The 1,011,982-nt window shown below is 39.1% G+C and overlaps 3 protein-coding genes and 3 pseudogenes across 8 annotated transcripts; 4 read left to right on the top strand and 2 right to left on the bottom strand.

Moving 5' to 3' along the window:
* The first annotated feature begins 75,376 nt into the window (after positions 1-75,376).
* On the top strand, positions 75,377-95,965 carry PRDM8 (PR/SET domain 8). Of its 4 annotated transcripts, none has more exons than XM_051819650.3 (5): positions 75,377-76,968; positions 89,498-89,635; positions 91,805-92,025; positions 93,010-93,241; positions 93,565-95,965. In XM_051819650.3, exons 3-5 carry the CDS (start codon positions 91,807-91,809, stop codon positions 95,187-95,189), a joined length of 2,076 nt encoding a protein of 691 aa, XP_051675610.3. In that variant the 5' UTR covers positions 75,377-76,968; positions 89,498-89,635; positions 91,805-91,806; the 3' UTR covers positions 95,190-95,965. The 4 variants fall into 4 exon arrangements, with proteins under 4 accessions (XP_051675610.3, XP_051675611.3, XP_069903315.2 ...); XM_051819651.3 differs by lacking the exon at positions 75,377-76,968 and adding an exon at positions 88,206-88,474; XM_070047214.2 differs by lacking the exon at positions 75,377-76,968 and having other exon boundaries at positions 88,503-89,635.
* Positions 95,966-170,549: 74,584 nt separating this feature from the next.
* FGF5 (fibroblast growth factor 5) lies at positions 170,550-191,160 on the top strand. Of its 2 annotated transcripts, XM_089302634.1 has the most exons (4): positions 170,551-170,849; positions 171,301-171,620; positions 179,507-179,610; positions 190,132-191,160. In XM_089302634.1, exons 2-4 carry the CDS (start codon positions 171,614-171,616, stop codon positions 190,477-190,479), a joined length of 459 nt encoding a protein of 152 aa, XP_089158760.1. In that variant the 5' UTR covers positions 170,551-170,849; positions 171,301-171,613; the 3' UTR covers positions 190,480-191,160. The 2 variants fall into 2 exon arrangements, with proteins under 2 accessions (XP_008265908.3, XP_089158760.1); XM_008267686.5 differs by having other exon boundaries at positions 170,550-171,620.
* A 61,252-nt stretch (positions 191,161-252,412) lies between these two features.
* Positions 252,413-999,246, top strand: CFAP299 (cilia and flagella associated protein 299). 2 transcript variants are annotated; one of them, XM_089302635.1, is made up of 7 exons: positions 252,413-252,589; positions 300,589-300,719; positions 551,524-551,614; positions 893,596-893,738; positions 977,578-977,707; positions 981,138-981,313; positions 998,675-999,246. In XM_089302635.1, exons 1-7 carry the CDS (start codon positions 252,479-252,481, stop codon positions 998,712-998,714), a joined length of 822 nt encoding a protein of 273 aa, XP_089158761.1. In that variant the 5' UTR covers positions 252,413-252,478; the 3' UTR covers positions 998,715-999,246. The 2 variants fall into 2 exon arrangements, with proteins under 2 accessions (XP_089158761.1, XP_002717137.3); XM_002717091.6 differs by lacking the exon at positions 981,138-981,313 and having other exon boundaries at positions 252,416-252,589.
* Positions 328,006-351,292, bottom strand: LOC127483227 (26S proteasome non-ATPase regulatory subunit 4 pseudogene; annotated as a pseudogene).
* On the bottom strand, positions 624,579-625,803 carry LOC127483190 (bromodomain-containing protein 7 pseudogene; annotated as a pseudogene).
* LOC127483367 (U2 spliceosomal RNA) lies at positions 838,005-838,172 on the top strand (annotated as a pseudogene).
* Positions 999,247-1,011,982: the final 12,736 nt, after the last annotated feature.

The raw sequence follows: 1,011,982 nt of genomic DNA, 5'->3' as shown, positions 1-1,011,982 counted from the left end.
ATAGCAGACTGATGCACAGATAGCTCTAAAACATCTGCCTGCCAGCACAGTTAAGCAGATGAACCACCTCCCAGGTACCAGCCTTAGCACCTGCCTCAGGTAAAGAAATATGACCCTCATTTCCCTGTACCTGTGCCTTGGATTTCTGCATTCTCTTCAGATTGGCATCGTTTCACACTTTCCTCTCTCTGGGGCTCTGTCTTTGGATCTTTTATGTAAACAATGGCATCTGATTCCCAAAATAACTTTCTGAAAATTGTGCTACCTCTTCTGGGTGCAAAGAATCAAATCACTCACACAAGACTTAACCAGGACACTGCAGGGCAGGGGGTCAAAGGCAGTCTTTTCATGGATGTCACATGCAGTTTTCTTTCCACAAAGTCCTCTTTGGCCCATATCTTCTGGGTCTCCCCAGGCTGGCAGTCACATCCCTCCATCCAAAGGTACGCTTTCTCTCAGGCAATCTTCTCCACAAAGCTCTCTGCTTTTAGAATCTGCTCCCTCCTGATCTATGCCTAACCCATCCTTCATGATCACCCTTCCATTAATTTATTCCATTTGGATGTTCTCCACCTCTTCCCCTCCGGGAACTTGATTAGAAGAGTCTACCCTTGAGCAACAAGAATGCCCAACTCTATTCACTACCCATCCCACTTGCTAGTTCTACCAAGCTCCTCTCCACTATCCTCTGGCCCACTCCCGTTAAAATACTCAGTCCTGCATCTCTTGCTCACAACAGGCAAGATCTTCAAGCTTTGCTCATAAGAGAAAACAATCTGATAAAAATGACACTCACACTAATATATGTATGGCATGGTTAATGTATGGCCTCTCCTGTTACCTTTCCATCTCTAAGCTGAACAACAGGATTTGCATATTTGCCTTAATCCTGAAGAATAAATATCGAATGGAAGAATGCCAGGCATATGCTGCAGATAGCTTAGGGTCAGATATTTTTTACCTTGTGGGTTCAGTAGTTACAAGGAGCAATTATCAACTACTGAAATTTCAAAGCTACTTTTATGGCACCTAACTCCCTCTCTTCCTGCCTTGAATATGAAGAGTGAAAAAAGCATCTGATAGACACAAGTTGATGGGTAATATGTCAGTATTAAACAAGAATAAAAGAGGGTGCTTTAGACAGAAAGCCCAAGGAGGGCTGAACTTTCTCCATGGAATGCTTATACACAGTCTCTGACTCTAAGCACAAGAGAAAGTGGCTTAATTAAAAAAAGTTAATAAGATAATACAGTCAAACATCTACTTATAAACATGTTCCTGGAGACTCCTATGATATTTGGGTGAAGACTTACATATATTTCATCAAAGTAAAATGGGACTTTTAAAAAAATGATCACATAAAAATTTCCTCTGGATTAAAAAAAAAGTTACATTACAGGATTCAAGACTTGATTGCCTGTACATTACCAAATAATAACCCAAATAAAAATATGCTTCAAGACATGTACAGATGGTTGTTTCAGAATGACTGGAACTTAAGAAATGATGAAATATGGCTGGCCTTTAGGTTTTCTGGAGGAAGTCTATTACAGGATGATTTAGCATCTGAGGATCCAGTGGATGCATAACAAGTGTTATCACCAATATAATGTTGGATCAAGTCTTCAGCCGAGCAGAATAAGAAAGCAGCCTGGGGCCTCGGGAACCTTCTGTTTGGCCTGTGGCACCGTTATCTGCCACAGTATCTAGTCTGTACAGAAACCTTGTTTTAATTTCACTTGGGATCCATATGTTTCTGCCAACCTTTCCTTGCAAAGATGACTTTTTTCCCACATTTTGCTATTTTCTGCTTCCTAAGCATGTGGACTTTTTTTTTAATTCTTGGTTTTGTTGAAGTGACATTTCATTAGCTAAGAGAAACAAAGCTTCTAACATAAGGGTAGTGATTAAAAGAGTTTGATAGTATCTTAAACGTACACACAATATCATAAAGACTATCACAGATTGTGCATTCTATATTCTGACACTAGCACCCGTGCTTCTGAAGCCATATTTGTTTAATCCAATAGATTCATCATCTTTAGTTATTCTTATCAAACTGAAGTCAAGTTCATCTTAGTCAATTATTGGATCTTTTTATGTACTTACAAGAATATTTGGAAACCATATGGATGTATTACTCATTTTTAATCCCTGCAGAAACTGAGTTTTCAGATTTTCATATAAAATATGTAATACTCATCAAGAAGACATGTTTGGAAGGCAGTTCAATCTAAGAGAAGCCTCTAATCTCACCAACTATATTGAAATATAGCTGAAGGATAAGGTTCAGCAGGTGGTCTGCATGAAGTCCAAGGACACACGCCAATTGTGTAGCTTCAGCACCTCCCAGGGATAGCGGTGCCTCAACAGGCTGAAATGGGCATCCTAGTTGGTTGGCAAATACAGCCTTAGAGTATCTCAAGGGACATCTGGCACCATAATTTAATGATAACAGCCATTAATATCACCCCCTAACTATGTCCTAATTGCACTTCTATCAACCAATTTTACTTCCCTGGAAACAACTGTTTTTACAGGAGAGAAAATGTGCAAACCAGGTGACAAGTATTTCATTTAGCTTGGTAGTTGTACTTCTCACTTAAAATTAATAAAATTTCTCACACTGAATTTGAAAATATAGTTACCAGGGCCGGCGCTGTGGCACAGAGGGTTAAAGCTCTGGCCTGAAGCGTCGGCATCCCACATAGGCCCCAGTTCGAGTCCCAGCTGCTCCACTTCCGATCCAGCTCTCTGCTATGGCCTGGGAAAGCAGTAGAAGATGGCCCAAGTCCTTGGGCCCTGCACCCACGTGGGAGACCTGGAGGAAGCTCCTGGCTCCTGGCTTCGGATCGGCGCAGCTCTGGCCATTGCGGCCATCTGGGGAGTGAACCAGAGGATGAAAGACCTCTCTCTCTGACTCTACATCTCTCTGTAGCTCTTTCAAATAAATAAATAAATCCTTTTTTTAAAAAAAGAAAAAAAATTTAGTAACCTATTACTAAATCATTTTCTCTGCTTCGCTTACTTTGATTTGCTAATACTTCAGTAACCTCTATGTTTACGTGATACAAAAGATGGAGATTTAACTTCTGCATGTCACTGCTTCACATTTCTAACCCCTCCCATTTTCACAAAAGATCTGCATTGTTGATAATATCTGTAAGTTGTCTTTCATAAACCACAGTTACCGAGAGAAGACTCCCAGAATCTCCTGCCTTAGGAATATAAATTTGGCCTCCAGTGCCTTGGGTGTCAAACACAGAAAGGAATTCCGAGGGGCTCATATTTCAGAATGTAACTGTCATGTGTTCCTCATTCATATTGCAGTATTTTCCCTCTGCAGCCACTCTTAACTGTGCCTGGTATCTCCAAGAGTAGTACCTCTTCGGGTCAAGCAGTGAAACTTCAGGATTTTGCTTGGGAAAAGTGGGAATAAGGAACATTTCGACTTTCTCTTTCTTACCCTGTCAATCTATCTTCCTGTTGTCAGTCCTACCTGCATTTTTACCTCCAGAAACACCTGGTTCTTTCAACTCACGAACATTTCCAAGGCTTAGCAGTTTCAATTGCCTCATTGCTAGGCTTAGGTTTCAGCCTTTCTAGATCTGTTAAGTCAGTTGCCATTCATCCATCTGCTTGGCAGCTTCTAAAATTATCAGTTGTTCCCAAAATGTACTGGAACGTGAAGTGAGTAATTGAGAGGTGAGGTCCTACACTTTGAATTAGCAAGCCAGATTAACTGATAAGAACACACTTGCCCACAGTATTGTCAGTATGCTGGCCCTCTCCAAAGCTATTTAGGGAAGGCAACTGTTGGTTGCAAGAGGAAACTACAGATTATCTGATTTCCACTTAGGTCTATAATTAAATAACCTTTATGCAGAAATCACTTGAGCTACTCTTCCATCCCTTTTATTTGCCACAGAACCTTAACTTGTCTTCTGGCAAACAATCCCTCTCCCTAGCGAAAGAGATTTAGAGTTCATTGCACAGCACAGTATTGATGGCCTTGGCCTCATGACTGTAGAAAACAGCAGGGAAATCCTCATGGGAAGCTTCCTTGTTCATAAATCACAAAATAATGAAGCTTTCATAAGATAGTCTAGTAATTTCTACTTTGAGTGGTGTCTTAGTCTATTTAGTGTTCTACTGTAGAATACTCTAGACTGAGTAGCTTCCAAATGATAGAAATTTATTTCCCACTGTCCTGGAGGTTGCAAAGGCCATGATCATGGAAAGAGCAGGTGTGGTGTCTGGTGAGGGCTCATAAATGCCTCACAGATGGCCTTCTTCTCACTGTCCTCACACTGCAGAAGGGCGGAGGGAGCTCTGAGGTTTCTTTTTATGGTGGTTCTACTCCTACAAGTTAGTCATGCCTAAAGGCGCCAATTCCAAATGCCTTCATCCTGGGGAGTGGGATTCAACACATGAAATTAAGGGAGACACACAACTTCAACCCACAGCAAGTAGACCAGAAGTTCAACACAACAGGAAAACCATATATCCTGTGTATATGTTTCATATTTGGATCTTATCCTCAAACTCAGATGTTCAAGAATCTAATATTATTTATTTTCCTCCGACTCTATTAAATTTCTACTAGAGTCAACTGTTCCCTGGTTGATAAAACAATTTCAGTCAATCTAGTGACTTTCCATTCCCTTTCCTAGGCTGCATCTGTAATTAGAGAGAGATTTCTTCAGGGACAAGGCATGCATGTAAACAGAAGGAGGGAAGGAAGGATGACTAGAGGCTGGTCTTCAGTGTCATCTATCCACACGGCATGTGCCAATCAACTTCAGTCCGCAGGGATTGAGGAGGGTGAATTTAGGAGGAAGGATAGTAGAAACAGGAAACACCATGACAACTTGATTACTGTCCCCAAAATAATAGCCCATCTTTCCTAACTGGAATCCTGTATCTGAGTTTTTATTTTATCACCTCCTTGTCCAAACTTCTGTTTACTTGTTTGTCTTTCCACAAGCTCTCTGCACTCCCTTCAAACATTCTCCAGGGCTTATGTCGCCTGGCCCAGTCAGTTTGTTTCTGTCTCACAGTTGTCCTGCTGCCAATAGGGTGGGATGACCAGGCTGAGCCAAGCTATCCGGATAATGTCATTCCTGGCAGGAAGAGAGATTTGCAATAGTAACACACATTGCGCCTTTCTCACATTCCGGACACTCCCAGGAATCATCCAGGGCCCACTTCTGCGAAATTGGCTCTCAGCTTCATTCATCTGGCAGCCAAGACCCATAACCTCAATCTGGTTTCCAGCAACAGCAATGGTAACACCAATATCAAATGATTTGATCCATTCTGCAAATGTAAAATTTTTGTTTTTATTTGCTTTGACAAGTACTCCTGTAAGCACTGTTTCTGGAAATCACCTCCAGATGTTATTTATACTAACAATTTAACTTTTTATGAATCATAACAATAATAACAACTTATATACAGCAAGCACTTTTCTACACTTAGGGTAAATGTTTTACATACTCTATGTCCCTAAAACCTAATTACTATAACATCATATAAAAATGACCTGTAGACTTATGCTCTCATGACTTGCAAATATTGGGTCCAGAATTAATTAAAAATTATGCCAGAGCCTGAACTCTTACCCACAATTATATTTGGCCAATCAAATTAATATAAGAATTCATAAAGGTGTCTGTAACTTTAAAAAATGACAAAAAGATGTCACTAGGAAAAATAGACATTTTAATTCATATGAACTGTTTTGGGTTAAAAAAATTTCTTGGACTGGGCATTTGGCACAGTTTTTAAAATGCTGCTTGGGATGCCCACATCCCATATGGGAGTACCTTGGTTCAAGTCCCAGCTCCTCTTTCAATTCTAGCTTCCTGCTAACATGTACCCTGGGAGGCAGCAGGCGATGGCTCAAGAACTTGAGCCCTTTCTACCCAAATAGGAGACACAGATTGAGTTAGAGACTCCTGGTTTCAGAATGACCTGCTGTTGTGGGCATTTGAGAAGTGAATCAGCGGATGGAGAATTTTTCTCCTTCCTTCCCTCCCTCCCTCTCCCTCTCCCTCTCTCTCTTCCTCTCTCATTCAAATAAAAGTAAACAAATAAAAATTTAAACATATTTTTCAATTACAATACTGCATAGGTGTACAATGAACACCAAGGTGTATCCTGAAGGAGGCAAAAGTGGATGCTCCATTCTCTAATTTTGGAAACACACTCAACTTTCACAGTGGTAAAACCACTAACCCAGAGCAAAAACAAAACAAAACAAAAAAAGGCTCCCTTAATTTTTTTCTCTTGGTTCTTGGGTACAAAATACTATGGAAGTGTGAATTTATCTGTTCTCATAGCAGAATCAACAATACGCCAGGAATCAGGAACTATACTTGGTGTGAACTGTCTCTCACCAGATGTGAAAACTTAGTGGATGCATCGCTTAATCTCTTATAATTAAAAAAAATTCTGCAAAATAAGAAAATTGGATTGAACAAACTTTCAGGTTCTTTCCCACTTGAAAATTCTGCTCCAACTATGTAGCTCACATTACCACTATTCCTTTTCCAAATTAACAGGCACAGAAGGAGCCCTTGAAGAAGAAAAACATACTAGGAAATTAAAAATAATTAAGGATCTATCATTACAAGATCAAAACCAAGGTTCCACATGGCTACAAGATCAGTAATTCTATTCTCTCGTTGGTTTACATCATTTAAATGTGGTTTAAATGACCCAGAAGGATTTTTATGCTCTAAGGGAACTTTTATCTTCATTCTTCTTTGTCTGACTGCTATTTGCTACTCTCTGTTCTTCTATTGAACATAATTTCTTTCCATATGTTTCTTCCCTTTCTCTGGGGGAAGACAAATGCACCCTTTATGCAGCTGAGAACAGTGAGTACCTGTGCATTTCCTAATAGAGACTCTTTACCCTTTTTGCAATTGCATATGAATTGACCAGGGCAAGCGCTGTGGCCTGCAATGCAGGCATCCCATGTGGGCTCCGGTTCCTGTGCTGGCTGCCCCACTTCCAATCCAGCTCTTCTGTTGGTGGCCTGGGAGGGCAGCAGAAGATAGCCCACACGTTTGGGCCCCTGCACCCATGTAGGAGACCTGGAGGAGCCTCCTGGCTCCTGGCTTCACCCATCTGGAGAGTGAAACAGCAGATGGAGGATCTCTCTCTCTCTCACTCTCTCTCCCTGTCTCTCTCTGTCTCCTTCTCTCTCTGTGGCTCTGCCTTTCAAATAAATAAATAAATAAATCTTTAAAAAAGAAGAAGAAGAAGAAGAATCCGTTTTCCTTACGAACACCTTCAACAGTTCCTGGAACACAGTAATTATTCAACGAATGTTGACTAAAATTCTCTGTAGGGCAATTTTCTCACTTTACAGATGGGAAGCTAGGGCTCATGGGCATGAGTGCTACACTCCCATTGGAGACCTGTTCCCGGCCCAAAACACTGCCCCTCAAACCCTGATGCCTGTATTTGCAAACTTTTTTTTTTTAACTTTTATTTAATGAATATAAATTTCCAAAGTACAGAATATGGATTACAATGGCTTCCCCCCATAACGTCCCTCCCACCCGCAACCCTCCCCTTTCCCACTCCCTCTCCCCTTCCATTCACATCAAGATTCATTTTCAATTCTCTTTATATACAGAAGATCAGTTTAGCATACATTAAGTAAAGATTTCAACAGTTTGCTCCCACACAGAAACATAAAGTGAAAAATACTGTTTGAGTACTAGTTATAGCATTAAATCTCAATGTACAGCACGTTAAGGACAGAGATCCTACATGAGGAGTAAGTGCACAGTGACTCCTATTGTTGACTTAACAAATTGACACTCTTGTTTATGGCATTAGTAATCACCCTAGGCTCTTGTCATGAGCTGCCAAGGCTATGGAAGCCCCCTGAGTTCACTGACTCTGATCATATTTAGACAAGGCCATGGTCAAAGTGGAAGTTCTCTCCTCCCTTCAGAGAAAGGTACCTCCTTCTTTGATGACCCATTCTTTCCACTGGGATCTCACTCGCAGAGATCTTTCATTTAGGTTTTTTTTTCCCCCAGAGTGTCTTGGCTTTCCATGCCTGAAATACTCTCACGGGCATTTCAGCTGGATCCGCATGCCTTAAGGGCTGATTATGAGGCCAGAGTGCTGTTAGGACATTTGCCATTCTATGGGTCTGCTGTGTATCTCACTTCCCATGTTGGATCATTCTCTCCCTTTTTGATTCTATCAGCTAGTATTTGCAGACACTATTCTTGTTTCTGTGATCCCTTTGGTTCTTAGTCCTATCATTATGATCAATTTCTATTCACAATTGATTGTATTTGCAAACTTTAAGTACAGCTAGGGGTTATACCACTTACAAGCTTATAAGACACGGAGTTTTAAAAAAAAATCTGCCCCTAAATAAATGCAAGCAGAAACATATTTTGAATTCCTGGCTGATTGTAGAAAATAGACATAGTCAAAGAAGTTGCTGACAATTGTTCAGCTTTGAAATAAGCCATGACAGGGGCCCAATACTATGTCACAGCGTGTTAACGCCCCGATCTGAAGTGCCAGCATCCCATATGGGCGCCAGTTCAAGTCCCAGCGGCTCCTCTTCCAATCTTGCTCTCTGCTATGGGCTGGGAAAGCAGTGTAAGATGGCCCAAATGCTTGGGCCCCTGCACCCATGTGGGAGACCCAGAAGAAGCTCCTGGCTCCTGGCTATAGATCAGCTAGGCTCTGGCCATTGTGGCCATTTGGGGAGTGAAGCAGTGGATGACAGATCTCTCTCTGTCTCTACCTCTCTCTGTAACTCTGCCTTTCAAATAAAGGAAAAAAAAAAAAGCCATACAACTTAAAGACAGAATATAGGTGTTTACTCCCAGAGCATGCAAAAAAAAAAAAAAAAAGAAAACTTCAGAGGAGGTTTTTTATTTTTGTTCAAACTTAAAAGAGATGTAGAAGGAAAAGAAAAGTTTGAAAGTTTAATATCTAGTTAATAAATAGGCAGAGATGATTTGTAAACATACACACTGTATCACATCACACATGTGCAAGGGTTTTAAAATACCCTCAGGTGTACATATGCGTCACACAAGAATCATCTGTACAGATCAACTACACAGGAGTAAAAGGTAAAATGAGTTGTTAGTATAAGACAACCACGAACCAAACACGCGACTGTATTCCCAAATCTGACTCATTAATTAGATCATGTTGAGTCCTGGAGTTCCCAGACTCCTCCATGGACAACATGGAAAATTCACCAACTCCAATTCTGGGTAAGGAGCCATCCTCAGGTTACCTTGAGGGCTGATGAGAGAAGCCTGGAAGGTGGGTACGGAGGGGGAAGCAGATGGGTTCTCATCAGAGGGATCCACCAAACCAAACCCAGCTCTCATCCCTTAGCTTGCACGTTGTGATCCTTGGAACCACAGCGCACCTGAGGTGCAGGAGGAAACAGCATGAGAACAAAAGCTAATACTCTAGGTTTAGCAGAATAAAAAGAGGGAAAAAGATTCTTTTTAATTATTTGAAGAGATTCTTAGGACTCAGTATGGTTTACTATAACAAAAGAATTCCATGAAAGAACTTAAAATAATCAAAATAGGATACCAGTGCACATTTATAAACAAAGCAATGCTTGGAAATTGCAGAAGTTACTAGATTTACTGTATATATACACTATATATTATATATTCTGAGAAAATGTAATTTCAACAATGTAAAATAGAGCATCAATACTAGAGAAATTGTTAAAATCCCATAAAAATAAAACTAGCAGAATTATTGACTGAAAGTGAAATAACCCCTCAGGCAAAGTTTCTGTAGAACACTTTTTTAACCTCTAAGAACCAAAAGGAAGGAGTGGAGTGGGAAGGGAGAATCACTTCTTCAAGGCCATGCTGGGGCGGGCATTGGGTGCAACAGTTTAGACGCTGCTTGGGAACCTGCATCCCATACATGAGCGCATGGGTTCAGCCCCTGGTTCCACTCTCCATTCCAGCTTCCACTCATTTGCATCCTGGGAGGCAGGAGGTAATGGCTCAAATACTTGGGTTCCTGCCACCCACATGGGAGACCTGGGTGGGGTTCCTGGCTCCAGATTGGTACGGCCCTGGCTTCTGCTGGCATTTGGGGATAAACCAGCAGATGTGAGGTCTTTGTGTGTGTGTGTGTGTGTGTCTCTGTGTTTATCTGCCTTTCAAATGAAATAAATAAATAAACATTTTTAAAAAGGCATGGGGCCAGCACTGTGGTATGGTGGGCAAAGCCACCACCTGTGATGCAGCATCCCATATGGGTACTGGTTCTGTTTGTGTCCCGGCTGCTCCACGTCCCATCCAGCTTCCTGCTGATGGCCTGGGAAAAGCAGTGAAAGACTGCCCAAATGTTTGGGTCCCTGCCACCCACGTGGGAGACCCGGATGAAGCTTCTGGCTACTAGGTTGGCCTGGCTCAGCTCCTGACATTGTAGACAGCTGGGGATTGAACCAGTGGATAGAAGATCTCTCTCTCTCTCTTCCTCTCTCTCTCTCTCCCTCCAACCCACCCCCACTCTCTCCCCCATATATAATTCTGCCTTTCAAATAAATAAAATATATCTTTTAAAAAAAAAAAAAAGCCATGCTCTCCCACCCAGATAACTTCACTATTGATCTTTACCATCTTGAACTCTGAATGGATTCTTTACCTAACTTCACTCTATCTCTTCTTTGCCTCCTCCATGGCTGGGCTGGGTGAAATTTTTGTTTGTTGCATTTATAGAAAAACTATGTCAAATGAAAATTACTGCTCTGTCTCATTGCCATTTAATAAAATTCAGATTTCAAGATTTTCCTCTAAACTCTTGAAGCAAAAGAAATCCTTAGAATAACAAGTGATCTCTCCTTCACCAGGAGTAGGGATGGAAAGAAAGAATAACCCTAGGGAGAAAAAGTGATAAAAAACAACTGCTTATAGTGGTGTTTGGAGAAAATTATGTAAATATTTATGCAAAGACAGCTTTGCAGAACACATCGAGCTGCATCAGAACCGCTCGTGCCAGCGTGCACAGGCAGCCTCACAGTTGGATCAACAGCCTGAAAAGCAGATGTGCCAATTTCCTGTATTTGATTATGATGATTCCTAATTATGCCAGAGCTGTGGCAATGTCCTTCCCTAGAATGACTCTTAATTTTGTTTTGCTAAAGCACACACACAACCTGTTTTGGACGTGTAATTCATTGTCACGTTAAGTCTATGAAACACTCATTTGTCTGCTGAATAGTTCTGAGGACAATGCCTTACGTGGATGCTGTTGTCTTTTTAAATTCAGTCTTCTCAAGCACACAGGGGGAAAAGAAAGAAAATATGCATGGTGATGGGGCCAGGGTATTTAACCTCCGTGAGACAGACTTTCCCACCACTGTCCAGATAGGCCAGATTTCAGTGAAAACAGGTGGCTTCTCTTGCATTTCTGTTTGCAATGCCATCATCAACATGACTGGTCCATAGACCAGAAGCCACAGGCAATGAATGAGATCTCTATCAGACATCATAATTATTAAATGGCTTGACCCTTTGGTACCTACACTCTAGTTATATGATAGCTCAAAGAGAAGAAGGCAGACCACAGCTGACTCAAGAGAATCATAGAACTTTCCACAGGAGCCTTGTGTAACTGAAGGAAGCTTTTGCTAACCAGAACTTTAATCAGATACACTATTTCGCACTTCTGACTGTACAATTCATATCTGTATTTGCTTTATAAGGATAATTCAAAAAGTTTATGGAAAATAAACACTTGTTTTGGTACAAAGCATTTTGAAATCCATGCATAGCTTCCTCGTAATGCACAAATGACCCTGGAACGTTTTGAAGTCCTATGGTATATGAACATATTTAAAAACTTTTTTCACCAAAATAAACTTGTCATTTCATTACATTGTCCACAGTTATTTTTAAAATAACTTACCATTTAAAAAGTGTTTTCCCCTTATAATCCCTTATTTACCCTGCTCAATAAGTCTATGATGCCAATGTATTATTTTTACTTAAATATATAGAGTGAATACAAAGAGGTTAAATTGTATGTTCAAAGTACACAGTAGGACCGGCGCCGTGGCTCACTAGGCTAATCCTCCGCCTGCGGTGCCTGCACACCAGGTTCTAGTCCCGGTCAGGGCACCAGATTCTGTCCCGGTTGCTCCTCTTTCAGTCCAGCTCTCTGCTGTGGCCCAGGAGTGCAGTGGAGGATGGCCCAAGTGCTTGGGCCCTGCACCCCATGGGAGACCAGGAGAAGCACCTGGCTCCTGGCTTCGGATCAGCGCGGTGCGCCGGCTGCAGTGGCCATTGGGGGATGAACCAACGGAAAAAAAGGAAGACCTTTCTCTCTGTCTCTCTCTCACTGTCCACTCTGTCAAAAAAAAAAAAAAAAAAGAAAGAAAGAAAGAAAAAAAGAAAGGAAAGGAAAAAACAGTCCCTATCCACAGATCGACAGTTCCCTGTGTCATGATGAGGCTTGCTCTTTATGAAAATAATGTCAAGGACAAACCTTGAGTCTGTCCCTTCCACCTGATCTAAATTTGACCTGATCTCAACTCTGACCTGATCATAAAGTCTTAGCCTGATCATTCTCCAAATGTGTGTGCTGATGCTGATGGAAACAAACCTACCATGTTGTCAGTTGTTTAAAAGTATAGCACATATGGCATATACAGTATATAATGCTCGATGATGACAATAAGTAACTGTATTCCTGGTATATGTTTTTGCTATACCGTACTTTGATAAATTTCTAATTATTTACTATGTACTTTTTCTACTTTTAAAAAATCATGAAGTTCACTGTGAGACCACTTCAGGCACACCCTCAGGAATATTCAAGAAGAAGGTATTGCTTCCATCCAGGGATGTCACTGCCCGGGAGACCTCTCAGTGGGAAAAGACATGCAGGTGGAAGATAGTGATGATGATCCCGACACTGAGTAGGTCTAGGTTGATGTGTGTGTTTGTCTTAGTTTTTAACAAAAAATTGAAAACTTAAAAAAATTAGTTCAATAGAACAGTCTTATAGAAAAAGTGTATAAGGGGCCAGCACTGTGGCATAGAGGGTATAGCCGCCGCCTGCACTGCCGACATCCCATATGGGCGCTGGTTTGAGTCCTGGCTGCTCCACTTCTGATCCAGCTCTCTGCTATGGCCTGGGAAAGGAGTAGAAGATGGCTCAAGTCCTTAGGCCCCTGCACCAGCCTGGGAGACCTGGAAGAAACTCCTGGCTCTTGGCTTCAGATTGGCAGAGCTCTGGCCATTGCAGCCATTTGGGGAGCAAAGCAGTCAATGGAAGACCCCCCCCCCCCGCCTCTGCCTCTCTGTAACTCTGCCTTTCAAATAAATAAATAAATCTTTAGAAAAAGAAAAAGTATGTAAAGAAAAGTATACAGCTGTACAATGTGCTTGTGTTTTAAGCTAAGTGCTAGTACAGTACAGTCAAAAGTTTAAAAAGAGTGAAAAGTTTATAAAGTAAAAATGTTACAACAAGCTAAGGTTATTTCATCATTGAAGAAAGAAAAAATTCAGGGTCAGCGCTGTGGCATAGTGGGTAAAGCCACTGCGTGCATTGCTGGCATCCCATATGCGCGCCGGTTCAAGTCCCGGCTGCTCCTCTTCCAATCCAGCTCTCTGCTATGGCCTGAGAAAGCAGTAGAAGATGGCCCAAGTCCTTGGGCCCCTGCACCCACGTGGGAGACTGGAAGAAGCTCCTGGCTCCTGGCTCCTGGCTTCGGATCAGTCCAGCTCTAGCCATTGCACGCTTTTGGGGAGTGAATCAGTGGATGAAGATCTCTCTCTCTGCCTCTGCCCCTCTGTAACACTGCCTTTCAAATAAATAAGTAATTCTTTAAAAAAAAAAAGAAAGAAAAATTAACAAGTTTAGTATATGCTAAGTTTACAGTATTTATAAACTCTACATCAATGTACAATAAACCCTGGGTTTTCACACTCACTCACCCCTGGGCAACTCCCAGAACTGCAAGCTGTGTTGATAAGTGCCCTACACAGGCATACAATCCTGACCTTTTTGTTGTTGTTTTTACTGAATGTTCAGTGTATCTTTGCTATGTTAGTTGTGTTTAGATGGATACGAATACCATTGTGATACCATTGCTGACAGTGTTTAATATTTGGTACAGTATCCTGCTGTAACGATTTTTGGCCTAGAAGCAGTAGACTAAACATATGGCCTCAGCACGTAGTAGGCCATAGTTTCTAAGTTCGTGAAAGTGTGCTCTGTGGTATTTACACAACTGCAAAATTACTCAAGAACACATTTCTCAGAATGTATCCGCACTGTTAATTGACAAAGGACTGTCTTTGCCCGGGAATAATCCATAGGAAGCAAACAGGCCATAAACTTGGTTCACCAGTTACACAAGTTAGAGATTTTCGGGGACCCTTCTAGGTCTTTTAATATCCGGCTTCGTAAACGAGATGAAATCTGAGCCAAGCCTCGCTGGATGAAAAGGATGAGGGTTGAGAAGACAGAGGAGAGCTTCCCAGGCTGGAGAATGCTGGCATGGACAAGAGAAACTGGAAGTGCATCCCTGGAGCACTACATAGATTTTCACAAGTGAAAGCACATCTTGAGGAACAATGGAATGTAAGATTGGAAAGGTACAGAAGAGTCATATTTAATAGAATTATGGATGCCAACACCGAAAGGTAAATTTTAAGCTTTGGACAATAGGTAGTCATGGAAGGTTTGATGCAGAGAGTGAATGTAAAGGCATGGTTTTGGAACAGTGTCAGTGATGGCTAATATCAATCCCTCCCCAAATTAAAATCATAAAAGGATGCCTTCAAATTCAAGAAACAAATGTACATCCTCTTTTAAAAAATAAATAAAAAGCTCTCATGCCTCAGACGATGGTTATATGGGCCAGCGTTGTGGCACAGCAGGTTAAAATGCCACTTGTGATGTGGCATTCCATATTGGAACACTGATTTGAATCCCAGCTGCTCCAATTCTGATCCAGCTCCTTGCGAATGTTCTTAGGAAGGCAGCAAAGACAGCCCAAGTGCTTGGGCTCCTGCACCCATGTGGAAGACACCCAGATGGAGTCCCAAGCTCTAGGCTTTGGCCTGGCCCATCCCTGGCCATTGCAGCCATTTGGGGAATGAACCATCAAACGGAGAATCTCTTTCTCTTTCTGTATGTGTGTGTGTGTGTGTGTGTGTCCCTCTTTCTCTGTCACTCTGCCTTTCAAACAAATAAATTAAAAATTTTATTTCTATAATATTTCATATATAATGTCAGTTATGGAATCTAAATTAAAGAGAAATAAGAGAAAAAATAACCAGATCAAAATCAAGAAAAACATGCCAAGACAAAGAGACTTTAGATAATAATAATGCACCATAGACTTCTCTTTTAAAGAAAAAGCTATAAGAAAAGATTTTAAATATTTTCACCATAAAGAAATGTAAGTGTTTGATGAGCTAAGTGTTTTCTCTGATTGGGCATTATACAACATACACCTGTATCAAAACATCACAAGGTACCCATAAATGAGCACACTTTTTATGTGTCAGTTAAGATTTTTTAAATTAACCAAAAAAGGCATAGAATGACAACAGTAACTTTAAAATAGCTATACTTTATATTTAAAGGAAATTAAATAAAACCTACGAGTAAAATGTAGGGATTTAGAGCAAGTTATGTAAAGAGAAAATTAATGAGCTAGAAATTTATCAAAAGAAAGTATTCATAGAAAATAGAGATGAAAATGTGGAAAATGGAGAGGGGTCCCTGAAAAACTCTAATGTGTAATTGGAGAACCAGGAAAGAGAGAAGAGAGAAAACTGAACAGGATGAAGAGAAACAGTGGTGGCCAGAGGACCACAGGAAAGCTTCAGGTTGCCCAATGAGAATAACTGCCAACTTAGGATTTGACACTGAGAGAAAATATCTTCCAGAAACCATAATAAAATTATTTTAATATAAACAATGGACTTTTTTATTTCAAACTCACACTGAAGGAAATTCTAAAGTCTGTTCTTCAAGCGGGGAGATATGATTTTAAGTAGAAGTTCAGTGTCCAAGGAGGAAATAAGAGCATTAAAGAGTAAACCTATGGGCAGCTCTAAGTAAATTCTGACCAAATGATGATGGTAATAATGTCCTGTCACATTTAAAACTTCCCAAGAATTAATATAGATGTCAGTTTCAACATAACAATTGTGAGGGGATAGAGTTAGTGTTCTAAGCTCCTGTGTCACCCAGAAATAGAGAGCAATTTTATGACCTTGATCGTTTAAGAATATACTCTTTAACCTCTACTATAACCTCGGAAAGAATAATATAACAAGGTGTGACTTCTAAGATAATGGAGAAAACAGAAAAATCCTGAATCAGTCTGAAGCAGGAAATAAAATACATGAAAACAAAAATAGGCCAGGTAGGGTAGATTAAAAGCACAGAGGTTGGCCGGCGCCGTGGCTCACTAGGCTAATCCTCCGCCTTGCGGCGCCAGCACGCCGGGTTCTAGTCCCAGTCGGGGCACCGGATTCTGTCCCGGTTGCCCCTCTTCCAGGCCAGCTCTCTGCTGTGGCCAGGGAGTGCAGTGGAGAATGGCCCAGGTACTTGGGCCCTGCACCCCATGGGAGAGCAGGATAAGTACCTGGCTCCTGCCTTCGGATCAGCGCGGTGCGCCGGCCGCAGTGCGCCGGCCGCGGCAGCCATTGGAGGGTGAACCAATGGCAAAAGGAAGACCTTTCTCTCTCTCTCTCTCTCTCACTGTCCACTCTGCCTGAAAAAAAAAAAAAAAAAAAAAAAAAAAAAAAAAAAAAAAGCACATAGGCTTAATACATCATAATTACATTAGATGTGAATGGTTTAAATGTTATAATTACAAAGTAAATATTATCAGAAGAAAACCTTTAAATTAAAAACTGAACTACTTGCTTCCTGTAAAAAACACTAGCAAATAAAAGAATAGAGGAAAAAATGGAAGTAGGAGGATGAAGGAAATGATACAAATTGCAAGTATTACCCAAACGAAACCTGGTATGGTGTGTTCACATCAAGCCATGTAGAACTTAAGGTAAAAAGCAACACTAGAGCTCAAGGAAATATTTCATAATGATAAAAGAAAGAGCTCAGTTAGCCAGGAAATGACAATTTTAAACTTGCAAAACAATAATTGAGAGAATTAAAAGAAGGAATAGATAAATCTATAATTGCAGTGACATATTATAACACACCCCTCAAAAACTGATAAAATAGGCAAGATTTATCAACCTGGCTAACAAATATAAAATCTTTTGATAAGTAGCAGACATTGCATAAAACAATTGCAAGCTACACATTCATCTCAGATGCACAGAGAACACTGATAAAAAGTTCTATACTGGCCGGCGCCGCGGCTCACTAGGCTAATCCTCCGCCTAGCAGCGCCGGCACACCGGGTTCTAGTCCCGGTCGGGGCGCTGGATTCTGTCCCGGTTGCCCCTCTTCCAGGCCAGCCCTCTGCTGTGGCCAAGGAGTGCAGTGGAGGATGGCCCAGGTGCTTGGGCCCTGCACCCCATGGGAGACCAGGAAAAGCACCTGGCTCCTGGCTCCTGCCATCGGATCAGCGCGCTGCGGCCATTGGAGGGTGAACCAACGGCAAAGGAAGACCTTTCTCTCTGTCTCTCTCTCTCACTGTCCACTCTGCCTGTCAAAAAAAAAAAAAAAAAAAAAAAAAGTTCTATACTGGATGCTAAAGGGACCTTGTGTACCAAGTACATTCCTTTATCACAATTGAAATAAGCTAAAGACTTATAATAGAAAAGATAACTGGAAAAATTCCCAGGTGTTTGAAAATTAATAAATATACTTCTAAGTAGTCAAGTCAAAGAAGAAATTACCATCTTGAAATTTGAAAATATTTTTAAGTGAATAATAGTGAAAAACACTGCTTGCCATAACTATGGGATGCCACAAAAGTAAGTTTATGCTCATAATGAATATTCAAGGGAAAGCAAAGTTAAAATTAAATTATCTAAGCATATATTTCAATAAAGAAAAAGAACATCCCAAAGAAAATTGGGCAAAAAAAGAAAACATAACATTAATGAAATACAAACACATATACCGTCACGAGGATCAACATGGCCAAAAGTTGGTTCTTTGTAATAAGGTGCAGAAATTGCAAACAATATAATTAGAAAATTAGGGGCCAGCATTCTGGTGTGGTGGGTAAAGCCACCACCTGTGACATCAGCGTCAAATGTGGGTGCTGATTTGTGTCCAAGCTGTTCCTCTTCCAATCCTGCTCCTTGTTAATGGCCCGGGAAAAGCAGCAGAAGATGGCCCAAGTGCTTGGGTCCCTGCACTCAAGTGGGAGACACAACTGAAACTCCTGGCTTCAGCCTGCCCCAGCCCTGGCCAACACAGCCATTTGGGGGGCAAACCATCAGAGATTCTCTCTCTCTGTGTGTCTCTCTCTGTCTCTCTGATTTTCAAATAGGTAAATATTTCTTTTTTTTTTTAATAAAAAGGAAATTCGGTATAAATGTTTTATCTTTAAATGACCTGTAATTCTGTAATGCTAATTAAAAAAAAATACAAAAAACAAAGACAATCAGGGCAAGAGTTTGACACTGGTTAAGTCACCTCTTGGGAAGCCTACATCTGAGAGTGCCTGGGTTCCAGTCCTGGCTCTGCTTCCAATTTCAGCTTCCTGCAAATGTATATCCTGGGAGGCAGTAGGTAATGGCTCAAGTGTTTGGTCCTTGCCACCCACATGAGAGACCTGGAATGAGTTCCTGGTTCCCAGCTCCAGCCCAGCCCAGCCCAGCCCAGACCTGATCATTGTAGTTATCTGGGGAGTGAACCAATAGATGGAAGGTCTCGCTCTTGCTCATTCTCTCTAATACATTAATTTAAAATATTGATAATAAAATTTTAAATTTTAAAGATCTTGCTATATAAATGAGACTGTCCAGAATATGAAAAAAACTCACAGACTACAATTTCCAAAAGCATATCTGATAAAGAACTGTGACCCAAAATATACAAAGAACTCTTAAAACTCAACAATAAGGAAACAAGAAAACTAAAATATGAGCCAAAGACCCTAACAGACACCTCACCAGAGAAGATATACAGATGGCTGATAAACATGTTAACAGATGCTGCACATCATAGGTCATCAGAGAAATGCAAATGAAAACAATGAGATACCACTACACATCGATTAGAAAAGCCAAAATCTGGAATACCACATGTTAACAAGAATGTGGAGCGAAAGGAATGCTATTATATTGCTCGTGGGAAGGCAAAATGGTACACCCACTTTGGAAGACAGTTTGTCAGTTTCTTACAAAACTAAACATACTATGACTCTAAGATCAAGCAATTGTACTCCTAGGTATTTTGCCAAAAGAATCAAATACTCGTACACAAAAACTTGTCTGTAGATGTTTAGAACAGTTTTGCTCATAGTTGCAAAACTTGAAGGCAACCCACATGTCCAGCAGTAGGGAAATTGGTGAATAAGTCATGCTATTAGCCAATGGAATACCATTCAGCACGCAAAAAGAACTGGGCTAACAAGCCATGAAAAGAATGGAGGAGGGGCCAGTACTGTGGCATGAGTAGGCTAAGCCTCCGCCTGCTCTGCTGGCACCCTATATGGGCACCAGTTTGTGACCTAGCTGCTCCTCTTCCAATCCAGCTCTTTGCCTATGGCCTGAGAAAGTAGTGGAAAATGGCCCAAGTGGTAGGGCCCCTGAATCCCATGTGGGAGACCCAGAAGAAGCTCCTAGCTCCTGGCTTTGGCCTACCACAGTGCAAGCCTTGCAGCCATTTGGGGAGTGAACCAGTGGATGGAAGACCTTTCTCTCTGTCCCTCCCTTTCTCTGTAGCTCTACCTCTCAAATAAATGAATTTTAAAAAATAATTGAAATGCATATTACTAAGTGGAAGAGTCAACATAACAAAAGTTGTTAACTGGTTGATTGCAACAATATGGCATTCTGGATAATGTAACAATATGGAAACAGTAAAAAGAAAAAATGGTGGCCAGGGGCTAAGAGGAAGGAAGCAATGAGTAGGCTGAACACAGAGGATTTACAGGGAAATGAAAACACTGTGTATGATGCTATAATGGTGCATACATGTTACACATTGGTCCAAACACATGGAACATACAACACCAAGAGTGAGCTGTACTATAAACCCTGGGAGATGCTGATGTCAGTGCAGGCTTATCAGATGTAGAACTCTACTGGGAGATATGGACAAAGCAAGAGGCTATGCATGTGTTAGCAAGAGGCACTTGGGAAATCTCTGTGTTTTCCCTTTTATTTCCCTGTGAATCCAAAATTGTTCTTTAAAAACCCATCTTTAAAAAATTAGTTTGTAATTAAATGCAAAAAAAGTAATATTTTGAATTGAATTTCACTACAGACAGCTAAGTTAAATTCGTTTGTGAATCCCAGAAAAATGATTTTTTAAAACCCACAGCAACCATACTAATTAATTTTCAAATGATTCAGGAATAAAATGAGGTACTATAGAATTATTTCTGTGGCAAAATGTGTTCTTAAGTCTTTTAAACTTGGACAAACTGAAGACATGCCACATGTCGTAAGAATGATGTGAAATACTTAGAAAATCCTATTTCTAAAACCCATATTCTCTTAGCTGACTTTTCTCCATCCTCAGAACCACTCTGTCCTGGCCCAAGCTGCCATTCTCTCTCGTTTAGAAAACTAAACAGCTTCCTTTCTGGTCTCTCCCTTTCCACTCCTGGCAGTCTTTAAAATGAGTTTTATAGAGCTGCTAGACTGATTTTTATAAAACCACAAACCTGATCCTGTTACTCCCTTGCATACAACCCTTCAGGGGCTCCTAACTGCAAGTAGGGAGAAATCCAAATCCTTAGTACGATGCCCTGCCAACTTGCCTGCCCGTTATCTCGGGGCACGCTCTATTCATGGTTTGTTTTGCAGGCGCGTGGGCCTTCTCCTCACTCTGCCCTTACGCAAAGTCTTTGAAAATGCAACCAATGCTTGCTGGAATGCTCTACGCCCCACCCTTCACCTGGTTAATGCTTAAAAGTCACTTCCTCAGGGTAGACTTCTAGGACTTCTCCCTGACAATATCTAGATAACGAGTGCTGCAGGTTGGGTTGTGCAGGAATCGACTGTTGAGACGGCTTCAGGAGTCTGAATGTTTTTTTCAGGGAGCAACTCCCGTGCAGGAAAGCTGAGGACGTAGGACTTAGGGAGGGACACTTTCAAACCATGATCCTGATATAACATAGCTTCTGCCAGCCCAGCCAAGAGGCACAGGGGCAAAGATTGCCCTTTGGAGACGTCTTACATTGTAAAGCAAAGGCTGGGCCGTTGTATAACTGCCTACTTCAGTCACTGTCTTCAAAGCTGAGGCTAACAACCCTTAGGAAACTAAAAGATGAAGACTGTCTTTGAGGCTGGTACCGTGGCATAGTGGGTAGGGCTGTTGCCTACAGTGCCAGCAGCCCAGGTGGATGTCGGTTCAAGTCCCGGCTGCTCTACTTCTGACCCAGCTCTCTGCTATGGCCTGGGAAGGTGGTGGAGGATGGCTCAAGTCCTTAAGTCCATGCACCTGTGTAGGAGACCTAGAGGAGGTTCCTGGCTCCTGGCTTCGGATTGGCCCAGTTTTGGCCATTGTGGCCATCTTGAGATTGCACCATCAGATGGAAGACCTCTCTCTACCTCCACAACACTGCCTTTCAAATATATAAATAAATCTTAAAAAAAAAGACTCTTCTAACCACCTGCCTTGTACCTTTGTACCTAGACTTCCTTCTTTAAAGGAAGAACTGAGCAGCCATCTCTGTGTCCCCCTCTCTTCTCTTCAATGCACCCATTGCTTTTCTTCATTTCTGTACAATATGAAACTCTTTCCTGTGAGTATGCATCTGATCAGTTGCTGCTTCCTCTACCACAAGACAAACCATGGAGAGCAGAGGTGCTTTGTTTAATTTTCCACTATATAGCTAGGACCTAGCACCAGTGGCTGGCACTTTGCAAGAACACAAATGATGGATGAGTGGATATGTCTGCCACCTGAGGATAACTTCTCTTGCGGGCATTTGTAGTGGAATTCTTACAGTCAGCAATGCAAACTACTTCACATGACTCAAAGCTCTGCAGGAATTCTGAGAATTGTGCTGTCTGTGTTAGGAATGCTGTTCTTTCAACCAACAGGCCTTAATGTAGCTGGGGAAGTTTGATCTCCAAACTTCTGCTCTGACCATCTAGATTCCATACCCAGCTCACGCACCCTTTTGCCCTTGGCCTCTAATACTCTGGACCTTTAGGAATCTATGGCCCATTCCTCCCTGGCACTAGATAAAGCCATGAGAGTTAACAGGAGCAGAAGCCATAGTGACGTCATAACCACATCATCCACCACCTTCTATCCTTTTCTGTGCCCCCAATACAAATCCAGGTTTTCTGCTTTCTAGCCTTTGAAGCTCTTGTGTTCCTGATAGCTCTTCTGTCTGAAAAGTCCTTCAGTATTCTTAAATGCTATGGCAGCCACATTGTCAGTTATCCTGACTCAAGTATTTATACTACTCAAGAATTTATACTACTCAAGAACTCATATGTCCACAGGGTCGGGGAAAGGGGGTGGTGAACAGCTATCCGGGTTTTCAAATACTACAAATTTTAAGACCCTATTGTTTTTGTTTGTAAAGATTTACTTATTTATCTGAAAGTCAGAGTTATATAAAGAGGGATCTTCTATCTGCTGGTTCACTCTCCAGATGGCTACAGTGGACAGGGCTGTGTTGGGCTGAAGAAAGGAGCCAGGAGCTTCTTCCAGGTCTCTCAAGTGGGTGGCAGGGACCCAGGTTTTTGGGCCATCTTCTGCTACTTTCCCAGGCCATCAGCAGGAAGCTGGGTCAGAAGTGGAGCAGCTAGGTCTCAAACTGGCACCCAAATGGGATGCCAGCACTGCAGGCAGTGGTTTTACTAACTATGCCACAGTGTCAGCCTGAAGACCCCATGGTCGAAATTTAAACACGGGGCTGGTGCCACGGCATAGCAGGTAAAGCCTCTGCCTGCAGTGCCGGCATCCCATATGGACGCCGGTTCAAGTCCCAGCTGCTCCACTTCCAATTCAGCCCTATGCTATGGCCTGGGAAAGCAGTAGAAGATGGCCCAAGTCCTTGTGCCCCTCTACCCACATGGGAGACCTGGAGGAAGCTCTTGGCTCTTGGCTTCAAACTGACACAGCTCCAGCCATTGTGATCAATTGGAGAGTGAACCAGTAGATGGAAGACCTCTCTCTCTCTCTCTGTCTCTTCTTCTCTCTGTGTGTAACTCTGACTTTCAAATAAATGAATAAATCTTTTTAAAACATTAACAATAAATTTAAACACACCAATCCCTATACCACTTCTAATCTAGGCTTCCTGCTGTGATTGTCAGAGACAATTTTTGGATGGGTACAGGTCATTTAGACTATAATTTTTAAATGACTAGCAAAAATTCGGAGACTCTCGAAGTTGATCTGTGAGTTGCCTCCACATAGGGATAACCTCACCCCATATGACCATCAGGAGGTATTTTTCCATTCCCTTCAATAAGATGGTTAAGAAAAAGGATCTCTGGGCATGGGTTCAAACCCTCACTCCCTCATGTATGCGCTGAATAATGGTGGACACGTGGCTTGACTTCTCCATACACGGATAAAATAGAAGCATATACCTAGAAGGCATTTGTGAGGATTTAGTGAGGTCACGGATATGCAAGTTGCCTAATGGAGTTCCCGTCGCAGTGTAAACACCTAAGAAATGTTATTAGTCAGTATTTTTAAAATTATCACCTTTTTTCTTTTTTTTTTAGATTTTATTTGTTGATTTGAAAGGCAGAGTTATAAAGAGGCAGAGGCAGAGGCAGAAGCAGGGAGAGAGAGAGGTCTTCCATTTGGTTCATCCCCCAGATGGCTGCAACAGCCAGAATTGGGCCTATCCGAAATTTCTTCCGGGTCTCCCATATGGGTGCAGGGGCCCACGTACTTGGGCCATCTTCCTCTGTTTTCCCAGAGATTGGCAGAGAGCTGGATTGGGAAAGGAGCAGCTGGGACTAGAACCCGTGCCCCTCTGGGATGCCGGCACTGCAGGCAGAGGCTTAGCCCACTGACAAAGTGCTGGCTCCATCACCACTTTCTTCTGTTTAATTGTCACCATCTCTCACCTTTCTTTCTCTTCCCTTCTAGTCACTCTTTCTCATTCTTTCTTGAACCTTTTCCATGAGTGAGGGAGAAAAGATTCTTTTCTACTTCGGCATACACCAAGAAATGAGTCATTTGTTCACAGCAGGAGGTGATGTTGCAGTGTGGATGGACGGGTGAGCTCTGGAGTCTGGTAGTCTGTTGCATACCAGCTCTGTCACATCCTGGTTGTGTATTACTGTGCATGACACTTAACATCTCAGTTTTCCTATTTGAAAAATGCAGTTACAGGATCTGTGCTGTGGCGTAGCGGGTAAAGCCACTGCCTACAGTGCCAGCATCCCATATGGGTGCCATTTTGAGTCCCAGCTGCTCCATTTCTGATCCAGCCCTCTGCTATGGCCTGGGAAAGCAGTAAATATGGTCCAAGTCCTTGGGCCGCCGCACCCGTATGGGAGACCCTGAAGAAGCTTGAGGCTCCTGGCTCTTGGGTTCAGATCAGCCAAGCTCCAGCTGTTACAGCCATCTGGGGAGTGAACCAGTAGATAGAAGACCTCTCTCTCTGCCTCTGCCTCTCTGTAACTCTGCTTTTCAAATAAATAAATAAATAAATCTTCTAAAGAAAAAGAAAAATAAAGTTACTATTTATATCTGCTTCATGAGGTTATCATTAAGATAAAATTGCTCTTCAAAGGTATATGATCTAAAGACATTGTGGATGAATATTAACTATTAATTTTGGGTTTTTAAATTTTAAGATAGGAAACAGAATTACTAATAAGGCATAAATAAGAGAGCTAGCTGGTGGAAGATAGTTGCTCCCTGTTTTGCTCAAATCAAGGCTCCAAGGTACTCAGTCTAATGAAAACCTTACTGTAACAACTGCCCAACAGCCAAATCTCTTCTGAGGGATTTTTCCTTCTTTTATAGATTTTCACTGGGTTGGCTGTTAGTGAGTCACTTCCTGCTCTTGGTATTATTCACATTTTAAATTACCTGCTGGCTAGTGAATCATCTCAACATCCTGCCTTATCTTTTATTCTTTTCCCCCTTCTTCCTCTGGAGAAACAAAATAAGGAAGAAGAAAATATTTGGGATCAGAACATCCAACACTGTGGGAAATTGAACACCTTAAATACCTTTTGATGAATCCTCCAGTGTTGGTAAAACATTGCACCTGCTCTGTGTTAGAGCCTACAATTCTAACCAGTTCTGTGTTTCCAAAGCTGTAATTAAAACCCTGAGTACATCACCGGTGTTGGTTAGTGATGCAGTTTCTACACTGGAAATACTGCAAAGTGTAGTCCTAGACAGAAGAGGAAGGGTGGAGAGAACGGAAGAGAGGGAGGGGGAGGGGTGAAAAGCAAAGAATGTCAGCAAGAGGAAAGAAAAGGAGAGACTGGGCTTGAGGAGAGGCAGAGGAAGAACAGGAAGAGAATAGAGGAAACTCTGAGCGGGAAGGGAGACAAAAATAAGGCCCGGGGCAGGCATTGCAGTGCAGCGGCTTGGGGCAGGGCTTGGGGCACGGCTCGGGATGGCGGCAGCTCATGACGAAGGGCCCCTTCAGGTTGTAGCTGCTCTGCTACTTTCTGTTGCTGTTGGTTTCCTTTTTTCCAATTTTATTTAAGGTATGCAGATTTTGCGTATTTTATCCATACAGATTTAGGAACATAGTGATACTTCCCACCCTACCCTCCTTCCTGCCCACACTCCAACCCTTCCTCCTGCTTCTTCTCTTACTCCCTCTCAATTTTTACAAAGATCTACTTTCAGTTTACTTTATACTCACAAGGTTGACTCTACACTGAGCAAAGAGTTCAACAAACAGTATGAAGAAAAAAAAAACACTGTTCCTCAACAGTAGAGACAAGGTATGTAAACAGTCATCGAATCCCAAACTGTCCTGCTAATGCACCCTGGGAGGCAGTAGACAATGGCTCTGGTGCTTGGGCCCCTGCCACTGGAGTTCCAGACCTGGATGGAGTTCAGGGCTCCTGGCTTCAGCCTGGCCCAGCCCTGGTTGTTGTGGGCATTTGGAAGAGTGAACCAGTGGATGCAGTGGAAAGATTCTGTTGCTGGCTCGCTCTCTCTTTCACTTAGGTAAAAATAACAAATAAACTTTTCAAAAACACTATAAGACATAAAGACCAAAGAAAATGGAATGTTGTTAGCTCACTTACCGTGAGTACCAGCTACAGAGCTAGGCTGCCTCTGCTCACATTACAACTTTGCCCCCCCACCTGCAGCATAGTGGTTAACTTCTCAGCACCTCCGCTTCCTCATCTTTAAAATGGGATAACAGGTCCTGCCTCACAAGGTTGTCATGATTAACGAGACAATGCATGGAAATATTGGGAACAATGCCTGGAACATAATAAATATTCAGTAAGTAAGGGTAGCTGTGGTTATTAGTGTCAGAATATTTATTCTTTTAATTAGGGTCATCAGTGATTGCTGTATTCCTCAAACTATCAGTATTCACAGTTTCCGGCAAATCCAATAATTATGAAAACTCTGGCTAGAGATGCCCAATGTATTTGTCAGTGATATTGAATGTTACTATCTCACTAAGAATGTGCTAAAGAAAATTCGGCAAAACAAGTTTTTTAACAACTTGCACAAATGTGCTGCAAACAGCCAGGGGAAAAAAAAATCTAACTGCATTTTGTACTGGATTGAGTGAATCTATTTTAGAATACCCCAGGACCTCTTAGTTTAAGATTCTAGGAGCGGAGGAATCTCCAAAGGTTCACACACTGAATGTGTTTTTGTACATTTCACAGGGAGCTGACCTCACGCCCACTTTGTATATACAACTCTCCAGATACCTGAGAGTCAACCAAAGCGCCAGCTGCTCCTGACCATTGCACCAACATGAAAGTTCTCTCTTATCAGATGTTCACATATTCAGAGCCTGACTGCATCCCGGAAGGTGTTGACACATTTACAGTGATTCGCTAAGAGGAAGGAGAGAGATTCTCCACTGACCAGGAGGCTTCCACAATCAGGCTCCTGAAGGGCTTTAGCAGTTCAAGCAGGTGAGTGACAGACGTGATTACAATCAGCAGGAAATGGAAACCAATCTTCCGCATTTTCTATCCACCCCTCCCGTATAAAATATCTCACAATAAACTGCCAAAGTAATGAACGTCAGAAGCTGCAGTCCGCTGCCCCTTGTATAGTCCAGCGGTTGTTAACAGCTTGTCACACACCCGATGGTGCCTTGCTTTGTGTGGCTTGAAGACTGATGAATCCGTGTGCTTTCCTTCTCACCATCATCTGATACCATCATGTTATAGAGATTGCAGCAGAAAGAATTCATGTTAATGAAATGGAAGACATTGTATGTGATAGTTTAGAAAATGTAATGAACTGTATTTGAGAGACCTTGGTTTTGCTACCACCTATGGCTTTGTCATTTAAAAAATGAAACTGTTGATCTTTCACAGCGAGTGTTTATTCCAGTAATGTTTTACACAAACCACCTCTTATAATCATCTCCATGATCTTAAGAGACAATTAACCTAGCCTAAGCACACAAAATATGAAATATTTCTATGAAATAAATCTATGAAATATCATAGGGCAGGGCAGATGCTTGGTCTCTCAGTAGAGAAACTGGTTAGGACGTTTGCATCCCACAACAGACTGCTTGGGTTCAATTCTCAGCCCCAGATTCTGATTCCAGTTTCCTGCTAATGTGGACCTGGGAGACAGCAGTGACAGCTGAAGTTGTTGGGTCTCTGCCACCCACAAGGGCTGGGCTGAATTCCTGGCTCCCTGCTTCAGCCAGCCTCAGTCCTGGGCATTGCAGTCAGTTGGGAGTGAACCAGCAGATGGGAGCACTATCTCTATGTCCGTCTCTATTTATCTCTCACTGCTTCTAAAAAGAAACCAGAAAAAGGAAAAAGAAGTTTAAGAATACATCCTAGGGCCAGTATTCCTGATACTAAAAATAAAGAACCTAAAATCTGGAGGCATAGAGATGGCCTTTGACAGAGATGTTAATATGCAACCTGGGATTGCCCACATTCCATATCAGAGTGCCTGGGTGCCAGTGGGTGAAGCTTGCTCTCTCTCTCTCTCTCTCTCTCTCTGACTTTCAAATAAATAAATAATTTTTAAAAAAAATCTATTTCTTGCTTTTCCTTTTTTTTTTTTTTTTTTTGTCTTCAAGAAAGTCTACGTGATGGAAGGCTCAGTTTGTGTCTCCTGGATCAGATCAGGAGTCTCAATCCTCAGACCCCCCCAGCCAATATGGAGCATTTTGTTCACTTGGCCTATGGGTACCGTTCTGTCCCTGGAAGCCTGCCCTCCCCAGAGGCTATATCTTGTCATAGCCTACAGTCATCAATTCACAACCCAGTAGATGATCCCTTTGGCATTACTAGCCTGCACTTTGCCCCAGCAACAATGGCACCTGGAGCTCAGAGAGGCTGACCTCGGACCTATTATCAGACAGTTCCTTCAGCCCTGGTTAATCTGCCACTCAGCCATGATCTAGGATTTTCCATACTTTGCAGCTGAGAGATTGCACCCTGTGAAGTTCCACCATGGTCCCATCAGCTTCTGGATTCCCACCCACTTAACAGGGTTTTCTTTTGCCGTCCCTCTGAGGTTTAGAATCTATCCTTTCTGGCAACAACTAAAGCTCTGGGAGGGCCCTCCTGGATTATTCTCTTCCCACCAGCTGATCAGACTTTGACCTCCTTTAAGTGACAAATAAAAGAGGAGAGCTCCTACTTGCTGGTCTGCTCCCCAGATACCCACAAAATACTAGGACCAAAGTTGGGAGCCTAGAACTCAATCCAGGTCTCGAACATGAAAGGCAAGAACCCAGTTACCTGAGACATCACCGCCTGCTCCAGGATGTGCATCAGAAGGCATCTGGACTCAGGAACTGGAGCCAGGAATCCAGCCCGGGCACTCTGATATGGGACATGGGCATCTCAACCAGCATCTTAACAACTAGATCAAACATCTGCTCCAGAGTTAAGGATCTAAGACATGATCCTGGATCACCTGAGTAGGTGTAAGGTAACCACAGAGGTCCTTAATAAGAATAAGGTAGGACCTGGAAGAGGCCCCTGGCTCCTGGCTTCAGATTGGCCCACCTCTAGCCATTGTGGCCATCTGGGGAGTGAACTGGCGGATGGAGGGCCTTTCCCTTTGTCTCTTCCTCGCTGTCTGTAGCTCTACCTTTTAAATAAATAAATAAAATCTAAAAAAAAAAAAGTAGTAGATCAAGGAGACAATAGGAGATGTGAAAACAGAGGCAACACACCATAGGATCAGGAGTTCATGCAGGCACCATAGGAAACCACAAAGTGGAGGAAGTGGCCTTCCCCCAACTCAGAGTCTTCGTAAAGCAGCAGTCCTTCCAGTCCTTGACTTTACTCACACAAGACCCATTGCATGCTTCCCACCTTCAGGACTATGAAATAAAAATACATGGTGCGTTTAACCATGAAATTATAGGAATTTGTCCCAGCAGCAACAATGAAATTAATACAGTATCTATGAAGTAAAAATCAAGACAATTGCTACCTTGTGGAATAACTTGGTTACTTATTATGAAGTTAAACATACAAATACTTTATAACCAAGTAATTCCATTCCTAGGTACATACTCAAGCGAAAATACGGAGTTTATTTCATAACAACTCCAAATTGAGTTAAATACGTACCCCATGGTTAAACATAGATAACCTATAAACAAGTTATGATGTATTCAAACAATGGAATACTACAGCATAAAAATAAAAAGAAATGACTGATGCAATAGCATGAATGAAACTCTAGAATATTATGCTGACTGGAGTCAGAAATTAAAACCTACATACTGTATTCCATCTTTATAGGTTCTAAATAAGGCAACATTTATCAGTAGTGATCAAAACCAGACCAGGAGAGTTGCCTAGGGGCACAGAACTTTGACTTTAAGGGCACACAAAGTGGAGTGGAAACAAGGTTTACCTTTTGATTGTCGTGGTGGATACATGAATGTGTAAAGGAAATAGCACTCATTAAATTTTGCTGCCAAAAGTGGCGGCCCTTTGCACCCAAGTGGGAGACCCAGATGAAGCTCCTGACTCCTGGCGTCAGCCTGGCCCAGCCCCATTTGTCGTGGCTATCTGAAGGGTGAACCAGCAGATGGGAGATGTTTCTTTCTGTCTCTTCCTCTTTCTCTGTAATACCACCTTTCAAATAAATAAACAAATCTTGGGGGAAAAAAAGGTTTCTTTTGTAAAAAAAAAAAAATTGTGCTGACAAACCAGTAGCTACAATCAAGACCTTAAAAATGTTGAGGATGGGGCCGAGGATTGTGGCGTGATAGGCTATGCCTCTGCCCTTGACGCTGGCATCCCATATGGGCACTGCTTTGTGTCCTGGCTGCTCCTCTTCCAATCCAGATCTATGCTTATGGCCTAGGGAAGCAGTAGAGGATGGTCCAAGTGCTTCAGCCCCTGCACCCATGTGGGCGGCACAGAAGAAGCTCCTAGCTCCAGGCTCCTGGTTTTGGATGGGCCCAGCTTCTGCACTTATGTCCATTTGGGGAGTGAATCAGCAGATGGAAGACCTTTCTCTCTGTCTCTCCCTCTCTCTGTAACTCTACCACTTAAATAAATAAATAAAAACTCTAAAAAATAAAATTTTAAGGATGGGGGCCAACCTTGTGGCGCAGCAGGTTAAGCTACTCCCTGCAATGCTGGCATCCCATATGGGTGCCTGTTCTAGAGCTAGCAGCTCTACTCCTGATCCAGTTCCCTGCCAATGCATCTCAGAAAGCAGTGGAGGATTGTCCAAGTGCTTAAGCCCCTGCACCCATGTGGGAGACCAAGAGGAAGCTCCTGGCTTCTGCCTGGCCCATTGCAGTCATTTGGGGAGTTAACCAGTGGTTGGGAGATCTCTCTATCTTTCCCCATATCTATCTGTAACTCTGCTTTTCAAATAAAAAAAAATCTTTTTAAAAGAAATGTTGAGGATGTTAGTCCAGAGAAGAGTCTGAAAATATGGATTCCAAATGTTTCAACTTGATTTTAAGAAAAATCTCAATGGGAAGTCACATGAACAAATATTTAACTGATAAATTAAAAGTGGTAAAATTGAAAAACAATTCATAATTGTTCATAATACATAAAGCATGAAAGAAGTACTTTTTTAAAAAAATATTTATTTGAAAGGCAGAGTTACAGACGGAGAGAGGGAGAGACAGAGAGAAGTCTTCCATCTGCTGGTTCACTCTGCAAATGACTGCAACAGCTGGAGCTGGGCCGATCGAAAGCCAGGAGCTTCTTCCAGGTCTCCCACATCAGCACAGGGGCCAAGAACTGGGGCCATCTTCTACTGCTTTCCCAGGCACATTAGCAGGGAGCTAGATTGGAAGCAGAGCAGCTGGGACTCAAACTGGTGCCCATATGGGATACTGGTGCTGCAGGCAGCAGCTTTGCCCAACATGCCACAACACGGGCCCCAAAGAGGTGCCTTTTAAAATTTATCCTTTTGAGGGAAAGATAGTGTCCCTTCAAGGAACCTAAATGCTTTAGATTGAACCACATGGACTTATCCTCTGTGTAGGTTAAAAAAAATCAAATATCAGCAATTTTGCTTTATTTAGTCTAATAAGCCAATTATTCTACTGGCTCAATTTCATAGCCACATATTGAAACAAAATTAAATATTCACTCTTTTCTCACAAAGTAAAAAAAAATACATTCTTGAGTGAATATCTCTTCCAACCTACTTTAAAAATTCTAATAGAATGATTGTTATTATTTTATTCTGTCCATTGAATTTTAAGGCTAGTATATGTATATATATTTTTAAAAGTATTTTTACATACAAGTTGCTGTCAGCTTAGAACACCCTGCATATATTTACATTCCAAATTAGTGTCACTTTCATCATATGTTACCATAGTAGAATGTTTCTTCTGTAGTGCATTTTTAAAAAGAGCAAAAACAGGGTATTCTTAAGCAAGCAGACGTTGACAAGCTGCTCCCTAAAGCTTGAGCGCCTGTTTTTGATTAATTCAGGTATCTATAATTATCTAAAAAGCATTCTAGAAATAGCCAATTTCAATCCAATTCAGGTCATTCCTTCTAGTCTTCATGCCTTGAGTTGCTGGTGAGCATAGCAGTCTTGGTATGTTTGGAAATACTGTCCTGAGTGAGTTGGGGTAACAAAGATGAGAAGCACCTGTAAAAACAAAAGAGGCCAAAGCATAGACCTGTGCTATCTGCTTCTACCAGGAGGCAGCAGCCATTACTGACCTGGGGGAGAGAGCATTCTGAGGGAAACCTGTAGCACGATGTCTTATTTTCAATTTCTCTCTCAATTGAGTTAAAGAATTTAGACAGACTATTTTGGTTCTTTTGGAAATATACATATTGAAAGCATAGTCCTGGAGATATTTTTCTTTTATTTGAATAGAGGAGATTTAACTACGTTTGGATTCAGGGAGAGGAAGAGGTTCTGTAAAAGAAGAGTATGTCTTATCAAGATGGGAGACTTGCAGCCTACAGGAAGTGGCTAATAAATTCTGCTTTACATGTTGGATGACTACCAGAAATTCTGAAAATAAATAACACAGATATTTCCCTCTAGATATTTAGAAAGCATCCAAAATACCTTCTCATCCATTCTTAAACTCAGAAAATAAAATATATCAAACTGTCAATATTTTGGTCTTAAATTCTTTTTCTGAAAAGATGTTCTTCATTTCAGGACCATAGAAACTATTTCATAGAATTTTCAAAATGTTTCCCTTCAAAGCCATCACTCACTCCCCTTATACAATTACTCCTGTTTCACTTGTTCCGAAGACCTAATTGGCCTTCCCTTCACCCTAAGTCCAAACTTCCAAATCCACAAAAAATTGAAAATTAACAATGGACACATTCTTAAATGTGTTTTTATATTTGTGCTGCTATAGCCAAGTTCCAGTGACTGCAAATAACTATTTTGGGGGATCAGGAGACGTATTTTAAATACATCCTTCTGAGAGCCCAGTAAAATGCTTTTGTTTGTTTCTCCTTAAACAGCAACATTTTTAGTCACTGTCAGATGGTGGAATTGAATATCCTTAACGTGGACATGGCACCAGGTAGAGCAGTCTGAGTCATAGTAGGAAGAAAAATGGGACTGTTATTTCTCTCTGATTTTTTTAGTATGCTTTTTAAATTTCTCCTCATTTGTCTGACTCTGAGGCGGTGAATACTGATTATAAAGACACATTGGTGCACCCAACTTCAGTCCGTTTTATCCATCTGGGTAGAGAAAGTTTGACAGGCGTGCGTGGGTGTGGATGTGTGTTGTGAGAATGTATAAGCAGGAATACAGGCTTGAGAGAGCGAGAAAGTGAGAGCGAGAAAATGGACTGTGAAAATTTAAGTCTACCCCAAATCCTGATTAACAAGTCTGTTATTTATCTTAACTCATTTTGCAATCAGGGCACATGGGCATCATTTTTCTCAAGGAAGCTTTTCCTGATCAGAAAGGCAGAAACAATAGAGCTGAGGGCTATTGTCTGAAGTGTTTCCCTGGTCCTTGTCTTTAGGATGTCTGTCCGTTAACATGGACACAAGTGCTAAAGCAGCATGTAGGAGGTACAGTGGTCACACTGGTAATGGGGACAGATAAACCCAGACTGCAAGCTTCCAGTTCAGGGCATTGCTTGCAGCTCCCGACACTGACCTTGAACTAGACCCACTTCTATCAACCTTGTCTTACGTTGTTCCTCTGGAACACCTATCCCTCTAGAACACCTTTGCTCACTCACCTTTAATCTACTTATCTTATTTTCTCTAATTTCTCATCCTTTCCTTACATTCCTACTCTATTTATGTTGACTATTACAATTTGTTTTATTTTCTTCTTTTTATGCATTTTAGGATTTTTCCCTCCATAATATGCATTCCTTAAAACTTTATGATTAACTGGCGAATTAATCCTTGTGGTGAAGTTGATTACATGGCCAGATTCTTCTTGTATTAACTTGTTTCTCATTTGTAGGGAACATGTATCAAGGTAATTGGACTGTGAGGATCTTCACAGTAAAACCAATGGTAGATATGAACCAAAGCCCAGAGTAGTGATAGAAGTAACTAATATTTATCAGTGGTTTTTATAAAACCCTTCTCATTAGTATTGTGTAACTTTCACAACTAATCATTATTGTTCCATTTTATAAATAAAGAACCAAAACTTAAAAAGTTCCTCATCATTACACAGTTGGCAAATGGAAAAACAGGACCTGAGCCCAGCCCCACTGACTGCAAATATCATCATCTTCTTAACATGTAGCCTGAACAAAGAATAAAAAGTCTTTTTATTTTTTAAAGATTTATTTATTTAGGGGCCAGCACGGTGGCGCAGTAGGTTAATCCTCCATATGGGCGCCGGTTCTAGTCCTGGCTGCTCCTCTATCAATCCAGCTCTCTGCTGTGACCTGGGAAAGCAGTAGAAGATGGCCCAAATCCTTGGGCCCCTGCACCTGTGTGGGAGACTGGAAGAAACTCCTGGCTCCTCACTTCGGATCGGCGCAGCTCCAGCCATTGGGGCCATTTGGGGAGTGAACCAACGGATAGAAGACCTCTCTTTGTCTCTCCCTCTCACTGTCTGTAACTCTCTCTCTCAAATAAATAAATAAAATATTTTAAAAAAGGATTTATTTATTTATTTGAAAGGCAGATTCACAGACAGGGAAAGGCATAATTACAGAGAAAAAAGATTTTCTGTCCACTGATTCACTCCCCCAAATGGTTGCAACAGCTAGGGCTGGGCCAGGCCAAAGCCAGGAATCAGGAGCTTCATCCAGCCTCCCATGTGAGTGCAAGGGCCCATGTACCGGGGCCATCTTCTGCTGCTTTCCCAGGCACATTAGCAGGGAGTTAAATCAGAAGTGGAGTACCCAGGACTTGAAAAGCTGACATGGATGCTGGTGCTGCAGGCAGCAGTGTAACACACTGAGCCATAATGCTGGCCCCAGAAAATGTCTTAATAGCAAAATCCTGCTATATACACAGGTTTTTTTTTTTTTTTTAAACTAAAGGGGATTTCTATAAAATATAAGCTTGAAAGTCTTTACATTGGAAAAATTATGTAATCTAAGTTTCATTAATATCCACTGTTGTCTGGTGCTTGTTTTCATAAATGAAGTTCTGTTAGAACAAACAGTCACACCTATTTGTTCACGTTGTACCTCTGATTGCTTTTACACTGCGATGGCAGAGTTGGGTAGCTGTGATTGGGATTTGATGGTATAGAAGTTCTACACTATTTGTTATTTGGATCTTTCCAAAATATTTAATGATCCCTTGTAGGTGATCCCATGAGGCTGCCTGCCTAGCCCATGCAGTTATCCTGACTGCTGGCAGGTGGCAGGACCCCCAGGCACATCCCCTGCCCCGCATCAGACAATCAGAGAACCTGCTCCCGGGTGTGGCCCAGGTGCACCTGGAAAGCTACCCTAGCTACATGACCTTCAAGCTGATTGGAGACGCATATTGGCGCCAGTGTCGGTTCTGTCCTCTAGTTAGTGTTGCCCTTAATTAGTTATGTCCCTTCTGCCGGCTCTTTAAAAGTATACATGGCTGTGAATAAAGATGGACGTGTTCCCCGAAGCGTGTCCCCAGTGCTTGTGGAAGAACACTGTCGCCCCGCTCTCCCCAATTGTGGGGACTTTGCAGGATGAGTTGCAACCCCTGCCTCAGATAACTTTTTCTTATGTTCTTCCTTAAATATTCAGTAGACAAATGACACTAGATTGTAACCCGTGAAGTAGAATTTCCTTAGAAGTGTACCGTGACAATGTGTGACTGCAAATCAACTGTTCTAAGGTTGTTTTTGAATAACATCAAGCACAGCATAGTTGACTGATTCTACTTCAGGGTACTCTTAATTAGTTATTGAAAAATCAATGGTACTGAAACAATTAGGTTGTGGTCCAGTTATTTTAAACACATAAACTCAAATCATAAACGAATTCCGGAGGCTCTAGGTGGTTTTCAGCAGGAGTTTTGCTGATATTGGATAGTCTTCCCTCGATAAAAATTGCTTTAAGAAAGAACAATACTGAGAAAAGTGCCTGTGTTTTATAGAGATTAAATCTGTTGGATGTTCACTGCCTTGTCTCAATAGTAACTAAACAATATGATGTGACAGATGTTCAAGAAGTTTATATACTAATTATACAATTCCATTTTTAGCTTTTAATTAATAAGAATGCATTTATAGGGGCTGGCACTGTGGCACAGTGGATAAAGGCACCGCCTGCAGTGCCGGCATCCCATATGGGCACGGGTCAAGTCCCAAGTCCCGGCTGCTCCACTTGTGTTCCAGCTCTCTGCTATGGCCTGGGAAAGCAGTGGAAGATGGCCCAAGTCCTTGGGCCCCTGCACCCGTGTGGGAGACCTGGAAGAAGCTCCTGGCTTTTGCTTCAGATGAGCTCAGCTCTGGCTGTTGAGGTCATCTGGGGAGTGAACTAACAGATAGATCTCTCCCCCTCTCTGCCTCTGCCTCTGCCTCTCTGAACTCTGACTTTCAAATAAGTAAATACATCTTTAAAAAAGAATATGTATACATTCTTTATACTATATATACTATATATATATATATATATATTTATTCACTGATGCTATGGCTTGAATGTGTCTGCCAAAGGTCCTATGTTGAAAACTTAACCCCTGCTGTAACAGTGTTGGGAAGTAGGACCCAACTAGAGGTGAGGAGGTCATGCAGACTCTGCCCTCAGGAATGGATTGATGTAAAATAACATTTAAAAAGAGGAATGGATTAATGTCTGCATCACAGGAGTGGGTTAGTAACCACGAGCATGGGGTTGTTATAAAAGTAACAACTACAAATAAGGCTGAACGCACGACCCATTGGCGGTTGCCCCTCATAAACTCATGGCTCTGATAGAGAAGAAGGGGACCTAAAATCTCAAATAAGATGCTAAAACCTACACCAGATGTTCTTGAACTCTAGATCTCCCGAAATCCTTAGCTGGCAGAAGCAACTCTCTCTTCCCCGGTGGAAGATCTTAGTCTGTCCTTATCCAGAGGCAATGACAAGGCCTCACCTGGGGCAGATTCCCCACAAGATAATGTCTGACTCCTTCAAGATCTGGCTCCATCTCTGCTCATGGTTTCTGCATCAGTGGTTCTCAAACTTTAACATGTATGTGAGTCACCTGGAGGATTACTGAGCTTCCACACCTGAATTGTCAGACTCAGCAGCTGTAAGATGGGACTTGAGAATCTACGTTTCTAATAAATTCCCAGACGGTGCTGCTGGTCTAAGGGCCAAACTTTCAGAACCGCTGCTTTAGAACAACAAATTAGGAAGAATTCTCAACCCAGTCCTGACTCAGGAAGTTCTGTCTGCTATAGAAAAAGGAGTTGCGTACAAAGCAGCCAGAGCACCTGATTAATTTGTACTGTGATCAGACCTAAAATGCATCTGTGAATTTAGAGTAGGGGCGAGGCAGATGTAAGTCTGTTGAAGAGTTTGTTGATGAATAGATACTGTCCCATGACTCACAACAGTGGGAACACAGACTCTTGGAGCCAGTTTTAACTTGCTGTTGAAATACTTATTAAAATGTGGAGATGATAATGGCCTAAAGTAAAAGACCCAGAAATGCTAGGATTGCCTTGGCAGAGTATTAACGAGCTGTTAAAGCTTCACATCCAAGTAAATGGGTTACACATGAACAGCAAATCCCCCAGCTATTTTCCTCAGAGGGGCCCAGAAGACACTCCTTTCATTAAAGCAGTGAGTAGAGGAGGCTGCCCTCTCTAATCTGAGATGATACCAGGGCAGCTCCTATGGAAATGAGCTCCCTGGTTTCCATGGAGAAGATAGGATGCAGAATAAGAGGAGCCAGGAGGTAGTACTTAGCTCCATAGGTAAGAAGGACATACATAGCAAACTAGGAATGACGATTAGGGGTCCTTATCCACAGAAACATATCACAATAACTAGTCTACCTTGAAGTTCCAAGAGGCAAGCTAGATGGGCTTGCTCAAGAGGGGTATTTCGGAGCTGGCGCTGTGGCGCAGCAGGTTAACGCCCTGGCCTGAAGCTCTGGTATCCCATAGGGGCGCCGGTTTGAGTCCCAGCTGCTCCTCTTCTGATCCAGCTTTCTGCTATGGCCTGGGATAGCAGTGGAAGATGGCCCAAGTCTTTGGGCCCCTGAACCCACGTGGGACACCTGGAAGAAGCTCCTGGCTCCTGGCTTCAGATCGGCGCAGCTCTGGCTGTTGCGGCCATCTGGGGAGTGAACCAGTGGATGGAAGACCTCTCTCTCCACCTCTCTTTCTCTGTGTAACTCTGACTTTCAAATAAATAATAAAATTTTTAAAAAGATGGTATTTCTTCACATGTATAACAAAAGATAAATAAATAAAGAGAACATAAGAGAAGGTGGATATCAGCCAGTACAATGAAAAGTCAGGATCCTTTCCCCCACATACCTTACTTGGCCTGGTTCTCAGACCCAGAGCCCATTAATCCAAGGCAATATAGGGAGTCTTCTTACCAGGAGACATAGTAAACTTGTCTTATAAACCTAAAGCTTCATTATGTATCTGGCGGTTTCAGAAAAAGACAACTATACCACCTGTTTATCATCATCAAATGTTATAGTGGCTGATTTGAAATAGGGAGAAATATTTCTGGAGAGGCAGCTTTAGAGCCTACATGCTTAAGACGTGTAGCTCCACCTGGCAGCCACAAACTGAAGAGGGCAAAATCACAGCAACTCTACCCAACAAAGACATGGTGACTAAGGGCTCAGATCCCCAGGGTGAAGGCTCGGGACGCTCAAGTCAGGAAGAACCTCAATGAGCAGAAGTGCTGATCATGGGTGAGGAGAAACTAGAGTGTGTTATAGTGCAAGAAGATAATAATAGAGGAAATACATAACTGAGAACAGTTACAACCTCAGCATTCATTGCACAAGTGGTATAGTTTGTCTCACTCAAACTCTTGTATTAAATGGTTTATTTGGGGGTTTAGTATTGTTTTGTTTATCCAAAGCTATGGCCAGCTAGAAATGTGAAGAATCAGGGAACAGAGAGAGCTCCTCACGGGTTATGAGTACATGTAGGCGGTGCCGGGAGGAGACTGTGGCTGACGCTGCTGGTGCTCCGGCCACACCCCCTCAGACCTTATCACCTGTTCCCGCCAGCCTGGTTTCCAACTGCAGCATCTTCATCTCTTTCCCTCAGGGCTTTCCCTCGACACTGAAGCCTGACCTACCTCCACACTCGGCAAACAGAGAGTTCTTGAAAACGAATGACCCATAGGACAACCCTCAACCAATGACTAGCAGACATGGCAGGTAGGTACCCCGTTATGTCCCACCTTGGAGGGGAGGCTCACATCCTACTCTGTTGCATCCCACATCACAAATTACTTGAGAATGAGCCTCTGTTTGCTTTCTTCCCTTCCTGGTCTTGCTTTTGCACTCTATCAGTGTTTCCCTAGATCTTTCAGATGAACTATTTGCTTGCAAATGTCCATTTCTGGAGAATAATTCCTAGTTAGATATATACAGAAGCAGAAAGGTAGGAAACAGTTTTTCCCTTTCTCATTTAGGATCTGGCAGGTCTTTGCCCAAGGTGCTCCTCATCAACAAAGGAGGTCTGATGGAGATTAGAATCTGTCATGTGCCTGGTAGGCACCAAGAAAAGGCCAAGGATAGAATCCTCTGATCCTTTCTCTTTGAACATTTGTGAGAGATTTAGAAATTCTCACCTGAAGTAGATGGATTGAGAGCCAGAGGGCCTGTGAGTGTTGATGAGAAATGAGGTGAGGTCGTTTCTGAAGCTGCTGCGGATGGGCAGTGTCACAAGTGAATTAAGGTGGAGTCAGTTGTGTAAGCTGAGCGTCACTGTGCCCTGGCCATGCCAAAAGACACGACTATGAGTTTCATCAGATGCAGACTTCTGCAGGTAAGTTCAGGGTGTCTGGTGAGTTTAAGCAGCAAAGTACCTTGCCCAGAAGCCATAGAGGAGCCAAATACCAAGAAAGATAAACACCTACCTCCCACATGATCAGGAGGGCAAATAAAGTCCTTTGGAATCCAGATGTCATCTTTCAAAGATTGGAGAGAAGGACTCCTATAGAAAGCAGACCTTTGAAATATCTGAATAGTTATTTTAAATGGGTCTGTCTTAAACCAGAAGGGACTGAGATAATTTTAACTGACAAGTTTAAATTCTGCCACTGCACAATCCATCCACACCATCCAGCAAAGGGGGCTTAAGAGGAAATTTTTTATATGAATGTCACTCTCACTATATATAGATTTAATGTCTTCAGGAATAACAGAATCTACACTTTCCCTAGCTTGTTTAAAGAAAACTGCTTTTGATCACTAATTTTAAAAAAAAGCATCCCTAGAGACAAAGTGTTTAGCCTAGGAGTCAAGATGTCTGGGCACCACATCTGAGTGCCTGTGCCAAGTACCTGGTTCTGGTTCCTGACTCATCTCCTGCTAATGCACACCCTGGGAGGCCCTGGCCACTGCTCCAGTAGTTGGTCCCTGCCACCCATGTGAGTGGCCTGGATTGAGTTCCTTGCTTCCAGCTTCTTTCCAGCTGGGACATTGTAGTCATCTGGGGGATGAACCAGTGGAAAGGAGTGTCTGTCTGTCTGTCTCTCTCCTCCCACCCCCTCCTTCTCTCCGTATTAAGTTAAAAAAAAAATCCCTAGGGTCCTTTAAGACTCGTGTATACACTTACGTTCTCCAGGGATGTAGACACGAGAACAAGAAATACATCAGCACAGTAGGCTGACAGACAGGAAAGAGGCTCTGGGATGTATTCAGCAGCACGAACCTGAGTCCTGCAAAGAGGTGTTAGCCCCATTTCATGGCATTATTTTTAAAGGTGCTGGAGGATTCTGGGCCTCAGGGAACCTGAAAGCAGGCCAAAAAACAAATAACAACCCTCCCCATCCCATCCCTGTCTCTCTGGAAACTCTTGTTCCCCACTTACTTCTACATCTGTCCTATGTCTTCTCTTTACATTTCAGCCACTCTGAATCAAAATGCTGTTAAAAAAGGTGATCCCACATTATGGGGATTTCTAGCTATCTTGGACTTGATGAAGTTTGTTCAAAGGAAATAAAGCGTTTGTATATTGAAATTTTTTTTAAATACATATACTATGAAATGGAGCTAGCACTGTGGTGTAGAAGGTTATGCATCTGCCTACAGTGCTGGCATTCCAATACCATTCAAGTCCCAGCTGCTCTACTTCCAATCCAGCTCCCTGCTGACAGCCTGGGAAAGCAGAAGAAGATAGCCCAAGTGCTTGGGCCCCTGCACCCATGTTGGAGACCCCAGAAGAAGCTCTTGGGTCCTGGCTTCAAATCAGCCCAGCTCCAGCCATTGCAGCCATTTGGGGAGTCAGTCAGCAGATGGAAGACATCTCTCTCTGTCTCTCCTTCTCTCTGTCTATAACTATACCTCTCAAGTAAATACAGATTTAACAAAAAATACTATGAAATGGGCCCTAACACAGAAATGAGGAAAAATTAAATGTGGAGATCTCAGAGGTGAATTTGCACACAGTTGTTAGCCTGAGCTTCAAATCCATCTATGTTAAACAAGATGCCTTAAATCACAACTCCATGGAATCCTTTGCAAAGTACTATGTCAACATGGGAGCTGTTACTGGAAATATAAAACAGAAAAGACAACATCACATATAAAATTTCCTGTACAGACTCAATCTGATAATTAGCCTGGGGAAAGGAAAAAGTGACAAAGTAGACAAATCCGTATGTCTGGGAAGCGGAGGAAAAGTTGGTGGTAAGGGAATCGGGGTATCACTAAACCCTCTTTCAAGGAAAGGAGAAGTAAAGTAATTAAAGCCCAGCTTTGCTACCAGATGGGCTTGGATTTTAATCCAGGCTCTGCCACCTGCTACCTGTGTGATATTGAGCAACCTATTTAGCCTTTCTGCTAATTAACTGAATGGTGTGCAGATTAACTGAGATCATATAAAGTTTCAAGAACATCATTGATGCCCAATAATTATTTATCTTCTCACCCCATTCCAATCTACTTCCCGGCTCTGGGAGAGAAGAAAGGAGCAGTTACGGTAAGACTAAATAGTAAGAAAACATGAAGCGATCCTGGGAAACGTGGAGACAGACTGAAAGACAAAATGTAAAACATGTCACTGAAGCTCCCTGATTTTCCAACAAATGCATTCGAGTAACTGAATAAATTGCCTACGTTGAGCAGCCAGGTTCTCCCATCATCGTGACACCTACCGGCGTCCCTTGGAGATCATGTCCCAGCTGGGAAATCAGCTCCGACTCAACGCGTCTCACTGTGTGTTCCCGAAAGCAGCTGCTGTTGTGAGGTAACTGAGGTTTCTTTCCCCATTTCTCACCCCTATTACTACATTTTCCTGCCACTCTTCCCCTTTCCACTCAAAGGCAACACTAATCTGGGACAAAAAAAAAAAAAAAAAAAAAAGCAAGCATCTAATTATTATGCTTTTAAAGATTTGTATTTGAAAGGGGAGGGGGGAGCTTTCTTTTGCAGATTCACTGCACAAATGGCTGCAACAGCCAGTAGTGGCCAAGCTGAAGTCAGGAGCCAGGATCTCCATGCTGGTTTCCTTTAGAGATCTTTAACTTTCAGAGAGCCCACCGCTTTGAGTGGGGGAAAATGGTTTATTTTTATTTTTTTTAACAGCAAATCCAAAAATTACACCATAAACAATAGCTGTAGAAAGGAGATACATAATCTCCATTCGCTGCCTGCTCCCAGCCCTGAGAATACGTGGAGTTTGCCCAACCAGAGGAAAAGTAGCCTTGCTGAGAGACAGTAGAATGACAGTGAGTGTGGAATTCCTGGCCAGCAAAAATCAAGACACTTAGAGGTCAGTTTAGACCAAACCTCTGGTGATGTAGCAGCATCACTAACAGGGAACTGGGAATGGAGTAGAACTCTGAATTTAAATACAATTAGCCTTACAATGACATAATAATCCATGTATTTCTGAGTTTTGCTAAATCTCAGTATATTAATTTTTCTGTCATCCATTGGAAACAGTTCTAGGCAGAAATTAAATTTAATTACAAGACGACTTTATAAAAGTTACAGTTCCCAGAGCCAGTGCTGTGATGTAGTGGGGAAAGCCGCTGCCTGCAGTGCTGGAATCCCATATGGACACTGGTTCGAGTCCCTGATGCTCTACTTCCAATTCAGCTTTCTGTTATGGTCTGGGAAAGCAGTAGAAGGGGCCCAAGGGCCCCTATACCCATGTGGGAGATCCAGAAGCAGCTCCTGGCTCCTGGCTTCGGATCAGCTCATTTCCAGCCGTTGCAGCCATTTGGGGAGTGAACCAGCAGATGGAAAACCTCTCTCTCTCTCTGCTCTGTCTCTCTGTAACTCTCTGCCTTTCAAATAAATAATAAATCTTTTTTATAAAAAAAGAAGTTATAGTTTCCCAAATACTTTGAAAATTGTGCAACCTACAAATATTAAAAAGCTCCCCAACTAATTTTAATGCAAACACACATTGGGCAACGCTGTGAAGTTCACTGAATCATTCTATATCCCCCTCAGTTCACATCTTGGGCCTCTTCTATAAACAAAGCATAATCATTTTAACTGCTTCATAGGGTTAAGGTAAAGTTAATGAGACAATGTATGTGACTTGGCACATGCTAAGTTATCAATAACTATTACTTGGTTTTAACATTCCCCACCCCTTCCTGGTATTTTCTTCCAGGTTGAGAAACCATAATTAGTTTACTTCTGGCATTTTTAAAAACTTTATCTGCCCCAGAAAGCGGAGTGATCCATCTGACTTTTTAAAGATTTATTTATTTATTTTGAAAGTCAGAGTTACAGAGATGGAGGGAGAGACAGAGAGAGAGAGAGAGAGATCTTTCACACTCTCGTTCACTGCCCAGATGGCTGCCAACGGCCAGTACTGGCCTAGGCTGAAGTTAGGAGCCAACAGCTTCCTCAGGGTCTCCCATATGGGTGGCTTGAGCCATCTTCAGATGCTTTTCTCAGGCCATTAGCTGGGGGCTGGACAGGAAGTGGAGCAGCTGGGACACAAACTGGCGCCCGTATGGGATGCCAGCATCACAGGCAGTAGCTTTAGCCTCTATGCCACAATGCTGGCCCAAATGGGTAGATTTTGAAAGAATACACAGGACTGTAGGAAGCCCAGCTCCTTCCTGCTTCCTCTTCCCCCTGGGAATCTGTCGCTAGTAGCCTCCCATTGGGACCATCTTTTACTCTTTTAGAGTCAGACTCTCCCCCATAGCAAAGCTTCCCTGGACCAGCATTCTTTGAGCTTGGGCAATTCTGCTCATCCTATGTTCATTTAGCACACACCTTTTGCCCTCACTTCATCTAACTTCTCTTCTGCAGCAACAAAGGTGCTATTTTGGCCTACACTTGCCATTTCTTTACATCACATATCACTTTATTAAAAATTAGATTTACTTATTTCATTCCTAAGTAATCCTAGTACTTACTTTAAGTGAGATATGTAATAATCCATATAATTTACCAATAATATATTTGTTTTAAAATACTCATTGACCCAGGAATTTCACCCAAAGAACTATTTCATCATGAGTAGATTTATGAATACATAATAATTTTCATTATGATAGCTAGTTGAATTATAGTAGATCTATAAGATGAAACACCTTGCAGACATTAAAAATAATGTTATAAAAGTTGGTGTTTTGCCTAGCAGTTAATGTGTTGGTTAAGATGCCCTTATCCAGGGCAGATATCTGGTGTGGTGGCTAAGCTGCCACTGGAGGGGCCTGCATCATCTACCCGAGTACCTGGTATGAGTGCCAGTTACTCTGCTTCTGATCCAGTTTCCTGCTAATGCGCACCCTGGGAAGCAGCAGGTGGTGTCTCAAGTAGCTGTGTTCCTGCCACTCAAATGAGAGACCTGGATTGAGTTCCTGGCTTCTTGTTTCAGCCTGGCCCAGCGCCCATTATTGTAGACTTTTGGAGAGTGAACCAGTGGATGGGTGTCGCTCCCCCTCTTCGTGGAGGAGCGACACTAAACCCTGCCTAGGCTTCATATCCGAGTCACGGCACCATTATGTCGCTCCCCCTCTTCGTGGAGGAGCAACACAGGACCCTGCGCTGTTCTTTCGTCTGCTCGGCCCTCCCCGGGTTTGCTGCTGGTTCTTCCCGGGTTGGCTACTATCCCTTCCACCTCCGTGGAAGGGCAGTTCCCCCTGGCCGCATTCCCCACTTCCGCAGGGGAGCGGCACACCGCCGGCCGGGTCTCTCGGGGGCTGCACGGGTTCCCTTAGATGTTCCCCATAGATGTTCCTCGTGCATGCCGTCTCTCTCCTCCTTTATAGTCCTCCTCCGCCAATCCCAACTCGGCTGCCCACACGCCGAGTACGCTGCTCTCCTCCAATCAGGAGCAGCTCCTGCAGCTTGTCAAGTTGGTGAGAGGCAGCTGGGTAGAAGCTGTTTACTTCTCTCCCAGCGCCATATTGTGGGAGAGCAGATGCATAGAATAAGTCTTAATTCCAGTAACAGTCTAGTCCGAGCTGCTCCCCACAGAGAGCAGATGCATAGAATAAGTCCTAATTCCAGTAACTTAGTCCAGTCCGAATTGCTCCCCACAGATGGGAGTGTCTATCTATCTTTCTATCTCATTCTCTCTTCCTCTCAAAGAAATATAAATAAATAAAATTTAAAAATATATACAGTAGCATGAAATGTTATTAAAACAATGTAAATAAAAATACCATGTACTTAAAAAGGCAGAGGAAAAGGCGACAGTGATGAGAGAAATGTAAGATAAATTTAAAATTTGTTCTTACAGAGATGAGAAAACACCAAACCTCAAATGAAGAAGAAAACACTTGGAAGGTCAGCTGCTAGAGAAGAAAATATCAGTGAACTTCAGATTTAGCAAGATAAACTTTCCAAAACAGAAAAAGGAAAAAGTGCTGAAAAGAAGTGAGAGAAGCATTTGCAATCTAATAAAACATACAAGGGATTGGAGATCTAGAAGGAGAGAATGAGGTAGGGACATAAAAGCATACTTTTAAAAAATATAAATGACAAATTTTGAGATTATATGAAATTCTCAACCCACAAATCCAAGTAACTCAATGAGTTTAAATAGGACAAACTCAGAGAAAACTATGCCAAGATATTAAAAAAATTAAATTGCTGAAGGGATCATTCAAATTGTTAAATAAAAACTGAGAAAATTCAATGTCTGTTTAACTCTCAGTAAACTACAAGCAGAAAGGAACTTCCTCAGGCTGAGAGGAGTATCTGTGAAGAGCCTATTACTTACACTTAGTGGTGCATTTGGAATAAGACAAGGATGACCCCGTAAGCACTGGCCCCTAAAACACCTCTTCTAAAATGTTCTCTCTTTGTTTTTGTATGTGAATGTTAAGTTTTTTCAGCCTCACCCCTTCCTGAGAATAAAGTGACCAGAAACTGAGAAAATATCAGAAAAATGGAAGCAGAAAGATTGCATCATGTTCTGCCTCTAAATTTCTCATTATATTAGCAAATTTGCTGGTGGTTTAAGTCAATTAATAATGCTTTTTCTGTTATTTGCAACCAAAATATTTGTAACTGAAACACATACTAACCAAAATATTGGCAGTATTTTTCAAATATATGATAGGATAGCCAATGGTTTCTAATTTCATTGTTACTTATTGATGTATATTTTCTACAATAATGGGAACAGCTAACATTTTTAAAATTTTTTACCCCAAGAAATGTATACTTTGCTATATATTCTTATTTGAGTCTTTTCAACCACTCTATGACATAAATATCATATTTCCCATTTCACAGATGAGGGAATCAAGCATTAGTGAGTAACTTGACTGAGGTAAGAATCGTTTACCCAAAATAAATGTTAAAAACAGAACTTTATCTTAGATAATCTGATTCCAGATCCTGTTCTCTAAGACATGCTATGCACCAAATATGACATATAATATTATGTAAAAAATTTTAAGTATATTTAAGAACACTAATAAATTATAACAGAATGCACAAAGTGCATCAGCCTAAGTATTAGCAGTATTTATCAAGCAACACCAATAGTCAGCATGTATTCTGAATGATGATACCTGAATTCTGATGAGTAATCACATGGCAGAAGAGTCTTGGTTAGGTCCTGGCCAAATCGTATGGAGCTTACTTTCTGCCGCCTGACATTCTTTTTCTATCCGTGTACTTCTGAGGAACAAAAAGTTGGTTCTGCTCTGTAAAGGCTCTTGGCCAAAAAGCTATATGTTTTAAAAACAAAAACAAAACCCCTCCTTTATTTGTTAAAATCAGTAGAAGTGAACCAAAGGGCATTTACTGGCAACTGTGAGATTTCCTCAAAATATTTCATTCACTTAAAAAGCTTCAGCCAAGAGCTTGTACTTGAAGAACACATCTCGTGGATAGGGTGATCTCATTAGCTGAGGTAATGAGAGTGTCTATAGACCTAAAATCCCAATGGACTAGCACATGTGAAATTATTTTCAACTCACATGAAATCTAATCGGGACAGACATGACTTTCCATATACGACCTCAACAATCTTCCATCTGCGACTCTGTAGATCTCCTTAGGCCTTGGCACTACCAGCAGGCCGAGGAAGAGGAATGGGAGACGAAAGGGTGTGATAAAAGAAATCAAATATGTTACCTGTGTGCATCATCTACCAGGAAAAATTCAGCCGCCTGTGCCTACCTGGATAAAGAAACTGGGAAATGATAGCCTATGCGCAAACAGCTTCTCAGCAACAACTCGACACCACGGACAGTGCATTAGTCAAGGCCAAGCCACAAAAACCAAAGGAAGGAGGCAATGGTCCCATTGTCCGGGAGTTAGAGCCACCTGTAAAAGCTAGAACCACAGTTTATCTGGCCAGCAGTTGCTGGAGTTGTAGACTGCAAGTTCTGGAGAACCCACCTTGGAAATTACTATTTGAAAATAGCAATGTTTTGACTTGTTCTTCTTATCACCTTTCTATATTCCATGCTGGCAGCCTGTGCCTTCCTGTGGTAAAGTTTATCCAGAAGTCATTGTTAAGGAATAGGACTCCTGCATTACAGATCATATCAGTGGAAGGAGACACAAGGAAACGATCAGCACTAAAGGCAGCGTGCGTCTTTAGCAGACAGCGAAGCATCCCACTCCCTATATGAAGTACATAAAATAGGTGGTAACATAGTCCTCAGTGAATAAAGAGTCTTTCCTGGTGCAGTGGGTTAATGCCCTGGCCTGCAGTGCCAGCATACCATATGGGCGCCGGTTCGAGACCCGGCTGTTCCACTTCTGATCCAGCTCTCTGCTGTGGGCCTGGGAAAGCAGAAGAAGATTGCCCAAGTCTTTGGGCCCCTGCATCCACCCAGAAGAAGCTCCTGGCTCCTGGCTTCGGATCAGCACAGCTCCGGCCGTTGCAGTCAGCTGGGGAGTGAACCATCAGATGAAAGACCTCTCTCTCTCTCTCTCCCTCTCTCTCTGTGTAACTCTGACTTGCAAATAAATAAGTCTTTTTTTTAAAAAAAAGAGTCTTTCCTGCCACAGTAGAGAAAGAATAGTGCAGTTGAGTATTCATGTAATACATTATACCTACACACGCTGAAAGGATGAGTGGTCCTTTTCTAAGTCTAACAAAACCAGAAGTGGTTGACCATAAAGTTAATGGATATTAATCTTCAAGACTCCTCTCTTCCAAGAACCTGGCAGGGGCCATACAGATATATTCATGTGGGAGCCAGTGCTGTGGCATAGCAGTGCCAGCATCCCATATGGGCACCAGTTCGAGTCCCAGCCACTCCACTTCCAATCCAGCTCTCTGCTATGGCCTGGGAAAACAGTAGAAGATAGCCCAAGTCCTTGGGCCCCTTAACCCACTTGAGAGACCTGGAAAAAGCTCCCGGCTCCTGGCTTTAGATTGGCCCAGCTCCAGCTATTGTGGCTACTTGGGGAGTGAACCAGCAGATGGAAGACCTTTCTCTCTCTTTCTCTCACTCTGCCTCTGCCTCTCTATAACTCTGCCTTTCAAATAAGTAAATAAATCTTTAAATATATATATTCATATGGTAATATATATTTTTGTTAAATTTGTGAAAGAAAGATATTTTAAATGTAATTGATGAAAATTTCTGCATTTATTCCACTGCAAAGCTTCCATGACATTTCCTGGTTTATATTGCCCATGGTCTTTGGGGATCTGGCTGAAAGAAATTGGAGTAGGGATAGATTCATTTCAGTGTTAGTGAGATATATTCATGTTTCCAGTCACTTCCATGTTGAGTTTAAGTTGTTACTAGTCATCCCATTGCAGGAATGTCTTCCCATAATACCAGCCCTCTGTATGCTGCTACTGAACTATGATGTGCACAAAACACAAAGCTAAAGTTTGTAGCAACAAATGACATTGTCCAGTGGTATCTGTCACCATAAGTAAAAGGATAGCAAAAGGAGAATAAAGTTCAACATGTATAGAGCAAGAAGCTAGGCTATAGGAAACTCTACTAATCAAATACATAAAAGTCAGTTGTCATCTGAAACTGAGAAACTATTTCCATTCAGAAATGTACTCAATAGTGAAGTTTATATAATTATTAACCTACATCTATTTTTCTTTTTAATCAAATTTTCCTTCATAAAATTGTAGGAACTCACATATTTGGTTTTTTTTTAACTTTTATTTAATAAATATAAATTTCCAAAGTACAGCTTTTGGATTATACTGGCTTTTCCCCCTCCCCATAACCTCCCTCCCACCCGCAACCCTCCCATCTCCCACTCCCTCTCCCATTCCATTCACATCAAGACTCATTTTCAATTATCTTTATATACAGAAGATCAATTTCGTATATATTAAGTAAAGATTTCAACAGTTTGGAACTCACATATTTGAAGGACACAAATCTGTTACCAGTACTACAAAAAGCAAGTATGACTGTACAAAATCACAGATGATAGTCTATGCATGTAACTTCTCAATTATAGAAAAGAAACTTCAAGTAACCTTGCTAAAGAAATATTTTTTTCTGTCTATTAAAAATGGTCCTACAAATTTTTTCCTCATAAGAGAGACAAAATAAATGTATCCAAAAAGGAAAGAAAGAATTATAGAGATGTCAGCCATTGATTAAAAAAATTATTTATATTTCTTTGAATTTTTTGATGTTTGTGACATTTGTCAACTTTTTATTACTTTTAAATTCTGCATTGTCTTGTCTTCTTCTAAGTAAGTATTTACATTATACCTAATCTCCTATTTATGATTTTGTATTCTTATTCTTAATGAAGGACTTCAAAATTCCACAAGTTCTAGGCCCCACAAAACCTGGATCATCCGCAAACACAAATTTTGGTGTCTACATGTCTCAGTGTGTACTACTCAAACAAAGAGCACACTTAGGAGATAATTAAATTTATCAATGCAACATTCAGTGTACTTCCTTCCAACAAAATAGTTCTGAACTATCAATGAGATCATTGATGGGAAAGCACTCTGAAATGTAATAAGTGCTGTATCTATGCAAACTGTTATCTTCATCATCCTTTTAAATACAAACATCTGGAGTTCTTAACGTTTGTTTGACAACTATTTAGTGATCTTCCACTTGGAGCCTGGCACCCCTGGGGCTGTGGAGGGAATAAAGATGAAATACATCCAAACTTGCTTTCAGAAAGTTCACTGTCCCCAGCACAAGGACTGCACTGAACACGAAATTAAGAGAGAAAATCTATGTCAGTGAATATATAACCTTTTCTGTGATAACCCATATTTCACAGTGAAAATCATGGTCCAAAACACACACACACACACACACACACACACATACATAACACACATGCTTGATGTTTACTACATGCCTTACTCTCTCATAGTTTTCTATTCTACCTCATTTTTAAATTTGAAAAGCAGAGTAACTGAGCCAAACGGAGATGAAGATGGAGAGCAAGATTTTCCATCTACTGGGTCACTACTCCAAACGTTCACCACAACAGGGGCTGGGCTAAGGAGGGACTCAAGGACGTGAGCCATCATCTGCTGCCTCCTAGGTTGTGCAGTAACAGGAAGCTGCATCAGAGTGCAGGCAGGACCCAATCCAAGCACTCCCATGTGGGATGCAGGCTTCCCAAGCTACAGCTTTTCCCTACTGTGCCACAAGGCCTACCCCTATTCTACTGCATGCTATAAACTACTGATCGCAATCCTCTAAATCTATTTCATAATCTAGTGGATGACAACTTACCATTTGAAAAATGCTGGTCTGTGTAATCATTTTTTCCTAAAGGATACAGGCTTAAAAATCTATGAATATGAATGAATGAAAATTTCTATTATCTCTAATAAAACTAGAAATTTGTTGAGTGAAAAAAGACATTGAAATCCTAACAGATCCCTTTTGCCAATTATATATATACTTGTATATATAATATATATATATACACAATTAGATCAAGGACATTAGCTGTTCTATATGCAAGCATATGCATGTATGTCTGAGTGTACCCACACATGGCTCTGATATGACTTCACTGCTAGTATCTATGTTAAATTGCGTTACTTTTGCACGGTTGCGGCTATAGTAAAAGCTCCCTGCGGGGAATCGCAGGATTCTGACTGACGGGGTTATTTCAGTTGTTCTTCACCATCCAAGACTTGCAACGAGCCACAAGAGTTTTCTGACAGGACTTGGCAAGCTTGGCATTGCAGCCAGTGCTGTTTATTCTGTTGGCATATTTGTGATCCTTTTTGGCTATTTTCTAAAATACGGGGTGTGTGTGAGTGTATGCGCGTATGTAGGTATTTGAAAATATTCAACTGAATATACATAGATACAGATGGATATATATGAATACTTTCTCAACTCTTTATTGGCTACATTTGTACCTGAGTTATGTATATACTATTATAATGATGACTAGTTTTCTTCTTGGACAAGGTACCTTACATCCTCACCACAAAATATAATCCATATTTATTATATATTAATTTTTAAAGCTTAACATATGTCAACATTACATAGTAAGCTATTAACTCTACATGTTTCAGAAAATAATCCAGAATAGGTGAAGTCATAGTAAAAAAATAAGATGTTTTAAATTATAAGAATATTAAGAACTTTCTATTCCAGTTGATTGACTCATTTCTCTTTGCATCTGAAGGAGAAACTATGCTATTGCTCCTCATTGTTCATATTTTGTTCTTCACCAGAATTTACCAGGAAATTTTCTCTTATTGGCGATTTCAAGAACAGGAAAAATCCAGTCTTGAGTCAGAACATGACCCAACCACTCCAAAGAATCCAAGAAATGTTCCTAGTGTACCCCCTGGAGCATGTGGTAAGCTCAAGGTAACCACCAGCTGCTTTTACCTTGTCACAGACATGTAGACTAGCAACAGAATATTTACTAAGGTGGCGGCCAGGCCAGTGTTGTGACATTGCAAGGTAAGCTGCTACCTGCAATACCAGCATCCCATATGAATGCAGGTTCGAGTCCCAGCTGCTTTACTTCTGATCCAGCTCCCTGCTAATATGCCCGGGAAAGCAGGAGAAGATGGCCCAAGTCCTTGGGTCCCTGGCACTACAGGGGAGACCCAGACGGAGCTCCAGGATTCTGGCTTCAACCTGACACATCGTTGGCGTTTGCAGCCAGCTAGGGAGTGAACCAGCAGATGGAAGATCTCTCCCTCTCTCTCTCTCTAACTCTATCTTTCAAATAAATAAATAAATATTTTTAAAACAAAAAAGTGGGGATGAATAAAACAAAGGGATATGGAGATGGAGGAAAAAGGAAAATCCAGAAGCATAGTTGTACGAGTTCTGGTCGTCATTTGAGAATATATCCAATTTTTGCTTTTAAGCAAATATATGCTTTGTATCTATTAGCTGATTAAGAACAATAATTGGATCACTGATCATTTTCTTGTTTTTCAAATTAGTAGTTAAACCCACTGACTATAACACATCCCAATCTCTAAAAATCTCTATTTTTGGTTCCTCTTTGTATAACCCTTCCTTTCCAGCAATTCTAATTTCTTTACATCCTGCTATTTCCACAGTATGATTCTTTCAGGCTTTTCAAATCTGCCATGTCCTCTGGCTCTCACGTCTTCCTCCCTTTCCAAACTGACATCTCTCAAGTTCAAATTTGGAATATACTTATCTGACAAATTCTTAATTTGGAAAAAAATTCCCTTTTTTCTTCACATCATGGTTAAAATGACTGTTGCACAGTCTTTTGATCTTCCTCTTCTTCCTCTTGTCTTTTTTTTTAAGATTTATTTATTTGAAAGTCAGAGTTGCACAAAGAAGGAGAGGCAGAGAGAGAGAGAGAGAGAGAGAGAGAGAGAAAGGTCTTCCATCCACTGGTTCACTCCCCAGTTGGCCACAACAGCCAGAGCTGCAGGATCCAAAGCCAGGAGCCAGGAGCTTCTTCCAGGTCTCCTACGCAGGTGCAGCGGCCTAAGGACTTGGGCCATCTTCTACTGCTCTCCCAGGCCAAAGCAGAGAGCTGAATTGGAAGTGGAGCAGCCAGGACTTGAACTGGTGCCCACATGGGATGTCGGCACTGCAGGCGGCTGCTTTACCCTCTACACCACAGTGCCAGCCCCCCTCTTGTCTTAGAATATGAGCTCCTTGAGAGCTGAAATTATGTAATATTTATATTGATTAATTAATTTATTGATGCATTGATTAACGTGCCTGTTCTGAATTGTTTACGATTCTTAGGAGCCCTTCCTTGTTGGGAAGCACTTATGTCTGTCCTGTTTGAGTTTTTAGAATGTGCTTAATAGAAGTTCAGGAGACTAGACTGAACATCTATTGAAGGCTGTCTTCTTTACCTAAGATTTAAGCAAGTATCATGACCCAGAGTCACTTGAGAATTGTTATCATCTATAACAGATGACGGCAATCTCTACAGTATGTGTGCATTAGGTGGGTTCCTTCTAATACCAGATATAAGCTATTTTGAAAGCTTTCATCACCACAGTTACTTTTCACTCTGGCTGAAGGACTGCTGTAGTAGAACGTATAATCTAACAAGTCCTGGGTCAATTAAAAAAACGGGGATACAATTTGTTGCTGTTTCTGCTGAAGTTGAAGATGCTTTCCTTTCAAAGCTAGACACCTGCTGAAGATGGAAATTTGTAATTGTTAGTAGTCCCTGAGTTGGCATCGTTTCTCACTAACTGGTGCCCAATGATAGAGGGATTGCTTATGCCTAATGGCTGATTCTCCACACGTTTGTCTGATCTATCCTACCTGGAAGAAGATAAAATGTTCTTACACCGACTACTTTTTATTGCTTCTTCCAGGCAGCATTTGGAACTATTTCACTTCGGGTGAAACTCAACTGTGATTTTATTTTGCCTGGTGTGGAATTCAGAGACTAAATTTTTTCCCTATTTTATGTATGAATTTAAACTAACCAAAATGCTAATGCAATATAATTCCTAAACAAAGGAAGCTTTTACAAGAGAATTTTATCCATTTTTGCATTTCAATTCAGTAACAGAACTTTACAGAAAGGGGTTGAGCAACATTGCGCCACCTTGTATAAAGAAAATAGGCAGACTTTATCAGTCTTATCCATAGCTATAGGGAGGAAAATGTATTATCATTATTTGGTAGAGTTTTGAATATATCACACCCCATTTGGGAAAATGTCCAAGACTTTTGTTTTCCCAGTGCCCTCATATTCCCTTAGCTGCTGCCTCAAAGAATTATTAAGTTGAATTTTAAGCAGAGAATAACTCAGTAATCTTAGTAAGAAATGAAAACCTGGAATAAGGCAGTCACAGTCAAAGTGCAAAGTTCACATCTGAGAAATACCCAGAGTTATAATCAAAATAATGATGGAAGGGGAAGAAGCTAGACGCAGAGATAGAAATCAGACTGCTCTAGTTAACTCGTTACTGCAATAACGTGGAAGGGAAATGAAAGAGCAAATCCATCTAAACAGCTAAGGAGAACCAAACAGATTTGCTTATATTAGACCAATTTTGATAATAAAAAATGACAACTGCAGGGCCAGCACTGCGGCTTACTGGGTTAAGCCTCCACTTACTGCATCCCATGTGGGTGCCGGTTTGAGTCTTGGCTGCTCCACTTTTGATCCAGCTCCTTGCTGATGGCCTGGGAAAGCAATGGAGGATGGCCCAAATGCTTGTGTCCCTGCATCTGCTTGGGAGATCTGGAGGAAATTCCTGGCTCCTGGCTTCAGATCAGCCCCAGTCCGGTCATTGCAGCCATTTGGGAGTGAACCAACGGATGGAGGGCTTCTCTCTTGCTCTCCCTCTGTCTCTCAAATAAATACATAAATCTTTTTTAAAAAATGACAATTACATTTGCTTTGTCCAAAAGAATTAAAGCCAGAAGGAGTCATACTAGTCTTTGACAATCTCAATAGCATTTCTGCAATTTCCCAATTCCAATATTCCTTCCAGGTTTTTGTGTGTACAGGAAAATATTCAGTGGTAAGTAGTATGCGCTTTCTTGGGTCTCTAAAATACCAGAAAACCTGCAGATGTTTTCTTTGTAATAATAATAATGCTAGATAAGTGCACTTTCCCAAAGATTATAGTACATTATCCTCACATTAATCTCTCCAGGGAAGATATTATCCTCATTGTACATATGGAAACAAGCTCAAAGAAGTTAAAAGGTTTGTATGATGACAAGTGGAAAATAATGACTCTAAGTATTGTCACTGCTTTCTCTGCATGGTGTGGTCTGCCTGCCTATGACACAGGGGTGGGGGGAGCTGAGGTATAAAGCATTTCTCATTAGCTGTGTACAGCCTAGCAGAGAAAACACAACACAAGTAAAATTATACTTTGATTTCCTAAATTGTGATATCTCAAGATTGGGATTATTGTGCAAGGGCCTGAAATGCATGCAGCAGCTAAGAACTATTCAACTGATCACATTTCTCTTGTTTGTGGTAATTATTGCCATGCGCCTCCTCTCACATTGTCTCCTACAGAACTTGTGTGTTGGTAAGGTCAGAAGACAGCCTCACTGTAAACAGACTTTCCTGTTCTTCTGTCCAGACGTGGCTTTCCTGGTGTTACCCACTTCTGCTTCATGGCTGTATGTTGTCTAGAGAACAGGCCCACTGTGCCTTCTTTGTTTCACGGGAGAGGCCTGCCGAAGACTTTGGATTTTAATTTGAAAAATCAATGTTCTCCAAAAAGGATGAATTCATCCCCTTAGGCTCCTTTCATTAATAAGAGCTGCAGGAAAAGTAGAGTTGAGGAGTAGGATTCAAGGTTAGAGGTAGAAGACCACACAACCTTGGAGAAGCCTTAAAAAATAACAGAGAAAAATGTGGTTTATTAGTTATACTAGTTACAGAATGAACAGCATATTGTATGTGCTGTGTTAGAGGTATGTTATGAATAACAAAAGCCCTGGAGCATTTACATATTTGTTTTCAGCAATCCTGGCAGTTGGATTTCACCATTCTATGCCTCTTTGCCAGAATCACTAAACACTGGTACATATGGCATCTGAAGTACCATATGCCATAGAAAATGTTAGCTGATGCCTATACTTCTATATTATATTTTTATTTCAGATTTTTGCAGTTTGAACAAAGAATAGTAGAAAAAACAAAATATTGGACAAGCAGTAAACAGTAAAGTGAAAAAAATGTCTTCAGAGAAAGCAAATAAAGGAAATGAATCTATCATGAGCTAACATGGCTATATGGTAATGACTAAGATATGAGAAGCGATTGTTTTGCACGAACAAATTTCCATAGAATTTCATTCTATTATTTTGGAGCTAAAGGCTATGACATGAAGAGTAAGGGTTGGCATACTTTTCTTACCTTCTTTCTGACATTTCTTGCTAAAATCATAGTCTCCGTCTGATTGAGGTTAATTAACATGAAGCATACAGATAGTAATGTCTAAAATCCAGGCTAAAACAGAAAAATTCTATTATCAGAAATCGCTTTTGCAATATTTATGCAGGCCTTTTACCAGGATTTGTTGTTAGTACCAAGGTTCTTTCAGTTTATGTTCTTAGATACAGGCAGACTCCAAAGTGAAAATCAGTTTGATTTAATATCTAGTTTTCTCAAAACAGAAGAAAATAATCCTCTGGCAAACTTTCATGAATAAGAAAAACATCAAAGTAACTGGTATGTAATAGGTAACTCACTGGAAATTGTTGAGATAATAATCCCAGGGGAAAATGATTTATTTCATTTTCCAAATGCAGCTTATTCTTAAAAAAAGATTTATTTATTTGAAAGATAGAGTGAAAGACACACACACACACACAGAGAGAGAGAGAGAGAGAGGGAAGGAGGAAGGGAGAGAAAAAGTATTTCATCCACTGGTTCACTCTCCAAATGGCCACAATGACTGGGAATCCATCCAGGGTCTCCGTGAGGATGGCAGGGGACCAAACACTTGCGCCATTATCCACTGCTTTCCCAGGCATGTTAGCAGGAAGCTGGATTGGGACCCAAGCCAGGGCTCTGATGAGGGATGCTGATGTGGCAAGTGGCTGCTCAGAGGGCTGCACCGCAACGCTAGCCCCAGCACTTTACTCTTTCTAGCCATCTCAAAAACTTGACCCAGACTGATTACTTTGAATTTGGATGATGGCCTGGAATGGGCAAACAAGCCAAAACTGTGGAACTCATAAGATGTTAGGATAACTGACTAGTATTTGGATGAGGAAGCAATGGAGTAAGAAGTGAGAAGAAGAAATTTTTTAATGTAAAGTATGCAAGTTGTATTTCAGCTTTAAAATCTTTGCGTAACATTAATACATTTATAGCACTCTATTGTGCTTTAAAGCTGAAAGGTTGTTCCTTCTCATGTAAAATACACAATTCAGCAAGTTGGGTATTTATACTTTCCCATTTCACAATGGGAAAAAAAAAAATAGCTCAGAAATAGTGCCCTCTTGTCTTTGTGCCCCAGCTACATTCTGGAATTGCATTCTATTGTGGAAGTACTCCAGCCATGAACTAGAAGATTAAAAATAAGATACTCATGCATATATATAAATGCATATATTTGAAAAGCAAAGTTACAGGGTGGGGGGATACAGAAGGAGGGAGATCTTCCATCCACAGGTTCATTCCCCAAATGGCTGCAACAGCTGTGCCAGGCCGAAGCCAGAAGCCCAGAGCCTCATCCAGTTCTCCCACATGGTGGCAGGGCCTAAGTACTTGGCCCTCTGCTGTTTTCCCAGGTGCATTAGAAGGGAGCTGAATTTAAGGTGGAGCAGTTGGGTGTCAAGCCGGCGCCCATATAGGATGCTGGCATTGAAGAAGGTGGCTTAACCAGCTACACCATAACCCTGAACCAAGATACCTTTTTTCCCCACAATAATTACATATTGCCCCCAAAGTTTCAATATTTTATGACTCTTAAATTTTTTCCTATGTGTTTGCTTCTCATTGGGGTCTGTGAAGAAGTCTGTGTAAATTGAGTGCCGTATTTTCCGTGCCCCAATCATTACAGAATCAAGAGTCCCAGGTTCCCAAACTTGGTCAGAGAAATCCAGTGTGTGAGACTTCTACAATGCTACGTGAATTGAACTCAGTAGTCAGACTTGGAATGGGGCATCTTAACTTGAATATCAACTGCTATGCCAAATGACTGCCTCTCTGTGTGTCTCTCAGAGATGTTGGTCATTGAATTCAGTGTCCATTCAAGTATAACCCATGTTGCTTTCATCTTGAGATCCTTAATTGCATCCTTAATTGAGATCCTTTCTCAAAACAAGGTCACATTCTCAGTTTCTGGGGGTCAGGATATGAACATATATCTTTTGTGGATACTGCCATTCAACCCTCTACTAGGGTGCTCCCTTTAACCTCTCCAAATTCACATCTGTCACACAAGTAAAATAGATTCATGCTATCCCACCATCCTTCAAGTCTCAACCCATTGCATCTTTGAGTTTAAGTACAAAGCTCAAAACTCCCAATCTCTTCATCTATGGGTTAGAGTGGGTATCATCCACCCTGGGGAAGACTGTTCTACATCTATGGATGCATACAACAAGAAAACAAATGATCTGCTTCCAAAATAGACATTCCCGTTACAAAAGGGAGAGACTAGAAGGAATAAAGGTCACCAGTTCCAAGTCTGAAGTAGCTGGATGGCGTTCTGTTAGGAGCCAAGGCCTGAACTCACACTCTGTTTCTTGATGCTTTGTCACCTGAGACTGTTAGCAGGTCCCCAGCCCTCTGCTCCACTGGTAGCGGCTCCACTTTGGGGTCATCGTTTCTTTTTCTGGAAGTGTAGACATCTTTGCAGCTGTAATTTCTTGTCTATGTAATTTTGGGAGCTCAATATCTTTCTCTTATTTTCTCCATTACCTATCCCTTTCAATCCAAGCTAACAGTGTCCCTGCTGATAGAACCTAATCAAAGAATTTGTGGTCTCCTACGTGTGCCACAAGGGTCTAAATGGCACCAGACAAGAGAGTCCTCCACCCATCTTTTCCAGGCTGCCCATCTCGAGTCCTGGCATATGCAGAGATGTTGGAGTGGACGATAAACCACACGCCTAATAGCTCTGCAGAAGTTTCTCCAGCCATGTGCTTGGCCTTCTTTCCAAATCACACTTCCGGAACAATGCATATCCTCATTTTAGCAGGCTTTATCACCCGGATAGGTCAAGAACATCCCAGATCATCAAGTGCTGATTCGTTTTTAACACTTACTTCCTTAACTTCTCTCTTTCCCATTGCATTTTACTAAGCAAAAAGGAAAGACACAGGCCACACCTTTAACGCTTGACTTGCCCCTGTCTTCAGCTATGCATCCAATTCCATCCTTTACAATTTGTTTTCTTCACAATTGTGTAACAGTTCAGTCAGGATCTTCCCAGTACATAGCAATTCATTGAACTTTTAAAAGTTCATGGAAAATTCGTATTACAAAAAAAGTATGCATGGTTTCAAAAGTTTTTTCACCAAAATAAATCTTCTAATTTCATTTTTTCCAAGAACTTCTTGAAGTATCTGTGTGTATAAAATTCCTTTAGTTTCCAATAACGGAGTCATCATTTCCTTCTGCGTCCTCACCGGAATCTTCCATCCTTCTTTCTGCCCACACACTCTTCAAGGCAGTCTAGCATTTTCCTATCATGTGTTCAAGTTTCTTCCAGTCTCTACCCATTCATTACTCAGTTGTTGTATAAATGAGCCGCTTGCATATGAATTTATTTGTGCCTAAACTGTCATTTATTTGCAGTAGGCTAAGATCCATTAACTTGGAATCTTACCAGCATCAAACTCAAACTTTCACATACTCCGTTACTTTAAATATATGACAAATAAGCACATTTCTAGCCTTCTTTGAATCCCACCACAATATCTGCTAGCCAGATAGTATAACCCCAGGATCTGTAAAGATCCCACACAGCAGCTGCCTCTAGAATGCTCTGACCGAGGGAGGGTCCCCATGGGCTGCTGAGTGACCATCTCCTAGACACACAAGCTTCCTCTCCTAAGCTCTCACCCACAGGACTTCCCTTGTTCCCCTCACCTTTTGAGGAGCGGCCTCACCCCTCAGCCTCTGAACAGTCTCAGGCAGTGAGGGACTTCCTCTGTGACACGAATCTAAGCATTATACAAATAACGCCAATACGTGCTACTGCCACCTGGTGGTCATTTCTTGTCCTTGGTCAGCCACTAATACCTCCAACCTCTACCAGCAGTGATATTTTTGGCTACAGCAGCTCTCCACCTTTCAGGATTATCATTTTGCCTGGTTAGGAATGTCCTATAAACAAAAACAACATTATGCAAGTTCTTCAGATTATCTTCTTTCACTCAGCTTAATGCATTTGAGATTCATTCACTCTTTTCTGTGTGTCACCAGCATGTTCCTTTTTCTTGCAGTGTAGTATTCCACTATATGTGTGTATCAATGTCGTTTGCCCATTCATGGAGGATGTTATGGTTGTTTTCAGTTTTTGATAATTACAAATAGATTGCTCTAGGGTAAATAACCAAAATAGGAGATAGTTGGATTTTATAAGTGTACGTCCAACTTCATTTTAAAAAACTACTCCCAAACTCTTCCAGAATGGCTGAGTCATTTAACATTCCCAAATGCAACATAGATTGCAATTCCTTTGCATCCTCATCAGTAATTAGTATTTTCAGTATTTTGTTTAAATTTTAACTATTCATATACTGAAAATCTTTGTGGTTTGACTTTTTATATCCATAATAACTTAAAATGCTGAACACCTTTTATGTATTTATTTTCTAACCATAATCCTCACTGGTGAGTGTATTTTCAAATCATACAACCATATTTCAAATGAACTCTATTTCCCTCCTTGTGAATTTTAAGAGTTTTCTATTTATAAGTCCTTTGTCAGATATATGTGGGTGCTTTCTCCTAGCATACAGTTTGTCTTTTCATTCTCTTGACAGTGCCTTTCACAAGGGAAAATGTTTTAAAATTTATTAAATTCAACTTTTAAAATGAATTGTGTTTGTTATCCTGTAAGAATGCTTTACTAACCTAGTTAAGTTCATATCATAAAGGTCTGTTTTCCTCCAAAGTTTTGTGGTTCTAGGGTTTACATGTGGATCTATGATCAATTTTATATTATTATTGGTGTAAGATAAGGAATTTAGTTTCTTGGGGTTTTTTGGCATATGGATGTCCAGTTGTTCCAATAGCACTCATAAAAACAAATAAAATTGATCTTTCTATATTTAATTATTTTGCAACTTTGTCAAGAATCAAATGATTATAGTTATATGGATCTACTTTGGATTCTAGACTGATGAATGTCAATATCACACTGACATGATTACTATAATTTTACAGAACATCTAGAAGTCACGTGCTATTAATTTTCTAAATATAGGGTTTTTTCAAGATTGTTTTAGCTCTTCTAGTTTCTTCACCTTTCCATATAAATTTTAGAATCATCCTATCTACATTTACATAAATATCTTTTTGGGGTTTTGATTAAAATGTGCTAAATCTGTAGATTAATTTGGGTAGAATTGACAACTTTCTTAGATTTGAGCATTCCAATTCATTAACAAGGTATATCTTTTCATTATTTAATTTTTTAAATTTCCTTCATCAGCATTTTGTAGTTTTCAGCATTGACACTGCAGTTTGATTAGGTTAATTACTAGGTATTTATCTTTTTTGAGGAGCTTTTGCAATTAAAAATAATATTGGGCTGTTCACTTCTAGTGTGTAGAATAGTGATTGTGTGTTTTTGTCAATGTATGTTCTGTGAGCTTACTGAACTCACATATTCATCTTTGAATTTTAAAAATAAATTTCCAGGAATTTTTCATGTTGGAAATTCTGTCACCTGCAAATAAAAACAGGTTATTTCTTTCTTTCTACCTCATGCATATTTTATTTATTTTATTTCCTATTTATTTCCTTTTATTGCTGGATTGCAATGGTTAGGATTACAAGGATGATGTTCAATAATGATAGTGAAGGGGGGACAATCTTTCTGTCCTACAATCATGGAAGAGAACTTTCATTCTATCAACAGTGTGTACAACATTATAAATTATTCGTAGATGTCCTTTATCATATTGGAGAAGTTCCTTCCATTGCTGGTTTGATGGGACTTTTAATCAAGAATGTATGTTCCAGCTCCCTGCTGGTGGGCCTGGGGGTTGGAGGGGTGGCAGATGATGAGCCAAGTACCTGGACCCCTGGACCCACATGGGAGGCCTGGAGGAAGCTCCTGGATCCTGGTTCTGATCTGCCAGGCTCCAACCATTGCCGCCATTTGAGAAGTGGACCAGCAAAGGAAGTCTCTCTTGTTGTCTCTCCCTATCTGTCTCTGTGACTCTGCCTTTAAAATAAAAATAGATCTAGAAAAAAAATAGAAAAGGGGGGAAGGGAAGGGAAGGGAAGGGAAGGGAAGGGAAGGGAAGGGAAGGGAAGGAAGGGGAGGGGAGGGGAGGGAGATAGGGAGGGAGGGAGGGAGGGAGGAAGGAAGGAAAGAGAAAGAGCAAGAAAGAGAAAGAGAAAGAAAGAGAAAGAAAGAGAAAGAAAGAGAGAAAGAGAGAAAGAGAGAAAGAGAGAAAGAGAGAAAGAGAGAAAGAAAGAAAGAAAGAAAGAAAGAAAGAAAGAAAGAAAGAAAGAAAGAAAGAAAGAAAGAAAGGAAAGAGAGAAAGATAAAAATATAGATAAAAAGAAAGGAGAAAGAAATGTTGTATCACATACAAAGGAATAAATTGGAGCTGTATCTTACCCCATATATAAATATGAACTCAAAATGGACAAAAGGGGGCCAGCGCTATGGTGCAGGTTAATCTTCTGCCTACAGCATCCTCAACCCATATGGGCACCAGTTCTAATCCCAGCTGCTCCTCTTCTGCTCCAGCTCTCTGCTATGGCCTGGGAAAGCAGTGGAAGATGGCCCAAGTCCTTGGGCCCCTGCACCCACGTGGGAGACCTGGAGGAGGCTCATGGCTTTGGATCAGCTCAGCCCCAGCCATTGCAACCACTTGGAGAGTGAACCAGCAGGTGGAAAACCCTTCTCTCTCTCACTGTCTGTAACTCTACCTCTCAAATAAATAAATAAAATCTTGGAAAAACATGGACAAAAGACTTAAATGCATGACCTGAAACTGTAAGAGCATAAAATGAATACTGATTAAAGAGCTCCTTTTTAAAAAAGAAGAAATTATTTATTTGAAAATTAGAGTTACAGAGAGAGAGGAAGAGACAGATTTACCATCTATTGGTTCACTCTCCAGATTTGATACAATGTCCAGAGTTGCACCAGGCCTAACCCAGGGGTCTGGAGCTTCTTCCATGTCTCCCACGTGGGTGTCAGGGGTCCAAACACGTGGGCCATCCTGTGCTGGCTTTCCCAGACCATTAGCAGGGTACTGGATCAGAAGTGGAGAAGTTGGGACATGAACTGGCACTTATTTCACCAGCCCCAGAGTAAAGCTTCATGATGTTGGCCTTTGCAAAGATTTTTGAGTATTTCCCCAAAAGAACAGGCAAAAGGAAACAAAAATAGACAAATGGGATTTATATCAAAACAAAAAGGTTCTGCATGTTAAAGGAAACACTCAACAGAGTGAAGAAACAACTTACAGAATATGAGGAAATATTTGCAAACCACATGTCTGATAAGAGGTCAATATCAAAAATATATAGGGGGCCAGCGCTGTGGCTCCCTTGGTTAATCCTCGTGGCTCACTTGGTTAATCCTCCGCCTACAGCGCCAGCATCACATATGGGCACCATGTTCTAGTCCAGCTCTCTGCTGTGGCCCAGGAAGGCAGTGGAGGATGGCCCAGGTGATTGGGCACCTGCACCCGCATGGGAGACCAGGAGGAAGCACCTGGCTCCTGGCTTCGGACTGGCGCAGCGCTGGCCATAGCGGCCATTTGGAGAGTGAACCAATGGAAGGAAGACCTTTCTCTCTGTCCCTCTCTCTCACTGTCTAACTCTGTCAAATAAATAAATAAAAAAAAGAGTGTATGGGGGCTCTCTGTCTGCCTCTAAGTAAATATATATATATATATATATATATATGGAACAAAAACAGCTCAATAGCAAAACAAATAATTTAAAAATAGACAAAGAATCTGAATAGACATTTATTAATGGACATTCAAATGGTCAACGTGTATATAAAAAATCCTCAATATCCATAATTAACAGGAATAGGCAAATTAAAATGACAATGAGTTAGCTCCTCACATCTGATAGAGTGACTTTTATCAAGAAGACAAAAGGTAGCAGGTGTGGGCAGGAATGTGAAGAAAGAGAACCCTTGAACAGTGTTGATAGGAATGTAAATTACTGGAATAATTATGGAAAACAGTGTGCAAGTTTCTCAAAAAATTAAAAATATAACCATTTTATTATCTGGCAATTTCACTTCTGGTTTATATACACAATGGGATATTATTTAGCATTTAAAAAACAAGAAGGAAACCTTGTCATTTGCAATGACATAGATGAACCTGGAGAATATTTTGCTAAGTGAACAACAAACCAATGCAGAAAGAAAGACACTACATGCTCTCACGTCAAAGATGTAGAGTAGAATGATGGTTACCAAGGGCTGGTTGGAGATTGAGCCAGGAAGGGGAGATGTTGGTCAAAAGGTATGCGGTTCTGTTAGATAACAAGCACAGATTCTGGAGATCTATTGTACATATATGTTTACTATAGTTGGCAATAATGTACTGTATGCTTGAAATTTTTTATTAAAAACTTGATTTTATATACTTGCATTGTGGCATAGCCAGTAAAGCTGCCTCCTGCAGTGCCAGCATCCCATATGGGTGCCAGTTCAAGTCCTGGCTGCTCCACTTCCGATCCAGCTCTCTGCTATGGCCTGGGAAAGCAGCAAAAGATGGTACAAGTCCTTGGGCCCCTGAGTGGGAGACCCGGAAAAAACTCCTGGTTCCCGGCTTCAGATCAGCCCAGCTCCAGCCTTTGTTGCCATTTGGGGAGTGAACCACTGGGTGAAAGATAGTTTCTCTCTCTCTCTCTCTCTCTCTCTCTCTCCTCCTCCTCCTCCTCCTCTCCCCGCCTCTGCCTCTGCCTCTCTGTAACCTTCTGACATTTAAATAAATAAATAAATCTTTAAAAAAGAAAGTGTGGGGAGCAATCCGGACTAGACTAAGTTACTCGAATTAGGACTTATTCTATGCATCTGCTCTCCCACAATATGGCGCTGGGAGAGAAGTAAACAGCTTCCGCACAGCTGCCTCCAGTTCAACCAATTAACTGTAGGACTTGCTCCTGATTGGAGAGCAGCGTACTCGGCGTGTGGGCAGCCGAGTTGGGATTGGCAGAGAAGGACTATAAAGGAGGAGAGAGACGGCATGCACCAGGAACATCTATGGGGAACATCTAAGGGAACCCGTGCAGCCCCCAGAGAGCCGGCCGGCGGTGTGCCGCTCCCCTGCGGAAGTGGGGAATGCGGCCAGGGGGAACTGCCCTTCCACGGAGGTGGAAGGGATAGTAGCCAACCCGGGAAGAACCAGCAGCAAGCCCCGGGAGGGCCGAGCAGACAGAAAGAACAGCGCAGGGTCCTGTGTCGTTCCTCCACGAAGACGGGGAGCGACATAATGGTGCCGTGACTCGGATATGAAGCCTAGGCAGGGTTTAGTGTCGTTCCTCCACGAAGAGGGGGAGCGACAGAAAGAAAGTTTGGGGTTTTCTTTTCTGTAAACTATAAAGTTAACAATTAACATTAGGATAACAATATACCCCATCTGATGTATAGATTCAATATAATCACCACCAGAATCTAAGATGACTTCTTTGTAGAAATTGACAGCTGATTCTGAAATTCCCGTGGCATTGTAAGGAGCACAGAATAGCAAAAACAAACCTCAGAAACAACAGATATGAAAAGCTCACGGTCTGATTCTATTTTTATTTACTAGAACCAATGCTCCTACAGGATGTCGGCATTGTACAGGGCAGCTTAACCACCTGTGCCACAATGCCGTCCCCACAGTCCTGATTTTAAAGCTCCCTGCAAAGCAATGGTAATCATGACAGAGCAGTACTGGCAAAAGATAGACGTGTATATGAACATACACTAATCTGCTTAGGCTGCCAAAACAGAGTCTTATAGACTGAGATTGATTTTTTTCACAGTTTTGAAGCCTGGAAGTCAAAGATGGAGGCAACATCATGGGTGGTTTCCAGGACAGACTTTTCATCTTGCAGATGGCTACCTTCTTGCTATGTCCTTCACTGGCCACTCCTTCCTGTTAATACACTATAATGTCTCTTCCTGTTTTCATAAGGACAAAGTCGGCTGGCGCCGCGACTCACTAGGTTAATCCTCCGCCTTGCGGCGCTGGCACACCGGGTTCTAGTCCCGGTCGGGGCGCCGGATTCTGTCCCGGTTGCCCCTCTTCCAGGCCAGCTCTCTGCTGCGGCCAGGGAATGCAGTGGAGGATGGCCCAAGTCCTTGGGCCCTGCACCCCATGGGAGATCAGGATAAGTACCTGGCTCCTGCTTTCGGATCAGCACAGTGCGCCGGCCACGGTGGCCATTGGAGGGTGAACCAACGGCAAAAGAAGACCTTTCTCTCTGTCCCTCTCTCTCACTGTCCACTCTGCCTGTCAAAAAAAAATTAAAAAAAAAATGACAAAGTCATGTTAGATTAGGGACTCATGCATGTTTTTTATTTAGCCTTAATTACCTCTGTAAAGGTCCTATTTTCAAAGATAGTCACATTGGAGCTTCTTGATGTTGGCCTTTGCAACATACATATCCAGCAGGCAGAGAACCCAATTCAGTCTATAATGCAGTGCAATACAATTCAGAGTCCAGAAAGAAACCCATTCATCCATAGCCAACTCATTGTCTAAAAGGGTGTCCACACCATCTCATAGGTAAGGAATGGTCTTCTCCACACACAGTGCCAGGAAAACTTGATAGCCACATGTGAAAGAATGATGTTGTTGGACCCTTACCCTACATTGTACACAAAAATTATCACAAAATGACTCAAGGAACTAAAAACCACAACACTCTTAGAAAACAGAGGTAAAATCTTGATGATTTTGTATTTTTACGAAGTCTATGATGGCACACCAAAATCATGCACAACAAAAGAAAAAAAATAGACAAATTGGAAATTTATAAGCTATTTGTCAAGGGTCTTGATCAAGACTACAGAAATAAATCTTACTACTCAGTTATCAGAAAACAACTCAAAAATGAGGAAGAGACCCAGTTCCGGTCATTGTGGCCATCTGGGGAGTGAACCAGTGGATGGAAGATCTCTTCTCTCCCTCCCTCTCTCCCTCCGTCTCCCCCCCCCCCTTTCCCTCTCCCTCTTTTTCTCTCTCCCTCTTGCTCTCCTTCTGTAACTCTGCCTTTCAAATTAATAAGTAAATAATTTGTTTTTAATAAAGTTATTGGATTTTATCTAGTGTTTTTATACATCTATTGAGATGATCATGCTATCTATGTTTTTATTCTGTTAATGTGATGGTTTACCTTACTGATTTTCAGATATTAAATTGAAACTGCATTACTGGGATAAATTCCTCTTGGTCATGGTATATAATACTGTTCATGTGCTGGAGTTCTTCTGCTAATATTTTCTTCACAATTTTCACACTTATTTTACCAAGCATTATTGATCTTCAGTTTTCTCTTCTTGTGATATCTTTGTCCAGCTTTGGTATCAGAGTAAAACTAGCCTCATAAAATAAGTTAAGGATAATTCCCTCTTTCTCTCTTCATTAAAGACATTCTGAATAATTGGCATTAACTCTTTTCTGAATGTTTGGTAGAATTCAGTAGTGAATCCATTTGCACCTGTGAAATTCTTTGTGGTTAGTTTCTCTTATTTTTAGTTTTTAAATTCACAAATAAAAGTTGTATATATTTGTAATGTATATAAGAATATTTTGATACATATACACATTGTGGAATGGCTAAATCAAGCTGACACATCCATTACTAACATAATTGTCCCATTTTTATAATTTCTTGGTTATCAATTCAATCTGTCACCTCTTGTAGATTTGTTCAGAATACTTGTTTACTGAGTCAATTTTGGTGATTTGGTCTTTCTGAGACTATATCCATTTCATCTTAATTATCTAACTTGTTGACATATAATTGTTCATACTATTTTTTATAATCCTTTTCATTTGCACAAAATCAATAATAATGTCCTTTCATTTCTGTTTTAGTAATTTGAGACTTCTCTCTTTCATTATTGGTCAAACTAGGTAAGAGATGTCAATTTTGTTAACATTTTTAAAAACCGTTCTTTGGTTTCATTAATTCCTCTATTGTTTTTGTATTCTGTTTCACTATTTTCTGTGCAATTTTTATTATTTCCTTTTTTCTATTTGTTTGAAGCTTAGTTAGCTCTTGTTTTGTCTTGTCCTAGATATGAGAGTAGGTTAACCATTTAAGGGGTTTCATCTCTTAATTTAGGTTATTTACAAATATGAATTTGCCTCTAAGAATTGTTATCAGGTGTCATTTGTAAGTTTTGGCATGTTGTACTTTTATTTTCATTAATCCCCCCAAAAGTGTATAATTTCCTTTTTTTATTTCTTATTTTATCTATTGGTTAGTTAGGACTGTGTCATTTAATTTCCACATATTTGCCAGGTTCTCCAGTTTTACCATATTATTTTTCTAATTTATTTCCCTATTGTCAGAAAACATTTTATATCATCTCTATCCTTTCCAATATAATGGGGTTTGTTTGGTTTACTGATATAGTCCATCCTGGAGAAGTTTCCTATGCATTTGAAAAGAATATGCACTCACTTTTGTTGAGTTCAGTGGTTTACAGATGTTAGGTCTAGTTTGTTTTAGTCTTGTTCAAGTCTTCCATTTCTTCATTTGTCTTCTTCTGTTATTCTATCCATTATTAAAATCCAGGTATTGAAATCTGCAGCTGGTATTGTAGAACTGTCCATCTCGCCCTTCATTTCTCACGATTTTTACTTCCTATATTTTGGTGACCTATTAGGTAATATATGTTTATAATTGTTATGTCTCCCTGAAAGATCAACACATTTATCATTCTCAAGTGTCCTTTTTCTAAAGTAACTTGTTTTAAAGACAATTTTCTTATTGTTTGCTTGACATTCTTTGCATCCTTTCAGTTTTAATCCATCTGCATCTTTTCTTAACTTGTTTTTTTTTTTAAATTTCTTTTTGAGAGGCAGAGAAACAGAGAACTAGAGAGAGAGAGAGTTGCCATCTACTGATTCACAACCAAATCCCTCAAGACAGGCCAGACCAAAGCCAGGAGCCAGGAAATTCAGTCCCGCTGTCTCACACGGGCGACAGGGACCCAATCGCTTGAACCATCATGTACTGCCTCTCAAGGTCCACATCAACAGGACGCTAGAGTTTGGAGTGGAGCTGAGCCGCCTCAAACTCAGGTGCTTCCATAGGAGACACAGGGCTACACCATCGTGTAGTAGGCTAGATGCCTCCTGTGATGTTGGCATTCCATGTGGGTGCCAGTTTCTGTCCCAGCTGCTCCATTCCTGATCCAGCTCCCTGCTAAAAGCCTGTGAAAAGCAGTAGAGAGCAGCTCCAATGCTTGGGCCACTGCACCCATGTGGGAGACCCAGACGAAGCTTCTGGCTCCTGACTTTAGCAGGGCTCAGAGTTTAGAACTGCCACCATCTGGGGAGTAAATCAGCAGATGGAAGATCCCCTCTGGCTCTCTCTTTCTCTCTGTAGCTCTTTCAAAATAAATAGATAAATTTAAAAATATATGAGACACAGGCATCTTAATGGGCATCTTTACCACCAGGTCAAATGCCTGCCTTATTTGTGGTTTTGAATGTAAAACATTTCTCCCACAGACAACAGTTGGATCTTTTTTAATGTAATCTGACCATCACTGCTTTTTTATTCAGTTGCTTAATTCACTCTCACAAGAAGTTTTTTTTTTTTTTTTTTTTATCCAGTATATGGGTCACAGTTTCCTTTTCCCTTTTCATGCTTTCTAAGTTTCTGCTGGTCCATGGACATTTTAGTAACATACTGTAGCAATTCTAAGAACTTAGCACCCTTCCCCAGGCTTGCTATGTTGTTTCATTGACTGCTGGGTTATGTTAGTAAAGTCTGTTTCCCTGTCCACCCTCTCACATGTGTGCCCCATACACACACAGCCTTAGGCTTCTTTTTCTCTGATCTGTGAGCCACAGCTATGGCTGTGTCCCATAGCTACCCCAGGATGACAGTGGTACTGGTCTCACTCTCCTTACCCTTTCCCTGACTCCATTCACCTGGTAAACTCTACTAATTTCTGGCCAATTGATCTATCATTTTCAGCAGATCCTTAGAGCATAAAGTTCTCTACAAACTGATTCAATGATATTGTGGCTCTTTGAATAGAATCTGAGACAACTGTGTGATGACTTGAATTAACCCAAGGAGAGCTCCTCTTAGCTGTCTTATTTCTTGTTCTCTCCTAAAAGAAAGTAGGCTGGCTTATAGTCTAGGCTGTATTTTCATTCGTTCCCCAAACCTCTTCCCAATTGTCTTTGAGCACAACCTCTCCTTTTCTTGAGAGTATCCTTAGGTTTAAACTTCTCTACACTTAATTTCAAATGAAGTCAGTTCCTTTGGGAAGAGATTGGGAGCTATCTGCTTTTTTCCCTAAGACTTGTTTATTTGAAAGGTAGAGTTAGAGAGAAAGAGATCTTCTACCTGCTGTTCATTCCCCAATGGCCACAACAGCTGGAACTGGGCCAAGCCAAAGCCAGGGGCTTGGAACTCCAGTCAGATCTCCCACAATGGGTGGCAGGGTCCCAAACACTTGAGCCATCTTCTGTTGCTTTCCTTGGCACATCAGTTGGGAACTGGATTGCAAGTGGGGCAGCCAGGACACAAGCTAGTGCTCATATGGGATGCTGGTGTCATGGGCAGCAGCTTAACCTGCTATGCCACAACGCCAGGCCCCCAGAGTTATCTGCTTTATGGCCTGATTCTCCTCCCTCCTCCCCAACCAGGACAAAATTTCCGAGCCAGGGTTCTGGAGCTGGGGGGTGGACACAATGACAAGTGTCTCTGAGTGCCACCCTGGCTCTAGGAGCTAAGTGTGTGGTAGGTGGAGTGGGAGAGGGATGCCGTCTTCTCAGCTTGCTTGTCATGGTGTGGACCTTGACTTTGAAAGGCCAAGGGAAGAACTACCAGGGGCCAGTATTCTCAATGTACCACACTCAAGGTAGAATCTCCATTCTACAGTGTGGATTAGGTAGGAGGAAGTGGCCAGCTCCAATAGTGTTCACCCGAGATTTAACTTTAGTAACTAGCAGCTGATGGCAGGGTGAGAGGATCTAAACACTTGTTCCTATTTCAAATAAAGCTTTGCAGCTAAGAGAACCGTGTTCTTGGTAGCAGCAGTCCAGAATGGAGGCTCTGCCTTGCTGAGGTGGTAGTCTTGGTACATGATTGGTAAGTCTTGGTAAGTGCTTTCCAAATTTTCACAGATTTCCTTAAATAGGATATTTCTTCACTTGCTGCTTTCCCTTACCACCATTTCTTGAGGCCTTAACTTGTTCTTTTGTATATGATTTTCAACAGTTTCTCTGGGGACTGAGCAATCCTCCCAGTACTCAAACTACTTCACCTGTACTTACTATTCAGTTGCACATGGTACTTCCAGAAGGGGATCTTTCCTTTTCACTCCTAACAGTCATTTTTTCAGTTAACTTATGTCCACTAAAATAGTGACTGCCAACCACATGTCAGTCAGTTCAAGTTTTCAAACTCTTAGTTTCTAGGAGATTCAGAACTGAGGCTTCTGTTTGTGCTAATGTCTACAGTGAACGTTCAAGATTCTGATATTGGCTTTAACTTTTATCTAAGTTTCAGGGGCCAGAATTGCTTCTTCATCATTGTGTCTATGGGTTATTGAGGGTTCAGGAAGAAAGGGCAGAAATGGCTAAGTTGGAAAAAGAAAAATAACTTCCATCCAAAGTCAAGAGAAGACATCGAGTAGAATTTCCTGTTGCTGTGGGTTTGGTTTGTTAAGTGCTAGTCACTTTCTGCTGGAACCTGGAAACCCTCCTTGAAAATAATGTCAGAAAGTGACTAACCAAGTAAAGCAAGACTGGCCCTGACACAGGAAACCACGAACTGATGAGAGAGCTGGAGATGCCCAAAGGAAGTCAGTAAGGGCGTTCTCTCGAATTCTTCCATGTCTGGGCTTGCAAAGCCTTCAGGACTTCTGGGAATCTTTCATAAGTGCTAATGGGAACCCTTTAGGCCAAGGACTCAGAGGATTCTGAAAAGCCAGTATACTTTCATTTATGAAGCCATTAGCTTTTTACTTTCAGTGGGCATTTTGCATCAAAAGATATCTGCATGAAGGGTCTCTGCAGAAATTTTATTTCTAGGGGTCGGTGCGTGGTATAGGGTGTTAAGCCACTGCCTGCAATACTAGCATCCCATATGGGCACCGGTTCATATCCCAGCTGCTCCACTTCCCATCCAGCTCTTGCTAATGGCCTGGGAAAGCAGTGGAAAATGGCCCAAGTCCTTGGGTCCCTGCACCCACTTAGGAGACATGCATGAAGCTCCTGGCTTCGGCCTGGCCCAGCACTGGAAGTTGCAGTCACTGGGGAGTAAACAGCAAATGGAAGACCAACCTCTCTCTCCCTCCCTCTCCCTCCCTCTCCCTCCTCCTCCCTCCCTCCCCTCTCTCCCTCTCCCCTACTCCCATTCTCCCCCTCTCTCACTCTGCCTTTCAAATAAATAAAATAAATCTTTAAAAAATTCTATTAGTGAATAACAGTTGTAGCGTGCTGTTGTTCTACATTTGTCTCCCCAACATCCATTCTCCATCCTTCTCTGCCTGGCTCTGTATCCCCGGAAACTGACCCTTACATATTCATCACCAAGCTCTACCAACTTGCCAACTATTTTCCAGTTCAGTTTGGCCAACTGAATACATTAACATGAACTCAAAGACTGAGAAAGGAAAGATACGAGGATTTTCTACCTGCCGCCTCCTTGCTATAACCACTGCCTCTCTAGCAAGAGTTGTGACTTCTTGTATCCTCCCATATGTCTCTTCACCAAGATTCTGATCTTACTGGGCTCTAGAGACGCTAATTCTTCTCCTAAGGGTGTCTTGCTTGCTAGTTTCTGTGTGCCTCACTATCTGAGTCTGTTTTCTTTGCCACAATAAACTTAAAACTTCCCTTTAAAGAGAAAAGAGGTCTGTGTATTCTGGTTCATGGTCTGGAGCCTGGGAGGAACAAGAGGGTGGTGCCAGCACCATGTAGGACCTTCATGCTGCATCCGAACGCAGTGGGAAGCAAAGGACAAGCAGGTGTGAACAGATGCCAAAGCAAGACGGACTGGGCTTGTTTTGTTACAACCCACTCGTGGGATGAGGGTTTGGCACAGCAGTTAAGATGCCACTTGGAATGTCTTCATCTCGTGTCAGAGTTCCTGAGTTCAAGTCCCAGCTCTGCTTCCCATGCAGCTTCTTGCTTATGTGATCCTGGGAGGAAGTAAGTAATGGCTCAAGAGCTTGGGTCCTGGCCACTAACTTAGCAGACCCTGATGGAGTTCCAGGCCAGGCTTTGGCCTGCTCAGCCCTGGCTATTGAAGGCACTGGGGAGTGAACTGTTAGTAGATGGAAGAAAGATCTGTCTCTGTCTCACCGTCACTCTGCCTTTCAAGTAATAGTAATAATAATAATAATAATAATAATAATAAAAATAATAATAAGATACACTCATGAGAACAAGCCCATTTGCACTTGGTCAGTTTTTTGTTAATTAGTTAAATTCCTGAGAGGAGCTTCTAGGACAGGAAAAGGCTTATTTTCGCTTACAGTTTGGAGGTTCATATTCAGGATCAGGTGGCCCCATTACTCCAGTGTCTGATGGGGGCTGAAATGGCAGGGCAAGGATCACGTCATGGGCCAGGAGGCAGGGAGAGACGCTGGGCTGAACACAGCTTAAATTACCAACCCTCTTCCCGGAACCCCCTTCCCAAGGCAAGCTCCCAACAACCTAAAGACCTCCCACCTAGACCCTGCTCCCAGTATCCACCTGTAATCTATCAGCCCTTAACAATAAGACTTCAGACTTTGGGGAGCAAGTTGGACTCAATCTGTAACACCACTGGGATGGCATTCATTCATTCATGAGAGTCATTCCCCCATGACCCGGTCATGTCTGAAATGTTCCACTACCTCTCAACACCAATACATTGGGAATCAGATTTCAATATGAGTTTCAGAGGGGCTGCAGTGTATTCAAACCATAGCACTCATCACCTCATTTGTTCCCCTAACCCTGCCACACTTGCTAAATAGCCTCTTGGTAAGATCCATTTGTGTGTAATCCTGTTTCTTGCTGAGTCTCTATGACGAATGTTGCATGTTAAACCTTTCTATACATGTCTTGATCTCTAAGCCTCACGTGAACTCCACAAGGTATTATAATTATTAACCCATTTTACAGATGAAGAAATATTTAGGGAAGTAAAAGACCCAAAACCACACACCTCGCAACAGAAATAGGACTCAAAGTCATATTTTTAACAAGAGTAGCTTCTTTTATCCCAATTAAATTTCGGAATACATTATATCACAGTTTTGTTGCAAAGGCTAATTAATTGGCATTTTTGCCAGCTACCTTAGGAATATGTTCTGACTTCATTTTGAAAGCTAACTAGAGTTAGGTCTAGCTAGAGGTACAGCAGACAAACCAGACAAACAGAAGTCCTACATCAGAGGGGCTGGGGTTGGGTGTTTATGAGGTTTCAGAGAGGCAACCTCAACTTCCAGGCTTCTGAAGGGGTCCCCTGGCCCCTCCTTCGGCTCAGCCCTAGGCAGGCAGACCCCTGCCCCAGCCTCCCTCCTGAGCCCCTGCATATGCTTTCTTGCTAAATGACTCCTCGCTCTGTTATCTCCTCACGGGATACATCTGTTGGGTGCCTCGCCTCCTCAGCTCGGCTTTCATCTCTTCTGATCCCAACACATTGTTTCCTCCGTCCCGGTGCCAGAGTGGAAGGGAGCCATCGCGCCCGGCCGCGCTCTGGGATTGGCAGCCAATGAATGATTGGCAGCGGGCATCTCTGTCAGAGCTTTGGCATGCTGCGGAGTAGAAGCCCCGTGCTAATGAATGCCATCTACACCTACCAGATGTGCCACTGGGTGACATGCCAGATCTTTTACATAATGCCATTCTGCCGGACACGAGACAGCTGGGGGGAGGGAGGGGTGTCTTTTGATGCCTTGGGGTGGCGGTGGGTCTGCCTTTATTTATTTATTTTTTTAATTCCGACCACCCGCCACTGTCCATATGTCCAACCAGCCCCCAACATGGGGCTAAGCTCTGTGGCTGGGGGCGTCTCTCTAAGAGACAGCGCCAAAGCTGGAGCGCCCGAGCTCTCACAGAACCTCCCCCGGGCCCGCCCCGTGCTCCTGGGGGGCCACCCTCAGGGAGCTGGCTCCCCACCCCAACTCGGCCTCAGGAAAAGGGAAAGATTTGCAAAGTGAAAGAAAGGCCAGGACTTTCAGGCAGTGAAATGTCAAGAGCGGAGAGGAGGTACCCCCCCTTCATCTCTTCTTAAGGACGCGCTTCCCACAGCACATGCCCGCGGCTCCCTCCTCAACACCGCCCGCCGCGGGGTCTCCCCCAGGGCACCATCCGTGCCGGTCCCGGGCCGGTCCGAGAGGAATGTTCCTGCAGCGGGATGAACCTGGCCGGAGGAGAGGGAAGAGGGAAATCCACGTCCTATGCGCGCGTGCCGGGGTGCCTGGGCCTCCCCCACCCCGCCCCGCGCCTTCCTGGCGCTTCCAACCCCCAGGGGCAAATGGTTGGGAATGGGGGCTGTCAAGCAGGTTCCCAGGCCCGTCGGCGCCGCCCCGGGATCCGGGGGCCTCCTCCCCCAGGCGCCGCACCCCCATCATCATCCCTCTCTCACCCCATGACACGCACGCAAGCGCTCGGGCGGCCGAGGCGCCGACGCCCCCTCGCTCGCCGCGGGCCGAGCCTCCAGGCCCCTTCCTTCGCACCCCTTCCCACCCCGCCCGCGGCCGAGGTTCCAGATGGCGGCTCCTCGCGCTCGGCTCGCGGCCCCCCAGACGCCGCCCGGCAGCAGCCGGCGGTCGCTCCCTCCCTCCCAGCTGCTACGGCAGAGACCCGGACGGCTCTGCGAGGCGGGCGGGCTCCGGGGCAGGCTGCGGAGGGGGCGAGAGCGCCGGGCCGGCGGGAGCTGCGCTTGCGGGAAAGCGGCCCCGCCACCCGCAGGTAAGGAAGCCGATGGGCCGAGGTCGGGGGTAGGGTAGGGTGGGGTGGGGTGGGGGTCCTGAGCGTCCCGGGACCACTCTCGCCGTCGAAGAAGCCGGGTCCTGGGCCGCAACAGTCCCTGGTCCAGAGCCCCCACAGCGCAGCGGGGGAACGGCCACGCACAGCCAGGAGGGGGCGCGCGGCAGCTCGGAGCTGGGGCCGGAGGCGGGCTGGGCCTGGAGTCCGGCGCCAGCCCAGCAGAAGGCGGTTTCGGCCCGGAAGGCGCCCCCTTCTGCCGGAGAGCGGTAATGCCCGCCACCAGCTGCGACCACCCGCTTCCCCGTTTTGCACCTCTCCTCGCTGCACCTCCTCTCGCTCACTTCCAATTTGCGTCTTCGATTTGTTAGCCTGGTTTCCTGCCCCCGCCCGCTTTCCCCTGGTCCTCCTGGGACTGTCCCTTCTTCAGTCCCTGCGCCGGCTCGAGGAGCCATGCCCGCTGGGAGGCGGGGCGGCAGAGGGGGCCCAGGCTCTGGCCCCACTCCACAGGTGCCCTCCTGGGTGTCAGCTCCCCGAAAGTGGCAGCTAGCTGAAGTTAAGCTCATTCTGACGCTTGGACCCTGAGGTGGTTATGGATAGGCGTGATCTTCAGGGACTCGGTCCGGATCCCCTTCCCCACCCCAAAGTCAGGCATTCGGGAGCACTCTCCCTTTACAACGCCCCCCCCCCCGCACCCCGCCCACTAAGACCTCACGCCAGCCTCCCCCGGGGCTGGGCAGTCCTCGTTGTAAGCCGTCGCGCCGTGCGTGGAGAAAGGGAAGAGACAAGGTCCTGACCCGCGGAGACGAGGAGCGGCCACCCCCGCGCCCACGTGACGCCCGCTGTAATCCCCCGCGTGCCGGCGCGTGCTCACAGCCAGGGCCCCCTGCGAGTCGGACCCCGGGCTTTGGACCTCCGGGAGCACGGCAGTAAGCTCCCAGCGTAAATCCTCTCGCAAACATTAATCACAACGCCGAGCGAATGCTACATGTGCGCCGGTGCGGTGTCCGCCTTTTAATCCCGAGCGCAGTTCTGGAAAGCGGCACCAGACAAGGGCGCCGTTAATCCTTACACGCGGCCTGTTTCCCTGCAGTTTCATGGAGACTTCGCCTCGGTGGCGGAACGAGCGAAAGCACAGGGAAAACGGAGAGCAGCCCGCGGCGCAGGAGCGCATCGCCCGGCGCGCTTCCACCCAAAGGCGCGCCTCCCAGGGTGCGGACTCGCCCGCCTGGGGTCCCCAGCATCGGCAGGGGCGGGTGTGCAGCAGCGCCAAGCGGCGTGGAGAGCCCACGTGGGCTGGACCCCTGGCTCCGAGGCTGCCGAGGCTTTGGGCCCCAGTGATCTAATGTGGGGGTTGTCCCCTGGCGGCGGCGCCAGGGCAGGCGGGCTGCCGGAGTGCGGAGTTTGATCCCCCGGGGGCCTGTTGCTCGCACTTGGGATTTCACTATCCTGTCGTTCAATTAATCCTATTTCCTTTCTACCATTTTATTCAAAGCCGTCTTCCCGTTCCCTCATAATCGTAATTTGCGCCATTGCTTTTTATCTTTGATTAATTAGGGAGTCGACAACGATCGTGGAGGGTCGGGCCAATAAATTAGTTTTAGGAGCAGACGGACAGACGCCCCGGGCTGCCGCGTGGGTGGGCGTTGTGGGCCCTTAGAGGGCCAGGCTGTGCGGGGAGGGGCGAAGAGCAAGGCTCGCGGCTCCGCGCGGGCGGAGCGGAGGGGGCGGCTCGGAGACGGAGACGCACCTGGCGGGCGCCCGCGGACTCTCAGCGCGCCCAGTGCGGAGGGTCTTGGAATTGTTAGCTTTCCCTGTGGGCGACTAGGAAGAGAGCGCGAGCACAGAGCTGGGGTAGGGTGAGGCCAGCACGGATTTTTTTTTTTTTTTTTTTTTTTTCCTAGAGTCGACTGCGCTGGCGGGAGAGCAGGTTGGGGTCTGTTTATTTCGGGAATGGGAAGATAGATTTACTTTTGCAGTCCTTGCTTCGTCTTCTGCAGTCGCCTGCTGGTCTGAGGGAGGAAATGAGACGCACACAACACACACACACACAGAGAGAGAGAGAGAGAGAGAGAGAGAGAGAAGGAGGGAGGGAGGGAGAGGGAGTCTAGAGAGACCGGCTCAGAAAGTTGCCGGCGAGGAGGAAAGCCGTGACGCGCGGTCGCTCCCTGCCCCCGCAGAGGCGCCGGGGCGGGTGTGGGGCTCTTCTTTTCTCCTCCGTGAAATCGATCACGCCTCCAGACGGCTGAAGGAGAGCACTTTGCCACTCTTCACAGCTTCGCCCCAGCCTCTTTAGCTTTCAATTGAAAACCAATTAAAGGTTTCTATAAATCTGTTAGCGCCCCTTTTATCTGGGGACCCCTGATGCATGCGATATTGCCCTTTAGATGCCTCTTCCGTGTTTTGTTTTACAATTGTTGTATCAATAGAATGCAGCCTTTCTTCTCCTGTCTCTATAGATACAGATACACAAGGAGAACCAAAGCTATTCAGGCGCCTCATTTGTCCAGCAGCCTAACAGTGGAGCCCTTTCTCCGCGGCTGCTTTGCCTGCTTCGCGAGCAGCAGTTATGGGAGAAGCAGATGGCTACTGATTGGGGGAGCTTTGTGGCTCTAATGCTGAATACTTTATGGAAAAGGACTTTATCATGCCTCGGTGGGCAGAGGAACAAGGGGATGAGATTTATGGCCAGGAAAAATAAATCTTTTTCCAAGTTGTGGTTCCTTCTCACCAGTGTCTCCTTTGCTCCAAGGGCTTGAACCCGGAGGAACTGGTTTTATTTTATTCTGCTTTCTGCTAATAGCCCAGTTCAGCCGGGATCTGAGGGGAGAGCAGACTGAGAGCTCAGAGTCTCTGAAATACCCCAGGTTGCTGTTGCTACATCAGCATTCTCTGCCCTCAGGAGCCAAAGAGAAGGGTTGGAGTGGCCAATGCTGTTTGGGGCGTGTTTTCCTTGTTGCCCTGTTAGTTGCTGGGTTAAAAATCATCCTCCATTATTCTATTAGGAACAAAAACAAAGCAAAAAAAGGTGATGTTCTCCCACTCAAAAAGTCAGAGGGTGGTGCTGTATTGAAGCAGAGAGAAGATTATGCGGACTTCCCGGCTCCCATAGGTTCTGAGCTGTGAACACAATTGCGGGATGCCTGCAGATGTAAGGTTTTGGGTTCCAGAATCAGTTTCCAACTTTGGGAAATATACAGGCTCTAGCCATCTTCTAGAGGCCTAATTCGACCTCAGACCCATCTTTATCTTTTTTCTGTCCTTCCCATCACCTGAGTTGTACTTCTCTTGACTCAGGGCACATCCCAGCTGCAGTGTGCCTATCTCCATATGCAGAGGGGTTGACTCCTGTCCCACAACCTGTTAACCTACAGCAGTGTCACCTCTCTCTCAGGGGCCATAGCATAGAGTCATATGGAGATGCCTGCCGGCAGCCTAGCCCCTGCGAGGTAACAGCCAATCCCGACACTGTGTCTCCATTCCCATTTCAGCCACACTCCCTGATCTTTGAAATGCCATCTTTTGATCCAGGAAACATTTGTCAAGCCCTTCATGTTCCCAGCACCCTTTCCCTGCCTTTTTAAAATTGTTATCCTGTTCCTAGAGACAGAAGAGGAAAGGCCAGAGGGACAGGTACTGGGCAACCAGAAGCATCCCTAAATTGCTCCCAACTGTACTTCTACCCCACACTCCAACATGTACCTCGATGTCCTGTTTCTCTCCAAAGAGCGAAAGTGTGGTAGGAGGGAGGGCTAAGATTGAAAAATGATGTTGCCCAACATTCCAAGGTGGCACACACTGAAATGCTTTAAATAGTCACTTTTGGGCTCTTCGCCTGTGCTGGACTGAGTGCGCTGCTAACCCCTCCCACTTATTTCTTACTGGGAACCCTTTGAGCTAAGGAGTGTCATCACCCCTAGTCCACAGATCCCCTTGCTTCTCAGGAAAGGGAACACAGAGATGCTGAGTTATCCCAAGCAAGTGGCCCAGCTGGGCTCTGAACCCTGCAGTATTCATAGCCACTCTACATACTTTACAAAAGAGGAAACCAAAGTTCAGACGGGTTAAGTGATTTGCCCCAAGACACATAGCTAGCAGACTGAAGAACCCTGCTCAACCCTGTTCACAATCCCAATTTCTAGCTCTCAGCTGTGTGTCTTGGCTCTTTCAAAATGAAGAGCAAATGACCTACCGCTGTCAGCGGGTGGTGGGTGCCCCAGAGCCGGAAGCGGTAGGTGTGAGGAGAGGGGAGCGCTTGTTTTGGGCTGCGGGGGCGCGGAGGCGGTACCTGGGACCTAAGGTGGAACCTAAGGTCGGCCACCGGGAGAACCCACCAGGCACCAGCCGCTGGGCCCACGGTGCCCCCGGGTCTTGGGTGTAGTGGAGAGCCAGGGTTGCCTCCCCCCCCCCCCCCCCCCCGGTGCTCGTCTGAGCGCATCTGGTGAGCGGCGCGCTTCGGGCCGTGGGGCTCCAGCCAACCAGCCGCACATCTACACACTTTTCGTGACCCTGCAGCAGCCCTGGGCACTCTGACTGACCTGAGATTCGCTGCAGCCAGACCCGGACCCGCCACACCCTGCCAGGCCTAAAGAAAGCACTTGAGGAAGTGCACATCGGGGCAGAAGTCTGCTCTCCACCTCCCACACCGGGCCGCAAAGTAGTTGCTCTTCCATTAGGCAGGTGGAGCGTGCGGAGGGCCCGGGTAACTGCCTGTGGGTGGCACTTCGGAGCCCTTCGGCCACAGAAAGGATCCCTGGAACAGCTTCCTCGTGCCTGCTTTGTCCTCCAGTACTTCCTTCCGGGCAGCCTTGCCTGGTTCCCTTTCAAAGCCGGCGCCGACACACTTCCCAAATGTTCTAGGGAGGAAGCGCAGGCGGTGTTAGTAACAATAGGCACATTTACGAGGTGCCAACTCTTGCTAAGCATCAAGCCAGCGCTCACAAGAACTGTATGGAGAGGGTTCCCTTTTAGCCCTAGGATCACAGATGGAGACCTGAAGCACGCACCGATTAAGCTACCAGTGGAGGGCTGGGATTCGAACCCGTGCACTGTAGTTTCCCTGGCGGAATTGTGGGATTGTCCAAGCCGGTGTTGTTGGTCCTTCTGCTAAGGTCACTTTTCCGGGCTTCTAAGGAGAATGTTCGTTAATAAAGGCGTTGAGACCTCCTCGCGATGTCCAAGATTGAAATGAAACCAGCTCCGGCTCTTGGAAGTAATCCCTTACCATCTGCTCAGCAACTGGCTTTCCAAAGCGCGCTCGCCCTCGTTCCCTCCCCGAGCCCTGTCTGCGATCTGGGAGGCAGCTCGTGCCAGCGTTAGCTCAACTGGAGGAGAACCGAGGCTGCGCTGGGTCGGGAAGAGACTGGAACACAGGCTCGAGCTCGGCCCGAGGAAGCTCGGGGAGCAGCTGGGCAAGGCTGTAGGCAGGCAGCAGGGCGGCGGTGGTGAAAGGAGCGTGGCTGTTCCCTGCGGCCCCGCCTTCGCGAACGCCTTTCCTGGCCGCGGCAAGGCAGGAGGCAAGTGTTGGCACTGATTCCGGAAAGGCGATAGGAGGCTGGAGACGATGGAAGACGTGGCCGACCCTTGGGAACTACCCTTCGCTCCTGCTTAGCCCTGAGCGCGCTGCGAGGCATCTTCCTTACCCCCGTTCACGCTTTGCACCTGCCGCTTCCTCGGCGGATGGCGGCTTGTCTAGTTCTGCCCGCGTGGCGTCCTGGGTCAGGACTCTGCACTGTTTGGTGGGAGAGATGTGTATCCTTCCCGGGACTGTCGGGGCACCCTCTTTGGGGCTCTCCCAGGGATACCTATAGGAAGGCACGCCCTTGGGCTTTCTTTGCACTCCAGCTCCGTCCCTGTGCCTATTACTCACACGTGGACCCTGGAGAATTCCCATAGCAGGAATTGCCCTGTTGTGCTTGGCCTTGTTGCTTAAACTTTGGCCTCAAATTAAGCTGGGAGGGTCCTTGGAAACAGAACACCAGTCCAAGGACCTTATTTTACAAATTCGGGGACCCTCCTTTCCTGTGTCTGGAACCAGCTTCCTAGGGCCTCAGGTAGACTGTGGAATGTTGTAAAGTACCTGATCACACACACTAGGTATTACACAGTAAAACTAGACTCAGCAAATACATTCTTTGTTAGTCTACTCCATTGGCTTATGTAAGTCCAATAACCTTCCTGTTTGATTCACAAAAACTACTTTCTCAAAACCATCTGACATGAAAACAGGCTACAAGGAAGACTGAATGTTATGAATATGCAACCCAGGAAAGTGACAGCCTGGAACTTTATTTTTAATTGCTACCTTTGATGATATTCTCTCCCATCTCTTAAACACATTTTCACACCCTCCCACCCCCTCCCCACACACAGAAGACCACTCTGAGCAGGTATAAAATTGTCCCAATCTAGATGGAATTCTAGGCCTAGGGTATCTCGAGGCCGTTATGTTCAATATATTTATTTTCAGGAATTTTTTGAAGGGTTGATTTGGCAAATCTAAGTATTTGTAGAGTATGAGCTTTCTTTAAAGGAGGTTCTGAATTATATCTTGGTCATTATATTAGAAGACCAGAGACTATCAAATCCATCTGGAAAGCAGCTTTTCACACAGCAAGTTCAAGGTGATGTATACAACTTTCAGTCCTCCCCATGCATGCTTTATCATTTCCTCTACTTCACAATGTATATCCAGTGCTGTTTTTAGTAGAGATGTTGTTACCATTGACATTGATCTGTGAGTTCTTAGGTGACCATTTCTTCCAGTGTTGCCATTGAGAAGAAGACTTACACTGGTAGTTTTAAGGTGCTTTTGAAACCCTGTTGAAAGCTGAACAGTCTTTGCATATGCTGTTTGGGGAGAGATTCCCCCATGGACACTAAATTCATTCCCCTGGATTGTCATGGAATACCTGTGATTCTTTGAATTGAAATTGGAAAAGATGGTTTTTCCTCGAACAATCCAATAGGCAATATGAGCAGGGGCAGTGTGGGAATGAGAACATAATTTATGAATTAATTAACTGTGTTTTCAAGTCTCTAACAAAGCAATATGAATCATCACTGTTGTGGTTGTTACTAGTTGATATCTACCCTCCCGAATCCATTTATTTATTTATTTAGTCTCTCTTTTCCTTAGAGAAAATCAGACATCTCTCTCCTCAAGGCCTGGAGGGTGGACCCCAGGTTAAACATGTGACCATGTTAGTCCTCTGCCTATATCCCTTTCCCAGGAGAGTGATGCTTTCTGCTGCTCATTCCCCAGCAGCTCAATGTCTCACATCCTAAGGCCACAACTCAGAAGGCTGGCAGGGATCAGGTGCCAAGGAATAATCTACCTGGCATATGCACTCTGTGTGTCCAACAGTGCCTCCCTTTTAAACTCAGGGATTCTATATAGCCTAAAACAAAGAAGACAATTGGTGAGGCCCAGCTATCAAATCCTAAAATAATGTCCTTCCTCTGGGCTCTGTGAAATTTGATGCAGCTCTCTTAGTTTGGTAACATTCCTAAGGCCTATTGCCGGTCTTCTCAAAATTTCAATTGAGACAGCTAAATACCCATAGGGGACTGCTGGACACAAAGGCTAAGGAGGCTCAGAGTAGCTGACTGTGACATGGCCATAGTTCCTTCCCTTCCATCTACCTCCCTACTGTGATCTGTGATGTTGGAGTCTGAAAGGGACATTGGAACCTGCAGAAAACTAGGTTATTCCTTCCCAGCCAGATCTCTCTACATCCATCTGCAGAGGGGTGTAAAAGCCTGGCGAGTCAGTGTCAGGATATTAGATATGGGATTTGGTCCACAAGTCACTCTAACAGAGGTGAGAGTGAGGCATTGATTTCAGATCTGTGGTAGTGGCTGCCAATATCACTTGGGTGAGGTCCTACACAGAAGCTGTTAAGCAAGTTGATTACAGCCCAGATCCAGGAGAGGACATGAATGATAATACAAAGCTCTCAAAGACTCTTCAACTCCCAGCTGAACTCCATCAGAAGCACAAGTGGAACCTGGGAAAATTTGAAAGTTAGGAAAGGTAGACAGTAACCATGATGACAACAGTAGTGGTAACTGCAGCAGCCACAGCAGCAGCAGCATTACAAATAGTACCATTTATTGGGAAGGAGGAAATGCCAAGGAAGGAGAAGTGTGAGTGGGAGTAATGATCCCTACAGTTAGGAGTCTGAAGATCTTCCTCAGAGGCTACAGAATTATCCACCCTTGAGTCTCCGGCTCTCCCATGTCTAGCTTTGGAAAGATTCACTCATTTCACCTGGTGAGCCAACTACAGTTCTTAGGATGAGGAACAGATCCAAATCCTTCTTTCTCTCTGAGAACTTTCATCTACTCAGCAAGTCTGCCTTTTCTTGACTCATCAAGCTGTAAAATGAAATAATTAACAGATGGAGATAACCTCCCCCCCCCTTTTAAACCTATCACGTATCATCCTCTGATAAAGGTAGAATGGTAGGAAACAAGTGAACAACCTTCTGAATATTTTTGGCCTAGGACTGTTTTTTCCTCAAACCAACAACCCATCATTTGTTTCTCTTTCATGTACAACTAGTCAATCAAGTTTAGCCCTAAGAAAATTCGATACTCTGCATGCTGAGGTGGGATAATGCAATGCTGCTTCTTCAAGTTCCGTTCTCTGCCTCCTTCAACCATCGTAGTCCCCTCCAGAGGCTTCCCTGTGAGAAATAATAAGCTTAGGAAAGAGCTGCCGCCCGTCTGCTTCATTGGCATCCTCCTGTCTTCCAGGGTGTTTCTCCTTTCACCGTGAATTGCCATACTCTTTTGACTACCAAGCCTTTGCTAGAACAGTGCTTTGAAAAATAGGATTAGAGGGAGGTAGACCTAGGGGGAAAAAAAAAGGGAGGGGGGAGAAAGTGCTGTTTCCATTCACATAGGTAATTATCTTTAAATGAGCTATTCTTACAGCTAAGAAATTTGGGGCCCTATTTCTCAGTCTTGGGTGGGAGGAGGAAAGGCATTCCCAATCTAATTCTCAGAACCCGATTTCCTTTCTGACCCTTTCTCCACCCTCTCACTTAGATCATAAAAGGCTCTACCTCAGGGATCATTCATCAAGCTCTCTCCAGCCTTCTCTTCCAAGACAACCCTGCAGTTGTCTACCCATGATTTTTTACTATGACTGCAAGAAACCTTGCTAAGGTGGAGCAAGATGAGCATACCCACTCTTCATTGTCTTCCTTCTAATCATTTAATTGGAAATAAAATCTCGGGGAAAAGAGCCTCAAATATATGCATAAACCCATTGTTCCATGTGAATTTCATAAAACTATTGGCTGGGGTGCATTTTTATAGTACTATCCAAAGCTGAATAAATGCCTCAACCCTTCATTTAGTATCATTGAATTCCAGGAAGTAATAACGCACAGTGATTTCAAACTAGTTTATGCACCATTTTAGCCCATAAATTGAAAGAGAAGTGAAAATAATTGTAGATTTTCTTTATTTCATGTTAATAATTGTCATTTAGAGCATTTGTAATACCAAGCAAAATGCATACCACTTAAAATACTGGAAAATTCCCCAAGTAGGAATTTCAACTTAGTCTTACCCTTACTTAGTATCGGTTATGGTAGTCACTTAAACTGAAAGACAAAGAATTGATAGGGTTCATAAAATGTGAGAAATATAATTTATTTAGGGATCTTTACCTGAAATCAAGAGGAGAAATCTAATTAATGGGGAGGTGGGAGTGAAATGAAACAGAGATTCCTAATGGGCAGATTCTCAATGAATCTCTCTCCTCTCTGCTGTATAGAATTGTAGTTCTTTTATAGCCTGAGTTTTGGAAGGTCAAGCTCTTCCACCCACAATTTATGCATCAGAAACATTGTTTATCTACAGTTTGTTATGCAAACTGTAGCCAAGTTTTCAGTACTTTCAAGGAGACACCATCTGAATACTCTGTATGTAAGAGGAGAAAGACCAGGCACAAGAGATACATCTTCCAGTTAGAGTTTGTTTTCTAAATGCCCACATTCTGGAGTGGATGGCTTTATATTTACAGTATGTAAAAGGACTTCTCAAAAGTGGCTTGCATGGACAGATGACTTTTCCAGGGAAAGACACACTTATTATTCTTTAAATGATAGCACAGGAAGGCATTGTGGAGTGTTCTGTTCAACAGATGAGCAGAATGAAGGTCTTGAACATTGCCCTCTCCACCCGGCCCCAGGGCACAATATGGCCTGTAACAGGCTGCAGTGTCTAAGGCACCTCACCTCTCTTGGGCTCTTTCTCTGTTAATCTGCTGTTATTTACACCTGTGCCTGTCTTGCCTTTTGTTTTTCTTCTTTCTTTTCTGAATCCACATTAAGTTTCTGGTCACTGTTATTCAACCCTGAGGATTATTTTCCAGATGTTTGAGACAATTCTTTCAACATTTCTAACCCTTCCACTCTTCTTTTAAAGAAGTAGTGGGCAGGAGTGCTTTCACCTGAGAGAGTGAGGAAGCGAAAGATCTGGAATTTAGTGGAGCAGCCACAGCCATAAGACAAATGGCAGCTAAATACAGCTGCAGATTCTTATACACAGAATTGTGACGCCACTCCTTGCACGGACCCTTTGCCGAACTAAATCTGTACATATTCATATAAGAGAAATGCCATCTAAACAGAAGAGAATTGCAGTGTAAGATACTTACTTTGAGAAGTCAGTGGCTAACGTGGAAATTAAGTGAGCACCTCTGTCCTTATTGCAACCCTTCTTTCTCTCGGCCCCAGCTTAATCTTGGGTAGTGGCCCTGTCTGATCAGAAGGATTTGGCACTTTCATGAGATGCGAAGCAGAAAAGAAGAAGGAACAGGGCAGGCAGGTGAATGAAGAGAACTCAGTGGGAAATCTGCACTCTTCATTTCTCCTGGGCAACACCCTTGCCTGGCTTTCTTGGAGGGCAGGCACTTTCAAGGAGAGGTGTTCTGTGCCTTGCTGACCTACTGGGTTCCGAGAAGAGGTCTCAGAGCTCTGAGAGGATCAGAGTGATGCAGGAAGCCGCCTTTTGACAACCCCCAATCTAGTCACCTTATTTCAACCCTGGAAATAAACGAGGCTTTTTCCTTCCCTCCTCCTTAAGGTGTGGTTGTGCCTGGTCCACTTTAGTAGGCTGCACAGTCCGATTTATCCTAAAGCTGACAGATTGCAGACTTCAATGGGGTGGTGGTGTGGGTGGGGCTGGGGGAGGTGAGGGACCATCTATTTCACTCAAAGTAGTAGAGGGTTGAACAGCGAAAAAGAACACAAGGTTCCCTCAGCGACACTGCCTTGCGACCCCTGTTGAAGGAGTCAACTTTCAGGCTGTTAAAGACCTCAACTCATTAGCATCAGCTGCTGCACTAAAGGGGCCAGCCAGCGCCTCTAAGTGGCTCGCGCGCAAACGAGGCTCCAGAGACAGCAACGGCAACTCCATCCACTCCTCCAGCACGCACCGGCTGGACGCGAAAAGCTCTCGGGAGCCTATCGTGGTAATAATTTTTACTTTGCATTACCCTTCCCCTCACCCCACAATCTTAGAGCACCGGCCGCTCCCATGATTGAACCCCTTCGGGACTGCGTGCAGAACACACATGCAGAGGGTAAAAGAGCAGAAACAGCTTAAACTCTGTAGCCGGGGTTCTTTGTAGCCCGCACCCCACCCGCAGCCCAAGTAATAGTGTCCTGGAACCCACAGGCCCCTTGTGAGATCTGGGGGCGGCCCCACTCTATTCCTTTACTCCCTCTCCTGGGAAGGCTGAGCCAAGTTCTCACCAAAGCGCATCCTTGCTTGAATTTTGTGCGCTGAAAGGATTGGGAGTGAGCGCTCCCAAAGAGAGCTGGCGCCTGTTTTTCACCACCCAAGCACCCAGCTTGGCAAAACCTGCAGCCGCACAACGACTAGAAGATCCCTCGGGACTAATCCGCCCCCCCCCCCCCCCGTCCCCTTCTCATAGAACTCGAACTCTGGGGATGGGTGCGCGGGGCCCGCGTGCGCCCTGAGTGTCCGGCTGTCTGTCACAGGTTCTCCCAGTGCCTTGTGAAACGGGGGGAAACGCTCCTTCCAGTCCTTTTGGTACCTTCCTTTCCGATCCAGAGACTGATTTTCTTTCATAGCCATCCCACAGGACCCAAGCTTGTGGAGGAGGCAGGCCAAGCCGCTATCAGAGAGACGTTGCCACTCGGGGAAGGCGCTCGGGATCCGCGGGGTGCGGGCAGGCCAGGGAGAAGGCTGCGAGGCAGGCGGCGCCGGGAGGGAGCGCCCAGCCCAGCAAAGAGTTAAAGGGAGGGGACGTGGGCTGTCACGCGTCATTGGGCAGATTATGTGCAGCAAACAAAAAGTGTGTGTCTGCGTGCCAGTCAGTCACTGCATCGGGTCCATCTGTACAACTCTCTCCGCCTCTCTCCGCCTCTCTCTCTCTCTCTCCCTCTCTCTCCTCTTCCCCTCTCCCCCTCTCCCTCTCTCCTTAATCTCCCTTCATCTTTCTCTCTGCATCTATCTCTTTTCTCTTTAGGCTGAGCCTACAAGACAGAAACACCACCACCCCTTGACATGGAAACACACTGATACAATAGGCAAAAAAGGACACCTCGTTGCATTTCCCGGTTCCAGGTGGCCTTATCTGGCCAATTCGATCCTGACCTTATTCCTGGTGAGTCTTTTTGCGTCGAGGTGGGAGGGGGATGGGAGGGAGGCAGGTCTGGTGCGAAGAGTGGAAAATTTTGTCTGCCGTCTCTTCATTATCCAGAAGAGAGCGGGGAAAATAATTGTTGATGGGATCTCCACTACCAATAAGATTATACAAAGGAGGAGGGGATGGGGAACAGTTTGCGGGAAGAGCCAGGGACTGGGGGGCGCGCGGCCGCCAGACAATGCCAGCCCAAAGGCGAGGGCGAGGCCAGCCGGCTCCGGGGACGACCCTCACGGGGGAGGAGAGCCCAGGCCTAGAGCAGTCGCGACGCGGAGCTTCGATCTGTGCGGTGGAAAAGGCAGGCGCGCGGGAGAGGATGAGCCTCCGTACGCGGCCCGCGGTGGCTGTGAGCAGTGCGGGGCTCGTCGCGGCGGCTGCCAGGGCGACGCGGGCTGCGTTAGCGCGGCGTAGCGAGGACCTTCTCTGTATTGTTAGGTAGAATTGCATTTTAATGCCTGTGTCCCTGTTGTTGAGCCAAGTGATGGGGCGACCTCCAGGCACAATGCAACGCTGGAGTGAAAAAGACTCTTAAGAGGGAGAGAGAAATTGAGGCAGAAAATCCTGAATTGGACAGGACATTGAAAATGCGAAGAAGATTTTGTTTGAAAAAAGAGATGAGCAATTCTTGGATTTTAAGATACATATTTTTAAAATTTGCGGTTGGAAATAAGCAATGCTACCTTACGTGGGGGTAAAAATGCCCAGGGACAGACAGTGTAGCATAATTAAGTTCGTACTTCATGGATATTTCTCCTTATTTCTGCTGTCTGGCAGATACAGCCCCAACAGTTGACATTTGGTAGATAAGCGGGAATGAATGGGAAAAGAGGGGGACCAAAGTTTCTGGCTCCCTTAGCTGGAAGTAGGGAGAAGTACTACCTAGTAATCACATTTGCAAGTTTAATTGGTTAATAGATGTTAAAATAAAAAATTTGCACATTACTAATGGTATCCCATAATGAGCAGCTTTTCAGGGGAAAATGTTGTCTAGTTTTCCCTATTTAAATTATACATAACACATAACATGCTGCCAATGGTAACATTATTAGGGCAAAAAATCAATTTTTCGATTAGGCAGCAAGGATCAACAATGCTGCTGGTTTAACATTTTAAGTACCTGTTTTGTGATAAGCCTTGTAGGGGGTGTCCAATGGCAGAGGAAGGTAAATGTCCCCTTATGACAGCTTAATAGAGAGCCCTCCATTGGGGCATTACTTTCTAAATTGCTGCGGATTAAACAGCTGGATAGCCCACTGAGGACTACTCAAGCAGGGCTGCCCCCTCTTGCCCAAACAGGGTCAGATCTGGGGAAGTGAGATTCACCAGTCATTACACACGGTATTTCAGACAGGGGACACCTCAGGCCTGCCCTGTACCTGCTCGCTTCATGAGCCACATGCGGCTCAATCCGCTCCCTTGTATAACAAGGTAACTGGGATTCACCCTCAGCCATAAATAAGCATGTCGGAAAAAAAATAATTACCTCTGCTTGCTGCTTTTAATTAAAGCCTCGGAGGGACAGTGTTGGATTATGGTAATGAGCAGACATACGTCCCTTCTTGTAGGCTGCAGAGAAAGGTTAGCTGACACGGAATTCGTGGCCCTGACACTCCACTGGAAATCCATTCGCTATGCTCCGCTGTCTCCGCCTGCTTGCTGATGCTACTCCCCTCTTCGGGAGAAGAGAAGAAAATCAGCTCCCAGGCACCCAGTTTAATACATGGGAGGAGAGGCACGTTTCCCAACAATTAGACTGTCTTTCCATCAGGAAAGCCTACAGGTTCACCTCATTCCCAAAATTTGTCCCTTCCAGTGTCAAGGGAATGCAAAACACAATCTAGTCTTTCCCAGCCCTTTCTCCCAGTCAGCCGGTGTCTGAATCTCACTACTGTTCCAAATATTAAAAAAAAAAAAAAAAAAGGAAGGGAGGGGGAGACAGGAAATGTCCCTTAGTTGGCATCTTTAAAATATGCCACATGAAATTTGCTTCATATTTTTTTAAGTAAAAGCCACGCAAAAATTAGACAAATATGAGAAAAATCTGTCTAGGAATTGCAGTGCTCTGCCTGGGTTCATCGTGGGAGAAGCAGTCACCTAACTCTCTGCCTTGTCCTGTGTATCTGTCGCCAGTGATGGAGGACTCGGGCATGCAGCGAGGCATCTGGGATGGAGATGCCAAGGCTGTCCAACAATGTCTCACAGATATCTTTACCAGCGTTTACACCACCTGTGACATCCCAGAGAATGCTATATTCGGTCCCTGTGTCCTGAGCCACACTTCCCTGTACGACAGCATAGCTTTCATAGCTCTCAAGTCTACAGACAAGAGAACAGTTCCTTACATCTTCCGGGTAAGTGTTCACCTGTGCTTTGTAGGGTATGAGGTTAATGTTCTGTTGCAAACAGACCAAGAGTCATTCTCCTGACAAGAGCAGACAGGTTCTGAATGTAGAAAATGCAGTGATGCAAGCAATCCTTGTTTACATGCCAAAAATCCGAAAAGAAACATTAAATTGCCAGCTGATTTTCTCGGGTAAAAGACATCATTTGATTTTTGAATGCCAGTATTGTCTAAATCAGTGCCTCGGTTCTGGGCTTCCCTGGTGATAAACTTGACTTCCTAAACTCTTTGGGAGATTTAACTGGGGCCAAGGCTTTCTCTGAGTACCCTTAGAATCATTGAGTACAGTGTCCTCCAACCCAGGAGGCCTCCTCATCTCCTAAATATTGCTTTCTTTGGCAACATTAGCTAGTGCCCAGAGTTTGTATTTAAATAAGAATGTTAATGGCTTTGACAGTAAGTCATCATTGAATCCATATGTTTGAGTTTGAAGATAAAAGACCTCTCACTCCCCATTCTTCCTTTACAAAGAAGAGCTAGCAATTAATTGGGCCAAAATTAGGAAGAAGAGTGCCATAGAAGAAGTTCTAAGATCTAAGCTTGCTTTTATGTTTCTGAAACAAACAAACTTCTCCATATTTATGCAAGGGGGGATGATTTAGAAATTATTAAGAGGCTAACATTAATCGTAGGAAGAAATTTCCTCATTTGACCTTCAACCAATAGATGAAAATGACGATTTAAACGATCTCTATGATTGGATGCGCTATTTCAAAGGATGGTTATCTTGACGACCGGTTGCCAGCCTAGGGCGGGGTACCCAATTGGGCCAACTTTTTTGGAAGCTGGGTCTCAGATAATTGCTTGGATAAGACTAACGCGGATAGGTCCTGATTCCTCTGGCTTTACACTCACACAGATCTCCTTTCCCCCTCCTCCTCTTCCTCCTCCTTCTCCTCCTCGTCCATCCGCTCTCTTCTATTTTAAACTGCAGGTCGACACTTCAGCAGCAAATGGTTCCTCGGAAGGTCTAATGTGGCTGCGACTGGTCCAGTCTGCCAGGGATAAGGAAGAGCAGAACCTCGAAGCCTACATCAAAAACGGCCAGCTCTTCTACCGCTCTCTCCGCAGGATTGCCAAAGACGAGGAGTTGCTAGTTTGGTACGGGAAAGAACTGACTGAGTTACTCTTGCTCTGCCCCTCTAGACCCCACAGCAAAATGAATGGTAGGTTGAGCTCGCGGCCTCCGCGGGGGCCCTTCACTAGCGGGGGAGAACAGCGGGGAGCAGCGGGGCGCACCTGGCCCGGCCTGGGGAGAGCTGCCCAGGAGTCCTGCGTGCGGCCGGGACAGATAGGTGAGGGGAACCCGGGGCAAAAGGGGGGCTGACTTTTGCACTCCTCCCAGGTAGGGAGGGGTGGTTAGATCAGGCTGGAGAGCTCCGGCCCCGAGTGATGGAGGTGGATTTGTGTGGGGACGCTGGCACACTGGCCTGGCGACGATGCTGAGTAACCGTGTGCTGTGCGTGCGCGCGTGTGTTTGCTCACCAAGCAGGGTCGGCCCCTTACACATGCCTGGAATGCAGCCAACGTTTCCAGTTCGAGTTCCCCTATGTGGCGCATCTGCGTTTCCGTTGCCCCAAGAGACTGCACAGCGCCGAAATGAGTCCCCAGGACGAGCAAAGCGGTGGCGTGGGCACCAAGGACCACGGCGGCGGGGGCAAAGACCAACAGCAGCCGCAACAGGAGGCACCCTTGGGTCCAGGCCCCAAGTTCTGCAAAGCCGGCCCACTCCACCACTACCCGGCGTCCACACCCGACAGTAGCACTCCACCCGCCGCGGCCGGCGGCAGCAACGCCAAGCCATCCACAGACTTTCACAACCTGGCCCGGGAGCTGGAAAACTCCCGGGGAGGCAGCAGCTGCTCCCCAGCCCAGGGCCTCGGCAGCGGCGGCGGCCACCAGGAGGCGGAGCTGAGTCCCGACGGCATAGCCACCGGCGGCTGCAAAGGGAAGAGGAAATTCCCGGAGGAGGCGACCGAGGGCGGCGGCGCGGGGCTGGTGGGGGGCCGGGCCCGCTTCGCTGAGCGGCCCCTGCCGGCCTCCAAGGAGGATCTGGTTTGCACTCCGCAGCAGTACCGCGCCTCGGGCAGCTACTTCGGCCTGGAAGAGAACGGCCGCCTCTTCGCGCCGCCCAGCCCGGAGACGGGCGAGGCAAAGCGCAGCGCCTTCGTGGAGGTGAAGAAGGCTGGCCGCGCCACCAGCCTGCAGGAGGAGGCGACCGCCGACGTCGCGGGAGCGGCCGCCGAGGACCAGGACGCAGGCGGCGGCGGCGGCTCCTCCACGCCCGCCGCCTCGTCGCCCTCGGGCGCCGAGAAACTGCTGGCCCCGCGGCCCGGGGCTGCGCTGCCCAGCCGGCTGGAGGGCGGTAGCCCCGCGCGGGGCAGCGCCTTCACCTCGGTGCCACAGCTGGGCGGTGCGGGCGGCGGCGGCGGCGGAGGCGCAGGGGGCGGCAGCGCAGGGGGCGGCGCGGGCGCTGCGGCCGCGGGCAGCGCGGGCGGTGGCCAGGGCGCCGCGGGCGACGAGCGCAAAAGCGCTTTCTCGCAGCCGGCACGCTCCTTCTCGCAGCTGTCCCCGCTGGTGCTGGGCCAGAAGCTGGGCGCGCTCGAGCCTTGCCACCCTGGAGACGGCGTGGGCCCCACCAGACTCTACCCCGCCGCCGCGGACCCTCTGGCCGTGAAGCTCCAGGGGACGGCGGACCTGAACGGGGGCTGCGGGGCCCTGCCCGGCGGCGGTGGCGGCGGCGGCGGCGGCCTACCCAAGCAGAACCCCTTCCTCTACGCCACCGCCTTCTGGCCCAAGAGCTCGGCGGCCGCAGCAGCGGCGGCCGCGGCCGCCGCGGGGCCCCTGCAGCTGCAGCTGCCCTCTGCGCTCACGCTGCTGCCACCCTCTTTCACCTCGCTGTGCCTGCCGGCGCAGAACTGGTGCGCCAAGTGCAACGCCTCCTTCCGCATGACCTCCGACCTGGTGTACCACATGAGGTCGCACCACAAAAAGGAGTACGCGATGGAGCCCCTGGTCAAGCGGCGGCGGGAGGAGAAACTCAAGTGCCCCATTTGCAACGAGTCCTTCAGGGAGCGCCACCACCTCTCCAGGCACATGACCTCGCATAACTGACACGGAAAGCACCCCGGCGTCCCGCGCGCTCGCGCGCACAGTCCACCCAACTACTGGAACAAACTCGCGAGGACAGCCACCACTTCCTTGCGCCTCGCAGCACTGCGCCCAAACACAGGTGCACACCCGCACGCTCAACACACACACACACACACACACACACACACACGTGCTCCGCCCCCAGAGGAGCCCTCCCATTCAGATGTTTACTCGGGACACACACTGGAGACAGCATGGTGGACTTCTGATTGGGGGGTTGTTAGAAGGGGTTTTGTTTTGAATGCACGCATTTTCACTTTCCCAAAAACAAAGGTACATTTTTAAAAATGTCATATATTGCAACATATTGATGCATTTGTCATACGTTTCTACTTAAATTATTAAGCACTTAACAATTTAGATGTAATAACTATATGTAAGGACAAAATTTATTTTAGATATAAAGGAGAGGAGGAAGGTGAGATGCTTTCTGCAATCTTGATGACAGTTTGTGTTCTTACAAAAATAACAAAACGAATAAAAAACGGGGTCGCCATTCAATTTAAGTTTCCAGGGGAAAGTGCATGTATCATGAAATGATTATGGACTTCAATGAAGAATGTCATCAATTATGTAAATATGTATTTCCTTTTAATACAAAGTGTAATTTTGTGCCAGTGAAATGGAGTCTGAATAGTTATGTGTTTCTTTTATCCTTGGAAAGATTTATTAAACTTTATAGTTTATCCGGATATGTTGGATGCTTTGACAATAAAATACTATTTTCTTCAAAGCAATTATTTGAAAGTTTAAAAAAGTTTTTTTTTTTTTTTTGGTGGTAGCTAAGGGCTGTACTCTGAGTAGAGACCATTTATTTTCATAGCGTCTCTGAAGAGGAGAGAGAAAGAGGGATGACAAACCTTGCCCCCTTGCTCCATTCAGATGTATTTACACCAGTGTCCAGCCTTGGGAAGGCGGTAGCTGGGAAGTGTTGTGCTTCTTGATCAAAGGCAAAGCATTTAGAGAGAGGTGTCTGCCAGCAGCTAGCTGGTTCCGGGGATGCCAACAGGATCATCAGCACATTCACAAAAGGCCAGAGGCTGTTTTCAGGCCTGGGTCTGGGAGGGCAGATGAAGCATCCACGTTAGGTTCTAGTCATGATGCTTACATGGGAGAGGTTCTAGTTCTCCAGAGCCCTCCAGCTTGGTGTCCTGATCTGAGAGACGAGTTCCTGTGGAACCGCGTGACTGCAGTTTGCCTGCAGAGTTGCCCGCTGCAGAGCTCTGTCTTCTGCAGGCCTCAACAGCTGCCTGCCTCTAGCAAAACGCAGTCCTGAAGCACGGTGACCCAGAAGACCCTGCTGAACGGCCTCCAGCCCTCACCCTTTCCTCTAGGAAGTCCCTGGATACTCTCCGTAGCCTGACAATGCTTAATTAACAAGCGCACATATGGGGCTCTGTAGACATAAAAACCAGTGAACGGTGATCCTTTAGATCTTAGGGTAGCATGCACTTAATCCATGGGTGTCTCCATCATCACTCTGAGTGCTCTAGGGCACACTACCCTGGCTCAGTCATCAGGAGCCATCTCACGTTTTCTTTCTTTCTTCACAGCCAAGGGGACCCCTTGGGAAAAGGTTTGCAGTGAGAGACTTCTCACACCCAAGACTTTACTTCAGGCTTGTCAGTGACTTTTTCTAAAAGAATTTTAGAGGCTTCATTGTCTTAAGACTACTACAAAGCTAGTTAGAGTTGGTGCTGAGAGCAGGCAGAGACGAGATGTAGGGGTAAAAGAGCTATCTAACGGAATGGCCCCGGGGAGGTGAGAAAGCTGGCTGGCTTCCTTGGGGTCACTCAAATGCCATGGCGGGGAGCGGGTGCTACATGACTCTGAGGGCTGCTCTCAGTGCTCCCAGGCTACAATTGGGTGATCTGACGCACTCCCCCCCCCCCCCGCAAGCTGTTGTGACAACAGTCCAGCATCCCAGTTCTGCTGTCCACCACCAGGGTGTCACTGCATCGCCATTGACCCCATTTGACCTGCAGATAGTTCGTCGCATCTCTAAGATAATCAGCCAGGCAGGTTCTACTATCTTCAGTGTGCACCCAGCACTAGGAAACTCCTTTCTTTCCCTTAACCTGATGAGTTAATCAGGCTGAACCTAAAGGGAGCCTGCCACAGGAACCAAAATTGGCTGTGAAGAAAATCTGATGGCAGGCATCGAGGAGGATTTGGAGGGTGGTGGGACTGAAAACTGAATTCGAAGAGATTCCTAAACCCCAATCTCTGCAGGCAGACTAAACTGTCCAAATCTTGGACTTTACAAGACCTCTGGGACAAGAATGGCTTTGTTTTCCAACACACACACATCGGCGCAGGTAGTCCTGTGGCCTAACTGCCAGAACACCCTAAGGTCCTCTTCCTTTCTCCTGATTCTTCTGAGCCCCCCTCCCCCCTTCAAAGGCAGCGTCAGCTTCTGTAGTGGATTGAGGCGGAGATGAACTGAGGCTCAGAAGAAGGTAGGCACATTCTGCTGTTTGTTTGCAAAGGGCTTCCTCCCAGTCTGGAATTATTTTCGGAAGGAGTTAGGCAGATACTCGCTGAGCCTACCTGGCGTTTTCTGTAACTTAATCAGACCACCAGGAAGAACACCAAGCCTTGGCTGAGCTGCCGCCCGGGCCACCCAGGCGGGTGTTTCGCTCCCCTGGACCAGGGAAAGGGTGTCCGCAAGCTAGATTTGTCGTCAGCCCAGACGATGCAAACTCAGACACTTTGCCAGCGCATCTTGAACCTTTCCGATGCGTTGCAACCCTCTCCAATGTCCGGAGCTTTCTAGAAGTGTGTGTGAGGGGGAGAGGGTTCTGAGATGCCGCCCCCGAGTCCGTCTGCCGAGCTAGCTGAGGTCTGGGGCGCACAGCTGCAGGGGAGACAAGCTACCGGGTCCTGCGAACGCCAAGTCAAACCGGTCCCCCAAGTCCATGCCTGGTGACTCGAACTTGGAGTCCAAGCGGATGGCTCGGGCTTTGCATGTTGCCACCGCGGGGCGCAAGGACTGGGGAAAGGGAGAGCCGAAGGGCTGCCGCACCGGCGTCTGCTACGGTCTATGGTCTATGGGCTGCGAACTCCAGGCAGGTTCTTGTTTCTTTCTTCGCTTTTTCGAGGCGTCTATGGATGGGGGCGCCTTTGCTTCCATCCAGGGTGTGCTTGCAGCGGGAGTCACGGAACCCGGGAGACGCGCGCACACTTGGCGAGTTCGCAGGCGCAGAAGGGCCGGGACCGAAACTCGCTCCTCGCGGGAAAATCCTAAGGTGTCTGCGGCCCATTCCCCCCCACTGCGACCCTTCTGCCCCGGAGACTCGGGGTTTGCAGCCGCAGTCGCGCGGAGACCATTTGCCAGCGCCACAGCGCGGGCGCCGTCGATGGGGAGAGGGGTGTCCCAGCCCGGGTTGCGCCTGGCCGGGTTCCCAGCTGCGGCCCTCGGAAGCACGCTGCCCGGGCTCCAGAAAATTTCCCTCCCCCGCAGCGCTTTTCTGTGGGTACCGGGCCGGGCGGCCGCGAAAACCTCCACGCCCGGGACCTGCCACAGCCAGGAACCGGGCCGGACAGCGCCGCGCCCACTCCGAGGGCGGGGGCTCCAGAGCGGGGTCGCCTCTTGTGCAAGGCCATCTCATCTCTCTCCAGACCCCCCAGCGGGCCCGACTCCCTTCTGCCCACCCATGGCGGTGCAGCCCGCTTGGCTCCGGGGACACCGCGCCGCCACCCTCAGCGCCGCGGCTAGAGCGCACCGCCGACGCAGCGAGCGCACCGCCGAACATCCGCCGGGAGCTTTTAGGTTTTCCAAGTCTTTCTTCTCTCTTCGCCCAATGCCTTGTTCTGGAATCAGTGTGGCTCATTTTGTGCTATCCCCTGTTTTCCCTTAACTCCTCCCGCCTCCCTAGGCCTTTCTGTCTCTTAAGCACGGCTGGAGTTTTCCGCTCACGCCAGCAATTTCATACGGAAAGTCTTGTGACTCTGCCATCGGGGCATCCACGCCTATGGTGGCCGCAGCAGCCCAGCGTGGGTGCTGAGGATTTCCCCAGCCAGTGCGCCCAAGGGTTGGAAGAGATGAACAGATGCCCATCGCTCCGCGGACACGCATCTCTCTCTCTCTCTCTCTCTCTCTCTCTCTCTTTCTCACACACACACACACACACACACACACACAGGCCACCTCCAGAATACTCCAGAATAGTATCTCCAAACCTACCCTGGAAATTTCATGTTCTTTCCCGGAAGGTGACAGTCAACCCCCAAGGGGTATGGAAAATTGAGCCTGACCAGGAGTTGAGCTGGGGGAGGGGCAAGAAGCCCAGCCACCTCCGCCACCTCCTTCAAGTGTGCTTTCGTTGGCAGGAGGTTGGAGCCGGGAGGGGAAGACACAGGCGTCAGGTTGAGGAGCCTGGTAAATGCCCAGGGCTCTGGCTCCTGCATGGGCACCAGACAGAGGCTTCTTCTCTGATGCACAGATCCTGTTTCTGGGGGATGGGTTGCTTTTCCCACTCCAAGGAGGACGACGTAGAACTTTGCAGAAATAGGTCTATTCTCCAGGACCAGTGAATGGAGAAATTTTGGGGGGAAAACCACATTTCTTTTGAAAGAAGTTTCAAAGTTTAAGAAATTCTTTTTAATCTCTAGGATTTGCTGTTTAATACAGGTGTCCAGTTTGAATAGTTAGGCTGCTTATGCTAATAGTTTCTAACTTACCCTTTTCAAGTTCTGTGTGCTAGAATGTAGATGTGTACATGTTTTCACATATACACACACATACATTTCAGTACACATGCAATGTTGGTAATTCACAGGCAGTATTGATTTTTAAAAACAGATTGATTTATTTGAAAGGCAGATAACAGAGAAAGAGAGAGAGAGACAGAAGGACAGAGAGGAGAGAGAGAGAGAGAGAGAGAGAGAGAGAGAGAGAAATATCTCCCATCTGGTGGTTCACTCCCCCAAATGGCCACAATAACAGGATCAGGCTGGAGCCTGGAGCCAGGAACTCCATCTGGATCCCCCACATGGGTGGCAGGAGCCCAAGCACTTGAGCCATCCTCTGCTACTTTCCCAGGTGCATCACAGGAAGATGAATGGGAATCAGAGCAGCTGGGACTGGAAGCAGCCTTCTGATTTGGGATACTGGCATCACAGTGGCAGCTGTCACTTTGGAACAGAAAAATAAGAATAGAGTGTCATGGAAAGAATAACAGCTTTTAAGTCAGGATACCTGCTCCAAATTTTGTGGCTTTCCCATCTGTTTATTTCCATTGAACATGTGGGCTTATCACATAGCAGTGCCTTGAAAAGCAAATAAAGTCATACATGTAGAAGATTGTTTTGCCATCATATGTGACTGACCTCATTGTTGATGAAAGATATGTGCTTTTAGCTTCAACTTATCTCCTTGGGTAGTTTAGTACTTCTATGTGAAATCTGTGGCCTCGACTTCTTTTAATAATCTTTGCTCATTTTCAGTGAGAGGTGGGAGTAATAGCTGGTTTAATCTTGTGGGTATGTGTGTAACTGCTTAGGACTTGCTGTGTTTCAAGCTTACAGGAAGGTTGTGGGAAAAAAATGAGACATAACATCAGCAGAGTCTATAGGTCCACTCACGTTTATGCAGTTTCTTTTTATTTTCAATGCTGTTCTTCAATTTTCTTTTATTGTAGAGACACGGAAAGAGGCAGACAGACAGAAAGGACTCCCACCCACTAATTCACTCCTCAACAGCTTAGGCTGGGCCAGGTTGAAGCCAGGTGCTGTGAACCCAATCCAAGTTTCCCACTTGGGTGGCCGGGATCTAACTACTTGAGCCATCACCTGCTGCCTCCCAGGACGTGCATTAGCAGGAGGCTGGAATCAGGAGTGGTGCAGGGGCTCATACCCAGGCACTCCGATGTGAGATGCAGATGTCCCAAGCTGCCTCTTGGGACAGCCGGATCAAATGTCCACCCCTATATTTAGCTTTAAATGGCTTACCTGTCTTAATCTTGAGTTATAAGTACGGTGTATTTCCAGTACTCCAAAATTACAAGCCAGTGTGACGCTAAGGATGGAGAAGAAGGCGAGTCCTCGCTATGAGTGTGCCTGCTGTAGACCGCAGCAGAGAAGCTCGTTCCACTTCCTGGTTACTATGGAGTGAATGGCACCGTGCTTAGAAAGCTCTGCAGTGCTGGGCGCTTAATGAAGACAAGGCTTCCTCTGCAGACCGTGGAGAGTAGTACTCCTTCAGCAGTTAGCATCACTAAAGGAGGCCTCTAACTCCAGCTCAGGGGTTTTTTGGGCTTCAAATGGACCTTGAGTTCTAATGTGGTAGATAGAATGTAGGCAATTCCATTACTGCTTCAAAATAGCATTTGAAGAATTCATACAGTATCTTTTTCTGTTTCCTAAATTCTTTAGGGAATAAGTTCTAAGGGAAAGTATTAAGATCATTTACAAACAAACCCCCAAAATGAGATTTAGAATAAAAAGTCATGGGATAGAAGTTACTTTGTCCCTTCAGTTTTCTCTCAAGAAACAACCAGCCATTAATTATAAATTTTTCCTACTCTTTTTTTTTTTTTCAAATTTTCTACAGAGAAAAATCTGTGGGTTTCAGGGGAGAAATCCAGAAATCAGCTCCATTCTTGATCAAGATCCCTGTAGACACCTGCTTCTGGGACTGAAATCTGGACAGATGTCCTATGAGGGCACTTATCTCTGGGTGAGTGCATGGGTAATATACCTTGCTAGTGCAGCTCAAATAGCTTTTTCGGTTTTGTTATTTTTGTTGTGAAATTTGGAACTTTTTTTTTTTTTTAAAGCATTTGACGACTTCTTTCCTGTCAACTGAATTAAGGTCTGTTTTCCCCTCGGGGGTCCTTGAGAAAGACAAACATAGCTGAACAGCGACACCCAGCCCAGACACTGATGCAAATCATGTAATTAGAAAAGTCTTAGTTTCCAGCCTGTTTATTCCTTCTTTGGACTCCTGGGTCTAGCATAAGAACCCAGTGAGAGTGAGGCAAATAAAACAAAAGAGATTGCGTCACAGCGTGGCTCTGGGAAAGCTAAGTCTGTGTTCTGAGAGGGGTCGCTCAACTTTGCCATTCACGAGGGAGAGATGAATAGTGACAGAACCTCCATCTGCAGTCTCCTCCTCTTCCAGTCAGATCTTCTTCTACCTCCCTTATTCCTCGCCCTACCAGCAAAGAGGTGACCCCCAAGCTCCCACCTGTGTGAATGAATCTCAAGAAAAAAACTTTGATTTCCTGTGGCAGTATTTTCTCCTCCGTTTGGTTTACTGGTGGTGGGGGTGGGAAGGCTTAATTTCTAGTTTCAAAACAGCCTAAGTGAAGAGGAGGCATTGGTATGCAGAGGTGCTTCCCCACCCCAGGAGAAGACGTCCCAAACTGCTTCCACACCAGAGGCCTTTGATTTCCAGAGTGCACTTGAAAGTGTTTAGCTAGCCGCCAAACATGCCTAAACTTAAAACCGGAGAGATAGTTAGAAAAACCCGGCTTTCAAAAACCTAATTCCATGCTTAGTAGAGATAATAGCACGGTGAGACAAGTCGCATCAAGTTCAATGATTGCCAGCAGCTCTCATCTGAATTTCTTTTCTTTTCCGGGGGTATGTATTTATTTAATTTTTTGGTACACATTTATTTCTTATTTTTAATTAGTTTCTCAAAACAGATTCAATGTAGTTTGTACCTACAATTATGAGAATATAAAGATTTATTTTATTTATATTAAAGGCAGGATAACAGGAAGAAAAGGAGAGATACAGAGAGAAAGAGATAGTCTGTCCGCTGGTTCACTCCCCAGATGGCCGCAACAGCCACGGCTGGGCCAGGCTGAAACCAGGAACTCCATCTGGACCTCACACGTGGGTGGCAGGGGCCACCCACTCTGCTGCTTTCCCAGGTGCATTAGCAGGGAGCTGGACTGGAAGTGGAGCAGCTGGAACTCTGACATGGGAAAGTAAGTTTAGGTGGAGGCTTGTCCTGCTGTGCCATGACGCTGGCTCCTCATCTGAATTTCTTAAATCCTGTAAGCATTCAAACTGCATTTATTTACAACACTATATTTTTATAGATAGATATTGGATATCTGTCTATCACTGTGTATGTATCTAACAGAGTTCTCTCTTGCCTGGGATACACACTTTGCAGGATGAGAAATTTAAAGTTTAACTTGTGCAGTTCCTGACCTCCTGTCAGGTTAGCTCTTTGCAGCAGCCCACACAGAGACCCAAGAGTACAGACAGCTGAAAAATCAGGTCAGGCTGTTGAAAGGGGGTACCTCTGATAATGACTTCACAATCTTCACAATCCCACTAAGTCGGTGAGGAAAAGACTCCAAAAAATGTATTTCCCATGACTCCCATGCTCATCAATGTTCATCTAAATGCTAGATATGAATAGATCGCAAAGGAAAGAAAAAGTATAATATCTATACAACATTATGGGAAGAGAGCTCGCTATATCAGTCAGATTCCAATAAGCACCATCAGAGATTTTTTTTAAATTTATTTTCATCCTATTTGAAAGGCAGCTAGACAGAGACAAGAGACAGCAGGAGGGAGAGATATATTATCTTCTGGTTCACTCCCAAACGCTTGCAATAGCCAGGGCAGGGTGAAGGCCAAAGCCAGGAGCCTGGAACTTAATCTGGGTCTCCCATATGGGTGGCAGTTACCTGAGCCATCCCCTGCTGCCTCCCAGAATGCACATTAACAAGAATGCTGGATCAGAAATGGAGGAGCCAGGACCTGACCCAGGCACTTGGACATGGCATCTGAGTGTCCCATGCAGAGTCCTAACTGCTGAGCCCAATGCCCATTGAACATCAGATTTTAAAGGATCTTATCTGATGCCCAGAATCTTGAATTTTCAGCAGTGTTCCTCAGATAATTCTCGAGTGGTGGTTTTTGAAGCGTTCTTTGAAAACACTGAGCAGAAGTGAAAATTGGTCATATGAAGACTTCAAATATGTCAGCTTAAAAAACTACATTCCTGAAATTGAAAGTAAAGTGAATTAGGCCGCTGCCGCGGATCAATAGGCCAATCCTCCACCTTGCGGTGGCACCGGCACACTGGGTTCTGTCCCGGTTGCCCCTCTTTCAGGCCAGCTCTCTGCTGTGGCCAGGGAGTGCAGTGGAGGATGGCCCAAGTGCTTGGGCCCTGCACCCCATGGGAGACCAGGAGAAGCACCTGGCTCCTGCCTTCGGATCAGCACGGTGCGCCAGCTGCAGCGGACCGGCCGCGGCGGCCATTGGAGGGTGAACCAACAGCAAAGGAAGACCTTTCTCTCTGTCTCTCTCTCTCACTGTCCACTCTGCCTGTCAAAAATAAATAAATAAATAAATAAAATAAATAAAGTGAATTATATTTTTGTAAATGGGTTCTTCAAAAAAGTTCATGGAATATGGAATTAAAATCTGTTTATTTTGATGCAAAAAAGTTTTTGAAAGTCATGCATAGTTTTTTCATAATACATGTTTTCCATGCAGTTTTTAAAAGACCCCTAGTATACATTAACTAAAAAAAAGAATCTTTCGTGATGTTGTCTTTGCTTCAGATACATTTCCAAATTTTTCTTTTCCTTTCGGACTCAGGTCTGGACTGTTACCATGAACAATAGCAACAACAATGTAAAGGCATGAGACTGTCCTCATTGAAAAAAATCTGAGAGACAGGCAGCTGGAGCAGCAGGTAAGAAGCCACAGGATGCGCACATCTCATGTTAGAATCCTGCTCATGCACAGCCCAGGAGGCAGCAAGTGATGGCTCAAGTGCCTGAACCCCTGCCACCCACAGGGGAGACCCAGATTGAATTCCCAGCTCTTGTCCTCAGCCTGACTCATTCTGACCGTTGTGTGTATTTGAGGAGCGAACCAGCGAATGGGAACTCTCTTTCTCTCCCCCCTTTAAATAAAAATCGTTTTAAAAAGCTAAAACAAAAAGAGAAGTTTTAAGCTAAAGCTTTGTGGAAATTTTTTAAAAAGTTTATGTATGAGCACTCCCTGAAGAGTTTACTTTTCATTTTTTTGGAAGCTTTCTAAAGTTGGTCACAACTTCTTTGCGTGCGTATGTGCACAATATTCATCAATCCAGGCTCTGACACCACACTCCTCGGAGCGCTCCCTGTCATGTTTTTTGAATGGCGCATAGCAGCAGAACGGAAAATCTCTCGAGCTACCTGTTCGCTCTGGGCTCCAGCCTAGCAGTCAACCACTGTGGCTTCTCTGCCAGCTGTCATCTGCGGAGGCTGACACCTCCGGCGAGGAGTGCTTCTAAGCCTCCCTGGGTTCGGAAGCCCCTGGGTCTTGCTGCAGAGGCTGCTTGTGTGCAGTAGCCCACTGGCTGGTTCCCTTCATGCCACTTCAGTCCTGCCTGCAGTCTCCTTCCGCCTAGCACTCTGGCCTGGGTCTGAGGTGGCGAGGGCAGTGCCCGGTACAGCACAGAGCGGTATTCACAATTACCTATCACCCGTTGTCTCTGAACACAATGTGGGCTCCTGCCATGCTCTTTTGGACATGAACATGTCGTATTAGTCACCTTTCCAACTTGAGAGGCACAACTTAGGAGGGAAGGTGGCTTATTTTGGAGTTTGGAGGTTCACAGTCTAAGACAGTGTGGCCACATTGGCTCTGTTGGGGCTGAAGGATGGTGGAGGGCCGATCCCATGGGGAGCCAGGAAGCAGAGAGAGACAAAGGAAGTGCACTTTGCATCTTCCTTGGATATGGTCTTTCCTTGTTATGCCATCTTGGCTCAATCACAGGCTCCAACCCAAGCAGCTTAATCCAATCCGATCACTTCCCAGGGGCTCCACCTTCAGATACCATTAATTGGATCTACCCTAATTCATCTGCCATTAATCCATCAACCTTTGACATAAAACTTTGGGAGTTAAACATTGACAAGAGTTTTGAGAACACAAATCCTGTATAAAGTATAACACAAGTTTAGGATAATCCTTCTTGAATAGGCTTCCATGTGTGTTAGGACATGCCTGAGAAACGAGAGATGCAATCTAATATCGGGATTGTCACTTTAAAATTTTTAAAAAATCCACACAATTCTCTATAAACAGAGAATTCTTGTTAAAAATTACATTAGATGTCAGGAGATCTAACATGTAGTCTCATTCTGTCTGCTCTTCTCTGGCTGGGTGTTCTTAGGTGAAGAAACTTCCTTAAGATTCAGGCTTCTTACCTGTAAAGTAAGAACATTAGATGAGATCAGAGATTTTCCAGAAAGACTTTAGGGTTCCTAATAACAACTGAAATCTTGACAATGGACTTGGCTCCCTTGCTGGACATTCATAACAGGAGCAGTTACGGCTGGGGTGCTGGAACGGGCACTGTAATCAACTCTAGGTGATTCTCCAACAGCCTTTGTGTTTGCCACTGGGATCTCATATGAGAAATATTTAGAAAGTTACTAAAAAATACTCAAGGTTCATCCCACTCCCAATTGATTAAAGAGAATGGTGTGTGTGGGCACTAGGGCATGGTGCACTTCCAAAGTGCTTCTGTGTGGTCAGGGTTGAGAATCACTGGATATTTTAGCTGTTCAGATCCAAATTCTGGTCAAAGGTTCTTGGTTCTACATCACAATATCTAGGTTTATAGGAATGGCTAATGTTGTGCATGCAGATATACTAGTTGTTGTAGAGTGAACTTCCTTCCTCAAACCCGAACCACCTTGCCCCAATTCATGTATGTTGAGGTCTTAATCCCTGATACTTAGAATATGAGTAATTTTGGAGATGGGGCTGTTACAGAGCTGTTTAAGGTAAAATATGGGTTTAATCCAACTAGATTGAAGTCCTTAGAAGGAAAGGGCTTTAGAACAATGACAGCACAGAGAAGGGACAATGGGAAGATACAGTGACAAGGTGACTATCCTCCAGCCAGGAAGGGAGGCCTCAGGAGAAATCAAATCTTCCAACTTCTTAATGTTGGACTTCCAGCCTTCAGAATTGTGAGAAAAGAACTTTCAGTTTGTTCCACATAATCTATGCTGTCTTGTTATGGTAGCCCTAGCAAAACAGCACACTAGTCAAGTAGTTTATTGAAACCTATCTGACTTTAGGTAAAAAAGTATCTGCCTTATTAGTTCAGAAACAACACACTTTTAAGTCTGGCAGACATAAACTGAAAAAGGAAAAAAAAACAGGCTGTGGAAATAAATAATGCAATTTAAGACACTATAAACTAATCTTGAGGATGATGTTTTAAAAAATAAGACTAAGAAATAGCAAGCACTAAGAAATTTTTAATGCTTTTTGCCACCCATAATAAATAAAATACATGATTTTAATGAAAACAACAGGTCAGTACCACATTTGCAATTTGAGCATGTAAGATTTGAGGCAAGTTTTATTTATAAGGGTATATGAAACAGAATTTATTGTTTTTGTTTTGATGCTGGATTTTATAGGACAACCTTATCCCTTCACGTTATTCATCCTTAATTTCCCATATCTCCTCCATAAACTTTTGTTAATCTTAATATAGTTGAGTCTATTCAAAGAAACTACTCACATAGTTTCATCTTACTCTGGGAAAAAAAAAATCACCTAGACTAAAGAAAAAGATATATTGCCACCTAGTGGAAGACAGGCAGAACCATCTGGCAGTAATCGGGTTTTAAACTACAAAATGGGGCAAAAATATTTGTACATGTTTTTTGTTCATGAATAATATTATGTCTTGTTAATTAAATGATGTCTTCCCTGTTTGGTTGATATATCACTGTTAACTTTGGAATTATGTATTTTTATTTTCTTAGCAGCCACTTAGATGCATGTGCTACTGCTCTATGCTAAGTGCTAAGTCAGACATGGTCTTTCTCATTAGCTATTATGACAAAATAACTTACAGGTAAATATAAAAAATGCTTTCCACCCACAGAAGGTCAGTAGTACAGTAAACAGCTAATGTAAATATAGCTGAGTTCAGGCAAGCCACATCTCTGGACCTGCTTTGTCTTCTACAAAGAGGGGTTTGCCTACATGATTTATAAAATGATTTCAGTCTTGATATTATCAGATTATACTTTTATAAAACACATATATATTTAATCTCTTGGCTTTTTTCTTTTTTAGATAAGTGGCCCAAAGAGGTTTAGGAAGTAATGTTGGTGAGTTAATAGGTGTGTGTCTCTGGGATGACATTTCAGCATAGAGCAGAAAGCTTAGTAATGGGAAGGAAGTTCCTATCTATTTATTTGGTTGCCAGGTGCCCAGAGTTTTTTTTCCATAAGAGTAAGGTGACCTGGCTAATTTTAACTTCGGCAATTACATTCTACCCAGCTAAATTATCCTTGCGAGTTCTGTTTGGATATAGCATTCTTTATTGTTTCCTGTCTTAAACTTTTAGGAAGTTGTTATTAACCAACTTACCCTTGTTGACCTTTTAGCATGTGTGGATGATGATATTAACCCCTTGGGAATTTTGTAAGTCTTTCTTATCCTAGGTCGAGAGACGGAAAGGAGAGTTTAAAGATACTTCCCTCTTAGTAGCTTCTGGTATGCCCCAAGAATGTCACAAGCCCTAATTAGTTAACCATACTATGTGTCTGTCCCATGGCAGCTTCTATTTCAGATGATGTAATTTAACAGAAGGAGCTTGAGTTATCAAATTGTTGAATACAGTTTCCTTCTGTAGAACATTAGAAGTATCATTGAACACTTCCCTTTCAAGTAGTATGAGCTTCATGTGAAAATGTTGATATGGCTATGGGCAAGAAGGAGGCATTCTGAATTAGTACCTGTGGTGAAATTCCACATATAGTTAGTTTGCATTATAACTAAACTTTGAAATAATTAGCTGTGAGAAATTGTAAATCAATTGAGCATTGATAAAATAGAGCATAGAGAAAAAAATTGATAAAATAATTTTTCTGTTAACTTTCTTTATTTCTCCTTTCTTCTTTCCCAACCTCATAAAAAAGATATGAAACAGAAGAAAAAAATAAAGTTATTAATTTTTAAGATTACATTTATTCTGAATAACTTCTGGGAAAATTGCTTTTAACAGCTGAGGAGCACAGAACAGTATCAGGATCTCATGTTTTCTTTCTAGAAGCTATTTTTGAGTATTCTCTTTAGAGATACATTTTTATATTTCTTGCCCATGCTACCTATTCTCTTTCCAAGCAAGCAAAACAGCAAAAGGTTTAAAATATATATCATGTATATATATTAGTGTACACTTACAAAATGTATCACACACACACAAATGTGGAGCTGGACATTAGCTGAATTCTTAGAGTACGTAATTCCTCTCTATTACATTTTCTATACAAATAATTTAGCAACCAGATTCATCTAGCTGCAGAGGCAAAAATGTCAGTTTACAATATGAAATATTTTATTCTATCATGTTACATAGTTGCCTCCCATCACTTTCATTATCCATGTCACCAGCCTGTTAATATATCTTCTAACTCCTCAATTAGTTATGTAGTTTCATCAATGAATAGGGAGAAGGGTATTGCATGTCTGAAACAACAGTTAGATTTGACAATGACAAATGAAAGGTCGTGACACATGTCATTAGGGAAACAATTTCTATAGGTTTGGAGAAAGCCTCTCAGATTGATCTATGACTTAAATTTCAACATAATTTAATATATCTGTTTCTTGAACAGATATATCTGCCAACTGATTACCATTATTATTCCCTTTAAAATAGAATTTCTCCCCTAAATTTTAGTGAAACAGAACTAAATAAAAGATGATGAGATGATGCCCTACCTAGTAATCTACAAATAAAATTCCCCATCTCAGTTAAAGAAGGACATTCTAAGTGCAGACTCATGGAATAGATATGTTAAAAGGTAACTTTGTTTTGGTCATATTAGTTTTCCTTTTTATTACCCAAATGAACTTTCCTTTAATCTACATTCCAGGAAAGCTGTTTAGAAAGTTAAAGGTCTTCGTCATAGTACATGAGATTTCTGAACCCATATGTATTAAATTCTGGGCATTTTCTATGGTTCATGATGGAAAGAAGTTGTCCTATGATGAAGTACTTAGGACATGCTGCTGGCACTCAGAATTCAGAAAGTGTTAGATGGAAAAATGTCTGAGAAATCTAGGCAAACAGGAGACTACTCTTTCTGTTAAAACATTGGTCTGCTTAGGTATAACATGTTTCATTAACCCTCAGTTCTATTGTATACAATTATACACATGCGTGATAATAAGCTTATTTATATTCCAAAAACATTCATTTGGCAAGCAGCCTAGAATATTCTTGTGTTTTTTTTTTTTATTCTTGTGTTCTAATAGTCAAATGCCTCAGAGATTCAAAGTCTTTGTTTCTTTTTCAATATCTCAAAGCATAACAATTCTTTGTCCTCTTGTTGCTGCATTCTAAAAAGTGTATTAACTGACGGGCTCCACAAGCTGATAAGTGCTTTCTGGATCCACCTTAAAGGTAGGATCTTCACCTGGGAATTGTAGGTGATATTTTTAAAAGCTATTCATTTATTTGGTACAGTAGTGGACATAATTTTTTTCACATTTAAAATATTTTATTGGAAATAAGCATTTCAGGTAAAATATTTATTTCATGGCAATATGACAAATTAGTGCACTTTTATGCAAATTTAATATTCATTGTTTCCTAATATGAACTGTTTTAACCCATATAAAAATGCCAATGAATACCTTTATTAGACTTCTGTAGAGAGCACCATTGTGAGTACCTCTGAAAAATGCAGAAATAGAATTTATATTCCGGTTTTATTAATATGGTTTAATCTATTCCCTGACACTAACATCATTAGTGAAGCAGGTTACCTTCATTTCAAACCCTCTGAATACACAGATGCTTATACAGTCATCCATGTTGCCTACAATCCTGATGTTCCCAGGCAGCAGGAAAGGACCAAGTGAAAAAAGATGAGTTAATGAAGATGGCCATGAAATGCTTTGAGGAGCAATTCCAGTTCACACTCTCACACTCTTACCACGTGGGACAGAATTGATTAAGCACAGACAGATAATGGCATCAGAAAGACCCTGTGTCACCACTCAGTGGCTGGGTTCTGGCCATGTGTCCTGTTAGCAAGTTGCCTTGCTTTTCTGAATCTCACTTTTATCCAGTGTAAAGTGGAATAATAGAAATCATACGCAGTTATAGCAATGATTGGAGGTAAAGCACAGAAGACCAAGTCACATGGTAGGCACTAGATACATAAGCATTATTATTTGCAATCCCCCTTTGGAGGTATTTGTGAATTTTCCATTACTGCACGGTTTCTCAACTTAAAGGGTGTATACGCTTTTCTTCCTTTTATGAATGAAAGGTAGCATTTCCTGTGCTCTTTCTGTCTGGCTGGCGCCTCGGCTCACTAGGCTAATCCTCCGCCTTGCGGCGCCAGCACACTGGGTTCTAGTCCCGGTTGGAGCACCGGATTCTGTCCCAGTTGCCCCTCTTCCAGGCCAGCTCTCTGCTGTGGCCCGGGAGTGCAGTGGAGGATGGCCCAAGTGCTTGGGCCCTGCACCCCATGGGAGACCAGGAGAAGCACCTGGCTCCTGCCTTCGGATCGGCGCGGCGCACCGGCCGTGGCGGCCATTGGAGGGTGAACCAATGGCAAAGGAAGACCTTTCTCTCTGTCTCTCTCTCTCTCACTGTCCACTCTGCCTATCAAAAATAAATAAATAAAATAAAATAAAGTAATAAAAAAAGAAAGGATGTCATTTGGAAATTCTTAAAAGACCTGTTCTGGGATATACGGTTTCTTTTCTCGAGAATGGCGTATGGAAAATTAATCAAGAGGAAAAAAAGCTGGGGCCTAAACTATGAACTCCTTCATGCCTCAGAATAGATTCCTGAACTTCCCTAATTAGCTTGGGTAAAAATCCATTCCCCCAGACTCAAGCTCAGGGCTCAGAAGCTCCCTTCCCTGGTGGTCTGGTGGAGCCCAGGAATGCTGGCCTTTAGGGCACACTGCCAGACCTGTTTGCTCACTCATGCTTGGAGTGAGCAGCATGGGAGGTCCTGATAAGCTGGCTACCGAAGGGTGTAAGGCGGTTCTAAGCATTTGTATACACTAGTGAGACAAGTTGTCAAATGGTCACTAAGAAGTCTGTATTCTTACAGAATAAAAGCGTGTGTTTTCCTTGCATATTTTTCTTATTAAAGCCTCAAAATGATTCTATATAGAATATTTTCAAATATCTATGTAACTTTGGACAATAATCAACCAATACTTAAAATAGCCCTACAGATCTGTTTTCTAAATTCCATAGATGCTAGAAGAAACTAAACCAAAGTAACTATTTATAACAATGAAAAATTCATGGTTTTGTCGTTTCCATTCTAAAAGACAGGCAAGCAAAAAGAAAAAACAATATGATGGAGAGGGCAAAATTCAATCCTTATTTAATCCAGCCTCAGCTTGAGCAACATTTGACGATATGTGAAAAGTAGATGAAGGTGATACTACACACCCCCATGCCATGTTCATGTTTCTCTGAATAGAGGTGGGTTGAGCCAGCAGAAGTTTGCAGCAGTTACTGAAGCCTCATTAGTCCTGTATAATGACATTACACTCGTTGGGGAAGACCTACAAAGTTTGGTTTGTAGAATCCCCTAACCTCAGGACAGTGATTGATTTGACCATTTTCCCGAGTTAGAAAGTGTAAAATGATCATTCAGGGTATTTCTGAATGCTCTTTGGAACTCGCACAGCACTCCTAGGTGTACACGGACACATGGTTTCTGAATATATTTTCCTCTTTATTCAATACATTTCTTTTTTCCCTCTTTAGAAAAAATGGTTCTCTTTACAAATATATATTGAATATACTTTATGGTGCCTTTTAAGAGAAGTTGCGTCTTTAGCTTGATGAGGACCCGTCTACTTTCATGATTTCCTTGCGCTATCATAAATCAACATCTTGTTTTCACTATGTGCTTTTAAAGTGAATTTCCCTCAAGATTCTTAAGTCAGGAAACAGGTGGTGCTGATTTATGGAACTTGTTCAGCAGAGGCTCTGGCTGCTGCTGAGAATTAACCTCATTTTAGAATTTAAGAAATCAGCATGTGCTATCTGGTCAGTCTTGGGGAGGCGTGCCACAGTCCAGCTATGTGGGAGGTAAAAGGAATGAAACATCAGGCTCAAAAATGCATGTGCTGCTGGGGTGCCATCATTCATTCTCATGAATCTAAGCTGTACCTGTCATAGGCCTCCTGCAAATGCATTTTTGCCCCATAAACACTGTGCCACGTGTGGAAAGGACTATTTAAAGTTTACCTTATTTTAAGCATATCGTATTAGGAGAATTTATGAAGACCTTTTGAAATATTTTAAATATTGAAAACAATAAAAATAAATATATCATGTAACTGTGTTTTAAATGTGTTATCTAGAGTCTATGGCCTCAGCAATTTATATTCAAAGTAAAGCCTTTTATTTTTTTCCAAAATGAAGTCAACTTTATGAATGAACCTAAGAGCCCACTAGAGGTCACTTTTTCAACTTATCTCCCTTAATTAAAAAATTCAGCCTTGGGCCGGCAATGTGGCTCACTTGGTTAATCCTACGCCTGCTGCGCTGGCATCCCCTATGGGCGCCGGGTTCTAGTCACGGTTGCTCCTCTTCCAGTCCACTGGCCCGGGAAGGCAGTGGAGGATGGCCCAAGTGCTTGGGCCCCTTGCACCTGCATGAAAGACCAGGAGGAAGCACCTGGCTCCTGGCTTCAGATCGGCGCAGCCCGCAGCCCCGTCCGTAGCAGCCATTTAGGGAGTGAACCAACGGAAGGAAGACCTTTCTCTCTGTCTCTCTCATTGTCTGTAACTCTGTCAAATAAATAAAAATAAAAATTCAACCTTGATTCTTGTCATCGAATCTTTCTTACATACCCTTGATCCCAAGGTTTGAAATTTTGTTTCCTCCTAGAAAAATTTTTGCTGTTTTTTAATCTTTTTTTTTTCTCCTGAAATCCTTGTGATACCACTTCTAATAACTTTTAGTCATTCTTGGTGGTCAGACATCTTTGTTTTTCAAGTATAATTTCTATTGCAACATTTACATTGATTTTTTGGAATAACTAATAAGTCTATATTAGTTTTGATGATCTAGATGCCATTACTGGAGCACTAGCAAAATATGGCTATTTCAAGTTTGAATGGACTTTCCAAGACTGCCTCTGTGTGAAGGAGCCAGCCTTCTTTAAGACTTGCATGCTGCAAACAACAGTGCTGCTGGGAAAAGCCCAGCATCAATACTCATTGAATGGAGTCTCTGAAGTTCATCATTCTTGATTTAATTTCCATGGTGATCCATTAAGGCTATGGTTTGAACCACTTTTCAAAAAGCAATAACTCTAAAATATGAATGCTTTACTGGTCTAACCAAAGGACATTTTATCATTCTTTTCCTTAAAAGCTTGAGGGTTTTGGCTTGCACGAAAATATTCCCAAGCTGCTATTATGTTGTTAGCTTCACCACTTGGGGATAAAAAGTAGCATCACAAACGTAGTCTCATATTTTCTATAAGGTGGTCTGGGGTAAGGTTTCAAGTTCCCGGCTTTCCAAATGCTCCCTATTTTAAGACATTTCTCAGCCATTCTTAAAATTCAACCAAAAATTGACAGTTTTTAAATTTAGAAGTAGTGTGTTATTTTTCTGTGGAATGGAGGCATTTGTAGGAAGATCACACACAGGGATTGAATTCTTTTCTTCCAGAAGAATGTCTATCTCCATATCATTCATCTAACACTCAACTGTCTAAATTTTAACATATCACACTTAAAAATACATTATTGAAGAGAATACATAATATCTGAAAAATAAAATATCAGGTATGCTTTTAAGTCACTGTATGTGTAATACACAATTTTAGCAGTATTGTTTGTTAAAGTTGCTTTCATTCATGAATACCTTCCCCATATAAATAGTGAAATGCTACAGCCTTCGTTGTCTACTAGACATAATTTCAAACATTCTCTTTTTTAACAGGCTTAGGGAAAGGGAATGAGAATGTAGTTTTCCTTTCACAGGTTTTACAGCACAGATTCTTTTCTTTGAGATCTATTTATTTGAAAGGCAGAGTTACAGAGAGTCAGAGAGAAGGCGAGCTCCTCCATTTGCTGGTTCACTCACCAGATGGCCACAATGGCTGGAGCTGTGCCGATCCAAAGCCAGGAGCTAGGAGGCAGGAGCTTCTTCTGGATCTCCCAAGAGGGTGCAGGGGCCCAAGGACTTGGACCATCTTCTACTGCTTTCCCAGGCCATAGCAGAGAGCTGGGTCAGAAGTGCAGCAGCCAGGACTCAAACCGGTGCCCATATGGGATGTGGCGCTGCAGGCAGTGGCTTTACCTGCTGTACCACAGAGCTGGCCCCCCAAACTTTCTTAAAAGTAACTCATTTTGGGGGCTGGGATTGTGGTGCGGGTGTTCAGCGGCCGTTACATCCTACATGGATGACGGTTCTTGTCCCATTTTCCTAGTTATTTATACTAGCTAGGTTCATAATTGTATTTCCTCTGACCTGAATGGCTTATTCATATATTTGTCCATTTTTACTATTGCATCTTTTGCTTTTTGTTTTACTAATCTCTGTTTTTAAAATATTTTGAATATTAAGAGCTTATTTGTTGTAGTTGTACAAATATCTTTTCTAATATTCTCTCTTTTTTAAATCTTTCTTTATGATTTCCATAAAGAAGCTCTTATTTTGATGTTGCATTCACCAATGTTTTCTTTTATGGTTTTAGTCTACTGTCTTGTGAAAAAAGACTATCCATACCTTCAAAACAAATATGTATTTTATATTTTCTTCTAATTTCTTTATGGCTTTTTAAAAATATTACTGCTGTTTAGGATTTCAGATTTTCTGAGGATTATTTTCATGAGTCAGGTGTGAATCAAATCCCATTTTTCTAAAAAAGATTTCTTTATTTATTGAAAGTCAGAGTTACAGAGAGAGAGAGAGAGACTGATTTTCTGTCCTCTGGTTCACTCTGCATAAATGGCTACAATGGCTGGGGCTAAGCCAAGATTCAGGAGTTTTATCCAGTCTCATATGAGTGCAAGGGCCCAAGCATTTGGGCTGTCCTCTGCTGATTTCCCACGCACACTTGCAGGGATCTAGAACAGAAGTAGAGTACCCGGGTATTGAACTGGCACCCGCAGTGGATGCCATTAGTGCAGGTAGCGGCTTTACCTGCTACACCACAATGCAGCCCCAAATTCCATTCTTTTTCCCAAATGGATAACAAATATTTCTGACAGCAATTTATGGATAATGCAGATTTTCTTAAAGTCTAAAATTCTACTTTTATCACAATGTAAATTTACTTATGTTCATGGTGTCATTTTTGGACTTTTTTACTATTAATTCACTATTATTCATGTATTCCTGTGTAACACCATATTAAAAAAAATTGGTACATGGTTTGCTAACTTGTAGACCAAACTCTTTCTTCTTCATTTTTGTTAAAATTGTCTATTCTTACTAATTTAATCTTTCATATTAATGTTAGCATTGGCTTGTTAAGCTTATGGAGCAATTCTGTTGAACATGAGAATTGTTAACATATGATATATATAAAATATATAACATATTAATCTGGCAGAGTACTGGTATATTGAGTCTTCTTATCAATAAATATAGTGCATCTATGAATTTATATGTCACATTTGTTCTTCATTTACTTATATTTTTTTAACAGACTGATCTTCCCAAGTTTATGCCTAGTCATGCTATAATTTTTGTTATTGTGAGTGGAAACTTCCTTTTATACTTTTTCCATTTCTGATGATTGCTGGTATAAAGTAAGCTCCAGCTTTTTAAAGACTAATTCTACATCTGTCTACTTGGCTGGGGTGGTTCCAATGATTGTACCTAACAGCTTGTCAGGTGATCAACTTGGATGGTTGTTATCTCAGTGACCATATCATCATCAGATAATCACTGTTTTACTCTTTCTTCTAAAATATAAATTTCTTATTTATTTTTCTGGTTTATGGCATTGATTAAGACCTGAAAATGTTGAATAGAAAGAATATTAAGCATCCATGTTTTTAACTAAATTTAATGGGAAAAATTTTAATATCTCATCATTATAGTTTTACTGAAATTTTTTGACAGCTACCCTTTAAGTTACGGAACACTGAATTAATTTAAAATTTGCATATAACAATAAAATATCATTCTTGACAAACAGGATAATTACTATTTGAAAGTGTTGAGCTATAGTGGATTATTTTGTTGCCAAGTATTCCAAATAAATTACATACAATATGAATTAATCTATTAGTCATCTAATATGAGTGAAGCTGGGCTAATACTAAAAAAAATTCAGAGGCAGCTAAAATAACTAACCTTTAGATCTTCTTTTAATTGAAATTCTTTTTTTCTAAGGCTACTTGTCAGTGAATCTGTTGCCAAAGATAAAAAATATATATCACAGGTGTTGATTAAAATATCACATGAACCACACTTTAAATTATATAATAAACACTTTGTCTAATTTCTCCTGAGAATACTAGTGCTTAAGATTTACTAACTATTAGGCAGCCTAATATTGATCTTGACATCTCCATAATGAATACTTCCAAACAATGACAGTGCAGGGAGTCTGTAATTTATTCAGCAAACACATAAGGAATGCTTATTCTGTGCCAGGAATAGAAAATAAATAATAAAAGTTAGAGAAAAATTATGTGTCTGAAAAAACTGTTTATTTCTTTTTTTTTTTAGATTCATTTTATTTATTTTAAAGATTTACAGAGAAAGGTAGAGACACTGAGGTCTTCCATCCACTGGTTCACTCCCCAAATAGCCACATCAGCCAGAGCTGAGCCAATCTGAAGCCAGGAGCCAGGAGCTTCTTCTGGGTCTCCCATGTGGGTTCAGCGGCCTAAAGACTTGGGACATACTCTGCTGCTTTCTCAGGCACATTAACAGGAAGCAAGATTGGAAGCGGAGCAGCTGGGACTGAAACAAGTGCCCATGTGGGATGCCAGTGCTGCAGGCCAGGGCTTTAACCTGCTGTACCACAGCACCAGCCCCTGAAAGAACTGTTTGAATTGTCATTCTCATATTCTAGAAATAGAAACAGACATTTGTTTTACTTACCAGCAACATCACAAACCAAGTTAAATCCAGTCCGTCACCTGTTTCATACCAGCATAAATGCAGTGGGACGTGGTTGGACTAAAATATGCAATCTTGTGGGTACTTGAAGTTCAGCACCACTAATCTCCTGTGGCCTGAGTGCTGCTCAGTGATCCTGTTAGGTCCCTACGGCTCATTCGTGTCACAATGTCTCAGATAAGCCACCTGCATCTGTGGTCATGCATCCTGCCTGCAGCTCTTCCTCTGGATGGATAATCCATCTACACATCTTATCTGAGGACAAACTTCTTTTTTAAGATTTATTTATTTATTTGAAAGCCAGAGTTACATAGAGAGAGGTGAGGCAGAGAGAGAGAGAGAGAGAGAGAGAGAGTCTTCCAGCCGCTGGTTCACTCTACAATTGGCCACAAAGGCCGGAGCTGCGTCAATTCGAAGCCAGAAGCCAGGAGCCTCCTCCAGGTCTTCCCATATGGGTGCAGGGACCCAAGGACTTTGGCCGTCTTTCACTGTTTTCCCAGGCCATAGCAGACAGCTGGATTGGAAGTGGAGCAGCTGGGACTTGAACCGGTGCCCATATGGATGCCAGCACTGCAGCAGTGGCTTTACCCGCTATGTCACAGCACCGGCCCCAGGACAGACTCTTGGGATGTGTCCTGCATCTCACTCCCTTTTACCTACTCAACAACATGCTACTGAAATTCCCCCATTGCTTTCTAATCATTAGCATTTCTCCACTCTTGGAACACTCCCCTCAGCACACAAAAAAGGAGACATTATCTTCCTTTTAAAAGTAAAAAATAAATAGGCCAGCGCCGCAGCTCACTAGGCTAATCCTCCGCCTTGCGGCGCCGGCACACCGGGTTCTAGTCCCGGTCGGGCCACTGGATTCTGTCCCGGTTGCCCCTCTTCCAGGCCAGCTCTCTGCTGTGGCCAGGGAGTGCAGTGGAGGATGGCCCAAGTACTAGGGCCCTGCACCCCATGGGAGACCAGGAGAAGCACCTGGCTCCTGCCTTCGGATCAGCGAGGTGCACCGGCCGCGGCAGCCATTGGAGGGTGAACCAATGGCAAAGGAAGACCTTTCTCTCTGTCTCTTTCTCTCTCCCTGTCCACTCTGCCTGTAAAAAAAAAGTAATAAATAAATAAATAAATAAAAATTCCCCTTACACCTTACATTATTTTCCCCTTTAGTCTCTGTCCTATATCTCTGCTCCTTTGCAACAAAACTCTTAGAAATCTGGTCTCTTCTCACGTCCTCTCCACACATGCTTCCTTGATCCCATTCCATAAGGCTTTCTTCCACATCACTTCCCTGACACAGCTCTTGGCAAGGACACTAATGACCAGCACATTGCAAATCCAATGTTAGTTCTCAGTTTTTAATTAACTTAAGCTACTGACACTGTTCATACAATTCTTTCTTCATGAAGCATTTTCTTCTTTTTGCTAAGTAGACAAATAATGTTTTTTCTTTTTTTTTAAACTCAAATTAACAATCTGCAAGACATTAAAACAAAATCTTCTTGCTATTTCCTTAGATCAAAGTCCCAACAGGGCGTGGGTGCCCATCTTGAGTGGCTTTGGAAAGCCATTCTCCATATACAAATTGTGTTTCCCCTTGTATTAAAGAAAGAATCCTTCACGCAACATTTTCTTCATTTGTCTTCTGGAGCACCCCTTTCTGAGTACTCTCCTTGAGTTACTGGCTGACACTTTTCAGCTCCTTTTGATCTCCCTGAACTCCTAACTTTGAAGTGTTCCAGGGCTCTATCCTTGAACTGCATTTCTTCTGTATCTGCACTTGCTCATCGAGTCCCATGTCTTCAAACAGCATCCCCAGGCTGATACCTCCCAATGGACACATTCAGCTTAGATCTCTTTTCTTAAATCCAGACACACATAAATCCAAATCTCTCTTGACATCTTACTTGGCCTTGTAATAGACAACTAAAATTTAATATGCTCCAAATGAAAATTTTTAAAAATATTTTTATTTATTTGAGAGGTACAGTAACAAACATAGAGAGGAACAGACAGAGAGAGAGAAAGAGATCTTCCATCTGCTGGTTCACTCCCCAAATGGCTGCAACGGCCAGATGTGTTGCTCTCCTGTATAGTTCTCAGCTCAACTATCAGAGTTGTATTATTTTAATACTTATCAGATAAAGTCACTGAAGGTAGAAAATGGTATCTGAAACTTCAGAACTTTATCATAACAGCGCAGGCTTGAGATAATCATGGCTTAAAGCAGAAACTGGGTAAAAGAAAAGATGAGAAGTGGGTCATGGCTGGCTCCATGGCTCACTAGGCTAATCCTCCACCTGCAACGCCAGCACCCCAGGTTCTAGTCACGGTTGGGGTGCCAGATTCTGTCCTGGTTGTTCCTCTTCCAGTCCAGCTCTCTGCTGTGGCTCAGTGGAGGATGGCCCAAGTGCTTGGGACCTGCACCCCATGGGAGACCAGGGGGAAGCACCTGGCTCCTGGCTTCGGATCAGCGCAGCAAGCCAGCTAGTGGCTATTTGGGGGGTGAACCAACGGAAAAGGAAGACCTTTTTCTCTGTCTCTCTCTCTCTCTCTGTCTCTCTCTCTCTCTCTGTCTCTCTCTCACTGTCTAACTCTGCCTGTCAAAAAAAAAAAAAAAAAAGAAAGAAATGGTCATATTCTGAGATATTTTGATGTAAAACTGAATGGATTTTTAAATGGATTGCACTTGAAGTCGGGGAGAAATACATGATCAAGAATAATAACGGCCAGCGCCGCAGCTCACTAGGCTAATCCTCTGCCTTGCGGCGCCGGCACACCGGGTTCTAGTCCCGGTCGGGCCACTGGATTCTGTCCCGGTTGCCCCTCTTCCAGGCCAGCTCTCTGCTGTGGCCAGGGAGTACAGTGGAGGATGGCCCAAGTGCTTGGGCCCTGCACCCCATGGGAGACCAGGAAAAGTACCTGGCTCCTGCCATCGGATCAGCGCAGTGCACCGGCCACAGCACACGGGCCGCGGTGGCCATTGGAGGGTGAACCAACGGCAAAGAAAGACCTTTCTCTCTGTCTCTCTCTCTCAGTTCCACTCTGCCTGTCAAAAAAATAAAATGAAATAAAATAAAAAAATTAAAGAATAATAACAAGGTTTGTGGCCCAAGAAGTTGTGAGAATAGAATTTATATTGCTTTTCTCATGATGAAGAGATATAGTAGTAGAACAAGTTTGTAAGAGGAACCCATGAATTAAAATTTTATTTGAGGCCCAGAGCCGTGGTGGTGCGGGTACGAGCCCTCCTCTGCCTGCGGTGCCAGCATCCTAATATGGGCACTGGTTCATGTCTCGGCTGCTCCTCTTCCAATTCAGCTCTCTGCAATGGCCTGGGGAAAGCAGTAGAAGATGGCCCAAATGCTTAGGCCCCTGCACTCACATTGGAGACCCAGAAGAAGCTCCTGGCACCTGGCTTCAGATCAGCCCAGCTTCCTCCAGGTCTCCCATGTGGGTGGAGGGGCCCAAGGACTTGGGCCATCTTCTACTGTTTTCCCAGGCTATAGCAGAGAGCTGGGTCTGAAGTGGAGTAGCTGGGTCTCGAACCAGAGCCCATATGGGATGCCGGTGCTTCAGGCCAAGGCTTTAACCTGCTGCGCCACAGCGCTGGCCCCCCTTATAATAATTTTATAATTTGCTTTAATTAAGAACTAAATTGCAATTGATTTATATGTTTTTTTAAATCTCTTAGAATCTACAGCCACTCCCATTTGTCTTTTTTCTGTATAATGCATTTCATGCCATTTGTCCTACAAAGTTGTCTATAATCTACATTTTCTGATTTTGTAAGTGTTGTATCATTAAGTCATGTTACCCTGCTGCTTTTATTTCCTGCAAAAGGCAGTTGGATCTCTAAAGTCTTGATCAGAATTCTTTCTAGGTGGCACTTCAGCAACTTATTTTATTGAATGTTTTAAAATGGTAAGGTAACATTTCTTCTTCTGCAACTTAGCTAAAATATCTCTGCCTTATTTTTTTTTTTTTTTTTTGACAGGCAGAGTGGACAGTGAGAGAGAGAGACAGAGAGAAAGGTCTTCCTTTGCCGTTGGTTCACCCTCCAATGGCCGCCGCGGCCGGCGCGCTGCGGCCGGCGCACCGCGCTGATCCGGTGGCAGGAGCCAGGAGCCAGGTGCTTTTCCTGGTCTCCCATGGGGTGCAGGGCCCAAGCACCTGGGCCATCCTCCACTGCACTCCCTGGCCACAGCAGAGGGCTGGCCTGGAAGAGGGGCAACCGGGACAGAATCCGGCGCCCTGACCGGGACTAGAACCCGGTGTGCCGGCGCCGCTAGGCGGAGGATTAGCCTAGTGAGCCGCGGCGCCGGCTGCCTTATTTTTGTATATGCCAGAAGGTAGAGCCTGAGACAAAGACTTGGATACAGATAGTTTATTATGGAAAATGATTCCAGGGAATAGGATTGGGAAGATGATAGGAGAGAAAGTCAATATAGGGGTCAGTTCTGTGGCGTAGTGGGTAAAGCTGCTGCCTGCAGTGCCTGCATCCCAAATGGGCGCGGGTCAAGTCCTGGCTGCTCCACTTCCAATCCAGCTCTCTCTGCTATGACCTGGGAAAGCAGAAGAAGATGGCCCAAGTGCTTGGCCCCTGCACCTGTGTGGGAGAACTGGAAGAAGCTCCTGGCTCCTGGCTTTGGATCATCGAGGCTCCAGCCATTGTGGCCATCTGGGAAATGAGCCAGTAGATGGAAGACCTGTCTCTCTCTGTCTCTGCCTCTCTGTAACTCTGACTTTCAAATAAATAAATAAATCTTTTTTTTTAAAAGAAAGCCAATATAATAGTGTTGTTGAGTTGGTCAACAACTGTGGGGAATTGAGATACAATCTCACTGGGATTCCATGAGTAGTTGTGCGGACTGTGCTTCAAAAATTTATTTAGTGAGCAAAAGAATAAGCAAGGGTGATATAAAGAAACTTATCCTCTGGCTCTGGTCTCCCGTTAATCTATTACTTCCTTTTCAGGTCTAGGTTATGCACTCTTTGAGTGTCAGATAGATTGTTGCAGCAATGGTATGCTGAAATGATTGAGTCTCCCCAGAGCAGGATGAGATTGGTGGTGCAGATCAGGTTGTAGCTGCGCAAAGCAGTCTTTTTTTTGGATGTCAGCTTGCATTCAATATGGGATAACAGGCACTTGAATTCATTTTTTATGGGAAAATACATAAATACATGAAATAGTGGTTTTCTTTTTTTTTAAGGTTTATTTTATTTATCTGAGAGTTACAGAAAGAGGTAGAGACATAGAGAGAGGTAGGTCTTCCATCTGCTGGTTCACTTCCCAGATGGCTGCAATGGCTGGAGCTACGCCAATCAGAAGCCAAGAGCCAGGAGTTTCTTCCAGGTCTCCCACACAGGGACAGGGGCCCAAGCACTTGGGCCATCTTCTACTGTTTTCCCAGGCCATAGCAGGGAGCTGGATAGGAAGAGGAGCAGCTGGGACTAGAACCAGTGCCCATATGGGATGCCGGTGCTTCAGGCCAAGTTTTAGCCTGCTGCACCACAGTGCTGGCCCCGCAAAGCAGTTTTAAGTAATGGCCGGAAGAGAAAGCAGAGCAAGAATTTCCAAAGTAGGAAAAATGAATTCTGTAAAAAGAAAATTCCCTCATTGACAAAAGGAAATTTTATCCCATTCTTTTATTTTTTATCAGTTTTCTAAATAATGAATTGCTTCACTAACATTCTCTAAAAGTGACTGACCAAGATATGTTACTGTGTGTGTGTGTATGAGTGCACTTTTTTGAAGTATCATGATGAAGTGATAATATGAACATGTGCTATAACTCTAAATCCATTGTTTATTTTATTCCTATTGATTAGAAATTGCTGTAAAATTTGCCAGTAACTATGTCTTTAAATCGTCTCAAGTTTTTGATAATCTTTGATATCTTTCTTACACTCAGGTTTAAAAAGATAGAAGGCTTTTTGAATCAGCCATGTCTCTGAAGAGTGGTACTCTTTTTTTCCCCAAAGATTTACTTATTTATTTGAAAGGCCAAGTTACAGAGGCTGGGGAAGGAGGGGGAAGAGAATATTCTACCCACTGGATCACTCCCCAGATGCCTGCAACAGTCAGATCTGGGCCAGCCTGAAGCTAGAAGCCAGGAGCTTCTTCTGGGTTTCCAATGTGGGTGGCAGGGGTCTAAGGATTTGGGTCATACTCCACTGCTTTCCTAGGTACATTAGCAGGGAACTGGATTGGAAGTGGAGCAGCTGTGACTTGAACTGCTCAGCTGTATGCCAGTGTCACAAGCGGCAGCTTTATCTGAGATACTTGAATGCCAACCCCAAGAGTGGTACTTCTTCTAATAAGAAATGACATTTGGAGATTACTTTTTGAATACTCTTGATGCATATTTTTATTTATTTATTGGAAAGGCACTGTGACAGAGGAAGGGGAAGAGAGGCAGAAATCTTTCTTCTACAAGTTCACTCCTCAAATGGTCACAATGGCTGGGGCTGGGCTGGGTCAAACCAGAAGCTGGGAACTCCATGTGGGTTAACTACGTGGTGGCAAGTACTCAGGGCATCCTCTGCTGCTTTCTCGTGTGCACCAGTAGGAAGCCGGATTGGAAGTGGAGCAGCCAGGACTCAAATGGGTGTGCATATGGGATGCTGGCATGTCAGGCAGTGACTCAAGCTGTTGCAGCACAACGCCAGCCTGGGATGGTTATATTTTGAAGGTAGAGGCAACAAGACTTTCGACAGACTGGATGTGAAGCACAAGCAAAAAGGAGTAGTAAAAGATAGCTCCAAAGTTTTTGGTTTGTTGAACTTGAAGGACAGAGCAGCTGTCAATTTAGATAGGAAAGCTTGCAGGTCACTAGGCTTGGGGAGTGATGCTGCAGCTAAAATTTAGAGATGATAATTTTTTAAAACTTTTATTTAATGAATATAAATTTCCAAAGTACGGCTTAAGGATTACAATGGCTTCCCCCCCATAACGTCCCTCCCACCCGCATCCCTCCCCTTTCCCACTCCCTCTCCCCTTCCATTCACATGAGGATTCATTTTCAATTCTCTTTATATACAGAAGATCAGTTTAGCATACATTAAGTAAAGATTTCAACAGTTTGCTCCCACACAAACATAAAGTGAAAAATAATAGATGATTTTTTAAATGATGATGAAATCAGATCAGACCTATTGTCATGTTTAATCCCAGTGAGAGTCAAGTTGGGAATTGATAATTTCTTCTCTTTTTTTTTTTTTTTACAGAAGATCAGTTTAGTATACATTAAGTAAAGATTTCAACAGTTTGCACCCCCATAGAAACACAATGTGAAATATACCGTTTGAGTACTCGTTGTAGCATTAAGTCTCAATGTACAGCACATTAAGGACAGAGATCCTACATGAGGAGTAAGTGCACAGTGACTCCTGTTGTTGACTTTACAAATTGACATAGAGATGATAATTTTTAATTGTATTGAAAACTCAAGTACAGATATATAAATTGAATTTGTAGGCATATACACAGTGTTTGGGATGATGAGAATTATTGAGCTCATCAACCAAGGGAATATAATTATAGAAAAGGAGAAGAGTAATTATTGACCCTTCAAACAGTCCTAATACCAAACCAAGAAGTTGATGAAGAGAGTTGAGACCAGAAAATATGACTAACAAGGGATGCCTAGTGACTTAGGAGGGAAGCCAATGAAATGTCTTGTAGGCCCAGTGAAGAAAGTATTTCTATGTAGAGGTCATGATCAACTCTGTTAAATGTTGCTGAAAAAGTATGAAATAGCAGAATTGAGAATTATTCATTATATTTAGCAAGATGATACCATTAATGATCATAACAGAAGTTTCAGTGGTGTGTTAGAAATAAAAGTAAAATTGGATTGAATATAACATATATGTACATAAGTGCTTCTAGATGCTCTATTCTATTTCAGTAATTAACTTATCTATGCGTGGGCCAGTACAATATATATTAATAACCACAACTTAATGGTAAATTTTATTATCTAGTCAAGCAAATTTGTCTTCCTCACTTTTCAGAATGTCTTGACTGTTCTTGGTTTTGTACTCAGCTTTAGGTATTTACATTAAAAATGTAGTTGAGTCCACAAATAGTTGATTAGGACTAATAGGAGTTTAGTAAAATGACTGGATTTCAGACCAATGTATAGATGTTTTCTTTCATATTTCTAAATAAAGTTTTATAATTTTCTTCTTGGGGGTCTTGCATAAATTCTTTATTCCAAAATAATTTGATATTCTTTGATTCTTATAAAAGTATATTTTTGCTCATTATATTTTCTAGGTTTTTGTTGCTGTTATACAAAAGTGTTACTGACTTCATGAATAAATGAAGAACTATACCATGCTCATGGATAGGAAGATTCACTTTTAAAAAAATATTTATTTAAGAGGGAGAGTTACAGAGAGAGAGAGAGAGGGAAAGCAAGAGAGATAGAAAGAGATCTTTCATCTGCAGTTTGCTTCCCAAATGATCACAATGTCCAGGACTGGGCCAGGTGGAAACAAGGAGTCAGTAATTTCATCTGGGTCTCCCATGTGGATGCAGTTACCCAAGGACTTCAGCCATTTTACTCTGCTTTCCCAAGCACATTCCCAGGGAGCTGGATCAGAAGCAGAGTGGCTAGGATAGGATGCTGGCATGGCAGGCAATGGTTTAATCCATTATGCCACAGTGGTGGCCCTGGAAGGTTCACTGTTTTAAAGAAGCCTGTTCTTCATGGAAAACCAAGACTGTGGCAAGAAAAATGACCTAAATGAAAGATCTCTGCGAGTGAGATCCCAGTGGAAAGAACGGACCATCAAAGAAGGAGGTACCTTTCTCTGAAGGGAGGAGAGAACTTCCACTTTGACTATGGCCTTGTCTAAATAAGATTGGAGTTTGTGAACTCAAGAGGCTTCCATAGCCTTGGCAGCTCATGACAAGAGCCTCGGGTGATTTCTGACGTCATAAATGAGAGTGTCAATTGTTAAATCAACAACAGGAGTCAATGTGTACCTACGCCCCATGTAGGATCTCTGTCCTTAATGTGTTGTACTATGCAAATTAATGGTAAAACTACTACTCAAACAGTACTCTATACTTTGTGTGTCTGTGTGGGTACAGTCTGTTGAAATCTTTATTAGTATATATTAAGTTGATCTTCTGTATATAAAGATAATTGAAAATGAGTCTTGATAAGGAACAGGATGGGAGAGGGAGTGGGAGATGGGATAGTTGTGGGTGGGAGGGAGGTTTTGGGGGGAAAAGCCGCTATAATCCAAAAGTTGTACTTTGGAAATTTATATTTATTAAATAAAAGTTGAAAAAAACACTTTACACTTAGAAAGTTTATGTAATTAAGACAATGACAGCATTAACTTTTAATGATTTGAACAGTCTATCACATAATGTATAAATGGTTAGTCGGGAGAAGTGCCAAAGGAAATTAGATTTATTCACTTAAATGAACCGTATCATGCATATGCAGCTATACAATTGATCTTTTTCTGAAAAAAAAAAAAAAAGTCTGTTCTTCTCACTATCATGATTATATCACAATTAGTGGAGGAGAGAAGACTGAGACAGAGCCTTGGAGAAAATTTGTACTTGGGGATGGAAAGAAAGAGGGGAGTTAAATGGAATCCTGAAAGCATGCTGAGTGTATTCTGTGAGTAGCGCCGGGAGAGAGTACCTTGGCAAGCAGCTGGAGAAGGGTTAAATAGCCAATATAACCTGAAAATACAGAAGTTGGATAAAAGTGGCTAGATTTGGCCATCAGAATGTGAGGAGAGAAGCAAATAGGTAGCAGGGAAGAAGAGACGGTGAGAGCAATGAGAAGAGAGACCTCAGAGATGCTAGCTTAAGGAAATAAAATATTTAAGGTAAGACATCTAAAATGAAATAAAATGGATAGGAGATTTTAAGATACAAACAGTGAGAAAGAACATAACAGAGTAATAGAAGCTATTTGGTGACCATGAGAAATAGTACAATGTAATGTTATCCAAGATTATTTTTCTTTTTTTTTTTAAAGATTTATTTATTTATATGAAAGACAGTTACAGAGAGGCAGAAGCAGATGCAGAGAGAGAGATCATCCATCCACTTGTCCATTCCCCAAATGGCTGCAATGGCTGAAGCTGAGCTGATCCGAAGCCAGGAGCCAGGAGCTTCTTCCAGGTCTCCCACACAGATGCAGAGGCCCTAGAACTTGGGCCATCTTCTACTGCTTTTCCAGGCCATAGCACAGAGCTGGATTGAAAGAGGAGCAGTGGGACTTGAATCAGCACCTATATGGGATGCTGGAACTGCAGGCTGAGACTTTACCCGCTACACTGCAGCACCGGCCCCATCCAAGGTTATTTTTCTAAAAACTATCAGAAAAACTCCACATTTTGCTTCATCCCTGTATGTCAGTGAGCTACAGACACTATAGCTTCTAGAATCTTCACACTTCAAAATGTAATTGTCAGCTCTGTAATTCTGTTGATTTTCCATGACATTATTCCACACTGGGGGCTCTTTTAGTTTATAAACCTTTTTCTTACATATCATCTCTTTTAAACCTAAGAGCAACACAATGAATTAGTTTAATTAACTAACATTGCTCTATATGAGGAAACCAAACATATTTTTCTTTCCCAGTCTTAAAAAGTTAACTATCATGAAGAAGCAATTAACTGAAGTTACGGGACTTAGCCATAAATAACCGTTGTGTCGCCAGTGTTCACAGTTTTGCTGCCAAGGATACAAGGAATGGATGAGTCAAAGAGTATGTATGTGCAACATCTCTTCATCATTTCTAGTTTGGCTTACCTGAGTATTCTGAATGTTAGCTAGCCAGGGTTGGGCCACAGGAGAGATGGCTGGGGTGAGAATGAGCAAGCAGAAATAATGATTAGAGGGTGTAATCCAAGAAATATAAACCTTAGCAGGCTGCTGCTGTCTCCATTTGAGAGTTTAGTTGAGCAGCTCTCTCTCCCTTCATTCTCCTACTGAACCATAAAGAAATCATGGACATTTTACAAATCAAAGTCTGACCTTTCTCATTATATTTTGCACTGATTATAGGATTGGAAACCGGGAAGGAAACTCAATTACCAGTGTCCTAAGGAAATTAACTTCAGAAATTAGTATAATTCAGGCTGATTTAGAAAAGAAAGATTATAGAAGTGAAAATGAAAGAAATGCAGGATTATAGAATGTTTTTAAGTTTAGGAAATAGTACACAATCGTGCTATTTTAATACCAATGCATTCAGAATGAATGCTTTGAATTAACGACAGGTTTTTTAATTAACTACAGGTTTTAAAACATTTTCTAAGGTAACATGACTATATGCCCAAAATGAGTATTGTAAAATAGGTCAAAAGACATGAATTTTCACATTTTGTTTTGACTCTATTTTTATACACTTCCAGTTATTATTCAAAAAATTTGAAATTCTATAATTATAGAATCTATAATTCTATATATATAATCTATATATATATAATCTATATATAATCTATAATTCTATAATTATAGAATACAGTTAATATCCCCCTAATTTCTTGACTGATGACTTTATTACATAAGGAGGCTAACACAGAATGACCATGGTTTTCTGTTTCACTTGCCAGGATTCTGAACTTCTGTTTTTTAACTCCATTCAGCCTACCCAAAGAACTGTTTCCCTGTGTCACAGTGGAAAGAGTAGGGTCTATGCTGGCACTCACACCTAGGTGTAAATCCCATCTCTTTTTTCTCAGGGTGGCTCCGGAAAATTTACGCTCCGAGCTTCATCTTCTTCACTCTTTTTTTTTTTTTTTTAAAGATTTATTTATTTATTTGAAAGGCAGAGTTACAGAGAGGCAGAGGCAGAGGCAGAGAGAGAGGTCTCTATCTGCTGGTTCATGCCCCAAATGGCCGCAATGGCCAGAGCTGGGCTGATCCGAATCCAGGAGCCAGGAGCTTCTTCTGGATCACCCACATGGGTACAGGGGCCCAAGGACTTGGGCTGTCTTCCACTGCTTTCCCAGGCCATAGCAGGGAGCTGGATTAGAAGTGGAGCAGCCAACGGGACTCGAACTGGCACCCATATGGGATGCTGGCACTGTAGGTGGCGGCTTTACCTGCATTGCCACAGTGCCTATCCCATCTTCTTCATTTTTTCTAAAAGATTTGCTTTATTTCTTTGAAAGATAGAGTTACAGAGAGAGAGATGGAGACAGAGAGATAGGTCTTCCATCCACTGGTTCACTCCCCCAGATGGCCGCAAAGGCTAGAGCTGTGCTGATCTGAAGCCAGGAGTCAGGAGCTTCTTCCCAGTCTCCCACATGGGTGCAGGGGCCCAAGGACTTGGGCCATCTTGTTCTGCTATCCTAGGCCATAGCAGGGAGCTGGATCGGAAAAGGAGCAGCTGGGACTAGAATCGGCACCCATATGGGATGCCGGCACTTCAGGCCAGGGCTTTAACCTGCTGTGCCAGAGAGCTGGCCCATCTTCTTCATTCGTAAGATGAACATTGTAACACACTCTTCCTGGGCTTGCTGTGAGGTTCAGAATAAGAGGAAAAGCGCATCGCTCTTGGTAGGTATTTTATACACTGTTGTGTCTCCTATCCTGCGCCTCCCCCAGGCACTTCTTCCTTAAACCTCAACTTGAGGGTTTTATTCATGCAACTGGTCCTGCAGAAAAGTGAAGCAGTGTCTCTCTTGCAGCCCCAATTGTCCCTCTTTCAGATATCAAGTGTTATCAATATCTGGGCAGAAATCCGTAATTTAGCCATTTAGTCTTGCTTACTATAGACTTAATTACAACTTCCTCTGAGCTCGAAGGGAATTTACAGGTAGTAACCTTGACTGTTTTATAGCCGAGGAGATTAAGGGCCAGAACATGTGGACAATTTCCTCAAGTGCACACTGTGACAGGGTTGGGACTCCATTTCTCTTTGGAAAATCAAGTCCACTGTTCTCTGTAAAATGCTGCTTTGAGCATTTTAAACTTCTCAGTAATTATTGAATGACGGGCTTCGTGTTATGGTAAGAGAATCCAAGGCCCAGTAAGTAGAAGGGGACTGGTGTGATTCCTGGGAGGTAGACCAGGCGACCCAGTCCTGGTTGCAGGACCCAGTCCCCTTTGAGTGTGGGGCTTCTTGTTCCAAAAGCAGGAAGCGGGCACCATTACAGGGTCTCACATATACAGGTTTTCCTTCATATTTTTCTCTGTTTCTGTCTCTCAACGTGTCATCCTGGTTTTGTTGTAAATAAAGAATAAAAAAACCAAATGATCAGCATAAAGCTTACTGTTAACAACATATGTTGCAATGCCACTTTTAGATGTAAACAAAAGAACATCTAGCTCATATGCAAAATCACCAAAATTATACAATTATGTTTTGCATCTCACCTATGTTATTCTTCCTACAACAGTGGAAATACGCACAAAATTACTGCAAGTGTTTTATCTTCTTTCTTGAGAGACACACTTTATGTCAATACTCTTTACCTTTGATTTACTGACAAGGAAGGAAGGAAAGGGAAAGGAATTGAAGGTTGGACCATCTTTGCCTCTTCTGTCACTGTTTTCAGTATAAGTGATTGGAAAAGTAGTGCAGTATACTTACCTCCTTTCTACAGTCAAAGCAAGAGCTGGTGCACATGAAAGTGTGGTCTCCCAGCATTGTCAGCAAGTCCACTCAATCTCAACCCCTACTCCACCTTAGAAGTAACAGAGTTGACCTTGAACTGGCTTTGAGTATCACTGGCTTCCTGCACATTGTGCACCCACTGGAAGGCCATATTTAAGGAGCATTACAGACACTATACCTGCATAGGGCAGCAAGGAACAGTAGTGAACACTCGGATTGCACTTTCTCCTCTGCTCACTCTCATGCTCCCCAAAGACTTCATTTCCAAACATAATGCAAAGGCAAGATTGTTAAGAATTTCAGGATAGCAACAGCAAAGCATGAGACTATGCAGGGAGTCTTCCTGAGCCTAGGAACCTGTGCATTTACGAAGATTGCATGCTGATGAAATTGACCTCCGTATTTCCAGTATTCCTGAAATCCGTCAGCCAGATACAGGAACCGGCTCACCTGTGCAGTGGGACAAGTCTGCCTGGCTTTGTGACTTCTTTTCCCTTCTTTCCTTATTCTTTTAGGCCGCTTCCATCCTGAAGCTCTTCCTTCACTCTTTACACTCACTCATTTTCCACAATGTTTTCACTGCTCACTGACCTGTACTTTTATTCTATATTGTTTTGTTTAATTGACTTTATCTTGACATTATTATTCACCAGGCTATAAACTGTTACAAGCACTGTCTCTTTAACTTCCTCATTTTCCAAATTCTTGTACTATTATAAAGACTACTGTGGTCTCTTTTTCTTATTCTTTCCTAAATAGGCTTTACAAATTATTTCTATATAAATGGGCTTCCTTGTGAGGTTGGCAAGCTTCCTAAGACTGACAGTGGGAAGACTTTGCCTCCTGAAACTTTGGCTAACTGCCCTGGGTTTGCCTTTTAAAATATTTATAGTGTCCTTTTTTTTTTTTTTTTTTTTTTGACAGGCATAATTAGACAGTGAGAGAGAGAGACAGAGAGAAAGAGAAAGGTCTTCCTTTTTCTGTTGGTTCACCCCCCAAGTGGCCACTACGGCTGGTGCGTTGCGGCCCGTGTGATGCGCCGATCCGAAGCCCGGAGCCAAGTGGTCTCCCATGCAGGTGCAGGGCCCAAGCACTTGGGTCATCCTTCACTGCACTCCTGGGCCACAGCAGAGAGCTGGACTGGAAGAGGAGCAACCGGGACAGAACCGGCGCCCCAACCGGGACTAGAACTCGGGGTGCCAGTGCCGCAGGCGGAGAATTAGCCTAGTGAGCCGCAGCGCCGGCCTTAAAGTGTCTTCTTAACTTAAATTTTCTCTAAATGGGCAGAACCAAGCTGTGCTACTTCAGATGTGTCTTATCAGTTATTATTCTTTTTTTATTTTTATTTTTTATTTTTTTATTTTTGACAGGCAGAGTGGACAGTGAGAGAGAGAGAGAGAGAGAGAAAAGTCTTCCTTTTGCTGTTGGTTCACCCTCCAATGGCCGCCGCGGCCGGTGTGCTGCGGCCGGTGCACCGCGCTGATCTGAAGCCAGCTGGCCTGGAAGAGGGGCAACCGGGACAGAATCCGGTGCCCCGACCGGGACTAGAACCCGGTGTGCCGGTGCCACAAGGCAGAGGATAAGCCTAGTGAGCCGCGGCGCCGGCCCAGTTATTAGTCTTGATAAACTATCAGTAGTGCATATTTATAATGAGTATTTCAGGAGAAATATTAGGAACAATACAGTTTAAATTTCTTTAGTATTTTAGAGTTAACAAAGCTTACATTTCACATACATCTTTTCACTTGATTTTGATGGCCCACAAATTGCCTTTTTAAAAATTTTGTTTATTTTATTTCAAAGGGAGAGATTGAAAGAAAGAGAGTGAGAGTGCTTACATTTGGTTCACTCCCCAGATGCCTGCAACAGCTGGGGCTGGGCCAGCTCAAAGCTAGAAGCCTGGAACTCAATCCAGGGCTCCACAAGCCGGCACTGTGGCCTAGTAGGTAAAGCCACCGCCTGCAGTGCTGACATCCCATATGGGTGCCGGTTCGAGTCTCGGTTGTTTTCACTTCCAATCCAGCTCTCTGCTCTGGCCTGGGAAAGCAGTAGAAGATGGCCCAAGTCCTAGGGTTTCTGCACCTACGTGGAAAACCTGGAAGAAGCTCCTGGCTCCTGGCTTCAGATCAGCACAACTCAGCCCATTGCTGCATTTGGTGAATGAACCAGTGGATGGAAGGCCTCTCTCTGTCTCTCTGCCTCTGCCTCTCTGTAACTCTGCCTTTTGAATAAATAAATAAATTTAAAAAAAAAAATCCAGGCAGGAACCCACTTAAACCAACAACGTTGCCTCCCAGGGTGTACGTTAGCAGGAAGCTGGAATCAGGAGCAGAACCAAGACTTGAACCCAAGTACTCCAATAACAGTTGCAGACATTCCAAGTCGCATGTTAACGGCTATGATAAATGTCTATCTCTAAGGGCCGGCGCCACAGCTCACTAGGCTAATCCTCCGCCTTGCGGCACTGGCACACCGGGTTCTTGTCCCGGTCGGGGCGCCGGATTCTGTCCCGGTTGCCCCTCTTCCAGGCCAGCTCTCTGCTGTGGCCAGGGAGTGCAGTGGAGGATGGCCCAAGTGCTTGGACCCTGCACCCCATGGGAGACCAGGATAAGTACCTGGCTCCTGCCATCGGATCAGCGTGGTGCGCCGGCCGCGGCGGCCATTGGAGGGTGAACGAACGGCAAAGGAAGACCTTTCTCTCTGTCTCTCTCTCTCACTGTCCACTCTGTCAAAAAAAAAAAAAAGTATCTCTAGTCTTAAAATTTATAAGTAATACATGAAATAGCATATTAACGTAAACATACTTATCCCCGTCATCCCAAGGTTTAAACTTTTGTAAGAACATTTTTGAAAATTATACGTTAGTCTTCACCTAACCCCAAAGTTTCCACCAGGAGAATATTAGGATTTCCTGCTAAACAAATAAAATAAAATAGTTATTTTGACCAATTGCCGTTGGTCACAGTCTACAGTCACAACTAACTAGCTTTAAAATCAGATTCTCACCTCTTAAGGCATTCAGATATGGCTGAAAAACCCATGAGAGTATTTCAGGAATGGAAAGCCAAGACACTCTGGCAAAAAAAAAAAAAAAAAACAAAAAACCAAAAACCAAAAACAAACAAAAAAAAAACCTAAATGAAAGATCTCTGTGAGTGAGATCCCAGTGGAAAGAACAGGTCCTCAAAGAAGGAGGTACCTTTCTCTGAAGGGAGGAGAGAACTTCCACTTTGACTATGACCTTGTCTAAATATGATCAGAGTCAGCGACAGCTCATGACAAGAGCCTAGGGTGATTACTGACGCCATAAACAAGAGTGTCAATTGTTAAATCAACAACAGGAGTCACTGTGCACTTACTCCCCATGTCGGATCTCTGTCCTTAGTGTGTTGTCCAATGTGAGGTAATGCTACAACTAGTACTCAAACAGTATTTTTCACTTTATGTTTCTGTGTGGGTGCAAACTGTTGAAAGCTTTACTTAATATATGCTAAACTGATCTTCTGTATATAAAGAGAATTGAAAATGAATCTTGATGTGAATGGAAGGGGAGAGGGAGCGGGAGAGGGGAGGGTTGCGGGTGGGAGGGAAGTTATGGGGGGGAAAAGCCATTGTAATCCATAAGCTGTACTTTGGAAATTTATATTCATTAAATAAAAGTTAAAAAAATAAAATGAAATCAATGATTCTTTACTCTAATATGTCTTTAATTTGCCCTGTGTTCTTTTCTATGTCAACTGTAGAGTATAATAAAAGAGAAGGCTACATCCTTTTGTAGAAAGCTTCTGATGTTAGCCAGAACTAAGCATTTCATTGCCACAAAATCTGGATACCAACCCTCATAATATCAAACTGATAGCCCAAATTTTCTCAGAAATGTTTTATATATTAAGAGTATTTTTTCTTTAAAATTTAAATTATACATACTGATTGTGAAATCAGAATCCCTGCACAATATTCCTTCCTAATGGGGCAACATCCAAGGGGAATTTGGAGAATCACTCAACTTTATCTTCTGGTCAAATGAATCAACATTCACCATTTCCATAGTAGCATAGTTAGTAGAATCCTAAACATATGCCTATTCTGATTGTATCATGTGTTTTAATTTGGAAATTATTTTTATATGACACAATATTTACTGTTGATGATACATACTGTAGAAATCTATCTTCACATTATATTTAAAATAACTCAAGAGGCCCTTTAAGTGTCTATTCTTGGATGAGTTTAACAAAGTTCTCACTGCTTGCTGCCTTCTTCAAATTTTATTCTAATGACCAATTTCTATTTTCAATTCAGATTTCTTTTCCTTGTGCTAACTTTCCATGCCTTTAGTGGCAAACACTAATGCTTGGAATACTTTAAACTCCCACACTTCCTCTCGCTGTGGTTTCACTTTCCTTCCTTTTCCTTTCTCAGGTATTCAGTTTCTCTACTCTCAGGTCCCTCCATACCCTGAGCTACCTCCTCCATTCTGGTTGGCAGATCCGTCCTGGGAGTTATCAGTTCCCAAAATGAAGAGGGAGAAATCATGGCCATACCCTACACTTTTTACCAAAAAAAGTGTTCATTATTTTTTTTAAGATTTATTTATTTATTTGAAAGTCAGAGTTACATAGAGAGAAAAGGAGAGGAAGAGAGAGAGAGAAAGAGAGAGAGAGGTCTTCCACCTGCTGGTTCACTCCCCAGTTGACTGCAATGGCTGGAGCTGAGCCGATCTGAAGCCCGGAACCAGGAGCTTCTTTCAAGTCTCCCATGCGACTGCGTAAGCCCAAGAACTTGGACCATCTTCTAGTGCTTTCCCAGGCCATAGCAGAGAGCTGGATCAGAAGTGGAGCAGCTTGGACTTGAACTGGTACCCATATGGGATGCCGGCGGTTTTATCTGCTATGCCTCAGTGCCAGCCCCTTACCCTATACTTTCTGGCTCCTCTGCTGCTGTTACTCCTCCTCTGCTCCCCACTCCCAACCGCACTCCTCCCTCACCTCCAACTCCCTCCCCTGCCCCACCTTTCTCTCCTTGGCCATTAACTCCTTTTCCAGCATATTCTCGCTGCTCTTTCCTCCCTTGGTAATTTCTTGAATCTAACACAGGAATTCTTTTTTTTTTTTTTGGCAGGGGGATTTTTAAAAAATATTTATTTATTTGAAAGGTAGAGTTTACAGAGATAGAAGGGGAGAGACAGCTAAAGAGAGGGAGATCTTCCAGCCACTGCTTCACTGCCACAAGGCCGGAGTTGGGCCCAGCCAAAGCCCAGAGCTGGGAACTTTCTCTGGGTCTCCCACGCAGGTGCAGGGGATCAAGGACTTGGGCCATCTTCTGCTGATTTCCTAGGTGCATTGGTAGTGAGCTGGATCAGAAATGGAGCAGCTGGGACTCAAATCATATGGGATGCCTGCTGGCACTGCAGGCTGTGGCTTTACCTACTAGTCCACAGTGCTGGGCCCAGGAATTCTTTTTTTTAAAGTTTATTAATTTATTTATTTGAAAGTTAGAGTGACAGAGAGAAAATAGAGAGGATTAATCTTCCACCCGCAGGTTCACTCCCCAAATGCCCGCCACAACCAGAGCTGGGGCACACCAAAGACAGGACACAGGGATTCCATCTGGGGCTCCTCAGTGAGTGACAGAGACCCAAGTGCTTGCACATCACCTGCCTGTCTCCCAGGATGTGCATTAGCAGGAAGCTGGTGCAAAGCAGCCACAGACTCAATGCCAGGCACTCTGATGTAGGATGTGGGCATCCCAGATTGTGGCTTAACCCACTGTGTCACAATGCCCTTTGCCCCCGCGAATTCTTTCAGTCATTACTTCTCCTGATCCTTCCATTCAATAGTCATCATGTTACATCTTAAAGATAAAAAGGCACAATTATTGCTAAAAAGAATTGCTATGTATTGAAGTCACTGAGTAAGGATTACTTACAAATAAAGGTTACTTGACAGCCAGGGGCTTAGTCTGAAGACTGCTAACTTCATTCCTAGGTTGTTTCAGGACTCTCATACTTCTTGAATATTACAGACCAGTACAGTAGATCCTGGCTGTGACTGCCAAAATCCATACTACAAAGGAATGCCCTGATTTGGTAAAAAGCCAATAACATATAATGTAACTTTCTTTCATCAAAGAAACAAAATTTTTCTTCTGTTCTCTCTAGTCCATGTCAATGTCTTAAAGAGGCTTGTCTCTTGGGTGCCTAAAGAAATCTTGAGGATGCATACTCTTGTTCTGACTCATATAGAGACAGACACCTTGTACTTGTACTTTATTCTCCAGGGCACCTGTCAAAATGATTAACAGGAATAGTCACCCACACGTAATTAGCAACTGCTAACTAAAAAGGGAAAAACTAGAGGTGCATGACCACTGTCTTCAAATGGCTGAAGAGCTATGAAATGGAGTATCATCTAAGTAAATAATGAATTTATTTCCAGAGCAAGGTAATTGTACCAAAATTGGAAGAATATTTTTAGCTATATGGAAAATGGGGTACATTTTTGCTTTGGTACATTGCCTAATAGTACATTTTTTTCACTTTATTCAGATTATTTCCTATTTCTGTGACTTAAATACTGCAGGTGAGATTTGTGTTTTCTTTATTCAATAAAAAAATTCTATCAGGTAAATCTTCCAGATCCCACTTTTATAGGAGATGGAAACTGAAGGAATTTGCTATGTTTTCTATCACAGTGGTTCTCAAGTAGAGGCGACTTTGGTCCCAGGAGACATTTTGGAATACCTCAAGACATTTTTAATTGTCACAATTTGGGTTAGAATGCTGCTAGGCAGTAATGAGTGATGTTGAGTCCCCCACTCAAAGAATTATTTGTTTCGAAATGTTGACAGTCCCAAGTCAAGAGAGCCTGGTCTACAAAGACAATGGTGTAGGTTGAAAAGTTAGTCCTCATTAATCTTGCTGTCTGATCCTATTTTGCATATCAGACACCAAATATTATTCCATTCTTTCCCTTCGTGCTTCCTATCAAGTCCTTACTATCATTTCCCCTGCCCAGAGGCTGGGTATTTTGGGCCAGCTTGAAGTTCTCATACTTATAAAGAAAATTCTATTTACAAATTTAAAAATATGATACTTCTTACAAATATTTTATTAGAAATTATCACAAATAGCTCTGAATGCAGCTGGATAACAATTTGAGACATTATTTTAAATTCTTTTGTCTTTGGATTTTCTTTTACCCTGGTCCCATCTATGCAGGTGGCTAACTGTATGCTGTATTGACTTAGAAGAACTTGAAGGTTGGGTAGAAGCAGAAATAGCACAGAATATTTTAGAGCACAAAAAATTGAAAACTCAGGAGAACTTGGAAGGTTTGTGAATGAAGAGGAAGGGATAAGGGGCTTCTTAGAAACTTAAAAGCAGAGTGGAACTCTCCAATGCACAGATTAAAAGAGCAATCTTGACTGTCGTAGTGAGGGTCAGCCTGGAGCTGGTATTGGAGGAGGAAGATACCTTTGGGCTGTGAGGCTCTGGCAGCAATGTTAGTGAGAAAGTAGACCTTAGAGAAAAGAGTCTGGAGTTCATGCCACACACATAGAAGGGGTTTAATAATGGTGAAAGAGTGGGAGTTTGTTTCACAATTAACAGGCCACATGAGAGGGTCACATCCCTTGTCAGTGTGCCTGGCTCCACTTCGGATTCTAGTTTCTTGCTAATGCGCACCTGGGAGGCAACAGGTGATACCTTAAGTACTTGAGTCTCCCTATGGTGTTCCCAGCTCCTGGCTTCAGCCTGTCCCAGCTCTGGCTATTGTGGGAATTTGTGAGTGAACCAGAAGAGCTCTCTCTCTCTCTCTCTCTCTGCGTGTGTGTGTGTGTGTGTGTTTGCTCTCTTTCTCTCTCTGCCTCTGCCTTTCGAATAAATTTTTCAAAATAAATATTTTTTAAAAATTGTGAAGGGTAGTTCAGGGGACCAGTGGTTATTCCGTGGCAACCTGTATTAAAAATGGCTAATAGTAAAGGTTCTCGCGGTTTCCCAACCTTCCCAACCTTGGAGAAGAGGATGGAAGGCTCTAGAAGAAGTCATTAATATTTTGCCAATCTCACTTAAGAGCTAAGAGAAATAAACTCAATTATTACACAAAATTTAAAAAAGAACATTTCCTGTACCTACACATTTGGAAATTCTTTTCTATTACCAGAGAATTTTACTTGATTTCTCAACACTGTAAAGGGTTTAAGAAAAATATCTCCCCATTCACAATCTCTCTTTCACACCATCTACTTAATATAACACTTCTCGGCTTGCTAAGCATGGTCAATTAGCGAGTCATGAAATCTTGCCAATTAATTACATTTTCATATAGTTCATTTGAGAAAAAGATACCAGAATACATCGAACGTCTTATACGTGGTTAGCTTAAGTGTTACTTGGTGAAAGTATGTGCTGCAAGCCACATAAAATGTATTGCTTCAAAAAAATGTCATAAAGACACTATTCCAAGAGCCCTTTAGGACTAATGCCACTGTGTCCTGCATTCCAGGCTACTGTGTCATCTTGGGACGCCTCTCTTCTCCTTGCAACTCTCCACATTTCCTCATGTAATCCCTTTCCTCCATCTTCCCACTTAAACGTTTTCCACTGTGCCATCTGGAATTCATGGTTCATCATGAGAAAAATACATTATATCTTCAACTGCACTTTTAAAGGCTCTCTTCTTCTTCTTGCTCTAACTTAATCTTCACTGTCCCCTGATGACCCTCTTCTCTGTATAGCTTTCTCAGTTTGCAGCTGTTTCTTTCATGTTCCTGCGCCATTTGGGTCAGAAGGAGGGTAAGTGTTCTTCCAGACCATAGTCCCTCACTTCCTCCCACAACCCCCAGTTTGGGAGCTCATTTCATCAAGTCATGCCACTCGTTACCCTCCCAGCTGCAGAGAACTACAGATGCACAGATCTTCTTATGACTTGATGTCGTCTCATACACCCACCACACCTCCGCCACCATTTATATTCTCTTAAAAATGTTTTTTTAAACACTGTTAGTTCTTTATTCTCCTTTCCTCTGATAGTTCCATTGTCCGCCTACAGCCACAGTCATAATGCCTTAACTGTGCTAACTAGGTTTACTTCAAACACGTTTTTCAAATTTATTCATTGGAAAGGCAGAGTGACAAAGATAGACACACACACACACACACACACACACTCAGAGAGAGAGAGAGAGAGAGAGAGAGAGAGAGATTGTCTATCCTCAGGTTCACGCCTTAAATGCTTGTAACACCTGGGGTTGGGCCAGGCCTAATGTAGGAGCCAGGAGCTCCCCTGGGGTCTCCAATGTGGGTATGAAGGGACCAAAGTATTTGAGTCATCGTCTGCCGACTCTCAGGTACATTAGCAGGAAATTGGTTTGGAGCCCGCCTCTGCGTTTACTTTAAATTTGTGACGACTACCATTAGTGTTCTCTGCAATTCAGGGATATAGCCCTAAACTATTCACCCACTCACTCTCCTGGATGCAGCTTCTCTCTTCAGCACATTCTTTCTCCCTCCTCACTCTCAGGTGAAGCAGAGTTGATGAGAAGCAGTCTCATACGTTTCCTCTGTTGCATGTTCAAGATTACATATACCTGGGACCATTTACTCTGCCTTCCCTCCTGTTACAGTAGCTTAATTAGTTGCCTGTACTTTCACCCAAGACCAAGTCCTACACAAGTAGTTCTCCAGTAGGAGTGATTTTATCCTCCAGTGGACATTAGACAAAGTAGGTCTAGAGATATTTTTGGTTGTCCCAACTCAACTGTGGAGCAGCAGGTACTTCTGGCTCCTGATAGTTAGAAGCCAGCGGTACTGCTAAAAATCCTATGATATCAAGGTAAACCTGCACAACAAAGAATTGTCTGATAGGGAGAGTCAATAGGGCTGATACTGAGAAACACTGCCCTACACTCATACACTGAATACCTGCTCCCTGCACCTTTCCTTTCCCTCTTTTACATCAAGTGTTTCTACTTACTGATTCCTATCTAAGTACAAGCATGTTGCCGATATGTCCTGTTTTGTGAAAGCTTGTTCTCATTCCCATAGTCTGCTCCAGCTGCCTCCTCCTTTCTCTGATCTTCTTCAACAAAGTTCATGAATGAGTGAGAACTTTCTGCTCTGGATATCTTCAGTTCTTCTTTTCCAACTCTTTTCCAACTTCTTTTCCCATTGCAATCCAGCTTGCTTTCTCACCATCTTCAATAATAATGTATTATATAGCCAAATTTAATGATCAAATAGCAAATTTCATCTGACTTGACTATCAACATTTAACACAGCAGATCACCCCCTGCTTCTTGAAATATTTTCCTCTCTTGACTTTGGCCACCTCTCTTTCAGTTTCTCTTACCTCATTGGCTAGAGGTTTTCAGTCTCTTTTGCTTTCATTTTATTCATAGATTAAGTCTTTAGACTTCTTTCTCCAGTAATTTCCTGAACGACCTCATCTAGTTTCTGGAATTTAAATTTGAATTTAAATGTAATATATCTGTTGATGGCTTGTGAATTTATATTTCGAGAGCCATTTTCTCCCTGACTCCAGACTTTATAATAATTAATACCTGTCCAATCTCATCACATGGTCACCTAATAGGTGACACAAGCAGAACTCGCCACTTTTCTTCCACAAACCACTCTTCCAACAGTCTTTCCTCTCTCAGTTGATGGCACATCCACTGTGCCACATTGTTTAATTAAAAAATGCAGTGTTATTTCTAGATGGTATTATTTCTGTTGTACTCTGCATACTCTAATCATCAGTTGCTCCTGTTGGTCTATCTTCAAAATGCATTCAGCATCCAACCACTTAAATTCCTCCTCATGCAAATAATGCTAGTCCAAATCACATCTCAAAACTGGGTCATTTCAATCATCTTCTATTAGGAAGGCCAGCTTTGATCCTTATGTACCTTTTAGTCATTCTCTACCTAAAACCAAAATTAAGTCTGACTGTGTAAATTTGCCTAGAATCCTTCAATGCTTTCCTTTATCCCAGAATAAAATTCACAATCCTTGCCACTGCCTATTGGGTCACACATGATAAACGATCACCCTTCCTTCTAACTTTTTCTCCTGCCAACCATTTTCTCACTCGGTTTTGCTCACATTGGCCTTCCTGCACTTTCTGGCTTATGCCCATCAGCTTTTCTAGGCACGTTCTTCCTCTCTGTCCATAGTGGTATAGCTTGCTTCCTCACTTTTCCTGTCTGTTTCCTGTGGCAAGGTGTCCAAAAGTCCTTCCCTGACTGCCCTTTGTGAAGTAGCAATATTCCCTCCTCCAACCTGATAGGCCTATCCTGGTTACTATGTATAATATTTTATTTTTAGTGATTTATTTATCATCTGCCTATTTCCAATGGAATGGAATTTCCATAAAGATCATAGTTATTTTATTTTTAAAAAGATTTATTTATTTAATAGGCAGAGTTAGAGAGAGAGAGAGAGAGAGAGAGAGAGAGTCTTCCATCCCCCAATTCACACCCTAGATGGCTGCAACAGCCAGGGTCATCCAGATAGAAGCCAGGAGCCAGGAGTTTCACCCAGGTCTCCAATGTGTGTCCAGGGTCCCAAGCACTTGAGCCATCTTCTTCAGCCTCCCCAGGCCATTAGCAATGAGCTGGATTTGAAGTGGAGCAGCCAGGACTAGATTTGCGCCCATATGAGATGCCAGCACTTCAGGCAGCTGCTTTACCTGCTATGCCACAACACCGACCTCGTTTTATTGTTGTTAATTATCTTATCTTCTGTATCCAGAGTAGCACCTGGTACAAATTAAGCACTAAAGAAAAGCATTTTTGATGACTAAATGGATTTTGTCATTATTACAAGTTTCATTTTACAATCTATCACCTTTAAAATTACTATTAAATGTATCAGAAAGCATAATATATTGTAATCCATTGAAATTAAGCTCTGTCTCAATTCTGTCCTCCCCTGAGCAGGGATGACACTTTTGGAATATTGTCTTTCTAGAGGAATCCTTTCTTGCATGAGACAATTTGTCAAGGCAAACATGATAAAATATTGATGGGATTCTATCACATTGAATTAAAATGTCTTCCTACCATATTGCTACACAGTGTCAAAGCAGTGTTGCAATCCAGTACAGTGGCCGTCCTCATTGATTCACTATTTTTTTAGAAGTTTTCTGCAGCAATCTGTATCAATAAATATTTATTCAATTGAATCATAGGAGACAAGTGTTTTACAATTGTCTGTAATGAATCCTCTTGATAGATGACCTTAAGATGGCTGCTAAAATTGAGACAAAATATACAATCTCTGATTCCCTAAGAAATCTTGATTCTTAAAATATTTTGTGATGCTCCAATGCTCCTCATAGATTATTGTTCTTTGAATGGGGGGGGGGGGAACAAAGCATCAGTAAGGAATGAAAAAATAATACCACTCTGCTTCACTTTTCTTTGTTTTCCTCTCTCCATGGTGGCTGTAGTACATCAGCTGCCTTCTGGCAGGTGAGCTCTGGGTGACCCTCAGGTCTGCTGGAGTACTGCGGGTTTCCCTGTTGTCATGGTGTGATCTCCCCGAGTCAAGTTGGGGCTGCAGGCCACCACTTCCACTCTTACCACGTTCCCTATCTGTGTTTGTTCCGAGAGTAACTGTCATCCTGCTATGACCGTCTGTTCTACACTGCCTCTCTATCTGCGTGCCACCATCCCTGCAATTTCTCTGCTATCAGTAGTTCCTGAACTCTGGTTCCCGACAGCTTGCCAACAGCATACTCGGTGCCCTTGTCATCTCTAGCCTAACACACCTGCTGCTGCCACCTGTTCCCGGTACCTTGCCAACATCTCCCCTACTGCCCTCAGCGCTGGCCCTGCTCCTTCAAGATGAGGAAGGACTTTTTTTTTTTCTGGCTGCTGCTGGACAATGTCACAACTGAACAGGGACATCTGGGGACTATCATGTCATCTGTCCTTGAGATGGTGTACTGTACTCCTTGTTGCCAAGATTCTTAACCACCAAATCCTGGGGGTGGTGTTTACTGTTCTAAGAATACTTTCCCAGCTCTCTAAGAACCAAAACCTCTGACAAAGTAAATTCTTTCTTTTAAAGGCTTTTTAAAAAAAGATTTATTTATTTGAAAGGCAGAGTTACACAGAGAGAGGGAGAGACAGAGAAATCTTCGATCCACTGGCTCACTACCCAAATGGCTGCAACAGCTGGAGCTGGACCCGTCTGAAGCTGGGAGCCAAGGTCTTGGACCATCCTCCACTGCTTTCCCAGGCACATTACCAGGGAACTGGATCAGAATTGGAGCTGCTGGAACTCAAACTGGCGCTCATATGGGATCCCAGCACCACAGATGGCAGCTTTACCCACTACGCCACAGTGCCAGCCCCTGACAAGGTAAATTCTAGCCATTATTTAAAACTACTCCACTAAATTTTGTTGTTAAATACTTCTCCTCTGATTCTCACATGAAACTTAGTAATGTGGGAGTTCAAGAGGGATATAGCATGTATAAAATATGGTTGCACCATCATTGAAGTTAGTTAGGACCATAGAAGTAAATTCAGAGTCCTATTCTATTTATAAGTAAGTCTGGATTATACATTTAAGTTGACTATTAAACTGGTAAGTTATCTTGAGCTATAAAAGATGATTAAGGGGTCTGGCACTGTGGTGTAGTGCCTGCAATGCCAGCATCTCTATGGGTGCCAGTTCAAGTCCTGGCTGTTCCACTTCCTATCCAGCTCCCTGCTAATGCACCTGAGAAAGCAGTGGAAGATGACTCAAGTTCTTGGACCCTGCAATCCACATGGCAGATCCAGGAGAAGCTCCTGGCTCCTGGCTTCAGATCGGCTCATCTCACACTACTGCAGCCATTTGAGGGTTGTTTTTAGAAAAATAAACTTGGATGGGACTGGTGCTGTGGCGTAGTATGTAAAGCTGCCGCCTGCAGTGCCAGCATCCCACATGGGCACCAGTTCAAGATTCGGCTGCTCCACTTCTGATCCAGCTCCCTGCTAATGGCCTGGGAAATCAGTAAAAGATGGTCCAAGTACTTGGGTCCCTGCACCCTCATGGGAGACCCAGAAGAAGCTCCTGGCTCTTGGCTTCGGCCTGGCACAGTCCTGGCCGTTGTAGCCACTTGCAGAGTGAATCAGAGGAAGGAAAATCTCTCTGTCTCAGGTCGGCACATGCTCACTTGGACTTACCTCCAATGGTAGAGCTAGAAGTTTGCCAGGGTATTCCAATTCAATTTTTTTTTTTTGACAGGCAGAGTGGACAGTGACAGAGAGAGACAGAGAGAAAGGTCTTCCTTTGCTGTTGGTTCACCCTCCAATGGCCGCCGCAGCTGGCGCGCTGCAGCCAGCGCACCGCGCTGATCCGATGGCAGGAGCCAGGTACTTCTCCTGGTCTCCCATGGGGTACAGGGCCCAAGTACTTGGGCCATCCTCCACTGCACTCCCAGGCCACAGCAGAGAGCTGGCCTGGAAGAGGGGCAACAGGGACAGAATCCGGCGCCCCGACCGGGACTAGAACCCGGTGTGCCAGTGCCGCAAGGCGGAGGATTAGCCTACTGAGCCGTGGCACTGGCCCCAATTCAGTCTTATCAAGGAGGCATGTACCAATGCCATCTCACTTGTTAAAGTGATAAGTTTAAAGTACATAATTGATTAAAAAGATAGGGTAAGTGTCGAAGAGATTTCACAAATAAGACCAGTGTCTGCAAATAATGAAGGATAGAATTAAAAGGGACAGAATGATTCTGCGGGGGAAACAGGATACACAGCAGACTCATAGAATCGCAAATGCCCTAAACAGCACTCCAGCCTCAGAATCAACCCTTGGGGCATTCGGATCTGGCTAAAAGGCCCATGAGAGTCTCACGGGCATGGAGAGCCAAGACACTGTGGCAAAAACAACCTGAATGAAAGATCTCGGTGAACAAGACCCCAGCAGAAAGAATGGGCCATCAAAGAAGGAGGCACCTTTCTCTGAAGGGAGGAAGGAACCTCCACTGTGATATGGCCTTGACTAAATAAGTTCAGGGTTGGTGAACTTAAGGGGCTTCCATAGCCTCGACAGCTCATGGCAAGAGCCTCGGGTGATTACTGATGTCATAAATAAGAGTGTCAATTATCAAATCAACAATGGGAGTCACTGTGCACATGCTCCTCACGTAGGATCTCTGTCCTTAATGTGTTTTTTTTTTTCTATGAGAGTTAATGATAAAACTACTAGTTGAACAGTACTCTATATCTTGTGCGGTTGTGTGGGTGCAGTCTGTTGAAATCTTTGCTTAGTATATAATAAGTTGATCTTCTGTATATAAAGATAATTGAAAATGAATCCTGATGAATAGTGGGATGGGAGAGGGAGTGGGAGATGGGATGGCTGTGGGTGGGAGGGAGATGGGGGGGAGCCACAACAATGCAAAAGTTGCACTTTGTAAATTCACATTTATTAAATAAAAAAAGTAAAAAAAGAAAGTGGCTAATATTTTCATTTGCATTCATGAATAAAAAGTACAATAAAGAAGGCTTATATTATGGCTTTGCAAAATTTTTTAGTGGCATAGAAGATTTCTTTGCTGAATTGAGTAATAGTTGTAAATACTAGAAGAATATTATCTTAAGTTTTTGTGTTATTCCTAATGTAAGTGCCATAGATATGTCATATTTTAATTTAAACTGTTCTCCATCACTTTTTAAAGTTAACATTTCTCCATCACTTTTTAAAGCCTACATAATCAATAAAACAATAAATCAAAAAAGTCTCTCTTTGTCTCTATCTTCCTCTTTCTGTGTAACTCTTTAAATCTTTTTTAAAAAAGAAAAGTAGGATACTACTAGGCATATTACATATATCTGGATGAATGCTGTGTTCTACAAAATTCTGTTTTGCCAAAGTGTCAAAGGACATCTGGGGTCAGGGAGATGTGGAGAGAGTGAATGAGAGAATATATTTGAGATTAATAAACATTTTTGCTTATATCAATATAAATTAAAATAAGATTTTTTAGAATAGCATGTCTAAAGAATAATAGAGTAATGGAGGTACAAAGATAAAAGGAAATCAAAAGCTATGACTACTCTCTGTAAACAATAAATTATTATGCAAATACGAGAATTATTTTTCAGGAGGTTATTTCCAAAGTACCGCTTCCAGAAAGAGTAAAGTGATCTATTAATAGGGTAGTATAGGGGCCAGCGCTGTGGCATAGTGGGTAAAGCTGCTGCCTGCAGTGCCAGCATCCCATATAGGTACTGGTTCAAGTCCCAGCTGTCTCACTATTGATCCAGCTCTCTGCTATGGCCTGCACCCATGTGGGAGACCCTGAAGAAGCTCCTGGCTTTGGATTGGCACAGCTCTGGCTGTTGCAGCCAATTATGACCATCTAGGGAGTGAACCAGCAGATGGAAGACCTCTCTCTCTCTGCCTCCGCCTCTCTGTAACTCTGTGCTTCAAATCAATCAATCAATCAATCAATCAATCTTTAAAAAAGTGTAAAACCCAGAATATCCACATACCTGTAGAAGAGATCTGTGCAGAGCTACCCTTTTTGAAAAAAAATCTGGCAATACTTATTGAAATGGAGAAGGCACATAAACTCTGATGCAACTATGCTACTTTGGGGGAATTTATATCACAAAAATAAAATCATTGGAACATTTGAGTTTCTATTGATACATTGTAAGTAAATGGTAAAGAAAATACTGGATAAAAATAATTGAATAAAAATAATATAAATATTTATTTATTGTGTATCAATCTATGGAACATAAACATTTAAGAAAGGGAATTAAATCTATGCATCTTTATCAAACTTAAAAAGGTTGTCTGGGTACTTTTTTTTTTTAAGATTTATTTATTTATTTGAAAGTCAGAGTTACACAGAGAGGGAAGGAGAGGCAGAGAGAGAGAGAGGTATTCCATCTGATGGTTCATTCCCTAGTTGGCCGCAATGGCTGGAGCTGCGCTGATCCAAAGCCAGGAGCCAGGAGCTTCTTCTGGGTCTCTCACAGGGGTACAGGGGCCAAGGACTTAGGCCATCTTCTGCTGCTTTTCCAGGCCATAGCAGAGAGCTGGATCAGAAGAGGAGCAGCCTGGACTAGAACCAGAGCCCATATGGGATGCTGGTGCTTCAGCCAGGGCGTTAACCCACTGCGCCACAGCAACGGCCCCACCTTGGTACATTTTTGTATGAGGAAAGCACAGACATCTGTATTATAAGATTCCATTTCCTGAAACCATCAAAAAACAATTTAAAGAATAGCTGTGTATCAAGGTTGCAATAACATAGAAAAAAACATGGAAGAACATATACAGGTACCTCAAAAGTTCATGAAAAATAGATTTAAAAGACAAGTTTATTTAAATGCGAAATATTTTTTGAAATCCATTTTCTTATAAAATTCATTTGCCATGATTTTTCTGAAGACCACTGTATTCATAGATTGCAAATTTTTTCCATCAAAATAAATCTTTTTTAGATTTTAAATGTTTATGAATTTAAAGGGAACGTATTTCATGTATTTCATAGAGACAATTCTCTTTTTTAAAAAATATTTCTTTATTTGTTTGAAAGGCAGAATTACAGAGAGGCAGTGGCAGAGAGAGAGATGTCTTCCATCTGCTTGTTCACTCCCTAAATGTCTGCAATGGTCAGAGCTGGGCTGATCCAAAGCCAGGAACTTGGGCCATCTTCCACTGCTTTCCCAGGCTATAGCAGAGAGCTGGATCAGGACTTGAACCGGTGACCATATGGGATGCTGGCACTGTAGGTGGTGGCTTTACCCACTACGCCACAGTGTTGGCCCCCACAGATACAATTCTAAGAAGATAATCATATTTCCCTTCCTCTCTCCCTCAATCCTCCCATCTCCCTTCCTTTCTTTTTTACTTTAATTTTTGAAGTAACATACTTTCAATCTGTTTTATAATCACAAGCTTAATACAACACTAACCATCCTTTTCAACAAGCATTGCATTTTTTAACAGACTCTCTGAAGTACCCTTATACTACATCCTATTAACATTGAGTATATATATTTTAAAATATCTGTCTCTTTTGTTTAAATCAGTTTGCGCTTCTTTTAAAATTAAGTAATACCTAGAAATGTGAAACTTATAAAGCTGCTCAATCTATGCTACTTTTAACGCGTACATGAGGGCCGGCGCCGTGGTTCACTAGGCTAATCCTCCGCCTGCAGCGCCGGCACCCCGGGTTCTAGTCCTGGTTGCTCCTCTTCCAGTCCATCTCTCTGCTGTGGCCTGGGAGGGCAGCGGAGGATGGCCCAAGTGCTTGGGTCCCTGTGTCCACATGGGAGACTGGGAGGAAGTAGCAGTCATTTGGGGAGTGAACCAACAGAAGGAAGACCTTTCTCTCTGTCTCTCTCTCACTGTCTATAACTCTCTCTCTCTGTCTCTCTCTCTCACTGTCCAACTCTGCCTGTCAAAAAAAAAAAAAAAAAGTGTACATGAGATTGTACTTGCTTTTAGGACTTTTTTTCTGATTTGGAAACTATGTGCTTATTTTCCCAGTCCCATCGAAAAACGTGTCTTTGGTTTTTGTACATGAATCATTAAGAATTCTGTTAATAATTGTTCACTTTTAATAGCAATGGTAATAAGGCCTCCATTAAAAATGTTATCAATTTTTTTTTTGAGAGACAGAGTATTCCCATTCAGTTGTTCACACCCAAATGCCTAAAAGGTGATGGCTGGGCAAGGCTGAAGCTAGAGCCCAGAGCTCAGTCTGGTCTTCCAATTTGGGTAGCTGGAGCCCAACCACCCTCACCTTCATTACCTGCTGCATCCCAGGGTGCACACTGGCAGGAAGCTGGAATCAGGAATGAAGTGCTAACTGGAACTCTGCCTCTTCAGTATGGGGTGTGGGCATCCCCAGTGGTGTCTCAAGCACATTGCCAAATGCCTGCCCCTCTATCATGTTTGACAAAGACACTTTCAGGTTTGGTGCTTACTTATCTATGGTGAGTTTTGAACTATACCTTGAAGGATATAGAGAATGCCTGAAAGCATTTAAGGAGAGGAATGACAGAATCAGGTTCCTGCTTGACTAGTCCTGACAACATTGTGGCAAATTTTGGACTGAAAGGGAACAGACTGGAAGTAGGGGAGCAATTAGGTTGAACAGAGAAATGATGAGGCAGAAGCAGTAGGAAAGGACAGGGGATAAGGAGTTATTAAAAGGGTGGAAAGATAATATGGTATTTCTGTTTTTAATCTTTCATGAATCTCCATACTGTTTTTCATACTGGTTCCACCATTTTACAATCCAGCAATCCCAATGTTGTGTAAATAGACAACATATTTTAAAGCAGAGTTTTAAAGAGATTGGCAGGCTCATGTTCATAGCAATGCAACTCACAATAGCCAAGAGGCGAATGCATTCCAAATGTTCAGCAATGATGAATGGATGAACAAAAAGTGGCATATACATACATTTGTGTATTTTTGAACCTTAAAATTGGACAGAAAGTTTACCTGTGTCACAACGTGGATGAACCTTGAGGATATTAGGCAAAGTGCAGAAATAAATCACAAAAAGACAAATACTATCTGGTTCCACTTACAAAGGGTATCTAAAAGAGTCAAACACAGAAGCAAACAGAATGGTTTTTAGAAGGGGTTGAGGGGAAGGGAAATAGAGTAGGATTTGCTTAATAGGCATAAAGTTTCAGTTATACTAGATAGAAAAATTCTGAAGACTTGCTTCACAGCAATAGGAACATTCTTAACACTATTGAGCTGTATCCTTAAAAATGGCTGAGATAGCAAATTTTATGTTACAAAACATTATGTGTTTTTACCACATTAAAAAATAAATTAATAATTTATTAATATTAGATGTGAGTTATCAAAGTGTGGGGAAATATATGATAACAAAGCATTCTGGCTTGGGCAACTTGATACATGGTGATTGCCCGACTGAGAAGTGCATGTATGCAAAGGGGCTACAAAAAGTTAATGGCAAGTGTGCCTTATCTTTTAATTCCATTTTCCTCCACAAACATTTTGAAGCACCTTGTGGGAGGAGGAGCAATTGGCAGTGAAGATTGCAACAGACACTGTGGTATTTGTACCATCTCTCCTTTGCCCAGATGACTTCAGCACTGCTGGGGTGAGCAGTTCCATGCATATTGTTAGGGTTCCATCTCAATAGGAATTGCTGCTGTTTTTTTTTTTAACTTTTATTTAATGAATATAAATTTCCAAAGTACAGCTTATGGATTACAATGGCTTTCCCCCCCATAACTTCCCTCCCACCTGCAACCCTCCCCTCTCCTGCTCCCTCTCCCCTTCTATTCACATCAAGATTCATTTTCAATTATCTTTATATACAGAAGATCAATTTAACATACATTAATTTTTACATTTATTTAGGTATTAATAAATAAAATCCTTATTTTATTAAAATAATAAAATCCTATGAAAATGTCATCTAAACTCAGAAGTATATATAATTTTTTAAAACTAAGTGTGCATAATACTTTGCTAGAAGTAAAAATATATCAAAAGAACCAAAATACACAGTACAACATTTTAAAAGACCAAAGTTTACAGGACTGATACTACCTGACTTCAAGATTTATCTCAAGGCTCTCTTCCTAACTCCTCGGTACCCTCAACGAGTATACAGATTCAGCCTGGAAGAGGGAAGAAGAAGGTTCTGTGAAATGCTTTTGAGGCAGTCTGTACAGGGTGGCCGGTATTTTCCAGTGGTCTGATCCCCAGTTGCTGATGCTGCTAACCAGCTTAACAACACAACCTCACTCTCTCTCTCTCTCTCTCTCTTTTTTTTTTTTTTGTCTTTTGTGCATTTTCTGTTTGTATTCTTGCAACTCCCTCTTTTCTGATCCCCAGGATCCCTTTTCAAATAAATTGTCGACATGCAATCCTTGTCTCAGACTCTGATCAAAACTAAGACAAACAGTGAGTGACAGCCAGGACATGTAAAGTTTTAGGAGGTTTCAGATTTAGCTGAAGCTGGAAATTGTGTTCCCTTGAAAATAAAATCTTTTCCATTGTCTTGCTCTCTTCTGCTCTTCATCCTTCTAGAAACTTGTCACTCATTCACACTTGTCATTGCTGTGATTCTTCTATTTTCCTTCCATTTTTTAAAGAAGTCTGAAATCTTAAGAAAGTTTAATACACCTCAACTTTTAATTCTTCAAATTTCTCAACCAAATAGTTTTGAATTGTGGTTATCTCCCCTCTCTATTCTATACCTTTTTTTTTTTTTATCAAATGCAAAACAGAATCCTTTAAATACAATGTGAGAGAGCATAACAGGAGATATTTTGACCCTGCCTTGTCTTGTAGTTCAAGAGAGGTTTACTCCTTAGCAAAAGGGTAGGTATTATTTTCTTTCCTTTTTTTTTTTTTAATACCTCTAGGAATCCATTCTGTCCATGTGTCACATCTTATTTGCAACACGGAGTCAGAAATGTGGTTGAAATCTGGAGAAATCCTGGATCTTTGGAACTTTTCCAAAGGCTAAAAGAAGTCCTTACAGAAATGAAAGCTGTTTGTATCCTGGGAGAAGTACAATTGATCTGCCTGAATCAAAATTGTTGTCTCAAAGAGAACAAAAGTGAGAAGTTTGGAAGATGGAATGAAGAATAATCCATTCTTAAAGTAGACTTCTCTTCCTCCTTTTGTGGCAGGAGATGCTGTGATCATGTTTCCTTACACTAATCCCTTTGTGAGTTCAGTGATCCTCATATCCTGGGTACCACCTCCCATCCCTCATGTCTTCTTTCTTCTAGTTTTATACCTATTCTCTGCTGTCTTTTTGGAAATATCTTTTTTTCTTCACACATTTTACTCTCTTCATAAAGTTTAGAAGGCTTATTAATTTGCCTTAAGTTTAAGAAAGACTTGATAATTGGACATTTAAAAGACAAAAATTCAGAGTTTCACTCCTGAAAACTCAACTGTAAATAATCGTTTTTAAAAAATCTAGAATAATTCAATCTTGGTACCAAAATTAGAAACATCTTCATTATTCTCTCAAGTTTATATATAAGAAAAGGAAGGTTCATGCACTTTAAGTTCCATACCTAAAACCATATACCCTGCATTGCCGCAATTCACACAGTAATTCTGTCAATTAATGTAGTTTAATTGAAACAGGCTAGAGTCTGTGCAATAAAGCCTGGGATGAAGAGTAAACATAAGGGACTTGCTCTTATTGATGCCATGTTTGCAGCATCTGTCTAGTTTTTAAAAACACCTTAGTGATCTGATCTAATAGTTTTTGGGGACTTTACATTTTCCAGATGAGAAGGGACTAACACCTGAAGAAGCGTAGGGTAGTAACTTGCCCAGCTGCATAGTTAATTGATGACACAGCCAGGATAAGAACCAATGCATTCATTCGTTTATTCATTCAGACAACAAATATTTTCTGAATGCATTCTCTGTTGCAGGCATCCTGTTAAGTAATGGGGATTCAATTCAATAGTGACCAAAATAGGCAGAGTACCTAGACAGAGTTCATGGTAAGCTAGGCTAGGCTGCTACATGGCCAACGGTAACATAAGAAAGAGTACTCAGGAACACTCAGTTGTAGAGTAGCATGGATTTGTAGTTGATAAAACCCAGCATACTGATGCAGCCCATTCCCATAGCCTACAAGTCTAAAAGGCAGTAGACTTATGGTTCTTTGGGTCCTCCCACCTGGCAGTTCTTTGTAAGACTAAGTAAGCCAACACACTTTGCACACACCAGCAGGAGGAACTAGGAAGAATTGAGCAGTCACACACACCCTTGCAGCTCTGGTGGTGCATGTCCTTTCCTCCGTATTCGCCGGTTCTGTAGTGAAGCAAAGTTAAAGGTAACTTCGCTTGAGTCTGTGCTGCCTTTCCTGCCAGTTATCAAACCAGAGATGTATGTGTGGATCAGTCTAGCTTAAAATTCACTGGTCAGTGAAAGCTGAGAAAAACTGTAGCTAATTATAAGGACTAACCTGAAGGGCAATAAGTCTGATGGGGAGTCTTGTGTCATTTGTTGACTGAGAAATGAATTCAGATAATAAAAGAGTCACATTTCACTTTATTTATGTAATTTGTAAATTATTTTGGTGGTCTTCATTACAGAAGACAGAAATGAACACTGGCTTTTGTCCAGTTATTAGAGGTGGGTTAGTGTGGTATAGTTAAGAATTTGACAAAAAGCATTAGGTTTGGGGCCAGCACTGTGGCTCAGTGGGTTCATCTGCCATCCACAGTGCCTGCATGCCAGATGAGTACCAGTTCAAGTCCCGGCTGCTCTGCTTCTGTTCCAGCTCCCTGCTAATGTGCCTGGGAAAGCAGTGGAAGTGCTTGGGCCCTTGCACCCACATTGGAGACCTGAATGAAGCTCCTGGATCCTGGCTTTAGCCTGGCCCAGCTCTGGCAATTGCAACCATTTGGGGAGTGAACCAGCGGATGAAAGATCTCTCTGTCTGTCTCTGTCTCTCTCTCCTTGTAACTCTGTGTTTCAAACAAACATATAACTCTATTTTTTTTTATATAAAGCATTAGGCTTATTTTAACCTAGTGCCTGGAAAAAGTTTGCTCAAAAAATGACATATTTTTGGACCCCAGCAGGAACATTCACAGGCCTAACTCCTTTTTAAAGTCAGGCTGTGTGGGAAGCAGACCTTAGACAAATGATGCAATAAAGACCATGCATAGAATGAGATTCTTTTGAAATCACATCAGGTCAATGCATAATCTAGACTCTGGGTGAAGGATTAATCAAATAAGATTTTGGGAAAAGTTATTTCTTAAACTGAGATACTAGAAAAATAAACAAAAGAGAATTAGTCAAGAAAATTAGGGGAAGTGGAGCGTTCATGAGAGAATTCAGAAGTGCAGGTACCTTTCCTCTGACATTTCCCCCATTCTTCATGTTTTCCACTTGAAGGACTGAGTCAGACACAGTTTTTTCCATTTAAATTGCAAATTTCATACATATTACATATATCTTAGGTCCAATTAAAATAAAAATAAGATTATGATTATGGTGATCGCTACATGACTGTGCATTTGCCTAAACTCAAATCAGAAGGAGTTTTATTGTATGGAAAAATTTAAAAATAAAAACCAATACAAATTAGGAATACCATTGATGCCTGTGTCCAGTTGTTTTTTTTTTTTTCAGCTTCATGCTGAAAACCAACAAGTAGCATGTAAGTGTGCCCAGAATTATGCATGCTGTAATGTACCCCTGTGAATGGAGTGTTTGTTGATTTCATTTGTCTGATTGTTTTATGTTTCTAATGCAAGAGGGACTCTTTCATACGGCTTTAATATGTAGGTAGTCCAGGGAAATCCACAGATGAAAAATATGTTTTGTCACATACTGATTTGACAAATGGAGTGTCATTTTAAGGTTTTATTCTGGCACTATGTGACAGGCGCCTTTGTTATCTGGAAGAGATACGGCTACACTCATTGGAAGCAAACATGATAGAAGCATCTGAATGTCATCACTTGGGTAATGGGGAGACATGAGAGATTGTTATTTCACAGCTGCGAAACTTGTGTACCATTGTTAAATTGAGGGGGTATCATTTCTTCGGTGTCGTCTGATGCCATTATCTCTGATATTTATGACAAAGCAAGTCCTTTTTGATTTTTACCACTCAAATAAATAGCCTTTTCTTTACCTTTCACAGAATTGAAGAAATATGACTTAGGAAAGGAAAGAACATGTGAATGCATTTGCTGACTTGCATCAAAATATGAACCCCTGACTAGCTGAAGCAGGAAGGGAGGAACAGAGTATACTTTGCATACATTTTGAAATGATTTTCTGTAGGGATAGAATAATAAATGCAACCAATAATATGACCTGATAAAAGTGTGAATCCTTTTCTCCTACAAAATAATTTCCTCCAAAATCTATGGGGTAGGGGAGGCAAGGACAATTATATTTTTAAATTTTAGACACACTTGAAACTTTCACTGAAATGAATTTTTATATTAAACATACAGTCTTGTTGCTCATCTTTCTCCAAACAAATGCACATTGTAGATCAAGTGATGCAGGAAGAGGTCCTAAAATACTTTTTAAAAACCTTAAAAATTGGGCACTCACATGGTGATGCAGAGTATTAAGCCCCCTCTTGTGAAGGGTTTGATTCCTGGCTGCTCTGCTGATCCAGGCCCCTGCTGATGCACACGGGGTGAGAGAGGAAGAAAGGCCAAGTATGTGAGCCCTTGCCATTCACACTGGAAACCCGGATCAAGCTGCTGGCTCCTGGCTTCTTTCTGGCCCAGACCTCCATATTGCGGCCATTTTTGAGTGAACCAACAGAAGGAAGATCTTTCTCCCTCTTTTCTCTCTCTCTCTCTCTTTTTTTTAAATTTGACAAGTAGAGTTTTAGACAGTGAGAGAGAGAGACAGAAAGAAAGGCCTTCCTTCTGTTGGTTCACTCTCCAAATGGCCGCCACGGCCATTGCTGCGCCGATCCAAAGCCAGGAGCCAGGTGCTTCTTCCTGGTCTCCCATTCGGGTGCAGGGGCCCAAGCACTTGGGCCATCCTCCACTGCCCTCCCGGGCCACAGCAGAGAGCTGGACTTGAAGAGGAGCAACCGGGACTAGAACCCTGTGCCCATATGGCACAGCAGGCGGAAGATTAACCAAGTGAGCCATGGTGCTGGTCCCTCTTTCTTTCTATTTCAAATAAATAAATGAAGTAAATGTTTTTAAAAATACATTAAAAATTAATAATTTAAGAGGTAACATTTTTGAAAAAAAAAAAAGATTTATTTGTTTTTTAATGTGGAATGGCAAAGTTACAGAGGAGAGTGGAGGAGAAAGAGAGAAAGAGAGAAAGACATCGATTTCCCAAGCTGGGAAAGTAGGGAGCTGGATCAGAAGTGGACAGCCAGGACACACACCAGCACCAATATGGGTTGCTGACAGTGTAGACAGTGGTTTAACCTGCTAAGCCATGATACTAGCCCTGAGGAAAACTTTTTTTTAAAGACTTATTTATTGGGGCTGGCACTGTGGCGTAGCAGGTAAAGACACTGTCTGCAGTGCCGACATCCTATATGGGCGCTGGTTTGAGACCCGGCTGCTCCACTTCGGATCCAGCTCTCTGCTATGTCCTAGGAAAGCAGCAGAAGATGGCCCAAGTCCTTGGGCCCCTGCACCTGCATGGGAAGACCCGGAAGAAGCTTCTGGCTCCTGGCTTCGGATTGGCACAGCTCCGTCCATGTGGCCAACTGGGGAGTGAACCAGCAGATGGAAGACCTCTCTCTCTCTCTCTCTCTGCCTCTCCTTCTCTCTCTGTGTAACTTTGAATTTCAAGTAAGTAAATAATTTTTTTAAGAAAAAGATTTTTTTTATGTGAAAGGCCAACTGACAGAGAGGGAGAGCATCCAAGTCTGGGCCAGTCAGAAGCCAGGAACTCTATCCAAATGGGTGTCCCGGGCCCAAGGACTTGGGCGATCTTTTACTGCCTTCTCTGGCTCATTAGGAGAGAGCTGGATCAAAAGTGGAGCAGCAGGGACTCGAATTCCAATATGGGATGCCAGTGTGGCAAGCAGCAGCTTAATCCGCTATGCTGCCACACAGGCCCCTATGAGGAAAACTCTTAAAGTTGACACTTTGTATCTTGGATTTACTAATGGACAAACTGAGGTGAAAAATTGGGGTAGTGTTTGTTCCATGGAATTTTCTCTGGCAATGTAGCCACTGTGAGAGTACTCAACTCAGTCAGTGTAAGGTTATTTGTTTTAAGAAACACAGCTTTAGCTACCATAGCATACCTGTGGTTGTTACAAAGGGTTTTGGATCTGGAAACCTGAAGCAAACCCCTTTCTTTTAAAGAATGTGCACGTTATCTGCATGGACCTGTGCAGCCCGCAAACTGCAGCACGCGTGAGAAAAGACACATCAGTGTCCGCTGCTGCCTTCACAGAGCTGTGGCAGCTGAGAAGACTGCTACTTGGAGAAGACATTAGAACATACAGCTGGCTTCTCTACTTCAGTGACCTGCCTTTTCTTTAGCCTTGTGCTTCGCCAAGGCAGATAAATCTCATCCTTTCTGTAGTCCACATGTGTTCACTGGAATTGCCTTTCAGCTGCTGAAATACCTGTAGGGAATCATAATCCCACCTTGTAAAACGCCCCTGGACCAAGTTCTTTTGCCACAAATTATGACATGAAAGATCATTAATTTGATTTGTTTTACTGTCTGCCTGTCTCCCAGGCAACATGAACTGATTAACATACTTTTAGATTCTTATATGTTAGACTTTTTTTTGACTATTTAAGAAGTATATTATTTGATGTATTTAACATAAAATTATATTTGCGTAGCGTTCACAGTCACACCACATTTATTTTCTTCTAAAGACAGAAGGCATCCAAACAGAAATTATTATAATTTCTTTAAGGATTTATTTTATTTGTTTGAAAGACATAGTGGCAGAGAGAAAGAGAGCAAGGTCTTCTTTCTGTTTGTTCACTCCCCAAATGGCTACAACAGCTAGGGCTTAGCCAGGCCAAAACCAGAAATCCCTCCAGGTCTCCCGCATGTGTGTGTCAGGGGCCCAAGCCCTTGGGTCATCATCTGCTGCCTTCTCAGGCACATTAGCAAGGAGTTGGTTCGGGAGCAGAGCTACCAGAACTCAAACCTGTGTTCAGTACGGGATGCCAGCTATTGCAGGTAGTAGCTTAACCCTCTGTGCCACAACACTGGCTCCAATTACCCCTGTTTTTCAGAAAACAATGGCATACCTATGAGGTTTGACCAGGGCTACCCATTTACTGCATGTGTGTGTGTGTCGCTGGGTATGTTGGTTTTCATTAGGGGGACTTTTTAACCTCTCCACCTGATGTTTTTACAAAATCAGCTAAGTATCAGAGCATGGCAGGCTTCTACTCTGCTCTGCTGGTACTTTATAGGAGATCTGGATATACAAGATTTTGTTTGTTTTCAAATGGGAAAGCCACCAACCTGCTACATTTTCATCACATAGTCCTCATCTTCTGGCTCCAAATTCCTCTGTGTGTTGTCATTACAATGAAATTCATACCAGAAATAAGTCTGAAAAGGTTAAGTGTGTTGGGGGAGGGGGCGCATGTGTGTGTAGGAGAGCCAGAGTGAATGTTCTCCTTGTTTCCTTTGATCCTCTCACATCTACCTTCATCACTTATGGGATCCAGAGGGGTGGGTGCAGCTGTCAAGGAAACAAAAACAGAGAGAACTAAAAGCAGCACCTGGGATACAGTTTCATGCATTCAAAAAGTATAGGGTGAAATAAAAGGTGTGAATTGGAATGCTCTGTCTCCCTGTTGTGCTCTGCTTGAAGCTTCATAGGGCATAAGTGGAGGTGCCTGAGTAGCACATGTTTTGTCAGTGAGTTGAAAAAATGTCTCAGGTTGGGGAGCAGACTCACAATCTCTGAGTTCATTTATTCTTTCAACAGATAGTTACTGGGTACCAGAAGTGTGCCAAGTATTATTCTAGGTAATAGGTGCAAATAGAACAAGCATTCCTACCCTCAAGGACATGCTGCTTAGAGTGAAAAAAACAATAAACAAAAAACACAATACCAAAGTGCACACTGTAAAGTAGGTGGTAGTAAGTTACAGAACAAAATTGTAAGAGCATTGCTCCTGGAGCCGGGCTCTTCAAGTTTGAGCCTCAGCTCCACTGCTACCATGCTATTCGACTTGGGTAAGTTCTTTACTCTCTATACACCTCACTTTTTAATGAGGACAATAGTGCCTATTTCCAAAGGTTGTTATGAGTATTAGAGGAGCTAATACCTGGCCAGTATGCCTGGCTAATGATGAGAGCTCTGTAACTGTTTATTAAAAAGTAACTGTTGCAGAAAAAAAAAAGAAAACAAAAGCAGCATGGACGTTAAGCAGTGTGTGGAGGGTGTAGTTTTATATGGGTGCTCAGACGACATTTGAAAAGAAAGCATGTGGGCAAAGATTTGAGGAGGGGAAGGAACGGGTTGAATAAGGATAACGAGGAAGCGCAATCCCGATAGAGGAAGTGACCTTCGGGAATGTGTGAAGGTGAGAGCCTCGCTGCTTGGTTGAAGAGCTGCAAGGAAGCCAGAGGACTTGAAAAGAATGAGCTTGGGGATGCAGTAGGGGTGTGAAGGTCACTAGGAGGATTTTAGCTTTTATTTTGAGTGATATGAGAAGTGACTGATGGTTTCAAGAATAGGACTGGCATAAACTTACTTTTATCGTTAAGAAGATAACTTTGATTGGTGTGTTGGTAATAAATTGTAAGGCAGCCAAGGTCAAAAGCAGGTAGTCCTGTAATTACCTTTATCCATGTAAGAGATGATGGGAGCTTAAACCTGGGTGGTGGCAGTGTTGAAATGGTAAAAAGGATTTGGATTCTGAATGTGTTTGCAAGATAAAATCAAATGAAGCACCAGATGCACTGTATATGGGGCATGCAGGAGAAAGAAAAATCAAGGATGAATCAAGATTTAAAGTTCTCTTAATGATTTCTCCTGTTTGCTCTCCTTCCTGCCTGTATTCTTTTGATCCACCCCCATTTTCTATTTGTATTTAATGCCAAGTCTAGGAGGATTCACAAAGCAAAGAAAGGAGAGTGGTTGGACGAGAGATGATTGTACAGAAGAGAGAAGTAACATCCATCTGGAGGGAGAATCCAGGCTGGCAGCTCCTCACACAGAACCTAAGGGAGACTGGTTCTGACTGGAAAGGGAAAGAGATGCAAAGGCTTAATGGCCCGACCCACGGATCTTCCACAGGAAGAGGCAGGGGGCAGACATTTTCCAGAGCCGGGATGGACTTAAATATATTTTGAGCATGGGGAGCAAAATGTTAAGACATCTAGAAATAAATTTGGGGGGCTGGTGTTGTGGTATAGTGAGTAAAGCTGCCACCTACAGCACCAGCATCCCATGTGAGCATCAGTTAGTGTCCAGCTGCTCCACTTCTGATCCAGGTCCCTGCTCAGGGCCTGGGAAAAGCAGTACAAGATGGCCCAAGTGTCTGGGCCCCTGTCACCCAAGTGGGAGACCCAGATGAAGCTCCTGGCTCAGCTTGGTTCAGCACTAGCTGTTACAGCCATCTTGAGAGTGAACCAGTGGATGGAATTTCTTTCCCTCTCTCTCTTTCTGTAACTTTGACTTTCAAATTAATAAATATTTTATTACTATTATTATTAGAAAGGTAGAGGCCGGCGCCGCGGCTCACTAGGCTAATCCTCCGCCTTGCGGTGCCAGCACACCGGGTTCTAGTCCCTGTCAGGGCGCCGGATTCTGTCCTAGTTGCCCCTCTTCCAGGCCAGCTCTCTTCTGTGGCCAGGGAGTGCAGTGGAGGATGGCCCAAGTGCTTGGGCCCTGCACCCCATGGGAGACCAGGAGAAGTACCTGGCTCCTGCCATCCGATCAGCGCAGCACTCCGGCCATTGGAGGGTGAACCAACGGCAAAGGAAGACCTTTCTCTCTGTCTCTCTCTCTCACTGTCCACTCTGCCTGTCAAAAATAAAAAAAAAAAAATAAAGAAAGGTAGAGTTATGGAGAGAGAGAGAGAGAGAGAGAGAAAGAAAGGTCTTCCATCCTCTGGTTCACTCCCCAAATGGCTGCAACTGCTGGAGCTGTGCTGGTCTGAAGCCAGGAGCCAGGAGCTTCTTCCAGGTCTCAGATGAGGATGCAGGGGATCAAGCATTTGGGCCATCTTCTACTACTTTCTCAAGCCATAGCAGGGAGCTGGATCAGAAGAGGAACAGATGGGACTAGAACCGGTGCCCAAATGGGATGCCAGTGCCACAGACAGAGGCCTAGCTCATTACTCCACAGTGTCGGCCCCTCAAATAAATAAATCTTTAAACAATAATAATATAAAGTTGGGTGTGAAAATTCACCTTTGAAAAGGTACAAATTTTTCATTCCCTCTATTTTGCCCTTCACAAACCTTTTTCCGCCCAGTTCCTTCTCTTCTTTCTTTATGTGTGGGTATAAGCCATATCCAGATACCTAAAGTATCAAGGAAATATTGATCACTTCAGGAATTGGTACTGCTTTTTCCAGTGATGTCTATTTAGCTGGTCGATTGGCCAGTCTCTGTATATAGGACCTGCCCACCCAAAATGGTCACTTTCTGAGAGAAACGATCATCTGGAAAAACATCTTCCTCATCCCACTTTTTACACTAATGTTTCTCTGCTCCCTTTGGCTTTTCTTACTGCCCCTCCCCTATTCTTATCAGTTGGAATTTTACCCACAAAAGTCAATTCGAGTTTGATATCTCCAAACTCTCCTAGATGTTAAATTATAGCTTCCTTTAAAAACAGAAAAATTTTCCTCAAATCTGACCACATCCACTCACTCATCAACAGATGTTGCGGCCCCAGGCTGCATTTCTCTGGAGTAGACAGAAGAAGGGGGGACGGCTTCATCGACATCTTCTGTCAGAAGTCAATAAGCTGTCATTCAGTCCTCCTGGGCCCCAGACAGGTGCTCCTTGCTTTCTTCTGACAGTAGCGAAGGTTCCCAAGCCCCTGCATGACAGCCCCTGTGTTCGCACTCAGTGGCTCCACTGACAGGTGTTTCTCTGCACAAGCAGACAACAGGTGTTTGCCTGGTACAGCCTGCCAAAAGTCAGGGTTGTGGAGGAGAAAACAAAGCCCATTTGTGGAAATGACTACTGTAATTAAGAGCTATGCTAATGCAAACGATGAACGCATGCACACGCGCTCTCCCAACACACACTCACACGCTCCCAAATCCTCAGTCCCCCTGACAGAGGAAATGACAGACAAGTTATCCAGCATTACAATATAATTTTGAATGTTCAAGTTTTCACTTTTTAAAGTTTATTTATTTTATTTTGATTTATTTGAAAAACAAGAAGCAGCAGCAAAGAGAGAGATAGAGAGATCTACCATCTGTGGCTTAACTCCTTAAATGCCAGTGACAGCCAGGGTTCAGCCAGGCTGAAGCCAGGACCCAGGAACTCCATCTGGGTCTCCCATGTGGATGGCAAGGTTCCAAACACTCGGGCTATAATCTGCTGCCTCCTGGGGTTCATTAGCAGGAAGCTGGATTGGAAGAAGGGATGGGACTACATGGACATGGATGTCCTGAGTGGTGGCTTAACCCCTGTGCCACAACGCCCACCTCAAGTTCTTGCTTCTTTGGGGGAGAAATTTCAATAACAATCAAGCCATCTTTTCAAGCCATTCCTTATAAGGATCCTCATCTAGGATTTATATTATCATGCATTTGTGGAACCACAAGGCAGTCAGTATATGCTGAAAGGAGATGGACTTTGAGGATTTTCTGATTTATTCAAGATCTTATTTACTGTACCCATAAGGAAGATAAAACAGCTAAGCAATAATCAAGTTACTGTATGTTTAATGTTGATCCTCATTACAGCACCAAGTTCCACTGTGTGCCCTTCTGGCTCTCAACAGGAAATAGTCCCATTTACAACCAACAGAGTCCTGATTGCAATGTGTTGCAAGTTCTTCAACCCCTCCTCTGAGGATCAGACAGGAGCTTCATAGAAGGGCAGAGGACAGGATGGTTTGCATAAGGCATTCTTTTTAGATCTGTGAACATATAGTAGTCATTTTCTTTTTCAGGAGCTAAGCTGGGATCCTCTTACTGCTCTACCTGAGCAAGTTATTGGAATGAAAACAAATATTAAGAAGCCATTGAGGGTGGGTGTTTGGTGCAGCAGTTAAAATGTGGGTTGGCACACATACATCCTATTTTGCAGTGTGGGTTGGAGTTCTGACTCGGTTTTCAATTCCAGTTTTCTGCTAAGGCATATCATGGGAGGTGGCAGATGATGGCCCAAATACTTGAGTCCCCACAATCCATGTGGAAGACCTAGGTTAAGTTCTAGTCCTCTGGTTTCAGTTTGATTCACCCAGCTATTGAGGGCATTTGGGGAGTGAACCAGCAGATGGGAGACCTCTCTCTTTCTCTCAGTTTGTGTGTGTGTGTGTGTGTGTGTAACTGCCTTTTAAATAAAATGAAAACAAATAAACTAGAAGAAGGGATGACTTTAAAAGATGTCATGGATTTCATCAACATGATTTACTTTCTTTTTCTTTTTTATTTGACAGATAGAGTTAGACAGTGAGAGAGAGAGACAGAAAGAAAGGCCTTCCTTCCGTTGGTTCACTCCCCAAATGGCCACCACAGCCAGAGCTGTGCCGGATCCGAAGGCAGGAGCCAGGTGCTTCTTCCTGGTCTCCTATTCGGGTGCAGGGGCCCAAGCACTTGAGCCATCCTCCACTGCCCTCCTGGGCCACAGCAGAGAGCTGGACTTGAAGAGGAGCAACCAGGACTAGAACCCGGCCCCCATATATGATGCCGGTGCCACAGGCAGAGGATTAACCAAGTGAGACACGGCACTGGCCCCTCAACATGATTTTCATGTTATGTATATATGATCACAATATTCAAAATAAGCTACAAGTGTTAGGTCCTTCTATTGCATTTTAAACTTCATTTTGTGTACATGTGATGGGAGTTAGAGGCAGGTAGGGAATTCATTTCTAGTTGTTACATATTGTGATTACTAAATGCTTTTTGTATTACAATGTAAATGAAGTTTTGTACTAGCTATTTACAATTTACAAAACAAAACAAAATGAAAGATTGGAAGAAAGAAAAAGCACTGCTCACAAATAATTCTCTTTCTAAAGGTCACAGGAAAAGAGTGATTAAACCTCCCCTCTCCTTTTTTAAACAGCTTTGTGTTAAGCTAAAATTTGCTGACTTCCCAGAAAAGATATACAAGGAATATTTCTCTAGGATGGGATCCCTAAAATTTCCTTGGGAAAAAAGTAGCTTCAACCAAAGCAATCATCCACTCACTACTGTTGAAGACATCTTTCAAGTGGCATGGACTTCCTGCCCTAACTGTAGCATCTCCAATTTTTGTCCTCTTTCCTCCTTAACACTGAAGAAAAATAAGCACCTTTCTATGGGAAAAATAAGACATCGTCTGTGTTAACGGGCTCTCAGATTTGTCCTGAGAGGTCAGCTTTGATTCAATTACTCTCTGAACAAATGGCCATTGAATGGATTGGTGAACAGAGAGCAAGCACACGCATCGTGGCTTCAGCAGCTTCCTGTCTGTTTCTAGCTGGTACCAGACTTGTTTTCACTTCTGTTCTCTCCCAGCCTTTTCCCATTTGGCACAAAAAGATGTCCTCGAAGAAGACATCGTGCCTGCTTTCTCCCGTTCCTCAGCCCCCGATTTTCTTGAATGAGTGCCCATCTGCTTACGGCCTGTCTCTCTGGATACAAACCAAGCACCCAGAGTGCTAGAACTATCCTGATAGCAGCGCTTCTAATTCATCATCTTTTTTATTTCCTCAAAGATGAGAAAAATCTTTTATCTCCCACTCCATGCACTTCTGATAGGAAATTGGACCTGGAAGTGCTGCACTCCTCCAGATATGCTCAGAATATCCTCTTTGACATTATTAGATACAGAGTGTGACGATAACAGAAACCTGTTATAAAGGACAGAGTGGGCTCTATTTGAGGGGAGGGCAAGCAGTAGGCTCTGCAATCATGAATTTTGCACTCAGGTATAACAAGCACAGAGACCTCTGTCCCCTATGACCGGCCACCTAGTACTTTCAGAGTAGTTATTCTCTTGCAGTTAGATTTTGGGTACTGAGATACCTGGGGGCCTGTAGTGCTTTGGGATGCAGTGCACAGATGCACCGGAAGCTAACCCAAAAATAGCCAGCAGGTTAGCTGGAAGGCACAGGAGTCAAGCTGGATGGGGAAAAAAATAACCAATTTCATTGAGTCAATTCAGGTCACAAAAGCTTTTTTTTTTTTTTTTTTTTTTTTTGGAGTAAGACTGCTTTATTTTCTGACTGCATGGTGTGGAGGAGCCCAGCTGCTGCTGACCAGTTGGCCATTTCCACACAGCCCCCTCCTCAGAAGGAAGCAGTGGCCCGTGGCGAAGAGGGAAGAGGTTTAAGCTGGGGAGCTGCAGTCTCTGACTGTGCCATCCTTTCTCCGCCTGTGCACTCTTCTGCCCCTCCTAGTCTGTTTCCTTCTCACACAGCCGGCCCCTCCCGGCCTCCTCAACCTGCTCAGCCTGCTCCTTTAGCCACAGGCTATTCGCTGCTACAGTTGCTGCCAACTTGCTGGTGAGAAGCCAGGCCCGGAGGAGATAGAGGGTCTTGGCAAGAGCATGGACTGAGGGCCCCAACAGGTCAGCTCTTGACTCCTCCCACAATGCAATTGTGCTTCCTTCTTGGGGCTACTGTGCCGAGAATACCACAGGACGGTGGCTTAAACAACAGATACGCAGTCCTAGTGGTTCTGGACGCTGGGGAGCGAGAGCGAGACGCCAGCACGGCTGCGTTCAGAGAGGGCCCTGTTTCTGAGTTCCTCTCGTGGGGCACGGGGTGTGGGTGGGGAAAGAAAGGTCTTTCCTGTCTCTTTGAAGGACACTTACTCCTTGGTAAGGCCTCCACCTCATGATCTCATTAGTTCCCACAGCCTCATCTCCAAATACGATCACATTGATGACTAGGCTGTCAACACAGGAATCTTGGGATGACACAAACGTTCATTGTGTAAGAGTCCCTGTTAAAATTTTTACGAGATTAGCAATCAGTGTGGGATCACTAGCAACCTGGTTAGCAATACGTGGTTCATACTCTTATCTGCATGTAGCTTCTCAGAATGCAGAAAGGCAGTGGGGATCCACAAAGTCCTTTGGGGGCCAGGTTTTAAGCAGTTGTCCCAGAAAAACATTCTGAAAACCTCTGGGTTTTTGTCTGCTGGAATAAAAGAAAGAAAAGTAGGCCTTACTTTCCAGTGGTGCAGGGTAGTAAACCTCAGAACAGGCCAACCTCTGAGAAGGCCTGCTCCCTGAGGGCAGCCTGGGTCGTGGGTTGAGACTCTCCCAGGACTCTGGCTTCCCAGCACTTGGTTGCTCAACCAATCCTACTATCTGTTGCCCTACCCTCCCTTCCAGCACTGTAGGCTGTGGGCTGTGGGAGGCCTGGCCCCGGTTTACAACCAGAGGAAGGCTGTAGTGAGCTGTCCTTCACTTGCGGAATCTTAGACGTGGACTTCTTGACATTTACCTTGACTTTTGGGTTGCAGGTTGAGGATGCAGGTTAGCGTAACTTCCTTTTAGTGACTGGTTAGGGAAAATGCACGTCCAGTTCTCCTCTGCACAAAACTAGGGGAGGCCCGAAAGGAAGCTCTGAGGCTGGGGTGTCGGAAAGATGAACCTGACTGTGAGGCCTAGGTGTCGGGGCTGCAGAAGGTGAGTCCAAGGGGCTGAACAAAGCACCTGCGTGTGCATAAATACGTTTAGAGCCTGGCGCCTCCTGACTGGTGGAGCTGTCGACTTCTTGGATCCTTCTGTCCCCTGGCAGGCAGCAATGAGTAGTCTTCGAGACCATTCACACTTTTTCCCTGGCCTTGCCCCTAGGGTTGGCAGAGAGTGGACATCAGGGAACCACACTGCGCACCAGCTGTGGATGCGTGGTCCATTCACCGCCCTGGGGACCCCCACCCCCAGATGCTTCAGCTTGTGAGTGGAGGGCTTGAATGTCCCCAGCAGGGGGCTTTGGGTGTTTGTGTTTCCAAAAGTCATCAGAAACAATATGGTATAGGCTCCTGCTCTCTAGGGAGTGGAACCTGGGGTAACCGAGGGAGTGCCATGAGATTTTTTTTTTCAGGCCACACATTTGCCATGAACACCAGCGAGGTGGTGGAGACCCGCCGCTCACAAGTGAGGCAAGATGCAGGCGGGGTCGGGCAGCAGGGACTGCAGGGTGACCTGTTCCTCTCTTTGTGCTGCCAAGGGAGAGGACCTGGCAGCTGGGTTCTTGGAACCAGCATGCTGCTGGCTTCCCAGCTCACTGTTCAGATGTGCGTAGGTCTTTCTAAATGATTCCAACATGAGTTCAAGCCTCTTGTGATAAACTGTAAAAGTTTATTGGCATCCACCCTGTTTGTTTATACTCACCAGTGAGGATTCTGTTCTAAGTGTGCCTTCCTATACATGCAATCCACTCCCCCTCCTGTTAGTACAGAACAGAGTTGAAAGTTGAGATTTGGTTTGCCAAACTTAATCATTGTCCACAATGCTGGCCACTTGTCTACTGCTAGTGAAAACCCCTCCCATCTCCTGGGCCCTTAATTCAAGAAGAGTGCATTTTGCCATGCTCTAGGCTGAGGTAGAATAGAGCCCAAGCAGCTGTCTTGGCCTTCCTGGGTCATTCCCTATACAGGGGTGTGATCTCAAGCTCACCAGAGGAACACAAAAACGATTGTTTCACTGCGGGGTCGGGGTGGGGGACTCCAGAAACTGGGGGAAAGGAGAGGAGACAAGCAGCTGATTCCTCAGCTCTGAAAACTGGGCCCCAGATCCCTCCCAGCCTCTGGAGGCAGAGAGAGCTGTAGAGAAGGTGTTGATCATGCCTCTGCAGCGAGACTCATTCTGACTTCTTGGAAGGCAGAGGGGGAGAAACAAGCTTTGGATTCGTTTTGGAAAATCTTTGTCCCTTTCAGCTCAGGCAGTAGACTGCATCCAGCAGCGTTCGCGTGCCTGAAATCCCCAGAGCTTTGTTGCACACACAGGGCATCACCTAGGGAAGGCACAAGTTCAACATCCTGTGCCCAAGTTCAGCACTCTACAACCACTGACTCCAGAAACAGGCGACTTCGTCAGCCGAGTGGACTGGCCTGAGGGACCCTGTGACTGTTCGCAGTGTCCCTGTGTAGGGTTCCTTTGTATACACCTGCCGCCCCACTTCAGTTAAACCCGAAGCCACAGCTTAGAGCATCAGAGTGGTCAGCCCTGGACAATAGCTCTCCCATAGCGGCTTCACTGCACTGCTCTAGTGACTTTCTGTTTTACCGCTACCTTGATCTTAAGTACTCTGTCGGTGGAAGACTTCCAATCCTGAAAAATCTACCTGCTTTTAATATGCTTTTCATTATTGAGATAGGAACCTGACATGGGTATTCAATAATGGATAAGGCCCTATCTTGGCATCCAGCTTGGCTTATGTGAATTGACCTTATGGGTCAGTATCACTGGCTTTTCATTAAAATGACCAATGAATAATATATCAGGGCTTAGTTTAAAGCTTGCACTATGCTTTCAGACAGAAGTATTCCAAGAATGCACGTCAGGTATATTTCTCAGATAAATAACCGTCGGCGCATTGTGCAGAGAAATTCTCCTTCTCAGATTTCCTGAGGTTGAAATCCAGCGGGCGCGCCATTAATCATTCATTAGGGTCGGACCTTCAGCCACGGCAGCTCCGAGTAAGCTGAAGCGAGCCGTTAGCTAATCCTTCCTGCTGAGAGAATCCTGGGGCGAGAGAGGACAACTGGGCAGTCAGTCACATGTGCTGGTGCCCGGCCCCAGCCACTCTTGCCTGGGTCCGAGCGTGGGTGTCTGGCGGCCGCAACACACCCTGAGAACTCGCCAGAAGGAAATCAAACCGGGAGAAACGTTCAGCGCGACCGAGAGTTGCGTTGGCAGGACGACTCAGGGTGGCTTTCAGAAGGCTGGATAAACCCATTCCTTAGCTGAAACCAGCCTTTCGCCCCAACCGCATCACACCAAAGCCTTCCCAAGTTGGGCAGCTAATCCCCGCGTGGCTCCCGCCGAAGGCGCTGCGAGCGCTGGGGGTCTCCAGACGGGATGCGCGCTCGCAAGGATTCCCAGAGTGGGTGGGGATTCAGCTGGTTGAGGGTCTGCCGAGCAAACGGAGGAGGAGAACCTGGCAATCAGGGCCGGGGCCGGTGGGAGTGATCCGCCAGGCCGCAGGTGTGCCGTCGAGGTGGGCCAGGTGGGGAACCCATTTCCACGTTGCAGCCTCCGCGGCGCGCAGAGCGCAAGTCCGCGCGACGCCGGCCCTGGCGGGGGCGGGGGCAGCGCGCGGCGCGTGAGAACTGCTGGGGTGCGTGGCCGTGGTGTGGGCGCACCCAGCGTCCGGGGTGCAGCTCCCGTCAGCCCGGCCTCTCCTCCCACACTCTCTCTCTCTCCCATCTCCTCCCTCCTTCACACCCCCCGCCCCCGAGACGGCTAGGCTCCCTCCCCGCACCGGCCAGTGAGTACACAAAGCGGCGGGTGAGGGGAAGCTTCGCAGGCGTGCACCGAGCAGTGAGATCACTGGCGTTATAAATATCCCGGTGCCAGCGCCGAGATCCGCTCGAGTGGCCTCCGGCTCTCTCCCCTTCTCCCTCTCTCTTCCCCTGGGGCTATGTCCACCCGGTGCGGCGAGGGGGGCAGCGCCAGAGGCACGCAGCCGCGCGGGGGCTACGGAGCCCAGAAGCAGCCCTACAAGATGCACTTAGGACCCCCGCGGCTGGAAGAATGAGCTTGTCCTTCCTCCTCCTCCTCTTCTTCAGCCACCTGATCTTCAGCGCCTGGGCTCACGGGGAGAAGCGCCTCGCCCCCAAAGGGCAACCCGGACCCGCTGCCGCCGACAGGAACCTGGGAGGCTCCAGCAGCAGCCGGAGCGCCGGTAGCACCTCGTCTTCCTCTTCTGCCTCGTCCGCCCCCGCGGCTTCTCTGGGCAGCCAAGGCAGCGGCTTGGAGCAGAGCAGTTTTCAGTGGAGCCCCTCGGGGCGCCGGACCGGCAGCCTGTACTGCAGAGTAGGCATCGGTTTCCATCTGCAGATCTACCCGGATGGCAAAGTCAATGGCTCCCACGAAGCCAATATGTTAAGTAAGTTGCTTGCGCCCCTACGGTCCCTTCTGGGACCCTGCTGGTCCGGGAAGCCGCCGGGCGGGTGGGCGGGCGGACGGGGAAGACTGGCATCTCTTCGGCGCGGCGCGTACACACGCACCCCTTTCGTGGGCAGGAGGAATGGCCGAGGCGCAGATCACTTAGAGGCTGGTGCCCAGGCAGTATGCCCTGGCGCCAAAGACGAGCCTCCAGCCATGCCAGAAGAACCAGAAAGCTCTCTCTTTCGCCTGCTACAATTTCTGTTTACCTTCTGCTTATGCACTAGACTGGCACTTTCCATTAGGCATCAAAGAGCATCCCTTCTGCCTCCCTGGAGCTAAAGTTGTGCTTCTTTCTAGAAGAATGAAATTTTAAGTACTGCCCCCCTCCAACAGCTGCGATAACACTCCCCCCCCATTAATACTGGCTATGTATGTGAATATATGTAAATCTGCTAGGTATATTGTGTGCACACGTGTGTGCGGTGTGCATGTGCACACCGTATACACAGATACAAGGAGTATATCTGTACCTGAGGGGAGAGCTACATTGCGTTGTGTGCCTTGAGACCAGAGCAACACCGTGATAGGACAGTGGCCAGTGAGGATAACTAGGGAAAAGCCCTTTATTCCAAAGGAAACATGGACTAAGTCCAATTTGGTAGGGATACAAATTGTGTGGGATTTAGAAAACAAAACAAGTTTTAGCTTTCCTTTCTGATCTCGTCATTAGTGCTGGCTTCCTCCTTTCTCATCTCTTCCCTTGTATTCCATCTGCGTTTCCCCCACTGCAGCCGCTCCTCCTGTTCGCTTACCACTTTCGCCAGAGGAGGGGACAGGTGACAGTGGGGCTGCGTGGGGCCCTGCGGCGGTCTGTCTAGGGCTCTTCCTCAGTAGGAACAGATCGCTCTTCCAGCCGGAGTTAGTCCACTGCAAAAAGCCACAGCGCGGACCCCTGAGATAGCCAGGTAGGGCGGAAACCTAGCGGGAGAGACAGCTGCGCACCGGCTGCATGGCCCGGCAGAGTCGGCCTGCTGGCTCCCAGGTGTACCTGACTTGCTCCACCCCACGGGCCATCAGACTCCTTTTTACCCTAGTATGGGTGGTGCGTGGGCACCAGCGCTGGGCTGACAGTCTGGCAGCGGCCTCTGGAACGGGTTCGGAGGTGCGCACGTCGGTGAGCTGGCTGCCGGGCGCGGCGTTTCGCGTTGGTCACCGAGCGGGTCCGGGTTTCCTGGCTGTCGCGGCTGCAGCCGGCTGAGCGCAGCGGTGGCCTGGATCGCCCAAACCGAGAGAGCGCCCCCGTGCCCTCCCCCAGCCTCCCACACGCATCCTTGGAGTAGCCGCTTCCAGTGCTTTAGAGTTCATTTCACTGTTATCAAGCAGTTTCCCACCGTCGACGGTGCAGAGCCTGCTGGAGAAAGAAGGATTTTCTAAGATTTCGGGGCACCTTTCATACTTCCTCGCTTTGTCCCACGGAACTCTCTACCCCAGCAGCCAGTCAGAGCTTGGTCTCACTTTGAGCAATCGTCCCTCCTCCCTTACAGACTTTGCTGCGCTCTGGTTTACCCGGGAAACCAGCACTAAGGGAGGATGACTTACGTGTGCCCAAGGGAAGACCCCGAATTAGCAGGCTGCAAGCACAGATTGGAGTTGTGGAGGCTGAAAGACTTTGTCTGCGGTGGCTCTGGGCGTGCAAGCAAGCTTCACCCCCAGATACCCATCCTCTCTCCACAAAGACATGGCAAGAGACAAGGATTTTTGCAGCTTAGGCCTTGCTAGTTGGCAAGGCGTGGAAAAACAACTGAAATAAAATGAGAACAGATTAAATTCAGCTGAAGAAGATGTTGTTCGGTGTCTGTTATTTCCATAGCACAGCTCATTTGAACTCTAAGTTTAAAGCTATCTACAAAGACACAGAGATGTTTCCTGAAGAGTGTGTACATGAACATTTAACTCTTTCCTAATGTATTCTGGTACACAACGGCCTTTCAGCGTTTAATCTGTGTCTTTTACAAGACTTGTTTTCGTTCACTCATTATGTCATTTATTCCTGCTATGTAACTTGCAGTGAGCGTGGTATTTTGGTACTTTTGGGCTAGCTATTGTTGTTGTTGGTGGTGATGATGGTGGTGGTGGTGTTGCCTTCTAGAGATGTTCACATGGGAGATACAACTCAAATATTCAAATAATCATAGTGATTTTCTGCTTTAAGATGTCCGGAGTGTCTAGTAACTACTTCCTGAAATGTTACTATCACTGATTGATGAAGTATTTATGGAGTGTCTGATGTTTGGTAGGATGGCATGTAATTCGGAAATTTCCGATGGGTGACTGCCCTCGGCAGCTATGCGGCAGGAACAGAAGGCTGTGACCTGCACAGTTAGTCATTTACCTCAGAAAACAGCACTGCATGGTTTCCTGACATGTATGTACACTGCCTGTGTTCATCACGGACTGTTAGGGGTACATGAGGAAACATTTGTCTAAGTCTCACAGTAGGGAGCTGGGTCAGGGATCAGAAAGGATACCTCAGTTTGACCTCAAGAACTGAGTCTGTTGTCTGTGAGTTAGCAATGATAGAAAACTTGTGTTCTTTTTGTTATAAACTAGCTACTTCAGACAGAAAGTCAAAGCTGTGCCATGAACGCCTTCCTAACAGGTTCTTCTAAACTCAGGTTGTGTAAGATTTGTCTGTTAGCTTAGTTAAATGTCTGACAGTTATCATTTGACATTAAATAAGTTTGTAAATTGTGAACATTTTCTAGATTCACCATCAGAAGCACACTCTGGCTGAGGCTTTGAAACATAATTTGTATAGTTTAAGTGTACTAGTTGTGTATTCTTAGTTTCTTCCATAAAAGTTTTTATAAATTTTGAAGACAAGAAATAGAATCAAGCTCATTTCAAGTAAATACCTATTAGAAAGAAATTCTGGGGAAAGAGGAAGCAAGCAGACACGAGAGATAAGATCCAACTATTGCACAGAAACAAAGGGCTTGTTTGAAATCATATACTTTGAAGTTCCATTTTGTTACAATACTTCTGTTGATTGGTCTTGAGCTATTGGAGGAAAAGCTATCAAGTGATTGTCAATTTAGGGAAAAAAAAGTCCAAGGCTATGTCTTCACATAAAGTATGAATATTCCAATCATATATGTTGACAAAACCCTCAATTTTACTAATTAAAAAAAAACCTGAATTCAGTATTAATTTTGGTGTCATGCAGAACCATTAGACAGTCCCCCAAGCCTAAATAAATCTGAATCTGTATCTGCTGTGTAGAATAGCTCAAGTGGAATTTTTCTGTTACAAAATTAATCAGTGATCCTGGCTGAAGTGGCTATTTCAAGACTCCGCATTGTGCGTTTCTTGGTGTGTGGATGCAAGTAGAGAGACTTTAGTTTTACATTATTTTTCTTTGGGAATTTTCAGATGGGTTGCTGAAAGCTTCTGAATAATTAGAATATCTGTATTTTTCCACATTTTATTCACCAAGAAAAGGGAGATGTCTGTGTGTCTGTATCAGCCACGGACAATAGAGCCTGCAGAGGACTATGCTCTCTTAGTGAAGTCAATGTGCTTCACAATGTACAACCATCCTCACAAGTAAGTGCATTATACAGGGTGTGTAGCATCTGAAAGACACGAAGAAAGGAAGAAAGCCTTGTTCCTTCAAATTTGATATCAGCCCTGAAATTCTATCAAAAGAGAATACTTCCTTTTGTCAGGCAATGCCCTCTTCTTTTGATGCCCTTAAACGTGAACACCTGAGGTAAGAGAACTTGCTGTCACTAGCATCTTAATGTGAATTAATTTATACTGAGCCTTCCTCATGCCCCTAAGCGGGAGTGGACCACCACAGAAGGAAGGTACTATACATGTGTTCAGAGATGTGGGCGTGGGGGGCTCCTGACAAGGGAAAGCAGAGGTAGTCAGAGGATGGAAGAAGGCAATCCAGTTGAACAGTCATTGACTATCTGTGATCTGGAAGACAAACTTGACCTTCCATAATCTTGGTTAGAGATGCCATTTTAGCATCCAGAAAGGGAACTTTAAGTTTCCATCAAATTTATTGTCCCTGACTCCTAATGATAAGAGTCAGGATAATATTAAAATTTTTAAAAATCTATGTTAGATAAGATGTTTTCTGATATTTATGTGTGACTTATGTACATGAGTTTATAATATTATTTAGAATTTTTTAATGAGTTACTGGATTTGGCATAATAAAACCAATAGACTTGTGAACTCTTGGGGAGAATGTGCAGTTTGTAGAATTGTGAATTTTGTAGAATTTGCTTTGAAATTTTAGAAATTAAGACATTTGTGAAATCCCTGCTGATATTACTTTGGCAAATATGGACTTAATATGGTTCTCAATATTAGCTCATAATTATATCGATTATATTTGGAAGGTCAATACCAAAGTTGCCTATGTGAAAAATATTTTTTTCATTTAATATAACCTTTTTTCCTGTGTGTTCTTCATAAAATTGAAGAGTATTGTATAAAAGTATATTTTAAAGCTTTCAGCAAAATGTAATTTTCTTAAAGTTTAAAAAAAATTAGTCTCATACATCATTTTTTACTGATAGTTACAAGAAAAGAAACCACACAGTACATAATAAAATGATAGTACTCTAACATTTTTTCATATTCCAACTCTTTAAAATTTATTACAATGCTAATTCTACATAATATATACATGGAGAATGTACATTGTGTTGAGATATAAGTTAAATGGGTTAAAATGGTTCTTTTTTTAAAAAAAGATTTATTTATTTTTATTTGAAAGGCAGAGCATCAGAGAAGGAGAGTTTTTTTTTTTTTTTTTTTTTTTTTTTTTTTACAAATTGAACAGCTTTATTTAAAACAGTATGGAAAAAACTTTTCTTCTACCAAGGGTCATTTGGGTATTTATAACATATTTTGAAGACCATACAAAATCCTCAACTTAGAAGAACTGCCATTTGGTGAGGTGCGCTTCACCAGTTGCTAGTATTGATATTGGTAATGTCCACCACCAATGCGAGATCACACGGAAACCTCCCTTCACCTACATGAATTGCTTCATCCCACAGCTCATAAAAAGCATGAGTCCATTCTTGCAACTCAGCCACCGCCTGTCACAGCGCTAAACATCACCACACTTGTGTTCAGGATCACTCACCAACCCCTCCAGTATGATGGCAGTGGCGTGTAATTAAATCGCTGCAGCTCCATCTGTGATAAAGCCACTTTCCTTTTTATTATATGTATATTTGTTGAATATCTACTTGAGAAGCAAAGTTATAGACAGTGGGAGAGACAGAGAAAGGTCTTCCATCTGCTGGTTCACTTCACAAATGGCCACAACAGCCAGAGCTGCGCCAGGCCAAAGCCGGAACCAAGAACTCAATCTGGGTCCCCCACTTGGGTGGCAGAGGCTCAAACACTTGGGCCATTATTCATTGCCTTCCCAGAGCATTGACAGGAGGCTGGATGAGAAGCAGAGCAGCTGTGGCTGGAACTGGCAGTCCGATATGGGGTATTGGCATTGCAAGCAGCCGCTTAATCAGCTGTGCTACAAGGCTGCCCCCCCCCTTCCAAAATGGGTCTTTCTTAAAAACGCATATTAAGAATAAACAAACCTGAGTTTCGTGTCTCCCACTGTGGCTAAGAATAGATCGCTGTAAGCAAATAAAAAATAGAATATGTAGGTTGTTAGAAACCAACAGCTTACTTAGACAAAATTTTGTAGTATTTCCATTAACCAAGGATTTATAAAGCTCTGCTATGTCAGTCTCTTAAAATTTAGCCTACAAACACATATACTTGTAGGAATTTTATCTTTAATGCTACTGTGTATTTTTTTCCTTGATATACAACAGACTTCCATTTACAAAACCAGGTAATTTTCTAGAGAATGGAATAAAAAGAGACCTACAACAAGATAGGGCCATGAATAAACTGGGGTATATGTGCGAACTTCATATTGTCCCACTTAAATCTATCCACACATACTTGATTTCTCATGCTCTCCTTTCCTCATTTTTGAACACACACATTTATGTAGTATTCACACTCACCTTACCTATCTCCAAAACATGAAAAATAATTAATGATGTTCTCAGTTCTGTGATTCTGATAGAAATAGAACTTTGTGTCAGGTATTCTGGCCATGCTTTATTAATACAATTAGTGCATGTTACATATTGCTAATGTGGTGAACTTCAAAGTGTTTTGTATGCTTCCTTACTAGTTGATAAAACGGTAATGCTTCTAAACCTCCGGGCGGGTAACACAAATAACTTTTATAGTAAAATCTATTACAAATAGCACTTTGAAGACATTCTGAAGGAAAGGATTTATGGGACTGCAGTTTCTTTAGCAGTTTCTAAAAGAAAGGTAGTTACTTTCTAAAAGCTTTTAGGTGATTTCTTTTCATTCTAAAGAAACATCCATTAATAAATTGGTAGGTGCAGTTTCCCTGAGATGTGGTTTATTTACTCTGAACTAAAAATGTTTACAACATCAACAACAAAATATTTGTTCAACTCTCCCTTTTTCCTCATGAAGTTTCTGATCTAGTTTTTTTTTTTTTTTTTAAGAAACTAAGTTAAAATAAATAACTAGCACTATTTGCTGCGATTAGAGGTATTAACTTAGACTGGTGCAATGTAAGTGCTCAATAAAGTTACTCATGTTTATGTGTTAATATGTGCCATATATCTATTTACAATAGTCTTTTAATAAATTGAATAATTTTACGCGTACTTCAAATACTGCAGGGGAAGTCAGCTTCTATTTTCCGAAATCTAGTGAAGTTCTCTATTCAGCACAGTCCTGTTGAGGTACACTAATTAGCGTACATGCTCAGAAAACGATTCATTGAAATGGTGGATTGTTCTCTTCCCCTCTCTCTGTTCTCCCTTCGTTCCTTTCCAGGACAGGTGCATTTTCAGCTCTAGCAAATATATTCCTGTGTTTTTCTTTCTTTTATTTGTTAAAGACAATTTCATGTTTTCAACTAATTAATATTATGCTTTCCTCCTGTTTGTGTAACATTACATATGAGTTCATGAAAAAGAGGTAGGCTTTCCAATTATATGCAGATAAGAATTTTATCTTCTTAACATACTTTGTGCTGTGGTCTGTGATTCTCTTCATATAGTGGATGTGGACTTTGAAGTTACTGTAGAGGGATATTGACTTCATAGTGCTAACCATGAAATACAATATGTAAACAATAATGTAATAAAATAGCTCATTAAATTTTCCAGGAAAGATTCAAAATGCAGGATGTTTTGAAGCATAGTCCATTAAACACTTCCTTGAGCCAATAAACCCAAGCTATTCGTAATGCATTCAGTATCTTGTCATGTACAGTCTTTGTAAGAGCTGCTTACTAAGTGATTGAATAGGGTATATATTTATTTGTACCCTTATAATCATGATGACTAGAGAATAGATTTGATTTATTTAAATATAAATTATTTTCCAGGCTTTTGAATGGTTTATACTAGTCTTGAGTACAGACTTTATGTACTTTTATACATAAAAAATGAATAATTATTCTGAAAGACACCAGAGAAAGAAATCTTTTCAACTTCTTTAGAAATTGAAAAATTCTATTGTCAGATATTGTTTACTGAAATTTATTTATTATTTACAGAGAAAAATAAGCATTACTAATCCAGCAGAATCACTATTTTGAATCTTGAAATTAATCATTTTAAATAAATACTTGAATGGTATTCTGTGCAAATAATGTCACAAAAACAAGAATATAACTATTTTTTAAATCACAGTAAAAAAGAGTGGGAAAATCTATGTAGAAATTTAATTCTTCACAATGATACATAGAAGAGTCTGTGTTTTATTTTGGGATTTCTGTCATCCTAGGTATTTTGGAAATATTTGCTGTGTCTCAGGGGATTGTAGGAATACGAGGAGTTTTCAGCAACAAATTTTTAGCGATGTCAAAAAAAGGAAAACTCCATGCAAGTGTAAGTAGAATCCCTTTATATTTGTTAAAGGTGTTACAGAGATTTTACATTTGTAGAATTGAATGAAGTGATTTTTTTCAAATTAGTAGACAAGACAGACAATTTGCCCAGAGAACTTAATTGTTTGATAAAACTGTATTTACGTATAACTAAGAGAATCATGTATGTTTCTGTAAGTAATCATTTGAATGTTTTATGTGGTTGAAAAGGTTTGGTAGAATCTACAAAAAGTCTTAAGGGTAAGTGTACTTGGAAATTGCATTTTCAAAGTGGCTGTCACCATTTATTTCCCAGAAAGATCCAAGTAAGGAGAATTATTATATAGCATTTTTAATGTTTTGTGCTGGTATCTGTGTTTAGTAGATGAGGTTCTTATTTAATTTAAAAACTATATCTAAATAACATAACATAGTTTTATATTAACGTGAATTATCTAAGGTGAGAGTAAGAATCAAAATTGAAAAGAAATACTATTTGATGAATTTTTATCCTGCATTTTTGTCACAACAAAAATAATTACTTCTTAATACTATAAAGATTAATTTTGCATTTTGGACAATTTTTTCAGATAACATACATTTTGTAATCATTAATCAATTATTAATTTATTTGCTTTGTTATGAAAATATCCATTGCCTGGGAAGTACTAAGACATTTTAAAGAGAATAAAGTGTGTTTAACTTAGTCTTCCCACTCATACATTCTATTTATTTGTGATCATCTTATGCAAGCACGGTACTTAAAAGTGATTTGTGCCTTTTCATTGTTATACTGTGTATAAGTTTTCATTGTTATACTGTGTATAAGTTTCTCCACAGTCATTTTAAAAATCAATTATTCTTTAAATTTACTCCTCTAATCATTATTCACTTTAGTTTTTAATAAACAAAGTGACAAAATATCACTTTTCCAATTTTCAAAGTATATGGGAAGTTTTAATTAAAAGCATAATCTGTTGTAACTTATTACTTATAATTTTCAGTTTATAGGACTTTAAAGATTGAAAGAAAATTCTTCTTGGTTCAATATGTAAGACTTTTACAGTATTCCTTCCCTTGGCATCTAAAAGTGATTTGTTATTACCTTTTGTGGAGATGGAAGAATTCAAGTAATTTCTGTAGTTATCTGAGGATTAAATGAGATGATACATGTGAAGCATTGTCTAAATTTGGTACATTATAAGTGCTCAATTAACATTGCATATTATTACATGGTAACAAAATAAATATAACAAATATAATAATCTACTAAACTCTGAGTCTATTAAGATAAATGGAAAAACCTTTGCTGAACTCTTAAATCACTCATTTCAGGAATTATAAAACAATTTACCTATTTCATTTTCTGAGCTATTACACTGAAACAGCACCCCAAAGAAGTTTTATTTGAGCAAGCTATAATATAGTATTCATAAAGTAATTGCTGTTTTATTTTTCATTTATTTATTTTAAGGGACAAAATTCTGTATTAGTATGAAAAAGTAAGACATTTTATTCTACTCAAATAGCTTTTGATTAGAAATCCACATACAAGATAGAAAACAATGACTAAACACATCTAAACCGGATACCTTTTCCTCTGTCTTTAAGGTTGCAAAAGATTGGAATATCTTCAAAATACTAGAACACAATAATGCACAATGCATGTAAAGAAACTTTCTCTTAATTTTTTTTTTGTTCGGCATGAAAATTTTGACTTTTCAAGTATTCTTATTTAGCCCAGGCAAAAAAAACATGCTGAACTTGCATGAGTTTAAGGATAATTGCCACAGAAAGCAAAGTATTATAAATGGATGCCAATGAGAAAGGTCAAGCTGAGAGGTTAGGATACATGATTCCTCTGTCAAATGCAAGTAACAAATTTCTAGAAATTTGACCCAAATGTCTACGGATGGCTGGCCGAAATCATGCAGATAATGCAAAAACAGCATCTGTTATTCTTCCTCATCTTGGCAGGCTAAAGTTATTTCATGGAATAATGACTTTCAAACAGTACAAAGCAAGCCTTGCTCTTGTCACTCACTGAAGCTCTTTGATATAAAAGTCATTCTGATGACTTTGGGCTGAATTGTAGATAAAAAATTAAGCCCTGTGATTAGGTGGATTCCCTTTAAACCAATTGTCCAAGCCTACTTTCCCTTATCTGAGCTTTTATTAGCACTTTTCTCTGGGCGGAAATCTAACTAAATTATAAAGTGGTTTATTTTTGAAGAAGTTGAATTTAGAAATAGTATTAATCCTAGCAATTATCAGTTTTATGCCTAGCTGGTTTCTTTCCTGCTTTCAGTTTCTAGTTAAGCCTGTTAAAAATTGTTCTTGTACTTTAAATATAATTGTTTCATTTAGTTTTGATGTTTAGAAAATAGCATCATCACCATGAGGGTTAAAAACTCCTACAGGATCAGGATTTGAGGTATAATTTGTGAGTTGCTTTAAGATAGAGATTGTGCAGAGGCATTTGAACAGCACCATTAGGCTTCTGTGTACTAAGTAAGTGTGAACTAAAAATGCAAAGTGTTCATATAATTCTGGGGAAAATACCGCCCCCCCCATATTGAGAAATCTTCATGGATAATTGTAGATTTTCAGGTTGACTTTTTAGTAACATTCAGACTACTAAAAATAAGTTACTAGGGAGATACAGTGTGCTTTCTTAGTTCTTTAGGGCCTCTCTTGTTCACAGTATCTCAATAGATAATGAGGTGAGGAAAGAGTCTCAGAGATAAGTTATTTTCCTAAGGTTACAGTGTTAACAAGTGATTGGGCAGGAACTATATTCTTTTAAAATTTTCCTTCTTTCTCTTTAAACAGCATATTGCTTGGTTGATAAATGTTAGCTTAGAAGAAGATATGTTAAGCATAGCTTGCAATCTATTATACTGTTTTTGCTTATTATTTTATAGAATTAATAAGTGCATGATTTAATGGTATTGTCATGTTGTAAGTAAAAACAACACTGTGGCACATCCTTAGGATAGTTGAAGCATCCTATTGAGTAGCTAAATAAACGGGGAATTTTAGATTTGTAGTTCAAGTTGCAAATTTAACTTTTATGTGGTTTCTAGTTCTCCCTCACTCTATTTCCCTCCCTCCCTGAACTCCCTTGCTCTCTCTCCCTCTGATTCAAAGCACTGTTTTGCACTGTCCCCCCACCCCCCTTCTACCTCTGTGTCTCCAGTACTTGCTTTCAGATTATAGATTGGAGGGGGATGTGTGAGCCACAGAACTTATCACAGACTTTCACAACTGTTGCTTATTCAAAGTGGTGGGGAGTCGCGTAGGGAACCCCTCTGAAGATGAACTTTCAAAACAAAAGACATTTGTTTTGTTCACAGAAGTCTTCATTTAGTAAATGTTTCATTGTCAGTGCACACAAAGAAGGCAAACTGAAGCAGCCGCCCAGAGTGGTTAGATTTGGGCAATATTGATTCTGACTTCATTTCTCTGCTTAGTTTGTTAATTCTATAAAAGAAGTTTTGTTTAAACTTTGACCACCTAAAGTGCAGAGCTTCCTGCACTCATCCCAGCCTCAAAGCCCCTCGTCCACATGCAACTGGCCTTCAAACCTTACTCCTGCACTCCTATTCTACTATGCAGCCGAATTCCTAGCACGCAGATCTTCCTCAGATTCTTTACAGGATGAAGCTGTGTAGTCTTCTCATGGAAAGGTGTCTAGAATCGAGAGTAGGAGGAGGTAATTGCATCCCAGAGATCCGCAAGGGTTAGTCAGAGCCACTGCAGTGGCCTCCCCTTCAACGCATGCCCGTGCTGAAGGACATCGGAGCCGGAGCACCCTTCTCTGTCTGCCTTTCTGTCTGGGCTCCTTTCTAGGGTTGGGTGTCTTTATGGAAAATCCTGCAGAGCACCCTTCCTGGTGGATTGGACGTGGGTCCAGATGTGAGAGCAAGAGCCCTGGAGTTGAAGATAAGAGTTAGAATCTACCGCCAGCCCAAAATGCTGACTGCACCATTTACCTAATCTTTTGATTCCTTGGTTTTATCAGCTATAAAGGGGTAGGAGGAGAACTAAAGTAATGATCCATTGTGAGAGTAATGGGATAGCACACGCAGAACACTCAGAGCAGTGCCTGGGAAGTAGTGGCGCTCACTTTTTAAAGGGATCTTCCTGAATTTGCTCCCTGGCAGCTGTTTGATGACCCCCAATGTCTTGCTTTCTGATTTTGGGGTTGGACAGCTGTGACCTTTCAGTTATTTACACCAGCCTCAAACCCTATTTCTCATTCACCACTTTTTCCTCGGAACAGACTTTTTCTACATACAGTAGTCCCTTATCCATGGCGTTTGCTTTTTCCCAAGTGAACTCATTTGAAAGCAAAATTCCCAAGTTCAGGTTCCAAATGAGGCAAAAATCTGATATGGTAAGAAAAATCTTATAATTCTTTCAGAGCCTTATTGTCCATCTTACTCCCCCCGCCCCCAAGGAAAAAAAAGAAAGAAATCCTCTGAGGTGATTATCATGTGTTCTTCAGTCTTTTAATAAAATATCGATAGCTTGTTGTTGTCTATTGGGAAAAACATGTGAGCTTACTTTAAAGATTCGGAGAGAAGCATGCGGTGGAATTATTTTTGTTTCTCGGGGTTTTAGGGGATCATGTTTGGAAGGAAAGCTAATTGCAGAGTTTACGAAACAGGCATGGAATGTGTGCTTGGTCAGCCCTAAGCAAGGACTAAGAACGTCCTTCTCTCCTGGTTCAGAGGGTGCCAGCTGGCTCCGGGGATGGGAGTCGGGACTGGACTTCCTGTGCTGGGGGCAGAGGGAGGAGGAGCCAGAAGCCCCTAAAGTGGGCATGTTTACTGAAGAGGGGAACGGAGGCTTGAGCAATGCTCATCATCATGTAACTTGCTAAGCTCCACTCTGCCAGTGAAGACCATGAACTGCATCAAGACTTGAGAATAGAAACTGCCCTTTCTCTCTAAGAGTTTCAATGTACACAGCCAAGTTGACTGTCTGGCATTTCAAGGCTGAAGATGGGTTCAGGGCTCTGCCTTTGCAGTGAAAGAATTTCCACTTAATTTTGTCTCATGTGAGCCTGGATAGAAGGGCCTGTGTTCTTGAGGAAATCTGGGTGCGATGTAGCTTCAGGTGAAGATGTCGTATTTCTGAGATGGTTTGGCGGGTGGCACTCCCTGTTCATCAGTATTGTAACGTGAACCACTTCAGAGCTAGTAAGAATATAAAAGCCTGGTAGATAGCCTTGGTTTGTGTCGTGGAAAGAGCTTTAATCTGGGAGTCAGAAAATGAGATTGAAGTCTCAGATCCAGCTTGGCAGTTGATAAATGTGGGGCTTTTAAATGGATCATTTTATTTACTTCTTTGATGGGAAAGATACCAGTATCCCAACAGAGGTCATGGAGTTACTGTGAGAATTAAGTAGTATATGTAAACCACTTGACACACAGTAGCATTTAATAACCAAGTTTGGGAGTCTTTAATTAAAGGCATTAGAAAGCAAGCCCCTGTCTTCTGCCATGTTTCTCCTGATGTGGTCCTTACCTCACCTGCATCAAAATCACATGAGATGCTGGTTAATGACAAAGTCCAGCGTCTCACCTCAGACTCAGTAAAGCACAACATCTGGAGATAAGCTCTGCGCAGTCTGCATTTGAAACGGGATCTCCAAGTAATTTGAAGCCCGCTCATGAAGTTAGGAAGCAATATTCTGTGTTTGATGTTTATTATTACATTACCCAAAGTTGATTATTATTAAACCTACCTTGTATTGTTCCTTGGTTGCTTGTCGGAAGAACTGAGTTACAGAATAGTCAATGTCCAGTGCTGTGCAGCGAATACGGCCATGGTCTGAGATAGCATGGCATCACTGCCACTGACCACTTATCTGGCGGAGAGTGAAAGGCGACCCCTCTGTAAACATGTTGCCCTGCCCTAGGGCACAGTGATCCAAAGTTGCCTGGGCTTACAGTTTCTGTCCTAGGCAGCCCCATTGGTGCAGGTAGGAATGGGAACCACGTAGCACTAGGAGGTAGAGACTAGAGGTAGAGATGCACAGAGCAAGGAAACTTACTTAGAGCACATTTTAATCTCTAATTGTTTCATGACAGTCTGTCATACCATTTCACTTACAGAGGTTGCTTAATTATGTTCAACTTTATAAAAAATTTCAGAAGCAAGAGGGAAGTCAGTGAAAAAAATGAAATAGATAATTAAGATTGATTAAATAACTCACAAATATCCAAGGCTTATACCAATGTCAGTTGAAATTCACTCCCATCTCTATACCTTTGCTGCACTGTACATTTAGTTCTATAGTTGAGCATAAGGAGAATTTGTACTGGTGGATAGCTTCAATTCATTTCCTACAAGATCGTCAGTCATCACAGGGCATGATATTTACTAAGGGACAAACCTATGTTAAGAGACTTTGGAGAGGTTTTTAATAATTTTATGTTAGAAAGTATGTTCTATTTGGTTTAAGTGAACTGCTGTTTAATTCTAATTTGTCAGAATTATTCTTTTGTGGAATATTGCAGTTGAAGTTTTGCTGTATTTGAATTGAATTGAATTTGCCCGTCCTTGAAACATCCATTGTAATTGTTGCTGTGATAAGAGATGAGTAGAATCATGTGTATGTTTTTCTGATGAAAGTTCTTATTTCCCTTAATAGCTATGTATTTCCTCTCCTTGAACTAATCTGGATATTTAAGCAAAAAAAAAAAATAGTTTTATTTTTTTAAGTTTTGTTTGCTTTGCCTATTAGGAATATACTAGAATTAGCTAATTTGAGTATTTCATTTTAATTCTACATTTATGGCTGGTTGAATGTAACACTTGTTTTAACACTTGCAAGTTGAAGGAGAAATTAAAGCGAAAAATCACAGGTAATCCAAGTCAACCCAGGACAAGGGCAGGACTGGGCTTATTTCTTGGTGAAAGTGGTGCAGGGTCTGGTATGTGACAATGGACATCTGTTGAGTAAACTATTGAAAAGCTGAATTTAAAACAAGGACAGTTTTTTTTTTCAGACATTTAAATGATAGCTTTTGTTATGTGACCCATGATGGGAAGGCAGTTAAATGATAGGGCACTAACTTCAATAGGTTTTTGGAGAGCTAACTCACTTTCCTCCTTCATTCTTTACCTAGAAAACTTCTGTACATCAACCTCACTTTTCTAGAGAAATAATGCAGTTCTGTTACTTAAAAAGTCTGTATTTTTTTCAAAGCATTTCTTATAAGTAGAAGAGATTTTAAAAATGAAAATTAGCCCGGAAAATGTATTATCCAAAATTGTCTACTGTATATACTTCATTTTATTTTTTAAACTTTTTTTGTTTATTTGAAAGGCACAGTTACAGAGAGAACAGGAGAGACAGAGAGAGAAAGAGATCTTCCATCCTCTGATTCATTCCCCAAATGACCAGGCTGAAGCTAGGAGCCTGGAACCTCATGGTTTCCCATGAAGGTGGCAGGGGCCCAAGTACTTGGGCCATTTTCTGCTGCTTTCCCAGGCACATTAGCAAGGAGCTGGATTGTAAGTGGAGAAGCCAGGAGTTGACCCAGCACCCATATGGGATACCGGTACCTCTGGCTGGCGGTTTATCGCACTGCACCACAACGTCAGCCCCTAGTGTGTATATTTTATTACCTGTAGCTAAGAGCTGTCTGTGTAGAGATGCTCTGTGCATGACAGCAGGTGCAACAGCATGCGGCTCAGGATCACTGTCTTATCAGAGCAACGCTGGGAATACTCACAGGAGCAATTGATCCTTCAAGAAGAAACTGGATCTGCTGATGAAAAAATCCACTGAAATGTTCTTTCAAGTGATTTTGTTTTGTCATGGCTGGAATAATTTTTTCAGACAAAACATTAAGTTAGAACTCAATTAAGAAAGCCAAAACAGTCTGACTGCCTTTATTCTTGTTTTAATGGAGAATTTGGAATGGCTGAGGGACTGTGTGATCTGTGTGAGTATTCGGAACTTCCAGACTTTGTACCCTGTTTCACAGTTAGGTGACTTTGGAAAGCTCTAGAGTCCTCTTAAAAAGGAACTTTAGAATATGAATCTGGAGGAGGAAAGGAGAAAGTTTTTACATTGAATGATTTTAGGTAGTGGAGAGGGTGGATTTTCACCCATGAGAAAGACTCTTAGAATGGATACCATTTTTTTTTTTTTTAAGTATGTCACAGTGTTTGTGAATGTGTGTGTGTGCGCACGCACCCAAGTGCCTGTCAGCCACTTCAGTTTAAAAATGACATGTGCTTGATTTTCTTTTGTGCTTTCACGGACAATGAAAGGTTAAATAATGCAATGCATTTAAAAACCCAGTACGTCAAATTGCACAGAGTAGTCACTGCTGCTTTTTTTTAAGACAGAGGTAGAAATCAGGTGATGGTATAGTATATTATATATATTTGAAAATGTTATTCAGTTGTATTTTATGAAAGCACAGTCTGAGGGATGGTAAATGTACCTGACTATCCTTTCTAAAATGCTTTTCCAGATGGCTATAGCTTTTACTTTAAAAGTAAAACTTTGGGATTACCTAATGAAGTGGAAAACCCTTTAAAAAACTAAGCAAGCTGTACACAAATCTATGTTTAACTTGTAGGAGAGTCTTTTTAATACAAAATGCTAACAATGACTGGGTGATTTTCTAAAGTGATGTGAGCACAGCACTGATGTCCACCACAGGCTGACAAGTAGTAAGACAGGATGTCAGGAACTCCACACAAAGCTATGGTTCCTTAAAACACTGCCTCCAGGCTGCTCAAGATCAGACCTCCAGACCCACCGGTGGACTTGTGAAGGGTCTGCATACTTAGCTGTGTAGCACCAAACACAGAGCTTTATTGACTGAACTGTGCTAAATGTGAGTCACTCGGACAAGCTGTTGTACGTGAGGCAAGTGTGCTGCCGGGAAACGCTCTGATGCCGGTTGCCTCTGACACTGTGGGGACCTTGCACAAGTCAACGCTCGCGTGTTGATTTCAACAGTGGGTCTACGTAGATTGCCGCACAGCATTCAGACTTTAAAGCGGTATGATGTTTATTGCAGAGAGAAGTCTGGCATTATTCGAAAAAGCAATGGGAGAAAAGGTCTTTTTAATTCCAGGATAGAACCTCTTGTCTGATAAGAAAGTTACACAAATTTTCATGTTTTTATACAGAGAGGACAAATATTTGATAGTCCCATGCCCAGGAATTCTATGAAAATGCTGCTCCCTGAAATTGGGAAACCTGGTAATCCAGATTAGTACAGAAATTCTTAATTTCTTGGGGAATATGGACTTGTTTCTGTTTGATGAAAGCTACAAATCCTTTTTGTAGTAAAGTAAGTTAATTCTCACAGTAGCCCTATGGGTATATGGCTTGCAGATACAGAGCCTAAAGCTAAGGGCCCAGTTGGCAGAATGGGTATTTGATCACATGTCTGACTGCACTCTTGCCTCCTTCCTGCACGCCATATTCCCTCAGAGTTCCTCTGCGTGGCAAACTTAGCTCTTTCAGAACTGGCATTGATCTATTTGTCAGCCTCATCTCTTACTACTTTTCCCAAGTACACTAAGTGAAGTCACACTCAACTCCTTATGAGTATTCCAAAGTGCCATGCTGATCTTTGAACATGCTGTTCCTGCTCTCTGAAAACCCTGTCTCAGTTCACCTGCCTCCCCAGTGTCTAATTGTAGCAGAGGAGCCAAATGTCTGCTTTTCCAGGAAGACTTTTCTGCCCTCATCCCTGCTACCTGCATCTTCATAAGATGTACCCTCTCCATATGCTGTCATGACCCCATTTATCAAGTGTCACCGTGATGGATGTCTTTGCACTTCCACTATTCTGTGAGCATTTCAAGGGTAGATATTGTGTGTGTATGTGTGTGTGTGTGTGTGTGTGTGTGTGAGATGTGAGTCTAGCGGAAGTGTTGCTAGTGACTCCAATGACTTTTTTCTTCTTGGCATCAAATATACTCTCCTGTATCACACATGTGAGGATACATTTTTTCCTAAAACACATGCAATATTAATAGGGCCATATGCTACCCCCTCGCTCAGCAGCATGTATCACACTGATAACATTGCAGAATGTATGCTTGTTTTAAAGGAATCATCTGACCCCATTTCTCTGAATACAAATTGATAGCTTATCAGACAAGTGAGGTTTTTTTTTTTTTTTTTGGTAATATAGTTCTATGTATTTTCTTGATAGCTTAGGAGAAAAAATATCTTACGTTAAAATATTTTAACCACAAATTTAAAAGCAGTCACAGTATTAAGTGTGTTGAGTTTCACTTATCATTTGTATCTGATTTAACAGTATGTCACCAAGCACCTAGTGAACAGAAGTCAGTGCTTACAAAGATGAGTAAAGTCAGAATCTAGAAACAAAGCTTAAAAGAAGCAAATAGGTCTTTGTAAAGGAGAATAGAGCAAGGGGACAAGGATCAATAGAATTCGTTTGTTTGTTTTTCTTCTTACAAGATTTCATTTTATTACATGCTTGAAAATATTACCACAACTTACCTTTCCTCTTTTTGCCTCCTCTAGGCCAAGTTTACAGATGACTGCAAGTTCAGGGAGCGATTTCAAGAGAACAGCTATAATACCTACGCCTCAGCAATACACAGAACGGAGAGAACAGGGCGGGAGTGGTATGTGGCCTTGAACAAACGAGGGAAAGCAAAGCGAGGCTGCAGCCCACGGGTCAAACCTCAGCACGTCTCTACCCATTTTCTACCAAGATTCAAGCAGTCGGAGCAGCCAGAACTTTCCTTTACTGTTACTGTTCCTGAAAAGAAAAAGCCGCCCAACCCTATCAAGCCAAAGGTTCCCCTTTCTGCACCTCGGAGAAGTCCCAACACAGTGAAATACAGACTCAAGTTTCGCTTTGGATGATCTTCACCTTGGCCTTGTGAGAAACCTTCTTTCCCCTCAGGAGTTTCCATAGGTGTCTTCAGAGTTCTGAAGGAAGAGTTGTGGACGCAGCCTTGGCTGTCTTTACGATGTATTGAAATCAGGTCATTTGTTTCAGTTTGACTGAAACAAAAATGTTTTTGGATAGGAATGGAACTGGAATTCTTTGTTCCAATACAGGAGCACACTGCATCAGTTCCGTGAGACATAAAGCCTTCTGCTTTATGCTTAGGGGGTATTTAGAATTCTGCATTTTCAGAAAGTCAAATAGCCCGGACTGTGTATTTTTTCTGACTTTTTCAATCAACCTGAAAGAACACACATGAATGCATTTTTATTTTTGATTTTTAAAGAATATTTTGATGCAGAAAAAATATTTTATTAACTTTATTTTTTTTTGTTTTTTTGTTTTTTTTCTTAAAAAGTACCTCGGCATTGAGCATATTTTCTTACTTTTATTGTTTTAATTAATATGACGTAAACAACCATTTTAATGCTGTTTATGAATTATAAATGTGTTTGTAGCCTATTTCTAACATGTAGATTTCTTTTGCATTTTTCTATTCACTGAACTACTTTTTATCGTCTTTTTTTTAGCCTTACCTCAGATAATGTAAGTTTAGTTCTGCATTTTTTTAAATGTTTAAATTCTCTTCCACAGCACCAAAGGCTCGGTTTGGATTTGTGTGTATGTGTGTGTGACTTCACGACATTCAGTGGAAACCTACTCCTCTGGTTGCTGGGCTAGAAAGGGTTAGAAGTAAGGAGAACAAATAAGGGTGTTTTGCTAGAATGGGGAGTGGGAGGTAAGGAACAGGATTAGAGGTGCAAGGATCCTAAGTTCGCAGCATTTATGGAGAACTAATTCTGTCCTGCCTTCACTTCTCGTTTTATCTCCCCCTTGCCCTCATTCTTGAACAGCTGGAGGAAGGCATTTTATTCTGTCCATCAAGCATACACTATGAAATCCGAGTGCTTAAAAATACTTCTGTGACCCTCTGCTGTCTATGCTGTGTAGATCCGCAGGGAATAACCACTTAGAGAACTGAAGGAGATGAATCGCTCAACAGTTATCCGTGTCACATCCCATTGTCCAAAATATCCTTATTGCTCAGTCAAGCACCCTTTGAGCTTCTCACCCTAAAGGTAACTGATCCAGTGCATACATCTGCCCTTTTCCAGGCAAAGTTTCTGATGTATATTTTTAACAGCTGGCCTTGTGGTCTGGGATACTTAATTTGAGAACTTGATGAGTAGAAAATGTTACTTCATTCTCAACCCAAATACTGAATGCTGGACATAAATCAGAAAATTTCAACTTAAAAATTTGAGAAATTTATTTTCTTGGGTAATTGTTTTTATGGAGTTTTTCGAAATACAAATGTCAATCTTATATTCAGAAATGTGGCAATAAAGAGGTATAGCTAAAGGTTAGAAGTATGTCTCTCATAGTAAAAGCAAATGAGCTCATAGCGTGTGGTTCACATTTAAGCATGTTTAAAGAATACTGATAAATGTTTTTTTCTTAAAACAAAGTACAGTTTATTTTGATGCACAAATGCAAAGTGGAAATTTTATCAAAATTGAACATACTATCATATAAGCGGATTTCTTTTTTTTAAGTGAGAACAAACTATACTGGTATATATTATATATAGTATATTAAAAAATCCACCCACAAAACTTCATTCATTTACTCTAGTATATTATTTTATTATAAAGTCATTAGTCTGATTTAACACTGTTTGCACTTAATACATGATTTTTCAAAAGTGTAAAATGAAATGTGGCAAAAGCTTTAATTTATACTTTAAGATATTCCTGGATTAAATGAAATTGTGACATTTTGCAAACAAAGATATTTTGAACTCTAATGAACTGGCACATACACAGTGTAAAGTTAAAAACACTGCTGTTGTTAATTTTCACCTATTGTTAAGAATTGTACACTGTATATCAAGCTCACAGTATTCATGAAAATTTTAAGTTGCAAAGCAGGAGACTAGTAAGCAAACGTGTCCCTAAATAGACAAGGAAGGGGATACTAATGATTAATAGCAAACTAAATTAACACATATATTGTATAGGCTAAAAAATGCTCGTAGTTTGATTAAACAGTAATTGCTTATCTTGTATTCCTAGTTTGATTTGATTCGTATATGAAGGTTAAAGTGCGAAAGCTACCATATATATTTTGTAAGTCAGGACTTGTTGATTTTAAAACTTAAAGCCAGATTAAAATTTTAAAAAATTTAAATTACACTTATCTTTAGATTACTGGTCATATACAATTGCATTTAATTAATGCTCGGTGAAGTATGAAGTTACCTAAATTAGTTAAATTAACTCATGTATGGAAAACATGTATAAATATAACTCCTTATTAATATGTTCAACTTTCTCAGAGAGTTTTTGCCTACATAGTTTTTTATTAGTTTTTTATTCTTTTTAAGCAACTATATCCACCTAACACCAGAGTTGTTTAATCTTGATTAGGTTAATCTAAAAAAATTAATTTTACATTAATATTTAAAAACCTAAGATGCCTAGAAGTTGGATGATGACATTCTCAGACTGACATTTCAGGTTTATCAATAGTACTATATTTAATTTAAGATACTCTTTGGAACATTTATTGTGATAAATTGATGCTTCCAATAATATGTAATAACAGCATGGCATTTACTCACAAAGTCCACCTTCACTTCCTTCTAAAGAAACTAACTGGGGAGTATGGGTGTATGTAAATTATCCTTAGCAGAGTTATAGTGGTCCTGAAGTTCAAAATTATGTGACAATAAAAGTTACTTCCAAATTTTATGCACACACTCACACTCACATATCTAATCTTGGATGCTTTTATATCTTATAACTAAAGATGAAACACCATCAATCTGTTAGGTAAATTTTCTACAAAGTACAATGGATCTTGAAATAGAAAACTGAAGTTTTTTTTAATGATTAACATTTTTGTACTTCCAAGGGAGACAGGGATTAAGCTGTGACTTCTCACATTTTCAATGACAAAAATACTGAATTCACCAAAATTTGAATTCAGACACTATTTTAAAAATTGCAGCAAATTGCCTATAGAGCTAATTTAAAAATAAAAACAGAATTGTAGGCATTGCTCCAATGGGAAGCAAGCCAAAATAACTTGTTCAGGGAATTCTATACCCTGTTTAGATTTACTTCATTGCTGCATCTAACTTCTGATTAAAGAAAATCTATTTTTAGGTCAATTTTTTTAAAAAAAGATTTTGAAAGAAGGAACTTTTAGTTAAATGATCATGGCTCAGTTATTTTTTTCTTGTAATGGTCATCCAATTATACTGGCCGGTATTTTAAATAGGCTTCTCATATATGGAAGCATGAGCAGTAATGTTCTCCCTCTCACTTTTTGTCCTATTCAGAAGTATCAGGGAGGAAAGGGACTAGAACTCAACCTGAGCTGGGTGAGGAGGCATTTGGACATTTAAACATCATGCTCAACACTGAATCAGTCAAGCGGGCTACAGATCATCAATCAGTATTCCAGCAATTTTGTGTAATAAGATGAATATTCTATGACCAGCCAAGAACTCCTAATGTGCTTTTTAGATAATGAAATTGCTTTCTGTCTTGACTGCCACTGATATCAGAAGTCACTAGTAAATGTGAGATTGGTTCAAGATATTTACAAAATGAGGACCAATCCTGGGCTGAGCATTTTATGAGGGATGAAAGAAATCCATATCAATCTGGAGAAGAAGGATCAGAGGAGTGCCATTGTAAAAAATAAACAGCTCAGGGATCTTCATTCAATAAGTCATTCCTGAGCACTTCTTTTCTGATTAAGTGTCCACATTCTCTATGAAGCCATCCAGAAATTAATGAAGAAGGATAAGTAACATCTTCCTGACATTGTTCTTCCAAACGAGATGGCTCTTGGCCTGACTTGGTATAACTACTGCCTTACTTTCCCAATAACTCAGGCAATATTTCCTGAGGTCCCACCTCAATAAAGCTACTCAGCTGAATAGGGCAAAAAGTGAGAGGGAGGATGTCACTCTTCTTTGCTAATAACATCTTTTGTTCTGTTTGTTCAGTAGGTTCTTTGTGGATGTGTGCAGCCGTGAGCTCTCAAATTCTGAACTTCTGGAAATAATGTATATGTCTTCAGTGCACACTGCCCAACTTTAGATCAGGCTGATAAAAGGAACTTTAGAAATGCTCTTGGCTGATAGCGATTTTCAATGATGTGTCTCTCTAACCTAAACACTTTGTAGAGAATAGTATATATGCCACTGATTCACAAAACTCAGCTTATAATTTTATAGCTAGGTCTCTGGCACATTTTAGTTGCTTAAAAATGCTTTTAGAATCAATAGAGATACTGAATTTTTGATGAAAATAATGATGACAGGTATGAGAATTTCATGTGAGATATGAAATAGCTCCTACGATAAGAATACCTTCTGCCATTCACCCTGTTCTTGGACTTCTCAAACACAAATTCTGAGACCAAACTAAAAATATCAGCCACTTGAAAGCTGCATTTCAGCATCAATAAAGTAGTCATCATACGACACTTCAATTTCATTGGCAATCATAAAAATAGGTTACTGTGCAAATCCCGGTGGTTTTGCTATTTGCAGGTCAAACATGCATTCCAGCAGCTCCTCAGTAAGTTATCAGTGGGAGAGTGAAGATATTTCTATTTGGTAATTTATTTCTGGCTGCGTATTTTACCCTTCCTCAGATAAGCTGTCCTGGAGAAGACCGACTTTTTTTCCATACTCTACAGAGAGATTAGTGAATGCAGAATTGCACAGTGACAGGTTCAGCTCCAATGTGTTTCTCATTAAATTCTCTGTTGTTCCCTCTGTGGGAAACTGGAGGATTTATCAGATTTTCATCTGGGGAGGGGAATTTCTGCTGAGGGGCAACACAATGTCTTTCACTCTCCGGAGTGCAATTATGGCTGTGCTCCCAACAGCAGCGTTTGGGGACAGAGCTCTCATTGTGGGATGTGTGCATTCCATAACCTGTTTTCTACCCTGTCACAGGTTATATATTCACATTTTTTGAAGCTTGCGAGTTGTCCTACATATGTCTCAATAAAAAGCCCCTGGGAGTAAGAGTACCTGCATTCTAGAATATTAAGCATATAAGGAGAATATATAAAGATTTCCATAACTGTCCTTATCCTAAGGGAGCAAGTGAGAGAAATAGTTTAGATTTTGGAAATGAAAATTGACACAAAAGTACTACATTCTCACTCAACTTTTTTTTCATAATGGATGCATTGCAAGGGAGTTTAACAATTTTTTCTTTCTAATAAAGAAAGGCAGTCATCAGAATGACATCTATATGTTCCCTCTGAGGCCTTAAATTCCTATAGATTATGATTACGAGGGAAAGTCCTGCCATTTATATATGTGTCCATGTTAGTGTATCATCAGTGTGTAATAAAATTGTATCAGTTCCAAGAGACAAGTTTGTTTCCACCTTAGAAATTATGTTGCCTCAGATTCTCAGCCTTTACCTTATACAAAGAAAGAAAATAAGGGAAGTACACATGCATCCCTGCTTCCTGCTGCAGACCCCAGACCAGTAGCGGATTCTCTACTCGTCCAGAGAGTATAATGTCCAATGATGCAAAATCAACTTGGTCTACCAAAACCAAAACTTCAAGGTCCCAAGAGGCCAACTCAGACTAAAAGAACAATGATTTTTTGATCTTTAATAACTTATGGCTAAGATATTAAAAAATTTCATTTTTTAATTAAATTTAATTTTTTAAGGATTTATTTATTTGAGAGGCAGAGTTACAGAGAGAGGGAAAGACAGAGAGGTCTACCATCCATTGGTTTACTCTACAAATAGTCACAATGGCTGGAGCTGGGCCAATCAGAAGCCAGGAGGCAGGAGCTTCTTGCGGGTCTCCCATGCGAGTGCAGGGCCACAAGTACTTGGGTCATCTTCTACTTCACCTGGCCATAGAGATAGCTGGATCAGAAGGGGAGCAGTGTCGGCCCCTTAACTTGATTTTCGAGATTGAGGTTTTTTTTTTTTTTTAGATTTACTTATTTATTTGAAAGGCAGAGTTATAGAAAGAGCGAAGGAGAGGGAAAGAGAGAGAGAGCACTCCATCCACTGGTTCATACCCAGATGGCTGCAACAGCCAGGACTGGGACAGGCTGAAGCCAGGAGCCAGGAGCTTCATCTAGATCTTTAACATGGGTGCAGGGGACCAGGTACTTGGGCCATTTTCTGCTGTTTTCCCAGGCCATTAGCAGGGAGCAGGATGGGAAGTGGAGCAACTGGGACTCAAACAGATGCCCATATGAAATCCTGGCTCTGCTGGCCACAGCTTTAACCTGTTAAGCCACAACACCGGCCCATAATAAATTTCTAAAAATACATTCAAGGTTAATAGTCCCTAATAATAATAGCATCTGGCAATATGCTAGTGTTCTAGGTGTACAATGAAACATAGCACCTGTTTTGGGAGAAATTTATGTTCTTGCTTATTGGGGAAGTGAATCATATCTTTTGAATGTTATATCTAGTTCTCAGTAGGTTAAAATGATACTTATTCTTACCAAAGCAACTTAATTATGTTAAGACACTGTTTATCACTCCCCAAATGGTCATAATGGCCAGAGCTGAGCTGATCCGAAGCCAGGAACCAGGCTCTTCTTCTGGGTCTCCCAAACTGAAGCAGGGACCCAAGCACTTAGGCCATCTTCCACTGCTTTCTGAGGACATCAGCAGGGAGCTGGATCGGAAATGGAGCAGCCAGGACTTGAACTAGCACCCATTTGGGATGCCTGTGCTGCAGGCAGATGCTTAACCCACTAAGTCACAGCACCGGCACCTTCATTGCTTGTTGACATGCAGGATGTTGTCAAAGATGCTAGATTTTCTTTTGTTCATCTAAAGATAATTAGGGCTATAATACAGCACAGGAAAATGGCAAGTAGGCCCTTGTAGGGAGATTTCAAATTCCACCTGATATACCCAACTCTGATCTGATCGCTGGGATTGGAAAATTAATGATCATCTGATTGCAAAATTTCTCAGGAATTGGAATAACTGACTTGTATTTCCCAGAGTCTGATTTATTTCCCAAGAAAACCTATCCACAGTGCAGAAACAAGTGTGTGAATTTTAAAAATCAAGACACGAACAGGGCATTGAGTCTTGCTTAACTTTGAAGTGTTTTCTACCTTTTTGCTGGAGGCAAGAACATTTTTGAACAATTTGGTGCATTTTTTGTAAAACACCACCTCCCACTGTTGATCTGAAACAGAGGATTATGTATCAGACTCCCTTTGTGAACAGCTGCTGCTCTGTGGACTGCTGGGATTAGAGCAAACGAACCTCCCCCAGGACATTTGAGGGGGCTGGCAACTGTTGCTGTGTCTACCTTGGGTGTTACAGAGGCACCCGTGCAGTGGTTTCAGCCAGCGTTCCTGCAACGTTGGCCTGCAGTCAATAAATATTTCAAGTCTCTCTCCCTGAGGGTGTGCTCAGAGGACCACCCGGCAAGTGTCTGCGTCTGTGGTCACAGCTTCATGCCGTGGGTGTAAAGGTGGGTGTGGAGCCAGAGGCAGGATGTACAGGCAGGATCCAATGTGGTTAAAATTTGGGATCACTATTCTGGCTTTAGGGAATCTGGAGACAACTTCATGCCAACACTCATTCTGGGAAAAGAAGCATGTCCACCAGGGGATTATCATCAAGCATCAGTGTGACTCACTCAAGGGTTAATGCAAGGAGGCATTCATAAGAGGTGAGGTTGCAGGCTGAGAGAGAACTAGAGGCCTCCTGAACTTCTCACCAGGCAAGGGAGAGGCTTCTTCCCTGTAGCGAGGCAAGGCTCCGATTTTCCCAAAAGGATTCAAGGGGGGAAACTTGGGTCTTTAACTCTTTAAAATATGGTGTGAATCAGGCTTCAGAAGAGTAATTTCCTGAGTGAGCACATCTAATGAACCGAACGATCAGAGATTGGCCAAGCATCTGTTTCCCAAGAAAGAGACTCAAAAGCCAGGGCCAAGACAGCCAGTTTTATATCTCTTAAGAAAACAGGAGGGACAATGAAAAGGATGTCTTACAATGATTTTGGGACCTAGGATCAGCTTCCTATCATCCTAGGGAGGGTTAAAAATTATAAAAACTCCAAGGAGAATAAGAGAAGAATTTAGAAGAGAACCTTTTTACATATGTAGGCACATATTTCCGTATCTTCATGGGAGAAAGAACTTCATACAAGAAATGCCAAATGCAGAAGTTTCCGTGACTATACCAATCCTAACTCTTGGCTCCACCTTTCCAAACAGCTAAGCTTGTATTATTTTTTTCATTCTGTTCTTTCCATGAACTTTCTTAAATCCCTTGCATTATACTAAAACAGGTGGACTGTATTTTCCTAAATTCTATAAGGCACATAGTCAATTTGTGACTTGTCACCAATATTTCTGAAAGAGTCTCAAAAGCTGGATAATTTTCTCCTTTGGGAAACACATTTTTTCCTTGTTTGCCTAAGTACAATTTCTCCTGGTCTTTCTGCTATTTCACTGGTTGCTCCTTCCTTGCCTTGTGGGCTAGTGCCTCCTCTACCTGACTTATAAACCTTGCAGAATGTCAGCCCTCAGTTTTTGGCTCTTCTCTATTCTCCAACTTCACGCCTCAAGTGATCTCACCTCTGCTTTAAATACCATCTGCATGCTAATGATTCCCAAATTTAAATCCCCAGCTTCAACCTCTCCCCGAGTTCCAGGTTCACAGAATCAACTGCTGCTGCTCTAAATTGCTACTTGGATGTTTAACAGGCATCTCCAGGCTAGCATGTCCAAAACTCTATTTGTGTTCGCAAACCAGCTAGGCTTCCAGACTTCCACAGTTTAATAAACAGCATGATGATTTATTCAGTGACTCAAGCCAAAACTCCAGGAATCATCCCTGTGCCTTCTCTTTTTCTCATAACCCTCATCCAGCCCACCAGCAGCTCCTTTTGGTAAACTTCAAAATAAATCGCAAGTCCCATCCCATCGCACTTCTCACTGTCTACTCCATACCTTAGTCCAAGTTACATCCACTTAATGTATGACTACAACACACAACCGATCTCTTCTCACTAGCATGGATTTTTACAGAGACCTCAGGGTGAAAGATTTAAAACCAAAATCATGTAACTGTCGTGTTCAGAACCCTTCAGTGGCTTCCCAATCACTAGAACTGTTCTGGTCTTTCCTTAATTCCTGTTCCATCCTCTACTCTCTTCAAACCTACTCACTTTGCTTTAACCATAGCTGCCTGGGACACTTTTCTTCCAATTCTTCATTAACTTTACTCCTTCCCTTTTCAGCGATGTCTTCCCTGACTACCCTATTTGAAATATCTTCCCCTAGTTACTCCACCTCATTTTTCATGTTCTTGAATTGTCTTGCATCCTTCTATGTTTATTGGTTTTCCCAGGAGCATATAAGTAATCTGTATCCCCCCATCATGTGTAAGTACTTTGAGGGAAGGCACTTTATTTGGCTTATTCACTGTCATATCTCTGGTGCCTGGCAACTTACCTGCCAGAAAGGAGGTACTCTATTTATCCACTGAATGAATGAGACAGTTCAGTTCTGCTATAATGCTTGTTGTAAAAATGCTAATTTGTTCTAGCTCAACTTCCATATTAGAGAATCATTTGAGCCTAATATGAATTTTGTGTTGAATTATATGTAATTTTGTAAGAAACACTAGCTATTTCAACCAAGCTAAATTTTCTAAGTATATATAATATATACATACATGGACCTCATGAGTTCAGTGCACCATAGGTATCCAAATCTGGTATTACAGGTAATTTCAGGTAATCATCCTTCTACAATGTTATGGACAGAGTTGTATCCCTTCAAAATTCATGTTGAAGCCCTAAACCCCAATATAACTGTATTTGGAGATAGGGACTTTAGGGAGATAATTAAGATGAATGAAATCATGAGAATAGGACCCCAACCCCCACAGGACTGATGTCCTTAAAAATATAGGCAGAGACACCAGATCTCTCTTTCTGTCCATGTGGAAGGCAAAGTCATGTGAGGATAGAGAGAGGCAACCATTTGCAAAGCAGCAAGAGGGTCCTGACCAGAAACTGAATCTGCTGGTGCCTTGATATGGGACCTCTGGCCTCCTAACTGTGAAAAAACAACTTTTGTTTAACCCACCCAACCTGCAGCATGGTGTAGTGGCAGCCCAAGCACACTATTAGAATCTACCTGCCAATCACTCACAAACTACAAGCTTGGCTACGTACAAGAACTGCCTCTCCTTTTAATTTTCTCCAGTCTTTGAATTTTTCAAATGTCTTGAATGTATTTCTTTGAACATACAGATATTGAACATGGTACACTCAGAAATGATCTATTTAACAGTTACAGACTATTGGGGACGGGAGGGAAAGATGTCAATTCAACGTGGTTAGTTTAATCAACATGATTAATTGAACAGATGAAAAAATTAACAAACATTTCTTCATCTTCTTTGTTGGTATTTGTTAACTCTCAAAGGTCTTTTAATATCATTCTACTTTGGAGTAGAAAGAATCTATGAGATGATTCCAATTTAGAGGTAACCAAAACTTTTTAATTCTTCTACTAGACAGAAACTTTGTCTTCAATTTGACTCTCTTAAGGTAGATCATAGTTTCTAATGTGGAACCCATTAATCTCTCATATTAAAGCTCAGTTCTCTTGTAAGACTCCTATTCCTTTTTGTTTTAAGATTTATTTATTTATTTGAAAGACTTACAGCAAGAGAGGGAAAGACAAAAAGAGAGAGAGAGAGAGAGAGAGAGAGAGGTCTTCTAGCCTCTGGTTCACTACCCAAATGGCTGCAATGACCAGCACTGAGCCAGGCTAAAGCCAGGAGCCAGTAGATTTATCTGGATCTCCCATGTGGTTTTGGGGACCAAGCACTGGAGCCATTCTCTGCCACTTTCCCAGGCATATTAACAGGGAGCTGGATTGAAAGTGGAGCAGCTGGGACTCAAACAAGTGCCCATATGGGATGTTGACACTACAGGCCACAGCTTTAACCTGCTGAGCCACAGTGCTGGCCTTAAGAATCCTATTCTTTATTAGAGTAAGTTCCTTTCAAATGATAAGACAGGAAAAAAAGAACTTTCATAAATACAAATATGACAGAAACTAAGGCAAAGACATAAATGTGTATAGAGAGACATAGGAAATTGGACTAAATGGAGGCACTATCCAAATCTATCCTTTTAAAAAATACATAAAATGCACTAATTCTAAACACATTGTTTGACCAGCCACTTCATTAATTAGAATTTAAGTGATTTTTATCAAACTCTCACTGAAGTGGAAAACTATAGTAGTAGGCCTTAAAAGAATGGACCTTAAGATGAGTATGAGTATTTCAGTGATAGGTCACACATTCAGTACTAAGGTCCTTACTGAGAAAGCATATGATCTTCTCTTTAAGAGATTTGGTATAACTAATTGTCCACATATCTTGAGTGGAAGAAATGAGAATATGAGTGTTGTTGACAACAACAAAAGGAACAGACTGATGAATTCTACAAAAGATGGTTTGTTTTGTCTTCAAAATACAGTCAGGGGCAAAGGAAAGGGCACTTGCAAAATGACATGCATATTTTTAGCAGAAGTTATGACCACTCATATGATTCAATATAAAATGTGTCACATCTGTATAATAGCTTCATACTTGCTCTTGTGCTAATTGAACTATGCATTCCCTATTGATGCATTCCCTATTCATGTTGAAGTGTGGGTAACAAATGAGAGAAGTCAACAGTCACGACAACTGGACACACTGGATATCTTTCTTCTATGACTCTGAGTCAGTCTCCTCAGTGGATTACTAAACACATTCCAGAAATCTCATAAGTTACTACTGGTCTAAAAATGGATATAATTAAAGATGAGTAAACCTACCGCAGAGCTTGATGTAATCTGTAGGCTAATTAACGCAAACTATTTACAACAGACTTGTATTCCACTTTTCTAAAGATTGCATATACGTTACTACAAGTTCATAGACCTATGCATCACAAAAACGACCCCTTCCCCAACACATTCGTACCAAAAAAAAGGAGATATCTGCATTGTAACAGGTCCCAAGGAACTCTCACCAGAGCCAGCCTAAGATCTGGCAATCCTTCATGAATTCCATTATCTTAAGGATTCACCAGTAGGTACCTCTGGGTTTGGAGTACTGTGATTTGGAACAGGAACTCCCAACACCTAAGATCTGTTTTCCCCAACTATATTTTTTTTTATTACTACGCTACTAGCTATTTTCCATGGTAGGGGGGCAAATTAAATTCTTTCTCTTCAAGTGTGACAGAATATTAGTAAATTCTAGAAAATAATACTATTTTTCTTGATGTCTCCTAACTTAATCTTAACACAAATTTTGTAAAGGAAGACTTTCTATTCTTTGTGGGCTTGCTAAGAGACCTATGAAATAGGACAAGACATTTCTGGATAATTTGTTCTGTCTATTCTCACATTCAAACCATACATCTTATGTACCTTCTACTGTTCTGAGTGCTTTTGCCCTTATCTAGTCAATCCTCATATTACTTGCCTGTGTACCAGGGATTTCCCTCTTTTGGATTCTAAGGAACTGAGGCTGAGTAACAATATATAAATCTCCAAGATTCATAAGGCAAAGTTGAGAATCAAACTGTTTTTCCTGTCTTCTAGTTCAGTGCTGAAGGAAGATTATTAATGACTGTTTTAGTTTATATAGCATGTTCACTCTTGAAATTTCTGTATTACATAATTCAAAATTGAAATATTTCCTTCTCTATTGAAACAGCTATTGGGATTTCTTAAGGTTAGAAAAGAAGAGCAAATGGTTATCTGCTTCTCCAAGCCAGGCCCAGAAGTGATTGGATTTGTGTGGTGGTCTATAAGAGAGATGCACTAAGCATTGTGGAAGACTTGACCAAATGAGAGATTGGAAACACGTTACAGACATTGATTTTGATCTGCTTTAGTTACCCTCTGTTTGCAGAGTTGTCTCCTGATCTCTTGTGTTACTGAATACATTTTTCTCGCACATTCTGATCTTTGAACAATAACATAATTTTTCTTTCCATAGTTATACCCAGAGTTATGCCCAGATGAACTTTCATAACAGAGCTTAAAATCACCTTTTTTTCTTTTTTGACATCAAAGAACCAGAAAACAAATTACAGGAATCAATCATCACAAAAACCAGGACCCACATCCTATCTCTGAGATACTTTAGTCTCATTATAATTTAACCTGATCATACTTTAGGAGTAGTTGAAAATATTCCACTTTTTCTTAGCTGTCAAGCTTCAGTTGATACATCACAGATCCCTAAAGCTATGTAGGGAACTCTCCCCTTAATTCCATCCGCTTCATTTCTAAGCATCTGTAATAGTCACGGCTGGGTTCAGTGAGAGTTTGCTTGCTGTGAGCGTGAGATCATGCCCTAAGTAATTACAGTGAGCGTGCAGTGAAAATATGTGGTGAATATAATGTCAGGAAATCATGCAAATTTTATTATCCTCAGTGAAGTGGTGGCTGGTGGAGAACTTGTCAGTATTTGCAACTTGAAGCCTAATTACCTTGATTTACTTGTAGTACCATTCATAACCTTGCTGTCTTGCTGTTCCTGACAGCACTTCTGCATTTTACAAGAAAGGAATAATGCCGTGTAAATAATTTAAAAACAATAAATCATTTAGAGTGGCTTTAAACCAAAACCTAATGCAGTAGCTGGCTGAGTGCTTGCTACACTTGACAGGTAGCTGGCATACAGAATTCATCTACGTCTAAGAAGTATTTACTTTTAAAACCCACAAATCCAAAACAGGCAGACCAAAGAAAAATGAGACCTAAAGCCTCCTGTATCTTGAGTAGTCCCTTTTACCTTTTGGAGGTGAAATGAGAAGTAGAGAAATTCGGCTAGGATAGTTCTACTTCAAACACAGATTTGCTGAGTTATGCTAGGTAAATGACTAATTAAGGCTGATTCTCCAGCAGAGCTGGCAGAGTGTTGGAGGAGCACAGCAACAAGCCTGGGGCGGTACCCCCACCTCTCCCCCCACCCCCACCAGCTGGAGGAGAGAACAGGGCTGACGGGTAACCAGCTCCAGGAGGGTGGTGCTCCATTCTCTCTGCTCATTCCTATTCACCCAAGACAAAGCAGATAATGAAAAGCAAAATCCATCGAAAAAGCTTCTGCTTAAGAAAAAAAAGGTAGGATGACTTCCATTACGCCTGGGGGAGAGCTGGGTTGCCAGCTGCTTTTGGACAATTGCGTTCCTACTGGGTGCCAAGCCTGTCATTATCTCTTTTAATCCTCACAACAATTCTCTGAGGTAGGTATGATTATCCCCTTTTATAGATAAGGACAAAACCTGAGCTAGATTAAGTAATCTGCCTGAGATCACCAGCTAGGAAGTGACTGTCAGGATTAAGTCTGAAGCTGTCTGACTCAGGAAGCAGTCTCCTGACACCTGCTTGGATTCCCACCCCCTCCCAAACCTGATTTCTTTCCTCATCTATCAATGCACTTCTATCTCTGACATGATTTTGAGGCAGTCCTTTGAGCACTGAGATGGGTGGAATCCCTGGGGTACAAAAGGATCCAGAAAGTCATCTGCCCAGGTGACGTCTGAAACATCCCCAGCCCACTTTCCCAGCAAGGGTCTCCTGGCTGCTTCTGCCTGAACACACCCATGATAGGGCAGCACGCCCAGCACGACGGATGCAGGTGAAAGCTCCATTTCTTCTTCAACACTGCTTCTCCCCATCTAGAGTTATTCTTTCTAGAATTATTCTTTCCCCAGGTTCATGGTTGCTGTGTTTCCCTTGTTACGTGTTTCTGTTTCAGGAGAGACCTTAGCAGATCTATTAAAATCCTAATTCTTCCAAAACACCAGCATTCAAATACATACTTCCTTAAACTTTCTCAAACTTTAGTCTGCATGTGAATCATCTGGTGGGCTTGCTAAAACACAGATTGCTGTCTTGTGAATTACAAATTCACAATGTAATGCTTCCGCTCATAGGCTCATGGTTGGCATTCAGTAATGTTGATTCCCTTTTTATTCTAAATTTGTAATGATCCACATATTTGCTGATCTAAATTTATCCTGGTATTCCTCAGACTTTGGGCTTCATATTCCAATTACTAGCAGTACCTTCCTGGAATTAATGAATTTAGAAGGAGGAAAAATCAAGCAGTGTTTTAACCAATTATTTGCACTGTGAGAAGAAGCAAAATGTAACATGTGTGCCTGCTTCTGTCTGTATGACATGGACAAGAGACATTTCAGTGTAGTGAAAACTCTTCATGGAAAATTAATATGTCTTTAGAAGATTACTCCATTCAAATATATTTTAAGTGTTTTTTTTTTTTGGGGGGGGAGGCTTATTCTGTAAGAACTAAAAGTAAATGGCCCAGTCCAGTCAGTAAAATCTGCAAGAAGCTTACTAATGTGGAAAGGCCAACATATATGCTAGGGATTAGGCACTGAGAAGGGAGGTAGTACTCCTTGAGACAGTTCATTGTTGAAATGTCTTGCCTTTTTGTGGGAAAAGTTCACTACTGAGGAAGGACCCCGGTGGGCTTTTATGAATTTTCAAAGTACCATCCCAGGACCAGCATCAACAGCATTGCCTGGGATCTTGGTAGAAATATGAATTGTCTGGTTTTATCTCAGACCTAATGGATCAGAAACATTGGGCCTGGGGCCCAGACATCTGTTTTAGCAGTCTCCAGGGGATTCTGAAGAACAAGACATTGGAAAACTCTGTTAGACATTTAAAAAAATTATTTATTTATTTTCATTTTATTTGAAAGGTAAAGAGACAGAGAAAGATGGTCCATCTGCTGGCAGCTCACCTCCCAAAAGCCTGCAACAGCCAGGGATGGGCCAAGCCAAAAGCAGGAGCTAGGAACACCATCGGAGTCTACTATGAGTGGCATAGACTCGAGAACTTGAGCCATCACCACTGCCTCCCGGAGTGCACTGTACAGAAGGCTGAAATCAGAAGCAGAGCCAGTACTTAAACACAGGTGCTTCACTATGATATGTAGGCATCCCAAGTGGTGTCTTAACCCCTCTACCAAATACCCACCCCTTCCTTGCAGCTACTTTTCTAAAGAAAGGTTAGAAAGTGCATTGACCTACAATTGTAGCTGTGACTCTGGACAACCACTCACAGTAGAATCTTGTATGAGGACAATGAAAACCATTTGAAGGGCAGAAAGAAGCCCTCAATAGCTTTCGTTGGAGAATGGCGATTCTCAACCCTAACATTAGAATCACTTGGGGAAACTAAAAAATACCATTCAGATTTTTTTAACCACAATAATAATAAATACAGTCATGGCCAGCACCGCGGCTCACTAGGCTAATCCTCTGCCTGCGGCGCCGGCACACCGGTTTCTAGTCCTGGTCGGGGTGCCGGATTCTGTCCTGGTTGCCCCTCTTCCAGGCCAGCTCTCTGCTATGGCCTGGGAGTGCAGTGGAGGATGGCCCAAGTGCTTGGGCCCTGCACCCCATGGGAGACCAGGAGAAGCACCTGGCTCCTACTTTCGGATCAGTGCGATGCGCCGGCCGCAGTGCGGCGGCCATTGGAGGGTGAACCAACGGCAGAAGAAGACCTTTCTCTCTGTCTCTCTCTCACTGTCCACTCTGCCTGTAAAAAAAAAAAGAAAATAATAAATACAGTCATGTGCTGCTTAATATGGTGATACTGCATGTTCTGAGAAATTCCTTATTAGGCAATTCCATTGTGTGAACATCACAGAGTGCACTTACACAAGCCTGAATGATATAGCCTACTGCAAACCTAGGCTATCTGGAATGTGTGTGTGTGTGTGTGTGTGTGTGTGTATGGACTAGCCCATGGCTCCTAGGACCATGATGAACAAAGTAGTGTGAGATTAAATCAAGCTGAGGAGGAAATGATGTGATCAAGAGATTTGGTAAACATGAGAGGTGTGAGGCTACTGTTGGTGCAACATGGAAGATCGTGTTACAGCAGATGTTTTAAAAAAGATTTATTTATTTATTTTAAAGGCAGAGTTATGGAGAGGCAGAAGCAGAAAGAGAGAGAGAGAGAGATGTCTTTCATCTGCTGGTTCACTCCCTAAATGGCTGCAACGGCCAGAACTGAGCCGATCGGAAGCCAGGAGCCAGGAGCTTCTTCCGGATCTCCCACACGGGTGCAGGGCCCCAAGCACTTGGGCCATCTTCTACTGCTTTCCTAGGCCACAGCGGAGAGCTGGATCAGAAGAGGAACAGCCAGGACTGGAATCAGCACCCATATGGGATACCAGGCATTGGCTTTTACCTGCTACACCATAGCACAGGCCCCAGCAAACACTCTTAATAAGTAGAAGGAACAGATTCTAAAATCATGACAAAAATATAGTGTCATAAATACATAAGCCAGTGACAGAGTTGTCTATTCTCACTATCAAATACTATGTACTATATATAATGGTATGTGTTACACTCTCATGTGACTGGCTGCACAGTAGGTATGTTTACAGCCGTATCACCACAAGTACAGGGGTAATGTGTTGTGCTATAAGGTTATCATGGCTGCAATGGTACAAGGTGATAGGAATTGTTGTGCACCACTACAATTTTTTGAGACAATTATTGTGTATGTAGTTCTTTGATGACTAAACTATTGTGAGGCAGTGCATGGTGGTACCATTTCTGGCTACCTCCTAGTGGCTTTATTTTTCTCTATTAGGGTGATACCCTTTGTGTGTGTGTGTGTGCATGTGTGTACATGTGTGTGTGTGCATGGGTATGTGTATGTTTCCTTTTGTTTAATTAGAGAGACAGAACTCCCATCCCCTGGTTCACTCCCTGAATGCTTGCAGTAGACAAGGCTGAGTCCAGCTGAAACCAGGAACTGGGGACTCAGTTCAGGTCTCCATATGGGTGGCAGGAGCCCAATTACTTGAATCATTGCCTTCTGCCTCCCAGCATCTGCAATAGCAGGAAACTAGAGTCAGGAGCTAGATCTGGGCATCAAATTCAGGTAATCTAACATGGAACTTGGGCATCTCAATCAGTGTCTTAACTGTTAGACCAAACCCTTACCCCAGGAATTTCATATTGGTAAAAATTAGCTGATTCCAATGTAGTAGGCTGGGTTGAGAATTGTTGTAATAGTTGACCAAAGGCTTGGAACATTGCAAAAGTTAAAATACCATGAGAGATAGTTAATGATGTTTCCTTAAAGTACAATTTAGGGGCTGGTGCCATGGCACAGCCTGTGATGTCCATCATCCCATATGAGTGCCAGTTCAACTGCCCACTGCTGTGCTTCCAATTCAGCTCCTTGCTAATGTGCCTGGGAAAGCAGTGGAGGATGATTCAAGTGCTTGTGTCCCTGTCACCCATGTGGCAGACCAGAATGGAACTTGGCTTTGACCTGGCCCACCTCTGGCCATTGAGGCCATTTGGGGAGTAAGCAAGCAGAGAGATCTCTCTCTCTCTCTTTCTTTCTGTCTTTCCCTCTCTGTAATTCTATTTATTTATTTATTGATTGATTGATTGACAGGCAGAGTGGACAGTAAGAGAGAGAGACAGAGAGAAAGGTCTTCCTTTTTTTTTCCGTGGGTTTACCCTCCAGTGGCCGCTGCGGCCGGCGCACTACGGCAGTGCACCACGCTGATCCGAAGCCAGGAGCCAGGTGCTTCTCCTGGTCTCCCACACGGGTTCAGGGCCCAAGGACCTGGGCCATCCTCCACTGCCCTCCCGGGCCACAGCAGAGAGCTGGACAGGAAGAGGAGCAAGCAACCGGGACAGAATCCGGCGCCCCAACCGGAGTAGAACCTGGTGTGTCAGCGCCACAGGCGGAGGATTAGCCTATTGAGCCGCAGCACCGGCCAATTCTATCTTTTAAATAAATATTTTTAAAAACCTCTTGAAAAAGAGCACAGTTTAATTAAGTACCAGATGACAACAGCTACCATTTAACTGGACTGCTAGAGCTCCTATCACAGTGAGGAGACTCTTCAGATTGCAAGACTGGTATAATTATCCCTACTATGAATTGTTATGTACCCTTTACAGGCTCTCTGGTCCATGCATAAGCAGGGATTTTAACTCTTAAGCTGAGCCCACTGCCCCTTTTATAAGTGTCATATGTGTGAGGGGAAAATAGTAACGTTTTGGGAAGATCTTTGGTTTTGGAGTGAGAAAAATCTGCTTTAGAGCATATGACTTGCCATTAAAAATCTTCAAAATTGTATCAAATAGATTAAATGTTCTGCACCTGTTTCCTTATTGGTGTTGCTCAGCAAGCTTTTACCTCTGAAAATAAAAGGTTTGCTCATGCTTTGTTTCATGCAAAGTGGCCATTTGTACATTTATATACTATGAGGAGTCCACATAATCCACTGCATCACAGAGCTTGATCTCTCAGTCTTATTCATTTAGCTTTTTCATTGATTAAAGTTAACCTTTCACTTTTCAATAAACAACTGATGCTCCAAGGGAAGTGCAGAATTGCTTGAATTATTTTTACACTGTGAGGTGAAAGGATCTACTTTATCTCTTCCTACTGTAAAATCACAAAACACGCCCAGGAACAAGCCATTAAGTTACCTGTAAAATCAAGTTTTCATGAAAGAAGTGAAATTGCCCAGAGAAATTGAGACGCTTCCCAGGCTGCCTTGTTGTAGGCTACTGTGAGTTGTGCTTACATTTTGATTCCACGCCCCTCCCCTTTTTATTATGGAGACAACTTATAAGCTAAGACTGTGAAGGAGTTGTCTGCAGCACATTCGTCTCCTCTCATAAACGATGCTCCAGATAGTGTGTGATTCTGAAAGGTACCATATGAAGCGTATCACACAATGATTACGCTCCATTCATCATGCTTGGTTTCAACTGCTGGCTTTTGAAACCATGCAAGGATCTGATTTGAAATGGAGTACTTGGGAAGAAGACAGATATGGACTCTATCTTTATTACCCCACGCTCTACCCCCTTCACATTCCAGGTTGTAACTATGTCTTCTACTGTAGCCTAGAAAATCTTCCTTCACTCATCTTTCTGTCTCCCTCCTTTCTTCCCTGTGTCTCATTCTAATATGTTTCCAACTGTTAAACCAGAAGAACTCATTTGAAAGTATCATGCAAAGTTTTATTTTGGATGAAGCACAGGTTAATCAAAAATGCTGCATTTCATTCATGTGATTTTGATAAACATTGAGACACCCATATATATATATATATATATACATATATTTGTAGCTTTCTTATTAAAACAATTTTTTCACTAAAAAATGACTTTAGAGGCATTCACATGAACCAGTACTAAAGGGTGAACTGGATAGTACTGGGTGGGAGGAAATACGGTCTCCTCTAGGTAATGATGCACAGTACCTTCTAATTAGAATGAAATAATTATTATTAAAGGAGATAGAAATTTATTCGCTGGATTTTAATCAAAACTTTTTTTAAAGATTCATTTATTTGAAAGGCAGAATTACAGAAAGGCAGAGAAAGAGAGAGAGAGAGAGATTTTCCATCCGCTGGTTCACTCTCCACTTGGCCGTAACCTGATTCAAATCCAGGAGACAGGAGTTTCTTCTAGATCTCCTATGTGGGTGCAGGGGTCTAAGCACTTGGGCTATCTTCTACTGCTTTCCCAAGCCATAGCAGAGAGCTGGATCAGAAGTGGAGCAGCTGGGATTCGAACTGGCACCCATATGGGATGCCAGCACTGCAGGTGGTGGCTTTACCCGTTATGCACAGTGTCAGCTCCTAATCAAAACTCTTTACACAACTAGCAGATGGGATTGGAAAATTATATCATGATTCAGTAAGTAGAGTCTATATTATAGTTGTCGTGTGGATCCATATAACTTTTTTTTTTATCTTTTATTTAATGAATATAAATTTCCAAAGTACGACTCATGGGTTACAATGGCTTCCCCCCCTCCCCAATACCGTCCCTCCCACCCACAACCCTTCCCTTTCCCACTCCCTCTCCCCTTCCATTCACATCAAGATTCATTTTCGATTATCTTAATATACAGAAGATCAGCTTAGTATACCTTAAGTAAGGATTTCAACAGTTTGCTCCCACACAGAAACATAAAGTGAAAAATAATAGATGATTTTTTTTAAATGATGATGAAATCAGATCAGACCTATTGTCATGTTTAATCACATTGAGAGTCAAGTTGGGAATTGATAATTTCTTTTTTCTTTTTTTTTTTTTTTTACAGAAGATCAGTTTAGTGTACATTAAGTAAAGATTTCAATCGTTTGCACCCCCATAGAAACACAAAGTGAAATATACTGTTTGAGTACTCGTTATAGCATTAAGCCTCAATGTACAGCACGTTAAGGACAGAGATCCTACATGAAGAGTAAGTGCACAGTGACTCCTGTTGTTGACTTTACAAATTGACACTCCTGTTTATGGCATCAGTAATCTCCCTATGCACCAGTCATGAGTTTCCAAGGCTATGGAAGCCCCTTGAGTTCTCCGACTCTTATCTTGTTTAGACACGGTCATAGTCAAAGTGGAGGTTCTCTCCTCCCTTCAGAGAAAGGCACCTCCCTCTTTGAAGACCTGTTCTTTCCACTGGGATCTCACTCACAGAGATCTTTTTGCCAGAGTGTCTTGGCTTTCCATGCCTGAAATACTCTCATGGGCTTTTCAGCCAGTGGATCCATATAACTTGTAAAGAACAGGTTTCAGTTATAAAGTCATTTAAAACCACACATTGGGGGAGATGTTTAGCCTAACAGTTTGAGGCAGCCACTTGGGACATGTGCATTCCATATCAGAGTAGCAACATTCAGTACTCTGCCCCCAGCTCTGGACTTCAGCTTCCTGCCAATGCACACCTTCAGATGTAGTGGCGACAGATCCTGTAGTTGGGTCACTGCCACCCATACGGGATACTGGGATTGAGTTCTCAGCTTTAGCCTCAGACCAACCATTGCAGGTGTCTGGGGCCGTGAGCCAGTGGATGGGAACTCACTGTCTTTATCTGCCTCTAAATAAATTTTTAAATATAAAACTACATATTGAAACACATTGGTTTTAGAAACATAGCTTTCAGTTGTGCCACAAATGGTTACACTGAATTTAAAGAAACAAAACACATTTAATCATATTGTTCTCAATAAAAATATTGGGGCCAATGCTGTGGCATAGTGGGTAAAAGCCTCCGCCTGCAGTGCTGGCATCCCATAGGGGCGCAGGCTTGAGTCCTGGCTGCTCCACTTCCAATCCAGCTCCCTGCTGTGGCCTGGGAAAGCAGTAGAAGATGGCCCAAGTTTTTGGGCCCCTGCACCCGTGTGGGAGACCCAGAAGAAGCTCCTGGTTCCTGGCTTCAGATCAGTGCAGTTTTGGCCTTTGCGGCCAATTGGGGAGTGAACTAGTGGGTGGAAGATCCCTTTCTCTCTCTCTCTGCCTCTCCTTCTCTCTTTGTGTAACTCTGACTTTCAAATAAATAAACTTTAAAAAATAAGACTATTAATACTAGTGAAAATAAAAATTAAATTATTGGCAAATAACAATTATTTAAAACACTGTGAATCATTTTGGCTCATCCTTCTCAATATCCATCTCATATGTGTTTATATACACAATACATGCTATATATGTACATTATGTATTATATATACAGTATATTGATATTACATATTTATAAAGCAGGACAACTGTTTTAGGGAACAATATATGACAGACCTTTGTATTTATGGGGGTGGGTACTCTGCTTTTGTTGCAATCCAGTTTTCTGCTAATGTGTATAGTGGGAAGCAACAGACGATGGCTCAAGTCCTTGCAATCCTGCCATCCATGTAAGAGACACCAATTGAATTCCAGGCTCCTGGATTACAGCCTGTCCGAGCCCCAGATGCTGTGGGCATTTGCAGGGAGAAATTAGTGTACTGCAGATCTCTGTCACTCTCTATGTCTATTTGCTTTTCAGAAAAATAAATAACAAAAAAAGAAAATTAATAATTAGGAAAGAATCTCAGTAGATGCATTAAGATGCTGGGGCCATTTATAGGGAAAGGCAGCTATAGTCATTTTTTGAAAGCAAATCAATCAAAAAAGAAAACCAATAAACAAAAGCCACTGCAAATCTTATTGAGAGCTTAATAAGAAAGTTATTGCTTTAATTCAGCAATAAAGATGCAAACTATATATTAAGACAATTTCCTCAACTATGAGTTGTGGAGCATATAAAATACTTACATAAAGTTTGATATGTAGAGTTACATGAATGATATAGTTTGGGTGGAACCTAGAAGACTTGGGAACCCAGATGCCTAAGAGACGTCTCACCGTCTTTTTTGTCCACTGATATTCAGTTGTAGCTCCTGTGTGCCTTTTTCCCATGATATCTGGGTGTAAACAACAAAATTTTTTGGTGACAGAAAAATTCAAGCTAAAAAAATGGTGGACAGATCAATAAGTAGACGGATAGATAGGTAGATAGGAAAGATTTTAAGCCTATCTCCCCCTACTCTTGTTTCCATTAATAAAAGTATTAATGGGCCAGCGCCGCAGCTCAATAGGCTAATCCTCACCTAGCGGTGCTGGCACCCCAGGTTCTAGTCCCAGTCGGGGCGCCGGATTCTTTCCCAGTTGCCCCTCTTCCAGGCCAGCTCTCTGCTGTGGCCAGGGAAGGCAGTGGAGGATGGCCCAGGTGCTTGGGCCCTGCACCCCATGGGAGACCAGGAAAAGCACCTGGCTCCTGCCTTCGGATCAGCGCAGTGCGCCGGCCGCAGCGCGCCGCCCACGGCGGCCATTGGAGGGTGAACCAATGGCAAAGGAAGACCTTTCTCTCTGTCTCTCTCTTTCACTGTCTACTCTGCCTGTCAAAAAAAAAAAAAAAAAAAAAGTATTAATGGAGTCCATCCCACAATTTGACATATTTATTTATAAATTATGCATAAGAACTACTGTGGCAGTATACACTCATCAACAATGCCTATTAAAATTGAAAAATTTAATATTGGCTATTGATTTATAGTATGTCCAATGGGACATTTTCCTTATAATAGTAAGCTTTTTGGCCTATCTCATCAGCTTTTCTTATCACGAAAAGTTGTAATTCTTATTTTTAAAGTATACTTATTTGAAGGGCATAGAGAGGGACCTCCTGTCTGGTGGTTCATTCTCTAAATGCCCAGGAGCTGGAAACTCAGTTGGGGTCTTCCACATGGGTAGTAGGAATCTTACCTGCTTGGGCCATCTGCTTCTTACTAGGGTCTGCATTTGTTGGAAGTTGGAATCAGGAATGGAGCTAGGAGTTAAATACTGCCACTCTGATAATGGATATGGGAATCCTAAGAGCTTCTTTAAAAAATTATATTTAAGCCCAGAAAGAGAAGACAGACAGCAGGGATCTCCCATCTACTAAGATACTCCCCAAATGCCCACAACAGCTCGGAGCCAGGCACTCAATCCAGGTATTCCACATGGGTGCCAAGGACCCAACTACTTGAATCTTCATCTACTGCCCCAGGATGCATATTAGCAGGAAGCTGGAATCAGGATGGAGTTAAAACTTGAACTCAGGCACTCTAAATGGGTTGCTGGTGTCCCAAGTAATGCCCAAGTAATGACATCTTAACTGCTAGGCCAAATACCCACCCAGGATATGTAATTCATACTCACTGAAACTTTTTGAACTTCTGTGTCCTAGAGAGTAGACTAAATTTTTCAGGTAATACATATATGAAGTGAGATTGCCATATATCATCTCTTGTTTGCCTAGTGCCTCTGAGAAAGTCATAGCCTAGACATCTCAACAGCTATTAAATGAATGTTGGCAAATGGTTCAGTGTAGGCTGTGGTAGTTATCATCTTGCCTTCCATCCAGAGAGTACTGCCTTCCTGGAAGGAATAATGTGAATTATGAGGTAGAAAATTTTGAAAAATTATGTATGAAGGTACTCCAGAATGTTCATGGAAAATGAAATTGAAAGAAGTTTATTTTAGGAAGATCCAAGGTGGCTGAATAGGGTGTAGCCACACTAACTTCAGCTGCTCTGGGACATAAAAGAGCAAAGGAAGGAACGTGTTTTCAAGGGTCTGACGGATGGAAATTTTTGGTAAAGAAGTAAAAAAGACACAAAACTCATTGGGACAAAAGGAGGGAAGACAGAGACACCACTGCAGCCAGCTACACGGTGCAGCTGCCATCTTACCACATCAAGGTAGAAGAAACTGCTGCATGCCCTGCCACTTGCAGTTTTAGCTGGGAGGTAATTCCACTGTCAATCACTGAGTTTGACTTCGGCTTGGGGAGCTGACTGGGGTCTGAGCAACTGTTCCTAAACCTGTGTATATGAAATACATAGAACTTATTTACCTTAAATAAAATGTTTAAAAAATTACCAAACATTGATGAAAGAAATAATCAAGGATACACACAAAAAAGAAAATTATTTCTTGTTCATGAATTGTAAGAGTCAATATTACTAAAATGCCTATACTACCTCAAGCAATCTACAGATGCAATGCAATCTCTATCAAAATACCAATGACATTCTTTACAGAATCAGAAAAAACAATCCTAAAATTCATATGGAATCACAAAAGACCTAGAATAATCAGAGCAATCCTGAGCAAGAAAAATAAAGCTGGAGGCATCACAATACCTGAATTCAGAGCATACTGTAAAGTTACAGCAATTAAAACAGCTTGGTACTGGCAAAAAACTGATACCTAGATCAACAGAAAAGACTAGAGAGCCCAGAAATTAATCCACATATTAGCAGCCACTTGATTTTTGACAAAAGAATTCAGACTGTACATGGAGTAAGGATAATCTCTTCAACAAATGGTGCTGACAAAACTGGATATATATTTGCATATATATGTATATATACATATATAAATGAAAGTAGATCCTTACCTCTCACCATATACAGAAACAGATCAAGATGGATCAAAGACTTAAATTTAAGACCTGAGATAATCAAGTTGCTGGAGGAACACGTAGGGGAAACACTCCAAGACACTGACTTAGGTGACCACTTCCCAGACAAGACCCGAAAGCACAGGCAACAAAAGCAAAACCAAATAAATGGGACTATATCAAACTCAGAAGCTTTTGCACAGCAAAGGAAATGATTAGTGAAGAGACAACCAACAAAATAACGAAAATATCTGGAAGCTACCTATTTAACAAAAGATTAATATCCCAAATATATCAGCAACCAAAAAACTCAACAACAAAAACACAATCAATTCAGTTAAAAAAAAAAATGGTCAAAGGACCTCAATAGAGAGTTCTCAAAGGAAGAATTACAAATGGTCAACAAATATATGAAAAAATGCTCAACATCCCTAGCCATCAGGAAAATGCAAATCAAAACTACAATATCACCTCACCCCTATCAGAAAGTCTAAAACACAAAACACAAATGGTGGTGAGGATGTGGAGAAAGGGGAACACTTATACACAGTGTGTAAGAATATAAATTAGTGCAGCCCATGTGGAAAAGAATTGGAGATTTCTTCCAAAACTAGAAATAGAGTTGTCATATGATCCATCAATCCCACTACTGGGTATATATGAAAAAGATATGAACATGTTTTCTCAAAGATATGCCTGCATCACCATCTCTATAGCAGCACTGTGAAAATGTGGTATATATACACAATGAAATACTATTCAACTATAAAAAAGAATAGAATTCTACCATTTGCAGCAAAATGGATGCAACTGGAGGACATCATGTTGAATGAAATAAGCTAGACACAGAAAGACAAATACTCTATGTTCTACTTTATATGTGTGAGCTAAAATTAAAATAAAAAGAAATATCTGTGTGCTGCAAATACGTTTTTGTGAAACTTTCATTTTATACCTTTTTTAAGTCAGTGGTTAAGATACTTTAAAATTTACTGTGTATGGGTGAAATGGTCATTTTTCCATTTAATTATTTTCTATACCTATTATCTATACTCTCACTATACTAGGGTCTTTTTGCTTGTTAAACTTTTTATTTCATGAAGCATTAAGCCTTTTTACTATAACACTGTAATGTAAATTTAAAATGTTATCTCAAAAACAAAAAAGACAGAAAGGGAGAAGGAGGGTAGGAAGCAGAAAGACCTTGGGAGTGGGGGAGGGAGAGAAGAAGGGAATATCATTATGTTCTTAGAATTGTATCTATAAATCATGTTAAATCTGTTAAAAGTAATTAAAAATTAAAAATAAAGGGCTTAAAAAAGAAGTTTATTTGGTGCCAAAGATTGAAATCCATGCATATACGATAGGTTTTCTAAAAGTTCATGGAAATGTATTATTAAATAACTATATATGAATTTCAAGTTTTTGCACATATAAACTTTTTGGAGTACTCTAATGTACAAACATACATTTGTTTGTATGTATTTATACATTAAATTTAAGATGTTTAATCAAATCAATAGTAGGCATTATTAGTGAATATAAGTGAGAAATATATGGTATATTACTATTAGAACTCAATTACAATTAATAAATACAGTATATTTGAAATATCAGTTAATATTTTCATGTAAATAGATTAAGAACAGAATAGAATTCAAAGTCTATTTGAGAATTTAGTGTGTGCCAAGCACTACTAGATTTTTCTGTGTATGTCTCATGTAATGCTCTAAAATATCTCATAAGTTAGGTACTTCTGTTACTCTCAGTTTACAAATAAGTGAACCAGCTTAGGAGAAATTTTGATGATTTGGTCAGTTTGACATATCCTTAGAAGGGCAGATTCAAGATTCAATTTCAGATCATCCTGGTTAATACATGAGTCAATTCTAGATTGATTTTTCTGGCATCTTACTAATAGGGATGCTTCAATGCTTTGTTGAGATTAGATCAACAGAATTTAAATACTATTTATGGGGGCATGTTGGGATAAGTCAACTGTAAAATAAGCATTCTTGTGGTTTGCTTTATTATGAATTAACAATAACTTGGGATATCAACTCTGCCAAATTTTAATATACATTCGATAACTATTTTAATAACAGTTAAAGCTTTGTCTTAAAAAAATATGTGACAGGGTAATTGTTAAAAATGCTAAATACAGCTATCCAGGCTAGAAGACTCATTGCTTAAACCTTGCCTGTGAGCACATTTATTTCCTTTATAGAACACATGCTGCAAAAATAATACAGAGAGTTGCAGGTATAGTACAAGTTTATCTATTTCTACTAGCGAGGGACTTTTAACATTACCCAAGTGTAGCATCTCTATGTTTGTCTCTTTCTGTCTTTATTTGACAGTGTACCACTCCTCATTTTCAGATAGAGCCCCCTTTAAAAGAGACAACATTTTTGTGGAGAGAAACTTGATGACCAGACTCTATGCAACATGCCCTGGATTCTGGAGACCACAGCCTGAGGTCAAGAAGTTGCCCCTGAACTTGGTCCCCTCTGTGGTAAAAAATCAACCTGTCAGCTGAGCTATTTAATGAGTGCTTCAGAAACATAACTCTAATGAAGACAACCATATGTGGATGATGGCTTTTGGACAGAAATAGAGAGGCATGTTGAAAGCTTAATAGTGTTCCCAGAAACAGTTATATAATTCTTGACTAATTTTTATTACTTTGCTATCAGTCTTGTGCCAGATGCTAGTAGATTTTTTTTATTGTTTGTTTTGAACTTTATTTTTGTTCAAAGTGTTGTAAACTGATTGCAAGAGCAGCTTTCTAAGTGAAGGAGAAATTATTCATCTACCCATACCTGTCAAATATTTACATTTTATGATGTGAGGGACACATGCATTGAGAATTTAATTGGCCTTTGCAGACAGATGTTCTATTATATTATTTATATTGCTACAAACTGACTGTCACAGTGGTGTGACAATGATCTATATTTTCACATACGACGTAAAATCATAAAGAAAATTGTCTTATTTTAGTGAATCAGTGAATACTGACCCTGTAATTGACTAGGTAATATCTTTTGGAATAAATGGTAATAACACCTTTATTTTAGCTAAAAAGTAATCATTTTACTGTGAGAAAATAATCAAAGGAAACAACTGTGCAAGCAATTTATATTAATTTATATTTAATTATTTATATTAATGAACAAAGTATAAAAAGAAAAGTAAAAAAGAATGATTTTAAAAAAGATAATCATATATTAGTTAAAACTAAACTTTTACCAATTAGAAAAATCCAGCTAGTTTCTCACATCTGGATATAGTACATTCATCTCTTTCAACTTAGGCTAAAGTGTTGTAAAGTATTATTTTAACGAGGCTTTATTAAGAAGTAAAACTACTTCTATCTGAGATTACATGATTGAGAGCTGCCATAATGGCATAGCATGTTGGGCTGCCACCAGGGACACCAGTGTCCCATGTAGGTGTGGGTTCATATCCTGGTTGCTCCACTTCTGATCCAGCTCCATGCTAATGGCTTGGGAAAAGCATCAGAGGATGGCCCAGGTGCTTGGGCGCCTGTATCCATGGAGGAGACTCTGATGAGGTTCCTGGCTCCTGGCTTTGACCTGGCCCAGCCCTGACCATTGCAACCATTTGGAGACTGAGCCAGGTAATGGAGGATCAATCTCTCTCCCTTCTCTCTCTGTGACTCTGCCTTTCAAATAAATAAATAAATAAATAAATAAATAAATAAGATTACATGGTTGCACATAGAGAAAATCTTAAAGAATCTACTAAAACACTTTTAAAACAAATGAACAGCTTCAGCTAGGTTGCAGCATACAAGATCAATATGTAAAAATAAATTTCTATACTCTCGCAATGAATAATCCAAAAATGAAATTGAGAAAGCAGTCTTTTTTCACAATAACATAAGAAAGAAAAAAAATGATGAGGAATAAATTTTGCAAAAGAAGTACAAACTAATTCTCTGAAAATTTAAAAATATTATTCAAAGAAAGTAAAGATATAAGTATATAGAAATATATCCTGTGTTCATAAATTGGGAGATTTAATATAGTTAAGAAGGCAGTATTCCCAAAATTAATTTATAGATTCTATGCAGTCTCTTCAGGATCCCAGCTGATTTCTTTGTGGAAACTTATCCTACAAAGCATTTGGAGATTCAAAGGACCCAGAAGTACCAAAACAGTTTTTAGAAATAAGTTGGAGAACTTGCATGTCCTAATTTCTTTCTTTTTTTTTTTTTTTTGACAGGCAGAGTTAGACAGTGAGAGAGAGAGACAGAGAGAAAGGTCTTCCTTCAGTTGGTTCACACCTCAAATGGCTACTACTGCCAGCGCGCTGCATCAATCCAAAGCCAGGAGCCAGGTGCTTCCTCTTTGTCTCCCATGGGGTGCAGGGCCCAAGCACTTGGGCCATCCTTCACTGCCTTCCTGGGCCACAGCAGAGAGCTGGACTGGAAGAAGAGCAACTGGGACAGAACCGGCGCCCCAACTGGGACTAGAACCCGGGGTGCCAGCGCTACAGGCTGAGGAGGATTAGCTAAGTGAGCCACGGCGCTGGCCCCAATTTCAAAATATACTCTATAAACAACAGTGATCAGGACAGTGTGATATTGGCATAAGGATGTGAAGGGAGAACCACAGAATAGCAATGAAAGTACAGAAATAAACCCATGTCCCTATCGCAAATTGGTTTTCGCTGAGTGCTGAGACAGTTCATTGAGGAAAGAAATCTTCCATAAATTGTACCAGAACAATTGCAAATATGAAAAAGAATCAAGTTGGAACTTTTCTCAACATTTCCTGTAGAAATTAATATAAAATGTATCAGATAATTGAAAGTAGCACACAAAACTGTAAAACTCTTAGAATAAGAAGTAGGGTACATCCTCTTGATCCTGGTTTTAGCAATGGTTTCTTAGCTACATTACCCAAAGCAAGAGCATTAAAACAAAAAAGTAAGTTGAACTTTATCAAAATTTAAAACTTTTGTACTTCAAAGGATACTATCAAAAGAGTGAAATGAGCACACTCTGTCCTTAATGTGTTGTACAATGTGAATTAATGCTATAACTAGTACTCAAATAGTACTTTAGACTTTGTGTTCCTGTGCGGGTGCAAACTGTTGAAATCTTCACTATATATATATATACATATATATATATATATATACATACTAAATTGATCTTCTCTATATAAAGAGAATTGAAAATGAATCTTGATGTGAATGGAAGGGAAGAGGGAGTGGGAGATGGGAGGGTTGCCGGTGGGAGGGAAGTTATGGGAGGGGGAAGCCACTGTAATCCAAAAGCTGGACTTTGGAAATTTATATTTATTGAATAAAAGTTAAAAAAAAAAAAAGCCAAACCAAAAAAACCCCAACATTATGCTGAGAAAAAGAATTCAGTCACAAAAAACACGTACTTTATGATTCTTATTTACATAAAATGTTCTGAATAGGCAAATAGAAAAAAAAAACAATAGATGAATGGCTGTCAAGGCTTGAGTTGTCAAGGTTTGTTAGAGGGTGATAACTAAAGAATACAGGACTTTTTGGGGGAATGATAAAATGTGCTCAGACTGATTATTTTGATTTGTTGTGCAACTCTGAATATACTATGAACCAGCTTTTTGATTATACACTCAAAATTTGTGAAGTGTAAGGCATATGATGCTATGTGAATTGTATTTTAATAAAGCTGTTACCAAAAATGTATTATTCCTGAAGTTTATACATTTTGTATGTTAAGTATTCAACCTTTTCAATATAGGCTTTCCAGTTTTACCTATATAAAATGACAGGGAATTTTAGATTGATTTTTGAAGTGAACTTTATTATCTGAATGAATCAATGTATAGTACACTTCCAAAATGCAGATTCATTTAAATTTGGCTTGCCATTTATTAGCATTGTGAAGCTAAAGGTTGAAAAGGTCAAGAGATGTGAAATAGGAGAACAAATTCTTTAGACTTTTTTCTTTCTAAAACAGGTGCACTCTATCCTGAGAAACAGTTGGTGTGACCCTATGTCCATTTTTTTGGTTGTTTATATCTCAGTAGAAAATACTATTTTCAGAAAGTATTGTCTTGCCAATGAGTTCCACATTTATAATCTATCATCCTTACCCAGCTATGAAAATAGTCTTAAGGGCATTGCACCAGAATCCTGAAGAGCTGGTGCAAGAGCCAATTCTGTTTGCCTCCTGTCTCTCTTTGGCCTGTGAGCCTCTCTACTTAATAAATCTGAAAAATGTATTAGTCACAGTGGTTTTGCATTCTGCTTTCCTAAAACTCTAAGTGAGCTGTTTTATTTCTGAACTAAAATTTCCCTGCTCTTTGCCATCTTTCAACCTCTGCTTTTCCAGACCTAAAATGTCAAAGTGTGAGGCAGATGGAATTACATTTGGAACACTGGCTTGGTAGGAAACGACTCCATGCTTTTAGCAGATCTGTAGTTGTATTATTTTAAAAAACAATGGGCTGTTGATGAAAGATCCATCAAATCCAGTTCTCCTTCTCAATTTACTACTGTATTTAGATAAAGCACTTGCTACTGTAAAATACAATCAGCACAGGCCATTGGTTGAGCTGTCCAGAGTAGCCCAGATTTTTGTTTAGTAGTTTTTTAGAGGAAAGAGGTTATATGTACATTTGGATAGACTTCAATATCTTTTTTTTTCCTGTATGTGAGCTAAAGAGTCTAAAACACCACCTCTGTTCCCATCTGGGCAGAAGGTAAGGGTGACTTCCCACTTGTCAGGGTGGTGTACTATGAAGAACCTGAAAATTATACTTTGTTGTTTCCCCTAAGGAACTGACACTGTGGTTCTCTTAGAACTGTAGAAGAACATGTTTCTGTGATTGGCAGTATATTCTTTCTGCTTTTACTTTTGTTTCCACCTCCTCCCTTCACATATTGGATCATGGAGGCATATGACTAGGTTATGTCTCAAGGACGAGTACTGAAAAAGCAATTAACCAGAAATCAAAAGTCCCTGATTCTTTCATTGACTCTTTGAATCTAGCCTTGGATAATATTTCGTTCATTCAACTAATACGTTCAAGCTCATATGTATGTCCAATATCATTGGATGTCACTTTCACATCTGTAAAATAAAACTTAAGCTCTAAACATCATTATTCTGATATAATCCGGTGATCAGAGGCTATCACGCTTTACCAGTACAGTGCCTTTCTCCCAAATAAATCAGAATTTTCACTTTTATTTGCACTGTTTTATATATTTTTCTCTTTTGTAATATGTAACTTTTAATACAATCTTTATCTAGTTGCCCTCCCACTCATTTTTTTAAAGTACCATTAATAAGTCTTGTAAATTCTTAAACCAAATTGAAAGTCACTTTAAGTGAAAATTGTGTGTGTGTGCATACCACAATAGCAGTCACCAGTTATGACACTGGACAACTTATAATATGTTTTCAAAAAAAAAAAAAAACAGTTGCCACGATTTAAAATGGCTAGAAATTTCTTCTAATTTGAAGAGAGGGAAGATAAGAGAGGTGGTTTTTGTTTGTTTTTGAGATTTATTTATTTATTTTAAAGGCAGAGTTAGAGTGAGGCAGAGGCAGAGAGAGAAAGAGAGAGGTCTTCCATCTGCTGGTTCATTCCCCAAATGACTACAATGGTTGGAACTGGGCTGATCTGAAGCCAGGAGCCAGGAGCTTCCTTTGAGTCTTCCATGTGGGTGCAGGGGCCCAAGGACTTGGGCCATCTTCTACTGCTTTCCCAGGCCATAGTAGAGAGCTGGATCGGAAGTGGAGCAGCTGGGACTCGAATCGGCACCCACATGGGATGCTGGTACTGCAGGCGGCGACTTTACCCAGTATGTCACAGCACCAGCCCCAATAAATGAGTTTTGACATTTGAAAAGACTTAGATTTGATGCTATCTACTCACCTACTCCCTCTCTACCCTCCAAGGGGGGGTGGGGGGAAGAGACTGAGTGCTCATGAGGAACAATGTGGTTTTGGCAAATGTTCTTAGTTGTAGAAGCAGACATTACCATGGGGCACGAACCGTCTTGCAAACTTGTCTTTTGCACTGAGTGGGGATGCTTCAGCCCTACTCAGAGTCAGCACATTTGCTCCCAGCAGGAGATGGAGAGGACGAAGAGCTCTTCTGCTGCTGCTGCTTGGTCTCTCCCGATTTGAACTGCGTGTGGCCAAAAGGACATGTCCACTCCGACCTGGATCCTTCTTGAGTAGGCTTTGGGTACCCAAGATCCCAGGATTTCCTATCAACAGGGCCTCCACAGGATTTGTCCCTATTGAAAGTATTTGAAAGTGGTCAGGTTCTGGTTGGACTCAGATTAACCCTGGGGCTAGTGTGTCCACATGTATGTATACCATGGATTAGAAGAAAAGGGAGAGTGGATTCCAGGCATGTCCATATTAGAGCTGACCTGGGAGCAGATATTAAGTATTCATTATAAAGTTATCCAGGCTATGTATTAGGGCTGGCATGGGAGGAGATATTAGTTATTCATTATAAAATCCTTCTATCATGTACATTTCTATGATTGCTAACTTTATTTTGCCAGAAGCAAGAACACATATTTTCAGCTATTTAACTGTAAGTTAAAAAGTTGGTTCAGATCACCCTTTGGTCTCATCTGCCCATCCCTTATTGTTTATTTATTTTCATTTTATTTGAAAGGGAAAGAGACAGAAAGAGTCAAAGACAGATTTTCCATCTACCATTTCACTCTCCAAATGCCCACAAGAGCCAACGCTGGGCCAGTGCTGAGACCAGGTGCCTGAAACTCCATCACATCTCCAGCCTGGGTGGCAGAGACCTCAGTACTGACTCCTCACCTGCTGCCTTCCAGAGTGTACATTGTCAGGAAACTGGAATCTTAGCACCAGGGTCTAGCCAGGATTCTGATGCGGGATGTGGTGCCTTAACAGCTTCTAGAAATGTCTATCTTTGCTTGTCTTTTATGCATCCCTTGAGCTTGCTGGAGTGGTCTTCCTAACAAGCCCCACCCCAAAATCATACCATAGTGCCATGTCTATCCCTGGTTCCTCTTAATCCCCAGCTACAACAGGTTACTCAGCTCAACCAGGTTCTCCATTTTTATTCTTATCTCTCCCTACCCCAAATCAACATAGATTCTATTTATTCCTAGAAGTGCTGTACTCAATTACATTAAGCAAGTGTATCTCTGATGATCCATTTACAAATTCATGTGTTCTTTCCTCCAGGCAACAAAAGCCTTAATCTTATTAAGATCCACCCTTGTGGGAATTTAGCCTACTGGTTAAAACGCTGGCATCCTGTATCAGAATACTTGTGTTCAACACTGGGCTCCAGCCCCTGACTCCAGCATTCCTGATAATGCAGCCCTTGGCAGGCAGTGGTGATCACTCAAGTACTTGGGTTACTGCCACCCATGTGGAGACCTGGACTGAGTTCCTGGCTCTTGGTTTCATGTGGACATTTGGAAAGTGAACCAGTGGATGGGAGTGTGCATTTTCTCTCTCTCTCTCACAACAGAACTCTGAAATCCCCTCTTACTCAGAAGAGATGTACAAGGAAAACAACCTCCACAGTGAATGAAAAACTCAGAATGGTCTAGGCTTTAGGGAGCAGAATAATCTGATGAGGCTGTCTTGATACTGCCCCATATGCCTGCTTAGATTTTTTTTTTGTTACAGTTGCCATTGCATCTCTTATCAATAACTGTTTGTGTACAATCTTTGCCCTTAGTGAAGAGGTCAACTTTTAATTTTCGAAAATACTTTTATTCTTTTTAAATACAAAAATAAGTTTTTAAAAAGATTTTATTTTATTTTATTTGAAAGAGTTACAGAGAGAGGTCGAGACAGAGAGAGAGATCTTCCATCACTGGTTCATTTCCCAGATGGCCACAACGGCCAGAGCTGTGCTGATCCAAAGCCAGGAGCTTCTTCTGGATCTCCCATGCAGGTGCAGGAGCCCAAGGACTTGAGCCACCTTCTACTCCTTTCCTAGGCCATAGAAGAGAGCTGAATCGGAAGAGGAGCAGCTGGGACTAGAACTGGCGCCCATACGGGATGCTGGCGCTTCAGTCCACGGCTTTAACCCTCTGTGCCACAGTGCTGGCCCCCAAATTAAGTTTAAAAGGACATAATCAAGTTACAAGAAATGCAAAAATGTTGCTTACAAAGCACTATCTGTTGTGCTATCACACATCGTTGAAATCTTAAACTGGGTTCTGGGTAATCATGTAAAAAAACCCAATTATTTCTATAGGAAAAGGTAGGAGTGAGGGCCAGAATGATTCAGATTCAAAATAACAAAGTTATTTTAAGGAGCAACACTAATGATCCTTGGCTGGAATTTCAGGTAGGTTGCCAGGGGAGTTTTTGGCTGGCAGGGCTGTTGGCCTTCAAACCGCACACCTGTGAGCACAGCTGATCCTTCCCGGCACCATTGGCGGGGAGATGCAGTGACTGGCTCTTGCTTTTAGATTTGGGGAGGCTCAGGTAGGAGCGCCACCCACAGGAGGTAAAGCTAAATGCACTACTCAGAGAAAGGCTAAGCAACCTAAGAGGAACAAACACACGTCCCAAGGGGAGAAGCAACAGCCAGGGTTAACACTGGACTGCAAACGGGAGAATGACAGACTTCACTAGTAACAGAAAGGTTAGACACCAGTTGGAATGCAGTGTGTCTAACACCAGTTAGACACCAGTTAGACACAGTGTGATTGGAAGCTGGCTGTCATCTGATGTATTGGGTACAGACTTCATGGATTAAAGAGTTACACAATTTAACAGCAAAAGCAGAAAATGTGGTCTCTGTTTAATGTAGCTCATTTTTCTCAATTACCTTCATTGTTTTAGTATGATTTGAAGGTCAGTACAATATAGAAAGTACAGTACAAAGCGTTTATAGGATTTGACTATGGTTTCCAAGTAAATAAATGGAAGAACTACAATTGAACTATGATTTTCTAAAACCAAAGTCAGTACTGCATATTTAGTAAATGAGGGTTTCTTGAGAAAATTGGCTTAGTTTATTAACCTAATCCAAATTTACTTTTTTTTTAAAAGAAGATGCTCTTTAGTTTTTTTTTTTTTAAGATTTATTTATTTATTTATTTATTTGGCATAGTTACAAAGCCAGAGAGAGAGAGAGAGAGAGAGAGAGAGAGGTCTTCCATCCGCTGGTTCACTCCTCAAATGGTTTTTATGGCCAGAGCTGGGCCGGTCTGAATCTAGGAGCCTGGATCCTCTTCTAGGTCTCCCACACCGGTACAGGGGCTCAAGGATTTGGGCCATCCTCTGCTGCTTTCCCAGGCCATAGCAGAGAGTTGGACTGGAAGTGGAACAGTGGGAACTTGAACCAGTGCCATATGAGATGCTGGAGCCGCAGGCAGCAGCTTTACTCTCTATGCCACAGCACCGGTCCCTCAATTACTTTTTATTTCTCTTAGTATCTAATGCCAATATAGAAATTTCATAGTCTAAAAAGCCATTAATTAAAGTTGATTAACATGTGGAGGAACAAATTAGTTATGTAATCATGAATATTATAATGGTCAATAAATTATATAAGCCTTTAATAGAAAACATGAAAATATTTCATAAAGATAATATAATTCTTCACTCTTGAATAAGTATGCAGGCCAGACTTCTTGAAATCAGTTTTAATTTTAGTTTTTAATTGCTTATCATATTTTTATTCTGTTTTAAATTAGCAATTAGATTTCTCCATGTGTATCGATAATTATTTGGAAACTTAAGCAACTGACTTTAATTAGAATTATTGTCAATAACCACATTGTTCTTGATAGCTTCCATTGAAATAGTGATTTGAGACAATTACTCTATCTTTAGTGGAGGTAAGGGACAGTATTCTTAAACTCCATTAAAAAAATTCAGGAATTGAATCTATAATATAAGTATACTCTTTCTGGAATGCATAATCTACTGGGGAACATAATGAAAGAATGCAGGGTAAAGAACTGTTTTGCTCTCTAGAGTGGTTATCATGAGAGATTCTCAAAGTAGCCTGCTATCAATTTTTATTATCTGCCCTGTATAAAAACTCTCAAAGTCCAATAATTGACTCATACAACTAAATCGTAAAAGTAAAGGGGGAAACTATTATATGTAATATCATAAATAGAGGCCTAATTTATCATTATTAATGCATTGCATTATTGGTAAGCGTGTATATAAAGTCACATGTTAGAGCCACGTTCTTCATTTCGTCACAGACTTACAACCATTTCAGTTGTGTTGCTCCCATTATATCCTTCTGTCTTAGGATTCTCTCATGGGAATCAGTGACACTCACACTGATGTGCCCTAGGAGAAAGCTATTTTCAAAGAAATTTGAAGTTCTGAGAAATGCAATAATTTTTTTGAAAAATATGAGCTACTGATTATGTATGATCATATTCATATGATAGTAGATATTCTGAATGGACATTTAAAAGGATAAATTTTAGGATAAAGGTAAAAAATTGGAAAAAATAGAAATGTTTAATGAAAGCTTAGTAGAAAAGGTAACAACTGGGCTTTGTTAACATGTTCACAAAAATATGTATTAGTGTTATGTCCATTAAAGTAAGTTTGTATTTACACTATTTACTGTTGAAAAATGGCATCCAAAAATGTCCACACTTGGTTATTGAAATCAATTTTGTGCGTGTTCATTTGACTAATGTTAACCTCACCATTTTGGCAAATGGTAATAGTATCTTTATTAAAACTATTTATTTATTTAATTTGAAAGGCAGTGGGGTGAGGGAGAAAGAGAAAGAGAGATCTCCTGTTTACTGGTTTGCTCCCCAAATGCCTATAATTGCCAAGTCTGAGCCAGGCCAAAGCCAGGAGCCAGGAACTCAACCAGGCATCCAACATGGGTGGTAGGGACCCAAGTATTTGGGCCATCAGCTGCTGTCTTTCAGGGTGCACAGTAGCTGGAAGTGGGAGTTGAGAGTGGAGCTGTAACATAAATCCAAGAACTATGACATAGGATGCAGGTCTCCCAAATGGTGTCTTAATAAATACCCCCATCTGCTTTTGACTTTTAAAATTGATATTATATTCTAAGATAGCTGTATGTTTGATGTTCAGATTATTTGGTTAGTGTTAACTTTAGTCATGTCAGCCTTATCTGTTTTTGCATTTGAAACTTAAACTAATGATAAATAATTTTCCCTACAATGTCTACATTTATAAGTTAATATTTAAAGAATCTTCTCTGTCTTTGAAATATAACATCTTTGTTCCCAATATCTATTTCAATTCCACTACTATACTATTTCTTAGAAATAATGCCATATTTCTGGAAAATTTAATGCTATTTATTGTGAGACTGACTGGCCATCAGGGCATATGCTTTGGAGGAATACCGTAATAAATCCACCCCTGATATCTGGAGTGCTGAAAGTAGTACTAATTTCTAGGTCTATATAGATTAACAGTATGTTCTTGCACTGTCTTCTAGGGCCCTCCACCTGCAACTGAGACTTCATGAGAAGGAAAAGAAATCCAGCAGCGGTTTCCTAGCCACAGTGAGTACAGCTAAAGATTGGTGAAGTAACTGTCCAGGAGCACCTACCACAAGGTAAACTCCATTCAAGCAATTTTAGAGTAGTCTGATTCCAAAAGGGTTTTCCTAATTGTTGCTAGTTTTCTGTTTCCTGTTTATTCCAGTTGATGGCATGTAAGTGAGTCCTTGACTGAAACTGTCAATGTTAGGTCTTAAGAGGTAATTTAATCTTCCATCTAGTCACCCATATCTTGTTTCAAGGTGCTGTGTGCTTGTATGTCTGAATGATGGCCCTTAAACTGCATCTCTGCACTTTTGTGTCTGTATAGTAATGTGGTAAGAGCAAGTTTGTGTGTGTGTGTGTGGGGGGGGTATCTGTTTTATGATATATCAACCTATGGTCTATTCAAGTCAAGTCCTTGAGAAGTTTGGAGAAATGGGGAAGTGAAGAAGCAGATGAAAAAAAAAAAGTAATAAGAAAGAAGTAGGAAGTTAAATTTCAACTATGGTTTCACAGATGAGATGAGACTTTATATTTATTATGCTAATGTGCTGTATTCTGATGAGATAGGGCACAGCCCCTACAGGGGTATGATGTTTGGAGAGTGCTTGGGAGCAGAAGTGAGGATAACAAGTCATTCACTCAAGATTTTTATATCAGGGGCGGTGCTGTGGTATAGTGGGCTAAGCCTCTGCCTGTGGCACCGGCATCTCATATGGGCTCTGGGTCTAGTCCCAGTTGCTCCTCTTCCAGTGTAGCTCTGCTATGGCCTAGGAAAGCAATAGAAGACAGCCTAAGTGCTTGGGCCCAGTATGGGAGACCTGGAGGAAGCTCCTGGCTCCTGGCTTTGAATCGGCTCAGCTCTGGCCGCTGTGGCCATTTGAGGTGAACCAGTGGATGGAAGACCTTTCTCTCTGTCTCTCCTGCTCTCTGTCTGTAACTTTTCCTCTCAAATAAATAAATAAATAAATAAAATCTTTAAAAAACTTTTAAAAAGATTTTTATATCAACATGACCAGTTACAATAGAAAGCACTTTCAGAACATAGCTAGCCTGTGTCCCTTTCTTACTACTTTGTACAGTTTTCTTGTGGTAATAAGTGATTTATTATGGGTTTCTGTGGATTCAATGAAGCCTGTTAGGAATGAATGTGTATATGGTTAGCTTTTGATTTCAATCACCTTCACTTTGATTTCAGATTCCTTAGTGTAGCCTTTTAAAAAATATCAAATGATTAAAAAGATTGATTTTATTTCTTTGACAGACAGAGTAACAGAGAGAGTGAACAAAATAGAGAGAGAGAGAGTGAGAGAGCTCTTCCAAATGGCTGCAGTGGCCAGTGCTGTTCCAGGCCAAAGCCAGATGTCTGAAACTCCATCTGGGTCTCCCACGTGGGTAGTGGGGACAAGCACATGGGCCGTCCTCCATTGCTCTCCCAGGCACAATAGCAGGAAGCTGGATCATAAGCAGAGCATCTGGGACTCAAACCAGCACTGAGATATGGGATGCCAGTGTCACAAGCAGTGGATTAATCTGCTGTGCCACAATGCTGTCTGCTTAAATGATTAAATTTTTAAAAATTACTTGTGCCTATAACTTTACATGTGCTTTTAAAAAAGATTTATTTATTTGAAAGGTTACAATCAGGAAAGAGTTACAATCAGGAAGAGAGAGAGGGAGAGAGAGGAGGATGAAGAGAGAGAGAGAGGGAGAAAATCCTCCATCCATTGGTTCACTCCCTAAATGGCCATAACAACCAGGCCAAAACCAGGAGCTAGAAATCAGGAGTTAGGAGCTTCTTCCAGGTCTCCTATGTGGTGCAAGTGCCTAAGGACCTGGGCCATCCTCCACTGCTTTCCCAGGCACATTAGCAGGGAGCTGGATTGGAAGCAGAGCAGCCATGACTGGAACGGGTGCCCATATGGGATGCTGGCATCACAGGTGGCGGCTTTACTGGTTACACCACTACACTGGCACACATGTGCTTTTACAATTATACCTATATATATATATATATAATTATAAAAACTGATAAATTTTATAAAATTTGCATTCTTTTCATCATTTAATCCTGAATACCTACTAGGCCCCAAGTATCGTTATTGATGCCAAAAATATAATAATGAGGACTGAGCAGAAAATATCTTTTCTACATTGAATTTAAATTCTAATACATAAATATAAAATATGGTTTTGATTAGTACTCCCCAGAGAATCATGTAATTAGGTAGGGTGGTGAGTGACTTAGTTGCTTTGTACTGGGAGTTTAGTGTGTATGCTCTAATGTGTACAGGTTTTTGACAATCTGAGGTCAGAATGACAAAAATAGGCATCTGTGCAAAGACTGGGGAAAGGAGGGAAGGCTGGCATTCTGAACCAAGGAAACATAATTTAAAAAGTGGTTTCTGAGAACACAAAGAAAACCAGTATAGCCGTTGGGCAGTGTGGGGTTGAGGTAGAGTAAATGTATTAGTCCATCTTTCATTGCTGTAACAACATTCCTGAGGTTGGGTAATGTGCAAAGGAAAGAGGTTTATTTAGCTCATGATTGTGAAAGCTGAAAGTCCAAGACCGAATGGCCCCATTTGGTTCAACGTCTGGGAAGGCCCTCACGGCAAATGGCATCATGGTGGGAATGTATTCAAGAAGAGAGATCACGTGGTCAGACAGGGAGCCAGAGAGCAGTGAGAGGTCATTCTTACCCTCTGATAACAACTTGTTCTCATGGGAACTCATTCATTCTGTGAACCCAGTATCAATCCCTTTCAACAGTGATGCACCTTGTACTAGGTTCTACTTCTTAACGGTTCCACCATCTCCAAACATTGCCCCACTGAGGATAAAGCTTCTAACACACGATCCCTTGGGGTACATACTCAAATCATTTCCAAACCATAGCAGTGAAATAAATGACAAAACCAGAAGCAGGTGAGATGCAGGGCTTCATAAACCACAGGAAGGATTAGGAATTTTTTTCTATGTGCAATGAAAGTCATGGAGTATTTTAAGCAAGGGAGTGATGGGATTAATATGCATTTTTTGCTGTCCAAAGAAAAATGTTTTAAAAACACTTCAGGTGTTGATATTGTCCAGAAAAATGTTTAATTTTTATAAAAGATGAACTCTTGAAATTCGTCCACTGAAACATTTTGAATTGCATTAATGCTTTATGACCCTGTGTTTACATAAAAAATTCACACACAAGTGAAAATTAAGCTGCCATCACATGATTTTTGGCCTTTATTTTTCCACTCAAAATAATATATTTACATACCTTTTGGTCCCATGGTGAGGAATACCCAACTTTTAGAACCTCCAATAATAGGAAGAAGAGAAACAAAGTTTTTTTTGAAAATGAAATGTGGCCGGTGCCGCGGCTCACTAGGCTAATCCTCTGCCTGTGGCGCCGGCACCCCGGGTTCTAGTCCCGGTTGGGGCGCCTGATTCTGTCCTGGTTGCTCCTCTTCCGGTCCAGCTCTCTGCTGTGGCCTGGGAGTGCAGTGGAAGATGGCCCAAGTACTTGGGCCCTGCACCCACATGGGAGACCAGGAGGAGGCACTTGGCTCCTGGCTTCGGATCAGCTTGGCGCGCCGGCTGTAGCGAGCTGGCATTAGCGGCCATTTGAGGGGTAAACCAACGGAAGGAAGATCTATGTCTCTCTCTCTCTCACTGTCTAACTCTGCCTGTCAAAAAAAAAAAAAAAAAAAAGGAAAATGAAATGTTTCCCATCATAGTGTATTCTTAAGCACTTTCTCCACATGTGTAGTTTGCTCACTGAATGTCTTGAAATAAGTGTTCTATGTTTGGCATGGCAGGCACACAGGTCGGGATCTTCAGAAATGTCAACCTGCTAGGCCTCACCTGCCTCCTGCAAAGTGCCAGTGGTGGTGTTCTGGAGGTGCAGATCCGTTTTGAAGTCTTGAGCAATTTTTCATACAAGAGGTTGAAAGGGGAGTTTGTCAATTAGAAGTTCAGTGGATTTCTAATGGTGTCTAATTCCTCAGGGTATTCAAGTACCTGGCTTGTAATGAAATGATTTCTTTACCCCTCTGGTAGGAGGAGCACTCTTGTGAGTGGGTTTTGTAGCCAGTTGCCTCTTGAGTGAGTTCCCAATGCTGAATTTGTGGGCAGTCTGTTGCAGGAGTCTTGAGATAAAAACCTCCTAATCCCTTCTCCTTGGGATGCAGCTCAGCTAGCAAGAGGCAGCACTGGCTGAATGGCAGTGCTATGAACACAATTATTGTATGTATTTTCTTTTCTTTTTTAAAAAGGTTTATTTTATTTTACTTGAAAGACAGAGTTACAGAGAGAGAGGTCTTCCAACTGCTGGTTCACTCTCCAATTGGCCGCAACGGCTGGAGCTGTGCCAATCAGAAGCCAGGAGCCAGGAGCTTCTTCAGGGTCTCCCACATGGGGGCAGGGGCTATCTTGGGCCCTCTTGGACTTGGGCCATCTTCTACTGCTTTCCCAGGCCATAGCAGAGAGCTGGATCGGAAGAGGAGCAGCCGGAACTAGAACCGGCGCCCATATGGGATGCCGGCACTTCATGCCAGGGCTTTAACCCTCTGCACCACAGTGCTGGCCCCATATGCATTTTCAAATGCAATATTCCAGTTATTGTGTGGAGTCTGGATTAAGAGGGGGAAAAAAAGCATAAGCAAAGTGAAGAGACCATTTAGGAGACTATTGTAGCTATCCAGGTCAAAAACAAAAATTGATGCTGACTTTTATTGAGATGAAAGTAGCTGAGATAAAAAAAAATGCATGGTTTAGAAATTATTTTTTTGGACAAAGTTAAGACTTTAACTTTAAAGAAAACTTGCTGATGGATTGAATTGGAGTGTGAAGCAAGTGCAGACTCAAGTTAACTCCTAGATTCTTGCATTGAGCAACAGAGTGGATATTACAGAATCAGTATGTTTGGTCATATTAACTCTGAGATACCTAATAGATGTGTAAGTTGAAATTTCAAGCAAGCATTTAGATATATGAATTGGAGTTTTGATAAGACAAGACTAGAAACAATACACTTGAGACTATAATATAGAAAGATTATTTTAAACCATGGGATTGGATGAGATAATCTAGGAAGAACATATAAATTTGAAGAGATAGGGGCCCAGGATTAAGCTCTGTAAAATTCAAACATGTAGAGGTTTAACCAAGTTAAACTGTACAATTAACAAAGTAAACCATGAAGGAATGGACAGTATGTTATGAGTGTGGTATTATGAAAGCTAAGAAAAGAAAGTATTTCACGAATGACATACCAGTCAGCTGTGTTTAATGCCACTAAAAGGTCGAGTATATTAAAGGCAGAGACACATCCCTTAGATTTGAAAGCAAGGAAGTAATTGGTGACCTTGAAATGAGAAGTCTTAGTTGAATGGTGGAAAGGATTTAACTGGATAAAGTTTAGGATAGCACAGGGAGGTGAGGAAGTGGTGATGGCAAGTATAGACTACTCTCTCAAGAAATATTTTGTCATTGCTTTTTTTTTCTTAAGGTAAAAAGAGAAGTGACAGTAATTGAAAACAATGTAGGGTCAGAGGAGTTCGTGTCTTTTAGAGATGAGATCCTGAATGTGTATGCTGTTGGGGATGATCTCTACAGTAGAAGAAATGGATGAGGCCAAGTATAAAGTGACTGACTAGTTATAGGATGAGTTCCTTTTCATCTGCTTCCAATATGATTTTATTATATTTTTAAAATTTTTATTTTTTAAAATTTTTAATTAGTTTTCAACAGATTCAATATAGTTCATAGATACAATTCTGAGAATATAATGATATTCCTTTCCTCTGATTCTCTTTCTTTTTGTAGTTTTTGAAATAACACATTTTAAATTTACACTACAGTAAAAAGGCTTAATACTTTACTGAATAAGAAGTTTAACAAGTAAAAAGCAAATGATCCTAATTTAGTGGAAAATTGACAAATAGAAAAATGAACATATGACCCATATTGGCAAATTTTAAAATAATCACAGATCATTAAAACTACAGTAGTATGTTTTAAGCCATTGGCTTGACAAATTGTAAAACAAAGTTTTACAAAGCTATATTTGCAGCAACACTGATACACACAGGCATTTCTTTTTCTTTTAAAAAAAATTTAGCCCCCATATACAAGGGAGAACATGCAGTGTTTGTCTTTCTGTGTCTGGCTTATTTCACTAATAAGATGGCCTCCAATTGCTTCCAACCTAATGCAAATGATAGAATTATATTCTTTTTTATAGATGAATAATATTCCAGTGTATATATATATATACCCACATTTTCTTTATCCATTCATTTGATGATGGAAACCTTTATTGATTCCAAATTTTGCCTATTGTGAACAGTGTTGCTATGAATATGATGGTGCAGGTATCTCTTTGATACATGTGTTCATGTCTTTTGGGTATTTACCCTGTAGTGGGATTGATGGATCACATGGCAAATCTATTTCTAGTTTTTAAAGAAATTTCCACATAGTTTTTACACAATGGCTGCGCTAATTTACATTCCCACCAACAGTGTATAAGTGTTCTCCTTTGTCCACAACCTTGTCAGCATTTGTCATTCTGTTTTTTTTGGATTTTAGCCATTCTAACAGAAGTGAGGTGATATCTCACTATGGTTTTATTTTGTACTTCCCTGATGGCTAGTGATGTTGAATATTTTTTCATATATTTGTTGACCTTTGTATTTCTTCTTTTGAGAACTATCTATTGAAGTCCTTTGCTATTTTCTTAACTGGATTGGTTGCTTTTTTGTTGTTGAGGATTTTTAAAGAAAGATTTATTTTATTCATTTGTAAGACAGAGTTACAGAGAGAGAGAGGAAGAAACAGAGGTGTTCCATCCACTGGTTCACTCTCTAAATGGCACAGTGGGCAGGGCTGGGCCAGACCAAAGCTAGGAGCCAAGAGCTTCTTTAAGGTCTCCCATGTGGTTGCAGGGGCCCAAGCACTTGGGCCATCTTCTGCTGCTTTCCTAGGTGCATTACCAAGGAGCTGGATTGGAATTGGAACAGCTGGGACTCAAACGGGCACCCATTTGGGATGCTGCCTTCACAGGTGATGGCTTTACATGCTATTCACAACCCTGGCTCCTGTTGTTGAATTTTCTAAGTTGCTGATACATCTGGATATCAACTTTTTGTTGGATAAGTAGCTTGCAGATATATTTTTCCATTCTGTTGGATGTCTCTTCTCTTTATTGATTGTTATCATTTCTGTACAGAAGCTTCTGAATTTGGTATAGTCCCATTTGCTTAGTTTTGATTCTGTTGCCTGTGCTTTGGGGGTCTTGTCCAAGAAATTGCCCCTACAGCAATGTCTTGGAGTGTTTTCCCTAAATTTTCTTCTCGAACTTTAGTTTCAGGTCTTAAATTTAGGTCTTTGACCCATCTTAAGTTGATTTTTGTGTATGGTGAGAAGTATGAATCTAATTTAATTCTCCTACATATAAACATCCAGTTGTAGCAGCACTGTTTGGTGAAGAGATTATCCTTCCTCCACTGTATGGTCTGAGCACTTTTGTCAAAAATCAGTTGGTTGTATGTACATTGATTAATTTCTGGGCTCTCTTTTCTGTTTTATGCCAATACTATGCTGGTTTTTTTTTTTTTTTTTTTTTTGACAGGCAGAGTGGATAGTGAGAGAGACAGAGAGAAAGGTCTTCCTTTTGCCATTGGTTCACCCTCCAATGGCCGCCACGGCTGGCACGCTGCGGCCGGCGCACCGCGCTGATCCGAAGGCAGGAGCCAGGTGCTTCTCCTGGTCTCCCATGGGGTGCAGGGCTCAAGCACTTGGGCCATCCTCCACTGCCTTCTCGGGCCACAGCAGAGAGCTGGCCTGGAAGAGGGGCAACCGGGAAAGAATCCGGTGCCCCAACCAGGACTAGAACCCGGTGTGCTGGCGCCGCTAGGTAGAGGATTAGCCTATTGAGCCGCGGCACCAGCCACTATGCTGTTTTAATTATGACAGTTTTATAGTATGCTTTGACATCTGGTATTTTGATTCATGCAGTTCAGTTTTTCTTATTCAGGGTTGCCTTGGCTATTCTGGGTCTTTTGTGATATCATATGAATTTTAGGATTTTTTTTCTAATTTTGTAAAGAATGTCATTGCTATTTTGATAGGGATTACATTGATTTTTCCAATCAATGAGCAAGGACTATCTTTCCAATTTTTTTCTGTCCTTGATGATTTCTTTCATCAGTGTTTGATAATTTTTATTGTAGAGTCTTTCATTAAATTTATTCCTAAATATTTCATTTTTTGTTACCATTGTGAATGGCATTTTTTCTTGATTTCTCTTTCAGTGAGATAATCATTAGTGTATGAAAAAAAGCAACTTTTTTTGTATACTTATTTTGTAAACTGCAACTTCACTGAATTGGTTTATCAATTCTAACAGTTTTTTAGTGGAATATTTAGGTCTTTCCAAGTACAATATCACGTCAACTTCAAACATCGATAATTTGACTTCCTCTTTTCCAATTTTTATGCCCTTTATTACTTTTGGCTCCCTGATTGCTCTTGCTAAAACTTCTAGGACTATATTGAATAAGAGTGGAGAAAGCGGACATCCTTTTCTTGTTCCAGATCTGAGGGGAAATGCTTTAAGCTTTTTCTCATTTGGTATGATATTGGCTGTTGATTTGTCACACATAGTTTTATAATTATAAGGAATATTCCTTCTATACCTAATTTGTGGAGGATTTTTATCATGAAGGAATATTGAATCTTATCAAATGCATTCTCCACATCTATTGAGATGACCATATGGTTTCTGTTCTTCATTCTATTGATGTGATTTATGACATTTATTTATTTGTGAATGCTGACTCATCCTTGCATTTCTGGAATAAATCTCACTTGGCTGTGATGTATGATTGATGTGGTGCTGGATTTGGTTTGCTAGTATTTGGTTGAGAATTTTTATGACTATGCTCATCAAGGCTATAGGTATGTAGTTTTCTTCTGGTATGGTGCCTCTGGTTTTGGTATCAAAGTAATGCTGGCTTCATAAAAAGTTTGGCAAAGTTCCATCCTGTTCACTATTTTGGAATAGTTTGAAAAGTATCAAAGTTACTTCCTCTTTGAATGTTATGTAGAATTCAGTAGTAAAGCCATCAGGTCCTAGATTCTCCTTGATGGAAGAATTTTAATCACTGCTTCAATTTCATTGCTCATTATATGTTTGCTTAGGTTGTCTATATCTTCTTGAGTTATTCTTGGTAGATTATATGAATCCAGGAATTTATCCATTTGTTTGAGGCTTTACAGTTTATTAGCTTATAGTTTTTCATGGTAGTTTCTTTGGATTCTTTGTATTTCAGTGATGTCAGTTGTAATATCTTTTTTTTTTATTTGTTCTCCTCCCTCACCTTTTTTTGCTTTGTTTGTTAGAAGGTTATCTAGGCCGGTGCCACGGCTCAATAGGCTAATCCTCCGCCTTGCAGCGCCGGCACACCGGGTTCTAGTCCCAGTCGGGGCGCTGGATTCTGTCCCGGTTGCCCCTCTTCCAGGCCAGCTCTCTGCTGTGGCCAGGGAGTGCAGTGGAGGATGGCCCAAGTGCTTGGGCCCTGCATCCCATGGGAGACCAGGAGAAGCACCTGGCTCCTGCTTTCAGATCAGTGTGGTACGCCGGCAGCAGTGCGGTGGCTGCGGCAACCATTGGAGGGTGAACCAATGGCAAAAGGAAGACCTTTCTCTCTGTCTCTCTCTCTCTCACTGTCCACTCTGCCTGTCCCCCCCCCCCAAAAAAAAGAAGGTTATCTATTTTTTTACTCTCTCAAAAAATGACTTTTTGCTTGGTTTATTTTTTGTATTGTTTTTAGTTTAAATTTCACCTATTTCTGCTTTAGTTTTATTATTTCTCACCTCCTGCTGATTTGGGGTTTGGTTTTTTATTGTTTTTCTAAGTCTTTGAGATGCATCATTAGATCTTTAATTTGAGAGATTTATCTTTTTTTTTTAAATGTAAACAATTAGTGCTATATATTTCCTTCTTAATACTGCTTGCCGTGTCCACAGGTTTTGCTATCTTGTGTTTTATTTTCATTTATTTCAAGAATGTTTTTGGTCTTTTTAAAAATTTCTTCAATGACCTTTGATCATTCAGTAGCATGTTGTTTGAATTCCAAGCATTTATGAGTGTTCTATTGTTCTTGTTACTGATTTCTAGTTTTATTCCTTTATGATATGAGAAGATAAATGGTATAATTTCAATCTTTTTAAATTTAGGGAGACTTGATTATGTGATCTATTGAAGAAAACATTCTACATGCTGATGAGAAGAATGTGTATTCTGTTGTCGTTGGGTGGAATGTCCTATAAATGTCTGTTAGGTTCATTTTCTCAATAGTATGTTTCAACTCTGATGTATCTTTATTGACTTTCTGTCTGGATGACCTGTCCATTGATGTGAATGGGGTGTTAATGTCACTCACTGTTGTACTGGAGTCTGTCTCTCCCTATAGGTTCAACAGTATTTGCTGTATATAACTGGATGGTCTTGTATTGAGTGTATGTGTACTTATGATTGTTATGTCTTCTTGCTGAATTGAACCTTTTATCAAAATATGATGTCTTTCTTTATCTCTTTGTACAGTTTTTGATTTACTGTCTGTTTTATGTGACATCAGGATAGGCACTCCTTCTTGTTTTCAGTTTCATTTGCCTGGTATGTCATTTTCTGGCCTTTCACTTTCATTCTGTGTGTATCCTTATTTGTGAAGTGAGTTTCTTGTAGGCAGCATATATTGGGGTCTTGGTTTTTATTTTTTATTCATTCAGCCAACCTAAGTCTTTTGGCTGGGAATTGAATCCATTTACATTCGAGGTTAATATTAATAGATAAGAACGAAGACCTGGCATCTTGTTGATTGGATACTTATTTCACCTGCTCTATTAATGACTTTGTGGGTGTTATGTGTTTTCATGGTGTTTACTTCTAATGCAGGATCCCTTTCAGGAACTCTTGGAAGACTCGTCTGGTGGTGGTGAATTCTCTCAGATTTTGCTTATTTATAACACAACTTATTTCTCCATCATTTTTAAATGATGGCTTCACTGGATACAATATTCTTGGTTGGAAGTTTTTTCTTTTAAGACCAGAAATATATCATCCTACTGTCTTCTGACCTGTAGGGTTTCTGCTGAGAAATCAGATGCTAATCCAATTGGTTTTGCTTTATGTGTAACCTGACATGTCCTTAACTTTTGACAATTTGACTACAATATGCCTCAGAGAAGTTCTTTGTGGTTAAATATGCTTGGGGTTCTTTGAGCTTCTGGTATCTACATGTGCATGTGTCTTTCAAGAGCTAGGAAATTTTCAAATATTATTTCATTTAGCAGGTTCTCAGTGCCTTTTTTTTTTTAAAAAAAAAAGGCTTATTTATTTATTTGAAAGGCAGAGTTATAGAGAGGCAAAGGCAGAGAGAGAGAGAGAGAGGGAGGGAGAGGGAGAGAGGGAGTAATGGAGGGGGGAGAGAGAGAGAGAGAAGGAGAGAGAGGGAGGAAGGGAGGGAGAGAGAGAGAGAGTGAGAGAGAAAGAGAGAGAGAGAGGTCTTCTATCCACTGGTTCACTCCCCAAAGGGCCATAGTGGCTGCAACTGGGCCAATCCAAAGCCAGGAGCCAGGAGCTTCTTCACAGTTTCTCATCGGGGTGTAGGGACCCAGGCATTTGGGCCATCTTCTACTGCTTTTCCAGGCCATAGCAGAGAGCTGGATCAGAACTGGAGCAGCTGAGTCTTGAACCAGTGCCCATATGGGATGTTGGCAGTGAAGGCTGTGGCTTTTACCTACTATGCTACAGTGCCAGCCCCCATGTTCTCAATGCCTTTTTCCATTTCTTCTCCTTGAGGAATATATAAATATTTGGTCATTTAAATGTATCCCTATTTCATGTAGACTTTCTTCTTTTTCATTATTTGCTCATTATTTTTGTCTGATTGGGTTATTTTAAAAGTCTTGTTCTCACGGTCAGAAATTCTTACTTCCACTTCATCTATTCTGCTGCTGAATCTCTCAAATTGTGTTTTTTTTTTTTTATTTTACATATTGAAGGTTTCACCTCCAAAATTTGTATTTCGTTATTCTTAATAATTTGTTTCTTTAGTGATATTTTCATTCATTTCACTTATTGATTTCTTCTTTTCTTTAATCTGTGTATCTGTATTCCTTTCATATCATTAAGTGTTCTCACAATCATTATTTTGAATTTTGTATTTGTCACTTCGTAGATTTCCTTCAGTTCAGGATCCAATTCTGGAGAATTATTTTGTTCTTTTGGAAGCATGCCACCTTGCTTCTTCATGTCTCCTGTGTCTCTATATTGATGTCTGATGTCTGCACATCTGGTGTAATTGTCCCTTCTTTGTGGAATAGGTTTTATTGGAAAAGAGTTTATGGATTAGCTGGAATGCAGGGTATCACTTGGCTTGTTACTTTGGCTTTCATTCAGGTGTGTCCAGGAGTATAGTCTCTGATTTCTTTTGTCTTAATCAACGCCAGTTTTTATATAAGTGACAGTGGTCTAGTCTGCTGCAGTATGTACTGATAGAAGTGTGGCTTTGAGATGAATATGGGTTTCATGGGGGGAACATTTTTGGCCATAGAGAGTTTAGTGTCAGTCTACTTGGTGATTGTGATAGGGCCTTGTTCTTGGTGCTGAGACAAGAATGGCTGTGCTCTTGTCCTACTGGCAAGCCTGAGTGATGCTGGGGCTTGTGGCACCAACTGCTGTGGCATTAAGATTGTGTGATGTGGATTGACCTTCCTCAGGTCCTGCTGGGAGAGTCCTACTGGGTTGTGGCTTATAACACCAACAGCCCTAGTCCTGGGCCTACGCAATATGAACTGAACCCTACTCCAGTTTTATAGGGTGACTACAAGATATACAGGAGATTTTGTTCTGGAGGGTATGAGCCCAGACAGGTAGAATACAGGTAAGTTCTTTGCTAGGTTCACCAGGTAAATTCCAGGGGGATTGAGAAATTTAGAACTAACTGTTACAGTCCTGGTGTTGCAAGGTACAGTGGGGTCATAACCCAGATCTTCCAGGGTAGAGTTGGGTTTTTATGGGCTGCTACTAGTGCTAACTCCCAGAAGCCAAGGGGAATCCCCCTGGCTCATGCAGAGTGTGTGAGCACAGCTCTGTTGCTAATGCCCCAAAACTCCCATAGTAACAGGATGCAGAGAATCTGTGCTTTGCCCCACTGGTTGCCCAGACTCTGTCATTCTGGTAGCAGCAGGAAAGAGTCCTGGTATGTGACCTTTTTCTGGAGAGCCTGGCACTCTGCAGAGTGGGGGAGGGGGTGGGAAGCAGTGTGCTTCCCTACTGCAAGTTGGAGTTGGTCAGACTCCAGGCCGCTTCCTAGGCTCAAGCAAAAGTCAGTGGGTGACTGTGGAATTATCTTTCAGGTATAACTAAAGTGGCACAGTGTGTAGCAATTTCTTCCTACATTGTCTTGGTAAGATAATGGCTCACATCTGGCAGCTGAGCTGCACTGTTGGCTGCAATGGTATCACAGTCTTCTCTCCTCTTGTCTCAGGGAGCCTTCATTGTTTTTTCTCTTCTCTTCCAAAAATTTCCATCAGTCAGATCCCTGGAAATGTGGTCTTTCCTTTGTTCTTTTTGTATCCCCTGGCAGCTGAAGTTAGCCTAGCTATAACCTATTCAGCCATCTTAGATGTTCTCTAGAATGAGTTCTTGAGAAGGTAGGTGGGGGCAGACATATCCTGAGTATCCAAGTTCATGGTTTTCATTTGATAGCAACTCTGCATCCATCATAACAGGAGAGAAGGTACGGACTTCAGCACAGGTATAGTAAATTAGTAGACTGGTTTGTAGGAAGATTTCTTGTATGTCCCAAATAATTGTGTAAGGAGCTAGATTATTACCTGGGAGCAAGTTTAGCTAGGGCTTCGTGTGGGTGGGTGGGGGTGGGAACAGGGAGTGGTGATGGTAGGGGATGGTGATGGAGGGGAGGGAAGGCTACAGTTTTGAACATGTGAGAAGATGTGAAGTAGGTGTTTCAACAAGAAAGCAATCACACTAAAAAACAGTGTGGTCCTCTTGCCAAGTATGTTGAGATTCGAGATTTGCGGTTATGAGATAATACAGTAAAATTCTGTGTTTCCTTCCAGCAAAGTGCATGGCAGGAGAAGAATTCTACTCTTTCTCTTCTCAGAGCTTTACCCCAGGTTAAACCCAGATACTCAGTGAAAGTGTCAGTTAGATATTATCCCAGAATTCTGAAGCCAGAGGCAACTTCAGAGACCATCCAGTCCTACCTCATTATTTTCCAAAAGACAAAGTGATTTCCTATGGATTTCTTAAAATGCCTCATTCTTACACTTGTCCTATTAAGTCTGTCCTTAACAATCAATTTTTCCCACATATAGTCCACTCTCTACATTGTATATATTTTTATCATAGGTGCTGTAAATTTTTATTTTTCTTATTTACAAATTTGTTTTCCCAGATCTCTCTAGTGTTTCGTCTTCTTTTCCTTTATTCAACCAGCTACCAGTTCAGGCTCTCTTTCTCCCATCCCTTAATTAAAATATCCTTGAAGATCTGAACAGCCAAGTGTTATCTTTCATTGCATTCTCTGAGCCTAGCATAGTGCCTGAATCTTTGGTTATTTTAATGATTGCTAAGGAGAATATGTTTTATTTTTGCTTTAGTAAGTTACAGTCCATATGAAAGATGGATCAAAACACATTTATTGTGATTAATTCATCTGTAATCAGAGGATGTTTGACATTCTAGAGAAGTAGAGCCAAGTCCAATGAGCTGAATTAGCTCTTAATGGAATTGGCACAGCTTCCTTGAATGCTTAATTTAGAAACTCTAGTGATTCTCTCTCTTCCTTCCCTCCACCCACCAATTCCTTCCTTTTTTCTATTTTGCCTTGGCTTAGTAGTGACTGGGATTATATTATCATCATGGCTGCAAAAATGCTGAGTACCTGATGAGCTCTGACATTTCACTGAGGCTAGAAAGAAGATGTTGGTTTAAAATAGATGAAGCTTCTCCTCGTAGGAACTCTGTAGAGGTCACTGCATATTTTAGAGGGGCTAAATATTCTCCTCAGAGAGGCAGTCTGTTTCCATCTTGTCTCTGGGGTTTTAAAGATGTCACATTTTATTTTCTCCAGAAATTTCATCTGAATTCCTATTTTAATATTGAGCGCCTGTTTTTGAGTTCATTGAGTACCAGCAGAGTTTCTTTAGAAACCAAGCACTTCATTGTAATCCTTATTTTGAGCAGGCAAAAGTTTCATCTAAAACGAAAATTTTCTGATTCTTGCTTGAGGGTAAAAAGTGTGTATTGAACTTGAAATCAGTCTTTTGTCTATAATTTTTTCCCCTAAAGGCTTTTTAAATCTCTCTCCTCTGCCGCTACTCTCAAATTCAGACTATTCTTCCCTTCCATCCCCTGAACTGTCATCTTCCTACCTCCCCTCCAGTCATTTACTGCTATGAAGATTTTCTTTTAAGTTACAGTTCTGATTATCACCTATTTTTTTCCCAAGGACCTCCTTTGACTCTCTTTTGATTGGAGAATATGGATTAAAGTTTCACAAAGGAATAAATCATTGGTCCCCTTTTGACTTGCCATTCCATTTTCTCCTCTCTTGCATAAATCCTCCACTGTAATCAAATTGACCTAATCATTCTTCTCTGAATAGAACTTTAGTTCTATTTCACACCTAGCACGTGTAACTTGCTCACATGGACATTTGTTCAGAGCCCCAGTTCCCTATTTCAATTCTTTAAATCTAGCACAAAGCTGGTGTTATCCTTTAAACTTTCAATGATTCTCTTAATTCAGGGGTGATTTTTTACTCTTTTTTTAAAAAGATTCATTTTATTTATTTGAAACACAGAGTTAAAGAGAGACGTAGAGACAGAGAGAGAGGTCTTCCATCTGCTAGTTCACTCCCCAAATGGCTGCAATGGCTGGAATTGAGCCAAACCGAAGCCAAGAGCCAGGAGCTTCTTTTGGGTCTCTCATGTGGATGCAGGGACCCAAGGACTTGGGCCATCTTCCACTGCTTTCCCAGGCACATTAGCAGAGAGCTGGATTGGAAGTGGAGCAGTGGGGACTTCGACCTGCGTCCATATGGTATGCTGGCACTGCAGGCCAGGGCTTTAACCTGCTGCACCACAGTGCCAGCCCCTTACTCTTCTCTTTTCTAACTGCATTTGGAAGCACTATTCACATAGCTCTTTAAAAATATCTCTCTGGATACTGTTATTACTATACAAGTATGGTTAAGTATCTTTCTGAAAGACAGGTGGGAAAATTTAGATTGCTTATATTCCTCACACTGAGTGTAGTTAGCACCTTTTATCATTGCTAAAGTGAATGAATTAAACACATAGAAAAATAGTTTTATTCAATACATACTTGTGGAAAGCCACAATGTTCCAGGCATCATGTTAGATGCTGGGAATATATTGGTGGTGGTTAACATAATCTTTGTCTCCATGTACGTAGATTCTAAAGAAGAGCATAGGTACTTAGTTAATATTTTATTATAATCAAGATATTTGTAATAAATGATGGGGAGATCGGAAGTCATTCTGGAAATATATGAGAGAAGACTAACTACTGATATTTGTCTCTGTCTCTATACCTGTATCTGTATCTATAAAATGAAACTAACAGGTGAATGGAAAAAGTTCATACTATTAAATGATGTTCTAGGCATAGGGAAGGAGATATTTGAGCTCCAGTGGCAAAAGAAAAAGAAAACTGAAAGAAGTCTGGTGTGGTTAGAACATGTAACATGTGAGATAGAGGGTGCCAAATGAGGGCTGGAATGTGGAAGTTCTTGTAAGCCATGTTAGGAACACAAAACAAAATTGTACTTTATCCTAAGGGCAATGGGAAGCAATGAGGGTTTTTAAGAGGGGCATGATGAGATCAGATTAGGGCTCTTAAACAATGGCTGTGAAGAGTAGATTGCAGAGGAAGCTAGAGGGAAACCAGAAAAGATGCTGATCTTGGAGTTTAGGTGTCAGACTTTAGGTTAGGCAAGGAAGCAATGTGTGTTAGAGATGTGTGGGGAGACAGAAATAGTAGGTCTGGTATTTCAGGAGTTAGAGATAGGTAATTGTTAGGCTGTCTTCCAGGTTTCTTATGAACCAATGAGAATAGAGAAGACTGCGTGCTGAGAGAAGGAACACCAAAGGAGGAAAAATTCATCCTAACACATATTATACATCTAAGTGTTGTCTGATACAAAGTTGGACATGTGTTTGGAGCTCAGGAGAATGATCTTGTTAGTTATGAAGATGTGGGAGCCATTTACATGTAGGACAGCATGTAAACCATGAATGTGGATGAGATCTCCGAGGAACAAATGTGTAGAGGCAAAAAAGAGATCAAAAGATAACTCTGAGACTTTTAAAGTTAGTTAAGGAGAAGAGGAGTGACCAAAGAAAACTAAGAAACAGCTAGTAGAAAACCAATCAACCTGCCAACAAATGACTCTTACAATAAGTTTTGCAACCTCAGGGAGCAGTAAGTGACAGAAGCTAAGTAAGAGCATTTTGAAGACAAGGGAGTGATCAATCACAGGGTCAAATGCTGTTGAAAGTCAGGTAGTATAAGAAAACCAGAAAAAAAGAAAAACTATTTTTTGGCCATAAAAACAAAGAGCAAATGACTTTGCTGAAAATTAAACAATGTATAAGAACAGATAGGTAGAGCTGGTGTTGTGCCATAGCAGATAAAGCTGCCATCTGTGATGCCAGCATTCCATATGAGTACCTGTTTGAGTTCTGGATCCTCCACTTATGATTGAGTTCCCTGCTAATGTGCCAGGGAAAACAGTGGAAGATGACCCAAGTGCTTGGGCCCCTGCACACACATGGGAGACCTGCATGAAGCTGTTGGCTTTAGCCTGGCCTAGGTGTGGCTGTTGGGGCCATCTGAAGAGTGAACCAGGGGATAGAAAATCTCTCTCTTTCTGTCTCTCCTTCTCTCTGTGTAACTCTGGCTTTCAAATAAACAAATAAATAAATAATTAATTCTTTCCAAAACCAGATTGGAATATGTAGGGAAGAAATGTGGAAGATAAGAAAATGGTAATAGTGATCATAAATGACTCTTACAATAAGTTTTGCTGAGAAGGGCAGGGGAGCCTATAACTCTAGTCATCCATGGAATTGAGAGAGGTTTATTTTTGGGTTAATTCGGTTGCTTGAAATGGGAAAAGTGTGCATCAATAACATAGGAGAGGGAATAATCAAAATAAATAAGTGGGAGGTAAGCTTATTTGCTTTGAGACAGGAGAATATAAAATTAAAGAGAGGGAGAAGTTAGAAAAAGTCACTGTAGAAATTAGAGTGGATTGAAGAAAAATAACTAAGATTGTGGGGAGGTGCTGAGCAACCACTTGAAGCTAGCATTTCTTCATTGATTGTTGTGACTGTCTATTCACCTGCAACTTTTTCTGCACTGGTGGGGCCACTTTAGTGTAGAACCCGATTTCCTTCAGGCAAAGTGGTTGAGGGAATTTTCAGGGAGGTTGTTAGGAATACCTTAGAGAGCCACTGAGAGACCAAGGGTTTCTCTGTTCCAAAGAAGTGATGGTGGGGAACAAACCCACCATCTTTCCCATTGCACCATAGTTTTCAATCTTTACCAGCTGCTGATGCTTGTCCACCTCACTCTTCGGAGCAATTATATCATGTACTCCTCTGTCTCTTCAGGATTATTCCTTTCACTGTCAGATATTGACAAGGATGAAAAAGCTTATGAATTATGGCACATGAACACATTGTATCTTCATGACAGAGAAGCAGTAGAACCAGAATTCCAGCATTTCAGGATAACCGAGACCATGTAGAAGTCCAGTGATCTCATCCCTAGAAATAGCTTAAATAAATTCAGTGTCATCATTATTACGAAGTGCAAAAGAGCTTTCCTTGGCATGATTAAGCAATAGTCCTCATCTGCAATCACAGACACTTAATAAACAGTTGGGCAACATCAACCACAAATTTCTTATCTTATTAGAGTAAGCATATGTTTTTCTTTCCTACAATATTGTAATATACTAAGTCTATCTTAATAAAGCCTCAAGTTCTTACTCAGAGTGTTTAGCATATTATTAACATTATAAGCAAGGCATTCTCCTTCCAATCATGTCAACATACCTACGCCTGTTTACTGCTCACTTTCCCAGCTATCACAGTATCTTGTTAAATATTTGGGAACAACAAAGTATAGAGTTTAATTTGAAATTGATGTGTTTACTTTAACTAGGTGAATTAGTACAAAAGATTTTATTTCAGAGAGATATTTATGCTTGATTTTGCCTATGATTTTTATTTTCACATTATGCCATTTTTAACTAACAGAGATAAATATGGCATATACTGTGTTATTTTTCACATAGCATAGGTTTCCTCTTTCTTACATATTGCAGTTTTGTTGTGAATATATATAATCCTTATTTGTCCCTTTGCAAAAAATGGAATTTCTGAGGTTGATGCCAAATTCCACATTTCAATCTTTAAAAACTCTAGACTAGAAGTAGGAATGTATGTTATCCAAAATAAAATATTTCATGATCATAACAAAGGCCTTGCAGCAGTAAAGAGAGACTTGGCTGAAGCTCATTAGTTCTTTGTTGTCTCCCTTGAGTGTAAATTTTCAGGCACAGGTCTGAAAGTTTTTCTGGAATTAAAGAAAAACAATTCGGTTAATCTGACTCTTTCTATGAAGAACAAGGCTACCTTTTAAAATCATTTTTTCAATATTAATAGAGAAACTGATTTATTGAAATCACTGTCAGTGCTTTGAGTTGGAAGACATAACTGGATTCATGGATGAAAATATTTTCATGATTGTTTAAGCTTAGATGCTCTGGGAATTACTTTATGGAATACCTATTGATCAAATGGTAAATTTAATGAAGTTTCCCTGAAAACACACAATCATAACGAATCATAATAGAATGATACACAGGGAAACAATGACCTCACATTTTACCATCATACAGGTCCTTACATTCAAAGTGCTCTAATTTCATTAAGTCAAACATTCCCTAGATGCTTTACTCTTTCTTCAGAGTGATAAAATCTTGATGTAGGAGGACTTCAAAACAACTGTCCCACATACAAGCATTCTGGAGACTTTAACAGATTTAGTAGTGCATGGTCAGCACCTGAAGCCATGTTCATCATATCCCTCTTATTCAAGGACACCAATGCTACTTTTCACAAACTCTTCATCTTGGCCTCAAGTTTTCCTACCCAGTTTCCTCTTCTGTTTGGTCAGATTCCTTCCTTCTGCTGTCCTCTCTGGGCCCCTCACAATTTTCTGCTTTACCTTATACAGAAATTAATCTTTCTCACCCAAATGTCAGAACACGCCATCTTTTTTGATGCTTTTACCTGTGGCAAAATCCACGTTCCTGATCACAAACTGACATATCTTTCTTCCCCCCTGATAAGCAAACAACTTTTGTAATTAATTACACATGTCCCTTCAAAACCTCTCTACTTCTGCTTTCTCTATGCATGAAATCAGGATTAATAAGTTGCATAATTTTTAATCTTTGGAGCGTTGACAAGGTCATTTAAATGCATTCTGTCTGTATTTAGAATAATAGCAATATTACTTTACCAGTGAGTTTGTTGTCATGATTAAATGAGCTAATGCATGCAAAGTATTTAGAATATAACTGGCACATAAAATCTCACTAAAAATTATCTGACTAAAACAAATACTCATGTTCTTTGAACGTTAGTGCTTGAGTCTTTTCTAAGCTCCCCCCTTGCACTCAGTTTACTTGGAATAATGCCTCCTTCATGAGGGACTCAGAGAACTCTCTGGATAACAGAATACTGACACCTGTTCCTAAAGTTACATGTTTTAAGTCAAGTGGATTTCTTTATTTTTGGACTATTTAGATTTCTGTATCTTTTGAAACATTAGATGATGTAAGATTGTTGATGGTTGTTAATTTTAATACGAACATTAGTTTATGAGGTATTCTGCTTCTGCCAGTTACCAGAATGCCTGTTGTTCAGGGCATACCCAATAAATATTGTTATTGTTATTATTTATGTTGTGTTATGAGTGTCCAGGGGCTCCCTCTCCTTTCTTTGTGTTCTACCAAATTCAAATGCATTTAAAAATGAGATCAAAATGCTTTTTTTTAAAAAAAAGATTTATTTATTTATTTATTAGGCATAGTTACAGAGAGGCAGAGGCACAGAGTGAGAGAGAGAGAGAGAGGTCTTCCATCCACTGATTCACTCCCTAGATGGCCGGAGATGTGCTGATTCGAAGCCAGGAGCCAGAAGCTTCTTCTGGGCCTCCCGTGTGGGTGCAGGGGCCCAAGGACTTGGACCATCTTCCACTACTTTCCCAGGCTACAGCAGAGAGCTGAATTGGAAGTGGAGCAGCCGGGACTCAAACTGCTGGTGCAGAGGACGGGCTTTAGCCCTCTGCGCCACAGTGCCAGCCCCCAAAATGCCTTTTAAAATATTTCAAAATCTACTTATCAAAGACAAGTCAATATATCCTAGAGATTATTTTATCTACATCACATAATATTTGTACATTCATAATATCCTAATTTTTAAGATAATCTTTTTAAATTGAGAAAGCCAATTGAAAGATTTTTGGCAGATTTTCCATTAAATTTTTTTTAGCAGATATATCTGTGGAAAATTTTCAAATCAATTCAGTAGGCACTTAGCAACCAACGCAGGCTCAGCATTAATATGTATTGATTCTCTTGAATGATATAAAAATATTAAAATACAAACGTGGCTCAGAAAAGTTTGCTAGCTATATGTTGGGTTACCTTAAATCATGCTTTTGGAAATGAAAATATTTTCTAAAGGAAAATAAACATCTTCACTAAAAACCTTTATACATTGCAGTAGACATTTTGCAGAGTCAATAAAGTTTTCACATGTGTGTTTATTGAAATTTAAATGAAAAAGCGGAAAGAGCACTAATCTGGGGCCCAAGATATTTTCATTGAGTTTCTGCCTTTCGGGAAATTCAGAAATCCTCACCCTCAAACATTAGCACTAATGAAGTTATAATCTTAGTAATAATAATTTAACAAAATCATTAATATGTTGGGTTCCTGAACTTGGTCATAAGACCATTTCCTCAGATTTCTGTTTTGAATACTCTTTTTGCAAAACTCTTCGATATTGACCCACGCAATGCTGGTTTAGGACGAGATGCGAGTGCTGACCCATAATAATTTGTCTAAACCTCCTGGCAGTTACAATTTTTAACTTCGGGTTGCAGTTTGCATTTCTCCAGCTACCCCACACATCACCAGGGTCCGTCAGAGCCAGCCGATTCGCGTGAGGCAGACGCCCGAAACTTAGTTACAGAACCTGGGGGCGGGGTTAACGCCCGAAGCGCGCATCAGGCACTCAACCGATTGGAAGGAACAGTGTGGGCGGAGTCTCCTGGCCCCGCCCCCGTGCGCTCTGTCACTAGGGACGCTTCGGCCCAGGCAACCGCCATGGAGCACGAAGAAGGGCTGACGGCTGTGGACAATATAGTCACTCAGTTCAACACCTATGAAGATTTACTCGACTCGCAGATCACCACCGTGGACCTGTATTACCTGGAGGTAAGGGCGGCGGCGCGGCTGAGGGGCCGCCGCCTTCACGTCCGTCGGTTCGTCTGCCAGTTCCCGCGTCGTGGAGTGTTCGCCCCCTGGCGGTGGGGCGCGCAGATCGCAGGCTCCCCGGTTTCCGAAAGGCCGGGTCCTCCCGCCCCGGGACCGCCGCTGTCCTGACTTGGACGGGTCGGGTCCCTCAGCGCAGAAACGCGCGCGCACACACCCGCGCGGCGGGGTCCTGAGTCTCCATGTCCGCCTCCCCGGGCCTTCTCCCACTCCCTGCCGAAGTCACTCCTCATGAGGCAGGAGGCGCGCGCAGGATTCTCCGTGGCCTGTAATTCCGGGCCGACCGACACCAGTTTCTCTGTCCTTTGCCAATCTGTGCTGAAGAACAGCAGACAGGATCGCTATAAGGCAAGTGGCGACCCCGCCACAAACCTCCACCTCACTCTCAACTGATTCAGAAAGGCCCTTGAGAACTGGCGCAAGTAGTTAGCGACGCCCGCTTATTCCTGATTCCGACAGGCCTAGCTGAAGGTGTGGTGGGAGGGAAGAGTGGTCAGTCTCAGAGGAAACCAGGATGAGCGGAGAACTGACAGGCCACCAAGGGTCCTGAGAAGCCAGAGGCTGGACCAGGGGTCCTGGCCCTGCTGTGGTCCCAGCTGCACTCTCTCAGACCAGGCCTGCCCAGTGCGCACTGGCCAAGAGATTCTGCTTTTCCGGAAGTCCCAGCTCGGACAGAGGGTGCAGAGTCGTCCACCTCCCTACTGAGCCCACCGAGAGTAAGTGTCACACTGGCAGCACAGCATTGTCCCAAGACTGGGAAGGATTTGCAGCAAGCAGCCAACCTTCTACGCTTTTAGTCTGTGAAACTGCAACTGTATTTCGGTGGACTGAAATTTCGGGACTCCAAGGATCAGTTGGGGTGAAGTTGCATTCAAATGTGGATACCAGATTTGAAAAGCATTTATCTTTCCAAACAATTCACATGCTAGATGTGACAATAATTTTCAAAGAGCAGATGCATCTAATTCTAATCTCTGCCACAAAGAAATTGTGTGACTTTGGACAAATGACTAGTGCTCTAATTATCTGTCAAGAAATAAATGTAGGTGGTATTTCTAACACAGCTCAAAATATTTTTTTATTACTTATTTAAAAGAGTTACAGAGCCAGGGAGGGAGAGAGACCAGGTTTGCGAGAGATCTTCAATCCACTCCTTCACCCTCCAGATGATCCAAGGGCCAGAGCTGGGGCAGGCAGAAGCCAGGAGCCAGTAGCTTCATGAGGCCTCCCACGTGGGTGGCACTTGGCCATCTTCTGATGGCTTCTCCTAGGCCATTAGCTGGGAGCAGGATCAGATGTGGAACAGTCAGGACCAGGACATGAACTGGCATCCATACAGGATGCCAGCATGGCAGGTGGCAGTTTTACTGCTATGCCACACACACTGGCCTCAACAGCTTTTTTTTTTTTTACCGAAAATATTCTTGAAGTTATGAAAGTCAGTTTTATGCTTTGAATCTAAGATACTGAAGTGAGGGGAGAGAAGCTATGTTGTTAAACAGTGTTTGCACCCAAGTTTTTAAGTAAATAAAAATGAAAACAGACAATAAACATCTTGATAGAATAGAATCATCTTTGTAGTACATATGGGAGACCGCCAAACAGAAGCTTAGAATCACAGGAAAGATTTTAGTGTTTTTCAAAGCACAGTTTGTCATGAGAGCAAGGAACTAAAAACATTAATATTGATTAGGAGTGAGAAATTATTACTTTAGGTTTCATCAATCAGAACATTGAAGGTCTCCAGAATGAAAGATGATGACTATATCTGGGGAAATGATAGGAAATTTGGTTTATCTTATTGTACTTTCATAAAACCAGCTTAATAATGATATTAAGGTGAGAATATTGATTAATGACAATTTTTAAGGTACACTTAGCTGTAGATACCTATATCTCAAAGACTTCTATGGATGCAAGTTAATTGCTTGGTTAAATCACACAGAAACAAGCAGATACTTCCCAGTTCCTTCAATTATATGGCAAGTATGTTGGACAGATCATGAATCATGTGATATGAAAGTTTCTCTGTCTTGGTCATCAGAAATTGATATTGTTAATTTTTTGTTTTAAAGAGCATTTTAAAGCTGTATTTTAAAAGTCAGTAATGAAAATTGTGTATATTTATTATATTCAAATATTGTTTGAAATATATATATACACACATTGTGGAATGGCTAGAGTGAGTGAATTAACACATGTGTTACTTTATATAATAATTATTTTTGAAGTAAAAACACTTAAAATATTCTTAGCATTTTTCAAGGATGCAATATATTAACTCTAGTTACAATGTTGTAAAATAAATCTGTTGAGCTTATTTAAAGGAATAAAATTTTAAATAGTAAATTAGTGATAGCCTGCCGTAGCTAGCAGAGCCAGAGTCATGAGATTTAGGTTTCAACTCTGTGCTATTGTGTTTTTAATGAATTTGAAATCCCATTTCCTCACCTCCTAAATGAAGGGGCTGTACTAGATTACATCCAATATTTTATGTTTCTAAAATTTATGGGTTATCTATACTTCCATCTGTGTTAGAATTATTTAAAAATTTCTCTAATGGATCTCAATCATGGCTGAATTATTTAGAGTTAAACAACATGGAGTTTAATTTAGAGCATTATCATCTCGTTATTTGGAAAAGAAGAATAAGTAAATCACACAAATGAGATCTTTAGATATAACCTTAAAATTACCAAAAAAATTTAAAAATGTAAAATTATATGCCAGGTATTGGATAAGTGAGACTCTATGGAAAATACAGTGGCGAAATTTATCGTGATTATACAGCCAGCCAACTAAGAAGCTACCATTGTATTTTTTTCAATGATTACACCAAAGAACAGAGTAAATAATATTCTCTACGAAAAAATTTAATTCCTATGTTTTAGAATCAGCTACAATCTTTTGTTTATTCAATGGAAAAATTGGCATACATTAACTGTTGGACACTTAAGAGAAATCACATTTTTTTCCTTCACTAGGTTCATAGTGGTACTTACCCCTAAGCAAAAATTTATAATTTTTTGATATACATGAATTCTTCTTTTAGATTTATTTATTTATTTATTTATTTATTTATTTATTTGAAAGTCAGAGCTAGAGAGATATGGAGAGAGAGAGAAAGAGAGAGGTCTTCCATCCACTGGTTCACTCCCCAATTGGTCACAATGACCGGAGCTGTGATGTTCCAAAGCCAGGAGCCAGGAGCTTCTTCTGGGTCTCTGATATGGGCTCAGGGGCTCAAGGACTTGGGACATCTTTCACTGCTTTCCCAGGCCATAGCAGAGAGCTGGATCAGAAGTGGAGCAGCTGGGACTTGAACCGGCGCCCATATGGGATGCCAGCACTGCAGGTGGCAGCTTAACCCACTATGCCACAGCACCAGCCCTGACGTGAATTCTTACAATTAGGGATGAGATTGAACCACGAATGCTGCATTCCCCATAGTCCCAAAACTTTATCATAATAATAAAATTAAAGTGCTATAAACCTAATATCATTTTCAGTATCTCAATTGTGACTCCAGCAACTACCTAAAATCTATAGTCTATCTATTTACAGTATGTCCCATGAATCTTTCATTTATATTAATTTAAAAAACTACTACAAAAAATCAACAAAACAAAAAGTTGGTTTTTGAGAAGATAAACAAAATAGGTAAACATCTAGCTAGGCTAACAAAGAAAACAAGAGAAAAACTCAAATAAATAAAATTAGACATAAAAAAGGACATTATAGAGATGATCACTGAACTACAAAGGATCATAAGAAACTACCATTTGCTAATACACTGGAAAACCTCAAATAAATAGATAGATTTCTAGATTCATATAACCTACCAGGATTAGCTCAAGAAGGTATAGACCACTTAGATAGACCCATATCAAGCAATGAGATTGAAACAGTAATCAAAAGTCTTCCATCCGGCTGGCGCCGTGGCTCACTAGGCTAATCCTCCGCCTTGCGGCGCTGGCACACCGGGTTCTAGTCCCGGCTGGGGCGCCGGATTCTGTCCCGGTTGCCCCTCTTCCAGGCCAGCTCTCTGCTGTGGCCAGGGAGTGCAGTGGAGGATGGCCCAGGTGCTTGGGCCCTGCACCCCATGGGAGACCAGGAAAAGCACCTGGCTCCTGGTTCCTGCCATCGGATCAGCGCGGTGCGCCGGCTGCAGCGCGCCAGCCGCGGCGGCCATTGGAGGGTGAACCAACGGCAAAGGAAGACCTTTCTCTCTGTCTCTCTCTCTCTCTCTCACTGTCCATTCTGCCTGTCAAAAAAAAAAAAAAAAAAAAGTCTTCCATCAAAGAAAAGTCCCAGACTTTTCTTTTGTAGAATTCTACTGAATTCTACAAAACATTCAAAGAGGAAGTAACTCCAATATTCTTCAAATTATTCCTAAATATTGAATAGGATGAATCTTTGCCAAACTATTTTTATGAGGCCAGCATTACTTTGATAACAAAATCAGAGACACAACATGAACAAAAAAATTACAGTTATATATCCTTAATGAACATAGATGCACAGATTCTCAAAAATCTACTAGCAAATTGAATCACAAAACACATAAAAAAGATCATGCATAATGATCAAATGAAATTTGTCCCAGAAATACATGAGTGGTTCAATGGTCACAATCAATAAATATCATAAATCACACCAATGGAATGAAGAGCAAAAAATCATATGGTCATCTCAATAGATGCAGAGAAATCATTTGGTAAGAGTCAACATCCATTCATGAAAAAAACCTTCACAAATTAGATATAGAAGGAACAGTCCTCAAAATTATAAAGGTTAAATATGACAAACCAACAGCCAATATCATACCAAGTGGGGAAAAGCTTAAAGCATTTCCCCTCAGGTCTGGAACAAGATAAGAATGTCTATTCTCTCCATTCTTATTCAACATAGTACTGAAAGTTTTAGCAAGAGAAATTGGGGATCCAGAAGAAATAAAGGGCTTCAAAATTGGAAAAGAGGAAGTCAAAGTATCTAAGTTTGCATGTTGTTGTATCTGGAAAAATGTCATCAAAATGCTGTTAGAATTGATAAACCAAATCAGGAAAGTTACAGGTTTCAAGATAAAGATACAAAAAAATTGCTTCTTGTTATGCTAATGATGAACTCATAGAAAGAGAAATCAAGAAAGAAATCTCATTTACAATACGCACTGAAAGATCAAATATTTAGAAATAAATTTAACCAAAGAAGTGGAAGATCTCTACAATGAAAATTATCAAATATTGATGAAGGAAATCATTCAGGGTACAAAAAAATTAGAAGATATTCCTTGTTCATGGATTGGAAGCATTGATATCATTAAAATGTCTGTACTATCTAAAGCAATGCATTTTTTTGTAAGACAGAGAGAGAGAGAAAAAAATCTTTCAACCGCTGGTTCACTCTCCAAATGGCTGCAATACATGGAGCTGGGGCAGACAGAAGCCAGGAATCAGTAGCTTTGTCTGGATCTACCACATAGGTCCAGGGGCCCAAGCACTTGGGGTATCCTCTACTGCTTTCCCAGGCACATTAGAAGGGAGCTGGATCAGAAGTGGAGCAGCCAGGAAACAACTGGTGCCCATATGGGATGCTGGCACTGCAGCCAGCAGCTTTACGCTGTATGCCATGGTGCTGTGCACACCCCCCCCCCCCGCCCCGCCCAGTAGTCTCTTAGTGGAGTCTTTTGGTTCCTCTCTCTATATAGAATCCTGTCATCTGCAAAAAAGGAAAGTTTGACTTCCTTCTTTCCAATCTGTATCTCTTTGATTTCTTTTTCTTGCGTAATGGCTCTGGCTAAACTTCCAGAATTATATTGAATAACAACGGTGAAAGTGGATATCCTTATCTGGTTCTGGATATTAGTGGAAAGCTTCCAACTTTTCCCCATTCAATATAATGCTGGCTGTGGTCTTGCCACATATTGATTTGATTGTGTTGAGGAATTTATCTTCCAATTTGCTTAAGGTTTTTATCAAAATTTTATCATTTTTGAGAATTTTTGCATCTATGTTCATTAGCAGTTTTGGTCTATAGTTCTCTTTCTTTGTTGTATCCTTTTCTGGTTTTGGATGTTGACCTTACAGAAGGAATTTAAGAAGATTCTGAGCCTTTCAATTGTTTTGAATAGTTTGAGAAGAATTGGAATTAGTTCTTTAAAAGTCTAATAGCATTTAGCAGTGAAGCCATCCGATCCTGGGCTTTTCTTTGTTGGGAGGGTCTTTATTACAGATTCAGTCTCTGTCTTGGTTATTGATCTGTTTAGGTTTTCTGTGTCTTAATTACTCAATTTTGGTAGATTATATGTGTCTAGAAATCTTTCCTTTCCTGTATTTCACCTTCATTTATAAATGAGAGTTTTGCTTGGTACCATATTCTGGGTAGACAGTTTCTCTCTTTTAGAACGTGGATGATGACCATTCTCTCCTACTCTGTAATGTTTGTGATGATAAATCAGCTGTGAGTCTATTTAGAGATATCCTGAAAGTAATCGGGCATTTCTCTTGTGCACATATTGGACTTTTTGTTTTATTCTTTATGTTTTATTATAGACAATTTGACTATAATGTGTTGTGGTGAAGATTTTTTTGATCATGTCTATTAAGAGTTTTATGTGCTTCCTGTGAGTGGATGTCCCTTTCTTTCTCCAAATTAGGGAAGTTTTCTGCTGTTATTTCACTGGGTAGGCCTTTTAATCCATTCTCTCTCTTCAGGAACTCCTAAGGCAAATATTTAATAGTATCCTATAAATATTGAACACTATTTACAGTTTTTCTAATTGTTCTTTTCTTTTCTCTTTTTTTTTGTTGCTATTACTGGGATATTTACAAGGATTTGTCCTCTAGCTTAGATATTTTTCTTTTGCCTCACCAAGTCTGTTATTGAGACTTTCCACTCTATTTTCTATTTGACATATTGAATTCTTCATTTCTAATATTTCAGTTTGATTTATCTTCACTATTTCAATCTCTCATCAAAAATTTTCATTCATATCATATATGGATTTCTTTATCTTATGAATTGGTTCTCTGTGTTTCTGAGTAATTTTATGATCATTCATTTGAATTCATTTTCAGTTATTTTATTTATCTCTTTGTCTTTACACTATTGAAGTGTTGTTGTATTCCTTTTTGGGAGTTATGTTGTCTTCCTTATTCTTGTATTGTGTATTTCTTTTTTTTTTTTTTTTTCTTTTTTTTTTTTTTTTTGACAGGCAGAGTGGACAGTGAGAGAGAGAGACAGAGAGAAAGGTCTTCCTTTGCCGTTGGTTCACCCTCCAATGGCCGCCGCGGCCGGCGCGCTGCGGCCGGCGCACCGCGCTGATCCGATGGCAGGAGCCAGGAGCCAGGTGCTTTTCCTGGTCTCCCATGGGGTGCAGGGCCCAAGCACCTGGGCCATCCTCCACTGCACTCCCTGGCCACAGCAGAGGGCTGGCCTGGAAGAGGGGCAACCGGGACAGAATCCGGCGCCCCGACCGGGACTAGAACCCGGTGTGCCGGCGCCGCTAGGCGGAGGATTAGCCTAGTGAGCCGCGGCGCCGGCCTGTATTGTGTATTTCTGCATTATTTTTAGGTATTTGTGGGAACACTTGTTGGTTTTCTACTCTGATGAACTTTAGCTTTGAATTGTGCCTCTATGACTTAGTGGAGTGTCTGCTCCTTCAGTGAATACCCAGAGGCATGTGCTGGGTTGGGTCAGGTAGCTCTGGTCAGTGCTCAAGAGATTCCAGGGTGACACCTAAGTTGGGCTTGGTAGATCTCTATTGTCAGCAGTGGGAAGGGTATGATCATGCTTATTGTAATCAGAACCTTACCTTCTCTCTTCCAAGATATTCAATGCCTAGAGTTAGCCCAGAGTGGGTACAACCCCCTATTCATGCTGGTGCATGAAACAAAGGAACTGTGCAGTCCTTAATGTAAGCATGGAACCCTCAGTAGTGACTCAACCCAGGTAGTCAGGGAGCTCTGAGCCTCTGATACCAGATACTGTGATTGCCCAGAGACCAGCTATGCCCTATGCCTTCTTCTGCAGTCACAGAATGCGCACAATGTTACAGAATGCAAAGCTCCCATAGTTGTGTGGTACAGAGGATCTGTTCTCAGCCTCATGAGTCTGCCCCATCCATTGACAGAGTAGAGATGTTCCCAAAGCCAGCTGCCTATGGGTACTTTTCCTTGGCAGTTTGAACCCCAGAGCCTGTGATAGGCTGAGAGGATGGAAGCACCTCATGGTCCTAAGTGGGTGCCCAATCCCTTGTTAACCCTTCCAGCCAAACTTAAAGTCAGGGGGGAATGTTGATCCCTCTGGTAAAATCCCCTGATTGCGTACATGCATGTATGATAACCGCTGCAGCTTGTACTGGTGTCAAAATGGCTCCTTCTCTCCTCCAGTTGCTGGGTGCTCTTGTTGGGGGGATGGGGAGAAAACATGTGCTTTTCCATCCCTGGATTAGTTGGATACCCTCCTCCCTTCCCCCCACCCCCGCCAGCTAGGGAAATAAGCCAGACTCAAATTCAGTGTGGTCCACAAGGTGCACCCTCAGGCAATATCACCAGTGGCACTGGCTACCACAGTTTTTTTTACCTCATTCTGAGAAGCTGCCATCTCCTCCAGCTCCTGGCTGCAGGAGCTATTGGTAGTATCCCTGCAGCACATCAACACTTTCCATGCTGCTCTACAGCATCCCTCTTTTTCTGTAGAATTTCCACTGCAAACTTCTCTCCAAATCTCCCCTGCGAATGTACTTCCTCTGCTTTTGTTCTGTAATCTTCGGTTGTTTTTCTTTGTTGTTGAGATTTTTGGAGTTGCTGATATATTCTGGACATTAATATATTATCAGATAACCATTCAACCCAGCCATCCCGCTCCTTGGAATTTACCCAAAGGAAATTAAATTGGCAAACAAACAAGCTGTCTGCACCTTAATGTTTATTGCAGCTCAATTCACAATAGCTAAGACCTGGAACCAACCCAAATGCCCATCAACAGTAGACTGGATAAAGAAATTATGGGACATGTACTCTATAGAACACTATACACCAGTCAAAAACAGTGAAACCCGGCCATTTGCAACAAGATGGAGGAATTTGGAGAGCATCATGCTGAATGAATTAAGCCAGTCCCAAAGGGACAAATATATGTTCTCCCTGATCGGTGACAACTAACTGAGCACCAAAGGGGAAACTTGTTGTAGTGAAATTGACACTATGAGAAAAAGTGACTTGATCAGCTCTAGTCCTGACTGTTGATGTACAATGTAATACTTTATCCATTTTAGTATTTTTTTTTTTGTTCTAGTACTATTGGTTGAACTCTGTAATTAACACACAATTATTCTTAGGTGTTTAAATTTTAACTGAAAAGTGATCCCTGTTAGGAATTTGGAAAGCATTATGATGAGTGAAATAAGCCAGTCCCAAAGGGACAAATACCATATGTTCTCCCTGATCAGTGACAACTAACTGAGCACCAAAAAGGAAACCTGTTAAAGTGAAATGAACACTATGAGAAATGGTGACTTGATCAGCCCTTGCCCTGACTGTTGATGAACAACTTAATACGTTATTCCTCTTAGTATTTTTTTTGTTTGTTCTACTTAATACTTTTGGTTGAATACTGTAATCAATACACAGTTATTCTCAAGTGTTGAAACTTAACTGAAAAGTGATTGCTGTTAAATATAAGAGTGGGAATAAGAGAGGGAAGAGATGTGCAAGCTGACTTACCTCAAACGGTAGAGTTAGAAACATACCAGGGGATTCCAATTCAATCCCATCAAGGTGGCATGTACCAATGCCATCTCACTAGTCCCGCTGATCAATTTCTGTTCACAATTGATCATAATGAAAGAACTAAGAGCCAAAGGGAGCACATAGACAAGACTAGTCTGCAAATACTAGCTGATAGAATAAAAAAGGGAGAGAATGATCCAACATGGGAAGTGAGATACACAGCAGACCCATAGAATGGCAGATGTCCTAAGCAGCACTCTGGCCTCAGAATCAGCCCTTAAGGCATGCAGATCTGGCTGAAAAGCCCATGAGAGTATTACAGGCATGGAAAGCCAAAACACTCTAGCAAAAAACAAAACAAAACAAAAACAAAACAAAACAAACAAACAAAAAACAAAAAAACCACCTAAATGAAAGATCTATGTGAGTGAGATCCCAGTGAAAAGAACAGGTCATCAAAGAAGGAGGTACTTTTCTCTGAAGGGAGGAGAGAACTTCCACTTTGACCATGGCCTTGTCTAAATATGATCAGAGTTGGTGAACTCAGGGGGCTTCCATAGCCTTGGCAACTCATGACAAGAGCCTAGGGTGATTACTGATGCCATAAACAAGAGTGTCAATTTGTTAAGTCAACAACAGGAGTCACTGTGCACTTACTCCTCATGTAGGATTTCTGTCCTTAGTGTGCTGTACATTGAGATTTAATGCTATAACTAGTACTCAAACAGTATTTTACACTTTGTGTTTCTGTGTGGGTGCAAACTGTTGAAATCTTTACTTAATATATGCTAAACTGATCTTCTGTATATAAAGAGAATTGAAAATGAATCTTGATGTGAATGGAGGCGGGGGGAAGGGGAGGGTTGCGGGTGGGAGGGAAGTTATGGGGGGTGAAGCCATTGTAATCCATAAGCTGTACTTTGGAAATTTATATTCATTAAGTAAAAGTTAAAAAAAATTGTCAGATAAATAGATTGCAAATATGCTTTCCCATTCTGTCAGTTGTGTTTTTGCTCTATTGATCATTTCCTTTGCTGTGCAGAAGCTTCTGAGTGATATATTCATGTTTGTCTGGTTTTGCTTTTGTTGCCTGTGCCTTAGGGGTCTTATCCAAGAAATCATCACTTACACTAGTGTACTGAAGTTTTTCCCTTACATTTTCTTCCAGTAACTTTATAGTCTCAGGTTTTAATTTAGGTCTTTGATTCATGTTGAGTTGATTTTTGTATATGGCAAGAGGTAGGGATCTAATTTCATCCTGCTACATTTATACATCCAGCTTTGCCAGCACCATTTATTGAATAGATTATCTTCTGTACAATGTATAGTCTGACACTTTTGTAAAAAGTCGATTGGCTATATGTACATGGATTGATTTCTGGGCTCTCCTGTTCAATTGATGTGCGTATTAGTTTTTATGATAGTACCATTACTGTTTTAATTATTATAGCTCTTAGTATGTTTTGAAGTCAGGTATTGTGATGCCTCCAGCTTGAGTTTTTCTTCCTCAGGATTGCTTTGGATATTTTGGGTCTTTTGTGATTTCATATGAATTTTAAGATTGCTTTTTTCTAATTCTGTAAAGAATGTCATTGGTATTTTGATAGGGTTTGCATTGAATCTGTAGTTTAATTTAGATAGTATGAATATTATTCCATTTTTTCTGTGTCTCAATGATTTCTTCATCAGTGTTATATAATTCTCATTTTAGAGATCTTTTACTTCTTTGGTTAGATTTATCCCTAAATGTTTATTTTTTGTGTGTATCTGTTGTGAATAGGATTTCTTTTTTGATTCATTCATCAGTCGTGTATAGACAAGCTATTTTTTGTATGTGTATTTTGTAATATGCAGTTTTATTGGATTGGTTCATCAGTTCTAACAGCTTATTAATGGTGTGTTTAGGTTTATCCGTGTACAATATCATGTCATCTGCAAATATAGATATTTTACTTCCTCTTTCCAATTTTGATGCCGTTTACTTATTTATCTTCTCTAATTGCTCTTGTTAATCCTTCCAAAACTATTGAATAGGAGTTGTGAATGTAGTCATCCTTGTCTTGTTCCAGATCTGAGGGCAAATATTTTCAGGTTTTTCTGGTTCAGTATAATATTGGCTGTTGGTTTGTCATATATATCCTTTATAATTTTGGGGCATGTTCTTTCTATATCTGATTTGTGAAAGTTTTTTTTTTTTTTTCATGAAGGGCAATGAATTTTATCAAATGCTTTCTCTGCATCTATGGAGATCACATACAGTTTTTATTCTTCATGTTATTGATAGAATTTATGACATTTATTTATTTGTGAATGTTGACCTACCATTTAATCTCTGGATAAATCCCACTTGTTTGTGATGTATGATCTTCTAAAATTTTTTTATTTGTAAAGATTCATTTTGTTTATTTGAAAGAGTTACAGAGAGAGAAGGAAAGACATAGAGATTTTCCTTCTGCTGGTTCACTCCCCAAATGGTTGCAATGGGCAGGGCTGGGCCAGAAAAAAGCCAAGAGCCAGAAGCTTCTTCTGGGCCTCCCACTTTGGTGCAGGGTCCCAAGCACTTGGGCCATCTTCTGTTTTTCCCAGGCACATTAGCAGGGAGCTAGATGGGAAGTGGAGCAGATGAGAATCAAACCAGCACCCACATGGGATGCCCCAGGTGCAGTTTTACCTGCTATGCCACATGTCAGCCCCATATGACCTTTTTGATAGAGTATTGGATTTGGTTTGCTAGTATTTTATTGGGAGCTGGATAGAAAGTAGAGCATCTGGGACTCAAGGTGACACTCATATTGGATGCTGTTGTTGCAGGTGGTGGCTTTACCAGCTGTGCCCCAATGCTGGGCCCCAGGTTCTTTTTATATTTTAATGTAAGCACTTAATGCTATAAACTTCCCTCTTAATTCTTCTTTTTCTATATCCATAGATTTTGATATGGTACATTTTCATTTTCATTTGTTTCAAGAAAGTTTTTGTTTCTTTTAAAAAATTTCTTCAATTACCCATTGTTAATTCAGTTGCATTTTGTTTAATTTCCATTTATTTTTAAATGTTTTATTTGTACCACATTTTCTTGATCCATTCATCTGCTGAGGACATTTAAGTTGATTCCATTATTTTGCTACTATGAAATGTGCTGAAATGAACTTGGTAAAGTAGGCATCTCTTAGATGTACTGGTTTAAAATCTTTTCAGTAAATATCCAGAGGAAGAAATGCTGGATCATATGGTAATTCATCTTCAGTTTTTGGAGAAGCCTCCATACAGTTCCCCCATAGTGGCTATACTAGTTTACACTCCCATTGCCAAGAATGAAAGCCATGAACATGAACATGAGGTCCTCATAGACTTTACAGAAAATGTATTATAAAAAAAAACTATGGCCGGCGCCGCGGCTCACTAGGCTAATCCTCCGCCTAGCGGCGCCGGCACACCGGGTTCTAGTCCCGGTCGGGGCGCCGGATTCTGTCCCGGTTGCCCCTCTTCCAGGCCAGCCCTCTGCTGTGGCCCGGGAGTGCAGTGGAGGATGGCCCAGGTGCTTGGGCCCTGCACCCCATGGGAGACCAGGAAAAGCACCTGGCTCCTGGCTCCTGCCATCGGATCAGCGCGGTGCGCCGGTCGCATCGCGCTGGCCACGGCGGCCATTGGAGGGTGAACCAACGGCAAAGGAAGACCTTTCTCTCTGTCTCTCTCTCTCACTGTCCACTCTGCCTGTCAAAAAAAAAAAAAAAAAAAAAAAAAAAAAAAACTATGCATGGCTTTCAAATTTTTTTTGGTAGAAAATACTTAACTTTTAATTTAATTATTCTATAAACTCTTTGAAGTACCCTTGTACTTAACAGTGAGGCTCAGTTTTTTATATGCATCCTATAATTGGGTCTTTTTAAATCCGTACAGTAACTGTGTGTCTTTCTACTGGAATTTAATCCATTCACATTGAAGGTAATCATTAATATATAAAGACTTTATAGATTGCTTTATTGATACTTTATTTCTTACTGTGAGTTTGGATGGACTCTGAGAAGGCTGATCTTGTTTCAGGTTGTCTATTATATGGTTGGGCTACTGCCTTTGCTCTGAGTTCAGGTTGGGTAGCTGTTCGGGTTCTGCTATCTGGTGATGCTGGCTGAACTCTGCTATCAGGGAGAGCTGCTAGAAAGGCACTGTAATTGCCTTGAATTGGCCTGTACCTTAGGGTGTAATTCTGGGCCAGGTAGGGCTGCTATTTGAATCCAGCAGTTGGACAGAATTGTAGAAAGGTCCCTGAGGTAAGGCGGAGTGACTGATGTGGATGGATGGGAATAGCTACTATGCTCAGTAGACTTGTGATTTGTTCCCCTGTATATGTGAGTCATTGGAGTAGACTTGAGGTTGGGCAGAGAGCTGTTTAAACTCCTGGTTATGGCAGATATAGCCCCTGCTCTTAGTTGAAATTTGCCATGGTGCTTTTTTTCTTTCTTGTGTAGGTAGTATCCCAGGCTGGTCCTAGAAGCTGGTTGCCCAGAGTTTCAAGAAAGGTAGAGTTTCTCATTACATCCAAAAGTTTGTGAGTGGACTATGATGTTGGCTGGCACCTATGACTAGGCACCACCATTGGCAGGGACACAGAGCTAATACCAGGTCTTCAGGCTGACCAATATGTACTTTGTCTCCTTGCTCTACCTGACCCGAGGTGGTCTAGCCATCCTGTTTGCTGCTATGTTCCCATGAGGTGAGCTGGAGTGAGCTTCCTGGGGAGCATCTTTGCATGCTTGGGAAGCTGCCTGCCTATCTCTAATTCCCTTTTCCCTCTGAGAAAAATCATGGTTCTTAGGGAATCCTCTGTGTGACACTACCTCTAAGGCCAATGTGGTCAAGGTAAGGCTGTTCTTGTACTCTTTCCATACAATTTTTCCATTTATTGAACCATACACATTAATCAGGCTTATTCTAATTTTGAAAGTCTTCACCAACGTGTTCTTTTCTATGGATAGTGGGTAAATGAACTTTTCTGAAAGGGTAGTGCAGCTTGGACCCTCCTATTCTCCCATCTTTCTGATTTCGGATACTGTACATCTGTTTTGTGTGAGTTTCTGTATCTGTGTTTTATTTTACAATAAAAATGGTTGAAAAGCTCTTGGCCAGGGTGGGCGTTTCATTCAATTGTTAAGATACCACTTGGGCTATCTATATCCCATATCTTAGTTCCTGGTTCCAAGTTCTGGCTCTGCTGTAAATTAAAGCTTCTTGCTAATATACCCCTAGCAGTCAGTAATGATTGCCCAAGTACCTGGGTCCCTGACACCCCTGTGGGAGACCCGGATTGAATTTCCATCTTTTGGTTTTGGTCTGTCCCATCCCTGGCTACTGCAGGCATTTGGAAAATGAACCAGTGGATGGAAGATCTTTCAGTGTCTTTCTGTCTCTCTGCCTTTCAATAAACAAAAAGTTGCTCGGGGCCAATGCAGTGGTGCAGTAGGTTAATCCTCCACCTGTGGCACTGGTATCCCATATGGGCGCCGGTTCTAGTCTCGGTTGCTCCTCATCCAATCTAGCTTTTTGCTAAGGCATGGGAAAGCAGTAGAAGATGGCTCAAGTCCTTGAGCTCCTGCATCCATGTGGGAGACCAAAAGAAGCTCCTGGCTCCTGGCTTCGGATTGGTGCAGCTCCGGCTGTTGTGGCCATTTGGGGAGTGAACCAACGGACAAAGACCTCTCTCTCTGTCTCTCCCTCTCACTGTCTGTAACTCTACCTCTCAAATAAATAAATAAAATCTTAAAAAAATAAACATACAAATAAATAAGGGAAATAAAACAATACTATAAGAGAAATCTTTAAAATTGAATGATATTGTAATCTTGGTGGTAGTTTTGTTGACAAACTCCAGCAGCATTTTGAGTTTATCAATAAATGAGCAGTTGATTAATCTTTTCTGGGTATTCAACTATCTAGGTATTTGAAAAAATAGTGATATCTAAAGAGCATTTAATTGCTTAAAAAGTCACTCAATTTAAAATGGCAGTGCTTATAAATCCATTGCTTATGGGGAAAGGACACAATATAGAAAAAGCATGTCAGTAAGTTGACGCATTGCACCCAAAGGCTGCCTCACAGCTAGAGGTCTGGAAAGGCCAGGTGAAAGTCCTTGCCATAAGCAAATAAAAGTTACATGTCCACTGAGAAACAACTCCTCACACACTGTGGCATCTGAGCAGCTGGCTATGGAAACAGAAAGCAATCAGGGACTCAGAACTGTCAATGATAAGCTGAGCTCTTTCAGATTCACAAAGCCATAGGGTCAGGCAGGCTCAGCACCAGTTCATTATCATCTGGGAGATTGTGCATCTGGGATCAAGCATGACAAGAACAAGGCAGGTGTGCTTGCTATGTGAGCAAGAGCCTGGAGCCCAGATTTTCTACTACTAATGGATATGTCATTTTCAGCTCCTGTATGACTATAATTGGACTCTCTTAAAACTGTTTAAAAGTCCAAGTGTGCTTTATGAATGATCCAGTTGATATGAGTGCAGGCCACAAATGGTAGTAGTTGCACTATAGCTTTGCTTAAGCAAGGTGTTCTAAGACTGTGGTTAGGAAGCATCCTCCCAAAGGCCATCTCCTTGTGTGGACAGAAAAGTGCCATAGGTAGGATATATAACGACACATAGACATGCATGAGAATAGGTAGAGCATAGTTGCATGCCAGATATGCTCCTCCTTAACCCATACTGTATAATAGCAGTCCAATTTTCTCTTTGTAAAACTTTTAAATTTATTTTTTATTATTCTATAGAGAATATATTTCATGTACTTCAGAGATAAAATTCTAAGAATATAGTTATACTTCCCCCTCCCTCTTCTTTCTAATTTTTGTGATAACATATTTTTAATTTTCTTTAAACTCACAGGCTTAATACTCCACTGAATAAAAAGTTCAACAAGTAAAAAATAGAAAGACCTCTGTTCAACAGGAATATGGACAAGGGCTATAAATAATAATCAAATTCCAATATGCCAATTTCACTCATATACATTAAGGTTTTTTTTTTGTTGTCATTGTTGTTGTACTCTATAGATTAGTTACCACAAATCAGAGAAAATATGCAATATTTGTCTTTTTAGGGATGGCTTATTTCACTAAGAATAATGGTCTTCAGTTGTATCTATTTTCTGAAAGGACAGGATCTCATTATTTTTTATGGCTGAGTAGTATTCCATCGTGTATATATACATACATATACATATGTATACACACGTATACATACATACATATATATATATATGTATGTATACACCACATTTTCCTTATCCACATATCAGTAGATTGATTCCATATCATAGATGCTTGCTTTGGCAGCACATATACTAAAATTGGAATGATTCCATATCATAGCTATTGTGAATTGAGCTGCTATAAACATGGGGGTGCAGGTAACTGTTTCATATGCTGATTTAGTTTCTTTTGGGTATATTCTGAGGAGTGGGATTGCTGGATCATATGTTAGATCTATTTTTAGATTCCTAAGGAATCTCTATATTGTATTCCATAATGGTTGCAGTAGTTTACATTCCCACCAACAGTGTATTAGAGTATGTTTTTCTCTACATTCTTGCCAGCATTTGTTATTTTCTCAGTTTTGGTTAATACTTATTCTAATTGGGATGAGGGGAACCTCATTGTGTGTGTGTGTGTGTGTGTGTGTAAATATATATTTATTTTAAAAGTCTGGGTTATAGAGAGAGAGGGAGAAACAGAGAGATCTCCCCTCCACTGGTTAACTTCCCAAATTGCAATAACGGCTGGGGTTGGGCCAGGCCAAAGCTAGGAGCCTAGAATGCCAATGTGTGTGCAGAGGCCCAAGTACTTGGGTTATCTTTCACTGCTTTCCCAAGTATATTACCAGGAAGATGGATTGGAAATGGAGCAGCTGGGAGTCAAACTGGTACCCACAGGGATGCCAACATTGCAAACAGTGGTGTAATCTGCTGCACCACATGATGGCCCCTTATTGTGTTTTTTTTTCTTTGTTTTATTTTGCTTTGCTTTGCTTGGTTTTGCATTTGCATTTCCCACATAGCTACTGATGCTGAGCATTTTTCAGGTGTCTGTTGGCCATTTGAATTTTATCCTTTGAAAAATGCCTGTTTATTTCCTTTGCCCATTTCTTAACTGGATTGCTTGTTTTGTTGTTGTTGAGTTTCTTGAGCTTCTTATATGTTCTGTATATTAATCCTTTATCAGATGCATAGGTTGTAAATATTTTCTCCCACTCCATTGGTTGCCTCTTTACTTTGTTGAATGTTGCCTTTGTTATGCACAAGCTTCTTAGCTTGATGTAATCCCATTTGTTAATTTTTGCTTGTATTGTCTGCACTTCTCCGGTCTTATCTGAGAAATCTTTGTCCCTATGTTTTCCTCTAGTAATTTGATGGTGTCAGGTCTGAGGTTTAGATCCTTGATCTATTGTAAGTTAATTTTTGTAAATGGTGTAAAGTAGGGATTTTATTTCATACTTCTGCATGCAAAGGTCCAATTTTCCCAATACCATTTGTTGGAGAGACTATCTTTTACCCAGGGAATGATTAAGCTCATTTGTCAAAGACTAGTTGGTTGTATGAGGACTTGTCACCCCAGTAATTATGGATGCTGCATTTTTATCTCTTTTTAAAAAATATTTTTAATGAATACAACTTTATGCCTTTAATATATACAGATTTGGGAACATGGTGATTCTTCCCTCTCTACTTCCCTCCTATTCATATTCCTGACTTTCTTCCTTTTCCCTCTTCCTTTCCCATTCTTATTTTTTACATAGATCACTTTTCAGTTAGTTTTTATACTCACAAGATTAACCCCACAATAAGTAGAAAGTTAATCGATTAGTATGAAGAAAAAAAGAAGAAAAGAATAAAACCAAACAAACAAGAAAAACATTGTTCCTCGATGGTCAAGACAAGGGTTGTTCAAAATCATTGCATCTCAAAGTGTCAGTTTCACTCTTATAGATTACATTTTAAGTACCCAATTAGTTACTAAAGATCAGAGAAATCATATGGTATTTGTCTTTTTATGACAGGATTATTTCACTAAGTATAATGGTGTCCAGTTGCATCCATTTTGTTGCTAATGACAGGATTTTATTTATTTATTTATTTATTTACTGCTATGTAGTATGCCATAGTCTATATATACCATAATTTCTTTATCCAGTCTTCAATTGATGGGCATCCAGGTTGATTCCATATCTTAACTACTGTAAAATGAGCTGAGATGAACATGGGGGTACAGATCACTCTTTCATATGCTGATTTCATCTCCTTTGAATAAATTCCCATGAGTGGGAGGGCTGTGTCATATGGTAGGTCTATATTCAGATTTCTGAGACATCTCTATACTGTCTTGCATAGTGGTCAGCCCAGTTTACATTCCCATAAACAGTGGATTAAGGTGACTTTCTGCCCAATGAAAGCCATACTAAAGGGTAAGATGAAACATTTGTAGTTTTGATTTGCATTTCCCTGATGGCTAGAGATCCTGAGCATTTTTTCATGTGTTTATTGGCTGTTTGAATTTCCTCTCTTGAAAAATATCTATTCAGGTTCTTTGCCCATTTCTTGACTAGGTTGTTTTTGTTTTTATTGAGTTTCTTGAGCTCTTTATAGATTCTGGAAGTTAATCCTGTGTCAGTTTCATAGTTTGTAAATTCTCTCATTCTGTCAGTTGCCTCTTCACTTTATTGAGTGTTTCTTTAGCAGTGCAGAAGCTTCTCAGTTTGATGTAATCCCACTTGTTAATTTTTGCTTTGATTGCCTGTACTTCTGGGGTATCTTCCAAAAAGTCTTTCCATCCGCAATGTCTTGTAGGTTTTCCCCACTGTTCTCTAGTAAATTGATGCTAATACATCATAGATTTAGGTCTCTGATCCATTTTGAGTAGATTTTTGCATAAGCTGTATGGTATGGTTCTTGTTTCATACTTTTGCATGTGGAGATCCAGTTTTCCCAGAACCATTTTTGAAGAGACTGCCTTGGCATCAGTGGTTGATTTTTGCTCCTTTGTCAAAGATATGTTGGCTGTAACTGCGTGATTAATTTCTGTTTTTTTTTTTTTTTATAATGTTCCATTGGTCTACATGTCTGTTTTTGTAGCAGTGCCAGGTTGTTTTGATTATAACTGCCTTGTAGCATGTCTTGAGTTCTGGTATTGTGATGCTTCCAGCTTTTTTTTTTTTATTGTTTAAGATTGCTTTATTTATTTGGGGTTTTGTGTGTTTCCACATGAATTTTAGCATCATTTGTTCTATATCTGAGGAGAATGTTGTTGGTATTTTGATTGGGATCATATTGAGTCTATAAATTGTTTATGGTATTATGGACATTTTGAAGATGTTGATTCTTCTAATCCATGAACATGGAAGGTTTTTCCACTTTTTAATGTCTTATTCCATTTCATTCTTTAATGTTTTGTAGTTTACTTTTTTAAAATTTATTTATTTATTTATTTGACAGGTAGAGTTACAGACAGTGAGAGAGAAAGAAACAGAGAGAAAGGTCTTCTTTCCGTTGGTTCACTCCCCAAATGGTTGCAATGGCCAGAGCTGCGCCAATCCAAAGCCAGGAGCCTGGTACCTCCTCATGGTCTCCCATGTGGGTGCAGGGACCCAGGGACTTGGGCCATCCTCCACTGCTATCCCAGGCCATAGCAGAGAGCTGGACGGGAAGAGGAGCAACCGGGACTAGAACCAGTACCCATATGGGATGCCAGCACTGCAGGTGGAGGATTAACCTACCGCACTGGCCCCTTTTGTAATTTTCATTCTAGAGGTCTTTGACATCCTTGCTTAAATTTATTCCAAGGTATTCAAATTTTTTGTAGCTATTGTGAAAAGGATTGATCTTAGAAGTTCTTTTTCAGCTATGTGAATATCTGTGTATGCAAAGGCTATTGATTTTTGTGTGTTGATTTTATATCCTGCTACTTTACCAAACTCTTTTATTAGTTCCAATAGTTTCTTTGTGGAGTCTTTTGGGTTCCCTATATATAGAATCATTTCATAAGCAAATAGGAATAGTTTGACTTGTTCCTTCCCTATTTGTATCCCTTTGATTTCTCTTTTTTCCTGATGGCTCTGGCTAAAAATTCCATGACCATATTAAATAGTAATTGTGAGAGTGGGCATCCTTGTTGGGTCTGGGTCTTAATGGGAATGCCTCCAATTTTTCCCCATTCAGTAGGATGCTGGCTATGGGTTTGTTATAAATTGTTTTGATTATGTTGAGGAATGTGCCTTCTATACCCAATTTGCTTAAGGTTTTCATAATAAAATGGTGTTGAATTTTGTCAAGTGCTTTCTCTGCATATATTGAGATAATCATATTGCTTTTGGTCTTCAGTTCATTAATGTGATATACCACGATTATTGATTTTTGGATATTGAACCATCCCTACATATCAGGGATGGATCCCACTTGGTCCAGGTGAATGAACTTTCCAATGTGTTGTTGTATTCTATTGGCTAGTATTTTGTTGAGGATATTTGTGTCTATGTTTATCAGAGAGATTGGTATGTAGTTCTCTTTCTCTGTTGTATCTTTTTCTGGCTTAGGAATTAAGGTGATGCTGGCTTCACAGGAAGAATGTGGCAGGATTCCCTCACTTTTGATTGTTTTGAACAGATTGAGAAGAATTGGAGTTGGTTTTTCTTTAAATGCTTGGTAGAGTTCAGTGGTGAAGCCATCTGGTTTTGGCTTTTCTTTGTTGGGAGGGTCTTCAGATTTGAGTTCTGTCTTGGTTATTGGTCTGTTTGAGTTTTCTGTGCCTTAATGGCTCATTTTAGGTAGGTCATATGTGTCCAAGAATCTATCCATTTCTTCCAGCTTTCCTTTTTTTTTTTTTTGCATATAGCTCTTCATAGTAATTTCTGATATTTCTTTTTATTTCTGTGGTGTCTGTTGTTACATTTCCTTTTTAATCACTGATTTTATTGATTTGATATTCTCTCTCCTTTTCTGGTTAGTTGGGCCAATGGTGTGTCAATTTTATTTTTTTTAAAAAAACCAGCTTTTCATTTTCTGATATTTTGTATTTTTTATTGTTTTTTTTTTATTTATTTTTATTTTTTTATTTTTTATTTTTGACAGGCAGAGTGGACAGTGAGAGAGAGAGACAGAGAGAAAGGTCTTCCTTTTGCTGCTGGTTCACCCTCCAATGGCCGCCACGGCCGGTGTACCACGCTGATCCAATGGCAGGAGACAGGTACCTACCCTGGTCTCCCATGGGGTGCAGGGCCCAAGCACTTGGGCCATCCTCCACTGCACTCCCTGGCCACAGCAGAGAGCTGGCCTGGAAGAGGGGCAACTGGGACAGAATCCGGCGCCCCGACCGGGACTAGAACCCGGTGTGCCGGCGCTGCAAGGCGGAAGATTAGCCTAGTGAGCTGCGGTTTTTATTTTGTTGATTTTTTTCCTCTAATTTTAATTATTTCTTTTTCTCCTACTAGTTTTGAGTTTGGTTTGCTGCTGTTTTTCTAGATCCTTGAGATGCATTGATAGCTCATTTATTTGGCACTTTTCCAATTTCTTGAAGTCCCCCATTACTATTTTTTTTGACAGGCAGAGTGGATAGTGAGAGAGAGAGACAGAGAGAAAGGTCTTCCTTTTGCCATTGGTTCACCCTCCAATTGCTGCTGCGGCCGGCATGCTGCAGCTGGCGCACTGCGCTGATCTGAAGGCAGGAGCCAGGTGCTTCTCCTGGTCTCCCATGTGGTGCAGGGCCCAAGCACTTGGGCCATCCTCCACTGCACTCCCTGGCCATAGCAGAAAGCTGGCCTGGAAGAGGGGCAACTGGGACAGAATCCGGTTCCCCGACCAGGACTAGAACCCGGTGTGCCGGCGCCACAAGGCGGAATATTAGAGTATTGAGCCACGGCGCCGGCCCCCCATTACTATTGTATTTTAGTCCATGTCTCCCTTAAATCCACTACCAATTTTTTTAAATATCCAGGTGCCCTGTAATTAGGTGCATATATGTTTATAATAGCCACATCTTCCTGTTGTATTGATCCCTTAATCATTATATAGTAACTTTCTTTGTCTCTTTTAATAGTTTTTGTGTTAAGTTCTATTTTGTCTGATATTAGGGTGGGTATACCAGCTCTTTTTTGGTTTCTGTTAGCGTGGATTATCTTTTCCTGTCCTTTCACTTTTAGTCTGTTAGTATCATTTTTGGTGAGATATGTTTCTTGTAGGCAGCAAATAGATGGGTTTTGTTTTTTAATCCATTCAGCCAATCTGTGTATTTTAACTTGGAAGTTGAGGCCATTTATATTCAAAGTGACTGTTGTTAAGTACCAACTTTGCCCTGCCATGTTTCTGTAAATAGTCCTGTTTATGTATTTTTTATTTCCCTTGTACTTTTTCTGGGTCATTTTCTGCATTCATCTTCTTTTGTAGTGATGTTCCTGTTCAGTATTTCTGTGTGTAGCACATCCTTGAGCATCTTTTATAGGGCTGGGCAAATAGTTATAAATCTTTTCAATTTCTGTTTGTTACAGATGGTCTTTATTTCACTTTCATTCATAAATGAGAACTTTGCAGGATACAGTATTCCCAGTTGGCAGTTTTTTTTCTCTTAAAACTTGGAATATTTCTCACCATTCTGTCCTAGCCTGTAGGGATTCTAATGAGAAGTCTGCTGTGAGTCTAACTGGGGTTCCTCTAAATGTGATCTGACATATCTGACATTCATCCTGTGCACATTTTAGAATCTTTATGTTTTATTGTGGAGAGTTTCACTACCATGTGTTATGGTGAAGATCTTTTCTGGTTGTGTCTGTTGGGAGTTCTGTGTGCTTCCTGTATTGGGATGTCCCTTTCTTTCACCAAATTAGGGAAGTTTTCTGTTATTATTTCAATAAATGGCCTTCTAATCCTTTCTCTCCATGTCTCCAGGAACTCCTAGGACCCATAAGTTGGGTCATTTGATAGGATATTTTATATTTCCAACAGTGTTTTTTAGTTTTCTAATTTCTTCTTTTTTTTTGTCTGACTGTAAAATTTCAAGAAATTCATTTTCTAGTTCGGATATTCTTTTTTCTTGCCTCACCTACTCTGTTGTTAAGACTTTCCACTGCATTTTTATTTGATCTATTAAATTCTTTTCTAGTATTGCATTCTGATTTCTCTTTATTATCTCAATTTCATGGGAAAAATTTTTATTTAGTTCATGAGTTTGCTTTTGATTGCTTCTAAATAATCTGGTGATTAGTTTTTTGAATTCTGTTTCTGTCATATCTTCAGTCTCTTCATATTTACCTTCTACTATTGATGTGTTGTAGTATTCCTTTGAGGGACTCATATTATCTTCCTTATTTTTTGTTTAAGTTTCTTCCTTTGTTTTTTAAGCATTTTTGTAGTTTTTTTTTTTTAATTGTCTGGTGGCTTTTATCTTTGTCTTGTGTCTTTGTGGCTTAGTGGGACTGCTATACTTTCAGTAAATACCAAGAGGTGTGTGCTGGGTGTGACCTGGGTGCTTTGTTCAGTATTTGGGGGTGGAGCAAGTATCCAACTTAAGGCCGCCATGGGGCTTTGTGGCTCTCCTCTGGTTATCTGGATGGAGGAGGGTGGTCACCTCTGTTGGTGTGACCTGCCCTTCTCACAGCTGTGGGATATCCCACAGCTGTGTTAGTCTCTGGTGTATTCAGCACTCATTTGCACTGCTTAATGAACTGCAGCTTTGGTCTGTGGAGTCTTTCCTGTTAGCATGGTTCCCTCTGTTTTGAGCAGCTATAGGTAACTGATGAGTCTAGGGGTGTGGGTAAGCACTCTGTGGTTGCCCAGAAGCTAGCCATACTTTGTCTCAGACTCAGTTCCCAGAGTGGGTTGTTTTTTTTTTTTTTTTAGGTTTGTGGGTCGTGGTCCAGTGTGTAGAGCTGCCGCCCACTGGAGCCTAACTCACTTCTCAATGGTGGTAAGCAGGTATGAAATTCCCATAGACAGGGCTTCCCTTTGCCCTACAGCTTTTGTGGAGGGGGAAGGAATTCTGAACTGTTGTGGTCCTGGATGTTTGGTTGGGGGTGGGGTAAACCTCACTATTTCTGGGGAGTACATGGAAAGTAGGGGCAACAGCCACCTGCCTGCATCTCCCCCTCAAAAAAAAAAAAAAAGAGACATAATGACTTCTGGCATACAGAAGGCATACATAGGCAAACAACAAATTTCTGATGATTCTTTTTATTTCAGTGGTATCTGTTGTTACACTTTCCTTTTCATCTTTGATTTTGTTGATTTGGGTCTTCTTTGCGTCTTCTCCCTCTTCTTCTTAGTTTTTTTTTTTTTTTGGTTAGTTGGGCCAACGGTGTGTCAATTTTGTTTATTTTTTCAAAAAACTAGTTCTCATTTCACTGATCTTTTGTATTTTTTTGCTTCAGTTTTGTTTATTTCTTCTCTAATTTTAATTATTTCTTTCTTCCTACTAATTTGGGGTTTGGTTTGTTGTTTTTCTAGGTCTTTGAGATGCATTGACAGCTCATTTATTTTGTGACTTTCCAGTTTCTTTATGTAGGCACTAATTGCTTTAAACTTCCCTCTTAGCTGCTTTTGCTGTATCCCATAAGTTTTGATATGAGGTGTTGTCATCTTCATTCATTTCCAGAAAATTTTGATTTCTCTTTTGATTTATTTTATTATTCAGTGTTCATTTAGGAGCATGTTGTTCAGTCTCCATGTGTTTGCATATGTTCTAGAAATTCTTGAGTTGTTGGTTTGGAGCTTCAATCCATTGTGTTCAGAGAATGTGCATGGTATGATATTGATTTTTTTTTTGAATTTGCTGAGACTTGCTTTATGGCCTCTCATATGGTCTATCCTAGATAAAGTTCCATGTAATGCTGAGAAGAATGTGTATTATGCCACCATGGGGTGAAATGTTCTGTAGATTTAAGTGAGGTCCATTTGGTCCATAGTATTGGTTAGCTCTGTTGTTTCTTTGTTGATTTTCTGTCTGGTTGATCTATCCATGGGTGAAAGTGGGGTGCTGGAATTCCACATTACTATTGTATTGGCGTCTATGTCTCCCTTTAGATCTGTTAACAGTTATTTTAAATAGCCAGGCTCCCTGTAATTGGGTACACGTACATTTATTGTAGTCATGTCTTCCTGTCGTATTGATACCTTAGTCATTATATAGTACCCTTGTTTGTCTCTCTTAAGTTTTTTGTTAAAGTCTATTTTGTCTGATATTAGGATGGCTACATATGCCCTTTTCCCCCATTAGCATAGAATATCTTTTTCCATCTTTTCACTTTCAGTCTACGTGTATCTTTGTTGGTGAGGTGTATTCCCTTGTAGGCAGCAAAGAGATGGGTCTTATTTTTTAATCCATTTAGCCATTCTCTGTCTTTTAATTGAAGAGTTGAGGCTATTTATATTCAAGGTAACTATTGATAAGTAACTACTTGGCCCTTCCTTTTTTCCATGAATGTTTGTATCGTTTACTTTGGATTTCTTTTGTACTTTTACTGGGGGATTTTCTAAGTTCATATTCTTTCATGATATTGGCTTTCATATTCTGTTTATGTGTGTAGCACTTCCTTCAGCATCTTTTCTAAGGATGGGCAAATGGTGACAAATTCTTTCAATTTCTGTTTGTTATGGAAAGTCTTTATTTCTCCTTCATTCATAAATGAGAGCTTTCCAGGGTACAGTATTCTTTTTTTTTTTTTTTGACAGGCAGAGTGGACAGTGAGAGAGACAGAGAGAAATGTCTTCCTTTGCCGTTGGTTCACCCTCCAATGGCCGCCGTGGTTCGTGTGCTGCGGCCGGCGCACTGCGCTGATCCGATGTCAGGAGCCAGGTACTTATCCTGGTCTTCCATGGGGTGCAGGGCCCAAGGACTTGGGCCATCCTCCACTGCACTACCGGGCCACAGCAGAGAGCTGGCCTGGAAGAGGGGCAACCGGGACAGAATCCGGCGCCCCGACTGGGACTAGAACCCAGTGTGCCGGCGCCGCAAGGCGGAGGATTAGCCTAGTGAGCTGCAGCGCCGGCCCAGGGTACAGTATTCTGATAACAGTTTTTATTTCCCCTTTAGATTTGAACTATAGGAGGCCAGCACCATGGCTCACTTGATTAATCCTCTGCCTGCAGCTCCAGCATCCCATATGAGCATCTGGTTCTAGTCCCGGTTGCTCCTCTTCCGGTCCAGCTTTCTCCTATGGCCTGGGAGGGCAGTGGATGATGACCCAAGTGTTTGGGCTCCTGCATCAGCATCGGAGACCAGGAGGAAGTACCTGGTTCCTGGCTTCGGATCTGCACAGCATGAGCTGTAGCGGCCATTTGTGGGAGTGAACCAACGGAAGGAAGACATTTCTCTCTGTCTCTCTCTCTTTCACTGTATATAACTCTACCTGTCAAATAAAAAAAAAATTGAACTATATCTTCTAACCAGTAGGGTTTCTGATGAGAAGTCAACTGTGAGTCTAATTTGAGATTCTCTGAAAGTTACCTGGTGTTTCATGCAAATTTTAGAATCTTTATGTTTTACTAAGGAAAGTTTAACTACAGTGTGTCGTGGTGAAGATGTTTCCTGGTCATATATGTTAGGAGTTCTATGTGCTTCCTGTACTTGCACATTCCTTTCTTTCTCCAAATTAGAGAAGTTTTCTGTAATTATTTAATTTACTAGGCCTTCTGGTACCTTCTCTCTTTCCACACCTTCAGGCATTCATAAGACCAATATGTTGGGTTGTTTGACAGTATCACATATATCTAGAACACTGTTTTTAAGTTTTCTAATTTCTTCTTTTTTTGGTCTGATTGAAATTTCCAGATATTTGGCTTTTTTATTAAATTTTTTTGACTTTTATTTAATGAATATAAATTTCCAAAGTACAGCTTATGGATTACAATGGCTTCCCCACCCCATAACTTCCCTCCCAACCGCAACCCTCCCCTCTCCTTCTCCCGCCCCCCTTCCATTCACATCAAGATTCATTTTCAATTCTCTTTATATACTGAAGATCAGTTTAGCATATATTAAGTAAAGATTTCAACAGTTTGCACCCACATAGAAATACAAAGTGAAAAATACTGTTTGAGTACTAGTTACAGCATTAAATCACAGTGTATATCACAATAAGGACAGAGATCCTACATGAGGAGTAAGGGCACAGTGACTCCTGTTGTTGACTTAACAAATTGACACTCTTGTTTATGGTGTCAGTAATCTACCTAGGCTCTTGTCATGAGTTGCCAAGGCTATGGAAGCCTTTTGAGTTCACCAACTCTGATCATATTTAGACAAAGCCATGGTCAAAGTGGAAGTTCTCTCCTCCCTTCAGAGAAAGGTACCTCCTTCTTTGATGACCTGTTCTTTCCACTGGGATCTCACTCGCAGAGATCTTTCATTTAGGTGTGTTTTTTTTTTTTTTTTGCCAGAGTGTCTTGGCTTTCCATGCCTGAAATACTCTCATGGGCTTTTCAGCCAGATCCGCATGCCTTAAGGGCTGATTCTGAGGCCAGAGTGCTGCTTAGGACATCTGCCATTCTATGGGTCTGCTGTGTATCTCACTTCCCATGTTGGATCATTCTCTCCCTTTTTTATTCTATCAGCTAGTATTTGCAGACTAGTCTTGTTTATGTGCTCCCTTTGGCTCTTAGTCCTTTCATTATGATCAATTGTGAACAGAAATTGATCAGCGGGACTAGTGAGATGGCATTGGTACATGCCACCTTGATGGGATTGAATTGAAATCCCCTGGTATGTTTCTAACTCTACCGTTTGAGTTAAGTCAGCTTGAGCATGTCCTGAATTGCACATCTCTTCCCTCTCTTATTCCCACTCTTATATTTAACAGCAATCACTTTTCAGTTAAGTTTCAACACTTGAGAATAACTGTGTATTGATTACAGATTTCAACCAAAAGTATTAAGTAGAACAAACAAAAAAATACTAAGAGGAATAACGTATTAAGTTGTTCATCAACAGTCAGGGCAAGGGCTGATCAAATCACCATTTCTCATAGTGTTCATTTCACTTTAACAGGTTTCTTTTTGGTGCTCAGTTAGTTGTCACCAATCAGGGAGAACATATGGTATTTGTCCCTTTGGGACTGGCTTATTTCACTCAGCATAATGTTTTCCAAATTCCTAACAGGGATCACTTTTCAGTTAAAATTTAAACACCTAAGAATAATTGTGTGTTAATTACAGAGTTCAACCAATAGTACTAGAACAAAAAAATACTAAAATGGATAAAGTATTACATTGTACATCAACAGTCAGGACAAGAGCTGATCAAGTCACTGTTTCTCATATTGTCCATTTCACTTCAACAAGTTTCCCCTTTGGTGCTCAGTTAGTTATAGCCAATCAGGGAGAACGTATGATAATTGTCCCTTTGGGACTGGCTTAATTCATTCAGCATTATGCTCTCCAAATTCCTCCATTTTGTTGCAAATGACCGGGTTTCATTTTTTTTGACTGCCGTATAGTATTCTATAGAGTACATGTCCCATAATTTCTTTATCCAGTCTACTGTTGATGGGCATTTGGGTTGGTTCCAGGTCTTAGCTATTGTGAATTGAGCTGCAATAAACATTAAGGTGCAGACAGCTTGTTTGTTTGCCAATTTAATTTCCTTTGGGTAAATTCCAAGGAGTGGGATGGCTGAGTTGAATGGTTGGGTTTATTCAGGTTTCTGAGGAATCTCCAGACTGACTTCCATAGTGGCTTAACCAGTTTGCATTCCCACCAACAGTGGGTTAGTGTCCCTTTTGCTCTACATCCCTCCAGCATCTGTTGTTGGTAGATTTCTGAATGTGAGCCATTCTAACTGGGGTGAGGTGAAACCTCATTGTTGTTTTGATTTGCATTTCCCTGATTGCTAGTGATCTTGAACATTTTTTCATGTGCCTGTTGGCCATTTGGATTTCCTCTTTTGAAAAATGTCTGTTGAGGTCCTTGGCCCACCTCTTAAGTGGGTTGTTTGTTTTGATGTTGTGGAGTTTCTTGATTTCTTTGTAGATTCTGGTTATCAACCCTTTATCAGTTGCATGGTTTGCAAATATTTTTTCCCATTCAGTCGGTTGCCTCTTCACTTTCCTGACTGTTTCTTTTGAAGTACAGAAACTTCTCAATTTGATGTTAATTTTGGTTTTGAAAGCCTGTGCTTCTGGGGTATTTTCCAAGAAGTCTTTGCTGGTAACTATATCTTGAAGGGTTTTTCCAATGCTCTCTAATAATTTCATGGTGTCGGGTCGTAGATTTAAGTCTTTAATCCATGTTGAGTGAATTTTTGTGTAAGGTGACAGGTAGGTGTCTTGCTTCATGATTCTGCACGTGGAAATCCAGTTTTCCCAGCACCATTTATTGAATAGACTGTCCTTGCTCCAGGGATTGGTTTTGTATCCTTGACCAAATATGAGTTGGCTGTAGATGTTTGGGTTGGTTTCTGGTGTTTCAATTCTGTTCCATTGGTCTATCCATCTGTTTCTGTACCAGTACCATGCTGTTTTGACTACAACTGCCCTGTAGTATGTCCTGAAATCTGGTATTCTGATGCCTCTGGCTTCGTTTTTGTTGTACAATATTGCTTTAGCTATTCGAGGTCTCCTGTGTCTCCATATGAATTTCAGCATAATTTTTTCCAGATCTGAGAAGAAGGTCTTCGGTATCTTGATTGGTATCGCATTGAATCTGTAACTTGCTTTTGGGAGAATGGACATTTTGATGATATTGATTCTTCTAATACATGAGCATGGAAGATTTTTCCATTTTTTGGTATCCTCTTCTATTTCTTTCTTTAAGGTTTTGTAGTTTTTATCGTAGAGATCTCTAACGTCATTGGTTAAATTTATTCCAAGCTATTTGATTGTTTTTGTAGCTATTGTGAATGGGATTGGTCTTAGCAGTTCTTTCTCAGCCTTGGCATTGCTTGTGTATACAAAGGCTGTTGATTTTTGTGCATTGATTTTATATCCTGCCACTTTGCCAAACTCCTCTATGAGTTCCAATAGTCTCTTAGTAGAGTTCTTTGGATCCTCTAAGTAAAGAATCACATCATCTGCAAAAAGGGATAGTTTGAGTTCTTCCTTCTCAATTTGTATTCCTTTAATTTCTTTTCCTTGACTAAAAGCTCTGGCTAAGACTTCCACAACTATGTTAAATAGCAGTGGTGAGAGTGGGCATCCCTGTCTGGTACCAGATCTCAGTGGAAATGCTTCCAACTTTTCCCCATTCAATATGATGTTGGCCATGGGTTTTTCATAAATTGATTTGATTATATTGAGGAATGTTCCTTCCATACCCATTTTGCATAGAGTTTTCATCATGAAAGGGTGTTGAATGTTATCGAATGCTTTCTCTGCATCTATTGAGATAATCATATGGTTTTTCTTCTGCAGTCTGTTAATGTGGTGAATCACATTGATTGATTTGCGAATGTTGAACCATCCCTGCATACTAGGGATAAATCCCACTTGGTATTAATGGATGATCTTTCTGATGTGTTGTTGCATTCTATTGGCCAGAATTTTATTGAGGATTTTTGTGTCTATGTTCATCAGGGATATTGGTCTGTAATTCTCTTTCAATGCTGCATCGTTTTTCTGGCTTAGGAATTAAGGTGATGCTGGCTTCATAGGAAGAATTTGGGAGGATTCCCTCTTCTTCGATTGTTCTGAATAGTTTGAGAAGAATTGGAGTCAGTTCTTCTTTAAATGTCTGGTAGAATTCAGCAGTGAATCCGTCTGGTCCTGGGCTTTTCTTTGTTGGGAGGGCCTTTATTACTGTTTCAATTTCTGTCTCACTTATGGGTCTATTCAGGTTTTCTATGTCTTCCTGGTTCAATTTAGGTAGCTTGCATGTGTCCAGGAATCTATCCATTTCTGATAGGTTTCCCTGTTTGCTGGCATACAAGTCCTTGTGGTAATTTCTGATGATTCTTTTTATTTCTGTGGTGTCTGTTGTTACATTTCCTTTTTCATCTCTGATTTTATTGATTTGGGTCTTTTCTCTTCTTTTTTTAGTTAGTTGGGCCAATGGGGTGTCAATTTTGTTTATTTTTTCAAAAAACCAGCTCCTCGTTTGGCTGATTTTTTGTAATGTTTTTTTTGGATTCAATCCTATTGATTTCTTCTCTGATTTTGATTATTTCTCTTCTCCTACTAGATTTGGGTCTGGTTTGCTGCAGATTTTCTAGATCCTTGAGATGCAGTGAAAACTCATCTATTTGGTGCCTTTCCAATTTCTTGATGTAGGCACCTATTGATATAAACTTTCCTCTTAACACTGCTTTTGCTGCGTTCCATAAGCTTTGGTATGTTGTGCTGTTATCCTCATTTACTTCCAGAAAATTTTTGATTTCTCTTTTAATTTCTTCTATGACCCATTGTTCATTCAGGAGCATGTTGTTCAATCTCCATGTTTTTCTGTATGCTCTAGGGATTCCTGAGTTGCTAATTTCCAACTTCATTCCTTTATGGTCTGAGAAGCTGCATGGTATGATTCTAATTCTTTTGAATTTGCTGAGACTTGCTTTATGGGCTAGTATGTGGTCAATCCTAGAGAAGGTTCCATGTACTGCTGAGAAGAATGTAAATGCTTTCTGTGTAGGATGAAAAGTTCTGTATATATCTGTTAGATCCATTTGGGCTATAGTGTCATTTAAATCTACTGTCTCCTTGTTCATCTTCTGTCCTATTGATCTGTCTATTTCTGAGAGTGGAGTATTGAAGTCCCCCAGTACTACTGTATTGGGGTCTAAGTCTCCCTTTAAGTCCCTTAACAAATCTTTTAAATAGACCGGTGCCCTGTAATTAGGTGCATATACATTGATAATCGTTGTATCTTCCTGTTGAATTGATCCCTTAATCATTATATAGTGCCCCTCTTTGTCTCTCTTAACAGTTTTTGTGGTGAAGTTTATGGTGTCCGATATTAAGATGGTTACACCCGCTCTTTTTTCATTTCTGTTGGCATGGTATATCTTTTTCCAGCCTTTCACTTTCAGTCTGTATGGATCTTTATTGGAAAGATGTGTTTCTTGTAAGCAGCAAATAGATGGGTTTTGTTCCTTTACCCAATCAGCCAATCGGTGTCTTTTAACTGGACAGTTCAGGCCATTAACATTCAATGTGACTATTGATAAGTAGTGACTTTGCCCTGCCATTTGCCAAAGATATTTTCTGATATGTTTCGAACTTCCTGTGATCTTTTGGTGTGAGATTTCCTTCCTTTACCTTCTTTCATATTGATGACCGTGTTTCTGTGTTTCTGTGTGTAACACATCTTTAAGCATCTTTTGCAGGGCTGTAGGAGTGGCGACAAATTCTTTCAATTTCTGTTTGTTGTGAAAGGTCTTTATTTCAACTTTATTCACAAATGAGAGCTTAGCAGGATATAATATTCTGGGCTGGCAGTTTTTCTCTCTTAATACCTGGGCTATATCTTGCCATTCCCTCCTAGCTTGTAGGGTTTCTGATGAGAATTCAGCTGTGAGTCTGATTGGAGATCCTCTGAGAGTAATCTGACGTTTCTCTCTTGCACATTTTAGGATCTTTTCTTTATGTTTCACTGTGGTGAGTTTAATTACAATGTGTCATGGTGAGGATCTCTTTTGGTCATGTTTATTCTATGAGCTTCCTGTACTAGGATGTCTCTGTCCTTCTCCAAACCCGGAAAGTTCTCTGCTAGTATCTCACTAAAAAGGCCTTCTAATCCTTTCTCCCTCTCCATGCCTTCAGGAACTCCTAGAACTCGAATGTTGTGTTTTTAATAGTATCCTGAAGATTCCCGACAATATTTTTTAGATTTCTAATTTCCTCTTCTTTTCTTTGGTTTGATTGTATATTTTCCTGTGCTCTGTCTTCTAACTCTGATATTCTCTCTTCTGCTTCGCACATTCTGTTTTTAAGGCTCTTTAATGTTTTTGTCATTTGATCTATTGAATTCTTCATTTCATTATGATTTCTTGTCACTATCACAGTTTCATTTTCTACTAGTTGTTTCATTGCATTTTGATTCCTCCTTATTATTTCATTTTCACAAGAGAGATTTTCTATCTTGTCCATTAAGGATTTCTGTAGTTCGAGAATTTGTTTTTGAGAACTTCTTAACGTTCTTATCAATTTTTTGAGATCTGCTTCTTGCATTTCTTCTATCTCATCATCTTCATAATCTTGAATTGGGGTATTTATTCTCATTTGGGGACGTCATAATGTCTTCCTTGTTCTTGTTTCCTCGGCTTTTGCGTTTGTTTGGCATATTGGAGATATTTTTTTTTCTCGTTATACTGTGACTCTAGATTAAGAGGACTGTCTGCTTTTGATGGATCCTTAGAGGCTGTGATGGGTGTGGCCAGAGAGCTCTGGTTCTACAGGGTTAAGGGTGTGCCAAAGGTGATTCACCCTGATTGTTCTCTTGCTCGCTTTCGCGCACTCTCTCTCTCTCTCTCTTTTTTTTTTTTTTTTGACTCAGTTGGGAAGTAATTCCACACAGCTGAGTGGAATTGAGAGCAGTTGATGTATGAAATCTGGCCCCTGTGGGTATTCGTTTGCTTACCAGAGTCAGGTTTTTCTGCTTGGCTAATGAGGGACACCCGCTTTACATATGAAATATGGCGCACACCACTTTACTTACATAAAATGCGCCTGCCCTTTGTCTTGCTCGGCTTTGTAAGGTGATTGGAGAGAGAGGCTAAATGTCCGTGCTGGTTCCCCTTATTTATTCGAATTTTTTCTCTCCTCCAGCCAGCCTGGTGAACTTTCCCCAATGGGGTTTCAGGCTTCGTTCTCTGCAGGCTCTTTCTGCCTTTCCCCGCGAATGTCTCAAGTTACTGAGAGGTTTTTGTCTCACCTCCCCTTCCAGTGCTGGCACACAGACTCTGTAGTTCCAGCGGGTCCGGCGGCTCCCGTGGCTCGACTTCCACGTGGTGGGCGACCTTGGTCTCCCCATAGGTCCTCCGAGTCACAGCCACTAGATCCGGAAGAGTTTCCTCTGCAATTTTTCCCTGATCCTTTTCCTGAGGCTACCATAACTCCACTTTTATTAAACTAAATTTTCCCGGACTATGGGTGCGCGCCCTCACTATTCTGCCATCTTGGCTCCGCCCCATCAGATATTTGGCTTCTATCTCAAATATTCAACTCTGTTGCTAAGGCTTTCCACTGCACTTTTGAATTTGATTTGTTGAATTCTTCATTTCTAGTATTTCATTTTGATTTCTTTTTAAAATCTCAATTTCATGGGAAAATTTTCATTCTTATCATATATGGTTTTCTTTAGTTTGTGGATTTGCTTGATTGTTTTTGAGTAATACTGTGATTAGTTTTTGAATTGCATTCCCAGCATGTCCTCAATCTCTTCATCTTCACATTCTACTATTGAAATGTTGTGTTCCTTTGGGAGGTCATAGTGTCTTACTTATTCTTATTTCTTTAATTTCTGCCTTTATTTTTTAGGCATTTATAGAATGTTTTTCTTTCCTGTCATGGATTTTATCTTTGAGCTTTGCCTTTGTTGTTTAGTGGAATGTCTATACTTTCAGTAAATACCAAGGGGTATGAGGTGGATTGGCCAGGGATCTCTGGTCAGTGCTCCATGTTGGGGCAGGTATCCAGGGTAACACCCAAGTTGGGTGTGGTAGCTCTCCTCTGTTTAACTGGATGGAGAGGAGTGGTAAGACCACCCCTTCTTTTCTGAGCTGAGCAATGCCCAGGTGTTTGCCCCCAGTGTTTTCAACACTTATCCACACCCTATGAACCACATATATGATCTGTGCAGTCATTCCTGTGAACACAGTTCCCTCTGCTATGAGCTGCTCTAGGCAACCAAGGATCTCTGGGAGTATGCAGCAACCCTCTGTGATTGCCCTGAACCCAGCTACTCCCTTCCTGCTCTCACAACCACAGTGTTTTCTGTATCAGCTTCCAGAGCTCTCAGGGTCAAGGAGTACAAGTGGGCCACTATGCTCTGCTAGGCTGTCCTGTCCGCAAGGAGACTGAGATGTTCCCAGAGCCACTGTTCATGTGTGTTCTAGCCCGCTGGATAGATTCTAGTCCTCCAAATCAGATTCAATGTCAGTGGGGAACATGGGTTTTTCTCTCTGGTAAGGTCTCTGGATCACAGGTGTGCAAAATACCCATCAGCTGCAGCCCCACTCACTTCATAGTTGTGCTTGGCATGTAGGAGAGTCCCACAGGTGACACTTCCCTTCTGTAGGGGTGGCTCCTTTCCCCTCCCATTGCCAGGTGGTACAGCTGGTACTGTGGAGACTGTCAGTTCATCTTGAACGGCCATGGTTGCCCCTACCGACTTTGTAGAGGGTGACCCCAGTACTTGTTCAATGTGGGCACCCCAGCTGGAGCAGCCGCTACCTGCTTGTATCTAAAAATGGTGTCAGCCCTCCCACCTCTGGCTGCAAGTTACTGTTGTAGCAGGGAGACTGGGAGAGCAGAGAGACGTGGTGCTTCTGCTCCCAACTCCCCAGATGAACAGTCACTCCATTGTCCTGAATGATCTGGACCAGACTCAAAAATGCAGTTCACTAAGCTCTCCCTCCTATTGTATCAACAACAGCATGGGCCCATGCTGGCCTATCTCATCTGGTTTGCCAGGGTTGGCACTTTCTTCCCTGGATCCAAGCTGCTGGCTCTTATTTTTGTCTCGTTGCATCTTGCTCATGTCTACAGTCTACACACAGGTATGGACCATTTCTACTGATTTTGCAGGATCTCCTACTGCAGTTTCCTCTGCAGCTTTACCCTGAGAGCGGACTTTCTCCACTTTTTAAAAAATTTTAATTTCGCCCCTCCTGAATGATACTCCCTGTTGCTATGTTGGGACCTCTCGGTTACTGCCTTCTTTTCCTGTTGATCCTTGCCCCAAGTACTCAGACAGTAGCCCAACTCTAACTTTAATGGAATCATTATTGTGTTCATATGGAATAGTTTTCCCATTTTGCCTCATGACTTCTAGACCAGAGGATCCAAAAATTGTGAAGAGAACAAGTAACATTTCGGTATTGGGATCACCAGGGGCAATAGCTAGAAGGGACATTGTGATTTCCATCCTTGATTCCTACATCTGTGAATCCTGGATATGGAGGAAATAACCCCAAATATCACTTGTTGATTTAGAATATATTGACATTCTGCAAGACAATACAGTTACAAGGTATTGCTATACAGCTAGCATTGTAACTGGGTTTTCAAAAGGTCATCCCACTGTTACATGAGGTCAGATGACTCAGGATGAAGGGGAAGAATGATAAAATCAATGGGTTTCACCACAATTCGCTTTTGAGTTCCAAAATCAAGAGAAATGCTGTGTGGAATAACATGATGGTGACTCTGGCCCAAAGGTGGTGATTTCAGCAACATTGTGGACAGAAAATGCAAATGTATCCAGAGTAAGCATTTCTATTCCAGTGAGAATAAAGTTCTATCCTTTCATGATGGTAGTGGTCACATGTAAATAACCTGCGACCAAGTGGCCAGCTAATCCTAAACTTTGAGCTCATTATTTTTCTTCCTAAGGCCTCTACCATACTTCAAAGCAAACAGACCTTTTATGGTTATTTCCACTAAAATATCCCATTATGTTTGTCATAGGATGAATTTTTGTCTTTCAAAAATTCATGTTGATGTCCTGGCTTTCAAGGCCTCTTGAGTGTGGTTGTATTTGGAGAAAGGACCTTTAAGGAGGTAATTAAGGTAAAATGAGGTTATAGGAATAGGTCGTAATCCAATGCAACTAGTGTCCTTATAAGATAAGGAAATTAGGGCATAGCCTGAGGTGCAACCATGTGAGTACACAGTGAGAATGTGATCATCCACAAGCCAAGAAGAGAGACTTCAGAAGGAACCAGACCTGCTGACACCTCTGTTTTGGACATTTAGAACTGTGAGAAAATAAATGTGATTTAAGCCATGCAGTTTTGTGTTATACAAGCTCAAGCAAACTGATACAGCTTCAAACAAATGTTTACCTGAATACTTTTCACTGACGTTATGTAAAAGTGTGTGAAGGATTAGAATCAACAATGCTATGGATTTCAATTTTTTTGTATCAAAATAAACCTATATTTTAATTCTACTTTTCTACAAACTTTGTAAAGGCTCCCATACTTCTAAATAACTCATGGTCAAAGAAGAAATTATAAGGAAAATTAGGAAATGTTTTTCCCTCAAATGAAAGTAAAGTAAAAATTTATTGGGTACACCTAAAAATCTGTAGAAAGGACTTCATAGATTTAAAAGCTTAAATTGCCCGAGAAGAAAGGACTAAAAACTAGTGACCTTAGTTCCATCTTTTTTTTTTTTTGGTAAGATTTATTTATGACTTGAGAAGCAGAGTTACAGACAGAGGGAGTGACAGAGAGAAAGGTATTCCATCTGTTGGTTCAGTACCCAAATGGCCACAATGGCTGGAACTGGACCAATCCAAAACCAGGAACCAGGAGCATCTTCCAGGTCTCCCAAATGGGTGTAGTGGCCCTACCACTTGGACCATCTTTTATTGCTTTCAGCAGGGAGCTGGACTGGAAGTGGAGCAACCAGGACTTGAACTGGCACCTATATGGGATGCCTATGCAGCAGATGGGTGCTTAACCTACTACACCACAGTGTCAGCCCTCTTATCTATCTTAAGAAACCAGAAAAAAGGACAAAGTAAATCCAAGTAAGTAGATGGAAGGAAATAACAAAGGACAGAAATAAATGAAATAGAAAATGATAAATGTCAATGGTATAAAAGTTATTTTATTGAATATCAATAAATTAGCAAATATCTAAGTAGGCTGATTATAATCACCCCAAACACTCACCTTTTCCAAAGTCATACTTCTTTCTTGGTGTAGTTCTTAACCAGTTGTTGTTCATTGATGAGATTATTAAGATCAAGCTACCTTCTATCAACATTGGAAAACTCTGAAGGGCCATATCAACCTCTAAGCTTCTGAAGTCTTTTGTTGTGAATTGTATAACTACCCAGTCATGCTTCCTTTACTTCTCCAGAGGTTCAAATTCTGAGAGCACTGTCCAATAAACTTTCTGCACGTAAATCTACATTCTAAAGTCTATGGCAGAATCTCCCTTTTTCCCCAAACCCTGCCACAATAGTATTATTCAAAATGTCATGATGTTTTCATTTTAGGCAATCTGATATTATAAAATTATCCAGATTACCAAAATCAATAAAAGATGTTACTTGAATATGTCTTATTTCCTAACACTCAATGCTGACATTCTTATTTTGCATCAGGTGGCTGCCCTTGGCAGCAGGTAGTTCAAAGCATGTGAGGCTTGAAATTTATGGGGACAAAAAAATTATGGTGGGACATTTTTCAATTGTTCTGAATAATTTGACAAGAAGTGGAGTTATTCTTTAAATGTCTGGTAGAATTCAGCAGTGAATCCATCCAGTCCTGGGCTTTTCTTTGTTGGGAGGGTCTTTATTACTGATTCAATTTCTGACTCGGTTATGAGTCTGTTTAGGTTTTCTATGTCTTTATGGTTCAATTTAGGTAGGTTGCATGTGTCCAGGAATCTATCCATTTCTTTCTTTCTTTTGTTTTGACAGGAAGAGTTAGAGAGAGAGAGACCGAGAGAAAGGTCTTCCTTCCGTTGGTTCACCCCCAAAATGGCCACTACGGCCGGCGCGCTGCACAGATCAAGCTGGGAGCCAGGTGCTTCCTCCTGGTCTCCCATGCGGGTGCAGGACCCAAGCACTTGGGCCATCCTCCACTGCTTTCCCGGGCCACAGCAGAGAGCTGGGCTGGAAGAGGGGCAACCGGGATAGAATCCGGCGCCCCAGCCGGGACTAGAACCTGGAGTGCCGGCACCGCAGGCGGAGGATTAGCCAAGTGAGCCACGGTGCCAGCCGAATCTATCCATTTCTGATCAGCCCTTGTCCTGACTGTCGAGGAACAACTTACTATTTTATTTCTTTTAGTATTTTTATTCTACTTAATAACATTGGTTGAACTCTTTAATTAGCACACACTTATTCGTAGTCATTTAAATTTAACTGAAAAGTGATCTCTGTTAAACATAAGAATGGGAATAAGAGAGGGAAGAGATGTACAGTTCAGTACATGCTCACTTGGACTTACCCCTAATGGTAGAGCTAGAAATGTGCCAGGGGATTCCAATTCAATTGCATCAAGTTGGCATGTACCAATGCCATCTCACTAGTCCAAGTTATAAGTTTAAGTTCATAATTGATCAAAAAGGTAGGATTAAGTGTCAAAGGGATTACATAAATAAGACCAGTGTCTGCAAATAATAATTGATAGAATTAAAAAGAAGAGAATGATCCTACATGGGAAGCAGGATACACAGCAGACTCATAGAATGGCAAAATCTCTAAACAGCAATCTGGCCTCAGAATCAGTCCTTAAGGCATTAGGATCTCTCTAAAAAGCCCATGAGAGTATTTCAGGCATGAAAAGCCAAGACACTGTGGTAAAAAAAAGACCTAAATGAAAGATCTCTGCGAGTGAGATCCTAGTGGAAAGAACGGGCCATCAAAGAAGGAGGTACCTTTCTCTGAAGGGAGGAGAGAACTTCCACTTTGAATATGGCCTTGCCAAATAAGATCAGAGTCGGTGAACTCAAGAGGCTTCCATAGCCTTGGCAACTCATGACAAAAGCCTAGGGAGATTACTGACACCATAAATAAGAGTGTCAATTGTTAAATCAACAACAGGAGTCACTGTGTACCTGCTACCCATGTAGGACCTCTGTCCTTAATGTGCTGTACTATGCGAATTAACATTAAAACTACTACCCAAACAGTACTCTATACTTTGTGTGTCTTTGTGGGTGCAGTCTGTTGAAATATTTTCTTAGTGTATACTAAGTTGATCTTTTGTATATAAAGATACTTGAAAATGAATTGTGATGAAAAAATGGGATGGGAGAGGGAGTGGGAGATGGGATGGTTGCAGGTGGGAGGGAGGTTATGGGGGGGGGAAGCTGCTATAATTCAAAAGTTGTACTTTGGAAATTTATATTTATTAAATAAAAGAAAAAAAAGGAGAAAAAAAAAATTCCAGGTTGTAGCTATGCTAGATTCTGCAAGGGGTCATTGAAGGACCTCTAAGATCACAGAAATATAATTCATTAGATATAAGGGGGTCAAGAAAAGAACACTATATAGAATCAGTCCCATGATATTGAATTCACTCACAACTATAACAAGACCCAGAGTGAGAAAACTGTGCATCAATGGTAACTTTTCAATGAATAAAAGGCTGTGACTAAAACGTAGGAAGGCAATAATCAGCATAGAGCAGAATGGCCATGTCTCAAAAGAGCTGTGGTTTCTCACTTGAGGATGGAGCCAGATGCCTAGGAACACCAGTGAAAAGGCAAAAGGTCTGCAATTTTGAGGAATGGGGTTTTCATAAATGAACACTTACTAGTGCAAAGAGCTATATGATGAAATAATGCCCTCATTGAAGCATCCAATTCAATTCAAACAAGAAATTGAAGGAGAGTTCCTGTAACTATTTCTTTATCTGTAGTTTATTGAGCACTCTCATATTAAATGTATGGTTCATTATCAAAAAAACTCTGTGGTGAGTATGAAGAGTTTAAAAGATTTCTGCAAAGGTTTGTGCTAAGTCTTCTAGCACATACTCTTGGAACTCTTTCATAATACAAAGGAGACCATTTTAAAAATTACTTAGAAAACAAAAGAACAGCAAAGAAAATTACATATGTGTGCATGCCAGACAATTTACATACATGAATTCTACAATAATCCTATAGGATATGAAAACTAAAGCTTACAGAAATTATAGTAACATCATAGGTAAGAGCTGAAGCAAAGATTTGAACTCCTCCAGTATGGCTACAAACACCAAAATTGAGCAGAAGGAGGGTAGGAGTGCAAGAAAAATTTGAAATTCATAGCCATGATAAGAATTATTAAAACCTAGTGACCTGTGGCAAAAAATATCCTACGAGAAGGATCTCTGTGAGTGAGACCTCAGTGGAAAGGGGCCATCAAAGAAGGATGTACTTTTCTCTAAAGGGAGGAGAGAACTTCCACTTTGCTTATGGCCTTGTATAAATACTGATGGGGTTTGTGGTCACAAATGGATTTCATAGCCTTGGCAGCTTCAGGTAGGTGATCAATGACATCATGCATAATGAGTATTAACTGTTAAATTAACAACATAAATCACTGTGCACTTACTCCCCATGTAGGACCTCTGTTCTTAATAAACTATACTATGAGAATTAACTGCAAAACTTCTTCTCAAACAGTACTTATACGTTGTGTGTGTGTGTGTGGAGTGCAAACTTCTGAAATCTTTACTTAGCATAGAGTTGGTCTTCTGTATATAAAGTTAATTTAAACGGAATCTTAATGAAGAATGGGATGGGAAAGGGAGCAGGAGGTGGGACGGGAGTGGGGGTTGGGAGGTGGGTTGGGGGAAAGACCCACTATATTCCCAAAGTTGTACCTAAGAAATTTGCATTTATTAAATAAAAGCTTTAAAAAAAATAAAGCTGTAGGGCCAGCGCCATGGCTCAACAGGCTAATCTTCTGCCTGCGGCACCAGCACACTGGGATCTAGTCCCGGTCTGGGTGCCAGATTCTGTCCCAGTTGCCCCTCTTCCAGTCCAGCTCTCTTCTGTGGCCCAGGAGTGCATGGAGGATGGCCCAAGTGCTTGGGCCCTGCACTCACATGGGAGACCAGGAGAAGCACCTGGCTCCTGGCTTCAGATCAGTGCAGTGCACCGGCTGCAGCACACTGGACGCAGCGGCCATTGGAGGGTGAACCAACGGCAAAGGAAGACATTTCGCTCTGTCTCTCTCTCTCTCACTGTCCACTCTGCCTGTCAAAAAAAAAATAAAGCTGTAAAGAGTTGTAGAAAAATAATGATGCAGAAAACATATTCACAGGTATTTTGTAGACATTTAGTTAATATGTTTAAAACATACACCAAATAATTACATATTAGAAATAAAGCACAGGCAATCAAAACCAAAATTAACAATTGGGATTGCATTAAATTGAGAAGTTTCTGCACGGCAAAAGAAACAGTCAGGAAAGTGAAGAGGCAACTGACAGAATGGAAAAAAAATTTGCACTATGCAACTGATAAAGGATTAATAAAGCAGAATCCACAAAGAGATCAAGGAACTTCACAACAACAAAACAAACAACCCACTTAAGAGATGGGCCATGGACCTCAATAGACATTTTTCAAAAGAGGAAATCCAAATGGCCAACAGACACATGAAAAAATGTTCAGGATCACAAGCAATCAGGGAAATGCAAATCAAAACAACAATGAGGTTTCACCTCATCCCGGTTAGAATGGCTCACATGCAGAAATCTACCAACAACAGATGCTGGCGAGGATGTGGGGAAAAAGGGACACTAACCCACTGTTGGTGGGAATGCAAACTGGTCAAGCCACTATGGAAGTCAGTCTGGAGATTCCTCAGAAACCTGAAGATAACCCTACCATACAACCCAGCCATCCCACTCCTTGGAATGTACCCAAAGGAAATTAAATTGGCAAACAAAATAGCTGTCTGCACCTTAATGTTTATTGCAGCTCAATTCACAATAGCTAAGACCTGGAATCAACTTAAATACCCATCAACAGTAGACTGGATGAAGAAGTTATGGGACATGTTCTCTATGGAATACTATACAGCAGTAAAAAACAATGAAATCAGTTTTTTTTTTTTTTGCAACAAAATGGAGGAATCTGGAAAACATCATGCTGAGTGAAATAAGCCAGTCCCAAAGGGACAAATATCATATGTTCTCCCTGATCGGTGACAACTAACTGAGCACCAAAAAGGAAACCTGTTAAAGTGAAATGAACACTATGAGAAATGGTGACTTGATCAGCCCTTATCCTGACAGTTGTACAACTTAATACTTTATCCCTTTTAGTATTTTTTGTTGTTGTTCTACTTAATACTATTGGTTGAACTCTGTAATTAACACACAATTATTCTTAGGTGTTTCAAGTTAATTCAAAAGTGATCTCTGTTAAATATAAGAGTGGGAATAAGAGAAGGAGGAGATGTACAATTTGAGACATGCTCAATTGGACTTGCCCCATATGGTAGAGTTAGAAATGTGCCAGGGGGATTCCAATTCAATCCCATCAAGGTGGCATATAGCAATGCCATCTCACTAGTCCAAGTGATCAATTTCAGTTCACAATTGATCATAATGATAGATCTAAGAGTCAAAGGGATCACATAAACAAGCCTAGTGTCTGCTAATACTAAGTGGTAGAATAAAAAGGGGAGAGAACAATCCAACATGGGAAGTAGGATACACAGCAGACTCATAGAATGGTAGATGTCCTAAACAGCACTCTGGCCTCAGAATCAGTCCTTAAGGCATTCGGATCTGGCTGAAGAGCCCATGAGAGTATTATAGACATGGAAAGCCAAGACACTCTGGCAAAACAAACAAACAAACAAACAAAAAAACGAAATGAAAGATCTCTGCTAGTGAGATCCCAATGGAAAGAACAGGCCATCAAAGAAAGAGGTACCTTTCTCTGAAGGGAGGAGAGGACTTCCACTTTGACTATGACCTTGTCTAAATAAGATCAGAGTCGGTGAACTCAAAAGGCTTCCATAGCTTGGCAACTCAGGACTAGAGCCTAGGGAGATTACTGACACCTTAAACAAGAATGTCAATTTGTTAAATCAACAACGAGAATTTCTGTGCACTTACTCCTCATGTAGGATCTCTGTCCTTAATGTGTTGTTCAATGTGAATTAATGCTATAACTAGTACTCAAACAGTATTTTACACTTTCTGTTTCTGTGTGGGTGCAAACTGTTGAAATCTTTACTTAATGTCTGCTAAACTGATCTTCTGTATATAAAGAGAATTGAAAATGAATCTTGATATGAATGGAATGGGAGAGGGAGCGGGAGAGGGGAGGGTTGTGGGTGGGAGGGAAGTTATGCAGGGGGAAGCCATTGTAATCCATAAGCTGTACTTTGGAAATTTATATTTATTAAATACAAGTTAAAAAAAGAAATGAGCAAAGGGTTTGTTTAGAAATTCAAAACTGAAAGTCTAAAAATAGGAAATGCACATGTCCTATGAACATAGGAACATATGGTGAGTCTCATTACTAATCAAAGCAGTGCAAATCATTGTATCATTTTCATTGTCAAAGACAGGAAGCCACAGGCACAGTAATAAATTGTGTACAGTACCTGTCCTCTCAGAGTTTATGGAATATGGAATCACTAAAATTTTATTGAATGTTTACTTAATTGAAAGGTGTTCAAGAGCTATTGTTAAGTGTCAAAGAAGTAGGCCATGAAAGATTGAACAGTGTGATTCTACTGATGTTACAATAAATTCAGCATATCCAAACACGTAAGAGCAGCAGTTGAAAAGCTATGCCCCAAGATATCAGTGATTATCTTTGTGTAAGAAGATCATGGGTGACTAATCCACTGTTGGTTGGAATGTAAATGGGTACAGTTACTAAAGAAGATAGTATGGAGATACCTCATAAATCTGAATATAGATGTACCATATGATCCAGCCATCCCACTACTGAGAATTTACCCAAACCAAAATAAATCAGCATTTAAAACAGTTATCTGTACCCCCATGTTCACTGCAGCGCAATTTACAATATCTAAGATATGGAATCAACCCAGATGTCCTTCAACTGTTGACTGGAAAAATTACATTATATATTATATATCTATTTTTATATAAATATACATACATACATACACACACACTGTGGAGTACTATTCAGCTATAAAAATAACAAAAAAATTCTATCTTGTCTTTTGCAACAATATATATATATATATATAAATATATAGATATAGTTGAAAGTTGAATAGCCAGCTTTCTGATGATCACTGATTTCAATTTTGTGAATGCTAGGGGCAGAAAATTAAAAAGGACATGCAATTTAAAAAACCCTAACTTTTGAGTGATTTTATTTGCCAATTCAAGTCTACCTATTTTATAGTTGGTGGAAAATTCTTCTGGATCTTGGTATTAGGGGAGGGAACTGTCAAATCTTGGTATTTGCCATTAGGTGTGAAGACTTTTTTCTTTTTGTAAAGTTAATTTTTATTTATTTCAAAGGGAGAGAGAGTGAGCCAGCGAGCAAGCATGAGAGCATGCAAGTGATATCTTAAATCTGCTGGTTCACTCCTCAAATGGCTGCAATAGTTGGGACTGGGCCAGGCTGAAGCTGGGAACCAGAAACTCCATCCTGGTTTTGCACATTGGGGGCAGGGATCCAAGTACTTGCACCATTATCTGCTGACTTCCAGAATGCACATTTCTGGGGAGCTAGATCAGAAGCAGAGACGGGACTGAATCCCAGGAATGTGGATGTTCGATGGGGGCTTAACCTGTTGTGCAACAACACCTGTCCAAAAAAACTATGTTTCATTCCACCCTTTGGGGATATAGTTGGGGAGTTTGGAAAAAAAGTTTAAGTAGAAGGGGCAAATTGACATTCCATTTGAAAACAGATCCCACAAAAAAGTTGAGATTCTTGGGACAATCTTCAGCATTTTTTTCTTTGTTTCAGTTGTTTTGCTCTTAGCTAGGATGTTTCCAGAGACATAAGAAATACATTGTTATATTGAAGAGATAATTCATGATTCCATCAGAGCATATTAATTGTAGTTGAAATGACCGGTTTCAACTTCCTGCTTGTTTTGCAATAGATCGTGCTATTTGTTGTAATATAGATTAGTACTGGTGATTGCAGAACTACTCAAATAACTTTGTGTAACTCAGATAAGGCACATAGAGATGCAAAATAAATACAGAAACTTTTTAATATATAAGAATCATATATTTAATATATAATTTTATATTCTTATACTCCTATAAAAATCCTAAAATTTTGCTGAACTGAGAGTTCTTTCTATAACCTCACTTTTAGTGATATCAAAGAAAATTCATTTTCAAATTATCTTACTTTTATAATACCAATCCAAATCTGCATTGCTTTTTCATTAAAGACTAATTCCACTAGGTGGAGGCATTTGCTCGGGTTTGTGGTTCTTCCAAATGCATATAGAAATAGAGAAGTCTGTTAAGCAGAGAAACTTCTCTGAGAAGACCAGTGGCCTTGGGTCTCCTAAAACCTGCTGCTTTGCATTGCAATAGCATTCAAAATGTATACATGTTGCTATATAGAATTAAGTATTCGCTAAGCAAATAAATTAGCATGTTTCTATTTTTTGTTTTTTGGTTTTTTTTTTTTGTTTGTTTGAATAGTTCTAACTTTAAAATAGCCACTTTGAGTAGAATAGGCAAGTGTTCTCATTTAATTGTTAGTATTTGCGTTAAGCAATGATGTACTAATTAGAGTTTGTAAACACTATTTCTACTATACCTCAGATATTTTATATCTAGTTAAGATGATAATGACCAGAATTAGTATACACATATGGAATACTTTAGTCTTGATACTAATGTCTTCATGCAATATGGTACCTAATGTAATCATGGGGAAACAGTATTCTTGTGGATATACTATGCAAGTTACAAAAATGTCTCCTACAATTTGTAAAGTAAGTGAAATATAAAAGATCTAAAATACTGTGGGGAAATTGTTTTTCAATTTGAATCTCTTTGTGGTTATCATCTTGGGTTTCTACTTTTCTGTTTCTATTGGCACCAACAATATATGGAAATAATATCTTTGTAGTTAAGTAGGAAATTCATCTGCTCCTTTTTATTTTGTGTTTGAAATTATAATGTCCTGTGTCATCAGTTAACTGCCTCCAATGAAGTAAGTCTCTGAAACATTGAACTTTCTGAAAGCAACCCAATTCTTTTGTGTGTCATTAGTTTTTAAAGTCTTTTTTGTAGAAACACTATTGTCTCTAATTTTATTGTTTTAAAGATATTATATTAATTACACACAGCTGTTTTCATAAACTGAGTAAAAACACAGAAGACTTTTGTTCTCCAGTCCTTAGAGAAAATTTAGTGGCTGATCTTACTTCTTTTTTTCATCCTATATCAATGGGAAAGGGTAGACCAAATAAGATGTGTATAAATGCACTGCTAGAAAAGCATTCTAGTTTTTCACATTGAGTTTTTCATATTTAGATTATCTAATTTTAAAATGATATATTTAATTTGTCATTTAAAATAATTGTTCGGTATACAGTGGAGAAAATACTATGTTTCATTAGCCCACCCATCTACCAATTGATTTTTCTCTTTAGGATGAAAACCTGGCCCGCCAGTTGGTGGAGCTAGGCTACCGAGGGACCGGGGAGATAATGAAAAGGGAAGATTTTGAAGCAAGAAAGGCAGCTATAGAGATTGCAAGGCAGGCTGAAAGAACTCAGAAAAAGTAAGTACTCACGTTCCAAATCCAGATTTTTATGTTACATTGTAGATTCTGTGGAAAAATCCGGTTTTGTTGGCATTGTTATAACTTAGAAACACTGGTTGGAGTAGGTTAAATGTGGAATATCCTAAGCATGTGTCCTACAGATCAGGAACCAAAGAAAGTATAATATGTTTGCAATAAAGCCACATGAAATTAAAAAAATAAAAATATCAAAATATAGTCATCATACTAAGAAAGTATGTTCATCATATTAAGAAAGTCCTGTTAAAAACTAACTCAACTTTATATACTAAAAGTATGAGTGGATTTTACCTTAGAACTCCTCATACTTTTGAGGCCTGTAAACCTTAGTGTCATTTATGTTCTCACATTTTTCTAAACATTGATTCATTTGCCCCTGTCAATAATTACTAGCTTTTATTACTGTGATAAATAGTTATATAAAAAGGGGTCAAGTAAAACATATTAAAGTCTATGATGACAGAGATGTATTCCTAAAATTAATGGCATCAAACTGAGACAATATTATAAAGACTTGGCCAACTAATTAGCTATTCAATTTTAAAAAAATGAATCTTGAGTTCCAAATGTTAGAAATATCTAATAATTTTCAGCAGCAATTTCCAATGTACCCATGATAAAAATAACATTTAGTAGTGGAATGTGCATGAATCCTGGGACTAGACAATTAACATATGATTTTAAGTGGCTATTCCAGTTATGATTGCCTTTCAGAACCATAGAATGTTGGAATTTGACATACTGATATTTGGGAATATGTTAGTTTCTGCCATATGCATCACTACCAGATTAGTATTTTAAAACAACACAAATCTATTTGTTCATAGTTCTGCACATATGGTGTATCCTTACTAGGTCCTTTGCTAATTTATCACAAGAATGAAATCCTGGTGTTGGCTGGACTGAGTTTTTGTCTGGAGATTCTGAGGATGAATCTACTTCCATACCCAATCATGGTGTTGACCAAATTCAGTTCCTTATGATTATGGGACTGAGGTCCCTATTTCCTTTTTGGTTATCATTTGGAGGCTGATCTTTGCTCCTAGATGCTGTCCACATTTCATGCTTGCCATGTGTCTCCCACCCCCCACAAACAATGAAACAAGTTCCTTTCATCCTTCAGACCTTTCTGACTCTTCTTCTGTGGCATCTTTCCTGACACCAATGAGAGAAAAATCTCTCCTTTTAAAGGCTCATGTGATGATACTGTGTCCTCATGTAAATAAACCAGGGTAATCTTCCAAGTTAAGTTTTCCACCTTCACGTTGCACTTACGAAGTCCCTTTTGACATATGTGTAATGAAGTCACAGGTTTTTGGGATTAAGCAGCAGGCATTCTGGGATGGGCATTCTACTCACCACTGCTAACTTATATAAAACAACTTCAATAACTTATTGAGCAAAGTTACTAACCCTGACTTCTCAGAAAATTGGAATGATTCAAATTATATGTCTATAATGCAGTATGTCATATTTTTATAAGGTACAAAAGGGAGTTTTTCTGTGAGAATCAGGAAATCTCTATGAGGAGCAGATGGGGAGAGATTTTTGTGAGATTTTACAAGGAATTCATGTACATTCATAAGCAGTTTTATAAGAGGTATTACCATCTTCACATCAAGAGGTGTTGTTCGTGTTTAAAATATATTTCCATCCATGTCACATGTCCACTTTGTATTTGAGGATCAAAGTAGCATTTCCTCTTTGCAATAGTCTTTTTTAACTGACCAGGGCTGGAAGTCATCAGGCCACTTAAGTGCCAGTCCTGGGAGGCTAATCCCTTCCCAGAGCTGCTAGGATTGGTAGGCCCTTTCATCTACAGATCTCCTCTGGTTGCTTTTGTAATGGGATGGGTCCCATATGTTGCCTCTAGCCCCATGTGGGAATCACTCTGCTGTCTTCCCTGCCAGGTCCATTTCACTGCTGCTGACAGCAGGGCCAACAGAGGGTGTCCTAGAGCCAAATGTGTCCTATACCTGTAGTTTTTGCTGGAGGGCCGCATTGAAAATATACTTGAGTATCAAACTGCCTGCCGGCTGATAGCAATCCAGAAACACTGGATTCTGCTATCAGGTTAGCTTCTTTGACATACAGGCGAGCCATTTTAAGTAGATCACAGCTCTCTGGTCTAGCAATTATAGAGAATCTATTTCAAGAATTGCTGGTGTCTATGAACATGTTACCTATAATAACTCCAAAGGAGAAAGCATCCAGAGAGATAATTATATTTTGAGGGAATATTTAGATGAGGGGAACTCAAAAAAAAAAAAAGGCAAAAAAGTGGAAGAAGTATTTGGAGCTTTTATTCACTCATTAACAAATATTCATAGACTGCATTAGACACTATGTCAGGATATAAGACTTGGTTCCCACCCTTAAAAAGTTTGATGATTAGATAAATAGAAAAATGGGACATAATTTGGCCATTTTTCAGAAAGTTAAACACAGAGTTACCATATAATCCAGCAACTCTGCTAAGTGTGTATCCCAAGTATATATATGAAAACATAGCTCCAAACCTAAATACTCCTACATGAATACTCATAGCAGTATTGTTTATAAAACCCAAACTGGAAACAACTCAAATGCCCATTAATTGACCAGTGGATAAAAAATGCATTATATAAGTATAATGGAATACTAGTTAGTCATAAAAAGACATGGAGTACTGCTACATGCTACTGCATTGATAAACCTTGAAAACTTTAGGCAAAGCACAAGAAGTCAGACACAAATGACTACATTTTCTATGATTCACTTTATAGAGCATGTCCAGAGAGGCAAATCTACACAGACAAGTGGACTCATGTTTGCCAAGCGCTGGAAGGAAAGGTTCTTGAAAAATGAGTGTTAATGGATATGGGGTATCTTTTAGGAATGATAAAGTGTGGAATTAGGTATGGTGTAGATTGCATAAATTTTGTGAATATACTATAAATAATTGAATTGTACACCTTAAAAGGTGAATTATATAGTGATTTATATAAATAAAAAGACAGCTAAAGGTGGGTATGGTGGGAAGAATAATTATATTCCCAAAGCTGTACTTATGACATTTGTATTCCTTAAAAAGTAATTAATTAATTAATTAAAAAAGACAGTTATGACAGAATATTATAAACACAATCGGGGTTGGCGCTGTGGTGTAGCTGGTAAAACTTGCTGCCTGAGTGCTGGCATCCCAAATGGGCGCTAATTTGAGTCTCTGCTGCTCCACATCTAATCCAGCTCTCTGCTATGGCCTGGGAAAGTCTGCACCCATGTGCCAGACCCGGAAGAAGCTCCTGGCTCCTGGCTTCAGATCAGCACAGATCTGGCTGTTGCAGCCAATTGGGGAGTGAACCAGTGGATGGAAAACCTCTCTCTCTCCCTGCCTCTCCTTCTTTCTCTGTGTAACTCTAACTTTCAAGTAAATAAGTAAATACTTTTTAAAAAAACCCCACAATCATAGGTACTATATTAACAAAGTTAAGACTTTGGGGAAGATAAAGATTTTAAGAGTTTTAAAAAATGATTTATTGTTATTATTTTTTTTATTTAAGAAGTATAGTGACAGTGGGAGAGACATATTGACCCATCTCCTGGGTCCATTTTCAAATGGCCAGAATGGCCAGATCTGGACCAGGCTGCAACCAGGAACCAGGAATTTCATGTTGGTCTTCCACATGCATCACAGGGGCCGTAGTACCCGGGCCACTTTCTGTTGTCTTCCTAGGCATATTAACAGGAAGCCTGTTTGGAAGCAGAGCAGCCAGAACCTAAACTGGAACTCTGATGTGGGATGCTGTTGTTGCAAGTGGGACCTTAAGCTGCTGTACCACAACACCTCTGCCAAGAAACCTCTTCTTCAGGAACAATTGCTAAATTGACCCTTGAAGGATAAGAAAGTGTTAATCAAGCAAAGAAGGGTGTGAAGACAGACACATTTCTTTTGCCTCAATTCTATGATAAATTTTCTTTCAAAATTCATTTTCTCTCCCTTTTTTTTCCCACTTGTTCGTAAACTATTTTCCCCTTGAAAGCTCTACCAGTTATAGGCCATTCGTTTCCACATATATTAGGTTGTTGTTATTGTTGGTGATGGGTGGAGCAGGATCTGTGTTCTCCTAGATCCCTTTGCTTCCAGGTATTCTCTGCTCCATTATCATGTTAATAGTTCCCATTTTTTCCTACACTGAGCTTTTTGCCAACTGCTTATAGTAGCTTTTAGACAGAAGCTACAAATATTGAAAGAAGGGATGGGAATAGTTCAGTTGTTACCCTTTGTCACAACAGAGTATTTTCTCCTCCAGGGGCTGGCCATGGGAGACTCTATCAGAATTTCCATTTGTAGTGATAAGTTCTGGTGATTTCCATGGACAGTAGGGATATAGAACTTGACTGTGATACAGATTGAATATTGGGTTCCTGGAGTCTAGCAAGCACTTACACCGAGTCATTTGCAAGCCGAATACTTTCCTGGGTGAGTTTTTAAGATTATCAGCTTTCTGACTCTGGGTCAGCTTATCATATTAGGTGTTAAAGAGTGGAGGAGTTTAGGAGAGGAGAGGAAGTCCACCTTTCTTAAAACTGGCTTTGGAATAAAGACTTTATTTCACTAAAGCACAACAGCTGAATATAAATGATTAAAATACATGGGAGTCTTGATGGAGCCTTAATTTCATTGGTTGACTGTTGCCATCCTCTTGGAAGATTTTGTGATGAACCTTTGGAAATTCCTGTAACTGATTGTCTGAAAGGAGTCTCAGTTGCTGAATAAACAGGGATCCAAGTTACCTTTTTATGCATAACAAAGAGGATTTCTATGGTGACTTGAGATAAGATTTTTATGCCCTATATTCTTAGTTATATTTTAAATTAAGTGTAAAAGTTGTACAACCCTCAGCCTTTCCTATATTATTATCATAAATTTATGATTTTGTTAATTTCTGGTATAGTTTAAAATAGTGTCCTTCAATTTGTTTTTTAACAATATAAGATGGAAATATTTATTAATGGACAAAATGCTATTTTAGTTTTTTGAGAATGAAGTTGGATAAAAGGCAAAAATTTTCCCAAAGGGCAAAGTTAATGGGATGAACTACACCCTTTATCATTGCTGTTGGTTTGAGGGTCAGCACTGGTTTTCATCATCTTCTTCTTCCACCTATCTATTATAATACCATGTCTCCAGGTGCCATCACTTCAAGTTTTGGTGGTTTGATGCAAATCCTCATTTGTAAGATGACTGAGGTGACTGTAGAAGATGGTGAATTAGGGAACAACATACTGCACTTGGCTAGCTATAAATAGTAAAAAAAAAAAAGGGGGGAGGGGAGAATTGGAGAGAAAACCACACTGGAAATCCTACCAGAGAAAGAACACCATGGACCTGTGTGGAGGGTGTGGATGTGCATCACAAACAGGAACACAACACACGATAGCAACAACTGAGAGGCGGAGTGGGAGGCGGCTTGGCAGTGGCTTGGAGATGCAGGTGAGACTGGACTGCAACAAACCATGGTGATACAGCTGGAGGGAAAGCATGGCGTGAATCTGGACCAAAGCCCTGGGGGCTAGTGGTTGCTAGAGGTTGCCTGTGGACCCAGTGGAAGTAGAGGGGGCACGTTTATCTGACACCAATTTCTCCACAACAGTACCTACTGCCTGGCTGAGAAAGGGTGGGCACCGTTTTGGGTTTGGGCAGCTGCCGTGGAAGCCTTTGTGTGCATGCATGACAATTGGCTGAAACAGGACGCCTTCTCGGTGGCACTGGTGGCAGCGACGGGGAGAGAGCAACATTCGACCAGTGGCTCTTGTGTATGCATGTGATCCAGAGATTGTAGCAACGCGAAAAATCATTCCTCAGTCCTCACTGACTTTGAGCCTAACTGGAAGGTGGCTGGGCACCCACATAGAACTGTAAAGTGCACCATCTCCCAGGGTCAAAATGGCTAGTCAGAGCTGGCTCAGAGAACATCTGCCCTCTGTTGACTGGACAGACTGACAGGGTAGAGGCAAACTCTGCACCCAGCAACTGTGGGAGCCCTGTGTGCTGAGACCATGGAGACTCAGTGGTTACGTGAGGAGGTGTAGTGTATATCTGGGTCTTTGGGCAATCACACTTGGAGCTCCTTGGTTGCTTGGGGGAGGTCATTGCAGTGGGAACTTGTGCTCACAGTAAGGACTGCACAGATCATTTGTGCAGTTCATACAGTGGCATGGATGACTGTTGAACACGCTGTGGGCTAACACTCAGGCATTGTTCAGCTTGGAGGAGAGGAAGTTATAATATTTGGATGATTTATTTTTTCTTATCCAGGTCAGGTGCATCACTTGAATTTTCAACCATTGGGAACGTTTTCTTTTTCACTGTGGTTTAAGACAAACTCTGAGTTTTATGAGTTGAATTGTGCTAAAAATATACACGTTGAAGTGATATAACACAATATCTCAGCTTGTGACCTTATTTGGGAATAGAGTCATTACAGATATAATTAGTAAAGGTGAAGTTTTGAAGTAGGGTCAACCCCTAGTCTAATATGAATTGTGTTATAAGACAATAGAAAAAATACCATATGACAATGAAGAATTGCAGCAATGCATCTATAAGTCACCAAATGCCAAAAATCACCACCAAGTCATCAGAATCAAAGTCAGGAAAGGATTCCCCTAGAGGTTTCAAAGAGATTATAACTTTGCCAATACATATTAAGTTTACACTTCCAGACTACATAGCTGTGAGAAAATATAATTTTGTCATTTTTAAAACATCAGTTTGTGATACTTTGTTACAGTAGATCTAGGAAACTAATGTATTGAGTAAGGTTGTAGTGTACCAGGTAAAACAAATGAAGTGTCAGATCTGCAAAACTTTGTAGAGTTTATCTGCCTCATCCTGTAGTATATATCTAGTGAAATCTGTGCACAATCCATCTCTAGTTCACCCTTTCTAACCAATGTAAGGGCACTGTGGTCCTATTGTAAACTAACCCTTGGTCAGGAATCCATTTGCTATCTCACCTCTCATATACTCCTCCTCTAACAGTGGGACCATAATGATCTTTTATATCTCCAGATACGAATTTCATCTCAGACCCTGCATCCAATAGTCAATTAACTGGCTGGGTATTCTCTTTTCCTGGGTATATACTCATCTGAGTAAATACACATAGGCTCCTTTGGGGGATAAAATAGAGGGATTCATTGCCATGGATACTAGCGATTCCTTTGGGACAAGATAACTTAGTGAACAAGTTCTTGATTTGAAAATTGGATCAGATAGAAATATTGGGCAGTGCATGATGTCTTTTTATTGGTATGGCTCTCCTCAACCTTAGATAATCACCTTTGATTTCCTGTTATGATACAAATTGAGTAGTACTTTTGTTGTTTGTCCATCTATTTTGCTCCAAGGAATACTGTGTTCTATAAGCCATCTCCATAATTTTCCATAGTGCCCTTGATGGCCACTGTGACATTGTTGGTCCTCATGATAAATACTATAACTGTCATTTTCAGGTTCAGCTCTACCTTTCAGCTTCTGTTGAATCCAGGCACCATTTTCCTACTGCTGTCAGCTAACCAAAGCCTCTGACAGGCTCATCTATATTCACCCCTGGCCTGTATTAGAAGACCACAGTGGAACTTCTTAATGATTCGGTGCTACTTGAAGCAGCACATTTTGATGGACTTAGTGACTGGGTTTCCTCTGAATCCTATTATCATAGACCATGACCTCCTGATGGGTTTTCTGGTTTCACATGATATATGGTTTTCTGAGCATTTTAGTCTGAGCAATTTAGATATTTCAGCTGTGTTCTTTGTGTGCTGCCCAAATCTTAACGATCTTTTGGAATAATTCCCTTTCCAGACCTAACATATTCATGGTTGTGACTTACCCATTTTGTAGGCCTGGCAGCCAGAGTGGAACTCAAGTCAGTGAAGGGGGATGTCTATGAGGTAGGCATGTGCTGTCATGCTGGAGAAATACCTCTGTATTTTGTTTTTGCATTGCTGCTGCCGCTTTGATGCTTTGCTAACTATTCCTGAAGAGGAGCCACTTCTTCAGGCTCAGAAAATTCAGAGGCCTGGAGAGGTCAAAATTTTCAAGAACATCTAGTCAGGTGTCCATATCCCATTTGTCAGGATCTTGAGTTTTCTTAATCACAGTACTTCTTTCAGTGTAGTTGTCATGGCCCTGCTGAACATTTAGTCATCAAGTTCCCAAACACCAATTTGTCATTTTAAGCTACTCCTAGTACAGTGTCACAGACTGGCCTCTCAGAGAAGCAGGTGTAGAGATGGGAGTTAAGAATTCAAAGGGATAATTGGGAAAGAATAAATATAAAAAGAATGGATTGAAGGCAGCATTGATCGAGGGGAGCTCTCAGATATTAGTGCCTACCTCACAAAGTCTTAGCCAGACCACAGTGATAGAAATGTTCTTATCCCAATTGTGGTGGGGATCACACTACTCTATATATTTGTCAAAACTCATTGAATTAAGCACTGTAAAGCAAAGACTGCCTGTTAGGAAGGTCCCATATTTGGTGGAAATTATTTGACTCTTTTTAAAAAATGAGTTAGTTAGTTGAAAGAATTACAGAGAGAGAGGAGAGAGAGAGAGAAAGAGAGAGAGATCTTCCATCTGTTGGTTCACTCCCCAGGAGGCTACATAGCCAGGGCTGGGCCAGCCGAAGCTACGAGCCAGGATCTTTATCTGAGTCTCCCAGATGAGTGACAGGGGCACAAACACTTGGGCCATCTTCTGTTTTTCCCAGGCCATTAGCAAGGAGTTGTATCAGAAGTAGAGCAGCTGGGACTCAAACCAATGCCCATATGGGATGCCAGCATAGCAGGAGGTGGCTTTACCAGCTACCCCACAATGCTGACCCCATGATTAGATTCTTGAACTGTTACCTTGCTCATTGATTTGTGGAGGTTGCCGAGAACAGGGCATGACATTGACTCAATTGCTGAGGCTGAGTGACAAGTGTTAACAACTGGAAGATGTCAGCTGACCATGTTACTCCAGCTAGGCAGCAAGTCTTTTATCTTTTATAATTTGCTTTTGAAATATTTATTGATGTATTAAAAGTGCTTAAATTTGAATTTGAATGTTCTTTTAAAAAATTTATTTATTTATTTTTTCAGGAATGCAGATTTCATAAGTACAACTTTAGGAATATAGTTATTCTTCCTACCATCCCTATCATTCATCTTCCTCCTTCTCCCCTTCCCTGTTCCATTCTCCATTAAGTTTCATTTTCAATTAACTTTGGACACAGAAGACCAACTCTATACTAAGTAAAGATTTCAACAATTTGCACACATATGCACAAAAAAAAAATAAACTGTTTGAGAACTAGTTTTACAGTTAACTCTCATAACACAACTCATTGAGGACAGAGGTCCTGCATGGGGAGTTAGTGCACAGTGACTCCTGTTGTTAATTTAACAATTAACACTCTTGAGTATGACACCAGTGACCACTCAAGGCTCTTGACATGAGCTGCCTGGGCTATGGAAACCTTTTGAGTCCACAAACTCCATCAGTTTTGGACAAGGCCATAAGCAAAGTGGAAGTTCTCTCCTCCCTTTAAAGAAAAGTCCATCCTTCTTTGGTGGCCACTTCTTTCTGCTGGGGTCTCACTCATAGAGATCCTTAATATAGAACATTTTTTGCCACAGTGTCTTGGCTTTCCATGCCTGAAATGCTTTCATGGGCATTTCAGCAACCAGGAAGACTTAAGGGCTGATTCTGAGGTCAGAGTGTTGCTTAAAGTGATTTTCATTCTATGAGGCTACTGTGTGGACTGCTTTCCATGTTGGAACATTCTCTCTTTTTTAATTCTATCTATTATTACCAGACACTTGATCCTATTTATATCATCACTTTAACACTTAATCTTGTCTATATGTTCACTTAAACACTTAATATTATCACTTTAAGATAACATTTTTCCACCAGCTTAATGGGATTTGGGGTCCCTTGACAAGTTTTTAAACTGTACCCTTAGAAGTAAGTCCATAAGAATGTATGCAGAACTATACAGCTTTACAGTTACAAACTTACTCATCTCTCTCTTGTTCCCACTCTATTTTTTACTGAGATCTATCCTCAATTGACTTTATACACATTTGATTAACTCTATGTTAAGTAAAGAGTTCAACATATAGTATGAAGAAGAGAAAAGAAAAAAAAAAAAAACAAATAAAAAAATGTTCCTTGACAGCACAAAGGCAGCTCAAGTTATCTCTTCTTGAAGTGTCAATATCACTTCTACAAATTTCATTTTAGGTTCTCTATTAGTTCTTACAGATCAGGGAGAATGTATAGTATTTGTCCCTTTGGGACTGGCTTATTTCACTAAATATAATGTTTTCCAGATTCACCCATTTTGTTGCAAATGATCAGATTTCGTTTTTTTTTTTTTAATTACTATTGTGTAGTATTCCCTGGTGTACATATCCTTTAATTTCTTTTCCAGTCTTTGGTTGACAGGCATTTAGGTTGATTCCATGTCTTAGCTATTGTGAATTGAACTGTAATAAACATGGGGGTGCAGATAACTCTTTTATTTATTGATTTCATTTCTCCTGGGTAAATTCCCAGGAGTGGGATGGCTGAGTCATATGGTAGGACTATATTCAGATTTTTGAGGTTCTCCATACTGCTTTCCATGGTGGTTTTACCAGTTTACATTCCCAACAACAGTGGATTAGGGTACCTTTCCCCTCATACCCTCGCCAGCATTTGTTTGTTGATTTCTGTATGAAAGCCATTCTAATTGGGGTGAGTTGAAACCTCTTTGTGGTTTTGGTTTGCTTTCCCTGACAGCTAGTGATCCTGAAAATCTTTTTCATGTGTCTGTTTGCCATTTGGATTTCCTCTTTTGAAAAATGTCTGTTTAAGGGCTGGCGCCGCGGCTCACTAGGCTAATCCTCCGCCTAGTGGCGCCGGCACACCGGGTTCTAGTCCCAGTTGGGGCGCTGGATTCTGTCCTGGTTGCCCCTCTTCCAGGCCAGCTCTCTGCTGTGGCCAGGGAGTGCAGTGGAGGATGGCCCAGGTGCTTGGGCCCTGCACCCCATGGGAGACCAGGAAAAGCACCTGGCTCCTGGCTCCTGCCATCGGATCAGTGCAGTGTGCCGGCCGCAGCGCACTGGCCGCGGCGGCCATTGGAGGGTGAACCAACGGCAAAGGAAGACCTTTCTCTCTGTCTCTCTCTCTCACTCTCCACTCTGCCTGTCAAAAAATAAAAAAAAAAGAAAAAAAGAAAAATGTCTGTTTAAGTCCTTTGCCCATCTCTTAACTGGGTTGCTTGTTTATTTTTGTGAAGTAATCCTTTATCAGTTGCATAGTTTACAAATAATTTTTCCCATTCTGTCAGTTGCCACTTTATTTTGCTGAGTGTTTCTTGTGTAGTACAGAAACTTCTCAATTTGATGTAATCCCATTTGTTAATTTTGGCTTTGAGTGCCTGTGCTTCTGAGGTCTTTTCTAAGAATTCTTTGCCTATACCAATGTCTTGCAGGGTTTCCCCAATGTTCTCTAATAATTTCATTGTGTCAGGTCATAGATTTAGATCTTTAATCCATTTTGAGTGGATTTTTATGTTAGGTGTAAGGTAGGGGACTTGCTTCATACTTCCAGTTTCTCCACAGCATTTGTTGAAAAGACTGTTCTTGTTCCAGTGATTAAATATAAGTTGGTTATAGATGCTTAGATTGATTTCTGGAGTTCCTATTCTATTCCATTGGTCCATCCATTCTTTTTTTTTTTTATCTTTTACTTAATGAATATAAATTTCCAAAGTACGACTCATGGGTTACAATGGCTTTCCCCCCCATACCGTCCCTCCCACCCACAACCCTCCCCTTTCCCACTCCCTCTCCCCTTCCATTCACATCAAGATTCATTTTCGATTATCTTAATATACAGAAGATCAGCTTAGTATACCTTAAGTAAGGATTTCAACAGTTTGTTCCCACACAGAAACATAAAGTGAAAAATAATAGATGATTTTTTTTAAATGATGATGAAATCAGATCAGACCTATTGTCATGTTTAATCCCAGTGAGAGTCAAGTTGGGAATTGATAATTTCTTTTTTTTTTTTTTTTTAACAGAAGATCAGTTTAGTGTACATTAAGTAAAGATTTCAATCGTTTGCACCCCCATAGAAACACAAAGTGAAATATACTGTTTGAGTACTCGTTATAGCATTAAGCCTCAGTGTACAGCACATTAAGGACAGAGATCCTACATGAGGAGTAAGTGCACAGTGACTACTGTTGTTGACTTTACAAATTGACACTCCTGTTTATGGCATCAGTAATCTCCCTATGCACCAGTCATGAGTTTCCAAGGCTATGGAAGCCCCTTGAGTTCTCCGACTCTTATCTTGTTTAGACAAGCTCATAGTCAAAGTGGAGGTTCTCTCCTCCCTTCAGAGAAAGGCACCTCCCTCTTTGAAGACCTGTTCTTTCCACTGGGATCTCACTCACAGAGATCTTTTTGCCAGAGTGTCTTGGCTTTCCATGCCTGAAATACTCTCATGGGCTTTTCAGCCAGATCCGAGTGCCTTTAGGGCTGATTCTGAGGCCAGAGTGCTATTTAGGACATCCGCCATTCTATGAGTCTGCTGAGTATCTCACTTCCCATGTTGGATCACTCTCCCCTTTATTTATTCTATTGGTTAGTGTTAGCAGATACTAGACCTGTTCATGTGCTCCCTTTGACTCTCAGTCCTTTCATTATGATCAACTGTGAACTGAAATTGATCACTTGGAATAGTGAGATGGCATTGGCACATGCCACCTTGATGGGATTGAATTGGAATCCCCTGGTATGTTTCCAACTCTACCAATTGGGGCAAGTCAGCCCGAGCATGCCCCAAATTATACATCTCTTCCCTCTCTTATTCCCACTCTCATGTCTAACAGGGATCACATTTCAGTTAATTTTCAACACTTAAGAATAACTGTGTGATAATTACAGAATTAAACCAGTCATATTAAGTAGAACAGACAAAAAAAAAATACTATGAGGGATAATGTATTAAGTTGTCCATTAGCAGTCAGGGCTATGCTGATCAAGTCACCATTTCTCATAATGTCCATTTCACTTCAGGAGGTTTCCTTTTTTGTGTTCAGTCAGTTGTCACCGATCAGGGAGAACATATGGTATTTGTCCCTTTGGGACTGGCTTACTTCACTCAGCATGATGTGTTCCAGATTCCTCCATTTTGTTGCAAATGACTGGATTTCATTGTTTCTTACTGCGGTATAGTATTCTAAAGAATACATATCCCATAATTTCTTTATCCAGTCTACCATTGATGGGCATTTAGGTTGGTTCCAGGTCTTGGCTATTGTGAATTGAGCTGCAATAAACATTAGGGTGCAGACCGCTTTTTTCTTTACCAACTTAAAATCCTTTGGGTAAATTCCAAGGAGTGGGATGACTGGGTCGAACGGTAGGGTTATATTCAGGTTTCTGAGGAATCTCCAGACTGATTTCCATAGTGGCTTGACCAGTTTGCATTCCCACCAACAGTGGGTTAGTGTCCCTTTTTCCCCACATCCTCGCCAGCATCTGTTGTTGGTAGATTTCTGCATGTGAGCCATTCTAACCGGGATGAGGTGAAACCTCATTGTTGTTTTGATTTGCATTTCCCTGATTGCTAGTGACCTTGAACATTTTTTCATGTGCCTGTTGGCCATTTGGATTTCCTCTTTTGAAAAATGTCTATTGAAGTCCTTGGCCCATCTCTTAAGTGGGTTGTTGGTTTTGTTTTTGTGGAGTTTCTTGATCTCTTTGTAGATTCTGGTTATTAACCCTTTATCTGTTGCATAGTTTGCAAATATTTTTTCCCATTCTGTTGGTTGTCTCTTCACTCTCCTGACTGTTTCTTTTGCAGTACAGAAACTTCTCAATTTGATGCAATCCCAATAGTTGATTTTGGCTTTGACTGCCTGTGCCTCCTGGGTCTTTTCCAGAAATTCTTTGCCTGTGCCAATATCTTGAAGGGTTTCTCCAATGTTCTCTAATAACTTAATGGTGTCAGGTCGTAGATTTAGGTCTTTAATCCATGTTGAGTGAATTTTTGTGTAAGGTGTAAGGTAGGGGTCTTGCTTCATGCTTCTGCACGTGGAAATCCAGTTTTCCCAGCATCATTTATTGAATAGACTGTCCTTGCTCCAGGAATTAGTTTTAGATCCTTGATCAAATATGAGTTGGCTGTAGATGTTTGGATTGATTTCTGGTGTTTCAATTCTGTTCCATTGGTCTATCCATCTGTTTCTGTACCAGTACCATGCTGTTTTGATTACAACTGCCCTGTAGTATGTCCTGAAGTCTGGTATTGTGATGCCTCTGGCTTTGTTTTTGTTGTACAAGATTGCTTTCGCTATTCGAGGTCTCTTGTGCCTCCATATGAATTTCAGCATCATTTTTTCTAGATCTGCGAAGAATGTCTTTGGTATCTTGATTGGGATTGCATTGAATCTATAAATTGCTTTTGGGAGAAGGGACATTTTAATGATGTTGATTCTTAAATAGCAGTGGTAAGAGTGGGCATCCCTGCCTGGTGCCAGATTTCAGTGGAAATGCTTCCAACTTTTCCCCATTCAATAGGATGCTGGCTGTGGGTTTTTTATAAATTGCTTTGATTATATTGAGGAATGTTCCTTCTATACCCAATTTGCTTAGAGTTTTCATCATGAAAGGGTGTTGAATTTTATCAAATGCTTTCTCTGCATCAATTGAGATAACCATATGGTTTTTCTTCTGCAGTCTGTTAATGTGGTGAATCACATTGATTGATTTGCGAATGTTGAACCATCCCTGCATACCAGGGATGAATCCCACTTGGTCTGGGTGGATGATTTTCCTGATGTGTTGTTGTATTCTATTGGCCAGAATTTTATTGAGGATTTTTGCATCTATGTTCATCAGGGATATTGGTCTGTAATTCTCTTTCAGTGCTGCATCTTTCTCTGGCTTAGGGATTAAGGTGATGCTGGCTTCATAGAAAGAATTTGGGAGGATTCCCTCTTCTTCGATTGTTCTGAATAGTTTGAGAAGAAATGGGATTAGTTCTTCTTTAAATGTCTGGTAGAATTCAGCAGTGAATCCATCTGGTCCTGGGCTTTTCTTTGTTGGGAGGGCCTTTATTACTGTTTCAATTTCTGTTTCAGTTATGGGTCTATTTAGGTTTTCGATGTCTTCCTGGTTCAATTTAGGTAGGTTGCATGTGTCTAGGAATCTATCCATTTCTGATAGGTTTTCCTGTTTGCTGGCATACAAGTCCTTGTAGTAATTTTGATGATTCTTTTTATTTCTGTGGTGTCTGTTGTTACGTTTCCTTTTTCATCTCTGATTTTATTGATTTGGGTCTTTTCTCTTCTTTTTTTAGTTAGTTGGGCCAATGGGGTGTCAATTTTGTTTATTTTTTCAAAAAACCAGCTTCTCGCTTGGCTGATTTTTTGTAATGTTTTTTTGGATTCAATCCTGTTAATTTCTTCTCTGGTTTTAATTATTTCTCTTCTCCTACTAGATTTGGGTCTGGTTTGCTGCAGTTTTTCTAGGTCCTTGAGGTGCGCTGAAAGCTCATTTATTTGGTACCTTTCCAATTTCTTGATATAGGCACCTATTGCTATAAATTTGCCTCTCAATACTGCTTTTGCTGTATCCCATAAGTTTTGATATGTTGTGTTGTTGTCTTCATTTACTTCCAGAAAGTTTTTGATTTCTCTTTTGATTTCTTGAATGACCCAGTGTTCATTCAGGAGCATGTTGTTCAGTCTCCATGTGTTTGCATACTTTCTGGGGTTTCCTGAGTTGCTAATTTCCAGCTTCATCCCTCTGTGGTCTGAGAAGCTGCATGGTATGATTCTAATTCTTTTAAATTTGCTGAGACTTGCTTTATGGCCTAGTATGTGATCAATCCTAGAGAAGGTTCCATGCGCTGCTGAGAAGAATGTGAAGTCTGTAGATGTAGGGTTGAAAGTTCTGTAGATATCTGTTAGATCCATTTGGGCAATAGTGTCAATTAAATCTGCTGTTTCCTTGTTGATCTTCTGTCCGGATGATCTGTCTATTTCTGAGAGTGGAGTATTGAAGTCCCCCAGTACTATTGTATTGGAATCTAAATCTCCCTTTAAGTCCCTTAACATATCTTTTAAATAGACCGGTGCCCTGTAATTAGGTGCATATACATTTATAATAGTTACATCTTCCTGTTGAATTGAACCCTTAATCATTATATAGTGTCCCTCTTTGTCTCTCTTAACAGTTTTTGTATTAAAGTTTATTTTGTCTGATATTAATATGGCTACACCTGCTTTTTTTTGGTTTCTGTTGGCATGGAATATCTTTTTCCAACCTTTCACTTTCAGTCTGCATGCCTCTTTGTTAGAGAGATGTGTTTCTTGTAGGCAACAAATAGTTGGGTTGTGTTCTGTGAGCCAGTCAGCCAAACGGTGTCTTTTAACTGAAGAATTCAGACCATTAATGTTCAATGTGACAATTGATACGTAGTGACTTTGCCCTGCCATTTTCCCGGAAATATTTTCTAGTATATGCTTTGAGCTTCCCATGCTCTTTTACTGGTAGGTGTTCTTCCTTTCCCTTCTTTCATATTGATGGCCGTGTTTCTGTGTTTCTGAGTGTAGCACATCTTTAAGTATCTTTTGCAGGGCCGGACGAGTGGCCACAAATTCTTTCAATTTCTGTTTGCTATGAAAGGTCTTTATTTCACCTTCATTCACAAATGAGAGCTTGGCAGGATATAATATTCTGGGCTGGCAATTTTTCTCTCTTAGCACCTGTGCTATGTCTCGCCATTCCCTCCTAGCTTGTAGGGTTTCTGATGAGAAGTCAGCTGTGAGTCTGATTGGAGATCCTCTGAGAGTAATCTGACGTTTCTCTCTTGCACATTTTAGGATCTTTTCTTTATGTTTCACTGTGGTAAGTTTAATTACCACGTGTCGTGGTGAGGATCTCTTTTGGTCATGTTTATTGGGGGTTCTATGAGCTTCCTGTACTAGGATATCTCTGTCCTTCTCCAAACCTGGAAAGTTCTCTGCTAGTATCTCACTAAAAAGGCCTTCCAATCCTTTCTCTCTCTCCATGCCTTCAGGAACTCCTAGAACTCGAATGTTGTGTTTTTAATAGTATCCTGTAGATTCCCAACAATATTTTTTAGGTTTCTAATTTCCTCTTCTTTTCTTTGGTTTGACTGTATGTTTTCCTGTGCTCTATCTTCTAAGTCCGATATTCTCTCTTCTGCTTCACCCATTCTGTTTTTAAGGCTTTCTAATGTGTTTGTCATTTGATCTATTGAGCTCTTCATTTCATTTTGATTTCTCTTCACTATTACACTTTCCTGTTCTACTAGTTTCTGAGTTTCATTTTGACTCTTCCTTAAAATTTCATTTTCACGAGAGAGATTTTCAATCTTGTCCATTAAGGATTTCTGTAGTTCAAGGATTTGCTTTTGAAAACTTCTAAATGTTCTTATCATAAATTTTTTGAAATCTGTATCTTGCATTTCTTCTATCTCATCATCTTCATACTCTTGGCTTGGGGTGTTTTGCTTATTTGGAGGCATCATAGTGTCATCGTTGATCTTGCTCCCTCTATTTCTGTGTTTGTTACTCGGCATAGTTAATTCTTCTTGCGTCACTGTGCTTTTTTTTTTCTTTTTTCTTTTTTTATACTGTGTCCGTGTTAAGTGGACTGCCTGCTGTTGGAGGAGCCTTGGAGGCTTGAGATGGGTGCGGCCTGAGAGCTCTGCCTGGTTCTTCCTCGTTAAGGGTGTGCAAAGGTGACACCCTCAGGTTATGCGTGGTAAATCTCTCTCTTTTTATTTATTTATTTATTTTATTTATTCAGGGGGTAAGTAACACTGCAGGGCAGGGCTGTGCAGAATTGATGGTATTTAGCTTCCAGTCTTTGGCTCCTCTGGACTCCCACTGGGTTGCCTAGGCTACTGAATTGTAGTGACTCAGTTCCTTAACTCTCCCCCATTGATATGTAAATCCAAAGAGGAGGCCTGCTCTTTGTCTCTTGGGAATGTCTTCAAGCCTTGCAGCCTTGTAACCTTTGCAAGGTTAGGGGGAAGAGAAACCCGGAAGCTTTTTTTTTTCCTTCTTTCCGGTAGTGAGTTTGCTGCACTTTCCAGCCCCCCTCTAGATTCTGACCCCCGTTTCCCCACCAATGTCTCGGGTTATTGAGCTCACCTCCCCTTCCAGCGCCGATGTGTGGACTCGGAGCCCTGAGCGTCCCAAGTCTCCCCGCTGTTGTCTGTGTGGCATGCACTCCCCTTGGAGCACTGGGGACCCTGGGGCTTCTGCGGCTGGGTCCCGCGACTTGGCTTCCGCGTGGTGGGCGACCTTGTTCTCCCAGTAGGTCCTCCGATTCACGCCTGCTCCATCCAGAAGGGTTTCCCCTGCAATTTTTTTGGTTCTATTTTCTGCGGCTACCGTAACTCCCCTTTTATTAAACTAAATTTTCCCGGACTATCGGTGCGCGCCCTCACTATTCCGCCATCTTGGCTCCGCCCCTCATCCATTCATTTTTGTACCAATATCAGGCTGTTTTGATTATAACTGCCTTGTAGTATGTCTTTCTTTAAAGAAGGCTTTTTATTTAAGAAATACAAATTTCATAGGTACTGCTTTAGGAATACAGTCATAGTATGTCTTCAAATCTGGTATTGTGATGCCTCTGGCTTTGTTTTTGTGGTATAAGATTGATTTAGATATTTGAGGTCTGCTATGTTTTCCATATGAATTTCAGCATCATTTTATCTATATCTGAGAAGAATATCTTTGGTATTATGATTGGTATCTCTTTGATTCTATAAATTGTTTTGGTAGAATGGACATTTTGATTATATTCATTTTTCCAATCTATGAACATGGAAGGTTTTTCCAGTTTTTTGTATCTTCTTCTATTAATTTCTTTAATGTTTTGTAGTTGTATATATCATGTTATCTGCAACTAGGGATAGCTTGACATCCTCCTTACCAATTTGTATCCCTTTGATTTCTTTTTCTTGCCTAATGGCTCTGGCTAAAACTTCCAGGACTATATTGAATAGCATTGTTGAGAGTGGGTATCCTTGTTTGGTAGTGGATCTCAGTGGTAATGCTTCCAACTTTTCCCCATTCAATAGGACACTGTCCGTGGTTTTTTTCATAAACTTCCTTGATTGTGTTGATGAATGCTCCTTCTATATCCAATTTGCTTAGGGTTTTCATCATGCACTGGTGTTGTATTTTATCAATGCCTTCTCTACATCTATTCAGGTTATCATATGATTTTTGTTCTGCAGTTATTGTGATGTATCACATTGATTGATTTGCAAATGTTGAACTATCCCTGCATACCTCAGATAAATCCCTGGTTGTGTTGTTGGATTTGACTGACTAAAATTTTGTTGAGGATTTTTGTGTCTGTGTTCATCAGGGAAATTGGTCTGTCATTCTCTTTCTCTGTTGCATCTTTTTCAGGTTTAAGAATTAAGGTGATGCTGGCTTCACAGAAAGAATTTGGGAGGATTCCCTCCCTCTCAATTGTTTTGAATAAGTTGAGAAGAATTGGTGTTAGTTATTCTTTAAATGTCTGGTAGAATTCAACAGTGAAGCTTTCCAGTCCTGGGCTTTTCTTTGTTGGGAGAGTCTTTATTACTGATTCAATTTCCATCTTGGTTATGGGTCTGTTTAGGTTTTCCATGTCTTCATGGCTCTATTTAGGTAGGTTATATGTGTCCAGGAATCTATCCATATCTTCTAGGTTTCCCAGTTTGTTGGCATAAAGCTCTTTGTTGTAATTTCTGATAACTCTATTTCTGTGGCATCTGTTGTAACATTTCCCTTTTCATCTCTAATTTTATTAACTTGGATCTTCTCTCCTTTTTTGGGGTAGTTGGGCCAATGGTGTCAATTTGGTTTATTTTTTCAAAAAACCAACTCTTTGTTTTGCTGATCTTTTGTACTTTTTTAATTCAATTTTGTTTTGTTGATTTCTTCTCTAATTATAATTATTTATTTTCTTCTACTAGTTTTGGGTTTGTTTTGCTGTTGTTTTTCTAGATCCTTGAGTTGGATTGATAGCTCATTTATTTGGTATCTTTCCATTTTCCTTTTTTTTAAAAAAAAGATTTATTTATTTATTTGAAAGTAAGAGTTTTACATACACACGCACATACACACACACAGAAAGAGAGAGAGAGAGAGAGAGGTCTTCTATCCACTGGTTCACTCTCTAATTGGCTGCAATGGATGGAGATGCACCGATCCAAAGCCAGGAGCCAGGAGCTTCTTCCATGTCTCCCACTTAGTGCAAGGGTCCAAGGATTTGGGCCATCTTTCACTGCTATCCCAGTCCACAGCAGAGAGCTGGATTAGAAGTGGAGTAGCCGGGTCTCAAACCGGCGCCCATATGGGATGCTGGTGCTTTAGGCCAGGGCGTTAACCTGCTGTGCCACAGCACTGGCCCCCTCCATTTTCTTGATATAGGCACCAATTGCTATAAACTTTCCTCTTAACACTGCTTTTGCTATATTCTATAACTTTTGATATTTTGTATTGTCATCCTCATTTGTTTCCAGAAATTTTTTGATTTCTCCTTTGATTTCTTCTATGACCCATTCTTCATTCAGGAGCATGTTGTTCAGTGTCCATGTGTTTGCACATATTATAGAGATTCCTGAGTTGCCAATTTCCAGCTTCATTCCATTGTGGTCTGAGAAGATACATGGTATTATTTTGATTTTTTTGAATTTGCTGAGACTTGCTTTATGGCCTAGTATGTGGTAATCCTAGAGAAAGTTCCATGCACTAGTGAGAAGATTGCATATTCTGCAACTGTAGGATGAAAAGTTCTGTAGATACATGTTAGGTCCATTTGGTCTATAGTGTCGATTAAATCTCTGTTTCCTTGCTGATTTTCTGTCTGGTTGATCTGCCCATTGCTGAAAGTGGGGTATTGAAGTTCCCCATTGCTATTGTATTGGAGTCTATGTATCCCTTTAGATCCTTTAACATTTCTTTTAAATAGCCAGGTGCCCCGTAATTAGATGACTATATAAGATGTTTTTTAAATTATGATAGTTGCGTCTTCCTGTTGAATTGATCCCTTAATCATTATTTGGTGCCCTTCTCTGTCTCTTTTATCAGTTTTTGTGTTAAATTCTATTTTGTCTGGTAATAGGATGGCTACACCAGCTCTATTTTTGTTTCTGTTGGAATGGAATATCTTTTTCCATCCTTTCACTTTCAGTCTGCATGCATCTTTGTTGCTCAAATGTGTTTCTTATGGGCAGCAAAAAGATGTGTTTTGGCTTTTAATACATTTGTCCAATCTGTATCTTTTAACTGGAGGGTTGTGGCCATTTAAATTCAAGATGACTATTGATAAGTAACAACTTTGCCCTGCCATTTTTCAAAAATATTCCAACTTTTTACTTTGAATTTCCTTTGAACTTTTACTGGGAGATTTTCTTCCTTTACCTTCTTTCATAGTGATGACCATATTTCTGTGTTTCTGTATGCAGAACAACTTTAAGCATCTTTGTAAGGCTGGATGGGTGGTGAAAAATTCTTTCAATTTTTGTTTGTTTTGGAATGTCTTTATTTCACCTTCATTCATAAATAAGAACTTTGTAGGGTATAATATTCTGGGTTGGCAGTTATTTTCTCTTAAAACTTGGAATATATCTCACCATTCTCTCCTAGTCTGTAGGGTTTCTGATGAGAAGTCTGTTGTGAGTCAGACTGGAGATCCTCTGAAAGTAATCTGTCATTTCTCTCATACACATTTTAGAATCTTTTCTTTATGCTTTACTGTGGTGAGTTTGACCACAATGTGTAGTGGTGAGGATCTTTTCTGGTCATGTCAATTTGGAGTTCTTTGTGCTTCCTGTACTAGGATGTCTATTTCTTTCTCCAAATTAGGGAAGTTTTCTGTTATTATTTCACTAAAAAACCCTAATTCTTTCTCTTTCCACACCTTCAGGAACTCATAGAACCCATATGTTGGGTCATTTGATAGTATCTTGTAGATTCCCAGCAGTGTTTTGTAGTTTTCTAATTTCCTCTTCTTGTGTTTGGTCTGACTTATAATTTCGTTTACTTTGTCTTCTAAGTTGGATATTCTTTCCTCTGCCTCACTGATTGTTATGTTAAGGTTTCCACTGCATTTTTTATTTGTTCTGTTGAATTCTTCATTTCATTTTGATTTCTTTGTAATATCTCAATTTCATGAGAGAAATTTTGTTGTATGTGCTGTACGGATTTCAGTAATTCATGCATTTGCTTCTGATTACTTTTACAATCTTATGATCAATTTTTTTAATTCAATTTCTTACATTTCTTCAGTCTCATCATCACAATCTAGTATTGAAATGTTGTGTTCCTTTTGGGGCGTCATGTTGTCTTCCTTATTCTTGTTTCTTGAATTGGTGTGTTTGTTATTTGGGGTTTGTGGAGATATTCATTGATTTCTTCTTTGCTTTCTCTCTGTGGTGGCTTTTGTCTTTGTGCTATTCCTCTGTAGATAAGTGGAGTTTCTGCTTTTAGTGAATATCTAAAGCATGTGGTGGGTGGGCCAGGGATCTCTTTTTGGATTTCCAGGGTGAAGAGTGTGTCTAATGTGACACATCCAAGTTTGGCAAAGTAAATCTCCTTTTTTTTTTTTTTTTTGTCAGAAGGAAGGTTTATTCCATCCAGGTGATCGCCTCTCCTCAAAGGAAAGCAGTGCCTGGTTGTTAGCCCCAGTGGGTATAATATTCATCTGCTCTGCCCCAAGGATCACACAAAGGATCTCTGCAGTCCTCAGTGTAAGCCCAGATTTCTTAGCAATGTAACCAGGTAACCAGGAAGCCCTGACTATGTGGAGTCTCAAACACAGTGACTGCCAAAGTCCCACACTGTGAGTCCTCCCACACAGCCTCAGTTTTTTTCAGAGTCTTGGCACACAAACCTCCCATAGTCATGAGCACCCATCCCCCTGTTAGTTGTCCCCACCAGAGTCAGGAATCTCCACTTGGCTGGTTGCTGGGCATGGACATGAGCTGGTGAAGCTGTTACCTATGTGCACAATGGTGCCTGCTCTATCACTTGTTACAGAATGCCATTGTAAGGTGATTGGGAGAGAGAAACGTGTCCCTCTTTTTTTCCTCTCCTCTAGTTTTGCAGGTACACTGTCCCCCAGGGGGCTCCAAGCTGGGTTCCCTCTAGGTTCTTCCTGAAGCTTTATTGCCAGTGGCTTGGCCTGCTGCACTCTGGTCTCACCTCACTCTCCAATACTAAGGCATAGGCTCTTGGCTGCTGTGGTCCTGAGTTATAGGCATCCATGCCCTCCACACAGGTCCAGTGTGTCCCTCTAATTTGCATAGTTTCCTCTGCCATTTTCTCCCTAACTCTTCTCTGAGACTGCTGCACTCTCTCCACTTTTTATGCTATCTTCTCCTAGATCAGAGCAGTGAGCTCCCTCCCTACTCCTCCATCTTGGAAGTTCTCGGGACTTTGTCTTGAATGTTCTTAGTTGGGAATTTTTACCTCATTTTTAATGAAGTGTTTTTGGTCTTCATTCTTTTCTTGAAATGTCTTTTTTTTTGTTTGTTTGTTTGTTTTTGGTTTTGTCTCAAATAATTCTGGTATCAAAAATGATTTGGGAAGTTTTACCTGCTCTTCTACTTTCTGGAAATGTTTGTGTAGGGTTGATATTGTTTCTTCCTTAATTGGAAGCTTACACTAGTGAAACATATATTTGGAGTTTTCTTGTGAGAAGGCTGAGAACTACAAAACCATTTTTTTTTTAAACAGAAAATTCAGGCTCTCTCTCCCCTTGCTTTCTCTCTTCACCCCCCTTCTCTTTCTCTCCTCCTATTCTCTTCCCTTCCATTTTCTCCCCCAATCCCCTCTCCTCTTCCCTTCCCTCCTTCATAGTAAGCTTTTGTAGTTTGTATCTTTCAAAGTATTTGTTCATTTCATCTAATAAAATAACTATCAAATATGTAGGTAAAATCATTCACAATGTCTTGCTATCATTTTAATACATATAAAATCTGTATTATATTCCTTTTTGTGGGGACCCATGAGCCGGCCATGGGCCCACATGCTAAGGCTTAGCTTGCTGACCGTTTGCAGTAGTTACTGCTGTGTGGATGTTTATGGTTTCTGTTGAGCTGTGATATCGGGACCTTTCCATAACCCCAGGGTTGAGTCTGCAACTATGGCCTTGGGACTTCCCATACTTCTTTTCCCACTGACCAAGAGTTGAGAAAACACCAGGTGGAGCAACGATAAGCTTTCTGCTGGCGTCCGAGCCGCCTGCTACATGACCAGGAGCTCGATTGGATGAAGACACGTGATCACCTTTATGATTGGACAAGGAGTGCATGGACTGTGCGTGATCAAGCATCCGATTGGAGCACCGCCGCATGGACTGTAGCATGGACTAAGCTTGCATTACATGCTTCTGCAATGTTATACTATATAAGCCGTTCATGGAATAGTAACGGGAGCTTCCCCTTTCTTTCGGAGCTCCCCTTGCTCAAGGGTTTCTCTTTCTATCCTGTTTAAATAAAGCCTACTGAAGCCTGAGAAACAGCGTCCGAGTATCTGTTTTTCCCGAGACCCCGGGGACCACACCTTTTTCCATTCTTTATATTAATATTTCTTAATTGAATTTTCAGTTTTAATATTCTTTTCAAGAATCCAACATTTTGGCATTTAATAATTCTATATTGTTTTTTCTTCTTTTTATTTCATTTAGTTCTACCCATTTTTATTATTTCTTTCTACTTATACTGGGTTTAATTTTTTAAGTGCCTTAGTGTGGAATTTTAGCTTATAAAATTTAAATCTTCTGCAATATAAACTTAGTGATACATATACATACATAAATTTTTAAAAATTTATTTGAAAGGCAGAGTGACAGAGAAGGAGGGAGTGAGGGAGAGGTAGAGAGAGAGAAAGGGGGGGAATCCTCTAGCTGTTGCTTCGTTTCTCATACCTGTGTAATAGCTGGGTGCCAGCCAGTTAAAAGCAGTTAGTGTGACTTCCAGTTTTAAGACTTAGGGGTTAGGCTTTCTAACTATGGTTCCCTGGAGCTAAAACTCTTATGGCTTCTCTCTCTCATATGGATCAGCCTTTCATCAACGATGGGAAATGGCGCTGAGATGATGAGGAATTTTGGCAGGGGCATACCCTGGTGTTTTCTGAAAGTCTCTTGGCTTCACCCCAGCATCTAACAAGCCCATGTGGGTGTTACCTGCTCATTAGCTGCTCTTTTGGAGTCCTCACTAACATTAGAGCTTCCAGCCTTCATGCTTCCCGCCTCACCTCTGAGAATGTTGGTTCTGTCCAGCTCAGTTTCCTGTCGTGGGGTTTGACCCGTAGCCACAAGACTAGAAGGAGATCTTAGAGTAGTAGCAAAATAGTTTTAGGGTAGGCCAGGGCTGCACTCTGGTGTTTCTCAAAGGCTCCTTGACTGGACACCAGACTCTGTCAGCCCGTTAGGGTATCAAGCTGAAAACTGCATTCTCTTCTTTCTTTGGAGATCAATTTGTCAGTTTTTTTCTTCAATGACTCTAAGACCTCCTTCCAGTCTCATGCTATGGGCCAATCCCTATGACAGGCAACTGAGCTGGACAGGACCAACATGCCCAGAGGTGAGAAAGAAGTGTGAAGTCTTATCTCCAGGAGATTGCTCCAGCCTAGTCAGCAAGCCTGACCCCTGAATCCTAAAACTGGCATCTGTGTTTTAAACTAGCTGATAGGAACTTGGTGTTCTTGAGAGAGAGGGACACTATGAAGAAGAAACAGAAACAAGAGCAATCCACTTGCTCATGCATTTGGCAAGGTGACCCAGTGCTGGCTGGAGTCGAATTCAAACTGGATCTGAGTCATGTTGGAGTTATATCTGAGTCATGGTGCCAAGCTGATAAGCAGAAAATGACAATGAAGGAGGACGACCTCAGTTCTTGTCTCATGTAGAAGAATTTCCACGTGCACAAGGCAATGAGCAAAGCAGAATTTATTTAAGTCAGAAACCTCTTGCCACAGCAGCCAGGAGGGGGCTCCAGGTAAGGAAGATCTCTGAATTTAGATTTTTTTTAACAAATTATTTATGTGAGAGGCATATGGAGAGAGAGAGAGAGAGAGAGAGAGAGAGAGAGAGAGAGAAAGAGAATGAACCGCTCCCGTTCACTGCTTCTCCTGTTACTCCTCAAATGGCTGCAAGGCCTGGGACTGGTGGATCAGAGCCAGGAGCTGTGAACATAATCTAGATCTTCCATGTAGCTGTCAGTAACCCAGTTAGTTGAGTGATCACTATTGCCTCCTGGGTCTGCACTGGAGTCAGGAACTAGAGCCAGGAATCAAACCTAGGCACTGCAATGTGGGATGCAGGTGTCTTATGTACTAGGCTAAATGTTTGATCCTGAATTCTTATATGTATTTTAAAGGATGCTTTTTTATCTTCAACATTATCTTATTATATTAATACATTTGGAAGCTTTTTTAAAGGATTTATTTTATTTATTTAAAAGGCAAAGTTACACAGAGAGAGAGAGAGAGCGAGCGAGAGAGAATCTTCCATCTTCTGGTTTACTCCCGGAATGGCTGCAATAGCCATGGATTGGCCAGATGGAAGCCAGGAGCCAGGAGTTTCTTTCGGGTTTTCCACATGGGTGCAGGGGCTACACCCTTGGGCTATCCTCTGCTGCTTTCCCAGGTGCATTAGGAGCTGGATTGAAAGTGGAGTAGCTGAGACTTGAACTGCCGTCCACATGGGATGCCAGTGTCATAGGCTGCAGCTTTACTTACTATGGCCATACTGCTGGCCCCTGGAAGCTTTTTGTGAATGTTAGCTCTTTTAAAAAAGATTAGTAGTTATTAAACACCTGGGATGGTTATCTTTACCTTCTATCTTCAAATAATATTAAACCTCTTCTTGTATGCAAGAGCCTTTTCATGTTTCCAGTCATTCTTCCCACATGTTGTGCTATCTTGTCATCTATTTTCCTTTTAAGCATGTTACAAATACTGCAAGAAATTGTTAACATTTTCACTTAAATAGTTAATTTATAGTTTATTAAAGATAAGAAAAATTTACTTGTACTTAATTTCGTGTTTTTAACTTCTGGTCATTTTTATTTTTTTTTTAAACTTGCCAAGCTTTTTGTAGGTTGTAATGGTTGTAGACAATATTTGTAGCTCTATATCCCACCCCACCCTAGGCAATTGGCCACCCTTTCCTTCTAGTCTCATGGCTTGTCCTCCTCCCTCTTGCCTTTCCTGCCATTCTAGGTGACCAGGGAGGCCAGGGAGCCCATGGCATTTGGAATGGCTTCATTGTTGGGATCCACAGCTGGAAGGTTCTCTAGAACACTTTGAGGGAACTCCAGGTCCTGCAGCACATCGTAATCCCCCTCCTCCATAGCTGATTCAGATGTGTCCATGGCTGAGCTGGCACCAGTGTCTGCTGATTCTGCCTGGCCAAACTCTGTGCCCTGCAGGAACATCTGCATGGCATAGCAGTCAGCTCTGCCTCAGTCACACCACTCAGGTCAGAACCCAGAGCAGTTAAGCTCTTGCTGGCTGAGGGTCATCTTCAGCAAGGCCTCGTCTGAGTCTTCAGCCCCAGCGATGGCAATCACAGCCTCAGCAGCAGAGACCACTGCTGCCTGCTGTGCCTGTTCCTTCAGTGCTGCTGCGGCTCTTCCATACAGACACACAGGACCAGGAGCAGCTCAGGATCACCACCGGGATCCACTCCAAACTCAAAGTCACTGGCACTGAGACCCAACATGGCACTGCCTGCACCAGCCAGAGCTGGAGAGCTGATGAGAGCCTCAGCCAAGCTGGGCCCAGGAGGCACTTTTACCAGATGAGAACCAGTTCCATCTTTGCCATTCAGTGTGTTCACAAAGGCTGTCAGCTTTTCTGTGTTCACTTGATAATGTCAACATTTACTTTCTTCTTCTTGAGGGGTTTAACCAGTTTCACCAGATCCTTTTTGTTGTCCTCTTTGGGGCCCTCAAAGGCAATAATATGCATCTTGTGATTCTTGCCCTGTGGTTGCTTCAGAGTCAGCAAGGCGTAGTGCTTTCCAACACCATCTTGCCACTTTCCTTCCTCCTTAGCTGGCTCTCCCCATCTTCATTTTTTAAAGGAGATTTATTTGTTTGAAAGGCAAAGTGACAGTGTAACAAGGAGAGAAAGAGAGTGAGATTTTCCAACTGCTGGTTCACTACCCAAATGTGAGCCTGTATCAGGCTGAAGCCAGGAGCCTGAATTTCATTCAGGTGTAAAACATTGGTGGCAGGGACCCAAGTACTTAGGTCATCTTCTGCTGCCTTCCCACATGTATTATTTGGAAACTTGGTAGCTGGGGGCTCAAACTAGCACTGTTATATGAGAAGCAGGAGCCCAGCTGCTGGCTTAATAGGCAGAACCACAATGCCTGCCACTGGTCGTTTTCACTTTTTGTGTAGATTTACATCTCTTGTAGAATATTACTTCTAAATGGATAACTAAATAATTATCATAGAACTGACCTTCTAGTAAAGAATTCCCACACCTATCATTTCTTTTATATATTTATTTATTTATTTATTTGAGAGGTACAGTTACAGACAGAGCGAGCGAGAGACAGAGAGAAGGAGGATGAGATCTTCCATCTACTGGTTCATTTCCCAAATGGCCGCAACTGCCAGGGCTGGGCCGATCCAAAGCCAGAAGCCAGGAACTTCTTGTGGGACTCCCATGTGGGTTCAGGGGCCCAAGGACTTGGGCCATATTATGTTGCTTTCCTAGGCCATAGCAGAGAGCTGGATCAGAAGAGAAGCAGCCGGGACACAAACAAGCACACATATGGGATTCTAGCACCGTAGGCCAAGGCTTAGCCTTCTATGACACAGCGCCAGCCCATCCCTATCATTTCCTTACAAAAATATTTGGTCTTTAATTTTGGAAGTTATTTTTGGTGGGTACAGAACTCAGGTTTCTGATCCACTGTGAGCTTTCAACAATCCTTGTACATTGGTGACCTGGTAGGAGGACTGGACTTCATGTCTCCCCATGCCCTTGCTCCTCCTTCTCTGCAGCAAGTCTCTGTATCTGTCTGTAACCAAAATTTAATGTTTAAGAGACTGCTGTTTTCATTTTTGCTCTGATAGGTGCCATTTTTTGGTGCATGAGCTTGATAATGATAATTTTTTTCTATGCTTTCAACTAGAAAGATAAATAATTCCTACATCTTAGATTTGTGTGCAGTGTATACAACAGTGATATTTATTAACCTAGTCAATAGAAAGTGTAGTTTAATGAGATCACTTATTCTAACAGCAATAGGTTCCAATTTCTTACAAAATTCCTATATCCAGTTAGGTATATATGTTAGCTGAAATTCTTCTCTATTTCTGGGTTACTTATGAGATAATTGATTATATTTCATGTTTAGATATTATTTTGTTAGAATTATATTCATGTGGAACTTGTTATTGAAAAATTATTTTCGATGCAACATTTTCCTAATAAGATCTATGTACGAAGATACTGGAAGAATTTGTGACTCATGGAGAGCTATTTTCTTGTGTAATTAAGAGTATGACTAAATGAAAAAATATTTTAAATACACTCACTAGGCCTGAAAATCATATGATATTGGTTAATGTTCACTATTAGCTAGTTGAATATTGTCACCCCACCAAGACTCCACATTGAACTTTTGCCCCTTCCCTTCCTTCTTCCCTTTCTCTTTTGCTTTTTTTCCTTTTCTTCTCTCTCTCTCCACACACACACACACACACACACCTACACTTATAGGAGGGTACTTCAAAAAATTAATGGAAATGAAATTAAGATGTTTACTTTGGTGCAAAAATTCTGAAATCTATACATATTCAGGGTCTTTACAATGTGAAGTATTTATATTATGCAAAAACTAGATATCAATTTCTTTTTTTTATTATTTGACAGATAGAGTTAGACAGTGAGAGAGAGAGACAGAGAGAAAGATCTTCCTTCCTTTGGTTCACCCCCGAAATGGCCACTACGTCTGGAACTATGCCAATTCGAAGCCAGGAGCCAGGTGCTTCCTCCTGGTCTCCCATGGGGTGCAGGGCCCAAGCACTTGGGCCATCCGCCACTGCACTCCCAGGCCACAGCAGAGAGCTGGACTGGAAGAGGAGCAACCAGGACTAAAACCTGGCACCCATATGGGATGCTGGCGAGTAAGCGGAGGATTAATCAAGCAAGCCATGGCGCCAGCCCCTAGATAATGATTTCAAAAGTTTTTCACCAAAATAGACATTATTTAATTTCATTTTCACAAGTATTTTGAAGGACTTTCATACATGTATATACATGTAAATGTATATTTCCAACAAGTGAGTAATTACAGATGGTATTGATATTTTCAAGAAACATCATATCTATCTAACCATTCATCATCTACCTAGCAACAGATATTTTTATATCAGTGTTTCTCTGCCAAGTACCTATATAAAAATGTTCACATATGCAGTTAATTCTTATGGAAGAAGTAAGCATCTTCATTGCTTAGTTAAACTTTTTATATTTGCCATATAGCAACCTTTGTCATTTTTAGTTATAGGTCTTACCTTCTTTGAGTTTAAAAGACATTTAAACTGCTTTAAATCAATTTACAAAGAAAACTCTATAAAGAATATAATTATAGTTAATCTAATCAATGTACAACTAAAATTCATGTTTTAAAAAGTTGTAGCCACTTTCTTCATAATGTTATTTAGATTTTAGTTTTTGTTCTTAATTTAGCTGTTTAAAGTTTGTTATTCAATAGTCATTTGACCCTTTGTAGAAAATTTCAAGGATCTGATCTTCTCAGATTCATTCCACTTCCATGTCTCTGCTGCTGCCTCTAACAACAATGAGGGATTATCCATTTCTTTGACTGTTGCACTCTTATTACCTTAGAATATTCCATTTGTTTCTTCAGATATGCGGATGTCTGCTATCTTTCTTTTGTCTTCTCCCTTCTTCTCAATATAATGGATCTTTATCAAAGGACAGAACTTTGGTTTGTGTATTCTGCTTCTCTCACTTTTCACTCACTTTTATGTCTTCTATTAACTCGAGTTGGTTCTTCAGACTTGATTATTCTGGCTCCATGTATTTTTTATTGTTATGTTATCAATCTAGTAATAAAATTCCTTAAAAATAGCTCTTTTTGTTCTTTCACTGAATCCTGCTTCCTATACAAAAACTACTATTTTTAAATTATGGTAATGATAATAATTCTAAACATCTTCTAAGTCTACTTGATAGGAAATTCTAGATGGCAATTAACAATGAACTCTTGAGTCTTTTTGCATTTGCTCTTAAATTAATATGTTTTTTCATTCTTTGTGTGCATTCCTAATCTAGTCTTTCTTTAGACTGACTTGTTTTTGGCAATGTCTTACAACACAACTCAATCTGAACATTTTTCATACTTCTTCATGATCATGATGTTGGAAATAGCTTTCAAAACATCTTCCCTCTGTCCCTTCTTCCCTCCACTGGCTTACCTATCTCAGCTATCTATAATGTATCTATAATCTGCAATCCTACAAAGGAACTTGATGAAATTTACAAGGGAAATATGTATATCTTATGTCAACAAGGTTTTAAGAGTGTAGAGAAGCATCTGAAGAATGAAGCTGAGGTTAAGGTTAGTGTATAAAATGTTTGCCAGATTTGGGCAGATAATTCAAAGAGGAAAAAATATTTGCATTACAGAATTCATAGCACCCACTTGGAACAACCAATCTATTCAGCAGAGGAAGCATAGATATTTCTGATTGTAAAACCTAAGATTGTTTTCTTCTAAGGTGTCACATAACAACCCAGTTTGACTGAACCACATCAATATGTATATTGATAATACTACCAAGTTTTCAGAAATAGAGAAACTCTCTCTTGCCTTATAGGATTAATACAAAATTTACAAATTTTGATGTTATTTTCTTGGCAACCCCCACAATAGTCTCAAATAAATATTTCCTTACATTTTACAAAGATGTATTTATTTATTTGAAATTCAGAGCAACTTTGAAGAGGGGGATACAGAGAGAGGACTTCCACCCCGTTTCACTTCCCTAAATGGCTGCAATGGCCAGGGCTGAGCCAGGCCAAAGCCAGGAGCTAGGAGCTTCATCCTGATTTCCCATGTGGGTGGCAGAGTCCTAAGCACTTGGACCATCTTCTGCTGCTTTTCCCAGGCCATTAGCAGGTAACTGGATTGGAAGCAGAGCAGCCTGAACAGGAACCAACAGTGCCCATATGGAGGCCTGTACTGCAGGTGGCAGCTATACCTGATATGCCACAATGTCAGCTCCCTCTCCTTACCTTTTTAAATAATTTCGACTTTGAACTTAATGACCCTACTAAATTGCTCAATTTTATATATCAAAATTTGTCTTTTATTACTACTCATTAAGCAACTGTATGTTGAGAAATTGTCCTAAATTGATATTATCTGTCAGAGATGTGGATATTTATTCTTTTGTCATTCAGATTGTTCTGTTTTTCCTGGTTCTCTTTCCCTCATTAGAATTCAAAAAGACATGCTTGTCTTTGAATTTCGTCCAAAATGTCTTACCTAACTAGAACTCTGATTTTTCCTGCCCAGATTTACCACACACAAAAATCATCTTTTCATCCATTTCTTACAATCTCCTCCTTCACTTCTCAAAGACACTTACACTCATCAAGCATATACATGTGCCCTACTGTCTGTTGACTTGTATTTTCTACTAGTCAGAGATCAGAAGTCTTAACCCTTAGAAAGGATGCCTGATAGAGGTAGGGATATGCTTATATATTCTTATTTTTCAGGTGAGGACTAGCTGAGAATTAAAAGCAGAACTACTCAGCATTTTCTATATTACTCACATATTTTCTTGAATAGTGTTGATATTAAAAAGCCAGTTCTCCCATGTAGGTGACAGGGATCCAAGCACTCGGACCATCTTCCACTGTTTTCCCAGGCACATAAGCAGGAAGCTGTATTGGAAGCAGAGCAGTCAGAACTTGAACCAGTGCCCTGATATCAGATGCTGGAATTGCAGGCAGCAGCTTTACTCTCTGTGTCAAAATGCCAGCCCCCCAGGGTGGTGGTGTTATTGCAAAGACATTGTGAAATGATTACTACAACCAAACTAATGAATATAACCATACCCTCACATAGTTAATATATATATTTTTAGTGGTGAGTACAATTAAAATCCCCTCCTTAGCAAATTTCAGGTATACAATATGAAGGGACTTAAAAAGTTAATTGAAAGTTTGAAATGGAAAGATTAAAATAAAAATATAAACTTTATTTTTCAACATAAGCTCCATCAAGTATAAGCTCATATACCATTGGAGAGCCAGTGTTGTGGTGTAGTGGGTAAGATGGCTGCCTGCACTGCCACCATCCCATACAGGTCCCAATTTTTGTCCTGGCTGCTCCACTTCCAGTCCATCTCCCTGCTAATGGCCTGGAAAAGTAGTGTAAGATAGCCCAATTATTTGGGCCCCTGACATTGATGTGGGAGATCTGAATAAAGCTTTTGGTTTCTGGCTTCAACCTGACTTAGCCCCAGCCATTACAGCCATCTTGAGAGTGAACCAGTGGATGAAAGATCTCTATTTCTGTTTCTCCCTTTCCATTTTTAACTTGACTTTCAAATAAAGAAATCTTTATATAAAAACAGCAAGCATAAAAGATATCCTTGGAAGCAATGCTATCAATCATTTAGTCTATCCCTAAAGAAGTGAGAGTGCTGAGAATTTAAGCATGGTACTACATTCTTCTTTACATTGTTAACTGAAGAAAAATGAGTACCCTTTAAATATTTTTAAGACTAGGAAATAAAAATAAATCAGAAGAAGCCAAACCAGAACTTTAAGTTCTATATCTAATGATTTTCTGTTAAAAGCCTGACAAAACTGCCTTTGGTTGATGAGAGAAATGAATAGAAGCATAGTCATGGTGGAGAAGAACTCTCTGGTGAAAATTTCTGACATTTTTCTGCCAAAACTTTGTCATATTTATTCAAAAGTAGATGTTATTGCATTTGATCTTCTAGAAAGACAATAAGAAAAATACCTTGAGAATCCCAAAAATATGTTCCCACGACCTTTGCTCCTACACATCTGCTACAACCAAACCACTTCTACCACTTGGTAGCCATTGGTTTGCTTGTGCTGTTTTCAGAATTATACTGGTAAAGCCAAGTTTCACCTGCTGTTTCAATTTTTTCAAGAAATGCTTTAGGATCTTCTTTTTTTTTTTTTTTTTTTTTTTTTTTTTTTTTTTTGACAGGCAGAGTTAGACAGTGAGAGAAGCAGAGCGAAAGGTCTTCCTTCCATTGGTTCACCCCCGAAATGGCCACCTGAAGCCAGGAGCCAGGTGCTTCCTCCTGGTCTCCCATGCAGGTGCAGAGCCCAAGCATTTGGGCCATCCTCCACTACCTTCCCGGGCCACAGCAGAGAGCTGGACTGGAAGAGGAGCAACTGGGACAGTACCTGGTGCCCCCAATTGGGACTAGAACCCGTGGTGCTGGCGCTGCAGGCAGAGGATTAGCCTAGTGAGCCATGGCGCCGGCCTAGGATCTTCATCTTAACATGTTTAAAATTTCCACTTACCCGGCACCGCGGCTCACTAAGCTAATCCTCCGCCTTGCGGCGCCGGCACACCGGGGTTCTATTCCCGGTCGGGGTGCCGGATTCTGTCCCCGTTGCCCCTCTTCCAGGCCAGCTCTCTGCTGTGGCCAGGGAGTGCAGTGGAGGATGGCCCAAGTCCTTGGGCCCTGCACCCCATGGGAGACCAGGATAAGTACCTGGCTCCTGCCATCGGATCAGCGCGGTGCTCTGGCTGCAGCGCGTCAGCTGCGGCGGCCATTGGAGGGTGAACCAACGGCAAAGGAAGACCTTTCTCTCTGTCTCTCTCTCTCACTGTACACTCTGCCTGTCAAAATAATAAGAATAATAATAAAAAATAAAAAAAAATTTCCACTGAAAGCTCTACTCTTGTCTACAGCTGATCTGGGAACACCAGTTTTGGTATCCATCAAGCAGAAACATTGCTACATTTTAATTTTCAGTTATAGTTGAGTAACTTGACCCATTTGAGATGTCTGGTATTGCTTATTGTTTCTGTTCTGGTAGTCAGTGCTCTTCAACTAGGGCACAAATAATTTTTTTGTTGTAAATTGATGTGAATGTGCTCTTGCTGTGTTATGATGCTTGCGATCTAAGGTAGTCATTATTTTAATTATTATTAATATGACTGTTTGACAACATGAACTCAGTTTTGAGCTTTTTCTTGTGACATAAGTCAAAATAGAGCCAAGTCGGGAGGCCCATAACTTCACTCAGGCTGATTGATAGCCATATTGACAGCTGTATGCTAATATGAAAATTAGACAGTTTGGGTCCAGGACTTTTCCTTCTGATAATAGACCTTTTGTGGCAATAAATACTAATACCTTCAAACTGCCATTTGAAATACATCTTTCTGTGACTCTATTCCCTGTAAAAATTCACTCTGAAAAGGTAATGGCTGCTGGAGGCTCTGTTGAAGTGAAAGGCTCTTTCCTTCATTGCTGTTGGCTTGATGGAAATCTAGAACCATTCAGCATTACCTTGAAGGATGTGTTATTTGGGGAATTTCCCCTGGGATGCATGGTATTTGATTTGTTCCTAGCAGTCTAGGCTTGAGTAATTTTCTTTTAACTATTTTTGCCCATCTTTCCATATATTCCTTTTGCATATTTTTGCTTATTCTGCCTTTGTATGCATTATCATAAACCAATTAATTCAGAAACTGTCTCTTTCGGCTTGTCATTTGATTAACTTTCAAAGGCTATGCTCTTCTTGAAAAAATTATAATCCCTGAGGTTGAAACTGTCCCCAAGTATTAGGAAAACCGGGCCATTGGTCTGTTGCTGTGGGTTTCATCTTCAACATAGTTTTCATCCCTTCTTAAAATAAGTTAATCATTTGTAAACTGCTAATTTCTTGAATTTTTAAAATTTTTATTTATTTGAGAGGGAGAAAGAGCTCTCATCTACTTACTCACTCACTAAATACCCATCATGACTCCCAGCTGGGGCTGAAGCTGGCAACCAGAAATTCAGTCCAGGTCTCTCATGTGGGTGGCAGAAATCCAATCACTTGAGCCATCATCATTGCCTACCAGTATCTGTGTTAGCAGAAAGCTGGTGTCAAGAGTGGAGCCAGGTATCAAAACCAGGTGCTCTGATATGGAGTGTAGGTGTCTGAAGCACTAAGCCCAATGCCTGTCCCTGTAAACTGCTGATTTCTTTGTGAAATTGTTCCCATTAACTTTCCATAAAACATCAGTAATTTCACCATTCTTCCAACCAGGCTTCACTATAAATTCAATGTTTTGAAGCAAGCGCTTCAAGTTGAGCAGAATTCAATATGCTCTGATAAGGGATTGTTTTTCAATTATTTTAACAAGGAAAGTTTTAGTTATCTATTTAGTGTGATTCCTTTTTAAAATATAAAGGTAGACATTTTTTTCAGATGTGAGTTAATTTCTTGATTTGAATAACTTACACATTTTAAAAAACATATTTCTTCTCTAGATGTTAAAAGAATGTATGCCACATACCTGAAACAAGTGACATTGTAGAAATACCATCCTTATAAAATTATGGCAAATTTTGCATTCATTGGATTTTTATGAACTTGCTGTATTATAATTTTTCAGTTTGTTTATCATCTTTCTTTTTGTTTCTTACATGTTGACATATATGTGATTAGTTATATAAACTTTCAAGGGAATAAGTAATTTGATAGTAGACTTATCTGAGTACTTTTTGTGTTTGGTGTAATAATGACTAGTGTTATAATTTCCTGATATGTGCCTGGCACTGGGGAACACTTTACATGTTTTAACTTGTTTAATGCTTACAACCATCTTGGAGGATGTAAGTAGTATTATCTCAGTTTCACAGATGGAGAAACTGAATACATAGAGTTTATGTACAAATTTATACAAACTATAAGGGGCAGAAACAGAGTGAAGACTCAAACAGCTTGGTGTCAGAGGCTGGATTCTGTTGTTTCATGTAATTTAAATATAGCATTAAATGCCATAATGTAGTCTCTACCTTAGACATTATTGCACATAGTCTCAGCCACTTAAATCATATGAGAAAACTGATATTAAGATAAAACTATAAGCACCAAGTACTGCTCGATAATATTGGTCTTGGAAAGGATGCCATGAAATCAAAGTTTATGTTTATCAGAGCCCAAGTAGCCTGCTTAACTCTAAACAGCAGATTGGGCAATGGAGCTTTTTGATGACTAAACATTTTATGTCCTTAATATGTTTACTTTAACACAATATTAAGTCAGTTTTGAAAAGCTGCAGGTGTGTTTGGGTAGCATTGCTCTCTAAGTAGTGAATTTGTTACATTAGCAAAAATGTTTTTGCACCTGGATTTGGACAGTGATAACAAACTTTCTCAGTTCAAGAATAAATTGGGGCTCCATTTAAAATTTTTTCTATGTAAAATATTTGAATTCCAAATAGCTTTGAAAAAGTGCATAGCAATAAATAAATAAAATTTGTTTACATAGGTGGTACAAAGCATTTCCTTTTAGTAGAGATTGTTGTTCTTTGTAACAAGTTAATAATCTTCAAGCAAAGGAAATAATTTGTGGATTCAAAGACTGTTAGAGGTTTAAAAGGATTTTGCTGCTATGATTCTTTTTTTCCTTTTAAAAAACATTTTTATTTATTTAAAAGACTGAGTAACAAAGAGAGATAGAGAGCTCCTCCATCCCCCTGGTTTACTCCCAAATGCCCACAACAGCCTGGTTTGAAGCCAGGACCTGGAACTGAATCCAAGTTTCCCACATGGGTGGTAGAAACCCACATGCTTGAGCTATCACTTTCTGCTTCTCAGGGTGTGCAATAGAAGATAGTCCCAGAACTGGGAACAGTCAGAACTTGAACCCCGGCAACTCTGATATGGGATGTGGGCATCCCGAGTGGTCTCTTCACTGTTGCACCGAATGCCTGCTCCTCTTTCTTTCAATGTTAACTACTGATAGCTCTGATTTATTCTTTTGTGAACATGAAGCTTATTCCTGACATATTCTCTTTCTTCTGGCTATTCTTTCTATATGGAAACCTCCTCTGCTTAATCCGCAATTGTATGGCTGGCTCCTCCTTGTCATTCTGATCTTAGTCTATATGTTACCTCTAAATAGTTGTGACCCAAGACTGTACATCTAAACCAGTCATTCAGTTACTTCATAATGCTTTGCTGTGTTTTCCTTTGAGGACTTTTTGCCTCCTTTATTTCTATTGGTATGGATTGATTAAAATGAGGGTACTTCAAGAAGTTCATGGAAAAATGTAATTAAAAATAAGCTTATCTTAATGCAAAGAAATGCTGAAATCTCTGCATAAGATAAGCTTATTTTGATATAAAGAAGTTCTAAACTCCATGCATAATTTGTCATACTATGCATTTTTATAAATTTTTTGGCAGTCCCTTATATGCATGGATTTCAAAATTTTGCATACCAAAATAAGCTTATCTTTTAATTCAATTTTACATAAACTTTTTGGAGTGCTCTCATATATACAATTCCTTTTTCTTCAACTGCAGATAGGGAGATATCTTCTCTGTGTTCATCTTTGTCTTATTAGAGCTAATCATAGTGCCTGAATATTAGGCTATCAACTACTTGTTGAATAAATGACTTTTTGATTCAAGACTTAAGAATGCCAGGTTGCTATGTGAATTATGAAAAAGGTATTAGGAAAGTGGTTTGTAATTCATTTGGCAACACTATTCATCCATCATTGACAGGGGTCCTAGGGATGGTACCCATGGCCTAGCCTAATAGGTGATTGAGTTTATACACTTTGAAACTATGTTGTTTGATGAAAAATCACATTAACAAAACCTATACCCACATATATCTTTTTAAAACCTACTTGTATTGTAAAATTATGTGCTTTGGTACATAACTCCTACTTAGGCTTGTTGGGTCCATGGTTATGTAGCAATTATATATATATATATATATGCAATATGAAATGTATATTATATTTACAAAAATACATCATTTGAAAATTTTACTTGTATTAAATATACATAATATAAAAGTTACCATCTTAACCATTTTAAAGTATGTAGTTCAATAATGTTAAACTTTTTTATATTGTTATGCAACCAATCTGTATAGCTTATCTTTTTTTTAAAGATTTTATTTATTTATTTGACAGGTAGAGTTACAGACATTGAGAGAGAGAGACAGAGAGAAAGGTCTTCCTTCCGTTGGTTTACTCCCCAAATGGCCACAATGGCCGGAGCTATGCCGATATGAAGCAAGGAGCCAGGAGCTTCCTCCTGGTCTCCCATGCAAGTGTAGGGGCCCAAGCACCCGGGCCATCCTCCACTGCTTTCCCAGGTCATAGCAAAGAGCTGGACTGGAAGAGGAGCAACTGGGACTAGAACTGGCGCCCATATGATATGCCGGCACCGCAGGTGGAGGATTAACCTAGTATGCCACGGCACCGGCCCCGATCTTCTTCTTCTTTTTTTGAAGATTTCATGTATTTATTATTTATTTGTTATTTGAGAGGTAAAGTTACAGACAGAGAGAGGAAGAGAGTGGGAAAGGTCTTCCATCCACTGGTTCACTGTCCAAATGGCTGCAACAGCCAGAGCTGGGCCAATCTGAAGCCAGGAGCCAGGAGCTTCTTCCGGGTCTACAATGCAGGTGCAGGGGCCCAAGCACTTGGGCTGTCTTCTACTGCTTTCGCAGGCCATAAGCAGAGGGCTGGATCAGAAAAAGAGTAGCTGGGATATGAATCAGTGCCCATATGGGATACTGGTGCCGCAGGTGGAGGCTTAGCCTACTATGCCACAGTGCCAGCCCCAGAGCTTATCTTCTAAAACTGGAACTTTATGTACATTAAAAGCAGTCCCCATGTGCCCATCCCCCAGCTCTTGGCAACCTCTATTCTACTTCCTGTTTCTATGAATTTGACTATGTACCTTGTATAAGTGGAATTATACAGTATTGTCTCTTTTTTGTCACTAGCTTATTGCACTTAGCATAGTGTCCTCCATGTTCATGGATGTTGTAGCATGCATTGCAATTTCTTCCTTTTTAAAACTGAATACTATTCCTCTGTGTGTGTATATACAAACATTATATGTTTGTAAGTATAGATATAACTTTATATATCATATATCCATCAGTGGACAGATAGGTTTCTTCACCTTTGGCTATTGTGAATAATGTTGCTGTGAACATGGATGTACAGAAATGTCGGAGAGCTTGCTTTTAAACTCCTGGATATGCATACCTAGTAGTGGGATTGCCAGATCATATGGTAATTTTAAACTTAATTTTGCGATGAAACATCATATTGTTTCCTATAGAGGATCCATCATTTTACATTCCCATCAACAATGTTTAAGGATTGCAATTTCTGCAAGTCCTAATGAACACTTGTTACTTCCTGGGTTTTATGTATTTTTTTAAGGTAGCCATTCTGAGGGGTGGGACACATAGGAGTTATATCTTTTAATATATATCATCAAAAATGTCTCTTGGAGGATCTTGGAATTATTCTCGAATTGATATAGGAGGTTTGGATCACTGTTGGAATTTCTGCCTAATGTAACTCTCATCTCTTGCACCTGAGCTGTAGAACTTCTGCAGTAAAAGAAATGCTTGACACTAGCCTACCAGTAATATGGTTTATGTTCTATATCCTTCTGAGCAGACTAAAGCTAAGTATGGCCTATGACAGTCTCAAGAATCCATGCTTGGATGAACCTAAGACTCCTAATGGGAATTATAAAACTCCAACAGTACACTGTGTTTAGCTATGAGTAAATGCTTTGTTTATGTTAAATATCATTTGTTAGGAATATCTGTGCTTTTGCCTTCCTCCTCATGAAATGGGAATGATAACACAGTTCCATTAAGTTCTTGACTATGCATTCATTACTTGATGATCACTTATATAATCAACCTCATATCAGAATATATTTTGTTCTTTCATTTTATAATTTTAGAATAATAAGGGAAAAAAGATAAACACACATTTGTTATATATTACACATTAAGATTGGCTACTTAATGTCTTATTAGTGTTAATAGTGATATTTATATATAAGTTTATGAGCATTTTAATATTTACTTCTACACACATTTAAATTAATAACATTTCAGATGTACTAATTAGCATTCAGCTTATACAAATATTATGAATACAAAATTGTAAAACTTGCTACACAATTTTATAATTTCCTGAAGAACATATTATTTTTCTTCATTTTGGTTCCCTTTTCCAGATCTTGGAAAAGTATTAATTATATTTTTTATTTAGTTATTAGATGTGTCACTGATTGTCATTAATGATATTAACTTACATACTTTTATTATTAGCTCATTGAAAACTATTATATTGGGGTGATATTTTTGATCATATCTACTTCTTAGACTATGTCAAGCCTTAGCTGAAACAACAGCAATACAAACAAAAATGAAAGAAACTAATGTCCTACATAACACCCAATAGGAATGATTTTTGATAGACATAAGAATCTCAGTATGTTGATTCAAGTTTGGTTGGCATTCAGGTTTATGTAACAAACATTGTGTGTGTACTTCCCAAATGTCAAAAGTGTATGTAATCACTCTCATATATTTGATTTGAGATGTCAGAGGCCTAGTCCAACAGACCCCTACTTCTCAGGGAGAGATAGTGTTGGTTGCATTTGTTTTGTGTTTACCAGTGCATGTCAGATTCATACTGCCTCTGTTTGTAATACAAACTGAATATTAGGTATCATTCACACATACCAGGTAATGAAAACCTTTCAATGTCTAATGCTAGTGAAAACTTACACAATATTACCATGTACTTGTTGATTATTATGTGAAAACTACTAATAAGCACATCATGTGGTTCCCATAACTACCTTGAAAGGTAAGGGTCGTATCTCCACTACATAGGTGATGATAATGAGGTATGGAGAAGTTTAGCAACTTACTCAAAAAGAAGCATTTGGTTAGTGGTAGAGGTCTTTGTGTTTCTGAAATCTGTGCATTACCACAGTCACACAGTTTTATAGCAGAGAACATAAACAACAATAGGAACATTTTATGTTACTCTAACTTATTATTCTTTTCTTTCGCCAGAAACCATTTAAATAAATACAACTTTAGGAACATAGTTATTCTTCCCACCATACCTGCCTTCCCACTTGCTCTCCTACTCTTCTTCCTCCTCTCATTCCCATTCTTATTTTTCACTAAAGTCGATTTTTCAATTAACTTCAAACACAGAAGATTAACTCTGTACTAGGTAAAGAGTTCCACAAATAGTTTGAAAAAAAAAAAAAAACTCTTCCTCAACCATTTTTTGATTTCTTCTATGACCCACTCTTCATTCACAAGCATGTTGTTCAGACTCCATGTATTTGCATATGTTGTAGAGATTCTTGAGTTGTTGATTTCCAGCTTCATTCCATGTGGTCAGAGAAGATGCATGGTATGATTTCAATTTTTTTGAATTTGCTGAGACTTGCTTTATGGCCTACTATGTGGTCAATCCTAGAGAAAGATCCATGCACTGGTGAGAAGAATGTGTATTCTGAAACTGAAGGATGGAATGTTCTGTAGATATCTGTTAGGTCCATTTGGTCTATTGTGTCAATTAAGTGTTATTTCCTTGTTGATTTTCTGTCTGGATGATCTGCCCATTGCTGAAAATGGGGTATTGAACTTCCCTATTACTATTGTATGGGAGTATATGTTTCCCTTTAGTTTCATTAACAGTTCTTTTAAATAGCCAGGTACCCTGTAATTAGGTGCATATACATTTATTATAGTCACATGTTCCTGTTTAATTGATCCCTGAATCATTGTGTGGTGCCCTTCTTTGTCTCTTTTAAAAGGTTTTGTGTTAAGTCTATTTTGTCTGATATTAGGATGGCTACACCAGCTCTTTTTTGGTTTGTGCTAGTATGGAATATCTTTTTCCGTCCTTTCACTTTCAGTCTGCAGTTATCTTTGTTGGTGAGATATATTTCTTGTAGACAACAAATAGATTTTTTTTAATCCATTCAGTCAGTCTGTATCTTTTAATTGGAGAGCTGAGGCCATTTACATTTACTGACTATTGATATGTAATGACTTGACCTTGTCATTTTTCCACAAATATTCCTATTGTTTATTTTAGATTTCTTTTGTACTTTTACCTGGCAGATTTTCTGCCTTCACCTTCCTTCATAATGATGACATGTTTCTGTGATTAGCACATCCTTAAGCATCTTTTATAGGGCTGGATGAGTGTGACAAATTTTTTCAATTTCTGTTTGTTATGGAAGGTCTTTATTTCACTTTAATTCATAAATGAGAGCTTTGCAGGGTATAGTATTCTGGATTGATAGTTTTTTTTTCTCTTAAGACATGGAATATAACTCACCATTCTCTCCTAGCCTGTAGGGTTTCTGATGAGAAGTCAGCTGTGAGTTTAATTTGAGATCCTCGGAAAGTTAATTTGACATTTCGCTTGTATACATTTTAGAATCTTTTCTTTATGTTTTACTGTGGAGAGTTTGATCACAATGTGTTGTGGTGAAGATATTTTCTGGTTATGTCTATTAGGAGTTATATATACTTTCTGTACTGAGACATCTGTTTCTTTCTCCAAATTGGGGAAGTTTTCTGTAATTATTTCACTAAAAATGCATCTAATCCATTACTTCTTTCCACACCTTCAGAAACTCCTAAGACATGTATTTTGAATTGTTTGATAGTATCTCATAAATCTCCAGCACTGTTTTTTAGTTTTCTAATTTCTTCTTTTTTTGTGGTCTGACTGTAAGATTTCCAGACATTTCGCTTCTATCTCAAATATTCTTCCTTCTGCCTTACTGAGTCTGTTTTAAGGCTTTCCACTACATTTTTAATTTGATCTATTGAACCTTTCATTTCAAGTTCTCTTTAAAAATCTCAATTTCAGGGCCGGTGCTATGGCGCAGCTGGTTAACGCCCTGACCTGAAGCATCTACATCCCATATGGGTGCTGGTTCTAGTCCCGGCTGCTCCACTTCCTGTCCAGCTCTCTGCTATGGCCTGGAAAGCAGTAGAAGATGGCCCAAGTCCTTGGGTCCCTGCACCCATGTGGGAGACCTGGAGGAGGCTCCTGGCTCCTGGCTTTGGATCTGCACAGCTCTGGCCGTTGCGGCCAATTGGGGGTTAACCATCAGATGGAAGATCTCTCTCTCTTTCTCTCTCTCTCTGTGTAACTCTGAATTTCAAGTAAAATGAATAAATCTTTTAAAAAATCTGAATTTCATGGGAAAAATGTTCATTCATGTCATGTATGAATTTCTTTGTTTCGTGGATTTGCTTCTGATTTCTTCTAAGTAATCCTACAATCAATATTTTGAATTCCATTTCTGGCATTTCTTCAATTTCTTTTTTTCACATTCTAGTATTGGAGTGTTGTTGTGTTCTTTGAAGACAACATGTTGTCTTCCTCATCCTTGTTTCTTGAATTGCTGTTTTCATTTTTAGGCATTTGTGGAGTACTTGTTGGTTTTTTTTTCCCCTTGTGATGGCTTTTAGCTTTGAACTATGCCTCTGTGGATTAGTGAAGTGTCTGCTCTTTCCCTGAATACCCTGAGGAATGTGCTGGTTATGGTTAGGAAGTTCTATTCAGTGCTACAGGATGAGGGGAGTGCCCAAGGTAACATCCAAATTGGGCTTGGTAAATCTCCTTTTTTTTTTTTAAATCAGAAAGGAGGTTTAATCTGCTCTGTAGTCTCATACTCACCTCCTCTCCTCCAAGGAGACCAATGCCTAGTCAGTAGCCCCAGTGGATATAATATTCATTTGTGCTGCCACAAGAACCACTCAAAAGATCCATGCAGCACCTGGTATGAGCATGGATTCTACAGCAGTGACCCTCACAGGGGAATCACGGGGCCCTTAGCAGGTGGAGCTTCCCACAGTGACTACCCAAAGACCCAGCCACACCCTGCACCCTACTACATAGCCAAAGTGTTTTCACAGTCCCAGCACACAAGGCTCCCACAGTCATGAGCACCTAGTCACCTGCCCCTTGTCAATGCTCGCAGCCAGACTCAGGCATCTCCTCTTGGCTGGTTGCTTGGTGAGCAGACATGAGCTAGCACAGCTGTTACATGTGTCCAAAATGGCACCTGCCCCCTCTCAACTAGTTACAGGACACTGTTGCCAGGTGGTTGGGAGGAGAAATGTGTCCCTGTTTTTCCCCCTTAAGTTGGCAGTCATACTATCCCCCACAGGGCTCCAAGCCAGACTCCCGCCAGGCTCTTTCTGCAGCTTTATCGACAGTTCTGCTGCAGTTTGGCCTCACCTTACTCTTCAAAGCTCGTGCTGAGGCTGTCAACTGCTGGGATCTTGAGTTATGTGCATCCATACCTTCCACATAGATCTACAGTGTCCCTCTAATTCACATAGAGTTTCCTCTTCCATTTTCTCCCTAACTTTCCCTTGATACTATACTCTTTCCACACTTTTTGAAAACTATCTTCTCCTAAACTAGAGCATTAAGCTCCCTCCCTATTCTACCATCTTGGTATCTCTCCTCTAACTTAATATTCTTTTTTTTTTTTAAAGATTTATTTATTTATTTGAAAGAGCCACACAGAGAGAGGAGAGGCAGAGAGAGAGAGAGAGAGAGAGAGAGGTCTTCCATTTGATAGTTCACTCCCCAACCGGCCACAATGGCCGGAACTGCGCTGATCAGGAGCCAGGAGCTTCCTCCAGGTCTCCCACACGGGTGCAGAGGCCCAAGCACTTGGGCCGTTCTCTACTGCTTTCCCAGGCCACAGCAGAGAGCTGGATCAGAAGTGGAGCAGCTGGGCCTCAAATCGGCGCCCACATGGGATGCTGGCACTTCAGGCCAGGGCGTTAACCCACTGTGCCACAGCGTTGGCCCCCTAACTTAATATTCATAAAATCAGAGTGACTATGCTGTGATGCCTAACAATAGAGAAATGCAGTCAAGTAAGCAGATGTATTACTAAGGTGAATGCAACAGGATAATTACATATTGCCAGTACGCAGACACTCAATGAATGGAAAGATATATTTAATGAAACCAATAGAACACAGGATAACAAGCACATAGGGAGAACTGCTTGACTCTTCCAGCCAGAGGTGCATCAATTATCTATCATCTTAAAAACGTAGCCTGGAAACTCATGTGAAGATTTGTAGCTACGACATTTGCTAAGCTCACATTTAGGCTGGCGCCGTAGCTCACTAGGCTAATCCTCCACCTGTGGTGCTGGCACCCCAGGTTCTAGTCCCGGTCGAGGTGCCAGTCCAGCTCTCTGCTGTGGCCCGGGAGTGCAGTGGAGGATGGCCCAGGTCCTTGGGCCCTGCACCCGCATGGGAGACCAGGAGAAGCACCTGGCTCCTGGCTTCGGATTGGCACAGTGCGCCCGCCTGCGCCCGCCATAGCGGCCACTTGGGGGGTGAACCAACAGAAAAAGGAAGACCTTTCTCTCTGTCTCTCTCTCTCTCTCTCTCTCTCTCTCTCTCTCATTGTCTAACTCTGCCTGTCAAAAACAACAAAAAAGCTCACATTTATTATTATATATTTATTAAGCTCATTTATTATTATATATTTATTAAGCTCACGTTTAGTATCATACATTTATTAAGCTCACAGGTGTAGGAGTTGGCTGGCCTTAGTCCTGCTACCGTGGAATGGTGCTTGACCAGGCTTGTTACTGAGTCTGTGATCAGCTGGTGAGTTGACTGAGGCTGTTTGGCTGTGATGGATCAAATCTGCCTCACATGACCTCTTAATCTCAGGCTACCTTGCCTAGGCCTGTTCTCTTGGCAGAGACATGGATCTAACGAAAAAGGACTGGGCTTAGAACTGGCACACAGTCACTTCTGTATGAAACTTTTCATCAAAGTGAGTCAAAGGTCAGCCCAGATTCAAAAGGTGGAGAAGCAAGCTCCACTTCTTTATGAGAAAATTTGCAAATTTGCACAGAGTATATATACAGGGAAGTTTGTATAAAAAACTGAGTATAGTGCATTTTTGCAATCACAAAGTAACTAACGTCCTGACTTCTGTATTCAACCTTTTATATAATTTCATTGTATCTGTGTGTTCCTAAATACATATTTTAGTAGTTTTGACTTTACACAGAGATGATATTGCTAGGTTTAATCTTTCAGGACTTACTTTTTTCATGTAATATTTTATTACTAGGAACCATTCATATTTTGTGTTGTGCTATAGCTAGTTTTTGCCATCTGTGTGGCATTTGGTTGTGTGTATCACCATGAAGTCTTAAAGTTCTTGTTGAAAGGGATTTGAGTTTTCTATAGATTTTGCTATAGTGAGCTGAATTGCTATGAATATGTCCCCTAATATGCATAACTAAGATTTTTTCCAGTGATTTTTTTTTGTTTTATACTAGAACATGTCAGTTATAGGGTATGAGAATGATTAACCTCATTTCCAAAGTAGCTAAACCTATTTGCCTTCCTACTACCAATCACCAAAATATCTTGTGGTTCTCTTTTCCATCTGATACTTGTTAAAATTGGTTTTGCTTTTGCTTTTCAGCTATTTTTAAAACTAGTTTCTTGTTGTAGCCTTGATTTATGTTCCCTGATCACTAAAGATATTGAATTGAAAAGCTCTTCTTGTGTTTATTGGCAATTTCTGTTTCTCTTATAAAAAAACCTGTTCTTGTCTTTTGCACATTTTTTGTTGTTTTGTAGATGTCTTATTTATTTGTTCTTGTTTATAAATATATATGTATATTTCATGTAACATCTAGTTGGTACTTTTTTGTTTAAGTAAATGTTTTGACAGTAAGAATGTGAAATTAATTTGGACATCAGCTTACTGGGAGTCAGAGAATAAGTTACATTGTGTTTGTATATAGGTGGGAGGTGCATCTTTTCCTCTTCCGTATACATTCCTTCAATTGTGTACTGACCTTTGAAGGAGTATTTACATATTTAAACATTCAGAAAGAATATTGAAGAAATGGAGGAATGGGAAAGAAAGTTCATTACTTTTTTTTTTTTTTTTTTTGGCAGGCAGAGTTAGACAGTGAGAGAGAGAGACAGAGAGAAAGGGAAAGTTCATTACTTTTTTATAAAATTCAATTTATAAAATGAAAATGTACTCTTGCTATTTTCTTGAAATCACTGTAACATTTTTTGTTTTACACCTTTAAATTTCAGTATTCACAAATCATAAAGTCATGCAGTGGTATCTTGGAAAATATAAACAATTGATAAATATGTAAGGAACTGTTCTGGCTCAGCATGTTTATAAAATAGGAATTTGTGCAAAGTTAAGTATCGCCGTGAAAATAAACTGAAGGAGGAAAAAACACTAGACATTTCAACTAATTTCAAATTTTCAAATATGTTTATAATAGTTCATAATAAAACATTAGACCATAGCCATGCCAAAACCCTTAGAAATATATTGCTAGATGAATACCTTTAATCATTTAAAACAATGTAGATGTCAGAAAAATGTATGGTCAGGATATATTTTTATAAAATGGATTATGAATTATAATTGCTAAACTCAAATAATATTTAAAATGTTCTGGTAGTCACTGTTTTCACAAACTTATAGATAAATTTTTCTATGGGTTTTAGCTTTCTAATTTGTTTTGTTATTTGCTTGTAGGATATTCCTACAAAATTTGTTAGATTATATCATTCTTCAATTAGATGAAAATGGATTTCTACATACATATAATGATGAAAATACATTTTAGAAATGCCATCAAAATGTAAATGTTGATTGTTATTTCATGGATCACATGAGTTTTGATTTTGTTTTCACAACTTTTCTATTTCAGTTTTTGTGGAGCATAGAAAAACGTTCTGCAGCAATGCCCTTCTAAATTTGGTCTTTAATGAAAAGAATTATTGGAAGCACCTGAAATCTGATATAAGTTTTAGAGAAAGGTACCACAAGATGATAGCATACATAATTACAAAGCAAAGAGACTTAGAAAGAGCAATATATTTTAGGGGAAAAAAAGGGCAAGCACACCACTTGGAATGTTTTATCAAGAGAGGGATACTGAAGTGAAAAGTAATCCTTGTGCTTTATTTGGCATTATTTGCTGTATTCGATTTTGGTCTTTGCATTTGGCAAAGAGTATGGAGACTCTGGAGAAGGTCCAGCGAAGATCAGCAAAAGTGATGTAAGGAATGGGACTTGCTCCTGGGAGAGGGCTCAGTGGGATCAGAGCTGTTTAACTTGGAGGAGGGAAGCCTACGGGGTGATTTAACTGTCTTCATGTATTTGAAAGGTTATTATATAGAAGATGCAGAACAGATGTTCTTTACTTTCACGGGAGACCATATAAAAGGAAATACTTTTAAATTGTAGCAAGAGAAAAAGTTCAGTTGATCATAAAGATGAACAGAATTAAAAAGGGAGTTCAGCACTGAAACAGGTACCCAATGACTATGAGGAAATTCATTCCTTAGCGATCCTTAAGAATAGTGGCTGTTGGCCTTGGATAATTTAAATGTCCTCTCATCTCAGTGTGGGGAGCTACCCTATGTCTCCAGTTGAAACTCTTCCAACTCAGAGAGTCTGTGTATGTTGTTTTCACTCTCATGGAGTTATCTGGAAGGCAGAAGATAGAATTCAGCAGAGGCAGAGATCCAAGGCCTGCCTGGATCTGTGGGTGTCTGTGATCTCCTGCTGATTCTGCAGGTATTTTTTATTTATTTATTATTTGATAGGTAGAGTTACAGACAGTGAGAGGGAGAGACAGAGAGAAAGGTCTCCCTTCCGTTGGTTCACTTGCCAAATGGCCACCATGGCTAGCGCTGTGCCAATCTGAAGCCAGGAGCCAGGTGCCTCCTCCTGGTCTCCAATGTGGGTGCAGGGGCCCAACCACTTGTGCCATCCTCCACTGCCCTCCTGGGCCAGAGCAGAGAGCTGGACCGGAAGAGGAGCAACCGGAACTAGAACCCAGTGCTCATATGGGATGCCGGCATCTCAGGCGGAGGATTAACCAAGTGAGCCACGGCGCTGGCCCCAATTCTGCAGGTATTAATGATTGGACCTTGGATGAGAAAGTATTTTTTTTGATATTATTTATTTATTTTTTTGACAGGCAGAGTTAGACAGTGAGAGAGAGAGAGACAAAGAGAAAGGTCTTCCTTCTGCTGGTTCACCCCCAAAATGGCCGTTAAGGCCGGCGCACTGCGCCAGTCCGAAGCCAGGGTCCAGGTGCTTCCTCCTGGTCTCCCATGCGGGTGCAGGGCCCAAGCACTTGGGCCATCCTCTAGTTCCTTCCTGCGCCACAGCAGAGAGCTTGACTGGAAGAAGAGCAACCGGGACAGAGTCTGGTGCCCCAACCGGGACTAGAACTCAGGGTGCCGGCGCTGCAGGCAGAGGATTAGCCAAGTGAGCCACGGCACCAGCTGAGAAAGTATTTCTTACCTGTCCATGTGTGGAGGTATAGTCTATATGGCCTTTCCTCTGTACATGTTGGATCTGCAATGAGAATTCAGAAAATTATAAATAGCTGCTATAATATTGAAGATAAAGCATTACATTAAATTATCTCACTTTGGGGCTGGCATTGTGGAATAGTGGATTAAGCTACCACCTGTGACGACCTTCTGTATTGGAACTCTGGTTTGAGTCCTGGTTGCTCCACTTCTGATCCATCTGTCAGACTGTTAATGTGCCTGGGAAATCAATGGAAGATAGTCCAAGTACTTGGGTCCCTGCCATCCATGTGGGAAACCCAGATGGAGTTCCAGGCTCCTGGCTTTGACTTAGACCAGCCCTGGCTATTATGGCCTTTTGGGCAGTGAACCAGTAGATGAAAGATACCTCTCTCTCTATCTCTCTCCCTCTCTCTCTCCTTATATGTCACTTTGCCTTTCAAGAAAAAATAAATATATGAATATAACAAGCATGATTGAATTGTACTCTTTAAATTGGTTAATCATATGGCATGAGAAATATATTTCAATAAAATGGTTACAAAAATAAATCTTAAAAAGAAGTTATCAGCAGATTTCCGGCAAGATGGCGGAATAGGAAGGGAGCACACTGATAGTCTGGGGAGAGATAGTTTAATAAAAGTGGAGATACTGCAGGTTCAAGGAAGAGTAGGGGAGGAAACAGCAGAAGAAACTCTTCCGGAACGCGTGACTCACAGCGGACCTGCGTGGAGAGCGTGGGAGCCCACAGTTCGGGACATCAGCGGCAGACTCAACACACCAGCGCTGGAACGCGAGGTGAGCCGAACCTCAATAGCCTGAGACACCGGCAGGCAAGCGGAGAGAGGAGACTAGAGGGAATGACCCCCGGGGGGGGAAGTTCACAAGGCTAACTGGAAGAGAGAGAGAGAGAGAGAGAGAGAGAGAAAAAGGGTGACTAGTACGGACACGGGTTTCTCTCTCTCCGCTCACCTCTCAAGGGCGAGCAAGACAAAGAGCAGGCGCCATCTTGGACATACGTCATAAGCAGAGCGACCTCAGGTCTGCACCAGCCCTGAGCCTAGCAGAAAAACCTGACTCTGGGCGGGGCGAATTAACAGGAGATTAGGACCTAGTAAATTTGTGGTGCTACTGAACTGAGACTGTGAAAAAAGAGACGGTGGGGGAGAGAACTCACGGAATTCACGTGAGCACTCTCCAGAGACGCTACAATTCCGTAACTTTGACAACCCAGTGGGAGGCTGAAGGAGAATTTGAGCCCACTCTGAGGGCCGAACAGATTCCCTGTGGGGATCTTGGGAAAGAGCTTCCGATCTCTGGCTCCTGTGGGTATATCATTTGCCTGCTAACTACCTCCAACTTCGTTCAGCTGTGCAGAATTACTTCCCTTCTGAATCAAAAAAAAAAAAAAAAAAAAAAAAAGAAAAGAAAGAGAGAGAGAGAGATTTACCACGCCTAACCTGGGAGTGTCACCTTTGGCACACCAAACAGAGCTCTCAGGCCACACCCATCTCAAGCCCTAAGGCTCCATCAAAAACAGATAGTCCACTTAATCTAGAGTCATAGTATAACAAGAAAAAGCACCACAGTGAAGAAACCAAATATCTCCAATATGCCAAATAACAAACGCAAAAACCGAGGTAATAAAAACAAGGAAGTCACCATGACGCCCTCAAATGAAAAAGACACCCCAATTCAAGATTATGAAGATGATGACATAGAAGAAATGCAAGAAGCAGATCTCAAAAAATTCATAAGAACATTAAGAAGTTCTCAAAAACAAATTCTTGAACTACAGAAATCCTTAATGGACAAGATAGAAAATCTCTCTCGTGAAAATGAAATATTAAGGAGGAATCAAAATGAAACGAAACAACTAGTACAACAGGAAACTGTGATAGTGACTGAAGTGAAGAATTCAATAGATCAAATGCAAAACACAATAGAGAGCCGTACAAACAGAATGGGTGAAGCAGAAGAGAGAATATCGGACTTAGAAGACAGAGAACAGGAAAGGATACAGTCAGACCAAAGAAAAGAAGAGGAAACTAGAAATCTAAAACATATTGTCGGGAATCTTCAGGATACTATTAAAAAACCCAACATTCGGGTTCTAGGAGTTCCTGAAGGCATGGAGAGGGAGAAAGGATTAGAAGGCCTTTTTAGTGAGATATTAGCAGAAAATTTCCCAGGTTTGGAGAAGGACAGAGAAATCCTAGTACAGGAAGCTCACAGAACCCCTAATAAACACGACCAAAAGAGATCCTCACCACGACATGTTGTAATTAAACTCTCCACAGTGAAACATAAAGAAAAGATCCTAAAATGTGCAAGAGAGAAACGTGATTACTCTCAGAGGATCTCCAATCAGACTCACAGCTGACTTCTCATCAGAAACTCTAAAAGCTAGGAGGGAATGGCGAGATATAGCCCAGGTACTAAGAGAGAACAACTGCCAGCCCAGAATATTATATCCTGCAAAGCTATCATTTGTGAATGAAGGTGAAATAAAGACTTTTCATTGCAAACAGAAATTGAAAGAATTTGTTGCCACTCGTCCAGCCCTGCAAAAGATGCTTAAAGATGTGTTACACACAGAAACAAAGAAACACGGTCATCAATATGAAAGAAGGTAAAGGAAGGAAACCAAGGAAGGAAACCTCACAGCAAAAGATCACAGGCAATTCAAAGCATATATTAGAACTTATCTTTGGCAAATGGCAGGGCAAAGTTACCACTTATCATTAGTCACTTTGAACGTGAATGGCCTGAACTGTCCAGTTAAAAGACACCGATTGGCTGATTGGGTTAAGGAACAAAACCCATCTATTTGCTGCTTACAAGAAACACATCTTTCCAACAAAGATCCATACAGACTGAAAGTGAAAGGCTGGAAAAAGATATACCATGCCAACAGAAATGAAAAAAGAGCGGGCATAGCCATCTTAATATCGGACAACATAAACTTTACCACAAAAACTGTTAAGAGAGACAAAGAGGGACACTATATCATGATTAAGGGATCAATTCAACAGGAAGATATAATAATTATCAATGTATATGCACCTAACTACAGGGCACCAGTTTACATAAAAGATCTATTAACGGACTTAAAGGGAGACTTAGACCCCAATACAGTAGTACTGGGGGACTTCAATACTCCACTCTCAGAAATAGACAGATCATCCGGTCAGAAGATCAACAAGGATACAGTAGATTTAAACGACACTATAGCCCAAATGGATCTAACAGATATATACAGAACTTTCAATCCTACAGCTAAAGATTTTACATTCTTCTCAGCAGTACATGGAAGCTTCTCTAGGATTGACCACATACTAGGCCATAAAGCAAGTATCAGCAAATTCAAAAGAATTAGAATCATACCATGCAGCTTCTCAGACCATAAAGGAATGAAGTTGGAAATTAGCAACTCAGGAATCCCTAGAGCATACGCAAACACATGGAGATTGAACAACATGCTCCTGAATGAACAATGGGTCATAGAAGAAATCAAAAGAGAAATCAAAAACTTTCTGGAAGTAAATGAGGATAACAGCACAACATACCAAAACTTATGGGACGCAGCAAAAGCAGTGTTAAGAGGAAAGTTTATATCAATAGGTGCCTACATCAAGAAATTGGAAAGACACCAAATAGATGAGCTTTCAATTCACCTCAAGGATCTAGAAAACCTACAGCAAACCAGACCCAAATCTAGTAGGAGAAGAGAAATAATTAAAATCAGAGAAGAAATCAACAGGATTGAATCCAAAAAAACATTACAAAAAATCAGCCAAACGAGGAGCTGGTTTTTTGAAAAAATAAACAAAATTGACACCCCATTGGCCCAACTAACTAAAAAAAGAAGAGAAAAGACCCAAATCAATAAAATCAGAGATGAAAAAGGAAATGTAACAACAGACACCACAGAAATAAAAAGAATCATCAGAAATTACTACAAGGACTTGTATGCCAGCAAACAGGAAAATCTATCAGAAATGGATAGATTCCTGGACACATGCAACCTACCTAAATTGAACCATGAAGACCTAGAAAACCTAAATAGACCCATAACTGAGACAGAAATTGAAACAGTAATAAAGGCCCTCCCAAAAAAGAAAAGCCCAGGACCAGATGGATTCACTGCTGAATTCTACCAGACGTTTAAAGAAGAACTAACTCCAATTCTTCTCAAACTATTCAGAACAATCGAAGAAGAGGGAGTCCTCCCAAATTCTTTCTATGAAGTCAGCATCACCTTAATTCCTAAGCCAGAGAAAGATGCAGCACTGAAAGAGAATTACAGACCAATATCCCTGATGAACATAGATGCAAAAATCCTCAATAAAATTCTCGCCAGTAGAATGCAACAACACATCAGAAAGATCATCCACCCAGACCAAGTGGGATTTATCCCTGGTATGCAGGGATGGTTTAATGTGCGCAAGACAATCAATGTGATACACCACATTAACAGACTGCAGAAGAAAAACCATATGATTATCTCAATAGATGCCGAGAAAGCATTTGATAAAATACAACACCCGTTCATGATGAAAACTCTAAGCAAACTGGGTTTGTAAGGAACATTCCTCAATACAATCAAAGCAATCTATGAAAAACCCACAGCCAACATCCTATTGAATGGGGAAAAGTTGGAAGCATTTCCACTGAGATCTGGAACCAGACAGGGATGCCCACTCTCACCACTGCTATTCAATATAGTTCTGGAGGTTCTAGCCAGAGCTATTAGGCAAGAAAAAGAAATTAAAGGGATACAAGTTGGGAAGGAAGAACTCAAAGTATCCCTCTTTGCAGATGACATGATTCTGTATTTAGGGGACCCAAAGAACTCTACTAAGAGACTATTGGAACTCATAGAAGAGTTTGGCAAAGTAGCAGGGTATAAAATCAATGCACAAAAATCAACAGCCTTTGTATAAACAGACAATGCCATAGCTGAGGAAGAACTTCTAAGATCAATCCCATTCACAATAGCTACAAAAACAATCAAATACCTTGGAATAAACTTAACCAAAGACGTTAAAGATCTCTACGATGAAAATTACAAAACCTTAAAGAAAGAAATAGAAGAGGATACCAAGAAATGGAAAAATCTTCCATGCTCATGGATTGGAAGAATCAATATCATCAAAATGTCCATTCTCCCAAAAGCAATTTACAGATTCAATGCAATACCAATCAAGATACCAAAGACATTCTAATCAGATCTGGAAAAAATGGTGCTGAAATTTATATGGAGGCACAAGAGACCTCGAATAGCTAAAGCAATCTTGTACAACAAAAACAAAGCCGGAGGCATCACAATACCAGATTTCAGGACATACTACAGGGCAGTTGTAATTAAAACAGCATGGTACTGGTACAGAAACAGATGGATAGACCAATGGAACAGAATTGAAACACCAGAAATCAACCCAAACATCTACAGCCAACTTATATTTGATCAAGGATCTAAAACTAATTCCTGGAATAAGGACAGTCTATTCAATAAATGGTGCTGGGAAAATTGGATTTCCACGTGCAGAAGCATGAAGCAAGACCCCTACCTTATACCTTACACAAAAATCCACTCAACATGGATTAAAGACCTAAATCTACGACCTGACACCATCAAGTTACTAGAGAACATTGGAGAAACCCTTCAAGATATTGGCACAGGCAAAGAGTTTCTGGAAAAGACCCGGGAGGCACAGGCAGTCAAAGCCAAAATCAACTATTGGGATTGCATCAAATTGAGAAGTTTCTGTACTGCAAAAGAAACAGTCAGGAGAGTAAAAAGAAAACCGACAGAATGGGAAAAAATATTTGCAAACTATGCAACAGATAAAGGGTTAATAACCAGAATCTACAAAGAGATCAAGAAACTCCACAAAAACAAAACCAACAACCCACTTAAGAGATGGGCCAAGGGCCTCAATAGACATTTTTCAAAAGAGGAAATCCAAATGGCCAACAGGCACATGAAAAAATGTTCAAGGTCATTAGCAATCAGGGAAATGCAAATCCAAACCACAATGAGGTTTCACCTCACCCCGGTTAGAATGGCTCACATTCAGAAATCTACCAACAACAGATGCTGGCGAGGATGTGGGGAAAAAGGGACACTAACCCACTGTTGGTGGGAATGCAAACTGGTCAAGCCACTATGGAAGTCAGTCTGGAGATTCCTCAGAAACCTGAAGATAACCCTACCGTTCGACCCAGCCATCCCACTCCTTGGAATTTACCCAAAGGAATTTAAATTGGCAAACAAAAAAGAGGTCTGCACCCTAATGTTTATTGCAGCTCAATTCACAATAGCTAAGACCTGGAACCAACCTAAATGCCCATCAACGATAGACTGGATAAAGAAATTATGAGATATGTACTCTTTAGAATACTATACCGCAGTAAGAAACAACGAAATCCAGTCATTTGCAACAAAATGGAGGAATCTGGAACACATCATGCTGAGTGAAATAAGCCAGTCCCAAAGGGACAAATACCATATGTTCTCCCTGATCAGTGACGACTGACTGAACACCAAGAGGGAAACCTGTTGGAGTGAGGTGGATACTATGGGAAACGGTGGCTTAATCAGCATAGCCCTGACTGTTAATGAACAACTTAATACATTATCCCTCTTAGCAGTTTTTTAATCTGTTCTACTTAATATGACTGGTTTAGATCTGTAATCGATGCACAGTTATTCTTAAGTGTTGAAAATTAACTGAAATGTGATCCCTGTTGAACATGGTGGTGGGAATGGGAGAGGGAAGAGATGTATAATTTGGGACATGCTCAGGCTGACTTGCCCCAAGTGGTGGAGTTGGAAGCATACCAGGGGATTCCAATTCAATCCCATCGAGGTGGCATGTACCAATGCCATCTCACTGTTCCAGGTGATCAGTTTCAGTTCACAGTTGGTCATGGTGGAGGGATTGGGAGTCAAAGGGAGCACATAGACAAGTCTAGTACCTGCTAACGCTAACCGATGGAGTAAATAAAGGGGAGAGTGATCCAACATGGGAAGTGAGATACTCAGCAGACTCATAGAATGGCAGATGTCCTAAATAGCACTCTGGCCTCAGAATCAGCCCTAAAGGCATTCGGATCTGGCTGAAAAGCCCATGAGAGTATTTCAGGCATGGAAAGCCAAGACACTCTGGCAAAAGACCTCTGCGAGTGAGATCCCAGTGGAAAGAACAGGTCATCAAAGAAGGAGGTACCTTTCTCTGAAGGGAGGAGAGAACCTCCACTTTGACTATGACCTTGTCTAAACAAGATAAGAGTCGGAGAACTCAGAGGGCTTCCATAGCCTTGGAAACTCATGACTGGAGCATAGGGAGATTACTGATGCCATAGACAGGAGTGTCAATTGGTAAAGTCAACAACAGGAGTCACTGTGCACTTACTCCTCATGTAGGATCTCTATCCTTAATGTGCTGTACACTGAGATTTAATGCTATAACGAGTACTCAAACAATATATTTCACTTTGTGTTTCTATGGGGGTGCAAACTGTTGAAATCCTTACTTAATGCATACTAAACTGATCCTCTGTAAAAAAAAAAAAAAAAAAAAAAAAGAAATTATCAATTCCCAACTTGACTCTCACTGGGATTAAACATGACAATAGGTCTGCTCTGATTTCATCATCATTTAAAAAAAATCATCTATTATTTTTCACTTTATGTTTCTGTGTGGGAGCAAACTGTTGAAATCCATACTTGATGTATACTAAGCTGATCTTCTGTATATTAAGATAATCGAAAATGAATCTTGATGTGAATGGAAGGGGAGAGGGAGTGGGAAAGGGGAGGGTTGTGGGTGGGAGGGACGGTATGGGGGGGAAGCCATTGTAATCCATAAGCTGTACTTTGGAAATTTATATGCATTAAATAAAAGTTTAAAAAAAAAAGAAGTTATCTCACTTATTCGTGAGGAAGTGGTATACTTCCCCTTTCATTGGTAAGGAAACTGAAACTTACAGAAACTTAATTATTAGTTTAGGGTCCCTCAGCTGATTAAGGCAGAAATCAAACCTTGACTTGTTTGTCTCTTCTACTCTAAGGAGAAGTTATACACATTTAGAAGCATCCTATATTGATGTTGCTAACTTTTGTTAATAGTAAGCATTATACTGTATTCCAAACAGTAATAATCTGAGTTAGGGACCATAAAGAAAAATTTGTTGAATGAATGAGTATTAAGACTTAGGTTTGGAGTAAAATTTGGTGATGTTTTATGACTCAATGAGGGGGGTGGTCCCCTCTACCAGAACAGCATTGTATGTAACCAAGGACATTGGTTTTCTTTGGCTGTTGACCCATGATTGGGATAATTAAAAGGTGGCCTCTTGAATCATGAAAGTTTCACAGTTCAAATAAGATTTGGAGTTTGGACATCTGCACTTCTGAAAACATGAGCAGTATAAGCTACAGAAAAGTTCCACAGTACAGTTAAGCCCAAAGTGAATAATACAACTATTTTAGAGGAAGTTAAAAAAGTAACAATAAATATGTGCACCTTGGTGCCTAATTCACTAATTCTTAACTGTTCTCAATCATTTCTTCATTTTATTTTATCACTGCCTAAAGTTTGTTTAGAGTTAAATTAATCAAAGCTTTTGTATTTTAAGTAAAAGATGTGACTGGAAAAAATCTAGATACATAAAAGGAATATGAATAATCTAATTAAAATGATCAATTAACATGCTATGATACCGACCCCATTTTTAAAAAAGAGTACCATTTTCATTCAGTTTTACACTTTTGATAACATGAAGCTATATATTATGTATGTTTGATTTCTTACTTAGTAAAAAAATATAAATTTTTCACCATTTCATGTCACTGTTCTACTGTTGTGGTGTCAACTGATCCTTGGGAAGCTTGTGAGGCAAAGAAATGTTAATCCTGGAATGCTGTTTTCTAGGATAAGATTACTCTTTTGCATTTCATAATTTAGACTTCTTTTACTTCATAGTGCAAAGAAGGAAAGAATGGTTATATATTGATATAATAATAAGTAATATGACTGCACATTCACTTTCAGTGGTCACAAAGGCCATCATCTATGGTATACTCCATGTTGCAATTTGCTTTCAGTATGACAAGCTCTGCACTGAAAGCTTTGTATATGATATAGTGTCTCTTCAAATCCTCATAATCAAGGAGTGAAGCAGGAGCTTTGATTAGGCTCCTTCATGGAATAAGAAACTGAGTCACAGAGAGCTTAAGTACCTTAGCCAGGTCACTTCTTTAGTAAATCAAAGATTTAGGATTCGTACCCTGGCAATCTAGTGACCATGTTTTTTGTTGTATACTATACTCCCTATCCATTCAAAGCCACTTGCCTGACTAGGATTAGATTAAGAAGGCTTGGGAAAGCCTAAGAAAAATTAAAGCCATTGTTAAAAGACTGTGACCCTTTGAAGAAGCACAGAGTTATTAGGATATTTTTTATTTTAATTCTTGACAATGACTCAATAATTTAAGTGGTTAATCAACTGAAACATAAATACAACTTAGCAGAAAGTCATTAGAAATTTGAGATGTTTAACTAAAGAGTTTTAAAGATTTGAATGTACCCATTCAATCTGAATAACTGATATAAATAAGACTAAATTCTTAATTTACCAAGTGTGAAGTGTGTCTCTCATACTCTCATATACAAAGTGCAGAGCCCTCATTTCTTAATTATACCCTCAAGCCCTTGCCTCTGAACATTATTACATTGCGGGTTAGGTTTCACTGTGAATTTAGGAGGACACATTCAGTCTGTAGTAACAGGTAAGAAACTGCAACTCAGAAGGGCCCTTAAAAACAGCAGTTTGAAATGAATGAGAAGTGGAACAGGCATGAAACTTGAAAGTGTTCTTCAAGAGTGTAGACAAGGGCTATCTAAAAACAATAATCCAATCTCAAGGTGTCAATTTCACTCATAGACATTTTGTTTTACTTTCTACTTATAGAATTCTTTATTTAGTGGAGAGTTAAGCTTGTGATTATAAAGAAAATTGAAAGTATGTCATTGTAAAAATTAAAAAAAATCTAAGGGAAGAAAGAGAAGGGAGGGTGGGAGTGAGGGAGGAAGGGAAGGTATGGTGTGAAGTATCATCATGTTTCTTAACAGTTGTGTGTATCAAAAAAGTTATTGAAAAATTAAAGAAAGAGGAAAGGAGGGGATTTGAAAGGAAATGGGAAGCAAGTATAGAATTGTATATATGAAATATATGAAATCCTTATCTTTATTTTAATAAAAAATAAATAAAAGACCACTTGCCTATACAAAGTCTCATACTTGCCTATACAAAGTCTCATACTGGTCATTTCAGCTGTCCCAAGCTTGTGTACTTTAGTTTTGATCAATAGTCTCAATCAACTTATAGTTGTTATTTTATTTTGCATATTGAACACTGAACATAAAACATTATCGTTTTAATATACATGTTTATTATAAATGACTGCTAAATGAATGTTTTTCATGACATATTTTGGGATATGAAGTTTAGCAAGAAAAATCCTTTCATAAAGGGGCTTACAGTTCAGAAAGTGTATTGATCCATAAAGTCAACTAAATAAACTGCTCGAAGCAGAAGTTTCTAACTGGCATAAGAGAAACATAAAGAACATATTCCAGAAGCATAGAGAAGTGGTGGTTTTATTCTCATTTGGTAAATGTCATGCCATGCATTATGCATCAGAGAAAAGCAGCTGAATGGCTTGAGGAGAATAAGGATGATATATATAGGGATAGACCACATGCAGTATGGGATTTAGGGGTATTCTTTCCACCAGCTTTTACTCATTGAGAATTGTGAGGAATGCAACAAAATGTAGATATATGTCTTAATTTTTCACTGGATTATGAATATCAGAAAGTGGCACCTTGACTCACATGTCTATCCATCCATCTATCTATTCATTTCTTCACCAAATACCTGATTAAACTGATCTCATACCAGATTAAAGTGATTCGTGGGGTGATGATTATCTCCTTAATGGATGTGTATTTTCAGCCCTAAGAAGATTTAGAATGTAGTATAAAAGAGTTTAAGACTCAGGGTTATGACATTACTATTTGTGTGTTAAGGAAGAACCTGTTTACATTGAATACTTACTATATATGCTAAAAATAAGTAGGGGTTGTTGCTGTATTGGAATGGAGCCCAGTAATTTCAAATTAAAATGGGACAATGAGTAATTGGTTTCAATTGTTGGTTTTAAGTATAAGTGTTTATAAATGTGTGTACTGTATTGAAGTATTGAAGGGCATTTAAGATCTTAAGTAAAATTTATCAACAGAATTTAAAAGGTTGGAGAAGAACATGGTGGTTTTGATTTGAATAATCTCATTTACACCCAAAGCCACCTGTGTGACGGCATCAACATTACTGGTAAAAGTTTAATTGGAGTGGGTTTAAGAGAGAATGAGAGGAGTGGAATTATATACTAAATATAGAGCAATATATAGCCCAGATATTTGTTGCACTGCATGGGTGATGGATGTGGTACTGGTCATGGCCTTAGGTAATTGTGCCACCAGAAGGCATCCCTGAGAGGGACCAGAGTGAGAAAAGGTAAGAGAACTAAATGTGTGAGCTCAGCTGTGACACCTTTCAGAGTGGGAACCAGAGCTGGAGATGTTTGCAGCTATGTGGACAGGGACAACACTTGCAAATGTAGCTCACAAGGCATGCTGTTTGTATCTTCAGTCTTTCAAGCTAGAGCTTACTCTATGTAAGTACAAAAAGATGAAGGAAAGTCTGTAACAGTCAAGGGGCCAAAAAACTGAAGAACTGTGGAAAGTGGATGAATTAGCCATTTCAGATGAAAGGACCAGAAACCCATTTTATATATGGGTCTCATGAGGCACCAGAACCCAGGAACTCAGAGCAGGAATGAAGTTTATCTCTCCAGAGCCTTTCTGCATTTGTCTGCATGTCTGTGTCCTTCTTTCTGTCTTTAACTGCAAACCTGATTCTTTGTTTCTTTGTGCTTGCTGCAGTCTTAAATGTCTTTCTGTCCAAGCACCCAAAAACTGATAAAAGTTGTGAATCATAGTGTCCATTTCACTTCAACAGGTTTCCTTTTTGGTGCTCGGTTAGTTGTCACCGATCAGGGAAAACATATGATATTTGTCCCTTTGGGACTGGCTTATTTCACTCAGCATGATGTTTTCCAGATTCCTCCATTTTATTGATGAGAAACAGTGACTTGATCAGCTCTTGTCCTGACTGTTGATGTACAACTTAATACTTTATCCCTTTTAGTATTTTTTGTTGTTGTTCTACTTAATACTATTGTTTGAACTCTGTAATTAACACACAATTATTCTTAGGTGTTGAAATTTAACTGAAAAGTGATCTCTGTTAAAATATAAGAGTGGGAATAAGAGAGGGAGAAGATGTACAATTTGGGACACGCTCAAGCTGACTTGCTCCAAATGGTAGAGTTAGAAATGTGCCAGGGGCTCTGTCAAGAGTTGCATCACTGGAAATGGACCTGCCCTGGAGTCGAAGGACTTCAGGTCAGAGCCACGGATCTTATTGGCTCTAAGCTGAAAAGCCCTTCACTCAGTCCAACTTCCAAGGTGACCACTGCAGCTGAGGGGACGGCCAAGTAGGGTCAGTAACATTGCAAGCAGAACTGTAAATTTCCTGTTAGAGAAGCCACCTGCATTTACCTGACCAACTCTTCTCCCAGGCCAGCTGGGTAATGGAAGTCAACAGGGTGCCTTCCCAAGGAGGCTCACACCTCCCTTAGGATGTAGGCTATATGAAGAGACAGATGAGTCTGAGCCTCATAATTTACAAGGTCTAAAGCCATGAGTCTGAGCCTCATAATTTACAAGGCTTTAAAGCCCACCTGATTATTATCAAGCCCCTTCTGTCAGGTTCTATTTGCCTCTCAATCAGAAAACTTATTTGTAGCTTAGCACCTTTCTTAGGTTTTCTAATAACAACTCTGTCCTCTGTATCTAGCCCACTTGGGCCTCATTCCTTTGTAACCATAGCCTCTACTCTACCGCCAATGGCTCTACTCCCAACCTGTGTGTACTGATGGTCCTCTTCCCCACTTAATGTTGTATGATTGTTCAGAATTTCTCTACAAACCCCACTACCTACAAAAGTTAAGTGGCCTTTTCTCCCAGTCTTGGCTGGAATCAGCTGAAAGCACATCCTGTCCCCATAAGGGTCCAGAGACACCCCCCCCATTTCCTCTCTATAAAATCCTCTCATTACCTAGTTAATTAAAAGTCTCACCATGTCTTTTATACTACAGTGTCTAAGTGCTTACAGCAGGTTATAATGGAACAAACGAAGGCCTTCAGCAACCAAGCGGTCAACCAAATGTTGCTACAAGGATATACTCAGCTCCCCACCCAGGAGACAGCGGCTTGAAACATCGCCCCTTGCCAGCGAAGAGTACTTCATCGCCCCATGTCAGCAGGAAGTAGCTCTAAAGACAGATCATCGTCCCTCTACCCCTCCTGGACTTTTGGGACTAACGTAATCCCATACAAACCCTGCTTTATAAAAAACAAAAGGGGCAGTTTTAGCCAGGTGGCCTCATGGCCCAGCTACCTGAGCCAGGCTCCACCCCCATCCTAAGGGGATTCGCTGCTCCTGCTTCCCTGCCCGCCCTCAGGGGAAGTTTTAAAAGGGCCTGTTCCTGAACACGAGCTCTCTTGGCTCTGCTCTGCTCTATCTTCTCTCCTTGCTAGCTCCTCTCCTCTCTGTTTCTCTTATATTCTCTTTCTCTCTTTTTCTTTCGCCACCCCTTCACTCCGGTCTATAGGGTGTTCCCCAATAAACCCTTTCCCTTAAAAAAAAAAAAAAAAAAAGAAATGTGCCAGGGGATTCCAATTCAATCCCATCAAGGTGGCATATAGCAATGCCATCTCACTAGTCCAAGTGATCAATTTCTGTTCACAATTGATCATAATGATAGGACTAAGAACCAAAGGGATCACATAAACAAGCCTAGTGCCTGCTAATACTAACCGATAGAATAAATAAAGGGGAGTGCGATCCAACATGGGAAGTGGGATACACAGCAGACTCATAGAATGGCAGATGTCCTAAACAGCACTCTGGCCTCAGAGTCAGCCCTAAAGGCATTTGCATCCGTCTGAAAAGCCCATGAGAGTATTTCAGGCATGGAAAGCCAAGACACTCTGGCAAAAGAAAAAAAATGACCTAAATGAAAGTTCTCTGCGAGTGAGATCCCAGTGGAAAGAACAGGTCTTCAAAGAAGGAGGTACCTTTCTCTGAAGGGAGGAGAGAACTTCCACTTTGACTATGACCTTGTCTAAATAAGATCGGAGTTGGCAAACTCAAGAAGCTTCCATAGTCTTGCAACTCATGACAAGAACCTAGGGAGACCACTGACGCCATAAAAAAGAGTGGCATTTTGTTAAGTCAACAACAGGAGTCACTGTGCACTTACTCCTCATGTAGGATCTCTGTCCTTAATGTGTTGTTCAATGTGAATTAATGCTATAACTAGTACTCAAACTATTTTATACTTTATGTTCTTGTGTGGGTGAAAACTGTTGAAATCTTTACTTAGTATATATTAAATTGATCTTCTGTATATAGAGAGAATTGAAAATGAATCTTGATGTGAATGGAATGGGAGAGGAAGCGGGAGAGGGGAGGGTTGCGGCTGGGAAGGAATTTGGGGGGGGGGGAAGCCATTATAATCCATAAGCTGTATTTCGGAAATTTGTATTTATTAAATACAAGTTAAAAAAAAGTTGTGAGTCATAATTATAAATTTCCAGGAGGAGAAAAACGTGACTGGCCCATGTCCTGGAACTTCTGGCTAAGAGGGCAGGGCCATCTAGCCTATTGTTCACTTAACAGGCATTTATATTGTCTCTGAAAGGGAGACCTGGTTGTCTTCCCAGAGTTGGGTATGAGGGGCATACAAGAAATGGATGGGCATTTCCAGTGTTGTGGGACATATCTGGAAAATGCAACTGGAATAGAATATTATTTCATACCCATTTTTTAAAAACAGAAACCTGTTTAGACTTTTTTTCCCAGAACATCAGCATTTTTTTTTACATTGTTTGAAAGTAATTTTTCATCAATAAGGAATAAAATAGAGAGCAATAAGTAGGTCAAAGGCGTTCAAAGTTTTTTTTTATATATTGTTCCTGCAGCAGGATTTCTTAGGAAATGAAATCTCATGTGCAACCCCAAAATATGAAGTATATATGGGTGGAGTGCTGTGGCTGAAGTATTGTCAAAATGCATGGACCCTCCCTGCCCATCCTCTGAAGGTTATGTTAAATCTTATTTTGTGGGGCAGAGCCAAGATGGCGGAATAGTGATGGCGTGCACCAATAGTTGGGGAAAATTTAGTTTAATAAAAGTGGAGTTACAGTAGCCTCAGAAAAAGGATCAGGAAAAAATTGCAGAGGAAACTCTTCCGGATCTAGTGGCTGTGACTTGGAGGACCTACGGGGAGAGCAAGGTTGCCCACCGCGTGGAAGCCGAGCCACGGGAGCCGCAGGGCCTGCGCGCCAGTGCAGGAAGGGGAGTGTATGTGACACAGATGACCAGTGGGGAGAGCAGGGACGCCCAGGGCTCCGAGTCCAAACATCAGCACTGGAAGGGGAGGTGAGCTCAGTAACCCGAGACATTGGCGGGGAAACGGCGGTCAGAATCTAGAGGGATGCGGGCTTGAGGCGGGAAAGTTCACCAGACTGACTACAGGAGAGAAGGAAAAAAAAAAAGGTGGGGGGGGTACTAGTACAGATGAGTTTCTCTGCCAAGCTTGCAAAGGCAAGCAAGAGACAAAGAGCAGGCCACACTCTGGATATACATAACAAAAGGGAGAGCTAAGGAACTGAGGTGCTACAATTCAGTAGCCTAGGCAACCCAGTGGGAGTCTGCAGGAGAAACTGACCCCACACAGACTCTTTGAGTAGAATCCAGAGATCAGAAGCTAAATACCATCAATTCTGCTCAGACATGTGGTATACTTACCTCCTGAATAAAAAAATAAAATAAATAAATAAATAAATAAAAAGAGAGAGATTTACCACGTATAACCTGAGGGTGTCACCTTTGCACACCCATAACCCAGAAGAACCAAGCAGAGCTCTCAGGCCACACCCATCTCAAGCCTCCAAGGCTCCTCCAACAGCAGGCAGTCCACTTAACACAGACATAGTATAAAAAAAAAACCAAAAACTCACAGTGAGGGAAGAAGAATTAACAATGCCAAGCAACAAACACAAAAATCAAGGGAACAAGATCAACGATGACACTATGATGCCTCCAAATAAACAAAACACCCCAAGCCAAGATTATGAAGATGATGAGATAGAAGAAATGCAAGATACGGATTTCAAAAAATTTATGATAAGAACATTTAGAAGTTTTCAAAAGCAAATCCTTGAACTACAGAAATCCTTATTGGACAGGATAGAAAATCTCTCTCGTGAAAATGAAATTTTAAGGAAGAATCAAAATGAAATGCAGAAACTAGTAGAACAGGGAAGTGTGATAGTGAAGAGAAATGAAGAGCTCAATAGATCAAATGACAAACACATTAGAAAGTCTGAAAAACAGAGTCAGTGAAACAGAAGATAGACTATCAGACTTAGAAGACAGAGCACAGGAAAACATACAGTCAAACAAAGAAAAGAAGAAGATATTAGAAATCTAAAAAATACTGTTGGGAATCTACAGGATACTATTAAAAAAACCAACATTCGGGTTCTAGGAGTTCCTGAAGGCATGGAGAGAGAGAAAGGATTAGAAGGCCTTTTTAGTGAGATACTAGCAGAGAATTTTCCAGGTTTGGAGAAGGACAGAGACATCCTAGTACAGGAAGCTCATAGAACCCCTAGTAAACATGACCAAAAGAGATCCTCACCACGACACGTGGTAATTAAACTCACCACAGTGAAACATAAAGAAAAGATCCTAAAATGTGCAAGAGAGAAACAAGATCACTCTCAGAGGGTCTCCAATTAGACTCTCAGCAGACTTCTCATCAGAAACACTACAGGCTATGAGGGAATGGCAAGACATAGCCCTAGTGCTAAGAGAGAAAAATTGCAGCCCAGAATATTATATCCTGCTAAGCTCTCATTTGAGAATGAAGGTGAAATAAAGACCTTTCATAGCAAACATAAATTGTAAGAGTTTGCCACCACTTGTCCGGCCCTGCAAAAGATACTTAAAGATGTGCTACACTCAGAAACACAGAAACACGGCCATCAATATGAAAGAAGGTAAAGAGAGAAAACCTACCAGTAAAAGAGCATGGGAAGCTCAATGCATATACTAGAAAATATCTTTGGGAAAATGGCAGGGCAAAGTCACTATGTATCAATAGCACATTAATCGTTAATGGACTTAACTCTTCAGTTAAAAGACACCGATTGGCTGATTGGCTTAAGGAACAAAAACCAACTATTTGCTGCCTACAAGAAACACATCTCTCTAACAAAGATGCATGCAGACTGAAAGTGAAAGGTTGGAAAAAGATATTCCATGCCAATAAAAACCAAAAAAAAAGCAGGTGTAGCCATATTAATATCAGACAACATAAACTTTAATACAAAAACTGTTAAGAGAGACAAAGAGGGACACTATATAATGATTAAGGGTTAAATTCAACAGGACAATGTAACTATTATAAATGTATATGCACCTAACTACAGGGCACCGGTCTATTTAAAAGATATGTTAAGGGACTTAAAGGGAGACTTAGATTCCAATACAATAGTACTGGGGGACTTCAATACTCCACTCTCAGAAATAGATAGATCATCCAGACAGAAGATCAACAAGGAAACAGCAGATTTAATCGACACTATTGCCCAAATGGATCTAACAGATATCTACAGAACTTTCAATCCTACATCTAAAGACTTTACATTCTTCTTAGCAGTGCATGGAACCTTCTCTAGGATTGATCACATACTAGGTCATAAAGCAAGTCTCAGCAAATTTAAAAGAATTAGAATCATACCATGCAGCTTCTCAGACCACAGTGGAATGAAGCTGGAAATTAGCAACTCAGGAAACCCCAGAAAGTATACAAACACATGGAGACTGAACAACATGCTCCTGAATGAACAATGGGTCATTCAAGAAATCAAAAGAGAAATCAAAAACTTTCAGGAAGTAAATGAGGATAACAACACAACATATCAAAACTTATGGGATACGGCGAAAGCAGTACTGAGAGGCAAGTTTATAGCAATAGGGGCCTATATCAAGAAATTGGAAAGGTACCAAATAAATGAGCTTTCAGTGCATCTCAAGGACCTAGAAAATTTGCAGCAAACCAGACCCAAAGCTAGTAGGAGAAGAGAAATAATTAAAATCAGAGAAGAAATTAACAGGATTGAATCAAAAAAAAATTACAAAAAAATCAGCCATTGGAAGAGCTGGGTTTTTGAAAATATAAACAAAATTGACACCCCATTGGCCCAACTAACTAAAAAAAGAAGAGAAAATACCCAAATCAATAAAATCAGAGATGAAAAAGGAAACGTAACAACAGACACCACAGAAATAAAAAGAATCATCAGAAATTACTACAAGGACTTGTATGCCAACAAACAGGAAAATCTATCAGGAATGGATAGATTCCTGGACACATGCAATCTACCTAAATTGAACCATGAAGACCTAGAAAACCTAAATAGACCCATAACTGAAACAGAAATTGAAACAGTAATAAAGGCCCTCCCAACAAAGAAAAGCCCAGTACCAGATGGATTCACTGCTGATTTCTACCAGACTTTTAAAGATGAACTAATTCCATTTCTTTTCAAACTATTTAGAACAATCGAAAAAGATGGAATCCTCCCAAATTCTTTCTATGAAGCCAGCATCACCTTAATCCCTAAGCCAGAGAAAGATGCAGCATTGAAAGACAATTACAGACCAATATCCCTGATGAACATAGACGCAAAAATCCTCAATAAAATTCTGGCCAATAGAGTACAACAACACATCAGGAAAATCATCCACCCAGACCAAGTGGGATTCATCCCTGGTATGCAGGGATGGCTCAACATTCACAAATCAATCAATGTGATTCACCACATTAACAGACTGCAGAAGAAAAACCATATGATTATCTCAATAGATGCAGAGAAAGCATTCGATAACATTCAACACCCTTTCATGATGAAAACTCTAAGCAAATTGGGTATAGAAGGAACATTCCTCAATATAATCAAAGCAATTTATGAAAAACCCATGGCCAACATCCTATTGAATGGGGAAAAGTTGGAAGCATTTCCACTGAAATCTGGCACCAGACAGGGATGCCCACTCTCACCACTGCTATTTAACATAGTTCTGGAAGTTTTAGCCAGAGCCATCAGACAAGAAAAAGAAATTAAAGGAATACAAATTGAGAAGGAAGAAGTCAAACCATCCCTCTTTGCAGACGATATGATTCTTTACTTAGGGGATCCAAAGAACTCTACTAAGAGACTATTGGAACTCATAGAGGAGTTTGGCAAAGTGGCAGGATATAAAATCAATGCACAAAAATCAACAGCCTTTGTATACACAAGCAATGCCATGGCTGAGAAAGAACTGCTAAGATCAATCCCATTCACAATAGCTACAAAAACAATCAAATACCTTGGAATAAACTTAACCAAGGACGTTAAAGATCTCTACGATGAGAATTACAAAATCATAAAGAAAGAAATAGAAGAGGATACCAAGAAATGGAAAAATCTTCCATGCTCATGGATTGGAAGAATCAACATCATCAAAATGTCCATTCTCCCAAAAGCAATTTATAGATTCAATGCAATCCCAATCAAGATACCAAAGACATTCTAATCAGATCTAGAAAAATGATGCTGAAATTCATATGGAGGCACAAGAGACCTCGAATACTTAAGCAATCTTGTACAACAAAAACAAAGCCAGAGGCATCACAATACCAGATTTCAGGACATACTACAGGGCAGTTGTAATTAAAACAGCATGGTACTGGTACAGAAACAGATGGATAGACCAATGGAACAGAATTGAAACACCAGAAATCAATCCAAACATCTACAGCCAACTCATATTTGATCAAGGATACAAAACCAATCCCTGGAGCAAGGACAGACTATTCAATAAATGGTGCTGGGAAAACTGGATTTCCACATGCAGAAACATGAAGCAAGACCCCTACCTTACACCTTACACAAAAATCCACTCAACATGGATTAAAGACCTAAATCTACGACCTGACACCATCAAGTTATTAGAGAACATTGGAGAAACCCTTCAAGATATTGGCACAGGCAAAGAATTTCTGGAAAAGACCCGGGAGGCACAGGCAGTCAAAGCCAAAATCAACTATTGGGATTGCATCAAATTGAGAAGCTTCTGTACTGCAAAAGAAACAGACAGGAGAGTGAAGAGACAACCGACAGAATGGGAAAAAATATTTGCAAACTATGCAATTGATAAGGGGTTAATAACCAGAATCTACAAAGAGATCAAGAAACTCCACAAAAACAAAACCAACAACCCACTTAAGAGATGGGCCAAGGACCTCAATAGACATTTTTTCAGAAGAGGAAATCCAAATGGCCAACAGGCACATGAAAAAATGTTCAAGATCACTAGCAATCAGGGAAATGCAAATCCAAACCACAATGAGGTTTCACCTCACCCCGGTTAGAATGGCTCACATACAGAAATCTACCAAAAACAGGTGATGGTGAGGATGTGGGGAAAAAGGGACACTAACCCACTGTTGGTGGGAATGCAAACTGGTCAAGCCACTATGGAAGTCAGTCTAAGATTCCTCAGAAACCTGAAGATAACCCTACCATTCAAACCAGCCATCCCACTCCTTGGGATTTACCCAAAGGAATTTAAATTGGCAAACAAAAAAGTGGTTTGCACCCTAATGTTTATTGTAGCTCAATTCACAATAGCTAAGACCTGGAATCAACCTAAATGCCCATCAACGGTAGACAGGATAAAGAAATTATGGGATATGTACTCTTTAGAATACTATACTGCAGTAAAAACAATGAAATCCAGTCATTTGCAACAAAATGGTTGAATCTGGAACACATCATGCTCAGTGAAATAAGCCAGTCCCAAAGGGACAAATACCATATGTTCTCCCTGATCGGTGACAACTGACTGAACACCAAAAAGGAAACCTGTTGAAGTGAAATGGACACTGAGAAATGGTGACTTGATCATCATAGCCCTGACTGTTAATGAACAATTTAATACATGATCCCTCTTAGTATTTTTTTTGTCTATTCTACTTAATTCTACTGGTTTAATTCTGTAATTAAGACACAGTTATTCTTTTTTTTAATTAATTTTTTTTTGAAAGGCAGAGTGGACAGTGAGAGAGAGGGACAGAGAGAAAGGTCTTCCTTTGCCGTTGGTTCACCCTCCAATGGCCGCCGCGGCCGGCGCGCTGCGGCCAGCGCACCGCGCTGATCCAATGGCAGGAGCCAGGAGCCAGGTGCTTTTCCTGGTCTCCCATGGGGTGCAGGGCCCAAGCACTTGGGCCATCCTCCATTTTACTCCCTGGGCACAGCAGACAGCTGGCCTGGAAGAGGGGCAACCGGGACAGAATCCGGCACCCCAACTGGGACTAGAACCCGGTGTGCCGGCGCCGCTAGGCGGAGGATTTGCCTAGTGAGCCGCGGCGCCGGCCAAGACACATTTATTCTTAAGTGTCGAAATATAACTGAAATGTGATCTCTGTTAAATATACGAGTGGAAATAAGAGCGGGAAGAGATGTACAATTTGGGACACGCTCAAGCTGACTTGCTCCAAATGGTAGAATTAGCAACATACCAGGGGATTCCAATTCAATCCCATCAAGGTGGCATGTACCAATGCCATCTCACTAGTCCCAGTGATCAATTTCTGTTCACAATTGATCATAATTAAAGGACTAAGAACCAAAGGGATCACATAAACAAGCCTAGTGCCTGCTAATACTAACCGATAGAATAAATAAAGGGGAGTGCGATCCAACATGGGAAGTGGGATACACAGCAGACTCATAGAATGGCAGATGTCCTAAACAGCACTCTGGCCTCAGAGTCAGCCCTAAAGGCATTTGCATCCGTCTGAAAAGCCCATGAGAGTATTTCAGGCATGGAAAGCCAAGACACTCTGGCAAAAGAAAAAAAATGACCTAAATGAAAGTTCTCTGCGAGTGAGATCCCAGTGGAAAGAACAGGTCTTCAAAGAAGGAGGTACCTTTCTCTGAAGGGAGGAGAGAACTTCCACTTTGACTATGACCTTGTCTAAATATGACCAGAGTCGGTGAACTCAAAAGGTCTCCATAGCCTTGGAAACTCATGACTGGAGCATAGGGAGATTACTGATGCCATAAACAGGAGTTTCAATTTGTAAAGTCAACAACAGGAGTCACTGTGCAGTTACTCCTCATGTAGGATCTCTGTCCTTAATGTGCTGTACATTGAGATTTAATGCTATAACAAGTACTCAAACAATATTTTTCACGTTGTGTTTCTATGTGGGTGCAAACTGTTGAAATCCTTACTTAATGTATACTAAAATGATCTTCTGTATATATAGAAAATTGAAAATGAATCTTGATATGATTGGAAGGGGAGAGAGAGCGGGAAAGGGGAGGGTTGTGGGTGGGAGGGAAGTCATTGTGGGGGGGAAGCCAATGTGATCCATAAGCTGTACTTTGGAAATCTATATTCATTAAATAAAGTTAAAAAAAAGAAAAAAGAAAAAAAGTACAAGCAGCAAATGAAAAAAAATAAACTTAAAAAAAATCTTATTTTGCTCCATCTTTGATTTCTATTACTAATTCTTCAATACAGCATTCCATATGAAGCAACTCTTGAGTTATCTTAAGCAAATTTCGCTTTTGTTTTTAAATATTTTATTTATTTGAAAGGCAGAGAGAGAGAGAGAGAAGGAGAAAGATCTTGTTCTGTTGGTTCACTCTCCAGTGTGATGACAGCATTCCAGGTAGTGACCCAACCCACTGCGCCACAATGTGACCTGCAATTTCATCTCTGGTGGCACAGTTACTCAATTAGACTGCTATGCACTCTTCATTTTGACACATACACTTTATGTAAGCAGTTGTAATGATAGCTTCTGTTAAGTACCAGGAATGGTGGGACATTTTGGTTTACTACTGTACCTCTACCCATCTAAACTACTGGAAAGAGAGAGATGCTGAAGCAATAGTTGTGTTGAATTAATAGACAAATTAATAAAATTATATAGACAGGATCATGTAATTTTTTAAAAAAGCTTCTAACAAATTTGAGTTGTTGTACAATAAATATCTCCTGGATAAGTCCACTTGAAAGTGAAAATATAATTTTTATCATGAATACTACTTAGTAATATTACATTTGTTTCTGTGACCACATATGTAATGAAAATTTGGTGGTCTTTTTGGATTAGCCAATGGGAGTTTCAGGCCTAAGAAATGACTTAAGAGCTTGAAAGTTGCTATATTTTTTTAAAAAAATATTTTTTAAAGATTCATTTTATTTATTCAAAAGAGTTACATAGAGAGGTAGATATGAACAGAGAGAGAGGTTTTGCATCTGCTGGTTTACTCCCCAAATGGCTGCAACAGCCGGAGCTGAGCCAATCGGAGGCCAGGAGTATTCTTCCAGGTCTCCTGTGTGGGTTCAGGGGCCCAAGGACTTGCGCCATCCTCCACTGCTTTCCCAGGTACATTAGCAGGAAGCTCGATCAGAAGTGGAGCAGTCAGGACTGGAACTGGTACCCAAATAGGATGTCACCCATATGGGTGACAGTTTTACCTGCTACGCCATGGTGCTGGCCCCTATCTATTGGTTTTTTGAAAATAATATTTTCCTAGAAAACCTGTTAAAAGCAAGTATGAGTTGTCATCAAGAAAGATGCTGAAATGTCATCTGATACCCATACTTTTGGAATCCCAAAAGACAGGGTTATTAAAAAGTAGAATTATGGAGCCTGCATGTTGGTGTAGTGGGTAAAACTTCCACCTGTGATGCTGGCATCCAATATGTGCACTTGTTCAAGTCCCAGCTGCTCTACTTCCAATCCAGCTCTTTGATAATGCACCTGTGAAAGCAGAGGAAGATAGCTCAAGTGCTTGGGCCCCTGAACCCATGTGGGAGACCAAGATGAAGTTAATGGCTTCTGGCTTCAGATAGGTCCAGTTCTGGCCATTGTGGCCATTTGGGATGGGAGCCAGATAATGGAAGATTTCTCTCTCTCTCTCTCTCTCTCTCTCTCTCTCCCTACCTCCCTCCCTTCCTCTCTTTTTCTCCCTCTCTCTCTGTAACTCTGCATTGCAAGTAAATACATCAAATTTTTTGTTAAAAAGTAGAACTATATTGAAAATACTTTGAGTATTTTGGTCTGATTGATTTTGCCATTTATATTGTGCTTTTGTTGTGCAACAAACTTGCTATGACTCCATGTCCTGATTTTAACTTACATCATAGATTTTAAAAATTTTTACATCATTTCATTTATTTGTTGTTAGGCTTTTAAAATTTTTTTTTAAATTTTTTTGACAGGCAGAGTGAACAGTGAGAGAGAGAGACAGAGAGAAAGGTCTTCCTTTTGCCATTGGTTCACCCTCCAATGGCCGCTGCGGCCGGCGTGCTGCGCTGATCCGATGGCAGGAGCCAGGTGCTTCTGGTCTCCCATGGGGTGCAGGGCCCAAGCACTTGGGCCATCCTCCACTGCACTCCCTGGCCACAGCAGAGAGCTGGCCTGGAAGAGGAGTAACCGGGACAGAATCCGGTGCCCCGACCAGGACTAGAACCCGGTGTGCTGGCACCGCAGGCGGAGGATTAGCCTAGTGAGCCACGGCACCGGTTGTTGTCAGGCTTTTTGAAGTTTGTTATTATTTATTTGAAAGGCAAAGAGTGATGGGGGAGGAGAGAAAGAGAGAGAGATTGAGAGTATCTTCCATCTGCTGGCTCATTCCCCAAATGCCTGCAACAGCAGAGGTGGGGTCAATCTCAGGTGCCAGGGACTCCTTCTGAGTCTTCCATGTGGGTGGCAGGACCCAAGTATTTGAGCTATCATGCTGCCTCCAAGGGTGCACTCTAGCAGGAAGCTGGAGAGGATGCAGAGGTGGGACTAGATCCCAGCTGCTCTGATATGAGATATGGGCATCCCAAGAGGTTTTTTAACCTTCCAAGGCACAGTGCCTACCCTGTGTTATTTGATTTTAACAAAGGATCTGCTGCCTTTTCTTCAAAGGGTTTATGATTTAGAACATGTAGCTGAAATGTTAAAAAGCAGATAAAGCTAATGCAAAAAGCTTACCATTAGTGTAAACAGTACTTATCTGACATTGTAAAACTATAAATTTATTCCCAACAGAAATGAAAGAAATATATCAATTTCCCTATATTTCAAGATTTTTCCAGAGATTTTATCCTACCAATCACTGACTTGAATAAAATGAGGAGAGCTCTCAAAAGGATGTTATAATAAGCAAATCAGAGTGTAGAGAGATATTTTCAATGAGTAAGTTACAACTATTGACTTAAAGATTAATTTACAATGATATCCCTGTACATAAATGTTGGAGTCTGGAATTTGATAAGACACATGGCACTGACATTCTGAAAATGAAGGCATTGTATGCAAGAGCTTACCAACAATGAGATGGTCACATTTGTGGATATCAGGTCCAAGAGTACTCTGGCATGGTAGTGGTGGCGGCTCTTTCTTTGAAGCGGCCTCTTATCATGTTCTCAGTTTCCATTTTGATAATAAACAGCCGTTTTTACTGTGTCAAGAAGGTTATCCATGGGACAACTGTTTCATAAATGGGTGTTGATTTGAAATAGAGCTGTATTTCCTATTTCATTACTTTTAAGACTTTTCGCATTCCTTCCCATCCCAGATGTAGGATGCTACACTGGGGTTTGGGAAGTTTTTGACAGGGAGTATTTGTGATGTGCTCACTGTTATGTGAGCACCTGCCTCTGCCCCTCAATTTTATAACCTGTTCTGTTCTCACTAACATAGCTCTGGTTTTTGCTCCTCTTTTGATCTAAATCCTGTAACAGCTTCCCCTCACCCTTGCTCCAGTCCACTTTTTACATCTATTTCCTTGATTCCTCTTCATATTTACTTTCACCAAAACCAGTTGCTCACTATGCCTCACAAATGCCTCAGGCCCTCCAAGAACTTTAAAGACCACTGCTCTGTAACACCAGTGGGTTCTCCCAATCCATACCATCTCTTGCCTTTCATGGATGTGTGTTCTTCTGGTCAAGCTAAAACCATGTCAGAAAAATGAGAGATATTCCTGCTACAGTGGTACTTTTCTCTGTCTGCCTTCCTTAACCTTCCCACTGTGGTGATATGTAGACAGTGGAGTTGAAGTTTCAGTACAGGAAGATACCATATTCCAAACATGCAGTGAATAAGATCTAAAAAAAATCAAGAAGAGGCACTGTTGAAAGATGTTTGCTCTGTTGTAAAATTCCAAAGGATAAATTGAACATAACCAGAAAAGAACTTTTTTTTTAAACTTTTATTTAATGAATATAAATTTCCAAAGTACAGCTTATGGATTACAATGGCTTCCCCCCCCATAACGTCCCTCCCACCCGCAACCCTCCCCTTTCCCACTCCTCTCCCCTTCCATTCACATCAAGATTCATTTTCGTTTCTCTTTATATACAGAAGATCAGTTTAGCATACATTAAGTAAAGATTTCAACAGTTTGCAGCCACACAGAAACATAAAGTGAAAAGAACTTTTTATTGGAATTTTCCTGCATGCTCTGGGTAAGACTTGTTGCTTTTGTGGTCACCAATAAAACACAATATCATCTTTTGAAAGTTACTGGCTGCCAGCATTCTTGGTGGCACTGGCATTAGGGAACTGCAGAGTCAAGAAGAGCTGTATTATTTCAATACTGACAAGTTCCAAACAGTTATAGCACTATGAACAATAATAATGTCTACCTTTTCCTTCCTGAGAGAGAAAATTAACCAAGAATAGCACAAGACAATAAAATCATGAATACAGTACCTGAATCTGTTCAGGAAGTGATCATAGACACCTGGACATTGGGAAGAATCTTCACATTCATTGATGGGACAATAAAAGAGTACTTAAGTACCTCTTCTCTACCCATTATACTATGTTGTTATTGATGGTAAACATGATACAGCCTCATGAATTTTTAAATACAATATTTCATCAACTCTAGAATTCATACATATGTCATAGATAGCCCAGAAGGAATCTCTTCTAAGGACCCTGCTCAGGGCCCACCTACTTGTGAAGGGACACTATCCCTTTTTTGCTTTTTATAAAACCTTTATTTATTTATTTGAAAGGCAGAGATGCATAGAGAGAAGGAGAGACAGTGAGAAAGAGATCTTCCATCCACTGGTTCACTCCCCAAATGGCCACAATGGCTGGCGTTGGGAAAGGCTGAAGGCAGGAACCTGGAACTTCATCCAGGTCTCCCATACAGGTGGTAGAGGCCCTAGTTCTTGGACCATCTTCTGCTGCTTTCCTATGTGCATTGGTAGGGCAATGGATCTGAAGTAGAACAGCTGGACTACAACTGACACCCATCTGGGATGTTAGCATTGCATGTGGTAGTTTAACCTGCTGCACCACAATGCAGGCCCAACAATATCCCTTTTAATGTACTGAGACCTCACAAGCCCTCCAAGATACAGAAGGTGACCACTATTATGTTTGAAAGTGTGTTCCAGAAGAGTATTGGGAGGTAAAACCTAATGACTGGCCGGCGCCGCGGTTCACTAGGCTAATCCTCCACCTGCGGTGCCGGTACATCGGGTTCTAGTCCTGGTTGGGGCGCCGGATTCTGTCCTGGTTACTCCTCTTCCAGTCCAGCTCTCTGCTGTGGCCCGGGAAGGCAGTGGAGGGATGGCCCAAGTGCTTGGGCCCTGCACCCCACGGGAGACCAGGAGAAGCACCTGGCTCCTGGCTTTGGATCAGCATGGCGCGCCAGCTGCAGCACGCTGGCCACAGAGGCCATTGGGGGAGGAACCAGTGGAAAAGGAAGACCTTTCTCTCTATCTCTCTCTCTCACTGTCCACTCTGCCTGTAAAAAACAAAACAAAACAAACAAAAAAAAAACAAAAAAATTAATAACAACAACAACAACAACAACAAAAAAAACCTAATAACTGGGCAGGAGGGCAGAGTGAATGGATTAATGCTGTTACTGAGGAGTGAGTTTCTCATGAAACACTGAGCTTCATATTCTGTTTTCTTTCTCTTGCTCTGTTCTTTGCCCTTCTGCCAACGGGATGAGGTGGCTAGAGGTCCTTGCCATATGCTGGCCCTTTGGACTTCTTAGCCTCTAGAACTATAAGCCAACAAGTTTATGTTCATTATAAATTACCAAGCCTCAGATATTCTGCCATAGCAGCACAAGCTGCACTAAAACAGACATGGACACCTAAAGATTTAATGGAGATATGGGAAGGAATATCTTCCTTTCCTCTGTGTGTGGTACTAAATAAAACCAAAGTAGTTCGCACTCTCTACCAAATCTGGGTCAATCTTGTCTCAATAGTCACAAATTGAAAAGTGAGCTAAATTCCATAACAAAGTACATATAGAAGAGGACATTAAATTAAGTAGTTAGGGGAAAGCATTTGGCATAGCAAACAGGACACTGCTTGGAACCCCTGCATCCCATATTGAAATGCCTGGATTTGAGTCCCGACTCTCTCCTAATTCCAGCTTCCTGCTATTGTGCATTCTGGGAGCCAAAAATTGATGGCTCAAGCACTTGGGTCCCTGCCTCTCAAGTAGGACACCTAGATTGAGTTTCTGGCTACTGGTTTCAGCTTGGCTCAGTCTTTGCTGTTGCAGGCATTTGGAGACTGAACCAGTAGAATGGAAGATCTCTCTCTCTTTCTGTCATTCTGCCTTTCAAAAAATCAAAATGAATACATACAATTTTTAAAAAGTAGCTAAAAACATCAATAAGAATACAGAATTATATGGCATAATGAGATTTATTTTAAATTGTTCTAAAACTTAAATTTATAATGAATGTGTGATTATAGAATTATGTGTGTGCATACACACATGTGTTTTTTTTTTTTGACAGGCAGAGTTAGATAGAGAGAGAGAGACAGAGAGAAAGGTCTTCCTTCCGTTGGTTCACCCCCGAAATAGCCGCTATGGCCAGCGCGCTGCACCAATCCGAAGCCAGGAACCAGGTGCTTCCTCCTGGTTTCCCATGCAGGTGCAGGGCCCAAGCATTTGGGCCATCCTCCACTGCACTCCCGGGCCACAGCAGAGAGCTGGACTGGAAGAGGAGCAGCTGGGACAGAATCCGGCGCCCCAACCAGGACTAGAACCTGGAGTACTGGCGCCGCAGGCGGAGGGTTAACCTAGTGAGCCACGGCGCTGGCTAACACACATGTGTTTTAAGTCCAGATCTGTTGATGAGAAGTATAAAATGATAAGATGTGTAGAACTGTCTTCAAGATAGTCAAGGGGTGGGGAAGATAAACTAAGATTGAAAAATAATCTATAATTGTAGATGCTGGCTGATGGGTGCTTGGAGTTCTCAATATATAAATTTTCTTGTGTGTTTTAATTTTTAAATAAAAAAAGATTCAAATAAGTCAAAGCTATATTAGGCATAGGGAAGACACTCTACTATTCTTTACTGAATCAATGTATCTTCTTTCATCTCCTTGGAATTCTCATAGCACCTCTACTCTTATTATTTTGGATAGATGGTGTTGATAGATAAGTGTTGATAGATGGTGTTGATAGATGAGTGCTTTCTCATAACAACTGGATTGTAAGTACTGCTTAGTATTTATATTTATTGGTAAATTTTAAACCTCTTCCAAGGTCTACCTCATAATCTGTCACATGATCTTTTTCATTATCAATGCAGTGTCTTACATACAGTAGGATTTCAAAAAGAACTTTTTGGAATGAATAATAAATATTAAATGTATATTTGTCGAATTGAAAGCAATCATTGCATAACATATAATACAGAAAAAATCCTTGGCTTTTCTTCTGGTAACTGTCTCTTAATTAGGGGATGATTAAAAATAGTTTCCTCTTTTCTAACATGTTTATTACTACACATAGATTTCTGAGGATACAAGTTGTTTTGGGGATAACTTTATTAGATCAAGGATTATTCTTACTGCTTCTTTTCCACTGGGGAAGGAGTGATTCAGACTTCTGTAAGCCTTTCTGTAAGAACAATGTTTAGTATTATTTTCTAGTTCTATTATCTGACCCTAGATCTTTTCTCTTATGGTCTTTGTAAGTGCAGGTGTATAAATGGAATTGTTTTCAATTAAAGGGAACCTTGCCCTTAGCAAGCCTCTGAAGAGTTGTGCTCTGCACCTGCAGTAATAAAATTCGCTAGAGATAATGTACTGAATTTTAATCACATGTTGCCTTGTTACATAGTCACTGTTTAAAAAACATTTCCTTTATTGTGGAGTTGTTAGTAAAAGGGTGGTGTTGCCAGTTAACCCACTGAATGACTCAGGGAGCAGTTTTACACTGGGGAATAATCAGTGTTGCGTATAAATAGCAGAATCTTAACATGAAGAAGTCTAGTAAACAAGCTTGATGAAAGCTGATCTCACCAGAAATGTTTGTGTGTGTGTGTGTGTATTTAAATCTGTAGATTAAGTTGGGCTTTTTTCCAGGTATATAGAAGAAAGATATCCATTTTTAGCAGATATATATGATAAAATCTTTTTTTAACTTTTATTTAATGAATATAAATTTCCAAAGTACAGCTTATGGATTACAATGGCTTCCCCCCCATAACGTCCCTCCCACCTGCAACCCTCCCCTTTCCCACTCCCTCTCCCCTTCCATTCACATCAAGATTCATTTTCGATTCTCTTTATATACAGAAGATCAGTTTAGCATACATTAAGTAAAGATTTCAACAGTTTGCTCCCACACAGAAACATAAAGTGAAAAATACTGTTTGAGTACTAGTTGTAGCATTAAATCTCAATGTACAACACAGAGATCCTACATGAGGAGTAAGTGCACAGTGACTCCTGTTGTTGACTTAACAAATTGACACTCTTGTTTATAGCATCAGTAATCACCCTAAGCTCTTGTCATGAGTTGCAAGGCTATGGAAGCCGCCTGAGTTCACCGACTCTGGTCATATTTAGACAAGGCCATAGTCAAAGTGGAAGTTCTCTCCTCCCTTCAGAGAAAGGTACCTCCTTCTTTGAAGACCTGTTCTTTCCACTGGGATCTCACTCACAGAGATCTTTCATTTAGTTTTTTTTTTCCCCCAGAGTGTCTTGGCTTTCCATGCCTGAAATACTCTCATGGGCTTTTCAGCCGGATCCGCATGCCTTAAGGGCTGATTATGAGGCCAGAGTGCTGTTTAGGACATCTGCCAGTCTATGGGTCTGCTGTGTATCTCACTTCCCATGTTGGATTGTTCTCCCCTTTTTGATTCTATTAGCTAGTATTTGCAGACACTAGTCTTGTTTATGTGATCCCTTTGGTTCTTAGTCCTATCATTATGATCAATTGTGAACAGAAATTGATCACTGGGACTAGTGAGATGGCATTGGTACATGCCACCTTGATGGGATTGAATTGGAATCCCCTGGTATGTTTCTAACTCTACCGTTTGAGGTAAGTCAGCTTGAGCATGTCCTGAATTGCACATCTCTTCCCTCTCTTATTCCCACTCTTATATTTAACAGCGATCACTTTTCAGTTAAGTTTCAGCACTTGAGAATAAGTGTGTATTGATTACAGTATTCAACCAAAAGTATTAAGTAGAACAACAACAAAAAATACTAAGAGGGATAACATATTAAGTTGTTCATCAACAGTCAGGGCAAGGGCTGATCAAGTCACCGTTTCTCATAGTGTTCATTTCACTTCAACAGGTTTCCTTTTTGGTGCTCAGTTAGTTGTCACCTATCAGGGAGAACATGTGGTATTTGTCCCTTTGGGATTGGCTTATTTCACTCAGCATAATGTTTCTTGATCACACCAAAATATTTACTAAAATTGACCATCAATGGCATCTTAATGGAGTTCCTAGAATATTTAACTGTTTTTTAAGCTGACTTTTCAAAAACACTAGCTTGAAATTTAATATGCTGGCTCTTGCTGCATTTACTTAACTGAACATATTCAATATTTACTTAATGGATATTTTTCAGTTATTTTTTGCAGGGAATTAGGAAATGGAAAACAATATCCTCTGTTAGCAATTTACTCTTACTATATATATTAAAATAATCATTACATTATGTTTTATTTGTCTTCTGGAAGCCTCTGGATATATAGTCTTCAATTGGGATATGGCATTCCATAACATCTTCTGGAAACACTGAAATGAATGAATGTCTGCTGTTCTTTATTCCCCAGAACAAAAGTGAATGTAAAAGCAAGAATGTAGTAAACTTAAGTTACATATGGGTTTGGATTTTCAGATATTTAGCATAGTTTGAAATTTCCTAAACTTGCATGTACATGAGTCTCCTAGTGGATCCCTTGCTATAATTGATTCTTGGATTTCCCAGTGCCATTGAATCAAAATGTGCAAGGAAAGGGGCCTAGCACTATGTTTAACAAACAGCCCAGATGATTCCTCTCCCAAACAAATTTAACACATGTGAGATGGTCAAGAACAGATATTTTGGATTAGAATAGCTGAGTTAGAATCTTGATTTTTACAATTTCTTAAAAGGGTAACACATAGAAAGTATGAATAGCTGTAAGCCTGAGTTTTCTCACATGAAATGGTGGCTATGGCAATTGCCACCAAAAGGATTGCTGTGTTGGTTAGATGATAAACCACAAGTATTTTGCATCATGTCTGGTGCAAGGTAGACATCCAACAAATATTAGCTATTATTACTAGTAGTAGTATAAGATCTAGTATATATTTTAATAAGTTTTCTCAGAAATTATCATATCTAATTAATTTAAATATGTTGGGTGTTTAATGTTGGAATTAAATGGACTTACATGTATCTTCCATCTCTGTGATGCTAATTCAGTATTTACTGGACTTTTTCCTAAAGAAAAAAAGCATACTTATACCACATATGCCAGATTTTTTTTAAAAAGAATTTATTTATTTATTTGAGAGATATAGTTACAGACAGTGAGAGGGAGAGACAGAGAGAGAGGTCGTTCTTCTGTTGGTTCACTCGTGAGATGGCTGCAATGGCTGGAGCTACGCCAATCCGAAGCCAGAATCCAGGTGCTTTTTCCAGATCTCCCGTGCGGGTACAGAACTGGACCAGTCTGAAGCCAGGAGCCATTAACTTCATCTTGGTCTCCCACATGGGTTCAGGGGCCCAAGCACTTGGGCCATCTTCTACTGCTTTCCCAGGCCATAGCAGAGAGCTGTACTGGAAGAGGAGCAACCAGGACTAGAACCGGCACCCGTATGGGATGCTGGCACCACAGGCAGAAGATTAACCTAGTGTGCCACGGTGCCGGCCCCAAGCATTACCACTTTTTAAAAGATTTATTTATTTGAAAGAGTGATAGAGACAGAGTTAGTTCTTCCATCCTCTTGGTTCATTCCTCAAATGGCTGCAACAAGTAGGCCTTGGCAAGGCCAAAGGCAGGAATAGGGACTACATGCTAGTCTCCTTTGGGTGGCAGAAGGCCAAGTACTTGGACAGTGTTCTGCTGCCTTCCCAGGAACATTAGCACGAAGTGGCATAGGGACTGAAGGAGCTAGGACTCAAACCAGCACTCTTATTGGGATGCCCTTGTTGCAAGGGGCAGCTTAACCTGCTGTGCCACAACACTGGCCCCATTTTTTCTCCATCTTAATTCCCATATAAAATATTGTTGGCATTCAACTCCAGGATTTCATTTATGTGATATTATAATCCCCTGATGGTCTCTTATTTTCATAGATGAAAATCAGAAGAGTGAGAGAGATTATGTGAGAAAACTTTAGCCGTACAGCCAAATGCCTCATGGCAAAATCCTGACCTCAGAAAACACCAGGCCTTCCCTCCTGTCCCAGTGTGGGCTGGGCTGGGCTGGGCTGGGCTAACCTAGGTGCCCTCTTTTTCTAAGTTCAGATGTTGTCGCCATTACACAGTGAGTCTGGACTTTCCTGTCCACACTTGTGACTCTACTTCCAGAGGGAAGAAGCAGGAAGGGGCCACTGAGTAGAGGAAGGAGCAGGGCTCAGTCTGGGAAGCCAGATGGAAGTTTGCTTAATTCAATTATCTCCAAGTTTGGGCCAGACCCAGATATGGGGAGGAGGCCCTGCTTATTTCTAGAATCTACCATTTCTGCTCCGCTCATGTTGAGGATCGCTTTCCATCTTGGTAAGGCCTCTGGGGCCGGATCCTGGACCACTAGTCAATCAGGGGCAGGGGCGGGACTTAAGAATTAACAGCAGTTGTCAGAGGATAAGGCCCTTCTGTGGTGGTTTTCCTTTGTGGCTGCTACTCAGTGAGTCCACTGGTGGCACAGCCAGCTCTGCTCTGTGAGCCTGTCTTGGCAGGAGAAGCTGTAGCAAGGACCTGTGGAGACACGGGAAGCCAGAAAACGGTGAGTTTTCCTGCTCAGGTCCTCTGAGATGGTGTGCGGGGAGCAGGTGGGAACCAGCTGTGGCTGGACCTGGGCCTTCCGATGGTCAGCTCCCGAGTCTGGCTTAGTTATGCTCTCTTTTGCTTCTGACCTGCGGGATTGGGGCTGGGCCACGTGAGGGACCTCAGGCGTCATGTTCTGTCCCTGAAGTTGGTGATCTTGGCCTGGCCCTGAGTCCTCGCTGGCAGCTGGCAACTCAGGCCCGCCACTTCCCTAGATTGTTCTGCTACAAAGCTTGCGCTACCACTTTTGCATGGCTAGGGCAGGAAAATTAGAGGCATTTGGCAGCTGAATCTATTTGGTTGATACGAATCTACAGACTTTGTTCCGGAGGGCTTGTTCTTTGATGCAGCTAGACTCTCTGTTCAGGCAGTCCTAACCCCAGAATGCTGTGTTTTCCTCTGAATCCATCGTTTATTAAATGAAGTGCTTGAAGGAGAGCCCAAGGGCAGGTGAGGATGCCACTGAATTTAAGGAACTCAGTTTGTGCTGTAGAGGAAGAAAGATGTCTTTTCCTCCTCCATCATTAGGTTGATGGCTGAGACACCTGTAACAGAAGACACATTAGCAAGAGAAAAGCTTATGAATTTATTTAACAAGTTTTACTTGACACAGAGTTTAGAAATGAAGATCCAAAGAAAGAGAGAAACCTGTGTATTTTTACGTTGTGTTTGAAGACGAGGTGGAGACGAATGATCCGATAGAGGGGTGTGAATGATGGTAGTATCCTGCTAATCTAGCTTTGTTTTTTCACATACTCTGGTAGTGAGTTGTAGAGAACATTTGTTAAGTATAGTCACTGTAATAATGGGTGTATAGAACCCAAAACAACTTATTGATTTCTAGTTTAATTCCTTTGTTGTGAAATGTAGTACATATCATTTTAATTTTTTTAAATTGATTTAACTTTAAAGATTCCCAAATACAAGTGCTTGGTGTTTTCCTCTTCCTCCACAAAGAGCCCAAACAAGAAATAGGTGCATCTTGAGGTGAGTGCCCAGGGAAGAGTACTGGAACTCAGTAGAGGAGTAATAGGAACCTGGTAGAACACAGAGTCTTGGGATAATGTCATGGAAAGAACATCAGAGCCAACCAGCACAACTGATACCCCAGCCTCATGTCTAGGGGCAGTCCCCATTGTGAGGGAGAGGGTAAACTGGAGAGCTTTAGCAGAACCCATCTGCATGATTGCCATAGGAGGCAACACTAGCTACAGGAAGAATCCAGTTACCACATACTAAGAACCCAGTAAGGAGAATTATGTGGACATCTCAATGGTCAATTGCTTCAATTTGGAGAAAGAAAGCACACTGTATTTCCCAACGTGGAGCACAGGCTGTGGAGTGTGGCACCATTCTGAGAAAAGAGTCTCTGTCAGTATCCATCCTGCCCTATGGGATAGAAGCCCCTATATATCCACGTTCTTGTGGCCCCAGAGATATTCCACTGCATTAGCAAAACAGACTACAACCTCGTGAATCTAACTAGACCCAAAAGAGTAGTGGTGAACTTGGTACCATAACACAAGCAATATTCTGTACTACAAGAGAAAAAGCACAGTAGAGAGCAGCAGGGGGATCTTGTCCCCAGGACTCTAGAAGTAACAGCACCTGTTCCCTTAAACTGGGCTTGTCCTGCTCATACTCTCTTCCCTCATCTCACCACCTGGCACATTGTTCACTGCTGCTGTGACCCATATACACCAGGACTCCCAGTCAGGGTTTCTGTAACTCCAGCCCAACCTGCTCACTGCTGCTGGAAACTGTTGATGTGCTCTGGACTTTGAGCATGCCCAGTTTGCTCATAGAACCTAGTGCTGGCCCCACGACTTTAGGTTCTAGCATGAAAAGTGGCCAGGGAAGTCTGCATACTTCACCTGCCTCTGAACCAGCTCTCTGCTATGGCCTGGGAAACCAGTAGAAGATGGCCCAAGTCCTTGGGCCCCTGCACCTGCATGGGAGACCCAGAGGAGGCTCCTGGCTCCTGGCTTCGGATCAGCGCAGTTCTGGCTTTTGTGGCCAACTGGGGAGTGAACCATCAGATGGAAGATCACTCCCTTGCTCCCTCGCGCTCCTCCCTCTCTGTAACTGACTTTCAAATAAATTAGTATTTATTTATTTTTTAAAGACAAGTTATTTCAAATATTCAAGTCAGACAAGAAAAAAAAAGGGGGGGCATTGGTTTTGTAGCACAGTGAGTTAGGCCTCCACCTGAGATGCTGGTGTCCTATATCAGAGTGATGGTTCAAGTTCTGCTGTTCCATTTCTGGTTCAGCTCCCTGGTATTGTGCCTGGGGAAGGCATCAGAAGATGGCCCAAGTGCTTGGAACTCTGCCACCCACAAAAGAGATCTGGATGGAGTTCTTGGGTTCTGGCTTTGGGCTGACCAAGCCCTGGATGTGACCATTTGGGCAGTAAACCTGTGGATGGAAGATATCTATCTCATTCTCATTCTGCCTTTAAAATAAATAAATCTGTTAACATAAAAAGATGAAATAAAGGAGTGAGTGGTGCAGTGGTTAAGTCACTGCTTGGGATTTGGACATCCCATATTGGAATGCCTGATCCAAAACCTGGCTACTTCAATTCTCATTCAGCTTCTTGTTAATGTGTACCCTGGAAGGCAGCAGATGATGGCTCAAGTAGATCCTGCCACCCATGTGAGAGATGTGGATTGAGTTCTGGCTTCAGCCTGGCCCAGGCCTGGCTATTGCAGGCATTTGAAGGGGAGTGAATCAGTGGATAGAAGAATGGTATCTCACTGTCAAATAATAAAAATAAATAAACATGAATTAAAAAAAAAACTAAGAGTGAAGATAGTCTCTGAGATCTTTGGGATACCATAAAATGACAATATTTACATAGTGAGGATTCCTGAGGGGAAGAAGAATAAAGTCACAGCATAATTATTTGATAAAAAAATTTGAAAACTTCCCTAATCTGGAGAAATATATGGATAGCCAAATATGGGAAGCTTTTAGGATCTCATAGATGTGGCCAGAAAAGATCCTTATCATAAAACATTATAGTCAGATTCTCAAAAGCATAACATAAAAAGAGCATTCTAAAATTTCAAGAGAAAATTGACAGATTATTTTTAGGAGATACCTCATTAGATTAGCAGCCGAGTTTTTGAGATAAACGTAATAGGCCAAGAGGGAATGGGATGATAAATCCAAGTTCTGAAAGAAAAGAGCTGCCAGCCAAGAATACTAACCCAGCAAAACTATCCTTCATAAATGAAGAGGAAAAAAACTTCCCAAGACAAGCAAAAACTGAAGGAATTCATCACTACCAGAATAGCCTTAAAAAAGATGCTTAAGGGTATCCTATATACAAAAACAAAGACAACTACCACCATAAAAATATGTGAAAGTATAAAACAGTAAGACAAAGGGTATTAAAATCAATAGAGTTGTAAAGAAAAAAATGATAGGACTAAACCATAACTTAAGATTAATAACTTTGTATATAAATTGGTTAAATTTATCAATTGAAAGATACAGACTGGATGAATGGATAAAGAAGCAAAACTCAGTGATATGCAGTGTACAAGAAACAGTAAAGACTCTCACAGGCTGAAAGCAAAAGGATGGGAAAAATGTTCCATGCAAATGGGAACAAAGTGAATGGGAGAGGCTATATGGATATGACACAATGGATTTAAGTCAAACCTGTAAAAAGATAGAAAGGTGGTCACAAAATAAACAAGGGATCAATTCAATAGGAAGAAGTTACAATAATTTTAAATGTGTATGCAACCTAATGTCAGAGCATCCATTTTAAGCATTTTTAAAAAATTTTAAATCAGAATTTCATTCTTTTTTATGCTGAGTAGTATTCCATCATGTGTATAAACCACATTTTATTTATTTGAAAGGCAGAGTTGTTGAGACAGAGATCTGCTCTCCGCTGGTTCACTCCTCAGATCACGTGGCCAAAGCTGGACCAACCTGAAGCCAGGAGCAGGAGCTTCTTCCAGGTCTCTCATGGGAGTGCAGGGGCCCAAGCACTTGAGCCATCTTCTGGTGCTTTCCCAAGCACATTAGCAGAGAATTGTATTGGAAGAGGAGCAGCCAGTACACGAACTGGCACCCATATGGGATGCTGGCATTGCAAGTGATGGCTTTATCCACAGTGTCACAATCCTGGCTCCATATACCACATTTTTGTCATCCATTCATTAGCGGATGGACACCAAGGTTGGTTTTGTATCTTAGCTATTGTGAATTGAACTGCTGTAAACATGAAAGTATAGATACCTCTTTCATATGCATATTTCATTTCCTTTGAATATATTACCAGGTGTGGGATAGCTGGGTCATTTAGTAGATCTATTTTTAGTTTTTTGAGAAATTGCCATACAATCTTCTATAATAGTTGTACCAGTTTACATTCACACCAACAATGTACTGTGCCTTTTTTTCTACATCCTCACCAGAATTTGTTCTTTGATTTTGGATGATAACCATTCTTATTAGGGTGAGGTGGTACCTCATTGTGGTTTTTCATTTTTCTGATGACTTGATCCTGAGTTTTTTCATGTGTCTGTTGACCATTTGTATTTCATCCTCTGAATAAGCTTGTTCATGTCCTTTGCTCATTTCTTGACTGGATTGTTTGTTTTGTTGTTATTGAGATTCTTGAGCTCCTTATATATTTTGGGTATTAATCTTCTTTAAGATGCATAACTTGTAAATATTTTGTCCCATTCTGTTAGTTGCCTCTTCACTTTGTGGAGTGTTTCCTTTGCTGTGCAGAATCTTAGCTTGATGCAATCCATTTGTCCACTTTTACTTTTATTGCTGTGCTTCTTAGGTCTTGTCCAAGAAGACTTTGCCAAGGCCAATGTCTTACAGCATTTCCCACATTTTCCTCTAGTAATTTGATGGATTGAGGGGCTTGGGTCTAGATCCTTGATCCATTGTTCATTGATTTTTGTATAGGGTGTGAGATACAGGTGGTGTTCCAAACTTCTGCATGTGGGAATCCAATTTTCCCAACACCAATGTTGAAGAGTCTGTCCTTTTCCTAGATAGTGCTTTTAGCTTGTTTGTCAAAGGTTAATTGATTGAAGATTAGTGGATTAATTCCTGGGGTTTCTACTTGTTACATTGATTTACATGTTTATTTTTGTGCCAGTACCAGGCTGTTGGGGTTGTAATAGCCATGCAGTATGTTTTGAAACCTGATACTGTGATGTCTCAGGTTGTTTCTGTTGTTTAAGACTGCTTTGACTGTTTCTGGGTCTTTTGTATTTCTATATGAGTTTGAGGTTTGGATTTTCTAGTTCTGTGAAGAATGCCTTTAATATTTTTTATTGGGATTGCATTTGATCTGTAAATTGCTTTGGTTAGTATGGAGATTTTCATGATATTAATTCTTCTAATCCATGAACATGGAAGATTTTATCATTTTTTGATGTCTTGTATTTCATTAATTGTTTTGTTTTTCATTTTATTTTCATTAATTTTTTTGTAATTTTCATTGTAGAAATATTTTACATCCTTGATTTTATTTATCCCAGAACATTTAAGTTCTTCCTCAGCAAAAACATTGGTGTGTAAGAATGCTATTCATTTTTGGTTTTTTTTTTAGATTATTTGTTTTTATTGACAATAATTGTACATATTTATGGGGTGCAATTTAATATTTTGATACATACATAGATTTTAATTATCACTTCATATATTCAAGATTTCTTTGTAGTATGAACATTCAAAAGTCTTTCTTCTAACTAATTAGAAAAATACAGTATGTTATTGTTAACTATTTTTACCCTTACCCTATCCTGTAACTTTGTTGAATTGTCTTATGAGTTCCAATAGTCTCTTACTAGAATCTTTTGGTTTCCCTTTGTCTTCTGCAAATAGGAATAATTTGACTTCCTCCCTTCCTGTTTGTATCCCTCTGGTTTGTTTTTCTTGTCTATGGCCCTTGCCTATATTCTTGCTGAACCATGATCTTAGTTTTCACTTGTTGAAATGTTTTATTTAGTAGAGCATTAAGCCTTTGACTATAATGTAAATTTAAAATGTTATCTTAAAAATTAAAAAGAAGGTCCAGCATTGTAGTGTAATGGGTAAAGCTACCAACTGCTACGCTGGAATCCCATAGAGGAGTCAGTTTGTGTTCCTGCTCCTCTACTTCCAATCCAGTTCCCTGCTAGTGCCCTAGGAATAGCTTTAGAAGATAATCCAAGTGTTTTGGTCCCTGCCACCCACATGGGAAATCCAGATAAAGTTCATGGCTTCAGCCTGGCCCAGCCCTGGCCATTGAAGCATCTGGGGAGTGAACCAGCAGTTGAAAGATATTTCTCTTTGTCTCTCCCTCTCTAACTCTGACTTTAACATAAATAAATCTTTTTAAAAATTATGAAAGAGAAAGAATGGTGTAGAGAAGGAAGAAGTGAGGTATCATTTTATTATTACATCTGTGGCTATGGACTACCTTTAATCTGTTCTTGTTGTATAAATATCACATTAACATGAGAATTGATGAGAAAAAAAAGGCAGAGAAATACAGAGAGATATTTCATCCACTGACTGACTCTACAAACACCTTCAACAGATGGGGGTCCAACAGGCTGTAACCAGGAGCCTGGAACTCATTCTGGGTCTTCCATATGGGTGGCAGGGACCAACTACTTGATGAGCCATCACAGGCTTGAGCATCTGTTGCCTTCAATGGTGTGCCTTGGTAGGAAGTTGGATTGGAAGTGTAGCTAAGACTTCAGACTAGGGATTCTGATATGGGATTCAGATGTCCCAAGCTTTGTCTCAATAGAAGACAAAAATTATTAGATCTAAATTGGTAGATGCTTCAACATGATAATATTGGGGGAATGTTAACACCTCAATTTCATCAGTAGATGCATCACTCACACAAAAAAAATCAATGAAAAAACAGTCAAACTGCACTATAGACCAAATGGACCTGACAGTCATTTACAGAACATTTCACGTGCAGAATGCACTTTCTTTTCATCAGCACCTGAATTACTTTCAAGTATAGACTTTATATTAGGCCACAAAACAGGTCTTAAAAATAAAAAAAATAAAATTTGTTGTTTCTTTTCTAACTACAATATAATAAAATTAGAAATTAACAGCAAAAGAAACTAATGTGCAAATTATTCATACAGAGATACTGAACAGTGTGTTCCTGAATGAATAATAGGTCATTGGAGAAATCAAAAGGGAAACTAAAAAATTCTTGAAAGTAATGAAAAGTGAAATACAATGTATAAACTTACAGGATACAGCAAAGGCAATACTAAAAAGGAAGTTTGCAGAAAAAGCTCCTATGTTATAAAAAATCAATTAAGTAACCTAACAGTGTATTTTGAGGAAACAGGAAAAACAAGAGCAAACCTAATACTAGTAAAAGGAAAAATGAATGGTTAGAGCAGAAACAGAAACTGAGAAAGATACAAACGTTAATGAAGAGTTCTGTTTTCAAAATTTATTTTTTATTGATCTGAAAGGCAAAGTGACAGAGAAAGACACACACACACACACACACACACACACAGAGGAGAGAGAGAGCGAGCAAACACGAGCTTCCATCTGCTAGTTCACTCCCCAAATGACTGCAATAGCCATGTCTGATCCAAGCTGAAGCCAGGAGCCAGGAATTCCATCATGGTCTCTCTCCCTTCCAGATGGGTGGCAGGTCCCAAGTACTTCAGCCATCATCTGTTGCCTTTCCAGGTGCATTAGCAGGAAGCTGAATTAGAAGTGGATAAAATTGGGACCTGAATCTGCACTGTGATAAAAGGGTAGCCTAATGCACTACACCAAAATGACAGCCCTTAAGAGTTATTTCTTTCTTTCTTTTTTATTTTTTAAAGATTTACTTCTGTATTTGAAAGGCACAATTATAGAAGGAGAAAGAAAGATTTTCCATTCATTACTTCACTTCCCCAATGCCTGCAACAGCTGGAGGTTGACCAAGTTGAAGCCAGGAGCCTGGAACTGCATCTGGGTCTTCCATATCAGTGCAGGGGCCAAACCACTTGGGATATTGTTGGCTTCTTTCCCAGGTGCATTAGCAGGGAACTGGATCAGAAGTGGAGCAGCTGGGACTCCAACTGGTGCCATAAAGAATGCCAGCATTGTAGGTGGCAGCTACTGTGCTGTAACACCAGCCTCAAGAGTTCCTTTTTTTGAAAAGATGAAATTAATAATTCTTTAGCTGACCTAACTGTGAAGAAAAGAGAGAAGACTCAAAATCAGAGATGAAAAAGATTTTTATTGATATTGTAGAAATTCCCAAGATCATTAAGGACTATACAAACAACTGTATACCAACAAATTAGAAAATCTAGAAAAAAACTGGATATATTTCAGGACACATGTAACCTACCAAAGTTGAACTGTTCACCAATAAACCAGTAGAGTTGCAAGTTACAAAATAAGCATAAAAATAATAGATTTTTTGTACTTGATGAATGCGAAGAAAATCAAGAAAGAAAAAAATTCCATTCACAATGGCCACAAAAAATCAAATATTTAGGAATAAATTTAACCAAAAAATTAAAATAACTGCAGTGAAAATTATAAATCATTTGTGAGAGAAATCAGCAAAGGTATTCCTTGCTCATGGTTGGAAGAATTTATATCATTAAAAAGTCTATACCTCCTAAAGTGATCTACATTAACTACAATCCCTATCAAAATACAATGACATTCTTTACAGAATCAGAAAAAGGAATTCCAAAATTTACATGGAATCACAAAGGACCTAGAATAGCCAAAGTGATCCTGAGTGGGGAAAAAATCAACCTAGAGGCATCAAAATAACCAATTTCAAAGAGTATTACAAAGCTATCATGTTTAAGACAGCATGGTATACAGCATGGTATACCATGAAAATTGACACATGAAAATTGACACATAGATGAATGGAACAGAATAGAGTCCAGAAGTTAATCCACATTCATATAGTCAACTGATTTTTGACAAAAGTGCCCAGACCATTTTGTTGGAGAAAGGATAGTCTCTTCAAAAATTATGACAGCAAAACTTGATGTACATATGTAGAACAATGAAATTAGCTTCCTTCCTCTTACCATAAAAAAAACCGACTCAAGATGGATCAAAGGCCTAAATTTAAGGCATGAGAGAATACAATCACTAGAAGCCAAGTGTAGGGAAACATGTCAGGACATTGGTGTAGGTGATGATTTCTTGAATAAGACCTAGAAAACACAGGCAACAAAAGCAAAACCAGACAAATGGGCTTGTAACAAACTCAGATGCTTCCACACAGCAAAGTAAATAATCAACAGAGTGAAGAGATATCTCACAGAATGTGAGGAAATATTTGTAAGCCACTTATTCAATGAAGGATTAATATCCAGAATGTACTCCAAAAAGTCAACATAGAATAACCAACACAGCTTATAAATGGGCAAGGGACCTGAATAGGCAGTTTTCAAAAGAAGAAATACAGGGGGGCGGAGCCAAGATGGCGGAATAGTGAGGGCGCGCATCGATAGTTCGGGAAAATTTAGTTTAATAAAAGCGGAGTTACGGTAGTCTCAGAAAAAGGATCAGGAAAAAATTGCAGAGGAAACTCTTCTGGAGCTATTCACTGTGACTCAGAGGACCTACTGGGAGAGCAGGGTCGCCCACCATGCGGAAGCCAAGCCGCAGGAGCTGCAGAGTCTGAGAGCCAGTGCGGGAAGGGGAGTCGATGTGACACAGACACCAGCGGGGAGAGGAGGGACGCCCAGGGCTCCAAGTCCACACATCGGCGCTGGAAGCGGAGGTGAGCTCAGTAACCGGAGACATTGGCGGGGAAACGGCGGACAGAATTTTAGAGGGAAGCGGGCATTGAAGCGGGAAAGTTCAACAGACTGACTACAGGAGAGAAGGAAAAATAAATAAATAAATAAATAAATAAATAAATAAATAAAAAGGTGGGGGCATACTGGTACAGACAAGTTCCACTCTCCACCAACCTTGCAAAGGCAAACAAGAGACAGCTGGGATATACATAATAAAAGGGGAGAGTTAAGGCTACAATTCAGTAGCCTAGGCAACCCAGTGGGAGTCTGCAGGAGAAACCTAGCCTGCACAGACTCTTTGGGTAGAAGCCAGAGATCGGAAGCTAAATACCATCCATTCTGCTCAGCCTTGCAATATTAATTACCTCCTGAATAAAAAATAAAATAAATGAATAAATAAATAAATAAAGAGAGATTTACCACGCATAACCTGAGGGTGTCACCTTTGCACACCTGTAACACTGAAGAACCAAGCAGAGCTCTCAGGCCACACCCATCTCAAGCCTCCAAGGCTCCTCCATCAGCAGGCAGTCCACTTAACAGGGACATAGTAAAAAAAAAAAAAAAAAAAAAAAAAAGCAAACCTCACAGTGAGGGAAACAGAATTAACCATGCCAAGCAATAAACACAGAAATCGAGGGAACAAGATCAACGATGACACTATGATGCCTCCAAATAAACAAAACACCCCAAGCCAAGATTATGAAGATGATGAGATAGAAGAAATGCAAGATACGGATTTCAAAAAATTTATGATAAGAACATTTAGAAGTTTTCAAAAGCAAATCCTTGAACTACAGAAATCCTTATTGGACAGGATTGAAAATCTCTCTCATGAAAATGAAATTTTAAGGAAGAATCAAAATGAAATGCAGAAACTAGTAGAACAGGAAAGTGTGATAGTGAAGAGAAATCAAAATGAAATGAAGAGCTCAATAGATCAAATGACAAACACATTAGAGAGCCTTAAAAACAGAATGGGTGAAGCAGAAGAGAGAATATCGGACTTAGAAGACAGAGAACCGGAAAGGATACAGTCAAACCAAAGAAAAGAAGAGGAAATTAGAAATCTAAAAAATACTGTTGGGAGTCTACAGGATACTATTGAAAAAACCAACATTCGAGTTCTAGGAGTTCCTGAAGGCATGGAGAGAGAGAGAAAGGATTAGAAGGCCTTTTTAGTGAGATACTAGCAGAGAACTTTCCAGGTTTGGAGAAGGACAGAGACATTCTAGTACAGGAAGCTCATAGAACCCCCAATAAACATGACCAAAAGAGATCCTCACCACGACACGTTGTACTTAAACTCACCACAGTGAAACATAAAGAAAAGATCCTAAAATGTGCAAGAGAGAAACGTCAGATTACTCTCAGAGGATCTCCAATCAGACTCACAGCAGACTTCTCATCAGAAACACTACAGGCTAGGAAGGAATGGCGAGACATAGCACAGGTGCTAAGAGAGAAAAATTGCCAGCCCAGAATATTATATCCTGCTAAGCTCTCATTTGTGAATGAAGGTGAAATAAAGACCTTTCATAGCAAACAGAAATTGAAAGACTTTGTGGCCACTCGTCCAGCCCTGCAAAAGATACTTAAAGATGTGCTACACTCAGAAACACAGAAACACGGCCATCAATATGAAAGAAGGGAAAGGAAGAAAACCTACCAGTAAAAGAGCATAGGAAGCTCAAAGCATATACTAGAAAATATCTCTGGGAAAATGGCAGGGCAAAGTCACTATGTATCAATAGTCACATTAAACGTGAATGGCCTGAACTGTCCAGTTAAAAGACACAGACTGGCTGACTGGCTTCAGGAACAACACCCAACTATTTGTTGCCTACAAGAAACACATCTCTCTAACAAAGATGCATGCAGACTGAAAGTGAAAGGTTGGAAAAAGATATTCCATGCCAACAAAAACCAAAAAAAAAAAAAAAAAAACAGGTGTAGCCATATTAATATCAGACAACATAAACTTTAATACAAAAACTGTTAAGAGAGACAAAGAGGGGCACTATATACTGATTAAGGGTTCAATTCAATAGGACAATGTAACTATTATAAATGTATATGCACCTAACTACAGGGCACCAGTCTATTTAAAAGATATGTTAAGGGACTTCAAGGAAGACTTAGATTCCAATACAATAGTACTGGGGGACTTCAATACTAAACTCTCAGAAATAGGCAGATCATCCGCACAGAAGATCAACAAGGAAACAGCAGATTTAATCGACACTGTTGCTCAAATGGATCTAACAGATATGTACAGAACTTTCAATCCTACATCTAAAGACTTTACATTCTTCTTAGCAGTGCATGGAACCTTCTCTAGGATTGATCACATACTAGGTCATAAAGCAAGTCTCAGCTAATTTAAAAGAATTAGAATCATACCATGCAGCTTCTCAGACCACAGTGGAATGAAGCTGGAAATTAGCAACTCAGGAAACCCCAGAAAGTATACAAACACATGGAGACTGAACAACATGCTCCTGAATGAACACTGGGTCATTCAAGAAATCAAAAGAGAAATCAGAAACTTTCTGGAAGTAAATGAGGATAACAACACAACATATCAAAACTTATGGGATACGGCAAAAGCAGTACTGAGAGGCAAGTTTATAGCAATAGGGGCCTATATCAAGAAACTGGAAAGGCACCAAATAAATGAGTTTTCAGCGCATCTCAAGGACCTAGAAAATTTGCAGCAAACCAGACCCAAATCTAGTAGGAGAAGAGAAATAATTAAAATCAGAGAAGAAATTAACAGGATTGAATCCAAAAAAAATTACAAAAAATCAGCCAAGCGAAGTGCTGGTTTTTTGAAAAAATAAACAAAATTGACACCCCATTGGCCCAACTAACTAAAAAAAGAATAGAAAAGACCCAAATCAATAAAATCAGAGATGAAAAAGGAAACATAACAATAGACACCACAGAAATAAAAAGAATCATCAGAAATTACTACAAGGACTTGTATGCCAGCAAACAGGGAAACCTATCAGAAATGGATAGATTCCTGGACACATGCAATCTACCTAAATTGAACCATGAAGACCTAGAAAACCTAAATAGACCCATAACTGAAACAGAAATTGAAACAGTAATAAAGGCCCTCCCAACAAAGAAAAGCCCAGGACCAGATAGATTCACTGCTGAATTCTACCAGACATTTAAAGAAGAACTGATTCCATTTCTTCTCAAACTATTCAGAACAATCGAAAAAGATGGAATCCTCCCAAATTCTTTCTATGAAGCCAGCATCACCTTAATCCCTAAGCCAGAGAAAGATGCAACACTGAAAGAAAATTATAGACCAATATCCCTGATGAACATAGACGCAAAAATCCTCAATAAAATTCTGGCCAATAAAATACAACAACACATCAGGAAAATCATCCACCCAGACCAAGTGGGATTTATCCCTGGTATGCAGGGATGGTTCAACATTCGCAAATCAATCAATGTGATTCACCACATTAACAGACTGCAGAAGAAAAACCATATGATTATCTCAATAGATACAGAGAAAGCATTCGATAACATTCAACACCCTTTCATGATGAAAACTCTAAGCAAACTGGGTTTGGAAGGAACATTCCTCAATATAATCAAAGCAATTTATGAAAAACCCATGGCCAACATCCTATTGAATTGGGAAAAGTTGGAAGCATTTCCACTGAGATCTGGCACCAGACAGGGATGCCCACTCTCACCACTGCTATTCAATATAGTTCTGGAAGTTTTAGCCAGAGCCATCAGACAAGAAAAAGAAATTAAAGGAATACAAATTGAGAAGGAAGAAGTCAAACTATCCCTCTTTGCAGACGATATGATTCTTTACTTAGGGGATCCAAAGAACTCTACTAAGAGACTATTGGAACTCATAGAGGAGTTTGGCAAAGTGGCAGGATATAAAATCAATGCACAAAAATCAACAGCCTTTGTATACACAAGCAATGCCATGGCTGAGAAAGAACTGCTAAGATCAATCCCATTCACAATAGCTACAAAAACAATCAAATACCTTGGAATAAACTTAACCAAGGATGTTAAAGATCTCTACGATGAGAATTACAAAACCTTAAAGAAAGAAATAGAAGAGGATACCAAGAAATGGAAAAATCTTCCATGCTCATGGATTGGAAGAATCAACATCATCAAAATGTCCATTCTCCCAAAAGCAATTTATAGATTCAATGCAATCCCAATCAAGATACCAAAGACGTTCTAATCAGATCTAGAAAAATGATGCTGCAATTCATATGGAGGCACAAGAGACCTCGAATAGCTAAAGCAATCTTGTACATCAAAAACAAAGCCAGAGGCATCACAATACCAGATTTCAGGACATACTACAGGGCAGTTGTAATCAAAACAGGCTGGTACTGGTACAGAAACAGATGGATAGACCAATGGAACAGAATTGAAACACCAGAAATCAACTCAAACATCTACAGCCAACTTATATTTGATCAAGGATCTAAAACCAATTCCTGGAGCAAGGACAGTCTACTCAATAAATGGTGCTGGGAAAACTGGATTTCCATATGCAGAAGCATGAAGCAAGATCCTTACCTTACACCTTACAAAAAATCCACTCAACATGGATTAAAGACCTAAATCTACGACCTGACACCATCAAGTTATTAGAGAACATTGGAGAAACCCTTCAAGATATTGGCACAGGCAAAGAGTTTCTGGAAAAGACCTGGGAGGCACAGGCAAAGCCAAAATCAACTATTGGGATTGCATCAAATTGAGAAGTTTCTGTACTGCAAAAGAAACAGTCAGGAGAGTGAACAGACAACCGACAGAATGGGAAAAAATATTTGCAAACTATGCAACAGATAAAGGGTTAATAACCAGAATCTACAAAGAGATCAAGAAACTCCACAAAAACAAAACCAACAACCCACTTAAGAGATGGGCCAAGGACCTCAATAGACATTTTTCAAAAGAGGAAATCCAAATGGCCAGCAGGCACATGAAAAAATGTTCAAGGTCACTAGCAATCAGGGAAATGCAAATCAAAACCACATTGAGGTTTCACCTCACCCCGGTTAGAATGGCTCACATTCAGAAATCTACCAACAACAGATGCTGGCGAGGATGTGGGGAAAAAGGGACACTAACCCACTGTTGGTGGGAATGCAAACTGGTCAAGCCACTATGGAAGTCAGTCTGGAGATTCCTCAGAAACCTGAGTATATCCCTACCGTTCGACCCAGCCATCCCAATCCTTGGGATTTACCCAAAGGAATTTAAATTGGCAAACAAAATGCGGTCTGCACCCTAATGTTTATTGCAGCTCAATTCACAATAGCCAAGACCTGGAACCAACCTAAATGCCCATCAACGGTAGACTGGATAAAGAAATTATGGGATATGTACTCTTTAGAATACTATACCGCAGTAAGAAACTACGAAATCCAGTCATTTGCAACAAAATGGAGGAATCTGGAACACATCATGCTGAGTGAAATAAGCCAGTCCCAAAGGGACAAATACCATATGTTCTCCCTGATTGGTGACAACTGACTGAACACCAAAAAGGAAACCTGTTGAAGTAAAATGGACACTATGAGAAACGGTGACTTGATCAGCATAGCCCTGACTGTTAATGAACAACTTAATACATTATCCCTCTTAGTAGTTTTTTTTGTCTGTTATACTTAATATGACTGGTTTAATTCTGTAATTAATACAGTTATTCTTAAGTGTTGAAAATTAACTGAAATGTGATCCCTGTTAAACATAAGAGTGGGAATAAGAGAGGGATGAGATGTACAATTTGGGACATGCTCAGGCTGACTTGCCCCAAATGGTAGAGTTAGAAACATACCAGGGGACTCCAATTCAATCCCATCAAGGTGGCATGTACCAATGCCATCTCACTAGTCCCAGTGATCAATTTCAGTTCACAATTGATCATAATTAAAGGACTGAGAGTCAAAGGAAGCACATAAACAAGTCTAGTACCTGCTAATACTAACCGATAGAATAAATAAAGGGGACAGTGATCCAACATGGGAAGCGAGATACTCAGCAGACTCATAGAATGGTGGATGTCCTAAACAGCACTCTGACCTCAGAATCAGCCCTAAAGGCATTCCAATCTGGCTGAAAAGCCCATGAGAGTATTTCAGGCATGGAAAGCCAAGACACTCTGGCAAAAAAAAAAAAAAAAAAAAAACAAAAACAAAAAACAAACAAACAAAAAACCTAAATGAAAGATCTCTGTGAGTGAGATCCCAGTGGAAAGAACAGGTCTTCAAAGAAGGAGGTACCTTTCTCTGAAGGAAGGAGAGAACCTCCACTTTGACTATGACCTTGTCTAAACAAGATAAGAGTCAGAGAACTCAAGGAGCTTCCATAGCCTTGGAAACTCATGACTGGAGCATGGGGAGATTACTGAGGCCATAAACAAGAGTGGCAATTTGTAAAGTCAACAACAGGAGTCACTGACTCCTCATGTAGGATCTCTGTCCTTAATGTGCTGTACATTGAGACTTAATGCTATAACGAGTACTCAAACAGTATATTTCACTTTGTGTTTCTATGGGGGTGCAAACTGTTGAAAGCTTTACTTAATGTATACTAAACTGATCTTCTGTAAAAAAAAAAAAAAAAAAAAAAGAAATTATCAATTCCCAACTTGACTCTCACTGGGATTAAACATGACAATAGGTCTGATCTGATTTCATCATCATTTAAAAAATCATCTATTATTTTTCACTTTATGTTTCTGTGTGGGAGCAAACTGTTGAAATCTTTACTTAATGTATGCTAAACTGATCTTCTGTATATAAAGAGAATCGAAAATGAATCTTGATGTGAATGGAAGGGGAGAGGGATTGGGAGAGGGGAGGGTTGCGGTTGGGAGGGACGTTATGGGGGGGAAGCCATTGTAATCCATAAGCGTACTTTGGAAATTTATATTCATTAAATAAAAGTTAAAAAAAAAAAAATAAGATGATGAAAACCAGTGCTGATCCTCAAACCAATAGCAATGATAAAAATTTCCCTTTGGGAAAATTTTTGCCTTTTATCCAACTTCATTCTCAAAAAACTAAAATAGCGTTTTGTCCATTAATAAATATTTCCATCTTATATTGTTAAAAAACAAATTGAAGGACACAAAGAAGACAAAAGAAGAAATACAAATGGTCAACAAATATATGAAAAAATGCCCAATATCACTAACCATCAGAAGAACAATGCAAGTCAAAACTACAATTAGGTATCTATTCACCCTTGTCAGAATGGCTGTTACCCAGAAGAGAGAGAATGACAAATGCTGGCAAGAAAATGGAGAACACTTATACACTGTTGGTAGGAATGTAAATTAATGCAGCCACTGTGGAAGCAGTATGGAGATTTTCTTAAAAACCAGTAGTAGACTTGCCATATGATCCATCAATTCCAGTGTGGAGTATATACCCAAAACACATGAACTTATTATATCAAAGAGATACCTGTCCCACCATGTTTATAGCAACACTGGTCATAATAACCAAAATGTAGAATCAACCAAGGTACGCATCGCATCATCAGATGAATGAATAAAAATAATGTGGTATATTTATACATATGCATCTACCACATTTATATATATATACACATATGTAAACACACACATATATACAATGAAATATTGTTTAGCTTTGAAAAATATGAAATTCTATCATTGCAGAAAAATCATTGAAACTGGAGACATTGTTGAGTGAAATCAGCCAAACGGAGCGAAATACCACATTTTCTCCCTCACATTTGGGAGCTAAAATGAAAAATGGAGGAGAGGAAGGGAAGGGAGGGGAACTGACAGGGCTGGAAGGAGGAGGGAAGAAAGGAAAGCCAGAGTGTCAGTTTTGCTGCAAATACAGTATTTTGTCAGATGCTTTTAAATATTTGTCAAATATATTGATAAGAACTATATACTGCTGTAATTTTGTGACTATTTTAATATTTACCTTATATAAGTGAAGTTGAACATCTTTTCCTTCAGGTATTTTGTATAGCCATGCTATTTTCTTGCTGGTTTATGATCTTTTGACCTTTAATTTGTCGAACTCCTTATTTAGTGGAGCCACTAAGCTTTTGACTATAATGTAAATTACAATGTTATCCAAAAAAATAAATATTAAAAACAAAAAGATAAAAATATAGAATTCTGCTTAAATTCGAGTATCAATTGAGCAATTGTAGATCTTACTATACTCCTCATAAGTAAAGTAATTTACAAAAACTGGTAACAAATGTTTTGGAGAAAAGGGGTTCTTATGAACAAAGGAAGTTGAGAAAATGCCACATAATTTGTCTCTTTTTTGTATATTATAAAGTTACAACTCTGAGAAGTTGTATAGTAACTTTGTTTAATCCAGCCTTTATCAAGCTTGTTTAACCACACAATTATTTTTCATACTTTATTGCACTTGCGTACTTCTGGTTAGCAACCTATAGCTTATTGATTATTATCACAATCAAAATTATCTTGGGAAATATAAATTAAAAGTAATTTCTTTAGTGCCTGCTGTGTATAGGATACTATTCATATGTATTGATGTCATTAATCTTTCCTAGCCTTTTAAAAGTAATAACATATCTCTAACTTTTCATTTCCTCTATGAGAAATCTTTTGAACCTGTATTCTTGTCAGATTTCAATGAATGGCAAAAATAGTTTCAAAATTGTGTCTGAGATTTTGTGTAAGATATGCTGATTTCTGTAGAAAGGGCTCATTGTTTTTATTTTTTTTAAAGATTTATTTATTTATTTGAAAGTCAGAGCCACACAGAGAAAGGAGACGCAGAGAGAGAGAGGTCTTCCATCTGATGGTTCACCCCCCAATTGGCTGCAACGGCCGGAACTGCCCTGGTCCTAAGCCAGGAGCCAGGAGCTTCTTCCAGGTCTCCCATGTGGGTGCAGGGGCCCAAGCGCTTGGGCCATCTTTCACTGCTTTCTCAGGCCATAGCAGAGAGCTGGATTGGAAGAGGAGCAGCTGGGACTAAAGCCGGCGTCCATATGGGATGCTGGCACTTCAGGCCAGGGCTTTAACCCGCTGAGCCGCAGCGCCGGCCTCAGGGCTCCTTGTTTTAAAAGTAGATCCTCAAAGAGTATTTGAACCCTAAAGGATTAAGACCCACTACTGTATAGGTGACAACTGCCACCAATAATGGTGCTTTCTCTTTCCCAAACCAGCTCAACTGAACTTTGTATATCTAAACGAGGCAGAAAAAATATATTATAATGCATTGGTTAAGGCAGTTATGGCATTTTATTTTTTAAAATTTATTTATTTGAAAGGCAGAGAGTTACAGAAAGGCAGAGGCAGAGGGAGGGAGGGAGGTAGGGAGGGGTCTTCCATCCACTGGTTCACTCCCCAGATGACTGCAACAGCTGGAGCTGGGCCAGGAGCTTCTTCCGGGTCTCCCACACATATGCAAGGGCTCAAGGACTTGGCCATCTTCTACTGCTTTCCCAGAGAGCTGGATTGGAAGTGGAGCAGCAGGGACTTGAACCTTGAACTGGCACCCATAAGGGAATGCTGGCTCTGCAAGGGGTGGCTTTACTCACTATACCACAGCACTGGCCCCAGTTAGGGCACTTTATTTTTATTACAAGCACCTAGAGTACAAAAGCCATTCTATATATTTATGATTTTTAATAGCAGATATAAACTTTTATTTTTCTTTATTGCTTCAAATTTCTGCTATGTTTATTATTTTTATCTGTTAATTCACAAATGGACACTAAGAGCCATCATTTGCCACATAATACATACCATGGGAAAAAAATCCACCAGATAATTTCAAGGGATAACTTTCCATGAATATTTTCATTTCTCAGGACACAAGTTACAAAATTTATGTGCCATATAGCAAGCCACTACACACAGCAGTGTCACAGTAAAAGCAGAATTCAAAGAGGTTCATAATTGACAGAGTTTGATGAATGGTCCTATACTTCGCCCCTTTGTCCCTCCTCCTGGCATCTATTGTGATACTATTACTTGTTATTACTTGCCATTACTTATATTATAGTTCCTCTCAATAGCAACTGTCCATTTGCTTCTAGCTTAATTAGTTCTGTAAGGTTTTTGCATTTATTCCACTATTACCCCTATCTATACATCTTAGCATCTTATGAACAGTCTAGTTGAACTTGAAAACAGGCAGGGGCTCTTCTTTATCTGCATTCTATAAAGTGATATGGGCAGGCCTTAAATTACAGGGTATATATTTAATATTTTATATGATATGTATGGGAATTGGGAATAGCTGATTGTGCTGAATCTGAAACTTTGACCTTAGAAGCATCATGTTTTTACCAGCCAAGTTAACTACTCTAGGAAAATAAGGCACAAACATAATAACATAAGAAGAAATTGTTACTGTGGGAGAAAAATGAGCTAATTATGGTAAAAATATTTCAGCAGAAAGAACATTGCATTCTTTTCAAGTGAAATCATGATGGAGGTAAACCAATATTTCCAAAATTATTGACACTCTATATACAATGTGTGTGTTTTTCTTGGCGTTAAATGTTTTTTCCAGTAAATCAGATTCATTCTATTTGGCAAGATTTTCAGAAAGAGCATAAGGTTATTTGTGGGATGAGTGTTTGACAAGTTCACACAATGTACAGTTCAAAGTTCAAAGTTGAAATCACAGTACTATTTTTCTTGACGAACTCTCTTTGGCAAATTGCCTAGAAAAATTCTGGTAGGTTTCCATGCATCCCACCCAATATTCAACTAGTATTATAAAATCAGTCATCAGCTGGATAACTAGTTGCTCTAGAGTTATTTTTCTGAACAAGATGACTCTTTATTAGCCTTGTTGAAACAATAAGGGCACATGTAATTGAAAGACTTGACTATTCTCTTGCTGAAAATTGGAGGAAAAAAACATGTATGTTACACATATATCTTCTATTACTATATTACTGGTAAGACATAGTTTTAGAAATACTTAATCTACATATATCAGTATGAAATCAAATTAGGAACCGCCCAGAAATGATTTGGCTTTAACTTTATTTAATGACATGTTTCTGCTACATTTCTACTGTGCTATTTTTTTTTTATTTTTTTTATTTTTATTTTTTTTATTTTTGACAGGCAGAGTGGACAGTGAGAGAGAGAGACAGAGAGAAAGGTCTTCCTTTGCCGTTGGTTCACCCTCCAATGGCCGCCGCGGCCGGCGCGCTGCGGCCGGCGCACCGCGCTGATCCGATGGCAGGAGCCAGGAGCCAGGTGCTTTTCCTGGTCTCCCATGGGGTGCAGGGCCCAAGCACCTGGGCCATCCTCCACTGCACTCCCTGGCCACAGCAGAGGGCTGGCCTGGAAGAAGGGCAACCGGGACAGAATCCGGCGCCCCGACCGGGACTAGAACCCGGTGTGCCGGCGCCGCTAGGCGGAGGATTAGCCTAGTGAGCCGCGGCGCCGGCCCTTCTACTGTGCTATTGACAACCTTGGCTTGTTCATTTATTTTGGTGGCAATGGTGCTGAAATTTTATGTCATTTTGAACTATGAAATTAGTTTTATAGAAATATTATACATTTGGATAGTGTAGACTCAGATTAATCATTATCACATGAATCTAAAATTTGATTTTAAGAATATGAATATGGTATGAGATATTGAGAAACTAATGTAATTCTAGTGGAGTTCTTTAGTGTATTTAAATAGAATTAAGTATTACTTTTTGAAAGAAGTTTAATTGGGATTAAGAGCTTTAACTTCTAATAGTCTAGTCCCTGAGAATTTATTAATGACCAAGAAAATAATTTCTGCAGTTAATAGAGTTTACTGTAAGGTTGGAGACAATAAACAAGTAAATTCGATGGCCAATTCTCAGTTCTGATACTACTTGACTTTCCAGCAGTATATGATGTAGCTGATTCTTTCTTCTACTTTGCAATGCTTTCTTCACTTCGCTTTGGGATTTTCCCAGATTTTCTTCTGTTGCTATTTATTCGCAACCTCCTTTGTGAGTCCTACTCATCTTCCAGCTTTCTTACTGTTGAAATGCTCTAGAGCCCAGACCTTGAGTTTCTCCTCCCTACCTAAATTGTATGCTAATGATTTAGATCCCACAGATGTATTATGGTGCATTTTAAAATATGTACTTTTGTTTTTTCACTTGGCAGGTAGAGTTTTAGTCAGTGAGAGAGAGAGAGAGAGAGAGACAGAGAGGAAGGTCTTCCTTCCATTGGTTCACTCCCCAAATGGCCACTACGGCCGGCGCTGTGCCAATCCAAAGCCAGGAGCCAGGTGCTTCCTCCTGGTCTCCCATGTGGGTGCAGGGCCCAAGCACTTGGGCCATCCTCCACTGTCCTCCTGGGCCACAACAGATAGCTGGACTGGAGGAGGAGCAACTGGGACTAGATCCCAGCACCCATATGGGGTGTCGGCGCCGCAGGCGGAGGATTTGAAAATATGTACTTTAAAATTGTACTTTGTCCTCGTACAACTGCCTAATTAGTGGCCTGCCATTCACTCTTGCCCGTTCTCCAGATTCATTATTGATTTCTTTGCTCTATGCAATCTCCTGTTGATCATGTGAACTCCTGCGAGTCCCTCCCAAGTTTGTTCATCCTGAATGTTTTTCCATTTCAGTAAATGGCAACCCCAACCAAACATCCAGGACTTGTCACTTCTACCTCTCTTTCTCTCCCAACACATCTCTTATCCATCATCTTTCCACGTTAGCCCTTGCTTTCTCCACTTGAGCCATGTTAGCCTCCTTGTAATTCCTCTGGTTCTCCAGATATTTTTTAGCCTCAAAATCTTTTCCCTGGAAGTCTTTTTTCCCAGATATTCTCATGGCTTACTTCCTCACACCCTTCACCAAATACACATCAGTGAGATATTATCTGATCAATTTATTTAAAAACTACAATCCATAGTAGCTACCTCTTCCTTATCTGTATCCCCTAAGTTTTTCTTTTTGCATTTGTTCATGCATAAAATTTTACACACACACACACACACACACACACATCTTTATACTTATTGCTAGTTCTTCCCTACTAATGTGTACTCTGTGAGCAAGAATTTGAGTCTGTTTTGTTCAGTGTCTGGAGTTGTTTCAGGTTTGCAGTAGATTCTCCATTGAATATGGGTTCCAGTAGCAGAGGCACAGCATCTCTGCCTTCTTCCTCTTTCCTGTCTACCCCCCTCTCTTCTTTCCTTAATTCTTCTTCCCCTTTTCTCTTTGTAATTCTCCTCCTCCTTCTCCCTTCCTCCTCTTCCTCATCTTCCTCACCCTCTTCCTCCCTTTTCACTGCCTTCACCCACTACCCCTCCCTTCTTAACAGTCTTGGAGAAGTCACTGAGTTAAGGCCAGTTTTCTATTTCTGGTTGTCTGATTTAGTAGTCACTTGAGTATGTTGAAAAATTCTCTAGTCTCCCTAAGAGGTTGGCTGCCTCTATGTCACAGAGAAGTCTTCGTGTTCAGGATCATTCTTCATTAACCCTACCTCTCGAACCCTACTCATTGTAGCTTAGTAGCCATTGAATACCACTGGCATTGGCTGTAAAAATTACTCCATTTTAGAAGTGGTTTGTTCTTATAATGAGTGTCTGAGCTGCTACATGCTAACCCAATTTTGTATGGCTCTTTTCTATCTCCTGCCATACTGTGTTGCTGTCCATACTGGTACATTGTAAGCTCCATAAGGATAAGATCATTTTCTTTTTTTTTATTATCTACAGTGTTTATTACAATAATAGTAGAACATACTTCTGAAAATCAGAAGTCAGAATGATTTGGCTATTTTAAATAAAGAGGTAAAAAGAATTTGTAGGACACATGGGACGTAAAAGTGATCAAAGGAAGAGAGAACTTACTATGTAGGAAAAATCAGTAGAACATTTTAAATATTAACAATTATAAGAAATAACTTTCTTTTTTCCCCATGGAAAATGCAATTAGCTAAGTTTATTTTGGAGCATATAGCTTTTGGTAATCCATGCACTTTTTTTTTGTGTGAGTTCTTTTTTTTTAACTTTTATTTAGCAAATATAAATTTCCAAAGTACAGAGCTTATGGATTACAATGGCTCCCCCCCCATAACTTCCCTCCCATCTGCACCCCTCCCAATTTCCACTCCCTCTCCCATTCACATCAAGATTCATTTTCAATTCTCTTTATATACAGAAAATCAATTTAGTATATATTAAGTAAAGATTTCAACAGTTTGCACCCACACAGAATATAAAATGTAAAATACTGTTTGAGTAATAGTTATAACATTAATTCACATTGAACAACACATTAAGGACAGAGATCCTACATGAGGAGTAATAGCACAGTGACTCCTGTTGTTGACTTAACAAATTGACACTCTTGTTTATGGCGTCAGTAATCTCCCTAGGCTCTTGTCATGAGTTGCCAATGCTATGGAAGCTTCTTGATTTCGCTAACTCCGATTTTATTTAGACAAGGTCATAGTCAAAGTGGAGGTTCACTTCTCCCTTCAGAGAAAGGTACCTCCTTCTTTGATGGCCCGTTCTTTCCACTGGGATCTCACTTGCAGAGATCTTTCATTTAGGATAGGACCATTTTCTGAACACCAAGGTTTAAAACAGTACCTGATTCACAAAACTAACACAATAACTCTTTTCTGAATGACTGGATGTCTGACTCTCACTTGTGAATACAGATAGGAACATCTAAAATAAAATAAAAATGGAAACTTTTATGATGGTAAAATATTTGGAGTCAGCACCTAGTTCTTCCTTTCACTTATTTTATCTACAGCAAGTCCCTGTAGATTTTTGGCACAAAAATTTCTTGTCTCTAGTTCTTTCACCACCTATGCCCTATTTTTTTCTGTAGTTTTGTGATAGTAATGGAAGTCTGGAGTTGGAGGGAGGGGAATAAGTTGCCTTGGTTTGCCATCTTTCTTGGAGTATTTTCATTAATGCTATTTTTAGTAAAAATAATTTCTTATATTTTTCACACATTGTATATTCTGGTGAGAGTACTAGATGACCTGGTCTGAAAGGACGAATATTTACTGTTATCAAGGAGACTTTATAAAAGATGTGTTCTTGGTGTGGCATGGAGGATATCAAGCAGTTGTATTTTTGTGCCTATTATCTTTAATTTATTCTGTTCTCCTGTTCCTAAATGTATAAAAATGCAAAGGAAAAGACTCATAGAAAGCTAAAATAATAGTTTTTCGTAAGGTGCTATATTCTAGGAACTATGGATGTGTTGTGTTCTTGAATGAATAAAATATATACTTTATATTTGTATGTAGATGACTTATTAATGAAAAACAGCCTTCTAAAGAATACATACCAATGTCTGTAGCTATGCGTTTCTGCAAATAATCTGTGATAATAGTTAAATTAAACTAGGAGTGGAAAGACAGAAAATAGAAATGTTTGTGGAGACATAGGACATATTACCTGAAAAAAAAAATAGCTTCAACTACTGCTTTTCTAAAGTTCTAAATTAGTTAATTATTATTCTTCAGATAAAAGCACAAATGGCTTTGATGGTAGTAAACAAATTGTTTACTTGTTTGTCACTGATTTAAATTATTGGGGAAAACATTCCAGTTTTAAGCAAATGATTATATATATCACAAATTCATGTGACATGTTAATTTTTAACCAAAATTTTATTGTGGAGTACTTGGCTATGAATTCAGTATTATAGAAAAATAATATGAATATATACCAATATGTTCATTTGCTCTTGGAGTGACTTTCTCATTTAAGCAGTTTTAAAAGAAGATACTCAATTTGCATATTTTTTTTTTTTTTGACAGGCAGAGTAGACAGTGAGAGAGACAGACAGACAGAAAGGTCTTCCTTTGCCGTTGGTTCACCCTCCAATGGCCGCCGCAGCCGGCGTGCCGCGGCCGGTGCACCGTGCCTATCCAAAGGCAGGAGCCAGGTGCTTCTCCAGGTCTCCCATGGGGTGCAGGTCCCAAGCACTTGGGCCATCCTCCACTGCACTCCCTGGCTACAGCAGAGAGCTGGCCTGGAAGAGGGGCAACCGGGACAGAATCTGGTGCCCCAACTAGGACTAGAACCCGGTGTGCCGGCGCTGCAAGGCGGAGGATTAGCCTGCTAGCCGTGGCGCCGGCCCATAGTTCATTTAAAGTTATTTTAAGAAAAAATTAACTTGAAAAAGCTGTACTTTCTTTATAGTCATTAGGAATTATGTTGAAATATATCAAGTATTATATTCACAACCTTTTTTTTTTTTTTTTTTTTTTTTGACAGGCAGAGTGGACAGTGAGAGAGAGAGACAGAGAGAAAGGTCTTCCTTTTGCCGTTGGTTCACCCTCCAATGGCCGCCGCGGCCAGCGCACTGCGGCCGGCGCACCGCACTGATCCGATGGCAGGAGCCAGGAGCCAGGTGCTTTTCCTGGTCTCCCATGGGGTGCAGGGCTCAAGCACTTGGGCCATCCTCCACTGCACTCCCTGGCCACAGCAGAGAGCTGGCCTGGAAGAGGGGCAACCGGGACAGAATCCGGCGCCCCAACCGGGACTAGAACCCGGTGTGCCGGCGCCGTTAGGTGGAGGATTAGCCTAGTGAGCCGCGGCACCCGCCTATATTCACAACCTTTATTAGATGGACTTCATGCTTCAGGTTGCCAGAATCATTGAGTAAAGTGTTACCAACTTCTGTTCTAAGATCGTATGTCATACTTTAATCTCTTCGGTGTCAAAAACACATATATGATCTCATAGCAGATGCTCAATAAATATTTGTTAATTGATCAGTTCATTTATTCTTTTATACAAAAACTATCAAATTGTATGCTACATCTTAGACATTTAATGCAAAATGTAATCTATAATTTACATTTATACTTCTGAGATCAGACAAGATTGGGCGTGTTCAGGGTGGTATGACCATAGACTACATTTATACTAAAATTTCTATTTTGTATGTTATAGCTTACAAAATACTCTGTTAATATCAATAGTTACTGCACTAGAGAAACTGCCCTTAAAACTATTATCTAATCAACTTATTTCTTGTTACAAATATTTGTTCACAATAAACTAAAATGCTAGATCCACATAAATATCACTAGTTTTAAATTTATAGTAAAAACTATTTTTTTCCCTGATATCTGTCTCCCTTTCTTCCATAACGGAAAAGTTTTGTTCATTGTTCTCCTTTAAAGACTCTAGATACCACCTACAGACTATAATGAGAAAGGACTAAACTTCTGTTTTCTTTATGTACTATATTTGATTCTTGTTATACATTCCAAGACTGCATCCAACTAAGACAGAATTTTGTGTCAGAAGTGGAGTTTAACAAGTGGCATGTTTAACAGTTAAGAGGAGGATGAGACACAGGTGCTGGAGATGGAAAAGCTGATTGATTCTTGGTGCTAAAGCCAAACCTTGGTATCACTGTAGCTTGCAATATCCTAAAACATAGACCACATGCTAACCAAGACCATAAAACTAGGGGAAATCATAAGAAGACAGCAGAATCTTGATGTGTGTTCACTACTTCTTGTTCTTTCAGTAAATCCTATAGCAAAAATGAAATCAGCCTCGAGTTAGCTAGTATGCAAACAGAGGGAAAGGAACCCAGTTCTAAGAAAGGCTCCTTGTGCTGGGTTACCAAAATAGTTTCACTCAGAGTCCTGTAATTTGAGGCCCTGAAAGGTCGAAAAACTCAACTCCTTCTGTACTCCAAACCAAAGTAATTATAATTGGTAACTTCAAAGGTACTGTTTTAGTAGGAGATAAACTCAGTGCTTTGGTAGATTTAGGAACCAGAGCAGAGGTAAAAACAAATTAAAGGTATTGCTTTCCCACCCAAGAAAAATGGTTCAGATAGCCTGGATGCAGCATTCATACACAAAGTGGGTGAGAAAAGCACATGAGTCATGTGGATAAGAAAAGCGTCTTTATACTTAAAAATGACATCTAGATTAAATCTTTGGCTATAGTATTTACATAGGGAATTTATCCAAAACAAATTGCCTAGAAGCTTACTAGGTTTTTGAGGGAATTGTGTGGATAAAGAACAACAACATGGCCTGCAAAAGCCTGTAACTGTTCAATCTTCAAGATAATCACTGTACTGCCAAACCTGGACCAGCAAGAAGTAGTCTATGACAACTTTGAAGTCTCCAAGAAAGAACTAAGGCTTTGCAAGGATATGAAATTTTTTTTTTCAAAGCAAAATCAAGGCTTCCAGATGGGTCCAAGCAAGGTGCTTATATCTGGTGGCATGCGATTATTGCCATGTCCCAGTGTCTGCTATGTGTTTCTCTCTCCCCTTTTCTCATGAGAATTTGGATTGCTGTATCTAATTTCACCATAAGCCTAGGTACAAGCCATGAGGTTAATTTTTTTTTAATTTTTTTAAGATTTATTTTATTTATTTGAAAGACAGAGAGAGAGGTAGGTCTTCCATTCAATGGGTCACTCCCCTGATGACCTCAATGGCCGGAGCTGTGCCAATCTGAAGCCAGGAGCTTCTTCTAGGTCCCCAACACAGGTGCAGGGGCCCAAGGACTCGGGCCATCTTTTACTGCTATCCCAGGCCATAGCAGAGAGCTGGTTCGGCAGAGGAGCAGTAGGGACTAGAGCTGATGCCCATATGGGATGCTGGTGCTTCAGGCCAGGGCATTAACCCGCTGTGCCATGAGGTTTCACACCCATTTTTAAATATCTCCAGAGGTGAGAGAATTTATCTGGGTGCAGTAATTGTTAGCACTTTGGGCATTTCTCTTTTGTAGAAATTGATGAATTTGTTCTATATAAAAGATGTGCATGGATTTTTGGGTTGCCAAATGGGTATATTGTGGTGAAGAATGTTAGTTGTACTCAAATTTCCATTATTTCCTTCTTTCACAGCAGTACACTCCTAATTTTTGGGTATTCATAGGATTCTAAAAATAAGTTTTCTTATCTCCCTTGCAGTTAGACATGGCCGTATTATTTTTATTTGATCAGTTGGATGTAAGGAGATTTGGCAGGTATAACATTTGAGATATATTTAAAAGGAAAGGGTGTTGTCCTTCTGCAGTCTTACTCTGTAATAATTTTTTGGAATTTGCATAAGATATTGAGCCACATTGTAATGAGAAATAGGGGTGATTTTTAGGGAAGGTAGAGCAACAAAATATGTATGACAATGCTGCAACACAAATTTCATCAGTTCTCATGATGTGATATTAATACAAAGAGAAAAGATTCAGTGTAGTTCATAGATACAATTCTAAGAATATGATATTTCTTTTCTCCTCCCTTCTTCTCTTCCTCCCCCTCCTTTTCAATTTTTGAGATAATGTGTTTTTAATTTACAAAACAGTCCAAGGCTTAATACTCCACTAAATAGTTCAACATGTAAAAAGTAAAAAGAGCATAAATCAGCAGCAGTATAGGCCAGGGCTGTAAACAATAATCAAATGAAAAGATGTCAGTTTAGTCTGTAAGATCTAATCTATATAGCTCTCATTTTCTCTTAGGACTGTAGAGCTGGTCAGCATAAGTATATTGCTTGTAGCTCAGATGTGATAGATAAATGACTGTGGTGAACTATCTTATGTTAAGTGCTACACAACTGACATCACTTGGTGGAATAAGTTGAGGTGATGTTTCTAAAGTATTATATAATAAGTGGAAGTGGATGACCAGATCCTTGTCAGTGCTGCTGGTGTATATGAAGTCTTATTTTTTTTTTCACCTGTCTCTATAGAACTTTAGAATACCTGAAATTTTACCTTGTGTGCACTGATAAGTTAACTTGGCATAGTTGAATAAATAATGACTGGAGACTATCACTTCTGAGCTAGAGATGAAAGGCAATTTATTACTCAGTAACAGAAATAGCCAAATTAGGTATAAAAGATGTTGAAATTCTCTAAGACCCATTTCCTATATGGGGACACAAGAAGGAAGAATTAGTCCTTGTACATTCAGTCAGTTACATTACAGAAAAGGAATCTTGACAAATAACCTCTTTTTAAAATAAAAGGCAGTAAGTCTTCCTGCCTTTTACTCCAGAGATGAGACACTATCTTCATCTTCCAATATGGTTAGCAAACCTACCTTTTAGTCTAGTGGTCAATACTACATCTTCCAAGGCTGCTCACTATCCAAACATCCTTGAAGAGTTTTTTCTGGAACAAAAAGCAGTATCTGTGTAGTAACTTGTGGAAATACAAGGAACCTCTGGAGAACTGTATTTCAAACTTCTCTTGCCAAAGTCATTAGTGACATTCTAAAGAGCATTTTTATCTAGTCATCTAACTAGGCCTCTCTACATTTTACAGCAATTTATTTGCCATTTCATACTCATCCTCCCTCCCCCTCCCCAACCTTCTTCTGGCTTCAGTTACACCATTTTTGTTGGACTTTTATTTGTATGCCTCTGGCCTTTTATTCATTTTTCCTTTGATTAATCAAATACATGTTGAGCTTTTAGTATGTTCCATGCAGTCTTGTAGGTACTGAGAAGTGAACAAAACAGTGAAAGCATCTTTGCATTCGTGAATATTGAAGTCTAGTTGGGGAAGCCGGATAATAAACAAGATAACTAAGTAAAGTGATACATAAGATATTAGGTGGAAGCAAGTCCTAAGGAGACCATGAAGGGATAAGAAAAGGGCGAATAAAGAGATTAGAGCGACTGCAGTTTGAGAGCAAAGACTTCAACCAGAAGGTAGCATTTGAACAGAAGCCTGAAGGAAGTGAGCACACCATGAAGTTATTTGGGGCAGAATGGATGAAAGAGGTCTAGGAAAGGACAACAGGAAATGCAAAGACCTTGAGCTTGGAGTGGCCTAGTGTGATGTGGAGTAGTGGGGAGGTTGCTGTTGGTTCTCTGTTTTACAGAGTTCCTAGAAGTCATCCTAACTCTGACAATGTAAGCTTTCTTTCTTTCCTGCAAATTAATGGGGTTTTTTTGGGGGTGTATTTACATATGAGGGTACTTCCATTTCATGGAAAAATGGAATGAAAAAGTTGTTTTGGTGCAAAAATTTATTTGAAATCCATACATAGTTTTTTTTTTTTTTTTTTTTTTTTTTGTAATATGCATTTTCAGTGAGCTTTTTGGAGACCCACTGATACTTCATCTATTTGTAAAGGTTGAGAACTTTCCAAAATATTATTTAGGTGTTTTTAAAAAGGTAATTTGCTATGTAATATTTTTCTTTCATCACAGGTTTGAAATGTTACCTTTGCTATAAAATAAATTCCCATCTGTGTCAGGTTTTATTTTTTATTTTCTTTTTCATTCATCTGTTTGTCTATTTTTGTCTATGTTCCTCAATATGTATTTCAAGTACCATAATATCTTTTTGATTACTGGGTGTATTCTTAGGTCCTTTATTCTTTTCAATTGACTATTGGCTGAAATTTTCTGTATTTTCTCACCAGTATTTAGAAAAGCTACCTATTTTCAGATAAGTTTATTTTATTGTTGGTGTCATATAAAACAGTCCTCTAGTCTACTCTTTTGGGTTTTCTTGCTAAAGAACTAGACTGTTTACTATACTTTTAAATTAGACTTCTCCTTTTTGATATTTATTTTCTTTCTCTTGACTAATTTTCTTTTAGTACATTTAAAAAAGTATTTATTTATTTAAAAGTCAGAGTCACAGAGAGGCAGAGTGAGAGAGAGAGAGTGCGAGAGAGAGAGAGAGAGAGAGAGAGAGAGAGATTAGTCTTCCATCCACTGGTTCACTTCTCAAATGGCTGCAATGGCTGGAGCCAGTCTGATCCTAAGCCAGGAGCCAGGAACTTATTCTCCAGAAGCACCCATGTGGGTGTGAGGGCCCAAGGACTTGGGTCATCCTCTACTGCTTTCCCAGGCCACAGTAGGGAGCTGCATGGGAAATAAAGCAGCTGGACCTCGAACTGGTGCCCAGATGGGATGCTGGCACAGTAGGCAGTGGCTTTACCCTCTATGCCACAGTGCCAGCCCTTCTTTATAAGTACATTAAGAATAGTATTAAATTATGGTAATGATCATGGAAATATTTAGTTTGTTTCTTATTCTAAAGAGAGTACATTTTATGTATCATCCTTAAGTATACTATAATTGTTTGAATCATATTTGTTATCAGACTAAGGAAACATCCAACTTCTGTGCTACTAATAGTTTATGAATTTAAGAGTCTGAGATGAATTCTGTCTACAAATACGTGTCGACATCTACTGGGATCACATGATTTTCTTTGGCATAGTTATTTATTACACTGATAAAGCTCCTGTTACTGAATCACCATTTTATTTAAAAAAAAAAAGTGTCTGTATATGTATGGTGTTAAGTTGTCCTCTTTAAACCTTTTAGTTCTCTTTTTTTCGCTCTGCTCTGGAGGTTGTAGATGGTATCCATCCTTTTGATAATTGTGTTGCAGGATGTGGTCACCAGATAGAAGAACTTGAGATGGACTAGAAGACCTTGAGATGGACAGTAGCATGCTCAACGTGTTAGAGACTTCATCGTTTGTGGGCAGCGCAGGATTGGACAGAGGGAGAAGTGGAGGTGTTGTGCATATCATTGTAATCCTCAGCCAAACATGTGTGGAACTCTCTGAAGTTGTTCATAGCTGTGTATGGTAGGGTATAGAGGAATAAGTCAGGAGAATGTGGCAGCATTCTTTATTCTTGTGTCAGGCAGTCATAGGATGTAGCGATCTGGTACACAAGAGGCAAGCACACGTTCTTTTAAACCCATGGAAATCTTCCACAGGGGTCTGAGATTTGAGTGTTGCCTGCCAACAGCAGTCCCAGAAACCATCGAAATAAGTTGTTTCTGTAAAGACGATCTGAATGTCACTTAACAGTATTCACCCCATCTAATTCTTAACTCTCTAGGTAACTCTTCTAACTAGGTGATTTTGTCCTCTCCTCACTCTAATTCGTATATCATTGAGTCTCCAAGCCATATTTTGCAGCTCAGACCCTACTCTTGAGTTCTAGGTCCAGAAATACAACTGCCCTCTTGTTGTTTCTTTCAGTATTACCTTTAGCACCTCAAATTCCATAATATAAGAATGAAATTATTTTCTTTCTCAGTCTCTGCTACCAACTCTATTACTTTTCTCAGGTAATAAAATTATGATCCATTCTACCACTCAAGCTATAAATATGGGAGAAAATAATATCAGTGATTCCTAATCTGGAAATTTAATAATGGATTCTCAGATTAGTGAACTCCTGATTGATTTGATGTTTGTATTCTATGTTTGTAGCATCTTAAGTGTGTGTTTTAATGGACCATGGATTTTTAGATTTTTGAAGTATTTTGTGATACAAAAAAATTAAGCAGCATTTTAAGACATTATTTCTTTTATATAACCTCATTCTATAACATGCCATCAAGTTTTATTGATTCTCCCTACTGATATATTTTTATCAATAACTCAATCCTTTTCTTTAATCACTTAGTCTGTCTTATATGGGTTAGTGACCATCGTTTTATTCCCCCCCCCCACAGAAGCTTTTTATTTAAGAAAAACAACTTCTTGCGTTTCATAAATGCAACTTCAGGAATATAGTGATTCTTCCTACCATATCTACCTTCCCACTCACACTCCCACCACTGTTCTTCCTCCTTCTCCTATTCCTATTCTATGTTTTACTAGCATCTATTTTCAATTAACTGTATACACATACAATTAACTCTATACTAAGTAAAGAGCTCAACAAATTGTATGGACAAAAAAAACCTGTTCCTTAACAGTTGAGACAAGGGCTTTTCAAAGTCATTGAATCTTGAAGAGTCAATCCCACTTCTACAGTGGTTTTTGATATGTGTTTCCCTGATAGCTAGTGATTCTGAGTATTTTTTCATGTGTCTGTTGGCAATTTGGATATCCTCTTTTGAAAAATGCCAGTGTAAATCCTTTGCCCATTTCTTAACTGGGTTTTTTGTTTTGTTGTTGTTGAGTTTCTTGATCTTTCATATGTTCTGGTTATTAACCCTTTTTTTTTTAATTTTTGACAGGCAGAGTGGACAGTGAGAGAGAGAGACAGAGAGAAAGGTCTTCCTTTGCCGTTGGTTCACCCTCCAATGGCCGCCGTGGCCAGCGCACCGTGCTGATCCGATGGCAGGAGCCAGGAGCCAGGTGCTTTTCCTGGTCTCCCATGGGGTGCAGGGCCCAAGCACCTGGGCCATCCTCCACTGCACTCCCTGGCCACAGCAGAGGGCTGGCCTGGAAGAGGGGCAACCGGGACAGAATCCGGCGCCCCAACGGGGACTAGAACCCGGTGTGCCGGCGCCACTAGGCGGAGGATTAGCCTAGTGAACCGCGGCGCCGGCCCTGGTTATTAACCCTTTAACAGTTGCTTAGTTTGCAAATAATTTCTCCCCTTCTGTCAGTTGTCTCTTCACTTTGCTGAGTATTTCTTTTGCAGTGCAGAAGTTTCTCAACTTGATGTAGACTATTTATCAATTTTGGCTTTGATTGCCTGTGCCTCTGGGTCTTTTCCAAGAACTCTTTGTTTATGCCAATGTCTTGCAGGCTTTCCCCAATATTCTCTAATAATTTGATGGAATCGGGTCATAGATTTAGGTCTTTAATCCATTTTGAGTGGATCTTTGTGTAAGGTAGGAGTCTTGCTTCATACTTCTGCATGTGAAGATCCAGTTTCCCAGCACCATTTGTTGAAGAGACTGTCATTGCTCCAGGGGTTGATGTTAGCTCCTTTGTCAAAGCTAAGTTGGTTGTAGTTGCATGGGTTGATTTCTGGAGTTTCGATTCTGTTGCATTGGTCTACAAGTCCGTTTTTGTGCCAGTACCAGGCTATTGGATTATAACTGCTCGGTAGTATGTTTTGAAATCAGTTATTGTGATGCCTCCAGCTTTGTTTTTATTGTATAAGATTGCTTTAGCTATTCAGGGTCTCTTGTGTTTCCATATGAATTTCAACATTTTTTCTATATCTGAGAAGAATGTCTTGATATTTTGATTGGTATCACATTGAATCTGTAAATTGCTTTTGGTAGTACGAACATTTTGATGATATTGATTCTTCCAATCCATGAACATGGAAGATTTTTTTTTTTCATTTTTGTATGTCTTCTATTTCTTTCTTTAATCCTTTGTTATTCTCTTTGTAGGGATCTTTGACATCCTTGGTTAAATTTATTCCAAGGTATTTTATTTTTTTGTAGTTATTTTGAATGGGATTGATCTTAGAAGTTCTTTCTCAGCCATGGCATTGTCTATGCATACAAAGGCTGTTGATTTTTGTGAGTTGATTTTATATCCTTCAACTTTACGAAACTCTTTTATGAGTTCTAATAGTCTCTTTTTTTAAAGCATGCATTTTTTAGTGGTGTTAGTCTCTCTCTTTTTTGAAAGCATGCATTTTTTAGTGGTGTTATATGGAAGGATTTTTTTTAAAGATTTTATTTATTTAATTGAGAGGTAGAATTACAGACAGTAAGAGGGAGAGACAGAAAGATTTTCCATCCACTGGTTCACTCCCTAAATGACCACAAAGCCAGAGCTGGGTAGATCCAGAGTCAAGTGCTTCCTTCCAGTCTCCCACATGGGTGCAGGGAGCCCAAGTGTTTGGGCCCTCTTCTGCTTTCTCAGGCCATAGCAGAGAGCTGGGTCAGAAGAGGAACAGCCAGGACCAGAACCAGTGCCCACATGGGATACCAGCGCTGCAGGCAGAGGACTAATCTACTGCACCACAGCAATGGACCACCAATAATTTCTTTTTTTTCTTTTTTTTAAAGGATTTTATTTCTTTAATTTGGGAAGTAGAGTAACAGACAGTGAGAGGGAGAGACAGAGAGAAAGGTCTTCTGTCCGTTGGTTAACTCCCCAAATGGCCAGAGCTGCACTGATTCAAAGCCAAGAGCCGTGCTTCTTCCTGGTTTCCCTTGTGGGTACAGGGACCCAAAGACTTGGCCCATCCTCTACTGCTTTCCCAGGCCACAGCAGAGAGCTGGAATGGAAGAGGAGCAACCGGGACTAGAACTGGCACACATATGGTATGCCTGCGTTGCATGCGGAGGATTAACCCACTGCACCTCAGCACTGGCCCCCCAATAGTCTTTTAGAGAGTCCTTTTGATCCCCTATATATAGAATCATGCCATCTGCAAATTGGGGTGGTTTGACTTTCTCCTTCCCAATTTGTTCCCAATTTGTATCCCTTTGATTTCTTTTTCTTGCCTAATGGCTCTGGCTAAAACTTCCAGGACTATTTGGAATAGCAATGGTTGTCGCTTGCTCCGCAGGCTCGCGGAGGAGTGGCAACGGATTTGCTGTTGTTTCTTTCCCTGGTCCTCCCCGGATTAGCTGCCCCCCCCTCCCCCGCCGCCTCCACGGAGGGGCGGCCTGCCAGCCGGATCTCTCAGGGGTTCCTCAGATGTTCCTTCTGCATGTTGTCTCTCTCCTCCTTTAGTCCTCTTCCACCAATCCCAGCTCTGCTGGCGTTCTCTCCCCACGCGCTGAGCACGCTGCTCTCCTCCAATCAGGGGCAGGATCAGCTCCTGCAGCTTGTTAGTCGAATTGGTGAGGCAGCTGTGTGGAAGTTGTTTACTCCCTCTCAGCGCCATATGGTGGGAGATCAGATGCATAGAGTTAGTCTTAGCAGTTCCAGTAGTTTAGTCTAGTCTCAGTAATCTCAGTATTTGTCCTCAGTATTTATTTGTCCACAGTCTTAGTACTTATTTGTCTCCCGGGCGACAGGCCCTGCCATCTTACGGGAGACGGGCCCTGCTCCCCACAAATGGTGACAGTGGGCATCCTTCAGTCTTGCCTTCAATTTTAATATCATCATCACCCTGTACTCTCTTCTTTTTCCCTTTCCTAGTCAGTCTTCTATACTCTTGCCAATTTAATATTTTTATAGTGAAAATAATACCAAGACCTTCTCTTATCTGAATTATAACATCAGCTTAAAAGCATGATTGCATGATTCCTAGCTCCCTAAGCATGCTGTACAAGACTCTGTGTGGTTTAAAAATCTGTGGAGCTATGCCACCTTTGCTTTTGTCATCTCCCCTTATATCTCAGGTAGCAGCAACTGACTCTGTACAGTGCTTTTCCACTTCCCTGTGTATTTTGTATTTTGTCAGTGCTGTTCTCTTTGCTTGGATCACCTCACTTTGTGGCTATCTTATAGAGTTTATGTCTTTCCAATCAAAGTATTTTTCTTCTAGGCAACCTCTTCATTCATCTAAGATGCTACTTTGTAGCACAGATGAGTTATGTCTGCTGGTGAAAATGTCAGAAAATTTAAGATATACTGTCTACTAGTTCAGCATTGCTCAGAGCACTTAGGATTGTTTAGTTACTTCTAGTCATCTGGTCACAACAGACCATTATATTTATACAATGATAACTTCGAGGAGTTTTCTGAAGGTTTTGAAAATTACTGATGTGATTGGTTGAATTTATCTTTGAGATGATAATTAACATAGTACTATTTAGTGTAAATATACACTTGTAACTTGTTATAAGCATGGTATTGAAATTTGAGTTTTTTTTCTTTTTTAATTTGAATGTCTTGAAAAAAATCTTTACCCTTTCCTTACTAAGAGTTCTAGATCTTGCCCCTGAAACTTGGTGAAATATCAACACCTCAATCTGGGAGCACAGTGAGCCTTTGGCTGTGTTTCAGAATCGACATTTAGCCTATAGGTTGACACTGATATTCTCCATTGGGTGCTTGGGTTCCATTTTTGATTCTGACTTTGGGTACAGTTTTCTGCCAGTGCAGACCCTAGAGTGCAGTAGTGATGACTCAAGAAATTGGATTTCTACCACTCATGTTGAAGACCTGGGTTATATTTTTAGCTCCTGGCTTAGGACCCATCAAATCCCATGGTTTTTATAAATATGGGGAGTGAACCAGCAGGTGGGAGCTCTCTCCATGTCTGTCTGAGATAATACTGAAAAATTAAATAAAAGTTAAACAGTGACATTGAACGTAATTAAAAAAAAACAAATCTCTGGGCTTTGTTTAAAGTAACATACTCTATTTTCAGTTTCAAGTCATCTTTAGAGGTCAAATTGTGAATTCAATGGTTAATAATGTTATACTTACTATAGTTTCAATGGTCATTTTTCCCATTCAATTATTGTTTATAGCCATTATCTATAAACCCTATAAACCATTGTCTATAAACCCTATAACACCCTAGGAAACTAAGGTCTTTTGCTTTTTATTTGTTAAACTTCTTATTCAGTGAAGTATTAAGCATTTTTACTGTAATGTAAATTTAAAATGTTATCTCAAAAACAAATGGAAAAGAGGGTAGAAGGGAGGAAGGAAATATCATTATGTTCTTAGAATTGTATCTACAAAGAACATTGAATCTGGTAAAAACTGATTAAAATTTTTTAAAAAGCCTTTAAAATATGCATAATAAGGTAAAATTTTTCTTTTAAGCCTGTTAAACTAAAAATCCATGTGTCAAATACACTTATATACACAGTTTGCTCAATCCCAAATTAGCAAAAGCTGTAATTCAACACATAAATTACTCTTAAATGTGTGCTTTGCATTTTTCTTTCAAATAAAATTAAGGAATTAAACAAAGAAAAAGAAAAGACTCTACCTGAAGTATAATTTAAACAGAATTACCTGAATTCTGATAATTCACTAAGAAAGTCATTTCCTACAACTGAAATATAAGCAAAAAATTTCATGTGTTACCACCTACTTATGTGAACAAATTGCTATTATTATGAAAAATGGAAGGAGACTATCATTAAAAAGTCTTGATAAAGATTTGTGTATAGCCATTGCAAACATAAAGCCATATACTAGAACATTATGTCCACAGAAGGAATCTCATGTTTCTTATTAAATTTTGGAAAAAAAAAAAACTTCGGCAATTCACGTTTCCATCCAGTATTTAAAATCTTCCTTAATATAATACTTTGTTTGAAAAATTTATTATCACAAACTACAAAGTAAATACACAATCTTTTCAGGAAGCCCCATGTTGATGCTCTCAAATTAACTTTAGTGATAAATTTTATTTTTTTTTTTTTTGAGTTATTAAAAAATGTGGTTGTTAGGGGCTGGAGCTGTGATGTAGTGGGTTAAGCCTCTGCCTGCAGTGCCAGCATCCCATATGGGTGCTGGTTCTTTTCCTGGCTGTTCCTCTTCTGATCCAGCTCTCTGCTATGGCCTGGGAAAGCAGTAGATGGCCCAAGTACTTGGGCCCCCACACTCACATGGGAGACCTGGAAAAAGCTCCTACCTTCTGACTTCAGATTTGCCCAGCTTCGGTCATTATGGCCATTTGGGGAGGGAACCAGTGAATGGAAGACCTTTATCTCTGTCTCTCCCTCCCTCTCTGTCTCTAACTCTACCATTAAATAAATAAATAAAATCTTAAAAATATATGATTGTTAGCCATTTCTTTTTAATTTGTCAAGAAAGGAGAGAATCAAGAATTGGAGGTATGATAAGGGCTAAGAAAAGCCACATCTTTAAACACAGACAATGAAGGTAGAGGTTTCAATGGTTCTGAACTTGCTACGCTGTTTAAATTGTGTTTCAAGTATATACTGAATCTTTGATTTAAAAATTTCTTCCTTCATTTTCTGTGACAAACAACAGTGAACATTCTTATGGTCATGCTGTTTCTGAGCTTTTAAGTATTTGAAATAACTAAAGATTTTCCTCAGGCCTGCTGAACCAGTTGGACAATTTACACTTGAATGAAAAACAAGTACATTTAAAATAGGAGGCTGACATAATGCAGTGGTTTAAGCCACCAAATGTGACACAAGAATCCCATATTTGGGTGCTGGCTTGAGGCCTGGCTGCCTTGTTTTCAATCCAGCTTCTTGCTAATGTGCCTGGGAAGGCAGCAGACAATGGCCCAGTACTTGGGCCTGTGCCACTGACCTGGGAGACTAGGATGGAGCTGGCTCCTGTCTTTAGCTTCACCCAGACATGGCTCTTTCCGCCAGTTGGGTATTGAACTAGTGGATGGAAAATCAATCTCTGTTCCTCTTTCTATTTCTCTTTCATCTTCCTTGCTCTGTTGCTTACCTTTCAAATAAATAAATATTTAAAAAAATAGAGAAAGATAAATATTCTTGGTAAGACAGTGAACTTTGTTGATATTTACATAATTGCATAGCAATTGGGAAACACACTGCAACTGTTTGTGAGATGGACAGAGCAGTTGGAAGGCGGACTTTAAGTGTTGTACCCAATCCAGCAATGGGCACCCAGCTAGCCCATGATCATTCTTAGGTTGTCATTGTTGTGTAAACAGGGGTTGTGTTCCCTTGTTTGGGCTGCAGACTGGAGAGCTTAAACAACAGAAATCAAGTTTCTTACAGTTCTGGAGGCAGAAACCCAAGGTCAATGTGTTGTATGGGTTGGTGTCCTCTGAGGCCTCTCTCCTGTGCTTGCAGATGGCCATCCCCTTGCCAAGTTCTTACATGATCTTTTTTTTTTTCTTTGAGTTTTCATTCTGGGTGTCTCTTTGTGTATATAATTTATCTGTTGTTTTTGGGATATCAGAGGGTTGAGGTGTGTTCATATGACCTTATTTAATCTTATTTACTTCCTCAAAGTTCCTGTCTCCAAGTATAGTCACTTTCTGGGGTTAGGATTTTTTTTTTGTTGTTGTTGTTGACAGGCAGAGTTAGAGAGAGAGAGAGAGACAGAGAGAAAGGTCTTCCTTTGGTTGATTTACCCCCCAAATGACTGCTACGGCTGTCGCTGTGCCGATCCGAAGCCAGGAGCCAGGTGCTTCTCCTGGTCTCCCATGTGGTGCAGGGCCCAAGCACTTGGGCCATTCTCCACTGCCTTCCTGGGCCACAGCAGAGAGCTGGACTGGAAGAGGAGCAACCAGGACAGAATCCGGCACCCCAACCAGGACTAGAACCCCGGGGTGCCGGCACCACAGATGGAGGGTTAGCCTAGTGAGCCGAGCTGCAGCGCCGGCCAGGGTTAGGATTTTAACATGGGAATTTTGGGAGCATACAGTTCAGTTCATATTAGAGGTATATCTTTGCCATTGAGTACATTGGAAGAACTTATTAAAAAAATTAGTTGTCTTCATATTTTTATTGTGAGAATCATTTTCACATTATTCAGTGCTGATAAATGAAATATAGTGCTTTTTTATACAGTACAGTCATATCTAACTGAAAATAACTGCTTTCATTGAAACAAAATTTTTAATGCTTGATTTAAATTTGTTTTCTGTCTTTTGATGACTTCCTAGGTTCATTTCCTTTCCTCTGTTGACTGTTTTATACAATTCAAGGGAAGAAAGTTCTCTTTTTTTGACAGGCAGAGTTAGACAGTGAGAGAGAGAGAAAGGTCTTCCTTCCATTGGTTCACCTCCCAAATGCTGGTACAGCCAGCATGCTGCGCTGATCCAAAGCCAGGAGCCAAGTGCTTCCTCATGGTCTCCCATGCGGGTACAGGGCCCAAGCACTTGGGCCATCCTCCACTGCACTCCCGGGCCACAACAGAGAGCTGGACTGGAAGAGGAGCAACCGGGACAGAATCCAGCATCCCAACTGGAACTAGAACCTGGGGTACCGGTGCCGCAGGCGGAGGGTTAGCCTAGTGAGCCGCGGCGCTGGCCAGGAATAAAGTTCTAATGATAGATAGCTTATGATAGTCTTTTCTCACATTCACCCGTTTCTCTAAAACTGTGTTATTGGTAAGGTTGGAGCCTAGTTAAAAACTGACTGCATTAATTATATAATTATCCCATAAAATACCCCAACAATCTAAATCCTGTGCCTCTTACCTGGAACATCGTACCTGGGAAACTTTCATTGATTCCTACAACACTTAGACATGTGTTTGGGATGTTACCTGTTAACTTGTATGTAGTGGTGGGGGTGTGTATAATGAGTTCAGAACTGTTGCTAAGAATAAAAAGCATAAATGCACCAGTAGAACTATAAAGGTAACTTTCATAAAGCCTGAGTAGATTTTCAACCCAAGAAGACCTTATCCTGGTAGCAGATGTCTTTTGAGCCTTGAGGTGGGGAATCCTCCCTCTGCCTCAGAGTGCTGCCTTGTCATGGTTGGTGTGTGTAGTAAGCCCTTAAGTTGCAACCTGAGTCCCTTACTTCCACTAAAGAAACATGTAGCCTTTGCCTGCCTTGGGTATCTTTCAGTAAATTACATCATCTAGTTGGGGCCAGCATGCTCTTAGCTATTCATTTCATTCCCTACTTGTTCCTCTTGATGCCCACCCAACAGAATAAATTACAGGACATGTGAATCCAAATTAGTTTTTGCTGGCTACTGCCATTTCTGGGAAAGAGAAGAGGATAAAATTACTTTTAGAATTTCTTCTGAGAATTTATTGGTCTCTTAGGTTTGTAAAGACCAGGGGTATCCTGTATGGAACTAACTAAGTTATGTTAACATGCTTCTATTTGGGTAAAGACTATTGAAAAATACATCTGATGGTTGGTTTATTTTATGTGATAGAAATTTAATGCCTTTTGGAGCTAAAGCCACTATTGTTAATATTGTTAACATTAAAGGACCGTCAAACCAAGCTGAATGAGAACAATATGGTACAACAATAAGTTTGAAAAATAATGTAATTATATTATTATATTTTTGTTGATTACTTGTTAAGCAGTAGAAATTGTGGGGGTAGATTATGGGATTTGTTTGAAGGGATGTAACACATTTCCCCAAATGAAAACATCTGTCCACATTGATGTTTTCCATTAGTCATCTTCAGAGATGTTAATTTAACTTAAAACAATTCACACTGCTCTGTTGATGATTAATTTTTAAATGATGTTTGCATTATTAGTTGAAGTTAGAGAAGCCATGAGAAATGGGAGCTAAAACAGATGGCCACAATGATGCATGTGGTACTTTGAATGTTTACATTAAGGCAGCCCCTGGTGTTTGCTTAGGGAATGAAAGCAGAGTAGAAACTAAAATTGGCACAAGTTATTAACATGCCTGACTTGGATAGTCAACATAAATCCTGAGTAAGTCTCATAGAAACTGCACTCTTATCATGTTTCATTTGATTGGCATGACATGCCGTCACCTATTACTCTACAGGGCTGTGGAGTAAGCACGTAGAATGTAGTCCTTTTTTATTTATATGTAAGGAAAAGATTTAAAGTAAAATCTATTAGAAGAGATCATGTTTTTGTCCATTTGTCCAGAACAAATCTACATATGTGAATCTTACATATCATAGATAATCCGGTTTTTAATAGGCAATAGGATTTTCTCTGAGAATTCAAGCAGAAACATTTAAATCCCTTTAAAAGTACTCAAACCAAAGGTAGTTTTCATTTATCATCCCTTTAATTCATTTCCTCTCAAATTTTAGTATGTGTGTATTTTGTTCTATAAATTCTAATTCAGTTAATGGTGTGGCCCAGTAATCTAAATTTTGAGAAGTTTCTAAATGCTTTAATTAGATAATAATTATTTTTTCACATACATGTACCTCAAATTATCCCTTAAAAACAATCCTACAAACCTGATACTCATTTTTATATTCCTTTCTGTTTTGCTAGCATTTTAGTTTTAAAGATTGGAGAAGATTTTTGGCTCAAGATGGCTCATTTGTAGGCATATTATATTCCTTTACCATCTAAGACCCCTCAGAGAAAGGGATCAAAAATATAAACAAACCATCACAAAGTTAAGGAGATATTAATATTAATAGCAATGTTCTGACAGACAGAGTCATTTATCAAGTAGTACTGGAAGAAGCAGGATAGAGTGGCCCAGGTCCTGGGAGTGAGTTGAACTTTCCTGATGAATTCCAAAGTGACTCAAGACTCAGGGATAGCATGCATGATGAACAGCAGGCATGAAAAGTGAATTGTAAAATAAGGGCATTTGAAATCTGAAGATAGAATGTCACAGTAGCCACATGGTATGTAGAGCATCTACATAGGCACATGATGGGAGAATTTGTCCCTTCAGAAATAAGTAGTTATCTGGCTTGAATATGGACAGCTGGTATTGGAATTGGTACCCAGAAGAAAGATCATGCATATTGGGATAGAAGAGTTTTCAAGTATTGAATCAGCTCAGCACTAAAAAATTGCCATCACTACCCATGCTACATTCCCATGTGATTAGACTTTTATGGGCATGTTCCTCAATGGGAAAAGATCACTGAGGTTCAACAGACAATTGAATAAGATTGAAACACAAGAAAGAAAAACTAGGATACACATATTTAAAATGTCCATAAATGTCCTTATGGGCACAAATCAGACAGATGGTAATTAAATTATAAGGGGATTTTTTTTTACTTGTTCAGATTCTATGGAGATTTTATGAACTCCTAAACTGCACCCACCCACTTTTACACTCTGCTCTTTAAAACAAGAATATGGTGTTATGTAAAATCTACACTTGGAGTACTCAGAAAGCTGAAAGAAGAGTAATAAAAATTCCAAAGGTAGGACCAGGAACGTTGAGGATAATTCCTAGAAAGCTGATAAGGAAAATACTAATGAGTAACTTACTCCAGGTTGTAGCATGAGGCCTTATTGACTAAGTCTCTGAAATGTCTTTAATTTTTTTACATACTGGCAATTACCAGTTTGTAAACAGTTACACATTGGTGAATTATACTTAATTCATTATCCAGTATGAATTGAACACCTACTGTATGTCATCATGACTCATAAATTCAAGGAATACCAGGGTGATCAAAACTTAAAAAAATCCTGGTAACCATGGAGGTTATATTTTAGTTGGGAAATAAAGAAAACAAACAAATAACAAGAATATATAATGTGACAGATAGTCATAGGATCTGTGGAGACCAAATAGGAAAAGGAGATAAGATTGTGTTGGGGTGGGGTTATACCTTTCAAAAAGATGATCAAGAAAGGAAAAGTACTACTATACAAGAGTGTATACCCTAAGGCAGGTACTCTGCTCTAGGAACCAGGCAAGGATTCCAGTGTGATCACAGAGAGTGATTTAAAGGCAAATTAGATAAGAGATGAAGGGTTTGGGACACATTCCTGGCTGGCCATGAGTAGCCTCCACTTTTGAGCTGTGAAGCCATTGCATGGCTTTACTTAGAGGAATGACATAATCTTGTAATGCTGTAATAAGAATGGTTTGTAGGGGCAATAAGAATTGGAGGCAAGGATAGTAGAGAAAGGCTATTGCAGTAGATCATGCAAGGAACAATGCCATTTGGAGCAGGATGATAGCACTGAAAGTACTTAGGTGTGTCTTTTTTCCGGTTGTATTTTAAGGATAAAATTAATGGAACCTTTCTTATGGTTGAAATCAGGAATGAGGAAGAGATGAATTCAAGTGTTTTGCCAGATTATCTGTAACGAGGGAAGAGCCCTTCCATTACATGGAGAAGACTGTTTGTGGAGGACTCTCAGGAAGCTGGAGTCTGGAGTTTGTGTTTCAGATTTGTCACGTTGGAGATGCCATGTGGAAATCCAGCTGGAGGTGGGGACTGCAGATGGATAGCCATGTTGGAGTTCAGTTGGGAAGTCTGGCTTGGAAATACTAATTTGTGAGTCATGTTAGTATCATGGTGATTAAAATCATGTGACTGGATCAGATAGACTTCTTAGGTTTGGATCCTGCAGCATTCCAATGTAAAAGTTGAATGGTAAGGAAGAATTAGCCAGCAAAGAGATGGAACAGGGACGGCTAAAAGACCAAAGTGTATATGGTATTCCACATGCCAAGAAAAGAAAGTATTATGAGGAGGAAGAGGTAATCAGCCATTCCAAATGCTTTTACATTAAAAAAAATTTTTCAGATGTTTCATCTACAAATGAGAAGTGCTAATTTTCTTATTTTACAAAGCTTTGAGAACATGTAAAATGGAACTACTCCACTGCGCAAGTAGTTTGCATTATACCAAAACATAGCCACTTCAAATATGGCTTTGAAGTAAGCAGAGGAGAAATAAATTATTCAGTTAACCACGAAATTGAAAAGCAAGGGTCACAGTACTTGATGATCCACTGGCAGTGTTTCCCCCACAACCAACAATAAATCATATGGGAAATTGAGCAACTCTTTTTGTTATTAGCCTATGTCCTAATAGTATCTCTGAAACCTGAACTCATTGTTGTTTTGGGTAATTCCTCTTGCATGGAGAATGGAGCCAAAGAGGCTGCTACACTGGTGATATTTGGAAACATGCTTCTGAATTTTCACACTCACAAAAAATTGAATGAGGTGACAGATGTGTTATCCACAAAATCTCTTTAGCTTGGATGAATTGGCAGAAATGCAGGAAATATATCTCTAAATATTCTATTTGCGTACCTAGAGTGCTGTTAGTACACTTATTTGTAACTCTATCAATGTGTGGTAAGTTAACTTGTTGAGGGATTATTTGTTAGTGTTTTCTTGGTTTCCCCACATGTCAAGCAGATGAAGTTAAGCCTCTCGTAATTCTTTTTTTTTTTTTTTTTTTTTTTTTTTTTTTTTTTTTTTTTGGACAGGCAGAGTTAGAGAGAGAGACAGAGAGAAAGGTCTTCCTTTTTCCGTTGGTTCACCCCACAAGTGGCTGCTACAACCGGCGTGTTGCGGCCAGAGTGCTGTGTCGATCTGAAGCCAGGAGCCAAGTGCTTCCTCATGGTTTCTCATGTAGGTGCAGGGCCCAAGCACCTGGGCCATCCTCCACTGCACTCCCGGGCCACAGCAGAGAGCTGGCCTGGAAGAGGTGCAACCGGGACAGAATCCAGCACTCCAACCGGGACTAGAACCCGGGGTGCTGGCACCGCAGGTGGAGGATTAGCCTAGTGAGCTGTGGCACTGGCCCTGTGATTCTTTGCTTCTCCTATTTTCCTTAGATTTCTTCTTGGAATCCTGAAAGTAAAGGAGTTCAGTGTTTGAAAGTCAGGAGTGATACAGAGCAGATTTTCTCTCAATTCAGTAGAATGGAGGTTGTCCGATCTTATGAGTCACAAGGAATCTGTGCCCATGTAGAGCAATATCCTGCAATCCTGCATGGTGGGCTTAGAGAAACTAGGCCCTAAAAATGGAGATTCTGTGCCTCAGGTACCACACAAGGGCAGCTTTCAGCTTCCAGCCCCTACATGGCTAGGGACAACAAATGCTGTTCTGTGAACTTCAGGAGGCATTGGTACACCTTTTTGTGCAAAATTTCTGCTCGGTACAATCTCTCCCTCATTTTTACCCTTGATGTCTAAGATGTGCTCAGAAATCCAAGGTTTTGTAGCCATTGTTTCTCTTCTGAGCCAGTGCTATTTTGCTGTTTCTTTCCTGCCCTATGTATCATTTTCAGATGCTCTCCAGGCCTTCTTTGAGCACATTCTACTGTATCCTTCATTTTCTATAGAATGCTCCGTGCAACCCCTTTGCCCTAACTGAAACTAGGCCCCTCCACAGCTGAGGACACAATGTTTCTGGCAACTATCTACAATATACTATTTATTTGTCCCAAGCTTTATAGGGATTTTAGTGCCATGTTGGTTTTCTCAGCCATTATCCTTGCATTTTCTAGAAAAAACACTTATTATACTTTGACACTTTTTTAAAAAAGATTTATTTATTTATTCAAAAGTTACAGAGAGACAGAGGAAGAGAGAGAGAGAGAGAGAGGTCTTCCATCTGCTGGTTCATTCTCCAGATGGTTGCAACAGGGCCTTCTTCTGGGTCTCCCAAGTAGGTACAGGGGCCCAAGGACTTAGGCCATTTTCCACTGCTTTCGCGGGCTATAGCAGAGAGCTGGATAGGAAGTGAAGCAGCCAGGACTCGAACTGGCACCCATATGGGATGCCAGCACTGCAGGCAGCAACTACCCATTACGCCACAATGCCAGCCCCTACTTTGATACTTATTGCTAACATCCATTTCTACCTTTCTATGGCACATTAATTTATCTCTTGCATTTATCAAGACCTTTGGCATATAGGTCACAATTTTGTCAATCTAAGGCAAATGTCAATCATTTGCCATGACTTCCTCTGACTCCCAGAGCTCTGAAAGTTCACAGTTCTTAGACCTTTAATACTTCAGTAACTTGCTTATGGCCATTTGTTGGATCCTCTCATTCCTAGGATTCCTATCTCGTTGGACTCCAGAATCCTCCTACCCTAACTTATGGTCACAATTTTCCATATTTTTAGCTTTCTTACCCCTCCTCTGCAACCTTAGTCTCCAGTTCTATACTGCTTTTATTTCTTTCTTTGTTTTAATAAATATGCATTAATTTCATTTTCCACAGACTTTTAAAAAATATTTATTTGAAAGGCAGAGTTAGAGAGGGGAAAAGACAGAGACATCCTCATCTGCTGGTTCACTTTGCAAAAGGTTGCAACAAATTGTTTTGAGCCAGGCTAAAGCCATCCAGATCTCCCACATGGGTGGGAGAGGTCCATGCCATTGGGCCATCATCTGCTGTTTTCCCAGGTGCCTTAGCAGAGAGCTGAATAGGAAGTGAGAGAGTCAGGACTCAAACCCAGACTCTTACAGGATGCTGGTGTCACAGGTTGCAGCTTAACCTGCTGTGCCAAAATGCTGCCCTTCCCCCCTTAACTACTTTTGTGCCGTGTCACTCCTTACCTTTCCAGCTGCACCTCTTGCTCGGTTACTACTTATACCTTCATTTATTCATCTCAACCTTTTAATCCTATCTCCCTCCGCAGCTCTTTCCCCCACACTTCCTTTCCATCATTTGTCCCATATTTTGTAGAGATGTTAGTGCCCTGTTGGTTTTCTGAGCCATTACCCTTGCATTTTCCAGGAAAAATACTTACTATATTTTGATACTTTTTTTTAAAAGATTTATTTATTCGAGAGAGAGTTAGAGAGAGAAGGAGAAAGAGAGGTCTTCCATCTGCTGGATAATTCCCTAGATGGCTGCAACAGGTCTCAAATGTGGGGGCAGGAGCCCAAGGGCTTAGGCCATTTTCCACTGCTTTCACAGGCCATGGCAGAGAACTGGATAGGAAGTGGAGCAGCCAGGACTCCATTAATAAAATGGATTTATTAATCCATTTGTTCACTAATACATTTTGTTATTCTAACCTCTTTTTTAATTTGAAAGCCACACACACACAACCACACACATGGAGAGACAGGGAGAATTCCCATCTCTGGTTCACTCCTCAGATGGCTCCAACAGTTCGGGATGGGTGAGGCAGAAGCTAGGAAGTTCAGCCAGGTCTCCCACAAGAGTGACAGTGACCAAATTACCTGAGCAGTCACCATCGCCTCTCAGGGCTCACATTAGCAGATAGCTGGACTCGGGATTCAGAGCCAGGACTGAAACCCAGGTACTGTGATATGCAAGGCAGGCATCTTAAACACTAGACCAAATGCCTGCCTCTAACCTAACTTTTGAAATCTGCATGTTAGGATCTGGCTGGATAATTTTCTTCTTTATTCCTGGCACATAGTTAGCCATGCTGTTAGGATTTTGCATGTGCCTGAGCTCAGGACATATTAACAATCTACTTATTCTAATCTTTATTATGGACCTTCTCCTTTACATCCTGTGTCACAGAGTAAGAAAAGACATTGAATTATGAAGTTCTTCAAACAGCTGCCCTTTCCCCTCCATAATATTCATCATGACGACTTTACCCTTGCTCTGTTAAACAATTGATTCTCTTCCTTCTTGGGGTGAAGAACTCTTCTTCGATCCTAATATTACTTACCTCCTTGAGTCTTTGAGTCTGAGAACCTCAACAGGGCAGTGACTGTATTAAAATAATCCATCCTTGGGTTCCCAAGGTAGCATAGTACATAACACATACCAGTTCTTCAAAACAAGTTTCTTGAGCAGCAGGCATTTGGCATCTATGCAGGCATCTATGTTGAAGTGCCTGGATTTAATACCTGACTCCAACTTTCAGCTAATGCAGACCCTGGGAGGTAACAATGATGGTTTAACTAAATGGGTCCCCACCACCCATGTTGGGGTCCTGGATTGACTTCCTGTCTCCTGGTTTCAACCCAGTACAACCCTGGGCATTTGGTGAGTAAACTAGTGAATGGAGGGAGTTCTCTTTCTCTCCTGCTCTAATAATTCATTAGGAAAGCAAACAGACAGATACCAAGTTCTTCGAGAAAATAGAAGTATTTTCTTCCTTGAATTTCAGTATCTTCTTTACTGATGTTTTCTCTCAGTATATAAAGTCAATCAGTTTTCACTCAGTTAAACAAGTGAAGTTAATCTTCCTCAACCTCTAAACTCCTCTAGCTCCTGTTCTCCTGATCTTCTCTTCATGAGCGATCTGAGAGTGCAGTTGACATGCACTTTATTCCTCAGCACACTATAGCTAATCCTGTGGCCCCATTGTCACACTGAGTTATTCTTGGTAAGACCAGCGAAGATTGTGTAGTTCTTAAAAAGCCAAATCAACACTGGAGGGGCCTTTCTGTGTTGAAGGTCACACTGTTTTCCTTTCCCATGCCAATCCCCTTGTTTCTCTGACATAGTTTTGGTTTAATTCTTACCTCTCTCTCTCTCCCTGTCTCACCTCCATCAATTTATCTATTAATTGTTGGCGGTTTTCATCTGCTCTCTTATCCTCTTCATAGACTCTCAGCAATTGTATCCGACCCCTGCCTTCTTAATTTACAACGTCCCCAAACTCTGCCCAGTTTCAGATCCGTTCACCTAGCCATTAATTAGATCTCTTACTTGATGATCCAGAGATGTTTCACACTGAACCTTTCCTGTGTGCAGCCTAGAACCCAGTAAAACTTCCTCCTCTTCCTTAATTTTCCTCCCAGCAAATGTCCAAGTCCTAAAGAACACCACAAATGGCAAGTTTTAGGAGATTAAAAAAAAAAAAAAACTGTTTCAGTCCTAGATTATTGAAGAATGAAGTAGGCAGGGAGGGAGAAGTTGGCCCTCAGAACAAGAGGGCAAGGCTAATTGAATACCTTAGTAAAACCAAAAGAAAAATAGGGACTCCAGGGCCAGTGCTGTGGCACAGCAGGTTAAGCTGCTTCTGCAGCACTGGTTCAAGACCTGCATGTTCTGCTTGCTTGCTTTCTTTTTTTCTTTTTTTTTTCTTTTTCTTTTTTTTTTGACAGGCAGAGTTAGACAGTGAGAGAGAGAGAGAGACAAAGAGAAAGGTTTTCCTTTTCCATTGGTTCACCCCCCAAATGGCCGCTACGGCCAGCGCACCGTGCCGATCCGAAGCCAGGAGCCAGGTGCTTCCTCATGGTCCCCCATGCGGGTGCAGCACCCAAGGACCTGGGCCATCCTCCACTGCACTCCCGGGCCACAGCAGAGAGCTGGACTGGAAGAGCAGCAACCGGGACAGAACTGGAGCCCCAACCGGGACTAGAACCCAGGGTGCTGGCCCCGCAGGTGGAGGGTTAGCCAAGTGAGCCATGGATGTTCTGCTTTCAAACCAGCTCCCTGATAATGTGCCTGGGAAAGCCGCGGAGGATGGCCCAAGTCCTTGGGCCCCTGCGCTGACGTGGGAGACCAGGAAGAAGCTCCTGGCTTTGGCCTGACCCAGCTCCAGCTATTGTGGCCATTTGGGGAGTGAACCAGCAGATGGAAGATCTTCTCTGTCTCCTTCTCTGTAACTCTGCCTTTCAAATAAATAAATAAAACTTTAAAAAAAAAAAAGGAACTCTGAAAACCACTTAGAGCCAATGACTATTTTAAAAACAGGACCATGGGAATGAGTCAGGAAAGAATGCTGCAAAAGTATTAAAAGAAAGAGTATAAGTTATCAAAGTAACCTCTCTGAATAATTTTATGAACAAAATAAAATGGTTTTAAAGTGACCAAATATGAATACTTAGTTGAGGTAATCCTAAATCCTTCAGATATTTTGTGTATTTCTCTACTTGGGCTGCCATAACATAATATCATAGTTTAGGGGACTCCAACAGCAGAAATTTATTTTCTATGGTTCTGGTGACTGGAAATCCAAAATCTACTCAGAGGTCATTTCTGGTGAGATCTGCCTTGGTTTGTGGATGGCTTTCTTTTGACTATATACATGGTCCCTTCTTTTTCTAATAATGACACCAGTACTATAAGATCAGAACCCTTCCTTTGTGACCTCATTTAACCTGAACTTTTCCCTTCATGACTGGGTCTCCAAATACAGCCACACTGGGGGTTAGAGCATCAACATATGGGTTTCTTAGGGGGACACAGTTCAGTCCACAACATATTAAGCAGAGTAGAGGTTCATTGAAATGATGTTTTGCTAAAGAGGTAATAATATTACTCCATGCATAGCCTCCCGTGCGCAAACATCAGTGCCCTGCCAATTGGACCTGGTCTTCAGTACCCACAAATGTCTGCAACATTTCATTTTCAAAGTTAAAACTTACTTTAAATTAGAGATGCATAAAAGTATGTATATTCAGCCAAAATCATGTTATTTTTGGCTGTCTCTAACTAAACAACAAGAAAACTAATTTCGACTATATTTTGTAAAAGAGAAAAAAAAACTTGCAACTCCAATCAAGAACTTCTATGCCAAGTCTAATACTGGAATAAATATTAAGACCAAATTATAACCCCCTAAACTGTGGAAGATAGCTAGATCCTTAACATCACTGTACCACCAATGGCTGTAAGATTTATTTACATTATTAGTACTGAAGCACAAGGAATCAGAATGCAGGTACTTACGTTAAGGAACCTGAAGCTGAAGCTCTGCTGTGTTTTCCAGCTCTTATGAGCAATCATTAATGGATGGTTTGTACTTGGAGGTGATAAAAAGTGACATCCATTGGCTATTCACAACATGACAGTGCTCTCACAGCCGTAGTGTGTGATACAGAACAATGAGTGTCTTTCAATTTTCCAACATTTAAAACTTTGCTCCTAACTTTTCAGAGCTTCACGGATGGGGTATACCATCCAGGATTCCAACTTCAAAGATTTGAAAAATAAACTGCAGACCAGCAAACTTTTCGTTTTTGTTTTGCTTCTGTTATTTTTCTAACCTTTCCTTTAAAACACACTCTTTCTCACAGTTGCCATTTGCAGATAAAGTTAGTAGTATTAAAATAATTCATTTTTAATAAATTCTAAATGTGTTAGCCTTTCTGTTAGCTGGACCAAATGACATACAAACTGTAAAAGCCAGAAATTTTATAGCTGCTTCCACCTTGTCATAATATTTTGACATCTAGTGAACTTCATACTAAGAAGGTACCTGGAATATTATTAATAGATAAACAAAGATTCTGTGCACTGCAGAGAATGTTTGTATCTCTTTTGCCTCTCCAGCTATTTATTATTCTACCCTGACAAAAATAAAACAGATAGGTATTTTTCTCCTTCTATGATGAGCACAATCTTTATTAATAATAATAATGATAATAATAAAACATTAAGTTGAAATTGCAGTTAAAATTCTTTTCCCATGTCTAAGTTGTTTTCAAGTATTGACGAAATTTTCTTTACAATTAGTAGAATTGTAATTTTGGAGTGTATGTGTAATACAAGTGTTGCATGTGGAAACAAAATGATTCTAATTGTCTTGTTAAATTATTCCTCTTTTTACTGAATGTCTTTTACCTTGTTTTACAGCAGACGAAAGTTAAGAAAAAGTAGGAATTTCCATTTCCATCATGTATGTGATACCCTGTTTTAGACGATGCAAATAAAAATTCTAAAAAAACCATAGTAAAAGAGAAAAAAAATCTAACCAGAGATATAGACTAACCTGGCAGGAGAGCAGGGCGATGGAGGTAGGGCTCCTCTTATCGAGGGGTCCTGGTTCCCTGAGAGAAAGGATGTGATGAGTGCTTGTACATCAGACCAGAGGACTGCAGAGGCAAAGACCTAAAATGCCCTACAGATCCTGGGGCGACAGACAGTTATGTATGCCGAGAGGAGTGACAGAACCAATTGGTCTAACTTCTGTGTTCTTCACTGGCCCGCATTCTAAAAACTGCTGCTCTATTATGAGAAAATTAAAATAGATCATCACCCTCCACCCCCTGCCAGTGCCCACCACCCAAACCTCGCCATACTTAGGGAGGGTTAAAAGACAAGATCAAAAGGTGAAATAGAATAAACTGAACACACACACATACACAGTACAGGGAGCCACAGTCTTCCAACGGATTCTGGAGCTTTCTCAGTGCTTTAACCCTCTTCAAGCTGTTGTTGCCTTGAACCCACATGAGCAGGCCTTGTGAAGCAAGCAGTCCCAAAGAAAACACAAAAGGAACAGCTCAGGAATAAACACTTCATATGATTAGCGTTCACAAGCCTGGGGAGTGCAGCAGGGCGACTCCGGGCTGTATGCACACACAGGCACATGCACCTCTTTCACTCAGCAGACATCACATCTGGCAGCAAACAGATCCTCTTGGAGGTAAAGGGGAGGAAAGCAGAAATGTGCAGGGTTTGAAACTCCTGAGTGGAATTTATTTAGGTTAAATAAAGATACCTGAAAATAATTCAGGATCCTTTAAAAAAGGAATTATTTCTTCATCATTGGAAATGAGTTAATAATCAAGGGAAAAAATAGTTTCTATGTAACATCACTTCATATCTGAATGGCCTCTACTTAAATACCAAGGAAGGGGGGTGATGTGCATTAAGTACACATTAGAGGCTGTTCTATCAATCAGATCCCTCTCCCTCATCCCCAGCCAGGTTTGTGTATGCTGATGGTGATTGGAGCAGGATTAACTAAAACTGTTCTGAGCCAAAATATTGATGGTACCACTCTCTTAACTGCCTCCTAAACTTCAGACATTGCTCTCATTTTTCTCTTTTTCATTCATCTTAATTTTGCTCTAGAGTTCTTTTCTAGACCAATCTACCCTCCCTCTTTTCAGCTTTTCCCACCCTAACTTTCTTGTAGACTTACCTGCTGCCTGAATTTTGTCCCATGAAAGCATTCTCCAAGTCTTTGCCTTTTCTCCGCCTAGAAAACTTCTAAGGCTACAGTTTCACTTGGGTCCTCCTTATTCAACACGTAGAAGAATGTTTTCATGTGTCCTCCAGCTCTGGAGTTAGTTATTGACTAACATAGATGTTCACGATACATGATATGGTACAGATATGGGGGAGAGTCAGCTTACAGAAGAAAAAATTTGATATATAACACAAATATAGTGTTATCATTTTGTTTAAGCCCTTTGCTGTAATATGGATTTTTTTTTCATTTATAAAATAAGACTGAAGAAAGGAAATATGCCAAAAAGTGCAGTGTTCTTTTAGAAAAGGAATGTAGTGAGAACCAAGGTGAGCTTAGGTTGGTTGCTTTGTTAACCTTAGCAAACTCATTGGAAAATGTGGTTTAGGAAGGGATACTGGTTCTTTGTATCACTTGACTCCTCTTTCCCTTATTCCCTATGTGGGGATTACATTGTCAAATAAATTGGGATGATGGGGGGAGGAAGAGCAGTCAGCAGAAGTACTATACTAAGTGTGTATATATTTAGAAGTGTTACAATTCTAGGTCAGTGAGTCTCAATATGCGAGCACTGAGCAGCAGCAGCAGCACCTGGAAACTTGTTAGAGATGCAGATACTGGGTTACACCTCAGATCTGCTGAATCAGAAACTGATGGAGGGGCCTTCAATCTGTGTTTTCACTGCCCTCCAAGTGACTTTGATACCTGCTCACAGAACCACCATTCTTGGCTGTGGTCATAAAGCTGAGTGCCAAATCTAAAAGAGAAGATAGGATTTAAAATAATCAGATGTCCATGAATATTTAGTATTTACTCTTTATGTGACCTTAGGATAGCAATTAAGTTTTCTTATTTGTACAAAAGCTTTCTCATCTGTAAAATAGGGATAATAAGAACATCTAATTCCAAACCTATAATAGTATTATACGATGATTTAACAATATGTATTTTATATTATAACAATATGTAGAAGAATGGTAGATTGGGATGTTAGGCGAGAACATAACTTATTCATATATTCATATATTGTCTATAGGTAAGAAATTTCCTTTAAAAGATTAATGCCAGGAAAAAGGTTTTAAGAGCTCAAGAAATAGGTGCCTTTGTTCATTTCTTCTTTTGAGAATTACATGGTATTCGTTTATGTAGACATCACTTCAAGTGGAAATGTTTTACTTTCAAACATCATATGATATATGATACGTACTATTGTGTGTACTATTACTGAATCACTTGATACCACTGAATGGCATATACTTGTTTTTACTTTTATAAACTTCAGTTGGGGATATAACAGTCACTTCAATTTTATGAGATTATTGGCTTGACTTAAAACTTGTCATTTATTTTTTGAAACAAGACTTATAGCATGGCATGTTATTAATGGAATCCTAGAATACATTTTTCCAATTCTTACCCAGATACCACCTACCATCCAGCAGATTATTGCCTCAAGAGAAATGTTCAAACTTGGAAAAAAAAGGTAGAGTCGGGGAGAGATACATTTGTGTTGAGAAATTACAGATATTTATTTGCAGATAACATAACAATTTGGAAATCATATCAGATGGTGTTAGATTCTAAATTTAATTTAGATGATACTAAATGATCCTTATTTTGTATTATTACTAGGCAGTGTACTAAGTGCTGTCTGTATATTGAGTCATTAAATCTGCAAAATAATCTTCCTCAGAAAGATACCACTATTATGTTCATTTTATAAAGGAAGAGCTGGGTTGAGAGTTCATTTTATTTTGCTCAATCCCATGGCAGCAGGTTGTTCAGCTAAAATGTGAACCCAGAATATGCTTTTAGAACCTGTGTATTCATCATCACTAGCTATCTCAGAGGTTACTAGACACTGTTTGTACACTATTTTTGACAGCTACAGATGTTATCAGATGACTACACTAACCTCCCTCTAAAAGGAAAATCTCAAGGAATAACTACCAAAAATAAATAAATAAAAAACAAACCCAAATTCTAATAATGAAAACAAATGTTATCCACACCCAAACCTGTTGGTAAATGTTATTGCTTTTGACCAATTCACTAGCATTGTAGGATAGCCATTATATATTACACTTTAGAATAGACTACTATGCCGTTTAACAGACTTTGGCAGGGAAAATCCTCTAGTGGCATTAATTCCATGCAACCATAAAAAGAATCCTTGCTAAATGCCAGCAAATGAGGTGGTAATAACTTCAGACTCCTTTGCTCAGCAGGGAGACTTAGTTGGCAAAGGGGGGTGGGGGCGCACTTTCAAATCTCTTAAATTTTCACTATGAAATAATGCTTCAGGTGTACCTCATGAACCACTGAAGTTGAGGTGGTATTAATATGTGAAGTAAGATGTATCAATTTTACAAAAATGAGATCGTTTTGGAATTTAGCATTCGGACTCCACAGCGTGACTGCCAGTGTTTCTGTAGCGGAGAGCCCTTGCGCTCCTTCCCACACACCTGTGTTTACATTGAGGCCTTGGCAGCACCTGACCCGCAGCCATCCTTCACTCACAGCTTTCGCTGTGCTTTCAGCCGTGGCTGGCCGCACTGGCCCCGTGCTTTCACTAGCTAGCACTGTTCGAATGTTGACTTAGCCATCCTGAGCTTGGAATTTAATAGAAATCGGTTTGTTGAATCTCACTCATGTTAGAATGTTACACAGACATTTCCTTACATCCTAAACTGGAATTGATTATGTCTTGTAAACACCACTGAACTTTTAAAAAAGGGTGCAGGAGAGGGAGTTGTTTTCATCTAACTTTTTGCTTTTATAGGGACTTAAGATATTTTCCCTCCTATTTGCATCCCTTGGAAAATAGGGATCATGGACTTAAAGTGAATTAGTTATTTAGTCAAGTGTAGATGTTGAGAGGGAAATAATGTATTTTTTTTAGGCTTCTTAGGTTTCGGGTACCTTAAAGCAAAAGAAATTTATAACACATTAGTAGTGTCAGCTAAAGTTTTTCGATGCTACCTTTTTCATGAAACGTTTGATGAATAGTTGATACTATTGCTGTCCGAATCTGATGGATTGGTAGCAGTGCGTTGCTCTCCTGATTCCATACAAAATAATAGGTGCCGTGTCTATGCTCAGGTGCAGTGGATAAGTGCAATGATTAGCTGGTACACAGTGCCTTGCGTAATGAAAGCACTATCATAAACTGTTAGTACCAGCTTTGTGACATCCACATTGGTGAAGAGGATAATCAGCTTCTGCCCATAAGCAGCTTAAAATTTATTATGGGTTAGAGACAAGCAAATTGACCCTTGTGATGCTAGTATGTACAAGTATGACTAATGTACAGTGCCCTGCAAACTCTTGGGAGGGATGCCTAACCCAGGTGTTGTGGCCACAAAGCTTTCACAGAAGGAGACAGAACTGGGCTGAGATCTTCTGGGAGAGTAGAGTTCAGCCAAGGAAGGATCGGGGTAAAGAATATTCTAGACAAAAGCCAAAGCTTGTGTGAATTCCTGAGTTCCCCAAAAATCTGCATTTTGTGTTTTTCACAGGTCAAACTCAGTAAAATCAGTCCAATAGCTGGTTATCATTGCTCTTTCTCATGTGGTTCTAAAGTTTAATTTTCATAGTTTTGCTGTGTTCAAAAGGTCTGTGCTGAAAAAGGAAATTCTAATGTGCAATTTTTTTTAGGGACGTGAGTTGTACCTCATGGGGTATCCATTTCACCTAGAGATTCTGTGCCATTTTTTGAGGAAACTAACAAGAGCCCAGTTTGATTATAACCTACATTAAAACCAAAAATTTAGTTTTAATTGTCTACTCTTAAAAACTTTTACTTTCAATTCCTTTTACTATTTAAGATACACTTTAACTATTCAAAGCTATGATTTTAAATGAAATTTAAATCAGTTTATTTTTTTCACCATGTAATGGCTGTCTCCAATTTCTTTAATTTCACATTGCCAGCGTTTCATGAAGCAGAGGAACATGTTGGGAGACAAGAGTAAGAAGAATAATGTTCCTGAGCACTAATGTTTGAGCACATATTTTGTCTGATAAGTATTATTTTGTATATATTTTCACATTGAAATATGGATGTTTTTAAAGAGCTGAGAAGTGAGAAAAATTGCATAAAAATAATATTCCTTACTTTAAAATCCAAATCAAGTGATTAGAATCTAACTTTTCGGCCTGAAAAATTCCTGAATGGGGAAATACATAAAGGGTATTTTAAGATATTAAATAACTGTCATGTTCATGTATGAAAAAATTAAGATGACTTTAGATTTCTTCTTTGGCATTGCAGGGTGGAATAAGGAATACCAATTCAAATCTGGCTTTAAAACAACTTCTCACAACTCACCATCTACTTATCATGGCTTTATATAATAGTATATAAGAGGTGGATCATGTTAGAAATAGCTTGCTGTACATAAAGAAGTCAAACTGAGTTGTGTAAGTCAATGCAATTTGTGATGTCGTTACTTAGTATTTGCTATGATAAAATGGAAAATATAAAGAATATTCATTCAGCAATATTACTTGTTGATGGTACTAGTCAACGTTCTATGGATGCAGGGATGACAAGGATAGACATGGTGCCTGGGTTTCATGTCACTGACATTCTAGCCAGGGCGACAGATGATCAACTGTGAATCTAAAATGAAGTCTCAAGTGGTATCTGGTACCTTGAAGACAGTGAGACTGAATAAAGTAACTGGGCAATAGGAGGTGCTATAGGTTATTTGGTAGAGTGTGCTCAGGAAAATTCTGAGCAGAAGATTGATGGCTGAGAAAGAGTGAGCATCGCTGAGCTGGGAGAGTCCAGGAGGAGGAGACAAGAACCATGCAGTGAAAGGGAGAGTAGTGAGGAAGCCTGGGTGGGTAGGGCAGAGGGAGGGGTGTGGAAACTGAACAGGTGTGAAGGTTCCTGAGTGTGGGGAGCAACCGGACTAGACTAAGTTACTCGAATTGGGACTTGTTCTATGCATCTGCTCTCCCACAATATGGCGCTGGGAGAGAAGTAAACAGCTTCCGCACAGCTGCCTCCAGTTCAGCCAATTAACTGTGGGACTTGCTCCTGATTGGAGAGCAGCGTACTCAGCCGAGTTGGGATTGGCGGAGGAGGACTATAAAGGAGGAGAGAGACGGCATGCACCAGGAACATCTATGGGGAACATCTAAGGGAACCCGTGCAGCCCCCGAGAGAGCCGGCCGGCGGTGTGCCGCTCCCCTGCGGAAGTGGGGAATGCGGCCAGGGGGAACTGCCCTTCCACGGAGGTGGAAGGGATAGTAGCCAACCCGGGAAGAACCAGCAGCAAACCCGGGGAGGGCCGAGCAGACGAAAGAACAGCGCAGGGTCCTGTGTTGCTCCTCCACGAAGAGGGGGAGCGACATAATGGTGCCGTGACTCGGATAGAAAACCTAGGTCGGATAGGAAACCTAGCTCGGATAGGAAACCTAGGATGGATACGAAACTTAGGAGGGAAGAAACGGGAAGAACTGGGAAAATATCGGAGAGAGAAACTAGCAAACAGCCTAGGGAAATTACCGGAGAGAGAGACTAGCAAACAGCCTAGGGAAAAGCCGGACGAAAAGGGTGCCGGAAGAAGCTATTGAAAGCCTAGGCATAGACTCGAAACAGCCTAGGGAAAAGCCGGACGAAAAAGGAGCCGGAAGAAGCTATTGAAAGCCTAGGCATAGACTCGGATACGGACTACGGGGGGAAGCTGGGAGAAATCTCTAAGGTCGAAAGCGAAAGTGAAAGCTAGAACAAACAGACTCGGACGCGGACTGTGGGGAGAGGCCAGGAGAAATGAGGGAGGAGTATCGTTGGAAGAAAGCTTGGGGAAACATACCGGGTAGAGAAAAATGTTAGGGAAATTGAAGCCGCGGGGGGCAGGCCGAGGCGGAAACGAAAGCCACTTTGGGGTTCTCAAGTTAGCCCGGGAATAGGGGGCGAAAAGTTGAAACTAGAAGCTGAGACGTAAGCCAGGTTGGGATCCGTCTGATTAGCCCGGGGAGCAAAGGACGGGAAGCCAAACCGTGGGGCGGAGACGTACGCTGGGTTGAATTCGCCAGGCTAGCCCGGGGAACTTGGATTGAATGCTAGTGGTGGAGACGCAAGCTACGCTGTGTTACTCGCGGAGGCCGCCGCGTGCAGAGAGAGCACGGGGCGTGAATAGATAGGGAACGCTGGCGTAGGCCGTGGTTCAGACGCGAAAGGGTTAAGCGTGGAGACCGCGGAGCGCGCAAAGCCGAGCCGCGCAAAGCCGGGAAGCTGCGCAGATGAGAGAGGCGCGCGGGCTGAAGCGGCGAGGTGCCGGGAAGCTGCGGGGATAAGAGAAACAGAAGTTTGGAAGTGAAGTAAAAGAGAAATGGGAATGCTGGAAGATAGAAGTGAAATGGGAGAGGTAGGAATGCCCGGAGATAGAGAAATAGAGAAAAATAAGGCCTCCCCTCAACATGCAACAATTAGGAGGCTTGGATTCGGTCTGCCTGATTTAAGGCGGTAAGCGCCAGCAAAGCTCGACCAGAGTATGAGCTGCAGGTCACCGAAGATAGGCACAAACCAACACTAATAAGTCTCCCCCACAATACGGCAATGAGAAGGCTTGGATTCGGTTTGCCTGATAGGTTTTGTAAACACCTGCAGGCAGTTCTAGCAGAGCAGAGCATGCGCTGCAGGGCACCGAACACAGGCATGCATCAGCGCCTAAAAACCTCCTCACAATGGCGAAGAGAGGACCCGGATTCGGTTTTCCTGATTGATAGGACTTGTAAGAGCCTGTGGCAACTCTAGCAAGTAGAGCAGAGTGTGTACCGCGGGACACCGAAGACAGGCGCGTATCAACGCCAAAAATAAAAAGAAAGGGGGATCTGTGGGGAGCAACCGGACTAGACTAAGTTACTCGAATTGGGACTTGTTCTATGCATCTGCTCTCCCACAATATGGCGCTGGGAGAGAAGTAAACAGCTTCCGCACAGCTGCCTCCAGTTCAGCCAATTAACTGTGGGACTTGCTCCTGATTGGAGAGCAGCGTACTCAGCCGAGTTGGGATTGGCGGAGGAGGACTATAAAGGAGGAGAGAGACGGCATGCACCAGGAACATCTATGGGGAACATCTAAGGGAACCCGTGCAGCCCCCGAGAGAGCCGGCCGGCGGTGTGCCGCTCCCCTGCGGAAGTGGGGAATGCGGCCAGGGGGAACTGCCCTTCCACGGAGGTGGAAGGGATAGTAGCCAACCCGGGAAGAACCAGCAGCAAACCCGGGGAGGGCCGAGCAGACGAAAGAACAGCGCAGGGTCCTGTGTTGCTCCTCCACGAAGAGGGGGAGCGACACCTGAGTACAAATCAAGGCTTAAGGAATCATAAAAAGATGCTGGGAAACATTGATTGCAGAGTGCTTGACACCTGGTAGTGGGTTTGAGCAGATTTGCATTTGAAAAGATCACTTTTGGTTGCTAATGTGGAGTACAGATTATGGGGGGCAGGGAGTTGAAGCAGGCAAGAAGTTGAGGGGAACTGCAGTGGCACAGGCCAAAAATGCTAACAGCTTGATTCAGGGAGGTGGTGGAGTAGTGATGGGATGGGGTTAGGAATGAATTTTTGGAAGTAGAGACTAAGACATCCTGACGGATTTGTTATGCAGAGTAATAGAGAGAGATCAGCTGAGACATCCACGCTATTTTTGGCCTGACCACTAACTTGAGGTGCCATTAACTGAGACAGGGAGGGGAGGATAATTGAGAGGCAGATGGGGTACTCTGGGGGCTTGGAAAAAGGAGAGTAAAAATGCTTTTGAGCATGTCAAAATTGAGACATCTCTGTTATCTAAGTGAATGTTTGGTCAGCTGTTGGTATATGAATTTGGAACTCAAAGTTGGAGCTAAATGTACAACATTTAGAAATAGATAACCACCGCTGAAGAGCATTTGGTGTTTAAAGCCATTAGATTGAGACAGCAAAAGGCAGATATCCAAGTAAAGAGAGTCAAGGACAGAGCCCTAGAACATTCCAGAATTTAGATATTAGGAGAGGAGGGAGATGTAACAAAGGGACTGAGAAAGAGAATCCCCGAGGCAGCAGTGAAAGCCCAGAGTGTAATGCCCAGAGGCCAGTGAAGAAAGATGTCCTACACCAACACCTCCTAGTGAAGCTAGTATTCTATTCTCTAAATGGGATTGCTTACATGAAATAAGATCTATGTGGTGCTCCAACATGCTGTCCCTTCTCCAATCTCTTCAGCATCATTTGCAGGAATGAAGGAGTTCTTGAATTCTTCAAGCTCTTGGGAAGATTTCCCAACTCCCCGTCCTTCTATCTTTCCCAGGCTAAGCACTCACTGTTGCACCTCTACCATCTCCTTTAATAGTGTTAGAAGACTTTTCCACTTTGAATTTGGTTTTCAATGCCCCCGGGGACCTGCAAAGTAACTGTTAAGAGACTGATTACCAGGAGAAAAGACAGGTTTATTTATGCATGCACAGGTTAGACTAGAGAACACTCAGTGATTAAGTAACTCAATAGCCAGAGATGAAAGGTTTATTTACCAACTTTAAGAGGGGCGGGGGAAGGGAGGAGGTTTAGGGCTTCAGTGGGAAGAGATCACTGTTCTGTTGGACATTTTTATGCTAATGGAAACAGGCAGTCTATCTCCATCACAGCTAAATTGTCAGGAAGCCCCCTCCTCCCTGGGAGAGGAGTGAAGGGCAGTTGTGTCTTCTGGAGCCTCTGCTTTAGAAAGACAAGGGAAATTCGCAATTTCTTTGTGCCTCTTCTTTAGCTCAGAAGTTGACACTTCAAATAATCTTTATACTAACTCTGGAGGGAGGTCTCCATATAGCCTCAGAATTGACCTCAGTGTCTTCCTTCTCACTGTTCCTCTCAGTTGTACGGAAACTCAGAATTTCCAGAATTTCATTTGCTTTCTGTGTCTGCTGTTCTGACTCTGTTTTTCATTTCTTTCCAATTTCCGTATCCCCTTTGCTGTGCTCTCAGGAGCTCTTTGCTGTTCACTTCCACAGGCTACTGGCTCTTTCCAAAGGAACCTGTCTCCCCAGCAACCCTCTCCAGGGGTGGTGCGTTTCACACCTTCATACTCATTAACCTGCTTTTACCAGCAATTTTTGTCTTCCTCAGCCTCTCAGCTCATGTCTTCATACTATGCCACTTTTGCTTCTTTGTCCTATACATAGCCTTTAAGTCTAGGCGTCTGGGTCTCCATTATTCTGTATTTATCTGTGTGCCTTTCAGGACTCTTGCTGGTTCAGGTAAGCCGTTCCGTGAGGCCCCTGACTCCTAGACCTCCTCTCCTCCAATGACCCTGTTCACCTGTCAATCTCACCCATCTCATGCCATGAACAGAACCCCTAGAACCTCAGTTGCTAACATTTGTGATCCCTCCATAATCTCAATTCCAAGCTCCCTACTTTCTCATCACTACCACTGAACGCCCCACAGTTCTCTCCTTAGTTGTCTAGATGTATTATCTACCCCCATGACACCTGTAGCCCATTATTTTTAGCACCTTTTAAAACTATTCCCCACAGTCTCCCTTCCCCTATTTGCCATTCTATGTCTAAATTCCATGGTCTAATATTATAATTGCCCTCTTGCAGACATTATCCACTCACTTGCTCTTATTTTTACTTTATTGTTGCCTGGCAAAACTCCAACTCTCCTTTCTCCACACCTGCCCTTGCAGTGCTGAACATGGCTTGAGGAAAACCTGCAAAAGTAACTGGTCTCATTTGAATTCATATTCAGTAACCTACATGGACATTTAGTGCCTCTACAGTCTTGATGCATTTTCCGCGTGCTTTTATTTACTCCCTCCCCGCAAACCAATGGTCGTCAAACATTCTTTTCATTTAACCCATAAAAGAATTTAAAAAAAATAAGTAAACCACCCTTATTTATCTTTTAAGTTTATCTCCAATATTTTTACCATAATTTAAATTGTTATTAAGGTTGTTATACTTGTGAATTGTATGCCACTATTTAAAAGGTATCCAGTAGAATCTAAATATCACAGGTAGTATCCACCATTTCCCATGTAAAAATACAAACAAGCTATCTATTTTTGTAGCCCTTGAAAGTGTTCACTACTTGGGGCTGGCGCAGTGAAGAAGCGGTTTAAAGCCTTGTCCTGAAGCGCAGGCATCCCATATGGGCACCAGTTCTAGTCCCGGCTTCTCCTCTTCTGATCCAGCTCTCTGCTATGGCCTGGGAAAGCAGTAGAGGATGGCCCAAGTCCTTGGGCCCCTGCACCCACATGGGAGACCTGGAAGAAGCTCTTGGCTCCTGGCTTCGGATTGGCGCAGCTCCGGCTATTGCGGCCATCTGGGGAGTGAACTAGCAGATGGAAGATCTCTCTCTCTGTCTCTACCTTTCTCTCTAACTCTGTCTTTTAAATAAATAAAATAAATCTTTAACAAAAAAAGATGCTCATTACTCATGTTTCTTCTTGACTCCATTTTCATTGAATTCACCCACAGAATTTAACTTTATTTTAATGTAATTTTTTGCAGTAGATAGCCTTTCATTTATGACCCTATGATACTTATCTGCAATGCAACTGTATATAAGTTGAAATATAAAACTTCTTTTTTGAGGGCAAGTATTTGGCAGAGCAGTTAAGATGCTCGTGTCCCTCATTGGAGTACCTTGGTTTCATTCCTAGTTTCTGCTCCTGATTTCAGCTTCCTGCAGACACTGAGAGGCAGTGGTGATGGCTCAGGTAATAGGGTTTCTGCCATGTACATGGGAGATCTGGACTGAGTTCTCAGCTCTTGGCTTCTGCCTAACCCAGCCCTGGGCTTGGTGGGTTTTGAGGGGAGTGAAAGAAAAGATAGGAGCATGATTTCTCTCTCTCCCTCTACCCTCCTCTTCCTCCTTATCTTCCTCCTCTTCCCCTTCTCTCTCTCCCCCTTTCCCTCTCTCTCTTCCTCCTTCCTTCCTTCCTTCCTTCCTTCCTTCCTTCCTTCCTTCCTTCCTTCCTCTTGAATGAATAAATAAGAATAAAGATTTTCTGTAATCATAAGCCTGTAGCAGTAAAAGCATTACATTATTTTTCATAAGCAATTAACCAAATAAAACATCAGTTACATGTTCTGGAAAACAAAATTAATCCTAAAATAAAAAAAAAATTACCGGAAATTCAAAATATAAAAGAGCATGACTTAATTTTTCAGCTTAAGCTAATGTATATACCAATGAAACGATATTGTTTCTTACTGCAATAAGAGTTAGGAGTGAGTTGACCCTATTTCATTACATGTTCCTTAAAGGAAAGTTATCTTGTCTTAACAAGAAAATGAATTTAAAGTGCTTTGCTTTGAAACACATTGTTGAAGAGGAATGTCATGGCAAAAATGGCATGGGAGTGAGGGAAGGCAGGATTGACATGGTAGAGTCACACAGATGTTATAAAAGAGTTCCATGTTTTTAATATATTTTTTCAAGATGTATTTATTTATCAGAAAGGCAGAGTTACAGAGAGGCAGAGGCAGAGAGAGATAAAGAGATCTTCCATCCCCTGGTTCACTCCCCAAATGGCCATAACAGCTGGAGCTGGGCTGATCCAAAGCCAGGATCCAGGAGCTTCTTCCATGAGTGCAGGGGCCCAAGTACTTGCGCCATCCTCCACTGCTTTCCCAGGCCATAGCAGAGAGCTGGATCGGAAGTGGAGTAGCTGGGACTCAAACTAGAGCCCGTATGAGATGCCAGCACTGCAGGTGGCGACTTTACCAGCTACACCACAGTGCTGGCTCCAAGAATTCTATCTTAACAAGACAACATGAAACAATTCAAAGTGTTTTAAAGTGGCTTCTCACTCATGGGACTTCTACATTCTCTAGACTGATAGACCTAGTATTGACTATCACAAGTAAATATCACTGTATTTTTGAAAAAATGAAGGTCCAAAATAAATGAGGTAAATATAAATTGTAATTTATAAGAAAAAATAGTAGGATTTTAGTATAAGAGATGATATAACAGTGTTTTTAGTGCTCAGCACGGTCTCTTAGTGACTATTCACTACATTAAGTCGTATTACATAAAAGCTGAGGTATCATGACTTCTATTAAGGAATAAAAAAAGGAGATATAGGGGGCTTAACATTGTGAAATATATAGATTTGAAGATTTTGGATGCAAATTATTTAAGAATTAGAAATGAAGCAGACAAAACTTGGGGAAGTATCTTTTCTACGCCAAGGCTTTTAAATTATTTTCTACATGAGTTTAATAGCTTCACTGAGGTACCAATGGGTTACATACTCAGATAGCTTTTGGGAATTCTGGGTTAAAGAAAATCACACTGATTTTTTTGTGTTGTTGCAAGATTTGTCAGATCATTTAATATGCTGACATACATAAGAGAAGGAGATAAAATAGTTTCATATTCTGTGAAATACAGTAAAGGAAAACACTAAATTTGACTTTAAATATTTCTATGAGTCTTTGGTTGTTAGGAAGATGAGGATAAACTTCCATTGAGTATAACCATTTTCAACAGACTGATAAAGTAATGAATTATTTATTATAAAAATGATTTTACTTTGAAAAATAAACTTGTAAAATTCAGTAATTATAAAGCAAATTTGATATTTTAATTTTAAATAATTGCACAGAACCCTTTTTGCAACATTATGGAGCACTACATCACTTTAGTCCAATAAACTTGTTTAGTTCAATAAAGTCAGCCTAAATCTTGGAATTTTAGACAGGAAAAAAAAAAACTTTATATTGGTACTAAGTGACTTAAGTGGACACCTGGAACATTAACACATTTTGGGGAGCCTTAAGAGACCAAGTGGCAAAAAGCTCACAGCCTATTGCCATAAAGTTAAAACACATGTTCTTATTTACACAGGCCAAGTATCCTCTAATGGTTGTATCCAGGTTTTTTTCTTAACAGTTATATCTAACTGTAGCAATTTCATGTAGGACTGGGTAATACCTAGTTAATAACTCTCTTCCTCAAGTCCCAGGTACTTTTCCTTAAAAAAAAAAAAAAAGGTTAATGCAGGACTTTTAACTGTGTTCTTTCTTTAAAAGAATGAATCTTGATGAAGAATGGGATGGGAGAGGGAAAGGGACATGGGATGGTTGCGGATGGGAGAGGGGTTGTGTGGGGGGGAAGCCGCTATAATCCAAAATTTGCATTTTGGAAATTTATATTTATTAAATTAATGTTGAAAAAAAAAAGAAATAGCTTCTTTATGAAAATTCTAGGATTTTACATAAATGTGTCTCCGTGGAAAGTGTGAGGATGCTGCTGGTTGTTTATTATATTAAAAGGTAAACTGAGGCAATAATATTTAAAAGAGTTTACTTGAGCAGTGATTTGTGAATCAGCTCCAAATTAGAGGTAGTCGAGGAACTCCACCAAGGGTATACAAAGGTGAGGCTTTTATAGGGTAAACAAAGAAGTAAAGCGAAGACAATATTTGATAGGTTTCCTATATACCATTGTCTTATTTTGTCCCACTGGGAAGTACCTAGTTATATAAATGTCATTTCATTGGCTGCTTCTGATTGGTTGAGCTTAAGTTCTATTTTCCAGTAATATAAGCACTTACAAGAAATGGGCCAAGTTAAGTTTCATTATGTTTGCAGTTTAAGCAAGGTGGAGATTATTTACAAGCCTAACTGACTTTGTCTGATCAGGGATTTTTCAGACCTGGTCTCCATCTTAATTTACTTTAACAATTGGATAAATTGTTTCAAAAGATTAGATTTTCAGAATACTATATTTCTTTTAAAAATGAATTTCCAGCTATAATATATATAGAAAACATTTGAAGTGTTCTGATACTGGCTTTCTTTAGATCATTTATAGCTCAGCTTAAACTACAGAGTTGCAATATAAACTATACTTGCCAATAAAACTAAAATCACTCTATTAATTTATCTTTTATTATCTAAATAACCAGTCAGTGCTATTGTCGAAGATCAACTGATTCCCAAAATGTTCCTAATTATTCCTGGAAAGATATCAAAAAGCTCAGTATACATATTTGCAGTCTGTTAGTTTTTAATTTTTTAAGCCAGGTAAGCAGAAATGGCATTTTTCTATGACAGTGACATCATCCTGTGTGGCAACTAGAGAATCACAGTCAAAGACACTTTGAAGAACAGACAAATTTTCACTGCAAATGCTTAGTGTCATGAGAAGTAGGCATATTCTGAGATTTTAGGTCTCCCTGGTAAAGAACAGTAGTCCTGATAAGGATGATAGTATTTCATCAAAAATGAAGATGCTGTTGGGAAGTTTGTGACTGATTGTTTCTGAAGCATTTCTGTATGTTTCAAAAACAAAATAATGTGCTAAAATTATCACCATCCTCAGTGAAATCTCCTCAAAACTCATAAAGCTAGTAAGGTTGAAAATTGAGTTGAAAAATTAAATTCATCTATTTTACTAGCTTTTCAGAGCAATATGAAGTGACTTTTTTTTAAACTTTTATTTAATGGATCAGAAGCATAAAGCTGGGACTTGATCAGAACTCTGTTATAAAATGAATTCTACTTTTAAATTTTTATAGTAAAAGTCATTTTTTCAATTATTACTTTTTTTTTCTTTTTTTTCTTTTTTTTTGCTTTCAAACTTTTATTTAAGAAATATAAATTTCCAAAGTACAGCTTATGGATTACAATGGCTTCCCCCCCCATAACTTCCCTCCCACCCGCAACCCTCCCCTTTCCCTCTCCCTCTTGATCAGCCCTCACCCTGACTGTTGATGAGCAGCTTAATATGTTATCCCTCTTAGTATTTTTTTTGTTTGTTCTACTTAATACTTTTGGTTGAATACTGTAATCAATACACAATTCTTCTTAAATGCTGAAACTTAACTGAAAAGTGATCGCTGTTAAATATAAGAGTGGGAATAAGAGAGGGAAGAGATGTGCAATTCGGGACATGCTTAAGATGACTTACCTCAAACGGTAGAGTTAGAAACATACCAGGGGATTCCAATTCAATCCATCAAGGTGGCATGTACCAATGCCATCTCACAGTCCCAGTGATCAATTTCTGGTCACAATTGATCGTAATGATAGGACTAAGAACCAAAGGGATCACATAAACAAGACTAGTGTCTGCAAATACTAGCTGATAGAATCAAAAAGGGGAGAACGATCCAACATGGGAAGTGAGATACACAGCAGACCCATAGAATGGCAAATGTCCTAACAGCACTCTGGTCTCAGAATCAGCCCTTAAGGCATGTGGATCTGGCTGAAATGCCCATGAGAGTATTTCAGGCATGGAAAGCCAAGACACTCTGGGGGAAAAAAAAAAACCTAAATGAAAGATCTCTGTGAGTGAGATCCCAGTGGAAAGAATGGGTCATCAAAGAAGGAGGTACCTTTCTCTGAAGGGAGGAGAGAACTTCCACTTTGACCATGGCCTTGTCTAAATATGATCAGAGTCAGTGAACTCAGGGGGCTTCCATAGCCTTGGCAGCTCATGACAAGAGCCTAGGGTGATTACTGATGCCATAAACAAGAGTGTCAATTTGTTAAGTCCACAACAGGAGTCACTGTGCACTTACTCCTCATGTAGGATCTCTGTCCTTAATGCGCTGTACATTGAGATTTAATGCTATAACTAGTACTCAAACAGTATTTTTCACTTTATGTTTCTGTGTGGGAGCAAACTGTTGAAATCTTTACTTAATGTATGCTAAACTGATCTTCTGTATATAAAGAGAATCGAAAATGAATCTTGATGTGAATGGAAGGGGAGAGGGAGTGGGAAAGGGGAGGGTTGCGGGTGGGAAGGACGTTATGGGGGGGAAGCCATTGTAATCCATATTCTGTACTTTGGAAATTTATATTCATTAAATAAAAGTTAAAAAAAAATAAATGATAAGAAAAGATCTGAGATGTCAGCAGAACAATGTCCTTCCCTAGCCCCTCCAAAAAGATGTCCAGGTCCTAATGCCTGGAACTTGTGAGTAAATTACCTTTCACGGCAAAGGAGAAGTACGGCTGCAGATGGGAGTAACATTGCTGATCAGCTGACTTTGTGGCAGGGACGTTAGCCTGGGCTATCCAGGTGTGCCCAGCGTAGTCATCAGGACAGAGAGGCAGGAGAGGAGGTCAAGCTACTGTGATGTGGGAGGATTTGATCTGCTCAGTGCTGCCTCTGTGGACTGAAAAGGGTTTTGTGTCAGAGAACGCTGCTGAGCTCTGGAAGGTGAGCGAAGCAAGAAAACGGATTCTCCTCTACAGCCTTAATCTACAGGCTTGTAAGAAAATAAATTCATGCTGTATTGACCTACTAGGTTGGTGATATTTCTTAGAGTAGCAATAGAAAATAACACCAGATGGAATTTTGGCACTTTCTTGCTTTGTAATTACATTTTAAATGACTTGCATTGGTTTTTATTATTTTTCATTCCTATTGAACTCGTTATGCAATACTAAAAATATTTTCACCATTGTCAGTTTTGGCTGCCCATAATCTTTCATATTGTATGTTTAAGGCAAAAATAAAGTATAAGTTAACAATCAAGTGAATTACAAGATTTTCTTTAAAAAATAACATTTTTAATAAATAAATTGAGAAGTCCAGATTTTATATTCCTGAAATTTAATTTCCAAAGAAAAGAAAGGGGGATGGAGGAGAGTGGGAAGGAGAGAGAGAGAAGTGAGGAAAGGAATATCACATTCTTAGAATTCTAACTATGAACTATACTGAATCTGTTAAAAATAATTAAAAACAAAAAATTTAAAAAAGCAATGTCTATCCCTTGCTGAGGACATTGTTCCTGCTTAAATAAACTCTGCTAAATATTATTAACTTCAGTTTTGCTGTGACTGTACTGTTCCCCAATTTTGAGTAATCAGAGAGGTCATATATTAAAAAATAATCTCACTAAAAACACTTGAGTTATTTTCACTGAAGATAGTAAGATGTAATGTTATGTTAATGTATTTTATAAATGAAATTTAAGAACAGTACATTTAGGCTGGCGCCGTGGCTCACTAGGCTAATCCTCCGCCTTGCGGTGCCAGCACACCAGGTTCTAGACCCGGTCGGGGCGCCGGATTCTGTCCCGGTTGCCCCTCTTCCAGGCCAGCTCTCTGCTGTGGCCAGGGAGTGCAGTGGAGGTTGGCCCAAGTGCTTGGGCCCTGCACCCCATGGGAGACCAGGAGAAGCACCTGGCTCCTGGCTTTGGATCAGCGCGATGCACTGGCCGCAGCATACTGGCTGTAGCGGCCATTGGAGGGTGAACCAACGGCAAAAAGGAAGACCTTTCTCTCTGTCTCTCTCTCTCACTGTCCACTCTGCCTGTCAAAAAAAATTTTAAAAAATACCATTAAAAAAAAAGTACATTTATCTGAGTGAACGTAAGTGAATATTGATGACACAAAATTATTTAAAGTACAGAGTTACAAGTTGAATATTTCCCCTATAATATTTGTCTTCCTTTCTCAAAAAAAAATTCTGTAGCAAGTTTTATTTTTAATTTTCTATCACAAATATAATTTTATTATAGAAAAAATAAGAACTATTATAAAACTCAGCATCTACTAGCATAACTACTGTAAGAATCCCTGTTCTCAATAGCTTTGATGGAGGAAAAGGAATGTTTGTTATGTCTTTGTGTGCTATGTGAACTATAGTTGGGGGAAGCAATGACCCCAAAGTGATAGGAGTACATTCTTTTTTTTTTTTTTTTTTTTTGACAGGCAGAGTTAAACAGTGAGAGAGAGAGACAGAGAGAAAGGTGTTCCTTCCGTTGGTTTACCGCTCCCCCCAAATGGCTGCTACGGCCAGCGTGCTGCGCCAATCCGAAGCCAGGAGCCAGGTGCTTCCTCCTGGTCTCCTATGCGGGTGCAGGGCCCAAGCACTTCGGCCATCATCCACTGCCTTCCCGGAGTACATTCTTTAGAGAAAAGTACCAGTTAAAAAATATAGTCAAAATGATAGCCCTAGCAAGTCACATTCTTCAATCCAGTGGAATAATTGAGTGAATCATTAGCCTCAATGAGTGCTGAAGCCATTAGGAGCAAGATTTATTATGGATGGATCGGACTGTCATCACCTAGGCTTGGTGTCACTACTTGGAGACAGCTAGGCATTATGTTTTGCCTGAAATGGTGATGTACGTATTTCAATGCATTACCTGTGAAGTGTTCCTCTTAGAGTGACCCTCATAGAGCTATGAGCTCTACCTACAGTTTTCATGATGTATTAGATACAAAAGAACAAATTGGATTATAAAAGAGGAAGCAGAAGAATTCAGAATGTAGTTTATTCTCAAGACAGTCAATACCATTTCTCCATCAAGTCAGTGGTTAAGTGAGTGGGATGAGACTTGTCCTTAATTAAAAGAGAATTTTAAGAGGATAAATGTGTGAACTTTGTTATGATGCCAACTTTAATAAACCAGCTGTAAAGACATTTTTGAAGATAATTGGAGGAAATTGGAAAATAAACTCAGTGTTAATTGATTGACTTCTATTAATTTTGTTAGATGTGGTCATTATAATAACAAAATGTCTTTGTGTTACAGATGGAAATATTTAATAGAAAAATAATATTTGATGAATTTTCTCTATAATGGGGAAAACAAGAAAGAAAAAAGATGGATAAAGCAAATATGGTAGAATATTGAACATTTTTTTCAGTTTTTATCCTATGTTTTGATTCATCAGAATTGCACGTTTCTAAATAATGTAATGGTCCTCTTGATTTCATTTCTCATAATTCATTTTTTGCTCTCTGCTATAGTTCTGTAGATACTAATACTTTAAATTTTATTTTCAAGATAAAACATTATAGCTTCATTATTTGACCCGAGTCACTAAGTTCTAATGTAAGAAAATTAGTGAACATTATGTTCTATTTCCTTAGTAATAAATAATATTTAGATACTCATTGTCCATAAGCCATGAGTAATGGAACCTGGGGATAGTGTGTGAGGTTCTCTTTTCAGAAAGGAACTGAGTTTCTCCTACCTACCCTTATTTTCTAGAGGAGGCCTCAAAACTCAAGGTATTCTGTCCCCATGATTGCCTAAGGGTCATATTCTAGCTGCATGTCTGGATTGGGGTGCTGAGGTTCCAGTTACCAAGAAGCAGGGTTACTCCTTCAGCCTTACTCTCCGAACCAGGATACTGGGAAGGGCCTGTCCAGCGTTGACTGCTGAAGAAAGAAGTCCTAACTCTCTTGTTGAGTCTTAGGGCTTGTAGGTTGACTTGAAACATCGTTTCAAACATGAAAGGGATAGCCCTAACATTCTTTTTAGGAAATGGCAGTGCTTCAGTTGACCTCTAAAGATACAGTGCAAAAAGAAGCAAAAATATATCTGTGTCAATCTGCCATGGTTTCTGTACTTCTCTGAAGGCAAACATCCCAGACTTCAGTTACTATGTCCCTGGGGACACACCCATCCTAGGGCTTGCCAAGTCCTGGCTGCCAAAATGTGTATCTACAGACCATTGGTGCCTCTGCCTGGGTGCTCTAATAGTTTTTTTTGTTTGTTTCTATAACCTGTGTAAGGGCCATCATCAGTCTGTTGGTTCATCAAGAACCCATTGCATTTAATCTATTGGCCTGCATATGACTGATAACCTCATTGTTGAACTGGAATTTTTGGAACAGTGTCCCAAGTGTATTTGAGATGTCAGCCATGCACAGAGGCAGAATTCAAAGTGGAAGGAGGATTTGTGCTGGCAGTTGTCCAGTTTCCCTGAGAGTAATGCCTGCATCATTGTCTGGGGTTCACGGCCTCTCCAAGTTCTGGAGACTTCTGTGAATTCAGTAGGATTCAAGGCCTGCATGTTATATTTAAAATACCTCAACAAGTAAGTACATTTTATTAAAACCGATTGAACTCTCCTTTAGCCTTTTCAGAAACTTGAAACTACGCAGGCAGGCATTAGCCGAATGGTTAAGATATCCGCATCTTGGCTGGTGCCGTGGCTCACTAGGCTAATCCTCCGCCTGCAGTGCCTGCACACCGGGTTCTAGTCCCAGCTGAGGCACCGGATTCTGTCCCAGTTGCCCCTCTTCCAGGCCAGCTTTCTGCTGTGGCCCGGGAGTGCAGTGGAGGATGGCCCAAGTGCTTGGGCCCTGCACCCGCGTGGGAGACCAGGAGAAGCACCTGGCTCCTGGCTTCGGGTCAGCACGGTGCGCCGCCCGCAACGTTCTGGCTGTAGCAGTCACTTGGCGGGGTGTGTGTGTGTGTGTGTGTGTGTGTGAACCAATGGAAAAAGGGAAAACATTTCTCTCTCTCTCTCTCTCTCACTCTCACTGTCTGACTCTGCCTGTCAAATAAATAAATAAATAAAAATTAAAAAAAAATAGATACCCACATCTTTTATCAGAGTACCTGGGTTTGATTCCAAGCTCTAGCTCCTGACTCCAGCTTGCCGCCTGTGGGGAGCAACTCGGACTAGACTGTTACTCGAATTAAGACTTATTCTATGCATCTGCTCTCCCACAATATGGCGCTGGGAGAGGAGGAAACAGCTTCTACACAGCTGCCTCCAGTTCAACCAATGAACAGCAGGACCTGCTCCTGATTGGAGGAGAGCAGCGTACTCGGCGTGTGGGTAGCAGAGTTGGGATTGGTGGAAGAGGACTATAAAGGAGGAGAGAGACAACATGCACCGGGAACATCTATCTGAAGGAACACCTGAGCAGCCCCCGAGAGAGCCGGCCGGCGGTGTGCCGCTCCCCCGCGGAAGTGGGGAAAGTGGCAGGGGGAACCGCCCTTCCACGGAGGTGGAAGGGACAGTAGCCAACCCGGGAAGAACCAGCAGCAAACCCGGGGAGGGCCGAGCAGACAAAAGAACAGCGCAGGGTCCTGTGTCGTTCCTCCACGAAGACGGGGAGCGACATAATGGGGCCGTGACTCGGATAGGAAGCCTAGGCAGGGTTTAGTGTCGTTCCTCCATGAAGAGGGGGAGCGACACCGCCCAGACCCTGTGGGTAGCAGCAGTTGAGTTCCTGCCATTCATGTGGAAGACTTAGATTGTATTCCTGGCTCCTTCTTGTGATTTTGGCCCTGCCCCAGCCCCAGCTTTTGTGAGTTTGTGGGGAAGTGAACCAGCAGTTGGAGCTATGTCTGTCTCTTTTCCCCCTGCCCCTGTCTCTGCCTCTCAAATAAATACACATTTTTGAAGAAATGCCCAGTAAAGTAACTTAGTACTCTATAATAAGAATTCCCATGGGAGAGTTTCATGTACCTTTTCCTCATGAGAATTATTCCTTCAGTCTTTGAAATTGTTGTCCTTATTTTTTCTTTTTTAAAAATTATTTAAGAAAAAAAATTTCATTTATTTCATATATACAGATTTAGAAACATGGTGATACTTCCCACACCACCTTCCCACCCAGGCTACCAGCCTTTCTTCTCCTTCCTCTCTTATTCCCTCTTAATTCATTTAAAAAATTTTTTAAAAAGATTTTATTTATTTAAGAGGTAGAGTTACAGAGAGAGGGAAAGACAGAAAGGCCTTCTATCTGCTGGTTTACTCCCCAGATGACCATAACTGCCAGAGCTGGGCCGATCCAAAGCCAGGAGCTAGGGGATTTTTCCAGGTCACCCATGTGGATGCAGGGCCCAGGCACTTGGGCCATCTGCTACTGCTTTCCCAGGCCATAGCAGAGAGCTGGATAAGAAGAGAAGCAGCTGGGACATGAACCGGCACCCATATGGGATGCCGGCGCTTAGCCAAGTAGACCACAGTACCAGTCCCCTCCCTCTTACTTTTTACAGTGATCTTCTTTCAGTTTACTTTATACTCGTAAGATTAACCCTACACTAAGTATAGAGCTCATCATATAATAAGACGGAAAAAAAAAAAAAAACTGTTCCTCAATGGTAGAAACAAGGGCTGTACATAATCATCAAATCCCAAAATGTCAATTTCACTCCTAAACATTACATTTAAATGGTCTTCTTTAATTTGCTATAGAATATAAAAATGCAGAATTGGTCTATCTCAAATATGTAAGCCTATTTTATAAGTGATTGAAACAGTTTGTATACAGGAATGATAAAACGAGGACTAGACTGGAGGCTCAGGGCATCAAATGCAAAAATTTCCTGTTAACATTTATGATTTATACACATATGTTTTTATCTACATTGCATTGTTATTTAGATATTTGTCTTATATCAAGACCAGTAAGTTATCACATCCTTACAGCTTATAAATATATATTGACCAAGGGGCCATAGCCAGCTAAGAGCCATTTGTTCATGATGAGTACCTCTCTTGCATTTTGCTAGTATCACTTCATCCTCAGGAAAATGTAATAGAAGGTATAGTAATAATGATTCAATGTGTTTTCTTTTCTCTGTAGCGCTGTTTGGAAATGGTATGGCAAATAACACTACAAAACTCTTATGTGTGCTTATTTTTTAAATGTCATGACCATAAATAATACCTGCCTACTCTTGTCTCTCTTATCAAGCTTCTTGACTTTGGTTTATAAGTCACTTTCCACGTTGCCTTCTAGTTTATCAACTCCCAAGCCATAGAGTGTAATATTTATGTGTGCAAAAAGCTCTTCTGTCTTGTGCACTGTGAATCTCTCATACTAAGAAGAATTCCTAAATTTTAATAGATGTTGGTTGTTGAATAGATGCTGAACCACTTGGATCCAATTTTTGTTGTTATTTTTCTAGAGATAATATAATTTCTACATCCTGGAAATTCTCAATTTATATTCTTTACATTTACCAAACTTTTCTGAATATCATTTTTGGTTTAAATTAGCACTTTAAAAGCTCATATATATTTATTTAAATGTTTGCTTTGTAATCTCGTATTTTGAAGTCTACTGCATTAAGTAGTGATCATGTATAAGATTTACTGGCACAGACATCAAAAAATTCAGTAAAATATTTGTAGAGACAGAATTGCTGGCTTTTCAAAAAAATTCTATCCATAACTTTATAATATGTGCCTTATTTTATGTATTATTTCACTGAAGATATTTTTCTTGGTCAATCTATCTTGTTTCTGTCTCCATTTTAGGAAAGGCAAATTGTTAGTTTTAGTAGTGCTCAAGTTGCTTGTCATTCTCCCAGCAAAAATTTAATCTAGTGTTTTACAGTGCCTTTTTTTTTTTTTTTTTTGACAGGCAGAGTGGACAGTGAGAGAGAGAGACAGAGAGAAAGGTCTTCCTTTGCCGTTGGTTCACCCTCCAATGGCCGCCGTGGCCGGCGCACCGTGCTGATCCGATGGCAGGAGCCAGGTGCTTCTCCTGGTCTCCCATGGGGTGCAGGGCCCAAGTACTTGGGCCATCCTCCACTGCACTCCCAGGCCACAGCAGAGAGCTGGCCTGGAAGAGGGGCAACCGGGACAGAATCTGGCGCCCCAACCGGGACTAGAACCCGGTGTACCAGCGCCGCTAGGGGGAGGATTAGCCTAGTGAGCCACGGCGCCGGCCTACAGTGCTTTTTAAAAGTAAAAATCTTTGGACACATCTTTGTTTAATATGATTAATTTTGTCTAATATGAATACCAATCAGCTATAAATAAAACTTTTTAACTTTGATTCAAATAATTGTAATATGCTTTTCAGTGAAGATTACATGTTTAATTGATGCTTTTTTAATGTGCAAGATTTTAAAGGAAACTAAGGTTAATTTCAAAGTTTAAAAGTAGGACTAATAGGTTTTATATTTATACTTTATAATTTCAAAATTTAAAAGTAGGACACCAGGTTTTATTATTACTATTACTCAGGTCTAGTGAGGCCAGCAAGTCAGGAGATAATTGCCATTGAAAAGCTAGTTTGACACTAAGAGAACCAATGTCTTGAGGGAGCCAGAGTGAGGGGAAAACTTGGACAAAACCTTTGCCGGTTCTTACCATAGGAAAGCAAGGCAGGGTAAGCAGGTTCAATATTGATTGGATTGAATGCTTTCCTCTGGCCCTAGGGTGATTAGGACAGAGGGATATAGGCAAGAGGGAGCAGATTCCTTGAGAGACCAATAAAGGAGGTGATTGGAAGATTGAAAGGCTAATAGACTTTGAATTGGTTGGTTTGTATATGAAAGGTATACTTTCAGGTGAGGTTTTCTTGTTGTTGTTTTTTGGTTTTTTGGTTTTGTTTTGTTTTTTTGAGGATCTCAGAAATTGTTCAGTCCTAGGCAAAGTAGCCTTTCCAGACTTAGCATGGCTCCAGATGCTGAAGAATTAGGAAAAAACAAAACAAAGCAACAAAAACCCATGTTTAATATCATGTTTAACCAACCCTTAAAGTGGATAAAATATTTATAATCATCTTCTCTAGCTGGACACACTATGCATTCTTGTGACTGCAAAACTACTTATATGTTGATAACTTGGATTCATATTCAGCTTGAGTCAGATGTATCTGTCCCTTATAGGGAGCCTCTTCAAAGAATTCATGGAAAGTATATATTATGAAAAAAAATAGATTTCAAATTTTTGCACCAAATTTTTTTTATTTGTGGGGTAGAACATCACCCCCCTACTCCAATCTGCTGGCTTACTCCCAAAATATCTGCGGTGTCTGGGACTAGACTGAAGATGGAAATTCAGTCCAGGCCTCCCATGTGGGTGTCAGGGATCCAAAGGCTTGAGCCATCACTTGCTGCCTCCCAGAGTCTGTATTGGTGGGAAGCTGGAATCAGGCAGAGTGGGACTCAAAAGCTAGGCACTCTGGTGTGGGGTGTGGGCATCTTAATTGGAGTCTTCATGGCTAGGCCAAGTGCCTACCCCTAGAGTTATTTTTTAATTCCATTTTCCATGAAACTTTTGAACTCCCCTTGTGCATATCATACCTAAATTTATCATATTCTTGAATAGAAGAGTTTGAGTCTCACCCCCAGTCTTCACTGACATCATCTATGCTTCCTGTTTTCTTCAGATTGAATGGCATCAGCATTTCTTTATCAGCTGGTTCTTGTCCAAAACAGGCCATTGAACCATCCCTCCCTTTATCACATCCTCCATATCCAACATAGCAGCAAATCCTGTTGGTTCTATCTTAAATATCTCTCAAGTTTTCTCGTTATTCCCAACTGTACTCTCCTAGATCAATTCCCCATGGAAATGCTGTCTGCCCCCAATTTTGCTCCTCTATGGTACTGCACATGAAAAGCGGTACACAAACACACACCCACACATGCACACACACAAACATATACAATGTTAGGAAAATGGTGCAGTGTTATCTATGGTGCGATCTGCACCTTGATTTACATCCTATGCCCTGGCTCCCGCTGCCATTGCTGAAAGCCAGGTAGCCACATGTCCCAACTACCTGTGCCAAGCTCCACTCCTGACCTAATGGGATTGGCTAATTCCTACTTTCCTGCCTGCCCCCTGGAAAAGGTATATTGGATCCCCTTCCCAGACATGCGGCCCTTTTTTTCCCTTTTTCTCCCCTCCCCTCTGGTCTGCTGGGTTTTCCCCAATAAACACTTTCCCTTACTCCAGTATTTGGTGTGTTTTGTGATGGCATAACATTGGTGCATGGGCCAGGAAAAGCTTACATTGGTGATCCAGCGTCCCCCAGTGACTTTGCTCTCCCTCTGGGGACAACTGAGCTGCTCTGGGTTCCTGGATTTCTGCCATTCGCAAAACACACCCGTGGAACTGCTTCCATGCCACTGGATGCTCTTCAATCTCCATCCACACATCAGCCTTCCAAATTCTGAGGTAACACGCGGAACGGGAAATTCTCACGGCGACTCCTACTTTGAGTTGTGGTCTACTGTTGTCTGCTTGTCTGAGGCTGTTCAAAGTCGTAGCACTAGGCACTAACCACAACTCCTACTTAAGGCCTTTAGTCTCTACGGGCACTATCCAGGCAACAGTGTCCGTGAGTGATGACTCAACCTCTGTTCCCCTTTTACAGGCTAGGCCCTGGGCTCCAGTGGGCACTTGGGTGACAACCCCGCCTTCTGCTCCCATTCCTCTGTTAGTCAGATGGCTAGGACTTCAAGGACGCTTGCTGTCCACCAATCTGACCTATTGAGTCGCCATGGGAAATTTCTCCTCCCGCATTCCATCCGATTCTCCTCTTGGGTGCCTTTTAAGTAATATTGTCCCTCTCAAATTGGCCCCATCCCTCAAGCGGCGACACCTCATCTTTCTCTGTAACTGAGTGTGGCCCAAGTATGACCTTGACAATCAGTTGGAATGTCCACTCCATGGTACCTTTGACCCTGATATCATTCAAGACCTTTATCACTTCTGTGAGTGTTTGGGAAAATGGAAGGAGATCCCATACGTTCAAGCTTTTTCCTATCTTTGAACTCAACTTTCTCTGTATACTTCTTGCTCTCCAGCTCAGGTCCTTCTGGTCTCCAAGACTTGCACTAGGGGTCAAAGGCCTAAGCAGAAAACACCTTCTTCGACCTTTGATTCTGTTACCGCCACTATCACAGCCTCCTTAGATCCAGCAGATGAACCTCCCCCTTATCTCTCCAATCCACAGGGACAGGCTCAGCCGCCTCCTGAGGCCCCAGTGGCTGAAGTCCCAGTGCCATTATCTCCTGGACATTCTGCAGCTGCAGAATCCACCATTGGCTCTGGCCCTGGCTGCATCGTCACCTCCCCCTCCTGCCAAATTCCAGGAGGCGGTGTCAACTTCTACTCCCACTCTCACTGCAACCTCTTCTGTCTTATCTCAAGCCCCTTGCTCATCCATTCCTCAAAACCATTCTCTACCCACATGTACTCCCTAACTTCCACACCTACTCTCACTGTACCTCCCTCTGCCTTACTGCAAGTCCCTTGCTCATCTCATCCTCAGAACATTCCTGCTCTTGCCACGCCTGCCATACCCTTGACCTTGTCCCAAATCCAATCTACACTTCAACCTTCACCCTTGCCTGTGCCTTTCCCTGTCCCACATTCCATCCCCACCCTGCCTCTCCCTCAAGCCCCTCCCCCACCCCCCACCCCACCCCCCAGCGTCCAGTCCCTGAGTCACTCGCTGCCCAGCAGCAGCCAGGGAGCCTGCTTCCATGCTACCCCTATGGGAGGTGGCAGGGGTGGAGGGCATCGTAAGGGTCCATGTTCCTTTCTCACTTGTTGATCTTTCACAGATCAAACAAAAATTGGGTCCCTTCACCTCTAACCTAACGTACATTAAGGAATTTTGCTATTTAACCCAATCTTATAATCTGACCTTTCATGATATCTTTATGATTCTCTATAATACCCTTCTCCCAGAGGAGTGAAGACGAGTTTGGGAACAAGCCCGTCTCCATGCTGATGAGATCCACAGACAGACCCTGCCCGACCCATAGGTGCAGATGCGGTCCCGGAACAGGACCCCACTTGGGATTACAGCTCTCCCGGTGGTATAACAGCCAGAAATCATTTTATTACCTGCTTGTTAGCTGGCCTAAAGAAATCCACCGGAAAGGCTGTAAATTATGATAAACTGGGAGAAGCTATTCAGGATAGGATGGAAAATCCTTCTGCCTTTTTGCAGCGCTTAACTTAGACTCTCCTCCAATATACTAACTTAGATCCGGAGTCTCCCAATGGCCACAGCCTTCTTATGAATCATTTCTTTGTTCAGAGTTTTCCAGATATCAAGGCAAAATTAAAGTGGCTTGAAGAGGGTCCATTAACTCCACAGGCAGAAATTCTAGAGGTGGCCTTTAAAGTACATAACAGGAGGGACGAGAGAGCCAGATGCTGGCCAAAGTTTTCCAACAACCTGCTGCCTCCAGTAACCCTGCTAACTGCAGGAACCCTGCCGACAGCAGGAACCCTCCGGGTCCATGCTTCAAATGTGGCCAAAAGGGTCATTGGGCCAGGATGTGTCCTAATCCCAGAAGCCCATCGGGTCCTTGCCCAAAATGCCACCAGAAGGGCCACCAGGGAGTGGATTGTCCTCTTGTCCATTGAGGCAGTAGGCCATCCTCTCCACCTATGCCCTGGGTTGACATTCTAGGGCTGGCTACTGAGGACTGAAGGAGCCCAGACTCCCGCCACCCGACTACGGCCATCACTGTGCGGGAGCCCAGGGTAACTGATGGTAGCAGGTAGGCCAATTTCTTTCCTTATTGACACAGGGGCAACCTTCTCAGTCCTTACCCAGTATTGGGGGCCTACCTCTGCTGCCTCAACCTCCATAGTTGGAGTGGAAGGAAAGCCTTATAGACCCTTACAGACTCCAAAACTGCTCTGCCTAATAATATTATGCCCTTCTCCCGTTCTTTTCTATTTATACCTAAATGTCCCACCCCCCTCTTGGGGAGGAACATACTCTATCGATTTGGTGCTCAGGTGGTTTTTACCCTTCAGCCTATGGCCATGTCCTCCAGCTCACCTTTGCCTCCCTTTTTACTATTCCTCTCTCAAGATAACCTGGTCCCAGCCACCCTACCCACGTCAGGACCCCTGTCCACAGTAAACCCATGAGTATGGGACACCAGCCACCCTACTGTGGCAGCCCAGCAACCTCCTGTCCAAATAAAGTTACAAAATTTTCCCACATTGCCTTCCCAGCAGAAATATCCCCTACCCCTTTCCAGCCTCTGAGGTTTAAAGCCTATAATCTCTATACTCCTCCATCAAGGCCTGCTACGCAAGACTAGCTCCCCCTATAACACCCCAATATTGGCAGTCAAAAAGCCTAATGGGTCCTTTCACCTGGTACAAGCTCTCCTCCTTGTTAATGCAGCAATAGTGCCAATACACCCTGTGGGCCCAATCCATACACTCTCCTTTCCTCTATCCCTTCATCCACATCTCATTACTCTGTCTTGGATCTAAAGGACACTTTCTTTACCATGCCTTTACATCCTAACTCTCAGGACATCTTTGCTTTCACCTGGACTGACCTGGACACCCGAGTGTCCACTCAACTAACCTGGACTGTGCTCCCTCAGGGGTTCTGGGATAGCCCCAGCCTGTTTGGTCAGGCTTTGGCAAATGATCTGGGAACCCTGGACCTAACACCCTCCTTTCTTCTCCAGTATGTCGATGACCTCCTCCTTTGCAACCCCTCGGAAATAGATAGCCAACGACAGACTGCCACTCTCCTTAACTTCCTAGAAGCCAGAGATTATCGGGTATCCTTCGCCAAAGCACAGCTCTGGGTGCATCTCACTCCCATCCTCAAATCTATCACTGTTGACAGAAAGCACCTCATAGCTGACCTCCCACCTCCTTCTACCAAGGAAGAAATTCTTTCCTTTCTAGGCCTGGCAGGATTTCTACGATCCTGGATTCCAAACTTCTCCCTCTTAGCCCGTCCACTCTATGAAGCCACAAAGGGGCCCCTCCAGGAGCCCCTTGTGACTCCAGTTACCTCCCAGTATCGTAAGCTCCAACAAGCTATCCTACAGGCCCCTGCCTTACACTTACCAGATCTCAAACAGCCCTTCCTTGTTTATGTCACTGAAAAACAAGGAACAGCCTTGGGGGTTCTCGGACATCAAGCTGGTCCCTCTTTTGCTCCTATAGCCTATCTCTCAAAAACTCTGGATCCCACAGTTAAGGGTTGGGCACCCTGCTTATGGGCACTAGCCTCAGCAGTTGTCCTCATACAAGAGTCAAAGAAACTGACCTTTGGCTCACCACTTACCTCTCCTCACACCGTCTATCAGAGCTTCTGACTTACAAAGGCCTTCAGTCTCTTCCACCATCTTGCATTCTGGCCCTTCAGGTAGCACTAATCAAGGACCCTACCCTCACTTTTAAACCTTGTCCTCCCCTTAACCCAGCTACTCTCTTTCCCCCCTCCTCCTCCATCTACAGATTATTCAGTACCTGTCCACTTCTGCATTGAAACTATCAAACATCTACTACCTCACCCCTCGAACAACCAGGAGGGTCCCCTCATTAACCCCACCCTAGTCTGGTTCACAGACGGTAGCTCTACCTTTCATGGGAACAAAAAGGGAAGGATATGCTGTGGTTTCAACCACCGACATTGTAGAGGCAGGACCACTCCCTTCTAATACTATTAATCAGCAGGCTGAGCTCTATGTTCTAACCCATGCCTTTATGCTTTTTTTAAAAAAAACCTATTACTGTCTATACTGACTCAAAATATGCTTTCCATATTCTGTCCAACTCGGCAATTTGGAAGGAAAGAGACCTTCTTACTACTAAAGGGACAGTCATCTGCAGCGCTACTTTCATAACCCCTCTCCTAGAGGCAGCCCGTCTTCTGACAAAAATTGGACTTGTCAGGCCCATCAGACTGATAATTCTGCCATCACTTCCGGTAATAATAGGGCAGATCAGGCAGCTTGTCAGGCAGCACTGTCCTCTTTTCCTTCCGGTGTGTCTTTCACTCCACCTGCTGTACTAGCAATCTGCCCTCAGGACCAGCTGTCTCAATAGCCCTCCACTCAGGCTATTGTATTCTATCTCCACCACTTGTTTCATCCCAATGTCTCTTCTCTATTATCATTTGTCAAACAGTCCCTTCCTCTCTCACCGCAAGATGCCAAATATCTTCAACAACTCACCTCTTCTTGTTCTGTTCTTGTTCTGTTTCTCAAAGGAGAAACCCTAACTTTAACCTCCATCCTTCATCCTTCCCTTCTCATCCGGCCAGAGGACAACTGCCGGCCTCTGACTGGCAGGTTGACCTCACCCATATGCCCAGAGTGAGGCGTTTTCAATATCTCCTGGTATTAGTAGATACTTTCTCTGGGTGGGTTGAGGCTTTCCCTACTACTAAGAAATGGGTACTAACAGTTTCCAACATCCTACTTCAGGAGATTATCCCGTTTCGGGGTTCCTAGCTCTCTGCAGTCAGACAGTGCTCCTGAATTTACATCTCAGGTAACTCAGCTGCTGACTAAGGTGCTTAACATCCCCTGGCATTTCTATATCCCTTACCACCCTCAATCTTCAGAAAAAGTAGAAAGGACAAATCGTACGCTAAAAAATACTGACTGAACTTTCCCTTGAGCTTCACCTGGACTGGACTAAACTACTTCCATTGGCCCTGCTCCGTGTAAAGGCCCTTCCAAGAAAACCTCTCAATATTTCACCTTTTGAACTGATGTACAGGCGCCCCTTAATCCCTCCAACTGTACACTCTCAATCTCCACTCCTGCCATCCCATCTACTCTCACCTCTCCTCAGGCATCTCCAATCAGAGTTATGGAAATATACAGACACCTACTGCCCAGCTCCAAGTTCAACTACCTCAGACAGCTCTCTTCCCATCACAGTGGGAGATGAGGTCTTCCTATCCTCTTCACACCCCTCCTTACTCTCCACTCCCACTAAACTACAGGCTAAATGGACCGGACCTTACCAGGTTATTCTCACTACTCCTACAGCAGCAAAGTTACAGGGAATCCTCCACTGGATCCACTTCACCCACCTTAAGCATCTCCCTCCCCCTCATTATACAGTTACTCCCACAGGGCCACTCAAAGCCAAGTTCACCCGGACTCAAGCTCCATTACCAATGGTACCTGAAAACTCAGACCCTCCTGTGCTTAATGAACCCACCCCAAAGAAGCAGTAACCATCCAGCCATCCGCCATTTCCAGTACTGGATAAGTACTGATCCCCTCTTATATCACTACCAACTCTTCCTACAACTCCTGTGGGAAGAGTATCATATGCACTCCTTACCCATCGACCCATCTTGACTCCTTTTAGATATTGAAGACTTACTCTTCCAGGGAACCTTCTCAGACTTCACTCTCTCCAAGATCTACACTTTCCCACACCTTCTCCTATTATCTCACTCCCTCTTTTATACACCACAATGAATCTCATAATAATCTCATTCCTTCTGCTCTTCTGTGCCTGTCACACGTTTACAGCAGCCCCCGGAACACGTTATGCATGGCAATTTCAGATATATGCCACTTCCACCCTATCCAAACTACTCAATGTGACCTTTTGCTCCACCACAGGCTGTGCAGGCCTGATCACTCTGTACTTCAATTTTACTCAGGCCTGCACACATAACAGTTATGGGTTAGGGTTAGAGTTAGGGGTTAGGGTTAGGGTTAGGTTAGGTTATAACCCATAACTATTATGACTCGGCTAGATATAGTTTATCTCACTTCATAGCAAATCTGTATTATTTTTGCCTAACTAAGAATAACACAGGCTCATGTAATGATGACTTATTGGAAAGGGTGCTAATCATGGTCCTGTAATTATTACCATACTGATCAAGGACAGGGCCTCCCTGGAAAACAATTTTATAAGGTCCTTCCCTAGGAAAAACCCACTCTAAATAGGAGGCCACAGATAGGCCCCAAATACTGGACCCAACCCCTCTTAGCCTTCATCATAATTGACCCCCACCTTCAAGTCTGGCAAGATGGGGTCAAGGGATCTGTCACTTTGTATAGACAAAATAACCTGCAAGATTCCCATGGGACCATAAAAATTATCAGGATCTATACTCAACTCACGAAGACTCCCATGGATGTGGTGGTTGATATTGTAAAGAAATCCTCTGAACACCTGTCCCAGATAATTAACCCAGCCATTTCTCCCTTAACGTGGCTACAAATCATCCATCTGTCTCTTGCCTGCCTTTATCAACTACCCAACTCTACTTTACCCCCGGCCCTTTACCAACAACAATGTTTTATAGGCACTCCTCTTCAGGAACCTTCTATTGAGACTACCCTAATACCAATGTTCCCACTTCTATGAACTCCTGTACCGCCAATCATCAGAGAATCATGTCATATTCCTTTGCATTCTGGAGGCCAGGATGCAACATGTTGGATTACCACCATAACAGAACAATCTAATGGGATTTGGCCCGCTAACATTCCTTGTGTATTAACATAACAGTTATTCCCACAGCTTCTTTCTCTAGCCTCCTCTTCTCTCTCACTCCCCTCTCTCTTCTCCTTTCTCCTCTTTCTCTCTTTTCTCTTCTCCTTTTCCTTCTTCACCCCTTCCCTCCAGTCTGCTACGTTTTTCCCAATAAACTCTTTTATCTTACTCTGGTGTTTGGTGTGTTTTGTGACGGCATAACATACAAAATTTTCAAAAAAGTTCATGTATGATAATGCCTATCATAAAAATTCTATATGCGGAGATTCCAAGATGGGGGATCAGGGAGCAACCAAGTGCACTGGGCTAAGGATAAACAGTGAAGAGAGAAGTGTAGGAAGTGCACTCACAGGGGAGAACTGGAGAGAAAACCTCACTGGAAGTCCTTTGGGAGGAGGAGGGATGCCGTGGACCTATGTGGAGGGTGCAGACGTGCAACACGAGCACGAACACAATTGGAGTGGCCAAAAGCCAGCTGGAAGCAATGTGCAGATAGAGGTGAGACTGGACTGCAGCAACCCGGGGTGATATAGCCAGAGGGAGAGTGTGGAGTGGGTCCATACTGGAACCCTGGGAGCTGGTGATTGCCTGCAGACCCAGTGGAAGTGGAAGGGCACATTTGTCTCACCCCAACTTCCCACAACAGCACCCTATGCCCTGCTGAGATAGGGAAGGCTCCATTTTGGGTTAGGGTGGCAGCTATGGAACCCTTTGTATGTGCATACAGCAGCTGATTGAGATAGGACTCCTAATGGGCAGTGCTGGCAACAGTGATGTGTAGGCAGCAATGTGTGGCCAGTGGCTCTTGGGTGTGCATGTGATCCAGAGATTCTAGTGGAGGGAGTCGTCCACTGTGGCCACTGACTTTGAGCCTGTCTTGGAGATGGCTGGGCAGCCTACGTGGGATGGTGGGAGACCTGCAGCCTCCCAGGGTCAAGATGCCTAGGCAGAGCTGTTTCTGGGAATATCTGCCTCTCTGTTGACTGGACAGACTTGCAGGGTGGAGAGAAAGCTCTGGACCTGGTGACTGTGGGAGCCTTGTGTGCTGACACTGTGGGGACTTGGTGGTTATGTGAGAAGCTGCAGGGTGTAGCTGGGTATTGCTCTACCACTCCCAACTTGGGTGTTACTCTGTATACTTGCCGCACTCTGGAATATTGACCAGAGCTCCCTGAACACACCCACCCAACACGTACCTCTTGGTATTTACTGGAAGTGCAGACATTCCACTAAGCTACAGAGCCATAGCTCAAAGATAAAAGTCATCAAAGGAAAAAAAAGAAAAATCAACTTTACAAATGCCTAAAAACAAATGCAGAAATTTAAGAAACAAGAATAAGGAAGACATCATGATCCCCCACAAAGAACCACAACACCATTTCATGACTAGAATGGGAAGATGAAGAAACTGAGGAAATCTGGAAATAATTCAAAGAATTAATCATAGGATTACTCAGAAGCAGTCAGAAACAAATCCATGAACTAAAGAATACCACTCATGATATGAATGAAATTTTTTCCCATGGAATTGAGATTTTAAAGAGAAATTGAAATAAAATATTAGAAATGAAGAATTCAATAGATCAAATAAAAAATACAGTGGAAAGCCTTAACAGTAGACTTGGTGAGGCAGGAGAAAGAATATCCAAACTAGAAGACAAATCCTTGGAATTCTTAGACCAAAACAAACAAACAAAAAGAAAACAGAAAAACAGTGTTGGAGATTTATGGGATTCTGTCAAACAACCCAACATACAGGTCTTAAGAGTTCCTGAGTTTGGAAAGAGAATGGACTAGAAGGCCTATTTAGTGAAATAATTACAGTTTGGAGAGAGAAAGGGACAGCCAAGAAGAAGAATATAAAACTGGTAACAGATATGACCAGAAAAGATCTTCACCATGAAACATCATAGTCAAACTTTACACACTAAAACATAGAAAAGATATTAACATATACACGAGAGAAACACCAGATTCAGAGGATCTCCAATTAGACTCATAGCTGACTTCTCATCAGAAACCATATAGGCTAGGAGGAAATGATGAGACATAGTCTAAGTCTTAAGAGAAAAAACATTCAACCCAAAGTACTGTATCCTGAAAACTCTCATTTTTCAATGAAGGTGAAATAAAGACCTTCCATAACCAACAGAAATTGAAAGAATTGGTCACCACTCATCCAGCCTTACAAAAGATGCTTAAGGATGTGCTGCACACAGAAACATAGAAAGATAGCCATCATTATGAAATAATGTGAAGATAGAAAATCCTCCAGTAGAAGTACAAAAGATCCAAAATAAACAATAGGAATATTTATGGAAAAATGGCAAGGCCAGGTGATTACTTATCAATAGTCATCTTGAATATCAATGATCTCAACTCTCCAGTTAAAGGATACAATTGGCTGAATGGATTAAAAAACAAGACCCATCTATTTGCCTACAAGAAACACATTTCACCAACAAAGATGCATGCAGACTGAAAATAAAGGATGGAAAAAGATATTTCATGGTAACAGAAACCAAAAAGGACTGATACAGCCATTATAATATCAGACAAAATAGAATTTAACATAACAACTGTTAGACAAAAAAGGGCACTATGTAATGTTTAAGGGATCAATTCAGCAGGAATATGTGAGTGTAGTAAATGTATATGCACCAACTACAAGGTGCCTGGCTATTTAAAAGGAATGTTAATGGATCTAAAGGGAGACATAGACTCCCATACAATAGTAGGGGGGGACTTCAATACCCCAGTTTCAGCAGTGTACAGATCAGCCATACAGATCAGCAAGGAAACAACAGAGTTAATTGATACTATAGACCAAATGGACCTAATGGATATCTACAGAACTTTTCATCCCAAAGTGGCAGAATACACATTCTTCTCATCAAGGCATGGAACTTTCTCCAGGATAGACTTATGCTGGGCCATAAAGCAAGTCTCAGCAATTTCTTTTCTTTTCTTTCTTTTTTTTTTTTTTTTTTTTTTTTGACAGGCAGAGTGGACAGTGAGAGAAAGACAGAGAAAAAGGTCTTCCTTTTGCCGTTGGTTCACCCTCCAATGGCCGCCCTGGCCAGTGCGCTGTGGCCGGCGCACCACGCTGATCCGATGGCAGGAGCCAGGTACTTATCCTGGTCTCCCATGGGGTGCAGGGCCCAAGGACTTGGGCCATCCTCCACTGCACTCCCTGGCCACAGCAGAGAGCTGGCCTGGAAGAGGGGCAACCGGGACAGAATCCGGCGACCCGACCAGGACTAGAACCCGGTGTGCTGACGCCGCAAGCGGAGGATTAGCCTAGTGAGCCGCAGTGCCGGCCTAAGTCTCAGCAATTTCAAAAAGTAGAGATCATACCATGCATCTTCTCTGACCACAGTGGAATGAAGCTGGATATCAAGAACTCAAGAATCTCTAGATCATATGCAAACACATGAAGAATGAACAACATGACCTTGAATGAATAGTGGGTCATAAAAGAAATCAAAATAGAAACCAAAAAATCTTTCTGGAAACAAATGATGATGACAGAGCATCAGATAAAAACTTACGGAATCCAGCAAAAATAGTTTAAATATCGAAGTTTATAGTATTGGTGCCTATATGAAGAAATTGGAGAAGTAGCAAATAAATGAACTATCAGTGCATCTCAAGGAACTAGAAAGACAACAGTAAACCAAATACAAAATTAGTAAGTGGAAATAATTAAGAGAGAAGCCAAATTGAAACCAAAAAATGCAAAAAAATTCAGTGAAGTGGAGAGCTGGTTTTTTGAAAAAATAAACAAAATTGATACACCATTGGGACAACGAATACAAAAAAAGAATCAAATAGCTAAATTCTGAGATGGAAAAGTATATGTAACAACAGATACGACAGAAAAAATGAATCATCAGAAATTACTACAAAGAGCTGTGTGCCAACAAATTGGGAAACCTAGAAGAAATGGATAGCTTCCTAGACACATACAGTCTACCAAAATTGAGTCATTAAGACATAGAAAACCTAAACCAATAACCAAGATAGTAATTGAAATAGTAATAAAGACCCTCCTAACAGAGAAAAGCCTAGGACCAGGCTGGTATTCCGCCTTCTCCTTCCCCTCCCTCCCTTCTTCCCTAGAAAACTTTTATTTAAGCTATACAAACTCCATGCATTTTGTAAATGCAGCTTTAGGACATACTGATTCTTCCCAATGTACCCACCTTTCCACCTTCACTCCACCCTTCTTCCTCCTCCCTCTCTTATTCCCATTCTTACTTTTTACTAAGATCTCTTTTCAATTAACTTTATATACATGAGATTAATCCTACACTAAATAAATTCTTCAATCCTCCTTCATTTCCAGCTTCAATATATAATCTTTATTGCTAGTAGAGCTAACTGGTCAACCTCTGCTCTTTAACACTGTTGTGTTTATTTCCTTTTTTAAAAAGGTTATAATTCATAATTCTCTTGTTTATTCATGTATTATTATGTGCCACTTTGTTGGAATAAAACTCTTCAGGAGGTTCAGAATTTAGTTGGTGAGTCTTTGTCACTCTTATTTTTTGATACAACCCATGTTTCAGTGTCTAGAACATAAATATTCACTATACATGGAATAAATGAATATATTTAATGTTGAGATAGAGACTCAGAAAAGTCAAAGTGATCACTTACAGGAATAAAGGGTCTTAATTCCAGTATTTCTGACTCTAAGTCTGGCACTTTCTCCATAGTAGTCTAAAGAGAGATGTATATCCATTGCATTCTTTGTGTTTTAAAGGAAAGCCATCATAGTTTATATACCAATTTTTATTTCATTTTGGTAAGGCATATATAGATAGACTACATTTTATGGATTTGGTTTTCTCTCACAACTCTAAAATTCAGTATTAACTTACATTTTATGATGAAAGTAGCAAGAGGAAGGGGAAGGAAAGTAGTGTTTAATTTGGCTGAAATTCTGATTTCCTTCCTGAAATATATATCTTTATAGCTTACTTTCCTATACCAAAAAAGGATCTTTTGCAAGAAAAATTTTGCCCATATATTTAAAATAACATTTTAAGAAATCATGTAAAACAACATTAACATTTAGCGGCTGATTCTTTTGTGAAATTCTTAATATGGGTAGGAATGAATGATTTGCAGTTATCCATTTTCTTTTCATTTAGATAAAAATTAATTTTCTAGTTGAGTACTTTTATAATTCACCCAAAATTTTCCTTTTATTAAAAGATGGCTTTGTTTGTCATTTTTTTTTTTGACAGGCAGAGTGGACAGTGAGAGAGAGAGAGAGAGAGAGAGGTCTTCCTTTACAGTTGGTTCACCCCTCAATGGCCGCTGCAGCTGGTGCGCTGCGGCCCGCGCACCATGCTGATCTGAATCCAGGAGCCAGGTGCTTCTCCTGGTCTCCCACACGGGTGCAGGGCCCAAGGACTTGGGCCATCCTCCACTGCATACCCGGGCCACAGCAGAGAGCTGGACTGGAAGAGGAGCAACCGGGGCAGAATCCGGCGCCCCGACCGGAACTAGAACCTGGGGTGCCAAGGCGGATGATTAGCCTATTGAGCTTAACCTGTCAATTAACAGGTTACTTTTGTCATTTCTCTTGGTGTAGCTTTTCTTCCTTGTCCTTGGTATATGAAACATTTCAAATAAAATGGAAATATATGAATATTAAACTTAAAAGTAGGTTATAAAGGAAGATAATACTATTCTAAAAGCAATGTTTTATAACATTGTTATATGTTCACTATAGACAAGAAAATATTAGCTAAAGTGACAATGTTTCTCTGTAATTTTGCCAACATTTTTTGTATTAGGATATAATTTTCTCCCAAACATCTGAATCTATACTTTCTATACTATTTAAATTTTGTGTCTTGCCATGTATTCTAGTTTAAAGTTTGTTTTTTAACCTAACAATATATTATAGGTAATATTAAGTCATTTTATATTTTTCTATAGCATAATTTTAATTGTACCATTAGTATGAATATATAATTTTTAGATTTTTTATTGTACTTTATATTTCACTTGGTATATTTTCTTTATGAATGATGTAATATTGGTATTATGCATATGCTTCAAATTGATTTTGCTTTCTCTAACTCTGATATTATTTTTACCATGTAATAACAACCTTGAATTGAGTCTCTGACTATCATGTCTATATTGCTGTGCAGTGTTACTTAATATTTGTCCCTGGGTCCCTTTTTCATCCCTTTACTTACCTTTTTTATGTTAACGCTATATACTTAGATTCCTTTCCCCCCCATATTTTCCTAAGTGGAAAATATCTCTTACAGTTGAGAGAGGTGAATTTAACCTGTTTTCAAAAACTAATGTAATTTCTCTGATTTCAGGTGGTTGAGTGCATGTGGGTATTTAAAGTATGTGAGTTACTCCTGTCATTTTGGTTGTATATTCTCTTGATGGTTTATTTTTTAATATACTACTAAGCATTAAATTTTTTCTCTGATTAATAATATTCATTTTAGATTATGGTGGTAAAATGTCTCATGTATTTTCCCTGAGCCTTGTCATTATATCATATATAAATATAGTCAAAATATCTCATATTTTCTTTATATGAAGTCATCCATGGTTGGCCTAACTTGAAGGAATTTAGAAACCTACTTATTTTATTGACTTCATTGTTTATATTTGTAAGTGACACACATTTTTATCTTGAAGTACGTTCAAATTTTATTTTCTTGAGCTAGCATGTGGGACTGTTACCCCAATTCTGTTTATTCCTTAGACCACTGCAGTATGGGATGAACTCTCATCTCAACTAAAATTCATTGGCCAGCATACCCAGTGCTGTCTAGTTAATCAATCCATTGGGCATTTAACCCTGCTGTCTTAATGAGGCTCTCTGAATGGTTTGACATCACTAAGAAGGGACTCTTAAGAACAGGATGGGAAACCATGGGAGAGTGGTATTCTTTTTTTTTTTTTTTTTTTTTTTTTTTTTTTTTTGTTTTTGTTTTTTTTTGACAGGCAGAGTGGACAGTGAGAGAGAGAGACAGAGAGAAAGGTCTTCCTTTGCCGTTGGTTCACCCTCCAATGGCCGCCGCTGCAGCCGGCGCACCGCGCTGATCCTGGCAGGAGCCAGGAGCCAGGTGCTTTTCCTGGTCTCCCATGGGGTGCAGGGCCCAAGCACCTGGGCCATCCTCCACTGCACTCCCTGGCCATAGCAGAGAGCTGGCCTGGAAGAGGGGCAACCGGGACAGAATCCGGCGCCCCAACCGGGACTAGAACCCGGTGTGCCGGCGCCGCAAGGTGGAGGATTAGCCTATTGAGCCACGGCGCCGGCTGGGAGAGTGGTATTCTAATGAGCTGTGTCCTTTGGGTGGTCTCTTCTACTTTATGGAAAGCGGTTTCATTCAGTGTCCAGTCTTTGGCTCTGCTTTCTTCTGACTTATTAACTTCTCCTTGGAGAGCTCATTTAAAAGCTGTTTTCTAATTTTTTACACAGAAGTGCCTGGTGCATTTTATTAAAATAAAATCCTTAAGTTTAAATCTGTGTAAGTTGTACTGTGTTAATAAAATTGAGCTATACCAACCTACCATATTTTAAATTGCAGTAGTTCTACCAGTTCAAATACTCTGTCTTTTCATTTGTTGGAATAACCTGCCTTTTTGTTGAAACTGCTGTCAAAGCACTAGTAAATTTATTCTAAAATGGTTTAATACTTGTGGTATCTGGTGGTGTACTCAATAAGTCTTTAATTGCATGTGATAGAAATACTGGTTCCATCTGCCTCACACGTGCATCCTACTCAAAGCATGGCAACAGCACAAGTCTGTTTCCGATGCTCATAAATAAGATACCAACAAACCCACAATATTGGTACAGACTGTTCTGCACTAGGTTCTAAAACGTTAACCACAGGAAGTGATTTTAGTTCTTTTTTTAAAACCCTTTTTTCCCTCCATCAGCCGCCTACGTGCTCAATGTGGCACTTTAGATTTCCTGGATCTGCAAAGTACTCAAAATTACTGGAATTACCAAGTGGAAGGTGATTTTATTTACAAACAAGATGTAGACAAGAAACTGCTAAAAAACAAACGTGTCAGCCTAAGATTATTGTGATATTTTATTAAAACTGAGGACTTTAATAAAGTCCACTGAAACTTGTAAAATGTGGGCTCACAGTAAATGCTCTCACAGATCAATGGATTGATGATTACCATTTCTGATAATTTGTAAGGGAACCTGGGCACTAATAATTCTTGCTTACCTTATCAAAGCTATTGGTTATTTGGATGTACAATGTGTATAGGGTAATAGACAAAATGAAGATTATAAAATATATTACTTTGGAGAATTTTGCTTTTTTTTCATTTTTCATTATGGATTTTAATTCTGATAATTTTGCTAAGGGTTTAATTTGGTGTCTTGGTTCTGCCTAATTTTGCCCAGTGGCCCAATATTTTGTGACATGGAAAATAATCTGAAATTCTTTTATTCTTTGGATGATCCATGGTCAGTTTTGCTCAGATACATCTTGATCAAGATGACCACTTTTATAACATGTTGTGATATAGAGCCTCCCCCATTTTCATTATGAAATACTTAGTCCTAGATGAGGGAGTTAACTTTGTACAGTGCCATCAAGCTATAATAACTGAGGATATTGTTTGTCAAAATCTAATTTGGAACTTGTTTTGCGGTTTTGCAGATATCAGTTTATCAAGTTATTTGCTAAATAAAGTCAGAGTAAAATATTAAGCATTTTAAAATTAAATATATATCCATTTGAAAAGCAGAGTGACAGAAAGAGGGAGAGACAGGGAGAGATCTTCTATCTACTGAGTCAGTTCTTAAATAGCTACAACAGCTGGTGGCCAGGGCTTGGCCAGGCTAAAGCCAGGAGCCAGGAACTCCATCTTGGTCTCCCACATGGGTGGCAGGGCACAAGCATCCAGGCAAGCTTCTGATGCCTTCACAGGCACGTTAGTACGGAACTGGATAGGAAGCAGAAGAGCTAGGACTTGAGCTGGTGCTCTGGTATGGGGTGCTGGTATTGCAAAGAGTGGCTTAACCTGCTGTGCCACCATGCCAGCACTGAGTATTATGCATTTCACTTTGATAATATGAAACAAAAATCACCAACCTCAGTGATTTTTCTATCATATTGGAAAACAAAGACTTGGACAGGGCTATCTTATCCATCAAATAAATCATTTACATTAGTGCCAGAAGGAACAAGTCAATCTTAAAATTGGTAATTTTAAGTTTTCCATCATATACCAACTTATCCAGCAACTTAAATTTGCAAAATTTCTTTATTCAGATGGTCCTTTTTGTTTTCCAGATAGCAATGGACAAATAAATGACAGGTGCTATTCATTTACTGAGAATGTAGTTTGATGCACAATTGACAGAACTTTAGTGAGAGACATAAACTTGGGTGACGAATTAGATGCTGGAGGTAAAAGCTTCATAGATATGTGTTGTTAACCTCATAAAGAGCTGTGTGAAACAAACTGGCAGGTAAGTCAAAGATCTTTCTGTGGGGTTTTTAAGGATCATTAAACTGAGTTACCACAGAAAACCTGAGGAGTTAGGTGGACATGGTAAACTGAATCTGCTCTCCTTCAGTGTCTGAGCTTACTTTCCATGTTGACCTCATCAAGACATCCTTTATTTTATTTCCTCCAGAGATTTTCTTTAAAAATGTAAGCACTGCTTGCTGCTTCTACTTTGCAGTCCTTTCATAGCTGCCACCATTTTGTTGGTGTTCTGGTAAAAGCCACATGCCCTGCTGTTTCTGTCTTCATCTTGCCTGATCTCTGTACACAGTTCGTATTTTGTTACTGGAGACTGACACCTCCTTGATGTTATCTCAGCTTCTGCCAATCGTGTCACATGTCTCTCTTGGATTTACTTCTGCCCCTTGAGCTCTTTTGGGCTATTTAACTTGTATTTATTTCTTCTACCTAGTCCTACTATGATGGTATTTGTCTTATGCCTCCCATCTGCTTCTTTGTTTTCCATTTGACATGTTTCTCTGGGTTTATATCATTTATTCTTTTTTATTTTTTAATTTTATTTAATACATATAAATTTCCAAAGTACAACTTTTGAATTATAGCGGCTTTTCCCCCCCCATAACCTCCCTCCCACCTGCAACCATCCCATTTCTCACTCCCTCTCCCATCCCATTCTTCATCAAGATTCAATTTTCAGTTATCTTTATTTACAGAAGATCAATTTAGTATATATTAAGTAAAGATTTCAACAGTTTGCACCCACATAGAAACACAAAGTGTAAAGTACTGCTTGAGTACTAGTTATACCATTTTTCACATAGTATAACACATTAAGGACAGAGATCCTACATGGGGAGTAAGTGCACAGTGACTCCTATTGTTGATTTAACAATTGACACTCTTGTTTATGGCATCAGTAATCACCCAAGGCTCTTGTCATGAGTTGCCAAGGCTATGGAAGCCTCTTGAGTTTGCCAACTCTAATCTTATTTAGACAAGGTCATAGTCAAAGTGGAAGTTCTCTCCTCCCTTCAGAGAAAGGTATCTCCTTCTTTGATGGCCTGTTCTTTCTTCTGGGATCTCACTTACAGAGATCTTTCATTTGGGTCTTTTTTTTTTTTTTTCCCCAGAGTGTCTTGGCTTTCCATGCCTGAAATACTCTAATACTCTCATGGGCTTTTCAGCTAGATCCGAATGCCTTAAGGGCTGATTCTGAGGCCAGAGTGCTGTTTAGGACATCTGCCATTCTATGGGTCTGCTGTGTATCCTGCTTCCCATGTTGGATAGATCTCTTCTTTTTACTTCTATCAGTTAGTATTAGCAGACACTAGTCTTGTTTATTTGCTCCCTTTGACTCTTAGACCTATCAGTATGATCAATTATGAACTGAAACTGATCACTTTGACTAGTGAGATGGCATTGGTATATGCCACCTTGATGGGATTGAATTGGAATCCCCTGGCACGTTTCTAACTCTACCATTAGGAGTAAGTCTGAGTGAGCATGTGTCGAACTGTACATCTCCTCCCTCTCTTATTCCCACTCTTATATTTAACAGGGATCACTTTTCATTTAAATTTAAACACCTGAGAATAATTGTGTGTTAATTAAAGAATTCAACCAATGGTGTTAAGTAGAACAAAAAAATACTAAAAGGAATAAAGTAGTGAGTTGTTCCTCTACATTATGCTGAGTGAAATAAGGCAGTCCCAAAGGGACAAATATCATATGTTCTCCCTGATCGGTGACAACTAACCGAGCACCAAAAAGGAAACCAGTTGAAGTGAAATGGACACTATGAGAAACGATGACTTGATCAGCCTTTGTCCTGACTGTATAGGAACAACTTAATACTTTATCCCTTTTAGTATTTTTTTTTGTTCAACTTAATAACGTTATAGTTTTTTTTTTTTTCCTTCCTTTGGATGAATGGATTGGATTTGCTTTTAAAATCGCTTGGCAGAATTAAACAAAACTCCCCACTTTAGAATACAGACCCTGCCACAGAGGCAAGATTTCCATTTCTAAGATGTAGAGAAGAGTGTCGAGAATGGGGGATAGGAAGCCACTGTACTCACAGAAGTCAGGGTTTCAGTGGCATTTTTTAGAGAAGTCTGGGGTACGTTGGTAAGAAAGGGTAGCATTGGGTTGTCAAGACCTAAAACGAACTGGAGTGAGGAAGAAGATGAAGAAGGAATATATAACAAGAGAATTAAATCCATTCTGCCTTGTTCACAGTTTGTTCTAAGGCAGTAAAAGATTAAATATCTAAAATTTGCAGCTTTTCTTTTATGCTATTTGTGAAATATTGAACTTTCCTCCTAAATTATATGAATAGTGACATATTTAATTTAGTTCTTTCCTGAGTGGAGGAGTAACTTAGTACATTTTAAAGTAATATTCTTTTCTGCATTAATTCACATGTATAGGTGCTAACTGATGTATGAAATAGTGTTCTATTAGTACAAGACAGTCATATAATGTCATCAGTTTCTGTCTTGTTCAGTTGTATTTGTTTTGATAGAGATGAGGAATGATAAAGTTTTTAAAAGTAATAATTGAAAAAATGACTTTTACTATAAAAATTAAGTAGAATTCATTTTATAACAGAGTTGTGATCAAGTCCCAGCTTTCTGCTTCTGATCTAGATCCCTGATAACATGCCTGGGAAAGCAACAGATGATGGACCAAGTACTTGGGTCCCTGCTGCTCATATGGGAGTTCTGGGTCGAGTTACAGGCTCCTGGCTTTTTCCTGGACCAACCTTGATCTTTGTGGCCATTTGGGAAGTGAACCAACCAGCAGATGGAAAATTCTCTTTATTTTTCTCTCTCTTTCAAACAAAATAAGTCAAAAATAATAAAAAAGTGAAAATTGTTAGGAATAATGAGCAAAATAGATTCAACTATTTTTTTTCAAACATGACATTTGGATACTAGGTGATGCCAAGGGTGGCTGTAAAAACTAATGCATGTATAGTTATAAATGTGAGATGAAAATAACCCCCATGTCATGTGAAATCTTAGAAAAATTATCCAAAAGGTTAAAGCATGAATAAAAATAATACTTTTTATACCTTAAAAAATCCTTTGGTCCCTACCTTTGTGTACTTGATTTAAAAATGTCTGGTTGGTAATTTTTGGATGTAGATGAATTTGATTATACTTGTCTTATGCTTTTTTTTTTCCTTGAATAAAGTGGGAGATGACAAGTAATGTAAGTAATGTAAGATAGAACTAATGAGAATGACATTTTAATCTCTTCTAACTTAAAATGAAAAACACTGCCCTTCACAAATTTCCATATTTAGTTATGATGGATAGGTATGATTTAACACTGGTTCTGATTTTAAGAAGTTTTATTTATAGTAAATTCAGGTAACACTCTTTGAGACAGGTATGTAATATAAAGAATAGTGTGAATGTGAGAAAACCTAATTTTTGAAAAATTTTTTATTTTTATCTACCTGAAAAATCATAGTCACAGAAAGACAAAATTATATATATATATATATATATATATATATATATCACACACAGAGAGACCTACAGAGATAAATAGAGATATTTTCACCTGCCAGTTCACTCTTCAAATATTCTCAACAGCCAGAATTGGGCCAGGCCAAAACCAGGAACCAGGAACTCTTTCTGGGTCTCCTGGGTCTTCTACATGTGTGTCAGAGACCCAAATACTTGAGCCATTATCTGTTGCCTCCCTGGAAGCATTAGCAGGTTTCCGGATTAGAAGCAGATTAGCTAGAAATTGAACCAACACTCTAATACAGAACGCAAGTATTCCAATATACTTATTATTGGCATTAGTGGGAGTTGTATATACATAAAAGTAATTGTACATACACAAAGACATTGAGACTGTGTGTTTTTCAGACAGAAAATCTCATTGAAGTTAAATAGGCCAAATGAAAGCTGAAATGTAGTATTTCTATCAACGCTTGAATGGATTTTGTACTGCCCTTCTTGTTTCATTATCTTGTCGTGACTTTGCAGGAAAAAAGAATTTGAGGAATGAACTTTAAACTTTAATTGCTCTGTATATTTGAATTAGTTATTAATATATTGATCTGATATATTAAGTATCCAGGAAATCCTTTGATGAATTGTGAGGTAGACAGATGTGTCTTTGATCTACTTTTCGTTTATTGTATTTCAAAAGCTCTTCTCTTAATCTTAGCTAACTATTCTTTATCCCAGTCTGGTAAACTTCAGTGCTCAGTTATCTGCAAAGCAAATTAAGGGTGACTGGATAAGAGAATAACACATAGATAGGTGTAATTACCATGTTTAATCCATGGAGGTTCAGTGCAATATAAATAAAGGAGGGAAACAAAAAACAAAACTGGTTATGTGTGACCCCTGATAATTTCTAATTTTATGAATCAAAGTATATTTAACAATATTTTAATTTTTAAATGATAAAACATACTTTACAGTGTTACTTGTATTTTAATTGGAAAATGAATTTACTTCAGGCTAAAAATGCTTATCATTGTAAACCCAATTTCAGACTGCTCTATTATTTATGGCTCCAGAGGCTTATTTTTCTATTCTTGTTTCTGCTCACATTCTCATGGAGGTTTATTTCCTCATGTCTGTAGAAAGCACGTGTGTATTTTTATGTGAGTGGTTGAGGAAGGGAGTTGTCCATGTCAGGCTAGTTTTTCCTATTACTATAGTTACTTGAAGAAGGTATTAGTAACAGATTAACTTCAGAGTGAGAGGGCAGTGGGATGACAGGGACATTCTTGAGGGCATCACATGGACTTCTTACGCCATCTGTTCCTAAGGCAGGTCCTGATACTTATTTTAAAATATTGTTTGTATGTTTGGAGTCTTTAGAACTGTGTTTTTAATTTTTCATTATAATGAAAGGCTTAATGCTCCACCAAATAAAGATTTCAACAAATATAAAGTAAAAAGACCATAGTTCAGAAGGTATATAGTTAAAAAGTATGAACAATGATCAAATAAAAAGATGTTGAAGGTTGTTCATGGAGATTTTAAAATAGTCCCTTGTAAAAGGCAACTTTTCAATGTAGTAAATTCAAAGTGTTGCATCAAAATTTTATAATGCTAGTTTTAGAAGCATTGTTTTCTTGGATGTTTTACAAGTCTCTTGGAAGATTCAGTTTCAATTGAAATCTAATCCATTACCAAATCCTGTTTATTCCACATCTAAAAAAGATGTTCAATCCATTGACATCTGCTTGTTTTCACTGCTGCTGCTCTAGGCTAATCAGATTTCCTCCTGTGATCACTAGATCAATCCCTGCCCAGTCCGAGTGCCTTCACTTCTGCCTTCGTTTTCCATCAAGTGCCAACTGAGCTCTTACAATGTAACCTCATTATGGCAGCCAAACATGAAGCATCAGGAACAGTGGCAATGGACGTATTGCAGAAGCTCCACTCATTGGAAATTTATATTGTATTTCCTCCACTTAAAAACAATGAATTCTAACTTATTTTCTTATAAAGACAGATGGTACTCAAAATAACAGTTTTATCCTCATACTATACACTATAATTAGACTCAAAATAGCTTTAATTATACCAGCTAGATACATTTTTTAAACTTAGTCTCAGCTGGTATACAAGAATAATCCATAATTGAGACTTTAAAAATTATGTCATGTCTACTGTATCCTAACCAAAAAACAAAATAAAAACTATATTTAGATTTTACTGAAAAGGTGTTATTTCTCTAAAGGGAAGCAGTTAGTATGCACTTGATTTTTTTCCTACTAATTTATTTTTCTTCTGGAATTTGCTACAGATCTTCTTTACAACTTTAGAATCCAAATAAACTGACTGTTGTACATGAAATTGCTTCACAGAGAAAGGCTGAGAAATGACACTAATTCTGTGACTTTCTGTAAAATTGAATTATTTTTTCTATAAAGAGGTAGAATGATAATTATCTTTTTGTAATTTTAACCAATTCTATTGAATATATGGTCCTATATAAATAATTTGCTGTTTGACTCATTTTCTCTGTAATGAAATAAACAAGATGAGAAATTCATAATAAGAATTGACTTATATTAACCCTCTAATGCCTATATTATGGTATCAAATTATTTTACCTTCAGAAACAATTTAATGGTAGATAATAAGCTGAAATCACCATCTAAAGTGTTTTACTAGAAAACCAGTATTCTGACATACATTGTATGTATGCAGTGATACACACACATAGAAGGAGTATAAAAAATAAGAAAAGCCAGGGAGATAAGACCAAGTTTGATGTGGAGTAGATAACTCCTCTATTATTTCTTTTATCATTAGATTTCAAGCTTTCTCCTATCATGAAATTTAATTCACCAATATAGTAGTTGAACATTATTTATACTTTGATAGTTGAGTCTTGCAGACAAACACTGGGGTTTATTTAAGTTTTTGTAAAATATTTTCAGGTGATTTCAATATCTCCTTGGTCCTAGTCTATGAAATCCTTGTTCTCCTCTGCTGTCTGACTCATTCCTTCACTTTTTTTTTAAGATTTATTTTATTTATTTGAAAGAGTTACAGAGAGAGGTAGAGACAGAGAGAGAGGTCTTTCATCTGCTGGTTCACTCCCCAGGTGGCCACAACGGCTGGAACTGTGCCGATCTGAAGCTACGATCCAGGAGCTTCTTCCAGTTCACCCATGTGGGTGCAGGAGCCCAAGGACATGGGCCATCCTTTACTGCTGTCCCAGGCCATAGCAGAGAGCTGGGTCAGAAGAGGAGCAGCCGGGACCTGAACCAGCGCTCATATGGGATGCTGGCGCTTCAGGCCAGGGCTTTAACCCGCTGCGCCACAGCGCCAGCCCCAGTCCTTTGCTTCTAATGTCACAACTCTGAGCTTATCATCAGTAGCTTCAACCCATCTTGGATCTCAATTTTAAGGAGAAAATTCTATAACTACTATATATTTCTAGCTCATTTCCTCCACCATATCAGTTTCCAAGATTTTCAAACTCATAAGGATCTGCAATCCCCTTATTTTTATGACAACTGTTTTCTCACATTTCTCTCTTGTGCTCCATTCTCAGTTATCCAATTTAGATTTTATGTTTAAACTGCTCATTTGTAGATTCTACTGCTTACTTCCTTGTCCATTTCTCACTCTTCTCATGTTCAGTTGGTAAAAATCCCAGACTTGATGAAATTCAATGCTCAAATTGCCATCTGTGTGTACCTATGCAAATGAATATGTCCCAAAAACATGAAAGCTATCAAAACTCATTCTGAATTCACAATTACTAACCTGAATGTAACCTTAGTGTTAGTAGGTAATCCTGTTCCATCGATATAGTCCATTTTCCCTGACAGTCTTGTAGATGACTTCTAAATTGCTCCAGACACTACCACCCTATCATCCTCACTCTCGACTGACAACTTTTCTTCACATCTTATTGAGGAAATTGAAACAATCAGAATAAAAATTACAAAAACTATCACCATGACAATAACTCATCACATAGATTTTTACACATATACTTTGTTATCCTGTTTTCCTCAGTGCTGATCGTGCTCTGATTAAAGGCTAATCTCTTTGCTGTGCACTAGATCTTGTCTTTTGTTGCCAACTCAAGGGCATTGCTCAGACACTCTCTCTACTTTCAACATAAACTTTTCTATTGCTATTAGGTCATTCACACCAAAAGTTAAATATGCTATAAATTTTCTCATCATATACCACTGTGTTGGGACCAAACATCTCATTTTCTGTTCTCCTTTACAGTAAAGCTCTTTAAGATATTTATGCATCCTGTGTCCAAGTTCTTTTCTCTTACTGTTTTCTCACTTAAAACTTATATTCAAATTTATTGATCAATAATGTATAATATATTTTTTATTTCTTGAACTAGTGAATTTTATCTAATTTTACAATTTAATATATTGAAAATATTTTTGCTTTCTGGGTTTTTTTTTTTTTTTTAATTTTTTCACAGGCAGAGTGGACAGTGAGAGAGACAGAGAGAAAGGTCTTCCTGTTTTGCCATTTGTTCACCCTCCAATGGCCGCCGCGGCCGGTGCGGCCGGTGCACTGCGGCCAGTGCACCGCACTGATCCGATGGCAGGAGCCAGGTACTTATCCTGGTCTCCCATGGGGTGCAGGGCCCAAGCACTTGGGCCATCCTCCATTGCACTCCCTGGCCACAGCAGAGAGCTGGCCTGGAAGAGGGGCAACTGGGACAGAATCCGGCGCCCCAACCAGGACTAGAACCCGGTGTGCCGGCGCCGCAAGGCGGAGGATTAGCCTAGTGAGCCGCGGCACCGGCCGCTTTCTGTTGTCTTAAAAACATTGCTACTGGGGCCAGCGATGTGGCACAGTGGGTTAACCCCTGGCCTGAAGTGCCAGCATCCCTTATGGGTGCCGGTTCTAGTCCCGCCTGCTCCTCTTCCGATCCAGCTCTCTGCTTAGGCCTGGGATAGCAGTAGAATATGGCCCAAATGTTTGGGCCCCTGCATCCGCGTGGGAAACCCGGAAGAAGCTCCTGGCTCCTGGCTTCAGATCAGCACAGCTCCGGCCGTTGTGGCCAATTGGGGAGTGAACCAGCAGATGGAAGACCTCTCTCTCTCTCTTTCTCTCTCTGCCTCTCTTCTCTCTGTGTAACTCTTTCAAAATAAATAAATAAATAAATAAAACCATTGATACTAAATAAAGTTGCCCTTTACTAAATTGTCAATAAAAACATAGTTAAATGTGTTATTTCACCTTTTTAAAATTTATGAGCTATCTTTTTTGGAGCTTATTTTGTAACTATCTTTGTGACCATGAATATTACCATTTTATCTCAGAGTTGATGATATTTAATAAGTCAAGCTATTAGAAATACTTTCTGGAGTAGCTTAATATAAGTTGTTTTAAGTAGAATCATACCCAATTGTTTTTCCTATCAGAAAATTGCAGTGTTTTTCTTTCTTGATCTGTCTCTAACCAGGCTTCCTTTCAAATTCCCCTCTCCAGTGAAAGTCTTGTTGTTGAGGTCTCCATGTTGCTAAATCCATGTTGATTCTCAGATCCGCTCAGATAGAGATTATTACTTTATTCTTGAAACAACATCTCACTGACTCCCAAGACTCTTGCACAGAAATCACACAGTTTTGGTCCTTCTTCACTGGTCATTCCTTCTCATTCTCACTGAGTGGTTAGTTTTAATATTCCATACTTAGAAATGCTGGGGTACATTGGAGTTAAGGCCTTTGCCTGTTAACACCTTAAAATTTGTATCTTCAATGCAGACTGCTCTCCTAAACTCTGAATTCAAATGCTTACTGGGCATTTCCACCTAGATGTCTGCTAGGCATCTCAAACTACCGTTTCCAAAACTAAACCTTTTTCCCCCCTAAGTTTATTTGAAGAGAGAGAGAGAGAAATTTCTCCCACCTGCTGGTTAATTCTATGAATGGCCCTAAAAGCTGAGGTCAGGCCCAGTTGAAGCTACAGGCTGTCAGCATTATCTGGGTTTACCATGTGGGTGGTAGGGACCTAACCAGGTTGAGCTATTACCTGCTGCCTCCTTGTGTGTGCATAGACAGGAAGCTGTAATTGGAAGTGGAGGTTGAACTTGAATCCAGGCGCTACAATATAGGGTGCAGGCATTCGTATTGTCCTGTTGTGCCCAATGCCCACCCTCAATACTGAACCTCTAACATCTCACTTACCTCTAAACCTTCTGCAAAAACTTTCCAATAGTAGTAATGGAAAATCCTTCTGTCTAGTTTTTCAGACAAAAAGTGCTAGAGATATATTGATTTCTCTAAATATCATCCCACAATTAGATCTGTCCACAAATCATGTAAGATGTACATTGCATTGTGGCATCACAGGTAAAGCTGCCACCTATGCTGGCATTCCTTGTGGGTGCTGATTCAAGTCCTAACAGCTCCATTGCTGATCCAGCTCTCTGCTAATGTGCTTGGAAAAGCAGAGACAGTATGAGTCCTTGGGACCCTGCCACTCTTAGGAGACACTCTGAAGAAGCTCCTGGATCCTGGCTCTGGCCTGGCTCAGCCCTGGCCCTTGTAGCCATTTTTGGGGTTGGACCAGCAAATGGCAGATCTCTCTTCCTCTTTGTCTCCCTCTCTCTCTCTCTGTAACTCTGCTTTCAAATAAGAAATCTTTTATTTATTTTTTAAAACATGAACTCACATCTTCATTGCTCTCTCCCTGTTCAAGGTAATATCATGGCTGGCCTGTGATACTATGTATCATATTCTAGTCTTCTAATTGGTTGGTCTGCTTTGTGCCCTCTGCTCTTGACTATGTTCTTTTCTCATCACAACATCCAGTACTCACATGGCTTCTCATCAGCTCTCTGACATTACCTCTTTTTAACCTCCCCATCCCTCACTTAACTGGAGTCACACTGACTTGGAACACGTCAGGCAAGCTTCCTCCTCATGGATGTTGTTCTTGCTATTCCTTCTACCCAAAATACTCTTCCTCCACATCAGGCTTTGCCTTAGCAGTTTTACCCATAGCTTCATCTCTGCTGATACGTCACTTTCTCAGTGAGGCTAATTTTGGCCACCTGCCCTCCCTGCAGTGCTGTAAAGAACACTCATTATAGAAGAAATAAAATACATATTTTAGGAAGAGTTTCATAAAATTGTGAAACTTGATTTTTTAAGGTAATAATGAAACTTAATTTTATTTAGAAATATGAGTATTTTGTGTCTTTTTTTAAACTTTTATTTAATGAATATAAATTTCCAAAGTACAGCTTATGGATTACAATGGCTTCCCCCCCATAACTTCCCTCCCACCAACAACCCCCCCTTCCCCCTCCCTCCCCCCTTCCATTCACATCAAGATTCATTTTCAATTCTCTTTATATACAGAAGATCAGTTCAGCATATATTAAGTAAAGAATTCAACAGTTTGCACCCACATAGAAACACAAAGTGAAAAATACTGTTTCAGTACTAGTTATAGCATCAAATCACAATGTACAGCACATTAAGGACAAAGATCCTACATGAGGAGTAAGTGCACAGTGACTCCTGTTGTTGACTTAACAAATTGACACTCTTATTTATGGCATCAATAATCACTCCAGGCTCTTGTCATGAGTTTCCAAGGCTAAGGAAGCCTTTTGAGTTCACCAACTCTGATCATATTTAGACAAGGTCGTAGTCAAAGTGGAAGTTCTCTCCTCCCTTCAGAGAAAGGTACCTCCTTCTTTGATGGCCTGTTCTTTCCACTGGGATCTCACTCGCGGAGATCTTTCATTTAGGTTTTTGTTGTTGTTGTTGTTTGTTTGTTTGTTTGTTTTTGCTAGAGTGTTTTGGCTTTCCATGCCTGAAATACTCTCATGGGCTTTTCAGCTGGATCCGTGTGCCTTAAGGACTGATTCTGAGGCCAGAGTGCTGTTTAGGACATCTGCCATTCTATGGGTCTGCTGTATATCTCGCTTCCCATGTTGGATCATTTTCTCCCTTTTTTATTCTATCAGCTAGTAATTGCAGACACTAGTCTTGCTTATGTGCTCCCTTTGGCTCTTAGTCCTATCATTATGATCAATTGTGAACAGAAATTGATCACTGGACTAGTGAGATGGCATTGGTACATGCCACCTTGATGGGATTGAATTGGAATCCCCTGGTATGTTTCTAACTCTACCGTTTGAGGTAAGTCATCTTAAGCATGTCTGGAATTGCACATCTCTTCCCTCTCTTATTCCCACTCTTATATTTAACAGCGATCACTTTTTCAGTTAAGTTTCAACACTTAAGAATAATTGTGTATTTATTACAGTATTCAACCAAAAGTATTAAGTAGAACAAACAAACAAAATACTAAGAGGGATAACATATTAAGTTGCTCATCAACAGTCAGGGCAAGGGCTGATCAAGTCACCATTTCTCGTAGTGTTCATTTCACTTTAACAGGTTTCCTTTTTGGTGCTCAGTTAGTTGTCACCGATCAGGGAGAACATATGATATTTGTTCCTTTGGGACTGGCTTATTTCACTCCACATAATGAGTAAACTTGATTTTTTTAATGTTTATGATCACTGGCTATCTGAAAAAATGTGCTTATAAATGGAGCTATTGTTTCTCAGTACTGTTGGATATAGGAAATGTCATGCTTTTATTCTACTTATACAATGCATGCAAATACATTAATGCAAAAGTAGTTGATTACAGTATATTAGTAAACAAGTTATATCAATTTAAGGACCAATTCGGACTTAACCACTTCATTAAAGATCTGCGTAAATGTGTTTGTATAATGTTGGCAGACCAGCCCATAAACATTACATCAATATAGATAGTTTTTTCAAAATATAATCTGCTTTATTTTTCAAGATCTCTTTTTAAAAATATTTTTATTAGCGAGAGAAAGACAGACAGACAAGGAGGGAGATATCTTTTATTCATTGGTTCACTCTTCAAATACTCAACAGCCAGCACAGAGTCAGGTTGTAGCCAAGAACCCAGAACTCAATCTTGGTCTCCCACATGGGTGGCAGGGACCCAAAGATTTGAGTCATTTCCTGTTACCTCCTAGATTATACATTAGCAGGAAGATGGAATCCAAAGTGGAGCCAGGACTTGAAGCCAGGAATGTGGGCATTCCAAGTGGGATCTTAACCTCTGCTCCAAAGGTTTACACTCTAAAAACTTCAAGACTTCTTTATAGCCTGTGTCTCATACACTATTTAGTATACCAGGGGATCTTTGTTCATTGCTCTAGATAAGAGAGTACTGAGGAAGATGATGAGAAAAGGGAAAAACTGGGGGATATTTTGATTTGGCAAGAAAGTCAAAAGAAACGTGATGAAGTCTTTGACTAAGTCTGGGGGATCCTGAGGAAGGAGCCACACTGACTGCCTTCTTCCACTAAATGAATCCCAGGTAAGGAGCAATAGAAACCTCAAGTAGAAAAGAACTAGAGCTTATCTCCATGGAAAGGCTCAGGACACCTGGTAGAACTGGCTTTTAAGGACCTTTTAGCAGAGCAAACCTTCCTGTGGCTCAGTATGAGCTGCTGTGACTGAGTAAGTCCTGACACTGGAGACGGTTGCTGGACAGGACCTTGTGATGAGAGTCATGTTTTAGAGAATTGTATCCTTGGTAGACTTTCAAGGATCAGACCAGATCTCAGGGGTACAAACCTGGACACCAAGGAGCACCCTCGAACCCGGTGCTTTAACACTGCATTGGACCCTTGACATTTAGACTCAAACCTGAGTAAAAATAGCTGGAGATGGAAGGAATTTAAAAACTAAATTTTCATAGAAAAATAAAGGATTATTTTCTCACATGACTATATTTGTGAATGAAACTTTATAGTTGCTTCACATGTATCTTTCCTGACATACTTAAAGTTTTAGCTACTAAAATCACATGAAATAATTGCCTATTTAGGTAAATTCCAGGGGTCAGTTGGTTGGAATATGGCTGGACTTTATGAAGCTCTGATTGGCAGAAGTATCTTCTGCAGGTACTCCAGAAGTGAGATTGCCTTAAGCTTGGGGATCTTTGAGATCTATACAAAGAATCTAGATACTCTCCATTATATTAAAATATCATAAGTAAATAAGTTCCCATCTGTTGAACCTAGTAATTAATAAATAAAATCCACACTCAGAGATTTTCAGACTTCCAGACCCAACACTGAGTAATTCCCAAGTTCGTGGTGAATTGCCTCCTCCCCTCAAAGTTTATGGGTTTATTCTGGAACACAGCTCTCCAGACACCAGAACAGGCCAGATGTCAGGCTGCCAACAAAGCAATATGGGACGTGATTGAGAGCACTTTTTAGACTCAGAACCACAGATTTCTAGAGCTGAAGGTTAGTTTTTCCTGCATCTAAATACTGTTTCCCTGCTGCTCTTGGTGATTAATGAAAGAGAAGAGGAAAGGTGATGTTTAAACTCCTGGACAAAGTGTGGTTGGATATAGATGCCCAAATGTGGGTGCCATAAATCTAATACAGAATTGGAACATAAACTCTAAATATGTGAATTATTTAATTTTAGCCTTAAACACCCTATAAAAATAACAGCATGGTATTCTATATTTTATTAGCTTATAGTCTGTGAAATATATATTGTTAAATCTCTAAGTTGTGTGGAAGTATTTAAAACAAATTTCAGTAGAGAAGGTAGAATTTAATATGAGCATTTATAGACAGTTTGACTGCATATAGAGGGAACAAAATTTTAAGTTCATTTGCTTTTAAGTGTAGAAGGCTGAAAGTTAAAACTGAATAAATATCAAAATGTTTTATCATCAAGTGTGAATGTGGCCTGTGGTAGAAAATATATTGTCATATGTATTCAGAATAGTTTTTCCTACTCAAGTCTGATTTTTGACCTCTGAGTGTGAATATTGGAACTCTGTGTTGTGCTCTTATTTCTGAAACATTGTAACTAGCAACAGAATTTATCAGATCATAAATAACTTGAAGAACATTATTCATTAGGGATACATAATTATTTCTTCGCATAGAACTGAATACTACAGATGTTATTTTTAACCAGTTAGCAACAGAAAATGATCATATGCGGAGTCTTCAAAAAGTTCAAGGAAAATACACATTCTGAGCAGTCTACGCATGTGATTTCAAATTTTTGCACAAAAATACTTACATTTTAATTCCATTTTCACAAAAATTTTGGAGCATCATTTTATATTTTGAAGAAAGAACATTTTGCTTCATTGATATGAGTGATAAGGCATCTAAATTGCCTGGAAAAAACTTGGAATCTGTCATAGAATGTTTTCTCTGATCATTCTCTGCCCAGAAATTTCACCATAAAATACAGAATGGAGCTTTAAATTCATCTTCACAATCCTGTATACTTCTCATTATTCACAGACTTCCCTCCATCAAGGTCAGCCTCATAGGTGAGTTACTATGCAGTTGTGTTGAGTCCTACACTTAGAAGGGCCCCTTCCTCGGCTTAATGCTCTTTCACCATCATGAATGTTTTAATAATTTTGAATAAGGGGCCGGCGCCGCGGCTCACTAGGCTAATCCTCTGCCTAGCGGCGCCAGCACACCGGGTTCTAGTCCCGGTTGGGGCGCCGGATTCTGTCCCGGTTGCCCCTCTTCCGGGCCAGCTCTCTGCTGTGGCCAGGGAGTGCAGTGGAGGATGGCCCAGGTGCTTGGGCCCTGCACCCCATGGGAGACCAGGAAAAGCACCTGGCTCCTGGCTCCTGCCATCGGATCAGCGCGGTGCGCCGACCGCAGCGGCCATTGGAGGGTGAACCAATGGCAAAGGAAGACCTTTCTCTCTGTCTCTCTCTCTCTCACTGTCCACTCTGCCTGTCAAAAAAAAAAAAATAATTTTGAATAAGATGCTCCATATTTTCATTTTGTAGTGGGTCCTGCAAATTATATGGTAAGCCTCACTCATCTGTCCCAGGAAGATTTTGTTCTTTCTTCCTGTTATGCTTTTTTTCCCCCCAAGCTTTGTGAATTATGATACTGGCTTATACTATGTGTTGACTCTCACCTACCTAGTTTACTAGATGACTTTAACTGGTACACAAATTTCTTTTTTTTTAAAGATTTATTTATTTATTTGAAAGTCAGAGTTCCACAGAGAGAGGAGAGGAAGAGAGAGAGAGAAAGAAGTCTTCATCTGATGGTTCACTCCCCAACTGGCCGCAAGGGCCAGAGCTGTGCTGATACGAAGCCAGGAGTCAGGAGTTTCTTCCAGGCCACCCACATGGGTGCAAATCTTTGGGCCATTTTCTACTGCTTTCCCTGGCCACAGCAGAGAGCTGGATTGGAAATGGAGCAGCGGGGCCTAGAACCGGCACCCGTATAGGATGCCAGTGCTTCAGGCCAGGGTGTTAACCTGCTGTGCCACAGCACCGGCCCCACAAACAAATTTCTTTTTCCAACCAGTTAACCCGTCTCCTAGCTGATGTGAGTGTTGGCTGCTCATGGCCTACAATTGATATTCTCCTGGTGGAGTAATGAAGGCTTTTCCCCTGAGTGGGGAGGGAGAGAGCATTTTTGAATCATAGGAAACAAGATGAGGATGTCCACTTTCTTTTTTTATTTTTATTTTTAAAATTCTATTTAGGGTATATAAGTATTATGTATTTACTGTACACAAATTTAGGAACATAGTGATTCTTCCTGACCCATCCTCCCTCCTGCCCATGCTCCCACCCTTCTTCCTCCTTCCCCTCCTATTCCCATTCTTAATTTTTACGAAGATTTATTGTCAGTATACTTTAGACTCACAAGGACAACCCTAGACCAAGAATTCAACAAATAGTATGAAGAAAAAAAGCACCGTTCCTCAACAGTAGAGACAAGGGTTGTAAACAATCATCAAATCTCAAAATGTCCATTTCACCCCAATATGTTACATTTTACTCTATTAGTTACTGCAGCTGAGGGAAAAGATATGATATCTGTCTTTTTGGGACTGGCTTTTTCACTAAGTACAATGGTTTCCAGTTGCATCCATTTTTTTGTTAAACATTTTTTTTTACAGCTGAATAGTACTCTCTAGTGCATATATCCACCATAATTTCTTTATCTAGTCATCATTTGATGGCATCTGGATTGATTCCAGGCCTTAGCTGTTGTGAACTGAGCTGCATTGAACACAGGGGTAGAGATCATTCTTCCATATGTTGATGTCTTCTCCTTTGGGTAAATTCCCAGGAGGGGGATTGCTGGGTCATATGGTAGGTCTACATTCAGATTTCTGAGGTATCTCCAGAACCTTACACAGTGGCTGCAACATTCCCACCAACAGTGGACTAGGCTATGTTTTCCCCACATCCTTGCCAGCATTTGTCATTTGTTGATTTCTGTATGAAAGCCATTCTAACTGGAGTGAGTTGAAACCTCATTGTGGTTTTGATTTGCTTTTCCCTGATGGTTAGTGATTCTGAGCATTTTTTCAAGTATCTGTTGACCATTCGAATTTCCTCTCCTGAGAAATGCCTGTTGAAGCCTTTGCCCATTTCTTAACTAGATTTTTGTTTTGTTGCTGTTGTTGAGTTTCTCGAGTTGTTTATAGAATCTGTATATTAATTCTTTATCAGTTACATAGTTTGCAGATATTTTCTCCCATTTTGTCAGTTACCTCTTCACTTTGCTGAGTGTTTTTTTTTTTTAATTTTTTTATTTGAAAGGCAGAATTACATAGCCAGATCTTCCATCAACTGGTTCACTTCCCAAATGGATGCAAAGGCTGGAGCTGGGCCAATCCGCAGTCAGGAGCCAGGAGTTTCCTCCTGGTCTCCCATGCAGGTGCTGGGACCCAAGCACTTGGGCCATTTTCTACTGCTTTCCCAGGCCATAGCAGAGAGCTGGATAAGAAGTGGAGCAGCCAGGTCTTGAACCGGTGCCCATATGGGATGCCAGCACTGCAGGAGGCAGCTTTATCTGCTACACCACAGCACTGGCCCCCTGAGTATATCTTTTGCAGTGCAGAAGCTTCTCAGTTTGATATAATCCCATTTGTTAATTTTGGCTTTGATTGCCTGTGCTTCTGGGATCTTTTCCAAGAAGTCTTGGAATGTCTTGTAGAGTTCCTGCACTGTTCTCTAGTAATTTGGTGGTAACAGGCTGTAGATTTAGATCCTTGATCCATTTTGAGTGGATTTTTGTGTAAGGTGTAAGGTAGGGGCCATTGTTTCATACTTCTGCATGTGGAGATTCAGTTTTCCCAGCACCATTTGCTGAAGAGACTGTCCTTGCTCCAGCGATTGATTTTAGCTCCTTTGTCAAATATGTTAGTTTTTTGTGTGTGGATTGATTTCTGGAGTTTATACTGTTCCATTGGTCTACAAGTCTGTTTTTCTACCATTACAAGGCTATTTGATTATAACTGTCCTGTAGTATGATTTGAAATCTGGTATTGTGATGTCTCCAACTTTGTTTTTGTTGTATAAGATTGCTTTAGCTATTCAGGATCTCTTGTGTTTTCATATGAATTTTGGCACCTTTTTTCCTAGATCTACATAGAATGCCATTGGTATTTTGATTAGAATTGTATTGAAACTGTAAATTGCTTTTGGTAGTATGGACATTTTGATGATACTGATTCTTCCAATCTATGAAGCATTCACAATAAGATCTGGAACAAGACAAGAAAGCACACTCTTATTGCTTCTCAGTCCTGGAAGTTTTAGCCAGAGCCATTAGGCAAGAAAAGGAAATCAAAGGGATACAAATTGGAAAGGAAGAAGTCAAACTATTCCTGTATGCACATGACATCATTCTATATATAGGGGATCCAAAAGACTCCACTGAGAGACTACTGGAACTCATAAAAAAATGTCCACTTTCATTACTCTTATTCAATATAGTACTACAGGTTTTAGTCTCTGCAATAAGACAAGACAAAGAAATAAAAGAAGCTTAGATTGAAATGGAAAAAAAATATTTGCAGGTGTTATGATATTCTACATAGAAAATTTCAAGAAATATACCCAGTATTCCTCCTCAAACTAACAAATGAATTAAAACTTTTTTAAAAAAGATTTGTTTATTTATTTGAAAGGCAGAATTAGAGCAAGAAGTGAAGAGAGAGAGAGAGAGAGAGAGAGACAGATTGATTCTTCATCCACTGGTTCACTCCACAAATGGCCACATTGGCTGTGGCTGGACCAGACTGAAGCTAGAAGCCAGGAGCTTCACCCTGGTCTTCCACATGGGTGGCAGGTGCCCAAGGATTTGACCCACCTTTTCCTGCTTTCCCCAGGGGTATTTACAGAGAGATGGACCAGAAGTGGAGCAGCTGGGACTGGAACCCTGGTGCATACAGGATGCTGGCACTTCAGGCAGTGGTTTAACCTGCTGCACCACAATTCTGGCCCCAAATTCAAACTTCTAAGTGATACTAATTAGTGTATTCTTAAATTAATAAGGTTGCATGATACACTATCAACACACAAAAAATAATTCTACTTCGTATCCTAACATTAGGCATGTGGAAATGAACAAATTAGAAGCATAATACCACTTATTATATATATCCCCGCCTCCTTAAAAAAAGAAATATTTGGTTTACACTTAGCAAGCATGTAGGAATTTTATGCCGGGAAATTAAAAAAACTCAATGAAATAAATCAAACATATAAATAAAATGAAAAATATGAATGTCTTTATGGACTGAGAAGCTTAACAGAACAAAGATGACAGCTTTTCCAAATGAGCTATTGGTTTATTGAAATGTCTATCAAAATCCCACTAAGATCTTTTGTAGATACAGACAAGCTTATTCTAAAAGTTGAATGTAAGGTATTAACTGAAGAGAAAACTAAACCAACCTTGACAAAGAAAAAAAAAAACATGGAAGGAATCACTCTGCCCCTCTTCCCACTATTAAGCTTTGCAGTACTACATAGAAACACTAATTTAGTGTTAGTAGAGCAACATACTGATAAGTGGAACAGAAATAACCCAGAAATAGACTCATACAAATATGCTTAACTAACTTTTGATGCAGGTGCAAAAACAGTTCAATGGTGAATTGATAGCTGTTTCAACAAGTGGTGTTGGGGCAATTGGACATCCACAGGCCAAAATAATAAAAATCTCAACCTGAATAAACCTCATAACTTTACCCAAATGTGAAATCAAAATGAGTAATAGAGTTAAATGTAAAACTAACATTTTTAGATAAAAATTTTGGGAAAGTTTTAATCTAGAAGTAATAAAAAAAAGTTCTTAGATATGACAGTAAAAGCTTTATCCATAAAATGGAAGTTGATAAATTGAACTTCATCAAAGTTAAAAACTTATGCCATGTGAATGCCGGTGAGTAGAAGACTGGAGGGAAATATTTGCAAACTACATATCCAACAAAACATTGGTATGTAAATTGTATGAAGAATTCTCAAAAGTTAAAAATGAAAACATGTTTAAAGAAAATTAAATAAAACATAGAAGATATGAAAACAGATTTCAACAGATAGGATAGACAGGTGGAAAACAAACACAAGGAAATATATTCTTCGTTGGCCTTTAGAGAAATGTAAATTGAAATCACAATGAGTTATAAATCTATAACTGTCACAATTGCAAATACAAAAGATGGTGAGAACACCAAATGCAGACAAGGATGTAAAGAAATTTGATCACTCAGATATTGTTGGTGGGAATGTAAAATGGTGCAGCTATCCTGGAACGCAGTTGGGCATTTTCTTATAAAACTTAATATGCAATTATCATACACCCTAAGAATTATACTTTGGCATTTATCCCAGAGAAGTAAAAATTTATGTTCATGTAAACACCTATAGAATAATATGCATAGAAAAATTTTTTCGTGTTAGCCGAAAACTGAAATTAGCTTAGTTGTGCTGAAACGGAGAGTTAAACAAATGATATATGTGTATATATATATATATATATATACACACACACACCATATATATATATTTATATATACGTATGTATATATATGTATATAGGTGTGTGTATGTATACACACATACATTATGTATATATACATGTATATGTATATATAATGACATACTTATCAAGTATAAAGAAATGGCCTATTGAGACACTCAGGTTGGATGAATCTTCTGGAGATTTTCTTAAGAAATTTCAACCATGGAAGTTGTTTACATACTTTGATGTCATTTATAAAGCATTTCTGAAATGACAAACTTTTGGAAACAGTACTGATTAATGGACTCTGGGGGATAGAGACAAAGGAAGAGTTGGAGGTGAGAGGAAGGTAAGTGTGGTTTCAGAAGGGCAACAGGAACACTTTCAATGATGATGATGAAAATATTTAGTGTCATGAGGGTGGTGCATAGAGGAACCTACATAGCTTGTGAAATTGTGTAGAACTAAACAAGCACATGAATGACTATGAGTAAGACTAGTGAAACCTGAATACTATTGGTTGATTTTACCAATGTTAATATTCTGCTTTGATATTTTATTATAGTTATACACAATTTACTACCACTGAGGGAATCTGGATGGAAGTATACACGAGATCTCTATTTTTTTAAACTTCATGTTAATCCATAATTTTCCCAATGAGAACTTAATAGAAAGTTGTCTCATTTATAGCCAGAAGAAATTCACTAATACTTCTAAATTTATATTTTAAGTAATTTTTGTCTAGTTTTATTTGATTATAGGAAATTACTAACATACAATTTAATAATTGTCCCCAAAGTTTATTTTCTCATTTAGGAATTGTATGCTGATACCTCATTATAAGATATTACTTGATGTACATCTGGCTCTAAGATATAGAATATATTGATAGTTTAGTAATCATAAAATTATGTGAAGAAATGGAGCTGGTGAATGGAGAGGTGGGAGGGAGAGAGAGAGCGAGAGAGAGATAGACAGGCAGACACCCATCTTATATCTTCTGGTTCACACCCTCCCCCCAGATGCCCCCAACATCCATGGTTGGGCTAGTTGAAAACTGGTAGCTGCAATCTGTATCTCTTAACATCGGTAGCAGGGACCCAAGTAACATGACCCATTGCTTATTGTCTCTCTAAGTGTACATTAGCATTAAGCTGGAATTCAAAGTGGAGCCAGGATTTGAGACAGGTATTCTAACAAACACCAAACGCTCATCCCTGAATAATTCTTATGAGTATGATTGTCTAACTTTTAAAGTTCCTATTTTTTGTAGAAGCAATATAATATGGTGCTTAAAAGCATGGATACCCATTTTACAAGGAGATTTCAAAAATGTCATGGTAGAATAGTATTAAATTATATGCTTATTTGTGCAAAGTTTTTTGAAACCTGTGTATTGTTTTTTCCTGATACACATTTTCATGAACTTCAAGCCCCCTCATGTATATGGGTAACTATAAAAAGAGAGAAGGAAGGAGGGTGGGAAGGAGGGAAAGAGGGAGGGATGTTATATCATTATGTTCTTAGAATTGTGTCTATAAATCACATTGAATTTGTTAAAAACTAATTAAAAGGGTTTTTTTTTAATCACAATTTTTCTTCATCAAAATAAATGTACCATTCAGTCTTTGAACAAACTTTTGAAAGCACCCTTGTGTGTATGAAAAGGTGAGACTGAAGATACGTAGGAAACATGGGTGTTGGTGAATGTTGCTACTGATGTGTTTGCTGCTTTTCTTCCAGTGTTATTATCTTCAAACAAACCATATGGTGGCATTTTATTAAGCTACTGACCTTAAGCTCATCACATGAGCTAAAGGTTGACTAAAGAGAATCCTTGGAACTTTGAATGGGATGTCCAATAACTATAGTCAAATCAAGCATAAAATAACAGGTGTTCTTCTCTTTAAAGTTATATTAACTTGTGATTAACTGTAATGCTAATTTCTCCTAGAATCATTATAGAAATCACTACACTATGAATAAAAATCTGCGAAATTCATGGAGACCCAGAAATTAATTTTAAAAACTCTAGGATTCTGTACCTACCCAATAGGTTGAATAAAATGGGAGAAGGCTTCAAAACATGCTATGTTAAGAAGAATGTGTCCTGCCAAAAAAGAAAAAAAAAATTGTACCAAACTTAAAGACAATAGCTCATGCAGCAATATGCTTATGGAGCACATGTGGAAAACAGACTTTAAAGGAAGTGCTTAATGTAGAGTCATATTTTGAATCTGACTGGCTATGTGGCTTTCAGGGCTTTTGGTGAATAGTATGACCATAATAGTTATGAGCTGCCTAATAAGACATCTAAAGCCATTTAGTTGTGAGACATTATAGGAAAGGAACTACATGTGACACTCAGGAAGTCATGTGCTGGAGTTACAATCCCTGCACCCCCATTTCCCAACTGTGGGGCATTATATAAATTGTTTAACTTCTCACTGCCTCTATATTCTCATCTCAAATATAGGGATAATAATCACCACATGATAGGAATGTTAAGTGAACTGTTAAGAATGCTTGGTACTTAGTAACCATTCAATCATTTAATCTTTATTACTTGTTAATTTAGTGATAATTCCTTTTTGTACAGAATTCAAGGAAAAAACTTTCGATTTCTACTTTGGAGTGACTACTGTTGTAAAAACATTTCAGGATTACTTTCCCTTTAGTACCTGTTTTCCACACTTATCACATTATTTAAAAATATGACACTAGAAATATTTTTTAATCAACGGTATTTTTAGACATGGTCATGTTCAGCGACATCAGGCAGAATGTCTATTAATAAAACTAACTGTAAACATCTGATTCACCTCATTATGTTTCTCATGAATGTAGCTCAGAAGACTGAAATTGTAAACAGGACCCAGATGCCATGAATCCTTAACATATAGCTTCAAAGTCATTATATAAGAAGAACAGATTTTTCTAAGTGAAATACAATCACAAATATTTAGTTTCTAGAACTACTGTAATGGCAAGATACATGATGTAGGAGGATCAGACAGAAGGCCAAAATCACATTCTAACACAAGCCTAGGATTATTTAAATCCAAGCCAAAAGCTATGTAGTAAAAATAAAATGGAGTATTGGATATTTGCACTGTATGCTTTTGTTTAAAAAGTGGAATACTTAATTAAAATATTGGGTTTAATTAAAAATTTGAATAGGTTCAATCAGGAAGTATATGAAGTTACATCTTACAAAGTATTTTAAGAGTTATTTTAAGTTGATCTGTAAAATTTAAATAAAGAAACAACTTCAAGCATGTGTTGTAGCTGTAACATTTTGATAAGTACCTTCAGTCAACTCTCAAAAAATATATTAATAACTCTCTATTACCTAGCACAGAGAAGCTACATTGGAGCTCTTGTGCAAAAAGTTTCTCTGGATGTCAAGACTAAGAAACTTTAATAAAATGTGTTTGATGGGCCGGCGCCGCGGCTCAGTAGGCTAATCCTCCGCCTTGCGGCGCTGGCACACCAGGTTCTAGTCCCAGTCGGGCCGCCGGATTCTGTCCCGGTTGCCCCTCTTCAAGGCCAGATCTCTGCTGTGGCCAGGAAGGCAGTGGAGGATGGCCCAGGTGCTTGGGCCCTGCACCCCATGGGAGACCAGGATAAGCACCTGGCTCCTGCCTTTGGATCAGTGCGGTGCGGCGGCCATTGGAGGGTGAACCAACGGCAAAGGAAGACCTTTCTCTCTGTCTCTCTCTCTCTCACTGTCCACTCTGCCTGTCAAAAAATAAATAAATAAATAAAATTACAATGCTTTTTGTTTTTCTTTACAAGATTAACTTTAATTACATATAGTTCTATATTGACATTTGTATAATTTATGCTGCCCTTTCTCTACATTCCTCTATCTTTACATCTATAATGATAATGATTAAAATGAATTATATAATATGCTTTTAAAGTTTAGTTGGAAGCATAAAATAGATAGTAGGTCAAGAATATTTCTAATAAAACCTAAACAGTTCATATTTTAACTTTGTTGAGTTTCCAGTTATAAAAAATTTATAGAAGAGTTACACATTCTTACACTCCCCATATTAAGGAGACCACATGTATGTGACATCATTTGAATATTTACAATTTGTCAGTTGTCCCAGTACAATAATCTTTTAGTCTTTTTTAATAAGTATTTTTGGTTTATTTTAAGCATTATCCTTTTCTTTCTTTTTTTTTTTTTAATTAAAGACTTATTAAGCCAGCATTGTGGCATAGCAGCTTAAGCCACCACCCACAATGCTAATATCTCACATGGCTACCAGTTCAAATCTCAGATGTTCCACTTCCAGTCTAGCTCCTTACTATGCACCTGGGAAAGCAGCAGAAGATGGCCCAAGTCTTTGGTCCCATGCAGCCATGTGGGAGACCTGTGAGTAGTTCCTTCCTCCTGGCTTGGTTCTGACCCAGACCTGGCTGTTTTGGCCTTTTGGGGAGTGAATGAGCAGATGGAAGAGTCTCTCTCTGTCTTCGTCTGTAACAGCAGAGCAAGAGAGCAAGAGCTCTTCCATCTGCTGTTTGACAAGCACTTGGACCATCATCAGTTGCTTTTCTAGGTGCATAAGCAGGGAGCTGGGTTGGAGCAGATCAGCAGGGACTCCAGCTGGCATTCTGATACAGGATACCCTTTTCACAAGCAGTGTTTTTGTTTGTTTGTTTTTTGTTTGTTTGTTTGTTTGTTTTTAACAGGCAGATTTAGACAGTGAGAGAGACAGAGAGAAAGGTCTTCCTTCCATTGGTTCACCCACCAAATGGCCGCCACCGCTGATGCACTGTGCCGATCTGAAGCCAGGAGCCAGGTGCTTCTTCCTTGTCTCCCATGCGGGTGCAGGGCCCAAGCACTTAAGCCATTCTCCACTGCCTTCCCTGGCCACAGCAGAGAGCTGGACTGGAAGAGGGGCAACCGGGACAGAATCCGGCACCCCAACCGGGACCAGAACCTGGGGTGCCGGTGCCACAGGTGAAGGATTAGCCAAGTGAGCCGCAGTGCCGGCAAGCAGTGGTTTAATCTGTGCCACAACAGTAGACACATAATAGATGTGTGTTCATTGAGTGCAGGTAGAGTGTGATAGTTTTCTTAAAAAATTACTTCTAATTTTTGTATTTTTCCCTAGTAATCCAAGCTACAATATGAATAATAAATTCCTACTTCAGGAATTACCCATAGCTACTAGTTGCCATCTATTAGGTTAAATACAATACATATATACATTAAAGAAAATTAATTAAATCTCTTCATAAAAGATGCCAAGTGAGAACCCTTAACCAATATATGTTTAAATATGAAAGTGATAGTGAGAAATTATTGAAGAGAAACTACCAGGAGAAAATTGAATTTCTTGTCTGGATGAATGGTATTCTAGTCGTTTCCTACTGTAGAATAAGTTACTTTTTTGTAGCCTATCAAAAATAACTGTAGAGTCACTTAAACATATACTTTCCATGTTATGTGACAAATTCTTTTCATGGTCAAAAAAATGGCTTATGATTTCAGCCTAACATCAATTCAAAAAGTATACTGTATTGTAGAGGAGGAGAGTTTGGGACAATAGTGGGCCTTGAGCTTTCCAATAGTAATTTGAAACCAAATTTTGAGAATTGCGTTTTGAGAGATGGGTTTTTCTCTTTGATCCTGTTATTAATCTTTCAGGAATTTAATAACACCTTAACCAATTTTATTATTTAACTAGCAGATAACCAATAATTACAATAAACTTTAAGTATCTATAATAGCATAATGGGAAAAGGGAAGACCAACAATCCCGTGAGTCAGTTTTAAAAGTCTTTAATTCTTCAAGTCAATAAAAAGAGAATTATTGGCATAAAAATGGTCTGATTCAGGTGAGTTAACCCACAGGTGAGCAAGACATTACTAAATGAAAATGATTATAAAGCCCATTATTCCCTTGGTGCTTCATTGTATCACATCAAAGACACTAAGCTTTATACTTGAGGACATCTTTGCATAGCTGGTGATTCTTTATCTACCTTTCTTACTCGCCATCTCTTTCACCTAACTCTAAATAAACCTCATAGTTAAGAAAGAGTATCATTTTAACTCTGAAAATAAAGAAAAATATGTGTTGGAATTGCTGGAATAAATAAAAATAACTGGAATAACTATTAAATAATAGCTACAATTGTATTAAAAACTGACTTGTTTATAAATTTATTTTGATGATAACCATTTTCTTAATATAAAACCATAAAATATTACTGAATTACCTAAACCTACCCAGGCTTGTGTCTATTCTAATAGAAAGGAGCAAATGACTGGCAACACAAATTCCTTTGCTTAATTTTTTTTTCTTTTTCTTTTCATGTAACACTCAAACATCTAAAGTTGTATATACCTGTGCTTAAATTTCTTCTCTGAAGTAACAAACATCTACAACTATCTATAGAAATTTTAATATGTTTAGAGAAATAAGAATCTAAACTATTTACTTTAGAACATTTGCTTCTTTTTGAGAAAATATATTTATTTGAAAGGCAGAGTTACAGACTGAGGGAGAGAAAAAGAGATCTTCGATCCTCTATTTCACTTTGGAAATGGCCACAATGGCCAGGGCTGGGCCAGGCTAAAGTCAGGAGCTTTATCTGGGTCTCCCAGGTTGGTGGCAGGGGCCAGAGAAGTTGGGCCATTTTCCACTGCTTTTCCCAGACTGTTATCTGGGAACTGGATAGGAAGTGGAACAGACAAGCTTAGAAACTTGTGCCCATGTGGGATGATGGCACTGCAGGCGGTAGCTTTATCCATTATGGCACAGCACTGGACCCAATGCTTCTCCTCCTCCTCCTCTTCTTCCCCTCATGCCCTCCACTCCTCCCTTCAAAGATTTATTTGAGAGGCAAAGTGATAAGGAAGGGGAAAGAGATCTTCCATTGGCTAGTTCACTCCCCAAATGGCTGTGATGGCCAGGGTTGAGTCAGAATGAAGCTGGGAGCTTGCTTCATCTCGGTCTCCTACATGGGTTCAGGGTCCCAAGCACTTGGGCCATTTCCACTGCTTCCCCTGACATGTTAGCTGTATTGGAAGTGGAGCAGCCTGAACTCAAACGGGGATCATGTGAAATGCCAGCATTGCAGATGGCTGCTTACCTGCTATGCCACAACTTGAGCCCCAAGAACTTTTGCTTTAATGTTGATATTCAGGCTGGTGCCGGGTCTCACTTGGCTAATCCTCCACCTTCGGCGCCGGAACCCCAGGATCTAGTCCCGGTTGGGGTGCCGGATTCTGTCCCGGTTGCTCCTCTTCCAGTCCAGCTCTCTGCTGTGGCCAGGGAAGGCAGTGGAGGATGGCTTAAGTGCTTGGGCCTTGCACCTGCATGGGAGACCAGGAGAAGCACTTGGCTCCTGACTTCAGATCAGCATATAGTGGCCACTGGGGGGGGGGGTGTGAACCAATGGAAGGAAGACCTTTCTCTCTGTCTCTCTCACTGTCTAACTCTGCCTGTCAAAAAAATGTTAATATCCAAAGAACTTTTTCGTAAAACAAGCATAAACTTGTTATGCCGACAATAAGTACTTTCCCATTGAAGTTGTTTTATTGAGACATGCATGTGACTGCTTGAGAAAAAAATTTAGAAATGTATGAGTATTATTCAAGTCATTTGTCTTATTGGTCAAATTCCCAAGACCATTTTCTTGCACTTTCCATTTCATTCAGTTTCTATATGGTTGGTCTTGCTATTTAAAAAAACAATTGGGAAAAACTTTACAAGACTCAGAATACTCTTAGACTGAAAAGTTTGTGATATTAGGACACTTACAAAAGTATGTTTATGTGCCAACAACGAAGAGATGGAATTTAAAATTTCCTTCTTTCTTTCTTTCTTTGGGGTTGGTGTGTGTGTGTGTGTGTGTGTACACGTGCATGCATGCATACATGTAATGGTCTAATGGTCTAAATGTGTCCTTCAGAAATTCATATGTTGATACATTATCACAATCTGATAATATAAAGAGGTAGGGTCCTTGCTGGTGATTAAGTTATGAGAGCAGAGAGCTCACAGATAGGATTGGTATCCTTATGAAAGGGTCTCAGAGTCAGGTGTATGTAAAAGCAGTGAAGCCACCATTTGGGATGCTTGCATCCACTTGGGAATGTTTGAATTCCAGCTCTACTCTCCATTCCAGCTTGTTGTGAATGTGCATCCTGGGAAGCAGCAGATGATGGCTCCTGGCTTTCACCTGGTCCAGCACCAGAAGTTTCAGGCATTTGAATAGTGAGCCAGCAGATCGGAGATTGATTCTCTCTCTGTCCCTCTCTTTTTCTTTCCCTCTCTCCCTCCCTCTTTCATTATGCCTTTTAAATAGTCATAAAAATAAATATTTTTAATGAAGAGGCTCATGGGAGCTTGTTTTTTCCTTCGACCGTTTGAGGACACTGTCTTTATCTTTATCAGACACCTAATCTGCAGGTACCTTGAACTTGGACTTCCCAGCCTCCATAACTGTCAGCAGTAACAGTTGTTTATAAAATACCCAGTATGAGGTATTTTTTTACAGTAATCTCAACATACTAAGGTGGTAGTGAGTGGTAATTAATTCTAAATCATTTTTTAATAATTACATGTGTATCCATTTATGTGTTCAGTTCTTTTAAGAATATGTTGTCAATCTGGTATGTTTAAGGCTTTGGGATATGGTTGGATGGCAAAAGGAGCATCTAATGTAAAGTCTGTGTTGAAGGAATGTTCCATGAAATGTGAGTGACAGATGATTTACATGATCATAATTCATAAAAGAAGTAAAACAAAAGTATATGCATTCCTGTTGGGAAACAGAAAATGTGGTTATCTCTGGCTTTCAGGAAAGTAGTTAATATCTTGAAACTTGTAAGAAGCTCTGGTTACCAGGTTCAAAGTCAGTTTAGATTGTGACATAAAGATATTTCTTCTAGAAAGTTGGGCTACATATTCAGGAAACAAACATTTTAGTGCAGAGTTAGCTTATTATCACAGTAAGCCATCAGAATCCAAGTTCACAAGGGCAGCAATCATGCTTGTATTTTTACAACTCTATCTTCAGCACCTAATTCAGGGCCTTGCTGTAATAAAGGTTCAGTAAATATTTATTGAACAAATCAGTGGATTATGATAAGGACAGATGAACTTCAATAAAGAGTTCATTTGTAAGAGATCAGATTTTTCTATCAAATTTCTAGTTTCACAATCTGTTGAGAAGTAAATAGTAAATGTTTAAATATAAGCTTGTGTGCAGCAATGCTTTCAAAATTTTGATCGTGGACTAGGAAGAAAAGGAATAGGAAATTAAAAGTAAGGTACAGTGGTATGAGCAATGTTTTTTTTTTTTTTTCAGATCAGGTAGATTAGAGCATACTGAAATGATGGTTAGAAGTCTTACAAATAGAATGCAGTTAATGAAGCTTGTCCCATGAGAAACTTTCAAAAATATGAATCAGACCACAAGCAGAGAATTTACTTTTTTGAGGGGAGGCCAGACCCTTTTCCCACAGGAGAGAAGAGAAAAAGCCTGTCCATTAATGCAGCTCAGCTTGTAGTTCAGCTGGCAGAGAACAGAGGGCATTCTGTTGGCTTAATTTCTACTGTGTAGTGCTAATATCATTTTGAAAAGTTCATTTATTTGAAAGAATGACTTGAGGGGTGTGGAAGGGGGAAAGAGAGTGTTTACATCTCGGTCCACTTCCCAAGTGCCCATAACAACCAGAACTTGGTCAGTCCCTATACAGGAGCCTGAAGCTCCATCTGGCTCTCCTGCATAGGTGGTGGGGGCTCACGTTCTTGGGCCATCTTCTACTGCCTCTCAAGGGCATTTGCAGGAAGCTAGATTGGAAACAGAAGTAGGGCTTAATCCTAGACACTCTTTTATGGGATGTGAGCTTCCCAAGTGGCAACTTAATTGCCTATGCCACAATTTTGGCCCACCCAAAGGTCATTATTTTATATTTAAAAAGGATTTAACCAGAGCTTTGAAATGGTTGTTGATATTTTGGAATGGTTGGTGATGGAAAAGGGAAGAGTGAGCTCACTTGTGGGACCTGCAGATATTCCTAGATGGCACTGAGTGAGCTGCTGATTTTGAAAACCTTAGCTTTCCAGTGGCATTTATGTGTACTACCTACTTTCTCTCTGAAGTTTAAGCTTCCCAGGTATAGAGCATGTTCACATAGGGTTAAAGTCAGTGAAACTGTAGTATATGGATAAGCAAGGAATTTGAGTGTATGGTGAAATAGTGAGTAACAGATTGTGCTAGTCTGTTGAATTATGAGAGAAAATAAATAGGGACATGAATAGACTATTTGATAAGAAGTGGACACCTTAAATATTTGGGCCCCTTGCTGAGTTCTAAGAGCAGGTTCAACATGGAAAAACTGAATGATAAAGCTAGGATGGTGGACAGCTGAGTAGCTTAAGAGAGGACCAGTTAGTTATAGGTGATGACAAAGTTGAGGGTGTGGATGTGAGCATTGCTTTGCAAACTGCAATAAAAGGTTCACTGATGAGGGGGAGGCAAAGGAACTCATAGATTAAGAATTATCTATTTGGATTTTGAAGACACTCAGGATGATATAAGCCATCAGAGTAGAAGACATGATGTTGAGAGCACAAGCCTTCAATAAATGTTTATGGATGACTAGAGATTGATAAACGAACAATAGGGTGGGATGGGTGGAAAACTGATACTATAGAAGCCATTAAAGATCAAGGAAAATCAAATGGAATTCTATACGCATGAAGAGGTGGAGGCATCATTGAGGATTTAGAGTATTAATCACCACTCATCCTGATTCAAAACAAAACCAAAACCTAAAACAGTATGCTGGCTTTGCATGATCATCAGGTTTTCCCATCTGGTAAGAGTTGGGAGCTCTCATGTTGCTTGGAACTAGTCAACCATGACCTGAAATGGATTTACACTAAGACTTGAAGATGTAATACTTGGCTTAGAGAAGAAGCATGGGTAGGTATAACAGGCAGAAGGAAGAAACATAAAAGTATCAAAGTGTGAGAGTACTTATAAAAGTTCATGTAAAATGGAATAAGAGGCAAGTTTATTGTATAAAAAGTTGAAATACATGTAAATGAGGGATCTTTAATAAGTTTATGTAAAGTGGGTGTTATGAAAAAGCTGCATGGTTTCCAGAAGATTTTGGAAAATGAAATTAAAGCATAAGTTTTTGTATAGATTTTTTGTGATATATATTTTTCCATGAACTATCTGAATACCTCCTCTAAGTGGCAGGTAACGTAAATGCTGAAAAGTTAAGTTTGAGTAGAGCAATAGGATATATGTGCTTGAGTTTTAGACCATAAGGCTTAACTGTAGTGGAGTAAAAGATTCCACTGATGCTGATGATTAAACAGAAAACAGTTTTGTGCTCTTTATCTCTGTGACTGCAATAGCTTCTAGCACATAGAAAAAGCACTCTGTTACTATTTATTGAGCAAATACATTTGCAGTGACTTAAAACTTTCAAGATTAATTAATTTGAGTTGGAATTATAAAAGATGACGACAATCTTAAATGAGCCAAAACCAATGAGAAACAATTTAATATAGAGGCCAATATAAATTCTTAAATGCAGAATAAAGGATTGGAGGGAACAAGCTAGTGGTGAGCCAAACTTAAGAGCAGTTCAGTACCGAAAAGTGTAGGGATTTTCATTGATCATAGCCAAATATATGTCAACACTGTCACCGAACTGCTTCTAAATCTTGGGTACATAACTATATATCATATATCATAAGTTACAAGAGCAAAGTGGGTAGGAACTTCGTGGCCTATTCAAGTCAGTCTTCACCTGGAGTCTCGTAATTTTATGAGTCATATGGTGTCAGAACTTTAGATAGCGAGTGTGAGGATGGACCAGGACAGAGGGCTACCAAAGAGAGGCTCACTACAGCAAGCCAACCTTCTCTATCTTCATTCTGGGAAAATACTAATTTGAAGTCTTACGGGAGGGCCTAAAACACCCATTATTTGGAGACTACGTGAACAAGCAGGTATTGACTTTTAAGGATCTTTATTTAGTTTTCTAATAGTACTGCATTAATTTAAAAACCTCATTTTGAGTACTTGATTTGTTAAATTGTTTCATTGTAGAATATAGCACAATGAAATAGAAATAAGCCTGATAGAACAGTGTTCTGAGAGGGTCATTCTTGAACTTATTTTATTTCCTCAGAGCAGCAAAATCTTGATGTTGCTAGCCAGGTGGGATACATCCAGTATGTTAGTGCACACCTAGTGCTTTCTCTATCAGCATTTTTTCTGTGATAACCTTCTCAGACACAATAGTTAGTTATGTTTTACCTTCATTCCTGGAAGAATATACTTCGTATTTAAGAATCTTTTTCTTCTTAAAGTCTTCTATTATCTTCAGCATAGAAATGCCAATGTATTTCCCAGGTATCATTGTTAAATTTCCGACACACAATAAGTTAACTGTAACAGAGCTTCGTCAATCATGCCCCAATAGTATGCAAGTTCATAAGGTACTAAGGTCACTTTTGCATGAACATGACTCTGTTCAGGGATAGGTGGTGAGGTGAGAATAAATTCTCCAATTATCATTATACACACCTTATAATGTCACTTAAAAGATAGTGTAATCAATGACAAATTTTTTAAAAAAGCCTAGTGATTAAGATACCTGTGTCTGTTATCAGAGTGCCTGTGCTCCATGTTTATCTCTGGCTCTGGACTCCAGCTTCCTGCACATCATAGAATAGGCAGCAATGGTTGCTCAAGTAATTGGGTTTCCGCCATTTGTGGGAGAGACCTGGATGGGGCTGATAGCTCTTAGCTTCAACCCTGGTCCAGTGCTGGCCCTTGTGAGCTTTTAGGTAATGATCTGTTGATGATGATCACATACATGAAATGTATATGCTTAAATTTTTTTAAAAAAAATTAATGGGGCCAACGCTGTAGCACAGCAGGTTAAAGCCCTGGCTGCAGTGCTGGCATCCTATATGGGTGCCGGTTTGAGACCTGGCTGCTCCTCTTTCGATCCAGCTCTCCGATATGGCCTGGGAAAGCAGTAGCAGATGGTCCAAGTCCTTGAGCCCCTGAAGCCATGTGGGAGATCCGGAGGAAGCTTCTGACTTTGGATTAGCGCAGGACTCCCTTCCACCCTCTCCTTCTTAAAAAAATAAAATAATAATACCACAGCTATATTTATGTACAATTACAAAGACTTTGTACTGGATTTTTAAAATTATGAATTAATTAGTCTAACTTATTCCACAAATGATTTAAGGCAATTTATAACAAATAAATATAAATTAGAAGCAGGAAATACAAGAGATGTAACATAGAACTGATATGCTGTAGCTAGGAACATTACTCCCATGAAAATGCATCCCAAGGGTACTATATATTTGAATAGGTGGCTACAAATTTGACTTTTAAGGAATTATTTAAGTAGAAAAGAGAAATAGAGGACTCTTGCTATTAAGGCAATGTGGATAAATGTGCTGGTAAAATAGAGAAGTGTGTAGATAAGTATCAAAAATGTAAATAAAATATCAGGATCACTTGAAAGCCTACACATTAGCATGATGAAAGTTATATAGTAAGAACTGAAATGGTAGAGATTTTAAATTCATTCCTGGCTGATTAAACTGACAAAAAACGGTCATTCATATATTTTTTTCTAAGTAAAACACGGCTTCAGTGATATCAGATTAGGCCTGATACTTCCATAGGCCTATTTCCATCACAACAAATGGGTAATTTTATTCTTATATGCCTAATACAATATTTATGCTGATTTGAATATTTTACTAATTGATTTAAACAGTGGTGGTTTCTGTTTCTGCTATATGAAACTGAAATATAGGAATGTTTTTAATTTATTTTTAATTGTATCAGAAACACATACATGAAATGTATATGCTTAAATTTAAAAAAAAAAAATTAATGGGGCCAATGCTGTAGCACAGCAGGTTAAAGCCCTGGCTGCAGTGCTGGCATCCTATATGGGCGCCGGTTTGAGACCTGGCTGCTCCTCTTTCGATCCAGCTCTCTGATATGGCCTGGGAAAGCAGTAGCAGATGGTCCAAGTCCTTGGGCCCCTGAAGCCATGTGGGAGATCCGGAGGAAGCTTCTGACTTTGGATTAGCACAGCTCTGGCTGTTGGGGCCATCTGGGGAGTAAATCAGCGATGGAAGACCTCTCTCTGTCTCACAGCTCTGGCTGTTGGGGCCATCTGGGGAGTGAACCAGCAGATGGAACACCTCTCTCTGTCTCTACCTCTCTCTGTAACTCTTTCAAATAAATAAAATAAATCTTAATTAAGAAGTACCTTTAAAAAATTAAAACATTTATTTTTACTTAATGGAAAATTAAAGAGGGTGAGAGGCAGAGAGAGAGAGAGAGAAAGAGAAAAATAAAGAGGAAGATACCAAGAGACAGAAATATTTCCATTCACTGATTCATTTCCCAAATGCCTAGTACAGCTAGGGCTAGGCCAGGTTGGAGCTAGGAGCTGGGAACTTAATCTGGTCTCCCACATGGGTGTCAGGAACCTACTTACTGGAGCCATCATGTCCCAGTTTGTACATTAGTAGGAAGCTGGAATCTGAAGTGGAGTTGGTACATGAACCCAGGCCCCTTAATCTGAGTGTCACAAGTGATTTCTTCTGTTCAAATGCCTGTCCCTGCCATACCTGCTTAAGTTTTTAAGGGCACAGTACAGTGTTGTTAATAATGTTGTACAGCAGATCTCTAGAACTTTTTGAAAGATTTTAAAGATTTATTTATCTATTTGAAAGTCAGCATTAGTGACAGGAAGAGACAAAGATCTTCCATCCACTGTTCATTCCTCAAATGGCCACAATGGTCAGATCTGGGTTAGGCCAAAGTAAGGAACCAGGAGCTTCATCAGGGTCTCCCACATGAGTGGCAATGGCCCACATACTTGGACCATCTTCTGCTGCCCTTCCCGGGTCATTAGCAGGGAGCTGGAGCTGAAGTGTAGCAGCTGGAGTCACATCTCAGATGCTGATGTCACAGATAGCAGGTTTACCTGCTAGGCCACAATACCTGCCCCCAAATAGTTAGTTATTTACTCATTAGAAATGCAGAGGGGGAAAAGGTGGGGTGGGGGAGTAGAAGAGAGAGAGAGAGAGAGAGAGAGAGAGAGAGAATGAATCTCCTATCCTCTGATTCTCTTCCCAAATGTCCACAACAGCCAAGACTGGGCTGGGCAAAAACCAGTAGCCAAAATCAGTCTCCCACACATGTGGCAGAAACCCAAGTACTTGCGCTGTTATCTGCTGCCTCATGGGGTATCCATTAGTGGGAAACTGGTTTTTAAGTGAAGTAGCCAGGACTCAGATACTCAAACTGTATTAGAATGTGGCCATCCCAGGCAGCAACTTTGTGCCAATGTCTGCCCCTGGGTCTTTTATTTAAATTTTTAATCCACCTTCAGATTTTTTGTGTATGTGTGATGTAAGATAAGGGTCCAGTCCAGTTTCATTCTCTTGCATGTGAATATCCAGTTTTCCTATCACCATTTGTTGAAGAGACTTTTCTTCTCCCAATTGTATTATTTTATCATTCTTGTTGAAGATAATTTGGCCATATATGTGTGGGTTTATTTCTCATCTGTCAATTTCTTTGTTTTACATGTTTTTCTTTATGCTAATATTGTATTACTTTAATGACTATAGTATTGCAATATTTTGAAGTCAGGAGGAGTCTACAGATTTTGTGTTCTTTCTTAAGATTATTTAGGTTATTCAGGGTCATTTGTGATTCCATATGAATCTTAAGATTACTATTTCTATCTTTACAAAAAAAGAGAATGGGATTTTCATATGATTGCTTTGAATCTATACATTATTTTGGAGAGTACTGGCATTTTAACAATATCAGGTTTCTCAATTATAGATGCAGATTTATTTCTATTCACTGGTATTTATCTCAGCAATGTTTTATAGTTTTCAATGTACAGGGATTTGCCTACTTAGTGAAGCTTAGTCCTAAGTATCTCATTCTTTTCTATAGCAAAGCAAAGTTTGTTAAAGCACATTCCAAAGGAGTCAAAGAGACAGTGACCCCCGTCTCATCAGGTATTGAGGTTTTTATCCCTAAAGTTTCAGGCATGTTGGGTTTGTGATGTGGCTGTGATGTATTTGGTATCTGGGAGTTGTATGCCTTTGGATTCTGCATAGGTAGCTTCCCAGTGTGCACTGGCAAACCCCTTTGGTGGGGTGGGCAAAATAGCAATGCTAATTATATAACAATGACCATATACAAAGGGAGGATCATCCTTAATTTCAAGCTGAGGTCTCATAGTGCTTGTGCCAGGAACTAGATTTTTCTGGTTTGGCTGAGTTCCGATTTTATCAGAATATATTAATCATGAGCTATTGCAAAGTGGATGGCTTGGGCAGCCCTTATGGTAAGATCTGAAGTTCTTGGCTCCACTGCTGGAAGAGGTCTTGTGGCTCTCTCCAAGTTGCTCATGTCTAACTTCCTGCCTAATATTCCCAGTTAAAAATACTGACCTTCTCGGACTTCTAACTAGGTGTGGCATGGGACTCAATTATGATTGATAAGATGTGGGAGGAATTTGCTCTGGGAAAGAGTTTGTAAGACATATAGATGGCATGATACTTCTTCCTAATGCCTTTCCCTTTTCTTTCTACTTGGTCCATGGAGTGGCAGAGTCCATCCTAAAATGTCAAGGACACAAGAATGTTTTGGAGATCTGGCTGTTTTGATAATGCCTTATCACAGCTTAAATTTTTTTCCAATTTTTAAAAGAAAAACTAGCAAAAGGAAGAATTTAGTACTTTCTGAATATTTTAATGTTACCTATTGGGAGGAATTATCAGAAAGAAACATGATATTAAAAATGAGAATTAGTCCATTATAAACTTTTGAGTTTTAAAAATGTCTTTGCAACATTCTAGGATGTAGAATATGAAAGCCACTTTTGTTTTGTTCACTTCTCTGTAATGTTAGGTAGGGTTTGAATTGCCTGCTGCTATTCCTAAATCATTTTGTAGCCTTGAGGCATTTGGCTAATCTTGTGAAATCTGTTTCCTCATTTGTGAAGTCAGATTAATACGAGGTTCTTCATTAATTTGTGAGGGTTAAATAACTTGCTATAGGTAGGTTATACAAATTCTATAGCCTATGCCAAGCACATGATAAAAGACAACTAATGTTAATGTTAATGGTTATTATTTCCACTGATATTCATAGATCCATATGTTATTTATTTTTACATTGATTATTTAAAAATTATTTTAAAGTCAAAGAGACAACAGACAGGGAGTTTGGAGCTCCCATCTGGTGGTTCACTCCTTAGATGCTCTCATTGGTCATGGACTAGGGACTGAAACCTGGAATTAGGAACCCAATCTAGGTCTCCCACATGGGTCTAGGTACTCAGTTCTTTGAACTGTCATTGCTACCTCTTAGGATCTCCACTGGCAGGAAGTTGGAGTTAGGAGCTGGCGACAGGTATGGAACCCAGACACCTGATCACCTGCCCTTCAGTGTTAGAGTACCACAGCAAGAGGTTTTGCAAATAAAGTTTGAATTGTGCACAATGTTTTTAAAAGCAAGAAGAAAACTTCAAGGAGCTAAAAGCTACCATATATCTGATAGTGCTTTGTGGAGGGTGACAGCCAGAGAGTGTGAAAGACCTCCCACAAGGAGGAAGCTTGTGTACAGCTCAAAATCCTTCCTTACCTTTCGCTCTCATCAATTTAATGTCACCAGGCCAAGTATCTCAATACTAACACACATCATGATAATGTGTCTTAGTTTTGTTGTGTCTACTTTTGCATCCCACAATGTCTAAAGCTTACCTCTACTTTTCCTTTTTTGAAGTCCTGGAGAGCGTTGTCTCCATTTGAAAAGCTTTTCACCTGCCCTACTGTAATCTGAGTTGAGCAATCTCACATGCATGTCTGTAGAACAGGATTTAGGAGCTCATTAGAAATATTAAATCCAGAGACAAGCACAGGTGCAAGACTTCTGTCTTCAATTTCATTTGCATAATAGCAGCTGAGTAATTGAAGCTGTTCACTGGTTAGCTGACTAAACACAATAGATAAAAACACTGTATTCAAGCATCCTTTCCATAATCTACCTACTTTTTACTCTTGAAAAACCAGAGCAAGTTGTTAACATTTATTAGTATGCACAGGTGTGTGGAATTCTAGGGTTCCTATTTATAAATAACTTTACTGGAATGTCCCAGACTCTTTAAGCCTTATTTTTGACATCTCTGGTCAGAAAGGAAGTTTTTGCCACTAAATCCCTTTTTCTTTTCAGGGTGGGTACATTTTGCAATTTTAATTATAGAAGAGCCTTAACTGTTGGCTAAACAAAGCTACTTCATTTCCTGCCTCAGGGAAAGTTTTAAAAAAATGACTGGAGAAATTTCTGCAGACTAAATATCTGAGATCCAGTCATTTCCCAGGGACTTTTAGCAATTGAAACAAAGAAGCTTAATAAACCCATAACAGGAATTTATCAAAACGTGTAAGAAGCCTCTTAATACAAATGGACGCACTATTCAAGCTGTTTCAGTCCAGAGCTATTTAATACAAAACAACCCGAGAAACTTTCTATTATAAAATGTGGAACCTACATACAGTAGAATACTGATGTATCGTTTGACATGGAGGTAGTGTGTTCTGGATTTCACATGTAAGAAATCAAAAAACAAATAGTACGCACAGTATAATGTACAAATAATAGGAATATATATCTATACACATATCCATATACATTGTGAACATCAAATATTTTGTCAAACAACCAAAATTTCTTAATTGTACTTCTGTGAAAATTATCAGATAGATATTGTTTACTTAATAACTAATTCAACTTGGCAAGCTTCCCACAAATAGCTTAGGTTAAGCTTCTTTAAAACTTTTGCATAAATAATAAAGTTCATAATTCTGCTTTGTGAAAGGAGGTTTCGAGTTAGTTTCCGATCTCTAAAGATATCTTTAAACTCATGGGCCAATATGTAGGGCACATTTGTGATTCCTCCAATTTACCAATTAGAATTTGTAATGCATCCAACTAAAGTTAATTAATTTTTAAATTTTCCTGTACTAAAATGTTCACATTTCTCTATTATTTCTGTTTCGTATTTTTTGGCTAAACAACATTTGGAATACCTGCCTTATATTTGGGTAGTTTCTCGTGTTATATGTCTTCACGTCCTGTTCCAAAGATTGTACCCGGGACTTTGCTTTGTTCATGTGTGTTAAAGTGACAGACATGGGGACTATTGCCTTTGAAAAAAGAATTTATTTAGTCTATTTCCAACTCCTGCAGAAACTGAATCACAGGGGAGACATAAACAGCTTTGCTTGTTAGTTTTGTGCCAAGTAGACAAACACAGAATCTAAGGTAACAATTTGAATATCCCCCCAAGTAGAAAACGGAGACCATTCTTGCTTATACATGTGACTGAGGCTTTAAGAATCACTGAGTTTGCAGAAGACTTGAATTGCAGATGTTCCAGGAAAGGGTAGCAAGCAGATTGGGAGCGCTTCTTTTGGTGAATAGAGTATCTAGTTCTTGGGACCAGCAGTGGAGAATCTTCTGAAATCTAATTTTAGTATTTTTGGTATAAACTGTGGGGTCTATAAAAGCTTCAGTGTCTTGGCCCAGTGCAAAGGCAATAATGTTTGTGCCAAATCAATTAATTCAGCGTGATTGAGTATTTTCCAAAAGCTGTAGCTTCTGAATCTGGCTTGTTGGCCTTCTTGGAAGTTCTGTAAGTTCCTTAAAATCTTTCAATATATTTCATTTATATTCAACCTAAACAGGGTAGATTCTGTTGTTGGCAACTAAAGAACATTGAGGTATATGTGAATTTCTAGGAGTCTACTTTTTTCTGAATTTTATTTTAATAAACGTAAGAAACAAAATAGCTAGAAATATTTTTAAACTTTTTTAGGTGTGACTATCAGTGAAATTTTCCTGATTTGAAACACAAATTGCTACTGTATTATGTGATGGAATGGAGAAATTGTAAGCAGGGTAAATAAAATGCTGCAAGACTACAAAATTCCAATATTTCAAACAAAGAAAACAGTAGGTAGATTATTTTGTAAAATATTATTATAAATGTAGTTTTATGATTATTTGGATGACACAAAGAAATTTTGAGGAAAATAATAATGACATTTTTAGATAGACACCAAAGTAGAGTATGTGTGTAAAGAAGAAAGATATAATTGGTATCATCAGGGTATCTGGCAAATCTCTAAACACACATTGAAAGTTAAAGCCTCTCACTCAAACAAGAAGGCAGAAGTATTAGTTTTCTCCATATCTAAGTTTTATTGTCATAATTTTAAAAATAAATATTGTATATACTGAGATATAGAAATAATGAAGAACTCTTACAATGTCACAGATGGCACCAAGCAATATTTTTCTCATGCCATATAATAAACCTTAGAAGTGACTGTCAGTGAAGTATCTAATTTTTTTCAGCTTTTGCAAAACTCTCATCTGTTCCTTCGATGAGGATTTTTCTTATTGATAGTTATCAGAGCTTGTGACCATATGGAAGGATCAGAGAAGCAGATGACTCAATTCTTGCTCTGATCTGTGTTTCTTAGTCAAATTAAAACCTTTCCAAAAATAGAGAATTTGGTTTTCTTATGACATTTATAGTAATATAGTTTTCTTTCCCACGAAACATTTCTTTCCTAATAAAACACATTTTATGTGATTTAGACATAATAGGAATAGAAAATCAGTATGTCATACACCAAGAAAGATAATTGTGAGAAATACTACACATATAATTTTTCCTAACTTTCCCGTGGCATTGCAGAAATATAATTTACCTGTTCATATGTATGCCATAGTAACATAGTTAAATGCATTTGAACTCTTTATTTCCATGTTGCATCATTGTGCCAAATGCCCACTTGTACCAAACTCTCTTCTAATGATCTATTTCACATTCTGTCTTCCCTCATTGCATTTATAACTCTTTCAGAGGAAGAGCTATATAGTATCATATTTATATCTTTATTATTACAGTAACTGATACAGTAGATATATAATAATTCTTTTCATTAATAAACATGTATTGAAGCACTCTGCTGTTCATTGGAAATGCAGTTAGGCTAAATAAATTAGAATCTTGGTATCACTAGATTTAGCCTAGAGAGGATAACAGATGTTTAATATTTAAACATTAACTTATTTATTAACTTACATAAGTTATAAAACTTACAAATACTATAAAGAAATAGAAAAAGAACTATTGTAATATATGAGAGCCCAAAAATAGTAGGGTAGAAATTCCAGTTGTTTACCCGTTATGACCAATACTGAGTCATTCATTGCCAATAGAAGAACAAAATATTGCAAAATGCAATAATGAGATGAAACAATATCCATCCATATATCTAATTATGAAAACTCTCGACTATAATAAGCTCAGATTCTATGAATATAATGTGTTTTTGTCTTATCTCGTTAAGACTTGCTGGGATTTTACTATCTCCTGTCTCTCCCTGTGTTGGTTTGTTTGCGTTAGGACTCCAATAATTTGCTTGACTCTTTTTCTCTGTAATGTCACTATCTCCTGTACTAAAAGTTTAGTTTGAATTTGCTGTATTCTCTGTCACTCTAGTTGTCTTTTGCTGATTATATAATTATATAGTGTGCAACCTAAATTAGAGGGAAGGTCAATAAGGACTATGCGAGGATATGACATGTAAGAAGGAAAAGCAGATAAGCAGGAATTAGGGGGACACACACATATACACACACACATGCACAAATGTACATAGGTTCCAGGTAGCATTTTTGGCAAAGGAAACTGTTTGTAGGGAAACCCGAGAGGGCAAAATGGATTAGCTTTTTTATATATGTTCAGTATGGTGGGAGATTAGAGTGGAAGAGAATGGCAATAAAAGTTTTTGTAATGTCTTTTAAAACAGAATTGTGAATTACATATTTTATTTTAAGTACAAAGGGAAGCCATTGATTAAAGGGTTTAATCAAGAAAGCACATTTTTACTGTACTCTGGCATCAATAAGAACAGTGGATTTGAGAGTACAATTTGAGCCACGAGCAAAGAGCTATTAAAATTTTTACCCAAATCATGATAGAGGTATGATTTAGGATCATGGCAAAAGTGATAGAGGAAATTTAAAGGATTCTAGAAATATTGTAGAGATGGATTTTGAAAGACTTGGTGAATAGTGAGAGAGAAGACCATAATAACTGAATTATTGAAATGTTTGTGATAATGTATTCAGAAACATATGGTACACTTGTTACATATATGTTAATAAATATTCATTGAAATGAAAAAAAGTGCTTCTGTGATCAAATAAACTTTAGAACCAGTAGGTTTAGGCATAGTTAGAGTTTCTTTAAGGTTTTTTTTTTCTGTACTTTATTTAAACTTTTAAAAATTTTTATTAATATGAAGAATACAGAATTTATATATTCTATATATACAATTATAGGAAGATAACCATGTTTTCCTCTGTCCCTCCCATAACCCCGTCTCCTTCCTTCCTTTTTTCCTTTAATATTTGCAATATCATAATTTCAGCTTACTTTATAATCACAGGCTTAATGCACCACCAGCCATAATGTTTAACAGGTAAACAGTAGAAAAACCACTGTTCCACAAGAATATAAACAGGTACAATAAGCAATAAACAAAAAACAAGATGCCAGTTTCATTCTTACATATTTTCTGTATTCTATATTAACTCCACATATTAATGAGACTATATGATATTTGTCTTTTGGGACTGGCTTATTTCACTTAGTATAATGGTCTCCAAATGTATCCATTTTGCTACAAAAGACAGGATTTCATTCTTTTTTATGGCTGGGTGGTATTCCATAGTATGTATGTATATATATATATATATATATATATATATATATATCACATTTTCTTTATCCTGTCATCTGTTGATGGACAGCTGGGTTGATTCCATATCAAGTATGGTGAATTGAGCAAGCTGCTATAATCATGGGAGTGCAAATAACTCCTTTATATATTGTTTTAATTTCCTCTGGATAAATTCCCAGGAGTGGGATGACTGGGTCATATAGTAGATCTATTTTCAGATTTCTGAGGAATCGTCATAATGTTTTCCATAATGGTTGTAATAGTTTACATTACCACCAAAAACATATTAGGGTACCTTTTTCTCTACATCTTCACCAGAGTTTTTTATTTTTTTATTATTGGATGATAGCCATTCTAACCGGAGTAAAGTGAAAACTCATTGTGGATTTTATTTGGGTTTCACTGATGGCCAGTGATCCTGAGCAGTTTTTTTGTATTACTGTTCATTTCCTTTCCCCATTTTCTAACTGGATTGTTTATTTTATTTCTATTGAGTTTCTTGAGCTCTTTATAGACTCTGGATATTAATCCTTTTTAAGTTTGCATATATTTTCTCCCATTCTGTTGGTTGCCTCTTCAGTTTGTTGAATGTTTCCTTCGCTGTGCAGAAGCTTCTTAGCTTGATGCAATCCATTTTTCTATTTTTTTCCCTTTATTCCCTGTAATTTTGGAATCTTATCCAAGAATTATTTGCTATGATAATGTATTGCAGAGTTTCCCCAATGTTTTCTTAGTAACTTGATGGAATAAAATTGTAGATTTAGATCCTTGATCTGTCATGAGTTGATTGTTGTATAAATTGTAAGCTAGGGTCTTGTTTCATTCTACTGCATGCAGAGATCGGGTTTTAGCAACATAATTTGTTGATAGAGACTGTCCTTTCCCCAGTGAGTGATTTTAGCTCCTTTGTCAAAGATTAGTTGGTTGTAGATGCATGGATGCATGGATGAATTTCTGCAGTTTCTATCATGTCCCATTGGTCTACATGTCTATTTGCGTGCCAGTATCAGGCTGTTTTGATAATAACTACTCTGTAATATATCTTGAAATCTTGTATAGTGATGACTCTGGTTTTGTTTATGTATTTAAAATTGCTTTATCTATTTGGGGTTTCTTATGTTTCCCTATGAATTTTAGGATCATTTGCTCTAGATCTTAGAAAAATGTCATTGGTATTTTATTGGTATAGCATTGCATTTGTAAATTGCTTTGGGTATTATGGAAATTTTGATGATATTCTTCAAGAAATTGGAAGATATTTTCCATTTTGTTGAGTGTCTTCTATTTCTTTCCTTAATGTTTTGTATTTTTCATTGCAGAGATCTTTCATCTCCTTGGTTGAATTCGTTCCCAGATATTTAAATGTTTTTTATAGTTATTGTGAATGGTACTCACCTTACAAGTTCTTTCTCAGCTATGGCATTGTTTGTCTATACAAATGCTATTGATTTGGATGTTGGTTTTATATTCTGCAACTTTATGAAACTCATGAGTTCCAATAGTCTCTTAGTAGTGTCTTTTGGTTCCTCTCCATGTAATATGATTGTCATCTGCAAATGAAAAATTCACTTCATTCTTTTCCAATGTATTCCTTTGATTTCTTTTTCTTGCCTAAGTGTTCTATCTAAAACATGAAGAACTATATTGAATAGCAATGGTGAAAGTGGTCATCCTTGCCTGGTTCAGGATCTTATTGGAAGTGCTTCCAGATTTTCCCCATTCAGTATGAAGCTGCCTATGTGTTTGTCATGTATTGTCCTGCTTGTATTTGATTTGTTCCTTCTCTACCCAATATGCTTAAGGTTTTTGTCATTAAAGGATGTTGTATTTTATCAAATGGTTTATCTGAATGTATTGAGATAATCATGCAGTTTTTATTCGTCAGTCTGTTAATGTGATGTAATGTTTGTTGATTTGCGTATGTTGATCCATCCAAATATCCCTGGGATACATCTCACTTTGTTCAGTTGGATGATCTTTTTGACATGTTGTTGAATTCAATTACTTATTATTTTGTTGAGATTTTTGCATTGATGTTCATCAGGGATATTGGTCGATAGTTGTATTTCTTTGTTGTTTCTTTTTCTGGTTTTGGAATTAAGTGGATCCTCGACTCATATCAGGAGTTTGAGAAGGTTCCCTTCCTTGGAATTGTTTTGAAAAGTTAAGAGTCTGGTAGAATTCAGCAGTAAAGCCAGTCCTGGGGTTTTCTGTTTTGGGAAGGTTTTGTTACTGATTAATCTCAATCTTAGTTTTTGCTTTATTTTGGTTTTCTAGATCTTCATACCTCAATTTTAAAAGATTGTATATGTCCAGAAATCTATTTCTTCTAGATTTTCTAATTTTTTGGCATAAAGCTATTTGTAATAATTCCTTATGATTGTTTTTATTACAGTGGTATCAGTTGTAACATCTCCTTTTTCATCTCTGATTTTCTTTTTGGTTAGTTGGGCCAATGGTGTATCAATTTTGTTTATGTTTTTTAAACAACCAGTTGTTCGTTTGTTTGATCTTTTGTATGTTTTTATTTGGCTTCAATTTTGTTTACTCTAATTTTTATGTTTTTTTTTTTTTCTACTAATTTTAGGTCAGCTGGTTCTGGGTTTTCTTTGTTTTTGAGATGCACTGTTAGATACTGCATTTGATAACTTTCCAATTTCTTGTCGGCACTAATTGCTATGTTTATTCCTAGGAAATTTAAGAAACACTGCTTTTGTTGTGTCCCATAAGTTTTGATATATTTTATTATCATCTTCATTTGTTTCAAGGAATTTTTATTTCCCTTTTGATTTCTTCTATGATCCACTGTTCATTCAGGAGCATGTTGTTCAGTCTGCATGTATTTGTAAATTTTCTAGTTTCTTATGTTATTAAATACAGCTTCATTTTATTGTGGTCAGAAAAGATACAATGGTATGATTTCAGTTTTTTTGATTTGTTGAGACTTGTTTTATGACCTAGCATGTGATCTGTCCTAAACAATCTTCCATGCGTTGATGAAAATAATCTGTCCTGTGGCTATGAGATTAAATCTCCAGATAACAATTACATTCATTTGATGGATAGTGTAGATTAGCTCTGTCTTTTCCTTGTTTATTTTTTGACTAGTTCATCTGTCCATTTATGAAAGTGGATTTTTAATGTCTCTCATTATTACTGTTTTGAACTGTTTTGAAGCTATTTCTCTCTTTAAATTCATTAACTTTTTTTTAAGTAGTTGGGTACTCTATCATGGGTACATATACATTTACTATAGTCACATCTTTCTGTTCACTTGATCTCATTTTTTTCAAAGATTTTATTTTATTTTATTTTATTTTGTTTTATTTTGAGAAGTAGAGTTAGAGAGAGGAAAGATAGACAGAAAGGTCTTCCATCTACTGATTCACTCCCTAAATGTCTGCAATGGCCAGAGCTGGGCTGATCTGAAGCCAGGAGCCAGGAACTTCTTCCAGGTCTCCCACATGGGTGCAGAGTGTCCAGGTACTTGGGCCATCTTTGACTGCTTTCCCAGTCTATAGCAGAGAGCTGTATTGGAAGAGGAGCAGCCAGGATCAGAACCCATATGGGATGTGGTGTCCCAGGCAGAGGCTTAGCACAGTATCCCACAGTGCTGGCCCCTGAGTTGATCTCTTAATCATTACATAATGACATTGTCTCTTTTAAAATTTTTCATCTTAGTCTATTTTTTTTTTTTTTTGACAGGCAGAGTGGACAGTGAGAGAGAGAGACAGAGAGAGAAAGGTCTTCCTTTGCCGTTGGTTCACCCTCCAATGGCCGCCGCTGCAGCCGGCGCACCGCGCTGATCCGATGGCAGGAGCCAGGAGCCAGGTGCTTTTCCTGGTCTCCCATGGGGTGCAGGGCCCAAGCACCTGGGCCATCCTCCACTGCACTCCCTGGCCATAGCAGAGAGCTGGCCTGGAAGAGGGGCAACCGGGACAGAATCCGGCGCCCCAACCGGGACTAGAACCCGGTGTGCCGGCGCTGCAAGGTGGAGGATTAGCCTATTGAGCCACGGCGCCGGCTCAGTCTATTTTGTTTAATACTAAGATAGCTACTCCTGATTGTTTTTGATTACTGTTAGCATGGGATTATTTTTTCCATCTTTTCACTTTCAATTCTGTATATTTCCTCATTATTCAGGTGTGTTTTTTGTAGGCAACATATGGGTGGTTCTTGTTTTTTAATCCATTCTGCCTGTCTGTTTATTTTAATTGGCTAGTTTTATCCATTTACATTCAAAGTTATTATTGATAAGTAATGACTTTGTCTTGCCATTTTCCCATAAATTTTCTATTGTTTGTTTTGGGTCTCCTTTGAACTGTTATTAGGAAGTTTTCTGTCTTTACATTCTTTCAGGATGATGGTTACCTTTCTTTGTTTCTTTTTTTAGTATATCCTTAAGTATCATTTGTAAGTTTGGCTTGAGTAGTGACAAATTCTTTCAATTTTTTTTTGTTTAGGAAGGTCTTATATTTCACCTTAATTTATAAATGAGAGCTTTGTTGGGTACAGTATTTTCAGCTGACAGTTTTTTTTTTCCTTCTTCAAAGGCTTGTAGTATATCTCTCCAGTTTTTCCTTGCCTTTAGGGTTTCTGATGAGAAATCTGCATCAATCTAATTGAAGATTCTTTAAAGGTAATTCTGCATTAATTATTGGCATATTTTTTGATCTCTTGTTTGTGTTTTACATTTGAAAGTGCCTGTAATGTGTCATGATGAAGATCTTCTTTGATCATATCTATTTGTTGTTCTATGTTCTTCCGGTGCTGAATGTACATATCTTTGTCCAAGTTAGGAAATTTTTTTGAAATTATTTCACTAAGTTTTCAAAATAAGTCTGATTTTCCACTCCTTCCGAAATGCCAAAAACATGTATTTTAGTATTCTAATTGTATTCCATAGATCCTGAATACTGTTTTCACTTTTTCCAATTTTTCTTCTTTTTTTTTTGTGTCTGAGATACTTCAAAACTTTTTATTCAAGCTGAAATATTATTTTGCCTGACAATCTGTTGTTTAGGCTCTACTGTATTTTTTATTTGAAATATTGAATTATTCATTTTAATATTTCAGTTTGATTTTTTCAGTATTTCTATTTCCTGTTAGAATTTCTCATTCATATCATTTATAGATTTATTTAACTCATATAATCACTTCTCTATATTTTTGAGTAATCTTACAATCATTCTTTTGAATTTCTTTTCAGCCTTTTTGTCAATCTCCTCATTTTCACAGTGTAATATGATGTTTTGTGTTCCTTTTGGAGAGTCATATTGTTTCCCTTTTTCATGTTTCTTATATGTGTACTCTTATTTTTATATCTCAGGAGAAACACTTGTTGATGTCTCCTCTGAAGGTTTTGTTCTTAGTAATGTGCTTCTAAGCAGATTAGGATGCCTGTACCTTCAAGGGGATATCCAGAGGTGTATGCTAGGTGGGGCCAAGGAGCTTTGGCCAGAGTTTGTGGATGGGACAAAAGTCCAGGGTAACACCCAATTTCTGCTTGGTAGCTCTCTCTGTAGTCAGTAGGGAAGACTAAATGATTGCTCTACCATTCTCTGTGCAAGGTGAACTTCCCTATGCATGCATTCCCCATTCACTCAGGTGCATAAACGGCACAAGGAATCTATGAACTCTTTAGTGTGAATGTGGAGTCCTCCACAACTCCCATTCCAGCATTCAGGAAATCCTGAGCTTCTGGATTCCCATAGTAACTGCACAAAGACCCAGCCATACCCCACACTCTCATCAGTTTCCCACCTTATCGCACAGTCACAGAATTCCCACAGTTACAGGGTGTACAGTTCCTGCAGTCACAGTCTGTAGGGGTCCATACTCTGTGATGTGAATATTTCCTTCCAAAGAGATAATCTCCCCATTCCTGAGACAGGTGTTTTGGTTGGAGGAAGGGAGGGGAGCAACAGGCTAAGTGGGCACCTTGGCCCCTCCTCCCCAGCTCTCCAGGTCAGATTCCACCTGCTTTATTCTGGGAAAATGGCACTTCTCTGACTGGTCAGAAGGTACCTTGGTGGAGGGAAATGAAGGAAGCAGTGTGCCTCTGTTCAGAATTAAGTGTATAGCCTGCCCTCTGGCAACTCATCTACTCAAAAGCAAAGTCAGTTGGGATCCCATATTTCTCCCTCTGAAAAAATCCACTGGGATACATGGGTTGCTGGAGTCTGTACTTGCCTTATTCTGGGAAAACGGTGCTTCCCTGTTTGGTCACTGAGTGTCCAGATGAGGGTAGAGGAGGGAAGCAGTTTTCCCTGTATTCACAGGGTTAAGTGGGCACTCCACCTTCTTCCAACTAGTCCATATAGACTCAAAGTCAATGGGGACTGGGAGGCTCTCCCCCAGACAAGATCCCCAATGGAGCACAGACTTCTGTAGACCCCTCTTCACCTTACTCTGGGAAGAGGGCCTCCCCATCAGCTCCCATCCGTGGGAGTTGCTGGTGGCGTCCCATGAGCTGCTTCATGGAGTCATCTTTCTGTAGACTTTTTACTGAAAACTTCTCCCCAACTTTCTCTCAGGAATATAGATCCTCCATTGTTTTTTTCTGGTATCTTCCTCTGATTCAAAATCTGCCTATCTTTCCTCTACTCAGCCATCTTGAAATCTCAGTACCTTCCATATATCTATATATGTGGGTGTGTATATATATATATGTGTGTGTGCATATATATATGGATATATATCTATATATGCATTGTGGATTTTCAGAGGGGCAACTATAGAAACCTTTTTGTTTTTGATGAACTTCTTACAGGCACAGTGTTTTACTGATTGCTTTTGGTGATTCATTGCTTAAAAGAATGAGTGAACTCTTTTAGAAAAGTGATTGTACATTTTAAATTCTGTTTGAATGAATTAATTTTTTAGTTGATTGAGAGTATTGATATGCTTTAGAATTTGAGAGGAGAAAAGATTTTGAAAACACTAAATACAGACTACATTGTTTTATAAACATCTTAAACAAAATGTTTATTGGTATATTATAAAATCTACATTTTTATTGCTGCAGTGTGAGAGGTAAAATATGAAAATGCTCCTACATTAATTACTTTGTTTACTCTCAGTTCTTAAATGCTACCAGCTCATTAAATATTAACTTTACAATATGTAGAATTTATGTATGAATTTCCAATAATTTTGACATTATACTTTTTACATTTAATTGTACAAATAAAAATACAGCTAATTAAAGTTGCATAAAATAAAGTTATAATCTGCAAATCACTGCAGATTTTTTGTCTATTCGATAATCATTTATTGAGCTCAAGCCCATAGTAGAAATAGTTGGCATGTGAAAATATGTATAAGACATAGTGATTTTTTCCTGTGTATTAAACATTTAGTCAATATTAATATTTGTTGATGGTGCAGGTTAACTGTTTTCTGACTGAATTGGAAGAATCCTTAGTTATCCAACTCTTCAATCTGTGTTTTCTACATTTAAGCAAACTTCTATCTGTATATATATTTTATCTTATAAAAGCAGATTATATAGTTTAGAGCCAACTTTCAAACTAATGCTCAAATATTTTTAAATCTCTAGATGGGTAATTTCATCTCTTTGTTTAAATGGTTTAAAAATAAGTTCTATTTTAATATTTACTTAGTCATGTAGAAAATTATGTTAGAGTTGAACCCTCTTTCCCTTTCTTTCAGGGTACTACAATTCTTATGATAATGTTTATATTTTTCTTAATTGACCATCTGCTTCATGGAATAATTATGTATATAATTTAGAATATTTTCTTAATATTTAAGGATGCAATTCAACATATATAACTCTACATATGAAGTGTGAAGGCTAAAAATTACCCCTTCATCATTGTAACTTTTGTTTATTTTTTGCTTTTATGGAAGAATGGTGGGTTTTACAAACTGAGCAGAAAGCTGATAAAGGAACATTTAAAAATATATTATTAATGCTGGATAAATGACAAAGGCTATGCTACTGGTAGCCCTGTTAATTGTTTGAAATATTCATTCCAATATTTGGTTAGGTATGGACTTCCAGTGTAAGTCAAATTCCCAATAACTATGGAAACTGTTCAACTGAAATATATGAGCAACAATAGTACTTTTAAAAAATCATTTAATATAGAGTTTCAAATATCATATAGTAAGTGTAGTTTTTACAATTGTTCATTTTATTAATATGAAGTATTAAGATTCTTACAAAGGCATTTCTTGTCAATTAGATTAGGAAAGTAGAAATCAAATTTATATGGATTTTTAAGGAAATACCATGTCAACCATGTCCAAAAGACTAACAACCTAAACTTAAGAGGGAAAAAAATGACTTTCTAATCAATCTAATTATTTCCTGTAAAGGATTTCACATTTTCAAAATTCTTTAACTTAGAAATGAAATAATACATGATAGAAATATAGTAGACATAAAAATATATGTATTCTGATAACATACTGTTATTCCTAATGCATATACATATATTTTAAGTTCAGATACCAACTAACTATACTATAAGTTATACCATGTATATTAGTACAAGGGTACTATAAAATAATTAGCTTTTTTCCCTTAGATTGGATTTTTGATTTATATATGTATATCCTCTGGTACTAAATATTATATTTCTTCATATGATTAATATGTGAAATTTTGTGTGTAAAATTTCCATGTAGTATATCTTTTAATAATTTTAAAGGAGCTTAAAAGAATCATTGATTCATTTAACACAAAAAAATATTCTTGGACCGGTGTTGTGGCGTAGCAATAAAGCCACAGCCTGTAACACTGGCATCCTATATGGGTGGTAGCTCATGTCCCAGATGCTCCACTTGCAATCAAGCTCCCTGCTAATGGCCTGGGAAAAGCAGCAGAAGATGGCCCAAGAGGATGGGCCCCTGCCACCCACATGGAGACCCAATGAAGCTTCTGGCTTCAGCCTGGCTTATCCCTAGCTGATGCAGCCATCTGGAGTATGAAAAAGTGGATGGAAAATATCTCTTTCTTTTCTCTCTCTTTCTCTCTCTCTTTTTCTCTAACTCTTTCACATAAATAAATCTTCAAAAAAATCCCCACATTCTGTGCCTTTCAAGGAAGTATTTATATGCAAATATTGAAATCTATTTTGCTTTCTTTATAAGGGCAGTGTAACAAATCAATGCTTCCCAGGCCATTAATTAATAAATGCTATTAAATATCACTGGTTTCATTGAGAATATGGGACTTATTAATTCAGATTACCCAATACAATTTCTTGTGTCATTGGGAAAATGTAAATAGATCCTTAGTTTTATGCATATTGAAGTAGAGAGTTCTTTCAAATGGAAATGAAAATGAAAAATATCCATTCCCTCATCCTGACCTTTTATGTATTTTTCAGATGTAATTATGCCAGCGACCTTGTGGCAGACAGGCGAAATTTCTAATGAGAATATATCAGCCATGATGCTTACTGTTGGAAATGATTGATTTATTTTATTATCTAGACTTTAATGTCTTCTAGTATGTCTCCAATTGTTTGCATAGTTCTCTTTCATAGTTCAATTAAAAAGGAAACTGGAAAAATGAAAGGATTTTGGAGAAAGGTGTGTATTTTGATTTAAATATGCTTTGAACATATTTTTATATATGTAGATTTTTATATATGTAGTTTTTTATATATGTAGTTTATGCAGAACTTTTATACTCCAAGCTAGTTTTGAATGATGGACACATTATGTAATGAAAGAAATTAAAATGTTGCTTTCCCTTTTGTATTCATTGCATATGAAAATATTTGTGTCATAAAGAAGGTGATTTGTATTCTCTTTCATAGGAAGGACATTTCACTGTACATCTTCTAAACAAATATTTGTTCTGGTTCTTATACAGCATGCATCACAATTTTAAATATTTCATTATTTTACTCACCAATGTGTGCATCAGGACTTGATGCTTCATTGCTTTTACTGCTGGTCGTCCCCTTTCCTCCTCTTCCTTCTTCCCTCCCCAACCTTCCCCTTCCTTCAAGTGAATGTGGGCTTTTAACACAGTGGTGGTCTCAGTGTAGTTGATTGTTGCACGTGGCTGTTGACTCTCAAGATAGTGCATTCCAAGAGGAACTGGCATGACATTATTTTCATGTATTCCATACAAAACTGTCAGATCCGAGGAGGAAACTGCCTTTTTGCTAGATAGTCCCTTCCCCATTCCTGCATGCCCCACCACTCTGAGCACCCAAGTGCCCACCCTTACTGGTGATCCTTGTCACCCTGTTCAGTTGTTGAGAAGTACAGTATGGATTCAGGTTGACCGTCTTTGGTCTTTGGTGTGGAGTTGTCCCCTGGAATTTCCTTGTATCAAACTTTCCACTTTCTGATGTAGTAGGTTTCAAAAATTAGACAAGCCTACTTATGGAGATTGGACATACATAGCCCATGGATGTCAAACCTGAAGATCTGCAGTTTTTGAATGCCTACTTTGATCAAGGTGCTATAAATGACCAGCTGCAAGCAATACATAGAATGTTAGGGCTGACTCTTCTGAGGTGGGGGGAGAGAGAGAGAGAAAGAGAAAGGGAGAGAGAGAGAAAGAAAGAAAGGGTCCACTGCTGTGGTGTAGCAGGTAAAGCTGCCGCCTGCAGTGCCAGCATCCTAAATGAGTGCTGGTTCAAGTTCCAGCTGCTCCACTTCTGATCCAGCTCTCTGCTGTGGTTTGGGAAAGCAGTAGAAGACGGCCTAAGTCCTTGGGCCCCTGAACCCATGAGGGAGACCTGGAAGAAGCTCCTGGCTTTGGATTGGCCCAGCTCCAGCCATTGTGGCCATTTGGGGAGTGAACTAGAGGATGAAAGACACACACTCTCTCTCTCTTTCTCTCTCTCTCTCCCTCCTCCCCCACTGCCCCACTCTCCCACTCCCCCACTCTCCTCTGCCTCTGCCTCTCTGTAACTCTGCCTTTCAAATAAATAATCTTAAAAAAAAAGTCCAGGGGTAGACACAGCAAAGCAAAGTTTGTTTCCTTGCTTTCTGTTGTTTCATTTCATTGTGTAAGTGTAACAGAAGATGTAATCTAAGTCAGGATAAAAGATATAGTTGCCTCCCAGAGGAGAATAAAAGTAAAGTTATATTTTAATGTGTTTTTGGAATAAAATCAAACACATTTGGAGATTAAGAACATTTATTTTGTCTCCAAGCAACTCCTTTCCCTGAAAGTGTGAGTACATCTTAAGCTGCATTTAAGAACTAACAAGAGAGAAACTTGCCAAATGTACAAACAAGGAATTCAGAGACACTTTTCATATGGAACATAAGCTGTTTTGTCCTGTCAAAGAAAAGCAAAGTTATTCACCCAAAGAAGTATAGTTTGATTTAAAACACTATGTATCATAGGACACCCACTTGAGTTTTCCTCAATAAAGAAAATGAGCAGGTACAGCTGCTTAGTGTCAATGTTTATACTTCTTATCTTTCTTTTGTGTGCTTCTGGTGGTTGAATTTTTTCTGAGAGATTCTGATAGCTTCTGTATACAATTGATAATTTAAAAATTCCTTCAAATATAAGAGGATAGGTAAAGTTGTGCCATACTTATTTCAGTGGAAAATTGATCCTCATTCCTTCTCACCAATAAGTGACATCTCATTTCTCAAGTAATATTTTCTGAACGATATCAGAATATGAAATAGAAAGAGAGGGAGGGAGGGAGGGGGAATACCTTCCATTTGCTGGTTTATTCCCCAAGTACTTAAAATACCAAGGGCAGTCAAGGCTGAAGCCAGGATCCAGGAATTCCTTTCAGATCTCCCACAAGAGTAGCAGGGACTCAAGTACCTGGGCCATCATCTGCTGCTTCCCAGGCACATCAGTAGGGACTTGGATTGGAAGCAGAGTAGCCAGGACTTGAATTAGCACTCCACTGAGGGATGCAGGTGTTCCTAGCAGCGGCTTAACCTACTGTACCACAATCCCCACCCCAGCATCATATATAAAATAGATCCAAATAAGAAGTTTAAAATCTGTAATGATTAAAGGATAAATACTTATATAGTCATATAAGAGAATATGGTGAAAATAAGGTATAGGTACATGCATCAGCATATATGGAACATAAACATATTCATGAAAGAAATATATTACACATATACTTTGTGATTCCATTTATAGGGAGTTCAAAAACAGGAAAAAATGAAATATATTTCCAGTACATACTTAGATGATAAAAGGGAATAACAATTGTGGAAGTTAGAGATGAAGACAAAGAAAACACAACAGGAATAAATGTTGTAAATCCGAAGAATGTTTGCCTGTAGTGCAGGAGGTGAGAAGGTGGATTTGTGAGCAAGCGCCTGTAAGGTGTGGCTATTTTTCAGTATCTATTTGTTGACCCAGGTGATGAATTCCAACGATGGCCTTGTAATAGTTTATTGACTCTATACTTCAGTTTTAAACTGTTTTTATGTATGCTTGTTATGTTTCACACTTAGATAAAAATTAAAATTATCATTAGTTTTTTTTTTTTTTTAAAGATTTATTTACTTGAAAGAGTTACAGAGAGGCAGAGGCAATGAGAGGGAGAGAGAGAGAGAGAGAGAGAGAGAGAGACAGTTCTTCCATCTGATAGTTCCATCCCCAGATGGCTGCAATGGCTGAAACTGCCCATCCGGACTCAAAAGCTTTTTCTGGGTCTCCCACGTGAGTGCAGGGGCCCAAGGACTTGGGCCATCTTCTACTGCTTTTCCAGGCCATAGCAAAGAGCTAGATCAGAAGTAGAGCAGCTGGGACTCCAACAGGTGCCCATGTGGGATGCCAGCACTCCAGGTGGTAGCTTTTCCCACTATGCCACAGCACCTATTTCAATATAAGTGTTTTGACATAAATTCATAGTCAAGGAACAGGAATTTTCTCCATGCTGTTTGAGGCAAATCTCTACCATCTAATACATTTGGGTATTTTTGTGATGGTCTGGCTTAAAATTGTTTACATGTTGCCAAGGAGAGCTGGGAAAGAACAAATAGCCCTACTTGCATGTTAGGAGCTGAAAATGTGACTACATCTCAAGAGGGATGAAAGGAAACTTGTCATAGTTCAGAGTTGTGCCTAAGAGGTGATAAGGCAAGTGAGAAAGAATGTTGAAAGAAAAAAAGGCTGGTGCCGTGGCTCCTAGGCTTATCCTCCGCCTTGTGGCGCCAGCACACCAGGTTCTAGTCCCGGTCAGGGTGCCGGATTCTGTCCCGGTTGCCCCTCTTCCAGGCCAGCTCTCTGCTGTGGCCAGGGAGTGCAGTGGAGGATGGCCCAAGTCCTTGGGCCCTGCACCCCATGGGAGACCAGGAGAAGCACCTGGCTCTTGCCATCGGATCAGCGTGGTGCGCCGGCTGCAGCGCGCCGGCGGCAGCGCGCCGGCGGCAGCCATTGGAGGGTGAACCAACGGCAAAGGAAGACCTTTCTCTCTGTCTCTCTCTCTCTCACTGTCCACTCTGCCTGTAAAAAAAAAAAAAAAAAAAAAAATAGAAAGAAAAAATATAGAATATGTGTTCTGAAATGAGAAAGAGCACACTGAGGACTGATGTGTGCCTCCTGCCAATTCATATGTTGAAAACCTAACCCCCCAACATGATGTTATGTGAAGTGATTAGGCTTAGATCAGTCATGTAAGTGAGGCACTTACCTTGCTAATTCAGGATGGAATTAGTGCTATTGTTAAAAGAGGCACCACAGAGTTTTTCTTTTTCTTTTTTTTTTTTTTTTGTTGTTTGTTTGTTTTTTTGTTTGTTTGCTTTTTTCTACCACTTGAGAACACAGTAAGAAGGTAGCACTCTAAAAGCTGGGAGGAGAGCTGTCATTGATCGGAACTTGTCCATGATGTCATGGTGATCTCAGATGTCCAGCCTCTGGCACTTGGGCAGGATACATTTTACATTTGTAACACTCAATGGATGGTATTTTGTGATTGGAGCTCAAACTCACTAATAAGAAGCAAACATACAATAACATCCTGAGAGAAACAATGTAAAGATTTACCAGTGTTAGAGAAACTAATGAAATACTTTATTTGAGGAAAAGTAGGAAAATTTTCCCTCCTAATTTTTGTAAAGAACAAAGAAAATTGTATCTGTTTTCGTGGAGGCAATGTCCAAAAAGTTCATCTCTTTCAGAGTTAACAGAGGTATTTTATATCAACATATACTGAAACATCACCTATATTTAATTCTCAAATGAATTATCAAAAATATATACATTGGGATAAATAAAATCATGTTTTATCAAATTTGCAAATATTTTCTGTTTAGACTCTAAAAATTACAATTTATATCAGGTAATATAAACAGAAATACAAATCACCCTTTCAATAAACTTATACATGGGATATAAAGATATTTCTAAATATTAATTTTTCATAGGTAAATGTGCTTATTTCTTAAGATAGCATAGTTTTTTTGTAATACACTGATATTAATCTTTTTTAAACTTTTTATTCTGCATTAAATTTTTCCAAATTGAGTATGCAAGGAACTAAGGAACAGAGATTGAATTACATATTCAAACCAGTGCTAATGAGTTGAATATGAATTCTAGAAATAAAAAATGTAGGCTGTGTTGGAGTTCATTGACTTTAAAAGAAATGATGACCACCTCAGAACAGAACAGTGGATCAGAACTTCAGTCTATGCTGGAATGATGATTGGGACTAATTAGCTTTTGTCAAGTTCCTAGGACTACTGAACTCTGATAACTACCAGGAGCGTCTACCTATCCTCTCCCTGGTGTCCTCCTGATACTTCAGGTTTCTTCTCTCTTGTGAATTCTCATTGTTTTCATAATGTAAAAACATTTTATGTAGTTATGGTGCTTTGTTATTGTAAAGCTTTAGTTAAGTAGAATAAAGACTTAGAATCAGTGAGATCTATATTAAAAGCTGAATACCAGTTGATTATAAGTTATTTAATCTCACTGAGTTTCACTTCAACTTTGAAGGGAAATAGATCACCTTTTAGAGCTTCATTTGCTCTACTTGGAAGTTTCGTCAAGTGCCTAGCATACAGCCTAGTACAAAGACAATACTCAATGGGGATAAAGTGTTGCCACTTGATTTAGTTCTACAAAAAACACTTATTAGATCACATCTTAATGATTAATCCTTGCTTATTAGAACATTCCAATTATACATTTAAAATTATACAATGATTAATGTCACAAATTATGAAAAGAATTTATCTTTAAAATAAGTAGGGTAGGGGGTAGGCATTTGGCTCAGCAATTTAAGATACCACTGGACATGTTAGAATACCTGGTTTGAGTCTTGGCTACACTTCTGATTCAGTTTACTGTTAATGCACACCCTGGGAGGTAGCAAATGATGGTACAAGTATTAGGGTCTCTATCACTCATGTGTGGATATGGGCTCTCAGCATTGAGCTGGCTCAGCCTGGCTTGATGCAGCTGCTTGGGAGAGTGAGTCAGTGAATGGAAGATGTGTATGTTACTTTTGAATAAAATGATTGTAAAAAATGTAAAAATAAGCAAATGTTAAAAAATTCCTTGAAAATGTTTCTCCTTTAATATATTTTCAATTTTTATGTTTTTCTTTTGTTTTTTTTTCTTTGTTAATATAAGAATGGGAACATGTATGATAGAATACACAAACAATATACTTAAATCATAAAACCAGTAGCCTAAATTGTTAAGGATTAAGAATATGTTCAGAGTCATTCATGTAGGATTATATAAATACCTTTTGCTAAGGGTTAAACATGGTTAAAATAACTTATCCATATGACTTTTACCACATTTTGAAAGTGTTGTGGAATATAAACAACAAAGATGGAGTATTTGCATTTATAAAACTTATAACCCAAAGTTTTTGTAACAGACCTACTTCACTTCTTGAGGAAGTAAGTCCTTTTGTAATATTTACTTAAGCAAGGTTTTTCAGGTCACTGTTAAATAAACTTACTTAAAAAAAGAATAATGCATGTTAAAGATTTAAGAATTCCTCACCACATACTGCATTAGCATTTCTCCTTTTCTAATGTTTTGTCTCACTGAGAAGTTCAGGTTTTCAGATGTAAGGATAATTACTTATTTTTCTTCTTCTGCAAATAGCTGATGGGCTACAGACACTTATCCTTTCAGTTCCCAACTTATATAACAAAACTTCTGTCTTCCTTTTACAGTTTATGGCAAATGTGTGTGTATATAAGACCTGAATAATCATACAAAAGGAACAATTTTATCTTTTTTTAAGATTTATTTATTTATATGAAAGGCAGAGCTACAAAGGCAGAGGCAGAGAGAGAGGTAAAAAGAGAGAAAGAGAGAGAGAAAGAGAGAGAGAGACCTTCTATTCAATGGTTCGCTCCCTAGATGACTGCAATGACCAGAGCAGTACCAATCTGAAGGCAGGAACCTGGAGCTTCCTCCGGGTCTCCTATGCGGGTACAGAGGCCCAAGGAGTTGGGCCATCTTCCACTGTTTTACTAGGACATAGCAGAGAGCTGGATCAGAAGTGGAGCAGCCAAACTTGAACCAGTGTCCATATAGGCAACGACTTTACCCACTACACCAAACCACCGGCGCCACAATTTTATCTTAATGTATTTCAGTATAGTAGTCACATTTCTTAGAATTATTACACATTAATAACATTTGGTGGTTGATATTGCACTATGCCACTTTAAATGGGGGTGGGCATTGTTTTGTAGTGGGTTAAGCTGAAACCTGCATCCCACATCACAGTGCATGGAGTCAAGTCCTGCCTCTGTTTTCTACTCTGATTTTAGCTCCTTTGTCAACGGTAAGTTGGAGAGAGGCACTAAGATGGTGTAATAGGGAGGGAGCTTATTGCTCTGGTCTAGGGGAAGACAGTTAACAAAAACACAGATTACAATCTCAGGGAAGAGTTAGAAAAAGACAGAGGAAAATCCATGCAAATTAGATGGACACTGTGGATCTATGTGGAGAATGCACAGCTTAGGACATGCACAACTCAGGACACCAACAGCTAAGAGCATCGGCACCAGCTTTGGAAAGTGACGTGATACCAGACTGTAGAAGCCCAAGCCACTAGTGATAAAGCTGCTGGAAGTGCCATGTGTGAGTCGGGCTTGGAGCCCTGTGGGGAACAGTATACCTGATAACCTACAGGGAAAAAAAGAGGGCATATTTCTCCCTGATCACCCAGCATCAGTGTGCTGTAACTAGCTGAGAGCAGGCAGGCACCATTTTGGACATATCTCTTCTCATGCAGCAATCAGCTGAGAGGAGATGCCTGAGTCTGGCTGGGAGAGTTGACAGGACACTGGGTGCTCTTGACTATGGAAGGCTTGTGTGCTGGGACTGTGGAAACACTGTGGCTGTGGTAGAGGGTGCAGGAATTGGCTGGGTCTTTGGGCAGTCACCCTGGGCTGCTCTACATGCTCAGGGCTCCCTGATTCCCTTGTGAGGGTCATTGCTGCAGGATCCATACTCACACCGAGGACTGCACAGATCCTTTGTGTCATTCTTGTTGCAGCACAGATGATGAATAACATACCCACTGGGGCTAGTGCCTATGCACTGGTCTCCTTGGAGGAGAGGAGGTTAGTGTGAGACTATGCTAACAAAGCTGAACAAACCTACTTGCTTATTAAAAAAAAATATTTACGACACCTAATTTGGGAGTCACCTTGGCTACTCCCCTCACCCTGGAGCACTGAAGAGAGCTGCTTGGCCACACCCAGCACATGCCTCAGGGTATTCATTGAAAGAGCAGATACTCCACTAATCCACAGAGGCATAGACCAAAGATAAAAGCCATCACTGGGGAAAAAAATAAATAAACCAACAAGTCTCCCCACAAATGCCTAAAAATAAATGGAAAAATTCAAGAGACAAGAAGACAACATGAAACCCCCAAAGGAACACAATAGCACCTCAATACTAGAATCTGAAAATGAAGAGATTGAAGAAATGCCAGTAACAGAATTCAAAAAATTGATCATAGGATTACTTAGGCATAATCAGAAGCAAAACCACGAACTAAAGAAATCTATACCTGACATGCAAGGAAATTTTTCTTGAGGCTAGCACTGTGATGTAGCAAGTAAAGCAGCTGCCTGCAGTGCCGGCATTTCATATGGGTGCAGGTACAAGACCCAGCTGCTCCTCTACTGATCCAGCCCTCTGCTATGGCCTGGGAAAGCAGTAGAAGATGGCTGAAGTCCTTGGGCCTCTGCACCTGTGTGAATGAACTGGATGAAGCTCCTAGCTCCTAGTTTTGGATTGGCCCAGCTCTGGTTGTTGAGGCCATTTGGAGAGTGAACCAGAAGATGGAAAATCTCCCTCTCCCTCTGCCTCCCTATAGCTCTGCCTTTCAAATAAAGAAATAAATCTTTTTTTTAAAGAATATTTTACTCATTAAATTCAGATTTTAAAGAGAAATCAAAGCAAAATTTTGGAAATTAGGAATTCAATAGAACAAATAAAACATGTAGTAGAAAGCCTTAAGAACAGATTCAGTGAGGCAAAAAAAAAAAATACCTGAGCTAGAAGATAAAATCTGAAAAAAAATTTTTTTTTGGACAGGCAGAGTGGACAGTGAGAGAGAGAGAGAGAGAGAAAGGTCTTCCTTTGCCGTTGGTTCACCCTCCAATGGCTGCCGCGGCCCTGCTGCAGCCAGTGCACGGCGTTGATCCGATGGCAGGAGCCAGGTACTTATGCTGTCTCCCATGGGGTGCAGGGCCCAAGGACTTGGGCCATCCTCCACTGCACTCCCTGGCCACAGCAGAGAGCTGGCCTGGAAGAGGGGCAACCAGGACAGGATCCGGCGCCCTGACCAGGACTATAACCCCATGTGCCGGCGCCGCAAGGTGGAGGATTAGCCTAGTGAGCCGCGGTGCCGGCCAAATTTGAAAATTTTACAGTCAGACCAAAAGGAAGACGAAATTAGAAAACAGAATAACAATGTTGGAGATCTCTGGGATACCATTATACAACCCAAAATACTGGTCTTAGGAGTTCCTAAAGGCATGAAAAGAGAGAATTGATTAGAAAGCCTTTTTAGGGAGGGGGGCTGAGAGGGTGGGTACAGTTGGAAGAATCACTGTCATTATGTTTCTAAAGTTGTATTTATGAAATGCATGAAGGTTGTATATCTTAAATGAAAGATTTCTGGGGAAAAAAGATGGTTGTAGATGCATGAATTGATTTCTGGGGTCTCTATTCTCTTCCATTGGTCTACATGTCTTTTTATGTACAAGTTCAAGGCTGTTTTGATTACAACTGTCCTGTAGTATGTCTTGAATTCTGCTATTATGATGTCTCCAGCTTTGTTTTTGTTGTTTAAGAATGCTATAGCTATTTGAGATGTCTAATGTTTCCATATGCATTTTAGCATCATTTTTTTCTAGATCTGAGAAGAAGATCATAGGTATTTTGAGTGGAATCATATTGAATCTGTTAATTGCTTTTGCTAGTGTGGACATTTTGGTGATATTAATTCTTCCAGTTCGTGAACATGTAAGATTCATCCATTTTTTGTGTCTTTTTATATATCTTTTATTTATTTATTTGAAAGTCAGAGTTACACACACACACACACACACACAAAGAGAGACAGAGAGAGGGGTCCTCTATCGGTTGGTTCACTCCCCAGATATCCTCAGTGGCCAGAGCTATGCTGATCTGAAGCCAGGAGCTTCTTCTGAGTCTCCCATGTGGGTACAGGGGCCCAAGGACTTGGGCCATCTTGTACTGCTTTTCCCAGGCCATAGCAGAGAGCTGGATTGGAAGTGGAGCAGCCGGGACTAGAACTGGTGCCCATATGGGATGCTAGTGCTTCAGGCCAGGGTATTAACCCACTGTGCCACAGTGCTGGAAATATATATCTTCTCTAATGTTTTGTAATTCTCACTGTAGAGATTTTTCAACTCCTTGCTTAAATTTATTCCAAGGTATTTACATTTTTTATAACTATTGTGAATGGGACTGATCTTATATATATATATATATATATACACACACACACACACACACACACGCACATACAAAGGCTATTGATTTTTCTGTGTTGGTTTTATATCCTGCAACTTCACCAAACTCTCTTAGATATTCAAATAGTTCTTAGTGGAGGCTTTTGTTTCCCTTTTATGTAGTATTGTGTCATCTGAAAATAGGGGTAATTTGACTTCCTCCTTTCCAATTTATATTCCTTTGATTTCTTTTTCATGTCTAATGGGTCTGGCTAAAATTTCCAGCGCTGTGTTGAATAGTAGTTGTGAGAATGGGCTCCCTTATGTGGTTCCAGATGTTACTTGAAAAGCTTCCAACTTTCCCATTCAATGTGATGCTGGCTGTGGGTTTGTTGTTTATAGCCTTGATTGTGTTGAGAAATGTTCCTTCTATACTCAATTTGCTTAAGGTTTTTATCATGAAAGGTTGTTGTATTTGATCAAATGCTTTCCCTGCATCTCTTGAGGTAATAATATGCTTTTTATTCTTTAGTTTGTTAATGTGATATATCACATTTATTGATTTGAATATGTTGAACCATCTCTGCATCCTAGGGATAAACTCCCTTGGTCAAGGTGAATGTCTTTTTCATGTATTGTTGGATCTAATTAATGTTTTCTTAAGGACTTTTGCATCTATGTTCATCAGGGATATTGTTCTATAGTTCTCTTTCTCTAATGTATCTTTTTCTGCTTTACGAATTAAGGTGATACAGGCTTCATAGAAGGAGTTTGGGGCCGGCGCCGCGGCTCACTAGGCTAATCCTCCGCCTTGCGGCGCCGGCACACCGGGTTCTAGTCCCGGTTGGGGCGCCGGATTCTGTCCCGGTTGCCCCTCTTCCAGGCCAGCCCTCTGCTGTGGCCAGGGAGTGCAGTGGAGGATGGCCCAGGTGCTTGGGCCCTGCACCCCATGGGAGACCAGGAAAAGCACCTGGCTCCTGGCTCCTGCCATCGGATCAGCGCGGTGCGCCGGCCGCAGCGCGCCGGCCGCGGCGGCCATTGGAGGGTGAACCAACGGCAAAAGGAAGACCTTTCTCTCTGTCTCTCTCTCTCTCTGTCCACTCTGCCTGTCAAAAAAAAAAAAAAAAAAAAAAAAAAAAAAAGAAGGAGTTTGGGAGGGTTCCCTCCCTTTAAATTGTTTTGAATAGCTTGAGAAGAATTGGAATTAGTTCTTCTTTTAATGTCTGGTAGAATTCAGCAGTGAAGCTGTCCCATCCTGGGCTTTTCTTTGTTGGGACAGTTGTTATTACTGATTCAATCTCCATGTTGTTTATTGGTCTGTTTAGGTTTTTTGTGTTTTCATGATTCAATTTTGGTAGGCTGTATGTGTCTAGAAATCTGTCCATTTCTTCTAGATTTTCCAATTTTTTGACATAAAGCTATTTATAGTAATTCCTGATTATCGTTTTTATTTCTGTGATATCCAATGTTAAATCTCCTTTTTAATCTCTGATTTGGGTCTTTTTCTTCTTCTTTTTTTTTTTTTTTTTTTTTTTTTTGGTTAGTTGGGCCAGTAGTATATCAGATTGTTTATTTTTTTAAACAAACAGCTCTTCATTTCACTGATATTTGCATCTTTTTTGTTTCAATTTTGTTCGTTTCTTCTCTAATTTTATTTCTTTCCTCCTAATTTTGGGATTGGTTTGTTGATTTTCTAGATCACTGAGTTGCATAGATAGGTCATTTATTTGAAGCCTTTCCACTTTATTGATGTAGGTGCTAATTGCTGTAAACTTCTTTCTTAACACTGCTTTTTCTGTATCCCATAAGTTTTGATATTTTTTGTCATCCTCATCTATTTCTAGGAATTTTTAAATTTCCATTTTGATTCCTTTTATGATACACTATTCTTTCAGGAGCATCTTGTTCAATTGCATATTTTCTAGAGTTTCTTTAGGTCTTAATTTTCAACTTCATTCCACTGTGATCATAAAAGATACCTGGTATGATTTCCAGGGGCTTATTGAGTTTGCTGAGACTTGATTTATGGCCTGGCATATGGAATATCCTAGAGGAATTTCCATGCACTTATGCAAAAAATGTGTATTCCTCAACTGTGGGATGAAATGTTTTGCAGATTTCAGTTAGATCCATTTGGTCCATAATGTAGATTAGCTCTGATCTTTCTTTGTTGATTTTTGGTCTAGTTGGTCTGTCCATTGATGAAAGTGGGATGTTGAAGTATTCTATTACTATTATTTTGGAGTCTATGTCTCCCTTTAGATCCATTGACTTTTTTTCAAAATAGAATGCATCCTAGAATTGGGTGCACATACATTTACTATAGTCAAATATTTGTGTTGAATTGATCCCTTAATCCTTACATAGTTCCCTTCTTTGTCTCTTTTGACAGTTTTTGCCTTGAAGTCTATTTTGTCTGTTATTAGGATGGCTATAACTGCTCGTTTTTGCTTTCTGTTGGCATGGAATATCTTTTTCTATCCTTTCAGTTTCCTTCTGTATGTATCTTTATTGGTGAAATGTGTCTCTTGTAGCAGCAAATAAATGGCTCTTGTTTTTTAACCCATTCAGCCAGTCTTTATCTTTTAACTGGAGAATTTAGACCATTTGCATTCTAGATTATTATTGATAAGTAACCATTTGGTCCTACCATTTTTCCATAAACAGCCTATTATTTACTTCTGATTTCTTTTGTGCTTTATCTAGGAGATTTTCTGCCTTCACAGTCTTTCATAATGATGACTTTCATTCTCTGTTTCTGTGTCTAGCACATCCTTAAGAGTCATTTGTAGGTTAGACAAGTGGTGACAAATTCTATCAATTTCTGTTTATTTTGGAAGGTCTTTCTTTCACCTTACCTTATAAATGATTGCTTTGTTGGGTACAGTATTCTGGGTTGACAGTTTCCTTCAGGTGTTGGACTCTGTCTCTTCATTCTCTCCACGCTTGATGGTTTCTGATGAGAAATAAGCTGTTAGTCTATTTGGGGATCTTCTGAAGTAATATGTTTCTCTCATGCAGATTTTAGAATCTTTTCTTTATGTTTAACTGTTAAAAGTTATATTTGAATATAATGTTAATATAATGTTCAAGTTATATTTGAATATAATGTATTGTGGTGCAGATCTTATCTGATCGTATAGACATAATGTCTTGTGATTGTAAACAATGGAAATTTGGGTAATTTTTTCCCTCTTGCATAACCTAAGCAAGTCCTTACTGGTACAGTTAGAAAATTAACTTTTTTAAAAATTTATCACAAAGAATTTCCACAATATTGTGATTTTTAAAAGAGAACTTAAGAAGACATTAGGTGAGAATTGACCAAGTAAAAAAAAATTGTCCTGTTAAAAATAGAAAAATGATATGTTTCTTTTGAACAAGTGGCTGAGAAAATAAGTTTTATATTTTAGAAATTTAAGATTAGAGCAATGCATAGGATATATAGTAATATAGAATTTTCACTTTGGACAGATAAATTGTTTTAAAAATCTCAAATATCTGATTCTCTCCTTTGGTACTGACTAGTAGTTATTTTTCATGTTCATTTAGGTGTCTGAATTATTAGTTGATATTGATACGACAAGACAAAGTGCATCAAGCTAGAAAAGAAAAAAATAAGTTTTGATAAGTTAAAGGATTTTACCTCTAGATGAACACAATGATCATTAGGTTGCATATTATTCATAGCTTTATTGATTTAATGAAACATAGTGGGGATAGCACCTTAATTCTTCACAAAGAAAAATCACTAGGTCCATTTTACCTCTTAAATACTTACCTAACATATCCTTTCCTTCCTGAATTTGCACTACTGCTTTGAATCAGATATTTAGTCTTGCAAAGGCTTTGGAATAGTTCCTAATTAATCTCTTCAGTGTTAATTTCCTTCACTTTCATTTCTCCAAGCTGAACAAATATATTGCTTCTAACACACAAATTTGACCATCCTATATCTTCTTTTTTTAATTTATTTGACAGATACAGTCAGACAGTGAGAGAGAAAAACAGAGAGAGAGGTCTTCCCTCCGTTGCTTCATCCCCCAAATGGCTGTCACGGTCAGAGCTACGCCGATAGGAAGCCAGGAGCCAGGTGTGGGTGCAGGAGCCCAAGCACTTGGGCCATCCTGCACTGCCATCCCCGGGGCCACAGCAGAGAGCTGGACTGGAAGAGGAGCAACCAGGACTAGAACCCGGCACCCATATTGGATGCCGGCTCCGCAGGCAGAAAATTATCCAAGTGAACCACAGTGCTGGCCTCAACCATCCTATTTCTTTACACAAGACTTTTGTGGTTCAACACATTCTATGTAGACAGGCTACAAATGCTTAAAGTAGGATCCAGACCTGAGCTGAGAGGTATTGCACTTTAGTGGTTATATGAATGACTTCTAGGACCAGACTTCCTGAGTTTAAAGTTAGGCTCTGTTCCTATTACCTGTGTGTCCTTACTAAATATTTATAACAATGTATCTGTAAAAGTGTTAAATTTTATTAATATTTAGTCTGCCTCAATTCCTGCATTTACTTTTTGCCAGCTCTGCTATAACCTAAGATTTTCTTGCAATTTTATGTCTGAATTTTTTGTTTGTTTCTTTGTAGTTACTCACAGCGCTCTCTCTTCTACCCTCCAAACTGGCTAGTACTGTCTCATTTTTTAACATTTAGTTTGATAATAATTGCTTTCAAATTAATATTAACTAACTTTTTATTAAAATGGTAGCATCTCTCTCTTATGAACTCTTTCAATACTCTGTTTATGTCTGTTGAATCAGTTACCAAATAGTATGCCATTGTATTTATATAGCAATTTATTTTCTCTGAGATCTCAGGCAAAATGAGAGCAAGAATTACATATTATTAATCATCATGCCCTGGCACAGTACCTGGTACATAGCAGACACATAATGAAAAAGATTGTGGAATATATAGGAAATTGTTGTATAAAAATTATTTCACAAATAACTCTTGAAATCATTCCTCACTATGTTGTGTACTAGTTATTGAGAGCTTTGTGATATGCTTCCTTTTAAGTTTATTTTTATATGAATTAATTTGGTTCTTAGGTTCTTAGCATTTTCTTTTATTTGACAAAGATAAGTCATCTTCGTTCCTATTCTTGCCCTAATTCTTCACTGAAAAGCTAAAATTACCTTTCTGATCTAGTAATTATATTGGCTTAGGCATCTAGCATTTGAATTTCTTTAAATTAATAAATGTTATACTTCAAATATAGGCAATTTAAATTTATGCCAAGTGGGGAGTATAAATACATTAACTTTTAATGATATAAAAAGAACAAAATGAAATTAATTCTATATAGCTTAATATGGAATGTATGTTGTTTATTGCTCGATCCCAGTTATTTATAAATAAAGAATATAACTGCATGAAATGAAATTGAATCAGGTAGATCATTAATGATTGTTCAAGCCTACTTCACAAAGTTTGTGGAAAAATAGAATTAAATGATGAGTTAATACTGATGCAAGAGAATTTTGAACTCCATGAATAATTTTTTCACAATACACATTTTCATATTATGTTTATGGCTTTCATATCATAAGCAAAGTGTCACTCTTACTAAAGAAGCATGACTGTTGCCGCAGAGTGTTTTAAGGAGTATCTATTAGCTAACGTGTTATAACTGAAGACTTATTTTTTAAAGGACACTGACGAGTGCTGGTAAAACTCTGCAAGATAATTTTCTGAAGGCCCTGGCAGTGAGAGAAGAAGATAACCTTAATGGGAAAATCAGCGTGAGTACACCCAATTTAAAACATACACATTAAAGGTACCATTAACATGAATAATGCAGTTTTTAATATCTTTCCTGAAAAGCGATTCAAGAGGAATAAATATGACTATTATGTATATATTATGGAAATATATGTATAAAGTTTTAATATTCTTGTTTACATTCATAAATTGAGCCAAATAATTTAAAAAAATACTTAGGATTCAAACATTTGTGGCAGAGAAAATGCCTGTAGTGGAAGACTGGTTTTCATTTCCAAATTTGCATTAGGCCTGAATTGAAATATCGAGCTGTATTTCAGCCCAGTTCTGTGTTACACTCCCTAAGTTGCAAACCCTTCTCCCTGAACCATTAAGTTTGGTCCTTTGGGTACTTGATTTTTTTACAACTTCTGGAAATAGCATGATGGTCTGCTTTATAGACCTACCTTGGGAGATATAATGGAAACCGCATAATAGAAAGACTTGATTTTAAATCATGCAAGGTGAACTTGCTTTTGCTTTTTATAAATGTGTTCTCGATCAAATATGTAAAGTTTTGTAATATTATTTGGCATAAGGATTTACTTCCACCATTTGTTAATATAATATTAGTAAAAAGAGTGTTTGTAAGTCTTAAAATGTTTAAAATGAATTTTAATAAAAACGGGACATGTTCATGCTGAAACTGTAGTAAGTGATTGATTCCCAGGAAAACAACTGGAAGTAGTGTGATGAAAAATTTAGCATAGTAGAAAAATGTGTGAATAAGAGGCATTTTACCAACAAAAAGCTGTAATTTTCCTATCAGGTCCATTGATAATTTCCCATGCAGATAAAACCTTCAGTGCACTCCAAAGAGAGAAAAAAAAAAATCATACCTTGGTTAAGTAATTGAGTGGAATTAACCCATATGAAACAGGGAGAAATATCTTGTAGTTAGGAGGCTGAGAGAGGTCTTCAAAAGGTAAGTAGGGAAGTATATGTAAAGTCTAGGCTCTGGAGGGCTTTCCGAATCACAATAAGATTTGGAATTTATCTGAGTTTTAACAGAAAGCACACTCAGAGGGCAGGAAAAGGCAGACAAATGTATAATAGGAATCTACATTAAGGGTTTTCAAGAAGGAGCAAATGATCATCAGTGATAAAGCAAGGTAAAACCTGAAAAAATACCCAATGTGTTTGACTACATGTAGACTTTAAAGATTAATATTTAACAAAAACAAATTCCACCCTCTAGAGGGTAGAAATCAGATTCCACAGGATCCTGTATAGTTAGTCTGTAGAGCCAAAAAGCATAAACATCTTCGGAGACCCTAAGAGACCCACATTTTAACCATAATTGTGTATTTCTTCTAAAAATATCTGCTTTACTGCTCTGCCATTGGTATCTACTTTGATAATAGATCATCTCCTCATTTACTCAGATCACAGGTATATTAATTATTAGACTCTATTATCTCACACTCATGCTAAATGAATTCCCAACTCTCTTACATATAAGTGAAGGCAATACACTTTATACCATTAGAGCTATCATTTACTTTTGTTAAAATCACCATTATAACTTAAATAAATTGCAGTAGCCTCTGAATGATAAGCCTGTGTATTTTCCTGCCTGACTCCCATTCATTTTTCAATCACTCAGCATGTAATTTTTTTTTTTTTATCTATTCAAGTCTGGAATAGTTCTAATCACTGACACGTTGGGGCAATGTGGAATCCTTGACATTTTAGACACTGTAAATAGAAATAAAATAAATACAGTAAATGAATTCAGCTCTGGATAGATACCATGCAGAGCATAACATTAGAAAAGTAAACATATACACAGATATTTTACAGAGAGTGATTAATCATTTTTAATTGCTGTACAGAGGAAGATCACTTTGAATAGATGACATTTGTTAGAACTTGAATGAAATGAAAACCTGGTTACAGAGTTAGGAAGGAGCAATATCCCAAGAAGGAACAAGCAAATTAACAGCAATCATGGCATATTTAATAGGTGATGAGATGACCAGAATTCTTGGAATATAGTTATTGAAGATACTTAAAGACAAATGAGGTCAGAGAGAAAGTCGGAAACTAGATCATGTAGATTTTAAGAAATTTTATTTTCGCTTTTTATTCTTTTAACGTAAGAGAAAATCACTGGATGATTTGAATAGAAGTAACTTGATCTGATTTTCCCTTTAGAAAGAATGATCTCATTGTTATATAGGGTGGGAAATATGGGAAGGATAAGAACAGAGCAGAAAGAAACTAGTGAGCTCTTGTGATAAGCCAATGGGAGATGAAACTCTCAGAGCAGAGGGTCACAGTTGAAATGGAGTGAAGTCCGTGAATCATATCTGTGTTTTGGAAGTAGAGCAGACAGGACTCATAGGTGGAACAGATGTGGAATATTGAAGAAAGAAGAAATTAGGATGACTTCTAGGTTTCGGGCTTGAGCAAATAGATGGATCATGGTGCTACTTACAGATTAGGGGAAATCTTGAGGAATGCATATTTCAGTAATCAATCATGAAATAGTTCTGTTCTGATTGTATTAATTTTGTGATGCTTATTGGATATCCAAGGTAGAAAAGTTGATTTGTCATTTACATATAAATGTTGGTTTGGAACTTTGGGGAAAATTTGTGGCTAGAATTCTAAATATGAAAATTAAAAACATCTAAATGGTAAGTAAAAGTATGTAAAGATCTTTAGGATATGCCAGCATTTGGAGATCCAGAATGAATCAGTTCTGAGTGATAACTACAAACATGAGGAGAAGGAAAATTTTCCAAGAAATTTTTTCATCCTGTCAAATACTGGTGACAGGTTAAATGAAATGATGTGCTTGTGTCCCATGGCTGCTACCATATACCGTGCCACTTAAAGCTTCAGAAATCTATTATTTCACATTTCTAGAGGCCAGAAGTCTGAAACCCAGATGTCAGCAGAACTATCCTCTCTCTGAAGGATCTTAGAGAGAAACTGTTCCTATCCTTTTCTTAGCTACTAGTGTTGCTGGCAATCCCTTGCATTGTTCAGTTTGTTAGATGCATCATGCTGATCTCTGCCTCTGTCATCATATGTTGTTCTGCCTATATGTTTGTGATTGCATCTCTGTTTTCTGTTTTTATAAAGACACCAGTCATATTGGACTAATGCCCACCTTAACTGTGTGTGTGTGTGTGTGTGTGTTTATATATATGTATCCTATTTCCAAATGAGGCTACGTTCATAGGTACTAGAAATTTAAAACTCATAATATCTTTTTGAGGGACATACTTCAAACCATAGCAAATGATTAAAAATGGTGAGATACATTGATTTCTTTTGTGAGGGTTGTTTCACTGGAAGGGTATACGTACATGGCTTATTGAAGCAGATTAAGAAAAGGAAAGGTGTGTTAGTGAAGATAACTTATTAAAGAATTTTTGCAGTGACATCATCATAGACACTTAGTGAGGAGTTGGTTTGCGATCAGGAGTGAAGAGCATTTATTTTGTCTTAGGATAGTTAATATTCACTTATATGTCAATTAGTATCATCAATTTTTGGGTTATTGATGGTATAGAGGAGAAAGAGAAAAATCACTGCAGAGAACTTCTTTTTGAAAGATAAAATCCAGAGCAAAGATTTGCCTTTAATAGGGGCAGAAAATACTTATTCTACTGTAGGAGGGAGGAAGGTGAATGGGTACATCTGTTATGGAATTTGATTGATTTGGGTGGGGAAGGTGGTTAGCCCCACATTGAGTGGATCTGTTTATTTTGCATGTTGCTCCAACCAATCTTTTATATAATTATGAGATTTTTGCCCTAGGAAAGCTTGTTGCCCTTTAACTTTTACTCAGTATACTAAATAGGTAACATTTAATGTTGGTTGGGTGGTCACTGACTTGGAACCTAGAATGTTCTTGGAATCATAACTTACTCTGAGAAAAATCTTTGGTTTTTTTATTTGGGCTTTTGAACTTTGACTGTTACTTTGTAGAGTATGTAGTATAAATCACGGATCCATTTTAGTTTTATCTTTCAATTTTCTTGTCTTATGTTTGAATGATCCCGAATGGTATTTTAGCAAACTATTGATAACAGAGGACAGCATATGTTAGATAGATCTAGTGATTAGAACCATACACTTACTTAAAAGCCATTTACTGAATGGATAGGCATTTAAGGTTGTTGTATAAAATACGTGATATTCATGAGCCTTGAACTTTTTAAATTCAATATACGAAAATATCAAACATGAGTTGTATGAGACCTATGGATACATATAACCAAATAGCCTGAACTCTCCAAGGGAAATAACTATTTCCCAATCATTAAGATTTTTCTGCATAATGTGGGAGTACAAAATAAATGGAGGACTTCAACTTGAAGGCACATTTGCTACTCTTTTTTTTTCTTCTTGCTGAAAACACATAATGAAAAAATTGTGACGTAGTTTTAGAGTCAGTAGTAATTCCATAGCAATTTTATGGGGTAATTTAAATGTAGCTAGAAAATTAGGAGACTAGATTTTCTGTTCCACACTTACAACTTTTTGCTTTATGTGGTGACCCCATGTTTCAGAAACTATTTAGCATAACTTGATTTTTGTTTTGAGTGTCCTGTTTCTCCCTCTGGTCAAGGCACTGCAAAAGTGATTCTTAGTTTTCTCTATTTAGTCCTTGAATTTACTCTCCTATGGAGACTAGAGCTCTGGAAAACAGCATTCTCCTCTGCCCCCATCCCCATGGGTCGCCACCCCAGAGCTTTCAATACTCAAGTAGTAGTGTTTGCTTAGTATATGCATTCACACTTCTGAGGCCTACTGCTTTGATATCTGATCTCAGGGCTGTGCCCTGGGAGGGAATATGGTTTAGGTAAGTTGAAACTTTATGTAACTGCTACTCAAAGAATAAAAATTCCTGAAAATTTTACTTCCTTTAAACGTTTTGGTAGTCAGTGGTTCACATGCTGTTGGCATAGTTACTGTTTAGATAAACCATTTTCTAACAGAGCTTATATTAAGCATGAGGTAATATGATTTAATTCAAGTCAATGTAATTTCACAAATGCCTTCCAATTTCTTATGTGTATGTATGCATAATGTATTTGTATATATTCTGTATGCACACATATATAAACACACACATTTCTTTAAATATTTTTCAAAATACTATTTTAAATTACTATTCCATGTATTTAGTTTAGATAAAACTTTGAACTTTAGGAACAATTCATTTACAACTATATTTAAAAGGATTTTTATTACCTGTGTAATGTTTCAGATGACAAGCATAGTATGCATTTTTGTTAATATTATAACAAATTTATTTTAACTGAGCCATTCATGTTTGAAAATATTTCAACTTCATGCCTCATTTATTTCAGTTTTTAAAATTCTTAACAGGTTAAGATTATTGATTTACCATTTCCTTCTCAATTGTAAGTAGATTTATTGTTTCCTGAGAAAGTAGTTTTCTAGTTGCTCATGCAATGGCGTTTTTAACAGTGCCACCACAGTGAGGCATTGATAAAGTATGTACTTATGACAAGTGCTTGGGAAAGCACATTAAACAGGTTTGAATCTAGATACTCAGAAACTCATATTTGTAATACATGGATTCAGGTGATCACGAAAGATTCACAGAGTTCCAAACACATCGTGTCAATATGTAAGGTACTATAGAATATGTGATAGAAAATTAATGAATTATACAGCTTAGATATTCAATTTGGACTGAGACTGGGAATTTTTTTTTTTCATTTTAATTTCCTGAAGTATTTTAATAGAAATAGTTAAATTGCAGTAAATGCTTGAATAAAGACTTGTTATCTTGAGAGCATTTCATAAATATGATAAAGACTAAGGAAAATCTTAGAAGTCCAGATGTGATGACTGTGCAGAGAAAAAGAGAGATGGAAATGAAAGTACAGATGGAAAGTAAGTTATTATTCTGAGGTAAAAATTTCCATTTCCTTATCGACTACTCTGAGTGAGATATTTACATAATTGACCAATCTGTTTTCTCTTCTACTTTGGTGTCTCTGACATAATTACCTTAGTCTGAAAAGAAAAAAACTTTCGTTGTTTACTTACTATCTCAGTGTCTTTCTTGTGCTGATCTTGTACATACACTTTTCCTGCTTCTATTCTGCAATACATATTTTCCCGTAGTGAGTCATTCAACCCATGACTTCACTGGCTATATGTGTATTACCGCTAAACCAGTGGCCTAGATCTTTGCTGTCCATTTGACCATTAATTAATTAGATATGGAAGAAATGGTGGTAACTGGCTTTTTACCAGTCATTGACTAGCTACTTGGGATATACTGGGTGTTGTATACCTATGGAGTTTAGAGATGTTTTTGGAAGAAAGAGAATAATTAAGTATGCAAACAAAGGGAAATTTCTACTTAGACTGGTGTTATGAAAGCAAAACACAAAACCTCCGTGTAAAAGTTGGTTGAGGGATGATATATTCAGACATAGATGTGTCCTCACAGAAATGAAGGCGTTAGTATGCCTTTAGTATAGACAGTAACTGTGAATGTCTTATAGATGTATGAAGCAGATGCCAGTAGTTGCATTGCAAGGTCACATAAGAGGAGATAGCTGCTTGAATCAGGAAGCATAGATGAAGAGAAGACAATTTGAGAACTATTGTGAAGATAAGCTTGGCATTTTGCGGTAGTAGGATGTGACCATGGAGGTTGTTGGAGGCAAAGCAAGTGGCTAAATGGATGGTGCTGACAGTCTTTGAGATGTGGCACGCTCAAAGATTAGGAATTGAGCATAGATGTGTTTGATTGTGGATATGTTGAGTTTGAACTGTCTGTGGACAAAAGAAGGTGTTGTAAATATTTAAGGTGGTAGGTACATTAATTAGCCTAATTTGATCATTCCCAATAGATACATGAATCAAAATATCACATTGTACCATATAAATATATGCAATTCCTGTTTGTCAATTAAAAAATGAAACTTGGGCCAGTGCCGCAGCTCAATAGGCTAATCTTCCACCTAGTGGCTCCAGCACACTGGGTTCTAGTCCCAGTCGGGGCTCCCGATTCTGTCCCAGTTGCCTCTCTTCCAGGCCAGCTCTCTGCTATGGCCTGGGAGTGCAGAGGAGGATGGCGCAAGTGCTTGGGCCCTGCACCCCATGGGAGACCAGGAGAAGCGCCTGGCTCCTGCCTTCGGATCGGCGTAGTGCGCCGGCTGCAGCGGCCATTGGAGGGTGAACCAACGGCAAAAGAAGACCTTTCTCTCTGTCTCTCTCTCTCTCACTGTCCACTCTGCCTGTAAAAAAAAAAAAAAAAAAAAAAAAAAAAAAAAAAAAAAAAACAACTTGAAATTTTGAAAGGATATTGAGATGTTAAGTAGGGAACTAATTTAAAAGATCTGAACTCTAAGGCTGATCTCCATTTTCCTCTACCTCAGTTACTTAAATTTAACCTATAACTAAACCAATTTTCTTACCTTCTTTCAGTCCTCAGATCTCATGTCATGTTAGTCACCAAGCCTAGGTCAATTATACCCTATAAATATTTCTCAAATAAATATGTTGTAGGAGGCAAGGAAGTCAAAGCGTTCAGCAACAGCCACAATAGAAGGGATCTGTTGCTATGCTCAGTTGCATGGACAAAGCTGTGAATATGACGGGTATCCTTGAAAGAATTTAGACAAATGGTTAATGTGATCAGTCATGCACTGTAAGAATTTACTAGGTTGGGCCAGCTCTATGTTGTAGTCAACTAAGTCTCCACCGGTGGCAACCGCATCACCTATAGGCACCAACTCGTGTCCCAGCTGCTCCTCTTCTGATCCAGCTCCCGGCTTATGGCCTGGGAAAGCAGTGGAAGACAGCCCAAGTGCTTGGGCCCCTGCACACACCTGGGAGATCCAGAAGAAAGTCCTGGCTCCTGGCTTCAGCTCCAACCATGGCAGCCATGTGGGGAGTAAACCAGCAGATGAAAGATTTTTCTGTCTGTCCCTCTCTCTGTCTGTAACTCTACCTCTCAAAGAAATAAATAAAATCTTAAAAAAAAAAAAAAAAGAAAACAAAACAAAGCAAAGCAAAACTAGGTGTGGGCCTTTTGCCTAATGGTTAAGACTCTGACTAGGATGTGTCAGAGTCCCTGTGTTTGATACCTGGCTTTCTCTAGTTTCCTGCTAATGTAAATCTTGAAATGCAGAAGTGATGGTTCAAATACATGGGTCCCTATGTGGGAGACCTGGATCAGGTTCTTAGTTTTGGCCTGGCCCAGTCCTGGCTGTTGTAGATATTTGAGGAGTGAACCTGTAGATGGGAGCTATTCTTATCTGTCTTTTTCTCTCTGTCTTTCTGCTTCTCAAATAAATCAATAATATACTGGAAATAGTATGTGGAGATAAGTGATCTGTGTGGTGGGAAAATGAAATAGGAGATAGGGAGGTCAATGGAAGAGGCCATGGAAACAGTTCAAGCAGTAGATTATGAAAGAAATGATAGAATTAATGGTGAGAAAAAGATGTATTTCACTGATAATAGATAAAATCTGCAAAGCAAGCACTTTGTTTTGATGTGGAAATGGAGTTATGGAGAACTAATCACATGTTTCTACTTGGGGACATTAAATGTAGCAACTGGAGTAGCTAAACTCAGGTTCCAGATTCTTCATTAAAGATTGATACATTTTCTAAGCCATAGTGTCTTGCTCCATAATGGGGAATTAATAGAGCTCCCTTATCTTAATATTGATTATTAAAATAGGTTTTAAATAATTTTTATCTATTTTCACTTGATGTGAAAGAGAAGCAAAGACAAAGACACAGACAGAACCATCCACTGGTTCACTCTCCAAGTGCCAGCAACATCCAGGGTTGGAGCAGGTTGAATCCATGAGTCTGGCAGTCAATCTGGGTCCCTCATGTAGATGGCAGGGACCAAAGTACTTGAGCAGTCATCTGCCTCCCAGGGTGCACATGAGCAGGAAGCTGTATTGGAAGTGAAGGAGCCAGGACCTGATCTATCCACTCAGATATGGGATGAGGGTGTCACCAGCAGCATCCCAACCACTGTGCTATATGTCCTCTCCCCTCAACGAAAGCTTTTTAAATGCTCGGTGTGCTTCATGATATATGATGAATACTTAATAGGTAATATAGTTTTTGCTAATCAAGTTATAAACTGCTAAAACTGTAATTGTAAATAAAATAGATATAGAAAATATGTAATATTTCTGTTGATAGTTTTTAATGGAAATATGAAATAGGATTGAATTTTTCATTAGACAGGATGGTTGAAAGGATTCTTTGAGATAATCAGTTGCCTGTGGATTTTATTATGGATCTAACAATTGTTGATCAATGGCAAGGAATCAGGATATCAGAAACTGCAGTCTGTTTTATTAATGTTCTACTCTGTGTAATATTTTGCCACAAAGATGTGTAAGTCATGGACTCTCCCTACAGTCTAACATAACAGGATTACGTAACTTTTTTAAGTGGCTAAGTAGCTGAGAGGGAGGGGTCTTATTTTTCAGAATGGCATTAAACTAAGAATCTTTGATTTGGTGAATGGGAAAAAAACAAAAATAAAATTCCTTTCCTAATCAGAGACTCAGGAGGATTATAATGAAAGGTCACATGCTGTTCTGGGTGGGGCCTATTGACGCTTATTTTCCTTCTGAGTGTAGACTATGTAAACAGGCTGAGTAGTTTTGGCTTTGAAATATGCATTATTGAAGCTGGTATAAAAACACTGCTTACAGCTTTTCCTTGAGAGTCATTCAAAGGAACCACTGTACCAAGGTCAGGAAAACCTATGAATTAGGCCATTCCTAATATACCCATTTCCTGTGTTGAAATCTCCATGAAACCTAAGATTGCGTTGTATATGACCAATAACATTGTGCTGACATGATTTTTTCCCTCCTTGCTATTTTCCAACTTCTATAAAATGTTCCCTTTCAAGAAAATGAAGGCATTATACAGATGTTTATTTCCTTTTTAGTGGAATCCATGCTGTCCACTAATAAACCCTTATGGAAATTATATGACTCATACAATCTAACCTTCATTTTAAACAAATTACATCAGTGTTTGGAAAAATAAAATGTCAATCAACTTCCATTTCACTAGAAAAAGTATAGTTGAATAGATACTTAATTTTTTTTAAATTTTCAGGATAAAATGCAGTACAGAGTGAGTGAGAAGTACAGGAAAAATGGAGGTATTAGAACTATATTATCCAACTTGGGTTGTTGGGTTTATCTCTGATTACTAAATTGCAGATTTTCAACACTAAACAGCCTGGGTTTTCCCAGTCCATAATATGAGGATAATAATTTTCCCACTGATAAGGTATTTGTAGAATAAAATAACACATTGTGTAAAGCATACATATTCTTAATATTTAGTAGGTGTTTAATAAATTATAAATAATATGTACTGTTTTAAGTCAGGTTTCCTAAAACAGACCGTAAGATGTAGTTTTCAATGCAAGGTATTTGTTGGGAAGGTTGTGTCACAGGAAACCTGTAAAGGTAGGTGGGAAGCATGATACACAAAAGCAGCAGCTAGGGAGAGCTGTGGTTTCAATGGAAATGCAATCTCATCTTGATCACACAGAGAGCTCTGGGATGTGAATTGTGTCACAGTTTATTCTGCCCGGAAGCAAGGAGGATGCACTTGTTCCTATGCACTCCCCTTCCCAATTCTTCCTGTTAATCATCAGTCGCAACACAGGTGGGGAGGTGGAGAGAAAAATATGGCTCTGTCAGCTAAGGGCAGTCCTTTTGAGGAAGGTACAGGTGGGAGCCATAAGTATTAATACCTGCAAGGTCTGGGGCTGGGTGCAGATCCCTTGGGAAGTAGATGGGGGAGGGACCCCATCAACTACTGCAGAGCTCAGTACGACAGGCGCAAAAACTTTGTTGCAGCTGTTTTAGAAAATAATGTGTAGTTTCAATAATGCCATCTTCTTTAAGGAGAATATATTTTTGTTTAAAATATTTTAATCAATCAGCTTATATGAAAGTATATTTTTTAAAAAGATATATTTACTTATTTGAAAGGCAGAGTTAAGGAGAAGCACAGGCAGAAAGAGAAAAAGAGAGGTCTTCCATCTGCTGGTTGACTCCCCAAATGGCCACAGTGGCCAGAGCTAGACAAATATGAAGCCAGGAGCTAGGAGATTCTTGCAGATATTCCACATGTGTGCAGGGGCCCAAGGACTTGGACCATCCTCTACTGCTATCCTGGGCCATAACAGAGAGCTGGATTGGAAGTGGAGCCAGTGAGACTTGTGCCATTTCCCATATGGGATGCCGGCACTGCAGGCAGTGGTTTTACCAGCTATGTCACAGTGTTGCCCCCAATATATGTTTAATAAAGTTTAATGGCATCTTTTTTAGTCCAACTTTAAGTATTAAAGTGTCAATTAAAATAAAATTATTTATTTATAAAGGAATCTTAATTTATAAATGCAATCGGAATTCCTAATTTGATATTTAGGTCCAGAAATACTGCATATGTAGGAGGGTTTCCGATTTACATGTCCCCATGCTAGAGTGTTTGAATTGACTGAATCAGGACAGTAAATCTACTTATGAGTGAGCAACTATTTTCATATCTCAATACCTGGACAAATGACATATTTGTGAATGTCATAACTATTAATTGTAGTCATAAGTAATAGAGATTCACTTTATTTTTTAAGCACTGTACATCTTGATATCCAATGAAATATATTTTGGATACTTTTGGTTGCTTGTGGAATAGAAAAAAGAGTAAAGCTGATAAAAATAAATAGCATTTGAAAAAATGAATCACTTTGCTCCATAATAGAGCTATAATTCCAATGTTCTATGCAAACCATGTCCTTAGACATTTATCTAATGGTGAAATAGAGTAGGACTATATGACGTTAATAGAGGTGTTCTTATATTCTTGTTCAGAACACATTGATCTTTATAAAAGAAAATAAAGTTTACAGTCTGTTGATTTACCTATAGCAAATGAACTGATGCAGTTTTGTGTGAATTTTAAGCCTATAATCCCATATGCACTAATCTAAATTCCAAAATATTCTGAAAACCAAATGATTTTTTAAAGTTCAAAATAGAATATTTTGTCATGTGGCCATTTAAAGGCTTTACTCATTTAGAGTGACTATCTCCTTAGCTCATTGCAGCAAAACTAATTAAATGTTGAATAATAGAAGTATATCTACCATATTGCTTTTCTAAAATCTAAGTATTGTGAATTCTGAAACAATCTAAGTACATTAAGCTGAGAAGCTTCTGCTCTGCAAAGGGAACACTAAGCAAAGCGAAGAGAAAATATTTGCAAACTATGAAACTGATAAAGGAAAAGCATCCAGAATCAATAAAAAGCTCAAGAACCTCAACAACAAGAAAACAATCCAGTTAAGAAATGAGCAAAGGAATTGAATATAAATTTTTCAAAGAAGGAAATTCAAATGGCCAACAGACACGTGGAAAATTGCTCAGGATCACTAGCCATCAGGGAAATGCAAATAAAAACCACAATGAAGTTTCATCTCACCTCACCACAGTTAGAATGGCTCTCATACAGAAATCATGAAACAATAAATGCTCACAGGGATGTGGGGAAAAGGCACCCTAATCTTCTGTTGGTGGAAATGTAAACTAGTACAGCTATTGTGGAAGATCGTATGGAGATACCTGAGATCTGTTTACAGCCCTCATCTCTACTGTTGCAGAACAGTGTTGTTTTTTTTTTCTTACTATTTGTTAAATTCTTTATTTTATGTACAGTTAATCTTTGAGTAAAGTAACCTGAAATTAGATCATTGAAAGAATTAAGAGAGCGAATATGAGAGGAAAGAGGTGGAATGGTGGGAGTGTGGGCAGGAGGAATCACTGTTTCTAAATTTGTATATATGAAATACATGAAATTTCTATACCTTAAATAAAATAAAAAACATAAGCAATTTAAGTCCAAAATTTTTAAAGATTTGAACCTTGCACTTACTGCAAATATTTGAAATATTAGTGGTATTAAGCCAATCTTGATGCTTTGATAAAAATTGATTATTCTCTCACTTGATCCATAGTTGCTTTTCTATGTTAAAGCCACTGTAGGACTTTTTCTATTTTGTGTCCTCATTCAGAGCTCTAGTCTAATACATAATCTCTATTATTTTCATTGGATAGCTTCAGAAAATGCACTGCACAGTGAACGTTAGTTCAAGGAAGAAAAAGAGAAGAATTATGCGGAAGGTTGTTTATGAGTTAGGCTTGGGGGTATGCTTTTACAATACTCTGTCCAATTCTATTATGTAGTACCCAGTGATATGGCCATATCTAATTGGAAAGTCTGGAAGATAGTGTCCAGCTGACTGTCAGAAGGAAAGAAACATGTGATTAATATACTAGTACTTGGTATTAGTATCTGCCATATGTGTACATACAGGTTATATCATTGATATATTCCCAAAACAAAATATTTACAGAGAAGTTATTTCTTAAGCCTGTTAATGCCCACTAGTAAATAGATATGTCTAAATACTGAAATAATAGAAAAACTGAAAAAGAAGTAATTGTATGTAAGAACCAATCCTCTTTTCAAATAGTAACGTATTTTAAAAAGCCGCCACTATTAAGTCAACATGATACCAGAGCAGGAATAGACAGATCAGAAACCCTAAGACTAGAACAAAAAATATGTAAATGTATGATTCAATAGTGTCATCACCTCATATCAATGGTGAAATAGTGGAAAATTACTTTAAATATTTATTTACTTATTTGAAAGGCAGAGAGAGACAGAGCCAGAGAGAGGTTACATATATATGAAAAAACATGAAAAAATTAAAGAGTGCAAAATATATATCTCATAAGTATGCAAAAAGAAAGTTAGTCCAGTGATATTAATCTGAAATAAAGTAGAATTTAAGACAAAGTACATTCATGGAGATAAAATTGAAAAATATATAATTACAAAAGAAACAATTCATCAAGAAGATATAGCAATGATTACATTTAAGCATGAAATAACAAGATCTTGAAATAAAATGCATAATTTTACAGAAATGCCAGTGCAAAAAAGCACACAATCACAGTTAAAGATATTACCATAACTCTCCTGCAAACTAATAAGTTAAGTAAAACACTGGTTTTACTTTTCAAATGCACCTACATAATTTTCAAAGTTGCCTACATATTTGGTGAGAAAAGAAATCTGAATAAATACTAAGGGGGATATATACACGACATATTTCTAACTATAGTTCAATTAAATTTAAATTTTTTTAAAAAGTACACAATTTTTGTCAAGAAATCAAAATGAAATCTAAAAAATATTTCTAGCCAAATAACAATAAAATTTATTCTTATTAGTGCTTACTTGGCACAGATAACATTTTAGAGAAAAACAATTCACAGAAATACATGCATTTATTTAAATAACAAGAACAGAGGCTGGTATTGTGGCATGGGTTCAGCCAGCAGCCCACACACCCGGCCTCCTATCCAGGTTCCTGCTAATGCACTTGGGAAGGCCAGCAGATGATGGCCAAAGTACCTGGGCCCCAGCCACCCACAGAGGAGACCAGTATGAAGTACCTGGCTTCTGGCTTCTGGCTTCAGCCTGGCCCAACTCCATTTGGGGAGTATATCAGTGGATTGAAGATCTCTCCTTCTTTGTCTCTGTTTATCACTAGGCCTTTTAAATAAGTAATACATCAATAAATCTTTAAAAAATGACAAAAACCATTAACAAGCAAATAAACCAGTTGAATATTTAGTTAATAAAATCTAGATAAAGCTTAATGAAATAAACCAGACATTAGTAGGCTGAATATTTTAAAGATATTGAGATATTATTTTGATAATATTAAAGTTGGTTGATTTTAAAGATCTCTTGAACTGTACACAAATAGTTTTGCTTTTTTTTTTTTTTTTTTTTTTTTTTGACAGGCAGAGTGGACAGTGAGAGAGAGAGAGGCAGAGAGAAAGGTCTTCCTTTACCATTGGTTCACTCTCCAGTGTGTTGTGGCTGGTGCACTGTGCTGATCTGATGCCAGGAGCCAGGTGCTTCTCCTGGTCTCCCATGCGGGTGCAGGGCCCAAGCACTTGGGCTATCCTCCACTGTACTCCTGGGCTACAACAGAGAGCTGGACTGGAAGAGGGGCAACCGGGACAGAATCCGGCGCCCCGACCGGGACTAGAACCCAGTGTGCCAGTGCCACAGGTGGAGGATTAGCCTATTGAGCCGTGGCGCTGGCCAACACAGATAGTTTTGAACATAACACAAATACTGTAACTACAGAAGATTGGAATTATTTTTAAAGGAATTTTGTAAACAAATCAATGTCAGTATTTAAAAGTTAAATGATATAGATCAACATTTAGAGAGATATAAATAGCCAAAATTGATATTGGAAGAAGTAGAAAAATCAGACCAACAGTCATTATAAAAAGTAAATTAATGAAAAGTCTTCTCTAATTCTATTAAAGATTATCTTGCTAGGGGCAGGCATTTGGCCGAGTGGTTAAAATGCTTGTTAAGATGACTATATTCTACTTCAGAGAGCCTTAGTTCAACTCCTTGCTTCAACTCCTAATTTCAGCTTCCTGCTAAATAGATCCTAAGAGGCAGTGAGTTGGCTTAAGTAATTGGGTTCCTGTCACCCACATTGGAGACTTGGATTGAGTCCAGGGAACCTGCTTTGGCCAGGCCCAGCTCCAGCCATTATGAGCCTATGAGGAGTAAACCAATTTATGGGAGTTCTCTCTTTTCATCTATCTAGTTCTATCTCTGTGTCTCTCAACTAAAAGAAAATGCAGAAAAAAGAAAAGATTGTTGTGCTAGAGCAGAGTATGGCCCAAGATTTTATAAGAGATTATTTTACCCCTTGGTATGTCAAGTGTGGATGTCTTTTACAAATATAGCTGTATTATACAAGCTGAAGGGGGTGGAGGACAAATAAGAGTTATAGTATACTCATTTTGGGAAGTATATGTAAATTTGATCTAATATGACACTAATAGAAAAGGAAATTATAGAAAACCTCACTTGATTAAGGTCCTAGATATAGAATGCAAAATAAATTTTTAAAGTTCTGAAAAAATTATAAATTATGACCAGTAATGCATGTTCAATATAAAAATCTTGTTAGTGAGATAGTCCATATTGATTGATACAGATACCTACTTTTTGGGTAAGAATTCTGAGATTAAAAAGTTAATTATCCTGTCTAGGTTCACATAAATAGTTAGTGAGTAAGCTAAGTTTAAATCCAAGCAATCTGTTTCAACAATTTGGTTCTTAATCCCAGAGTAAGTGTACAAGATTTCCCTTAATAGAGAGTGACCTATTATGAATTCTTATTAGCTCTGATAGTGGGCACTGCAATAGAAGTAGATAAGAGTGATGTTAATGATGCTGCTAACAGCAATAGAAGAGACTCTTCCAATAAGTCTTCCATTTTGTTTAGATTCTAATTATTGCTTAAGAGCTAAGGGAACATAATTAAAACATTATATTAGTAAAGTTTATGTATAACAGAGAGGATAATCATTTAGCAGAATCCTTTAGTGAGGGGTGTTTATTACCACATCCATCCAGAAGTTTCTAAAAGGTTGGTAAGTTAGTGTCTATTGATTCATGTACTGTGTGCATCTAGAAAGCTATTATTTGCACTAAGCCTATTTTCATGTACTTTTCTTTTCACATGTCAACTGAAATATTAAAAGCCATTGATGAATTGTTACACATTTGTGGGAAATGAACAATACAAATAGGTAAGGTCTAGTAAAATGTAAAACTAGAGGATGTACTGTTTTCACTGATATACACAGGGTTGCTCCTCTTCCAGTCTAGCTCTCTGCTGTGGCCTGGGAAGGCAGTGGAAGATGGCTCAAGTGCTTGGGCCCTGCACCCCATGGGAGACCAGGAGGAAGCACGTGGTTCCTGGCTTCGGACGGGCACAGTTTGCAGCCTGTAGCAGCCATTTGGGGGGTGAACCAAAGGAAAAAGGAAGACCTTTCTCTCTGTCTCTCTCTCTCTCACTGTCTAACTCTGCCCGTCAAAAAAAAAGTATGTTAATAAAATAAAACTCCATCCATGTGGGAAACCCAGATGGAGTTCCAGGCTCCTGGCTTTGACTTAGACCAGCCCTGGCTATTACGGCCTTTTGGGCAGTGAACCAGTAGATGAAAGATACCTCTCTCTCTATCTCTCTCCCTCTCTCTCTCCTTATATGTCACTTTGCCTTTCAAGAAAAAATAAATATATGAATATAACAAGCATGATTGAATTGTACTCTTTAAATTGGTTAATCATATGGCATGAGAAATATATTTCAATAAAATGGTTACAAAAATAAATCTTAAAAAGAAGTTATCAGCAGATTTCCGGCAAGATGGCGGAATAGGAAGGGAGCACACTGATAGTCTGGGGAGAGATAGTTTAATAAAAGTGGAGATACTGCAGGTTCAAGGAAGAGTAGGGGAGGAAACAGCAGAAGAAACTCTTCCGGAACGCGTGACTCACAGCGGACCTGCGTGGAGAGCGTGGGAGCCCACAGTTCGGGACATCAGCGGCAGACTCAACACACCAGCGCTGGAACGCGAGGTGAGCCGAACCTCAATAACCCGAGACACCGGCAGGCAAGCGGAGAGAGGAGACTAGAGGGAACGACCCCCGGGGCGGGGGGGACTTCACCAAGCTAACTGGAAGAGAGAGAGAGGGAAAAAAAAAAAAAGGTGACTGGTATGGACACGGGTTTCTCTCTCTCCGCTCACCTCTCAAGGGCGAGCAAGACAAAGAGCAGGCGCCATCTTGGACATACGTCATAAGCAGAGCGACCTCAGGTCTGCACCGGCCCTGAGCCTAGCAGTAAAACCTGACTCTGGGTGGGGCGAATTAACAGGAGATTAGGACTTAGTAAATTTATGGTGCTACTGAACTGAGACTGTGAAAAAAGAGACGGTGGGGGAGAGAACTCACGGAATTCACGTGAGCACTCTCCAGAGACGCTACAATTCCGTAACTTTGGCAACCCAGTGGGAGACTGAAGGAGAATTTGAGCCCACTCTAAGGGCCGAACAGATTCCCTGTGTGGTCCTTGGGAAAGAGCTTCTGATCTCTGGCTCCTGTGGGTATATCATTTGCCTGCTAACTACCTCCAACTTTGTTCAGCTGTGCAGAATAACTTCCCTGTTGAATCAAAAAAAAAAAGAGAGAGAGAGAGAGAGAGAGAGAGGTTTACCACGCCTAACCTGGGAGTGTCACCTTTGGCACACCAAACAGAGCTCTCAGGCCACACCCATCTCAAGCCCTAAGGCTCCATCAAAAACAGATAGTCCACTTAATCTAGAGTCATAGTATAACAAGAAAAAGCACCACAGTGAAGAAACCAAATATCTCCAATATGACAAATAACAAACGCAAAAACCAAGGTAATAAAAACAAGGAAGTCACCATGAAGCCCTCAAATGAAAAAGACACCCCAATTCAAGATTATGAGGATGATGACATAGAAGAAATGCAAGAAGCAGATCTCAAAAAATTGATAAGAACATTAAGAAGTTCTCAAAAACAAATTCTTGAACTACAGAAATCCTTAATGGACAAGATAGAAAATCTCTCTCGTGAAAATGAAATATTAAGGAGGAATCAAAATGAAACGAAACAACTAGTACAACAGGAAACTGGGATAGTGACTGAAGTGAAGAATTCAATAGATCAAATGAAAAACACAATAGAGAGCCTTACAAACAGAATGGGAGAAGCAGAAGAGAGAATATCGGACTTAGAAGACAGAGAACAGGAAAGGATACAGTCAGACCAAAGAAAAGAAGAGGAAATTAGGAATCTAAAACATATTGTCGGGAATCTTCAGGATACTATTAAAAAACCCAACATTCGGGTTCTAGGAGTTCCTGAAGGCATGGAGAGGGAGAAAGGATTAGAAGGCCTTTTTAGTGAGATATTAGCAGAAAATTTCCCAGGTTTGGAGAAGGACAGAGAAATCCTAGTACAGGAAGCTCACAGAACCCCTAATAAACACGACCAAAAGAGACCCTCACCACGGCACGTTGTAATTAAACTCTCCACAGTGAAACATAAAGAAAAGATCCTAAAATGTGCAAGAGAGAAACGTCAGATTACTCTCAGAGGATCTCCAATCAGACTCACAGCTGACTTCTCATCAGAAACTCTACAAGCTAGGAGGGAATGGCGAGATATAGCCCAGGTACTAAGAGAGAACAACTGCCAGCCCAGAATATTATATCCTGCAAAGCTATCATTTGTGAATGAAGGTGAAATAAAGACTTTTCATAACAAACAGAAATTGAAAGAATTTGTTGCCACTCGTCCAGCCCTGCAAAAGATGCTTAAAGATGTGTTACACACAGAAACAAAGAAACACGGTCATCAATATGAAAGAAGGTAAAGGAAGGAAACCAAGGAAGGAAAGCTCACAGCAAAAGATCACAGGGAATTCAAAGCATATATTAGAACTTATCTTTGGCAAATGGCAGGGCAAAGTTACCACTTATCATTAGTCACATTGAACGTGAATGGCCTGAACTGTCCAGTTAAAAGACACCGTTTGGCTGATTGGGTTAAAAAACAAAACCCATCTATTTGCTGCTTACAAGAAACACATCTTTCCAACAAAGATCCATACAGACTGAAAGTGAAAGGCTGGAAAAAGATATACCATGCCAACAGAAATGAAAAAAGAGCAGGCGTAGCCATCTTAATATCAGACACCATAAACTTTACCACAAAAACCATTAAGAGAGACAAAGAGGGACACTACATAATGATTAAGGGATCAATTCAACAGGAAGATATAACAATTATCAATGTATATGCACCTAACTACAGGGCACCGGTTTATCTAAAAGATTTGTTAACGGACTTAAAGGGAGACTTAGACCCCAATACAATAGTACTGGGGGACTTCAATACTCCACTCTCAGAAATAGACAGATCAATAGGACAGAAGATCAACAAGGATACAGTAGATTTAAACGACACTATAGCCCAAATGGATCTAACAGATATATACAGAACTTTGAATCCTACAGCTAAAGATTATACATTCTTCTCAGCAGTACATGGAACCTTCTCTAGGATTGACCACATACTAGGCCATAAAGCAAGTCTCAGCAACTTCAAAAGAATTAGAATCATACCATGCAGCTTCTCAGACCATAAAGGAATGAAGTTGGAAATGAACAACTCAGGAATCCCTAGAGCATACGCAAACACATGGAGATTGAACAACATGCTCCTGAATGAACAATGGGTCATAGAAGAAATCAAAAGAGAAATCAAAAACTTTCTGGAAGTAAATGAGGATAACAGCACAACATACCAAAACTTATGGGACGCAGCAAAAGCAGTGTTAAGAGGAAAGTTTATATCAATAGGTGCCTACATCAAGAAATTGGAAAGGCACCAAATAGATGAGCTTTCTATTCACCTCAAGGATCTAGAAAACCTACAGCAAACCAGACCCAAATCTAGTAGGAGAAGAGAAATAATTAAAATCAGAGAAGAAATCAACAGGATTGAATCAAGAAAAACATTACAAAAAATCAGCCAAACGAGGAGCTGGTTTTTTGAAAAAATAAACAAAATTGACACCCCATTGGCCCAACTAACTAAAAAAAGAAGAGAAAAGACCCAAATCAATAAAATCAGAGATGAAAAAGGAAATGTAACAACAGACACCACAGAAATAAAAAGAATCATCAGAAATTACTACAAGGACTTGTATGCCAGCAAACAGGGAAACCTATCAGAAATGGATAGATTCCTGGACACATGCAACCTACCTAAATTGAACCAGGAAGACATCGAAAACTTAAACAGACCCATAACTGAGACAGAAATTGAAACAGTAATAAAGGCCCTCCCAACAAAGAAAAGCCCAGGACCAGATGGATTCACTGCTGAATTCTACCAGACATTTAAAGAAGAACTAACTCCAATTCTTCTCAAACTATTCAGAACAATTGAAGAAGAGGGAATCCTCCCAAATTCTTTCTATGAAGCCAGCATCACCTTAATTCCTAAGCCGGGAAAAGATGCAGCACTGAAAGAGAATTACAGACCAATATCCCTGATGAACATAGATGCAAAAATCCTCAATAAAATTCTCGCCAATAGAATGCAACAACACATCAGAAAGATCATCCACCCAGACCAAGTGGGATTTATCCCTGGTATGCAGGGATGGTTTAATGTGCGCAAGACAATCAATGTGATACACCACATTAACAGACTGCAGAAGAAAAACCATATGATTATCTCAATAGATGCCGAGAAAGCATTTGATAAAATACAACACCCGTTCATGATGAAAACTCTAAGCAAACTGGGTTTGGAAGGAACATTCCTCAATACAATCAAAGCAATCTATGAAAAACCCACAGCCAACATCCTATTGAATGGGGAAAAGTTGGAAGCATTTCCACTGAGATCTGGGACCAGACAGGGATGTCCACTCTCACCACTGCTATTCAATATAGTTCTGGAGGTTCTAGCCAGAGCTATTAGGCAAGAAAAAGAAATTAAAGGGATACAAATTGGGAAGGAAGAACTCAAACTATCCCTCTTTGCAGATGACATGATTCTTTATTTAGGGGACCCAAAGAACTCTACCAAGAGACTATTGGAACTCATAGAAGAGTTTGGCAAAGTAGCAGGGTATAAAATCAATGCACAAAAATCAACAGCCTTTGTATACACAGACAATGCCATGGCTGAGGAAGAAATTCTAAGATCAATCCCATTCACAATAGCTACAAAAACAATCAAATACCTTGGAATAAACTTAACCAAGGACGTTAAAGATCTCTACGATGAAAATTACAAAACCTTAAAGAAAGAAATAGAAGAGGATACCAAGAAATGGAAAAATCTTCCATGCTCATGGATTGGAAGAATCAATATCATCAAAATGTCCATTCTCCCAAAAGCAATTTATAGATTCAATGCAATACCAATCAAGATACCGAAGACCTTCTTCTCAGATCTGGAAAAATTGGTGCTGAAATTTATATGGAGGCACAAGAGACCTCGAATAGCTAAAGCAATCTTGTACAACAAAAACAAAGCCGGAGGCATCACAATACCAGATTTCAGGACATACTACAGGGCAGTTGTAATCAAAACAGCATGGTACTGGTACAGAAACAGAAGGATAGACCAATGGAACAGAATTGAAATACCAGAAATCAACCCAAACATCTACAGCCAACTTATATTTGATCAAGGATCTAAAACTAATTCCTTGAGCAAGGACAGTCTATTCAATAAATGGTGCTGGGAAAATTGGATTTCCACGTGCAGAATCATGAAGCAAGACCCCTACCTTACACCTTACACAAAAATCCACTCAACATGGATTAAAGACCTAAATCTACGACCTGACACCATCAAGTTACTAGAGAACATTGGAGAAACCCTTCAAGATATTGGCACAGGCAAAGAGTTTCTGGAAAAGACCCGGGAGGCACAGGCAGTCAAAGCCAAAATTAACTATTGGGATTGCATCAAATTGAGAAGTTTCTGTACTGCAAAAGAAACAGTCAGGAGAGTGAAGAGACAACCGTCAGAATGGGAAAAAATATTTGCAAACTATGCAACAGATAAAGGGTTAATAACCAGAATCTACAAAGAGATCAAGAAACTCCACAAAAACAAAACCAACAACCCAATTAAGAGATGGGCCAAGGACCTCAATAGACATTTTTCAAAAGAGGAAATCCAAATGGCCAACAGGCACATGAAAAAATGTTCAAGGTCATTAGCAATCAGAGAAATGCAAATCAAAACCACAATGAGGTTTCACCTCACCCCGGTTAGAATGGCTCACATTCAGAAATCTACCAACAACAGATGCTGGCGAGGATGTGGGGAAAAAGGGACACTAACCCACTGTTGGTGGGAATGCAAACTGGTCAAGCCACTATGGAAATCAGTCTGGAGATTCCTCAGAAACCTGAAGATAACCCTACCATTCGACCCAGCCATCCCACTCCTTGGAATTTACCCAAAGGAATTTAAATTGGCAAACAAAAAAGCGGTCTGCAGCCTAATGTTTATTGCAGCACAATTCACAATAGCTAAGACCTGGAACCAACCTAAATGCCCATCAACGGTAGACTGGATAAAGAAATTATGGGATATGTACTCTTTAGAATACTATACTGCAGTAAGAAACAACGAAATCCAGTCATTTGCAACAAAATGGAGGAATCTGGAACACATCATGCTGAGTGAAATAAGCCAGTCCCAAAGGGACAAATACCATATGTTCTCCCTGATCGGTGACAACTGACTGAACACCAAAAAGGAAACTTGTTGAAGTGAAAGGGACACTATGGGAAACGGTGACTTGATCAGCATAGCCCTGACTGTTAATGAACAACTTAATACATTATCCCTCTTAGTAGTTTTTTTGTCTGTTCTACTTAATATGACTGATTTAATTCTGTAATTAATACACAGTTATTCTTAAGTGTTGAAATTTAACTGAAATGTGATCCCTGTTAAACATAAGAGTAGGAATAAGAGAGGGAAGAGATATATAATTTGGGACATGCTCAAGCTGACTTGCCCCAAATGGTAGAGTTAGAAACATACCAGGGGACTCCAATTTAATCCCATCAAGGTGGCATGTACCAATGCCATCTCACTAGTCCAAGTGATCAATTTCAGTTTGCAATTGATCATAATGAAAGGACTAAGAGTCAAAGGGAGCACATAAGCAAGTCTAGTACCTGCTAACACTAACCGATAGAATAAATAAAGGGGAGAGTGATCCAACATGGGAAGTGAGATACTCAGCAGACTCATAGAATGGCAGATGCCCTAAATAGCACTCTGGCCTCAGAATCAGCCCTAAAGGCACTCGGATCTGGCTGAAAAGCCCATGAGAGTATTTCAGGCATGGAAAGCCAAGACACTCTGGCAAAAGATCTCTGTGAGTGAGATCTCAGTGGAAAGAACAGGTCTTCAAAGAAGGAGGTACCTTTCTCTGAAGGGAGGAGAGAACCTCCACTTTGACTATGACCTTGTCTAAACAAGATAAGAGTCGGAGAACTCAAGGGGCTTCCATAGCCTTGGAAACTCATGACTGGAGCATAGGGAGATTACTGATGCCATAGACAGGAGTGTCAATTGGTAAAGTCAACAACAGGAGTCACTGTGCACTTACTCCTCATGTAGGATCTCTGTCCTTAATGTGCTGTGCATTGAGATTTAATGCTATAACGAGTACTCAAATAATATATTGCACTTTGTGTTTCTATGGGGGTGCAAACTGTTGAAATCTTTACTTAATGCATACTAAACTGATCCTCTGTAAAAAAAAAAAAAAAAAAAAAAAAAAAAAAAAAAAAAAAAGAAAAGAAAAGAAAAGAAACTATCAACTCCCAACTTGACTCTCACTGGGATTAAACATGACAATAGGTCTGATCTGATTTCATCATCATTAAAAAAAATCATCTATTATTTTTCACTTTATGTTTCTGTGTGGGAGCAAACTGTTGAAATCCTTACTTAATGTATACTAAGCTGATCTTCTGTATATTAAGATAATCGAAAATGAATCTTGATGTGAATGGAAGGGGAGAGGGAGTGGGAAAGGGGAGGGTTGTGGGTGGGAGGGACGGTATGGGGGGGAAGCCATAGTAATCCATTATTCGTACTTTGGAAACGTATATTCATTAAATAAAAGTTTAAAAAAAAATAAAATAAAATAAAACTCCTTTAGAAACTTTTACCAGTTGATTTGGATTTGGACATGTGTATGAGAGCCAAATACATCCATGAAGCAGGTAGGCCCTTGATGCAACATAATGGAGACATTTCTTTCTCCAAACCGATAAATTATAAGAAACAAATTCTGGCTTCCTAATGCTAAGAAACACAATGGCTTTTCTTGTGAATAATGCAAAACAAGCAATGGCAAAAAAATGTTGATACATGAATTATGTTTTTTAGAAATGAATGGATTACATGGCTATTATATCAACAAACTGCTCTACTTCCTAAAATAAAAAGAGTCCCATGAAGAAGATTGTAGAGAAAACCAGTTGTCAAAAAGTTGTTCTGTAAACTATAATAATAATAGAGCTGACAGAACAATAAGAGAGCTTAATGATGATTAATCTTTGAAATTTTGAAAATTATTGTTGAGACTAATTTGCAAAACATGGTGATGAATTTAGCAGAAAAAACTAAAGTTCTAATATATAATACTTTTTTTGCAACTAAGAGAAAATTATAGTGCATCATATCCTCTGTCTCTCTCCCCCTCATATATATATACACACACATTATTTCAAACGATTGATGTATATACTCACAGAAAAATGTACATCACAAATAGAAATTCAGCACTCACTGATACCTATGTTCCTCCTAAAGTCCAGTATGTGGTGAATTAAGTCTCTTTGCAGTTCAGCTTGTGAAAAGCAGTATTCAGTTTTTTAGATTTAATCACTAAAAAGGAAACACTATTGATCCTTCCCATTTCTTTCTCCACTACTCTGGAGTCTCAGAAGAAGGGTGTATTTTACAGGTGGATATTTATAGGTTTCTGATCCTCTATATGCGAAAACCGTTGCACATGTTGGCAGAGTCTCTGCTTCAGACCAGTTCCGGATATGTGTCCATTGCCATTCTCTCTCTCTTTTTTTTTAAGCTTTTATTTAGTAAATATAAATTTCCAAAGTACAGTTTATGGATTACAATGGCTTTTCCCCCCATAATTTCCCTCCCACTCACACCCCACCCATCTCCCGCTCCCTCTCCCATTCCATTCACATCAAGATTCATTTTCAATTATCTTTATATACAGAAGATCAATTCAGTATATATTAAGTAAAGATTTCATCAGTTTGCACCCACAGAGAAACACAAAGTGTAAAATACTGTTTCAGTACTAGTTATAGCATTACTTCACATTGGACAACACACTAAGGACAGATCCGACGTGAGGAATAAGTACACAGTGACTCCTGTTGTTGACTTAACAATTTGACACTATTGTTTATGGCGTCAGTAATCTCCCTAGGCTCTAGTCATGAGTTGCCAAGGCTATGGAAGCCTTTTGAGTTCATCGACTTTGATCTTATTCAGACAGGGTCATAGTCAAAGTGGAAGTTCTCTCCTCCCTTCAGAGAAAGGTACCTCCTTCTTTGATGGCCCCATTCTTTCCACTGGGATCTCACTCGCAGAGATCTTTCATTTAGTTGCTGTTTTTTGTTTGTTTGTTTGTTTGTTTGTTTTGCCAGAGTGTCTTGGCTTTCCATGCCTAAAATACTCTCATGGGCTCTTCAGCCAGATCCGAATGCCTTAAGGGCTGATTCTGAGGCCAGAGTGCTATTTAGGGCATCTGCCATTTTATGAGTCTGCTGTGTATCCCACTTCCCATGTTGGATCATTCTCTCCCTTTTTGATTCTATCACTTAGTATTAGCAGACACTAGTCTTATTTGTGTGATCCCTTTGATTCTTAGACCTATCAGTGTGATCAATTGTGAACTGAAATTGATCACTTGGACTAGTGAGATGGCATTGGTACATGCCACCTTGATGGGATTGAACTGGAATACCCTGGCACATTTCTAACGCCACCATTTGGGGAAAGTCCGATTGACCATGTCCAAAATTGTACATCTTCTCCCTCTCTTATTCCCACTCTTATATTTAACAGGGATCACTTTTCAGTTAAAATTTAAACACCTAAGAATAATTGTATGTTAATTACATACATAGTTATGTTATACATATGTTAATTACAACCCATAGTACTAGAACAATAAAAAATACTAAAAGGGATAAAGTATTAAATTGTGCATCAACCATCAGGCCAAGGGCTGATCAAGTCACTGTTTCTCATAGTGTCCATTTCACTTCAACAGGTTTCCCCTTTGGTGCTCAGTTAGTTGTCGCCGATCAGGGAGAACATATGATATTTGTCCCTTTGGGACTGGCTTATTTCACTCAGCATGATGTGTTCCAGATTCCTCCATCTTGTTGCAAATGACCAGATTTCATTGTTTTTGACTGCTGTATAGTATTCTATAGAGTACATGTCCCATAATTTCTTTATCCAGTCTACTGTTGATGGGCATTTGGGTTGGTTCCAGGTCTTAGCTATTGTGAATTGAGCTGCAATAAACATTAATGTACAGACAGCTTTTTTGTTTGTCAATTTAATTTCCTTTGGGTAAATTCCAAGGAGTGGCATGGCTGGTTGTATGATAGGGTTATATTCTGGTTTCTGAGGAATCTCCAGACTGACTTCCATAGTGGCTTTACCGATTTGCATTCCCACCAACAGTGGGTTAGTGTCCCTTTTTCCCCACATCCTCTCCAGCATCTATTGTTGGTAGATTTCTGAATATGAGCCATTCTAACCGGGGTGAGGTGAAACCTCATTGTGGTTTTGATTTGCATTTCCCTGATTGCTTCCACTCTCTATCTTTACTCACCTGCTGACCTTGGGTAGTGAGGTTAAAAGGAAGAGACCAGATTTAAATCAGTGTCTTCATCATAATCAAGATAGCAAGATGATCTGCTTGAGTTTGCAGAAGGACTTTTTGTACTTTGATACTCTGTTTTTGTTCTTGAGATGTGGAGGGAATTTCTCAGAAGGATCAGTTTATTTGTCATTCTTTTTTCAGAAATCTCTTCTCCTCTCAATATTTGACCAATATAGGGCCTTAGCAATATCAACACTTACAATTATAATTAAGGTACTTTAATGTATTGAATCCTATTTTCAGCTTCTCAAAGAGATAACCACACATCCTCTACTTGAGCAGTTTAAGTATTTTCACTGACAGGCAGCTCATTTCTTCATAGGTTATTTCTATTTCGGCAAGTTCTAATAATTAGAACTGAAGCAGTTCTTACTACCTTATTTTAATTACTGGTCTTCTGGAGCTATGTAAAATAATGCTGTTGCTTTACTTATTTTTGAAGGTAGCTTTCACTTGGAAAAAAATTCTGGACCTTTTTAGGCTCAATTTTTTAAATTCCTTCTATCACTAAAGCTTTTAGCATTCTGGTTAATTTCTTCTTAACGCTTCCTAATTATCAACATCCTTTAAAAGCTTTCTCTTTAAAATTGAAATTTAGTATACATACAAAAGTTCATAATCCATAAATATGTAGTTACATAGATAACCACACAGTGAACAAGCCGTTTGCATATTATCTGGAGTAAGAAAAAGTACATTGCTGATACCAACTGACCATCCAATGTGCTCATTTTGTTTCTTCTTTTCTACTCATACAGATAAACCTGTTCTGAGATCTAACTCCATACAAAGATTTTGTCTTTTTAAGAAGGTTTAGTAATTAGAACCATATTGTATGACTTCATCCAACAAATGTTTGTGATATCAGTCCTGTTGTGTGTGGTTGCCATACATACTATTTCACCTCTATTGTTTTCCATTACATGATCATGTTATTTCTTCTTCTGTTTTACTGTCTATAGACAGTGGATTATCTCTTCACTGTTCATAAATAGTTAAAATGTTTAATTTTTTTTTGCTGCTCTGAATAATGATGTTGTGAATATTCTTGCACATGTCTTCATGTAGTTCAGTATGTAGGTTGCTGTTGAGAATTTACCTACAAGTCAAGTGAGTTCACAGAGAAATCTATGCATATTCAGTTTCGTTTAGTTATAATGCCACTTTTCCTAGTGATTGAGATAATTTGTGTTCCAATCAACTATGCATATCTGCTGTTTCACAATTTTGCCAACACTTGGTATCTTAATCTCTAATTTTAGATTTTACAGTAAGTATTTGGTATTATGTCATTGTTGCTTAAATTTGCTCTTCTGTGATTACTGATGAACTCTTTCATATGTTTACTGTTTATTTGGATACCCTCTTCCACCATGTGTCTACTCAAGTCTTTTGTTCAGTTTTCCACTGTGTTTTTTGCCTTGTTTTATTGATTTAAGGCATTTTCCATATATTCTGGATAAAATTACTTTGTTATCTAAATGTTCTGAGAGTGTTTTCTCCCTTTCTTGTAGCTTCTTTTTTTTTTCTTTTAGTGAAATTCCCTAATTTAAAATATGGCTCCCTTTATTAATCTATTCCTTTATGGCTAGAGATTTTTCTGTCCTGTTTAGGATGTCTTTTTAATCTAGGGTTACATTCATTTATGTCCATGTTATCTCCTCTAGGTTTCATTGAGATAAATTTCACCTATTATTACTGATGTGCATGTGGTGTGAAGCAAGAATCAATTTATATCACGATACCTATTGCACATCTTAGGAAAGATGTCAATCAAGCAAAAATATGGAAAATACAGATTTCTAGTGGAGGTCTGAGTTGAAAGTAAAAATTTGAAAGTTTTAAGTATATGAATTATCTTAAAGTTATTAGATTGGTTGCTTTGCTAAAGCAAAGTGAGTACAAATGCCAGAGACACTACAACTTTTTACCCCAAACTAGACTTAGTACAACAAATGCTAGTGTACTCTTCTAGAGCACAGTGTGTTAAAGATTCATAAAATCTGGATATTATTTTACTAGTGTATTCTCTGGCCATATTGATTAGCTTATGCCACAGCCAAGTCACAATATACACTCGATTGTTAGAGCAAACCAGATTGTGAAATCTAAAATATGAATTGCTATTGTCATGTCCTTCATTTTTCATTAATGGTGTTGATTAGTTTGAATATATATATATATATATATATATAAATCTATGTTTTTCCTTAAAAATGTTAAGACATTTCTTGTTATTCAGGTAATGTGCCCCAACCTTTCAGGTTATTTTGGAATACAAATTAATTACGCCCACCTAATAACTATCTATCTCTCATCCATTCAGTCAACATTGTGATGGTTGGTAAGGAAGTGACTGATGACGTATATTGGATATCCTCAGATCATATCATAAAATCTTTGACAGGTTTATCAAAGACTTTCCTCTTCCAGCTGATTATGCTGTTAGTTTCAAATCTTGTATTAGCAAAGCTATTATTCAACCGAATATAAGCTATTGTCATTCAGGTCATATTTCTTCAGATTTGCTAGCAAGGAAATCATGAGGGAAGTTGTATCTCTTAGAATCTCTGCTTCACATAATCTTGAGGTAGAGAATCCAACATTAGAAACTTGACTGTGTTCTTGTCTGAGGTAATCACTTTTACTATAGGTTTATATCACCTCTGAGAGAAACCACATCCACAGATGGCATGGACATGTCCAAAGTCATAGTTTGGCTTCTTAGCCACCTCCAATAGTGTCAAAGTAAAAGCTTTATACAGAATTTTATTCAGTCTTGTGCAGGAAGAAAGTCCCAAGTATGCATTCACTTCAGTTGTAACATTTATGAGTTGCCTAATTTATGCACTACACTATTCTAGACACAAAAGGCATGGCACAGATTATGGCTCTTGTATTAATTTGTTTTCCATTGGTGTAACAAAATACCTGAGGTTAGATGATATCTAAAGAGAAGAGTTTCATTTGGCTCAGTTTCGGAAGTAGAAAGTTCAAGTAGCATAGCACTAGCTCTGGCAAGGGGCCCCTTGGCGATGCCACATCCTAGCAGGTGGTATCATGGCGGGAGCACATGTGCAATCAGGAGATCACGTGACTAGACAGAGCAGACAGACTTGCTTTTATAATAGCTCCCTCTCGTGAAAACTAACAGGGGTCCCACAAAAAGTACCTTAATATTTTCATACTTTCGGAGGGCAGCAGTACCTCTAATGACCTAACTACTTCCTTTTAGGTCCTACTTCTTACAAGCTCTGTCCCCTCAACACCACTACATTGGGGACGATGTCTCCAACACTTGAGATACAACCCACATCCAAACTAGAGTAATTTCCTTCTTTCATACTTATGTCTAATCCCAGATCTCTTCTAAAATTGCTGGTGAATCCACAGCTTTATAGTCTCCTTCATTTTTCTTCATAATCATACTATATGATTTCATTGTTTCTTACAACATCTCAATAAGTTGTTGTAAGGTGCTTTTAAAAATATCTCTGTACTAGCAATGGCAACCTTTGACTCTTTACCATTATGTGCATAACACGTATAGCCTGTGAACCATGTTTGATTCTCTGCTGTCGTACATAGAGATAGTAATAGAAGATAAGAATACTAAGTCTTGTAGAGGTTAAGCCATGTAGTTACTGACTCAGTTATTCTAGAAAACAAATTTCCTATCTCTACGCTTATTATTTTTTAGTAGTTCACAAAGTGTGTCTTCAAATCACAGAGGTATTGAATTTAAGGACCCATGTTGACAATGAGTACAATTTCAGAATGTTTTTAGGTATAGCTCAAGATTATGTTATGGATTTTATGCTTCCCCTGACCTTGCAGGCTACCACTGTTAGACTCCCAGGAAATCTTTAAGTTTTGAAACTTATATTTAGATTGCAAGGGATCAGTTATCCCTGAAATATTTACAGCAGTGCTTTCATAAGGCATGTGACCAAATCATAATGTGCGCCTTTAGCAATGAGGCAATGAAGGTTGTTATCAGTGGGAAACCTGGATGTTACACATTTGAAATTGGGATACAAAAGAAACAAAAAGCTAAACACTAATAGATCTCAAAAAGAAAACATAGTAATCCATGAATTATAAATAGAGAAAACATTTTTAAAAGACAGGGTATTTGAATACCTCTGAGATCAGTTTAACAGACATGATCTGCACTTATGTTTAGCAGATTACAAAATTCAAACTGACCTTGGCCACTGAATAAGTGCAATATTTTTGGAAGAATGAGCTGTAGTGAGGCAGTTTCTGCAATATATTAGGTACAGATATGCTTTCCTTCCATGTTAGGCATGCGGGACTTTCCCCCACCTGTTTATTTTTCCTTAAACAAACATATTATCAGATATAGGTAGTCCAAAGAAAATTTTCTCTTCCTCTACGTGAATGAACTCCCCTCTTAGCTGTTCCCTAAATCCTAGAGTTCTGAGGTAGTTCAGGATCTTACCTTATACCCAAGTCTCTTTTTGGAATCACTTCAATGGTATAGTGCCTTCACTTATTTTCAAAAATTTAATCAGCTTCTGTTTAAGTCAGTTTTCTTATTTGTAACTGTAACTTTATTTTCTAAATGAAAAAAATTTATTTATTTATTTGAAAAACAGAGAGAGAGAGAGGTCCTCCACCCACTGGTTCATTCCCCACATAGCCACAATGGCCAAAGATGTGCCGATCCAAAGCCAGGAGCCAGGAGCTTCCTCTGGGTCTTCCATGCGGCTGCAGGAGCCCAAGCACTTGGGTCATCCTCTACTGCTTTCCCAGGCTACAGCAGAGAGCTGGATCAAAAGTGGAATGGCCAGGACTCAAACCAGTGCCCTATGGGTTGCTGGCACTGCAGGTGGCAGCTTTACCCGCTATGCCACAGCACCAGCCCCAATATAAATGTATGGAAATGCACAGAAAGCCAAGACACTCTGGCAAGAAAAATGATCTAAATGGAAGATCTCTGTGAGTGAGAGCCCAGCGGTTAGAACGGGCCATCAAAGAAGGAGGTACCTTTTCTCTGAAAGGAGGAGAGAACTTCCACTTTGACTATGGATTTGTCTAAAAAAGATCAGAGTTCGTGAACTCAAGAGGCTTCCATAGCCACGGCAGCTCATGACAAGAGCCTCGGGTGATTACTGACGTCATAAATAAGAGTGTCAGTTGTTAAATCAACAACAGGAGTCACTGAGCACCTACTCCCCTTGTAGGATCTCTGTCTTTAATGTGTAGTACTATGCTAATTAATGGTAAAACTACTACTCAAATAGTACGCTATACTTTGTGTTTCCGTGTGGGTGCAAACTGTTGAAATATTTACTTAGCATATACTAAGTTGATCTTCTGTATATGAAGATAATTGAAAATGAATCTTTATGAAGAATGGAATGGGAGAGGGAGCGGGAGATGGGAGGGTTGTGGGTGGGAGGGAGGTTACGGGGGGAAAAGCCACAATAATCCAAAAGTTGTACTTTGGAAATTTATATTTATTAAATAAAAGTTGAAAAAAAATTTAAAAATGTATTATAATTCAGACTGTGTTGTTGTAAAGTTTTAAACACACAAAAAAGCTTTTTCTCAAAATCATTTGTAGTTGAAAAAAGAAGCAAAAATATGAATATTTCATAATAGTTTATACTGTTGCTCTTTTAGCAATTATTGCCTACTGTGCCTATTTACTTTCTTTTCATCTTCAGAAATGTTGGATTTCGTTTTTGAATGGACAGCTCCTGAGGGAATGGTTCTTGGTGTGCAAAATAGAAGAAGGGAGGTTTCTCATGGATGGATTTAGACATATGCTGTGGGAATGATAGAAGCCTCTGATGTTAGAATTTTAGAACCAAAGCTGAACTCTGATCCTTACAACTTGGAGCACTTCTGGAAAACTACATTCCTCTTCTGTGCCTCAGTTTCTTCAATTTTAGAATGAGGGTGACAATGGAATCCACTCATTGGATTCTAGAATTCTTTAAGTGAGACAGAATAGATGACGTGTCTAGTGCAGTGTCTACTTACTAAATGCCTCAAAAATATTAGCTGTAATTAATATTTCAAACTTATGAAGATTATTATATAAAGTAGCAACTTTCTCAAGTGGTTAAAGAGAAGAATCACTAGAAAAGAGTTCAGGTATTTTTAGTTTATAGGCGATGAACTTGAGGATCAAAGAGATGATGGCTCTTTACATAAATCCTAATTATTTGAGAAGATAAGTTGGAGAATTTCAACTTCTAATCTCACAATTTTATCATATGGCATTATTAAAGTAGAAAATTTGTGCTACTGTAACTTATTTTTACCTAAATTTAGAATTTATCTGACTTTGAAACTTCTTAGTTTATTTTCATTTGATGAATGAATGTCCCATATTTATATATACTTTGTTTTGTGCATTTTTTTAATTTTTAAAATTTATTTGAAAGGAAGAAAGAGAGCAAGAGTGAGTTATCCTATCTGATAGTTCACTGCTCAGATACCCACACCAATAGCCCATGCTAGGACTTCCTGAATCCAGGGGCCAGGAACTCCATCCAAGAATCCTACATATGTGGTAGGGACCCCACTACTTGAGTCAGCATGTGCCTCATCCAGGGTAAGCATTATCAGGAAGGTAGAATGAAGCGCAGAGCTGGGACTGGCACCTGTACACTCTGACATGGAATGTGAAAATCCCAACTGCCTTCTTTACCACTACACCAAATTCCCACCCTGTTTTGTACATTTTATAGTGGAAATGGTATGCATAAGCAAACAGTAAATACTATAAGTTTGATAGCAATACTTACGTGAGATTTTTGTGTTCAACATAAATTTAGAATCAGCTGAGAAACTCTTGAAGTCGTGTGGAATGAGAATACAATATCAGCTCTCAAACAGATAAACATAAGTTGGGAAAATGACTTTGGATAAGAGCTAATGGTGGCCGGCGCTGCGGCTTACTAGGCTAATCCTCCGCCTTGCAGCGCCGGCACACCTGGTTCTAGTCCCGGTCGGGGCGCCGGATTCTGTCCCAGTTGCCCCTCTTCCAGGCCAGCTCTCTGCTGTGGCCAGGGAGTGCAGTGGAGGATGGCCCAAGTGCTTGGGCCCTGCACTCCATGGGAGACCAGGATAAGTACCTGGCTGCTGCCATCGGATCAGCGCGGTGCTCTGGCCACAGCCCGCCAGCCGCAGCAGCCACTGGGGGGTGAACCAACCATAAAGGTAGACCTTTCTCTCTCTCTCTCTCTCACTGTCCACTCTGCCTGTCAAAAAAAAAAAAAAAAAAAAAAAAAAGAGCTAATGGTCTTGATATTGCTTCCCTTTTCTCTTTTCTGGACTTGGGGACTGCCAGCCTTCATGGACTTTTTTTTTTTTTTTTTTTTTTTTTACAGAGAAACCTTTTATTTAATGAGTACAGATTTCATAAGTACAACTTTAGGAATATAGTGGTTCTTCCCCCTCTCCCTGCCCTCCCACTTCCACTCCCATCCCACCTCCCTGTCCCTCTCTCATCCCATTCTCCATTAAGAATCTTTTTTTTTTAAGATTTATTTTATTTATTTGAAAGATAGACTTACAGAGAGAGGTAGAGACAGAGAGAGAGGTCTTCCATCCAATGGTTCACTCCCCAGATGGCTGTAATGGCTAGAGCTGCGCCAATCCGAAGCCAGGAGCTAGGAGCTTCTTCCGGGTCTCCCATGGGTGCAGGGGCCCAAGTCCTTGGGCCATCTTCTACTTATTTCCCAGGCCATATCAGAGAGCTGGATCAGAAGAGGAGGAGCTGGGAATAGAACCAGTTCCCATTTGGGATGCTGGTGCTTCAGGCCAGGGCTTTAACTCACTGTGCCACAGTGCCAGCCCTAAGATTCATTTTTAATTAACTTTATACACAGAAGACCAGCTCTATATTAAGTGAAGATTTTAACAATTTGTACCCACAATCATACAAAATATAAAAAAAAAAAAAACAGAACAAGTTTTACAGTTAATTCTCAGAGTACAACTCGTTAAGGACAGAGATCTTACATGGGGAGTAAGAGCACAGTGACTTCTGTTGTTCCTTTAACAATTAACACTCTTGTTTATGACATCATGATCACCCACTGCTCTACACAAGCTGCCAAGGCTATGGAAGCCTTTTGAGTCCTCAGTCTCTGTCAGTATTTAGACAAGGCCATAAGCAAAGTGGAAGTTCTCTCCTCCCTTCATCATTTTCACCCTTACCAGACATAATTCCTTCAAGAGCTTTCCCTGGAGCTGGCGCTGTGGCATAGCAGATAAAGCTGTCAGTGCCAGCATCCCATATGGGCGCAGGTTCAAGTCCTTGTTGCTCTACTTCTGATCCAGCTCTCCGCTATGGCCTGAGAAAGAGAAGATGGCCCAAGTGCTTGGACCCCTCAACCCATGTGGGAGACTCAGAAGAAGCTCCTGGCTACAGATCGATGCAGCTCCAGCCAGCCATTACGACCATCTGGGGAGTGAACCAGTTGTTGGAAGACCTCTCTCTCTCTCTGCCTCTCTGTAAGTCTGCCTTTCAAATAAATAAATAAATCATTTAAAAAAAAGTTTGCCCTGGGGGAAAGAGGATCCAAATCCAAAGAAAATTTTTCAGTCCCGAAACAGAACACAGTATAAAAAGACTTTATAATTTAAAAGACGGGTTTGGGAGGCAGGAAATATCTTGATTGTCATAGGCTGAAAGCTTGAGGGACTTCGGTCATATATAGAAAATAATAGAGTGGAAAGAAATGCAAGCTGATATACCTCTTTTGTCTGCCTTTTACTATAACAAAGGTTTTACCAGCTGTCAGGGAGAGAATTAGCAGTGTATCTCACTGAACTTTAGATACTGTTGGGCCCCTCAGAGAGGGGCCAATGTCCTACTATCTAGGCATGTCTTCACATGTAGTAGCAAGTCAAAACAATTTAAACTCAAAATGTGTTGTAGGGAAACAGAGTGAAGGGATCTTTTACCTGGCTCCAAAGATATGCTCTGTGTTTAACATGGTACCTGGGTGGCATCCTCTACCATGAATAAATAAGGTTCTTGTGCAGGTGGCCCGAATGTAGACTCACAAAGTCAAGTTCACCTAGGTAGAAATAAAGAGGTCTTGAGTTGGAGTATTACGATGAACTGGTTGGGACCACAACCTGAAAAACAAACTGAGGTATCTCTGTTTCAAAGTGAATGCAGAAATAGCAGTCAAACACAAAGTACAAATTGCACAAAATTAGAGAGTGTACATTACATGAGGAAGGCAGAATTGATAGGTGTCAGTGGCCATGGATTATACACTTTTCCCAGAGACCAGTGTGATATCAGAAGGACAAATTTAACCTAGGACGGTGAAAAAAAGAAGATGGGAAAGAGGGGAATTCTGAACTGACTGAATGTTTTCCTCAAAGAAAGTGTGTTTAGACAAGAAAAAAACAGTTGGTGAGTTTATTTTATGTTGGCATGAACACATGTTTTGCCACCAGAGAAAATGGGGGCTCACAAGGTGAGTTAAGTTCTGTTATAGAGAAAAAATTTGAAAGGTACAGTTTTCATGCCTGAGTTATGTAAAATGCATACCTCCTTGAAAAGAGGGATGATTATTTGTAGTTCTACTTGAGGTCATATTGAAATAATTTATTCATATTTCAGAAAGTGGGAGTTGGATGATTTTTATTGAAGAGATACTTCTGTGCAGATGCATTTTCCTTTGAGCAACACTTACCTTTCAACTAAATGCTCTATTAGAATATCTGATTTGATTTTCCAATGCCAAAAAGTGGCCGAATGGGAGGAGAAAGAAAATACCAAAATGATTTTCCTAAAATGTTTTCATAATAATCATTTTTCCTTAAATATAAAAGAAGTTACACTAACATATTTTACTATGAATACAGATTTGAAAATTGAAAACTAGATTATATTGCCAAGAGGAAATCACATTATGAAATACTCTTACTGATTTTACTACATCCTTTCAAATAAAATAAATAAAATCAACTTCAGGAATATGTTTTTAAGTATGAACTTTTTGCTTGTGATAATTCATTCTAAATCTAAGCATAACCTGTGAATAAAATTTAAATATTCGTTTTTATAAGTTAAAAACAGTTTGTCTAATCATTAAAAACAACTAAACTGTTGTAATATCATCTTTGCTTCCTTTAAATCTTCCTGTTTTGAAGTAATTTTAAGCTATAGAAAAGACGCTAAAACAATGGCAAAGAACACCTGTTTATACCCTTACTCAGAATCATTGAATATTGGCTATCATTTTAAATGATACCCAAAAAGTTTAAACATGCTATTTTGTAGCTTTATTTGTGTTACATTATTTTGTGTGTGTTTGTGGGCAGCATCTCTGTCTCTCACGGGTTCTGAGGAGGCATAGCTTTCACTAAGCCACATAAGTCTCACTTTACTCAATAGGACCCAGATTGTCTTTCTTTGTATTCACTTGGGGAGAGAAAAGTCAAGGAAGCACCAAACTATCCTAGCTAATAGATAAATTTGGAAACAATAAATAAATGGTATGTGTGCATACAAATCTTAATTTTTAAAGTTTATTTGAAAGAGCGACAGAGAAAGAGAGTGAGCAAACACACATGCATGCATGTGCAGGAGAGAAACAGAGATCTTCCTAACTTTTTTTTTTTTTTTTGGACAGGCAGAGTGGATAGTGAGAGAGACAGAGACAAAGGTCTTCCTTTTGCCGTTGGTTCACCCTCCAATGGCCACCACGGCTGGCACGCTGCGGCCGGCGCACTGCGCTGATCCGAAGGCAGGAGCCAGGTGCTTCTCCTGGTCTCCCATGGGGTGCAGGGCCCAAGCACTTGGGCCATCCTCCACTGCCTTCCCTGGCCACAGCAGAAAGCTGGCCTGGAAGAGGGGCAACCAGGACAGAATCCAGAGCCCCGACCGGGACTAGAACCTGGTGTGCCGGCGCTGCTAGGTGGAGGATTAGCCGAGTGAGCCGCGGCGCTGGCTGAGATCTTTCATCCACTGGTCACTCTTCAAGTGGCCACAGCAGCCAATTCTGGACCAGGCTGAGGCCAGGAGCCAGGAACTCCATCTAGGTCTCCCATGTGGGTGATAGTATCTCAAGCAGTTGAGCTGTCACCTCTGCTCCCCAGGTGCATTAGCAAGGAGCTGAATTGGAAGTGGAGTAGTTGGGACTCCAGAGGGCACTGTGATGGGGGATGTGGGCATCCCAAGTGGTGGCTTAAATCAGTGTACCACAATGCTTTAGATACAAACAAATCTTATATAAATTTTAAAAGTTAAAGTCTCATTACACAACCTCATCACCTCTCTCTGTAACTAACAGCATCTTACAAAGCTTTCAGGAAATATAAGGGTGTATAAAGATATACAGCCATAGCTACAGTAATAGGCATGGTATCAGTTGTGGACAGATACAGAATTAGAAATACATCTGTAACCTGTATAACAGATATGAATTTAGAAATAATTTTCCATAGTTCACCTAATGGTAATATATTCTATGTATATAAACTCTTTGTTTCCATGTCACAATACACTTGATTTACCTTGTGACATTCATTCATATAGCTTTGCCTCCATCTTTTTAATGGTTGCATAATACTTCATTGATGGATTTCCATAACTTTTTAGATTTACTTATTTATTTGAAAGACAGAGTGGAGGAGAGGGAGAGTGTGAGGGATAGGGAGAGACCAATATCTTCATTTGCTGATTCACTCCCTAAATGCCCACAAAGTTCTGGGTTGCTCGAGGCCAAAGAAAGGTGCCTGGAACTCCATCCAGGTATACCACATGGATGGCAGGGGCCCAAGTATTTTGGCCATCATCTGCTACTTTCCCAGATAGCTGGGAGTTAGACTGGAAGCAGGGGAGCTGAGTCTTGAACTGGCACTCTGATATTGATGTCATAAGCAGAGCTTACCTTGCTGTACTACAATGCCATCCCTGCCATAATATTTTAGTCCATACCTTAAATGACAAGCACATTTTTTCTTTTTCTTTTTTCACATTTGTCCAAAAACATATTTTTTGTTTCTTTTTCCCCAGAAGCCTTTTGTTTAAGGCATACAAACTTTATGCATTTCATAAACACAACTTCAGGAACACAGTAATTCTTCCCACTCTACCTGCCCTCCCACACACTCTCTCAAAACTAAGGGATTTTCTAAGTCAGATTTAAAAAAAAAACTAATTTCTAGTAGATTATTTTTGCATTTAGATTGTGGTAATTTTTAAATTTGAATAAGCATTGTTTGAAATTTCTTTGGTGCATTTTGTAAATATTTGTGGAAGAAACTAGTTTTGGGAGGGGACAGTGGTTCTTTTTCACAAGTGAAAGCGACAAAGGACCTTCTAGTCAAGAGAAAGATTGTGTTGACTTTCCAATTTTATATTGTGAACTTTTTATATCTTTCAGAGGCCAGTTCAAATATCATTTCCTTGGGAAGAGGATAACAAAAACATTATTAAATGTTTATTGCATGATCCCATGATACCTTAAACGTCATCACATTTGAATTGTTGTTCAAAATCTCCTTAGATAGACAAGAAACAGGAAACTGTATAGACCTTATATGTCTCAGTTGTGAAGGAATTTTTTATTTCATAAGAGTGTATAGGGATTCAGAATTTTAGAGCAAAAAAGGCTAGGAAGAGAGAGAGGGATTGACAGAATTAGGGACAAGAATCTCTCTCTCTCTCACACACACACACACACACACACACTTATATTCTCAGTGGTGGGAGGGAGGCAGAGATAGAGATGGAAAGAGGAAGAGAGAGAAAGTAGTGATCAGAGGGAGAATAGAAGGGAGGAAATGGGAAAGACAAGGGTGGTGATGCCAGAGCTTAGAGCTATATCCAGCCATTGGGGAAATAAATAACAATGGGTGATGCTAATATAGAAAACACCCAGGCATAAGAATTTCAGGATTTTCTGATTTCGGAACCAAGTAAACATTGTGTCATTATCTAGAAAATAAAAGGAGTTGATGATGACAGCTTGACTTCTTGCCTGCTGCATAGAAGCTATGAGCATTAGAAGGGCGTGGTTCAAAACAGGAAGTCTTATTTTGAAGCCTTGTCTTATACTTTAAGTGCAAAGAAAACTGAGAGATGTGTCACCTTAAAGATGAACTGCCTCCTTTATAGTCTCTAGTGCTGTGTGAATAGAAATTTAATTATGGTCATGAATCTTCTATAATGAGCCAGCTTGGAAATGGCATTGAACTAGAAGGCTATGTAATATTACAATGTAATGTGTACATGAAGTAGCTTTGCTTATTTTTATTTTAAATTACAATGTAATATGGTGAAGGCATTTACACAGTGTTTCTTAGCTAAATTTTCTTAATTCTATATTTTAATTCTGTACATAGAGATTTATGCATTATATAATGTATGTAGACATATATAATTGTAATGTATAAAATATTCACATTAAATATGTATGCTGTTTTAATTTTTATACCATTCATGAGTGTCATTACATCTAAATTATTAGAAAATAGATTAGTGAGTTCATAAGCTTTTCATTTCTTGTGTCTCATAATCTCCTTTTCTTGACTATGTATCTCATTTTCACCAACATTGGAAAATGAGTTCATGAAAGAATAATAAATGGAATTCACATAATCTTTCAGTTTGCATAATTTCTGTTCAACTTACTTACAAATAGTCTCAGATGTGTCAATATGCTGGACTGGAAACTGATTCCAGTAGTAACAGAGCCTGGCATTCAAAATGTGTGGTAGATAGGAGGATTTGTTAACACAGGGAATATACCTCACTTGGATTTCCTCTCAACTTATTGAAGCTTAATTAACAGGCAGCTGATGCTGCTCATGCTTTAAAGAAGCAGCTTGCAGAAAGATCTGCTCATGGAAAAATTTCCTTTACAAGTTAGAATAACATTTTGGCTTTATCCTACATGCATTTTCCACTCCAAGGTCTGTTGCTACTGTTTTCCAAATTACTCACTGGTTTAGTGAATGGCAATTACAAATAGTACTTTTATTGCGATGTACAGATGGCGACATTTTCCATGATTTTTTCGAGTAAATGGAGGGCTTGCATATTGGCAAAACTCACTTTCAATGTAATAAAATAACTCCAATTTCCACTTTTTAAAGATCCATACAACTTTACATTTTTATTCTTTTTTTTTTTTTTGAGAAAGTTTGTTTAGAGATCCTGTGCTCCTTGACATTGATAGAAAGCAAATGTTACCAATAGGATAAAACCAGGAGGCATAATGAGTAATAATAAAATAATCCTAATGAGGGTCAGAAATTGGTTAGAATCTTAATATAAAGACAGGGTAAAGAGGTAAAGATCACAGTGTGTGCATGTGTGTGGTATATGAACATGCACATAGAGAGGGAATGAGAAAGTGATGAGAAGGAAAAGGAAATATTAGATTAAAATGTAAGGGTAAATCCAGTTCTTCAAATGGTTCATGATTACCCATATTTAAATTTATTATAATTCAGTGTTTGGGATTTACATAGTGTGTATGACTATTAAATCAGAGCTTATAACTCAATACAAAGACTGTGTCCTTGGAAAAACTTACCAGGCATACATATATTCGCTATTTGAGCATCTTAAGGCTGACTCTAAAAACTGTTTACGTTCGTTAAATAATGTGACTAAACAAATAGGACTCTTGGTCTTGTGTGTGTTTGTTATACTAGCAAAACTTTATGTGAAATTTGAATAGTATAGTTATTAAAATGTTTTCTGTGATATCATTTACCTATATTAGGGAATGTTGATAACTATGTAAGGTTGTTCATGCATATTATTTCCAAAGTTTGAAAATTTTAAATGAGAAGAGGAAGCTATTGTGTGTGTGTGTGTGTGTGTGTGTGTTGGTGCAGGGGAGGGGTATCCTTTCAGCAATGTTTCAAGATTTGATTTATAAGGTTTATTCATTACAGTGTAAGAATTAATTAGACAATTTTCTTGATGTTGGATTCTTTCAGCAGGACATATTTTTAATATCGTATAAATTTTAAGCAATCAAGGGTAGGAAGTTCGAATGTTGTTTTTATTCTTATTTACCTTCTAAAAAGCCAAATCATAGAATATATAATGATTCTTATAGTATATTTTGATTTTTGAAACTTTTCTCTATTTTGTTTATATGACATTTATAGAATTTCTTATAAATGCTATTTTATGAATAACTATATATTTTAAGTGATAACTTTCCAGTAATATTTAGCCTGTCTATATATTTGCATATTTGTACACAAAATTCTGTAAGATTTGTGCTGTTATACCTGTGACTACTTGATGGATTTTGGCTACTAAAATAGTAATTTTGCCTGAACACGGTAAGTAATCCTCAAAATGATAGAGTGAAAAGAACCTGAGATTTCTGAACTGTCTTAAAGACAAACCAGATGTATTTTAGTAGGTCTATCCTACTCCAAAGCCTCCATGAACACCATTTAACCCATGGGAAGTTTCCTAACACAGAATCAGGCTAAATAATGCTCATTAGTCTGTATTGATTCTCACAAAATTTTCCCATTTATCTTTATACTTTATGAAGTAGTTCTAAGACCAGTTCTCCTTTGTGTCTCCTCTTTCCAGTTACATTAACCATTTTTTGAATATTGTGTTAAAAACTAAATGACAACCAGTGAGGGTCAGAGGGATATCAGTCTGGTGTCCAGATGACTTGACACCAATTTCACTGGAGTATCACTGAACTCAACAGCACCCCCTGGGCTGCCATGACCCTTAAGCCAGACTTAGTAATAAATGGAGAAAAGATTCACATTTAAGGAAAAGAAAGCAAATTCTAACAGAATGGTGTGCAGATTTAGTGCTGCTAGAAACATAGCTACTTCCTGATTTATCTCATTCTATCTGTGTCTTTCCTATAACACTCATCATATTCTTTGTCATGTTATGGTATTTCACATTTACATCTTCTCTTTAACACTTTCAATTTTCTTAAACTCAATTTCTTATCCCAACCCTCTAAAAATAATAGTGTAAAACGTAGTCCTTTAGGACATTAGTTTCAATACTGTAAAAGCTACAAATGTCCCTTTCTAACTGCAAATCTATGGTAATAAAGCTTATTATACCTAGATTGCTGTCTCTATCTTATTGTTAGTCCAGAAACTTGCTGGCAGGAGGATTTCATCAGTTATGGTTAAATTGCTCTGGGTGGCCTGTAACCATTATGTCATTATCAGTGGGGGGATGAGCTGGTCACATTGTTTGTAGTTTCACTAAGCTGTTCTATCAGCTCTCCAGAAGTAAATGCAAATAAACGCGTTCCCAACCCCATCAGAGCACACTGTAAATCTTTGTAACTTCATGGCCAAATGGTAAACCGCGGGACCACATGACTCGATTCCCTTGAGACAGTTGTGTTACTGCTGTCAGACTTTTCTTCCCTCATCCATCAGTTGGAAGCTTTCATCTCCTTTTAAAGTCATGGCCTTTCAAGTAGGGGTGAAATTACACCTGTCAGTAATAAATGTTCCCAGTGCTCTCTGTCATTCTGTCATTTCGCACAAGAAATTAAAAGGAAACATGGTCTATTTTGTACCAGTTCGCAGCATTTTCTTCCTTCTCCATAGAATTTTAAATGTCTTGGTAATGTAACCTGTTGAGCAAATTTTTAAAATATTGACTCAATCAGGAGACATATGGGAATGTAGGGAAAATTAGCTTCCATGTGAACTATTTGTTATATTCAGCAACTGCGTTAAAATTTTTTTTGACAGATTTAACTATATACACAATCTACAACGGCAGTCTAAATGTGCCCCTTGGCACATTTGTTCTGTTTATTTTTTCTGTATTACACTCTGATAACTTTGCGGTTGCCTATAATACTATACAGCAGGTGCACCTGTGCAGCCACCATTTTATTTACATAGAGAGGAAAGTTAATGTTTTATCAAACAGAGGTCACACCTGGGTTGAGACATTAGTAGGAAGTAGGGTTGAGATCAAAATTGCAACTTGCTTTTAGCCTGATATTTGAACTACATTGAGCAAATTCTCCTGAGTTCTCTTCAGAGTTTTGAGGACTTGGTCTCTCAGCTCTCCATTAACTGCAGGATTAAAGAGGAGCTGGCAGGCTGAATACCTATAGATCCGGCCACTCATCATCGTAGGTCTTGCCTTAAGAAATGAGAACAACTGAATTCTATCATTACTGCTGTTATTATACACTGTACCAAGCAGAGAGCTCTTTAAATACAAATACAATTATTTTGATGTCTTTGAGTGTGAGGGCAAAAGTTTTGATCAATGTCTTTTTGTTAAAGTTCTATTTATTTGAAAGGCGGAGTTAGAGAGAGGCAGAGGCAGAGAGAGATCTTCCATTCACTAGTTCACTCCCCAAATGGTAAATGGTCACAATGGCCAGAGCTATGCTGATCCAAAGCCAGGAGGCGGGAGCTTCTTCCAGGTCTACCACATGGGTGCAGGGGCCTGAGCATGTGGGTTATCGTCCACTGCCTTCCCAGGCCATAGCAGAGAGCTGAGTCAGAAATATAGCGTCTAGGACTTGAACCGGTGCTCATATGGGATGCTGGCACTGCAGGCAGAAGCTTTACTCTCTGCCACAGTGCTGGCCCTTTGATCAATGTTCTAAAACTGAACTAAATCAATGTATGTTGAGGAAACTTCGTGAGTCACTGAAGATGTTCATTCCTAAAGCATTGTTTTGTTTTTTTTTTTCCCTCAAAAAAAAGTATGTGCTTATTGTTTTCAGGTTAGTAATAGAGCAAAACATTGCATTTTATTTTTTCAGAGATCAAAGTAATTATATAATACCTCTGTGTCTATATCTGATTTCTTTGTTGCCTTCTTCCCTTTTCTATTTCCCCTTGTGGAGAAAACTAGCATTGTAAATTGAAAAACAAAATATAATATTTGGTGAAAGGGATAAGATAACTCTGAGTTTTACTAGCATAAACATGTATCTCAAAGGCATGATACAGATTTCTCTATAACAAGAATAGTGTCTGCAAATACTAGCTGATAGAATAAAAAAGGGAGAGAACGATCCAACATGGGAAGTGAGATACACAGCAGACCCATAGAATGGCAGATGTCCTAAGCAGCACTCTGGCCTCAGAATCAGCCCTTAAGGCATGCGGATCTGGCTGAAAAGCCCATGAGAGTATTTCAGGCATGGAAAGCCAAGACACTCTGGGGAAAAAAAAAAAAAAAAAAAACTAAATGAAAGATCTCCGCGAGTGAGATCCCAGTGGGAAGAACAGGCCATCAAAGAAGGAGGTACCTTTCTCTGAAGGGAGGAGAGAACTTCCACTTTGACCATGGCCTTGTCTAAATATGATCAGAGTCAGTGAACTCAGGGGGCTTCCATAGCCTTGGCAGCTCATGACAAGAGCCTAGGGTGATTCCTGATGCCATAAACAAGAGTGTCAATTTGTTAAGTCAACAACAGGAGTCACTGTGCACTTACTCCTCATGTAGGATCTCTGTCCTTAGTGTGCTGTACATTGAGATTTAATGCTATCACTAGTACTCAAACAGTATTTTTCACTTTATGTTTCTGTGTGGGAGCAAACTGTTGAAATCTTTACTTAATGTATGCTAACCTGATCTTCTGTATATAAAGAGAATTGAAAATGAATCTTGATGTGAATGGAAGGGGAGAGGGAGTGGGAAAGGGGAGGGTTGCGGGTGGGAGGGACGTTATGGTGGGGAAGCCATTGTAATTCATAAGCTGTACTTTGGAAATTTATATGCATTAAATAAAAGTTTAAAAAAATTATTATGGGTACTATCATTCAAGGTTTTTTGTTGTTGTTTTTTCTCCCAGAGACCTTTTTCTTAATGTATGCAAACTTCATGCATTTCATATATATAATTTTAGGAACACAGTGATTCTTGCCACCATATCCTCCCTCCTGCCTGTACTCTTGTTCTTTTTCTACCTCCCTTTCTTATTCCCATTCATAGTTTTTACAAAGATATGTTTTCAGTTAATGCTATACTCATACGATTAACTCTACACTAAATAAAGAGTCCAACAATAGTATGAAGAAAGGAAAAAAAAAAAAACACATTTCCTCAAAGGCAAGACAAGGGCTGTTCAACATCATATCTCAAAGTGTGAATTTCGTGTCTATAGATTACCTTTTAGGTACTCTATTAGTTATCACAGAGAACATATAGTATTTGTCTTTTTGGGACTGGCTTAGTTCACTAAGTATAATGGTTTTAGTTGCATCCATTTTATTGCAATTGACAGTATTTCTTTTTTTTTACTGCTGTATTCCATAATGTATGTAGATCAGAATTTCTTTATCCAGTCAACAGTTGATGGACATCTGGGTTCATTCCATATCTTAGCTATTATGAATTGAGCTGAAATGAACATAGGGGTATAAATCACTCTTTCTTGCTGATATATTTTTGGGTAAATTCCCAGGAGTAGGATGGTGGGCCTATATTGAGATTTCTGAGGTATCTCCATTCTGTCTTCCACAGTGACTGGACCAATTTTCATTCCCACTAACAGTGGATTAGGGTACCCTTTTCCCTACATCCTTGCCAGCATCTGTTGTTTGTTGATTTCTGTATGATAACCATTCCTCCTACCTGGGGTGAGGTGAAACCTCATCATGGTTTTGATTTGCATTTTCCTGATGGCTCATGATCCTGAGTATATTTTCAAGTGTCCACAGGCCACTTGAATTTCCTCTTTTGAAAAATGTCTGCTCAAACCCTTTGCCTGTTTCTTAACTGGATTGTGTTTTTGTTGTGGAATTTATTGAGCTCTTTATAGATTTTGGATATTAATCCTTCATTATTTGCATGGTTTGCAAATATTTTCTCCCATTTGTCAGTTACCTTTTCATATTACTGAGTACTTCTTTTGCAGTGCTGAAGCTTCTCAGCTTGATGTCAATTTTAGCTTTTATTGCCTGGGTTTCTGGGGTCTTTTCCAAGAAGCCCTTGCCTGCGCCAATGGTTTTATCATTAGAGTTTGATAATAAAAAGCAAACAGTATCTATTTAACTTCAATTCTAATCAACTAGTATCTATATGGAAGTACCCTCAACTCTCTCTCTCTCTCTCTCTATGTATATATATATCTGTATATATATATATCTGTATATATATATACATACATACATATATATAGTGTTTTCTGAAATTTCTCTTTTTCCATATGTTTATTATATTAATAAATAATTTGAGAAATTAATTTATCCCTAAATGTGTACTCAAATTATCTACTAAATAATTTTGTGTGGTTTAAAGTGTTCCAATAATATTTCCGCTTAAATAGAGGTTAAACTTAAAACTCTAAAGTCTCGGAATTAAGTACAAATGCCTTTGAAAATCCTAAACTCTTAGCATTATGTCCTTGAACTCTCACAAATCTTCTATATTTATCACATTGTTACTAGCAAGTTGGTTATCTGTTTTATTCACCTTCAAAAAATAAGTCTCATCAAACCAATTTAATACAATGGTAGGAAGAAAAAGACTAATTTTCTAAGGGAGAAAGGAAAAGTAGCAATGATGTGCTGGATATTTTATCAGGCTGTTTCATTTCCATTAACACATCTCACTCCCTACAAGCCTAGATGAGAGAGATCACTTATTTCAAAGATAAGATAAGGCAAAAGGAGCTTTAAAATTTCCCCAAGGCTAGGAAGTGGCAGACTAAGGATATCAACTAAACATATTTATCTTAAATCATGGGGGGAGGTGTGTAGGTACCATACCAGTTATTTGTCCTACTTTAAGTGTTATCTGGTATTTTCTGTTGAAGCAAGAACTGGACAATTCACTTTAGAAAGATTTCTATAGAATGTGAAGCTATGTACAAATGATGATACCTGAAATTGCTGGCATCCCGTCATTTCTGGAATTTCTCATTTTCTAAAGATAATTAATATATTATTTTACTTTTTTGTTATTGTTGCCTAAATCATCTACTTCTAAACCGATATAGTATCCATAGTATCTCAAATAAATTTAAATTTATGTAACTTAATTCATTCAATTCAATTAATTATAAGTACAAAACTCACTATTTCTTTCACCTAAAATACATCACAGACAAGGGGCCTTCAGAAAACTTCTTGCAAAATACAAATCATTTAAAAACTATTCCCCTAAAGATCTTCCAGCAATTGCTAAGTGAAATAGGGAAGACATAATTACTTCTGAGTTAGTACTGCCCTATCAAGAGGAGTGAAGTAAGCCAGACACAGAAAGACAAATATCGTATGTTCTCCCTTATATGTGGAAGCTAAAATTAAAGGTCAGGAAATAGAAACAAAAAAGAAATGTCTGTGTTTATCAGTATTGCTGCAAATATAGCTTTGTCAAACTTTGGTTTAAAAAAAAAAAAAAAGAAGGCGAAAGCCTACTTTGGCACTATCAGTGGTGTCAGGCTTCTAATCCAATGTAGACATACTGTAGCTAGCCAATACAATATGTTTTATGCTTCACTTAGTAGGTTTGACTGCTACTCTAACACTTCGCTATAAATAGATAGAAATATTAGAAAAGTAATTGCTATTTACTTTGTACTTGGGCAAGTTTGTTTCCCTATCACTGCTTACCTTGCCCATGAATAATGTCTGACCTGTCTAAATTCTGAACTCTGCTTTCAATTCCCTAAACTCAAATTAGATTGCCCAAATCCTTTGTACTAATTTGTTCAGATGAGTAAATATTAGCAATTTCAGTTTTCAGTATTATTCAAAATTAATTGGCTGCAAAGGGCAAGAAAGAATGCAATAAAGATTTTCAAATAAAATATTTTATTATAATGAGTGCCATTTTAATGTTATTTATCATTGAGGAAATCCATAATATGGTATTTAAAATATAATTACATGATTAATATTTAAATTCTCAATGATAAATGGGAAACCAGGGGCTATAATTACATATAACAATTCACAATGTTCTGGTACAAGTACAGCCAAAGGTGTCCCACACATTGCCACAATATTCATGTTTTTCTTTTCTGATCACATACCAACAGAGAACATTCCAACTTCAAACAGCATTTTAACAGCATTTGTAAACAGTGTTTTCACAAACTTTTTAATAAATGGGTCTAACTCATTGAAATACAAGACTTATAAATCACATTAAGAAGCACATTACCAGCAATTTTCGACATTCAATCTTTCAAGTGTAAAAAAAAAAAATGGAATAGAAAGAAAAAACATTGGCCAAAATATTCTAATTTCTCTGTCAACCAAAAACCTGTTAACTTTGCCTCCAATCTTTTAGTGGGCCCTAGGGTTCGCATCTACACACGCAACACATACTACCCAAGCAGTGTTTCAGGCTCATTTTTCCCTACTACCGACATCACATCAGAGTCATCTTCTCTAAGAACTGTGTCTGTGCTGTCTAAGAGATCAGCTGCTCTTCAACAGAAGTTCCTTAATTTAGAGTCAGGGCCTCAGCACTAGCAAGGACTGTCTGTCATCTCTATTAAATATAGAGCAAAGGAGATCAGGTTATTTTTAGTCAAACAAAGGCACCTCTTAGGACACTCTCTGTCAGGGACTCATTTTTCAATCTGTTCATAATCATTCCTTGAAGACTGGAGATACTCTAGGTAGTAATTAATTTTAATCAAAACTCTTTCTATAATGATAGAAAAAAAAGCTTAATTTCAGAGGAAACCAGCATCAAAATACTGTTGGAGTAAATTTAATCTGAAAAATGGATGAACTATTATATAGAGAATAGGAAGACAGAATGGAAATCAACCAGTGTCCTTAACTGACAAGGTGGAGACATGGAAACTACAGCTTCAAATAACAAACCCCTACCCCAAATTAATTTAGAGATCATAGTTTCACATAAAATTAAGTGGAGAGAGTGAACATACACATGCCAGCCTGTTTTTCTATAGCTTTCCTTACCATTCTTCTCTCAGTCAACAGTGTACTGGTCAAGTCTTTAGTCTTTGGAAGTACAAATGAACTGTGAAATGCAGCTGAAGAGCAGTTTCATCTTCAAGTGCAAAGGGAAGTGACACTGAACTGAAAGCCCTCTGAGTCTCAAACTTTGATGACTCTAAGTCCTAATTCCAGATGACCTAATTCAGTGGACAGCTACCTAAAAAAACAACACCAGTGAGACTGTTGCAGATGATAAATGCACTGCATTTTATCAAATGCTGCTTTGTGGCATGTATATCAGCAAAACATAAAAGTCGGTTGACATTTTTATACAGGACAGAAATGGGAGAGGAACAAATGTTTCAAATTTTTGTCTGTCTTGAATGGCATTAGACACAGGGATATTTCAAAAAATAATGACTAATGGTCATTAGTTCTAATTATCCACTGCTTTACTTCTAACTCACTCCAGGAATTTGGAACTATTTCCTTTGACAGACGAATGCAAACACTGATGTCCAAGAATTACTTCAGATAAACTGATAACAAATATTATACTGTAGTATATTATATCTACAAGTTATATGCAAGTTTTTACTTGTGTGTCTTCCCAAATAATCTGTGACATTACTCCTGTGTACTTCAAGTACCTATGACTGTAACCAGGCCAAAGTGGCTCTTTTTTATGACCCCAGGCCTTTTGTATTTTAATAGGTACAGCTGAAATGTCCATAAAGATAATCTAGCACTGACTTCTATAGGAGAAAACCTCAAGCTGAATTAATAGGGTGATTTTTTTCATGGCCCCAATGCAAGTTAATAGTAAAATTGAAGCATACAGAATTCCTGACACTCAGACAATGCTTTCCAGTCTCTTTAGGATTAATATTCATGATACTTCTCAGATTTGTGATGTATTTGTGATTCTAGCATAGTAGCCAATTTGAAGATGCAAATATTTCACTGAAAAAGTGTATACAATTCTAATCGGAAAATTAGTAAAAAAATAAAAAAACACAAGTACATTCTTACAGGGACATAATTAGGCATACAAGCATACATATATCTCTTTATATATTATGTGTAATACACTTTAAAATTCTAAATATTACCTGTTTGATGAGAGCAATGCTAGTGAAGATGCTGAGATGCATTGAGGTTGAAAGCATACCTTGATACAACATTTTGGAAAGTTTTCTATACAAGCTGAAATGTGCATAGCCTTTGATCTGACAATTCCTACTTTTGAAGCTGTCTATAGAAATAGAATTGTAAACATAGTGGAAAATGTTAAGCCACTCTTATAGTGGCAAAGAATTAAAATAAATATAATTGGTTCATCATTAGTGAAATTGAATTTTCCAAAACAATGGAATTATGAGTATCAATTAAGCCCTTGGCAATATATAACTGCAGGTTAGTTCTGAATGGAACTAATGTCTTTTAGTAACCATATATTCTTTATGAAATGTCTCATCTTTGCTTGGAGTTGTTCAAAATTATGATAGGTATCTTCATTAACTGGAAATGAATTCCTGATTCCCTCTTTCAGAGCCTGACTTCTCCATGGTTATGATCACCAGACCCAACTTCCAGTCTTTAAGATGGCGTCATGCCCCACTGTCAGTTTAGCTGTTTGTTCTCCTATAAAGCAACATTGGATGACTTGCTGAGTATGCACGAAATGATCAGTGAGGTTCATGATAAGTTTAGATAGCTCAAGAAGTCTATGGTCCAAAGGAAAGGCATGTTCTTCTCCAAGATTATCATTAATACTTTGTAGTAAAATTACCTCGAACATCCCTTAAAACTGGCAGTTATAAATTCCCATCGAATGTTAAAATCTCCTACATAAAAGACCCAGTCATGATGATGATCTGTGGGAATGAAGCAGTTTAATTGAGGAAGAGCATGAATGGAAGAACTGAGAGATAATAATTATGTCTTTTATATGATATGAAACTGTAAAGATAAATGCTTTGATGTGTTCTTTACTTATATGACCAGAGCATTTAAACAGATGGAGTGATTGGGAATTGTTTTCGCTGCCTTTCTCAGGTGACATGAATCTTTTGTAGTAACTGCGTTTCTAAATAAAAAGTGTGTGTTTATTTATTTATTTATTTTTTGAGAGAGAGAGAGACAGAGAGAAAGGTCTTCCATCCATTGGTTAACCCCCCGAATGGCCACTACTGCCGGCACTGCACTGATCCGAAGCCAGGAGCCAGGTGCCTCCTCCCGGTCTCCCTTGCAGGTGCAGGGCCCAAGGACTTGGGCCATCCTCCACGGCCTTCCTGGGCCACAGCAGAGAGCTGGACTGGAAGAGGAACAACCAGGACAGAATCCGGCGCCCAAACCGGGACTAGAACCCTGGGTGCCGGTGCCACAGGCGAAGGATTAGCCAAGTGAGCCACGGCGCTGGCCTAAAAAGTGTTTATTTTATTTGGACATCAGAGCAACACACACACACACACACACACACACACACACACAGAGGGAAGGAGGGAGGGAGGAAAGGAGGGAGAGAGAGAAAGAGAGAGAGAGAGCGAGCGAGCTATTAACAATATGAACAGGAATAGATCTTCCATCCAATGTATCACTCCTCAAATGGCCAGGCTGAAGCCAGGAAACAGGAAATCATCCTGGTCTTCCATATAGGTGATAGGGGCCCAAGTATTTGGGTCATCTTCCACTGCCTTCCTAGGTCATTAGCAGGAAGCTGAATCTAGCATCCAAGACTAGAACTGCTGGATCACAATGCCAGCCTCTAGTAATTGTATTTTAAAGATTTGCTCAAATAAGTAAAAAGCACATAGGCTCACCTTTTCTTACTGAAAATGGATGCAGCTGGAAACCATTATGATAGTGAAATAAACCAATCCAAGAAAGACAAATAACATATATTTTCTCTGATATGTAGTAGTTAATATACAATACAAATATTGTAGGAGTAAAATAGACATCTGATAATTTGGTTGCTGTTTTTAGCCCTTGTTTATATTCCTAAGGATCTGTGGACATTCTACTTTTTACTTGGTGAATATTACAGTTAGTTTTGCATTAAGCCTGACATTATAGAGTAGACTGAAATTAGTTTTTTGCAAAAAGTAAGGAAAAAGAGGAAGGGGAGGATTGAGGAGGAAATTTGGGGAGGGAAGTATAATTATCTTTTTAGAATTGTATCTATGAAATACATAAATATGTTCATTTTATATTATCAAAAATTAAAAAAGTAAACAGGGAACATATAGCTGTTAACTCTAAGAAATTATAACAAAAAAATAAAATCAGACTGAAATTTAGAGGAATTAAAGAAAAAAATAAGATATACAGTAGTCTGCATATTGCATAAGGGGTCTTTAAAGATGACCCATCAAAATGAAGTGGTAAGAAACCCTGATACTATATGAAGTATTCCATGGTTAAAGCACAAGTTAAGTCTGGAAGGAATATGCTTTTAACTCTCTCAGGGGTTTGAGTGAAAAAAAAAAAAACAACTAAGAGGTAGAGCAAGGTATACTTCTTGGAATAAAGAGATAGGTGTTGTAGAATGATGTCAAACTATTTTTAAAAAAAATAGTTGCTATCTGCAACATGTCAAAATATTTAAGATTTATTAATTTATTTTGAAAGGCAGAGTTACAGGGAGGTAAGACACACACACACACACATGCACACACACAGAGAGAGAGGGAGGGAGGAAGAAAGGGAGGGAGGGTTGGAGGGAAGGAGGAAGGGAGAATCTTCCACCTACTAGTTCATTATCTAAATTGCCACAACAACCAGGTCTGTGCCAGGCTAAAGCCTGGAACCAGAAACTATTCCCACAAGGATGGCAGGGGCCCAAGTACTTGGGTCACATTCTGCTTCCCTTTCCAGGCTCATTAGCCAAAGCTGGATCTGAAGCAAAGCAACCAGAACTCAAACTGGCACTCTAATGTGGTTTACTGGTATCCCTGCTGTTGGATTACGCAACATATAAAAACTTCATGTCATGGCCATGTGAATAGAGGGAACTAACAGATTTTCTCAAACAGTAACAAAGTACTGATTGGCAACCAAGCAATTTGATAATAATTCTATAAAATCCTTTCAAGTATATGATCAAATATTCTTAAAATTCAGAAATATGTCATGGATACAAAAAAGTTGATTACCTGTACTGTTAAAAATTGATGAAATATGTGAGAATAATTTAGCAGTGAATTAAAATGAATTGAACATCCATGAATTCTTAGAAGAAAAACGTGAATCAAAATAATATAAAGTGTATGTGAACACAGTTGAGGCAGAGTAAAGGGAGTTCTCTCTGAAGGATTTTGTGGCCTAATCAGTCATGTGAATTCTGATTATTTCCGTGGTTCTTAGTACTACTAAGCTAAAAAATGTATTCATTATATTAATTTCTTTCTGATACACTTGAGGATTAGATAGCTAATGACAAGTGGATTTTTGCTTGGTGTGGGGTATACTACATTATAAAAAAAATAAACTGAGTTGTAAGTGATAAAATAGCTTCCAATAGTAATAATGAAATTACAAAAATGTTATTTTTACACAATGTGAAAATCATATTAAATTATTCACAAATAAAATGTGCATATATTAGTTCTTAAACAGCTTGGTGTTCCATCACTTTTTGAAGCTGTTTAGAATTGTGGGACAATTCTAAGTAGTTATATTTTATTGTATGATATTGTTCTATGTGAATATGTGAAAATGCAAACACAGTATGAAAAAGAACTACCTTTGCAGCATTGAAATCCAGCTAGAAATAGTTTTTTTTCAAAGTAAATATTTGGGGATGATATAGTTTTTTCTTTTAAAAAATTCTACAATGTAACTTTTTATTTGGAGATATATTTAGATTTATAGAAAAGTTGCAGAAACAATATGGAGAATTCCCACAAAGTTCCATTTAGCTTCTGCTATTATTAATCCCTTAAATAACCACAAAATGCCCCAACTAAGAGTTAACCTTGGGATAATTCCATTTACTAAGTTATAGAATTTATTTGAATTATATTGTTTCCCCAATAGTGCATGTGTCTCCTCTGTGAATGTTCCTTAGTCTCTCATGGCTTTCAAGCTTGAAGAGGATTGGGAAGTGGCTTCGTAGAATGTCCCTCAATGTCTTTTCTTCTGATATGGTTGAAAGGATATATATTATTGAAACGAATTCTGGAGTATGGTCAGTGTATCTTATCAGGGATACCTGATATATATTTACTAATGATGTTAACATTGATTACTTGGATAGACGCTAAATGCCAGGATTCTTCACTGGAAAGTTACTGTTTTCCCTTTCATTAAGTTTAAACTTTCTTTTGTGATATGTTAGGAATTAATCACCTATCAAAACTTACTGAATTAAAATGCCACAAGGTGGCAGTGGCCTTCTCAAGGTAGAATCATGATAGAGAGCAAGAAGGGCCATCTGTTACCATTCTGTTTCCTTCTTGTGTTTGTTGATAAACTTCTCTTTCAAGAAACATAGAATTTTCGAGTGTTGAAAAATGTTTACATATTTAACTCCATGATTTTTATAATTCTCTTTGATAAAAGAAAGAAATAAGAAATTGACATAAGAAAACATTTATTATATATCTTTCTTTTTGAGACTGCTTATTTCACTAAGCATAATGGTTTCCAGTTGCATCCATTTTACTGCAAAACACAGGATTTCCTTCTTATTTATGGCTAATTGTATTCCACAATGTGTGTGTGTGTGTGTGTGTGTGTGTGAGTGTGTATTTAAGGAATACAAAGGTCATGTATTTCATATATACAGATTTAGGAACATAGAGATACTTCTCACCCTACCTTGCATTCTGCCCACACTCCCAGCCTTCCTCATCCTGCCTCTCTTAATCCCTCTCTTAATTTTTATAATGATTTCCTTTCAGTTTACTTCATACTCGTAAGATTAACTTTACACTAAGAGTTCAACAAAAGATAAGAAGAAAAAAAAAACAATGTTCAGGGCTTTAAATCAAAGAATCAAAAAAGGTCAATTTCACTGCTATACATGGCATGTTTTATAGTCTATTGTTTGCCATAGTTCAGAGAAAACATATGGCATAAAACAGGATTTCATTCTTTTTTATGGCTGAGTAGTATTCCATAGTGTATATACACTTTAATTTCTTAATCCAGTCACCAGTAAATGGCCATCTGGTTTGATTCCCTATCTTTGCTATTTTGAATTGAGCTGCAATAAACATGGTGGTACAGATCACTCTGATTTCATTTTTCTTGGTAAATTCCGAGGAGTGGTATGGCTAGGTCATATGGTATATAAATTTTCAGCTTTCTAAGGTATCTCCATAGTGTCTTCCGGAATGGCCTTACTGATTTACATTCCCACCAACAGTGGATCAGTGTAACTTTTCCTCACATCTGCATCAGCATTTATTTTTTGTTGATTTCTGTATGAGAGCCTTTCTAACTGGCTTGAGGTAAAACCTCATTATGGTTTTGATTTGCATTTCCCTGATGGCTAGTGATCCTGAGCATTTTCCATGTATCTTTTGGTCATTTGAATTTCCTTTCTGAAAAATACATGTTCAGGGCCTTTTCCCAATTATTAACTGGATTATTTGTTTTGTTGTTGTAGAGTTTCTTGAGGTCTTTATAGATTCTGGATATTCATCCTTTATCAGTTGCATAGTTTGCAAATATTTTCTCCCATTCTGTTGGTTGCCTGTTCACTTTGCTGAGTGTATTCTTTGCAATGTTTTTTCAGGTTTAGGTTAATGTAACATTGGCTTCATAGAAGGGGTTCAGGAGGATTCTCTTTCTTTCAGTTGTTTTGAGTTTTTGAGAAGAATTGGAGCTAGTTTAACTCTTTAACTTTTAAATTAAAAGTTAACATTTAACTTCTTTAATTTCCATCTTGATTATTGATATGTTTAGGTTTTCTGTCATTACAGCTCAATTTAGGTAGATTGTACGTGTCCAGTAATCTACCCATTACTTCTAGGTTTCCTAATTTGTTGGCATATAGTCCTTTGTAGTAATTTCTGATGATTCTTTTTATTTCTGTGGTTTCTGTTCTTTTTTTTTAACTTTTATTTAATGAATATAAATTTCCAAAGTACAGAATATGGATTACAATGTCTTCCCCCCCCCCCATAACGTCCCTCCTACCCGCAACCCTCCCCTTTCCCACTCCCTCTCCCCTTCCAGTCACATCAAGATTCATTTTCAATTCTCTTTATATACAGAAGATCAGTTTAGCATACATTAAGTAAAGATTTCAACAGTTTGCTCCCACACAGAAACATAAAGTGAAAAATACTGTTTGAGTACTAGTTATAGCATTAAATCTCAATGTACAGCACACTAAGGACAGAGATCCTACATGAGGAGTAAGTGCACAGTGACTCCTGTTGTTGACTTAACAAATTGACACTCTTGTTTATGGCATCAGGAATCACCCTAGGCTCTTGCCATGAGCTGCCAAGGCTATGGAAGCCCCCTGAGTTCACTGACTCTGATCATATTTACACAAGGCCATGGTCAAAGTGGAAGTTCTCTCCTCCCTTCAGAGAAAGGTACCTCCTTCTTTGATGACCCGTTCTTTCCACTGGGATCTCACTCGCGGAGATCTTTCATTTAGGTGTTTTCCCCCCCACAGAGTGTCTTGGCTTTCCATGCCTGAAATACTCTCATGGGCTTTTCAGCCGGATCCGCATGCCTGAAGGGCTGATTCTGAGGCCAGAGTGCTGTTTAGGACATCTGCCAGTCTATGGGTCTGCTGTGTATCTCACTTCCCATGTTGGATCGTTCTCTCCCTTTTTTATTCTATCAGCTAGTATTTGCAGACACTATTCTTGTTTATGTGATCCCTTTGGTTCTTAGTCCTATCATTATGATCAATTGTGAGCAGAAATTGATCACTGGACTAGTGAGATGGCATTGGTACATGCCACCTTGATGGGATTGAATTGGAATCTCCTGGTATGTTTCTAACTCTACCATTTGAGGTAAGTCAGCTTGAGCATATCCCGAATTGCACATCTCTTCCCTCTCTTATTCCCACACTTATATTTAACAGCGATCACTTTTCAGTTAAGTTTCAGCACTTAAGAATAATTGTGTATTGATTACAGTATTCAACCAAAAGTATTAAGTAGAACAAACAAAAAAAATACTAAGAGGGATAACATATTAATTTGCTCATCAACAGTCAGGGTGAGGACTGATCAAGTCACCGTTTCTCATAGTGTTCATTTCACTTTAACAGGTTTCCTTTTTGGTGCTCAGTTAGTTGTCACCTATCAGGGAGAACATATGGTATTTGTCCCTTTGGGATTGGCTTATTTCACTCAGCATAATGTTTCACTAGGTCCTAATCTCTTGTTAATTCACCCCGCCCAGAGTCAGGTTTTTCTGCTTGGCTCAGGGCCAGTGCAGACCTGAGGTTGCTCTGCTTATGATGTATGTCCAAGATGGCGCTTGCTCTTTGTCTTGCTCGCCTTTGAGAGGTGAGCGGAGAGAGTAGAAACCCGTGTCCGTATCGGTCACTTTTTTTTCTCTCTCTGTCTCTCTCTCTTCTGGTTAGCCTGGTGGACTTTTCCCCCCGGGATCATTCCCTCTAGTCTCCTCTTTCTGCTTGCCTGCCAGTGTCTCAGGCTATTGCGGTTCGGCTCACCTCGCGTTCCAGCGCTGGTGTGTTGAGTCTGCCGTTGGTGTCCTGAACTGTGTGCTCCCACGCTCTCCACGCAGGTCCACTGTGAATCACTAGTTCCGTAAGAGTTTCTTCTGCTGTTTCTTCCCCTACTCTTCCTTGAACCTGCAGTATCTCCACTTTTATTAAACTGTCTCTCCCCGGACTGTCAGTATGCTCCCTTCCTATTCCGCCATCTTGCCCAGAAGTCCCGGTTTCTGTTCTTATATTTCCTTTTTCATCTCTAATTTTATTGATTGGGTTTTCTCCATGTTTTATCTATTTATTCATATTTTTGGTTAGTTGTGCCAAGGTTATGTCCATTTTATTTATTTCTTTCAAAAAACGAGCTCTTCATTTTGCTGATCTTTTGTATTTTTTTGGTTTCAATTTTGTTTATTTCTTCTCTTTTAATTATTTGTTTTCTCCTACAAATTTTAAGTTTACTGTTTTTTTAGTTTCTTGAGATGCATTGATAGCTCATTTATTTGATGACTTTCAAATTTCTTGATGTAGGCACCAATTGCTATAAACTTTCCTCTTAACACTTCTTTTCCTGTATCTATAAGTTTAATATGTTCTATTGTCATCTTCATTCGTTTCCAGAAATTTTTTGATTTCTCTTTTAATATATTCTATTACCACTGTTCATTCAGGAGCATGTTGTTCAGTCTCCATGTGTTTGCATATGTTCTAGAGATTCCTGAGTTGATTTCTAGCTTCATTCCATTGTGGTCAGAGAAGATGCATGGTATGATTTTGATTATTTTGAATTTGCTGAGACTTGCTTTATGGCCTTGCAAATGGTCTATCCTAGAGAATGTTCCTTGCACTGATGAAAAGAATGTGTGTTCTGCATCTGTAGGATGAAAAGTTCTGTAGATATCAATTAAATGCATTTGGTCTATAGTATAGTATTGCTGTGTTGTTTTTTGTTGATTTTCTGTCAGGTTAAATTGTGCATTGATGAAAATGGATATTTAAGTCCCCAATTACTATCATATTGGAGTATATATCTCCCTTTAGATCCGTTGACATTTGTTTTAAATAGCCAGACTGAGCTCAAAAACTTTGTACTCCGCCAGGCTGTTCCTCCAGCTGTATCACAGTGGCATGGGCTGCTACAGTTTGCTCTCATCTTCTTCTCCAAAGCTGTTCCTTCCTTTGGTTCTTAGCTGCGAAGACCACTTGCTGTGTCCTTGCTCATTGCTGCACGTCTACACCTTATATGCTGATCTGTTGTGTCCCTTTTCCTTCTGTGTATATCCACGGCATAGTTCTCTCCATGTCTCCCCTGGGAATGCACTTTCTCCATTTTTCTGTTAATATTTTCCTCAGCCTAAAGCAGTACTTCTTTTCCATGTTCCACCATCTTGGAATCTTTTTAGCCCATTTCTTGATTTTTTGTTTTGTTTTGTTTTTGTTTTGAGGCTTGCACTCTTTATGTACCCTGGATATTAATTAATTTTTTTTTAAGTTTGGTACATGGATTTTATTTATTTTAAAGATTTATTTAATATATATTTAAAAGGCAGAGTTATAGAGAGAGGTAGAGGTAGTGAGAGAGAGAGAGGTCTTCCATTCACTGGTTCACTCCCCAAATGGCCGCAACAGCTGGAGCTGGGCCAGTTTGAAGCCAGGAACCAGGACATTCTTCCAGGTCTCCCACACAGGCGCAGGGACCCAAGTACTTGGGCCATCTTCTACTGCTTTCCCAGGCCATAGCCAAGTGATGGATCAGAAGTGGCGCATCTGGGTCTTGAACCAGCACCCATATGGGATTGCCAGCACTGCAGGAGGTGGCTCCACCCACTATGTTACAGGACCAGCCCCTGGATATTAATTCTTTATCAGATGTACAATTTGCATTTTATATATTTTATATATTTTCGTCCATTCTCTCAGTTGCCTCTTTATTGAAAGTTTCCTCTATTGTACAGAGCTTCTTATCTTGCTGTAATCCCATTTTTCTGATTTTGCCTTTATTGCCTGTGCTTCTGAGATCTAAGAATTCTTTGCTTATGTAATGTCTTGCAGTGTCTCCCCTATATTTTCTTCTAGTAACTTGATGCTTTCAGGTCTTAAATTTAAAGCCTGAATCCCTTGTGAGTTGATTTTTCTGTAGGATGTAAACTAGACATCTTGTTTCAGACTTCTGAATGCAGAGATCCAATTTTCCTAACATTTTGAAGAGACTCTCCTTTCTCCAGGGAGTGGATTTAGCTTGTTTGTGAAAGATTGGTTGTGGATGCATGGATTCGTTTCTGGGCCTCTTACCTGTTCCATTGTTCTGCATGTTCCAAGCTATTTTGATTATCCTTACCCTATAATATGTCTTGAAATCAGGTATTGTGATGGCTATTATTTATTTTAATTGATTAGGATTGCTTTAGCTGTTTGGGTCTTTTGTGATTCCATATGAATTTTATCATCATTTTTTTTCCAGATCTGAGAAGAACATCTTTGCTATTTCAATTGTGATCACACTGAATCTGTAAATTGCTATGGGGAGTATGGACATTTTAAATTCTCCCTATCTAGAATATGGAATATTTATCCATTTTTTTGTCTTCTGTTCCTTTCCTTAGTGTTTGTTTATATAATTGTAGAGATTTTTGATACCCTTTGTTAAATTTATCCCAAGATATTCAGGTTTTTTGTAGTTGTTGTGAATGGTACAATATTACAAGTTCTCTCATAATGAAGATATTGCATATAAAAAGGCTATTGATTTTTATGTATTGATTTTATATCCTGCAACTTTACCAAACTCTCTTATGTTTTCCAGTAATCTGTTAGTGGAGCGTTTTGGTTCCCCTCTATATGGAATTGTATCATCTGCAAATAGGGATAATTTGACTTTGTCCTTTCCAATTTGTATTCATTTGATTTCTTTTTATTGTTAAATGCTCTGGCTAAAATTTCCAGAACTATGTTGAATAATACTGGTGAGAACAGCATCTTTGTGTGTTTTGGGTTCTTAGTGGAATGCTTCCAACTTTTCTCCATTCAATAACATGCTAGCTGAGATTGTCATAAATTGCTTTGTGTTGAGGTATGTTCCTTCTGTACCCAATTTGCTTAAGGTTTTTATCATGAAAGGATTTGCATTTTATCAAATGCTTTCTTTGTACTCTTGGGATATTATATGATTTTTATTCCTCAGTTTGTTAATGTGATGTATCACATTAATTGATTTGCAAATGTTGAACCATCCCTTTATCCCAGGGATAAATCCCACTTGGTCTGTGTGAATGATGTTTCTGATGTGTTATTGGGTTCAGTTAGCTAGTATTTTGTTGAGGATTTTGCACCTATATTTATCAGGAATATTGGTCTATAGTTCTCTTTCTTTGTTGTATCTTTTTCTGGCTTAGGAATTAAGGTGATGCTGGCTTCATAGAAGGAGTTTGGGAGGATTCCCTCTCTTTCAGTTGTTTTGAATAACTTGAGAATTTACCAAAAAAAAACTCAAGATGGAGCAAAGACCTAACTTTAAGACCTGAGACTATGAAGTTGCTGGAAGTAAACATATGGGAAACACTCCAAGAAATTGGTGTTAAGGATGGCTTCTTGGAAAAGATCCCCAAAGCACAGACAACAAAAGCAAAAGTAAATAAAATATATTATGTCAAACTCAGAAGCATCTGCATAGCAAAGGAAATGATCAAGAGTGAAGAGACAATCAACAGAATGGGGAAAAATATTTGAGAGCTACCTGATGAAGGATTAATATACAGAATATATCAGCAAATTAAAAAGCTCAACATGAAAACAACCAACCCGCTTAAGAAATGGGCAGAAGACTTCAATAGACAGTTCTAAAAAAAGAAATGCAAATGGCCAACAAATTTATGAAAAATGTTAAACATCACTAGCCAGAAGGTAAATGCAAATCAAAAATATAATGCGATGTCACCTCACACGTCAGAAATCACTAAAATACAAAAGACAATAACAAATGCTGTCAAGAATGTGAAGAAATAGGAACACTTACACACTGTGGGAATGTACTGTAGTACAGCCATTGTGGCAAATGCTATGGAGATTTCTAAAAAAAAAAAAAAAAAAGGTAGAATTATATGGTTGAAATTGTCATCTTGCCATTTGATTATATAGCCTTTGCCTATATTCCTGCTAAACTATGATCTTTTTACTTGTTGAACTCTTTATTTGCAAGAGTACTAAGCCCTTGAGTATAATGTAAATTATATACATATTTAAAATATGTTATCTTAAAAATGCAACAAAGAAAGGGAGCAAGAGAGGTTGGGAAGAAGGGAGTATCATTATATTAGAACACCTGTTAGGAATTTGGAAAACATTATGCTAAGTGAAATAAGCCAATCCCAAAGGGACAAATACCATATGTTCTCCCTGATTGGTGACAACTAACTGAGCACGAAAAAGGAAACCTGTTAAAGTGAAATGAACACTATGAGAAATGGTGACTTGATCGGCGCTCACCCTGACTGTTGATGAGCAACTTGATATGTTATCCCTCTTAGTATTTTTTTGTGTGTGTGTGTTCTACTTAATACTTTTGGTTGAATACTGTAATCAATACACAATTATTCTTAAGTGCTGAAACTTAACTGAAAAGTGATCACTGTTAAATATAAGAGTGGGAATAAGAGAGGGAAGAGATGTGCAATTCGGGATATGTTCAAGCTGACCTACCTCAAACGGTAGAGTTAGAAACATACCAGGGGATTCCAATTCAATCCCATCAAGGTGGCATGTACCAATGCCATCTCACTAGTCCAGTGATCAATTTCTATTCACAATTGATCATAATGATAGGACTAAGAACCAAAGGGGATCACATAAACAAGAATAGTGTCTGCAAATACTAGCTGATAGAATCAAAAAGGGAGAGAACGATCCAACATGGGAAGTGAGATACACAGCAGACCCATAGACTGGCGGATGTCCTAAACAGCACTCTGGCCTCAGAATCAGCCCTTCAGGCATGCGGATCCGGCTGAAAAGCCCATGAGAGTATTTCAGGCATGGAAAGCCAAGACACTCTGGGGAAATAAAAACCTAAATGAAAGATCTCTGCGAGTGAGATCCCAGTGGAAAGAACGGGTCATCAAAGAAGGAGGTACCTTTCTCTGAAGGGAGGAGAGAACTTCCACTTTGACCATGGCCTTGTGTAAATATGATCAGAGTCGGTGAACTCAGGGGGCTTCCATAGCCTTGGCAGCTCATGACAAGAGCCTAGGGTGATTCCTGATGCCATAAACAAGAGTGTCAATTTGTTAAGTCAACAACAGGAGTCACTGTGCACTTACTCCTCATGTAGGATCTCTGTCCTTAGTGTGCTGTACATTGAGATTTAATGCTATAACTAGTACTCAAACAGTATTTTTCACTTTATGTTTCTGTGTGGGAGCAAACTGTTGAAATCTTTACTTAATGTATGCTAAACTGATCTTCTGTATATAAAGAGAATTGAAAATGAATCTTGATGTGAATGGAAGGGGAGAGGGAGTGGGAAAGGGGAGGGTTGCGGGTGGGAGGGACGTTATGGGGGGGAAGCCATTGTAATCCATATTCTGTACTTTGGAAATTTATATTCATTAAATAAAAGTTAAAAAAAAAAGAACTGTATCTTAACTGTGTTGAATTTGTTACAAAAAAAAAAACTAAAATAAACGAATAGAAATGTATTTCAAAATACTTGAAATATTCTAAATATAAAATAGAAATTATTTGCAATTAAAACAAATTAACAGCTTTATTTATGAAGTGACACATTTTCTCTACTTACCCCCACCATTCCCTTTTTTTCCATGTAAATATTATGAATTCTAATAAAAAAAAAAAACTAGTGTCTAGTTGTATCCATTTTGTTGCAAGACAGGATTTCATTGTTTATTGAACAGTTAAGTTGATTATTTAATGTAAATTAGTTGTATAAATTACTTATATAAATTGTCTCAAGAATTATTTTAGCAAATTATGTTAGCATGATGTTTGAGAAATTCATTAGGTTTCTAATGAGAACACACCATCACCAATAGTGACAGGAAGATACCATTAGAATTAAAAATTAGAAAGCATAAAGTACGTATGATCAATGGCAAGATTATTCATAAAATATAGTTGCTTTCTTTTTGAGTAGTGTTGTTTAAATTAATATAAAATAACATTATGTGCATATCAACTAGCTAGTCTTTAGTATGTCAAACTATCATATTGATTAGGAGTTTTTTTGCTTTAATATTGAAGAACAATAGAAGTGTTTGTGATTATTAAAAATTTCCAGAAGTTGATAACAAATGTTTAATGTTTTATAATTTATTTTTATAATAAATGTTTTGATATAACTTTATGTAATTGATATTTTGTTAATTTCATTCTCATGTATTATTGGCTTATCTAAAAATTACATGAAATTCAGTACCAGTATTTTAAACAGTTTTCTAAATAATATCAAATACAAATCATTAATTAAAGAATTAGGCTACAAATGAGTAGTTTATAAAACTAAATGTTAAAAGAAAAAAATATTGTGGGATTCCAGGCCCCAATGATTTATTTCTTTTTAACAATTTGCTGTTAAGCAAGAATCTTTTCCTTTGTGCTTTTTATATAACCCAATCAACTCTGACATTCAGAGATATCTTTTAATTTGAAAGTAAACAGATACTTTTTCCCCTCTTGGAATATTGAAAGTCAGAATTCTGTCATTTGACTATATCATTTTTAGGTTTCATTATTGCATGGACATTTGCTTTCAAATATTCTTTTCATTCATATCATCTTGGATTATGATTGTTTTAGCTATGTTAACAAAGGTTAAAATATTTTGGAAAAGTGGAGTTATTCAGATCATTTTTTCAATAGTTTCATTTTGTAGGTTTTTTTAATTGGTTTGTGCTATTGAGCTGGATGTTCTTATTTCCCTAAAATACATATGTTGAATCCTTACCCTTTGGGAGGTAAGTAGGTCATGAAAGTTCTGTCCACAAGAATGAGGTTAGTGCCCTTAGAAGAGGGACCAAAGAAAGTGGCTTTCATGTTTCAAACATGATTCTGGACTTTCTAATATTCAGAAATAGGAGGAAAAAAATTTTATTGTCTATAAGTCATATGGTGTAGCATATTTTTATTAACAGCCTGAATAGCCTAAAATTGTTTCACTATAACAAATATTTTGTGACAAAAATCAATTGCTTGTATCAGAATTATTTAAAAACCAATTTGGTTTTCTCTTCACAAAGACCAAGTGTGTTTTAATTTATTCTTAAACAGATTCATTCCTCCATTTCTTAATAATAGTTTATTTGCCTATTTATTCAATGTATCTAAATTTATTTAGGTTGTGTTATGCACCAGGCAAATTTGCTAACTTGCTGTCCAGAAAAGTAGAAGAGAATCAACAAGGCACTTGACAGCATGGAATTACTGTTCCATGAGAAAGACCAACAATAATAAACAAATGAGTAAAAATTCATGATGTTTACAAGTGAAGGAAAAAAAGTTAATAATAATCATGTTTGTGACCCCTGTATGAGCATATATACATTTCTTTCTTCAAATATGTATAAAACAAGAAATAAAGTCATCTTTTGGGGATAGGTGTCTTTTTCAAAGTCTCATTGCCTACATATCACGCTCTAAGAGAAAATGCATTCTTAAATTGAAATTTAATTTTATAAGATGCTGGTATTCTATTAATCATATTTCCAGGAAAAAAGGTAGAGAAAGTAGCTTAAAAATTAACTTCCATATAAGCAATGCGACTTAATAAGTACAAGTCCATGTCAAGTTGAAAACTTGCAACATGAAGGATAATATTATGTAAATGACTTATTTGATATAACAATAAACACATTATAAAGCTTTACTAAAAAGGCATATATTAAAATGATCAATTCTCTTTTCTAAAAATACCTATTTGGGAAAATTTTAAGTTCCTATCTTGACAATATAATTTCTTCTTAAAATTGAGACACATTTAAAGCATGTAGTCTCCAACTTAGAATGGTCTGAATTATTTTTTGACTTGATGGTGCAAGATGAGTACAATTGAATAGAAATTGTTTTATAACTTTGATGTTTTTCTTGACCGATAATATATGCTGTGATGCTTTCTCAAGGTGCTGGGCAGGGCCAGTAAGCCACAGCACGTAGTCAGCCCTGCAAACACAAAGGTATACATCTCCTGTCTACCAGAGAGAAGTGTGCTGTACTGTGAGGCTGTGATGTCAGTTGTTCAGTATATTCAATGAATTTGTACCTTCTAATATTTTCAGTTTATAAGGGTTTGTGGAATACCCTATCATAATTCAAGGAACATCTGTACGTTTTGTTAGTACCTTTGTATTTTCTGTTTAAAATATGAAAATGATTACTTAACTTTTAAAATTATCATTTAAAAATTACCGTTGACATTTTAATAGGCTTCGTTTAATTTTCCATTCTTAAGAGATGTTTAACCAGAAGAAAGACATTGCATAATTATACTATGGCTTTAGGGTTTTCTGCCTGGCAAGATACTATCAGACATGTTGATACTTTCCTTCCTGACTTTTCTTTGCATCTAATTAAGGTTATAAGTAAACTGGCCAATTAAAAAAGAAAGAATATTGCTCCTTTGCTTGCTTCTAAATTTCATGGAAGAAAAATTTATTTTTAATTGTACAGTTTATATACTTTGCTTAGAGACAACATATATATAACATCAATATATTAAAATCTAAAAAGCAATGTTTGCTGAAAATATTAGTCTTAATTACAGTTTTTTTTACTACATAGCTAATATATTTCCTCTTTAAACTTTTTTAATTCTGTGAAGAAGATAATGAAAACTCTTGCAACTATTAGTATAAAAAACAATAATTGTACTTGTGATTTCTAAGAGGAAAGCTCTTGAGATAGCACAGCATAGGGTTTAAGAATACATGTGCTAAAGCCACAACTACATTTCAGGTCAGTTCTGTTGCCATCTTCTTGGGGAGTTCACTATGAATATCCATTATTTAATAATAGTTGCTTTATGGTTCTGGTTGACAAAGAGTTCCATTTAGCAAATGCCAGCTAAATTAGAATTTGGTAAAATTTAAAACACGTGGATACTCTTTGTCTAACCTAAAATGAACAAAATGTGAATAATGAAACAAATTTGACATTATGTACTCCACTGAGGTCACTATAAATCATTTCTTTACTATGCTACCTCCCAGAGGAATTTAATATGTGACATGATTAATTACCCCCAAAATTGTACTGTTCTAATTATGGGCATCCTTAATCTAGCTTTATAAACTCATCTAGCTCTATAAATAATCTAATTTTATAAGTTCTGTTACTATTTTTTAAAAATTTTATTTAAGTTATACAAGTTTCATGTATTTCCTGTATACGGATTTAGGAACATTGTTAACACTTTCCCCCCTCCATGCTCCATCACTTCCTCTTCCTCCCTTTCAAGTTCCCACTCTTAATTTTCAGAAAGATCTATTTTCATTTTACTTAATGATCATATAGTTAACCCTACAGTAAGTAAAAGAGTTCAACAAATTGTATGAAGAAAAACAAAGACAACAAACAAAACCCCACTGTTCCTCAATAGAGGAGACAAGGGCTGTAAACAATCATCATTTCTCGAAATGTCTGTTTCACTTCAATATATTACATTCCAGGTACTCTATTAGCTACTCCAGATCAGGGAAAATATATCTGTCTTTTTGGGACTGGCCTATTTCACTAAGTATAATGATTTCCAGTTGCATCCATCTTTTTGCAAAAGACAGGATTTCATTTTTTTTGTTACATACCGTAATTTCTTTATCCAGTCAACAGGTGATGGATATCTAGGTTGATTCCATATCTGAGCTATTGTGAATTGTGCTGTGCTGAACATGGGGGTATGGATAACTTTCATGTGCATAATTCTTTTGGTTTGGGTAAATTCCCAGGAATGGGATGGCTGGACCATATGGTAGGTTTGTATTCAGATTTTTGAGGTATCGCCATATTGTCCTCCATAGTGGCTGCCCCAGTTTACATTCGCATCAACAGTGGACCAGGGTACCTTTTCCCTCATATCTTTACCAGCATTTTTCCTTTGTTGATTCTGTGTGTGAGCCATTCTAACTGTAGTGAGGTGAAACCTGAACCTGGTTATGATTTGCATTTCCCTGATGACTAGTGATCATGAGCATTTTCTCACCCATCTGTTGGTCATTTGAATTTACTCTCTTGAAAAATGCCTGTTCAAATCCTTTGCCCATTTTTAACTATGTTGTGTGTTTTGTTGTTGTTGAATTTCTTGAGCTCGTTATAGATTCTGAATGCTAAGCCTTAATCAGTTGCAAGGTTTGCAAGTATTTTCTCTTATTCTGTCGGTTGCCTCTTCAATGTGTTGAGTTCTTCTGCAGTGCAGAAGCTTTTCTGCTTGATGCAATCCCATTTTTTCAGTTCTGGGTTTAATTGTGCTTCTGCGGTCTTCTCCATGATGTCTTTCCCTATGCTTACAGAGTCTCCTTCAATGTTCTCTAATAATTTGAGGGTATCAGGTCATAGATTTAGGTCTTTGATCCATTTTGAGTAGATTTTTTTGTAAGGTGTAATGTATGAGTTTAATTTCATCCTTCTGCAGATTTATCAGATGGATGCTTAGTTTCCCAAGCACCATTCATTAAAGAGACTGTCCTTGTTCCAGGGATTGACTTTAACTCCTTTGTCAAAGATAATTTGCTTGTAAATGCATGGATTGATTTCTGGAGTTTCTATTCTGTTCCACTGGACTAAAAGTCTCTTTTTGTGCCAGTACCAGGCTGTTTGGATTATAATTGCCATGTAATATGTATTGAAATCAGGTATTATGATGCCTCCACCTTTGTTGTATAAGATTGCTTTAGCTATTCAGGGTTTCCTGTGTTTCCATATGAATTTTAGCATCATTTTCTCTAGATATGAAAAGAATGTCATTAATATTTCTATTGGGATTACATTGAATCTGTAAATTGCTTCTGGTAGTATGGACATTTTGATGATGTTTCTTCTACTCATGAGCATGGAAGATGTTTCCATTTTTTTAATGTCTTATTTTATTTCATTCTTTAGTGTTTTGTAATTTTTATTGTAGAGATCGTTCACATCCTGGGTTAGATTTATTCCAAGGTATTCATTTTTAGAGCTATAGTGAATGGGATTGATCTTGAAAGTTTTTTCTTAGCCATGACATTGTGTATACAAAGGCTGTTGATTTCTCCATGTCGATTTTATATCCTTTCACTTTACCAAACTGCTTTATGGATTCCAAAAGTTTCTTAATGGAGTATTTCAGATCCCTTATAAATAGGATCATGCCATCTGCAAATAGGGATCGTCTTATTTCCTCCTTTAAAATTTGTATTACTTTGATTTATTTTTATTGCCTAATGGCTCTGGCTAAAACTTCCAGGACTATATTAAATAGAAATGGTGAAAGTGGACATCCTTGTGCAGTTCCGGATCTTAGTGGGAATGCCTATAGCTTTGCTCTATTAAATATAAAGTTGGCCATGGGTTTGTCATAAATTGGAGTGATTGTGTTGAGGAAAAATTGCTTCTATACTAATTTTGCTTAATGTTTTAATCATGAAAGGATGTTGTATTTATAAAATGCATTCTCTGCATCTATTGAGATTACTGTATTTTTTTTCTTTAGTTAGCTAATGTGATGTATGACATTTTATGCTTTGTGAATGTTGAACCATCCTTGCATACCAGGGATAAATCCCATTTTGTCCAGATAAATAGTCTTTCTGATGTGCTGTTGGATTCTATTAGCTAATATATTGTTGGGGATTTTTGCATCTATATTCATCAGGTATTTTGTTCTATTGTTCTCTTTCTCCTGGATTTTTTCTGCTTAGGAATGAATGTGATGCATAATTCATAGAAGGAGTTTGGGAGGAATACCCCCCTTTCAACTGAGAAGAATTGGAATTAGTTCTTCTTTAAATGTCTGGTAGAGTTCAGCAGTGAAGCCATTTGGTCTTGGGCTTTTCTTTGTTGGGAGGGTCTTTATTACTAATTCAATATCCATCCTGGTTATTGGTCTGTTTATGTTTTCTATGTCTTTTTGACTCAATTTTGGTAGATTGTATGTGTATAGGAATCTATCCATTTATTCTAGGTTTTCCAATTTGTTGGCATACATCTCTTCATAGTAATTTCTGATGATTCTTTTTATTTCTGTGGTGTCTGTTTTTACATTTTTTCATATCTGATTTGTTTTGGTTAGTTGGGCAATGATGTATAAATTTTATTTTTTCAAAATACCAGCTCTTCATTTTACTGATCTTCTTTATTTTTTTCAATTTTGTTTATTCTCTAATTTTAATTATTTCTTTCCTCCTAATTTTAGGTTTGGATTGTTGTTGTTTTTCTAGGATCTTGACATGCATTGATATCTCCTTTATTTGGTACCTTTCTGATTTCTTCATGTAGGCACTGATTACTATAAACTTTCATCTTAACACTGCTTTTGCTATAACCCATACGTTTTGACATGATCTATTGTCATCTTCATTTGTGTCCAGAATTTTTTGATTTCTCTTTTGATTTCTTCTATGACCCACTGTTTATTCAGAAACATGTTGTTCATTCTCCATTTGTTTGCTTATGTTCTAGAGATTCTTGAGTTGTTGATTTCCAGCTTCATTCCATTGTTGTCAGAGAAGATACATGGTATGATTTGATTTTTTTTTAATTTGCTGACTTGCTTTATGGCCTAGCATATGTTCTATCTTAGAGAAAGTTCCTGCACTGATGAGAAGAATGTGTTTTGCAACTGTGGGGTGAAAAGTTCTGTAGATATCACTTAGGTCCATTTGGTCCATAGTGTCAATTGGCTCCATTGATTCTTTGTTAATTTTCTGTCAAGTTGATCTGTCAGTTGATGTAAGTAAGGTACCGAATTCCCCTATCATTATTATATTGCAGCCTATGTCTCTCCTTAGATCCGTTAACATTTCTTTTAAATAGTCAGGCACCCTGTAATAACATGTGTATACATTTATTATAGTCACATCTTCCTGTTGAATTGATCCCTTAATCATTACATAAGGCCCTTTTTCATCTCTTTTAACAGTTTTTATATTAAAGTCTATTTTGTCTGATATTAGGATGGCAACAACTGCCCTTTTTGCTTTCCATTAGCATGGAATATCTTTTTCCATCCTTTAATTTTCATTCTGCATGTATCTTGTTGGTGAGATGTGTTTCTTGTAGGCAGCAAATAGGTTGGTCTTTTTTAATCCATTCAGCAAATCTGTATCTTCTAACTAGAGAGTTGAGGCCATTTATATTCAAGATGACTATTGATAAGTAACAACTTGGACTTGCCATTTATCCACAAATATTCCTATTTTAATTTGGATTTCTTTTGTACTTTTACTCAAAGGTTTTCTGCCTTCACATTCTTGCATAATAATGGCTCTCTCTTTCCATGTTTCTGTGTGTAGCATATCTTAAAACATTAAAACATTTTTTGTAAGGCTGGAGGAGTGGTGACAAATTATTTCAATTTCTGTTTGCTATGGAAGGTCTTTATTTCACCTTCATTCATAAATGAGAGCTTTGCAGGGTAGAGTAGTCTGCATTGATAGTTTTTTTCTCTTAAGACTTGTACTATATCTCAGCATTCTCTCGTAGCCTGTAGGGTTTCTGATGAGAAGTCGTCTGTGAATCTAATTGGAGATCCTCTGAAAGTAATGTATCATTTCTCTGGTGCATATTTTAAAATCTTTATATTTTACTTTGGTGAACGTGACTACAATGTCGTGGTAAAGATCTTTTCTGGTCACTTCTGTTGGGAATTCTATGTCCTTCCTCTACTTTGGCTTCCCTTTCTTTCTCAAAATTGGGAAAGTTTCCTGTATTTATTTCACTAAATAGGCCTAGTAGTCCATTCTCTCTTGCCACACTTTCAGGGACTCCTTAGACCCGTATGTTGGGTCATTTGATAGTATCCCATCTTTGAAGCCCCACAAAGTATTCACTCTCGACTGAAGTCATCCAGTTGTCATGCCCAATGTTACAGGGCAGAAGCCTGGGTCTCCTACAATGGGATCCACAGGATGGTGAAGTCTCAACATAGTTGTTCCATCTGGTTTTCCTCTTTCAAATTCACACTGTTCAGCAGCCGCCTGGTCTGCTTTCCTCCAGACTCCTTAATGATACAATGGATCTGCTCCTTCTTTCTAAATTATTGCTTTTAAACTTATCTTCAAGCATATCTTTCTTTCTTTTTATTGTCCTTATTGGGACTCCTGAAGGCTTTTGCTTCAGCCCCTCCACAGCACTCCCTCTGTTGCAGCCAGCAGCTTCTGTCCTCCCCACTCTGTGATGTATCTGTCCGATCTTTTTGCTTCTGAGTTTTTTTGCAAGTCTACTATGAAGTCTATGCTTTGCTTCAGGCTCTGAATTGTTTCCTGGCTAAGAATTTTCATCCCTGAATGTAATAGCTTCTTTGCAGCTTTATGATATATGGTCTGTGGTTTGTTAAACAACATAGCATTAGAACACATCAGTTTGAAGTTATCCTTCAGTTCTTCTGCAGAGTGGTAGTCACTGTTATTGATCTTTTCTTTCATGGTACTAAGATCCATGGGGTGCTTAATGATCATGCGGTAGCCAGGAGCAATAAAATCAGGAAATTAAAAGAAAGCACTTGGGTCTTTTCTTGCAGTTGTCTCCTCAGTTGATTCAAGACTTCTTGAAGGGGCGTCTGTTCTACTTCTTCCTGTTTGGCGAAGGAGATTGCAAGAGGCTTCTCAAGAGGTGTAATCTCACAGGGTTGTGACTCTGGAGGTCGCCTTCTGCCTCATTCTCCACACGGTCTCTATCTTGCTTCTTTTTATCCTCCTTGACCCTTGTGCGTTTGCTCCCTTTCTCTTCCCTGGGAACCTGCTCCTCTCCCTTCTTCCTCCTTTTCCGCTTCCTTTCCTTGTGCTTGTTGTGGTCATTTGTGACTTTGAAGAGTTTGGAGTGGTACCCTGAGCTGCCCATTGAGAGCTTGGTGACTTCGTTCCCTCCCGCTTTTAGGGCCAGTTTCAAGGGTCTCTCGACATACACCTCATGGAGGTGTTTGTCTGACTTGTGCTTTTTATGTTTCTTACCCATGTCCGACTGTGCCCTGGTACCCACCCTCTGCATCAGGCCCAGGCCATGTGTTTCTGTTTTTGGTGCAGACCAGGCAAGCGGAGGACAGGAGTGGAGCCTGAAAGACCCCGCACCACAAGGCAGAAGGTGCGGGAGACCTGGCCAGAGCCTGAGAGCAGTGGCAGAGCATTTATTGAATTTCTGCATTGTTTTTAGTCATTTGTGGAACTGATTCTTGTTTTTTCCCCTCTGATGACATTTATCTTTGAGCTCTGACTCTGTGGCTTAATGGAAATGTCTGTGCTTTCAGAAAATACCTAGAAGTGTGTAGTGGGTTGGGCCAGAGAGAGCTCTGGTCAGTGCGTGGGGGTGTGGTGAGTATCCAGAGTTACACCCAAATTGGGTGTGGTAGATCTTAATGCCTGGGTGTTAGCCCCTGGTGTGTTTCATGCCACATTTGCACCGTATAAAGGATCTGCACAGTCCTTACCGTGGACACAGTTCCTACTGAATGATCTGCTGTAGACAACCAAGGAGCTCCGAGCATGTGGAGCTGCACCTAGGATTGCCTAGAGACCCCACTACACCTTATACCTTCTCATGTAACTATAAAGTCTCCTTGATCTCAGCACACAAGGCTCTCCCACTCTCTGAGTGCACAGGTTTCTGCTCTGCCAGCCTGTCCAGCCTACAGAGAAGCAGATGTTCCCCGAGACATCTCCACCTAGGTGTCTAGTTCCTGGGAGGCCATGGGCGCCTCACCATCCTACGTGAGGTGCCCAGCTACCTCCCAGCAAGGTTCAGAGTCACTGGGGACTGTGAATTGTTCCATCTGCTAGAATCTCTGGGTTGCACGTGTGTACACAAGAGCCATTGGCTGAAAGTTGCTGTCTCCCTTCCGCTACTGCCAGTAGGGCCAAGAAGATGCCATCCTGTCTCAGCCAGTTGCTGTGCCTGCCCTTTCTCAGTTGGGCAGCAGGCACTGTTGTGGGGAAGCTGGGGCCAGATAAACATGCCCTCTCTACTTCCACTGGGTCTGTGGCAACTGCTAGCAACTGCTAGCCTCCAGGGCTCCAGTCAAGACTTGCCATGCTCTCCCGCTCTGGCTCTTGGCTGCTACAACTGTGCTTCTGATTGTTTTCATGCCATTTGTCCATACCTTTCACTCAGGTACATGGAGTTCTTTCTCTTATAGGATTTCCAGTGTAGTTTTCTCTCCAATTCTCTCCTGAGAGGGCACTTTCTACACTTTTTTTTTTTTTTTTTTTTTTTTTTTTTTTTTTTTTTTTAGTATTCATCCCTAGGCTAACACGGTATGTTGTTCCCTAATCCACCATCTTAGAATCCCAAGTTCTGTAACTCTTAAAATTATCAAATAGGAAATGAATTTTGTACGTGTTTTCAGAAATCTTTCATTTATAATATAGCAGAGATCATTTAGTTCTAGCTCACAGAAGGTGTGTTACATCAAGAAAGATATCCCTCCATGGAATATTGAATACGGAATTAAAACTTCCTACCATCAAATATAGGATCTGCTTTTTACCTTTCTCCTTTTTCTTTGTGCCATAACCAACAGTTCATAACTGGCAACCACTTTCCCTGTCCTAATTTACTTCCTTTACTGTTAGCCAAAATAAATAATAGAAGGAGACAGACAAATTTAGAAATGTTATTAAAATAAGATTCTTTATGAAATTTGAAGGTAAATCCTCCCTAAAAACTGATCACAAATTTAATCTGTGTTACTGATTCATATGTCCTCTTTATTTTCTGTGACTTATTCTTGGAACTGGAATTAGTAATAAATGTCAGGATAAAATTAACAGTTGATTTCATTGTTTTACGTGATCACATACCATTCTACAGCTGCCTTCAGATTTCTCCCTGATAATACAGCAGTAAATTCCTAGAAAGCAGATTTTTATGACCTGTGTTAGTAGTGAAAGTAGCAGCAGGTGTTCATTTGTCAGTTAGTATTCTACAAACCATAGGCCTTCACTTATTCAATTTAATGAGTGTTGCCTTAGGCAGTTCTATGTACAGCATAGGATTTATAGATGTTAGATCTTTTGTTAAGCATGGCCCACTGCTAATTGAGTAGTTTCACATTCTGATAGGAATAGAAATTATGTATTTCCTGAAAGAAATTTCATATGCATTCACTAATTTTCCAAGGAAATATACTATGAAAAACAAATTTTATCAGATTTCTGCCAAGTTCATAAATGTTACATATTACTATCAACATAATAAACCCTTGAGTACAATTGTTATATACCCATAGTTACTAAAATGTCTCAGAAGGTTTGACTAGTATAGATTAGTCTTTCTCCCAAAAATTCACTCCTCTTCAGCAGTGCAGACCAAATTAGAGGCGGAAAGGAACCATCTGCCCAGCTGGACACGTGAGCAGCCTTATCCTGCCTGGGTGGTTTACGTGATAGTAGATGTTATAGTAAGGTAGTCCTAACCCTTCCTTTCTGATGCTAAAAGGTCATTTATGAGTCAATAAAGCATTTCATTTGTAGCCATTCAGAAATTCTATTGAGTGGTTCTAAAAGTTTTTTTTTCCCAAGGAAAGCAATAATTTTTGCAAATAAGATTTTTTAAGATTAAAAACAACTGTTCCCAAGAATTAGTTAACCTTTGTTTTCTTAACATTTATTTATGAATAGTCAAAGGACCTGTTTAAGTCACTATAGAAATGTTAGGATTTGATAACAATAGCTGGACCAAACAAACCCCTTCAAATTATGATTGAGGAACTCAGATAGGTTAGGAGACATACCTAAAGTGACACATTTGGTAGAAGTTGGTAAAAAAGTTTTTCTAAATCATCATACCATAGCACCTAAAAGCCATTTGCCCCATAATGATGATTAGCTCCATGACAGACTCATAAATGATGGTGAACCTGATAAGAGTATAATGGAGTGGAATTGAAAAATTCTTCTCTCCTTCTATGCCATAACTGTCATAGCATCATGGTGTGTTTATGATAATACTTTGTTAACAAGTCTGTGCTGTCGTTCCAGTTATGTATAATACATAATACTTGAGAGCTATAATAAAAATCTTATGTTAATGGTTTGTGTGTTTATCATACTTTTTACCAATATTTGGGCATATACTTCAATTTGTAAAAAAAATGGCTTACTGTTAAACGCTATGCCACATAATACTGGCAGTAACCCCATAACTTATACGTCATGTTTACCTTATCTCTTGATTGCATCAAAAGGCCATATCAACTGACTGATTTGTGTAAATCGTCTATGATGCTTGAACAACACATTTCCTAACAAATTTCTCAGAATTGTTAGGTCGCATGTGACTATATTCATGATTTCTGCAATACATCAAACATAAGGGGATAGAGGAAAAGTTGGTAAACTGTTGTCCTTGGGCAATATCTAACTTGCTATATGGTTATGTAGATAATATTATATTTTTAAAATATTTATTTATTTATTTGAAAGTCATATTTATACAGGGAGAGAAAGAGAGAGAGAGAGAGAGAGAGAGGTCTTCCATCCACTGGTTCACTCCTTAATTGGCTGCAATGGCTGGAGCTGTGCCAATCTGAAGCCAGGAGCCAGGAGCTTCTTCGGGTCTCCCATGCAGGTGCAGCGGCCCAGGGACTTGAGCCATCTGCTGCTGCTTTCCCAGGCGGTAGTATAGAGCTGGATGGAAGTGGAGCAACTGGACTCGAACCATCACCCATATGGGATGCCGGCACTGCAGGTGTGGCACTACTCCACAGTGCCAGCCCTGATAATATTAAATTGAAGCACAGCTATGTTCTTTCATTTTTATATTGTTTCTGGCTATTTTTGTGCTGGATGAAAAATAAACAAATTATAACAATATGTTTGGCTCTCTAAGGCTAAAATATGAGGGAATTTCAAAAAGTTAGTGGAAATGGAATTAATGGAATTAAAAGTTTGTTTTGGTGCAGGTTTTCAAATTTCTACATTGTTATTTTATAGCACATATTTTGCATGAATTTTTGAAGTATCCTCATATTCATGTATTTCAATATTTATATAACAATTTTTTTATCTAAACTTTCCATGAAGCTTCCTCATATTTTTGGCCTATTGTAGAAAAAATTGTTCCCAGTATCGATAACTATAAGAATATTTTAGAACATAGACCAGTTGAAGTTTTAGTTCAATGTATTTATCACAAATAGTTTGATAGGTGCACTCTGAATCTCCAAACAAAAATAAAGGCTGTGATCACCTATGAATGCTAAAAATTATTCTTTCAGTTAATATATGCTAAACTGATCTTCTGTATATAAAGAGAATTGAAAATGAATCTTGATGTGAATGGAAGGGGAGAGGGAGAGGGAAAGGGGAGGGTTGTGGGTGGGAGGGAAGTTATGGGTGGGGGCATTGTAATCCATAAGCTGTACTTTGGAAATTTATATTCATTAAATAAAAGCTAAAAAATGATTCTTTCATAAATTAATTTTGTTCATTGTAAAAAAAATTAAGCATCTAAAATTCATGGTATTATACTTATCAAAGATAAAATTATTGGTATGGAAGGTCTCTATATAGAGCTATGGATCATATCCCTAAATTTGATTCTGACAAAGCAGAAGAAAAATGTAAAAAAAATACCATTGACAGCAAGGTATAATAGCTACAATATAATGTACAGTAAAAAAGAAAAGTGATAGACATGCATTTTTTTCTCATGAAATGCCCTTACTTTGGAAAAAAATTAGTTGTCAGTGCCTTTGCATTTCCTTGACAGATTATACCATACTGCACAATGGCAGCATTTGTCTTTGGTCTGTGGACCTAAGACATTCACTATCGATGGGACTTTTTCAGTACAGGTAATAATAAGGTGGTCAGTCATGCAACTGAAAGATCAAGTTTAAAGTTAAAATTAAGGAAGAATTCCCAGCACTATAGCATTTCATTTTATGTAAAGCTCTCCACAAGATAGACTCGTTTACTTGTCATAGGCACTCAAATGAGAATACAAGGTTGACCTGAAAGATGCAAACAAGTAAGGTAGTTTCATTCCATAGAAAAGGAGCTAATAGAAATACCAGAACAAGCCTATTAGATGACTTAAAAGAATAGCAAAAAGAGTAATTGATAAAAGTGTATGACCTCCATCATGTCCTCCAAAAAATAATATATCAAAGCAGTAGTTCAACTGGAGGTCATGGCTCCTTACTCCCAAATCCTCACTGGAGAAGCCATATTTCAAGCCAGCACAATCTTTGTAACTCTTTGTCATATAAAGTGGACTACCCTAAGATATTTAAAATATCATGGTGAATTTCTAGTAACAAGGACAATTATTTTTAGATTAACTTACTATGAGTACTTAATATTTTACCAAAATAAAAAATACATAAACCACGTGTGGGGCCTTTCCAAGTTCAGGATGCTGTGTGATTACCCAGGAGTTCTATCTAAGAAGCCTCCTCTAATTTGCAGTAGGCTAGATCAGTGGTTAAGCCATTAGATGTGGCTAAAATCCTGCAGCCCTGAAAAGGTGGGTATGTCTAAGCTGGCAGGAGATGAGCACTGAAGAATAGACAGAGACAAAGTTGATTTAGCAGATAATATTGCTTCCCTAGCCAATCAGGTTTACCATTATTTCCTCTTAATAAACTACCTATTTTGTTCATGTATTTATTCCTCAGGGAAAGTAATCCTATTCCAAGAAAAAAAGTTTAATATTATTTAGCTTATGAAAACAGCAATATTTAGAGTGTTCCAATTGCCAGTGGTTGTTTTAGCAGCAGCCTCAAATTCTTCATTTATATTCTTCATAAAATTCTGGGAAATACACATAATGCTTTAATTAGTCCTGGGGATTTTGCAGTTCTCCCAAAGTGAACTTCAGTAGTGACATTAGATAGCACCTACAATATTGACTGTATTTGTTTAAATGTAATATTTTTTATCTGTATATTTTATCATGAATTTTTGTTTTCTTCCTGTGTGCACATTGCTTATATTGTGTTTCTCAGGGGTTATTCAAGATTAACTAATGCCCCTACTGTGTTTAAAAAGTGACAACCTCTGCAGTTTGTCATTGGAGAAATCATCTATTATTTACAAAGTGCAGATGAAAATATTTTACATTTCAGTGCAAGTATTAAAGTAAATGCAAACACATTTGCCATGTCCATTAATTAAACTTGTGTGGATAATTGTGTCATTAGAGATGTGAAGTCTCAATATTTGCTAGATATGTCATCTTGAATTCATTACATGAGTTTGAATAATTTTATTAGGCAGAGTAATACATTTTACTACTGGTTTTTGTTGGATCATCCAAGCCTGTTTTTATAAATTAACCTTTGTTTCTAGCAGGGGATTCGAATTCAATCCCATCGAGGTGGCATGTACCAATGCCATCTCACTAGTCCCAGTGATCAATTTCTGTTCACAATTGATCGTAATGATAGGACTAAGAACCAAAGGGATCACATAAACAAGAATAGTGTCTGCAAATACTAGCTGATAGAATCAAAAAGGGAGAGAATGATCCAACATGGGTGGGAAGTGAGATACATAGCAGACCCATAGAATGGCAAATGTCCTAACAGCACTCTGGCCTCATAATCAGCCCTTAAGGCATGCAGATCCGGCTGAAATGCCCATGAGAGTATTTCAGGCATGGAAAGCCAAGACACTCTGGGGGAAAAAAAAAAAAAAAAAAAAAAAAAAAAAACCTAAATGAAAGATCTCCACAAGTGAGATCCCAGTGGAAAGAATTGGAAGAATTGGTCATCAAAGAAGGAGGTACCTTTCTCTGAAGGGAGGAGAGAACTTCCACTTTGACCATGGCCTTGTCTAAATACGATCAGAGTCAGTGAACTCAGGGGGCTTCCATAGCCTTGGCAGCTCATGACAAGAGCCTCGGGTGATTCCTGACGCCATAAACAAGAGTGTAAATTTGTTAAGTCAACAATAGGAGTCACTGTGCACTTATTCCTCAAGTAGGATCTTTGTCCTAAGTGTGCTGTACATTGAGATTTAATGCTATAACTAGTACTCAAACAGTATTTTTCACTTTATGTTTCTGTGTGGGAGCAAACTGTTGAAATCTTTACTTGATGTATGCTAACCTGATCTTCTGTATATAAAGAGAATCGAAAATGAATCTTGATGTGACTGGAAGGGGAGAGGGAGTGGATAAGGGGAGGGTTGCAGGTGGGAGGGACGTTATGGTGGGGAAGCCATTGTAATCCATATTCTGTACTTTGGAAATTTATATTCATTAAATAAAAGTTAAAAAAATAAATTAACCTTTGTTTTTATGCAGATATAATATATCTGTATTTTAAAAGTCATTTTTGTTAAATTAACATATTTTCCTAATTTGGTACATAAATCAGGGTTTTCTTTTTAAATCCAAACTAAGATTGTTTTTAGTGGATATTGTAACATTTTACCCAATTTTTCAAAGTAGGATAAGAATTTTTAAAATTAAGTCTGTATTATGCCAAAAGTACTGACTTAGCAGTCATGTGGAATTTATTCACAAAAAATAATTCTGCATACAACTTTTACAACAGAATAATATCTGTAGGCAGTGGCATCTAGCACACATATTAGAGTGCTTGGTCTTGAGTAGAGAGAAGGATGGTTCAGAATGCTGTATGATAAATGGGAAGTGTATATGAGTCCAAATGCAGGGACTGGGTGATTTGATCACGGAAACATTGATATTTTTTTCTTCTTGTTTTGGTATTCCCTTGATTTTCGAGGAATAAGAATCTAGTAGTTTAGTTGAGAATGAGGATTTTTTTTCTATCTTACATTAATAATCAGAAATATATTATTTCATTATAGACTTAAAAGAAAAAATTTAGAATAAACTCATGTGATTTTATATTCTCATTTGACAGATATGTGCAACCCTAGATGGTATATGATGATTTAGTACTTACATGATACTGATTTATGCATTATCTGATTTTTAAGAAAAAGTTACTTTATTTCTAATGTACATCAATGGGGAAATAATTGAATGTATCATAGTATATCCACACTAGAGAATATCATGTGGTTAGAAAGTAAATGGGGGCTGATGATGGGACAAAGTGTTACCGTAAAGCTACCACCTGGAGCACTGGCGTTCCATATGGATACCAGTTCAAGTCCCGGCTGCTCCACTTCCAATCCAGATCCCTGCTGTTGTGTCTGGAAGGCAACAAAAGAAGGCCCAAGTGCTTGGGCCCCTGCACCCATGGGAGAGACCTGGAAGAGGCTTCTGTATTCAGTCTGGCCCAGCACCAGCCGTTGCCACCATTTGAAGAGTGAACAAGTGGATGGAAGATCTTTCTTTCTCTGTCTCTCCCTCTCTCTAACTCTATCTTTCAAAATAAATAAATAACTATTTTTTGAAAATGAAGCTTATATGGTGACTTATAACAATAAATGGAAGTTAGATTTAGACCATATCTATTGTAATTGAGTTGATTTCCAAAATGACTCTGTCTACTGAGAAAAAAAGCTATTACAAACTAATGTGCTTATTATGATGCTTAATTTTGTAAAATCAGACAATACTTTTTGTGAATTTTTTTGTATCTCGTTATTACTGTGGCAAACAATATAAAGTGATATATACTAGCCTACTAGCATTGTTTATTTTTTTGGAGAATGAGAAAAATATTGATGACATGATTAAAAGCTTTATTTTCATGTGTTTTAAAGCTTTGTCATAGATTTTTTTTTTCAGTTTCTCAGGTATTAATGAATAAATATTATGTATCTGATTGAAAACAGAAGATCACATGGTTTTAAAGACTTTGTGAACCAACTCAAAATAATCATTTAGTAACACACCTGAAACTTAAGTTCACATATAACACTTCCATTTGGAGCTTATTTCATTAAAAATAAAAAAAAAAATCTTTATCAACTCTTGGCATGGTGTGGATTTTTGAAGATTGGAAAAATCTTTCTGCTTCTTCCTACCTCATGTAATTACAGATCAATTGTAATTGGGGTGGAGACAGTAATAACTGTTTGTCTAAGTATTCTATGAAAGCTCATTCAGATGAACCAAGTGTTCAGAGGATCCTGACTGTGTAGATTTTACACTCTGCAAGAATTTTATGCCAAGACAGCTGCTGCCTCTGTAGTGATCGTATGTGTGACTCTGGGCTCGTTGCCTAATCTCACAGGGCAATATTTCTCAGGCTTCAATGTGACATGGATTTTTTTAAATGCCTAATTCATAGCAAAAATGTGAGGTGGAGGATGATGTTAGATACAAGTTGTTTTTCAACTTTACTCTAGTGATATTTAGCCGTGTCGGTCACTTAATTATATTCTCCTTCTTATAAGTTTGTGTTGACTTAGCTTATGTGATGCCCCCATGCTGCTTCAGAGATTTTACCCTTACCCATATCTTTCAGTCCAGAATTCCTGAGTTTCAGAGATTGTCTTTGCCAGATCAAAACATTTCAAACTTGACATTTCTCAAGCTAACCTTTGATGTTTTCCATCACTGTACCCCGATATTTGCCTCTGAATGAATAGTACTATCATCCATCCACTGAACTTTAGGCTTTGCAGCTCCCTCTCCCTCTTGCTCAGTCCACCATCAGTTCCTGTTGATTTTACTTCCATTTGCATGGCACAACTCAGCGTCCTAACCAATCTACATTCCTTCTCTTTTGTACCCATCTCTCGCTACCCCTCCTCAAATCTGCCACCACCCATTGATTTTTTGCTGTAGTCAGGTTAGCCTTGACACTATTTCGCTTTAAATTTGTGAATGATTTCTCATGGATTTTAAGATACTACTCAGCTGTAAAAAAAAAAAAAATATATATATATATATATATATATGAAATCCTGTCTTGCAACAAAGTGGATCCAACTGGAAACCATTGTACTTAGTGAAACAAGCTAGTCTCAAAAAGGCAAATATCATATGTAACTCATAGAGTACAAAAAATGTAATGTATAGGAATGAAATTGACATTTTGAAATTCGATGATTGTTTACAGCCCTTGTATCTATTGTTGAGGAACAGTGTTGCATTTTTTCTTCTTCTTACTATTTGTTGGACATTTTACTTGGGGTAGGATTAATCTTATGATACAAAATAGACTGAAACAGATCATTGTAAAAATTAAGAGAGGGAATAAGAGAAGAAGGAGAGGAAGCATGGAAGTGTGGGGGGAAGGGAGGGTAGGGTAGGAAGTATCACCATATTCCTAAATCTGTATAATATGAAATATATGAAATTAAATTTTTAAAATTTTAAAAAAGAAAATAGAAAAAGAAAATGCAGTATATATATACATATATATATACACACACACACACACACAATGGAATATTATTCAACTACAAAAAAAGACATGTTCTATGATTTGCAGCAAAGTGGAATCAACTGGAGAACATTTTGTTGAGTGAAATAAGCTGGACCCAGAAAGACAATTTCCACATGTTCTCCCTTATATGTGGGAGCTAAAATAAACACACACACACACACACACAGAGAAAGTAATGTCTATGCGTATAAGTATTGACTTTTGTAAAATTTTGTTTTATACCTTTGTCAAACCAATGGTTAAGAATGCTATACTAATTTAGTTTTAATAATCTCTTTAAATTTACTGTATAAGGGTGAAATGGTCACTTTTCCATTCAATTACCATTTATAGCTGCTGTCTATGTTCCCACTAAACTAATGTCTTTTTGTATTTTAATTGTTAAACTTCCTATTAAGCTCTTTTACTGAAATAAAAATTTAGAATATGTTATCGCAAAAACTATAAAAAGAAAGGGAGAAGGAAGGCGACTGGGAGGGAGAGAAGGTGAGGGAGGAGGGGAATATCATTATGTTCTTAGAATTGTATCTACAAATCACATTGACTCTTAAAAGCTAATTAACCCACTGTTGGTGGGAATGCAAACTGGTCAAGCCACTATGGAAGTCAGTCTGGAGATTCCTCAGAAACCTGAAGATAACCCTACCGTTCAACCAAGCCATCCCACTCCTTGGAATTTACCCAAAGGAATTTAAATTGGCAAACAAAAAAGAGGTCTGCACCCTAATGTTTATTGCAGCACAATTCACAATAGCTAAGACCTGGAACCAACCTAAATGCCCATCAACGATAGACTGGATAAAGAAATTATGGGATATGTACTCTTTAGAATACTATACCGCAGTAAGAAACAACGAAATCCAGTCATTTGCAACAAAATGGAGGAATCTGGAACACATCATGCTGAGTGAAATAAGCCAGTCCCAAAGGGACAAATATCATATGTTCTCCCTGATCAGTGACGACTGACTGAACACCAAGAGGGAAACCTGTTGGAGTGAGGTGGACACTATGGGAAATGGTGGCTTGATCAGCATAGCCCTGACTGTTAATGAACAACTTAATACATTATCCCTCTTAGTAGTTTTTTTATCTGTTCTACTTAATATGACTGGTTTAGATCTGTAATTGATGCACAGTTATTCTTAGGTGTTGAAAATTAACTGAAATGTGATCCCTGTTGAACATGGTGGTGGGAATGGGAGAGGGAAGAGATGTACAATTTGGGACATGCTCAGGCTGACTTGCCCCAAGTGGTGGAGTTGGAAGCATACCAGGGGATTCCAATTCAATCCCATCAAGGTGGCATGTACCAATGCCATCTCACTGTTCCAGGTGATCAGTTTCAGTTCACAGTTGGTCATGGTGAAGGGACTGGGAGTCAAAGGGAGCACATAGACAAGTCTAGTACCTGCTAACGCTAACTGATGGAGTAAATAAAGGGGAGAGTGATCCAACATGGGAAGTGAGATACTCAGCAGACTCATAGAATGACAGATGTCCTAAATAGCACTCTGGCCTCAGAATCAGCCCTAAAGGCATTCGGAGCTGGCTGAAAAGCTCATGAGAGTATTTCAGGCATGGAAAGCCAAGACACTCTGGCAAAAGATCTCTGCGAGTGAGATCCCAGTGGAAAGAACAGGTCTTCAAAGAAGGAGGTACCTTTCTCTGAAGGGAGGAGAGAACCTCCACTTTGACTATGACCTTGTCTAAACAAGATAAGAGTCGGAGAACTCAGAGGGCTTCCATAGCCTTGGAAACTCATGACTGGAGCATAGGGAGATTACTGAGGCCATAGACAGGAGTGTCAATTGGTAAAGTCAACAACAGGAGTCACTGTGCACTTACTCCTCATGTAGGATCTCTGTCCTTAATGTGCTGTGCATTGAGATTTAATGCTATAACGAGTACTCAAACAATATATTTCACTTTGTGTTTCTATGGGGGTGCAAACTGTTGAAATCCTTACTTAATGCATACTAAACTGATCCTCTGTAAAAAAAAAAAAAAAAAAAAAAAAAAAAAAAAAAAGAAATTATCAATTCCCAACTTGACTCTCACTGGGATTAAACATGACAATAGGTCTGCTCTGATTTCATCATCATTTAAAAAAAAATCATCTATTATTTTTCACTTTATGTTTCTGTGTGGGAGCAAACTGTTGAAATCCATACTTAATGTATACCAAGCTGATCTTCTGTATATTAAGATAATCGAAAATGAATCTTAATGTGAATGGAAGGGGAGAGGGAGTGGGAAAGGGGAGGGTTGTGGGTGGGAGGGAGGGTATGGGGGGGAAGCCATTGTAATCCATAAGTCGTACTTTGGAAATTTATATGCATTAAATAAAATTTAAAAAAAAAAAGCTAATTAAAATTAAAAAATTAAATAAAAAAAGAGATTATAGGACTAATAAGGGATTCTAAGCCCTGTCTCTACAGTCCTTGCTCCCTTTTGGTCTATTTGACCCTCCTTCTGAACCTTTTTACAAAGCTCCCTTTTGTTTCTAGATTGTTGCACATACACTTTTTTTGCATAAACATACATTTTGTGCCCATATTACTTAGCTGGTTAATTTTTACTCAATCTTGAAATTTCACTCTAAGCAGTACTTTCTCAGAAAAGCCTTTCTGGACTTTCTAGACTAGGCAAATTTCCATACTTTTAAGTTTCATATACTTCCTCTTCTCAGTTATTCATCATAAATATTGACATTTGTTTTTATAATTTGATTGATATTTCTAATCTCTTTAATATTCTCAACTGGTTTCATTCCCTATTGTCTTCCCAGTGTCTAAAACCAAGTCTATTAAAGGCATTCAGTAAAGATGTGTCTAATAAATGAATGAATAGATGAGATGTATAAAATTCAACGGTTCACCAATTTTTTTAGTTCACTATTTTATATCATTCATATTATATATTTCTATGTGAATATATTGATATGCACATTTACTACCTCTTGCTTAATATTTTGTTTTGCTTTGTCTTATCCAGGAGTTTATTCTCAGATTATCATTAATCATTTTTTTATATTTATATAGTCTCAAGAATTATTTTACATGTTATTACATTAGTATCATTTTATGTTCAGAGAGATTGTTATCTCATAAAATTAGCTAATATTTTCTTTTGGAAATAAACACTAAAAATAATTGAAGACCTGAGAAGAGATTTCAATGATTTAAGAATACCTTTCATGTATAGTAATTGAAGAATGATTCTGTTGTACTTAAAAAAATCAGAGGTGTTGTGCTTAAAAATCCAGAGGTGTTGTGCTTAGAATAATATGAATGGAATTTCTTAATCTAATAAAATACAGAAGCAGGGGTATTCTGTTGAAAGAATGTGCATCTTCAACAGCTATCCAACAAGATTTAATCTGTTAATTCAAGGAGCTGTTGTAAGGAATACTAAGTCAAATTCAGTCCAATACTCGAATCACAACTAGGTAATGAGCTAGGTTGCTAAGGAAACACAGTCATCTTTTCAAGGATTCTTTGGCAAAATTTAGTGCATTGAAACCTGACAGCAATGCACTAAATGCCCTTAAGGTAACAAGGTTACATCATCTTCAGTAATACAAAGTAGAAATTAAGGAAATTATAACATCAGGACATAAGTAATTGTTTTTGAATCCAAATTAAGGATACTTGTCTAAAACTTCAAAGTCTGAAATGGTATAAAATCCAAAAATTTTGAATGCTAACATGACACTAGATACAAAAACTAGGGAAATATTTCAAAATAATAAAAAAAGCCTCTTAAAACAGAAATACTTCTTGTACCAAACTTCTTGGATAATGTATACCTTATCTGTACTAATACCAGAACATGAAATAAATTCAAAATTATGTAATAAAAGTTAAGTTTCTTACCTCTTGCTAAGAGAGATATATGCAGAGTATCCCATGTCTATCACTGTTATCAGGTATTTACAGATCCTAAAAATTGTGTTTTAGTTGCAAGTGAGCTAGCATAGTCAATTCAGGCTGCTACAACAAAATACCATGGAGTGTGTGGCTTACACAATAGACATCTGTTTCTCACAGTTCTGAAGTCTGTAGGAGTGAGGCCAGGGTGCCTGTGTGATCTGCTTCTAATTGCAGGAGGGCCCCCTGGTTTGAGAATGGCTAGTTTCTTGAGGTGTCTGTATGTGACACAGAGAGGAAGGGCTAGCTCTCATCCTCTTTTACGAAGACTTCAAACCCATCTTGAGGACTCCACTATCATGACACAGTTTTCTTCCATAGACCTCACTTCCAGATACTATCATACTGAGACTTCAACCTATGAATTTTGGAGAGCACAAACATTTTATCCATTGCATATAAGGAATATACCATGGGGCCAGTGCTGTGGCGTAGTAGGTTAATCCACCGCCAGCGGCTCTGGCATCCTACATGCGTGCTGGTTCTAGTCCTGGCTGTTCCTCTTCCAATTCAGCTCTCTGCTATGGCCTGGGAAAGCAGTATAAGCTGGCCCAAGTGCCTGGGCCCCGGCACCCACATGGGTGACCCAGAAGAAGCTCCTGGCTCCTGGCTTCAGATCTGCCCAGCTCCGGCAGTTGCGGCCATTTGGGGGAATGAACCAGTGGATGGGAGACCTTTCTCTCTCTCTCTTCCTCTCACTGTCTGTAACTCTACCTCTCAAATAAATAAGTTTTGATTTAAAAAAAGAATATATGACACACAGTATTCTTTTTACATATGGGCTGTGTTTACTACATCACAAAAATATTCCATATTTCTATCTGTTGAGTAGTTTCATTTATTTTCATGGCTGCAAAATAGTCCATTTTATGGAAATTCCATCATTTACTCAATGATCTACTGGTTCTGACATGACTTTTCTTGTATATATGTAATTTATATGTGTGAAAGAATGTATTTTGGACATTTCTAAAGGCAGGATTTTTAGAATGAAAGATTTTAGCATATTTTCAATATTACTGTGTCTACAAAAAGTTTCTTGGTAAGGGTTATTCTAACTTAAAAAAAAAAACACATTTATTTATTTGAATGATAGAGTGAGAGAGAGAGAGAGCACGAGTGCACACCAGAGAGAGAACAAGTGAACTCTTCCATCTGCTTATTCACTCCGCACCCCCAAATAGCGAGGAGCCAGAAATCCCATCTAGACTTACTTGAGTGAAAGGAATTCCAGTACTTGAGACATCATCAGCTGCTTTCCTGGTACATTAGCAGGGAACTTGATCAGAAGCAGAGTAGCCAGGACTACTCTTGTGGACATCCCAAGTGGCAGCTTAGCCAGATGAGCCAAGATATCCACCCCAGTCATTTTTTCTATATTCTTGCCAACAGTATGGCAGTTCTATTTTTCCCCTCACCCTTACTAACATAAAGGGTTTGCCACTTTTGGATCTTGACCAATCTGATAAAAAAACTATTTCCTATAAGCTTTCTATTTTTTTTATCTCCTATGAGTTTTTTTTTAATGACTTTATATAAAGGATAGTAAACACACAAAGAAGTCCATGTAGTTGTAGTCAGTGTCCAGAGGAGAAGCACAGCTCTCCCAGCCTTTTCAGAAGCCCACTTTGTGCTCCATCTTCTTGTGCTCCTCTCCAAAGCAAAGGGAAACACTGACTTGACTGCTAACATAGATTAATTATGCCTCTTTTATCTTCATGTTGGTAGAATCATAATGCATGTGTGCCGTTTTATGCCCTGTTTTTCTCTCTCAACATTTTCCTGTAAGATTTATCAACTCTATTGAAAATAGTTGTAGATTATTCATTCTCATTCATGGATAGTGTTCCATCAGGTGAATATGCCTCATTTTATCTATTTTATTTTAGTAGGCACCAGGTAAATGTTAATTGTGAGTCATTAAGAATACTTTGGCTACAGAAATTCTAGTATGTATCTTTTTTGTGAATTTTTGAAGTATTTCTTTGGGGTATATATCTAGGAGCAAAATATAAATTTAATGCATTTTTAATTTAACATTAAAATACTTCAATGGAAAGTTGAGGAAGGGAGACTATTTTAAAGTTATAGTAATATGGTTTTATCATAAATGATTGAATGTAGTTTAATATTTTTCCTTAAATTTAATTTCTTTAAAATAAATAATTATGTATGAAAAAGGAGCAGTTGACCTACCACTCTGTCCTTTTCATGTAGTAGAAATTTTTCTTACACTAATAAGCACATTGCAACTATAAATCTTGCATTTTACACTGAGCATTATTGACTAATGAATTTCTATTAGTGACTTAAACAATATTGAAATCTGAATATAAATGTAAAGACTTCAAAATTAAAATATTAGATCTTGATACATCAAACACTTTGAAGAACGTTGGATGCAAATGTTTGGGATCTCTTCTATTTTATTTTTTTCTTTGACAGGGCATGGTTTTGGGATTGAAAATGAAGGCTGGAGGAATCACTCTTGTTTCAAAGTCATTTTATGATGACATTAAGCACAGAAAGAGTAAATATGCTGTTTGTAATAATATTATATAAGAAATAAAGCCAGCTGAAATAGCAAGGCATTTGACACATTTTGATCTTGAGTCTATATCCTTATTTTAGTCAAACCTTGTATAGAGGATAGAGTTGCTTTTGAGGATTGTGGGTTTTAGAACTATGAAGAAACAGCCTTGTCTATCTAGATTCTATTAGCCCTAGTTTTTTTGTCTTTTTTTTTTTTTAATGTACAACATGGTAATGCTTTTGGATAATCTGGGAGCATCAAAAGGAAAAAAATGCATGTATCTGTCAATAGTCTATAATCTTGTGTCTGTATTAACAGATCTATCTGTCTACCTATACATATACATACATGCATATACAATGATGCTTCAAAAAGTTCTTAGAAAATGAAATGGGAGAAGTTGCTGTGGCAAAGTGGGTAAAGCCACTGCCTGCAGTGCCAGTATCTCATATGGGTGCTGGTTTGAGTCCCAGCTTCGCCATTTCCAATCCAGCTCTCTGCTATAGTCTGGGAAAGCAGTAGAAGATGGCCCAAGTCCTTGGGCCCCTGCACCCACGTGGGAGACCAGGAAAAATCTCCTGGCTCCTGGCTCCTGGCTCCTGGCTCCTGGCTCCTGGCTCCTGGCTCCTGGCTCCTGGCTTTGGATTGGTCCAACTCCAGCCTTTGAGGCAATTTGGGGAGTAAACAAGTAGATGGAAGACCTCTCTCTCTCTCTAACTGTATTTCATTTTTTTTTTCAAAATAGGAAATGAAAAATGAAAAAAAAAACTTATTTTGGTGCAAAAAATTGCGTTCCATACAGTTTTCCATAATTACCTATTTTTTATTATCTTTCTGAAGACCTCCCTTTGTATCTGAATCAGATTTTTCAAATATACATGTAATTCTCAAAAATATACACATTCACCCTAGGTTACTAATTGACACAGCTAATACTAAAGAAAAAGTTATCATAATTATTATAAGTCCTTCATTGTTGATAGACTTTGATTTTGCCCAAGTTTCTTTATAGAACACGTTAGTTCTATTGCTGCTGTTAATGAAATAGTACTAATTTGGTGACTCAAAGCAACACAAATTCATTATGTTACCATGCTGAATGTCAGAACCCTGAATTGAGTCTCACTGAAGTAGAACAAGGCTGTTGGCTAGGCTGTGATCCTTCTGCAAGCCTCTAAGGGAATCTGGCTTCTTGATTTTCCCTCTTTCTCTAGACCACCTGCATTCCAGGATTTGCTACCACTCTAACAATTGTTGGGCTATATCTTTTCCATGCTTCCAGCTCTCTGGTTCCCCTCTTTTGCCATTATCTTTCACTTATTGAGGACCTTCATGATTACATAGGCTCTACCTGGAAAATCTTCCCATCTCAAAGTCAGCTATTTAGCAAACATAATTCCATAAGCAGCTTTAATTCCCATTTACCATGCCTCCTAGGCTAAGAATGTGGATATCTTTGTGGGGCCTTTATTCCCAATATACATTTTCACAAGGGAAAAATGCTATATTCAGAAAGTGAAATTTTTTAATACCTTAACAGTAATGGGTTTGGAGAATAGACACAAAACTTACAACTTAGGATGTTTGAGTCACATGCCCTCGAATTTATGGTATGTGAAATAACTAGAGAAAATGGAAGCACTAACTGCAATCTAGGTAGGTAGTTGAAATGTTTTCCCATCATTTTGATTGTTTTTGAGGTTGGGAAGAGATGTTTGACTGCTGTGGTGCCTTTTTTCTTTATTTTTTTACATGGTGTATTTTCTAGGGTCTTTATGACTGGAAGGTCAAGTGCTGGTGGTTCCTTTTCTCCCAAACAACAGTAAGTTAAAGTGGAGCAAGTGCTCAGTAGATGAATCTGCAAAGAATTTTTGTTGAAAACCTTTGCTTTTTCTATGACTGAATTTCTCTCATGTAAAAATTGAGCATGATCTTGAAAACTCTTCAGCTCTTAGGAATTAGCTTTTCATACACTGCTCACTAAAAAGGCAGCATCCTTTCCTCAATGTGGTGTAGTATCTTTGAATCACAAGTTAATTAAAATGGACAATTTTAACTTCCAAACCACAACAATGCCTCCAGACTCTGGAGTTTTGCTTTGAATTGGTGCAAATGCATGTGTTTTACATATGTATTACAAAGTTTAGACTTGACATTCCTTTGTCCCATGCAATATTTGTTAAGTGAAAGAAAGGAGTAGACATGCTTCACCCAGATGTGATATTTAGTCATCCTAGAAATTCTTTCCCCATGGCTTTACTGTCACCAAACAGTACTCACCAATGCTGGCCTCCTGTAACCAATTTAAATTGATGATTGCTGGTGACTTATTATCCTAATTTTTAATCAGGTAATTACAATACACCTACTGTGCAGAACAAGAGTACTGTAATTTATTCTAATAGAAACAATTTTATTTTCAGTTTCATGGTTACAAAGACTATATTTAATTATTTCTGTTGCAAAAGCAACTTTAAAATGTTTGAACAAAATAAATCCAAATAATTTTTCAAGTTTTATCAGAAAACAAGATCATATATACCAGCTTTCTCATATGCAATTCTGGAAGACATTGCACAATGATTCTCTTTGATAATATTCACTGTTTTCTCTCAATTCCAGATGCCAGGCGACATAGGAAATCTTGATGCTGTTTTGTTCTTCCCATCTTCTGTTTCCTCCTTATTCCTTCTGTTTCCTCTGCTCTTATTCCTTCAACTTGTAAAACATAAATCATTTTTATTTGTGTTAATAAGATGTACTTATTTAAAAATGGATTAAATTTGTTGTTTTATGATTCTCTAATCTGACAGTATGATTTTCAAGTATATGTATTTGAAAAGATTTGAATTTAGATTTAAAATATATTGTTTTTCTCTCTCTACATATATTTATATATATATATATTTCTAAAGCACAGAAAGATGAAATGTAAGAATGTAGATTATTATCAAAGAATGTGTTTTTCTCCTTAAAAACGTTTTTCATATGATAAAGAGTATAGAGTGCTTCAGCAAGATGCTGCACTCGATTCTCCAGATGAGAATTGTGATCTTCATTATTTTTTAAAATTTTTTTTTATTTGAAAGAGTTGTAGAGAGAGAGGGAGAGACAGAGCAGTCTTCTATGTGCTAGTTCACTTCCTAAATGTCCGCAGCAGCTAGGGCTGGGACAAGCTGAAGCCAGGAGCCAGGAACTTCATCCATGTGTACCATATGGACACAGGAGTCCAAGCACTCAGGCCATCATCAACTGCATTCCCAGGTATACCAGCAGGGAGCTGGATCAGAAGTGGAGTAGTCAGCACTCAAACATCCTATATGGGATGCCGTCACTGCAGGTGGCTGCTTAGCCCACTATGCCACAATGCCAGCCCTGGTCTTTATTTATTTTTAATTTTTCTTTATTTATTGTAATTTTATTTGAATGGTAGAGAGGGAGCAAGAGCGAGAGTGGAAAGCATGTTCCTATCTGCTGCTTACTCCCCAAATGCTGCATCAGCCTGCATAGCTTATCCCAAAGCTGTTGTGAGGTTGTTGGGTCAAGATACATTGAATGACTGGGTCCAGACTCTTGTCTCCAAAGAAAAAAAATTAGGATGAGATGTAGGTTAGTAAAGGAATAAGATATATTTGCCTGTAAAGCAAACAGAGGGTCTCATTTGGTAGCCAAGGTTTCCCATTTCTAGCTTATATTGTGGCTAGACAGTATTGCAAAATAGTTCAGACTCTTTGTTTAGACACCATGTTAAAAAGTTTCCCAATTTTTAAGGAGGTGACCCAGGGATGAGTCCATGGGGATGGACAGGTAGTTACTCATGATTGAAAAGAACCTCTGGCCGGCGCCGCAGCTCACTAGGCTAATCCTCCGCCTTGCGGCGCCGGCACACCGGGTTCTAGTCCTGGTCAGGGTGCCGGATTCTGTCCCGGTTGCCCCTCTTCCAGGCCAGCGCTCTGCTATGGCCAGGGAGTGTAGTGGAAGATGGCCCAAGTACTTGGGCCCTGCACCCCATGGGAGACCAGGATAAGTACCTGGCTCCTGCCATCGGTTCAGGGTGGTGTACCGGCCGCAGCGCGCCAGCTGCGGAGGCCATTGGAGGGTGAACCAACGGCAAAGGAAGACCTTTCTCTCTGTCTCTCTCTCTCACTGTCCACTCTGCCTGTCAAAAAAATAAATAAATAAATAAAAAAGAAAAGAACCTCTTTGTGACCTAGGGAGAAATTTAAGAAAATAGGGAAAAGAGTGGGCTATGGCTCTATTTAAGTGCTGCAACAGTGGACTGAGTCAGATACAGCATCCCAGCATCTCAAATTTGTTCTCCAATTCCCTGAGTATCCCCAGGGGGCCCCTTGTAGACCAATTTGGACCTGGAATTCCAGGATCTCAAATACAATTCCTAATGCCTATGCCTTTCTACGAGGGGAGGGGGTAAAAAGGGTTGGTCATAAGAGAACTCAGGTCTCATTTTTAACAATCGAACAAAGATAGTAACCTGCTTCTATTCCAGCCTTCAGAGGTTCAATCTGACTTTTAGAATAATCCTGAGCATTATCAGTTCAAGGGAAGGTAGTGAGTTTGTCTTTTAAAGAACATGGAGAAACTTTCAAATGGAGCATTCCTTAGAGAGCCTCTCAGTCATGTCCTGGGATCACATCTATGTACCTTGTTCTTGAGTGTTGCCATGGATATGGGAGATGACAACACTGTAAAAAGTGAAGAAGAAAACAGAATCCCATAGTAAATAGAGGTGTCATGGTCTTCTAGGTATTGGAGCCTGGAATATGAAGGTGGACATTAATCAACGGTTTGTCCATAGGGACAAAAAGAGTTCTAGGGGACCAGAGGAAGACAGAATTTATTTGCCCTATGTAGGTGGAGGCTTACTGCATTGGAACAAAACATCACACTGGGTGATAAAATATTTGCTGGTGCACTCATCCTGAAGGCGTAAATGAAAGAGAGGTCAAGCAATAAGAAATGTCCAGGGCCAGACGGAATAGAAACAGTGAGTCCCTCCTGGCACTTCACAGTCGGATAGCAAGTCCCAGCTGCTCTTATAAATCTTCTTCTTCACAAAAGACCCAAAGGTGTCCAATCTAGGTGGCATAAGCTCTTGGCCTAATTACATTCAGTACTTGCTGGAGGGACCAGACATGATTGGCTTTATAGAAATTAGGCCATAGCAGGTTGGAATGGAGTGAAGAGGGATAGAAAGACAGAACAAAGCCAAGGCTTTTGAGCATAAGGGAGGTGAGAGGACAAAGATTGACCAGTATTGGGGTTGGCTTCCAATTCTCTCCTGACTGGTTAGCCACAGATGTTATGGGGTTACTTGGTTAAGATATAATTAGATGGCTAAGTCAAGTTGTTGTTTCCAATGCAAGAAAGAAATCAAGGATGAAACAGGTAAAGGTTATCATGGGAATAAGAATAATTTACATGCACAGTTAATATGCATACTTGATTGAGAGTGTTGGAATGCTGGAGGGTAAGCTATATCCAGTGATGCTTGGGGCCATTCTTTTATTTGATGTGGAGGCATACATAGGGTGATGACTAGCATGGGGTTTGAGTGCTGCCTATTTCCTTGCTTTTTTTTTGAAATCTCACAAGTGTCATGGTAACAGGTTCTTTATGGGAAGAAGAGTGTCATGCATGGTCATTTTATTATAATGATATCATAATTAGCTAACAATCATTGCAGGGACACAGTTGGCAGCCATGTTGGGTTATGTTGACCAGTGCCAATTCTACTTAGTAATTTTTGCAGAAGCTGCAGTTTTCCACAGCACAAAATAAAGGGTTGGGGGAGAACAGGTGGCACTGCAAGAAGGGACAAGTGAACTCAGCTTTTCCTTGGCAGCTACCTCCATACCTGTGTCAAAATCTTGAACTCCATCCAGGTCTTCCATGTGGGTGCAGGGACTCAAGTACTTGGGCCATCACCTGCTGCCTCCCAGGGTGTGCATTAACAGGAAATTGGAATCAGAAGCAGATGCAGGACTCAAACCCTGGCACTCCAGTATGGGACATAGGCATCCCAAGTGGTGCCTTAACTATTACACCAAATAAAATACCCCAAGAGAAATGGTCTTTAGACCATAGCTGGCAAATGCCAGGAATTTGCAAAAGCTTACAAACATTCCTAAAGATATAAGTTTAATAATATTAAAATTTGTATCCTGAAAAATTCTGTATCTTCAATATGTTAACTTATAAAGACAGGTGAATGAAATAATCTTTCTCCTTTAATCACTATACATATGATGGATTGTCACATACATCTTTAAAATAATCAGATGGATAATTATCTTTGTATTGATCATTTGAAAAAAAACATACTTTAGTGCCTGTGTCCTTCAGTAAAATGGTAGCAATGAAAAATAATTTTTTCACACTTAGAATTGGGGAATTCAAAGTTGGAAAATGTGTTTCATGAAACATAATCCATAGATATTTCATGTATCTAATTTGCAAATATATATTTTTATGTAAATGTGGGTATATGTGTATTTACATACATGTGGATACTTTATATTATAAATAAATGGACTTGGATATTGATACACAGGTAAAGATAAAGTTTATTTTTAGTGTGAGATGTATGTGACCAATATTTGGTGGAGTGAGAGTCTAGAATAGAAGTTCTAGAAGGGAATGGGTCTTTTTATCACTATATTTCCAGAATCTAGAGTAGTTTGTTGCATGTTTTGGGGGGTCAATAAATATTTATTAAATTAGTAAATAGATGACTTCACAGCACTTTTGCATAGCGCTCAATCAAACATGTAGTCTCAGACATATCCATCTGGTGTGTGCTCTTGTCATTATAGACAGTGAAAGATTATTAGGTAACTTTTAACATAAATTTTAAAAATTTATTTTGAAATTCAGAGGGAGGGAGGGAGATAAAGAAGGAGGGAGAGAGAGAGAAAAAGAGAGAGAGAGAACAAAAGATGTCCCATCTGCTTGTTCATTCTCCAAATGCCTACAACCAGGCCAAAGCTTAGAGCTGAGAATTTCATCTTCTCTCACATGGATCACAGGGACTTAACCATTTGAACCATCATCTGCTTCCTTCCAGGGTACACATTAATAGGAACCTGCTACTGGGAGCAGAGCTGAGACTTGAACCCAGGCACTCCAAAAAGAGGATGTTGGCATTTAAAGTGATTTCTTAACCTCTGAGACAAATCTTACTCCTCAAATAATGATTTAATAGCGAGTCATAAGATGATGTTCTAGAAAGATTTAACAAATATTTCGTATTTATAATGGGGAGGCCAGGTGTTATTAAATAATTAGTATACTGACCACTTTTCTCCAAAACCCCCTGACTGATGGCCACTGTAGGGTAAATAATTGCTCTTAGTGGAGTCCTCATTTGCTGCCCTTTCTAGTCATGCTGTGTGCTAACTCAGAGCCATTTTTCTTTGTTTTCAAACTTGTCTATGCTGGTTGTTCTTGTTAGTTACTATTACATTTGATTTAAATTGAAATTATTCATGTAATTGAATCAAATGTAATGTAAGAAGACGAAATATGAAAGCAAAAGGAAATATTATTTCTAAGGAAAAAAAGTTAAATGCTTTGGAAAATATTAGTGGAATTGTGGTAAGTTAGATGTGGAAATACAATTGTAAAGTATTAGAAAAACAATTCATAAAAATCTAGATGATTGTCATGAATTGTAGCAAACATTTGATTTCCTGCTGTGCTTTAAAGAAGCCAATATTACAATTTGTAGTTGATGTACTTAAGTGGAGTTGTTTTTTTTTTTTTTAAGATTTATTTATTTATTTGAAAGTTAGAGTTACACAAAGAGAGGAGAGGCAGAGAGAGAGAGAGAGGTCTTCTGTCCAATGGTTCACTCCCCAGATGGCCACAACGGCCGGAGCTATGCCAACCCAAAGCCAGAAGCCAGGAGCTTCTTCCGGGTCTCCCACCAGGTGCAGGGGCCCAAGGACTTGGGCCATCTTCTACTGCTTTCCCAGGCCATAGCAGAGAGCTGGATTGGAAGAGGATCAGCCGGGACTAGAACCGGTATCCATATGGGATTCTGGCACTTCAGGCCAGGGCGTTAACCCGCTGCACCAAAGCACCAGCCCCTTAAGTGGAGTTTTAGTAAGAGAGATTTAAAAAAACACTGAGGAACAGCCACTTGCATAAAAGCCTGATTCAGAATTAAAAAACTGCAATCACATGAACATTGGAATGTGTTATACAGATAAACTAAGTTTGTTTCCTTTTCACAATCCTCTACTTAACCTATCATTAGACCACTTGGTGATTACTATCCAATTGTATCAGGTTGAGAAGAATTCTACCATTATTCAACCTTGACTCCCCTTACATATTTGTGGGACAGTGTTAACTAAAGGAAAATCTTGAGATTGAAAGACAAGAAGTTAAAAGCTTAACACAATTTTCAACTTCATTGTACATGTCATGAATTTCTTGCTAGGGTGCAACTTGAAGAAAATTTGAGAAAAAAGTGAAATGTTTTGGCTGATAGATCAGAGGACAAGTGTTGCTCAGATTCCTTCATTTGAAATGTTTCTGCAGTTTTACTGTTTTCTTGGATATACTACAAAATAAATAAAATTTATGAATGCAAACCTAAACAAGAAATTCTAAAGCATATGTTACCGAATTGAAGGGCTATATAATTTTTCATTTAAATGTGTTTGTCAAAAATGTTGCAAACACACTATTTTAAAGTACACCTATGATTAAGACACTCTGCCTGGACTTTCAAGAGACCACAGGAAGGACAGTGTAGCATTGACACAAAGGAGATTTGCCCATGGTGAGCTTACATCCCACTAAGGAGTTAAGGGAGGCTTCTTCTAGAAAGTATAGCTTGAACTGCACCTTAAAACATACGTAATCTTCTGGAAGATAGCAGATATCTGGTGAGTCAGATAATGTCAGAGGGGAGATTAGATGAACTAAAGGAGAGTGTTACGGAGGAGCAAAGAACAAGGAAAGGATCAGCCTCCAGCCAAGGCAATGGAAATTCTAGCCAGTTTGGTGTTTTTAAAGGTAGTTATGATGCCTGGTCTAGAAATGACATCACTCATGGCTTAATATAACATCCTTAATGATAGGTATAGAACGTTATGGGAGAGCTCGTGAAATAGTACACAATTCTGCCTATCAGGAAGCTTCCTTGTAGAGGAGACAGCACTTTATTTTGATGCATGGTTTGGGGTTACTTACAGAACTTTCTTTGAAGCAGGAAGTCTTGAGGCAGTGTATAGTATATATAAAAAATGGGGGAACCTCCATTTTGCTTTTGGAATTTTTTTTAAAGATTTATTGACTTATTTGAGAGGTAGAGTTACAGACAGTGAGAAACAGAGAGAAAGGTCTTTAACTCCCTGGTTCACCCCCAAATGGCTGCAATGGCCAGACTTGGACCCATCAGGAGCCAGGAACCAGAAGTTTCCTCCAAGTCTTCTGACCCATGGGCACAGGGGCCCCACTTGAGCTGTCTTCCACTGCTTTCCCAGACTATAGCAGAGAGCTGAATTGGAAGAGGAGCACCTGGGACACGAACCGGTGCCCATATGGGATGCTAGCACTGCAGGCAGATGCTTAGCTTACTACACCACAGCGCTGGCCCTGAAACTTATTTTTAAGTAAGGTGTTTTTGGTTGCATGATGACTTTAAAGTTTAAGTCCTGCATCTCAAAAAATAGATGGGGACTCAAAAAAAATTATGGGAACTCCTGTCTGCATATCCTGATAGGACTTGGAAAATAACTAACACCTTAGGAAATGCAATTTAAGAAAAGCATATCTAAAGAGGAACAGTCTCAGACAACAATACAGACCTTCACTCTTTGTCTCATGAACTTCTGTGTGGCCCAATAACCTGGCCACTGCTGCAAAGCTCCTTGAGTCCTTTATCTGAGACCATACCAGACTTCTGTGGATGCTTGAACTGAATACAAATGAAGATCTTGATTCAGTTGTAGGAAACTTCAGCCTCCATTGCTCAACTGGATCATTCTGCATTCTTTTCCCACTCAAACATTTGGACCGGTTCGTTAACTTACTCTTATTACTGCTCAGTCCATTAACTGTCCTTTATATTATCACAACTGATTGTTAACTTAGATTGTTTTACCTACTGTTCTTACAAGACAGGTTGTGAATTCAATGCATTGTATTTGATTGCTTGGATTGTATGATGATTTAGTCTACTGAATTAACATTAGATTAAACACTTTCCATTTGCCTTGCATAAGTTTGTCTCTTTACTTGTGACTAGCAGAAGGCTGTCATCTCTTGGTACCTTGGACCCCCCAGACCTGGGATTCCTGTAACTGATTTGGTTGGAATGATCACTAAAGCATGATACTGTAGAAAGTCAACCATGGGCTGAGTGATCAGTTAAGTTATCCCTTCTGTCCATGACAACTGGTGTAGCTGGCATCCCAAATCAATGGCTCTCAAATTTATAAACAATATCTGTGTCTCTACAATCAGTTTTTTACATATTATTAGAATGGTGCAATTGAGAGTAGAATACCAGGGATTGGATAATGAGACAGTAAATGATTTAAAGCTGGGAAAAGATATTATTTTAATATAAAGAAAGGCAAGAGGCAAAATTAATAAATGGCATCTGTAAATACTTGTAGCTTCACTGGTCAGTGGTATATAAGGAAATAGTATGTAATCACTATTAAAATTGCATGACATGAGAAAAATTGTATAGGCATGCAAAGAAAGAGATGTCTTAATACAGCCCTTTCTGTGAAGACCTCTGGTGTAATACTGAATTTCAATTGCACCATTCACAATAGCTACAAAAACAATCAAATACCTTGGAATAAACTTAACCAAGGACATTCAAGATCTCTACGATGAAAATTACAAAACCTTAAAGAAAGAAATAGAAGAGGATACCAAAAAATGGAAAAATCTTCCATGCTCATGGATTGGAAGAATCAACATCATCAAAATGTCCATTCTCCCAAAAGCAATTTATAGATTCAATGCAATACCAATCAAGATACCGAAGACCTTCTTCTCAGATCTGGAAAAAATGATGCTGAAATTCATATGGAGACACAGGAGACCTCGAATAGCTAAAGCAATCTTGTACAACAAAAACAAAGCTGGAGGCATCACGATACCAGATTTCAGGACATACTACAGGGCAGTAGTAATCAAAACAGCATGGTACTGGTACAGAAACAGATGGATAGACCAGTGGAACAGAATTGAAACACCAGAAATCAACCCAAACATCTACAGCCAACTCATATTTGATCAAGGATCCAAAACCAATCCCTGGAGTAAGGACAGTCTATTCAATAAATGGTGCTGGGAAAATTGGATTTCCACATGCAGAATCATGAAGCAAGACCCCTACCTTTCACCTTACACAAAAATTCACTCAACATGGATTAAAGACTTAAATCTATGACCTGACACCATCAAACTATTAGAGAGCATTGGAAAAACCCTGCAAGATATAGGTACCGGCAATGACTTCTTGGAAAACACCCCAGAAGCACAGGCAGTCAAAGCCAAAATCAACTATTGGGATTGCATTAAATTGAGAAGTTTCTGTACGCAAAAGAAACAGTCAGGAGAGTTAAGAGACAACTGAGAGAATGGGAAAAATATTTGCAAACTATGCAACAGATAAAGGGTTAATAACCAGAATCTACAAAGAAATCAAGAAACTCCACAAAAACAAAACAAACAACCCACTTAAGAGATGGGCCAAGGACCTCAATAGACATTTTTCAAAAGAGGAAATCCAAATGGCCAACAGGCACATGAAAAAATGTTCAAGATCACTAGCAATCAGGGAAATGCAAATCAAAACCACAATGAGGTTTCACCTCACCCCGGTTAGAATGGCTCACATTCAGAAATCTAGCAACAACAGATGCTGGAGAGGATGTGGGGAAAAGGGACACTAACGCACTGTTGGTGGGAATGTAAACTGGTTAAGCCACTATGGAAGTCAGTCTGGAGATTCCTCAGAAACCTGAATATAACCCTACCATTCAACCCAGCCATCCCACTCCTTGGAATTTACCCAAAGGAAATGAAATTGGCAAACAAACAAGCTGTCTGGGCCGGCGCCGTGGCTCAATAGGCTAATCCTCCACCTTGCGGCGCCGGCACACCGGGTTCTAGTCCCGGTCGGGGAGCCGGATTCTGTCCCGGTTGCCCCTCTTCCAGGCCAGCTCTCTGCTGTGGCCAGGGAGTGCAGTGGAGGATGGCCCAGGTGCTTGGGCCCTGCACCCCATGGGAGACCAGGAGAAGCACCTGGCTCCTGCCATCGGATCAGCGCGGTGCGCCGGCTGCAGCGGCGGCCATTGGAGGGTGAACCAACGGCAAAGGAAGACCTTTCTCTCTCTGTCTCTCTCTCTCACTGTCCACTCTGCCTGTCAAAAATAATAAAAAAAAAAAAAAAAAAAAAAAAAACAAGCTGTCTGCACCTTAATGTTTATTGCAGCTCAATTCACAATAGCTAAGACCTGGAACCAACCTAAATGCCCATCAACAGTAGACTGGATAAAGAAATTATGGGACATGTACTCTATAGAATACTATACAGCAGTCAAAAACAACGAAACCCGGTCATTTGCAACAAGATGGAGGAATTTGGAAAACATCATGCTGAATGAATTGAGCCAGTCCCAAAGGGACAAATATCATATGCTCTCCCTGATCAGCGATTACTAACTGAGCACCAAGCGGGAAACTTGTTGAAATGAAATGGACACTATGAGAAACAGTGACTTGGTCAGCTCTTGTCCTGACAGTTGATGTACAATGTAATACTTTATCCATTTTAGTATTTTTTTTTTGTTCTAGTACCATAGGTTGAACTCTGTAATTAACACACAATTATTCTTCGGTGTTTAAATTTTAACTGAAAAGTGATCCCTGTTAGGAATTTGGAAAACATATGCTGAGTGTATTAAGCCAATCCCAAAGGGACAAATACCACTTGTTCTCCTTGATAGGTGACAACTGAGCACCTAAAAGGAAACCTGTTAAAGTGAAATGAACACTATGAGAAACGGTGACTTGATCAGCCCTCACCTTGACTGTTGATGAGCAAATTAATATGTTATCCCTCTTAGTATTTTTTTGTTTGTTATACTTAATACTTTTGGTTGAATACTGTAATCAATACACAATTATTCTTAAGTGCTGAAACTTAACTGAAAAATGATCGCTGTTAAATCTAAGAGTGGGAATAAGAGAGGGAAGAGATGTGCAATTCGGGACATGCTCAAGCTGACTTACCTCAAACGGTAGAGTTAGAAACATATCAGGGGATTCCAATTCAATCCATAGAGGCAGCATGTACCAATGCCATCTCACTAGTCCCAGTGATCAATTTCTGTTCACAATTGATCATAATGATAGGACTAAGAACCAAAGGGATCACATAAAAAAAATAGTGTCTGCAAATACTAGCTGATAGAATAAACAAGGGAGAGAATGATCCAACATGGGAAGTGAGATACACAGCAGACCCATAGAATGGCAGATGTCCTAAACAGCACTCTGGCCTCAGAATCAGCCCTTAAGGCATGCGGATCTGGCTGAAAAGCCCATGAGAGTATTTCAGGCATGGAAAGCCAAGACACTCTGGGGAAAAAAAAAAAAAAAACAAAAACAAAAAAAAAAACTAAATGAAAGATCTCCGCGAGTGAGATCCCAGTGGAAAGAATGGGTCATCAAAGAAGGAGGTACCTTTCTCTGAAGGGAGGAGAGAACTTCCATTTTGACCATGGCCTTGTCTAAATATGATCAGAGTCAGTGAACTCAGGGGGCTTCCATAGCCTTGGCAGCTCATGGCAAGAGCCTAGGGTGATTACTGAGGCCATACACAAGAGTGTCAATTGGTTAAGTCAACAACAGGAGTCACTGTGCGCTTACTCCTCATGTAGGATCTTTGTCCTTAGTGTGCTGTACATTGAGATTTAATGCTATAACTAGTACTCAAACAGTATTTTTCACTTTATGTTTCTGTGTGGGAGCAAACTGTTGAAATCTTTACTTAATGTATGCTAAACTGATCTTCTGTATATAAAGAGAATCGAAAATGAATCTTGATGTGAATGGAAGGGGAGAGGTAGTGGGAAAGGGGAGGGTTGCGGGTAGGAGGGACGTTATGGGGGGGAAGCCATTGTAATCCATAAGCTGTACTTTGGAAATTTATATTAATTAAATAAAAGTTTGAAAGCAAAAAAAAAATGTCCAATTAAATTATAAAAACTAAATAAAATATGATAAACTTTGAAAAAAAAAGAAAATGATTAGCTAGTTGTACCCTGGAAAATATTATAACAGATTTAGGGTATCCTATGAATGAAAAACTCTTAAGAGTACCCAAAGAGGAAGTCCCATCATTATTAATGTAATCTATTTCTCAGATACATAGGGTTAAATTCAAGGGACAATTAGTATGTATGTATGTATGCATGTATATATATATATATTTATTTATATATAGAGATACAGATAGAGAAGGTGAAGAGAGAGAGAGATATCAATCTATCTGTTGGTCTACTCCCCAAATGGCCACAACAGCCAGGGCTGGGCCACGCTGAAGCTAAGAGCTTCTTCCAACTCTCCAATGTGGGGGCAGGGACCCAAGTGGGCCATCTTCCACTACTTTCCCAGGCATGTTAGCAGGGAGTTAGATTGGAAGTAGAGCAACTGGGTCTCAACTGGCAGCCATATGAGATGCTGTCACTGCACACAGAGGCTTAACCTTCTACCCCACAGTGCTGGCTCTAAACAATGAGTATTTGAAATGCTAGAATTGGTTAAATCCACTGGGAATATAATTAATGATGAAGATGACCTAAAGCCAAAGGACCACCAGCCAAAGGACCCAGGGCGCTATGATGATTCCTTTTTTTTTTTTCCAAGATTTATTTTATTTGATTGAAAGTGTCACAGAGAGAGGTAGAGACACAGAGAGATCTTCTATCCACTGGTTCACTCCCCAAATGGCTGCAATAGTCAGAGCTGAGCCAATCCAAAGCCAGGCGTCAGGAGCTTCTTCTAGGTCTCCCAAGTGTGTGCAGAGGCTCAAGGACTTGGCCCATCCTCCAGTGTTTCCCCAGGTACATCAGGAGGGAGTTGGATCAGAAGTGGAGCAATGAGGACTCAAACTGGCCCCCATGTGGGATGCCAGCTCTGTAGGCCGGGTCTTTAGCCCACTGTGCCATATGTAGCATCGGCCCCCAACCGTGATTATTCTTAAGGAAGTGTTTCCTAAGCCAGATCATCATTATGAGAAACAGAAACATAACTAGAACCATGTTGTAGGACAACTCTAAGACATAAATGAAAACAGAGAGTATAATAGAGCAGAATAGACTCCTTCCAAAGACAAATTACAGACATAGAATGGCTCTTAAACTTTTGGAACTAAGGTGCTTCCCCTGCTAAGAAAGGAAATGAATCAAGTTAGCTCACTTGCAGAGAATCCAGCACTTAACCACAATCTCATAGAATTAATTACCTACTGACCCAACAAAGAGCTACCCCTGTGGGGCTAGATAGCAGTAGCATGGAGAGAAGTTGAGCAAAATTTGAGGACAAATTGAAATAGTATAATGTAAGAATATTAGCAATTTGGCAATGGTATGACAGCCAGCAACAATATCAAATTTCTTTTGATGTACTAGCAACAAATGACATTAAGCATGTACCCCCTCATGGGAGCTGCTTCAGATCTTAAAATCTCTCATGTAAATGCCTTTTTAGTTTGCAGAACTAGGTAAGATCTGTTGGAAATGATAAAATTATGTACAGGAATTTTCAGACACACACAGGTAACATTCATGACAAAATTCTTAAAATGCCAAGCTGGACCTAGGCAAACACTTAAACATTTTAATCACATTCTACATTTTCCAAACAGAAAAAAAAAAAAAAAACATGAACCATAATCCATACGAAACACATACAGAAACTTTGAACAAAACTCGTTTAAGCCTTTATGGTATAGACGATTGGCCCAAGGGCCAAAAACTTTGGCAAAATAGAAGGGATTAAATACAACAAAGATATGCACCAAATAGACAGTATAACAAAATCAATAAAGGATTTCACAGATTTTTTATCCTTCCAAAAAGTGGTAAACCTTTGGCAGCAAATGATAAGCTGAAAGAAACCTGGTATAGCAGACCATGTATATAGCCAGCATTACAACATGGCAAACACAAACATAAGCATTTTTGATCAACATAGCATACCAAGTAAGCCTTAAAACTACCACACATTTTATGCCAGAAGATCTTGGTGGTAATGTGGTAACTGCTTTATTCAATCCTGTGCTAAGATTGTAATGGATAACTCTGACCCTTATTTCTCACATATTTTTCTGTTCAATCCAAGTTTCAAATATAGATATGGGCTTATTACCAAAATTATGGAAAATATGCTACCCCTAAAAATAATAAAAATTATGTGAATTCAACTAGCTCAGGTAAACATTTAACCTGAATAGATGCCAGCACCAACTAATACATCATCCACCCAACAATGCCTTCTAAAAGAGGTCATAAGGAAGTCAAGGACAAAATTATAGAATTCCTAAAAGATATAATATCTCCCGATGGTTGATTAACTTTCATAGCCCCGTATGGCCAGTGTTACAACCTAATGGCCCCTATAGATTGACTGTTGATTACAACATAATGGAGTTTCTCCTAAATGACCAGGCATGTTAACAGATAAGAAAGCAGTGATTTAAAAAATTACTAACTACAGTGATAAATACTATGTTACCATAGGTGTAACACACATTCTTTGTTATACCTATTGATAAAACCAGTCAAGAATATACTACCTTCTCTTGAAAAGTCAAACAATATCAGTACGATAGGCTACCATCAGGATTACATGAATAATCCAGCTATCACTCTTTCTTTTTGATCATCACTAATTAACCATTCTGAATATTCTTTTATGATAATATATTATATAGATGATATTATTATGGTTAATAGTGACAAAGTGGAATTATAAAAAGAAAAGAGAACAAGGATGGACTATTAATAATGACAAAACTATAGGCTATGTCCAAAATTTATATGTTTGAAATGCATGAAGTTTATATTCCTTAAATAAAATTAAAAAGATTAAAAAAAGCCAAACACACATTTTAAATTCTAGGGAATATTATAGTCATCAGAAGAAAGATAAATCCCTAATAGAGTCATGGATAAAATTCAGAACCTAAGAATGAATAGGCAATATTGAGATTCATAGGTATTTTTGTATATTAGATGTTACACATACTTTACCTTAATATGGCATTAAAACTGATTTACAAAATAACATGAAAATCATAAGACTGAATCACAAAAACAAAAAGCAGCTTTTGAAACTTAAAAAGATTCTATCTATACTTTCTAAGCCTTATATTATCCTACAAAGAGTTCACAGCTGAGGTTAGAAGTTACCATGAGGCCGGTGCCGCGGCTCAATAGGCTAATCCTCCACCTTGCGGCGCCGGCACACCACGTTCTAGTCCCGATCAGGGCGCCCGATTCTGTCCTGGTTACCCCTCTTCCAGGCCAGCTCTCTGCTGTGGCCCGGGAAAGGCATTGGAGGATGGCCCAAGTGCTTGGGCCCTGTACCCCATGGGAGACCAGGAGAAGCACCTGGCTCCTGCCTTCGGATTAGCGTGGTGCGCCGGCCACAGCGCGCTGGCTGCAACGGCCATTGGAGGGTGAACCAACTGCAAAAGGAAGACCTTTCTCTCTGTCTCTCTCTCTCTCTCACTATCCACTCTGCCTGTCAAAAAAAAAAAAAAAAAAAAAAGTTACCATGAACAATGACCATGGTTCCTAGTCCTTGTGGACAAAGTTGGAACCCCAAATTTTTTTATTCATACAATTCTGGACCATCAAATTCCCATATTCAGGAATAAATATTCGCCACTTGAAAAATATATATCTGGCTAGCTTATGAAGTCTTCAAAAATACAGAGCTCTGACTAGCATAGCTAGGAGTACAATTTGTGGCTGTATGCTGATCTCTCACTGGAAAAATTTGAGTCCTGAAAAGTTGACAGGTCTCCAAAGTGATCCCAAACTTCTAACATAAAGCAGTACTTCTGATGTGGAATCAGTCAAAGCAATCAACTGCCAGGAACAACCAGGTGTCCTCACTGAGGAGGTACACAAAACTGAAATAGACTTACTGACCAAAGGGTCGAGGGATGGTACAATCCATGCCCAAAATATTGGGAAATGAGGATGGTCTTGGTCTGAAACTCTTACCAATACCTGGTTATTAGACAGATGGCCTCTATGTCCTCTGGAAAAATGATACGTACAGCTGCTGCCTTCTGAACCCAGGACCAAGCAATCCTTCAGGAGTAGGGTAACAGCAGATCTGTAAAGAAGGCAGAGCTCATGGCTGTGGTCAGAGGTTCAGAGGCTCAGGAGAGGAAGGCTGAACAAAAAATATGTATTCACAGGTTCGTAGGCTAATGGCATTGCCCCACGTTTACATAAATGAATACATGATGACTTCAAAATTTAAAGGTACATACCTTTTGCTCTAAAGAATATTGGAAATAAATTTATGAAGCTTCCAAGAAGATTAAAATTTTGTTACGCATATATTAGGATGTTGAAGGGGCCATCACAGCTACTAAATTTAAAATCATGTAGATTGCACACACGTGAAACGTAGAAAAGCAAGATTAAACATTTATGAGATAAATGAGGACAATGGTGACACTCCCACCAATTGCATTGTGAAAATATCCAATTGACACTTGGGAAATAGTATAGGTTCCATTAATTAGTATAAAAAAGACACATGTAAAATCATTAAAAACCCTGTGATATTATATGGGACAATATCCTCCAATTACACATCCAATAAGGATAATAGTGATGCATGAAGTATACATATGGCTTACAAATAGAAACCAAAATGTCACAATGCAAAAAAAAAAATCATTCCTGCTTGCTAATAATATACCCTATATTTGAAACATACAGATATATAAAATCTATTGATAATCTAATAAACCAGAAGTTTTAATATTTATGTGTGAGATATTTCATAGGACTCAACTGCTATAGCCAAAGAAATATGCAGTTACTGTAATGGACATATATTCAGGGCTAAGAATCATCTGCAAAATTTGTCATATGAATGTTACATGATTGGGCAGCTCACTTTGGTGTAATGAAGATAATTGAAAGTGATCAGGGTTCACATTTTCTTCCAAAAACTGTTAAAAGTTAGCAGAAGCATGGGTTAGTCGATGGGATTTTCATTTAGCTAAAATTCCAGCAGAAGCTGGCTATATAGAAAGATTTCATGGATTAATGAAAACTGAATTAAGATTTATTGTTAAGTAGCCTACCTTCCAACAGTTTTGTCCACTGCCTGTTTTAATTTACTCCAGACAAACCAGAAACAGGAGCCTCGTATCAGGAATATGATGAATACGAAGAAGAGGAATGGGGGGAAGCGATGATGGTGGTACTAGTAACTCCTTTTCAAACAGTCATCCAAATTTTAGACCACCAAAAGAAAATTTCCTAATTCTATATGGTCATCCAAAAGATTATAATAGAACTAATAGTATTATAACCTGTTATGATAGAAATATCACATAGTATTATTATTATTTAACAGGTTTTCCAAATTTCCTTGTAGGGGACTACCTGGTGGAAAATATAGCTAGTATACTAAAGTTACACATTTTCTTATACCAGCTGCATTCTATGTTACAATTTTTTAAAAAAGAAATTTCCCCTGCAGAGTTAGATTGGAAACAAAAATTATATCATGGAACCCTTACCAACCTTGATTGCTGTTTTACTCACACAACTATGAATATGGAAAAATAATCTTTGCCTGTTATGTAGATCATGTGTGTAACAGATATAAATATACATGCTTCATGAGATTCCAGAGTGAATTCAAAGCAGCAGCAATGACAGAGATAGGGGAAACATCATCGTGTAACGAAGAACACTGTGTCTTGTTAACCCCCTCCCCATTTAGTTTGTTTGGAGTTAAACATTACCAGTCCTGCACACTCATATATCTTTACTGATGTACTAGAAACTACTAAATGGATGCTGTCTAAATTTACCTTATTTAAATGGCTCAGAAAATTAGCATATCTCTTAAAAATCTATTTGGTGGCCGGCGCTGCGGCTCACTAGGCCTTGCGGCGCCAGCACACCGGGTTCTAGTCCTGGTCGGGGCGCCGGATTCTGTCCCGGTTGCCCCTCTTCCAGGCCAGCTCTCTGCTGTGGCCAGGGAGTGCAGTGGAGGATGGCCCAAGTGCTTGGGCACTGCACCTCATGGGAGACCAGGATAAGTACCTTGCTCCTGCCATCGTATCAGCACGTTGGCCACGGCGGCCATTAGAGGGTGAACCAATGGCAAAGGAAGACCTTTCTCTCTGTCTCTCTCTCTCACTGTCCACTCTGCCTGTCAAAAAAATAAAATAAAATCTATATGGTGCTTAAGCACAAGAATTATTGTGCAAACTTTTTTACATGCAAATAAAATATTAATTCCAATAGATGAAATCTGATAACCTCTTAGAGTCATAATATAATAAAGCAGCTTGGTACAACAAGTAAAAAGACATACTATCACAGAATATACCACCAAATGGTGGAACGTATTTGGAACCCTTACCATTATAGCATATTTTACTTATTCCTGGTAACTTCACTGGTTTTCCCTCATCCTAAAAGCTGCACAAACATTTGGTTTAAAATGTTTTTGACTTGGTGCTGGAATGAGAGGGTAACTCTCATGTGCAATCCATTGAAACATTTTTCCTGAGATAAAATTCATTGTAAAAGATTCGAAATTTTTTTGTATGTTTAATGATGTATTTGAAATGTGAAAAACTATTGCATGTTCTCCCTTGAGAATGTTTTGTATGTTAAAGAAGTATTTGAAATTTGAAAAAAAATTCATATTCTCCATCAATATTATAATTTATTAAAACCTTTATTTTAAGCCTTTTGCCCATATATAACAGGGCTGTTTAGGATTACTGTGAGGACATGGATTAAAACATCATTATTCAGTTTGCAGATGCAAATTGGTGAGATACTTTAGAGATCAATTTTACTATGGACAAAATATACCAAACTGATCCAGGCTAAACTACGTATTTTCCATCCTAACACAACCTTGGGATATCCAGTGGACTAAAACCGTTTGGTCCGTACAACACCCAATCTATAAAAGCATTACCAGTATAGACTCATATTTACCTGTCTTTATGGTAAAGCATCTCCTTTGACAAAGTTTTGTAAGAATAAATAATCCAGAACCCTATATATTGACAGATGATACTGGAATAAGTACTTATCACCTGAGATCTTTCTGTTGGAAATCAGTGGACTCATGAAATCAGAAGACTCCCCCACCCTTTCTCAGACCTAATCTTTTTGAACAAACACTGTTAAACCCATAAGCAGAGGAGTTAAGATTATGTTTTCTAGAGAACAATTCCTGGCTTTCTACATTCAACCACAGTGGTCACACACAATTACCATATAACACACCCTTAACATTATCAGGTCAACTCTTTTGGATTAACACCCTTTAAGAAAACTCCTACAGCTCTTTGCAGCTGTAGGTATAATAAGCAATCTACTTTTCTCAGGCATTCATGAAGCAGAAATTCAAGACAAAAAATAGGACTTGCTTAACTTTAAAGGCAAAGTTAACGCCTATGTGAAAATGACTTATGTTACCAACAAGCTTCCTCTGCATCACAAATACATTTATTTTTATAAATGCTAATAATTATGAAAAATGTCAAAGGTAATTTGACTACAACATGCAGTGTGAGATTGAGTACCTATACACTAACTTGTGGACTATCAGACAGTACATGCTTTATATAGTGCTAAAAATCAATGTGTGGGAATTCAAAATATATTAGAATAAACTTAGATATTAGAAATGCAGCTATTCAAGATAAACTATATACAAGTATATGGGATACCAGTTTCTGGATGGAATCAAGCATTTTGTATGTAGTCAAAGAAGAGACTGTGAACTTAGCATTTTAGAATGAAAAAGAGGACAGTCTTTTCTAGGATACAATACCAATGCCATTCTATGAACATAAAATCAAAGTAGCTATTGCCTTAGAAAGCCCCATTTAAATTGATGGATATAAGTACTTATACAGGAAATATCCTTTCAGTGATCTAACATTATATATTATGCTTCAACTGAAATGAAACCCCATATTGACTATTTCCATATTTACCATACTAAAATTCCCAACCTATTCATTGATTTAGGAAACTTTAATTGTGTTTTATGCTTGTCTATACAGAACAATTTGGTCTATTTTAGTCATACTGCATAAGGAAATAATAGTATCATGACTGTGAATGTCTGAAAATTACCAGTTTAACTAGTAACATTTACAAGTATGTCTAAACTTGGCATCTATATGAGCCACATTTTCCACTATATTGCATATTCTGTACTCATGATTCCTTGGATAAAAATAGAACACCTAGATAATATGATAAAGGACAATCTAGAATCTCTCACTAATGTATCCATAAAGCACAACATAAGGAACTTACTCATTATAAGAAAATTATACACACAGTACTTGAAGCAGCAAATTAAATATTAAGCAACTGGATTCTGGAGCAAGTCAAATATCTACAATGAAAATGTACTTTTTGGCAATTATTTGGAAAATATAAAAACCACCATTTGTGATGGAAACTGGACACAATCGAACTCTATCAAGTGTTTAAAAATGGGATGGGACTCTACTACCAGCTGCATTTTGTCATCTTCTCAAGATCTTGCCATTTTTGTTTTAATAATATCTTTCTGCTGTTACTTCCTGGAAACCTGCTTCGTAAGCCTTTGTAATTCAAAAGTTGGAAACCAATTGCCTAGAGGTGTTGTGGACTGGGGGCCTGCCAGCTAGACTTGTTGTGGATTCTTCCCTCCACAAGTGAAATAATTGAAAGGTGAAGGCATAAATATGTACAGGAGAGCAGGATTTAGTCACAGTAAAACACACTGCAAACTAAAAAACCAAGTAGCACTCGAACAAGCAGCTAAAAATGCAAAAATCCCCAGAGAACAACCCCTCACCAAGGAAAGCAACCCAAAAATGAAAAGGCCCTCTCAAAGAAAAGTCCCCAACAAAGAATAACCCACTTAGCAAGGTTAGGCTATCCCTTCATAACTTCCACAGGTACTGGGGTTGATATCGAGAATGGAGTCCAACTGAATATTCAAAAGGGGTCAAAATTTGGGGTGGAGTTGGAGCACCACCCTTTTCTGTGCACTCTTTAGCTAATATCAGAAGTGTCATGGCATCAGGTGCATGATGGGAGTGGGCATGCTCCCTCATGATAATTTTATTATAATGACTAAAAGTTTGCAACACTGTTGAACTTGTGGTTTCTGCTACTGGAAAAGGGGTGAGCCTTTGCAAGTGCACGAGAGTTGGGCCTGAACAATGAACAGTTAAGGCAGGCTTGGGTTGTGCACAAAAATGTGAAAGTAGTTTGGATAGTACACAGAAGGGGACTGGTCATGCCAGCCAGGCTGGGCTATCAAACGTGGGCCAGCCATAGCTGTTTGCCAGCAGGTTGGCCCTGCTGTCAAATCGAGAATCACCTGGAGTTGTCTATCACTGACTCACATGTCAGTGGGGAACTGTTAACAGTCCTTTGGCTGGAGCCATCAATCACCAGCCAGAGCTGTGTCACAGCTTAGCAAGGGACTGCCTGACCTCAGCTCCTTGCCTAGCTACCTATATTTGCAAGACAGAGGTAGATGATTTACATCCTTGCAATCTTTTTCTGCATATTGGTGATTGCTAGGATCATGGGCAGATTGTATAGAGCGTAAGAAAAATTGACAAAACCTGTACCATTTTGCTTTTGGAACTTAAGTAAGATATTTTGAACTGCTTGATGACTTGACGTTAAAAAATAGGAAAACACGTTGACTTTCAAATTTAAGATCAGCATATGCATATATAGATATAATAACATGATTTATGTAGACTTATGTCTGCATATCCTGATAAGACTGGGAATTAGCTAACAACTTGAAAGAAGCAACTACGAAAAGCATGTAAAACCTTGATATTGTAATTGATTATTAACAAATTGTGTAACCTACTATTCTTATAAGATAGATTGTATATTAAGTAGATTTCCTAATTGCTTGGATTACATGATTTAGTCATTTGCACTATAGATTAATAATTTATTAGTTGCCTTATGTAAGCATGTATTATGACTAACCAAGTATGCACATTTGGATGTGTGTATTTGTGTGTGTGTGTGTGTGGTATAAGCATGTACTGGATCTACAATAAATGGGCAGAGAAAATAGTAAATTTTGAAAATTAATCTACCATATGTATAGTTTGTTTCAGGCAGGCCTAAAGAGCTTACAGGAACAGTCCCCATGGTTATGAATTTGAGATTCACTTAAGTTGCAAGGATGACACCTTGAAAATGTGGTGAGGCTTGTGAATTGTCCCCAGTAGGAAAAAAAACTACTTTTACAATCAGAATCCAGAAATACTCCACTGAAATCTATATCCTTGGATGGTTTTGAAAATATAGAAAATAGAATTTATAAGAAGAATAAAATCTACATTTAAGTTAAAAATCAGTACTCTAAGTCTTTTAAAATACTCAAGACAATGTGTGATGTGATTGTCACAGTAAAATTTTTATCTGAAGAGAACCTGAACCTGACTACATGGGTGCCAATAAATATTTCCCATTAGAAATCACACTGTACATTTTAGGTGATGAAATACTGTTGTTAATGGATGGAGAACTTCAGTGCCAAAAGTATTTCAGCATGTGGATTCTCTGCATGAGGTCAAATTTCACCAAGGTTATTAATTTTATGAGCAATATTTCATGAATACTTATTTATGCATTTGACAAAACTATAGAAGAAATTGAGAAACAAGCAACAAAACCCATACATTTCAGGATAGTGGATAACTTTGGGAGTAAAGGAAGTGGATATATCAGAGAGGATAAACAAGGGGTGACAGCAGTATTAGGGATGTTTTAGTTGGTAGTTAAATATGGGCTTTTATATTGTTCCTTACGTTTTGTTTTATATTATACAAGGTGGTGTTTGAATCTGATATTAATATAAATATCTAATTTTAGGAATCACTAAAATTGGGTGTAGTGTTTAAGATGCCACTTAGCATACTTATATCCCATGTTGGAGTGCCTGGGTTTGAGTCTCAGCTCTGCTTCTGATTTCTGCTTCCTGCACTGTGCACCCTGGGATGGAGCCAGTGATGGCTCACATACTTGGGTCCCTTAGACTCATATGGGAAATCTGGATTGAATTCCTGGCTTCTGGCATAGATCTGGAAAGCCTGGATTGTTGTGGGCATTTGGGATTGAACAAGGAACCAGTGGGTTGGAGGTCTCTGTCTGTGTCTCTCAGCCCATCAAATGAATGAATGAATTAATAAATTTAAAAATCACAAAAATATTTACATGAATACAATAATAGTCAATATGTAGTGGTACTGAATGTATCACATGAACCAGTCACTTCCCTTAAGTCCTGGACTCCCTTTGCCAGCATATTCCTACATTGAGTTAATATCCTGTCCTTGTATCTCCCTTTCTCTGGTGCTCCCTCACTCCTCTCTGGTGGCCAGCTCCCCTTATTCTGCTGTCTAGAACTGTCTCTCTAGAAATTGCCAATGTAAGTTTCCTCTAAGAAGCATACACATGAATTTTTTAAATTTATTTATTTGAAAGGTGGAGATACAGAGAGGAGAGAGAGAGATTGATTGATTGATTCCCTCTGTTGGTTCACTCCCCAAATGGCTGCCATGGCTGGAGCTATGCCTGTCCAAAACCAGGTGCTTCTTCCAGGTCTCCCACATAGGTGAAGGTGCCCAAGAAGTTGGCCCATCTTCCACTGCTTTCCCAGGCCATAACAGAGAGCTGGATTGGAAGTAGAGCAGCCAGGACTGGAATTGGCACCCATATGAGATGCCACAGTGCCAGCCCCATATACATGAACTTGAGCCTCTATACCTGACTCATATCCATAGCAGAACTGACTTACTTGTGCCTTGCTGCCAGAGAGTTTAGATTCATGCCCCTGTTTTTCCAAGTGAAGAACCAGTGAGTCCAATCAGCTAATCTGTGAAGAATGTTAATAGAAACAAGGACCTCTTTTCTCCCTTGTCTAATTGTCAGAGACAATCCCCCTGCCATTGCTACCTAATGTATACTGAAATGATACTGAATTTCTATTCCTAGTCTCTTTAGTCAGCTATGTGTTTCTATATTCAACTGCATGTGCACTTGTATATCAAACATATATGAAATGGAATATGTAACTGCTCACAATTATTCCAAACTTTCTGATCCTACCTCACATCTAGATGAAAGGGCTGTAGCACAGTGGTACAAGGAGGATGAATAAGAGCCATTCTTTCCTCATGTCTCCATTTTTACTGACAGCACCCTTGCCATCTGTTTCCTTTTTTTTTTTTTCATTGTAGTTTAGGCTCTCATTTTTACTTAGCTAGATACTATGCATGTGGTAAAAATATTAAAATGACAGTGGTCTCTTTATTGGTATGTCACCTACCAAAATTTATTGTCGACACACAGTGATATTTGTAACAAGTTGCTCTGTTGCTGCCATCCTCCTGTTCAAAGTCATAATGTATCCAAGCACATACCACAGAGAGTGGGCTTGATGAGCATCAGAAGGCATGAAGAAGATATGAGCACTTCTATTGATATTTATTTTGAAAGTCACTCAATTGTGGAGTACCTTGCATAACACAAGAATGGATATTCATGATAATGTTAAGAGAGAATTCATTTTCATATTAGAGTGGGTTTGAAAAATATTTTCACTAAAATTATTCAAAGTTCGATGCTAATCTCCAACACAGAAAAAAGATAACCTAATATTCTTTTTAAAATCCTCAGTAGTTATATAGTAGTATTCTTTTCTTGCTGCTTATTTCTTATATTTTTATAAAGTTTTTACTTCCATCAACATTGTATTTGTTCATATCTTCCATGTGATTTTATTTGTAGTATGTGAGTATGCATATTGTGCTAATTAAAAATGTATTTTATTTATGAGTGTGCTGGGCAGAGCCACTGTGTTAAACTGTTAAGCTGATCTTGTTTCAGATGCCCACTCCTTGCAGTTACTACATTTGAGTTATAAAATTTGCTTTAAATTATGGCTAAACTGATTAAAAAGCTTCATGACATTCACTTACCGGAAAGTGATGTGAGTCTTCCCAAAACTGATAAGATAAACAATATCTATATGTAGTTGTATTCATGTTTTATTAATCTTCATGTGTCTTATTCAATTGCCTATATTCAAAGAAGATAAAGTACATTTAGAAGTTGATTATATACTGACAAATTTAAAACAGGCACGGGGTTTTTACTAGGTTAGTTATGCAAGATAGTTAGGTGGTATTTATTGGCCAATGTAGATTGCTCATGGAATTTCCCTAAACTTTTTGCCTCTCAAATATCTAGATAATTTTTCTCATGTATGTTCCAAAGAATGTGCTTATGATTCCCGGATTATTTTCCTTTCTTCAGCATTTAGGTATGTCTGTGATTTAAGTCTGATTCATTTGTTGTAAAATTTTTTTAGTATAAAAGAATGATTATTTAAAAGTAAAATATCAGTTGAAAATTAAAATAAGTACACAACTATAAACATTCCCACAGATACATACATCTTATATATTATAATATATTAATTTGTTTAATTCTGTCTTCATTGTTTTTCTATTATTTCTAAAGAATAATAAAATTTCCATTTATTTAAATAAGAAGCATTGTAAGTCATCCCTTTCCTAGTCCCTAATACCCCCAAAAGAATATTTTTATGAGTTTCATTAAGTGTGAATTCAAGGATGATGCCAGCTAACTAATAGTTAATTTATAATCTATTTAAACTAATGCCTCAGGAATATGTATACTGTACAGAATTAATGAAAGGCAGTCAAGGATTTCAATCAATGAGACTGGCTTGATAGGATGGATACTATTCATTAACTTGTTGGTAATTTATTGGTTACGCATTTATCGTTTCATTATTCTAGCTTTTTTCTAAGCAGTTTGTCTGATATCATGGACAGGAAAGATTTTTTATTAAGGAAGAATACTATGATAAACCATATTTCATTGGATCTTGATACAGTATTACTGAAATTTTGATTTCAAAAACAAATATTTGGAAATCACAGCAGGAAATATATTTCCTGTGTATTAAACTTGAATCTGTAAAAGCTAGGAGACTGAGTAGACAAAATTGCTATGGTAAGTGTGTGCTGCAGCTGTGTTGGATTCATAAATGTTTTGTTCTTGAAGAGCAAATAATAAAGCAATGTCATCATCTTCCAAAGGCAGTGGATACATTTTTCCTTTTAATAATGATACCAGATAGGAATCTCATTTTATTTCCTTAAAATGTTTGAAACAGTGAGTAGACACTTCAACTTGATACAGCTGTTCAGACGATCAGGCACAAAAGAAGCCAACAATATTCTCAAAGTGAAATTGAATTTGTAATTATGTGAATGTTAGCTACTGGAATTATAAACGTGGGGCCCCTGGAGGAAAACTGGGAAGCTGCCAACTTCATTTTATAAAACCGTTCATATAAATCACAAGAAAACTTAGATGTTGTCACCCTCTTTTCCTTATTGGCATGCAAACTATCTCCCTGATCTCTATTTGAAGAGCTTCCTCTAGTTGGAGGTACAGTCGCGTGGCTACAAGCTGCCATAATGATTTCCTCTCATCTGCTCATAGTGAACAGCTGCACTAAATTGCTCAACATCATCTTAATATGCATAGATTCATGCTCTTCTCAAATTTTAAAAAATGTAACTTTATGTTGGCTATGCCAGTTATTTTGTGTCAACATAAATTTCATTTCTTGGGATAAATGCCCTAGAGTGTGAATCCCATGTAATATGGTAAGTACATCTTTCATTTTGTAAAACAAATGTCAATGCTGTTTTCCAGTGTGGTGGAATTATTTGTCATTGCTACCAATAATGTGTGAGATATACATAATTCCACATCCTTCCCAGCATTGTATATTATCACTTTTTAAAGACTTATTTATTTATTTGAAAGGCAGAGCTAAGAGGGAGAGAGAGAGAGAGAGAGAGAGAAGAGAAAGAGAGAGAGAGAGAGAGATCTTTTATCCACTGGTTTACTTCCTAAATGGCTGCAATGGCTGGGGCTGGGCCAGGCCAAATCCAGGAGCCAGGAGCTTCTTCCAGCTCTCCTACATGGATGCACTGGCCAAAGTACTTGGGCCGTCTTCTGCTGCTTTTTCCAGGCACGTTAGCAGAGACCTGAATTGGAAGTGGAGCAGCTGGGACTGGAACCAATGCCCAGATGGGATGCTGGCATCTGCCGGTTTACCCTACTATGCCACTGTGAAGGCCTCCTTATTGTGGTTATAATTTGCATTTGCCTAATGGCCAAGATCCTTAAAATGTTTCCATGTGCTTGTTTGCTATCTGTGTCTCTTCTGTGGTGAAATGTCCATTCATTTGTCCTTTCAATTTTTGTCTTTTTACTGTTGATTTTGAGAGCTCTTTATATATTATAGAAACAAGACCATTGTTAGATATGATTCGCAAGTATTTTTCCCAGATTGTAATTTGTCTTTAATTCTCTTAACCTGATCTTTGATAGAGGTAAATTTTTGAATTGTGAGGAAGTCTGCTTAATGGAACCTCATCTACATGCCATTTCTCTGGAGTCCTGAGACCTTAGCCAATCTGCCCTCTTTCCAACAATCAAAAATTAAAATGTTCAAATATTTCCTAAGGGATTTCAGTTGTAAGTTGGAGACATACAGATAATTAGATCTACTCCATATTGTCAGGAACCGGAAGTCAATCCTCATTTTAAAAATTTGCCTGTGATGGTTTTTGAGACATTGTATTTTAGGAGCTTTCCTCCAACATTTGAGGACACTATTCCTAAGTGACTTTTATTTACTTTTATTTTTCTATAAAATCTCTAATTATACATCCTACAAAGATCTTTTCTAATATTTCTTCAAACACCATCATTGTCTATAGTTTCTTAACAGATAGAGTCAACTTCTAAACCAAATCTTTTTTTTCAAGATTTATTTATTTGAAAGTAAGAGTTACGCAGAGAGAGGAGAGGCAGAGACAGAGAGATAGAGAGACAGAGAGAGTTCTTCCATCCACTGATTCACTCCCCAAATGGCTGCAATGGCTGGAGCTGCGCTGAACTGAAGGCAGGAGCCAGGAGCTTCTTTCGGTTCTCCCAGCTGAGTACAGTGACCCAATGACTTGCGCCACCTTCTACGGCTTTCCCAGGCCATAGCAGAGAGCTAGATCAGAAGTGGAACAGCTGGGACTCGAACGGGCACCCATATGGGATGCTGGCACTGCAGGTGGTGGCTTTACCCACTGTGCCACAGCACCGGCCCCTAAACCAAATCTTAATTTCCAGTAAAATGACTTCTAATTGATATTTCCAGCCCCTAACTCAGAGCTTTGTTTTATGGTTTCCATCCGGTATCTTCTTCATCAAGGGCCAAGGATAGATCAGATTTGATTCATGTGTAACCAGGATAGTATCTTGAAAATAATAATAATTTCTTTCTGCCTTTCTGAATAAGAGAGACCCATTTTCCGTTTGACAAAGGTGATGCCAGGGAGGATGAGACAAGAATTAGAGAAAGAGTGACACTGTCATATTTCATGTGAGATTTCTATAGTAAAAACTTGAAACCCAAAGTTAGAGGAGAGTTTTCTAACTTCTATAAATTTCCATTTAGCATTACTAAGACTCAGTCCTAGAAAACCTCACAGTACATTTTTTTTTCATAGTGAACTCACTCAGTGTTCACTATTAGCCATGAAGTGAAATTTGTGGATAAGGTTATTTTATAAAGGATGCATACAAAGAGGCTGCCCCTTCTGGTTCCAGGGAATGGTTGAAGAGGAATGCAGACAGGAGATGGGAATGGAGACCTGATTCAGTGATCATATTGTTTTCACCTCTCTCCTTCCCTGAAGAACTTCAGACAGCTTTGGAAGTATGCACGGAGTGAATAGAAGAATGGAAACGGAAGGCCTATGGAGTACTTTCAAAGCATTTAGTTTTGGGACTGTCCCTGCCCCAATCAGGAAGAAGACATTGAAGGAAATGTGTCTTGAACTTGATGAATTAGAGATTCCCAGATTTCCTGGATTAAATCCCATTGTGTTGAGTGGTAAGGTTTCAAACCTGACCAGGTAGCTAGACAGAGGTTGGAGCTGGGTGAACAGTAAGAGACTACCAAGGGATTATGAGACAAAGAATACCTGCAAGGCTTGGGGATGGGAGTGTATCCATAGAAACCAATGGAGTCAGAGTACACTAGCATTTCTGAGGCCCTTCTCCCCCATGGGCACAAAGTCATAAAATTTTCTCTTCCCAAGTATACCCAGAGACAGTCTTGAAAAGGTGTGGCAGAGATGTAGGCAGAGAGCTGGAACATTAGTTTAAAAAGGGATTAAGTTATTGCATGTGACCAGAATGTAGAGATTAGATTAAAATTCAAAATTCTGAGCCTTGCCTTTTGCTGTTTTTGGCTCTAAGCTAGATAGGCATGGACAATTATGGAAGCCCGTTTTCTCTGCTCACCTGGGCTTTACTGGAGTGAACGCCATCCCCTCTGAATATATTTCTCCTCTCATTGGGTAACTCATTACTTGGCTTTAATCCTCTCTGTCACCAAGAATAGTCATCAACTATTCCCTTGTTACTATATTTATTTCCTTCATATGACTTCTGAAAATTCTTCTGGTTCTATTCTCTATATTCTAAATTTCTTTCTTTGCCTGAGTTTGAATTCTTCCTGCCTCCCAAATTTATATGCTCCAAATCCCTCTCCAGTTCTTGATCAATTATGTAGAAACATATCTCTACTGAGCCTCTCTCCCCCTGAAACAATGATAATATTTTAACCATTAACAAAATAATCATATGTGCCGAAAGTCATATAATTTAATCAAATATTTCCTCAGAAAAAACCTGTATGTTATATTTTAAAATCCTTACTAATTCTTTCACAGTAGAGAATATTCTCCATTTCTTACCTTGAACTAATAGTACTATTTAGGGAAAAAGTTATTAACAAGAAATATCCTCAGGCAATACTAATTTGTAGAGGTGAACAGATGGAATTAATTTTTAGAAGTTAATCAACTAAACTTAAAACAAATTTTGTCATTAAGCCTTCATAAATGCTTTCAGAATTACAATAATTGTCTGTTCGTGGCAACAAGATCTTTAAAAATCCTTCATGGTAAGTGGTTCCACTGTGGAGATGGTAACTAGCACATGGGTCTAGGTGCTACATTATACACAGGATTCAGAAAGTAGCATATCATGAAAGGAAAGAGAGATAATGCTTTCTACAAAAGTGGTAGTTACAGCAAAAGTCACTCTATTGATTGTTAATAGAAAGTCACAACTAAAGTAGTTTCAACAAATCTCGACACATATATAGAAAAAAGATACTTATAGCATTATATCAAATATCAAGACTTGTATATGTATATATATATATAATTAACAAAGTAAGTACATGTGTTTGAGTGTCACTTATTCTGTGGTTAAAAGCTGGTTGGCAACTCTTTATTCCCCTTGCTCTTATTAGCAGAACTCTGATTTTGATTGAGATGGCACTGTATCTTCCTAAAATTACTTATTGTTCATATTCATTTATAGCAAATGGTAGCCTTATTACCTTGCTCTGCCCAATAGTATAGAGTGTACATCTGCTAGGAATTTCTGGAGAAACCTCTGCTTTCTTGATATAGATACCACTTCTTCCTTCCTGCCCACTCTTTCTTTCCACCTGGAATTAGGATCAGTGCCTGGAAATGAAGCAGCCATCTGTAACCACTGAAATGAAAATGACAGGCTAAGGAAAAGTGGAGCTGAAAGTTAGAAGAGTTAGAAGGAAGTGGCATCCTTGATGACATCTTTGAACATTTGTACTTGTTTGGGCTGCCAACCACTGACTGAGTTTTATGAAATAAAATAAGCACTTATCTATATAAGGCATTCTAATTAATCTTTGTTCCTTAAAGCCGAATGCTCTCCTAATAGATATAAGATATAATTTTTAAATTGGGCAACTTTTTAAAAATTTATTTTTAATTTTTATCATTATAAAAAGAACAGATTTCATATATTGCATAGGTATAGTTCTAACAAGATAAATAGCCCCTTCACCCTCTCCATTCCCCAATCCCCCTCCTTTCTTCTCTTGTTTTCATTAATTTTTTCAAAGATATAATTTTAATCCACTCTATAATCATAGGTTTAATTCACCATTAGCTATAATATTCAACAAGTAAAAAGTAGGAAGACCACAGTTCCACAGAAGTATAAACAAGAGCTAACAACAGCACTCATATAATAGGTTGTCAATTTCATTCTTCTACTTTTTTTTACAACTTTTTAAAGAAATGTTTCTATTTTACTTATAGTAATTCCAATTCCCTTAGTTTAACACTCTAGGTTCACTGTAATGAACATTTCTAGCTTTATTTTCTTTTCCTACTTCCCTTACTCTAGTAAAGAAAAACAGAGCTGCTTTTGCAGTTCATCCTAAACCATCACTTCTTGTGGCCTTGCCTTTACTGAGCAACTTTTCTTCCATGTAATTCCTTAGCTTCATCCCTACAACACCAGTCTTACTGTTCCTAGACCACTCATATTCTACCTCATATATGAAGAACTTGCCGACTAGCTTGTCTGGAAATAACCCTAACCCTTACCTGTTTTTGAAGATTGATTGATTGATTTGAAAGGCATTGGAGGTGGGGAGAGTTAATCTATCTGCTGTTTCCATCCCCAAATGGCTGCAATAGCTGAGACTGGCCAGGCCAAAGCCAGGAACCTGGAACTCCATCTGGTTCTTGCATGTGGATAGCCTTGTCCAAGTACTTGAGTCATCTTCTGCTGCTTTTTCAGTCACATTAACTGGGAGTCTCATAGGAAGTGGAGCAGCTGGTACTCAAACGTGCACTCGTAAGGGATGCCTGTATTGCAGAAGGTAGCTTAACACACTGTACTACAACACTGGCCCCATTTCCTCTCTTTTAATAATGCTTGGTTTTTATTGATACTACATCTCTTACCTTTTTATTTATTTACATTGATTGTTCTGTTCTACCATTTCATAATTTACTTTAAGAAATAAATACTTTATTTAGCTTTTAGCATGATTTGGGGACATTGAATATTTAAATATTTGAATGAGTAAATGCTTTCCATTAAGGCTATTGGAATATGAATGTAATTGTCAACCAGTTTTTTAACTTTAGTATAATCTGCATAATATAAACTTTATCATTTGAAACATTTTTGAAATAAAATGAGAGAGAGCAAGTGACAGGAAACTGCCACTGCTGTGTCAGTTTCCCAGGACATGGCTTCACTGCTGAATTCTATAAAACTTTTTTTTTAAACTTTTATTTAATGAATATAAATTTCCAAAGTACGACATATGGATTACAATGGCTTCTCCCCCCCATAACGTCCCTCCCACCCACAACCCTCCCCTTTCCCACTCCCTCTCCCCTTCCATTCACATCAAGATTCATTTTCGATTATCTTAATATACAGAAGATCAGCTTAGTATACATTAAGTATGGATTTCAACAGTTTGCTCCCACACAGAAACATAAAGTGAAAAATAATAGATGATTTTTTTAAATGATGATGAAATCAGAGCAGACCTATTGTCATGTTTAATCCCAGTGAGAGTCAAGTTGGGAATTGATAATTTCTTTTTTTTTTTTTTTTTTTTACAGAGGATCAGTTTAGTATGCATTAAGTAAGGATTTCAACAGTTTGCACCCCCATAGAAACACAAAGTGAAATATATTGTTTGAGTACTCGTTATAGCATTAAATCTCAATGTACAGCACATTAAGGATAGAGATCCTACATGAGGAGTAAGTGCTCAGTGACTCCTGTTGTTGACTTTACCAATTGACACTCCTGTCTATGGCATCAGTAATCTCCCTATGCTCCAGTCACGAGTTTCCAAGGCTATGGAAGCCCTCTGAGTTCTCCGACTCTTATCTTGTTTAGACAAGGTCATAGTCAAAGTGGAGGTTCTCTCCTCCCTTCAGAGAAAGGTACCTCCTTCTTTGATGACCTGTTCTTTCCACTGGGATCTCACTCGCAGAGATCTTTTGCCAGAGTGTCTTGGCTTTCCATGCCTGAAATACTCTCATGAGCTTTTCAGCCAGCTCCGAATGCCTTTAGGGCTGATTCTGAGGCCAGAGTGCTATTTAGGACATCTGCCATTCTATGAGTCTGCTGAGTATCTCACTTCCCATGTTGGATCACTCTCCCCTTTATTTACTCCATCGGTTAGCGTTAGCAGGTACTAGACTTGTCTATGTGCTCCCTTTGACTCCCATTCCCTCCACCATGACCAACTGTGAACTGAATTCTATAAAACTTTTAAGGAAGAACTAATCCCAATTTTCTCAAACTATTCACAACAATTGAAAGGGAGGGAATCCTCCAAAACTCCTTCTAGGAGGCCAGAATCAGTTTAATTCCAAAACAAGGTAAAGACACTACAAAGAAAGAGAACCATATATGGACATGCCCAATGAAATATATGCAAAAATCTTGAACAAATTTGAGCTAATTGAATCCAAGAATACATGAGAAAGTTCATTCACCTGGACCATGTGGGATTTATCCCTGGGATGCAGGAATGGCTCAACACACAGAAATTCATAAATATGGTATAGTACTTGAGCAAGTTGAAGAATAAAGACTATGTGATTATCTTGAGAGGCAGAGAAAGCATTTGATAAATTGCAATCTTTTTTAATGATAAAAACCTTAAGCAAATTGAGTATACATTCCTCAACACAATTAAGGCAATATATGACAAATCCACAGCAAACATCATATTGAATAGGGAAAATCTGGAAGCATTTCTGTTAAGACACCAAAGCACACAAGGGTGCCCACTCTCACCATTACTATTCAATATAGTTGTGAAATTTAGCCAGAGCTATTAGGCAGGAAAAATAAATCAAAGGGATATAAATTGGGAAGGAGGATGTCAAATTGCCCCTGTTTGCAGATGATATGATTCTCTATATATAGAGGAACCAAAAATCTCCACTAAGAGATTATTGGAACTCATAAGAGAGTTTGGTAAATTTGTAGTGTATAAAATCAACACACAACATTCAATAGCCTTTGCATACACAAAATAATGCTGTGGCTGAGAAAGAACTTGTAAGATAAATACCAGTCACAATAGCTACAAAAAACTTAAATACCTTGGAATAAATTTAATCAAGGATGTGAAAGTCTCTACAATGAAAACTACAAAATATTAAAGAAACACATAGAAGATAGAAAAAATTTTTAAAATGTCCATGTTCATGGATTGGAAGAATTAATATTATCAAAATGTCTGTAGTACTGAAAGCAATTTACAGATTCAATAAGATTCTAATCAAAATACCAACATTTTCTCAGATCTAGAAAAAAAACTGTACTTAAATTCACATTAAAATACAAGAGACTGCAATTAGCTAAAGCAATCTTAAACAACAAAAAACTGAAGGCATCACAATACGAGGCTTCAAGACATACCATTATGTCTTGAAATCAATCCATGGAGAAAGGACAGTCCCTTCAACAAATCATGCTTGGGAAATTGGATCTACACACAAAGAAGGATGAAATAAGACCCTACCTTATACCTTATAGAAAAGTCAACCCAAATAGGATCAAGGACCTAAATCTAAGACCTGGTACCATCAAATTTCTAGATGAGAACACCAGGGAAACTCAATAAGACATTGGTGTAGGCCAATACTTCTTGGAAAAGACCCTTTAAGCACAGGCAGTAAAGACAAAAATGGACAAATGGGATTACATCATCCTAAGAAGCTTCTGTACTGCAATGGACATACTCAAAAAAGTGAAGAGGCAACTGACAGAATGGGCGAAAATATTTTCAAACTATTCAACTGATAAAGGATTAATATTCAGAATCTAGAAAGAGTTTGGAAAGAGTAAATAAATCTATAAATAGATCTAATATAACCTAATCATCCCACTCCTGGGAATTTACACAAAGGAAATAATATCAGCATATGAAAGTTATTTGTACACCCATGTTTATTGCAGCTCAGTTCTCCACTTGATCTTAGCCAAAAGGCCGAGAAGTGATTGCAGTTCAGTTCTCAATAGCTAAAATATGAAATCAACCTAGATGTCAACTGATGACTGGATCTAGCAAATGTGATATGTATACACTATGGAATATTACTAAGGCATTAAAAAGTTGAAATCCTGTCTTTTGCAACAATATGGATAAAAATGAAAACCATTAATCTTAGTGAAATAAGCCAGTCTCAAAAGCATAAATATCATATGTTTTCTCTGATATGTGGCATCTAACAGAATACAAAAAAAAGTGTAGGAATGAAATGGTCCCTTTGAGGGGGCTGGCACCGTGGTGCAGTAGGTTAATCCTCCGCCTGCAGTGCTGGCATCCCATATGGGCGCCAGTTCTAGTCCTGGTTGCTCCTCTTCCAATCCAGCTCTCTGCTGTGGCCGGGAGGGCAGCAGAAGATGGCCCAAGTCCTTGGGCCCCTGCACCTGCATGGGAGACCTGAAAGAAGCTCCTGGCTCCTGGCTTCAGATCGGCATAGATCTGGCTGTTGCAGCCATTTGGGGAGTGAACCAATAGAAGGAATACCTTTCTCTCTGTCTCTCCCTCTCACTGTCTGTGACTCTACCTCTCAAATAAATAAATAAAATCTTTTAAAAGAACAAAAAAAAAAAAAGAGAAATGGTCCCTTTGGAATATGGTTGTCATTTTTAGCTTCTATTTATACTTTTGTGGAACTGTGGTCTCTCTACATTTTTCTTGTTGAATATTATGGTTGGTGGTGAGTTAAGGCTGTGGATATATACTGTATTAAAATTATGTCCTTACAAAAACTGATGAAGAGAGGGGAGGAAGAGAAGAGGATTGAGGAAGAGTAGAGGAGTGAGGGAAGTGTGGTTGTCTTCTTGGAACTGTATCTATGGAATGCATAAAATCTGTTCTCTTTATATTAATAAACATTAAATGAAAATCAACTTTTGGTATGACTTATCGGCTTTCAATACTTAAATGTTCAAATATTTTGAATGAGAAAATGATTTTCATTAAGTCTACTGAAATATGGATGTAACTATGAACCAGAGTTTTTTACTTTAGTAAAATATGCATAACATAAACTTTTTAAACATTTTTGAAAAATATTGAGAGAAAGAGAGAGCCTGGAAGCGACAAAAACTGCCATCCACTGGTTCACTTTCCAAATGTTTGCAAAGGCTGGGTTTGAGTTGGGCTGAAACCTAGAGCCAGTAACTCAAGCCAGGTCTCCTCTATTGGTGTCAGGGACCTAAATGTTTCAGTTATCACCTGCTGCCTCCCACAGTATGCATTAGCAGGAACTGGAATTGGGGATGGAACTGTAACTCAAACCTGGATACTCTGCCTTATATAGGATGCAGATGTACCAAGCCACCTTCACTTCTATGCCAAATGTATGTACATTCTTGGGCTTTTGATTTACATTTTTCAAGATTTAATGATGAACATATTCTCATATCCCCATTTATCATTTCATATTGTCTTTGGAAAAGTTTCTATTCAAATCTTCTGCCCATTTCTAAAATCAGGTCTTTAGTTTTGTTGTTGAGTTGTGGGAATTTGCTTATATATTCTAGATATCACCTTTTAGCAGATATATGATCCACAAGTATTTTCTCCTATCCCATGAATTACCCTTTTATTCTGTTGGTAATATTTGTAATACCCCTAAATTTTTAATTTTGATGAAGTCCAATTTATCTGGTTTTCTTTTTTCTCCCTTGCTTTTAGATAGTGTTTAAGAAATCATTGCCAAATTCGATATTCTGGAGCCTTTGCTGCTTATTTTCCTCTAAGAGATTTATAATTTTAGTTGTTATGTTTAGATCTTTGATCCAATTTGAATTCATTTGTTTGCATTCTCTTTAAAGTAAGGGCCCCACTTTATTCTGTTGCATATGGCCAGTTTTCCCAGTATCATTTATTTAAAAGATTGTCCTTTACCCCATTGACTAATCTTGGACTCCTAGTCAAAAATCATTTGAGCAGGGGCCAGCACTGTAGTGTAGCAGGTAAAGTTTCTGATGCCAGCATCTTTTATGAGTTCTGGTGTAAGAGCCAGATGATCCAGTTGTGATCCAACTCCCTGCCAACTTGCTTGGTAAAGCAGCAGAAGATGACCAGAGTGCTTGGGCTCCTGCACACATACGGGAGACCAGGAGTCTCCCAGGTCTGGTCCAGCCCTTGCTGTTGAGGCAGTTGGGGAGTGAACGAGTGGATGGAAAATTCTCTCTCTGTCTCTCTGTCTCTCTGTCTCTCTCTCTCTTTTCTGTAACTCTGCCCATCAAGTAAATAAATCTTTAAACCAAGCAAAAATCCTTTGAGTAAATATGCAAGGTATTACTTCCAGGGTCTCTCTTTCATTCTATTCGTCTACATATCTGTATATAGTCACATTTTGATTACTGCATAATTTTAGCAAGTTTTAAAATAAGGAAATGTGAAATCTCTAACTTTTATTTTCAACATTATTTTTGCTGTTTTGGATCCCTTGTGGGTTTTACAGGAATCTTAGTTATTGACCATATTCTTGCTCAGTCCTGCAAAGGATCGTTAGAATAAAATAAATTAGTATTTCAACACCTTTTTAAAGCACAGGAGAATACTGCATATGTTTTTATATTAATAGCACAAAAACCATTAAACACAAAGAAAAAATTACGCAATGGATACAATGTGAAATAGCAGTAGAGAAGCTGAGAAACTCTGGTTCTAATCTCTAAGTAGCTGTGCAATCATCAGCCAGCTGTTTAATTCTTCAGGGTCTTAGATTCCCTATTCTTATGCTAAAGGGAAATAAATGGAATATCTCTCAGATATGTTCCACCTCTAATATTTTATGAAATACATCATTGGTGATGACTCAGTGTGATAGTGTTTTAATCCCTCTTCCTACATTCTCCTAGCTAATGTTATAATGGTTAAATCTAGCCCCCTTCTCAAAAGTGTATTATATGTATCCATTTCCATGGCAGAGGAATCTCACCTGTGGATTTTTTTTACGTGCACATGTTTATTAATATTCTGTTCATCAGGAGATTGATGAGGTGGAAGCTTAATGAAGGATAGGAGAAAAAGTTTGCCCCAAGTGTGCAAAGAAAAGGAGTAAGTCAGGTAAACAACAGAGATTACCAGGAGTTGGTGCCAGAGCCAAAACATTGTTGAGAGGCCAGTGAAGAGAAGGTGGAAAGCCTGTGCAAGTGGAAAGTTTGGGGTAGGAGTGCTGGAGACTGAGTAGCCAAGGACATTTCTACTTAGGCATAAGAACCAGACCTGGGACTGCCTATGTGTTTAGCAGTCCAGGAATGTAGGAAGATAGAGACAGAGCAAAATAGATATTTGTGAAGTATTGAAAGGGAAGGGTGAAACAAACAAACAAAAAAACAGGATGAAATATAAAGAGAATGCGATGTAGAACAGGAGTAGCCAACAATAATAACAGATGGCAAAATGAGTAAGATGCATAACATTATCCTGACCACTGACTACCAAATATCCCGTAAAGTCCCCAAAGCTCATGAAGCCTGTGTGAGAAACATTTTCAGTATGGAAACTGAAGAAGGGCTACTTTTCATGTCTGTATCCATGTAACATAAGGCAAAGGCAGCTCTCGAGAATTCAAGAGCCTGGAGAATATTTACTCACCAGAAATTTTCAGAACTTTGGAAAGTTACAACTTTAGCAACAAAAAGAGAACGATGATGTAAAGTGGTATTAAAATGCATATGAAAGATCACTTCTGGGCCTTTTGGCTAAGATCAAGTGTAAAATACATATGAAAGAGAAAAAAAAGCAATTGGCTTATCAAATGGGAAGAAATAAGTGGTATGTGCAGAGAATATTAATTATTATCCAACACGTCCTTTCAAATGCATTTTTTATGATCTGCCTTGTTTTTCTCTGTACAACAGCATAAGCAACGTTTCCTAATGTCTTCATCTGTACAGATGATCTATGGTAACTCAAGTTAGCTTTTAGCTGTTAAATATCTTGTGTATTCTAAATCAAATTGTTAGTGTAATGTGCATGTACCATTATCAGGTACATTTTCATTGAGATTTTTTTTTTTTTTTTTTGACAGGCAGAGTGGACAGTGAGAGAGAGAGACAGAGAGAAAGGTCTTCCTTTGCCGTTGGTTCACCCTCCAATGGCCGCCCCGCTGCGGCCGGCGCACCGCGCTGATCCGATGGCAGGAGCCAGGAGCCAGGTGCTTTTCCTGGTCTCCCATGGGGTGCAGGGCCCAAGCACCTGGGCCATCCTCCACTGCACTCCCTGGCCACAGCAGAGGGCTGGCCTGGAAGAGGGGCAACCGGGACAGAATCCGGAGCCCCGACCGGGACTAGAACCCGGTGTGCCGGCGCCGCTAGGCGGAGGATTAGCCTAGTGAGCCGCGGCGCCGGCCCATTGAGATTTGAAGAAGGGAGCTCTGCTGTATATTTTTTTTATTTCTTATTCTTTTGAATTTGCCTTTCCTGCTATCCTATTTCTCATCTTGAGTAAAGAGAAGAGAGATTAATGGAAGAGAGGGGAATAGTTTTATGTGATTAATGATATTGTATTTAGCTTTGATTTCAACAAGCTTCTTTGGTTATAATGGTGTCCAAAAGATGATCTCCCTCATGAAGATGCCAGTGTACTCTTGGAAGCTACTCCCCACACCAACCATGAGAATACCTACTCTGCAGTGCCCTGCTACAGGTGATAATACTTACACTCCATTCTTGAATTTGTTTTGTTTAGGGGGTAAAAATGGAACTTATTTCAAAGGATGAAATTCAAATGGCCGACAGACACATGAGAAGATGCTCAGGATCACTAGCCATCAGGGAAATGCAAATAGAAACCACAATGAGGTTTTTCCTGACCTCAGTTAGAATGGCTACCATCCAAAAATCAAATAATAATAATAATAATAATAAATGTTTACAAGGATGTAGGTGAAAAGGTACCCTAATCCACTATTGGTGGGATCTAAACTAGTACAATCATTATGGAAGACAGTATGGAGATTCCTGAGAGATCTGAAAATGAATCTACCGTGTGATCCAGCCATCTCACTCCTGGGAATTTACCCAAATGAAATGAAATCAGCACATGAAAGAGTTATCTCTACCCCATGTTTATTGAAGCTCAATTCACAATAGCTAAAATATGGAATCAACCCAGATGTTTATCAACTGATGACTAGATAAAGAAAATGTGGTATACATACATACAGGAATATTAGCCATAGAAAGAATGAAATCCTATCTTTTGCAACAAAATGTATGCAACTTGAAATGATTATGCTTAGTGAAATAAGCCATTCTCAAGATGTGTCAGTTAATACAGAATACAAAAAATATATAGGAATGAAAAATACATCTTGTAAATATCTGTTACTTTTAGTCCTCATTTATACTCCTGTGGTACTGTGGACTTCTTTTTACTTGTTAAACATTATGGTTAGTGGTGAACTAAGCCTGTGATTATATAATGGATTCAAAGAAGGACCTTGCATGAATTAAAAAGACAAAAAGGAAGGAAAGAGGTGGCTGAGGAAGGGGGAAGAGTGAACTAGGGGAGGGGAGGAGAAGGGAAGGAAGTATGCTAATTTTTTAGTATTATACCTATGAAATACATGAAATTTCTTCCCTTTATATTAGTAAAGATTTTAAAAATTGGCACTAAAAATGAAAATGAAAATGAAACTTGTTTCCTTGATATTTTCTAACAGCATTCTAACAGTCACTAGAGAAATTCTTATAATATGATTTAATCATTTTATTTGGGTTTTAAATATGTATGGAAGATTCATAAGCACAATCATTTTATTTTTATTTAAAACAGCACTTTAAAAGTAGAAGCAAATCAGCCATCTGAGAAAGGTGATTTTTCAAATTGTTAATCTTCTTGGTTTACTCCACATGTATATAGTTTAAAATTTTTAAGGATAGTTTAGGATTATAGATATACTCCATCTATTAAGGCAGTTTTTCTCTCCAGCTCCCAACTTCAGGAAAAATGAGGGGAAGTGAGTATTATCACTGCTAATGTGTAATATTCCTCAGGTGCCTTTAACCACTCTCAAATTTCTTGGCTACACTTACACTTTATTTTTCTTTGATTTATGAACTTAGTAAGTGAGTATCTCAACTTGAAAATGTGCTGGTCTTGATTTCCTTCTACTAATGTCTTTTTGTGTGTTTTGTGGGTAAAAAAGGTACAATTATAAATTATTGGATTTGAAGTTATTTTTGCAGTTCTGAACAGATAACTGAAAATAGATCAATTCTTTGATTTAAGATTTCTTTTCTTGAGGAAAAAAGGCATGAGAAAATCATTCTTATAAGGTGTTAACAATTTAGCAGGTATAACTTTTTATTTTGAATAAAAAATGTGTGATATAGAAGAGGGTGGAATAAAAGGGAGTATCAGTAATGCTCAATTCTGTAGAAATTTCACGTTCTTTCCAACTTGCTGGGCCTAATCTTTACATGAAGTTAGTTTTAATGAAGGGCTCCGCTACAAGATTTTGCGTAAAATAAGTCCTCAATGAATAGTAAGTATTATTAATATAATTCAAATGTGAAACTTATCCATTCTGTTTTCAGCAAAATGTCCAATATTAGCTTTAAACATTGGAATAAATAATTCCAATTGCTTTCATATTATAAATAATGAAAGTTTAGCTCAATTAAATTGCTTTACAAATGCATATTATTTCACCTAGTTCTTGCTTATTGTAAAGTCATACAAAGTATTGTAAAAGGCATTTTTAACTCTCAGTTATTTAATTTAGATGATAAACATGCATCATTAAAAATACTGTATTTTTATGAGTGAGACTTTTGCTAAGTGATTTCCCCACTTTATCTCTATAATCCTCCCAATAACCCTGTGGTCTGTCACCGGATTACCATCATAATTTTACAGATGAGAAAACTGGAAAACAGAGATCCCAATATGCCGCAAATCAAACTGAAATATAGTGTCAGAGCTGATCACCGTCATTTTAAAGTTCATATTTTCCCCTCTAAAAAGTGTGGCTCTTTTGTTTTTTTTTGAAAGGATGCAACTTATTACCTAAATTCTCTTCTTAATAATAATGCAATTTGAGGGTCGGTGCAGTGGCATAGCCAGTAAAGCCGCAACCTGCTCTCCCATGTGGGTGCCGATTCGAGTCCCGGCAGCTCCACTTCCAATCCAACACTCTGCTATGGCCTGGGAAAGCAGTAGAAAATGGCCCAGACTCTTGGGCCTCTGTACCTGCGTGGGAGACCTCGAAGAAGCTCTTGGATCCTGGCTTCAGATCAGTGCAGCTCTGGCCGTTGCAGCCATCTGGGGAGTGAACCAGCAGATGGAAGACTCTCTCTCTCTCTCTCTCTCTCTCTCTCTCTCTCTCTCACCTCTGCCTCTCTGCAACTCTGCCTTTCGAATAAATAAGTCTTTAAAAAAATTTAGAAGAATACAATTTTAGGGCCGGTGCTATGATGCAGCAGGTGAAAGCCATAGCCTGCAGCACCAGCATCCCATATGAGCACCGGTTCAAATCCCAGTTGATCCACTTCCAATTCCGCTCCCTGCTAATGCACCTGAGAAAGCAGCTGATCATGGCTCAAGTCCTTGGGCCCCAAAACCAACATGGAAGATAAAGAAGAAGCTCCTGACTCCTGGCTTCTGCCTGGCCCAGCCCAGCTATTTTGGCCATTTGGGGAGTGAACCAGCAGATGGAAGATTTTTCTGTCTGTCTCTGTCTCTCTCCCCCACTCTCTCTCTGTAACTCTGCCTTTCATATGAATAAACAAATCTTAAAAAATAGTTATAAAATTTCAGTGATTGAAAGAAAAATAGTGTGTTCTACTGAACAGAAACTAGCATTATTTTGTGTTTTATTTTGATAGTTTTTCCTGGAGTCACAATAAAATATTTGATAGATACTTATTACCATCCATAAGACATATAACTAAAAAAAGTAGCTAAAATGTATGCAGACCTCATTAAATGTTAAGCATTGTGTATTCTATATGCAGAGTGCATTTATTCTTTGTACAAACTTCACTTTTACCTCCATTACATAGATGAGGAAACAGAGACTTTGAAGTTTAAATCCATTTCCCACAGGTCGCATTTTCACTACTTCTCATAGGCTAGATATTCCCACCCTTTATTTCAAGAATAAAGGCGTTTATGCCTGTCTCTCTAAGATTTCATTTTCCAACTTTTACCCCACAATTCTGACCCCTTGGGATCCTTCTGGTCTCATCACCCCACACGTTAAACCTTATTTCTAGCACTTGAAGCCTGCCTTTGGATAATATCTCTGATCTCATCACCCCAGGTATTGTTAACAGTGTTGCACTGATTGGCAGCTAGCACAGAGCCTTGGGATTCTCTCCCAGAAATATTTCTGTAGGTTCTATCAATTCTTCATTCAATAAAAGGCACATTGATTTACAAATATGAAGTATCTCTTATGCATCCCATTTTTATTTGTCTCACCCACAGATTTTGTCAGTTTTTTCTCTCTCTCCTATTGCACCTGAATCTCACAGATAATGTGAGAAGAAATTTGCTATTCTGTTGACTGATGTGGTGATGGGTGTAGGAAAGGGAAGACTCTACAGAGTGAATGAATGAAGAATAAATGTGAAGCCTCTATAGTACTTATAGTTTCAAAAGGCTAGAAAATATCTAAAACTATCTAAATACATTCTCCTCTATACAGACATATTGACAATGTTATTTAATTCACAGATCTGTATAGGTCCTCATGCTTCTTAGTAACAAAATCTAGTTCATGATATTTAAATTTTCATGAAGTTAAAATTCCTGTACAAGATATCCTTGATTAAATCTAATATTTTCTTACAATGTCATATCCAAGGAATGTATAATAGAGGAAATTGCTGTTTATTCTCAAATATAAAACTTATACAGGTATATCTGAAAAATCTCTGCATTCTTTTGCTAACCTATTACGTGTCTGTCAACATTGAATTTAATGAAATATCTCTGAATATGTTTATCTTTTTAGCTTAATTTTTTAAAAATATTCATTTATTTATTTAAAAGGCAGATTTGCAGAGAGGCAGAGAGAGAGAGAGAGAGAGAGAGAGAGAGAAAGTCTTCCATCAACTTGTTCACTCCCCAAAATGACCGCAATGGCTGGAGCTGAGCTGATTCAGAGCCAGAAACCAGTAGCTCTTTCCAGGTCTCCCACATCGGTGCAGGGGCCCAAGGACTTGGGCCATCTTCTACTGCTTTCCTAGGCCATAGCAGAGAGCTGTATTGAAAGTGAAGCAGTCGGGATTTGAACAGGCACCCATATGGGGTACCAGCACTGCAGGTGGCGGCTTTACCTGCTATGCCACAGGGCTGGCCCCTATCTTTTTTTATTTTAAAACTTTAATTTTTCATTTTTCACAGGTACATTTTTCATAGGTACAACTTTAGGAATATAGTGGTTCTTTCCCCCATATCTGCCGTCCCACACCAACTCCCATCGCACTTCCTACACCCTCTCCCATCTCTTCTTCATTATGGTTCATTTTTAGTTTATATACAGAGGACCAACTCTATGCTAAGTACAGATTTCAACAATTTTCACTCACATACACACACAACATACAAAGCACAGTTTGAGAACAAGTTTTGCAGTTAATTCTCATAGTACAATTCATTAAGAACAGAGGTCTTATATGGGGAGTAAGAGCACAATGACTTCTGTTGTTCATTTAACAATTACCACTCTTGTTTATAACGTCAATGATCACCTGAGGCTCTTGCCATGAGCTGCCAAGGCTATGGAAGCCTTTTGTGACCACAGACTCCATTAGTATTTGGACATGGCCATAAGCAAAGTGGAAGTTCTCTCCTCCTTTCAGAGAAAAGTACATCCTTCCTTGATGGCTGGCCCCTATCTTAACATTTAAAGTTAATGAGTTCCATGTGTTTACCACTTAACTGCTTAAAGTATTTTGGAGCATTTTTGTAATTCTACCTTTGGAAAATAGGAATAGCACCTGCCTTGGCAGCCAGTAGCATTGTATCATGCTTTAATTGGGTATGTGTTTTATTTTTATGACAATAAGATTATATTTGAAATGTAATAAAATTTATGAGATACTTATTGAGATGTATTATATGCGTGCACCTTATCCACAGCAAATGCTCAATGAATATTTATTTTAAAAAGACTTGTGGAAATGTAGTGCATTTTGTTTTCTGTTATAAAACTTCTTTTTATGAGTTTCAAGGAATACCCATTCATTCTAGTATCTTATTATTTGCCAGATAAGATCATTTTTGTAACTTAATGATTTCATAGACTTCAATCCTATCAATTTTTAAGTTTCACCTTATAAACTGAAGTCCCAATGTTTTAAACATAGTCTTATATGAAAACTTCCCACTCCTTGTGTATTTCAGTTGTCATTTCTGAATCTTTCCCAAATTGATTATATCCTTTCTGTTCTACAACTGTTTTTACAAATCTAAGTTTGCAAGTGTATATGAACATTGTTCCTTGTTTAAGGACATTTTGAGGACTTTTCTGTTATTTATACAATTAAAACAATCTTTCTGCCTATTACAAACTAATATAATTCATTAAAATCAGGACATCACATATTATTTAACTTTTTTTAATTTAACTTCTTTTATTCCAATGGAAATGCATTTTCTTGGCCTTTATCCAGGTGGTAGATTTAGCTTCTATTTTCCAGGGTTACTAGTCTTTTGTATCATTTAATGTTCTTATTACAACCACCAGCACCCTTTTCTTTTTCTGAGTAAATGTACACCTTTCTGTATATTCTATTCTTTCTACTTACATGGTGTCAAAACTGTTTTCTTCTATCTGTAAAGCCTAGGCATTTCAGATATGTTTATATTATGTTTATCTCATATCAAAGACTAAAAGTTCAAATGGTAAAATAGTAGTTTATATAAACAGTATAATAATATTGATGTATATTACTTTGTACGATTAAATGAAGTTTAAAATGTACTAGAAAATAATTAAAAATTTATATTTGTGTGTTAGTTTACCAAGACAACAGGTAGGAAACGTATTCTTAAAGCCAGAATTTCTATATGCAATCCTGTCATCCTTACGAATTTTGTAGATAAAAGACTTGGTCTGGCCCCATACATTCACCTAAATTTCTCTGGAGTTTTCATCACTTACTCTAAGAAGCTCTTGTTCAGTGAATAAATTTTCAGACTGTTATTAAATTTAGGTTACTAGTTTCTCAGATTTGGTTTGAGATCTCTAAGGGAAAAAAAATCCAGGGCTTCAACATTAGCTACCCAATGTATAATGTCTGCTTTCAAAACAATGAGCAGGGAAATGCGACCCTTTTCTTGGGAACTGAATTCTTGCCAATTGTACTGAAGTGTGACATTCATTATGTCATACCACACACATCTGATAAGGGAAGACATAATGCTGTTGGATAGGTTCTTGTATACAAAAGCTCTATAGGTCAAGTAAAGAGCTGTTTTTCATTTAATAACTGAACTATGCAGGTGCTAATTTGGACCATATGCAGGACAATGCAGAAATATGTTACTCCACAGTGGAATGGTAGTGTGTGTGTGTGTGTGTGCACATGCGCATGCACACACACACTTATTGGTATTAAGGGAAATTTTTGATTAATTAAGGTGCCTATGTTCTGGTTAATTTAAACCACAGAATTCAATTGACATAACTTTGTAAAAAAATGAAGCTTGCAGAAAACTGTCATAACGCTGAGTTTTTCCCTGTTCCTTCTCTTCACACACCCTGACTTTTTGAAGCTCCCTATGGACCAGTTCATTTGAGAGAAACATATTGGACACTGGGAAAAACCAAATTAGAGCTGTGGCAGCAACTGACTCCTTCATTAAATATGCCTGCCATGGGATCTACATAGTGTATCTGGCACAAGTAATACTGAGTGATTCAGGTTCTTAATATTTTTCATCTTCTTGTGGGAACTAGGTTAAAAAAGGACCCCAGAGGTAACATGCTAAGAACTATTTTCACAATTTAATTGCAAATTTGCAGTAATGAACCAAGTATAGCCAACATGTTGAAGATTAAATAAATCCATGGGAACTTTGAAGAAAATTTTGTTTTAATGCTATTAAAATTAAACCCCAAGAGAACATTTTAGATTGTTGCCCTATCTAGAGAAATGTCCCTTTAACATCTTTCTACCTCTAGTTCCCAGATGCTTCTCAGCTATATGTGCTTTTCTTTGGCCTATATTTTGTGGCTGTGTTATAAAAATGCCTTTATTTGTGTTGCAAATATTATTCTCTGACTTGTTTTAAAAAGTCATGAGAATTAAACGATTCTTCAGTTCATCATAAGCATGCAAATGCATTTGAAGAAAAAAATACTGTCATTGTACTGGACACTGCCCCCACTATCACTATTCTGTGGGTATTACTGTAATTGAACAACTGCCCAGTTAATGATACAGTGACAGCACATGGCTACACCTCCCAATTCCAAGGAGTAAGAAGATTTCAATAGTGTGTAACTATTGATTGTATCTGTGGCACTAAACCAGGAAAGACCTTTACTGAGCCTTTTTTTCTTATTCTTTAAAAATATTTTAGAGGGAGGGAGAGAAAAAGAGAGAGAAAGAGAAGGAAAGAAGGGACAGGGAGAAGAAAGAAAAAAAGAAAAAGAAAAAGAAAAAGAAAAAGAAAAAGAAAAAGAAAAAGAAAAAGAAAAAGAAAAAGAAAAAGAAAAAGAAAAGGAAAGGTAGGTAGATCCTATCTGCTGGTTCACACCGCAGATGTACACAATGGCAAGGGCAGGTCCAGAGTCAGTGCTGGGAAGTTGGAACATAATCCAGGTCTCCCACATGGGTGGCAGGAACCAAATTACTTGAGCCTTTACTGCTGTTTCCAAGTATGTGCTTTAGTAGGAAGCTAGAAGATAAACTGTAGCTAGAATATGAACCAGGAACCTTGATATGGGACAGGGGTGTCTTAATTGGCATCTTAAGCAGTAGGATAAATGCTTGCTCCCTGATCCCAGATTTATACAGTGATATGAAGCATTTGCCCTAAAAAATAAAAATTATACCAATTCCTCCTAAAGATGCTTGTAAAACTGATCTCCAATCTACAGTGCAGGTATTTGGAAACCACATACATAGTATACCAATCTATCCTTTTCCTAGCAGTTCAAACTGAAATTGCATGGATGAAGCTCTTTATATACCTATTCCTATATCTACCTTTATATACCTATTCCTATGTTATAAATTTATAATTTGACATCCCCCCTAACACACCCATATTTATCAGTGTTAGAAATTCCAATGAAACATTCTTTGTAAAAGTTTCTGTATTCTTTAGAAAACCTTTTGGTTTCTAGTATAAAACCTGAATTTTCAGCTGGATAATTGAGTCATTCCACTACCTGGTCCAACCAATGTCAACTTTTTGTCTTACTACTCTTCAATGTGAATCTCTACTCAGGCAAACCCATCCTAACACAAGAATTCTGGTAGCACTAGATGATCTTGCTTGTAGCCTGAGCTCACCCAATTCTATTTCTCTGGAATGTACTCCTCCCTCCCTCTGTTTATTAAAGCCCCATATTTCACATTCCCATGTCAAACCTCAGCTCTGCCACCCAGCATCTCCTCAGCCTTAGAACACTTGAAGTTATTTATTGTAGAATCTCAGAACTTCATACCTAAAAGGAGCCTTGTAAATTATCTTAATAGCCTCATTTTATAATTAAGAATACTGAGACCCGTGGAAGATAAAATTGCAAACTTGCTATTGCAGCAATTTCCAAAGAGACACAGAAGGGGGGATTTATACTGCAGTGGGGCATTGCTATTGTAAATTCTTTGAGATCAGGGATTGAGTCATATTTTATCAATCACCAAAAAGCATGTAATGTATACTTCACAAAAAATTTGATATTGACATCCTGATCCAGATTGACATAGTAGAAAATGGAGACCAAGTTTAGTCATCTGAAGGCTATTCAAGGCAGAGGGCATTGGCTTCTACCATTAGAAACTTTGCAACAAAAATAATTTGTAAAAGTCATTCAACTCAGTAGATAATTGCCCATATGACTGCCATAAAAGGCTAACCTGAGTCATTGAGAAGCTTATTCTTACTATTTCCCTATCATTTATATATGAAAATTCTAAAAGTTATCTATTTGAAAAACTTTTATGGGCAAAATTGCCAAATCTCTGAAGTCATTGGTGTTTCTGATTCACCACTTACTATTGGAAATACAACAGTTGGTTTCTGAAAGTCACACATGCATAACATTCTTTGGAATCTTCTTTGTTTGATTACTGTTGAACAACATGCAAAGCTTTGTATTTTTTCACCTGAATAAATAGTGCCCTGCATTTCACCCTTTGAGGTCAACGCATATGTCTCACAAGGCAGGCATTCTCAAGCTCTTGTTTTTTTTTTTTTTTTTTTTTTTTTTTCCCCTGATTTTAATGAAAAACAAAAAGCCCAGCACCCATGCCATGTGATCGAATGTGGAAAAGTCTGTGTTTCTTATTTTTATTTTGCAAGGCTTAATAATGCCAGTAGTTTTATATATGGTAACATTTTATAATTAAGAAAGAGCGGTCTATTTCTATTTTCTGCTCCCAAATCTGATGACCAACATAGTTTCAAAGCAAAAGACTTGCCAAATACTCTTAATATTTAAATTTTATTGTTAATATGTGACAACAGATGTGCAGAAGAATTGCCAATACCTGCATAGGGTTTAAGAATTCAATTAGTATTTGAAACAATAAAGTGGTATTTAGTTGATATCTTGAATTCCAGGTTGGCAGTAGCTCTCTTGCAAAGGTTTTGGCTGTCACTAGAAAGTATTGTATTTAATTATCTTTAAATGTGAATTGTAAGTAGAAGTCTTGCTTACAATTCTTAATGTATCTTAGGTTATTTACGACATGACTCAAGGTGGGGTTGTTTGATTTGGCTATATTTTGAATTTAATATTTTGTAAAAATTCATGATTTAATTGTGCATAACAATTGCATTATAAATTTGAGAGTCAAAGCAGAAATAAAAGTTTCAATTGCATAACTTAGATAAGTCTATGCCATCTGACTTTTTATTAAAGGCTAAAATGAGTTTTTTGAGGACTAAATGTGTTACAGCAGTGACCAGATATTTAGGATTTTCTAGCAAGCTCTATATACTCTGTAATATCTAGATAGTAGCATAATTAAAACAACTCAGTGTGTTTGAAAGCCAAGACAACATAAATGTGCAGAAGGCTTCCCATATTTGGGCATTGGATGATATTTCTATACCAAGTCTGTACTGCATTACCCATCTAGTAGAAGATTTAATATGTTGTTTAATAATAGGTAGTATGGACTATTTTGAATCATTCTGGAAAATCAGTTCCATTAGTATCTCTTCCAGGTAAAATCTAATTATTAACTATGGACTGTGGTGCCTTTTGTTACATTTTGTTGTTTACTACCTAGCTTCTTTCCAATCATCTTATTACAAGGAGAGCATCTTCATGTACAATTCAGGGTGAGGTCACATTGCCATCTTCTCCAAATACCTTCATTACCCAGATGAGACAAAGCTGTTTTCTATCCATTTACATGTTTTTTTCTTTAGAATGATAATGTGGTGCAAAAGGATGTGGGCAGCTGTATAAATATTGTTTGTATTCTACCCCCCTACAACCACATTTCCAAATGATTCTTTCCTTTTGTATTACTAGAATTGACTATATCAGAAAGCAACAAGTATGAACCACATATGCTCTATAATGTCCCATTTTTGATGTAAATGTAAAAGGGAATAAAAGAGGGAATGCGATAGAGCAAGGGGAACTTTAAAAGGATAGTCGTGGTGCTGACATCTGAAAAGCAAGTTGACTCTTGGGAAGAAGTAAAGATAGTGGTCTAGACAGAAGGAACAGTCAGCATTGAACACTTTGAGGCATAAACAAGCTTAGTGCACGTGTGCAATACTAAGAAGTCCAATGTGTTTGGCTATATTTTGAATTTAATATTTTGAAAAATATTAAGTGAGTACTGGGAAGAATAGTAGGAAATGAGGTTGAGTTTGTGGCCAGAGACAAGTCATACATTATCCTTATATACTATTAAATTTGGATTATTCCATTATCAATGGATAAGATAAAGGGAAGTTCATATAAAAGTTGAGTATGTTTATAAAAATCAAAGAAATTAAATGTTTAAAAATAGTCATTCCTTAAAGTGCTTATTTATATAGTTGACAGAAAAAATAATCCATGTTAAGGAACTCAGATGGGGATCCTAGTTAAACTGCCTTGAAGAAGATGGATCCTATAAGATTTGAAGATAATTTTGAAAGGAATATGTTCACATAGTCACTGTTTTGGTGTCTATTTAAATATTTATTTATTTGAAATGCAGAGAGGGAATGAGAATGAGAATATTAATATGAATATCTTCCAACCACTGGTTCATTGTCCAAATGGCTTTAGTGGCTGAGGCTGGGCCAGATTGAAACCAGGAGCCTGGAACTCCATCTGGGTCTCCACATGGGTGGCAGCAGCCAAAGCACATAAGGCATCTTCCGCTGCTTTCTGAGATGCAATCGTGGGAGCTGAATCAGAAGTGGAGCAGCCAAGATTCTAACCAGTACTTTAGTGTGGGATGCCCGCATTGCAGGTTGTGGCTTAAGCCACTGCACCACAATGCCTACTGGTGGGTATCTTTTTAATCTCTGATACTCTTAACGATAAAAATGTAATGCCTCACCTTTCCCATTCTAGTCATTCAAATTCTAGAACTTCTAATACTCTCTTGAAACAAACAGACTGAAAACAAACAAAAACAGTAACAAAATACAGAACCAAGTGGGAGTCAATCAGTTCATGTCCTTTTAAACATGGTGTCGTGGACCTACAGTGTCTAGGCTGTCTCAGGAAGTGATGGTAGTGAGGACCATTGCCTGGGAGAGATCATGGCCATCTTTTAGTTTTTTTGAACAGTGGATTTGGACCATGATAGAAGGTCAGAATGATTAAAACAGTTAGATTTATCACAATAGAAATAGTCAAAACCTAAATTTATGACTGTAACCACCCAGGTTTTATTGATTTTCCAATTTCATGTGAGCTAACATTGCATAGGACAGTACTCATACTCATATATCCCAAGATGTATCCAAAGTGACAGACAAGCTATTTTGGGTGGTATCAATCAAACTTCCAATTTTGATAAATATATATTAATTTTAATGTATTTTGTAAAAATAAGAAACAAAAAAATAAACTGAGTATTTCATAGCCCCTTGTACTCTGGAGAAGTCCAAGACACTCTATTTATTTGAGATACTACCAGATATGACAAAAAATTGTCAGTGTCACAGCTGAAAAATGGAACATAGAGGAATGCTGGCATTGACTTAACAATGGCCCCTAATTGAAATTCTGCCCCATTGGGGCCCACACTGTGGCATAGAAGATTTAGCCACTTCCCGTGGCCCCTGCCAGTTTGAGTCCCGGCCTTCCACTTCTGATCCAGCTCCCTGCAAATGCACATGCGAAAGTAGTGGAAGATGGCCCAGATGCTTGAATCCCTGCACCCACATGGGAGACCCAGATGAAGCTCCTGTCTTCAGTCTGTCCCAGCCCTGGCCATTGAGACCACTTGGGGAGTGAGCCAGCAGATGGAAGACTTTTCTCTCTGCCCTTGCCTCTGCTTCTCCCTCTCTGTAACTCTGCCTTTCAAACAAGTAAGTAAATCTTTCAAACAAGTAAGTAAATCTTTAAATATATCATATATATATATATAATTATAGTGTGAGAACTATGTGATTTAATTAAAGACACTAACATAGTGTCTATCCTGTAGTACCTCAAAATATTCATTGAAATTATTATTCTCAATTATAGTAGACTCCTTGAGGACAATGATTGTGTCTTCATCACTGTTACATCCCCAGGATCTAGCCCAGTGGCTAACCTGAATGTTTTTGAGTGACTAAAAGAATGGATGAATAATGTGTCTACTAGATTTGAACTTAATTTAATTTTTTTAAGATTTATTGATTTTATATGAAAGGCAGAGTTGACAGAAAGAGAGAGGAAGTGAGAGAATCTTCTTTATGATGGCTCTGCCTTCCAGGCGCATCAGCAGGAAGCTGGATCTGAAGTGGAATATCCAGGACTCGAAGTGGCACTTTCTAATATGGGATCCAAAACAGTGGCTCAGCACACTGCACCAAAACACCCACCCTCGTTTTCCTTGTTATTTAATCTATTCATTTAATATTTTAGGTGTCTACTGTGCACTGACTGCTGTTTATGTTATATGATCATTGCCTTCAAATCACAGCATAAGCTGCAGTAACTGCTGGCGAGGATGTGGGGGAAAAGCTGCCCTAATCTGCTCATGGTGGGGAGGCAAAGTAATGCAGGCATTGCGGAAGGCAGTATGGAGATTCCTCAGAAATCTGAAAGTAGATCTACCATATGACCTTGCCATCCCACCTCTAAGAATTTACCCAAATGAAATTAAATCAGCATATGAAGTAGTTATCTCTGCCCCCATGTTTATCACAGCCCAGTTCATGATAGCTGAGATATGGAATCAACCCAGATGTCCTTCAAATGATGACAGGATAAAGAAAATGTTTATATACACAAAGAAGTACCTTTGAATGAAATCATATTTTTTGCAGCAAGATGGATGCAACTGGAAACTATCATACTTTATTTTAGTGCAATAAGCCAATCCCGAAAAGACAAAATGTCATGTTTCCCCTGATCCGTGGTAACCAAGAGAGTACAAAATATTTAACTTATATGAGTGAAATTGACATTTTGAGATTGGGTTATTTTTCCAGCCTTTGTCTTTACTGTGGAGGAACAGTATTTGTAGTTTTTTTTTTTCCTTTCTTTCTTCTTACTATTTGTTGGATTCTTTATTTAGTATAGGATTAAGCTTGTGATTATGAAATAAACTGAAAGTATATTATTTGTAAAAATTAAAAGAATGAATTAGAAGGGAAGGCGGAGGCGGGAGCATGGGCAGGAGGAAGGATAGGGTGTGGTTTCACTATGCTCCTAAGTCTGTATATATGACATATATGAAATTTGTTCACCTTATATAAGTAAAACCTTATTATTAAAAAAATTTCAAACTTAGAGGTTAACAAATCAGTAAGCAGGTGAGGTGTATTTGGAAAATTACTAAATGTTCAATATTTCTGGCATTATTTGAATTTTCTCTGTCTCCCTAAGCTTGTTGGTACCAGTCACTTAACAGTGATTTTAAAGTTCTGTTGCTTCTTTCTCCTTTGCATGTTAGGCCTCTATAATCTATAATTGATGGACCTCCATGGTTACTTAGTTCAGAGATCAGTCAAGTATTGTCTGAATGTGTTTATAACAAATTCTGTTACAAACAAGTCCTGTATTTGCTTTACTGGGCATTGGTGGCTGCTCTGTTGGGTCATTGGTGGCCTGTCAACACCTCTCTTAACACTACTTCATTCCTGCTCCAGCAGATACCATGCTGGCTGTTGCTACTCCTCCATTCTCCACAATTCCCTGTCAACTCTCACATTTCTTCCAGATGCAGAAAGCACAATTACTGTTTCTCCAGGCAGTATCAGAGATGCCTTAAACCCTCAAGATTTCACAATTTCTTCAAAAATTCAGGTGTTCCAGATTAAGAGAACTGTAGAAGAGATTATATATGTGCTAAATGTGGAACAGCTTCTCAACTTTGGTCATTAGGGTTTTGTTACTACATTAAGTCCATTTGTACTGTTCGTGGGCTCAGTGGCTCCTCAGATTCAGTATTTCCAAAATTTAACTCATCATTACCTTTCCAGTTAATCTACATCAGCTTTGAGAGTTGTTAATTATATGTGGCCCTAGGTTTACATTATCTTAAAAGAAATGTATGTCTTTTGCTCAAGATGTCCTACTAAGTTATTACACATGTCTGAACTTCAGCTCTGGATAAAACCTTGATGTGGAATCAATGTCCTCCTGAAGCATTGTGTGTGTGGAGAAGAGTAATAAGAGCTGGTTTTGTTGAGGTAGGCAGTGTCTGTATTGTGCCATCTAAGTTTGTATTCTTAAAGTCATTGAGAACTATTGAAGCAGGGAAATAACTCTTCAAAATTTAATATTAGATCCTTTTGGAAGGATTTAGGTAGGATTTGTTGGAAAGAACTAGAAGCAAAGAGTATAGTAGTTGAGATAATGAAAATTTGTAGAGATCTATTAGAAAGGTAAATAAGAGTTATAATTTACTAACAGAGTTTGGTTTTAATCCAACAAAGGAAGAAAGGAAAATTTAAAGTTTATGTTGACATCCATTTTTCTGGCTCCGCAGCCAAATCAATATAGTAATTTTAAAGGCCTTGGCTGCATAGGCAGAATATATAGCTTTAGAATTTACTAGCTGTAAGATCTTGGGAAAGTTGGTTAAGCTTGTTCTTCATTATAAAACAAGTGTTTAGGAGCCATGGCACAGCGGGGTTGAGTCCCACCTACTCTACTTCCATTCTAGCTCTCCACTGATATGCCTGTGCCAGGGAAAGCAATAAAACATGGCCTAGGTACTTGGGCCTTTGCACCTATGTGGGAAACCTGGATGTAATCCTAGACTCCTGGCTCAGCAATGGGCCATTGTGGCCATTTGGGGAGTGAACCAGCAGATGGAAGATCTTTTTCTCTCCTTCTCTTCCTCTTTCTTAGTAACTGCCTTTCAAATGAATAGAATTTAAAAAAAGCAATTAATTCATAGGGCTTTTGTGAATATTGAGTTAATATTTGTGCTTTGAAGAATGTCTGACATAATAATCATTCTGTTAGTATTAGTTATGGTTGTAATTTTTAATATCAAAATATGTATTTATTATTTTAAAAATATTAGTAGGGAGACCAGGATAAGTACCTGGCTCCTGCCAACGGATCAGCATGGTGCGCCGACCACAGCGCGCAGGTCGCAGTGGCCATTGGAGGGTGAACCAACAGCAAAAGGAAGACCTTTCTCTCTGTCTCTCTCTCACTGTCCACTCTGCCTGTCAAAAAAAATATTAGTAGGCTAATAATGGTGCCTTAATTTAGAATGGGTAATAGAAGAGGCAACACAAGTTTAGAAGCCAAGATGGCATTTTCAGTTGAGACTTAGTGAGTCTGAAATGTCAGTGATGGCTGCACAAGCATGAAAATATGTCTGGGACTCATGTGAGGCTCTGGCTGGAAGAAAGTTAGTGGCTAAGATCATCTTCTAAAAGGGCTGAGTACTAAGCAGAAACAGGTGAATTCAGGAGCATATTACGTGAGAATGAAGTGATAAGATATATAACTTTTTTTTTCAATAAATTATAGAGGAGAAGGCCATCAGGCATGACAATAACCAAAGAGATTTTTTTTTTGACAGGCAGAGAAGACAGTGAGAGAGAGAGAGAGAGAGAGAGAGAGAGAGAGAGAGAAAGGTCTTCCTTTTCCGTTGGCTCACCCTCCAATGGCCGCTGTGGCTGGCATGCTGCGGCTGGCACACAGTGCTGATTCAAAGCCAGGATCCAGGTGCTTCTCCTGGTCTACCATGCGGGAGCAGGGCCCAAGGACTTGGGCCATCTTCCACTGCCTTCCCGGGCCACAGCAGAGAGCTGGACAGGAAAAGGAGTGACCGGGACAGAATCCGACGCCCCGAGCAGGACTAGAACCCCATGTGCCAGTGCCGCAGGTGGAGGATTAGCCTATTGAGCCATGGCGCCGGCCCAAAGAGATTTTTTTTAAAGATTTATTTTATTCATTTGAAAGAGAGAGTTACAGAGAGAGGTAGAGACAGAGAGAGAGGTCTTCCATCCACTGGTTCACTCCCTAGATGGCCACAACGGCCGCAGTTGCGCCGATCCGAAGCCAGGAGCCAGGAGTTTCTCCTGGGTCTCCCACACAGGTGCATGGGCCCAAGGACTTGGGTCATCCTCTACTACTATCCCAGACCATAGCAGAGAGCTGGATCGGAAGAGGAGCAGCCAGGACTTGATCGGTGCCCATATGGGATGCTGGCACTTCAGTCCAGGGCATTAACCCGCTGTGCCACAGCGCTGTCCCAGAGTTTTTTTTTTAAGATTTAATTCAATTAGGATGGATTTAATATTTATAAACTGAGTATAAACCCAGAAAGGGTGGGGTATGGAAAACTAAATAGAAATCTTAGTGAAAACTACTAAATATTAATTCATTATAGAAAGACATTTATTTTATGTCACTTGCTTTGTAAGCACTTACATGCATTATCTTTCTGGAACCTCAGAACTAGACAAGATGGGTACTGGATGGAAAAATTGGAGATTTGAAAGTCTCTGCAGGAGCACATGGCCTTCAACTCAGTGCTGACTGGTGCTCAAGTTCATCATTTTAAGCTCTGTATTATTTTGCCTCTCATAATGGATAAGGATTCTAAAAAAATTAGTAAGCATTAGAATTAAGAACATAAATAGAATAATCAAGAGTTGAGACTACAGTTTAAGAACTTTAGGTTTGATTAAATACTTAAAGTGTAAGAAGATTTAGAAAACAGATTTCTCATAGCTCTGGCCGTCTGAGAATAGAAATGTTATATTTATATTAAAAGCCTGAATTCAAATATTCATTTGTCAAATACCAATCATCAAACAAATTTAATTAATTTTACTGCTTTTACAGGTACCTAAATGTGTTGGTTCTTTTAAGAAAGTGCTGATTCTTTTGGCAACAAAGACTTGAAAGTGAAACTTAAAATTAATAATCCTAGATGTGAGTCCATTTATCCACCCTGATTTTAGACAGGAAATACAGTAAGATTTACTGGTGTCTGTATTCTTTCCACAGTGTGGTTAATGGTGTAATCATTAGCAGAAATCTTACAGCAATGTTGGTGGGCTTTACAATCCTGTGCACTTATCTTTCCCCCTCTATTTTTTAGCTATGCAGTATTTGCTTGGAAAAAAAAAAAAACTCTATTGATTCATACTGGGCTTATAAAACAAAATGTGAGCTTCTACTTTTTATAGGCAAATGAAATAGAATGATTATAAACAATGAACTTGCCAACGTGATACTGCTAATCAGCTTGTTTAAACAAAACCCAACTCATGTGCCAAATACCTGCCATCTCATGAAGCAACAGTTTATGTTCTTTGTATGTGGCCAGATTGTATTCCCCAGAGACCTGATGCTATGAGGCTGGAATTCAATTTGTATGTGGTTAGGAATGATATTAATTCCTAGACATGCTGCCAGAACATATCTTTCCAAACAGGTGGGAAAATGAGGTGGGGTGGAAAAACTCTACAATGACGCTGCAGAGATGCATAAATATATTTATACTTATAATATCCCTTCAAAAATATTCTCCACCTTTTTTTTTCAATTACTCAACTGAATCACAAGGTTGGGAAATTCTCATTACCTACTTTGTGTTTTCTTTGGCTTAACACAATACAAAGGATATACAAGAAGTCTTAAAAGTTCATGGAAATGAGTATTACAAGGAAACTATGCATGGATTTCAAAAAGTTTGCACCAAAATAAATTCCTCTCCTAATTCCACTTCCACTTTTATTAAATGCTCTTATATTTTGCTGTTTGCAAATATTATTTTGTTTTATTACAAACTTTTTATGTGTATTTCATGAATCCATTCTTGGTTTAGTCTCTTTTTTTTTTTCCTCTCCTTTCAAAAGGATATTTGTCATTTAAAGAAACTTGTTGCACACAAAATTTCTCTTGGAAATGTTGCAGAAATAAATTATTTCTCTGCTTTTATATATAGCACTGAACTGTTTCTTAAGTGGAATGGAGATAAATACCTTACCAAATGTCTGGGATGTTGGCATCGGTGCAGATTAGGTCACTCTAGAAAACTTTGCTTAGATAAGACCATACAACTATTTCTGTTTATCCCTTTTAAAGTTATTGCTATTTGGTTAAATTCTGGAATTTTATTGAATATTTATTTTCCTGACCATTTTGCTTCATGGCAGCTACTAAGCAAAATAATATATCCTGTGACTATTTTACATTTTGTATTGTTTAAAGCATATGGGGACTCAGTAAAGTTTGCTTGTGTCAAGCATTTCGTGCTATTTAATTGCTAGTAAGGTTAAAAATCTTGTATAATATAAGTCTCATTAGGAAAATTCTGAACTATTTCCAATTGAGTCTGTATTCTGATTCATGGAGTATCTCTGTAGAAACCTTGGAAAAGGTGACACAGTGGAAGAAAAAATGCTTTACTTTCTGGAGAGACATCATGGAAATAAACTGCTAATGCTGTCCTTCAGTCAGATCAACATCTAACTCTACTTACACCCAGCTGTCTCTTTTCTACTTGAATCTATTTCACCTTTCTATGACCCTATCTTGGCTTAGTGTGACCAGAGGGAAATCTCTACCTGCCCTTAACATAAACATTACATATGTCTTTTTAATAAAGAAGTTAATGAGATGTTGCTTGCTAAACGTTAACCTCAGTTAACTTCTGTAGTGTTCTTGTTCATTAAACTGATATCTTTCTGACCAGCAGACCTTGTTTGGACCTAGATCTAATAGCTTGGTCTCTGTGCCTAACTTGTTATTACCTCACATGAAACACCGGAGTCTGCAAGACCTACGAAAAAAATAATTCAGCTTGCCCCATGTGTATCTTTAAAGACAAGGACATGATAATACAGTCTTTAGATTACTATTTTTAATTAAATTTTTAATCTCTTATCTGCTGATTCACTTTCCAAATGCCTTCAATAGTGAGGGTGGCACCAGGCGAAAGCTATAAGCTGGGAGTTCAATTTGGGTGTCCCACATGGGTAGCAGTGACCCAACTACTTGAGCCATCACATGTGCCTGCCAGAGTACACATTAGCAAGAAGCTGGAATCAGTACCATAGCTGGGACTTGATCTTAGGCACTCTGAAGGGGAAGTGGGCTTCTCAAGTGGTCTTAACTTCTATAAAAAGTGATCCCCTTAGCCTGTAGAATATTAAAATGGCATTGGAAAAAACCAAGGGAACAAGATCAACAAAGACATTATGACGCCTCCAAATAAACAAAACACCCCAAGCCAAGATTATGAAGATGATGAGATAGAAGAAATGCAAGATACAGATTTCAAAAAATTTATGAAGTACAATTTGGGACATGCTCAATTGGACTTGCCCCAAATGGTGGAGTTAGAATCATGCCAGGGAATCCCAATACAATCCCATCAAGGTGGCATGTACCAATGCCATCTCACTAGTCCAAGTGATCAATTTCAGTTCACAATTGATCACACTGATAGGTCTAAGAGTCAAAGGGATCACACAAACAAGTCTAGTGTCTGCTAATACTAGCTGATAGAATCAAAAAGGGAGAGAATGATCCATCATGGGAAGCAGGATACACAGTTGACTCATAGAATGGCAGATGTCCTAAATAGCACTCTGGCCTCAGAATCATCCCTTAAGGCATTCGGATCTGGCTGAAGAGCCCATGAGAGTATTTTAGGCATGGAAAGCCAAGACACCCTGGAAAAAAAATGGAAGAGAACATTGAGAAGCTTTCAAAAGCAAATTCTTGAACTACAGAAATCTTTATTGGACAGAATAGAAAATCTCTCTCATGAAAATGAAAATGAAGAACTCAATAGATCAAATGACAAACACATTAGAGAGTCTAAAAAACAGAGTCAGTGAAACAGAAGAGAGAATATCGGACTTAGAAGATAGAGCACAGGAAAACATTCAGTCAAATCAAAGAAAAGAAGAGGAAATTAGAAATCTTAAAAATATTGTTGGGAATCTACAGGATACTATTAAAAAACCCAACATTCAAGTTCTAGGAGTTCCTGAAGGCGTGGAGAGGGAGAAAGGATTAGAAGGCCGTTTTAGTGAGATACTAGCAGAGAACTTTCCAGGTTTGGAGAAGATGTACTAGATAGACATCTTAGTACAGGAAGCTCATAGAACCCCTAGTAAACATGACCTAAAGAGATCCTCACCGTGACACGTTGTAATTAAACTCACCACAGTGAAACATAAAGAAAAGATCTTAAAATGTGAAAGAGAGAAATGTCAGATTACTCTCAGAGGATCTCCAATTAGACTCACAGCAGAATTCTCATCAGAAACACTACAGGCTAGGAGGGAATGGCAAGATATAGCACAGGTGCTAAGAGAGAAATTGCCAGCCCAGAATATTATATCCTGCTAAGCTGTCATTTGTGAATGACAGTGAAATAAAGACCTTTCATAGCAAACAGAAATTGAAAGAGTTTACTGCCACTCGTCCAGCCCTGCAAAAGATGCTTAAAGATGTGTTACACACAGAAACACAGAAACACGGCCATCAATATGAAAGAAGGTAAAGGAAAAAAAATCTACCAGTAAAAGAGCATAGGATGCTCAAAGCATATACTAGAAAATATCTTTGGGAAAATGGCAGGGCAAAGTCACTACTTATCAATAGACACATTGGACATTAATAGACTTAATTCTCCAGTTAAAAGGTACAGACTGGCTGAATGGATTAAGGAACAAAACCCATCTATTTGCTGCCTACAAGAAACAAATCTTTCCAACAAAGATGCATGCAGACTGAAAGTGAAAGGTTGGAAAAAGATATTCCATGCCAACAGAAACCAAAAAAAGCAGGTGTAGCCATCTTAATATCGGACAAAATAAACTTTAACACAAAAACTGTTAAGAGAGACAAAGAGGGGCACTATATAAAGGTTAAGGATTCAATTCAATAGGACGATGTAACTATTATAAATGTATATGCACCTAATTACAGGGCACCGGTTTATTTAAAAGATATGTTAAGGACTTAAAGGGAGACTTAGATTCCAATACAATAGTACTGGGGGACTTCAATACTCCACTCTCAGAAATAGGCAGATCATCCGCACAGAAGATCAACAAGGAAACAGCAGATTTAATTGACACTATTGCCCAAATGGATCTAACAGATATCTACAGAACTTTTCTTCCTACATATAAAGCATTTACATTCTTCTCAGCAATGCATGGAACCTTCTCTAGGATCAAGCACATACTAAGCCATAAAGCAAGTCTCAGCAAATTTAAAAGAATTAGAATCATACCATGCAGCTTCTCAGACCACAGTGGAATGAAGCTGGAAATTAGCAACTCAGGAAACCCTAGAGATTATGCAAACACATGGAGACTGAACAACATGCTCCTGAATGAACACTGCGTCATAGAAGAAATCAAAAGAGAAATCAAAAACTTTCTGGAAGTAAATGAGGATAACAACACAATGTATCAAAACTTATGGGATATGGCAAAAGCATTTTTTTGAGAGGAAAGTTTATAGCAATAGGTGCCTACATCAAGAAACTGGAAAGGCACCAAATAAATGAGCTTTCAGTGCATCTCAAGGACCTAGAAATACTGCAGCAAACCAGACCCAAATCTAGTAGGAGAAGAGAAATAATTAAAATCAGAGAAGAAATCAACAGGATTGAATCCAAAAAAAATTACAAAAAATCAGCCAAGCAAAGAGCTGGATTTTTGAAAAAATAAACAAAATTGACGCCCCATTGGCCCAACTAACTAAAAAAAGAAAGGACCCAAATCAATAAAATCAGAGATGAAAAAGGAAATGTAACAACCGACACAACAGAAATTAAAGAATCATCAGAAATTATTACAAAGAGTTGTATGCCAGCAAACAGGGAACTCTATCAGAAATGGATAGATTCCTGGACACATGCAATCTACCTAAATTGAACCATGAAGACATAGAAAACCTAAATAGACCCATAACTGAGACAGAAATTGAAACAGTAATAAAGGCCCTCCCAACAAGGAAAAGCCCAGGACCAGATGGATTCACTGCTGAATTCTACCAGACATTTAAAGAAGAACTAATTCCATTTCTTCTCAAACTATTCAGAACAATCGAAAAAGATGGAATCCTCCCAAATTCTTTCTATGAAGCCAGCATCACCTTAATCCCTAAGCCAGAGAAAGATGCAGCATTGAAAGACAATTACAGACCAATATCCCTGATGAACATAGACGCAAAAATCTTCAATAAAATTCTTGCCAATAGAATACAACACATCATAAAAATCATCCACCCAGACCAAGTGGGATTTAACCCTGGCATGCAGGGATGGTTCAATGTTCGCAAATCAATCAATGTGATACAGCACATTAACAAACTGCAAAAGAAAAATCATATGATTATCTCAATAGATGCAGAGAAAGCATTTGATAAAATTCAACACCCTTTCATGTTGAAAACTCTAAGCAAATTGGGTATAGAAGGAACATTCCTCAATACAATCAAAGCAATTTATGAAAAACTCACGGCCAGCATCCTATTGAATGGGGAAAAGTTGGAAGCACTTCCACTGAGATCTGGCACCAGACAGGGATGCCCACTCTCACCGCTGCTATTTAACATAGTTCTGGAAGTTTTAGCCAGAGCTATTAGGCAAGAAAAAGAAATTAAAGGGATACATATTAAGAAGGAAGAAGTCGAACTATCCCTCTTTGCAGACGATACAATTCTTTATTTAGGGGATCCAAAGAACTCTACTAAGAGACTATTGGAACTCATAGAGGAGTTTGGAAAAGTGGCAGGATATAAAATCAATGCACAAAAATCAACAGCCTTTGTATACACAAGCGATGCCATGGCTGAGAAAGAACTTCTAAGATCAATTCCATTCACAAAAGCTACAAAAACAATCAAATACCTTGGAATAAACTTAACCAAGGATGTTAAAGATCTCTACGATGAAAATTACAAAACCTTAAAGAAAGAAATAGAAGAGGATACCAAGAAATGGAAAAATCTTCCATGCTCATGGATTGGAAGAATCAACATCATCAAAATGTCTATTCTCCCAAAAGCAGTTTATAGATTCAATGCAATACCAATCAAGATACCAAAGACCTTCTTCTCAGATCTAGAAAAAATGATGCTGAAATTCATATGGAGATGCAGGAGACCTCGAATAGCTAAAGCAATCTTGTACAACAAAAACAAAGCCAGAAGCATCGTAATACCAGATTTCAGGACATACTACAGGACAGTTGTAATCAAAACAGCATGGTACTGGTACAGAAACAGATGGATAGACCAATGGAACAGAATTGAAACACCAGAAATCAACCCAAACATCTACAGCCAACTTATATTTGATCAAGGATCTAAAACCAATTCCTGGAGCAAGGACAGTCTATTCAATAAATGGTGCTGGGAAAACTGGATTTCCACGTGCTGAAGCATGAAGCAAGACCCCTACCTTACACCTTACACAAAAATCCACTCAACATGGATTAAAGCCCTACATCTACGACCTGACACCATCAAATTATTAGAGAACTTTGGAGAAACTCTTCACGATATTGGCACTGGCAAAGACTTCCTCGAAAAGACCCTGGAGGCACAGGCAGTCAAAGCCAAAATTAACTATTGGGATTGTATCAAATTGAGAAGTTTCTGTAATGCAAAAGAAGCAGTCAGGAGAGTGAAGAGACAACTGACAGAATGGGAAAAAATATTTGCATACTATGCAACAGATAAAGGGTTAATAACCAGAATCTAAAAAGAAATCAAGAAACTCCACAACAAAATAAACAACCCACTTAAGAGATGGGCCAAGGACCTAAATAGATATTTTTCAAAGAGGAAATCCAAATGGCCAACAGGCACATGAAAAAAATGTTCAAGATCACTAGCAATCAGGGAAATGCAAATCAAAACCACAATGAGGTTTCACCTCACCCTGGTTAGAATGGCTCACATTCAGAAATCTACCAACAACAGATGCTGGCGAGGATGTGGGGAAAAAGGGACACTAACCCACTCTTGGTGGGAATGTAAACTGGTCAAGCCACTATGGAAGTCAGTCTGGAGATTCCTCAGAAACCTGAATATAACCCTACCATATAACCCAGCCATCCCATTCCTTGGTATTTACCCAAAGGAAATTAAATTGGCAAACAAACAAGCTGTCTGCACCTTAATGTTTATTGCAGCTCAATTCACAATAGCTAAGACCTGGAATCAACCTAAATGCCCATCAACAGTAGACTGGATAAAGAAATTATGGGACATGTACTCTATAGAATACTATACAGCAGTCAAAAACAATGAAATCCGGTCATTTGCTACAAAATGGAGGAATCTGAAACACATCATGCTGAGGGAAATAAGCGATTCCCAAAGGGACAAATATCATATGTTCTCCCTGATCGGTGACAACTGACTGAGCACCAAAAAGGAAACCTGTTGAAGTTAAGTAGACACTATGAGAAATGGTGACTTGATCAGCCCTTCCCCTGTCAATGAACAACTTACTACATTATCCCACTTAGTATTTTTTTGTCTGTTCTACTTAATACTATTGGTTTAATTCTGTAATTAATACACAGTTATTCTTAAGTGTTGGAACTTAACTGAAAAGTGATCCCTGTTAAATATAAGAATGGGAATAAGAGAGGGAAGGGATGTACAATTTGGAACATGCTCAAGCTGACTTGCCCCAAACGGTAGAGTTAGAAACGTACCAGGGGATTCCAATTCAATCCCATCAAGGTGGCATGTACCAATGCCATCTCACTAGTCCAAGTGATCAATTTCTGTTCACAACTGATCATAATGATAGGACTAAGAATCAAAGAGATCACATAATCAAGAATAGTGTCTGAAAATACTAACCAATAGCACAAAAAAGGGAGAGAACGATCCAACATCGGAAGTGGCTTACACAGCAGACTCATAGAATGGCGAATGTCCTAAACAGCACTCTGGCCTCAGAATCAGCCCTTAAGGCATTGGAATCTGGCTGAAAAGCACATGAGAGTATTTCAGGCATGGAAAGCCAAGACACCCTGGACAAAAAAAAATGACCTAAATGAAAGATCTCCGCGAGTAAGATCCCAGTGGAAAGAACAGGCCATCAAAGAAGGAGGTACCTTTCTCTGAAGGGAGGAGAGAACTTCCACTTCGACTATGGACCTTGTCTAAATAAGATAAGAGTCGGTGAACTCAAAAGGCTTCCATAGCCTTGGCAACTCATGACTGGAGCATAGGGAGATTACTGATGCCATAAACAAGAGTGTCAATTTGTTAAGTCAACAACAGGAGTCACTGTGCACTTACTCCTCATGTAGGATTTCTGTCCTTAATGTGCTGTAAATTCTGATTTAATGCTATAATGAGTACTCAAACAGTATTTTTCACTTTGTGTTTCTATGTGGGTGCAAACTGTTGAAATCTTTACTTAGTATATACTAAACTGATTTTCTGTATATAAAGAGAATTGAAAATGAATCTTGATGTGAATGGAAGGGGAGAGGGAGTGGGAAAGGGGAGGGTTGTGGGTGGGAGGGATGTTATGGGGGGGAAAGCCATTGTAATCCATATGCTGTACTTTGGAAATTTTATTCATTAAATAAAAGTTAAAAAAATGGCATTGGTAATCAGCATGTCATTTATCCTTCTGTGTAGAATAATAGCATCTTTCTTGTGACCAAGAATGAAAATATTAAGGAATATGATAGGGCTTAAATTAAACTCTGAGAAAATGAGGTCTATGAACAATACTGAAATGACTAGAAATTTATGGAAAAAAGTGTTATAGATATCTGGAATCAGCTCTCATCTCTGCCCCATTCTTCTCTGTTCTCTTATTCTCTTCAGGTCTCGGATACCTTTGGAGAGACTATGAATTATCTGTTACAGCTCTTTAATCCTCTGTTTTCTCTCATGCACAGATAATCTTGGTCTTTCCTTACCATGCGTAAAAATAATCTGTTGCTGTTTTATTTATTCCAGAGAAGTGTTGTTGCTCTCTAATCTGGAACTGGGTAAACTAATCAAAGAAAGTTTGTTACTGGAGAAGTGTTTAGCATCTCTTTTGTTTTTCTTCTGTAAATTTCTCTAATTTGACAGCGTTTTAATGAACATACTCCTTGTTTTTGTTATCTGCATAAATAGGCTTTTCTGGATTTAACATAGTATTTTACTGGACTGGTTTTATTTATATGTGGCAGCTTTTTGTGCCCGAAGAAAGACCCAAAGAATATCATGGACCAGTATGGATCTGGCTCCCACTTGCATGGGCAGATCCTAACTCTTCCACTTAGGATTATGCGGCCTTTTGTCCAAAACCTTGACTTTGAGTAACCTTTCTTACTATAAGGACTAAATAAGTTTAAAGACATGAATCCTGTAAGCAATGTCTGGAACATAGTAAGCAATCATCAAGTGTCATCTTTTCAGTGACAGTGACAGTGAGCAGTTATTTCTGGTGCTTTTAACCAGAATATCCTTTATGACTGGCTTATCTACACATTCAGATTTCATTATCTTTCATATGTATATGAAATATAATTTTTAAACTATTTTGGAATAGTTTTATATTTCCAAAGCAGAAACTGTAAAGTAGTATAAAGTGTTACCATGCATCCCATCCCCAACTTCCCCATTAGCTTCCACTATTTTTAACCCAATCCCTCACTCTCTGTCTCTCTCTCCTTCCCCCACCATAACCATCTTGAAGTTTTGGTTCTGATAATGAGAAATAAAGCTGTAAAGTACAATATAATGTGATGAGGATATTGAAATATTGAAAATTCGACAAGAGTACAGTAACACAACATGGTAAAGTAAAGCGGAAGGCTAGGGGCTGGGACAGAGAAGAGTAACTGAGGTCCCACATTTTCCAAATTTAAATGGTATTCTGCTCATATTTTGGTGTGTTTTGAGATAGTTAATTGTGAGGATACTTCACAAAAATCAGGGAAAATGGTCTTAAAGCAAATTTATTTTGGTGCAAGAAATTTTGAAAACCATGCATACGTATTTTTTTCAGTATACATTTTCCAAGAACTTTTTGAAGAGCCTCTTCTGTGTGTTTGCTTAAACATAATTACAGTGGATCCACAGAAAATGCTACATAAGACATAGATTCAGGGCCTTCCGTTCTTTCAGCCTTTCTCCCACTCCTCCCCTCTCATGCAAGGATATTTCCCTGCACACATGTCATTGTACACAGTCTCGCCTGTGCTCTTTTACTTTTGAAACCATCTAGACCCATCTTCAGTTGACAGCTTGCAGCCCACTCCATCATAAATATAGATTAAGACCAATTAAGAACTCAGTGGGGAACAAAAAAGAAGAAAATGTTAATAATTATTTTAAACATTTGTTAGCAAAAAAATAAATAACAGAGTGATGGGATGACATTGAAAAGCCATGTGGAAGGCAATATTTATCTTTTTTTTTTGTCCTCATAGATATGTAGAATTTTGCTATAGAATGAGAAAGAGAACATTAATAGAAAGGAAGAAAAGACTTTGAGTCCTATTTAAAAGAGCAGGTAGATAGAGGAAACTTGGAGGAGATGGAAATACATGGAATTAAGAATGAGGATGGGTAGGTAGCCAGAGTCCAGGTAGCAGAAGATAAGGCTTGAAAGGCCTACTGGATGGTGATTCATGAGGGGGAACATACCAGTGAGGATGAAGGCAGATAAAAGGTGAAGAATTTAAGCAAACTTACGTATAGTGGTCTGCATCTTCTCAGAACTATTAGCTGTTGAAAATGAGAAATGCAGAGTTGGCAGTGGACACTTAAGAAGAGTAGAGAAGCTCTGGAAGAGCTATCATAGGACATTGGCTGTCAGCTAAATATTAAGGAATGCAGGATTAAATTGAAAACGCACTTGAGATTAGATTCTTACAGAGATGATGCAAGTTGCCTTTAAGGAACCTCATATTTTGTTCATTTTTAAGAACAAGACGTGATGCTGTGCAGTTGCATTGTATGGTTAGTTTCATGATAGATATAGCAGATAATGGGCATAATTATATGTCAGAGTTATTGTTGGCAAAAGATCAAACATTCCTGAAATTGCAGAAGCAGTTTTCCTTTCTTCAAGACTTTAATTATAATAAAATGGATAAATATAGTTGCCAAAACAGTCTAAGTTGATATCAGCTCTGACTATTCCAGATCAAACTGTATCTGCAGATGTAGCACACATTTTGAGAGGTTTTAATCAATTATAATTCATTCTGTTTTATAAAATGTTGAGATACATGGTTTTGCATTATAGGAGTTGTCAGTGATAAAGAACTAAGCATACAGGATTAAATTGCCATTTTAACCATTTTAGATGTGATGATAGACACAATATATCCACTTTTTGTGTTATTGCAGAGCACAGAGCTATAGGCTCTGTTGAAGGCTCAAGTAGAAACTGGCAATGACAAAGCATGCTGCACACAAGAATGGGAAGAATAAGAAATTTAACAGTATTGTCTTAAAAAGAAGAGAGAGAAAAAATATAACATCTTCTTTGCCTATGTTACTAGTTACATTAAAAAGATAATACTAACACCTGCTGAAACAAATTGGTCCCAACATCTGTAATTATCTAATCAACTAGAAGTTTGTTTATTATTCATGAAACAGCCTTGAGCAATTCCAGATTAGTGGAACGAAGTGGAAAGTCTGTTCCAGTTAGTCTCTCAAGGGCCCAGGTAAATAGAATCTTTATCAGCTTTATCACACAGCTTTCAATGTTGTGTAGTTGACTCCTTCCCATGAGGGAATAAGAAATATAGCAGACGTAGACATATGGGGAGCCGGATGGGGTAGCCTGAAAGTATTACTTAAATATTGCTTATGCAAATGTTCCATTACCTGGAACTATGTCACGTAGCCAAATCTAATTATAAAAAAACTGGAAATGAAATCTAGTTCTGTGCCCAGAAAAGAGAAAAAGTGGTTTGGATCAACTCTGACCATAATTAATACTGTACTGACTACTGAGTAAGAGGTGTGGCAACAGCAACCAATATATTAATGGCAAAAGGAAAACCACTTTCTGTGTAACCACAATTCCTACCTAACAGTTGGGAATACTTCATTGGTTTCCTTCCTGGTTAGTTCTTGCTTGAATATGACTTTAAAATTAAGAAATATGCAATTAACTTAATTTTCACAACATTTGAGATTATTAAGGATAATTAGAATTCAGTGTCAGTACTATGAATGACCCTGAGTATGCTTATGAAGCAACATGGAAAATTCTTGTGATTAATTTGGGACACAAAATTTTAGCCTCATTGTGCTTGGCAAAAGTGAAAGCAATGTGTACATTTTGGCTAAGAAGCATGAACATATTATTGCTTAAGGTAGTGATTTTTTGCATGTGTAGTTTCATTAAAACATTTATATTACTGTTGCAATGATTATGCAATAAATAAAACCTTGCTTTCTAAATGAGTACAAGATTCTCAAACGTGGTTAAATGCATATGTTAATCTATAGTAGCTTATATGTTGTCTTTATATGACTATGGAATGTTAAAAAGGCAAATTTTACTTCCCTGACAATATTGAATTAATTTCAAATGTAGGCTTTCTTAAGAAAGAATATCCTTGGCCAGCGCCGTGCCTCAATATGCTAATACCACTTGCAGCGCCGGCACACAGGGTTCTAGTCCCAGTTGGGGCGCTGGATTCTGTCCCGGTTGCTCCTCTTCCAGTCCAGCTGTCTGCTGTGGCCCGGGAGTGCAGTGGAGGATGGTCCAAGTCCTTGGGCCCTGCACCCGCATGGGAGACCAGGAGAAGCACCTGGCTCCTGCCTTCGGATCAGCGCGGTGCACCTGCCGCAGCATGCTGGCCACAGCGGCCATTGAGGGGTGAACCAACAGAAAAGGAAGATCTTTCTCTCTGTCTCTCTCTCTCATTGTCCACTCTGTCTGTCAAAAAAAAAAAAAATATATATATATATATATATATATATCCTGATGTGTTCTTTAAAAAAATTGTCATTATTATTGGCCTTTGTTTGTGGACTATACTACATTTTAAGCAACTAATGTTTATTTTTCTCATATTTGAAAGTTATTCTGGCTGGTGCCGTGGTTCACTTGGCTAATCCTCCACCTGCAGCGCCAGCACCCCGGATTCTAGTCCTGGTTGGGGTGCTGGATTCTGTCCTGGTTTCTCCTCTTCTAGTCCAGCTCTCTTCTGTGGCCCAGTTAGGCAGTGGAGGATGGCCCAAGTGCTTGGGCCCTGCACCCGCATGGGAGACCAGGAGGAAGCACCAGGCTCCTGTCTTCAGATCAGATGGGCACGGTGTGCCGGCCGCAGGGGCCATTTGGGGGATGAAACAACTAAAGGAAGACCTTTCTCTCTGTCTCTCTCTCTCTCTCTCACTGTCTTACTCTGCCTGTCAAAAAAGAAAAAAAAGTTATTCTTACTAGTATGACAAACTTGTTTATTTTGGTAATCAATCCCAAATGTAAAGTAGCTGAAGGGTCAGTCCTTATAAATAGTATCCACTTACAACTACAAACAAGAAATTTTTTAAAAAAATAAGTTGTGAAAACAGTAAAACCTGGAGTGGAATCAGCTAAGATGTTAAAACTGATGCTGGAAAAATTATGTATACAGAAGAGAAATGATTACTTGTACAAATTCGCAAAGTTTGTGAAAATGAAGTGATGTTTAGTTATTCATCATTAGGAGTTTTGTGAAATGTATTTGAGTCTCTTGTATTGTTGATGCAGTACTGTCAATAGTAAATTTCATTGCCTTTTATGGCCTTAACCATTGTCAGTTCTAAGAATTTTGGTCATAAATAAAAAGTAGAATAACCTGAGTTACCCTACCATTTAGTAGTTCTGTATATTAATGGTAGTCAGGTTTTACTGTGTATTTTTTCAACTCAAGAATGAGACTGAAAAAAAAAATAAACAGGAAGAACAACATTTAAGCACTATTTCCAAAAATATAGTTATTTTGGAATCAACTTGGCTTCAGGAGTGACATTATTTCTTAATGGATACAATCTCAACTTACAAGCAAAAAAGTACTTACATGTGAAATTTTTACAGCAGTAAAGTAATTTTCAACAATGTCTTACACTGTTTGAATCAAATCTAGTTACTTTTCTCTTACTGTATAACAAATTATCAGAAGTGTAGCGACTTCAATGAATCCTATCAGCTCACAGCTCTATAGGCTGAAATCAAGGCTCTGGGGGAAAAGTCTCTTCCAAGTTCATTCTCGTTGTTGGCAGAATTCAGTTTCCTTTCACTTGTAGAGCAGAAGATGAAGCTTTCTCTTGCTAGCTGTGGGACAGAGGTAACTCTCAGCATCTAAAATATATCCTCCTTTCTTCCACATCTGTCTCTCTATCTTGAAGCCAGAGAGGTGTATCATATTCTTCTCATAGTTAGAATCTCTGATTTCCACCATCTCTCCAACTCTAGACCAAGATTAAAGGGCTGCTCATGTGAGAGTAAAAATCCATTTTATGGGTACTAAATCCTAGAATTCTGCTTACCACACACAAGTAATGTCAAGGTACTTCCAAGCCATCAATAGGCTCAATTAAAATTATATTCTTGTGGATTGATTTAAATATTTGTCAATATCTCCTTGTGTGAAAAAAACATTGTCAGACATGAAGTGTGAAACCCAATCCCAGGCCAGAATGAAATGAACATTTGATTTGGATAGAAAAGAATAATATATTTGAACCCTAATAAATTAAAATATATTTTTAGGGGCTGGAATCCCATATGTGGCTTTGTTTGATTCCTAGGTGCTCCACTTCTGATCCAGCTCTCTGCTATGGCCTGGGAGAGCAGTGGAGTATGGCCCAAGTCCCTGTGTCCCTGCAACCATATGGGAGACCCAAAAAAAGCGCCAGCCTCCTGCTGGCTTTGGATCAGTGCAGCTGGAGCCATGGTGGCCATTTGGGGAGTGAACCAGAGATGGAAGATGTTTTTCCCTCTCTGCCTCTCTGTAACTCTGACTTTCAAATAAATAAGTAAATCTTTAAAAGTGTGTGTGTTTTTGTGTGTGTGTGTATATTTGTAAAAACTCAAAGGATTTCATTCTTAGCCTGTCTTACAGAAAATAAACTCTATAATTATTATTATTACTACTTGATTTTCATAAATAACTTTTAAAAGATGTGCATTTAGCTTAGTGCTTAAGACACATAAGAGGACATGGGTTTGATACCTGACTCCAGCTTTCTGCTATGGAAATGAGTGGTGATGACTCAAATTGTTGAGTTTCTGACAACTACAGGGGATACTTGGATTCTATTTTCAGCTGCTTTCTCTAATACTTGCCAGTTACTAGCCATTGCCAGCATTGTGTAACAAGCCAGTGGATGGAAACTCACTTTCTCTGTCCCTTTGCCAGTCAAATTAATTATTAAATTTTTTGTCTTTTGTCTTGTCACCTACAGAATATCTTTATTTTTTCCTCTTGATGCACAAAACAAATATTTACTCTCTCTCTATAGAAAAATGTTGCTACCTTTCCACACCATCCCAGCCCATATGTTTGAGTTATGCAAATTGCTATGGGGCTGTGACAATGATATTGTATATAAGCAAGCGTTAAAAGCATCATGGAGAGGGGCAGCATTGTGGTGCAGTGAGCTAAGCTGCTGTTTCCAACACTGGCATCCTATACTGGAGTGCCAGTTTGAATCCCGGGTACTCCACATCTGCTCCAGCTTCCTGTGAAAGACAAAACAAGATGTCCCAAGTACTTGGGCCCCTAATACCCATCTGGGAGACCAGGCTGGAATTCCTGCCTTCTGGCTTTAGCTTGGTCCAGACCTGGGTTGTGGCCATTTGGGGAGGGAACCAGCAGATAGAAGTTCTCTCTCTCTCTGTCACTCTGCCTTTCAAATAAATAAATTAGTGGAAGAATGGAATTAAAAGATAATGCAAAATTTCCATGAATCTTTTGATGACCTCTCATATATTTTGGTGTTTGTTTCTGTGTAAAATCAGATACAAAGTTGGGTACCTAGCACCCTCCACAAGAATGTCCCTGCCATTCTCTTTGACTACTCTTTATGCATTTTTAGAACTCAGTTTAATTAAACTTAGCTCTAAACATAATGCTCTAGAAATTCATCACATACAGAATTTTCTATTCATTTCACTGTAATAGTCTTTACATTGTTTGATAGTGCATTTTGTGCTATATAATAGTAAATGTATACATGCATATGTATAGGTCATCTGTAGGCCTGTAGGGTGAAATAGTTTATTAATGAGAGTTTTAAGGGGTTGAAAACAGAAGTTGTGGAGTAAATGTGCTGCTGTTCTATCTTCTTCTGAAATCATCAGACTACTCACTCCCCTAAGATAAAACAGCATCATATCAAGAGACAGGTGTCCTTCATTAAAATAAACTAAGCTTCTTTGTGTGCATTTGCAGTTCTGACCTCCATTTTGAGAAGGGAGTGCTTCATGATTTCCCAGACAGCTTTATTTATTCACATGATTTCAACTTAAAAACACTGAAAAATTCATATCTATTCTTAAGGTTTTCCAAACTCTGTAATTTCACATTCTAAACAGACATACAACAGGACTGTCAAACGTTACATGACCTAACCAAACGCATTTTTTCACTGCCTTCCAGAGTGAAACAACATCAACCAAATGATCGCACCCTTCTATGTGAATTTCCCCTTTCGGAATGACTTTTTTCTCTTCCCAGTATCCTCAACTTCTCCATTTATTCCCATTCACTAATTCAATAAATACTTAGCAAGTAGTATGTGCCAACCACTGAGTTAGTAACTCTGGAAAACATAGGATGAACAAAAAGGATTAGTTCCTCCTCTCATGAGTTTATATTCTAGTTTTGGAGGCAGAACAAAAGTACAATGAAATCAAGTAAAATAAATAAATATGTAAAATATCTGTAATTTATGGTTCATGATACTCATTCAAAACTGTGAGTTCCCATCTCTGAACCAGGTGCTGTTCTAAATATCTTAGATATGACTGTGAGCGAAATAAGGCAAAAATTCTTTTCCTCATGAAGCTTACATTCTAGTGGAAGAAACAAGCAAAGAATTGGAAAACGTAAGTTCTCCCTTATAGCAAACACATAGAGAATCTTTTACTGTGTGAACATGGAAGCTGAGATCCAAATGAGAAGAGTTACTCACGCAAAGAATAGAAAGAACAACTCCCCCCACCCCACCCCCCAAAAAAGGAAATAATGTGTGCAAAGATCCTGATGCAAGGCCAATTTTGTTAACTGCTGTATCTACAGAACCTCATAAATATTTGTTAAATTTGCTTAGTATTTTTTAATTTCTTTGGCATATAGCCTACTGTCTAAGAAAAAGTGTCACAAGATAAAAAGTGAAAGATCATTCAGGGTGTTGCATATTTCAAAAGGAAGTTAAATCTATTCTATATATAAAGACAAGTCATTAAATAATTTTAAGGAAGAGATAATATCATGACTTATGCTTTAATACCATGTTATTGTCTTACCACATGATCCAGTCCTTTTCCTAGGGGACTAGCCAAACTGTGCCTTTTCCATTGCCTTAACAGTCCACACCCATCAGCATTCTGTGCCAGCACATACATGTATGTACATGTTCTCTGTAGCTGAAAGATTCCCACAGCCCTACCCACCTTCTTACAGTCTTCAGCCAACACCCTTCAACTTTCAGCTCCATTAATCTCCTAACCTATGTAGTAGCTCCTTCTCCCGCAGTTTATAGTTTTATAGCTGTGTTCCATTTTAGTCCATATTCCGTTTGTATTTCTCTCCAATGACTTGAACATGAGCTTTCTGAACACAGATCCTAAGTATTGTTACACACTCTACCTTTTGCACTGTGTCTGGAATGTGGTAAATATTCAGAAAATGTTGAATGAATAAAGAAAATCATGGAAGATTGCCTTCCCTGATATCAGATTAACTTATTATTACATTTAATAGTAACCATGATTTCCAGAAGGCTCTCTGGTGGATTTACAAAAATTAATCACTTTCATTGTTGTCAGCACAATAACTTGGATTAGTATTTTTGGCTAGAAAAAGATTTAAGAGTTTATATGCCAATTACTGTTTCCAATTCAGATTATTTTAAAAGAAATTTTTAGATCAGTCCTCTACTTCTGCTGTAAATGAGATACTTCATAAAAGGTAATGGCTGTAGTGATAGATATGATATGACTGTTTAAAAATAAAAACATTAGGAAAATGGGTGATATTATCCAATTAAATTTTCTATTAAACTGAGAGTTCTAAAAATCAACTTGTGAGTTCTTCTAGTGCCCATATTATCCTCATATAATATTGGTCCCTGCCTTTATCTCTAAAAAACTTGTATATTTCCAGCACTTTATGATGTTTAAAAGTAGAAGGGACTAAATAATATTAGATAATTGAAGAAAAAAATGGATGAATCACTCTTAAATATTTAAAAACTCATGCATTTTTCTCTTCACTTATCAGTTATGTTTACTATAAAGTAACTTCAACATTCATATTAATAACAATGTTCTGATATCATAATTTATTGTTCTCAGCTCATACATTCCTGTATCATACTGTCACTCACCCATTCTATAATTCCTTATATAATTTAAAGTGCTTCATCTTCAATAATACTCAAATTTATAAAACAACTCCTGTATTTTCAATTTCCCCCTGTTGTTTGTTGTTAGCTGATTGCCTTTGGCATTTTGGCCTCCATTTTTCCCCCTACTGTGTCTTGCCTTCAACCCAATTCCTGTCTGACTTGCTTTCTTATTTTAGCCACAATGATTAGTCAGTCATTTTAGCAGTGTGCTCCTCTAGCACACCAGGTGTCCTTCATCATGCATTTCTATCTTGGCAGTCTATGTATAATCACTAATCTATTTTCATCGCTTTGATCTTTAAATTGCCTGTGTACTAGACAATGCCCTAATTATCATGGGCTTTGACTCTTAAAAATATCTCTCTTTTAGGGCATATACAAGCTCACCGTTACTATGAATCAATAACTTACCTGCCTGCTATTTATTTCATAATACTCCAGAATTCTAATTCCTTTAGACCTGAGCATAAAAATAAATTCTAGGGTACCAAATATTTCATACGACTTTATTTCTGAATTTATATGGGTAGTAATCACATCATTTCCAATTGTGAATATTTCAAAACTTCAATGAGTGATTCATAGACTTAGATAAATAATAATTTTCTGTTTAATAAGGATGAAATTAGAGTAAATTAGTATTCTCCTCAAATTCAATTAAGTAACTTTGTGTCTGTAGCAGTTGCTACAACCCTAACTGTGATGAGTTAGCTGATAGGGTCTTTGGATTCCTAACATTGAGGACTCTGATGACAAATTTTCTGAAGGCACAGGTAACACAAATTAGGAACTTCAAATTATCCTCCATGAGGGACAGGTAGGTACTTTAAGCTTGAAACTACTGTCCTAGTTGTAAATCAGGAAATCTACAGCTATTAACAATAGCAACTAGGAATATTATCACTTCACTAGTAAATTCAGGTTGTTACATCTCACCAGCAAACTCGAAATGTTGGTTTGTTTTTCATGTAAGCTGCTTCATTAATTGTGATTTTCATAATTTGACCATTTGACAAATACACAAATTTTGTAGGATAGCTTTCATTCAGTTTTTCCTATTAAGCTGGTTAGAAGGGGTGGATCAAACCATGTTTTGTACATTATTTTTCCATTTTTATTTCCTTATAGACTACTTAGATAGGAGTCGAATCTAATCTGAGCTATTGCATATAAATCTAAGTGAGTATATTTCTCATGATCCCTGGCATTTTCTTTATTAGGTTCTATGTACTCATTACAATTTTTTTTAATTATTTATTTATTTAAAAGGGAGAGTTGTAGAGAGGCAGAGGCAGAGAGAGAAAGAGATCTTCGATCTGCTGGTTCACTCCCTAGATGGCAGCAACAGCTAGAGCTGTGCCGATCAGAAGCTTGGAGCCAGGAGCTTCTTCCATGTCTCTCATGTGGGTTCAGGGGCCCAAGGACTTGGGCCATAATCTACTGCTTTCCCAGGACATAGCAGAGAGCTATGAAAGTGGAGCAGCTGGGACATGAACCCGTGCCCATATGGTATGCCGGCACTAATGCACAGTGACCTTAATAGTTACAGTTTAAATTGTATTCATAGACAAATGCAATTGGTAAAGGTTGTCAGCTGATATTTTTATATGGTATGCTAGGATTCTATTTAAAATTATTTTTAAAATATTTATGAAAATCCCCTTTTTTAAACCAATGCATTGTCCCCACAGGGTTTTTGTTTTGTTTTGTTTTGTTTTTGTTTGTTTGTTTGTTTGTTTTGACAGGCAGAGTAGACAGTGAGAGAGAGAGACAGAGAGAAAGGTCTTCCTTTGCCGTTGGTTCACCCTCCAATGGCCGCCTCTGCCGGCATGCTGCAGCCGGTACACCATGCTGATCCGAAGCTGGGAGCCAGGTACTTCTCCTGGTCTCCCATGTGGGTGCAGGGCCCAAGGACTTGGACAATCCTCCACTGCACTCCTGGGCCACAGCAGAGAGCTGGACTGGAAGAGGGGCAACCGGGACAGAATCCGGTGCCCCAACCAGGACTAGAACCTGGTGTGCCGGCGCTGCAGGTGGAGGATTAGCCTATTGATCCATGGCACTGGCCTATGAATCCCTTTGATTTTAATATTTTTAGCATACTGAAAATAAGAACACTGAAAATTTGTACATATGCACAGCTTTCTTTCAATGGAGAGAATCACTGATTTTCAATTATTTTACTGTAATCTCTCTCTGTATGGCCACTTCCACATTAAAAATACAGGTAATAATGCAGTTAAAAATAAAATTTTAAGCTTATACATCATAACAATGCCATTGAATATGAACTTTTAGTTACCAGTCACAAAGCAAAAAGCACAACATGAATCATTAAAAGAGATGATCATATGCAATGTTTAAAAATGTAAAGAAAAAAATGTATTTAAAGATTTAATATAGGGAACCACGGTGTGGTTACTTTATCATCAAATCTATAGATTATAAGCTCTGAAACTTCACACAAAATAAATGCCAACTCTTTTTATTATTACAACAGTATGTCTATTAATGTTTTTACTTTTTTTAATAGTTGGAAAAGATGTGTTAAACCAGAATGAGTTTGATAAAGTTTATAACTCAGGGCCGGTGCCGCAGCTCACTTGGCTAATCCTCCGCTTGCGGCGCCGGCACCCGAGGTTCTGGTCCTTGTTGGGGCGCCGGATTCTGTCCTGGTTGCTCCTCTTCCAGTCCAGCTCTCTGCTGTGGCCCAGGAGTGCAGTGGAGGATGGCCCAAGTGCTTGGGTCTTGCACCCGCATGGGAGACCAGGAGGAAACACCTGGCTCCTGGCTTCACCGGCCGCAGTGGCCATTTGGGGGTGAACCAACGGAAAAAGGAAGACCTTTCTCTCTCTCTCACTGTGTGAATCTGCCTCTCCAAAAAAAAAAGTTTAAAACTCAGACAATTATATTCCTAAAACCAAGACTTTTGTATTTAAATACCAGTCAGCAGCTAGAAAACTCATTTTTCTTTTCAGAATTCAATCATTTTGTTCTTCCACATGTTTTACATTTGTGAGAGGATATGGCTCCTCTGAAAGACATTTTGGCTTCCATCCTCTCTGTTGTGTGAGTGAATGAAAGCAAATGATACGGCTGTAAAATATAAAGACAAAAAGAAATTTTGCCAAGGTTGCAAACAAGTATGAGCCTGTAACACAGATAAATAATCTGGATTAAATATCAGGGTTGTCAGAAGCACTTTTACATAGTGTTGCACTACTCTTGATATAAATCTCTAGTCTGCTAAGAACCTTTACTGAGCAAGTTTCTACCAAACTTTAATTTGCTTCTTCAACCTCCAGTAGTTCAGTTGCTGGACAATCTGATTCAGCAAAGGCCCATAGTTTTCTGTCATCCATGAGGTAGATAAATAAAATGTGATACAAACATAGATACAGCACCTGGGGTCATTAGGCAGGGAGTTGAACAGACAGATAAAACAAGAACTTCGTTTTGTTGATTCAGTGCCCCGTTTCATGATCCAGATTTCACTCATGTTGGTTGCAAAGTGCAAAGATCTGTGTACCTTGCCTAAACATCGGAAGAAGGTAGACAGGGAGTTTTGGACAATGTATAATGGGGACGAATGTTTGCTTTAGAATTCTATTAACTTAATCCAACTTCTGCTTAAATGATGTGAACATATTTTAAGAGTCAATAGAATGTAATAGCAAGGCTTGTGGCTGAGTTCCAAGTCTTCAAGCTCTGTGACCTTGGGCAAGCTGCTTCATGTTTGCATGCCTTGGTGTCTTCATTAATACATGTAAGGTTCCTATAATGATTATAAAGGCCTTAATCTGTATTAGCAACTATTACAGCTGTTGATCTGCCAGGGCACACACTAGAACTATTACACTTGCTGTTTATGGCTACATACATACAATAATTAGTGTACAATTGATTGACTTCTCATTGTATTCCTGGTAAGTACTACAAATTAATGATAATTAGGCATCTGTCAAATTTATCTGACTGCCAACTGCAAATGCTGATGGCAGATGATTAGAGCCATAAGCCAAGATTGAATTAGATAAAGCAATGGTGCTAATAATATAGTTGCCAAAAGAAAATTGGTGGGATTAGAAATGGGAGTTTAAAGAGAGAGAAAAGATCTGTACTCAGCTGTCTTCATGCTTGAAAATCAGAAATATGAGCTAGGAGAGCATTTTGTCAGAGCCTCATTATTTGAGGCCCAAAGTGCAATAGGTGAAAGCATTTGTTTTTTCATTGGCCAGAATGGTTGAGGCAAATAAGTTCAACGTGGTCCAAGGAAAGCAGCATGCAGAAATCAGACAAGGAAATTAGGTTTCTTAGGGATTCCAGAAAGAGACAAATTTGAGATTGAAAGAAGGAAACTCAAGTAAACATATTAGATGAGCAGAATCTAATTTCAGCTATGTCAGTAGGCTGCTGTTTGATTGAACAAGTGTCTCTGAAGGTTGACTTTCTTGCTTTAAAAATAAGTAAGTGGAATATAACACATTATAGATTGACCACCTGGGACAAGTTCAAATAACCAAAGTAAGACTTTTTTTGTCTATGGTATTTTAAAAGCTTTTGATTCTGAAGGCCTTAAAGGAGAACATGTACCCCACGTTTCCCTACTGTCCCTTTTGTCCCCCTCACTCACTCACTTTGTCTCTAACAGCATTTGAATTTTAGACCTCTTTACCTCACTTTGTTTTGCCCTTTTGAATTTTTACTTTCAAATCCCATCAGCGTGTGCCATTAATGATAGAATAAATAATAGTAATAGCTAATTATTTGTATCCTTTTAAGTATGCAATATTTTACAAACATATCTCTAACCCCCAGAACAACCATACTGGGTTAGTGACATTATATTTATTTTAAAGATGAGAGAACTGGGACTGAGGGATGGATAAGTGACTTGGCTAACACCACATAGCTTATAAGGAGCATGACCAACATCCTAACTCCCACCTAACTGCAATGAAGGCTGAAGTTCTTCCCATTATTCCATACTTTCTTGCACTATTGTTTACTATTGCTGATTTTTGAAATTATGACTATTATATAAAAATATATATCTTGGAGATGTTCTCAGAGTGCCGTATTTTCTTTCATCAAGGTCAGTCTATTTCAAGATTCAACTCTCCATGTAGACCTAAAAGATGTTTAACCCAAACACATTGTTGAATATAAGTTCTATAAATTCATTTTGCTCTTTTAAACTAAAATGGGCACATTGGAGTTATCATCCCATGGTTTAAAATGAAAACATTTGCTTGCATTTCTAAAATGAGGCATTCTTCTTTGTTAAATTCTGATGTCAGCGGTAAGTTACATAGTTCTTCAAAATGTACTACCAAGTACATATTTCTTTTCCAAAGTTTGATTACATGAAGCTTCTGTTGGGTTTACACATGATGAGGCTGAAGTTATAAGGCAAACTTCGTCAAAGATATTGGTACAAATCCCAGGCAACATGTTTCATTATGTGGTTAAGGCATTTGGTTAATCCCATGCAGACATTACTCTCTTTAGATCCATTTCTTCCAATATATGCTTGTTGATTTTTGTCTAAATTATGATGATTTAGCACACTGAGACAAAAGATTATACTACTGTTCATATTGCCAAGTCCATACAGCTGAAAAAAAGTAGATGAGCTTCATTTTATCTAAAGTATCTATATAAACCTCAGATAGGTACTAACTCCAGAATCTGGGTTACATGTAGTAGCACAAAGTATGACTACAACCAACTCCAATGGCAAACATTTCTTAATTACCACTTTGAGCTTGTAGTACTGCCTGAATGAAAAATCTTGTTTTGTGCTGAGTGAAATAAGCCAGTCCAAAAGGGACAAATATCATATGTTCTCCCTGATCAATGGCAACTAGACAAGCATCTAAAATGATACCCATTGAAGTGAAATGGACACTATGAGAGACAATGACATGATCAGCCCTTGTCTAGACTGTTGAGGAACAACTTACTATTTTATTCCTTTTAGTATTTTTGTTGTTGTTGTTGTTGTTATTGCTCTGTTTGTTCTACATAAGACCACTGGTTGAATTCTGTAATCAATGCACAATCATTCTTAGGCATTTAAAATTAACAGAAAAGTGATCTCTGTTGAACATAGGAGTGGGAATAAGAGAGGGAGGAAATATATAGGTTGGCACATGCTCACTCGGACTTACCTCCAATGGTGGAACTAGAAATGTGCCAGGGGATTTCAACTCAGTCTTACCAAGGAGGCAGGTACCAATGCCAGCACACTTGGTAAAGTGATAAGAATAAATACACAACTTATCAAAAAGATAGGATATGTGTCGATGAGATTTCACAAATAAGACCAGTGTAAGCAACTAATGAAGGATAGAATTAAAAGGGAGAGAATGATCCTGCGGGGAAGACAGGACACACAGCAGACTCATAGAATGGCAGCACAGCAGACTCATAGAATGGCAGCACACCTGCCTCAGAATCAACCCTTGGGACATTCGGATCTGGCTAAAAGGTCCGTAAGAGTCTCAAAGGCATGGAAAGCCATGGCACAGTGGCAAAAAACAATCTAAATGAAAGATCCTGGTGAACAGGACCCCAGCAGAAGGAACAGGCCATCAAAGAAAGAGGCGCCTTTCTCTGAAGGGAGGAAGGAACCTCCACTCTGATACAGCCTTGACTAAAGTTCAGAGTCGGTGAACTCAAGGGGCTTCCATAGCCTAGACAGCTCATAGCAAGAGTCTCGGGTGATTGCTGACATCATAAATAAGAGTGCCAATTGTTAAATCAACAACGGGAGTCACTGGGTACATGCTCCCCACGTAGGATCTCTGTCCTTAATATGTTCTACTATGAAACTTAAAAACAACACTACTAGTCGAACAATACCCTATACCTTGTGCGGTTGTGTGAGTGCAGCCTGTTGAAATCCTTGCTTAGTATATACTAAGTTGATCTTCTGTATATGAAGGTAATTGAAAATGAAACTTGATGAAGGGTGGGATGGGAGAGGGAGTAGGAGAGGGGAAGGCCATGGGAGGGGGGGAGGTTGGGGGAGGGGGAAGCCACAACAATACAAAAGTTGCACTTTGTAAATTTACATTTGTTAAATAAAAAAAACTATATAACAAACAAACAAAAAAGAAAAAGAAAAAAAAGAACTTAATACTTTATCCTTTTAGTATTTTTTATGTTCTACTTAAAACTATTGGTTGAACTCTGTAATTAATACACAATTACTCTTAGGTGTTTAATTAATGCTATAACTAGTACTCAAATAGTATTTTACACTTTGTGTTTCTTTGTGGATGCAGACTGTTGAAATCTTTACTTAATATTTGCTAAATTGATCTTCTATATATAAAGATAATTGAAAATTAATCTTGATGTGAATGGGAGGGGAGAGGTAGTGGGAGAGGGGAGTGTTGTGGGTGGGAGGGAAGTTATGGGGGGGAAGCTATTATAATCCATAAGTTGTACTTTGGAAATTTATGTTAATTAAATAAAATAAAATATAAAAAAAATCTTGTTTTAACTTGAACAAATGAAATGTGTAATTCAATAATGATGACTAATTGATCTATACTTAACAATTTTCAGTTACATTCTTCACTAAAATGGGAAAACCAACGTTTCTCATCAGCAACTAAGTATATTATAATAGGCTCTTTAAAAAAATCAAATATGATAGGGTGATTCGTCTTTCCATAGTGAAAGGTGTTTTCTAAAAGCACTCTGTTGACTTTTAAATGTAAGAAAAATTATACTTCAAGTCCTGCCGTATTTTTATAAATATATGAGACTGTTACTTGAAAGCTAGTGGATGGAAAGTTTCTCTGCAGTAGGCTGTCCTGTCAGAGCTGTATGCATTCGTCCTTCAGGAGTCTAGGTGTCAGGCAGCATGCTGGGTGTTGTGGATAGTATTGAGCAAATCATTGAGCAGCTTGAAGAGTGTGAGAACTGATTACTCAAGGATATGTGGGTGTTAACCAAACAGAAGATGAGGGTACAGCCCATCAGAGAAGAGAGATGGGAGCAAATGCAGGGAGGCAAATGCACAGTCCATAAAGGTCTGAAAATGGATTGATGTTAATGGCTCCTAAAGTAAAAAGAGAAAAGGGAGAAAGAAGAGGCTGGAGAGTTGGCAAAAGCTTGGTTACAACATTATCTTCATTGAACCTTGAAGGGGATCATTAAATAGTTGCAGTTCAGAGAATTGCACCTGTATAAGAGGCAACTGTGTAGTTTTGAGAACTATCAAACTTTAAGGCAAGAGGCAAGGTAAGAGATGATGATAGCCTGAACTAAGCTGTTCTTAAGCCATCTGATTCTGTAGAAAAACATTTTTTTACAATGTGGGAAAAATTTGAGCATATTAAAAGAATCCGACAAAGGTATCACCACTAGCCACAGTGGTAACATCCATGGTAACATCAGTAGCAACCAGAATTTATGGTGCACTTAATTATGCACTAGGCATTCACCCAAGTACTTCACATGCTCCAGTGCTATCATTACTCTGACCTTGTGAGTTAGGTTCTCTTACTACCCCTGTGTTTATTAAAGGTTATACAACTAAGCAGTGGGTGATCTGAGACACAAAATCAAATCATTTTTAGAGATTTAGCCTTGACAACCATTCTATCCAATCAAGCTTATTTAATTTACAACTGTAAGTTTATATAAATTAATAATCTAATGCCCTTCAGCCTAAGAATTCAATGAATTTGTCTCCTAAAAGAATCAAAGTGAATGGACTTTGTCACTGCTTTTTTCTTTGCTTGTTAGAGGCATCTAATTTACTAGTGTACTCACATTTTAAAAAAGAGAGATAGAGAAATAAGGAGGGAGGGAGAGAGAGAAAGGGAGAGAGAAAATACTCTCATCCACTGATTCACTCCCCAGCTGCCAGCATCCAGGAAATGAATAGAGCTTTCCACGTGGGTAACAGGGACTCAACTACTTGAGCAATGACCTGCTGCTACCCAGGCTTGTATTTGCAGGACACTGGAACCAGAAGCAGAGCTGGTATTCGAACCCAGGTACTTTGATAAGGGGTATTGCAGCTCTATCAAATATCTTCCCCTACAGTCATTTTGATGGGCACTTGGGCTCTAGAGAAGGAGATTTCTCATACTCAAGCATAAGTGAAGCACAAAACAGAGCCTATGAAACTCATGAAGCAGTAGAGTGTATCTTTACTTTTTGTCTTATTTCTTGGTGAATTTTATACTTCTCATTGTCTGTGATCTAATACTACCTTCCTCATCTCTTGGGGTAAAAATTATTGGAGAAACTGATTTTAGTATCAATGTTTGTTAGTGACTGAATGGATATTCCTCTGAAAGGATTTGTTTTCTCTGAAGACTAGGCTATAGCAAGTAAAAATGTGGGGGTGGTGCAGGGAGCTTCCAAAGTACTTAGAGTTGCCTCCTGAAAGAACTAACCCTAATTTTTGAATTATTATCTGGCGTAATGAATTTTAGCATTCAAATCATGTTGCAAATAATTTTTGTTCAGAGTCCATCCTTCCAAACAAACTTCTGAGTATGAGTTGACTTTTGCTATGCTTGGACTACGTGGACAGAATGCTCTGGGATACAGTTGGAGATACTTGGGGAATTTTTCTTCTTAATGGTACTACTTGAAGTTTCTTCTGCTTTTATTCATTTTCTCTCTCTCTGAGTTTTAGGTAATATGAGTCAATTTCTGTGACAAAAATTAACTTCCAAAATGCTCACACATAAAATTCAAAGTCTGAAACATTGAAGATAGACCTGGAATCATGGTGAATCCATGAAGGAAGATACTGTATTTAACACTGTTTGGTAGTAATCCAGTTTATTTCTTACATTATACTCTGACTTTGCTATGTTCTCCTCCCCCATGGAAATCTAAAAGACTTGTTTAGAAAGTAAAATTATAAGCATCCCAGAACTTGGAAGGGACGCGGAGTTTTGAGAAATCAGGCTTTCTCATTACTTCCAGACCATACCATGTAGGAACATACTGCCAATTTTGGAAATCTACCAATGATACTTCCTACATGGACCAGTTTGAACATTATACCAAGGATCGTTATACCAAGGAAATACATCAATAGTGACAGATGACAATTTCTTATACTTGCATTTAATCAGAGTTTATTTTAAAGCTGCCTAGAGTTCTTACTACATTCCACAGAGCTGACTCCTGGAAAATTTAGGAGTAGTGATAGTCTTACTAAAACCTCATAATTTTCCAGGTAGTTCCCTGTCTTACCCAATAAATCTCAGTTTCTCTTCTCAAAAGTTATTAGACTTCCTGGGCAGTGTACCAGTTGGGCAGATGTTTTGAAGATGTTCTGATCAATCCAAATTAGGAAATAAATGTTTGAAGTTCACTATATAAACATAATGATCCTGAAACTTGGCCGTGTGATTTGGGTGGAACACAGTAAAGAGATATAAAGCATTTTACTGCCTCTGTATGAACCATTCTTGTGTAAGAGAGGGGAAATCATTGGGAAGTTGGCTTACCTCAGATATTTTGATCTCCTGAAAATCCCTGCAATACTTAGGCCTGTTTGGTGCTGATAATAACAAATCAAGAAATATTTTCCACAAAATGGTTTGCTTTGTGTTTTTGTGATGGATGGCATAAACTATTTTTCTTGTTTCTTAAGTGGACATAAAATAATTTTGATTTATTGGGGTTATCATGCATATTTTACTACTAAAAAACAAAAATGAGCCTGGGATCTGTTTTGTAAAATATTGGCTATCAGTTTGCCTATCAGTTTAATGAATGTTTAATTTGCCTATCAGCTTAATTAACATTATGGTGTGTGTTTTTCAGAAATTAAAAAAGGCTATTTTAAAAAAAGTTTTAAATATGTAGCATACATATTTTTATTTTAAATGCATATTTTTCTTAAATACTAATGGTATGAATATAGCATAAACTCTGTAACGATTTGAGTCCAAGATTCCCGTTTTTTAGACAGGAGTTTCAAACTAAAGTTGCAAAGCTATTAAGTGTCAAATTGTGTGTAAAAGTGTAGTCTAATATTGGTATCATCAAATTTTCTTAATTTTGCACCCATTTTAATGGGAAACATGTCACTGCAAACTTTCAGTGTAAGAAAGTGTTACTTTCCTGAAAACATTATTTGACTTTAATTTTTTCTAAATCTGAAAATAATCCTCTGAACTTACCAGGATAATGTTAATAGGTCTGAAATAATTCAGGAGTAGTTACCTAATGGATAGTAATCCCCAAATGAAAACAAAGAAGATAACAAGCTTACCCAGTAAAACAGAACTAGGGCAAGAAAATAGAGATAACTGTGTTAATAATCCCTTTAAACTTTAACATGTTACACTAATGCAATGCAACGTGATTTCCATGTGGGTCTCTAATGTGCTTCTCTAAAAGACCCCAAGAGAGAAACAAGGCACATAGTATTTTTTACTTTGCAAATGAGGAAAATAAGATTTAAAAAAAATCTATACATTTGACAGCAAGAGAATGTCAATAAGAATAGCATTGACTCCTAAAACATGCCTCATGAAAGTCAATTTGGATTTCAGTTGAGTTCCTTTATGACAAACGCAGACCTGCTTATACCCATGCAAAAACACTTGGAATACAATCAAATTTCTATGTCTTTTTTTTTTAACAACATTTAACTCCTATATGCAAACTTATGTACTTTACTTGTATATTTGTCCTGGTTCTCCTACTGAAAAGCTAGATGTCTTTTCTCTAGTTAAGACTTCTTTTTAAGCCTATTTCCTTATTTGTAAAAAATAATGAGCATTCCACCCCATAAAAGTTTGTGTTGTCAAGTGAAATGACATGATAAAGAACTTAGCTCTCCGCCTGGTACATAGCTAGCTCTCCACAAACCAGTTTAGCTAAAATTAATATATATATATATATATATACACACATTAAGTGTGTAGCTGTAGATTAGGAAATTTAACTGGTTCCAAAGCAGTGCTCATTTGGAAATTCTCTGAGGGTCCATGGTAACAGTCAATGAGAGATATTTTCTTTCCTTACCCAAAACCTCTGGAGGAATATGTATGCATGTGCTCTGTTGTCTTCATTAGACTCAGAGTCTAGGGCTGTCTTTGGCTCTAAGTTTATGCACATCTATTCAGGAGTTTACTTACTCATTTATTCAATATTTATTGAGTAAACAGTGTATCAAACAATGTGCTCAGTGCTGAGCCTATGGAAAAGACTAAGATGTGATACTGCCTCTTTTTATGGAGTTTGCAGTGTCTGGAAAAAAGTAAAATGAAAGATAATTCTGAAAAAAATGTGAAATATACTATGTTAGGGGAAATTGGGATGAGGCGTGAGGAGTCTTACCTGGTCTAAAGGTGATGGGCTTGCTTTAGAAGTTAGCGTGTTTAAGTAAAAAACTAAAGAATGAGTTGAGTTAAACTCTTTTTAAATAAGAGAATCAGAACGTCTGGCAGTGATTTCATCCTGTGTAGTACCAGCTTTTCTCATGACATTTGAGATACACAAAGTCATATTTGAATGCTTTGTTGTGACCGCTGTGTGTTATTTCAAATAAACTCAGGTCAGCAGAAATCACATATGACTACTACTCTTTCTTTCCAACAACTAGTAGACAAAACATCTGAAGCCCTGAATTCCCTCCAAATGTATACTAGAAAGGCCTTAAGTTATTTATATCTCATGATCATTTTTTTAAAAGCCTACATAAGAAAGAACTAATAATCATGAACACAAGTACTACCATATATGCAGTGCTCCTGTACATCAGGAAAATTATCTGGTGTTCACTTGCTTTAATCTTATCATCAACCCAATAAGGTTGATACTTTTATCAGTGTTTGATAAAAGAAGCAACTTAGGTGAAATTAGTCAAATTCCTTTTTATTATTTAAATCATAGTTATACTTTAAAATATATGTGCAAATGTGTGCTAGCTGAAACATCAGACTTTCCCTGTTTTACAAATACCCTTTTACTATTAATCATTATAATTTTACAATAATTTTCAGTTTGAGTCATAATTTTTACATTAACATTCTGGTATACACTATTTTTCTCTGGCTTCCCATGTAATATTACATTTATTAATAGTAATTACCTATTAATTGGTGAAGCCAGTGTGTTTGTGGTTCATAGAAAGGTAAGAAAGAACAAAGAGAGGTCAAGATGTTGTGCAGTCTGCTTATTAGTGACCCTCAGTATAGTCTTTCTAGGTATATTATACAAAAAGTTTGAGTAACACCACGTGGCAGTAGTAAGTATTTGGAACATTTGAAATATGGAAACAGAACCATGAAGGATTCTAGAAAAACTCAAAGAAGGAAAACAGGAGATTATCATGTTTCCACTGAGGTAGGGCCCAAGTCTTCAGCATGGTATCTCTAGTATCTAATTATGGTCAAAAAACTTTGATAAAATTAAGAATAGATGGATTGGGAGTGATATCTTCAATAAGGAATATGTTTAACATTTATTTTCATTGGTGCAAACATGTAGAAGTCACCTCCATGGTATTTTGAAAAAGTTGTCAAGAGTTAACAGTAGTGATAAATTCTTTCAATTTCTGTTTGTTATGGAAGGTCTTTATTTCACCTTCATTCATAAATGAGAGCTTTGCAGGGTACAGTATTCTGGGTTGACATTTTTTTTTCCCTTAAGACTTGGACTATATCTCGCCATTCTCATCTAGCCTGTAGGGTTTCTGATGAGAAGTCAGCTGTGAGTCTAATTGGAGATCCTCCAAAAGTAATCTGGCATTTCTCTCATGCACATTTTAGAATCTTTTCTTTACATTTTCCTGTGGAAAGTTTGACTACAATGTGTTGTGGTGAAGATCTTTTCTGGTCATGCCTGGTAGGAGTTCTATGTTCTTCCTGTGCTTGGATGTCCCTTTCTTTCTCCAAATTGGGGAAGTTTTTTTAATTATTTCAATAAAAAGGACTTCTAATCCATTCTCTCTTTCCATGCCTTCAAGAACTCCTAAGACCTGTAAGTTGTGTCATTTGATGGTATGGCATAAATCTCAAACACTGTTCTTAATTTTTCTAATTTTTTTTTGGTCTGATGGTAAGATTCACAGAGATTTTTCTTCTGACTCAGATATTCTTTCTTCTGTCTCACCAAGACTTTTGTTAAGGCTTTCCACCACATTTTTATTTGATTTATCAAATTCTTCATTTCTAACATTTCATTTTGATTTTGCTTTAAAATCTCAGGGAATTTTAGGGAGTTCAATGGAAGTAGATAAGAGGTTTGAAAAACACTAAAGATGTATAAAAGAGAATAATATTTAAAGCATGAGGATTAAAAGATCAATTATCAGTTAGATCACAAATAAAACATCAGTACATTTTATGAAGTAAAGATGTAACAAATACATACTGTCCAGTTCCAAGGCATTAAAACTAAAAATTGACAATTCTTAAAAAGTCCTTCTAAAATTAAAAATAAAATAATTAATCTATTAACTTTCACCTAAAAAGGGGAAAAATAAACTAAGCATACAGAATTTATAAATGAAATCATAATAAAAATACTATGCATCAAGACATCAGTGGCATATATTTAAAATAGTAATCAGAGAAAAATTCAAAGCACTAAATGCTTATCAATCAAAATGAAAGAATAAAAATAAATGAATAAGATCCATGTTACTGCTATCTTACAGCATAGATGGAGAAGAGGGAGAAGAGGCAGGTCAGGAAAACAAGAGACTCTGATGATTTCAAAATAGGGAATTTTAGCATTTGACCAAGGTGAAGTAACAAAGACCAAATATAGGGCCGCCGCCGCGGCTCACTAGGCTAATCCTCCACCTAGCGGCGCCGGCACACCAGGTTCTAGTCCCGGTCGGGGTGCCGGATTCTGTTCCGGTTGCCCCTCTTCCAGGCCAGCTCTCTGCTGTGGCCAGGGAGTGCAGTGGAGGATGGCCCAGGTGCTTGGGCCCTGCACCCCATGGGAGACCAGGAAAAGCACCTGGCTCCTGGCTCCTGCCATCAGATCAGCGCGGTGCGCCGGCCGCAGCGCGCGGGCCGCGGTGGCCATTGGAGGGTGAACCAATGGCAAAGGAAGACCTTTCTCTCTGTCTCTCTCTCTCTCTCACTGTCCACTCTGCCTGTCAAAAAAAAAAAAAAAAAAAAAAAGACCAAATATATCCTCCCTCATGAAACAACCAAAGAACTGGACAAAACATCTGAAGGAACATTTGTGGAGACATTGCATGATAGGAAGCAAAGGGCAGTGGTCCCTGAAGGATGAGAAACTAGGGTTTCTCAGATTATTACTTCCTAGAGAAGGTTTCTAGGATACAGTGAGTAGGGGATAACCAGGGAGAGCCAAGAAACCTCTATGAGTGGAGGAGGTGGCGCTGGTGGTCTGAAGAGGCCAAAGCAGCTGTGAACACTTGTCAGTAGACAGTAGAAGAGTGAACTACCCAGACAAAGAACACCAGAGCACTTTCTCAAGAATTGATCTCAGTATCAGTGATGTATATGAAAAAGTACTCTGGAGCAAGGGAAACAAATAACCTTAGAAAGGTGAGAAGGACTAATTTTGAAAGCCCACACAGAATCATTGACTTGAATTGACAATCTCATAATGCACAGTGCATCAAGGAGAGTACTTACTGGGGTTTCACCTCTGTACTGAAGAAAATTAACCTTAGACTAAATGTTGCTCTCATACCAGCTAACAGACCTTAAAAAGCAAAACCTGAGTGGATAAAAAGTAATTCCAAAAAATGTGACCATGACCAGAAATTAATCTTTCAAGATTGTTTATCAGAATATAAAATATCCAAAGTATCAAAAGGTAAAATTCATTAAAAAATGACCACAAACACAAAGAAATAGGAGAATACTATACATAATAGATCCTGCTAAATGAAGTAAAAATCAAGTAAAAGCAACTCAATAACAGATGATAGCATAAATGGACAAGGATGTTTAAAAGGTTGTCATGTGTGTATTCCATATGTTCAAGAAGTTAAACAAAAGAATGAACATGGAAGTAAAGAGTTGAAAGATATTTTTGTAAATGACCTACACTGAAATCCTAGAGACAAAATTTGATGTTTGAAATGAAAAATATACCAGATAGGATTAACAATAGAGTGGGCATTAAGGAAGGGTCAATAGTTAACTTGAAGGATTAGCAATATAACCCTTCAAAAATTAGACATAAAAGGAAGAAGGAAGAGTATCACTGAGCTAGGGAATAACTTTAAGCAGACTAATATACATGAAATTTAAGTCCACAAAGAAGAGGCAGGAAAAAGGCAGGAGAGAAGGAAAGAGGGAATTAATGTCTTAAAAATTCCAAATTTGAAGGAAAGTATAACCCCACAAATCCAAAAGCCTCAATGACCCCTTAAGTGTTAGAAACATCAAATGACACCAAGGAGCACTGCTTTAGTTTTCTAGGGATGTTATAACAAAATACCTCAGAATAGGTAGCTTAAACAACAGAAATGTATTCTCTCACAATTGTGGAACTTGAATGTTAAAGGGTAAGCTGTCAGCTAGTTGATTTTTTTCTGATACTTCCCTCCTTGGTTTGTAGATGGAAGTTTTCTCTGTGTGTTTGAACATACTCTGTAACTGTTCGTGTCCTAATTTCCTTATCTCATAAGATGCCAGTCATATTGGATCAGAGTCCATCATAATGTCTTCATTTTTATCTAATTACCCTTTTAAAGATCACATCTCTAAATATAGTGGTACTCTATGGGTACAGGGTTTAGGACATAAGAATATGAATTTTGGAGGAAGCACACGTTCAACCTTAACATGCATAATGATCAAATTACATAAAACCAGTGATAACTGTAAAATCTTAAAAGCAACCAGAGTGGGAAGGGAACATGAATATATACACTATATAGAGGAACAAAAATAAGGAAGATAGTAAATTCCTGAAAGGAAACAGTACAAGTCAGAAGACGGTAGAATAAACATCATTAAAGAACTGAAAGAAAAAAACTTGTCAACTTAGAATTCTTTAATCAACAACATTATCTTTCAAGAAACAAAGACAGGGCCAGTACTGTGGCTCAGTGGGTTAAGCCACTGCCTGAAATGCAAGCATCTCATTTGGGTTTCAGTCGAGTTTTGGCTGCTCTGTTTTGCATCCAACTCACTGTTGGTGTGATTGTGAAGGTGGAAGAAGATGGTCCAAGTGCTTGGGCCCCCGTCACCCACATGGTGGATCTGGATGGAGTTTAAGGCTCCTGACTTCAGCTTGGCACAGCTTTGACTATTGCTGCCATTTGGAGTATGAACCAGTGGATGGAATACTTTCTCTCTCTCTCCCCCTCTTTCTCTCCCTCTCTCTCTCCCTCTCTCTCTCTCTGCCCCCCTTCATCCCTCCCTTACTCCCTCCTTATCTCTCTCTTTCCCTTTCTTTCTCTAACTCTGCATTTCAAATAGATAAATAGATACATATTTTAAAGAGAAAAGAAACAAAGATTTTGGCAAACAAATGAAAACTAAGCCAATCACTGGCACATCTGCACTATAGGAAATGCTGAAGACATCATTCAAGAAAAAAGAAAAATTACACAAAGGAATGTGTACATTCCTGTACAAAGGAATGAGGAACACCAAAAATGTTGAGCACATAGGTGAATAGAAAGATTTTTTAAAAAATTACTTAAATATCTTGCAAATGTAAGTGGCAATTTAAAGCAAAAAGAATGACTTACTGATATCCATAGAAGAAAATTGATAGAGTGGGCTTAATCTAAATAAAGAATATGTATTCTTTAAAAAACACCATGAGTAAAATGAAAAGGGAACCCACAAAATAGGAAGAAATATTTTCAAAGCATAAATCTGATAAAATACTGGTGTCTAGGATATATTTTAAAAATCCAAAACTCAATAATTTGAAAATAAACAATTATACACTAGGCAAACGATTGGAACACTTTACCAAAAATACGTATGTATGGCAAGTAAACACTAGAAAAGATACTCAACATTACTAGGTAAATGCAAAGAAAGATTGCAAAGGGATGCCACTTTACAACCATTAATATATCTGAAATGAACAAGACTTACCAGACACCTGTTGGTAATGGCATAGAAGACCTTGGGCTCTCATACACTGTTAGTGGGAATGTAAAATGGTACAATTATTTTGGTGAACTTTCTTGACAGTTTATTGAAAGCTTAGATATACTCCTGTTGTATGACCTCATGATTTTGTTTCTTTGTGAATTACTCTAAGATAAATTATACTTATATACAAAGGCTTGAGCATGAATGACTATTGGAGCATTATTCCTAAGAGCCCCAACTGAAAACAACTCAAATATCCATCAACATGCTAAGGATAACGAAGCGGTAGAATACTACTTAGCAAAAACAGGAATGAACTGCTGATATATATATTTTTTTAAGATTTATTTATTTATTTGAAAGAGTTACACACAGAGAGAAGGAGAGGGAAGGAGGAAAAGAGAGAGAAGTCTTTCATCCGCTGGTTCACTCCCCAATTGGCCACAATGGCTGCATCTGCGCCTATCTGAAGCCAGAAGTCAGGAGCTTCTTCCAGGTCTCCAGTGTTGGTGCAGGAGCCCAAGGATTTGGTCCATTTTCTACTCCTTTCCCAGGCCATAGCAAATAGCTGGATAGGAAGTGGAGCAGTTGGGACTCGAACTGGTGCCCATATGGGATGCCAGCACTGGAGGCAGTGGCTTTACCTGCTATATCAGATCACTAGCCCCTGATATATGTTATAACATTAACAAATTGCAAAATAATTAAGCTAAGTGACAGCAGCTAGTTAAGAGTCCATAAATGAATTTGTATATACAAAGCTCTAAAATACTGTACAATTTAAATATGTACATGTTTCATTAATGTATGTCAAATATATGTTTTTGTTTTTTTTAACTTTTATTTAATGAATATAAATTTCCAAAGTACGGCTTATGGATTACAATGGCTTCCCCCCCATAACGTCCCTCCCACCCGCAACTCTCCCCTCTCCCACTCCCTCTCCCCTTCCATTCACATCAAGATTCATTTTTGATTCTCTTGATATACCAAATATATGTTTTAAAATAAATGAATTGAACACTTAGACCAAAAATGAAACCAAATAGAAAATATATTAAACCAAAGGAAGCTCAAGGGAAAATGATTAAATGTAAAAGTAGAGATCAATAAGACAGACAACAGGAACACAGTCCAGGTAGTTAATAATTCAAAATCCATTGTTACAAAAAATAGACAAACTACCACTTAAATTCATCATGAAAAAGGGAATGGGATGAAAAATTGTTCAAATAAATGATAGGAGGGAAATAACCATTAAAACATAAAATTTCATTTTACGAAAAATTCCAAGAAATATATTATTATCCTTGTTTTTATTGTCTTAGATCCAACTCTATTAGATTTCAAATATTTCTATTTGAAATATGACAACAAAAATGTCACCAGGGACTGGTGTTTGGCATAGTGGTTAATACACTGCATATGACACCCGCATCCCATATGGGAGTACCTAGGATCAAGTCCCAGCTCCACTTCCAAATCCAGATTTCTGCTAATGCCCAACCTGGGAGTCAGCAGATGACAGCTCACATACTTGGGCCTCTGCCACTCATGTGGAAGAGCTGAATCAAGTCCAAGGCTCCTGGCTTCGGTCAGGCCCAGCTCTGCAAGTTGTGGCCATTTGGGGAATGAACCAATGGATAGAAGATCTCTTTATATCTGCATCCGTGTCTCTCCTGTCTTTCTGCCTATCAAATAAATGCAAATAAGTAATTAATTGTGTTAAAGTCACCAGATATCTTCACCAGAAAATTCACTATAAATTTGTTCTACATTTGCTAAAGATCTGAGAATATTCTTGGAGCTAATCATAAATTTAGAGTGTGTTGGGAGGAGGTGCAGAAGCCAACTGTAAAACTGGAATTTCTTCAAATTAGCTTCCAAGTTGAATTCAGTGTTTATTAAAGGAAAAATGATTTTTAAACTATAGTGATTTGAAATGAGTATGTTTGTTATTAAAACTCACCAGCGATTGCAGCAACTGTTTAGAGTTAGATGTACCAAAGCTTTTTATGGGTAAGAATATTTTATCATTGTCATTGTTTAGAATTGTTGGCTCATGATAAAAACAAAAAAACTATTTTGGTAGGTTTTATAATTTTTAATCTATTTATTGCCTACACCCAGAGAAAACCACCTCCATTGCCCCTTCCTTGATGTACTACATACTACCTCCAATCACTTCCTAAATATTTCTTCTTAAATATTTGTGTATGCTGTTATTAAAGTTTTGCCTTGCTCTCTGGGTGCTTTTTTATATCTTGGATATAAGCACTTGAGGCATCTTCTACTGCTTTCCCAGGCCATAGCAGAGAGCTGGATTGGAAGAGGAACAGCCCGGACATGAACCAGCCTCCATATGGAATGCTGGCGCCACAGGTGGAGGTTTAACCTACCATGCCACAGTAAGGGCCTCTCAACAACCTGTTTTAGATCTCTTTAGTTTGGGGATCCTCTTTTTCTTTTTTTTTTTCTTTTTTTAAAAATTCAAGTTCTGAATTATTTTTCTACAGACTTTTTTTAAAACTTTTTTAAAAGATTTTTATTTATTTGAAAGAGTTACAGAGGGAGGAATAAAGACCAAGAGAGAGATCTTCCAACTGCTAGTTCACTCTCCTTATGTCTGCAGCAACAAGGAAGGGGAAGGCTGAACCAAGGAGCCAGGAGCTTCTTTTGGACCTCCCAGGTGGGAGCAGGGACACAAGCACTTGGGCCATTCTCTTCTGTTTTCCCAAGTGCATGAGCAGGGAGCTGGATTGGTAGTGCAGCAGTCAGTACTTAGCAGGCAGGTGTATTGTCCCCAGGGATCCTCTTTTCTTATTTCAATTCCTCCTTATGAGTTTAAGCTGTTTTTATTGCTTTACTCTTTCTCCATTAGACATTTCAGAGGGAGTAGAGTCAAATAGGTCTTTTAATCTGTCAAATTTAACCAGAAGCATGCACTCTTCCTAGATGACACACAACAATAACTTAGCAATTTATATATTATAGCTTCCTATGGGGCAGGCATTTGGTACAGCCATTAAATCACAGCTTAGGACATCTGCATCCCATATTGGAGGGCTTCGGTTCAAGTCCCAACTCCTCTACTTCTTATCTGACCTCTTGGGCATGTGCATCCTGGGAGACAGCAGATGATGGTTCAAGTAGTTGGATAACTGCCACACCCATAAATGACATTGGAATTGAATTCCTGACTCTGGGCCTCAGCTTGGCCAGGATGAGGCTGTGACAAGCATTTGAAGAATGAATCAGCAGATTAAAGATCTCTCTCCGTCTCTCTGTCTCTCTGTCTCTCTCTCTCTCATCCTCTCTGTATCTCTGTCTCTCTCTCAAATAAAAGGAAAATAAATAATTTTTTAAATATCACGTATAATTTCCAAGTACTTGGAATTTTTCCCAACTTTTAAATAGGTGATAACTAATATTCAGTAAATTTTACCTGTTAAAGAAGTGAGAATATGTCTCTTAAAAAGCCTTCACAGCGGGATTCCAAGATGGCAGAATAACAACAGGAGGGTCTGATTTAGGCTGTATGAAATTAATATAAAAAAGTGGAGAAAGTTCACTCTAAGGAGAAAGCTGTAGGGAAAACTGCAGTGGGAGATCCTGCAAAAGTAGCATAAATGTTTTTGAGTCTGGCCCAGATCCCTCAGGACAGCAGGGCAACTGCTCACAGATTGGGGAGGGGGATAGTGGCACATCTCTGTCTCCCCTCTTTTTCCTGTTACAACAGTGACTTGCAGCCAGCCGTGGGAGGAGTTGCACATTTTTTGTTACACAGGTAGGTAGCAGCTACTCCAGCTCATGTGCCCACACGTAGCAATTATTGGGCTCACCATCCACCAAGGCACTGGTGCAAATACAGCAGTTCAAGAGCAACTGATGGAAACAGTCTCCACCATGACAATTGTACCCTCCTGGCAACAGGAGGGGAGTGAGAGTCATCTCTATGGAAGAGAAGTGACACCTGTTGGATTCTTCTATGGGCCCAGCACAATTGTGAAGTGAGCAAGGCTGTGGCTGGCAAGTATTTTGCATGTGCATATATGCCACAGATCTTATCAGAGAGAAAAACCTGCATTCCCCACTGACATTGAATCTGGTTAGGAGGACCAGAATCTCTCCAGTGGGCTGGTGGACACATGGAGAGTGGGTCTGGGAACACCTCAGACTCCTTGTGGAAGGGATGGGCTAGCAGGTTGGAGTGGTGCCATTGTTACTCCTTGACCAAGAGAGCCCTAGGAGCTGAGTCTGAAAAAACACAGGAACAGTGTGAGAGGAGGCAGGGTGGAGCTGCGTTCTGGGCAATCATAGAAGGCTGCTGCATACTTTCAGAACTCCTTGGTTGCCTAGAGCAGCTCATAGCAGAGGACACCATGCCTACATGAAGGACTGCACAGATCATATGTGAAAGTTCATACAGGCCGGCACCGCGGCTCAATAGGCTAATCCTCTGCCTGCAGTGCCGGCACACTGGGTTCTAGTCCCGGTCGGGGCACCAGGGTCCCAGTTGCTCCTCTTCCAGGCCAGCTCTCTACTATGGCCCAGGAGTGCAGTGGAGGATGGCCCAAGTCCTTGGGCCCTGCACCCACATGGGAGACCAGGAGAAGCACCTGGCTCCTGGCTTCGGATCAGTGTGATGTGCCGGCTGCAGCGCGCTGGCCATGGCGGCCATTGGAAGGTGAGCCAATGGCAAAAGGAAGACCTTTCTCTCTCTCTCTCTCTCACTGTCCACTCTGCTTGTCAAAAAAAAAAAAAAAGTTCATACAACAGTGCAGATGAGGGTTGAACACACTAAGACCTAACATATGGGCTTTCCTCAGCCTAGAGGAGAAGAGATCGTCACACCAACAGAACTGACCATTCTTCTCCATCCAGTTTACCACAGCCACCATGCCCAAGTTGGATACTCACCCCATCCTGGAGCACCAACCAGAGCTCCCTGGCATATACCCAGTATAGACCTTTTGGTATCCACTGCAAGTAGATATTCCTTTAAGCCACAGAGCAATGGTTCAAAGATAAAAGCCATCAAAGAAAACAAAAACATTCTACAAATGCATAGAAATAAATACAAAATTCAAAAAACGAGAATAAAGAAAATACAATGAGCATCTCAAAGGAGCACAACAACATCTCAATATTAGCATGTGAAAATGAAGAAATTTATGAAATTCCAGAAATGGATTTAAAAAAATTAATCATAGTATTATTCAAGAGCAATCAGTAGCAAATCCACTAACAAAAGAAAACTATGTATGATTTGAATAAAACTTTTCCCATAAAATTGAGATTTTAAAGAGAAATCAAAATGAAATATTAGAAATGAAGAATTCAATAGATCAAATTAAAAAATCCAGTGGAAAATCTTATAGACTTGGTGAGACAGAAGAAAGATTATCTGAGTGAGAAGACATATCTCTGGAAATTTTTCAGGCCAAACAATGTAGGAAATTAGAAAAATTAAAAGCAGTGTTGGAGATTTATGTGATATTATCAAATGACACAACTTACAGGTCTTAGAAGAGTTCCTGAAGGCATGGAAAGAATGGATTAGAAGGCCTTTTTGTGAAATAATTACAGAAAACTTCCCCAATTTGCAGAAAGAAAGGGAAATCCAGGTAGAGGAAGCACATAGAGCTCCTCATAAACATGATCAGAAAAGATCTTCACCACGACACATTGTAGTAAAACTTTTCACAGAAAAAAAATGTAAAGATTCAAAAATGTGCACAAAATGCCAGATTATTTCAGAGGATCTCCAATTAAACTCACAGATGACTTCTCATCAGAAACACTACAGGCTATAAGACAATGGCAAAATATTGTCCAAAACCTAAGAGAAAAAGTTGTCAACTGAGAATGTTGTACCCTGAAAAACTCTCATTTATGAAAGAAGGTAAAATGAAGACCTTCCATAACAAAAAGAAATTCAAAGAATTTGTCACAACTTATCCAGCCTTAAAAATGATACTAAAGGATGTTCCACACACAGAAACACAGAAAGAAAGCCATCATAATAAAAGAATGCCAAGACATAAAATCCCCCAGTAAAAGTAAAAAGAAATCCAAATTAAAATATAGGAATATTCAGGGGCAAGTAGTTACTTATAAATAGTTACATTGGATTGTAAATGGCCTCAATTCTCCATTTAAAAGATACAGACTGGCTGAATGGATTGAAAAACAAAAAACATCAATTTGCTGCCTTCAAGAACATACCTCACTAACAAAGATACACAGACTGAAAGTGTAAGGATGGAAAAAGATATTCCATGCTAACAGGAAATAAAGGGCACATGTAGCCATCCTAATGTCAGACAAAATAGACTTTAACACAAAAACTGTTAAAGAGACAAAGAAAGACACTATGTAATAATTAAGGGATCAATACAACAGGAAGATGTGACTATAATAAATATATATGTACCCATTTACAGGGCACCTGGCTATTTAAAAGAAATGTTAATTGATCTGAAGGGAGATATAGACTCCAATACAATAGTAACAGGATAATTCAACACCCCACCTTCAATGCTGGAGAGATCAACCAAAGTAAACAAAGAAATGACAGAGCTGATTGAAACTATAGACCAAATGAACCTAACATATCTACAAAACCTTTCACCCCAATCAAAATCATACCACACACCTGCTCTGGTCACAATGGATGGAAGCTCTGAACCAGCAACTGAAGAATCTCAACATATGCACACATATAGAGACTGAACCACATGCTCCTAAATGAACAGTGTGTTGTAAAAGAAATCAAAAGAGAAATAAAAAAATTACTGGAAACCAATGAAGTTGACAATAAATGCCTCATATCAAAACTTATGGGATACAGCAAAAGATGTGCTAAGAGGGAAGTGTATAGCAATTAGTACCTCCATTAAGAAACTGGAAAGCCACCAAAGAAATGAGCTGTCAATGCATCCAAGGACCTAGAAGAACAACAAGAAACCTCAAATTAGTAAGAGGAAAGAAATAATTAAAATTAAGGTGTCGCTCCCCCTCTTCGTGGAGGAATGACACAAGACCCTGCGCTGTTCTTTTGTCTGCTCGGCCCTCCCCGGGTTTGCTGCTGTTCTTCCCGGGTTGGCTACCGTCCCTTCCACCTTCGTGGAAGGGCGGTTCCCCCTGGCCACTTTCCCCACTTCCGCGGGGGAGCGGCACACCACCGGCCGGCTCTCTCAGGGGCTGCACAGGTGTTCCTTCAGATAGATGTTCCTGGTGCATGTTGTCTCTCTCCTCCTTTATAGTCCTCTTCCACCAATCCCAACTCTGCTACCCACACGCCGAGTACGCTGCTCTCCTCCAATCAGGAGCACGTCCTGCTGTTTATTGGTTGAACTGGAGGCAGCTGTGTAGAAGCTGTTTCCTCCTCTCCCAGCGCCATATTGTGGGAGAGCAGATGCATAGAATAAGTCTTAATTCCAGTAACTTAGTCTAGTCCGAGTTGCTCCCCACAATTAAGGAAGAAATAAAATTGCATCAAAAAATCCAAAAGATTAATGAAATGAAGAGTCAGTTTTTTAAAAAATTAAAATTGACACATCATTGGCCCAACTAACCAAAAAAAAAAAAAAAAAAAAAGAGAGAGAGAGAGAGAGAGAGGGAAAACACGCAAAATCAGAGATGAAAAGGGAAATAGACACCACAGAAATAAAAAGAATCATCAGGAATTACCACAAAGAATTCTACAGCAACAAATTGGGAAAGCTAGACAAAATTGATAGAAATTGGGTAACCTAGAAGAAATGGATAGATTCCTTGACACATACAACCTAAATAAATTGAGTCATGAAGACACAGAACACCTAAACAGACTAAAATAAGATGGAGATTTAATCAGTAATAAAGGCATTTCCAACAACGAAAAGCCCAGGTCCTGACAGCTTCACTGCTGAATTCTAACAGATATTTAAAGTAGAACTAATTCCAGTTCTTCTCAAGCTATTCAAAACAAATGAAAAGGAGGGAATCCTCCCATACTCCATCTATGAAGCCAGCATGACCTTAATTCCTAAACCTGGAAAAGATATGAGTGAGAAAAAATCTGAAGACCAATATCCCTGACGAACATAGATGCAAAAATCCTCAATGAAATACTAGCCAATCAAATCCAAAAACACCTCAGAAAGATCATTCACCCAGACCAAGTGGGATTTATCCCTGGTATGCAGGGATGGTTCAACATCCAAAAATCAATAAATGTAATAAACCACATGGAACAAACTAAAGACCAAAAGCCATGTGATTATCTCAATAGATGCAGAGAAAAAAAATTGACAAAATTCAACACTTTTTTCTGATGAAAACCCTAAGCAAATTGGGTATAAAAAGAACATTCCTCAATATAATCATGGCAATTCTTAACGGACCCACAACCTGCATCATACATATGTATATGTGTGTGTGTGTATAAATATATATATATATATATATATATAAAATCTAAAAGATTCCACGAAGAGACTATTGGAACTTATAAGGGAGATAAAGGAGTTTGTTAAATTAGCGGTATACAAATTCAACACACAAAAAATCAATAACCTTTGTATACACAGAAAATACCATAGCTGAGAAAGAACTTTTTTTCAAAAAAAAGGACTTGGGCCATCTTCTACTGCTTTTCCAGGCCATAGCAGAGAGCTGGATCAGAAGAGGAATAGCTGGTACTAGAACCAGCACCCATATGGGGTGCTTGCACTTCAGGCCAGGGCTTTAACCCACTGGGCCACAACACTGAACCCAAGAGAAAGAACTTATAAGATCCATCCCATTCACATTAGCTACAAAAAATTTAAATACCTTGGAATACATTTAACCAAGGATGTCAAAGATCTCTAGGATGAAAATTACAAAACATTAAAGAAAGAAATAGAAGAAGACATAAAAAGTGGAAAAATCTTCCATGTTTATGAATACAAAGAATCAAAATCTTCAAAATGTCCATACTACTGAAAGCAATTTATAGATTCAATCTGATCCCAATCAAATACCACCAAGGGGCTGGTGCTGTGGCTCAACTGGTTAAAGCCCTGACCTGAAGCACCGACATCCCATATGGGCACCTGTTCAAGTCCTGGCTGCTCCTGTTCTGATCCAGCTCTCTGTTATGGCCTAGGATGGCAGTGGAAGATGGCCCAGGTCCTTGGGCCCCTGTACCTGCGTCAGAGACCTGGAAGAATCTCCTGGCTCCTGGCTTCAGATCGGCACAGCTCTGGCTGTTGTGGCCATCTGGGGAATGACCCAGCGGATGGAAGACCTCTCTCTCTCTCTCTGTCTCTACCTCTCTCTGAAACTCTGTCTTTCAAATAAATAAAATAAATCTTTAAAAAAAAATACCACCAAAATTCTTCTCAGATCTAGAAAAAATACTGCTAATGTTTGTATTGAAACACTAGAGCCCCTGAATAGCTAAGGCAATCTTAATAAGCAATAAATTCTGGAGGCATCCCAATACCAGACCTCAAGACATGCTACAGGGCAGTCATAATCAAAAGAACCTGGTACTGAGACAAATACAGATCTGTAGACCAAAGGAGCAGAATAGAAATCTCCAGAAGTTAATCCATTAATCTACAATTTATCTTTGTCAAAAGAGCAAAAATCAACTCCTTGGAGCAAACACAGTCTCTTTAACAAATGGTGCTGGGAAAACTGGATCTCTGCCTACAGAAGTATGAACAAGACCACTACCATACATTGTACACAAAAATCCACTCAAAATGGATCAGATACTTAAATCTATGACGTGATACCATCAAAGTACTAGAGAACACTGGGGAAATTCTACAAGACATTAGCATAGGGAAAGACTTCTTGGAAAACTCCCCAGAAGCCCAGGCAATCAAAATGAAGATTAACAAGTGGGATTATAACAAACTGAGAAGCTTCTGCACTGCAAAAGAAACACTAAACAAACTAAAGACAGCTGACAGAATGGGAGAAAATATTTGCAAACTATGAAACTAACAAAGGATTAGTTTCCAGAATCTATAAAGAGCTTAAGCAAATAGTATTCAAACAGTACTTTATACTTTGTATTTCTGGGTGGGTGCAGTCTGTTGACATCTTTACTTAGTATATACTAAATTGATCTTATGTACATAAAGATAATTGAAAATGAATCTTGATGAAGAATGGTATAGGAGAGGGAGTGAGAGCTGGGATGGTTGCGAGTGGGAGGGAGGTTATGGGGGGGAAAAGCTGCTATAATCCAAAAGTTATACTTTGGAAATTTATATTTATTAAATAAAAGTTAAAAAAAATAAAATAGAGCTTACACAACTCAAAAGCCACAAAACAAACAACCTAGTCAAGAACTGGGCAAAGGACCTGACAGACATTTTTCAAGAGAGGATATTCAGATGTCCAATAGATACATGAAAAAATGCTCGTGACTGCAAGCCATGAGGGAAATGCAAATCAAAACCACAATGGGGTGTCACCTTACCCCTCTCATACAGAAATCAATAAACAACAAATTCTGGCAAGAATGTGGGGAGAAGCGTACCTTAATCCACTGTGGATAGGAATGTAAATTGGTACAGCCACTGTGGAAGATAGTATAGATATATCTCAGAAAGCTGAATATAGACCTACCATATCACCCAGCCATCCCACTACTGGGAATTTATCCAAAGGAAATGATATCAGCATATGAAAGACTGATCTGTAACCCCATGTTCATTTCAACTCAATTTACAATAGCTTATATGGAATCAACCCAGATGTCTATTTACAGAAGACTGTTTGAAGAAATTATGGTATATATACACTATGGAATACTACATAGAGTTAAAAAAAAAAAGAAATCCTGTCATTTGCAACAAAATAGATGCAATTGGAAATCATTATAGTTGGTGAAATAAGCCAGTCGCAAAAACACACATGGTCTGTCTGACCTGTGGTAACTAATAGAGTAGTTAACATGTAGTTTATAGGAGCAAAACTAACATTTTGAGATGCTATGATTTTGAACAGCCCTTGCCTTGACTGTCGAGGAACAGTGTTTTTCTTTTTTTTTTTTTTTTAACTTTCATGTAATGAATATAAATTTCCCAAGTACAGCTTATCGACTACAATGGCTTCCCCCCCATAACATCCCTCCCACCCGCAACCCTCCCCTTATCCACTCCCTCTCCCCTTCCATTCACATCAAGATTCATTTTCAATTCTCTTTAAATACAGAAGATCAGTTTAGCATATATTAAGTAAAGATTTCAACGGCTTGCTCCCACACAGAAACATAAAGTGAAAAATACTGTTTGAGTACTATTTATAGCATTAAATCTCAATGTACAGCACACTTAGGACAAAGATCCTACTTGAGGAGTAAGTGCACAGTGACTCCTGTTGTTGACTTAACAAATTGACACTCTTGTTTATGGCATCAGTAATCACCCTAGGCTCTTGTCATGAGCTGCCAAGGCTATGGAAGCCCCCTGAGTTCACTGACTCTGATCATATTTACACAAGGCCATGGTCAAAGTGGAAGTTCTCTCCTCCCTTCAGAGAAAGGTACCTCCTTCTTTGATGACCCGTTCTTTCCACTGGGATCTCACTCGCGGCAATCTTTCATTTAGGTGTTTGTTTTTTGTTTTTGTTTGTTTGTTTTTGTTTTTGTTTTTGTTTTTCCCCAGAGTGTCTTGGCTTTCCATGCCTGAAATACTCTCATGGGCTTTTCAGCTGGATCCGCATGCCTTAAGGGCTGATTATGAGGCCAGAGTGCTGTTTAGGACATCTGCCATTCTATGGGTCTGCTGTGTATCTCACTTCCCATGTTGGATCATTCTCTCCCTTTTTTATTCTATCAGCTAGTATTTGCAGACACTATTCTTGTTTATGTGATCCCTTTGGTTCTTAGTCCTATCATTACGATCAATTGTGAACAGAAATTGATCACTGGGACTAGTGAGATGTCATTGGTACATGCCACTCTGATGGGAATGAATTGGAATCCCCTGGTATGTTTCTAACTCTACCGTTTGAGGTAAGTCAGCTTGAGCATGTCCTGAATTGCACATCTCTTTCTTCTCTTATTCCCACTCTTATATTTAACAGCGATCACTTTTCAGTTAAGGTTCAGCACTTAAGAAGAATTGTGTATTGATTACAGTATTCAACCAAAAGTATTAAGTAGAACAAACAAACAAAAATACTAAGAGGGATAACATATTAAGTTGCTCATCAACAGTCAGGGTGAGGGCTGATCGAGTCACCATTTCTCATAGTGTTCATTTCACTTTAACAGGTTTCCTTTTGGTTTTGTTATTTTTTTCTTCATGCTAATGAGTGAATTCTTTAATTAGTGTAGGGTTAATCTCATCAGTATAAATATTAACTGAAAATTGATCCCTGTATAAAATAAGAATGGGAAAGGAAGAGGGAGGAGGAAAGAGGCAGATGTTCGGGGGTGGGGTATGTGGGCGGGAAGAATCATCAGGTTCCCAAATCTATATATATTAAAATCATGTATTCTTTAAAAAAATAAAAAAGAAAGCCTTCACATGCATTTATTTTGTCATAATTCAAACTATACTTTAAAATGTATGTTTTTACAAATTTTGTACGAAATAGAATTACTAACCATTAAATAATAATGGAGAAGAAAGGAAAAACAAATTGTATCAAAAATGTGAACTTTTTTCCCACACTTCACTAGTGCTGAAATGTGTTATGAGCTATCATTCTTTGTAATGCTTTTGGCATTTCACATACACAGCAGATCATCACTAGCATATGTACTTTCCTTGATTTTTCCATTTCTTCACTAACTTAAACATTGTGGGGACTGGCTGTATTACTCACCGGTGGTGGAATAAAGTAGTTGGCTTGCAATTGATTTAAATTAAATCTGATATTTCAAAGATACATAGCATGTTTTTACAGTATTACCACAGCACCCAGAGGTATTATATAATCAGTTGGATATAGGTATGTGTTTATCAATTGGTCTTTCTCATCTAGTAGCTCTTTTTATGATTCATATTATTTTTCTTTCAGTTCACTGATTTAGTTCAGAAAAAAAAAATCTGTGTTTTCTTTCCACACCCCACCTCCAGCCTTCCAGAAAAAATAAAGTAAAAAATAAATAAAATAGATCATCATGAGTTGCAGCAGTGTCCCATATGTTCCAAGATAACATTTAAATATTTCTGAAAACATTTCCTTTCAATGTCAAGGAGCATCTGTGTATCCTTTTTAGAGAAAAATTTTATTTCAGTTCACTAGTAAAATATGACGTACCCAAAGCCCAGATAATTTAATGAAGTTACCCATAATTTAATGAATGTTCCTATTTTCCTGCTGGAGCATATCATTTACTACTTTAGTAAAATATTTTTAAATAGCTAGAATACCTTCATAAGAGTACTTAAGTAAATTGTACTTTACTCTTCACTAAGCCTAAAAGTTTGCACTGTAATTTATACTGATTTGCATACTATAATCACATGCTGTTGCTTTTAGGGCAACAAATGGCTGAATAACTCTATTAGAGTGGTTAAGAATAATGTATATTTGGGTAAGGCAGCCCGAGTTCAAATCTTGATTCCAACATTCATTGTCTAATAGAGCCTTGGTCATTGGGTTCCTCATTTTTAAAAGAAGGCTAATAATGATGCTACATAGAAATGATACTACATATAACATTATAGTGTCACCTTATTGGAGTTTAATAAATGGTATCTTAATTTTTATTATAAACATTATTATTACTGAACTTTTTGTAAATGGAGTCATATAATTTGTCCTTTTTTGTCTGGTCTGTTTTGTTTAAAATTTCATTTGTAAGATTCATTCATTTTGCTGCATAAACTACTAATTGGTTGCCATTATTACATGTTTGACAAAATATTCATTATGTTACTGATAGGTATTTGGATCATTTGTTCATTATTACTATCTCTACCAAATTGAATATGGTAGAAAGAGTTTTATGTCTATATATTGAATTACAAATAGGCTATGGCTTCCTTCGTGGGCACTGTCTCAGATCATTCAGACTGTGGGCAGCCTTAGGATCAGGCCCATTTCAGTGAGCTTGGAAGTGGATCCTTTTATTCCAGTCAATCCTGAGGTGACTGCAGCTCTGTCCAACAGCTTGACTATAACCTGATGAGAGACTGAGTCAGAAGCAACCAGTGAAACCAGCTCAGATTCTTGACTCACTGAAACCTTAAGATAATGTTTGTTTTTTAAACTGCTAAACTTTAGGGTAACTGAGGGTAACAGATAACTAATTCTTTGTCTTCACAGCCATTGAACCTTCTTGCAATGCATTGGTTTCTATTAGCTTAATTATTCTCTTAAAATATTAAGCCAGTTAGAAATTCCTATATGCAGCATATTGCTTCATTTCATCTTGTCTTTGCACGTGCTTTTTGTCTTCTTGTTCTGCCCTTCCTCTGTATGTATCCTTTAAAGTATTTCTCTGGGAACACTGCTTGAAGTGGTAACCTCAAATAGCACCTCCTCTGTATTACTTCTAGGTTGTGTTTCTACTTCTATTTTTGCTGTCCTATATTAGATTTTAATTATGTGAGAAATGCAATGACTCATATATAAAAGTTAAATCTTAATCCCCCATGCTTGTTTTCTCTGAATGTGTGTTTAAAAATGATATTTTCCTCTTGGAAAATATAAAGGAAAGCTTTGGGGATAGCAGTTGGTTCCTGTTTTACTTATTTATAATTTGAACTTCTGAAAACTTTAAAATGCCAAACCAAAGCACATATTGAAACAGGTACAATGTGGTTTCTCATTGCTAAAGTAAACGTTAACCTCGAATGTGTGGATAAACAAAAACAGGCACAGTAAAATTACCAGATCGTCAGCATTTTAAAAATGCCCCCTGGCAATTTTTTCTTGAAACCCCCAGTGACAATAAAAAGAAAGGCATGCACACGGAAATGCACAATAATGGCTTGTAAAATAACTTTCAAATTACGAGAAGTCAAGCATTCTGGATTCTATTGGGCCCACTGGCCATTACCAAGCTTTAATGGGTGCAGGTGCAGTTGTTTTGTAGCATGTTTTTGTTTTCACTTAATCTCCTTATCTCTGGCTGTTACCAGTGGGACTCCATCTGCTCACCCTCATGGGCTCACTCTTTTAGTGCTGCCCTGACAAGCTCAGTTTGCCCATGGAAAGAAAAAAGTCCTTGATTTCACCACAGGTGATGAATGCCCTTATATTTTTAAGTCCATTGGTCTAAAACTATGGAAGTTTTGGGCCAAGTTTATTTTCATCACCTGTCTTGCTTTTTCTCATAATGCCAATATTATTACCTGTTCATTTCCTAGGTGTTGAATTCTAATCTCTGATTTTTTAAAAATTCTCATCTACTATCAATGTGTTCCCTTGCTGGTTTATTTTTTATAATTTATAATTTATCAGTTTGTTATATCTTTCTTATAAGACATAGCTCTTAATTAACTCAGTATTAGAGACTCTCATAAACTTTTGTTTTTATTATAGGCCATTTCTCCTTAAAATGTATTCCAAAGATTTCCCTACATTAAAAAATAAATGTCATATGTTTTGAGTGTAGACACTCTAAGCAGGAAAAGACCAATCTGACTGGAAGCACTCCAGAAACAGTGGAATATTTGAAGGAAATGATTCACTTTCATGGTTTTCCCTTTTAAATCATGTTTATTTGGAGAAAAGCTATAGATACTATGAGAGTTTGCTGTACGAAGCATATACCTCCAACTATGAGTTTCTGCTCACTGTTTCAGAAGCATGGAATGACTGTTCTTCCATTACATATTAACCTTGGTTGCTTAGCATTTTAATAATTAGGAAATTGCCTTTATTTTTTTTAAATGGAAACACAGAAGATTTGTGACACACAAGGATTAGATAGAAAATGTATGTGAGTTTTTGGGTACATAGGCAACAAGTAAACAATTGGAGAGAAATTCTAGTGAGCACTATAATTGGTCATTCTTATTGTTTTAATTAAAGTTTTAGAAGCAGAGAAACAATTGTCCCCATTGATCCTTATCTTTCTCTTCCTTCCTGGACCAGCTTCTCATCTAACTTCAAGACCACTCAGTCTTTTGGGGATGACCTTCCTAACACCATTTCCTGGGGCCTGCACTGGATCATTATCACATTGCACTTCTATTTTCTTTTCTGTAGCCCTGTAGACTAAGAGTCCATGTCTTTGTGTATTTCTTGTGCTAGAAAATTATTGTTATATAATAGACTCTCAACAAATGTTTGATCAGATAAGAATAAGATGTAGAAGATAAGCTCTGGATGTTCAGGGAACCTAAAAAAGCTAGAATGTTGGTCTTAATTCAGTTGGGTATGTAGATAGCTTCAGTGATCTGTGTTTCAAAGTTGAAAACAATACATTCTACTCAGAAGCAGAGGTAATGTTGCATCTTACTGCACATATAACTCATTTTGGCAATTTAATTCTTATAGTGCTGCGTATAAGAAAAGGTGATGTATATGCAGATGTGGACAGTCCTGTTTATGAAAAAAAAATAAGATGTTAGGGAAAATGCCTTGTACAAATTGTCATATCCATTGACTTGATTTCTCTGTTGCTCTTCATACTCTTGTAGTTGACTCACTATGATGTGTTACAGATTGTAGCTAAATTTAACATGTATAGGTCATTAAAATTTATACAAATATATATGTGTGTGTGCACATATTGCATGTAAGTTGTGTATGGATAGGTTTAGACTGCTTTCCAAGCATATTTTGTTAATGCTTGTTGAAGTATTAGGTGTAGGTTTCTTTCTTCAGGTAGATTGGCAAGGAATCATAGACAGTTAACAGCAAACAGCAGAGTGTTACTTTTCTTTTTAGGAAGGAGTTAGGTTTAAGTCACCTGGTTTCTTTTCTCAAGTTCAGTAACAAAGTTTTCAGACAAAACAGAATGTTGTTCTGTTTACCAGCAAATAAAACTCGCATTTGACATGATGTTTCCCTTAAACTTAAACCAAACTCACTCTCAATTTGTGAGAATTTTATTACACCACACAAAGAAATAGTAAATATATGTATAGATAGATAAAATAATTGTCATTTTTGAAAGAAGGAGAGAGGAAGGGAAGAAAAGAGAGAGTGAGGAGAAGGGTGGGGTGAAGGAAGGAAATAGCCTTATATTCTTAGAATTGTATCCATGAACTATATTGAATCTGTATTGTTTGTATTAATATTGTAATAGCATGAAAAATTACATTAAAAATAGTTCTCATTTCTTCCTAACAAAGGATCTTCAGATCTTGTCTCAAAAATCTCAACTTTAGAAATACAGGTAATTATTAAATATTCATTTAAATTCACGAGTGCACTTGACTTCAATTAATGTGCTATATGTATACCATTAAATGAAGTTTCATTCCACATTCATAATGCTGACTTGTCATGTAATCATTTCAATTACTTCCACCAACCCCATAACTTTACATGTAGATATAAAAGACTCGGAGACCAGCATAGAAACATTTAGCAACAAAATTTTTAGGACAATGAGCTCAAGATCTCCATCTTTAAACAGAAGCTGTCTATAATTTGTTGCTAGATAAAAACAGAATAAAGGGCAGAAAAATTTTAAACATCATAGTACAACTGCATTCTTCAAATAAATTCATATGTACTATTTTCCATACACACATACACTTATCACACAAAACTCTTCAGAGTTTCCCCAGTGTTCTTCTCTAATAATCTGATGGTATCAGGTGGTAAGTTTAGATCCTTGATCCATTTTGAGTTTATTTTTGTATAAAGTGTAAGATAGAGGTATTATTTCATATTTCTGCATGTGGAAATTTGATTTTCTCAACACCATTTTTTGAAGAGACTGTCCTTTCTTCAGGGATTTATTTTAACTTCTCTGTCAAAAATTGGTTGTTTGTAGACATGTGGATTGATTTCTAAAGTTTCTATTCTGTCCCTTTGGTCTACATATATATTTTTGCCAGTAACAGTCTGTTTTGATTATAACTACCATATCGTCTGTCTTAAAATCTGGTATTGTGATGCCTTTTGCTTTGTTTTTGCTGTTTAAGATTGCTTTAGCTATTTGGAGTCTTTTGTGTTTCCATACGAATCTTGGCATCATATTTTCTAGATCTGAGAAGAATGTCCTTGGTGTTTTGATGGGGTCACATTGAATCTGTAAATGGCTTTCAGTCGCATGGATATTTTGATGTTATCCTTCAAATCCATGTACATGGAGGATTTTTCCACATTTTGTGTCTTCTATTTCTTTAATGTTTTATAATTTTCATAGTAGAGATCTTTCACCCCCCTTGGTTAAATTTATTCAATAGTATGTAATTTTTTGTAGCTATTGTGAATGGGATTGATCTTAGAAGTCCTTTGTCAACCATGGCATTGGCTTTGTATTCAAAGGCTATTGATTTTTGTGTGTTACATTTACATTTTGCAACTTTACCAAACTCTATTATGAATTCCAATAGTCTCTTAATGTAGTCTTTTGAGTCCCCTATATATAGAATTGTGTCTTCTGCAAATAGAGATAATTTGACTTACTCCTTTCCAATTTATATCCCTTTGATTTCATTGTCTTGCCTAATGGCTCTGGCTAAAACTTTCAGGGTTATATTGAATATCAATGTTGAAAGTAGACATCCTTTTCTCGTTCCAGATCTTAGTGGAAATGATTCCAGATTTTCTCCATTCAATATGATGCTGACTGAGGGTTTGTCATAAATTAGCTTGATTGTGATAAGCAATGTTCTTTATACCCAATTTGTTTAAGGTTTTTATCATAAAACGATGTTGTATTTCATCAAATGTATTTTCTGCATCTATTGAGATAATCATATGGTTTTTATTCTTTAGTTTGCTAATTTGATGTGTGACACTTTTGATTTGTGTCTGTTGAAACTTCCCTGCATATGAGGGATAAATCCCACTTTCTCTGGGTGAGTGATTTTTCTGATGTGTTGTTGGATTCAATTAGCTTTTTGCATCAATGTTTATTAGGAATATTGATCCATAGCCCTCCTTCTTTGCTGTTTCTTTTTCTGGTTTTGGAATTAAGGTGATTGCTGGCCTCATAGGAATTTGGAAGGATTCCATTCCTTTCCATAGATCTGAATAGCTTGAAAAGAATTAGCATTAGGGGTGGGCAATGTCGTGTATTGGGTAAAGCCTCTGCCCACAGTGTGAGTATCCCATATTGGCACCAGTTCTGTGGCTGCTCCACTTCTGATCCAGCTCTCTGCTGTGATATGGGAAAGCAGTAGAAGATGACTCAAGTCCTTGGGCTCTTGCACCCACATGGGAGGCCTGGAAAAATCTCCTCCTGGCTCCTGGCTTTGGATTGGCCCATCTCCAGCCATTGTGACCATTTAGAGAGTGAACCAGTGGATGGAAGACCTCTCTCTCTCTTTCTCTCTCTGCCTCTCTGTAGCTCTGCCTTTCAAATACATAAATAAATGTAGATATATAAAAGAATTGGCATTAGTTCTTCTTTAAAAGTCGGTAGTATTGAGCAGTGAAGCCATCCAGTCCTGGGCTTTTCTTTGTTGATAGTTTTTATTGTTGATTCAATCTATGTCTTAATTATTGTTCTGTTTAGGTCTTCTGTGTATCAATGACTCAATTTTAGTAGATTGCATGTGTCCAGCAATCTATACATTTTTTTCTTCTAAATTTTCTAATTTGTTGACATATAGCTGATTATTCTATTTCTGTAGTATCCATTGTTACATCTACTTTTTCCAACTCTGCTTTTATTAATTTGGGTCCTCTCCATTTTTTTCTGGCTGTTGAGCCAATTTTGTTATTTTTTTCCCAAAAACCAGTTCTTTGTTACACTGATATTTGTATTTTTTTGGCTTCAATTTTGTTTATTCTCAAATTTTAATTATTTCTTTACTCCTACCTATTTTGGGTTTGGTTTGCTGTTATTTTTCTGTATTTTAAAGATTTATTTATTTGAAAGACATAGTTACAGAGAGAAGTAGAGACAGATAGAGAGGTCTTACATCCGCTGGTTCACCCTCCAGATGGTCGCAACGGCTGGAACTGTGCCGATCTGAAGCCAAGAGCTAGGTGCTTCTTCTGGGTCTCTCATGTGGATACAGGGGCCCAAGGACCTGGGCCATCTTCTACTGCTATCCTAGTCCAAGGCAGAAAGCTGGATTGAGGAGCAGCTGGGACTAGAACTGGTGCCCATGTGAGATGCTGGTGCTTCAAGCCAGGGCTTTAACCCGCTGTACCACAGTGCTGGCCCCTGCTGTTATTTTTCCACATCCGTGAAATGCATGGATAGCTCATTTATTTGATGCCTTTCCAATTTCTTGATGTAGGCACCAGTAGATCTCCCTGTTAACACTGCTTTTTCTGTATCCCATATGATTTGATATGTTGTATTGTCCTCCTCATTCTTTTTGAGGAATTTTTTTTTAATTTCTTTTTATTTCTCCTGTGACACACTGTTCATTCAGGAACATGTTGTTCAGTCTCCATGTGTTTGCATATTTTCTAGAGATTCTTAAATTGTTAATTTCTAGCTTCATTCCATTGTATTGGCCAACTTTTATAATAATGATAAGCTACAAATATTTCCTTAGCTTGAGAATATGAATTCCATGACTCAAAATAACCCAAATCCTCTCAAGTGCAAATAACTTTAATTTTAAAACATTGTCTGAAATGCTAACCTTCTGGATGGGCTGGCGGAAGCGGGGATTGATTCCCTTATATGTGACAGTGAATATTTCTGAAGGGTAAGAAGATATGCCCAATAGATAAATAAAAGCATTATGAAATACAGCTCACAGCATCAAAGCAAAGTTTCTGGTGTAATAGTTGTTTCAACCAAGACAAAACTAATGATTCATTTGCTTGAAAAATTAAAAAATACAAATCAAAAATGATTTCATAATGAATATCATAAATATATTAAGTGTCTCAGCCAACTCCTTGGTGTAGGAAGGCACTGGGTCAAAGAAACATAAGATTAGATGTGGTGAGACAAATGTTGAGAAGGGTAGCTGTAGATCATTTTACTGGAACATGTCAGTGCTTGTATTTGGTGACTCATCTAGATACTATGTGCCTTATTCCATCTTAATCAAATCTCAGGGGTTATTTTGATTCTATTCCACATGTCCTATGAAAGTTTTCATGGGAGCAGGCATTTGACCCTGCAGTAAAGCTACTGTTTGGGATCCTCACACCCTATGTCAGAGTACTAGGATTCAAGTCCTAGCTCTGCTTCTAATTCATGTTTCCTTCTGATCCACTGACTCACTCTCCAAATAGCCACAATGGCTGGAGCTGGACCAGGTGCTAGGTGCTTCATCCAGGTCTGCCACGTGAGTGCCATTCTGTAATGCCTTCCCAGGCACATTAACAGGGAGATGGATTCGAAGTAAAGGAGCCAGGACTCAAACCAGTGCCAATATGGGTTGCTGAAGTAGCAGTCCATTGGTTGATGTGCTATGCCACAATGATGCTTTGAAAATGATAACAGGATTTCAGTATATTTTCAGAGGTTACATATGTGGAAATCTTTCATTAGACTTCACATCATTATCTCATTTCCTTCTGACTTGAATCCTCTGTGTTACACATTGTTATTCCCCACTATACACATAAGAAAATAGACTGAGACTAGTTAAGAAGCATGTGAAACACTATGCCTTGGTGACAAGTTTGAAACTAATGGCATAGGTTGTGTAAAAGTAATATTATTAAAATAAAACCCACCACAACAGAATCTGAACCAAGCTTTAATTAAGTTTGCCAGTTGGATTATTTTTCATTTATATGATGTATCAAGTAAAATTATGTTCATTCTTGCTAAGTATTCACCAAAAATATATTTAGTTTGAGAGTTGTATTTATAAGTCTCATTTATTAAAAACAAATTTGGGGGTAGCATTTCTTTAATTTTTAATTTTAGCATAGACTTATGCTTATAAAAATGTGTTGTCATAGCACAGAGTTCCAATATATCACACACTCTGTTTCTATCATTAATATCTTACATGGTTAGAGTACATTTATTAGAATTAATCAGCATTGACTCATTAACATTTAAACTTTTCTTTACATTTCCCAGATTTTTAAATGTTAATTTTATTGTTGAAAAGATTTTTTGTTTGATTTATTTGAAAGACATACACACACACACACACACACACACAGAGGTGGGGGGACGGATATATCCTCTCTACTGGTTCACTTCCTCAAATACCTGCAACAGTTTTGGGATGGGCCAGGCCAAAATCAAGAGCCTGGAACTCAATCTAGGTCTTTCACATGAGTCGCAGGGACCCACATTCACAAGCTGGAATAAGAAGCAGAGGTGGTGTCTTATCTCAGGCACTTCAATATGGAATGTTGATGCCCCAAGTGGTATCATAATCTCAAGTCCAAATGCCCACCCAAGATTCCCAAAGTTTCACCTAAGTCCGTTTTATTCTTCCAGGAGCTCACATATTTTTCCTAGTCACATTTAGTCATCATGGCACCTGAGACTCCTCTTGTTTGTTAGTGTTTCACAGACTTTCTTTACTTTTGAAGACCTTGACAGTTTGGGGGCTACTGGTCAGAACATTCATTGGCTGGGATTTTTCTGATGTGTTATCTTGTGTTTGAGGTGTTCTTTGCAATAAAAAAGCTCCCAAGAGTTCAAACTCTATCCCAGTTTTCTGTGGTCTTCTGTCAATTGCTGGATTGGAAATGGAGCAACTGAGACTTGAACCATATCTCCAATATGGGAATCTGGGTTCACAAGTAGCAGCTTACCCACTGTGCCACCTGCCAGCCCCAGCATGCTCTTTCTGATACAGTTCCTAACAAAGTAAGCTACTAATAAGTAGTAACTTTAAAAATATTATTATATACTTTATATAAAGAACTGGAAACAGAAAAGACCTAATAATGGTTCATTAAAAATTAATGATCTGAGAAGTAAGCCTACTTGTGAAAATATTTACTTTGGAAATACATATTACTCTAAGCAAAGTAACATTTTTGCATATGGTTTCACTGAGACAATGGCTCTTTCATTGAGTAAACAGTTTATTTAGTCTTTCCTGTTTTGTTGCTCATTGAATTTAGAGTTTGGTAGGCATGACTTCCATCAGGAGTAGAGATGTATAAGCTCTAAAATGGCTGATCACCCTTGAGAAACTCATAATCAAAATAGCATTCACTCTATGGCCATTCCACACTGAATATACCCTATCTCTTCTGATCACAGAAAATCACATTCATTCTCAAACATTAGTTAATTCTACAGTGTATGTACTCCAGAAGTGGAATATACAGCTGTTTTTATAGACCTTTGATGAAACAGATAATAAAAAATGATAAACTGTAGTCTTAATTTTAATATGTTTTTTCAGTTCGCCTGTCAAGAACAACCTAATCAAGTCCTCTGTAAGCTTATGTGCACAAAATACTACATTTGGAAAAAAAACAAATTAAAAATGAAGAAATAGTCTTCAGACTATGAAGCTAGATACAATTGAGTGATCATGATAATAAGGACTGGCCATTTTATCCATGGATTTGAAGAAACTAGAATAGATTCAATGGAAACAAGACTCTGAGCCAAAGAAGAATTAGGCAGGGAGCCTAAAGGAAATTTAATGTTCTCTGCATCTCTTTTCTGCTTTCTATTTAATTTGGTTTTGGAATAAATCTCTATTTATGAGACAATTTAAAGTTTATCTGAAGCAGGTGGATGATGGTTTTAAGTTTGCTCAGATGGAGAAGCAGGGAAGGGGATCAGAACAAATGAGAGAACAACACTGGGACATGTGATGAGCTGTGAAAATCTTGGCAGATACAATTTTATCATCTGCAATATAAAGGATATGTGTAATTTTATAAAGTGAGTTGGATATTAGATTGACTTTATTTAATTTTTAATGTGAAATGAGGGATAGAAAGAGTGAGAGAGAGAGAGAAATAGAGAGCAAGAGCATCACCTAAATGCCTGTAATTGTCAGGTTGGGCAGGAGCCAAGAGCCAGGAAAGCAGTCCAGCTCTCCCATTTGATGATAGGAACTGAATTACTCAAACCATCACCATTGCTTCTTGCTTGTAGGAAGCTGGTGTGCAGATCTGGAGTCAGGAATCAAACCCAGGCACTCCAATGTGTGCAGACTGGCTGAATGGATTAACAAACCAAACCCATCTATTTGCTGGCTTCAATAAACACATCACACCAAAAAAGATACATGCAGACTAAAAGTGAAAGGATGGAAAATGATATTCCATGCTAACAGAAGCTGGTGTAGCCATCCTAATATCATACAAAATAGACTTTAATACAAAAACTGTTAAAGGAAACAAAGTAGGACAACTATGTAATGATTAAGGTTTCAGCAGGAAGATGTCACTATAATAAATGTATATGCACCTAATTATACGGCACCTGGCATCTTAAAATAATGTTAGTAGATGTAAAGGGAGACATAAACTCCAATACAATATTGGGGGACTTCAATACCCCATTTTCAGCAATGAACAGATCAATTAGACAGAAAATCAGCAAGGAAACAACAGTTCATAGACACCATAGAACAAATGTACTTAACAGATATCTACGGAACTTTTCACCCCACAGTTGCAGACTACACATTCTTCTCACTAGTGCATAGAACTTTCTCTAGGATAGACCACATCCTAGAACTAAAGCAAGTCTCAGTATATTAAAAAATATTAAAATCATACCCTGCATCATCTCTGACCACAGTGAAATGAAGCTGGAAATCAACAACTTAAGAATCTCTACAAAATATGTAAACACATGGAGACTGAACAACATGCTCCTGAATGAACAATGCATCACAGAAGAAAGCAAAAGAGAAATTAAAAAAATTACTGGTAACAAATGAAGACAATACAACGTATCAAAATTTATAGGATACAGCAAAAGAAGTGTTCAAGAAGAAATCTTACAGCAAATGTTGCCTACATCAAGAAATTTGAAAATCACCAAGTAAATGAGCTATCAGTGAATCTCCAGGACCTAGAAGAACAACAGCAAAACAAACTCAAAATTTGTAGGAGAAAATAAATAAAATTAGAAAAGAAATAAACAAAATTGAAACCAAATAAACAACATAAAAGATCAGTGAAATGAAGAGTTGGTGTTTTAAAAAATAAACAAAATTGACACACACCATTGGCCCAACTAACCAAAAAGAAAACAGGATGGACTAGAGATGAAAAAGGAAATTTAAAAACAGATAGTTAAAAATAAAATGCTATTCAAATCTCTTCTGATGTGCTTCACTGCCTGATTCAACTCTCACATACTTTAAGGAATAAAAAGACAAAAAAAATCTATTGTGTCATCATGTATTCTTCCCTATTCTATTTTTTATAACTTTCTGTACTTTGAGTCTTTGGAGACATTGGCTCTTTTTTTATTTTTTGACAGCAGAGTGGACAGTGAGAGAGAGAGAGAGACAAAGAGAAAGGTCTTCCTTTACCGTTGGTTCACCCCCCAATGGCCGCCGTAGCCGGCGCGCTGCGGCTGGTGCACCATGCTGATCCAAAGCCAGGAGCCAGGTGCTTCTCCTGGTCTCCCATGTGGGTGCAGGGCCCAAGGACCTGGGCCATCCTCCACTGCACTCCCTGGCCACAGCAGAGAGCTGGACTGGAAGAGGAGCAACCGGGACAGATTCCAGCTCCCCGACTGGGGCTAGAACCCGGTGTGCCGGCACTGCAGGCAGAGGATTAGCCTAGTGAGCTGTGGCGCTGGCCAACATTGGCTCTTAACACTTAAAGTCAACTTACAATTATAAAATATTCTCTTCAGCACACTTACTGTTGCAAATGAGAGCCACGGATTTCAAGAAAATTGATTGTGGTGTGGATTTCCATAACTTCAATATGAATTCAAAACTCAAGAATCAATTATCCTCTTCTCAAGGACAGAAAACATTCTTGACTACATGAGTGTTGGGAGTTAACACTGAATAATATGGTATAAATCACAGATCAGCAAACTATGGACCATTGCCTATTTTATAAATAAAATGTTATCACACAACAGTAATACATTTATGTATTATATATGACTCTTTTGTGCTACTGTAGCCAAACTAGCTATTTATCAAATATGCCTGGCATAACCTAAGATATTATATATGGCCCATTGTGGAAAAAATTCACTGACCCTGCTGTGAACTTACTTATATACAAATACAAGTGTAGAAACATAAATAAAACCTATTTGTCTCTCTTAAAAAATCACAGAAATAAAAAGAATCATCAGAAGTTAATACAAAGGACTGAATGCCAGCAAATCATGAAACCTAGAAGAAATGAGTGGATTCCTGGACACATACAACCTACCTAAATTGAACCATTAAGGCAGAAAACTTAAACAGACCAATGACCAAGGTGGAAATTGAATCAGTAATAAAGACCTTCCAAACAAAGTAATAATCAGTAATAAAGTAATAAATCATTTATTGATTTATTAATGAATAATTAATTAAGAATTTACTTTTAAAAATTATTTAAAATTAAAAATTAATTTAAAAATCAATAAATTAATAATTAAATTGAATCAGTAATAAAGACCTTCCAAACAAAACATCCAGGACTAGATGGCTTCAAGAGGAATTGTACTCGACATTTAAAGTAGTAAAATGTTATCTTTAAATTTATAAGTTAAAGAGTTAAACAAATGCCAGTTCTTCCAAAGCTTTTCAAAACAATTGAAAGGGAGGGAATCCTCCCAATCTCTTTCTATGAAGCCAAAATCGCCTTGATTCCCAAACCTGAAAAAGATACAAGAGAGAAAGATTACTATAGCCCAATATCCCAGATGAACAAATATGCAAAAATCCTGAACAAAATAATAGCTAATCAAATCCAACAACACATCAGGATAATCATTCACCCAGTCTAAGTGGGATTTATCTCTGGTACGCAAAGATGGTTCATAATTTGCAAATTATTCAATGTGATACATCACATTAACAAACTGAATAACAAAAAGTGTATGATTATCTCAATAGATCAAGAGAAAGCATTTGATAGAATACATTATCATTTAATAATGAAAACCTTAAGCAAATTGAATATAGAAGGAAAATTCCTCAACACAATCAAGGCAATTTATGACTAAAGCATGGCCAGCATCCTATTGAATGGGAAAAGGTTAGAAGCATTCCCAGTAAGATCCAGAAGTAGAAAGGGATGTCCACTCTCACCATTGCTATTCAGTATAGTCTGAAAGGTTTAAATGGAGCCATTGAAATCAAATGGATCTAAATTGGAAAGGAGGAAGTCAAATTATCTCTATTTGCAGATGACATGATTCTATATACAGGATATCCAAAGGACTCCACTAAGAGATTATGGGAACTCATAAAAGAGTTTGGTAAAGTGGCAGGATGTAAAATCAACACACAAAAATCAGTAGCCTTTGTATACACAGACAATGTCATGGCTGAGAAAGAATTTCTAACATCATTCCCATTCCAAATAGCTACAAGAAAATCAAGTATCTTGGAGTAAATTTATCCAAGGACATCAATGATCTCTACAATAAGAACTACCAAACATTAAAGAAGAAAATAGCAAAAAAGACATAAGAAGATAGAAAAATCTTCCATGTTCATGTATTGGAATCTTCAATATCATCAAAATATCCATAATACTAAAAGAAATTTACAAATTCAGTGTGATGCCAATCAAAATACCAAGAACATTCTTCTCAAATACTGAAAAAACTATGCTGAATTCATATAGAAATACAGGAGACTGAATAGTTAAAGCAATCTTACACAATAAAAAGCCAGAGGCATCACAATACTAGATTTCAAGACATACTACAGGGCAGTTATTCTCAAAACAACCTGGTTCTAAACTAAAAAAGGTGGATAGATCAACAGAACAGAATAGAAACTCTACAAATCAACCCATGCATCTACAACCAACTTATTTTTGACAAAGGTGTTAAAATCAATCCCTGGAGCAAGGACAGTCTCTTCAACAAATGGTGCTGGAAAAAGGATCTCAACATTCAGAAGTATGAAGCACCTTACACAAAAATCCACTCAGTGTGGACAAAAGACCTAAATCTATGATCTGATACCATCAGATTATTAGAGTACATTGGAGAAAAACTGTAAGACATTGGCATAGGCAAAACGTTCTTGGAAAAGACCCCAGAGACACAGCCAATCAAATCCAAAATTGACAAATGGGATTATATCTAGTTGAGAAGCTTCTGCACTGCAAAACAAACACTCAGGAAAGTGAAGAGACAAACAACAGAATGGGAGAAATTGTTTGCAAACCGCAACTGATAAAGGAATAATAACCAGAATATATAAAGAGCTCAAGAAACTCTAGAACACAAAATAAACAACTCAGTTAAGAAATGGGCAAAAAACTTCAACAGGCATTTTTCAAAAGAGGAAATCTAAATGGCCACCAGACACATGAAAAAATGTTCAGGATCACGAGGTGTCAGGGAAATGCAAGTCAAAACCACAATGAGGTTTTACCTCTCTCCAGGTAGAATGACTTTCATACACAAATCAACAACAACAAAAAAAATGCTGGCAAGGATGTGGGGGAAAATGGTACCTTAATCCACTGTTGGTGGGAAAGTAAACTGTTACAGCCACTGTGGAAGATAGGGTGGAGATATCTCAGAAATCTGATTGTAGACCTATCATATGACCCCACCATCCTACTCCTGGGAATTTACCCAAGGGAAATGAAATCTGTATATGTAGAAGTTATTTGTATCCCCATGTTAATTGTAGCTTAATTCACAATAGCTAAGATATGGAATCAACCCAGATGTCAGTCAACTGAAGACTGAGTAAAGAAATTATGAGATATGTAAATCATGGCATACTATACAGCATTAAAAAATGAAATCCTGTCATTTGCACCAAAATGGGTGAAAGCTGGAAAACATCATACTTAGCAAAATAAACCAATCCCCAAAACCAAAATACTGTATGCTCTTCCTAATCTGTGGTAACTAATAGAGCAGCTAAAAGGTAATGTAAATAAGTTAAATTCATACTTTGAATTGCCCTTGTCTCGACTGTTGAGGAACAGATTTTTCTTTTCATACTATTTGTTGAAATCTCTACTTAGGATAAATTTAATCTTATGTGTATAAAGTTAACTGAAAATAGATCTTTGTAAAAAAATAATAATGTGAATAGGAGAGGGAAGAGAAGGAAGGGTGAGAGTGCAAGTGGAAGGGAAAGAGAAGAGGACTATGAGGATTGCCAGGCAACAGGATATACTGTCAAACATAAAGTCTAGCAAGTACTATGTTTTCAGTGTGAGAGGAGTTGAAGTAAGGGAGGGAGTATTTTCAAAAAAGAATTGTCTTTTCAATTTTCTTATCACTTAAAGTTGCTAATTCAAAATTTCAGTAAATATATATCATTTCTCTTTTCTTAAAATATTTACATTATTTCCTCTGCTCTGGTTTCTCTAAATATCTAAATGTGGCTCAGCGAGTTTGCCCACCACCTGCAACACCAGCATCCCTTCTGAGTGTTGGTTTGGATCCTGGCTGCTGTACTTGTACCCATCTTCCTGCCAGTGCACCTGGAAAGACAGCAGATGATGGACCTAGTACCTGGACCCCTGCCACCTAGGTGGGAGACCAGGATATGGGTCCTGGCTTCTGGATTCTGGTGTAGACCTGATCCAGGCCTGGCTGTCGAAGCCATCTGGAGAGTGAATCGGCAGACAGTATTTCTATTTCTCTTTCTATCATTCTTTTCTCTCACCCCCGCCTTTTGTTTCTCTGTCTTTAAAATAATAAATAAATATTTAAAATTATAAATATCAGAGTTTAATTTCACAAATATTTACTCATTAGAAAGTTTATTGAAAGAGAAACAGGAACTGTGTGAGCCAGCCAGAGGAGGGGGAAGGGCAAGAAGGTAAAAGAGGAGGCGGAAGTAATCCCTGCCCTCCAAGGTCTGTGATACACCCATGTATGACTTCTTCCAGTTTGACAATGTGCTGTGTACTGTTGGTTTCCTACTGCTGCCATAACGAATGACCACGGGCCAGGTGGCTTTAAATGGCAAGTCTTTATTTTCTTATAACTCTGTGTATTAAGATTGTAAATCAAGGTGTCAGCAGGTTTGTTTTTTTTTTTCCTTGCAGGAGACTTGTCTTTTTCCAGCATCTTCACATTATGTTACTTCTGTGTGTGTCTGTGTCTTAATCTCTTTTTATAAGAAATCCTATCAGATTAAGGAAGTCCATACAACCTCATTTTATTTTGATTACCTTTTTAAAGACCTATCTCCTAATATAATCACATTCTGAAGTACTGAGGATTCAGACTTAAGCATATGAAGTTCGGGAGATGGAAACAATTCAGCCTGTAACAAGTGCTTTATATAAGTTTAAACAAATTAGAGTACAAAAAGAGTGGAACAGTCACCTCCAGCCAGTGCAGTTTGGGGGAGATTCACGATAGGGGAGTATGCATTCTGAAGTTTCATGTAAGTGTCATCACATTATGATAGGCAGAGTGTTAGGGCTCTGGAATTTTCAGTCACTGTTTAGCTTAGTGAACGTATGTATGTCACATGGGTAAGAGATGGGTAGTATTAATTTTTCAGGAAGCAAGCCATGTGTAATGTCCTTAGCTACTGTTTACACCACAGTAATATTTAAACATGCCAAGCCCTCTGTGTTAATATTCAATGCAAATAAACATTTCGTGTTAAAGACTGTATTACTTATAAGCAAACATATAAATTGTTTCTCAAAACCGTTTCCAAATGTAAGTGCCCTAATACATGTTCTTATAGCTTTACCTCTTTGCTATTATTCTGTAATAAGAATTTGAAATACAAAATATGTAAGATTCATTTAAAATTAAAAAAACAAAATAACATTTTGACTGTGTTTTAGTTTTAAAAATTTAAGAGTTATAAACTAGGAAATGAAAAGTTTGAAATATATGCAGATATTCTAATGTAAGTTATCTCATTCTCATTAACTACTAAAACTTCTTTTAAAAAAGAAATGCCACTATTCTTTTATAAAACGTAATCAGGCTGGTGTAAGATCAGTCAGTTGTTTGTCTGCAACTGCAATATAGTTATTCTAATTTTTCTATATAGTAATGTAACACCTACTGTTAAACTGGATACCAAGAAAGGTCTGCTATGAGTGAGGAGGAAGCCACCTCACAAATTTTTAAGTATAAAGAAATCAATATAAAATCTAACAGACTCTTAAAATAATAAAAGTTACTCTAAAATGTTTATGGGAAATTAGATTAAAATATGAGTTTATTTTTGTGCAATATCAGTTTTCAAATCCATGCATAGTTTTTTTTTCATGCTAAATCAGTTTTACACCATCTATATTTTTGAAATTTTGTTAACTGTCTCTCAATTCTGTTATATTACCACAATAACAGTTCCCACCCCAATTGAAATTGACACATTATTAGAAAATTCTATGATACTTAGTTTAATTTTAGAAAAATGGCATGCTAGGCCAGCGCTGTGGCTCAATAGGCTAATCGCCGGGTTCTAGTTCCAGTCAGGGCGCCGGATTCTTTCCCGGTTGCCCCTCTTCCAGTCCAGCTCTCTGCTGTGGCCCAAGAAGGCAGTGGAGGATAGCCCAAGTGCTTGGGCCCTGCACCCACATGGTAGACCAGGAGAAGCACCTGGCTCCTGCCTGCGGATCAGCGTGGTGCGCCGGCCATTGGAGGGTGAACCAAGGGCAAAAAGGAAGACCTTTCTCTCTGTCTCTCTCTCTCACTATCCACTCTGCCTGTCAAAAAAAATGGCATGCTATAAGATATGTCTAAATATACCAATGCCTAAAATTGATCTGTTATTTCATATAGTTTATATTGGTTCCAGCTTATTATTTTGATTTAAATAATTAGTTTTCATTGAAGTATGTTTCATTTGTCATCTATTAAATGATTCTGTATAAGTCATTTTAGAATACAAGTTTACAAAGAACCAAACAGAGCTCTCTGACCACATCCATCACATGCCTCTAAGGATCCATTAAAAGCAGAGAGTCCACTTAATCTAGAGTCACAGTATAATGAGAAAAAACACCACAGCAAAGAAACCAAAGAATATCTCCGCAATGCCAAGCAACAAACAAAGAAACCGAGGAAACAAGAGCAAGGAAGACACTATGGCGCCCCCAAATAAAAAGACACCCCAATTCAAGATTATGAAGATGATGAGATAGAAGAAATGCAAGAAACAGATCTCAAAAAATTGATAAGAACATTAAGAAGTTCTCAAAAACAAATTCTTGAACTACAGAAATCCTTACTGGACAAGATAGGAAATCTATCACGTGAAAATGAAATATTAAGGAGGAATCAAAATGAAATGCAGCAACTAGTAGACATGAAATGGTGATAGTGAAGAGAAATCATAATGAAATGAAGAATTCAATAGATCAAATGACAAACACATTGGAGAGCCTTAGAAACAGAGTCAGTGAAACAGAAGAGAGAATATTAGACTTAGAAGACAGAGAACAGGAAAGTATACAGTCAAACCAAAGAAAAGAAGAAGAAATTAGAAATATAAAAAAATATTGTCGGGAATACTATTAAAAAACCCAACATTCAAGTTCTAGGAGTTCCTGAAGGCATGGAGAGAGAGAAAGGATTAGAAGGCCTTTTTAGTGAGATACTAGCAGAAAATTTCCCGGGTTTGGAGAAGGACAGAGACATCCTAGTACAGGAAGCTCATAGAACGCCTAATAAACACTACCAAAAGGGATCCTCACCATGAAATGTTGTAATTAAACTCACCACAGTGAAACATAAAAAAAAAATTCTAAAATGTGCAAGAGAGAAACGTCAGATTACTCTCAGAGGATCTCCAATCAGACTCACAGATGACTTCTCATCAGAAACCCTACAAGCTAGGAGGGAATGGCAAGATATAGCCCAAGTACTAAGAGAGAAAAACTGCCAGCCCAGAATATTATATCCTGCAAAGCTCTCATTTGTGAATGAAGGTGAAATAAAGATCTTTCATAGCAAACAGAAATTGAAAGAATTTGTTGCCACTTGTCCGGCCCTGCAAAAGATGCTTAAAGATGTGCTACACTCAGAAACACAGAAACACGGCCATCAGTATGATAGAAGGTAAAGGAAGAAAAACTCCCAGTAAAAGATCACAGGAAGCTCAAAGCATATACTAGAAAATATCTCTGGGAAAATGGCAGGGCAAAATTACTACTTATCAATAGTCACATTGAATGTTAATGGCCTCAACTCTCCGGTTAAAAGACACAGATTGGCTGAATGGATTAAGGAACAAAACAAATCTATTTGCTGCCTACAAGAAACACATCTTTCCAACAAAGATGCATGCAGACTGAAAGTGAAAGGTTGGAAAAAGATATTCCATGCCAACAGAAACCAAAAAAAAGCAGGTGTAGCCATCTTAATATCGGACAAAATAAACTTTAACACAAAAACTGTTAAGAGAGACAAAGAGGGGCACTATATAATGGTTAAGGGTTCAATTCAACAGGACGATGTAACTATTATAAATGAATATGCACCTAATTACAGGGCACCGGTTTATTTAAAAGATATGTTAAGGGACTTAAAGGGAGACTTATATTCCAAAAAAATAGTACTAGGGGACTTCAATACTCTACTCTCAGAAATAGACAGATCAACCAGACAGAAGATCAACAAGGAAACAGCAGATTTAATCGACACTATTGCCCAAATGTATCTAACAGATATCTACAGAACTTTTAATTCTTCATTTATAGAATTTTCATTCTTCTCAGCAATGCATGGAACCTTCTCCAGGATCAAGCACATACTAAGCCATAAAGCAAGTTTCAGCAAATTCAAAAGAATTAGAATCATACGATGCAGCTTCTCAGACCACAGTGGAATGAAGTTGGAAATTAGCAACTCGGGAATCCCTGGAGAGTACACAGACACATGGAGACTGAACAACATGCTCCTGAATGAACACTGGGTCATAGAAGAAATCAAAAGAGCAATCAAAAACTTTCTGAAAGTAAGTGAGGATAACAATACACCATATCAAAACTTATGGGATATGGTAAAAGCAGTGTTGAGAGAAAAGTTTATAGCAGTAGGTGCCTACATCAAGAAATTGGAAAGGCACCAAATAAATGAGCTTTCAATGCATCTCAAGGATCTAGAAATACTGCAGCAAACGAGACCCAAATCTAGTAGGAGAAGAGAAATAATTAAAATCAGAGAAGAATCAACAGGATTGAATCCAAAGAAAAACATTTAAAAATCAGCCAAATGAAGAGCTAGTTTTTTTGAAAAAATGAATAAAATTGACACACCATTGGCCCAACTAACTAAAAAAAAAGAAAAGACCCAAATCAATAAAATCAGAGATGAAAAAGGAAATGTAACAACCGACACCACAGAAATAAAAAGAATCATCAGAAATTACTACAAAGAGTTGTATGCCAGCCAACAGCGAAATCTATCAGAAATGGATGGATTCCTGGAGACATGCAATCTACCTAAACTGAGCCATGAAGACATAGAAAACCTAAATAGAACCATAACTGAGACATAAATTGAAACAGTAATAAAGGCCCTCCAAAAAAAATAAATAGGTGTTTACATTTGAAATCTTGTATCTGTTGAGATATTAGAAAATCAATGATCTATGCTTGACATTTGAATATGATACACCTGTTATATTAGTTAAATACATGTCTGTTAATTTAAGAATATCTTTAAGCATTTTATTAAATATAGAAGAGTCAACAGTCTACAACTCAAGGCTATAGATTTTTGGAACCTAACTTTCCTTGTATTAACAGAGCCAATGACATAGCAATTTATGGACCCTCTGGGTGGGTAATCCTTAACTCATGAGTGACGAGTTTAGAGATACACATTCCCAACTCCTCTACATCTGTTAAAGACACCTCTTAAGTGCAAAGGACACCCTGTCCTGTGAAATTGGACAAGTATCCATCTGGAAACTTGGCTTTATATTGTGCCCTTGCTTGGTCTGCGCCACCAGGTGTAAAGATTTCCATGCCCTCTAGCTCTGTGACTACAAAGTAAATTAGGTTCTCAAAATTTAAGGAGAGCATTTTGATATAGATGCTGGCACTGACTGTTAAAATGAAAGTATACTGATGAAAATGATAGAGGGATCTCAAGGGATATGGTGAAACAATGAAAAATCTGTTACAAATAGTTTATATCAATATCCATTTTATTTTGGACAAACATTTAAGTTGGTTTCCAGCTTCAGGCTACTATGAATAACAATGCTGTAAGGATTCTTTGATTTATCTTCAGCATCTATTAAAATAGGAAATACACTTAGCAGTAGTGTTTCTGGGTTGTACCTGATTGTTAGCTTCTCATTTTCTAGAAAATATTAAGTGTTCATAGCAGTTTGGTTTTTTTAAAGATTTATTTATTTGAAAGGCAGAGTTACAGAGAGGCAGAGACAGAGAGAAAGAGGTCTTCTATCTACTGGTTCACTCCCCAGATGGCCGCAATGGCCAGAGCTGCGCTGATCTGAAGCCAGGAGCCAGGAGCTTCTTCCAGGTCTCTGACACAGGTGCAGGGGCACAAGGACCTGGGACACTTTCTACTGCTTCCCCAGGCCATATTGGAGAGCTGGATCAGTAGTGGAGCAGCTCGGACCTGACCCAGCACCAGTATGGGATGGGCCTTACCTGCTATGCCACAGCACCAGCCCCCATAGCAATTTTAACACTTTGTATTCTCATCACAAGTGTGTTCGACTTTAACTTGCCAATATTATCAAAACTTAAGATTTGTCAGTCTCTTATTATTTGAGAAGCAGAGAGACAGAGAGAGAGAGAAATCCTCCTTATATTCTGGTTCACTCCCCAAATGCTTGCAACATCCCTGGGCTGGGCCAGACCAAAGATGGGAGCCAGCCTGAAGACTGAAGCCAGAAATTCAGCCTGGGTCTCTCACGTGGATGCCAGGAACTCAACTACTTAAGACATCACCCACAAGGTACACTTTTACAAAGTAAGAAACTGGAATTAGAAGCAGAGCCAAGACAAGAACGCAGGCACTCTGATATGGATTACAGACATCTCAAGTGCCCTCTTAACTAAAAGAAACCCTTCTGCTGCTAGTCTCTTTTTTGGTCATACTGGTGAATTTGCATATGTACCTAGTTGTGACATTAATCTGCATTTTCCTGATTTATGTTGGGGTTGTACATATTTTTCATTCATATTAACCATTTAGATACCCTATTCTGTGAACTTTTATTTCAATTTAAATGATTGCCCCCTCACCTTTTTTTTGGCAAGTTGTCCTTTTGTTGATTTGTAAGAGTTCATTTTATGGCTTAGATTTCATCCCTCTATCAGTTGCATCATGTAATAGGCTGAATAATGCTCCCAAAACATGTTGGGTCCTTCTGAATATATCAGGTCTGAAAGCCCTTGTATTTGTAAGTGTTAATTTCTCTGGTAAAGATTTTTTGGACATGATTAAATTGAGGAGGTGAGATGAGCCAGGATATCCAGGTGGGCTGTAAATGCAATCATATGCATTGTTTTAAGATAGCGCAGGGAAAGATTTGGCACAGACACAATAGATAAGGTGATAAAGAGAGTCTGATCTGATGCAGCCTGCAGAAGCTGAAAGAAGCAAGGAACAGATACTCCCTTAGGGTCTGCTGACAATTTGATTTTGACTCAATAATATTGATTTCAGACTTCTGGCATTTAGAACTATGAGAGAATATATTTCTTCTCTTCTACTTCACTGTGTTTATGATAATCAGTTGCAGAACCTTTAAGAAATGAATACATATGAGTAGAAAATAGTGTTTCTATTGTATATCTTTCATTTTCATTCTTTTGATGATGTCTTAATTAACAGTTGCTTCCAATATGTGGTCCATATTATTAGTCTCTCCTTTTGTTTTTTTTTTTTTCTTCTTCTTCTTCTTCTTCTTTTTTTTTTCTTTTTTTGGACAGGCAGAGTGGACAGAGAGAGAGAGAGAGAAAGAGAGACAGAGAGAAGACAGAGAGAAAGGTCTTCCTTTGCCGTTGGTTCACCCTCCAATGGCCGCCATGGCTGGTGCGCTGTGGCCGGCGCACCATGCTGATCTGAAGGCAGGAGCCAGGTGCTTCTCCTGGTCTCCCATGGGGTGCAGGGCCCAGGCACATGGGCCATCCTCCACTGCACTCCCGGGCCACAGCAGAGAGCTGGCCTGGAAGAGGGGCAACTGGGACAGAATCCGACGCTCTGACCACGACTAGAACCTGGTGTGCTGGCACCGCTAGGCGGAGGATTAGCCTATTGAGCCACGGCGCCGGCCTCCTTTTGTTTTTGCCATGTTTAATGTTCTCCTGACCAAAGGACACAGAGATATTCTTCCACATTATTTTTATCTTTGAAATTGACATCTATCAGCCAGCGGGGATGTAAGAAGTAGGGTGGTCAGGTTTAATTTTTCCCACCTGTATGTTTATCCCTCTGATTCAGAATACTTTTAAATGCAACTGGCCATCCCCATCTGTACTTTAGAGATGGCTTTGCTGTCGGCAAGAGGACTAAATACTGCATGGCAGATGTGTTACTCTGTTTTCTCCTCTGTCCCACTGGCCTTTTTGTCCTTGCGTAAGTGGACCTCTCTGAAGTAATTTACCTTCATAAGAACTCTTTGTAATCGGTAGAGTAGTTTCCCATCTTCTTGTTCTTCAAGAGTGCCCTGGCTTGTTGACCTTTTTGAAAAAGTTTTGCAATCATTTTGCCAATTCTCACAAAGAAAAATCTGATGGGAGTTTAACTGAATTTTGTTGAGTCTGGAGAACAGTTTGCAGAGGATATTTGGCTGACATAAATCCCACTTGCTCTGGGTGAATGATCTTTCTGGTGTGTTGTTGGATTTGATTAGCTCATATTTTGTTGCATCTGCATTCATCAGGAATATTGTTCTATAGTTCTATTTCTCTGTTGTATCTCTTCCTGGTTTAGGTATTCAGGTGATGAAGGCTTCATAAAAGTTATTTGAGAGGATTCCCTCCTTTTCAATTGTTTAATTAGCTTGAGAAGAATTGGTATTAGTTCTTCCTTAAGTATCTGTTAGAATTCAGCAGTGAAACCATCCAGTCCTGGGCTTTTCTTTATTGGGTCTTTATTACTGATTCAATCTCCATCTTGGTTGTTGGTCTGTTTAGGTTTTCTGTGTCCTCATGACTCAATTTTGGTAGATTGTATATGTCCAGAAATCTATCCATTTCTTCCATGTTTCTCAATTTGTTGGCATACAGCTCTTTGTTGTAATTCCTGAGGATTCTTTTTATTTCTGTGCTGTCTGTTGTTACATTTGCTTTTTCATCTCTGATTTTATTCATTGGGTCTTCTCCCTCCTTTTTTTTTTTTGGTTAGGTGGGCTAATCGTTTATCAATTTTATTTATTTTTTCCAAATTCTGTAACACTAGGGTGAAAATTTCTGTAGATACCTGTTAGGTCCATTTGGCCCTTAGTGTCAATTACCTATGTTTTGTTTCGTTGTTTTTCTGTCTTTTTGATCTGTTCATTGATGAAACCAGGTGTTTAACCCTCCTGTAACTATTGTATTGGAGACTATGTGTCCTGTCTGACTCATTGACATTTCTTTTAAATAGCCAGGCACCCTGTAATTGCATGCATATACACTTATTATAGTCACATCTTCCTGTTGAATTGATCCCTTAGTCTTTATATAGTGCCTGTCTTTGTCTCTTTTAAAAGTTTTGTGTTGAAGTCTATTTTATCTGATATTAGGCTGGCTATGCCAGCTCTTTTTTGGTTTCTGATCTGCACAGTACTCACTCTGCTCATGGTTCTCACTGCTGTGACCCTTCTCAGACAACCAAGGAGCTCCAAGCATGTGGATCCCCACCCAGTGTTTGCACAGAAACCCAGCTACGCCTTGCACCCCCTTGTGTGGCCACTTGGTTCCCACCATCTCAGCACGCAATGCTCCCACAGTCGCTGGGTGTAGAGGTTCCACTCTGCCCTGCCAGCCCATCCAGTCAACAGAGGAACAGCTTCTGGAGACAGCTCCACCTAGAGCTCCTGGGAGACTGGGAGCACCTCACAGCCCTACATGTGTGCCAACTCACCTGTCAGTTCTTCCAGCCAGTCTCAAAATCAGTGGGCACTGTGGATTTTTCCCTATGCTAGAATCTCTAAATTACACACCTATTCAGGAGCCATTGGCCAAATGTTGCCCTCTCCCTGTCACTGCTGCCAGTACTGCTGAGAATAAGACATCCTATCTCAACCAGTTGCTGTGCACATGCATAAAGGCTTTTGAAGCTGCTGCCCAAACCCAGAGCGACACCCACCCTTTCTCACCCAGGCAGCAAGCACCATTATAAGGAGGATAGGGTGAAATAAACATGCTCCTTTTACTCCCATTGTATCCATGGTTAACAGCGAGCCCAGTAGGGCTCCAGTCCAGACATACTCTCCCTCCTGCTATATCACCATGGGTTGCTGCAGTCTGGTCTCACCTCCAACTCCAGGCTGCCTCTCACTCTGACTCTCCCAGCTGCTGTAGTCACGTGTTGTATCCACATTCATGCCGTGCATACACATCTTCCACACAGGTCCACAGCTTTCCTCTTCCTTTTGTAGAATTCCAGTGCACTTTTCTCTCTAATTCTCCTCTGAGAGTGCACTCCCTATGCTTTTTTTTTTTTTTTTTTTTTTTTTTACTATATATCCCTAGTGTGGGGAGCAACCCGGACTAGACTAAGTTACTGGAATTAAGACTTATTCTATGCATCTGCTCTCCCACAATATGGCGCTGGGAGAGGAGAAAACAGCTTCTACACAGCTGCCTCCAGTTCAGCCAATAAACTGTAGGACTTGCTCCTGATTGGAGGAGAGCAGCATACTCGGCGTGTGGGCAGCTGAGTTAGGATTGGCTGAGGAGGACTATAAAGGAGGAGAGAGACGGCATGTACCAGGAACATCTAAGAGGAACATCTAAGGGGAACACCTGTGCAGCCCCCGAGAGAGCCGGCCGGCAGTGTGCCACTCCCCTGCGGAAGTGGGGAAAGTGTCCAGGGGGAACCGCCCTTCCACGGAGGTGGAAGGGACAGTAGCCAACCCGGGAAGAACCAGCAGCAAACCCGGGGAGGGCCGAGCAGACGAAAGAACAGCGCAGGGTCCTGTGTCGTTCCTCCATGAAGAGGGGGAGTGACATAATGGTGCCGTGACTTGGATATGAAGCCTAGGCAGGGTTTAGTGTCATTCCTCCACGAAGAGGGGGAGCGACACCTAGCCTGGTGCAGTATGTCATTCCCTATTCTGCCATCTTGGAATCTCATTTTGGAACATTATTGTTGAGAAATTATCCTATGTTTAATAATATTTCCTTTCATTTCTACTGTTTTTTAATTTTTCTTTTTATTATTTTAAATTTACAGAACAAAAATCGTGTGGTAGTACTGTAATGAGTTCCCATATTCCCCTCACCAATTTCCCCTATTAACATTCGATTTATATATTTCCTAGGTTTCTTTAAACCACTCCATAATATCATGTCAGTGTAACTATATCTGTAGAATTTTTTATCACTTCATTCTCCCTGATTATTATAACATAGCTACTGTGGTTCTATACTGTACACTTATTCTGTCACATGAGAAAAGGTAGAACTTAAAATCTTTCTGATCATGTCTTTATGTTCATACTTTGGTAGATTTTCCTTTCTGTCTTATCCAATATTGGCATGCCTTGCTTCCAGTCCCAATTCCAGTTCCAAAACCCAGCTTCCTGATAATTTACATTTTGGGAGGCAGCAGTTCATGTAGTTGGGTCCTGCCATTCATATTGGGGATGACTAAATTCCAGTCATTGTGGACATTTGGGGAATGAAGATGGGAGCTTTCTTTGTTTCTTTGCCTTTCAGATAAAAAAAATAGGCATAACACTATCATATATTTTGTGGTATTTACATGGTATATTTTTTCTCCATTATATATATTTTATATTCAAGCATTCTCAGTCCTGCTATTTTGGATAATACAGGAAGAAAATGATTTATGTTTTCAATGTGCCTTTTAATTGATGTATTTTTCCACTTATGTTTGCTGTAACTATTAGGGTTTAAATTGATCATAATACTCAATGCTTAGTATTTCACCCACATGTCACATGCTATTTTTCCTTTTCCTTTATTTCTCAATTACTTTGTATTTGGTATAATTTTATTATTTTTCCTGTTTTTAGTTATTCCTTTATACTTCTCTTGATGATTGCCATAGGGATTAGATTTTAACCTTTAATCAATCAATGCTAATTAAAGCATAAATTATATATATATTACAATACATAATACTGAAATATAATTTTTATTCAATCAAATGCACTCTTTTTAAATGATTAATGGAATGAATTTTAGGAAGTATATGCTAGTGTAACATTATACAAGATTTACAATATTTGCATCACCTCCAAAGATTCTTTCTGCTGCTTCCTAGTCAGTCCCCTGGTCAAGCAAACACTGATTTCTCTCTTGTTACTATTGATGAGATTTGTCTTTTCCAGGGTTTTTGTATTCTCTTTTGTGTCTGGCTTCCTCTGCTCAGAATATTGTTTTTTGGATTTATCTCTATGACCTGATAATTATTGGGAGTTTGTTAATTTTTATTGCTAAGAAGCAGTCTTTGCCGTGGATTTGACACTATTTGTCCATTCACGTGTTGAAAGGCTTCTGTGTGGTTTCCAGTGACAGGCAGTTTGGAATAAGCTGCTGTAATACCCATAGACAACTCTGCTCAGTTGTGTTTTCATTTATATTGAGCAAACACTTTGAAATAGGGTTGCCAGGTCGTATAGTGAGAATGCGTTTAGCTTATTAAAAACTGACAAACTGTTTTCTAAAGTGAGTTTATCATTTTATTTTATCAGAAGCAGGAGAATTTTGGTCCTCTGCCAATACTGGTATTTTTCAAGTTCTTAATTTCTTCTATCTTTAATTTTTATCTCCTTGATGAATAATTTTAGTCATTTGCTAAATGGCCACATACATATCACATTATTGTAATGTGTTCAAATCTTTTCTCTATTGTGATTAAAGTTTTGATTTGTCATTATTGAATCATTAAAGTTCTTTATGTATATTTTGTATATATTGTTTTCTATAAGATATATAATGAATATTTTCACTCCATCTTTTTCTTAACAATAAGTCTTAAACTGTAAGTCTGTGACTTTTCATGATTTTTCAATGTTTTTTAGTGAGTAGAAGTTAAAAATTTCAGTGAATTTGGTTTATTTTTTCTTTACAGGTCATGCTTCTGGTGTTGTAGCTTAACAATATTTACATAATCAAAAATAGAGAAGAACTTTTCCTGCTTTCCTCTTGAAATTTTATGGTTTTATTTTGAATTAGTTTCTGTATAGGGTTGAAGTTTATTTCTATGCATGCGAGTATCTAATTATTCCATCACCATTTGATGGAAATACTGTTGTTTTTCCTGTTGATTTGTACTTCAAAATCTTTGTATTAAGGAAATGGCTTTGCTGACTAATTCTCCCAAATATTTAAAGGAGCAAAATAACTCAAATTGTGGACACATTTTTTTTCAGAATACAGAAAAGGAAAGAATTCCAAAGCAAGTATCACTTTGATAACAGAATTGGACAAAAACAAATAATACTGAAATATAATTTTTATTCAATCAAATGAACTCTTTTTAAATGATTAATGGAATGAACTTTAGGGAAGTATATGCTAGTGTAACATCTGTGTAACAGTCAAATATACAATATTTAGGGAAAGATCAAAAATTAAATTATACTTCAACATCACTCATGAACATATATATATATATATGAATATTAAACAAAAAACTTTCTAATTTGAATCCTGATTTTATACCTGTAAGTATTTTCTACTTACTTTAACATTTTATGAGCGTGTACTGTACTCTGAAATTATAATTGCTTGTTACACCTTTCATTTTTTTAGAAGTTTCTGATTCATGTATTTTGAAGCATTTTCATTGAGTGTGTACAAATCTAGGATTGTAATATCATGAAACATATATTTTGCTTTTCCTTTTAACACATTTGTATCTTTTTTAAACTGTGTTTCTTACAGATTGCACATAGTTGCTCTTTTTATCCTTTCTGACAATCTTGGTCTGCCTGGTGGTGTGATTATACCATTTATAGTAATGTAATTATTCATACAATTGGGACAAATGCTACAATGTAACTAATTGTTTATCTGTTGTGACTCTTATTCTACCTCTTTAATGAATTGTTTCTCATAATTCCATTTTATCTACATTAGTTTTTATTTATACATCACTCCTAAATCTTTTTTAGCAATCATACTATATAATTATATAATGTATAACTTCAGTAAACTAGTGCCTATTTTTAAATAAAGTGCATCTTTTTTATGTAATAAAAACATTACCATTTATATTCCAAATCCCTTCCACATCCCTGTGTTATTAGTGTTATAAATTTTAATTTACATATTCAGTAATACATAATATCTTGCTATTTGCATTATATCATTCATGCTTTAGATTAATTAGAAATAAGAAATATATGAATTGTGTACTTGCCCTCCTTTAATACATGCCCTACATTCTTCATTGACTTACATAGGTCCAAGATTTGTCTTGAAATATATTCCTTATGTTTGAAAATCTTTAACATTCCTCATAGTGCAAGTCTACTGGCAGTGGATTTTACATGTTTGTGGGTTTTTCTGCAAAAGTGTTTATTTCTTTTTAATTTTTAATGTTTGTATACACACATACACATAGATGTGGTTTAATTCTGGGTTGACAGATTTTTTTCACTTTAAAAATTTTAATTCATTATTTTATGACTTATATAATATCTGCCAAGAATTCTTCTATATTTCCTAATTTTATTCCTGTGTGTGTAACGTGTGCTTTTCCTTCTGGTTGTCATCTAGATTAACTCTTTATTTTTGGTTTTTAGCAATTTGAATATATATTGCTAGCAGGATTATTTTGTTTGCCCATTTAAAAATTTGTTTTAATTTATCCTACTTAGTGTTCACTGAGTTTCTTTGAAATTTTGTGTCTGAAATTAATTTTGGAAAATTCTCAGCCATTTTTTTCTCCAAATGTTTGTATCTGTTTTTCATTCTCTTCTTCCTTTGAGGTTCCTATTAAATGTGTATTAGACTACTGGATAATGAACTGCATTTCTTGAATGTTCTATTTTGTTGTTTCATTCATTTTCTCCATTCTTTGTTCTACATTTTGGTGTATTTCTATTGAATTATCTTCAAGTCCAGTGATTCTTTTGCTTTTCTAATAAGGAGCCATTTAACAACACTTTTCTTCTCTGTTACTGTTTGTGTGTGTGTTTGATTTTCCATTTCAGCATTTCCTTTTGGTTCTTTCTTATGGTTTCCTCCTTTGTGCTGAAATTACCTCTAAATCTGCACATCTTTCACCTTTCCCTTAAAGGTTTTAACATATTAATCGTAGTCATTTTAAAGCTACTGTTCAATTTTTCCAAAAATCATTGTCATATCTAATTCTGTTGATTGTTTTGATTCTAGTCCATGCCTCTTCTCCTCTTTTTCCTTGTCCTTCTCCATCTTCTTTTTTTGTCTTGGAATTTTTTCCAGAGCTGGATATGTTTTATGGGACAGTAGAAACAGAAACAAATGGATTTTATGACTAGAAAGGCCCATGCCTTTCCTTCTTCTGATTTTTTTTTTTTTTTTTTTTTTTTTTTTAGTGTACCATGGACTTCAAATTCTTGTGGTATGAACTTGTACTGAGGATAGGGGCTGGTTTTACAGAGTGTTTGTTTTAATAGATTTGCCCTTGGCTCCAGGTCTTCCCTTTGCACTTTGCATGAGGATGTCTTATATGTTCTTGTTCCTCTCCCAAAAGTGGGAAGATTCTGGTTCCTCAGTGTTTGCTATTCTTCTCTGGCTTGGGATAGGCAAGCATCTCTTCAATGATCCTTCAGGTAGGAACATCTCAGTGACTCTGTACCAACCCCAAATTTCAGTTGGGCCATACATGTGCTCTTCCATCTTCCCCAGCCAAAACGTGGGCATTTCTGAGTTTCCTCCCCTGGCTGCACTGAGTTCTCACAAGGTCTGCTAGGATGATAGTGTTTGTTGCCTTTGGTTCTCCATTTTAGGCTTTTTGTTTGTTCCATAGAGGAAATGAGGGGAAAGATCAAAATAGGGTGTTGTGCCTTTTCTACAGTGGCTACTCAGCTCTGACATGCCTGCATATAATTTATAGGAGGCTTTCTCGTGACTCTTACTGGTCTTTTTTAAAGATTAACCCTGAGAATTGGTATTTCTCTGTGTCTGTGGTTCCCAAGTGTCCTACAGTGTCTTGCTATCCCATATGCAACTTTCAACACTGACATCATAAATAAGAGTTTCAATTGTTAAATCAACAACAGGAGTCACTGTGCACTTACTCCCCATGTAGGATCTCTGTCCTTCATGTGTTGTACTATGTGAATTAATGGTATAACTACTACTCAAACAGTACTTTATACTTTGTGTTTCTGTGTGGGTGCAGTCTGTTGAAATCTTTACTTAGTATATACTAAATTGATCTTCTGTATATAAAGATAATTGAAAATGAATCTTGATGAAGAATGGGATGGGAGAGGGAATGGGAGATGGGATGGTTGTGGGTGGGAGGGTGGTTATGGTGGGGGGAGCCACTGTACCCCAAAAGTTGTACTTTGGAAATTTATATTTATATTTATTAAATAAAATATTAAAAAATAAGCAGATTATTTTCCAGATATGTTTTGGTAGCAGGTAAGCACGTGCTCATGATCTGTCTTTGGAGATGCTTATCTTTCCTTAGATTTTATATTAGTTGTTTGGTAATTTCAATTCTCCAATGAGTACAAGGGAAGTTTTGCAGTTTGCAGATTGCATAAGGTATAGTAGTTCTTGTAAAGGGTGGCAATAAATCTCTGTTTAGCCTTCTACCTCTGATATGGAAACAGATATTCATTTTAAAGTAGTTAATTGTAAGGGACGGAAGAGATCTTAGTTGTAGGCATTGGAGTTGAGTAGAAAGCAGTCTGAGCTTTTTGTTGGTCAATAGTCATCAAAGGAGACAGACAGGAGTCGACAGTACTCCAAAGAGGGAAAATACAGATGGGCAGTTGTGTTATTTCCTGATTTGTTTTGTCTGCCTGTTTATGTTATAGGAACGATCTAACTGTATGATTATTTGCTCTGCTATTTGAGAGACATGAATAGAACCAAGGGCTAATGCAAAATTGGCCCCTTTGGAATTGGCTCTAACAAAAGCAAAGACACAGAACAGTGATCATGAATAAAAAATGTTAAACAATTTGTAAGACATTAAAATTTAGAGCGTCTTCTCTTGTCATTTGATTTCGAAGTAATTCTTCAATGTTGTCTCAATTATAAATTATTAAAAGTATTATGGGAGTGAAATAAGAGGACCATAAATCATACAGAACAAGAGCTTAGAAGACTGCTTAGAAGATTGTGCTGTTGAACTATTAAGTTTACCCTTTATCCTTCAGGATAATGTAAGCAATAGTTGTATTGGACAGGGAATGCAAATTCTGCATAATCCAATTAATAATAAATCCTAGAAGCCGGCGCCATGGCTCAGTAGGGTAATTCTCCGCCTGCAGTGCCAGCACCCCAGGTTCTAGTCCCAGTTGGGGCGCCAGATTCTGTCCTCGTTGCTCCTCTTCCAGTCCAGCTCTCTGCTGTGGTCTGAGAGTGCAGTGGAGGATGGCCCAAGTGCTTGGGCCCTGCACCTGCATGGGAGACCAGGAGGAAGCACCTGGCTTCTGGCTTCAGATCGGCACAGCGTGCTGGCAATAGCGGCCATTTGGGGGGTGAACCAACAGAGAGGAGACCTTTCTCTCTGTCTCTCTCTCTCTCTCACTGTCTAACTCTGCCTGTCAAAAAAAAAAAAAAAAAGAATAATAAATCCTAGATAGGCCTTTGTCACTGCTTAAGAAACAAATATTCCATTTCTAAGCTGTAACTTGTTCAGTGTGCAGTGCAATTCCATTAGCACTCAGTGGTCAGCAAAATCATCTGCCTCATTCATTTTACTAGCAAGTATTTTTATACTTCTACAGGAACAAATAAAACAATTCTAGCTCAAATGGTCCTGTTCCTTCTCTTTGGTGCTTTAGTAACAAAGGGCTCTTGTCAGTTGTAAGATAGTCTGTCTCATCAGAGGTATCTGAGAGCTTAGAATGTGTAGACTGTGCTTTCTCTCCATTCATGCCCTGGTTCATGGGCATGAAAGAAAAAGGTATGTGTACTTTTTTGACTCCTCATTTTCCGTCAAAACAATCTTTTGAAAGAGGGTAAATATGCTTTTACTTTGCATTTTAGGTAGCTCTAACATAAAAAAAAAAAAGTGGAGCCTATCTTGTGTCAAATGTAACAGTTCTCCCAAAGAGAATCAAATAAAATGATAGATTAATATGTTTTATTCTTAATTTAAATTTTCTGCACTCCTAGTCTTTCATTTTTTTTATTGGAGAGGCAGAGAAATGGAGTGATAGAGAAAAGGAGGAAGACAAGCAGAAAGGGAGGGAAGAAGAAAGAGAGATAAAGAGAATTCTTGTCAGTTGGTTCACTCCACAAGTTCTCACAATGGCCAGGACTGGGTCAGGCCGAAGTGAAGAGCTGAGAACTCTAGGTCTCCCATGTAGGGATAAAGATCTATCACCTTCTGCCTCCCACATTCACAGTAAGCTACGATCAGGAGAGAAGCCCAGACTTGAAATCCAGCAGTCCGAAATGGAATCGAGGTGTCTTAACTATCAGATAATCACTTCCTCCCTTATCTTTTATTCTTTAAGAAAAGAATAGTTCAGATACTTGATTAGCTACCATGGCTGAGTCTCTGAAACTATCTTTATCCAAAACTGTCACACTTTACCTAATACATATGAAAACACATTTAAGCTGAAAAATTTTCTATTTCTCACCACCATCAATGAGTTTAAATTCTTTTTCCAAATACTGAAGTTATTTTTTTAGGCTCCTCGATACCCAACATCAGGAGTCAGCACACCATGATCTGTAGCCAAATCCAGCCATGGACTAAAATGACTTTTATATATTTGATAGTTAAAAAAGCAAGCAAAAGGAGAAGGATATTTTATGACATATGAAAATTATATGATGTTCAAATGTTAATGTTTATAAACAAGGTTTTATTGGAACCCAGACACATTCATTTGTTCGTGAGTTATTTATGGATGCTTTCAGACTAAAATGACAGAATTGAGGAGTTACATTTGAATATAAACCCACAAAGCCTTAAATATTTATTTGCCCAAAAATTTTGACAACATCTGTCATACATAAAGTAACTAGATCTAGATCATGAATATTTCAAGTGGAAAATATTGTGACAAACAGTAGATGATGGATGCAATGGGGTAGATATTGGCCACAGTACTATAGAATTAATGACTTTCTAAGATGTATTGGAACTTTATAAAATAATGTGTTTAGCATATATGATTACATTCAGCTAACCCTAATAGCCTTAAAAAATTTACAGACTTTGATTTGGATTTTATCATTTTATGTGAAGAATAATTTTTTCAGTAATGAGAAAATTTCTCAAATCATGCAAAAATTAATGCAACTTTTCTGTAATCACTCCCATCAGTGTTTGATTTTTCTTTTGTTCTGCTGAGTACTTGAGCCTTAGCCACCCATGTGGTTGACAATGATGGAGTTCCTGTCTCCTGGCTTTAGTCTCACCTGGTTTAGACATCTCTGCCCACTTAGAGAGTGAAACGTAAATGAAAGATCGCTCTGTGTGTGTGTGTGTGTGTGTGTGTTGTGTATGTATCTGTCTCTCTCTCTCTCTCTCTCTCTTCCTCTCTGTTGCTCTGCATTTCAACTCAATAAATCTTAAAAAAAAAAAAATAAGAACCCCTCCAAATATTAAAACAGCATGGGAGCCGGTGCCATGGCTCACTAGGTTAATCCTCCGCCTGTGGCACCGGCATCCCATATGGGCGCCGGGTTCTAGTCCCAGCTGTTCCTCTTCCAGTCCAGCTCTCTGCTGTGGCCTGGGAAGGCAGTGGAGGATGTCCCAAGTGCTTGGGCCTCTACACCAGTGTGGCAGACCAGGAAGAAGCACCTGGCTCCTGGCTTTGGATCGGTGCAGCGGCGGCCGCAGCAGCCATTTGAGGGGTGAGCCAATGGAAGGAAGACCTTTCTCTCTGTCTCTCTCTCTCACTGACTAACTCTACCTGTCAAATAAGTAAAAAAAAAAATTTAAAAAAGGCATGAAAATGTTAATGATGTATTTATACTATTCTAGGTTCTTATTCTTTACATTAATTCTGGAAAAGAAATAGTGAAGCTCATTCAAATTGATTTGAAATATATTTAAATAAATATATATATGTAATAAAAGAAATGATCACAAAACACATATAACTTGATTTCTGTAATACAAAGATTCTTATTTCTGTTTTCAAGATGGTTGAAATCACTTTAATAAATATTTTGAATGCCTCTCCTAGGCACTGTGTGTCAGGTGCTGAAAAAAGATATAAAGTTGACCAGTAAATAAACCTGGTCCTCATGGTACTCCCAGGCCACCAGATGATAGACACAGCCAATGTATATTAGGTAAGTTTATGGGGCAAAAACTGAAACTGGGAGTTTGAGGTATGATTGAATTGAAACACTTGAATGCCACGGTTGTAGTTTGAATTCTAATCTGTTCTGTACTCAGTAAAATTTTTCAGGCAGGGACAACTATGATTATGATGGTGCTTAGAAACTATACAAGAAAAATACTAACCAGATTGTCTTTTATTTGTTTTGTTTTATTTTTCTCTATCCAATCTCTATTTCCATCTATGTTAAGAAATTGGAAAAGGTAAAATGAGTAATATTGACCATTCTGTATCCATGACAATTTTGACAACATTATTTCATTTTTTGGTAGAATTATTCTGTTGTTGTTGTTAAGAGCATAGGACATATGTTCCAGGAGACATGACAAACTAGATTTGTTGGGTTATCCATTTTGTAAACACTTAACAAAAGTAGAAATGATGATTTTACATAACTTTTATACTGAATTGAGTTAGAAACATTGTTAATTTTTGGAACAATTTTCCATAACTGTATTGACCCAACAGATCTGTCTCCCTGAGTGTTTTTAAAACCTCTAGGTCCCATCACAGCAGTTTTTATTTGGGATCATGTTATTGTTCACAGCTGCAGGCAGCTTCTTTACAAGTCTTGGAAATGTGTCCAAGGCCAGAGAAAAATCTTTATTTAGCTTACCTTGACTTAGCTGTTCATAAACTCTTTATAAAGATAGACCGTCTTTTTAAGTTTCCATATTGATTTATTTTTTCCTGCCTAGAAAATCTAATAGAAAATCACTAGCCTTAATTTTGACCTTTAGTATTTCTAACAATTTAAAATGTAAAAAATGTATGAAATAATATAAAAGTGAGATATAGTGCTTATTACTACTTGCACCAGAAAAGAAAAACACATTGAGAATCATGGAATAATGGATCTGAAAAAAGCTAAGCAGTTGCTGTCGTGGAAGGAGGAAGAGCTAGACATTTAGCAAGGGTTGGGGGGAGGGACAAAATAGAACCAATCCCTCCTCTGTATCTTTTTCTTCCATATCTGACTACTGTGATGTTTACAACATGATGGCTATTGCTTAATTTCCAATTTCCAAATTTGGTACAAATTTCTCTTATGCCTGACTTCAACAAGAAATTATATAGAGAATAGGACCCTGAGAAACAGGCTTGGTCAAGTTAGTATCATAAAAAATTACTGCACTAATAATTTTTTTTAAAAAATTGTTTATGCTGAAGATACGATTTTAAATAAGAATGTCTCTTTGTAAAGCTAGAAGTTTTTCAAGGATAAATAAGCAATATCTTAATATTTTAATTTTTAAATATATAAGGAGAAGTAAAGGGGAAGTTAGCTGGAGATCCCTTCAATCCCTTAGAGAGTCAGCAGGGGTCCCTTCAGTTCACTACCATGGAAGCTTTCCCAGAAATAAGACATGTAGCTGATACCTGAAAGATATTGCAGAATTGATAGGGAGGAGTTGGGGAGGAAAACTGGGCAAGGAAGGTCATGGTTGATTATGACCCATGAGTGAGAGATAGGATGATGTGCTGGGAAAACTAAAAACAGTTAATTATAATTACAATACTGAAGAGTGGAGACTTTGATGAACTTTGAATACTGTTCCTTTTGTAAGTTGTTTTAAATGTATTTGTTTTCTTGTTCTCATGCTCATTTTGATAGCAATTCAATCATTTGAGGATCATTTTAAAAGTTCTGATCCTAGAGGATATTTTAATTGATGTTATTGTCTCACAAACAGATGTTTTATAAATAATTACATCTGATAGAAATTGCATCTCATTTTCAAATCTCAATTTTAATTTGTCTAAAAGTATAATATAAACAAGCACATGTGTTTAACAAAACCCTTCTTTTCCATATCCTCCTGGTAACATCTTTTACTTCTGGGTGGTCACCACTGTAGTATTTGTTTTTATACAAAGGGAAATATAGGAGGACTCTCCTATAAACTAAGACACAATGGAACTTTGCTTAGAATGAGACAAGTTGAGAGGCCACCATCATGTGTTACTTCCTGTGGTTATTATTACCATTGTTAAGTGTCTAGGTACAACGATACACTACACTACTCAAAACCCCAAAATTGGTAGAGTTGTATGGAGAAGGGAAACTGATGCAAATACTCAAGCTGTAAACACTAAAATGTAGATGACTATAAAATGTGTACCAATGAAGGTAAACACTTTCCTCTATATCTATAATAATTAATTCTATAGAGGAATTTTTATTCATTATCTCAGTAATAAGTATGAAGTAATTAGACAAGTAAATAATAGAAAAATAAATCAACTAAAATATGTGGGTTCAGAATAATAAACTGATCAAATTTCTAATGGGATCTTTATACAATTAAAAATGGATTTTTAATATTTTTAAGTAATAACTAGTTAGCCTAGAAAATATCAGAACATAAGGAAATCTTGTATAGCAAAATAATTTATAAATCTACAAGTACCATATCAATATAATTCTAGCACAGAAATAAACAAATTAATGAATATGAAAAGAAAGCACAGGAACAGACTTCAGAGTCAGAGTATGTGTGTGCAAGTTTATGTGTGTTTGAGATTTAAATGTAATAAAAGCATAATTTTAAATCCATTGGAAAATGATCATTTCATTGTTGGATTAATTATTGATGGTCTTGAAATAAAATGTAATGAGAGATTCATATATTATACTTTGTGTAATATATGATATTTTTAGGTTAAGTTATAAAAACTGAAAACACATTTTCTTTCCTACAAATTGATGGATTAGTCTAATGTGAAAACTTTCCATATCTACTAGAAATGATAGGGGGTAAATACTATCTCCAAATTTGTGAATTAAATCACAAGGAGGGTATTTGAAATAATACACTTCACATTTTGCCTAGGACAGTTCTGTTCCCCAGGACTTTACGCTGTTGTAAATTATAGTTCTAAAAATGCCTTGGTTTGGACAATCCCAGTAACTGTAAACAGGAACTAGGAACTCATGAACTATTAATGCACCTGGGGGTGGAGTGTAGCGGAAAGGAAGTTTGTAATGTTGGTGTTAGTAAGCTTAATGCTCCTTTGGGAAGAAGAGATGAGGTGCAGAGCCCACCTGGGGAGAGGAGCTGGGCTCTCAGCAGACTGTATGGAGGGAGAGAATATGCTGCTAGATCCCTTTTCAGAATAAAGCACTTCTTGCCACAGTTTCGGGTGTCTGGCTGCAGGTTCTGTTGTCAGCCTCTTGTGGGATAGTCTCCACTAAAGAGAGCTGTCTCACCAGTCAGGCTGCTTCCTCAGGCAGCCAGCACCCAACAACTGATTGGCACAGTATCCTGGTTGGAAGAGAGAAAAAAAGACTATTTGGGAAATCTAATACATGACATTGCCCATGTTTAGGGTCCAAATTTACTCTATCTGTGTTGTACAGAAAGCCTCATGTTGAAAAATTATCATGAAATTGGTCCTTAACTGGTATAAAAAGAGGAAGTTACACATTTCTTTCCATAGGCAAAAGAAACAGCAGCTAATAGAGATGAGCTTACAGTAAAGATTTCAAAACACACCAAAAAAATTCACTGTGAATAAATTCGCAGACAAAACAATCCTGAAGTTTCAAGAATTTAAGATAATTTTTTGTGAATTTAAAAATAGTATTTTTCTGGCTTTTTAACGCTCTGATACTTTATGTTTTATGTTAATATGATTTTAACACAAAGATAACAAATTCAGTGTAGCTCATGGATACATTCTAAGAATATAATGATATTAATTTTCACTTTATTCTTCCTGTTTTAGTGTTTGAGCTAACATATTTTTAAATTACATTGTAGTCAGTGGCTTAATGCTTCACTAAATAAAGTTCAACAAGTAAAAAGTAAAAGACCCTAGTTCCTTGAGAATGTAGACAAGGGCCATAGACAATAATTAAATGAAAAAAAGATCAATTCACTCATATAATGTATATTTTAAAATAATCACAGGTCATTAAACTATAGTAGTATAGCATTCTAAACTATTGGCTTGACCAAGATAGTGAAATAAGTCAAATACAGAAAGACATATACAACATGTTCTCCCTTACATGTGGGAGCTAGAATTAAAAAAGAAAATAGGCCGGCGCCGCGGCTCACTAGGCTGATCCTCCGCCTGGCGGCGCCGGCACACCGGGTTCTAGTCCCGGTCGGGGAGCCGGATTCTGTCCCGGTTGCCCCTCTTCCAGGCCAGCCCTCTGCTATGGCCAGGGAGTGCAGTGGAGGATGGCCCGGGTGCTTGGGCCCTGCACCCCATGGGAGACCAGGAGAAGCGCCTGGCTCCTGGCTCCTGCCATCGGATTGGCGCGGTGCGCCGGCCGCAGCGCGCCGGCCGCGGCGGCCATTGGAGGGTGAACCAACGGCAAAAAAGGAAGACCTTTCTCTCTGTCTCTCTCTCTCTCACTGTCCACTCTGCCTGTCAAAAAAAAAAAAAAAAAAAAAGAAGAAGAAAAAAGAAAATAAAAAACCTCAAAAAGCAAAGAAGGAAGGAAGGAAAGAAGGAAGGAAGGAAGGAAGGAAGGAAAGAAGGAAGGAAGGAAGGAAGGAAGGAAGGAAGGAAGGAAGGAAGACCTGTATTGGTATTGCTGTAAAGTTAATATGTTTAAGTGAATATAGAGGTAAAATTTAAACAAATTGGACCCTTAGAATAAAACATCATGAAAATGATTTGCAAGACCTAATTGAACTTCTAAACTGAAAAAAAGAATTGTACTTAAAGAGGAAAATTCTCAATGGGTAGGTTAAGTAACAAATCAACCTAAGAGACAGTTTGTAACTTGGACTGTTGAATTGAATAAATTACCAAAAATGCATCACAGAGAATAGAAATCATGAAAATTATGAAAGAAGTTATAAGACATAGGTGATAAAATGGCGTACCATAACACACATCTACTCTAAGTTCCCAGGAGTGGAGAGTGAGAGTGGCAGAGAGGCAATATTTAGAAAAATTGAAATATTTTCTGAATATATGGAAGTCATGAATCTTGACTTGAGAGCCATAATGAGTTAACTGTAGGATAATAAAAATATACTGTCACTTAGACACTACTTAGAGAAAATGTGTAACACCAAAGACAAAGAGAAAATCTTTAAAAAGAAACAAATTTGGAAAACCCCTAGATCACCACAAAGTTTAAATCTCTCCAACAGTGTAAATGTTGTCAACAATAGAGATCAAAGACAATGAGAAAATAGTTTTGAATTTCATAGGGACAATGACTATTACACTAGAATTCTAGACTAAGCTAAACTTTTGTTCAAGCCTGATTCTGCTTATACAGATGGAATTAATTTGCTCATTCGTAAGTGTTCAGGATAATTGAATTTTATCCTTTCTACACAGATGTAGTAAGAAATCATCGACAATAGCCAGACTCATTTTATATAATTTATGAAATTTTTGTGGCTAACACAATGCATATATATATACATATATATATATATATATATAACACATATATATATGTGTGTGTATGTGTATATATATAATGCATGGGTATATATATATATATGTATATATATATGCAGACCTCAAATAGACACACACAGATACACACACACACCACAAACTTGGGCTAGACAGAAATATTATTCCTCTTCTACAGAAGGTGAGATTTGGGCTCTGAAAATTTTGTGCCTACCCAGTCAGATCAATTGAATAAAGTAATTATATGTTCTCAAGTAATACAAATTAGTTTGCTACATTATTGGGTGCCTTCTCATCTTATATTTTTAGTGGAAAGTGTATTCAACTAGTAATAAGTAGTAAAGTATTACTACTTTAAATAAATAGACTTTTCTCTCTCTTTTAAAAAGACAGACTGGCCATAGGCATCTAGGTCTGATATGGAGCCCCTGGATGTTAGGAACACATGCTCATTCTATGTCATTTTAATACATATCTTCTCTCACATGCTTTAAGGTGGCTCCTCCAGCCCCTGCCATAATTCCTGCTAATATGGACAAGGGAAAGGACAGAGTGGATTTGACCATATTTATTAAAGATAGTAACTAGAAGTTACAATCACTACTTACTCTCACATCATGTTTTTATACAGCCTAGTCAAAGGTCTATTCCTGGCTGCAGAAGAGTCAAAGAAACTCAGTCTTTGCTGAACCATAACAGACCTACCTGAAATTTTTTTATTATTATGGAAAAAGGAGAGATGGAGAACAAGAACATGTGCTTTGTAATTGCTGTACGCTTTTGAACAGTTTGCATCTTCCATTTCTGGTTGATCAAAGGCAAACAAATAACAGTTCAAGAGAAGTATCACACGAGATATGAAAATGTAAAGTTGTGTTACCTTGTGTCAGAGAAGCACCTTAAATTATTAGGCAAACAGATAGGAAAGATCAGGTGGTGGTCCTATGTCAGGGAAATTTTTCTAATATATGAATTGAAACATTGAAGCTATGTAAGTCAAAATAAGAACTCATTTGAATTTTAGCTAAAAGAAGCATCAGAACACTGAAAGTGAAAAAAATTAGGGCAAATATGTTTGTAGAACAGCTTAAAATCTTGGGCTTGTAAGAATCATGGAGAATATTTTTGAAAAGTTGTTCATCCAAATAAAACATGTTTGTCTGGGTTGCAAATTCATAAACATAACGGTTGTGTGAAGTGAAAGAGAGGCATGAGTCTTTGTTTGCTTCGATATTATTTTTAACACATTGAAATATTCCAGTAAGTGATTTAAATTGCAATTTGGGAACAAACTGTGTCAACAAAACAAATATTACAATTTGATGCCATTTGAGGATATTGGCATTCAATAAAAGGAATTGTCTTGTAGAGCAGATGATGGTTCTGGCTTATGTTGCATCTCTTTTACTCCTTTTTTTCTACTTGGATATAGAGTTTTGCCATCAGGTTCAAGGTACCCCCTTGCCAACTCTAACACCATGGCCATAATTAAAAGGTGGAATGGATAAAATGCTTTAAAATAACAGTGGCTGGACAACTCTTTAGGATGCAAATAAATACCTGTACTAGTGATCAAGTGAGAGAACATGCAAATATGTCACGATGCTTTGACAATTTTCACAGTTATTGAAAACCATCACCAGAAGCTCATCCCCTTATCCTCCCATGTTTGCTGCAATATCCTACCTTGGTAATGTCCTGCTCTTCCTTTAGTGTTTCCAGAGAATTCTCCACCTCATGGAGACTGTAAATTTAGGGTCATAGACTCCATAGAATTACCTAAGTGAGTTCCAGGGAGTAGATAGCACCCTGAAAGTATCTGCAAAGTTTCAGATAAGGAGGTTAAGGTTCATGTGTTAATGAAATCCTCAACTGTGTTTGTCAAAAGAATTAGGAATCATTGCAGCAGAAGCACATTCCATTTTCACACAGATCAAATAATTGAAAAATCAGATAGAAGATGGTATTACAATAACAATTTCTACCTTTCTGTTCCTCAAACACACTAGGATGACCCATCATGGGTCTATTCACTTACCTTGATTATAACCATCTAAATAGAATGAGTCATTCACCATATTCTCCTGAAACTTCACACACACACACACACACACACACACACGCACACACTTACTTATGTTTCTTTTTATGTGCCTATTCCCTTTTTGTATTAGGGAAGAAATGAGAAAAATTCAGACTTTCTGTTCAAATATCATCTCTTGTTGATGAATACTTTAAATAACTTTGTTTTGAGGAGAAAAATCACACCATTTTATTTGTTTCAGAAAAAGTAACATAGAGGGAAATTACCTATCATCGGAACTATTTTATTAATATTTTTTAGATTAAAGACTTTAATGGAGTGGTTATAAAAAAATCACAATTTTAAAGTGATGCTTCAAAAGAGTCTGAGATAGGAATGCATTTCAAACGAGGAGACATGCAAAATTCATGCATTGGATTATGAAGGTAGATATATAACTACAGAGTGTAGATTATTCTAGAATAGCAAGTAGTTTTTGAGACTTAATCTTCAATGAATGAATTCCATAAAGAGCAGGAAAGAGAGCCAACAAAATTTACCTTTCATGGTCCTTGTTCCAGTCTCCTCAGAATTAAACGATTTGCAAGGCTGACAGGAAAATGATTTAAGTGGTATTGTTAATCCAATAAGTGTAAATGAAGATTTGCTAACAAGACTTTTTTTTTAAATATTTATTTACTTGAAAGGCAGATTAATGGAGAGAGAGGGAGAGAATGGGTTGGGGATTGAGAGTAGGGAGAGTTCTTCCATTCACTTTTTCACTTCCCAAATAGCTGCAACAGCTTGGCTTGGGCCAGATCAAAGCCTGGTGCAAGGAACCCCATCCAGATCTCCCAAGTGGGTGGCAGATACCCAAGTACTTGAGCCATCCACTACTGCCTTCTCAGGTGTATTAAAAGGAAGATGGTTCAGAAGCAGAGCAGCCATGACTTGAACTGACACTCCAATAAGGGATGCCAGTGTCACATACAGCAGGTTACCCTGCTTAGCCACAACACCAACCCCACTAACATTGCTTTGAATTGATGTTCTGTGGCCCAGTCCACTTGAGATATTTTATTTAACCCAAAGTATAACTTCATATGAAGTTGAGGCATATTTTTGAACAGATTATATAGGACAGTATATAATTCAGTATAAAGGGAGTGGAATGTATATGGTATCTGAAGGATCCAAACTGCCAAGGCACAGTAGAATAAGAAATCATAAGATCCCTTAGAGATATAATTGAGTACTATGTTGCAGCTCATAGGGTCCAGATTCTGACTTTTTCGTTTGTAACTATGCACTCCCAGGCAAGGGGCTAAGGCTCTTTGTTTTATTGTCTTCCTCTTTAGACTGTAATTATAATATCATTTCCTTTCCTTTAAGTAATTGTCATCAGATACCTATTGTTTTTGTGCAGCATCCATTCACCCTTCTCCTAATCACCATGCCCTGGTTTTCTTCTGATAGGCATCACCGCCTCCATTTTTATCCTATACGGTCACAAAAGGAATGTGGTGTAAGCTGGCCAGTTGCAGAACCTCGTCTCCCTGACTCTGTGGTTGATTCAGAGACACTGATGTTTGCTAAGGAAAGTGAAAGTGGCACATGTTCTTTCCTAGTGGCGTGGAATGTACAAGTTGTAGCAATGAAGCTCTTAGATGGTGTCTTGCTGGGAATAACTTGAGAACTAAAACTGGGAGAGGGCAAAGTCTAAGCTAGTGGGTTATTTTTTAAACCCTGATTTCGGCAGTCTGTGAAACACACCCGATTCTATACTTTTGGTTACTTAAAACAAGGATTCTTTTTTTGTCAGTTTATGCCATTTTCAGTGGATTCTTCCGATCTGAAATGGAACGAATGCTAACTGTACTGTTTAAGTGAAATTTAAGTGTGATCTATATCCTATCTCAGTTCCTGAACACACCCAGGTGCTCGGGAATGTAACGAATGCTCTTGTACTTTCATTATATTCTAGATATTATTCTATTGGTTGCACATAATTATCTCACTTAATCTTGACAACCTTATCTGGCAGAATACATTAGTTACACATTTATATAATAAGTTAAACCAAAGTGTCAGCATTTGGCCTAGCCTGTGTTCCACATTGGAGTACGTGGGTTTTATTCCTAGTGTTATCTCCTGATTCTAGCTTCTGGCTGATGTGAGCCCCGGGAGGCAGTAGTGATGGCTCATTAATAGAATTCCTGCCATCCATGCAAGAGACCTGGATTGCATTCCTACCTGCAGGCTTCAGCTCAGTCACAGTTTTTGTGGGTACTTGGGAAGTGAATCAGCAGTTGGAAGCGTGCTCTCTCTCTCTCTCTCTCTACCCCTCTTCCTTTCAAATAAATTTTTTAAATGACTCAAAATTATACTACTGTTTACTTTTATTATTTTATTATTTTATAATTCTACCAGGAATTTCAGAGCAGCATATTTGAGTGGCTCAGTCAAAACATCATTGAAGGCAGTAGATTTTGGAAAGCTTGGCCAGGGTTGAATTGTCCACTTCTAGGATGGAAGAGGGAATGACTATACTATAGAGCAAGACAGAAGTTTCGATGTCTTTGATTGTTGAGAAGTGAAAATGACACTCTGCCACATCAACAGTATACTATTGATTATGCAAGTCTGTACTGTTCAGTGCAGAAGAGAACTATACTTGGATGTGACTACCAGCACACAGGGACTATTGGGGTTTGTTGTGGAGACTGCCTACCACTCAGGCCACACAGATACCTCTGTTTCATGAATGAGGAAACTAAGGTTAGATATTTAAGAGATTTGTCCAGGGCCACAATAGCTAGTTATTGATGGAACAAGATTTGTGTCCCAGCCAATCTTATTCTAAACCATGCCCTTTTAACCATAATGTAGTATTTTTTAGCTGTCTCTAAGTTACCTGTTTTTATTGTAATGTATTAAATTATAATGTGTTCAACAACTCGTTTGCTTTTATAAATTGATATGAAATTACATAACAAAATTATGTTTTTCTATTATTTTAGTGTTGAGCTATATTTTTGTTATACTAGTAAGACAAAAAATAATACAGTATGCCCTTGAAAAAAACTTTTTTTTCAAAGAACTTATATGTATAACATGGCATTTGAAATAACATCTTGGGTGTCTTCTGTGGTGAAACCCAATAATAACTCAGCCAGTACAGGAGCCTTGGGTGTTTCTGAGTGTTGACCTTCAGGAGATGGGCAGACAGATAATTACAATCCCAAATCCCTATACCTTTCATTAATAAATAACTTAGTTGGGAAAAAATAAGTTAGTATGAAAAACAATCCCTTGTAGAGCACATGTTCTTTTAGGAATCTTCCACAGTAATTATTTTTATTTATTTATTTATTTATTTGTTTGTTTTTTTTTTTTATTTTTTGACAGGCAGAGTGGACAGTGAGAGAGAGACAGAGAGAAAGGTCTTCCTTTACCATTGGTTCACCCTCCTATGAACCACACTGTGGCTGGCGTGCTGCGGCCAGCGCACCACGCTGATCCGAAGCCAGGAGCCAGGTGCCACTCCTGGTCTCCCATGCGGGTGCAGGGCCCAAGCACTTGAGCCATCCTCCACTGCACTGCACTCCCTGGCTACAGCAGAGAGAGCTGACCTGGAAGAGGGGCAACCGGGACAGAATCCGGCACCCCGACCAGGACTAGAACCTGGTGTGCCGGCGCCCCAAGGCAGAGGATTAGCCTATTCAGCCATGGCGCCGGCCACCGCAGTAATTCTTTTAAAGATTTTATTTATTTATTTTAGAGATAGAGTTATAGGTAGTGTAAGGGAGAGACAGAGAAAAGGGTCTTCCATCCACTGGTTTACTCCCCAAATGGCCACAATGGCCAGAGATAAGCCAATCCGAAGCCAGGAGCCAGGAGCTTCTTACAGGTCTCCCACAGGTGCAGGGGCCCAAGCCCTTGGACCATTTTCCACTGCTTTCCCAGGCCATACCAAAGAGCTGGATGGGAAGAGAAGCAGCTGGGATTAGAACCAGAACCCATATGTGATATAGGCACCACCAGCAGAGGATTATCCTACTGTGCCACAGAGCCAGCTCTCTCAAAAGTGTTAACTTTTGCTCACAATGCTATCTTTTTATTTTTATTTTTATTTATTTATTTTTTTTATTTTTGACAGGCAGAGTGGACAGTGAGAGAGAGACAGAGAGAAAGGTCATCCTTTTGCCATTGGTTCACCCTCCAATGGCCACTGCAGCCAGCGCGCTGCGGCCGGCGCACCGTGCTGATCCGATGGCAGTAGCCAGATGCTTATCCTGGTCTCCATGGGTGCAGGGCCCAAGCACTTGGGCCATCCTCCACTGCACTCCCTGGCCACAGCAGAGAGCTGGCCTGGAAGAGGGGCAACCAGGATAGAATCCGGCGCCCCGACCGGGACTAGAACCCGGTGTGCCAGCGCTGCAAGGCGGAGGATTAGCCTAGTGAGCCGCGGCGCCGGCCCACAATGCTATCTTGATTGGCAATATTTCACCCCAGTTCCTCCTTTCTTCTTGCTTTAAGTATTTTTAACTTTTCATATCTTTCATGTAGATTTTTTGTGACTGACAGTGTGTTTACAAGTCTTTTCTTTGAAAGATTTTATTTATTTATTTGACAGGCAGAGTTACAGACAGTGAGAGAGAGCAACACAGAGAGAAAGGTCTTCCTTCCGTTGGGTCACTCCCCAGGTGGCTGCAATGGCCAGTGCTGTGCTGATCCGAAGCCAGGAGCCAGGTGCTTCCTCCCAGTCTCCCATGCAGGTGCACAGGCCCAACCACTTGGGCCATCCTCCACTGCACTCCCGGTCCACAGCAGAGAGCTGGACTGGAAGAGGAGCGACCAGGACTAGAACCGGCACCGCAGGAGGAAGATTAACTTAGTGTACCATGGCACAGGCCCCAGTATGTTTACATGTCTTACCGCAATTAATAAAGTCAAGGAGTAATAACTGTTAATAATACTCTGTTGTCCACATGACAGACTTCTTATTACAAAACAGGTAAGTGCTTTGTGAAGGATAAAGAAGGCAAGTTGTACGAAATGAAATTTTACTTATTTTTGGGGAAAATGAAAAATGTTTTAGCAGGACAGGTAGTTGATACATTCATCTAAATTTCAATATCATTTTTCAGTGACAAATTATGAAACATTTGTACTGTAATGAGAGAAACTGTTTAAAATATTTTCCTTGCTATTGTCACTTCAGCATTTTATGTTTCCTTGTAATGAGTTGATGTGTTTTTGCTTTAACATAGGTTCTTACATGTCTTAAAAATTCCCTGCTGAAACTTCCTTTTCAAAATCTACAAATCAGAGTGTATATATATTTAGTATAAGAATATTAAATGTTGGGGCCCGGCGCTGTGGCACAGCTGGTTAATGTCCTGACCTGAAGTGCCGGCATCCCATATGGGCACTGGTTCAAGTCCCAGCTGCTCCTCTTCTGATCCAGCTCTCTGCTGTGGCCTGGGAAAGCAGTGGAAGATGACCCAAGTCCTTGGGCCCCTGCACCCGCATGGGAGACCTGGAAGAAGCCCTGGCCATTGTGGCTAATTGGGGAGTGAACCAGTGGATGCCTCTCTCTCTCTCTCTTTCTCTCTCTCTGCCTCTCCTCTCTCTGTGTAACTCTTGACTTTCAAATAAATAAATATTTTAAAAAAGAATATTAAATGTAATAAGATACATATAGATAGTAAAGTGTTTAGTATGTTAAGCAAGTTAACATATCTGTTATAGTCAGTTACTCTTTTTTTGTGTAGGGTAGGAGAAGCAAAAATCTATTTATGTATAAGAAAACCTCATATACAGTACGATATTTTTAGCCAAATTCCTCATGCATATTAGATTTCTAGTCATATTTATCCTGTATATGTGCTGCTTTGTATCCCTTGGCCTACATCTCTCCATTTTCTCACCCTTCCAACCCAGCCCCTGATAATTCTTGTTTTATCCTCTATCTCTATATATTCAGCATATGGTTTTCCTTTTTTGGATTCTGCTTGTAAATATGATTATGCAATGTTTTTTTTCTATTCTTGGCTTATGTTACATAGCATAATGTCCCCTAGGCTCATCCATTTTGTAGAAAGTGGCAAGAGCTCCTTTTTTAGGATGAATAATCGTGTGTATTTGTGTGTGTGTGCACGCACAAGCATGTTCACACGTGCCACACACGCCCACACAAAATTATCTGTTGAGGGGACTTAGATTGGTTCCATAGCTTGATTGTTGTGAAGAATGCTGCAGTGACCATCAGAGTGCAGATACCTTTATAAATGATAATTTCATCTGCTTTGGTTATATGAGCAGAGGAGGGATCGCTGGGTTATACAACAGTGTGTGTTTAATTTCTTTAGAAAAATCCATACTGTTTTCCACAATGGCTGCACCAATCTACATTATAACTTTACCATGTACAAAGAGTTCCCTTACTCCCTCATCAGCATCAACATATTATCGTACCTTGCCTTTTATTTACAATGATCCTGACAAGTAAGAAGTGAAATTTTATTGTGGCTTTAATTTGCGTTTCCCTGATTAGTGACATTGAACACATTTTTATATACCTGTTGGCCATTTTTGTGTCTTCTTTTAAGAACTGTCTATTCAAATCCTTTGCCTATTTTTTAATTAGAGTCTGTGTTTGCTCCTACTGAGTTGTCTAAGTTTCATATAATTTTTGGATATTAATCTTTGGTCAGATATATGATTTCAAAATATTTTTTCCTAATCCATAGGTTACTTTTTCATTTTTCCATTTCTTTTGTTGTATAGAACCTTTTTAATTTTGATGTCGTCCAAGTTATACATTCTTGCTTTCATAGGCTATGCTTTTGATTTGATATCCAAAACATCATTGCCAAAGCTAATGTCAAGGAACTTTACCTCTATGTTTTCTTCTACAGGTTTCATGATCTCAATCTTTTACCCATTTTGAGTAGATTTATGTGTATTAAGCAAGATAAGGGTCCAGTTTCATGCTTTAGCATGTGGAAATCAAGTTTTCTCAGCCCCACTTATTTTTTTTTTTTTTTTTTTTTTTTTTTGACAGGCAGAGTGGACAGTGAGAGAGAGAGACAGAGAGAAAGGTCTTCCTTTGCCGCTGGTTCACCCTCCAATGGCCGCCGCTGCAGCCGGCGCACCGCGCTGATCCTGGCAGGAGCCAGGAGCCAGGTGCTTTTCCTGGTCTCCCATGGGGTGCAGGGCCCAAGCACCTGGGCCATCCTCCACTGCACTCCCTGGCCATAGCAGAGAGCTGGCCTGGAAGAGGGGCAACCGGGACAGAATCCGGCGCCCCAACCGGGACTAGAACCCGGTGTGCCGGCGCCGCAAGGTGGAGGATTAGCCTATTGAGCCACGGCGCCGGCTCTCAGCCCCACTTATTGAAGAGGCTACCAAGATATAACTCCTGTGGATATCTAAACATGGAATTCTACTTTTCCACCCTTAACAAGGTATTCCATCTACTGCTAATGTGTTTTTTAACTCATTATGTCAAGATTTCTTCTTAGAGAGCATTTTTAGATGATCCACTATTTGTTTTCTGTTTCCACAGCCAAAATTTCAATCCACACGCTAATTACCTCTGACAACTCACTGCCAAGCTTATTTTTCTATAAACTATGAAATTTTCGAATTATGGACTCTCATGTGGGCAAATGTGATTAAAAATGAAATATCAGTGTTCTATAGATAGTGTGAATCACTAGGATACATGCAACACAAAAGGGCAGCATAGATGTTCTGATCTATGTGAAAAATTATAGAGCTGTTTATTGAAGCCATGTGACTAACATTTTTTCTAGTGACTAGTGTACTTAATATTTTCCACAGAGTATAATATTTTAAATTGAAAGTCTGTAATTGGTTTCATCAATGTAGGTAAGTATCTTCCTTCAAAAAGTGCCTTGCTTCAATAGACCGAAGTGCTGTGTTTCAAAACTAATTCAGTTCCCTAAAAATAATATTTTTGAGACACTCTTCTTGAGTCTGGAAATAAAACTCCAAGTTCAGGGCCAAGCAGAACAGAATAATGAAAAACAAAAGCACAAACAAATAAACCCTTATAACATTTTTTTTCTTTTTAATGTCAGAAAGGACCTCTATTTTCTAGAAATTTTGCAATTTGGAATTATTATCGTTCTTGGCTCTGATTTAGCCAGTGAACTAGTTACCCTGAATTTTAAAACACTTGTGATGGACGTGTGGCTAGTGGAATAGACCCTCTGTTTAGTGAGTTATAGTTGCTGCAGAAAGAACTGTAGTGCTGCAGACTGATTCCATGCAATGAATTTGAAAGGATAGCTAAGTGCAATTAAATTGTTGTTTGGTAGGAAAGGAGATATTAAAACCAGTGAAAACACTGATGACTGAATTACTTTAGCTATTTGATATAGCAGATCCAACAGATTAAAAAGTGGTCATTTACAACTGTGACAACAGTCCAAGAGGTCTTCATGAAGCTATAAAGATAAATTCCCACCTATACACTTTCTTACTTTTTTGCATATGAACTACTTTAAAAACTAAAGTCTAATTATGGACTATAGTTCTCCTATGGATGTTAATAAAAGTTTGACCAAACCTGAATTATGCTTTCCACAACCTTTTCTAAAGTCAAGTGAATAATTAAAAAAAAAAAAAAGCCTCAACCAATTATAGTAACTGTGCTGTGTAGGAGGTTTGGAAATATATGATACATTTGTACAGCTGTTTTTTTCTGGAATTCTATCAAGACAATCACTAAAATATTTGGGAATGCTTAAAATGAGAGAACGCTAAATTTGTAGCTGTGCCTCTGCCACTAGAGGCCCTGGAGTTTGAAAATGTTTTTGTTGCTACAGTGCTACCAATTCTTGAAGTCAGCCACATTCTGTAACCCAAATTCCCCAGTGGTTAATGCAAAATATTTACTTGAAATGTAAATCCACACTGTTCAAACTCTTCATACCACTTGTGCAAAGAAATTTGTCTTTCTGACGTTCTTGATCAATAAGCAGAGAAATATGATACTTAGAAATTATCCCTGATTTTGACAATTATAAAATGATGCTGTTAAGATATAGGAAGAAGTAAGTGGAAGTGTACATGGTGGGACCATGACACTGGCCCTGTCACAAGTAGTTTAGATAATGTCCTCTTTGTGTACTGAATGTATATATTAACACTATAATATCTATATACAAGAGTACTTCAGCATGGAGAGGGAGAAAGGATTAGAAGGCCTTTTTAGTGAGATATTAGCAGAAAATTTCCCAGGTTTGGAGAAGGACAGAGAAATCCTAGTACAGGAAGCCCACAGAACCCCTAATAAACACGACCAAAAGAGATCCTCACCACGACACGTTGTAATTAAACTCTCCACAGTGAAACATAAAGAAAAGATCCTCAAATGTGCAAGAGAGAAACGTCAGATTACTCTCAGAGGATCTCCAATCAGACTCACAGCTGACTTCTCATCAGAAACTCTAAAAGCTAGGAGGGAATGGCGAGATATAGCCCAGGTACTAAGAGAGAACAACTGCCAGCCCAGAATATTATATCCTGCAAAGCTATCATTTGTGAATGAAGGTGAAATAAAGACTTTTCATTGCAAACAGAAATTGAAAGAATTTGTTGCCACTCGTCCAGCCCTGCAAAAGATGCTTAAAGATGTGTTACACACAGAAACACAGAAACACAGTCATCAATATGAAAGAAGGTAAAGGAAGGAAACCAAGGAAGGAAACCTCACAGCAAAAGATCACAGGGAATTCAAAGCATATATTAGAACTTATCTTTGGCAAATGGCAGGGCAAAGTTACCACTTATCATTAGTCACTTTGAACGTGAATGGCCTGAACTGTCCAGTTAAAAGACACCAATTGGCTGATTGGGTTAAGGAACAAAACCCATCTATATGCTGCTTACAAGAAACACATCTTTCCAACAAAGATCCATACAGACTGAAAGTGAAAGGCTGGAAAAAGATATACCATGCCAACAGAAATGAAAAAAGAGCGGGCGTAGCCATCTTAATATCGGACAACATAAACTTTACCACAAAAACTGTTAAGAGAGACAAAGAGGGACACTATATCATGATTAAGGGATCAATTCAACAGGAAGATATAACAATTATCAATGTATATGCACCTAACTACAGGGCACCAGTTTATCTAAAAGATTTATTAACGGACTTAAAGGGAGACTTAGACCCCAATACAGTAGTACTGGGGGACTTCAATACTCCACTCTCAGAAATAGACAGATCATCCGGTCAGAAGATCAACAAGGATACAGTAGATTTAAACGACACCATAGCCCAAATGGATCTAACAGATATATACAGAACTTTCAATCCTACAGCTAAAGATTTTACATTCTTCTCAGCAGTACATGGAAGCTTCTCTAGGATTGACCACATACTAGGCCATAAAGCAAGTCTGAGCAAATTCAAAAGAATTAGAATCATACCATGCAGCTTCTCAGACCATAAAGGAATGAAGTTGGAAATTAGTAACTCAGGAATCCCTAGAGCATACGCAAACACATGGAGATTGAACAACATGCTCCTGAATGAACAATGGGTCATAGAAGAAATCAAAAGAGAAATCAAAAACTTTCTGGAAGTAAATGAGGATAACAGCACAACATACCAAAACTTATGGGACACAGCAAAAGCAGTGTTAAGAGGAAAGTTTATATCAATAGGTGCCTACATCAAGAAATTGGAAAGACACCAAATAGATGAGCTTTCAATTCACCTCAAGGATCTAGAAAACCTACAGCAAATCAGACCCAAATCTAGTAGGAGAAGAGAAATCATTAAAATCAGAGAAGAAATCAACAGGATTGAATCAAGAAAAACATTACAAAAAATCAGCCAAACGAAGAGCTGGTTTTTTGAAAAAATAAACAAAATTGACACCCCATTGGCCCAACTAACTAAAAAAAGAAGAGAAAAGACCCAAATCAATAAAATCAGAGATGAAAAAGGAAATGTAACAACAGACACCACAGAAATAAAAAGAATCATCAGAAATTACTACAAGGACTTGTATGCCAGCAAACAGGGAAACCTATCAGAAATGGATAGATTCCTGGACACGTGCAACCTGCCTAAATTGAACCAGGAAGACATCGAAAACCTAAACAGACCCATAACTGAGACAGAAATTGAAACAGTAATAAAGGCCCTCCCAACAAAGAAAAGCCCAGGACCAGATGGATTCACTGCTGAATTCTACCAGACGTTTAAAGAAGAACTAACTCCAATTCTTCTCAAACTATTCAGAACAATCGAAGAAGAGGGAGTCCTCCCAAATTCTTTCTATGAAGCCAGCATCACCTTAATTCCTAAGCCAGAGAAAGATGCAGCACTGAAAGAGAATTACAGACCAATATCCCTGATGAACATAGATGCAAAAATCCTCAATAAAATTCTCGCCAATAGAATGCAACAACACATCAGAAAGATCATCCACCCAGACCAAGTGGGATTTATCCCTGGTATGCAGGGATGGTTTAATGTGCGCAAGACAATCAATGTGATACACCACATTAACAGACTGCAGAAGAAAAACCATATGATTCTCTCAATAGATGCCGAGAAAGCATTTGATAAAATACAACACCCGTTCATGATGAAAACTCTAAGCAAACTGGGTTTGGAAGGAACATTCCTCAATACAATCAAAGCAATCTATGAAAAACCCACAGCCAACATCCTATTGAATGGGGAAAAGTTGGAAGCATTTCCACTGAAATCTGGAACCAGACAGGGATGCCCACTCTCACCACTGCTATTCAATATAGTTCTGGAAGTTCTAGCCAGAGCTATTAGGCAAGAAAAAGTAATTAAAGGGATACAAATTGGGAAGGAAGAACTCAAACTATCCCTCTTTGCAGATGATATGATTCTGTATTTAGGGGACCCAAAGAACTCTACTAAGAGACTATTGGAACTCATAGAAGAGTTTGGCAAAGTAGCAGGGTATAAAATCAATGCACAAAAATCAACAGCCTTTGTATACACAGACAATGCCATGGCTGAGGAAGAACTTCTAAGATCAATCCCATTCACAATAGCTACAAAAACAATCAAATACCTTGGAATAAACTTAACCAAGGACGTTAAAGATCTCTACGATGAAAATTACAAAACCTTAAAGAAAGAAATAGAAGAGGATACCAAAAAATGGAAAAATCTTCCATGCTCATGGATTGGAAGAATCAACATCATCAAAATGTCCATTCTCCCAAAAGCAATTTACAGATTCAATGCAATACCAATCAAGATACCGAAGACCTTCTTCTCAGATCTGGAAAAAATGGTGCTGAAATTTATATGGAGGCACAAGAGACCTCGAATAGCTAAAGCAATCTTGTACAACAAAAACAAAGCCGGAGGCATCACAATACCAGATTTTAGGACATACTACAGGGCAGTTGTAATTAAAACAGCATGGTACTGGTACAGAAACAGATGGATAGACCAATGGAACAGAATTGAAACACCAGAAATCAACCCAAACATCTACAGCCAACTTATATTTGATCAAGGATCTAAAACTAATTCCTGGAGCAAGGACAGTCTATTCAATAAATGGTGCTGGGAAAATTGGATTTCCACGTGCAGAAGCATGAAGCAAGACCCCTACCTTACACCTTACACAAAAATCCACTCAACATGGATTAAAGACCTAAATCTACGACCTGACACCATCAAGTTACTAGAGAACATTGGAGAAACCCTTCAAGATATTGGCACAGGCAAAGAATTTCTGGAAAAGACCCGGGAGGCACAGGCAGTCAAAGCCAAAATCAACTATTGGGATTGCATCAAATTGAGAAGTTTCTGTACTGCAAAAGAAACAGTCAGGAGAGTGAAGAGACAACCGACAGAATGGGAAAAAATATTTGCAAACTATGCAACAGATAAAGGGTTAATAACCAGAATCTACAAAGAGATCAAGAAACTCCACAAAAACAAAACCAACAACCCACTTAAGAGATGGGCCAAGGACCTCAATAGACATTTTTCAAAAGAGGAAATCCAAATGGCCAACAGGCACATGAAAAAATGTTCAAGGTCATTAGCAATCAGGGAAATGCAAATCAAAACCACAATGAGGTTTCACCTCACCCCGGTTAGAATGGCTCACATTCAGAAATCTACCAACAACAGATGCTGGCGAGGATGTGGGGAAAAAGGGACACTAACCCACTGTTGGTGGGAATGCAAGCTGGTCAAGCCACTATGGAAGTCAGTCTGGAGATTCCTCAGAAACCTGAAGATAACCCTACCGTTAGACCCAGCCATCCCACTCCTTGGAATTTACCCAAAGGAATTTAAATTGGCAAACAAAAAAGCGGTCTGCACCCTAATGTTTATTGCAGCTCAATTCACAATAGCTAAGACCTGGAACCAACCTAAATGCCCATCAACGATAGACTGGATAAAGAAATTATGGGATATGTACTCTTTAGAATACTATACCGCAGTAAGAAACAACGAAATCCAGTCATTTGCAACAAAATGGAGGAATCTGGAACACATCATGCTGAGTGAAATAAGCCAGTCCCAAAGGGACAAATACCATATGTTCTCCCTGATCGGTGACGACTGACTGAACACCAAGAGGGAAACCTGTTGGAGTGAGGTGGACACTATGGGAAATGGTGGCTTGATCAGCATAGTCCTGACTGTTAATGAACAACTTAATACATTATCCCTCTTAGTAGTTTTTTTTATCTGTTCTACTTAATATGACTGGTTTAGATCTGTAATTGATGCACAGTTATTCTTAAGTGTTGAAAATTAACTGAAATGTGATCCCTGTTGAACATGGTGGTGGGAATGGGAGAGGGAAGAGATGTATAATTTGGGACATGCTCAGGCTGACTTGCCCCAAGTGGTGGAGTTGGAAGCATACCAGGGGATTCCAATTCAATCCCATCGAGGTGGCATGTACCAATGCCATCTCACTGTTCCAGGTGATCAGTTTCAGTTCACAGTTGGTCATGGTGAAGGGACTGGGAGTCAAAGGGAACACATAGACAAGTCTAGTACCTGCTAACGCTAACCGATGGAGTAAATAAAGGGGAGAGTGATCCAACATGGGAAGTGAGATACTCAGCAGACTCATAGAATGGCAGATGTCCTAAATAGCACTCTGGCCTCAGAATCAGCCCTAAAGGCATTCGGAGCTGGCTGAAAAGCTCATGAGAGTATTTCAGGCATGGAAAGCCAAGACACTCTGGCAAAAGATCTCTGCGAGTGAGATCCCAGTGGAAAGAACAGGTCATCAAAGAAGGAGGTACCTTTCTCTGAAGGGAGGAGAGAACCTCCACTTTGACTATGACCTTGTCTAAACAAGATAAGAGTCGGAGAACTCAGAGGGCTTCCATAGCCTTGGAAACTCATGACTGGAGCATAGGGAGATTACTGATGCCATAGACAGGAGTGTCAATTGGTAAAGTCAACAACAGGAGTCACTGTGCACTTACTCCTCATGTAGGATCTCTATCCTTAATGTGCTGTACATTGAGACTTAATGCTATAACGAGTACTCAAACAATATATTTCACTTTGTGTTTCTATGGGGGTGCAAACTGTTGAAATCTTTACTTAATGCATACTAAAGTGATCCTCTGTAAAAAAAAAAAAAAAAAAGAAAAAAAAAAGAAATTATCAATTCCCAACTTGACTCTCACTGGGATTAAACATGACAATAGGTCTGCTCTGATTTCATCATCATTTAAAAAAATCATCTATTATTTTTCACTTTATGTTTCTGTGTGGGAGCAAACTGTTGAAATCCATACTTAATGTATACTAAGCTGATCTTCTGTATATTAAGATAATCGAAAATGAATCATGATGTGAATGGAAGGGGAGAGGGAGTGGGAAAGGGGAGGGTTGTGGGTGGGAGGGACGGTATGGGGGGGAAGCCATTGTAATCCATAAGTCGTACTTTGGAAAATTATATGCATTAAATAAAAGTTTAAAAAAAAAAAAAAAAAAAAAAAAGAGTACTTCAAACAGTTTACACAAAAATGTAATTAAAAGATAAGCTTCTCTTGGTGCAAAAATTTTTGAAATCCATTTATAGTTTTTACATAATATGCATTTTTTTCATGAAGTTTTTGAAGACCTCTCATATGTATGTGGATAATCTCAGTTTCCCTTTGGTGGGTTGTAATGGTAGTGGTAGTTATTTTGTGTATTTTATTTAGATGAAATTAATCTGAACCTTAATTCAATTCATCTTTGCCATCCTTCTACACTTCCCTCTTTACTGCTATTTGATAATGTTTGATTAAATTTGTCATATCTCATCTGAATCTGAGAGCTTTGAAGAGCCTGAATCTGAGGCTTCCTTCTTTTTTTTTTTTGTTTTAAATATTTATTATTTTATTATTTGAAAGGCAGAGTTACAGAGAATAATAGAGGGAGAGACAGAGAGATCTGCCATCTGCTTTTTAACTCCCCAAATGGCCTCACTGGCCAGAACTGGGCCAGATTGAGGCCAGGAGCTTCTTCCAGGTCTCCCCGACGGGTGTAGGGGCCCAAGCACTTGGGCCATCCTCTGCTGCTTTCCCAGGTACATTAGCAGGAGCTTGATTGAAAGTGGAACAGCTGGGGCTCCAACCAGCATCCATATGGGATGCTGGAGTCATAGGAGGGAACTTTACCTGCTACACCAACCCGAGGCTTCCTTCTGCAAAACATTCTCTCCCATCTGCAACACATCATCCTCACATTACCGGAGAGCATCCTGAGCAAGTTCAAGGGAACCACGGTTAGTGGCCAGTTATGTGGCTGACATGACCCAAGTTTTACAGAAACATCAGCTTCAGCCTTTTTTTTAAAAACTTAAATTTTTTAAAAAATCTTGAAGGTAAACACATTTTATGCATTTCATATATACAGATTCAGGAACATAGCGATACCTCCCACCTTGCCCTCCCTCCCACCTATGCTCCCACCTTCCTCCTCTTTCCTCTCTTATTCCTTCTCAATTTTTACAATGATTTACTTTCAGTTTACGTCATACTCATTAAGATTAACCCTGCACTAAGTAAGGAGATCAACACCTAGTAAGAAGAAAAAACACTTTTTCTTAGCAGCAGAGACAAAGGTTATAAACAGTCATGTTTATAGCAGTTATTTGCAGTTCTTTATTAGCACCTTTATACCAAGGACTGTAAGAAATATGTCCTAAAATATTAAAGCCCTACACATTACTTCAGCTCCAGTCTACCCATTACCACTGCTTGACTTTGACCTTCACCTTCCAGGAAAAACAACATCATGTTAAAATAGTAGGAAGTTCTTCTTCTTAAAGATGTCCCACCTTCCTGGCAGGGGGAAAAAAGCAATCCTCTCTGATACGCTCAAGGTCAGTGTCTCCAGGATTTCCCCAAGATAGGTTTCTTGTAACTCCTTTCTCTGTGGGCTATGGTTCTCCAATTCCAATGTGAATGGAAATCACCTGGAGCTCTTGTTAAAATACAAATTCCTGGACCCACTCCCTGAGTTTCTGATTTAAGAGGCCTGGATGGGGTTTGAGATTTTTGCATTCCCAGCAAGTCCCTACTGGATGCCTAAGCATTACACTTTGAGAATAATGAGTCTAGCTTTCAATTAAATGTACTAAATAAGAAGAGGTAGAATTTCCCCAACTCAACCATAAACTCTTTGAAGGTAAAGGACTTGGCCTTATCAGGCTTTCTATAAACTTTGAGTCCCTTGCATCCATGCCTGAAACTCAATAGGTACTAAATGCTGAAAAATATGATGAAGCTTCAAATGTTCATGAAAAATGTATATTATGAAAAAGCCTAGGCATGGGTTTCAAAACAATTTTGCCCCAAAACAAACATATGAATTCCATGTTCCCTGGACACTGTCCTTTCTTTTTGCAATCAGTTTTTAAAAATTTCATCACAGTTTTAAATTTATAAAATGACAATTGTGAGGTTGTAAAAAAGTTACCCTATACCTTTCATTGCATTTCCCCTATTTTAAAAAAAAAAAATTCATTTATTTATTTGAAAGGCAGAAAGAGATGGAAAGGGAGAGGGAAGGAGAGGAAGGAGAGGAGAGGGGGAGAGAAGAGAAAAGAGAGAGAAAGAGAGACAGAGACAAAGAAACAGAGAGGTCCTCCATCTGCTGGTTCTTCTCCAAATAGCTGCAATGGCCAGGGCTATTTGCTATATTTTTGTAGTACCTTCATAAAAGATTATAAACTTGAGAGTTAAGAAGTAGATATGTGGTTCTATTATGATACTAATGAGCTGAACTAACTGTAGGATAACTTAGATAACTAATTTTACTTGTCAGGCTTTTGGTTTCTTCAGTAACGTTACAAAAGAGTACCCTTCACATTTGGTTATTATGATAAGATACAGTTTAAATAGATTGAGATATGTGCCACAAAGTTTGACACATGAATTTGTTTTATATAATCATCTCTCTGGATCATGTGTGCATGTGTGTATGTACAGTGATAAGCTCATTGGCAAGTATGTTTTAAATACTTAGTAGGTAGTAACTTATTAGAATCCTATATAAATATACTTAAAATTTCTCTCTCTTCTGTTTGCTAACCATATTAAGTGCACAGTTTATACTGGCCAGTTTTGATGTGTGGAAGAAGGAGAAGCAGGAGGAAGTGAAAAGCCATTATATAGAAAGAGGATAAGAGGACACATTACAGGCCTCTGAAGCATAATTTCTGTGGTCACTGGAAAGTCCTTATTTGTTAAGAGTGGTTTAGGCTTAGACAATGTGTTCTTGGATTCATGAAGCTTTGGTTTTCACTGGAATGGGCAAGCCTTTAAATGAAGTGTGGTTGACCCAGCATAAACATTTAATACTTCCTTCATCTCATATATCTGCCCTCCTTGGCACACTGCTGAATTACTGGATGGTTGCTGGAATACTGTCCTCAGATAATGATTAACATAGAAGATGAGGTTATTCTTTGATCTGGAGCTTTTATATGCAAGCAAATGAAAATACTGGGTATGTTAGTTATGAAAAGTATCCAATCCCAGGAAGTGTAGGTGAATAGCTATTATCTGCATTCAAATATACAATTGACTCTTCTGACCAACCTTTGGCAGGAAAAAGGTGCTTCAATCCATCATGTTTTTAGGATGTCACTGAGGCTATCCTTACCACCACATCCCTGAACTGAGCAATCCTGTGTAAACACCTTATTCCAATATGTTAAAGTGACATAAGCACCAAGGAGAAACTGATCTCTTAGTGTATTTGGGTGGAGGTTGAGAGGAGAGCAGCATGCAGTTTTAGAAAGGAAAATTAAGGGGCTAGGGATGTTGCAAAGAGGGTAAGTCACCACCTGTGGCACCAGCATTGCATATGGATGCTGATTTGTGTCCTGACTGCTCTATTTCTGCTCCAGCAACCTGCTGGTAGCCTGGGAAAAGCAGTGGACAGGGGCCCAATACTTGTGCCCCTGACACCTACATAGGAGACCCAGAGGAAGCCCACGTGTCCTGGCTTCCTCCTGGCCCAGGCCTGGTCGTTGGGGCCATCTTTGGGTAGTAAGCCAGTGATGGAGGATCTCTCTCTCTCTCTCTCTCTCTCTCAACTCTGACTTTCAAAAAGATAAATATTTAAAGAAAAAGAGAAAAGAATGTTAATTTCTTTATAACCTCAATCACTGTTCCTACCTCAGATAAACATGTTAACTTGAGCAAAAATTACTACTGATGGTAAGGTACTAGAAAATGCTTTTGTTAGTATTTTGATATATTATTCCGGTCTAAATATCTGTATATATACTCAGTAACTTTCACCAAATGTTATTAGCTTGTATTATTCTTCACATGACTTATTTTTATCATTCCTTTAAAGATGAGCAAACAAGTATAGAATAATAGAGATTTCCCCAAGACAAGAACGCACAGAGACCACATTTGGGACTAATTCCCCATTGCAAATCTAAAGCTGACTGCATTTCAGCTAACTCCTCATCAAGCATGAAAATCTCTTTACCTGTTCACATAATTTAAAGCAGCAGAAGTTTTTCTTTATGTTAGCAATCAAGTTATTTTGCTGCCATAAACCCTTCACCTAAAGGTTAACTCATCTTTAAAAATGTTTAAAGTATGTGCCTTCCATCCGTCCAAACTGAACCTGTAGTGATCAGATGTAGGTTAGTATTAATATATCTACCATCATTTTGGGGGCTTGCTCAAGATTATCCAGCCAATAGGTCAGAGATTGTATCACTATTCTCATTCCCTAAACCCCTCAATTTTTTTTGCCTTTTCATAAGAATTTCTATTCCAATAGTCTTGTCATTTTTAAAATATTTATTTTATTTATTTGAAAGGCAGACTTATACAGAAAGAGAGCTTCCATCTGCTAGTTCACTCCCTGAATGTCCACAACAGCCAAAGCTGGGCCAGGGAAAAGCCAGGAGCTTCATCCAGGTCTCTCATGTGGGTACAGTGACCCAAGCACTTCGGCCATCTTCTGCTACTTTACCAGGTGCATTGGCAAGGGGCTAGATTATAAATGGAGCAACTGGGCCTGAATAGGTCCCCATATGGGATCCTGGCATTGCAGGCTGTAGTTTAGCTCACTGTGCCACCATGCTGGCCCCATAGTTTTTATCCTTAAAGTGAGATGAAATTTCATCATCATCATTGAACCATTCCCATAATTTACTACTTAAGAGTTTGAAAATTACCATGTTCCTTTTTGAATGTAGAACTGTCCTTGAGACATGAACTTGCCTGAGTCAAAAGTATGTGGACTTTCTTCACATTTTCTATTTTACAGTATTACTGTGAAGTATCATAGGTACAATACAACACGTACAAATTCCACAGACTCTAAAAGATCTGGAAATCACAGTAGTCACAGCGACTTTCTTTTTTCCTATCAAAACCCCTCTTGAACCACCTGTGGACTGAACGTTTGTGACCCTACCCAAACTCGTACTTGTGGGTTCTTTGGAAAGCGATTCTGTCATGAGGATGGAGCCCTCATGAATGGGATTACTGCCCTTACAAGAGGAGGCCAGAGAGGGAGGAAACATCAAGGAAGCTCTCCAATCTGTACTTGGATGAGGCTCCTCAGCAGATATGACCCTGCTAGCTTTCTGATATTGGGACTTCCAGCCTCCGGAACTGTGAGAAATCAAGTACTTTTAATTATATGCTATTCAGTTGTTGTAGCAGCCTGAACTAACACAAACCACAATTAGTAGAATATTCACAATATATTGAGGAAATTTATTTGCTAAAGATACTGTGAATATTACATGTGAGCAAAGAATGTTCATTTAATGATGAAATTAGAGATGATTTAACAAAGACACTAAATAGCAGAAATGGATTCAGTGTTGGAATTCTAGTATGAACACATATTTTTGAGTATCTGTTAAATGGTGCACTATATAACTGAGGCTTAGCAATTTTCCAATTGTATAAAACCAAACATTTTTCCTTCTTTTCCCTACCCTGCCCAAAAAACTTTGAAATTTTAAATGACTAGGCCTTAACTGGCTTCGAAGAAACATGGACATGATTTTAAGTTTGATGTTTTGACTGACTGGAAGTATCATTATCACAGGGGAAGAAAATGTATTAATTAACAAGTCTCCTTTTTCCATGAAGTTAAAAAAAAACAGTAATTTTAGGGAAAATATTCAAATCTGTGGTACTTAATGTTAGATAGACTGGATTTGATTCCTATCTCCATTATTTCTTGGCTGGGTAAACTTGTTCAAGAATAGTAGTGAGGTTGGCTGGCGCCACAGCTAACTTGGCTGATCCACCACCTGTGGCGCCGGCATCCCCGGTTCTAGTCCCGGTTTGGGCGCCGGATTCTGTCCTGGTTGCTCCCCTTCCAGTCCAGCTCTCTGCTGTGGCCCTGGAGGGCAGTGGAGGATGGCCCAAGTGCTTGGGCCCTGCACCTGCATGGGAGACCAGGAGGAAGCACCTGGCTCCTGGCTTCAGATCGCCACAGTGCGCCACCCATGGTGGCCATTTTGGGGGTGAACCAACGGAAGGAAGACCTTTCTCTCTGACTCTCTCGCTGTCTAACTCTTCCTGTCAAAAAAAAAAAAAAAAAAAGAAAAGTAGTGAGGATTAAATGAAATAATGCATATAAATATTTAGTACTGTTCTTGCACATTGGAAGCCTTTAATAATCTATATTAGCAATTATAGCAATTATTGAGATATAGCACATTTCAAGGTATTCGTTATTTTGATAAGATATAAGGAAAATTTTCACTCACATTGGGGAATATAACTCTAAAGAGTAATCATGCCATTGATTAAATGGAGTAAACACAACAAATGCTTTACTATGCTTTTGCAAACCCCTAAATAGGTGTGTAAGCTTATTTAGAAAGAACACAAGTCTGTGTGTAGAGACCATTGGTGACAACTTCAAAGACATAGGCTGCATTATTGACTATGGAAATGATTGGTAGAAGATGTAGGGGCTGCTGTTGTGGCTTAAAGGATTAAGCCACCACCTGCAACACTGGCATCCCATATGGACACCGGTTTGAGTCCTGGCAGCTCCACTTCTGATCCAGCTCCCTGCTAATGCACCTGGGAAAGCAGCAGAAGATGGCCTAAGCACTTGGCTCCTGTACCCACATGGCTCTTGGCTTTGGCCTGGCTCAACCCCAGTCATTGTGGCCATTTAGTGAATGAACCAGACTGTAAGGTCTCTGTCTCTCTCTCTTTCTCTCTATCTCTGTAACTCTACTTTTCAAAAAATTAAATAACTTTAAAAAAGAAGAAGAAAATGTAGAATCTCATTGTAAACAGAAGTTGAGTCCACAATCTTTTACCAAATAACATATTAAAAATATATATTTGAAATTATATAGAAACTTAGTCATTCCCATGTGATCTCAGAAAAATGGAGGACACCATTGACGGGAACTGTTAACAAAAATATAAATAACTTCATCAAATAGCCACTAAACAAAATATAAACAAAATCAGTTGAAATTTCTGATATCACAATAAATTTTATCTGAAAATTTATAGTGTTATCACATACTATACATAGCTTTTTGTATGTAACTTCAAATTATCAGATAGTACTCTTGTAATAATAGTCACTAACTACATGTAAGTATTTGAAGTAAAATTTAATTAAGAATGTAACCAACAAAGCCTGTGTTGTGAGACGTTTGTTCAGGTTGGCTTTCTAAATTGATGCTTTCCACTATCCAGCTTTTGTAAGCACATTTGAATTTTATAGGTTCAACATACATTGATGTACAACTCTTAAATCTAACTCACAGGTTTTGCAAATTTTTAACATGCATCAAAGAAAAAAGATCAACAAAACAAATTATTTTTTGAGAAGATAATCCTCTAACCAGGTTCATTAAGAAAAAAAGGAGAAACTCTCAAATAAATAAAATTAGAACTGAAAAATGAGACATTGCAACCAACACCACTGAAATACAAAGGATCATAAGAAATAACTATGAAGAATTATATGCTAATATACTGGAAAACCTCAAAGAAATGAATACATTTTTTGATTCCTATAACCTACCAAGATTAAATCAAGAAGTAATAGATGGGGCCTATGATGTGGTGCAGTAGGTTAATCCTCCACCTGTGGCACCGGCATCCCATATGGGTGCCAGTTCGAGTCCAGGCTGTTGCTCTGCTGATCCAGCTCTCTGCTGTGGCCTGGGAAAGCAGTAGAAATTGGCCCAAGTCCTTGGGCATCTGCACCTGTGTGGGAGACCCAGAGGGAGCTCCTGGCTCCTGACTTCCAATCAGCACAGTTATGGCAGTTGTGGCCATCTGGGGAGTGAACCAGTGGATGGAAGAGCTTTCTCTCCCTCCCTCCCTCCCTTCCTCCCTCTCTCCCTCTCTCTCTGACTCTGACTCTCTGTAACTCTACCTTTCAAATAAATAAATAAATCTTAAAAAGGAAGTATTCCATCAAGGAAAATTCCAGGACCTGATGGCTTCACTACTAAATTCTGCAAAATATTTAAAGAGGAAATAACTCCAATACTCTTAAAAGTATTCCAAAATGTTGAACAGGATGGAATTCTGCCTACCTCTTTTTGTGAAGCCAGCATTACTTTGATACCAAAACCAGACAAAGACATGACACAAAAAGAAAACTACACACCTATATCACTAATAAACATAGATGCAAAGCTTCTCAAGAAAATACTAGCAAATTAAATCCAAAATACATCAACAGGATCATATATAATGATCAAGTAGGATTTATCACGGAAATGCAAGGGTGTTTCAACATTAGCACATCTAAATCCCATCAATAGAATGAAATAACAAAAATCATGTTTATCTCAATGAATGCACGCAATCATTTGATAACATTCAGCACCCCTTCATGATAAAAAACCCTCCACAAACTAGGTATAAAAGGAACATTTCTCAAAATTATAAAGGCTATGTATCACAAGCCAACAGCCAATATAATACTGAATGGGAAAAACTGAAAACATTTCCCCTCAGATCTGGAACAAAACAAGGATGTCCACTTTCACTGTTCTTATTCAGTACAGTACTGGAAGTTTTAGCAAGAGCAATTAGGGTATATATAGAAACAAAGGACATAAAAATTGAAAAAGAGGAAGTAAATTACCCATGTTTCCAGATGACATGATGTTGTACATGGAAAATCCTAAACACTCCACAGAAATGCTGTTAGAAATGATAAACCAATTCAGTAAAGTTGTAGATTACAAAATATACATACAGAAAACCATAGCTTTTTGTAGGCTAAGATGAACTCACAGATAAATCAAAAAAGAAATCCAATTCACAATAGCCACAAAAACTCAAATATTTAGGAATAAATTTCAACAAAGAAGTGAATGATATTTACAATGAAAATTATCAAACATTGATGAAAAAATCATCAAGGATGCAAAAAAAAAGGAAAAATATTCCTTGCTCACAGATTGGAAGAATCAATATCATTAAAATGCCTATACTACCTAAAACAATACAGATTCAGTGCAATCCCTATAAAAATACCAATGACATTCTTTACAGAATTAGAAAAAGAAATCCTAAAATTCATATGGAATCACAAAAGATATGGAATAGCCAAAGCAATTGTAAACAAGAAAAATTAAGCTGGAGACATCACAATACCTGACTTCAAAGCATACTACAAGTCTGTAGTAATCAAAACAGCATGGTACTGGCGTAAAAATGATACACAGATCAATGGAACAGAATAGAGAGCCCATAAATTAACCCACATACATAGCAGCCAACTGATTTTTTCAAAATATGTATTTGTCTGAGAGGCAAAATCACAGACAGAGAGAGGGAGAGACAGAGTGTGATCTTCCATCCACTGGCTCACTCCTTAAAAGGCCGCAACATCCAGAACTGGGCAATCTGAAGCCAGGAGCTAAAAACCTCCTCTGAGTCCCCAACATGGCTACAGGGGCCCAAGCACTTGGGCCATCATCCACTGACCTCCCTATCCACCAGCAGAAAGCTAGATCAGAAAAGCAGCTGGGACACAAACTAGGGCCCATATGGGATACTGGTGCCACAGGCTGAAGCCCAACTGACCATGCCACAGCACCAGTCCCCCGCAACGATTTTTGACAAAAGTATTCATAACATATAGTGGAGTAAAGATAATCTCTTCAACAAATTATGCTAGTAAAACTAGATAGATAGATAGATAGATAGATAGATAGATAGATAGATATAGGTAGATAGACAGACAGACGGACAGAAAGACAAACAATAGACATATATGAATGAAATTAGATCCATACATCTCACCATACAAAAATCAACTCCAGATGGATCAAAGATTCAATTTAAGACCTGGAACAATGAAGTTGCTGGAACAAAACTTAGGGTAAACAATCTAAGACATTGGTGTAGGGGAAGACTTAGTGGATAAGACATCCAAAGCATAAGCAAGAAAAACAAAATAAAACAAATGGGACTATGTCGAAGTCATAAGTTTTTGCACAGCGAAGAAATGATCAATAAAGAGACATCCAACAGAATGGGGAAAAAATTTGTAAACCACCTATCCAACAAAGGGTTAATATCCTAAATATATGAGCAACATAAAAACTCAATAACAAAAGTCAACCAGTTAATAAATAGGCAAAAGAACTTAATACATTTCTCAAAAGAAGAATTACAAGATGGCCTAAGTGCTTGGGCCCCTGGAGCCATGCTAGGAACCCAGAGGAGTTCCTGGCTCCTGGCTTCAGATGGCCCAGCTCCAGATCTTGTGCCCATTTAAGAAGCTGGGATAATTTAAGGAATTACAAATGGCCAGCAGATATAATGAAAAATGCTCAACATCACTAGCCATCAGGGAAATGCAAATTGAAACCACACTGAGATGTCACCTGACCCTTGTCAAAATGGCTAAAATCCAAAACTCAGAGAGTAACAAATACTGGCAAGATATGGAGAAAGGAAACACTTAAACGTTGTTGGGTATGTAAATTAGTGCAGCCACTGTGAGAAACAGTGTGAAGATTTCTCAAAAAACTAGGAATAGATTTGCCATAAGATCCAGCAATCCACTACTGAGTATATACCCAAAAGACTTGACCACAGTGAATCAAAGAGATACTTGCACCACCCTATTTATAATAGCACTGTTCACAATTGCCAACACTTGGAATCAACCAGAGTGTCCATTCATCAAATGAATGGATAAACAAAATATGGTGTGTATATATACATATATGTATACATATACACATATACATATATAAATATGTATTATGTATATGTATATATACTAAATACATATGTATACATATTATACACATGTGTATATATGTATATATGCATATATATACATACATACAGTGAAAATATGGTATATATCTACATACAATGACATATTATTCAGCTATAAAAAAGGATGAAATTCTACCGTTTACAGCATAATGGACACAAATGAATGACATCATGTTGAGTGAAATAAGCCAGACCCAAAAAGACAAATACCACATGTTCTCCCTTATATGTGGCAGCTAAAATTTAAAAACAAAACAAAAAAAAAGAAATGTCTGCATGTATCAGTACTGCTGCAAGTATAGTTGTGTAAAACTTTATTTTTTACCTCTGTCAAACCAATGTTTAAGAATGTTATACTACTATAGTTTTAATAACCTGTGGTTACTTTAAAATGAGAATATGAGTGGAATGGTCATTTTTCCATTCAATATCTGCTTATAGCCTTTGTCTCTGTTCCCATTAAACTAAGGTATTTTGGCTTTTTATTTATTAACCTTCTTATTTGGTGAGTACTAAACGTTTTTACTGTAATGTGAATTTAAAATATGTTAACTAAAATTGAAAAAACAAAATGAGAGAAGGAAGGGGGATGGGAGGGTGGGAAGAAGAAAGGGAATATCATTATGTTCTTAGAATTGTATCTTCTTGGGTCAAGGACCTCAATAGACATTTTTTCAAAAGAGGAAATCCAAATGGCCAACAGGCACATGAAAAAATGTTCAGGATAACTCGTCATCAGGGAAATGCAAATCAAAACCACAATGAGGTTTTACCTCACCCTGGTTAGAATGGCTCACATTCAGAAATCTACCAACAACAGATGCTGGTGAGGATGTGGGGAAAAAGGGACACTAACCCAGTATTGGTGGAAATACAAACCGGTAAAGCCACTATGGAAGTCAGCCTGGACATTCCTCAGAAACCTGAATATAATCCTACTATACAACCCAGCCATCCCACTCCTTGGCATTTACCCAAAGGAAATTAAATTGGCAAATTGTCTGCACCTTAATGGTTATTGCAGCTCAATTCACAATAGCTAAGACCTGGATTCAACTTAAATGCCCATCAACAGTAGACTGGATAAAGAAATTAGGGGATATGTACTATATAGAATACTATACAGCAGTCAAAAACAACGAAACCCAGTCATTTGCAACAAAAAAGAGGAATCTGGAAAACATCATGCTGAGTGAATTAAGCCAGTCCCAAAGGGACAGATATCATATGTTCTCCCTGATTGGTGACAACTAAATGAGCACCTAAAAGGAAACCTGTTGAAGTGAAATGGACACTATGAGAAACAATGACTTGATCAGCCCTTGTCCTGTCGATGAACAACTTACTATATTTCTTTTAGTATTTTTTTTTTTTGTGCTAGTTAATGCTATTGGTTGGGCAGGTGCTGTGGCTCACTAGGCTAATCCTCCACCTAGCGGCGCCGGCACACCAGGTTCTAGTCCTGGTCGGGGCGCCGGATTCTGTCCTGGTTGCCCCTATTCCAGGCCAGCTCTCTGCTATGGCCTGGGATGCCGCCCACGAGAGTCCAGCGTAGTAAAGACACGATCGCTGCTTACTCGGTTCTCGTGGAACTTTATTCATCCAGATGCAAGGCAAAAGAAAAGAAACCAAGCCCCCGTTCCCCTACACAATACCATCCCCATTATATACCCTAGGTTCCCCTAGCAGGACGCTCCCAGCCAATGGCAAGTCTGTTCACATGCAGTCCATGCAGGCACAGTCCAATCAAGTTGAAGGGCACATAGTGCCTCAGGACGAAAGCTCATCTTGCTCCATCTGGGTTGTTTGTGTGTCTTTCAGACATCCTGTGGTTAGCACTTCCTTGACTTGTTTTGCTCAGCAGCCAGCACTTCCTTAACTTGTTTTGCACAAGTTGTTACAACAGGCCTTGAAAACAGCAAAGTGAAGAAGTTCCCATAGGTAGCCAGCCTGCGGTTCCCCACATCTCCCCCTTTTTTCTTTATTAGTAGTATGGCGTGGAGTCGTGCCTGTCTTAGGCTCCCGGAGACACGTCACCTGCTTACCCATAATTGAGACATTGGGGAGCATGCCCCATGCTCTGTCTTAGGTTGCTAGGTGCGCTCTCCAGTGATTACCCATCATTGACTACCGCTCCATCATGCTGAGCCATACTTCCTTATGAGGGTCAGAGTGATACATTGCGAGCATGGCCTGACGTACAACCAAGTTGGTGCATTGCTGGCACTGAACAACGGCTGCAATAGCCCTGCTAATCACAATGAACCCTAAAAGTAACAGCACAAACAATCCTCCTATGGCTGGCCATTCTTTAACGGTTGACCATGTACCAGAGATCAATCTTCCTATTACAGAAAAGGTTGACCAAACTTCTATCTGGGCTCGGATAGGGCTCTAAGCAGGCCCCAATACACTCCAGAATCCTGCCCCTTAACAATATTGCTAAATATCACAAAGCAAAATACTCTAAACAGCATTATTGGTTCTATTATTAATAGTCGCAAATATCAGCAATGCATAATCAATTATCACTCCAAAAATACCACCAATGCAAGCTAAAGACAAGACTATCAAAGGCACAAGTAGCAGTCTCTTTATAATTTTCACTCGCTCTCTGTTATAAGTTGGCCTTGGGCCTCATTCACTGCTTCCTCCTGTTGGTAGTCCTCTGTTTCAGGATGATCCAAGGCTTTGTCCCCCAGTGGTTCTGTGGGCTCCTTTGTGGGCTCCTGCTCATCGTCGCCCTTTGCGAGAAGCTGGATCCTCCTTTCTGGTGTCAAAATGGGTTGCGTGGCTCCCTGTGGAAAGAAACAAACAGCTCCCCGTGCCCTTCTCAATAAAGGGAACGGCCCTTTCCATTTGTTATCCTGTAAATCCTTCCACATAATCCATTGCACTGATTCCTTTTCAGCAGGTTGAGAATGTAATTCAGCTGGAGTTTTCCCATTTTTCTTTTTATTTAAAAAATTAATGTTATATAAAGCAAGGGCTACAGCATCCTTGTTAGATACCGCGTATTCCCCTATTCCCCCTTTTTGTTTAATTATTAGATTTTTCAAATACAAATGAGTACGTTCCACAATAACCTGTCCTTGGGGGTTATACGGAATGCGACTTAAGTGCACAATGCCAAAGTCCTTTAAAAAAATCCCTTTGGTGGAGTGCAGCATTACCCTGAGCTTCTTACAGGGCAATGGAATAATTCCTGTCACTATTAAAAGACCCATTAAAGAATTAGTAGCTTTTCCTATGGTAATTCCTATACCTTCCAAATCATCTAGGGAGGCCGGCAAACGCACATCTACTGCTTGCACTCCCATCTGTGGTGTTAATATTGTATAGTCGGTGGCTCGCAGCTCTGCGCAGCGAATGCCTGTTGTTCCCTTTGGGGCTGCCCTAACGGTTGCCCCCACCCATTGAGTTTTCGGGCCCCTGGGTGAGGGGGCCCCCATTCCGTTTTTTGCAGGTGCTGACCCTGATCCTTTTTGCCTCAGGTTAAAGTTTGGTACTATTGGATTACCTGCTTTGTCCATTTTAGAGTAACATTCATTTGCCCAATGGTTGCCCTTACCGCATTGGGGGCAAAGCCCCGGTTGATGCCCTGGGGGCTTTTGAGCTGTACATTCCCTTTGCAAGTGGCCCTCCTTCCCACATTTAAAGCATCTGTGCCCATTCCCATTGTTACACATCATCCTAGCCATAGCCACTGTTGCATGCGTGCCAGAGGCAACATCATCCAAAACATCCCTATAAATTTTTAAAAATGTGGGGATATCCTTATGTTGCCAGGGCCTTAGGGCCTCACAGCATGTTTTATTTGCTTGCTCATAAGCAAGTCTTCTGACCAGAGGCACTTCATCTACTGTTTCAAAGATATTTCCTGCGGCCTCCATTAATCTGTTTACAAAATCAGCTTAAGGTTCTGTAGGGCCCTGCATAATTTTAGTCAGACTGTGCTTAATCTCCCCCTTTTTTGGAATTATTTTCCAGGCCCTTCGGGCCAATTCTCTAACCTGCATCAAAACTTCCTTAGGGCACCTTGCCTGTTGGTGTTCATCATTGAATGCTCCTTCCCCGTTGAGCATGTCCCATTCCAGGGAGCTCGGCCGTTTCTAGCATTCTCCGCTGCTTGCTTTCTGGCCAGTTCTCTATAGGCCGCCAGCCAGAGCAGAAAGTGTCCTCCACCAGCCACAGCCTTAGCTATATTTTTCCAGTCCTCTGGGACCAACCCCTGAGTCCCTATATTGTCCAGAACTGCTTTTGTGAAATTTGCATGTGGCCCGTACAATTGTACGGCCTGCTGCAGCTCCTTTAAGAGCTTATGATCCACAGGGGTCCATCCTCGATTACCCTAACCATCCAAAATGACAGGAAAGACTTGTCCTACCTGATGATATTCTTCCCAATTCGGGGGGGCGCCACGTGCTCCCCCCGCGGCTGTCCTGTCTCTCATTATAGCGGGACCTCTGTCTACAGGCCCATCCTCGAGTAAGGAATTGTGCTCACGAGCCATAGATTTACTCAATGTGAGAGGTTGCCAGGCTGATGCATTTTCTATTGATAAGTTAGCAAATCTGCACTGGCAACCGGGCTTATCTTGATAGTGCAAGGGTCCCAAGCCCGGATACTGAGGTGCGGATGGAAGGGGCTCGGTATCCCCCGCCCTCACATCTCCTTCCTCACTAGAAGCCTCTTCGTTCTCCTCAAAACGGCTTCTGCTTATGGACTCCATTTGGACCTCTTCTAGCCTTTCAGACCCCTCATCCAGGAGGTGCGATATCTGTTCCGAATCTGCTCACAGTGCCTGATCTTTGACAGGCGTCCCCGCCGTTTTTAATAAGTGGCTCAGCAGCAGACAGAGTTCCGTCATGGACAGAGTGTTACCCATTACTACTAAAGACAACTTCCGCCTTGAATCCGGCGTTCATTCACCACTCCCGCCCTGTTACCGGCGTTCATTCACACTCCTTCATTCACCACTCCCGCCTATTACTGGCGTTCATTCACAACTCCCGCCTATTACTGGCGTTCATTCACAGCTCCCCCTGTTACCGGCGTTCATTCACCACTCCGCCTTTTACCAGCGTTCATTCATAACTCGCGCCCTGTTACCAGCGTTCTAGTCCCTGTCTATTAGGGGTCTCTTATTGCCCGCTTTGGCGGCTATATATTTTCTTTCTTCCGTCTTCACTGACGGTACCGCGGTCTAGTCCTAGGCTTTATTCTACCCGCCTAGATTCCCGTGTATGCACGCTTTTAGTTCTCTTACCTTCTTCCAGCGACCGCTCCCGATCCGAGTCACGGCACCACTTGCCGGATGCTCGCCCGCGAGAGTCCAGCATAGTAAAGACACGATCACTGCTTACTCAGTTCTCATGGAACTTTATTCATCCAGATGCAAGGCAAAAGAAAAGAAGCCAAGCCCCCGTTCCCCTACACAATACTATCCCCATTATATACCCTAGGTTCCCCTAGCAGGACGCTTCCAGCCAATGGCAAGTCTGTTCACATGCAGTCCATGCAGGCACAGTCCAATCAAGTTGAAGGGCACATAGTGCCTCAGGACGAAAGTTCATCTTGCTCCATCAGGGTTGTTTGTGTGTCTTCAGGACAACCTGTGGTTAGCACCTTCTTGACTTGTTTTTCACAGCAGCCAGCACTTCCTTAACTTGTTTTGCACAAGTTGTTACAACAGGCCTTGCAAACAGCAAAGTGAGGAAGTTCCCACAGGTGGCCAGCCTGCGGTTCCCCACACCGGGAGTGCAGTGGAGGATGGCCCAAGTGCCTGGGCCCTGCACCACATGGGAGACCAGGAGAAGCACCTGGCTCCTGGCTTCAGATAAGCGTGGTGCACTGGCCACAGCGCACTGGCCGCGGTGGCCATTGGAGGGTGAACCAACAGCAAAGGAAGACCTTTCTCTCTGTCTCTCTCTCTCACTGTCCACTCTGCCTGTAAAAAAAAAATACTATTGGTTGAACTCTGTAATTAACACACAATTATTCTTAGGCATTTAAATTTAACTGAAAAGTGATCCCTGTTAAATATAAGAGTGGGAATAAGAGAGGGAAGAAATGTACTTTCGGCATGTGCTCAATTGGACTTGCCTCTAACAGTAGAGTTAGAAACGTGCCAGGGGATTCCAATCCATTCCCATCAACGTGGCATGTACCAATGCCACCTTACTAGTCAAAGTGATCAGTTTCAGTTTATAATTGATCATAATGAAAGGATTAAGAGTCAAAGGGATCACATAAAGAAGACTAGTGTTTGCTAATACTAACTGATAGAATTATAAAGGAGAGAACGATCCAACATGGGAAGCAGGATACACAGCAGACTCATATAATGGCAGATGTCCTAAACAGCACTCTGGCCTCAGAATCAGCCCTTAAGGCATTCGGATCCAGCTAAAAAGCCCATGAGAGTATTTCAGGCATGGAAAGCTAAGACACTCGGGCAAAAAAAAAAAAAAAATAACCTGAATGAAAGATCTCTGAGTGAGATCCCAGCAGAGGAAACGGTCCATGAAAGAAGGAGGTACCTTTCTCTGAAGGGAGGAGAGAACTTCTGCCTTGACCTGGTCTAAATATGATCGGAGCTGGCAAACTCAAGAAGCTTCCATAGCCTTCGCAACTCATGAAAAGAGCCTCGGTGATTACTGACGCCATAAAAAAGAGTGTCAATTGTTAAATCAACAACAGGAGTCACTGTGCACTTACTCCCATGTAGGATCTCTGTCCTTCATGTGTTGTACTATGTGAATTAATGGTATAACTACTACTCAAACAGTACTTTATACTTTGTGTTTCTGTGTGGGTGTAAACTGTTGAAATCTTTACTTAGTATATACTAAACTGATATTCTGTATATAAAGAGAATTGAAAATGAATCTTGATGTGAATGGGATGGGAGAGGGAGCAGGAGATGGGATGGTTGCAGGTGGGAGGGAGGTTTTGGGGGGGAAAAAGCCACTATAATCCAAAAGTTGTACTTTGGAAATTTATATTTATTAAAAAATTGAAAAAAAAGAATTTTTTCTTCAAATTACATGGATTCTGTTAAAACCTAATTAAAATTAAAATAACTTTTAAAAAATAAATATGCTTGTTTCTTCCATGTTTATGTAAAGTAAGGATCCAATAATATGTTCATTTTCTGATTATGTAACTAAGAGACACCTATTTCAACAATAAAAGCAATGAATAGTAAGCTTCATATCTATTTTCATGGCAGGTATTTGGCATAATAGTTAAGGCACTAATCGGGTTGCCTGCATCCCATATTGGAGTCACTGGGTTTGAGTCTCAGCTAATGCACACACTCGGAGGCAGAAGGTGTTGACTCAATAAGTTGGATCCCTGATACCAATGTGGGAGGCCTAGAATGAATTCTAGCCTCCTAGCTTCTGCCTACCCCAATTGCAACAGTTAATGGACATTTAGAGAGCAAACTAGAACATGGAAGATTCTCTCTCTTTCTCATCCTCCTCCCTCCCTTCCTTGCTTTCTCTCTCTCTCTCTCTCTGCCTTTCAAATAAACCCAAAACAGTAATACATAAATAAATTCTAAAATAATTATCATAATGCTGAATGAACACACTTCGAAACTGTGGTTTTAATAGCATTCTGCCTCTGATAGCTTACCCACAACTCAAAGAAAACATTATGAAATAGGATCTGTTAGTGACAGAAATAAATAATGTATTGATTTTTACATTTTTTTGTAATTTGAGAGGCAGAACAGAGAGAGAGAGATGGGAGGAGGACGTGAAGGGTCTCATCACTGATTGAGTCCCCAGATGCCTTCAATGGCTGGGGCTAGACCAGACCAGTAACTTGATGAATCTCCTGTTTAAGTGACAGGAACCCATTTACTTGAGCCATCACCACTGCCTCCCCGGGTCCAGATTAGCAAGAAACGGCAGCCAGGAGCCAGAGTCCGGAGTCAAAACCAGGTACTCTGTTGTGTGATGCAGACATTTTAGCTGCTAAGCTAAATGACTGCTCCTTAATGTATTGATTTTTATTTATAAAATATTTACTACTATAAAATTCTAGTGAAATCTTTTATGAAGTAAAATTTAAATAAGGGGAAAATGTATTCTCAAACATTACTGGAAAAATAGTTGCCAAGTTGTTGATAGAATTTCAATTAAATTCACATATGTAAGAGAGAATAAAGGCTGTACTTTAAAGTATTTGTTCTGAATCAGATAATGAATTATTAAGCCAGAGTTTCTTGCTTCTTCTGACTGATAATTAGTAGAAAAATCATGGCAAGCAAGTTGGTCGAATTCCACTTATCCAATGTGGATTGCCTGCAAATTCTTCTCAAGTTCTGGATGGCTGTGGCATCAACTAGGAAGAAGGGCAAATGTGAGAAAAATGGACTCTTGGAGAGGGCAATTGGTGCAGTTTAAGGTCCCATTTGGGATGCTGGCATCTCCTATGGGAATGCCTAGGTTCAAGTGCCAGCTTCACTTCTGATTCCAACTGCCTGGTAACACACACTGTGGGACACAGCAGGTGATGGCTGAAGTTCCCAGATCCTTGTTTCCCACATGGGAAATCTGGATTGAGTTCCAGGCTACTGGTTTTCTCTTGGCCCAGCCCTGGCTGTTGTGAGCATTTGAAGAGTGAACCAGAGGATGAAAGATTTCTCTCTGTCTCTGGCTCTCTGCCTTTCAAGTAAATTATAAATAAATAAACTAATTTTAAAGGCACTTGACCAAATTGGTATAGGCCAACTCTGTGCAAAGAGAAGAGACTCTAATTTTCACAAGGAAAAGTGAAATACAATCTCAAAACTATTTTTTCTCAAAGCACTGTGCTTTCTCAAATTCAGCCTCCTTATAAAGTGCAGTAGAAATATAATACTTATGTTTTTGATTCATTTTCAACTAATTTGGCACAACAGTATTTTGCAAGTGCTTTTTGATGTTAGAGAAACTTTTTTTGGGTCTCTGTAAAGCCATTTTTTAAGCAGGAAGTCACAAATTAACATAAAGAACAAAACCCTCTATATTTTTCAAACATGACTTAAACTTTCAAAATGAATTTAATCCCAGGCCAGCACCGTGGCGCACTTTTTTAATCCTCTGCCTGTGGCACTGGCATCCCATATGGGCGCTGGGTTCTCGTCCTGGTTGCACCTTTTCCAGTCCAGCTCTCTGCTGTGGCCTGGAAAAGTAGTAGAAGATGGCCCAAGTGCTTGGGCCCTGAACCCACATGGGAGACCAGGAAGAAGCACCTGGATCCTGGCTTCCAATCGGCGCAGCTCCGGCCATTGTGGCCATTTGGGGAGTGAACCAACGGAAGGAAGACCTTTCTCTTTGTTTCTCTCCCTCTCACTATCTGTAACTCTACCTGTCAAATAAATAAATAAAATCTTTTTAAAAAATGAACTTAGTTGAGTCAAAGGGAGCACATAAACAAGTCTAGTATCTGCTAACACTAACCGATAGAATAAATAAAGGGGAGAGTGATCCAACATGGGAAGTGAGATACTCAGCAGACTCATAGAATGGCAGATGTCCTAAATAGCACTCTGGCCTCAGAATCAGCCCTAAAGGCACTCGGATCTGGCTGAAAAGCCCATGAGAGTATTTCAGGCATGGAAAGCCAAGACACTCTGGAAAGAAGATCTCAGTGAGTGAGATCCCAGTGGAAAGAACAGGTCTTCAAAGAGGGAGGTGCCTTTCTCTGAAGGGAGGAGAGAACCTCCACTTTGACTATGACCGTGTCTAAACAAGATAAGAGTCGGAGAACTCAAGGGGCTTCCATAGCCTTGGAAACTCATGACTGGTGCATAGGGAGATTACTGATGCCATAAACAGGAGTGTCAATTGGTAAAGTCAACAACAGGAGTCACTGTGCACTTACTCCTCATGTAGGATCTCTGTCCTTAATGTGCTGTACACTGAGGCTTAATGCTATAACGAGTACTCAAACAGTATATTTCACTTTGTGTTTCTATGGGGGTGCAAACTGTTTACTTAATGTATACTAAACTGATCTTCTGTAAAAAAAAAAAAAGAAGAAGAAGAAGAAGAAGAAGAAGAAGAAGAAGAAGAAATTATCAATTCCCAACTTGACTCTCACTGGGATTAAACATGACAATAGGTCTGATCTGAGATCTGATTTCATCATCATTTAAAAAAAAATCATCTATTATTTTTCACTTTATGTTTCTGTGTGGGAGCAAACTGTTGAAATCCTTACTTAATGTATGCTAAGCTGATCTTCTGTATATTAAGATAATCGAAAATGAATCTTGATGTGAATGGAAGGGGAGAGGGAGTGGGAAAGGGGAGGGTTGTGGGTGGGAGGGACGGTATGGGGGGGGGGAAGCCATTGTAACCCATGAGTCGTACTTTGGAAATTTATATTCATTAAATAAAAGATAAAAAAAAATGAACTTAGTCCAAAAGTTATCTGAATATGATTAGTTTGTTCATTATTTTTAAATAAAATATTTGAAAACATTGTTATCAAAACTGCTTGGCTTACTTTTTAAAAGAAAGACTAGAAACAGGTATTGTAAGGATGAAAAGAAGCAATAATAACTGATTTTCAATATATTGTTAATGTGATGGCATGGAGGTTTTAGAATCTTAGGATTCTCCATTTTGAACCCTGGATTTACTCAAAAAATATATATCTTTCTTACATTTATTTATTATTTAATATTTTGTTCAATAATACAACTACATTATATTTTTTCCAGAAACCTTTTTTTAAATATTTTTTGGAGATTTTTATTTATTTGAGAGTTAGAGTTATAGTTAGTGAGAAGGAGAGAGAGAGAGAGAGAGGTCCTCCCTCCACTGGATCACTCCTCAAATGGCTGCAACGGCCAGAGCTGTGCCAATCCAAAGCCAGGAGCCAGGAGTTTCTTCCGGGTATCTCCCGTGGAGAGCTGGACTGGAAGTGGAGCAGCCAGGACTAGAACCCATGCCCATATGGGATGCCAGCACTGGAGGCAGAGGATTAATCTAGTGTGCCACAGTGCTGGCCCCAGAAACCTTTTATTTAAGGTATACAAACTTCTTACATGTCATAAATACAACTTTAAGAACAAAATGTGTATCTTTAGAAGTGGATGAGAGCTTGAGTTGTGGTATATTTGATTATCAAATTGTTTAACTTTTACTTCTTATTCTCATCATATCATATTTCATTTTAAAAGAATAATTGAAGTATAGGTTCTCTGATACATGCCTTTAACATGGTTTCATTATTAGCTGCTGTGATGTGAGTTCATTAGTGGTCATCCATGAGTACATTAAACATTCCTTCTACTATTTTGGAAGGACACAGATGTACTGTGCTTTTTCTGCCATCAAAAACAGTCATTGATACTTGAAACCTCCAGTGCATAGAAGAAATTCTGGGAAAATTAATATTTAAAATGAGACCTGTCAAGCCTTCTTTTTTCATTTCTTTGCATTTCCCTCACTAGATATAATTTTAAAACACTATAGTCTCTTTCTTTGATCCTTCTGTCCATTTAATTATAATGAATTTCATACAATTAGAATAATTATATAATTAAAAAATAGAATAATAAGTTACTATTCTTTATCATGGCACTTGTATTTAATTTCCTTAAATATTCCTAACTCCTTTATACTGAAATGTCTCAGTAACCTTACATGAGAACCTAGAGACATTATGTCTTTAATTGGAAAAAACGTTAATAAAGGATATGTATTTAGGAGCATAGAATAGTTTTAATGCAATAAAGAGGAACTCATTTCAATCCCATTGATCCCCTACATGTTAGATTTTAAATAAATTTTCAAATTATCAATGTCTAATTACAACTAGGGACATAATTCAATCTAAACTATTTGATTTCAAAATCCATTTACAACCTTAAATTCCCAAAAAAACTTTTTAAGTGCATCGAGAGTTTGTGGGAGAACCTACAGGCTGTTACAGAAGATAAGTGGTACGAGTAATCGCAATATAGTGCCACAAAATAGGTCTATAGCATACATGTAAATAGTACATAGAATTAATTTTAATAACATTTAACATATAGCAATGTTTACACATAATGTATAAATATATTTAACTTGAGATCTATATAACCCTTTCCTAATTTTATTGTGATAAAATATGTATCATCTTAATGATGTTTAAATATTCAGCTAGTGTCGTCTTAGTGTATTTTGTGCAACATATTGAGATGAGTGCTATTTCATTGGAGAGTAAGTTTCAATGTGAATTTTAGGGAAGACATTCAGACCACAGAAAATGATACTGAATACATTCATTATATTGTAAAACCATCACCACCATTCATACTTTTGTTAAACGGAAATTCTGTGCCCATGAAACAACAATGTCTCATTTCCTCCCAACTACACCATGAAAAACCACTCCATTATCCTCTCCGTCTCTGTCATTTTCAGTACTCTAAATACCTCATATGAATGGAGTCATATATTTCTGTTTTTGTGAATGGCTTATTCCACTTAAACTGATGTCCTCAAGTTTCATCCATGTTGTGGCTTATGTAAAAACTTCATTCTGTTGTAAGATTTAAGAATTCCCCATTGTATTGCTAGTTCATTCGTCCTTCAATGGAGCTGTAGGTTGCTGCCACATTTTAACTACTGTAAATGCAGCCATAGCAGCAAATAATTTTTTGAGAGGACAAATACCTTTTTGAGAACTGGCTTTCAATATATAATGTCCATTTTTTATATTTTAGAAATGATTTTGATGTTAATATAGCCATCCTTCTTTTTGCTCACTGTTTACATAGATCTTTTTCTATCATTCACTTTCAATCTATTTGTATCTTTAGGTCTATAGTGATTCTCTTATATTCAACATTAGTTAAATCATGTGATTTTATATATTCTGGGTCTGACTTTTGGTTGGAGAGTTTAATCCATTTACATTTAAAGCAATTACTGATAAGCAGGGATTTCTATCATTTTACTTCTTATTTTCTGTATGTCTTATAGCTTTTATTCCCTGATTTCCCACATTACTGTTTGTTGTTTTTTTTGTTTGTTTTTTTGTTTTTTTGTTTTTTTTTTTTTTTTTGTATTTAGTTGATTTCTTATGGCAAGATGCCTCAATTCCTTTGTCATTTCGTTTTGAGTATATTCTATAGCTATTTTATTTGGGATTTGCATGGGCACAATGGGTTCTAGTCCCAGTCGGGGTGCCAGATTCTGTCCCGGTTGCTCCTCTTCCAGTCCAGCTCTCTGCTGTGGCCCGGGAGTGCAGTGGAAGATGGCCCAGGTCCTTGGGCCCTGCACCCGCATGGGAGACCAGGAGGAAGCACCTGACTCCTGGCTTCAGACTGGCACAATTGCCAAGATACAGAATCAACCCAGATATCCATCAGATGAATACTGGATAAAGAAATTATGGTACATATACACTGTAGAATACTACTCAGTGATAAAAAAATTTTTTTAAATAAAAAATAAAATTAAAATAAAAAATGAAATCCTATCTTTTGCAACAAAATGGATACAACTGGATTCATTATTCTTGGTGAAATAAGACAGCCCCAAAAAGACAAATACCATAGGATTTATCTGATCCATGGTAATTAATCAGTGGTATCTACAATGTAAGGTATTGGAATGAAATGAACATTTTGAGATTCCATGATTGTTTATAGCCTTTGTCTCTTCGGTTGAGGAACAGTGTTTTTTTCTTCATATTATTTGTTGAACTCTTTACTTAATATAGGGTTAACCTTACAATCATTAAGTAAACTGAAAATCTTTGTAAAGGTTAAGAGTGGGAATAGGAGAAGTAGAAGGAAGAAAGGTTGGAGCATGGGCAGGAGGGAAGGTAGGGTAGGAAGTATCACTGTGTTCCTAAATCTGTATATGTGAAATATACGAGCTTGTATAACATGAATAAAATATAATAAAATTTTAAAAAGATAAGAAAAATTTAAAAATACTAGCTTTTAGACATACTTTTTAGTGTATTAGTCTCTGAAATAAAGTAGAAAGCAAATCATTTTTTACAATAGTATTAGCTTCTATCTTTGATCATGTATTTTCCCTTTATATAAATCTTTATTTCTTCCTGTAGCTTCAACTTACTGTCCCTACTTTCCACTGATTTCACCATGCAGAACTTACTTGACCATTTCTTTCAGGGGAAGTACAGTAGTAATGAACTCTTGATGATTTTATATATCTGGGAATGTCTTAATTTTCACCTTCACCTTTAGGATTTTTTTGGATTTTTTTTTTTTTTTGTATTTTAAATATATTTCCACCATTGACTCTGAGTCTCCAAGGTTGCTGATAAGAAACCTGATTGTTATCATATGGAGTAACACTGGAGTGTATGAAAATTCACTCCTCTCTTCAGCTTTCAGATTACTTATTTATATTTGATTTTGAAAGCTTGATTATAATGTGTCTTGGTTTAGTCTCATTCAGTTCTATGTTGAGGTTCCTTTGGTTTCTTGGATATTTATGCTTATATTTTCAACTTCAAAAATGTCCAAACATGATTTCTTTGAAAATTCCATTTGCCCTTCTCTTCCTCACTCCTCCTTATGAAACTGCCAAAACGTTAGTATCATCTACATGTTGGTGTCTCAGTTGTCCCTAAAGCTCTGTTTTCTACTTTTTCTTTCTTTTCTTTTTGCACTCAACAGTTTCCATTTCCTGTTTACAGATTCACTGTATGTTTAGTCTGCCTTTTCAAATCTGCCTTTGAATTTCACTAGTGCATTTTTTCATTTTGGTTTTTGAAACTTTCAGCTCTAGAACTTTTTTTTCTGGTTCTCTTTTTATTAATATGTCTATTTTGATCATACCTTATTTTATAGACCTTTTCCATGTCTTCCTTTAGTTCTTTGAGCATCTTCAAGAATAATTTTAAAGTTGTCTCGTAGATGTGCCACCAGATGGTTTTTAGGGATAGTATCTGCTGAGTTATCTTTTCCTCTAAATAGACCAAACTTTGCTCTTCCTCTGTATGCCTTGTTACTTTTTTGTTGAAAATTTAAAATTTTAACCCACCAATGTACTGTCCCTGAGGATAAAATTTACTTCATTTCTCAAGGGTGTCTGTTTTTGATAGACTTTTAGATTGTTGTAGGCTATCTCTATGTCAAGAATAAATTTGAGTTGTAAATTCAAGAGCTAATAAGGTCTTCTTAGAGTATGCACCTTTCCCTGGGTATTTGTGGTCACTTTTTAGATTTCCCTATATATGTAGTTATTTTTACATATCTCTGTTTTTGCTATTTGTCTCACAAAAGGGAGAAAGAAAAAAAAAAGAGAAAGGCTAGGGGGATATCACTGGCTGTTTGAATTTCCTGAATTAACTTCAAGAGGAGGAGAGGTATAATAAGATAGGGAGAAGGGAACAACTGTGACTACCCACATCTTTGTCTAGACTCACATGACCTAAAGTGGCAATCAGTGATCAGAGTACAAATCTCCAGTATTTGAAGTATAGGATCATTTTTGGCCCTGCCTAACTCCCACAAGCTTTGGGCAGGTTGCTTTAACTCCTTATCAGGCTAGGAATTAGATATGGGCAATTGCTTCTGTACTAAGAGATGAAAATGACCAAAATTTACAGTAATTTACCATCTAACTCTTCCCTTGGTGGTTATAAGCCTTCAATAGACTCCAGAGTTCCAATACATATATGTATGTGCATCGCTTCTAGGCCTTTTGGCTAAGATCAAGTGCAGCATATATGTATGTGTGTATATATATATATATATATATATATCAGACAGATTCTTCGAGTACAATTGTTTTTCTCAGTGGAAAGACAGGTTTCTTAATCTTCCTGCTCTGTTTTCTTCTTAGAGTCCTCTCAAGATGCTATCCTTTTAACTGTTAATCAAAATAAAATTACTAATGCGATTTTACATTTTATTATTACTCACATTTATATTTTATACTCATATCATATCTTGAGTAAAGTAGCCACGTTTCAAATGTGTAATAACTACATGGGGCTAGTGACTACTTTAATGAGTGATTCGGCTATCGGTAAGAAAATATATTTTAAGCAAAGAAATGTCTATTTTATGTCACTCTGATAGTAATTTGGAAGATTGAGTAGAGATGAAAGGATTGGGGGCAAAAGAAAGAGCTTGAGAGTTTATTGGAGAAGCCCACATAATGATGAAATGAATTTGAAATGAAGTGGTAATGATGGAGGTGGTATTGAAGGTTGAACCGATAGTTGAGCTAAATGGACACTACTGGTTATTTGAAATAGGTATGAAGGAGCAGGAGGTCCCAAGAATGATGCTTCATTTATGATATAGATAGATCTGTAGCTAATTGTTTGATTAACCCAAATGTGAAATACAAAAGCAGGAGCCAGTTTGGAGAATATGATTAGTTTCGTTTTGTATATGCAAAGATGGAAATAGAGGTATTCCTGATTATATACAGAGCTTTGCAGCAAGCATTTAGACAAAAAAAGAGGAGACTTGAAAGTCATCAGTGGAATGGAATACAGAAATCCTTAGAAGGAAATGAAGCCACTCGAGAAAAATCTATAGAATGAGACAGGATGAGGGTTAAAAGGATGGACCTCACAGAATATCAGTATGATGTAGAGTGGGAGAGCCAATGAGTAGAGCAGTGAAAGTGTTAAGTAGAAGGAATGGTCAGCTTGGAATTCTCAGTCTCGATAAACAACATCTCCGTTAACCATTTACCAAAATCATAAATTTAAGAGATATTCTAAACTCTCCTTTTCATTCGACTCCCATATTTAGTAGGAAGTCCAGTTCCAGATGTTCTTTAAAACCTATTGTATCTTTTCTTTTCCCTTCCTTTCCTTTCCCTCCGACCCTTGATCCCTTTCTCTCTCAAATTCCATTCCCATTGCATTGGTCCAGGTCTGTTTGCTACTAGGAAAACCGAATGACCCCTGCTTCTTCTATGGTCTAATTTCAATTTGTCTTTTCTACAATGTTGCCAAAGCAGTCTCTGAATTTCTCTCTGCCTTCCTCCTTTAATTCTTAAAAAAATGTTATTTAATTATTTGAAAGGTTGAATTAGAGACAGGGAGTAAGAGAGAGAGAATGAATCTTCCATCCCCTGGTTTTACTCCCCAGATGGCAGCAATGGCCAGAGCTAAGCCAAGCTAAATCTAGGAGCCAGGAGCTTCAGCCAGGTCTCTAACGTGGGTGGCAGAGACCCAAGTACTTGGGCCATCTTCTACTGCTTTCCCAGGCGCATTAGCTAGGAGTTGGATTGGAAGTGGATCAGCCGGGATACAAGCTGATGCCCGTATGGGATGCGGGCCTCCCAGGCTGTGGCTTTCCCCACTGTGCCACGATATTGACCCCCATCCATTGACTTTTCTTTTACCATTCCACTCTAGGCAGTCACTGAACTCACTGTAACATCCTGTGTTCCTCAGACACACCAAGGGATTTCATGCTTCCACATCCATGCGTAGACGGCTTCGGCTGGAGTGCCTTTCCTTTCACTTGTTCTTTTGTTTATTCAGCAGATATTTATTAAGTGTCTGTCCTAGCCGGGCAATGAAATATCAGCTATATGAAGATGAATAACATGCATTTCCTAACCTTCAGAAAGTTCCAAGTGGAGAAGTACTAATAAATGTAATGTAGTGCGTGAAACACTGTTGGCTTCTTTATATAGCCCAGAGCTACACTAAAGTAGATGATGTACTTGAGGATGAAAGGAATGAATAAAGAACAGTGAACATAATGAACATGGTCCTGGAAACAGAACGCAGCTTAGAGGCAAAACTCTCTGTTGCTGGAGTATAAAAGGTAAGGCGGGAAGTAACACGAATGAAGCTAGACAGGGCATAGGAAACCAAATTATGGAAAATTTTATATGAATAGCTAAGAAGACGTCTGAAAACTCTTCAAGCCTAGGCATGTTGTAATCAAGATGGTGTTTTATAGATATTATTCTTGACACATTGGGAAAATGAAACTGGGGACATTATAATAAGGCAAAAGAGAAGTTAAGAGGTGGAAATATCCCAGCTGCTGTGGGTTGAATGTTGTGTTCTCCTCAAAGTTATATGTTGAACTCTTAATCTCTAATATGATTGCATCTGGAGGTGATCCCTTTGGGAGATAAGTATTGTTATGGTGGAACCTTTTAAAGGCAGGACAGAGATGAATTTGCTCTCCAACATATAAGGACATGGCAAGGAGACTGCAGTTTATAAACCAGGCAGATAGTCAGATAGTTCATACCAAGAACCTGACCATGCTGGCGCTTTAACCTAAGACTTACGGTCTCCACGACTGTGAGAAGTAAATTTTTCTGCTTAAGCCATTCAGTCTGTGATATTCTATATAGCTGCCCAAATTTAGTAAGACACCAGCTGAAAGAACAAAAATTGGGCGGGGGGGGAGGGCAGGCAGTGTGGTAGAACTGATGGAAAGAGAAGGGAATATCTATAGACATATGCTAAAACACATGTTTTTAAGAAAATGAGATACAGAATTCAGAGGAACTTATCTTAGGCTTTGGCATAGGACAAAAGCTGCCCGTCCCTTTTGGATTGAATGGATGGAAAGATAAGTAAAGTTGAGAATCAAAGTCAAGGCATAAGGGCCATTATGTTCTCTGTAAACTAAGATGTTTATAAATTTGCAAAAACATGTTTTACCAGTTTTATTTAATAAACAAATAAAAATAGTATATATTGATAATATACAGCATATTATCTTGCCATTGACATTGAGAATAATAAAATCAAGCTAATTAACATATCCATCATACCACAGAGGTGTGTGAGGTTTTTTGTTTTGTTTTGTTTTTTTGTCTGAGATGGTGAGAGCTCTTAAGGTCTCTTAACATATTTCAAGTATGCAATACAGCATTAGATTCTCTATGCTATGCAGTCAAATCTCCAAAACTTGTTTGTCCTGTTTAATTGAAAAGTGGTAGTCTTTGACTAACATTTTTCATTTCTCACACCCCCCCCCAAGTCCTGAAACCACCATTACTTATCTGCCTCTGTGAGTTCAATACTTTTAGATTTTACATGTGAAGCCATGCAGCTTGTTTTCTTTCTATGCCTGGTTTGTTTCATTTGCTATAATGTTCTCCAGGTTTGCCCATGTCATTGCAAATAATAGGATTTCCTCCCCCTTTATAGCTGAATGGTCTCTGTTGTATATGTAAACCACATTTTCTTAGCCGTTCATCTATTGATGGACACTTAGGTTGATTCCATGTCTTGGCTATTTTGAATAATCCTTCAGTAAACAGGAGAATACAGATATCTTCCCAACATACTGATTTCATTTTCTTTGAATGGTTCTCAGAAGTAAGATTACTGGATCATATGGTAGTTCTATTCATTTTTAATTTTATAGAAATTCCATACTCTCTTTCATAACCACAGTACTAATTACATTTACACCAATAATGTACCATAGTTCTCTTTTCTCTTCTTCTTAAGCTATACATGTCTTTCTGAAAATAGTATTTTTTTTCTTTTTACTTTTTAAAATTTATGCAAAGGGGACAAATTTCATATATTTCACATATAAAGTTTTAAGAGAATATGATACCTTTCTAAAAGTATTAGGTGATATTTAATGATGGTTTTATTTTACATTTCCCTAATGATTTTTGAGTTTGAGCATTTTCTCATGTATCTGTTAATCATTTATATGTCCTCTTTTGAGAAATGTCTGGTCCCTTTGCCCATTTTAAAAACAGAATATTGGTCTTCTTTCTATTTATTTAATAGAAAGCTTTATATATTTAGGATATTAAATATTTTCTCCCACTTTATAGTTTGTTTCTTCATTCTTTTGATCTCTGTTTTGTGACAAAGCTTTATACTTTGATGCAATCCAACTTTTTTATTTTTTCTTTTATTGCCTGTGCTTTTTGGTTCATATACAAAAGTCATTGCTTAAACAATATCAACAAGCTTTTGCTGGATTTGGACTTCTATGTTTAAATATTAAATCACTTTAAAAGGGGAGGGTTGTGGGTGGGAGGGACGGTATGGGGGGGAAGCCATAGTAATCCATTATTCGTACTTTGGAAGCGTATATTCATTAAATAAAAGTTAAAAAAAATATTAAATCACTTGAAAATTTACTATTTATATATAAACTGTAAGATACTAGCATCATAATAACAAAATATTTAAATAACTAGAGCACCTACAACAAGTCTAGATAATTAAAAATTCGCTGAATTGTTTTGTACTTTTAAATCTAAAGATAGAAACTTCAGGGAAGTACCTTTAAATGGTATTGCAAACCATTTTGTGGGTATAATAAAGGCATACATATTGTTAGCATATGAGGAAATGTGGTAGAACTTAATAACATTTATTTTGTTGTTATCTACATAATTATATGAACTTCTCTTTTGGTTTTGAAATTTTCATGCAGATAATACATAAATTTAGCCATTTTATCATTGCTTCTTCCATTCTCCTCCACTTTAGATATCATTTCTATTAATTTATTCCTTTTTTTAAAAGATTTATTTATTTGAAAGCAGAGTTACAGAGAGGCAGAGAGAGAGAGAGAGAGAAAGAGAGGTCTTCCATCTGCTGGTTCACTCCCTAGATCGCCACAACAGCCAGAGCTGAACGGATCAGAAGCCAGGAGCCAGGAGCTTCCTCTGGGTCTCCCATGTGAGTCCAGGGGCCCAAGGACTTGAGTCATCTTCTGCTTTCCCAGGCCATAGCAGAGAGCTGGATTGGAAGTGGAGCAGCAGGGACTCAAACCAGTGCCCATATGGGATGCCAGCACTGCAGGCATTAGCTTTACCTGCTATGCCACAGCACCGGCCCCTAATTTGTTTATTTTACATGCCTCTTATCTTTCTTTATTCACATAATTTATCTCTAGACAATTCTGAGGAACAAAAGTACCTTAACATTCTATTATATTATAAATGACCTTGACAAATGGAAGATAGTCAAAATTATCAGATGTGATGATAAAGTTTGCTGTTATCTTAGAGGGTTTGCTGTATTGCCCTTAATCTTGTAACTAATCCTCTTATTGCTCTTCATTTTATAAATTAAAAACACCTTGAGTCACAAGTATACTAAACTGTCCATTTTTCTCACTGAAATTTCCTTTTTGAGTACACAGGCATACACCAGGAAGTGGTATTTGGGTTCTATATCTAAGAGACATTCTGAGGAAAGTGAGATAAATAAGTTCTTCCTACTGAACTATATACTTCAAGAAATTAAGGGTAACATCTCTTTCATTCATAAAATAATTGATTTCAAAGTAAAAAAACATATTTAGCAAATAAAGTAGAAAGCAGTTTTTGAACATCTATCCAGAGCATAGTAGTACCTAAAAGCTCCAAGTACAAAAATAGTCTCTGCACTCAAGTGTCCTATAATATTCTGTGTAGAGTAATTAACATCATGTCAGATTACAATGACTTTACTATAAGAAGGATATCTTGAAAGCCATAATGATAAAACAATCAAACAGCTAAAAGATATTGTGGGTATACTCGTTATGCATTCCTGAAACTAGAGCAAATACACATTCATGCTGATTGATTTCACGTTTGTGAAAGGGAGACTTGCTGAATATGTTGAACATGCCTCTTATGTATGAACATACTACATATTTTATCATTTAACATTGTCATGTTAAAGAGATTAACACATAATTCTCCATATTCTGTTTACAATTTCAAAAAATATTTTGCTTGCTTTCTGAATTCATTTTTCTAAACATCAATTCATTATATATTTAGTGAACATTTACTATGTCAAAGGCCCTATAGAACTCGAAATTGCAAAAATGTCCTTAAGGAATTGACAGTCAAATACAGAACCAAAATATAATATAGAACATCTATATAATTAATGTATTTTCAAAGAGAGACTAATTCAGTAAATATTTCTTGACCCTCTACCTTGAGCTTGTTGCTTTTCTAGAGACATCACTAAAGATTATGCTACAAAACAAGCCAGCAAAAATCTCTACTCTATGGAGTTCATTGTTCATTTGCAGTGCCGTTGGGACTGCAAAGAAAAGATTTTAATTCCAGTAATTACAGAAAGTCAGAAGAAACTAGACAGGGTATACCATTTATGTTGGGTCATGAAGGATAAACTGGAATTTTCTGGGTCAACAAAGAGGTGCTGAACGTTACTGGCAGAAGTGGCACCCTTTCCAATGGCATCGGTATAGACCTGGGAGCCAAGTATCAATTTACATGCAACACTCCTTTCCTCTTAGATAGTAAGAAATTGAGGAAATCTAAATGACGTTAGTTAGCAGAAAACCACAGGGCATCTCTGGGATGAGACTTGTTAATTATTAACCATCTAAGATGTTAGTTTTCTGTTAATAATTGAAAAATTATACACCCAATTATATAAGTATACTTTGAAAGTGAGAACCACCTTTGAACTCATTCACAAGGCATCAGAAATGTTAACTGAAGAATGGTAGTTTATAAAGTTGCACAAGGTGCTTCTATTAGAAGCAAAATGCGTATGTGAAACAACAGAGTTCTGTACTTTAAATAGTTTTTATGTAAATGTATAATCTTAAGAGAAGGAAGAACAGTTATAAAGAGGGTAGAAATAAACATTTTTGTCAAATATTTTGTTAGATATATTTTAAATAAAATTTATTTTTAAAATAAAACATGTCTATGGCCATACCACCCTGAATGTGCCTGATGTCATCTAAAATGAAACATGTGATGTATGTTTTAAATGTGCAACTAATTTGTGAGCACAGCAAAGGAATGTATTCTGACTTTCAGAATTACTTTAGTTTAGATTCAAAATTAATCTGCACATATACCTGGTGTGAAGTCACTAACTGTGGGGAGCAGGGTCCGTCTCCCGCAACATGGTGGGGTGCCCAGGAGACAAATAAGTACTGAGACTGTGGACTGAAACTAACTCTATGCATCTGATCTCCCACCATATGGCGCTGAGAGGGAGTAAACAAATCTTACACAGCTGTTTCATCAATTAGCTGGTTCCTGATCCAACCCCTGATTGGAAGAAAGTGGCGTGCTCAGCACGCGGGCAGCGGAGCATGGATTGGTGGGAGAGGACTATAAAAGAGAGAGAGAGACAACAGGCGGGCCCCCTGAGAGAGTTGGTGGGAGAGCTCATTGGTGCCGCTCCTCCGCGGAGGTGGGGGAGCAGCAGCAAATCCGGGAAGGGCCCAGGAAAGAAAACAGCGCCCAGTGTCCTTCCTCCACGAGTAGGGGAGCGACAACTAACAAATACTGCAGTAAGCCATATATCCCATGTACTCTTTTTTTTTTTTTTTTTTTTTTTTGACAGGCAGAGTGGACAGTGAGAGAGAGAGAGAGAGAAAGGTCTTCCTTTACCGTTGGTTCACCCTCCAATGGCCGCCGCGGCTGGTGCGTTGCCACCGGTGCACCGCGCTGATCCGATGGCAGGAGCCAGGTGCTTCTCCTGGTCTCCCATGGGGTGCAGGGCCCAAGTACTTGGGCCATCCTCCACTGCACTCCCGGGCCACAGCAGAGAGCTGGCCTGGAAGATGGGCAACCGGGACAGAATCCAGTGCCCCGACCGGGACTAGAACCCGGTGTGCCGGTGCCGCAAGGCGGAGGATTAGCCTAGTGAGCTGCAGCACCAGCCGCCCATGCACTCTTATCACATTGATGCACTAGATAAAAATCAGAAACTATATAAGCACATTTATTTAATGCTTGGAAAAATTCTTGGGCTCAAATGCTTTGAAAAATTCTTGAAGCCAAATGCAGTACATAAAACCATCAATTTTTAATAAATAGGCTTTAGTAGTAAAATACATTTAACAACTGAAATTTAGCATAAGCTCTTTTCCACTTTCATCCCTAGGTCATGGTATGCTATACTGAAAGATCCTGTTCTTTTTATCTCATTGGTTTAAAGTCAGCTTTCACATTGAATAAGCATAATAATGAGCATACTGATAGTTTACTGCATACCTTTGACTGATGACATATTTCAGACATTTCAAACATACATACTCAGGAGCTAGTTCATTAATAATATATTTTGTACTTAGAAATCAAAACACAGCCCATTTCAACGTGTCCTGGTTGAAAGGGTGGGGTCAGAGAAGAGTAGGAGTAGCTCATTGATGGAATCACCTTATGTCTAAGATTTTTAAAGTAGCTACATACACATGTAACAAACTGGGAAAACCAAGATAAGAACTGCCCACAGACTGTAAGCATTTTAAATGCTTTTAGTAAGGGGGAAAGAAAAAAGGGGAAAGGGGAAGCATCTTATTTTTATTTTATGATACGAAGCTTTTTAAATAAAAGTTATACATAAGGTAAAGCATTTAAATGAAACTATGCAAAAATTCAAAAGTTACATTTCAGGATTTTCATTCTGAGACTGCAATGAGTTAAACCATTCAGTTTAGTAGTCAAGAATTTCTAAGATTCATTTGCTATTATGACAAAACCATATTTGTTGAGAATTCTATTTGAAGAAGGTATTTGGCATTTGTTGATTGTAACATGTGGCTACCCTGGATGACCTTTGCCGAGTACATTTGCACACAAAACAGTGCAATCATCTGTGTAACCTGAAATACCAAATATAATGATGTGATGTTGAGCTCTATTTTAAGTGATTTCCTATAGAATAGCACCATAATTTCATGAAAAATGTTGAAATAATTTTGCATTCAAGTGTATACTCCAAAATACCCCATAATACATTCTGAATTCTGATGTACAGGGAACTTATTGAATTTTGTGGAGTAGAAGTCTTTGGTTTCAGTATATATTTCATGGTCAGCCATAATGCCTTTGAGTTGAGTATATAGCGATCATTTCTGTCTTTCCCTAAAATAAGCATTGCAAAAGTTGCTAACCTGCCGCTCCATATGCTGCACATGTTAGACATTAGCTAATGTGAGTTTTCCAAGTATCTCATACATGTGACACATTTAGGACTAAGTGCTTGTGAGGGTCTTGATTCTGAGAGCCACAATTACAGGTTAGAGCTCATTCTCCTTTTCTATTTGTGGTTCAGTTTTAATGTGGTCATGGTACAGTCACATGATTTACAATCAGATACATGAACCCCTGAGTTGAGCCTCACATAAGCATTATACATTTATATGCACACCTTCCAGATGCAGGAAAATGCAGACATTTTCATAATGGATTATTCAGACCCTTTTGAGTGGGGAGAAACCAATCTAAAGCAAAAACAGCTTTTACATATGGCATCCATAGCTGTAATACTATTTTACATGAAAGTGCTCAGATGAAGCAAATATGTCCTTAACAAAGACCAAAAAGAAAGAAAGAAAGAGAGCAACAAACTATTTATAGCTGGAGTTGTCAAATTTAGAGTAAACCTTTTGCCTCTAACCACATTTGCTTCAGAATTCTTCTGACTAATTGCAGGCTACTCCTGCCTTGCATGGAGACATCTGCACTGTGGCACACCCTATAATTACGTGGGAAGGGATCACTCAGGATTTTGTTGATAGTGTACTATAGCTAAACCCTTTGGCTAGGAACAGGGGAATTACATTGTCTCAATGTAGGGGACAAAAAGTAAAACTTTTAAGGAAGTACAGTTGTTGACAGAATAAACCATGCAAGTGTTCCATGATAATGCCTCATACTTTTTCTTAACTATTAGAGAAACCCTTTAACTTCTATAAGAGAGAAATGGAGCAAAGCAAGGATTTCTACACAGGAGGGATTATTCCTCCAGTACATGTTGGGAATGCGTCATAATTGACACCACCCTAGTTTTATCACCCCTTGACTATTTGTTACAAAAGCTTCTTAGTATAAAAACCTGGCAGCTTGCATCATGATTTCCATTTTCTTTTTTTTCTTTTTTTTATTTAATGAACATAAATTTCCAAAGTACAGCTTATGGATTACAATAGCTCCCCCCCCCCATAACTTCCCTCCCACCGACAACACTCCCCTCTCCCACTCCCTCTCTCCTTCCATTTTCACTATTTCCTGAAAACTATTAGTACACTTGCCCCAACTCTCATTTCATCATTCTGCAATACTCTAAAACTTCAGTGAGTGGCTCCTATCCCTTCCAGGACAAAGACAAGGTCCCCTTACCTGGCTTTCATGAACCCCCAAAGCTGCCCCTCATAATCTTCCTTCTGTATACTTTCTTTTTTAAATACTACAGAGAGCGGTAAGAGACAGAGAGAGAGAGGTCTTCCATCCTCTGGTTCACTCCTCAAATGACCTCAATGTCTGGAACTGCTCCAGGCCAAAGCTAGGAACCAGGAGCTTCTTCCAGATCTCCCACATGGGTGCAGGGTCCCAAGCACTCGGGCCATTCTATGCTGCTTTCCCAGGAACATTAGCAGGAAGCTGGATCAGAAGTGGAGCAGCTGGGACTCTAACTGGCTTCCATATGGGATGCTGGTGCTGCAGTCCGGGGCTTTAACCCACTGTGACACAGCGCCTTGGGCCCCTACACCCACATAGGAGATGGGGAAGAAACACCTAGCTCATGGCTTCGGACTGGCATAGCTCTGGCCGTGGCGGCCATTGGAGAGTGAACCAGCAGATGGGAAGACCTTTCTCTCTGTCTCTTCCTCTTACTGTCTGTAACTCTACCTCTCAAATAGATAAATAAAATCTTTAAAAAAAATAAATTTCAATAATCTTTTACCAAGATATTTCTGGTGTGCAAATTATATATTTTAATTGATAACTTTTCAGTGATATCATATTTTTACCCAGAAGCATGTGTATTCAATATGCATTGCAAAAATATATTTCCAAAACAAATATACATATTATAAATTATATGTAATCATCATTGTGTAACTGTTCCTTAAAACATGATTTTAAAAAAACGTGATTTTGAAACGTGCTTTTGTTACATAAATTGTGACCAGCTATGGTAATAATTTGCTCCTCATGTTAATTTTATATTCATTATATTAAAATGTTGACATGCCTGAAAGCATGTAGCCTCAGTTTTCCATTGAGTTAATAAGATGGGAGTATTGGTGATTGTTTCACTGAGTTGTTAATAATTTGCGCTTCAAGGACCATGACGAAGGCTATGGTTTGATCTCCTTATGATCTGGTTAATGTTGCTGTGTACTGCAGCTACAGACTGTTCTGGTTACCACAGGTGGCTGACTCACAGATCTGTGGGGTCATGCAGAGAGGTGACCCACCAACACCAAGGTAGTGGTGTCTGCTTTGTGTTCAGTGGGCAGTTAGTGGAGAAGCTGCTTTGCCAGACAGTGAGTTATAAAGAACTTCAAAGACTAGAGATAAGGCATTTGGCACTCGAGACTTGCGAGGCTAATCTTGATATAAACTGAAGGCCCAGAACTAGAAGTGAAAAGAAAGAAAAGCACTCAATGAAAGACATGGAGACAGAAATTTGGTGAGGCAGAAAATTGAACAAATCTGGAATAAAAGGGAATGTTAAGGGAAGTAGTAAACAATATAAAAATGTCTGTGTGAATATAAGTTTAAGGGAGCATTTTGAATAAAAGGAAGTTACAGAAACAACAGAGTGATGTGAAAGGTTCTTGTGATGGCATCTACACAGTTCCAACAGTGGGTGATAGTCTCTTTTCAATAAGTCAGAGTAATGCTAAAACTTAACTTTATAACACAGGTAAATACGATGCGTCTATGATCTGGACTGGGTAACATAACTTGATCCATGAGTCACAGCTGCAATGAACTGTCTTCCTATATTCATGAACTTAAACCTTCTATTTGTCTTTCATTTACATGTATTTGAAAGTGAGAGAGATACACAGAGACAGAGATCTCCCATCTTGCTGGTTAACTATCCAAATGCCCACAACAGCCAAAGTGAAGCCAACCAGAAGCCAGGTGTCTGGAACTCAATCTGGGTCTCCCACGTGGGTGGCAGGAACCCAAGTACTTGGCACATTGCCTGATGTGTCCCAGGGTGCACATTTACAGAAAGCTGGACTGCAATTGGAGGAGCTGGGACATTCTGATAAGGGATGGAGGCATCCCAAGCAGCAACTTAACCACAACACTAGGTGCTTATAGTGCCAGCATCCCATATGGGTGCCAGGTTCTAGTCCTGGTCACTCCTCTTCCAGTCCAGCTCTCTGCTGTGGCCTGGGAAGGCAGTGGAGGATGGCCAAAGTGCTTGGGCACCTGCATCCATGTGGGAGACCAGGAATAAGCACCTGGCTCCTGGCTTCGGATTAGTGCAGCGCCGGCCATAGTGGCCATTTTCGGGGGGTGAACCAACGGAAGGAAGACTTTTCTCTCTGCCTCTCTCTCTCAGACTGTCTGTAACTCTACCTGCAAAATAAAAATAAAAAAATACGATTCAACAAATGCTCAAGAATTGCTCCTCCACTCAACTCCATTCTAATTTTTTCGAGCATACTCTATTGCATGGAAGAGAATGGAAAGTTTGTATTTCTCCAGTCCCTCTACCACTTGGATTTTGTGTGGGATCTGGCTGGATTCTTTAAAGTGGACACAGTCTGTGAGATATGGAAAGCAGCAGTGAACACAAGGAGGTAGATGCCACATATTAGCTTTTATTGTGTCTTCTTGCTGGTACAGACAAGGAGGCATGTGGCTTTTCTGTGACAGTTCTAACAGAGCCAAGTGTCTCTGTTCTCTGGATTTGTAGGCCTTGAAAGTACCCAGGACATCTGTACTGGTACATGTCAAGGCTGATCCTGCATGGTCTCATACCAGCAAAATACGAGGCCTGTCTTACCCATGGATTTTGGCTGAGGCATTTGGACATAGCCAGAATTGCTGGTGACAGATCCCTTATGGTGGCAAAATTAGTATTCCCCCTACCAGGCCAATTTTATCATGTAGTTCTGGAAATTGTTCCCAGAATTTCCAGCCTGTTCCACTTGACCGTCAGATGATTTTATAAACATTCAATTTCACCTTAATTCATTTCATATTTCATTTCAAAATTTCATATTAATTTTTTTCTTATGTGTAAAAGCCAGAGTGCAGCTGACCCCTGATTGATGAATGTGATCATCTAAATAATACAACTTCATACAGTCAAGAGCAAACTGCCTATATTTAAGATCAAATTAATGAGCTGGAAGATCAAACTGGTGTGTAACATGTGATATGACAAGACCTAGAGATAGAAAGTATAACAGAAAACCTGAAACCTAAAAGATAAATATGCAAGTACTACATCAAATTTGTCCAAGAGATGTACTAAAGGATATTACTGAGAAACTGCTGGGGAAGACACTAAAGAATTTTAAATTCCCAAAAATTGAAAACTGGAAAAAAATATATATTCAGCTTGTGTGTGTGTGTGTACCATCTTGGCACCAAACCTCCTTGGAGGACTAGCTGATGCATCTGTTGAAACTCACTGTTGTTCTGTTTCTCCCTCTGCCTATTCTTGCTTCTCTTAGCCTCCACAAATGTACTTTAAATGATCCTCAGATGACTTATAACACCTACGACAATATCAATACTATAAAAATAGTTATTACTTATATTGCTTAGGGAATAATAACAGGGAAAGAAAGTCTGTATGTGTTCAGCACCACTGAATTTTTTCAAATATTTTCATTCTGTCGTTCATTAGTTTGTTGAATTCATTGATGCGGTGAACACACAGCTGTGAGAAGATACATATATTTTCTTCTAGTGTTTTTATAGCTTTTATACTTTAGTCATTTTTGATCTCTGCAGAATGTATTTTAGTTTTATAATGTCATCACTGGGGGCTGACACTGTGGCATAGTGGGTTACGCTTCCATCTGCTGCTCTGGCATCCCACATGGGCACCAGTTTGAATGGGGGCTGTTCCACTCCCTGATGATAGCCTGGGAAAGCAGCAGAGGATGACCCAAGTGCTTGGGCCCAGGCACCTACGTGGGTGGCCTGGAGGAAGCTCCTGGATCCTAGCTTCAGATGGGCCCAGCTCCACCCATTGCAGCCATTGGAGAGTGAACCAGCAGATGGAAAACGTCTCTCTCTCTCTCTCTCTCTCTCTCTCTCTCTCTCTCTCCCTTCCCCCACTCTGTAACTTGACTCAGATAAATAAATAAATCTGAAAAAAAAAAAAAGAATGTCATCATTTTTCTTACTTTGTTTTGTTTGACTCCAAATAGTTTGGCAATTTTTACCAAGAGCTTTTATTTAATGAACTGCTCTTTCATGGCTTCTTTAAAACAATACTTTTGTATACTAGGATGTATTTACTTGGGCCTACTCTCTTTCATTCTGTTGCTCTGACAAGATGTTTGCTATCACTAGAATAGTAAAGTGTTTGTTGCTTTTTATACTTTATAACTAGCCACTCATGCTTTGTTATTTAACACATCATTCATCATTCCTGCATTTTTTTTCAAGAAAATATAAGGACTCTATTATTAGAGTGACAGAGCTACCATCCACTAGTTCATTCCCTCAATGCCCACAACAGCCGGGCTGGACCAGGTCAAAGCCAGGAGCCAGGGACTCAAACCAGGTCTCCTACACACATGGCTAGAACCCAGGGTCAGCATCCGCAGAAAGATGGATTCAGGAACCAGAGCAGGATATCGATCCCAGGTACTCTGATATGGAATATGGTGATCTTAACTGCTAGGCTGAATGCTTGCCTCTAAGGAATAATTTTATTAGATCCCTCCCCCCAACCAAAAAGAGGAATCTAGATATATAGCGATTTTATAAAATTGAAGAAAGCAGGTCAAAGCTATCTATATGGAGATTTGGAACACCTTGACATTGTTTGACATAAGGCACTAAAAATAGTGTGCTGTCACATTAAAATGTCACCTAGGATCATGAAAACACAGTTTTCCTCAAAATTATTTCAGAGTCTTCTAAACTGAAACATTAAGTATGAATAGAATCAGATAATTTAAATTACTGTAGCTCAATGAAGGGGGTGGGGTAAATTAAAAATATCTCTCTCACGGGAATGTCCCATGCAAGGATAGGAAAACACTTCAACCTCACAGTATGATAAGCTAACTTGAAAAGTGTGTACGTGGAATTCAAAAAGAGACAATCATTAGAAGAACTGGTGGACATATGAAATATAAAGAAGACTGGAAGAATGTGATTTCCTGTCATTTAGGTATATTAGGAAGTCATTGTAGAAGAAATTGATTTCATGTGCGGCAAGGCAAGGCTGACAGTGAAAATGGTTAAGCTATGCAGATTTTATGCTGTTTTCAAACATGGACAATGTGTTGTCAGAAGCAATGAAGACTTCAGAGAATAAAAATGAACTACATTTGCAGAATTCAAAGCAGTCACAGGACATTTTGAAAACAGCCTTGGTTTATCAGCACTCACTTAGGCCAGCCCTGTTCAGGTGAGTGCAGATGTCCTAGGACGTTTGGTGGTGTGTGTGTTAAGCTGTTAGTTCAAAGAAGAGATCACATGAAGTAGTACGTTTTGGAGACTGTTGAGAGAATAGAATCCACAATGATGATCCCAGTGAGCTAACCATATCCACAAAAATAACTCTGTTTTCAGGACATGTAAGCAAAGTAAGTGGCCAAAATTAACAAGATTTCTAAACAAAGAACAGGGGGAAATTAGCTAATTGATGTGGGTAAAAAGATTGTAAAATGTATTAAAACAATAATTAGGGAAGTGAAAGAATTTTTCATTTCTAGCCTACCTTAATGATTCGTATAAACACTAATTTTAGTCATTTCTGTTTCTCCAAGCTGAAAAGATCTAAGTGGAAACATTCTAACTCATAAAATCTAAAAAAGCTTTTAGCTTCAGTGAGTGCTGAGTCTCAATATGAAACTGACAAAAACAAATACAGCAATGTTGTCAACATCATGCTGCTTCCCTTTCAGAGATTCTGAACAAACTCCATCCTCATTACAGTCAAAGCCTCAGGAGAGGTGTTCATAAAATTAACTCCAAATTCCTAGCTGAAGTTCTTGAGAACTTGAGCTGAATGTTCTGGGAAAACTGAGCACTCTTTTTTCTTTCTTTTTCTTTTTCTTTTTTTTTTTTTGTTTGTTTGTTTTTGTTTTGTTTTTGTTGGTGGTGGTTTTGGTTTCCAGACTCTGAGAACTGATAAGAGAATTACAGATCAAAGTGGTTATATTACAGTAGATAAAAGAAATATTACCAGTACGAACAGTTTGAAACAAATATTCTTTCATTGTACCATGTGGATTTACACAATAGTAAGTTTCCAGTTTAAGAAACATAGGTCTATGATTATTATAACATCTTGTTTCATAACACTACAATGATTTATGATATGCTACCAAGATTTTAAAGATTTTTATTTATGTATTTGAAAAGCAGAGTTACAGAGAGGCAGAGAAAGAGAGATCTTCCATCTGCTGGTTCACTCCTTAAATGGCCGCAATGACCGGAGCTGGGCCCATCCAAAACCAGGAGCTCCCTCCAGATCACTCACATTGGTGCCAGGGCCCAAGCACTTGAGCCATCTCCCACTGCTTTCCCAGGCACATTAGCAGGAAGCTGGATCACAGGTAGAGCAGCTGGGACTCAAACCGGTGCCCTTATGGGATGCTGGCACTGCAGGCAGCAGCTTTACCTGCTACACCACAGCACCGGCCCCAATATACTAGAGATTTATGGTGATATGTTATGATTTTATTCACATACATTGTTGTAATTAAAGATCAGGTCTGTATGTGTGCATTTATTCATTTACTCTAAATATTTGCCAAATTTCTACTTATGAAGGACAATGAAAAATTATGACCTTAGGAAACTTAATGCAGAGATGCAAAGAAACCACTAGATTAGTGAGAACATAATCAGAACAGGAATAAGGGAGAGACAGGGTTAATAAAGAAATATGCAGCTACAGTTTGTAGAACAGGCAGCTGGGGGCGAATACTGGATGTCTGAGGAACAGCCAGAGGCCAGTGTTGCTGGACCAGAGTGGGGCAGCGCACGAAAGGAGGAAGGGAACCAAGGAGCCAAATGGGTGAGGTAAAGCTTCAGAGATGATATGGGGCAATTGAATCTAACTCATGTTTTCAAAGGATCCCACAGGTTGCTGACGTCATTGTGTGGTTGGGCAGACAGGCAGCTGGGAGTGCAGAATCATCCTGTGTCCCCATTGCCTTGTTTGGCACATTGCCCAGGATACATGAGCGGCTCAATGAGTGCTCACTGAGTGAATGAATGAATGAATGAAGATATTTTATAACTGATTTCAGGATTTAAGTACAAAGTAAGCCACTTCTTAAATGGTGTAAGCTGTTATTTTGGATAAAATAGCTTATCGTTCAAGGAGAAACTTTGTATGTACTGAGAATCAGTTGAAAGGTTCCCAGACTAATAATCCTGACCCACATGTAACTTTAGATGGTTTTAAGTTTCATGAGCAGGGTACAGAATAATCTTAGAGTAGTTGGGCAAGATGGTAAACTGGATCCCAGAATTGGTGTATCATAAAGCAATTGGGCATAGTAACTTCTGTCAATTAGCAGTTCCTTCATCTGAAAATGTGAATATTTTAAGGAAGACAATGAAGTTGATATACACTATATTACTGCTAAGTAAACCAGTGTTGTCATGGTACATTAGTAGATGGTATGTGGCAATGCATCACAGATCACTCTTGATAAAAAGCTCCATTCTTATGTTTGGGGCCACTGCAAATCCAAGCTAAGGAGGAAAAAGTTTCAAAGTTTAAAAAGAAGTTGTTTCTCTTTATTAAGCCAGTATCAGTAACAGATCTGGAAACAAAGTAATTCAAAACCATGCCAGTGATTCTCAGCTCCTTTAGTAGTACCCCTCCACCTCCCTGGTTTTGGGAAAACACATTATACAAACAAGCTTCTGAAGGAGGGAAATGCTTCAGAACCAAGCAGAAGATGTGTTCATCTGTTAAAGGTGAAAATGAAAAAGCAGCACACCTGCTTCCAGCAGGGGCCCCCTTCGCAAATCTCACACGGGCTCACCATGTGAAGTCTCGGCCAAGTCAAACAAGTAGCAATTTTAAAGTAGCACCTAAAGAGGAACTTGGACAGAGTTTGCTAACAAAACCCCAGACCCTAAAAGTTCCTACTACACAGGCTTTATTTTCATTTCCTTGACCCATTTGCAGAGAGTTGTTACAGACGGCCAGCTCGGCCTCCCTGTACACAGCACACGAATAATAAACAGAGGCCAGCTGACACCCTGAGACACCTGCAGAACACTCACAGTGCAGGATTGTTCACCCAAGGGGAAACGTTTTGCCTGGAGGTGGAGGGGTAGCCATCCCTTGGCTCAGTGCACACACAGGCATGCACATGCCCAAGCACCTGAAAGGAGTTTACCAGGACCCTCCTGAGGGCCTGCTGGGCTGCCAAGAGAGCTCACAGAAAAGAGCCACTGCCTGTGCTAGCAGTGTGTGAAAAGGCCTCTGTATGCACTCATCCCCTTGTAGCCCATGCACTTGGACTTACTGAAATTAATTTTGCAAAAGTTTGCTAGAAACTGCATGCAAGCATTGCACAAAGATTTTAAGGCATTGAGCTTATTATTCCAGTTTCTCAGGATCCAACTTCTTATTTATTCATAAATTACATATTTGCCAATGAAAATACTTTGTTGAAGGTCTGATCAAGCAGGTGCATTCAAGTAACCTGAAAAGACTTCACTAACATTTGAAAACTTTTCAGAACTGGGTTTCTTGGAATTGAAAACCAATGTCTTTTTTTAGTCCATGAATTCAAGTTTGAAATATTTTGCTAAAAAATTCAGAAAATATGATTTATGTTAGTAATGGATCAGTGGGAATATATATAGTAACATGCACCATGTTATGAATATAACTTCTTTCAAATACATTAAAATGCAATAATTAACATCCTTAAAGTGACTGATTAGTATTTAAAATAATCCATACATTCAATGTTTAGATTATTGCTTATTCATGACAGGAAAATGCTGATTATATAACTATTCAATTTCAGCCCACGAATCAATTTACTTAACAGTATTCTTGAGCTGGATGAGATCCATCAGCGAGTGTAAGCTTAGAAAAAAAATTGAACACAAAGATGCATTGCCACATGACATAATCAAGGACCACATAAGAGAGGGACAGAGTCAGCATAGAAACTAGATTCCAAACTTTTCTATCATGTGCTGTTTGTAGACTATCGTGTGTTCTACAGTAGGTAGTCCAGTATGTCAGTGATACTGTAATCTGTAAGAATGAGGACTTGACCCATTACAGGTACTCTCTCTAACATTATGGTTGAGAAATTCTGGCATACTGAAATCTTTTGGTTTTGTCTCTTTTTTTCTCATTAGTGAACTGAATCTTTCTGATGGTCTTTAAAATCACTTACATCAAATTTTAGGAATAGACCAAACCATTTTTGGACTAGAGAGAACACACCAGCTGTGGTTTAAGCAGCAATGCAGCTGTAGAAAGTATGTGAGCAAGACCTAAACTTGGAAAAAAGCCAATTTGCTTTAAAGAATTCCACCTGGACCTACTTAGCACCTCTCCCTTGCCCTAACCTACTTACATGCCCTTGACTCCACAGGGACAGCAATGGAACCTTGGGAGAACAAGAGACTTAGGATTTAGTTTGTGTTGGCAAGATTGTTTCAAGCCTCTCCTATTTCCTGGCTCACCCTAGTTTGCCCTTTACCTGCCTCCCTGTTTTCGCCAACAGACAACTAAAACTCAAGGCCAGTAGCCATGCTGTATATTGATAAATCAGAAGCTAGAGCATTGCCTCCATATTGTTTTTTATTGTTTTATGAAAGGAATACAAAGCATATCCTGAAAATCTTTGATAGCATGAAACCAGAACAGTACATAACTTAGCTGGCACCTTTTTTTTTTTTATTTGAAAGATGGGGGAGTGGCAGAGGGAAGAACAGAAGGGGAGGGAGAAAAGGAGGGTGGGAGGGAAGGAGAGAAAGAGAGAGAAAGAGAGAGTGGTTCTGGTTCTGTCTGTTGGTTTCATTCCCCAGATACCTGCAACAGCCAGGGCTGAGCTATGTTGAACGCAGGAGCCTGGAACTCAATTCAGGTTTCCCTTATGTGTAGTAGGGACCACAGGTTCCTGAGTCATCACCTGCTGCCCACCAGGGTGTGCATTTACACAAGGTTGGATGAGAAGCAGAGAAGCTGGGACATGAACCAGACACTTTGATATGGGATGTGGTCTTCACCACAGAACTACATACCTGCCCCCACATGGCCTTCTGTAGATACATTGATTCAGCTATAAGAAAAATGTCCATGTTGATATTCTTAAGTATATTTATCCTTAAAATACCATTGCCTTTTACCTAGCAGCTGAAATATAGATATTAACATTCCTTTAAGTGGAACTCCAGGAACTTTGTTATGTTTTCCCTTGCTCATTCAACAAACACTAATTAGTATAGTTTAAACTAACTGGTTGTCTGTCTTTCACGTGGTACTGAATGAAGTACTCTGTAAAGATCGCATCATGTAAGTGTTCCAGCAATATGTGAAGTATATCATTATCTTCCTTTTTTAGATAAGGAAACTAAGAATCAAGGAGTTTAAATAGTTTGCTCAAGGTCACTCAGCTTAGACGCTTAGACGTCACAGAATTGGTGTTTGGATAAGGCCTCTGTCAAACATGTCAGTGACAGAGTTAGGTGCAAACTGTTTGAGGGGTCACTATAACTCTTTGAATTTTCCTGCATTTTTTTGTATTAGCATAATTAAATATCAGGAGGAAAACAGCTTTTACTTTTATTCCCATGGAACTTTTATTGATACAGCAAATTGTGATTTATTTGATATCCATCTGGAGTGACATTAAAAACACACACAAATCTAGACACTGAGAAGATTCTAGAAGTTTTGTAGAGTAGGCAGTACCAGGAATCTGTCACCCCACCTAGACAATTGTTGCACCAACAGAATCTGATATAGTTGTTTTATACCTTTGGAATCTATTGAAAGTTTGTGATTTTCAGGGGACACCTTATATGCAAATTGTAGTTAATTGGGGGCTGGCAGAGTGCAGTGGGTTCTGCTGCTTGTGATACCAGCATCACAAATCAGGTTGCTTACTGTAGTTCTGGCTGTTCTGCTTCTGGTCCAGCTTCCTGCTAATGCACCTGGGAAGGTAACAACGGATATCTCCCCATCTGGGTGACTTAAGTGGAGCTCCTGGATCCTGGCTTTGGCCTGGCCCAGCACTGGATCTTGCTGCCATTTGGGGAGTGAATCAGCAGATGGAAGGTTGGTCTCTCTCTCTCTCTCTCTCACACACACACACACACACACACACTGTCTCTCTCATTCCATAGTTTCCTCTCTGTGTCACTCTGAGTCAATAAATAAATCTTTAAAAAACTTGTTTTAAAAATTACACTAATTTTTCAGTCAATTTCCGCTCTTTGTTTAGCAGTGGATACCCAGGGCTTATTTTGTAGCCATTGGTGGTCATGAGTGTGTTCATGGAGCAGGACAAAAGGAGCCTGTTCTACAAGCACTGGGGATCTGTGCTCTGGTCGCTGATTGACGAAATGGCACAGAGGTGGGCAATCGTGATTACATGTACCTTGCCCCACTGCCTGCCCCAACCCCCATTACCTGAAGCAACTTCCATGTGTTTAAGGATCAGAATCTGCCTTTTCCCCTGCATGTTCTCTCTTTGTCCTTTTTTGGAGCCACACAGTAAAGCCTAGGATATTCAAAAACAACTGCACATCTGAAAAACATTAGAAAGTTGCTGTGTGTAACCATGGTTTATCAAAGACGTGAGAAGTCTTTAAGTTTACATTTCAGGTTGTTCCTTGCAATGGATAAAGACTAAGAATGCACTCAAAATGTAAAACAAAATGAAGACAAAGAAGAGGAAAATCCTGTAGAAAAGGGAAAAATCTTATTTCTATATTTACCACATTATTGTTCAGTTTTAACAACAGGAAACTATAGCCTTTTCCAAGAGGAAAAAACAAGTGCCCCAGAAAACAACCAGATGGTAGATCTAGTAGTTAAAGATTTGAAAAACACCTATTTTAAATGTACTCAAAAAACCAAAGGAAGATGTGGAGAATGTCAATGAGATGATATATTATAAAATGGATATATAAAGAAAGAGCTAGAAGACCATAAAAGAAACCTAAAAGAAATTCTGGAAGTGAAACATGCAATAACCAAGATAAGAGATCCACTGTAGGGATTAAAAGGCAAACATGAACAAGCAGAAGAATGAATCAGCAAACTTTAAGATAGCAAAATAGAAATGATCGTGTCTGAGAGAAAGAAAAATGATTGGAAAACATTAACAACCTATGCAGACCTGTGCAACACCATCAAGCACACCATTTATGTTTTATGGGGTGGTCAGGAGGAGAGCGAGAGAGAGGGAGACCAATTATTTGGAAGCAGAATGGCCAAAAACTTTCCAAGTTTGGTAAAAGACATAAATATAACACTTAAGAAGTTAAAAAAAATATTCAACAAGTTCCGAGTAGGATGAACATTATAGAGACATATCATAGTGGAGCCACTGCCAGCCAAAGACAAAGCATCTAGAAGGGATTAAGAAAGGAGTAACTCTTCACGTACAAGGAATCCTCAGTAAAATTGTCAGCAAATTTCACATTACAAACTTTTGAAGCCAGAAAGGAAGTGAATTGACATAAAAATGCCTAAAAGAAAACAAAATGTCAATCACATATCCTATACCCAGTCAACTGTCACGTAACAGTTAAAGGGTAATTAAGACCTTACAACATAAACAAGTGTGGAGAGTTCATTGTCACTAGAACTGTGGAACAAGAAAGGCCCCTGAGAGTCCAAGAGCTTGAAATGAAGGACAGGAATCAGAAGCCATGAGAAGAAATAAAGAGTTCAGTGAAGGTAAATGTGAGTAATGATAAAAATCAATATAATCTTAAAAATAGGTCATTACTTCACTCTTTATTTCTATGTTAAAGATACTAATACCTTTCTTTAAAAGACTTAGTCAAAAAGTTTCTATTATTGTAACTTCAGATTTTGTTTTCAACATTAAGAGAATGATGCCTTATTTTTTAAAACATTGTTTTTGGGAGTCCATTGTACAAAGACATAGTTCAGGTGTTATGGATTCAAATTACAATGTATTTAGAATACTAAACAATCTCTATATTAATCACAAATAGTTAGAGGATATACACAAAGGGCAATAGGAATTAAAATATCTCACTATGAAAAAAAAAAAAACGCAGCCAACAAAAGGAGATAGTAATGCAAGAAGTAAGGGATAAAAATCTTTTTTTTTTAAGATTTATTTTATTTGAAAGACAGAGTTACAGAGAGAGGTAGAGACAGAGAGAAAGGTCTTCCATCTGCTGGTTCACTTCCCAGATGGCCGCAATGGCCAGAGCTGTGCTGATCCGAAGCTAGGAGCCAGGAGCTTTTTCCAGGTCTCCCACATGGGTACAGGGACCCAAGGACTTGGGCCATCTTCTACTGCTATTGCAGGTCATAGCAGAGAGCTGGATTGGAAGAGGGGCAGCCAGTACTAGAACCGACACTGGAACCACTGGGATGCCAGCGCTTCAGGCCAGGGCTTCAACCCACTGCACCACAGCGCTGGCCATAGGGATAAAAATCTTTAACAAAGCAAATAGCAAAATTATTCAAATTAGTTCATGGGGCTGGCATGGTGGCATGGGGGTAAAGCCAACTGCCTGCATCCTGTATGGGTGGCAGTTTGAATTTCAGCTGCCCCACTTCCAATCCAGCTCTCTGTTATGGCCTAGGAAGGCAGTGGAAGATGGCCTGGGTCGTTGGGCCCCTGTGCCTGTGTGTTAGATCTAGGGGAAGCTCCTGGCTTCTGGCTTCTGATTGACTCAACCCCGGGTGTTGCGGCCATTTGGGGGTGAACCAGTGGATAGAAGATTCTCTCTCTCTCTGTCTCTCTCTCTTTCAATCTCTGCCTCTGCCTTTCTGTAACTCTGCCTTTCAAATAAATAAATAAATAAATAAATCTTAAAAACAAAGTCCTATTTATCAGCAATTGCTTTAAGAATAAATGTTCTGGGGCCGGTGCTGTGATGCAGCAGGTTAAAGCCCCAGCCTGCAGTGCCTGCATATAGGCACCGGTTCTAGTCCTGGCTGCTCCTCTTCCGATCCTGCTCTCTGCTGTGGCCTGAGAAAGCCGTAGAAGGTAGCCCAGGTCCTTGGATCCCTGCACCTGCATAGAAGACCTGGAGGAGGCTCCTGGCTCCTGAATTTGAATCAGTGCAACTCTGGCTGTTGCGGTCATTTAGGGAGTGAGCCAGGGGAATGGAAGACCTCTTTCTCTCTCTCTGACTCTACTTCTCTCTGTAAATCCTTTGTCTTTCAAAATAAATAAAATAATTCTTTAAAAAAATAAGAAATGTTCTAATCAAAAGTCAGAGGCTGGCCAAATTGTAAAATATGTTATGAGAGATAAGAAGTACATTATTTACTAAAAAAAATAAATAAATAAAATAAGGTAAGGGCCGGCGCTGTGGCACAGCAGGTTAATGCCCTGGCCTGAAGCACTGTCATCCCATATAGGCACTGGTTCTAGTCCCAGCTGTTCCTCTTCTGATCCAGCTATCTGCTATGGCCTGGGAAAACAGTAGAAGATGGCCCAAGTCCTTGGGCCCCTGCACCCGCATAGGAGACCCGGAAGAAGTTCCTGGCTCCTGGCTTTGGATTGGCACAGCTCTGACCGTTGCGGCCATCTGGGGAGTGAACCATCAGGTGGAAAACCTCTCGTTCTCTCTCTCTGCCTCTCTTCTCCCTGTGTAAAAAAAAAAAAAAAAAGTAAAAATATAGCAATAATATAATTAACACATTTACATATGTAATGCCAGAAAATTAAAAACATATAAGGCAAAAATTGCAGAATTGGTGAGAGAGAAAGTTCTATACTTAAAATTGGAGACTTCTGTTCCCAGTTCAGTAATGGACAGTGATAGGATTCAAGGGCCCCCTGGAAAGGAAAGGAAGAAACATGACATAACCTTCCAGAAGCCCCAAGAGACAGGAGATTTATTTACAATGTAACCTTCAGATGTTGCATCTGCCTTTCCCATCTAATGTCTTGCCCCTCTCGGATCTGATTGAACAATAGGCAACTCCAATGTCAGCCCCCTGATTGGCTCACAGGTTTCACCTTATTTGCATATATGTCAGACAAACTTCCTCATTTAGAAACACATAAAAACTTAAGACACAGTCTTTTGTTGGCAACCTTGTAGGGTCACCTCTCTGATGTGGCAGCTTTCTCTTTCTCAATAAATGACGTCACTTTACTCAAGGTTCCTTGTCTGTGTGCCTCATTTCTTTGTGGTCTCAAGACAAAGAACCTGGTAGGGAGCAAAGATCTATAACATGAAGAACTGTCCAGGCTGTGACATTTCTAAAAAATTAGGGGAAAAGAAGATCTTCCTGTAACAGTAGGACAACCAGAGAGAGTAAGCAAAGAAACAAAGGCCAGGAGCAACACAACATATAAACTAGATCGATCAGATTAATGCAAAGCCATTTCAACAGAACAGTAGAATATGCATTCTTTCCATGTGCACTTGGGGCATTCTCAGTGAACTGCTTATCTTAGGCCACAAGTGTAAACAGATTTAAATGATAGATTTTATATGAAATAGTTTCTTCAGCCAAATTTTAAAGTAAGCAGATAAATTAAAAACATTTAATGATAAATAGCATACATAATGTATACAGGAAACAAAATATCACATGATCTCCATAAAAATGTATAATCTGATGTACTGATTAAAATTTTTAACCTATATTTGGGCATAAGAAGAAGCATCTAATTAAAGTTAATTCTGTTTAGCAGTGTTTTAGAATAAATTTATGTCTGACCTTCGTGTCCTTAAATACACATGTAGAGAGGTATCTGTATTTTCCTTAAACTTTTTTAGATGCGAGTGACTTGAGTTGCCATTATATACAATTTATGACAGTGTTTCTCAGAATTGGAGGGCATCAGCAAGTCAAGAGTGCTCAATCAAGTGCTGATTCTAGGTGGACAAGGCTTTGGTGACGTGGCCAAGTTGTTGCTAGGAATGCCTGCATCCCCTATCAGAGTGTTGGGTTTTGAGCCTGGGGCTGATTCTAATTACACCTTTCTGCTAATGCCATTCTGGGAAGCAGCAGGTAATGCTTAATACTTGGGTCCTTGCTACCCACATGAGAGACATGCATTGATTTCCAGTTCTTGGCTTTGACTTGGCCCAGTCCTGGCCATTTTGGACATTTTGGGAGTAAACCAGCAAATGAGAGATCTCAATCTCACTCTATCCCTGTCTCTCACTGACTCTCTGACTTTTATATAAGTAAATGATTTTTTTAAATGCATAGTACAGGTACATCCCTCTCCTTCTAAATCAGCATCTTTGGAAGTGAGAACCAGAAGGCATTTTAATTTCCAAATGAGTTATACTCAATAAGATTTAACAAATATAAGCATATGGTATTTATATGCATTTATATTATAAGGGTATTATAATAAGTTATGCCATTAGTTTTATAATATGCAACATTGTTACTATCCCTTGAAGACACATCATCTTAACATCTAATAATTTCTTATTCAATCTGGTTAATTATTTAAGAACATAATATTTAATTCCTCATTATTCCCAAATTTGTCACTGTGATATTAAAGAGAGAACATGAATCCATGAATCATCAGGAACTGATTTTTATTAATGGTTTTCCAAACAGTCTTGCATGTCAGGACTGCACTATACTGTTCATAATAAATGTGTGCCATGGCACATTTACAGGAGCTCTTTCCAAATAAGGCTTTCATAGAAAACATGTGTCAGAACAATGAGCCCAGTATGAATGGATGTTTACTTCTTTGATGTTCCAAAATATTGTTTAATGCTTAGGGACTCCAGGTCTTCTCTGGAGGTGACATCCCATGTGTCTATTAGTCATTGCTGTGGGGTGCAGCAATACAGGGTATGTACTATACAACTCCAAGGGAGTAATGTACATATGGTGGTTTGTGATATGCATCTTAATACCATTGTTCACAGGAAATAGTTACATTCCAAGGGAATTTTTAAGTGCTAAATTCCCTCTCTCTCTCTCTGTCCCTCATTCCCTTTCTCCCGCTCTCTTTAAAGATGCATTTATTTATTTATTTGAAAGACAGAGCAAGACAAGGAGGGCATATATACATATACATATATATATGTATGTAGAAGAATGAAATTAGATTTCTATCTCTCACCATGTACAAAAATCAACTCAAGATGGATTAAATACTTGAATTTAGGAACGTAGCGATACTTATGCTATGTTCCTAAATCTGTATATATGAAATACATGAAAATTTTATACCATAAGTAACCTTTAAAAAAAGACTTGAATTTAAGACCTGAGACTGGGAAGTTGCTGGAAGAAAATGTAGGGGAAACATTTCAAGACATTGGTGTAGCTGATGACTTCTTGGCTAAGATGCTCAAAGCTTAGGCCTCAAAAGCAAAACTAGACAAATGGATTATATCAAACTCAGAAGCTTCTACACAGCAACGGAAACAATAGAATGAAGAAACAGCCCACAGAATGGGAAGAATGTTTGCAAGCTACTTATCCAAAAAAGGATTAATATCCCAAATATATAAACAACTCAAAAAACTCAACAATAAAAAAAAAATCCAGTTAAGATATGGGCAAAGGAACTCAATAGATAGTTCTCTAAAGAAGACATACAAATGCGTAACAAATATATTTTTAAAATACTACACATCACTAGCCATCAGGGAAATGTAAATCAAAGCCACAGTGAGAATCCACCTTGCCCCCTGTTAGAAAGGCAGTTAACCAAAAGATAGAAAACAACAAGTGCTATGGAGGATGTGGAGAAAGGAGAATTCTTATACACTGTAGGTAGGAATGTAAATTAGTACAGCCACTGTCAAAACCAGTATTGAGACTCTCAGTAGACTTGCCATACGATTCAGCAGTCCCACTACTGGGTATACACTAAAAAGGCATGAGCACATTGTAACAGAGATCATGTGCAAATGGAGGACATCCTGTTGAATGAAAAGCTGGACACTGAAAGACAGCTACCACATATTCTTCCTTATATGGGAGCTAAAGTTTTAAATATATATATATTTTTTTAATGTGAATATAAGCATTATGATTTTTCCTTTGTCTTGAATTTCAAGTATAAATAAAGTTGCTTAACCTTGAGTGCTTCAGTAGATGTTAAGTAATTGATTTTAAATTCATTTCCAGAGCTTTTACTAATATGAAATAATAATAGCATGATCAGAAAAGCTGTACTTTCAATTACATATATATCTGTTGTGAAAAAGAATTATTACTTAAGTAGATGTTTTTATCAAACCTAGGAAACAGACAAGAAAGAAGGAACAGAAGCAAAGGGAAATTAGTAAAGAAGTCTAAGTGTACAGTACGAACATGTTCAGTAATTAAACAGATATCTACATAGGCCTGAATATAATGAATCAGGCTGTTATCTGACACTCTGTGAGAGGATTGCTAGAAGTAGTCCAAATAAATCCTTGTAGAAGACAGCACACATTTAGTAATGCAGTCTAAGGTCCATAATAAATATCGGCTGAAACATCTCAACGTATCCTGTCAGTAGGGTATTAATGGCTGTAATTCATTAGTACTCCCACTGTATCATCATAATAATGTGCTGCATAGCAGAGATCCATGACATCAGTCCGGTATCAGAGTGATAGACATACTGAGTCAGACAGTGAAGTCTGGCTGTCCTTGCAAACAGCCCATCCTATCCTAACCCATCCCATATTTTCACAGTGAAATTGTTAACCCTTCTTTACTCTTATGATGCTTTGACAGGGCCCTTCTGAACTACAAGCCACTATTATTCTACTCTCCAAAGATTATTGATGGAAAGGGAATGTCTAGATTACTCAAGTCTTCTATTACGTTTCGGCCCGTGCACGAGCATCTACTGTTCCTAAATGTTTCATCTCATTTCATTCTAATCATGTATTTTCACTATATTTCCTTAACATAAGAGGACATAATTGTGAAAAAATACATATTCTTCTCTTTCTATCATATGCACATCAAAACTTGAAAAAGTAGTTAAAGAAAAAATTTTCTTAAAACCATAGGAAAGCTTAAATTTTTTATTAATATAAAGAAGACAGATTTCATGTATTTAGTAGGTATAGTTCTAGGAAGAAAACCATAATTCCCTCCCTTCCTCAATCCTTCTCCTTCCTTCCCTTTTTCCTTTAATTTTTCATGCACATAATTTCAGTCCACTCTGTAATCACAGGCTTAATGTCACCACTAACCATAATATTCAACAAAGTAAAAGTGGAAATACCACAATTCCACAGGAATATAAACAAAGCCTAAAAAACAACAATCAAATCACAAGATGTCCGTTTCATTCCTACACATCTTTATTCTGTATTAAGTACCATTCATCAAAACATATGATATTTGTCTTTTGGGAACTGGGTTATTTCGCTAAGCATAATGGTTTCTAGTAGCATCCATATTATTGCAAAAAACAGGATTTCGTTATTTTTATGGCTGAATAGTATTCCCTAGTGTATATATACCACATTTTCTTTATCTAGTCATCAGTGATGGACACCTGGGTTGATTGCATATCTTAGCTATTATGAATTGAGCTACAATAAACATGGGGTACCAATAATTCTTTTTTTATGCTCATTTAATTTCCTTTAGCTAAATTTCCAGGAGTTGGATGGCTGGGTAATATGGTAGTTCTGTTTTCTGATTTCTGAAGAATCTCCACACTATCTTCCCTAATGATTGTACTAATATACTTTCCCACCAACACAGGAAAACTTTGATGAAACTTTTACAAAGAACTTGTTAAAGCCTAGCTCATACTAGATAATTAATAATTGTTTGTTGAAAGAACAATTAAATTAATAAATGGGTTAACAGATGTGTTAAAGGCCCCATTACTGGCTCCTTTTTACATGTAGATCTTTCTTATGTTGGCTAAAAACTGTTTTCATGGAAATGTCTTCCATCACTCCACGCACCCCAGAAGCTTTCAAATCCTTTTTCTCCAGCCTTGAAGTTTTCTATCTATTTCAATATTTTGTCTATTATGTCTAATACATCATTCTATGTGGATATAATCCACATCATCATAATTTTACCTTTTAAAAAATGTCAAACCATGTCTTTGCTTTCTGTCAATATTGCTGTCATCTCATTTTCAAGCTTGTTATTTCTCTTCTGAACTATCAGAACCACTTTGCCCTACACTATTCATTCCTCACTTCAGCCTTCTGCAAATCATTCCAGAACTTCGTTTCTAAAAAATAAATCTGAATGTTCCTCCATTCATTAGCTACTTGGAGTTCTGAAGCGCAACCTCTGTAGTATTGTTATAAATAGAACCTGACACCAAACTACAATTCTAGGACTGTTCTCACACTTCTCCATACATAAACCCTTTTATGTAAGACATTGATGTTTACTTTCATATTTATATTTCATTTAGTATGTATAAAAGTATTTTCTAAAAGCCAAATACTACCTCAATTTATCAAGAAATATAGTATTACCTCCTCCTCTCTCTAATCCTGACAATTCCTCCAGATATCTTATTTAACTCCTTTATCTGTTTCTAAATAGCATATAACTATCAATATGCCTTATTAAAGATGATCTATATTACTTGTCTTTCTTCCCTCTCAACCATTCCTAAACTTTTCATTCCCATTTCCCCAGTATAACTATATCACAATTTCAGGTTAAATGATTAATCAGTGTTTCCAAGTTTGGTACCATTGGATTAATAGCTGAGCTGAAGGATCAGAAAGCCTAAAGCATTGATTCTCTCAACAATGATTATATTTTCTTTCTTCAAAACATTATTTTCATGAGGTTAATTATCTTTGCTTTTGTATCCCTTCAGCTTTCTATGTACCAATCACTAATCTACTATGAAATTTCAAGAACTGTAAATATCTTCTCAATGCAGTTTCTTGCCTTCTTTTATTGTTCTTGATTCTCTCTAAACTTAAAATATAATGATTGACATTTGGGGGAATTTTTTTACCAGCATCTTTAAAGCTTCCTCTGATTCTCAAAAAGTATTTCAGTTATCATACTTACTATTTATTTGTTAAGAATTTACTTTTTATTTGAAAGTCAGAGTGACACAGAGAGAGGTAGAAATTGGCATAGAGGGATGCTGTATCCAAAGACCTGCAATAACTAGGGCTGGGCCAGGGTGAAGCCAGGGATCTGGAATGTCATTGAGGTCTCCCATGTGTGTGGCAGGGACTCAGGCACTGAAGGCATCATCCACTGCTTTTCTAGGTGCTTTAGCAGGAAACTGGGTGATAAGCAGAGCAGCCAGGATTCAAATCAGCCTTCAATATGGGACCTGGGTGTCACAAGTGGTGGCTTAACCTGCTGCGCCACATTGCCTACCCACACTTAAACTATTTTATATCGTGGTTTATGAAGTCCTTGCAGGCTGGAGACCACATGTTTATCTAACTTTTTCTGCTTAATAAGTCTACTGGTTCCTGGTTTGTGGCAGGTGAGTAACCAACATGGCTTTGGTGTTGAGGTGATGAAACAAAGGTCACCGAGATAATCTTCCCGGTTACTATTTGTGCAATTGTGCTCTCTGGAAGGTATCACCATGAAACAGAACACTGGGAGCACTAAAAGGTAGCATCTGTTGATTGTGTACTAGTAACGTTTGTTACTATGCACCAGGGTATTCTCTGATTTAATCTTATCCAAAGATCTGCAATGCAAGTAGCACTATTAAGCCTGTTCTACAGGTGAGAAAACTGAATTACAGGAAAGTTACATAAAACCAGCCTAGTGTCCTGTTTCTGTCAGGATTCCAATTTGAAGCATTGGCAACACTTCTTAGTTTATATGAAGACTAATGGATGACTTGTAGTGTAACCTGTGAACCAGAACTACTAGTAATGAAACTGACACCATCCCCGAGAATAGCCTACCTTCCCCAGCACACTTCCAGGAAACCTTATCAGAACTCAAAAGAAAGAGTTGTCTATATTGTAAGCACCCTGGAGAAGAGCAGAAATTTTATGTTCAGGGACACAGACAGTAGTAGGTGAGTACAGAGAAGGAAAGCCACTGGAAAGATACCTTTCTACAGGAACCCAAAAAATCCAATATCATGTGTGTACTGTCATCATGCTAGCTTCCCTGAGATACAAGGGTGGAGAAGCGTGGAATGAGATCTGAAGCATCAAAACAAAGACACTAGGAATAGCTGGTGGCAATGCTAGGATTTGGACCCAAGCATCTGCTATGAAGTCTATGATCTTATTACTGTGCTATGATAGTAGGGGGCAGGCAAGAAGAAAGTTCTGGTTTTGGCTTGGAATCCAAGAACAAAGGAAGTCCTCTGAACAAAGGGAATTTTTGTTCTTTTTTTTTTTTTTTTTTTTTTTTACTGTTAACATTGAGACATTGACCATGCAGGAAAAATATAATTGCTAATGAGAATAAGAGACATTTTGGAAGCTAAGATAATGAGGACTGCAACATTGCACAGGAATTCTCAGTAGCAGCCAGATAGGCACTCAGCACTTTGCAGAGTATTCTAGTGTATATCAAAGGGCTTTGGGCACAAAGACTAAAACATCAAAAATAACAAATCCTGAAATAATGTGGTCATCTCAGTGGGATAAAAGCATTCTGAGAAACATTGCAGAGGTTATGACCAAGCTAGAGTAGAGTCTAATCAATTAACAAGGCTAATTACGAGTTGAAAACCACTTCCTTGGTAATAAAAAACTACAAATTGATGTCTGAACCCACTTTATAAATTTGTAATTCATTGAATGTGAATATATAATAAACTATTTATGGTTGTCATTATAGACTTAATTCTACTTATCTCAAAACATCCTTTCATTTTATCCCTAAAATCCTGCAAAAAATTATTTAAAAATCTATCTATTTAAGCACCTAAATACGGTGGATCATGCCTTGATTTAGAGGGACTCATTCAAGAACATGAAGTGACAGATTGTACCAAGTGCTGTCCTAGGTGCTAGCAGTGTGATTTTGAATCAAATGAGTCCTCGATCTCATGGAGTTCACATTTGACTGAAGAAGTAAGACACATTCTCCATCGGGAAAGATGAATTAGCCTCTTCTCCTTTACATCACTGTCATTTTTCTTGTCCTATGAAACTCATCTTCTTGGAGGCTTTTATATCAAGCTCCCTTCATTCAGTGTCCCAAACAGAACCTCTTTCTTACCTCTTTCCTAAAATTATGACACCCTATATTATTTGTCTCCTGACTTCCTTGTCCACATAATAGATTTTGAGTTTGTAATCAGGGATGCTTCCATTTATAATGGTAAGTTCATAGCCAAACATCATGCCCAGCAAGTAGAAAACTTGCATAATGTTTCTTGATTACATAATCTAGATGAACAAACGAAAATAGAGGATAAAATCTCTTTCTCCCTCCCACTTTCCAATGCTAACCTCAAAATAGTCATGAGTCATTTGCATTGTTGATGGAAAGAAGTAATAAATTATTAATAATAAATAAATTATAAGTTAATATGTCATAATCTATTAATAATATTCTCTAGCAACAACTTTACTTGCATTTCTCATTAATAAGTTATACATTTCTATTCCCCTTTTTAAAAGAGTTATTTATTTATTTGTACAGGGTAAAAGAGAGAGAGGGAGAGGAATATCTTCCATCTGCTGGTTCACTTCCTAAATGCCCACAACCAGCAGCAACTGGTCCAGGTTGAAGCCAGGAGACACAAACTCCATCCAGGTCTCCTACCTGGATGGCAAGGACCAAAATAATTGGTCTATCATCTCCTGCTACCCAGGTCCATTATCAAAACTGCAGATTGGAAGGAGGGTAGCCAGGACTCGAACAAGGCACTCCTATATAAGATTCAGGCACCCCAAGCAGCAGCTTAACATGCTGTACCACAATACTTTCATCTATTTGCATTTTTATATCAAAGAAAAATACATTATTTTGTCCAAGGACTCCCATCTATTAAGTGACCAAGTTGGAGCTTTGAATGAAGGTTTACTAACTCAAATCTTTGCTCCCTGAAATACACCATTTTGTATTCCAGTGTGTACAGATGAATGTCTCAAAATGAAATCTAAATTGTTGTTTTGATAATGAGCACATCTTCTAGGAAGACATCCTCAGTCTTATGGATAGATTAGGAACTAACAAGAACTATAAAAGCTCACATCACCACATCACTTCTTCTTTTCAAGATAATGTATGGTCTAAGAAGTGACTCAAATATTTTTTAATTATGACTCAAATAATCTTTTAAATTTTTTTATTAATTTGAGAGACAAAGAAACAGAGATTCTGACATAAATCTTCCATGCACTGATTCACTCCCCTAGATGCCTGCAACAGCAAGGGCTGGGCCAGGCTGAAGCCAAGAACCCAAACTCAATCCAAGTCTCCCATGTGGATGGCAGAAACCCATGTATTTGAGTCATCATTGCTGCCTGCCAGCGTGTGTGCTGGCAGCAAGCTGGAGTCAGAGGAGGAGCCAGTACTCAAACTCATGCACTCCAATAAGGGACGTAGGTGTCCCAAGTGGCATGCTAGCCATTGTTACCAAGCACCTGCCTCAACGACTAAACTTCTTGTTTCATTTTCCCTCTTTAATAACATGGAATTCCAATTTTGGGTTCAGGGTGACATTTTTCCCTTTTAATTTATGAATAGCTAATTGGACTGAAGATCAAAGAAGGGAACTGACCATTAAAATGTTTAGGTTTTGGAAAAAGACCTTGAAAACTATGCAAACACAGCTGAATTTACAAATGACATCTGATTGTCTCAGGTTGCGGGGCAAGGCACACCAGGAAAGCTTTGATGCTCATGAGAAAGTAGATAGTGTTTTATGTTCCTGTCCAGTGTTAATTCATATTTTGTAAGAAAGGGCAAATAAAATGACATGATATACACAACTCTTCTTTAACACAGCTTGTCAATGTTTATACAAAAACATAGCAGAATGTTTACTGCAACAGTTACTGAAAAAGCCACAAGTTACTAAATAAATCAAGATTTATTTGTTAAAAAAAACATGTACGCTTTACAATAAAAGAAAATTTTAAGCCTTGAGAATAAAAATAAAATAAAAAATGGATCATAAGATTAGAAATAGTATAAACCTAAATATATTATAAATATATTTATAACACATATAGCATGATGCATATAATAAATGTCTTTTAATTTATTTATTTCTATTAGCACCTACTGAAATCTATGTCAGATTTTTATCCTACCTACTAGTATTTTCCAAGATTTTGAACATTGTATTCACGTAGTCCATAGACCAAAGCTAGTAGGCATCTCTCTTAGATGTGTGTGCATGTTGTGTCCTTGTACACGTTTTTGATAGGGAATCCACATGCCCCACAGTGTATCCATCATCCAGCCCCTGGAGGAGACACCACTGGATCCTAATTCAAGGGTCTTGACCTGCTGCTAGCTTAGATGATTGTTGGGCTAGTTAGGATAGGCAGGGAGTAGGTAGGTACGCTGGGAACCCTGTCTGCTTTGCTGACACCAGAAGGAATAGCTTGAAGGGGATGGCTCTACTGGAGGAAGCCTGGGGCGGTGGGAATGCAAAGGGTCTTTGGAAACCCCGTCTCCTTCATGTTAGCCACAATGTGGCCTCTGAGAGTCCTGTCTCTGCCTCAGGTGTCCCCATTCAATACCCTCCCCACCTACCGTATCCTGGCCTCCCCCTACTGTGGTGGGAAATAAAGGGAGCAGCTTTCTGGAGTGGGGAAAGGCCTCAGCCACAAAGACTCTAGACACATAGAGGGTTTATTCCAGGATTGTGGGTCTTGGCACTGTGGCAGGTGGGGCCTTCCCCAAACTCAGGGTAGGGAGCAGTTTATGGGGAATCCTTTGCTTTGGATGTGAGTGGACATCTGATTCTAGAATCTTTCTTGTGACCTCTAAGCTGGCCAAAGAACTACAGCAGTTGGGCCCACTGGGTGGATGTGGACAGGGGCATCAGGAGTAACTGGTTAGTTTTTTTTAAGAGGTGTACATTAATACGGTTACATTTTTATCTTTGGTAATTTTTACCTGATTTTTCCTCTCCTAATTTTTCTTTTGCATTTTTCTCTTGGACACAAGAATCCAGACTTTCATCTGGACCTGTACATTTCCAGTTCCTCTGGGGGTTTTGTGTAAAAGGGGAGAAAACTTTTTTAAAAAATGGTTAAACAGCTCCTCCTCCAGCTGGTCCAGCCTGTCCCACTTTGGCTGTGGTGAGGTGGTCTATTAGGATTTCAATTTGTGCAGAACATTCATATATTAAAAGAAAATATAAAAACAAGCAAAAGGAAAAGGTATGATTATTAAGTTTAAAAGTACCCTGAAAGTTTACCTTTTATAATAATGTAACTATGCACATTGTAAATAAACTTTATAAATTATATTTTTAAATTTCAGAATTTATACACATTTAAAGTTTATGCAATAATTAAACAGACAAAACACTTCTTTTAAAAGAAAAACACAATTGTTTAGTGAATTAATGAATCACTGGTTAAATGAATTAAAGAAGCATGGTAGAAATTTATGTTGATTCCTTTATTTTTTGTGGACATTCATGACAGGTGAGGGTTATATTGAAATGCATAGAAAATGCAATGAAAATGAAAAAGAATAAGTATGTTTATGAGATATTATGTAGAAAGGAACATGTACAGAATGCACAGATAGAGCAGTGTAAATAAACACTTCAAGTTGATAATTGCTTAACGAGAACAGGAGAAACTCAAAAGTCGTTAAAGCAAAAGGGCAGCCAGTGACTGAATGGGCAGGGGAGACTGCAGTACTCCCTGGAATGTGAAAGGGAGGCTGACCTTGTGAAAAGTTAAAGGGATTATTCTAAAGATAAGTGCAATAAAGGTAGCAAAGTCCTAAACATTCTTACTCAGTGAGATATATGTCTAACACATGAAGCCAGCCTACTGGTGAAGGAAGATTTTAGGTCATCCATTCATTCTCATCTTTAATAAACATGAAGAACCTGTGAACAAGCCATTGTCCTAGACACTGAGGATAAATGGTCGATAGGACAGGGCCCCTTTCTCAGTGTTTCTTTTCAGTGGAGACAGAAGAATCATAAATATATAAACAGATAATTGCAGGGAGAGTTATTATGCTGTCAAACAATAAAGTTAATATTAATTTGAAGGAATTCAAGGAATATGGTAGGCGAACCAGACCTCTCTGGAAAGGAAGTGTTTAATAATGGAACAGCCGCAGGAAGTGTGAGTGGAGAGCATCCCAGGGGGAAGAAACAGCAAGTACAGTGTCTAACAGGAAGTAGTCTGGCCTGTTCAAGAGACAGAAAGGAGGCCAATGAGGCTGCGTTATACTGATAGTAGAGAAGGAAGTGGCAAAGATAAGGCATGAGATGGGGCCAGCGCTATGGCACAGTGGGTTAAAGCCCCAGCCTGCAGCGCCAGCATCCCGTATGGGTGCCTGTTCGATTCCCTGCTGCTCCTCTTCTGATCCAGCTCTCTGCTATGGCCTGGGAAAGCAGCAGAAGGTGACCCAAGTCCTTGGGCCCCTGCACCTTTCTGGGAGACCTGGAAGAGGCTCCTGGCTTCAGATCAGCTCAGCTCTGGCCGTTGTGGTCATTTGGGGAATGAACCAGCAGAATGGAAGACCTCTCTCTTTGGCTCTACCTCTCTCTGTAACTCTTTCAGATAAATAAAATAATTCTTTTTTAAAAAAAGATAAGGCATGAGATGGATTTTGAGACTAGATATCAGCAAATTCTGTAGGCCAAGGAGGAAGTAAGAATGGATTTCAGTTTAATTTAGGTGCAATAGGATTTGGGGGTCATTTAAGAATTTTACACAACAGAATTAAAATGATTAAGATTTTTTATTTAAAGGCATCACTAGAAAAGCTGAAAGGTCCATTAGAATAGACAATATGGGACTTGAGAATGGATAGCACAGAAGAGACCTCCAATGTGTAGGAATGTGGTGAAGACGTTGTCTAAAGCCTCTCAGAGTAAATGGCCGCTCCATTCAATGTGAACAAGATGGATATAAATATGATTAATTCATATTTCAGGCCGTGTGTTGGCATTTAACTTCTATCATGATTAAAGAGATGGAAGTAAGATTGGATTTAGCAAGAATATTCCAGACCCTCAAACCTTACCCACTTCTGACCCCCTGCAAATAGTCTGAAGAAAGTGAGTATTTCACTGTTTCCTTCAGGCCTTGTAGCAGTGCTTGGTGTGATAGTCTAAGGACAGCTGAGCCTATGAAGGGACAACTGTTACATAGTTGCTAGAGGTGACTAAGAATCTGAGAGCACAGCTGGCTAAGAGGCCTCTTCTTCCCACTTGCCATTTAAGCTCATATTCAAGAGCCTCAGCAATCATTATTTTTTTTCTTTCTTTTTCTTTCTTTCTTTCTTTCTTTCTTTCTTTTTTTTTTTTTTTTTGACAGGCAGAAGTAGACAGAGAGAGAGAGAGAGAGAGAGAGAGAAAGGTCTTCCTTTTCCGTTGGTTCATCCCAGAAATGGCCCCCATGGCCAGCACGCTGTGGCCGGCACGCTGCGCCGATCAGAAGCCAGGAGCCAGGTGCTTCCTCGTGGTCTCCCAGGCGGGTGCAGGGCTCAAGCACTTAGGCCATCCTCCACTGCCTTCCCGGGCCACAGCAGAGAGCTCAGCAATCATTATTAACACCCAATACTTACAGGATGATCAAAGTGTTATGCATTGTACTGAGCACTTGATGTGCATCATGACCTCTACACTTCATAATGAACTTAGTATGCATGCACACTCATCACTCTCATTTTGCTTATTAGAAAACTGTAATTTAAAAGGAGTTGAGTAGTTTTCCCAGGGTATAGCTGGTTTCAGAGGTAGAATTCAGGAGCCAACTTCATAAGATTCCTGAGTACATTTTCTTCCTTATTTGCATTTTAGTGCGACTCTACCAATCCGAAAGTGAAAAAAATAAATAAATAAAAACTGGAGGGATCAGTCAGCAATAGGAAGATAATGATGTCAACTCTGACCCAGTGTCTAAAGCAGAATTGTATATAACTTGGCCAAGTTCACCCATATAGACAATAGAGCCAGGGTTAGAACTCATTAACCTTTAGATATCAATCAGCAACTTACTGCAGCCTCTTCACACCTACAGGTATTTACTGTTTAATATCTAGAGAAAGATCCAATCAAACTCCCTCATTTCATCCCCTATCCCCACCAGCCACCCCAACACTGTTCCCCATAGGAGAAATGATGAGCTAGGTTAGGAGATATGTTCCTTTCAGAGGTACCAGAGACCATTCAGACTCTTCTGTTTGCTCAAACACTGAGAAAGGGTGTGGTAAGTGGGTTAGGCTCTTGCCTCTTGATTTGAAAAAGATGTCTTATCATTAGGGGTAAGTCCACGTGAGCATGTGCCAAATTGTACATCTCCTCCCTCTCTTATTCCTTTGTTTTCTTGCCACGACTTTGTTATCCTTAGACCTGTAAAGGAAGTTTTGAGGACGATTTTGGTGGAAAAGGAGACAGCTGAAATCTTCTGACTCTTCTTTTGAGTGTCCTCTGTCACTCAGGACAGTATCTGGCTTAGGCAAACAGTCATCTTTCACGTGGTTTAGCTTAGCTCACCAGGGAGGTCTACTTTGGATATGGGAACAAGAGCCCCATTTCCAAAGAAGGAAGCCACTCTCCTGTGTTATTGTCTTAGGGTCCTAGTGAAGATGTTGTTATCATGCAGATTTTAGTTGTCTGAGAATCCCAATCTGGAATCAAAAACAGTATTTTTTTTTGAAGTTCCCTTAATTACAAACCAATTTCGCATGTAAGCACAAAGCATTTTCTACATGATATAATTTTATGACATGCTTTTTTTTTTCTGTGAATGCAACTGCTGGATTAGCCAGGGTCATTTTCTGAGCTTTCGGTTTGCCATATTGGGAAGATAGCTTTCAGTTTGCCTTATTGGGAAGATATTCCTACATTGTAATCACCATTCAGCACATCTGATTCAATTGACATTTTAGCTGTGGTGTTTCTGGTGATTCTTCATATTGGTGTGAGCATCTTACTCTATCATATTATTTCCTGGATTTTTCATGCTTCAGTTTTTACATGTTAAAGAATGTTTTCTAGTGAATTGATTTCTCTTTTGCTTTTCACATTCCAGTTAGGACATTACAGTGTCTTTTAGAAATTATGTGGATAGTTTATCAATTTAAAGATAATAGACTATAAAACATTACAGAAACTCAGTGTGTGGTGTGTTTTAATACACACACACACACACACACACACATCTCTCATTGAGTATTCCTTCTCCAAAGTGCTTGAAATGAGAAGTGTTTTGGATTTTGTAATATTTGTGTTGACATAATGAAATCTCTTGGGAATGAGACCCAACAGACAATCCATTGATGTTTCATACATACACACCATATAGACACAGCCTGCAGGTAATACCGCATAGCTTGACCACCTCCAGAAAGCAAAGCTGTCACTTTCTCAGCCAGGTATACAGTCTCTATGTTGCTTGGCATCACCATTCTTCCTGACCCCCAATTTATTTGCTTCCCAAAAAGCAATCTTTTTAAGCATTTATCCATAAATAAGTACTTACCAGTAAAAATAATGATACTCCATTAAGAATAATGTGTCCAGTATATCTAGAAGCAGCACAGTGGCATCACCAGAACACCTGTATCATCCATTAACAAGCAGCAGCAACAAGCAACAGATCTTTTGATTCCACCAAAATACTGTTTTGATTAAAAGGTTACTTTGCACTGGATATTCTCTCTTTCCCCCTCCTCTCCCCCCGTTTCCGTCCCCCTCTCCTTCACCCTCTCCCATCTCTCTGCCCTTCTCTCCCCTCTCTCTCCCCATCTCCCTCTCTCTCTCTCTCCCTATCCTTCTCTATATATTTTTAATGAAGAGACATCAGGAATGCCTCCTGTATGAATGCAGTCTATTGGATGTTTTATTATTTTTAAGGTTTAGAGAAAGAGAGAGACAGAGAATTCACGATCTTTCAGCTGCTGGTTTACTCCCCAAACAGCTACACCAGCCTGGGCTGGGCCAGGTGCAAGCCAGGAGAAAGGAACTTCATCCCAGTCTCCCACATGAGTGACAGAGTGCCAAGTATGAGACCATTTTCTGCCGCTTTCCCAAGTGCATTAGAAGGGAGCTGGAAAAGTGGAGCATGTGATACTCGAACTCCAGCATGGAATGCCTCCAAAGGAGAGGCTCAACACTCTACCCCACAACGCCAGCCCCTCCTGGGTGATTTTAAATGTCTCATTAGTGATTTTGGTTTAGCAATCACTCTTTGATGTTATACAAACACATGATTTTTTGTTCTGTTATGAATGAATGCTGCTCTGGTCTTCAAAAAGCCACTCACATACCTTCACCACATTATCTGTGCACATTTTTCCTGCAGTGTTAATAGTCATCTCAACGTGTACTACCAAAGTTCCTCCCCACAATGCAGGGGGAGTTGTGCTTCCACCCATCCTTTTCTGTTAAACTCACATTTTCTCAGAGCCTGAATAGCACACTCCATGGAATCTGTTGCATGTTTTCCAATGTGTCCATATTTTTCATCACCACTGTGAACCAGGGGTAGCCGGCTGGAATGGTCTCTTGGAGGTGCGGGCACCGTACTGACCTGGCAACAGCTAGTGTTGCTCCTGAAGCTTTGGCATATCTACACATTTAATCTCAATACCTCTTTGGAAATGACCACACTTCCCATAGTGATTTTATAATATTTTTCAATTTTTTTACTTGGTTTCTAAAAATATCACTAAATAGTGTTATGATAGAATTGCTGAGCCTGTGTGAACTTAACTGCTCTTCTGGGCAGTATACCAATATAGTGGTCAGTGATTGTGTTGAAACATTTGAATGAAGGATTATAAATTAAATTTACATAGGGACCTTGATGTAGTCACTTTGAATATTGGGATTATCAAGACCAGTGCTCTAGACGTTTGTATTTTCTGATAGATAGGAGAAGGTGTAGTCTTATTACCAGTAAGATAACAGAATCAAAACTAACTGAATGGCTATGCTTCCAACTGAGATGCTCACTTCAAAAATGATCCATTGACTCCTTTAGATATGTGATCTCAAGAACTGAGAGGTGATCAGCATCTTAGTTATTTCACTTGTGTTTATAGTGTTTGTTACTGGCTGCTAGGCACATGAATGAACAAGTCACCACTCCTGTACTCAGTAGTCCTACATCATAATTGCTAGTGATATTTTTATCTTCTCAGAAACACTTATTTTTAGATTTTCACTTTATTTGATGGAGAGACAGAAAAAAAAATCTTCCATCCACTCATTCACTTCCCAAATACCTGCAACATTCAGAATTGGGCCATTCTAAAGCAAGAGCCTGGAACTCCATCCTAATCATTTAGTTGTCGAAAGTATCAGCTGTGATGGAACGAGTTTAGGCAATGTGGGAGTGAAATCACTGAGGCCTACCTCCTGTTTGGTCACTCACTGTATACCAAGAAACAAATAACCTAAGCCCTTTCTGACTTGATTTCCTCTTTTGTAAAAGGAAAGGGGCAGGGCCGGTGCCATGGTGCAGCCCGTTAAAGCCCCGGCCTGCAGCGCTGGCATCCCTTATGGGCACTGGTTTGAGTCCCAGCTGCTCCACTTCTGATCCAGCTCTCTGCTATGGCCTGGGAAAGCAGTAGAAGATGGCCCAAGTCCTTGGGCCTCTGCACCTGTGTGGGAGACCCAGAAGAAGTTCCTGACTCCTGGTTTCAGATCAGCTCAACTCCGGCCATTGCAGCCATGTGGGGAGTGAGCCAGAGGATGGAAGATTCTCTCTCTCTCCCTCTCTCCTTCTCCCTCTCTCCTTCTCCCTCCCCCTCTCCCTCCCCCTCTCCCTCTCCTTCTCCCTCCCTTCCTCTCTCTCTCTCTCTCTCCATAACTCAGTCAAATAAATAAAATTAAATCTTTTTTAAGAAAGGAAGGGAGCAGGATTTATGAGACATTTGAATATTTCTTCTAAAAATCCAAGGGGCAAGACCAATTCTTCTGAGGCTAGTCTAGTTTGATGTTTTCCAAAAATTCTGGAAGAGCTTGTGTACTTAATAAATGTTAAATGAAAATAAGATCATCTTAATCCTCTTCTTCCTTTTCTTCTAAGTCCACAAGGATCCTTAAACAACTCAAACTCTTATGCATCATACTGAAAAAAAAAAAAAAAAAAGAATCAAAACAAACCCTGGGAATAATCATCAGATAAAAAGAACTGCCCTTAATCCTAATGTCTCTGAAATCCAAAACATGCAGGATGTGGTTTAAGGGCAATGAGCAAAGACAAAATTGTGATCTCAGATAAAAATGATAATAATGAATGTATGTTTATCTTTGTTATCTGTCCATGTCAAATACTTTTGTTCTTAAGCATGATAATTAAGCCAAAATAACTGAGTGGCATTCACCTTTAGGACAAAACACCAACTTATCTGCTTTCATTAATGCTCATTAAAATATCAATTCATCTAAGTAGTTTTTGTCTCTGCAATTTGTTTAACTATTTTAGTGATGCCTATCGAAATAGTAAATATTGTTGATAGACGTAGCCATGGAACTAGTTAATGCCATATGTGATTAGAACAGGACATGCACCATCTAGCTCATATTTTGTTTATGAGTAACAATTTGGATCACGCAAACCTAAAATTCATATTTTTTTTCATAAAAAGGATCCTGTTAACATAAACAGAACAAATAGAGTAATGGATGAATTTTTTCAATTTTTCAGAGTTAAGTTGCCAAAAGCAATAATCCTTGGCATAAGGGATTTCACAAAAGCTCTCATTTCTAACTACACAGCAATCATGTGCAGCAGTCTCATCGCCTGATGAGGGCATGGCCATAACAACTTGGTTGTGCCAGCCTTCAGACTGGACCCTGCTTGGTCCTTCTGGGACCTTGATCATTTCTTGGATGTTTACTGGAGAATTTCAGGTTTGGGAAGCAAGGAAACCAAGTAAGCTGCTCTAATGTTGCTCTGCAAGGTTGAATTGTGGCCTTTATTCCCTAAAGGCCATTCAGAGGGATTTATAAAATGGCAGTTCCACAAAGAATATCTTCTTTTAACTGGAGAATTGAGACCATTTACATTCTTTATATTTATTTATTTATTTATTGACAGGTAGAGTTATAGACATTGAGAGAGAGAGAGAAAGGTCTTCCTTCCGTTGGTTCACTCCCCAAATGGCCACTACAGCTGGTGCTGTGCTGATCCGAAGCCAGGAGCCAGGTGCTTCCTCCTGGTCTCCCACATGGATGCAGGTGCCCAAGCACTTGGGCCATCCTCCACTGCCCTCCTGGGCCACAGCAGAGAGCTGGACTGGAAGAGGAGCAACCAGGACTAGAACCCAGTGCCCATATGGGATGCTGGCGCCACAGGCAAAGGATTAACGAAGTGAGCCATGGCACCATCTCCATGTATTCTTTTTTTAAGATTTATTTTATTTATTTGAAAGACAGAGTTACAGAGAGAGATAGACAGAGAGAGAGGTCTTCCATCCACTTGGTCACTCCCCAGATGGCCACAATAGCCGTAGCTAGGCTGATACAAAGCCAGGAGCCAGGAGCTTCTTCCAGGTCTCCCACCAGGTGCAGGGGCCCAAGGACTTGGACCATCTTCTACTGCTTTCCCAGGCCATAGCAGAGAGCTGGATTGGAAGAGGAGCAGCCGGGATTAGATCCGGCGCCCATATGGGATACTGGTGCTTCAGTCCAGGGCTTTAATCCACTGAGCCACAACGCGGACCCCGAGGCCATTTACATTCAACGTAACTCTTGATAAGTAGTGACCTGGCCCTGCCATTTTTCTATAAATATTCCTATTGTTTATTTTGGATTTCTTTTCTATTTCTATTGGTGGTTTTTCTGCCTTCTCATTCTTTCATAATGGTGGCTGTCTTTCTGTGTCTTTCAATTTCTGTTTGTTATGGACAGCCTTTATTTTGCCTTCATTCATAAATGCAAGCTTTGTGTGGTACGGTATTCTAGTTGACAGTATTTTTCTTTTAAGACTTGGACTGTATCTCGCCATTCCCTTCTGGCCTGTAGGGTTTCTGATGAGAAGTCAGTGTGAGTCTAACTGGCAATCCTCTGAAAGTGATCTGGCATTTCTCTTGTGCCCATTTTAGAATCTTTTCTTTATGCTTTACTGTGGAAAGTTTGACTAAAATGTGTCATGGTGAGGGTCTTTTCTGGTCATGTGTGTTAGGAGTTCTGTTTGCCTCTTCTACTTGAACATCCCTTTCTTTCTCCAAATTGGGGAAGTTTTCTATAATTATTTCACTAAATAGGCTTTCTATTCCTTTCTCTCTCTCTCTCTCTCTCCCTCTCTCCTTCCCTCCCTCCCTTCTCCTTCAGGAACTCCTAAGACCCATATATTGGGTTGTTTGTTAGTTTCCCATAAATCTCCAACACTCTTTTTAAGTTTTCTATTTTCTTAATTTTTAAAGAATATCTTCTTAGAAACATCCCCTTGGACATTCTTATCAGAGAATATGTAGTTTTAAGATGGCAATGAAGCCTGGTGTTGTGGGTCAGTGAGTTAAGCTATTTGGGATGCTGGCATCTCACGTTGGAGGAACAGTTCAAGTCCCAGCTGTTCCACTTCCACTGTTGCTCCCAGACAATGTACATGGGAAAACAGTGAAAGATGGCCCAGTGCTTGGGCCCCTGTCACCTACATGATAGATCCATGTGGAGTTCCAGACTCCTGACTACTGATGTGGTCTTGCCTAGGCTTGGCCATTGTGATCATTTGAGGAGTGAACCAGTGCATGGAATATCTCTTACTATCTGTCTCCCTCTCTGTTTGTGACTTTACCTTTCACATAAATAAAAATAAATCTTTTTTTAAAAAGATTACCATTAACAATCTTTTTTGCTAATAAGAAAGTTACTATTTCAAAGTGAGTTGTCTTCTATTTTCTCATTTTTAACTATAGTATAGCTAAGTGGAGGATATAGGTAAGAATTTGCTAAAGTGCTCGTTTTATAGTATTGGCTGAGATAACATGGCTTGCCTAGGGTTAAGTGGCTTGTTAGGACTTGCAAGAATAGGAGCCTTTTGGGTCATACAACTCATCTTTAGATTCACTGTTACAAGAAGTAGCATTGCCTTTCCCACGTATGACTTAAGAAAAGATGCATGCTAGATATTGTGGACGGCATTCTCTGCTGTTACAGACAATGTCTTGTCCTTGTCTCTGTAAATGCTTACTGCTGCTGCTGAGAAGGAGGGGGACGAAGATGAGCTGATCAATCTGCAAATGCACCATAATAGCCTATAATAGGCAGAAAACTCTAAGTACAAAGGGAATATGAGAAATATAAGGCATTTCATCTTCTATTGAGCAGCTCACAATTCTTTTAGAATAAAGTGTTTACTCACATAAAAGGCAGTGAATGATTCAAGGCAGCTCATATGGGCCACATGGACAATAACCAAATAAGCAGTTGACATCTTTCAAAGAAGAATCATATCCCTGGGCTGTGATCATCAGGGTAGGCTCATTGGAAAAGTGGAATATAAATGGGTTTTGAAGAATTCAAGCATTTGAGGTAGGTAGAAGTATCCAGATGCCTGAAAATGAGCAGATAGAGTCCCCGATGTGAAGGTGACGCATCCAGTCATGTAAAGTATCTTCCAAGAGTTCATGGAAGATGCATACTCTGATAAAAACCACAGATGGGTTTAATTTTTTTGTGCCAAAATAAACTTACATTTTAATTCACTTTTTTCATGAAAATTTTGAAGACTTCTCTTATGTTTAAAAATGTAATGAACCAGTAACTTCGTGACAGGGGAATTTAAAGAACTATAAGAAAAATCTGTGTGACCTCTACTTTCAGCTTTTCTGTTTCTTTTTGATGGGTATTCATAAAATCACTATCTCTGTCTTGGCTTTCTAATTTATAGAAAGAAGGACAATTTTTGCCATTATCTCCAAAAAAATCAAAGAACCTCCTCCTCTCCTCTCCTCTCCTCTCCTCTCCTCTATTTCCCCCTCCCCCTCTCCTCTTCTCTCTCTCTCTCTCTCTCTCCCATTCAAATAAAAAAGCAAATATATAAGTATAAAAATTTTTAAATAGATAAAATGAAATTTAAAACCATTTGGAGGCCGGCGCCGCGGCTCAATAGGCTAATCCTCCGCCTAGCGGCGCCGGCACACCGGGTTCTAGTCCCGGTCGGGGCGCCGGGTTCTTTCCCGGTTGCCCCTCTTCCAGGCCAGGGAGTGCAGTGGAGGATGTCCCAGGTGCTTGGGCCCTGCACCCCATGGGAGACCAGGAAAAAGCACCTGGCTTCTGGCTCCTGCCATCGGATCAGCGCGGTGCGCCGGCCGCAGCGCGCCAGCCGCGGCGGCCATTGGAGGGTGAACCAACGGTAAAGGAAGACCTTTCTCTCTGTCTCTCTCTCTCACTGTCCACTCTGCCTGTCAAAAAAAAAAAAAAAAAAAAAAAAAAAAACATTTGGGTCCCTGGAGAACTTACACTCTATAAATTTTAATTATCTCTGTTGTGAAATGAAACAAAGATGCCCTAAAACTAAAGATTCATAAGCACATTCTAGAGTTTTAAAATGCTAACAAATAATGATCCTTAATTTATCTCTGTCTGAGAGTCCCCTGATAGCCTCAGAGGTGGGTAGCACAAGAATTCAGCTGGGTTATTTCAGTTTTAGCAGAGCAAAACACACTGCTTGCTATGCCTTTTTTTTTTTTTTCTAAATGACTTTGGCTTGATTGTTGAAAAAGTCCCATTTCAATGTATCAGGTTTATGTCTCCTCATTAGTATTTGGCAAGAAAAAGCAGACGACACATAACAACTTATAACAAGTTTATGAATTTGTATTTTAATCCACTTCTGGGAAAAGACAAGGAGCCAAAGATCTAAATGATATATTAATGATCTAATATTTACTTTAATTCATCTTTTTCCAGCACACAAAAAATAACAAGGACCTAAGTGTTCTGTAATCTTTGACTCTCAGGGTTCACTTTTTCAGTTGGCGCCTATCTCAGGAAAATCTCAGCTTCTGCACACTCCTTGGCGTCTGAGTACTGCTGTCAGTATCAGGAATAAATATATTTTGATATTTCACAATTGCTTGATCTAGTAGAGGCCTTCTGTTAGCATGGTTAAGATCTAATGTTTTCTGCATAGGTTTCCAGTAAACATTGATTGGTATGCATAGCGTCAAATGAGTTATCATTTGATTCACTCAATACTTTTGTGATTATACATTGACTTGCTCTAAAGTGGGTTAAAGGATCTTATTTAAGGAAAATGTTCACTTTGGAAGTTTTTCTTTTATAAGCACAACATAATTTAAAAGAACTCTTTAATATATATATATATATATATATTCACATGTCTTTTGGGAAATTAACTGTGATAAAAATCTTATTAGAATAAAAAATCATATATTGTATGACTACATTCATATGAAAAATGCAGAAAAGGGCAATCTATAGAGACAAAAAGTAGATTACTAGTTGCCTGAGGCTGAGGGTGGGAACAGGGATGCCTGCCAGTGTTCCTAAGGGATCTCTTTGGGGTGATGAAAATCCGCTAAAAGGGGAGCGTATTGCACAACTCTGCAAATTTACTAAAAATCATTAAATTTTATGCTTACGCTTTAGGGTGAATTTTATGTTAGGTAAACTATGCCTCAATCAAGCTGTCATAAAAATGACAAGAAATGTTATTAGAAACCAAAATAACTATTGATAACATTTTTCCAATTATTCTAAAGCAAAGAGGGTTCTCACCAACCAAGCTCTCAGTCGCTGAAGTACATCACATTCACACTAAAAGAAACCTGATTCTTCAGGCAGCTTTTTTTTTTTTTTCACATTCTGCCCATTCTGTCTGCCAAAAGCATGCCTTTATTGTCAAATGGGTCCACTTTGTGTGCATATAATAATACCTTGGAAAGAGTATTTCAGTTTTACCTTCTAAATACATCCAAAGCTTTAACTGAGAATAAGTAAAAGTTAACAAGAGAATAGAACCATGTACTGTAAACTAAACATAGCTATATCCACTTAGGCAATAGAATTCTGATATTATTGTTTCATTTTCTTGTCCTAAGGAAATGATAAAACTCTTGACATAGTATAATAAAATAGAAAGAGAAATGGCAAAAGTGAGTTTTTACAATTTTATTTAAGTTATATAAATTTCATGGATTTTGTATATACAGATTTAGGAACATAGTGTAACTCCCCTCCCACCCTCCTTCCTGCCCACACTCCAATCCTTCCTCCTCCTCCCTCTCACATTCCCATTCTTAATTTTTACAAAGATCTATTTTCAGTTTACTTAGTGATCATATAGTTAACCCTACACTAAGTAAAATACTCCAACAAATAGTATGGAGAAAAAAAAAAAAAAACAAAAAAAAACAATGTTCCTCAGCAGAAGAGACAAGGGCTATAAACAATCATCAAATTTCAAAATGTCTATTTCACTATACTACATTACTTTTCAGTTGGTCTATTAGTTACCTCGGATCAGGGAAAACATATGATATCTGTCTTTTTGGATCTGGCTCATTTCACTAAGTATAATGATTTCCAGTTGCATCCATCTTGTTGTAAAACACAAGATTTCTTTGTTGTTGTTGTTATAGCTGAGTAGTACTCCATAATATATATATATATATATATATATTGCATAATTTCTATCTAGTCAACAATTGATGGACACCAGGTTGATTCCAAAAGCCAGGAGCTTCATCTGAGTCTCCCATGTGGGTACAGGAACCCAAACAGTTGGGCCATCTTTTGCTGTTCCCCAGGCCATTAGCAAAGAGCTAGATGAGAAGTGGAAGCAACAGGACACAAACAGATGCCAATATGGAATACCAGTGTCACATACAGCAGCTTTTCCCACTAGGCCTCAATGATGGCCCCGTTTGCTGTGCTTTTATAAGTCAGATGTTGAGTTTTGATTTCTTGACAGTTGATCAACACTTATCAAATATCAACTGTTCAAATAAAACAATTGTCTAATAATTTCATGGAACATTTTATTCATTAAAAAGAGACTTAATTTCGATATACATTTTAAAAAAATTCTCTGAACTATTTTAAATACACTTTAACACTTATGTAGCCATACCTGGAAAGATATAAATGAAGACATTTTCATTTACCCTATAGAGATTTGTGGGGGGTCAGCGCTGTGGCGTAGCGGGTAAAGCCGCCGCCTGCAGTGCCCACATCCCATATAGGCATCAGTTAGAGTCCCAGCTGCTCCACTTCCAATCCAGATGTCTGCTATGGCCTAGGGAAGCAGTAGAAGATGGCCCAAGTCCTTGGGCCCTTGCACCCGTATAGGAGACCTGGGGGAAGCTCCTGGCTCCTGGTTTCGGTTTGGCCCAGCTCCAGCTGTTGCAGCCAACTGGGGAGTGAACCAGTGGATGGAAGACCTCTCTCTCTGCCTCTCTTTCTCTTTCTGTAACTCTGACTTTCAAATAAATAAATAAATCTTAAAAAAAAAAAAGAAATTTGTGGGATAACACCTATAGATGATTGTTTTTCCTAGGTTTTGAATTCTAAAGACTTTAGTTTTGTATTTTTCTAGTTGAAAATAAAATCATAGATACAATGATTAAGCACTAGAATCCCCATTAAAAAAGAAGAAACAGTGTATGCATGCTGCTTACAAGTTGAGTTATTAAGACTGAAGGCCTTGATAGGACTTGAATGTAATTGGAGCAATCCCATACAAGACTAAATGAAGGGATTACTCTGTTGCTATGTAGAATTGATGGAGAAACCCAAAGGGAGAGGCTATAAAATGACTAAACTATATAAATGCTTGAGCCCAAATAAGATTTTGGTGTTTTCTTTTTTATTTTGTTTTTGTTGAAATGTGCTTGTTTTTTTTTTTAAAGAGCCTCTTGAAGAGCATAAAACATATGCATATGAGACACATTAAGAGTTTGAGTGACTTGCCCAAGAATGTACAGAAAACCTAAAGGAACCTACACTTATAGGCAGTTTAACCTCAACAAAGTTCTCTAAAATTGGAAAACTCCACGTTTCACAAAAATCTCAAAGTGGATGTTTATCTGCCCTTGGACAGAAATGAAATATATTGAATTAGATTTCCATGGAAAGGGGGCTTTAAGTGACATGAAAATTCTATGTAAATGTGTATAATTTTAGTTCAGCATTTGTCCATAAGAACATTGAAGAGTACAGAAGTTTAAGTACTTGCCAAGAATAAACATCAACTATTCAAGCTTGTGTTTTTAACTGTTTGCAATGTAAACCAGGAACCAGGAACTCCATCATCTCCCATGAGGGTGGTAGGCACCTAAGCACTTAGGTGATCTTCCATTGCCTTCCCAAGCACATTAGCAGGAAGCTATTAATTAATTAATTTTTTACTTCTCAGCTTTAAATTCAGACAATAAGTCCTATTAACTTTTTAAAAAAGATTTATTTTATTAATTTGAAAGACAGAGCTACAGAGAGAGGCAGAGACAGAGAGAGAAGTCTTCTATCTGCTGGTTCATTCCCTAGATGGCCACAAAGGCCAGAGCTGAGCTGATCTGAAGCCAGGAGTTTCCTCTGGGTCTCCCACGTGGGTGCAGGGGCCCAAGGACTTGGGCCAACTTCTGCTGCTTTCCCAGGCCATAGCAGAGAGTTGGATCAGAAGAGGAGCAGCCGGGACTAGAACCAGTGCCCACATGGGATGCTGGTGCTTCAGGCAGAGGTTTAACCCACTGCGCCACAGTGCTGGCCCCCCTATTAAGGTTTGTACCTGAAAAGTGACAGTTTGTTTCCTGCTTCTACAGCTCAAAAGGTCATGGAATCCTTGCTTAGATTCCCTGAGGTTGGGTAAAGGCTTAGAGGGCAAGGTGAATTTGGGGCTTTACTCTCTGGGTTCCTGCTTTCACTTGTCTTTGGACTCTAAGTATAACTCGTTTTCTTGCCAGAGCATCAATGTACTTTAAAGGTTGAGTTTTATTTGTTTTCAGTAGTCGAATAATATCTGCTGGAACAGAATAAGGCTGAGGCTGATATATCATTTGTTGGGGGGAAAGGAAGAAGAGTTTTTCTTTTTCTGTTGGAGTTCCATGTTGAAAGGAGGGTGCTTATTTTAGACCCTCCCCCTCTCCCTCTCCCCCCCCTCCCTTTCTCACTCTCCTTCTGCCCCCCCCCCCCAACTCCTGCAGAATGGTTTGCCTTATACCAGGAACAACATTTATAGTTAAAAGTTGAAGGGACCCAGATTAAGTCTCTGTGACAGAAAATAGAAAGTAATTCAGATGTCAAAAGTATGTTAATGTTTAGAAGTGCTGGTACCTGAACCTGGGTTTGAATATCAGTTTTCCCCTTTGCTTGCTGCAAGACCTTGAGCAAAGTACTCAACATCTTTGCTCCTTAGTTGTCTTATATAGAAAATTATGTAAAAAAAAAAAAAGAAAAAAGAAAAAAAGAAACAGGCCAGAAAAAGGAATGGAGGAGCTCAGAGTTTACCCTGCCACCTTAAGAGCTAGCACTTGATAAAGCCCAGCACTCACAGTACTTCCAGGCCAGTACTCACTGATTGAGCTTCTAGACTTGACCAGCAAGGCAGAAACCCTTGCTCTAAAGAATGAAACTCATTGTGGCCTGTGTCACTGCTGGTCTTGGGTGGGCCTGGCATAGACGCCTGAGGTTTCATGGGACCTCCGTGAGATTCAGTTGTGCCCAGCCTGGAACCAGTCTTGATGCCAGGGACCTGCCTTTATTTTTTTCTTACAATATTGGGCAGACAGCAAGGGGTCTGGGGGTTGGGTCTTATTATTCAGTCTTGGGCTAGTAAAGCCCAACACTAGGCAAATGTGAACAGTTTGCACCACTAGGTAAATGCTTGGAAATAGTCCTTGGACTTGCCCGATATCAGGTGAAGTCCTGCGTCCTGGTAAGGCAGGCTTATTTTGGCATGTGATGACTAGTCTCTTACAAGCCCAGTGTGTACTCCAAAGATTCCACAGGGCATGGTGACCGTGAGCCCTACATGTGATGCACCCAGTGCCTGCTGGCTTCATCATCCTTCCTACAATCTTGAGCAGACAGCAAAGAATCTCAGGACTGTTTTGGAACTCAGAGACAGGTTGGTGAAACCTAGCATTGAGCAGATTCCAAGGGCCCCAGTCCCCATCCCAGTACCTGCAGACAGAGCCTCTGGGCATGCTTCAGTGTTAGGCACAAGTTCATGGTCACAGTTGAGTAGTCTCCTGTCGCAGTCAGCATAACAAGCGGCTGCTGATATCAGGGAGTGAGCCCACCTCAGCAGCATACAAGCTGTATCCCCGTGGTCTCTGGCCACTATCACCAGGCAGCACTGGTCTTGATGATCTGTGGGCTGTGCTTGAGATTCAACATTGTGGCATTGGTGGACACAAGAAAAGGAATCTGAGCCTACCACAGGCCAGGAAGAAGCTTGTAGGGACAGACTGCCCCGTTTTTGGGTATTTTGTACTGAATAACACATCAATTGCATATTTTGGAAAAAATTGGATTAAAGGAGTAATTCAAGATTGAATCAGAAAAAAACCCAAATTAATAGTGGAACTGTTGCAAACCTTCACTTAAGGTGCTATGTAGGAATTGGCATTGTGGTGCAGTGGGTTAACCCACCAGCTGCTATGACAGCATCCAATACGGGTGCCAGTTCATGTCCTGGCTGCTCCACTTCTAGTCTGGCTCCCTACCAATGTGCCTGGGAAAGCAATGAAAAATGGTCCAAGTGTTTGGGGCACTGCCACTTATGTGAGAGACAGAGAAAAAGGCATTGAAATCTCTAAATGCTTGGACAAAGATTTAAAAATAGACAACTGTACTCACCTATGTATTGCATTGCTCTTTATTTTTGCCAAGAAATGGAAAATACTTAGGTGTTCATCCATTGATAAAGAAAATGTGGTCATATACACAATGGACTATTACTTGGGTATTAAAAAAGGATTAGATCTTGTGGTTTTCAACAATATAGGTAGCACTGGAGGTCATTGTGTTGAGTGAAATAATACAACCACATGAAGACAAGTCTCATGTGATCTCACATGTGGGGCTTAAGAAATAGGTGATCTCAGAAGTTAAACATGTAATGGTTACCAGAGGCTAGATAGGAAAGACAGGGTATGGAAAGGTTGATGAACAGGTACTAGATTACAGCTAGATAGGATTAAGAATTTCTGGGGTTTTATAGCACAGTAGTATGACTATAGATTGTTAAAGTGCTGTATATTTCTCTGTTCTATAAGACAGGATTTGGGATGTTTTCATTATAAATGCTTGAAGAGATAAACATTTTCTGATTGGATATTACATAATATATGCATGCAATAAAATATCACGTTACCCCATAAACATGCACAATTTAAATAATAATTTTTAAAATTAAAAATATCTGAAAAAATAATAACACAAATAATATAATTGAAGTAAAAAAATATATTTCAGAGGTTGGTGCTGTGGCACAGAGGGTTAAAGCCCCGGCCTGCAGCTCTAGCATTCCACATGGGTACCAGTTTGAGTCTCAGCTGCTCCACTTCCCATCCAGCTCTCTGCTGTGGCCTGGGAAAGCAGTAGAAGATGACCCAAGTCCTTGGGCCCCTGCACTGGCATGGGAGACTTGGAGGAAGCTCCTGGCTCCTGGCTGCAGATCAGCTTACCTATGGACATTGTAGTCATCTGGGGAGAGAACCAGCGGATGGAAGACCTCTCTCTCTCGCTCTCCCTCTTTCTCTCTCTCTCTCCCTCTCTCTTCCTCCCTCTCTGTTTCTCACTCTCTCTGTAACTCTGCCTTTAAAATAAATAAAATAAATATTAAATATATTTATATAAATTATATATATAAATCTTATATGTATTTATATGGATATTTCAAACACTTAAATCAACATCTGCCCTCAATAAGAACTTTATAGGGTCATTTATTGATATTGTTAAACAGAATTACTGTGAACACGCCTTATGTGCATGCTCAGTTAAATTTTACAAGTTTCTTCATCTGACAAAAGACAATAATAGTATCTACCTGATGGCACCATGGTGAGGATGAAATTTAAAGCACTTGGAATAGGACCTGACATATGTAACACTATAGTAGCTTGCATTATGATATACAACTTACTAAAATGACTTTTTATTCATTTTACTTCTCTTTTCTCATCTGTGCTGCCAGTCTGTAATCTTCATTCGTGACAAAAATTCTCGTGGGCAAGAGATATCTGGATATATAGACTATGCCCACAGACTGAAGATTGAGGATTTTGAAGTCTACTTTAATGGGAAAAAAAGACTTCTTCCAAGGTCCACAGATCTGAGGTAAGTTTTACTCAATTCTCACACACTTAGATGCAGGGGAAAGGATTTTTATTTTAGGTTCCACATTATTCCTAAAATGCTAAGCATATATAATTAGAAATATGATAAGACTGGTAATGAATGAAAATCAATATATTATAAGATGCAAAATGAGCATGGATATGTGTTTTCCTTTAACAGAGAAAGAGAACTATTCAGACACTATGACTCAATTCTCAGCAACATTCCTTTGAAATGTTAAATGGAGCTCGTAAAGCTCTCATATCGTGGGGTATCTGCCTAGATGCCTCAAGAGCAGTCGGTCTAACACTTTATTCTTTCATGTGTCTTTGGCCACCAGTCACAGAGCAGTCTTCTGATCAGTTCACCCTCAATTTACCCTCATCATGATCCTCTTTTGGGTTTGCTTCACACCCCTCACTCCTTTCACTAAAGGAGAGCCCTACCCTCTCCTTTAGAACCTTAGTCCCATCAGTCACCTCTGATCTATTCTACATTCCCAAGCTGTTCACATATTGATCCCTCTACCCTTCTCTGGATAACACTCAACCTCAAACTTTGTATTCCCCCATCACCATAAAACTCAAAAGTATGAGCACCTTTCTGATTTAACTCTTCTCTGCTGAGTTCAAACCATTCTCTCATACTTGAAACAATATTCTCCTCCTTTGAGACTACCTCTACCTATCCCTACTGCTATTATCTAAAGATTTTCCAATCCATCACCACATAAGTGGATTTACCATTTTCCTATCCAAACTGGAATCATAGTATATCATTTAATTTTTCTCTTGTAATAATCCTCACTGCCATGTCTTTCTGCCCATTGTTTGTATATATTCAGCCAATACCCAAAATTATATTGATCCAGACAATTTCTTTACCCTCCCTGTAGCAGAATCTCTGAGTCTTCTGAAAAGTATTTCAGGAAACTTCACAAAGGCACAAGTGGCTGCTACTGATAGTTTATGGCCTCTGCACCCATCTGGATCCTTTGCGACACCTAAATTTATGCTCTAAATTCATTTTTAATCCCTAAACCCTACTATTGCTTCTGTATCCCCTTTCTTGGTAAAGGGCCCCATTCATGAAACTGAAGGCAACATCTAGATATTATCCCAAATTTCATCTTCTTCATCAATGCTGTGGTAACTAACAACTTACTTAAAATATTATCTTATAATACCTTAATAGTCTTGTTTACATTAAAGCTAATACAACATACCAATTTTACTTGTAAACATTTCAGTATGGATCTTAATCTGATAACATTATAAAAAGGAAACCTTATCATACCTAACAAAATAATACTTTAATGTCTTCTTTCCCTAATTAACCCTATTTCTTAATTATCTCTACTTTTTGTAGTTGATTTGACCTATCAAAATGTAAATAACATTCTGAATTATTTATCTTTCAAATATTGGGAAAAATAATTATACATATTTATAGGGTAGAATGTGACATTTCAATACATATGTACAATTACCCAATCAAGGTAATTTATATTTTTCTCTCTTAGTCATAATTATTTAATGATTGTATCCTTAAAGCTCCATTCTTGTATCTGTTCAGAAAATATATAATAGTTTATTATGAACATCAGTTACCCACTGTGCTATGTTAACACTAGCAACTTATTCCTTCTATCTAACTCTGACATGGTAAAAGTTATCCAACATTGTTCTATCTCCCCTACCATTCCTTGCTTCTAGTAATTGTTATTCTATAATCACACTGAGGTTTTTTTTTTTTGTTTTTTTTGTTTTTTTTACTTTTACATATAAGGGAGAACATGGGGTATTTATAGTTCTGTCTGTGGTTTATCTCACATAATATAATGACCTCCAGTTCCATCCATTCTGTCACAAATGACAGCATTTACTTTTGTTTTTATAGATGAGCAATATTCCATTGTGTGTGGGTACTGTATTTTTTTTTATCTATCAATGTTGATAAACCTTTAGGTTGATTTCATATCTTGGCTATTATGAATAATACTGCAATGAACATGGTGATGGAGGTATCTCTGGGATATAATTATTTTAGTTCTTTTGGATACATACCCCTTAAGGCTATATGGAAGCTCAATTTCTACTTTTCTTTTTTTTTTTAATTTGAAAGGAAGAGTTTCAGAAAGAGAGGGAGAGACAGAAAGAGAAAGAGAAGTCTTCCATCTGCTGTTTCATTCCCCAAATGGCCGTAATTGCCAGGGCTGGGCCAACCAAAGTCAGGAGCCAGGAGTTTCTTTTGGGTTTTCCACATGGGTGCAGGGGCCCACGCATTTCGGCCATCCTCCTCTGCTTTACCAGGCACATTAACAGGGAGCTGGATCTGGAAGTAGAGCAGGCAGGACTTGAACTGACACCTGTATGGGATACTCACAGGTAGAGGCTTAACCTGCCATGTCACAATGCAAGCCCCAATTTCTTTTTTTATTTTTCTTTATTTTTTTAAACTTTTATTTAATGAATATAAATTTCCAAAGCACAGCTTATGGATTACAATGGCTTCCCCCCCATAACGTCCCTCCCACCCGCAACCCTCCCCTTTCCCACTCCCTCTCCCCTTCCATTCACATGAGGATTTATTTTCGATTCTCTTTATATACAGAAGATCAGTTTAGCAGACATTAAGTAAAGATTTCAACAGTTTGCTCCCACACAGAAACATAAAGTGAAAAATACTGTTTGAGTACTAGTTATAGCATTAAATCTCAAGGTACAGCACATTAAGGACAGAGATCCTACATGAGGAGTAAGTGCACAGTGACTCCTGTTGTTGACTTAACAAATTGACACTCTTGTTTATGGCATCAGTAATCACCCTAGGCTCTTGTCATGAGCTGCCAAGGCTATGGAAGCCTCCTGAGTTCACCGACTCTGATTATATTTAGACAAGGCCATGGTCAAACCACCAATTTCTACTTTTTAAGAAACATTCATATTGTTCTGCATAGTAGATGAATTAATTTACATACCCACCAACAGTTCTCTGCACCCTTGCCAGCATTTGTGAGTTTTGGCATTTTTATAGTGGCTGTTTTAACATGATTGAGGTGATGATTTCTCATTGCAGTTTTGACTTAAATTTCCCTGATGGCTAGTGAACTGAACTTTGTTTTCATATGCTCCCTGGACATTTCTATTCTTTTGAGAAATGTCTGTTAAGATCCTTTGCTCATCTCTTAATTGGTTTGGTTATTTTTTGTTGTTGAGCTTTCTGAGTCCCTTATATATTCTGGATATTAATCATTTGTTGGAAAAGTAACTTGCAAATATTTTCTCTCATTCTGTCAATTGTCTCTTCATCCTTTTAATTGGTTATTTAATATGCAAAGTTTTTAGTTTCATGTAATCTCTTTATTTGGTTTTGCTTTTGCTAGCTGTGCTTATGAAGTCTTATCAAAAAACTTGTTGCCTACACCAATATTTTAAGTGTTTTACCTGTAATATCTTCTAGCAATTTCGTATTTTAGGACTTACACTTAAGTCTTTGATTCATCTTGATTTTAATTTTGTATTGGGTAGGAGGTACAGCTCTCATTTCATCTTTCTACATAGGCACATTCAGTTTTGCCAATACCATTTATTAAACATACCATCTTTCTCCAATGTACATCTTGATACCTTTGTAAAAATTTAATTTGCTGTATTAATGTGGATTAATATGCTGTATTAATGTGGGTTCTCTCTTCTATTCCATTGATATATGTGTTGAGTTTTATGCCAATTACACCATGTTTTAATTATTATAGCTTTGTAATATGCCACTAGATATTACTATTCTTCTAGCTTTATTATTTATTTCTTTCAGTATCACTTTGACTATTCTGGGTCTTTTGTGTTTTATGATGTTTTTTCCTATTTCTATAAAAAATAAAATCCTGGTGTTTTTATTAAAATTAAATTGCGGCTGGCGCCGCGGCTCACTAGACTAATCCTCCACCTAGCGGCGCCGGCACACTGGGTTCTAGTCCCGGTCGGGGCGCCGGGTTCTTTCCCGGTTGCCCCTCTTCCAGGCCAGCTCTCTGCTGTGGCCAGGGAGTGCAGTGGAGGATGGCCCAAGTGCTTGGGCCCTGCACCCCATGGGAGACCAGGAGAAGCACCTGGCTCCTGCCATCGGATCAGCGCGGTGCGCAGGCCGCAGTGCACCAGCCTCGGCGGCCATTGGAGGGTAAACCAACAGCAAAAGGAAGACGTTCCTCTCTGCCTCTCTCTCTCTCACTGTCCACTCTGCCTGTCAAAAAAAAAAAAAAAAAAAAAGAAATTAAATTTGCATGATTAAAAGAGTGATGCAGTCACTTGCCCTCCTTTTACTTTGTGAGGCTCCCCTCCTTCTTTTTACCTTCTGTGCTGTTGATTTCTTGGCAGAACAACGTCATTTGTCCTCAGATTTATTTTGTTCTGAATATGACTGATCACTCAAATGCTACCCTCTGCTTTTTCCCTCTGTTTCCTGCAAACTGGCTTGCTACATGCAATTTCATATCTTTCTAAGAACTTTCAATATGTGATACTGTGTAGTTGTTACTGCCGCAATTTTAGACCTTCTTAGTTTGATGAGTGGCTTCAAATGGTATCAATCTAATTACTCTATTAAAATTTTCTCCAGCAAATTTTACCTATTGGATTTAGCATCCATTAATGAAACCTACCTACATATTTTTACTAAGGGTTTCATAATTGTGGTTTTCTAAATGTATCATTCAACCTTTATTTTCTTAGCTTTAAGTCTCACAAAGAGAGTAACATTCCTTCATCACTTTCAAAGTTATCCTGAAATGTAACTTATGTAGAAAATCTAAATAAACATTGGATATCTTTAGTTTATGAGGAAAAATGCAAAACCAGAGTACAGAACAGTAAACAGATAATGCCAAATTGTTTTTCAAAATAGTTGTAGCAGTTTTTACCCATAAGTAGTACTGTGTAAGTGATCTGTTTAACTCTCACTCTCACTAATACATGCTATTAACAATTTTTCCCACTGTGGTAAGTTATAAATAATCTCTCATTGTGGTTTTAATTTTAATTCCCTTGATTACTATCAACCTGGACACCTTTTAATTGTTCCAGTTTCCATCTGTGAAGTACCCATTAAAACTTTCTCCCATTTTCTCAATTGAGGTATTCTTCTTTTGCTCACATATTGTAAGAACTGTTTTTATTTATTTTGTATATAGATTAGTCCTTTGCCATACACACACACACACACACACACACACATTTAAGAATATAAAATACGGTCTTTCAGTTTGTAATTCTTTTTTAATTTCCTTTATGTTAACTTTAATGGTCAGAAATCAGAAGTTTGATACATAGAAGTATTTTAGTATTTTCCTCTGCAGATTGTACCTTTTGTGTTTTGTTTAATACATACCTACCTTTCTAGAGGTCACAAAGATGCTGTCTTATAGGGTGTTGTAGCTTTGCTTTTTATTTTATATATTTGACCAACCAGAATTAATATGGTATATGATGCTTAAGCAGTATTTCCTAGAGGAATAAAAAAATCTCCTTTATATATATATATAATTTTAGGCTCAGTTCAAGTCAGAACTAAAGCAAAGATTTTAAAATTCAAAAATTCTTAAGGTCCCTTTGTACTTATTACTTTAGACATTCTATTTTATTCTGTGTACAGAGAGAGATTTTTGTGATTAGAATCTTTTCTTACATTTTTTATGGTGGAAAATATATTTTTCAAAAGATAATTGTGGGCCGGTGCCACGGCTCACTAGGCTAATCCTCCACCTTGCGGTGCCGGCACACTGGGTTCTAGTCCCCGTTGGGGCGCCGGATTCTGTCCCGGTTGCCCCTCTTCCAGGCCAGCTCTCTGCTGTGGCCAGGGAGTGCAGTGGAGGATGGCCCAGGTGCTTGGGCCCTGCACCCCATGGGAGACCAGGAGAAGCACCTGGCTCCTGCCTTCGGATCAGCGCGGTGCGCCGGCTGCAGTGGGCTGGCCGCGGCGGCCATTGGAGGGTGAACCAACGGCAAAGGAAGACCTTTCTCTCTGTCTCTCTCTCTCACTGTCCACTCTGCCTGTCAAAAAAAAAAAACCATTTAAAAAAAAAGATAATTGCAACTATTACGAAATTCACCAGTAGAAAAGGCCCTGAGAACTTGATAATTTTGTCAGTTCAAATTACCTCTTGAGCATGTCTTTAAGATTCAATACCTTCTTTTCAGCATGTGAATAATTTGTAAGCAGATAGAATGCTGTGGTTCACCAAGTTCCTTCACATGTCCCTAGGACAACTTCATTCTATGGCTACAATAAGCATTATTCTTACCATCCCAGAGAGGAGAAAATAAAGAATAAACTTTTTGCCAAAGTGCACAGTGAGGCAGTGATTAGTGAGAACATATTTTCAAATTCTCAGGCCTTCCAGATCACTGCTCACCCTCAGATCGCTACTCTTGCTTCAAAAGCTGTTTGTAGAACAAGGATAGTTGTGCACATAGCTGCTTAAATTTCCAGATTTATGTGTTGAACAAAGACTCAAGATCTGACCGTAGGGCTCTATCTGTCCCTCACATGGAATGATCAGGAGGAAATGAAAATTTTCTCCTTATGTTTCTCTCTGGAGAGTGCATGAAATATTCATATCCTGGACCAGAGAGTGCCCTTAAAGCTTTGAGAGGTATTATTGTAAAATTTCCCTTGCAGTCCCATTGTCTCTTTTATTAAAATATTTAATGTTCCAAATCCCTGAAGTTAGAATTATAAGCACTTATCCTGTGCTTAAGTGCATTCTTATGAAAGCATTCCGGTAACATATTGGCAGATTCTCAAGTTCAAAAAAGAAAAAGAGGAATAAATGACCACAGTGCTTCTACGAATACTACATAGAATGTTGCTTATTTTAAAAGTTATTAATATTGTTCCACATTCAAATATGGTGCTTAATCATTAGCTTATCAGTTTATACTTCTCAATACAGAGTTGTTGAATTTCAAATATGGGGAAATCTTTTGAATAAAAAAAGATACTCACCAAAGAAGACTTGTCCCAACCACCTAAAGTGTGGTCCAGGAGCCAGTATCGTTGGCTTCAGCTGGGAGCCTATAAGAAGCATAGTATCACCTGCTCTATCTGACCACTGAATCTGTGTTAACATTTTAACATGATCCTCAAAACTTCCATAGGCATATGTGTCTTAGTCTGTTTGTGCTGATGTAATAAAATACCACAGACCAGGTAATTTATAACAATAGAAGTGGATTTCCCATTGTTCTGGAGAAGCCCAAGATCAAGATGCTAGCAGGTGCTTTCTAGTGAGGGCTGCTCTCTGTCCAAGATGATGCCTGGGACTGCATCCTCCAGAGGGCAGGAATGCAGTAGTCTCATGTCAGAAAGGGATGGAGAGGCAGAAAAGGGCTGAAGAGAGTTCTCAGCAGCTTTTTCCTAAGACAATGTTCCATTCATGAGGGTGGTGCCACCATGTCAGAATCACGTCCAAAGAGGCTCCACCTCTTAATGTCACCCAAATAGTAATTAAGTTTAAACATGAATTTTGGCGGAGACATATTCAAACCATAGTGATGACATATCATTTTCTAGACCTGTATTCTTAATTAGAGTAGCTTCTACCCACATAAGGGTACTGAGCACCTGAAATATGGCTAACTCCAAATCAAGATGTGCTATAAGTATAAAACATGCACCTGACTTTGAAGACTTATAAAATTGTTAAATATCTTATTAATAAATTCACATTGTACATTAAAATGATAACATGCTGCATGCATTGAGTTAAATAACTTTTATTATTAAAATTACTTTCACTTTTTATGTATGCAAGAAAATTCAAAGTTAAATATATGGCTCAATTTTTGGCTCATATTACATGCAACAGCACTATCCAGGTCTACCTGTCCCAACATAGAAGCTTTTGTCCTATCCCAATCTGGGGCCTGTCGCTCCCCGTCTTCGTGGGGGAACGACACAGGACCCTGCGCTGTTCTTTCTGTCTGCTCGGCCCTCCCCGGGTTTGCTGCTGGCTCTTCCCGGGTTGGCCACCATCCCTTCCACCTCCGTGGAAGGGCAGTTCCCCCTGGCCGCATTCCCCACTTCCGCAGGGGAGCGGCACACCGCCGGCCGGCTCTTCTCGGGGGCTGCACAGGTGTTCCTTCAGCTAGATGTTCCCCATAGATGTTCCTGGTGCATGCCGTCTCTCTCCTCCTTTATAGTCCTCCTCCGCCAATCCTAACTCGGCTGCCCACACGCCGAGTACGCTGCTCTCCTCCAATCAGGAGCAAGTCCTACAGTTTATTAGTTGAACTGGAGGCAGCTGTGCAGAAGCTGTTTACTTCTCTCCCAGCGCCATATTGTGGGAGAGCAGATGCATAGAATAAGTCTTAATTCCAGTAACAGTCTAGTCCGGTTTGCTCCCCACAGATCCCCCTTTCTTTTTATTTTTGGCGTTGATACGCGCCTGTCTTCGGTGTCCCGCGGCACACACTCTGCTCTACTTGCTAGAGTTGCCACAGGCTCTTACAAGTCCTATCAGGCAAACCGAATCCGGGTCCTCTCTTCGCCATGTTGTGAGGAGGTTTTTAGGCGCTGATGCGTGCCTGTGTTCGGTGCCCTGCAGCGCATGCTCTGCTCTGCTAGAACTGCCTGCAGGTGCTTACAAAACCTATCAGGCAAACCGAATCCAAGCCTTCTCATTGCCGTATTGTGGGGGAGACTTATTAGTGTTGGTTTGTGCCTATCTTCGGTGACCTGCAGCTCATGCTTTGGTCGAGCTGCTTGCTGGCGCTTACCGCCTTAAATCAGGCAGACCGACTCCAAGCTTTCTCATTGTTGTATTGTGGGGAAGCCTTACTGATGTTAATTCGTGCCTGTCTTCGGTGACCTGCGGCGCATAAGCTGCTAGCCGCCGCAGGTGCTCATCGTGCTCATCGCCTCACTTAATCAGGCAGACCGAATCCAAGCTCTCACATTGCAGTGTTGTAGGGAGGCCTTTCTATTTCTCTATTTCTCTATCTCCGGGCATTCCTATTTCTCCCATTTTACTTCTATCTTCCAGCATTCCTATTTCTTTCACTTTGCTTCTAAACTTCTATTTCTCTTATCCCTGCAGCTTCCCGGCGCCTCGCCCTGCCGGCAGGCTCCGCCCCGAGGCTATTTCTCCGCGGCTTTCCAGCTGAGCCGCTTCAGCCCGCGCCTCTTTCATCTGCGCAGCTTCCCGGCTTTGCGCGGCTTGGCTTCGCGCGCTCCGCGGTCTCCACGCCCTTCGCGTCTGCACCACGGCCTCGCGCCAGCCCCGTTCCCTATCTATTCACGCCCCGTGCTCTCTCTGCACGCGGCGGCCTCCGCGAGTAACACAGCGTAGCTTACGTGTCCGCCACTAGCATTCAATCTAAGTTCCCCGGGCTAGCCTGGCGAATTCAACCCAGCATACGTCTCCGCCCCACGGTTTGGCTTCCCGTCCTTTGCTCCCCGGGCTAATCAGACGGATCCCAACCAGGCTCACGTTTCAGCTTCTGGTTTCAACTTTTCGCCCCCTATTCCCGGGCTAACTTGAGAATCCCAAAGTGGCTTTCGTGTCCGCCTTGGCCTGCCCCCCGCGGCTTCAATTTCCCTAACATTTTTCTCTACCCGGTATGTTTCCCCAAGCTTTCCTCCAACGATATTCCTCCCTCATTTCTCCTGGCCTCTCCCCACAGTCCGCGTCCGAGTCTGTTTGTTCTAGCTTTCACTTTCGCTTTCGCCCTTAGAGATTTCTCCCAGCTTCCCCCTGTAGTCCGTATCTGAATCTATGCCTAGGCTTTCAATAGCTTCTTCCGGCACCCTTTTCGTCCGGCTTTTCCCTAGGCTGTTTGCTAGTCTCTCTCTCCGGTATTTTCCCAGTTCTTCCCGTTTCTTCCCTCTTAAGTTTGCTATCCGACCTAGGTTTCCTAATCCGAGTCATTTCTTCCCTCCTAAGTTTCCTATCCGTCCTAGGTTTCCTATCCGAGTCACGGCACCATTATGTCGCTCCCCCTCTTCGTGGAGGAACGACACTAAGCCCTGCCTAGGCTTCATATCCGAGTCACGGCACCATTATGTCGCTCCCCGTCTTCGTGGGGGAACGACACAGGACCCTGCGCTGTTCTTTCTGTCTGCTCGGCCCTCCCCGGGTTTGCTGCTGGCTCTTCCCGGGTTGGCCACCATCCCTTCCACCTCCGTGGAAGGGCAGTTCCCCCTGGCCGCATTCCCCACTTCCGCAGGGGAGCGGCACACCGCCGGCCGGCTCTTCTCGGGGGCTGCACAGGTGTTCCTTCAGCTAGATGTTCCCCATAGATGTTCCTGGTGCATGCCGTCTCTCTCCTCCTTTATAGTCCTCCTCCGCCAATCCTAACTCGGCTGCCCACACGCCGAGTACGCTGCTCTCCTCCAATCAGGAGCAAGTCCTACAGTTTATTAGTTGAACTGGAGGCAGCTGTGCGGAAGCTGTTTACTTCTCTCCCAGCGCCATATTGTGGGAGAGCAGATGCATAGAATAAGTCTTAATTCCAGTAACAGTCTAGTCCGGTTTGCTCCCCACAGGGGCCTGCACTATTAATTTAGTAATTGCGTCAATGTTTTAGAAGCAGTGAATTTTATATTAAATATCTTTCATTTGCAGATCCTTTTTAAGTTTATAAGGTCTGCACACATGGCATTTATGTTCCTTCATCTCAAGCATAATCTAGAACTAAATTACAACTACTCCTGAGGTGGGGTATATTTTTACCAGATTAACAGCAACTTGCCTGCTCACATATGTTGTCATATGTACCGTCACCCCTGTGTGGTACCTGGAAGATTCTTCTGGGCATTTCAGCTTGCGACTCCAGGTTTAAATTACTGTCCTAGATTCTGTAAGTCATATTTGCCATTAACCAAGTCAGGTACTGCTTTTCTTAACCTGTAGAGGTGAGTTTACTTTCAGACCTTGGTCTCAGGTTGTCTAACACCCAACCAAAGTCTGAGATGATTATAATGAAGATAAAATTAAAATTAACTGAGCACTTACTGTGCAAAAGGCACTGTGATAACCACTTTGCATACATCAGTTCACTTACTCTTCGCAACAATCTTACGGCTTAAAGTTCATTTTCGTATTTTAACACCCAAGAACTGGCATTGTAGAGGTGTTAATTGGCTTAACAAAATTATACACAACAACATATAGATATTCACCTGGAAATCCAGGACCAAATAAAAATCAAATGCCATGGCTATTTTTATAATCAGCCCATTATTCCATTTAGGGCTTGGTCATGGAGAGACATCATCTTCCCCTTTGGTCTCATATCCAGGTTCCAGTCTTTGTCAGGCCTTGCCTTTCTTCTGCAGATGTGTGCTTCCCTTGGCAAGACCTAATTTGGGATTGTTTTTCAGAACTTTCAGCAATCCTGCTGTCCACAGTTAAGACTGGGGAATTTTGCCCATCCTGTACCCACCCTTGCCACTTCCTCCTTTGACTGAGCTTGGCAGAAAACAACCCTTTGTACTTAACCAGGCTTTCATTTTCAGGCGCTGTGAGTAAGAATTACAGTGCCCCACAACTTAGTGTGGAAGATCTCTGAACACAACTACAAGTGACCTGTAATTGTGGCTTCAGCCTAAAAGTCTTTGGGGAAAAATTGGCCCTGACTTGTTGAACCTCAGTTATATCTCAGGATACTTTTAGAATCTATTCATATCCTCAGAACTGTGGTTCACATTATTTTTGTAATATCTACTTGGAATTCTTTTGCAGATGAATTAAATTTTCCAATAATTAACTCATTTTAGCTTTCCTTTGTCCCATGCTAAACATGAGTATTATCTCTTGCAAAAAACTCAAGGATGAAGAAGTTCCGACAGCTTTATACAGACAGAGCTCCTCCTGCCTGTCTATGGCACCCTTACACTAGGACCAGCAGTTCTACCATTCCTTACTGAAATATTTGTATCATCTAGTGGCAGAGTTTCATTCAGGCTCTGTTTGTCTTATTGTTTTAGTTGGCTTTTTTCAAACCAGAATCCCAGAGCACTCATCTGGCAGTCACTTTAATTGTCTAAAATGTACTTTCTTGAAGATTATGTCTCAGGGTAAACCTTAAGTGAATAATTAGAGATCTGACACAACCTCGAGTTTATTGACAACACCAACTGTGGTTATGATAGGATTATTCCTTACACAGATTTTTTTACAACTTTTTAAACTTCGGTAAAATATAAACAATAAAAATTTACCATTTTAATCACATTTAAATGTTCATTCAGTGGTATTAAGCATATCCCAATTTTGTGCAAATTTTCTGATTTTTTATTGTAATTTTTTTTTAATTTTGGAAGGTTCAAAGGACAAAACAATAAGGATCATTATACACAACATAGACTAAACAATTGCTAACATTTTCTCTGATTTGTTTCAACTCTACTATTTGGGGTGTGGTGTATATGGATGAGTGTGTCTGTGTGTGAACCATTTGAAATTAGCTTACAAATTCCACCGCTTCATAGTTTATCATGCATTTTTTTTTAGGATAAGAACATTCTCCTTTATATAACCTCACCACTATCCTTATAAGAAAATTATAATTATTTCTTACTATCATCAAATATTCAGCTCATATTAAGATCTCCTTAATTGTTTGCCATATGTGTTTTATGAACCATCACCAAATCAGTTTATAAAAATAGCTTCACTTATGTCTCCTGTCTTTCACTTTAAATCTGCCCTCTCTCCACACTTCCCAGATTTTTTTTTCTTGTGCATGACATTGACTCTTTAACAAGATGAAGCCAGTTGCCTTTTCTTTTCTTTTTCTTTTTCTTTCTTTCTTTTTTTTTTAAGATTCATGTATTTATTTGAAAGTCAGAATTACACACAGAGAGAAGGACAGGCAGAGAGAGAGAGAGAGAGAGAGAGAGGTCTTCCATCCGCTGGTTCACTTCCCAGTTGGTCGCAGCGACCAGAACTGCACCAATCTGTAGCCAGGAGCCAGGAGCTTCTTCCGGGTCTCCCAAGTGGGTGCAGGGACCCAAGCACTTGGGCCATCCTCCACTGCCCTCTTGGGTCACAGCAGAGAGCAGGACTGGAAGAGGGGCAGCCAGGACTCAAACCATTGCTCATATGAGATGCCAGCACTGCAGGTGGCAGCTTCACCCACTATACCACAGAGTTGGCCCCCAGTTGCCTTTTCAACTGCCCATATTATAGACTTTTCTGAGTGTTTCCTTGTGGTATCATTTTACTTATTTCTCTTATCTTTGTGTTTTCTTTAAATTCAAAAATAATTATAAAGGCTTGTTTGTATTCAGTGCAAAAAAATTTTTAGATAAGACTTCTCCATTGATAAGCAACAAAATACTACATATTATCAGGAAGTACCTAATGTCAAGTTATTGTATTATTAAGGATACTCAGTTTGATCCTTTATTTAATGGAGAAAATGCTAGATATATTTTGCATTTTGGGGGGCAACATATTTATGTTACCTAAACTTTTATGAACATTTAGGTATTTATATAAACTTATTCATTTTTCTATTCTTTAAGATCTATATTTAAAAAGAAAACAAGTTTGGTTTGGTTTTTGGCATAGCACTTGAGATGCTGATTAGGACACATATCTCATACAGAAGTAACTGGGTTCAATACCCAGCTTCAGCTCCTGACTCCAGCTCCCTGCTAATGAAGACCCTAAGAATTGTAATTGCTCAAATAAGTGAGTTCCCACCACCCACATGGAAGACATGGGTTAAATTCCTAACAGAAGATTTCAGCCCCAGCCAAATCCCAGCCATTACAGGCATTTGGGAAGTGAACTAGTAGGTGAGCACTAATGCTTTTTCTCACTGTCTCTCGCTCTTGCTCTCTCTACTACTCAAATAAATACATATATTAATAAATTTAAGAAAGCATATTAGTAACAATTTAACTTTGCTGTCCAGAGTTGGTTTAATTTCATTTTCTGATTTAGAAGAAAGGATGCTATTTGCTATAACACAATTTAAATAGAGTTAAAATTAAAAAATACAACTAGTGGAGATTATAGGTAATGTCTAGTATATAAATAAAAAATGCATCCAAATTGCATTTGTTAATGTTTGGAACCCAGAATCATTTTTCTGGCAATACTGTCTTAAAGAGATAGTTTCACAAGTCATCCCACAAGCTTTTAAACCAATTACTCCCATGAAAATAATAGTTTGTTATTTGTAGCTGGCAGAAACTTGAAGATCTCAAATAAATGTCTCTACCTTCCTACAACTTCTCTGACTGTCTGTTAGGTGATAATCTCATTTGGATCAATAAAAGTTATAAAGATGAACCATAATCATAATTCTTCAAATACATGTCTGTGGCCACTACAGAATCAAACAGTAAGGTAGATGAGGCTTAAGTGAGCATATATTTTGCTCTCTTGGCCAGTGGGAAATACCAGTTTCTATTCTTAAAATACCTATAAGTCAAGTTACTCCATGGAAATTTTGTTCCAAAGTCCAATATTCATAATTGGGAGAGCATAGAAATCTAGTGATAATTGGAAAACTAGAGATAGAGTACAAAACCAGCCAGTGAGAAGATTAATTGGCTTAAGAACAAAGGGATAGATAAAACAGAAGTGAGGCTAGATCTATATCCCTATCCTTAGCTCAGGCCATTTTGACTTCCCAGCTTTCTATATATTTATCTGTTTGTACATCTTACCCAAGTCACTTTATTTTGCTTTACTTCATTTTATTCTTTTAAAAATACAGGCTAAGTCAAGGTGACAAGCAAATCTGTAGTTCATTCTTGTAATTAACAGCTCAATATCTATGACTTCTTCCCTTTACTAAGCTGAGATAATATGTAAAGAAAGTAAACAAATTACATGGATTTGGTCTTATAATACGGCCTACACGGAAATTCTGGAATTGAACTTAACAGAGGGATTTCTGATCTTTCCCAACCCTAACTTCTGTTTTCCCCAGGAAACATACTCTCCATGTTAGAAAAATCATCTTTTTTTAAAAAACTTTTATTTAGTAAATATAAATTTCCAAAGAACAGTTTATGGATTACAATGGCTGTCACCCCCCTGCCATAACTTCCCTCCCACTCGCACCCCTCGAATCTCCTGCTCTCTCTCTCATTCCAATCACATCAAGATTCATTTTCGATTCTCTTTATATACAGAAGATCGATTTAGTATATATTAAGTAAAGATTTCATCAGTTTGCACCCACACAGAACATAAAGTGTAAAATACTGTTTGAGTACTAGTTATAGCATTAAATCACATTGGACAACACATTAAGGACAGAGATCCCACATGAGGAGTAAGTACACAGTGACTCCTGTTGTTGACTTAACAAATTGACACTCTTGTTTATGGCATCAATAATCACCCTAGGCTCTTGTCATGAGTTGCCAAGGCTATGGAAGCCTTTTGAGTTCACTGACTTCGATCTTATTCAGACAAGGTCATAGTCAAACTGGAAGTTCTCTCCTCCCTTCAGAGAAAGGTTCCTCCTTCTTTGATTCTTTGATGGCCCCGTTCTTTCTATTGGGATCTCACTCGCAGAGATCTTTCATTTAGTTTTTTTTTTTTTTTTTTTTTTTTTTGCCAGAGTGTCTTGGCTTTCCATGACTAAAATACTCTCATGGGCTCTTCAGCCAGATCCGAATGCCTTAAGGGCTGAATCTGCCATTCTATGAGTCTGCTGTGTATCCCACTTCCCATGTTGGATCGTTCTCTCCTTTTTTTATTCTATCAGCTAGTATTTGCAGACACTAGTCTTGTTTGTGTGATCCCTTTGACTCTTAGACCTATCAGTGTGATCAATTGTGAACTGAAATTGATCCCTTTGCCTAGTGAGATGGCATTGGTACATGCAACCTTGATGGGATTGTATTGGAATCCCCTGGCACATTTTTAATTTCCCAAAGGAAATTAAATTGGCAAACAAAAAAGCTGTCTGCACATTAATGTTTATTGCAGCTCAATTCACAATAGCTAAGACCTAGAATCAACCCAAATGCCCATCAACAGTAGACTGGATAAAGAAATTATGGCACATGTACTCTATAGAATACTATACAGCAGTCAAAAACAATGAAATCCAGTCATTTGCAACAAAATGGAGGAATCTGGAAAACATCATGCTGAGTGAATTAAGCCAGTCCCAAAGGGACAAATATCATATGTTCTCCCTGATCGGTGACAACTAACCAAGCACCAAAAAGGAAACCTGTTGAAGTGAAATGGACACTATGCGAAACAGTGACTTGATCAGCCCTTGCCCTGACTGTTGATGTACAATTTAATACTTTATCCCTTTTAGTATTTGTTGTTGTTGTTGTTCTAGTTAATACTATTGGTTGAACTCTGCAATTAATACACAATTATTCTTAGGTGTTGAAATTTAACTGAAAGGTGATCCCTGTTAAATGTAAGAGTGGGAATAAGAGAAGGAGGAGATGTACAATTTGAGACATGTTCAATCGGACTTGCCCCAAATGGTGGAGTTAGAAAAATCATCTTTAATGTCAGAAGTCAAGACCAGCATTTGGTCCACATTGAAGTATATTTAAACACCCAAACATAAGCATTTTTTTAAGATTCAAGATGAGTAAAATAATATGAATAAATAATTTTTGTCAGCTTTTCCTAAGTTGGTTTACATGTGTATTCACCCATCTATGTGCTCGATTCTTTAGGAAGAACAACTACTCACATTTCCCAGATTCATCATGCCCTCTGTATTGGTCATCTTTTCATGACTATCACAAAAATATCTGAGGTAATTTACGTTATAGAGGATGCAAGTTTATTTTTATCACTTTTTTAAAAGATCTATTTGTTTATTTGAAAGGCAGAGTTATAGAGAGGCAGAGGCAGAGAGAAAGAAAGAGGTCTTCCATCCACTGGTTCAATCCCCACAATTGGCCACAATGGCTGGAGCTGTGCTGATCCCAAGGCAGGAGCCAGGAGTTTCTTCCAGGCCTCCCACATGGGTGCAGGGGCCCAAGGACTTGGGCCATCTTCCACTTTTTTTCCCAGGCCATAGCAGAGAACTGGATTGGATGGAGCAGCCGGGACTTGAATCAGCAACCATGTGGGATGCTGGCACTACAGGCAGCAGCTTCACCCACTATGCTATGGTGCCAACCCCTGATCATGGTTTTTAGCAGGCTTATGGCTCAAGATCAGGCAGGTCTCACTGGTTCAGCCTCTGGTAATGGTTTTCTGCTAGCAGTGAACTGAGGTGGCACAGAACATAAAATGTAGAAAGGCAGGGTCTGTTTTTGTCTAAAAGTCACCAGGATTTAATCACAGCTCTACCCAGTGTCCCAGTCCAATCCAATCCACCATAGCAAGGTTTAATTTCGACCTCTTTAATCTAAAGCTTTGAGAATTAAATGTATTTGAGAATCAAATCACATCCAAACCCTGGCACTCTCATGGTCCTCTGCCAGAAGTCCCTCTACTAAACTTCTCCATCCAGTGAACCCAAACTTGAAGAGAAAATTCAAGTGTGACTTCCTTTATCAAAATTCTTCAATTTCTTGAACCAAATTTACTAATGCAATTCCATGTAATTTTGCCCACGCCTCTCTCTTTACATCACTTATAACACTTATAAATACTTAACATGTTTTATTGTGGGCTCTTCAAATATAGATGAAAGTATGATGTTGGAAGATTGTCAAAGGGGGGCAACTATTTGTACTTTTTATGTTCTTGGGGCTATAACTTGCAAAGAAAGTTTAGTAAGGATACATTCAATTGATAATTATTGAATACCTTCAATGTGCCAAGTTCTATGCACTGAGGATACAATAGTTATCAAAGTAAAAGAAGCAGCAGGCACCACGGCTCACTAGGCTAATCCTCCGCCTGCAGCGCCAGCACCCAGGGTTCTAGTCCCAGTTGGGGCGCTGGATTCTGTCCTGGTTGCTCCTCTTCCAGTCCAGCTCTCTGCTGTGGCCCAGGAAGGCAGTGGAGGATGGCCCAAGTGCTTGGGCCCTGTACCCGCTTGGGAGACCAGGAGGAAGCACCTGGCTCCTAGCTTCGGATCAGCGCAGTGCTCCAGCCTTAGTTGCCAATTTGGGGGGTGAATCAACAGAAGGAAGACCTTTTTCTCTGTCTCTCTCTCTCTCTCACTTTCTAACTCTGCCTGTCAAAAAAAAAAAAAAAAGAAAGAAAAGAAAAAAAACATAGTAAAAGAAGCATCTTCTCATGAAGTTTATATTCAAGTAATGTGAGACAAAATAAGTAATAAGAATATATCTCTATATCTGTATGTGTTAATTAACGTGTGCATACACATTCACATATATATGCTTGTGTATACACACACAACTCAGCATATATGTGTGTGTGTGTGTGTGTGTGTTTAAAATGCCATAAGAAGTAAATCCTGTGGAGAAAAATAAACCAAGGAAGGGAATAAGCAATTGCTTGCTATTTTAGGTAGGATAACCATGATAGAACTCATCACACTGATAAACTGGCATTTGCACAGAGACCCGAGAGATGTGATCCATGAAGAGACCAGGCAGAAGGGGGTTTTGTAGGCTAATGTGAGCCAATCTGTGTGAGGAACAGTAGGGAAGCAAAGGTGGCTGCTGTATGGTAGCCTAGGAACACATGCTAAGCAGTTAGGTCAAGGCATAACCGTGGCAGATCGTGTAGTACCTTAAAGATTTTTGGAAGGAGTTCTTTATTAAAAATAAAATGGTGTCAATTTGTAAAGTCAACAAATAAAATGGTCAAAAATAAAATGGTGTCAATTTGTAAAGTCAACAACAGGAGTCACTGTGCACTTACTCCTCATGTAGGATCTCTGTCCTTCATGTGCTGTACATTGAGATTTAATGCTATAACGAGTACTCAAACAGTATATTTCACTTTGTGTTTCTATGGGGGTGCAAACTGTTGAAATCTTTACTTAATGCATACTAAACTGATCTTCTGTAAAAAAAAAAAAAAATTATCAATTCCCAACTTGACTCTCACTGGGATTAAACATGACAATAGGTCTGATCTGATTTCATCATCATTTAAAAAATCATCTATTATTTTTCACTTTATGTTTCTGTGTGGGAGCAAACTGTTGAAATCTTTACTTAATGTATGCTAAACTGATCTTCTGTATATAAAGAGAATCGAAAATAAATCCTCATGTGAATGGAAGGGGAGAGGGAGTGGGAAAGGGGAGGGTTGCGGGTGGGAGGGACGTTATGGGGGGGAAGCCATTGTAATCCATAAGCTGTGCTTTGGAAATTTATATTCATTAAATAAAAGTTAAAAAAATAAAATAAAATGGGAAGCCACTGGAGAGGTTTTTAGCAGAGAAGCAATATGGTGTCAGTTGACTTTTGACACAATGCTACAGAACTGACGGAAGACTATGGAGAGTGTTTCCATGGATATAGGAGATTCCTGAAGTATCAGCCTTCACACTAACTGCCAATTAATTCCAAGCACTAGATTTTCTATAATGGAGATCTTGATCTGTAATTCTCAAATTTAAGCATGCATCAGAATACCCTGGAGGACCTTTGAAGGCCAGAACTCAACCCTCTGAATTTTTAATTTAGCAAATTTGGTATGGAGCCCAAAAATTATGCTGTTAACAAGTTCCCAAGTGAAGACGATGCCAGTCCAAGACTAGGAGAATCTCTAATCATGGAAGATGCCTCGTACTTTTCTCTGACACAGCTATATTTCAGGGCTAAGAGCTCACTCTGGAGATTCGTCCTCAGCTTCCTATAGGCCTGCAACCCTATTTAAACTCAGAGAGCAAGTGCAAAAGCAAGAAAGAGAAGTCCAAGGAGCTCGCTTCTGCACAGAGTAAATCAGGCTGCAACCCCTTAAATTAGTTATTCTTATCACTAACAGAAATATGGGAGAATGTTTCACTTCATGACATATCTTACTCAGTTGTCCCTCTGGCATCTACCTAATGCTTGGACACATCTATCTAATGCTGGGGACTTAATAGGAATCTATTTTATGAATTAAATTGAACAAAACAAGTAATTTCTACTAAGAGAAAATTTAATACCATCTTGGAATATTCCAGAAATACAGCTTTTATTGACAGTTTTACAACTTTTAAAGAATTAGACACACTTTAGCACTGTGAAAATCAAGCAAAAGCAAAAGAATTGCTTTTATAGCTAGTTGATAATTATTTTGAATAATCCCAAATCTCTGCCACAATAATTTAGAAAGTAACCTACTTATTAATACTATAGAAATTCTATCAAAGGATTATTGTATTTATTTTATTTTATTATATATTACATATCATATTTATGTCATTTTATTATATTGTATTTTAAGTCTGGGTATTTGCCATTAATTCACAAAACTTATTTTGGTGGTAGGAAATAACTCTCATTGGTTTCAGACTGTTAGATAATGTGAAAACCATTCTTTAAGAGTTCTCTAGATCAAATTTTATCTCAGCACATGAAGTAAAATCTAAAGAATAACTAACATTTTAGTATATTATTATTTTCATTGTTTACACAAATATCCTAGTTATATAGCATATGATATATATGAAGTATCTGAGTTTCTTTCTAGTTTTAGTGGCAATGTTTTTTTTCTTTTTTTTAAGATTTATTTATTTATTTGATAGGTAGAATTACAGAGAGAGGGAGAGACAGAGAGAAGGGTCTTCCATCCGCTGGTTTACTCCCCAAATGGCCGCAATAGCCGGAGCTGAGCCTATCTGAGGCCAACAGTCAGGAGCTTCTTCCGGGTCCCCAACATGGATGCAGAGGTCCAAGCGCATGGGTGATCTTCCACTGCTTTCCCAGGCCATAAGCAGAGAGGTGGATTGGAAGAGGAGTAGCCAGGACATGCGAACTGGTGCCCATATGGGATGCCAGCACTGCAGGCGGAGGCTTAGCCTACTATGCCACAGTGCCAGGCCCTGGAAATGGCTTTTCTTTACATTATCAAACTCCATTTGATTCTAATTTGCTATTTAGAAAGAATGCATTGGGCAGTTAAGTTGGGACACGAGAGCTTAGGTTTAAATTTTTGAAGTTCAACTGCTAAACTATTTATGAAATGTATTTCTGCTATTTATGAAATTGAGTGAAACAATGAGGTTTCTTCAAATAATAATTTTCCTTTCCAAGTATTACAAAATGTCATATGAAAGAATTTCAAAACAAATAATTTGCAAAATCACATTGTTAAATATTGTGTTGTAAAAGAATGATCTTTGGGCCATTTTATATATTTGCCTATTCCTACTTTTATAGATAAAAGCGTTGGTCATCTTAAAAAATACAGGTCATTCAGTTCAAATGTATGATCTCTCAATTTGGGCCTATGGTCAACTTGAGAATGATGAAACCAAACCCAGTTTTGTTATTTCTTGCAACTGTCTGTTTCTAGAAGCAGATCCAGCAACTTACAAAGATTCTATACCTAGGCCAAAACACATTCAACTGAGGTGATTTAATCTAAGGGAGCTGAATTTCGAAGGGGCTAATATAATTTCTTGATTACTTAACTGCCCCACAAGAGAAAGATTGCATGTTATTTAGCTATACAAATTATGATGTGTATATTCAACCCTCACACACACACACACACACACACACATAGATAATAAAGGCTTGCTAACACATTAATATTCTGAACTATATATGTAAAGCTGCTCATAAATTTATTAAAGCACAATTGAGAGTGAACTGCTGATATGGATCTAAAAACCTCATCCTTTCCTTCTTTGAACTCTTAGCATTTTTACATTCTATCAGTGTTTATTTTTATGTTTTATTATTTATCTATCAATGTTAATATATCATTTAATTTTCCATAATTTTTGAAAGTATGCTAACAATATAAGCCCTCAGGCTGTGTAGTTCTGATTTGTAAACTTAAAATTTGCTAACATGTATACGCACCACTGTGCCAAAATATAATAGGAGTAATGGCACTTTCTTAAGTAGTATCATTTCTATAGTAATAATACAGAATTTCACATCTTTTGCCTTTCCCATCTTCAAATAAATAAAATAATGAACAAGTCCAAACATGCAAAGGCAAGTCATTAGGAATGCAAACATAGCTTTTTTCTTAAACTTTTATTTAATGAATATAAATTTCCAAAATACAGAATATGGATTACAATGGCTTCCCCCCATAACGTCCCTCCCACCCGCAACCCTCCCCTTTCCCACTCCCTCTCCCCTTCCATTCACATCAAGATTCATTTTTGATTCTCTTTATATACAGAAGATCAGTTTAGCATACATTAAGTAAAGATTTCAACAGTTTGCTCCCACACAGAAACATAAAGTGAAAAATACTGTTTGAGTACTAGTTATAGCATTAAATCTCAATGTACAGCACACTAAGGACAAAGATCCTACATGAGGAGTTAAGTGCACAGTGACTCCTGTTGTTGACTTAACAAATTGACACTCTTGTTTATGGCATCAATAATCACCCTAGGCTCTTGTCATGAGCTGCCAAGGCTATGGAAGTCCCCTGAGTTCACTGACTCTGATAATTTTTAGACAAGGCAATGGTCAAAGTGTAAGTGTGTAAGTTCTTTCCTCTCTTCAGTGAAAGGTACCTCCTTCTTTGATGACCCGTTCTTTCCACTGGGATCTCACCCGTGGAGATCTTCCCTTTAGGTGGTGGTGTTTTTTTTTTTTTTTTGCCACAGTGTCTTGGCTTTCCATGCCTGAAATACTCTCATGGGCTTTTCAGCTGAATCCGCATGCCTTAAGGGCTGATTCTGAGGCCAGAGTGCTGTTTAGGACAACTGCCATTCTATGGGTCTGCTGTGTATCTCACTTCCCATGTTGGATCATTCTCTCCTTTTTTGATTCTATCAGCTAGTATTTGCAGACACTATTCTTGTTTATGTGCTCCCTTTGGTTCTTAGTCCTATCATTATGATCAATTGTGAACAGAAATTGATCACTGGGACTAGTGAGATGGCATTGGTACATGCCACTTTGATGGGATTGAATTGGAATCCCCTGGTATGTTTCTAACTCTACCGTTTGAGGTAAGTCAGCTTGAACATGTCCCGAATTGCACATCTCTTCCCTCTCTTATTCCCACTCTTATATTTAACAGCGATCACTTTTCAGTTAAATTTCAGCACTTAAGAATAACTGTGTATTGATTACAGTATTCAACCAAAAGTAATAAGTAGAACAAACAAAAAAAAATACTAAGAGGGATAACATATCAAGTTGCTCATCAACAGTCAGGGTGAGGGCTGATCAAGTCACCGTTTCTCATAGTGTTCATTTCACTCTAACAGGTTTCCTTTTTGGTGCTCAGTTAGTTGTCACCTATCAAGGAGAACAAGTGGTATTTTTCCCTTTGGGATTGGCTTATTTCACTCAGCATAATGTTTTCCAAATTCCTAACAAGGGTCACTTTTCAGTTAAAATTTTAAACACCTAAGAATAATTGTGTATTAATTGCAGAGTTCAACCAATAGTACTAGAACAAAAAAAAATACTACAATGGATAAAGCATTAGATTGTACATCCACCGTCAGGACAAGAGCTGATCAAGTCACTGTTTCTCATAGTGTCCATTTCACTTCCACAAGTTTCCCCTTTGGTGCTCAGTTAGTTGTCACCAATCAGGGAGAACATATGATATTTGTCCCTTTGGGACTGGCTTAATTCACTCAGCATGGTGTTTTCCAAATTCCTCCATCTTGTTGCAAATGACCGGGTTTCATTGTTTTTGACTGCTGTATAGTATTCTATAGAGTACATGTCCCATAATTTCTTTATCCAGTCTAATGTTGATGGGCATTTGGGTTGGTTCCAGGTCTTAGCTATTGTGAATTGAGCTGCAATAAACATTAATGTGCAGACAGCTTGTTTGTTTGCCAATTTAATTTCCTTTGGGTAAATTCCAAGGAGTGGGATGGCTGGGTTGAATGGTAGGGTTATATTCAGGATTCTGAGGAATCTCCAGACTGACTTCCATAGTGGCTTAACCAATTTGCATTCCCACCAACAGTGGGTTAGTGTCCCTTTTTCCCCACATCCTCTCCAGCATCTATTGTTGGTAGATTTCTGAATGTGAGCCATTCTAACCGGGGTGAGGTGAAACCTCATTGTGGTTTTGATTTGCATTTCCCTGATTGCTAGTGATCTTGAACATTTTTTCATGTGTCTGTTGGCCATTTGGATTTCCTCTTTTGAAAAATGTCTATTGAGGTCCTTGGCCCATCTCTTAAGTGGGTTGTTTGTTTTGATGTTTGGAGTTTCTTGATTTCTTTGTAGATTCTGGTTATCAATCCTTTATCTGTTGCATAGTTTGCAAATATATTTTCCCATTCTGTCGGTTGTCTCTTCACTTTCCTGACTGTTTCTTTTGCAGTACAGAAACTTCTCGATTTGTTGCAATCCCAAATGTTAATTTTTGCTTTGACTGCCTGTGCTTCTGGGGTGTTTTTTTGGGAATCTACAGGATACTATTAAAAAACCCAACATTCGGGTTCTAGGAGTTCCTGAAGGCATGGAGAGGGAGAAAGGATTAGAAGGCCTTTTTAGTGAGATATTAGCAGAAAATTTCCCAGGTTTGGAGAAGGACAGAGAAATCCTAGTACAGGAAGCTCACAGAACCCCTAATAAACACGACCAAAAGAGATCCTCACCACGACACGTTGTAATTAAACTCTCCACAGTGAAACATAAAGAAAAGATCCTAAAATGTGCAAGAGAGAAACGTCAGATTACTCTCAGAGGATCTCCAATCAGACTCACAGCTGACTTCTCATCAGAAACTCTACAAGCAAACATACCTTTTTATTAGTTACTATAATCTCTATCTGCTATCATCCATGTAAGTACAGGGTCTACAATATCTAATAGTTAGGACTTTATTTTTTCAAATTATAGGGTAAACTGGGCACCAAAATTCCTTTGAATATGATGCACTGTCAAGAAAATTGAACCATCTTACACCATCTCAAAGTCTCTGGGGTCGAGTCCTAGCTCCACTTCTGATTCCAGCTTCCTACTGATGTGTACTCTGGGAAGCGACAGGTGATGGTTCAAGTACTCAATTCCCTGCCACGCATGTAGTAGACTTGGAAGGAGTTCCTGGCCCCTGCCTTCAGTTTAGCCTTACTCCAGCTGTTGTAGGCATTGGGGAAGTGAACCAGCATGTGGAAGATTTATTTCTCTCTCTCTCACTTTCTCTCTCTCTCACTCTCTCTCTCTAAAATATATTTGATTAACGTAACAGATTTCTCATCAGAAACACTACTAGCAACCAGAGAATGCATAGGTATAGTCTAAGTCCTTAGAGAACAAAACTTCCATCCCAGAATATTGTACACAGCAAAGCTCTCATTTATAAATGAAGGTGAAATAAAGACCTTCCATGACAAACAGAAATAGGAAATTTGTCATGAACTGGTCAACCTTATAAATGATACTTAAGGATATACTACACATAGAAACAGAGAAAGATAATCAGCATCACAAAAGAATATGAAGGCTGAAAACCTCCTATTAATAGTACAAATGAGCTCCCCTCCCAAAAAAAGGGGAATATTTAGGACTGTGTCATTACTTATCAAAAACACTTGAATGTAAGTGGACTAAATTCTACAGACTGGCTGAATGGATTAAAAAATGACCTGGGGCCAGCACTCTAGCATAGTGGGTAAAGCCACCGCCTGCAGTGCCAGCATCCCAAATGAGCTCTGGTTCAAGTTCTGGGTGCTCTTCTTTCAATCCAGCTCCCTGCTATGGCCTGGGAAAGCAGTAGAAGATGGCCCAAGTGATTGGGCCCCTGCACCCATGTTGGAGACTGGGAAGATCTCCTGGCTCCTGGCTTCAGACCAGAACAGCTGTAGCCATTGCAGCTATCTAGGGAGTGAACCAGCAGATGGAAAACACCTGCCTCCCTCCCTCTCTCTCTCTCTCTCTCTTTTTCTCTCTTTCTCTGTCTCAGCCTCTCTGTAACTCTGCCTTTCAAATAAAATAATCTTAAAAAAAAACAAGACCTAACTATATGCTGCCTAAAAGAAGCACATCTTGCCAATAAAGATTCACACAGACTGAATGTTAAAAAATGGAGAAGGATATTCCATGCACATGGAAATCAAAAATAAGCATGAATTTATATATATAGATATATATATATATGTGTGTGTGAAAGAAAGAGAATGATGATACATTGTAAAATATATGAAATATGCGAGTATATATGTCATATATGAGTATTCAAGAGTAAAGTAGAATATATATTATATTTTTATAAATGAATATATATTTTACAATATATACATATATCAAACATGTTGTATACTTTGCGTATATACAATTTTATGTTCCAGTTATGCCTTAATAAATTTGAAAGAATCAGTTATTGCCTTGGTCCAAATTACATTAATTTTTTTTGAGATTTATTCATTTATTTGAAAGTCAGAGTTACACAGAGAAGGAGAGGCAGAGAGAGAGAGAAAAAGAGAGGTCTTCCATCCACTGGTTCACGTCCCAGATGGCTGCAATGGCCAGAGCTCTGCTGATCCGGAGCCAGGAGCCAGGAGTTTCTTCCAGGTCTCCCACGCGGGTGCAGGAGTGCAAGGACTTGGTCCATCTTCCACTGCTTCCCCAGGCGATAGCAGAGAGCTGGATCGGAAGTGGAGCAACCGGGACTTGAACCGGTGCCCATATGGGATGCCAGACCTGCAGGCCGTGGCTTTACCTGCTAAGCCACAGCACCAGCACCCCCCCCCAATTAAATTAATTTAAACAACTTTAAAGGCATTTGGGTGAAATGCTTTGTAATCCACCTTTAGTGAATAAGCACAAAATTAGAAACTTTCTCAGAAAGAAAGATCTGTTTCCTTTGTTTACTGACCATATGCCTTTATGTTTTTCACATATCTTGCTTTTGAAAACACTAGTTTTCAGAGGCCAGCAGTGTGGCACACTAGGTTAATCCTCCCCCTGCAGAGCCCATATCCCATATGGGTGCCAGTTCTAGTCCTGGTTGCTCCTCTTCCAGTCCAGCTCTCTGCTATGGCCTTGGGTTCCTGCACCCACATGGGAGACCAGGAAGAAGCCCCTGGCTCCTGGCTTCAGATTGGCACAGCTCCAGCCATTGCAGCCATTTAGGGAGTGAACCAACAGAAGGAAGACCTTTCTCTTTGTCTCTCTCACTCATTGTCTGTAAATCTACCTGTCAAATAAATAAATAAAATATAAAAAAAAAAACAACACTAATTTTCAATGAAGGATTTAGAGCATTCAGAAAATGCTTGGTGTTCTTATATATTCTTGTGTATTCTAGCAGATTCTCTTAAAAAATGTGTAGCAATGGCCAGCACCGTGGCTCAGTAGGCTAATCCTCCACCTGTGGTGCTGGCACCCCGGGTTCTAGTCCCGGTTGAGGCACCAGATTCTGTCCTGGTTGCCCCTCTTCCAGGCCAGCTCTCTGCTATGGCCAGGGAGTGCAGTGGAGGATGGCCCAAGTGCTTGGGCCCTGCACCCGCATGGGAGACCAGGAGAAGCACCTGGCTCCTGGCTTTGGATCAGCGTGGTGCGCCGGCCACAGTGCGCTGGCCACGGTGGCCATTGGAGGGTGAACCAATGGAAAAGGAAGACCTTTCTCTCTGTCTGTCTCTCTCTCTCTCACTGTCCACTTTGCCTGTCAAAAAAATTTTTAAAAAAATGTGTAGCAATGATAACTGTCCCAAAGAGATTCCAATCCCTTCTGGGAATGCTGTTCAGGACTTAACTATAGTTTACACTTGTAGAAGATGAAAATGAACTATTTAGGTCATTTTGGGAAACAGCTGTGCAGAACTGTGGAACGCAGTGGTAAAGAAAAACCACTATTAGGTAAACAAAGCAACAGAATGATGCTGAAAAGGGTAAAGGAATGAGAAATTAGAATCCATTCAAACAAAACTCACTTGGATGAATGAAGAGGGCCTCTTCCTGCCAACTCAGTAAATGTTTAATCTGGAAATGCAAGCTTCCACATCTGGTTCTGTCTAATATTGTAAATATTATCTCTATGATTTTAAATTTTGTTTTTGATGTAAATTTTAGCTTATTGACAAAAAATAAATCAATGCAGAGATATTGTATTTAATATTGCAAATAGAAAATATTTTAAATCAAATATTCAAAATACTATGTTCTCTTATATATGCTTGCAAAAATCTCTGATGAAAACAGAAAACATTGGAAATAAGTATTTTTATTGTTTAAATATCATCTAATATTTGAAATAATTAGAAAAAATTCTCAAAATGACCAAAGGAGTACTTATTTAGTGATTCATGCAAGGCAACATTAAATGCAAAGCGGGTAGGTTTTATATAAAAGGAAATTTTAAAAAAAAAGAAGGAAAATGCTTCATTTATATTTATTTGTTTGAGGAGACTGTTATAATGCTTGTATGCAGGAATGAACTAGTTCCAAACTGAATTTTTCCTCTCTTTTCTGAGATACTTCTTAGAGAGCTTACTCCCCACATCAGCCATGCAAATTAACTTGTGCCTTCCTTGGGCTTTCGGTCTCATCTTTCCAAGCCTTGAAAAAAATCACATCATGTGTAGAACATGTTGAATCTACATGATCATGTCTAAGTCTACATAAAGAAGATAAATAAATGAATTGGAAGACTATGTACTTGGAAAGTGAAATAAGTTAAATTCAGTAATATGTTTTCTCTTTTTGCCTGTAATAATAAAGATAATTTGCATGGTTTAGTTTATAGCACATTTCATTTTAATATTCTTTCACCCATAATACTGTTTTACCTAGTAATTATAACAAAATTACTAAGACTGATAAACATGATTAAATATATTTTAAATGCTGTAATAATGTATCTGCAAAGAATTACAGTAATACAATTATAGTACAAGTAATTGATCATATGACTGAAATATAAGAAATGTTTCTATAGGGCCGGCACCACGGCTCACTAGGTTAATCCTCCACCTGCGGTGCCGGCACCCAGGGTTCTAGTCCCAGTTGGGGTGCAGGATTCTGTCCTGGTTGCTCCTCTTCCAGTCCAGCTCTATGCTGTGGCGCGGGAGTGCAGTGGAGGATGGCCCAGGTCCTTGGGCCCTGCACCCATATGGGAGACCAGGAGGAAGCACCTGGCTCCTGGCTTCGCATTGGCACAGTGCGCTGGCCGCAACACGCCAGCCGTAGCGGCCACTTGGGGGGTGAACACGGAAAAAGGAAGACCATTCTCTCTGTCTCTCTCTCTCACTGTCCACTCTGCCTGTCAAAAAAAAAAAAAAAAAGAAAGAAAGAAAGAAAAGAAATGTTTTTATGAAAAATAATTCCTTGAAAAATGAATAGGAATTGCAGAATAGAAAATTGGAGGGCAGGACATTCCAAAAATGAACTGAAGTTGGAAAAATAGCAGGTAAATTTTAGGAACAGTGAATGGCTGGTAAGAAGGCAGCAATTTCAATCCCCTAGATGTATCCTGGAACAAAGATGCAATGAAAATATCACATGTAGAAAAAGAGTAAGGTGAACTTGCATAAGTGCTTTAGAGTGTATCCAGATACATTTTTATCATAACACAAGAGATTAGACCATTATCAAACTTCGTTATAAAATGAAGTATTTATCTACTATGAGCAAAATTATGCCTGGCATTTGTAATTTAAGGTCATCTTCCCTCTGAAAGCTTATGTTTTGATAGATAAGACACAAACATTATTAGACATCTGGTTCTGGTCCTTAAATGCAAAAAAAAAAAAAAATGGCATCTACTGAAGCTGGAATTTAAGCACAAGGGTATTTAATAAGATACAAAGAATCTCAAAGTCACTTGGAAGACAGAAGAAATAGACTACAAATGGAGCTTTCCTAACAACCTCTAAAGCTATATTGAGCTAGAAAAGAAGTGGCAGCCTGCACTGCAGTGAGGAAGTTACACAACCAGCTCCACAGTGCACAGCTCCAGAAACATGTTCCTTCAACGGTCACAGGATCAAGAACCTTCTGCCACACTGAAAGCTCTAGAACTGTGCCTACGTTTGCCACAATGTGCTTGAGAGAAAATTGTCCCTTATGCCCTGTGTTTCTCCTCCCGCCATATCTTTGTTCCAAAGAAATTTCTCCTGTTAGAACTTCTTGAGAAAAATAAATTTCATCATGAAAACAGAGATAAGCTAACCTCATAAAAGCAGGTTTTGTCTTCCCTATCTGCAATACAGTGAGGCACAGCAGAAAAGAATTAGAATGCTACTCATGATATCTGACAAAAGTGATGAGTAAATTAAATGGCTCGCAACTTATTTATTTTAAGGTGAACAGATTCCACTATTTCATATATACAGGCTTAGTGACATGGTGATACTTCCCACCCTAGCTCCCTTACTGCCCATGCTCCCAGCCTTCCTCCTCCTTCCTCTCTCATTCCCTCTCAATTTTTACAATGATCTACTTTCACTTTACTTTATATTCATAATATTAACCCTACATTAATTAAACAATTCAACAAATAGTAAGAAGAAAAATCACTGTTCCTCAATAGTAGAGATGAGGGCTGTAAACAGTCATCAAATCTCAGAATGTCAGTTTCATTCCTATATACTACTTCTTTTTTTTTTTTTTGGTATTTTATTAGTTACCACATTTCAGGGAAAAGAGATAATATTTGTCTTTTGGGGACTGGCTTATTACACCAAATATAACATTTGCCAGTTGCATCAATTTTGTTGCAAAAGACAGAATTTCATTTTTTTATGACTGAGTAGTATCCCATACTATATGTATTTTTCAATTTCTTTATTCAGTCACCAGTTGATGGACATCTGGGTTCATTCTGTATTTTAGCTATTGTGAATTGAGCTGCAATAAACATGGAGGTACAGATAACTCTTTCATATGCAGATTTATTTTCCTCTGGGTAAATTCCCAGGAGTGAAATTGCTGGGTCACATGGTATATCTATATTCAGCTTTCTGAGGTATCTCCATACTGTCTTCAGCAGTGGCTGTACTAGTTTACATTTATAACTGTGGATTAAGGAACCTTTTTCCCCACATCCTCACCAGCGTTTATTGTTTGTTGATTTCTGTATGAGAGCCATTCTAACTGGGGGGAGGTAAAACCTCATTGTGCCACAAAACCTTTAATAAGTCATTCGAAGGCAAGAAATGGGAAGCCAAGACTGAAGGTGGGCAGAAAACAGCTATGTTGGACCAGATGATCAAGGACAGCCTTTCAGAGTGTATGATTTAGGCTGACTTCTGAAAGATTAGAAGGGCTTGTTAGCTTCCCATGCAAAGAGTGAGGAAAAGATAATTTTAGGTAAAACTATCATACAGAGTCTAATTGTTAAAGATCAAAAATCTCTGGAGCTACAGTAATTTATCTATTTATTTTCCTTACTTGCTTCGTGGTCCTTTGCAAGTTACTCAAACTCATTGCATTTATTTATAAAACAGAGAAAATGGTCACTGTAGGGAAGGCTACTGTGAGGATTACATGAGATAATATACATGAAACATAACAGTGGCTGACATACAGCAAAAACAAAAATGTTTTCTTACTAATTTTTTTCATACATGCTGGTTTTGCTACCTTAAAAATATACCTGCATTTTAGAAGTCTGGAGATATGGCCGGCGCCGTGGCTCAATAGGCTAATCCTCCGCCTGTGGCACTGGCACCCGGGTTCTAGTCCCGGTTGGGGCGCCAGATTCTGTCCCGGTTGCCCCTCTTCCAAGCCAGCTCTCTGCTGTGGCCCGGGAGTGCAGTGGAGGATGGCCCAAGTCCTTGGGCCCTGCACCCCATGGGAGACCAGGAGAAACACCTGGCTCCTGGCTTCGGATCAGTGCAATGCACCAGCCACAGCACGCCGGCTGTGGCGGCCATTGGAGGGTGAACGAACGGAAAAGGAAGACCTTTCTCTCTGTCTCTCTCTCTCTCTCACACTGTCCACTCTGCCTGTCCAAAAAAAAAAAAAAAAAAAAAAAAAAAGTCTGGAGATACAAAGTCAAAAAATATTCACTAGGAAGTTAGTGGTTAAGTCTCTAGGATGTAATTTGACTAACTCGTAAAGAGAAGAGAAGGGATACAATGTGAGAACAACAAACTTTAGATTTTTGGATAAAAAAAAAAAAAAACAGAAAGTTAAGCTGAGAAAGTACAGTAGCATAGAAAGGAAGCCCAACACAAGGTTGCCGTGGAATTCAAAAGAGAAAAATATTTCAAGAAGGAAAAAGTAGCCACCTATTTATTAAGATGAGCATTCAAAATGACAATTGTATCTAACAAGGAGATCATTGGAGACCTTTATAAGAAACCTTTAGTTAAGTTGTATTAGTATGGAGTCAGAGGAAAACCCAAGTGTAGTGGATTGAAAATGACTTGGAGGTGAAGGAGAAACAGCCTCACTAGTAAATTCTAGAGCTTTGACAAAAGAAATGAAAATATATGAAATTGTGTAAGATGTATGTGGCATGCTGTGGGAATATACAAGAATAATAGTTCTTTGTGGAAAAGGGCTAAGAAAGAAGTTTATAGGATAAGCAATTGCTATGATTTCGATATGCTTTGGGCATGTCTCCCAATGGTGTGTTTTAGGAGCTTTGTCCTCCATATTGACAGGCGATAGAACCTTTAAAAGGTAGAACCAAGGGCAAAGTAATTGGGTCATCATGCATGTTGCCCTTGGAAGTGTAGTTCTTATGGACCCTTGTTTTTACAAGATGTTTGCTAATGAAAGAGTAATGGCCCTTTCCCCCGGCCAGGCTTCCAGTCTTATTATGGGATCTACCCCATACACAAGTCTACCATGGTGCTCTAACTCACCCATCTGCATATCCACAGAAATCCTATGCAATAGCAAAGGGAAAGTCTGTTTCTGTTTATTACCTTGAAAATCAGGTATCTTGTTCTTTATCAATTAGATAGAAAAAAATTGAAGCAAGATTTAAAGGATTTTTATAAGAAGTTATTCTAGTATTATTTTGCTATTTATAAAGATAGTTAAATTTTATTGAAGACAATAAGGAAAGTATACAAAGGTATAAAGGGAATTAACATCACCCATGATTTTATCATTTTGTGATATTACTACTATTATCTGGTTTTCCTCTTTTCCTAACATTTCTTTCTTTATTGAGATAAATATTCAGCAACAACAAAATTACTGTTGATACAAATACAAATATATAGACAGATAAAATGATGCTGTCTTTCTTTTCAGAATTTGAATCATTATGTTGTATAGAATTTTTTCAATAGCTATAAGAAAGTTCCTTCAATGTGCATCTGAGAGGTAGCTGTCAATCAACTTAGCAGAATTCATTAAATCAGTTTGATCAGCTGAAACAGATACAGTAATGTAATACATCATCATTGATATAAAGAGAATTCTATTATTGTCTTACTTTACATAAAGATTCACATAAAAATAAATAAAATTCATACTTGATGAGAAGCATAGAGAAAAATTTTATAAGCTACATGAGATATATACATTTAGTCAAAAATCTATCATTTTTTATTTGAAGACATACTTCAAAGCCTTTTTACTATAATGTAAGTTTAAAATATGTTATCTCAAACACTAAAAAGAAAGGGATAAAGAAGGAGAATGAAAGGGAGGGTTATAGGGAGGAAAGGAATATCATTATGTTCTTGGGATTGTATCTACAAAGTACATTGAATCTTTTAAAAACTAATGAAAGTTTTTTTAAAAAATAAAATGATAGGCAAAGACACTTTGAAATAATTCTCATAATGTTCTGTGTGCTTTAGACCCTATGCAGGGCAATACAGGAAGTACAATTAGCTGGTTAGCTATGGATCTAATGTAACATTGACTATTTCCCAGTTGCAAGTGTATTGTGTTTGTAAATGTTAGTTCACTGCTCTAAGTTGTGTGTGATGCTCAATGTTATCAGGATTAGTCTTCACATTGATCCAATAGGAGGGATGCACATTTTTGGTCTGAGGAAAATTAAATCCAAACAGTGTTTCTCAAAGTTGGTTCCAGAGTCAAATAAAGTTAGGAATAGTTTCAACTCTTAGAAACATAAAAGTGCATATTTGCATGTTAAGGAGTGAGATCTTTTGCAATAAAGACGCGTGCCTCTCTGCACCCTAAAGCCTTGGTCAGATTGGCTGATGGGGATCATTTGCTCTTTGGCTTTGAGGAACTCTTCTTAAAGGTCAGAGTTGGGTAATATCACCTTTATAGCCCATCCCCAGGAGAAAGTACCACTCTGCTCCCCTTCAGTTTCCTGGAAAGACTTTTCCTTGGTATTTGACTTTCCTCACACTTATTGTGGTAAGATCTAGAGGGATTGATAATGAAGTGAGGGACTTCATGAAAGGAATAAAGGAGTTCAACACACTCATTATGTATTAATGTATTTATTACATGTTAACATATTTATTATATGTTAATCTGTTCCAGAGGAAAACATGCTTGGTATTTCTGTATGGTTCTGCCTACCTTTGGAGAGCGTATATTGAGATTTGATAGGGAAGACTAATAACAAAAGGTGAGAAGAACTGAATCTTGAAGTTCAGTGAAAGTGGCATTGTTCTTGAGGCAACCCTGAGATGTCTGCCCTAAGCAGTAAGCATGGATTCTGGAAAGTGAGTCAAAAATGGTTTTACACCATGGCAAGCTTGTTCAAATACCCAGCCTTACGATATTTCAAAGCATGTGTGAGGAAAGTTTGTAATAAAAAAATTATCCAAATTTTATTGGTAACAAATACAGCTATTTTTTAAAGACATGGTATTTTCACTATCTGTATTACTTTTATTGAAGATTTTCTTTTCTTGAGTTTGAATAAAACTTGACACTCTTAATTAAACAGAAAATACTCATCTGTTCAGTGAAAAAGAAATGCTTCACTTGACTACCAACTTTTACCATTTCAACCATTAGATAATTTCAGTGCATCAAATTAGTGATCAATGCCATCAAATCTGGTCCATTCAGTAAAAACAAAATAAAACTTGGCAATTATACTAGCTGTCATCTACTTCCTGCTTCTTAACTGAGATAACAGTATTGGATTCCATTGTTACTTTTAATTATTATTAAAATATAGTATAGCCAGAAAATATAACCTTTTAATAAAAAGATTAAAATTCTTTTTTTAAAGATTTATTTATTTATTTGAAAGTAATACTTACACAGAGATTGAGAGAGAAACAGAGAGGGATCCTCCATACACTGGTTCACTCCCCAATTGGCCACAACAGCCAGAGCTGCGCTGATCCAGCCAGGAGCCAGGAGTTTCCTCCCGATCTCCCATGTGGGTGCAGGGGCCCAAGGACATGGGCCATCCTCCACTGCTCTCCCAGGCCAGATAAGAGAGCTGGATCAGAAGTGGAGCAGCCGGGACTAGAACCGGCACCCACATGGGATGCAGGCGCTGCAGGCAGCGGCTTTACCCACTACACCACAGTGCCGGCCCCTAAAGATTAAAATTCTAAAGACTTGCTTGTGAAGAGCAGTAATATTCTTAATGCTCAAAGAAAATCTCCCAACAAAGTTTTCGCTATGAACATCCCTCAGAATGGTATGAAAAAAACGTTGATTTCACTAAGGGAAATCAGCCAGGGAGATTGAGAGACTCTGCATTCCCTTGCTGATGCCAGGGAGGAACAGTGCAGTTTGTTCTGATTGGCTTTCTATGCCAGAGTGTCTCTATTGAAGGAATTATTGCCTGCAGTTTTTCATCTTGCTTTTCACCTTCAGATTAGCAAGCAAATTCAAGGTGATTTTAAAATTTTCTCAGAGACACAAAGGTGTCTTGTTCATTGGTGTCTGAAATTTTCAACTCTCCTAAGTTCTTTAGCTATTCTTTCAATGGTGTAAAATATTCATACAGTGTGTAGTGAACAGTGGTGTTGCATTTGATACTATATCTGTATATGCTGACAACCTGAACTCAAGAAGTGGATAGGTCCTGTAGGTTACATTTATCAGAGGTAAGAAAATAACCACAAAATGCAAAGTCAATGATGTCTAATTTATTTGATGGTAGGATATCCCATGAAATTTAAATTTTAAGAAACATTTTTTACTTCAGATTTAATTGTACCTCCCTTGCCATTTAATATTTTGAGAGAATATATTTAGCATGGCATTACTACCTACCTCAGTAACAATTTGGAAAAACGTTAGTGGGGAAGTGATCCAACATAGTTGTGCTTACATGGCACAATTTTACTCTCCAATACTCTGCTTTCATGATGCACCTGCCCCTACATTAGTGTCACCAGGAGGCATTTCTTTCAAGTGCTGCTTCTCAATATATCTACAGATCAATATGTTCTTTGGAATAAGTGTGAAAGCCAAGTTGCCTTATTGGTGCTGGTGTACCACATCTCATATAATACTTTAAGACCATTCAATTGTCAGTTAAGTACAGTATTTGCTGAAAACAGATTGCAAGATTGTTACTGTAAGGTACTAATGCACACATGTCTTGTCACCACTTCATTCATGTGCTTGATTTATACCACTATGGATTTAATGCAAATTTTGGAAATATACGTTAAACATACAGATTCACATACATGTGAGTCCGCACACACACACACACATACACACTCTGCCTTAGTCACACTTTATTTGAACCCTCAGATAATAAAAGTCATGTGTTTTCCTCAAATGCTAATGCTAAGATTATGCCTTCAAACCTCTGAAAAGTCCCTTGCGTAATTAAGGTTTTGTGTTATACAAAATACATACACAATTGTGTTAATTCACAATTTTCTCCAAGTGTACAAATGAAAAATCTGTGATCACTTAACACAAACATCTAGAATGGTGGTAGTGAATTTGAATTCAGATTTTTCTTACTGATTGCTTTTGTTTTTTACCATTACTTGAATACTAATAGTTAAGTATATTTAGTTCAGTTGTTACCAAACTTCAATAAATGCCTTTGCTGGTTCATCAAAGTAAAAAGTTCAGTCTTTTCTTGAATAGTTTAACTGGAGAATTCTATTAAATGTAGTCTGTGGCTTTGGCACTAGATTGATCTTTTTAATTAAACTGTAATAATAATTTTAATAATAAAATGTGTTCTAAACAAATAAATAAATCTATTATGTGATAATCTAATGATTCCAAAGGAATACATATTTGCAATATGTCATTTTAGAACCCCAGAGGACATTTAAGCTGTCAATTTGGTATGTAATTTGTTCATCATAGTTCTAAATTTTTCTTTCTGGGATTTTTTTTTCTAATTTTGTCTTCTTATACTTTGAAATAAAAATTTTGCAAGTAGAAGTATCTCAGTATTTCAGTAGTCAAAAGTCATAAAATTCCTATGATATTGAAAGGAACAGATGGCCACTGTAAACTGTAGGAAACAGTATGCTTTAGACTATTCAATTTTAGTATTTTTCTGAAAGAAGCAACAGAAAATTTTTAATAGTTGAACTTAATCAGATAATTGCATTTTTTGAAAGTTGTAATGCAGTTCAAGCAACCTGTTATTTATTGACCATGTTTTTAATCAAAACTGTTTAAGTTAATCCATACTTTTAAAAAATCCATAAATTGATACTCACATGTAAATGCAAGATGCAAGGAAATGGGTTAGAACAACAGAATACACATTTGATCACAGAAAGTCCTACTAGCCTAACAAATCAACACCACAAAGTTCACAGCTAAATTGCTTCAAAACAGACAGTTAACTTTGCATCAGTTATTAACTTTATTAAAACAACTCATTGTCTCCATTGAGGACTCCAAGAATAGTCTAAAATAGACTAGAGAATAGGGTCTCAAAGAGTTCTTTGCAAGGCTTGTACTATCTTCCCTAGTTCTCAGTATGGATTAGTAGGAGTGTTTACAAATTAAAAATACAGCTGGAATGGTTTAACAAGTGTTCAAAAATATCCTATCTCAAGTTTTTCCTAAACTTTGACATTTTATTTCTTTTTTTAAATAAAATTTTAATTTCAGTTTTAAACCAAAACTGAAATACTACAGATTTCCTCTATACCCCATAGCCAGCTTCCCCTATGATTAACATACTATATGAATATGATGTATTTGTCACAATTAATGAGCCACTCCCATCTTTGTGAATTTTTTCTTACCCAAACTCCCCAACTCTTCCATAACCCTCCCTGCCTCTAGTATCACCATCTATGTTCAGACTGAGTAAGGTTTGTTCTGTTCTGTTTTAGCTCCCACATATGAGGGAGAATATGAAATATTTGTCTTTCTGTGTCTGCCTTTTTTAACTTAGCATGATGTACTCTAATCCCATTAATTTTGCTGCAAATGGCAGGATTTCATTCTTTTCCATAACTGGATAGTGTTATATTGGGTATATATTCCACATTTTCTGTATCCATTCATCTGATGATGGACACCTTGTTTGATCCCATATTTTGGCTATTGTGAACAGTGATGCCATAAACATGGTAGAGCAGGGATCTCTTGGACACAATGATTTCCGGTCTTCAGTATATATACCCAGCAGTGGGATTACTGGAGCGTTTTTCTTAAGAAATATTCCTACTGTTTTCCATAATAGCTGTATTAATCCACATTCCCATCAACAGTGTGAAAGAGTTTCCCTCTCTTCATGTCCTCACCAGCATTGGCTATTTTCTGTGTTTTGATAATAGCCTATCTAACAAGGGTGAGGTCATTGTAGGCTTGCATTTCATTGATGGCAAATACTGTTGAGCATTTTGTTAAATATATTTATTTGTCATTTGGATTTCTTTTGAGAAGTGTCTATTCAGGTCCTTTGTTTATTTCTTAACTGGATTGATTGTACTTGGGTATTGAGTTTTTTGATTTCCTGTTACATTCTGGATATTCATCCAATATTAGATAAATATCTCACAAAAATTTTTCCCATTCTGTCATATGTCTCTTCATTCTGTTGGTTATTTCCTTTGCTGTGAAGAAGCTTCTGAGTTTGATATAATCCTGTTTACCCAGTTTTGGTTTTGTTCCTTGTGCTTTTGCAAATGTTCTCCAACAACTCATTGCCTACACCCATCTCTTGAAGTGTTTCCCCTAAGTTTTCCTATACTGTATTTCCTTTTCTGTCCTTAAACAAGTATTTGTATTTGATGCATTTAAAGCAGTTACAAATTAGCCCTTCAAAATATTTAAATGAAATTAAACATAAGATTTTTGGTCACTCTCTCTGTTCCTGTGTCTCTGGATTGCCCCATAGTTTCAATGTTTTACTTATTTTTGTTTAGTTTTTATTTTTGTTTTTTTAACCATCTTCTATGTCTTATTTTCTCTATTGTAATCATTTTTCCTATCTTTTCCATTAATGTATTCTTCCCATTCTATTCAGCCATACTTACATTTGAAAAGGTTATTTTGACATAAATGTGGTTTATATGAATTTTCATATTAAATACACAAGTAAATGTGTTGATTAAAAAAGAATGAGCATCAAATTTCCAGTTCAACTTTATTACTAACACAAGCTTTTAATAAATGTGGAACCAGCTATCTATTCCAAATGGCAGGGTTTTTTTTGCCGCTTATTTGTCTGTATGCTAAAAGGAAATTTAAATTGAGTGTATTCATCATCCAAATTGATGTCAGGCTTAGGTTATTAGGAAAAAATCTGGCTGCAATAAGATTCTGGTCAATTCCATAAATCTCAGGATGACTTTCATGTCTTACTAAAATACATCACATTGACCTCTGAAACCATACCACATATCAGAGAAAGGAAATCAGAATTCAGAATTTCTTCTGTCAGAATCAGTACAATGCCATAGGAAATACTTCCTTCAAGGTGAAAATGATTTATAAAAAGGAGGAGACACTTGTTCTACATTCAAGAATCTTGCACCCATTTACTTAGTCTTTTTTCATACCATGCAAAAAAGTTTAGTCTTTGACAAAAGCAAAATTTTCCAGAAGTTTCCCCCAAAGAAGTGTGTGTGTGTGTGTGTGTGTGTGTGTGTGTATTCTACTTTCCTTATTTGTGGAATGTCAGAGCACTAAGCCAAAATTATTTAATAGCTTCTTTTTTAAAAGTGAAAATATTAAGCATTTGATGACCTAAATGAGATGATTGATACATTGAAAAGGTTGAATATTCTGTGGGCCTTTTAATCAATCTTCCAGAGGAAAACAAACAAAGATAATAATCACATGCTAGTACCTAACAGAAGGCTAGGTACAGAGAAAAAATCAAAAGCCATGTAAGATGTGGCATCTCTTCAAGGTCTTAAAACTACCCCTACTTGCAAAATTAACACACAAACACCAGGTAAGAATGATTAGTCATCAATTACTACTGCACCCCTGCCTTCCACAAACTATGATTAGAGGACATACAAGGAACCATGTAGGCAGAGTGAGAGAGAAGAGTCATCTTTGGTTCTAAGATGCCCTGGAGCATACCATGCCACCATGTCAATCAGAGTCATCCACTAGAGTAGCAACTTGGTGCGGAAGAACAGTGATGATGAATACCCTTGGAAGATACAGACTTGACCACCCGTGAAGCATGGCATCCCTCATTGCATGGCGTCTGTGGAAGGGGTAGTGTGTTATAGACCTGAGCAAGACTATAATCAGCAGAGACAAGCAAGATTTGAAACACCAGCCCACATGAACCACTAAAGCCCAAGCATCAGTGGTAAACCAAAGTCCTGACCCCATGGTCTTTGCCCAAAATAAGTGAGAATAACTGAAAAATCAACCTGCAATCCCATTCTGGAATCAAAAACTTGTGTGATCTTATGAAAGACATACTGCATGAGCCAATAGAAGCAGCCCACTGGTCAGGCCAGCCTCCTGGAGTATGGACTTAGTCATAGGGCCCAGGAAGACCACAGAGGCCTGGAGCCTGAGCTTCTTGAACCTCCTGGTAGATGCCACATGTGTAAATGAGGGGTAGCATGTAATCAAGGACTGTGAAGGACAGAAAGAGGGAACAGGGTGCTTTGGTTTGGATATGATTTGAGTGTCTCTCAAGGGTTCATTTGTCAGAAGGTTTGTCCTCAGTGTAGGGATTTGGGAAGTGGTAGAACTTTAAAGAGCTGAAGTCTGGTGAGAAGTTCTTGGGTCATTGGGAAAATTATCCCCAGAAAGGATTAAGACTGATCTCTGGGAATGAGTTAGTTCCCACACCAGTGGGTTGTTAAAAAAGAACAAGCCTAATCCCTAAATCGCTCTGGCTTCCTCTCTCACTATGTGATCTCTCCTCTTGTATACACTCCTGCCATGATACCATCCACCAATGTTGGTGATATAGCCATAGGGGCCTTAGCCAGAGCCCAACATATGCTAACACCATGCTCCTGAGTCTCCAGGACTGTGAGCTATACAAGTCTTGTTTCTTTATAAAGTACCTAGCATCTGGGAATTTTATAAAACAACAAAAATAGACTGATACACAGGAATAGTAGAGGTCTTGGTCCATTCTTGCCCACCATCCAAATAGCACTTCATACCCTAGGTAGTCCGCACCACTATGCATTACTATATGGGCTTTTTAAAATGTTTCAGAAAGGCATCCCCAAAGCTTGGGAGCCCCTGAGGTGTAACCCTTGGCTCTTTGAGTCTAAAAACAGCCCTCCTAGGAAAAAAAAAAAAAGGAACTATTGCTGGGCTTCAAGAGATAGCAAGAATCCAGATAAGAAAAGAGGAGGACTTGTCAGTGAGTGAGAGGGAAAAGTTGGGAGACGGAGGGAAGCAATCCCAAATAAGGAGGAAGTAAACACATTACATGTGACAATGAGGGAAGAGACTAAGTCAGCCATTGCTTGACGGTGAGCTGAAGAATTATGGTATGTAGTTGGGAATGGCTCATTTCAGCTCACACTTCCATTTAATATGACTTAATGTACTAAGGAATTTGGATAACTCAAACAAACAGACAAAAACATTGCTCAGACTCCATTATGTCCAGAATTCTGGCTAAGAGTAGGTTGGCTTGCTTCACTTTGGAAATTCGCATATAGAGCAAGAGGCTGGCAGAAAGCATCCAGTCTCAGGATGTGGACTACAGCTGAGAAGGTAAGGTTGAGCTGGCATCAGAGGTGCAGCTTCCAGCAAGTACAGGAGTCTTCCTGATTTTGATGAGTGGTTCTGAAACTCAGGGTTATAGAAGGGAAGGGATGTCACTAATTTGGCATTCAGTCTCTCTCTCTCTCTCTCTCTCTCTTCCTCTTCTTGCTTACTTTTTTCTTTTTATATTTATATATTTATTTGAAAGGCAGAGTTACAGAGAAGAAAAGGCAAAGAGAGAGTCTTCTATCTGCTGGTTCACGCTCCAAATGGCCACAACAGCTGGAGCTGGGCTGATCTGAAGCTTCTTCCAGGTCGCCGATGTGGGTGCAGGGGCCCAAGCACTCAGGCCATCTTTTACTGCTTTCCCAGACCATAGCAGAGAGCTGGATTGAGAGTGGAGCAACCATGACCCAAACTGGCGCCCACATGGGATGCCAGCACTACAGGCCGCAACTTTACCCACTGCGCCACAGCACCAGCTCATCTTGTTTATTTTAATCAGTTCATGATGAAGCATGAACTACATAAAATAACACTTCCGGATTTTAATGCAATGCATGAATTTGAGCAAAGGTATAGGAATGCAAATACTGCCACAATCAAGATCCAGAACATTTCATCACCCCCTAAAATAAACTTTGTGTCCCTTTGTAGTCCACCTGCCCCTTTCACATTGACCCCATTGACCTACTCTTAGCACTATATTGTTGCTTTTTTGATTTTCATATTTATGGAATTAAACAGTATATACTTTATAGAGCAAAGTGTCCTATTTAGATTATTGCTTTTTTATCTGTACTATTGATATTCTGGAACAGATATTGTTTTTTTTTCTTTTTTTTTATTTAGTAAATATAAATTTCCAAAGTATAGTTTACAGATTACATTGGCTTCCCCCCAATAATTTCCCTCCCACTCACACCCCTCCCATCTCCCACTCCCTCTCCCATTCCATTCACATCAAGATTCATTTTCAATTATCTTTATATATAGAAGATTGATTCAGTGTATATATATATTTTTTTTTTTGACAGGCAGAGTGGATAGTGAGAGAGAGAGACAAAGAGAAAGGTCTTCCTTTTGCTGTTGGTTCACCCTCCAATGGCAGCCATGGCTGGCACACTGAGGCCGGAGCACCGCGCTGATCCGAAACAAGGAGCCAGGTGTTTCTCCTGGTCTGGTCTCCCATGGGGTGCGGGGCCCAAGCACTTGGGCCATCCTCCACTGCCTTCCCGGGCCACAGCAGAGAGCTGGCCTGGAAGAGGGGCACCCGGGAAAGAATCTGGTGCCCTGACTGGGACTAGAACCCGGTGTGCCGGCGCCGCTAGGTGGAGGATTAGCCTATTGAGCCACGGCGCCGGCCTCAGTATATATTAAGTAAAGATTTCATCAGTTTGCACCCACACAGAAACACAAAGTGTAACAATACTGTTTCAGTACCAGTTATAGCATTACTTCACATTGGACAACACATTAAGGACAGATCCCACATGAGAAGTAAGTACACAGTGACTCCAAGATAATGTTTTAAATATTTATTTATTTAAAAAGCAGAGAGAGGAGGGGAGAAAGAATTATCATCCACCTGCTGGGGTTCAGTCCTCAAATGATCACAACAGTCAGGGCTGGGCCAGGCTGATGTCAGGACCCAAGAACTGCATCCTAGTCTCCCACATGTGTGACAGGGAGGCAGGCGCAGGCACATTCACCATCCTCTGCTGCCTTCCCAGGTGCATTAGCAGGGAGCTGGATGAAAAGCAGAGCAGCCATGCTGTTGCACATATTAGTAGCTTTTTCCTTTTTGTTGCTGAGTTAAATTCTACTATATAGATATACCAAAATCTATTCATTCACTACATGATGAAAAGATGCGCATTGGTGCACTGGTATATTTTGAAAATATATTTGTTCTTAGGGGAATCAGGATTACTGGAGTACGTAAGTGGAGACTATAAATAATAAAAGATAATGAACATCAAACCAAGCTACCAAATAGCAATTTGTTCAAGAATAAAGGCAGAACTGTTCAATTTTGGGAAGGTTAAGTGATACAGTATATAGAGAATGATATCTGGGGTGAAATCGTATGTTCCACTGTATTCAAGAAAACAAAATGCAAAAACAAAGAGACCAATTTAGGAAACTGATTAAGTAATCCAGGAGAGCTCAAGTTAGATAAGCGAGGGACAGTGGGAACAGAAAATATGGTCAATACGAGCAACATTTGAAAGGAAGAATTTTTTTTTCATTTTGAAATATCCATGCTATTTGTTTCCTTTTTATATTTTAAAAACAAGCTTGTACATGTTCCATAAAATAAAATAAATACTTGGAAAAGGAATGGATACACTAACTAGGTGAAGTGTTAAAATTGTAAGAGAGATCAGACTCAGGATGAACACTATTCAGACTTCTTTTTTTTTTAACTTTTATTTAATGAATATAAATTTCCAAAGTACAGCTTATGGATTACAATGGCTTCCCCCCCCATAACTTCCCTCCCACCCGCAACCCTCCCCTTTCCCTCTCCCTCTCCCCTTCCATTCACATCAACATTCATTTTCAATTCTTTTTATATACAGAAGATCAGTTTAGCATATATTAAGTAAAGATTTCAACAGTTTTCACCCACATAGAAAGACAAAGTGAAAAATACTGTTTGAGTACTAGTTATAACATTAAATCACAATGTACAGCACATTAAGGACAGAGATCCTACATGAGGAGTAAGTGCACAGTGACTCCTGTTGTTGACTTAACAAATTGACACTTTTGTTTATGGCCTCAGTAATCACCCTAGGCTCTTGTCATGAGTTGCCAAGGCTATGGAAGCCCCCTGAGTTCACCGACTCTGATCATATTTAGACAAGGTCGTAGTCAAAGTGGAAGTTCTCTCCTCCCTTCAGAGAAAGGTACCACCTTCTTTGATGACCTGTTCTTTCCACTGGGATCTCACTCGCAGAGATCTTTCATTTAGGTTTTTTGGTGTGTGGTTTTGTTGTTGTTGTGTGTTTTTTTTTTTTTCCAGAGTATCTTGGCTTTCCATGCCTAAAATACTCTCATGGGCTTTTCAGCCAGATCCACGTGCCTTAAGGGCTGATTCTGAGGCCAGAGTGCTGTTTAGGACATCTGCCAGTCTATGGGTCTGCTGTGTATCCCACTTCCCATGTTGGATCATTCTCTCCCTTTTTTATTCTATCAGCTAGTATTTGCAGACACTAGTCTTGTTTGTGTGATCCCTTTGACTCTTAGACCTATCAGTGTGATCAATTGTGAACTGAAATTGACCCCTTTGCCTAGTGAGATGGCATTGGTACATGCAACCTTGATGGGATTGAATTGGAATACCCTGGTATGTTTCTAACTCTACCATTTGAGGTAAGTCAGCTTGAACATGTCCTGAATTGCACATCTCTTCCCTCTCTTATTCCCACTCTTATATTTAACAGCGATCACTTTTCAGTTAAGTTTCAGCACTTAAGAAGAATTGTGTATTGATTACAGTATTCAACCAAAAGTATTAAGTAGAACAAACAAAAAAAAATACTAAGAGGGATAATGTATTAAGTTGTTCATCACCAATCAGGGCAAGGGCTGATCAAATCACTGTTTCTCATAGTGTTCATTTCACTTTAACAGATTTCCTTTTTGGTGCTCAGTTAGTTGTCACCGATCAGGGAGAACATATGGTATTTGTCCCTTTGGGATTGGCTTATTTCACTCAGCATAATGCTTCCCAAATTCCTAACAGGGATCACTTTTCAGTTAAAATTTAAACACCTAAGAATAATTTTGTGTTAATTACAGAGTTCAACCAATAGTACTAGAACCAAAAAAAAAAAAATACTAAAATGGATAAAGTATTACATTGTACATCAACAGTCAGGACAAGAGCTGATCAAGTCACTGTTTCTCACTTCCACAAGTTTCCCCTTTGGTGCTCAGTTAGTTGTCACCGATCAGGGAGAACATATGATATTTGTCCCTTTGGGACTGGCTTAATTCACTCAGCATGATGTTTTCCAAATTCCTCCATCTTGTTGCAAATGACCGGGTTTCATTGTTTTTGACTGCTTTATAGTATTCTATACTATTTCAGAAATTTTTTGTCAAAAGGAAGAAACTACTGGGAAGGAAAAGTATGGTGACAAACTAAAGGGTAGAGTCAAAGGTGACTCCAAGATATTAACAGCAATAGGCAATGAAAAACAGCTTCAGGTGGGAGATGACCAGTATGTCTGGGACTTGTGTTCTGTGACTAAAGCAGCATATCTGAGTAACAACATCCTAGAGATTCCTGAAAGCTAACATACTATTTCACAGAAAACAGATATGGGCAGGGGACACAAATCCAGAGGAGAAGAAGAAAAAAGACATGGCCAATTTGGACAATCTTGGTTGCTTTTCACATGTATTACTATTCAAAATTCCATCCTCATACGAATCTTGCTTTAGTCAAAGGAAAGCTGATAGTGGTATTTTCTCTAAGAATTTGGATTCCTTTTGGTTTCTATATTTGAAGAAGAATTATAGATATCGTAATACTGCCATGGAAGCTATTCCCTGTAATTACTTGCACAAGTATTGGAAGACTCACATGAAACATTATGTTTGAAGGAACTCTTTTCACATTCTTTATCAGAATCTTCAGATAAACAAGCCTCCAAGTAGTTCAATAGTCACGCCAGCAGGTACTAGGCTAATGCTTTCATTATCTTTCCATGGCATATTTCGCATAGAATCTGAACCTTTTGTGTTTTTAGAAAGGTTTCATACACTGGAAATAAACTCTAAAAACAGAGCAAACTATTATTTCATTCATTTCATGATACTGATAATTTCTGGAATACATCTCAAAATTGTCTCTTCTCCACAATTTTCTGTAGAAGCAAATGATCCAGTGCTGCTACTCTAATTTAATCATTAGGCAAGACATACTTTATAGTATTCTTGGGGTGCTAGAAATTACCTCCTCCCAATGTCTTGTTGTATAGACATAGAAATTACTGTTGAGAAGTTTAGAATTGCTCACCCAGCTCAATGGCAAATTTAGAATTAAATTTCTTGATATTCTACTCAGTGATATCAGTAGCTCTGCTCCTGGTAGATATTTCCTAAAATCATATCAAGATGTAAATGAAGCATTATTTCTTTGATGTCATCACCTTAAATGTCAGTACCTTATTTTGTCCTCATGAGGCAACTGAGGTAATCTCCAATTGGCATATAAGGGTGCAGCTGATTTTACAACACACCTAAAACAAACATTTTGCTTCTATTATATTTGTTATTACCTTTCTTGACCCTGATTCTGAGATAAACTTCTAGTTCCCATGGCTATGAATAATAACCGAGTGAATATTTCTCTTTAAAAAAGTATAAAAGTTTAACAAATAATACTTTCTGATTTCTGATAAACCATACCTAGCTTGCCCTTGTAGATTCCAGCTTACAAATGATTTTTACTGTAGAATTTTGCAAACTGGCTATTAGAAACATTTATTATATTACCCAATATTGTAGCAATTGGCTCAATTTTAATCCTGTTAATTCTATGAAGTGCGTGTGTGTTGTGTGTAAACATTTAAAGGCAAATTGACAAAAGTATAATACTGATATTATACTAAAATGTATATAACTTCTAATATTTGTTTCTCACAACATTTCTTCCCCAACACTAATAGTGGAGGGAAGACTTCCCTGCTCCCACCCAGACCCAAATGTCATAACTGTAGCTACAACAGAGGAAGACAGGGGCAAAGGGAGGGAAGAGAGGCTGATAGAATCATACTGCTGTGGGCTGTTCAATTGGTACTTTTTTTTTTTTTTTTTGACAGGCAGAGTGACAGTGAGAGAGAGAGACAGAGAGAAAGGTCTTCCTTTTGCTGTTGGTTAACCCTCCAATGGCAGCCACGGCTGGCGCGCTGTGGCCAGCGCACCATGCTGATCCGAAGGCAGGAGCCAGGTGCTTCTCCTGGTCTCCCATGGGGTGCAGGGCCCAAGCACTTGGGCCATCCTCCCCTGCACTCCGGGGCCATAGCAGAGAGCTGGCCTGGAAGGGGGGCAACCGTCAATTGGTACTTTTAAATCAGGGGAAAGTCTGAGTTTCAATGAAGTGGTTTCTAAGAACATAAATAATATCTACACAGTTCATTTGTGAGGAAGCTAACTAAAAATAGTATGTGTATATATATATATATGTGTGTGTGTATATATATATATATATATATATATTATGATAATGGCTGAGATGCCCTGTGCTAGCAAGAGGCCCTTTGTCCACGAGGAAGATAAAGGGAGAATGTCCCCAAGAACAGTCTGTGTAACTGCTGGTTTTAAGTGTTATGAGCAAAATCTGAGGACTATCTATAGTTTCCACAATTTGGCATCAATCCCATAACCCTGGAGACCTGTGTTTATTTCTTTTCTTATTATTTTGATAAATAAGTATTTAGTTCTAAATTTTAGCTCTAATGAATGATACAAGTTGAGAAAATTATAAAACAGAATATTGCTAGTTAGAATGGTTTCCAGATCCCACAGTTCAGGTTATAGTCCAACGTATTATATCAATATTCTAGTCTCAGAATGTCTTAATAACCATGTTGAATTACCATGCAACCCTTTAATTCAACTTATTGGACAAATGTGGTATATAAAGTTCAAGAATTTAGCCTCTAGTCATAATCATGTCTAAGGCAGAAATGGAGTCATCTGTACATTATAATTCAAGTGGATAAAATTTTCTATTATAGTTTCAGGCTATTGCAGTGTTTTCCATTTTCAACTGTTATTATGAAATCCTCAGGTAAAGTTGAACTATCCATCACTTGTACTTAAGCAGTTCTTTTGTTTCCAAACTACATAAGAAACTGTTTTTCTTCTGAGTCCATGACTCACAAATTCAATATGTTTGGATCATTTTCTTATGAGGTGAACATCATTTTCTGTTGTCTTACTCCAAATTTATGGAGTTCACATAGAATCAGAACATTGAATTCATTCAAGTCAAATTGATTGTCTATTAAATCCAGGCCTATGTTAGATAATGCTATTGCAAATATCACCATCCAGATAGAGCAAAATGACCTGTAATTTTTCTTTGATGAAGCCAAGCCCCACAGATGTCAGAAGTTGAATATATACCATGGATCATTTATACAGGAAGGGTTTTGATGTGCCCCCGGTTTACAAGACTTTCTTGGATACTCTAGCTCCATAGATCAGTCTACAAACAAATTCCTTTTTTTAAAGATTTTATTTATTTATTTGAGAGGTAAAGTTATAGACAATGAGAAGGAGAAACAGAAAGAAAGGTCTTCCAACTGCTGGTTCACCCCCTAATTGGCTGCAATGACCAGAACTGGGCTGATCCAAAGCCAGGAGCAGGAGCTCCTCCCAGGTCTCTCACAGGGTGCAGGGTCCCAAGGACTTGAGCCATCTTCCACTGCTTTCCCAGGCCATAAGCAGAGGGCTAGATCAGAAGAAGAGCAGCCGGGAATGGAACTGGCACCCATATGGGATGCTGGCACTGCAGATGGAGGATTAACCTACTATGCCACCGCACTGGCCCCCCAAATTCCTATAATTCTTATCTGACATTCTAATTCCTTACAATTCTTAGTGAAAATTTGGACTTGCTAAATGTCTTCTATTCAAAATACAACACCCACCAAAGGATCTTCCACTAAAATTGCTTCTCTCCCCTATTTCTCTTTTTAAACTTACAGAATAAGGCAAATAATCTTAGTTAAACTTCTTCCTATGCATGGTCATAACTGAGGATTGCTCAGTAACCATAAGGCCACTATAAAGCTGGCCAATCATCTCCTCACTCTGAATGTAGCTCAGCCATCCTCCCTCCCCTGAGTACCTGTCAGATCCTTTTCAATGGAAGCTTATCCTAACTGCATAGAATTCAGCATTGACCCACAGCTAAGCACAGTAGTAAGATGGGGTAATGTAGGGCAGTACACGGTCCTGTAAGCATACCAGACCTGCTCCCTTGCACCAGAGAAGGGACAGAGAATCACGATGAACATCTTCATCAGACGTCCACCACACATTTTCCTCAGGTCTTCAGAGAGTACCACACATGGATACTTTCTAATCTTTTAATTTTAGCCCCTTGGCCTTCTAACTATCAGCCTTTTACATGTGCTGTCCCTGAGTGAGCCTATCCTAAGACATGCTACCTTTTGCTACAAAGCAGTGATGCTTCAACCTCAGTTCCTTTGGGTTGTCTACATAGATTGTCCGGAAGTACCTTGAGTGTCAACGACTTCTTTCTGCAGCAGGAAGGAGTGAGCTCTGGTCTCAGTTTTTGCTACATTTGGGGGCACATGTCGAGGGTTTAGAAATAAATGGCTGGGATGTGGTTAAGGTAAGGGTGAAATTTTCTATTCTGGGCTGTGGCTCATTTTCTAAAATCAACTGAAATTAAACCAAACTTACCACTAAAAACATTATTTTTCTATTGAGGCTTACCCAACCCAGTCCTTTGGAAAAACACACATTCCTTCTATTAACCTGACTTTTATCCTATTCTTTATGAACTAAAAAATACAAAACAAAAGTTATTTTTCTTATTTGCTAAAGGCATGCTTGTCCTATTCTAAATTTTGCAACATTGATTCTCCCACATTAATTGACAAAGCCAAGTCCCAAGCCCATTTCCCATATTCTCAATCCCTGTGAGGTTTGGGGGGAGTTTGGTATACCCTACCCACACATCACTTATTACTTTTCTGTTATAAACCAACTATGTATTCAGCCCTGTACTAAGTGATTTGATAAAAGATATACAAACCACAATTCCTTCCCTCAAGGAGCATATTGTTTTGGAAAACTCCTACTTACACTTGGAAATGCAACCAGATTTTCACAAAGTGTTTTCCAAGCAAAGAGACCATAGAAGGAATCAATGTGAGGCAAGAGTTGCTAGAGGATGTGCTGCCTTATAGAATTCATATACATTTAGAGGCATAGAAGATGGGGGAATGGCATGTAGGTAGAAGGGACAACATGAACTAAGGCATAAAACCAAAAACCTCAATAGGCTAATCCTCCATCTTGCGGCGCCGGCACACCGGGTTCTAGTCCCGGTCAGGGCGCCGGATTCTGTCCCGGTTGCCCCTCTTCCAGGCCAGCTCTCTGCTGTGGCCAGGGAGTGCAGTGGAGGATGGCCCGAGTGCTTGGGCCCTGCACCCCATGGGAGACCAGGATAAGTACCTGGCTCCTGCCTTTGGATCAGCGTGGTGCGCCAGCCGTGGCAGCCATTGGAGGGTGAACCAACGGCAAAGGAAGACCTTTCTCTCTGTCTCTCTCTCTCACTGTCCACTCTGCCTGTCAAAAAAAATAAATAAAAAAAAAATTAAAAAAAAAAAAAACCAGCATGGTATCTCAAAGAGAAACTAATGGTGGTTCAGGGTTGCTACAGTATAAATCTCAAACTGGGAGAAATAAGATATTAAGGGTCATGAAAACAAAGTAAAGAGATTTTATATATATATATGTATGTATATATATATATATAGAATGATGCCATATGACTATATAAGTATAGTTGTATATAACATACTTGGATCTTATATATTTATTGTATATTAGTGTAGTTACTCAATGGCTGATGTTGGCGTGACTTGGTGAGTAAATGAAACTGGGGCATGAAGGAAGGGAAGGGTCAAACAAAATTTCAAATCAAACAAATGTGTATTTCTCAATAAACACAGACACCGACAAAGATAAGTAGAAAACTCAGCGAGACAGTAGCTCATAGGGGGAAGATCAAGGACTCAGCTCTGGACATGGTGAATTCAAGTGCATGTGAAACATTTAGAATACAGTAGATGAATGCGTAAGTCTGAATTCCTGAGATGTCTGGACAGAGGAAATGGATGTGGAATTTATGAGACTAGAAGCAGTAACTAAAACAGGGACATGAGGCGGACTTATCCCAGGAGGTTGGTCTTTCTACCATTAGCGGGAGTGGTAGCTTTGTTCACTGTTTTTGAAGAATGAATGCTGTTATACAGATATGCTTAAATTTTTACTTTCAAATGAAAATATATAAGGATAAGGAATCAAGTCCATTTCATTTTTTCATAATTTTATGACTAAGTATTGAGGGATGATTTTAAATATTGTTCTTAAAAGGAAAGCAATAGCTTACTGTTTACAGATGGATTCTATGTGAATTTTTACTGTCCCAGATAACAACCTCAAGGATACTCTGCCTCTCAAAATTATCTCCAATTTATCTCCTAAACTTTTTATATAATCTTATAAACCATATCATGTTTAGACTGATACTCAGAGGTAAAAGAAAAAACATCTATTTTACTTTTCAGCTTGATATGCATAGCATAATAAGAAGTTTTCTCTATCCCCTAAAAAATTTTTTTCTCTTTTTTTTAAATTTCCCCATTTTCTCTTTTTTAATTCAAAGATACTCCATATATATATATAGTGGAAAATAGCCCAAATATAGAGGAACATAAATTATAAAACAGAAAACTGAGCTAAATCCTAGGCTCCTAACTCAAATTTTAGTATTAATTTGATATTTAAATGCTATAAATATAGACTCAAAATATTTAAATATATTTTAAAATAGTAGATATTGTATTTATTGCCAATAAGCACATGTATACAGTGTGTGTGTGTGTGTGTGTGTGTGAGAGAGAGAGAGAGAGAGAGAGAGAGAGAAGAAGAAGAAAGGACACCAGCCATTAGGGAAAAATGTGTTCACCAGGTCAGTAACTGTAACAGATGCCGTCAGTAACAGATGCTGTATAATTATCTACACATTTGCTACTTGCTAGATAAACGCAAAAGCTGAAAAAACAGTTTCATGAGTATAATTTGCTCCAAGGAGCCAAAAACTGCTAACTCAAGGGAATCTTCCTTCATGAGTGTGATGGTTTTGCCTTCTAAGAACGAGGGTACCAATCCCTCAGGTCTCACCACAGTCTGTGACTTAGAGTCAAAGCAGCTAAGTTCCAAGCAGTGAACTTCTCAACACCTCTCACTAGCCCTTCCTCTCCAAACTTTCACATTTGCCTTTCACTTCAGTCCCAGTGTATATTTTTAAAATACAGAGTATATATGAGGAGTGATCAAGAGTTCCTGGAAAATCCGTATTATGAAGAAAACTACACATGTATTTAAAAAAAAAAAAAGCCACACAGTTATCTTTTAATTCCATTTTTCCACAAGCTTTTTGCATAACTTCATGCCACTGCTAATACATGCCAGTCAGCAAGATTGAGAATTCATCTTCACTGCAGTGTTACCGTAAGGAAGAAGTTTCCCCAAATGAGGTAATGACTGGCAAGCAAAGATATTTCAAAAAGTTTATGGAAAGTGGGATTATAAGATAAGCTTTGGAGCAGACATTTGGCTTGGTAATTAAGACCCGCATATCTCATACCGGAGTGACTGGATTTCAAGTCCCCCTACAGCTCCAGACTCCAAATCCCTGCTTATGCAGTTCATAGGAGGTAGCAGGTGATGGCTAAAATGATTGAGTTCCTGCCACCCACGTGAGAGACATGGATTGCATTCCCAGTTCCTGGTTGTGGTGTTGGCCTGGGCCAGGTTGTCGCATGCATTTGGATAGTGAATCAGCAGATGAGATCTCTCTCTCTCTCCCTACACATGTGTTTGTGTCTGTGAGTCTGTCTCTGTGCCTTTCAAGTAAACAATTTTTATAGCTAAGTTTTTCTGTGATGCAAAAATTTTTGAAATCAGTTCTTTTGAGTCTTCCAAAAGTTTATTAAACGCATGTTATGAACAAGCTATGTCTGGATATTTTTAACTGCATCAAAAAATACTTACAATTTAATTTCATTTTCCATGAATTTTTTGAAGTATCCTCACATGTGTAGATGTATGCATAGATATGTGTTGTCTGAAAATTCTTTATGAAGATAGGTTACAATTGCTTATGAGTTACAATGGAGTTTTTCTTTGGTTAACAAATTTTCTTTTTAAAATAAATTTATTTATATAAAGATAACAGATTTCATATATTTCATATATATTCAGTTTTAAGAACATGTGGATACTTCCCACCCTTCCACTTCCTTCTTTCTTATTTTTCTTTTACTTTTTGCAATGGCATACTTTCAATTTAATTTCTAATTACAAACTTAATCCTCTACTAAGTAAAGAATTCAACAAGAAAAAAGTAGAAATACTGCTGTTCCTCAGGAATATAGACAAGGGCTATAAATAATAATCAAATCTCAACAGGTGAATTTCACTCATATACATTACATTTTTTGTATGCCATATATTAGCTACCACAAATTGGAGAAGACATATGTGTCTTCTGCAGGTTGGCTTTTTTTCACTAAGTGTATTTTCAATTATTGAATATTATTTGAAAAGCATTTTTTTGTCCACTAGGGCTCTTTGTTCTTCATTGCTTCAAGTATCAGGACTTCTTGAAAGTTCAGTCTTCATTTAGATCCTGAGTTGTACAAACCATTCATAAAGAAGAAATAAATAGGATAGTTGGGGAAATTTGGATGCTATCTGGGTATTTGATAATACAGAGGAATTATTCTGTTAAATTTATAATAATAAAACTAGTTTTATTTTTGAAAGAACCATCTTAAATAATAAAAACTGTCAGAGGCATCACAGTACCAGATTACAAGACATACTATGGGGCTATTATAATCAAACCAGCATGGTACTGTCATAAAAATAGACATGTAGACCATGGACAAGAATAGAAACCCCAGAAATAAAACCACACATCTACAATAAACTAATCTTTGACAAACGTGCTAAAAACATTCCATGTAGAAAAGGCAATCCCTTTCATAAATGGTGCTGAGAAAATTAGATTTCCACATGCAGAAGTTTGAAACAAGACCCCTACCCTACACTCGCTACAAAAGCATTAAAAATTGATCAAGGATCTAAACTTAAGACCTGAAACTATCAAACTACTAGAGGAAAGCCAAGGGGAAACATTGGATCACATTGACCTAGACAAACACTTTTTGGGTAAGACCAATAAAGGACAGGCAATAAAAGCAAAAATAGACAAATGAGATTATATCATGCCAAGAAGCTTATGCACAGCAAATGAAATGAATAACAAAGTGAAAATAACAAAGTGGTACCAAGAGAATGGTATAAAATATTGGCAAAGTATGCATCAGGTCAAGGATGAATATCAAAAACATAAGGAGATCAAGAAACTCAAACAATCCAGTTAAGAAATGGGCAAGTGATTTGAAGTTATTTTTCAAAGAAGTACAAATGGTAAACAGACACATGAAAAAATGCCCAGTATCACTAGCCATCAGAGAAATTCAAACAAAAACCACAATGAGGTATCATCTCACTCCAGTTGGAATGGTTATTAACCAAAAATGAAAAAAAAAAAATGCTGATGAGGTTGTAGAGAAAAGAGTTCCCTAATACACTGTTGGTAGAAATGCAAATTAGTACAACTGTTATGTAAAACAGTATAGAGATTCCTCAGAAATTAAAAGTGGATGTACCATATGACTCAGCTATCCCACTTCTGAGGATATATCCAAAGGAAATTAAGTTAGCATATGATAGAGATACTTGCACTCCCATGTTTACTGCAGCCCAATTCACAAAAGCAAAGGTTTCTCTCTCCCATTTGGGTGGCAGGGGCACAAGAACTTGAGCCATCATCTGCTGCCTCTTAAGATATACATGAAATCACCAATTAAGAAAAGATATATTATTTTTTACTAATGTATACGTGTCTAATAATATACTAAACCTAAGCTATTAGTGAGGCAGAAGACAAAAGGAGAAAAGGTGAAAATAGAGGAAACAAGAAAAAGTTGCTTATACTAAAGATGAATGTTATCACATGACTCATGCCAGTCTCATGGTGGAATAATTTATTATTAATTATAATAGTTATTATAATAATAGTTATGAAAAAATTATTGGAGCTGACTGAATGCTAGGTAATTCAGTAGTTCTAGGAATAATCAAATAAAGCATGGCTCCTAACCTGTTGAGTTCATAAGCTAGTTGAAAAGGTGCAATAATAAATCAATGATTATAGGTCAGAGGTTTTTTTGTTTTTTGTTTTTTGTTTTTTTTTTTTTTTTTTTTTTGTAGAAGAATATTCTTTCAGCCCAGAGACTGGAATATAAATTAGACTAGCCGTGGGCTGGAGGTTCCCCTTTGAGAGGTGTTGCATCATATGAGAGCTGAAGAATGAGTAAGAATTGGCTTGGTTAAAAAAAAAAAAAAGATGTGAAGAGGGCAATTCAGACAGAGGAACAGCATCCACGGGTAGGGAGGCACTGACAGAGCCCATAAGTTTTGATACGTTCTGTTGTCATCATTCATTTCCAAGAATTTTTTTTTATTTCCCTTTTTAATTCTTTTATGAGACACTTAATTTAGGAGCATGTTATTTAATCTCCATGTGCTTGTATATTTTTAACATTTTTTAATGTGTTAATTTCCAGCTTCATTTCATTTTGATCTAAAAAGATACATTATATGACTTCAGTTTCTTTGAATTTGTTGAGAATTGGTTTATGTCCTAGCAAATGGTCTATCCTAGAGAAGTTCCATGCACTAATGAAAAGAATGCGTATTCTGCATCTGTGGGATAAAGTGTTCTGTATATATCAATTAAGTCCATTTGGCCCATAATGTAGCTTAGCTCTGTTATTTCTTTTTTGATATTTTTCTAGTTGATCTGTTAGTGATGAGAGTGAGGTATTGAAGATCCCATTGTTATTGTATTGAAGTCTATGTCTCCCTTTAAATCCATTAACAGTCCTTTTAAATCCATTAAATAACCAAGTGTCCTGACATTGGGTCAGCAAAAACTATATTTGCAGGGAAGTTTATAGCAATTAGTGCCTATATCATGAAATTGGAAAAGCGTCAAATAAACAATCTAACAATGCATCTCAAGGACCTAGAAAAACAGGAACAAACCAAATCTAAAATTAGTGGGAGGAAAGAAATAATTAAAATTAGAAAAGAAATAAATTTGAAACATAAAATGACACCGAATACCAGTGAAATGAAGAGATGTTTTTTGAAAATATAAACAAAATTGATATGCTATTGGCCCAACTAACCAAAATGAGGAGGGAGGGGAGATGGGAGAGAAGACCCAAGTTAATAGAATCAGAAGTGAAAAAGGAGGTGTTACAACAGACACGACAGAAATAAAAAAAAAAAATCACCAGGAATTACTATGAAGAGGTATATGCTAACAAGTTGCAAAATCCAGAAGAAACTGATAGGTTTCTGGACACATACAATCTACCAAAATTGAATCATGATGACTTGGAAACCCTAAATAAACTGGTCACCAAGGTGAATATTGAATCAATAATAAAGACCCTCCCAAAAAGGAAATCCCAGGACCTAGTGACTTAACTCCTGAAATCTACCAAACATTTAAAGAACTAATTTCAATACTTCTCAAAGTATTCAAAAGAATTTGAAAGGGGAAGGTCCTCCCAAACTCCTTCTATGAGGCCAACATCACCTTAATTCCAAAACCAGAAAGAGATACAACAATGAAAAAGAAGTATAGACCAATATGCCTGATTAACATAGATGCAAAAATCATCAACAAAATACTTTCTAATTGAATATAACAACACATCAGAAAGATCATTCACCTGGAACAAGAGGGACTTATTCCTGGGTTGCAGGGATGATTCAAAGACACATCAATAAATGTGATACATCACATTAGCAAATTGAAGAATAAGAACCATATTATTATCTAAATAAATGCAGAGAAAGCATTTGACAAAATACAGCATCCTTTCACAATAAAAATTGAAACAAATGGATATACAAGGAACATTCCTTAACACAATCAGGCAAAATATCACAAACCCACAGCCAACATCATGTTGAGCGGGTAAAAGTCGGAAGCATTTCCATTGAGATATGGACTCAGACAAGAATGCCCACTTTCACCATTGATATTCAGTAGAGCTATAGAAGTTTTAGCCAGACCCAGTAGCGAAGAAAAAGAAATCAAAGGGATACAAATTCGAAATGAGAAAGTCAAATTATCCCTGTTTGCAGATGGCATGATCCTATATATAGAGGGATATCAAAAGACTCAACTAAGAGATATTGTTACTCAGAACAGAGTTTGGTAAAGTTGCAGAATATAAAATCAACACACAAAAATCAGTAGCCTTTGTTTACAAAACAATGCCATAGGTGAGATTGAACTTGCAAGATTAGTACCATTAACAATATCTATAAAAATTTAAGTACCTTGAAATAAATTTGACCAAGAATGTGAAAGATCTCTATGATGAAAATTACAAAACATTAAAGAAAGAAAATAAGACACACAAAAAATTGGAAAAATCTTCCATGTTTGTGGATTGGAAGAATTAATGTCATCAAAATGTCCATACTACCAAAAGCATTTTAAAGATTCAATGCAATCCCAATCAAAATAACTACAATGTTGTTCTCAGATCTAGAAAAAATGAAATTAAAATTTGTATGGAAACACAAGAGTCCCCCAACTGGCACAAAAAGACATAGATCAATGGAACAGAATAGTAACCTCCATAATTAACCCATGCATCTACAACCAACTAATCTTTGACAAATGAACTAAAAATCAATCCCTGAAGAAAGGATAGTCTCTTCAATAGATCGTGCTGGCAAAATTGGATCTTATGTGTAGAGGTATGAAACAAGACCATTGCCTTATTTTTTTTTTTAAAGTATTTTTTTTTTAATTTTTTATTTTTTTGACAGGCAGAGTGGACAGTGAGAGAGAGAGAGACAGAGAGAAAGGTCTTCCTTTGCCGTTGGTTCACCCTCTAATGGCCGCCGCGGCCAGCGTGATGCGACCGGCGCACCGCGCTGATCCGATGGCAGGAGCCAGGAGCCAGGTGCTTTTCCTGGTCTCCCATGGGGTGCAGGGCCCAAGCACCTGGGCCATCCTCCACTGCACTCCCGGGCCACAGCAGAGAGCTGGCCTGGAAGAGGGGCAACCGGGACAGAATCCGGCGCCCCGACCGGGACTAGAACCCGGTGTGCCGGCGCCGCTAGGCGGAGGATTAGCCTAGTGAGCCGCGGCGCCGGCCAAGACCATTGCCTTATACCTTATACAAAAATCAACTCAAAATGGATGAAGGATCTAAATATAGGACTCATAGCATCAAATTACTAGGGGAAAACATTGGGTAGACTCTGCAAGACATTGGCATAGGCAAAGACCTCTCATGAAAAACCTCAGAAGCACAGGCAATCAAGGCAAAAAGAGACAATGGGATTACATGAAGCTAGGAAGCTTCTGTACTGAAAAAAAAAAAAAATTCAACCAAGTGAAGAGGCAACTGAAGAATGACAAAATATTTGCATACTATGAAACTGATAAATGATTAATATCCATAATCTATAAAGAGCTCAAGAAACTCAACAACAACAAAATAAAAAATCCAGTAAGAAATGGGCAAAGGATATGAACAGGCATTTTTTCAAAGGCTGAAATTCACATGGCTAACAGACACATCAAAAAATAATCAGGATCACTAGCCATCAGAGAATTCCGAATCAAAACCACAATGAGATTTCACTTCATCCCAGTTAGAATGGCTATAATCCAAAAATCAAAAAGCAATAAACACTGGTGAGGATGTGGGGGAAAAGGTACCCTAATATGTTGTTGGTGGGAATACAAACTATATTGAGTTTATATATTATAATGACAGTATAGAGATTCCTCAGAAGTCTGAAAATAGATCTACCATATGACCCAGCCATCGCACTCCTGGGAATACTCATAGGAAACGAAATCTGAATATGAAAGAGTTATCTGTACCCCAATGTTTATTGCAGCCCAGTTCAAATACCTAGGTTATAGAATGAACACAGATTTTCATCAACTGATGCCTGGATAAAAAAAAAATGTGGTATATATACACTATGAAATACTACTCAGCTGTAAAAAAAAAAAATGAATGAAATCCTGTTTTTTACAACAAAATGGATGCAACTGGAAATGATTATACCTAGTGAAATAAGCCATTCCCAAAAAGACAAATATCATATATTTTCCCTAATTTGTGGTAATTAATATACAGGACACAAAAAATATAATGTATGTGAGCAAAATTGACATTTCGAGATTTGATTTTTTTTTTATAGCTTTGTCTATACTCTTAAGCAGCAGTAGTTTTTCTACTTACTACTTGTTGGAATTCTTTATTGGATGCAACTGGAAATGATTATACCTAGTGAAATAAGCCATTCCCAAAAAGACAAATATCATATATTTTCCCTAATTTGTGGTAATTAATATACAGGACACAAAAAATATAATGTATGTGAGCAAAATTGACATTTCGAGATTTGATTTTTTTTTTATAGCTTTGTCTATACTCTTAAGCAGCAGTAGTTTTTCTACTTACTACTTGTTGGAATTCTTTATTTGATGGAGGGTTAAGCTTTTGTTTATAAAATAAAGTATAGGTATTTCATTTTAACATTTAACTAAAAATAACCAAGGGAGGAGGTAACATGGAAGCATGGGGAGGAGGGCAGTTAGAGTAGGATTTATCATTATGCTCTTAAATCTGAAAATTGTTCACCTTATATAAATAAAAAATCAAATAAAAAGTAGATAGAAACAGGAAAGATTAAAGAGATAGAATCCATAGTTGTTGAAGAGTGAAAGGAGGGAAACTTCAAAGAGGGGAAAACCAGGGATGATCTACATTTTGAGCTTTAGTGGCTGGATGGGCAGTGGTGTCACCTACCCAGGACTCACATTCAAAAAATTATGACTCACAGACATGACCAGACATGTTTCTGCCTCACTCTAAAAAATGGTAAATAGAGAGAAGAATCAGTTATGAAGGAAACAATTGGGTAGTTTTGTAGTATAATAGATTGAGTTTTTTTTGTTTTTTGTTTTTTGTTTTTTTTTTTTTTTTTTTTTTTTTGACAGGCAGAGTGGACAGTGAGAGAGAGAGACAGAGAGAAAGGTCTTCCTTTACCGTTGGTTCACCCTCCAATGGCCGCCACGGCCAGCGCGCTGCAGCCGGCGCACCACGCTGATCTGATGGCAGGAGCCAGGTGCTTCTCCTGGTCTCCCATGGGGTGCAGGGCCCAAGCACTTGGGCCATCCTCCACTGCACTCCCTGGCCACAGCAGAGAGCTGGCCTGGAAGAGGGGCAACCGGGACAGAATCCGGCGCCCCGACCAGGACTAGAACCCGGTGTGCCGGCGCCACAAGGCGGAGGATTAGCCGCAGCACCGGCTAGATTGAGTTCTGATATGGGAATTTATGAAATGAGTGTAAGGCAGTGTCTCACAAAGATAAAAAATTGAATACAGTGTGCATTGAATGAAGAAGCCCTTCAGCAGGAGTTTATGTCAGAGAACAAAGACTGGCTGGGGTAACAGCTCTAATTCTTCTGCTGAATATTTTTCATCCTAGATTTTTTTTTTATGTAATCTATTATTACTTTAGATTCTCAGGGTCACAGGAAATGCATGACAGTTACTACTATACAGTTCTCAATTTTCATATTAATGCGATATTAATACAAATAGATCAGATTCAACAAAGATCCTAGTTGCAATTCTAAGAATATAACGATACTTACCATCTCCCCTCTCTTCCTTTCTGTCTCCTTCCCTCTTTTATCTGCACCACGATAACCCCAACAAATACCTGATCCCATTTTAATCCTGGTCCAGAACTAATCAGCGCAGAATTTCTTGGTTTCACTTTGTGTAATTCAGAGAGACATGTATTAAAGATAGTTTTCCTGATCATGTGCAGAAATACAAAATTTTCCAGTGAAAGAATCATCAAAGGCTTTGGGCTTATAACTTCTCATCTAGCCTAGGGTTGTTTTTTACTTACCATGTGGATTCCACTGCCTTAACTCGTGTTATTTCAGTGTTATTTTTATTTCTCCCTGATTACATTATAATTATAACTTATATTCTTGATTCCTGAGTACAAAATGAGGTCACATTCCTTTCAATATTCAAAATAAATTCTCAGCCTGCAGAATCCTAGCACCCCTGCAGGAAAACTATACAAGAGAACTACCTTGAAGTTAGTGAATATGCCTTCAAAGAGTCTTATTAAATTTTTCCTTATTGGAAATTGTAGGACAACCCAGTGAGTGGAAGGAGGGGCAAGAAATTATTCTGATAACAATAGGCAGCTGATAGAAATGCTATTCATGTTGCCATTTCTTAGGAGATGTTCTGGATAGATGAACAGTTGTGCCCATCACAGAGCACACTAAGTCACGCTCAGGCTATCACCCTGGTACTTGCACAAGCAATTGTTCCACCATGCATATTCACTCACTACCCATTTCATGCCAATAGTCTGTAAAGGCGAGAGGGAGCCCTGGAACACAGAAAGACCACACAGGGAAATCTCTTGCAATCACCAAAATGGCTTAACCATGGAATCTGTGCTGAATTTTAACAGCCGCAACACACACACACTCACACACACACACACTCTCACCTGGCCTGGTAAACCAAACCGAACTTCAGAGGTTTCCAGTTTTGCTCTAATACACGTGACAAATTTATCCCAGTTTTCAGCAAGAGGTACCCTGTACCCTCCTGAATATGAAGCAACTCTTTGTGGCTGTTTTATCAACTGTGAAGGGACTATTGGCTTCAAAAGTCCCTTATTTGGGGTTTATTCTTGCCTTCCTCTGCCTACGGTTTTCTCTCGAGAGAATCTTTACTGACTCCATGGTGTGATAGAACTTTTGACCTATCTTGAGAAATTTGGCATACAGTAACAAGAAAACATCACTAATGGAGAAAAATCTTAGAATTGTAGGATGAATGTTGATTCTGCTATGTGCTATCCAGAACACTCTGTAGTTCTAATTTTCTCTTCTGTAAAATAACAATATATACATACATACCTATGAACTTACATGTTCTGCCTCTGTAATTTTGTTTATGTGGCCATTAAACAATGTAAAAGAGCTTATTGTGAGTGATAAATCCCTACCTCTATGCAATATAGCATTAGTAGCAGTTGTTGCAATAAAATCAAAGACAATGAGATTAAGGCAGAGATATCTGTTACCCACCCCCACTCTGCATTACCACCAGGGTTCTGCTTTGAGGAAGCTTTCCTATTCACCACAAATGTTCACATTGCTCAATTTCTATTGCACTAGTAATGTCATTCTTGCTTGACCTTGAGGTTCTCACTCCCTGATTTGCAACTGGGCAGTAATCCAGGATGTTCTAATACTCTGATTGCAAAATCAGAAAGAGAGCTTTGTGTAACCCATAAATCTATCTCCATACCTCTACCATGTGGAAGTCTGGTAATAGTAATGTCTGTTATTATCACCCACCCCTTCCCCACTGCCTGAGGATAATGATGATGCATTCCAGATGCCCTCACTGGAAGAAATAGGGTCGCCAGTGTGGTCAACTTATATTTTAGGAGTATGGTCGCAGTTACGGAACACTTCATTAGAACCTATGTCCGTATGGAGGGTCCCTCTGAACAAGAAGCTCCTTGGTGGTGACTTAAGAAATCTTTGCCCTTGGATTACAATATTCTTGATCCCTGAGGACCTAATACAATTAGTCAAGAGTACCAATTATCATAATGCACTAACCTCTCCCTCAGAATCTTTCACAACCACTCCATCCACTTGACACACATTTTTGGTTCAGAGCTAGGGCCAAGTGGACAAACCAGACAGATACCCCTCTGTCATCTTACCCAAGTAAGAAATTCAAATGATGGCCAACTGGCAATGAACTTTCCCCCTCTATTCAGTTGCCTAATCCCATATCAGAGAACCTTGGTTCAAGTCCCAGTTCACTTCCAATTCCAGTGTCCTGATAATGCACACTCTAGGAGGCAGCAGGTGGTAACTAAAGTACTGGGGTCCGAGTAACCCACATGGAGACTGATGGAGTTGCAAGCTGCTGGCTTCATCCTGGAGTTTCAGGCATATACCTTCATCCTGGCTTCATCCTACAATAGACAGGGCTATTGGCTATTGAGGCCATTTGCAGAAAGAACCAGAATATAGAACATCTCTCCCTCTCTCTCTCTCTTTCTCTCTCTCTCTGTGTGTGTGTGTGTGTGTGTGCACATGCACACCTTTCAAATTAAAGAACATTTTAAAAAGTTATCAGAAGGCCGGCGCCGTGGCTCACTAAGATAATCCTCTGCCTTGCGGCGCCGGCACACCGGGTTCTAGTTCCGCTCGGGGCGCCGGATTCTGTCCCGGTTGCCCCTCTTCCAGGCCAGCTCTCTGCTGTGACCTGGGAAGGCAGTGGAGGATGGCCCAAGTGCTTGGGCCCTGCACCCCATGGGAGACCAGGAGAAGCACCTGGCTGCTGCCTTTGGATCAGCACGGTGCACCAGCCGCAGCGCGCCAGCCATGCCGGCCATTGGAGGGTGAACCAACGGCAAAGGAAGACCTTTCTTTCTGTCTCTCTCTCTCACTGTCCACTCTGCCTGTCAAAAAAAAAAAAAAAAAAAAAAGTTATCAGACATCCTGGGGCTGGTGCTGTGACACAGGGGGTTAAAGCCCTGGTCTGAAGCACCATCATCCCATATGGGTGCCAGTTCTAGTCCAGGCTGCTCCACTTCTGATCCAGCTCTCTGCTGTGGCCTGGGAAAGCAATAGAGAATGGCCCAAGTCCTTGGGCCCCTGCACCCATGTTGAAGACCTGGAAGAAGCTCCTGGCTCCTGGCTTCAGATCGGCGCAGTTCTGGCCGCTGTGACCAACTGGGTAGTGAACCAGCGGATGGAAGACCTCTCTCTGTGTCTCTACCTCTCTCTGTAACTCTGTGTTTCAAATAAATAAAATAAATCTTTTAAAACAAAAGGTTATTAGACATCCAGTACCACCTGTTTTCTTTGCTTCCTTCATTCTGAATCCACTGGAACACCCAGGAAAACACTTTGGTAGGAGATGATTAACATTTCACCTTTCATTCTTAATGCACAGCAATTAACTTTATGGCTCATCTCCCAGTGTGCTGCTGAAGATCTCGCATAATGATCACCGCTGATGTATATACACTTTTCAGTTCTTACCAAACTGAACTTTATGATCCTTTCTACCTAAAATTCTAGGCCCTACTGCTTTTTACCAAAACAAAAAAAAAAAAAAGAGGAAATATATATTTCCCCAAGACATATATTCTGTTTTGACTCCCATGGTCTAAAAATACCAGACACAAATTTCTACAACATTTTCCCATTGTTTTATCTTCTTTCAAATGTTTGACTTGCCATTGACAGTATTTCTTAAAATTGAGAGGTATTTCATTTCTTCGTTGTTTATCCAGACCATTCCTGGCACAGGATAGATATCAAAATTGTGTTGAATTGAGCTAAATGATCCCTCTTAGTAACTTTTAATATTCTTAATTTTATAATAGTTACAGTGGCTTTTTCAATAGTTGTCTTTATTTTCCCAACTAGAATATGTATTATTAAAGAGCTGATTGAAATTAGAGATGCAATCTATCACCATGAACTGGAGCCAAGTTAACTAACATAAAAACACTAAGCTTTAGATTTCATATTCCTACCAACCAAAATAACTGATCAAACATATTTTACATGAAACTTTATATGTCAGAAAATTAGTTTATTATAGAATTTTTACTACTTTCATATTATTTGAAAAATGAAAAAAGCACAAGAATATTTATTTTTCTAGATTGAATTTGACATTTCTGTACCTCAAATACAATTCCATGTAATATAATTTTTACACAGCAATAAAATAAAATAAAATAAAATAAAAAAGATCACCCATAAGAAAATGTTTCAGCATTGTTTAAGCATCTCTATCATATTTTTTGCAAATCTGTACCAACACTTTGGAAGCATTTTATACAAACATTGACAATTCAACTCTAAACCATTAGTGTGAAATGGTTTCTAGGAGTGGAGACCACACATCTCACTTTATCTGGGATGGATCAGGCTTATTCTTGTTGTCATAGCACAATCATTAATTAGTAGGAGCCCCTTTCTTTCTCAAGATATTTTGTTTGCACAATAAAACTACGACTTCCACCTGTTTTACAGGCTATCTGCTATGCAGAGATAAAGAAGACAATACATTTAACATTTAAATTTTACCATGATTAACAAAAATCTCCTGACTTTCCTTTTTAACAAATTATGTATCTGTAAGGTGTGCAACTGGGAAATACACGTGTACCTTGTGAAATAACTACCACTATCAAGCTGATTAATATATCCATCACATCACACAGTTACTATGTTCTTCCTTCCTTCCTTTCTTTTCTTTTTCCCTCTTTACTCCCCTTCTTTCTGTCTGACTGCCTTTTCATTCTTTTTCTTATTTCTTTCCCTTCCTTCCTTCCTTCCTTCCTTCCTTCCTTCCTTCCTTCCTTCCTTCCTTCCTCCTTTCCTTCTGTTCTCTTTCCTCCCCTCCCAAATGATGTCCCAAGTGTCCCAAATGATGTCTTAATCCCTAGGCCAAACACCTATCCCTAGTGGTTTTGATTTGCATTTCCCTGATAATCAAGGAAGGTTGATTACTTTTCCATAAACATCCTTTCCACTTGAATATCTTCCTTTAAGAACTTTCTATGCAGGTCCTTGTTCATGTTATAATTGTCTGTTAGGAAAGTCTCTCTCATTCATTTCTGATGACCAGCTATGCCCAGTATTCTTCATTGTCATGGTGATTTGTCTCTTTTCAGCACTTGGAATTTATTGTGCTACTCTCTCCAGCCTATAAAGTCTCTACTGAAAAAGCCATGTATACTTTTATTGTAGTGGGGACTCCCTTTGTATGTGATGAATCATTTTTTTCTTGATCTTAACAATGTTATATTTTTTCCTTCATGCTTGACAATTTGGTTATAATATGTGTCAGTGAATATCACTCACTTCTGTCCACTTGCCATTTGTGTAACATGGATCTGGGTGCTCATTTTCTTCTTTATATTTCAGAAGTTTTACTTTACTATTTCTTTAAATAAGCCTTCTGCTACTTTATTTTCCTCTGTGACTTAGGAAATCCCATAATATGTTTGTTGTTTCATTTAACAGCATCCCATAAATCACAATAATTTTTCTTCTCTTTTCATTTTTCTATTTGATCCTCTGGATAATTTCAAATGATCTGTCTTTGAGTTCTTTGATTCTTCTTTTTCTTTAAGTCATTTGTTTTTTTTTAAACTTTTATTTAATGAATATAAATTTCCAAAGTACAGCTTATGGATTACAATGGCTTCCCCCCCATAACGTCCCTCCCACCCGCAACCCTCCCCTTTCCCTCTCCCTCTCCCTTCCATTCACATCAAGATTCATTTTCGTATCTCTTTATATACAGAAGATCAGTTTAGCATACATTAAGTAAAGATTTCAACAGTTTGCTCCCACACAGAAACATAAAGTGAAAAATACCGTTTGAGTACTAGTTATAGCATTAAATCTCAATGTACAGCACACTGAGGACAAAGATCCTACATGAGGAGTAAGTGCACAGTGACTCCTGTTGTTGACTTAACCAATTGACACTCTTGTTTATGGCATCAGTAATCACCCTAGGCTCTTGTCATGAGCTGCCAAGGCTATGGAAGCCTTTTGAGTTCACCGACTCTTATCTTATTTAGACAAGGTCATAGTCAAAGTGGAAGTTCTCTCCTCCCTTCAGAGAAAGGTACCTCCTTCTTTGAGGACCCGTTCTTTCCACTGGGATCTCACTCGCAGAGATCTTTCATTTAGGTGTTTTTTTTTTTTTTCCCCAGAGTGTCTTGGCTTTCCATGCCTGAAATACTCTCATGGGCTTTTTAGCCTGATCCGTGTGCCTTAAGGATTGATTCTGAGGCCAGAGTGCTGTTTAGGACATCTGCCAGTCTATGGGTCTGCTGTGTATCTCACTTCCCATGTTGGATCGTTCTCTCCCTTTTCTATTCTATCAGCTAGTATTTGCAGATACTATTCTTGTTTATGTGATCCCTTTGGTTCTTAGTCCTATCATTACGATCAATTGTGAACAGAAATTGATCACTGGGACTAGTGAGATGGCATTGGTACAGGCCACCTTGATGGGATTGAATTGGAATCCCCTGGCATGTTTCTAACTCTACCGTTTGAGGTAAGTCAGTTTGAGCATGTTCACATCTCTTCCCTCTCTTATTCCCACTCTTATATTTAACAGTGATCACTTTTCAGTTAAGTTTCAGCACTTAAGAAGACTTGTGTATTGATTACAGTATTCAACCAAAAGTATTAAGTAGAACAAACAAAAAAAAATACTAAGAGGGATAACATATCAAGTTGCTCATCAACAGTCAGGGTGAGGGCTGATCAAGTCACCGTTTCTCATAGTGTTCATTTCCCTTTAACAGGTTTCCTTTTTGGTGCTCAGTTAGTTGTCACCTATCAAGGAGAACAAGTGGTATTTGTCCCTTTGGGATTGGCTTATTTCACTCAGCATAATGTTTTCCAAATTCCTAACAGGGATCACTTTTCAGTTAAAATTTAAACACCTAAGAATAATTGTGTGTTAATTACAGAGTTCAACCAATAGTACTAGAACCAAAAAAACAATACTAAAATGGATAAAGTATTACATTGTACATCAACAGTCAGCACAAGAGCTGATCAAGTCACTGTTTCTCATAGTGTCCATTTCATTTCAACAAGTTTCCCCTTTGGTGCTCAGTTAGTTGTCGCCGATCAGGGAGAACATATGAAATTTGTCCCTTTGGGACTGGCTTAATTCACTCAGCATGATGTTTTCCAAATTCCTCCATCTTGTTGCAAATGACCGGGTTTCATTGTTTTTGACTGCTGTATAGTATTCTATAGAGTACATGTCCCATAATTTCTTTATCCAGTCTAATGTTGATGGGCATTTGGGTTGGTTCCAGGTCTTAGCTATTGTGAATTGAGCTGCAATAAACATTAGGGTGCAGACTGCTTTTTTGTTTGCCAATTTCATTTCCTTTGGGTAAATTCCAAGGAGTGGGATGGCTAGGTTGAATGGTAGGGTTATATTCAGGTTTCTGAGGAATCTCCAGACTGACTTCCATAGTGGCTTAACCAATTTGCATTCCCACCAACAGTGGGTTAGTGTCCCTTTTTCCCCACATCCTCTCCAGCATCTATTGTTGGTAGATTTCTGAATGTGAGCCATTCTAACTGGGGTGAGGTGAAACCTCATTGTGGTTTTGATTTGCATTTCCCTGATTGCTAGTGATCTTGAACATTTTTTCATGTGTCTGTTGGCCATTTGGATTTCCTCTTTTGTAAAATGTCTATTGAGGTCCTTGGCCCATCTCTTAAGTGGGTTGTTTTTTTTGATGTTTGGAGTTTCTTGATTTCTTTGTAGATTCTGGTTATCAACCCTTTATCAGTTGCATAGTTTGCAAATATTTTTTCCCATTCTGTCGGTTGTCTCTTCACTTTCCTGACTGTTTCTTTTGCAGTACAGAAACTTCTCAATTTGATGCAATCCCAAATGTTAATTTTTGCTTTGACTGCCTGTGCTTCTGGGGTGTTTTCCAAGAAGTCATTGCCGGTACCTATATCTTGCAGGGTTTCTCCAATGCTCTCTAATAATTTGATGGTGCCAGATCATAGATTTAAGTCTTTAATCCATGTTGAGTGAATTTTTGTGTAAGGTGAAAGGTAGGGGTCTTGCTTCATGGTTCTGCACATGGAAATCCAGTTTTCCCAGCACCATTTATTGAATAGACTGTCCTTACTCCAGGGATTGATTTTGGATCCTTGATCAAATATGAGTTGGCTGTAGATGTTTGGATTTATTTCTGGTGTTTCAATTCTGTTCCATTGGTCTATCCATCTGTTTCTGTGCCAGTACCATGCTGTTTTGATTACAACTGCCCTGTAGTATGTCCTGAAATCTGGTATTGTGATGCCTCCAGCTTTGTTTTCGGTGTACAAGTTTGCTTTAGCTATTCGAGGTCTCCTGTGTCTCCATATGAATTTCAGCATCATTTTTTCCAGATCTGAGAAGAAGGTCTTCGGTATCTTGATTGGTATTGCATTGAATCTATAAATTGCTTTTGGGAGAATGGACATTTTGATGATATTGATTCCTCCAATCCATGAGTATGGAAGATTTTTCCATTTCTTGGTGTCCTATTCTATTTATTTCTTTAAGGTTTTGTAATTTTCATCATAGAGATCTTGAACGTCCTTGGTTAAGTTTATTCCAAGGTATTTGATTGTTTTTGTAGCTATTGTGAATGGGATTGATCTTAGAAGTTCTTCCTCAGCCATGGCATTGCCCGTGTATACAAAGGCTGTTGATTTTTGTGCATTGATTTTATACCCTGCTACTTTTCCAAAACAATCAAAGCAATCTATGAAAAACCCACAGCCAACATCCTATTTAATGGGGAAAAGTTGGAAGCATTTCCACTGAGATCTGGTACCAGACAGGGATGCCCATTCTCACCACTGCTATTCAATATAGTTCTGGAAGTTCTAGCCAGAGATATTAGGCAAGAAAAAGAAATTAAAGGGATACAAATTGGGAAGGAAGAACTCAAACTATCCCTCTTGGCAGATGATATGATTCTTTATTTAGGGGACCCAAAGAACTCTTTAAGTCAGTTGTTACAGCTCTCTGTTGACTTTCTCAATTAGTCACTGTAATGTTCAGCTCCAGCATTTCTGTTTGGTTCTTTTTTTAAAACTTTCTTTGTTGGATTTATTATTTTGTTCATTTATTGTTTTCTCATTTCAGTTTGTTGTAATCTGTATTCTTTTATAGCTCACTTGGCTTCTTTAGGATGATTATTTTAATTATTTTGCAGGTAATATGTAAATATCCATTTCTTTGTTGTCAGTGAATTGAAATTTGTTTCTTCCTCTGGTGGTGTTATCTTTCACTGATTACTCATGTTCTACCTCATGTTCCTTGAAGTTCATTCATTCATTTGTCCTTTCTTTCTTTCTCTCTCTCTCTTTTTCCATTTAAAGGATTAGCCCCATTCACCATTATTTACTCTCTGGATTCAAGAAAGATTGTTCCTTGTCAACCCAGCTAGTTCTACTACATAAAAACCCAAAATGACTCCATTATTAATAGACATTGAAACAAAAACTACTTCCTAATAATCATAAATTCTAGGTTATATTAATAGGAAAAACTCTCAGAAAATGACAGATTTAATTTCAGAGATGTGTTCTCCTGTGGTGTCAAATCTTAAATTCGTGTGGTAACAGTTACATTTTACTCACTACTTACTTACTGGAGGCTGGTGTTGTCAAATCATTATTTTTCTTCTATATTTACCTATAGAAACTTAGTTTGCCTTTATGTGTATTTTTGATGCATTAAAAATATTTGATAGTGTTCTCCATTTTGTGCTTTTATAAATTCCATAAAGATGGCTGTTCTATACCATTTGAAGAAAGAGAGCAAATTAGGTCAAAAAAGGCACTGTGGAAACAGCATTTGAAACCTACTCCCTGTGGTGACTGAAAGTTTTGCTATCCTCTGACATCTGTTATCTTCGCTGGTATCAGTAGTTATCAAGTAAAATAGACAAGAGGTGATTTTTTTCCAAGAATATACATGAGATCATCTTATCACTTGCTTAATAGATTTTATACTTACTTTATTGAACCAATTTATTTACAGAAGTTGGGTATAGGGGCCAGCACCATGGCATAGTAGGTTAAGCCTCCATCTGCAGCACCAGCATCCCATATGGGCAGTGGTTTTAGCCCTGGATGCTCCACTTCCAATCCAGCTCCCTGTTAATGGCCAGGGAAAGCAGCAGAGGATGGCCCAAGTGCTTGAGCCCCTGTACCTACATAGGTGACCCAGAAGAAGCCCCTGGCTCTGGCCTTTGCAGCCATTCGGAGAGTAAACTAGTGGATGAAAGACCTCTCTCTTTGTCTCTCCATCTCTCTGTCTGGAACTCTACCTCTCAAATAAATAAATCTTTAAAAATAAAAAGAAGTTAGGTATAAGTAGATTTTCACAGTTCACTAAAATCCCATTTCCTGGTGAGTTTTCATAGGAAGCAAGTAGGAATTTTTTCTTTCATTTCAGAAATCTTAAGTTTTTCTTTCTTTTCATAAATTATTTACTTAAATTGCCTCTTTGCTTCTTGTATATGTATTATACAATGACTTTTCAAAATGTTTTGTGAAAGCACACATTAATTTTTAATTGCATTATCCATGAACTTTTGGAAGTAACTGTATATATATAGTACAACTTTTTACAAATATCTTCAAAATGTGACCATTGAGACATAAATCAAACAAGTATAAGAACTCACTGAAACAAAGAAGACATTTAAAATATCATTACACATTCATGGTTGCTTAAATTTTTGGCCATTGCTGATCAACTTAATCATTTCCTATCCCTTTCCCAAAGGTTGAAAGAAGGGCTCAAAGTCCCAACCTTATAATCCTACCTTAGTATTTCCTGTGACAAGTACCCATCCTGAAGCTATCTAGGGACTATTAGGAATAAAGTCAATGCATTAGTTTAGAAAAAGATACTACCACTTTGTAGATTCCAAGTCTTTGAGGAGTTCTATCCCAGGAAACCAAAGTAGCAAATATCCAACTCAAAATATGATAATCTTTCCATTTAAAGGCTTTTCTTTTTATTTAACTTTTATTTAATAAATATAAATTTCCAAGGTACAGCTTTTGGATTACAGTGGCTTTTTCCCCCTCATAACTTCCCTCCCACCCGCAACCCTCCCATCTCCCGCTCCCTCTCCCTTCCATTCACATCAAGATTCATTTTCAATTATCTTTATATACAGAAGATCAATTTAGTATATATTAAGTAAAGATTTCAACAGTTTGCACCCACACAGAAACACAAAGTGTAAAGTACCATTTAAGTACTAGTTATAGCATTAATTCACATTGTACAAACACATTAAGGACAGAGATCCTACATGGGGACTAAGTGCACAGTGACTCCTGTTGTTAACTTAACAATTGACACTCTTGTTTATGGCATCAGTAATACATGGTGAGGCCATTGTCAAAGAGTGCAGAGGCTAATAAAGGAATAATAGACACGAACAGTGTAATGACTGATAAAGAAAGATGACTAAAGACATAACAAATTCCTGTGCTTCAGACATGTGGAGAAGGAGCAAAGATCACAACTAAGAAGCTCTGGTGACCACCACCTTGCAAAGGCATCAATTCAAACAGGTATCCACATACAAAGTCACCTTCACAAGGGCTAAAGAAGCCAAGCCAATGCCTGTGGGTGGAGTCTGTGGGCTTGCCCCAATATCAGATGGAGACCTATGCTCTGTTGAGACAAACCTGTTTCAGTGTGTAGCACCACTAGCCTCTTATGGGCCTACTATGAGCCTGGTCACTGTGAGACCCAGGTGTGACCCATCTGGTACCCACCTGAGTAGTGAGGAGCTACTTCTTTCATTCCTTCTACGAGCTTGGACAGACAAACAAAGAATCATAGAACTGTTTCAGAACTTAATGCCAAACTTTAAAAACCTGCCATGGAATAGATTCTACTAGTTATTGTCCAGGTCAATGCCTACAAACAGAGTCTCTGGACTGGATTCAGTGCCCAGTGAAATTCTGTGGTCCTGGTTGAGCAATCTTACAACCAGAGTAGCATCATCAATGGTTGATAGCTGCAAGATAGGGTAAGGAGCACAATTAAGCATTAGACAGACCATAGCACAACTCAGCAAAACAGAATGCTTAGAATTTCTAGAAGGACAGCCACAAATAAAGCCAGAATACTAAAACTGGCCCTTCAATGTGCAGATAACACCATACTCAAACAGCCATCAGAAATTTCCTGGAAATAAGAACCTCACCTAAGAGCGAAATTAGATGCCAGAAACCAACCGTCTAGGAACTGAAATATCCAAATGCTTGGATGAAGATTTCTAAATCGCCATTTTAAGGAAATTCAATGAAACTGAAGAGACACAGAGAAATGATTAAATATTCTATCAGATTTGACAGAGATGGAAGTAACTAAACAGAATCCAGCAGAAATACTTTAATGTAAAAATACACTAAGTTAAATTTTAAATGTTACAGACATCATCATCAGAAGAATAGATGAAACAGAAGAAAGAATCATTGAAGTCAAAGAGAGGCTATTTGAAACCACACAGTTGGAATACAAAAGGAAAAAGAATGAAAAGAAATGGAAAAGCATGGGAAGCATGGGATACGATAAAAAGAGAAAATATTTCACTTACTGGGATTCAAGAGGGACTTTGAGATGCCAAAGAAGTAGAAAACACACTTACAGAGATGAAAGGAAAACTTCCCAAATGTGGGAAAAGATATAATCTCCTAGGTACAGGAAGGTCAAAGGTCACCAGTCCTAATTAAACCCAACCAACTCTACCCCAAGTTATATTATAATCAAATGCTCCAAGATTAAAGATAAAGAGAAGATTCTCAAAGCTGCCAGAAGAAAAAAAAGAAGCAAGTCACATGTAAGTGCTCCGGAATCCCCTTCCTGCAGAGTTCTTGACAGCAACTTTGCAGGCCAGGAAGGAATGGAATGCAACTTGTGCAGTACTGAAGGAAGACGCTTCACAGCCAAGAGTACTGTGTTCAGCAAAGCCATCCTTCAGTCCCAGGGAAATATAAAGACATTCCAAGACAAGCAAAAGCTGAAAGAAATTATCACCATCAGATCTGTGTTTCAGGAAATGGTAAAGGGAGTTCTTCAAACTGAAAGAGGTGCTTACATGAATAAAATAACAAAAGATAGAAAACTCACTGGTAAGAGTATGCCCACAAATTAAGAATGATTTAATGTTGTAAAAATTGCATATATGGGGCCGACGCTGTGGTGCGGTGGGTTAACACCCTGGCCTGAAGTGCCAACAATCCCATATGGGCACCGGTTAGCATCCCGGCTGCTCCACTTCCAATCCAGCTCTCTGTTATGGCCTGGGAAAGAAGTAGAAGATGGCCCAAGTCCTTGGGCCCCTGCACCCACATGGGAGACCCGGAAGAAGCTCCTGGCTCCTGGCTTCGGATCAGCGCAGCTCCGGCCGTTGCGGCCAACTGAGGAATGAGCCAGAGGATGGAAGGTTCTTTCTCTCTCTCTGCCTCTCCTTCTTTCTCTGTGAAACTCTTTCAAATAAATAAATAAATCTTTAAAAAGAAATTGTATATAAATCGTTTATGTCTCTACTGTGATGGATAAGATGAAAAGAGGTCAAATGTAAAATTAAAACCTCAATGTATGGGGAGGAATGAAACACAAATATAAAGTACCTTGTTAGGAAGACTTATATCTTTGTTTTTTTGTTTGCCTCTTTGGCTATCTTTGTAATCAATGTTAAGCTGTTATCATTCCAAGATGGCCTGTTGTAGCCAAAAAAAAAAAAAAAAAAAAGTGAGCCTCAAGGTAACCACTAAGCAAAATCTATACATAGCCTAACCAAAAACAATAAGCAAGGAATCAAAGTACACCACTAGAGAAAAATCACTTAACCACAAATGAGGGTTATAATTTAGGAACAAATAAAGAAAGGAACTACAATAAAATATAAAACAAATATCAAAGTGGGAGTAGTACGATCTGTTTAAGGTTTATTTATTTGAAACTCAGAGTTATAGAAAGAGAGGAAAGGGGAGTGAGAGAGTGAGAGATGGAGGGGGAGATAAAGAGAGAGAGACAGAGAGATCTTCCATCCATGGGTTTTGGGTCACTCCACAGAAGGCCACAGTACCCCAGGCCAAAGCTGGAAGCTTCAGCTGGGTCTGCCACATGCTGGCAGTGGCCCGAGACTTAGGCCATCTTCCACTGCTTTCCTAGTGAATTGTCAGGGAGCTGTATCAGACGTGGAGCACTGGGACTCAAACTGGCACCCATCTGGGATGCTGGTGTCACAGGCAGTAGCAGATTTTACTTCCTACACCATAGCTCCAGTCCTGGAGAGTAATATTTACCTGTCAATAATTACCTTATGTGTCAATGGATTACATTTACACAAAAAATACTTACTAGATTAAAAACAGGACCCAGCTGTATGAAGATTAATAATTTCACTTCAGGTCTAAGCAAACACAGACTGAAAGTGAGAGGATGGAAGCCAAAAAAAAAAAAAAAAAAAAAAAAACAGGAGTAGCAATATGCTATCTGATAAAATAGACTTTAAATCAAAAACAGTAAAAAGACCAAGGGGGGCATTCTATAATAAAATATTCAATCCAGCAAGAGAAAATAACTCTTATGACTATGAATGCACTGAATGTTGGAGCCAGCATAAAGCAAATATATAATGAACGTAAAGAGAAAGATAAACTCCAACATATCTACAGTGACTTTAACACCCTTCTTTCAAAAATGGGAAGATCATCTACACAGAAAATAAATAAGAATCAGCAGAGGTAAATTGCTGCTCCCTAGATCAGTTAGAACCATCGGACGTCTAATGACTTTCCATCCAACAGCTTCAGAGTGCACATTCTTCCCAACAACACAAGGAACATTTCAGGATAAATCATATGATAGGTAACCAAATATCTCAACAAATTCAAAAGAACAGAAATCATACTGATTATCTTTTCTGACCATAGTGTAATAAATTAGAAATAAACAAGAAAAACTTTGTAAACAAATGTGGATGGTAAACCACTTTCTCATGAACAACTAATGGATCAACAAAGAATTCAAGGAGACCACTAAATATTTATTTTTTAAATATTATTTATTTGAAAGGAAGAATTACAGATAGGCAGAGGCATAGAAAAAAAGAGGGAGAGCTCTTCCATCCACTAGTTCACTCCCCAAATGGCAGCAATGGCCAGAGCTGGGCTGATCTACAGCCAGGAGCATGGAACTTCTTCCAGGTTTCCCACATGAGTACAGGGGCCCAAAGTCTTGGGCCATCTTCTACTGCTTTCCTAGGCCATAGCAGAGAACTGGATCAGCAGCAGAGCAGCTGGGACTCGAATGGGTGCCCGTATGGATGCTTTACCTGCTACACCAGAGCACTGCCCCCATGTTTCTTGAAATGAATGGAAATGTAAACATAATACACCAAATCCTATGGATTACAAAAAGAAAAAAAAAAACAGTACTAAGAGTACTAAGAGGGAAGTTTACAGCAATCAATGCCTGCATGAAAAGAAACCGGAAAACTGTCAAAGAAGCAACTTATAGCTGCACATCAAGGAACTAGAAACAAGAAAAAATCAGATGCAACATGTATAGAAAGAAAAAAATAATAAAACTCAGAACACAAGTAAGTAACATGAAAACCAAATGAAATTTAAAAACATCAATGAAATGAAGAGCTGTTCTTTGGGAAAATAAACAAAATTGATAAACCATTAGCTAGACTAACCAAGAGGAAAACAGGAAAATTGGAATACATAGAGATGGAGATGAAAATGTAAACATTAACACCGACACCACAGAAATACAAAAGATATTCAGAGAGTATTATGACAATTATGTGCCAACAAAATCTATTACCTGGATGAAATTGCCAAATTTAGGGCACATGCACCTTACCCAATTGATTCATGAGAAAACAGCATATCTAAATAGACCAATAATTGGTAGCAAGATTAAATCAGTTTTAAAATTTTTGCCGGTGGTGGAAAGCCCTTGAGTGGATTGATTCAGCAATGAATTTTATCAACCTTTAAAGAAAAATTAAAACCAATTCTTCTTAAATTATTCAAAAAAATCAAAAAGAATTCTTCCAAATTCATTCTGAAGCCAACATTACCTTGATACCAAAACCAGAAATGGATGCAGCAACAACAAAGAAAGCTTAATACATTATGCTTGATAAACAAAAGCAGAAATCCTCAACAAAATATGAGCAAATTGAATCCAACAGCACATTTAAAGGATAATTTATCCTAGGGATACAAGGATGGTTCAACACGCACAAATCAAAAATGTGAGATACCATATCTATAGAATAAATGACAAAAATCATTTGGTAATACTCTTCCTTGCTGATTTCTCTTACTTCCTTGTTGATGTTCCCAATTTCATCCTTGTTTGCACGTTTTTTTGGTCACAGCAGTCACCTTTCAATGGGTCCCCTGATACTTCCATGTCTATCATTTATTCTTGGAAGCTCCTTTAAAGCTTCAGAATATAATTCACTATTTATTCAGTTAATATGAATTCATTGTCTTCCATGTGACAGACATGGAATAAGAGGGAGTTTTGGAAATAAGAAATTCATCAATGCAAACCACAATCCTTTCAGTTTTCTTCTTCCACAGGAATTTCAACAGGTCTAAAGCAGAACTACCCCACGCATTCTGCAATCTATTCCTTCTCTTGTGTTTTATAACATAGTAAATAGTTCCATCCACTCCAAAATGCAAGCCAGAAATATGAGAGTAATAGTATACTCTGGTCTCATCCCTGACCATTAAATTCATCTATTCTATTGGTTAATATCTTCTCAAATGCAGTCCCTCATTTTTATCTATAAGTACACTTCAGGATTGCTTATGCTACTGCAAGTCTCTCTCTCTCTCTCTCTCTTCCACCCCTTCTCTCCTCTGCTTTCCAAAGTAAATATCCAAATCGCTTCCAAATTTATATTTCTAAAACATACATTTTTGTCAAACTATCCCATTGCTAAAAATCATTTTAATGTTACCATATATTCTAGGAATAAGTCCAGACACTTTTCCATTTTATTTAAAGTCCAATATGACCTGTTGCCTTCTAGCATCAATTTCTCTAACCTCCAGTGCCTTCCATGATGCAATTACGCTGTACAACTCACAATGTCATGAACATGCTATGAAATTTTATTCATGCATACCATTTCATGTGGTTTTCCTTAGCTCATAATGCCCTTTCATTCTCTTATCAGCATGACATATGATTTACCAAGACTTACCTTCAGCTTGCAAGCCTTTCCAGGCCCTGCCTTCAGCCCTCTGTGGTACCTGCTATCTTACCTTATCTGTATGGAACTTTAATATTTTAATATATGGCTTCCATCATTTGATACTAAATAAGGGCTCTTTTTCATTGATTTTGTAATCTCTTCCCTTCTATTCATTATTTTCAATTCCCTTTTCTTTGGTTTGACACTATGCTGTAGCATAAAAAGGAGTCTGAAATTTAGATTTTAGAAGTCTAGAACTTAATTTTAAATAGAAAAGTTCTTCTTACATATGAGGCTTAACCAGAGAGGATAAGGCTCTAACCTGTTTCAGAAAGGGAGATAAAGCTGTCCAGTACTACCACATCACAATCAATGGAAAATCTAATTTAATCAGGTTCACTTGTCCTCAAGACAATGATAAATACAAGCATGCAGATGATATAGCTGTGTGGTCAGTAGCAAGGTGATCATCTAAATGATTTAGAATATACTTATAATAGATACGTACATATGTAGATCTGTTTATGAAACAGAGCACTAGACCATTATATTCCAAGAACATCATTTATTTCATAGAGATACAATGACAAAATCTAAGTGGAAAATAATGGGTATGAGTTAGATGTTTGTTTACTTGAAAGGTTCATGGAAAAACCTATGCATTATCCTTGATTTCTTCATTGCCTTCTTCTTTAGCATATAATAGTTTATACTCTTATTAACTTTTCATTCAAAATAGATTTAAAAAATGGCTCCAACTGCCTAAAATGATAGATTTTCATTATCTCTTGTACCAAATTTTATAAAAATTAATCAACTTAAATTGACAGTCTAGGAAAAAAAGTAGCACTTGAGCAATAAAGCTAGGAAGAAAAGTGAAATTTTTCTGTAAAAAATAAGCTTTTATAAAATTTAACACCAAAAACCAATCGAATTAAAAAAGTCAAACTTGAAAAATCTCAGTGAAATGCAATATTTTAATTTATTCTTCATCTTAGTCCTTTCCATTTTAACTTAAATTATTAATCCTTTATAGCTTACTAATAAGTTCAAGAAGAAATTAAAATCGTAGGAGGCTTATTTTTGGAAATGAATACACTATAATATTGCTATCAACAATACCACTATTATTATTAATTTAATAATTGCATGCTTAGGAAACCAGAGTCAGATATAGTATAGTTGGACCAATGGGAAAATTATCTTGGAACAGCGATATATAAAATAAATGTTCATATAAAATTATCATAAGAAAATATTATAAATATTTAATCCATAATAATAAATATTGTAAAATATCTAAGAATAATCTGAAAAAAATCAGTTCCTCTAAACCAGTTGACTCATTCAAATCATAAGCTCTTTTCTCTGTAGTAGGCATTGAATTAATTCAGAGGTTAAGTATCACGACAACAAAAGTTTTAAAATTGGTAGGGTATATTATAAAATTAATTAAAATTTATCAGAATAAAATTGACTAGATAGTTTTATTTTTTGCAAAATGAGATTCATAACATAAATTTTGATGTCAAATATTAAGTATTTCACAAGTCTCAAATCAATCTGTTTAACACTGTTTATAAATATGAATGGAATAGAAAATAACGTCTAGAAACATATTCTATCAATTGTAAACTATGTGTAATAAAAGAACCATCACAAAACATTACATGAGGGAGGAATTAGTTTCAAAAGAGTGCTGTAACAATTATTTATTGACATATATGTCGCATCACTAGAACTTGTATGTGTGATTTTTATCTTCCTTTTTCAAACAACCTAGATGTCAGAGTAAATTACTTAAATCATTATCTTCTCAGTGAGTACAACTCTTTTGTTCTTATGTTTCACAAAACTTGAAATATGTTCAACACATAGTTTCCAAGCTTGTCATTTCCATTCCAGCTGGCTGAATAGGGAGGAAAATGTGAAAGTTTTTGAAGGATCCAAGCTGGATGTGGCATTATATATATATTACTTCTCCGTGTATTACATTTGCTAAATTTCTATTCTGTGGCTATACTGTAAGGAAGACATGAGTTACAGTCTGATGATCTGTCCAAGAATGAATTGAAACTGTATCCCCTAGTGAGCTGCTAGCATTATCTGCTACACAGCTTCAGGAAGTCACAACCGGTAGTAGTATTTGGGATAAAGTAGAGCATGTGTGTGTAACACAATGGGCTCTGGAGTCAGACTCTATAAAGTCAGAATCCAAGTGGCTCTGCACATATGAAATTTGTAATTTCATACCCGTTTCTATGGGGCCAGTGATAACCTTAAATAACATTGATAGATCAATAGGTTCACAACAGTACCTAGCACATGGTAATTATTAAATGATTGTTATTACCTTTATTAAATACCTATAATTATTTGAATTGGCGTGTGAAATGAAACCTATTTCTGACCCCTGCTTAGGAAAATGAATGTGTTTTGACAAACAACCTAAATTGCTTCATCAAAAGTACCACGTGCTGCAGAGAAGTTCCCAGGCCAATGGAAACATGGCAGCTCAGTGGCATAGCACGCATCTGTGAGTCTACAGACGCTACATGGATGGGGTCACTGTAGCCTCTGGGCGGTGCGGTGAAGCTCTCATAACAGCAGAAGCACTGATATCCATGCAGTTACGCACACAACTATCAGTCTCTGCTGATGAGGTGGTGTTGGCCCACGCCAACAGCCCAGGAGGGCAAGACATGCATGGCAGCGGAGGCTGGGCATGTTTGTATTTGACCTTAGAACGGCACCATGGGTGGACTGGATGGGAGGAGATCAATGTGAACTGAATTCTCCCTCTGGAGCAGTGCAGTGGTGTGAACTACCTCTCCCTGCCAAGACTCCCCATCAGAGTCTACGAGGACTCTAGAATGACCCAGCAGCACGACTTCAGATGTCCATGGTGTTGATACAGATCCATGGGAGCCTTTCATTTACCTTGTCCTTGTCATGAGAGGACCTTCCCAGATTCCATCTGTTCCAGACTGGGATAGCAGGGAAGTTGATGCAAGGTGCCTTGTAAAGAAAGGAACCAAAGAAACAGAAAAATTCTCAATGTGGACCAAGTGCTAATTCTACTTTTCCACTTACAAAGCTTTTACAACTCTACCAGATCTTCTCAAATCTCCATGTTCCACAGAGTCTTCATTCATCTACACCAAATTCTGTTGCTGCCTTCCTAAATATTCTAGCTCAGCAGCAGCTAGTTACGACTTTTTTTCTGTTTTTGCATCCGGTGCCTCAAATGCAGTATAACCTGTCCATTCCTGCTTTTTCAAGAGGATTTTCTATACAGACAGAGATGGTTAGGAAACTCTTCCCTTACTGCATGTCTCAGGGTAGACATTCTATGTCTTCACCACAGAAAGGGGGGAAGGGGAAGGGGCAGGGGAGGAGTACTCATAAATATACCCCCCTCCTGGTGACACAAACATTGGATCAGTATAATCAGTCACTTAGGAGTATTCAACAAATTGAAAGTAAACATATTACCTTTTATAGATATTAAGATAAAAGTGATTAATATTGATGCCTCAGAAAACAATAATAAAATAAGAGTGATTTTAGTGAATAAAATCCATTCTTTCAAAAGGATGGAGGAAGCACCTGGCTCCTGGCTTTGGATCGGCACAGCACTGGCCGTAGTGGCTATTTGGGGGGTGAACCAACGGAAAGAAGATCTTTCTCTCTGTCTCTCTCTCACTGTCTAATTCTATCTGTCAAATAAATAAAAAATAAAAAATTTTTAAAAAGCAAGTAAAAATCATAAATATGTCTATAGGAATAAGATGTAAGGAACAAATATATTGAGGACTCTTCCAGCATATGTGACAGTAACATTAAATTTTGATGAATAGGCCGGCGCCGCGGCTCACTAGGCTAATCCTCCGCCTAGCGGCGCCAGCACACCGGGTTCTAGTCCCGGTTGGGGCGCCGGATTCTGTCCCGGTTGCCCCTCTTCCAGGCCAGCCCTCTGCTGTGGCCCGGGAGTGCAGTGGAGGATGGCCCAAGTACTTGGGCCCTGCACCCCATGGGAGACCAGGAGAAGCACCTGGCTCCTGGCTCCTGCCATCGGATCAGCGCGGTGCGCCGGCCGCAGCGCGCCGGCCGCGGCGGCCATTGGAGGGTGAACCAACGGCAAAGGAAGACCTTTCTCTCTGTCTCTCTCTCTCACTGTCCACTCTGCCTGTCAAAAAAAAAAAAAAAAAATATTTTGATGAATAAGTGCAAAAACTTATGGAACAAACAGAAATCTCCATACAGAATTTTTAAAAGTGATAAAAATGTGAGTCCATGGTGTTGAGTAACAGAAAGAGCATTAGGGTACTTTGGAACATGCAGAAGTGAGTTGAAATATTAGCCCGATGATGTATTAGCTGGAGGGTCTTCACTGTGCTGGTTGACGCCCTTCTAGTTCTGGTCTGTTGATGAGAGCAACTTCCTACTGGTGTAGTGATAGACTACGACACATCACGACTGGTCTAAGATTACCACTCAAACGTAAATTGTTTACCCACTCCCTGGGAAACATACTAATGAAAAATAGAGCCTGAAAGAAAGAAATCAATTTAAAATTGTTTTGAATGAAAAGGGATGGTTTAGCCTACCGCCACTCCTTCCAGTGAGCAGCCTATTAACACCCTGAGGAGGCTGTGCTCCAACAAATGACCTTAAATTGCATCCATTTTCTTCTTGACTTCCTGAGCATGTAGTACGGGATAGGTCTTCAGCTGCAGGGCGTCCAGACCAGGAAATCATGCAGAATTGTCATAAATATGTGTCTAAATGGTTTGAGAATAACCCAGTCCAATCTCTGCTGCAAGAATTTTGATCTCTGACATATTCTACATGATTGTACAGCTGTTGCTATCCACTGTTTTGAGATCAAACTGCACCAAGTATTTTCCAAAATATATTTGTCAATTTAACACATTATGCATCTTAAATGCTAACCAGTGTTTATTTTTATAGCTTTTACAACTGGGACAGTCATATTGCCGTTTGTAATTCAAGTCCCAACTATCAAGTGATTGCTGATAACCCAGAAGGCTTACTTTTCAAATACAAAAGAGACAGAAAAATTCTCAACGTGGACCCAAAGGTAATTCTACATTTCCACATATATATCTCTTCTTTTATTGTTTTCCTACCATTATTCAAAAATGTATTAAATATTTCACATTCTTAATTTTGTAAAATTTTTAAAGATTTGTATATTTAAAAGGTAAAGTTTCAGAGAGAAGGGGGAGGAAGGGAGGGGGAGAGAGATTATCCATCACTAGTTCACCACCCAAATGACTGCAACTGACAAGGCTGGGCCAGGCCAAAGCCAGGAGCCACGAACTTCATCCGAATCTCCCATGTGGGTGCAAGGGTCCAGGCACATGAGCCATCCTCTGCTGCCTTCCCAGGTGCATTAACAGGGAATTGGATCAGCTACTAGCCAGGACTCAAAGCACCACAGGTGGTGCTTAACACTTTATGTCACAATGTTGGCTATAATATTGTAAATTTATAAATGAAAAATCCTTTTAAATTTAGAACATATGACATCTTAAAAAAACTATAGTTTAATAAATCATCAGAAACTAATACTGAAGAGTTAAGGGGGAATTTAAACAGAAGTCACTCACAAATGGGAACACACCCCCTTAACTAGCAGCAGAATTAGGTCAGCAGGTCAGTGGGCAGTGTACCTGCTTTTAGTAAGGATATGAGTCATTTAGGAAAGGGGGACTCTCACCTCACACTTGTACCCAGAATTCTCTGTGGCTAACAATGTAAATAGTATGGCATTTAATACACTTCTAAGTGGTATCCTGGAGAAGAGTTTTATGTAAGTATTTTCCAGACATATCCTGTGATCTTGTAAAGTTCTTCAAGGACACAAGTTTACATCACATATTTTCAAATATTGCATTTGCATCGTGACTTGTTACCATGACTCTGTCGTATGTCTGCAGATCAAAGTTTAAACTTTGCCTAAAGTCATTGGGTGCAGGGATAGTTTAGATGTTTTGTTTTCAGCTTTTAAACGTATTATTCATGTATTCCTTCATAGTGAAAGCAATAGGAATTCTGTGGTTTGAGACAGGGGTAATGACAGACCACAGGAAAAACGGGAGTCAAATCCCATAGTCTTGTTCGACAGTTTTTAGAGATCTGAAATGAAAAAAGCCATCTTTGTTCCACATCCACTTACTATAATTCCTTGCATGAAAAAAGTGCTCAATAACTATATGTTCAAAGAATAAGTGAATGGAATTCTGTAGCAAGCAACAGATTATATTCTGTCATCAGATTCAGCTCCAAATGTCAGAAATTCCAAGACTGATTTAAGCTGAAAAGAAGTTTCCTTCTCCCCGACATGTGCACTTAGCAGCACTCCAAGGGTGCCATTCCTTTAAGCTCGAGTGTCTCATATCCTCAGGTCCAGGTACAACAGCCACATTCAGACAGAACATAGGAAGCAAGGTTAGAGGGTATAAAGGTCAAGCCCTTGCCACTTTTTAAAGAAGTTTCTGAAAATCTACCACATATTCACCTAATTCTATCACAAGAACATACTCATTGGCCATGTCTAACTAGATGGAAGACTAAGAAGTGAAATCTTTATGCAGGTGGGCATGCTTCTCATTAAAACCAGGGATTATGGAACAGCGAGAAGAGAGGACTGGGTAAACAACTAACAACTTCTGACACAACACTGTCTCTTACAGAAGACGGGTACTCCTTTTGGTTTCAAATTCCTCATTAGTGAAATGAATTACTGCATTAGAAAACCTTTAGGGCCATATTTATTATGAATTGACAAATACTAGAGTTTATCAATACTACCAGTGTCTCCTATGGGTGTTAAAATGTGATCAAATAGGGGCTAGTGTTGTGATGTAGCAGGCTAGGCTGCCACCTGCAGCACCAGCATCCCGAATGGGCTCCAGTTCACATCTCACCTGCTCCACACCAGATCTAGCTCTCTGCCAATGGCTTGCGAAAAGCAGCAGAACATGGCCCAGGTGCTTCGGCCCTGCCACCCATGTGGGACACTCAGAAGCAGTTCCCGGCTTAGGCCTGGCCCAGCCCTGGCTGTTATGGCCATTTGGGGAATAAACCAGCAGATGGAAGATATTCTCTCTCTCTCTCTCTCTCTCTCTCTCTCTCTACCCCACCTTCATCCTTCCCCCCTCACTCCCTCACTCTGTAATTCTGGCTTTTAAATAAATAGCTAAATCTTTTTAGAAAAAGGGATCACATGGAGCGAAGTACACAAGTCTTAATAAATAACATTCACAGAGTTTTTCCCTTTTGGAAGGCTGAACTATCTATGTAAAAAAAGATTTAAAATTATTAATAGGTTCATTAATATGTGTGAAACAAATCTTTGAATCAGTTTTGACTGACATCATACTTTAACTATTTTAGGGCTCTGCTTTAACGAATGGCATACTTCAAGAGTGTATGTCATGAACTTTTTATGGACCTTCAGAAATCCCTATTGAATATAAACCATTACTTGAACATGGTTCAGATGATTTTAACTAAAACTCTCACTTCCGAAAAAATCAATCATGTGATACCCAAGTCTTACTCAAAAATATATGAAATATACCATCTTCTTTTTCCTGAAATATTTTGATTATTATTCATGATAATTTTGAAGAAAAGATTTTCCAAATGTTAGAAATAGAACAAGGATTTAGTTAGTGACTGAAAGAAGTAAGAAATTAGTAGGTAATACAAGTATCATGTTTGGATACTTGTATTAGTGTGGAATTTTATTTTAAGTTTATCCTTTTGAAGATAAAAATTAACAACACATTTACTGGGAAGAAATCATGGTCTCAGTATCAGTGTGGAAAGTTTTAGGTCTTATTTACTGTTAATTGGCTTCATGGCCTTAATAAATTCATTTCATCTCCCGGAGTTCTAATGTTCATGCCTGCAAGATGAGGATTCTTTATGTTGTTGTTGATTATTTGCCTTGTTTTGTTTTCTGATTTCTTGAGTCTACCTACAGAACCAGGCCTTATTTGCAGAGACTTTGCCTCAACTGGCTCCTAAAGTACATATTTTAATAACTTAACCAGTGTGATTCTGCTACAGATTGTCCATGAACTGTCATTTGGGAAACCCTTGCCCCGTAAAACAAACAATAAGCTCAAGAAAACTAGTACTCTGCAGACACGAGTGGAATAACACTAATGTATCTTCATTTTCATGATTAAGTATCGAACTAGCATGAACATTTCCTTCATAATTTCTCAACTTACCCTCTTCTGAGACCCTTGACCATTTCTGTTTCATGTAGCTAATATAACATTTCTTCTTTTAAGATTTAGTTATTTCTTTGAGAGTCAGAGTTACAAAGAGAGAGGGAGGGACAGAGATCTTCCATCTGCTGGTTCTCTCTCCAGATGGCTGCAGATGCCAGGGTTGGGCCAGACCAAAGCCAGGAGCCAGGAGCTTCTTCTGGGTCTCACACATAGGTAGTAGGAGCTCAAACACTTCGCCATCTTTGGCTGCTTTTCCAGGCCATTAGCAGGGAACTGGATCCCAAGGGGAGCAGCCTGGACACCAGCCGGCACCCATATGGGATGCTAGCTTCATCAGCAGTGGCTTTACATGCTTCACCAAAACGCTGGCCCCAATATAACATCTCTTACAAAATCACAGGAGAATCAAGAAGTAAACCAGAGGTCTATTCTTGGTAAGTACAAATATATAATCGTAAGAATATTTTATACTCACAATTTTTCTTAATATTTTTGCTTACAGTTCTTTCAATGATGAATATGTACTTATAAATCCATTAATTAAGGAACTATAAAATATTGTCAGAACAATACATCTCAACTCTCTGTTTTTTGTTCCTTAAAGGACTCTCTTTGAAATAATTTTTGCTTAAAATTAAAGAGGTCAAGATAAATAAAAGGTGGAAACAGTGACAAACAGGATGCTTCCTTTGTACAACACAGATGTAGACTCATTAATCCTGAAGTGCGGTTCTCATGAAATGCAGTTGTTTGTGAATGGTAGCAGTAGAAAAAAGAGAATTGTGCAGGTCTTAGAACAAGTAACATGCGTTTATTGGGTAAGAAATTCCAAATGCAATAGGAGTTTGGTTGCATTTAAAACAGGACCACTAGCTTTAACTTCCCTGCAGCTGTATAACATCTGGAACAAATAAGGCAAGTTTCTATTTTTGAGTGAAGAATGCTTGTCTGAGTGATTCACACCCACCAAAATGTTTCCAGTGTTTTATCTTTAGAAGGATTGAGTGGAAGCACTTTGCACTCACTCCCCTACATTATCTGGCCAAATGAAAAAAATAGGCATTTTTCTTTTACTTTTAGGAAGCATTACCCATGAGAGAGTTTATTTTAAGTCTTACTGTAATGTAAGTGGTCTAAAACTGACATGATCCACTGATAAGATGAGGAGGGGCGGAGAGATTTGCCCTAAAATAGTTAAAATGGGGAAACTCATCCTTAACTGCACCAGCTTTTGTCCAATTCCCCCTCCCATTAACAGAATGATAAAGACATACAGAACCCCATCATTTAGTGAAATAACAAGTTACTAAGTATTCAGTAAATGTTCATTGAATATATGATTGATTGTATGATTCCTTCCAAAAGCAAAATAAAAGAAACCTACACTAATCATAAGGTGAGGAATTTACATGTCATTAAGATTTGATGTGGCAGTGACAGCAAAAATGAGTACAGACACTCCACTCTATACTGATCCAAATAAGTCAGAAAATAAATTATTGGAATTTATCATGAGAAATGGATCTTTATGAGATTATGCAGAAATTTGTATTTTTGGTTTATGTTTTCAAATCTTCTTGTATAATTCCAGGAATATTTCATTTAAGATATCTCTAATATTGATGAATTAGAATTTGTTTTTGATTTATGAGCATACTTACATTAATTGCTCAAGATCACAAAACTGTTGGTAGAATGTAGCAGTGAAGCCTGAACTTAAGCATTATGACACATCATGGGAGAGATAAAGATGAGCAAGATTCTAGCCTAGCCCTCCAAGTGCTTATATGCTTTTTAAGGAAATAGGCATGCATAACCTTAACTGCAGTATGAGGCAGAAAGTGGTACATTGCTATTAAAAGAAATATTTTCAGAGTTTAGTGAGAGATGACTGTCCATCTGGGGGCAGAAACTAGTAAAGAGGAATGGTGAGGGGACAGCACTGGAGACAACATTTGGTGATTGCAGAGGGGGTACTCTTTTTTTCTCAGATCTAATTAAGCATTTATTTTTTTCCCCAGAAAACTTTTATTTAAGGAATACAAACTTCATATATTTCATAATTATAACCTTAGGATCATGGTGTTTCTTCCTACTGGACCCACCCTCCCACCCCTCTTCCTCCTCCCTCTCCTATTCCGATTCTTGTTTTTTACTAAGATGTATTTTCAATTAACTTTATACACATATGATTAACTCTACGTTAAGTAAAGAGTTCGATAAATAGCATGGGAAAAAAACTAGCTTAGAAAATTTAGCCAGAAATCAATCTATGCATCTAAGCCAACTTACTTTTGACAAAAGAGCTAACTAAGCTCAATCCCTGGAACAAGGACAGTCTCTTCAACAAAGGGTGCTGGGAAGACTGTATCTTCACATGCTAAGTATGAAGCAAGATCCCTACCTTACACAAAAATCCACTCATAATAAATTAAAGACCTAACTCTATGACCCAATACCCTCAAATTATTAGAGAGCAATGGGGAAACACTGCAAGACACTGGCACGGGCAAAGAGTTCTTGGAAAAGACCCCAGAGGCCCAATCAAAGCCAAAAATCACAAATGGGATTACATCAAATTGAGAAGCTTCTGTACTGCAAAAGACACACTCAGGAAAGTGAAGAGGTAACCAATGGAATGGGAGAAATTATTTGTAAACTATGCGACTGATAAAAGATTAATTACCAGAATATATAAATATATCAAGAAACTCAACAGCAACCCAGTTAAGAAATGGGCAACGAGAAGGCAGTGGAGGATGGCCCAAGTGCTTGGGCCCTGCACCTGCATGGGAGAATTTACCTCGGAATTTACCCAAGGGAAATGAAATCAGCATATGAAAGAGTTATCTGTATCCTAGGCCTGTGGCCATGGCTCACTAGGCTAATCCTCCCCCTTGCGACTCTGGCACACTGGGTTCTAGTCCCGGGTCGGGGCACCGGATTCTGTCCCGGTTGCCCCTCTTCCAGGCCAGCTCTCTGCTGTGGCCAGGAAGTGCAGTGGAGGATGGCCCAAGTCCTTGGGCCCTGCACCCCATGGGAGACCAAGAGAAGCACCTGGCTCCTGCCATTGGATCAGCATGGTGCGCTGGCCGAAGCACGCTGGCCGTGGCGGCCATTGGAGGGTGAACCAATGGCAAAGGAAGACCTCTCTCTCTCTCTCTCTCTTTCATCCTCCCCTCCCCTCCCCCCTCCCCTCTCCCCTCCCCTCTGCTCTCCTCTCTCTCTCTCTCTCTCTCCCCTCCCTCCTCTGGAACTCTTACAAATAAATAAATAATTTTTTAAAAAAGATACTATATATTTCTCATGAACTTTTTTTGAAGATCCCTCTTAGTTGCTTGATAACTGATAACTAAGCAATTAAAAAAGTCGGTTAAAAGATCTCAAAAGTAGATGCCTTCTATTAGATGTAGGACATGGGTGAATCCTTTCTGTATCCATTCTGATGTCACAGAGTTTGGAGGGCATGTGCAATGCAGATTGTGTAATGATTAGCAGGATATATTTCTTTTTTCTTTATGCATCAATGCCTCTGACTGTATAACAGGAACCCAGGCTCCTCTTTTTGAAAACAGTTCACAGAAGTTGAGATATCACAATGAGCTACCTTGGAATGCAAGCTGTTACTATAAGTCCCCTTTCTCAACATGTAGCCTTTCATGGCTTGATTAGAAGCAATTCCTATCAATTCTGGAAAATGTATCATTCTCACACTGAGCAATCAGAGAAACCCTGGACTCCACCCGCTAAGGATTCCAACAGAATCCATCTTTGGTGAGACCCAGGAATCCGTATTATTTTAAAAGCCTTGCCAGCTGATCCTAAAGCTTAGCTGAGTTTGAAACCCACTGCTTCGCATCATACTGTTCTATTAGTTGTCACCTCACCTTACTATTTGTACATAAAGTAATGGAAATCCATTCCTTTAAAAGAAGTTTGAATTCAGCACTCTTAATTTTAAGTAGTTTAAGTTACACATTCTTGGAACCGAACAAACTTTAAAAAGTATAGACCATACACCAAAGACTTTTGGATAACCTCCACAGACATCCAACCATACTAGATGCTTCTGCTAATAAATTGCTGCTGTTTTTTCTTACTCATTTGGCTCATTATAGGGAAGTGGGGGAGGGGCAGGATCAGGAGGAGGGGAAGTGTGGAAGGATGGTACCCATTTTTACTATCACTGCTTCTTTATTTTTATTTATTTATTTATTTATTTTTGACAGGCAGAGTGGACAGTGAGAGAGAGAGACAGAGAGAAAGGTCTTCCTTTACCGTTGGTTCACCCTCCAATGTTCGCTGTGGCCAGAGTGCTGCGGCCAGTGCACCACGCTGATCTGAAGCCAGGAGCCAGGTGCCTCTCCTGGTCTCCCATGCGCGTGCAGGGCCCAAGGATTTGGGCCATCCTCCACTGCACTCCCGGGCCATAGCAGAGAGCTGGCCTGGAAGAGGGGCAACCGGGACAGAATCTGGTGCCCCGACTGGGACTAGAACCCGGTGTGCCGGCGCAGCAGGCGGAGGATTAGCCTAAGTGAGCCACGGCGCCGGCCCCTATCACTGCTTCTTTAACAATCACTTTGTGAAGTAGATCTGCCCAGAAGCTCAGAGGAAATTGTTCATATGACAGAAACTTGTAAAGCTTAACCTGTAGAACATAAGGAATCTTTCTCATCATTTTACCATCATATCACCAGTGCTAGTGCCATGCCTGCACATGGTAGGTATTCAGCAAACGTCTGTGGAATGAATAAATTGAATATTAAATCTTTGCTAAAGAAATGAATAATAGGGCCAAAAATAATTCTGGAAACTTTTGAGGTTAACTTTAAAATATTTTAGGATCTTAGGTACTAGAAACATATGTAAAGCTCAGGCTATTTTTAGCTGAAAACCAGCAGAGTGGTGGACCCTGGTGCTTTTCTCTCCTTGGTAGGTGAACTGACTCTCAAGCTGAACCTTGGAACACTGACTGTGGGCAACCAGGGTAACAGGACTGTGTTAGGTGCCTTGATCAATGAGAGTAGCAATTATTTTATTATTTTTAAAAATAAATATAAAGACATAATAGATAGGTGCAAAAACTAATGTGTGAAGTTCAGAACACTCTAGATAAAATTTAAAATTGAAAAAAATTGAAAATAAATTTGATAAAAAACACCAGTTTTTGCTTTTGCTTTTTTTTTTTTTTTATGTAGAGGAAGATTGCAAGTCCAGCAGCACCTTCTCATAGCTCCTCCCTTTTCTGTTCTGTTCCTCTCAAAGGACCCCCACCCAAACACCGGCTACTATTAGTAGAAAGGGTGTTAATTGCCTCCTAAATTCATTGACTGCTCTTAATTTCCCTTGCCACCCAGACCTTAAAATCCCAGCCAGTCACAGCCTTGAAATGCCTCTTCTCAAAATGGAAAGCCCATAACATTCCTACGTCCTTGCAACAGATGGTTTGAATTAATTCTCTTGGAGCTCTGCCCTCCAGTGAGATCCCTCAGTTTTCTCATCTGTCTTCCTATAGGGGTCAGGGATATTTCCTTTAACATTAAAACAAAAACATCAAAATCAAAGCCAGTCCCCATACTAGATAGAATAAATTAAAGAAAGTCTGGTTTCTTCAAGTCTCAAAGAATGGGTCTGTCTAACCCCACTGCAAAACTGAATGAATTACTACTGGGCCAGTGAGGCAGGGGACACTTATGAATTGCCAACACCACTTTTTTGGCCCCTGGATTTTCCTTGGAGGCCTCTTATAAACGTTACTTTTTAACTGTGGCACAGTCATAGTTATTAAGAAAACCTGAAGTCTGGCCAACTTTCTGGTTTTGCTGCCCAAATTACTGAATGTTTGGTTGATTATAGCCCTAAAACAGCCACATACTAAGTAGCTTTTAAACATTTTCTCCCCTGGGCAATCACCTGGTCTATCTGAACTCAAAGTCCACCACATATAAATTAAGTATTTACTCAACTAACTACTGCTAAAAATCAATGGCCTAAAGGAATACATTAAAAATTACATAACAGAGCTTGGCTTTTGTGAATTAAAACTTCTAAAACTTAAGTGCCATGCCCTGCTCTTGACCTGGAAAACTTTAAATGCAATATTTATAGAACAACCCCTAGAGATAAGCATATTGTTCTTAGGTGTCCAATCCATGAACTCATACATGAAGTACAGTACAAGAAAGGTAAGCTGGAGGAAAAAATTAAATATTTAATTCTGCATTACACACAAATACACACACACACATCAATGTGTAGTAGTAAGAAAATATAAATTTAACTCTCTACCATCCAAATTGAATATCTGTAGTGAAAAGAGCAGTATATATCCCAATATGTAACATACCTGACAAAGAAAAATTTCTATTTTAAGCCTTTTTTAAAAAAAGATTTATTTCATTTCTTTGAAAAGTGGAGTTACGGAGAGAGATAGGGAGAGACAGAGTGAGAAGGTCTTCCATCTACTGGTTCACTTCCCAGATGGCTGCAATGGCCAGGACTGGGACAGGCAAAGCCAGGAGCTAGGAGCTTCATCCAGGTTTCCCATGTGGGTGCAGCACTTGGACCATTTTCTGCTGCTTTCCCAGGAGCATTAACAGAGAGTTGCATTGGAAGAAAAACAGCAGGGACTCAAACTGGCTCTCATATGAGATGTTGGCATCTTAGGCCACAACGCTGGCCCCTATGGTAAGCTTCGAATAAAAAGGTCAGCCTAATCAAATATGATGCACAAAGTAAGACGGACAAATATTGCTTAGGAAAATAAGGATGGAGAAATTTGAAGAAGAGAGCTTCACTTGTTCACAAATTTTATTGTCACAAACCTCTGGGAAAGAGTAGAACACTAGTTGTCTGGCTGGATGATATGACTCAGTAAGAACAAAGTAATTAGTTCCTCCATGATCTCAAAGAACTGGTAACTAAGCAGCTGAAAACACTGGAGCCAGGTCCAGAGTCATTGCAGGTACAAGTCTGCGGCTAAGGGATTATTTCTAACTCAGGCTGTAAACCTGGCTTCGCTGGGGTCTCAACAGTTGAACAAACTGTCAGTTCCCACAATACCTTCACAATCACTCATCGCCCCAGCAAACACTGATAATTTCTAAGGCATTGAAATCCCAAAGCAAGGCAAGAGATGTTGGAGTCTATTAGGGTCTAGAAAACAATAACATAAGCAGTGAGTAAAGCCATTAGAAAAAGACAAGAACCTCAGATTGACAACTGCTAGGTAGTTGTTACTGACTAGGATGGCTTAAGCATAAACATGTATGGCCTTGGTCATGATGATAGCCTCAAATACCTAAAACAAGAGTGAAAACATGAAAACAATGCAATCGATAACAACAACAACAACAAAAAAAAAGCAGCCCCAAATTGGTAGCCCCAGAAAACTACCCCATAAGCACATGACTTGGTTCTGGAGAATCGATTCTTAATCTTTTGAGAAACACTACTTTAAAAATCTGTCAAGTTTCATGGACTTAATATGAAACTCAAAAAAATGCATGTATGGTCAAACGCAGAGTAATATAATGATATTTTAGGATGCTTAAAGACATACCTAAGTCCGTTAATGAAGCCTACTTGAGAGTTGTAGAACCAAGGACTCTCCAGAATATCTGGGACAATTGAAAGGGACTAGAAGAACTACAGGACAAGATGGAAGGGTCAGGGAATGGCCATAGAAGTCTCTGGAATTAGGGTGAATTATTCTATCCCTTTGAACACTACTCTACCTCTGTTCTATCACCTGTAAAAATTTCTCAAAACACTCATTGTACAAAAGTTGTGGTTTGGATTAAATGGAAGAATGTCTTTAGAATGCCTGCTCAGAATGTACTACATGAATGAATATTGCTTCCTGGTGGCATAATGACTTCAAAAACATGAACATTCTGAAAGGATAGTTGTTTTCCACTGTGAGAGTTAAAACCTAGAAGCAGTCTATAAGTCCACCACTGGGCAATGCTAAATAAATGATAGTATGTCCACACGAATAAATGATATGTAGCACTTTGAAAGATGAAAACTATATTTACTGACTTTGATGTACAAGTATGAATAGCTGTTCAAGATACCCCATATAGAGAGAGTAAAAAGCATATTTTAAAACAATATAGTTGGCACAGTAGCATAGTAGGTTAAGCCTCCGGCTGTGGTACTGGCATCCCATATGGGTGCTGGTTCATGTCCCAGCTGTTCTTCTTCTGATTCAGCTCTATGCTAATGACCCGGGAAAGGAGTGGAAGATGACCCAAGTGCTTGGGCCTCTGTACCCTTGTGGGAGACCGGGAAGAAGCTCCTGGCTCCTGGCTTCGGATTGGCCCAGCTCCAACTGTTGTGGCCATTTGGGATGGAAGACTCTCTCTCTCTCTCTCTCTCTCACTCTCGCTCTCACTGTAGCTCTAGCTCTACTTCTCAAATAAATAAAATCTTATAAAAAATATAGATAATATTCTATACTATGAATTAGTTGTAACTTATGTAAGAATTTATTTCCCACTATGGACATTTATTTAGCTGGTTTCTATTTTCTTCCAGTTTAACTAACAACTTTCTTTTTTTTTTTTTTTTTTGGACAGGCAGAGTGGACAGTGAGAGAGAGAGACAGAGAGAAAGGTCTTCCTTTTGCCGTTGGTTCACCCTCCAATGGCCGCCGCGGCCGGCGCGCTGCGGCCGGCGCACCGCGCTGATCCGATGGCAGGAGCCAGGAGCCAGGTGCTTTTCCTGGTCTCCCATGGGGTGCAGGGCCCAAGCACCTGGGCCATCCTCCACTGCACTCCCTGGCCACAGCAGAGAGCTGGCCTGGAAGAGGGGCAACCGGGACAGAATCCGGCGCCCCGACCGGGACTAGAACCCGGTGTGCCGGCGCCGCTAGGCGGAGGATTAGCCTATTGAGCCGCGGCGCCGGCCACTAACAACTTTCTACAATGAAGTTTTTGATTTTATTTCCTTGGAACAGACTTCTATAATGGAAATTGCTTTAGAGAGAGTTTGTCAAATTCCTTTACAATTAGTCCCTACCAATTTACAATTATATATGAACCGTCTAAGACCTTCCATTCACCATGCCCTATTTATTTTGCATACTTTTAAAACTGTAAATTTTATATTCCAAATTTGTTTGATGTCATTTTAATTTGCATTTTATTTTTATTGGAAGTGAACATTTCTTTCTGAATGTTAGTATATTGTATTTTTTCTTCTATAATTGTTTTTGCGTTACATACATTTTCCTATAGGTTTTAAGTGGTATTTTTAAAATTAATTTTTAAGTACTCTGTGTGGTTATCATCATTTTAGTAAAATACTACAATTTAGCTATCTGTTAGCATTTATAATGGTCTTTGGCTTGCAAAATTTATAAATTTATAGATAATCTAAACTAATAATTTATCTTTCAAATTTCTTCCATTATTTCTGTATTAAAAATAAGTCCATACTCTTTACCCACATTTTCTTCAAAACTTATTTATGATTTCATTATACATTTAAATCTGTAATTCTTTTAGAATTTGGTGGGAAAAGGTTGAAGTCTTTTCACTTTGTTCTATCAATTATTATTTTCAGTAATTTATTGCTATTGGTCCTATCCCAATATCTTGTTTCACTCATATTTATACTTGGCTAGCTCTCCTGAGACACACTAATGGTTGCAGGCAGAAGTCTTTTAGCAGGTGCTCCTCACGGGGCTGCGGATTTGAAGTAAGAGATTTCGAAGTGCTGAGTTTCCAGCTGAATTGCTTGTTGTTGCTGTTGAGTGTGTGTGACTATATTTAGCACTCTTGTTATCTATAGTTAAGAAACAGTTTTAGAGAAGAAGAATGATAAAAAGAATCATAGATTCAAAATGAATATGTGTCAAAAATGTTTAACTTATTAATTAATGAGAAAACAGTAAATTGTTAACTGGTCCAGAGACATATAAAATGTTAAAAAATTCTGAAGTAAATTTATGAAAAAATTCTAAATGAATCTATCAGAACCATGGTAAAAAGTCAATTGCATTCAATCAAGCAAACTAGTTACATTATTACAGACAAAAATTATTTGAATTATTATTGGGTTTCCACAATTTACAGCTATTGTATGGATCAAAGATGAGAAAACCTAGATGAGTAATTAGTCAAGATTTTTACTCTTTTTTTTTCATTTCGAAGTTTCATAATTTTCCCTGGCAATCTCCTTCTCTCACTTTATCATAATAATTTCAAAAAAGATTAACCTTTAACATAACATAAGGTTGGTCTTATTAAGTTTGGCTGATTATTTGCTTAGGTATAGCAAAGGTGTTACTTTGCTATTCAGAACACCTTAAATTTGCTTTGTAGACTCTATTGCCAAACAATCATGAACAGATAGTAATTGATTTCTGTCTGCAAGTTTTCATAAGGAATTTGAAGTTGGACTTATAAAATTATCTATTCTTTGTTGTTCTAAACTAAGAAACTAAATTTAAGAAGCTCAATGCGAGATTTTTCTTGCAGTATCTATTTAATTTGGGTAATTAATTTATTTAATTTGGGTAAATTCCTCTGTTCTCAAAGTCTCCCCAAATATATTAGTGTTACTTATATTTTATATACAGTATTTTTTTAAGATTTATATATTTGAGAGACAAAGTTAGAGAGAGACAGAGACAGAGAGATGGTTCCCTCCCCAAATGGCCACAATGGCCAGGGCTGGGCCAGGCTGAAGCCAGGAGCTTCCTCCAGGTCTCCCACATGGGTACAGAGACCAAAATTCTTGGGCCATCCTCCACTGCTTTCCCAGGCTATCAGCAGGGAGTTGGATCAGAGTCCAGCAGCCAGGACTGGAACCATAGCCCATATGGGATATGGCACTGCAGGAGGCTTAACTTACTATGTCACAGCTTAGGCCCCAATATACAGCATTGTTGTACCCTTTATACAAAGAAATTGACCAGCTTCCCCAGGAGAGCTTTGTAGCCATGGTCTCCCTAAGTAGCGTTAAACTTCATTCCTTAAAAGTGGCTATTCCTACCTGATTAAATAAGCATGATTTTCAAATAGGACATTCCAGGAAGGTTTTGCTTTTATAATTTGTGCAATTAAATCCTGGTACAAAGGATGATACCTTCTTATTTATTATTGAGTAGCCATGGAAAGTAAGGAGACTTAATAACACCTTTCTTAACCCTAAAGAGATAATAAGAATCATATATCAGTTTATAATGTCTTTCTTCAAAAGTTTAGTCTACCAGATTTCTGTGAGTTATACATTGCTTGAAAGGAAGAGACGGTGGCAAAACCTACTGGAGAGATTTCTAAGAGCTGCCATCAGTGTTTTCCTTGAAGAGAAAAACATATGACACGGCAAAGACAATGATAAAACTCCAAGAATTCCAAAAACATCAGTTTCTGAGATGTCCGTGTTAATTATATCTTTACAGGTTTACCTAGACAAAGCTGAGAATCTCTGCTGATTTGATGACTCCTCCAATGAAATTTTACACACAAATCTATTTTTAGCACCTTGTATCAAATTGGACGGCTAAATCTTTGTGACATTTCCAAGATTCCTCTGGAAATTCTCAAAGATCATATTAAGCTTTTTAAAAAATACCCTAAAAGTTTTATTTAATATTTTCTTTTTTATAATTTTTTAACTTTCTAAAATTTATATATAAGAGAACAAGTTTCATGTGAATCCAGTTACTAAAAGGCAAAAAAACAAGGGAAAAGTGACAAAAGACACTTGATTCAGATATAATCAGGGTGCCAGTGATATAATACTGAGTTAATTGTATAAGTAAACATTTAAGACAATAAAATACTTACAAATAAGTATACAGGCTAACACCTTAGTTCTTTATAAGTGAAAGTTTTGTTCCATAATTTATTTTAATTTTTTTCCTAAACAATCTAGGATGTAATAATTTCAATGTAAAGCATAGAAAAAAACATTTTTGTAAAACAGAATCTTTGCTATATAGACAGGCAGATAACACAGAAAGCTTCCAGAAAAGCTTTTCGAATAGTGGGCAAAGGAGCAAACTGGTAAACCAAGAAAGCAAGTCCATCAAGACTGGGAAAACTTCACAAAAATCTTAGCACAGTTCAGCATCTTTTCAGATTCAAGTACTATGAACCAAGGCAAATAAAATTTACTTCCAAAATTTGCCCTTCACTTTGCTTATTCATATCAGAGAAATTCTTAGGGGATCCAGGAGCACAAAGCAACTTTTATATTAATAATAAGATGTTATTTCTATGATTTCAATGTGTTCCTCATTGCAATGTCAAATGAATCGGTAAGTACTCTTGAACTGCATTTTCAACTTCCAATATGATAAATACTGATGCTTACAACCCACATAAGTATAATTGGGGGGGGGGGTCCTTAGTAGTTCTCAAAATTTTACAGGGTATCTGAGGTGGGAGAAAAAAAACGGAGAGGAAGCCTAGAAACCACTGCCATGTATTTGTTATATACCAGTATAAAACCAAACTAAAGGGGAAAGCTACTTTCTCTTTGAATCACAAAAGCACACAGGAGCATACTGTGGTATTATCCTCAACCATGATACTAATAGTGGCTTTTAACCAAAGTAACTCCTGTTTCATAGAGAAAACTGGAGGTAGATAATTAAGAAGTCTTTATCTTGCACAAGTGTTTCAACAGAGTACCAAAAGGCACATTGTAGCTCTCTAAGCCACACACATATCTTTGTAAGAGACACACACATACCTTTGTAAGAGACAAAATAATATGTTCATTAATGGGATCCCAGACTAGTACTTTCAATAGGATGTAATCAAAAGTATATACACTTAAATTATGCCTAATAATTAGGCATCAAATTTTTAGCATTATATCTTAGTTAGAAATTAGATATCAAGTGAGTATTCATATATAATTCAGCTTAATATTTGTTAAGGTTTTATGTAACTAAAGATCTTGGGAAGTATTCAAACTGACATATTAAACACACACACACACACACACACACACACACGACGGTTATAGTTGAAATAAAGTTGACATAATAATGTTTTGATTTAGTTGAATACAAAATTGCATTTTTCACTATCTTAAATATCATGGATGAGTACTATTAATTTAATCAGTACACCTGAATAAGCTTAGTGAAAAAATCCAAGTAGAATAAATATTGTTTATATTATACAGAACACTGATAAATCAGAGAATTTAACTGTCTCTTTTAATCCAAACTTATTATACTAATCCAATTTGCCAAATATTTATTGTAATTACTTGAACTTAAATTTTAGAAATGTTTCTAAGTTTCTATAAGGATAACTTTTTTAACTTTTATTTAATCAATATAAATTTCCAAAGTACAGCTTATGGATTACAATGGCTTTCCCCCCCATAACTTCCCTCCCACCCACAACCTTCCCCTTTCCCGCTCTCTCTCCCCTTCCATTCACATCAAGATTCATTTTCAATTCTCTTTACATACAGAATATCAGTTTAGTATATACTGAGTAAAGATTTCAACAGTTTGCACCCACATAGAAACACAAAGTGAAAAATACTGTTTGAGTACTAGTTATAGCATAGGCCAGTCATAACAGTTCTTTAATTTAGGAGACTTCTGAATTTAATTATTACTTTTCAGAAATAAGACAATATTATGTACTCATACAAAGAGAGCTAAAAACCTTTATGGATTATAAGCATCGCCACATGGAGACATATAAACAGCTTATAACTTCACATCAAAACTTAATACACAACAGAACAGGCATTTAGCCTAGGGATGGAGATGCCCACATCCCACTTCAGAGTACACAGCTTCCATACCCAGCACTGGCTCCTGACTCCAGCTTCCTGCTAATGCAGACCCTGAGGTGTAGCCCATGGCTCAAGCACTTGGGTTGCCTCCACCCACACGGGAGACCTTGATTGCCTTCCCAGCTCCTGGTTGGGCTCTGACCCCGCCCCAGCCATGTGGTCATTTGGGGGGGGGAGGGTAAACGAATGGATTAACTTGTGTTTTCTCTCTCTCTCTCTCCTCAAATAAATAAATAACTATTTAAAAAGTAAGCACACATAAAACACTGGCTCACAAATCAAAGAGTGGTTCTGTTTACTGGTAGACACAATGTTCTTAATTTGAATTCAAAATAGATGAGTAAACAATGAAAATAAAATACTAAAAAACGAATTGTCTTTTATCTCACTTAATAAAAACTAAATGTCTATAATTTGTTAATCCTTTAACTCAGATTAATCCTTTTGCAAGGGTTAAACCATATGACAACTTTTTTCTTTAAATATTTATCTATTTGAGAGGCAAAGAGTGGTGGGAGCTCCCACCACTCTTTAATTCTCCAAATGCTGGCAGCTGCCAGACCTGGACTGAGGCCAAAACCTGGAGCCAACAACTCAGTGTAATTCTCCCACATGAGTGGCAGGAATCCAATTATTTGAGCCATAACTACTGCCTCCCAGGGTTTGCATTTGCAGAAAGCTGGATTCAAGAACTAGAGGTGGATAAGGAACCACACAGTCCCATATGAGATGCAGGCATCTCAACCACTAAGCCGAATACCCACCCCAACAAAAAATAAATTAAATTTCAAATCACTACTATCACCAGGAAGGACTAATTTATCAACTGTAAAAGCCCCAAAAAACCCACAAAAATTGTAAAAAGGGAAACATGGAAAGAAACAGAGGATCAGCAAAGTTAAACTTCTATTGTTAGAGATTTACCTCTGAGAACAAGAACTGGTGCACATAGCTTTAAGCTACCTGTGAATACAGCGCTCCCCAGCAATACCTGTTACTCAGCTATTAGAGAAATCTATTGGACATCAACAGCAATGCCTCCAAAAGATTTACAAAGTAACTTTTCTTTAAAGTGTATAATCACAACTCAAATGTAAAATGAGTATGCAAAAGATTTTATAGAATTCATTAACTATATATGGAATCAGTAAAATATCACAACCAGTTCAAAAGTAAATTCAAAGAGCAAACATCGGAGTCCAAGAAGTACTTTTAAAAGTTCATGGAGGCAGCATTCTGGCCTAATGGGTAAAGCTAACGCCTACAATGCCAGCATCCCTTATGGGCACTGGTTCAAGTCCCAGCTGCTCCACTTCCAATCCAGCTCCCTGCTAATGGAAAGCAGTGGAAGATGGCCCGAGTTGTTGGGTCCCTGCCACCACATGGGAGACCTGAATGAAGTTCCTGGCTTCGGCTTAGCTCAGCCCTAGCTGGGAGTGAACCAGGGGTAAAAGGTTTCTCTCTCTCTCTCTTTTTCTTTTTCTCTATCTCTGTCTCTGTTTCTCCCCGTCTCTGTAACTCTGACTTTCAAATAAATAAATCTTTTTTTAAAAAATTCATGTAAAATGGAAATTATTTTGGTTGACATAAAAAAAACTGTTAAGTACATGCATAAAAGGGTCTTCAAAAACTCTGTGGAAATATGTAATGCAAAAAGTTTGCATGAATTTCAAATGTTTTTGCACCAAAATAAACTTATCTTTTAATTCAGTTTTATGGGCTTTCAAACTACCTTCATATTTAGGGAGTAAGGAAAATACAAATGAAAAAGATGTAAAAACAAGTCCTTATACAGGGCAACAATTTATTGTAGTCCAGTGGACACAATTAACTTGCTTCTTTGTAGATAACAAATTTTCACATTACCAGTTATGTACAACTTCAAGAGTTGAAAGTTACACAAAAATAGTGAAATTCAGATATGACTGGATGGGTTTGGCTCATTTCCTAGACTACAAATTTTCTGAACCTATTTTTAAAAAGATGTGTCCAAAATATTCTCTCTATTTAGCACAAGAAATTAAATACTGTGGAGAAAAGCAATACCTGTGCTCTCTACTCCCAATTTATCATCATTTCCTGCATTAGAATAAGACAGAGCAAGTACCATCACTCTTCTGAACATCAAATATACAAAAAACTTTTTCCCCTGAGAGTTAGCTTTATCATCACTTCTTTCTACCTTCTTTATCAATATATCACGTTAGAAAATACTTGTTCCCATACCCAGAGGAGTTCCCAAGGAGTGTATGGTATAATCCTCTATCCTAAATAACGATAAAAGGACCGCATCCGAGGCAGGCAATTGGTGTGTCAGTTAAGACATCTCTCAGGATTCCCACATCCCATGTGACAGTGCCATAGCGTCAAGCGCCAGCTCTGCTTCAGGTTCCAGTACCCTAGGACTGTAGGTATGATGGCTCCAGTACTTGGGTGGCTGCCGCTCACAGTGGGGAGTTAGATTGAGTTGTTGGCTTCAAGTTTTGTCCTGGCCCAGCCCTAGCTGCTGCCAGTACCTGGGGAGTAACTTAGTGGGTAGAAGACCTCTGTCCCTCTGTCTGTCTTTCTCTATTCCTCTGTCTCTGTGTCTCATCTCTCAGCATTTCAAATAAAATGAAAGCAAATATTTGGGTGTGCAGTGGAGGATGGCCAAAGTGCTTGGGCCCTGCACCCCATGGGAGACGAGGATAAGTACCTGGCTCCTGCCTTTGGATCGGCACAGTGCGCCGGCCACAGCGCACCGGCTGCAGTGGCCATTGGAGGGTGAACCAACGGCAAAGGAAGACCTTTCTCTCTGTCTCTCTCTCTCACTCTCCACTCTGCCTGTCAAAAAAAAAAACGAAAGCAAATATTTTTAAAGGACCAAATCATTCACAAATTATGATTTGGGGGAGGGGGGAAGCAAGTCAAATACTTTTAAACTGATTAAGAAAGATGCTTTTTGCCCATGAGAGTATTTCAGGCATGGAAAGCCAAGACACTGTGGCCAAAAAAAAAAGGGGGGGGGGCCTAAATGAAAGATCTCTGTGAGTGAGATACCAGTGGAAAGAACGGGACATCAAAGGAGGTACCATTCTCTGAAGAGAGGAGAGAACTTCCACTTTGACTATGGCCTTGTCTAAATAAGATCGGAGTTGGCGAACTCAAAAGGCTTCCATAGCCCATAGACAAGAGCCTAGGGTGATTACTGATGCCATAAACAAGAGTGTCAATTGTTAAATCAACCACAGGAGTCACTGTGCACTTACTCCCCATGTAGGATCTCTGTCCTTAATGTGTTGTGAATTAACGGTGTAACTAGAACTCAAACAGTACTTTATACTTTGTATGTCTGTGTGGGTGCAAACTGTTGAAATCTTTACTTAGTATATACTAAATTGATCTTCTGTATATAAAGATAATTGAAAATGAATCTTGATGTGAATGGAATGAAAGAAGGAGCGGGAGATAGGAGGCTTGTGGATGGGATAGAGAGGTTATGGGGGGTTGGGGAGCCACTGTAATCCAAAAGCTGTACTTTGGAAATTCATATTTATTAAATAAAAGTTTTAAAAAAAAGAAAGATGTTTTTCATGAAACCCAACATGGACAGACACTTCCATTGATCTGAATTAACTCCAAACCCGAGACATTTTTAATCAGCAATCTTTAAACCAAGATAGGGTTCTTACTGAAATATGACCCTGAAATAACATCTGTAAAGCCCTCTCTGGGAACTCTGCAGAGTGGGTCCTGAGCTCAGCAGTGTCCAGACAGCCGTAAGCCGGGAACACTGCTTTGATCCCAGGTGTCTGCAGTCCTATCACAGCCCAGGGCCTCACAGCAGCTAATTGGAATCATCATCACTCCTGAGTAAAAGAAAAAAAAAAAAAAAAATAGGGGGAAATATGTGAATGTCCCAATGGAAACTGCCTTTTCAACTCTTTTTCCTACAATACTGGAACAAAAAGAAAATTCACTTAATACCAATTATTTGCATGAATTTGACTAACAATATGATTTATGTATTCTAGGTTCTACCAGGTGATAGTTCTACCAGAATCTCTATCCTGACAGATCTCTACATGCAAGCTGTCATTTTTGACCACATTTCCAGAAGGAAGACTTAAGTACTCACGGTTAGATGGCTCCCTAATTGTTTGCTAAATTTAAAAGAATTCTGTAGCCAGTGGCAATTTAGAATAATAAATGAGTTCCATAACTGGCAGACAAATTAGAATAATGAGTTAATAAAATGAATTAGAAAGGAAACTGTAACTTTGACCATCTTTTTATTGTACACTTAGTTTGACTTGAGAGGTTTCTAAATTTTTTTTCTCCTGAATACTTAGGCTGATTGCAACAGTTTATGGGAGAGAATCTTGTTGCCACTTCAAAGATACTCTAATTGGTGACACATTTTGTAGCTCAGATTTTCCAAAACAAAAATGTTCCAGGTCCTACTATTGCCAAATCAAGTGGACCAAATACTGTGCCATGTGGTGATACTGTTTACTGAAATCATTGAATATTGATAACAAGCCCCAAATTGGAAATCAGCATAAGCAAATACTGTACAAATAAGGTTTTCAATAAAATCTGAAGTACCCCATGAGCTGCTGTATGAACTCAAGGGCAGTGTGTACTATGTTTTTGTGTCTGGACAACATGAATCCTGTGCCAGTGAAGCTGAGGACATGAATTCTAAAGGAAACCAGAAGATTTTAGAGAAATGATGACTCCATAAGAGAAATACACATGTTTTCCTAACATCTCTGCAGGTGGCTTTTATGAAGAAAGGGCGTTATTTGAAGGCCACTTTTTATTTAAAATTAGTGTTTGCTTCTTCCTCAACTCCTTCCCATTCAATTCTCTCTCCTTTTTAAACAATCTACTATTGGGACCATAAGAGGGATCAAGAAAGGTAGGACTCTGCTCCACTCGTGACAGTGGGAAAGGCCAGGCCAGGCATCAGAGTTCAAATGAGGTGAAAAAGGTCTGTTCATGAGGAAGGTGGGAACCTGGTACAAAGTGTCAGAGTGCATTTTAAATGGGAAACAGATGTATGAGGATACTTCGAAAGTTCATGGAAAATAGAATTTAAAAATGTTGATTTTCATGCTAAAAATTTTAAATCCATGCATAGATTTTTCATAATATGTATTTTTTAACTTTTTTGAAGACCCTGTGTATTCATTCAAATTCAAAAATTTCAATTTTTTGTACCAAACTAAAATTAGCATTTAATTCAATTTTCCATAAACTGCTTTAAACCCCCTCATGTTGGTGTGATCTCATGGTTTCCAAGGTATGGGACAAACAGAATATGTGTGTGTGCATGCATGCATTACTCTGCATTGAGAAAACCTAAGAGCAGCAAAACCCTGAACAGCATTGACACACCCACCGGCTCCATCTTAGTTTCTTAACACCATTTTCTACTGAAGAGAAGTAAGAGTCCCTTGGCAAACAATTGATTCCAGGTTTGAGACAGGCATGTTATGAGTTAGACTTTTTGTGCCAGAAAGCAAAGAAGTTCTCAGGGATGGGTGTTGTGGCACAGTAGGATGCCCACACACCATATTGGATAGTGCCTGGTTTGAGAACTAGCTACTCCAGTTCCTACTCAAGCTTTCTGCTAATGCAGCTGGGAAGCCAGTGGTTGGTAATTGAAACACTTGGGCCCCCGCCACCCACACAGGAGACTTGGATGGAGTTCCCGGATTCTGGTTTTGACCTGGCCCAGCCCCAACTGTTTTAGGTATCTGAGGAGTGAACCAGCAGTTGGAATCTCTCTCTCTCTCTCTCTGCCTTTTAGTCTCTGTCTCTCCAAGTCTCTATCACTCTGTCTTTCAAATAAAGAAAGAAAGAATGAAATAGTGTCCTTTAAAAAAAATATAAAGAAGACATTCACAAAAAGTGAAGGGGATTTATCAAGGGGACATAGAACCTAGATTAGAGTTCCCACTGTCCAAATCTGGGATAGATTCAATATCATAATCATAACTAATGACAACTAAAGAAGTAAAATAGGAAACCATGAGTCCAAACTAACCTACAGACATGAGTAAATCCAAAGGTTGATAAGGAAGAATATATTGTATAGCATCTCTCCACAAACTACTAATTTCAGAGGGAAGGTTGGAAATGGCTGCCACCAACTTCAGCAATTGGTGACAGAGATCATCATCTGTGATGTGGCAAACTTTATTTGTGAGCTACCAAATAAAAACAAGACTTGCGTCTGAATCAATTAGTCAATCACAATTTAAATTGTTCTATACCAAAAAATCCTTGATTGTGAGTAATTAGAATAAAGCATTTTGTGAATCAAAGGGCATCATGTCAGGAGATTATTTATAAATAATTCACAGGGAAAAGATATTTGTGTTGTACTTGCAACCTTTATTTTTTTTTATTTATTTATTTTTTTTGACAGGTAGAGTTAGACAGTGAGAGAGAGAGAGAGACAGAGAGAAAGCTCTTCCTTCCGTTGGTTCACCCCCCAAATGGCTGCTATGGCCGGTGCACTGCACCAATCCGAAGCCAGGATCCAAGTGCTTTTTCCTGGTCTCCCATGTGGGTACAGGGCCCAAGCACTTGGGCCATCCTCCACTGCACTCCCAGGGCCACAGCAGAGAGCTTGACTGGAAGAGGAGCAACTGGGACAGAACCCAGTGCCCCAACCTGGACTAGAACCTGCAGTACCGGCGCTGCAGGCGGAGGATTAGCCAAGTGAGCCGCGGCGCTGACTGCAACCTTTCCTTAAATCTGAGATTATTTTCTAGTAAAATAATGTTGAACTTATAACGTTTATAAATTCAAAACTCTAATTCCTATATATTTGACCAAACTTTATCATTGTGATTCATTCTATAACTTAATTTATCCTAAACAACTTTTAATCAGTTAAGCAGATAATAGTTTATTTTAATCTCTTATAGAGCTGTTTTTTATTCTAAAATTTTAAATTTTATTCATAATTTTCATTAAATTAACTTTTCTTAAAATTTCTAATTTTTAAAAAATAAGCCTTCTCATATATTTGTGACTATTCTAAATAAAATAAACAATAAATGTAATAACTCATACTCTCCCAGATGTTTCAACGTGGTTTACAAAACTGTAAACTTTCAATTTGAAATAGTGTCTGAATTAGTATTGAAGTATCACATTTGAACCTGAAATAGCAAGGCTCATCGTTAGACATCATTCCTTCTGATATGCCAGATTTCCTGAAGGTGATTATTTTTAAATATTGGAATTTAAGATACTTAGTATACTATACTTACAGATTGTTTGTATATTTAATCTCAATGTTTAAAACACTAAAAATAAGTTACATCCTCACAAGTAATTTTTACCTTGTCTACTGAACGGGATTTCCTGCTAGTAAACCCTGGCGATTTCAGCTGGGTGAGGCATGGCTACCCCAGACTGAGCGGCTTAAACAACTGAAGTTTTCTTTCTCACAGCGCTGGGGCTTACAGAGCCGCTTTCTTCTGAGGCCTCTCCCTTTTCCTTGCAGATGGCAGCCTTCTTCTCAGGTCCTCGTGTGGTCTTTCCCCCAGGGGAGCGTCCCTGGGGTCTCTGTGTGCCCAGATTTCCTCTTACGAGGACACCTTGGATTAGGGCTCACATAATAGCGAGCTTTTAAGTTAATGACCTCTTTAAAGGCGCTATCTTCAGCGTAAGAGTTTCAACATATGAATTATGGGCAGACACAATTCAGCCCATAACATGGAAACATCCAATATAGTTTTTCATCGTGGGAGACTTTTGGCCAATAGGAAAACAAGTGTAGACCTCTGACAATTCTAATCTCATGCCTTTAGAATTGCAGTGGTCTTACTAAGTTCCCTGTTTCAAGTGTCCTATTTTCGAGTTTGTAAAAACTAATTGGAGTACAATATCCACTCATGGTGAATGATATTCAGGGAATCTATGTGCGGTCTTACTGTACTTCTGAAGTGCTTCATATTCTCTCTACTGGAAGGGCCACAACTCCTATAAATATGTAAACGGCATCTGATTGTGTTGAGCATATCTCACAGTTCTAAGGTCACACTAGTTCAGCCACTGAAACTCGGAAGTTCCCTTCATGAAAGCTCATTAAGATGACTTCCACGCAGTAAGGAAGAGAGAACAATCCAGGAACTGCTATCCAGGAGTCCAGGGTACACTAAGAAAGTAATTTTACAGTTGTTCTGAACTTAGAATAGCGATTATTACAGGCAGTCAAGGGTTGGGGCAGGGGAGATAGAGAGAGGTTGGATAATGGATGCCAAAACTGTCAGATACAAGCAAGAAGTGTACTATTCCACTCCACAGCACAATGGGATGAGGATAGTTCACAGTAATGCAATACACACTGTATAAAGAACTGGAGGAGAGGAGCTGGTGGGCTCCGAACAGAAAGAAAAGATAAGGGAATGGAAACACTGGTGACCTGGCTGGATCAGTTTATACTGTGTACGTGAGTTGAAGTATTGCACTGAAACCCCAGAAAAATGTGCAATTATTATATACTAATCCAAAAATTTAAAAGAAAATAATTTATAAAAACAGATAATTTTGACCTGGAGTTCATAGTTCAATACAGGGCCTAGGAAAGGGTATGTAAAATACTCCTAAGAATCAGAAAAAATAACATTGGGCCAAAAAGACAGGACCAAAGAAGGAGCCAGTCAACTAAAGGGAAATGAAACAAGAAGCTGGGCAATGAAATAAAGAGTAGAGTGCATTAAGAACCAGACTATTTGGCAAGCCAGAGTTGATAATTGGCCAGATTGCTTTATCTCTCCAGACTTTGGCTCCTGGTGGTTCCTTCAAAGTCCAAAACATCTATTATTCCTCCTTGCTGTTTCTCTCATCTATTTTTAGACTCCATCAGCTGAAGAGAACAGCCTTGCAAGTTAAGTATAATTTTCTTGAAGCAGTAATTTAGGTATAAACATCAGGATTGTGGAAGTGACAGAACTCCAATTTGAACCGTTCTTGTAAAACCATGTGCATTTCTGTATCTCAGGAATGATAGCACCGAAGCCTGGAACACAGTCAGAACTCCCTTTCTAATTCACTGTGTGTTCCCTCTGAACATCATCACTTTATCTTTCTACCCAAGAGCCTCGAAGTTTCTCCAGACCTTGCCCTATGTTAGGAAATGTGGTCTCAGTGATTCCAGAGTCTTACATTCATTTGCTCTCTCTTGCACTCTCTCCCTGCCTCCCTTGATTCCTCCCTCCCTCCGTTCTTTACTTCCTCTCCCACCTTTCTCCCAGATCCAGAATTCCCACAGAAAGGACCCTGGACTCAGCTTCTATAAGTAGCCCAGCCCCTACTAAATTATAAATTTAAAATGAACAGACTGTGCAGCAATATATTTCCCTTAGTTCCAGTAATGATGATAACTTTGTGGATGAATGAGAATCTTCAGAAAATTGGATAATTCTGACAAAACAATGAATCCAGTTTATTGGTCAGGGGCGTGGTGTTGGAGAGCCAAGGCAGGAGGCAGTCTGGGGTACTCAGGTGTGCACATTCTGCACTGCTGGTGCTGTAAGAAAAGAGAGACCCTGGGCTGGATGAGCTTTCCCTTTTTATGTTTCTTGCTTTATAACACAATATACTGAGATAAGCAACTATATAGTAAAAATACATGACCAATCTCTGTTATTGTACCTTCCAGAATAACATAATTTTGACCAGTAGACAATTAGCCATTAATTATTTTAGCCCCAAGGAAATTAAAAGGAAGTATTTACTTACTTACGTATGGATGATCAATTGTGAGCCAAGTACTCTTCCCAGAGAATAAAAATGAAAAAAATGCTTCCCTCAATAAATTCACCAGCGTGGACTCAAAAGGAATCTCAGGAATCTTATTATTTTATTGATGTTGGCTGTTGCTCTGCTATTATGAATAGATTCCCCCCTCATAAAAGCTACACTAGATTATTGTGGCTACCACATAAATGCAATTGAATTCACATGTTTATTTTGTACCTATCCTTATTATAAACCACTATTCTGAAGGATTCTGGTAGATAGTATAAGATTTTATACTCATTGTACATAAACTAATAATTTTGACTCCTTTCTCTAGTTATGTCTGATTTTAATCTTATTGTATTAACCAAGGCTTTCCAGAACCATATTAAATCATTATCATACTGCTGGTTTTGGGGATATACCACTAGGGAAAATTTTCCCAAAGTATGCTTTGGGAAATGCCAGCCTTTTTAGAATATCTGCCAAATATTTAAAAAATTAAAAATTCTTTGGTTCAATAAGCTTGTGAAATTGCATACTACAGCTTTCTCCCAGGGATTCACAGGACATGTGTTCACGCTGAGAAGCTCCGAAATAAAGAGAACTCTAAGGTTGTTTAACTTCGAGTCTCAAATTGTCCACGGACCAACTGACCCATCATTTTCACCATGAAGCGTGTGTTAATGTCTGCATGTCTTAAGATTTCAATTGTTTACAAGTCACTAAACACAAATGTCTCACATTTAAGCAGAAAGCGGAAGGTACTAGAAACCAGAAGTGATAACTGGGACTTGGGAAAGAATGCAGAGGAACTCGGCAAGCCTCTCTGTCAAGCCCTGCCAGGTTAACACGAGACGAGTCTCCAGTCTCTAATTCTGGATCCCCAATTCCAGATTCTCGGGAGGAGAAACCTGATTGGCCACATTAGGGACACATCTCCATTCTTGAATCAGTCAATCATCACAGTCATGTGGAAGGTACAATACCTGTAGATTCATGGCCTGTGGCTCAGGACTTTTTCTAGACAAGGGGGGATTATCATGAAATATATTATCAAGAGTATTCCTTATAAAATCTATTAAAACTAGTGTTATCTAATACTTTATTAAAAATCAATAAGTATAATATTTGATTAAGTATGAGAGTACTTCAAAAATTTCATGGAAAACTGAGTTAAAAGATCAGTTCATAATAGAACAAAAAAAATTTGAAACCCAAGCATGACTGTTTTATAATAAGCTTTTCTTTTTTCTGATACTTTATTTTTCATATTAATGTAATATTAATACAAAGAGAACAAATTCAGTGTAGTTCATGAATAAAATTCTAAGAATATAATCATGTCCCTCCACCTTGCCCTCTCTCTTACTCTCTTTTTTTTCCTTCCTTCATTTTTTTTTCTTTTTTAGTTTTTCAGATAGCATATTTTTAGCTAACATCACTTAACTTAATGTTCTACTAAATAAATAAATCAATCAACAAGTAAAAAGACCCATGAAGACTACTTGTATGTATAGATTTCACTTTATTTTTTGCATTAAACTCATCTTTTAATTTCATTTTCTGAGAACCTGTTGAGGTGCCCCATAATAATATTTTTATTTTGTTTGGAAGTATGCTTTTATTCCTCACTTTTTTTTAGACTTCTCCAGGAATGAATGTCAGTGTTTCCTTCCAAATGCTGTCAATCAATTAAAACATTATTCTAAATAAAATTAAGTTATGTGATAAACTATGTCTTTAAATATTGAGATTCATTCCTGGTAAAAAATGCTCCCTGAACTATTTCTTCAATAAATTGTCCAAGTTGGTGTGCTTGTACATTATTTGGAATTTTTGCATCGTTATTTATAGGAGTTTTTGTATGTAAATAGTTTGTTTTCTTCTTTGTCAATACATCTTTATTTGTAGATACTGAATAATGAATTTTGGGTAATTTTCAGTTTAGTAGACTGTTTCTAGAGCATTTTTGCTTAGAGAAAAATTGAACATAAAAATATAGTTTCCATATCCCTCTCTTCCCCATTTGTACACACTGATTCTGCTATTAATATTTTGCATTAGTGAGTATATTTGTTACTGTTGATAAGCCAATCTTAAAAAAATATTAACTGAAGTCAATAGTTTATATTAGGGATGGCTGTTGTTCAGTTTTATGAGATTTAACAATTGTATACAGTTTTGTGTCCACCATTACATTATCAAAACCAATAGTTTCACCACCCTAAAAATCCCTGTGCTCCACCTACTCATCCTTCTCCCTCTACTCCCATTCACCTTTAGCAAAACTGATTCTTTTATGGCACCATAGTTTTGCTTTTTCAGAGAGTTGGATAGTTAGAATTTATGCTATGTAGATGCTTTAGAGTGGCTTCTTTCAACTAGCAATATGCATTTAAGGTTTTTCCATGACATTTCATGATTTGCTAGCCAATATCTTATATATCACTGCATAAATATTCCTTTGTATGGATTTACGGCAGTCTGTTTATCCATTCACCAATTGAAGGATGTCTTGGTTGCCTCAAAGTTTTTTTCAAGGATGAATAAAACTGCTATTAATTGCCTACAGGGTTTTGTATGGGCACATTTGGGTAAATACCTGAAGCATGATTTCTGGATCTATGGTAAAACTCTGTTTAACTTTAAAAGAAACTGCCAAACTGCTGACAGAGTGACTGTATCATTTTGCAATCCCACCAGCAATGAATGAGAGCTCCTATTGCTCCTCATACTGTTCAGTCAGCAATATGTGTCGTTGCTTCTCAGCCTTTTGGCTAAGATCAAGTGTAGCAATGAGCATCATTGATGTTTTGAATTTTAGCCATTCTCATATATGTACAGTTATCTCAGTGTTTTTTCCTAGAACATTTCTGTGACCTTATTTGTCATCTGTTTATCTTCTTTAGTGAGATATCTAGTCACATTTTGTTTTTTTTGGTTTTTTGTTTTTGTTTTTTGCCTACTGTTTTAACTGGGTTGTTGTTGCGTTCCAAGAGTTTCTTTGTATATTTTGGTCACAGATTTGACATAACTCTAAACAGTAAAGCCTATTGTTCCAAAGCTACTCCAAAACAAAAATTTTGTTCCGAGAATTTCATGCTTTCTCTTTCTTGAGCTTTGGGACTGGAACCAAGGCTACAACTGAGACACTGTGACAAGTGTGTGAGTGTCCCAAGCAGCATCCCAGCTGCAAGGCCAGGAGCCTGCCTCCAATTCTGAATATTAAATTTAGGTGGGGGAAATAATCTACTTCACTGAAATTGTATAACATTTTCATAGAATGGGACTTAATAATTTTTGTATTATATTCCCTCTGTATTTTGTGATATCACATTTCTAATTCCTGTTTTTAAAGTTTAGACTATATCTTTTGTCATAATTGTTTATTAAGATACTTGGTTTTAAATGACTAACCATATCACTTTTGACTGTATTATGATTGTTTTTTGGTTAATTTTGTTTCTATTTTTATTCTTCACCATATCCCTTTTTCATGCTTTTTTTAGATGTGTTTTGCTGTTTTTCCAAACTCCATGAGTTGCAAATAGTCACTTATTTTCATTCCTCTTTTTTAAAATAATGGAAACAATGAACAAAATCTTTCCTTCTGGGCATAGCTTTTGTTACAATCAACAAATTTTGAGAATTAGTATTTTCATTTTCCTTCTTTTATAAACCCTCCATACTTGTATATTTTCATTTACACAAGACTTTGCTGAATGTTTTAGATTTCAAAATGACCCTAATTACTTTTATCCAAGCTTGTAAACAGGAATTTTTAGTATTACTGTATTGTGGTCAAAGAAGCTGGCCTTTACACTTTCTATTTGGAGGATTTTGTTGATATATTCTTCATAACTTACCTTATAATTAATTTTATTTTGTAATTTAATGTTGGTTAAGGTGAAACTACATGTGATGTTTTAGTGTACGTTTATTTAGGTACCTATGTCTCTTGTTTTATGCATATATGTATGCATGTATGTATAGGATGGTGGATATATATGTATGTAAATAGGTGAATCAAATGTTACTAGAGATATGGCCAAGTTTTCTACCAAAAAGAGGATTCATTACTTTTGTTTGTTTGTTTGTTTGTTAAAGATTTATTTGTTTGTTTGAGAGTCAGAGTTACACTGAGAGAGAAGGAGAGGTAGAGAGAGAGAGAGGTCTCCCATCTGCTGGTCACTCCCTAATTGGCCGCAAAGGCCCCAGAGCTGTGACAATCCAAAGCCAGGAGCCAGGAGCTTCTTCTGGGTTTCCCACACAGGTCCAGTGGCCCACAGATTTGAGCCATCTTCCACTGCTTTCCCAAGCTATAGCAGAGAGCTGGATTGGAAGTGGAGCAGCTGAGACTCACATCAATGCCCATATTGAATGCTGGCACTGCAGGTGACGGCTTTTACCTGCTACACCATAGCACCGGCCCCCATTACTTCTTATAAATCAAGGAATTTTTGCTTTAATTGACTTTGAAGTTCTTCTTTTGCTATTTTTCATGGACATTGCAGACATGGGTTCTTTTTTTTTTTTTTTTTTTTTTTTGGAGGAGGGTGCTGAATTGGTATTTTTTCTCAGAAGGCTTTTATGTAAGGTATACAAACTTCATGCATTTCATAAATACAACTTTAGGATCATAATGATTCTTCCCACCATACTTGTCCTCCCACCCACACTCCCACCCTTCTTTCTCCCCCCTCTCCTATTCCCATTCCTATTTTTTATTCAGATCTATTTTCAGTTAACTTTATACACATAAGATTAACCCTATATTAAGTAAAGAGTTCAACAAATAGTATGAAAAAAACAAACAAACTGGTCCTCAACAGTCAAGACAAGAGCTGTTCAAAGTCATTGCATCTCAAAGTCTCAATTTCACTTCTATAGATTACCTACTATATGCTCTATTTGTTACCACAGATCAGGGAAAACATGGTATTTGTCCTTTTGAGACTGGCTTATTTCACTAGATATGATGATTCTCTCTGAAAGAAAAGTGCCTGAAGTTTCTTCTTAGTCGATCCTTTTTTTCTGAAATTTAAACACCAAATCTCTTTTTATTTCTCTTTATGTGCCTGATGGATTAGTGCCATCTTATCTCCACTCCCAACATTTTTCTGTGCTTATTAATATCACCTGGAGGTATATATCTAAGTTACTGTTGTTTCTGATACATCATCTCTTTCAATATAGCTACTGAAATTCAAAATCCATTTTGTAGTTGTATTTCTGAGAGCTAAGCTTGACTATGTTTTTAAGTGTTTGTCACCACTTTTTATACTATAATCCTTTTATACTATGATTCCCCACTCTTAAATTCTAATTTTACCAGGTAATCTCTTTGATTTCTATAAAATTTGTATTCATTATTTATTATTTTATTCAAAAGGCAGAGAGATGTTGAAAGAGAGAGAGAAAGACAGATCTTGGCTTCTCTAGTTCAACACTCAAATGCCAGCAACAGCCTGGGTTGGGACAGGCAAAAGCCATGAGCCATGAAATTAATCAAGGACTCACATGTGTGAGACAGGGACCCAAGTACTTGTGCCATCACTGCTTCTTCCCTCAGTTAAGGAACTGGAACAGTGAACAGAGCCAGGACTCAAACAGAGGCGATCCTGCCAAAGATTAAAGATCAATGAACCTGTAAACTGAATTTTTAGTTTTTAATTTACCAATTTTGACAGTATTTTCTTTTAGATGATCCTTGTAAGAAAGTTTAACTTTTTTAAGAGGTGATAAATTCCAGTGAAGTCCAAAAGTATACAAAGACAATAACTAATGCAACTAAAAAAATCATACGCAGATTGGTGGAAGAAGGCGGGACTCAAACAAATAGAAACCTTCAGGAGACTCTTGGAAATGTAGGCGATAAAACCTGTAATTTTGAATTCCTGCACTTGAACTTGCGTTTGCCAAATTCTTGTGCAACTGTTACTGCTAATTATATCTCCACCCAGCCATAGCTGTTATACAAAGTATTATACAAAGTGTGATACCATGGTACTATAAGATGTTATTCTCCACACCATAAATGGCAGCACATACCAGAAAGCTTCAGCAACCTTAAACTTGGAAGAACTGAGTCCATCTTCTGATTTTTCTGCCTTTTACAATTACTTGATTATGTCTTTAACTGCCATGGGCCCTCATGCATTCAGCTATGCCATACTAACTTGTCCAAATTCTTTGTTAGCAGGCACAGAATATCATACAAAGGTCTTCCACTGATTTGGGGTTTAGTAACACTCCTCCACTTATCTTCTGATTATAGAATTCCACTAACACCCAAAGATCTGCACCTGAAAATTTCTACAAACTATGGTAAGCCTAGGAAGACTGTTCACTATGGAAGCAATGACATTGCTGAAATGAGCATTTAATTTATTCATTAATCAAATACCTAACAACCACCTAAGATGCACCAGCTAATCTAAGACCTGGGACTAGAATAGTAAACAATATGGTCACAGCCCCACTACTAAGGCCCTTGCTTGCCAGTGAGGAGTATACATAAAAGTCAATGAGCCAACCAATCAAGAATATTATCCTACACATTATTCTAAACTGTGCTTCTAAGATTGAGAGAGAGCTATAAAGCATTGTAAAGAGAAATGGTTTTATTTTTTAAAAGATTTTATTTATTTATTTGAGAGGTAGAGTTATAGACACAGAGAGGGAGAGACAGAGAGAGAGGTCTTCCATCTGCTGATTCACACCCCAAATGGCCCCAACGGCTGGAGCTGTGCCGATCTGAAGCCAGGAGCCAGGAGCCAGGAGCTTCCCTGGGGTCTCCTATACAGGTACAGGGGCCCAAGCACTTGGACCATCTTCCACTGCTTTCCCAGGCCTTAGCAGAGAGCTGGATTGGGAGAGGAGCAGCCAGGACATGAACTGGCACCCATATGGGATGCCAGTGCCACCGGTGGAGGATTAAGCTATTGTGCCATAGCACAGGTCCTGAGAGAAATGGTTTTACACTCAAGAGATCTGTACTTGTGTGCCCATTTATCTATGTTTTAGCTTCATTGTCTTAAGTAAATCACAATTTAATTTTCTGAGCCTTACTTTCCCTACATGAAAATCAAGATGATATTAATAATGGTTAGAATTAAATGATACAATATCTAAAACCATCTCTTGCCATAAAATATTGAAAAGAGAGGAGAATATAAAATAATGTTAGCATTATCTCCATATAGCACAATCCTTCCGTAGCATTAATGTGTTTTCTAATTGTCCTTTTGATAGTTACTGAACAATGAAAAAAATGTGCAGTGGTGCAGAATTCTTCCTATTGCCCAATATAAAATATATCATGATGTTCTATTAACTTCAGTGGCACATCAGTAGACAATGGCAGAAAACAGGAAGAAGGCCCAGAAAGAAGTAGCTAACCCCCAAAATTAAATACAAATGATCCTATCTCAACTGTTAGCATTTTTGAGGGGCAAAACTCAATATTCTTATATTGCACTGAGATAAAAACCTTTGATATTTTGAATTTTTTTTTGAAATAAATGTATCCACATCTTCTAAAATGCCAAAGAAACTTATGAAACAGAATG

Source organism: Oryctolagus cuniculus, chromosome 8, assembly GCF_051225735.1.
Source record: "Oryctolagus cuniculus isolate XC-2025 breed Fujian yellow rabbit chromosome 8, ASM5122573v1, whole genome shotgun sequence".
Classification (NCBI taxonomy): Eukaryota; Metazoa; Chordata; class Mammalia; order Lagomorpha; family Leporidae; genus Oryctolagus; species Oryctolagus cuniculus.
This window is presented reverse-complemented; position numbering and strand designations above follow the sequence as displayed.

Excerpts from the sequence above, each read along its gene's own strand:
- PRDM8 (XM_051819650.3), top strand. The coding sequence starts at position 91,807 with ATGGAGGACTCGGGCATGCAGCGAGGCATCTGGGATGGAGATGCCAAG. Across the intron at positions 92,026-93,009 it reads CAGTTCCTTACATCTTCCGG|GTCGACACTTCAGCAGCAAA; the intron begins GTAAGTGTTCAC and ends TTTAAACTGCAG. Across the intron at positions 93,242-93,564 it reads ACCCCACAGCAAAATGAATG|CAGGGTCGGCCCCTTACACA; the intron begins GTAGGTTGAGCT and ends TTGCTCACCAAG.
- FGF5 (XM_008267686.5), top strand. The coding sequence starts at position 171,266 with ATGAGCTTGTCCTTCCTCCTCCTCCTCTTCTTCAGCCACCTGATCTTC. Across the intron at positions 171,621-179,506 it reads CCACGAAGCCAATATGTTAA|GTATTTTGGAAATATTTGCT; the intron begins GTAAGTTGCTTG and ends CTGTCATCCTAG. Across the intron at positions 179,611-190,131 it reads AAGGAAAACTCCATGCAAGT|GCCAAGTTTACAGATGACTG; the intron begins GTAAGTAGAATC and ends TGCCTCCTCTAG.
- CFAP299 (XM_089302635.1), top strand. The coding sequence starts at position 252,479 with ATGGAGCACGAAGAAGGGCTGACGGCTGTGGACAATATAGTCACTCAG. Across the intron at positions 252,590-300,588 it reads TGGACCTGTATTACCTGGAG|GATGAAAACCTGGCCCGCCA; the intron begins GTAAGGGCGGCG and ends TTTTCTCTTTAG. Across the intron at positions 977,708-981,137 it reads TTCTCAACGTGGACCCAAAG|GCCATTAGCAGGGAACTGGA; the intron begins GTAATTCTACAT and ends CTGCTTTTCCAG.